The sequence below is a fragment of the Acipenser ruthenus genome, chromosome 8 (genome assembly GCF_902713425.1).
Source record: "Acipenser ruthenus chromosome 8, fAciRut3.2 maternal haplotype, whole genome shotgun sequence".
NCBI classification, from domain to species: Eukaryota; Metazoa; Chordata; class Actinopteri; order Acipenseriformes; family Acipenseridae; genus Acipenser; species Acipenser ruthenus.
This window is the reverse complement of record NC_081196.1, coordinates 17,895,857-19,049,289: the sequence shown is the minus strand read 5'-3', so window position 1 is coordinate 19,049,289 and position 1,153,433 is coordinate 17,895,857. Positions and strand designations below refer to the sequence as shown.

The 1,153,433-nt window shown below is 37.9% G+C and overlaps 8 protein-coding genes and 1 long non-coding RNA gene across 28 annotated transcripts in view; 5 read left to right on the top strand and 4 right to left on the bottom strand.

The window, feature by feature from the left end:
* The window catches only part of LOC117406858 (roundabout homolog 1-like), a 409,265-nt gene extending 395,853 nt beyond the window's left edge, over positions 1-13,412 (top strand). For 6 of the 7 annotated variants that reach the window (XM_059028687.1, XM_059028684.1, XM_059028685.1 and 3 more), the window contains 10 exons: positions 1,690-1,844; positions 3,729-4,064; positions 5,148-5,258; positions 5,760-5,901; positions 6,280-6,549; positions 7,287-7,699; positions 8,220-8,372; positions 10,483-10,770; positions 11,638-11,840; positions 12,742-13,412. In XM_059028687.1, coding sequence (XP_058884670.1) covers positions 1,690-1,844; positions 3,729-4,064; positions 5,148-5,258; positions 5,760-5,901; positions 6,280-6,549; positions 7,287-7,699; positions 8,220-8,372; positions 10,483-10,770; positions 11,638-11,840; positions 12,742-12,756 — 2,086 coding nt within the window. In that variant the 3' untranslated portion in view covers positions 12,757-13,412. The remainder of the gene's footprint in view (positions 1-1,689; positions 1,845-3,728; positions 4,065-5,147; positions 5,259-5,759; positions 5,902-6,279; positions 6,550-7,286; positions 7,700-8,219; positions 8,373-10,482; positions 10,771-11,637; positions 11,841-12,741) is intronic. The other variant, XM_059028686.1, reaches the window with a different exon arrangement.
* Positions 13,413-211,083: 197,671 nt separating this feature from the next.
* LOC117972773 (roundabout homolog 2-like) lies at positions 211,084-933,643 on the bottom strand. Of its 10 annotated transcripts, none has more exons than XM_059028671.1 (31): positions 933,508-933,643; positions 925,469-925,579; positions 464,860-465,186; positions 312,456-312,613; positions 311,437-311,557; positions 308,871-309,009; positions 292,165-292,292; positions 283,549-283,673; positions 276,853-277,024; positions 272,476-272,681; positions 271,032-271,113; positions 270,586-270,751; positions 270,141-270,307; positions 266,263-266,384; positions 264,187-264,418; positions 260,304-260,428; positions 259,716-259,887; positions 257,922-258,110; positions 256,848-256,874; positions 252,781-252,823; positions 244,857-244,975; positions 244,029-244,310; positions 243,418-243,543; positions 233,667-233,823; positions 229,850-230,110; positions 228,160-228,371; positions 221,055-221,237; positions 219,904-220,074; positions 216,189-216,458; positions 213,516-213,800; positions 211,084-212,711 (listed from the first exon to the last, which is right to left on the bottom strand). In XM_059028671.1, the coding sequence occupies exons 2-30, from the start codon at positions 925,563-925,565 to the stop codon at positions 213,550-213,552; spliced, it is 4,830 nt and encodes a 1,609-aa protein (XP_058884654.1). In that variant the 5' UTR covers positions 925,566-925,579; positions 933,508-933,643; the 3' UTR covers positions 211,084-212,711; positions 213,516-213,549. The 10 variants fall into 10 exon arrangements, with proteins under 10 accessions (XP_058884654.1, XP_058884657.1, XP_058884659.1 ...); XM_059028674.1 differs by having other exon boundaries at positions 213,600-213,800; positions 933,508-933,642; XM_059028676.1 differs by lacking the exon at positions 243,418-243,543.
* Positions 898,411-964,439, top strand: LOC131737746 (uncharacterized). The gene is made up of 3 exons (XR_009329340.1): positions 898,411-898,601; positions 898,762-898,800; positions 964,324-964,439. It is a non-coding gene; the product is annotated as an uncharacterized LOC131737746 (long non-coding RNA).
* Positions 952,030-971,491, bottom strand: LOC117406904 (lipase member H-A-like). 2 transcript variants are annotated; one of them, XM_059028683.1, is made up of 11 exons: positions 971,303-971,491; positions 965,001-965,216; positions 962,341-962,711; positions 961,517-961,625; positions 960,615-960,716; positions 958,101-958,190; positions 957,126-957,293; positions 955,460-955,549; positions 955,222-955,330; positions 954,478-954,651; positions 952,030-952,822 (listed from the first exon to the last, which is right to left on the bottom strand). In XM_059028683.1, the coding sequence occupies exons 2-11, from the start codon at positions 965,050-965,052 to the stop codon at positions 952,735-952,737; spliced, it is 1,353 nt and encodes a 450-aa protein (XP_058884666.1). In that variant the 5' UTR covers positions 965,053-965,216; positions 971,303-971,491; the 3' UTR covers positions 952,030-952,734. The 2 variants fall into 2 exon arrangements, with proteins under 2 accessions (XP_058884666.1, XP_058884665.1); XM_059028682.1 differs by having other exon boundaries at positions 965,001-965,064.
* Positions 971,492-974,367: 2,876 nt separating this feature from the next.
* zgc:112408 (uncharacterized protein LOC550260 homolog) lies at positions 974,368-988,061 on the bottom strand. Its single transcript, XM_059028670.1, has 7 exons — positions 987,906-988,061; positions 986,415-986,518; positions 985,466-985,538; positions 985,006-985,088; positions 984,026-984,229; positions 983,693-983,827; positions 974,368-974,857 (listed from the first exon to the last, which is right to left on the bottom strand). Exons 1-7 carry the CDS (start codon positions 987,991-987,993, stop codon positions 974,666-974,668), a joined length of 879 nt encoding a protein of 292 aa, XP_058884653.1. The 5' UTR covers positions 987,994-988,061; the 3' UTR covers positions 974,368-974,665.
* Positions 988,062-997,942: 9,881 nt separating this feature from the next.
* LOC117407062 (splicing regulator RBM11-like) lies at positions 997,943-1,011,480 on the top strand. Of its 3 annotated transcripts, none has more exons than XR_009329339.1 (5): positions 997,943-998,010; positions 1,000,847-1,001,009; positions 1,001,838-1,001,919; positions 1,003,264-1,003,357; positions 1,010,257-1,011,480. XR_009329339.1 is itself a non-coding variant. In XM_059028668.1 (5 exons), exons 1-5 carry the CDS (start codon positions 998,069-998,071, stop codon positions 1,010,566-1,010,568), a joined length of 756 nt encoding a protein of 251 aa, XP_058884651.1. In that variant the 5' UTR covers positions 997,976-998,068; the 3' UTR covers positions 1,010,569-1,011,480. The 3 variants fall into 3 exon arrangements, 2 of the variants coding, with proteins under 2 accessions (XP_058884651.1, XP_058884652.1); XM_059028668.1 differs by having other exon boundaries at positions 997,976-998,173; XM_059028669.1 differs by having other exon boundaries at positions 997,976-998,421.
* Positions 1,011,481-1,012,179: 699 nt separating this feature from the next.
* Positions 1,012,180-1,046,397, top strand: LOC117407203 (multidrug resistance-associated protein 1-like; the record flags this gene model as incomplete). Its single annotated transcript, XM_059028667.1, has 28 exons — positions 1,012,180-1,012,263; positions 1,013,088-1,013,149; positions 1,013,504-1,013,636; positions 1,014,193-1,014,353; positions 1,014,637-1,014,814; positions 1,019,093-1,019,347; positions 1,019,838-1,019,903; positions 1,020,274-1,020,411; positions 1,020,736-1,020,882; positions 1,021,135-1,021,219; positions 1,022,125-1,022,191; positions 1,022,361-1,022,487; positions 1,024,206-1,024,382; positions 1,024,710-1,024,877; positions 1,025,471-1,025,654; positions 1,025,809-1,025,860; positions 1,026,672-1,026,732; positions 1,027,692-1,027,911; positions 1,030,663-1,030,817; positions 1,032,310-1,032,465; positions 1,033,894-1,034,093; positions 1,034,862-1,034,988; positions 1,035,483-1,035,584; positions 1,036,240-1,036,383; positions 1,039,089-1,039,247; positions 1,039,869-1,040,035; positions 1,040,861-1,041,055; positions 1,042,123-1,046,397. Coding segments are annotated over 28 exons (3,912 nt in total), but the record flags the coding sequence as incomplete, so codon positions are not given.
* Positions 1,046,398-1,060,800: 14,403 nt separating this feature from the next.
* Positions 1,060,801-1,084,710, top strand: LOC117407202 (enteropeptidase). The gene is made up of 24 exons (XM_059029635.1): positions 1,060,801-1,061,025; positions 1,061,806-1,061,945; positions 1,062,216-1,062,283; positions 1,062,864-1,063,015; positions 1,065,072-1,065,191; positions 1,066,503-1,066,611; positions 1,067,317-1,067,426; positions 1,067,863-1,068,000; positions 1,068,254-1,068,403; positions 1,068,965-1,069,070; positions 1,069,673-1,069,823; positions 1,070,267-1,070,411; positions 1,070,730-1,070,819; positions 1,071,366-1,071,491; positions 1,073,085-1,073,225; positions 1,074,099-1,074,209; positions 1,074,559-1,074,691; positions 1,075,117-1,075,212; positions 1,077,081-1,077,130; positions 1,078,353-1,078,527; positions 1,078,858-1,079,039; positions 1,082,179-1,082,274; positions 1,082,577-1,082,716; positions 1,082,884-1,084,710. The coding sequence occupies exons 1-24, from the start codon at positions 1,060,881-1,060,883 to the stop codon at positions 1,083,037-1,083,039; spliced, it is 3,030 nt and encodes a 1,009-aa protein (XP_058885618.1). The 5' UTR covers positions 1,060,801-1,060,880; the 3' UTR covers positions 1,083,040-1,084,710.
* Positions 1,084,711-1,085,298: 588 nt separating this feature from the next.
* LOC117407478 (chondrolectin-like) lies at positions 1,085,299-1,118,327 on the bottom strand. 2 transcript variants are annotated; one of them, XM_034012563.3, is made up of 8 exons: positions 1,118,215-1,118,327; positions 1,109,696-1,109,791; positions 1,102,402-1,102,720; positions 1,100,114-1,100,271; positions 1,093,016-1,093,063; positions 1,091,860-1,091,943; positions 1,090,805-1,090,901; positions 1,085,299-1,088,765 (listed from the first exon to the last, which is right to left on the bottom strand). In XM_034012563.3, the coding sequence occupies exons 2-8, from the start codon at positions 1,109,778-1,109,780 to the stop codon at positions 1,088,681-1,088,683; spliced, it is 876 nt and encodes a 291-aa protein (XP_033868454.2). In that variant the 5' UTR covers positions 1,109,781-1,109,791; positions 1,118,215-1,118,327; the 3' UTR covers positions 1,085,299-1,088,680. The 2 variants fall into 2 exon arrangements, with proteins under 2 accessions (XP_033868454.2, XP_033868455.2); XM_034012564.3 differs by lacking the exons at positions 1,093,016-1,093,063; positions 1,118,215-1,118,327 and having other exon boundaries at positions 1,109,696-1,110,003.
* Positions 1,118,328-1,153,433: the final 35,106 nt, after the last annotated feature.

The following is a 1,153,433-nucleotide window of genomic DNA, read 5'->3' as shown; positions in this document are numbered from 1 at the left end:
GGTGTTTTTGTTTTTGAACTCTTCCTCATAATCTTGCTTTTTATATGTATCATTTTGTATTGCAACTTCAAACCCAGCTTTCCGTAGTGCCTTTCTTCTTGGAAAGAACCTTCATGTAAGCATCTACCTGGTTAAGTAAAGTAAATACCACAAAGGACAAATACATTCCACAACATGCTACTTAATACAGTTTACTGTATAAGACTGACTGGGGTTGAATTTTGCACATGGGAGCTCAAAACTCAGACAGAACAGCCCACAATGCAAAGAAATGCAGAGAGAATAGCCCATCCTGACAGGGAATCAGGAAGAAACAATGCTGTGTTCATTAAATGCTAACACCAGAGCTTTGATTTAAAAAAATAGCTGATGCCAAATGTGTTTAAAGTAATTTTCTTCTGCCATTTATGAAGATAAAGATGGATCACATCCTTCTGGATGCGGCAAATGAAAAGACATGTTCATCAGCACAATTTGTGAAAAAATGCTAAGGACAGCAAAATAATTACAGCCAGTGATTTAAAGGGCCTTAAATGGGAGGATTGAGCTCCAGGTGGAGTTTAACCCTTTGCGGTCCATTTATTAATCGCGCGTCAGGCACGCCAGGAATAATTAATTTTCACACGCGCAGTTAATTTTATACGCGCTGTTTAAAAGTATTTTTTTTCACAGTCAAACGGGTTTAAATGGCCCTGCATATCAACAAAGCACACACTAGGCATCTCCAGCCCCTCCCCAGCCTTTTGTTTGCTATAGCGTTCAGCTGTGTAAGAAATAAATAATAATAATAATAATAGTCGTACATACCGATCGATCATCTCCAGATCACTCGTTTTATCACCAAACTCCTCAATAATGCGATCAAAGTCATTATTTTATTACTATAACATCTGAAAAAAGCTCTGCAAATGTCCATGATAGTCTCAGTGCGCTGACGCACTTAGCCAGCTTGTTTATTATGGACGCCCATTATCTGATACCTGATACCATGTATGACTATTCATGAAATACGCCTTTTTTTTTTTTTTTTTTTTTTTTTCCGACTTGTCTCGGCTCCTGTCGCTACCACTCGGCAATTGAATGGTTTTCTCGGCTTTTTCCGGAGAAAAAACGACTAAACACCCGTTTATTGCGTTGCTATAATGATGTCGGACCCAGTCCGACAAAGGACCTGTGAGGAATAATTGCAATGTCGGACCCAGTCCGACAATGGACCGCAAATAGATCAAATTTTTAGAAATAATAATATTGCACCGAAAGTAAAGAACAGGATGCATTTTGTATATAAACATGTTTTTTATAATATATTATATAGATCCCTTATTCCCCATATTAACTGCCTTGCATTATCTCATCATTTAGTGTTACAATTTAACTACATAGCAGGCGTTTTTTTTATGTTGCTCTCTGGGATTAAAACTTCCGCTATCTTCGGTATTGAAAAAGGCAAAATAACCACAGTTCATTCTGATTTAAAAATGATATATATTTGAAACATTTTCATTGTATTTTGCATTATTATACCTTAAAAATAAATTTTATACTCAAAGTATCTCCCTAACTTGCAAAACTCATTTTTATCTAGGGAAAGGTTAAACACAATATCAAAGCAAGAGGCTAAGTATTCATTCAAAATTGAATTTAGAAACCAGATTTAAATGCTAATGACTTCTGTATTGTATCCTCTAGACCTGGTTTGCTGAACATTGGTGAGCCTGCTGCACAGCCGTGGCTTGCAGATACCTGGCCCAACACTTGCTCAAACCACAATGACTGCAGCATGAACTGTTGTACATCAGGCAATGGAAACAGTGACAGCAACCTCGCGACCTACAGTCGCCCAGGTAAGGAAGAAAAATCAGCACAGCAATTAAAACAGTTTCTAGGATAGATCTACTGATGTTGGACAAACAACCAGAAACACCTGCAATATATTATACCTAGTGCTTCTGTTTTTCAGGTTTTATTAAATGTATTTTTCGGTGCTTATTTTTAGCTATTTTCGAATTTTATGTAAATTGTTTTTTTCGGGGCTTTTGTTTTTGATATACTGTATGAAATTCGTGTTTTCGGTTACTTTCCAAAATGCTTGAGCGTTTTTTTGTGTGTGTGTGTGTCAAAATATGTATAGTAACTCGACCGTACTTGCACACTTAAGTTATACCTTCTTTCCTTTGCTGTCTTCCACAGCGAAATCCCCATGATCACGGGCACATTCTTCTGGGGTTTTTGTGTGTATGCATTTTTGTACATTACGCCACAATTCTGTTTTAAATCCTCTGTATCTTAACTGTAATACAGCTTTAAATAGTGCTAGCAAGCCTCCATCCTGATTTGTAATCTTGTTTTAAATCTCGCAAGCAGAGTCTCCAATAGAAATGTAGGATTGTGCTGTCATTCAGTAGTTGGTGCGGGTTTAAAGTATTGAGAACGAATCAATGATAGGTGCAAGTCAGGAAGGCAGGACATTGCCCAGCAGCACTGGGAAATGTATTTATTATTATATTTGTAGTAGGTTTTATTTTTTTTAATCGGAAAAGGGTAAAGTCAACGTGAATAGATAAACCATTTTCACAGTTTTTCGGGTTTTATCGGTTAAAACTGAAAATCAGAAGCCCTAATTATACCATGTGTATTATATTTTACTTAAAAGCTGAATCTCCTTTTTGTAAGGTAGTTTCAGTCACTGTTAAATAGCTGATTTTTGGTGCTTGGTTGGCAGCTTACTGTTTGAGAAACGTTATGTTGTACCTTTACTACAGATTGACAACCCCAACAATTACTATAACCCATTGTGACTGAATGGATATAGATATTGGAATGGATATTCAATATATTCTAAACAATAAGCTACAATACCTTTTGCAGGTTGTAGAAACTTTAAGGAAGGGGTTTTCTTGTGTGTTTTGACATTTCAGAACATGGTTCCTAATAGCATTCCCTGTATAAATACAGCTGATAGAGACATTGTGGTGGGGTACAGCCCGGCCCTGTGCGGATTTTGTATTTGTTGGATTATGATTTAAATGTACTGTTTATTGTTGAAAACCACAATGTGTATTATTATTGTTTTACAACCTTATTGAGATCCTTGTGTTTCTTAGTAAAAATAAATAAATAAATAAATAAATAAAACAAACAATAAATAATTACTCGTGTGCTGTGTAGTTATACACTTAATAAAAAGGCATTACATTTAAATAGCTTTCTTACTCAGGTTTTCCTTATGGAGCAGGCCATTTTATAATCAAAATATGACACTTTGAGATGTGTGCTATTGTAAAGTTAACGCACAGCTAGGTGGTTGCTATACCAGTAACATGCAGTTTTAAAATTCATACTTTAATGCCTTACCTAATGCTTTTACCATTCTGTGTTAAATTATTTTGGAGAAATATTTCTGTATTGGTGACACAAAATGATTGCCACGTCATCAGGAATAAGGAGTGAGAACAGATGCCATTCTGTCTCCAGATGGCACTGTAAACCTTACTGATGAGAGTAACAGAAAATGATTTGGGAAATTGCCTCTTTATTCCATTCTCTCCCTTTGTACAAGTTAATGTCAGCAATTCTGTGGAAACCTTGTATACCAAAAATACATCAATACATTGTTGAAAAAAAAATGTTACAATATCTATAAATTTCCTAGCATTGAAAAAAAGAATATCTTGTAAAGTGATTGGTAAGTTATTTTGTTTTTAAACATGGTGTTTTCTTTTGTTCAGCTGATTGTATTGCAAATTACAACAACCAGCTGGATAGCAAACAGACCAACCTGATGATGCCTGACTCTGGAGTCTATGGAGATGTGGACCTGAGCAACAAAATCAATGAAATGAAGACATTCAACAGCCCCAACCTGAAGGACGGGCGCTTTGTCAACCCAGCAGGACAGCCAACGCCTTATGCCACGACCCAGTTAATCCAATCCAGCATTGGAAACAACATCAACAGTGGCAATACGGAAATGAACGAGAAACACTGGAAGCCATCCATCCAGCAAAAGCAGGATCTCCCAGCCTTGCAGTACAACATCATGGAACAAAATAAATTAAATAAAGGTAAGTAAAGATTGAAGGCGTCCTGGTTGCAAATGATTCCAGAACGGAACAGCGTCTCAACTGATTGCTACACACGTTATTCCATTTTAAAACACTCAATTGTCAAGCATTTTAAACAAGCTTTTGCAATCTGACTTTTATTTTTTTGGTTCTATGTATGCCAATTACATAAATGGCTAGCATTACCTATTTTTTGAGAATCTTTGCTTTTACACCTTTAATGAGCACCAATCAAACATCACCAGAACAGTATTAGAAAGTGAAGAATATAAAAGGGTTTTCTGTCTTTGTATATATTTAGGTTTAGCATAGAAGATATCCCCTGCATTTATTTTCATATTCAGTTACTAACACCATATGTACTGTATATTTTCCACAAGTCTACCAGTCTACTGTGTAATGTGTTTGCATTTTGTCTTGAATTAACTGCTAGCTAAAGAAAACCTTTACCATATTGAATGTTTAAACAGCATTTCTGGTATGTGTGTGGTTTTGAAATAAGGATAGCTTGAAGACTTCATAGAGTAGCTATTAACAAAGCTGGTAATTCATGTCAGTGAGTGACAGCTGGATTGCAAATACAGTAATTTTATGTCAGTGGTTCCTCAGACCAGTGATTGGTTTCATCTGTTTCTACTTTGAACTTTCTAGCAGAGAACCTTTAATCTTTTCCATGCCACGGTTATGTGTACTGTTAAAGTCAAAATTGTTCTCTGAATAGTTTAAGAATTTGCATCCAAAGAACAATAAAATATTTATTTGTATGTGTTGAGTTTGTTTGTGTGTATTAAAGTTGTGGTGCCCCACAATTATGTTCATTTTACACTAAAATATAATTTATTGTCGGTCTGTTTCTACATTCTTCTTCTGTAGATATTAGGGACAACAGCTTCCTACCCAGTTAAACATAGCCATTACGTCAGTCTCTCAGTCAAAGAGACATGCTACAGCTGTTTCTACTTGCGGTGGTATGGGAATATAAATTACACCTTGAAGGACTGTTGTAGCTGTATTTAATACTCCAATATTTAATTGTTATTACAATATAATAAAACTGTAAATGTGCATTGTAATTCCTTTCAGATTATCGTGTTACTGACACAAGTATGCCCGCCACAATCCCATACAACCAGTCGCATGATCAGAGCACAGCTGGCTCGTACAACAGTTCAGATAGAGGCAGCAACACTTCAGGTAAGTAAATAAATAAACACACTATGCTGTGTATAGGCATTTACTGTATATACAGTATACATTCAAACATATATACATACAAATTAAGACAAAAGTTCATAACTAAGCACTATGTTACAAATGCATGTATTCAGTATTTACCATCTACTTAAAGGGAAATGATAACTAGTGTTTACAACAAATATACAGCAAAGGTAAAACAATGCCTTTGTTGTAAACATTACAGGGTGTTCTGTAGCCCTTTAAACTGTTTATTATCACGTTTCTCAAAAAAAGTTCAGCATTTTGAACATTCGTCCACTGAATGCCCTGTTTAATTCAACACATTCATTCAAATAAAATACATTTTATAGGGAGTTTGAATTAAGCCCTATAAATATTGACATCAGCCCAATGTGAGCCATAATGTTGAAATAACGTTTATTTTCAGTTTCAAATACACGCATAGTTAATATCAATTAGTAGTAATAATATATGTTGTTTTCTGTGTGAAATCAAAAGGGAGTCAAGGTCACAAGAAATCCCGAACTCCAAAAATTCCAAAACAGACTACGATGAACTGGGCAGACTTGCTTCCTCCACCTCCTGCCAACCCACCGCCATGTAGAAGCAATGAAGAGTACACTATTTCAATGGAAGACAGGTAACTAGCTGAATGCATTATTAAGATTTTAGTATGGATGCCCTGTAAAACTAAATATATTTATACAATATGTGTGGCTGAGTATTCTGAGAATAACTACAAGCTACAAAATACGGTTTTTCCTATCTACAGATAAATCAATTATCTGGAAAGTAATGAAGAATATAATAAAATATGCTGCTCATACATAGTAATTAAGCCTGAATTAGTAGCTGGATTGAAGTCTCAGCTGTGAATGTATACTAAAAAAAAAATTCATGAAGGAAATCAACTATAAAATACTGTATAAATCTATTAAAAAATGGTGGATTATCCTCTATAGTAGATACTTAACTGAAAACTATGTTCTAATGTGTGGTATTGCTTTAATTCTCCCAGCTATGACCCAGAAATGCAGTGCCCCGTGCCCCCATCCAGAATGTACCTGCAGGACGAGCTTGAGGAAGATGATGAGGAGGAGGACGAAGAGGAGGAGATTGAGAGGGGTCCCACTCCACCTATCAGGGGGGCTGCCTCATCCCCAGCAGCCGTGTCCTACAGCCACCAGTCAACTGCCACACTCACCCCCTCCCCACTAGAGGAGCTGCAGCCCATGCTACAGGAATGCCAGGAGGAAATGGCCCACATACAGCATCAGCATGACAGGAGGTATGCTGTTTGTGAGCCCTGTGGTATACAATGGTGTGTTAGCATAGGTTATCCTCCTGAGTTCATGCGGAACCTAAACTGGAGTAGACCCATTAAAACTCTTTTAATAATGCTGGATATTTAGGTGCTGTATCGAAACACTGGCAGACCTGTTAAACCTTGGCTATTCCAAAGTACATTTTTATTTATTTAAATATTTTAGGGTTAACTGATTTTAACTAAATAATGTTGAGAATGTTTGTAAAATGCACAACATGTAGGAAATCTCAATCATTGTTTATACATCTTAATGTGCCCTATTTATGTACACTGATTAACATATGGTCTGTATAGCCTATTGCTTTGAAATTTTCCCTTTTAAACTTCAAGTCTAATTATAGCAGTCTACTTCAATACTGCCATTAACTGTAATAGTTTCTATGCTACCCCCCTGAAGGTACCTACATTATACTAATGTAGTGGCCCATATCTTTTTAGTCCGTGCTTAAATATTTGTTTCCTGTAAAATGTTACATGTATAATAAAACACACATTTGAAGTTGTAATTTAAAACCTACTATTGCTGCAGTTAGTAGCAGGGACATGTCTTTATGGCTCACAGAGTGACATAGAGGCAAACAGGATTCAAGTTAAAGCTATGAATGAACTTCCTTCCAGGACTGTAAACACACTGGACAAGATGAGAGTTTACATAAGGTAAAGCAACCAATGGTGTGATCTTTGAATTACCCTTTCAGGCGCCATCCAGTCAGCTCTCCACCTCCTCCAAGGCCCATCTCTCCACCACACACATACGGTTACTTATCTGGACCCCTAGTATCGGATATGGACACAGATGCCCCTGACGAAGATGCAGACGAGGCAGATGTTGAGGTCGCCAGGATGCACACAAGGAGGCTGCTGCTGCGAGGGTTGGAGCAGACTCCTGCCTCCAGCGTGGGAGACCTGGAGAGCTCTGTAACAGGCTCCATGATCAACGGTTGGGGATCAGCCTCTGAGGAAGACAACGCTTCTAGCGGGAGGTCCAGTGCTGTCAGTTCTTCGGACGGCTCATTCTTCACCGACGCAGACTTTGCTCAGGCAGTCGCAGCTGCAGCGGAGTATGCTGGCCTCAAAGTAGCCAAATATTCAATGCCGGATGCTGCTAGAGGTACATTTGTGTTTTGTGAGTTGTGTACAAGCAAAGGAAGGCTGACCAGAAATGTGAACAGGAATAACACACTTGCCAAGATTCTGTACACTGATTGACAGCTGCTCACTAGGCTTGCATGCATAGAATACAGTTTATAAATTCCAACTCCCAAGCCTGGATTAGTCTTTCAGTCCTACAAGCAGCTCTGTAGATTGTTAATGTTGAGAGTTTTTAAACAGCAGGTAGCACATTAAAGTCGCTATTTTTATCTGTACAACAGTGTAAATGTAAGTGTGCAACATGGGATACCTCATCTTTTGTTCAGTGGGGCGCTAATTGTAAAGGCACTTGTATCAAGATCAGACTGTGTTGATGGCTAAACCATGAATATGCAAACAGGAGCTCATGGCTTGCCTAGGTAAACTGCCAAGCAAGTAGCAGACCTACAGTAATGTTGTGTTTTGTGGGATTGCAGTTAAAACATTTGTATGTGTTTTTTTTTTTTTTTTTTTTTTTTATAACCTCTTCACATGTGCAGGCCGCAGACACTATATGAACCCCAGCAGTCATAGACCCACGAGTCCTGTCTCTACAGACAGCAACATGAGTGCTGCTGTCATTCAGAAAACACGACCTGCCAAAAAACAGAAGCACCCACCTGGGCATCTGCGTAAAGATGTTTACACAGAAGGTAAGGATGACAGTGAATTGGCTTGTTAGAAGTACATAGTGTCTCAGACCCCGATATACTTCTGGATAAGACAGCGTGACATTTTGCTCAGTGTTGTTTTGAGTATTGTATTTATTTTTGTACAGCATCAAAGATGTGGACAATCCTCACTTGTTCAGGTTTTTAAACTAAGAGAAGACCGTTTACATTGAGAAGGGTGAACTTTGATCATTTGTTTCCTGTGAAGGCCTCAGGCCCGGCAGCAGAGTGTGCACTACGGAGGGGGGGGCACCAAGTTGTTTTGGGGGGGCACATTATGGAAAAGGTCACTCAAGTCAAATAACTCGCATTCACCACTATTACGTGTTACGCATCACTGTGACCATAAATAAATACATAAATAAATAAATACTATTATCACGTGATACTATGAAACACCCACACAGCACTGGTGCCACACTATACTGAAGGCTACGTTTGTTTCTGGAATTGTTTTTCTTCTTCACCTATTAGCAACCCTTACTTCTGAGCTTCAAGTTTAAATGAATACAATGAATACAGTGTGCAAGTCCAAAGGGAGTGCAATTAACAAGTGACTGGACAATCTTGCATATATAAATTTAAAAGCTCTCATAAATAAGTCAGATTTTTTTTTCTCTCTTAGTTACTAAATCAGATGCAAATTACCAGTTGCATTTACTTGCATAAATAAATAAATAAATTAATAAACAAACACACGACCTGTAGGGGAAATTACAGTATAATATATACTATAGTACAGTTAGATTTCTGTGTTTAACTTTACTTTTATTTATGATGTGTCATGGGGTGGGGGGCATTGGCCATTTTCAAACTGATATTAGACAACATTAAATACTGGTGTAACACAGTGCACCTGGGCCTTCTGGCATATGCCCAGGCAAGCCAGTCTTGACCCTTTCGTTATTACAGCTTCTGTTTTAATCCATGTGCTGTGGTGGATGATGAGCAGGGGCAGCAAACCCTGTAAATCTTGTTCTTTATAAGCAATTTTACATTTATGGCTCCCCCACAGAGTAATTTAGCTTTGTTTTCCAGGGAACCCTTGCTGACTTTCTTGTTTTACATCTGGCTCTCAAGGATAGCCTTAACAAGGCTGCCAAAATCCATAAATTGAGCACCTATTAAAAGTACAAGTTGCAGGTTCCTGACAGTTTTCATATCCTACACTGCTAATTCCCCTATTACAACCACACTCTTTCTATACCAATATTATTGCAGTGATAATAAGTTCCATTAGTAAAAAAAAAAAAAAAAAAACCGAAAGAATTACTATTTATTTTGTTTGTAATACACATTTAATGACAAGCAAATAAAATACAGCATCATTAAAAAAAAGTTTTCCTTGTTATTATTTACCAGGACACTGTGATGCTTAATGAGTACCTATAGTATGGAGACAAACTCCTTTTATTTGTTTAAAAAGTTCAGTTTGCTGGCTTCAGCTGAGCCTTTTCACTGTACTTGTGCCAGAGGTACAGGTCAGGAGATATTGTTCCATCTAGTTTGTCTGTCTCTGGATACAAGGGGTGAGCCCGAATACAAGTACAAACGAGTAAATATAACAAGTATGGCCTTTTTTCTGAGTACGAGTAATACACAAGTAATTTTGCTATTACTTGTTATTCGGAGAGAGAAAAACTGTGAAATGCATTAAATCAGCTGTTGGCTCCAATAGGGCAGTGATGACTGTCGAGCTCAGCTCTAGAGATAGAGATCACTTCCAAAGTTAAGTGTAAAATAGGTGTGTTGTTTAAAGATGCATTTATTTTATACTGAATATCACTTTCCAAAGTTTTTTGGTGTTTGTGCATTTTTTAGGTTGTCAATAAGCAGATATTTTCTTTTTTTTTGTACACAAGCACCACTCAATCACAATAAATGATAAATATTTCAGGTTTTACGATGCGCTTAATAAGATATAGGTATCAAGCTTATATGTAGCTCACAGTAAAACCTGGAATGGCTAAAACTGGTTTTATGCCCATCCCTGAAGGACAATTCAAACTAGTTCCATGGTACCTTTTTTCTTTAAATGTTTACCCATTTATCTGGAGTTAAGAAGCTAACATGTACTGTATTATGTTCACAGACCTGCCCCCTCCCCCATTGCCTCCCCCTGCTATTAAGTCCCCCACCCACCTGACAAAATCTCTATTGGAAGGGCGGCCTATGATGTCATCCAAACTGGCATCTGCAGAGCAAAGGGTTGACCGGTCAGCAGAGAGGAGAGGTGGAAACTACCCCAGGCAGCACTCAGATGGGCGTACAAGCTCAACAGAATGCAGAGAGTCCCAGGAACGGCAGAGGGAAAGCAAATCACGAGGAAGCAGGGCGGCAAGGCACGAGGGCACGCTAGGCAAGGCTCGTCAGCACCCAGGTAAAAAAGTATTAAAAGTCTAAGGTTTATAGGGTCCCCGAGTGGCTTACTTGCATGACCGTGTGGTGAGCACAGGTTCATGTCCTGGCTGTGCCAAGTTGACAGTCTTCGCTGGGGATTCCAGAGGGAGCTATGTTTCCTCATCGCACTACAGCGGACGCTACTGGCCAGGCACCCAATAAGCTCAAGCAGACACCTGCAAGACTGGCCTTTTGTCCTGACATTCGCTCTCGAGTTCCTGGGTGTAAAAACAGGAAATTGGCTTGGCCGTTGAATCGAAGGACACACACTGAAACTTCAGTTCTCCTGAGCTGAGTGGGAAATCTTTGTAAAATAATCAGAGGTAAAATAATTGGGCACAGAATTATTAATTTTATACAGAATACAAAAAACTAAAAAAGTTTTTTTAATTTACCACCTCTTTTCAAAGGAACTAATGAGAGACACGGTGGACATTTATCAAAGCTTTTTGGAAAGTGTTAATTAAAAATGTTTTCTTTTTGTTTTTTTTAAAGAACTATTTGTACTAAAAGTCTGTAAATTAAATACCTGATATTTTTATAACCAGTCTTTGTTTTTCTTTAATGTTAATGGTTCCCCTAATACTATAAGTGCATGATTGAGCAATATTTTAAGTCAAAGCTCAATCGTAGATTCTAAGGTAACTATATAGACTGTGTTTCAACAAGGGCCTTTATAAATGTAATCTAGCTGAAACAGTCAAAAAGAAAGTGCTCCAGTGCATCAAGAGAGGCATATGTCAGCGCAGTTACATTTTGAATGATCAGGAATTGCCATGATCATTTAGAACTGGTGTAGGTTGAACGCATGTAATTCTTGCTAAGATTCTTATTTATCAATGTATAGGACCTGAGGATATCCTGCCATACAACAGGCCCACATTTCCCACAGCACACAATCCCAGAGATCCCAGTTCCTCCAGTTCCATGTCATCAAGGGGTTCTGGGGGGAGACGACGAGCGGATCAGACTACTGCAGGACGAAGGAATCCTTCAGACGCCGGATTGCAAGGATTGGGAACCTTTGAGCAAGAAGATGATGAGCTAGAGGTAGATTCTTCCTTTATAGTCTTGCATCCCATCTTAGGTCTCTAAGCACAAGAGAACAAGATATTGTAATTAGTACTTTTTGCAAAAAAAACCCACAACATATAACATGCTGCAAAACTTATAACATGCATCATGCAAGGTTCATTTATGGAGACCAAAGGGTAATTCCAGCTCAAGTGAACCGAGTTCTAGAAGATGTTTCATCCATCTGTTGGTGATCATACATAAACCATATGTGATGGAAAAGGGTTTCCAGGTTAGAAGTGTGTAAAAGAAGAGCTGTGAAACCCATGAGCGCAGTGAAACCATATATGAAAATTGCAAAAATTACCATTTTGATTACTAATTTGTAGGGGGGGTGACCTAAGAAATATCTTATTGATGCATGCCATCCACTTCAGCTGCACTGGCACCAAAATATTCCTGAGTTTTTCAAGTTTTAGGAACCAGTTTGGCATGAAAGGAATGAAAAATGTTGTGCAACCTTTTATTTATTTATTTATTTATTTTTAAATGGAGGCAAACATTCTTATTCAAAGGCCTTGATCAATCTGTACCAAGGTGACACTTCTCTTTTATTATCTGCCCGTGTTAAGCTGCCTAGACTTATCTATACATCATTCTAGTCTTGGAATGAAAGCCGTGGCATTTTCTTCACCACTTTATCTTCTTGCAACTTTAAATCAAAACCCTATCGGCTGAGCTGAAATATTTTGAACTGACCTTTCGACAATACATCACTGTGTTATAGTGACAAGTGATTGTAAATTAAATTGTTGGTCAAAAAAGTCATGATCCTTGAGTGTACTTCCAATTAGCAAGTTTTGAGTTGTTTTTTTTTTATTATTTTTTTTTTATTAAATACATTGCATTAAAACTCAAATGTGTTTACTCTCCACAGGGAGCAGAAAGCTGAAGAGAAAAGTGAACAGCAAGGAAAAAAAACAATTAGTCCTGATAGTTAATGCCAGATACAATGTTTGGTGCAATCAAATTATGTAAATTATGTTTCTTTTCAACTTGTTAAACTGACCAATTTATATATAAAAAAAAAAAAAAATGTTTTGTTTTAATTTGACTGGGATTGTGATGCCCAGTTAAAAGAAAGTACAGTAAAAGAAAATAATCTAGTGGTACTGTTTCGGTTTCAATGCAATATGGGGTAATAGTTTACACACCGACTATTATGTAGGGAATTGTTTTTGTCAATCCCTTTCGAAAACCCTTACAGTCATGTATTACTGTAATAAAATTAGCTACAAGCATATTGGGGTGGCCCATATTGTAAATATATATCATCTTTTTTTGTAACTTGTTGTGGTACTTAAAATGTCTTCCTTGTTTTTATTTTATCATTGTTGTACAATTGTTCAAATGTTCAACCACCCCAAGCAAGCGTCACTTAGGGAAAGTTTAATTTGTATATTTTATTTTTTTGTAATGCACTGTTTGTTTGTTTTTTTCTTCCATGGTTTTAAAAGCACAATCACTAAACTTTATTTTAAACCATTGTATCTATTAACCTTTTTGTCTTACTGAACAATAAAGTACGACGAGAAAGTCTTGTTATTATCATGGTGTTGTAATTGAAATGATAAGCTGATGGCAATGGAAGGAATTTGAAAAGATAAAATGAGGCCCACCTGGAGATTGCCTTCGTTTCATAGGACTTCTTCAAATGTATTTCGAAAATTCGAAACATCTCACTTCTAAGTTCCAAAAGGTATATGGATCCATTTGTCCTTTTTGAGTTTAAGATGATGCCATCTACCATCTGGAAGCAGAGACTTCTCTGTTCATTTGAGGATGATAACACTCCAGGACTTAGACAACAAAAAAAAAACTGTACTAATGTGCAGATGAACATTTGTCTGTGCAGATGAACATTTGGAGTGCCACACAGCAAACATAGTTTTGTACTAAAATGTAGTTAAAACTGTTTAAATGGTTACATAGCCAGGAATTACAGTACTAAGGGAATTTAACATTGTTGTTTTCATTATTTTCATGTAAAAGGCAACTTCTTTATCGTTGGCCATAATTTTGCATACTGAGGATCAAATAATCCTAAACATGTTTTTTCACATTATTTATTAAAAATGTCCTCAAATACCAAAACAAAAATCTCTGTGATGCTGTTTGTTCGGTCCTTTTTACGAGCATGTTATAACTTCAACATATGTAGTTCTTTTTGCAGTTATTCAGACAAGTAAGGGGACAGGGGTGCGGTATAACACAGACACTAACAACAGAATTCCTTGAACAACAAAAAATAAATAATTTGTAAGGTGTGTCCCTTAAGAAAATCAGCCAGGTATGGTAACATTTCCCTTTTGCACTCTACCACTAATTATAAAATGAAAAGCAGCTGCATACCAGCTTGTATTTTACTGTTAATCATGCATTTTAAAAGACACAAATAATCGCTGACCATAGATTTGAAAGCCGTTGTGGGTGGATTTATAAGAGATAAATTATTTTTAAGTCTAGTGTATGATGAACGATGAAGATGAAGCCTGTCGAGTCGTTTATTTTAGAATTTGAAATGTTTAACTTTGAGTCAAAAAACTTTAAAACAAATCATCGCTATTATACACCACTGCTTTATAAAACAAACAACCTTAGAACATTTTTTTTTTTTTTTATTAGATACTTGAATGAATATAGACATATTTGCTTATTACTTGGCTCTCTTCTGCGGTTGTCTACTTGCCATAATGATGGAATTATTATTATTTTCAATCGAAACTGGTTTCATTACATACACTATGGAAATCAAAAGCTGTAGTGTATTGTGACATATCCTATGGTAATGGTATGGTAATGATTGATTGTAAAGGTTGTGATAACACTGTGTAACAATTTTTTTTTTTTTTTTTTTTGTTCCTGGGTAGTAAGTGTTATTTCCTAATTGCTTATGCCTCAAAAGTATATAAAATGGCTATTATTCCCCACAAACTTTGCTTTTGTGACCAGGACAGTGATATTTTGAAATTTACCTATTTTCCAGAACATTCCAGATAGATTCAGTGCTGAGTAAACTTGGAGTAACTTCTAGAACTTTCCAGTAATATAAATAGTAGTATAAATACAGGGGCCTTAAGCCCATCAGTTCAGTTTAGTTCCAGCTGCCTAAGTGGATACATATCTGCATTTTTCTGAGATGGCATCAAGGTCATAGGAGACTTCAAAATGGTGGCATTCCTGATGGGTCTCCAAGGCGGTTTTACCAAGTTTCCCTGCTATCTTTGCCTTTGGGACAGCAGGGACACCAAGTCGCACTACCACAGTAGTACAGGACTGGCCACAGCGGACCGAGTTCTCTGTGGGGAGGAACAACGTCAAGTGGGAGCCACTGGTGGACCCCCGGAAGGTGCTGATGCCACCACTGCACATCAAATTGGGCCTTATGAAACAATTTGTCAGAGCTCTAGATAAGGAGTCGGCAGCCTTCAAGTACCTTCAAGACTTCTTCCCTAAGCTGTCTGAGGCAAAGGTCAAAGCCGGTGTCTTCATCGGACCACAGATAAAGAAGATCCTGGAGTGCAATGAATTCCCCAAGAAGCTCACTAGTAAGGAGAAAGTGGCTTGGAACAGCTTTGTCGCAGTGGTTCGGGGCTTCCTGGGCAATCACAAGGCTGAAAACTATGTGGAGCTGGTTGAGACTCTGGTGAAGAACTACGGCACAATGGGCTGTAGGATGTCCCGCAAAGTCCATATCCTTGATGCTCATCTTGATAAATTCAAGGAGAACATGGGAGCGTACTCGGAGGAGCAAGGCGAGCGCTTCCACCAGGATATACTGGACTTTGAACGCCGCTACCAAGGACAGTATAACGAGAACATGATGGGAGACTACATTTGGGGGCTGAGTCGTGAAAGTGATTTACAGTATAATCGTAAATCTCGAAAAACTACTCACTTCTAAATCTTTTGTAGTCATTTTTGTATTACTTTAGTATAAATACATGTTAATTTGGATTCATATGTTGTTTTTTTCTGACTTTATGTGAACGAAAAGACACAAATTCGCCCGTTTTCTCATTGGAAATAGGTACATTTCAAAATATCACTGTCCTGGTCACAAAAGCAAAGTTTGTGGGGAATAATAGCCATTTTCTATACTTTTGAGGCATAAGCAATTAGGAAATAACACTTACTACCCAGGAACAAAAATTGTGTTACATAGTGTAATGTATGTGCCCTTAGTATGTCTGAAACTTGGTGTAGAACACACGCTACATTTTCTCACCATTTCTCCAGCAGACCTTCAGTTCCACTTGCAGCTCATCACCTGTATTACTAGGAAAACTCCTCTAACCACCCATTTGTTTGATGTTTTTGTGGCCTTATACAAGTGCTGGTACTGCATCTGAATGGAATGGCATTCCATTTGGCTTGCTAAGGCTGCATTAAATTTATATTGCAGTTTGAACAAGTTTCAAGATTTTAATGTCCTGGTAGTTTTAGAGGGCATCTGCCATAGGATAATGAACCCTCTACTCGGAACTTGATTGGCTGAGATGATATGTGAGGTTTACAATTGAGAATTTGCTAACTTTGTTGAGGCTAACCAAATGAATAAAATAATGGCATATTGCACTCCATAAACAGACTGCTGAATTGATATGTGTTTCTTTTGTGATGATGTGACCCCAAGGTGTAGTAAACCACAGGTAGGAGACTCGAGTTGCCGTTCAACAACACTCTTGGTGTTCTTTATTTATTTATTTTAATTCACTATAACAAAACAAACAAATAAAACAAAAGCCTAACTCCGGCAAGGAGTGCTAACTTAACTTTTATAAGGAAGCCCTGTCTAACCACGGGACAGCTAGCTGTTTACCCATAACAAAAAAAAAAAAATATTAAACTTAATTTCTGTAACAACATGTTTTGTTATTTTTTGTTTTTTTTTTCTCTGCAGATCCACACACATGTGCCCTTCTTCCATACACCTCACCCAGACGGGTTGAACCTCTACCTTTTTTAAAGGGCTTGTCATTAAGTCCAGCTGCCAACAATAAATCAATTAACTGGGCCATCAAGCCAAACCCTGTGGCCTTCTGGGCAATGTAGTTTCTTCCTGACTCCCTTGTAGTGAGGCCAAAACCTCTAGTGGTTGTACAGTGCATTCACAGGGCATAAAGCTCTTTCCATCCTCAAGCTTATATAGTGCCCTTGAATGACTTTATTACACTATGTAGAGAAACAGTCATGTTCTGGTTTGCAATGTTAAACACATGGTCTACTCACACTAGTCCTGCACCCAGTCCTGAGTTTTTGAACTTCGAGTTTGAACAATCAAGCCGCTGGTTAACAGAAGTCACACCTGAGTCTGACGGGTTACTAATAGGAGTTGTTGTTCATGCAGCTACTATTTAAGGGAGGAACAATATTTCATATGGCCAAGGTCCTGAGAAGGGGTCCGTCCAAAACATTGTACATGAAGACCACACTGCATACAAGTTTATCTTTAATATTAATAACATTTAAAATCATATGTATAATGTTTTTACAAAACGTGAACAGGAACTCAAATGTCTGTTAAAAGCACAACACTTTTTTAAATGTATTATTGTGGTGGGGTGCCCCGCCCCTGTGCGTAGTTTTGTGTTTTATGTTTTATGTGATTGTTGCTGTGTATGTATTGGTGCAGGGGGTATAATGTGGTTTATGTAGCACGAGTGATTTAAAGTGTATAGTTGTATTCAGGCCCGGGGATTGCACAGTCACTTCACATGCAGATAAAATGTGTATTAGTATGTGGGCATGGGGATTACACAAATTAGTTCACGTGCTGGGATTCAAATGAACAATTAATTAGTAATTGAATCCTGGCACAGCTGTATATGTAGATGCATGAATCACTCACTCTGGGTTCGCAGTGGAGAACAGGAGAGAGTGGAAAAAAACGAAGAAGATAATAACAATTGCTACTCGTGCGGGAGAACCCGTACAATACTTGTTTGGGGTTCGTCCACTTGTGTTTTATCTGTCTATTTATTTTGGCCAATGTGCTGTTTTGTTTGTTCAGTCTTTTGTATAAAATTTTTATTTATAATTAAAATGCGTCACAGCACATTCATTCCTCTGAGTACTGCCTGTAGTGTTCTTTCTTGTAAGGTCTGATGTCACCACCCAAGCTATCCATGACATATGGTATTAGAAGTGGGATACAGCACTTCCAGGAACAGTACTGCGGGTACAGTTTTTGAAGAAGAATTATTATTGTTTTTGTTTGTTTGTTTTTGTTTTTTAATGAAGAGGATGGAGAAAGGTCTGTGGTGCTAGCACTGCAAAGTGGTGGAACACTACACTGACGATTGCCGCTTTCGGAAGGAAGATGAAACCAACATGGAAAGGTGATAGCAGTTGAAGAGAGAGGGGGCTCTGTGGTGCGAGGTGTGCAGGGTGTATGGGCACATCAGGGATGGGTGCCCATATGAAATCTCCCACTTATGGGAGGCTCGTGTTGGGGTTAGGTGGAGTTAGCGGAGGACTGGTTCCTCCGGGAAGAAAGTCAACTCCAGCCACCTGCCCAAAAGAAGGGGAGGAGCGGCCATCCCAGGAAGAAGGGGAAAAGGCCAGCACAAGCTCCAGCGCCCGTGAGGGAGGAGCCAGAGCGCCCAACACCCACAAAGGGGGAGTACAAGGGTCCAGTGCCCTCGGGGGAAATCTTGGAATGGCTGATGGACCCCGAGAAGGACCCCAATGAGACAATCCCGATGACGGTGAATATGCTGTGGGCCAGAGATGGGGAGCAATAGGAGGCCTGGGAACGACAACACCACCCAGCGCCCCTCCCAGACATCACAGCCATGGTACTCAGGTACCTGGTTTCCGATATGGGACTGTCCCCACTGCCTCCAGTCTCATCGGGAGGAGCCACACCTACTCCAGATACACAGGCAGTAGGCACGTCCACGCCAGGGACCAGAGGAGCCGCACCAGTCTCCAGTGACTAAAGGAGAGCTACACCAGTCGAGGGAGAGGAGCTGCAGCTGATTAAGCCGGCACTGCCTGGGGCTGCTGAGCCTGCATCGCCTGGGGCTGCCAAGCCTGCATTGCCCAGATGGTGGGCTAGTTTGCCACCGCCTGGGAGAGGCTAGTTTGCCACCGCCTGGGGAGGCTAGTTTGCCACCGCCTGGGGAGGCTAGTTTGCCACCGCGTGGGGAGGCTAGTTCGCCACTGCCTTGGGATGTCTACACAACACCACCCGGGGATGTCTGCTTGTCATTACTCTGGGCTTTGTTGTATCCAGCAGCAGCATTTGTTACAGAGAAGGTGGGAGAGGTGAGAAGACCACCTCCATCCGCAAATAAAATGTGCATTAGTATGAGGTACGGGGATTGTACAATTTAGTTCACATGCTGGAATTCAAGTGCATGATTAATTAGCAATTGAATCCTGGCACAGCTGTATATATAGATGCATGAATCACTCTCAGGGTACTTGTTTGGGGTTTTTCCACTGTCTGTTTTGTCTGCCTATTTATTTTGGCCAGCGTGCCATTTTGTTTGTTCAGTGGTTTGTATGGACTTTTTATTTGTAATTAAAATGCTCCACAGCACCTTCATTCCTCTCAGTACTGCCTGTTGTGTTCTTTCTTCTGGGTCTGACTTCACCACCCAAATTATAAAATGTGTTATGGAATTCTGATCAAAAAATCAAAAGACCAGTGTGGTTTTGTACAATGTCAGAAGCATCTGTCTGATCTCCACAATACTGTCTCATTTTAAACCACTGCTTGCTGGTCGTAAGTCAGGTGCAACAGGGTCTGGTCCAACAGGGAGCTGACTAAGTACGTAAGTATTGCTGTGAATACAAGCTCTGCAATTATTATATCCCTTCACATCACAGTTACTATTATGCCACATCAATCTACAAGATGGGTCTATTTTTTTATTAATTAAGCTTTATTGCAACATACACTATACACTGCACATTGGTTACATTGGTATATTAGGGGGATTTTCATATAAATGGTGTTTTCATCCCAACTAATACAAGGGGAGACTAAAGAAAAGTTTCCTTCATTCAACTGCAACTATAATCATCCAGGTTAATTTAAAACAGATGCATGTCCCTTTAAAAGAAAGTCAAATCCTGATGCACTGCACCTGACAACGTGTTGATTAGCATGGACCATGGCTGAACAGAATAAATGGGAAAGTGTTTTATAATGTATGTTGCTATACATTGATTTTTTAAAACCAAATTAAAATGAACAATTGAAAAATTGGGAAATAGGATTTGAATAAAAAAAAACAATATTTTTCTGTTTTGGTAGGTGAATTAACCCTAACCCTAACTAATTTAATCTGTTGTCAAATGTATTCCCAGAGATTCACCAGTGATTCTTTCACTTCATATACCACAAAATGTATAATGCTGCTGTTAAAATGTTGTTTAACTGCCATGTGGATGCTAATGGCAAAATACTGTCAAATTGGTACTGTTTGATTTGTTGAATCATTCTTGCACATATGTTGTTCATCTAATTTTACAAAAATATCTCCAGGAAAAATGTACTTATGTGTAACTATATTTGTTAGTCCTAATTGGCAACAGGGGCAGGACCGAGGGAATAAAAAAGGACTTGCCCGCCATTTTGGGTTCCTGGAAGCAGTGATGCTGTCAGAACTGTGGACTCTGAACCTGCCTGCGAGAGTGGCATAAATAAAAGAGCGTCATAGGAGGCTGTGTGGTCCGGTGGTTAAAGAAAAGGGATTGTAACCAAGAGGTCCCCGGTTCAAATCCTGGCTCACTCATTGTGTGACCTTGAGTAAGTCACTTAACCTCCTTGTACTCTGTCTTTTGGGTGAGACGTTGTTGTGAGTGACTCAGCATAGTTCACACACCCTAGTCTCTGTAAGTCTCCTTGGATAAAGGTGTCTGCTAAATAAACAAATAATAATAATTCCCAAAGAGCGTCTCCACTGTTTTTGTTCTACCTTGCTGACATGCTACAGTATCTATATCTCTATATCTCTGTCTATCTATCTATGTATATATGTTACAGTCTATTTGTAAAATCGGTAAATCTATAAATTAACCAGCAAATGTATACATGTATAACCCACCTGTAAATCTATACAATAACCAAGGAAATTTGGTAAATCTATACATTTACCAACTTCAAACAGTGTTTCAGCTCTGATGTGACTAGCCAATCTCTCTGGCCTCCCTTTGTTCCAAAAATCCCTTTAAGACAAGAATTTTAGCAACTCAAAATGGCTGCAAATTTGTATTAAGGTGCATCTCAAGAAGGGATGCAGGGAAGTTTAGAAAGATTAAAATGTCTGTATTAATAGCTGTTCTAAAGTAAGTAATAAACCATACATATTATGCGATTTTAATATTGCTTGATGTATTTTGTAAAATAAAATAACAGATTTTGCAGAGTCAACGCCCAGGAGGCATAAAGTTGTTGTAAAAGCAAAAGTGTGTGTGTGTTGTGATGGGGGTGGGGGTTAGCACTGTAGCATTAAAATGTTCAATACAAAAAATCGTGCCTGAGTTACAAGCTCTGCAGTGGCAAAAATCCAAAATATGGATTGTAGTGAAACAACAGGAAAGTGTAATCACTGCAGAGTCTGTATCATCTGATCCGAAACCACCAAACTGTTATCTGAACCGAAGATAACCCTAACCCTAACCCTGAATCATTCAATGCACAGAGCAACTACTTCTAGATGGGTTTATTTTATTTAAATCGATTTTCTTTTTTTTTTTTAATTTAAATTATGTATTTTTTTTTTTTGTTTGTAGTACCATAGTTGTAGCTCTACAGTACCTCCAAACTGTAAATGTAAGGATGTTGGAAATGGTGGTTTGTGAATAGTTACATACCAAACTAAATTACTCAATCTTAAATGAATACATAAATAAAGCAAATTATTTATCATTGTGGCATCCTCTAACTGTGAACTGCAATCATTTAGCGATGGAGTACGCCAGAGAAATCTCCCTCACTCATCCCAGTCATTCTTTTCTTTTACTTTTCTGTCTGTGATTTCCTCTTTCTGTGTCAGTCCAAACACACGCAGTTGTTACTTAGAACTACTTTGCTTTTTATAGTGTGTTTAATTGTTAAAGTTCCTGATTACACCACTAAATAAACCTGGTTTCAGCAACTCGGTGCTCAATTGTAAAATTTGGGTCATCAGAATCGCTTTGGCGAATATGTTAATGATGAGGCAGGCGTTCTGTAACGGGGCAAGACATGTCTTCAGAGTACTGTTTCAGTGCAGTGTTTTTTTTTTACGTCTTCGCTCCATTTATGCGCCACAGATTCAGGGGCAAGTGCTGTTCGCGCTTGCACTCGCATTTGCGTTGTGATCAAAATACAGCCATAAGAGTTTTAGTTTATAAAATATACTTTTCATGTCTTTTCCTTGAGAAACTATATAAAATAGGTAGTAAATGAAAAAAATTATTTAAATCAATTATCTTTTAAAGAAAATCAAGTGATTTAACCCTGCGGTCCATTTATTCAGCGCCTGTTAGGCGCGTCAGGTCTAATTTATTTTCACACAAGCTGTTTATTTTACACATGCTGTTTAAAAGTAATTTTATTCACAGTAAAACAGGTTTAAAAGGCACTGCATATCAACATGACGCTCAGTACTGCATTTCCAGCCCTGCCTCACCCCTTGTTCGCTGTATTTACAACATATCTCTTCATAGTCGTGCATACTGATAAATCATCTCCTGATTACTCAATTTATCACCAAACTCCTCAATAATGCTATCCAAGTGTGACAGAGACAGAATGATTCTTGGTGATAAATCTCCCTCCAGACCTGTGAGGGCGCTGTGTAAAGGGAACAGAATGCTCTGGACTCGATGGCCCGACAATTCATTCCCAGGGTTAGGTGGAAGTTGGCCATCTAGAAAGGGGGCGGAGCTACGGTACACCAAGTCATCGACCTGGAAGGGAAGCGATGTGGCAACTGCGGATTGGAGGAGAAAAGGTTGCAATCGCTAACCAAGGGGGTGTGACTGATGGTATATAAGGGGAAGTAGCGAGGTGATCTGTTCCTTTGTATGATTAAACGCTGAACCGGAAGGAGAATGTATTATTATCATGTGTGTTTTGTTTGTTTTGTCTTCTCTAAAATCTACTTGTTTGTTGTTATTAGACGGCTAACATGATCCGTAGCTGTCGCTACAGGCCAGCACAAAACCCAGACAACACTGCACCTTGTTCACGATAAATTGTATTTTCACCACAAGCACTGCAGCACTGGAGTTGTGACCGTGTTTGTGTATATTGTGTGTGTTTAAATACTGTGTCTATAGTTTTGGGACTGAACCCCATGTATTTAACTGAGCAATGCACATAGTTGTGAAATACAGATAGTTGTGTATTGCTAGTTCTCATTATTATGTACTGTTGTCAAGTGACGTTGGATTACAAATAAAACCATCATTTCACCAGTAACTTTGTTGTTTGTCATTATCTGGAGCACTGCATCACCTCTACACCTGCACACTGCAAACCACTTTGTCACACCAAGTCATTATTTTATTACTATAACATCTCAAAAAGCTTGGCAAATTTCCATGATTTTCTTTGAGTGCTGGATGCAGAAGCAGCTATCTTGTCTGTTTATGTCCGTGTTTTGTCTGTGGTGAAGTGACTATGCATATTGCTCCGATCTGCCCTCATTTCTTTCTGGCTTCTCTCAGCCATTGAAAGCTTTTCTCTGCTTTTTCCGGGGAAAAACTGACTAGGGACCTGTGATTGACGCCTTTTTGATGATGTCCAACATCGGACCAGAAAGGAAAAATTTTAATGTCTGACCTGGTCCGACATAGGACTGCAAAGGGTTAAATCATGATTTAAATCAGTGATTTAAATCGACTTGATTTAAATCAGCCAACCCACTTCTAGATAGTTTTTTCTATTCACGTGAGCTGCCAAATTTCCCCTCAGACATTATTTGAGCATGGTTATTAAAAATCGTAAATTAATGGTGAAAATGTGACTTTCAGCTAAAAGTTGGGGTGGGGCGTTAGTTCAAACCGAGGTGTTGACTCGGCAGAATCCGGTAACAGCAACAATTTAAAAAGACAACTAACGCTCGACCTTAAAATACTTTTTTTTGGGTTAATTTACCCAAATATGTCTGTAACAGATCTCACAGAAATCACACTTGCATCATTTTTTTGTAATTAACCTACCATATGTTACTTTATTTCCCAACATTTTACTTATTTTGAGCTGGTAAATGTATACATCTACCGGTTAATTTATAAATGTACCAATTTTACAAATTAACCGTAACATATACACTCCTCAAAAAATTAAAGGCGCAAACATAAAATATGGCAAGAAAAAACAAACATGAACATACAGTCAAAAATGTTGTTAAGGCATTTGCCAGGTAGACCTTAAGTGTTCTTCAATAAATCGTGGCAGCTTTTTGAAGCATGCAGGATTTTGAAGCATGGCCCATCAATGTAGAGATTGCAGCAACATTCATAAGGACCATTTTCAAGCTGCATGAAAAAGTTATCTGCAGAGGCCTCTAGGCCTTTTGATTTCCATGAGTCTCATGTTAAGATGCATGTAAATGATGTTAGAGGTACATTCATTTTTCTCAATTTCAGTGAGTAAAGAAATATTCAAATTACATTCTTGTTGTTTGTTGTATTTTAAAGAAATTATTTGACTATGTAAATAATGCTTCAGTGAACTGAGACACTTCATGATCTTTGTAGAATTATAATACAACATTGTTTTTTATGGTTGCTGAAATGTGAATTGTATGGGACTCAAGACACCTTATATTAATTTCCAAGTGCATTGCTAAGTAGCGCATGTAAATGAGTGATAATTCATCCATGACACTGACACACAAAATGTGATACTAAGCCAGTGCATTTACTAGTTTCACTTGTTACTTAGATTCTTACTTTTACACCTTTGTGCACAGTGCCTCATATGTATTGTGGTGCTGAATAACTCCTTAAAAGGGTATGGCTAAGCTATCACATGGACTGGTACCCACAAGACGTCTGTACCCATTCTGTAACTTTTCTCTTTGAACAGTTTTTAATTTTATTTAATTTATTATTATTATTTTATTATTTAGCAGATGCTTTTATCCAAAGCGACTTACAGAAAATTAAACTAAATGTAAAAGTATACAAATTACAGGCAATAAAAATGCATATATACAAATAATTATAAATAAAGGAAATACAAATATATATATATATATATATAAATAGTAATTTACAAATAAAGATTGAATAAGTTGGTTCGGAGAAGTTGGTAAAAGACTGAACAGTCTTGAGGATAACCGGTAGCTGGTTCTGTTGTGTATTAGTAAGGAAAAAGGAGACCGGGACAATCAGAAACTGTGCAAAGCAGAGATAGGTAGCTAGTGGAGAGTGCAAAGCAGAGGGATAGCGTGAGAGTAGCAGGGTTGGGAAAATACCAGACAAGCAGCAAAATCTTGAATAAGCTGAGAGGGCAGATAGCCGAAGAAGGGAGACCAGCAAGGAGAGTGTTACAATAATCCAATCTAGAAAGAACAAGATCTTGGACCAGGAGCAACTCCTGTAAAGAAAGACACCTGAAAAGCATCTGCCATCGAAATCAGGACATTAAAAAAGATTTGTTAGTGCCTGCGGGCACACTCTGTAAATCAGGGGCGTGCACTAGGGGGGGGGGGCAAAATTACTGGCCCCTCCAATAATCATCTCCAAAATATTGATTTCTGCTTATCAATGTATTGCATTTGCACTTTCTGTCACTGACGCTCAAATATTGAACATATTTCCTCATAACGTGCAGTTAAGGACTTGCGCGTGTGTCCCCTTAATGTTAGACTGCAGTAGTACAATTAGTGGAAAACACGTACATTTTAAATTATGCTATTTTATGCTAAACTGAAAACTGTTAATGTACTAAAGGGAAAGCACTTGTGAAGCTGAATCAAGAATTTCAATGCAGAGTTCTTGAAATGCAGTACGATTTATTTGTACACCACACTGATTTAACGCTCGGGAATCGGACAATGCAATGTCTTTGCCAGAACTGATAAAGGTCTGTAAAGAACACGACCTGGGACTTCTGTATCCTGATGTATTCAACCTATTGGGGCTTTTGAACAGCGTATGGCCTTTCATTGAAATACCGAGTGAGTGTAATGCTATTTATTTATCAACACACACACACACATATATATTGTTTAATGTGCCCCCCCAATATTATTATTATTATTATTTATTTCTTAGCAGACGCCCTTATCCAGGGCGACTTACAAGATATCACATTATTTTTTACATACAATTACCCATTTATACAGTTGGGTTTTTACTGGAGCAATCTAGGTAAAGTACCTTGCTTAAGGGTACAGCTGCAGTGTCCCCCACTAGGGATTGAACCCACAACCCTCCGGTCAAGAGTCCAGAGCCCTAACCACTACTCCACACTGCTGACCAATAGTGGTCAAATTTTTATTCCCGTGTACGCCCCTGTTGTAAGTAAAGCACATTTGTTTAATTTAGTTGGTATTGGGTTCTGTTTTATGTGCTTTTTTTTTTTTGCTAAAAAATAGTGGCGTATGGCTATCTACCAGTGATTTCCCCCTTTTTGAAAAGAATTGCCGACCTATGATGATATGCTGTAATATCAACACCCCGATTGGATATTTTGACCAATCAGGATAGTATTTCAAATATCAATTTTATAATACAGTATATCACACACCCTGAAGTGCCTTAATGCTCTTATAAAATGGGTAACTAAATAAAAAATAAAAACGTTTTAATGAACAAAAAAGTCATTTTTTATATTAAATATCCTTCCGCCCTAAAACTGAGCTAAGAAAAAATAGTTCCATATAACTTTAAAAATAAAAATACATTAATAGGAGTGTAACAGGGCTAGGGGCCCGGTATGTGTTATTTTTTTTTATTTATTTATAGTACGGGGTCTCCTCCTCCGCCCCTGTGCAGTTTAATGTTTTGCATCTGTTTTATTATTATTATTATTATTATTATTATTATTATTATTATTATTATTATTGTTGTTGTTGTATTTGTGTATTATGATTTAGTTATTGTATTTAAATGAAGGCGAAAGCCATGTGTTTTGGTGTATAATTTATTTACTATTTGTATTATTCTTGTGTAAATATGACAACGAGAGCTTTACGCCGTGTTATGTATGTATATATGACGGCGAAGCACTGCTGGTTTTTATGCAGGTGACCATCTCCCGATTTAGCAACAAATTAATCATTTAATTAATTCGGGAGATGGCCACCTTCTCCACAAGGTTTTTTTAAATTATTCCTGGCAGAGGACGAGCACTAATCTCGCCTCTGCCAGAACATATTTTAAAATAAAAACATTAACAAAAAAACAGCAGCACTTCACCGTCATATATACTGCACAGGGGCGGAGGGGGAGACTCCGTACTATAAATAAATAAACAAATAACACATACAGGGCTCCTCGCCCTGTTACAAGGAGTGAAAGCAATTTATAGATGTTGAATTGAACATTGCCATTGAAAGTGCATTTTTTTCTTTATTTGATTCGTTACACTTCTTGTAATTCTTGGTTTGTTCATGACATTATTTTATTTAAAATATCACTGGCCATTTTCATCATGACATAGCACAAATGAGTCTGCCTTTAATCACACAGACCCTTCCTCACAAGACCTGCAAGAGTATCAGGTGACAGTGCTTTTATTTTATTTATTTATTTATTTATTTATTTTTTAATCGTCCTTATGGAATACCCGATTACTTATCAAACTGACTTTGCAGTTCATGGCTGGACAACGTGGAGAACTACTGGGCCCGGGTTAAGAAACAATGTTTGTAAATAAGTGCCAACAAATAGTGATATGCTGTAATATCAACACCCCCATGTTTTGACCAATCAGGATAGAGTATTTAAAATACCCATTTTATAAAGGATGCCAGACTACCGAACTAGGTGTCAGTTTAGAGACAGAGGGCTCAAGTTGAGACCAAGAAAGCGAGGTCTAGAGAGCTAGCTGTTTATGCTCTTCACTCCAACTGACTTCATTGTGAATACCTGTTCCTGTAATAGATGTCTTCAACCTGCAATATAAATGAAAAAATAAAATAAAAAGGCACTTCTGAAAACTACAGGATGTTGTCCTGGCTGTTTAATATCCCGTACCAATCCTACTGGTAAGACGAACTTGAGGACGAACCCTGTGACAAACGGTACTGTAATATATTTTACAGTTCTTACTATAATGAAGGAGACCAGACTGTATTGCAACTTAACACAGAACTCTTCAGAATATTCTTCAGAACCTCAGCATATTTACAACCTCGGAATGTTAGTTTAAGTCAGGGGTGTCAAACTCAGTTCCTTGGAGGGCCACAGTGTCTTCTGGCTTTTGTTACACCCGAGCTTTCAATTACTTAATTGGTCTAATGATTTGATTAACTGGACACGTTTAACACTTCTCTTCAGGCCTCAAAATGTTTCATAGGTAGTGTACCTTGAATCAAGTGCATTTTTAAAACCATCAACTGTAAAAGACCTGAAAAAATTATTTATGTCAAATTGAACAAATAATTAGATCAGTTATGTTAATTGAGAGTTTAAGTTGGAATGAAAACCAGAAGACCCTGCGGCCCTCGAGGACTGGAGTTTCACCCCTGGTCTAAGTGGACCGACACCGGGGCCAAAATCCTCTTCCTGGCCGTCAGTATCTATGAACAGGGCCTCTCATACTTTCCAAGGTTTCAATAAATTAATATGGACAATTTGAACTTTGTTTCGGTGATTGGGTTGTCGGATTTCACAATTTACTTTGCCAATAGCCCGAATCACCTCATATGGTCCCTGCCACTTAGTAAATAACTTAAATTCTGATGTGGGAAGTATCCACAGTACTTTGTCTCCCGGTCCTAATTTGTGTTTTTTTGTGTTGTACTGTTGCTCCTGGTGATGCTGAGCCAGTTTTAAATTCTCTTGTGCCAAGCGACCAACCAATCCCAGGCGGTCTCTCAAAAGTAGTGCATGTTTCTCTACATTTTTGGAATTATTAGTTTGGTCTTCCCACCCCTCTCTTACAAGATGGAGGATACCTCAGGGTTGTCTCCCGCTCAGTAACTCAAGGGGAGAAAACCATGTTGAGCTCTGCGGCACGTCTCTCACTGCAAAAAGGAGGTAGGGAAGAAGTTTCGCCCAATTTTTCTGCTCTTGGTTGACAAACTGCCTCAACATCTGTTTTAGGGGCTGATTAAACCATTCCACTAGTCCGTCCATTTGCAGATGATAAACAAAGGTCCTAATAGAACAGAGTTTTAATAATTTATACATTTGATTTCGACAATTTGACTTAGTTAGTCTCTTGATCGGTCAGTAATCTTTGGGGATTCCTACTCTAGATACTATCTGCACTAATGCTCGGGTGATTGCTGATCCACAAGTGGATCTCAATGGCACTGCCTCTGGAGATTGCATCACGTAGTCCACCACTTCTAAAATGTGCGTATATCCGGAGTCAGAGGGGCTCAGTGGGCCCACTATGTCTATCGCAATCCTTTCAAAAGGGATTCCAATCAGGGGCAATGGGTCCAGCAGGGCTGGGGGCCGAATCAACATAGCTGATAATAATAATAGAAAGGTTGCTGCTGCGGCATGCAAAGCTGTGGTTGACCTGTGTGAGCTGAAAGCTTATTGGGACGAAGGTTTAGTTATCTTTAACCGACTAATTAGGAGCTAGCCTGTTGTTCCATTCAAATGTAGAAAGCAACTGTAAATATTTATAAATATGAATATATTAATGGATACATTTTCAAATACAGTTCACCCACTTTTCGCAACTTTGTAACATATTTTTTTGAAGTATAAAAGGACAAATAACATACTCTGGATAAGTTGGCAAATGTGATATTGTTTATCAATATGTTTATTAGCGTTATTATATATTTATTAAAAATACACAACTCCCTACCCATTTTCAAAAGATTTGGTGTCTCTGAATCTACAATTACATTGATAATAGTATCCCATACAAGACAAACTTCCACAGTGGGAGTGGGCATTTTGGTTTTGCTGCAGTTCACTGGCTCAACCCCGGTGAATCCGCTGCTTCAGCAGTGACGCATCGGTGAATTTAACAGCAGTTCGTTGAGCAACTCCTGGTGAATTTAACAACAGTTTGGTGAATCCGCTTTACATCAGTGCATGCAACGGTGAATTTAACAACGCACCCTCTATGAATTTCCTTATGCCCACTCTCCCGAGTCATTGATTTGTCAACATTCAAACTGAACCCGCCCCTAGGATCCGTGCCAAACTGCTATTGGTTAGAAAGCCAAGTCTTTGTTGTAACTGCAATGCTATAATGCAGGTGACTTTGAGACTGGATAACGTAGGACAGTAAGAAAAAAAGAAAATGCTACTCAACAGGTTTGAAATTGCACATTGTTGAATTTGCTGAAATACATGTTAATCACAATGCTGAAAAAACAGCACGTGACTGGAGACGAAACAAAGACAAACTTAAAATGGTGAAAGAAAAACGGGCTGATAGAGGAGGAAAGTGTTTATGGCCCGATGTATAAAACATTTTGTTTGAATGGAGTACTTTGAATGACTTTAATACACACTGTAACTTGTTCTACATACAGTATGCAACACTAACATGTTTTTTACTGGTTATTAAATGGTGCACTTTTATTGTGTTGTTTTTTTTTTTTAATTGATGAAGCAGCACTGTTTAATGCCAATGCAGCGCGGGCACTATTGTCTATGGTTTTGGAAAGAAATGTTCAGTAAAGCAAAAAAGATATGTTCTTGAACTTGTTTGGGTACTTGATAAGCTAAAATAAAATACCGGTAGTTTAATACAGATGTGATGTGCTATGTATAACTTGATTTTAAGCTCTGTTAATTATTACTTTTTGAATTTCGAAAAACTAATAGTTTCTAGCAGTTTAACTAAAAACGAAAACAACACTGTAAATTTATTAGTGGAATAAAATGTTGCAAACAAGGGTTATTTCGAAACTAATGTAAAAAAAACAATAAATTGTAACAAAAGTATTTTAAACACAAAAAAGGTGTTTTCCTAAAATTAAAGTCTCAAAAAGGGGGGAACAACTCTTACGCCAGTGCGACCTATAAAACCATTTTTATGGTACACGTTTTTACAAGGTATGTATGTAAAGGTATGATGAGAGAGATCATTCATAAAGCAAATATAACATATACCACATTTGACTCTTTTGTACTTTGCTCTATCCCTGTGTGCAAGATATGACTTGTTTTTTGTTTGACTTTTCGTTTTTGTTGAACAAGTCCTTTGATTTTATGTTACAACTACGTACTTGGTCTAATAAGCTTACTAACTGGCCATGACACAACTGCATTGGGATTGCTACAGAAGCAGCTATAAGCACACCTGTAAAATAAAAAAAGAATTGATGCAAATACTGGCATGCCTAACAATTAGTGTGCCTTAGACGGAGCTGTTTCAAGTTAAAGCTGCTGTATTAATTTGTCAGGTTAGAAAAATTCCCTTGAATCAAAGTTGCAACAATCAAATTATTTATTTCAAGTTTGTGCTGGTTGAAGCCTTGTGGCATTGTGTTGAGTCACTTAAAAACTATGAACTCCAGCCTCAAATGTGTTTTTTAGGAATTACACATTTTACACAATTACACAATACTGACTGTTATACGTAAAGAGAAGGGACCATGGAATTAACACATGTATGTTTTTTTTTTTTTTTAATTGTGCTATCATCTTGTTGTAGTGTTTGCAATTTTGCTGTGAAAAGGCAAAAGGAGTTATTTTGCACATGTTTGTTTCTGAAGAAGCAGCATGTGTTGTGGCAAAATGATTTGCAAGTGTCTATATTCCAATATGGCTATAAACACTGCACCAGGCAGAATGTGTCATATAATTTCATCTCACTGATACACATCTATTGGACAATTCTTTTCATAACACAGCTGAATCGGTGCCTTTTCCCCAACTGCTGCATCAAGTACAGTCCAAAAAGACAGAGGGAAAGAAAATCCTCAACTGACAGTGTGACAGAAATATAATGTGTTCTGGGTGTAAATCTCCCTCCCGACCTGTGAGGGCGCTAAGTAGCAAAATGGAAAAGCTTTGGACAGGTTGGCCTGACAGTCCATTTCCTGGGTCGGAAAGTCAGTCAGTCTGGAAAAAGGCAAGGTTCCGTTGCAGGAACGTATTGACCCAGAAGGTAAACGAGGTAGCAGCTGCAGGCAATAGAGTCAGCTGTAATCGTTTACCAAGGGGTTATGCATGAGTGCATAAAGGGGGCCGGAGAATTGTAAATCTTTTCCTTCGCTTGGGTTCAGAGATGCACGGAACTGGAAGGACCAGGAGAGTTCCTAAAAAGATATAAAAAGTATTCGTGAGTGTTTTGTTTGTTTGTAGCACTGTTAGTAATTGTCTTTTGTTTGTAAATTCACTAGACGGCTAACACGTCTCCGGAGCTGTGGCCTTGGACCAGCACTACCCGGAACAACACCACCACAGTCACTGTTATTTGTTATCACCCACCTTGAGCACTACTGCACGCACCCGGACCGGTGATTTGTGTTAGTAGTATTGTGGGAGCGGATAACGTGTTATTATTTGTTTTGTTTACAAATCATTATTATTATTTTCCTACCGAGCTTTACACCAGGAGTGTATTGCTGGAGGATTATTGTTTGGTCGCCAGTCCAGGATTTGTGTAAAAATAAAAATAACATTTCCAAATTGGATTACACATTTCACTTGTGATTATTTCTGCACTGCATCACCTCTGCACCTGTTCTTAATCAGCAGCCAATTTGCCACAGACAGCAACCGCGATCCTTCCCTGACTGTTAGGGGTGGTAAGTTCTATTGTATTGTCTTGAAAGCAAATACATGACAAAATGGCAGGCTAAGAAGAAAGAAATAAGACAAAGTACATATAGACATTTGCTTTCAGCTTTTGTCAACTAGACACCAGATGATTTCCATATCATGCTTAATGGATACTTTGATAATATACACACCCCGTGGATGGCTGGACAGTAATTTGTTGAATGTGGTTGTTTGCGGTTGCTGCAGCTTGTCAATACTGTATATTTGGATAACAAAAAAAACAACAAATGGACATGCAACATAAGGATAAAGAATAGACCATGACAGCACACAAAGAGCAACCAACTGTTATAAAATGCAGCATGTTTTGGCCCCATAAATTTACCCATAGTTGACAGTATTGCCTAATTTTCTACACAAACTATTTTTATTACTTTATTATTTATTTCTTAGCATACGCCCTTATCCAGGGTGACTTACAATTGTTACAAGATATCATATTATTTTAACATACAATTACCCATTTATACAGTTGAGTTTTTACTGGAGCAATCTAGGTAAAGTACCTTGCTCAAGGGTACAGCAGCAGTGTCCCCACCAGGGATTGAACCCACAACCCTCCGGTCAAGAGTCCAGAGCCCTAACCACTACTCCACACTGCTGCTTCCTTTTTCTCAGGGGCTCCATTATATTCATGTTAGCCCTCCTATATTATGCATATTTTTACATCGAGCATGAAATAGAAATGGTTGAAATTATCCATTAAAGTTACATGTACAATACCCCTTTTCATGACTCTCATGATCCAGATCTGCTTAAGTCAGATATCTTTTCAGCATTAATCAATTTATGCTTTCCTGGAAGATAATTCACGGCATTTGTGCTAGTTTTGTTCTTGGCCACGCAAGCTCTTTCAGAATGAGGTTAGATATGATATTCCCATCAGTTGTCTCCTTGCCCACTGTTCCCCTCAAATTGTAGTTATCTGCACGTTTTTGGTGGATCCTGCAGGGTGAGAATATAGAAATAACATCACTATTTGAGGGTATTGCAGTTCCAATGAGTACTGAGGTGTCACAGTGGGATGAAAATACCAGGTTATAAAAACTGAAAACAGTGACTATATTATTATATGCTAACATGACATGGCAAATCCAGTAAATACACAAACCCACTAACAACCAAAGTCTTGTTTCTAAATAACTGAATTATATAAGTTTGAGAAAAAGGAAAACTGCTGTGTACCAAAATGATCAATAAAAAAAACGAAAAAAAGAAAAGGAGATTTCAGGTACTTAAAAATGTAGAATAATTGATTACAGATTACTGAGTCAATTTGTAATCAATTATTCTACCTTTTTAAGTACATGAAATATCTTTTCTTTTTTTTCTTTTTTCTTATATATATATATATATATATATATATATATATATATATATATATATATATATATATATAGTGAGGAAAGGATAGCGTCGCCTTTAAGAAATGGCGGCGCTAAGGAAGAAACTACACAACCCAGAAATCCGAGTGTCAATTAATGGGGTGGGGTTTCTGGGTTTAAAAAGGAACAGGGCAGAGCCATAGGGGGGAGAAGTGTGGGGAATACGGCCTGGTTGTGCTGAAAGGAAATAGCGTGCAAGCTCCAGTGTGTTGGGAAAACAACTAAAAAGAAAGAAATCACAAGGTAAAGCTATCGTTTGTGTTAAAATATAGTCAGCGTTTAGTTTTTCAAAGTGCGGTTTTTCCTCTTGTTGAGGTAGCCTTTTGTTTGTTAAAGTTTATTTTTATTTTCTGTTGTCGGGGTGCGACTTGAAGATAGTGTACTCCGTAGCAATTTAAAAGAGACCCGCGGTATTCTGTGCTATGCGGTTGTGCGCCGCCACAACCATAGTGGGTTGTGCTATATGCTTTATAACCCGGAGAGGTATTGGTTATTTACGTGTTGCTGAGACAGTAAATAATAACCAGAAAGAACGGGCTTGTGAGACTGGAAGTGCAAGACATTGTTTATTCATAACACAGACACAGGATACTTTGCATATAATGAATACAGGAAAAATGGACACTGGCTTTTAGAAGAAACACAGTTTGCTTTTGTGGATGACCGGGAGTTGGCTGCAGGAGTTCTTTCTCCACAGCCCGGATATAACTTGTTTTACCCTTGTTCACTTCTCTGGACATCTGGGGTTATCGCTGTTGTGTTCCTGGAAGTCTTCATTAAAAACTGATTCCATTCTTCTACTCACCTGTGTCCCAGGATTCCTGCATCAGAGGGAGCCTGTCTTGTAATCACCAGTGTTCTAGAACTACTCCAGCAGAGGGAGCTTGCCTTGTACTTACTTATGTTACAGGACTACCCCAGCAGAGGGAGCCTGTCTTGTTCTTACCTGTGCTACAGGACTACTCCAGCAGAGGGAGCCTGTCTTGTTCTTACTTGTGCTACAGGACTACTCCAGCAGAGGGAGCCTGTCTTGTTCTTACCGGTGCTACAGGACTACTCCAGCAGAGGGAGCCTGTCTTGTTCTCACCTGTGCTACAGGACTACTCCAGCAGAGGGAGTTGATCTAATACTTACCTGTGATACAGGACTACTCCAGCAGAGGGAGCCGGTCTAATACTTACCTGTGTTACAGGACTACTCCAGCAGAGGGAGCCTGTCTTGTTCTTACCTGAGTTGCAGGACTACTCCAGCAGAGAGAGTCTGGTGGATAGTTCCCTGTGTGGCGGATATGCTCCAGCAGAGGGAGCTCAACCTTCACTTACCGGTGACTCAGGCCAGCTCTAGGGAGGAGAGCTGGCCCTGTTCGTACCCGCGGGCTGACTCACTTCAGTCGGAGGATCCTTGGACTACTTTTGCTATCTCCCTGTCCTGATATAGCTAGAGAGGGTTGAAGAAGTGAGTTAGTCAGTGGCCCGTACAGGGCGAGAACCGTGATAAAAACTGTTTATTTTATGTAAATATTGTAAATAAAAATTACTTGCCTGCAAACGTATTGAGTCTGTGCCAGTTGGTGGAACGGGAAAGCAACGGTTCAGCAGCATGTGTCTACTGGATCGTTTACTATATATATATATATATATATATATATATATATATATATATAATATAGTGCTTTCTTTTTGTGCAGGAAGCAAAAGTGTTAATTATATTCCGTGGTCGCTGATCCATCTTCTATTGTAAAAAACTGACCTCTTGCAGTTGCCAATTGCGAGAGTGGCTTCTTGGTTAAACAGCTGAGAATTGTTTGGATTGACAGTTTAATTTTTAATGAGTGAAGTATTAAAGAGTTGTAGTACAGCTTTAACTAATGACTAGCTTTCAAAACTGAATTAGTGCTTATTAGGTTGTGTTGTATGCAAAAAAAAGAATACGTCCTGCAACTTGTTTCCAAAATTTTTTGAACACATACAGCATCTCTTCTCTATAGATTTTCTATTTCTTTCATCTTGTTGTGTTATTGAAATGGCTGTGAGCAATCCTGTATTGCTGCAAGACTCACAACAGCCCTTTTCACACAATCACTATCCTGTCCACACATAGGAGGCTGTGTGGTCCAGTGGTTAAAGAAAAGGGCTTGTAACCAGGAGGTCCCCAGTTCAAATCCCACCTCAGCCACTGACTCATTGTGTGACCCTGAGCAAGTCACTTAACCTCCTTGTGCTCCGTCTTTTGGGTGAGACGTAGTTGTAAGTGACTCTGCAGTTGATGCATAGTTCACACACCCTAGCCTCTGTAAGTCGCCTTGGATAAAGGCGTCTGCTAAATAAACAAATAATAACACAGTCTTCTCAATCAAGTGCAATGCAATTATGTGCTCAGTGCAAATAAATGTAAGTCTCCTACAGAAACTTGAGATAGAGGTGTGTAATTACAGGCACCAGGAGCATGTGGTTACTTACACACAGAGGTGCCAGCACCTAGTGACATGTTTGTTTGAAATAAAAGTGCATTCTCAAAATAATGCTTTCACTTATTCCTGAAAACTGCTATATATATATATATATATATATATCTTAGAAATTCCCCAAAATTGTCATTAATGTAAGCTATATGTTAATTCATGCCTAAACAACTTTGTGACAGCAATAGCTATGATGTTTCAAGATTAAATGTAGATTTAAATTGACCACATCAAAACCATATTCTTGCTAAAACTTAAATTGATTTCTTATATATATATATATATATATATATATATATATATATATATATATATATATATATATATTCATTCTTGTCAGCTCTGCTGATGTGTTTTACTATTATTATTATTATTATTATTATTATTATTACAGTTGTTATCACAGTAGTTACCTCAGATGAAGTGATTTTAGTGAAACATCTTATATAACTTTTTCATCCACTCAATGTGTCTCCTATCCGTAGAACAACAATAAATTTTTCAATGAAAAAAAAGATTTATTGCTCTTAAGTTTTTGAAGCAGGTGTGCATTAAATTAAATGTGATCAGTGTTTTCCTTTCAGAGGTTTAAACACCAAAGTATAGTAGCTCAAAACCCATAAGACACAATCCTTTCCTGTAACAGCTTGTTCCAGGGAAATTACTGTAATTATTGTCATATTCCAATACTTTTACAACTTTAATGATAGCAAGATTAAAGCCTCCTCCTTTATACACCATTCTTACATTATACACAATTTACATTATACAACTGAGAAACCATTTTCTAACCTATAGTGGCTGGGTGAGGGAAAGCTTAAATTGGATCATTTATTACACTGCTTGATGGCAGCTTTCAAGTATTTGTGGACTTTCTACTTGAAATGTCTTCTGTACATGTTGGGACTGAGTAACATGCTGAGAGTAGTAATCACTGTTATTTTGCCATAGAATAAGACAAGGTTACCCAAACATTCTTGGCTCAAGGCCCCCTATAACGTTGGGTATTCTGACTGAGGACCATCCAAATGAATCCATCCAAATGTGAATTTTCACTTACAGTCACCCACTTTTGTTGTATAATGGTACTTCTACTACCACTGGCATTAGAAATTAAGATTTTAAATGTACAATGGAGCTGACGTCAAGGAGCTCTTAAATGACTCTCCTGCAGTTTTTTATATTATTATTATTATTATTAATATTATTATTATTATTATTATTATTATTATTATACAGTAAAAATGAGCAGAATACGTACTGAAGTATTTGATACACTAACCATTTCTGTTCTTTGTTACCACAGATACTATTTAAAATATATATATATATATATATATATATATATATATATATATATACAGACGTGCTCAAATTTGTTGGTACCCCTCCACAAAAAACGAAGAATGCACAATTTTCTCTGAAATAACTTGAAACTGACAAAAGTAATTGGCATCCACCATTGTTTATTCCATATTTAATAGAAATCAGACTTTGCATTTGATTTTTTATTCAACATAATATTGTAAATAATAAAACAAATGAAAATGGCATGGACAACAATGATGGGACCGCTAACCTAATATTTTGTTGCACAACCTTTAGAGGCAATCACTGCAATCAAACGTTTTCTGTAGCTCTCAATGAGACTTCTGCACCTGTTCACAGGTAGTTTGGCCCACTCTTCCTGAGCAAACTGCTCCAGCTGTCTCAGGTTTGATGGATGCCTTCTCCAGACTGCAAGTTTCAGCTCTTTCCATAGATGTTCGATAGGATTCAGATCAGGACTCATAGAAGGCCACTTCAGGATAGTCCAATGTTTTGTTCTTATCCATTCTTGGGTGCTTTTAGCTGTGTGTTTTGGGTCATTATCCTGTTGGAGGACCCATGACCTGCGACTGAAAGAGCTTTCTGACACTGGGCAGTACGTTTCGCTCCAGAATGCCTTGATAGTCTTGAGATTTCATTGTGCCCTGCACAGATTCAAGGCACCCTGTGCCAGGCGCAGCAAAGCAGCCCCAAAACATAACCGACCCTCCTCCATGTTTCACTGTAGGTATGGTGTTCTTTTCTTTGAAAGCTTCATTTTTTCGTCTGTGAACATAGAGCTGATGTGACTTGCCAAAAAGCTCCAGTTTTGACTCATCTGTCCAAAGGACATTCTCCCAGAAGGATTGTGGCTTGTCAATATGCATTTTAGCAAATTCCAGTCTGGCTTTTTTATGTTTTTCTTTCAAAAGTGGAGTCCTCCTGGGTCTTCTTCCATGGAGCCCACTTTCGCTCAAAAAGCGACGGATGGTGCGATCAGAAACTGACGTACCTTCACCTTGGAGTTCAGCTTGTATCTCTTTGGCAGTTATCCTTGGTTCTTTTTCTACCATTCGCACTATCCTTCTGTTCACTCTGGGGTCGATTTTCCTCTTGCGGCCGCACCCAGGGAGGTTGGCTACAGTTCCATGGACCTTAAACTTCTTAATAATATTTGCAACTGTTGTCACAGGAACATCAAGCTGCTTGGAGATGGTCTTGTAGCCTTTACCTTTACCATGCTTGTCTATTATTTTCTTTCTGATCTCCTCAGACAACTCTCTCCATTGCTTTCTCTTGTCCATGTTCAGTGTGGTGCACACAATGATACCAAACAGCACAGTGACTACTTTTCTCCATTTAAATAGGCTGAATGACTGATTACAAGATTGGAGACATGTATGATACTAATTAAAGAAACTAATTAGTTTGAAATATCACTATAATCCAATTATTTATTATCTTTTCTAAGGGGTACCAACAAATGTGTCCAGGCCATTTTAGAATATCTTTGTAGAATAAGCAATAATTCATCTCTATTCACAGCTTCTTTGCTTTATTCTATGACATACCAAAGGCATGCAAGTATACATGATAAAATAGCTTTTAATTTCATAACTTTTCAGGAGGAATGAGGCATTATTATGTTGAATTTTAAGGAAGGCAAGTTAGTACTTAAAATCCATCAAATTATGAATGTAACTGTTAAGTTTCTGTGTTTTGTACACAGCCGTTGTTTTGCACAATTGTAGCCATAGTGTGATTCAAGGGGTAGGAGCCAAGGCTCCTCCCCCGTTCTGTTCTGCCAATAATCTCTGCCAATCTCCCTATTTAAAACCTGTCATGCTCTACAACTGCTGCTCCACCTCTGCAATGGTCTTCCTCTGGGGGGAAGTGAAGTGTACTTCCCAACCTTAGAGGCCCAGCTACTCTGGCCTCGTCCTCCGCCAGGAATGTTCTCACCAAACTAGAAAGGACCCCCGGCCAAATCTGTTATACCTCTCTTTTGTTTTCCCATTCTCTCACCTCTAGGTTCCCCTTTGGGTAAGTAATGGTTGCGTCCCAGCCGTGCAGACTGATCGGTTCGGTCTCAACACCATGATGTGGTCTCTCCGCGAGCCAAGGGGAAAACCCTGTACTCACAGTTATTCTCAATTCCCGAGGTTCGTGCGCCACACAGTCCTTGCTCCTGTCCCGTGAATGCAAAAAGTGAACAATAGACCATAATTATATAGAAATTAAAAGTACCTATAAGTATCACAGGGCTAAGTTGCTCTTTGATATGCAGTTTTGGTTTGTACTGAATGTGTAAATGGAATTACGTGTACAGTACGTCTGTACATTTTGTAAATCTACTGACAAACATATAGACTAAAAGTCAAGGTTGCACACAGTCAAGGATCACATCTGTAATAGTATATGTGAGTTGAGTAAAATTACCGGTTTGGTCCTAATCTAAACTGTGGCTATATTTCGATTCACCATTGTTAAGAGCAATTGAATAGACCCCTGTATGTATAGGTATCAGTCAGCAGGGATTTGAGGGAGTCATAAGTTTCTCTTATTGTTAAGCTCCCTCTCCAGGGCTTTCTAGCCTGTGCCAGATGGTGTTGTCTCTTGATAGCTTGCACTGTTATCACCATCCTATTCCTGGTTGTGTCTTGCATTTTTGTATGAGTTTTTAATCCTCTGTTTATTAAAACCTTATTGAGGTCACTCAAGTGTAGCATCTTGTATTTATCGTTTTGATCTTTTTTACCCAGTTCACAGTAGGAAAACTTGCGTCTGTTTTATGACATTTTAAAAGCTGCACTTCACTGTAAATACAGCTGACATCTGATTAGTCTGTTCCTAAAGTATGTCTGCCTGGTGTTTTTTCTTGCTTTGGTAAATGTTGATGCAATTATGAATGGCAATGATAGATTCTTTTTATAATAGTTTGTTTAAAAAAAAAAAAGATATATATATATATATATATATATATATATATATATGACCAGTTGAAAAAAGCGAAGATCATGAGCAACACACAGCACTCTTCATAGGCACAATCGCCAGATGTCTAGGTGCTTCACCTATATACCAGTATCAGTTCGGAAAGCCACTCAATCTAAATCAAGCATGCGTACAGGTGGAAAATGTGATAGATTTTTTTTTTTTCATCTGCGGTTCACTCTGAGCTGCTAAACAAACATTAAATAAGTATACAAAGTGGTTTAGAGAATATATAACAGCATTAAAAAAAACCAAAAACAATTCAAGATCATTATTTTCTCTTACTTTCATTTTTATTTGTGCATTTCTGAGTCATCCTGCGTATCCCCTATGACCATTAGAAGTACCCCCAGGGGTATACGTACCCCTGGTTGAAAACCCCTGGTGTATGTTATAACCAGAAATGTCACAACCTCGTTAGATTTTCCAACAATTCTTACATTCGTTGCAACCTAACTAGAATACATGGAATTTCTGTGGTACTGAAATTGATAGATGAAATGGTAACTCTATTAGTCCAGAGTTGATAGGCAAAGAGAAAGAGATGTGATACCTTTCATTGGACTTTGTTGGTGCACATCAATCTCTCTGTCCTACTTTCACCTAAAGAAGAGACCTCTGATGTCTTGAAAGCTTGTGATTAATTATTGTTTAGTTAGTCTAATAAAAGGTATCATATCTCCTTCTCTTTGTCTATGTGGTACTGAAATAAATGTAAGCAACTATTATATACAGTAACACTATATTCCAAAAAGGTTGTCTATGTGTAACACGAAGCTTAAAGTGGAGGTCAAACACACCAATACATTTCTGTATAGATTTCATCAATAGAAATAAAACAGTTTTTATGCAGTTAAAAAATATTAATAAACAACAGATATGGTGGATTTTGTGTGGTGTTTGGCCACACCCAAAAATCGTGCTGGGCAGAATAAAACCCGGAAGTTACGTACGAAACGGTAAATACACATGGCAACTGCTGCCGAAAACATTGAAGATGAAGTCGAAGACCCAATTAATTTTAGTGAATAGGTGCTACAACCCTACATTTTTTAACCGCTGGCAAGGCAGTGGGATCCCACTGATCAACAGAGGCAGCGACTAAATGGGCATCAACAAGAAATAGTTGTGGACCTTCCAAAATCTGTGGCGGATCAGCAACACTGCATGGTGAGTGTAATTTCCAAAACTGTAATGTGTTTGATTACCAATAATATACGCTTCAGTATCTATACTCTGTAATTAGTTTATATTAGTTTAGCGATTGCCTGTTATGGCTTTAATACCCATTTTTGTCATATTTTGTCTGTGATCACAGGCCACAGACTGTCACAGAACAGCAGACCACTGACAGTGACACTGAGAAATCTTTACAAAGACAATAAATTACAAACATTACAATAATGCAGAGTAGACATAAGGATTGATAAGATGGCATTATATAAAGCAGATAAGACAACTTCAGCAATGAATACGGAAAAATAAACGTTTCTTTACTCACCATTACATCAGCGGTACAAATTTTCTGATGCAGTAAAGTTCGGATAGTTGTTTGTAATTCAGAAATACAGGTTTATATTCCAATATGGTAATGCCATAACAACTATTTACATGTTTTGTATCCTGATGATGCACTGTGGCAAAGTGGTTTGAAGTGCGCAGGTGTAGAGGTGATGCAGTACTCAAGACAATGACAAACAACAAAGTACTGGTGAAATGGTGGTTTATTTGTAATTCCAACGTCATTTGACAACAGTAAAATAATGGAGAACTGGAAATGCACAATGATGTCTATTGCACAGTTAAATAAACATGGGGTTCAGTCCCGAAATAATAGACACAGTATTTAAACACACATGAACACAAACACGATCACAAGAGTGAGTGCAAGTGGTGAAATACAATTTATTCAGTGAGTATGAGTGCAGTGAAGTCCGGGTTCGGTGCTGGCCTTAAGCGACAGCTCCCGGATGTGTTAGCCATCTATAAAAGACAAACAGTACAATTGACACGGCAAACAAAACAAACACGAAACACTCACAGTACATACACGGTCCTTCAGCGGTTTGTCCGTAACCACAACAAAGGAACAGTTCACATCGTCACATCCCCTTTTATAACGTCAGATACGCCCCCTTGGTTAGCGAGGGCAATCGTTTTCCTCCAATGCGCGATTGCCACATCACTTCCCGTCTGGGGCGATGACTTGGTGTACTGTGACTCCGCCCCCTTTCTAGATGGCCGACTTCCTCCTTTCCCTGGAATGAATTGTCAGTCCATCCAGTCCGGGGCACACTGTTCCCTTTACACAGCGCCCTCACAGGTCAGAGGGAGATTTGTAACTCAGGTTCATTCTTTCTCTGTCACATGCACACACAATAATTAAAGTCTCTATATAATTTTAAAAGTGAGAGACGATGTTATGACAGTAAGTTTCTCTCAAAAATAGTAATGCAACTGAAATACTGTAACTTACTCGTTAGGTAAGCAAGGAAATTAAGAAACAGACAACCCACAGTCAACAAAACCATTTCCTCTGAGTGGATGTTCAATAGCAGTTGTTTTGTCCCCGCCTGTGTTGTTTTAGGTGACACAAATCTTTCAGCAGCACGATAATTGCTGGATGAATCAGCTTTTCTGTTAACCATGATCTTAAAAATTGCATCATAACTTCTTTGTAATCCCTTTGATGCTTGACCCCTTTTCAATCCACCCTTTTCCACATGATCACTTCAGCTAGTTTTATCCATTTTCATTACTGTATACTGTACTCAATACGTACTTTAGCAACAGCCTTGACTTGACAAGGCGAGTTGTATTTTTCAAATCTTATTTTCATTAAAAAAAACAACTTTGTTTTATATTTGGGCTAATGTAGGTATATATATGTGTGTGTGTGTGTGCGTACATGTTGGTTTCCTATAAAACCTCAATGATATATTTATTAAAAAAAAAAAAATGCTATATTCAAGTAAGTCGCCCTCCAGATAATCACTGTCGAGAAAGTGCGCGCCACAAATGACAGAATTCTTTTGGAGAACGGATTTCGCGGTGAAGTCCTCTCTTATGACTTGTACAAACTGCACCCTGGAGTGAAATACGGCACTCTTTTTCCCTGGAAAGGCATGCACCTGATGCCCTGACAGCTTGGAGTTTGTGCAACCCCTGCAGATGCACGTATTCACCATATTTATTTATTTATTTATTTATTTATATCTCACAAATCAAGGCTGAGAACTGTTTCCCTTTTAAAACATCACATGTGACGTGGTACAAAAACGTTGTGTTTTTGTTAGGCATAGTCTGTGAACCACAATAATCACATTTCAGTGGCCTGTATATTTTTTTAAAAAAAATAATAATGCTAATATTCTTAATAAACACTGCTGCATCCATTTCAGTGATAAAAAAAACCCTGCAAGATACACTTTAATGTATTGTGTGATCCAGGTGCTGGGTAAATCCATGGGTCACTCAACAGAGTTCCTTGTTTCATCCTATTGTCTAGCTTGATGCAACAGTAAGCATGTAGATTGCTTGTTATATTAGAAGTGCTATTGGTATGCAATTTGCCACATGTAAGATGGCTCTGGAGGGGTGTGCTGCAGGAGATTATGTTGTTTTTGTTCTCATTTGATTCTGTTTTTCAGAATACTAATATCTGCATCTAGCCATTTTCTTGCTTTCTTCAACTATTATTGGGAACTGTCATGCCATGTATGTACTGTTCTACATTTCTATATTTATAAACAGTAGATTTAATTGACTTTTATCATTGTTTGATTTTTGGTTGCTGATTTTAATGATGCTTCTCTATCTGTCTTTGAAGAAGTTTGATATATTTTGTTGTTATATATCACTTTTGAAAAATACACCTTATTTGCTCAGCATTTGATTTAATTTCTTAAGAATTCTCCTTTTAACAGGACTTCAAATCTTCTGGATATTCTCTGACTCAAAATCACTTATTTCTCCTGTCTGTATTCAAAATAAATAGTGATGTTATGTCATGATTTTACCCACTATATGTGTATGCATGCAGACTTCTTTTGTCTAGTCGCTGCTGTCTTTGTTTAATGCAGACAGTTGGTTTGGCTGCATCTGCTTATATTCTGCATCCTGTGGTAATGACATGTTTTCCTATGCGAGAGCTGGCAAAGCCTTAAGTGACACCTGCCATTAGCTGGCTTTCTGTTTGCTGCATGAATGGGTAGGTCAGGCCATGGAAGACATCAGTAAAAGGTTTGGCAGACTATCAATACAACCAGACTTTCTTGAAAGCATACACATAATATATGAATAATAATTATGGATGTGTTGGTTGAAATACAAATTACATCATAATTTAAATCATAAAAGATATGATGTGCACCTTCTGTTCTTTTAGATGAGACCCCAGTGTTTAAAAAAAAATTCTTAGACATTATCTGGATAACCAGTGATTTATATCTATTCATTTTATCTTAGTAGGCCATAAGGTAGTTTCAGAGAAGCATTTGTTTTATCTGAAAGTCAGCTATTGGGAAAAATAATACATCTCATAATTGGAGACAAACACCATAAAGTTAAGTGATGGGTAAAAAGAAAACATCCAAATGTTATTTGAAGCTATTGTTCAAAACAGTGTATTGTGTTGATACAATATGCTTATTTGTATTGTTAATGTTTAGCAGAAAGATTCAAGATGAACCCAGGATTGCAGGGGCCACAAGAAAGGTACGGGTCATTTTCTAAATGTACAACGCCTGTAATTCTTAACACAACAACTTTCCACACTGTGATGGAAAACTGTAATTTTAACATGAACAAATATAAAAAAGTGTCTGGAACCAGCTACTTAATTCCCAATGTCCCATGCTATTTATCATTTACATTTATAAATGTTTTAAATCCCTAATCCTAATGTCACCATCAATTAGCTGTCGCTAATACCGTATATGCTCACGCCCACGCTCTCCAAAGCTCTTGGAGGAAAACATCTATTTAGATAATTGACTTATCTGAACGCGAGCAAGGAGCGATTTTTAGTCCAGTAACCAATGTTAAAATGTTACAGGGTTGCCTTATGACTAAGGCCTTGTATAAATCGCGATTTTACAGGCTGCGCAGAAATTGTGAAATTTGCCCAATACCGCGACTTTTACAATATTCTTAAGAAATAAAAATAAATGATTTCTTTATCTTAAACACACGCACAGCAATTTAAATTTAAATTCCAAAAATGGTCAAAATGACCGTCTTGGTTGTTCTAGTGTTAAACCATTTCCATTTCTTAATTACATTGTGGATATCTAACAATGATAAAACGGCTTTGACAGGTAATGAAATACCTTTGTTTATGTACAAATAATATTAGAGTATAATACTTTTGTGTGCTTTCACCTGTGTTTTGCTGTACTACGACTAACTTATTAAGTAGTATGTAAGTTTACCACGTCTCTGTAAACGGGGTAGTATGTTGGCTAACTACTGTGATTACATGGTGGTAATAATAGATAATAACCGGTCGGTGCAGTCTAACAGATATCCCAGCGAGGCCTTCTCATAGACAAGTCGGGCACTAGGTTTTAAAACCTTTGCAACCACAGTTAGCCCCAAGTAGGATGTGAACGTTTCATGATGTATGCCTAATCCCGGTCAAGATGGCGGTTAAAATCTTAAAATGAAAATAGAAAAAGGCATCCAAATAGGATCTACATGTCTGGTAATTTTCATTTTAATTAACCTGGTAGTTTTAGAGAACCACAAGGGTGAATTTTTTTGTAATGTCACTCTATGGGGAAAATACTAGTTTTTCGACGTGTCAATAAAACAAAAACTACCAAACAGAACTACACCCCATAAAGAAAAGATTGAGAAAATAAGCGCCTAGGTGCTATTTCGAGCAGATACGGTATACCACAGTAGCCATCCTGGTACAAATACACTTTGTATATTGTGTACGATTATTTGGATCAATGAATCATCAATAACAATCTCTTACTGCTATTATCAGATTTTTTAAAAAACCTGCTGATATGATCCATTAGGTCCTAAACAATTTCAGGTAAGAAAGGTCACAGAAGATTACCCAAAGGTAACACTGTTATCTGTAGCAGACCTTGCAGTATGTGCTTGTAGAGCAAATCTACACTATCCCGTAACAGCTGTTAATTCTCATGTTGGACTGTGAAAGCCATTACTGGCATTGGTACTGTTAAGGAAATATATCACCTGTGTCAGCAAAACTCTTGACTACGGAAGAGTGTAAATTGCTTTGGATTAAGGAAAAATAAGATTTTTTGGCACAAACTGGAAAATGCAATCAGAGCAGTATAGGTTTAGTGATCAATGATGTCAGTGACCAGCGATACCTGGTGGATGTGTGACATTTTGGAGTATTTTCATGTATCTGTTTCTACCAAGATGCACTTAAACCCCTGCTAAAATACCTTTGGGGCATGTCATTCCGTATTGGCTTAAAATAATTAGTGCAAAAATTACATTTCTGTAAGTCAGTGACCCTAAATGCCCATTACATGTGTGCAAGAACTATAATGGCTAAATAGAGTTATTAAACCTTTAATTGCCAACTGGCTTTCATATGAGTGCTCCAGTATCATACTACTTGTCTGGGTCTTCCAAAGAAAATTGTTTTCCACATATCAATGAGCAGCCCCTAAAATTACAATCATATCACAAACATTGACCAGCTGAATGGAGTTCCCTTTCAAATAGGGAATATTAACCATTACAAATGGGTGTTTCCCTTTAAGACATCCAAACTGAAAACTCTATACCAAAGACTCTCCCTAGAGCAGGGTGGCTCTTTCTTCTCTATATACAGACGTGCTCAAATTTGTTGGTACCCCGCCACAAAAAACGAAGAATGCACAATTTTCTCTGAAATAACTTGAAACTGACAAAAGTAATTGGCATCCACCATTGTTTATTCCATATTTAATAGAAATCAGACTTTGCATTTGATTTTTTATTCAACATAATATTGTAAATAATAAAACAAATGAAAATGGCATGGACAAAAATGATGGGACCGCTAACCTAATATTTTGTTGCATAACCTTTAGAGGCAATCACTGCAATGAAACATTTTCTGTAGCTCTCAATGAGACTTCTGCACCTGTTAACAGGTAGTTTGGCCCGCTCTTCCTGAGCAAACTGCTCCAGCTGTCTCAGGTTTGATGGGTGCCTTCTCCAGACTGCAAGTTTCAGCTCTTTCCATAGATGTCTGATAGGATTCAGATCAGGACTCATAGAAGGCCACTTCAGAATAGTCCAATGTTTTGTTCTTATCCATTCTTGGGTGCTTTTAGCTGTGTGTTTTGGGTCATTATCCTGTTGGAGGACCCATGACCTGCGACTGAGACAGAGCTTTCTGACACTGGGCAGTACGTTTCGCTCCAGAATGCCTTGATAGTCTTGAGATTTCATTGTGCCCTGCACAGATTCAAGGCACCCTGTGCCAGGCGCAGCAAAGCAGCCCCAAAACATAACCGAGCCTCCTCCATGTTTCACTGTAGGTATGGTGTTCTTTTCTTTGAAAGCTTCATTTTTTCGTCTGTGAACATAGAGCTGATGTGACTTGCCAAAAAGCTCCAGTTTTGACTCATCTGTCCAAAGGACATTCTTCCAGAAGGATTGTGGCTTGTCAATATGCATTTTAGCAAATTCCAGTCTGGCTTTTTTATGTTTTTCTTTCAAAAGTGGAGTCCTCCTGGGTCTTCTTCCATGGAGCCCTCTCGCTCAAAAAGCGACAGATGGTGCGATCACAAACTGACGTACCTTCACCTTGGAGTTCAGCTTGTATCTCTTTGGCAGTTATCCTTGGTTCTTTTTCTACCATTCGCACTATCCTTCTGTTCAATCTGGGATCAATTTTCCTCTTGCAGCCATGCCCAGGGAGGTTGGCTACAGTTCCATGGACCTTAAACTTCTTAATAATATTTGCAACTGTTGTCACAGGAACATCAAGCTGCTTGGAGATGGTCTTGTAGCCTTTACCTTTACCATGCTTGTCTATTATTTTCTTTCTGATCTCCTCAGACAACTCTCTCCTTTGCTTTCTCTGGTCCATGTTCAGTGTGGTGCACACAATGATACCAAACAGCACAGTGACTACTTTTCTCCATTTAAATAGGCTGAATGACTGATTACAAGATTGGAGACATGTGTGATACTAATTAAAGAAACTAATTAGTTTGAAAAATCACTATAATCCAATTATTTATTATCTTTTCTAAGGGGTACCAACAAATGTGTCCAGGCCATTTTAGAATATCTTTGTAGAATAAGCAATAATTCATCTCTTTTCACAGCTTCTTTGCTTTATTCTATGACATACCAAAGGCATGCAAGTATACATGATAAAATAGCTTTTAATTTCATCACTTTTCAGGAGGAATGAAGCATTATTTCAATGAGCTGTAAGGGTACCAACAGATTTGAGCACGTCTGTACCTATTATTAGCGCTTTTAACTTGTTTTAGTGCTATACATTGTTATTATTATTATTATATTATAATAATACATTTAGGGGCTGATTCGTGAAAGTGATTTACAGTATAATCGTAAATCTCGAAAAACTACTCACTTCTAAATCTTTTGTAGTCATTTTTGTATTACTTTAGTATAAATACATGTTAATTTGGATTCATATGTTGTTTTTTTCTGACTTGTGAACGAAAAGACACAAATTCGCCCGTTTTCTCATTGGAAATAGGTAAATTTCAAAATATCACTGTCCTGGTCACAAAGGAAAGTTTGTGGGGAATAATAGCTATTTTCTATACTTTTGAGGCATAAGCAATTAGGAAATAACACTTACTACCCAGGAACAAAAATTGTGTTACATAGTGTTATTATTATTATTATTATTATTACAGAATCACTGAAGTATGAAATTATTTCGAGCTATATTTCTGTTGTTTTTAGTCTGTGCTAGGTTAGTCCCACCGCGGCCTTGTGTGCCGTGGGAAGCCTGCAGCTCGTTTAGCCATTCCTTCCTGGGATCACAGTACGTTAGACTAACTCGCTCCTTCAGGGTACATAATTGTTTTTTTTTTCTTAAAATGTGTCATGTATTATATACAGTTCCCCCTCACCGTCCCGCCCCCTCTAAAGCGGAGGAGGAAGAAAGCCCACCGATCACGTTCGGCAGTCAGGGAACAGATCAACAAGATCTGGGAGGTTTCAAGCCAGCAAGCAATCCTTGCAGAGCTGTTGAAAGAGCGCTCAGCTCCACCGTCACTGCCGGTAGTGTGACCGATCGCTCTGTCTGCACCCTTGCAGACCGTGAATGATGAGATAGATGACAAGCTCTCTATTACTGCCTCAGAGGAGTTAGATGACCAGCTGGTCCTCTCATCAGATGATGCAGTCTGATATGACAGAAGCACAGCTCTCACTTTTGGCCAAGCTTATGCACTTAATGCAGTGGTCGACTGCAGTGTTACAGGTGCTCTGGCCTGCAGCACAAACTGAAAGGCACTCTATTAATGATGAGCAGCCGACACTTCTCCCTGCTGCTCCTCCTGTCCACCTGGACTTCCTGTACGAGTTACAGTCCACCTGGAAACACCCGACCACGGCCGTGGCGGTTTCCTGCTCAGTGGACTCGCTGTACAGGGTTTCTGATGTGGACAAGCTGGGTCTTACCCACTTTCCGCCAGTAGAGGCCCCCATTGCTGCACTGGTTCAGCCTGCTAACTTGTCCTTACTTTCCAAGGCTGCAGCACGCCCAAACAAGCAATGCAGAGTGATTTAAGGTCATTCTAAAGTAAGCCTACACAGCTAGCCCTTTCTGTGCTAGACTGGGAAGCTACAACATCATTCTTGTAGCTTACCAAGCTCATCTTATCAGGGCCACTGCTGAGACCCACAAGCCCTTGTCTCTTCAGTTAGACAAGTTGTGCTTGATTTCACAGAACCTGCTCAGGCTGTCCAAGCTTAGTGGACAAGCAGTAGGCAGGAACCTGGCAGCATTGGTGACTGCACGCAGACAGCTTTGGCTCTCCCAGGCATGAGTGCTGGATGGAGATAAGACCGCTTGGCTGGATGTTCCCGTCACCCTGGGTCACACTTTTGGTCCGACGGTAGATGAAATGCTATAGCAGTCACAGCGTGCAAGGGAATCCACCAAGGAGTTGGTGCGCCTTCTGCCAAAGCGCCCACCAGCACCGCGCAAGCCTGCAACACAGTGGCACCCTAGGCCACAACTGCAGAAGGAACCAGCGCCACAGGCTGCTGCCTCTTCGGGCGGACCCGTCCGGAGACAGCCTGCTGCCGCTTTCCACGGGGGCAGGTGTCCCTTTACGTGCCCTGTGCATAGACAACAGACACAGGCTGCACCTCAGGCAAAGCACCAACCCTAGGACAAGCCCAGGGCTCCTTCTCCAGGAGACACCTGGACTACTGGAACCAGTGCACCACAGACCCCTGGGTTCTCAACACGGTGCAAACTGGCTACCTCCCCAATTCCAACACGGCCCCCCTCCATTCCAGGGTGTGACAAGAACATCTGTCACAGACCCCCAAGCTGTCACTCAGGTGACAGAGAAGGTAGCAGTCATGCTGCAGAAACGGGCCATTTGCATAGTAGACCCCTCCGACTCCAACGGGGGGTTCTATTCCAGGTTTTTTCTTAGACTGTTCAAGAGGCTGTCTACGCAACGGCTGTTGCAGTCCATTAGGCAAGGCGATTGGCTCACCTTGCTGGACCTAAAGTATGCCTATTTCGACATCCCCATAAAACCAGCGCACAGAAAATACCCAAGGTTTGCTTTCCAGGGCATAGAGTACTAGTTCTGTGTTTTACCATTTGGCCTCTCTCTGGCTCCATACATTTTCAGAAAATGCATGGAAGCCATTCTGGCCCCGTTGAGACTTGGAGGCATCAGAGTCCTCAACTATCTGGACGACTGGCTCATCTGCGCAGGGTCTCCAGCACTAGCGCACGAACACACAGAACTCATCACCAACCACTTACAATAGTTATGTCTGAAAGTGAACGATGCAAACCCGCCCAGATAGTCACCTATCTGGGAGTGCATTTCGACTCAGAGCTCATGTTGGCCACCTTGTCGGAGTGGAGAGAGTAACTGCCTGTACTTCCAGTAGTGGTTTTCCAGAGGCTTCTGGGTTTGATGGCAGCAGCATCGAATACCCTTCAACTGGGTATGCGCCCTCTGCAGCTCTGATTAAACCGCATGGTTTGTCAACTGGTGTTTAACCGCAACAAGCTTGTGACAGTGTCAAAGAGGCCATCACCACAGACGCTTCCAGCTCAGGTTGGGGCGAGGTGTGTGGCAACCCCTGAGGGAGGGTCGCCACATCAATGTTTTGGAATTACAGGCAGTTTACCTTTCATTGCAGACATTTGGTGTAAGATTTTAAATATTGTATTAATTGTGACCATTTTACAATTCTTAAAGTTCAGAGTACCCTTTGAAATGGGGTGGAAGATCCTGGTTTTCGAAGTGCTATTTCCCCTATATAGAGCGGATTTGGGCATAGGTGTTAAAAACAGGACCACACCCGACATGCAGGTTCCCACAGACAAGGTGTCAGGCTTCGGCTGGGGGAAGGAGGTGGGCTGGTTTTGCCTTCTATGTATTTCTGTATTCTGGACCCTCTTTCATCAAGCTCACCTGATGGCGCTGAAGGGTCCTGTAGGGTTAATTCTATAGTATTGTATTGTTTTGTTTTGAAGATTTGTTTGTGCAGTTCGTCTGTGGTTACATTCTGTACTGCGTATAATTGTTTTTTCCTCTGTTCCAGAATTAAACAGTTTTTATTGAAAATGACTGGAATTATTATTTTTGAGAAATAAACAAGCCTTGATTTCTTACAGTGGTGTCCAACATAAATCACCAGGGTGGTGTGCGGTCGCCAGGTCTCCACCGTGTGGCCCACAAGCTTCTGCGGTGGGCACAAATGAACCTGCTATCACAGGAGTGACCAACTCGAGGGGGTCCTCAGAGGTACTGAGTGGAGACTCCATCCCAAGGTAGTCAGCCTCTTGTGGGAGAGATTCGAGATGGCAGAGGTGGACCTCTTTGCCTCTTGGGAGCCGACACATTGTCCCCTGTGGTTCTCCATACACGGAGAAGGAGGACCTCTGGGGATAGACGCAATGGCACACCTGTAGCCAGCATGTCTTCTGTACTCGTCCCCGTCGTTTGTGCTGCTCCCGCTCTGTTTGGAGAAAATCAGACAAGACCAGGCCAAGGTGCTCCTAATAGCCCCTCTCTGGCCCAGGAGAGTCTGGTTCTCCTCTCTGATGCAGCTCCTGAGTGGCCAGCCGTGGGAACTGCCGATGTGTCACGACCTGCTCAGTCAGGCGCGGGGCACTCTGTGGCACCCCAACCCATTGAGTCCGCAGCTCTGGGCTTGGCCCCTGAATGGTGAGCCATCTGGGGTGATTGACACCTTACAAAATGCTAGGGAAGCCTCTACTCGTTCCCAGTTTGGGTACAAGTGGGGCGTGTTCCAGACATGGTGTTTGGCTCCTGGGTTCGAACCCATGACATGCCCTATGGCAATTATACTGCAATTTTTACAGGATCTTTCTGATGAGGGGAATTCCCCCTCTACTCTAAATGTCTATTTCGCAGCAATTTCGGTGGGGCCATTTTTTGAAAGGCACTTGGCGGCTTAGGTTACTCGTGAAGGATTTAGTTCCTCGCTGGAGGTTAAATGTTGTGCTTAATGCATTGACAAAACCTCCATTTGAGCCCATGCATTCAGCTCCGCTAAGCGGGTGACTGAAATGTAAGCATTTTCAATTTCGAAAGCGTGTCTAATTTTTTCTGAGGCCAGAATGAAGGTCACCCTTCGTACTAACCCAGCTTTCCTGCCTAAGTCCATCTTGATTTTCCACATAAATCAGAGTGTGCAATTGGCGGCTTTCCATTCCCCTCCATTCCAGTCTGACAAAGAGCGCCAGTTCCACACGCTTTGCCCAGTGCGGGCGTTAGCATATTATGTGGAGAGAACTAAAAGCTGGAGGCAGTCGAAACAGCTGTTTGTTTGTTACGGGGCTAAGTCCCAGGGTTAGCAGGTACAGTACAGACTGCGTACGAACTGGCCAATCTGCCCCCGTCCGAGAAGCTCACTGACCATTCCACCAGGGGTGAGGCGACCTTCATGGGCGTTGTTCCATGGTGCTTCCATCCAGGACACATGCAGTGCAGCAGTGTGGGTTTCCTCCCATATGTTTGTCAGGTTCTATCAGCTGAATGTCGTGGACCTGCAGAATCCTGGATTTGGCACAAGAGTACTGCGGGCGGCTACCCGGTCTACGCTCACGATATAACATTAGAGGTGAGTCCATCTTAATGTTTTTCAGTATGGAACATTACGGTGACACAAGCGGTCACTAGCTTGCAATTGGGTTGTATGCCATGTCCTTGTGACAGCTTGGGTATACTTACCCATTTGTAATGGTTAATATTCCCTACTTGAAAGGGAACGTTAGGTTATTATCTGAAAGAAAATGACATTGCTGGAAGGATGCGCTGCTATTTTGTGGTTGCAGGGCAGAGCCGCAGCAGCGCCACCCCGCTCTAGCAAGAATCTTTGGTATAGAGTTTTTCAGTTTGGGTGTCTGTAACAGGGCGAGGTGCCCTGTACATTTGATTTGTTTATTTATTTTTAGAACGGAGTCCCCCTCCATCCCTGTGCAGTGGATGTTGTATTTATTTTGTATTATGATTTAGTATTGTATTTTATATGACGGCGAGGCGCCGCAGGTATTGTTTTTGTATTTATTATTATTATTATTATGTTTAGATGACGGCGTAGCCGTTTGTTTTGTTTATTTTGTTATTATTTAGTAGCGTGGATGGGTAGCCCCATCCACAACACAATTAGTAAACTCGTGCAGAAGGTGGCCATCTCCCGAATTAATTAGGTGATTTACTTTGTTGCTAATCAGGAGATGGTCACCTGTTATAAAAAGGAGGAATAAGGAGGAGCTGCAGACAGCAGCAGCTGCAACAACAGCAACAGCAGCCCGGGTGTTACTGCTGCGCTGAGACTGGGCATTCCAGGACCAACTGCCCCTGGTACCCCCTCGGACAGCGACCCCAACTTTGCCCCATCTGCAGAGGTGAGCACTACGTGGCCCGCTGCCCTGTCCATCAGGAGAGAGAGGAGCAGTGGTCGCCTCAGTCTCCACCACCAGCAGGGGGAGGTAGACTGCTGCTCCCACCGCCCCAACAACAGCGGCAACAACAGCAACCACAGCAGCTGAACAAGAGGTGGTGGTCCCGGGTGCCAACTAAGTTTGGACCCCCGGACTGGGCAGCTGAACAGGAGCAGTGGAGGAAGGAGAGGGCTCCCATGTGCGGACCCTGTGGCGAGTTTGGGCCCTTATGGGGACCCCCAGAGGCGTGGAACCAGGGTCTGGTGGGGGATGCTGCAAAGTGGTTCTGGGCAGTGGACCAGACCCAGTCATCTCCAGCACCCAAGAGGGAGGAGCCCGAACGTCCTGTGCCTGAAAGGGAGGAGCCTGAACGTCCTGCGCCTGAAAGGGAGGAGCCCGAACGTCCTGCGCCCAAGAGGGGGGAGTCGGTGCGTCCTGCGCCCAAGAGGGGGAAGGCCGAACATCCACAGCCCAGGTACCTGCCAGCAGAGGGAGAGTTCCTGCTGGTTCCGCCTCCACCGCACTGGGAGGACTGTGTGTCGCTCCCACCTCCGCCAGCAGAGGGTGAGTGCCTGCTGGTTCCGCCTCCATCGCCGCCACCAGCAAAGGGAGCGTGCCTGCTGGTTCCGCCTCCATTGCCGCCACCAGCAGAGGGAGCATGCCTGCTGGTTCCTCCTCCATCGCACTGGGAGGACTGTGTGTCGCTCCCACCTCCGCCAGCAGAGGGTGAGTGCCTGCTGGTTCCGCCTCCATCGCCGCCACCAGCAGAGGGAGCATGCCTGCTGGTTCCACCTCCATCGCCGCCACCAGCAGAGGGAGCATGCTTGTTGGTTCCGCCTCCATCGCCGCCACCGGCGGAGTCCCCGGCGGAGTCCCCCTCCATCCCTGTGCAGTGGATGTTGTATTTATTTTGTATTATGATTTAGTATTGTATTTTATATGACGGCGAGGCGCCGCAGGTTTTGTTTTTGTATTTATTATTATTATTATTATTATTATGTTTAGATGACGGCGTAGCCGTTTGTTTATTTTGTTATTATTTAGTAGCGTGGATGGGTAGCCCCATCCACAACACAATTAGTAAACTCGTGCAGAAGCTGGCCATCTCCCGAATTAATTAGGTGATTTAATTTGTTGCTAATCGGGAGATGGTCACCTGTTATAAAAAGCCTGCAGCTCTCCAGCTCGGGGCGGGTGTTAGAGAGAGAGACGGCGCATGGAAAAACGAAACTAAAAGAAAGTGATCAGTGAAGGCTATAGCCCAGCCTGATCGTGTTATTTGTGTTCGCGGAGCAAAGTGTGTTTTTTTTGTTCAAACCTTTTATTTATTTTTGTTATTTAATAAAAACGGCAAACGCCACCTTACCTGCAGTACTCCTCGGTGTCAGTTTCCTTCCTGCTTCTGCCTGACGTCAGACCACCAGTCACCCTGTCACAGTGTCTTAAAGGGAAACACCCATTAGTAATGGTTAATATTCCTATTTCATGGAACCAGGGATATGATAATGGGCAATTGAAAACAAACATGTCCACTCATACATTTGGTATAACAGCTGAATTTTAAGCAGGAAAAGACTATGCATTCATTTTGTAGTTGAACAAACAGAAAACATGGTTCTGGGTGGCCTGGGTAACACAAAAATGTCTCCTCTATTGATGCTAAATAATAATGAAAAAAAAACATTACAAAGCCTTTCTGTACATTTGTCAGATCATTGTATCATATTCCCAAAAGAATACAGTTTATAGAGGATTGTAAAATGACTTTGCAATATAATTCATCCTGATTGACTGTTGACATTTCAATCACTTGTGGTTAAAAAATTCAATCCACGGGTTGCACTGGATTTCAAATAGGTGAGATTGTATCCATTAACAAGGATTTGTTTCCAAAGCAGCTTTTTTATGTACGTTTTTTTTTTTGATCGATTAGACAATTATAAAGCAATGGTGGGTTGAGAATCTAAACTTTTCTGGCTGATGTTCATTTTTTTCTCTATTCTGGTTACCAAATTAATGATATTACAATGGATTACTCAAGTGCCTTGTTGTATTTTTTCCGGACACCTGCAGGACTGGCCTTTGTCCTCCAGAGGCTGGGAGTGCACCAACATTCCTGAGTGTAAATGCAGTTGGCTTGGTCATGCAAGCAGCAGAGAGATCAAGGGGAATTAGGACAGAAGAGAGAGAGGCAGCACAGGCAGAGTCTAGTGAGTTGGTGACAGAGAGGAGAGCAGTTTCAGCGGAGTGAGCAGAGCGGAAACCAGATTGCAGAGGGTCGAGCAGAGAGTGATTAGACAGGAAAGCAGAGAGCTGACGGTGTACTGCCCACTTGAGGGTGTTAGAGAGGAAAGGTAAGATGGAGACAGGGTGGTAGTTCTCGAGGGAGGTGGGGTCGAGGGTGGTATTTTGAGGAGGGGGTGATAGAGGCTTGTTTGAAAGCAGAGGGAAAGAGGTCAGAGAGGAGAGAGGTGTTGAGAAGGGAGGAGATGAATGGGAGTAGAGCAGGAGCAGCAACTTGAAAGAGGTGAGTGGGGAGGGGGTCCATGGCGCACGTGGTGGGTTTGTGGCCCTGGAGAAGGGAGGAGAGGTCAGAGCCTGAGAGGGGAGGGAAGGAGAAAGAGGGTGAGTTACAGTGCATTGCATAAGTATTCACCCCCCTTGGACTTTCACATTTTGTAGTGTTACAACCTGGAATTAAAATGGATTTAATTAGGATTTTTTGTCACTGATCTACACAAAATAGTCCATAATGTCGAAGTGGGGAAAAAAAAAAATATATATATATATATATATATATATATATATATATATATATATATATATATTTCAAAATTATTTACAAATAAAAAACTGAAAAGTCTTGATTGCATAAGTATTCACCCCCTTTGCTGTGACACCCATAAACAAGCTCTGGTGCAACCAATTGCCTTCAGAAGTCACATAATTAGTTGAATGGAGTCCACCTGTGTGCAATTAAAGTGTCACATGATCTCAGATTAAATACACCTGTTTCTGGAAGGCCCCAGAGTTTGTTAGAGAGCATATCTAAAAAAACAGCATCATGAAGACCGAGGTGCTATCAAAACAAGTCCGGGATAAAGTTCTGGAGAAGCACCAATCAGGGTTGGGTTATAAAAAAAATCCCAAACTTTGAACATCCCCCGGAGCACCGTTAAATCCATTATTAAAAAATGGAAAGAATATGGCACAACCGCGACTCTGCCTAGAGAAGGCCGTCCACCAAAACTCAGTGACCAGGTAAGGAGGGCATTAGTCAGAGAAGCAACAAAGAGGCCAATGGTAACTCTGAAGGAGCTGGAGAGATCCACAGCTGAGATGGGAGAAACCGTCCATGGGACAACTATAACCCGGACACTCCACAAAGCGGGGCTTTATGGAAGAGTGGCGAGAAGAATGCCATTGCTGAAAAAAACATATCAAATCTCGTTTGGATTTTGCCAAAAGGCATGTGGGAGACACAGCAAACATGTGGAAAAAGGTTCTCTGGTCTGATGAGACCAAAATTGAACTTTTTGGCCTTAGTGCAAAACGTTATGTGTGGTGCAAAGCCAACACTGCTCATCACCCTGAGAACACCATCCCCACGGTGAAGCATGGTGGTGGCAGCATCATGTTATGGGGATGCTTTTCATCGGCAGGGACTGGGAAACTGGACGGAGCCAAATACAGGGAAATTCTAGAGGAAAACCTGTTTCAGTCTGCAAGAGACCTGGGACTGGGGCGGAGGTTCACCTTCCAGCAGGACAATGACCCTAAACACACTGCCAAAGCTACACTGGAGTGGTTTAAAAACAAGAACCTGAATGTCTTAGAATGGCCCAGTCAAAGACCAGACCTCAATCCGATTGAGAATCTGTGGCAAGACTTGAAAATTGCTGTTCACCAACGGTCCCCATCCAACTTGACAGAGCTTGAGCAATTTTGCCAAGAAGAATGGGCAATAATTGCAGGATCCAGATGTGCAAAGCTGGTGGAGACTTACCCAAAAAGACTCACAGCTGTAATTGCTGCCAAAGGTGCTTCTACCAAGTATTGACTCAGGGGGGTGAATACTTATGCAACCAACAAATGTCTTTTTTTGTTTAATTAACTTTTGTGTCACAGTAAAAAATATTTTACACCTTCAAAGTGTTAAGTATGTTGTGTAAATCAAATGGTAAAAATCCCAATTAAATCCATTTTAATTCCAGGTTGTAACACTACAAAATGTGGAAAAGTCCAAGGGGCGTGAATACTTATGCAAGGCCCTGTAGTAGGGGAGACAGAGGGTGTTCGGGTTGGAGCGGGAGGGAGTGGGGGGAGGGAGAGATATTAAAGAGTTTGCGGATATCAGAGATTTTAGAGGAAAGGAAACAGGCAAAGTCGTCAGAGGAGATAGAGGAGGGAGGAGAAGGGGGAGGGTTGAGGAGGGATGAGAAGGTAGAGAATAGTTTCCGGGGGCTGTTAGTGGAGGATTGGATAATAGCTTGGAAATATGAGTGTTTAGCAGAGGAGAGAGTGGAGGAGAGGAGGGAGCAGTAGAGTTCTTCGGCAGCAGGGAGTTTGGTTCTCTTCCATTTGGTTTTTGCTGAGCGGAGCACAGAGGAGAACCAGGGTTGGGGAGGGGAGGGGCGCACAGTTCGGGAGGTGAGGGAGGAGAAGAGGGTGGAGGTAGCAGAGTCTACAGAGAGTTGGGAGAAGGAGTCGATAGGAGGGAGATGAGAAAGAGCGGTGGAGGCAAGGACAGAGGGGGAGAGAGCGGAGGTTATGGCGGGAGGTGATAGTGGGGATAGGTGGAGTAGGGAGAGAGGGGAGAGACAGTGAAAGAGAGATGAAATAGTGCTCAGAGAGGTCCAGAGGGGTGACAGAGAGGGTGGAGGGGCAGCAGGCCCTGGAGAAGGTGAGGTCCAGTTGACAGCCAGCTTTGTGGGTAGGAGGGGATGGACAGAGAGAGAAGTTGAAGTGTGAGTGGGTGGGAGGAAAGAGAGGAGATGATCGAGTTCATCGAGAAAGTGAGTGAGAGGTCCAGGGGGACGGTACAGTACAATTAGTAGGAGTTGACAGGGAGAAGTTAGTTGGACAGCGTGAAATTCAAAGGTGTTAACAGAGATTGAGGAGAGGTCAGAGGGGACAGAAAAGAGTAAGGAGGGAGAGAGGAGAAGACCAGTCCCACCTCCCCGTCCAGTGAGACGCGGAGTATGGAACTGGACGCAGAGAGAGGACAGGGCAGCAGGAGTTACAGTGTTATCAGGAGAGAGACAGGTTTCAGTGAGAGCAAGTAAATCGAGAGAGAGGTGGGAGGCAAAGGCAGAGATGAAATCAGCTTTGTTAGCAGAAAAGTGACAGTTCCAGAGGGCACCAGAGAGAGAGCAGGAGGGAAGAGAGTGGGAGGGATGAGGTTAGAGGGGTTAGTGGAGCAGCAATGGAGAGAGGACAGAGGACGGGAATAACAGGGATGGGAGAGACAGTCATAGCAGGACAGGTGAGACAGATAGGTGCAGTAGTAGTGGGGGCAGGAGCAGTGGGGGGAGGGTACAGACCCGTCTAGTAGTTGGCGTCTTCCAGAGCGCTGCTAGGTTCAGATTTTATAGGGTTTATAGAGTTAACCAGTGACGCATGTCTCAAATACAATCTGCATATTTATGTCATGCTGTTCTTGGTTCGGGATTTTTCTTCTTTTACTTCTTATTCTCATTTCCATCGAAACTTTCAAGTGCTTCTAGTCCTACGGCTTTGATGCTATTGACGTGAAAATGTATAGTTAAATATCTGTTGAACGGATCAGATGTTTCTGTAACCCTCATTGAAATCTATTGTGGAGACCCTCTGAGTTCACGCATGCGCATCAGGAATGACTGACGTTACAATTCCCATCACTTGATTAGCTTTCAGTTACAGTTACTCGCCTATTTACTCAACGTGAAATTCTGTACATTTCCATTAAAAATATAACGAGTAAGCTTGTTTTAATCTCACAATCTAATGTATTATATTCTTTAAACTCACGTTTAATTTCTATGCCCATGGTGACACAGAGACGCCTTTGTGTTCTTAATGTATTCAGCATAACATTATGTTTCTATTCAGAGGACAACATATAAGAAAAACGTTGTTTTGGAAAATAACCTTTGTATAATTACATTCATTGTAGACTAGATTATTATTTTTTTTACATTTGCCGTATACAGTATATTCCTTGTGCTATTGCTTTGAATGGATCAGCTGTTACGAGGGGATTTCTGCAAGCCAAAAAAAAAAATTTTCTCAGCTTCCCTAGACCTTTGATTACCATTGCCATGCAGACGTACCCGGGGACAATTCTAGTTTATATTCATTCAATAAGTAGTGGTTAGGGCTCTGACCGGAGGATTGTGGGTTCAATCCCAGGTGGGGGACACTGCTGCTGTACCTTTGAGCAAGGTACTTTACCTAGATTGCTCCAGTAAAAACCCAACTGTATAAATGGGTAATTGTATGTAAAAAAATAATGTGATATCTGTATAATGTATAATGTGAAATAATGTGATATCTTGTAACAATTGTAAGTCGCCCTGGATATAAATAAATAAATTAAATAAATAACTGTGAACGCATTAACAAAGGTAAGGGGTCTCCTAATAAACAAATAATTATGATACTACACAAAGACTGAAGAAACTGTCTTTCTACTTTCTATTTTCTCTGATTCGCTCTTTGATTGTTTGTCATTTTCCAATTCACAATTTGTTTAAATTGCTTCATACAAAGATCGATGGAGATGTTTTTGTCTTCTGCTTCATCTTTTCTTAGTCTGTATTTTACATTTTGCAATTTGAGCAAAATAATTTACTCAAACACCAAAAAAACATTTCATATCGGTCTTGCAGAATGATTATTTTTTTCAGTCAATGTCAGAAATCGCTGAGGGAATTACGGATTAATCTCACTGCACAACGTAGAGGAACCCCACAGGAGGAAACCTCTGGTTGTTCTAGCAGAGAGATGGCCCCCACTCTGGACATACTAGCAATACAGAGGAATAAGGGGGGGTATAAACTTAACAAAGAATATCTCAGAACACAGAAAAGGTTTAAGACTTTTTAGCAGCTGAGAATCCCAGGTCGACTACCCTGTGATCAAGAAATCCTGAAGTAGAATTGAGACCAAGTTAATGCCTTTATTTTCAATAATATTGCATCTAACTTGATGCAAGAGAGAGAGTGCTGGTGAATCACTGAAGCGGAAGAGGAGCCAAGGTCTAGAAGCCTTCACAAGTGTGAATATTAACAGCTCAGCAGTTGGGGCAGATGAGGCTGAAGCAGCGGAAGTGACAGACACTGTTGAGTGACATCCGTTAGGGGGGGGGGCTGCTGGCTCTAAGCGCATAATCCTGTTATCAAGCGCATCCAGGCAGTCAGACTGAAGAAACAGTAGCATTGAGACTGTTGAATGAGGTGTTTAATATCACTGAATATTTGGCCACGCAATTCAGAGAAAGAAACTGAAGACGCGGCAGGTCAGATAAAACAGCTGGCTCTAGAGCTGAATGAGAGGCATCAGTTACATCTTCTTTCTTTTTTTTAAATTTAGTGGTCGCCAATTATTTTTATTGTTTTATTGCATCCTGAATTTCTGTCGAAACCGGTGGGTTTAATTTATTGTTGTTGTCTGTAGCAGAAGAGCTGCTAGTGTATTTTGAGAAATGAAGGCGTGTTCAGCACGCAGCAGACTAGATGTACTCGTGCGTGATACTGGAACTCACTTTGACAGTAGACAATTAAGCGTCTTTCTGTCCAGTGAGCCGTCAGAACGCTTGAAAAAACTAAAAAAAAATCAACCTCCCATTCATTTTGAGTGCATTGCTCCGTTACGCTGTTCAGTTCTATTTAAACAATAACTGCACTCAGACACTCAATCCAATGTTGCCGCGGCCGGGATTGAAGCACGGTGTGCCGAAAGGCTCAAGACACAGCAGTGCGATTAACGTGCGTTAAAATAATTAATCTCCAAAAAGATTAATCTCCAAAGAAATTATCACGTTAATCGCAGGAGTTAACTGCGATTGACAGCCCTAATTATTATTATTAGGGGTGCCGGAAGGTGAGGAGGCGCCGGAAGCTGGTCAGGGACTGGGCAGTCCTGACATCTGTAGGAAGGTCATTCCACCACTGCGGGGCGAGGGTGGAGAAGGAGCGGGCTCCGGAGGCAGGGGAGCGTAGTGGAGGTAGAGCCAGTCTTCTAGTGCAGGAGGAGCGGAGAGGTCGAGTGGGGGTGTAGGGAGACATGAGGGTATGGAGGTAGCTGGGTGCAGTCTGGTCAAGGCATCTGTAGGCTAGTACAAGAGTCTTGAACTGGATGCGAGTGGTGATCGGGAGCCAGTGGAGTGAGCGGAGCAGTGGAGTTGCATGGGACAAGCGAGGCAGAGAGAACACCAGGCGAGCAGTGGAGTTCTGGATGAGCTGGAGTGGACAGGTGGCGGACGCAGGGAGGCCAGCCAGGAGGGAGTTGCAGTAGTCTAGGCAGGAGAGTACCAGGGCCTGGACCAGGAGCTGGATGGAGTAGTTGATGAGGAAGGGTTGGATTCTTCATATGTTGCTCAGGAAGAATCGGCAAGTGCGTGCCACAGTGGAGATGTACTGGGAATAAGAGAGGCAGGGGTCCAGGGTGACTCCGAGGTTCTTGGCTGAGGAGGAGGGAGAGAGTGTGGTAGATTCCAGAGGAACAGAGATAGAGAGATCAGAGGAGGGGGAGGAGGAGGAGGGAAAGAAAAGGAGGTCAGATTTAGAGAGGTTGAGTTTGAGGTGATGCGAGTGCATCCAGGAGGAGATAGCAGACAGACAGGTAGAGATACGGGAGGGGATGGTGGAGTCAGAGGTGGGGAAGGAGAGGAAAATCTGAGCATCATCAGCATAGAAATGGTATGAGAAACCATAGGATGCGATGAGGGGGCCCAGGGAGCGGGTGTAGAGAGAGAACAGGAGAGGACCCAAGACTGACCCTTGGGGGACTCCTGTTGAGAGAGGGCGAGATGTGGAGGTTGCTCCTCACCAGGTTACCTGGTAAGTGCGGTTGGAGAGGTAGGAGGAGAACCAGGCCAGAGCAGTGCCAGAGATTTCCAGGTCAGCAAGAGAGGATAGTAGAATAGAGTGATCGACAGTGTCAAAGGCAGCAGAGAGGTCAAGGAGAATTAGGACAGAGGAGAGAGAGGCAGCTCGGGCAGAGTTTAGTGAGTTGGTGACAAACAGGAGGGCGGTTTCAGTGGAGTGAGCAGAGGTGGGAAGCAGATGGTAATCCTCCCACTTGGTCTAGCCGGTGTTGTGTGAGTAAGGGTTGTGTCCATCCCCGATGGTAAACGGTGCCTGTATTAAGTATACTGGAATGTTAAGCATACTATTCAAATTACTGTATTAGCTTGGTCTTGCTGATACAAGGGTGGGTAATAAGACAACTTTAGAATATTCAACTTTTTGCATATTGTCTGTATTGGAATGTGTCTCTGGTTCCTCCTCTGTATGTTGGCCCCCTGCATACTGCCTCTCAGGATAAACTGTATTTGAAGTGCACTTGCTTCAAATTGGCATAGGCGGCAGATCTACAACAAATTCAGGATGTCACCTGCGGGGGTGCAACAAAACCACTCTACTGTAATTAGCCTGAATTCCTTCTAGATGTCACACAATAGTTGTGGGTAGCTAATGTTTGTTCCGAAGATGGGTTTATTGTCCCAGGCCATAGTCAGAGCAGAAAAAAAGGAAAGGATGTCATGAGGAGGGCAAAAGATCAAGTTGGCTGCTCACTCTAAGGCTAAAGCAAAATGAGTTGTTGGCGTCAGTAAGTGTAATCAGAAATGTCAAATAGCATGTAGTGTGGCAGTCAATCTAACTTTTGTTTTTAATGCTCAATTCTAGAGACACCAAAAAACTAATAGAGCAATACATCACTTTATGAACTCTTGACCTCATTATTGGATATAATTGCCTATGATGTTCCTAGTAGCTCCTTTCATAGAAACTATAAAACTACATTTATATATGACTACTGATCTTTGATATACAAACCTATTTCTTTATTTAATGCAGATTTAAAGACTGGTTGCAGATTGGAGTTCTGCTAAGCAAATCTAAGATTGTTTCCCGGTTGAATAATGGAATGTATGTTTTTTGGAAGCAATCGCGGTCAGAATAAATAGAATATGTCCAGTTATGGTGTGACCTGTATAATGATATGATGTTCAATGTGATAATGCACCTTAAATATGTTTATCTTGAATTTGCACATGATTTCTGTCAGTCTAACACCTGGAAGAAAATGAAGAAGAAAAAAAAAAACACCAGTGGGAACAATTGATGGCCTAGATACTTAGGATAGGAAGGAATGTAATTCCCATTATGTGGGCTTAGTTGACCATAGCAACTGACAAAAAGTGTGTATAATTCAGGCGCAGGCCACATCAGGCACATAATGCCTCACTCCACGTACGGTATTTTTCAGTAGTACTGCTTGTATAATAAAAAAATACAACTTAATGTTCTCCTTAAAATTACATAACATTTATTATTAATTTGTTTACTGATCTTAATATTAATTAAGGTAAAACTGAGTGTGTCCCCCTTAATTCTCCCTTATTTTTCATGCATGTTCCCTTAATTCTTCCCCTCACAACTCTCATCCTCTCATTCCATTCATTTTCACCTTAATTTCAAATAAGTGGAATACATTGAATTTAAATTAGGATTACCAGTCTCTAGGAGCACATTTTTAAGGTATCTTTAATTAATTAAGGGGTGTTTTGTATATTTTCTATATTTACATAAGTAGTAGACACAACTTGTACTTTTTCTTTTACATTAGAGTATATAGGCTACATGATATTTTACATACTGCTTATCACCTACTGCCAAAACATGCTGCTACCAAATACATAACATACATAACTACAGTAAATTTAATATAGTGATAATTAATGCATTTAGACGATCATTTCTGAATGACTCGGCTTGTGTGTAATTTCTGATTCAGTTTCATGAGTTGTTGGGCTAGTAAATCAAATTGAAACTGATGTACTCGTGTATAAAAGGAATCAGTTCAATACAGAACTCCTGTATGATTTCTAAAATTCCCCATGATAATTTGTTAAAAAGAACAAATCCTTTGCAAACTGCACATCACTCCTTTCAGAACATATGAGCAGCTGGGGACCGTAGGTACAAACCATTGGTAGGGTGGGTGAACGGGTTCTGCCCCTATGAGAAGGACAATGTGTGCAAATTGAGAATGCAGTAGTTCTGAAATCGATATAAGAGTATCCCAGTAACCATCAATTGCAAAGATTAGATTAAATTCGGCACAAAAAAGCATACTTTTCTAAGTGGATTTTATTGTAAGACAAGCGGCAATGGCATTTTCAGACGTAGCCGTTTCGTTTGCAGGTTACTTATTTTTCGAAAAAAACACGCTTACTTCATTATACTACACATACAAACTGCATTAAAATAAACTTAATAACTGTATTTTAAAGATTCCTATAGACACACTCTTGAAAGGGTCGCTCCCTATCCTGGTAAATGTGAATGGTCCACTGCTGTTTTGCAGTTAACTAAATGAAATAGACACTACCTTCATTTGCATTAACCTGACTCTACCTGTGTTGGTAACCTTGTGGCCCTTATTACCATTGCCGGTATTCAGGCCACGGACAACAGCGGCCCCTGTGGGCTAAAATAAATCAATGCGCCTGAGTGGTGTTTCAAATACAGTTCTGTCTCCTGTGTGTTAGTGAATTGCCCACTACCATTCTACACTGCTGTTTTTTTTCCATCATGGAACAGATATTGATACATTGGGTTGTATATGTAGGTAAAGATTATTGATACAACATTCCCGCCGGGAATGCAGTTAAAGCTGATATGGTCCAGGGTGCACACGGCATATCTTAATGTACGTGCATCAAAAACACAGCAGCAGCCATACATAGGTTATTAAAATGTGCCGTGCGTCCTGGACTATGATATGAATGATAGGTTGAAATACATTGAAGTTGTTCAGTATGTGTTCTCTATGCCATGCACCACAAAGCAACACATTAGTAGAGCTCATTTTTGTGGCGGTGGGGGGGGGGGAGGTGTAAGTGGCCCGCTCTGAGGCTGTCTGCAGGTCATTTGGCCCACCATGAAATGTAATTGCTGACCCCTGTTCTAGGCCATGCTCAGTTTACAATAAAAATGTACACCAGAACCGGATCTTGAATTCGTTTGAGTACATGAATCAAAGTTAATGTATTTTTTTTGACTCTGCAGATTTATTTTTTTTTAAGAAGAAACAGAAATCAAATTTCTGGAAAAATTAGATGTACTGTCTGAAATGGTTGTTAAACGTTTTAAAATCAATCTGGAAAATACAAGCAACATATCAACTGGTATTGCTTATTATATATACATCTTCAGCCCCAAACCCATAACATCTCAAAAAGCATATACATCAATATCATATGTACATCATTATCCACATAACATACTTAAATAAAAGTCTAATCAGTATTTTCTTCCCTATTCTGAAACTGTAATTTTGAAAAAGGTCATTAAATGTGAAACTGTATTGTAATTATTTTTTATAAACTCTTGCAGCTATGTGGTATAAAAACAAGAGCATAAGGCAATTTTGGTAAGGTATCAAATGTAAGTAATACATAACTTTTTTTAGTAAATATGGTTGAATTTAATATCTACATGTGTGACTGATGTAATTTTTTTAAAGTTAAAAAATGTAATGCACATTAACTAATAAAAATGTATAATGACAATGAAGTACTAAAAAAGGCATATAGTATTTTTGGTGACATTTTTATGTATAAGTGAGAATGTGCTTTTAATTTACCTTTTTTTAGTATCATCCATAAAAGTGTTAAATTACATTCTTTATTGATTTTCCATTTAATGTGTGAAGTAATGGGAAGCACGTCCCATAATTCCAAACTTCGCAGACACCCAAGTTGTTAAATTTATACTGAAAAGGCTAAAGGGTTATTTTTTATTAATTATCATGGCATATGTTATTAGCATTGAAAGTACATTTTGTATTCTTTTAATTCGACAAATGTTTATGCAAGGCTACTATAAAGCTATAATTCCATCTAGTGCTTCTTGTGAAACAATAAACTATGGAGATACATTTTAATATACATGCACAGTAGTTAGATCACTCAATTCCATCAGCTACTTATTACTAGGTAAAACACATAATAATAGACTCGGATCCGACCTGAACCTGAAGAATAATAGTTTGTGTGCTTTTCATGCTTTTCCCATAATGAATGCAGTCCCAAACATGTAAACTATACATGTAGAAACACTACATAGGGGACGTAGACAGACACGCACACTGTGGGTTTAGAACTCTACTCCCCGAGGTGCTTTGCCTCACACACAAACAAGGTACCGTGGGTGATATTCTGTTGGTACTCACTGGTACTCTGTACCTGACTTATTTTAATGCCGGTGTGGCATGAGAAACTGCACTCCAGGAGATAGTGCATCTCTTCAGCAATTGTGCACCCCTACTTACAGTATATTAATATTCACATTTTTCTGTTTATGTAAGAAATAACCCATGACAGAGTGTGCAGTAAGACGATTCTTACCGCACGCCCTGGGTGCGTTGTGAGGCACGAGGCGGCAGGCTGAGTGCCTTCAACCAGAAGAATTGTCTTACTGCACACCCTGGAGTGGGTTATTTTGCTTATAAAATGACTATTTTTTTTAATAATTACACAAACTAGCTTTTTTAAGCAAGAAAATAATAAATATATATCCTTCCACTGAGAAAAAATAGTCCCTGAAGACTGTTTGATTGTAACATGTATTTGTACTTTTTTTTATTTGCTATAAACATAACATTGAACATTGCCATTTATAGTAACATTTTCGAGATGAAATGACATTTGTGAATTGAAAGCAGACTGATTTCCCACATCTGAGGGAGGATTCATGGAACAGACAAACACTGCACTGGCACTCGAGGGGGGGGGCTTCCGTTTTTTTTTTTTTTTTTGTAGGAAATGATCCTACTCAGGCTTTGTGGTCTTCAAGAGAAGCTGACCAATAATTTCTGAGGCTGTTTTTACACCAGTGCTGGTAACTGGCATAATTTCCCTAGATTGTAAACCAGCATTAGATGATATGTGGACTAAACGACTTCCGTGTCAGTTTGCGCAGTGCCGCAGTCCTTCCCATCAATAGAATTCTATGCCGAACCCGACCATGTTTAAAAGCCCCGGTTGTGTCAGCAGAGAGCAGTAGAGATTTTAATTTTGTTTTAAATATGTTTCTGAAATCGGACAGTAGTGTTGAGATGTATCGGTTGTGTCGAGTTTAAATATTGCATACTCGCTAGTCAGTTTTATAAAGTGATATTTAGTTTAATAAGTATATGCCACTACAGTATATTACATGCTGAGTGAGACTTGCGTGGTGATTTCTCAGATGGCTTTTGAATAGTGTTACTGCTACTGCTTGCCTCAGAGTTTTCTTTGTTCTGTTCTCTGACTAAATAAATACCACAGTATATTTGTAAAAATTTTCTGTAATTGTTAGCGACAGAGATGAAAAAAAAAAAAAAGATTGTTGGGTAATTTAAATGCTGTTTCAGTTGTATGTTGACATTTTTACCTACAGAAACACTGTTTAGATAATTGTTACTATTAAGGCGTAGTAATATTAATAGATCAGGTAAGTAAGTTGGTCTATGATGTCATAGCCGTGCGCTAAGACAATTATTACCGCACGATCATGTGAACTTGTTCAGCCAATCACAGCACTTAATTTATCCAAGCCATTTTATAATTTTCAATAAAATATGTTGTTGTATTAATAAATAAGTTGCTCTGCTTCCTGCCTTTTCACACTGTTAGTAATGCAAACAATTCACATGATTTCCATAGCAGGCAACTAAAGTTCATGTTTGAATGTATTTTTATACCTTAACAAGGTTTTTTTTGTTGTTTTTTTAAAGATGCTATTTAACAGTTGAGTAATCCTTCTGTGCGTTTGTTTACTTTTTTTTACAACAGACCTTGTAACACAAACTGCATGTTTCTAATTAATACTTTTTTTAAAATAAAGACTATTGTTAATATTGTTAACAATCTCCGTAAACGTTTCTCTACCTTCTCCCTCCTAGCCCTCCCCCTCTTCCACCTATCTCAGCTGATGATTTTGCTTCCAAAAGCACTGACATCCGTAAACTCTTCAATACCTCGCCTCCTTCCCCACCTACCCCCTGTCCTCTGCTCACTAACTCCCCATCACCCTCTGCAAACCCTACTAATCTAACCGCCTTCTCACCCCTTTCAGAGTCTTTGCCCCCTGCTCCAGAGCCATAAACCCACCACGTGTGCACTGGACCCACTCCCCACTCACCTTTTCCAGGCCGCTGCCCCTACACTCCCTTTCATTTCCTCTCTTCTCAACACCTCTCTACTCTCTGGTCCTTTCCCCTCTGCTTTCAAACAGGCCTGCAGCACCCCCATCTTAAAAAAAACATCCCTTGATCCCTCATCCCTTCAGAACTACCATCCTGTCTCCCTTCTGCCTTTCCTCACTAAAAGCCTCGAGCGAGCGGTACATCGCCAACTCTTCCCTGCTCGATCCCCTCCTATTCGGTTTTCGCCCGGCACACTCCACTGAAACTGCTCTGCTCTCCACCACTAGATCTCTACTCTCCTCCCGTGCAGCCTCCCTCTCCTCTGTCCTAATTCTCCTCAATCTCTCTGCTGCCTTTGACACAGTCGACACACTCTATTCCCCTGTCCTCACTCGCTTACCTGGGACTCTCCGGCACTGCTCTTGCCTGGTTCTCCTCCTACCTGTCCGATCGCATGTTTTCTCTCTGCACCCGCTCCCTGGGTCCCCACATCTCCTCCCATGGCTTCTTGTATCATTTCTATGCTGATGATGCCCAGATCTTCCTCTACTTTTCCCCCTCTGACTCCCAGATCTCCTTTCGTATCTCTACCTGTCTCTCGGCCACCTCCTCCTGGATTCACTCGCATCATCATAAACTCAACCTCTCCAAATCAGACCTCTTTTTCTTCCCCCTCTTCCTCCCCCACCATTAATCTCTATCTATTCGTCTTGAATCCACCACCCTCTCTCCCTCCTCATCCACCAAGAACAGAGCTGTCACCCTCAACCCCTCCCTCTCCTACTCTCAGCAGATCTCTACTCTGGCACGCTCCTATCGCTTCTTCCTCAACAACATACGCAGAATTCGCCCCATCCTCACCGACTACTCCACACAGCTCCTAGTCCAGGCTCTGGTACTGTCCCACCTTGACTACTAAAACTCCCTCCTGGCCGGCCTCCCTGCTTCCGCTATCCGTCCACTCCAGCTCATCCAAAACTCTGCTGCTCATCTTATCTTTTCCCTTCCTCATTTCTCCCACGCTGCTCTGCTCCCTGGCTCCCTATCGCCGCTCGCATCCAATTCAAAACTCATGTTCTTGCCTATCGTTATCTCAACTTTTCTGCACCCTCCTACCTCCAGAATATTATTTCTACCCTACCCTCTCTTGCACCCCCTCCACTCCTCTGCCACTGGCAGATTAGCTGTACCCCCCCGCTCACCCACCTCCAGAGCCCGCCCCTTCTCCACCTTTGCCCCTCAGTGGTGGAACGACCTACCCACGGATATCAGGACTGCTCAGTCCCTGACACCTGTTCAGACAGCATCTGTAAACCTCACAACTCTCGACTATAATGGCATATATGGCACCCAATGGTATCAGTACTTGCATCATCTTGTACTTGTACTTAACTGCTCCACACTTCCACTATTCTACTACTGCTCTCAATCATAATCATAATTATACTTTCTGTATCTTGTACTTGATTGTACTCTGAAAGGTAACTGTATTCACAGTTTTTTTTTTGTAATTGCTCATATTTGAAATAGTTCTTATCCATTTATTGTACTTACTACTTGCTCTTAATGGAATTTACTCTTCTAACCTGCTTAGTCATAATCACGCTCAGACTTAATTATTTACTGTAGTTTTTATTTTTTCTCATTTGAACTTGCTCTTACTACTGATTTTATTGTATTCTATAACTGCTATTATCTGTAAACTGCTATGATACTTTGTAATGTGATACATTGGAACAACTGTAAGTCGCCCTGGATAAGGGCATCTGCTAAGAAATAAATAATAATAATAATAATAATGATAATAATAATCAACTGGTTTAACTCTGAAAATGAGTCTTCAAAAAGATGAGTCAAAAAGGGTTTATTCAATTTCAATGTGTCAGCAGTGGCTTAATTTAACCCATGATGTAGTCCATCCAGCAGTTGGTTTAACTGCAGTTTTTCCAACGTTAGAGTAACACTGTATGAATATATTGCAACATCAGGTAAAATGTTGTTAAAATATATAATAATCTGCTTTATATTTTTTTTAAATGAATCAATTTGCAGTTGAAAACATTGGATGATATAAATAACTATTGCAAGCAATAGGTACTGCAGCTCATGCTGTGCCTTAACTATGTCATTGTAGATTGTTGTATTGTGCACATTTTGTACTTTCATGAATATGGTTTATATTTTCTGTTGAAGTTAATATTTTAACATTTTTTTGCTGGAACATGTATCAATTGTTAATTTATTTACAGTTTTAAAATAATTTAAATATGTACCTTCAAAAATGTAAAATGTTCTTACTTTAACATAATTCCATCATGGATCCTATATACTCATATATATATATATATATATATATATATATATATATATATATATATATATATACATATATATATATAGCAGAGTTGTAATGACTTGGGCTCCCGAGTGGCGCATCCAGTAAACGCGCGGAGTGCAGGATGTGCCCTATAGCCTGGAGATCGCAGGTTCGAATCCAGGCTGTGTCACAGCCGACCGTGACCGGGAGTTCCTGGGGGGCCGCGCACAATTGGCAGAGTGCTGCCTGGGTAGGGAGGGCTTAGGTCGGCAGGGGAATCCACGGCTCACCGTGCATCAGCGACCCCTGTGGCCGATAGGGCGCCTGTGGTTCTGCAGTGGAGCCGCCAGATCTGTGTTGTCCTCCGGCACTATAGGTCTGGTGGCATTGCTGTGGATCTGCAGTGCAAAAAATGACGGCTTGGCAGGAGCACGTTTCGGAGGACGCGTGTGCCAGCCGCCGTTTCCCGAGTCGGCAGAGAAGATCTGGGCATCATCAGCATAGAAATGATGCAAGAAGCCATGGGAGTGTAAATTGAGAGTACCTGCGGTCGTCGAGTTTGCTTTTAAGAACTATGGAGTAGACAAGGAGAGAAATAAGCAGTCTGCATCCTGCCAGCACTGTAAAGCTACAATAAGTGAACGTCTCGGGACATCATCCAACTTCTCCTGACATTTGAAGATTAAGCATCCTGACAGGTAAGTAACGTTAGTCTAACGTTAACGCTAATTCACAGCACAGAATCCATGTTGAGCTCCTGCAGCCTGCTGCTTTGCAGTTTTCTGATTGAAATGTTTATGCCAAAGCACTGTGGCTAGCTTCAAGATTAAATCTCTTCTACTGCTATTTTCCCCAGTGCATTCCTTGTACAAAATGAAAGAATTGATGGCTGCTAGGTCCAGTAGACATAACAGCCTTGTATATAAAAATAAAACAGAATATTGTACGTTATATTCAAAATAAAAACATGTATTGTAAAAGGCAGCAAAAATGACTGCTCCTGCGGTTCTAGGTAGAGGGGATTATAAATTTTTTATTTTTGCGATCCTGCCTTTCAAACACCATCAGCATATTTAATACATGTATTTAGGAAAAGTCAAGAACAGACAACCGCGTATCTTTAACACATGCAGAGTCTGATTTGGAGAGGTTGAGTTTATGATGATGCGAGTGAATCCAGGAGGAGGTGGCCGAGAGACAGGTAGAGATACGAAAGGAGATCTGGGAGTCAGAGGGGGAAAGGTAGAGGAAGATCTGGGCATCATCAGCATAGAAATGATACGAGAAGCCATGGGAGGAGATGTGGGGACCCAGGGAGCGGGTGCAGAGAGAAAACAGGATAGGCCCCAGGACTGAGCCTTGGGGGATGCCTGTAGAAAGCGAGCAAGAGGCAGAGAGTGAGCCACGACAGGACACTATTTTTACATACAATTACCCATTTATACAGTTGGGTTTTTACTGGAGCAATCTAGGTAGAGTACGTTGCTCAAGGGTACAGCAGCACTGTCCCCCACCTGGGACTGAACCCACGACCCTCCAATCAAGAGTCCAGAGCCCTAACCACTACTCCACACTGCAACTATTGCTTTATAGCAGTGGTGGCCAATACCCCAAATGCTGCGATCCATTTTGGTGGATCTCAACGGGCTCTGCGATCCACCAGTAAACTATGACCAACAATTATTAGTGGGATTTAATAAAATAGTGTCCAATACGTAAGATAGCAATAATAAAACAAAACAACCACAACAACAAAAATGTAACAAACGTGCAATCAATGCCTTTTTAAAATTATAAGGATAGGTAGTTATAAAACAGAAACTTACCAGTGTTTTTCATCTGAGTCTTGAAACCTGGTGTAAGCAGGGCTATACCTATATATTTTTTTAGGCACATGTGCCCCTAAGTTAAAAAATGTAGGCGAGAACTGAACAATTTAGGGGCACACACACACAAAAAAAATACAATTTTGCTTAAATTTATTGTTGAATATCTTTTTTTTGTTTTTTTAGTCTCATATGCAGAAACTGTCAGGTATTTTCATCTGTGCTACTGGACGACACAGAAGGCTCTCCCCATCTTTTGAAACTCGTACCACAAAATGATCCATTGAAACTTCAACACAAACTCCTAAGTGCACACCAGGAAGTACTTTCTCGGCTGACCTCAGTGTAGGTGAGACTTAGAGCATAACAGTAATTGCGATCCACGTATTAGCCACCACTGCTTATAGTATTAATGCTGTTAGTTTGCAAAAACACCAGACAGCCTGGATTGTCTATAAGCTAGGATTCGATGTAGATCTGCGATCACTGGAACCATTAAGCATTAATAAACCGAAGGAGTAAATACATATTCTGATTTGTTAAACTTTAAATTACCGAAAAGATTAATTCTCAAACTGAACGCAGTAGGGATTCAAGGAAATGCATGCACATGGATTAGGGAGTGGTTAACATCTAGAAAACAGAAAGTACTGATTAGAGGAGAAACCTCAAAATGAAGCGAGGTAACCAGTGGTGTACCACAGGGATCAGTATTAGGTCCTCTGCTATTCCTAATCTACATTAATGATTTAGATTCTGGTATAGTAAGCAAACTTGTTAAATTTGCAGACGACACAAAAATAGGAGGAGTGGCAAACACTGTTGCAGCAGCAAAGGTCATTCAAAATGATCTAGACAGCATTCAGAACTGGGCAGACACATGGCAAATGAAATTTAATAGAGAAAAGTGTAAAGTATTGCATGCAGGCAATATAAATGTTCATTATAAATATCATATGGGAGATACTGAAACTGAAGAAGGGAATTATGAAAAAGACCTAGGAGTTTATGTTGACTCTGAAATGTCTTCATCTAGGCAATGTGGGGAAGCTATAAAAAAGGCTAACAAGATGCTCGGATATATTGTGAGAAGTGTTGAATTTAAATCAAGGGAAGTAATGTTAAAACTTTACAATGCATTAGTAAGACCTTACCTAGAATATTGTGTTCAGCTCTGGTCACCTCGTTACAAAAAGGATATTGCTGCTCTACAAAGAGTGCAAAGAAGAGCAACCAGAATTATCCTGGGGTTAAAAGGCATGTTGTATGCAGACAGGCTAAAAGAACTGAATCTATTCAGTCTTGAACAAAGAAGACTACGCAGCGATCTGATTCAAACATTCAAAATCCTAAAAGGTATTGACAATGTAGACCCAGGGGACTTCTTTGACCTGAAAAAAGAAACAAGGACCAGGGGTCACAAATGGAGATTAGATAAAGGGGCATTCAGAACAGAAAATAGGAGGCACTTTTTTACACAGAGAATTGTGAGGGTCTGGAACCAACTCCCCAGTAATGTTGTTAAAGCTGACACCCTGGGATCCTTCAAGAAGCTGCTTGATGAGATTCTGGGATCAATAAGCTACTAACAACCAAACAAGCAAGATGGGCTGAATGGCCTCCTCTCGTTTGTAAACTTTCTTATGTTCTTATGAGTCTGTGTGGTTATTATTGATCACAAGTTGTCTGGGTATGTGAAAATCTGTGAGCCAGTACACTAACAAAGCACTACAGGAGTTTATGCAATCTGAGTTGTCCTCCTGTTTGCCTCCCCTTTTTTATATCTTAGAAGTTTCTTTTGTCACATACTAGTGGAGAACATATTAGATATGAAATTAGATATTTCAGGAATGGAGCATTGCCTTTTAAGAACCACATCTGTTGTTTCTTGTTTGTTTTTGTTTATGGGGAACAAGATAAGAGTTCCTGTTGTAATTGCATGCAACTTACAGTGTTAAGCTAAGTGATTTAGATAAAATCTCTTATATTTAATTCTACAGAAGTTGCTTTGACTAATTACTCAGATGCTGCTGTTGTTTGTTTTGTTATGTTGTACAGATAAATCATTACTGTTTACCTGAATAGTCTCAATTGCAAGCTTGCTTATATATAGTTAATCAACTTCAGGATGGAACTTGAATCAAAGGGGAATTAACAGTCTGTGATTTGTTAGAGCCTGTAACTCTGTTGTTATTTTCAGAGGATGACATCATGGAGGATTTATGTACTGTAATGAATACCAACTGTTAAAATCCTTAATAACTACAATGTAAAATATAGCTATATGTATCTCCCTTACATAATTGGAGGCCCCAGCAAGATCCATTTAAGAATAATATCCACTATGCTTAATGCGTTCACTTTCTAAAGATTGGTCTAAAGATGCACAGAAACAATGGTGCATGTCTGTGTTGTTTTTTTCTTGGGTGCTACTTGCATATAAAATAATTAGTAGCATAAATGCTGTAGCTGCATTTATGTAATCCATGTACCACTCTCAGGCATAGTGTATAAAAAGAAAAGAAAAAAATCTAGGTACATTGAATTTTTCACTCTGCTGCAAGTACTTGCATAACATTTATTTGCTACAATAACATGACTTCACAGAAATATAGCTTATAATAGCTAATTAAGGTACTAAGTATAGCAATAATAAACTACATTTCTGGTGTTTGCCTCTCAGTGTGAAGGCATAATAGCTCTAATTAGTCTTATTGCCCTTACATTAACTGTAGAAATAATGGCTTCAAGTTCATGATATGGGTGAATTAAAACTAGCATACAGGTGGAGTAAATACATTATTCTTGATTCAAGATTCTAAAAATTGTTTATTTTGGTTAAGATTAAATTAGCATTGCAATTCAGAAGTTGTGCAGTGAAGCATGATCTAGTTTGCATTTCCAGACTGTCTGCTATGTTGTAAATGGGGGGAGACACTGAAGAGACAGTAAGAATCTAAACCTGTAGATATCAGTACAAGGACAGTAATTAGTCTTGTTTTGGAGATGTTAATACTTTCAATATACTTCTGATGTATTCAGTACTGTTTTTAATTAAGCAATGATACCCAGCTTGTTAAAGATCAGCCTTTTACACTATACTGGTCTGTTGTGGATAATGTGTTTTATTTTTGTTGTATTTACCTGGGGGTAGATTCAATCTAAAATGAATATGGCATGTGTGTTCTGTGAAGCTATTAGAATTGTGCGGCTTTCCAGGTTCTTTTTGCATCAAATCAAACAATTCTTCAAATTTAGGGTGCTGCAAAATTGGAGGCGAGATATAACATAAGTATACTGTACTTTTGGGAGGGAATGAAAGTTACAATTTCAACAAATCTGACCCACTTTTTTATTTATTAATTGAAGTATATCGTCCAGATATTGACATATTAAGAAGCATATCGAAGTATGCTAGCCCCATTATTGTTGTGGCGAGATCGCTTTTACATTGTAGAATAACAATAGCTAGTCTAAAGAATGTAAAAAAGATGAATGGCAAATGCCAGTACATATATATATATATATATATATATATATATATATATATATATATACAGCTCTGGAAAAAATTAAGAGAACACTGCAAAATTATCAGTTTCTCTGGTTTTACTATTTATAGGTATGTGTTTGGGTAAAATGAACATTTTTGTTTTATTCTATAAACTACTGACAACATTTCTCCCAAATTCCAAATAAAAATATTGTCATTTAGAGCATTTATTTGCAGAAAACGACAACTGGTCAAAATAACAAAAAAGATGCAGTGTTGTCAGACCTCGAATAATGCAAAGAAAATAAGTTCATATTCATCTTTAAACAACACAATACTAATGTTTTAACTTAGGAAGAGTTAATAAATCAATATTTGGTGGAATAACCCTGATTTTCAAGCACAGCTTTCATGCGTCTTGGCATGCTCTCCACCAGTCTTTCACATTGATGTTGGGTGACTTTATGCCACTCCTGGCGCAAAAATTCAAGCAGCTCGGCTTTGTTTGATGGCTTGTGACCATCCATCTTCCTCTTGATCACATTCCAGAGGTTTTCAATGGGGTTCAGGTCTGGAGATTGGGCTGGCCATGACAGGGTCTTGATCTGGTGGTCCTCCATCCACACCTTGATTGACCTGGCTGTGTGGCATGGAGCATTATCCTGTTGGAAAAAACAATTCTCAGAGTTCGGGAACATTGTCAGAGCAGAAGGAAGCAAGTTTTCTTCCAGGACAACCTTGTACTTGGCTTGATTCATGCCAAAGCTTCCCGATTCCAGCCTTGCTGAAGCTTATCCAGATCATTACCGATCCTCCACCACGAGACACTGTGGCTTGTAGGCCTCTCCAGGTCTCCTTCTAACCATTAGACGACCAGGTGTTGGGCAAAGCTGAAAATTGGACTCATCTGGGGGTGCTTCAGCAAGGCTGGAATCGGGCAGATTTGTCTTTGTGAAGGACGCATGAATCAAGCAAAAATGTTCATTTTACTCAAACACATACCTATAAATAGTAAAACCAGAGAAACTGATAATTTTCCAGTGGTCTCTTAATTTTTTCCAGAGCTGTATATATACAGTATATATATATATATATATATATATATATATATATATATATATATATATATATATATATATATATATAAAGTTTCTGGTCAAGTATCTTCTAGTTTATCAGGCATTTGGACTGTTTTTTTTAATAAGATTCTCAGGACACTGACATACAGAATAACAATGTACAGTTGTTTTGTAGACACTCGTATTTATTTACACTTGTTAACAAACCACCCACTTTTGCTTTTTTTTTCCTTCACAAGTAATCTTTGGCCCTCTTGCAATCTTCATTCCCCTAGATGGTTAAGACTTGTAGACAGCAGTACAGCACCTGTGCTAGATCCACAAATAAGCCAATGTATATTCAAGGGTGAAAGTACTGTAGCCTGAAGAAATCTGACAGCAGAAACAAAAGCAATGCCTACTGCACAGCTATGAGCCATTGTGGCAGGTACACTCAAGGCTGAATTACTTTAGAAGAATAACAGATGTATGTCTATAGTAAAGTGATTTCATGCAGTTTTAAATGGTGGAAGTGCAGTGATATTATTATTATTATTATTTATTTCTTAGCAGACGCCCTTATCCAGGGCGACTTACAATCGTAAGCAAATACATTTCAAGTGTTACAATACAAGTAATACAATAAGAGCAAGAAATACAATAACTTTTGTTCAAGCAAAGTACAAGTGTGATAGTGATAGTTACATCAGGATATGATTAAATAGTGATAGTTACATCAGGATATGATTAAATACAAAGTACTACAGGTTAAACACTTGGCAGATTACAGTATTCTGAAGTACAAGATTAAATGCAGTAAAATAGGGGGCAGATAAGAGCAAAATAAAGCACATTTACATGAAGGGTGATAGTGTCCCAGGATACAAACAGAGGAGTTCTACAGGTGCTGTTTGAAGAGGTGAGTCTTAAGGAGGCGCCGGAATGTGGTCAGGGACTGGGCAGTCCTGACATCTGTAGGAAGGTCATTCCACCACTGCGGAGCAAAGGTGGAGAAGGAGCGGGCTCTGGAGGCAGGGGAGCGTAGCGGAGGTAGAGCTAGTCTTCTAGTGCAGGCGGAGCGGAGAGGTCGAGTGGGGGTGTAGGGAGAGATGAAGGTCTGGAGGTAGCTGGGTGCAGACTGGTCAAGGCATCTGTAGGCTAGTACAAGAGTCTTGAACTGGATGCGAGCGGTGATCGGGAGCCAGTGGAGCGAGCGGAGTAGTGGAGTAGCGTGGGCAAAGCGAGGCAGAGAGAACACCAGGCGGGCAGCAGAGTTCTGGATGAGCTGGAGCAGACGGGTGGCAGACGCAGGGAGGCCAGCCAGGAGGGAGTTGCAGTAGTCTAGGCGGGAGAGTACCAGGGCCTGGACCAGGAGCTGGGTAGCATAGTTGGTGAGGAAGGGTCGGATTCTTCGGATGTTGCTCAGGAAGAATCTGCAAGTGCGTGCCAGAGTGGAGATGTGCTGGGAATAAGAGAGGCAGGGGTCCAGGGTGACCCGGGCAGCAGGGAGTTTGGTTTTCTTCCATTTCTTTTCAGCAGATCGCAGTGTGATTCTTGCCGAGCGGAAAGCAGAGGAGAGCCAGGGATGGGGAGGGGAGGGGACAGAGGGAGTCGAGGGGAGGAGGTGAGTGAGGATAAGAGGGTGGAGGTAGCAGAGTCTACGGAGAGTTGTGAGAAGGAGTCGATAGGAGGGAGGTGAGAGAGAGCAATGGAGGCAAGGACAGAGGGGGAGAGAGAGCGGAGGTTACGGCGAGAGGTGACAGTGAGGAGCAGGGAGAGGGGGGAGAGACAGAGAAAAAGAGATGAAATAGTGATCAGAGAGGTCCAGGGGGGTGACAGAGAGGGTGGAGGGGCAGCAGGCCCTGGAGAAGGTGAGGTCCAGTTGACGGCCAGCTTTGTGGGTAGGAGGGGACGGAGAGAGACAGAAGTCGAAGGAGTGAAGGAGAGGGAGGAATCCAGCAGAGTGGCTGGGGTTGGAGAGATGGATGTTGAAGTCACCCAACAGGACAGTCGGGGTAGACAGAGAGGGGAGGGAGGAGAGTAGATAGTTGAGTTCATCCAGAAAGTGAGTGAGAGGCCCAGGGGGGCGGTACAGAACAATGAGCAGGGGTTGACAGGGAGAGGTTAGTTGGACTGCATGAAATTCAAAGGTATTGACAGAGAGTGAGGTGAGATCGGAGGGGACAGAAAAGAGTAAGGAGGGAGGAGGAAAAGACCCGTCCCACCTCCCCGTCCAGTGAGACGCGGGGTATGGGACAGGACGTAGAGAGAGGACAGGGCAGCAGGAGTAACAGTGTTATCAGGGGACAGCCAGGTTTCAGTGAGAGCAAGGAAATTGAGCGAGAGGTGGGAGGCAAAGGCAGAGATGAAATCAGCTTTGTTAGCAGAAGAGTGACAGTTCCAGAGTGCACCAGAGAGTGTGCGGGAGGGGGGGAGAGGCAGAGAAATGAGGTTAGAGGGGTTGGAGGAGCAGCAGCGGAGGGAAGGCAGAGGACGAGGACGGGAGGACAGAACAGGGATGTGAGAGACAGTCACAGCAGGACAAGCAAGACAAAAGGCACAGTAGGAGCAGTAGGGTGGAGGGTACAGACCTGACTAGTAGATAGCTTCTTCTAGAGGCCCGTTAGGTTCGGATCTAGTCGAACAGCGTCTCAGCGCAGGCCTCCCCTCGCTGGACTCCCACAGCTAGACTCCCGGCTCTTTTGTTGAGGCTCTTCTGTTTGCTGGCGCCAAAATAAGCTGCTTGATTAAATGTTACACCTGCTTGGCAAAAGAACCAACTAAACTGTGTGGAAACCAATCAAATAGCAAAATCAACTGCTAATCAATTTAGCCACTCACCTGGTACTACTCACACACTAACTTAGCCAATTCAAACACCACCTTACAATGTCACCAAATGTAGTTAGTTAAAATTACTAGAAGCAGGAACTTATCTAATCTGCCTCTGTCCTTGGTTACCTGTAGACTGACTATAGAAACACAGAATGAAGAGACTGAATCCCTGTTGTTATAAATATGGGGCCACATACAATTGCAGAGAGGCTCTGCAGATGGATGTGTCCGAGGTGAAGCGTGAATGCTTCAGCAGTGTATTGTTTCTACACTCAATCACAGAGAAGATATTAATGCTGTTAATGAAGATATTAATGATGTTAATGAAGGTATTAATGCTGTTAATGAAGGTATTAATGCTGTTAATAAAGATATTAATGTTGTGTTAAGTTTTGTAAAAGGACAACGTCAAAGTATCCTTGCTGTCTGTTCAGCATTACATTGTACTTCCCAATGTTTGTTAACTTTCTTTTTCAGAAGTATCTCTTGATCACAATCTTTAGTACATTGTTTCTTTAAGAATACGGCCATCATATCCTTGGGTAATAAATTTGGAGTGCATTTCTTCAGATTTAATTTCATATTGTGACTCTGTGCTACAGTTCCTTCTTACCTGTAAGAATGGACCTTTTGGTATATTTCTTATCAGTGAGCGAGGATGTTGATGAATTCCGATCCGTTGGTTTATTTAATACAGTAGTTTGTAAGGTGCTGTTCTTACCTTTAGATATTTCTAAGTCTAAAAAATGTTTCATATCTAGATCAGATTCATATTTAAATGTGAAATGACTATTTGCAGAATTAATATAATTAATGTTGAAACATGTCAGTGTATCTGCTTTTACCTTGTTTTAATGAATAAAGTATGAATAATTGAGAAACACGTTTGGGATTTAGACTTTTATTTAGCGGGAGTTGTTGTCTTTTCTCTTTGGCATTGCCAACATCTAAGAAGTGTTTCCTTCATATATATATATATATATATATATATATATATATATATATATATATATATATATATATACGTTAAAGTCATGTATGCAAAAGTATTTATGTTCAATGAAAGTTTCATTCATATCAACAATTTTTTAACATAAAAAATGTGTTTATTACACATAAATAAAATACTTTTTTAAAGTTTGCAATATAAACACAGCTTGCAATGCAGATGCTGTAGCTTTCACGCCACTGAGTTTGTCCTTCCATTGCACAACATTTGCAAGTAGTATAGCAGTAAAGTTACAGTTTTTAACATGTAACAAGATGAACAAGATTTTGTAAATAATGATTATGTATCATCCTGATTGTATTGAAAGCTTTCCTCTGATGTTGCAAACTATCATAATAAGCTTGATCTGTTCATCTGTCCGGGTCAAACCCAGACAGGTGGCAACCCTAACTCAGGGAGACGGTGTTGAATTCTCAAAATGTTCTGTAACCCCCGTAAACAACAACACACAGTCTCCCCACTCATTCACTCACTCCCCCTTCCCATGCTAATGGCGTGACCCGTTCCCCTTACAATACATGTATAACATATATAAAAGACAGACGAGAAAAACTGAACAGACAAGAAGTCCTGCAACAAAGCAATTGTCTGGGTCATTATAATATTTTTGAAAGTAAAAATATATGAAAGCATGACAAGCTTTTTATGTACAAAAATCTTCACTAATATACAAATGAACAAGAACTGTTCAATATTTATTTTGTTTCATACAGTATTAAATGGCAGTGTTTATGGGATAGTGAAAAATAAAGAAATAAATATAAAGATAAAGAAATAAAAAAGTATGTATTCATTTATGTATTCATTTATTTCAATATTTATATTAATGTATTTATTTATTTATGTTTTACTTTTACCATATATATAGGCTATCCTTCAGCATAGCTAATTCTCAGAAATATTAACATTCCTTTTTGTCCAGTGGGGACCACAAATAGCGTTACTTTCATCAACCAGTATCGAGAGAGGAAACTGTACTTCTTCGCGCCAAATGGGACCACAATGAGCGTTACACTGACAGGAAGCCAAAAATGTTCAGAGCAGAATCTCAGAATGATGATGATGATGATGATGAAAACATCTAAAAAAAATATAACAAAGTCCCAAGAATTCTTAGCTGACTGACTTCATCTTTCAATATACTGCTTGTCTCAACTAATCGTACAGCACTGACAGTTAACACAACACGCTTGCAAACTGAAGGTATAGGTTCAAATCCGATGTATACCAGACCTTTTTTATATTTATATAAATATTTTTTTTTGCAGACAAATGTTCCATTTTAAAACATAAATGAATAATTTAATATAAATTATGTAGACGTCACAATAAGTGTGTTCCCTAGTATATTTCCATGTTGACAAAACAAGTTAATTGTCATTAAAATCGGATATGCTGTAATATACACATGCGTGTCCAGTTTGTGACGTAACCTTGCACAACTTTTTGCTATAACTAAAGGTCATACCAAGCAATTCTTTATTAACAACTGAGGTCTGCTGGAAGTAGTCCTGGCAGGGTCTTTGACCAAATAGGAAAACATAAGCATATCGTATGAGGGATTTCGAGACATCTTTATTCAGTATTTTTTTAATGTGACACCATTTATTCACCGTTTCAAATTATTGCCATTTGACTCATAAAATGATAGTGCTTTATAGTTTAGTTTTAAAAAAAATACTGAAGCTACTACAAATTAAAAATGCAGCCCTTTGCAATAAATACATAAATAAATAACACAGCCCTTTGCAAAGCACAGAAATAAATATTTTTTCATCCTTTACACTTTTGTTGTCCTCGTGTTTGGTCATCAGATAGCGGATTAATTGTACACTAGCCTTAAATAGCATCTATCATTGGTTTGTGCCTGTAGCCGGGCAGAAACCTTGCTTATAAATAGTGTATTTTGCTTGTGAATTGTTTAAATAAAGTTTAATTACTTTGAATTTAAGTTTGGCAGGGATGGGGTTAATTCCATCCCTGCCAGAATCCACATGTGGAATGTGGCTGGGTCTTGATTGACTAATTGATGGTCAATCAAGTCCTAGCCAAAAGTGCAACAGCACTTTAAACTGCAACCTTCTGCCTCTGGATCTGCTTCCTGCCATTTAACAGCCTTGGCCGTGATGTGATCCTGTCACAGTGAAAAGGAAAGGAAATTTAGCAGCCAAAAGGTTAACAGAATATTGAAATGTCAGAAGACTGATGATATATTTCTCTTTAAAGTGGAACATGCTGACAAATTCCTCGCCCTTTTGCATTTAAGTTTGCCTGTGCAGTTTTACAGGGTACTAGCCCCAGGTTGTATGGTACTGCAGAACAAGACTTTAATGATAAAATACAGAAGGGAAGACAAGCTTCTCTTGTCAGTGTCAGTAAATAAATAGCATTAATCTATCTTCATTACTGCCATGCATGGCGTAGTACAAGACTGTACCTGGTGGGAGGATGAGTAATATGTTCTTGCATTTCTGGAGTGCTAAGTAGCATGCTGTGGCTTTCGTTTGGAGCATGTGAGTAATCTCTGCAGAAAAGTGCCAACTGTCACTGTTGGTCTTGTTTACATGTGTGGAAAAGGTCACAACAATTTTAGATTCAAACTTAAACTCTTTAAACATGTTAAATGCTTGGTCTTACTAGAAGGTCAGTACAAGATTTTCTTTGGGTCAATTTCATTTTCTGAGAACAAGCCAGGTTAATTTTCCCCTTAAGAAAATGCAATTAGGTTTTCTATTGGTTTACTTATTAGATGAGGCGTAGATTGATCGCTCTGAGAAAATGCACATATGAAAAAAATTAAAACAAATGGTTGTGTTATGCCAAGAAAAAAAAAAGTCAGTTACCAAGTGTTATACAATCCATCATGGATACTCCAGTGACAAAGTAAACCTGCTGAGAAAAGCAATGACAATTTTAAAAGATGGAGGTTTTAAAGCTAAACTACATATTAGACTACCGAATAAACAGCATGAGCATGTACCTTACTGAGGTTAGATTGTAAAATGGCATGCACTGAAGAGAAATCATGTTATACTGTACGTGTTAAATTAATATCCAGGTTATTAAATGCTATTGGTTGGCCCGGCTTTGACTGACCTCTGACCACTCATAGGATGACGGCTCCTTTCGGGCCAAAAAGGCCTGGACCGCACCGATCTTATCGTTCTCTTAAATAAATACAAATTGTAATGCTTAATGTTTTGCTTAATGTCACTGTTTTGATCATTAAACTAATAGACAATTTATATCACCAAATTCCTGAGAACTCCGGTTTATTTAAGAATTAAGACGCGACTAGTGGATGGGGAGGAACCGTGGCTGCTACTGAGAAGAAAAACGTTAGCATTTATTTTCTTTCTTGTGCATCATCCCCGTCATACAGGACCAATACAAATAACATTAGAGCACTGGCTTCCGCTCTGCTCACTCCACTGAAACCGCCCTCCTGTCTGTCACCAACTCACTTAAGTGTGCCCGAGCTGCCTCTCTCTCCTCTGTCCTAATTCTCCTCGACCTCTCTGCTGCCTTTGACACTGTTGATCACTCTATTCTACTATCATCTCTTGCTGACCTGGGGATCTCTGGCACTGCTCTGGCCTGGTTCTCCTCCTACCTCTCCAACCGCACTTACCAGGTAACCTGGCGTGGAGCAACCTCCACACCTCACCCTCTCTTAACTGGAGTCCCCCAAGGGTCAGTCTTGGGTCCTCTCCTGTTCTCTCTCTACACCCGCTCCCTGGGCCCCCTCATCACATCCTATGGTTTCTCATACCATTTCTATGCTGATGATGCTCAGATTTTCCTCTCCTTCCCCACCTCTGACTCCACCATCTCCTCCCGTATCTCTACCTGTCTGTTTGCTATTTCCTCCTGGATGCACTCGCATCACCTCAAACTCAACCTCTCTAAATCTGACCTCCTTTTCTTTCCCTCCTCCTCCCCCTCCTCTGATCTCTCTATCTCTGTTCCTCTGGAATCTACCACACTCTCTCCCTCTTCCTCAGCTAAGAACCTTGGAGTCACCCTGGACCCCTGCCTCTCTTATTCCCAGCACATCTCCACTGTGGCACGCACTTGCCGATTCTTCCTGAGCAACATCCGAAGAATCCGACCCTTCCTCACCAACTATGATACCCAGCTCCTGGTCCAGGCCCTGGTACTCTCCCGCCTAGACTACTGCAACTCCCTCCTGGCTGGCCTCCCTGCATCCGCCACCCGTCCGCTCCAGCTCATCCAGAACTCTGCTGCCCGCCTGGTGTTCTCCTTGCCTCGCTTCGCCCACGCTACTCCACTACTCCGCTCGCTCCACTGGCTCCCGATCACCGCTCGCATCCAGTTCAAGACTCTTGTACTAGCCTACAGATGCCTTGACCAGTCTGCACCCAGCTACCTCCAGACCCTCATCTCTCCCTACACCCCCACTCGACCTCTCCGCTCCGCCTGCACTAGAAGACTAGCTCTACCACCGCTACGCTCCCCTGCCTCCAAAGCCCGCTCCTTCTCCACCCTTGCTCCGCAGTGGTGGAATGTCCTTCCTACAGATGTCAGGACTGCCCAGTCCCTGACCACATTCCGGCGCCTCCTTAAGACTCACCTCTTCAAAGAGCACCTGTAGAACTCCCCTGTTTGTATCCTGGGACACTATCACCCTTCATGTAAATGTGCTTTATTTTGCTCTTATCAGCCCCCTATTTTACTGCATTTAATCCTGTACTTCAGAATACTGTAATCTGCCAAGTTTTTAACCTGTAGTACTTTGTATTTAATCACATCCTGATGTAACTATCACTATTTAATCATATCCTGATTTAACTATCACTATTACCTGCTGTATTATTGAATTGTGGTTTGTCAAACTTGTACTTTGCTTGAACAAAAGTTACTGTATTTCTTGCTCTTATTGTATTACTTGTATTGTAACGCTTGAAATGTTTTTGCTTACGATTGTAAGTCGCCCTGGATAAGGGCGTCTGCTAAGAAATAAATAATAAATAATGATAATAACTACGTAGTTGAGATGTTGTTATAGTAAAACAATAAATACAACTGTAAGCAGAGAGATTTCTAAATGTGGCCTGCTAGAATCGATCACAAGGGACTGATGATTTTGAACGAAGTCCCATTCCTATTTATGTCTTGGCTGTCGAAATACCAAACTTCATTCAATTATGTTTACACTATACATGAGTCCTTCACAATATAGAAATGTTTATATTATAATGTAGTATTTTAAACATGCTCTGATTAGAATCCACACAACACATCCTTCCATATAGCGAGCACTGTCCTGTGTCGGTCTACAAATGCAGAGGACATCAGTAGGAAAGCATCGCTTTAAATGTAGTTTATTTTTTATAAATTCATAGAATTCTAATTAGTGCAGAGGGTTGTGTTAAATTTATTTGATGAGGTGGCAGCCGGTGGTCCCCCAGAGATTAATCTACCCCTTCTAGAATGTCGTTGGCCAATCAAAGTGCTCCCTCAAACTATGCAGTTGCATAGTACTTTGTCTCAAATTCTTTCTTTAGTTGACATCTCCAATCAAGAAGAGAAAAGGCTAACAGTCCCTTTAATTTAATGAAAATGATGTGCTAGTTTTTATGTTAATGATTCATTTGTAGGCTTATTTTTTAAATATATTGACAATCACTGTGTACCAGACTCAGAGGCAGCTTTATATGTGGATGACTGCAATAGTTTCCCTCCCTTTTAGGGATCAGAAGATGTTGTAGTCCTGGACCAGGGTCACTTATTGACAGTGCTACATCTTGCACAGGATGATCTGAATGTGGTTCACAGAACATACGACATGGCTTGGGCTAGGCAACTAAGTGGCCTGAGCTATCAGCCACAAACTGCAGCTATTTTAGCTAATAAATCAATTTCTCAGTGTGCCTCAAAGGTAGGCAGCAGTGGTACAATATGGTGTACAATGCAGTAAGTGCAATATTAAGCATTTTTTGTTACAATTTACAGTAATAAAATAACAGTTAACATACAGTTCTTTAGTGTGTATATATATTTATAACATTTTTGCTGTCCTCATCAATCTGATTAGTGACACCTGACATGCTACAATATTTTAAGGAAAATGTTTTCCAATATTCCACCATTAAACACTAACACCATTACGTTAATATTGAAAAATAAAATATCCATGTAAACTTTAAATAATTTCTATAAAAATATACTTTAAAATTACGTGGAAGAGAAATAGGCTTCACCTTCATCAAGATGTATATCAGTCTCTTATTTAAATGACCACATTTTCAATTTGTGGTCGCCAATGGCTCCCCTAGTAAAAAAATACTACAGCATGGAGAGTGAATGTGGCCAGAATCCTTTTTGCACCAAATTGCTCATCTAGACTGGAGCCCACAGCCCACAGAGAGCACTGCATTGGTCTTTGAGCTGCAGTAGGTAGGGAGTAAAATTGTTTGGAGATAGCTTACCTGGTCAAGGTTCAGTAGCTTGACAACATTCCTTGGCTTGACTGTGAGAAAATAGATATTTTAATCTTTGAAAAAAGTATGTATGAACATTGGGTATAGAAACAGATGCTGGTTATAAATATATACAGTGCAATAACAAATTGCACTACATTGTAAGGTGACAGGTAAATTGAAAAAAGGGAGTAACGTGAGGTTAACCTCAAGTGTGTCATTCTTAAAAGAGAACAAAGACTGAGAAGCCATCCCTCACTTCTAACACCTAGGTAGCAATGCTTTGCTTGACTGCTTTGCACTACAACTTTCAAGTATGTGACTACCTTCTTAATTTGTATCCACACATTGACTTTAATGATGTGCTCCTGGACCTGTGATATTCCACTTTTTCTGGCAACAGTCTATTGAAAATGTTGATAAAGTAAGCGTTTTCATATGCTGTAGGCCCTGTAAACCCTACAGTGTAGGGTTTGTAGAGAAAGGTGATAACATGCATATTTTTTTTTTATAGTCGTGTCTGGCCAGGCAGATGGCTGGCAATTTATAATGTTGCATTCATATAGGTTTTGACGTGCTTGGCAGCATGTTAACTCTTCAGATAGACATTAAAGCCACTGTATGATTTAGAGTCTGGGTGTTATTAATGGGGCTCAGACATGTTGAATTGTGCTTATTTTTATTTCACCTTGGTTATAAAAAGAGTAATTTGGTTTTAGTCTCAAAACAGTCAACATTGGACCCAGTGATACCCGACATGTGTTCTTTATGTGCAAAAGAATACTGGATTCAGTATTGCCAGGTGCAGATCCTAGATACCCTCATGGGAGGTATGAATGAACATAAAAATCAGTAACACCATATGCACATAGTAATGCACACATGCCAACAAGTGTACTTCTTTTCTTGCAACTTGTTGTAAGCTTTCATTTTCTACAAGATTTCATTGGCCACATGAGTCCTCACCATCTGGTGGTTTACAGCATTCAGTTTTTCTTTGTACTTGTTCAGCATATACTTGATCCAACTGCTTTTCTAACCTATGCACCCTTTCCTATTAGGGTGCTTTTAAGTTGACTAGCAGAGCTCAATGAAGGCTTGAACAGACTTCAAGTGTGCTTTTCTGTCGGTATATATACACAGCAATAATGCAACACAAATGTTATTTGATATTACATTTTCTAATTGGGTCCCGAGCTGTAATGTGTCCATTTAAAGAGGAAGTAGCTTCAAATGTAATTAAAAACCCACCTTGCTCTTGTGTTTTAAGAGAGTTGCAATTCTGATGAGTGGTTCTGGGTGCTGTTGATCCAATATTGAGTTGTTCTATTTTTTCTCTGTATCTGTCATTGCCTGCCTTCTTTCCAACTGCCTAGCACTGAACAGATTTCAGCAATCCAGTCAAATCACTTGACAAAATGTACTACCTATTCACCCAAGGTTGAACCAGCAGAGTTGAAAGGTCACATTGTCACACAGTTTGAATGGAATAAGGAAGTCTGTTGCAAGGAAGTTACAATAATCCAGACATGCAGAAATCCAGGTGAATACAGAGCTAGAGAAAAATTGTAATAATTCAATACCTGTATTGAAACATCACAAAACAGAACCACTCAATTCCAAATGTTTTTTTGTATTTTTTTTTTTTTTTTTGACAACATGCCATAATATGGAACACGTGAGCTGATTGGCCGATTTCATTTTGTCATGCGTCACAAATCTCCGCCCATTTCGCTTAATGTCCGTGCTCATTGGTTGGATAACAAGAGAAGGCTTTAGTAGTGCGATATGAAAACAGCAGTATGGAGTAATATTATTTTCCTTAGTGCAGAGAAACTGAATATTCTAACAAACATTGCACCACATGAATTTGAAGGCAAAAATCCACGTCTGTTCACCATAAATTACATAGTTGATTAGAAATACGTATCACAGCGTGTTCAACCTTGCACCGATTTACCACGTTACCATGTCAGAATTTGAGTGACAGTTTCTAAAATGGCAAGTGGTGTGGGATTAACATAAAAAACAAGCTCAGCAAAGTGATGCTTTAGATTTGGCAAGTGAGTCAGGATCAGGGGATACAGATGCAGGTCCTTCACACTTTCCAGACACTGGCCAAACTTGCAAGGCAAATGTTAAGTATTGTGATCAATGTTTTGCTTTGTTGTGATCCTATTTCCTGTGACAAGGAGAGTAAAAAATAACAGTGAATTAAACAGCAATGTTTTCATACTGTACATTTAGTCGTTCTTTACATTTAAACACATGCATATAGTTTATTACAGGCCAAATATGTTTTGTATGATTAACTGCAACGAAACAGTTTGTGTAATTTATCTAATAAAGGCATGAATTGTCGACTGATGAGAGCTATCAATTAGGTGTTGCACTCGGTGGGGTTTTTTTGTGTTTCATTTGTATAAGAAGAAACATTTGGTGACGTTGGTGTTTTGTAATGAACTGTATCCCTTTAAGACCGCCCACGCAGCATTTGACAGACTGCACAAAATGTCAGTTTCTCAGCCGAGATGATTATTGGTTGTTAGTTGCTTTGGAAATTAATTATAACCTGGTTACTTATGCCTCTTTTCCACTGTACAATCAAGCCGCGCTGGGTTTGTACCGAACCCTCACGGTGCAGTTAAGGAGAGCCTGGTTTGTTTTTCCACTGCAGTGCCGAGCCGTGCTACTGACGTCACACGCAACGAAAGACAGTTGTTATTAATTATTGTTATTAATAAACTCAGTTTGCCAAAAGATGCACAACCAAATGGTGTTAAAAAATGAATAGACCAACGTTTCAGTTGTATCTTGTATCGCTATATTTTGTAAATATATTTAGGAATGTCTTTATAATCAACAAATTTTACTGATTATATCAACTTACTAAAGTTAAATTAGTTCTGTTGAAGTGGGAAAAAAGAAGGTTTTAAAAATATGATTTGCCAAAGATATCTTGTTTAAGGATAGTTGTTTTCTAGTAGTTTTTTTGTTTGGATGCTTAAAAAATAATAATCTGTGCGAGCGCAATGAGAGCCGTAGTTGTATGTATGGTACAGCTGTACAGTATTCTGTTTGACTATATTTTTATAAATAAGTTTAGAATTGTTTTATTTTTGATTTTTTTCTTCTTTATATTAATATAATAAAGGTCAAGGTTGAGAAATTTGGTAGAATTTTGTATTTTTGAGTGTGAGTTAAGTGTACCGTAGCCGCAGTTTATGTCCATTTGCTTCAAATCGTCAGAAATTCCGGAATAAACGTTCTCATTTCTGACGCAGACTCCCGATCTTCCTGAAGTAACACTTCTATCTGCCCACAGAGAAACTAGAGGCTGCACTTCCTCAGCGTCCCAAGGCTATACTTTTCTCTCATCACACTCGCTGCATGCTATGTTTGCTGTTTTTCTTTCTGGAGTGTACTGACTCATGCAGCGTAATGACGAAAATCCTTAACCCCGCCCCTAACCCGGTTTTGCTTGGAGCCAGATTTAGATGTCTTGTGAGTCCAGAGTTTCACGGTTTGGTTCTCGTGGAGAACAACCCGTACCTGTACCGTACCGAGCCCTCACGGGTCGGATGTGCCAGTGGAGAAGGGGTATTAGCAAAGCACGGCCATGCAGCATGACAGGCGAGAGGGGCATGACTGCAGAACGCAGACCCGCACAGCGTAGCTCTCACAGGCAGCTCACACAGGGTAGTGCTGCGTGCGCAACTCGTAATAGACATCATCATTATATGCTACAGCCCGATCACATGATGAGGGTGATGAATTTAGGTACTAAAACTAAGTTTATTTCATAACAATAACCTAACCCTAAACCTAAGGTTCGTGGGGTATTGGCCATAACTATAAATACACACAACAATAACCTAACCCTAAACCTAAGGTTCGTTGGGTATTGGCCATGGATCACCAATTAATTCTTACAGGGTAATCACTATGTTCAGTGTTCTCCCTCTTCCATACCCTGTTTATCATCACATGGTATCGGTGTTGAATGAAGCACAATGTAAATTAGGAGTTGTGCACGCAGCACTACCCTGCGAAAGCTACACTGTGTGAGCTACCCTGTGTGAGCTACCCTGCGAGAGCTACGCTGTGTGAGCTACCCTGCGAGAGCTACGCTGTGTGAGCTACCCTGTGAGAGCTACCCTGCGAGAGCTACTCTGTGTGAGCTACCTTGCGAGAGCTACCCTGTGTGAGCTACCCTGCGAGAGCTACCCTGTGTGAGCTACCCTGGGAGAGCTACACTGTGTGAGCTACCCTGGGAGAGCTACGCTGTGTGAGCTACCCTGTGTGAGCTACTCTGTGGGAGCCTTCGTTCTGCAGCTATATACTCTTGTGACAGGCTGTACGAAACGTGACAATAAGAGGGTTTGTAATTAAGAGCATGTGATTGGAACAGGAAAGTGAAAGTATTTTTTTAATTGCTTAAATACATAAGCAATGTACTTTAGCTATGGTATTGTATTAAGACATATCAAGTTATATGATTGATTAACCTATTAAGTTTGACCTATCGTAAGAGCAATAACTTTTTTTTTTTTTGAGCTTGCAAACTATCGGATTTTTGCCTCCAGTTTATTCTAGAAAGGCCTGGGAAGTTGGGAGGGGCTGCTGTATGTTTTAAAATGAGAAACAGTTTGGTTTTATTATAGAAATACATGAAAAACTTAACTGCATATGTTTATATTTTCTTTATTTTTCATATGATAAACTTAGTATTTTCAGGAAAAATTAGAAATGTGGCCACCAATAGGTGTTCAAGCACAGGAAATTAGCTGAAGAAACCAACCCTGTCAAAGATCTTTTATTTGGGCATAAAAAACCTGTTTGGCAACAGTAAAAAATCAAAGATGGCATGTTGGACATACACTTAAGTTTATTTTTCCTCTGTTTACTGTCATGCCATGTATTTAAGTTAGAAACTTTTCATTTACATTTAATTACATTAGAGTTAAAACATGTTGATACATATTTAGTGCTACATACTTAATCAGGCACTTAAGATGCTTATGCAACATAAATAAAGCGATCAATAATTCTGCTTTCATTAGTTAACCTGAATGTTGCTGCACAGTAATTTTCTGAAAACAAAGACGACGGTGCGAGCGAGTGTCAGAATTTCTAGTTTTAATAAAATTTTAAAGAATAGCATGCTGTTTTAATAGCGTTACATTGGGATTTTTGTAATCTGTTTGCAAGATGTCATTCGAATATTGTCACGAAAATATTAGGAAAAAATATTTGCTTTCTATTTTTATTATTAAATGACGATCAGACATTGTATCATTGTATCAAGTGGTTATTTCTGAGATGTATTAGTTGATTGGTACAAGTGTAGTGTTGTAACGTTCTGTTACTGTATGTAAAGTGTGATTGGATAGTCACGGCTCAGGTTTGTTTTCGCCCTTGAAATCACAGACCCAGACACAAGATTTATGATTTTAGCACTTGCGCGCACTTTTAATAAAGCAAAATAAACAAAAATGAAAACAAACACTTAGCTCGTTTTGAGCACTAACTAAACTTATGCAGGTCTCTGACTAGCTTGCAGGACGGCTAAGCCGTTTACCTGGCATATTCACACAGTAATTTAATAAAAGGCTTCACACAGTACCTTTTAGTACGATTGAACACACCATCAATCGGGCTTCTTCACACAGCTGCCTCGAAGAGACTGGCTGCTCTCCTTTAATACCCTGCACCTGGCTCTAATTTACAATGATAGCCAGTTGCAGGGGATAATTAACAATGACATAATAATTAAATTAACTGTAACACACATTTTTGGCAGGGAGGATATTAACCCCCTCCCTGCTGTGCTACACAATATATATATATATATATATATATATATATATATATATATATATATATATATATACACGTGTCAATCACAGAAAAAAATAACCATTTCACGATTTGAGCATTTATAAATTATCAAAGAATGAAATGAAAGGTTATTTCAGTGTTTGAGCAAATTATTTTATTTTAAGGTCCATGGAACTGTAGCCAACCTCCCTGGGCGCGGCCGCAAGAGGAAAATCGACCCCAGAAAATCGACCTCAGATTGAACAGAAGGATAGTGCGAATGGTAGAAAAAGAACCAAGGATAACTGCCAAAGAGATACTAGCTGAATTCCAAGGTGAAGGTACGTTAGTTTCTGATCGCACCATCCGTCGCTTTTTGAGCGAAAGTGGGCTCCATGGAAGAAGACCCAGGATGACTCCACTTTTGAAAGAAAAACATAAAAAGGCCAGACTGGAATTTGCTAAAATGCATATTGACAAGCCACAATCCTTCTGGGAGAATGTCCTTTGGACAGATGAGTCAAAACTGGAGCTTTTTGGCAAGTCACATCAGCTCTATGTTCACAGACGAAAAAATGAAGCTTTCAAAGAAAAGAACACCATACCTACAGTGAAACATGGAGGAGGCTCGGTTATGTTTTGGGGCTGCTTTGCTGCACCTGGCACAGGGTGCCTTGAATCTGTGCAGGGCACAATGGAATCTCAAGACTATCAAGGCATTCTGGAGCGAAACGTACTGCCCAGTGTCAGAAAGCTCTTTCTCAGTCGCAAGTCATGGGTCCTCCAACAGGATAATGACCCAAAACACACAGCTAAAAGCACCCAAGAATGGATAAGAACAAAACATTGGACTATTCTGAAGTGGTCTTCTATGAGTCCTGATCTGAATCCTATCAAACATCTATGGAAAGAGCTGAAACTTGCAGTCTGGTGAAGGCACCCATCAAACCTGAGACAGCTGGAGCAGTTTGCTCAGGAAGAGTGGGCCAAACTACCTGTTAACAGGTGCAGAAGTCTCATTGAGAGCTACAGAAAACATTTGATTGCAGTGATTGCCTCTAAAGGTTGTGCAACAAAATATTAGGTTAGCAGTCCCTTCATTTTTGTCCATGCCATTTTCATTTGTTTTCTTATTTACAATATTATGTTGAATAAAAAATCAAAAAGTCTGATTTCTATTAAATCTGGAATAAACAATGGTGGATGGCAATTACTTTTCTCAGTTTCAAGTTATTTCAGAGAAAATTGTGCATTCTTCGTTTTTTGTGGAGGGGTACCAACAAATTTGAGCACATCTGTATATATGTGTGTAACAGCGGCAGACCTCTTATCAACTTGTCCACAGGGACGTAGGAAGTGGGGGTGCTGCGGGTACACCCCCACATGCCAAGGGAGGGGTGAGGTGGCAGTGCGGATGTACAGGCAACATTTCTTGTTAACTTTAGTTTATGAATGAACATTTGCACTGCCTCCAAGAAAGTCATGAAACAACTGTTTCAACCAATTAGCATTACCGTGTCGGTGCTGGCATCTAGTGTTTCAACCAATTAGCACTAAGCATTACTATGAGAGGGTGGGCGTTCATTTGTTTCAACCTATCACTGATAGTATCAGCACCAAGGACTGTCATGCAAGACACAGCGCTTACTTTACGGGTCCTGACCTAGCAGCTAATTTCGCTATAACTGTGCGTAATAATGTCGGATGGCAAAACATTACAAATAAATCTCTGTAACTTTCAGAACCACATTTAAAACAATCGAGAATAAATGATATTTAACTTAACATATGTCAATATATTTCTCAATAAACAAACCATAACCTTCCTGTGTTTCTTTATAGTAGTAAGAACCAATCCATGTTGTGTTTGCCACTTATTGTAATTTAATTAAACTAAAGAATTCATACTCTGTATTTTTAGTGCTGATATCTTCTCTGTCACATTCTTTTTTATTTTTATTCTATGCCCTTTTGTAACTGGAACAGCCCAGGAAGCACGATCATTTCCAGTACTAGTAGGCTCTTAGTACTGTATTTGGAATTTGTGATTACATTTTTTTTTTTTTTAGTAATGGCTTCAAGTAGAAGTAAGATTTTATGTTTTCGGTAAGAACTCAAGAAACGACTTTCATCGTTAATGAAGGCAGATTAACAAGGTAAGCTTAAGTCTGTTTTAATGGCTGTATAACAACCATGACAGTAGAAAATAGTTTTCCCGTTGACCATTGTTGATCGTTACATTGATTTGAAGGTATTGTAATTGACCGCAAGGGAATGGGGGCGATCCAAAATACGTGTTTTGCATCTTTTCTAATTCTACATTTTTGCTATTTGTTGAGTTTAACAAGCTGTGTGTATCCAGGCAGAATAACCGTAGGCCTATTTTACAAAGTCAGCGGTGTGTAGTGTAGCGACTACATCCTCCTTACAGTGAGAGGAAAGCCACCAGTTTCATTAAGGAATGCAGAGCTACAAAATATCTGAGTTCGATTTAATCCAGCCCATGGTTTAACAATGCTAATTACAGCTTTAAAGACAGGTAGAGAAAACATAAATGCAAATCTAACAACCCTATATTAATAAGTAACAGTTGCTACCAAATGCCTCCAGTAGTGCACTGCTTTCCTACTAGCCTTTAAAATTGTTGCTTCCCGATGCGTCTACAGAACTAATCTAGTGATTGTGGTATAGAAGGCGGAACTGTCCCGATTAGCAACTGTCTGTTTTCAAGTCTTGTCTGTGTTACAGTAGAGACCAGCACAATGTATAATGTGTATGTGCTTGATTATTTGAATAATTTACTTCCTATAGTTAACTATGTTATGTACAGTTAAGGATGGGTTGAGGTTTTATTTGACGACACACCTGTCTCGTTCCGGTACTGTTTTTAAAAGTATGTTCTAAATCAAAATGTAAGCTTGTGGTCCAGTGGAGGCTGTGTGAACCAGTGGTTAAAGAAAAGGGCTTGTAACCAGGAGGCCACTGACTCACTGTGTGACCTTGAGCAAGTCACTTAACCTCCTTGTGCTCCGTCTTTCGGCTGAGACGTTATTGTAAGTGACTCTGCAGCTGATGCATAGTTCACACACCCTAGTCTCTGTAAATCGCCTTGGATAAAGGTGTCTGCTAAATAAACAATAATAATAATAATAATAATGTAGTTGTTGCAAGCATTTATATGCTTGTCGTTTTTGAATAGGCTACATAATAATTGAAAATAGTATAGACTGCAATGGCATTTATACAACTGTTCAGTTTGTGAATAGACCTATTACACTTGTCGAATAGAATGAAAGCAGTTTAGTGCCGAAGATTATAATGTATTGTGTTCGTATTTTACTATTTTTAAAAGACGACACAAAGTAGGCTATGTGTTTAGTATTTTATTTATGTAACATCCCATTTGAAACGATAATACGTTGCCTTGTTGCTTTGAATCTTCCATTAAATGTATTGACTCGTGTTTCTGATTTCTTCACTTTGTGCCGCTTTGTCTTATTCCTTATGAAACTTGATTGGTCTGCGCATATTTTGATGGTGAAATCCACAAAAAATGATGTTGTTGTATATATTTAAATATCGCCCGAAGGTGCCTTCCCCCTCCCTTTCATTTTCAGCACCCCCAGTTTGAAATTCGTCCCCGCTTCTCTGCTCCATCTCCAAATTCATCAGGACCACTGCTGGTTCTATAGAATATACAATATCTGGGGTTGGTTGGTCATACATCTGAATTCAAATACCATGCCAGTTATTGTATTAGATCTAAATGAAAAAATACATAAATAAATACTTACATATGAAAAATAGCATCATTCCCCTACTTTCTACATTTGATTATTACATTATATCCATAATACAGATTTAGAAGTACAAAGAATAAATAATTCAGTGACTAACCTTTTCCAGAACATTCTATATGTGCCCTACATGCATATACCCGTACAATAAACTTTGTCTATTTCACTATCATACTAACATAATGAAAAAAAAACACAGTAGAATATACTTACTATTATGTTTGCAAAATATCAAATAAAAGATATAGAATAATGTACAGATAGAAAATACAGATTACATGGGATGTTTATACATGCAGATGTGTACCTAACATAAACATCATCTTCAAAGCAAACAGCCTGTCAATCAACCTATGTAGGTAAACGTAGACGAGTCTGGCTGGTTGGCAAAAGCCTTGGCTGTCTTTACAATGCTTGGTGCAGTTTGGTGATGTATTGCCATAGCTGCACAGCTAAGAAGGGAGGCACAGTGTGGAATTGAACATAGCCAATCGTGGCTACCCAAAGACCACTTGGGGAATCGAACATAGCCAATGGTGGCTGCAAAGGGGTTAATGATTGCAAATATCATAAAAGGGCTGGGGATAGGTTGAACAAATAAAATGACATTTTAAGCTTTTATAACATTATTATACTGACAACAGTCTTGTTTATATTCATGAAGTTTGCAATCAGGTGAGGTATAGAAATGTTTGAAAATATATATTACACTACTAATCTCTGCTATATGGGTTGTTTCCTGGTAGTAAATGACAAACATTAGATAAAAAGGACTACCAAGAAATAACTTTTTTTTTTAAACAAGTTGTCAGGTGAGATATAGATTTTAATTAACAATTGTCCAACTTCTGAGCTATTGCAGCCTTTGTTTATTTATTCTTTATAAATGAGAAAACTCCCTGTTCCTGGCAGCTGGTGACAGCTTCTCATTATAACAAACAGGATCTTTTATTCTATTAGGCTTATAATAATTAAAGGGTCGAGTGAGGCGGTCACTGTAAAAAGTCTTGTCTGAGTGACTGTGACATGCCATGCCTTCTGTCTGAACACTGTATGTTTTTTTTTTAGCAGGGGTGAATTTTATTTAAAAGGAACCAGAAAGTTTTAAAGACATAATATTCTTGCTTCAGTACCCTTTTCACCTTCACTTGCATTAGTATTTAAACTTTGAACTCGCATATAGTATTATAGAAAAGTTAAGTTAGAAAGTTTAGTAAACAGTACAGTATTGAAAGAATTGCTGAAAATATGGAAGGTTTTACCCATTTATTTTTGTCCATCTTGATTGCCATATTTACTGTGGACCAATAGTACTCAAAATGAAGAACATTTATTTATTTAATTTACAGTACCCCATTATTTTGCACAGATAGGATGCAAACCTGTGCCACGCTGAATGTATGACTCACCCTGCACACCACATGGCCTTGCTTTTACAAGATCAGAATACATGTTAACCAAAATGCTTTTATATGAAAGATGGGTTGCAGTAGGTGGGTGACTGCCACAAGGGTACCAACAATGTAGTCCCAATGCGGAAGGACATTAAATTCAATACAAAAAGTAAAAAACAAAACAAAGTTGCTAAAACAGCTAAAAACTAAAGTTTGCCATCCAGTGGCTTAGCGCGGCTCCCACAAGAAGGGAGGTCCCGCTCCAGCAACTCCCTAACACAGTGTTTTAATTTATTTTTTTTTACATTTTGACCACTTTTTTAAACTTTTAAATTGCATTCCCTGCCTCAAGATGGCTTCACATGTACCCGCATGGGCCTCTCAGAACTACATTTCCCATCATCCTCCTGCTCACTGGTAAATCCATCTCAGTCACATATGTGAACATGTAACACAATAAAATAAAAAGGTCCTTATGTACTCTTTAAATTGGTAATCCCATAAGAATATTTTTTAATGTGATATTTTAAATACTGAGCTGAGGGCATTCATTTCCATATTCCAGTTTTGTAGGTGGACGATCTGGTTTATATAGATTGAAAAATAATAATAATAAATAAATAAATAAATAAAAAGGAGTTGCAATGATAAACTTTGCCCTAACTTCAACACATATTTTTACACACCGAAATTGCTGGGAGGGCGCATCATGTTGCTTTGTTAAGCAAAAACACCACATCTCATAGCATCGCACAATATGTGGATTTTATAAGTGATAGACGTTGAAGACGGCCCCAAGTAGAAAAACCTCACTTGTCAGCAGTTCCCATTCACTGACAGATTAAAAAAAAATACTGTGGTTTTAAGTTTCTGTCCTTGGATTAATATTAATTTGTGTATTCTATTGTCAAAATGCAGCTGTGCGGTGTGCGTGTGCCCCACCATGGCTTGGTGACAGTGGGCTCTATACTCAAACCGTTTTCCACAAATCCGGTGTTAGCATTATTTTTTCTGAAGGCTATAAACCTCCACATAAGCTGTCAAACAATAAGTTAATCATACACAGCGTCTATAAAATAAACCGTATGCACTGTGACTTACTGCACTTATTTTCTTTTATATTGTAATACAAAATAAATGCTTTAGAAATAGTGTCAGTAATACTGAATTTGTGTTAAATCTTTTGAGTATAGAGCCCAGTGTGTCAGGAAAATTCCGTAATGTTTGCCCATTAAGGTATATTTGCATTAAAAATAACATTTTATTACCATTTATTAACATTTTATTTTATGGTCTAAAACAGCAATTTGATTACTTTTCTACTTTGTTTAAAGTTTAATACTAGTTTTGAGTTTTAAAAACCCATAGACTGTTCATATTGACCGTCTAATTTCAATGAAAGACAAATGATCAGATAACATATTTCACATCAAATTATTGCTCAGCTCCCATTTTTTTGCCATTGTAATCACTAATACTTGTGGCAGAAGAGACACAGTCAGAAGCAGGGCTTATACCAGCTGTGCCAGGTTCCAGTTATGCAGAGGCAGAAGATACACAGTCAGAAATAGGGCTTATACCAGCTGTGCCAGGTTCGAGTTATGCAGAGGCAGAAGAGACACAGTCAGAAATAGGGCTTATACCAGCTGTGCCAGGTTCCAGTTATGCAGTAGCAGAAGAGACACAGTCAGAAATAGGGCTTATACCAGCTGTGCCAGGTTCCAGTTATGCAGTAGCAGAAGAGACACAGTCAGAAATAGGGCTTATACCGGGTGTGCCAGGTTCCAATTATGCAGAAGAGACACAGTCAGAAGCAGGGCTTATACCAGCTGTGCCAGGTTCCAGTTATGCAGTGGCAGAAGAGACACAGTCAGAAGCAGGGCTTATACCAGCTGTGCCAGGTTCCAGGTCTTCGCAGACAAACATACCTAGACAGACAGTGTCAGAATTAATTCCTAACTCAGATGATGCCTCATCACCTGATAATACAGCAGCTGAGGATGTTATAAAACTGCAGGATACACAGGAATTTCCAGAACGTTGGACCCAAAACCAGTTTTTAGGAAAAAAAAGATATACCCATGGTTGATTTCTGCTGGAAAAAAAGATAGGATGTACAGTTTGTGCAAATTTACAGTCATTGGGCACAAGCTCCAGTAAACACATTCACCTGTCTAATGAATGGGCAAGAGTTGCAGTTAGCTGTCATGCGGACACCAAAGAGAGAGAGCAGATGTCTTTGAGGAAGAAAATCTTTAAACAGGAATTCTGTGGCCCACAAAGAAGCTGAGAGAATTATGCAACAGGCCAAAGAAAAAAGAATTGAAACACTTGCTGCAAAAATGAAAAAAAGATCAGTATGAAATAACAGATAGAGTGTTCCGAACAGTTTACAAGCTTGTACAATCAGGGAGGCCATTTACAGACTTGCCTCCTGACATTGATTTGCAAGTTTTAAATGGCCTTGACATGGGGTGTACCTTGCATTCTGATAAGTCATGTGCAACTATTTCTCATCATATTGCAAATGAAATGAGGAAAAAACTTGCAGAAACTGTTATAAAGAGTGAATCCAAATTGGCAGTTCTGATTGATGAGTCTACTACAGTCAGTACAAAGTATGTTTTAATGGTCTACATTAGGGCTTGCCTCTGTGATTCAGATGAACCTGTAACTATCTTCCTTGATGTACTGGAACTTGCTGCCACTAATGCAGAAACAATATATAAAGCATTGCTTTCAACTCTTTCCCGTCATGGTTTCACAGAACAAATTCTCCAAGAGCGCCTGATCTGTTTTGTCTCAGATGGAGCATCCGTAATGCTGAGTAGTAAATCAGGAGTAGCTGCCAGGCTTGTGAAAGATTATCCAAAAGTTTTAGTTTGGCATTGCATGAATCACTGTTTGGAATTAAGTGTTGCTGACACTGTTGATGAAGTGACAGGAATAAATCACTTTCAGATATTTTTTGACAAGCTATACTCCCTCTATCATTCTTCTGTAAAAAAACAAACGTGAATTAGCATTATGCTGTGAAGCTTTATCAATACAGCGCCTGAATGTAGGCAAAGTCTTGAGTACCAGGTGGGTTGCTTCCAGTTTTATGACAGTAAAGGCAGTTTGGATGTAATACCCATGCACTGTACAAACATTTCACGGAAGCCTCAAAAGATCCACGTCGAAATAGTACAAGTTTTGTTCACAATTTAGGATTAATGTTCGATGCCCTTGAAGAATTGTCAGAATTCTCCTTAGAGTTGCAAGAGAGAGAAATGACAATGCCTAGAGCACATTCTTTACTCTTCTGTCAGATATGTGGCTTCATGTCCATGTCTAGTAACCCAGGGCTACACACAAAGGAATCCCAAAATGCTGCCAAGTCTTTGGTGTTCAAAGGAGTTCCCCTGCTTGATAATCTAAGACATGATAAGGCAATTGATGTCTCTCTGTTTTTTAAAGTTTAGCCAATAGTCTTGAAAAGTGTATGGGGTGCTTGTTGCCTGCCATGTTGACCCAGTCTGACAGAAGTAGGGATGCACCAAATCCAAGTTTTGGGGATTCGGCCAAATACCGAATACCGAACTGAATACCAAATCCTACAAAAATTGTCAAGAAAACTGAAGGAAACTGTTGAATGAAAAACAGCCTGGCAGCTACTAATAAGGGACGTGCATAATCTATAGTTTTGAGCATTTTAATTAATAGTATTTTTGTTACCGAATGGAAATATACCCTTTAATAAGATTTTAGTTTGAAACTTACACAATTTACCGCTCCAAACCTGCCCGCTCCCCCCCCCCACAAAAGAAATGTCAAAATACAGAACCATTTACTTTACCTTTTTAAAGGAGAGCTGCATCTTTGCCATAACCCACTATTTTCTTTTATGACGTTTCAACCCGTGTCAACTGATCTGAGAGCTAGGAGGAAAAAATTACCGTGAGTGATCTGAATCTCCCTGCAAAATAAACCCCACGTTGATTTAAATGCACCGTGTGTGTAACACATATCAAATAGGCTACGAAATAGTTTTCAAAATCAGGAGACGACGGCAGCATCGGACCCTCGTGCAGCGACGGCAGCAGCGGACCCTCGGGAGGCGACGGCAGCAGCAGCGGACCCTCGGGAGGCGACGGCAGCAGCAGCGGACCCTCGGGAGGCGACGGCAGCAGCAGCGGACCATCGGGAGGCGATGGCAGCAGCGGCAGGAGACTGGTGCGGCTTTCCCTCGGTCGCTGGAAACTTGGGCTTCCCTTTCTTGAGCTGTGGACGCTCGAACTTCCCCCTTTTGGGCTGTGGATGCTCAGGCTCCACTCCTTCTGTGCGCTGGATGCTTGGGCTCCCCCCTTCTGGGCACTGGACGCTCGGGCTCCCCTTAATCATGTTCCTTTGATACCGTTTTCAGTTTAGCGCAATACAATACAGGCTGGGTGCGGGTGTTGGCCCTCTTCTCGACCGCTGCGGCCGGGCGGTTCTTCCCCGTGCTTCCCTCAGCAGCCTATGCAAGGGCTGCTGAGGACCGCCAGCATCTAGTCCTGGTCCTTCTGGTGAAGGGAGAGGCAGCTCCTGCTCCTCTGCTCTGCTCCTGCCGGTGGAAGTGGCGGAGGCAGAGGCAGCTCCTGCTCCTCTGCTCCTGGCGGTGGTGGAGGCAGAGGCAGCTCCTGCTCCTCTGCTCCTGGCGGTGGTGGAGGCAGAGGCAGCTCCTGCTGCTCTGCTCCTAGTGGAGGAAGTGGTGGAGGTGGCGGAGGCAGAGGCAGCTCCTGCTGCTCTGCTCCTAGTGGCGGAAGTGGTGGAGGTGGGAGCAGCGTGTAGTCTCCTGGTGATGGAGGTGGGAGCAGCGTGTAGTCTCCTGACGATGGAGGGGACTGGTGTCGCTCTGCCTCTCTTGCAGGGGACTGGTGTGGCTCTGCCTCTCTTGCAGGGGACTGGTGCGGCTCTGCCTCTCTTGCAGGGGACTGTGGTGGAGGCAGTGGCGATGGGGCGGATGCTGGCCACTCAGAGGGAGGCTGTGGCGGTGCTGGCTCCCTCTGCTGTGGCGGCTGGGCTGGTGTGTGCCATGCTCCCTTCAGCAGCATAAATAGAGGCTGCTGGGGGACACCAGCATCCTGCCCTTCTCCCCCCCAGAAAAATTCAGGGGGTTGAGCCTGTAACTCCTCCCCTTCTGGCTCTTGGGACGGCAGCAGCAGGTGAACCAACAGGCATGCTTCCTCTGCTGGTGGACACTGGGACAGCAGGCCTTGTTCCTCTGCTGGTGTAGATGGGGACAGCAGGCATTGTTCTTCTGCTGGTCGAGGTGGAACCAGCAGGCATTCTCCCTCTGCTGGCAGCTTGGGTCCTAGGGCTGTGGAAGCCCCGACTTCCCTCTCTTCGGGCTGTGGACGCACCGACTCCTCCCTTTTGGGCTGTGGACGCACCGACTCCTCCCTTTTGGGCTGTGGACGCACCGACTCCCCCCTCTTGGGATTAGGACGTTCGGGCTCCCCCCACTCAGACGTAGGACGTTCGGGCTCCTCCCACTCAGGCGTAGGACGCTCAGGCTCCTCCCGCTTGGGCTGTGGACGCTTAGGCTCCTCCTCATAACTGCGGAAGGGACAGTTGGCGAACAGATGATCCTGGTCGCAGAGGAGGCACCCCGGCGTTGGCTTGTTAAATCGCCGTGGATGTCTGGCCCTTAGGCGGCACTCCTCCTCCCTGTCCTTCACCTCTTTATCCTCCTTCCATCCCATTTTATTTATTTATTTATATATATATATATATATATATATATATATATATATATATATATATATATATATATATATATATATAATATATATATTTTGTAATCAATTTTTTTTTTTTCCCAAAAAATGCGGTTCCTGCTCTGGCCTGAGTCCTGGAGGTGCTGTCGTCCCGGTTCTGACACCACGTGTCACAAAGACGGCCGGAGTGGGTGGCGTCAGACCAGATTCAGGAAATAAACAACAGAGACTTGGAGTTTTGGTGAAGCTGAGTGCGTGATCGCGCTCAGTATTTAATAATTAACAGACCAGAAAATAAAAGGGTTTTAAACACAAAACAGGACACGGCACTGGAGCCAAAATAAACAGGTAAACAAAACGAACTAACACACAAAACAAGCGGACGAACGTTTAAACAAGTACCGTGCTGGCACTTCCAGCACGCTGTAGCAATTGTTATTCTTTACTTTTTAGTTCTCCTCCTCTCTCTCCCGTTCTCCGCTCACGAACACCCAACCCCGAGTGAGAGCTACGTGTCTCTATATATACTGTTGTGCTGGGATTCAATTACTAATTAATTATTCACTTGAATCCCAGCACGTGAATTCATTACGTGCAACCCCGTGCTCACATATTATTACATACTGTAAATGCACGTGAAGTGCAATCCCGTGCCTAAATATAAATCTACATTTTTAAATCACACGTGAAACACAGACCTGTTTATATCCCGTGTACCAATGACTATACACCAACATTAACACACGCAACATACAACACATAACACACAAATGCACACAGGGGCGGGGCACATTGCCACAATACCTCATTTTGACTGCCTGGCTCTTGAGAGGAACAGACAGGAGTCTTTGGAATGAAGTTGTCTCTAGGTTCTACATTCAGACAAAAAAATGGGAAAATGTGTGATGCAGGTGTGGAAAGGATATACTTTTTAAGGTGTGTAGAATTGCAGTATCACAGGCACAGTAATACCACTTCCAATCACAAATTTCGCAGATTTAAAGAATACCTTTTTATGTCATTGTGGTAATGTGTCCCGCCCCTGTGTGCATTTCTGTGTTATATGTTGCGTGTGGTGTGTTAATGTTGGTGTATAGATATGGCTGCACGGGATATAAATGGGTGTGTGCAGCACGAGTTATTTAAAATGTATAATTGTATTTAGGCACGAGGATTGCACATCACTTCACGTGCATTTAAAGTATTTAATATGTGAGCACAAGGTTGCACGTAATTAATTCACGTGCTGGGATTCAAGTGAATAATTAATTAGTAAATCAATCCCGGCACAACTGTATATATAGATGCACGTTTCACTCACTCGGGGTTGTGTGTTCGTGAGCGGAGAATGGGTGTGGAGAGGAGAAAGTAAAATAACGTAAATAATAAGTGTTTAAACTCACCGTGTTTGTCTGTTTACTGTTTTATCGTTTTGTTTGTCTATTTATTTTGGCCTCAAGTGCAGTGCCCTGTGATTTGTTTTGTTCAAACCTTTTATTTTACAATAAACCGGCACAAGCAAGCGCATTTACCATTTCATCCACCGTCTGTCTGTGTACTCCTTTCTGGTCTGACGTAACCACTAGAGCCTGCTTGTCACACGTGGTGTCAGAACCGGGACAACAGCACCTCCGAGACTCAGGCCAGAAGGAGTACTGTTTGTTTTGGGGGGAAAAAATGGGAAAGAACAGCAGAAGGCAGCAGCCACAACACCAGCCGGAAGAACAGCAGCCCAGGTGTTACTGCTGTGCTGAGTCGGGGCATTCTCGCACGAACTGTCCCTGGTACCCCCTCGGACAGCTACCCCAACTATGCCCCATCTGCGGAGGTGAGCACTATGTGGCTCGCTGCCCTGTCCATCAGGAGAGGGAGGAGCAGGGGTCTCTACAACCAGCAGGGGGTGGTAGACTGCTGCTCCCACCGCCCCAGCAGCAACAGCAACAGCGGCCAGAGGAGCCAGAGAACCTGTTCCCCTGGTGCGGAAAGGTGGATCACCGCTGGAGGGACTGCTCAGAGGTGCCACCGAGCTGGTGCGGGCGATGTGAGGAAGGGGGATACGACTAGTCGGGATGTCCCTATGCCAGCGTGCCAGCGCCCAGGCGGGGGTAGCCTGTGCATCCAGCGCTCGGACGGTGGGACCGCGAGGGTCCAGCGCCCGGATGGGGGGACCGTGAGCGTCCAGCGCCCGAGAGGCAGCTGTTCCCATCTCCACCAGCAGTGGGAAAATGCCTGCTGTCCCCATCTCCACCAGCAGAGGGAAAATGCCTGCTGTCCCCATCTCCACCAGCAGAGGAAAAATGCCTGCTGTCCCCATCTCCACCAGCAGAGGAAAAATGCCTGCTGTCCCCATCTCCACCAGCAGAGGAAGAATGCCTGCTGGTTTACCCATCACAACCAGCAGAGGAAGAATGTCTTCCGAGACAGAGGGAGAACCGCACCCGTCCCCTGCAAGAGTGGTAGAGCTGCACCAGTCCCCTGCAAGTGAGGTAGAGCTGCACCAGTCCCCTGCAAGAAAGGGAGAGTCGCACCAGTCCCCTGCAAGAGAGGGAGAGTCGCACCAGTCCCCTGCAAGAGAGGGAGAGTCACACCAGTCCCCTGCAGGAGCAGGAGACTACACACTGCTCCCAACTCCATCGCCAGGAGACTACACGCTGCTCCCACCTCCGTCGCCAGGAGACTACACGCTACTCCCACCTCCGTCGCCAGGAAACTACACGCCGCTCCCACCTCCGTCGCCAGGAGACTACACGCTGCTTCCACCTCCGTCGCCAGGAGACTACACGCTGCTTCCACCAGGAGCTGCCTCTGCCTCCACCACAAGGAGCAGAGCAGCAGGAGCTGCCTCTGCCTCCACCACCTCCACCAGGAGCAGAGCAGCAGGAGCTGCCTCTGTTTCCATCACCTCCACCGGCAGGAGCAGAGCAGCAGGAGCTGCCTCTGCCTCCTCCACCAGCAGAGGGTGAATACCTGCTGGTTCCGCCTCCACCGTTGTGGGAGGACTGCTTACCCCTCCCACCTCCACCAGCAGAGGGTGAATACCTGCTGGTTCCGCCTTCACCGCTGTGGGAAGATTGCTTGCCGCTCCCACTTCCACCACCAGAGGAGCTGCAGCTGAGTTTCGCACCGCCCAAGGATGCCTGCCTCGCAACCCCCCAAGGATGCCTGCCTCGCACTGCCCAAGGATGCCTGCCTCGCACCGCCCAAGGATGCCTGCCTCGCACCGCCCAAGGATGCCTGACTCGCACCGTCCAAGGATGCCTGCCTCGCACCGCCCAAGGATGCCTGCCTCGCACTGCCCAAGGATGCCTGCCTCGCACCGCCCAAGGATGCCTGCCTCGCACCGCCCAAGGATGCCTGCCTCGCTTCGCCCAAGGATGCCTGCCTTGCATCGCCTGGGGCTACCTGTTGCTCCACATCGCCTGGGGCTGCCCGTTGCTCCGCATCGCCTGGGGCTGCCCGTTGCTCCGCATCGCAGCCGGAAGTACTGTGGCCGGAACCCCACCAAGGACAGCTGCCAGCCACGAAGAAGGGGGAGGAGGTCTGGAGACCACCAACCCCAGCAGCACTTTCGCTGCCGGAAGTACTGTGGCCGGAGCCCCACCAAGGGGAGCTGCCGGCTTTGAAGAATGGGGAGGAGGTCCGGAGACCACCAACCCCAGCAGCAGTTTCGCTGCCGGAGATTGTGGGGGAGGTCAGGAGACCTGCTCCCACTGCAGCACTTGCGCTACAGAAAGTGCTGTGGCCGGAGCCCCACGGGTGGGAGCTGCCGGCTACGAAGAAGGGGGGAAGTCAGGAGACCACCCCCCAAGCAGCCTTTCCGCTGCCAGGACTACCCTGGCTGGAGGAGCCAGACTGGGAGCTATTAATGTCTCTGCTGACAGCATTTCCGCTGTCAGCTGGGAAGCTGCCGGCACTGCCACCAGCAGCAGAAGAGTGGCAGGAGTGTGCCACCCCACTGTCGGCATTGCTGCTGACAGCCTTGCCGCCCATGAACCCCTTGAAGTCCCTGTTCTTGGCCCAGGACTTTGAGCGAGACTTTTGGGCTTTTAAGGGGGGAGGTGGCCGTTGAGGCCATGTGTGCTGCGCACAAGGGGGGGTATATGTGGCAATGTGTCCCGCCCCTATGTGCATTTCTGTGTTATATGTTGCATGTGGTGTGTTAATGTTGGTGTATTGTAGTTGGCTGCACGGGATATAAATGGGTGTGTGCAGCACAAGTTATTTAAAATGTATAATTGTATTTAGGCACGAGGATTGCACATCACTTCACGTGCATTTAAAGTATTTAATATGTGAGCACGAGGTTGCACATAATTAATTCACATGCTGGGATTCAAGTGAATAATTAATTAGTAATTGAATCCCGGCACAACAGTATATATAGATGCACGTTTCACTCACTCGGGGTTGTGTGTTCGTGAGTAGAGAATGGGTGTGGAGAGGAGAAAGTAAAATAACGTAAATAATAAGTGTTTAAACTCACCGTGTTTGTTTGTCTGTTTACTGTTTTATCGTTTTGTTTGTCTATATATTTTGGCCTCAAGTGCCGTGTCCTGTGTTTTGTTTTGTTCAAACCTTTTATTTTACAATAAACCAGCGCAAGCAAGCGCATTTACCATTTCATTCACCGTCTGTCTGTGTACTCCTTTCTGGTCTGACGTTACCACTAGAGCCTGCTTGTCACTGTCATGTTCAAAAGAAACAGTGGAAGACAGTTTCGTACAGGTGGGACATAAAGGAAATAATTCCCATCACAGGCTCTGAATTCCTTTCTGGAGTATTAAACAGTTTTATTGTGTTACTAGCAATATAGTAGGTTTGCCAAGAGAGGTTTACACAGGTCACTGTCCTGTTTATTCAATTTTAAAACTCATATTATGATTAATTCTTAACCTAAAGCAAGCATTTTTCTAAATTTGCTGTTGCTTTACTTTCCATTTCTCATTCAGCCAGACTTGTGTCCTAAAAACATTTTTGACCTGCATGTCCCATCTATTCATAATTTCATTAATTCTAAACTGGAAGCCTAAAGCTACGTCTTATAGCTGGCTCAGCTGGCTCAGCATACATCGATTACTTTACCCCATGTCCAGCTTATAATATCTATTCTGTTTTCTATCTCTTTGTCCTACTTATTGGTTTATAGTTGTAGCGTCAGAGGGGGTCATAATATCATTCTGTGTATGAAAGTAACAGAATTAAAATATACAGAAGGGAATCTTAAACCATTCTCTGTGTCTTCTTGGTTTCTGCTCACAAACTCCCCCACTGACAAAGAATGCTTTTAAAAAGAGTCATAAACTAACTGCTGAACAAATGGCTTATCTTCATGATCTCTGGATGACTCTTTCGGCGCCGCAACCCAGACAGTTCTGGGTGCTTTGACACCTAAGACAAGAACCAGTCCATCACATAAATCCAGCCGACAGGGGGTGGAATAGCGGACCAATGGAGAACAAGGGGTTGCATCCGAACGAGAACAAACAATGAAAATGTCTAAGAGATACAAATGGCAAAATCATAGACGAAGAAAAAAAAATAGCAAATATATTAAATTATTACTTTTCACAAGTTTTTACAAAGGAGGATACAGACAACATGCCCCACATGTCGACCTGTTCCTATCCAGTTTTAAATAACTTTAGCATAACAGAGGCAGATGTGTTAAAGGGACTAGGAGCTCTTAAAATAAACAAATCCCCTGCACCGGATGAGATCCTCCCGATAGTGCTCAAAGAAATGAAAGAAGTTATTTACAAACCGCTAACAAAGATCATGCAACAGTCTCTTGACACAGGTGTTGTACCGACATACTGGAGAATTGCAAACGTAATACCGATCCACAAAAAGGGAGACAAAACTGAACTAGGTAACTACAGACCAATAAGCCTGACTTCTATTATATGTAAACTTATGGAAACTATAATAAGATCTAAAATGGAAAATTACCTATATGGTAACAGTAGCCTGGGAGACAGTCAGCATGGTTTTAGGAAAGGGACATCGCGTCTAACTAACCTGCTTGATTTTTTTGAGGATGCAACATCGACAATGGATAATTGCAAAGCATACGACATGGTTTATTTAGATTTCCAGAAAGCTTTGACAAAGTCCTGCATAAAAGATTAATTTTCAAACTGAACGTAGTAGGGATTCAAGGAAATGCATGCACATGGATTAGGGAGTGGTTAACATCTAAAAAACAGAAAGTACTGATTAGAGGAGAAACCTCAAAATGGAACGAGGTAACCAGTGGTGTACCACAGGGATCAGTATTAGGTCCTCTGCTATTCCTAATCTACATTAATCATTGAGATTATGGTATAGTAAGCAAACTTGTTAAATTTGCAGACGACACAAAAATAGGAGAAGTGGCAAACACTGTTGCAGCAGCAAAGGTAATTCAAAATGATCTAGACAGCATTCAGAACTGGGCAGACACATAGCAAATGATATTTAATAGAGAAAAGTGTAAAGTATTGCACGCAGGCAATAAAAATGTGCATTATAAATATCATATGGGAGATACTGAAATTGAAGAAGGGAACTATGAAAAAGACCTAGGAGTTTATGTTGACTCAGAAATGTCTTCATCTAGACAATGTGGGGAAGCTATAAAAAAGGCCAACAAGATGCTTGGATATATTGTGAAAAGTGTTGAATTTAAATCAAGGGAAGTAATGTTAAAACTTTACAATGCATTAGTAAGACCTCATCTAGAATATTGTGTTCAGTTCTGGTCACTTCATTACAAAAAGGATATTACTGCTTTAGAAAGGTGACCAGAATTATCCCCAGTAAGGCATGTCGTATGCAGACAGGCTAAAAGAATTGAATCTATTCAGTCTTGAACAAAAAAGACTACGCGGTGATCTGATTCAAGCATTCAAAATTCTAAAAGGTATTGATAATGTTGACCCAGGGTACTTTTTCGACCTGAAAAAAGAAACAAGGACCAGGGGTCACAAATGGAGATTAGATAAAGGGGCATTCAGAACAGAAAATAGGAGGCACTTTTTTACACAGAGAATTGTGAGGGTCTGGAACCAACTCCCCAGTAATGTTGTTGAAGCTGACACCCTGGGATCCTTCAAGAAGCTGCTTGATGAGATTCTGGGATCAATAAGCTACTAACAACCAAACAAGCAAGATGGGCCGAATGACCTCCTCTCATTTGTAAAATTTCTTATGTTCTTATGTTCTTATGAAAAATACTCCACCGCCCAAAATAACAAAACTATCCAATCACAGGGCTAAAGAAAACATTACAAATGTATGAGCACGACACTCAAACAGCGCTCCCTACATGAAATCCAAGGTTCTAATACACAAACCAGTCTTTGAACTGTGACAATCTGGAGATCCAGCCTGCGACCAGCTGGAACAGAGATACCGTTTTCGGACACTCTAATACGAGATAACTATTCTAGTGTTTGCCTTGGTGTGGGAGTCTGCTGCGTAAGACGTCTAAAATCCTAAAGTACTTGTAATCAAATCTCTAACTTAGCCCCAATTGATCACCGGAGAAAGAGTTGGATGAACATTTGAAGACGACCTAAATTGAAATATATTCAATTTATTGAGCTAGGAGTGCCGGAGTTTGCGATGAAATATCCCAGACATAACCGGACGAAGAGTGCACATATTGGTGAAGGAATTACTGTTTCAGTGGAATACCTAAATAGTTAATGACTCTTGTTCTTTGCAAAGACATTTCTTTCGTACCCTGAAGTGGAAACGAAACTCGAGGAAGGCAGACCCTGGAACCTGGACCTGTCCTTGCCAGCAGGAGAGCCTTTGAGTGCCTGTATTGTTGAATACATGGATCAGCAGGATGAGGCAGCGCACGTCCGTTAAGTATTCAATGAGTAGTGTTTTAATCCTCTGATGAACTCCAGAATAAGCAGACCTTAAAGTAAAATTAATGTTTTGTTTTAAGCGGAATGTAAGAAAAGTATTATTGCTTTCAATTCATGCTTTGAGTTAATGAACACTAGTATTTGTTTGTATGTGATTTATACAAATTGATGTGAGTTTCATAAGGCAATTATCATTCTGTGTTTAAGGCTAGAATCCAAATTTAGCTGATCATTCTCGATAGGTTGTCTGGACGCAAACAGCGTCTTTATCTCACAAGAGTGAGAATTGCCTTCTGAACCAAAACTATATACATATATATATATATATATATATATATATATATATATATATATATATATATACATACACAGTACTGTGCAAAAGTTTTAGGCAGGTGTGAAAAAATGCTGTAAAGTAAGAATGCTTTCAAAAATAGACATGTTAATAGATTATATTTATCAATGAACTAAATGCAAAGTGAGTGAACAGAAGAAAAATCTAAATCAAATCCATATTTGGTGTGACCACCCTTTGCCTTCAAAACAGCATCAATTCTTCTAGGTACACTTGCACAATGTCAGGGATTTTGTAGGCATATAGTCAGGTGTATGATTAAACAATTATACCAAACAGGTGCTAATGATCATCAATTCAATATGTAGGTTGAAACACAATCATTAACTGAAACAGAAACAGCTGTGTAGGAGGAATAAAACTGGGTGAGGAACAGCCAAACTCAGCTAACAAGGTGAGGTTGCTGAAGACAGTTTACTGTCAAAAGTCATACACCATGGCAAGACTGAGCACAGGAACAAGACACAAGGTAGTTATACTGCATCAGCAAGGTCTCTCCCAGGCAGAAATTTCAAGGCAGACAGAGGTTTCCAGATGTGCTGTCCAAGCTCTTTTGAAGAAGCACAAAGAAACGGGCAACGTTGAGGACCGTAGACGCAGTGGTAAGCCAAGGAAACTTACTGCAGCAGATGAAAGACACATCATGCTTACTTCCCTTCGCAATTGGAAGATGTCCAGCAGTGCCATCAGCTCAGAATTGGCAGAAAACAGTGGGACCCTGGTACACCCATCTACTGTCTGGAGAAGTCTGGTCAGAAGTGGCCTTCATGGAAGACTTGCCGCCAAAAAGCCATACCTCCGACGTGGAAACAAGGCCAAGCGACTCAACTATGCACGAAAACACAGGAACTGGGGTGCAGAAAAATGGCAGCAAGGGCTCTGGACTGATGACTCAAAATTTGAAATATTTGGCTGTAGCAGAAGGCAGTTTGTTCGCCGAAGGGCTGGAGAGCGGTACACGAATGAGTGTCTGCAGGCAACAGTGAAGCATGGTGGAGGTTCCTTGCAAGTTTGGGGCTGCATTTCTGCAAATGGAGTTGGGGATTTGGTCAGAATTAATGGTCTCCTCAATGCTAAGAAGTACAGGCAGATACTTATCCATCATGCAATACCATCAGGGAGGCATCTGATTGGCCCCAAATTTATTCTGCAGCATGACAACGACCCCAAACATACAGCGAAAGTCATTAAGAACTATCTTCAGCGTAAAGAAGAACAAGGAGTCCTGGAAGTGATGGTATGGCCCCCACAGAGCCCTGATCTCAACATCATCGAGTCTGTCTGGGATTACATGAAGAAAGAGAAGCAACTGAGGCTGCCTAAATCCACAGAAGAACTGTGGTTAGTTCTCCAAGATGTTTGGGCCAACCTACCTGCCGAGTTCCTTCAAAAACTGTGTGCAAGTGTACCTAGCAGAATTGATGCTGTTTTGAAGGCAAAGGTTGGTCACACCAAATATTGTTTTGATGTAGATTTTTCTTCTGTTCACTCACTTTGCATTTTGTTAATTGATAACTATAAACTATTAACATGTCTATTTTTGAAAGCATTCTTACTTTACAGCATTTTTTCACACCTGCCTAAAACTTTTGCACAGTACTGTATATATATATATATATATATATATATATATATATATATATATATATATATAATATATATATATACATATGAGACTGATTTAACGATGCTTTGATTATCAAATATTAACGAAAGTAAATATTTGTGTTACTAGCAATACCACTGTTAAGACTAACCTTCGTCTTAAGTAGCTGTCAGGAATGCAGTTGTAACCTTAAGGGAATCTCCCATAGATTGTGCTGGATCGCTGATCAACCAGCGGGAGTGGGTTGTCGTTGTTTATGTTTCCTTTTCTGTACTGTTTTGTTTAGTTAATTCTTCCTTTCTGTATTATTTTAGTTTAGTTGTTGCACCTTTATATTCACTAGAACGTTGTCTAGTCTGATTATTTAGATAAAGGTCGGCTTCTACATGACTTGAATTCAAAACAAGGTATTTTATTATTAAAATTTAAACTAGTCCAAATACGAATATACCTTGTACACTACATAGTTCACATTCACGTTTACATCTTATGCACATTCCATTCAGAAGTCACATACAGTATCCATTTCTGACCTGCAGCATTTTGTATTTGTGACCTCTTTAGATTCAATTAGATTTGGTCCTGCAGTGTTGCAGCGAGCATAACTGGAAACATGTATCTTTTTCCTAGTCATTTGCACTTCATCCCTGGGTCTTTTAACGCATTTAATCCTTTATCTGTGGAAAGTGTTTTTTGGCTTTTGGTATGCTGTTTGCTAGCATCCCAGAAATCGTCTTTTTTTTCAGAAGTTAATTGAATATGTTTCTGTTGAGCAATAACAATATTGTTGAAGGTAGAATGTATGTTGTTGTGCTGGTTTAACTCCACCAGGTTTCTGATCTTCTTTTTAGTACTTTTCAAGACCTATGCTTTTCAGCCACTAGTTATAATTGGCCTGCACCCTATAGTCATTCAACTCAACTGGTTTGTAACTCCTATCTATTTCTGCCTTACTTACATCCAGTCCTACGGCTCATACCAATTGTCAACCTACAACTTGCTAACCCTGGTGTCCAACTTCTTTTTAATTAGTCCTGCCTACCTGCAGTTTACAATCATTCTTGTTAAATCAAATCCAGCATTTAACACCGTCTCTTGATCCATGACTTATAGCTATCCTTGTCTATCTGCATTGGAAATCTTTTCTTGACCGGCAGTGGACATCAAATCTTTATCTCAGGTATGCAGCTATTACTGAGATGCAGCTAAAAAGCCATATCTGCAACCAAAAGCAATTCCTTACCTGGAGATGATACCCGGCTATAGCCCACATCTTCTTGTTGCACCTTGTATTCCCGTGCAGCTCATTTTCTTTCCTGAGCACACCACACATCTATTCCAGGCTGTCCGCAGCACACAGTCATTCTTTACCTGCAGCTCACATCTAATCCTGACCCACAGTTGACTTTGATCCATGCTTCTCTGATCTCACTCATTCCTAATTTCCAGCCCTTACCCATTCTGATGTTGGAGCTGACAGCCAATTTACAGTGGCAGCACACATCTATTCTTCTCTGTCTGCCTCTTCTACTCCTGCCTGACCTCCATGTCACATCACATCCCACACTGCAGCTTAATTTCATCCCGATCTACAGCCCAAATGGATTCCTGATTGCAGCTTGAATGCATTGATATTCTTTCCTGAGCTCCATTCTGTATCTCCATGTTATGTTCATTTTTTTAAAACTTATAGCTGCAACAATTCCCATATGAGTATTCCGATTTGCACACTGCTATTCATTTTTAATTACTCCCAGCATTGTAATTGGTAAAGATTAAAGATGAACTCCCTTATGAATTCTATAGCTTTGTATTCCTGTTTACATTTCTCATAGTTTTGATAGAGTTTCAAGATTTTGTTTAAATCAATGTAATTCACTGCTCTTTTGTAATGTCTAGGAAAAGTAACGTTTGTTGTTTTAGGGATAAGAAATTGCAAAGCATGGCACCAAAGCAAAGCTACTGAAATAGGAAATGTGCTGCGAAAAGGTAAGCAGTGACACTGACAGTTTTTGCTTACAACTTATTTAAATATTTGTAAAATGAATGGACATTTTTATTGGAATAAAAAATGAAATATCCCTTATACAAAAATTTTAGATTTTTTATCATCATATCAGTCTATATAATTAACTACAATACATAATATTGTCAGAAAGACTGAACCACTAGAAACCGTCTATATAACTAGTCCTTAGAAGGACACTTGGGACTTCAGTAGACCCTAATGTAAAGCAATTTTGCTAACATTAGACTTCTAGCCACATGAAATGTAATTTACAGTTGCATTCTGCCTTGGCAGTAGTGCTGCACGACTCGATTATTTTATTATTCGGATCAAGCTTTCCATAGGTGAAGGTCATTCATCATTTCAAGTGACACAGTGGAAGAAACAATTGCTTAGATTTGTGAGAATTGCTGCTCTCCACAGAATCTAAGAAAAGCAGCAGTCATTGCAAATCTAAGCAGCTGTGTCTACATTTGTTTCACTTTGAATGCAAAATTAGAGCAATCAACACCAATGCCCCATACCTGATTGTCAGCACCTCATTTCTGTGGAGAGCTCAATTCAAAATTATCAAATAATCGGTTTGTGCAGCACTATTTGGCATTAATAATTCTTTCAAAATGATAAAAAATAAGGAAACAGCATTTTGCATTGCAAGTACAAACATTTTGCATTAAAAAGGTGAGTATTGCATCCAATTTTGTGTCTACAGTTAAAAGCACTTCTAACTTGCTGCTTATATATATACTGATGCACAAAAGAAACGCAGCACTCCGGTCTAATGGATTTAATCAAATATTTTAAACATAGATATCAAACAAAATCACAGAAAATGTGAACAAAAATACAGATCATAATGAAAACATTACAAAGTTAATATCAGGTATGACCTTCCTGAGCATTAACACAATCCTGGCAGCATAGACTTGATCAGCCTCTGGATAGACTGCTGTGGGATATTCTGCCACTCTTCCTGTGCAGCTGCATCCAGCTGGCAAACGTTGGTTGGTTGTGGTTGTCTCCTGTGGATGGCACTGGTGATTTGGTCCCACAGATGTTCTATGAGCACTAATATCAAGACAGAAATGATACCAACAGGAAACAAACATTCTGTGAATCGGACCCTCAGTTAGTTACATTATTTATGTGTAAATATTCTGTTATCAAGTTACAGCGCAAATATATACATGCAGTTAATAATAAAGGAATAACATAATGTGCTATGCCATGAATTTGTCCTGTCTCTAAATAGTGATAAACATTGCCATGGCAATGTATACTGATGCACAAAAGAAACGCAACACTCAGGTCTAATGGATTTAATCAAAAATTTTAAACATAGATATCAAAGAAAATCACAGAAAATGTGAAGAAAAATACAGATCAAAGAATGATGATAAGTTTTCAGCATGAAACGTGACATACTGTCAAAATGAAAACATTACAAAGTTAGTATCGGGTATGACCTCCCTGAACATTAACACAATCCTGGCAGCGTTGATGCATAGACCTGATCAGCCTCTGGATAGACTGCTGTGGTCCCACAGATGTTCTATTGGACTCAGGTCAGGAGAAAATGCTGGCCATGGCAAGACCTCAACATTGTTTTCTTGAAGTCGTGCAATTGTAATCCTAGCACTGTGTGCTCTTGCATTGTCCTGCTGGAAAATCGACACTTCCGGATTGGCTTGCAGGAACGTAAAAACTGTTGCCTCAAGGACTTCATCAATGTATCGCTGAGCAGTAAGGTTGCCCTCAATCTGCACCAAAGGCGTTCTTGTGTTAAAGGAGATTCCTCCCCACAACATCACACTTCCACCACCCCACCGGTTGGCTTGAACAACACAACAGTCAGCATAACGCTCTCCACAAACGTTGTGTTCCATCAGGTCTGTCAAGGGCAAACCGACATTCATCGGTGAATAAAACACTCCACCACTCTCTCTGCCGCCATTTAAGATGTTACCTGGCCCACAGAAGACAGCGATTTCGCCTATCCGCTGTCAAAATGTTACCCCTGAATGGCCTCTGAGCATGCAAATCATTTTCATGCAGACGGTGAGGTACAGTCATTCTGCTGATTTGTGGGTTATTTCTTCCTGGAATTTCTCGTGCTGTAGCCACTGCAGTATGAAAACGATTACGCAGATGGATGAGTTGGATGTGATGGTCCTGGGCTGGTGTGATGGCCCTCTGCCTTCCAGGACGTGGCCTGTCCCTCACAGAGCTGGTTTCCTGGTCTCTCTGGACTAGTCTGCTGATTGTTGAAGCAGAACATCTCATTCTCCGGGCAACTTCTCTCACAGACAGACCGTCTTCAATCATGTCGATAGCAACCAGGCAATCTTCATTACTCAAGCGGGGCATGGTCATATCTTTCGCTGTTCTTGCGTTAATTAAAATCATGTCTTTTCGAATGGCTATTTATACAGATTCATAATCAACTCATTTTGGCAATTTTAACTCAACTCAAATACCAAACACTGAGCACCTGGCGTTTTTATGAAATCACATGACTTGAGCTCTGTATTTTGTTATCCCAAGGAACAATACTACTCAAGCAATCAACAAACCTATCTGCTCACTATTTAAAATGTAAATAACATTATGTACGTGCCCAATGAGCCATTGATGTAAAACTTACATTGTTGCGTTTTCATTGTGCATCGGTATATATTTAGCTGTGGTTTTGTCAGTGAAGAGCTTGCAAGCTTAACCTCTAAAGCTGCAAGAATATAATCAGATTTATGGTACATATATTATAATGTTTGCACAAAACTTTATTTTTATATTTGTTCTCACATTTATGTTAAACTTGGTAATACATACTTTGTATTTCCATCTAGATTTAAATCTTTAGGCATCATATTCTCACTAGATGCATATGTTTTGAAATTCCTGAGAAGATTTGATTCTAATTCTGTATCAAAGAGCATGTTTTGTGTTTAATAAGGGAGTTACAGCTGCATCTGCATTATCTGAACACCTGCTCTGGCAGGCCCACAATTTTAGTGGTTATGGTGATGGATGACTCTGTTTGCAGCTTGGGAGAAAAGCAGTAAAACTCAGTCATCACTAAAATGTGCAGTATGGGGAATCGTAAGACACTAGGAAACAGGAACAACACAGGCCTGTACATTCATAAACATTTTACATGTTTTTTTTTAATGTATTTTAAATATTATTGTCACTAATTTAAGTATAAGAACACAAGCATAGCACATGCTGTTCAATCTTCTTTTAAATAACTGGATTCAATGTTGTAAGTTCCATTACATTATAAACACGACATTTGAGATAGCCTTTATATACATATATATATATATAGTAACAAACTAGTGGAGTAGCCCCGCGGGTTACTCATTTGCTGCTCCCACCGACTGGCACAGACTCGTGGAACTTTCAGGCAAGTATCTTTTATTTACAATATTTACACAAACAAACAGTTTCTGTTATATAATAATGCCCTGTACGGGCCACTAACTGACTCACTTCTTCGACCCTCTCTAAGCTATTTTCAGACTACTGTGTCCTACAGGCCGGGGTCTGTGCAAGACCTGTCCAAATGGAACCGAGTCCACCGGGATGAACTTCACTGGTAACTTTAGACGAGGAGACCGGTAAGTATCAGAGAGGTTCATTCAACCCGGGTGGGTCAGTCCACAGGCAAGTACAGGACCAGCTCCCTCTGCTGGAGTAGTCCTGTAATGCTGGTAGGCTCAGTGCAGGCCCCCTCTGCTGGAGTAGCCTGGTATTCCAAGTAATCACAGAGGTGGCTCCCCCCCTGCTGGAGTATCTCTGCAACACAGGTAAGACAACCACCGGACAGGCTCCCTCTGCTGGAGTGATCCTGACGCACAGGAAAGTATAAACAGGCCCCCTCTTCTGGAGTATTTCTGTAACACAGGTAAGCACAAAGCAAACACCCTCTGCTGGAGTGTTTCTGCAACACAGGTACGCACAGGACAAACCCTCTGCTGGAGTATTTCTGTAACACAGGTAAGCATAGGCAAGTGTGGAACGGGCCCCCTCTGAAGAAGGGCTCCAGGAACACAACTCACGTGACCCCGAACGCCAAGAGAAGTACACAACGGTGATAATAAAGTTGTATCCGGGCTGTGGGGAAGGGACCCCTGCAGCCAACGTCCCAGTTGTCCATGGAAACAAAGGAGTGTCCCAGAGTTAAAGCACAGTATCCACAAAACCTGTATGTAATGTTATTCGTGTCTGTCCCACAATAAACAATGTCCTGGAAATAAAGTCTGTTGCTTCAGTTCCTTCTGTTACAGCTCGCTGCACCTGCAGCACATAAATGCACAATTTACCTCCGGGTCCCGAATCAAACACACACTCAAATAGACGGCAGTTGTGACAGTGCCCAACCGTCACGGAAACTGCAGGACCGTGTTTAAACTAATTACCGAGAAGCGGCGTTTTGTCTACAAACATTTTATAAAATAAATTAAACTTTACGAAAACAAAAGACTACCTCACCAGGAGGAAAAACGCACTCGGTATAAACAAAAACAGATCTCTTATTCAAATGAAAAAAACGTTCACTTTACCTTACAATACTTCGTAAAACACTCTTAACTTTCTAGGTTCTTTTCAGCAGGACAATCCGGCGGTGCTCCCCACAATCACCCCCCTACTGTCCTGCCCTACTTCCTTATATACCCAGAAACCCATTCCTGGGTGATGTAGTTTTTCTAATGGCGTCGCCATTTCTTAAAGGCGACGCCACTCTTTCTTACAATATACAGTATATATATATATATATATATATATATATATATATATATATATATATATATATATATATACACACACAAAAATATCAACACTTGACAATAAAAAATTATTCTAAGCTAGATGGTGGTATTCCCCATGAACCTATTGGTGTTAATTACCTCGGAAACATGATGGCGCACATTTCAGAGCAAGTTGGACTTTCAGTATGTTACACGAACCACTCAACCCACAGCACTGCTGTCCACATATTATCTAATGCTGGTTGACAGTCCAGGGAAATTATGTCGGTTACCGGTCATCGGTCTGAAAACAGCGAGTAGGATCCTTTCCTACAAAAAGACATCTCCTCCATCCACGGCCTCACACTCAAAAGCCCCTCCCTTGATGTTGGCCCCAAGTGCCAGTGCAGTGCCTGACTGTTCTGTGAATCCTCCCTCAGATGTGGGAAATCAGTCTGCTTTCAATTCCCAAATGCCATTTAATCTCGAAAATGTTACTATAAATGTGACCTGCTCCCACAAAATCAGTCACATATGACCCCCTAAACAAAAAATAGTTATATATTCCATGAGATTCCACACATCCTGCTCTTTCAAATGACACCAAATGTATTTAAATATCTTTGAGAATGACAAGGTTACAACATTTTAAAATCACACATATCGGTGATCCTAATTTCGAGAAATTCGAGAATAAAGTTGAGCAATAATTTTCAGCTATGCACATTTGCTATGTCCTTAGCAACCCATATTTCCGGTTTGTGCTACACACTTAAAATGTGGCAGGCTTTAAAAGATTAGTCTAGACTAATACTTGGTTAATTTGGAGAGGGATACACTTGTGTATTTTTTTATTTTATTATCTTGCAACCTCCAGGTCCCCACCGAAAGAAAAAAAAAAGAAGAATAGGATTCCATTGGAATCTATGGGATTTTGTTACAGGACATGATTATGATTGCAAATATTGTACTTGCATGCTGCATTATTTCTCCTCTCTTACAAAAAGCACACAGTGATTTTTTTTAAAGGAAATATAAAATATAAACAGCCTAACTGGGTACGTTTGTATTCAAGAAGCCTATGTTTTGAAATTACATTTTACTGGATAAGTTATCTACTGCAGAAACTGCTTTCATAATGAATTGACTTTTTGAAGTCATATACACAATAAAATAAAAAAAGAACAAGTCAGTGTTTTAAGGAATGCCTGACTTAAAACAACTAATTGTCTTATGATGGAGAGTATTACTATTAAATCTAATTATTTTGCCCTCATTTATGCTTTATTTTGAGATTTTACAGATGGTTCCTGTCTACGTGAACGACAGGCCTCAAATGGAGTTCGGGCTTCCCTATATCTTTGTTTTAAAATCAAAAGTTATTTTATTCAAGCAAAACAAAAGATGAAAACGGGGAGGGAAGTTTTGGCAATATATATAAGTGCACTGAGCGCACCTGTTTTACCTAATAAATAGCCAAATGAGGGACATAATTACAGGATTCTATTAGGTAAAATTGCAGAATTGGAAATCAAATTGTCACAAGAAAATGATGACCTGAGTAGGAGCCAACAGGGTTTACACTTGATTCATCCATAGGGGTGCCAAGCCTCTTTAGAGCTGGTGGCTCCTCTGTAGCGGGACCGACAGCATCTCGCCTTAGCTGCATGTAGAAGTATTTAAGGTAGAGTGGGGGTTAGAGAATTGGGCTCCTGAGACAGAAGAACACAGACAACACCAAAGTTGGAAAACAGGGCTCCCAGACCTGGTGATATTACTTTCGTTCTATATTTGACTATTAACTGTAGACTGATATGTTTATATGTTGTTGCAGTTGTTATATATCTGGCCCATTTTATATATATTTTGCAAAAAAAATACATTAATGCAGCGTTAGGGTTGAACTCATTGCCACAAAAGCAAACAGGATCCGTTGTAAGTGGAGTGCACCTGTATCAATAAATAGTGGAATTTACCATGAACTTGGAGAGTTAACCATGTCATTAGATAGTATAATTTACCACATTGTTAGAGACCAGAACTGTCACTAGATAGTAGAATTAAGCATATTGTTAGATCAGAACTGTCAATAGATAGCAGGTCATTAGATACCAAACATTAATAGTGAAAAGAAAAGCAATCAAAATAAGTTCAACCAAAACACTATACAACAATAGTATACAAAATTAGAGTACAGGGCATAGTGGCAATCGCATCTTTCTAAAATAAAACAAAAACACAATTAGTATATACGAGCAAATTCAGTGACATTCCTTAACAGTATTAGCTATGTTAAAAGCCATTTCTTCATAATTACATGTGCATTGTACACACACCAATAGACACACATTTAAAACCATGCATTTAAACTGTATAGAGAGCCTATCCATGTGCAATAATCCAAGCATAAGGTTTCTTTAATATACCTTCACATACACAACATACAACTAGGTTACTCAGTGCATAAACATTGTACCTAAATGCATTTCTGTATGTAACCATTTTATTTAGTGCATTAAAATGTACCTTAATATACTTCTGTGTGCAAACCCAAAACATGAATGTTCTATAAACATAATTACAAATGCTGTTTTAACCAGAGCTTTAAAACATTACATGAAAATGCATTTTTATGTGCAGGATCACCAAATGTGCATTTCTCTATTTTCGTCTCTTTAGGCCTTATACAATACATAAAACATTTAATCTAGTACCTTCCAAACACATACAAATAAAAGAACCCAGACTTAATAATGTTAGAGTTGCCTTACAACCAAGTTTAAAAGAAAACTCACAATTTAAAATATCTTGAAATAAATTCAAACTCAAAAAGTTGCTTATCCAGAGCTGGAAATGTAGCCTCGGATACCCTCAATGGCTTGCTTTCGTCTTCTGAAAACAAACAATGTGTTCCGAAAGCACATAGTTAAAACAGAAATAAAAACAGAAACCAACTAAAATCAAGAATAATGAGAAGTGGGGTTTACCACAGCAGAGTAGAAAGGTTTTCACAACTCTACAGACAGATTTTCTTGTTTGAATATTTACTGCTGACAGGTAATAGTAAAAAAAAAAAAAAAAAGGCAGACAACCTCACCCAGGCTACACATAGGTTCATGAATTGTAAATAACTGAAAACTATTTGTGGCAACATCAACACCAGAATTACATTATTGTGCTAACCACTTTCCTGAAAAAAATAACTGGTCATTGTTTCTTGGCAACCAGAATTTTCTTAACATTAAAATCTCAGTATCTCTAATAAAAATGCATTCAAAGCTTGGGCCATAAAGAAAAACAAATCCTAACATAAAACAAATGATTTATATCTAACACTTATTTTCCACACAGTACAGTTTAAGAATCTATAGCTTACAATATATTTTGAATTCATAAAAACAGTCTAGAAATCTTGTCTTTCAAGAAGTAACCTGAAATCTCTTTAAAATAATGTTCAATTTATTTGGTCAGGTGTTATATGTATTACCACAGTATATCCAGAACAACTGAGGCATATCAAACCCAGTCAATGGGCAATTCAAAATCAACCAATAGCAAAGTTGTGCAAATGTTCACAAGTGGAGAGCGCTGCTTTTGTCTCTTAATGGCAAATGAAGAAAGTCTTGGGGCTCTTACAAAACATCACCTATTGTTGGCAGCATTGTCCATAAATAAAAGCAGTAATGTAAAAAAAAAAAAAATAGAAGCACACCTTGGACAAGGAAAAAAATAAATTATCCACCTCCACAGAACAAGAGAGCTTTATGGTTTAGAAAGAAAAATAGCAAAACAATTATAGATCAGTTACATAAAGCTGGTTCTCCTGGTATAGATCCAAGAAAGAAGCCATTAATCACATTGATTTACAGACAATGTCATAACAGTATAATTACTTAACAGTGTGGGGATGAGAAAAAGAATATTGTGCTCATAGATATTTTTACTGAAAAAAAGGATATCATTCTCTCATTCAATGTGCTGTTACAATTGGGTCTTGTCTAATTGTACATGTCTATCTGATGGGTGGACAGTTTTGGTATCAACAACTACTGCACTTGATTGTTTAATCATTGTTGGAAAGGTACTGAGTATGTAAAAATCATGTCTGCTAACTGTATTGTACTAATATCATAGTGGTATTCATTTCCTGTCTCTGATGTATACTTTATGTAAGTGATAATTAAGGATTGCAGACCATAACAAAATGTAATGTATCCTAATGTTGTTATTGGTAAGGGGTGTGTTGCCCTGTTTATACTCAATGGAGAACTGTGCACTGTAGGGTGCTACAAATTGATTTCCTTCCTGCAGAGGAAAAAGCTTTTTACTGTATAAAAGTCCACAGGGTATTTGTTCGGTTTGCTGGGGGATCTTGCTGTGTTGGCGGTCCAGATCAGCTGTATACCTACCGTTTTTACACATTAAAAAAACAAAAATATGCACTAAATTGAAATTTAATGAGTAAAAATAATCATATCAATTTTGTTGCACAGCTTATCTGCCTCCCTAAAACTTCCACTAGCTACATGTCCCAGAATACAATGTCTTCAGAGGATGAGCCACTAAAAAAAGGAGCCTATAATATTAAACTAACTGTTTTATAACTTATTCATGCATTTCCTTATTTTATTTATCTGTATGGCTTCATATTGAAGTTTTAACATGTTCACTGAGTATAAGAATTTAATGTTAAAATATACATAACATAATTAACTCTCTCAGTGTTAAAATTAGAGGGTATGTTACTCCCAGACCCCAAACCTTATCTGTAGCGCTGGGGGGACTAATAATAATAATGTAGCTTTATACTTGTATTCAACTTCAGAATGTTTTCTTGACCTTTATCACCTAGACCCATTTTTTAATAAGTAAATGGTGTTGATCAAGGCAAACTGCTTACCCATATTCACACATTTCTCCTTTGACAAAATGTAAAAAGTGAATAAATCCCGAAACGTTTGTATGTTCTGTGGATCATGAACTTTGGATTTTTTGTGCTCGATTCAATCTTTTCTCTTTAAGACAGTTAAATAGTAGAATGTGCTCCCTTTTTGAAAGCAGGATTTACAACACAAACAAACTAAAACTATCCATTGCCACCTGTCTTTGCCTCTTACAGTCTGCAACCAGCAGCCTCCTTACTATTAGGAACATTTATTCAAGGTAAAGAAAGATGACATCCACTCAAGTTCCTTGGTGTAAAGGGGCAATTGGCTTGGTTGTGAGATTGGAGAACATCCAATGGCCTTCAGTATGATGTGTGGAATTGCTGTGGTGAGGGATACTTGGGCAGAAAAAAGGGGGGATAATAATTGGGCACTATGAATTTTATATAAAAAGGGGGAATTATTCATAACATCTGATGTTTTAACACTTGAGTTTCATATAACAACAGTTTTGCAGACTGGTTTAATGGGTCAGATGGAAACATGGACATTAGTCCATATTAAATCACTTGGATAGAATGTTTTGAAGTCTTGTCAGCAGATGTTAAGCAATGGAATACATGTATTGAGAGAGAGAATGTGAAACAAGGTGCAAAAGCTCACAAATGAACAAAAAGGTATCTGACAGCCAAACACCAGGACCCTTCGGCAGTGAGAAGAGATGCGTTGGCGGCATGAAACTTGGATGACACCAACTGCAATTATCTTCCAACATCTGACACTAAGGTTACAAATGTACAGCAGGGGAATGTTTCAATTTCCTTCCCAGAGGAGATTACGTGACCCTATCACTGAGAAGGCTGCTTGCTGTTAGAGCTCCTGCTCCTTATATTATTATTTTTATTTTTTTATACTGTATATAATAATTGTCTGCTTACTATATTTATATGGCTACTTCACGCAAGTGATCTGTTGCTTCCCCTCAATCCACACCGGAGGGAAAGTATATGAAGAAGTCACTGGACCTTGATGATTGGGATACTCGCTTGGCAGAGGTGGCACATACTGTTCGTGGATCAGTTCAAGAAGCAATTGACGCGGCTTTGCAGCCTGTGATTCAGAAAGTAACTGAAACTGCTACTTAAACAAGAGGTTGCTGATATTGCTTCCTCTATGAAGCAGCTAACTGCCAGGCAGGATATCACTAAAGCAGATCTTCGCCAGCAGAAAGACAGAATTAATCAATGCAACGCTCGTATTGATGCTATGCAGGATAAGATGGTGGACCTTGAGGACAGAAATCGTCGCTGTAACGTCAGGCTGGTGGGGCTTCCTGAAGGGGCTGAAGGCGATGACCCCATCCACTTTCTTCAGCAGAAAATTCTGCATTGGTATCCGACCCTGAAGTCCTCTGATGACCACCCTTTTCTGGAGTTAAATAGAGCACATCACGTATATACTGGTGGCCCTCGAGATTTCAATAGACCCTGCACTTTAACAGTTCAATGCCTTCGTTATACTGACCGACAACGACTTTGCCAGGCTGCTCGAAAACCTGCTCCGGTCTTCATACAAGGACAAAAGCTCTCTTTTTATGTGGATTACTCTGCTGTCACCACCGCGAAGAGGAGGGCCTTTGGTGAAGTTAGAGCGAAGCTTCGCTCCCAGGGAGTGGATAACTTTTTGGTATATCCAGTTGTCTTAAATATCAATCATGGTGGGGAGCGTCTTTCATACTCTTGAAGAGGTTGCTTCCTTCTTTGCTCAAGGTTTTCAGACATGATGGGGTCTACTGATCCCTCTGCGCGCAGGACCCTGTGCTTCTCCTCTCTTAATTCAGAGAAACCATCAGTATCGATAACCTAACTTTGCTCCGGTTTACTACTTTTTGGTACCTTCAGTGTATGGGAGTCTTTTTCTATGACTGTCTGTGACCTATCAGGTTTACACTTTTTCACTTGCTGTTTCCTGGCATAACTAGAAAGATATTAAGTTACGGAAATCTAAACATTACTTATATTGGTTATTTCATATTGCTCTAGTTATTAGTGTGGACTAGTGGTTAGGGCTCTGGACTCTTGACCGGAGGGTCGTGGGTTCAGTCCCAGGTGGGGGACACTGCTGCTGTATCCTTGAGCAAGGTACTTTACCTAGATTGCTCCAGTAAAAACCCAACTGTATAAATGGGTAATTGTATGTAAAAATAATGTGATATCTTGTAAGTCACCCTGGATAAGGGCGTATGCTAAGAAATAAATAAGTAAATAAATAAATAAATAAATAATATTACTTAAGGTCCTCAAAGGAATATCTACACTGCAGAGAGTATGATAACCCTATTAGGAATACTAGTGCGGTTCATTATTAATAATTTGGACACATGGCTGTGTTTATTTACATGATCTTTATTACTATCTGTGGCATACATGTTATTGTTGGTGACATTCTTAAACATTGAATACTAATATATATATTAGTTTTATTTATAGTCTACTCTATGCCTGTTGCTAAGGCTCTGTATTTTGTTCTTAAGTTAAATATTTTATGGGTATATGGGAACTATTTTCCTTCGAGGCATACTTCTTTGCTCATTCAAAATTACCTTGTCTGATGGTATTGCTTTGATAAGATATGGGGACTAGTCATATGTTTATCATTTTTCCTGGCATTATTAGTTCTACTGTTGCTACTTTGTCATTTTCACCTTGTCCCCTTGTATTACTGCCAGGTAATGGATGTATAACAGATTAATGTATGCTATATTTTGGTGGTATTAATTCTTAATTAATTGACCCTCTTTTTTAATTTTTTTTTTTTATATAGACATGTTGTTTACAGTTGTTCAATTTGCAGTTACTGTTTTCTGTTCGCGAGGTGGTTTAGCTCACAATTGCTGTATTGGTGGGGAGGGAGTCTGGGGAGGTGGAAGTAGAGAAGGGGAGGCTAGGTTTTGGGGATTTGGGGGTAGATAGGGAACGGAATCTGCGAGCGAGAGGGACTACATATGTTAATTGTTGTCTGAGCTTTCTGAGATGCAGTGTGCTCCCTCTGGCTCTCTTCTTTATCATTTTAAATTTTTGTAACCACGCTCCCTTCTCAGTTTATTTTGCTGTGTTTTTGCCATTACTATGCTACTGTCCTATAGGATATTGCTGTGTAATGAGTGCCAAGTCGGTGATCTTTCTCCATATCACATATCCTCGCTATCTGAGTGCTATGTCTTTCACTCGTTCACTCTCCCTGCTCTTTATTCCTATCTTTAACCATGGCTGGTGTTGTCATTAATTCCTGGAATTTGTGAGTGGCCAATCATCCTGTAAAGAGAGCACAGTGCTTAGATTATCTCTTAAGAAAAAAGGTTGATATTGCATGTTTGCAGGAAACTCATTTGGTTTCAAGTGATGTTGCTCATTTTCAAAATAAACGTTACAAGGTAATTGCATATTCCTCTGCTCAGAATAAACATAGGGGTGTCCTTATTCTTGCCAAGAAACAGCTGAACCTTAAAGTCTGTCTCCAATTTAATGATTCGGAGGGAAGATTCTGTTATGTGACTACGTTGTTGAATAACGTAGAGGTCTCTATTGCCATTCTTTATGCACCAAATATCTTTGACGCGCAGTTTTTCAACTAGGTGAAACATATATTGGCTTAATTGAGGAATATCCCTTTTATATTGGCAGGGGATTTCAATCAGCTATTCAAGCCAGTGTTAGACACATCTCACCCTTCAGACATACAGTACATTCTCCTAAAACTACTCAATTATTAAACTAATATGCTAAAGATCTATCGATTTGTGACCCCTGGCAGATTCAGAACCCCTCTACACATGATTATACGTTTTTCTCAGACAGGTATAAAACTTGTAACAGAATCGATGCTATTCTAGTATCCTGTAATATTTTGCAGTTTGTGAAGTTCACAGAGATCCAAAATATATTAATCTCGGACCACGCTCCTGTGTCATACACTTTCAATTTTATTCCTGAGATAAGACGGGCCAATCGCTGGAGATTTAATACTTTTCTGCTGCAGGATAAAGCTTTTGTTAAGCATCTAACAGAGAGTTTAGAAGAATTCCTGGCACTTATCCTCACAGGTGACCCCCCATACAGTATGGGAAGTAACAAAATATCATATTTGAAGTTGTACGTTCTCATATGCTTCAAATTTGAACAAATCCAGACTACAGCAGATTACTAGGCTAGAGGAGGATGTTAGACACGTTGAAACACAACTGAAGCTCAGCTTTTGTAGTTCCAAGATGGACCACTTATGTGCTTTGAAAGCCAAACATAAAAATCTGTCTAAAAATAAAGCAGGATTTCTTTTGCATAAATCTTGACAGCTTTATTATGAACATACTGAATGCCCAAGCAGATTATTGGCTTGGTGCTTAAAACAAGCAGAACAATTTGCCTCTATGGATGCAATCAAAGATGGGAAGGGTGGTTTCCCGGCCGGAGCAAGTAAACGAGATCCTGAAGATATTTTACTCTTGACTTCACATCTGAGGCAACAGTAGACATCGGTGTTATTGATGACTTTTCGAGCACCCTGGAATTACCCCAACTATCTCCTCATCAAGCTTCAATGCTAGACACGCCTCTGACGTTACAGGAGCTGGAGGATGCTGTACGTGCCATGAATAAGGGTTGTGCCCCAGGATTGGATGGTTTGCCCCCGGAACTTCTGTTATTGCTATGGAAGCAGATTGGCCCCCTCCTCCTAAAGTCAATTAATTATTTGTTAGAAATCAGCACCTTTCACAGAGACCAGAAGTATGAGTTGATCTCTCTTATTTTGAAAAAGGGAAGGATCCTTTAGAATGTTCTAGCTGTCTCTCTTGAATGCAGACATAAACATTTATGCTAAGTGTTTAGTCCGTCGGCTTGACTCATGTATTCACTCCCTAATTCACCATGATCAGACAGGGTTTATGAAAGGCAGACTTGCTTTGGATAATTTGCATTGTTTGCTTCATGTTTAGGTCTGGCTAAGGGATCACCCTCGCCCTCCACTGTTCTGTCATTAGATGCTGAAAAAGCCTTTGACAGAGTGGAATGGGTTTCTTTGTGGGCTGTATTGCAGGGTTTTGGCGCTCCTTTTATCGATATGATTCATATGCTGTACAGTTCTCCATCTGCTTGTGTTTTAACTGGATCCATGATGTCTGCTCAGTTTCCTCTGGCAAGAGGAACCAGACAGGGCTGTCCTCTCAGTCCTCTCCTGTTTGCCATGTTGCTGGAACCTCTAGCACATGCGGTTTGGCAGAGCATGGTGATTACACCTATTGACATCCAGGGCATAAACACCATATATCCCTGTATGTGGATGACGTATTGTTCTTGCGGGTATATCTAATTCCCTCCCTAATGCATTGCAGTTGTTTTGTTTTTTGGTTATTTTTCCGGTTACAAGATCAATTGGTCTAAATCCACTTTGCAGCCCTTAAATCTACCTGCTACAGATCCATTACTTATTACCTTGACACTTATTCTTACTTGCACAGACGTATCTGGGCATAAAGATGTATAAGATGCTGCCATCAATTAGGGAAGGAAACTTTGGTAGTATGTTGTCTAAAATACAGTTAGATTTGGACAGGTGGTTACCACTTCAGCTTACCCTTCATGGAAGAATATCTGTGATTAAAATGAATGTGTTGCCACGTATTACTTTCTTGTTCTCGATGTTGCCTTTGTGACTTCCCCTCAAATTTATTGCTAAGATTAATTTGCTGTGCTCAAAATTTATCTGGAATAGTAAGAACTCCAGAACTTTGCAGTGCTCTAAATCCGCTGGAGGTCTCACCCTACTGAATGTTCAATATTACTATTTGGGTTTCCAGCTCAGAGCTATAAAGATGTGGTTTCACCTAGAAATTCCTTTTCTTGGCGTCCCATTGAAGATTTTTTAGTTCAACCGTACTACTTCAGGATCTCCCCTTTTCTGGTTTAACACTAGAATGACCAAGCGGTAATTTTGACTGTTTTTGGAATTTAAATTGTGGTGCGTGGGTTTAAGATGCGGAACTGTGCTTCCTGAGTTTTCCTAAATATATGTACTAATTACAAAGAAAGAATCGCTTAGCTGCAAAAATTAGCAAGATAAAATACTGTCATACCTATTACAACCAGGAGCAGTCAAATCGACAGATACATATAAAACAGGACTTGCTGCCATGTATTGAAGTTATATCAGTCTGCATTCCTCAAGTGAGCGATCTTCTGACATTTCTATTGTTTCAATGATCCTCCTGATAGCCCATCAATCAGCCTTGACAGCTCACGGTGCCAGGCTGTTTCTCTGCACTCTGGTTACTACTACTAAGTCACTTGTTTTTTTCTAAGAAATTCATTGTTACCCCAATACACCCCCAATACACATTGAAAATTGATTGCTGAAGACGCAGGACAGCAAAGCAGTGTTTGGAATTACTGCAGATTTTACCAAACATCGATTCTGATGCAGCAGAGATGGACAATGATGAGTGTGGCTCTGAAGCAGACTGGGTTTGCGAAAATGAATCTTCCAGCAGCAGTGACACCTGTGGTAGTCCCTGCAAGGATGCCCGTCACTTCACCTGCATCAGCCACTGCACCTGATCCAACCACTACTTCACCTGAGGCAGCCGCTTCTCCAGCAGTAGCGCTAGCACCACCTGGCACTTAAAAGGCTGGTAATGATGGCACTGTTTGATAGCTGTGCCAAAATGTGTAAAGACAGTTTGCGGTAAGTGCATTGTTAGCAGTGAAAGAGAATGATAGTCAAGTTACTGTGAGAAAAAAACCAAGAAAAGCAATCTTGTTTTACAATCAATATTTCTACAAAAATTTAATTAAGAAATTAGGTCGGCTCAAAACAAACTTAAAGGGACATTACGTCATCAAAAATAAAAACTGAAAACGAAGAGCCCTAACTATAAGCAATGGAACCACAATAACGACTAACAACAGAGTGAAATGAAAGAAAGATAATGCAGAAAGGTGATTTTTTTTTTAAATCAATTTGTGCTGTTTTAAATTGCAATAACCATTAACAACACAAAGTGGAATGAAAGAATGCATTTTTTTCCTGTCAAACGATTACAAAGCAGAGAAACGCTGCATTTTTTAAAAATAAATATAAAGAATTGTGATTGTGGGGTGGAAAAACAGCACAAGAAATACCACATAGAGTGACTGCAAGCTGTAAACACAGGCAGTCACAGAGCCGCCATAACTATTAAACAAACAAACAAAAAATGTTTTTTTTAAATCGAATAAACACTTTTCTAAAATCCCAACCCTCAGTGAGACAGCGTTTTTCCACTTTCACACAGCCTGCAGTGCAGCTCCTAACTGGAGCCTAGTGCTACAACTGTGCACGATACACAGAGATAATCATCTTGCTAAGCTGTTTACAAAAATATTAAACTATATTTTCACAATGTTTAAAAAAACTTCAAAATTCCTACCCCCTCCAAAAAAATATTTTATTAAAATTGTATTTTATTTAAAGTCCTTTGTCTTGACACTATGAAACAAATTCAAGCACAATTGTACTTTTCCCTATACAGCCCTCTCGAATCGAATGAACTGAAGCACTGACTCTTTACCATTCTTCCCCACACTGATTGGCTGCCAGTGTCACAAACCGCAGAGGGAGGCGTGGTTGACAACAGAGGCCAATTCTCATTGATTTCAAACACTTTGTTTGCAACGAATACTGCCTAACATTTGTAAAAATGAAAGACACTATTCAGCCATTACTAATATCAGGAAGAAGACCATTATTGCATATCCTAATACGAATTTGTATTCGGGAACACCCCTGATATAAATGCATAGCTTTGGTTGCATATATTTGCTTTGTTATGTAGGCAATATAAACCCATTTATTTAAAATATATATATATATATAGAACAATACTCTCTCTTCCAGGCTTCTCTTTCTTTCTATATCTCAGGCTACGCTCATCCCTTCATGAGTATGGGGTCCCCTGGGGTGCCCCTTTGAGTCCACATCCACTGGTAAATCTCTTTTACAGCTCTCCTCCCAGTGTAGAGAGTTTCATTCATATAGGATAAACTCTTATCCTACAGTGTTAAGACCCTTCCAATTACTTCCATTTGGGATAGGGAGTTGAGTTAGCGTTCTGTCACCCCTGACTGGGATACTATCTCGGAGAATATTTTTATATCGTCTAAAAATCTGGCACATCAGCTTATTCATTTTAAAATGTCTCACAGATTCTATGCTACTCTACTTAGGAGGTTCCAGATAAAAATGGTAGCAGACCCTACCTGCCAGGCTTGTGCCTTGGGAGTGATGGGCACATACTTGCATATGTTCTGGGAGTGCCAGGAAATTGTTAACTTTTGGCAGTTTGTTGTATCCACTATGGGCTCTCTAGTGTGGGTGGTTGTGCCCCTCACTCCTGAGGTACTTTTGCTGGCTGATGACTCTCAGTTAGCATTGCCATTACAATCTAGGAGGCTTTTCCTGGCAGGGATGATGGCAGCCAAGAACCCCTGTAGGGGTGGGTGGAGCTGTCTATCTCCTTTTCTTCTGTCTGGTTAATCTATTTACATGACATCATTCTTTTGGAAAGATCTGCGGCTCAACTACACTTAGCCATCGATGGCAGCATGGGATACTGCTGCCGATAAAGTGGCACAATTGTTTGAGTAAGATCAAGTGCATATTATGGCATTTCCCCCTAGGACAACCTTCATTCAATTAATTGAGGTAGATTCTTTCCTTGATATTTTAGTTTCTATAGTTTATTGTATCTTGTTATAATATTCTTGTTTTGTTGTATTGCTGTATTGCTGTAATATTTTTTGATCTGTATTGTCTCCCTCATTTCCCTCTACCCAAGGGGTGGGGAAAAGAAAGAAATACATTATAAACAATAATTGTTCACAAAAACAAAATGTTTAAACTTTGATTTAAAAAGAATGGTGCTGATGGAAAATAACTTCAAACTCAGCAATTCTTGATAAATTAGCAGCAGTTCTAACACCCAGTGTCTCAAGTTAATTTAAAAATGTTAGTCATTGCAGGTGATTAAAAAAAAGGGACCAGTGAATATCACCGACGAGGCAGATTCAATGTGCGGAATATATTTGTTGGTTCTAAAGGTAGAGGGTATGCAGCTCTCCCAATTAGAATACGTACAGTATATGATGGTGGTGCTAAGAAATGCAGAATTGATGCAATGGATCAGTACAAACAATGAAGCAGCAGACGCATGCAGGATTGACGGACACCTTTCTTATTGTTTGAAAAACTACATTGTAATAATAGTTTCCTGAAAAACTGACTTTATGTTTCCATGATTTGGAAAAGTTGATCTCATAACATTTCTGGAAAGTGGTGCACTGTAATTGCATGTACAATATACTAGGCCTGGATGAAGTGAATGAGCCTGTGACAGAGACAGAATGATTCTTGGTGATAAATCTCACTCCCGACCTGTGAGGATGCATTTTAAGGGGAAGAGAGTGCCCTGGACTGGATGGCCTGACAATTAATTCCCAGGGTTTGGTGTAAGTCGGCCATCTAGAAAGGGGGCACTCGCTAACCAAGGGGACGTGACTGAAGGTACAAAAGGGGATGTGGTTAGATGATCTGTTCCTTTGTTTATGGTTGAGAACGCTAAAGGACGAGCAAAATATTACTGTGAGTGTCTAGTGTTTGTTTGTTTTGTCGGTTCTAATTGTACTGTTTGTTATTTATTAGACAGCTAACACGATCCAGAGCTGTCGCTACAGGCCATTACTAAACCCGGACAACACTGCACCATTGTAAATAAATAAATTGTATTTTCACCACGAGCACAATAACTCTGGACTTGTGAACATGTGTCTTTGTGTGTGTTATACTGTGTTTCATTAATTACAAACTGTGTCTTATTATTTCAGGACTGCAATCCATTGTTTTGAATACATTGCCTGGGATTATTCTCTGTGGTCGCCAGACCAGGATTACAATAATAAAACCTGTATGTCTGTCTTCTGTTTCCTAATCATATCACCACTACACCTGAGCACTGCAAACCACTTTGCCACAGAACTGTATAGTCAGAAGGTACAGTAGCACATGTCATATGTACATAATACATTTTATGACTCAAAAGCAACATATTTTAGATATCGTAGTACTTAGCAGATCCATTATGATTCATCTTCCAGATCAAAATCCTTTTAAACAAACATGAACACACTGTCTGAATGAAAATCAGTAACTAAAACTAAAGTAAATGCATTTCAGCTAATTTCCAGATTTAGCTCTGCCCATTTTTGGTCACCTGAGCACCACTACAACAACAAATATGTCTATGAATAATCCATTCCCTTATACCCCTCGTCTTCATAAAGACTTCTAGTCAAAAAACTTTCACTATCAATATTTCTACAAATAGTAATGAGAATATCATTTTATTTTACTAATAGTGTTGGAAATGTTGGTGTGTTCAACAGAAAATGAAAAGGAGCATAAAGATACTGTAGACTATATCAAGAAAAGAAAATTGTGTTTAGCATTACCAGGGTTACCAGGATCTAATTAAAATACATGCCAATATGACCTATTCTGTATACAGACTCCTCTTGAGAAACTGAGAAAGCTGTACTGTACACAACACAAAAATAAATAATAATAATAATTATGGCAGTGCCAGGCATGAACAACATGATGTTGCCTTGCTAGACTACAGAGAAAAACAAAGGAGACATCTGGAACAAAAGTAATGTTTATACATCAATTGATAGGTATAACATTTCCTTAATAGCTATTTATCATATAATTAAATATATGCACATTATAAAATAGGTTATATCTTCTGTCTTTTTGCTTTTGAAGGCTGCCCAACATACTTTAATAAATGACTTTTAGACTAACATATTTGTTTCAAGACAACTTGGGATCTTCATTCAAAGTTAACTTAGCAGCAGGATGCATAGAGTTTGGTAACTAATCCAATAACTTTCAATTTATTCTTAGTTTCTGACTACCTTAATTAAAACTGAGTGGGTGAGGTTTTGAAGGGAAACAATTCCTAGAGCAAGAAGATTGGATGTCAATCATATGTTGACCTGTGTCTCCTCTGGTTGTGTAGCCTGTTCAGTATCACCCCATGCGAAGCTGTGAATAAGCCTTTAACTCGGCTGCACAAGGATATGAAAATGAAGGGTTTGCTGTTTTTTCCAAATACAGATGATGTGCTTGTGAACCTTACATTATTATTCCCTTTTTTGCTTCTTGTGCAGTTTTGTTTTTTGTGTTTTTGTCATTTTGCTCCATTTTGTCAAATGTATCAAATGTGTTTTAGTTTTAACCAAAAACAACCTGGGAACAACTTGGGTTTGACTTTGGAACAAACATATCCTCAAACATACATTATTCATTTACAGGTCCCCCAAATAAAGAAAAACAAGCTTGAAATATGACTTGGTGGTGAATAGAATGGGGGAGAAGGATTTTTTTGGTCCAAACATTGGCCCATTCTCCTTTCCTGAAATTATTTTTTACTCTTATACAGAAAGTAAATATTTCATTATTTCTATTAATTTTGCAAGTCAATTAATTATTGCTGGTATGTAAGGTTCCAGGATGCATTGCCGTCTTTCATTTCCTTACATGCTCTATTACTTTTAGTAAAGTGTCACCTCAATATCATGCTTTTGAAATCGTTTTCAGAGTAGTCACAAAAGATGAATTATTCATTCTTCCAATTCAGATTGGTATGATGACACTGACATTTTCACTATCAGTCCCGCCCCTTTTCAAAGGAATCCCTTTCTCCTCTGCACTCTTCAAATGGCTGAACACTGATTCTGTGAGTTAACAGAAAATGAATTACAAAACATACTACAAAAGAAAAATGGTGATTAAAACGCCACTGTCACTGTTTTCTTACTCTCTGAAATTCAAACAAATTCAACTCGATGTACAAATATGACGGGCTGGATATAAACTGGATTACGCAGCAGTCAGCAAACCAGACAGAGACGGAGAAAAACTTTGCTAACTATACTGTCTGAACTTCAAAAACATCTGTTATTTATTCATTTACTTATGCTGTATCAGCAATATTTAAACAAAATCTATAAGTCTATTTATTTATGTAGCCTTGTGGCAGAGTGGTTGCTGATTATGTACAGGTGCAGAGGTGATGCAGTGCAGGAATAAACAGACAGAGATTTGTAATCCGGTATGGAAAATAGATGTTTATTTTTGTTATAATCCAGGTCTGGTGACCAAAACTCCGGTTATACACAGCAATGTGTAAATCACGGAGAACAGTAACAGGGATTGCAGCCCTAAACAATAAACACGGTATCTCTCCCGCAATATACAACCACGGTCACCAGTCCTGGGTGCGCGCTGTAGTGCTCGTGGTGGGTGATACAGTTTAAAGAGTGACAAACAGTGCAGTGCTGTTCCGGGTTCAGTGCTGGCTCTTAGCGACAGCTCCGGAACGTGTTAGCCGTCTATAAACACACAAGTAACAATTATAGACAAACAAAACAAACACTCACGATATGCTCAATACACAGTGCACGGGTCCTTCCAGGTCTATTTCAAAACCAAAAGCGAAGGAAAAGATTGACAATTCTCCAGCCCCTTTTATGTGATTATGCATGACCCCTTGGTAAACGATTGCAGCTGATTCTATTGCCTGCAGCTGCTGCCTCGTTTACCTTCCAGGTCAATACATTCCCGCACTGGAGTCTCGTCTTTTTCCAGGCTGATTGACTTCCTGACCCAGGGAATGAACTGTCAGGACAACCTGTCCAAAGCCTTTCCCTTTCGCTACTTCGTACCCTCACAGGTCGAGAGGGAGATTTACAGCCAGAACTCATTATATTTCCGTCACAAGGCTGTATCAGCTACATTTAAACTGTGCAAACTGTAGCACTGTAGCACTTCCTGGGAGCACTGACAGCACTGTACCCACTTCCTGGGACTCCCTAATACAGAAACTGTGCCAGGAATGGGCTACAAACCCACATACCAGGACTGCTGATCTCATTCGCACAATGTGTAAGCACGTTTTACTTCCCTGCATAAGGCAAAGGGATGCTCCACAAAGCTATGCAGACAATTTAATAAAATAAACTGCCTATCTCCATTAAAAGTTAACTATCTTCTATTTATGCAACTACCCTTTTTTACAATAGTAATGCCATGGCAACATTCTATCTATCTATCTATCTATCTATCTATCTATCTATCTATCTATCTATCTATCTATCTATCTATATATATATATATATATATATATATATATATATATATATATATATATATATATTGTAATAGGGTGTGTGGAATTGTGTTGGAAAATAGATATATCAGCTTGAGAATGAAGAGGGCACTGTTCCCAGAAAGCTCCTGATCTTAAAACTTTTTAAAGAAAAGGGTTATGTGCAGAATTCCACTAGGGGATCAGGAGCCAGTTCTCTCTCATGCTTAACTAGCTGATTAGTAGGAGCAGCTGAAGTCAAGCTGTCTCCAATTAAGCTAAATCAGGCAGAGATATAAGCTTTGTCAGTGCTTGGTAATCGCGAGTGAGAGAGTGTGGAAGATTAAAGGCAAGTTAATTTTACATGGTCTGTGAAAAGGAATATAATCCCTTACTACAGAAATTAACCCAGTGTTTAGTTACGGTTTGGTAACTGTTTTTTTGTTTGTTGGATAAGCGGCTTATCCGTTCCAACCGTAGTTTAGGAAAGCCTGTGTTTAGTTAGTGCTCTGTGGAGAGCTAGGCCTTTTCTTTTGTGCCCTGTGAGGTGCTGTGGTTTTTTTTGTTTTCTTGTTTATTTCAAACCTGTAAGTAATAAACTGCCAGTCCTGCTTTGAAGACCACTTTCAGCCTCCAAGTGCTTTTATTCTGATTCCAGCTTACCCTTCTAGCCACTGGGTTACAAAATATATATATATATATATATATATATATATATATATATATATATATATATATATATATATATATATATATATATATATATGAGGGTGCTGAGTACCTGCTTATTTTTCCCCATGCGGTGCATTATTTTAAACTGTAGTTTAAAATAATGAAGCAACAAAGTTGTTCTGGCTATATTAAAGGTTTGCCATATGATTGTTTTGGGGGTTTATTTTGCAATTACATTCAATTTATGTACAAAAAAATCCTGTGTCAAAATGTTTTTGTCAAAAGTTCCACTTTTCTACAGTAATTTTACAGTGAGCTAGCATTTCTTTATTTTCTTATTTTACAAACAACAATATTTGTGGTTTTATGTTAGAAAACCAGTCATACTTTGCCAGTGCACAACTTATTATCAGAATGAAACCATGACGTAAAGTTAAAAGCATATTGTTTAAAATCAGTACTTAACTTCCCAGTGTACAGTACGCTGTGCTCACACAGGTCATGTGTTACGCCTCACGCAGAGTGTTCAGTGCTGCTTACTGCTCAATGCAGAGCCGCTTCCTGCTTCATTGGGTCACAGATGGTAATGATGATCGATAATAATTTTTCAACACGATAAAATTATCCCTGCAAAAATATTATTATGATTATCGATTATTGTTCCAACCCTACTACATAGTACCGGCAACATTTGTTCAATCAATCCACACATTGAGTTTGTTTATTAATTTTACATTCAAATTCAAAATAGCTCAAAAAAATTACAAGGCTCACTCGTAAATGCAACAGTCATGGTATATGTTTAAAAAAAAACAAAAAAAACCACAAAAAACAGGTTGTATTAAAAGTAGATGGTGTTGCATTTTTCGGTTCATTGGCTATACTTCAAAAGGTGTTGATTTGTTCATGTTTTTTTGTGAGTTTCTTTGTAAATCCAAAGATTTACTGCCAGAAAAATTGATATATGTGTCTACAATTACTGTTGTACATTCATGCATTTGTAGTACTAAGTTAACTATAAATACACATGAAAGCGAATCGTTTAAATCATGCAGTGATTGTGTTGGTTGTCAGTATTCACTATATTTCCGAGTAACAATTTCCACACAGGTATGAACCTAATATTGGTATTACAAAACCAAACACTACTTATGATGTAACATTTTTTCCATTACCTATTGATGTACCATACTACAGTTAATGTGTTTTTTTTTTTTTAAATTATGTACTTAATCAACTACAGTACAGACTGACAAACAATATACACAGCTACATTCTGTCTCCACATACAGTCAACTACACTTATTTGCATATTGGATAATTTTCTCTGATTGTATCATACGGTTAAATGCATATCGGCTAAATGCATAATTTGCTTAATTGCATGAAGCTGCGCAGTCCATTGTTCATTGCATTTTAATTTAGATAACTGCATAATGCAAACAATGTTCAAGTGTTTTAAAAAAAAAGAGTGTTTCAGCAATAGCAGTGACGTAGAGTGCATAGCAATGGCATGACAGAGGGAAAAGCCGGCAAGAAAGACACAGAAATTGGCAAAGCGAACCTGAAAAACTCGAGCCTCAGCACACTACAAGCCTTCATGGAGGCAAATGGCTCGACAGTTTTTTTACAGTTGTTTATCAGCAATCGGCCGAATACTGTGCATACTTCCATCAAATTTTTTTTTTTGCTACATTCTAGTCACAAGATCTATAGTAAGGTACTGTACACACCTATTTAACTTTTGTTTTATTGTATTACAATAACTTTGCTTATGTTGGCTTTTATAAACTGTACATTATTTATAGGAGGCTGTGTGGTCTTGTGGTTAAAGAAAAGGGCTTGTAACCAGGAGATCCCCGGTTTAAATCCCACCTCAGCCACTGACTCATTGTGTGACCCTGAGCAAGTCCTTGTGCTCCGTCTTTCGGGTGAGACGTAATTGTAAGTGACTCTGCAGCTGATTCATAGTTCACACACCCTAGACTCTGTAAGTCGCCTTGGATAAAGGCGTCTGCTAAATAAACAAATAATAATGTGTTACTTTTCATATCGTGCGTTGCCAGAGAATAGTGTTGTTTGTATTGAGTGCGTAATATATTTCAAGTTGGTTTACTTTTCTGAACTTGTACAGTGGGTTAGTTGTAATAAGTTATTTGTAATAAAATATATAAAAATAACTTACAATAACTTAGTTTATGCTGGCTGTTATATACATTATTTTACATTTCATATCATGCATTGCCAGAGAATAGTGTTGTTTGCATTGAGCGTATAGCATATTTCAAGTTGGTTTATTTTTCTGAACTTTTTCAGTATTTTAAGTTACTTGTAATAAAATATAAGGAAAAAATAAAGTTATGAATCTGATCCAAACAAGTCATATATACATGTACATGTACGTATAGACCTATTGTCATTGTATCCCGTTTTATTCCCTCACTACGGTTATGTGCATGACCTCACTTGGTCCCGAGCCCATGCAATTGTGCGGAGTCGACTGTATATGTTTCATGAACACAGTTTACATAGCAGGATAAACTAATAAAGATAAACAGACGGTTTCTATTTAGGGTACAAAAATAAACGTACATATTTTTTAACCTTGTGTAAGGTTCTCTTCAATTACAGTCAAATACTCTGGACCAAGATTGTCAAAATTAACAAAATTATTTTATTGTGGAAACAGCAAAGAACAAGATAGTTCGAATACAAAAAATGAAGGCCATCTCCTCTGATCTCAGTTGATTTTGTTCCCTTTCAATTCGAAGACGACCACCAGCCAATACTTTTGGGATATGTCTGCCATAGGTAGGTATTTCCTGAGCATTTTATGTCAGAGCTGGCGATAGGCCCCTCTGTGGGTGCTTTTAAATACAACTAATGTGGGTTACATTAGTGTATAAATATAACAATGAATCAACTGATAACATTAACAGGTTCTCACATAATCTTACACATAAACTGTTTTTTTTATGAAGGTTTCACTTTGTAAGTTGTTTTAAAGAATGTTCATGTTTATTGATGTGGCTAATTCACATTTTCCCAACTTACTCATTGAAGTGTATTTCTGTTCTTGTTTGAGACAGGATATCATTGGAATACTAGTTTAGTTTAATTTATTTATTTTAAAGGAACAGTTTTGCAGTATTTTTTGGTATATAAAATGTTATATAATAGGATTTGAAAAAAAAAAATCTGTTCATGCTCAGAGGCTTCCCCTTTTAATAAATCTGCAGAGCAGGCTAGTACACATGGTGTCCCTTTGACATGAAGATTTGCTCTATAAGCAGCAGACCAGGTGCACTCTGCTGATGCAGGATCTATGAAAGAGATAACACAGGTGATGCTAATTAAAGGACCTTTGGAGATTTCAAAGCAGCTCTGGGCTGCCAGTGCTGATAAAATACCAGTGGTTACAGAAAGCCTGATTTATTTTCAAATTTGAGCTTGCAAGACATAAAAATGAGAAACTAAAGAATGTACTACACTAAATTATTAAAGGACTGTTAGTTGTCGAGTGATTAAAAGATGTACAGGTGTTCAGGGTTTTCTTCTCCTGTTTTAAGATACAAAACTGAATCTTGAATGTAGACAGAATAGAAATGAAAATAGATATTTTCTTGTACCATGAAACACAGGGTTACTGGCTCCAATGCCCTGAATCCATGCCAAGCCCTGCTCCAAGCCCTCACGTACCGGCTCCAAGCCCTGAATGGACCCTATTTATAGTAGCAGACATCCGAAACATGCAAGATAGCTACAGGTATTAATAAAGTCAAAAGCTGTAAGTTTCTATTAATGTGTTGCGGTAATTCAATTTAAAATTAACAAATGTATCTGTTTGTTAGGTTACCAGCAGTGGCAATAATAAATATATCGCTTTTACGTAAAGGCAGCCATGCGATCCAAAATCTCCATTCAGTTACCGCTGTACATTCAGAGGAGGCAGATGCAATGAATAGCATGCCTATTAGCCAATTATATTCTTCAATTTCTACAGATGGCTTGCATGGAATGCTGAGTAAAGCTGTCTAAATAATAGCCATGGGTGGCATGCCCTCCCTTCCCTTTTGTCTGTTTTAGCCAATCACCGGACGTGTGTCCTCCCACATTTATGACCTTGGATGCTAATACCGATGAGAGTGAAAGGAAAGCAGTGTGGCTTAGAAGGACATAGCAGATGCCTATAGATCGATTAATTTATATTTGCATACATTTTTTTACAGATACAGATTTTATAATTAAGAGTACTGTTTCTGTTTCTTCAAATTGTAATATACCTGGTTGCGGAATTAAAGTTTGGCTGAATTGCCTTTTTATTAAATATATTTGTTTCATATGTACAGAATGGAAACAAAAAGTTGATAGGATGTGCTTGATTTTAGTCTGCCTTTTTCCTGCCTTAACAACTGTCTTAAAATCTAAGTGCTTGTGACAGAGAGAGAAAGAATTCAAACTGTAAATCTCCCTCCCGACCAAAGAAGGCGCTTGGTAAGGTGGATCGTATGCTTCCTCCTAGATGGACTGCCTTGATGGTAGGTGGAAACCGGAAGGTGACCATATTAGGGGGAGTGCGTAGTTGCATGTACCTGGAAGGATTCCATTGCAATCAGCTGCGGGGCGGGCCCCTATTGGACCTCCGTTTATCACCCGCAATCGGATGGTTTGGTGGAACGTTTTAATCAGACATTGAAGCAGATGCTGAGGCGGTTTGTCAACCAGGAGCAAAAACATTGGGCTAAACTCCTTCCCTACCTGATGTTTGCAGTGAGAGAGGTGCCTCAGAGCTCGACCGGGTTTTCTCCCTTTGAGCTGCTGTACGGGAGACAGCCACGAGGTGTCCTTGATCTTATAAAGGAAGGATGGGAGGAGCAAAATAAAGATGCTAAAAACATAGTGAAATATGTAATTATGTTGAGAGATCGCCTGCAATTGGTTGGTCATTTGGCACACGAGAACTTAAAACAGGCTCAGCATCGGCAAGAGCAGCAGTACAATAAACAAACACGGATTCGGACTTTTCGGCCAGGAGATAAGGTACTGCTGCTACTTCCCATTTCGGAGTCTAAACTGTACGCTAAGTGGCAGGGACCATATGAGGTGATGCGGGCAATTGGTAATGTAAACTACGAAATCAGACAACCCGATCGCCGTAACAAAACTGAAATTTACCATATTAATTTATTAAAACCCTACAATGAAAGGGAGGCCCTGTTTATAGCCAATGACAGTATAGAAGAGGATTTTGGTCCCTCTGACAGTACCAAGCTACAGTTAACATTCCGATGGGGGAACAATTACTTCCTGATCAGAAGTGTGAACTCCGTGGGTTAGTGAAACAATTTGGTGATGTTTTTTCTGACTTGCCTGGCAGAACTAATATGATTGAACATGCTATTATTACTCCAGCAGGTGTCAGGGTTCGAGAGAGACCGTATCGAATCCCGGAGAGTCGCAGGGGTGCCGTTGGCCGGGAGGTGGGGGATATGCTCGAGCTTGGAGTCATTGAGCCTTCCCGGAGCGAGTGGAGCAGCCCGATAGTGATGGTGCCTAAGAAGGACGGCTCCACTCGGTTCTGCGTGGATTTCAGAAAGGTTAATGCCATCTCCAAGTTTGATGCATATCCCATGCCTCGGGTAGACGAGCTCCTCGACCGACTGGGAGGAGCGCGGTTGATTTCGACTTTGGATCTGACGAAGGGATACTGGCAAATTCCACTGACCCAGAGTTCGCAAGAGAAAACTGCTTTCTCTACCCCGGATGGCTTGTTCCATTTCCAGACCATGCCCTTCGGGTTGCATGGAGCCCCGGCCACCTTTCAGAGACTGATGGACCAGGTCCTAGTGCCCCATCAGCAGTATGCCGCTGCATACATTGATGACGTGGTGATTTTCAGTTCTACCTGGAGAGAGCATATTATTAGACTTTCGGCCGTCCTACAGTCTCTGAGGGAGGCGGGGCTGACGGCTAACCTGGGCAAGTGTGCATTCGGCAAACAAGAAACCCAGTATCTTGGCTTCCTTATGGGTAATGGGCGGGTAAAGCCGATCGCTTCTAAAGTCCAGGCTCTAGTGGAGACGACGATCCCGAGAACCAAACCGCAGGTGAGATCACTATTGGGGTTAGCAGGCTATTATCGCAGCTTTATCCCCGAGTATGCCACCATAGTTAACCCCTTGGTAAAGCTCACCAAAAAGATGGCACCAAAAATAGTTAAGTGGACAGGGGAGTGTCAGGGGGCCTTTGACACGATTAAGAGGAGACTATGCCAGGCCCCAGCACTTATTTCACCAGATTTCAGTAAGGAGATCATCTTCCAGACCGATGACTCCCAGATTGGTCTGGGGGCGGTCCTGTCCCAGCAAGTTGACGGGGTAGAACACCCGATTATTTACATGAGCAAAAAATTGGCTCCATGGGAGATTAACTACTCCGTCATTGAGAAGGAGTGTTTGGCCATCAAATGGGCCACTCATGCCCTTCGCTATTACTTGCTGGGGCGTTCTTTCACTCTTGTCACTGATCATGCTTCTTTAAGGTGGTTGCATACGATGAAGGACAATAACGCTCTGATAACTCGGTGGTATCTGGCGCTGCAACCCTTCCACTATACAGTGAAACATCGTGCGGGTAAGAAGCATCAAAATGCAGATTTTTTTTCAAGGGAGGGGGGCCCATTGGGGAACTTAGAATTGGCCGAGTGTGCCTTCGGCATCACTCTGAGGGGTGAGATGTGTGACAGATAGAGAAAGAATTCAAACTGTAAATCTCCCTCCCGACCAAAGAAGGCGCTTGGTAAGGTGGATCGTATGCTTCCTCCTAGATGGACTGCCTTGACGGTAGGCGGAAACCGGAAGGTGACCATATTAGGGGGAGCGCGTAGTTGCATGTACCTGGAAGGATTCCATTGCAATCAGCTGCGGGGCGGGCCCCTATTGGAGAAACCATGGCAACGGGTTGCTTGCAGGGAGGAGGTTCTGGGTACAAAGGGGAAGCAGCTACGTTAGTACGGCCCCTTGCGCTGATGACGATATTCAGCCGGAGCCTGTGCGTTTGTTATTGTTTTGTTTTGTGTCGTTATCAGAGGAGGAGTGAGAGTCGGGAGCTGCAGCCGCGGAGCCAGCATTAGACCCGGAGCACGTCCCTCACAGCACAACACAGCACAGCACCAGCACTCACCACGACCCCGGAGAAAGAGCACAGTTTCGTGCATGGAGGATTGTGGTTCAGGAGTGTCATTCTTTTGTTACTAAGGACTGTAATCCCTGCTGTGTTCCCACCGATACCATCGCTGGCAAAAGGGGGGGTTTATTATTATTATTTATTGTAATTATTGAAATTAAAAACACAGACGTTTTTGGGAGAACTCTGGTCTGGACATTGCCTTTATTATCACCACTCACATCCTGTTCACAGTGCTATATTAATGTTGTATACAGTGCGTTTTTAAATATACACTGGCTGTGTGTAACAGTTAAGTTTATTAGAATAAACTATAATGGGCTACTGTTTTGTTTTCTCTCCTGGCTAGTCGAAGAAATGTGTAGTGTTGTCAGCCAGAATACAATAATATGGTTCCACTGCTGCGGGGGACTTAAGGGGACCCCTAGCCCCTGCCTTTTTTCTGCCCCCCCCCCCTCCATTTTTTTGGCCACCCCCACTGGTTACCAGTACAAATGTCTCATTAAACCAGTACAAAAACAGTTGCTGAGCACTGTCTACAATAAATTACCAGAGGGATGAATTGAGTTGAGAAATCTACATACTGTATATTCATGTAAAATATCCTGGTAGTTCTAAAAGATAAAGGAAAATGTTCATAATTCTAGGCAGTGATTTGGGGTGTGTATGATTGGTTGAGTAATTTAGGTCAAACATCCTTTTGACCTAAAGAAGGACATCAACAGGAATGCATCAAAGACAATTGGGTTTATCTCATACAGTGAAGAAATGCAGTCAGAAAAAACTATCGGCAGCAAACTTTCAGGCAAAATGCAGCAAACAATGTTCCTTTGAAACAGCCTTGAATATCATAAGCACCAGTATCAAAATGTTCAACATCTTTTAAGAGATAGAAAACAGTGTTCATAAAAGGATATTATTTCATTTTATTAACTCAAGAGATGTTGCAAATGACTAATTTCTTCCTAGCAGAAGGAAATGATAGTGAAGTGAGGATTCTTCAAGTGATCAGAAGTAAATACGAGTTGAAAGTATGGTGGGGCAGATTTGACTGAGGAGTAAATGAAAGCAGTTATTGCACTATGGCAGAATGTGGAAAAGCTGCATAATTAGTGGTTGAATTTTATTCTGAGAAGCAAATCCCAATTATTAACTGAGAGCAGGGTGAAGGGTAAGTAAAGTATTAAAAAATCATGCTAAAGAGATATAGAATATAGCACTCAAACTTGAAATGGCTTATGCCCCTTTTGTTTAAATCCTACTGAGCAAGCCATGTTTAACCTTTATTGGGGCTTAGCTTGGGGGACGACCACTGTATTGTATCAGCTGTTCTTTGGTCATAAACAACTTGTTGAATTGTAGGACGCAGGGATTCCCCAACACATCAGTTGTCAGTCTGACAGCAATTTTCCCTTTTTTAAGCTGTTGTCACTCACTATTGGAATTGCAAGTTAGTTATTATTCTGTGATCAGTCTGTCAGCACGTGTGATGGTGGTGTATAGTGAAATGTAAGTTAAAAATGCAATGTTCAGAACTACCAAATGTAAAGTATTCAGAAATAAAAGAGCATCCTGTCAAGAAAAGCAGAAGTGGTCTGTAGGGCATCAGCAGGTGGTCAAGACGAGATTGCCAGTTGTGTTCTTTAGGCATTTTGTGGCAGGGGGTAGGACCTGGAGGTTCACTGAATGTCAGTAATGAGTCTCACTGGTGCTGGAGGCAATTCATTAAAGGAAACAGTGATGATAACCTCGTCCTGCTTCTGGTAATTAGCAGTGGGATCTCATGGATTTGTGAGTCCCGGCAACTTAGAGGTCCAAGCTCCAAATGACAAATGCACCTCCCTTGTTGGCAGACTTCATTACCGTATTGTTTCTTTGCCAAATGATTAGGGAGCTTACTGTTTTCCCTTGGTGGGGTTCCTGCATGGTATCCTGTAAAGGAAATTGATATTGGATTGTGGCAGGGCTGAGGCCCTGCACATGGAAAGGGTGTGCTTTTGTATTTCATTTCTTTTTAGGTTTGTAAATAAAGTTTGTTTTAAAAAAATATGTACTACAAATGGCATAGGGATAGAATCCCATCCCTGGCAAGACAGGTGTGCAATGTGGCCAGGTGTTAATTAATTTACTGATCAATTAGCCCTGGCCACATACTATAAAAAGGAGCTGGAAAACCAGTTCCTTTGTTCTATAAGTCCAGAAGTAAATGTCTATTTGAGATGGATTTGCTGTGATGCCTCAAGACTGTGTTAACACTAGAACTGCTGAGATTTCGGACCACATACAACCGCTGCTCCATTTTAAAATGGCTTTGATAAGAAAATGAAAAACAAAACAATCGGATACAACTTAATATTTTTATTTATGAACATCATACATAACATTTTCAGAGCAGAAACCATATTTACTTTGAAAATTAATCTTTTTTCTTATTTTTAAATTCCTCCCTACCAGGAAAACATGTGAGAATGTGGCTGGAGCCCTAATTGAATAATCAGCAATTATTGATTAATTGGGCCCCAGCCACAGGGGATAAAAGCCAGGGGAGAGGCCCTGGCTAGAGAGAGTGTTCTAGAAGGAGAGGAAGAAAGAAAGAAAGAAAGAAAGAAAGAAAGAAAGAAAGAAAGAAAGAAAGAAAGAAAGAAAGAAAGAAAGAAAGAAAGAGTGTTTTTGTGTGCTGTGTTTTTGTTTTTGAAACCAGTGAAGGCAATGCCCAGCCTGGAACCTTTATTTGTAAGTTTTGTTTTGTGTGTGTATTTTCTGTTTGAAACCTTTTTGTTTGGCCCTTGTGCCGGTTTATTTTGTATTTTTATTTATTAAAAAGCTTTATTTTGAACTTTATACTGTCTCTGAGTCTCAAACCTCTGTCATCCTGCCACATGCACATATACATAAACATGAAAAACTGAAATAAAATAAACTTTACGCAAATAAACTTCTGTGTAAACAGGTGTAGAAAGCTGTATGCACATATAAAATTATAAAACATAAATAACTAGTTATAAAATAGCATAAAACAAAAATCTAACATAACTTATGCAATGTGAAAGCGCTTTGAGTGAAACAGAGTTCAAAGGCTGTCTGTCTGCTCAGAGTTCTATTACAGCTTTCTAAGTACAATCTATGCAGAAAACACGCTATTCAACTGTACCAGTGCATTTGCCACAGACTTGCCTTTTCACAACGGGCGCAGACATCAAAAGTTCTGTTTTTAATGCATTTAGCAACCTGGCATTGTCTTTTAGTTATTTCAGATGAACCTGTCTCCATTGAGGACTGTTCCCTGGCCACTGGGGCAGTAATCGGTTGTGAGAGTATTGTGTCTGCTAAAATAAGCAGAGCCATAATGGTCTTTTTAAATAACCGATTTAGTCAATAACGTCCTGTTGCACAGCATTACAGTAAAAAAGTTTCTGTGCTGCCTCTGGTGACTCCCACTGTCAAAGTTACCCTCTCCAATGCGAACTAGCAAGACACGGGAAACTAATGTTGGGAATCAAGCACATTCCCCGTGGGTGCAAGACCCTGCAGCTGAAACATGTCATGTCTTTCCAAGACAAGTTTATATGATTTTAAATGACCTGGATAACAATCTCATTGTTTCTTTTAAATACAAAATTGACGGGAATGATTACATTGTTTTTGCCTCCTCTGAAAGCATGAAGTGTTTCAGATGAGTTGGGGATGGACCACATATGAAGAAATTGCCCATTGGATCTGGATTAAGGTGGCTCTGGGGCGAAGGAGCGTAGGGACGATGACAGGCAAGAAACCCCCGGCCCTGCCACTCCTGAGCCCCGAGAACGGGCTGCCGATGTGGGGAGGTGGGTAACAAGCTCATTGATACGATCGGAAAAGAGACAGCTGGCTCAGCCGGGGGGAGTGACGAGACCCGGAGCAATGCAGAAAATAAAGAAAAGAGCTGGTAGGCAATACAGCTACAGATCTGCAGGCCCCGGCGGAGAGGGAGCACGTTGAGGTGCCGGATGACCATGAAGCCGAGGCATAGGTTGACATGGAGGGGGATAATGAGAACTCTGTTTCATTACCCCCAAGTCTAAAAAAGACCAAATTAAAATAATAAATGTGTATCTATAGTGAGGAATAATAGCAGCAAAAATAATGTGTCAGTTGTCAGCAGACCCGCTACACGATCGGCCTCGGCTGAGACGGCGGATTTGGCTGCTCTACCAAGTTCTCAGCCCCAGACGTGTGGGGAGGGACTCAGGGACTGGGACTCAGTAATCAGCGCTGTAGTGGAGGAGGAGACAGACACAGACAGTGAGGCTGAATCTGATGAAGCCGTGCCTCTGAACAGAGAGGTTCTCAAAGAAGTCAAAGGGAGATGGGAGGTTTTTGTTAAAGATCTCTTCCCTCATCTCAAGCTATTTGTCAATTCTTGTAAACCACTTTTTAAAGTCCGGACACAGAAATAACTGCCAAGGAACAGTACAGGTTAAAAAAATCTGTTAAAGAAAGTTTGTGCTTCTCTTCAAGAATAAAAATGGATAGATTAACACAGGGAAACTTTTTTCTTCTGTTTTCTTTGTTGATTTTACTGTTCTTTTTAACTTTTTAATTATGAATAAGAGGCAGAGATGTAGCTAAAAGGGCAGCAGTTTTTTAATTTTTAACTTTTTAAATTTTTAAATTTGAATCAGTGTCTCTTTTTTACAAGAAACCCATAGTGATGGCATAGATTTGGTTAAAAGAATGGAAAGGAAAGGTTTATTTTAGTCATGGGTCTAATCTTAGTGCTGGTGTTGCCATTTTATTCTCTGATCATTTTAAACCTGATTCTGTTGTTTTTAATGAGATAATCCAGGGCAGGCTTTTATGGGTACAGGCTCATTTTAAAGACACTTGTTTTAATTGTATTAATTTGTACGGTCCCACAATTGGCAAGGACAGGGTACAGTTTCTCCAGACTCTTGGGGCTGAAGTGGAGGGGGCTGAAGGGTTTTTATTCTTCTCTCAGGCAGTGATGGGACATAGGGAAAATACATAACAAACTCTTCTGTCAGCAGTACACTCAAAGAGTCTGGACAGCTGGAGAGAAACATCCTAGAGCTTCAACTCTGTCCTTTTACACTCAACTGTTCACAGCAGAGACTCAGTGTAACTCAGAGGTGGAGCAGTACTTGCAGGATCTGCCGAAGGTCAGTGAAGAGGAGGCAGCAGGGCTGGAGCACTCCCTAACACTGGAAGAGCTAACAACTGCTCTCAATTGACTGCAAAGTGAGTGCCCCAGGCAACATTGGCATCCCTGCTGAACTGTGCACACATTTCTGGTCCCTGATGGGAGGGAGAGTGGCCCCTCAGTTGCCGAAGAGCCGTTATTACACTGCTGCCCAAAGCCGGATACTTGTGTCTCATTAAGAACTGGAGACCAGTGAGTGTCCTCTGCTCAGACTTTAACCCTTTGCGGTCCTATGTCGGACCTGGTCCGACATCGCAGTTTTCCCTTTCCGGTCCAATGTCGGACCCTGTCCGACATCATCAAAAAGACGCAAAAAACAGGTCTCTAGTCGTTTATTCTCCGGAAAAATCAGAGAAAACCATTCTATGGCCAAGTTAGACCGATAGGAGCCGAGAGAAGCCGAAAAAAAGGGCGTATACTGATAGACCCGACACCACATAGAAAACACAGACATAAACAAACAAGATAGCTGCTTCTGCATCCAGCACTCAAAGAATACATTTGCAGAGCTTTTTTTAGATGTTATAGTAATAAAATAACGACTTGGATCGCATTATTGAGGAGTTTGGTGATAAAATGAGCGATCAAGAGATGATTTATCGGTATGTACTACTATTAAGAGGCATTTGAAAAATATCGCGAACAAGGGGTGGGGCGGGGCTGGAGATGCAGTACTGAGTGTCCTTTTAAACCTGTTTTACTGTGAAAAAAAATACTTTTAAACAGCGCGTCTAAAATAAACTGCGCGTGTGAAAATAAATTGGACCTGATGCCCCTGACACGCGCTGAATAAATGGATCGCTAAGGGTTAAGATCCTGTCCAAGACTATGGTCAACAGACTCAGAACAATCATGGAATCACTGTGCACCTTGATCAATCGTACTGCGTGCCCAATAGGTTCATTTTTTATATTTTCTTTGGTACGGGATGTTTTGGCTGCTTCCAATCTGTTTGGCTTCAATGCTGGTCTGATCTCCATAGACCAGGAAAAAGCCTTCGATCGTGTAGACCACAAATTTCTGTTTGAAACTTTGGGAGTTGGTTATGATAAAGCGCTGTTCTGATCAATCCTCATAACTTTGACCTCTTCCGGTTACCAGTGTTTTATCACAGTGTGCTAGAGCTCTGGAAGCTGCTGGATGCTGATCGAGTGGCTGACTCCTTCAGTTGGCACTGTCTCTTAGAGGAGCCTCTAGTCCATAATAACACCTTAGGGCTGGAGCTTCTCAGCAGATAGAGTTTTATTGACCTGTTAATGAGAGCAGGGGTCACAAGAAACATCTGATCGATTGGAGCAGTTTCTCTTTGAATAGTGCAGAGTCTCTGGCCTCAGTTAGGGATCAAGTCAGTGAGGTTTATATCCATTCGCCTCTCTGAGATGCGGGATGCTCTGTTTGGACTTAGTTCTGAGATGCTGGCCCAGGGGCTCCAGGAAAACAGGCTGCCTGACTCCCAGTCCTTTTCCCCTCTCTATTAGTGTCCTCTGCAATCAGTCAAGATTGTGACAAACCAGGCCAATTATTAGAAATGAGTCCCCTGTGCTGAGTCTCTCTGGCCACTATAGGGTGCACAGAGCTCTATACAATCGTAGTAAAGGTATGACACTTCAAGACACTGAAAGATCTCCCAGATTCTCCCTGGAGAGAGGCTGGCTAGCGAGGACTCGATAAAGCCAGCCTTGAGAGCTCTGTATGAGCCCCCCCCCCCCCCTGCAAAAGATATCTGGAGACCTGCAATGGAGAGTAATCCATGCAGTTTACTCCACCAATTGCTTCGCTTGGATCTCCTCAGTCAGGCAAGAGGCGCTCTCTGGCACCCAGAACTGGGCAGGTTCCAGCTATGGGTCTGATCAGCCTTTGGGCTATCAGATGCGGTTGTTGGTACGTTGCAGAATGCTAGGGCAGATTCCACTAGGTCGTTGTATGCCTACAAGTGGAAGTATTTTCAGAATTGGTGTCTGACTAAGAGTCATGACCCAGTCTATTGCCCCATGCCAGTTATATTACAGTTTCTGCAAGAACTGCTTGATGCTGATAGGTCACCTTATATATTGGAAGTGTATTTAGCGGATATTTCTGCGTTCCATGCCCCCGTGGATTCGGTATCTCCGGGTGTGCATTTTTTGACTACCCAGTTTCTTAAATGCGCTCAGCAGTTACGCCCTCCCAGGAGGGCCATTCTCCCCGAATGGAGCCTTGCTATTGTACTGGAGGCTCTCACAAAGGCTCTGTTTGAGCCCATATACTCTATGGATTTGAAGTATCTGTCTTCACAGACAGATACTTCCTCTTGGCTATCACCTCCGCTAAGCGGGTCAGTGAGCTGCAGGCGTTGTTGGTGCATAGCTCCTGCATGCGTATTTGGGACGATGGCAGCAGGGTGTCATTGCGTACAAACCCTGCTTTCCTCCCCAAGATGATCACAGCCTTCCAGTCTGTGGAACTGGAGTCCTTCCATCCACCCCTGTTTTCTTCGGAGGAGGATAGGAGACTGAATATCCTCTGCCCGGTGTGGGCATTGAGATGCTACGTGGATAGGACAAGAGCCCTGGGTCATTCTGACCAGCTCTTCATCTGTCACGGGGATACGGACCCTAGGACAGCCCCTCTCGAAGAAGCGACTGTCGCATTGGATTGCGGATGATGGTGCTGGCTTACCCCCACATGGGAGGGTAGCCGCACATTCCACTAGAGGGTTGGCTACATCTTGGGCCCTTTTCAGAGGGGCCTGAATGTCGGATATATGTCATGCGGCTAACTGGTCTACGCCGCATACATTCTCCAGGTTCTATCACCTTAACGTTATAGATCCTTCCTTGCCTTCATTAGGCATGAGGGTCCTTGAGGTTGCACGCTCGCACCGCTAACCTTGGGTTAGGTGGTTCTGATGTGTCCCTCATATGCTGCCGTTCCTTCTCCCTCGCGACGGCTCTGGTATATATTTACCATACGTAATGTTTTGGTGGTTGTCTTCAAAATGAAAGAGAACATTAGGTTACTTACTGTAACCCTGGTTCTCTGAACGATAAGATTTAGTATGAATTATTCTCGGGGTAGCCCCAAATATGTCAAACTAGGCTACTTTGGAAATAAAAAAAATGAACAAAAAATGTTAATGTGGTAATAAATACATTGCAGGCTTATGCGTTTAAATAAAATGATCAAACCATCTGGTTTATTTATGTATTTATTAATATTGTATAAACAAGGAGAAGGAGATGGGATACCTTTTATTGGACTAACTAAACATCACCTCTTTATAATGTTATTTGATAGCATAGGTTTGTAATGCATGTGTTACTGCGTTAAGGTTTATTCGATGTATTTATTTTATTTCCAAAGTAGCCTAGTTTGACACATTTGGGCTACCTTGGAGAATAATTAAAACTAGTCTTACTTTGACATGAAGGGATTATCGTATCTTCTTTAGATCAGCTTTGGGTAAAGTGAATGTTCTGCATCGCGATGGGGTCATTCGCAAGACAACCCCGAGCCGATCACGAAAAGATTTTGGGTTTCTTAAAATGTCAATTAACCCCAAGCCAGTGGGGTTGACCCAATCCCCGATGGGGTCATATTTTGGCTTGGGGTCCTAACAAATACACATACATGAACACAAGCAGAATAAATGCATACAAACAGCAAGGAAAAATTACAGCAAAGATAACATCTCACATCAGTCATTATGCATTGGTAGTAAATTAAAACAACAAAAATTGACGGAACACAGCCTTTGTGGTTTGGATTGCTCATTAAAATTATTGTGCATATATTTGAAGATGGAAGATATACTGAGATATGTAGTGAGCAAGGGGCCCAAGTCTGGTAAAATGGGCAATAACACCCCATCGCTAGTCATTCACAATACCTAGAAATTGTATAACATTTTCAAGTAAAAATAAATGTGAGATGTGTTGCTTAATTTGTGTGCCTGTATTTTCAAGGAGGCCAACTACTGCATGTAGACAATTATTTATTAACAATGATAATGTAAACAAATGATTGAATGTAAAAAGGAAGGTCTTTCAAAAGCAGCATTAATAGCAGGCCACCAAATTGGTCTAGGAGACTTGAAATGCCAGTTCTAGCAAGTGACCTTGAATACATTGATTAATATATGGAATTGTAGTCAAATAGAATTGTATATGCTACTGTATATACACTGCAAAAATACATATAAATACCTAATAATAATTGGTGCTAGTGGTAAGTATAGGCCCTATGTGTGCACATCTGAAAGTCACCTTTACTTATTTTGATTTCTTATTACCAGTTACTCATTTGCATCACTAACACTCATTATGCTATTTGCCCTTTTACAAGCTGTCCTTGTGTTTCCTCTAAATACCACATGTCCACTCTAATGCTACAGATGTTTGCACACTGCTCATTAAATAAAGGAATTACAGCAGCCTCTTAAAGCTGAAAAGGTTTTCACAGCTGTGGATAAAAAAGCTATTCTTTGCTGCATTACATGTTTTGTGGTTTGTTTCCAACACCTTTTTATAGATATCGCTGCAACTGATTATAGATTTCTGGACTGTACCTCATCTTTTTTTTCGTATGTGACAAAAATGAATATACAAAGATTAACCAAATATCAAGAAAGGTACATCAACTTAATGTTTTTGGATTTTCTCAAATTCACATAAATACAGTTTTTACAATATTAAACTTAATGTAACTTCTAAAATGATCCTGCTGTTTATTTTAGATATATTCTTGAACTGTCTTCTGGTTTCCATCTTTGTTGCGGGCAATGCACACATGCAATAAAATAAAAAGTCCTCATTATATTTTAAATCAGACTATGGGCCTCATTTAAGGGCACTAAATTTGGAATTAGCGCGCACGTAAAGTAGTGAGCCTAATGTGCACGATAAATCTAAACTTACTGCCCCATTTACTAACAGAGAATGCATTAATATTCGTGCATAGTATTTGGCTAATTTACATACCATACAGTGCACGCTACATGTATTGTGAGCGATAATTTAATGTGCGCGATAATGTCAGAGACTTCCCGTGACCACCGTGATATCAAAAGCCCCAGCAGTCCTGGTGTATCTTTTGGTCAGTAGGTTATTGTGAAGGTGGAGCCGGCTTACATACATTTCATAGTGGTACTGTTTACTATTTAGCATTTTCACAGCTTGTCGGTATCTTTTTTTTTTCCACTGCTGTTAAAAACGTTGTATTTTGGAATATAAGTCAAATATTGAGACTTAGCATTATATATATATATATATATATATATATATATATATATATATATATATATATATATATATATATATATATACATATATATATATATATACATATATTTTACAGTTTGAGATTTCCATTGAAATGAAATACTCTTCTATTTCTCATTATATTACATTTGTGATATTGAGTTTTTATAGAAGCTACTTCTAGTTATATCTGCCTATTTCTGTACTATAAAATACATTCAGTAAAATGTTGATTAAGTGATTGAAACTATGCCTGCATACTTATTGATGACTAGGAATCATGCAGTGGGGGTAATGTGTTTGTGTAAAGTAGTATATTTGAGTATATTGGCCTACATACAGTTTATATGTTCATGTACATTACTATATATATATATATATATATATATATATATATATATATATATATATATATAAAAATTTATTTATTTATTTATTTATTTTAATGGCCCTTGCTGCCAGTTCAAACAAATTGTCAAACGAACAAATCTGTTGAACTGATTCACTAAACTGAATGAATCAAACAAATTGAGTCAGTAAAAAGAATCGAACTGCACATCACTAGTTTACAGGTATATGTACTGCATGAAACAAATGTGAAAGAATATCTAGATGGATTTATCTTTTAAATCATTGACAATTTGACAGTAATACCATCTGCAGCGAATGCACGTCTTGACCTTTAACTCACAAGTATTTCCTACCTAACGTGATAACTCGGGTAAGTCAGAAAACCATGGAAACGCCTCATTTTTCACCAGCTCGAGTTCTGGGAGAATTCAGACCAATTCGGGCGCACTCGAGTCGACTGTTCATGGAAACAAGGTATTTGGGAACAGCCACATTCTCACATGTATTTGGCAGGGATAGGAATTAACCCCATCCCTGTCATCCACCACCCAAAACACATAACCCCAACATTTTATTTACAGGCAGTAAACTGACAGTGGCCCGAAAGAACGGTTATTCTGTGAAAATTTACTTTTCACATAACTTTTTATTATTTACTAAAATAATGCCTGAGGGGAAATATTGCGGCTCATGTGAATAGAAAAAAAGTGCCTAGATGTAGTTGCTCTGTGCATTGAATGATTCAGAGTTTAGAGTTCAGATAACGAAGACGTGGAGTTTGGCAGTTTCAGATCAGATGATACAGTCTGATTGATTACGCTTTCCTGTTACGCTCCAATCCATATTTTGTTTTTAGTTTTTTAGTCACTGCAAGAGCTTGTAACTCAGGCACCATTTTTTGTGTTGGATGTTAATTTATTATTTTGTGTTATATTTTCACATTGAAATTTCTTACTTGCAGAATTTATGTAAAGCCCTTTATTTTAGTGGACCGAAAATTTCACATGTTTATATATTTTTTAAATGTAGCGACTTTTATGTAGCGAGTTTTTCACCTACAAATGTTTCATGATGTGGTTTTGTACTGGACACTACAGCTTTTAAAGTTTCATGTTTGCTTTGTGAAAAGATTTGAAATAACAAAACAGTGGGCATACTGCAGCAGCTTTGAATTGTATTTTAACAGTCATTACATGTTAACTGCACTTCTTGATTCTTATTGTGACTGTATGCTGGGCTCTACATTTCAATTTTAAGCATGTCTAATTGTAAACTTAATCTATCTATCTAATGTTAAAAATACACCTTCTACAATACTGCCTTTAATATCATATATCTTGAAACTGACTGTAACATTATCTTTCCATTTTGTGAAATGCACTTATTTTATCCTTTTTAATCTTTTCCGTCACTCATCTCACGAGTAAATTATTCTTCTCACAAAGAAAGAATCTGTTCTTGCGAAAAAATAATTATTCTCATGAAAAACGTTGATTTCTTGTGGATCTTTACGTTCTTGTGAAAAATGTTATTTGGATTTTGACGTCAGCTGCAGCCAGGTCCACAGGGAAGGTATACCGGAGAAAGATAGCTCTCTCCTGGACAGGAGTCTCAGCGATCTCCTGTCCCCATTAATCACTCATATCTCAGACCCCCTGCGTGTTAGGAAGACGGGGGACTCTTGTTTTGTTCCTTACCCCATCCTCTTTTATAATACGGGGCAGCAGCGCGGAGTAGTGCTTAGGCTCTGGACTCTTAACCGGAGGGTCGTGGGTTCAATCCAAGGTGGGTGACACTGCTGTTGTACCCTTGAGCAAGGTACTTTACCTAGATTGCTCCAGTAAAAACCCAACTATATAAATGGGTAATTGTATGTAAAAAAAATAAAATGTGTAAAAAATAATATAATTGTATGTAAAAATAATGTGATATCTTGTAACAATTGTAAGTCGCCCTGGATAATGGTGTCTGCTAAGAAATAAATAATAATAATATACAAATACAGAGAAATGAAGGAGAGAATAAATTATTACAAATTATGAATTTATTAAACCGTATAATATATATATATATATATATATAATATATTCTAATGTGAATTTACAATGAGATAGGAGTTACACTGATGCTGTTGTGTTTGATTTGGGAACATGCTGGTAGACATATTTTAAGAGTTTAAATCAGGAGTTGAAGTTATTCACGTGCTTCGGGTGTCCAGTATATGAAACGCTCTTTTCATTTATCTATTGCCAGCGTGCTTAAGCAGGCACTACACATGCACATTTTTGATAGCTACAGATATTGAATCTACAGCATTTGTGGCAGGCACTATCAGTAATGACACTGCATTATCTTGTGTTGTGTATATATTTTAAAAGCCATTAAGACAACAACATCAGCTCACATTTACATAGCTCCTTATCATGCCAAGGCATCTTGAAGCAAAAAAAATAAAAAATACACAACAAAGCCGGGCAGCATCTTTAATTTATACTAGCCTGTGCTTATTGCTGTGAGTATTCTCAAATAATGTGCTTGCATTATCAATATGCCAAAGCACTAATATTAATGGATATTTTTTTTACCCAATTCGACAAATATGTTGGTCCTACATATTTATAGAGTTATGGTGTGTAGCCTCCAAAGGAAAGAAGCACAGAATTAGAAAGCGGGCATATAGATATCTTACATATAGAGATAGTATAAAATTCACGTTCACTCAGTGAAACACTGCAAAATAAAATATATTAAATACTAAGTAAAAGGTTTTTGGATTGATAAATGCATTGACATTTTTTTCTCTGTGGTTATGATTTTAAAACATAAACAAACAAATCTGGCTTTGTTAAAAATGGGAATTTAACCTTCACCTTTCTGGGGTACTGTACTTGGGAGGTGCTACAGTTACAGTTATACAGAAGGTGCTGTATATCGATAAATGATATGACAATGTGTTTGTGCATCTTTTATGTAATTTACATTATTACAGCTGAAGTTTGTTAGTATGTGATTAACATTTGCATGTAAACAGAAGCATTCACCTAGCATGGTGTTCTGTTTGTGTTAATGCTTTTTCACAAGATTGCCTTTAATAGGGGTTGAGTGTGGAATTCTCAAAGTACACTCCTGTAAATAGATGTACATAGTTCAGAAATATGTTGTTAAGAGTCATCTCAGTTTACTTTTTGTAAGATGACACGTTGGAATAAATGTACTTTTTGTATGCATACATTCATAGTTTTCTTTTTCGTCCAATCCAGGAACATGTTTCAGTTCGGCCTCAATTAAATTGGCTTCATGTTTTCACAGTATACTTAAAGAATTGTGTAGGTCTCGTCTCTGGCACATCCTTTGCTACACTGTTTATTCAGAAATAAACATTATATAGTATCAATGAAACACATATAGAGGTGCAGCCTCCCAGTAGATCTCAAGGGACCCTTGACCCATTGTGCACCCCCATTATTATTATTATTATTATTTATTTCTTAGCAGATGTCCTTATCCAGGGTGACTTACAATTGTTACAAGATATCACATTATTTTTACATACAATTACCCATTTATACAGTTGGGTTTTTACTGGAGCAATCTAGGTAAAGTACTTTGCTCAAGGGTACAGCAGCAGTGTCCTCCACCTGAGATTGAACCCATAACCCTCCAGTCAAGAGTCCCCCCCCACCCCCCACCCCCCACCCCCGTCCCCCCATTGTGCCCAGCACACTGAAATGGCAGCGGACCTCATACAAGTAGTGGACCATGATGATGCATGTCTCGTGATATCTGCAGAGTTTTCTTGTTCGTCTTGCCTGATGATGTCTGTGTGTGCTTACTTGTGTTGCCTTGCCCCTTCCGCTGCTTGTAAGGGGGGATGATGCAGAGTTAGGGATGAAAACCCTAACATCGCATTTCCCTACTTTTGTCATTTTAATATCAACCGTAACTGATGCATTAACTACGTTTTTGCAAAGTATATATATATATATATATATATATATATATATATATATATATATATATACAGCTTGTATGAGTTTGCAATTCTGCCACTGCACCCACAACTGCAAAAATCTTGTAAACCATTTCAGCTTCCAACTTAATGGGTTATGGAAATTCCATGGGCAAAATATAGGCACTCTCCATGTTGACGTGAACTAATATGGTTGCCATATTAGGGTCATGTGATTTTATTTTTTGGAAAAATTCCTAATACTGAGATATTGGCTTCATACTCAGTACACAGCTGTATTCCTTGATTCTCTTTATTAAGTTATAAATTAACCCTTTGTGCCACAGTGTCAAAGCCTTATATCTCAGAAAACGTTATTGACTTTATTTGCAGCATTATATAATGCTAAATATGTTGGTGACCATGAAAGTGACTTCCGACCTAATATGGCTACCATATTGAGATGATGTCACTTTTTATATTTATGCGTATAGAGATTGTACATTATTGGTGTTGACTATTAAACATTGTTTTTCCTTATATAAAAGTTGCAAGTATTAATTGACCTTACCATTGTACATTTGCTAACTTTACAGTACTTACCTCTATAACAATGATAGAGTGTGACATAATGGGCTTGTTTTAGCTACAGGAGCAATGTTTAAACACAAATACAAGGTCTGTTTGCAAATCCCATCAAGCGCAAACATACATTGACTGGTTGTAACCCTTAACACCTGGTGTAGGTAGAACTTTAGAATAGTGGCCTTGTAAAGAAACTAATAAACTAATGAATTATGTCTGTGAAGGAGTGCACACAATGCAAATTGATGTGTTAGTAAGTTTCCTTGTGCATCTTCTACACACAGTCAAATTTACCCCACCTCATCAGTTACTTGTTCAGCTGTATCCTGGGTCAAAGACATCCTCCCACAACTGCTTACTATGCAGCTTTGCTGAGCCACAGTGTTCTTAAGGGTTCTCACAATATTTGTGTAACTCTCATTAAACCTAGAGCCTCATTCATACGTACTTGACTGAGTTTGCAATCTGAACATAGAGTTGGTATTCCACTGTGCCTTAGCTCATATATATTTTACATGCTAAAGCCAGGTCTAAGAGTTTTGCTAAATATAAAACAGGATAACAGAAGAAAAGAAAAATTTAAACAAAATAATATTTTGATAATTCCTGTTGCTTTTCATCAGAGATTTATTCACTAATGTACACAAGCTGCAGGAGTGTTTGCTTTCATAATGCAGGTGGGGTATTTAGTTGATGTTTATTTTGAAAATATCAAATTTAGGAAGGAACTCCAGGTTTATGTAAAATACATATTTCATGATTCATTATTTAAAACTTTTTTCTTTTATTTCCCCACAAGCAACATACATTTTCTTGCTGGGCTTTCAGGTCACTGGTTCCTACCTCATAATTATGAAATGTGTCCTTTACAATTTAAAACTAACCTAGAGGTTTTACATAAATATGTGAAAATGTCACATAACTAGTAACATAATTCAGCCCTCCCTCCCATTTACTGTATCAGAGTTGAGCTGTGCTAGCCGTATCCTTGGAAAAGAAGAAATAATTAGGTCTTATTTTTTCATTGTAAAAAATGTATTATTTTACAATATTTCACGGTCTAAAAATAGGTATTTCATAAGTAAACATAGTATTTATGAAAGCAGAAAAAAATAGCCTAGTCACATTCAAAATTGATAGTTTTCTCTAGATTTCAATCAACCTTTTAAAGACATTCTGATTTCACCATCAGTGAATTGTCAAACAAAATAAAAACATAAATAAAGATAAAAATAACAGCACGTGAAATGTCCCCTTCTTGTACTGGACAGAGCGATATTTAGCAGAAATACTGCCAATCTTTAATGCAACTGGTGTCTTTTTTGTTGAAGACGTTTTAAAGAAATCGTGCAGCTATATGCAAACTAAACTGGCTGCCAGGTTCCTAAATGCAGTATACAGCAGGTAGACAAATGACAAAGTTTGCCATATTTATTTTTACGTGATAAAAAATATGTATATTTACACTATTCTTTCAGAAATGGGAATTTTCACTGGGAACAACATATTACATGGCAGATGACTGAGTATTGAAAAAAGTACCAGTTTGATAAGCCAATTATATATTATTTGTGCAGCCACTGCCAGAAGCCATGCTTTACCTGGGATAACAAAAGTGACCACTGCTCTTCATTTCTATGGAAACTGCCTTTCACAAGTATCAAAATTAATACAGGATTAATACAATCATTAGTGTCAAAAATAGTCACACAGGTGACTGATGAATTATTTAAAAAGGCACATCATGTTATACAATTTCCAACCTCAGATGAACAGCAGCAGGAGGCTTTTTGTTTTTGTTTTGGGGTCAGATCAAGAGAGATGTTTTGCTTTTATGAAGAAGGGGAAAAACTTGGCTTCTGTGTAAGCCCTTAGAAAAGTTCACCATAGTAAAAGCGCAATGTGACAGGATGGCTTGAGCGGTGACTTCAGACCCGGAAGAAACACACAGTACTGCAAGGTGAAATGGTGAATGCGCTTGGTTCTGCTGGTTTATTGCAAAATAAAATAAAAGGTTCAACACAAAACTCTCAAAATAAAGGGCACAATGGCCAAACGAACACACAAACAAACACAGTAGACGAACACTAAACAAGTCTCGCACGAGTAGCATTTGTTATTTATAATTCTTTATTTTTCTTCTCTCTTGCCACTCCCGTTCTCCACTCACACACAACCCCGAGAGAGTGTTTCATGCCTCTATATATACACAGTTGTGTAGGGATTCAATTACTAATTAATTATTCACTTGACTCCCAGCACATGAACTAATTTGTGCAATCCCTGTGCTCACATACTATTACACACTTGATCTGCACGTGAAATGATTGTGCAATCTCCCTGCCTAAATACAACTATATATTGTAAATCACTCGTGCTACACAGACTCATTTATATCCTGTGCACCAATACCAATACACCAACATTAACACACCACACGCAACATATAACACATAATACACACTGCCACAGTAATGAAGCACAGTGAAAGTATGGTAAAACATAGGTAAGCATTGTGATGAATGGTGAGGTTTTGTAAAGCATATTAACAAACATGGCATACCAGGGTAAATGCATTGTATAACCATGGGAAAAGCATGATAAAACTGCAAAAACACCATGCAGAAATGCCACGATAAACTTTTATAAGGGACTGCATGGCTTGGTACAAAATGACTTCTTTAACAAAAATATATTACATATGTCTAGAACCTGATATTTATTACTGGATTTGGTGTTCTCTTTAGGAGACAGTGGTTATCCATTAAAAACATGGCTGCATACCCCCGTTCTGGATTCCAAATCAGAAACTGAACAGAATTACAACGAAGCCCATCACCGCATCAGATCCACTGTTAGAAATAACTTTTGGTATGCTGAAGCAGCAATTTGGCTGCCTGCACCATAGGAATCGTGAGTTACTGTATTAACCTGAGAATTTGGTCAAAAGAAGAAACATTCCACAAATATGTCTAAGAAATTGACCAGAATATCAATTTAATGAGGAGCCAGAAAAAGAATCAATTGTTGGTCTGACCAGAGAAATTACTTCACCTGAGGTTAACCTTAAAATAACAAAACTTTTGATTTCAACAACAACACTAATAATACACATTTTGTTTTCCTCCCCAACTCAAACATTATATTTAAAAAATAAAGTTTTATAAATAAGGTTAACAGCCTATTCCTTTGTATTTAACTGGTCCATGCTCACTTCATTCATTTTATACAATACTTTTCTGACTGTATCAACTTAATCTTTTACAAGTTGCAAATGCTGTTTAAAAAGGAAGCAGGCACAGTTTTGTTCTGCATTCTTGAATGTCTTTATAAACAGATGTATTGATGTTGTTTTGTGATGTCTTGGCATCTTTGTTGGTGTCCAATATCTTTCTTTCTTTTTCATTTACAGCTGTGGTTAAAGGTGCATCGGTCTACGTATGTTGTCTGTCCTGTTGAGTTTTTCTATTTAACAGTTTTGTCTTCTTTTCCAGCCTTTGTAGTCTTCAACTTCTCCAGTTTCCAGTGGGTCTTTGAGTATTTTATCTGTATAAAACATAAACACGAGCATTACATATATATATATATATATATATATATATATATATATATATATATATATATATTTAACTTTTGTTAAAATGCTAGTAAGTCCCAGTTTTTGTTGTGACAGAGGTAGAAAACATTGTATCACAAATAATGTGTTTATTTATAAAGTGGTAACATATATTGTTCTGATATAAACAGATATTGCAAAACAGCAATGTAAATTCAATAGTTTTTGGGATAGCTATAATTTAAAAAAGAAAATGTTTGCGTATATATATATATATATATATATATATATATATATATATATATATATATATATATATATATATACTGTATATATATATATATATATATATATACACACACACACAGGCTGGTCAGTATGTTTTACAGAGATAAAATACACTATTTAGTTTTAAAAATACCTTGTCTTGTATTCCCAGCCCATCAATGGAAAGTGGGTTGATCAAGTAAAGCACCTTTTTCTGCCCGGGTCTGCCACCAGTCTTAGTTTTCTTTAGTTTGACTTTTTTTCTCTTCTCGTGTCAGTGAATTTTCACATTGACTTTTTCAATTGAACGTTTCTGGGTTCCCATTGCATTTACTTTGTTTGTAATTTCTCTACAAACTTTGACTTTTTGGGAATGTCCCACCTCATTGCTGATTTCATTCATGAGAATTGTTTTGCTTTTTATTATTTCATCCAGCAACAACATAACTAGCCTCTGTGATAAATCTGGTGCTTTTTTTTCTTTCTGTTCATTTTTAGCGCTCGTGTTTGTTTTCTTTCTCCATCTTTACTCCATGTCCATCTGTTCCAATTTAACATGTTTGACACAGGAAGGGGACCACGTATTTTAAAACCTATATCTGCAGTCCCAGCACCTTTATTTAACATTTATAAAGGGGGTGTGGTGGGGTTATGTGAACAACATGTACACTGTGATAAATAAAGTTATTTTAACATAAATATATACTACTAACTTTTGAAAATAAATATGTAAACGCATATTCAATCAGATAACATAATGGCACTTACTTAATGTACTTGACCAACTTTTGAAATTACATGGCATTGTAACGATATTTGCTCTCTTGTGAAGTGATATTAAAATTGTTTGACTATGTTTAAATTATGATTATTATCACATTAATACAGTTTACTTAAGAAGCTTCAACATGACTGCCATTAACTTTCATGCAAATATCCCAGTGCTGGAAAGTGTCAGGCACATCATTCCCCAGTATGCCAGGAGTGATATTTTCCCATACCATCAGTAATGCATCACGTTCATCCACATTACGCTCACATACTTCTGGACATATTGTCCCCCTGACATCACAATAAGCAACTCATCCTATAGTTGCCTTTTCTCTCATTTGCTGAAGGGTGTTTTGTGTCTGTGCATGGGGTTTATTCATTCTAGAATACTGTCCTTATGAACTCCCTGCAGGAAACAGTGGGCTAGTCCTTTTGTCTACTCTAGCAAAGCATGAAAATATATTGAGATATTCTTGAACAGGAGGACTAATGATGAATGAAAATAAAGGTGAAGGATATTCATGTGAAGTTTAAGGTTTAGTCTCAGTGCGTATTTAACATTGATTATACCATATTTACCATGTATGCAATTTTTTGCTTGGCTTGTTTAAACCAGTCTAGCTGCTAAAAAAAGACAACATGTTCCATTAAAAAGCAAAGCTTTACAGTCTAGAAGATATTGGGGCTGATGAAATGCAAATGAAGCCTGCACTCTGACAGCTGGCTGCATCTGGATGACATGTGTGATGAATGACTCCTAAAACATGAGCCGGCATAGTGCTCCAACTCATTGTCACCAATGCAGAAAAAAAAAGAAAAACAGGAACATTAAAGGATGCTTCCTTTAATTAACACTAACCCCTCTGCATTAGTACAGACACCATTGAATGGGGAAAACCTAGTACAGTATCAGCAGTAATATCAGAAATCCCTCATCCTTGAAACAGTGAGGGTTTAAAAAGGCTTCAGTATATTTAAGGTCCAATTGTAGATGCAGTGGGGAGGCGCAGCATGACAAAAAGGGAGATACAGCTTAGAGAAAGCTGATGATAAATGAGTTAGGAAGAATAAACTAAAAAAAGGCAAATAAAAGAATGAAGGGAGTCAAAGATAGCTACTTTACAGACAACAGTAACTATGGTCATTATCTCCTAATATATTAAGCTTCAACAATTCCATGAATAGAAGTCCTGAAAGCTACATTAATCACACAGTTGGTGTTGGATGTAGATGGCTTCAGATCCATCCATTGTACATTGAATATGTGTTTATGAAAAGAAGATGGAATAAGATAGAATTGCCACCTAGGATTACATTCAGGTTGATAATGATCTAACTATATTCATACTTTGTAGTCATTGCCAATATTGATGTGTTTTCTAGTTACAGTTTCACCATTAATCATGTAACTGACAAACAATCATCATTATATTGGCATGTGTTTTAAACTACTGGAGCCTCTCAAGTTATTGGCTGCTCGTTTTGTAACAGTAACATGGATTTTTGTTTTCCTTTCAAGATTCTTCGTCCCTCCTTTTGATCATAACTTAATCCTGAATCCCAGCTTGGTGTATAACCATCTGAAACAATTTTTTTTCAGCACATAATGATATCATGAAATAAATACTAACTATATTTGCATTTTCAGTATCTGCTTCTCCTTCATAATTTCTTCTGCCATTTTGTATTTAATGTTTTTATAAAACAATTCTTTTCATTGGAACAGCAGAAAGTTGCAAAAACAGGAAGTTACCTGTAACCCATGTCCTACTCCCCACTAACCAGTAAACTCCATGCTTGCAAAGGTACATTTTGCCTTGCTTTTACAGATACAGACGTGCTCAAATTTGTTGGTACCCTTACAGCTCATTGAAATAATGCTTCATTCCTCCTGAAAAGTGATGAAATTAAAAGCTATTTTATCATGTATACTTGCATGCCTTTGGAATGTCATAGAATAAAGCAAAGAAGCTATGATAAGAGATGAATTATTGCTGATTCTACAAAGATATTCTAAAATGGCCTGGACACATTTGTTGGTACCCCTTAGAAAAGATAATAAATAATTGGATTATAGTGATATTTCAAACTAATTAGTTTCTTTAATTAGTATCACACATGTCTCCAATCTTGTAATCAGTCATTCAGCCTATTTAAATGGAGAAAAGTAGTCACTGTGCTGTTTGGTATCATTGTGTGCACCACACTGAACATGGACCAAAGAAAGCAAAGGAGAGAGTTGTCTGAGGAGATCAGAAAGAAAATAATAGACAAGCATGGTAAACGTAAAGGCTACAAGACCATCTCCAAGCAGCTTGATGTTCCTGTGACAACAGTTGCAAATATTATTAAGAAGTTTAAGGTCCATGGAACTGTAGCCAACCTCCCTGGGCGCAGCTGCAAGAGGAAAATCGACCCCAGATTGAACAGAAGGATAGTGCGAATGGTAGAAAAAGAACCAAGGATAACTGCCAAAGAGATACAAGCTGAACACCAAAGTGAAGGTACGTCAGTTTCTGATCGCACCATCCGTCGCTTTTTGAGCGAAAGTGGGCTCCATGGAAGAAGACCCAGGAGGACTCCACTTTTGAAAGAAAAACATAAAAAAGCCAGACTGGAATTTGCTAAAATGCATATTGACGAGCCACAATCCTTCTGGGAGAATGTCCTTTGGACAGATGAGTCAAAACTGGAGCTTTTTGGCAAGTCACATCAGCTCTATGTTCACAAACGAAAAAATGAAGCTTTCAAAGAAAAGAACACCATACCTACAGTGAAACATGGAGGAGGCTCGGTTATGTTTTGGTGCTGCTTTGCTGCGCCTGGCACAGGGTGCCTTGAATCTGTGCAGGGCACAATGAAATCTCAAGACTATCAAGGCATTCTGGAGCGAAACGTACTGCCCAGTGTCAGAAAGCTCTGTCTCAGTCGCAGGTCATGGGTCCTCCAACAGGATAATGACCCAAAACACACAGCTAAAAGCACCCAAGAATGGATAAGAACAAAACATTGGACTATTCTGAAGTGGCCTTCTATGAGTCCTGATCTGAATCCTGTCGAACATCTATGGAAAGAGCTGAAACTTGCAGTCTAGAGAAGGCACCCATCAAACCCGAGACAGCTGGAGCAGTTTGCTCAGGAAGAGTGGGCCAAACTACCTGTTAACAGGTGCAGAAGTCTCATTGAGAGCTGCAGAAAACGTTTGATTGCAGTGATTGCCTCTAAAGGTTGTGCAACAAAATATTAGGTTAAGGGTCCCATCATTTTTGTCCATGCCATTTTCATTTGTTTTATTATTTACAATATTATGTTGAATAAAAAATCAAAAGCAAAGTCTGGTTTCTATTAAATATGGAATAAACAATGGTGGATGCCAATTACTTTTGTCAGTTTCAAGTTATTTCAGAGAAAATTGTGCATTCTTCGATTTTTGTGGAGGGGTACCAACAAATTTGAGCACGTCTGTATATGTTTATGTGGCATTGTATTACAGGAACTGCAGCTTAAATCTGTTAGAGCAGTGGTTCCCAACCTGTGGTCCGTGAGTAAACGTCAGGTGGTCTGCAAACAACTCCCAAAATTCGGTTATCCAGTGCAAAAACCCATGTCTACACAATCACACGTTATGCTATTACTAAGCAGCACAACAAACAGCTTTAACCATGTGATATAAAATTATAAGATATGTATGAAGGCTGCATTTTCCCCCTTTATCTGTTTTCTTTTTTTTTACGTATATGTTTATAAATTAATATATATTTGTGGCAATGTGCCACGCCCCTGTGTGCATTTCTGTTATATGTTGTGTGTGGTGTGTTAATGTTGGTGTATTGTAGTTGGTACACGGGATATAATGTGGGTAATGAGCACGAGTGTTTAAAATGTCTAATTGTATTTAGGGACGGGGACTTCACGTGCATTTAAAGTATGTAATAATATGTGAGCACGTTCACGTACTCGGATTCAAGTGAATAATTAATTAGTAATTGAATCCCGGCACAACAGTATATATAGATGCACAAAGCACTCACACGGGGTTGTGTGTTCAGGGCGAAGGAACGGGAGAGAGTGCGGATGTAAAAGTAATAAATAATAATAATCAATTGCTACGTCATGCTGGAGAACCAGCACGGTACTTGTTTGTTTAGTGTTCGTCCCTGTGTGTTAGTGTGTGTTCGTTTTTTTAGTCTCTTTATTTTGGCGTCAAGTGCCGTGTTCTGTTTTGTTCAACATTTTATTTTCTGTGTGTTAATAAAACACTGAGCGCCGCAGCGTCTCAGTTTCGCCCGCGGTTTCTATGTGGTTTGGTTTCATTTCCTGGCCTGACGTCACCCCTACAGCCAGCCTGTTCACAGGCATTAGCAGGTGGTCAAGATGAGGTTGCCAGTTGTGTTCTTTAGGCATTTTGTGGTAGGGGGTAGGATCTGGAGGTTCACCGAATGTCAGTAATGAGTCTCACTGGTGCTGGAGGCAGTTCATTAATGGCAACAGTGATGATAACCTCGGCCTGCTTCTGGTAATTAGCAGTGGGATCTCATGGATTTGTGAGTCCCGGCAACTTAGAGGTCCAAGCTCCAAATGACAAATGCACCTCCCTTGTTGGCAGACTTCATTACTGTATTGTTTCTTTGCCAAATGATTAGGGAGCTTACTGTTTTCCCTTGCTGGGGTTCCTGCATGGTATCCTGTAAAGGAAATTGATATTGGATTGTGGCAGGGCTGAGGCCCTGCACATGGAAAGAGTGTGTTTTTGTATTTTGTTTCTTTTTAGGTTTGTAAATACAGTAATCCGTCGCATATCCGACTGCCATGGGACCGGAGTAAGGACGGATACACTAAAAGGCGGGTAAGTGAATCATGATAAAAAAAAATACAGTTATACTGTACTTGTATAAACATGTAAGCACTACAAAATGCACACCGTTTATGTTCTGGGATTTAACGTTATTAGGCTACTGTGGTAGGATGAATTAATATTTTTTTACAAAAGTAACTGCAGTTTGTGTTTATTCAACAACATAAAGCCTAGAACTCAAAAGAAGAATACAGAAGGCTATACAATAGCCTATAACGTAAATTATGCAACCTACATTATTATTGTGTCGGAGCAAAAAAATCTTGTATGCGGGTTTGTCTGAAGCTCCTGCCATTGCAATCAAAGACCGGACAAGCAAAAGCTGAGTAGTCTCAGCTTCAGGTTGCTGTTCCAGCCAGTCAAGTCCTTTCTGAAAGCACTCCATTGCTTCACTGTGGGAAACGGCTGCTTTAGTTTCATTGTCTTCGTCCTCACTTTCTCGTTTGTCGCTGTTATTTCCATTTACGTCATCCACAATCTCTTCATCATCTGAAAGATGATAGGCAGGATCTGCTTTGTCACATTTCATCCACTGTTGAATTTCGTCCTCTGTAAATCCCTCGAACACAGATTCAGCCGATTCAGGTTCTGTTTGTACATTTGGTGCAACATCGTTGGCTTTTTCAGACCCCAATTTCAGTTTCTTCCAAGAATTCTGTAGTGTGCTTTTCTCAATGCTCTGCCATGCATCCGCTACCAAATAGACAACGTTTTTTACTGTTAACCTTTTTACGTTTTCAATAAAAGCATCAGGACTTGAGTGAAGAAAAGAGCATTTTGTGTCGGTACCTGCGTTTCGTTGCTTCAATTATCCCGTTGTCCATAGGCTGAATTAATGCTGTAGTGTTTTTAGGTAAAAACAAGCACTGTACGTCTCCATTTACCAGGGTTTCTGCTGCTGGGTAAGCAGGGGCATTATCTAACAGCAGAACTGCTTTTGGTGGCAGGCCCAGCTCCTGTAGCTTTTGTTTTACGTTCGGCACAAAATGGTTGTGAAACCAGTCATGGAATATATCTCGATCCATCCATGCACGCTTTTGTGACTTGTACACTACTGGTAAAGCAGCCAGGTTAACATTTTTAAAGCACCTCGGCTTTGCTGCTGTCCCCAGTAGAAGAGCCGGTAGGCGATGGGAGCCAGATGCATTTGCGCATGGCATTAGTGTTACCCGTTGCTTTGCAGTCTTGAATCCAGTGGCTGATTTTTCCGAAGGTGTTGTTATGCTGCGTGTAGGCAGGCATTTAAAAAAAAGTCCGGTTTCATCACAGCTATACAGCTGATCCCTGGTAAGCTGATGAGTTAATATATCAAACTGTGTAATTCTGAAACAAACGGCTCTACCACTTCAGTGTTAGCCGAAAGTTTTTCACCCTGCACAGTGAGCTGCTTGATTCCATGACGGCTGTGAAACCGCTTCAGCCAGCCAGATGAAGCTTTGAAGTTTGAGTCACCATCCAACAACTGATTAAACCTCTTTGCTTTCTCACATAATATAGCCCCTGAAATTGGAATTCCCTCATTCCGTGCTTGAATAAACCAGGTATACACAGCTTTATCTAATTTGTCATCTTGCGGGCGTCTCAGAACCTTCCGTTGTTTGCATCCATAGAAACTCTCTGCACCCGATGTAAACTTTTTAATCTCTGAAGCAGACTTTTTGATATCTGTCACAGTGCTTTTTCCAATTCTGAAGTCTTGTGCTAGTTTTTCCCTGGTAACTCCCTTTTCTAGCAGTGAAAGTATTTCTAACTTTTTTCTCAGTTGTAAGCACAACTCTCTTTCGCTTTCCAGTTGCCATTTTCCCTCTGCGCTGTACACATTAGTCACGTGGCTGAGAAGTCTTGTCTAGGTGGGTAAGCAGTCAGGGCGGATGTGTGACGGACGGATATGTGACGGATCACTGTAGTTTGTTTTAAAAAACTATGTACTACAAATGGCATAGGGATAGAATCCCCTCCCTAGCAAGACAGGTGTGAAATGTGGCTGGGTGTTAATTAATTTATTGATTATCAATTAGCCCTGGCCACATACTATTAAAAGGAGCTGGAAAATCAGTTCCTTTGTTCTACAAGTCTCCTATTTTCTGTGTGCAATAAAACACTGAGCACCGCAGTGTCTCCATTTCACTGCAAGTACTGCCTGTCTGTGTGTTTCTTTCTGGCCTGACATTCACAATATTACAGTTCATTTTGATGCAATACCAAGCATTGCGTTCAAAGCTGCCATTAACTGAAACAACTTTCTAATGTGAAACAAATACTAATTAAATAAGTTACACATTATGAAGGCACATGTGACTTATTTTTTTTAGCCAGCATTATTTAAAAAAAATCTACATCAAGCATTAAGGTAAATCTGATCTGTGCTCATTCTACTGCTTGTGTTCCCAGGGATATAGGAATAGGAATATACCATTATTTCCATACATTTTTGGAGAGGATAGCTGCATATAGTAATAGAAGTTAACGTGAAACAAAAATAGGCTACATTTGTAGTTTGACTTGTGAACTGTAGTATGAATGATCAAATTCAGTTCCATGTTATCATATAGGTTTATTCAGTCAGGTTTTATATCTCAAGACTATATGCCACAAGGAAATTATATTAACACTCCTTCTGGAAATAATGTGTACAGTCTGTTCTTGATGCCGTCATATTGAACCAAAATGCTATAAATCCTATTGACTGTCTGCCACCAATCCTGTTAATTTAGACATCACAGCCCACAAGAAGTGGTAAGTAACATCCTGTACACTCTCCAAATTTTTTTTTTTTTTTCAAATTGCTTCCCACCCACTTCGTCTTCTGGTGATTTTTATATGTACATCGAGCGAAGCTGGCAAATAATAAGTTGCATTAGAAATGTTTTGGAAAGATGAATTTGCTATGAAGTAACGTTTGCGTGAACCAGCACTGGCGTTTATATTTACAGGATCCGAGGATGACCCAAGCCAACAAAACTCTTCAACCTGCAAAATTGAGATGCCACTTATCTACAAGGCATTCAGAATGTGAAAAAATGGAAACAAAAGAAACAGGAACTTTGCCATCAGCAACTTTCAATGCTCAAAATGACATTCCTTGCTGACCTGATAACAAAGATTCAAGCCCGTGAATCTCATTACGTTAGGTATGTTATATGAATACTTTACTTTCTACGTGTACTTATACATATAGACATAAAAATGTGTTTCAAAATGCTGTTGAGAAAAAATGCGTGGCAAGTGGTCTGTGGGAAAAATCCAAACACCAAGGTAGTCCCTACATTGAAAAAGGTTGGGAACCACTGTATTGCCATTTTCCCTCTGTTTGCCATTTTTCATCTACTTTTACTTTATCATATAGAACATGACCATATATATATATATATATATATATATATATATATATATATATATATATATATATATATATATACACAGTGGAACTCCATTTATCCACACACTATATTACAAAGACAGAAGAATGTTTTAAAATTTAGTTTATTTTGACAGTGATACTCCTAGCAAAATCTTTTTGAAATGCGATACACCTCCAACCCCATTTCCCTATACTAATAAAAAATAAATATACTGCAAAAAACAAAAATACTACAAAGCTACAAGATCATAAGACATTTTATGACAGGAATAAGCTATTCAGGCCATCAGAGCTCACAATTTTCCTGTAAACTAAGTCGTGTGGCTAGCAGCTAGAAATACCGCTAATTTATTCCATGCATTAATATTAAATAATGGTAGCTAAGTGTTGCTAGTTCTCTGGGATTTCAAACAAAAAATACAATTCTATTATTTTTTTAAAACTTAAAATAAACAAGCCTGCTGTGTCATTTAAACTTGTCTTACAATTCAACAAAATACATAACAGATTTTTTTTTTAACAATTCACTGCTGCAAGCGGTTCTTTTGAACCTTGACAAAATCCATCATAGCCTTTTGTTTCAGTGAGACAAAATATGTTTGCTGGGCTTCACTAAGTAACTGCCTCAGGAGACTAAGTTCTGCGATATGGACTTCAAAAACATTACTTTCTTGACTGATTCATAAAACAAATATGGACAGCACACCTCGACTCATAGTGGGAAACAAAAGGCCCAGAGGGAAAAACTATAGTTACCTGTGGCTTCGGTCATTATAGTCCCGTTAGTAACTATAGTTCTTCCCTCGAGGGCCACAGTATCCCACTATTAGCCTCCTCTCCAGTCCATATTTACTATATATATATATATATATATATATATATATATATATATATATATATTATACAGTGCCTATAGAAAGTCTACACCCCCCTTTCAAAATGTTCACCTTTTGTTGAATTATAGCCTGGAATTAAAATGCATTAAAATAGTTTTTTTTTCATTTATCTACAAATTCGACTCCACAACTTCCAAGTAAAAAAAATATTCTAGAAATTTGTAGAAAATTAATTAAAAATAAAAACTGAAATAGCTTGGTTGGATAAGTGTCCACCCCCCTTGTAATAGCAATCCTAAATTAGCTCAAGTGTAACCAATCGCCTTCAAAATCATACACCAAGTTAAGTGGCCTCCACCTGTGTTAAATTGTAGTGATTCACATGATTTCAGGATAAATTCAGCAGTTCCTGTAGGTTCCCTCTGCTGGGTAGTGCATTTCAAAGCAAAGACTCAACCATGAGCACCAAGGGGCTTTCAAAAGAACTCCGGGACAAAGTTGTTGAAAGGCACAGATCAGGGGATGGGTATAAAAAAATACCAAAGGCTTTGAATATCCCAAGCACTCCACAAATCTGGCCTGTATGGTAGGGTGGCAAGAAGGAAACCATTACTCAAGAAAGCCCACCTTGAATCATGTTTGAAATATGCATAAAAACACTCAGGAGATTCTGTAGCCATGTGGCAAAATGTTTTGTGGTCTGCCGAAACTAAAATGGAACTTTTTGGCCTAAATGCAAAGCGTGGGATCCTTCAAGAAGCTGCTTGATGAGATTCTGGGATCAATAAGCTACTAACAACCAAACGAGCAAGATGGGCTGAATGGCCTCCTCTCGTTTGTAAACTTTCTTATGTTCTTATGTTCTTATGTTATGTTTGGCGCAAACCCAACACAGCGCATCACCCAAAGAACACCATCCCTACTGTGAAGCGTGGTGGTGGCAGCATCATGTTATGGGGATGTTTATCATTGGCAGGGACTGGGGCACTTGCCAGGATAGAAGGGAAAATGAATGGAGCAAAGTACAGAGAAGTCCTTGAGGAAAACCTGCTGCCCTCTGCAAGAAAGCTGAAACTGGGATGGAAGTTCACCTTTCAGCATGACAACGACCCAAAGCACACAGCCAAAGCTACACTGGAATGGCTAAGGAACAAAAAGGTAAATGTCCTTGACTGGCCCAGTCAGAGCCCCGACCTAAATCCAATCGAAAATTTGTGGCATGACTTGAAGACTGCTGTCCATCAACGCTCCCCAAGGAACTTGACAGAGCTTGAACAGTTTTGTAAAGAAGAATGGTCAAATGTTGCCAAATCTAGGTGTGCAAAGTTGGTAGAGACCTATCCCAACAGACTCACAGCTGTAATTGCTTGCCAAAGGTGCTTCCACCAAGTATTAACTCAGGGGGGTGGAGACTTATCCAATTATGATCTTTCAGTTTTGTATTTTTAATATATATTTTTTTCTCCTTAACAGTGTGGAGTATGGTGTGTAGATAAGTGATAAGAAACTCTGAGGCACTGACACAACAAAATGTGAAAGAAGTTCAAGGGGTTGTAGACTTTCTATAGGCACTGTGTGTGTATATATATATATATATATGTGCTCAAATTTGTTGGTACCCCTCCACAAAAATCGAAGAATGCACAATTTTCTCTGAAATAACTTGAAACTGACAAAAGTAATTGGCATCCACCATTGTTTATTCCATATTTAATAGAAATCAGACTTTGCTTTTGATTTTTTATTCAACATAATATTGTAAATAATAAAACAAATGAAAATGGCATGGACAAAAATGATGGGACCACTAACCTAATATTTTGTTGCACAACCTTTAGAGGCAATCACTGCAATCAAACGTTTTCTGCAGCTCTCAATGAGACTTCTGCACCTGTTAACAGGTAGTTTGGCCCACTCTTCCTGAGCAAACTGCTCCAGCTGTCTCAGGTTTGATGGGTGCCTTCTCCAGACTGCAAGTTTCAGCTCTTTCCATAGATGTTCGATAGGATTCAGATCAGGACTCATAGAAGGCCACTTCAGAATAGTCCAATGTTTAGTTCTTATCCATTCTTGGGTGCTTTTAGCTGTGTGTTTTGGGTCATTATCCTGTTGGAGGACCCATGACCTGCGACTGAGACAGAGCTTTCTGACACTGGGCAGTACTTTTTGCTCCAGAATGCCTTGATAGTCTTGAGATTTCATTGTGCCCTGCACAGATTCAAGGCACCCTGTGCCAGGCGCAGCAAAGCAGCACCAAAACATAACCGAGCCTCCTCCATGTTTCACTGTAGGTATGGTGTTCTTTTCTTTGAAAGCTTCATTTTTTCGTCTGTGAACATAGAGCTGATGTGACTTGCCAAAAAGCTCCAGTTTTGACTCATCTGTCCAAAGGACATTCTCCCAGAAGGATTGTGGCTTGTCAATATGCATTTTAGCAAATTCCAGTCTGGCTTTTTATGTTTTTCTTTCAAAGTGGAGTCCTCCTGGGTCTTCTTCCATGGAGCCCACTTTCGCTCAAAAAGCGACGGATGGTGCGATCAGAAACTGACGTACCTTCACCTTGGAGTTCAGCTTGTATCTCTTTGGCAGTTATCCTTGGTTCTTTTTCTACCATTCGCACTATCCTTCTGTTCAATCTGGGGTCGATTTTCCTCTTGCGGCCGCGCCCAGGGAGGCTGGATACAGTTCCATGGACCTTAAACTTCTTAATAATATTTGCAACTGTTGTCACAGGAACATCAAGCTGCTTGGAGATGGTCTTGTAGCCTTTACCTTTACCATGCTTGTCTATTATTTTCTTTCTGATCTCCTCAGACAACTCTCTCCTTTGCTTTCTCTGGTCCATGTTCAGTGTGGTGCACACAATGATACCAAACAGCACAGTGACTACTTTTCTCCATTTAAATAGGCTGAATGACTGATTACAAGATTGGAGACATGTGTGATACTAATTAAAGAAACTAATTAGTTTGAAATATCACTATAATCCAATTATTTATTATCTTTTCTAAGGGGTACCAACAAATGTGTCCAGGCCATTTTAGAATATCTTTGTAGAATAAGCAATAATTCATCTCTTTTCACAGCTTCTTTGCTTTATTCTATGACATACCAAAGGCATGCAAGTATACATGATAAAATAGCTTTTAATTTCATCACTTTTCAGGAGGAATGAAGCATTATTTCAATGAGCTGTAAGGGTACCAACAAATTTGAGCACGTCTGTATATATATATATATATATATATATATATATATATATATATATATATATATATATACATACACAGTACTGTGTAGGTGTGAAAAAATGCTGTAAAGTAAGAATGTTTTCAAAAATAGACATGTTAATAGATTATATTTATCAATTAACTAAATGCAAAGTGAGTGAACAGAAGAAAAATCTAAATCAAATCCATATTTGGTGTGACCACCCTTTGCCTTCAAAACAGCATCAATTCTTCTAGGTACACTTGCACAAAGTCAGGGATTTTGTAGGCATATAGTCAGGTGTATGATTAAACAATTATACCAAACAGGTGCTAATGATCATCAATTCAATATGTAGGTTGAAACACAATCATTAACTGAAACAGAAACAGCTGTGTAGGAGGAATAAAACTGGGTGAGGAACAGCCAAACTCAGCTAACAAGGTGAGGTTGCTGAAGACAGTTTACTGTCAAAAGTCATACACCATGGCAAGACTGAGCACAGCAACAAGACACAAGGTAGTTATACTGCATCAGCAAGGTCTCTCCCAGGCAGAAATTTCAAGGCAGACAGGGGTTTCCAGATGTGCTGTCCAAGCTCTTTTGAAGAAGCACAAAGAAACGGGCAACGTTGAGGACTGTAGACGCAGTGGTCGGCCAAGGAAACTTACTGCAGCAGATGAAAGACACATCATGCTTACTTCCCTTCGCAATCGGAAGATGTCCAGCAGTGCCATCAGCTCAGAATTGGCAGAAAACAGTGGGACCCTGGTACACCCATCTACTGCCCTGAGAAGTCTGGTCAGAAGTGGCCTTCATGGAAGACTTGCGGCCAAAAAGCCATACCTCCGACGTGGAAACAAGGCCAAGCGACTCAACTATGCACGAAAACACAGGAACTGGGGTGCAGAAAATGCTCTGGACTGATGAGTCAAAATTTGAAATATTTGGCTGTAGCAGAAGGCAGTTTGTTCGCCGAAGGGCTGGAGAGTGGTACACGAATGAGTGTCTGCAGGCAACAGTGAAGCATGGTGGAGGTTCCTTGCAAGTTTGGGGCTGCATTTCTGCAAATGGAGTTGGGGATTTGGTCAGAATTAATGGTCTCCTCAATGCTAAGAAGTACAGGCAGATACTTATCCATCATGCAATACCATCAGGGAGGCATCTGATTGGCCCCAAATTTATTCTGCAGCATGACAATGACCCCAAACATACAGCGAAAGTCATTAAGAACTATCTTCAGCGTAAAGAAGAACAAGGAGTCCTGGAAGTGATGGTATGGCCCCCACAGAGCCCTGATCTCAACATCATCGAGTCTGTCTGCGATTACATGAAGAGAGAGAAGCAACTGAGGCTGTCTAAATCCACAGAAGAACTGTGGTTAGTTCTCCAAGATGTTTGGGCCAACCTACCTGCCGAGTTCCTTCAAAAACTGTGTGCAAGTGTACCTAGAAGAATTGATGCTGTTTTGAAGGCAAAGGGTGGTCACACCAAATATTGATTTGATGTAGATTTTTCTTCTGTTCACTCACTTTGCATTTTGTTAATTGATAAATATAAACTATTAACATGTCTATTTTTGAAAGCATTCTTACTTTACAGCATTTTTTCACACTTGTCTAAAACTTTTGCACAGTACTGTATATATATATATATATATATATATATATATATATATATATATATATATATATAAATATATATATATAAATGTATTTCTTAGCAGATGCCCTTATCCAGGGCGACTTAGAATTGTTACAAGTTATCATAGTACAAAGTATCACATTATAAAATATCACATTACAGAATATCCTAATACAGATAAGAACAGATATGAAAGTACAATAAAATCAATTCAAGTAAGAGCAAAATAAAGCATACAGTAACTTAAGTAAGAGCAAATTCGAGTGCAGTTAAACCTTATAGTAACTATTTGCTCATATGAGTAAAGTCCAATAAGAACACATAGTAAGTACGATAAATTGATGAGAATGATTTCAAATAAGAGCAATTACAGAAAACGTGAGTACAGATACCTATGAGTAAAATCATATACAAGATATAGTATACAGATGCTGTCTGAACAGGTGTGTCTGGAGGAGGCGCCGGAAGGTGGTCAGGGACTGAGCAGTCCTGATATCCGTGGGTAGGTCGTTCCAACACTGAGGGGCAAGGGTGGAGAAGGAGCGGACTCTGGAGGCGGGGGAGCAGAGGGGGGGTACAGCTAGTCTGCCGGAGGTGGATGAGCGGAGGGGGCGAGAGGGGGTGTAGGAAGAAATGATAGTCTGGAGAGAGGAGGGAGTGAATGGTCAAGACAGCGAGTACAAGAGTTTTGAATTGGATGCCGGCCAGGAGGGAGTTGCAGTAGTCAAGGCAGGACAGTACCAGGGCCTGAACTAGGAGCTGTGTGGAGTAATCTGTGATATATTATTATTATTATTATTATTATTATTATTATTATTATTATTATTATTATTATTATTATTATTATTCTTTCTTTCTTTCTTTCTTTCTTTCTTTCTTTCTTTCTTTATTTTTACCAGTGCTCCAGCATCTCGAAGCCTGGAGTATTTAATGCTCATGGATTTACCACTTACGTAGCAACAGCTTCCAAGAATATTACTGTTTGGTACACTTGATAGTTTGATATGTTTGCAATTGAACCAAGTACATTTCTCTTTCACACTGAAGCAAAAATAAGTGAACCGTACTGAGCACAGAGGCAACTGTACCGAGACCACCTCCCTCAGGTGGTTTCAGTATGGTTTGTTATAATCGTGCCTGGGAAAGTTTGGAGCTTTCACACTGAATGCCAAATGTACTCAGGTACGGAATTCCGGGGGAAACCTACACAGTGTGAAAGGGCCCTTAACTTAAATGAGGTAGTTTAAGAGTATTGGTAATTGTTGGTAAAACCAATCCTATGTGTTACAGACCATATGGTTTAAAATGTGTTTATGATATAAAACATGTTGCCTCACCTGTGTACTATTAATAAAACTGATAGCAACCTATCTGCTCCATGTGTGCAGTCGTTCAACCAACAGAGATGTTTGTAATGAGTTTAAGATCTACTCTTTACAGATAACTAAACAGGATGGTTTAAAACATGAATACATTGTTAAAGGTTAAATAAAAAAAAAAGTTTGCTTTGTAGTTTTTTTGCAGTTTCAAATTAAACTGAGGAAGGAAGCTATTTTTTGTGACCTTTGTTATTTGAGAGGCACGCAAATTCAAGTCCGTTTTCATCCTTTCGGATCTCAAAAGATGTGTTTGTCTGTTGGCAGACACACTCGCGCCCATGTCGTGCCAGGTTAAGCTGAAGATCAAACCAGACTGTGGTGTCCAGTGAAAGTGCTTCAGATTCCTACAGGCGCTTTAAATTCTATTTAGTCCATATTGTTTTTTTAAGCCAGTCTTATTTGCTTTTTTTCATCTTTGGTTTCTTCTGTGTCTACTGTTGACAGTTGCTGTAGAACTTACTGCTACATAAAAAAGTAAATACTGTGAAAGTTGGTGCTGTACCAGTTCTCTGGAGTCTCATCTCCAAGCATAAACAAACAGGCTACCAGTCATTTTGGGTAGTGGTTTTATAGCAAAGAAATAAAATGGCGTTGCTGTCTAAGCAAACAGAGTTAGTTATTTTTCCAAGCCGTTTTATATATCTAACACATACTTCTAACATTTTGCACTATACAGGTTATTTAGGATTTTCTGTGGGAACTGTGATTTGGAACATGAGTCCTTTATCGTAAGGTACGGCTAAGGAAAGGTCATTACTGTTTTGCTCATTTGCACACGTTTTCCGTCATGTTTTGTATCATTTGCATCACTTCTGACAGCGCATGAAGAAAATGCCAGCGCCCAGAGTAAAAGGTTTTTTTTTTTTAAAAAACCTTAGTCTGTTTAGGAAAACTTCCTTGATCACAGATGTGCCAGCGGAGGACGTTGAACTGATCACAACAAGTGATCACACTGGAAAAAACAACACACTAGGAAAAAACACCCCTCTAATGCAGCTAATTCTCAGAAATCCTGCTACGATGTCAACACGAAATGTGCTGCTATAAAGTGTACAAATGTATCAAAAAGGATCAACTGAATGGGCTAACACTGCTTCTAAAACAGAGTAAGGGACACAAACATAAAGAACATTTTTGAATTACTAAAAAAAAATTTTGTAGGAATTTTTTGTAGGAAATCGGTGTGCCGACTGACCCTTACTCATGAGTGCCTTTTACTGCATATCATTCGTTAATATTTTTCCCAGAAAACATGCAATTTCTCTTGTTTTGTTTAAAAGAATAGATAGAATAGAAATGTTTTAAAGCTAGTGAAATGAAAGGTATCCATATTACTTTTTTGTCTGTATGCCTGTGACAGAGAAATAATAAATCTTGGCTATAAATCTCCCTCCTGACCTGTGAGGGCACTGTGTAAAGGGAACAGAGTGCCCCGGACTGGATGATTTGACAATTCATTCCAGGGAAAGGTGGAAGTCGGACATCTAAAATGGGGGCGGAGCTACGGTACACCAAGTCATCACCCCAGAAGGGAAGCGATGTGGCAAACCATGGATTGCTGGCGAAACAGTTGCACTCGCTAACCAGGGGTGCGTGACTGACGGTACAAAAGGGGACGTGGCTAAGCGATCTGTTCCTTTGTTATGGTTGCGAGCGAACTGCTAAAGGCGAACCAAAAACATACCGTGAGTGTTAAGTGTTTGTTTGTTTTGTCATGTCTAATTATACTTGTTTGTTTATTAGACGGCTAACACATAACAGGAGCTGTCGCGTCAGACCAGCACCAACCTGGACCACACTTCACAACTGTACACAAATAAATTGTATTTCACCACTTGCACGTTAGCACTCACTCTGGACATGTGATCATGTGTGTGTCTTTGTGTGTGTTTATACTGTGTTTATTATTTCAGGACTGTAATCTGTTGTTTGGATTATTCTTTGCGGTCGTCTGTTTGGATCGTGAACTTTGTTGTCTGTGTTGTTTATTTGGATTATTTTGCAATATACGGTAACTTATTTTTGAACTTTAGGCTACATTAAAGTATGTTTGTAATTTATTCATTCGTTGATCTATACATTTTATTTAAAGCATGGTTAATATAGACGTTCGTAATTTTTCTTTTCACATCAGTTTAGCTTATACTGTAGGGTGTTAATCTACATGATTAGTATGAGACAGACATTACTAGCGCACTTAATGTGCTCTTCACAAATATTTCGTATTGTTCTCACCCTGCGCTGCTTGTTGAGATGTTGTACCATCCTCTGACTGCAGGTTTGGAGCCTGTTCTTCCACTGGCTTCATAGTTTGGGTTCCTTTTCTTTGTGTTGCTTTTTCAACTTTCTGTACTCAGCTCCTTTCTGGTCCCATTTTATTGCAATAATGATTGTGAAAAAATGTTCTATTCTACCTTCAGTACTTACTCATCAGCCAATCGGCACCCTCTGCGCTTTCATTTCTCTTGTCGTGTTATTTTTGTTTTGAATTGTTATTGCACAAAAATGACACGACAGACAATTGGTGCACCCTCAAGCAGGCAGTGAAATGCATAATTCCTCCCCTATCCAATGAGATGCGTTAACAAGCTGTACTGCAAATTATGGTGGCCCAGCAAGGCAAAGAAACAAAGTGTGTTTTTTATCGTGTTTACCCGATCACGGGCCCAGAATCACACTTCAGTATGATCGTGTTTACAGCTATTTGTTGTGTCGACAGTATTTTAAAAATGTGCATAATAGCTACATTTATGCAAATCAAGCCTGTTTCCATTTGGGCTAATCGATTATTTTTCATTTAAACGTTTGCTTTTAGCGAAGTAACAGCTCCAATGGAAAAATAGCCATAGTAAAAACTGCAATAAACTTAACATCATTCTATTCTTTTTTTATGATTTTATAACCAAATAAACAAGAAAACACAACATTGGTATTGTAAATATATAGTATATGGGTAATCAGAAATAATAAACAAAATTTACATTTAATTTCCAAAGATAGTACTTCGTCGGGAAACAGTTAAAGTAAGCATAACCACATACATGCCAACAGTCCCTATATGGCTGGGACAGTCCCGATTTCCTAGCGTCCTGCGTCCCGATGAGTAGGAAGAAAATCCCAATATTTATCCTTGGAAATTCTTCACAGGTAGTCTAGGGTGTACTTCTCTCTCTCTCTCTCTCTCTCTCTCTCTCTCTCTCTCTCTCTCTCTCTCTCTCTCTTTAGCGGCTGCTGACCCTCGTGCACTGCACTGCCTGGCAGGGATTGTTTATTGATATATGTCATATCCCGTCACATTGCAAGAGTGTATTGCTTCCTCCCTGCTGCTGCAATATGATTTGATGTGTATGATTTTTAGCATAATGTGGGAGCCAGTGGAATGTGAAGGACTGGAGTTAGCTACACCCTTCATTTCGTACAGCATTCGTTGATCACGGGAAGCGTAGTGTTGAAGGTTTTGAGATATATATTAAGTAAAGTCGGATCCAGCAAATGAAAATGGCATCTATCAAAGCAACAAAAATATAAAGTGCTTGTTTAACAGGGTGTAAAACATATGTATTTATCCTGGGGGGGGGGGGGGGGGGGTTAGTCTATTACTTATATGATAATGAGTGTTTGCATGTATGTGTGCTTTTATGAGCATGATGAGAATTTTTTTCAGAGAAAGAGTACTCAGGGTAATTATTTTCTATGTACAAAATTGCATTAAATCAGCTCCTGGATCCAATAGGGCAGTGAGGTCAATCAACTGTCAATCTAAACCCTAGAGCCTATCTAGAGGGGAAGGAGGTGGGACCATCAGCATAATTGTCTCTGAACTAAGCAAACATCAGGCATCCATCAGTGGTGAGCAGCAGTCATCAAATTCTTACATACTTTCCAAAAACCCACTATTTAAAAATAACTTAAAACAAATTCATATGTGATTTAATTGGGCATTTTAGCCTTTATTTGAGGATGCCTGATACCTGACTCAAGGAGACCTGATACTTGATGCCTGATACACGACGACTGACTCGAGGAGGACTGATGCCCAATGCCTGATACCTGACGATAGACTTGAGCAGGGGTGATTCTTGACACCAGAAGAAGTGAAGTCTGAGGATGACCTAAAATGGACACCGTACAAAGGTAAGATATTTTTTCAAGTTTCTTGTACTCTTAAATAAAGGGGTCATTTTTTTCTTGCAGTGTCTTTAGTTATTTTCGTTGTTGTCATTTGGGGATGTGGTGTCTGTGATTTACTGTTTAATGCATTTTACAGAATGTTTCAGTATTCTGCTTACTAGTATGATATTATACAGTTACAGGGCAGTAAAGGGTTACAATGCAAGCTTAATATTTAAATACAGTGTAGTTTGCAGTAAGTGCAAATAAAACTACTAAAATGCAATATGAACTAGGACGCAACAGGTCAGGATTATAAGAAGTTATATCTACAATGACATAGTAGTGCAGTAGTGCAAGGATAGTGCATTAGCTGATGATCCAGTAATGTGGTGCGTAGGTCATGCAAGTCCAGCTCATACTAGGAGCGGTAGAGCAAGAGACTGCAGTCTAAACTGCTAGGTGAAATACTGAATCAGTTTAAGTGACTCTTGGAAAGGCTGGAACTGACATGCTAGCAGATGTGGTCATTTCAGAGGGAAACGTGGTGTGCACTAGACTGAAAACTTTATTGATGGGAGTGCCAACAGATAATATAGTGGTTGTCATATAAAAGCCTGAACAGGTGGAATTAGTACCAAAGGAAGACGTCAGTGACAGACGGTTTGGAAATACATTTGGGAGCCACTGTTGCTGGGCATACACATAAAACAACCACAACTGATGTCATCTTCATTTTGAACAGGAAACTTGTGAAGAATGGATGCGACTGATGTGATCGATCGAGGAGCAGAACTAAGATTGATAGATACAATGGCTGATTGTCCATTACTCAATGGAACAGCTGCATTAGATGTGTAACAGAAACTAACAGTGGGGGATATGGGTAATACATAAATACAGCATGGGGGTTATAAAGCAGTAAAGCAAATAGAGACAAAGGATAATTAATTTTGAAGGGCAAAATACATTTTGAAAAGAGGTGTTTGAGATGAAAGTGATTGTTAGATACATTTTTAATCTTGAATTAAAAAATTATCAATACAATGGCATAGCTAGGGGGTGGTTTTATTGAACCCCCCCCCAAATTCATTATTCATGTGGGAGGAGAAAAAACGTCAGCCTCCCGCGACACTGTAAACCTGTCCCAACCAATGTTAGCCCTGACCCGTGAGCTGTTTGCTTCACTGCTGCCTAAGCACACTTAAAATAAATAAATAAATAAATAAATAAATAAATAATAATAATAATAATAATAATAATAATAATAATAATAATAATATGTCAAACACATTTCTAGTTGTGATGGGGCAGAGTCCTGTCATGTTTACACCAGATTCAGCCTTCGACTCCTTTGACTGGACAACGCGTGTGCACAAATCCCAGATAATTTTTCTCAGAGGTCCGCCTCATTATTTTACAGGACATCAGGACCATCAGTAAAATTTCAAACTTAGGCGTCCTGTGTCTTTTTACTCCTGTGCAAATCGACCATGTCAGTGTTATGTTACAATTGATATAGCATTTCTGGGGTATTCACCTCAAAGCAATACCAGCCTTCCCAATAAACCATAATATAATATTGTGATTGGTACGATCTGTCCTGAGATTCTACAGTTCAGTAAAATGGTTCGGCATAAGCAAATTGGGGACAGGGAAAATACAAAACCATAATTTGCGAAAAAATGTATGTTTTTAACGGTGCATTTGAAGATATGTATGGAAATACATATCACTCAAAGGTTATTGTAGCCTTTGGAAAATAATGTACAACGAAATTAATTATTTAAACCTGGTTCATTGTTTACAAATCCTGCACAAATGCACCTTCTCTGGCCACAACATCGTATTTCATTTTTAATTTACTGACTGATAAAAACGAATCCACATCTGAGAGGTTACTAGATGTGTTCTGCTTTTGACCAACTCTGAGGACACCTGGTTTTTAGTTCCCTGCAAAGCATGCTTTAAACGGCTGTTGTATACAACCGAGACCTATGAGTACTCGACAAGTTTGCAATGAAAAACAGGAGGATGGACTTGGGGATATAAACATCAGGTAAGGTAGGTTATTCCAAAACAGAATCCTGGCTACGCCACTGAGGTAAAGTGTGGATGTTTAGCAACACAGTTAACCTCTGTTTTGTGTAATATTCCCCATTTTACTTGCATTCCTTTAGGCTTGTTAACCACGCAGCTGCCCATTTATTTTGACAAGTTCCATGTCAAAAATTGCCTTTTTTTTCTTTTGCAGATTTTTTTTATTTTATTTTTAGCCCTCTGTAACAGGGTGAGGTGCCCTGTACATTGTTTTCTTTATTTATTTTTAGATCGGGGTCTCCCCCTCCGCCCCTGTGCAGTGTATTTTGTATTTGTTTTGTATTATGATTTATTTATTGTAATTTGTGATGGCGTACCGCCGTGTTATTGTTTTGTTTATTTTTAAAACGTGTTCTGGCAGAGGCGAGATTGGTGCTCGTCCTCTGCCAGGAGTAATGGAAAAACTTGTGCAGAAGGTGGCCATCTCCCGAATTAAGTGATTAATTTTGTTGCTAATCGGGAGATGGTCACCTGAATATAAAAAGCCTGCAGCTATCCAGCTCGTGGTGGGTGTTAGAGAGGAGAGAGCGAGCAGAGAGACGGAGATAAAAAAAACCCCAAGGATCAGTGAAGGCTATAGCCCAGCCTGATCGCGTTGTTTGTGTTCGTGATTTTGTTGTGTTTAACCTTTTTATTTTGCTCTGCGAGCACACAGTATGTTTTTGTTTAAATATTTATTTTATTTTTGTTATTAATAAAAATGACAAACGCAGCCTTTACCTGCAGTACTTGCTTGGTGTCAGTGTTTTCCCGTTCCTGCTTCTGCCTGACGTCACTGCTCAGTCACCCTGTCACACGTGGCCATATGTGACCGGGTCTTACGTCACTTGCGTGGATAGCCGCTGTTTACAAACTACAGAGAGACAACTCTGGGTGGAGTTGAAACGCCGGCACAGGCGCGCAGGATTTATTACAAACAGAAAATAAAGTAAAGGTGGTCATGTGACGTTACCAGCCATGGTAACGCACAGAGGACACATACAGCAAGCTCTACAAAAGGCAAAATAAAACACAGTACAAAAAGTACAAATAAAAGGTGCCCCAGAGGGCGAGCGCTAGCCTTAAAACAAGGTGTCCCGCTCCAGGAACTGGCTACACTACGTAACCCTTGCTATACATCACATGGGATCACAATCCCCTAACTAACCTACTCATGAGCCGGTATTCATACAACGACTCATGCTGCTTCATACGGCCTTGGCTGGGCATTGCCTTTACAAGCACCGATTGCAGTCTCTGGGTTGCGTAGCTGTCGTTCCTTCAAAGCAGACCCTCTCCTCCCGAGTATACACCGCTCCTCTCTGCCATGGCATTACAGTCGCCTCGAATCATCTCCCGCAGATGCTTTTGAACTGATGGACACTCGATCAAGACCCGCCCATCTGCTGATTGAGGTCCAGCACAGCCAATCACTTGCTGCCCTTCCCCTCAACCAAGCCTAGCAGGCAGCAAGTCTCAATCGAGCGCCCGTCTGTAAAACAATAATTAAATTAAACAAATCAACTCCAAAACGACACATAATAAACCAATTTCCCCATACAGCTTATATCCACACTAAATACACACGTGCAGGGCAATCGCCCTGCTACACCCTCAAACAAGCAATTTGGACAGTTTTCAAAATGTTTTACGTTATTTTTTTAAATATATTTGTATTGTTATGAAAAATGGAAATATATTATTTCAACAGAACTTAAATAACAAAACAACAACAGGAGTACCTGCCAAACACACCTCCCACTATAAATCTTTTACAATATATAGTGTGTGTGTGTTTACTTGTTTACTTGTTGATTATGTTTTGTCATTATTATTAATATTAATATTATTGTTATGTGTTTGCCTTCATCCATGCTTTAGTCTCCCCTGACCAGACAGGGTTTATTCAAGGCAGACACTCACTCTTTAACATTAGACGTCTGTTTAACATAATATACACACCCTCTTGTACTTCATCCCTGGAAGCGCTGATTTTACTTGATTCCGAAAAAGCATTCGACCGTGTCGAGTGGGATTATTTATTTACTACTCTAGAAAGATTTGGGTTTGGCCCTAATTTTATTACATGGGTGCAGCTTTTATACTCATGGCTTCTGTTTGCACCAACAGCACTCATTCAGACTATTTTACACTTCACCATGGTACTAGACAGGGCTGCCCTCTCCATTGCTTTTTGCTATCGCAATTGAGTCGCTGTCTATTGCATTGCGCTACAGCGAGGGGATTCAAGGTATTTCACAGGGAGGACATGTGCATAAGGTCTCACTTTACACCAACGACCTCCTTCTCTATATTACTGATCCCGACTCCACCTTACCACATATTTTCTCAGTTCTCTACAATTTTAGCAAAATTTCAGGATATAAACTCAACTTGCATAAAAGTGTTTTTTTCACATTAATCACTCTGCACTGCAACACTCATTCACTACCATACCCTTCAAAATGTCATCCAACTCCTTTACGTATATGGGAAGCTCTGTTACACAGGCTTTCTGTAGACAGGCGCTGTAGACAGGACTTAAAACGTTGGTCAACTATACCTCTTTCTCTGGTGGGTCGAATTAATTCTGTTAAAATAAACATTCTTCCTAAATTTCTATACCTTTTCCAATGCATACCCGCATTTATTACCACAAAATTTTTGAAATCCCTAAATCAGTTAATTTCTGTATTTATTTGGAAAAACAAGCCTGATCGCATTCGCAAGGAGTTTCTCCAAAGACCTAAATCTTTCAGAGGGTTATCATTTCTCAATTTCCAAGTTTACTACTAGGCAGCTAATATCAATAATATGTCCTTCTGGTGACACTCCTACCTCAACGGGTCTAGCCCTGCTTGGATAAATATTGAGGCAGCTTCGTGTTGGCCCTCTTCATTATCGGCTCTGTTATGCTCCTCTCTCCCATTGGCTAATTCCTTTTCCAATAACAACGTAATAGTCTGTCAATCTCTGAGGGTCTGGACGCAGTTCAGAAATCATTTTGGATTGCAATCTATTTAAATTTTATTCCCACTTATTGATAACCATCTGTTCCCTGCATCTTTGGTGGACAGCATTCAAACTCTGGCACAATAATGGTATAACTACTTTTCGATATTAATCGGTAAAGCTTGTGAAACGTCGAATTCCCAAAATATATCAGTTCGACTGAAATAAATTTATATACGATAAACGTCAGTAAAACCACTTACTATTTTTTATTTTCTTACCAAAAATAATAATTTAGAAATCATCTCTAGTTTGTGTAGTTTTTATACTTGCTGTCTGTCCCGTCTCCTTTCCGCTTTGAATGCCTGGGGGTCGCTGTCAGTCATCTCAGTGTTCTGTACTATAGTTTCACCCTGTTCTGACAGATCTTGTTGACTTTAGCAGTGCTAGAAAGCTCTCATTTGCCAGCTACTGCGGCTGTCATTCAAAGTGCCTACTTTGAAATTAGCGGGTTAAGGTGTATGTAAGCTTTTGCTTTAGGTATACGGTGACAGGTACTAGTTTGATTTGAAAATGGGGCGTAAGAGAAAAACACTTAATGAATATTGTGCCGAATACCCTGCCCGACTGCTGAAGTCTCTGTGGCAGGATGAAGCGGGCCCGTCTGCCTTGCCTGTGACTCTGTGTCAGGCTGTGCTAAAGCAGGATAGGGGGAGCTCAGACTCCAAATAATAAGTTAGTTCTGTTCAGCTATCTAATGCTTTGTTCTGTGCATATTATTTTTACTCATACATTTATGCTATAAAGGTATGTGTAATACACTTTTATATGCTGTGTTTACTACGGTTTATTTGAGACAATTTTTAAATGTATAGATCAGCTGTGACCAAATGTTGGGACCAAAAATGTTAAAAGGGTTTCGCTAAATTAGACGTTTTTCAATGGCATAAAAGCCTGTTTTTTTAAAGCATAAAGGTCGATTTCACCCATTCTCTGCTTGAATTGAAAAATAAAGATCGAAAAAAAGGGTAAATTATTTCAAAAATAAACTTTGATATTAATCGTCGATTTGGCAAAAAAATAAAAATCGAATAGTAGCAAGCCTATACAGTATATAACTGTACCTCAAACTGGGCAATAATGTTTCCAATCTCACTTCTTGGCAAGTCTTAGCCCTGGTCTACCTTTGCCATTTCGGAGGTTGATTTTTGTAAAATACTATGCATTGTAAAACCTTATGTAGCTCTGCAATTGTACAAGATATTTCAGTTCTGATTTCAGATTTGAAATCCTTGGAAAATTGGAAAGAGGTTGAAATTGGCAATTTGAGGTGTAGCTCATATAAAGAAAAATCCTCCCACAACAAAATAAATTACATCACTGTTCATATTTATGACCAAATATGGTAATTCCCCATAGGCAGCATAGGGTTAAACTCAGAGGTGACGTTTCAGGAGGATACAGAGATGTTTTGGACTCCTGTAGGTGGATTGTTCATGCACTGGCCATTTTTTAAGTAATCAAGAGAAATCACACATACCCATTCAGGTTTAAAAAAAAAATCTTTAATGACTCAGCAGTATTAGTACTAATTTGGTTTATTAAATGCTTAAAAATTGATTGAGTGGTTACAATCAAGACAAATGGGTAAAGCAAGAGGGTACATTTATTGGGCTTGGGTTGTGAGATACAAATTTGTTGCTTTAGGAGAGCAGAGAAAAATAACTTTTTTATTTGAATTTGAGTGCATGTTTGTGTATTTGTGTAAGTTTTGGTATTTAAATTATTATTAGGTCCTAACATTTATTAGCAAAATAAATAAAATAAAAGTTTTAGTAATTACAAATATCTAGTTATCTGTAGTATGTGTTAATCTTGATCGTGCTGTTTGTTCAGTAACTTGTTCACATTGTGTGTTTATAAAGTCAAAGGTTCCATCTTCGGGCTTTAGAGAAGAAATGTGACGTGCCTGTGTTGTTACTGTGATATGCTTAAATAAAGTTGCTGTTTGATTTCAACTCATCATTCAAACCAGAGCTATTGTGGTTACTGTATTGTTGCTGACAGCAAACACTTTATTTGATATACTAAATTAAAATAGATAGATAGGACAGCAAGGAAGCAGAATTATTCTACATTGACAAACAACATTCCGAGGGCGTGTGTAACACCTGCAAGGTAGCCCTGACTACGCCACCGAGGAAATTGCACCCTCAGAATTAAATTTTTTTTTTTTTCAGAGGGCAAATCAGGGAAGAGAGTAACCAGGACACAGTTGTTGTCGTCAATTAAAATAATGTTTTATTGCACAAAATTAAGAATTAGCAGCAGATCATTACAATAGCACATACGTGCTTTGTACAAAAAAAACAACCAAACAAACAACCAAACAAACAAGGGTTTTGTTTAAAATCACAATAAAGATCCGAAAATAAAAACAACCAGTTTAAAAACAAACACAAAACACAAAACGCCAGTGAGTGTAGAGGAGGGGACATCGATAACCATTATTCCCAACTACATCATCATCGTCATCATAGCAGCAGCAACAAGTACTAGGTTTACCATTTATTTTCGTTTTCCTTTCGTCTCACGTCCCCTCTCCTACATGCACAAACAAACACAGACAGACAAGACAAATGGTGGATGGCCATCCTAGAAAACTAAAATCAAGGGGTATTTATAGTCAGGTGCGTATTTTCAGTTGCCGGGTAATTTATTAATTAGCTGAGTGGGGAAGGAAAAATAAAGTGCTACAAAATCAATCAAAGTGCCCTATCAAAGAAAACGTGCACAAATCAAAATATACAAATAAATAAAAGCGCAAAATAAAAATGTGAAATAACGGGTCATTTCGACCCCGTTACAAGAATGGAGATTTTCTTTCATCAAGCAGAAAAATACTTGATTTGGAACAGTGATTAAACATAGTTTGAAAGATAACATTCAAGGTCCTTTATCAGAGATTTAAGCCCTTGTATTGACCAATCAGGTTAAAGGAAATCTCCTATCCATTTTCTAATACGTTTTTAATTGATTTCGAAACCTGATTAAGTGTCAGGCTCCAATCCGAAACTAGCCATGAAGAAAATAATACCAGGAATGTACGGATACCTTGCGTATTTTCTCCTTATTTAAGAAAAATCCCTGTCCCTGACCTCTGTATCTCCTAGGCTACCAGCCTCCCTCAACTCCTCCCTCGAGGTACCTATTTTTAAAGTTAATGGTGAGTCTCGCTCCCAGCTGATTGTCCCCGTGCTGCAGGCATACTTGATTAGACCTGGAAGACTTCGGAAATAGGTACTTGGTGGAATCACTTTTTCACCACAGTATATATTTTTTCAGTCCTTTAAAATGTGTCTGTAAAACATTAAGATTAAGGGTTGATTCCCTTGGAATAACATCAACAGAAATGTTAAGACTCAGTTAACACTGGTTGCGAAACTGGTTCTGTGATCAACAGAGACACTCTCACTTATGCTTTTTTAATCACAAATGGCTGTCAGCATATGAAGTATTAAAGGCATTGCTGTCATGTCCACTGGCTATAGGTTCTTACCAGTCCAGCCTATCCCGTCTGTGTTTAGCTGCCATTACCATTGTTCTCAATATGTAGTGTTCTAAGCACTGCAGCATAACACGTCTTTATTGTTTATTTGGAAACACAGTTTCAGCATGGTCGGAATAAATTAACCAGATTTGTGAATTGTTATAAAAAAGAAGAGAGTGCATTACCAAAAAGCTAAATGGAGGCATTAGATTTGTTCGAAGAGCACGTGCTATCAATTTATATTAGCTTGGAATCAGTTGGAGTTGTTTTCAAACCCAATTAATGGAAACTAACAGATGGATTACCAGCTGAGCAAATCATTACTGTCATTACAATTAAAAAGGGTAAAGAAATGAGTTTCCCTATATTGATCTTATTGATCTGCCCTGTATCAGGGAAGTCACTATATGTGAATATCCCTACTGACCAGTATATTAACTGTTTAGAGAACTTGCATGCTAGCAGATATATGTCTAATGCTAGATATGTGTTCCAATATTATAATATTATATTATATTATAAATCCTGTCAGTTAAATTTTTTAATAACCGCTTATGCATTAATAATCTGAACATTTTGAATATCAATTTGGCCACTGTTATATTAAATGTGTTGTTGTTGAAAAATAAAAATACAATGAAGTGCCTGGTCAAGCACACACACACGCTGAAGGACTAACCTTGAAAAAGATGAAGTTACCCAACATCAACTCAAAAAAGTATATTTTAAGTAATGGATAAACAACACGTGTTGCATCTGTAAAAATAATTCACTGTGGATTATTTTCTTTATGCCACTTAAAACATTTATTCCTAATGGATTCTTGTTTGATAATGAGATTCAATTGATTATTCATTTGGTAATTGGATTAGTTTTTGGCTCATTTGTTACACTTCAAACAGTTAAAAATGTTTGTCTCTCACATTGTAGGTATGTGTGTTCCTCTGAGTTTGAGAAATCCCATTTACACAGACAAAATTGTCTGTTGTAAGTGAAGATAGTAGTGAGGACTATGTTTTAGATGTAGAACATGAAAGTGGTATTAGAAAAATCAATAACGGAAAGTCAAGTTATTGATCCTTTTGCCCAACCTAAAACAGATGAAGACCTAAATATCCTTGGCAATGATCGGTTTTTGAGAAGTACTCAGGCAAAATGTAAGAGGGCTGTAAGCTTGTTTGAACAAGTCATGTGATTGATTAAGTGATGATGTCTAGAAGAAAATTGAAATAAAAATTAGAAGGAGGATGTTTATGTGGAAGGGAATTTGTAATTATGAAAAAATATATATTTTAATTTTAATGTATAATTATATTACTTTTCTTTAACAATATGAAATGCTAAACTGAAATGACAAGCCCTTTTCTAAGTATTATGTTTGAAATGTGTAATGTTATAATTAACTAATTGTTAAAATTATTATTTTGTAATAAAATGGCATTCGCTTTTCTGTTGAATAGTTCTGACTGGTTTCGTTGACGGATTTGTAGCATAAACTGTGGATTAATCAACAATGCATCTGCCCCACAACCCCCTTCTCTTCAAACCCACACAGCCACCTTTAGTTAGAAGATTAGTATAATTAATCAATTAAAAGCACTAAGGTGATGTCACAAAAATGTTTTAATAAATTATTTTTTAGAAAAGTTTTTAGGAAATCTCCTTTTCAGTGAAAGTAATATCTCTGAAGATTTTGAATCTGAACCAAATGTTCTGCCTGCCTTACCTCACTCACAAAACACTGTGATATTTACTTTTCCTTTTTATTATTGTTGTCTGTTTATAAGCTAGATTTATGTTGTATAATAATATTGCATATTTTGGTTAATTTAATCTTAAAAAGATTTTAAAAGACATTATTTCAACACTGCATGAAGGTACCTTTTTCAAGTAAAAACATTGCAGGGTGAAGTTATGCACTTGTTTTATTAAATTCAGATGTAGGCGTACAGCAGTGGTCGGCAAATGGCAGATGCCTCCTGGCAGGGCTGTATCAAGGGCTGAGCGAGAGCGGAACTTCATTTTAATATTACCGCAAGGGGGCTGTCATGGGGGATTCTCCATATGACCTTCATACATTTCAGAAAATTAAGTGTTTTGCAATATCGATTCCAAAGTACAGTACTTGCTGATTGTGATGATACATTTTGCCTAGCTATGGTACTGGAATCCTCATATGATAGACAGGAACGCAGAGTTAACATAAAACATAATTCAAAAGTAGCATACTTTTTTTTTTAATGCTTCATTGCGTTATGACAAATTCAAGGAGTAAGGGCACTTTCCTACATAGACAGGAACACAGAATAACATAAAACACAATTCAAAAGTAGCATACTTTTTTTTAATGCTTCATTGCGTTATGACAAATTTAATGAGAAGAATGGCACTTTCGTTCTGCGATCAGCTTTAGAACACCAAGTGTGATAGACGTGACGGTGATACGTAGGCAGTCCTCCAAAGATTCCTGTGTCAGCCTGTTTTGTGCATCTGTTTTTAATACTGCATTCATTGTGAAATAACAATGCTCAATATATTGAAAAGCAAAAACAAAAAAAATATTTTAACACCCAAGAATAGTCAAAAACAATGTTGTGCTTAACACTTGAGCAAAAAGAGACACCTTAGTCCCCATCTAGAACACCTGCTTATACGAAACAATAAAGCAAAGAACGTCTTTCCACAACTTAAAACAATGTGAACGCATAGGTCAATTTAACATTATAATGATTTAAACACTTTATTAAAAATAAGTAATTAAAATGCCATGTTTCTGTCCTCTCCTTTTGCCCTAGAATGATGTCGATTTCATCCACTTAAAACACAGCAAGCTGTGTTATTGGCATTCATGCTCTCGCCAAGATAAGCACCAACTAAGATGTAGCTTTATAGTAAACTAATGTGATCCATCTGCGTTTCCATCCATTTGTGTTTCCTACCATCTGATGATGTAGATATCCTTCTGCCTGGTGTTGATGGCTAAAGTGTAATGCTGGCTCCAAGGATCAGCTTATTTTGCCTCCCTGGCTCATTAGTACACACAACGGCTGCGATGCTGGCTCCAGGGATCAACCACAGTGCGGTCTCCCCAGTGCCTCAGCATGACAACCGCCTGGATTGAGCTGAGTAGGTACATCTCTGGGGTCTTCAAATGGGTACCTTCCATCCTTGGTGTTTTGTCGACTAGCCCACAACACCACAAGTGGGCTCGACGGTGACTCTGGCGTCCCAGAATCACCCCCATCTGTCCCCCACTCAGCTCAGCCCAGCTGACTTACCTGTGCATCAACATTGCTTTCTTTCTATTGTGCTTGAAATCCCCAACCAGAATCTTTCCATCTTAACCACAGCCAGTTGCTGCTTCTCTCTGCTGCTTCAGGTAAGTTCTTCACTATGCGGCGCAACTCTTGACCACTGAATCTGATGTCTCTGAGAAACCGGGTTGTAGAGTGTGCCACGAATCCTCGACAACCCACCTTCACTGGGTAAACCCAGACTCTCCAGCCTCGCTGTTCCGCTTCAGCAGCTAGTTGAGCATACCAAAGTTTCTTCCTCTCATATGCCTCATCCACAGCATCCTCCCATGGCACTGTTAATTCTACCAGGTGAACTAGGCATGCTGATCCAGACCACAAGACAATATCTGGTCGAAGGTTAGTGGTGGCAGTCTCAGGTGGAAAAATAAGCCGTTGACCAACATCTGCCAGCATTTTCCAGTCTCTAGCAGCTTCCAGTTGTCCTAGACGAGGCTTGGTTTTAATACCTTTTCTTGGTGGTTGCTCCCCTGGACAGAGGAATGTTGTTCTTTGTGTGTAATGTTTTGATGGAACTGGTGGCAACTTATTGGCCGTGTTATGTTTGTCTTCCAATGCTAAGGCCAAGCAACGCAGCACCTGGTCATGACGCCAAGTAAACCGTCCTTGGCTAAGTCCCACCTTACATCCTGTCGAAATGCACCTTAATGTTGCTGGTGATGAACACAAAGGACATGACGGATCCTCTCCTACCCAGAGGTTTAGGTTCTGTGGTGTTGGGAGAACATCATATGTCTATGAGGAACATCATATCTGATGAGGAAACTGATCCTGCTCTGTTCCATTATCCATAGGTCTTGCCAGCCGATCTTGCGTTGTTCCACACTCTCCCAACTCATCCATTCTCCCTGCTTGGCCTGAGAAACTGCCTTTACACACCTCATCCTCTCCTACTGCTTTTGCACCGTATTTATTGAAAGCATATGCATTTTAAATGGAGCAGTTGCAATTTTAAAAGGTTTACTTGTTCACCAACAAGCTACAGTCAGCGTTGCCTAATCGGGATACTGATATCCGGGATTTCTGCTTAAATGGGATACAACTTTGGGAGATGATTCTTCCAATGCTATTTATATTGTTTATTTGGGATGTCACTTCATTTAATTCGGATAGAGTATTTTCAAATGATGAACGGAGATCGCTTTTCAGAGCAAGACAGATTGCGTAGCACAGTGCAGTGAGTACGTGATTACACTGTAAACTGCGTAACTGTGAAGGAGCCACAACTGTATAACTGCAGCCTAGGAGCCAGACCTGTGGTGGCGGAAGAGTCACGGCTTACATCTGCTTCATCACTGAAGGTGTTGCAACTTTCACGTGACAATTGGTACACTAAGCGTTACACCCCTATCACGTGACAGTTGATCATGTTGAAAGGGTTATTTTTTTAGAACACATCATGTCCATTTATTTAAAGGTATTCAAAAGATGGATTGTTGAACTGGAGTCTCCTGTGGTTTCTCAGGCTGCTGTTGCAAAGAAAGTTGCTGTGTCAACATCGCAGGTGCCTCGTATTGTGATAAGATGTGATTTAATTATTTTTCATTTTATTTAGAAATAAAAACAGCGATTAATTTTGTTTAGGAATAAAAAAAACATTCTCGTATTTTAAATTATGTATTTAACATTTAATCATAATTTAATCATTCTTTTCATTAAGAAACAAAAACCTGCCTCTCGTTTAATTGGGACAGCCGCTTATTGGGGATATTTTTCCTTCTCCTGAGACGTCCCGATAAAGTGGTGATGACTGTATCTTTATTTTAACATATTATTGTTTATTTCCTAGCAGATGCCCTTATCCAGGGCGACTTACAATTGTTACAAGATATCACATTATTTTTACATACAGTTACCCATTTATACAGTTGGGTTTTTACTGGAGCAATCTAGGTAAAGTACCTTGCTCAAGGGTACAGCAGCAGTGTCCCCCACCTGGGATTGAACCCACAACCCTCTGGTCAAGAGCCCTGAGTCCTAACCACTACTCCACACTGCTGCCCAACATATCTGTTTTGTAAAATAAATACAGCTATGTTGTATCTGGTTGCTATCTAACAATTAAATGTCAATATTGTTTTTGTACAAATGTTTTCTGCTGTTTAAACTTGAATAGTGTGCCTGTGTGTGTGTCGGTATTCATTTATATTTGTATTGTATGCCCATTTTTTATTTTTTTGTTTGTTTGTTTTAAACATGAATCTTCAAGCAAGCGATTTAAGAAAATCCTCGAAGTTTAAAAGAGAATCCTATTTCATTAATGCAAACCATTATAATGCTTTAATTAATATGAAATAATTAGTTTATACACCCACCACAAGACACAGCATTTGAGAAGTCACCAATAATGTTTGTGTGGCGCCTTCAATATTTGCAATAATACCAAGCAATTGGACAGCACTATCATTTTGTTGTTTAAATACCACATTTATTCCACATTAGCCAAGGCACACACTTTATTTAAATTTGTGTCTCCCCCACCATCACTGTTAGTATAGCAGCATGAAGAAACCCACCTCATGGCTGTGGTTGTGATTTTCATAGTGTTTGTCAGCTGTCGCCTATACTCTGTTTGTTGTGTGTCACTGACACCTATGTATATATTTGTGTCATGCTTGTTATAATGTACTTGTTAAACTGTATTTTATCCAGACAAAGGCTAAAATTAGCCTTTACGTACTGAACTCCTTTACACCCGTATAACTAGTATTCTTTAGTGCACTGTTCTTGAAAGCATAACTAATCTTGAGATGTATGGTGTCAATTGAGAGGCCTTTTATCTGTCAATATTTGTATATCTCTGGGGCACATTGTACTTATGAATACATGTACAAGTGCAGTATTGGGGAGTAATGTATTACATGTACTGTAATCGGATTACATTTTTTCAGTAACTTGTAACTGTAATGGTGCGTTTTTCAGATAGATAACAAAATGGTAACACTACATTTAAAAAAAAAATTAAAAATTAAAAACCTAATAACTTTTAGTTACTAAAAAAACAGGAAATCACAGAGTGCTTCAACAGTGAGTTAAACCTTACATGTCACATGAATGCACTTTTTATATAATCTTGCTAAAAGATGGCGTTAGAAGGGAAAACCCTGTTTCCATAGCTGGATCTTCAAAGACTATTTTGAGCTGCAGCCTAACCAAACTGTAAAAATGTAAACTTTGCCTGAGAAGTAACCATTTGTAAAGGCCGGGACAACACATATGCGGCACAATGCTGTCGGCTATCAGGCAGTATTTTACCGCCAATATCACTGGCAATGTTACTGAATGGTGCTGCACAGACCAGAACAATATAATACTGCAGTGTCGCTGAGCGGTGCCGCTCAAATCAAATCTAGAACGATTTTTTCTAGGTGCCACGCGGTACCGTTGGTGGATTAACCAAGTGGTGACAACACGTGCTTCAAAGGAAAAATCATGTCTAAGGAGGTGCCAAGCACCCTGAAGTGTTTGCTCCTTCCCATGAGTCCTACAAGGACAGGCAGGTTAGAACTGTCAATCCTTACGGATAACCCGTAAGTATTATGGATTTTCACAATTTCACAGATCTTACGGCCGTAAAACACAAACCATACATGTTTTAAGCATCAGTGTCTATTTTTTTAATTATCGAGGCAAAGTCACCTTAGGCGCGTTTTTTGGATCTGGTTGTAGGCACGCGAGAATCTCACGTTAAATGAAATTAAGTATCAAGCGCGTAATCAAAGTTTCCGGAAGTTATTCTGTAACCATATTGAAAATCGGAACCCGCAGATGGCTTCGAAGTGAGATATTTACCACAATGGGCTGAACTTTACCCAGGAATCGTGGCTCCTTCACCTCTCAGTGAAGAGTACATGTTGTGCCTTGTATGCAATCGCAGTGTGAAAGTTGCTGCCAGTGGTCACTTTGATCTGAAAGATCACTTTAAAATAAAGATAGTAGAAAAAAAGAAAACGCACACCCCAATAATCCAATGTTTTGAAGACAAGCCTGTTTGCAGTGGTGGGACAGCAGCAACTGTTTGCAGTGTGGTGAAGAAGACATTGAGGTAAAAAAATATAATAATAATAATTATAATTCATTAAAAGAAAATGTAGTATCTGCATTTGCTTTTAAATAACTATAAATACCCTGCGCAGATGTTAGTTTACAAAATATATTAAATTAAATATAATTGAGCATTGTGTTATGTTCTACTTTTTTTTTTAAAGCCTTCTTAGTTTTTGCATATGTATTGTAACTTAATATACTGTGTTTATGTTACTATTGTATAAACTGTACTCCTTTATGTTGCATTGGATTAAGGCATCATGCAAATACATTAATAGTAAAGATAATAAAACATAACGTGCCCTGATGTTGGTGTTGATTTATCAATAAATTAATGATTGTTGTAGAGGAAAGTATTTAAAATGCTTTTGGACTATTTAGTCAGGTATGTCCATTTGTATTTAGTTTTGGTATTGGAAGTATTCAGATTTGCATTTAATTTTTCAATAAAAAACAAAACTAAATTTGAATATTTATCTATTAAACAGTTTTAATGTTAATTTCTTAAACAGTTTGTTAATTAATTACAGCAGAAATAGATGAATTGAAACTGATTTTCCAGTCATTCTGCTTTTTCTTAAGGGTTTTGAATGAATCTTATGGGTTTGAAAAGTAAAATATACAGGTGACCATCAAAATGGGTTGACAGGTATGAGGTCAGTTTATACATCGCTCCTGATAAGAAACCTTTCTGTAGCCTAGGGTTGCCACCTTTGAGATACGAAAATACTGGACACCCCATCCCATCCTATTGTCTACTTCTTCATTTGTCTCTGCCATTGTGACTAACGTTACAGTATGCTACTTAATAGTTTCACGCTTCTTCATTCAAAGGGCTGTCAAACTTAACAGCAGAGCGCATGCTCATACCAGATAACACACAGCAGTGAAAAACATAACGTAACGGTACAGCGTTTTGGTGGCTTTCGTTGTTACCTCAATTCTTTCTGGTGCATTTACACACTGCTGTGTTATAGTATTTGAATTTCACTCATACAAGCACAACATGTTATATTAAATTGTTTATTGTAACATATTTTTTAAGAACATATCCAATAGATTAGAATGCTTAGAATTACCAGACATCTTCCAAACAAAACGGACAGGGGGTCAAAGTACATAAAAATACTGGACAGTCCGGTAAAATACCGGCGGGGTGACAACCCTACTGTAGCCTATTTAGCAAATGGTAACCTTAAATCGCTATTCCCTCACTGTATCAAACCATTCTGTTTTTGACATCACTTTTTTACATTTTTATCATTTCTGTAGTTCACTACTATTTTTTATTAAATAAATGGCTGAGACGGTAAAAACATATATTTTTTTATAGTCGGCTACTTGCTGTCAGCTAAGTATTGTATGTTTCTTTTCCAAGTGGATCGGTCATTTCATAAACCTGTATATAGATCACAGAAAAACAAATCTGATTAACAAACCAGTGTTTTTATGTAGTTGTTTATATGGTTGCATTAGAGCTGTGGCCAAAGGTTTTGCATGACCCTATAGAATAAAGACATTTTCCTTCATAAAGTTGAATTAAACCTGCTGAATAATGTTATGTTAACATATTGAATTACATATCGCTTTGCAGTTTTCCACATACTTAACGATAAACTGAAAGAAAATTGAAAATTTTGGAATCTAACATGAGCTACTGTACAACTATTATGGCTTCCAGTAGGCTTTTGCGATATCATTTTGTAGTTTCTTTGATTACATGATGTTAAATAAAAGATCTAAATTATGTTCATAGAGCTGTACATTATATTTGAGTACATAGCCTACTGTGTGGTACTAACAACTGCCATTCCATTTTTCTACACTATTGTAACAGAAAGCCAGCCTCGTAGTGCATACATAGCGCTCATGTGTGTCCGGTTCGGGGACTAGGGGTACTGCACTGCAAAAATGCGGTGCCAAGACGCATATGTGTTTTACGGCCTTAACTCGAACTAGTTAATTTTTTTCAAAGTAATACTTTAACTACTTATAATTTTGTTCAAGTAACTTGTAACTGTAACAGATAACTTTTTTTAAAGGAACTTCCCCAACACTGTACAAGAGTAACAGGGTATAAACTGATGTCTGTTTCTTAGCAAGCATCTTCTATACAAAATGATCAATCCTCCCCCATTAACATTATATTGCACTCAACAGCAGCATTATCCTTAATGGCAGTCAATCAGTCAACTCTGTCTGTTACACAAATTCTCCCAACAACCTCAGGGATTAGCTGCAGAGTCGTTTCGATTCTGAGTCACAATACCAATGTACAGGTGGGGGCTGTGTGCAAAATGAAATGCTTGTGTTTGCCTTAACCATTGTACAAAAGTTTCAATCCCCTCTGGACTTGTGTTTGTTTATTTTCCCAAGCTCATAACCAGTTATCTTGTCTCATAATACTGCATGTTGCAAAAGCAGCTTCAACAATTTTAGTTCCAATGGCTGCTGGAGTTCATTAACCTTCTGTTTGTGTGTGTGTGAGCAGGGAAGCAGTAAGCTTGCCTCAGCCACGACTGATTGACGTCCAGGTAGGTGTGGACGTGAAAGCCGACATCACCGCGGACAGAGCTGACAGCTGAGTGTGACAAGATGCTGTGTGAATGTGCAAGACTGTTCGTTGTTTTTGATGTTGCCCAGGCTGACAGGGGCCAGTGGATTTGAGTATCTGCAAATTGTGTGTGTCTTCTTCCTTCATTTTCCACGGTATGCTGCAATATTAATGTGGCCATTGTAAATCATTTTGGGAACAAAAATGCCAATAACACAAAGACAAAACACAAATAACGCGGTCACCAATTACCCAACAACCGGGTTATAACGGGGTAGCACTGTGTGTGTGTGTATGTATCGATATATATATATATATATATATATATATATATATATATATATATATATATATATATATATATATATATATATATATATATATATATATGTAGGACATAAGACTATACCGACTATAAATGCTGTAGCATTTTCATTGTAAATCTCTTGTAGATATACAGTATTTCCCTATAGAACCCTACATTTTAATACAGATCTCATTTTGCTTAAAGGTAAGTTTACATTAGCTTTACTACTGGAGGAAATAGTTCGTTTTTTTTTAAGAACCCAGGAAATTGTGTTATGACTACATTCTTTGTTCTGCTAATCTACATTTACCTTTAGCTATTAAAATGTGCACCTGGAGACATGAAGAGAACACGTTGATGTTGAACTTCTTTCCAAGCATCCCTGCAGGCAAATTAGCTTTGTGCAAGCTGTTTCTAAACACCCAAAAGGAAGACGGGTATGGTTTAATCTTTATCGTTCAAAGCAATGTCTTAGGCTCATTTCTTTCAGCTTTTTTTCTGGCAAGTTTCTGGCTGCGCTATTGTAAATCTTGCCTGCTTGTCTAGTTAAGTAGTTTTGCTGTTTTCATGTTTAACTGTTGGCAATATAATCCAAAGATGATTAAAAAACATCAGTGACTTCAGATTGCTGTAGGGCTTTCCATAATCATTTCTGAAAACTTCAAAAAGAACTCCACATTTCTATTACAGTATATCTCCTTATTTTCAGCAGTAATTCTAATACAGTACAGCACAAATCTTGTGTATAATGCACATAAACTGAGATGCCATGGGTTGCACACTTTATACAGGTATAATACTGCATGTACAACATGCACTACCCTATCAAAAACAACTGAGTATACTGTGCACCTAAAACACCCAGAAATGACCCCAGTATTTATAAATGGGTGGATGTTACATTTTAACAAACAGTGATTGTCATTCAGTATTGATGCATGTGTTATTTATACTGTAAAATATAAAAGCTGCATCTGCCTGTAAGACAGTAACAGTCACAGTAGGCAAGGCCTATGTTAACAGAATGCTCATTTTGGCCAGTGCAAGTCTGTACACATTAGTTCTGTTTCAATACAGTCTCAAAAGTGCCATTTTCCCAGAAATGCTAGACAAGAATAATTAAGTATATACTTTCAGTGCCTTATAATGAAGAAGAAAGAATATGTAATACCTATTAGTAGATATTGCAGTTTTGAACAGTGTTGTCTTTCTTAGACCTCAAACAGCTGATGTTTATTCCTCCAGACAATTTGCACACCTTGCAGTGTTGTCATGCCAAAAGTGCCATCCTGGATTTCTATGATGACATTCATTTTATTTTGTCAAACTCATGTATTTTATAAGAGCTCCAATAAGAGGTTTAACAATGACTTTTCCACCATGAAAATAGCAATATTATTTCATCCCTGCAAAAGAATGCTACCCCTTCAAATAAAATGATCACAAAATGATCATATATTTTTCAAATTGCAGAAACAAACACTTGAAAATAGGCCCATTTCTCATTTTTCAAAAATATTTTATTTGTTGCTAGTGATCCAGGTACAAGGAGAATGGAGTTATTGTACAGAACATGAGAACTAAATTTGTAAAAGTTTTCTTAGACAAACACATGCAAGTGAGTACAGAAGCTTGTTTACAGAAAGAACAAAATGTAAAGACTGCAACACAGCTATAGGATGTTTCCATCCTTTTCCAGTACTGTACAGAGAAACACATTTTCTTTTTTTTTCTTTTAGCAAAAAGTCAACACACAGAATGACTACAAATAACCAACATTACTGTATGAAATAAACAAATGAGAGAGAAAGCCATTGAACTCTTATCCTTACAAGCAGAACACTTTCCTATAATCTTGTCAGGCAAAGTATTAGGGGTAGTGGGGGGCAATTTTAAAGTTCATATAAAATATATCTTCAAAAACCAAAGAAAGCTAATGGTTAAAATGCAGTACACAATGTGAAGCTCCTTTGAGGCTCTTGACGCTGCAGAATGTTTTGTTTTTCAAGTGAACAGAACAAATGCTGAAACTCCTTCAGTAAATTGCTAACATCCCTCTGACATCTTCTTGTTTCTCTGTTGGCTAACCCAGTTTACATTACACAAATGTATATTTAACATCTATCATATATCACAGTATAACGTTTAATAAATACAAAACAAACAATGCTGTGATTTAAAAAACAAACAAACAAAAAAAAAACATTATGTAACAGGGGTGCTACAGATATTTGTTCAATTCATCAGACTTTGTCTCCCACAATATTTTCTTTATCTCCACTTTGTAATATAAATCTGAACTTAAAAGCCACTGCTAGTGAATCCAAGAGAGTGTTATAAGATAAAAATAAAAGCAGCAACAACCACTGAGTTTATAATTAACTGCTAAAACAACCCGAGATAACTGCTGCATCTCATCTCTTTAATTAACTGTAGGTGTGTATATATATTTTCCCCCAACAGAAGGTTTACACATTATGTTCAATTGCTTTTGTCATATTTCACTACTATAGACATGCATTTAAACTTGTGTTTGCTTTAAATAATTCTGTGGTAATAAAAAAAAAAGTAATTGACAGAAACAATCATAAAATGGATAATTAAGTGCCGTGATGCAGTCACTTTTACTTGGCTTCGATGTCTTGTGTTAGTGTTCATATTCACTACAGCCATAGTAATGGCTAAATAAATATGTATGCACAAAATGTATACACACATTTCTATAGTAGCCCAATAGGCTACCAGGGTCATTTTAAGTAAAATATTTTATTTTCTTTGTAGTATAGTCTTAATACCTAGCTAAGGTCAAATAACTAAGACTTTTGGTGGGATGGGCTGAAATACATTGAAATCAATAAATATTGCTGAATTTATATGAAGGGCAGGACAATTGGGATCCTAAGAGGTATCAAAGCATCAGTATCAGTACATACTGCATTTTTCAAAGAGACATATCCAGCCAAACTGAGCTTTTGATCTAAACATTCATATTTTACCCAAGAATGTCCTGGTTACTGGGCCTGGGAATTATGTGGTTTTGATTTGAACTGTCTTATGCCCATATTAAGAAACACTTGAGTGTTAGTGCTCACTTGTGTGCCAAGTTAATGATTGCTGATATTGAGAAAGCACTAACACTCAATGTTTCTGAATATAGCCGTTAGACATTAGTATTCTAAGACAGATTGGCTTCTTGTTAAGAAAGAAGGTAAATACACAACCGACATGAAAAGGTTGCGACCTGGCTCCATCGATGCTGCCTGACAGAAGCTGGAAACAGTAGTACAACCCCAGTGTGATAAAAACAGCTGAGCCTTACCTTGTGATGGCATGAATACAATATTACACAATTGATCACTTACACAGTCCAATGTATAGTACAAGCAGGCAGGTAAACATACTAGAACTAGGTCAAAACCTAATACTGACACAATTTTATTTGGACTTCCCAGTTATACTGTTTTCAAATTTTGTATTTAGTCACACTGAGCAGATGGTGTTTCACTAAGAGCAGCCTAACCTCCATACGAATGCAGCAAGTCTCCATTTAGCAACCTTTTTCAGTGCAAGACTATGGGGTGTGGTGGGCTTCATTAAAGAATAGCACCGATCAATTGCTGTTACGTGCTTTACTTTTAGCCACAGGAACAGTTTTTTAGACAAATACAGCTTGTACAATTACTACTATGCACTCAAAATACTCCAGTGGAATTAAGGTTGAGGCACCCAGTTTTGAAACAGTGCACTTTCTGCTCACATATATTTCAAAGGACATACATGAACACTTTTTCGTTTAAACAAGGCTATGAGATTAGCTTTCCACAACGTTAAAAACTTTTCCCAAGTTTAACATACTGTGTATAATTTATTAAATATTACAAAACATGCATACAATCTGAGCAAAGGGTAAACAGTCATTTAGGTGTTATAGACCTGTATAAATATTTTATTGTGTGTGTAAAGGAACAGTCAATAGACATTAATGTTTTTTGTTGTTTTTTTTTTCAGCTAAATATATTTCCACACAATTACACTATGTTAAAGGTGCACCGTGTTTTTTTTTTTTTTTTTTTTAAGGACAAAATATCTACAGCAGTTATTGTAAAATTATGAACTTGTTTATGTTTTTATAATGTCTAAATATTTTAATGTATTATTTGAGAGAGAGAGAGAGAGAGAGAGAGAGAGAGAGAGAGAGAGAGAGAGAGAGAGAGAGAGAGAGAGAGAGAGAGAGAGAGAGAGAGAGAGAGAGAGAGAGAGAGAGAGAGAGAGAGAGAGAGAGGTATATAGCAATAGCATCAGAACTTTGAAATCAAGAGATACTATCTGAGCTGGATATTGACCTGTTACACTATTAGAAAATATCATGCATCTTTAACTTAAGCCACAAGGCTAATTGATACACTTTATTTGTAATTTCCTAAGATAACCATGGGAACATAAAGTTAGTGGTAAAACATTTAATTATTCTGGGCTTGTACCTTATCATCTTTCTTTGTTCATAGCATCAGTTCTAATTTTAATTTGTAAAGTGAATGGTGATTCTACTGCTAAAGCAAATAAAATATTCTACTGGTGACAAATGTAAAACCAAATTTCCTGTTTAAAGCTTCAAAACAGTCTTGTTTTCAGATATTCAAGTTTTCAGCAAATCAATTTACTTTATATTCTAAAAGGTCATTTTTTTGTATTACTTTAGAACAGCGTTTGAAACAGTGAAATCTCACTTTATTATGACAAGTTGAGGGACACATGGCAAAAGGATGTAACAACTGGGTAGATGTCAGGAGTGAAAATGTAAACAGTGCCAGATAGGTAAAATGCTCATAAAATAAGATACAGAATGATATGGCCTTCAGTATACAGTTGGCAAATTACAAATAATAAGATATAAGGACATAATAGGAAACTGAAACATTGTGTGATGCCCTTTTGGAATACTGTCCTTGAAATGTACTGTCATTGGGTCTTCAATTAATTTTTTTTAATAGGGGGTTTTGTGGATTACAAGGCACAAGCCACAGGCAGGACTAATTGTAACGCCCTCTGTTTAAACCAGCTCTAGTGAAACACCTTTTTGGTACCATCATTCCAGCTTTTTTATTTATTTTTTTTCTCTCCAAGTCCAAGATTACTCTAAGTAGTGAACCAGATTTATCTGTTACCATCACATGTCTCTCACAAGCCTACTTAATCCTAAAAAGGTCAGGCCCCATTAAATACAATATCCTTTCTAGTGTTGAAGATGATTTCTTTCCAAAAGAAACCTCCTTTTTTATAGTTTACAGTACAAAACACCCTTCAAATTCAGTCTGGTTTTCTTCATGTCACAAGGAGTTAAAGTTTTGTGCTTATCACCAAAAAAAATGCAGTGCAAAACATTAAACATATAACAAAAATGTTTAACAATAAAACAATTATTTATGGCACCACAGCCTATTAATTCACGTATAGTACAAATGACCAATAAAAACTGACTATCATATGAAAAAAAAGCTAAAAAGTGATCTTGCATAGCAATGCAACATCAAACGATTATTTACAAAAACAAAATCCCTTTGTCTTGGAGGGTGCTCTTTTTTGTTTCTCATTTGTCTTTAAATACATTTCATTTTCTTTTTTTTTCTCCTGACAAGAAATAGTTAAGGTGGGAGGTGTGTTTCAGAGGACAAAAACATAAGAGTAACTGTGGGATATGTGTGTCTGTGTGTCTTTACATCACATTTACAGTTTCTTTTTTTTCTAATAGTACATAAATAAGGAAAAAGTTCATTACACCAACGGGTGTCATCACTTCGGTGAGATCAGACCTGGTGGTGTCAGAAGCAGCTAACGATGCATCCTTTTCAATTTACTCTACAAGAAATGCAGAAAACAGAAGCAGTTAGTACAAAAAGTGCACCATATTTCCAGGTCACATGTACCAATCTCACATACAATGTAATACCTGGATGCCTCAACAGTTAATAAATTAATTACTGGAAAAGCAAGGGTTTACTCTAGTCACACTATTCCACATCAAGAACAATCACAATTCAAGATGTAATTAGCAAAGACGTTCATGTTTCATGTATGGCACTACATTATACTGCAAGAAAAAAAAAAAAAAAACTTGAGTGCAATCTAACCTTTGGAATACTTCAGCCCAATCTGATCTTTACCAGGAATTATATCACGGAGAGTCACGGAGAGAATGTAATAAATTGGTGTGTGGGTAGTATCTGGGCCTTCGGGTTCACTGATTTAAGTGCTCGAGATATGTTTGCCCTGAAGTGCACAAACTGTGTATTATTATTATTAATTCTAATGGGCTCCCATGAGAAGACGTTCTAAGACTTTCTCTAGCAAAGCAGCTTAAATAAAAATGAAATATGTTTTTTTACACACACACAGTCGGGTCACAAAAAAATCTACCAGTACCCCAGGCTACCAGTTAATTCCAGTGCAGTAAGTGTAATCGCTGAACCAGAAAATGGCATATGCTGAAGACTGTTCTGTCTTGTAGAGAATGAAAGGGATTCTCTACAGTTTTCAATTACCTGTCCTTTTTATCTCTGTCCATCGATGCAGATGTTTTGAATTCATTACATTTTCACAGAAATAAGGCATTAATTGTAATTTGACAGAGGAAAAAGCAACTGGAAACAGAAAGAGAGGCACCTGTATAGGGAGGGAGACGAGCAAGCCCAGCCTCTTACTGTCGTTCAACTTTTCCAGAAAGGCCTTCTGCCAGAGAATACGTACATAATTCACCAGAGTACTGTCCTTGGCCATTTGTTCCCATGTATCCTAGATCTGGGAGGTCTGTGGTGTTACGTTGGTGAGGCCCCCTTGTGACCTCCCCTTTCCTTGGTCCAGTTGATCCTTTTGAAGAAGATGTTCCTGAAGAACTGTGTCCTCCTGGAGATGGGAAGCTGGGCTTGCTGTATGGCACCAGTGCCTCTTCTGGAATAAATACAAAGAGAACCTGTAAGTCTCACTGCCACATGCATGCTAAGTGTAAGGATGTAATTATGTCTCCAGGTACAGGCTTGAGTTGGAACATGAGTTTGAATGAAAGCTAGCTAAATACATCATTTTGCAATGAGACGCTTGTCTTAAGATACAATATCACAAATATAGAAAGGATAAATTCAGAAGCATTTAAATGAATACAATAATGTATTTAATTAATGCGTACATTTACCACATGGAATCCTCCTTACAGAGTACCCAGTGCCACTTCCTAGCACTGGAAATTATTGTTTGCTGCAAGGGTGGAAACTCTCCTCAACTAGTGCCACGGGCAGGCTGGAAAGCCAATCAATGATACATAAGGGACATTTTTAAATGACATTTCCAATTAATAGGACCGTCATAAAAAAGGTAGTTTTCTACAACCTGTGAAGATATTGTCCTTTACAATCTTCACTCTATAATCCAGTGTTCTGTTTGATACATAAGCACAGCTCAGTTGTATTGTTGGTTCAAGGTCACACAACCCAAAGCTATTCAGTTGCATGTAGAGTTTTCAGTTGCCCTGGTGAAGGCCAGTTTTATAATTAAAATGATACACCACATACTGGACATAGAATACATTTTAAATGCTGAAATCTGAAATTGTAGCAATTAAATTATTCAATAAAATCTAGTAAAGTAAAAAAATTAAATAAAAAAATGCTAATGCTTTTGTTGAATCAAAAAGTCATCATTTTTTATACATTGATGGTTCTGGGCGGTGTTGTCATCACACTCTAAACATATTGTACTCTCGACAGTGGTTTTTTCAGACATAAAGGGAGTTGATTTTTCAAAGGATTGCAACAGCCAAATCTATTACATTTATCTTGCCTTTATTTGAAAGCAGAACGGAAGGAGATAACTGAATTTCTAAGAAACTTTTGAATACATCCACAGTTCTTTTTACTGGGCTTTTTTATTATTTCCACTGGATTAGAAAATATGAAAAAATTGAAATGGTGGATCACAAACGCATTAAAATCTCCAGAAGTACAGTGCAGGGTGCGTCCCCACCTGTCGCTACTGTTTAAATAATGTACCTGTAATATTTATTTTCATTTTTTAAATCCTGACAACTTTTTACACTTATAACTTTAAAATCTGTTTCAAAACTCTTTTCAAAATGTCCTGTTTCAAAGCTCTTTTCAAAATGTCCACTCTAGCGCTGGGGTTTGAGATCATAACAACAAGTGCTCTGGCTTTTCTGTTCCATACCACATCATGGATCGTTATTGCTGTGTTTCCTGTTTGACAATGGGCAATAATAATAATAATAATTATAATAATAATAATAATAATAATAATGTTATATGTGTAAAAAGTTGTCAGGATGTTAACAATGAAAAGAACAATTACAGATATGTTATTTAAAGAGTTGTAGCAGCATGTAACGCTATATTTTCCGGAACCCCGCTATGCACTCTTTAACTGCAAGTTCAAATTGAGGAAGTAGTTTGAGTTGCATTTATAATTAATACAAAAAAAGTGAATTACTATGAACACTCAACTCAGAACCAAAGAGAAATGAATGGGTTCTTCACATTTTATATCATACAGTAGGGTTAACCATTTTAGATAAATAATTATTTTAAACAGTAATTCTTCACTTCTCATTGGATTCACCTCAAGTTCTGAGGTTAACACAAGTAGAAAAGGAAAATGAGCCAAGTCTGAAATTAAGATGGCAGGACCAAAATAACAACCCGTCAGAACACTGGCAATTTAATAAGGGTAAATGCAAGAGCCTGTCTTCTGACTTGGTGGTCTTGCTTTCCAAATCTAGCTTTCACTATCTCTATTATTTTTTTAATGCTGTTATGATACAATGCAATAGGATGTCGGGCACAAAAAGGGATACATCCAAATATTTCTGAATCCGACTCCTCAAAATATTTACTGCAGACAACTGAGCATTGTTATAAAGGTTGTCAAAAATGTCACAACGAGTTACCATTATTTATATTGAATAAACCTTGAACTGCCAGATGTAATATGAAGGCCTTGAAAACTGCATCAATATATGGCCGAAATGCTCCACAGTTATACTGTTATAATTTCCAAGACAAAATAGTGAAATGCAACCTTGTTTTTCAATACAATACAAAACCAATATGCAATTGATATACTTCAGCGCCTTATTGACCCTGATCCTTGCCTAGCATGGGGGTGAGCATGTCCTCTTGGCTGCATAAATAGTTTTTTTTTTTTGCAATTTTGTAATATTTATGTGAAAAAATATTAGAATATTTTGTGGAAGCATGAATTGGTCTGGTCAATGAATGTATTGTGACTCAATATTATTGTTAACCACTTTTATCAGCTTTGTTAACCCACCTGATCCATGTGCTTGCTTGTGGAGTCTCCTCATGTCATCGCTGCGCTCCATGGAGCTGACACGCTCCTGGGCTTGCCTCTGCCGTTCCAGAGACATCCTGGTCTGCCTCTCCAGGGAGCTCTTCTTCTCCTCCAGGCAGGAGACGTGCTGTCTCTCCAGGGAGCTGGCCGTCCTCTCTGTAGAGCCGCCCATGCCCATTCCTCTCTGCCCTGAACCTGAGTGCAGCCGGGATCCCTGGCATGGAGGGGGGTCTGGGGGTGGAGGCAAGTCTAAGAGTAAACACACAAACAACAAGGTTTAGCAACGTTGATAGGGATTGTTTTACATGTATAATTCTCTCAGTGGATTTTGTCCAGTGTTTGAAAATGGAGTTCAAAAAGTCAGTATTCAATATTATGCATTTATGGGGGGAAAAAGGGTAATATATTTTCATACATGTATCAGGGCTACCTCTTATTTTAAGAGTGCTGTCTTGTGCATTATTTGTAAGAAATTATAAGTCATATTTTTGTATTGACGTATGTAAGAAAAATGCTTAGAATGGTCAAATCTGATTTGAAAACTTTTTTCTAACTGCAAATTAAGTCAAGGAATTATATATATAGGGTTTAAGCGTCAAACTATATGCCAGGACTGGCCAAACTTCCTGACCCTACGAGCCGCATACCAAAATTTTCGTATGGCCAAGAACTGCAAGACACATATCGGTACTGTAAAACATGAAATGTTTGCGAGCAAGACATTTTAAATACTAGCATTGTTTCACATTTTGTTTTATTCTCTCAGATATTATAAGGGAATCTTGCACTTACTCTGTGCAGTAGTTATCTCTTGATGGCAGCAAAATACACAAGAACAAGCGATAGAGCATTGCAGAGCTTTACACAGTTTCTGTGTAATGTACTGTATGAATTAAAATGTAACACTATGGTGTTTTTCATTATTTCTGTTTATACTGTATGTATTATGCACTTTAAATAAAATATATTAAGTTATTATGAAGCAAAATACGATAACTGCCCTGGCTTCACCAAAAAACACCACATAAAAATTCTTGTAAGGATTATTTTTGACAAGCTCTTCCCTTCAAGATTTTAATGCTGTTTTTTTTGTTTTTGGTTTTTGTATGAATGCTCTGTGTATTAAATACTTTTGACAGCTTTGTGGATGACAAATGCACTGTATTTATTTTGAAAGAGATTACAGTACCTGCTCATGACGAGACGTAAGATATGAAAATATAATATACATTTTAGACCTGCAACATTTAAACATGCATTCTCTAGTCTAGTGCCAACACTCCAATTTTATAAAAAGATTAATTCATCTGAATAAGGACGTTTGGCATGACCAATATTCCATGCCATACAAAACTCTCTTAAGTTGTTAAATCAGCTAAATCGTTTGAGGTTGCTCGCCTTGTACAGACTACAACAAGTTGTTGCAGATGAGACACAGAGGTTTACCACAGTGAAAGCAAACTCTTCCTCCCATTCTGGCTAAAGCCTCATACTTTCGTTTAATACTCGTGGAGGGTTTGCTCAATGCCATTGTCTCCACGAAGTGAACAAGCACTTTACTCAAAATTATGAAACTGACTTTCAACTGCACATCCGGCTTTCACCGAGGTGATCGAAATACGCATGCGCCAGCGTGCGGTGTCGAAAGTCAACAAGTGATGAAATGTCCTTGCAGTGAACATATACAGGCTCAAAGAAACAAGAGAGAAGAAACAATAATTAACACAAATTAATAGAGAACAAAATATAATAAACTTGTGTTTATTTTTACTTTTTCTCTTGTTTCATTTTTGTTTATTATTCTTTCTTCAGTTCATTTGAGCCGCAAAGTGTGCGTCACCCAGCATTCCACCGGGAGCTGCAGAGTGGCCACTTTTGCTATATGCTGTAGATATCTCATTCAGCAAAACAACAATTTCAACACTTAGCTGCTGTAATGTGCTGTTATACCATATTACTAGTAATTAGAGTCATACTTTGATGTTGTTGTTTTTTTTTTTTTTTTAAATAATGAAAGAAATGTGTCAGCTTCCTACTTGAATGCCGCTGAAAGCACTAAAAGGCTTGTCAGCATTTCTTGGAAATGTATGGCTGCTTTACATATTGCTACTTAAAAGCTTTCGTTCAGAATCCAGTGAAGTCTGGCACTTTTACAACATTTTTAAAACTAAAACATTTCCAGACCACCTCTACACTGGTTAAAACATTAGAACTTATTACTAAAACCGGACTTTGGCTCTGGTTCCCCAGCGTCAAGAGAGAGAACACCAGCGAGGTAATATCTGTACAAGGCAGCATCCTGAAATGCAGAACACAATTTTTTTTTTCTATTTGCAATTGTAGATTACTCAGTCATAACATAATTTTGATAATATCTCATATCACAGTACTGTAGCATGTGCAGGCAAAATTGATTTATATAGTCATAGTCATAGTTATGTGCTAGTGAGATAAAAAGATTATTGTCCCATTACAGGTAGTGTTTGCATGCAAACAGACCTTTAAAAACTACTGTACACTTTTTTCAGAACATTAAATGGATATACTTCTCATAATACCATAACTATAATATTTTTAGAACATTCATCAAAGCAGAATGAATTTTTGCATGAAAAAAACAATAATCAAATATTTAAGAGAAAGTGTTTTAATTGGTATAAATTATGATTTAATTATAATGATGCTAATCAAAGTGTATTTAACATGTTTATTTGTCCTAGCTTCTTAAAATTAGGTATTGCATAAATCCAATGTTTGTAACAGTTATATCCATAACAAATATTTTGTGCCACACTTATATTTGTTACAAATCTCACAGAAATATATTTATTCATCTTGTATTTCATAACATTCACTTGGGGACATGGCCGTAACTAACTATGAGGACACTGAGGTTGTGTCCTTGGTTGTTTTTTTGCATCATCAATGCTGATGCTCATGTAAAAATTCTGGTAAAGTACAAAAGACTCCTTAATTTTGGTTGGCTGTGTAACATAGATTTGGAGGATGAACAGTATACCAAGCAGTCATATAAATACTGCCAGCTATAGCTTGAAACCTAAGTTTGACCTCAGTAGAATGCCAGCTCTGGTTACAACGCTGCTTGGGGAGTATCTTTTTACTGGTAGGCTTAAAGGTTAATTACGTTTTAACTTTCTTAAATATATATATACCTGTTTTACAAACCTAGATATTTAAGTGGTCTTAATTGGTGACATATTATACTAAATAAATGTCAGTTACAAATAAACTTGAATTAAAATCCTACATAGATTTATACATTCATAAATGGCTTTTTCTGGGATGAATGATTCTAATACCTGGATATTATATATACCTTGAAATTATGCAATCATTCATTCACTGATATACTGTAACATCCATATCACAAAGGCACAGCTTTTGTTAACAAGTGGCATGTACAGCGATAACATTGCGATTTTGATTAATGACTAGTGTTGTACTTCTAAAATTGTAAATTTGGTAGAAGTTGTGGGTTTGTATCTTAATCCTGCTAATTAATTTAGTTTAAGAATGCAATTCTGTTTTCAGAGTCTTTTAACTGTTCTTTGTTCCAGGGTTGCTAAAGTTGTTTTCAAACCCCAGACCTAAGGGTGCCATGGCATCAGCCTAAGCCTACTGTTTCACTGCTACAGTATGATCTGTTCAATTCCGTTGGTGTCTACACACTCACCGTCTGCTATGCCTTCCCTGCGGTGAGGCATGGGTGCCTGGTCCAGTCTGCCTCCCTTGTGTTTCTTTGTTGGCCTGGCCTTTTGGTTCTGGCTGTGAGCTGCACTGGTGTTGCTGTCTGTTGAAAACGGACTGCCGGGCCGAAGTCTCTGAGAGGAAGAGTAGCCTTTACCTAGAGAAAGTGTCCATTCAGTTACTAACATGAAGTTGCCAGGTTGTGTTGTAAGATAGAATAATATCATGCTTAACCTTTGGATGTATTTTTTTTCAAACAGCTTATTCTAAGTTTGTACAATTATAAACCCAAACACTGGATGGCTGGGGAACAAAACTGGATTTGCTTATCTAGTACAATATACATTCCAAGAATTATTTATTTAATAATTTGTTTTGATAGACTTTATTATCTTATTCAGTAGACAGGAGTAAAGAAAGGTGTTTACATATGCCATGTTTATCTATATATTGAACATACACTACTAAATCATATACATGGGCCCATTGTAGAGGATACATTATTAGCTTTCATGACTTGGGGCTCAAAATCCCTTGTGTTAAAAGTTAAACATGTACTGAAGTAAGGAAAAAAAAATAACATTCAGAAGCAATTCCACCAGACAGCTTGAGTTGAAAGCGAGAAACTGTTAGTTTACCAGAAGCAGAAAGAATAACAACCCGTTGATCTTCCCAGAGCAAAGACAGTACCAGCCACAGAATAATCTGTTTTCTTTTCAGTATGATTTTGAAGAAGAAAAATAAGAAGATGCAAGGTGGTATATAAACTGATGGGTTTTTGATTAATTTAATGACCAAAACACAATAGCCAGTTTACCAAAAACATTAAACAAATCAAATACAGTAGGATTTTGCACTAACCCCCTATAAGATATTGTCCAGAACTGTATGCAAGTCTTATTACATTGAAAGCATGAAAAAGACACCAACACTGCACTTAACCAAATAAGTGTTTAAAAAAAGGGTGTTAAATCAATGAAGAGCAGCCCCAGGAAATGCACCCTGTGTCATGCATGTATAATTGCAGAGTGATAGCTATAGCTGGAGCTTCCGATCCATTAGGGGAAAGTTGAGGTTTTCAGAATAGCAAGAGACATCCACCATGCCACAGTGGTTAAACTTGGTGGGTTCACAAACCTTTTTTGGTTAAGCTTGTCCCATCAAACCTGAAGCCAGCTTTGTCTGCTGCAGCAACCAACGCCTGGGCAAAGCTGCCATTGGTAAATATGGAGTCGTCAGAGGAGCTACCTATGCTAGACCTATGGCTAGATAAGTTATGTTCCTCCTCTGAAGCAGAACCCCATCCATTAACCATTGAACCTAAAAACAAATGCAGGAGGTCCAGTAAGCCATAGGGGTTTTAGTATTAACTATGTTCAACATTACTCATCCTTACAAAACAATAGCAGGAGTTGCTGAGGTAAATAAATAATCAAAACCTTTTTTTTTTTTTTTTTTACAAAATATTAAAACCGCTCATTAATGAGGAAAGCTTAAGGCTGCCACTAAAAAAGGTGACAAGTGAAGCAAAATACACAAAGACAAACAAATACGTCAAGCATCAACTGAGCGTTTTTCAGCAGATACAGCACATTGATCCCACTGTTATAAAGAAACATTTTAATAAAGGCTAATTGTACCTTAATATTAACATGTAGAATCATGTAAGTGTTTTCATCTTTGTCTACATCACTGTGTCCCTGAATCTTCCAAATACATGTATGGATTCAAATATTCTATTTTAGAGCAAAAACCTATTAAAATCTAGCAGCAACCATCGTACAAATACTGTTTCAGTAACCTTTTAGTACTTTGTCATATAGTAATAAATAATGGGTTTCTCCCGCAATACCAGTGGATTTTATCAAATCCCATAGGATTTCTTGTGATATGAGCCATAAATAAGTGGAGGCAGTATTATAATTCTTTACAAATCATTTATAAATGATTTGACAGGGGGTGGTCTGTTAATTGGAAAATCTAGTGTTTTAGTAAATCTAGTGCTTTGAAAATGAGAAACTTCCAAAAAAGGAAGCTGGTTTGCAAGCTGTGCATTATCATTTTTATTAAATGCTTATTTCCCTTTATATAAATACAGAACTGTGTACAAGAGATATTATATCCATTCCTGCCAGGAAAGAAAAGTAGTTCTGTGTCCTAAAATGCCAGAGCTCATCAGCTTCAATAAGCTGGCAAGCTATGTAACAGAAGTTCGTGAACTTCAGACTATACAAACACTAACTATAGGAACCCAGGAGGCTGACAGGCAGACAAGAGACAGCAAGGGAGCAGAGCGGAATAATAAGTGACAAAGCTCCACTCTGCTGGGCAAGCTCACCCCTGGAAGTTGTGACTTCTCAAACAGCTTTCACAGGGGACACAAGCTGAAAGGGTGTCAGCAGGCCAGCAAGAACGGTCTAAGGTTACAGACAGCTTTAAGAAGCCATGGATAATGAGGCTAAAACCTTCACCTTCAGTGTTTGAACACTGAGGTAAAGCAGTAGGTACTGGCATAGTTGACTTGGCTTTTGAAATAACATGCCTGAAAGGTAGAACGCTGAAATATATACTGTGTAAAACTGTTATAGTATGTTACCAAGTGTCAAATAAGATATTTGCTGAAGCTATTTGGGTCATTCAAATGTCTTCTGCTTCACTTCACCACCTGGCCTAAGTATAAATGGTGAAAATATGGGACAGAAAGGCCTGAATATATAGTTATAAAAATATTTTTTTCACAAGTTTATTGGACAAACAAAGCCTGTAAATTAAGTAGATGTGATTATGATACAATGTGTAATAAGGTAGGTTTTCATCTATCTAAGTCAATATGTTGTTCACAAGGGAACGTAAGGTAAGGTCAACCTTAGCTAATCCTGTGACTGTGACAGTGTCCCTTTAAGGAAGTATGATTCTTTTTTTTTATATTATTAAGAGTAACAGTAAAAGACTTGTCTGTAAAGCCTGGTACACGCTGCCTGATGCGATCGTCAAAATATAAAAACATGTTTAAACTTTGCGAGACGACTGAAATAGTTTGGCTGATCCTTAAAATCGCATTGCAAAGCATAATACACTGCATTGAGGCATTTACAGGGACTGAGGGAACGTCACCTTTTGACAAAAGTGATTCTGCTACCATCTGTGTTCATGCAACAGCAAGCAAATCAAGTGGGATCTACCTACTGTACCTGTTTAATGCTGTGCTTATGACCACAGTGGGAAGTGTGACTTATGTGGACTAAACCTAATTTACAACCTATAGCAAGGGACAACAAAATTAATTAATCTTTGGTCCTGTCCACAATACATAACCGATCTCGAGAACCGTACTCAAAAACCTTTTAATTAATTCAGCTCAAAGCATCCACACTAAAGTACTGTTTCATGTTTAGTTGGGCTTAACGCGTACAAACACTATTAAAATAGTTCAGTTACAGTTCCTAGCAGCGCAATGGACTGTGGGACTTAATATGACATTATCCCACCATGCACTGTATTTAATGTTTACAACCCGGCAAATATGGAGCCTGTGCCCATGGAAGGCGCTTCTTAGCATGAACATTTTTTTCTTTCTTAAAAACACAAGGTACATTTTATCATAATGAAACAGACTTATAAGTGTGAAAAGTTGTCAGGATGTTAACAATGAAAATACAAATTACAGGTATGTTATTTAAACAGTTGTAGCAACATGTGGGGACGTGTGACGCTATATTTTTTGGAACACTGCTACTTACTCTTTAAGACCATAACAAAAGAAAGTATTAGAAAAATGTAAGTGAAATGGCTTCAATGCATTATATAATATGACCAGAAACATCACACAGAAATCCTTCAACAGAATTTCCAACTTACTGGTTTCCAACTACAGAAATAACATTCCTCTGATTTATCTTTAGTGGCAGTATCTTAAGTACTTGTTCAAATGTTGCTGAGCAGTAAAATGCTATGATAAAGTGAGATCTTGCAGCTTCTCAATTACATCTTCAGCACTAAAATAAATTTACGATCACTAGTTGGTTCATTTGCATTTTACTTTACACTAAAATCACCCTTGCTGATGAACATGAACCTCTTAAAGCCATTAAACTCTTTTCCTCTGCCTTTGACCTTGCTAATTGTTGCATTGCCTCTTTTTATGTGTAAAAAGTGGTGCTGAATTGTCTTTTTTGTGATTGCATCTTTTCCATCCATCCACTACAGACCCTCAATTAAATCACTTTTAACTGCCTGTGAAATAAATATGTTTTGCAAAGTGAATACATACATTCACTCCATACATGATGGTTTTAGTGCAGCAAACAGATTATTGTAGTCATTTTTTTCTCAATTATTTTCTGATACACACATAAGCACTGAAAATACTAATGGCACGTGCTTATTAAGCAAACAGGAATATGATTAACATTTGTGATACAGTTTATTGGGCTCTGTCACTGAGGTTTTTTTTTTTACGTTATTTTTTATGTTTATAAAATGAGAATAAACAAATAAAACCTCTAAAACAGCAACGTTTTGTGAATAGTGACGATTGTATAAAAAAGATTGAAATTAATTCAAACAACATTTGCTTGTACTAAAAATTATAAGTTTATTATATCTGAAACTTTATTATTATATGGTTTCTTCAGGCAATTAAAAAAACAAACATTTTTTTAGTGTCCACAGTGGCTCACCTAGTAAAAGCACAACTGCTTTAGTGATGCAAACAGCAGCATGCTGGTCTAATCCTGTTGGCACTGTATTGCCAAATAATTAGTTTACCTCACCCTGCTTCAGTGACCCTTACTGGGCAGGTGCCAGTTTTACAAAGCATCAGTATCAGGAATCTGTAGATTTTTTGTTCCTGTAAAATCAACTTCAGCAAGGGACAGCAAAACAGTTAGCTAACAGACTGTACTAAAGGACTATGCTGTGCCAAAATGAGCACAGCATTAACAATATGTATGGTACTTGCATAATGATTTCTGTTTAGTTTTCAAGTAGCCTAAAATTACAGCTAGATAAATGCAGTTTGCATTATTGTGCATTTAAATTTGTTAGAAATTATGATGGTTCTGTGATTTCATATTGAAGTTCAGTAAACTAATTAATGTAGCATAATGCACTATGTTATTATTATTATTATTATTATTTATTTCTTAGCAGACGCCCTTATCCAGGGCGACTTACAATTGTTACAAGATATCACATTATTTTTTACATACAATTACCCATTTATACAGTTGGGTTTTTACTGGAGCAATTTTAGGTAAAGTACCTTGCTCAAGAGCCCTAACCACTACTCCACACTGCTGCCCGTGTTAACGATAAAGTAATATTTTATGCAAGGACTGGGAATCACCAACCCGCTTAAGTGTAATCTCTGTTAAAGTGTAGACATATTTCTGAAAAATTGGTTATTATTATTATTATTATTATTATTATTATTATTATTATTATTATTATTATTATTACATGTAACACAGTTGTATAACCGATTTTTCAGCAATATTTATATGAAATCACGGAACCATCAGTTTATAACATATTTAAATGCACAATAATGAAAACTGCATTCATCAACTGTAATTTTAGGCTACTTGAAAACTGAACAGAAATAGTTATTGAGTTTGATTGCAACTTCGATTGCTAGAAATATCAAGAGCACAATACTGTATATACTGCATGATTATTGATTTGTACCGATATCTGGTGGCATTGTGTTACTCTGTATTACAGGATACTGCAGTTTTGATAGACCAAGGCTGACTGAAAAATATGTCCGGGTTTGGTCTGTGGAAAAGGTGGCAACCCTAGGGGGGTACATTCAAATTGGGTAGAAAAACACAGGTAAAATAATTGCAGCCAATACAAATGTCCTATTCTAGTTATAGACCATATCTTTGAAACATTACTTCTAGAGAAAGGGATCTTTTTATATCAGAAATTATAGAACAGTTGCACTGCCTGCAATTGTCTTACATGTTCATGCTTGTTGATACAGTTTAGTAATGTTTCCCAAGTCTGTTGTAAATAAATACATTTCACATTACAATTGTTAACATTTGGTAACAACTGCCCATCTTGGTAATGAAATGTGTATCTTGTACAGTGGCATGTCCTGTGTTACTACAGTCTGGTTGTTAATTTTGGTGAGGTCTGAAAGAATGAGAAACATTATTCCAAAATAAGTACTCAGTTTTAGAGTGATAAGCAGGAACATGGATGAGCAAAATTCATAAATGTCAATAGAATGTACAAGATTAACAGCTCAGCCCTTAGACACTTTACTTTAATCCCTACACATATATTATCAAGGTGGTACATCTCATAGAAAAAAATACTGGAGCTCTTTTCAGTTATATCACTAGGGCGATTTTTGTTAAACCAAATTTATAGCCGTAGTAAAAATGCAAAAGGGGCTGTCTTTGAAAACTGCACAGTACTGTATTTCACAGCCAAAGTGCATTTACATTTTTATGTACCTTTTTTGCTGATGTATGAACACAAATTTAAAAAGGAACCTCGGATAATATTTTTAAAACCCTACAGTTAACGGACATTATTAATTGAGCATATCTGCAAGGCAGGTTTTTTTTTTTTTTTTTAAGATCAGAAGGCAAGTAGAAATGACGTCTCAGGGAACTAATAAGTAGAAGAAAAAAAGGAAGGATATCAATTTGCGTCCTACATTGTAAGGTTGCTTGTTAAATCCAGTACTGGCGTTGACATAGTATACATACAATATGCTGTACATCAAACATATCTGGTCCTAATAAAAGAAAAAAAAATCACCATGGGAACCGGTTAGTTGCTCGGTCCCTTAGCTCTTATTCTAGAGAGGAGATGGCCGCCTCCAGCATTATGAGCTCACTGAAGCACAGCTTGTAGTTTAGACCAGAGCTGAAACTAATCCTAAACCATTCAGATGCCACATGACAGAGGGAATTGCATTACAGCACTCTAAAATACATGTAATTATTGAAAGGTGTATTTAACATTTCAGGGACTGGTGGTTATAATGACACAAAATAATGAGGGTCACATACTATACAGTTATCTACATGTATTAAGTGGTAACAGGGTAATTTACTGCTTCATAATATAATGCATTAACAGAAAAAAATAAAGGAGGTTAAATGAAAACCTGTACCGGCTGGCAATAATGCACACTGCCCTGAGAAGACATTTGGTGTATAATGTTTTTTATTAGACAACCCCCACCTCCATTACTGCTACTTACACAGCCACCCACTCTAAATTATAAAATAATAAATACGATGACTGTTTTCTTATCTTTCACTCTTCTCCTCATTGGTCTTCTGAAGTGCTGTCTGGCATTTCCTCTCACAATCTCAGAGTTCTTCTGTTTTCTTTAATTCCTAATTATTAGGTGCAGATTATGCCATAAACATGACAAGATGTCAGCTCCATCAAACATAAGAACTTTAGATTTACATTGCTTTTGAAGACAAGCTGTACGGAGCAAAAACTTGAGGGAAAAACTGATGGAAGGTTGGCTTAACTTCTTTTCTTCCCCAAGCAAGTGACACACACCTGATCTGGGGGATGGTGGATCAAAGCAGTAAATCTACAGAAATGCATAAATGCACAATGTGTCATATAGAAAGGAATAATCTAGGTCATACTAAAATATAACTCCCTTACAGTGTTCATATACCCAGCTAGATGTAAGAATACATTTTAATGTCTTATCTTCCTATTACTCAGGTAATGATACCAGAACTATGTGGAACCCCTATTTGGAGCTTCTGTAAATGTCCTGTTCAGTTGAAAATAGTTGTTATCTGTAATGAAATACACGGCACATAATTTGTATCTCCAACCTTTTCTCATATAACCTGCCAATCTGTTTTAAAAGCCAGCATTCATTGAAAGCCGATGCATGTTTTTCTCTTTAATATGCTGGCGCTTCTTAAGATTCATGAAGTCTCTTATCTTATTTTTATTCTTCTGAGCAGCTAAACTATTTGAAGATGATGTGGTGTACTAAACTAACATCTGCTGAAGAAATGTGTTTTAACATGTATTTTACATAAAATACCCCCGACTTTGATGGTATTACTTTTTTTTAAAGTCAAAAGGAGTTTAAAAAAACAACAAGTATCTTTAGAAATCCTGTTAAAACATCCACATGGAAAAATAGTTAATACACACACAGCGATTAAACAACTGAACTATCAAAAGCAATTCACTGGTTGACTTCCCTGACAAGTAATGAAAGCAGTTAACTAACCTGTCACGGAGCTGTCAAGATTGTCCATACTAGAGCCTGGAGTATGTTCTATACCCCTGAGTGGCCTGGCAATTTCATATCCTTCATCCTCATCTTCATCTTCATCTTCCTCATCTGGAATGTCAGTTTCTAGGTCCGAGACCAGGGTACTGGAAATGTATCCAAGAGGAGGTGCTGGGGCCTGGGGAGGATGGGGGTTGCCTTGCATATGCCTGTGTGAAAAATTCAAACACAGCGCTCACATATCCAACCCTTTAAAATTTTTACTTCAGTGACGGTTAAACGTGTGTGACACATATCTGATTATTTCATTTTGGCCCTTTCCAACTCTTATCTGTTTTTCAGGGAAAAAATAAAAGATACAATGTCAAAAATAGATAGCTGAAAGTATTGTGTTTTAAAATAAGTAAGCTACTGTAATGTACTGTAGTTGGTTTTGTTGGTACAGACTATATTAGTAGTATTTTAATTAGTAGTATTTTAATTGAGAACGATATGATTCAGAAAATATCACTTGCCAAAAGAGACGACACATGGACTGTATTTTTTTTAAATTATTTTCTCCCAATTTAAAATATCCAGTTATGATTTAAGCTCGGCTCACCGCTACCACACCTGCGCTGACTCAGGAGCGGCGAAGATGAACACACGCTGTCCTCCGAAGCATATGCCGTCAGCCGACTGCTTCTTTTCAAACCATGCAGCCACCTTGGAGCTACAGCGTCGGAGGACAATGTAGCTCTGGGCAGCTTAAAGGCAAGCCTACAGGCGCCCGGCCAGAATACAGAGGTTGCTGGTGTGTGGTGAGCCGAGGACATTTTCATTCAGCCTAAGTTCATGAATCTTTATGTATGTTTAAATGCTTTTGCTTAATATACAGTGATGTTGTGATATTATTAAAATGACAAAATTACTTTTGTCTTGGGTAGGTAAAATGCAAGGAGGAAAGTGTGTAAATTTGGTTTTGAATAAATACAGTATTTTCCACTAAACTATTGCTCCTAGGCTTTCTAATGCCCATGATATCTTCAAGCTACAGCAACTGAAGTACATATTGATTTTAAGACAATTGAAATTGGGACCATGGTATTCACATATGTCTGAGCAAATTCTCTTTTAATCCTTTGTGTGAAACAAGTAAAAACATGTATGTGTGATTGTCACTATGATGTTGTGTTTCAAGAGATTCACAACAGAGATCAATGACAGCCCTTGGTAGTAGCTGTTATGTAATGAGTATACAGTCAATAGCCACAGCCACTGATGGAAAGCCTACAATGGTTGTAAAACTAATTTTGCATGTTGTTGCTTGGAAGGGGTGTAGAAATAACATGTAATTACAAGATCTCTCCTCATGCCAGAGCCCCCAATCAACTTTTGCTAGTCTTTGTTCCTGAACATGGCAATTCCCATTTAAACATGACACTCTCATTATTGTGTATTAAAGCTTTCCTAGATTTACATGACCTGCTTAAACTGTCTTTTGAACGTTTATGAATATGTTTTTCCTATTCTATATTTCAATTAGATTGACGCATACCCTTTCAAATGATCTTTAGAGTAAATGCAATGGTTCTAAAATAAGGGTAGTATTTTTAAATTCGACAATGGTAGACTTATGTGACCATATAATCTATCTGGTAATGTGCTTAAGTGGACAATATGTTAGCGTATTCAGTAATACACTTACCATGTTTGTTTTGCAATATCAAACTGGTAGGCCCTGGTCAGTTCGTCCAGGTGGGCCTGAAGCATAGGCTGTATTTCCTCTCGTGGCGAGGGTGTGAGGGTTGCGGTAGACTGCTGTCCATAAGACATGGCGGGAGAGGAGGCCACTCCTCGGATTGGAGGTGTTGGTACTCTTTCGTCTTCTTCCTCCAGTTCATCCTCCATCCCCTGATGCAAGTACGTCTGGACTGGTAGAGGGGGTCCCCAGCCATCATTACCATACCTAGAACCAAGCATTAGACACTTTAATTAAACTTTAATTAAACACTCAATTCAGTTTATTTCTGGAAGCACAGAGATGCCACTATGTAACCAGTCTGTGATGGGGTGATGGTCCGAGCTTACCCCCACCCTCAATCACATTATTTTCTCAGTAACACAGAGATATTTAGGAAGCAGGAAAACAGAAATGTGGTGTTCACAGGTATAAATATTTATTTTGCACTGGATCCTTCACACAAATTACAACTGACTAAATAACAGGTTGTACATACAATGACATTTACGAGACAATCTCACGACTGACCACCTAATCTCCCTCCTATGGAAAGACATGGCATTAAATAATCCCCAGCCCTGCCTACTCCTAACAATACACATTGGCACCTGGAATAATTTTATACAAAAATAAATTATTTAACATTCATTCCATTTACAATAAACATTGGCACCTGGAATAATTGTATACAAAAATGATTTAATATTCATTCCATTTACATTACACATTTCTTCGCATTTATATGTATTTGCTTAACCTGCATGAATACCGTCTTTGTTTACAAACAGGATTGTTAAACTATTCTACCGTTTACTGGTTATTATTATCATGGTCATTATTATTCTCTAGTCCCTAACCATTACCAGTAAAGGCTGAACATTAGCATTACCCCTTCTCTTGGAAGATTACTGAACATATGGCTATAAAAAACCCTTGTCCCACATGTATAGCTACGGCAACTTCATTAAGGGAAACGCCTGAATCCTAAATACAGCAATACACCATCATATATTAAATACACTAGCCCAACAACATGCACGATAGATAATAAAACCACGGCTCTATCGCCAGTAGAATAACAATACCAATTATAAACACAATAACATGCATTTGAATAATACAGTGAGGGTCTCACCCTCACACACCATTACACACTATAGAATACCAGTGTGTTATTGCTTGTATCTTTCCACCCTCTAAATCACCTCTTTTGAACAGCCACCTAGATAGTATGGTCTAGATCTAGAAATACACTACATTCTTGTCACCGCAGTGTGGTCCAGTGGTTAAAGAAACAGCCCTGTAACCCGGAGGTCCCTGGTTCAAATCCCATCTCAGCCATTGACTCATTGTGTGACCCTGAGCAAGTCACTTAACCTCCTTGTGCTCCGTCTTTCGGGTGAGATGTAATTGTTAGTGACTCTGCAGCTGATGCATAGTTCACACACCCTAGTCTCTGTAAGTCGCCTTGGATAAAGGTGTCTACTAAATAAACAAATAATAATAATAATATCTCCCGGCTGAGGCTTGAATTTGCACTATTGGTAAACAAAAGGTATTCTTACTATTGGATAGAGCTTGTATGGCATCAAGTCACTGTATCCACTAAGGGTGGAAATTTAAACTATGAAGAAACACCAGGCAACCTTTTTAATTTGGAGGTTATCCCTCCAGGCACATTTCAAAATCCTTTGCTCACAGTGACTACAAAGTCAGTTATTTATCCACAAGTGGGTATCCTCATCTGCCAATGAGAACTTACTTCATGTATGATGCTACACTTATGGTATATGGACAGCTGGTTATACCACTGCTTGACTTGGAAATGTATTTCCTAAATAATTCCCTAAATAAAAAATTGAAAACAGAAGTCCAGGTGTTTTATGTAATATACAGTATGAGTATGTGAAGAATTATGAACAAAAGTACATTTTAAATTGGAAACCAAACACTCCAGTCATCAAGACAAATGGTAATTGTACTACACAGTTGGAAATGAACAAGATGTTTGTCTTCATTCGATTTGTTTTATCTTGTGTGGTTTTTAATGGCTAGTATTTTCTATTTATTGAACTTGTATTCATGTGTGACGAAATGTACTTATTAAATAAATAAATAAATAGTAGAACAGACCAGATATGAGAAACTGTTTTGACAAAAAAAAAAAAATCAGAAATCTGCCAGTATGCTTACTGCAGCTCATTAGAAATAACTCTTAAATGATCAGTCTACTTGTCTAGACTTTATAGCGCTTTTAATCTAATATCACTGACTAGAGTAATTAAACCAGGATTCAGATTTACAGTGCAGAAGATTTTATGACAGGAGCTTTTTCCCAAGATAAAGATTAATGGCATTTGAAACCTTGGGTACCTTCTTTTTTTGAAATCTAAAAAATAATTGTCTATGGCTATACACTATAATTTATTGAACTAAAAAATATTCTGACAAAGCTTTCTCTTATACTATATTGATGCCTGCCTTTAACCTCAGTTTTGACTGTTTGGGTTAAAACTTAATATGTATGTGACAGCTACTGAGAAAATAAGTGGTGTGAGCCGTGGTTGGCATCAGTACAAATGAACCCTTCAAAATCATAACATGCAACAGTGCTTCAATTGGAATTTCATTTTTTAGTGTAGGCATTTTTTAAGTGCTCATAATATATACACTGTACGCTACATTTCCTAGTGTCTGCAATTTGGGATAGCTGCTACCTGTAAATTACAAATTAAGTATGTTTTAAATCTTAAATGAAAACTACATTAACTCAACCTCTAATGTACCTCTAACACATTTTATATTAATGGAAAGCATTTTAATAAAATGCCTAAAAAGTGATGTAGCAGATGAGTTCAGGACAAGGTGGTGGCCATGTACTGTATATGTGGGCTTGTAAGACCAAACCAGTGACCTGTAAAGTTGGAACACATTTATATTCTTTTTCTGGCAATAGGTGTGAAATGCATTTACCAGAATTGTAAATCTTTATGTGTATAGCTCCATATTTCTTAAATGTCACCATCTTTTAAAAATAAAATCCTTTATTGTTGTGCATTTCTTAGTCTAGGAGGTTGGGGAGCTTGTCCAACAGCTTTTCAACACCTAGCATGTTATTAACTCCAATAATGTCAATCTGTTTGCAAGTAACATGAGTACAATGATTTTAAGCACTGTCTGCATTGATTCATTTGGTTAAAAACTTGCTTTTTAAAGACCAAATACATTTCCAGATAGTAAGAGCCATGGAATGTGTACTCAATATCTGTCATGAAAAATACAAATTATTCGGAGAAGTGGTGTTCCTTGAAAAATGGGAAACCTTTCAAGTTTATTATAGTTTGTATACAAACGATTAAGGACAAACGCTGTATACAGTACAAGCTTAATTTTCTTCACCACATGAAGAATAAAAAAGCCAATGTTGCATTTTTTAGGCTTTTTGTTTGCCACAAATTACCAGACTTTGGACTGACATTGTTCAAACACACAGTTTCTGGCAAAGCTGTTCAGTCCCCTGACCACTGAGTCAATGGCATTCGAGTTACCAGCTTAGCCTCTCTATATTATCTGAAAATAAGTGGCCCATAATTATTTTCTCATTTCAAATCTAACCTATGGGACATTTTAAATCTTGTTAACACCTTTAATTTTGCAAAACTGAAGGCTGTCAAGTAGCGAGTTGACTCATTTTCATTTCCAAAATACAGAACCTGAAAAACAAACTTAAATTGGTGATGACAAATTACAATGACGAATGTCTCTATACATTATATCCTACCCTCCTTCTTGATGGTCTCCGCCATAGTGGTCCAGTTCTGTACCAGGCAATGGATGTATTGGGGGAGGTGGAAGAGGAACATTGGCCCAGTTTGATCCATTTGTCTTCTGAGGTTTGGATCCACTTTTGTTTTTCTTTTTCTTGCCTCCTTTTCCACCTACAAACACCAGAAATACAAATGAATTGTCTTATAAACCTACATTTGACTTTAGGGCTTGTACTTAAGAGTGTTGTGTCATTCAAAGCTGAATCCACATGCAGTACTGTGCGTCTGGTGGAAATAGGGCTGTAAGGGTTTAAACGTTTAAACGGTAAACGTGGATTAAAAATATTTTTGTTTAAAATTTGTATTACACGTTTAAATGCAACTTAACAGTAAAATACATTATCAAATTATTTTTGCATGTTTTCCGCATATATATGCTTCCCTTTCTACATGTATGGTTTTCCCTTTTAAGGAAACCTGACCTGTTCTCCCACGTAATCACTCTAAAGACATCTTGCATAAGTTAAGGAGGGATCAACTTCCTGCTTTGTTGTGTATCTCCAAAGTTATTATATTCTCTTTGGTATCTCTTCACTCAGGCCAAACAAACAGTCACTGTAGCCGTGCAGAATACAATAGTTTCGTACATACAAAACTTCCCACACTGGCTTCTGGTTCCGTCGCATTGCCTTTTTTCAGGTCTTATAGGGCCCTATGGAATCCGTGTTAACGCAAACATGGACAGAATCACAAAATCAAAAGAATAACGTGGAATTAAGTGCTGTATGGAAAAAAAATCCATTTGGTAGTAGAGCATTAAGCTTACATATTTGAAGGGAAAATGTGAAACTTTAATGGTCAGTACAGGCAGTGGCATAACTTTGGTTTCAAAAGTGTGTGTGTGTTGGGGGGCCAGTTTCTGTATCTGGGTTATAAATGAGGCGGGGTATTCTGTAAGGAATAAACAACGAGAAGGGTTGAATCAGTGAAAATAATTCACTGTTTGACTGATCAATTTCAAAACAAAAAGTTATGAAACATTTTTTTTTTTACTACTCTGCTACCTGCCTATCCGTTTCCTTTGTAGCCCCCCACACTGCACTAAAATAAAAAAATACAACCCATTTTTAAAGTTAACAATAATATAACCTTATTAAATTTTTTAAACGGTAAAAACGGAAATCAGAAAAAAATAAAATGTAAATCAGAACAAAATAACAGGGATTCCATAGGGCCCTAGTCTTAGTACTGTACATTACTTCAGTAAAGTGAATAGCCTGTGTGATTAAGGCACCTCACAGCTCCATCCACGCCACAAAGTAAAACACTGTAACACATTAGTAAAGAAAAACACGTTGCTACTATTCATTTATAAAAAGAACAGCGAATATGATCTCTGTTAGAAAGTGCTTACACTGTTTTATTTGTCCATATTTTATTGTGTGTGTTCAACACTACAATTATAGAACTTACAATTATTCAAGCAAGCTAAACCGAGAAGCACTGAAAGAGACGGACGCTGGGAAATGAAGTCTTTATTTTTTCACGTTAATGCGCAAGCCAGAGGACTAGACACTGAGAACTAGTAACGTATCAGACAACGGCTTGATTTTTAATGAAAAAAAAAAGATTTTTGGTTCTGGATACGTTTTGTTTCCTGCCAACAATATACAAGTGAATTAAACTAAAAAATAAATCTTGTTTAATTTAAATATTGTGTTGTTTTGTAAAGTTTTTTCAATGTTGGATACACACACTTTTTATGGAGCTTATGGAGAAATGGTACGTTGTAAAATCGACTATGAATGTTTTTTTTATGCTATTAAAATAGATTAAATTTTAGTACTAATTTACAATCCTTATGCTTACCATTGTTTGTCTTTAAGTGGATCTATATGATACGCGTTTTGAATAACAAACCGAGGTTAAAATATGACTTACAATATTGGAAGTAAAATATAAAAATATGAAATGAGTGAAACATTAAATTTATGGTAGTTTAAACGGTTAAACGACCGTCTTAAACGTGTAGTCAATTAAATGTAATCTACATTCACATACATGATGCTTCTACAGCAGTTTGGACATACTAATGGTATCTGTAGAGTCTATTACAGTTTAAGTTGTTTTAGGTTTCACTCAGAATGTTCCTCCTCCTTTTAACATTTTTTGTGATGTGCTTAGTGCGAATGCACTGGAGCTGGTAGCCAAACATATTTAATCCAGTTGAAGGCTCAGCATAGGTTTTTCTTAGTTATTTGTGATCAAGGATTGCTGAAGACACCAAAATTATGCTTTGGAACTGACGAACCGGATACAAATATCAGGGATCCGGTACCAGTGAGTACTATTATGTTTTTAATAAAACTGATTATTAAAACATTAATTTCTGTCAAAAATGCATTTGATAACTATAATTGACATGTTCACACTAAAGAAAAAAGGGCTGAAAAATATTTATTACAGCATTAACAGTTTTTATTTTAATTATATTTATTTCTCTGGAGAATAATTCAGTCTCACGTTTACATTAAGTAATGAAAACGCTTTAGGTAAAGTGAATCTTCTGCACCTCGACGAGATCATTGGCAAGACAACCCCAAGCCAAACACTACATGATTTCGACTGTCTCAAAAAGTAATTTACCACCAAGCCAATGGGGTCGTAGTTCGGCTTGGGATCCTGACATATACACTGACCTGTTTGCACATACCATCTTTTATGTATCTCCGGTTTTCACAGTCTATTTTTGACCCCCCTTCCGCTCACATATTGACATACGGACATGTTTTTCTAAATAGTTTTGGAACCGGAATAGAAATACCCAGTTCCAATGACAGATACCTGGTTCGGAACCGATTCCAAAAATCTCTTCAAATGCACGTTAGTAGATAACAATAAGAATAAACTGTGAAATTCAGACGTGTACTGTAACATGGCAACAGGCATAAATGTAACAGCTGCTTCGTTCTGATTGAACCATACTAAATTTGCATGACAAATCAGATAGCACAACTGGCAGTGACGTTACTGTGTAGCAACAATCATTTCTGACTTATGTTTACACAATCTTATAGTGCATGAGTCAGTGAGTACATCACTGGCACATTGTTTGTAAGTAGTAAATCAACATTTTGAAATAAAAAGTTTCCTTAAAATTTTAATTAACGAAACACAACACCCCCCTTTTTTTTTTTTAGCTAAAACGCCCCCCTCCTGGCTTCCCTACGCCCTTTGGGGGGTGGTACCGCCCCTGTTGAGAAACACTAGTATATACAGTATTTAAGTTAAGAATATAGTTTTTATTGTATATAATATGTGCCAAGGTTCCCCCAACAGTTATGCCAAATCTAGATTATAGCAGGGGGGCATGTTCTTTTTAGTACAAGTGGACAAGTCACACACAGTTGTGACCTCTCATTACAATTACACTGTAGTATATAGTTACAGGATGTTCTGTTTCCCTGTATGCACTGTAACCACTAAACCACACACTTTAGTTGTTTCATCCCATTAGGAAAAATTCATATTTTCAGCAGTTATTTTTCAGAGATGAGTATGATATATAGCCCTTATGCACTCCATAACATCACTGCTGTTCAACAAGTGAGGCTGAAAAATGTTTACTGTAGTGCATTGCAGGGGTTGTTTTTAATGAGTGAATTCAACTCCCTACAGAATTGCCATACTGCTATTCAAGCAAAGTGTTTATTTTTTCTTTGTTTTATTATTTTTTGATTTTCCTCCTCCTGAGAGTGCTATGAAGCAAATTGTTGTTACTGCTGCCATTGTGTTTGTCTTGCTGTAAATTTTTCAATGTGTTGACTTTTTTTAAGGAGTTAATACGTTTTTAATAAATTTAGTCAACCGTAGTACTTGGTACCTTGGGTTTATAGGGACTTTGGATGTTTTTTTGTTTATAGATATAGGATTGCAAAATAAATCCAAGGCAATAGATTTACTAACTTTACTAACTGCAATTTGGTAAAATAAAAATAAATATAATTTCCTTGCAGTACGTTTTAACCTTATGAGATAAAGCATATATATATATATATATATATATATATATATATATATATATATATAAATTAGATTAGTTCATTTATGGGCATTAGCTAATTAATTGGTAGATTAATCCTTGCACATTTTTAAGAACAGTAACAACCTTATAGTGGCTGTCCTGCACAGTAATACTTTAAAATAATCTCAAAAAAATAAGCCCAATGGAATTTTAGTCTTTTTAAAACCATTTTTATTATTTATTTTTATTTTAGTAAATGTAACAAATGTTATCATTCTGTCCTATAACTGAGTCACACAAGCCCCAAGGACCAGAGCAGCACAGTTACGCGTACTGTTTAACCACTCTGGGGTAACCCCTAAACAGCTAAATTATTAGCAATGCACAAACACAGAAACAAAAAACACTCCAAGGTTTATAACTAAATCAACAGTTTATTATGTTGGTCAGGATAAATGCGCCAATCTGGATTTTACCACAGCGTTCACCACAGCTGGTTACAATGCACATGAGTAACTTTGTAGTTTGGCAATCATTTAAATCAGCGTAGATAAACATTCCAGTTCCAAATACGTATATACATCCTTAGTACACTATCAGCAATCCTTTGTACAAAACAAGACAACAGTTATGATTTTTACACAACTTTAACCCCTCTTTATACAAGCTTAAAATCACAGTGTCCTACCACTTCCGAGGAGAGAGAGCACGCTTCAAATCCATCACTTCCCTAAATAGCAGCACACAGTTCTCTCTCTATCCAGAATGCACTTTTAATGCATGATTAAATTGTAAAAAAAATGTATCTGCGATAAACTCTTTAGTTGATAATCGATCCGATTAAGCTGTTTTGTTTGGCTGAGAAAGATAATTTTGTTTTTGTAAACTGGACTCAATGCTGTAGAAAATGCAGCATTCAGTTATGTCTGCACAATGCTGCTAAATTCTTCCGAGAAAATTGGTTCAAAGTTAGCCCCATTGTTTTTTTTTTATTGATTAGATGAAATTTGAAAGGTGTTTGTCTAGGTCTTTTTCAGGTATCTGGTGAAATTCTCTCGTTTTTCACACTGAATGCAAATTTGACTTTGTGAGGTTTATGTAAGTAAGTGTTTTTCTTCTTGTATTTTCATTTTTGTTTAAATTCTTTTGTTATTGGTGTGAACCTCGTTTTTTTCAAATTGTCCATATCTTTGTTTTGAATGTAGCCTATTATTGTCCGCTTACAGTGCTTGTTGTAATTAGTGATACATATAGCGGCTGTTGACATATGCACACTAAAGAAAGTGATGACGTAGGAAGGAGTATAACATGAAAAACAGATTAGTCAAGTTTATACGTATTAACAATAACAGGATTTATTTTTTTAAGTTTCAGGGTCTAGGGGTCTATTGCCATGATAACATATGTATGGCATTCCATCAAAGATAGTTTTGCACATGCTTTGAATATCCTTCTACCACATTATGTTCTGCTTTTTAAAATAAGCTTATGTCATTGCTTTGGGTTCCATCCAAGATTTTGCTCAGAAAGTAGGCATTCCATTTTGGGGGGCTCTTTCAGTCACTTCAGAGATGACACATGCTTTGCGAGAAACTTGAATACCGAAATGCTTTACTGGCTTTAGCAGTGAGATAATTTCCCATTTTACTTCTAATGGTTACTGGCTACAATAAAACTTGTGTACTGAGAATTACAATGTCATTTATAGGACACAGAGGCTCCTATGTAATCTAGTTACAAGCCAGTGCTTTAACTGGTTTCTAATCCAATATATATCAAGCCATTATACTCATGAAGCAGATATTATAGCTGATCTACAGTGGCTTTTTCATTTTGCTTTTACTTCCTTAAGACTTCTTATAGGTCAAAGAAGTCCTTATTTTATTAAGTGAAACATAAATTTGGTTCTTTCAAAGCAAGGTTCCTTCTCATAAGACTGGTCAATGGTCACTGCTATTTGTTCTTGGAAACAAGTTTTATACAATACAGTCCTAAATGGTATCTAGTGAATGCATATGCAACACAAACAAATATTACGTTGATTCCAATTCATGTGTGTTTTTAGTGCCAACATCAGATTTCAATATCTAGCTAAACTACATGATCATTTTCAAGTATGTTAAACTGATAGCCATCAGCATCAGGAACTGTAAAAAGGTCGATCCAGCTTTATTTTACTGCTCAACAACTTACAAAATGTGTTTCATTGGTGGGGTTTCCAGTTTAGAAACTCCAAAGTCTCTCTCCATTGTTGTGAGAATGTGACGCAGCAGCACATACCATGCACATTCCTCACTCTATAGGTTGTGCGTGGCCAAACCATGGTACACCTTAAAAGGGTTTTTTAAATCGTCTTCTCATGCTAAAAAGCCACCAAATTGACCAAATACTATGCATGGAGACATGTTCTAAAGCCGTACCTTATCGTCATGAGACTTCAGCAGTGAAGATCCCATTTGTGACGTAACCTCGTGCAACTTTCTACTATAACTTAAGGCCATGACATCTGCTGGAAGTAGCCCTGACAAGCTGTTTGACCAAATAGGAAAAAATAAGCATGCAGTACGAGGAGTTTAGAGACCTCTTCTTTCAGTATTTTTTTTTATGTGACACCATTTATTCAACGTTTTTGACTCCTAAAATGATAATGCTTTATAGTTTAGTTGTTTTATAAGCAAGGTTATTAAAAAATACTGAAGCTACTACAAATTTAAAAAATACAGCCCTTTACAATAAATAAATACATGAATAAATAAATAATGAAATAATTCACAAAGCACAGAATGTTTTTTTCATCATTTTGTTATCTGGACTTTTCTGTCCCTTAACAATATGATGCAATTTATTGCACACAAGCCTTACGTAGCATATATCATGGGTACCAACCAAGGCCAGAAAAAGTCATGTTTGTACCCAGAAATGTAGCATAGCTGGTGCCAGTTGTCTCCTGTATTATTGCTGCGGGCTACTGACAGCACCAGGCTTGAGCGACCACCTACAGCTGAAGTAAAATCTCTTAAACCTAATTCATTGAGCAAGATTTGTTTTACAAGAACAAAAACATGAAAAAATTGGTTCCACGAACTTGTTCAAAAAGACAAATATGGGGCTTAACATCAGCTTTCTGCAAGACTTACATAACGAAGTTCCAGAAAGTCCTGGGTGGATTAGCACCGACTGAGAAATGTGTTGAACTGGTATGGACTACCGTAGTACTGGGATCCCCAACAACAACAAATATATAACCAATTCGGATTCAGGTATTTATTATTATTATTATTATTATTATTATTATTATTATTATTATTATTATTATTATTATTATTATCCTATTTGTAGATGTACTACCAGTATTTTAAAAAATGTCCTGTACAAAACATTTTGACTGGATAATTTGTATATCATTAACCTAAAGTGCTGGTATTTTAGCTCCGTTCATAAACTACCCTGAAGGATCAGAATTGCTGAAGCTATGGTTCTGTTAGAAAACTTGTATATATCATATATGTACATGTATAAGAGGTTTATAATAAATATACAGTCAATTCTTGTTAATACAAATTTCAAGGGACCAGCAAAAAAAATGGTCTCCTCGGTAATTCGTATTATCAGGAATCTAAAGCCAAAATGCATACTGTCAGTTTTTTTATTGAAGTTACAGTAACACTGAAATTAAATTTCAGAAATATTGACAACTTGCATCCACAGTTTGCTGTTCATAAGCTTGTATTATTGCATCCCAGTTTTTTAGAATGGTTGCCAAAGTGTTCGCGGGAATGTTGAAATTGGCAGCAACATCTTTCTTTTTCTTGTATGGTGATGCATTATCCAATGCTTTCAACACTTCCACTTTTGTCTGCAAGGATAGTGCACATTTTTCTGTGAGCACGATGGCAACTCGAAATGCATCATAGGATCTGTAGTTCCCAAACAGCAGAAACATACAGCACAAAGGTGCAAATATGGATGCAAGTTAATCATTTCCCAATATCCTTTACACTCAGGGTTTCAAACTACGGCGATTCCTTATTCATATTTTTCTTCCCTGGGGGGTAACTCCAAAATAATTTGTACTATCAGGAAATTCGTCTAATCAGATTTCAGTGTTTAGCAAATAATACAAGGATAGTACATAGCATTTTCTTATGGGATGTTTTTTTTGTTTTGTATTTGTGTAATGCTACATCTGTTTTTTTATTACACTTTTTTGGTGGCCAAATGAGGTAGGCTGCACTTGTGGTTCTTCAACACAAGCTAAAAGCTTTGTGGAAACCCAGTTTAAGAAAGCTGCATGATATCGGTCGCCGTGCAAGGCCAAATTCAAACTCAGACAGAAATGTTTAATTATACCCTCCCCTATTTTAATATTAATTAGGTTATTTGCATTTGGAAGGATAATTTCTCACCCGAAAAGAAAACTACAAGGAAACCCAAATTGCCCAAAAGGTAAATAGCGTGAGAAAAAGATGAGACTTATTTTTATTTTTCCATGGAAACCCTGCCATTATTTCCTAATGGTATATCTGTAAAGAGTCTTTAAATGTCTTTCAATTGTATGAAACCCATGTCATTGATATGATAAAAAAGTCACTCTATATGTACAATTAATTAATGAACAATTAACAAAATAAAGCACAAGATGTTAGGATTTTAAATGCTTGAATCAGATCACCTAACAAAGTGGAACTGAAATGTCTATTCATTTCCAATGGTAACCATGAGGAAAGACATCATTGTATTTTGCTATTTTTTTATTCCAAAAGCTGAAATCTAAGTATGACGATGACTAATTTCTACTGTATGTGAAACACTTTTCAACATTTTTGAACATTGAAAATTGCCAATATAAAATACACATTTTACAAAATCTATATATTATCATGTTTTTTTTTTTTAATACATATACATTAAACTATATTAAGTGATCAGTAGTCAAATAAGACAAAAACGTACCAAACTTGTAGTTTTGCTGTTTTTTTAATAATAACAGGCTAACCAATTATCTATATTCATATGCATTTTTTAAATATGGAAATATGGTTTTGTAGCAGTAATTGCTTTCCTGTGTACTGTACGTACAAACATGAAATAAATAAATATACTGATGCATAACACTAAACAGGAAAGGCTTGTCAAAAAAATAACCGTAATTCCGTTTTTTGAGCTACTTAGTATCAGTTAATGTAGTCAAAAAAATGTAAGCCAATTAGATAATAAAACTGTTTTAATGATCTAAACAGTAGAATCTTAATTAATACCACCATCCTAAAATTTTGAATCCTGATTTTTCACAGACCTCATTTCACTGTATTTTTATTTTTATAAGCAGGGCAATAAATCAAATCTGGAGAAAAATCCCTGGGATGATAAAGTACAAGAGCAGCAGTATTTAGACCTGCCACTGTCTAGATCATTAAAATGCACCCCTTTTATGTTATTACAAGTTACTGCTTAAGTTTTTTTTAGTATTGTACTAATATTGTATACATGTAAAATTATGAAAGACTACTGTAGCAAACCTTGAGTATTAGCAACACAGTCAAATTGTAAACAAAATCACCTTGCATTTCAGAAATAATGATTTTAGTTGCAGTGTTAGAGCAAAGCATTTTTTGGGAGTTAATACAGACTTACTTGAGGTTAGGGTTATTAATTGATGGTGCATGCAAAAATTGTAACTGGTTGCATATTAACAAACTATTGATGAGAACTATTTCTCTGTTCTGTGTGATTAAACCAACCTGAGAGACTGCCACTCCTTTCTGAGCTGTTTTGAGAGCTGGTGGTGCTGAAATCTTGTGACTGGTTGTGTGGCATTCTATTAGACAATCCTTCAGCCAATCGGTAGTCAGGAATGAAAAGTAGGGCTAAGGGTTAAAGGGCAAAAATCACAGTGGCATCAGGTGATTTGCTGGCAGCACAAGCACATGCGAAGCGTGCAGTTAGCATTCAAAGCAGAAGCAAAGGTTGTGAAAAATTGTGTTTTAAAACTGTGTATAACCCTCTCCCTTTCACCCAATGCCTTTCAGGGAAGCGTTAAAAGGTATTATTTAAATACCTACTCCTCTTTCTGGTAGTTTCTAGAAGAGGTCAGTCATTATTTATGGCCAAATTAATCAACCAGTTCACTGAACTAAAATATTTTAGGCTGCGAAAAAGTTACTTTAAGTGCTACAAAAAAAGTTAGTTTGGAACTTAAACATATAGTTGACTTGACCATTTTACCAGCAATTTGAGGTTATCAGGTGAAGGGTTAAGGCTAATATTAATTGTCAAATAATTTACATGCTATAAAGTGACCCATGTAAGCATGTTAACCTTACACACTTTTTGAGTGGAAGGCTTCACTTACTGTTGTTGCATGATGTTTTGTCTGGCAGTGAGTAACCCAATCCTGTCAGGTCTTGCTTGGCCTGGATTGAGGCCTTCCACTGAGGGTCAGGGAGGTCAACGGCAAGTTCATGGATGCTGTTGGAGTGCAGGATCTGTGTGGTGGCATAAGGGGTGGCCTGAGGAATCTGACTGGGGCTATTGTAGCTGGCCTTAGTGGTAAAGTCGATACTGCTATAGATGGCTCCGTCTGAGAGCATAGTTCCGGATTTGTCCCCTTGGCTTGGCACCAGTGGTAGAGCATCTGTGATAAGCATAGGGGAATGAAGGAAACCAATGATGCAGAGGTAGCCTGGACTATCAAGGTTTTCAAATGAAAAATAAATGTGTCATTCTGCATGTGTGCATTTCAGCTGAGACAAGGTTCATGAGCCAATGAAGGGAAAATGATGTACAACCATCGCTTAGCTATCAGCATCTGTGACGGGACTTGTGCTTGTCCTTCACGTCTCACTGCCTAAAACCATCTTTTTTCCCTCCATATCTTTGACGGCAAAAGTGAAGTATGGAATATTTTACCACCCAAGAATGTTTCCTATTATTCACGACATGCCATTGAATCTGAGCCATTGAAAACTATTGTCCGTATGGCCTTACATTTATTTATTTATTTATTATGACTGGACAAGATTGAAATGTGCCATCAAATGCCCACTGTTCCTCTTCTAGCTTCACAGCCTTCAAAGAAAGTCTAGGGGATGGCAGGATATGTTTCACAAGTGGCTGTATAATAAACATGAATTCCTAAAGTCACATGGCATACCACATTAAAGGCAGATATTTAACTTACCTCCGCGGCTAAAGTTTCCAAGGTCATTAGGCCCATTGTTGCCAGGAATGCTTGTAGCAGGCCAAGAGTCAGCCAGCCAAGGGTAACCTGGGTCACTTGCATTTAGTAGTCCTGGGCGGCTAAAACAGGAAAAGAGGATTGCTATTAGCAGACACCTTCATGACTAATAAGGCATTGGTAGCTTTCCCAGGCTACCCAGGAATGGGCTGTGCAGTGTTCCCTGGATATCTGAAGAGTATCCCTCCTGGAAAAAACGCACACTCACATTGCTCCCTGGATCACAGCCCTGCTGCCCTTTTTACAAAACAAAGAATATATTTTAACTTTCAGCAAGGATATGCGATTACAGAATGGGTATGTGCTGTCTGGCATGGCATAAAGATTTAATATTTATAAACCGTCCACTCTGCTCCATAGTAAGACACTTGTAACAGTGCTGCCTATAAATACACCTAGAAGGGACCAGAGCAGATGTAGTTTTTGCCACTGTGTCCTTCCCAAACAGTCAAAATCAGGTCATAGGAAGAAATGTTAGATTTATGTCCCTTCTGGTTTTGCTTTCTTCAATGGGAATCAGTTATTCCATCATGAAAAAACAGTGTAAGCAGTGTGAAGAGCTGTGTGCGCTATGATGATGTGCACAATACTATGTCCCCTGCAGGACTCAAACCAGAATGTAGTAAGACACAATACTTTAATGTAATGAGCAACCACATACGCTTGCCATTACTTGTGCAGTTCTAATAAAACAACCATTCCTTTTTTATGGTCTCATGGAGAAAAAAGTAAAACTATTAGAGAAATAAGTGGTCTAACATGCACTGATAAGAATTATATGATACAGAGACCTTTAAGCATTCCAAGGTAGTAGGCAGATAACAAAATGCCTGCTAATGTGAGGATTTAAATGAGAAGCAATTTAGCTGGAATCCAAATAAACTATCTGTCTGAAATAGGACAGGCACGCTTAGAGCTCCAAACTAGGGTTTGAATGATAAAAGTGGCACCTCAGGGAAACAATCATTCAAACTGATGGCTCTGTATTAGCCATTTCCACAACTATAGGCTAATATATCCCCTCTCTGCATTCCAAATAAGCATCTGTCAGCTCCAGGTAGCCATGGTGATTACAAAAAGAGACTCTCATAGCCTGAACACAAAGTCTCTGCTTTGAAATACTGCTTGCTACATTTGCTAAATAGTGCTTCACTCCCGGGCCATTCCTAACGAACATTCCATTGCTGCTTTATGGCTATTTATCATTGAAGAGACCCTTGAAATTATAATTAGAAGCAGAAATGTTGGAGTGGGAATATTCAATGAGTACATATAAGTAGTAATGCAATTTGTTAGTAAGGGTGTGAAAGCACATTTGTTCCTGTGGGAACATGGTGGTGGTATTATTATTATTATTATTATTATTATTATTATTATTATTATTATTATTATTATTATTATTATTATACGGTATAAGAAAAATAATGTGAAAGTACAGTATAAAGTCACTTCCCAAAAGTACTTGGATAAAGTTTCCATTTTAATGTTGTTTTTTTTATTTTTCTCAATCTTTAATTCACATTTAGGCAGGCACACTTATGAAAAATGTTTTCTTAATAGCAGCTGATAATAAATGTAATGTTGTCAGAGATCCTGCTTATATGGCAATACAGTACGTCTGCATAAAAAGAACAATTTGTATTCACTCATTACCATGTTTTTTGTAACATATTTGCAGCAAAGTGATGAAGACCACAGGCTTATAACCCCAGTCTCTAGGATAAATCTCTATTTCTGTTTGTACCGCTCTACACTCAGAACTATAACTGGGTAAAACTGGCTTTCTTAGAAAAAGAATGTATTAAAAAAAAAAAAAGATGCCTAAGAAAAAAATGGTAGATAATTTTAAAGATTTTACAATGCGTTTCACATAACCATAACATCCCCAATAAGGGTTTGTACACTAACCAGTGTTTAAAGCATGTCTGAACATGAATTTACATTTTAAATTTAGATTCATTGCAACCTTCTGTCAGCCTCAAGTTCCTAGGAGGTAAATTAATTTCCATGGTAACAGTAACAGTAAGATTCATTGGTTTGCCTGGCAAATCTACCAGTACTCATTAGGCATAATCGCCTTTAGCTAAAATATTGATTAGCTGGGAGATAGGAAGTTATTACTGGGCCCTAATTACAATCCCCATATTGACAAAGGGAAAACATATGGGAATGTATGGGCCTGCTACCAGGCTTTATAAATTTCAATTGAGTAGCCAAAGTTGTTGGATGCAGGCCTATCAATCGACAGCCTATTCATCGTCCATGAAAATGTTATTTTGTGATCGATTAAATGTAATTGTCGTAAATAGCAAAAACTTTGTAAACAGCAACAACTTCATTTGCTGTTGTCTAATTAATGCAATAAACATTCCCTGTAACAAATTAACACATTTCCTTTGCTACTTGCCACTAATTTATTTTTGGGCATATGGGAGATATGAAACATCTGGGCCTGATTTCTCTAAAGTGTATAAGAGATCAGGTCATTGGAGCCCAAGAATTCCTATTTTCCAGTCAATGCTTTTGTGGTAATTTTTTTAAATCTCACCAGGCTTGTCATTATTATTTCTGCAAATGCAAAGTCCTAGAGATGGAGCCGCATCATCAAGACTTGGATGCACTGGAGAAATGTGCTGTAAACTGACGCAGCGTCTTTTAAATGGAATCTCGCTTTGATTAATTGAATGTGTAAAATGCACTTAATATGCAATTTACAGATTACAGCATGACCAGAATTTTGGTGTTAAATTGAAAGTAGAGCAGCAGGTTACAGAATTCTAATGGTTAGCAGGGGTGCTAACTTATCTCATTTATTTTTGTTTCTCAGACACAAGTAAGCAATTATTTAGTCTCAGATATTTGACAAGAATATTAGTGCATACAGGGACCTTGTGTTTAAGTTATGTCTACAGAGAGGAAAAAAATCCTTTCAGTTTGTTTATATTTGTAGTTCTTGTTATGAGTAGGCTCTAAGTTCTGGAAGCTCCCAGGATCAATTCACTTATGCTCCCTGTGAAGTTCACCCAAGTGTTAAATACAACTACATCTAGATTCCCTTTGGAAATAATCTGTAAAATCACAGCTGTGCTCATTGAGTCATATAACTAGCTTTGTAAAAGAGGCCAAAAGTTGACTGTCTGAAGCATGTACAGTAACTGACGTCATTGAAAACCATAAAGAATTGCCAGTTACGGCACAAAAAAGCTACTGCCAATAATATAATGACATTCTCCTATCACTGTAACTAGGCAATTGGGTGTTGTGTATCTTGTACAATTCAACAGTGAAAAAAAAAGTAGGAATTATTACTTTTGCTATTACTGGAATTCCGTTTACCTCTCCATATGTGGGGACAAGGCTGATACATTTACATATCTAAAAGCCATTTTCCAACATATATGCCCCCATAGTGTAATACAGGTAAGGGAGATAATTCATTAAAAACAGTAACTGAGCGTTAGTCACCAGATTTTCAAAGCTCAGAACTGGGACATGTAGATTAAAAATAGTTTTAAAACTATACACTATACTATACTATACTATACTATACTATACTATACTATACTATATTTTTTTAAAGAATGCTTCTTATTTGAATTTATCACTATTAATATTTTCACATTAAACTAATATTAAAAAACAACAACTTGTGACTGCTGCACCACTTCTCCTTCCCTATACTGCTATTTATACCCTTCATTTCTATCATTTTGCATATTTTCCAAAATGCGTGCTTTGATCTGTATTTCTTGGTCAATACATTTGAATTTAAGGAAAACTTTATTTGCAAGAAGTGCTCTGTTACTTATTCTTTATTATTCTTTAATGCAGAAGGTTGTCGAACTTGAAAAATAAATTGGAATACACAAACAAAGAATACATAAACGAAAAGATCCTTCTAGAAAACTACTTGAGTAAAAGTACAATAAATATCGGGCTCAAATGATTAACTTAAATCTCAAATCAGGAATTTAAATTTTAGTCACAACCTTTATTCATAAACAAAACACAATTCATGAAACAATTCTAGGATAAAATGTTAAAAATGTGAAATCCTGTTTTGAAACTGCTTGATTCCTGTTACTCTTCTAAACTACTAATGCATCCTCAGCAGCTAAACGTTGTGTTTGTTGATTGGTTATTTTAAAAATCAAAACGGTTTCTGGTCTGGTCGAGTAACAAGATGCTTCTGGGAAATGTAGTGGAGTAAAAAGTACAATATTTTCTAAACAAACGTACTTGAATAAAAGTAAAAATATCCCCAAAATAAAGTACTTAACTAAAGTACAGAAAACAAATACTTAAGTAGTGTAACTTAAGTATTTCAACTTTGTTACTTTCCACTCCTGGTTTTGGATACTGAAGGTGAGACTGAAAACGACACTGATTTTAACTTTATAAATGCGCCTGCTCCATGTGACGTTTCAGTGCCACAGCATGACAGTGGAACTGTATGTGTAGAGGGACCTGAGAAGGTAAATATGGATGAAAGGCAGGAAGTGAGTGGGGACTGGGTAACTGTTAGAAAAAATACAAAGAGGAGGATGACACCGAGCAGTCAACATAGAGAGGAGATTGATCTAGCTAATAGATTCCAAGTACTATGCAATGAAAACCTAGTGCTGGATAAAAACAGGGGTGAGGTGTTGTTAGTAGGTGATTCAATTATATGCTATGTCGACTGTGATTTTAGCCGTAAAGATCCCGTAAATAGGGTTGTTACCTGCCTCCCTGGAGAAGAAGTAAAGGATATTGAATCAGGAGTGCACAGATTATTAAATCACAAAAAAGAGGCTGTGGTCATTGTACATGCTGGTATAAATATAAGCAACAGAAAATCTGAGATTCTGATAAGACAGCTGAAAAAGTCAGGATGCAGAATTATTCTCTCAGGTCTACTACCTGCTGTTGGTGGTGGGGATGAAGTATTCAGTAGAATTAGGGTCTTAAATACTTGGCTGGCTGGGATTTATAAACAACTGGGATTGCTTTTGGAAAATAAATAGATATTATTGGAAAGATGGACTGCACCTTAATAGGTCAGGGGCAAGAAAGCTAGCTGATAACATCGATCACCGCCTAGCAAGGTATTTAAACTAGGAACTGGGGAGGGGATGGAATCTAAAGAGGCATGTACAATTCAGGTTAAAGTGTCCTGCCATTCCCGCTACTAACTGAGTAAACACAGAGGTGTGTGCTACAGTAACCTTCGTCAAATTCCTATTACCCCTGCTCAATCACATGCTCTTGATTGGACAAATTTACACCTAGGTTTATTTAATGTCTGGTCTCTGGCTAATAAGGCTCTGTTAATTATTGATTTTATTCAGGATTACAACGTTGATATTCTCTCTTTAACTGAAAAATGGACCGACTTGGACCGAATGACAATGTTTCCCTGACTGAGGCTTGTTCAACTATTTTTTTTTTCAGAAAGCTCGCGCTGCTGGGTGGGGAGGTGGACTTGCTACTGTTTTCCGTAGGGAACTTTGAATCAAACAGGAAATTGTTGAAGGTTATTCATCTCTTGACATTTTAACCTTAGCATTAAACAGTCCATTTCCTGTTCATATTGTATATATTTATCGACCACCTAAGTTAAACCTGCTATTTCTGACTGAATTTGGGGATCTGCTATTTATATTGACAGTCAAATATGATAGGATTCTATTATTGGGTGATTTTAACCTTCATGTTGACATTGATTCTGATTCTAGCTCCTTGAATTTTTGAGGCTACTGGATTCCTTAGATTTTATCCTGCATGTCAAAGGTCCTACACATAATCGTGGCCATACTTTAGATCTGGTCATTTTTCTGATTTAGCTGTTAAGAACGTCATAAACTTAGATCTTACTATTTCTGATCATCTTGCCAGTTCTCAAATAAATAGTTATAAAATGCATACAAATTTGTTTTTAGTTTTTTTTTTCATTTGTTTTCTTTGTTAGGGGTGTCCTGAGCGATTGCTCCAAAATCACTCTAACTCGACAAAAACAATAATGTTGTGATTTTTTTTTACAGGTTTTTTTTGCAATGGTCCACTCATATAAATAGTAAAACAATGAAAAAAGACTTGTTTTTGGTTGAAAAAAACTGGTATAATTTTCTTTCCTCAGAGTATCACTTTAATTATATAGTGATTTGAAACATGTTTTATGTAAATAAAGTCACTTTAATTCAATTTGAACAGCACATGGTCTAAAGTGTTACTTAAATAAGACCTGACCAGCCAGACAGGGTCAAAATAATTGGACTGCAAAGGGTTAAGAAACACAATTTGGACCCTAAATGTTCTAGAGAGAGTTGTTGCAATTCAATTACAAAAATTTCATAATGGTATATTCGAGAAGTTTCAATCTGGTTTACGTGCTGCACATAACACCGAGACGGCTCTTGTCAGGGTTGTGAACGATCTGCTGATAAGCTCAGACTAGGGCTTTCCATCAGTATTAATTCTTCTTGGTCTAAGTGCTGCCTTTGATACTATACACCATTCCATCCTACTGAATCATCTTGAAAGCTCAGTAGGACTGTCTAGCCTTGTCCTATTCTGGTTCAAATCTTATCTTTCTGATAGGTTTCAGTTCGTCTCAATTGGGGAGGTAAAATCGGCATTATCAGAAGGTATCTGTGGTGTTCCACAGGGCTCCATTCTAGGTCCCTTGCTGTTTTAATTGCTATGCTGATGATACCTAGCTATATTTGTCCCTAAAACCAGGAATTTCTTCTTCCTGGGTTTTATTAGCTACTTGCTTTACATACATCAAGCATTGGATGTCACAGACTTTTCTAATGTTGAATTCAGATAAAACAGAGGTTATGCTAGTGGGATCACAGAATCAACTAAAAGGAAATGTGGGACTACATGAGCTCGACTCTTGCAGTCTCTCATCAAGACTTAAACTAGAAATTAAATGTTTGGGGGGTCATCTTTGATCCTGATCATTTGAGACTCATAATAGGGAAGTTACTAAAGTATCTTTTTACCATTTGAGAAATATAGCCCAAGTTAGACCAATTATTTCTGTATCTGATGCCGAGAGACTAATGCATGTGTTGATTATTGTAATGCACTTTTTCTGGTGTCCCAAACGTGTGGTATCCTGCTTGCAGCTTGTTCAGAATACCGCTGCTAAAATTCTGACTAAAACCAGGAAAAGTGAACATATTAGCCCTGTTTTGGCCTCTTTACACTGGCTCCCTGTGCAGTATAGGATTTTTTTTAAAGATTTTGCTGTTAACTTACAAGGCCCTGAATGGATTAGCACCTAGTTATTTGCAGGAGTTACTGACCCTCTATCCTTCAAACCACACTCTGAGATCACAGGATGTGGGGCTGCTGGTTATTCCTAGAAGCAACATGGGAGGTAGGGCTTTTTCTTGTAGAGCTCCTAAATTATGGAATGCTCTGCCTTCGTTAGTCAGGGAAGATGGGACCGTTACAGTTTTCAAGTCAAGACTAAAAACGCACTTTTATACAATGGCTTTCTTATCTTAGTGGTTTTTAATGTAACTTTAAAATTGTTGCGTTTGTATTATTATATGTATACTGCTATTTAAATGGTGGAAGTAGTATGTGTGACATGCTATACAAATGTATTGTGGTTAGTTATTTTTTTTTCTGTTGTACAGTGCTTTGCGATACTTTTGTATAAAAAGTGCTATATAAATGCAATAAATAAATAAAATACCTTGAATTTAGTATAGTAACCTATATGAAAAATCATATTTTGGAACCATATTTTAATTGTTTACGTAATTGACGTAAACAATTGGATGTCTGGTCACCCTAGTGAGAGTGATAGTTATGAACTCATTTTATGTTCATTGTACGATAGAGAAAAAGAGAATAATTTCTTCCTCACCTCCCATTGCTCACCATGCCTCCATCCACTCGCTGAAAGGTTACTTCATTTGCAAGAAAAAAGGATAGAAAAACATAGTATTTTAGTCTCGCTGTCATACATCTACAAGGCTTTAAAAGTTTACAAAACACATTTGGCCTGTTTGTACATTTTCATGATATGTTTTACAAACAATATTAGGTCCTAGATACAATACACAACCCTCACTTGAATTTATCTACAGCCCTTTGTTCTGAAGTGTTTACGAAAAAAAAGTGTTTAGGGCGCTGAAGCTAATGAAGTAATTTGACATGTATTACAATAAACCATTAATGCAGAAGAAAAATAGTGTTATTCAATAAAAAAAAAAAACACTAAGAAATTACACCCAAGGGTTTTATACAACAACTATATATTATTTCACAAAAACATTTTTTTTTAAATGTATGAAGGCATTTGTGTATTAAAATTCAGTAGTCATCTTTCCTTGTCAGCTTGCCTGCCAGTGCCAGGCTGTGTTCTACTCTCAGGCCTCAAGGCATTTTTCTGGGAGGTGACAGGGTCAATGAAGTCACATTTCTACAGACAGAACTGCTTCATCACAAGTAATGCTATCAGTTGTTCAAAGGAGATGGAAAGAAATGTCTCTGATATTATTGCTTGTATTGTCTGTGTCTAGATTCTGTCATTCGAATCTCTAACAATGTATGTTGCGTTTTTTTTTTTTTACTTTAGTAGTCGCCAATTGATTTTACCCTGTTTTTTCTCCCAAAATTGAAATTGAAATGTCCAATTGTATTTTTATGCTCAGCTCACCGCTACCTGCGTTGAATTGGGAGCAGCAAAGACAAACACACGCTGTCCTCCGAAGCGTGTGCTGTCAGCTGACTGCTTCCTTTCACTCTACAAGCCTGCCATGCAGCCAACCCAAAGCTACAGCATTGGATGAAAACAGCTCTGGGCAGCTTACAGGCAAGCCCGCAGGCGCCTGGACAGTTTACAGGAGTCGCTGGTGCGCGGTGAGCCGAAGTCACCCTGGCCGACCTAAGAGGGGGCGGCGCTCGGCCAATTGAGCGCTGTCCCCTGGGAGCTCCCGTCCACGGTTGGCAGTGGAATAGCCTGAACTCGAACCGGCAACCTCCAGGCTTTAGGGTGCATCCTGCACTCCATGTGGAGCGCCTTTACCATGTTAAAACTCAATAATATGCTGAATTAAAATCTTTTTGGTAAAACACATTGGGCAGGATTTTAAAAAAAAACTGTGTTATTGTATCGAACTCGCGGTATAGTAATGACAGTTTTAGTAGCAAGTGATTTTCAAACTAAATGTGTAAATGAAATGAATCCGTTAATGCTTTGAAATTGAGTCGATCAGGTTGTTAATTAACGCATTTTTCGTTAAAAAGCTTAATTGCTGCATGTCATGTACATCGCTTCCTGTCTCATCGACTAGATAAGGGCAACTCGTTAATCAAAATACATGTTAACGAGATCAAGAATAATGAATGGAAGCAGAATTCACTGTTATGGAAACTACTAGCGTACAGGGAGACAGCTCTCCCACCAGCGAGCAGCAGCCAAATGTAAATAAGAAATAATGGGAACATTTATTTTGTGTATAATTTGTAAACTTCATTTAAAATTGTGCATTTTGACACCCAGAATGTACATGAATTTAGAATTAATAAAAAATGCTGATTTAGGATTATCTGGCATGTGGGTATAAATCGAACGGCACGGATTTAAAAATAAAAAATACATTTAAAAAAATGAAATCCCACTAGTCATGTACCCTCATTCTGGGGGATACAACTCTTTTAATGTGCATTTTGCAATCTTTTTTTGGTTAAAAAGAAACAAATACCTTTTTTCACTTTTTTTTTTTGGATGGGGCGGCAGGTGTGGTAGACTTGTCAGCTCATGAAGTGTAGGCTATGTAGGCTTGGTTGGAATTTACTTTTGTATGTACTTTAGTATGTATTATTGTAGGCTATAAATAAATATGTTTGAAGTGCCATTTGTTTTTGTAGTTGTTAGTTATTATACATGTATACCATGTATGTAACACTTCATTATATAGTTATTAAGCTTTTAAAATTACGATAAAACTCCCTAACTCAATACACAATTTGTTTATAATTAATTGTTTGGTGAATTCCTCTAATCATGTATTTTCTCTGGTATTCGCCTCCGTAATAAATAAACTCAACATGATTAGAAGTAGCCACCGAACACTTACAGTATTATAAGAACATTTTATATGCATACAAATTTGTGACAACACAGATCACCTTTTAAATTCCCACGCAAACAAATGAAATAGTCACAAGAAGCACTGCTCGTTAAGATGTTAACATTATTTTGTAAATCAACATAATATTATAAATCACATTAGCACGATTATTTAATAATGAAATAGGCATAACGACTGATTGAAAATGTCAAAATCGATGCTGCATACAGATTTCTTGATTAACACTGGAGTTATCATTTACAACCTTTTGAAAACCCTGCCCATTGTGCAAAGAGACTATGAAACAAGTATTGCAATATGCAGTTGCTGGTAAAATGGGTAATTTCACTCTGTGGGTAGGTGTATTTTATTCAAAAGCTAAGAAAAAATTTATTTTTATCTACAGATGGCAGGCTTATGCCTGGTGAAATGTAAAAGAGTTATTGAGAAGAAAATTACACTGTAGCTTTTTTCCCCACTGCCTTGTTAAAGCATCCCAACCCTGACCTGTCTGTGAAACCATCGTGCTGGTAAGAAATTTAGAGTTAACTTAATGCATCTGGAGCAATTGCCAAAGGCGACTGAGCTTAGACTAGCAAACTCACTTAGCTTGTGACTGTAGCCTGTTTTTAAAAAGGGAATGGCCAGTAAAAAATATTCCATTTAAGTAAAATAGAAAGAAAGAAAAATATTGTGCCTATTCTGTTGACACAAAAAACGGGCATGCAAGTACAACATTTCTTACAAAACTGAGACAGTGAAAGGTATAGAATGGGTTGACATTTCAGCAAGTGGGCCTTCAGAAATCTTAGATGTTCCTATCTCTACTTGGCCACATTTCCCCACTGCAAATTTCCCCACTGCATTCTGCCTGCTGATAAGCAGTTTCTCAAATATGAATACAGATTAATCCTCTTTAATAAGCATTAACTGAGAGCAGATAATCAGCAAATAAAAATTCCATCAAATCTTCCGCCTGCCTCTGGATGATTCTGTCAAATGATTTACTCTGCTTGGCTTGACAGTTTTAGGAGCGGTGCGTGAAATTTTGTGCATATCATCATTTTTCCCCTTCTCACTTTGCTTCATTCTTATTTATGATGTTTTCTGTTTTACACACAGTGACACATTAACTCTTTCAATACTGGAGATTAACATATTTCCTCAATCATTAATCACTCCACCCAGTGCAATAAGCCAGGTCTCAGTTGTGGGTGTCAGGACAAGGCTTTTATCTTGGGTCATGTGTGCTTCTCTCACTTGAAGTGCACTTTTCTTTCTGTCTGTCTTTCTTTGATTGCCAAAATAACTTTTGAATATTTTGAAATGATCACCAAAATAGCAAATCAATGACTCTCCAAAGCAAAACAATTGTGTGGTAGTTTTGTGCTCTAATATATACCATCTAGTCCCTACATTTCCTATAGCATGTTCTATTTTCTAATAGAATCTCCACATTTTAACTTAAAGTTAAGCTTATTCCTAATCATTCTGACGCGGTAGAATATACAGTGTAGTGGAGAATTGACAACAAATAATTAGTTCGGAGACAGTCATAACACAAATTGCTTATAAATACTCTTATTTAGTCTATGAACTTAATTCTGTTCTGCATCTATGGGTTGTCTTGTAATGGTGAATAAACAATTCCTGCAATGTTTTCTTTAAAAAAAGAAATACCCAACACATACTTACAATAAAGAACATTGATGGAGAATAAAGAGGCAAGACATTTACTATAACGTTTGGGTTCAAGCATGTATTTACACACAACAAATGGTTACATTACATGACAGTTAGTGCCTCACATGGTATGCAAGTGAGGTACAGTGGAAGACAGACAAATGGACAATACCTGCAGGGGTGAAGGTGAAGGACTGAACTGTAAAACAAGAAGACAGAGAAGTCATGAGTTAAAAGACCCTGGTAAGGTAGCTCTACATTTACAGCCAATCGCAGTGAATTGGTTTTTAGCTAGAAAGCAGGCAGTGAGACATCAGAGATTAAAGAAAGATGCATAGTGCGGTAGACATGAACAGTGTACATTTATTTTTAAATACAGAGCTATAAGATGACCAGATATTACATGTATTAGCATAACCATTCCCTCCTTATCAGTTACTTTTCATGTCGCTTAAAGTGGCTTCTAGTTTTAATGTCTTTTTGTTGTTAGAATAGAGTTTCTTTATGTCAGACTGAGGGGGGGATGGTTATGTGTTTAATGAGACAGTAAAGGTTACGTGGTAAAGGCTTTGCTACAACTAGTGAAACACAACTGTTCACATGTCTACATCTTGAAACAAAGAGTGCGTGCATGTGCATATGTGGCATGGCTAGTCAGGGATGGGCTTTGACTGGGGAACACAAAGGTCCATTTTAATCTTTCCTTTTGCGTCTCCCAATGGTTTTTAATTCTAAACACTTTCCATACAAGCACTTTTGTTAAACATTTTTAAATTCTTTGTATTTGGTTCTCATCTTGTTTTCGTGACCAAGGTCCAACATTTATTCTCAATAAATATTAGGTCACCTTCTGGCAAAGGGTTGGTAAATTAAACAACACCTCAGAGTATCCTTGAGATTTTTTAACTTAATTCGAGAAGATTCCCGTTTTGGAAGTAATGAGGAATGACGCACATCACATTAAATGGTCAAAAACATTAGCCATCAGATGCTGAGAACTAATACTAATACTAAAAAGAACAGCAGACGCCCCGTGTTTTATTTTTTTATTGTGTCATTCCATCTATTTCTGTAACATACTTGTTCCTCCAATTTAAGTAGCATGACTAACCACTAAGTCAGGAAAGTAGCAATGAGTTCCTAAAAGAGAAGCAAAATATTTATTTATTTAAATATTACAAGACTCATTCCTCGGCTTTTGAGAAAATGGAATCCGTCACTATTTGAATGCCACTATTTTGCTTACCTGCGTAGTTGCTGAGACCCTTTCTTTTCTTTCTGCGCCAGTACAGCCAGATACTGAAGCCCATTAGAATGACCCAGCATGCACCTCCAATGCCTGCAATGAAAGCAGGTTGCTTGACAACATCTGTGATCTGCTCAGTGATGCTGTTGTTGCTCCCAGCTCCACTCATAATGACATCTTTGAAATTCCCTGCAGAAAAGACAAATCGGGGCAAAATCTTATGCCAGGTCAGAATGGATGATATGTCATCACACGGCCACTCATAATACCTTGTTATTTGAAGTTGTTAGGCCATGGGCAAAAATGATAAGGTGTTGGAGGCTCAAACATGGATATACTGACCCCTGGCCAGAATATGACAGGCTCCAATACCGCCTTGGGTTAACCTAAATAGCACCATCTATCAACACTTTAGCATGGTGTGAAGGCCACACGTTGCGACTGGCTATCGTAAGAGATGTACATTGACATCCCTGCTCCATGGCCTTTAACATCTCTTTAAAGTCTCAGGTTACTGAATTTGATACACTGGCCAAAGTTTTCCTTGATGGTTCAAAAAAAGTAACCTTACCACCAACCAACACTAACATTGTGTATTTAGCATGCTGTTCAAAGAAAGTGTTCATCTTTGAGTACACCAGCCACTGCTTCCATTCTCTTCACTGTAGAATTTGTTTAGATACTTAAAAAGGTTACAGTTTAAGTATTCAGTAAAACACCTTATAATTAAATGTTATAACTGCGTTAGATTATTGATCAAATGGTGCAGAAGGAATATCTGAGATGTGGCTTGATTACACTGAAGACTTTTTATAACAATATTGTCACTTTGTCTAATTAACACACAAAGCAAGGGAAGTGTCTGACCTGCAACGCTCCACTGTCCCCAATGACAAAAAAACAAATAAAAAAAATTATATAATGGCTTCTTCCCATTGGCAAGTAATAAAGAACAAAGCTAATTTGCTGGACAGGAATTAATTAGACACATCAGGTCTGATTGTATCCATTACTGTGAAACTTTGCAGCTGTTCCATAGATTAATACTCGGGCAGCACTTTTAACCAAGAGCAGGCCATGCGCTTAGCGATGTAATTGCTTTATTATTAAGAGTCATTATGGCCAAAGACTTCTATCTTCATTAATGTTCTTCTAAAGCTTGAGGATGTTTGTTCATTACAGAAGGCATACCAACTGAACATTTTATATTTCACATGTTATCTTCTTGAGTTTGTTGAACACTTTTGAATAGATAATAGCCTCCTTCCTTACTTCTTACCTTACTTCCTTATCATATTGTTGCTGTATCTGCATCACTGCAGTATATATTCCAAAAACATGTTGTTGTTATACTGTATCTGTGATGTTGGTATCTGCTAATGGTCCTGTTAGGGTTTCTTTAGGATATTACAATGGTTTCTTCTCAGTATTGTTAATTGCTTATATACAGCCTGAAATGTGTATAGTACATGGTGAGGACATTAAAGTGGATTACTGATATGGCCAAATCCCCTGATGACTTCCACAAGTAGAATAATGTATAGCTTTGCTGATGTTTTAGCTCAGAATAAACCATTGGATGAACACTGAAAGTAGCTGAATGCACCTATTTTTTCTGGCTATATCTGAAACTTATTTATAAACTTTTGATCACTTAAATACAAAAAAAGTGGAGGGAGTAGACATTACAATATTATTCCACATTTGTTGCATAGTGACCGATTTTTATAAAATGTTTTTACAAGTTGAGAGATACACCATTCAGCAAATTCTTTCTGTCATTTTTCTACTAACCAATAATAATTGGATGAGGCTCGCTCTTGACTCCCACTCCAGCACTGGTGCTTGCTGCCACAGCAACACGATACTGGATCCCAGAGTAGAGCCCCCCAATAACCACAGAGCGAATAGCTGCATCTACTGTCTTGTTGATGTCAAATCGAGTCTCGTTGGCAAGACACCAAATCTAAAAGGAAGGAAAATAGCTCCAAATATATAAATACAGCAGAAATATCCAAATGCAACCTTAACCTAAAATGGGTTTTAAGAAAGTATCTGGAATACATGCTGTAGAAGACACAGAACAGAGGGAACTGGATATTTTATATTCATTTCAAAGCTTTTTCTATAATGAATTTAGTTTGCATGAAAAAACAATGCTTTTTATAAAGAACCAATTTGTTTCAGTAATGAATGGTGTTTTCTTTTTTTTTTTGGCATGTTTATATCTAAATCTATTCAGATCATATTTTGTTAGCATAAATACCAATGAGAAAAAAAAATCTGAAAATGTTAAATTCCTTCAGATATATGTTCACATAGATATATGTGTGTGAGAAAAAATAAGGAATGTACTTTTCCCATACTCTATGACTACAGTACCTTGTACTCCTGGATGATTCCATTCTGGTGGTCGGGAGGGGGAGGGTCCCAGGAGACGCTGATGCTTGTGCTGTTGTGGTTCCCCACCGTCAGGACAGTGACAGACTGAGGAGGGGCACTCGGGGCTGCACCAGGTAGATGAAGCAAATGGAATGAAGACATTAATCCAGTTGCTGGAGCGTTCATTTTGCTTAAATAGCGAAAATGCAAGCAGCGACTAGGCAAAATACACACTCCCCAAAGGCCTGAATATGCATGAGCCATGTAACGCTGACAGCTTTGAAAAATACCTTTATGAAGAGGCACACGACAAGGAAATAAATGAAGCAGGTAAGAATATGCAGAACCAATAAACAACAGCATTTTCTATTTCTAGATTTTAAAAAAGGTGCCCAGGATAAATTAATAAATATATTTTAGACAATGTCTGCTTTGTAAATCGGTGTTGAAGATTTAAACACATTTTGATCATGTTTTTATTTATATGAATAAACATCCAAATGATGCATGTTTTGACTTCTTTGAAGACAATGAAGAAGAGCATCAAAACCACTGGACTTAGTTTCTTCTGTATTCTTAATATATTTTACAGTTATGAATATAGACTTGATCTACCTGGTACCATTGGTCTAAGGACTATAAAATCTCTCTGCTGTTATTAACAGATATGTGTTCATTGTTTTAAGTAAGTGGGGTCAGTCAAAGGCCAATTTAAACAAAATTACACAAAAGGTCAATAGTTATTAAACACCAGCTTCTGAATAAGACACAGTATAGGTTTCATCTGTACCTTTGAAAGTGTGCCTTTTATACATGTTTACAGACAGCCCTTTTCTGTTGAAAGACATTTTTTTAAACCATTTTCTCATTTCCCTTGCTGCTGGCTCGCAAAAAACCCCCAAAAACACTGTGCCTGATTCCTGACAGGTCAATTGTTCCAGCTTTCAGCTTCTTCCTACAGATGTGCAAGAGTCCAAATCGCTGCTCATCTGTTCAGGATGCAACCAAAAATAACTCAATTTGTTTCCTTCACAAGGCCAAGGAAGTGGAAGACAAATGGCCACCAAACTGTGACACATGTATACTTAGAAAAAGTACATTTCTAGCTAGGTAATTTTTGGGGGCTCCACACCATCTGAATCACTGGCTCCCGCTGCTGTATACACATTACGCACGATGCGTACCATTGGTTTGCAAAATTTCGGCTTCATAAGTGTGGACTTGCATATAATCTTGTGCGATCGGCTGAAGCGAAACAGACATTTTAAGCTTATAGGATTGTACTGTTTATTTAGTGGTGGTAATCAGCAAACTGAAGCAGATAAGTTTGGTTGAAGCCTTTGCACATTTATACAAGTTGTATTTGTATTTTTATTGAATCAGTGTCTTATATTAAAATGAATAATAGATTTCCTAATCATTAACACATAATTGCCAAGTTGTGTAATCTTCTTCTTCTTCTTCTTGTTGATTTAAAACAAAAAATACAATTCTATTATTTATGTATGTATTACTTTAAAACTAAATAAACAAGCCTACTGTGTAGTTTTAACTTCTCTTACATTTCAACAATATATGTACCAACAGAAGTTTTTTTTTTTTTTTTCGTAGCAGCTTTTTTTAAACAATTCACTGCAGCAAGTCGTTCTTTTGAACCTTGAGAAAGTCCATCATAGTCTTTTGTTTCAGTGAGGCAAAATATGTTTGCTGGGCTTCACTAAGTAACTGCCTCAGGAGAACACATTTTATAGAATCAGCATCCTTGTGTTCATACCAAGAAATTAATCCTCACATCTGTAGCACTGCTGTCTTGGCGACTACTTCCTCACTGCCACTGTAATCATCACAGTTACTGCTGTCCAATTTGGTGCTAAATGGCAATAATGTTCTGTATTTCAGAGATACAACTCATCAGAGAGCTGCAGATAATTGAAGTCGCAGATGAATTGGGTGTGGATAAATTAGGTTCTAATATATATATATATATATATATATGTTCCTGTACTTCCCACTGCTGAAAACAGTAAGGGTATCGCTTGAGGAATAATGAAGGACATACCATGCTTAACGATATCTGTCTGGATTACTCTACTTAAAACCTAATTGCATTAATGGACTACAGAAATTTTAGTCATGCCAGGCTTCTCCGTACAGTAATTCCTAATAAATCTACTACTCCCCTGGTTCTTGTCTGCAGTTTCTGCTGCAGGCCATGCTAAGACTTGGAGCTTAATGTTCTAAATTAAATAGTGGAATCAGCAGAGCCAGACCGGGAGGGGGAAAAAAAACGACATAATACAGGAATACACAGATCTGGAAGAACTTGATATATTTTTATTTGTTTGATTATGTGTATGTTTTAGGAAATATATCTGGAATATGAAAAACAAATCTCAAATATACAACACTCATCATATACAATTTATTTGAATGCATTTGGGCCCAGTTTTGTACTGAATATTCTATCTACTGCAATATATTCAACACTGGATTCCACATAGGGAGATGCCTTCAAATTGTCCTTGTTAGAGAAACACAGGGATTACGTGTAAGTATTCAGATTCTAACATGATGTTGTTGTATAATAGTCTGTCATTTTTAGAATTTTGGCACAATAATTTTGAGCAGCAATGTGTTCATAAGATACTAGTGTTGAATATATCTGAGATAAATATCTTAAATATTGAGAAAGACATGTTGAAATGTTTGTAGTTTCATTATTTAGGCATACAAGCACTAGCAACTAACCTAAATCTATTTCTTGTGCTACTTAAAACCAAAATATCTATATTGTACAGCTGGCTGGTGACAGTACTATTTGTTTGAGTGTCGCAGACCACTGATATGGCTAAGCTTATATTTATCTACCAAACAAGAGATAAGACTGTATGAATCTGCTGGCCATGGGAGCTTAAACCCCCACAGGAAAGATGCACACAGGGAAGTAGCCTTTAAAAAGTTTTGTACAGCGTTGTGAGAAAATACATGGTCCTGTCAGGTTTCAGGGACATTAACCATCCCCCTGCTGTAATAGATTGCCGATTGTGCTAGTGGCATTCTTAGCAAATGTACGTTTTCCATGTTTTTTTTTTATATATAATAATAATAAAAGGGGGTGTTATGTGCACCCAGCATGAGAGCAGTAGTCTGTCTGCCTCACAAATAGATGCACTTTATGGAATGTAATGAGGCAAATCAGAATTCAATAAAATGTGGTACACAGCAAAATACATCATTTGAGTCTGGCGGCAAGGTGGACAGAATGTCATAAACTCTGCCACTAGGCAAGCAGCCTGTTACCTGTTACTATTGGGATTTCCAGCAATACTGTTTTGTCAGAGCTGGTAGTTTGTTAGTGTTCAACTGGTTCAAGAGACTGTAATGCATGTTAGAGTTGGAAATACTGGTTCAAGAAAATAAAAGTAGTCAATGTAGAGTCCTATAACATTCTAAAGTAAACACATCCCAATTGTTGGGACATAGAAAGGTTGTATCTGGAGATTACATGTGAATTTTGCCACATAGATCATGGCAATCATGCATAATATCAATAAAGTGCCTACCATACCTAATGTTTTTTTGTGCAAAGACTTAAATAATTAAAGGTTCTTACCCTATAAAGCTAATATACATTAACGTGTCTACATTTGCATCTCTACTAGTTTAGGGATACCACCTGGTGCACTGTAGGTAAGCAGACGATACAAACTTGTATTTCAGTAAACATTTTACTTGATTAGGGACAGAGGTATAGGTTTGTTTTTTATAGTGCATTCTGAGTACCTCTTTTTATGTATCTTCCTGTTCTGTTGTAAAATGCAATGTGTAATGCATATCTCTCCCCCCTATACACACTGATGCTTTCTTGTTTAACAGAACCTACCTTCCTCAGTTGTACGAGCGGTCTTGGAGTCACTGTCCATCCCCTGGAATTCATTGAAATATGGCCGAACCTTGATCTCGTATACAATGCCTTTCTTGAGGTTGGACAGCACAGTGCTCCTCTCAGTTGGTACTTTCACATCCGTACTCTGCCAGTTGGAAGGAGAGGACAGGCCGGAAGTCTGTCTGTACATCACTCGATAGCCTTGGATAAACTGAGATTGCCGGTCCACCTGTGAACAGCAAGCAAGGTGCAATACACTTTAGATGAGAGATACTCTGTTAATAAGAATCTAATGTGTTGGAAAGTATGTTAAAAAAGAATAGACAGTTAAGGTACAATGTTTAAAACATGAAAAGGCATTTTATACCTTGCTCTAAATATATCAGACCCCTAAACCGTTATGTCTTGTTTAGGAGTATCAACGCATTTCGGTTACTAGTTCATAAGAGATGCTTAATAAGTGTGGGTGTTTACAGTGTAATTGAGAAATACTACACTTTTGCCTGATTTCACTGAATAATTTATGTATGATCTGCTCTGCTACTGTACTGTACATGAGTGTTTAAGGTTCTCAATACGTTGATGTGATTATATGATTTGTTCAGTTAACATTGAAGCACAGGTGAACTTACCCAAATGTTTTAGATCAAAGCAGTCATTTCAGAGCATATTTGGGCAAATACGTGTATTACCCCTTTCTGTGTTTTTTGACTTACAGTACAACTTAAAACTTTACAAAGCAGACTTCAAAAACAGATTTTTGCAAATTTTGATTATTTCTTATCGGGGATTCTTAAAGGGGATTATTTCTTATAATATCATGAATAAAACAATGCAATATGGCAAAATGGTTGCATAGTTCAGTACAAACATGAATGTTTATTTATTTTTTATTTGTATTATTTTTGTCTGTGTTTATCCAGTAAAAATATATGGTTGTAATATTTTGTAATTCTTTATACCAATATTCTATTAATAAGAATGCAACTACATCGAAATGAATCACATTTCTCTAAAGTAAATGTTAATTAATCATACATTCCACTCTAAATTCATTCAAGCCAAGTGCTAGCATGAATTTATCATGAACAGACCAGCTTGTTATAAAACTATGTCCTTAAAACAACTATGATTATAGAAATAATTGCTGAATGTAATGCATTATTAAATTGATGTTAACTTAATTCAATGAAAAATTCAAACAAAGTGGATGAAACCACGTGTCCATATTTGTATTTGTTATTAACACAACTCAGAAATGTATAAACTGTTTTAAGGACATACTTTTATAACAAGCTGGAAGTTTACTTTTTCAAGGCAGATATCGGAACTAAATGTCACAAAAGAGAGATGAATGCTGGTCAGAAGAACTGTTTTGATGTCAGAAAATATAGATGTGTCCATATCAAGATAGAGGTGTTGTGCCATGCAATGTGTAAATGTTAAGTGTCTGTTTTCTAAACTTAGCTCCATTTACTTAAGGCAAACTTTAATTTATGTACCAAAGGATGGCTATAACTCACAGTAATAGCTGGTTTACTGAAAGAAGTGAGCTGTGCTTTTAAGGAGGACATTAAGCAGCTGCTTTTTCGTTGAAGAGGTGTCTGTAAATCAGGAAAATTGTTTCTATTCGTGTTAGACTTTCATTAATTGAATGTTTTAGGGAACTCAGGACTGTTACAGAAAAGGAAATGATGATTAAATGCCAGTATATCTAAATAATGATTAAATGCCAGTGTATTAAATGATGATTAAATGCCAGTGTATTTCCTGCTAATAAAAACAAAAGCACTCTTGAGTGTTTCAACGTGAAGAATAAATGATTTTTATATTAGCTGGTTTCATTTTCAATCTGTACTGTATGTCTTTCACACTGCCAGAACTGAACTGAAGGCATTCTATCACTGAAGGCAGACAACCTATGACGTCATGCCTCAGCTATGTGTATTGTACGCTACTTAACAGTTAAAAAAACATGTAGACTTATAAAAATGCCAAATGCCCATTATGCCCATTTTCTAACTTAAAATAGTGTAATATCAGCTACCAAAGCTATAGGGTAGTGTAACTTACCGTCCAAGTAACTTGAATGGTTGTCGGTGTAAGAACAACAGGGTTGTGCAGTCGTATAATCACCTCCCCCAGCTCTCTCTGCACATGCCTGTGATCCACTCCCTGTGCTGGTGGACTGATATCTGTGTACATGATACAAGTTAAATGTTAAGACAGGTAAAAATACACACACACCAGGGTGTTACCAGGGCATTGTATGGGGTTGTCAACAACTAAATCAGCATGCCTGTGGAGTTAGTGTTTTGGATTAGGGATGGTCAACAAATTGCCTTGCAAAAGTATTCAGACCCCTGACCAATTCTCTCATATTACTGAATTACAAATGGTACATTGAAATTTGTTCTGTTTGATATTTTATTTTAAAACACTGAAACTCAAAATCAATTATTGTAAGGTGACATTGGTTTTATGTTGGGAAATATTTTTAAAAAATAAAAAACTGAAATACCTTGCTTGCATAAGTATTCAACCCCCACATATTAATATTTGGTAGAGCCACCTTTCGCAGCAATAATAGCTTTAAGTCTTTTGAGGTAAGTATGTACCAGTTTTGCACACAGTGTCCCAGTGATTTTGGCCTATTCTTCTTGGCAGATTTGCTCCAGGTTGTTCAGGTTGGTTGGACGATGCTTGTGGACCGCAATTTTCAAATAGTGCCACAGATTCTCAATGGGATTGAGATCAGGACTTTGACTGGGCCACTGTAGGACATTCACCTTTTTGTTCTTGAGCCACTCCAATGTTGCTTTGGCCTTGGGCTTGGGATCATTGTCCTGCTGAAAGGTGAATTTCCTCCCAAGCTTCAGTTTTTTAGCAGACTGAAGCAGGTTCTCTTGCAGTATTGCTCCATCCATTCTTCCTTCAATTTTAACAAGATGCCCAGTTCCCGTTGATGAGAAGCATCCCCACAGCATGATGCTGCCACCACCATACTTCACTGTAGAGATGGTGTGTCTTGAGGCATGGGCAGTGTTAGGTTTGCGCCACACATAGCGCTTTGAGTTTGGCCAAAAAGCTCTATCTTGGTCTCATCTGACCACAAAACCTTTTCCCACATCGCAGCTGGGTCACTCTCATGCTTTCTGGCAAACTCCAGATGTGCTTTCAGATGGTACTTTTTGAGTAACGGCTTCTTTCTTGCCACCCTCCCATACAGGCCAGTGTTATGCAGAGCTCTTGATATATGGTTGACTGGTGCACCATTGCCTTTTCTTGGCAGTGCCTGGGTGGTGTGATGCAGCTTCCACTTCCTGATTATAGATCCAACTGTGCACGCTGGGATATCCAAACACTTGGATATTATTTTGTACCCTTTCCCTAATCATTTGTATTACTTTATCTCTAACTTCTGTAGAATGCTCTTTGGTCTTCATTTTCCTTCAGATTCACAACCTGACCAATGATCCTTCAACAGTGGGGTTTTTATCCAGAAAATGTGACAGCAACTTTAATGATTCACAGGTGGAGGCCAATGGTAAGGTAATTGTGTCCTCGTTAGAGCAATTTCTTTCATCTGTGTAAACTGGGAGCTTCCACAGCACAGGGGTTGAATACTTATGCAAGCAAGATATTTCAGTTTTTTATTTTTCTTAAAAATATTTCCCAACATAAAACCAATGTCACCTTACAATAATTGATTTTGAGTTTCAGTGTTTTAAAATAAAATATCAAACAGAACGAAATTGTGTCTTTACTGTATACCCTTATGATGGAATAATGCTAATGTATACAGTAATTTAGAAGCAGATTTGATAAAAGCAATTTAATCTTTTTGTAAGAATCCAACGAGAAGCATTTTTGATGGGAGTATCTTTGGTTATACCTTGATCTTGAAATCAAGTTTGTGAAAACAATAGCCCATTGACTATATTAACTAGTCATTGCCAACTAAAATGTGACAGCTAAATTATGAAAGCTAACTGCTGCAACAGTAAGTGAAGGTAAATCCTGAGAGTATTTAAATAAACAGGAAGAACCTGTAACATCCTATTATTAAGGCCTTTTATTTTTCATCTATAATGTATGTGTATAATGTGCAATACACACACACACACACACACACACACACACATACACACACATATATATATATATATATATATATATATATATCAGATTGAATATGCATTTAGAAAACAGAAGCCATTTTACAAAATACCATAAAAAACAAAGTAAAACCATCCAACAGCAGCCTCTGCAAAATATTTCATACCCTTCTTTCCCTAAGAACAGCTCCAAAAATCTAAGTGTGGGAGGAGTGTTTAATTACAACTGAAAAAAAACATATTCCTTTTTATGAGGTGTCAGCCACCACTTAAAGATTTAATTTAGCAGCCCTGAAGCTGGCCAACATCCATGGTTATTGGTCAGAACTGAGAGTGTTTGTCTTCCCTCTTTTTCCAACACTGTCAGGCCACACTGACAGTAAAAACAGTGCATTAAAATTTACACACAAAAAGTGACCGTCCTAGGAAATTGCTGACACAAAATTAATGCAAATAAGTAAATAATAATTATATTTCATGGCTGTAGCTTTTGTCATTTAGGAATATGAGCAGCAATGTAGGTCATAGTCATTCTAGAATATTAATGTCAGACAAAGAGACTTTTTGCAGAGTTTCCATGTGTATAGACTTCTGGTTTACTCTAAACTATGGGACAAAGTGACAGACTCCCTTGTGGCATGCAACCTTCTGTCAAATGCAATGCACTGTAAAATATCAGACTGCACTAACTGAAACAGAACAGACGGACAAGCTGCATACAAGAGCATCCAATAAGGAAAAAAAGAGGATTGATTACTTTGCTGCAGGTCTCTGCATATAGAAAGCACTTGTTTTCAGCAACAAAAAAAAGGTTTTGCCAAATTGTTTTTTATTTCAAATACTCCATTTTGAATAGTTTTTGTGTGCACATGAAGGTTTAATACACTGAAGCATAATATTAAACATTTATATACATTAATTTTAAGTTATGTACTTTTTTCAGACCACCCAGCACTTAAGAGGAGAGACTTTGTGATGATTAATTCTGACCAGCAAAGCACCGTAGTGCATTTCCAAAGAGGAAGACCACTTCTACAATGTTATTACTGATTTTAGTAAACAGCTTGAGGGGAGGGAAATCCTTTGAAATGCCAAAATGAAAAGGCAATGGAGTACAAAAGGAAACTGTAAAGATAACTATGTGATGATGGTGTGTGGATAAAAAGAAAATTGCAATTCTAACAAAAAGCAGTCAAGGCTTTACACTGTACACTGCTTTAGATGTTTTCTTCTTTTGTAATCAGGTTAAAATAAATGTCATATCAATGTGGTAATCCGTGTAATATTTCTTTCTTACGTTCTTGTGCATTGGAAGAGTCAGTTAATGATTTAATTTCTATAAACACCACTGATGATATATTCTTGCTATAATCTGTAAGTGACAATAAGCTTCCAGAAACACATAATTAATTTCAGTACTTGTTATGTCAATTTTTTTAATATAATACAGTACAATCTGTTAACATCTTAGAGTTTAACATTATTCAGTTTATCCAAGTGTTTATTGCCTGAATATATAATAACAGAACACCAAAATGACTAAATAAATAATAGGCATAAATAAATGTAAACTTTATGATGGTTTTCGTCTTTGTGAACTGGGAGTGTAACTTATTCACATCTTATGTAACTGTTTTGAGTTCTAATGCTTTGCCTTTGATTTCCTGATCTCTGAAATCATAGGAGTCACATAATCACATGACTCACAAGTGACACTGTGATTGCATTCATGTTTGCAACCAACAAATTGAGACAACCCTTTAAAAAAATAATTGCATTCAAGGTAAGATTACTAAACAAATGAATTTGATTTAAGTCCTTTAAAAGCCTTACCTTGAGTCCGTACTGGATCTGTTATTGGACTTGGGTCACTGAGTCCTTGTGAGTTGACGGCTCTGACCATGAACAGATAGATTGTGTTTGGTCTAAGTCCTCTCACAGTGAACTGGGTCATCTTCACATGATCAGCAACTGTCTGCCAACTGTTACTCACTGATTGGCTACAATAAGGAAAAAAATAATGGTGAGTATCTCGTTCGATACAGAGAGGATACAAAATTAGGTAACAACATCATACATTCTCTCTTTATTCCTATAAAACAGGCTATGCAGTGTTTGATGTCAAATCTTAAGCTTCTACTTTAGATTAAGCGATTAAACATAGTGGCTTACACTGATCAATTTTGCCAGTGATTAATCCTACAACAATCAAGTAACTACTGTATGCTAACTATTAGACCAAATTATTATTGCGAAATGATTCTGGGAAAACCAGTACCTGAATGCTTCAATGACATAGGATGTGATAGGTGAACTGCCTGTCATGCCTGTTTGCCAAGACAACGAGACACTGTTCTTTGTGACGTCAGTGACCTGTGGTTTGGACGGGGGTCCTGGAAGCTCATTGACATCATGATTCTTGCTCATTGTAGCTCCTCCAGATTCTACATTTATATAAAAGAGACTTAATTTAATCCTTCAGTGGCCCATCTGCGAGAAGGCACTGAGCCCTTGCAATCATGCCACTCTGTTGCAAGAGTGTGGCCTCTTCTTAAAGCCCATGTGGTAGTCCCCTTCCCAATCTGACTGAAAGTTATTTCAAACATAATTATGGCATAATTATGGACACTCATTTTAGTTTTAACCCAAACCCAATTTTGGGGATCAACATTTCATGTATTTATTTACATTTTTTAATAAAAAGTTGTTTAAATAACACTTTACCTCGCACTTCAAGAAAAGCACTCCAAGATGTTTCCCCACTGGAACTTGCAGCCACACAGGTATAGATGCCAGAATCTGAGAGCTAGTTTAAATGCAAGACACTATATGTAAAATCCATACTATAATTTATGAAGCATCCTTCATTTTCGTACATGTGAAAGCAATGCTACTTTGCAGTGAAACACATCTGGGGGTTATATGTGTTCAAAGAAAATGTGTAGCATCCAAAGGATACCACACGTTTGCTAATGTACGTAAAGAAAATGCTAAAATTAAGTGCACAGGCATGTGTACCACTGTGTAACAGTCCCAAGATCTAGAACCACTGATGACCCGCAGAAATGTCATTGAATTCTGTCTGAGATCTCCAGGCTACTGTTTTAATTGCTACCCTTTGGATGAAGTAGAGGCATCTTTCAAGCGCAGCGTTTAATCCAGCTGTACAGTAAAAACACATTAACCTCCTTGGCCTGCCTCTACTTGAGTACATGGGAGGGAGACTAAATGGTTTACCCAAAAAGTGCTGACGTTAATTTCTTTAATAAATTATATTTTCTACCAACAGTGGTTGATAATTAATTCATGGCTGCTGAAATGCCGAAGACTGATGACAGCTGGTAAATCTTGATCTCTTTTTTTGCTGTTGTTTTCATCTTTGTCTCTCTTCAATTTATTAAATAAAATGTCAGCAATATAAAGATTTGTCAAGTCTAATGGATATTATGGATAAAGCAATGTATTACTCAGTGTGGAGTTGTTATATTTACTCAACTCCAAATAGGCTAACGTGTTTATTGGCAACCGTTTTTCAACCTCTGTTTGGCTCATTTAACCCTTACATATTACTGGAAGTAATCCAAGAGCTTTCTACTTTATTTAATCAGACATCAGTTGCTAAGTGTTTGTATCAAACAATTTTGAAATATCAATACTTTCTATGTATCCCTTACAGTAAAAGCAATAGGATTCCCTTCAGCTTACTTTTAACCTAGATGCAATTGAAACCTGCCAGGAGCAGATTTAAAAGGATAAAGGAAAATAAGGAGACAGATGAAGAGAGGTTGCTGATGGGGGGGGGGGGGGGGGGGGGTATTAGGGATGTTTTCCCTTTTGGACCTGAATGTATCAGGGATTGAAATGTTGTTCAACCTCAAAGTTAAAGGCTCTGATTTGGCCTAGGAAACTGTTTAGTGCAGTTTTTTTTTATTTGTTTTTTAACTTTTGATACTTCTACAACTCAAAAGATTTTTAGTTTTATGAATTAATCTTCCTGTTATTTCAAATTTGGCTGTCTGGCAAAACAAGAACATAGCACTCTGTCTCCATTCCTGCTGTCTATTGGCAGGTTCTATTGTCTTTGACTTGACAATAGAACCTGCTTTAGGTAAACTTTTTAAAGGACACCCAAATTATGGGGATAATACCAGAGAAAGACAATACCTACCCGTATGTTTTTAATTTGAAGGCTTCCTCGGTCCTGGAGAGACATCCTAGAGTCTTTACCAAGGAGACTCAAACCATCCTTTAACCAGCTGATGGTAGGAATAGGGTCACCTAAGGCTTGGCACTTTAGCAAAGCCAAACTGTCAACTGCTAGCGTCTGATTAGCTGGTCCTTGGCGGATAATGGGTGGGGGCCTGTCGGTCAACACTACAAATGAACACACAAATCATTAAATAATGCTGATATCTAAAGGTGTATAAGGGAAGCCAGTGCTTTCTGAAATAGGGACTGACCTCACTTGACAGGTTTACCTTTGTATAACCATGCAATTCCTGTCATTGGCTGGGAAAGTGAAAGAGAAGCAAGAACATCAACAGGCAAGACTTACTGGGTAACCGATTAGAAAGAGGGACTGCAGATCTCTTCCCTGAATTTCTGCCAGATCATCCTGATAATATCATTACACAGGCACCAAATGGTATTTATTACAAGTTTCACTTGTGTTGCCAGCATAATACTGCATTTTATTGTGGCTAGTAAATAACTAGTAACTCACCATTTTTAATTCAGTGAATCTTTGAACTGTCGATTCAATCCTCACGTGCCCATTCCCCTCAAAGTGGGAAAATTACCTTTTATGAATGACCTGAAGGTTGCCTCTTTTTACCAGAATATTGCTATAAGCCTTGAATTGACTTTTAACCTTTTAAGAGATCATGATCAATGAAATTCCAGAGTGTCCCTAGGCTCAAAGAATCTTTCAGCTCCAGTATTCTGGGTGAGAGAACATTACATGCTTCCTTGTGACCAGGGGTGAAAGGTTAAAAGAACACTTACAGTTCCTAATGATCTGTGAACAACTGTATAGCCATTACATTTATAAGAAATAAATTCTCTATTGAAACAACATTGTTACACCTTAATGTCAGTCCAATTAATATTTTAGAAAAAAGTACATTCGTTTAGTGCGGTTATATATATTTTTTCTATACAGCTTCCTATCCAGAGAACATAGACATGGCAATTTAACAAACTACAAGATATAAGATCAATGGCTGATACAAATGTGGGATATTTCAGTGAGTTCTTTTGAGTGTTTTGTATTTTAGAACTGACTAATCTATTTAGTCTTGTGCTATCACGCAACGTTCATTAATTTTGATAATGATGGTAAACCGTATGTGTTAATGAACAACTCTGTTCTATCTTGCTGTGAAATTTGTACAGTAAAACCCACAGAATGTAAACCTAAAAAACAGGAACATTTGGGGTTTTCTTTTGGTGTTTTCAACACCATGAAGTATTATTCGTTACTTCCTATACAATTCACTGTTGTTCTACCAAATTACCTTGGTTATTATTTCCTCCAGCCAGATTCTGTCTATTCATATTTTCTTTCAAACACAAGGACACCTGACAATTACATTTCAGTGGGTCAACTTGGTAAGGTATATAGAACTTGGTGTCCATTTAAAACTTTTTACCTGGGATGGGAGAGGTGTTGTAGTTGGAACACAACATCTCAATACGGAAAAAAACATTGGTTAACCCTAATCAATAAATGTAGTGTAAATATAGGGAGATAACATTCTATATAACATATGCTATAGTTCATTTTTTAAATATATATGTTCTAAACCTGTCAAATTAGATACAAAATAAATGGTCTTTAATGACTGTGAACATATCCATCACAAGCAAGATTTGAGGTTACCAGAGCTCATCTTTCTATAATAATCAACAGCTTACCAATAGAAATGTGGTTAGATGTCTACAGCTTTGGTATTAATTTATCTTGGGTCTCTCAGGTTAAACGGACAGTGTCCTTGTCATAGGAGACCCCACTCAGCACTGTGTTTCTCAACATAACTAGAATATAAAGCACCATTGTAGGTTTCATTTCAGGCTATATTGCAACTTTTTTAATACTAACAAAAGTTGCCTTAATAACATTTAACTTAATATTTATAAAATAATTGAAGCCTATGCATGGTTATTAGAAAGTACTAATGGCTATTTGGGGGAATAAAAATCACTACCCTAAATCACTAAACTTGTCAGGTGGCATCAGAAATTAACAGAACATCACCAGGGGTCATAGAGGATGGTGTAGCTGGTGACTATATGTGCCATTACATTAACTGCTTAACATGTCTGCCATTCATGTTAAGGTGGGGTTCTATTGTCAAGATAACAGAGACAAGAAATTTCAGAAGGACAAATAAAACCTATGAATGATGGTGTTCTTCAGTTTGGTATGCTTTTTTTTCTTTTGTAAAGCTGCAGTATAAAATAGACCAACTGACATTAAAATCTAGTGTATAATAGCATTTAGAGTGGGAGTAAGCTGTACCATTGTATGGGACATGTGTTTCTAAATGGAGTACAACCTACCGTACATACTGGGGATAAAAAGAAGATCCCTGCCAAAGTATTTAACCTGCATAATTTAGCAGCATTCAATGTATGTCTATATTCACCACATGTTTCATAAACTACACTGGTGTGCTGATATACTGTATACCAAGGTTACTGTCGTAGCTCAAACCTAGAGCCTACATATCCTTTGGATGAGACATAAAACTGAGATCCTATTGTTAGAGACTGCAGCAGCAGTTTTTGATCTATAGTTCACCCCCTAGTCTCTGTAAGTCACTTTGGATAAAAGCTTCTGCTAAATGACTAAATAATAATAACAACAATAATAATAATAAGCCATACTTGACAGTGCTACCTCCTAAGCCACCAGCACCCTCCACAGATCAGTGAATGCTTTTTATTCAGCTCAGGAAAAGGAGAATGAGAGATAGAGAGAGCAGGATCAGACTGAGGCCTTGACTGTCTAAGCAGGAATTTCTCATTACGAATCTCCTTGAACCGGCTTCGCTCTTCCTGGCCTCACCGCAGTAAATCACTGCAGCAACAGCAGGTGCACCCATTAACAGCTCCATGTCCTCTCCCCCAATATTTGTCTGTCCTATTTATTCCAATCACGGCCAAGGCACTGAATCAAGCAGCACCGTGGACAGATATTAAAAAATACCGCCTTTCCATTAATTTTAAATGACCTTTTAATCTACATGTAAATTCACATTGGATGAAAATGCATCATTTTGTCAAACAGGAGAGCTGGCTGCTAGGGGTCACAGTGAGAAGGTTAAGATATAATCTCTGGAACACTAGTTGGGGAAGTATGGTGGCTGGTATAGATACAGGGATCAGAAAGCAATGAACCCTTCCTGTCATAAAATATGGCAGGCTTTTTGGAAAACAAAGAGAAGCCATTAAATTCACCCCACGAAAGTGTAGGGTGTGTGTCCATCTCTCGCTGGCTGTCACCTGTGATGAATATCCTTTCATGCTAACAGACTACATATCATTGGATGGGTTTCACAAACCTTCGGTCACTGCCTACATCCCCATAGCGCTTTACACAGCTACAGCGATTGAACAGAATGAAGATTTCCAGGCAGGAGGATTAATGTTGAGTGCTGTCTTTCATAAATTAATTTGATTATCAGTAATCCTACGAATCATGAGCATAATTGTCCTTAGCATTTTACTTATATTTTCGTAAATGATAACTGACAGTAGAGGCCTTAAAATAGCAAGATAGCAAGTTGAGATGCTCAGATGTTCCAGGTTCAATTTTCTTTACAACTTATTATTTTCCCAAATCTTTAAATAATGAATACGGTTTTGATTAATCTACATACTAAAACACCATATTATTAATGAAAGTTTGTAGATGTATCTGCAATTTATTTTGGAACAGTACAGAAGATCAATGGGAGGGAGCTTCAGCATATCATGATAGTTATACCCCTAGTCATTAATGTGCTGATATGAATAGGAAAATGTCATAATGGCCCTGGTTCAAATCCTTACATGATTTCTTTCTTTTTTTTTAACAAGCAGGCAATAATACAGTACTTGTGAGAGTAGAATGCTTGGTAAAGCAAGGCTACCACAGTGTTAAGGCTTCCCCCTTTAGTTTTTATTGGCTCTTTATAACTTGTTAAATTGTATCAGAAACATCTTATTCAGGCCTCAGGGAGAGACCTAAGCTTGTTTTCAGCCATGTTCTTGAAATTGGTAATCTGTAGTGAACAGTCACTTTACTAACTTAATCAATATACCCAGAACTGTTTACACAGTTGTATTTTTTGCACTTCTCTAATATTTTGAAAAACAGTACCATTGTTGATCACAATAAATGATTGATGATTACTCATGACATAATGACTGCTTGTGAGTGGTATTAACATGTACTGAAACCCCACACTCTTTACAATGAAAATGTGATTAGAAAGATGAACAGGTTAGGCTGTGGTGCCATATACAGTACCAAGCATGATATGGCAATATTAAGTCTTACCATCAGTGACTTCCAGCTGGGCCTTTGCTAAGATGCTGCCAGCAACAGTGAGAGCCTGGCAGATGTAATATCCAGCATCTGATCGCTGGACAGTGAAGATTGTGAGGTCTCCACTTTGGGAAACTGAAAATCTACTGTTTGTCTGGAGGGGCTGGTTTGGGAACAGTAGATTCTGGTGGAGAGAAAAAATACATATTATATACTATATATATATATATATATATATACAGTACTGTGCAAAAGTTTTAGGCAGGTGTGAAAACATGCTGTAAAGTAAGAGTGCTTTCAAAAATAGACATGTTAATAGTTTATATTTATCAATTAACAAAATGCAAAATGATTGAACAGAAGAAAAATCTACATCAAATCAATATTTGGTGTGACCACCCTTTGCCTTCAAAACAGCATCAATTCTTCTAGGTACACTTGCACACAGTTTTTGAAGGAACACGGCAGGTAGGTTGGCCCAAACATCTTGGAGAACTAACCACAGTTCTTCTGTGGATTTAGGCAGCCTCAGTTGCTTCTCTCTCTTCATGTAATCCCAGACAGACTCGATGTTGAGATCAGGGCTCTGTGGGGGCCATACCATCACTTCCAAGACTCCTTGTTCTTCTTTACGCTGAAGATAGTTCTTAATGACTTTCGCTGTATGTTTGGGGTCGTTGTCATGCTGCAGAATAAATTTGGGGCCAATCAGATGCCTCCCTGATGGTATTGCATGATGGATAAGTATCTGCCTGTACTTCTCAGCATTGAGGAGACCATTAATTCTGACCAAATCCCCAACTCCATTTGCAGAAATGCAGCCCCAAACTTGCAAGGAACCTCCACCACGCTTCACTGTTGCCTGCAGACACTCATTCGTGTACCGCTCTCCAGCCCTTCGGCGAACAAACTGCCTTCTGCTACAGCCAAATATTTCAAATTTTGAGTCATCAGTCCAGAGCACTTGCTGCCATTTTTCTGCACCCCAGTTCCTGTGTTTTCGTGCATAGTTGAGTCACTTGGCCTTGTTTCCACGTCGGAGGTATGGCTTTTTGGCCGCAAGTCTTCCATGAAGGCCACTTCTGACCAGACTTCTCCGGACAGTAGATGGGTGTACCAGGGTCCCGCTGTTTTCTGCCAATTCTGAGCTGATGGCACTGCTGGACATCTTCCGATTGCGAAGGGAAGTAAGCATGATGTGTCTTTCATCTGCTGCAGTAAGTTTCCTTGGCCGACCACTGCGTCTACGGTCCTCAACGTTGCCCGTTTCTTTGTGCTTCTTCAAAAGAGCTTGGACAGCACATCTGGAAACCCCTGTCTGCCTTGAAATTTCTGCCTGGGAGAGACCTTGCTGATGCAGTATAACTACCTTGTGTCTTGTTGCTGTGCTCAGTCTTGCCATGGTGTATGACTTTTGACAGTAAACTGTCTTCAGCAACCTCACCTTGTTAGCTGAGTTTGGCTGTTGCTCACCCAGTTTTATTCCTCCTACACAGCTGTTTCTGTTTCAGTTAATGATTGTGTTTCAACCTACATATTGAATTGATGATCATTAGCACCTGTTTGGTATAATTGTTTAATCATACACCTGACTATATGCCTACAAAATCCCTGACTTTGTGCAAGTGTACCTAGAAGAATTAATGCTGTTTTGAAGGCAAAGGGTGGTCACACCAAATATGGATTTGATTTAGATTTTTCTTCTGTTCACTCACTTTGCATTTAGTTAATTGATAAATATAATCTATTAACATGTCTATTTTTGAAAGCATTCTTACTTTACAGCATTTTTTCACACCTGCCTAACACTTTTGCACAGTACTGTATATATACACAGTGTGTGTGTGTGTGTGTATATATATATATATATATATATATATATATATATATATATATATATATATATATATATATATATATATACCCGCCTTGGACCTTGTTCTTAAATTCCCCAATTCATAAAAAAATCATAACAGGGCCATTTCTTGGATGTCATATTGCTGAATTGCCAATCGCTTGTCTACCTCTAATATGGGAGGACAGTTTACAATGGGCAGCATTGGACTGATCAAACTTCAGTTAGGAAGATGCAATACAGTGAATAATAAAATACAGGACGAGTTGCATACTGTACCAATAAAACATGTGATGCCATGCATGCAGATAATTACATAATATATATTCTTATCAGGGATGCATCAGTTTAACTATTGTAATATATATATATATATATATATATTACAATAGTTATACAGTTGTAGTCAAAAGTTTACATACCACAATGGAAATTTATAATTTATAGAAATTTCTCGAAAAAAGTTTTGCTTTTGTGGATGAGGAAAAAAAAAAGTTACAAGAAATAGATGTCTACAATTATTTATTTCAGCAAACTCCAAAAATGCTAATTCAAAAGTATTCATACCTTTTAATGCTATGATAGTATTGTCTACAAGGTGCTAGAAATTTCAATATGATAATTCTAGAAAAGTCTAGAAAATGGATTGTAAGTGAACATTCTTAGAGAGTATAAAAGGGTTAGGCATAGGATGATTGCCAATACCAATAGTCGATACGGGGAAAAAGTCATTACCAATAAGTCAATATGGGGAGAAAGTAAAGAGATGTATGAAGACCTTAGGCAAAAAATTATTTATTGACATAAAGATGGAGAAGGATACAAGAAGATTTACAAGCAATTTCAACTATTGTTTCTATTATCAAGAAGTACAAGACTCATGGTACTGTCACAACGCTCCCTTGGTCTGGAAGAAAGAGAAAGTAGAAGAATTGTGAGGAAGGTTAATAACAATCCGAGAGTGACTGCTAAAGACATTCAAAGTGTATTGGCTGCAAGTGGGACCGGAGTTTCAATTTCAATCATAGGTCGAGAATTGCATGGTGAAGGTCTCAATGTTTCGCAGGCCAAGGAAGAAGACACTCTTAGGAAAACGTCACAAGGACAATTGCTTAAAGTTTGCAAAATGGCATCTGAATGATGGATATGAGTTCAGGTCAAAGGTTTTGTGGAGTGATGAAACAAAAAAATCAAGCTATTTGTCATACTGATATTCGTTACATTTGGAGAAAGTCTGGTGAGGCGTACAAAGAAAAGAACACCATATCTACTGTCAAGCACGGGGGTGGTAATAGCCTTCTATGGGGCTGTTTTTCCTCTAATGGAACAGGACATTTACTTCCAGTACATGGTAAAATGGATTCCATAGCATTCCAAAATATACTGACCAATAATTTGAAACCTTCCACTACAAAACTTGGTTTAAAGCACAACTGGACGTTCCAACACAACAACGATCCAAAGCACACATCAAAATCTAGTTCAGAATGGTCAAAGAAGAATACAATCAAGGTTCTGGAAAGACCTTGTCATAGTCCTGATCTAAATCTGATTGAAAATCTTTGGTATGAGTTGAAGAAGGCTGTGCACAAGAGAAGTCCTCAGAATTTGAATGAACTGGAACAATTTTGTGTTGAAGAATCAATAAAGAATCATGTAAAAAGCTCATTGACAAATATCCTAATTGTTTAAAAGAGGTTATTATTGCTAAAGGTGCCTCAACTAGCTATTAATTTAATTTTCCTTGTCAGGGTATGTATATTTTTTAATTAGCATTTTTGAAGTTTAAAAAAAAAAATTGCTTTCTTGTAACTTTTTTCTTCATCCACAAAAGCAAAACTTTTGCTCGTTTTCGAGACATTTCTATAAACCATTGGAGTATGTGCTACAACTGTGTGTATATATATATATATATATATATATATATATATATATATATATATATATATATATATATATACTGATGCACACTGAAAACACAACAGTCTTAAGTTAAATAGTGAGCAGATAGGTTTGTTGATTGTTTGAGTAGTATTGTTCCTTGGGATAACAAAATACTGAGCTCAATGTGATTTAAAAAAAACTCCAGGTGCTCAGTATTTGGTATTTGAGTTGAGTTAAAATTGCCAAAATGAGTTGATTAAGATTCTGTATAAATAGCCATTTGAAAAGACATTATTTTAATTAACGCAAGAACAGCAAAAGATATGACCATGCCCTGCTTGAGTAATGAAGATCGCCTGGTTGCTATCGGCATGATTGAAGACGCCCTGTGTGTGAGACAAGTTGCCCGGAGAATGAGATGTTCTGCTTCAACAATCAGCAGACTAGTCCAGAGAAACCAGGAAACAGGCTCTGTGAGAGACAAGCAACGTCCTGGAGAATTGTTTTCAGACTGCAGTGGCTATAGCATAAGAAATTCCAGGAAGAATTAACCTGCGCATCAGCAGAATGACTGTAGCTCTCCATCTGCATGAAAATGATTTGCATGCCCGGAAGCCGTTCAGGGATAACATGCTGTCAGCTGAAAGATGAAATCGCTGTCTTCTGTGGGCCAGAGAACATCTGAGGTTGCAGCAGAGAGAGTAGTGGAATGTTTTATTCACAGATGAATGCAGTTTTGCCCTTGACAGACCTGACGGAAGACAACGTGTGTGGAGACGTCGTGGTAAGCGTTATTGTAGCAGGGCGGTAGTAAGCCTTGCTGATTAAATGTATTTGTTTATTTTGAGAACGAGGTACCCCTCCGCCCCAGTGCATTATTATTATTATTATTATTATTATTATTATTATTATTATTATTATTATTATTGTAATTATTAAATGTTTAGATGACGGCGTAGCGTATTTTGGTTAGTAGCGTGGATGGGAAACCCCATCCACAGTAATTGAAAAACCCGGGCAGATTGTGGCTGAGGGGTAATAGAATAATTGCTAGCTAGTTAAACCCCTCGGCCACAATATAAAAAGCCTGCAGCTCTCCAGCTTGGTTGTGGGTGTTAGAGAGGAGAAAGTGAGCAGAGAGACGGAGAGCGAAAATGAAACTAAAAGAAAACCTTAAAGGATCAGTGAAGGCTATTGCCCAGCCTGATCGTATATTTTGTGTTCGTGATTTTGTTTCTGTTTAATCCTTTTATTTTGCTCTGTGAGCAAGTGTTTTTGTTTAAATATTTATTTTATTTTTGTTGTATTATTTAAATAAAAACGGCGCAAGCGCCTTTAACTGCAGTACTCCCTGGTGTCAGTTTCCCTTCCTGCTTCTGCCGTGACGTCACCGCCCAGCCACCCTGTCACAGTTATGCTGACTGTTGTGTCATTCAAGCCAACCGGTGGGGTGGTGGAAGTGTGATGATGTGAGAAGGAATCTCCTTTACTACAAGAACACCTTTGGTGCAGATTGAAGGTTCAGCAATACATTGACAAAGTCCTTGTGGCAACAGTTTTTCCGTTCCTGCAAGCCAGTCTGGAAGTGTCAATTTTCCAGGAGGCAATGCAAGACCACATAATGCTAGATTTACAATTGGACTTCAAGAAAACAATGTCGCGGTCTTGCCGTGGCCAGCTTTTTCTCCTGATCTGAGTCCAATGGAATATCTGTGGGACCAAATCGCCAGTGCCATCCACAGGAGACAGCTGTGACCAGCCATCAGTCTACCCAGAAGCTGATCAGGTCTATGTGTCAACGCTGCCAGGACTTTGTTAATGCTCAGGGAGGTCATACCCGATACTAACTTTGTAATGTTTTCATTTTTACAGTGTGTCAGGTTTCATACTGAAAACTTATCATGATGTGTATATATATATATATATATATATATATATATATATATATATATATATATATATATATATATATATATATATATATAATGTTATAGCAAACTAGTTTTGTCTCACAGAATTCTAATTTATAATTAGCATGAGCTATTTCACAGTGAATATGGCTGATTTATCACTATAATCAATGTCCACACTTTGAAAAGAACACTTATGAAAACCAACAGAGAATGATGAACAATTCGAGGTGCATTGACATTGAGTGAACCCTCACCTTTAATGTCTTTTATCCTTGAATTTTTTAAGTTCTCAAAGCAGGAGAACAGGAAAAGACATTAGACAGATTCAATTAAACCTAATGACTTTAATGCTGCAAATTATGTACTTTTTTAATTACCTTATCCCACTGCTACATGATAGATGTCCACTTCATTAGATTCAAGTGTGACACAAAAGGCACCCTCTGCCTAATTACTTAATTACTGTTTTAATTCATTCTTTTAGCTGATAACTCCTTTTGCACCATTAAAAGGTTCAAGGATATTGGTTCATTAGCTGGGTAAATAAGATCCCACAGTAGCTGTTATTTTCCAGAGACTGGGTGAATAGGATCTGAAGGACCACTTATTTTCAATTCCACTGGGTATACTAAACTTCCATATACTGAAAACATATCTGCAAGCTTCATCCAAGTGGTTATTATCATTATTATTATTATTATTATTATTATTATTATTATTATTATTATTATTATTATTATAAAAACATATTTAAATAAGATATCTTGTCTGACTTGAGACATTCCATTATCATACGGTTTCTGTGTTATGAGTCATATAATAAAATGCAGATTTTGAGGAAATGTAATATACATTTGTTACAGGTGTCGAAAGATAAAGCCACATGCAGCTATTAAGACTTCTAATGATACCATTGATCTAATTTATTCATGACGTTTTTCAAACTCCTTTGAAAACACGGATGCACATGTTTTTATTCACAACATCACTTACTTAAAGCTGGCTTTGTCATTGTAGAGATATTTAAGAAATGAATTTGATGAGAATTTTACTTACCTGGCTTCCCTCTTTCTGCCAAAAGACAGCTGGCTGAGGGCTTCCCTTTGTTTCACAGGGGAAGGATGCAGTTCGACCCTGTGCAACGATTTGATCTCTTGGCCTGACCACAAACTGAGGCGGAGCTGGTTTGAAACAAAAAGTTTTTTTTGTTGTTGTTTTGTTTTTTTTAAGGATGCACGGCAACACACAGAGGTGGTAGATGAATCACAGTTATCATGCAACAAAACACAGTCTGACAGATAAATATAGAGAGGAAAAATAGAGAAGACAACAGAAAAGCTTTTCAGTTTTACAGTTATGAGACATTGTGTCTCATGTAAACTAGTTATTTCCAGCTCCTCATGAAGGGTAAGGGACAATGACACTGGTAGGTGCCATGGGAACATCCTCTCATAGCTCTGCAAGCCCACCTCAGTGTTGACCTAAAAAAAACCTTGACATTTACTGTATGATGCAAAGATTTCCAATTGTGTAGGAATTACATAGTGGTGATCAGAACCAAGGCTTCCGGAATTGATGAAACATTAATGAATTTGACTTCTGCACAACATAGTCCTGTATGCCAGTGCATTTCACATATATGTATTTTTATCCTTTTTTTAATTATAAAGAAACTGATACCTACTGACAGTAATTTAAATAATGTTGCAAGAAATTGCTGTAAATGCAACACAGCAAACATGTTCTGTAAATGACGCTTTTCATATGACATATCTTAGAGCTCAGAAAAGGCTGAAATATGTATTGATTATACTGGACTAAAAATATTATTATGAAACCGAAAAAATGGTACTGTATATTCCAAGAGCCGTGCTAATTTTCGCAATGGGTTTATTATTATTATTATTTATTTCTTAGCAGAAATCCTTACCCAGGGTGACTTACAATTGTTACACGATATCACATTATTTTTACATACAATTACCCATTTATACAGTTGGGTTTTTACTGGAGCAATCTAGGTAAAGTACCTTGCTCAAGGATACAGCAGCAGTGTCCCCCACCTGGGACTGAACCCACAACCCTCCGGTCAAGAGTCCAGAGCCCTAACCACTACTCCACACTGCTGCCCTAATTGAAACTGGGGCCAGTAAGCAGGTTATCCAGATCAGTAAATACATATTCCACACTGTCCCTAAACCTTGCCAAGATCTTAAAACAGTGAGGGCAGAGATCACTAGGATTCCAGATAAAAGGAAAAAGGGAGGAGAGGAAAACAATTAAGACTAGAGAACTGGGGCATTTTGTTGTAGGAAAAAATAACATTTGGAGAATGTAAATGAACAGTAAATTAGATTTGATTTCTAGCAAATTATGCTTTGATAGTGCATTCAGCAAGCACTGACTTCAATCAATGTCATGCCTGAGCTATGTTATGCTAATGGCCAGTTAAAGAGGCCGTTCGGGATGATATGGAAATCAGATGTTTGAGCGGAATGGGGAAACAGGGCCCAAGTGTGAGCTCTGCGCCAGGCGAGGGGGCTGCAGGACCCCAAGGTTAATCATATCATGTTCTGAGTTGTGTCTACAGCATGGGATGGTACGATGTGGCTGGGATTAAACAGCAGATAATGAAGAGGCAGATAGAGCCACTATCTCGCTCATTGCATAACATGGCTGCATTGACATTCCACAGCTCTTGGTTAAGCAGACTCTTCTTTCATTCTTGTTCTCTTGCTCTTGTTCTTCTTCTTTACTCCTTCTTGTCAGACTGTTCCTTGGTCATACTCATAAAGTTAATTGTTTCCCCAAAACCTTTTTTAAGAGAGGTTGGGGTACCATCTGCTCAGTGCATGTAAAACCACAACTGTCAATTTAACAGCAGCTTTGCTTTGCACTAAGTTGTTGGTTGGTCAAGGTGTACGTTAGCATGGAACAATTACAAATTACAAAATAGTTTCTGCTTCCTCAATAGTTGTTTCCGAATGGCAGGTTAAGTTAAAACTCAAGCTTTAGATAATTGTTTTTCTGTGCCAGTGTATCTTTGCAAGAATAATATGGTATGCCTACCCAGAAACATACTGTTCTAGTTACAATGATGTCAGATATGCCTTTTATTTTTTTTTATAAACATTAACTGGTCTAAATATTTAAGTAAAATAATTTATGCACCTTGAAAAACAAGAAACATAGTTATCTTTTAAAATTAGAAATCATGAAACACATTTTTTTTTTTTTTTTTTTTTTTTTTTTAGCTGTAGCTGTATAAACAAAATGCTTAATTTGTTTTATGTCACCTAGTACATGGATTACTGTCTACAAGGGTAAAGTATGCCAACATTTCATACAGGCCTCCAGTTAAACCTTTGGCAATTAACCAGCTAAGATCACCCCACCCCCACCCCCACCCCCTATGCACATCTGAAAAACATTTTTGATATCCAACAATGCAAATTTATTTAAACCTTATGAATGAAGTAAATACATTCCAGGGTTCATTCAGCTGCAAATAAAGAAATGGTGGTGAATTCAAAGCAAAGCTAAACAATCAAATTCTCCCCTTCAGAACTAATAAGGATACACTTTTTTTTTCCCTGGGAGTACTTAGACAAAACACTAAATTGTTGAATGGAAAGGTCATGCATTGTCATATTGCTTTTGGGGCATTTATAGTATTTTAAAAAAGCAATAAAAAAATATATAGATAGCTAACATATTCCACACTCTGTCAGTACATTACTAATATCAGATTTGAGATGTGATGGTTTAAGAGGCCAACCTGTATTCTGAGTTTTATTTTTATTGTGTTACTGCCTGAGGGTTTGTCAACTGCATCTTTTTAAATTATGAGGGAGGTATTTTCAGCAGTCATGCAAGTTATTTTATATTCAAAGGCTTTTGGGTGGCAACCATTTCTTTACCCCTAAGTCAAATCTAATTTTATGTACGTATAACCCTATTTGAGTTTTGAGATCTGAGATTTCTGAAGCATTATTACGATTTTTGTAATGAGAAAGCTGTTCAAGGCTGGCCTCTTACAGACGCAGAAAGCAGAAAGCATCTACTGAGTCATATATTATTATTTTATAAGCGCCTTACATTTCTGAAAGAAACGTCACCTTTTGACCACTACTGTACTGTACAAAATGAATGTCTTATCATGGCAAACTGAGCTGTCTCTTAGTGCCCGACAAGCTGTGAAAGTGGATCTATAAATGCAGTACTGTATAGTAAATACAAAATGTATTTGAACAGCACGCTTTCTTTTCAAATTATAAAATGTTAACAGCTTCATACACTATGATATGGGCCTTCTTGATAAAATAAACTACCAAAATTGTCTGTGAGTAAAGAAAACAGTGAATGAATGAATGAATGTTTAAACAGCACACCTTTATGTTATTGAAGGGATGTAGTATGACAATTACTCAGTTGAGCTTCAAGTTCTAAAAATGGCAGCTCGTTTGGTTTGAGACTTTAATGATTTATTAAAGTCATCTTCACCTCAAAGGAAATGGTTTATCAGACAAGATATTTAATTCATGATGGAACACATCTGCCCAAGGTCTGGATGTTTAAAACAAATACATTTCTGAAGGCCCTTTTTCTTTCAATCATATTTTATTCAAAGAGGTAAAGCAATTACTGTCTCCTTCCAGTGGATGGACTGCATGTTTAATTTTCAGAGCTTTTTCAACCTAATAATTTCTGACAATCACACTTTAGACCTTGGGCTACTTTAACCGAGTCACAGTTCTCCATTATTATTATTTTTTTTCCTGATGCAGATAAATGGGGTGACAGTGTTTTAATTAAACTTATGCCCACACATTAGCCCCTTTCCTTAAAATGACAGCTATAATAATAATGGTAAAAGCGTGCCCTGTACTAAACAACCACAAACTTATTTAAAATATTTCACTGTGCTGCTTTTATAACCCTTTCCTCTAATTCTGTTTTAAAGACACGTTCAGTAACAACCGACATTGGTGGCTTTTGACAGCAAGGCCAGGTTACTACGGAAATCTGTCAATGACAGTGAAAACATCAGGGACCTTTAGGAACAAGTATAGTTGAGGAGGTGGGGCTGTTTCTTTGAGTGCAACCCTAAGGAGACATGATCTTTTAGGAAGCCAGAATATACTCAATTACAAGAAAAAAACAAATGTAGTAGAAATATAAAGTAAATTCTTCAATTGTTTCAGTTTAGCTTTGATTTGAATCCATTGTTCCATGTTTAAAAAGCCAGGGCAGCCTTTCTTTTGCTATGTACTGTAATGGAGGTGCGAAAAAGCAATTCAAAACGGCTTCTAATTTCAAGATTAATTATATAACAAATCTGAGACAACAATCTGTAATAAACAGGGATAACAGCCCTTGTAACAGTATCCATGGTGGCTTCTTAACTTGGATGAATTCAGGTTTAGTTGTTTAACAGGTTAGTATTATGGGAAAAGCAAATTGTAATAAGTACAAAAGGACACAACTGAATAAGCTTTTTTTCAAGACTGGAAATAACTAATACTAATAAAGCAATTGCATATTATTCTACTGTACTGCTGTGCGTTGGTTAATGTTAATAATGAGTCCTGATTTCAAGCACTGCCTGAAGCTCATGCACAAATGGGTTTAAGGATGGGTACTTACCAACAGGGCGAGCTGGACACAGAACAATGGTGTGGTGGGAACATAAAAAGAACAGAACAAAACATAACAGAAAAAATAGGAAAAAAAATAAAGTCAGAATGAATGACATGTGCTCTGTGTACACAATTCAACGAGGAAAAAACTGATGAATTACGTTTTTCTTAAAGAGGTCAAAGACATGCAAAGGCCCGCCTCAGTATTTCCACAACCTGTATTAGTTCTTTAAATAATTAAGGAAGGGTTGGGACAACTGTATTTCAAGGATCCTTGGATATCATAAACAACAATTGAACATGACATCCTAATAGACACATTCAGCCCACAAACAACTTTAGCTTTATGTTAAAAGTGGGGCAAGTGGTTCTGAGGTACCTAAAGATGTGCTCCTCCTCCTTTTAACCACTTCAACACCATGACGTACGCACGTACATCAAATGAAAACTCACTTACAGTACCATGCCGTACCTGCGTACGTCAAGTTTCCCATTCTATTCTATGAATGGTTTCTCAGTCTAGCATTTCAGGTTTCATTCTCTAAGGCAGTGCTTGTACTGTAGAATGTGCAATGAAAGTTGGGGGAGGGTCAGGTGACATTTGTATCCAATTGCGTGTCATGTAGCGATTCCAATCTACCTGTGGGCGTTTAGAAGACTGAGATATATTGCGTTAAGCCATTCAACTTTTCCAAGTATATATATATATATATATATATATATATATATATATATATATATATATATATAGTATTTTAAATTATTATGTTTTGTTTTATTGTTAGTTTTACTTGTTTAGTTGTAATTTATATAGTTTTTAACGAAAGCTAAACATGGCAACATACGTGGTCTTTCTATAATGAGCAACTGGAGTGAAGTTGGTTCGGAGGATTTCGATACCAGCGAGAGCGATGCTGAGGTATCGCTCAACGATGATGATGAAGTGGATGTGGAGCCAAGAACAGTACAAACTGTACAAACAAAAGAGCATGCAGCTACTTTACAGGTAAGCCAGCTGCAAACGGGAAGCTGTTTGGTTTGAAATGGCAGTGCTGTGACGAAATACTATCAAAACACAGCACTGGGTACAGGCAATGCTTCAGCCAGATCCATCACAATGCCTGCGCAAAGTAGCTGTGTACACGCATTTGTGACTATCCCTCCAACACAAGGGAAGCAGAGACTGCAACAAAGGTGCAGGGTCTGCTATGAAAATGAAAACAAAAGAAAAGACACAAGAAATTGTTCAATGGTTGCGAAGGCAACCCTGGGTTTTGTTGTATTGAATATTTCAATAAATGGCACAGAGCAAGTCGATAGTGGCACACGTTTAGATGTTGTTTTGATTTTTATTTGATAATTACTGTTTACTGTTTATTATTGTTATTAGCAGCGTTTTTATTTTCATTGTTAAAAAAAACAACAAAAAACGTGTTTTTATCTCTATATTGAATATGGGTATGTAGTACACAGCAGCATAAAGGGTTAACACAATTTTAGGTCATTTATTTGTGTTTTATTCATCATATGTTAACATTTTATAGCAATTACAGGTTTGAAAACATTATTATTATTTTCAAAATCTGGTTCCTGGGAAGGGGTTTCATTTTTACATCTGGAGTTGAAGTGGTTAAATGTTATTTTTTGCCTTTGATCCAATTTTATACTTAAAAAATATCACCCCCTGATGGCTGGATATTATAATTTATTTATTATTCTCATTATTATTATTATTATTTATTTCTTAGCAGACACCCTTATCCAGGGCGACTTACAATTGTTACAATATATCACATTGTTTTTTACACATTATTTTTACATACAATTAGCCAATTATACAGTTGGGTTTTTTATTGGAGCAATCTAGGTAAAGTACCTTGCTCAAGGGTACAGCAGCAGTGTCCCCCACCTGAGACTGAACCCACAACCCTCCGGTCAAGAGTCCAGAGCCCTAACCACTACTCCACACTGCTGCCCATTAAAGTTTATACATTAATACATTATCCGATGATAACTACACCACATTGTTAAGTGTTCATATAAAAATAAAATCTGTTCCACCTGAGTTCTCAATTACTTAATTGAACCAATTATTTTCTTAATTGGTCAACACTAACATTCTTTCCAGGTCTTTAGTTATTAATGATTTAAAGATACCCAGAAACCTGCAGGACTGTGGCTCTCCAGGACCAGGGTTGGCCACCCCTGGACTAAAACAACAGCAATGTAACAAAACGTGATTAACAATATGCTATTATTACACATAAATACTGTATTTACATGGAAATATAAGTTTAAAAATGATCACTAATCTGACACCTTTTTATTAGAAATAGAGAAATGAATGCTTATAAAATGCTTTTGCAGTCTTTGCATTGGTTTTACCATAATGTTTTTATAAAGGCATACCACTACTTACTGATAAAGTGTATTGTGCAGTATGTGATTTGGCTGTGTGTCACAAAAATAAATAAATAAATAATAAAGGAGGGGTCTGGAAAGTTTCCTCAAAATATGTGCTTTTTAAAAGTATTATCTGCTAACTGGGGTCAAAAGCAGCAAAATGGTTGGATACATTAAACAAAACAAAACAATCTACTACCAGTGTCTGCTATTCCTTTTCAGTGGATGAAGTAATGTTTTTTTTTTTTGTTTTAGAAACAACAAGTGATCTCAGGATTCAGTTAGTTGATTGAGTTAAACCAATAAACAGGTGAATTTGCTGTAATCCCTCAATATTAGTGCTTCTTCAGGTTATGAAGGTGATATGTTGCTGACAATTAAGGTATGTGCACACTTCATTCCTGCTATTCTATACCAGACTTTGTGTGTGTATTCAGCCTTCGTAAAAAAAAAAAAAAAAAAAGCTCTTCTTAAATGTCTTAATTTCCTCACAGAAACACCTTGTTGAAAGGTGCTCTGTTTTGCATTCAGCAGATTAAACTGAATCAAATCCATGCATTTAATAAGTGGAAAATTGAATCCGGCCTCACAGGTCATTTGACCCCTCCCCTTTGTATTATTAAACCATTCCACAGGGACCTTGAACATTTGATTCAACTTGCATGGGGAAAAAAGAACAGAGATTATGGCAAAAATGTTTTGATTAACCTCTCCCACCTCTACAGAAAACCTTCAGCATGCACCACTAAACTGTGAAATGGCATCTGTATCTGTCTTACAAAGGTGCTGTGTACTCAAACTGAATTAGGATAATAAAAACAAAGAAGGAGCCAGAATTCCATGTGAACCTAATGAAACATCTTCTAGATAAATAAAAGGAATGAACTGCCCCAATTCTTCAATCTGATTAGTTTAAAGAGGTCCTATACACAGTCAAATGGGCCGTGGTCCTCTTCTGGAATTGAGAGGCCATAATGCAGCAAAGAAAAACACTGTTTTCTTACTGGCATGCTTTTAAATCTGAAAAGCAGAGTTGCCTACTGGTCTTGTTAAAAATCTCATTTAAGATTACTGCATGACCTACAGTATGTAAGTCATTTTATTGGCTCATGCATATTAAATACCCATTGCTATATGGTTTTGATAGTGTAGCAGTTGCGTTTTCATTTCTATTTCAGATAAATCATTACTGATGTGTTTTGTGATACATATAGCACCACAAATACTTACAAATCCTATTTATTTGCACTTGTTATTATTTTTTTTTTCAAATTTACCATGCCAGTATAACACGAAAATTCACATTATAAAAGGTATTTATATATGTGATTCCTATGATATTCCAGCTCCTTTAATATTATTTTGCTGCCCATTTTGTTTATCTTCAATTGTTGTAGTGCAGATTTACCACAATACAAATGTATATTTTGATTTTTCAATGAATATCACAGATTAATAATGAAATATATTTGTACTGGGGGTCATCTTTCAAGAGGAAATTGAAAAATATGATGTACTGCTTGTTTTTTTCTCTGAAGTTTTGTTACTCAGCACCTCATGTTGAAGTAGTATACAGTGTGTTGTTTCAATCCTATTAAATGTTGGTGAAACTTTCTGATGTATTACTTACCCCTGACTGTAAGGGTTGCAGCAGCTTCCACTTTTCCAACACGGTTCTCAGCAATACATGTGTAGGTACCTTCATCACTGCTGGAAGCCTTTTTTATGCGAAGCATGTAATCCTCTTTAATGTCATAGCTAAGGAATACAAAAAAACATTATATTTGGTGTGTTGGAAATCATATATATCCTAGCAACACTACTGCTGCACTTTATTTCAAATGGGTTGTCACAAAGGAGCAAATGCAGGTAGCTGGAGACCCTTGACTGTCTGAAGGCAGATGAAAACATTAATATAAAAGGTAGCAAAAATAAAGATAACATTTTCCTGTGCATTTGTACTTTGTACTTTGAAAAAGATGGTTCTAAATCACTGCTTCTGCACATTTATGAAGGTAGCACAGTCTTTTTCAACTCCAAAGTTTTCTTCACTTGATTAAGTTTATTTCATTTCATGACTGGATATTAAACATGCTCCCCTGCATGATGTTTCCATCATTTATTTGTTTAATTGTGTGTAAGTTTTGATAGACACAGAGTGGAGCCCCTGGATTTGAACATATCCTGACAGGGTTCCATCATTTCAGAGCTATAATGATGTTCCTCTGCCCTGTGTGGTAGCCTGCCAACTCAGCAATTCATAATTAAAAAAGTGGAGGGGATAAACCTGGTAGCTGCTGAGAGACAGGAAAGAAAGGAATAATACAGTGGAATCTATTACATCTACAGATGAAAATTATCTTAATAAAGACTTGGTCATAGTAAAAGGAGATCTTAGAAAAAAAAAACGGACAGTGGTCTTAATGGTGAAATGTTCTTTATATTGGGAGTTACCTATACTAGAATAAAAATAGCAATAGTGAGGAATACTAATGTGGAGTTCAAGAGGAAATGTTAATTGGGGATCCAGTTAGTAATTCTGTGAAATAAAGCGTGAAAGCAATAGTGGGTATACCCTTAACGCAGGTCTGTATCATTAAATATTCAGAAGCCTATTAAAAATATCTGGATAGAGAATTGGATAGATGTTAAACTCCTGTTTGTACTGCACTCTAGAACAGACCTCTAACAATTACAGTGTGCTCCAAGTTTAGTGTACTCAGCTTAGCCCCCAGCGGACAAAGCCATCAGTTGTCAGTCTCTAATTGGAACAGGCTCAAGACTGAATGACACTGGACACTGTGCGTGACAGCAGCCTGATTCATTCAATTCACAACACCAACATATAATACTACATTGATTTTTGCATATGTATAAATAGAGGTATTTTTTAATTTAATTGAAAGGAAACACTTGCAATACATAAACACAATAACAGAATAACAGCATATGAGTGCATCTGTAAAGGGACTCCAGCTCAAGCTGTACCACCATTTGGTTTAGAAGTCAGTGAGCACAGTGTGAAAGGGAGGCTCTCTGTACTTGTTACAGGTCCCTGTGTTGACAATATTTCTACCACTGGGGTTTATAAGCTAAAATGAAAATCAAAAGCTCTCATTCCAAGGCTTTCGGACCCATCTGCCACTGAATACTTTAGGGCAAGCCGAAGGCAATTACCACTTCTCATCACCCTATGACTATACATGATAAAGGTCTGTCTGGCTGCCACACTGAGCACAGACCTAACACTGCCCTGCTTTCTCAAACCCGCAGACACACACTTGCATAATATGTGTGTGGGTAAAGCCAGACTTAATTAAAACCAAAGCACATGGAAAATAAACTGCTGTTGAATAAAAATGTTACAAGGAAAATGAAGGAGGGATTTTGATATTAAAATTGGACAGTCAGTGGCTCGAATGAATGTGCTCATTGTTGTTCTATTTGATTAATGGCAGTTCTACAATAGTATGCTGACAGTCCTTGCCACCCAGACATGTTTTTTTCTGATATGAAACACTGCTGAAAAATGCACACCAATCAGATCTGGCCCCCAGACAACATGTGCTATCATCACTGTACCGTGAATTGAGATTGATTGGTACCCAGCTGTGACAATGGGAAGGAAAAAAAAGGCCAGCACCTCCCAAAAAAGGGGGTGAAGAAGACAGAACTTTTGAAAATGAAATTGTGTCAAAACTACCGCCATCTGTTCAGAGATTCACTGAATAAAATAAATGAAATTAGGGCTGCAATGGTGTTCGTCAGAACAGCTTGACTGCTTGCCACTGGCATATTAAAGGCCCAGTCTACAGTACATATCCACAAGATGGTCTTTATATATTCATGAAAACATGTCTGAGAAAGAAGAATAGCAGATCATTATGTTTGCAGGGAGCTGGGTATACTCTGATCTTTCTTATATCAGGAATGTGATTACAGATACATTATGTAAACTCTCCATTGAGACAGGGGTGAAATATGCTTTTTTGGCAGAAATTAGCTTACTTATGATTGGTTAGAGCTGACACCAAGAGCTGATAGACACATTGCACCTATGGGCAAGCCACTTAACCCCCTTGTATTGCAGAAGCTGGACTCCAATGGAAATCAGATGACCTGCAACTTGTATACATTTCACAATGTTCTGCTTCCTTTGCTTTCATGTCCTTTGGATCAATGTATCACACGCCATGGGTGATAACACAGTACTGCCTCACATTTAACAATATTGTTTTTCACAGTTTTAAAATGACACACTACAACCCTTTAATGCAAAGGCAAGACTAATAGCCATATAAAAGGTGCATTCATTTCTACAAATCTGACCAAGAGTGCTCATTTAAATGAGATTTAATGAGGTAGGAAATTATAACATCTTTTCTACATAAAACTAAAAGCCAGGGGTTTTGATGCACTTTATCCACCTGCAGCTATGGCCAAAAGTTTCTCATCACCTAGAATTTTAGGATTGAGGCATCATTGAAAAAAAAAACTATATGAACATAATTTAGATATTTTATTTAACATCATTTAATGAAAGAAACTACAAAATTATATCACAAAAGTCTACCGGATGCCATAATAGTAGCACATTATTTTATGTTAGATTTCGAAATGTCAATTTTTTCAATTTATGTTTTTCGTATATGTATAGTATATGGAAAACTACAAAGCAGTTTGTAATTCAATATGTTAACTAGGGATCCTCGCAGGCATGTGTGTGCTTTTGGTAACAACCAAGTAAAACAATTAAATTAATTTAGCAACAGTTCGCACAATTCACACTCACTTTACTGAATACACTGCAGTTTAAAGAGATGAGTTACAAAACCTGACTTTCCTTAAAGTGTCTTGAGATTCTGGAGCCTGGTGTCAACCCTACTCTCAGATCAGGTGACACAGGTTGAAATGTCATTAAAGAAAATAGTGGGTTATGGCAAAGATGTAGCTCTCCTTTCTTGTAAAGATAAAGTAAACAGTTCTGTATTTTGACATTTCTGTTGTGGGGGGAGGGGACTAGCGATAAATTGTGTAAGTTTCAAACTGAAATCTTACTGAAAACAATAGATTGTGCGTGACCCTTGTTACTAGCTGCCAGTCTGTTTTTCATTCAACAGTTTCCTTCAGTTTTACTTGACAGTTTTTGTAGATTCAGTATTCGGTTCAGCAGTCGCTGAATCTTTTGAGATGGATTCAGTATTCGTCCGAATCTCAAATTTGGATTCGGTGCATCCCTAATGTTAATGTAACATTATTCATCAGGTTTCATTCGACTTTATGAAGCGACATTTGTTAATTCTATAGGGTGATGCAAGATTTTCTGCCATAGCTGTAGAATTCTCCCTCACTGAAAAGTTTTCTAGGTCCCACCCCCAAAAACCTTACCATGTGAGATTTATAATGAAACCTTTTAAACGGATACAGAAACCAAAGATATTGGACCACTGTACATGTCACCACATACATACAAGCTTTTCAGGACCAAATATGTGTCATCATACGGTATAAATTACTTTTTTCTCATGTCGGTCCAATTAAGATATTGAATAACAAATGTCAACGGTACATGGAAAAAACTGACTAAACTACTTGGCTGCCAATCTCCATAAAATGCCTAGTATTTTCCATGAAGTACTACTACACCATCTCACATATGGAATGAATCTGTTGAGAAGAGGAAAAACCCAGCTGGCACCTCTTATGTGCTGAAGTGAAAATTTCAGAACAATTCATTCAGCTTTACAAAATTAAACATTTTTTCATATGAGTGCTTCGCTAAGTGTTTGGCCCTCAGTGCATTTCTAATAAGGCTAAATAACACAGAGATTTTGGACTCCTGCCTATTCGGTCAAAAAAAAAAAAAAGAGCGGACCCTTCTTCTAACTAATTTATCTTGACGGCAAGTGGATTTGGAAGTAATTCAACAGTGTCTTGGCAAGCCTCGATAAGGTCAAGTTTTGGGTACAGTAGTGAATACAAATTATAGCTGGATGAGGGACCTATAAAATACTACTCAATGATAAGACTTTGGAGAAACAAAAACTCTTGCTCCCTGGAGCTGTCCCCTCTTAGGGAATAATGGAACCTGACAGTTTTAAGGTTAAACAGGAATTGTTCTCTCTGCAATCTGTTCTGGCTTTTCTTTGCAGAACAGAAAGAATTGCCTTTAAGCCTTGCCTACTATAGCTAGGGCGCCACCATTTATTTAAACATCCACTTGCTTGCCGAACTGGCTGCCACTTTCGATTCCTTGGCACAACATTCATCTAATCAGACTGTGTCTGCAAGTGTGGCCTACAAGGGAGCCTGTAATTTCATTAAAGATGTATTTACTCAGCTGAACCACCTGCTCCGAGCTAGAGCACAAAGACAGCAGACACATAGCTTCCAGAGCGACAATGAGTACAGCCCATAGAAATGGCACTTGTTTTGTTGTGTTATTTTAAAGCTCATTAGTTTAATCATGGCGGTGTCACCTTCTCAGATACAAACTGAACCCCCCCCCCCAATTACTGTCTATTGTAAGCCTAATTAGAATTCTGAAATATGAGGACCAAGAAGAGAAAATCATTGTTAGAGCTAGGATAGAAGCTTAGTTGGATAGAAATACAATAATATGTTGTTGTTTTATCATATTTATAATATCTATGTTAATACATATATAGTATACTGTATAAGTCCATTGATAAGGTATCAAACTGAATTATCTAACATAAGTTCCCTGCACTCTATTTTAAAATAAGTTCTTAAAAACAAAAACAGACACAGGTATATTTATATTTATGAGCAAAATGGTAGATTTTATGTGTAGTTCTGCACTTTGTAAATGACTATCCAGCAGTATCTTTAAGAAAACACAAAATCAATACCATAAGGAAACTTTCTGTGACTAACTCGCTAAGATTCTACAGTAGTTAAAACAATCAATCAATCAATCAATCAAATTTATTTTCTATAGCACCTTTCATACCAAGGCATCCCAAAGCGCTGCACATGACAAATAAATATACGATACAATAATATAATATAATATACAATGAAATATAAAAAAAAATCCAAAAACAAATGGGAATAAATAAATAAAATAAATAAATAAATAAATAAAATACATATTAACAAAATTCTAAAATAGGCCATCCCAATCTACAAAAAGGCCTCTGCATAAAGATGTGTTTTAAGCTTTGATTTAAATGCATTTATTGAGTCAGCTTTATTTCAATTGGAAGATTGTTCCATAATACAGGTGCATAATGACCACAAGAGCTATGTTTTATCATTGTAGTCACCAGAAGCCCAGCATCAGCAGATCTCAACTGGCATCCAGGGACATAAGGTAAAAGCATATCATTAATGTAAGCAGGGCCATTTCCAGAGACAGCCTTAAGTGTCATTAATAAAATTAAAAAAATAACTCTGTACTTCACCGGAAGCCAATGCAAGCGGGCAAGAACAGGTGTAATATGTTCAAATCTTTGTGTACCTGTCAGCATCTGTATTAGAACCTGCTGTAAGCGAATGATAAGTTTACAAGGTAGACCAGACAATAGCGCGTTACAGTAGTCCAGACGGGATGAAACAAACGTATTAATTAACATTTCTATGTCAGATTCTGTAAGATACAAACGGACCTGAGATATATTCTGCAAATGATAATAAGCAGACTTCACTACAGTTGAAATGTGATGCTGAAAACTAAGAGTAGAATCAAATAAGACTCCAAGACTTTTCACAGCTTGCGAAGAGCTAATGGGGGGGGTGGGGGGCTGCCAAAGGTCATTGGTTGTAGGATTTTATTTAATGCTGATGTAGAGCCAAGTAAAAGAAATTCAGTTTTATTTGCATTTAACTGCAAAAAAATGTTTTGACATCCAAGCCCCTGTTTTGTCAAGACAAGTTGATAGTCTGGAGTTTACGTTTACATCATCTGAACTCATTTTGAAATAAATCTGGGTGTCGTCGGCATAAGAGTGGAAATTAAAACCATGTTGTCTGATCATATTACCCAGCGGTAGCATATACAAATTAAAAAGTAAAGGATCAAGAACAGAGCCCTGTGGAACCCCAGAAACAACAAGAGAATTAGCCGATTTTGATCCTCCAAAGGACACAAATTGATGTTGGGAGGTTAAGTAGGACCTCAGCCAGGAGAGTACTGTGCCAGTAATGCCTATAGTTTTCTCAAAGCAATCAAGAAGAATTGTGTAATCAATGGTGTCAAATGCAGCAGATATATCCAAAAAGACAATCCCTGATAACAGCCCCTCATCTGCATTCAGCAGGATGTCATTAACAACTTTTATGAGTGCAGCCTCTGTACTATGTTGTTTCCGAAAGCCAGATTGAAATTTATCAAAGAGAGTATTAGCAGAGAGATATGCAGACAACTGAGCAACAACAACCTTTTCCAATACTTTTGCAAGGAAAGGTAAATTAGAAATTGGACGATAATTAGACAAGACATCAGGATCCAATGTAGATTTTTTAAGTACTGACTTTACAATTGCCAACTTTAAACTAGATGGAACAGTTTCAGTTTTTAGGGAGAGATTCACAATATTACAAATCACAGGAGCAAGCATATCTGCACAATGACGGACAATATTAGTCAGCCAAGGATCAAGAGAACACGAGATGGAACGAGCTTTATTGATAAGATCTAAGACATCAGTAATATCAGTTGTAGCAAAATGCGCAAGTCTATGTGGAGCTACTATGGTCTCGATGCCTTATTGTAACAATCTTGTCAGTGAAGAAATTAGCAAAGTTATCCAATACTGAAGTACCTGCATCACATTTTGGTGTTATAAGCTGATTAAAAGTTTGAAACAGTACTCTAGGGTTTACCTGCCCCTCAGTTATATTAGAAGAAGAATAATTAGACCCAGCAGAATTTAGGGCTAATTTGTAATCAAGAAGGTGTTTTTTCCACATTTCTTTCTGAACAAGACCTGATCGCTTCCACTCCAGTTTTCTACCAGTTGTTTTTAGAGCCCTAAGCTCATCATTGAACCAAGGAGTAGAATGTCTTATTTAATAATTTGAGTTTTAAGTGGGGCAATATGGTTAATTGTGTTTGTCAAGGTCAGATTGTAAAGTGCCACGGTATCATCAACATTACTCGGTACTACATTTACTAATGGTGAAGAGGCAAGACAATCATTAAAGACCACTGGCTCTAAAAGACTCTTTATGTGGTAAGTTATTTCCTTAGTTTGTTTAGGTTGGTCGAAAGAAGTCAAATTCATTTTTGCAATAATTAAGAAATGATCAGATATAGTTAGATCTCGTAAAACAAGATCAGAAAGTTCTCTGCCTTTACAGATATAAAGATCTAGGATGTGTCCATTAACATGTGTGGGGGACTGAACCAAGAAAGCCCAAAAGAATCAAGAATATAATGAAATTCTACAGCCATAGTGGAAGGAGAGTCCAAATGTACATTGAAATCACCATAAATAATAATCAATAAACAACACAGAAAATAATTCATTGATCTCAGAAATTAATGAAGAATTGTACTTAGGAGACAGTACACAGAGTTAACGACAATGGTGCAGGAAATCCAACTGTAAGGTGTTCAAATGAAGAGAAGTCTTTCAGGGGCAGAACCTTAGCATTAAAGTGAGATTTATAGATAATAGCTATACCTCCTCCTTTACCAATCATACGTGATTTCTCACGAAATGTTTACCCTGCAGGTGCAGACTGATGCAGTAAACCTAAATTGACGGATTTGTGCCATGTTTCAGTGAGACACATGAAGTCAATTTTATTATCGACGACTAATTCATTTAAAAACAGGGCCTTATTTGACAGGGACCTAACATTAAACTGTTCCACAGTACATTCTGATGAATTAGTTGGAATCTTTCCATTTGAGTTATGAAGTGAAACACTTTGTCCACGGGATAAAAACACCACGTGGTAGAAGACCGTATTGCAAGCACATTTGCCAAAAGGAGCTAAGGGCATAGTAACAACAAAAACAAACGACAAACAACAAAAGTCCTGATTGTACTTATCTTAACTGCTGCATTTGCTGCTGCTTGCACCAACACAAAGGTTAAAAAAGCAGCAATATAGAATAATTACAATATCACTAAAAACTATAACGCACTTTAAAACAGAATTAGTATTAAAGTTAGTGTTTGTGTTTTTTGTTTTAAGAGATATTCGTTGTTCTAGCTAGGGCAACTCATTAAAAATATCTGCAACTCATGTATTAGCATGCAGCAATATAATCCAGCTACAGACTGACGATCCCCCATTGGGAGTAAAAGAAAATGGATATTCTTTAATCTTTACAACAAACAGAGAGGTACAATCGCAGCTTTGGAGAAAGAACCTCCAGAGAATCCAGGGGGATGTATTCATGGTAAAAGCCAGGGTGGTAATGAAAAGCCACTGCTTAGGTGTTCACACACTAAGAACCTCTTTTTTCTTTTTTTTTTTTTTTTTTTTTTTTTTTTACTTTGCTATTTAATTAAGGTCTCATTGTCAAAGTCATTTTTTCATGCCAGTACTCTGGTAGCTTTATCTGGGCTTTAGTCATTCTTCAAAATTACAATTTATCTTCAGCTAACCCCAAAAATAACATCCCTCCTTTTGGAAGTAAAACAGTTTTGCTCTTTTTACATTTTTCTAATACAATATATATTTTTTAAAAAAACCTACAAGTGTAGCTGCCCAGTATAAACATTTTGACTGGATCATTTTTATATCATAAAATTAAAGTGCCGGATTTTAGCTTTGTTCGTAATCTACCGTAAGGATCAGACTTGCTGAAGCTACGGTTTTGTAGTAAAACTTGTATATATTATATATGTATGCGTATAATAGGTTTAGAATAAATATTTTTTTTGTGTGTGTAACGTTATGTCTGGGTTTTTATTTTGTTTCCCTTGGTTTTATTATTATAGTTTTTTGGTGGCCAAATGAGGCAGACTGCACTTGCAGTTCTTCAACACAACATTACAACTTTGTGGAAATCCAGTTTAAGAAAGCTGCAAGATATCAGTCATCACGCAAGGCCAAACTGGAACTCAGACAGAAACATTTAAATATACCCTCCCGTATTTTAGTATTAATAAGGTCATTTGCATTTGGAAGGAGTATTTCTGTCCCTAAAAGAAAACTTAATGGAAACCCAAATTACCTGAAAAGGTATTACCAAAATAGCGTGAGAAAAAGGTGAGACTTATTTTTATTTTTCCATGGAAACCCAGCTATAGTGACTTGCATATAGTTGCAAACAGGTTTCAATGAGGGTAAAAGATTGTGTAGCAAAATACATCATTGGTGTATCTAAATTATCTGGATTATATGATATTATTATTAATTTCTTAGCAGACGCCCTTATCCAGGGCGACTTACAATTGTTACAAGATATCACATTATTTATACATACAATTACCCATGTATACAGTTGGGTTTTTACTGGAGCAATCTAGGTAAAGTACCTTGCTCAAGGGTAGAGCAGCAGTGTCCCCCACCTTGGATTGAACCCACGACCCTCCGGTCAGTCCGGAGCCCTAACCTCTACTCCACACTGCTGCCCCAGTTTATGATAACATAAACAAAAGAATAATGTTCTGACAAATGTAAGAGAGACCAATAAATAAAAACTGAATATCATTGTGGGGCACTAACCACTTTAAGAAAATCTACCAAATGATCTCCCATTATTCCAAGTGGCCTTTTGTGACCTGTTTTGAAAATGTCCACAAATGCCAACATTATTTGGTAATATTGCTAAGTCTTCAGTGCAGAAAAAACAAATGAAATGAGTCATTATTCAATCAATTGATTGATTAATTGATTTTACTATTAAAAACAAATCAAGTACTGTTTTGTTTTAAAATCTAATTTTGAAGAAGGTCCTGGCAAAACTGTACGGACAGCGAGCAGACCATTTAAAATATAATAAAAATGGACAGCTCTAGGATTTCCATTCACTACAACAGTATTCCTTTTTGAATAATTGTGTTGCTGCCAGAAGTTTTCAAATCAGGTCACGACATAGAAATTGCTCAGAGACAATCAGTGTGTTGGTTGCACAGTTACATGCCAGAATTGTATTACTGTGTATGTATCTTAAACCCCCTTTGGAGATTTTTTTAGTCCCCTCTATGTCTTGGCTCAGCACTAATCCCTACAGAGAGAGGCAGCACAACAGAGTGAATACTGAGCATGGGTAAACACATGGCTGAGGCAGCCAGACAGATGAAGCAGTTAACCTAAAATGCCAAACCCTTTGTAGGCAAAATGCAGCACCACTCTGGCTTTAAGTTACATTACCTTATACTTCTGTGAGCAGCAATGAACCTTACTGTTATGAACATTCATTGCTTGCAATATCCTTTTCAGCTGCAGCTATGAGACTGTCTAGATAACTGTTGTGCTGTTGCCAATTTTTATCATTATTATTATTATTATTATTATTATTTATTTCTTAGCAGACGCCCTTATCCAGGGCGACTTACAATCGTAAGCAAATACATTTCAAGTGTTACAATACAAGTAATACAATCATCCCTTCAGTGTTCTGACATTTAGTAAAGGGTTTTACAGATATACTACTGACATAGCTTGACTGATTCGACCATGTCAAAATAATTTGGTAAGAGGAGCCACTTAAAATATGAAAAACCTTATTAGGTTAACAATCTTGGGAAAGGAATGTGTCCATCCACTTTCTCCGTTTGAAATGATCAGCACCCACTACTTGCATCTGTTTTTGCCTTCAGTATATAGTTCACAAAATAAACATACAGTGCCTTGCGAAAGTATTCGGCCCCCTTGAACTTTGCGACCTTTTGCCACATTTCAGGCTTCAAACATAAAGATATGAAACTGTAATTTTTTGTCAAGAATCAACAACAAGTGGGACACAATCATGAAGTGGAACGAAATTTATTGGATATTTCAAACTTTTTTAACAAATAAAAAACTGAAAAATTGGGCGTGCAAAATTATTCAGCCCCTTTACTTTCAGTGCAGCAAACTCTCTCCAGAAGTTCAGTGAGGATCTCTGAATGATCCAATGTTGACCTAAATGACTAATGATGATAAATAGAATCCACCTGTGTGTAATCAAGTCTCCGTATAAATGCACCTGCACTGTGATAGTCTCAGAGGTCCGTTTAAAGCGCAGAGAGCATCATGAAGAACAAGGAACACACCAGGCAGGTCCGAGATACTGTTGTGGAGAAGTTTAAAGCTGGATTTGGATACAAAAAGATTTCCCAAGCTTTAAACATCCCAGGGAGCACTGTGCAAGCGATAATATTGAAATGGAAGGAGTATCAGACCACTGCAAATCTACCAAGACCTGGCCGTCCCTCTAAACTTTCAGCTCATACAAGGAGAAGACTGATCAGAGATGCAGCCAAGAGGCCCATGATCACTCTGGATGAACTGCAGAGATCTACAGCTGAGGTGGGAGACTCTGTCCATAGGACAACAATCAGTCGTATACTGCACAAATCTGGCCTTTATGGAAGAGTGGCAAGAAGAAAGCCATTTCTTAAAGATATCCATAAAAAGTGTCGTTTACAGTTTGCCACAAGCCACCTGGGAGACACACCAAACATGTGGAAGAAGGTGCTCTGGTCAGATGAAACCAAAATCGAACTTTTTGGCAACAATGCAAAACGTTATGTTTGGCATAAAAGCAACACAGCTCATCACCCTGAACACACCATCCCCACTGTCAAACATGGTGGTGGCAGCATCATGGTTTGGGCCTGCTTTTCTTCAGCAGGGACAGGGAAGATGGTTAAAATTGATGGGAAGATGGATGGAGCCAAATACAGGACCATTCTGGAAGAAAACCTGATGGAGTCTGCAAAAGACCTGAGACTGGGACGGAGATTTGTCTTCCAACAAGACAATGATCCAAAACATAAAGCAAAATCTACAATGGAATGGTTCACAAATAAACATATCCAGGTGTTAGAATGGCCAAGTCAAAGTCCAGACCTGAATCCAATCGAGAATCTGTGGAAAGAACTGAAAACTGCTGTTCACAAATGCTCTCCATCCAACCTCACTGAGCTCGAGCTGTTTTGCAAGGAGGAATGGGCAAAAATTTCAGTCTCTTGATGTGCAAAACTGATAGAGACATACCCCAAGCGACTTACAGCTGTAATCGCAGCAAAAGGTGGCGCTACAAAGTATTAACTTAAGGGGGCTGAATAATTTTGCACGCCCAATTTTTCAGTTTTTTATTTGTTAAAAAAGTTTGAAATATCCAATAAATTTCGTTCCACTTCATGATTGTGTCCCACTTGTTGTTGATTCTTGACAAAAAATTACAGTTTCATATCTTTATGTTTGAAGCCTGAAATGTGGCAAAAGGTCGCAAAGTTCAAGGGGGCCGAATACTTTCGCAAGGCACTGTAATTGTGTACTATTATATAATGACACCAATTTTCATCTCCAAAATATTTAACATGTACAAAACAGCACTACAAATATGTGATATCTACAAAAAGAGCTAAAGTACAACAAAGGAACAGCGATATTCAGATGAGTGGCTCTACTCTGATCACAGTGCAAATGCGAGTGCAAGCGCAAACGGTGCTTGACCCTGATTCTGTGGCACAAAAATGGAGCGGATATGTAAAAAAACCTCACTGCGCTGAACTGGTATTCTGAATACATGTCCTGCACCATTATGTAGCTCTTGCCCCATCGCCACATGTCGGCATAAATTTCGGGGTGTGGTATCATTAACATATTTGCCCAAGCGATTCTGATGACAGCGCAATGGGGTCCTAAATAGACAACTGAGCACTGCGTTAAGACCCGCTGAAACCAGGTTTATTTAGTGGTGCAATCAGGAACTTTAAGACTTGAACACACTATAAAAAGCAAAGCAGTCCTAACATGCAACTGCGTGCACTTGGACTGACATAGAAAGAGGAAAACAAAGAAAGAAAAGTAAAAGAAAAGAAAAAAGAACATAAGATGAAAACATGATAAAACGTTAGAAACTAACTATTATTCGTAAATTAATAAACAAATGTATGAATTAAAAAAAAAAGTATTTTGCAAATACAATGGAGTACTACATTTATTTTCACGAGGACTGTAGCAATTTATTTTCATAGCAATTATTACATGTGAAAATATTTATGTACAGTATATGGAGGGCAGCATAACAGGAGCACAACTTCTGTATCTGTACGTGTATGTCTGTCCTTTCTTTTCCTGGTTGTTGTTAGTGCTGTGTGTGTGTTTGCGTGTATCATGTGCAACTTCAAACAAGTTAACTGCTGTGAAATTTAACACAATGTATTTGCTCTGTTTCTGTGATTGAAATAAGTCTCTACTACCGGCAGACCTGAAACTAAATATCGGTTTCGCTGCCTGATAATGTATGAGCTTAACTAGTTTAAAACATAATAACGAATTAGAAAATGGATCGGGAAATATTCCAGACAACTAAAGCCCTGGTAATATTGAAACTCTAGTACATTACAAGCTCAGAGGGAACGTGATGTGGCACTTCATGTCCCGCTAGAAAATGAATCCGCTGCTGCTACTGGTAGACAGGTCAGGGAGGGTAGTAAGTATTCACACTTTACATGTAGTAATGTCAATGCCATGAAATAATGTACCTTGTATAACTATTGTAAATAATAAATGATTGCCCTACGTGCCTCTACCTCTTCTATTAATATAGCAATCTCCTGTGTCGTGAAGAATGTTTTACATATTCTGTTGGTGATTGGCCTACCACTTGCTGTTCTGACTTGTGCTGTTTTTCTTGCTCTGCGCTGCTGCCGCTTGACATGATCGCCACTTCTGTATTCAAAATGGAGCCTTGGGGTGACGCAAGAGCATTCTGTCTCTTAAAGGAATTGTTGCCTGGCCCTGATTGGATAGCAGATCCCCCAACCTACTCAGCATTGATTGGCTGGGCGCTGCCACTGCGCCACTAAACGCGCTTGCGCTGGGTTTATATTTTGATCAGAATCGCACTTTTGGAGAAGTCGTGCCATACGGGGCAGACGTGTTTGACTTTAACCACTGCGTCTGCGATTGCATTTGTTTCATCAGAATCGAGCCCGAGGTATCTACCATGTTAAATAAGATGTTGGCCCACTATTTTTAATATTTGCTCTTGTGTTTTCTACGGTCTGTTTTGCCTCTCGAAGAAGATATTTAACTCATATAACTAATGCTGTCATCACTGGCAAAGTCTGCTTAGTAAAATTATTTCACTTCTCCTGTCCTTCCTTTAAGGGTTTCAATATTGGATATTGTTTTCAAATGGTATCATATTATCGTTTGACACTCCCTGTTATCTATGTTTGCAGTAACATGTTTTATTGCATCTACTGTTTCTCAATTTTGTCAAGTGTTTTACTGTTATTGATCTGCATTTGGATTGCCTAGTGATTATCATTAACAATTCTTCAACACTTCTAAGCATATCCTGTATCTTGTTTCATCAACTGATGAAAATACAGCTAGATAAATCAATAATGTTTTGTCTCTTAGTAACAGGTAACTACTTGCTTTTATCTCATGCCAAAACCTCAAACTATTACACCTTCTTATTCATGCTTAAGCAATGAGTTTTTTTTCTAACTGACTTTAGTTAGTACAGTAAATCATGATAAAGAAATGTTATGTGTGACAAATCGTATAAAAGATGTTTGATCATTATATATTTGATACATTTTTATTTTTGGCACTGGACAATGATGATACATGTTTTTTTCAACTGCTGAAAACATGTACGGTACATAGGTACCAGTTTAAATGGCCTCTTTAGCTAAGCATAGCACTCCCCTCTTTGATGTGTGTGCACTGAGATCCAGCGAGCCAAAAAAGTCACAACTTTGAATCCTGCTGAGAAAAAAAAAAAAAGAAAACTGTATAATGCTTTATGGCATTCAAGTGCTTTGCTGCCAAAGAAACTCAACGCTGAGGTTCTTCTTGGGTGGATGTTAAATGTCATGTTAAATGAAACACATTATATATGCAAGCAAACCACCTGGCTCACTTGCTGTGCTTTTTCAATTCTGTACTAAGAATATATATAAATGTGTATTTATAGTGTAAACTGTGTTTTTAAAGAATTAATGGAGAACCTGACGGCCTGTCTGGAGGTCCTACCTGCTGTGTTTGGTTGCGGGGAAAAGTAGCTGGTGATTGCCAGCTGCCGATCCCTAACCAGCAGATGGTCGTATTCCAGCAGAGCGTCAGGTATGAACGTTTCATGATTATACACCTCAGGGCTGCTGCAAGGCCATAGCAAGCGCCAGGATTAATACCGTCTACGCTACCAATCCTCCGATCCTGGTTTACCCACATGGCAATAGAGATTAATGAAAAGGCAGAGACCGTGTGTATATCAGGGATCGGAATGTGCTCGGGTCTATGAAGAGGAAGCCACAACCACCAGCGACAGTGTGTATATCCAGAGCTAGGGTTTGGTGAACTGGTTTTAGAAACAGGGATTAGTTCAGGGAAAGTAGACCTCCTAAAGTTTTGCGAGGTCTATGAGCGGGACCTCCCGTGTAGGGGAGTAGCACTAGCCATATTCAGGGCAACTTTTATTTGTAGTTTTTACGCAGTGTTTTATTTTGCCTTTTGTGCTTTTTAATGTATATCCTCTGTGAGCTACTATCGCTGGTAGTGCCATGTGAGTCTGTCTGAGACTATGTAAATACAATCTGTGTGCCGTGTCAACAAAAAACACAGACTTGGTCTCCTGTCAATCAGCGAATACCCACACCTCTTGTTCTCCACTGTTACAGTACCTTATATGACTACACTTTACGGAAGTATAACTTAAAGGCTATAGGGATCTTTATGACTTTTAGCAGGTCTGATATTCTACTCCCCATGCGGCTTCAAAACTGTCAAAAACAATGGAGTTGCTTGCAAACAGTATTTGGAACATGGCCAATAAAGACATTCTGTAACAGTTTCATCCATTCCAGATATCACTATGAAGGGTAGGCATAAACAGCTTTTTGTGTAGAGGTCGCTTGACACTAGGCTCATAGTAAACCTTGCATGGGTCTAATGAGAAACTAATAGTATAGTTTCTCCTGACAAAAAATACTTTCATAGCACAAAGATAATAAAATCTTAACACCTCTCCTATGGTCAACAGCTAGGTAGTCTTGGTCACACATTTTTAACAACCAATGTATTTATTTCCTGCAATTACAACTCCTGCCAATAATAAATTACAGCTACCGGAAGCTGTAAAACACCCAGTAAACCTGCATGCATGTTTATTGTGATGAATATATTTTCTTGACTATTTTATTGTTATCTAGGGAAGTGTTTAAGCTCTTCCCTCCTTACCGTCCTCTGGGTAGATCAGCGTCATCTTTCCTCCAACGCACTGTGGGCTGCGGGTCCCCCTGCACCTGACATCGAAACTCCACCACCTCTTCCTCAAGGACCACCTGGTTAATCGGTCGCCTCAAAAACGTAGGCCGCTCTTTAGAGGGAAAGAATAGGAAGCAAGCAGTGTTACCAAAAACAAGCCGGTTTATTATAGTCAATCATTTCTTAAAGCTCTGGAAACACAATTAATTTTGATAAATGCTTTACTGCTTTTGTTTCTGAGGTACATTGTCAAATGACTGCAAGCTTTCCACTAAGTTTCAGTCTGCTGAAACATAACAATTTAAATAACTCTTCACTAAAGAATCTGTAGCATTTTAAATGGGTTCAGTATCCAAAATGTAATGCCGATAACAACAATTAAATTAAATCAATGAAGGTGGACCATGGGTGAGATAAGTAAGCAGATAAGTAAGGAAGAGGCCAAGAAAATCTTAATAGATTCTAGAGCGAATGTTGCATAAATAAAGTGCAGTGTGGAAATCTACAGCATCTGCACTTCTTTATATGGAGCTAACTGTATTGAAAACATCCGGCTTTATGCATTCATCTCCTTGGAAACACGAGTGTTGCTTACCAGTGCTGGCTACAATAGAGTAGGCTACTCAGTGTCAAATCGGCTTACAAATCTGATGTTTTCAAGGTAATCAAGATAGATTCTCTGCTATGCTGAAGCTAAAAACAGCTTTGGCGGTCAACTGAACCCACAACCTCTCAATCCAAAGGCTCAGTATTTGGTAGGTTGGATCTAAAACTGTCAGATTAAAGGGACAGATGTGTTGTAATATGTGTATTGTGACAAAGCACATTTCACCAGCCTTCACAGCGAATTTAGCTGTTGGTTGCATTTAAAACTCAACAAGTTGGGGGAATAGTTATTTAGGGCCAGTGTTACTGCGCCTCAGCATTATGCATATTTCATTTATTGCTGAGAGATACATTTATATAGTGCTGTTTTTGTGATGCATGCACATTACAATGCAAAGAATGCATTTGGGGAAAACGGTCACCATGCTCAGTCATAACTGTATATATTTCCATAAAGCATTACACATTTCTAGCATATTTCCTTTCATCTAAAAGATAAACATATGCCCCTGTTATTGTTATCTTATTGTTTTTCCCACTGATGTCTTGAAACAGCCTGTGTGTGCAGTGCATAGATACACTTTTTATTATTTTGTTGATAAGTACATTGTGAACTCTTCCTATTCTTTTCAGTGCCAATCAATTCAGTTTACTGGGTTTTAATTCACTTTATAATTCTCAAATATGCAAATGCAAGGAGATCCTTACAACTGTATCCTTCAAGACCAATAAGTGTATTGATTGACATTTCCATCATTGGGTTAAATTTATTTTAATTGATTTGGGATATTTACAGAGTTGAACTGGACTATTTTAAGGAAATACTAACTAAATTACATAATAAAAAATCAATAGTCTATTAACCAGTTTAATTATACACAGTCCAGTAATGTGATATTCAGTCATTTTATTATGAAGGCATTTAGTCTACCAAGATATATTTTTAAACTAAAAAAAACTAAAAAAACTAAAGCAATAAACCTGGAATTTAGCTGCAGCATTATTGTCATTGCGGTAATCAATTGATCCTAATGGTGATCCTTTTGGTAACCATTTAAATAGGGCTTACAAAAAGATTTTAACTTGACCCCTTGCAAACTATTGAGATGTTATTTTGTAAGAATTGTTTGTTTTCTTTTGTTTTATGTACAGATATAAGAAAATGCTGTAGAGGGGACAAATAGAAAAAATATGTTAAAGAAACAAGCTTTCAATTAAATTAAATTAAAGTTGGCTGCAAATTAGGATTTATGGCCTAAAGTTGTAACAGGCCTAAAAGCCCTCTCAGTATGTCCCAGTACAATATACATGCTGCTGTGATGGTCTGCAGAACATCTTCAGTTCTACTGCAAAAGGACTGGAGAGAGAGAAACCTCCCAGAAACTATGCAATCTGTTTTACAGGGCTTTGTGATCATACACAACAGGCTTCATTGCATTAAAGCCATCTACATTTAAAAGCCATGAAACATGTGCATCAGGATTCCTGCTGCACTTGACACAAAAATACTACATGTATTTTCATGCTGTGGGTTTCTATTGCAATCTAAAGTTATGTTTAAATCAGTATGCATTATGTGTAGAAACAAGGAGCAACACGTGAATAAAGCCTTTTACATTCATAACAAAGCCAATTCATTTTCATTTAAGAAGCCATTTGAAATACGAAAGTTAAAGATTAATACTGTAGCAGTTCAACATACCTTTTCATATTTGTTAATGGAAGCAGATTTGTCACACAATTAAATGGTTACATTTACGTGCATTATGAAGCACAATTGTGTAGTTAACCTGTCTTTTTCAATCATCGCAGGCCTAGCAAGACTGGAATTAAATGCCTTGTCAAGGAAAACTTGCAGCCATGATGAACAACCTTGTTTCTGAGAATACCACAATTCATGGAGAGGAACTTTAGACTCCCTTAGATTTCTTACCAAACACTGTTAGTTGTGCAGTTTCACTGTCTCTTTCTCCCACCATGTTGGTCCCTACGCAGATGTACATGCCTGCATCACTCTTTCTGGTGTTGGAGATCATCAGCTTTCCACCTCTGATCTGTTATTTAAAAATATATGAATAACATGTGCATTTGCATTTTGCCTTAAGCTCTTTGTTAAATTTGTATTGAAAACCGATGCACATACAGACAGAAGGTCCTCATAATTGTGGACAGCATTAATATATAAGTTAAAATGTGTATAAAATCACCAGTCACATTACACCCACATATAATTGGAGTTGTCTATGGGAGAATAGGAGTGGATGATTCAAGGCAGACAAAATTCAAAGCAGTTATAGTGTTCACCCATTATTGTGACAGACATACATCAGTATATAAGGTTCCCCATTTTGAATGAGGGCCCTTAAAAAACAGTTCCACCCCTTGTTCTCTGTTAGCATACTGAAACTTTTATTGTGTGACAGTTTAATTATAAGGCTGGTAGACCTTTTTAACGCTGCTTTACTATTTTAAAGACAATTGTAGGTTGTCCACTGCCAATGGGGTCATTACCCTGTGGAGATATATTAATGCGCTCCATTAGTGATATACTTTGTATGTGATATAATGTGATGCAGAAATAAAAGAATACTTAAAATGTCATTATGGTCAGATGTAATGATACATGCTTATACAAAATACCTGCACTTATATGGAGAATATATGTAAAATATGTTGGTGTAATGGATGCCCTTGAGGGAACTGTTTTGTGAATTTCAGAATATTGTGTCTTAATGTGTGTGTCTTTTTAGCCCTTTTAATCTGTGCCTCTTGACATATAACTCAAAGCGAAGTTAAATAATCATTTTAACCTTCTTTTCAGATGTTATTTATCCACTGTGCTTCATTAAGACAGTCTTGTTTTTTATGTATGTGAAAAAAGCATCTGTCATCTTCAGTAAGCTGGGTGAATACAGGGCTACAATTAAAATTAAATATACTGCATGTACTTACTGTGATCCTGTCTTCTTTATCATCAATGCGCACTTTGTCTTTTTTCCAGTAAATGGTTGGTTCAGGGTGACCACGTGGGGGCTGGCATTCCAAAATTGCTGGTTCTCCAGCAGCCACAACAACATCGGTGGGGTTCTGTCGGAAATCATCCCGCAGCACTGCAAAAACAATAAGAAAAATAGGCATCAGGAATCAAAGCTCATGAACAGCAAATAGGATGTTTTGTCTGCATTGCAGCCCTGAAAGATCCTCTTGAAGCTGTGAGAAGGCAAGTACAGTATCACGCATCTTGCACAAAAGACAATAGATCTCCAAATCGTAAATCAAAGAACTATGGGTGATCCATCTACTGTATTCACACACGATTCCCAAGACTCTCAAAACTGAAATAGGATCAGTCATTTAATAGAGACCTCATTATTTATGTATTTATTACCCTTCCATACAATACCATATTGATACCCGATGTACACAAAAGTGTCAAATCTACCTCACTAAATGGCAGCAACAAGCATCTGTCTACAGTGGGCCCATGAAGGGACAGAACTGAGCTGATAGCAAATCAGACAGAGCATTTTTTAAATAAAATAGTGGAGAAAAAAGTAAATTTTAACCATTAGCCAAATAGGAATAGAATATGAACAATCTCCTGAATATGTTGGTGTTTAAGGTACACATATAATTTGTATCAGTATAAGACAATATGCCAGTGGCCTGGGCACAACTGATGCCTCTTTTCCATTGTACAACCAAGCCACGCCGGGGCCGTAACCTGTGCGGTTAAGGAGAGTCTGGGTTGTTTTTCCACTGCAGAGCCAAGTCATTCTACTGACATCCCACGCAACGAAAGACAGTTGTTATTAATTATTGTTATTAATTAACTCGAATGGTGTTCAAAAATGAAAAGACCAACGGTACAGCTGTATCTTGTATCGCTATATTTTGTAAATATATTTAGGAATGTCTTCATAATCCACAAATTTTACTGATTATATCGACTTACTGAAGTTCAGTTAGTTCTGTTGAAGAGGGAAAAGGAAGGTCTTAAAAATATGACTTGCCAAAGATATCCCGTTTAAGAACAGTTGTTGTTTTTTCTAGTTGTTTTTTGTTTGGGTGCTTTTTTAAAAAAAAAAAGAAGCTGCGCAAGCACAACGGGAGCCATAGTTGTATGTATGGTACAGCTGTACAGTATGTTTGACTATATTTTTGTAAATAAATTTAAAATTGTTTTATTTTCTCCATTTTTTTCTTTATATTTATATAATAAAGGTCATGTATGAGAAATCTGGTAGAATTTTGTGCTTTTGAGTGTGAGTTAAGTGTACCGGACCTGCGGTTTATGTCCATTTGCTTCAAATTGCCAGAAATGTGGGCATAAACTTTCTCATTTCTGATGCACGACTCCAAATCTTCCTGAACACTTCTATCTGCCCACAGAGAAACTACAGCCTGCACTTCTTCATCGTCCCAAGGCTGTACTTTTCTCTGATCACAGTCGCTTCCCAGCATGTTTGTTGTTTTTCTTTCAGGAGTGTACTGACTGATGCAACGTAATGATGAAAATCGTTAACCTCGCCCCTGGTTCGGCTCGGCTCGCAGCCAGATTCAGATGTCTTGTGAGGCCAGTTTCACGGTTTGGTTCTCGCTCGGCTCGACAAATAGCCAGTGGAGAACCACCCGTACCCGTAGCGTACCGTGCTAGTGGAGAAGGAGTATGAGAGGTCAGGGGGTAGGGGGCAGGTCTGAGGGCCACATTTGGTCTCCAGGCTTAGGTTTGGACATCCTGCTATCATATATGTACATTTTGTTTCATGCATCAGATGCAAATACAAAGAGATTGATATCCACTGCTCCAGTCCTTTTCTTAAACTATTCTCTTAACCCCAGTCCCCTACTGATACTACATAGTATTCTTGTTTTTCTACTGAAATGGATTGGACATAAATAATGCATTCAGTTTTTTTTTATAAACCAAACTGGTGTTGAAAGAGTGCTACCAGAGCAGGGATACTGTAAAGTAGCTGTGCCATGATTATTAAACACATGTTTTGGAAAACCTGCACCCACAGTGAACAATGTCAGTCTGCCTTACAAATTTTCCCGACAGCTAGTCCCTCCAGGAGGGCCTTAAAAGATTTTGCAAGGGCAGATAAAAGTTGCAACCAAGACTAGAGAATTCTGACTAAATCACAAGCTTACCACTCACAATCAGTGGCACTGAGGATTGGCTTCGGACTGTTAAAAAAAAAAAAAAAAAAAAAAGGTCTGTTTGAAAACTAATTAAGAGCTACTTGCCAGGTTCTTATGCAAATCCCAGTAGTGTAAAGAGGGATTAGGCCTAGCTAACAGGCCCCTGTGCGCTGAAATGATTCCCAGTTCACCAAATCCTCACAAGTGGGCCTTGTGTTGTGTATTTTTTTAAAAAAGCTTTAAGACCAATTATCCAAGAGCTGTTACAGTAAATGCTGTTTTTATGTGCTACATAAATTAAACCACTCACAAAGGATAGCACAAACTAAAGCCTATAAAGTTAATACAGATTCATAAAAAGCAGTTCATATTCCAGGTTCTTGAGAATTTCCATTGTTCTTTTTTGATGATGTGTAAAAAAGAAATCCTGATAATTCAAGTCTTTGTAACCCTATTACTTTACCCCCTGGTCAGGCTGAAAATGGCTCCTGTGAAATGTGTATACATCGTAAATAAATCACGGGTGAAGGCGTGGTGTAGCTGTCTGCTGCATCTACTTAAGACTTGCGTTATTGTTCGCAGCATTTTAAAAAGGGAAAAAAATATTGCTGCTTCATTGAAAAAGGTGCACAATACAGAAAATGAGGTGCATGTAGTGTGTAATTGTACAGCTGGGGTGATCAAGAAAAAAACATAGTGAATGAAAATGTAAATTATTTTTTCAGAATTCTTTTTTCTTTCAACAACACCACTGTAACTGGGCAGCAGTAATAATTACTAGAAAAGTAATTAGCATTTCTATAGAAAAATATCCTTACAGAACTAATATCATATTTTACTACTTTTAATCAGAAGATTTCCTCTCTCGTGAAACATCACTGCACCATTTCACACAATTTCTACTTGGCGGGGCGGGAGCGTGAGACCCCACTGCTACAATACCATTACCAGCTCCTGCTAGTCATTAGTGGCATACATTTTACTGTAAAATAAACACAGATCTAGAAAAATGAGAGGTAAGCAGTTGAGTCAAACAACCATGTGCACAAAGATGGCATGGATCAAGGCTTGCAGTGCAAGCATTAGAAACCCATGCAGGCAGAGCACCTGCCACAGTTGAGTAAAGGTCCCTGCTACCATGGCGAGCAAGTGCCACCAGCAAACAGCACCTGCCAGACTAGGCCAGAATCCAGGGACCCGGTCACCAGTGTCCATTAACTCAGGGCAGTGTTAAACAGGATTAAATCCACAAATTTCTGTTAAAATGTTGTTCATTTTAGAGAAAACATAATGCAAGAAAGCTATTTGAAGGGGTCCGAATTACTATAGGTGCCACACTTCTCCCACAATCCCACTTCTATAACAGCCTCCCAGGCCCTAGAAACCCATCTTTATAGGATTTACATTTACATGATGATTACAAATAACCATCTGTCTGCTTCTACTTTTTCAATCTGCCCCTTAGTCCCCCGAGCCCCTCATTGACGGTCAAAGCAGCAAAGCCTAGAAGGAAAAGCTATGGGTCTGTCAGTAGGCTCAGAATAATTGCATTCTTATCCTGTTTTTTTTTTCTTCCTTTTTTTCCAAAATATATTGAGCCTCTGAGGAAAGAGCAAACCCTGGTTATGTTTTTTTTTTTTTCCCTCTGCAAATGGAACTGACTTATAATATAGCTGCATCTGTCAGACTGGCTGCAGGCAATATAAATAGATACCAGCAAAATATGAATGTACTGTTGACGTTTCCTTAGACATTTGGCAAACTGCGCTTCACTGTTGCCAACACCCAAACCAGCAGGTAACAACTTGCACTGTGTTAACCTCTGTATAATCTTTGATATGACTTATCGAAAGCTTGCCAAAAACACATACTTATACTTTCAAACAAAGAAAGATAAATTGAGACAGAATTTGCAGGACTGCATTTTAGGACTTGTTAGCAATGTTTTAATACTTTTCTGACTGTTCTAAATACTTATAGGAGACCCAAAAGCATGTCTTGATGCTATGGCTCTTTTATAGTTATCTTCCTGATGGCAGTGGTCTACCTTGTAAATGCTGGTATGTCAAACTTCAGTAAGCAATGAAGTGCACACACTACACTGGCAGTGCAACAGTTCTGTACTAACTGGAAGTACAAAAGACTACAAGGGAATAAGCCTGGGGTAGAATGGAACAGCAGTTACAACATGTTCTTGACTGGCACTTTTTGTTTTTTGTTGCCATTGCCTTATTTATTTTACCCTAACACTTACACTCAACTGTCATTAATAGGAATTTCTAGCCATTTGTGTGTGTGTCTCAGAGGTGGCAACCATCCAATGAAAAGTATTAAACATTTAAAAAAAGTATTGTGCATGTTATTGAAAATGCAATTGTAAATGAGGTTTGTAAAAGTATACATTGTGTAAGCAGGACTCAGAGACTCTTGAACTTGCAATCTACACTAAAAGACTACGTAACTTGCAAAGAGGTTCTTGGTGCTACAGTCATTCTAACTTGAGTTGCAGAAAGTACTGTAGTAGGCCATCAGAGGAAGTTTTGGAAACTAGAAGCAACATCTTCTGGAGTCCTGGAGTCAAAGAACATAGTTGTATAAATTGCATTTTTTATTTGCTATTTCATGTTTCTTCAGAAATCAGAACGAGTGGTTGGAAAGTGTTTTTCATTGTTCTTGTTGAACATGTGGCCAGGGCTGCACATAGACTGTGTAGCCTTGTTAAAACATTACTTCTGGTTCAATATGCTTAAGAGGTGGAAGGAACCCCAGCTAAGAATGGAACAATTTATTAAAATACAATTAGGAATGTGTCTGGGGCCATGTTAATGTTTAAAAGGGACAAGTTTAAATTGTAGCTTTATACAGTTGCTTGAAGGTGTTATTATTTAGGCATTTTGTGAAGACTAATGTTATGAGGCTGTCAGTGGAAGTTTTGGAAACTAGAAGCAGATGATCAGGGACCTAAAGTCAGAGAACATAGTTGTATAAATTGCATTTTTATATGCTATTTCATGTTTCTTTCAGACTGGTTTTAATAAACCACCACTTGTTAGTTATGAATACTGTTTCTATCTCTGTGCATGATCCTCGGGACCCAATTATATATATTCCAACAACACGCAGAGATACATTGACAAAGTGTTTGCGGGAGTGTTGAAATCTGCAGCATCATCTTTCTTTTTCTTGTATAGCGGTGCAGGATAATGCACATTTTTTGCACAGCTTCATGGAAAGGATGCATGAGTAGCATGGCAACTCAAAAACTGGCTATGGCAACTCAAAATGCATCATAGGATCAGTAGTCCCAAAACAGCAGTAAAATACAATACATAGGCACTAATCTGGACACTAATCCCAATATCCTTTACACTAGTTGTTTAATTCAAAATGTTTGCACAAACAGTACATTTCTGTTAACTGAATTGATATTAAAAGAAGTAATTTACAATAAGCAACTGCTAAAGTTGGCCGTTATAAAATTCAAAGTATCAAGAAATTTGTATAATTTGATTTCAATGAGACTTGGATAGGGGATATATATTTATTAACATTGTACACAGACAGTAAGGAATACAATTTAATTACATTTCTACAGTATGTTTTTGTTTTCTTTCAATATTTGGGCTAGGTTAATAGTATTCAAATTCAGATTTGCTTCTTTGAATACCATCCCTGTGATGTGATCTCTGTATGAAATATTTTCTCTGTATGAAATTGTTTCACTGTGCACGCAGAGCTCACAGCCATGGAGCATCCAACATCCTAATGCTAAAGTTTTTTTTTTTTTCATTAAAGTCTCTAAATGATATTCATTGCATGTATTTTCTTTTATGTCAATGAAGAACATTGCTAATGATTTAACAGAAACTAAAAACCCTTTAGTGACTATAGCTCAGAGCTACAGTTTAATTTCTCATTATACAGTATGTTTATGTGTGTTCTTTCACACTTCAGTAGTGAAGTATGTATGGATATACAGTAAATTGTCATTAATACAAATTTCAAGGGACCCACATAAAAAATAATTGGCTCAGTAATTTGTATTATGAGGAGTCTAAACTAATGTTTTTATTGAAATTTGATGCTATGTTGAAATCAAATTTCAATTACAGTACAATGAAAAGTAGTATGCATTTAAAGGTAATGTGCATTGTATTGAAAATACAGTTGTAAGTCAACTTCTAAAAGTATACATTGCAAATTAACTGCTCTTAAAATCTGCATATCCCAGCTGCTGTGCAAAGTTTTCTGCTTTATGTTTCATAGTGGTCCCAGATACAGACACACTCTGATTATGGGCATTGTTTGCGGGATTGTTAAAGTTTTTTCTTTTTCTTGTATGGTGGTGTACTATCAACCACTTTCAACACCTCCACTTTTGTCTGCAGAATAATGCAAGTTTTTTGCACTGGTCATTCACTTCAGTCCTCCATGGAAATGGCATTGATAAGTGAGCACTATTGCAACTCGAAAACTGGGTATATGGTAACTCAAAATGCATCATAAGATCAGTAGTCCCAAAACAGCAGTAAAATACAGTACAAGAGGCGATAATATGGATGCAAGTTAATACATTTCCCAATATTCTTTACCCTCAGCTTTTTGAACAAGGGCAATTTGTTTCATTATAATTTTTTTCCCTTAGGGGCCCAAAAATAATTTGCACAGAAGTAATTTGCAATAAGTGACTGCTAAATTTATCTCGGAAAATTTGTAATATCAGGAAATTTGTTTAATGATTTTGCTGTATGTATTTCGGCACTGTGCCAAAAATAAATAATTTGAAAAAGATGGCAGATTTGCAATAATCATCAATCTGGGTTTCTTGAGGTTAGAAAAAAAGAAGAGGGTTGTTGAAGATGGAAAACGTGCAGGACGTGCAGGATCCGGGTTACAGCTCAAGGTGGGAATACATCTAATCTGCACACCGACAAGAATATCACCCATCGTTGTACAGAAATACGCTGGTCTGTACTTACTGTAATAGTTATGGTGAGAAAATGACAAACAAATTCAGGATAGTGGGTTTTAAAACTGTCCTAACCTCAAATCAGCTTCATTTTTATGAGAAACTGAAAGCAGCCTTTTTTAGACGAATGCTACTACTGCACAACAATTCCAATATCTTTGACTTCTCTACGGTACTGTACAAGTACTCAAGCACATCCTATTTCTTACTGTTTACAAATAAAGCACACTTGCAAAATATTGCTTTTTATCATTATTTTATTTTTGTCAAAATGTTTGTTTTTGTTTTTGCCAGTATGAATTTTTAAATTTGGAACTTCCCTTTCTTATTAGGCATTCTTTAACAATATATTACATTTTGGAAGGAAACGTGTTAAGCATTCAATATAGTGGTAGCTTATACTAAACTTTCTACTTAAGCAAAAATTGCATAATATATTATGATTTTTTAAAGCTTGTAACAATAAATGTAACATAAGCCCCTTTCACACTGGCATGCTCTAACGGGGTCGCGACCCGATGTCAAGTGGGTCGGCTATGCGATTTCACACTGCTTTTTAAAGAACCAGGGTCAACATGGGTGACAGAAGCAAGTACACAATGCATGTATGAAATGCCCCAAAAGCAGCAACGTTCACATGACCACCATTTCATCTGCTCAGGCTTTCAAGATGGTGTACTTGTTACGGATGCTTCCATCCAAGCTTCTCTGGATGGAATTGTAAAATGTTTCTTCACCCCTGCTGCAATCTGGCTCATGGTGTGTCTCAATCCACAGAAATATGGCTAAACAGAATAAACAGAAATGGCTCGCAAGTTCCTTGCAGAAGTGAAACCTTCATGCAGGTGTGGCTGTTTGTTACTCTGTCCGCTAACGAAAGGCGATCATGCATTTTGTCTTGCTCGACCAGGGTCAAAGCTTGTCAACCCATATCCTGAGTATGTGGGTTCACACTACGCAGGATTGTGACCCGGGTAGCCAGAACCCGGGTCGAGACCTGTGTAAGAGAGCCAGTGTGACAGCTTATGTGCCAGGCTTAAGAGCACTTAAAAGGTTATTTCTATTTTAAAACTTTTTTTCCTTTTAGAAAAATTTTGCTAACTTTGAGCTGTCATGGAAGCTTATTAAAATATGTAATTTTGATTAGACGGTTCATTGTATTTTGTAGTTGTAGTTTCTCCAGCTTATTTTATTTCTTTAAACAGCTACTTAAAAAAATGTTAATGGCATTTATAATGGTTTTAATAGCTGCATAATAAAAATACATTACACTGCAGCATGATGATTTTCAAGTCTTGGGATTTCATTCAAAAAAGAAAAAAATCCAAAATCAAAACTATGTGCTGCAGATCAATTTTGTGGATCAACCACTATAAGTTTTAATGGCTAGTTGATAAGAAGGTTCCCAGCAGTCACCACTGGTAATGTCAAAGCAGTAATGAGTACTAAATGAACAATTCTTAACCCTTTAACGACCGGGATCATGTTAACACGATCATACTGAAGTGGGCTTCTAGGACCGCGATCGTGTAAACATGATAAAAAAGCAGTACAGACTTGAAACACATATCAATGGATAGGGGAGGGACTGGCGTTCACTTCCTGATATATATTTTTTTTGTGTGTGACGTCACTGAGGGGGCTTTTAGTGTCTAAAGGGAGGAGACAGTTTACAGCAGCCAGGCAAAGACAAAAGCAGAAACAAAAAATCACAGGAACTTGTTAAGAGCTAATTAAAAAAATGGGAAACACTGTAAATCTGATGTATTTGACTTATAATTATATAACAACATGTATTATGTTTCATGTGTTTAATATAATATAATATACACAGTAGATGCTGGTTATTAGCAACCCTGATAAAGACAACTTTCGGTTATTAACAACATTTTCCCAGGAACCAATCCCATCCCATAGACTGTAATGTTAATGGAATTCTGATATTAGCAGTTTATTACTAATTGCCAGTGCTACAAAGCGCACTTGCATGATTTATAACACGCTGACTTTGCGACTGCGTATTTCTGGCAGACCGAGGCAGAATCGTGTCTTTGAAACTGGCTACAAAGCTGCACGCAAAATTGAGATGGATTTACAGAGGGAGGTGGTACATTGTAAAAAGCAGACAACGTTGGACAATTTCTTATTTTAAAAATGTGTTCTTTAGAATTGATACAACACATATGTTTTATGTTTGCTTTACTCATTGTAAGGGCAATTGTAGTACATTGTTGTGTAGTAGCCTACTATTTAAGCCTACTCCCTTTTTTTGTTTTACACACACGTGAAGTAAACAGTTCTGTTTGGGTATTTCAGGTTTCTCATGTTCATTTTTGAACACTAACATTTAAAACACATGTATTTCAGTGCCATATTTGTACAACTACGATATATATCGTTCCATATAAATAAACTTGAAAAAGGGGGCTTTTCACTTATTGGCAACTTTCGGTTAATGACAACTTTGTGCTGGGAACCGAGAGGTTGTTAATAAGCGGCATCTACTGTATGTATATATATATATATATATATATATATATATATATATATATATATATATATATATATATACAGACGTGCTCAAATTTGTTGGTACCCCTCCACAAAAAACGAAGAATGCACAATTTTCTCTGAAATAACTTGAAACTGACAAAAGTAATTGGCATCCACCATTGTTTATTCCATATTTAATAGAAATCAGACTTTGCTTTTGATTTTTTATTCAACATAACATTGTAAATAAGAAAACAAATAAAAATGGCATGGACAAAAATGATGGGACCGCTAACCTAATATTATGTTGCACAACCTTTAGAGGCAATCACTGCAATCAAACTCAAATTTTCTGTAGCTATCAATGAGACTTCTGCACCTGTTAACAGGTAGTTTGGCCCACTCTTCCTGAGCAAACTGCTCCAGCTGTCTCAGGTTTGATGGGTGCCTTCTCCAGACTGCAAGTTTCAGCTCATCTGTCCAAAGGACATTCTCCCAGAAGGATTGTGGCTTGTCAATATGCATTTTAGCAAATTCCAGTCTGGCTTTTTTATGTTTTTTTTTCAAAAGTGGAGTCCTCCTGGGTCTTCTTCCATGGAGCCCATTTTCGCTCAAAAAGCGACGGATGGTGTGATCAGAAACTGACGTACCTTCACTTTGGAGTTCAGCTTGTATCTCTTTGGCAGTTATCCTTGGTTCTTTTTCTACCATTTGCACTATCCTTCTGTTCAATCTGGGGTCGATTTTCCTCTTGCGGCCGCGCCCAGGGAGGTTGGCTACAGTTCCATGGACCTTAAACTTCTTAATAATATTTGCAACTATTGTCACAGGAACATCAAGCTGCTTGGAGGTGGTCTTGTAGCCTTTACCTTTACCATGCTTGTCTATTATTTTCTTTCTGATCTCCTCAGACAACTCTCTCCTTTGCTTTCTCTGGTCCATGTTCAGTGTGGTGCACACAATGATACCAAACAGCACAGTGACTACTTTTCTCCATTTAAATAGGCTGAATGACTGATTACAAGATTGGAGACATGTGTGATACTAATTAAAGAAACTAATTAGTTTGAAATATCACTATAATCCAGTTATTTATTATCTTTTCTAAGGGGTACCAACAAATGTGTCCAGGCCATTTTAGAATATCTTTGTAGAATAAGCAATAATTCATCTCTTTTCACAGCTTCTTTGCTTTATTCTATGACATACCAAAGGCATGCAAGTATACATGATAAAATAGCTTTTAATTTCATCACTTTTCAGGAGGAATGAAGCATTATTTCAATAAGCTGTAAGGGTACCAACAAATTTGAGCACGTCTGTATATATATATATATATATATATACACACAGTACAGTATACAACATTTATAAATATCAAGAAACGAGTGACCTGGGAATGACCTGGTAATCTCTGGCACTGCTCTAGCCTGGTTTTCTTCCTACCTCTCCAACCGCACTTACCAGGTAACCTGGCGTGGAGCAACCTCCACACCTCACCCTCTCTTAACGAGTCCCCCAAGGGTCAGTCTTGGGTCCTCTCCTGTTCTCTCTCTACACCCGCTCCCTGGGCCCCCTCATCGCATCCTATGGTTTCTCATACCATTTCTATGCTGATGATGCTCAGATTTTCCTACCCTTCCCCACCTCTGACTCCACCATCCCCTCCCGTATCTCTACTTGTCTGTCTGCTATCTCCTCCTGGATGCACTCGCATCACCTCAAACTCAACCTCTCTAAATCTGACCTCCTGTTCTTTCCCTCCTCCCCCTCTGATCTCTCTATCTCCGTTCCTCTGGAATCTACCACACTCTCTCCCTCCTCCTCAGCTAAGAACCTCGGAGTCACCCTGGACCCCTGCCTCTCTTATTCCCAGCACATCTCCACTCTGGCACGCACTTGCCGATTCTTGCTGAGCAACATACGAAGAATCCGACCCTTCCTCACCAACTATGCTACCCAGCTCCTGGTCCAGGCCCTGGTACCCAGCTACATCCAGACCCTCATCTCTCCCTACACCCCCACTCGACCTCTCCGCTCCTCCTGCACTAGAAGACTGGCTCTACCTCCTCTACGCTCCCCTAGCTCCAGAGCCCGCTCCTTCTCCACCCTCGCCCCGCAGTGGTGGAATGACCTTCCTACAGATGCCCAGTCCCTGACCACCTTCCGGCGCCTCCTCAAGACTCACTTCAGACAGCACCTGTAGAACTCCTCTTTTTTTCCCTTATGGACACCCTTCCTTAAATGCGCTTTACTTGCTCTTATCTGCCCCCTATTTTACTGATAATAATAATAGAATGAATAACTATTATTTTACTTATAAATATTTATTTTGAGAAAATAATCGACAGTAGTGTCCATTACTGCTTATAAAGACCCTGAGAATAAACATGTATTATGTCATTGCAATCATTCAGGTGAAACAATGTCTTGAGATTTGCCCAAACATCAATATTTTTCAACAAAGCTTTCAGGAAGTATCCCTCAGGTCATAGAACAACATGTTTTTATACATGTATTTCTAAGCAGAATACATAATAAAAAATACTTAACGAAAAGTGAAAAGTTTGTATGGTTTCTGAAGTACTTTATAATGTTCCCCAGAGTGTTCTAAAAAAAGGACACCAAGGTGCTACTGTAGAAAATAGATTTTTAGTGATTTTTTTTTTTTTTATAGGAAAAGAGTCGACTACAGCCAAAAAACACCTGGTCCTGGGGGAGCATCCCACTGAAAAATGCTTGGTCCTGAAAGGGTTAATCGTGTGGACTCAGCACTACATCTTGAAATATGCCTTTTGTTTTAAGTTCCCTCTCCCCAACTTTCTCAATAAACATATCAATGGAATGAATCCTCAATCTGATAGTTAAAATTCCCACCAGCTATCTCATTATCCCTATGCAATAAATATGCTGAAGCATCAGTAATTCTGACAGCTTATCAGACAAGGATAAACCAAAATTACGAATTCAACAGCCCTTGGTTTCATAATACAATAAAATAAAGGTTTGAATTCAATTGTTTTTAAGAGCATTATCTGGTACACTGGTCTGGCTCTTATTTACAGTCATAAATCATAAAAAAAAAATAAGCTTCATATTCTGAAGGGAAGATGAACAAATTAACGTGAGACGACAACCATAACATGGAAAAACTGTCAAACGCACATCAGCGACTTAAAACACTGATTCAGCTAACAATGTAGGAATTATTTTGACTGGGAATAGGTTGCCATTAGCCATTAGCCATTTTCCAAGCACATCAGACGCCAGGATCCAAGCATAGACATGTATAGTATATACATGTGACTAAAAACTAGGACTAATAGTATGTACAGATGAATGTACATATGGGCACTTCCAGTGTATCTCTAATATGATATGTAGTAGTTTTAATGGTCACATTTTTACCACTAAGCTCCTTTGAGTTAATCCACTATAAAATATTTTATGTATTCTGGGGACAGGCTTTCTGTCAGCTAGTCCAAGGCTTGGTAAATCCTTCTTTGAAATTCAGATCAAGTTGGTATCATTATGCTCTGGAGAGAAAACAAGTGCCACCTGCAGGATAAGCACATTAAGGTTTAGTATGCATATCTGCTGAGGGCCCCCTCTGTTAACAAAGGGAGATTGTAAAAGATGTGGGATAGTTAATGGATTTTATAAGGACTTAAGGGTACCAGTATTTCAGACTTAGGCAAATATAAACAAACAATGCCTATATATAAACTTTACAGCCACATAGATCATACATTTGTCACCTGACTCTGGGTGTTGCAAGAACTCTCAACCGAGCCTAACTTGTTTGAGAAGAAAATACAGGTGGAGAAAATTGGCAGGAAAAACAAAGCACAATAGTGTAACTGTGACTTCATTACATTGTGCATAATGGTAAGTAATTAGGGGAGAATGGGCCAGTTGAGTCATGGGGTACATTTTTAATTAAGCAATTACATTGTGTTTGAGTATGGTGTCCAGGGTCATTTTGAACCTCAAGTATACTACTTTAAGTGATGCCTAGAAAGTAGCATAGACCAAAGCTATTTTCTACACTCCAATGTTAAAATAGGTCGATGCTTCATGACAACCCCTAATACTGGTGTACTTTTAACCATATTGACATGTTGTCATGTTTTCTATACCTAAGGTCCTAAGATTAAACATGTTGCCATTATTAGAAATAGAGTAGGTTTAGTTTGATTGCTTTTCTTTTATGACAGCACTTTGATAGGTACTTGCTTAGTTTAGATAAGTATAGAGCATTTAGATTCACGAACACCTCTAAACAACCCCCTTTGGAGTATTCAGGTGCTTTTTCAATTCAAGCAATAATCTGAGTGAATAGGAGCCCCTGGTCAATATATTAATGACAATAATGCACACAATGTTAGGGATCACATCAGTTGGCATGCCCTGGAAATATGTGTGTTCATTCTGAAACAATATAATTAACTCTTAATGAACCTCTCCCTTCCCCCTACTACAATCAATTTAGCCTAATCCTTGCTTTATGGTAATGTATAGCTCATTAAAATGTCAGTTAAAAACTCATTAAAATGCACACTAAGAGGTAATGGCTTCATTACAGTAATATGTTGTAAAGCAAAAAGAAATAGAAGACTGCTTTATAATCATTTAATTGTGGCCAAAACTGAATGCATTTGCATAATAATAAGGGATGCTCAATAATTTCTGCAGTGCTCAGTAATTAACAGGGCTATAATTAAAGATGCATTTTCAAAAAATAATTTCGGCTCCTTCTCTAAACTTCTTGCTGCTTTCATTTTAATTGGGAGACATGGGGGAACGAGGTTACACCTGTATTTCATGGACCTATAAAAAGAGATCAAACCTTTTCATGGTTCTGGGTTCTTAAGCCCTAGTTAGGTTGGCCACCTGTTAAATTGTCTCAATTATAAATCTGTGAAAAGTGTACACGTGATATGGCTTGGTGTGATTTACTGACAACCCAAAGCCTTGAGTTCAGAATAGTAGTAAACCTACAAATACTCACAGCAGGTGCGCTAAGGTTTAATAAGAATATAATATTTGACTAGAGCCTTCAATCTGAATCTCACAATGGGGTTTTGGTATTGATCTCAATAGATACAAGAAGCACAAAAATACCAGTCTATAGTTATGAGCAGACCCAATGCTAAAATGTTAAAGTGGGTTGTAATCAAACGCACACATATTTACTGTATGAACCAAGTGTGATAGCACTACCAAAGGATCTTTAATAATGTACCCTGGACCTTGCATTTTGGTATCCCTGGGCTGCTCCACATTGCTGTAGAAATATTTTGTGTTTTGTATTTTTTAAACAGAATTGCTAGTTTAAGAAGAAATTAGAAAATTGGTGACCAGCAAGTACCAGAATGAAACCACTACTTATATGGTCATATCCAAAAATACCCTGTCCCAATGCTACATTGAGAATGATTAACTCAACTGTTAATTTTCTTCATCACTGGAGTTTTGTCAACAAAAGCATGAATCTGTGTGGCCCTGCAGGCACAAAGTGAAGAAACTAAACTAAACTAAAAAGAGTGACCAAAGCCAGTAAGCAGGCAATCTTAGAACAAAGGAAACTTTCAAAATGTTTGATAGAGACTTGCTTTACTTTATAACTTAGTGTCCCACCATTCACTCTACCCAGTCTCTTTCCACTGATGGTCTCCAGTAAAGTATCCGTAATCACATGTTCCCTCAGAATTACGGTGACAAATATCACTGTTATTTGGTGTCACAGTTAAAAGAAGGATAAATCACCTTGTTCCCACTACCTTTCCCCCCATGGTGTGGTGTTGGTAAAAGGCAATAGCCCAGCCCACCCTCCTGACGTCTTTAATTGACCTCATGGAGAGTGTTATCCAGAGCTGCTCAAGCAGTGCTAATGGTTTCTGTCTACTGCTTGCACATGGTGTGGCTGGCACATGCTGCAGCTGGAAAAGGCTAATAGGGGTGTGTAATGTCTGCACAGTGTGGCAGAATCTCACACGGTCCAGAGAGACCACAAATAACCTCTTCCGTGTCCGCACTGCTTAAACTTTGGGAAGGGATAATGAGAGACAGTGTTTGTGCTCATTGACGACTTTAACAACCACAAAGATTTATCTTTTTAATTCCTAATTTGTTAGCAGTTTTATTTAAACCAGAGTACCTGCAATAAACAAGCATAGACAGCAAAGACAGATTGATAACCTTTTTGTTTGTTTTAGTTGTTCATCTGAAGGATATGCTGTACAAATAAATAATGCTTAAAGGATGGGAAGGCAACGTATGGTCCTGCCAACAATCAAGGTAATGTAAAATAAATGTGTAGTTACTGTCAAGGGCATCAGATAGCATTAGAAACTTGAGAGTGTACTGTCGGATTTGTGTTTTCACTTCCCCCTTTGCCTTATTTAAAGGGTGTATGATATGACAGTTATCTTGACTAATGTATTCTTTTTGCTTTTTTAGATTCACTTGGTGTCATCTGCTTCAGTCAGGTTTAAAGTACCCCTGCCTCAATATAGCTCTCATAATCATGCCTAATGCCAGAATGTAACCTACAATGCTCTGCCCCTACAAGATGTAATATAAAAACAGAAAGAAAATGCCACATATAATAAATGTGATATTTCTTACATCCACTAGGGGGGAAATTGTTATTATTATAAAGTGCATTCATATAATTGCCTATGTTGTGCTCCTTAGCACCCCCTTTTGAAGTATAATGGTGCATGCTGTTATTGTGGACAACAGTGTTAATTTCAAAATAACTCCAAGCACCTAACAACAGCATTCATTCTGAGGAATATTGCTGTGTCAGGGTCTTTGGGAGATAACAGTTTTGCATGTGCTACGGGCCCCCTGAAACCATCTCGAACCTCCAGGGGTCCCCAGCCCCCAGTGTGGGAACTCCTGATTAAACAACAAGAACTCTATACCCTTTAAGAAGCACTGTCACCACTACCCCTTGTTTTCCTTAACTTACTGTACTTATAATCTCAGAGGAAGTTTAAACTGCGTTGTCCATTGCCGGGCAGTTTCAGCCAAATATTCTGTACAATATTCTAAACAAATGGTGTCAAATTAATAACTGAATTGCTGTCTTAAAGTATAAAATAATAAAAATGTGTAATGTTGCAGTTGACATTGTATCATTAAAACCCTCTTTTGTCAGTATGCATATTTTATTTATCTTTATTAGGGTTAAATAAAAGCCCTCTTTGCTACGGGGCATTGCCAGGGACTGGTGCCTGCCTTCCTATTATTGAGGAAGTAATTGGGTTCTTAATAACCTCAATTTAAGTGGTTTTGGGCTTGTAAAATATGTCATTCTTCCACATCAGACCCTTTTAATTAAGCTCTCTGTTGGAGATGAATAGTTTTATCAACCGTAGCCTGATGAGCAGCCATTCAGCATAGGATACATTCATTTGATAGAACAATGGTTTTATTGCTACTGTACCCATATCCATGTACATTTATTATGCTATATTAGTTCCTCTCTGTTGACCCATATCTTATCCGGTTTCCTTTTAAGAACCTACATTTATGCAAAAGTAGAATTTTAAGGTATTTCATATTATACTGAATACTAGAAGTACACCCACCCGTCATTATATCACCCCTCGCTATACTGCGGATTTGGATATATCGCTGTCCTGGAGTTGGCTCCCCATTTTTAATGTCTAACTGTGTGCCTTAGCTGCAATATACATAGGCACTTAGAATTACTGTTTGTTTTATTTCGTACTGCACATCACAAACAACAATATACAAAACAATTAAAAACATTAATATTGTACTGTTATCATATACACACGTATTGCACAATAACACAAAGCAAATTAAATATCTACTTGCTGAAGCGGTTTTTATTTTAGCCAACAAGGTGTTCACGTGTGGCGGCAATGCACTAGCAAAAGCCACAAGGCAGTGACGTCAGCTCCCTAGCAACAAGCCTCCTATGTTGGGAATGGATTCTTTCAATGCAGCGGGTTTGTGCATTACAGAATGGAGAAGAAGACTAAAGTTGATGAGAAGCAATTACCCTCCGCTGTATGAATTAAAACAGTGTGCTGCTTTTTATATGAAAAATGAGAAAAAGCAGGTTGCATAGAGGATTTATACTGGACCCTGATGCCCCCGATAAAACAAGGGAGTGGTTGTACAGTATTAGTTAGCCTATTTTTTTTTCTATTGGTCTCTCGCTCTATCACGGCCCTCGATATATAGTGGATTTATATTGGACCACGACACCCGTGATATATCAAGTGGGTGGTGTATTTAGGAGAAGGAAAGTGCTGCTGAGCAGAATGTTTCAATGTCTTTGGTGCAGGCGCTTGCCTTGAGCTTTGCTAAGCTAAGTATGCGCCTCAGTGAGGGAATGGAACAGCAACAGACCTCTCTTGCATTGCCATCTTAATCCATTTGAGCCTCAGCTCAGTGTGGGCTGTCTCAGCATGCACCAAAGAGACAGCTGCTTTTCCATACTGTCATATATAGGTGGCTGTACACTGAGCAAACATGTATCCATTGAGTTTCTGAATGTAGCAATTAATAATTTTAAAAATACCTACAACATATCCTTCTGGCTCTGTATTATATGTCCTTAAAGGACAAGTAATACAGTGTTCTACAGGCTATTAGCAGGCTGTTCCTGGTTAAGTGAGAACCATACTCCATTGGAAACCTGACCCAATTTCAGTAGTAACCACAGTTGCTAACAGCCCCTGGTAGTTTCCTTGAGAAGTGTACGCAGCTTGTTTTGATTTGCAGCGGTTTCTACCACAAATTTTACCTACAGTAATTGCCTGTGAAGATGGCAAGTTCAAAAATGTGTGTGTGTTGGTTGAGTCCAGACTCGTTGATTAAGTGATACATGGTAAGTTGTATGTTCGCTTCAACAATGTCACCTATTATTGCAGTAAAAAGACAGGAAAAATAAAGCAGTTTATGTGTACTGTTTAATACGTACTTGGCTATCGTCCCACACCACTATAGGGAGTGAAGACATTGCTGTTGCTGTTGTATTTTCCATCAGGGAGTGTTTTTTTCTAGGAGCTCCATGCTTAAATCAGGAGAGAGTGGTTAACGTGACACATTACATGAGTGGATGTGATAGGACACAGAGATTGGTTTGGAGTTCCAAAGCTAGACGTTCAAGCAATAGCTGTGAATAAAATGTATTAAAATTACAAGCTTCCCATTAATATAATTTTTGACATAACCCACTATTTAACTATTTTAACTAATGTGGAGAGGTTCCATTTATTTTAAATATTCTGTTGTTCTAGCGATTAGGCTGTATATTCTAAAACCTTTCAATTGCTTCTCAACACTTACACTATTTGTTGTGTTTCAATTATTGTCATAAAGTATGTTTCCACATCTTCCTTTATAGTTGAGTTCTATCCTGTTCTATCCTGTTTATTTTACGTTTTTTATCTTCCTCAATATATGTGCATTCTTTCACATCAAATACCATTTCTTTTCTTTCCAAATAAGACAAAGACCTTCATAATTCACATGGGGTGCCATTTGTGTTTTTCACAGCTATCTATTATACTTGCTGTCTTGATGCAAACTACATCCATGTAACACATTGAAAGACAGCCTTGTTTCAGCTCTTTTCTATTACGTTGTTCAAATAATAATGCAAAGCTTTCATCACCATGTGCTCTTTCAAAATAAGGGTGGAATGCGAAATCAGAGTTTGCAAAGATGTAGCGGCATTAAACTAGATTTATTGATCATTTTATAGATCTTAAATGCTGGAGGAAGACCAATAGTTAAGCTGCCTACTAGAGTGACCTTTCTGAGGGCTCATTTATAGCACTTGCAGTTTATTGTTTTTGCAAACAGCACAAATCCTAGGTATCTTGGTCCAAAATTCATGTGACACATACAGATACGTGTCCACACTTGAAAATAAAGAAAACATCAAAAAGCCCAGTCAATGTTTAGATAACCATAGGCAAATATGTTTGATCAGCAGGAAAAATGCAAAGATCAAAATACTGCAAAACAATTTGAAGTGCCTGTAGATGGTGTAGAAAACTACTTCCAAAATACTGCAGTGCAGTACTTCAGTATTTTTTGTAATGGCTGACATATGCTCCAATACAAGCAACAATGGTTTATGGTAATATAATGTATTTAGATATTGTATTCTGATCAAAGAAGATGTGTTCCTTATTTCATACCATTAGGCAAGTGCATACACTGCATTTGCAGTTGAATTGTTTTGTATATATATATACATCCAAGTCTTGCTAGCTCAGCAAAGGATTGCTACATTAAACACACCTAATCATAAACCATAAGAATTGAAAGCGACTGCATTAAGGAACCTGAAGAGTGGGTGATGTGGAAACCTGTCACCCAGTGAATAAAAGATAGTTTTATGGTTCTACTGTGTTGTGATGGAAACATGATTACTTTTTTTTTTTTTTTTTACCTGCTATTTTTAACCCTTTGGGAGATTTTCCCCCAATCCTATTAAGAAGTGTACAGAAAAAAAGGAGTGCCCCTCAGGCCCTAACTGGTTAAGGAAATCCTTGTTTCTCTAATTACAGTACCAGTGCGTTGAGAAATGACAATGCTGAGAAGGCATATCCAGTATTTATTTTTAATGTTCTAAAAGCTTTTAAACGATGATGTATAAGACTTTGCATACTTGAGCCAAAAATGTGTATTATCTTGATTAAATTGACTTAGTGACTAAGATTCATCTCTCAATTCAAAGGTCTTTTTAATATAATCAAAAATAGCAAAGTACTGAAGCAATTAATTTTTTGCAGTTTTATATTTTTTTGGTGGGTATTTATATCGTGTATGACACTGGTTATGTTCATAAAGATTTCTGGCACCCAGAATGGAACGTTCTTTTTCTAGAATTTTGATGTCATCATACCATCATTGTACCATACTTTCATAGATTTTGAAAATGCACATTCTAACCGTGGAATGTCAGGAAGGGGTAGGCCAGTGCCAATTTGGTACGGCTAACATTGGGGCAAAAAGGAAAAAGAAAAATACATCTAATCTTTTTCTCCCTTTTTTTGGTGTACCTTTCGGGAAGTGTGAGTTTCCATGTAGTTTTCTTTTAGCCACAGAAATTCTCCTTCTAAATACAAATAACCTAATTCATATTAAAATACAAGAGAGTGTATTTCTGTCTGCGTTCCAATTTGGCCTTGCATGACTACTCATATCGTACAGCTTTCTTTGGAAACTATGTTGTGTTTCTGAAAGGGGAATCCACCCACTAATCACATATGTAATCAAGCCGTTTCTTTAAATAGCCCTCTAGTCTATGCCTCCTTGTCGTTTCTTTGTTTGGTCCCCCTCATCCTCTGCCTCCACCTTGCAGCGCGCCTTGTCTAGAGGGAAGGTGGCCCACTTGTCCTGCGCTGACATTAGTTATCATTCAATCAATATACATTACATCATAGTTCGGCCAGCGCATAGGGGCAGCTATCGAGTTCACTGGACTAGGCCATGGGCCAAATTATATTATGTTTCATTATGGGCATGGTCATTTGTCAAAATTCAATAAAGAAGTGTTCATTTCAATCTTGTGGATGTCTCCTTTCTGAATAAAGTGGGTTTCCACAAAGGTTTTAGTTTGTGTTGAAGCACCGCAAGTGCAGCCTGCCTCATTTGGCCCCCCAAAAAATGAATACAAAAACCAAAACAAAAAACAAGATAGTTTTACACAAATACCATCTCCGTTCTTCTAAAACAAATCTTCCTCAATGAATTAGGTTTAAGAGATTTTACTTCAACTCTAGGTGGACGCTCAAGCCTGGTGCTGTCAGTAGCCCACAGCAATAAAAGCCACTAGCAATGAATTTCCAGATATGCTAATTTAATACATTTTGGGATACAAACATGACTTTTTTGTCCTTGGTAGGTACCAAGGTACTTAAGGCTAGTATACAGTGTGTTGCATCTTATAGCTAAAGTACAGAAAATTCTAAGCTTAAAGCAATCAGCTATCCGATCACCAAAAACAAAGATAACAAAAGTGTAAAAAAAAATATCTGTGCTTTGCAAAGGGATTCGTTATGTATTTCTTTATATAAAATATATTGTATTTGTAGTAGTTTTGGTATTTTTTTTATTACCGTGCTTATAAAACAACCAAACTATGAAGCTCTATCATTTTATGAGTCAAAAGGCAATAATATGAAACATTAAATAAATGGTGTCACATAAAAATAAAATACAAATATTGAATGGAGGTCTCTAAACCCTCATCTCTAAATTCATGGCTACTCCAAGCAGATTTCAGATAATAAAGGACTGCTTGGTATGCCCTTTACTATAGTAGAAAGTTGCGTGAGGTTACGTCACAAATGGGATTTTCACTGCTGGAGTCTTGTAAACATAAGGTACTGCTTCCGGACATGCTTCCATGCAAAAAAAAAAAAAAAAAAAAAAATGAGTTTTTGGTTAATTGTATGGCTTTTTAGCGTGAGACGGCGATTTACCCACCCTTTGAAGTCGTACAATGTTTTAGAGGCGCACTTCCTATAGCGTGTGGAATGTGCGTGGTATGTGCTGCTGCGTCACACAAATCATGACAGCGGAGAGAGCTACTTTCTAAGCTGCGTGGAAACCTGGCCATTGTTCCATGAATCGTTGGTCTGTTTTTGCTATAAAATGGTATTGCTACACAATAAAAAGGTATTGTCATTGGGATACACTGATTAAACAAGTATATTACTCTGAAAAAAAACCTACGTTACCAGCAATAGCAAGTATTGCTCAGTGGTCCCAATATGGGAGCATACTGGTAATGACATGGTACCATGGTACTTTAATGGATCATTAGGGTGTATAATTAACCATTGCACTGATTGACGTTCAGGATCATTTGATATGGGCTATTGAGAAAAATCAAAGCAATCTATTGTTAAATGAGGAATCCATAATGTGACCCATGAATTTAACAAGATTATTCAAAACAATTTGTAAAAAAAAAAAAAAAAAAAAAAAAACGCAATTTCAAGCCTATTCCATTTTCTTTTTCTTTTTCTTTTGTTTACTAGCAGCCAGTTTAAAATGAATTTAACGAGATGCAATGAAGTGTGACAGAAACATAAATAAACATAACTACAGTTGTTACCAGCCTGTTAAAATGAACCCGGAATTGTAGAAAGGATGTTAGAATTTAATGTGCTCTAGTTACCTTCGTTTTTGCCAACTCTCAGCTGAAAACCAGCACTGCCTGTTACACACTTCGGTTCGACTCGCAGTTCCTAGCAGCAGACAGCTACGTGTGCTTCACAGGAGTAACAGCTGTCAGATAGGCTGATTGACACTTGTGAAGACCTTGTCCTCTTTAAAAATGCACTATTCTCTCCAATTGCAGCTTTCCTGAGGATATCCCTAGGCTTAAAGCCCAAATACATCCACAATTTTCAGAATGTATAGGAATAATTTAACCCTCTCCACCCATGGACAAAAAAAATAACCAATTTTCATGAAATATGAGAATTGTGCATTTGTACATGCTGAATGCGTTTCCTAAATGACTTCTATATAATGAATAGATCCTCAAAGGCAGAGAGTGACTTAAAATAAATAATATTCAGATTGTAATACTGCATCCCAGACTACGACACACACACACACACACACACATATATATATATATATACATACGTACACGCTGCTCCCTTGCTATAAGGCTCTCGGTTATAATGCGCCTCAGATATAACGCTCCTACAGCATGTCCCCCAATTCCCTATACTAGTGATTCATGCAATATTTATACAGTAAATACAGTACCGGTGTTGTTCAAACTGTAAAGAACTTCTCAGTCTAACTTCTGTTTCTGTCTGTCCCTTTTGATACAGTATCTGAACTGAAGAAAAGCTGCGCTGGCACTTTATAACACAGGCATCTTATTCATTCAGTTTATAACTAAATAAATATTAGGCCTATTATAGTGGAAATTGATTGACCCGAGGGAAGACTATTGTTACCGACGTGGGGCTAAAATGCCTGAAACTGCAGGCATTTAATTGTCCACTATTAGCTGAGTCTGCACTACATATTTAATATATGAGTCAGTCAAAATAATGAGAGGCGAGGCTGGATAGTAAATATGACTTTATATACTGTAAAGCCATAAATATTTGCGAGCCATTTATTATAAAATATAAATATATATATATATATATATATATATATATATATATATATATATATATATATATATATATATATATTTGGCATGAATATCTTAGTGCTGTGCAAGCGGTCGCCAACATTTCTGGAGCAAAATAGGTTTTATGAGTGTGATTCTGCAAATATTTATGACTTTGAGCATTTTATTTAAATATAGCTGATAAAGCATAAGTAAATAGCTAAATAACATAAATAACAGAAAATGTTCATACCGTGTACAACCCCTATATGTAAAATCACCCTTGAATGTAAACCCCCCCCTAAAGGTAAAAAAAATTACCCCTAAATGTAAAAAAACCCCTAAATGTAAAAAAATTACCCCTAAATGTAAAACACCCCCGAAATGTAAACATTTTTACTCCTAAATGTAAAACCCCCCCTAAATGTAAAAGGGGTAACATTTTACATATGGCAAGGTATTTTATGTATAGGGGTATAGGGGTAACTTTTTACATATGGGGGTTGTGGCAGGCTGGCTGGGCGGTGACGTCACGGCAGAAGCAGGAACGTAAATAAACTGACACCAGGCACTGCAGTTTTCAAATTAAAAGACGCAGCAGCGCCGTTTCATTCAAATACAAAAATAAATAAAAGGTTTCAACAAAAAGACTGTGCTCACAGAGCAAAATAGAAGGTGTAAACAAAACAAATCTCGAATACAAAATAATAAATAAACCATACAGGTCAGGCTGGGCAGTCGCTGTCACTGTTCCTGAATATTTTTATTCAGTTTTGTTTTCACTCTCTCTGCTCGCTCTCTCCTCTCTAACACCCACCACGAGTGCAGCGCGCTGCAGGCTTTTATGCAGGTGACCATCTCCCAATTAGCAACAAATTAAATCACCTAATTAATTCGGAAGATGGCCACCTTCTGCACGAGTTTATTAATTACTGTGGATGGGGTTTCCCATCCACGCTACTAACCAAAATAAACAAAACACATGGCTACGCCGTCAATACATAAAAACAAATAAACAAAAACAAAACACGTGGCGCTTCACCGTCATATAAATACAATAACTAAATCATAATACAAAACAAATACAAAATAACACACTACACAGGGGCGGAGGGGGAAACCCCGTTCTAAAAATAAACAAATACATTTAAATCAGCAGGGCTTACTACTGCCCCGCCACAACTGTGTTTTACATACAGGGGTAACTTTATACATATAGGGTGAGGTCTTTTACATATAGGGGTAACTTTACATATGGGGGTGTTTTACATATAGGGGTAAGTTTTTACATATAGGCATAGACATTTTACACATTGTGAGTTATTTACATTTAGTGAGAGGTTATTACATATCGGGGTAGATGTTTTACACATAGCAGCATTTTTTTTTGTACAACCTAAATATGTAAAATCACCCTAAATGTAAAAAACCTACTAAAATGCAGTTATACTCGGTCAGTCACACTGGCCCATTAAATCCTCCAAAACACACGTTCAATGTTGTTCCAACCGGGATAGAGATTCTGATTCCTCCTTCACTGGTTCCACCACGTTGGGTGTTTTAACATTGCTCTTAAACTCAAAACAACCCCACTGTTCCTTCCTGAGTAATCTATTTACTGATCCCAAGGGATCCACTATTCTGTTTTCTATTACTGGGTTGAAATATATTGTTGGCATAGGAAGGTTCTGTTCACACACCAAAGTCATTGCAGCGCAGATAGGTCTTCTGATATACAATACTGCATCATTTTTCTTATAATTTCAACTAGCAACGGTGAACTGATGAATGGTGGACAGCATATCATGCCGTGGGGTCTCATCACAAGACCGTCTCTTGCATTCATCGTTTGGTGTGCTGTGCTGAGGTGTGTGATCACATTCTTCCTCGAAAGAATGGTCACCACCAGGGTTTGCTGCAGACATTCTCTCACATTCATCATTCGGTTTGCTGTGCTGAGGTGTCACATCACATTCTTCCTCGGAAATATGGTTGTCATCAGTACTGGGGACAATTTCTCTCAGTCAAATCATCGGTCAAAATGCTGTGCTGAAGGCTCGAATCAGACATTCTCTCAGTGAATTATTTCATCAGTGATCCGAGCTGAAATATGTCATTACGTTCTTCCTCTGATGAAAGTTCGTTCTCAGGGCTAGAGTGAGACTCAATGAATTAATCTTCATTTGCTGTCAGATGCAAAGTAACATAGTGCTCACCCTGCACTTCCGGAAAATAACCCAGATAAAGACCAGGCCCATCAAAAACCTCACTGGACTTTATGTCATGATAACTGTCAATAATTAGCAACAAATGGGTTTCATACAAAATATGTTGATTGCCCAAATACTTTTGTCAAAGTATGAAATTAGTTTTGCATGTTATTTTTCATTGTATGCATGCTATGTAATAATTTGTTGCTTTATTATAAAGCTGAATCTCTACTTTAATTTCAATCTTTCAATAGAACAATTAGAAATTATAGAAATCATTTTCGTTGTGGTTTTTTAATTTTTTTTTTAAATGCCCAAACACTTTTGTCTGCCACTGTGTGTATATATGTACACAGTAGAACCTCATTTATCCGCACGTCTTTCATCTGCGACTTATTATCCGTGGCTCCCTGTTGAGTTTTAGCTCTGAAATACAGTACATTATTGCCAATGTAGATTTAATGAACATGGTGCACACACACACATAAAGATGAATGCGTCAGTCTAACCTGTGGCATCGACGCCATGACAGCAGCACTACAGATGCGAGGATTCATGTCTTAGTATGAACAGCAGAAGGATTCTGTAAAATTAGTTCTCCTGAGGCAGTCACTTAGTGAAGCCCAGCAAACATATTTTGCCTCACTGAAACAAAAGACTATGATGGACTTTGTCATGGTTCAGAAGAACGACTTGCAGCACTGAATTGTTAAAAAATGCTGTAACGAAAGAAAAAAAAAACACTTCGATTGGTACATATTTTGATGAAATGTAAGACAAGTTTAAATTACACAGCAGGCTTGTTTGTTTAGTTTTATAGTCCTTTTTTTAAATAGAATTGTATTTTTTGTTTGAAATCCCAGAAAACTAGCAACACTTAGCTACGATTATTTAAATTAATGTGTCAAATTAATTAGTGATAATACTTTGTGATATTTCTTGCTTCTAGCCACACGACTGAGGTTACAGGGAAATTGTGAGCTCTGATTGGCTGAATAGCTTATTCCCGTCATATTTATTTTGGAGTATATTTATTTTTTATTAGTTTTTTTTTTTTTTTTTTTTTTGGTAACAGAAAAAGCTAGGGAAATGGTGTATCGCATTTTGAAAAGATTTTGCTAGGAGTATCACTGTCAAAGAAAACTAATTTTAAAACATTCTTCTGTCTTCGTAATATATTGTATTGCTTACATATTCAGGAAACACTAATTTGGTTTACATTACTAGTTTCTGTGTTTTATTAATGCATTCTAGTCACAAGCAATGACACCTCATTTATTCGTAGATTTCACACATCCGTGAACCTATGTCCCCCAAAGCGTGCGGATAAACAGAGTTCCACTGTGTGGGTGTGTGTGTATATATATGAGGTAGGAGTAGCTGTGGGTTTTATAATTGTGATTCCCCTCTGCAGGTATGTTAGGCATCCTCTGCAATGGCAGCATTAAAACTACTATATAAATGTCATGAAAAAGTAGATCACTTGACTGTTTCTCCAAATATACCCAGATTCTGATACTATCAACATGTGTCTCTTCTAGATTCCCTTCACATTGGGCAATAATCAGAAACAACTTTTGAATATTTCCTCTTAATTGAAGACATCCTTAAACTTGGAAGAAGTAAAACTTGGACACCAATTGACCAAAGACAGTCTGGGTCATTTTTTTTCTTAAATGCACTGGTTCACCAGTTTGCTATCTTCAAAATGTAGCTCATATGGTGTCAGAATTTCAAAATATGGAAGTTTGCTATATTTTATTCTAAAGCCCCTTTCACACTGGCACTCCTACCTGGGTTAACCCAGGTCCCAGCGACCCACCTCAGGATGTGGGTTGACATGCTTTGACCCGGGTTGAACAAGACAAAATGATTGACAGCCATTCGTGAGCCAATGCAATAACAAACAGCCACACCTGCGTGAAGGTTTCACTTCCACAAGCAACATTTCTGTTTATTCTATTTAGCCCCATTTTGTTGCTTGAGACACACCATGAGACAGACTGCAGCAGGGATCAAGAAACATTTGCTCTAATCAACATTTGGTCCGATGCTTCAATCCAGAGAAGCTTGGAAGGAAGCCTCAGTAACAATCTGCTTCCAGGGCATTGATACGTGCATTGTGCACTTGCCTCTGTCACCCAGGTCAATCCTGCTTTATCAAAAGCAGCGTGAAATCATGCACCCGACCCGCATGACAACGGGTCCTGCCCGGGTAGGTTCTGACCCCGGTAGATCATGCCAGTGTGAAAGGGGCTTAAGTTTAGACTCACAGCACCAGAGTCCAAGTGTTACTGTATATATTACCATTGTATTTATTAAAATTGAATAAAACTATATTTAAACATGCTGACACAAGTGTCCATTGTTAAAGCCCATTATACAGTATGCCAATCCTGACAATCTTTTTTAATCATTAAAGTTACCAGATAAAGTGTTATGCATGGAAGCTGCCCCCTCTGCCAGGTGTTTCACTTTGTTTTTCCACAGCAATTCATTTCAATAAATGATTCTAGTGCAATTAAATGGTGCTGAAAAGTAGTTAGTGACCTGCGGTATAATACTTTTAACATCAGCCAGGGAAAAAAAAAAGAATCAATACGAATCCTGCTCACAATTAGCAAATAATTCAATAATCTCTTGCTGGTCCTCTGGAGAGAAGAGAGCGCTGGTATTTCTGAGCTCAAGCATGGACCCCTGGATCTATTTCAACTATGAGCTTATCTCTGAATCTGATGAATAAAGACACAGCTTTAAATGAGCCAATGCCATTGGGTAATGGAAGCCATACAGCAAATGACTGTGTGTCATATTCTGTAATTGTATTGCCTATACGATGGGTCTCTCTTTTATTACTCTGTTATTCTTTGTCATTGTAAGTAGACAGGCTTTAAATGTTTCTTTTTTACTTAGTTTTTTAGGCAAAGCCCTCTATAATTGCACCTCAATTCTCATAAGAACACCCCATGCCATTCAGTCCTGGGCCTCTCTCAAGCAGACCCTGCCAATTGTGTGGTGGCTTTGTGATGTGGACGAATGTCCTGTGGGGGCTAGATATGGTTAACAAACGTCTTTCTGTTGTGGCTCGAGCCGTATTCAAACCAAGTGCAAATTGACACTATGTTGCAAAATGTACATTTGTGAAAGGTACAAGGTCGACATATAGGAAGCTACTAATGTGACCTTTAACATGCTGTTAGCCAGCAACTTCTGTGGATATTGAAAATACAGTATATCTGCTACAGAGGAAGACAAAGTGATATCTTGAAAAAAAAGCCTTCCAAAACCTAAATTTTATTATCAATGCCCCGGCACTTTTCTCACAATTTCTCTAGAACGAAAGCTATTTATCTGCAAGATAAATAGCTCTGGGGAGATAGTTACAAATCTGAGTCTACTGTTTCTGAGACCTGGGTAGACAATGGGATAAAAATAGTCATACCGGTAGCCTGTATTTTTTGTTATTATCAAATCACGAGCCACAACTAGGAGGGGGTACTAACAACTACAGTACTTTTGAACCGATATATATATATATATATATATATATATATATATATATATATATATATATATATATATATATATATGGTCTACATATACCACAATAAACTTCAGGTACAAGCAGTGACAACTTTGGCAAACTTGGAACAAGGGAGAGTTAAACTATTTGTTACCTTTGCTACCTGATGGTGACGTTAGGAGGGACTGGTTAAGCTTTCTTCCACTCCTAGAATGGGCAAAAGAATAAAGAGTATATGCAGCCATAGGCGCCTAACCCATGGGTGGGGCAGAAGCGGCACGTGCCCCCCCACTTTGACAGTGGAGGAGGTGAAACTATATATTTTTCCCCTCCGCTTTTTTCGTTCATTATTTATGTATTATACCCAGGGCTTCTGTTTTTCGGGTTTTATTAATTGTATTTTTCAGTGATTAATTTTAGCTATATTCGAGTTTTATGTAAATCGTTTTTTTCGGGGCTTTCGTTTTTGATATACTGTATGAAATTAGTGTTTTCAGTTACTTTTCAAAATGTGTGTGTTTTTTTTTTTTTATCAAAATATGTATAGTAACTCGACAGTACTTGCACACTTAAGTTGTACCTTCTTTCCATTGCTGTCTTCCACAACGAAATCCCTATGGTCACAGGCACATTCTTCTGGTGTTTTTTGTGTGTAGGCATTAGTTTTTTGTGTATAGGCAAAAAAATATTTTTCTGCTGTTTAATTATCAGCAATGATAAACATTGTGAGCACACAGAGACAAAGCATTAAATATTTTATTTTAAAACCCCCTTTGCAAGAATTAGCTTTATTAAGTACATTATTATTAAGTGGTAATGGTAGCTTACATGTGTTATTTTGTTAGATATGTTAAAATATAGAAACATGGATTAAGCATCCAGCTAATTACAGGGATTGGTGGTGCCAAAATCGCTTTATAGTCTTTAGATGTTACTCTTCAGTCTAGTTAGTCTTGAGATGTAAAATATAGCTGTTGTAGCACCCTTGGTATTCGATCTCTATTACATGAAATGAACTGTACCTTTTAATACGCAACTGGACAAGGTTTTTTTTTTTTTTTTGTAAATGGAAATCCTATTATTAGAATAATGAGATGTGATGACACACTGACTTTTAGTTTAGAATGTGGGACAACATATATGTTCTGAAAGATGTCACTGTTGTAACCATTTATTATAACACCTAATTTTCCTTTATGTTGAACTTGACAAATTATTAATGTTGATAAATATGGTCATCCCGCTTCCTTTTAAAATGAGAGTTAAAAGCTGCTTTTAAAATTCAAGCAGTTCTGATTACCATAATCACTTCATGCCTGACAACACTTTATAAATGTATGGCTATTAATGCCAGCAATTACAGGCTAAATGCAAATACAGCAGCACAGTATCCCTGTGAAATGCAGGAATATCAGAGGAAGTTGTTTGGTCACACCAGCAGTAAAACCTTGTAGATTTATGTAAAAGACCTGCCCAGCTGGAATAATCCCTGCAGTAAAAGAAACATCCCCCAAAGATTTATCAGCTTCATATGGATTATAAAAAGAAAATCACAAAAAATAAAAAATAAATCTCTCCCAAACCACTGCAGTTTGAGGATGAAATAATAAAGTTATAGATTTATTTACTGCATATCACTGAGCCCAGAAATATTATTTCCAGAAATGCTTGTTTTAATTTACATCAATATAATCTGGCTACAATGTATTCATTCCCATGTGGTAGACAAGTGGGTATAAATAGGTAACAAGGTATGTGATTTATTTAATATATTTTTATATACATTTTATATATATGTGTGCGTGTAGGTGCGGGTATGTGTGGGTGCAGGTGTGTGTGCAGGGGTGCGGGTGTGTGCAGGTGCGTATGCGGGTGCAGGTGCGGGGTGCAGGTGTGTGCGTGTGTGTGTGTGTTCTCGGTTAACTACACCAACTTATCCGACACTCTGCTTCTGATAAGTTTATTTCATTATCCTAGCCTGTTGTCCTTCTGACCCCCAATGACCCAGCATCATTCTTAACTGGCCCATCTTGCACATCTGCATCGATCTGTCGACAAAGAACTGTCAGACAAAATCAATGAATCATCCCTTCAGTAACGAGACCAGCTCCTGGGCACTTTACTTTCATTTTTTTTTTATTTTTTTACAAATCAATAGCACTAAATTGGCGAGCTGGAAATTGGTACACAATTAGTCCTTTTTATCTGCCTGGTTAAAATAAAAGTAAAACAAACAAAAAAAACCAACTCACTACAGGGTTTCTTTTTAGTGCTACCTTATGAGTGACTTGACATGAAGGATTAAAATAAAACACCTTAAACATGTACTTGTGCAGTACGTATCATTCAGACCAGTGGGTTAAAACCAAAAAAAAAGATAACATTTAAACCAACCAACAAATATATATATACTAAGCAATGATACTGATTGTAATAGTTTTCTAGAAATTCAAAATGTCAAATTGCTCCCAGCTAATACTGCGATTGTCTCATGTATTGGCTTGATCATCAGTACAGACCCATGCTCACCAGTCATCAGTTTGCAGTCAGCATTTGCGTCAGATGGATAGAGATACTGAGGTATGACATCCCAGTGTCTACCTTATTACTGTAAACTTACTCACAAAATTGGCTCAGTGACAGTCTTGCTTTTTAAAATTCAATTCAAATACAGTAAAACCCAGAGCTACGAACACCTAACTTATGAACTGACCTGTCTACCGAACCCCCACTTTCAACCGGAAGTATGCAATCACTCAATCATGCATGCAATGCAACCAGATAGGCGCTCCTACATAAGCGGTGTGCTGGTCATGGAGAAGTCAAAATCACTGTACCAACAAATGTATTCAGAAAGGTGAAGCAGATTTCAAAGCAAGTATGGGCAATTTTACTGGGAACAAAACCAAAGGAGGCTGAATGACTGAGGAAGCTGCACGAATGCATTTTGTTTAAAAACAAGCACAACATTAACCCAGGTTTTCATGGATGTTTAAATCTGTTTTTGCTACAGTAATTATTTCAATGGTAACTTCAATTTAGCCTTTTTCCATTTATAGCACTGTTTTAAAGACTTTAGAACCATAACAATATGAGTATTGCATTACTGTGCTGTAGCCTTGTATTATTCTTCAGATCGAGGTTGTAGATAGCAGGGGTACACATTTATTAAAACCATTGAAAGTAAAGTTACGGGCATTTCAGACTTATGAACAACCTCCATTCCCAAGGAGTTCGTAACTCTGAGGTTCTACTGTACCAATATTTCTAAATGGTGACATAAGATACTTAAATGCGTTATGAACAGTTAAGCAAGACTTTCTAGATCTCTGGGTTTTAGAGCTCAAGTCGACTTGCTATGGCCTACAGTATAATAATGTATACAATAAATACTTTATATACAACATAAATATTGTATATTAACCAGTGGAAAATACTAAATTAAACCCGCTTTTTTGCCCCCACATTGACTCTACTTTTCAGAAAAAGTCTATTTGTTTGAGATTGCAAATCAAACCAAGGCAACCTTCTGCTTAGCATTCTGGTTGTCTAACACAGAAGTTCAATGTATCACAATTAATCGGGTCAATTGATTTTTAGCTCCAATCTTCCAACAGGTTGGATAATAAGGGTACCTCCATGGTAAAAAGGGGAAAAACAGCATATAATTGTTTCTGCTTTTGAAGCTCTGAGCTGTTCCAATACATTTTTTCCCCTGATTGAATAGAATAAAAGAAGGACGAAACAGTGTTGCTCCTAAATATTCAGTTTCCATATTCATTTTACCACACTGTCTGTGGTAATTATTATTATTATTATTTTTTTAACTTGGTAATCGCCAATTATTTTATTATTTTCTTTCAATTTGGCATATCCAATTATTTTTAGGCTCATCTCACCGCTACCACCCCCGCTGACTCGGGAGTGGCGAAGACGAACACACGCTGTTCTCCGAAGCGTGTGCCGTCAGCCAACCGTTTTTTTTCACACTGCAGACTCACCGTGCAGCCACCTCACAACTACAGCGTCGGAGGACAACGCAGCTCTGGGCAGCTTACAAGCAACCCCGCAGGCGCCTGGCCAGACTACAGGGGTTACTGGTGCGCGGTGAGCCGAGGACACCCTGGCCGACCTAAGCCCCCCCTCCCCCGGGCGGCGCTCAGCCAATTGTGTGCCGCTCCCTGGGAACTCCCATCTACGGTCGGCAATAGAATAGCCTGGACTCGAACCGTTGACCTCCAGGCTATAGGGCGCATCCTGCACTCCACTCGGAGTGCCTTTACCAGATGTGCCACTTGAGAGCCCCATGTGGTAATTATTTTATGCACAAAGCAGCATGTATAGATTTTAGGACTTAATTAGAACAATATGATGGATTACACTAGTCAATAACATTACAGTTTTTAATTTCCAAAGAGCTTATTATTGTTGTATGCAATGGATTGTGGCAGCAAAGGCAAATGGAACTCAATGCCATTGAATTCATTCTATATCAGTGTCAGCATGATAAACAGCACATTAAGTACCCTTATTTCAATAAGTATTTCCAGAATTCCGATGTATGTGCTATGCATGGGTTCATACCCTTTCTCCCCCTCCAACATAAGATTCAAATCTGTTTATTCTGACCTCATTATGGAATACCTTTCAACTTCGCTGACGTCAACTGGAAGCGTGTTTTTTGTTACAGTAAACAAAAAACCAATATAACGACTCTACCTATAATTACAGGTATTTAAAAAAATATATCATTACCACATACATAAAATTGTCAGGTCCCTATGGATGTACAGGTAGTGGACAAAAAAATGGAAACACCTGGGTAAATGAGGGACACCAAGTATATTGAAAGCAAGGGCTTCCACACAGGTGTGGCTCATGCGTTAATTAAGCAAATAACATCCCAGCATGCTTAAAAATGCTGGACAGGCCTGGTTGCCTATAATTATGGCTAAGAGGGGACCTCAGTGACTTCGAAAGAGGGGTGATTGTTGGGGCACATTTGGCAGGAGCTTTGGTGACCAAGACAGCTCAACTTGCTGATGTTTCATGAGCAACTATGTCTAAGGTGATGTCGGCATGGAACTCAGAGGGAAAGACATCATCAGCAAAGGACAACAGTGGGCGGAAGCGAATACTCCAGGATTGTGATATCCGTGCATTAATTAGAAGTGCAAGGCAAAACAGGCGAGCAACTGCAGATCAATTGACTGCAAATTTCAACCTGGGGCGCGAGCAGTCAGTTTCATCAAAAACGGTCCGCTGAGAACTCCACAGAGCAGGATACCACAGTGGCCTAACGCCCTATTAAGTGACGTTACAGTGGTGTTTCCATTTATAATGGGACACTTTTTTTGCAGAATTGAAAGTAAACAGTTTTTGTCACCTTTATTCCAATTTGCTACATAGCATACCATTATCATTTAACCAAATAACTAAAATAAATGGTATCCTTAATTATGTGTGTATAATTGAAACAATTAAGTTGCAGATTTAATGAGCTTAGAAAGTGTTTACTCAATCTAGATCAGAGCAGCCGCAGAGGCTGACAAGCACTGTTGTGGGTCTATCAAATATGGCAGTACTTTCAAGGGTTATGAAAGGAATGCTTTAAAACTGAAGCAGTTCTCCTGCTGTGAATAGGCATAGGGAAATACAAAGTGAATTGTACGAGGCAGTCTTTTGATCTTGAGAACAATCCCTGATAAACATCTATGAGAGGCTAAAAGATTTGCTATGTAAAATGGAATACTGGTTTAGGTAAATTGTGTTATTAAAATAGTTTTAGTTTTGGGTAATCATAAATCCATGGTTAACCTTAAGTGTTTTTTTTTATAGATGTACGTGATACTGTACATGATGCTGTATTGTGCTAATTTCTGGTACACTCCAAAACATGGTTCATTAATTATTCTTTTTAAAATAGTCACCTCCAGAAGTAAAAATAAATAAGCAAAGGGACTGAAGAGACATCTTGTTCAAAAGTGCTGTGGCTTAGTGGTGTTACTGTCCAGGCTGATCAGCGGCTGAAATAGCAAACCCAGACTGAAAGCTGCAATTCAGCGCTTTTACACACTTTTATTTATTCACAAAACAAAAGGTTTAAACAAACAAACCAACATATTCAAACGAGAACCCAAGCTATAGCTATATCATTGCATAAACCAACCTCAACACTATCCAGGCTTGGCAACACCTTCACTGAACTATATCTCTCTTTTCTCCACTGCCCAAACAATCATTTCTTTGTTCTTTTCATAGCACATGGCCAGGGCTTAATTGAAAATCAATAAATCAATTAACACCTGGCCACATTCCACACTTTTCTAATTAGGGCTGGGATTCCAGTACCAATGTACACATTGCAACAAACTTTATTTACATCTGTGTGGCTGTGCAATGGGTGACCATCCAAGCTGTTCCTCCACTCCTCATCCAAGATGGCTGCCAGCCACCAAAACACATATAAGAACATAAGAAAGTTTACAAACGAGAGGAGGCCATTCAGCCCATCTTGCTCGTTTGGTTGTTAGTAGCATATTATAATGTGAAGGGCAGTCTTTTAATCTTGTATCTTACTTTGTTTTAAAATGAATGAGTCACTCCAAATGAATGAGACTTGACACATCTGAAAATGGTAAATATAGTAATACAATGTATTACAATGTTTTTATTTTTTGGTTAAAACATGAGTCAACTTAATAGTCTCTGTAATTGTTTTTTAATAGTTAATAACACTACTTTCTTGAACATAAAGCATTTTTTCTGCAATCTATAAAATAAACTGCAGACTAAATTGCAAACTGCCCAAATGAAATGTGTGTAAGGTGGGAAAGGGTCAACCCTAGTGGTGGTATGAAATGACAGATTAGTGGATTTATATTTGGTTGTCAAGGTTTCTCAAAGCTCCGTTGGTTGGGTCATATGGCATCCGTGGTCTGTTAACTTTATGTTGTGACCTCTGACTTCTGAATCAGGTTCATATTGGAAGGTGGGTGTCTGATGCATTTTTCATTGCAAGTTGTGAAATTTGGTCACATCTAGTTGGTGGAACTAGGCATATGTGACATTATAAATCCACATTTAAGTTATGGATTTAGAATCATTTATCCTAAATTGAACTACAGTATCATTCAAAATAAAACATCTCATGCCATTCCCCTATGTTCAATGGCAACACAGTAACACGTCTACAGTAGGAATGTATTTATTGTGCACAGTCAACAACAGAATGGTAATACAGAGGTAAAATGTTTATAGTTTGACATAACAATTTTATTGAAAGGATGAATCAATACAAACTGATAATCCAGTACCTCTGTGTGCTATTGTTCCAAATCCATTGTGTTGCCATTGCTAGTAATGCATTAGTCTGGCATTGGCTCTACTTTAATTTCTTCAAGTTAGTACTGTGGTATTATAATGCTATCCCAATAGCATTTTTTTCTGTGCTTATAGAATGCAAATAAAATGTACTGACTGATTGCATCCTTCCTTCGGTTAAAATGTGGCTTCAAGACATGCAGTTGGCACCTTCCAGTTGGTAAGTTTTGTTTGTTTGGACTCATTGAAGGCATGTGAACCCACCCCGTTCCAATATTAATTACCCTCTGCAGCTCTATATTTTCTTTTTACAATGTTAGTTTTTTTCCAGCAAGTGCAATCTGATGAATGCAGTTCCAAGCAGTGTCACTAGAAGAATTGTAAGAAATAATTACACCATACCATGAAAAGGCCAATGAAAGGAAATAGCCTCAAGTCATTTGAGAAGGCCCAAAAGTGCCTCAGTGGTCAGCTATATTAACAATTTGATTAAAAATAACATAACAATAATCACATACTGCACTGGTGCTGCTCTAACCTATTTCTCTTATAAGCCTTATGTTTTGTCAGACACTTATAAAAGAAAAGGTATTAGACAACTAAATCTATATGGTATGAACCAACTGAAAATCGATGATGCCTCTAGGACTTTCTCAGTTGTCACTGGAAACTATTAATGACAAACAGTCGTTTGCCAGTGAGCTGTCAATTTCTTTTCCACAGAAAATTACTGACCATGAATCAAGTCAACATTTACAGGAATCTGCAAATGAAACAGCTAAATTCATGATGACAAGAAGCCTCGTAAAAGCTGCCCATTTACTCTGCTCCCAGCACTCATCCCCATCGGGGATCAATAATCAGGCCTCATATAATACAGTCCTAAATGTCAGGTTGCAAATACTCTGCATTTATGCAGAGGGAAAAGAGAGGCACAAATAGGGAGAATTATCCCTTTCTTCTGAGAGGCTGACACTAAACATGCCATAAATGGATAAGGAAACTTTAAAAAATGGAAAGAGCTATTTTAAATCTTAGAAACATAACAGCATTTATTGGTCAACTTGTTATTGTTTATAGGATGGTGAGATAGTGTAAAAGCATAAGAAATTACAAGTGACCAGTGAAATGTAGGTCCAAGTTAGTCATAGCACATGTATGCTCCGTCGTACATTGTCACACAACCATTTAGGTATACAATGGCAAGTAGGTGTTTAATGACTAATTCTGGTATTCTATAAAAAGGTCTACATACCTACAGCTACACGTAACCCTTAACTGGTAGGCACATATCAACAAGAAACAAAACTGTACTTCTAGTGTGTCTTTCATTTCATGAAGTCGCAAAGTGATGTACATCAAAGGTATAATCTGCAGGGCTAAAATAATCCATTTTCAAAATTGCTTCTTTTTTCCCCTAAAATATGTTGTACGTGTATAGGATAAATTATGGCACAACAGGGAAGATCTAACAATGAAACACTAATAAATAAAAAATAACTTTCATAAGTACACGCAAAAATTATATAACATTATACCAGCACATAGAATGTTAGATCATTTTGTCATCCTAAGTAGTAAAGTGTATTTTATTAAAAAACGGAATGTTAGAATACTGCATGCTGACTGGTCCATCAGTGTTCCAAGCTGTTACAATATCCAGCACAATGTCACGATTAGGAACTACTTAGGAACAAAGACAAATCACTGCACCTGTGCTAACCATGTATCACTGTGCCATACAAAATAAAAGAAAACACCTGTCAAAATACCTGCTGTCATGGAAGATACTGAAGACATCCCTTTTGAACTGTTTGCACCCATGACAATTCATAAAAGCAACTCTCCCGAAACTGAAGAATAGAAAAAGTTGACCCGTCACGCTGAAATACAGCAATGTAACATTGACATGCTAGAAAAAACTTGAAATGAAATTAATACCACAAAACAAACATATTGGGCTGTTAAGTGCTTCAATGACTGGCTTTCTGAAGAAAATATACAATTTAACTTTAAATGAATTACAAAAGAACAGTTAAATAATATTCTTAGAGATTTCTATGACAGTCAGAAATTGTAAAGGCGAGCAATACAGAATAAGCAGCTATGTTGGGCTCCGTGCTGGATTAAACCGACATATAAATGTTTATCCTGGAGTCTAATGAGTAACAAGGAATTCACAACTTCAAATAATGTGTTTGTGGGTACAAAAAAAAAAAAAAACTGAGATGAGAAGGCAGGGATAAAACACAACACCACCTTGCAATAATAACAGAAATTATTAGAAATTCTGATGCCCTAAACCCAGACACAGCTACTGGTCTTGTTAGTAAAGTGTGGTTCGACATCCAGTTACATTTCAGATGCAGAGGAAAGGAAGGAAACAGACAACTAAAAGGTGACTCATTATAAAAACAGAGCTAAGTATGCCACCATGACCTCCAAAAAAAATCAAAAAACACAAAAATTCCTACGAACCGAACAAAGACTCTCACTGCAGATTCATGTTTAAAGAGCCCAGAAACCGCTTCTGTCCAGTAGCTTCACGGGAGGAAAATCTGCCTGCCTTTTATCTTCAATCCAACAAAGCAAAACAAAGTACCTTAAACTCTTGCACTGTTTGGTATACACTAGAGCCAATGGGAGTGAATTACCTAGCAACAATGGTACCTAGAATATCCAGGAAGACAGGCACCTCACAGATATACACTAATGATAGCATCTGCAGCACCTACATACAGAAACTGTCCAACACTGGATTGCAAGCGAGAGAAATTATGTCCATTAGCGGTCACCGATCCGAGACCTCCCTGCAGAGTTACTGGGCACCAGTAAAAAACTAGAAAGTGCTGGAGCAACATCTTGTCAGGGGAACACTCCACGGCATTGGCAAATAATAAAAAGAAAATATTAGAAGATAGCAAAACCTCTTCATGCACTTTAATTTCTCCTTCTGCAGCAATTGACAGTTACTTTAATAAGTGTACAATTACTGCCATCATTCAAATGAATGTTTATAAAGACAAATGAACTGAAACACAATAAGGCAAGAATTTTTATAGTTATTTAAAGTCAGAAAAAATTAACTGAAACACATCTAAGCAAGGTTTATATAGCTATTTAAAGTATATATATATATATATATATATATATATATATATATATATATATATATATATATATATACTTTAAATATAAAAGAAGATTTATTGCATTTACTGAAACAAAAAGGAACTACAAAATGGAAATGTTTTACTTGAATATTATTTTTAGTTCATAGGGACTATTTTCTGTTGTGGAAGGTTATACCTCACAATGTTAATACATCTTTAGAAACTATAGAGATTTCTCCTTTTTTTTTTATAAAACGTTTATAAATCTGCTTTATAAAAGCAATAAGGCACTGGAGGGCATGGGTTGTGCTGGATAGGGGCACTTCTTGGCTGGTTGCAGGCACTCGGCTGCACCTCATGTCTAACAAACCACCAAGAAGTGACAATATCCAGCACAACCCATGCCCTCTTGTGCCTTATTGCTTAATTGAAGCACAGTCAAATAAGGCACACCTCTCAAATTAGAAATGTCCACACGTTACCAGTAGTGATAACAATATCCTCAAAACAATATTGCCTGTTTTTTCTTTCTTTATGTTTTAGATTGAAGAACAGAACATTTTTTTAGGTTTAGTTTATGCACTGCTAAAATGATGTTGCTAGGTAGTAAACAAACTGATGTTCAGGACTCTGAATCAGAAAGCAAAGCACTTTACTTAAATAACAGGAGAGAAAAAAAAAATTCAGTGGGGGAAGGGAGGAGAGGCAGCCGGCCAGCGGGAAAGTGCTGGGATTAGCTGTAATTACCTCATGTTTCACTCTTAATTAAGTACTGATACAGAAGGTAAACTCGGCAGGACCTGCAGAGAGAACGTTGGCCACGGGGTATGATATCAGAGCAGCCATTGTTTACTCATACTAATCTGTCTCTTATTTTAATTCTCTCTAATTCTTCTAAAAACAAACCATAGGGCTAACATCTCACTTTGATCAACTGAGGGAACTGAATAAATAGAATTCAATTCCAGATCTGGATAGGGTGCAGCTCTGGAATTGAATCATGTTTAAAGAATCTCACCAAATCTGCAGGTGCATCCAGAACTTCTATGCGACCGATACACTATCTTTTATTTATTTATGTCTCAAATATCTTAATATGAAAACAGATTTAGGATATATTTCATATATCCTAAATCTGCTACCTCTCTATTACTTGCAATTGTTTGTCATTAAATGTATGTAGAGGAACAGAAACAATTTCTAGAAAAGGAGTGGGAAAATGTGGACAAATATGGAGAATGTATTGTCGGCTGCAAATGTCTTTACTGAAGTATCTGGGGACCTGTGAGTTTCACTGGGCTTTTGCTTTCTCTCACACCAATGACAAACTGCCATTCACAAAGAGACAGTGTAATTTCACTGGTGACTGCCGCCCATTCCGGGTCACTGCAAAGGAAGCCTCACCTTACCTCTTTCTGTCAGCTTTCATTGTGGACAGCCCTCGGCTGATGACAGCCCCACTAAATGCTCATGTTTTTACATCCTTTTACATCCTTATACTTTATATGTCTGACCACATTGACTAAACCAATATATCTCACAGAAGCCAAGTCTGTTGACAGACAAACATTGCTTAAAGAATGGCTTTCAAAAACAATATGGTCATTTATTGGTATTGATATTTGGGTCTCCACCACAGTCGTTACAATAGCTAAGTAAAGAATGATTAAACCCTGCTATGTGAACAATGTAGTTGGTTAAAATATGACTGTGAACCAATTACAAACAATCGTACTAGCTTAACCAAATACAACTCTGTATTTTGTATTTTATCCAACCACAGAAGCCGTTATACTACTGTATATTAATCGAGCCCCTTCCCTGTGCAGCAGAAATAAAGTGATCCTGCTTTCAACCATGTCCTGTATTCCTGTTTGTCTGGCTGAGATATAAATCTGCAATGCTGACGGCATCATTTATACATGCTGGTGAAACATGTTCTCACATCGTGCATCTATTTACTGATAGGGGCACAGCTTCCCCTTGGTAGACAAATTGCACCATGTGTGCTAATCTTTATATAGTTATGCCGTTTCAGTTTTGAAAAATAATTCAAATGTGCATTAATAAGAAAAAGCACTTGCATCTGCCATACCATCCATGCTGATGAGTAGAGGATATCCATTAGAGTGACAATGACAAAAGAATGTGGATTGTGAATATGTGCAAGCACCTAGCCTTGTACCATTATAAAGGGTTACTATTGTGTTTGTTTGCCTAAGAAAGTCAAATGTTGATGGTATGATTAAGACAAATGGCCACCTAGACCTTATTGTGATTGGCTAAAGGATTTTCTGTAAATTGGAAAACCCAGGACATCCATCCTAATTGGCAGTGGACAGAGCACTTTAGCAACTGGGGTTGTTGCTGTTGATGGAAATCCAGCCAGACCAGGTCAAAGGGGTGAGGTCATAAGGACAAGATGGTGATGTTATCCTTTGACATATGGTTATCTTCCATAAAGCTTTCCTGCAGAAAGATGCAAGCTACTGTAATTTGAGCAGTTGAACCATTACATGTGTGGATAATTTGGCCACTGTTTGACTCTTTATGTACCATACATTTATATCTTACACTTTTTAACCAGAAGGGATAATATATAATTACGGCTTCTGATTTTCGGTTTTAACTGGTAAAATCCAATAAAACACCCCAGTTACAAAAAAAAATAAATCGGTGTATAGCCAATAAACACTGAAAAACACTGGAAATGGTTTCTCAATTCATGTTGACTTCACCCCTTTCACATTTTAAAAAATCAAATAAAAAATAACTACCTTTCCCAGTGCAGACTCCGCTTGCAAGATTGAAAACAAGATTACAATTACAAGGCTTGTTCACGAGAATTGCAAATTGTGGCAAAATGTAAAATATGCCTACACACAAAAACCCCAGAAGAAAGTGTCCGTGACCATAAGGATTTAGTTTTGGAAGACAGCAAAGGAAAGAAGGTACAACATAAGTGTGCAAGTACTGTCTAGTTACTATACATATTGTGACAGAAAAAAAAAAACGCCCAAGCATTTTGGAAAGTAACCGAAAACAATAATTTCATATAGTATATAAAAAACGAAAGCCCTGAAAAAAATTAATTTACAGCATACAGGACCACATTTATTGACATGGTGCTTAATTGAGGCATGCGCCTAAATTGTATGGGCTTAATTATTCAGTTATACTTCATATACTAAATGCAGTTATATAGTACCATTTCATATCAGAAATAAAGTCCTAAATATGATTAAAAGGCACTTTCCAGCTGTCAAGAACCTCTGTTAAGATGAATGGAGCAATAAAAATGGTCTTGACCATTTCACATAACTTTGTAAGCCCTGCTGACAGTTAGAATGGATGACACAAAGTAAAAACAACTTTTCACCTAGCCTCAGAAAGAAAAGACCTGTTTCACTGGTGATAAAATATCACATTCATATAATATGTACCACATTTTAGTCAAATGCTGGTTAATCTGGCATACAGAAAAGAAAACCTTAACAGGTTTTAACCTAGAATGGCTGAGATTTTTGCAACACAATGTTGGTTTTAGTATCATAAATCTCAGTTAGCACATTCCAAATCGTTTATAGTTTTTAGGTATTTTGGGCAAATTACCCACACATTTTAAAAAGTTCAGGTAAACTGGGTTTCCCAGAGTTATATTTCTCTACAAATGCATGTTTCACACAAATCAGTTCAGGATTCCCATTAGCTCCAGACTAAAGCCAGATAATGGTGGATTCATGTGTTAACAGCTGGAGGGAATCAATGGATTCCAATTTATTAATAATTAAACACAGAATGCAGCCACAGACCGAAGACTTAATAAAGCCCAAATATACTGTGTTACTAATTCTTAAACCAGAGGATGGATTAAGAATAGACAAAAGGAGACAAGGAAAAAAATCTAAAGGAGAGCCATGATCCTTTGTGTTGATGAATATTATCAACAAATGCAGTACATGAGAGGTGTTACAGATAACATACAGCAGTTGGTGATGCACACTACACAAATGTAATAAAGAATGGCCAAATTCTGTAATTTGGAACAGATATGGTACTGCAATGGGTTACCAGTCTTTATTAGTTCATATCATTGTGATATTGTTGGTATGTCAGACTATGAAAATAAATAGTTCATAGTACTGAAGCTGTTATGGACATTGAAGATTATTTAAGCACAGTTGTCAGCCCCTGAATCCCAGCCCTGCGAAGTGTGAAGAATAGAAACATCTCAGAAAAAAGAGCAAGGACCATTCTCACTGAACCAGGGGTAAAATGCATTTACAGTAAAATGTATATACCACCCAGAATGTGTGCCACTGAATGCAATGGGACACTTCTACAGCCCCCTCTGTTGGGGAAAGGGGAAACCTTTAGAATCAGAGAGCACTTGCATTGTTTCACAAATATTTATACATTCCATCCCAATCAGAATATATTTGTTGAACCAAAAGCTACATGAACAGAATACAGGACTGTTCATACGGTATTGCGAGTATCCTGGTTTAGTATTTTAATTCAATGCTGATGCTTTTCTTTGTAATTATCCTCCTAAAATTAAGTAGGACATCATTGCACTTCTAATTGTTCCATTTCATAAACAGTAGTCCTTAGTGTTTGTAATGCACATAACACTTCAATATGGTGTGTATAGTACTTTCTGTACGGTACCTTATGTGCCGTGTCTATTCATTTTATCACAGACTGAGTAGGCCTCTGCATGTAGAACAGATTGCAGGGCTTGTTAGCAGACGAGATAGACTTGTGGTCTTGAAGGAAAAAATCAAAAAGGGGGAGGTGAATAAAAATCAAAAGGCCTGGGTTTATCACACTTGCCATTTGGGAATGTACTAATCAGTGCCGTGAAAATAAGGCACACATTCATCTTTGCCCTGGCTAGTCACACAAAAAAAAATACGAACAACACCCAACGCGCTGATAAAAGGGACGCTTAGGAAAAGTGCTTTGAAGCTGCAATTTACAAGAAAACAAAGCATTTTTGCTTCTTTTTGGGGTAAGGATTTTGTTTCATTGAAAATGCCCTCCTGCTGTCTTATTTTTTTTGATTCTCCTGCACAACATATTTTCCTTCCATGATTACTTACTTTATTTTATGTATTGTCTTTTCTTCTTCCTCTGTTATCCTGTTTTTCAATCAGCTCCATTTCCCAAGTGATTGATAGTTTCATTTCTCCCTTTTCCCCCCTTCACATTACTGATCTCCATCCCTCCTTAAACAGAGTGCATCTATCACAAATGAGGGAGACTGGCCTCTTTTTTCTTTATCTTTTTTTTTTTTTGGTGCTCATCAAGATGAAGGATGGCCGAGTTGGGAATGGTACATTTTCTCTTTTTTTCACTCTTTTTCATTGCTGCAGGTGACAGTGCTAAATACTATCTTCTTCAGGTACAGCATGGTCTCCCCATTTATTTCTTAAATGATCTTAACCTTTCCTGTTTTTTTCCAGTAGGTGTAAGGGCTCTGTAAATGTTTGATTCTAGTTATCTCCTCATGGACATGCCGGTGATGAAATTATAGAACTTACTAACACAGGTGGCTAACTTCTTTAACAAATTGTTAGAAATGGGTTGATTTAAAAGGGCCAACAAAGCAACAGAGGCAGCTTAAGTACAGGGCTTTACTATGGCTTGTACCATGTTTTACTGTGGCAGAAATTCCCTTTTGATACACAGAAACCACAAATATTGTACCACTAATAGTAGCTACATGTACATTATTAAAAAACACAGATCTATTTAGACACCACATAAGTACACTCATAAAATACACTCCAAGGTAAATTATGTCACCCTCACTGCATATGGCATCTAACTTAAAGTATGAAGATGATCAGTTAATTACAACAAATGCTACTCTACAGGCAAAGATATATTTCAAATACTAGAAAACATTCTCAATACTGCGATACTTGCTACCTGTTAGTTGTTTCTTTTGTAAAACATCCTTTAAGAACGCTTTTACTCCCAAAAGGGTTAAACCCGTACCAAAATTTGGTAAACACAATTGCTGCAGTGCTCCCTCCTTATAAATCAGTTGTCAAGAGGAATAGTGATTCAAAAGACTGCACTGTATGTGCTTAAAATGGAATAACAGTAAAGTCATCCACAACAGTACCATTTATAGTTGGTTAGGCAATATAAACATTATAAGGATGGAATAACAGTAAAGTCATCCACAGCAGTACCATTTATAGTTGGTTAGGCAGTATAAACATTATAACACTCTGCTGAATTTATTGACATAACTGTTGACATAAAAACTTGTTCACAATATTGTTTTTTGAGGTCCCATTCTCTGGCACCCTAAGTACATTTCATTTTCAATTTTTACTTTGGGCAAAGTAGTACTGGTCCCTGTGCAGTTAAGACTGCACCTCAGACTTTCTGTGGGCAACGCAAGCGGTTTTGATACATTTTATTTATTATTTTATTCTACAGAACTCATGTGACAGTCATAAATGATTATTGTTTTTGTAGTAAAAAAACAAGTCGATTAATTATTGTAGTAGGCAATGTATTTTAAAACATGTTTGCAATTTTATATCGCCTAAAATAACAGCATAGCTCTGTCAACAATATGTACTGAAATATGTACCATTGCATTTTAATCAGAAAATACAACATATTTGTAAAATATATACAGTAGACTGCATATTGAACAAGGTAATAGTGTGTGTTGGAGCTCAGCAGTAAGATGTGTAACACGATCATTAAAGTCAACTCATTTTATATTCTGGTACCTGGGCACTTGTGCAGAGGAATTATGAATTATGATCAAAGGGAAAGCAATAAGATGTGGAAGAGGAAGGATGTGTTTCCTAGATAAAAAAAAACAAACAATATATGAGAAGAGTGAAACTAAGAGAGAAGAAAATAGAGTAGACTGATTTCAGACTGTTAGACTGATTTCAAGTACTAGCATTACAAAACTGATATTACAAAGAGAAATTACCATTTTACCAATACACAGTGTGAGATAATACAAAGAATGCCTCAGCAAATATTTGCTTAAAGGGAGGATAGGATGTACGATAACAAAAGACTGGTGGTCCTCAAGTGCTTTCTCTATATCCTGTTTCAATTCTAACATCCCAGTTGATTCTTAAAGTGGTCATAAATTATACGTGATAGGCTTGGGAGCAGATTTTTAAAAAAATGTGTACGTTTTATTAAGGATCGTCTGACCAAAACATTCTACGTACAAAACAGGAACAAAACAGTATTATGAAAATTGCAAGTAAATTAAGGATTTGAGTTAAGCATGCTATCCCCTTATAAAAGTTTAGCGTGGTAAATGTTCACAGTAATTGTGCCCCACTATGCTTTTTCCATGGTTATACTATGCATTTAACATAGTTTATTATGGTTTGCCATAGTTTTTAATGTGCTTTACCATACCTTTCTGAGCTTTACAATGCTTACCATGCTTTCACTTTTTTTTTTACTATGGTAAACTTGTATAAGGGACATTCCATTTCAAGGTACGTTTTTCAAAAAATATTGTACTGGCTTTTTGGCCCTTGTTACAAAATACTGTGTGAAGCTGCATACTGTGGTTTGTTTTGAAACCATGTGAAATGAATCCAGACTGATGCACAAGCAGCTGCAATTCCCATCTTCTGTCTCAACTGTGTTCAGGTATAACTGAATTGGATAGCTTACTCGTGCTACAGTAACCTAATATCTGCTGTTTGTTGAAATAACAGATTCTTGGCACCACTGTTCAATCTTCTTGCCAAGACACACAATTCACAGGATCGTGTGGCTCCACTGTAGCACAACTACACTTTAAGTAGCTTCATGCTCCCTGCAAGGCTTGCATTCCAACAGCATTGTTTTAAAAGGTATTTAATCATCCGGCTCTCAAGACATTATAAGGCAATATATTATAATTAACTGAAGAGCAATCCTGTTGGTACAAAGGTATATGTAGACACTCATTTCTCATTAAGCTTACTGTAAATCCACTCTTGTACTTTAATGAACACATTTCCATGCAAAATGCTAATAAGAGCTGCAGTGCCATACTGAAGGCTCCTCTTCAAAAGTGGTCCTTTTACACGTGTTAACAAGAAGATCCTAACAATCACAATTATATAGTAATCAGGTATTTCAAGTACTGTACACAGTCTGGTTTTACAACCCACAACCTACAGCCGTTGATGAACTCATTTACCTGTTTAGAAAGCAGAACATACTCAATAAAGAGTGACTGTCCAGTAAAGTTGCTTTTAAAACCAAATGTAGCTAATAAAGAGTCTAGTATTTTAAGTATGTGTCGGTTCAACAACAGGGCTTCAAGAAATTGTTTTCCAAAATGGGTAGTTACTGAATGACTGCTTGGTTTTCTACGGCCCTTATAAAGTTATGAAATTGATTGTCTAACTGCTAGAAATAAATTGTTTTTTTTGTAACCTTTTTTCAATGTTTTTTGTTTTTTTTTTTACAAAAAAGTAGGAATCTGATTAATCCTTGTAATAAATGACATGTATCACACTGTACCTGTACAATACAGTGGTACCCATAAGTGTTGATCTTATTTATTTTAATATAATTCCCTGAGTAGCCTCCCCTGATTACATGTTTTGACAAGGCTAACAACATCTATGATGTATAGCTATAAAGGCCTTCAGAAACTAAAGAAATGTCATACCAGTAATTATCTACTGGGACTTCAATTTCACACTGTTTTTTAAGATAACTTGTTGAGTATTTTATCAACGTGAACTGCCGATTATATTATCATTTCATTTACATTAAATATGTAGCAGATAAGGCTAATGCTTTTGACTAGAGGGAAGAATCCATATCCTAATTATCTAACCATGCTAGAAATTATTGTGTTTGTAGCAACAAGGCCATAAATTCAGAAAATGGGACCAGATTCTTATCTTGTTATATTCTGAAATTGAATGTAATCTTTCAGTGGGTTAATATTCTGTCCCTATCCTCAGAGGGGATAAAGAAAATAAAATCCTGGAAAATTATGGTAACATTTCAGCCTTAGGTTTTATTACAAAAAGTTTTGCTGCTGAACTCAGAGTCCCAGAGTACTTAAAAAAAGTAGACTAGAGAGAGACTAGGATCTTTCATCAGTCGGTGATAATCCCTGGGCAGAAAGGAGAAAACCACCTTTGGCATTGACTGTATGTAACACCTCTAATTCTCCACTTTCTTGACAACCACTAAGAGGTACTGGCCCTTTCAGGAGGAATTCAGTGTGTGATCTGAGCTCAACAACTGGAGCAAGTTTACAGGGGTCAGTTACTTCAGTTTATTGATCTTTGGGGATCTGTAATTCTGCCACCTGCCGCAGGGGTCACTGTGGAGTAGACTAAATATCTATGTATAGAAAAGAGGGATAGCAGTGAGAGTTGGAATAAAGTTGAATTACTTTAGTGATGCATTTTCTCCCTTAGGATGACCATTGGCAGTTATGTCAGAGTGCTTTTTTATTTTTTTGGTTGATTATAAGTGTACATTGCTATTGCCTTTCTTGTTATTGATAATAATAAGAACAGTCATTTTTATAGCATGTTTTTCAACAACAATAACTGCATTTGCATGATGTCAGATGTTGGCACATGACTGGTTCCACTTTATTCTGGAACTTAATATATGAGCTGAAGGTAAAATGGCATGTGTGAAGTGAAGTACATATTATATGGTGCTAAAAACTGCAGGATACTGCAGACACATGCTAAATTGTCACTTTACCCAAAAATACACATGCATTGTGCAGCCTTTAAACAGTATGCTATGCTGGGCTTAGGGTAGATAAAGTCGGTTCAAAGAAAACAGAATCAGCAATGAAAATCTTTTGTTATTACATGCTGCTCACAACAAGGGCACATCCTATTATATGAGGTTTTTGGACACCGTCATGGCTTATTATGTGCATAGAAGGCATTAGGGTACTGCTCCTCCACATTTATATATATATAAAGGAAGCAGGTTGTGTGAGACAGCAGGGAGGGGGTTAAAACCTCCCTGAAGAGAAAATGCACCTTTTTGGTTTGTTTGATTGTATTGTTTTATTGTTTCATTTAATTTCTTAATTGTTTTATTATTAATTATCCCCTGCACCTGGTAGCTATTGTTAAATTGGGACCAGGTGCAGGGTATTTAAGAGGAGCAGTCAGTCTGCTCAAGGCTGCTGAGTAGAAGGAAGCAGAAGAGAGGTGCTCTGCTTCCGAGCAGTCATATAAAAGTAAGTGCTGGAGACCTGCGTGGTTTGTTTTGTTTCAGGTGTCAGGTAAATGGCTTAGCCGTCCTGAAAGTTAGTCAGGGAATAACCTGTGTAGTAAGTGCTCCAAAACTGAGTTAGGTTTTGTTTTGTGTTTTGTTTATTTGTGTGTTGATTAAAAAAATAGCGCAACTGTGCTTAAAACGCCATTTCTGTTGTGCTGGGTCGTAATTTTAAAGGGGCACGAACCCATGTGTGGCTTGATCCTTCACAATATATATATATATATATATATATATAAAAAAGCTCATTTCTACCAGTAGACAAGATGAATACAGTTGAACAGTTACTCATGAAACCATTCTTGGGACTAAGTTTTGAAGATAAACTTCAGGTGAAAAGATTAGGATCTCATCAGCCTGATTTAATCCTGGAACTCTAAAAAGGATAAAAACATTTTTAAGAAATATGATAAACCAGGATTGAATCAACACACTGGCGATGCTGTCAATAGAGAAACAGCTGCGAGATACCGAACTTCAGCAAGAGAACCATTGAGACGTTTGCTGTCCTGAAAGATCGTCGGGCAAAATTCCTGTATAAGTGAGTACTCTTTATTTAACCACTTTATACATATGATGTTTCTATTTTTGGTCATTAAAATATATTTGTATTAATATACACATAGAGCTAATGTAACTAATTAAATTGTACAGTAAACAAACACAAAATAAAACATGTATTTAAAATTAGCCATGTGTGAATATATGTGGCTTTACATAACAACAAGGCATATTAATCACAGTGGAATTTCAATGGTAAGAAAAAAATGGTGTGAACACGTCTTATCCTGTATGCACATTTGTTCATTTTCTTTCTCCTACACCCCACGAGCCACCACTGCCTGCTTATCTAACTATTGCCTCGCCATCCTGCTATCTCTAGGGGCACACTTTGTGTAGAGCAATAAAATGTCCTATCAGATTATAATAGTTGCTCTTAGTCTGACTTTTTAAATAACATTTTCTTTTCAATTGTCTTGATTATTTCCTCTGAACAGTCTTGGTGTGGTCTGAGGACGCCTCTCCAAACCCTCACCTTTTCCACTTGGAAATTCAATTGCTGGAGGGCTGCCTGTCTGTGATTTAGCTGTTAACTTATGCCCTGTTCACACTAGCATTTTTATACCGGTATTGTTGCGGAACCGTACTGAAACAGTACCAGACTTGGAGTTCTTATGGGTCTTGTACCGATACAACTGTATCCGTACGAAACTCAAAAAAGAGCAGGTTTCGTACTGTTTCGAAACGACTCGAACAGCTTAAGTGTGGACAGGTAAACCGACACGGTATCGATACAGTTAAGTCAATATTCTGAAGCACGCGCATGTCTTGCTTTACATTTATACATGAATGTGGACAGGTATATCGCAACTGTATCGGTACTGTACCGGCATTGAAAACTGAGTTAGGACAGAAATTGGTTTCGTACCGGTATATTTTATACTGAAACAAACTGTACTACTATTGTACCGATAGAAGTGTGAACAGGGCTTTAGTAGTACTGTATGGGCCCTCTTACCAATGATTTTATTTGTTGTCATTGTAGTCTTTTTGTTGTTTATTCAGACCACTATTTACTCAGTTAGTCTTTATAAGCTCCTGTCATTCAAACACATAGCTGTAAGTCCTTTTAACTTGAGTGAATGTCTCATTGTGGTGAAATGCTTCTTTATCGAAGCATCCCTTTTGGAAGAGTAATCCCAGCAATAGGAGAGTTAATTTAGAAACTCCTCGCCAGCAGCAAGTGAAAACTGGAGGGAGATATTTCTTCTTTATGTGCCTGTTGCACGTCTGTTGACTTTCAGTACAGGTGTTCAGGGAGTATACCTGATAGATCCAGTGCTGGGGAGAGGTTCTTAACGATACCCAGAGCTTTCATTTTGTTTTACTCCCTAACAATGAAAAACATTGCTTCCTTATGTACAACATAAAACCTAATACAGTCTCCAGCTGTTCCTTCCCCAGTGGCTCCTGCTGCTTCAGACTGAGATAATCTGGGGATTTGCAGCTCCACGGAAATGGGTCTTGGAAAGACGTCTATTAAAAGGTATCCAACCCCACAAGTGTACCAACTGAATAAACAAGACCCCTGAAATATAATCATTCTCAACTCCGAAACTTGATACAGCGTCCATTAATTTTACAGTGCTGTGTTAAACTTAAAACAATTAAGCTGTTTTTCTTAGTTTTTTACATGCAAATATAAATAAGTCCGTTCTTAAGGTAAATATTAGCAAATGGGATTTAAAGGTATTTGCTTTTGAGCCTGAAAACACATGTAGGAAATCCTAGTAAAAATATTGTTTCAGCAACAACATATCTTACTTTTTATATTATAGACCATACAAAGTCATTCCAAAGCAAAAATTACAGCTATATGCTAATATACTGGGAGACACATGGATTTAATTTCTTTATAGTGAAGTATACTACAACTACTGCAATTTTTAAAAATAATTTGGCATATATTAATGTCTCCAATTTACTGGTAAATGATTATTAAATAAACATATCCTGATGTTCATTTTTGAAATTTTAAAACACATTTAATGTAACATTTACTTACCTATTGATAGAATCCAAATTAAATTCAAGCAATCCAGGACAGGTCCCAAAGAACACATGAAAGAAAAGAGGAAAGGGAGAATACATTTAGTTAACCTCATAACAGCTACACCAACACACATTCGCCAGACTTTAAGTAGGACTGGACAGTATTAAGGGTATGCTGTGTTGTGAACATTTTCTAGTTGAACGTTTGTGTAACACTTACACATTAAACTACATGGTTTGCAATCTCCAGTCTAAAGAGAGTCAATTAGAGGAAATGGCATCAAACACTGCAGTGTGTTAGGCAATGTGGCTGACAGCTCTGGGGTCAGAGCAAAACAATTGCTGATACAGTGATATGAATGGCAGTTTTCATTTTGAACCAGAAATGGAAAACCAGGCCATTTCCTGACAGGCTGCTGCAGTGGTCCTTTTATTAGGGCCTTTGTGTCATTGGCATGAATTAAATCTTTATCAAGATATCAGGAGGCCCAAAGCCAACTTGTGAAATTGGAGGAAATTGAACAGTGTTGATCTGTTGGTGCAAAAGCATACAGTTGTGATCGGTTTGCTTGCTCACACATAAAGCTTCATGACTGAAGCAATAATAGGATAGTAAGTCATTTCATGGGTTATGAGGTTGCATTTTGGTATACTTCTTACAGTGCTTAAGAAGACCATGGGAAGATGAATGTAAATCTGGAATAAATGAGTAAAACACAAGCTGAAATGTATCCAGTACAGCACAGACACTTGATATCCTAATCAACTTTCCCCCTATTTTGTAACAGACAAGACAGCAAACCCCACATTCCTGAAATGATTGTATCTTCAAGAATTTCTGTGTTTCGCTCCCAAACCCAGCATTGCTATCACTCAAAAATCCCATCCCTCACACATGGACAAATCTCCCAACTGTCTTTTGACAGCTGCTTAATCCGTGACCTTTGAACCAACACAATTCACTCTTCCATCCTAGACCATTCCCAGAATACCATTTTACCCATTATCATTTCATTTCTTGGTGAAGAAAAAAATGATTTCAATTCTGTGGACAGATATGCAATTTATAAGTAAAGCACTGAGAAGTGTAACCGTGTGCTTGCCCACAGAGTTTTGAATTCCATACATTGTAAATGAATGATAAATTAATGGAATCCAAATATCCTGTATCCTGTAGTATAATCTTGCATATACAAGCTTAACCAAAAACAAACATATCTACACCACTTGGCTGGTAAGTCCCAAATGGGAAATCATGTCAGTATGCCATAGACAATATATATTTATTAATCTAAAGAAAATAAATGTTGCTTGACAAATTGTATCATTCGACTATTAGAAAATACTCTACATTCTATAATTCCAGATACAGCAGACTGCATCATTAGACTATTCAAAAAGATAGTGTGCCATGCTCCAGCTTTTTTTGGACCTCAAAGTTGTGAGGTGGTCTTTGATTCAAGTATGTTTAGCCACATTATTACAATTTAAGTTAAAGACGGTACATTATTACAATTATGATGGATAGATAGTGTTTTTTTTTTTTTCTTTAACCACCTCACTAGATTCCATAAAACTACTGGAAAAAATACTAGCTATCTTTAATAAAGGGAGTTATAGATGTTACAGACTATTGAGCCTTGCTATACTGTAGCAGACTTCATTGTTGGTAAATAAGGATTTACATGTGCACAGCATCGCTGGAATTGAATCAGAGCTCTGATTCTGTACAGATGTTTTTAATGGGCGTATCCATTGAATAGCAGTGGTCTATATTAACATTATTTTATTTTGTTTTATCTTTAAAGAACAGAGTGAGAACACAATGCTTGAAGGGGGCTGCTTTTTTGAATATACAAACACCAACTGTCAGTGCCCTAAAAAAGTCATAAGCAATAAAGGATAAAAGACTTCAGTGTACCATTAACCAGGCTCCCCAAGGCAATACACAGCAAAACAGAGATCACCTATTCTGCTGCCATGTATTAGGCACTATGTGCACACATGTATGCATAGCTCACATCAACATTTAGCCTTGATTTAGGGACAAGGTTACCCAGACCTAGGTCCACACACCTCCAAATAATAAACATTGATTACAACTGAATATCCGTCATAGACAATATATTGATTCAACCTCCTCTGGAAGTCTGAAGTGATGATTTAAAAGCAGCAGTTGGGACAGGCTGAATTCCCATGACCCCATGGGGCCGCTCACCTGTCAGTTCCAACTGGGAAGCCTAATGTGATTGAACAGTGCTCGATTTTTTACTCCAGGTGACACACTGACACACTATTCTATCAGCATGAAAAGCACTTGTAGTTTGTATTCTTATTTGTTTTACTGTTCCTCATTAAGTGCTTAGGCCTGTTATAGCTAATACTATTAACTCCTCCACCCTACAAGAGGGAGCCAACCCCATTCTCACATGCTGTTTCATCTGGGAGGGAAAGGCATTTATAAGGGCAGCAGTGTGGAGTAGTGGTTAGGGCTCTGGACTCTTGACCGGAGGGTCGTGGGTTCAATCCCAGGTGGGGGACACTGCTGCTGTACCCTTGAGCAAGGTATTTTACCTACATTGCTCCAGTAAAAACTCAACTGTATAAATGGCTAATTTTATGTAAAAAATAATGTGATATCTGTATAATGTGAAATAATGTTTAATGTGATATCTTGTAACAATTGTAAGTCGCCCTGGATATGGGTGTCTGCTAAGAAATAAATAATAATGGATATGCTTTATTACCGACCAAAGCCTTGAAACATGCAATGTTCTTTGCTATAATTCTGCCGCCCATTTCAAACAGTGTGAAGCCGATGCGCCAGGATAGTATTGTGCAAAACAGTTAATGAATATGCCTGTTACTTGTGGTACAGGAACTAAATCTAATTTAAACATGCACTTATCATTGTTTGCGTAGTAACAGGTAGTGCAATGCAACACACCTTTTGCTATTGAGGGGCATTTTTCCTAATTGTGTATTCATTTTAATTTAAATAAAATAAAATAAAATAAAAACAGTTATGATGCTATTGTTTTAATTTGAATGCTTAATAAAAGCATTGGCTTTGATACATAGATTAACAGAAGCAGACATTTTATGTAATTAAGTTGGTCATAACTCCTTGTGTGTTACAAAGTTAATGTTTTGGGAATGTGAACTGAGACTGTGAAATTCCAATACAGCTGTGCTTATAGACTTTCCATGTTAAGCAGGGAAATACATTCATTTTCAATGTATGGTTATTCACCTCAAACAACAACACCAAGGAACTACCATATATGGATTTATGTAGCATTTAAATTGTTTCTTTGTAATAAGAAGCCTTGCAAATGACCCTCATTAAAACAATTTTTTTTAGAAGGACATTTTTTTGTTTAGTAATTTTTTTGTTTAGTCTGAACAAATATTGACTCATAAGAGTCAATGTAGGATGACCAGTTTTCTGTTGATATTTTGTGAGTTGATACAGTCTGTTTCAATCCAACATTTTGAAAAACTACCTCACCTAATACATAAAATGACAAATGTTTAGATTTAGTATTAAAGAGAACAAATGCAATGATAGAGTAAGGGTCATATAATTACAGTAGATGGAGGACAAATGGTAACCCTATTAAAACATTTGTCGTCATTTGTGCAATGCAAGGCAAAAGGAATACACACCATAAAGCTAGCTTGCTAGAAAAGAAATGTTTTATAATTAGAAAAACAGGATTTACCATGGCCTTTCACACTTGCTTAATATGTACTGCTTCATTGTTCTAAGGGAGCAGAAATGATTAAACTCATTGATCACAGGACTGGAAAGCGAAATGGCTACCATTAATTATAGCAAATTCGGTATAAAGTTATTTATTCTCGTGTTCCAAACTTGAGCAGTTTCAATTTTAACTTAATTTCAATTTGATTAGATAGAAAATGTAAATACATTAATGGATGCTAATTCAATGTTATGATTCTGTCTTTTATGTACTGTAATTGTGTAAAAATGAATCAGGGAAGAACATGTCGACACATTTTCCCATTTGCCTCTGTAGTTGTTGTCCTTAATGCTGCCAGGAAACAACTCATCATGACAAGTTTCAAAAGCTCCAAGCATTCGACTTATGATTGAAAAGGCTATCCATGAATTACAAAATTCCCAAATGGTCCATGATCTAAATCAGGACTACTGAATTTACCCATTTCCATACACCTAAACAAACTCAACAAGCCGGACATTTAACAACAGTAACTGTTTTCACTTTTAGTAGATTCATTTTTAGTAGATTAGAATTACGTCTTCTGTTTTTTTGTTTTTATTAATTTAATTTTTCTATGCTTATTTTTTAGCTATTTTCAAGGTACACTGAATTTTTTTTTTCGTGGCTTTCGCATTATTGTTTTCAGTTACTTTCCAAAATATGTGGGTGTTTTTTTCTGTCACATTATGTATAGTAACTCAATATACACAATACTTGCACACTTAAATTGTACCATCTTTCCTTTGTTTAAATCCTTATGGTCACGGGCACATTCTTCTGGGGTTTTTGTGTGTATGCATATTTTTACATTTCAACACAATTTGCAATTTTTTTTTAAATCCTCCCTAGCTAACTGTAATATTACTTTAAATCTAGCGAACAAGCCTCCTCATTGTAATGTTGTTTTAAATCTCGCAAGCGGAGTCTCCAATAGAAATGTAGGAATTTGCTGCCACTCAGTAGTTGGGGTGGGTTTAAAGTATTCAGATCGAATCAATAATAGATACAAGTCAGAAAGGAGGGACATTGCCCAACGGCACTGGGAAAGGTAGTTTGTTTTTGTTTTATTGCAGTAGGTTTTTGTTTTTTGAAGTCAACGGGAACTGAGTAACCATTTTCAGTGCTTGTCTGGTGTTTATTGGCTATGCACCAATTATATATATTTTTTTTGTATCGGGTGTTTTATCGTTTTTATCGGTTAAAATTGAAAATCAGAAGCTCTAGTTATAATATAGATGTACAAAGGGTGGGCCACATTTCATATATGACTTTCTTCTTTAACGTAACATTTTTAAGGATGTTAATGTGACCTTTGCACTTCATAATATTAAAAAACCCAGGTCAAGGGTCAATCCACATCTGCTTCAATGTGCAATGCGTTGATATTAACACAGAGGGTCAATACATGCAACCTTTGGGGACATTTGCATACCATGATGTGATGTAGGTTCTACAATTGCTAAAGAAAAGAAGAAAATACCGGTAACCAAAATTTAAATAATCCATAAAAAGCATGATAACAAGACCAATAATGCTTTCACCTTTGACTTCCAAAATGTGTTTTAATTAAGTTCCAATGGCTAAAGATCCATGGTAGGCCTTAGAAAAATAAAATCATTTTCAGTTAAAATATTTTTGTATGATCTTTTATCCCTTTTTATCCAGAAGCCCCATGTGTTTGTAGAGGGGGTTATATCTAGGACACAAATCTATTTGCAGCTAAAATAGAAAACAAAACATATAGGGGTAGATGTTAAACCACATGCAAACCAGTCGGAAGTGTAGCGTGAAATGTACTGAACAAACGCAACACTGTTAGCATCATTTTAACGAATGCTTTGCAGCAGCAGTTCTTATTTGCGCTTTAGCCTTAAATGAATATGTAATTCTGGGCGTTCCTGCAGAAATCTGCAAAAACAGGGTGGAGATAGTGCAAATGAGGGATCAAAAATATTGTAATGAGTACTAAAGCTGCGGGCAATTGCAACACTTACAATTGCATCAATTTGTTAAGAACTTTTGAAAGCATGTTTTAAACAGTCACAATTTTTGCTGGCATTTCCCAGTCTGCTTTTTCTTGTATGTTGCCAGTTGTGCTTGATGCATTTTTGAGACAAACACCCAAGTACCTAATTTTCACTAAAGTCGGGTGTACTTGCAAGCCTTGAAAACAAATTTCTATGACATTTCTGGTTTTCCCAGCATGTTGGGAGCAAACAGACTGCACACATGTGCCATTTGTATAGGACCATGATCTATTGTGTGTTAATTGTCTAGGCTACTAAGTAGACCAAGTTAAAAATAGTAATAATTAAAATAAAATAGAAACCCTAAAATATTTCATTTCAATTTAAAACAATCTTTCATTTGCATTGTACAGCAATGCGTACAATGCAGCAGCATGATTTATTTTGTCTTACCAGTAGACTAAAGTACAAAAAAGGTGCAGTAGGTATTCATTTGATTTTACTACTGTACTGTATACTGTATAGGCCTACTGTACAGATTTATATTTTTACATGATGTAATGTGTAGCGTACCCAAAACACATTAATGTTATTTCAGCGCAATGATTTATCTTTCAAATACATTGAGAACTGTAAATGTATGTGTGTGCGATTTTATTGTATTGTTTTTAAACCCGACACCTCCTTATGTCAGAAAAACATGCCCGGTTTAGCGAGGGGCTGCTGTATGGTTATGAAAAGCTTTTTGGGGGTGAAGTTTGGGGCCCCACTATAAAATCTGATGGGATTAAACTGCCTTTCATTTTTTACACATATAACAGTATTAAGACGGAACAGAATGCATTGTACAGATGACGTTTACATTTAACAAAAACAATGTTATTTTGATTGCACCCTTGCATGTATAGACGTTATCCTTCGGGCAGTCTCTGCTGCAGCAAACCACAACTCAACTTCCACTATTTATTTGAACAATGTCGCGCAAATCTCGCTGGAGATCTCGCTAAGATGACACAAATAATATTTAAATTAGTATAGTGCGGCTCTCTTCATTAACAGATTTTTTATTAGTACATACGACAAAATGTGCACCCAAAGTGTTTTAGATTTGTAAACCATCAAACAATCATGCAACCCTATTTTAACAACCTACTGTAAGCAGTGGAATAACTTAATACCACCACTATAAAATGTATATTCATATTTCACTAATCTCATTTCACTATATTGTATGTATGTTAATACAGTAAGTTAATATTGTAATAGATGATTGTTATAGGGTTAAACAGCAGCTGTATTTAGATCCAATGCTGTTTAGACCCTACTGTGCTGAATAATTTGTTCAACCCACTATTGAAAGATGATTCTATAGGAGTACATAACATTTGTCTAAAATCGCCTGTTTAAAGCACTTTTTTTTATAAATAAAAATGTTTCCAAAAGAAAAGTATTTATAGCTATTATGATAATATATATTCATTATCTTAAGGTATTTTTTTAAACCCTTTTACCTAAAGTCATCCTTACAACACATGAAATTGAAATGACTGCAGTTTGCAAATTAGAAGATTCCAGTTAAAGGGATTGAGAAAAACCTTTAAAAAGTTGCAGCAAAACTCACACACAAGGGGAATGCCACAGGGATTCTCTGAAGAGAAGCCACTGAGCTCATTGAAGCTGCTCACTAAGAGGGATTAGTTCATGCAATCTGTCCTAATCACAGATACATGTTTTCCATTGGTGTACATTCATAACAACCTATGTGGTCCATAGCCATGGACTGAAAGAAATATGATATGTATGGAGTTAACAGATTCCACAGCATATCATATTAGCAGGAACTGGTTCAGTGTTGTCATCGTTTGATCATTTTTACAGGCTTACAAATACAACTTAATGTCAAAGGTTAAAGCTTGGAGGATTCAGAAGTGTTTGCAAAATAAAGAATCACCCTCAAATAGGTATTTCTATGCTATTATAATGCCTATGTAATATGATGAAGAAATCTCAGCAGTACCAACAGCAGACCATAGCAATGCAGCAAAATTGAAACAAATATTGCTTGGCATGCTACCACAAATATTGGTCTTGACATGGTACCATGGTACTGCAATGTTTACGAGTGAAGTATTGGCTGATTTAAATGCAATCCATCTATATGTGAAAATATAAAAATGTGACTACTCTTGGCACGATTCTACCAATGGCATACCACTGCCCTTGTGCTTCCACTGTCTCTTAGTACCAAACCATTGCTTTCCCATTGAAGATTATTAGGTTGAAGAACCCACATTTTGACTTCTGGTGGCTTCAACAACCAGACAACTAGATTATATTTTTTAAGGTTATATATATATATATACCTTGTAGTTGGATTAATGTAAGCATGTCTTAACATGTTTAAAACAATATACCTACGAATGAAGACCTCAGCTAAATTAATTTCACACAGAGAATGATTCGTAGCTAACACATAATGTAATAATGCGACACTGGTTGCCTCCCTGACAGCTCTAAGATATGAAATAACAAGCACTCAGTGTCAGCGCTTTTAAATCAAGCCCAAAGCTCCCCTTGGCACCCGCTATGGCAGCTTATTACCACCAAGCAAATGTCAGTTCAGCCAAAATGTGGAGGAGGTTGTCAACTCCCGGGCTGCATCTGCCCTAATAAACTAGCCTCCTGTTTGGATGGATTCATAAAGACATAGTTGCATAGTTCCTGACCCTCAAGGTGAATCTCGCTTCAGCAGAGGTTAACATTACTGCCAGTTCCTGCCTTCAAGAAATCATTATCATACCAGAAGCCTAAGATCTCATAAACGTAGGAACCAGGTTTCTTATCATTGCCCAGCCCATCCACGTGGTATCTTCTTAATCTTTGACCTTTTCGAAACCCTTCAGTATTATTCTGCCCACCGGACTCGAAAGCTAATGTGTTTTTTTGGTTTTTTACAGTCTGCAGAATGTGTTCTGCTTGCTATTTTTTCTACAGTGTACACACATACAATGTGGAAAATATTTAAAAAGGTATTGAGTATGTTTGTGTATGCAGCAGAAATTGTGTTCATAGTCAATATCTCTCTATCTCTATGTCTATCAAATGTTTAATTGCCTATTTCTTATGTGTGTTGAGAAAACTTCTGACACAGAGGGACTGTCTATGTTTTCTTAGAACAGGTCACATTTATGGATCTTTTTGTCAATCTGTCTGCATTCCAACACATACTATATGCCTATCTGTTTCTCTCCTGTCAGTGTGTCTTCAAATACAAAGTGGCACTACACTTCTAAAATTAACATTTTACTTTTAATAGTGATGCTGTTTGACCACTGTTCTTTAAACAATCGTTAGTATTTCTATACCCTGTATATATGAGCATTCTACCCACATGCTATAATGATTCACAGCCTGTTTGAACAACTGGTTTAAAGCAAATGAGTATTACTTTGTATACCATAACAAACAGATCTACCACTTCCTTTGTCTGTCACTGTAAAGCACAGTTGGCCATGGATGCCAATTTGGAGGAATTACCCACAGCTGGGGCACTTAAGATATATCTTTAATTGTGTGCCAATTTTAAATGGTAACAAATGTGCGAGCCAGCCAGGGATTCTGTGATGATTGTATCATGTGTTCCATGGCTATTTCTGCTATCAACATTTTATCCAAATAAATCATGATAATGAGGGTCGCAATGAGCGCTGCCTGTGCATCGAGCTATTTAGCGGCCGCACTTACAGCCCAGAGGTGAGGTTAGTTAGGAGTACAGGAGCAGTAGGAATAAATAAAAAGTTACCGTTGATTTCATTGGTACTGAATCCATTACATTACTAAAAGGGAGGGGGGGGGGGGGGGGGATTGTTTGGGCTGCTCCTGTTAGCATTGCCGCCTATGTTTGAATCTTATAAGCCATGGGGTTAGGTTATCCAGGTGCAGTTATCTTTAGTCAGGGACACCAGAGAAATTTATGAAATTCTGTCAAACCTACTTGACTCTGTTATCAAATATTATTCTCTCAGTAAATGGATCTGAACAAACTATTTTTGTTAATTATGTTATCTGTTTGATAATTGTAATTTAATATAATGAAATGCATCTCAAAGAAACTCCCTCTCATCAAAAATTAGTACTGGAGTTGGAAAGTACTTTAATTTGGATGCTAATCTATTAATATACAATTTATAATGAATTGGTGTTAACTGTTCTAATCTGCCCACTGTACTTTGCCAACTGACAGACTTCATTAGCAGCCAGTTGTTACAAGTGGCACCATGGGTTGTTTCCTTTACTGCAGCAATTTGTGTGTCTCTCTCTCGGGGCAGTTGCTGGGAATCTACCTCTCATTTTTCTTCACCATTTGCAGAGAAAGTAGAAAAGTGAGATCGAGTATGCTTCACTGTTCTGTGCTCCAGGCCCATCTGTCACTATCCTACCCGGGCCCAGGAGACGCACTTTGGAAAGGCCACTGTTGCTAATGAGCACTGCAAAAGATGGCCCCTGAACCGCGCTAAACAAATTCAGCTCCTGAACAAGCCCCGCAAACTGCCCCCCAAGCCTCTAGCCTGTCATGGAACAAGAGGCCAGCTCAGTTTTGTTTTACAATTGGTCCCACTGGTGTCTTATTTGAGCCAGCATTAGGAGACACCTAACAGATATGTGTCTAGTTAAAGAGAAGGGCTTGACATATTGTTTCATCCAACTGTGATGCGTAGCTCTACTGGTGCCATTTACTGCTGCACTCCCTGAGAGCTAAAAGTAATCAAATTCTAATCTGGGAAACAGATGAATTATTGAACTGCTTGAGGCTTTTTGGCCCCTTGCAGACATGACAAAGGGACATGGCTTAAATATCATGGATCTTGCAGCGGACTTTCAGTTCAAAGGTTGGCTTAGCAGTCTAGCCGCGGGTCATTTAAATAAGCCCTGAAACAACGGTTAATTTGGGAAACAATTTTTTAAATATTTTGTACCATATTTCCTATTATGTCCTTTATTAGACTGAACAATTTAGTTCCATTTAATGTTGCACATATGACTAACGTTTTGTCTATAAGAGAGGCTTATGCACTTTCATGTCCTTTATTTACAATTGAACCCCTATCAAGCAATCTTGGGTGTTTTTTGAGGTTGCTTGAATGATTCTATCAAAATAAAACTTTCCACTACAGGCTGGTATTGCAGAGACAATTTAACAGTCAAGAAGGGGAGATAGGATGCCTAAGGCAAGTTTGACTAGATTGAGCTCCACAATGTTAGGGTACATAATATGGTTATCTAATAGAGAGACTGAAAGCAGGACCAAAGCTGAACAAAATTAGTAAATGCCCATAGAGATGAAAAGATATGTTTTGTGTTGTTGTGGAGCACTGTGTTCTTTCAGCTTTTCCATTAATGGTCATTATTGATCGTTGGATTTGTCTTAAAAACAAATACAGCTGGTTTCACAGACTCAGATAATCGATAGTCCAAAGATTATATATGCACTTTCCATTCTACCTTGTTTTAACACAAAAAAACAGACCATAATTACTGAAACATCGAATTAGATTTTTTTTTAATGATATTTGCCCTTGAACCAAGACAATCAGATCCAAAACATCTATCTTGCTGCAGCACAGCAAACAATGAATATATTCACTATATTCCCTTGAAAATACAACAGTTGAGTGTTGAGTATAGCTGTATAAAACATTGATTATAACATTGAAAAAGGAGTGTTTTATCTTGTTGATATTGCAGAACTTAATTTAGGTCTCTTTTGTAAGTGTGGCACAGAATTTGTATTTGCTCAGTGAAAGCATTTTTTCAGAGAAACCACTTTCTGGCACTTTTGATTCAGCCCTGTACATTTTCCATGTTCAAAGGGAGGTGGGGACTTTTTTAACAAGGTGAATATTGCACTCAACAGCAATCAATGAAATAAAGTTTAATAAAGAATAAAGAAATAAAGAATAAGTTGACGGCTGCCACTGTATAAAGCTGCAGCACGCTAACAGCAGAGGCCGCAGTGCAATGCTGGTATGAACCCTCAGATGGGATGTAAAGGAGCCGATTCTCTTCCTGTCAGACAGCGCCAAAAGACTGTAGTCAGACTCCATGGATTAATATTAAGTCAAAGTCAATCCACAACTGCATCCAGATTACATTCTCATGTATTTTTAAGGATGATTGGAAAATGATGGGCCAAAGCTGTCAGTTTCACTGCCACAAAAAAATACATATTTACAAATGATAAGTGTGTTTTTTATGTTTGTCTGAATGACTACCCCAGCTCCCTCTAAGCACATAATTTTTTTAAATGTCTGCAAATCCAAGCCTAAATACCTTTCTGCTTCTTACTGGAAATTGTGCACTGCATTACAAGTATGTACACCCCCTTCATTTTCACATTTCCCAACAGCACTTGTGCTGTTTCTGTAAAGAAACAAGATACATTAAGTGCATAAAAGAAAAACAGATTTGAATGCAAAGCTCTACTTAACCTGAGGTAAGCTTAAGAGTAATGCAAATGACTCAACACGCACAAATAAAGAGCTGAAATCATGATAATGAGGGTCGCAATGAGCGCTGCCTGTGCATCGAGCTATTTAGCGGCCGCACTTACAGCCCAGAGGTGAGGTTAGTTAGGAGTACAGGAGCAGTAGGCACTGTATGAAATTTGTGGAGCATGAAAATCAAACCAAACAAAAAAAAATATGTCAGAGGAAATGCAGCAAAGTCCACTTGGTACACAGAAAAGAAAAGTTTCCTGAGGAGGAGCTGAGAGTCCTTATTGCTGAGGTCCTTCAGCATGAAATGTAGTTATTTGGAAAAACCTCAGCCAACATCAGTTATGCTACCAAAGAGGCCATATGGTCCTCTACAGTGGAGAAAGTCAATGCTGTCGGTGTTACCAGGAGGACAGTCAACCAGGTGATTTGAAAAGGTGAAATTCAGCTATTAGGTCTATGATGACCTGCGGAGTGTCCCTGGGTTTGAATATGCGGGGTCTTCTCCGTCTTGCCCTTCTCCTCTGAAGGTTTTCCTGCCTGTCATCAACAACAGCCAAGCGTTGCCGCATCAGGAACTGTATGACAGCAGCCACCCTGAGGCCAGTGATGGGTCTCTGAAGGTGTATGGGTTTTATACAGCTCGCTTCTACAATGGTTTGCACCTTGTAAGAGGAGGTGCAAAGTTTTTGGAGGGTCAGCAATTGCCCAAGTGCAAGGCTAAATCCCTACATCTCATTATAATGTTTGCGTTTTCCAGAGCTCAGTGTTTTAGAATTCCAAATCCCTCCTCAATCCCATGCTCATTTCTTCATTTGAATACATTTCAATATCATTCAAATGGATTAAATGATGGCAAAGTGCTAATTTGATAGCGGTTGCAGAACAGCAGGTGAAAAACATTCTTTACATAAGCCGTGTTTTTAGTTGCTGCTAATGTCCCACTTCACGGCCGCTAAGCACGGTTTGAGTGTGCAAAACGTAGATTTTGCCTGCAATATGTGTGCTTTGCAACCGCAAATCACTTTGCACGTATCCTTACATCAACCCCATAATGTATACATAATGATGTGGATATACAATGTGAGTTTAGTTCAATAGAAACATGGACATACAGCAGTATAGTGACATAGCATGTTGCCCATCATACATATACATCTTTTTTTACACAGTTACATTGTTTCTTGAAATGTTCATATAATCATCTTATGAAGGAGGCTACATACTGTAGCTATATACAGTAAATATATGTACAGTATATTATGAGGCATTGCATAGTTTCTTTTACGGTGCTGTTTGCATAGACTATAGTACATATGTTGTAGCAGCCTACAGCAGACCTTTGAAAGACACAAAATGAACTACAACAAAATAAATGGCCTTTTCCTATTTCCTATACCTATGAACCTTTTAAATCATGCTTGACATTTTTAAGTTGAGTAAGCTGGCAAAGCCTGTAATATCTGGTAATAGTAAACCCTTTCTGGAGCAGTAATCTTATTGCTTTGTCTAATGCTTCTCACTTCATGCGGCCTTCTTGTCCCCAAGGGACTTATTTGCTCTGCCTTCACCTTGCCACTGGTTGCTAATGCTCCCTATTATGAGGATGCAAAAATAAGCTTACAGGCAGCGTAAGTAAAAGCCAGGGCCTTCTGTTGGGCCCTATAAAATATGCACATGCCTTATGTGGAGAGTCGCTTTGTGCTCTACAGACAGTGTTGCTGTGCTATTTACTCTGTCCCATTGCTAATCTGACAAGCTCCATCTGGTAAGCAGACCTTTCATACCATTTTAGTCACTACTGCTACATCTGCAAAGCAAAGTGGTAACTGGTGGCATCTGTCCACTAAAAGATAATGATCATCCAACTAGTTAACATGATAGAAAATATACTGCCTCCTTGTTTGTAGTAGGCTATGGGACATTTATGGTGTCCATAAAACATTGAAACAAGTGTAGCAAAACCATCACGATTAGGTCACTCCTATTGAAAATCGTCTTCTCAGTTCTTGTGGGTATATCTACTATATTTTTCTTTTTTAAACTGATTACTGTTATTTCCAAAGCTACTGTCTTGTTTAATACTGTATAATAAATTAAGATGGACCTTTGTATTTACAAAGAAAATAGCATGACTATTTATGTCATATAACCTCCGAGCAACAGATTGTATGTGCTCTTCTATAGAAATACCAAAAAATATTGCTAGTTTTTAACAGTCAAAAATCTGTACAGCCAACATTATTGACAGGTCAAATGTCACCACGGCAGCCAAAGTTTTATGCTCAGTCCCATTGTTCTCATACTAAAGAGAAGCATGCAGCCACAAGCATCCTAAATCATGCAGCACATCAGCCAACCTTTCATTGCAAAATAAAGTTATATACCAGGTTTTCAATTTGTTATTTATAGGAAATGTGCTAGTATCTTGATTTTTGTGCTCTGTGTGTAGTGTTTCTTTAGCTTGCAATCTCTCGGAGGGTGAAAGACCCGTGGCTGTCGCATGGTACGTGAGGGAAAGCAGCACAACAGGCCTGTTAATTAGTGTAGCACAAGCACTGCCATAATGAACCCTAATTGCCTTGCTGTGGCGGCTACCAGAAGGTAAAGGCATGGTACCAGCCTGTCCACCAGTGGGTATGCCTAAAACATAAAGTCAAAGCTCCCCATAGGCATTAGAAACAAAGCACTGGAACAAATGGAAAAAAAAAAAGATCTGATTTTACCTTAGACTAGAGGATCAAATAATTGCTTTAAACTGATTCCTCCAGTGAGTACTGGGGATTTAATGTTGGTCCTAGTGTTCCAGCGAAACTCTCTGTGACACTACTTGCAAAATAAATCATCTATTTTAGTGAAGGAATTATGTTTCACAACGTGGAACACTGGTGCAACATTTAAATGGGTCCTTGGTTGAGTTTAACAGCCTTCATTTGTTTAAATTGAGCACATTAGAATAAAAAAAAGTCCTGTATAATACAGCACTTGAATCCCAGTATGCTGGTTACACAAATGCTTGACATGCCATAGCTGTTTAAATTACAGTGATTTCCTCACAGCACAGCCATGAAAGGATGTAGGGTTGTATGTATTACAAATTGTGAGGGTTACCAATTGAGGAACAAAACAGCTTGTAGGTGGTTGGCAGGGAAAGACCTGGAAAATGTGTAATCTTTGCAGTCTGGTTTTGTGCACTTAAGCTTCATAAAAATCTTCCAGCTTTCTAAAACCAGATTACCTCCCTTGGGTGTACACACACACAAACATACAATGTGTTTCACTAAAGGCACTCCCCTGGGCTACGTATGCCTGGGCAACCATATTGTCATTAAAGTGGTTCACACCTTTAGGGAACAAACTAATACCCTACTGCAAAATGTCTTGAGGTTCCCTTAGTTGCAGCTACTGGAAGCAAACAAACACAGAGCAAAGGCTTGTCAAATAAACTGGTTGCAATGCCAAAAGTCTCCTAGTGTTTCAGACCCAACATTTATAGATACGGAATATAAATTGCTCCTAAAAGTGTGTTTTTGTACAATAAGAGTTTTAATTAAATGAAAATGCAAACAGTCTAGTGTAGCGACATGCGGCCCGTTTATCGCCTGACTGCAGCCCAGTGTATTAATTCCATTTCACATATGAATATATCGTAAATATTTTTTTTTTACTTTGTTGACTTCCTTTTTCTAATTTTTCGCAGAAAAAGCAGCAGACCATTTTAATTTGTACTGCGGAGGGTAATTGCTTCTCATCAGCTTGTCTCCACCTAATATTACGAGTCTTGCTGTATTGAAAGAATTATTTCCCAACATAGGAGACTTGTTGCTAGGGAAGTGACGTCACTGCCCTGTGACATTTGCTACTGAAAAAACTCATCTGCTAAAATAAAAAAAAACACTTCAGCAAGTAGATATTTAATTTGCTTTGTAATATTGTATTATTATTGCAATGCATGTGTATATGGTATAACAGTACAATATTAATGCTTTGTTTTTAATTGTTTTGTATATTTTTGTTTGTGATGTGTATCGTGCAGTACGAAATAAAATTAACAATAATCCTAATGTTGCAGCTAAGGGTTAAACTCGGATTACACCGTGTAACAGATTTTATTTTTTTTTGTTATTTCCTAATTGCTTATGCCTCAAAAGTATAGAAAATGGCTATTATTCCCCACAAACTTTGCTTTTGTGACCAGGATAGTGAGATTTTGAAATTTACCTATTTCCAATGAGAAAACGGGCGAATTTGTGTCTTTTCGTTCACATAAAGTCAGAATAAAACAACATATGAATCCAAATTAACATGTATTTATACTAAAGTAATACAAAATGACTACAAAAGATTTAGAAGTGAGTAGTTTTCAAGATTTACGATTATACTGTAAATCATTTTCACGAATCAGCCCTCAAATGTAGTCTCCCATCATGTTCTCGTTATACTGTCCTTGGTAGCGGCATTCAAAGTCCAGTATAACCTGGAGGAAGCGCTCGCCTTGCTTCTCCGAGTACGCTCCCATGTTCTCCTAGAATTTATCAAGATGAGCATCAAGGATATGGACTTTGAGGGACATCCTACAGCCCATTGTGCCGTAGTTATTCACCAGAGTCTCAACCAGCTCCACATAGTTTTCAGCCTTGTGATTGCCCAGGAAGCCCCGAACTACTGCGACAAAGCTGTTCCAAGCCGCTTTCTCCTTACTAGTGAGCTTCTTGGGGAATTCATTGCATTCCAGGATCTTCTTTATCTGTGGTCCGACGAAGACACCGGCTTTGACCTTTGCCTCAGACAGCTTAGGGAAGAAGTCTTGAAGGTACTTGAAGGCTGCCGACTCCTTATCTAGAGCTCTGACAAATTGTTTCATAAGGCCCAATTTGATGTGCAGTGGTGGCATCAGCACCTTCCGGGGGTCCCAGCCATACTCATCATACTTCAAGGCGTCCAGCAAGGTCTTTGAGGTGCACCGAGTGAGCCAGGGGAAGAGACGGGTACTTGTTACCATTATGGAGCAGCACGGCTTTGAGGCTCCTGGATGAGCTGTCAATGAAGGACAGTATAACGAGAACATGATGGGATACTACATTTGGGGGCTGATTCGTGAAAGTGATTTACAGTATAATCGTAAATCTCAAAAAACTACTCACTTCTAAATCTTTTGTAGTCATTTTTGTATTACTTTAGTATAAATACATGTTAATTTGGATTCATATGTTGTTTTTTTCTGACTTTATGTGAACGAAAAGACACAAATTCGCCCGTTTTCTCATTGGAAATAGGTAAATTTCAAAATATCACTCCTGGTCACAAAAGCAAAGTTTGTGGGGAATAATAGCCATTTTCTATACTTTTGAGGCATAAGCAATTAGGAAATAACACTTACTACCCAGGAACAAAAAATGTGTTACATAGTGTTATTCTTTAGTAATGTGCAGCCTGCTATACACATTAGACTAGTTAAACTAGTTTTCTGGATATGTGGCCCGTGATAAAAGTTTGGTTGCGCACCTTTAGACTAGTGGGATCTTGGACTGGAACCTACTGTTTACTATACTGTTGTTAACCCCAAAACACTAGGTATTATGTGAGAGTGTACAAGCAAAAACAAATGAAACATTTTATGAAACATTTTTCTTTGAGACTAAAACTCCCAACCACTCTTGTGATATTATTCAACTAACAGTGAAAGAGTGATTTACCATAAGAAGCAAGCATAATATCGTATAAAACAATTTAATTGTAAAAAAGCTGTATCTTCTATAAAATAAATGTATTAAATTATATAACCCTTCATTAAATAAGACACAGTATAAACCATATAACCGGTTTCCATTACCAACAAGACTGGAACATTTTAGCAGAAATGCTACCAATTGATTTCCTTTTTTTAAGAGCTCAAATCCTAAACAACTTCATAATGACTCCAGGCAAATCAGAAAATCTTTTAGTCAGACTTGGCATGGAGTAACCTAACTGTGCAGTAAAATTGTTAGAATGACTCTCTTTTTCCACTCCTTATTATCTGGAATAAAGGACTTTTCATTGCTTTATTTTTTATACTGGCATCTTTGGGAGTTGAGGGAGAAAGGGAAAGTCTGGGTGGTCTGACAGAGAGATGAATGAAAAGAGGTAAACAGTTCTACGTAGAATACTATGACAATTGTTCCGCTCTCCACTGGGCAGATGGACGTTTGTCTCCTGTGTTACAATGAACAAACCAAACTGTGTTGAAGGTCTAGGCTCATTACCTTTTTAATTCACTATTTCACCTTTTAAAAAAGGCACATTTCTGCTGTTTTTGTTGCCATTCTGTTCAATTTCTTCTTCTAGCAACACATAGACTTTCTTTTCAACTGAGAGTAAACTGTTAAACTAAAGTAGGAATTGTATATTTAAGGGTGTCATTGGTGAATATTTAAAAACACATGATATGTAGATATAAGGCACTAGGAACCCCAAGGTTAACAAGACATACCAAATAATTAACTTTATATTAGTATTTATAAAAATCATACTGCATGGTCAGTAGCGTAAAAAATATTGTGGGTCTAGTTTATAACAGGCACAACCTACTTTAACAGCACAAATAAATCACCTCTATACAGTATTCTGTGAATAAGACAAGAATGACATGACGAAAAATAAACATTCACTTGTAGGAACTTTCATGATCTCCTACTGTCCCCTCAGCTTTGCACACTGTACAGGTTCAAAGTGCATGTACTATATCAGCAACTAATACCACGTTTCCATGAACCAGCTCGAGTTGCCCCCCACACCTCCGTTTCCATGTTTTTAAATTACTCGAGTTGGCTCCCAATTTGGACGGGAGCCTGAATGTTCTGGTCCGATTTCACTCGTCGGGCTGGCCTGAATTCTAAAGTATCAATTCAGGCTGGGAGGAAATTACATCAGTAAATGTCAAAAATATTGTAGGGGGCAGGAACATGCGATATAACAGGACATTTTGGTTATTAAATTTGACAGATTTGCTACCTTGGGTGATTTTGACAGTTTTTAAATTGGCGTTTTTCACCAGTATCTCATTTACAGTAACTCGTTCTAGCATCTGTCACTGCAGCAACTTGGAGAACAACAAAGAAGGCCTTCTTTACAGTATTTATCGTTCTTATATGGCCCTTAATTTTAAGGTAATAAAGCTGAAATGAAATGAAAATGCTTTATTTTGCTTCAAAATAATTTCAAACTGGTTAGTAGACTAGCAAGCACTGGTAAAAGCAGCTCAGTTGTATACGGTGCAGAACTCATTTATTTTAATGTTTTGTTTATGGACTTTCTGATGCCTGCACGGTGGGTACTGTCTTCAGTAATATTCGTTGTATTGACAATAACAATCAAACATTTTGTTACAGGCTTTCTAACAAGTCTGGCATAAGCAATTTTGTCTGTTACTTAAACCCTTGTAAAAAAATATATCAATTAAAAAAAATAAATAAACACAAAATGCTTAACATAAAAAAGAACAGTCCTGTCAGTAGCAGGTGCAGTTCACATTGCCTCTTGGTTTCTGATTGCATCAGATAAATTCCAGATTTTTGTAAATCCTTTGATGGAAATGTCTGGTCTAATTTTAATGTTTTCAAGCAAATTGGCTTCATCACTGCCATTATCATATCCACTTTGTCATCTGACACATTATTTCCTGTGTCCAGATTTTCTTTCCCTGTTCTGCATACCAGTCTGCTAGAGGTACATGTACTGCTTGAAACAAATGTGAAAGAATATCTAGATGGATTTATCTTTTAAATCATTGACAATTTGACTGTAATACTGCCTGCAGCGAATGCACATCTTGACCTTTAACTCGCAAGTATTTCCTGTCCAACTCACGTGATAACTCGGGTAACTCGGAAAACCATGGAAACGCCTCCTTTTTCTCGAGTTCTGGGAGAATTCAGGCCAATTCGAGCGCACTCGAGTCGACTCGAGTTGGCTGTCCATGGAACAATTAATTTAATTAATTAATTTAATATAATTAATTTATATCAAACTGAAAAAATATATCAAACAGGTATTACAGTTTGAATGTGGGTAATAAGATGAATAGAAAGGACATATGTGAATGCATGTTTTATATAATATAAACATGTGAACATTTTTGGCATATGATAATTTGTTTTAAACTTGAACCGAAATGCTTTTTACAGCTTGATTCATTACATGACGTTGGTGCTAAGCATACAGACTTTTTGTTTTTCTTCTTCTTCAGTTTTGCTTTGTGTTTCAGATGTAGTTGTTTTTGTTACTGCTCATATGATTGCTGCTTCACAGCTGATTGGAATACATTCTAATATAAGGATAAAAGTTTTTCCGTATCTGTGAAATATACTTTTTTCAAGGAAGCAGCAGTATTTAAAAGCATATTTAAAGAATATACAGACATGGAAGATTAAATTCCACTGTACGGTATGCTACTGATACTCAGCATATGTTGTTAATGTCCCAATTGTTTATTAACTAGGTTCAATTTCCTTTAATCGTTCACACATTTTAATATATTTAAAAGAAAAGGTATGGAACACATTTAATCATGAGCAATACAAAGCTGTTTGATTTTTTCTTTTTTTTTTTTTAAACGATAACAACATTAAGACTGGTCCCAACATGTTTCCAAAGGCTAGATTTCAAACATATAGAAGTGCATATGGATTTTAAGGCTTCCCTATAAAAGCTCCAGTTAATTATAGTGTGTTAAGGTTATAAATTACATATTGTGTCACTAAGGATATAATTAGGTCTATAAACTGGAACTAAAAATGAGCAGAGAAAAACTGATCATTCAGCTTCACATTCTGCCTGCTTGTTGATGTGGTTGCTTATATTCCAAGCAGTAAACCAGAACACACATGGCAAGAAAAGTAACCCTTTTGAAGGCTAGAGACATATGCAGAAACTCAAATACAATTCTAGAAGTTAAATGGGAGTACAACATTTACTACTTAAACAGAGGTAGCTGTATCACTTTAATCTTCACTGTTAAGCAGTTATTATCTTTATGGTGGAGTAGTTGGCACATGCGTTAAGCCTCTTTGGAAGATTCACACTTGGCAGGTGTACGTTTGCACAAACTCATCTGTGGAAAAACAGATAAGTGGGGCCCCCGAAGTCCTTCGACCAACATTTTACTTTAATCCCAAAGAAGAAAGCCTTCCTTGAGATGAACGGTGGCCATGTTGAGCAAAGATTTAATGTGTTGGATTACAGCAACTGGTGTTTACCATTGTGATTGTCCTAAAATCTTGGTGCCCAGCATCTGATGTCTTCATCTGCCAGTCACTTTATAGCCACCCTGTATATGTTATTCTGTTTTGATTCTCTTCAGAATTTTCTACATATTTTTAACCTACAGTAGAAGATTATTTGTATCTTCTCCTACAATTAGTATACGTAAAGGGTATCTTAACATTGATGCCATTTAAATACGAGATATGAGACTGGTGATAATGAGACTGGTGATAATGTTGCTTGTACTGATAAGTAAAAGAAAATTAAAGACTTGGGCAAGATATTCAAAGATTTTGCAAATGTTTGCAACTTTTATGAAACTATATTCGCAATTCTGTGAAATTCAAAAAGAGTTGCAGATAAATTGCTACTATCCAAGGTTATGGAAATGAATACATTTAAATGAATCTAATCAGGAAATGGATCACAACTCAGAGTATACCCAACAGCTGCAGGTTTATTTGCGAACAAGGTGAGACAATGGCTCAAAGGGTTCAACAGCACAGAGAGGGCCATTTTACTGATGAGATTATAATAATAGCTGACAAAAAGGTAAAAAAATAAATAAACTAAAAATAAGACTTGGCATTAAGCAATGCGAAATATATTAAACTATACCATGCGATTACTCTGTCACTATTATCTAAATACGAAAAATAATTAATATGAGTTTTCATATTTTTGGAATGCATTAAAATGCATCCAAACTAAGACAAACCTTTTTTCTCTTACCACTGAATAACTACAGCTATGGCCAAATGTTTTGCATCTCTTTGAATTTTAGGATGGAGACATAATTTAGATCTTTTATTTAACATCAAGTAATCAAAGAAACTACAAAATCATATAGCAAACGTCTACTGGAAACCATAATAGTAGTACAGTATTCCATGTTAGATTTTTTGTTAAGTATATGGAAAACTAAAAAACTAACATAACATTATTTCAGCAGGTTTCATTCGACTTATGAAGCAAAATTAGTCTATGATGCAAAACTTTTGGCCATAGCTGTAGAACTAAAGTTAGGAGTAAATAGTATTTAAATAGTATTTTAGCTTGTTTGCAAAATAGTTAGGTCAAACACATGCAACAGATTTTTCCCCAACATTGTAATTTCCGGGAAAAGTATTTTTTGAATTTCGCACTTGTAGGTCGCATCATTATTCACAACTCCTCATTTATGTTTTTATGTTCCTGAAAAAATGCAGTACAAACCACAAAGAAAGAGGCATCCAAAACACAGGCAATGGGTCCGGCATTTTGTATTAGTCAATGTTTTTCTACATATGGAGCCCACACAGTATGCAAATAATATCCAAAGTATGCAAAGCACTTGATTTACTGTCGGTTTTAATCAACTTGAATAGTAGCCGACTCCCATATACATTCAGATTTGCTAGGAACACTTTTTAATGAATGTTATGAAAAAGAAAAAAATAAAACCACACAATCAGAAGTATACAAGGGATAAGCCGGACACTTTGTGAGTCATTAGTTTGATATTTATTGCCGTATTTAGCAGGTCTCTGGAGCAACATGTGTTTACTGAACAAAGCCCGTAGGTGTACAGACAAGTGTGAGGAAGCCAGCATAGACAAATTATGACTCCAGGGCTTCTCTGCATAAAACCCATCAGTCAAGGGTCAAGCCCATGCACAAACTGAATGTACTTTACATACTCATCTGCATCAATAAATTAATACCCCTCTCTTAGCCAGTGTAAGTGATCTGCTCCTGCGACAAGCAGCACCTCGCCATGAAAGATGATGCTTTGTTTGTTTTTTTGCTCCCTGTCGTTTTTTTATTGACCTTCACCTCCACAGAAATAAGAGATGCAGTCTGCTTTAACTTGCGAATAATTAGCTAGCAGCACACAAGTGTCAATATGTGAACAACCTATTCCAACAGACAAGCCTTGTCTGTTTGTCTACCTCCTATCGCAAGCTATTTTTCCTGTTACTTTTTAAAAATAATTCTGTAGTTTCAAAACAATACACAAAGATTGTGCGGTTAAAGGCTATCCATACATGAAATGATTAACCTATTGATTCTAACATACAGTCACTAACAGAAATATTTTAAAAGGTGGATGTAATTTTGCCTTAAATATCCTTCTATCACATAATGTACTATTTTAATTGTACATTTTTAACCAGTTTGATTGAGGCCCCTGTTTGGTGAACAACACTGTCTGAAAAGCTCTGCACTCAATGCACATCGGTCCAAAGCATGTTTTATTTTACGGTAAAAGAAAACAATTACAGTACCACTCTAAAATATACACTTTACTAAACATAGAAGTCCAGGCCGTGCCTCCTAAGCAGAACTGCTCTCTTAACACAGCTTACTTGGGTGTCCAAATGCTTACAGGATATTTTAGTAGTGTACTGAATAGACAGCTACAGCATTAATGAGCACACAATGAAACAGCAATCCCTTTTAAATTGTTTTAAAGACTAACCATTTAGTACAGAAATGTTTTAATATATAAAATTACAAAGAAACAGATACATTTATCAAATGAAGGTGTAGTGTTCATTTTCAACATGTTTCTTAACCTGTAACTCCCATCGCATAGTATCACAGAAATGAGTCACGCTATGGCCCTTCTACTGATGGAAACTCTCGCTGTTTTGTTTGTTATCTATTAAGCTGGATAACAGAATCTTCCACAATGTCAATTTATGTACTTTAGATTTCCCTGCAATTGCTAGGTCTGTGAAGTGGTGACCTAAAAATACAGCTATAGGATGTAGATATGGGCAAAAAATACCTCAAATGACTCTGTGTTAATGTATTTTGCTGCCTGGGTAACATTAACTGTGGCTTGAAAAACTGGGGCACCCATTGACTCACATTTTATAATTTTTAAAATATGTCTAAATGATAATAATTTGAAAAAAAAAGAATTCTGATTCTGAAAACTTCCAGCTTAATTTTCTGCTGCACAACTGCCAACCTGCGATGCCATCAGTAGTATGTGGAAGGCAGATGGCACTTCAACACATCAGCAGTGTAGGGGACCTGCACATTCTCAACCCCCAAAATTTAAATCTGTTCCATGTCAATCAAGTATGACAGCACTCCAATTCTTCCCTGAGGTTTTTTATTTTAGCCTAAAGGCAGTCTTATTAGGTTCCAAAAATATACAGGCAGGGGGAAGGAATCAGCTTCAGACTGCATTCATGTTTAAATAATAATAAAAAAAGTATACTGAATATCATGATCACTTGTAAACCATGTTACAGTTATTTAGCATCTTTACCTATAGGCCAGTTAGGATATAAATACAACACTAGTAACCAGAAACTGAGTGTACAATAGTTACTATTATTAGCCATTTCATTGCTATCTATCAAGCTGGAATAAGAAGAAAAGGTTAAGGTATTCTAATGTATGCATATTAAGCCCCCATGTTCAGGTCTTGAAAGGAATAACGAATACCACAATTAAGACACAATCAATATTGTTTGAAACTTGGCCTAACACTGAAGTTAAAAGGGCATTGCAGCAAGCGAAGAAAGAAGGAACAGCATCTCGAGGGCATGCATCTGTTGTTAAATGCTAAGTTGGTGCATGTTTAATTTAGATTTAGTTGCCTAAACCACAGTTATTTCCTGAAGCAATGTAAATGATCCCAAAGTCTACATAAAATACTTTGTTCCAAGAATGGTTTGTTCCAAGAATGATCATAGAGGTATGGATAGTGCTAGACATCTATAAAATGTGGTTTTTCACAAACCAAATTTTTCTGTATTTTTACTGTATGTAGTGATGCTAATATGAGTGTGTCAATAAGTCATCCCAGATGAAAAACCTCAGCGGGATTGACAGTTAAGAGATGATGTATTTACTGTAAATCTGCCACTGTTAAGATCATTATAACAGACACAAATTAGTGTATTGGGGTTGGTATTTTATGGTTGCAATGTTGGAATTTTAGTTTAGTTTGATCCTGTCTTCAGAGTGTCTACTTCCTGTGGGCTAACAACATATTCATCTGTGAAAGTGTACCTCGTTTGAAGCTGGTAAAATCAGATGTGACTTTCTCAACCTTTATAGACAAAGACAAAAAACAAGCATCTCTGAACAGTTCTTGATCAATTTCTAAACTAGCTTGATAATCAATCTACAGTGGCCAGTAATGATCATAATTACTGAAGTGTCTTACAGAAATACAGTTAATGCCAAGCCTTCTCATTTAAAAGTTTACCAAGGTAAATGTGCTGTTTATCATGATTAAACGTGCATTTATCGTAGTTTATTATAGTTACTGTGTTTTTAATATGCTTTCCATACTATGTATTTCCCATGGTATACCATTAACTTGAGTCACTGATGTACTTATTCATTAGGTTAGACACTTCAAATATTTTACTATGTGAGCACTAATGCTTAACACCATAGGCTTTTTAACCATGTAAACCTGTTAGTCAAAGGTCAAAGATAAACTAGATAAATAGCTGACTGTTTAGATAGAGCAAACAGTGTTGACCCCACACAAGGGTTTCCAATATACTCAGAGGAGAAATAAGTTCAGGCGGTGGTTTTATACTAGTGGACCGTGAATATTAGTGAACTTACTTGTTACCGATCTTTTCGTTTTAACCTGAAAGGCAGAATGCATTTGGAAACCTTAATGATTTCAGCATACTAAAACCCTACTTTATTTGATCTTTTATTTTATCTTTGTAGAAGCATGCAAGCCATTTGAAGCACTTGGTGCAAAAATCATTAAAGGAAATACTTTCATATGGCCTTGATAGATTTACATTATTGAGTTTTAGAGGCTTCATTGTTATTCATACAGCTGCTTACTTTGATTGGGACTTCAATATGTTTACTGAACATTTCATAAATATTCCCACAAGCACATGAAAAAGTGTACACCAAGTAAACAACAGTTATAGTTAATATTATTATTATTTGTTTATTTAGCAGACACCTTTATCCAAGGCGACTTACAGAGACTGGGGTGTGTGAACTATGCATCAGCTGCAGAGTCACTTACAACAACTTCTCACGTGAAAGACGGAGCACATGGAGTTTAAGTGACTTGCTCAAGGTCACACAATGAGTCAGTGGCTGAGGTTGGATTTGAACTGGGGACCTCCTGGTTACAAGCCATTTTCTTTAACCACTGAACCACACAGCCTCCTATATGTTTTTGGTATTTTAGACAGCAACTTTCAAGCCCATCAAAGTACCTTTTTTATTCACTTGTTCACCCAAGCTGCTGCTGCCGAATACACATAACAATTATTGTGAAAATGGGGACATAATGTTATTGCAAGGATGTAAACAGTGATCACATTGCGAAGTTTAAGCAGCAGAGCCAGCTGGTTAAATGACGCCTTTGTTAAATCAGAACAAAGCTTTGTGAAATACAGATAAATATGCATTAGAAATATATAATTTGGCAGAAGTGTGAATAGAACATCAATATAACATTTTTAAAAAAAATAACAGCAGGCAGCAGTTAGATTTGTTAGGAAATATTAGGCTTTGCTAATGGAATTATCTGCATATTAGTTATCTCTCACAATAATATTTATTTTCTGTCTCCAGGCTTTAAAATCAATATTGACAGACTGATCAATAGAGCGAGAGCCCGTGCAACAGCAGAGGAAAAGATCTGATCTTCTGATCCTCTCAGCGACCTGCTTTAAATGTACAACAGCAGTCACTGGATTATTATTAACTGGGGATCGGAGTGCAGTATTTGAATGATATTTGAATGAAAGCAAACAGAAGAAACAAATGTGGTTTTAAATTCTTGGATTAGCTGTAGCTCAACGGACAGGTTCCTCTATGTAGGCACTCTCAATAATGTGCGTTTTATCACAGTTAGACAAGTGGTGCTCTAGATTTAGTGCCCCCTTATAATGCAGCCCTTTATACTGCAGAACAGGTTATAAGGCGGAACGGACATGGCTCCCATTTGCCCCATAATGCCATTACACTAACACTAGTATTCTCGTTATAAGGCGGAACACAAATAGCGCGGTCTCTTAACTATGGCTCCCGACTACAGCATTATAAAGGCGGAGCACTGTATATGTGAAAATGTAAATTTAACATATAGACGGGGGATCATGAATATCAAATAAGTCACTTCCTAGTAGTACTGCTTATCAAATGGCAGTCAGTTCATTATAAATACAGTGTTAGTACATAGGTACTTACACTGTACTTAACATATACTAATCTTTGTAGTCCATGTAATCAAATCTATCTGGTTGGTTTAGCACAGATTTAGTGTTAATACCTTGCTGTATCTGCTTGCCATTTAATCGCCTTTCCTTATCACATGACCACCTCAAACCCCATACTGAGGAGAAATAGCCCATGAATAAAAGATACTTAGCAACCAAGTGATGATGACCAAAGATAAGTCTATTTAAGCTCAGTCTTATACTAACATGTATGTACGGTAGTATATCTACAGTAGGTACTGTATATACACGATATTAAGAATAGCTAACCCAGTGCAGGATTCAAGACTTTAAAACAATGGGAGAGCTGTTGTCATCTGTTAAAGAGACCTTACCTCACCCTTGACTGGGTTTTCTGTCGGAGGGAAAACACTGAGTGAGCTTGATGTCTTGGAAATATTTAAAGCCAAGTGAACTCTCTTAAACAAGTTGCGATCTTCTCAGTTACAAACAAAAGAGTCTGTTTATCCTTGCACATCTGCATTACAATACTGTTTGGGTTTTTGTAATAATCTGTGCACTATATAGGTCAGACTGACTCAAACTGATTTGAAATAAGACTTGTATTTTTCTATTTTATGTCTGTGTTTTCATGCTATTTCGTTAACAGTGTCTCAGCTCTACAAAAACAGTTATCACTACTTCTGGTCGCAGACTGTGTTTTAGAATCTGAAGCATGGAGCCAATTAATTTCTTGGAATATCTTCTCTACATGCTTTAAGCCAGCCTCCCATTTTAATCAGCTTGGCTGTAGGAGGCCTTATTTTAAGCACTCAGGGTCAGAGCAATGTTGTTTTTTTTGTTTTTTTCTTATCTTTTTTTGTGTATAATTTTTGGTGGCATAAACTGTATTTCTCTTTTTTCATGAGCTGTCCACTCCTGGGCATTGAACTCTCTTAAGAAAGTCAGCGAGGTGGAACTCCATTAATGGGATCATACAGAGTTGTGCCTCTTTACATCACAGATTATAGAAGTATTGAGATTTCTTATATTAATACCTTTAAAATCAGAGTGGAAGCCACGCAGAAATAAGAGGTTGCTAAAGGGCACCTAAACTAATCCTAAACCACTGGAGTGTTTAGCATCAATTTAACCAACAGCATCCAATATGGCACAGTACTGTACAGATCAACAGGGACTGTTTTTTTTTTCCCCTGCAAATTACTATTGTATTATGATTAGCCAGCCAATATTGGATATGGAAAAGCCAGTCACACATATGAGATATATATGAATATATATGAAACAGTATTGCCTAAAATACTATTGTTTTATCAAATTTGATACAGTGGTATAGTACTGTAATTTCAGTGGTAATAGCTCTTTATAGGGTAGAGCTTTCATATGTTAATAATGCATGCTGGGATCAGGATACAGTCTGTAAGTTTTAGTGTTTTGCCTGGGATTAGATATGGGATGACAATACAGTTGGACTGTTTTCCTCCCACAGTCCAAAAATAGCAAGTCAGTGAGAAGAATCTTTCTTTACTGCCCTGCCAATGGCTTACCACAAGCCACTACAGAGCACCCTCAACCTTAAACTGACGCTCTCCCTATCCTCGGTTTCCTAAATGACTGAGCCAAAACTGTTTCATTCCATGCAAATCATATATCAAAGATCTAGATCCTCTTCATTTTCCAAATGCCATAAACCTGAACAACTTGAAAAAGTTTTTTAAAAATATAAAATTACTAAACATTTGAAATGTTTTTTTTTTCCATGAAAAGCTACTGTGTCACATTCATAATATATACTGTTGTACTTTGTATACATTCTTAATGTATTTTTATTCCGTTCCAAAATATTTACACCAATGTGTTGCTAAATATATGTTTTAATATATTTAAACAGCATGCATAAATAATGTTTTTAAAATGTATGACAAATGTAAGGCAAAAACATAATATATTTTAAATGTATGGTAAGTTTGTTGCAAATATATATTGATAATAATATATTGTAAAATATATTTTTAGTCAGTTAAATAAAATGAATTAGTAATGTAAAAAAATACATTAAAAAGATCTGCTGCATTTGGAATATATTTTAAATATAATTTAATGAGCCATATATGTATTTTAAATGTCGAAAATATATGGCAAGATTATAAATATATTATTCATATATTTAACATGTTTCCCATTCCAAAAAAAATATATTAAAAATATATTTTCTTTCCGTATGGGAATACACATTACTTTTAGGCTTGGTTGCTTGGACTGAAAAAAGGGGCTTACTCTAGGGTGTCTATAATCACGTGTTCACTTCACACACTCACACATTTTTCAAAATAGGAATAAGTACTCAATATGACCATCTAAAGGAAAACATTAATTAAACATGGCAAGACATATTATTACTACATAGACAATGCACACCTCCAGGCTCCTAACAATTCTAGCATACTGAGGAGTTTATGCAGTGCATCGGCTACATCAACCCCTTTGACCCATGGTGGTGGTCTTGATGCCTTCCTCCAATTGTATAGCTCTATGGCAAATACAGTAGCCTTTTCACCAGAATAGATCAATAGACCCTGCATACAATAGTTTTACTTCACAATAAACAGAATTAAACATTGAATAATAACACATTTATGAATTTTCTTTATCATTATTCTTTATTTTTTTAAGAAAGCTGGCACCAAATGTGAACATTTCAGAGAATATTCTGCCATCTATAAATAATGTTGACATCCTAAGAGAATAAAAATGCTCGCCAAGTGTCGTCTAACCTTTAAATATGTGCATTTTCTTCAAATAACATCAGAGCTCATTTTGTATGTATTAAGCCCTGTTTTATTCACCTAGAAGCAGCCTTTTCAGTCCCCTTACATTATAAGCTACTCAAGGGTAATTGCCAAAGAAATACATTGTTGCAGGAGTAATAAGGCCCTGACTAGATTACTGTATACAATATCAGCCTGTCTTATATTAGGACCCTCATCTTGCTTCACTTTAGCATGAATGGCCCTGGAGGTAGTTGAGATGGTAATGATGTCAGAGACCCTCCTCAGGGAGCAAGGAGGGGTTAGGGGCTTGTATCACTCAACAGTTTTAGGTATTGCTTCTGACATGGTTTCCAAATGAAAGATGAACACTTTCCAAACTAACCACAGACAAAGAGCATTAAATATTTAATTTCCAGAGGCAATTGGGTGAACTCCCAGGACAGTTCCATTGTGGGGTAGAATCTTCAGGCTGGGAGGGACAGGCATTAATGAAAACACATAAATACACAACCCACTACTTAGAAGAGGAGGAGCCCATTTTAAAAATGTACAGGTTAAGTATTATTATGAACAATAATATGCAACTTGTACACAAAAAGGACAATAAATTTCCATTCCGATAATAACAAACAACAAGTACCACAGAGGTAACCTTTTCATATTTAATGATCCTCTGATCCCTATGGTTTTAGAATGGTATGAATCACTGCACTAGAACTCCTGTGCACTATCACGTTACCACACCATATCAGTACCAGTGTGCTACAGCAACAGGATGAGTGGACAATGTTTGTTCCAAATCCATTCTGTTACCATTGCTGCCAATGTTGTGTCCGGCTAATGGTTCTGGTAAAGTTTCTATAGGGTAATGAACTAGTATCTTAATGGTATCCCAATCAAAACTTTTGAGATTAAAATATATTAACTAAACTGAACTAAATTGAAAATTACTAAAACATTTCATTACCAATTCTGTTTTATGTCCCATTGCAATATATTGTATAGATTTCTATATTACATAGGCAAGCCTAATACAGTCCATACCCCTTATTGCTACATATCAAGTGATGTGATGGCTATCTAACCCTTCTGCAAATAATGTCTCATTAGCCATGTTCCACCTCCAGGTAGTCAGCAGTATTGTAAAGTACATTGATTCATAGTGGAATACAATGCAGTGCACACAATGCTGTAATGAAGTGAGTGCACCATACAAGACCTTATCTAGATATTACAATTCTTTGTTTGCACTTCGGCCAGAATAAGGGAATTAATTTAAATGTTCATATGACCAGCGGCATTTAGAATTATAATAATAATCTACAAATGGAACATTACGTTTTTTGTTACTTTAGTAACAGTCCTCATATCTGATTACCTTCATAGTATTCAAGCTATGACTGGTATAAACAGTCCTACTGTAAATTAGTTTTGTGACATGGTGAGGCATGGTTATTGGCAAAAGAGTACTTATTGGATTATACAACGTTTACAAAACTGCTCCCTGTTCTTCGTTTCGTTCTACTGATTATGGCAAGCCAAATTATCATTTAAAGATACAGTATCTTCAAATATTTGAAGATATCTTTCAATATTTTTAAATATCTGGAATGATTCCGAGATATCTTAAAATTATTATTATTATTATTATTATTATTATTTATTTATTTATTTATTTCTTAGCAGACGCTCTTATCCAGGGCAACTTAAACAAAAATACATTTCAAGAGTCACAGTACAAGTAATAATACAGTTAAGAGCAAGATAAATACAATACTTAGAGATATCTATAAATTAATTTGAGATTTCTCTAAATGATAATTTGGCTTGCCATAACTGATTTTCTTTCTACAAGCAGAAACTAATTGACAGATAATTATAATTCCACCCAAACAGCTTTCCATTAACCTGGCATTAATGTAATCTGAAGATAAGACTAACATTTTTATTATCTTTTTTTGTTATATTCCATAAGTAGTTAAAGAAAATAATTAACTAATCTTTAGCACCAAAAATATAATCCTTTTAGCTGTGTAAAATCCCCAGTGTTTACCATGGGAGTACTCGTGACTATTTGTATGCAAGGAGTGTTTCATTAGGGTCATCTATACAAATTGTTTTCAGTTGCCTCTCAGTTGCATTAATAGTTGCATTCCCTACTCATATGGATCTAAACAAGCAACCTTCCAAATCCTGGGGCTTTCTTTGGGAGGTTCTTGGTTGGGAAACATTTGAATTATTCACATATGTTCCACAGTCATGCATGGTGCTTTAAATAATTTGTACTGGCTAGCTGAAGTGTAAAACACTAGTATAATCTACAGCTATGGCCAAAAGTTTTGCATCACCTAGAATTTTACAATTGAGACGTAATAAAAATATATATATGTTTATATATATATATATATGAACATAATTTAGATATTTTATTTAACATCACATAATCAAAGAAACTAGAAGCCATAATAGTATTTCATGTTACATTATAAAATGTGACATTTTTCAATTTGTGTCAGTTTTCGTTAAGTATATGGAACACTACAAAGTGGTATGTAATTCAATATATTAACGTAACATTATTCAGCAGGTTTCATTCGACTTTATGAAGCACAATTAGTTAATTCTGTAGGGTGATGCAAAACTTTTGGCCATAGCTGTACTTCCCAATACATTTTACAATTCCCATCATAAATGTTTAAAGTCTTGTTTCATTATAGTGCGCAGGACCATACTATAAGAGAGATGACAATGTCAAATAAAAAATATATATTCTAGGTGTAATATCAATATCTATATATCAAATATAGATTTAAATGAGTCATTCCGACTATAAAAGACTTTCAAAGGAGTTTCAGAAAACTACCAGTAAATTAACTTTCATTACAATCCTTTTTTGATGCAGGAGCAGGAGAGGAAAGAATGATAGGAAAAGATTCCAATACGTAGAATTTAAATGAGAAGCAATTCGTCTTGAACCAAATACATCATATCTCTCTGATATTCTTTTAACATTGCTTCCACCCCATAGCCATTAGCAAGCCCTACAGCACTCCCTTTTGTCCACAGGGAAATCCAGGTTAATATTACATTTGTGAAGCAGACTACATTTTTTATTTATTGAAACTCAGTCTAGCATGAAAGAGTATAGGCACAACCTTAGAATTATCTGACCCACTGTAGATGTGTGTTAGATTATCAGGCAGATAGCACTTAATAAAGTGAACAAGAAAGGAAATGGGATCTGAACTGGTCTGTAACATCATAGTGTGTGAATCGCACAGCATCCTTCCCTAACTGTGCTTTTTTTGTACCATGCCACCATACAGTAAGCCAAGCTTGTATGTGTAGTCTGAACTTATGGCCAGTATGTGGGTACAACCAATTGAATGTGTTCAGAATGGGGCTCCGGTGTAGTAAAAGGGGAACAGAATGCCACTGCATTAAGTGACCTTGGGAATGCTAAATCCTAATCTGAAAAAAAGAGGACTCCAAATATTCTTCGCTTTATCACTATCATGCTTCATCTTCATTTATGGATGGGGATAAACCATGACATAAAATCCTTGGAAACTATAGCCACACCCTGGACTCAATTCTAAGGTGACACTCAATCACTAAGCAAGTTCTTGGGATTTTGAAAGAAAGGTATTTATTATTATTATTATTATTATTATTATTATTATTATTTATTTCTTAGCAGACACCCTTATCCAGGGCGACTTACAATTGTTACAAGATATCACATTATACAGATATCACATTATTTTTACATACAATTACCCATTTATACAGTTGGGTTTTTACTGGAGCAATCTAGGTAAAGTACCTTGCTCAAGGGTACAACAGCAGTGTCCCCCACTGGGGATTAATCCCACAACCTTCTGGTCAAAAGTCCAGAGCCCTAACCACTACTCCAAACTGCTTGAACTTGAAAAATGGGCTAGTAGATACTGAAGACAAACCGGGATCTATTGTACACACCCATTACATATTTATATTTGACTAATTACAGGTTTTTGCAGCACATTTGCAGTATAAAAGGTTGTAAATAAATTGCCACATTCAAGTAACAATAATAACAGGTACTTATTGTCTCAAGGCATCGAATAACACGTCTACTTGACCATGCAATGTTTCTATACTGAGGGGTCCTGGTAATAAAGGCAGCTATAATGGTAAGAGCTATTTGTAGAATGGTACAGAGGTAACCTTTTCATATTTTGAGATAATGCTGATCCCTACGGTTTTAGAATGGTATGAATCACTGCACTAGAACTCATTTGCAATATCATGTTACCACACCATATCAGTACCAGTGTGCTACAGCATCAGGATGAGTGGACAATGTTTGTTCCCAATCCATTCTGTTACCATTGCTGCCAATGTTGTGTCCGACTAATGGTTCTGGTTAAGTTCCTTTAGGGTAATGATCTAGTATCTTAATGGTATCCCAATCAAAACTTTTGAAACTAAAATATATTAACTAAACTGAATTGAAAATTATAAAAATATTTCGCTACAGATATATCAAGGGCCGTGATATAGCGAGAGACCCGTAGAAAAACAAATAGGCTAATAACAAATACTGTACAACCACACCCTAATTTTATCGGGGGCGTCAGGCTCCAACATAAATCCTCTACGCAACCTGCTTTTTCTCATTTTTCGTATAAAAAGCAGCACAGCGGAGGGTAATTGCTTCTCATCAGCTTCAGTCTCCAATTAATTTCCTGAGTCTTCCTCTCCTTTCTCAAATGCACAAACCTGCTGCAATGAAATAATCCATTCCCAACAACAACATAGGAGGCTTGCTGCTAGGAAACTTACGTCACTGCCGTGTGGCTTTTGCTAGTGCATTTCTGCCACATGTAAACACCTCATTGGTTAAAATAAAAACCGCTTCAGCAAGTAGATATTTATTTTGCTTTGTGTTATTGTGCAATACATGTGTATATGATATCAGTACAATGTTAATGCTTTGTTTTTAATTGTTTTGTATATTGTTGTTTGTGGTGTGCAGTACAGAATAAAACGAGCAGTAATTCTAAATGCCTATATATATTGCAGCTAAGGCATACACAGTTAGACAGTACAAATGGGGAGACAACTCCAGGACTGCGATATATCCGAATCCGCAGTATAGCGAGGGGCAATATAATGAGGGGTGGGTGTATTGTATAGATTTCTATATTGTGTAGGCAAGTCTAATACAGTCCATATTCCTTAATACTATATATCAAGTTATCTGACCCTTCTGCAAATAATGTCTCATTAGCCATGTTCCACCTCCAGGTAGTCAGCAGTATTGTAAAGTACATTGATTCATAGTGGAGTACAATGCAGTGCACACAAAGCTATAATGAAATGAGTGCACCGTACAAGACCTTATCTAGATATTACAATTCTTCGTGTGCACTTAGGGCACAACAAGGGAATGAATTTAAATGTTCATACGAGCAATGGCATTATCCACTTACAATTATTAATTCTGTATCCATTGAAAAGTCAGGGATATTTTCATAACAGAGCACGCATTTTCAGCAGGCTATTACCCTCAGCTGTGGATAGCAAATCTATGCATAATTGATTTACAAGCAGATATACTCACCCTATCTTAGAAGGAATCTGTTTTTAATCAGGCGAGGAGGCTTATGTAGCTTTACTCAATTTTAGGCAAGAATCTATGGTCAAGACAAAATGCTAAGATGGTTAAAAATAAGATTTTTTTGAAACTTTAAATCATAAATGGGTAATACAATATCCTTCAGCAAGTATGTTTAAAACATGCATCAGACCCATACATTTTTTTATACAGTGGTATACCATTGTTTTGTCAAAAATCCTTATATAATGAAATGCTGTGTAGTAAGAGGCAAAAGTGATACTGTATTCAAAATAAAATATATTATTCACTATACTAAAGATCTATGTGGTAGTTTCGTAAAATTTTCTCAGAGGCCTTCTACATTTTTTTTTTTTTAAATTGTGTTTCCAGACTACACTTAAAGATGATTGCTAAAACATCTGCAAATACAAAATGGACAGCTATCTAAAAAAACATTTGCTTTGGCTCTTACAAATGTAGAGCGCTCCCATACACCAATAACCCACACAAATGGTCAATCTCTATTCTTTGACTTGCAACAGGGTACCCGAATGGATTACTGGAAGCTATTTTGACAAGTAGAAGTGGATTAGGTAAACAATGGCTCGTGAATATTTAAACAGGAAGTAAAATGAGCACTTTGGGGTCTTTGGACGAAAGTGCCGTGCACACCAGATGTCTCTAATTTAATGGGGGATAAATGGAAATCAATGTCTTTTGACTACTGAAAAAGGGAATCAAAATACATTGTTTTTGTAGGCTTTCAGCCAGTTAGACCACTAACTTATATTTCTGGAGATACTGTTATGATCTGTATGTAATTATGTTTAGTCTATTTCCTGCAATAAAATTTGAAAAAAGTGTTCTGTCTTTTATTTCAGTAGGAATTTGCAACATAACTCCATTTTACTCTGTGTTTAATAAAACTCATATTTTAGTAACACAACATTTAATTCAAAATATGTGAAACCACACACATTAAAGCATAAAAGTAAGAAGATTGGGATGTGAGCAATATCTGCTATGGGGTACTATGTGTGCAGAGTGTGTTGGTAATAGTTCTTAATTGGAAAGCTACACTATAGATATTTAAGTCAGAGTAAAGGTTTCAGGCAGATAAATACAAGTTAAATATTAGGAGGACCTGTTTATTCAACTGTCAGGTCATTAAATCATTAAATCTCCCTCCTCAACACCTCTCTTCTTTCTGGTATCTTTCCCTCTGCCTTCAAAAAAGCCTCTATCACTCCCCTCCTCAAAAAACCTACCCTCGACCCCACCTCCCTCCAGTGCTACCGTCCTGTCTCCCTCCTACCCTTCCTCTCCAAAACCCTCGAGCGGAATGTACACCGCCAGCTCTCTGCTTTCCTGTCCAACCACTCTTTGCTTGACCCTCTCCAAACTGGCTTCTGCTCTGCTCACTCCACTGAAACCGCCCTCCTGTCTGTCACCAACTCACTTAAGTGTGCCCGAGCTGCCTCTCTCTCCTCTGTCCTAATTCTCCTCGACCTCTCTGCTGCCTTTGACACTGTTGATCACTCTATTCTACTATCATCTCTTGCTGACCTGGGGATCTCTGGCACTGCTCTGGCCTGGTTCTCCTCCTACCTCTCCAACCGCACTTACCAGGTAACCTGGCGTGGAGCAACCTCCACACCTCACCCTCTCTTAACTGGAGTCCCCCAAGGGTCAGTCTTGGGTCCTCTCCTGTTCTCTCTCTACACCCACTCCCTGGGTCCCCTCATCACATCCTATGGTTTCTCATACCATTTCTATGCTGATGATGCTCAGATTTTCCTCTCCTTCCCCACCTCTGACTCCACCATCTCCTCCCGTATCTCTACCTGTCTGTCTGCTATCTCCTCCTGGATGCACTCGCATCACCTCAAACTCAACCTCTCTAAATCTGACCTCCTGTTCTTTCCCTCCTCCTCCCCCTCCTCTGATCTCTCTATCTCTGTTCCTCTGGAATCTACCACACTCTCTCCCTCTTCCTCCGCTAAGAACCTTGGAGTCACCCTGGACCCCTGCCTCTCTTATTCCCAGCACATCTCCACTCTGGCACGCACTTGCCGATTCTTCCTGAGCAACATCCGAAGAATCTGACCCTTCCTCACCAACTATGCTACCCAGCTCCTGGTCCAGGCCCTGGTACTCTCCCGCCTAGACTACTGCAACTCCCTCCTGGCTGGCCTCCCTGCGTCCGCCACCTGTCCGCTCCAGCTCCTCCAGAACTCTGCTGCCCGCCTGGTGTTCTCTCTGCCTCGCTTCGCCCACGCTACTCCACTACTCCGCTTGCTCCACTGGCTCCTGATCACCGCTCGCATCCAGTTCAAGACTCTTGTACTAGCCTACAGATGCCTTGACCAGACTGCACCCAGCTACCTCCAGACCCTCATCTCTCCCTACACCCCCACTCGACCTCTCCGCTCCGCCTGCACTAGAAGACTAGCTCTACCTCCGCTACGCTCCCCTGCCTCCAGAGCCCGCTCCTTCTCAACCCTTGCTCCGCAGTGGTGGAATGACCTTCCTACAGATGTCAGGACTGCCCAGTCCCTGACCACATTCCGGCGCCTCCTTAAGACTCACCTCTTCAAACAGCACCTGTAGAACTCCTCTGTTTGTATCCTGGGACACTATCACCCTTCATGTAAATGTGCTTTATTTTGCTCTTATCTGCCCCCTATTTTACTGCATTTAATCCTGTACTTCAGAATACTGTAATCTGCCAAGTGTTTAACCTGTAGTACTTTTGTATTTAATCATATCCTGATGTAACTATCACTATTTAATCATATCCTGATGTAACTATCACTATTATCTGCTGTATTATTGAATTGTGGTTTGTCACACTTGTACTTTGCTTGAACAAAAGTTATTGTATTTCTTGCTCTTATTGTATTACTTGTATTGTAACACTTGAAATGTATTTGCTTACGATTGTAAATCACCCTGGATAAGGGCGTCTGCTGAGAAATAAATAATAATAATATTCTAGGCCAACTAGATGTCTAGTCTTTTCAAAATGACTATTTTAATGCAGACTGCCTGCCTAAAAGGTGGTAGATATGAGAGGGGAGATGAGTGTCTCATACAGAGCAAGTCCAAAGGTAAACCTCCTGGCACATAGAAAATATCTCAATTTGATCTAAGTTAAGCATCCTGGGTAATCTGGCAAAGGGAATGACATTTCTAAAAAACAAACAAAAAAAAGCAATTTGATGTCCTGTACAGAAAACCTTGAATACCACTGTAAACTATTATTGTAAAATAAGTCAACTAGCTAAAATAAACCCTAAAAGACCACAGAATTACTAGCAATGTCAAAATTACACATATAGGAACATATATTGATCCTCATAATAACATACTGGCAATGAGGTTACCAGTGTGAATTCGTTCATAATATTGAGATACCACGGTGTAAAAACATTACAGCTGTGTTACAATCTACCACTGACTTAGATCATTATAGCCACCTTTGTGTTACCAATTCCAATCAGATACATTGAATTGTCATTGAAGCACCTATGGTTAAAAGTACAGATTGTTTTTGATAATAACACCCTCTAATCCTAAAACACAACTGCTGCCTAACCCATAAGGTGGGGTTGTAAAAAACCACACACAAGTATTAAACTAACCACAGGTATATAAACCACTTTGGGTTTAATGGATCTGTGTGGTCCAGTGGTTAAAGAAAAGGGCTTGTAACCAGGAGGTCCCCGGTTCAAATCCCGGCTCAGCCACTGACTCATTGTGTGACCCAGAGTAAGCCACTTAACCTCCTTGTGCTCCATCTTTCGGATGAGTGACTCTGCAGCTGATGCATAGTTCACACACTCTAGTCTCTGTAAGTTGCCTTGGATAAAGGTGTCTGCTAAATAAACAAATAATAATAATTCTGGTTGGGATTAAATGGCAACAAACACCTTCAATGCCCCTAAATCACTAAAATGGGCAAATTATCCCTCTTGTCAATTGCTTTTGATATACCTGTAATCCTTTCTGCAGCATAAAAAGTCATATCATTGCTTTTAATGAAACCTGACAAAATGTGTAACTTTCTGTCACTGGAGACATCAGCACAAATTAGCCGATAATTAAATTTTTTCCATTAGGGAAACAGCAAAGTAATAACTCAGTTGCCAAGCATTCAAACTCCATTAATGTCTCCATTTTCCAAAATACATTAATCCCTCGGTATTAACCTACAACGACTTCATTTAATGAATACAGAGATTCTTACACTTGGCATTGGTTAATCTATAGTTGTGCAGTTTTTTTTTCTGAGACTTCAGCTCTAATTTCAGCACAGTGGTATTTGAAGAGCTATGTTTATGGTAAAGCATGTTATCGCTTTTTAAATGACAGCTATTCCTTTCATTGCTTGAGGTGAACTTATTGAGAAATGTAATGAACTCTGGTAGTTGACTGCTTTGAGTAGTAACTATATAGACTTGTCTGTCCACTGTGCTGACATAACCTTTTTTTAACACAGTGGACAGTGGTTGCCTCCAAACCATGGAAACATTTGGTCCTGAGTCACAAGCCCATTGGTAAAGACTCTGAATTACCTTCTCAGCAGTTACATGTCCCCCACATATTTAAGGATTAAACTTGTAAAACTGGCAGAAAAATACAAGGAATAAATAAAAAATACAGACCAATATAACAAACCATTAAATCATAATATTTCAATTCATAACCTTGCCTCAACGACACACATGTATGTCAGTCTTTCGCATGCTTAATGCGTTTGGCAGGCAGAATCACCCTTTTTCCTATGATTCAGAAAGGAGACATCCACAAGATTTGAAATAAACGATCCTTTATTGCATTTTTACAAATAACCATGCCCATAATAAAACCTAATATAACTTCCCCCATGGCTTTGTCCATTGGAGCACGATAGCCGCCCAAATACGCTGGCCGAACTATGATGTAATGTATATTGATTGAATGATAACTAATGCCAGCGGGCAGGACAAGTGGCACTCTGGGCCACCTTCCCTCTAGACAAGGCACGCTGCAAGGTTGAGGCAGAGGAGGAGGGGGACCAAACAAAGAAACGACAAGGAGGCATAGACTAGAGGCCTATTTAAAGAAACAGCTTGATTACATATATGATTAGTGGGTGGATTCCCCTTTCAGAAACACAAACATAGTTTCCAATAAATAAACAAAATGTATTGCAATAAAATGTGAAAAGAGATACTAAAAGCTGTTTGTTGATCTTTTGCATTTTTATTGGGTTTTTGAGTAGATTTAGCAGCATCAGTTAACAACCTAGTGTTTTGAATAGCATCATAACTTCCAAGGTCTTTATTTCATATGAACTAATTTGTGCGTTTTAAAGAAGATTTCAGTTTCTGTTTTTCACTGATGGCACGTAATCTACGACATTTTGCCAAGTTAATATTACATCTCTATCCCAGGTAATGCGCACTACCTCGGTGTGTAATTAGAAAGCTGTTCTAGAAACATAGCTGCTGGCAGAGGATACTGGCAAATCTCCACAACCCCACCTTCATGCTTATTGATCTGGGTAATTATGCTGTCCAGCCGATCGAAGCCCCTCTTCTGGAAAGCTGATTCACCTGGACAACCTGTCATACCCTTGAGCTGCACTGCCATGTTGTGTCTGGTAAAGGAATGCCCATTTCTGCAAAATGTATGGAACTGTTTTGCTTCAAGCTCCAGTGCTGGCTTCTATGTTTTAGAATGAATTAAAACAGCAGTTCCTTAAACATGCTTCAGTAGTGTGAGGTTCCCGGTGCACAATGGTCAAACAAAAATGCTTGTGTCTAAAACATGAATGGGAAATTGGTTTTTTGGAGTGACAACCAGATTTAATTAGCTTCTTGGTCTGTGTTTTCTAAACGCCTTAGTTTATACCTGACATCTTACAGTATATAGATTACAGAATAATGTATCCCTTTAAAGGGACTCAAATTACATTTACATTTTAGTCCAACACTGTATCCCACTAATTTCAGAAAATGGGTCTGCCTGTAAAATTACATTAAAAGCTTTACTATATAGGTAAAACCTAACCATAATCCACTTGCCTAACCACAATTCAAACAGTGCAACTGTTTTGCTGCTTTCAGAGTTCAGCTTCTGAATGAACTGCCATTCTATTTCAAATCTGAAGATCTGAAACATAACATGCCCTTTGATACTGTAGAAGCAGCAATATATTTCTATAGGGACCTTCACTTTTACATAGATTTTTAGGGTCAGAACTGTCAGCTATAATGTTTTATATTCACAGACTCCTACATACTTCCTGTCAGCCCGCATGGTCTTTATTCCTCCTAAACTTCCACTAGAAATCAACTGTAAGCTGTGGTGTTTACCTGGCTTGATAGTAAGATGGACATTTAATCAACCACAGCAAATTGGTATAAACTAGAGGGTGGTAGAAATGCTGTCTGCTGCATAAAACACGCTGAGCCAAATGTACTTTTTTCTCCCTTTCCCTCATCGTGAGCTGAAAAAAAAATTCTGATGATCAGTAATTTCACAGCTGACTGCCCTCTCTCTTTCATATATTGCATTCGTTTACTGAAAAATTGGAGCAACAGAGGAAACAAACGCTGTTGAAAGAACCAAAAAAATAATAATTGGAAAATTAAATTAAGAGACAAAAGAGACTTATCTACAGTATGTGTAAATACTTATATGGGATTTATAAATATGCTACTGTATAGTAAGACTTTAATATGCTTCTGATCCCACTGTTTCTTTAATAGAAGGAACTATTAATGTTTCAAAACTAGGTGATCCTACTCATATCTAAGTTATTTCTAACTAGCTTTGTAGCTTTCATAAAAATTGCTCAATTTGTATTCGAGCAACATTTGACCCCATAATTTCTGTGGATAACAGAGTTTTCAGAGACCTGGATATTCAAGCCAGATTTCAGACTTGCTACGAATAGGTAAAATGCATTCCTTCTAGTTCAAGTTCAAGTGTGTGTTTTTGCTAGTATCGTTTGTCTTTAGGTATTTTTAAATCTGCTGTTGTAAAGTGTTATAATGTTTTTCGAGCTCAGTATGCATTCCAGCTGTGTTATGTATTCTATAGTATCATCAGAAGGCATTTGCTGTGTCCAGTCATTATGATCTAAACTATATATATATATATATATATATATATATATATATATATATATATATATATATATATATATATATATATAACCATAGATTTCTAAAGCCCCAAGCTAATGTGTCATTATTGTTATACAGTAAAAATGCCCCAAGGATAGTATGGCATTTATCTTCAATATAAACAAAATAATTTGCGACTATTTTTTCAAATCTGACCTCACCAAAAATACAAAATGTCAAAGGTAATATTGGAGGCCATAATTTGGGAGGAGAAAAACTGAATTTGCATGCAAAGTATATACTTGCACAGGACAGAACGTCTGCCGGCTACACATTAGTGCCCCAGTCGCCACCCCAGCAGCTGCCAGATCGTGCTCTGAGCGCACTTTATTCGTTTCTAGTCCTCATTTTCAGCAAGTCATCGCCCTCTTAACTGCAGATGATGCTCCTGCGTTGGGAAACAATGCAAGCACACCACCTCATAATGGCCTGGCTTAATGATGAAAAATTTGTCGTTACCCTGAAGGCTCATGGACATTTATCACCAGAAGGGCCTGCCAATAATTGTGAGAGCTGCCTCTGACCTGGCTGGACAGAGCTTCTGCCATTGTTTTCTCCATAATTGGGGACTAATGGTGTGTAGTGTTTCAGCAAACGGGTACAACAAGGTATTATTATTTAGCTTTACTGCCTCATTATGAAGGACTCACAGTTATAACACTATCTGGAATATGATTGCAATTCCTTGGCTCCCACGTGCATTACATCCTATTCAACACCCCCCTTTATTATCCCATCTTCCTATAAAACAAAATTTACTGTGAATATACCTTTACTGTATCTCACTCCCTTATTATCTATGATTATCTACCTTACAAAATACAGAAAACATGCACTCCTACAAGAAGAATGTGCAGATTAACAATATTCTCCAAGTAAGTTTTAATTTATAGTACTGTGCATAGTACAGCATTTTGAAAAACAAATTATAACATTCCTTAACTAGAGTTTTAGCAGCAACAACTGCATTTAATGATCGTTAATGTTTTAAACATATACAGTACGGCTGCCTATGTCCTTATGATTAACATGCATTAAATGTATCAGGTTAATGAATTTAAAAAGGGCTTGGTGGGTATAGAGAATCAGAGTTATCATATTTCTTATATCCACTAGTGGCAGAGTGTAGCACTTCTGTTATATATAACACTTCTATTTTAAAAAGTCAGCAATGTGAATCTAAACAACAAGAAGAATACAAGTTGAGAAAACTATGATATTTTATACCCATAGTAGTTCCTCTTTAGGTGCACCCATCTGAAAAAGATCCATGCTGCTGTGATTTTTTTGGTTATTTTGAAAAAAAGAAGTTTAAAGCTGCATTACTTTATGAAAACATTTTTTAATTTTTGCAAGACCTTGAGGTTTCTGGACTTGAAACTTCTTGTACCAGGAAACACAGAGCAGCCTTTAACAGCAAGATCTTGATGTTGAGGCTTCAAATTAGAGAAAAGTGAACAGAACTCACCAATTATGTTAGTAATAAACAAATGCAATTTAGAATAATGGAAATCCCATTTTAAAAATGGTGCCCCCAACAGCTTCTTAAGGTCTCCAGATAACTGTTATATGAGTTCAAAATCCTGCTTATTGACACTGAGGTGGGAAATTATGTGACCGTCATAAAATAGATTTCAGGAAATATAATGTATAATCTCATGCCTTTAAATGGTTGCCAAGATTAGCTTTCACTGTTAAAGCAGAATAATGTTGCCTTTGGGACTAATTTATAAACAGGGGTTTTGTGCACTGTTGGATCCTACATTTCCAAGTCCTCAACAACATACGTTTCCTTCCAAGGCAAAGGCCATATTACACAAGGTTTTGAACAGCGCTCTGCCAGTAACCATAACAGTTAGCTGCTTGTGAGTCAGTTTCCCAGCAAGAATACAACATTAAATATAGCAATAACTACAATACTATGATTGCCATTGAGGGTTTATAATTGTATCCCTGTCATTTTAGCACTATTATTATTAAGAGGCAATTTGTGAGTTGAAAGTCTTACAATAGAGCACACATTTACATAGAGTGACCTATTAAATGTCTGCACCAAAAAAACAAAAACAACAAAAAAAACAACAACAAAAAAACCAATTGTAAGAACAATTAAAAGCAACTCTTTAGTGTGCTGGTATCCTCGCTACAATTGTTCAATATAAAACATGCCATGACATTACCGTCCCAGTTGGCGTATTTTCTACACCAGTATATGTAATCTGTTGAGCTGTGCGACAGTCTTATGTTGTACATGAGAAACTTATAACTAAATCTACACATGTTAGCATTTAGTAATTACATGTATTTTGAGGTTTTTCTTCATATCTGATGTGCTAGGACCAAATCTTTCTTCAGTTCTGTTAACCTGTTTTCTCTCTGAGAGTGAAACACATCACAATTTTAGGTTTATCAATCCTACAAGGGAGAATTCAGGACACTGTGCTCTACCCAAGAATTTGTAAAGTAAGCAAATCCTGCCTGCGATAGAAGAGAAGCTTTACAATGAACAGTGGCAGGCTCAGCAAACGCAGGTGTGTTGACCAGTGATAAGGACGCCTCTGGAGTCATTACTCATTGCAGAAGACAAAATAAATAGGCTCTCTCCAATCACATCTTTTGGCATTTTCTAAAAGGTCTGCTAAAAAAATACTTTACCATTGAATGTAGCACACATGCTTTGGTAATACATTTTATCTTGCTCGAACTAGGCACAATGCTGACAAAATTAAAAAGAAAAAGCTAGAAATGTATATTTATATAGTTTGGTAGTTTGTACAAAAAAACAACTTTTTATATACGTTGCACTGTCATGCCTGACAGCCAATTGTTTATTTCAGGGCAACAGGATATTTTTGCCTATAATAACATCATTAAACATCACAAGAAGTAGTCTAAACATGAGTTACTTATTTAATACATGTGTTGAATTCATTATTAATTGATGTTTATTAAAATTTATTAAAACATGATCCAGACGTCCTGAATTTCAGTATCCACATTAGTATAAGTAGTATAATTAAATTCTGTAAAAAAAAAGCTTCTAATGTAACATTATTTTCTAAAAGAACATTTGACATTGGAGACAGTAAATAAAATAAACGATTAAACTCATTTTAAACATGGCTTGGAGAAATTTAAAACATAACAAATTATTCTTGCAGTTTACATGCATACCCACAGTAAACTGTACATTTTGTACTAATTGAATAATCTGTTAAACTATAAGTTAAATACCAGATGTGTCAGGATGTACATAGAAACCAAAAGTTAATAACATTTAATGCAGGAGGATACTGCCCAATCAAGAGACCTTTTTATATATTTTTTGGTGGTCCATTTTTAATATGGTTGGTGCGCCTGTTGGCTCTAAATTATTTTTCTTTAGTCTCAAATTTGTCACATCTACACTGCACAGAACTATGGATGTGAAAATGCCCCCTTTTCATTGTCCTCATAGCTTTCAGCAAGCACAATCAGTTCTGAATAACAAAGCAGAACTGTGGTTGATATGAGCAGAACACCACCAGACTCAAAACAACTCAAATACAAAACCTCTAGAATATATTATTAACCACTTCACTGCCATCATTGTGTTAATTTTGTCTCCTTAATACACTGTGGCATGTACATATTTTCCTGGTAAATGTTTTTTTTTTTTTTTTTTTCCTGCTTATTGAATTAAGGAGGGGTACCAGGAACCAAAATAAGCATTTTGACTAGTCTAGTATCATCAGTACACATGACAGTACAAGGCTAAACATGTGGCTTGATTCCAATCAGCAAATAAATTATAATCTGCAGTGCTTCTTCACAACAGGGGTGGATTTGATGCATTTTTTTTAATTCTTATCGACCAGCTAACCATCTCTGTTCGTAGCCTGGTGTTCGATCGATACAGGCTATTGAAGAGGAGATCCTAACTTCATGCTCCCATCAGCATTCCTTATCTAATTACAAATTGGCTTTTGTTTAAGAGACACTATCTCCTTGAGCTTGGCCCACCTGGTCTGTAATTTGTACCCGATAAATCAAAATGGTGGAAATCCATCTTTTTTAAGCCAGAGCAAACCAAATAATCTTGGCATGGTATGTACTCCGTGGCTATTGCTGGCAACTGGAAAAGTGTCAAATTATCAAGAAGAGATTTGTTTCCTTTTTTTCATTTTATTATTATTATTATTAGTAGTAGTAGTCGTAGTCATAGTAGTAGTCCTAGTAGTATTAATAGTATTACTATTATTATTAATCCAGTACTGTTCATAAGAAATTAGTTATCTGAAGACACAGAGTAGCATTGTATGTCTAAACACTTGCCTACAGTACTAAGGTCAACAGATTACAGTATGCCTCCTATCTATTTTAGAAAGGTCATTACCCCCTAGTATTTCAATACTTGTAAGTGCTGAAAAAATTGTCAGTTTTCTGAGGCAGTATTCACGCTCCCTTCCAGTATGTCTTGCTTTAGATTAAATAGGGAACAAAAACACAATGAGCAATTCTTGCAAACCTGTTTTTTTTTATACCTCTTAGCAGCTGAACTCAGCAATTTGCCATCTGTACAGAAACCTAGAAAGCCAACTCATTTTTTTTGTATGCGTAAAGGACAAAAAAAGCAAAAGATAAGCAACTAGGTGTTTAGTGTTTTTATTCAAGATTTTTTTTAAACAGCTTTTTTACTAAAGTATTGAAATGCTTGACATACAGTATCTCCAAATGTTATCTGTCAAGTTGTGTATTCCTTCTCTAGGTCGAGTGTTGTTTATTTGGTATGCATATACTACTTTGTCTCACTCAGGTCAACCTTTTACTTGTATCTGCCATGTGCTTGACATGAACAGCCTGTATAAATAAATAGACCAGCAACAAAAATATAATACACAACAATGTCCTTTCAGAGATCTGAATATAATCACGGTGAGTCAGGAGACAGGAATCTCTATTGCAGAGGTGTAAAGCAGATATCTTGGTTGGCCAGCCACTGGTATTCATGTGAGGTGCCAGCAATATTGATAGCAATGGCAGCGTCCTGATCGTAATATTCAATGAATTTTCTAGCAATATGCATATATTATCCAACAATAACAAGTGGGCACCAATATACAGTCATGTCTAACAATTTCTTACCAATATTCATGGCACTGTGTATAAAACGGAGATGCTGCATGAATTTGCCATGTTTACACAGATGCAGATATCATGTGTGTATGTTTTATTTGTTTAAAGCCATGCTTCTTATCAATTGCTTCCTTAAAGTATATAATAGCTTCAAAGACAACATTCTTAAAATCCAATAAATAAAATCCAACTGTGGCACGTAGTTATTCAGATTGTATATTGACACTGAAACTATAGTTTTTGCTGCCACTGTATTCAAGTTTGGGTTTGGAAGTAGGTTTTTTTCTTTCTTATGCCCCACCCCTACCACAACCTGAGTAATTGTTGTATCTGTGGGGTTAAGTTCTCTCAGATCTCTTTAATATACTGCATGCTTTATTAGCTGTGAATAATCCAATGGTTAAAGATGAAAAACCCAGCACAGTACAAAAGATAATAAAGCCACAAGAGAAACCAAAATCTCACATTTAGATAAACAAAAGGGAGGGAAAAAATAGAAGCTTACCAAGGCTTTATCTCCTATTCAGATAAATTGCTCTGAAATGTACAAAGATATCTTAATCAGCACCGCAACCAGCTGGGTTCAGCAATGCCATGTGCCAGTTATTAAGCTTCTAAAAATACCATCCTTTATCATTTAAAATGAAAATAATACCCTTTCTACACTGCTACCTTCTAAATCTGCAGGATCCCACAATCATGTTCAGTTTTCCACTAAATTCTGTCTGTTGACTTGAATGTTACCTAGCTCTGTCCCCCATCTATCCTGCCTACTCTAAAAGCCTATTTAAAACATGGGCTTTTAGGGTAACAGTATAATATAACTGCAACAGGCAATACATTTCCAGTTGCTCTTCTGTCTTTGAAGTTACACTTTTTCCCATCCAATTCTCTTGCAAAGATTGAACTTGGCAGTTGTAGAAAATGACCTAAATATGGAAGGAAGTGACTGACTCTGGGGAGAGTGAAGTTCTATCTTAATCCATCATGTCCCATATGCAATTTCAATGTTAATTAATTAACTAAGGTCTGTGTCTTCTGCAAGGCAGCATCAACAGCGCTGCAAAACATTTACTCTCAAAGGCTATATGGCTGATTTCTCAAGATATTATCTTCAGGCCACCAGTCTGTGTTTCTTAAACAAGATGGGCCAGAGGGGAAGATATATCCCAGAGCCAGACTGATGCAACATGCAGTACATACAGTGTAAATGTGTCAATCTAGTTCTTTTGAATAGCATACAAAATTACAAAGGGAAAATAAAGGGTTACTGAAACAGATTATTAAAAAATCCATCACAACCATCCTATTTATAAGACTTTTTTCCAAACACAGTATCACCTGATGGCACATTGTTTGAGTAACCTTGGCAATATAAGGTTCTCTTTTTTTTATCCCAGCTCAGTTGTTTGGGTAACCTTCCCCTTAGTGTGTGCTGTCAGTTCACTCTGTTGACAGTACCTGACTCTTCAACTACATTCAGAGCTCATCAAACCAAGCCCTCTCTTGATTAATAGCTAATTCAGGATTTGGCATGCAAATGGTTATTGGGGGGAGATGAGGTCAACACTTCAGCCCTGTCAAACATGATAGGCCACTGATGGAGTGGCCACAAGATACTGTCCCTCAGGAACCGCTGTGTCGTTGTGCTGGCATCTGCTGTATCGCTTTAAAGGTACAGAATCCATATTGAAATAGCATTTTCTCCCCTCCGATGCTGAAATTAATTAACTGAGGGAATTCCAAATGACTTCTTCCTCCCCTGGCATTTAATGAAAGGAAAGAAAAAAATATTTATTTAAACAATAGATTGTGCATCCATCTTGTTCCTCTCTACATTGACTCACTAAAGTTTAGCCGATACAAAAGCATTGCTGCACTGCTTGCTTAATTCATGATGAAACTGTTCTGAATTTAAAATTTGTTATTGCTGTCACTACCGTCTAAAATATCTGTTTTCTACATTAGGAATTCACTAGGTACTTTATAAGTCCTGTATATATTACATGACCTATAGCTTAAACTAAATGAAATATAGTTTAGGAGGTGCAACAGGCAAGTTCGTAAGCTTTTCAGCTCCGGAGGTCTGGGTTAAAATCACGCTCAGCTCACAACTGAAAGAAGTTTGGTGGACAGGATCAACTTAGCCCCTACTGGGCATTAGTCAATTCATAGGCTTGCCTTTGGACTGAATTGCATTTTTTTCCCTCCAAAGCTATGCAGGCAACCTCTCATGGCTCAACCTGGCACAAAGTGAATAAAATGTGTCCAATGTTCTCTGTTATTAAGGGTATACATATTTTTTGATTAGTCCTACAGAATTAAATTATATTCCTGATTGGAGGACAAGGTTACCAATATGTGTATTTCAAATATGCTGGTTCGAAGCAAGCAAACACAAAATATAAAAAGATGTTATCAACATGAAAATGCATGCAATATAAGTACATATTTATTTTATGAATATACAGCTATATAAACGTTTTAAAGAACATTCAGCTTTAGGCTTTATTACATTGGTATATTTTATGTTTGTGTTTTATGGCTGTGTAAAATGAATGGCATTACCATGCAGGGTTGGTATTTTCAAACATTTATAGGGAAGATAAACAACTAAGCAATTTCATTGTAAGCTACCTCATTAAGGTTCCAAAAATAGGTTTATAAATTCCACTTGGAATAAAAAAAAAAACTGCTGGAGTATTCAGTTTGAACTTGTAAGGGTTTAATTTTCAAAACAGTGGATTAAATTGGTTTAAGAGACTGTGACACATTGTGAAATATTGCCTTTATGGAAAACTTGTGGTGACGTATACAGCACCTTAGCGGCCACATTAAATTAAACTCTATACATCCTATAGCTCAACTACAATTAGGGCTTCTGGTTTTTGTTTTTTATTAATTACATTTTTCGGTGATTATTTTTAGTATTTTCAAGGTTTATGTAAATCTTTTTTTTTGGAGGGGGGGGGGCAGGGGGGTGCTTTTTATATACTGTATTAAATTGTTGTTTTTGGTTACATTCCAAAATTCTTGTGAGGTTTTTTCTGTCAGAATATGTATAGTAACTCGACAGTACCGGTACTTGCAATCCAATGCTGTCTTACACAACAAAATCCTTATGATATTCTTCTGTTTTTTTTTTGTGTGTGTTTTGGCATTTTTTTACATTTCAACACGATTTGCAATTCTGTTTTAAATTCCACACGTGTGTAAATACTCCCTATTGAACTGTAATTAGCTTTAAAATCTCACAAGCAAGAACAATCCTCTGTTTCTAATTGTAATCTTTGTTTTAAATCTCGCAAACATGTTACAATCCTCCAATAGAAATGTATGAATTTGCTGCCTCAGTAGTTGTGGAGGGTTTGCAGTAGTGATGAGCACCAGTATCGATATTTTGATATGATAATTTCCTTATCACGGTATCATAAAAATATATATATATTAATGTAAGCTCGCAGAGACATACTTTTTATTGCTAATACTGTTAAATACAAACACAGTATAATCAAATTTATTTTATATTACGCTACAACAAAGCCAATACATACCAATCATTGTCAGTCTCGTAGGCAAGTATTCCATTGATTGGTATTTAGGTACCAAATGCTATTTGCATGCTGCATTAAGCACTATTGGCCAACCGTTCTGCATTATTCTGAGATATGCACATGTGGTTCATTGTATTTTGTCCATGTGATTACTTACGCTGTTATTAATGTATTTTTAAAACGTGAACTTTTGGTATTATAAATGAGATGTACTTTTAAAACATCAAAACACATCTCAAAATAATGCAAAATTCGGCATGACACCAGACGTAATACTTTTAGAGGTGTCGTGAGTCAGCATTTATACACAGCAGCTGAAGATTGGCTAGAAAGTCTGTACAGTGAAGTATAGAAATATTCTGGTTTTCAGCTGATGATGGAATAGTAAAACAATATAACAAGACCTTATTTTTCTCCATGGATATTGTGAAGCAAAACACCACTGTTAAAGTAAGTTATTGCTTTTTATATGTAAGTATCTGTTAACGACTGTATATGTTTGATATTGCAATTGTGTTATTATATTTTTCTGTGTTTTGGAAGACTTATTATCGATATTGATATTGAAATACGTACACAATATTGATATACAGTTTTCCTATCGATGCCTACTTTTTTCATGGGTTAAGGGGTCAAGTCAACGTGAATTGAGTAACCATTCCCAGTGTTTTTCCGTTGTTAATTGACTATACACCGATTTCATTTTTTTTGTATCTGGGTTGTTTTATCGTGTTTTATCGTTTTTTTATCGTATAAAACCGAAAATCTAAAATTCTTTAAAAGATGCTGTGAAAACGCACCATTCTGTTTTTGGCCATAGTAAAGTAAGCAGCACCATCTCTGGTGGTAACCTTAGAATCTTGTTGCCCATTGTTGCTGCCTTCATCAGCCAATTTGCAATATATATATATATATATATATATATATATATATATATATATATATATATATATATATATATATATATATATATATATATACACTACCAGTCAAAAGTTTTAGAACACCTCCATTTTTCCAGTTTTGATTGAAATTTACGCAGTTTAATTTCTCAATGTACTCTGAAATTAAAGCATAGAACAAATAAACAATTGGAGATAAAAAAGAAATCATGGAATCGTTTTGTTTAACAAAATGTAATCTAAATTTTGGACTCATCAAAGTAGCCACCTTTTGCAGATATAACAGCCGAACACACTCGTGGCATTCTTTCTACAATGGAAATCAAATATTGTTCGGAAAGTTCTTCCCAACACTGTTGCAGAAGTTCCCACAAATGTGTTGCACTTGTAGGTTGCTTTGCTTTCACCCTTCTGTCCAGTTCATCCCAAACCAGCTTGATGGGGTTTAAGTCTGGAGATTGTGCTGGCCATTCCATGATTTGAAGCCTACCGTCTTGTTCTTTTCTTCTAAGGTAGTTCTGACATAGCCTGGAGGTATGTTTTGGGTCATTATCTTGTTGTAGGATGAACCCCTGACCAACTAGGCGTATACCAGAGGGTACTCTGCATGGCGCTGCAAAATGCTGTGGTAGCAGTTTTGGTTCAGGGTACCACTCACTCTGTGCAAGTCGCCGACTCTGGATCCAGCAAAAGAACCCCAGACCATCACGCTTCCTCCGCCATGTTTGACAGTTGGTGTCACACACCGAGGAACCATCCTTTCGCCTACTCGACGGCGTACAAAAACCCTGCGTAATGAACCGAAGATTTCAAATTTTGATTCATCGGTCCATAAGACCTTCTTCCAGTCTTCAGTAGTCCACTGGCGGTGCTTCATGGCCCAGGCAAACCTCTTTTTCTTATTTTGCCATCTTAGCAATGGCTTTCTTACTGCCACTCGACCTGTCAAACCTGCAGCGCGAAGTCTTCTCTTCACAGTTGAAACTGAGACTTGCTTACTTCAACCAGTGTTAAGCTGTGCTTGAAGCTGTGAGCTGCCTATCACGCAAGCTGTTGACTCTCAGAAACTTGTCTTCTGATTCTGTTGTGGCTTTGGGTCTGCCAGACCTCTTCCTGTCAGAGTTTCCTTCAGTTTCCAAGTGCCTTTTGATGGTGTACTCACTGACACCTTGGCTTTCTTTGCAATTTCTCTAAAGGAAAGACCTACACTTTTAAGGGTTATAATGGTCTGTCTGTCTTCCTTTGTTAATTGCCTTTTTTTCGCCATTATGAGAGCAATATACTACTTCCTGCAGTACAATACTGTCCAAATAATGCTTAAGAGGGTGTAGTAACACAGTCTGTTCCAACACTGCTTTTATACAAACAGAGAGTTTTCTTCAAAACAACATTTGCCTGGAGATATGAAGCAGCTCCTGTGGGGAGCACCAGGGATGGAGAGACAGAAGGATTCCCTAAGGTCAGTCATTGCCTAATTCTTATCATCAACCAGACAGGCAAGGAAGAGAACAGCCCTCATTGTTCACTGTTTAGAAAATTCCAACAAACACTGGTGAACTGGTGACCAGTTCAAATTTAATGGTTTCTTACAACCTGAATATATATGTTTACTTCAACTATCAATTCAAGGGTGCAGACAATAATCCTACACTACAGCTGAAAAACAGCACAAGCAGTGCTGGCCATAGATAAAAATGCACTAACAATAGCAAGCCCCGGTAGCCAGCTTGACGGTTCCTTGCTTTGTGCGTTTGTGGGACTAAGGTCAAAATACAGTATAATGTAAAATACCCACAGTTCAACTGTATAACATGCTTTGGCAACTCAGTTTTATTTATAGCCACACAACCATCTTTTCATTTTTTTTCCCCCCATTTGACTCCAAGGCACTCATTTTGTCTGAAAACTGACGTCTTTCATGTTATGGAGTTTCTTTTATATAACATTAGTTTTGCAGCACTTCCACTCCTGCAGCATTTCAGTTTGCTAAGGGCAATCTTTTACTACACTTGTTTTTAATTTGAAGATTCTTACTGGAGCACCGATTGAAAACACCTCCTGAGGAACTTTCTACTCAGAATGGATGGACATGACCCTTAATTAAACGCTTTAAGTGAGGCATCAAAAAAAGCAAAAGAGATCTTTAAATAAAGATTGCAATATAAGTGGGACACAGCATAATTTTATTTTAGCACTGGGAGCTGGAGGTGTCACTCCTCCTTGCCAATATGGGCTTGCAATTCAACTGTCATCTGTATAACAATTCTTGACAAGGGCTGATTACATCTTTCCTACAGGGAAGCTCCTCCTCTTTTGTAAAGCAGTCAGGCACCCTTGCTGATGCCATTGTGGACGCTGTCCTAGTGCCTTGGACTGTCTTTCAGCTGTCTCTACCTCCTTCTCCTGTGAGAGAAAGGGATGACAGCCCTGACAACCCAGCAATCATCCCATTAGAAAATTGATATTGTCCTTCCCAGTAAACAAGAGCTGCAACATCGACCACTCCTTGTTCACATATCCCTGAACAATCAGCTCCCATTAAGGGCAGAAGCCACACATTTATCCCACTGTGTTTCAATCAATAGAGATGTGGCTCTTAAAAAAAAAAAATGAGTGGCACTGGGCCCCATCACTTTAATCGTCACTTTGAAAGTGAAGTTACTCATGTGCTAACTGTCTTTTGCTATTTTGTCTCTTCTGTATCTCACTACACAATATACTGTTTTAGATACTAGGGGTGTGGCGATACTCGTATTTTCCAAGTAATTGCCTTTAAGAAATGTGAAGTTGTTAGGAATTAATTAAATGGAATAAAACATGTTAATTACTCAACAGAAAACAATACGGTCCCTTGGTTTCCCTTGTTTATATAATTATTATCAATGAATAACAATCCAACAGTGTTATTTAATATAAACCCTGTCGTAATCAAACTAACTTAAACTCATTTATATTAGAAGCAATTGTTTGTCTGACCTTTCTTTTATGCTTTTGATATGAAATCACTTTTTTCCCCTTTCCTTAGTTTCCATAGAAATGCGTTATCTCTGCAGTGAATTGTGGGATTGTAGTCCTGGGCAAGGTGTTATCTCTGATTAAACTCAACAAAGAAATACATATACCAGTTTCCATATGAGTAGCTCATGTTAGGTTTAAGGAAAAGGCCACGTTTACGTTATGAATTAGTTGCATTTTGCAACATATTTTCATTGTCAGTTTACGGCCTTGGTGTGGCAATAAAAAAAAGTCAGAGCCTCGGATGAGAGGAAAATGCGCTTCTAATCAGTTTTTACTCAACAGCAAAATGAACTGCCATTGATTGGTGCTCAATTATACAGGTAAGAGAAGGGCAGCTTTTCTTGTTTTGAAATCAACACATTAATACAAGGTTTTGATTTAGACCTCAGTCAGTTTAATTTAGGTTTATTGTATGACTGACTTTGTGACTGGCTAATCTGACTAGCTGAAAAAATGCAACTAACTTATCTGAAGATTTTCAATTGACTTTTTCAACTTAGATGTGACAATGCAACAAAAATAAACAGAGCAGCATGCATTAATGCATTATGAATTATTTTAAGTATTTTTATTATTTTTAATACATAATTACTAGCAAGGTGCAAATAGTTGATCTTAGGTGTTGGCTAGCCTGATCTCAGACTGTGACTTCTGTTGCATTGCACACATGTTATTGTATTGTACACAAAAACATTATTATCATATTTGTTTTCACTGGTATGCTGAAAGAGAGTCCACTACAAAATAACCCAAACTGGGCACAGTTATAGTATGAATAATATCACACATGGGGTCTTTCTTCCAAAGTAAAAACTTATATTAAAAATGAAATGTACTGTCTGAATTGGTTGTTAAAACATTTTTAAATCAATCTGAAAATTACAAGCAGCATATCAAACAGTATTGTTTATTATACATCTTCAGACCCAAATCCATTAAACCTCAAAATCATATTAATCAGTATTATTTGCACATCTTGTGAAACCATAATTTTGGAAAAAAATCACTAAACATGAAACTATATTGTCACTATATTTTATAAAACCTTTCAGCTACATGGTATACTGAAAATAAGAAACAAGTTAAAACTTTGCTAATCTTTGAATTGTAGTAACCTGTATACATATCTGTAGTTATATCTGTTGCTATCAGCAGTAATTAGACGACATAAACACAACATGTCACCAGAACTTACCTCTCTGTTCACTTGCATTACTGCATAAAAAACAACTGCCTTTGGTGCCACAAAAAGTCTTGCTATTTGTGCGCTTCCCCAGTGCATGTGGAAACACTAATAAATGTATAATTCTTTGTTGAGTAGCCTTATTTTTTGGCAGGGAAATCTTATTTGGGTGCAAAGTGAAGGTACAGTTACACGCAAGAAAAGGCCAACTAATAGAATGTTAGCAGAAGCTGACAAGGGGCGGTCGTCCTAGCAACTAGTAGCTGCGGTCAGTCAGGGTCAGTTAAAACGTTTGCGGTTGAAAAAACTCTGTCGGCAGTTTGCTATTTCAAGTATCGTGGGGGTTCCAATATTTTATGACTTAGTTTGCCGTATGACTGACAACAAATACAGTCTAGTTTGATTTATTTAATACCTGCCGACAAATATTTCTTAAAGGCAATTACTATGAAAATACAGGTATCAACAAACCCCTAGTAGATACCAGCTTAGATAGCTCAATAGTACACATGTTGGTAACTGGCTTCATGCAGCTGGTCTGGTGAGATTCTCTTTAATGAGACTGTTACCTCCTCAGTCTCTCTCTCTCTTTGATTGTCCAGCCTTTAGTGAATCACCTAGGCCAAGTTCATTCTGAGGTCAAGAGAGGCCAAGCAATAAAGTAGTTTAATGAAAACGATTTTTGTTCTCGGAGTTTTGCATGTTCTGCTTCATATTTTAAGAAGCTCAAAAAGTAAAATGTAATATGGCAAGCTAACTCATTTTGAGATATTGGTCATTCTAATGTAAAGGCAGCCAACATTTCTGACTGTTATTTTTTCATTTAAATTGTATTATTATGAAACATTATTCAGTAAATAATGTAACGAACTGCTGTATGTATGGGACTACATATTGCAATGCCTACTGTAGTTTAACATTTCTGGAAGATGAAGTTAAGAAGTCAGTAGAAGTGAAAGCTTTGTATTCTTCTGGGTCTGACTGCAGATGATGACAGGCATGCTGTGATGTGCACACCATCAGTATATTCCAATTTGTTTAACTAAATCAATACTCTAATGGGCAGGTTCTTTGAGTCGTCTTTAACAAGGGCCAAATTGACACTTTCCAACATTTTCTTTCCGGCCTGTGCATTAAGTTCATTAATTTGCTCTCTGAAATTCCAAGTTTCATTTTGCCGAGTTGGCAGTAGACATGGATCACATTTTTTTTAAGGTGTTTTGTTTAATGTATTACAGGCCAGCAGTGATAGTCAATGTTGTGAATAGACTCTGTGTCATCTGGCCTGTTAGCTGTTACTAATAAACCACAAAGGAGCCATTTGAATAATGTTACTTACAACCAGAACGAGAAGAATGAGAGAAAGGGGCAGTTCAAATATTAACTTGGCAGTACTCTAAATAAACCACATTAGGACATACTCATCACATCTATATAGTAACAGCAACATACAAGGTATTGCATTTTGTCTGATTCATTTCTTACTATCTAACAGTTTTTACTCTGAAATGAAATAAGTAACACATTGCTAGTTTCATTTTTTCAGACTGTATATGGTATGTTATACAGGTTTTAGGCTGGGAAATGTTCATACTGTTGTAATGTTTATACTGTTGTAGCAAAGCGACAACAACTCTAATGTAATAACGTTCTCTTGATCGGAGAACATGTCACTGTCTAAACTAACCCTTTTGGTCATTCATCACCCCAAGACCTAAAGGTCAAACCTATTCTATGGAACCACATAATGAACTTAAAACCTGCAAATAACATTACGGGCCCAATTGGTGTACTAGTGGTAAAATTGGAGTTAAGACTGGTGTTATTGTCACTCCTCCAAACTTTATTCCTTGCTTCCACTGTAATTCACCAACATCCTGATGGCATTTTTTCCATGCCATCTGATCAGCTGTTATGAATAATTAATTTGTGTTAATACATACCCTTTTTACCATAATAGTGGGACTCTTACCTTATTATCTCCTTCAAATAAATTGCTACGCACTACCTCCAGTACAGCTGGCTGTAGGCACAATGGGATAATATAGCTTGTATTTAAAAAGCCTTAGCTCAAACTAAAAATGGCTCAAAAAGGGAGCACATTTTAACATTCATGTTCTAAGTTTGTCACGAGTTACTTAAAACTTTTATTTCTTTCAAGTTTTATTTCTGTTACAGCATATTACATGCTGTATATGATTTCTGCAACTAATCATTTGTTTAGTGAGATTAAAAATGTTTTTGGTTTTCCTTACATGTTGAGGAACACAGAAAATGTACGTCTGAGATATCAGCATTGACACAATCCCTGATGTAGTTAAAGTGATTACAATTTCAAACTACAATTAATACTTTTTAGTTGTACTACATGTATATTAAAACAGGGAGTTGGTGAAAGCCAGACTAAGACAAAGAAAAGTGTCCGACACCTTCGTGGATTGCACAGATTATAGCATAGGAACGCCCCAAATGCATTCACAATTCACTGTTAAGAAAACCTGTTCAAATTCAAGTACACAGATTGACCTTTGTGGGTTACATAATTTGGAAGAAGGGTATGAGCACTAATATCAAGACAGAAATGATACCAACAGGAAACAAACATTCTGTGAATCAGACCCTCAGTTAGTTACATTATTTATGTGTAAATATTCTGTTATCAAGTTACAGCGCAAATATATACATGCAGTTAATAATAAAGGAATAACATAATGTGCTATGCCATGAATTTGTCCTGTCTCTAAATAGTGATAAACATTGACATGGCAATGTATACAGATGCACAAAAGAAACGCAACACTCAGGTCTAATGGATTTAATCAAATATTTTAAACATAGATATCAAAGAAAATCACAGAAAATGTGAAGAAAAATACAGATCAAAGAATGATAAGTTTTCAGCATGAAACGTGACATACTGTCAAAATGAAAACATTACAAAGTTAGTATCGGGTATGACCTCCCTGAACATTAACACAATCCTGGCAGCGTTGATGCATAGACCTGATCAGCCTCTGGATAGACTGCTGTGGGATGTTCTACCACTCTTCCTGTGCAGCTGCAGCCAGCTGGCAAAGGTTGGCTGGTCGTGGTTGTCTCCTGTGGATGGCACTGGCGATTTGGTCCCACAGATGTTCTATTGGACTCAGGTCAGGAGAAAATGCTGGACATGGCAAGACCTCAACATTGTTTTCTTGAAGTCGTTCAATTGTAATCCTAGCACTGTGTGCTCTTGCATTGTCCTGCTGGAAAATCGACACTTCCGGATTGGCTTGCAGGAACAGAAAATCTGTTGCCTCAAGGACTTCATCAATGTATCGCTGAGCAGTAAGGTTGCCCTCAATCTGCACCAAAGGCGTTCTTGTGTTAAAGGAGATTCCTCCCCACATCATTACACTTCCAACGCCCCACCGGTTGGCTTGAACAATGCAACAGTCAGCATAACGCTCACCATGACGTGGGGCCGGTCTGGTGTCCCTCTGCCTTCCAGGACGTGGCCTGTCCCTCAAAGAGCCAGTTTCCTGGTTTCTCTGGACTAGTTTGCTGATTGTTGAAGCAGAACATCTCATTCTTCGGGCAACTTCTCTCATAGACAGGCTTCCTTCAATCATACTGATAGCAACCAGGTGATCTTCATTACTCAAGCGGGGCTTGGTCATATCTTTCACTGCTCTTGCGTTAATTAAAATCATGTCTTTTCGAATGGCTATTTATACAGATTCTTAATCAACTCATTTTGGCAATTTTAACTCAAATCAAATACCAAACACTGAGCACCTGGTGTTTTTATGAAATCACATGACTTTCCCAAGGAAACAATCAACAAACCTATCTGCTCACTATTTAAAATGTAAATAACATTATGTATGTGCCCAATGAGCTATTGATGTAAAACTTAGACTGTTGCGTTTTCATTGTGCATCAGTATACATACTATATACTGTACTTCAACAGAAGCATACATGTAACACTTTTATAGTAACAGGGCCATGGTGTCTATGTTAACCGTAAGTTAAATGTTAAGAATAAATAAGATCACAACCTCCTGTTTGCTCTAAATGCAAGGTGGACACACACATGTAAGCACACAAAATGTCTTGCGTCGCAATGAAATGAACCTAAACCCTTTCAGGGGAAAATTACCACTGCTTAATGTGAAGCAGTCCTACAAATGGGATTGGATAGCTGATGATTAATGAAATGAAATGATCAAAAACAAAGTTGCATTAAAAGTGGATAGGGTTCACTGCTTTATAAAGCAGTGCAATAATGAGTGTACTCTGTAATATTGGGCTGACCCCTTTTATACAGCTCAGGGCATTATAATGCAATTTTCCCTTTTGGTTGCAGTTCCACTCAAAATGCTACCTTTATTCCGATTAGCCTTCGCAGCAGTTGGTGTTTGTATATTAATGCCATGATCCATATTGTGTACTGTTTTCCACATTTATGACTGCAAGGTACTTTCTGGAGCCTGTGGGGAGTCTGCAGGAATGGCTTCTGCTCAGCTACCCTTCTCATCCAACATTAATGGATGTTAGATTTTTAATGAGGAGGCACATTTTCAGGCACTTTGCATGGGCTTCATCATTCCCCTGGGTATTCATGGACAGTACAGCATGTCTGGATGCATTAACCAGGCCTTGCCTCAGTCTGACAACAGAAGACAATCTGTTGGTCAGTAGAGGGTCTCCTTGAGTAAATACTCCACAAGGCTTAAAACATGTATATATACATAAAGTATATTGTAAAACCCTTTATGATTTTTAAAATAGATTTAAAAACGAAATACCTTAACCCTTTCCAGGAAAATCTAGCTTTGTATCTATCTATGTTTGTATCTGTAACTCATTTAATGTACAGTAACAGTAACTGTTTTTTGGTTCACAGTTAAAGATTATAAATGCTTGCTCAATAATAATGAAGCAGGTTTTACTATTTAAAAAGACAACAGAACCATATGTTTTGTTGCATGTGCTTTGAAAAGTATAAGGAAAAGAATAAATGCACAACCTTTATACACAAGAGCAGGACGGATAGGCCTTTGTAAACAATACTGCATTGATAAAGTACAGGAAGACCTAATCATTCTACAGGAAGACGTGCACACATACTACCTGTATAGTATATACTGGTTAACATAAATATATAAATATATAAATATATAAACAATTAATTACATTTTTAATGCATACCATTTTTTTTGTTTTGTTTTTGTATTTACAAAAAAGCAACCCTTAAATGTATGTCTTTCAAATTAAATGAATACATTTAGTATTCATTATAATAAGCGTATTATGGAAAAAAAAAAGTGCAGCCTTTGGGACCTACATGCCCTAGGCAGACATGCATGGCTGGGCGTCCCTTTCTGAGAAGTGCCTACTGTGCGCTGCACCAGAGGAGAGCAGTAATTACCTAACACATCCCCCAAAAAGCACTAAAGTAACCCTTCCTCTACCTATTGGTGTAACCACTTAACCGTTCACTCGTAACAGATTCTTTAATAACACTTACATATTTACAATTTAATAGGAATCCAGTGAGGCACAGCCAGGAAATGAATTTCCACAAACAATAAAAGAACACACATCTGCCATGTTTCCTAAAGAAAAGGGTTTCAGACTGAAGATGACTGTAATTTAGCATGGGGGTTTTCCAAGCAATGAAGACAAGCAAATAGAGAGGGGATGCTGTTTACACATTTTAACACGTGATATTAATGTGCCAGATGTGTAATGTTGCAGCACAGAAAGAAAGACCTGTCCATAAAGCTCCCCCCACAGGACTAACAAAATGCAGCTCTTTGCAAGCGGCAGGTCTCTATGTCCATGTTGCTTGTCATTAAAAGTATTGTTGCCAGTGAATCGGAAAAGCGGTCTTCATAGAAACATGTCCCTAAGCACAGCACAGCTTTGTCTATCTATCTATTTATAGTATTAATATGTATCAGAGAGTTTAAGTTAAAAAGGCTAATCTTACAGCCATACTGTGTATGTTTTTGGACAAAGTCTTATTGCAGTTGCACTCTGCCATTCCAGTTTGGAGTCAGAGAAATAGTAATTTGGTAGTCAGTAGCCAAAATTACTGGTGCCCTTTACATAAAATATTTAGCATTAGAACAGTCTAGGTTTGGAGAAATAAGTTTGGTTGTCTAAAGTTTCTGTGGACAGTACCAGTAGTCCATATAACAAACCGACCATACGATTTGCACAACTGGTAGGGGTGTAGGGGCTTGGGAAAGATCGAGGGCTGAATAGTCTGTACTATTATTTATTTACATTCAGATAAAGGATACTCCTCCACCCTAGGAATCAAACTATATCACAATAAACAAGGCTTGTAATTTCTTATGCAAGCCACCCTCAACACCTCAACAAAAACATGTTGTTTCTATTTTAACTGCCACCCCTTTGTAAACAAGGAAGGTATCAATGGTGTGCTTGTCGTTTTCTATTGAAAGAAGTCATGCTATTTGGTCTATCTGGTATATTGTCTGTATCATTTACAAAACAGTTGTGAAAAAAATAACCATAATAACTCTGATATACAGTAGTTACAGCTTTAATTCTCTTCTATGCTCCACACCAACAACCTCTCCCACTCCCATGAGTTCAAAGAGGTCTAGGAACAGATGGGAATGGAAATAAATAAATAAATGGAAAAGGAACAAAAGCATTCAAGGCATACAATTTAAAATGGAAAACTGCCGCAGCGATGGAATGATTAATTGTAAAAGCCATTAGTGTAAAAAGCTCCTTTTTTTACAGTCTAAGTCCCGGCTAGCGCAGTCCCCTTCAAGTGTCTTGGCACTATCATTCTGTGCCTGTTGACACAGTGGAGGGTGTGTGTGCGGCAAAGGCGGCCCTGTCATCACTCTCTCTTGCTAATAACATTCCACTCCAGATGCAGGCAAGGTCCCATCGAGTGACATTTTGCCGGTGATAAAGTACTGCGCCCTTTAAAAACTCATTTGCAGAATGGTTTCATTACAAACCGCAACTGGTCGGCGTCCACAGGGGAAAACTTGCGCTCTCATTAGGGTCCTGTGCTGTCTGCTCTTAATATTTTTCTCATGCAAATCCGCTGACACTGGGATAAATTACATGGAAATTCTATTTTGCTAACTATCATTATCCATGTCTGCAGATTGGAGAGTCCTATACAAACCAGTTCATAACACGTAGCAGAGCTGTTGATTGCTCCCATTTATACCTCTTGGCAAGGATAGAAATAAGACTCCCATTGCATAGCAATTTGATCCATTCTTGGTTTTACTATGAGTTTAGTAAGACACATCTGAGCTAGTTACCAATACACTGAGACTAATCAGGCTTGTAGTAAAACTTGGAATAGGTTGAACTGCAGTGCAATAGGAGTCTTATTCCATCCATGCCTCTTGGCTTCAGCTTTCAGTGAGCTGGTCTGCAGATAGACCTGCTGTACTGACTTGTCCAGGTGGACTGATAGTCTGATTAGAATCCCAGCAATCTATACTTGCAAATATCACTCTGTATCTTCTGCTTTCCCCTTATGTCCATCACTCTCTCCCAGCTGAACTTGGGTACCTTTCTAAATTTAAGGAACTTCAGACAAATTCACAGTCTGTACATTTCTCTTTTCTGCTGGTTTAAAGTTGCTCCAGGTCCTATAATCAAGTGAAGCAGCTTGACAGCTGCTTCCCACGATCCTTTACACATTGTCTGCCTGGATTAGGATCAAAACAACATAATATCACATCAGCATGCTGATACAATAAACTTTTTAGAAACGATACACTTGGCAGCAAGCAGGCCCAGACTATGTTTTAGTATTTTAGAATGGCTGAACCATACTTTTACTATATATCTCTGGGGAAATATGTTCTATTCTTTGCACCAGCATTGCTGCTATGATACAATGTCTGACAAAAAGGCTATGTTACAGTCTTTTAAAACTTCATTTATTTAAGATGAACCACATAATCCACATTCAAAAATATGTTTTTTTAAGGACTGTTTTTTAAAGGCAATTTTCTAATGTTTTTGAGAGGGTCTGAAGTATTTGTTTAGGTTTCAAAGCACTGTTTAACCTAAAGAAATGTTTATAAATGGTCTTCAAAATAACAAAAAAAGTCCTTAAAAAACATTCCTTACTATCCCTTTAAGTTTTGTGAATAAGACCCAATACTAAAAATATCGTGCAAGGAAAGTGTTAGAAAGAGGATGGATGTATTAGCAGACCATAAACACAGACTGCATGCCAGCTGTCAGAAAATCACTTTGATTACTATAACAGTTGAATATGTATTTATATATTTATACATAAAACGTGGGCAGCTTGCAGTGTGCTCAATGAACCACAGAGCTGTGTGTGTGATGCGTCAGTCCTCCACACTCATATTCCTTAAGGTGATTTCAACTTGTGACACGTCTGTCTCCGGATCTCAGTCATGCTGGCTCAAGGGATTTGTCTTTGGTGTGACCTGGCTTCCCACTGCGAGACGAAAACTGGAACTTGTGACACCATGACTTTTCATTATATATTTTTTTATTTATGAATCTTTTTGTTTTTAAATAAATAAATAAATATATATATAAAACATGTAATAGAAATAATAAATCATGGATGCTTCCATCAGAACAATATCTCTGCAGGCTCAGAGGCCTACCATGCTTTTCCCCATAGCAAATTGTGATAGTGAGTTATACCAATTTCAAACCTCAAATATATATTTCCCTTATTTATTAAGGATTGCAGACATTTTTTTTATATAGTTCAAAACATGTTTTCATATATTTTTATTTAATAAATATTATTGTGAAATTAGAATTATTTATTTCTGAATTACCTTTATTATTTATAAAGTATGATAAACATGTATTTTTAAGTGTATTTGTGCAAGTCACATGATTTTCTGCTTGGTAGTATATAGTAGTTCAGAGTATGGCAGTGTCATTTGCTGCCTGTAACTGCAACAGAGCACATACAATAAAAAGGTGCTGCTATGTTTCTATTTTCTTTTTCAAAATTTTGAATGAAAGACTTACACACTTAAATGCTGTTGCTGTCAGTCGGAAATTTCTAGCACAGGTTATTTGTCTGATAACGAGTACAGAGCTAACAGGAGGTCTGAAAGTTATTTTATTCTCTAATAAGTTATTGAAATACAAACCAAGCCAAGTTTGTTATCACATTTTTAATCAAGAGGGTCCTTCTGCACAGTATACCACCATACTGGTAGAGCATAACATGCCTGGAGTGTATATTATATTTGTAAAAGTGCTAACGAACCCTAAAATGAAGCGGGAACTCAAAGCTGGCTTTTCTTCCACTAACACACATTAAGCAGGGCTTAATTTCTGTAACCGCTTGCTGATTTTCATGCAGGTGTCATTTGATTCCAGGGAGACTTCATTAATATGTAAGTGTTAATAGGTGGAGCTACACGTTAATTGCATGCTGGAATGGGACCATGTTTAATATTAGAATCTATTACAGGCCGGCTGGTGAAAGAAGCAGAAAATGAATTAAGACAACACATTATTTACGATATCGCACAATAAATGTAGACTGACAGCTCAGAGAAGGTTGTCACTAAACATGGCAGCTGTTCCCCACATCTGTTCCCTTTTGAAACTATGTGAGGGCAATTCTCTCCACTCATTTGGTACTGTATATGGATATGATGGAAACTGGTTTAGAAGCTAGACTTTTTCCATGAACATTAATTTTGCCTTTTAGATCTTAAATGGCTTCTGTTTGCTGGACAAGAAAACAATGAGATAACATTTAATACTACTGTAGATAGGTTTTTCTGCAAAAAGAATATGTTGTACAATACACACTTCAGAAATAATAATAAATCAATTGGACAGTTTGCGCCAGAGGAGAAAGCTTCATTTGTTGAAAAGTTCCAGATTCCTACTGCTTATTGCATTCCAAAACAGCACTGAATTTGGCAAACATTCCTTTAACTATTCTGTGGTAAACTCTGCTTTTGAAAGTAATGCCAATCATTTCAGTATAAAGGAAATATAACTAAGCTGTTTATATATATATTTTTTTTATAAAATGTTATTTTTCCTAAACATTTACAAACGTGTGCTTGTTCCATAGGACCCAGTGACACACACCCACACAAATGTATTCACAAATGCTCTTTCCGTGAGGGGTAGAAAAAAACCGGTCAGATAGTGACAGAAGTCAACTCACATTTAAATGGTGGAAATGATGTTGCTAAAATGGTAGCAATTACCATGTCTGAAATGGGTTAAAAGGAGAGGCAGCAATATACTGTATTCATGGAAACAATGTCACATTAGGCAAAAGATGTAACATCAGGGCTTACTCTTCTGCTCAGCCAATAATATCATGCACAACCGTGTCAGATTGCAGCACTTTATATGTAAAAACGCTCCCACATTTTTCAACCACAGAAACAATATTGTATCTGCTTCAACTGGGTATCATAGAATGGTCATGTGCTAAATTATTACAGAATCCATTTGACTACATCATATAGGAAGGTAAAATCTGTTGATTTTGTATACTGCTGTATGGGAGTAAAAAGTGTGTGTGTATTAGGGGGAGCACTTAAGCATTTACACCTCCTCCCCTTTGCCAAAGTCCCTAATGAGTTTGTCGCTACTAGAATTAATTTCTTATTGTTTAATTGATCTCCCACCAGCACTCATCCATCATAAAGGTATTCAGTAACTCACAATGCTGCAGCCTTGTCATTTGCTATGGCCTTCAATTACTACTGTACGGTGCAAACCATTACCCACAAGTCTCTGGGTGAAGGTCTGCTACACACAGAGGACTAGCCTGATAGAAGAAGTATTATATTTTGAAAATGTCTGTGTATTTATGTGTAAATAAATTTGCGGATATATATATATATATATATATAAATATATATCCTGACCTGTCAAACCCATAGCACTGGGCAAAGTTTTATGAATAACCACCATTTTTCTTCTGTTTCACCCCAAACTGAAGTAGGGTAACATTTAAAATTTAGCAAGTCAGCAAAGAGCAGACAGTTTCCTCCCACCACCCCTCTATAATGTACTTTATTAGTATTCAATGCACATCAGAAATGGCACCACCACAGGTACTTGACAGAAATGAATACAGCTAATGTTTTTAAATGTTATTGCAGTTAACTTTTGTTTTTTATTTTCATCTAGACCATTGCTTGAATCAGGTTTACAATGTTTCCCAAGGCAAAGACTTTAGCTTTGTTTTGCTGGCATGCCAAGATATTTTATGGTTTCCATAATTAATGTATTTTAATTGATTGTGTTGTAATACTGTAGATGTACGGGTAGGACTGACAGGTTTTTTTTTTTACCCTTTGTGCTAAAACCTCTAAATCATTCATTCATATGACTACATTTTTTTCAGCCTTTAAAAGAAAGAATCATGGCTTTACAATACATTCTCTTACCTTACTGTCTGGTAACACTTTAAAATAAAGGCCTCAAATTCATAACTAATTCCGGAGGGATACCACAGGAATAACACCTGAATATCTTATGCACTTCCTCTGAGTTCTGAAGTAATTCATTTTGAATTCAGTCCTGTTAATTCATGTGGATTAAATAACACATATTCATTCCATGTTTCTTTGTAACAAATAATGTTGATCACATGTATAAGGCATACATTATGATGGCTTCCCCTGTGTAAACTTGTATTTCTAATATGAGAGAAAGCCTCTATTTAATGCAAAATGCATTTATATCAAATTGAAAGTCTCTTGCTTTTCTTTTAAAGACCAAATGTTGGACAGAAATCACAGCTAAATAAGGTGCTGTACACATTAATGTGGTGCTTGATTAACCAATTACTAGACATTAGGAAGAATTAAAGAAAACCATTAACTGTTGCCACTTTAGCCAGCACCTTCTTATCCCATAAGACACTGTGCATGGTCCCTCAGGACTTCTCGTGCACTAGTATGCAGGTTACTTATTAAATCTATAAAAAAAAACTCATTTGGATTTTTAATAAAGTCTAATTGACTTTGTAAGCTGACAGTAATCAGTAATGATTCCATTGTCCGCTACCTCTGCAAATTAGCAAAGCAAGCTCTAGTAAAGATTCTGAAGGAAAATAATGCACTGTTAACCATTTCTGCAAATCCTGGCCTGGCAATTTACAAACATCTGAACAAAGATGGATTTTCATGCCAGTATAACTGTATAGGAAGGCTGACCATGGGGACAAACAATACAACATAATTGCTGTTCTCTTTTGGAAAGCACAGTAAACCAAGGCCAAAGTCATTTCTTTTGTTCACTTCATAAATGAGCTCTGTAATTAATTTAATTACTTTATAATTACAGCTTGTAATGTGTTTATATGTGGTGATATCCCTAAGATATATTTACTATCATTATGATATGCCAATGCATCTGTTTGTCGATGCAATCTCTTTGTTGAAAACGAGATGAATTATAAATATAGTTTATGATTTCTACTACCTCAAGGCACATTCCATTCTGCATGCCATTCTCCCTAATCTTTGGATACTCAGTATGAGGTAAGCCCTAATAACAAAATTATGATAATATAAAATAATTATAATTGGAGAAAAATAAGCATTTTTTTTTAAATGCAATTATTCTGTCAGCTCTTGCTGTGAGCTACTGCTACCCCATAACATCTGTTCCTAAATGCATTTTAAATAACAACCATTTGTTAGAGGTGTGTGTTCGTGTGCCTCTTCCACTGTTTGTAAATAAATTATAGTGACATAATTAATTAGATCGATTTTGAAAATACTTTGCAGTGCAAAAATAATCTACAATCAAGAAATCAATCTCATGCTTGATGCTTATTGTATTTTCTAACTAATGAATGCTAGTCTATGTGTATGATCATGTTTTACTTGCAGAGTAGATACAGCGCTGGGTTCAGATTTAAGCACTTCTTCCAAAACCACTTGTTTGCACTGTAAGGAGCTGCTGGAAAAGGCATGGCAACACCCTTTAACGTAGCACAGGGGGCAGTGACTGAGGACAAAGCACCCGATTCAGAGCCTGTCCTCTGAGCCAACAGACAGCTCTGTCAGTGGAGTAGACCAACACGTTTAAATAGTTACTACTGAAAACAGCCTGCTACCATAAAACAGTCCATCACAGCCCCATGTACAACCACTTATTCTATTGATACAGAGATACAACCATGCCAACTATAACTACATTTTGCACATGTAGTTATACACCAAGCAATCATTTGAAACTTTCAATTAAACAGAAAAGTCTGACTGGAGTTGCGTCCTTTGGGCTTGATGAAATCTAAAGTGAGGAGAGACATGTTAAATAAATCTGTTTTACTGTTTGAGCAATGGGGCTCAAAGAGAAATGGTGCACGTTACATTAAAGAGTCTCAGTCAGTAGAGCCCCAGCTGTCCTTTAGCGCTTCTTGATTTTTGAAAGATCTGGCCTTAATAGTGGCAGGAGGATGAGGTTTTTTAATGCTTGGGGGGACAGGACAGCATAGAATAACAAAACTGGTATTGTAAATTAGCCTTGTATTGAAAAATGTCCTCACAATAATCTATCCTCCAGGATCAAGGTGACTTTATTTGTATTTTGCTTTAAGTTGCCATACAATTTATCAAGCATTCTGATGCTGATACAGTACAGAAAATTATTATGGTAGTATTTGATTAAGTCTCTCTATAAAAATGAATGGATTAATGTAGTATTTAAAGCATCTCTTAATACTGTATGTCTTGTCAGAGATGTAAAGCAGTGAAGGAATATTCCAAGTGAAAGTAAGACTGGGCCTTGGATTGTCCTTGCAGGCAAATTATCTTGATAATGGAGCCACCATAATACAAAGCTGATTCCACAAACTATGTGAAAAATGGCACACATAGGTACTCAAATGAGGTGTCCAGAATAATTGGACCGCTGTTAGAGAGCTCAAAGTCTGTTCTCACCATGTTGGGCATAAGTTGCATAGCTCCTCTTTTACACGTACACAACATCTACCCTGGACGTCTCTGATTCAGTTTATGTATCAAAAACCACAAATGATGAAAACAGCTCCCTGGAATTTGAGCAGGAATGACTCTACTACAAGTAGGATTTAAAAAAGAAAATGTTTCACACTATAAGCATTTAATGTTTGCCCTTTTGTTCTTGATGCAAATGACCACCAGTTTCTTTGAGAAGTGTTGTGTCAAATCAGTAGGATAATATGCCTCACTGTGCTCCTAAAAGACATTTAGGCTTGGAGATGCCACTTCCACCATCACCACATGGACTGGTAAAAAAAAAAAAAGACCTGCCTCTTTGAATTAATTTCAGCTTGCCTGACCCCAGTGGGGACTCACAGTGGTTTTGCTCAAAAATCAGTATTAAAGCTGCTGAATGTCCTTAAGACAAAAGAGACCTAACTGTCTATTGATGTACTTGCTTCAATAGGTAACATTAACAGCACGAGTAAGATAAAATAACTGAAATGATAAACACTTTTTTAATTTTAAATTGAGACTTAATAATATTTCTCATTGACAGAAAACAAGATTTCAATATTATAAAGCTTAATTGATTGGTAAACTATAAAATGGTACTAAACCCTTGTATGTATTTTTCTCAACACTTCTACTTAAATCAACTCTATACTCTGTTTTGGATCTGTGGCTGTCTGGAAAACGAGACATCCATTAGAACACTGCAACTACATAGTGCAATTAGAAGATAAAAAACAGTTGGCCAAGCAGACTGTTCATGTCATCCTTGGGAAGGCTGGTGAGGCAGATATTCTGCTGGATGACTTAACATCAATGCTCTACATTGTGGTTTACAGCTGCTTCAAAGAAGACGACAAAAGCAACTGAAAACTATTGAGAAATACATAACTGATCACCAGACAAACAAAAAAAAAAATCGTTGACGTTACCTTGGCAGTTTGGAGCCTGTAAATATGTATGTTTTATAGGTGAGCAAGTTCAAACTGAGAATTGGATAAGAGGGATTTCAGTAGGAGGTTGAGTAGTTCTGGCCAAAAGGGCTAAATCTCCTGAAGATATGTATAAGGCGTTGCTGACCTTTGGGAATATAAACCCCCACCACACACACACAGACAGAGCCTACACAACCAGTATTGGACTCTGATAAATTAATTGTCTTACAGCCTGGAGGACATAAAAGTGTCTCTGTGTATTCACAGCACGTGGATGCATGCTAGAGTAGGCCTATCAAGTGCAGGAAGGCTAATCCCCTCAGGCATTGTGCCTAATCTTTACTAAATATTACTGTCTGCACAAAAATGTTTGCAGGATCTATAAAATTCATTGGGTTCCAACCCCATGCATGTGATTTATGTGGGAGATTATTGACGATCCAAATCAAGGATTCAAGGCCAGCTCTTAGTCTGTTCAGCTATATTTATAAACAGACAAAAGCAATGGCAATTTCTTTAGTCTTTAATAACTTAAGAACACAACACCACTAAATAAACAATGTCAAAATGAAGCCAAAATGGAACCTTATTCTTTTTTAAGTATGGACCTAATAAAGCTTTACTGACCTTCAAGAATATATATATATATATATATATATATATATATATATATATATATATATATATATATATATATATATATATATATATATATATATATATATTTACTGTGAAGTTATTTTTATTAAGGCTATTATATGAACATATTATTTTTTTCCTTCCAAATAATCTGACTGCTAAAAACACAAAAGTTGTCTATTATCCAAAGCTTTTTTAGTAAAGTGAATATCAAGTGGATGGAGCTTATGTTTGATCTCCAATGTTATAGCTCTCTTTCACACAAATGCATATGTATTTCAAGTCAATTAATTTCTTCACCAGACACATTTTGGGAACAATGTTCTCTGCTCTTATTTGAATAATAATAGAAAATCAGCAATACTGTCATGGAATTAGTCATGCAGGCACTGCAGATGCAACACAAACTGTAGCCGAAAGTTCAAGACTGCTCATTTGCTCAGCCCTGCATGGGGTAGTGAAGTGTCGAATTCATAATACGCTGAATACAGAGAGAAGGGTTTGTTATGCTCACTGTTCACACCACAGGAGGTGCTGGGCTCTCTTTAAATACAGCCAAGAAGTTCAAAGCTCACAAAGAGAAGCTTCCCTTCTCCATGGGAAGTTCTTTGTTAAATACCACATGAACAAGACAAAGGAGTCAGCTGCAAGGATAGCTCATTATTATTTTTTCTATTGGAAACCACAATACAGTTGCCATTTTGAGCTTTACGTTTATTACGGACAACAAAAAACACTTATATAAAGTGCTTGGTTCCTGTTGGTGTGACAGCCCATCTATATACAGTACATACATACATACATACATACATAGTAAACCAAATATATACTATATTTTTGTTTCTTTAAATTTTTGAAGTAGTCCATCTCAAAGACCACATCCAGTTTACATTAGGGGTCCTGCTTCCACTCCATTTAACAGTTGAAGGGACACAAGCACAAACAGGTTAAAGGATTTGCCTGTTTACACAGTGAAACAGCGGGATTTAAATGTGAGGCCTCCTGGCTTTAGACTATCAAAAAACAATATGTGTGTGTGTGTGTGTGTATTCATCACTACCAAATATTTCCATGCTCACTACAACCAGGTAAAAAAAAAATAATTAACTTACTTGACTGGCAAAAGACCCTGTACTAATACTGGTATTAGTATTATTAGTTCTTGGTACAGCAGAAAACTGTGCTGGACATTCAATCAAACTTGACACATTGAAGGAGCACTAAAGTAGTTCCAGCTATACCATGTTGAAAACAGTGTAATGTGTTACCCCAATTCCTTTTGTGTTTGAGTATTAAACATTACCCACATTAGTTTTAGCAATTCATCCTGCCTAACATTATCATAGTAGTCATCTTTTCAACATTAAAATAACAATTCATAAAGCAGTACACTAATACTGTACAAAAGATCTAGCCAAGCTGTGGAGGTTCTGAAAATAAAAATTGCAAAGGCTGGTCTTTTTCTGAACGTCATGGTAATTGTAGCAATTTCGTTGCGCCTTCGCCATGACCATGCAGTCCACAACACATCTGTCTGAAAAAAAAGAGAAGAAAAACACCCATTCCTCCCCACCCGTCAAACCTTTTCAAATTGAACACACTTGCAGCTTCATGCATAGGCAAACAGGTGTGAGGGACGGGAGTCTGCCAAACTCTTAAGTCGGCACGAGATACATATGTATCTTGCTGATTATGGCATGGCATCAATGGGACATGACAAGCTTGAACAAAAGGAAGGGTCAGTAGGTGGCTTTTTGATTTCCATGGCCCTTCGACACTGCCAGTGTGAGTCTGCAGACAGAAATCAAGAAGGGGGACTGTTACTGGAGGACAAGCTCCTTTCTTTAAATAGTAAAGGACTGCTACCAGACGCCAGTCATGCAGCTGGGATGCAGTCTTTCTTTTCTTATGAATAACTTACTGTGGAGCATGTGCTGCACAGTATTCTTTCATAAACCTGACCCCATTGTTCAGAGGAAACATGCTTTACAATACAATGATCCATCTGAGTATGAGTGTGAGCACTTAAGGTTAAAGAAACAAGTTCCTCACTATATTTCTTCTCTTTGCTTAGTTGCTTAGTTTATGTAATTGCTGAAAGCACTAGTTTTAATGCATGAGATCATATGGTGTTTTGTACAAACAAGCCTTTCACAGTGCTTAACAAAATATACTGATCATGTAATCGTTGTTATAAAATATGGCCCAGTTACTGGTTATAGCAGATTTCTAATATGAAACTCAACAAGTTTTACAAACCCACAAATGAAAAATACAGCAATTACATCAAATCTGTTCCACCCTGCCTGAATATTTATATACATACTGCTCTAAATACAGTAAGATGGGGAGAATAAAGAATTCACACTCAAATTAAAGGTCTGATGTCTGACAGCTACTGAATGGGAAGATGAAAACTCATGCTTGTGGTTAGTTTTCAGTAGCAAACATTTATACATCTATTGGCTTGGCTATGTCTACATATCAATCAATCTTTATTTTATATAGCGCCTTTCATAGTGGACCACCATCACAAGTGCTTTCAGGTAATCATTATGTAATCAATTTAATGACTTGCTTGTTCTTTTCCCACTTCACAGAAACATATTCAAGATCTAGTCATATTGCTTTTAGATTTCAAAGTTCACAATAAAAGTTTTTTCTAACCTTTATTAAACTAAAATAATGATGGAGTCATGAAGTGTTGGTCAATTAACTAATCAGCAATGGCTGATTAATACTGCCATCTGATTCTTCTCACCAAGAGACCCTATTATTAGTTGCAACGACGAACAATAAAAAGTGAGCATTCATTAGGAATAATCAGGTTTACACCAAGCTGGGTTTTTTTTTCCAGTCTAGGTTGTTTCCTGTAATTACACAAATAAACACATGGAGTTTCTTTAAAAAATCAAGTTAGTTAAAAAAAAAAAAAAACACCACATGAAATCAACAAAAAAATTAAATGAGGAGGACGTTTTCACAGGTCATTCAGTAACATTAAAATGCAAAATAATAGTACAGCTCAAAGACCATAATACACTGTGTCTCATATGGCAGCAGTGTGGAGTAGTGGTTAGGGCTCTGGACTCTTGACCGGAGGATCGTGGGTTCACTCCCAGGTGGGCGACACTGCTGCTGTACCCTTGAGCAAGGTACTTTACCTAGCTTGCTCCAGTAAAAATAAAAACCCAACTGTATAAATAGGTAATATATGTAAAAATAATGTAATTGTATGTAAAAATAATGTGATATCTTGTAACAGTTGTAAGTTGCCCTGGATAAGGGTGTCTGCTAAGCAATAAATAATATAATAATATAATATGCTCATGAACTCTGTTGACCCAATATCCTGCTGTAAGACCAGGGCCAATATTTGTCAAATCCCACCTACTCTGCCACGATGGAGCCTTTCCTAGTACTATACAGCTCTTATGTACTGTTCATTTAGAAAATTGTATTAAACTGGCTTATTTATGCAGGGTCTCAAAGTTAAACTAATTGAAAGTGATAAATGTGATGTATGCCATGACAGCTGCTTGTCATGGCCCGTTTTCTTTTTTCAAGATTGATTAAAATGACAGAAAAAAGGAAAATAACAAGTGCCCACAACTGGGTGCTCAATTGAGCAGCACCAACAAAAAAACATATACCGTATTACTAGGTACTACATTATTCAGGCACTGACACTGATGTATATCTATCAGAAAATATATGTATAATTGACGGACTGGAACAGGCTTTATAACAAAGTATGTACAATGAGAGAGGGGGGGGGGATGTGCATCCTCTAATTATCATAGACCATAACAAAAATATGTTAGGCCTTACAGGCACATAACACAAGTAGTATTCAAAACATGTATAGAGGATTTCATCCATAGCATGTACCTCATTAAAATCAATGTAAAAATGTTTGCTCTTTTCAGCTTCTTTTTTTTTTTCATTTTGTCTTTATTGCCTAATGCCCCAGAGTAGTATGTTGCTATATTAATTCTATTGATTTTGAGAAAATGATGGTTTAGGTAAAAAAAACAACCAAAAAAAACAGAAGTTGCTTGATTGCCTCGATTATAACGCGCCTGGGGTATAATGCTCCTACAGCATGTCCCCCAATTCTCTACACTAGTGATTCATGTAATATTTCTACAGTAAATACAGTACTCGTGTTGTTCAAACTGTAAACAACTTCTCAGTCTAACTTCCGTTTCTGTCTCTCCCTTTTGATACAGTATCTGAACTGAAGTAGAGCTGCGCTGGCACTTTATATCACAGACATCTTATTCAGCATTCACTTTAAACTAAATAAATATTAGGCCTATTACGTGGTTATCTTTCCTTGTATTTACTTTTTTGCTGCGAGAGGAGCTGCAGCTTTCTCCGGGAGACAAGACGCTTCAGCCCCGCTCTGGCAGCTGAACCTGGGGCGAGCCCATTCCCTCTTCTCCTCGCCCAACCCACTCTCCTTCTTGCACTTGGTTTGCTTGTCTGTTGCTTCAAACTGAACTCCTGACCACCGTTTAGCCAGGCTATTTATAGTTTAAAAACTGCTAATTAAAATGACCCACCAGTGGGAATCTTACCTTTTTTTTTTTTTTTTTTAAATATAGCGTTGGTTACATGGTGCTTTATGCATGGTTAATTCATGGAAAGTTACATTTTTGCTTCACTATATGTGCATTATAGCGAGGGAGTTATTTTATTTTGTATTTTAGCCAGATATGTGTTGTTATGTATCCCGCGGCGCCCCCCATCCACTCCCCCATTTATAACATTCTTTGGTTATAACGCTCATATTGTGTCCACCCTGAGACCCGCGTTATAGCGAGGGAGCACTGTAGTATTTGTGTATATATATATAGCCAATTATAGCTATGCTCCCAGAATAGATACACAAGCTTGTTAGTTTCAGAAAGAATGATTGAGTTGGCTTTCAGTACGGTAGTTACAGAGCTAAAGTAAAAGTATAAAATAACCAACCCAGCTTACAAGCAAAGACCCCTCCCCCTCCCCCCACACCAACACCATCACACACTTATAACCAAAAACGGTACCTTGTTGGCACTGCTCAAGTAGAGGATATTACAGAGAAGATGTTATAGAAATGAACAATCATTGACAGAGTCGGCAAAGTCTGTATACAATTTATCATGGCTCACATCTCTTGCTTGCCAGTGCCTCTGAATTCATATGTTATTGTTCCTTACCTGTCACTTTCTGTGATGCTTTTTAATCTTTCCCCCACCGAATTACATTCAGAAAAGGTCACCGCTATCCAATTAGAACCTTATCAAAGATGCACATGCAGCCTAGCTTCCTGCTTATCGAGAGTGGGTCATAAATCCAGAAATTGCACATCACAATGTACCGTTACCAGAATGAATACAATGAAGAACAAAGCAAACTGGAGAAGGGAGACACTTGTGTGTCTACTGGGCCTTTATCACATAGTTGGGTTTAATTGTTAAACATTTTTTTTTAAATAAGCAGCCCGAAACTATTCAGAGTTTATTGGGTTTATCGTATATATTTGTCCACAATGAAAACCTGTCCGTCAAAAACATATTAATATTTGATTACCTCAATATTGATGCTAACCTTTTTATTATCTTCAATCTTTTGCAAATACCAAATACATGTATTCCTTTGGCAAGAGGCATGCAGGTTTCCGCCCAAACATAAGTCAGTTGCTGTGTTTTCACAGCAGGGTTTTCAACTGGCATTTAATGCAAGTTTGTCTCCTGACCCCAATTTAACCTCCTTAAAGAGCAGGGTGATTCGATCTGAAATGAAAACAGAGCAGTTTCTGATACCCTGCCAGTGTCCCCCTCCTCCTGTATTCAGGTTGTGAGATAAATCAAGCAAACTCAGCAAGACCTGCCCAATAAATGCTTTTATTTCCCTAGACGTTTATACAAGTCTTAAATGGGGGATATAGTGGTAGCACCTATAGAAAAAGAGTTTTACATGTATATGTAGAGAACCACTTTTCTAATTGTGATAAAACACTGTCTATATGTGTGTCACGCTTATATGTGTACATACTGTGAATGTTTTGGTATTTACAACAATGATTATGATTTATAACATAGTTGTATTACATGTTTCATCACTTAACTAGTTTCATCATGGTGCAGTTTTGATATTCCCAAATATTTCTTTTTACGAACAATACAAAAAAGGTTATACACAGTAACTGTCTCACACAACTCAGATACACACACACACACATTTGAAGTAAGGACAAATTGTATCACAGATATCCCAGCCACTGTTGTCTGATTAATAGGTTAACTTCAATTGTACCCATGGTCTTATGGCTCTGGCTCGATTAGAATCAACCCACAGAGGAGTTCATGTTCATGGCACTGCTAGACCACTCCACGCTCATTGAACAAAACAAAAATGGAATTACTGTACTTGAGATCACCCTTGTAAATCGGGGAACTGAATCGAACCCGGGAAACCAAGGGCAGGAAATGTGCTGGGTTGATTGCTATCAGTTTGATCAGATTCATAGTGCAAAGAAACGGACACAGCAACAGGACAACTGCATGACCAGCTGTAAGTTTTTCTTTATTTTTCTTTATAGGGTTATAACATCATATATTTGTATTCCCTTTGTGAAAAAAGGGGCAGCATTCACACTGGAGCAAAACCTTTGACAGCTTGTCATTTTTACTTTTTACCAGAATCAAAAGCAAAGAGCTCAGTAGTCTCTGTCATTGTGATTTAATTTGGGTTCCTCAGTAATTCACACACGAATCCCCATAGGGGCACCGAGGACAATAGCCGAGCAACACTGCCCTTGTCTCTTTTCTACTTTCTATTCAGCCGACCAGCAGGAAGTAGATGCGCACCCTGAATTTTTTATGTTGACAGCAGTGTCATAAGCAGCCAAGTCTCTGACATTTGAGGCTGTCACGAGCCGCCACGAAGGGAAATTGATTGACCTTTGCTCACACTTATCAAAACAAGTGAAAGGAGGAGTCCGTTGAAAGCAGCTGCTGTGTCCCCCCAGCCTCCACGTGGAGATCGGCTTCCCAAAATGTACAAGGCAGCGGGCACCAAGTCGCAAGCTGTCAGGGCAAGCACATGCACTGGTGATTAATGAAGGGTTCATTTCCATATCTGGTGCACTTTCAAGATGTCGAAAACCTGACCTATGGAGTTCACTTTACTTCGTAAAACAGGGAGCACAGTGGCATGAAGAATTATACATACAGTTCAATTTTTCAATATGCATAGTTTTATACATTTTATTTGAAATAAGTACCTAAGGTAACTTTATTTCCTAAAAAAAAAAACATAAAAAAAAAATGTTTTGTATTGTAATGACAGTGTATCAGTATAAGCAATGGCCAGAATACTATAGCTTAAGAGGGGAAACGTATTTACATGATTGAAGCAAACTATACATAAAAATATGGATATTGAAACTCAGGGTATAGTAACTATCCAGATATTCTGGTGCCAATGTATGTTCACCACCACCACTATTTATCAAGAAATGAATACAAAAAGTCACTTCTGTTAATAACAATAATTCCCTCCATTACACTTTTTTAATTTTTCATCCACAGACATTATTATTATTATTATTATTTTTTTTAAACATACATATAGTGTACAGTGATTTAGCTGTGGCTGAATTTTAACAACAGGGGGTTTCTTTAATTGTCTAAATAGAGGACAAACCTAATTTCATTGATTTTTTAGGTGTGCATTACAGTATGTGGGGTAATAATTAATCCCAGGGCGAAAATACAAGCAGGATTAATATTTAGTTAAAACGGGGTCTCTATTGCGAGCCACTGCTGATAAGATAACTTAAATAGACCTTCACATTATTTTTGTGACCTAAACCTTTATACATGACACTTTATACTGGAAACTAAGGTATTTTCTTAATCATTCTTAAGGTTTTTAGAAATATAATTATTACATCACCAAACCACATGTACAGCTTCACTGTAATGAGGAAACAAAAGATAAAACAAGTCCACATTGGTTCGGCACAAGAGATTTCAGACAGCCCAAACGACGGTTTGATGTTGACTGAAAGGTTTTAATGTTGTCACATTTTATATTACTATTTCCAGTTACAAATGAGTGAATCTGGACTGTGTCATTTACACTTGGCTCAAACCGTCCGTAACTCCTAAGGGGGTAATTTCTTGTTAATTAAAGGGGAGAGAACCTCCTACTTATTACTCTGTGTGGCATCTGGACTGATGACCAAAGCGTGGAGGACATGTCCTGTCTGCACTAAAAAGCCAAAAAGGAATATTAAGTAGTTAATAACTGTTGGGCAGTGGGTTTCTGCAGAAAGGTACAGGAACTAGTGAATCTTGGAAGACAGACTGTTTTCTGTTTGTGTCTATCAACCAAATTATGATCAAAACGTGTTGAAAAGCTGAATTACGTGCATCATGAAATAGAAAAGACCTAGCTAGTCTTAAATCTTTTTCCATTATATGTTAGCCTTAGGGCGAAATCCGGGGGGGGGGGGGGGGGTAGATGGGAAGTTTAATTAATTAATGCCTATCATCATTAACCTCCTACTTAAACCCCAATCTCAAACTCTTTCTTTGTCTAGTGTTTTGCTTTCTTGCATATGCTGCGACACGTTCTCTGCGTAAAATTTAAAACTTTTTTAAAATTTTAACCATTTTTCAGCATGAACCAACTCCAATTCAGATCAGGAAACCTCCCTGCCGGATTCTCCTCAACAATATCTCATTAATTTCTCCGATGGAAACTCAGTACCGTCTATTTCTAATGCAGACTTTTCCCAGCCACCAGACCCACTGCCCCGGCATTACGGAGATCAAAATGCCCCCGCCAGCAGCGATTTTATAAGGACTGGCCGCTCGCCTAATTTTTAAAAACCCTGCATGGCAACAATATCAACATCCCGGCTGGAAGCGATAGTATGGCGTTATTCAATTTTTATTGTACCTTTAAATCTGCTACACCATGCTGCCTGTTTCTCAAGCGCGCTTCCACAAACCCGCTCACCCAGAGCTCCAGGACAGGCCAGCAGCACCACCCTCCTCTCCAGTCATGGTCACCGTTTCCTCCCAGCGCAGCAACCAGGAGCTGCAGCTGAAACAGATCCCACCTTTAAGCTTCTTAAACAACATTTTCGAGGACATGATGTCCCTCATTCATGCCATCGCCATCTCAATTGCTTCAATTAATACATGGCTGAACGATATGGACAAAGGTCGCTTCCAACGCTGCAGCAATCTCTATTACTTCAAGCCCAGTGTTCCAGGGAGGATTAGGTTGGCCAGGGTGTCCTCGGCTCACCACGCACCAGCAACCCCTGTAGTCTGGCCGGGCGCCTGCGGGCTTGCCTGTAAACTGCCCGAGAGCTGCGTTGTCCTCCGACGCTGTAGCTCTTGGGTGGCTGCATGGTGAGTCCGCAGTGTGAAAAAAAGCAGTCGGCTGAAGGCACACGCTTCGGAGGACAGCGTGTGTTTGTCTTCGCCCTCCCGAGTCAGCGCAGGAGTGGTAGCAGTGAGCTGAGCTTAAAAAAAAATAATTGGCAATTCCAAATTGGGAGAAAATAATAAAAATAATTGGCAACGACTAAATTAAAAAAAAAAAAAAAAAAAAAAAAACATGGGGCGCTGGTTCTCTGCTGCAGTCAATTCATACAATCATTCATCCCCTACCGACATAGCAATAGCCCTTCAAAGACTAGCTAGCATGCCCAGAGCGGGGACTACCTGACCGCCAGGGCCACCAGAGGTTTTCCCCTTCTAGGAATGTTTTTTTCCCTCTCCATTGAGCGGCAGATAACCATACTACACTAACACTATTTTAACCTCTCCAGTTTGTCTCATATGTCCCCTCCTTTCTCGTCTTTCCAGCTGTTTCTTTTATGTTATGCACTGGCGCGACTCTATTGTTTGTCTCATGGTGAGGGTCTCTGCGGCGAGCCAGGGGTCCATCCTTTGGGGGGGTAAGTGCGGATCCACTCCCCCGACCTCACGTCAGCCACACTACCTTCCTTCACTCGGGACGTGGCCCGCTTTATGCTCTCAGTGTCCAAGTCCCAGACTAACCCATCTCTCTCTGTTGCAGGTTCCCTGCGGGATACCTTCCCACTCCCGGCTTCGGAGGCCTGTGCCTCACCTCCTGTGAAGGCAGCACCAGACCAGTCAGGGAAACCTTTACGATCTCTCCTTTCAGTCCTAAGCTGTTGGACTATTCCTATTGTGCCGAGAGGCGCCTCTGCCGAGCAGAGCCCTTTTACATGTTTTCAGATCCTCAGGAACGTGGCCTTCGATCAAGCTCTGTCCTCGCGCAAAGGAGAGCTAATCGGTCGGGATCTCTTTTCAATCCTAATTTCAAGCCCGGGCCTCTCTAAATTCGCACCTAATTCCGAGCTTCGGGCTCGTCACTCGATCCTTGGCTGACCGTCCTACGCTCGATGCTGTCTTACTAACAGCTCGTTTCTACTTCCTCTGCTCTATCCTGACACCCTGTGAATTGTTCTATATCTATACAATGTATCTACAGTATAACTAAAATACAACTCTTACTTGACAATGACAAAGCAACTGTATAGATATGCTTCCTAAGAATTGTTAAAAAATATCTCATAATTCTGTGTTTTAAAGTAATGAATATGTACAGTGTCTACATACAATTTACTCAAGACATATGATTCAAACTAATCTCTTTAATTTAAACAATGCTTCAATCTTGTTGTTAAAAAAGAAAATCAGTCACCGGTGCTGTCATTTTAACAGAAAAGGAAATAAAAAAAAATGCAATCCAATTGTTTCAGCCCTCCAACCTGCTACTTAACTTACAGTTATAATTTATTAATGCTCTGGCAATTATAAATTATACCAAGCCGATAGTCCATTGTTTAAAGTCAGTTGTCAGAAGAAAGTAATTGAAGCACAGGACTTAGGAGTCAGGGCTCTCAGCAGGAATACAGTAGACCTCAGTTCTTTAGGAGTCCATGTTGTCACTCACCAAAGCTAATGACATGATGTCACCCTGCTGCACCTTTTTCTGTCCCCCCAAATAAATAGCCACTGGCACTAGAAGAACGGCCAAGTGCAGCACAGAAGGGTATAACGTATTTATCACAATCAACACCACTGCTGGCAGAGGAAGATCATTTCTTACCATAACTGAGTCAAGTGACTTATTACGTCTTATGAGAAGCCAGACTAATTCTGTTAGCAGCAGTTGTCTCCGCTATATGATTTTTATTTTATTTTTTGCCTGGGGTGATGACTCTTAAATTGTGTATTTATGCAAGCCTGAATGCAGACAGCCCTGGTTATTTGATCAGAGAGATCAGAACAGAAGAAGCGTTCTGATCAGAAGGGTGCTGAAAAGGTGCAGAGAACTGTTGACAGTGAAGATGTGCAGCATTCACAAACCACTGCTTGCTTCTCTGGCTTAAAGAGACATCTTTCCCCAGTCTTGTCACATACAGCAACCTAAGATCAGCTTCCCTAGGGTATAACCTTTGAGAGCGAATGGACAAACTCATCATTGCAGACTCATTATAACACCTCAGACAGATAACTGCAAGGGTTAGGATGGTGTGTACTGTAATGGCTAACACTAAGTTTTCCATATTCAGTTATATTAAGCAATGTGTGCCTATTTATATTTTTTAATCTGTTAAGGACCAATAACAAATACAGTGCCCTATTCATAAAATGTTAACTCATGAGTTATTTAAATAATGTTTTTCAAAGTCTGTTTTTATGAATAAAATCAGCTTGTATCAGGCTCTGTGAAAAGGACTATAGTCAAACCTGAAATAAAGACCACTTGTACAGAAACACCTCTCTAATGAATCTCCATATATAAGACCACTTGCCTATTTTAGACAGTTCCTTGTCTATTTCAAGACTAGTATAAGCAGGTGTGACTGTATAATGTACAAAACATTGGCCTAGGACCCTGCACTATAGCATCACTATAGTATTGCTATAAAGATGATCTAGACTTTGTTTTGGGAATCCTTCAAAAACAGCTATTTTTCAGTGTTCTACCCTGAAGGATGTTGATTACTGGCCATACAGTCTGGTCGTTAAATTATTGTAGAGAAGAGGACCTCGTTAAGTAGCAAACTACTGACCATTTCTCCAAGTTACTTGGCAGTCCTTTGATACCACGACAAAAGATTTTCTGAAACAGAAATACAAACATCACGTAAGCAAAGTCATCCAATTCCTACTATCTATGATTACAGCAGACTCAACTCAAATCTTCCATCTGCTCTGACTGCGTATTGCATGAAACATAGCCTGACATACATGTTCCCCTGAAAAGCGCTTTTATATCTTTAAATCATCTCTCAATTGCATTATAGAAAACAGGGCCTGACAATGGCTTCGCATTTTGTTACCCTCAGTAACTACAAGTCATCACAAAGCTGACTCTAATCGGGTTATTCTGCGTCCCTCTGTCACAAATAACCTGTAATCACTAAATGGATCGCCATAAATCTTTCAATTAGAATGCATAACTTTATTAGTGCAATATTTTTTAACTGATTATATAACGGTGAGGAAGAGCTTTCATTTAGTCTGTTAGCTGGGGTCAATCTTTCATAAAGGCAAGGTTTTTGCAGCTGTTCAGGGATAACAAAAAACAATAAATAGTGTATTGCATTTTCTTTAACATTTTTTTATAACTTGATAAAGACAGATAACCCTCTTTATCAACCAGGGCTGTGTTTTTAAATTAGTTCAGATTGGTGCTGTTGGGGCATTACAGGTGAATGTATTGTGATTCAAAGAAATGTAATTTAAAGCAAAGCAAATTTGAAATGTACTAGTATAGTTGAACAAGGTTATATAGTCCCTCCAGGATTCCGCGATCACGGAAAAAATCACTGAATGTGTTCTCTCTCGTGGAATTTTCAATTTTTTGCAAAAAAACAAAAACTCAAACATTTGCTCCCTACTATCACTGTACATGTCACTAGAGCGCTACACACTATTTGTATAGTGAGAAGTGTGGCGGGGTTTCAGTGCGAGCTTTAGTTCAGCCACGGAGAGATTCCTAAGCCATTGGTGAGCTCCAGAAACAAATCTAAATTAGCACCGAATATAATGGCAAAAGTTAGGGCACAAATGCAAAATGCAAGTCCAGTATTTTCAGTAACTCACTGCCATAGCTTCTGTTAAAACGGCAGAAGACCGTGACAGCGACCATGGATACACAAACAGTGGCTACTGAAGAACGGAATAAGGCAAGATTATTATTATTATTATTATTATTATTATTATTATTATTATTATTATTATTATTATTATTATTATTATTATTTTATAAAAGGATTTCATAGTTTAGTCGTTCAAAGTTCACAGGGAAGCGTTGTTCTGTTACTCCTATGTGAAAGGTCAGAGAAAAACAATTAGGACCTTGCTTGTACTCCCTATGTTGCAGGTCCTGAAAGATGTCATTCTAATTATATATGGAAATACACACGTTCTTTGTACATGGTGTAGTAACATGAATGCTCAAAAAGGAAGAGGACTGCAAACTATATTAGATATTATCCAATTACTTGGGATGACTTAACATTTACTTTCCCGTTTGTTTTGTGGTATGTGATGGTAGCACTTTCACATTGTGGCCTTGAACAAAGAAACAAAACAGCTAGTTCATCAGCCAATCAGTGTCGCCTGTCACTGTTTTCAAGCGCTTGTCACAGTTTCCATACTATTTCTATGTGCTTTCTTGATGTGGATACGTTTTAAAATTACAACGTATTGGTGAACAACAAATGTTTCTAAAAATACCCTGTTACATTTGTACAAACATGCTCCAAGTCTAGTACACATTTGTAAAACAGTGCATTTGTAAAATGTTCCAATGCTAATTTGAATCCCAGTGCAACACTACAATCTTATTCTGCTATGTTATTATTACTAATGTAATTAAATATAGTCATATGTTTTGGCCATAACTGTATTTTATTTTATTTTTTTAAGAATTGTTATGTTTTATGTATATTTTAAAAAATGGCATCCAATAGTCAGTGCTGTAAGAGTTTTAAAAGTGGACTCTCTTTGCTTTATAGTGTTCTTTTTTCTTCATAAAATATGGCAAACATGTTTTCTGTTTTCTTTCAGATTTTAGTAATGCGATTTATTATTTATACTCATTAACACTGTTTTTCATTAAAAAGTCATTGCCGCAGAATTTTGCAGAAAACACTCTTTTCTCATTGCAGATTTTAGGACATTTTACCGTGGATTTCCATGGGGACTAATTATATTATGGAATTGACTGCTTGGGATACACCAGCTCAGCACTGTGACACTTAACAGAATACTTCCGTTGTTGTCTTTATTATTAACAAAGAATAATAATTATAATATACAGAATCTGTATTCCAGCGTATTCATTTTTTCTGAACTGCAGGGGTCCTAAACAGGATGGTATATTATTGTATTTCAGTCAGTTGTTGAAACCCTTCAGAAGTTCGGGAAGCCCCTTTATTTTCAGGGTGTACCACAGTGTGAGGACAACAGTTATTATATATTTGCACATACAATCACTGCAAAAACAAGAATACAATATTACAACTTTTTTAAATTGTGAAGTATGTAGAATATATTCTATTATTTCATTAATTCATAGATACACCCAAGACACCCCCCCTAGACAGCATTATAACCTCTTACCAAAACAATGCCACCGATTATTACTTTTACCCTAGCGATTACTTTTTCCTGTTTGTAAACACATAAAATACAAAATATGTGGGCAACGTTAAGCAAGTGGTTTTAACGTAGAAATATAATATGTAATTTAGACCAATGTCAAGCTAGCTCAAGGTCACATACAGCGGAGTCAGCGTACATACTAAAAAAAAAAAAAAAAATGCTCACTTCGCTCCAGTGAGATTTTTATTTCCTATGCCATCAATCCTGTGTCTGAGATCTCCTTCGGTTGTATCATCTTGTGACCTTTTACTTCTACCCTCCCTGGGGTTATAGCGCAACTTAAATTTCAATTTTCTGTTTTAGAGTTTTAATGATGCCATGGCACAGGGAAATATCTGCTGGCATTATGCAGAGTTAAGCCTGCGTGATAGTTTTGGGTGTTTAATGTCCTATCAATTTGCATCAAAAATCCATATGGGTTCTCCTTGGAGTTAACCACTATAGTTTATTTTTCTTGATAGAAATTATTCTCCTAGGATTGACGTTTTGTGTTTCCAGTTCTGCTCGTGTCCTATTTTAACGCTAGGGGTGCAACGAGGTGATGTGACTTAGGACACCTAGGATCCCATACTAAGTCAGTGGTAGTAATATCCCTTTTTTTCCTTTGTTTATTTTCTTGTTTTGCTTCCCTGAGCTACAGTGCAGCTACTTTACTTGAAGTCTGTAAATCGGGCATGAAATTCAGCAGGGGTGGAGTTTGGGATGGTGATAATAGCATATGATACATTCTGTGTCATCACGATTCTTGGCTAAGAAAAACAAAAAACTTCTCTTTCCTCTGATAAACTTTCCATTGTTTTCACATGGCTTGAGGTTTTGAAAAACAGGTACAATTGATGGTCATGGCCTTAGTTTTCATTTTTATATCCTGTCTGCATGTGTTGTTTTTTGTGAAAATGATATGTTTGCTGCTTGTCAAGGTACTCATTATAAATTATTATAATTGAATGTGCAACCAAATGTATTATTTTACTTCTAGTTTACTCTTTATTTGCTTACTTTAAATGATGCCATAAAGTGACCACTATTGTTTGAAAGCTGACAATGTTCCTGCCTGACAAAAGATAATTTGCTGCAAAATATTTGGTAGTGTTTACTGTAAGACTTATCATATTCTATACAACTAATGTGCTATAGCTTCAAAACTCTCAAACCTACTGTCTGAAAGTTTTGTGAAGTATCTGGATTATTTCCAGGCTTGTTAGAATATTCCACAAGACGGTACACGGGTCTAACATTACATACAATATTGCATTTTGTTCCTTTTAATGATTATCCCCTTGCTCTGCAATCTAAATTTAAGCACACAAACCAAAATCAATATGCATACAGTGTCAAGACTGTAATTACCTTGTTTTCTTTTGAAGGAAACTCCACAGGGGACCATGAAAAATCAAGAACTTATATTTCACTTTTAATGCAGTCGATTTCTTGCGTGCAACAATTAAGCCATTTTAAAGGGAGCTCCAGTTGTGCTAAGAGGCCTTTTCCCTCTCTTACCCTGCCAGTTATGCAATCTTACTTAACACAATTTTTGAGTAAGTAGTTTCCTAAGGCTCACTGCTTAACACAGCAGGAGAAGAAACTACCATGTTTGCTAATATAAAAAGCCTCTGACTGCAAACAGTGGCAAATACAGTAGCAGTGCCCATCAGCTCAGAGCCAGCTAGAAAATCTCATTCTAAAAAGCTACTCTCAGCTCCTACACATTACATCACTGGAGGATGTTAGTGCATTCATATACATGTGTCTATGTATTCTTGAAATGGGAACAAGAACATGGCTTTCAAACTTACAGAATAACAACCTTACAAGCACATATTGCACCAAATATTGTCAGAATAGCTGCCTGCAGGCTACAGAGGCAAGTTATACTGAAAGAAAAAATTTGTTCTTTTGTCTTCAGGATAAGAAAATTATTCTGAAAACTGTAATTTTAGTGAGACTAATGGATTTCATTGGCAGGCTCTTATCTGGGTTGTTGTAATATAAAGCATTCTGCTGTATCACCTGGTTCTACCGAGTTACCAAAACATTTCAAATGAACACATCTTTACTTTTGTAACTATACAATACAATCATTTTTTTCTGAAGTGTCTGTCATGTACAAATATCTCAAGGTCAGCGGTGGCTGGTGGCCAAAGAAAATGGAGAGGCAGAAAAAAGGCAGAGGGCGTAGGGTAAGCTCCCAGCAACAGTATAATCGTATTATTGTATTCGGACTGTATATAATACATAATTGAAATTAAATATATTTATACCTATCTATATGCCTTTCCTTGCATAAATTCACTTACTTCACTAATAGCCTATGAGCTAAAATCCATGCATTTCATATAACTGACTGTGAAATCGATGTTGAATTTGCTGTAACCTAATCAGTGACTCACGTTCCGTGAGTTTTTAGAATCCTAACAAAATACTGTATATACATTGAGATTTAGTATACAATACTCTAATATCAAGAGACGCTTGTCTAATGGCAGTATTAATTCTGGTGTCTGGTCAACATAAATTTCCTCCAGATATCTACAGTTACTTTTTAAAATAAATAAATAAATAAAACATTCAAACTGGGTCTCAGTGGAAGAAAGCAAGCATGTCTAGTGGATTACACAACCTACACATGTAGGGTGCTGTTTTGAAGCATACAAATGCAAATTGTCTGTAGGTAAAGTTTACCAGGGTAAAATTATCGAATGGGCTTTTAATGACACAAATATTAAGGATTCAAAGAATATTTAACCAGATTTAAAATGTCTGAAACTTAAAAGAATAAATCCTAAAGCAATGCTATTGAAAACAATACTCCTGGTTCAAAACCAATTCTGATTGGCAATGGGTGATTTACCTTTATGGAGTTCATTTAAACTCGTTGCTTGTAATATAGACTGACCTGTCCCGAGCTGTGATGCATAATGCCCAACTCTATTATCATGCCTGGTTTTTAGTTTTTGTGCTTAACGCAATACCTCAGCAACTCATTGAAACATGGTCTGGATGTCAGTTGTATCAGACATATCAGTTTCAAATAGTCCTAGACGGAGAACGTGATTGCAGGGCAAGACAGAGCGCTCACATTACACCTTATTGTGCAGCTGTTAAGACCCTAATGCCTTATTGGTTTCTATTTCAACAAAAGTAACTTTAGCCTAGCATAATATCTTACTTTGCTATTGAAAGATCATTACAAGTCATAACAAATTCTGACAAACTATAACTCTTCCACTGTCATTGCCCAGGGAATTAAAACAAATGACTCAAGACACATTGTTAATGAAAGGGTTTATACCATGAATGTGTTTTTTTTTACATAAAATGCAGATCAAAGGAAATCAGGAAAGATTTAAAATACAAGTAATGAAACATAACTGACTAGTTTTTAAATGTGCTAATTTTGCAGCAAGAAATTCTGCATCTATGAGTATTCTTTCATTATGAAGCTTTTTTTGTGTTTTGTGAAATGTCAAATAATAAGCTTTACATTTCTTCCTGGGCTTTTGTGCAAATGTATATTTTGCAGGTCATAGTGGTGGTTCTAATGGTAGGCCGACTTGCTATCTTACAGTCCAGTTGCATTAAGAACCAGTCTTCTTACAGGAAGACTTCAATGTCCATTGGCGATGACAAAGGTAGCTGAGCATGTCATTACCTGGTCACAGAAGTTATGAATTTTCATTACGACAGACTAGATGGAGGTCAGGTTTCAGTTGTGGTTGAAAATAATAATTCATCAGTAATTTTGTCAGTGTCTCAACAGTTCTGACCCACTGAACTAAATAAGTACATTTAATCACTACTGGTCAACTTATCCAATAGCTCCAAGGAGGTTAGGGGAACCTTCTGTCACACAGAGGGCAGGTGTTGCTTGAACCGTGGCCCGTGGAGCAATAACACTGTAATGCTATTTGGTGGTAGAAACTAACTAATGGGTGCAGCGCTTCATCATATCTGTCCTTCTGGAGTGCTACAAATGATTGATTATGAGGCATGACTGAATGGCGGGTCCTAATTTAGCTCCCAATAGGGTCTCCAGTTCGGGTCATGCAAAACCAGATATCTGATGCTCAGATGGAAGGGCAATTTGGAGTTGCTAGTCCTCAATGGGGACCCAGCACAGCGCACTGGGAGTTACTGTGGATGACCTCTGGATCACGGAGGGTCACTGGCCTAATCCCTGTCCCAAATTGACTCACTCTGCATTTCCATCTACAATGGAACACTATGGGACAAGCTGACTTGTCCAGTGGGAGGTCCAGTAGAAAGGAAAGGAATGGGACTAGAGTTAGCCACAAGGTCCCACAGCACTCTCATGGAATTAAGACAGAAGCTGACAGTTGGTGAGGCTTAGCATACAACTGTGTAACAGTGAATCAAAGAAGAACCTGGGCAAACTAGAATATGAACCAGAGTAATAGATGTGTAGCTATGGGATCTCACTGGTAAACCCAAGTGCTTGCTTTTGTGGAAGTGTCCTTTGTCTATTAAAGAGCACCATCCAAAAAACGATATTAAAAAAAAGAGAAGCAGCAGCCATTGTCAAACCCAAGAGGCCATCAATAAGTCCTGCACACCAACAAACAGACTGAACCCAGTACTTTATCTTGGAGTGCTAATGGTGAAGTAATGTGTCTGCTCAGCACTTTCTTATTGATGTCTCACTTTGCCACTGTCTGCTGCTGGCAGCCATGACTGAGAGCTCTTGAACTTGTTTATTCACACTTGTTTAATCCTGTTTTCACACTCTGCTTCTCAGCCTTTGGAGCAAAGAAGATGGATGAGGGGAGCCGGGGCTGTCAGGGGCTCGGGGTCACAGTGTCGCTGGATCTCATTAACTGCATCGCTCTCCACACCGGGCACACAGGAGGTCACCCAGCTGAGGACTGTGGGAGATGTAGTGGAAAAATGACTCAAGGTAGTAAATAAATCCCTATTATAGAAAACACAGCATCTCAGATATCCTGATAAATCTTGTATATGCATGCAGAAATGTTGCATTGTGGGCCATTTTCTTTCCTGAAAAAACTGAAAACCTATTCAGCAAAATCCAGTGACAAATTCTACTAACTGGTACTGTAAAGGGGAGGCAAAATGTTGATCTTATGCAGTATAAGTATGTATTGTGCTAACATGAATACATTAGACCTTTGTCTTGCCTAATGTAAAACTAATGTTCAGAATCACATATATACAATAATATGACCATGATATAGATACTATTTCACAATGTCATATAGTTTAGTAGAAAATCATGTAATTCCTTTTTATTATTATTATTTTTTTAAATGACTGCACATTTCTAAATTCCGTACCATAAAAATCGTTGTATAAGTCGATTTTCTAGGTAATTTTCCAGGGTTCTTAAAAAAGGGGGAAGCGACTAATACAGCAGTGTGACATATGTGCCGGTGTGTCTCGTATTAAACTACTGTACCAGCGCCACAATGGGGTTACTACAGTCACAGTTATGTCTCACACAAACTTAACTGTCAACAACCCGATTATTTTTTTCAGGATTCACAACATTCAGGTCATGTTGCTAGGTAGAAACACAAAACCTATGTTCTAATTAAAAGTTTTAATTTGTTACTCTCAGTACCCTTAGCCATTTTGAATGTTAAACACAAGCTTTAGACTCTTGACTGACCTCCTCCCGACCCAGATGTGTGCATAAAAAAGATTGTGGTTAAAGTTACCAATCTTCGGAATATGAAAACGTCACAGCTATACTGCTTCACTGTTAACACAATAGCTGTCAGTCTATCAATTTCCTTATTCTCACCCTCCCGAGCCATTGATCTGTCAACATTCAGACTGAACCCGCCCCTGGGATCCATAGCAAACAGCTATTGGTTAGAAAGCTGAGTCATTTTCCGTTCATCAAGCCTTCCATTTGTTGTAAATGCAATGCTATAATAATGCAGGTGACTTTGAGACTGGATAAAGTAGGACAGTCAGACAAAAAACTAAAATGCTACACAACAGGTTTGAAATTGCGCGTTGTTGAATTTGCCGAAATGTTGAAAAAATAGTATGTGACTAGAGACGAAACAAAGACAAACTTAAAACAGCGAAAGAAAAACAAGCTGATAGAGGAGGAAAGTGTAGAAAACATTTTGTTTGAATGGAGTACTTTGAATGACTTTAATACATATTAAAAATACTGTAACGTGTTCTACATGTCAGTGGAATGCAGCGCTACACTTGTAAAGTATGTGTATGGTTATGGTTCTGGTTAACAAAACAAAATTAATGCATCATTTTACAGCTGGAAATGTAATGCAATTGTACTGCACCGTATGCAACACTAAGATGTTTTATTTACTGGTTATTAGATGGTTTAATTTATTGGGGGGTTTTTTGTGCTTTTTTTGCTTTTTTTATTGATGCAAGCAGCGCTGTTTAATACTTTTCTTTTAAATTTGAATTAATACAACACATTTGGAAAAGCCGGAATTATTGTTTAAGTATGGTTTTGGAAAGAAATGTTCAGTAAAGCAAAGAAGATATGTTCTTGAAGTGTTTGGGTACTTGATAAGCTAAAATAAAGTAGCTTTCTTTTTTTATCGCTGTTGACCATGTAGAGGGGGAAAATCAATTGTAAAAAAAGTATTTTAAACACAAAAAAGTGTTTTCCTAAAACTGAAGTCTTTTATGCCAGTGCGACCTATACAATGATTTTTATGGTGTCATGTACCCACTTAATGGAGGCTTTTGTAACACATACTAAAGAATCAATTACTTCTGCTATGCAATAAAGTCATTTGTTAAATCAGCTAAAATCTGTGCACGGTGAACTTTTATTATTTAACAGCATTTGTAGAGTGTGTGAAAGTGGTTGATTTGAGAAAATCAAAAAGGAAAAAGCATTGGTGTACATCATATTACTGCCCATACCAAAAAAATCAAAGACCATGCTAGGACCAAGCAAGACATGTAAGACCATACATGCAATTATAAAGCAAGAACTGTGCAAGTATGATTCAAGGATAAGGAAGAATTTCATGCATGCCTTGCAATGGATGCACAGATCACCTAAGGAAATTATCATACCTGCATAATTATTTTATGGATGGCTTGCTTAATCCAAGCATAATCCTTTTTTTTTTTTTTTGGTATCGGTAGTTCCTTGTTCCAATAAGACGGCAAGAAATACAAGAAGCTTCTAGAAGTCCCCCCCACCAAAAAAAAAAAGAATACTACTCATTAGATTGAGCTCCACCCAAGTTTTGTGTTAAGTTTTCTTTGCGATTGATTTCAAAGAGTTATACTAATCTACAAAGCATTCTGCTGACCACAGGCCGCCTGGTATATGTTGGAGATAAAAAAAAATGGTATCGGATTAGATGACTTGTACAAAATAAAGATATAAAGCTGACATATTCAGTCAGTTTTATCAGGAGCTGAACAGTGGTTGCATGGGCTTTGAACCTGTGTTATCACATGATAATACTCCAGGCAGTCGCCCAGCATTCCCATGCACACTGATAAAGTTTATTTCATCACAAAAACAAGACGTTCTGGGATCTCCTCAAAGGTATACTTTTTGACTGTAGCTTGAACAGCATGTATTACAAAATATAATAGTATTTCTTCATCAATTTTTTTGCCAACATTTTCACATTTTGGATGTTTTTGTAATCTTCTCTGTTCTTTCAATCAATGCTTAAGATGTGCAGTGTATAAAAGACATTCCTTGATTCCCTGAACACAAGATTCTAGTAACCAAGGAAACACAACAAGTTATCAGGGTGAAGAGGAAGTACAGTATGAAAGGGAAGAATTTTATATGTTATACATGATACTGTCTATATGATGAGAAGCCCCTTAATGAACATATCCTTAAGCATAAACTAATAGATAGAAGTAGGTTTTAATTACATGAATAATTATATGTTTTTTTAACTTGCACTTGTTCTGTGTTTTATATCAATAACTACTGTAAAGTGCTAACAATGCCCATCTCATTCTTTTAGCATCTTTCTGATATACCTTTTCACCATCTTGCAATCTGTCTTCATTACTCCTAAGAGGAGACCACAAAGAAAATCAATAAAGCCTTTTTGAATTTTGGCTTACACAGCATGCAGCTAGTGCTTTCAGCATAAAGCCCACAAAATGAATGAATCATAAACATATACTGATAATCAATATACACTCAAGAAATCAATTTCTTTTTACACAGCCACAGTATTATCTGCCAAATGATGTATTATGTTTTAATGTTACTGTTAACATTAAATGCTACCTAAGGTTTATGACTGAATATGCATGTTTAAATAACTTTTGTTCAAAAAAAATGTTGAAATTATCTATTATCTGTTTATTGAATTGACAAATCTGTTTTATGCTGAAAAACATATGTGCGAATCATGATGATCGTTTTGCATGACCACTTAGTCTCACGCAGACTAAAGGCTAATACATGTACTTGCAAACTACCTGTGTGTCCACTAGAGGATTCTAGTGTTGCACAGTGCTGAGCTGTAGATGTGCCCTCTGGGACAGTTCAGCAATATGTCACCCTCCCTTTGATCTCCACCTTCTGAGAGAAGGCCTGTCATGATTTCCAGTTTTAGCTCTTCTGAATTATTTGTTGGACCTGCTGAGCTACATAAGTATCCATAAGATTACTGTTTTCTCTGAACCCAGTGTTTCCTTTGAATAATATTTCACCCTGCTGAGAAACATTGCAGCTAGATTTGAAGACTGTCATGCTCCTTTTTGAGGGGTATTGGAATCCAAAATTGTTTTATTTGATTGTTTTAGATGTGTTACCATAGTTTGGGCAAACAAGTGATAGCTTAGCTGAAATGTGCTTTTACATGGTCATATTGCTAAATTGCTGGTTAGTATTTTTGATGAAATAATGAAAACATGGCTGTTTTTTGTTTTTTTGTTTTCAAATTTTAGTGCATGTACTAGAACAGTAATAGAACACTGCAGAGTAATCTACCATACATACATTAAGGTAAAACTTTTAACCTAAATACTTTTTAGGCCTCTAAATTATGTGTTTGCCACAGTAACCTAACATACCTGGAGAGATAAAATGCCAATTTAGTGAGGATTTAAAGCAAACAAGATTGTTTTTTATTTTATTTGCAGAGCTAACTTAATCCTACTACTTCAGCAATATGCTGTCTATAAATAATGCTGTAGCCCATCCAGGAGTCCAGGGAGAAATAGGTTTAAACCACCCTGCAGACACACAATTCAATCTGTTTCAAAACAGCAATTCAATTATCAGAACGACTCTGCTTACTCATTTGTGGAAGGGGTGAAGTGTAAGAGAGAGTGAGCAAAAACTGAGCTCTTCCAGAGTACTGCGTTTTGATATTTAAGCTTCTCTCATTGTCATCTCAAAGCCCGGTTAAGCTCCTGCTCAATCTAGAAATGGCCCTGCGCTCTTCACTTTGGAAGTTTAGGAAGCGCAAGTGACATTTGACCCCTGAACCATAACCTCCTAGCCCCAAAAGCATTCAACACCTCATTTAATCTCCCCCCACTGCACTGGCGCCCAGCAGCGAGGAAGGATAAAGGGAAAAATAATCTGGAGACTTCATCAATTTTTCATGAATTTTCATTTAGGACTGAAACCCCTCTTACACTGGTCGATAGATCAAGCTGCTGTCACATATTTAACACCTGGGGCTACAGCTGGACCTCAAGGGATAGCCAGCAACTTATGCTTGATCACAGGCATGCTTGGATGGTGAATGAACCCCCCTTGCTCCCCTGTGTTTCTAACAAGCAGCGCTCTGGCTCTCAGAACCGAAATCCAATCCTGGTTTGCTGCTTCACAAAGTGTCTTCTGATACTCCCACTGGAAAGTTGCACATTCAAAGTTCAGATATGTCAATCCTTTTCAGAAAGGAGGGTGCTTTTATTTTCATAAACAATATATATAACTAATAGTCAGTGGCTAGAAATTCTGGCCTGTGACTGGTTAAAACCTCATAATTGGAGAAAAAGTAGATTGAACTATTGCCCTAACATCCTTACACCACCGGGCAATAGTCTCCATCTGTCATGTGTTTGGTTCACATCACTGCCAGTCCTGCCCTTTTCAAAGGAACACCCTCCACCTCCACTCCTAACAACAAGATAAAATGGCTGAATGAAAAAACTGCTGAACAACGACTCTGTGATCTAACTACAAAAGAAAGAAAAAAATTGCGGTATGAACTTCAAAAACATTTTCATGTTATTTATTTATGTTATTTACTTATTTATGTATGCTGTATTAGTTATATTTAAAGAAAATATTGTAAAGCCATAAATATTTGTGACCAAAATATTTTGCACATCCATAAAACCTATTTTGCTCCAGAAATGTTGGCGACCTGTTGCACTGGTATGTTACTTCATTATATGTGCAGCACTAAGATATTCATGCCAAACAGCGAAAAACGCATAGTAAAAGGCTTGCAAATACTTATGGCTTTACAGTATATAAAGTCATATTTACTAATCAACCGTGCCTCTCTTATTATTTTGACTGACTCACATATTAAATATGTACTGCAGACTCAGTAACCAGCTTCAGGCATTATAGCACCCTGTCGGGTCAATCATTTTCCACTATAACTATAATAGATAGATAGATAGATAGATAGATAGATAGATAGATAGAAAGATATAGATATAGAAATATACTCATACATACTGCTGTTATGGTATGGAACTTTATTGCAGTAGCCTGTTAATGGCAATCCAATTCTTCAAGCTGGGCAGACAATGAAAATCTATCATATTGTTTTTCTTGAATACACAAACAGACAGTTCTCAAGGTCAACCCTAACTGACTTTGCAAAGCAAGAATTATGGGAATGCTAACATTTCATTGCGAAAATACATCACGCACACACACACACACACACACACACACTATCTTGCTTAACCACAACTGCTATAGCTTTGGAAATCAACAGTAATCTTTAATAAAAATGAGACTTGACAACTCTGTACATATTATACTTCAAGGGATGTATAATGCCAATAGTTTTTGCAGACCAATTGCAAAAATCAATTGATGCATAAATGATGATGAATGCAACATTTTTCTATAGCATTTGTTTCTTCAGCTTTGACCATTTAAACCTTAATCTGTCATTAAACCTAGTTAACAATGAACAGTAATCTTGTCAACCCAAAGTGATATGCAAAAAAAAAAAAATAGTGGCTCAATTGCATATAGTAACTTATATAATAATTTAAAGTGCCATTTTAATATAAATCGATATACAATAACACTGAATTACTAAAAATTACACAGATAGTTATCTGTGCATACAAAGGAATATCAATAACAATAATCATCACAAGTGGAAACCGAGCTGTACTAAAAATTCAATTGTAATACAGAAGATAATATTTACCTTCACCACAACGCTGTCTAATACATTGATCTATTTTTTCTGAAAACACAAAGGCAGCATAAGCTTAAGTGACGTATGCCTTATTGCATGGGAACGCAAGATTAATCCTGAAAGAGTATAATAGGAAAATGCAGTCAGTCCATCTTCAAAGATATGAAAACTAAAATAATACGATGTCAGGTGCACACTGCTGTGACAAAAAACTCCAGCTATGGTTTGTGCTCTCGAATTTCATGTTCTATGATCATTCCTACAATACCGTTCAATGAAAGCTAACTTTTTTTATTATTATTTTAGCAATTTGCTGTTATCTGACTTCAACTCATGCATGACCCGCCACCAGCTGTGTCAGTTAAAACTCTAAGCCAGAGGTCCAGGTTTTGTGATACTATAGGCATCAACTGGAAGGAACATCAACGAGATTTTTGTAGAAGTGTGCCTTTCTAAACCAGTGTCTGAAAAACCTGTACAAGCGATACACCAATGTACACCAGAATGCTTGCTTAACAAAACAGAACGATTGCACATTCAATACCCCCTGAAATTCATTGCATAAAAACTGATGATTGATTTGCAAGAAGCCATTTAGAATGATGGGCTCAACCTTAAGTGGAAGTCACATCTGTTACACCAATTTTGCCATCTGAAATGTATACCAATGCAAGGAAACAAAATACCTGTATAATATAAAGATTAACATAGAACCCTCCTATGCCAATAGAACCAACATATTTTCTTTTTTTTTCTTGCACTTCAATAAGGAAACTGTGGAGTAACATTTTTTGATAAAATTATTACACATTTAAAACTGAAACCAACAGATATTTAACATCAACTATAATATGGAATTCTATCCAAGCTTAGATCTAGGCATGGTGCTAAATTGTTGTACCTTTTGGCTTTCTTTGACTTCTGTTGATATGCTGTGTGTGTGTTGCTTTTCATGACCAAGCTCAAAAGCCATACCATGTGGTCATTAGCAATGATAGAAAAGTACTCACATGCCACCTCCAGCGATGCATTGTGGCTCACGGCTTCCCCCAGGTAGTTCCTGGCCACGCAGACGTAACTCCCCTCGTCCGGTTTACTGCGTCGGCCGTGCACGATGCGGAGGAAGAAGAGTGAGCCGCTGGGAAGCAGCATGCGGTGGGAGCGAGGATCATCCTTGTCAGTCTCCACCCGCTCACCATCCTTATACCACTCGATGGTGGGGGTAGGCCGGCCTTCCGCCTTGCAGTTCAAAGTGGCGGGTTCTCCTTTGGAGACAATGAGGTCAGAGGGGTGTTCCACTATCCGAGGGGGGGAATCCTCCTGACGAAGACGGGATCCTAGGACACAAACAAAAAGAGGCTCAGATAACAGGAAAGGTTTCACTTTAGTATACACCAGTTACCATCTGAAAAACTGCCATTTTATTGATGGCTTTTCAATGGCATCACGATTGTGGTGTGACAAACATATTTTTAGTTTTATTCTAACATTTTTTGCCATATGTGTAGAGGTGATGTATTTTACACCTTAGCAACTGTTTATGGGTCCTTCAAAAACATACCAGGTCAGAATGCTGACATATTTATATCAATATTAGGGTTATTTAAACAGTAGGTATTTTAATTTGGTAACACATTTGTGTTTGAATAATTACATTGTACAGGGAATCTGAACTACACATGTTTGTGATTTAATTTGTACATATTCCCATTGGAAGGTTGTGGTTGCTGATTTACAGAAGCATCCTAGTGCCAATTAAAAAAAAAAAAAAGTAGGACTTTATATCGCCTATGTAGGACTTAAAAAAAAATGAAAATTCAGCCCTACTTTTTTTTACGGATGCTTCCGCACTGATTTGTATTTTACTTCTACGTATATTTTTTTTAGAAAACTAAATTTTACCTAATTTTACCTATAACCACACTGCCTTTCCACTGTACATCCCACTAACACGTTACAAAATCACATTGTATTTATTTGCATAAAATGAAACATAACTTTGTACTGTTTGGGATGTATGTACTTTACATAAAACAAGAAAGCATTACACAGAAACACATTATCCAAAACAAGGACATAAACTAGAATTTAAAAAAAATCCCCGTCTCCCCCAAGAATACTGTTCACATTGAGCAGTTCCCCATCACATACCCTATATGACCACATCAAAGACTCCAGCACAAACAGGTCATTTGCATTGAAGCTGAAGGGAATTTTGCTGTCTTTATTTATTATGATTCAAATGTTGATCAAAGGCTGATTCTGTGCATGTGTATATGTATCTTTGACAAGTCTGAAGTATAATATTGCACATCCCCTTTTTTTTAAATCCCAGCATTCATGTAATACTAACTGGTTTGTAAAAACTTCCCTCCCACTCACACATCTATCAATATGCTTCTATTTCACTGTGGTTCTTATTTTTCTCCTAAAAATGTATCCCTCAACGGAAGGATTAACAAGTTAAATAAAGCCAAGTTTAAGAAAAACAATTGCATCTGTATCTATTTACGTTTTTAATCACAGTTTCTGTTAAAATGCTAATTTGTTAAAAGTGAAATAAAGAGTGTCTTTTAACACTGGAAATGCTGTACCATAGACAGTCTAGGCATTATGCAAATATACCTCAATAAAACAGTTTAATGCGTTTTGTGACCACATTTTCACACACTTGATAAGAACCAAGGGGCAGCCAAAAATTTACATCACTTAGCCCAAAGCGGGGGCTTTAGGAAAGAACACAATTCACATAGTTGACAGGAGCACAACAGGTCGAGGACAAGCTTTAGGTATGCTGTATCCATCTTAGTGACCTTAAGGCTTTCTCTCTGATACAAATGAAACAAGATAAGACAGCTCCTATATTATGTGATCGATAATTATCAATAACTCAGTTTACAGAATGCATTTTATCTTCAATTTCTTCCAATTTGTGCAAGTATAATAATACAGATTCCCTACATACAGTCAGCACTCACAAATCTAATCCTATAACATTTTGACTTTAGTGACGGTTAAACAAGTGTGACGCATATCTGATTATTTCATCTGACGTGTATGTAGGTTAGCATGTTGTAACCTGACCCCTACCACCTAAACAACTCCCTGCTCTGCGCACACACACACATTTTGTACTGAAAGAAAAAATATGACTTGGTGTCACAAAGACGGCCGGAGTGGGTGGCGTCAGACCAGAAGCAGGAAATAAACAGACAGAGACGTGTGGTTTGGTGAAGCTGAGCGAATGCTTTCGCTCAGCATTTAATAAACAGAACAGAAAATAAAAGGTTGGAACAGACAAAACACAGGGCACGGCACTTGAGGCCAAAATAAATAGACGAACAAAAACGGACTAGACAGACAAACAAACACGGTGAGCAGATAACACAAATATTTACGCTTACTTTTAGTTACTCCTTCTCTCTCTCCCATTCTCCACTCACCGAACACCCAACCACGAGTGAAAGAAACGTGCATCTATATATACTGTTGTGCTGGGATTCAATTACTAATTAATTATTCACTTGAATCCCAGCACGTGAATTAATTCTGTGCAACCCCGTGCTCACATATTACATTTAACCAGCACGTGAAGTGATTTGTGCCCTCCTCGTGCCTAAATACAAATCTACACTTTTTAAATACACGTGAAATACAGACCCGTTTATATCCCGTGTACCAATGACTATACACCAACATTAACACACGCACGCAACATACAACACATAATATGCACACAGGGGCGGGGCACATTGCCACACTTGGGTTTGAGGAACTGTACAGGGAGACGCATATTGTAGCGCATATTTTTATTTTCTTTGGCACTGTTGCCGTTTTATTTCTTATTTCATTCTTATATCTGACTGTGACAGAGAACAACTGAATCTTGGTTATAAATCTACCTCCCAGCCTTCTGAGGGTGCTGTGTAAAGGGAACAGTGTTCTCCCGGACTGGATGGCTTGACAGTTCATTCCAGGGTCAGTCGGAAGTTGGCTATCCAGGAAGGGGGCGGAGCCACAGTACACCAAGTCATCGTCCCAGACGGGAAGTGACGTGGCAATCGTGGATTGGAGGAAAAACTATTGCACTTGCTAACCAAGGGGGCTGAAGGTACAAAAGTGGATGTGGCCGAGCGAACTGTTCCTTTGTAATGGTTATGAACAAACTGCTGAAGGACTGTGATATACCATGAGTGTTTAGTGTTTGTTTGTTTTTTCATACTAAAAATTCTTGTTAGATGGCTAACACGTACCAGGAGCTGTCACTAAAGGCCAGCACCAACTTGGACAACACTGCACTACTGTTCACAAATAAATGTATTTCACAACTCGCAGTTAAAAAGCACTCCCTTTGGAATTGTGACCGTGTCTGTGTTCTATATGTGTATTTACCATTATTATTATTTCGGCACTAAACCCCATGGGTTTTACTGAGCAGTACACATAGCTGTGTATTGCCAGTTATTATTGTTTACAGTTGACAAGTGACTTTGGATTATAAATAAATCATCATTGCACCGTGAACGTTGTTATTTGTCATTACTTGAGCACCGCATCACCTCTACACTTGCGCACTGCAAACCACTTTGCCACACTGGCATATCACAAGAGATGGCTCATGGTGATGGTAGATCGTTCATGGAAGATTTGATTCAGCAGGGCCAAGGCAGGATATTTACAGCAGTCTCTCTCGAATGTTTAACTATCTGAAGATGGTCCTCCTGTTAGTTTCGTTTTTCATCCAGAGGGGTCTTTCATTGATTATTTCACTGAAATGTGTTAGCGCACGAGTTGGGGGAATAACACAGCAGTAAAAGACAAACATTTGTCAGTTTTTCAGGGAACACAAAAAAGATACAATGTCAGAAAATAAATAGCTGAAAGGACTGTGTTTTAAAATAAGTAGGCTTCCATTTAGATGTACTGTAGTTGGTTTTGTTGGTACAGTACTATATTTTCAACAGAAGTAGTACTGGTAGTGGACTGTAATACAGTACATACTTTGAAATCCAGTATGTATTGTACTAACATTATGTAAAATTCCCCATTAACGACCCAACAGCAAAATGAAAATCAAAATGTTACTCATGCATAGAACTGCGTTTAAAACTAAAAGGCAATGCAATTTAGCAAAAGATAAAAAAAAAACCCTGCCAGTTTCCAGAATTAAAACAGTATCCAAGTCAGTATTCAGAATTGCAAAATATAGTGCTCGATAATGCCATAATGTCACAGTTCACTTGCAAATGAAAATGCAAAAAAACAATTAAAGATCACAGATTTAAAAAAAAATGTATCACAGTATCTAAAACTGTTTAATGATTAACTTTTTAATTTCTTAGCAGACGCCCTTATCCAGGGCGACTTACAATTGTTACACATTATTTTTACATACAATTACCAATTTATACAGTGGGGTTTTTACTGAACAGCAGTGTCCCCCACCCACGACCCTCCAGTCAAGAGTCCAGAGCCCTAACCACTACTCCACACTGCTGTCCGTGCCCATTACTGTGCCTTCTCTTGTTCGCTTTGTTTTTGGAGGAAGTGCTGCGTAACTGCACAATAATGACACAGTGATATGCCATGCCAGAAAAAAGAAAAAAAAAACACTGTGATGGATAAACAAGTACATTGAAACACTGAAGAGATGGGCTTTGTAGCAAAAAACTGCTGAGTCAGAAATCGTGTGTGACGGGTAAGTGCATTAATTTGTTACATATATATACAGTATATATAATGAAGATTGATTTTATTCTTAATACAAGGGCAGTAAAACACGACTTACGTGTATCTGGGTAACAGATATCAGAGTGTTGACTGTAATTAGTTATTTGTCTGTGCTTCATTTTAGATTCTCCTAAACATTTACTGCTGCTCTTGTTCCTGCACTATCCTGTATTTAATGAACATCTACTGTATTGAATGATATGGTGGTTTGAAAATGTATTCATTGTCTAGGAATATTTGCTTTATAAACCAAATGTTAAAACCACACCACACCATTTCTAAAATTCATATCATTGCCCTGCATCCTGACTCTCCAGGGGGTGCGCGTGTTTATTTACAAATACGAAATAAACAACGCAAAGAAACAAGGTACAATGAAATAAAGCTTTAAGCAAAAACAAGAAGGACCATTAGGCTGGGTAATGGCGTCACTAAAGGTTGTCCAAACGATGCTTCTCAATCTCACCCAAAGGATTTTTTCTCCCTTTATATATTTATCTACAGTGTTACCAGTTTACCAGGAGTACACAATATACAGTGTCAATTGAATAGCAGCTGTATTCCTTAGTGGCCTTCATCTGCACAGCATACATAAACACGGAATCATTCAGCCCCCACTGAAGTACAGCCCCTCCTAGGTTGCCACTTCATACCTACTTCAACTTGTTTGTAGTTATTGTTATTAGCCTTGATTCTAGAATTCATGTCTCATTGGTGTTGGTCTCCCATTCCAGTAGAATTGAACCAGGTCCCAGATGAGACATAGAAAATTAAAGTTCATCAACTGTCATAGACCTTCTAGTTCACCTCTGTGTCCAGTATGTCTACTACATTGGACTAGGCTCCCTTGTGAATGTCTTCTCTGTCTATCATTGACTTGTGACCCTATCAAAAAGAAAAGGTGAAAGGGGACCAAAGTACACCCTGAATGCCACTAATCCCCCTGGCGCTGAGCTCTGCTAAAGAGGAAGAGAAAGTGAGCTCTTGGCACCACAACAATTTTTCAAGCAGCATAGGTCTAAGGGGTGAGTTTGTATTCTACTGTAAGTAAGTTAATGAATGAAGTACTAATTAACATTATGGCATTGATAAATGGAGAGTGAGATTAGAGATGTACTCGATGTTCAGGCCTTCCCAGATGGAGTGTCAAAGCCACATTAATTCCTATCTCATTGGAGCATCTGCTTCTCCCATAATCCATTGCCCCTTGGTACGCACAACACAAACTGTTGTGACTCAATTCGATTTATATCAATCTAATTTCTTTTAATCCAATTTGTATTCCAATCTACTGCCTTCTAATCACTTAAACCTTGAGCCTCCATCTGGTACATCTTCTCTCAAAATTAACAGACAGATGCCTCTGCAATTGTCCTCCACAGTCAGGCTAATCATGTCCTAGCAGCAGTACACAGAGAATGCAGAGGCTGTACGTGACTTGCCACGCTGCCCTTCTTGTTACTAACATAGTGATTCTACAGGAAGGCCTTTTCGTCTGCCTACTTACATAGCAGTGGTGTCCAAGAAATCCTTTGAATACAAAGAAAATGTAAAAGCTCCCAAAACAATGGTCTATGAAGGGCACTACTGTACATTGCCTTAAGGTCTTTCTTTCTTGACTCCAAAGAAAGACTAGCATTAAAAGTATTCATGTTGCACATGCTCATCATATATAATTAAAACCATAATCTTTGCCAATAATCATGGAAGCCAACTCTAATCCATTTACTACAGTCAAGGCAAAACATGTTTTGGTGAGTGGTGTGCATATCATTATACATATAGTCAGGTCAATTGCTTTTCATTTAAACGGCAGCCCAGATAAAATAGGCTACTTTTTATAGAAACTTTGTACCTGACCCACAAGTGGAATTAGATTCCTTTGAGGAAGCACTCAGCAACACAATTTGGTAATTTTTGGTGTGCTATGCATCATGAAATTGTGTAATATATTTTTATCTATGTAATATCTATGATTATATTGCTTAGTTATTCATTTTACATACAGTCTCTCACTAAACTGGACATGTCAGGAGACAGAGAAGTTGTCCAGTTTAAAAAACAAAATTACACACACATACATTTATAGAGCTACATTTATTGTCAATGTATAAATCATTGCACTGAAATAACATAATGTGTTCTCTGTGCACATTATGTACAAATATAAATCTGTACAGTAGCCCTACACAGTATACAGTACAGTAGTAAAATAAAATGAATACCTAGCACACTTTCTTTTTACTTTAGCCTATAAGTAGTACAAAATAAATCACGCTTCTGTGTTAGTACAGTGTGCCACACTTAATTGGATATTATTGGGGGACATACATTGTGTCTGGCTTATCCGAATAAACGGCATGTCTGCATTAGCAAGGGACTACTATACTATACATTTGCCTTTAAAAAACTGCTTAAAAGCATATACTGGTACTGTATTATTTTACAAGCTGCTGTCATATATATAACTATGAGGAGTACAACAATTCTTATAGATGTCCTGTTTCAATTGCAGATCATTTTTTATGACACAGGTGACAATTCAAATGTTTGTTATAATGATTTTCGTTATGATTACCATGAATAGGGCAAGTAATTTTATCCAAGTCAAAAAGGATAAAGATTCTGCTTCCAAACATTAGTGACCAGCTGTAATGGAAATTCATGACAGCTTTGTATAATAATTTTCTATGGTATCCTACTGTATTTAAAGTATACAGATAAAAGGATTTGCTGATAATATTAGCAGCTTCAACAAGATGAGTGAGAATGGAGCCCCCTTAGGGATGCTGTGTTACTCATTGATTAATTCATGCTTATAAACAATGGGATTCTTACTGTACGCAAAAAGATTCGCTATAAATCTCCCAACAACATAGTAGCACACGCACATGCTAGATTTTTGGATTAACACAGGTTCTGATTCAGAAGTCAGTTTTATTTGCCTTTACCTAATTTAGTTTTTATTGTTTCCCTTCACCTACACAACAAACTACAAAGACTGAACCATCTGGGGCCCATACAAGTACCGTCCCAGCTTTGCCCACCCCCTCTCTGATTCCCTTTAATTACCAGTTGCAATGAATAGAAACAAATCCCCCTCACCACTGCCAACACCACCAAACAAGTAGGACGTTCTGGACCCTCTGCCTAGCATATGTAATATAATTATGCAGGGCTACAGCCTCTTCTATGCCTTGTTTACTCTGATACTGACCACACAGGCAGAATCTATAGCAGGTGCAATGCATTTAATGAGATTTCCATCGCCATAGCAGATGATGCAGTCAGAATTAGCTAGGTGTATTTTTTTACAGCTAACACCACCCCTTTACCAACTGCTAAAACATCAGTGAGCCCACTTGTGAACAGCAATGGGGTGACATCAGAATAGCCATCAGATGCTATGTTTTTGAGCTGCTTCATATAGCCTTTCGGAGTTCACAACTGCAAGCTGACTTCCAGGCTGTAAAATACAACTTGCTGACAAGAAGGAAAAGGGTAAATAAGATCAAACATGCACTGACATTTTTAGCCAACACAAAAAATCCACTTTTTCCACAAAGCTTCACTGAACACTGCTCCTCGAGTAAACCCATTACAGCTTAATCAAGTCATAGAAAGTGTCAAAATCTAGCTCATATATTCCCATGAAAACAGGGCTGAAACAAAGGAACTACAAGCAAACAGTGACACTGGAAGGAATTTGCTTAATATTCACATTGACAGACAAGAACAAGAGAGTAATTATGTGAAATTAGCATTTTCATTGAGAAGCCTAGTTGAATCCCATGTTCTAGTTAGTGGGGGAGTGTGTCTGCCTCACCACGTTGGCTCACAGAGCTCTCATTTATCGAGATCCTGTGGCTCCTTTCTACCTGTCACTAAATCAGATGTGATCAGATGGTTACCCTCTCAGGATGAATCACTTTAATTCTGTCAAAGTTCAGTCGCACTTTGTCTTTAGGATAGTTCTTCATGTAGTCACATTAAAAATAAATATCAACACCCATTTCTCTGTCATACAATGCACATTAAACATACCAAACCAAATGCATGCAAATTAGCATAAATAATTTCCTTCTGAAAACAAATGCAAAAATAATCTACTTTAATTCTTTCAGCAGTAAGTAACAGACGTATGTGTACATTAGATTAGTTTACTGGTCTGCAGATTTCAGTAGAGTTATATTTCTTAGACCTGTATACAGGCCTACCAAAATATTCATTGCTAAATGAATACCTCTTGAAAACTATAGTTTTTTTTTTTAATCCATAAAAGAATACAAATAAAAAACGATACTGTAAGGAAGACAAATACCATGCTCACAAACATGTTGTCTTAGAACAGAGGGCTTTAGCGTTCAGTTTTGTCAATCTACTATCTTCTGAACCAAAGTGCTTAGTACTTCATGCTGTCATTATAAGGATCTTTCCATAGCCAACCATAGTTATTGTTGCATTCTGATTTGTTTCATGTCTCCAATCAATCAAATTGATGTTTAAATCTGATGAGGCTGTTAAGAATTCTCTGGAATTTATTTTATTGCCTTAATGACATTTCAATTTTGGCATCACAAAGATGTAACCTCTTCCTGTTCTTGACATTGGCTGTTGGCAAAAATACCCCAGATCTGTTCCAAACCTATTGCAGCAAAGTGAAACAAAACAACACAAATAAGCTTTATGCAGCAAACTACAGATATAGCTTATCCTATTAGCCACCAGAGAATGAAGCTTAAAGGATAAAAATGTTTGAGTACATTGTAAGAAATCCTATGAGAATCAGATTTTGTCTAATGGATTTAACATACCTAACATTTTCCACTGCTTTTTTTCTACCTTTTGCTATCAGCTGGCATAAACAGGAAGAGATGTTATCATACTCTGCAAGATACAGTCCATCAAAGCAAAAGCTGATAACGCTGATGTAAATAACATTTATTAAAGAAATAGAACTTAGAACATCCTTTTCATGTAGCAGTGCTTGGAAGGTAAAAGCTACAGTGATGTGAGGCGCATAGCTTTTCTCTTGTCTGGTTTCTTTTGTAGTATTTAAAACGTGGGTGTTCAACTGTCCTTTAAAAAACTACTGTCAGAAGGCATCATACTGAAATGTCAAGAGTGTTGACCCGCTACAGCCCACCACCTGAGGGCCTGGGCCTGGGTTTTGTACAGGCCAAGCAAGGTACACACTGTCATACAGGTGAGCCTCTTTTTGAAGTGTATTGCTGTTGTGAAGGAAGCACTTTCTACCTTTTCTTAATGCTAAAGAAAAAGTCTGTATCAATGCAAACTGTATTATTGTTCATATAACTTAGCTAGTAGGACATGGGTAGGGTTAAGTATTCATACGCAAATTGACTAATGAACAAATATGCGGAACAGAGATTGGACATTTTGATAGACTGATTGGTCAATACAGTAATGGGAGGTTTAATATCTGTGTTCTAAGTACTTCACTAAATTTGTACAGTACCTGTTTGACATTTGACTGATTATCACAAATCTTTTCAGTAAAAATCTGTAACAAGGAAGCGAGTGAAGACAAGAATGCAGTATGGCAAAAATTCTGTCAGCTACATTTGTGTTTACATTACCACCATGAAATCTGTTTTTTATCTGCATTGTGCCTCTAATCAAATGCCATTGCGATCTGATGACTAGCCTACGTGCAGGTCTCATCTTAGAATGGTCCATCTTACAAAAAATACTGTCAAGGATTTTAAGAGCAAAAATATACCATCACACTTCCTTGGAGTGATCCTGAGTATGATCAATATTCCTGATTCACATTAGCAGTGCAGAATGCTATTGCCCTTGCTGAATCTGGTCTAGATATTCTACACACCCATACATATAGATATAGACAAGGTATTTTGAAAATGATTTATTTAAAACAGCATTTCCATTAGATTCCAAAACGTAATCCATTCTTTCACACAGAGCACCACCTTGACCTTGGGAGAAAATTCCAATACATTCTATTAGCATTGCTTTAGATAAATTCAATAAGGAAAACAGCCAGCACAGGGAATGCAAAACCTTTGTACCCATTAGCTAAATAACGCAGGGCAATGACACTTTGTTTTGTGCAGCTTGTGGTATTTTTGCATATCTCTAAAACCCAGTACAGAGGTAAATGCATAGGACTGCAATGCACTTACCAGACTACGCATTATTGTATTAACCCATTAGTTTTAGGTGCTGATATTATTAATGTTTTACCAAATTAACTGGGCAGCAGTGTGGAGTAGTGGTTATGGGTCTGGACTCCTGACTGGAGGGTCGTGGGTTCAATCCCAGGTGGGGATACTGCTGCTGTACCCTTGAGCAAGGTACTTTACCTAGATTGCTCCAGTAAAAACCCATCTGTATAAATGGGCAATTGTATGTAAAAATAATGTGATATCTTGTAACAATTGTAAGTCGCCCAGGATAAGGGCGTCTGCTAAGAAATTAATAATAATAATAACTGTGAGGTCTAGGAACCTCACACTGAAACATAAATGCACTTTCTCTAAATTATTTTTTAGTCTAAGTCTGAGAATACTTGTACTGGATATATAAACTTTTGAATGTGCATTTCATCAAATACTGACATCAAATTTTCTGTTTGACAGATTTAGCAAACACATACAAGAAATTTGATGTTTGAAATCAGCAGATTTATCCTACGCATAAGAAATGAGATGTTTTAAAATAATGCTGAGTTCGATACTTATGAAGGGAACATGCCATATTTATTTCTTGATAAGGCAATTTAATTAATCGAATCCGGAGCCAGCAGGACCAGTAAGCGAGTTAATTAAAGAGAGGCAGATGGAAAAACAAGTGTCAGCAAAGATGATCCATTAAGACAAATGTGGCACTGGAAACTGGATTCACTATGGAGACCTACTTTGGCGTACATTACCACTACCTTAATCTCTCGTGCCTGACAAATGTCCCTTTAAGCAGAAAGCTTTCAATGCCCTCCAAGTTAAATGCTCCAGAGATTGAGAATAACTCCTCATACATTTTCATATCCATGGAGGAGTTCCGAATCGAGCCATTAGTAAATTCTCCTTCAGTGTTTCCCCCCATTTATTCGAGGATGTGACTAGAAATCGCAAAAAGGGCACAACTGGTCTCCAGGGACTTGCACTTCATAGTAAAAAATACTTTGGGATTATGAGTTCCAGCAAATAGCAAAATATTCACGATTTGCAGCAATTGAATTCAGCTGTGAGGAGGGTGGGTCTATTTGAGAAACGGTTAAAGCAGAACTTGAAAATTTTTGTGTAGGTACTCAGCACAGCACAGCACTGCTCATAAGCCATTTGTGACAATGAAAATGTGGGATATTTCAAGCACACGAGGTAGGTCATTATTTTTGAATGGGATGATACGGTGATAGTACTGTATAAACTGAAAGAGGCCTCTATTGGAAACAGATTAAATGATTTATAATTACATGTATCATCTAGTAAAATAATGAATAAAAAAAAAATATCATTTAGAAGGCATTCTAAAAAAGTTTGGAAATTAAATGTTTTAGAAACCAAGTTGAGAGACTGGTGAAGTTAACACAAGTACCTTGATTGTAAATATGAACGTGATTTTAGAAGAGACAGAAAGGCAAATAACTATCTGGGGGCATTTCTGTTTTTCTCCTAAATGAAGCAATACAAATGTCCTTGTATGTATGTATGCAAGCTTCTACAGCCACCAGAGAATTCAGCCATACGGTTTAAAATTGCCAAAGGGCACGCTAATATGTAGCCATAATTAAGTTTTTATTAGGCAATAAGGCATGGCAGGGGGTAGGTTACATTATATAACCCCTTCCCTGGGGGCTGTGTGAGGTTACTTTGGCAAAATAAAAAGAAAAAAAAAGAATTCCTATGAGGTGAGCATCTAAAATCAATATTGTTTAATATTATTTTCTGCAAACCCAACAGCTGGCATGGATGGTAAATAGTATTTAATAGGGAACCCTAATTAAAATAAAAAGAATAAATCAGAGCTTAAAAGAAAGCAGACCATATGACTCGCTTCATAAGGCTCAAACTAATATAGCAAAGGGTCCACCTTTGACACTTGGGTTCAAATCTCCCATCCTTAAATTAAGTCTAATAATTCATTCATTTGGGGGTCTCTCTGTGTCAAGCATGGTTGTCCTTTTCTACAGTTAGGCCAATGTAAAATGTGTATTAAAAGGTTTTTCAGTATGTAAAATGTATATTAAAAAGGTTTTTCAGTATGTAAAATGGCATTTCCATACAAAGGTTTGCCAGCTTTACATAATCAGCTGTAGGTTTCAAGATTTGACTACCAATAATCAGCTAAAAAGTTCAAACTTATTTTTTTTTTTTTTTTTTTTTTTTAAATTAGTGCTCATTAAAGGTGATGAACAATGGCATTGGCAACAGTCAGGAAAGGTACAGACAGAAGCCACCCTCTCACAGCTCTGCAAGCACACCTCAATTCTGCCCTGAATAACCCTACCACTGTCTTTGGGTCTCTATCAAGCAAAGCCTGCCAATTGTGCCGAACAGTGATTTTGTGATGTGGAATGATGTCTAATGAGAACTACTGTATGCTGAGATCAACAAACTCATTTTACTTGTGACTTGAGTCAGATTTTAATAATGCCCCTAAAATATAGACCAAAGATGGCCGGTGTAGGCTTACTATCAAAACAATATGGCTTTTTGTACAATGCATAAAATTACTAAAACTAGAGTAAAGTAGTGTATTTATTGGAAGGTTTGGGGTTTAATTTCCAAGAAGGGAAATGTAATTTGATGTTCTGTATGTTTGCTGTCTTTCATTAGAAACCTGCAGGTGAACAGCAGAGATAAACAAATTAAGCATCTGCTTTTTCAGGTTTTTCCAAGGTTGTCTAAGGAATGTTTTTTGTCCTCTACCCACATGCAGTTCAAAATAGCTTACATACAATTCAATTCAAGAGAGAAAAAATAGTCTTTGTTTGTTTCTTCCCACAGTGGTCTGTCGAATAATAACCCTCAAGAACAAAATGACAGCTGCTAAGATTTACATCAAAGCTTGCAGGCCTTATTTTGTCTCCCTCTGTTTATCAGGTTCGTGATTACACCCTGCTACCTGAATGTTGCCAAGAGACAGCCAATCAAAACACATGACAGAGGCACAAGCATTCAAGGTGCTCAAACCCAAAATGTTAATCTCAACCCATACCACACAAGTGACCCCAATTTCGCAGGTCAGACCCACAAATTCATATTAAAACCTGCAGACACGCAACAGTCATTGTGCAACCTGCAAAATAAAATGTACATGTTAGACCACTGTTTGGATGATGTAAAAAACTGAAGTTTGTCATTATCAATGACTGTATGTACATTCCATTCATTAATGGGTTCTTAATTCAAGTTGCAAATTATAACATTTTAAATTAACCAATGCTGTTTTCTTTTTCTTTTATTGATTTGAAACATATCTTTTTTTATAAATTAGGTCATATTAACACTATCAAGGCCGAGCCCTTTCTGTTTTGGCCATGTTTAAAATGAAGATAAAATCATAACAGCTCACTGTCGTACCCATACAAACATTATCAAACTATGATTTTTTTTTTCTTTTTTTGTGTAATTGGCACTGCTCTTCTAAATTAGCTTTTTTTGGATCAACTCAAGCATGTGAAAAAATAATGTGTCTTGCTACTAAAATTAAGACGTTGTAATTGTAAACGTGGCCTGTGTATCTTTTTCTGCCCGTGGGTCACTTGAGACAATCTTCACTAGGACATCCTTCTGTGCTTTTGGTGGTTCATCGAGTTCATCCAGTGAACCAAAAACATAAATCCAGCTGATGATCCAGTCACTTGTGCACAAGGTAAATAATTATAATAATGCATTTATTTATGTATTTGTTTATTTAGAGTCCCAATCTCTGTGAGTGATCAACAGTTTTTTGTGGATTTATAGAATAAACTGTGGAATCGTTAATCAACAATATATCTGCCCTGCACTCCCCTTCAGAGGATTCGCTGTATGTGCCTGCACTGGTTTTCATTTTAGGTAAGGGCTGCAGATACCAGAATGCATGATTCTAGTTTAATTGGTATTTGATAGTAAAGGCAATACATTGTATTTAGTAAAACAATAACGGTATCGGAATTGTAGACTAATTAAGGATTAAATGTTTCACCCCAATGCCCTATTCAACTTTTCTTCAAATGTTGTGCTTTAAACATGCTGTATATAAGCCTTGGGGAATTTCTAAACTTAAATGAACAAAATACAGACAGTCATAAAGGCAAGTATTGATTTCTTTTGTTGACATTAATCGGCAATATAAAACCTGTAGAACAGGACATATTTTATGTAAAAGTGGCATTAGGTTCAACTTGTCTTGCTGTTATCCTAGAAGAAAAATAAAGTACCAATAATTGTCTGTTTTAATATTATGCCATGTTCCTATAGTAGTGTTTTTAAGAATTGTGCCTAAAACAACAAATGCTCCACAACCTGAAGATTGTTTTAACAGCACCACCTGTTAAAAAGGTTGATAGATCTCTAGAAACAAAAAGACATGCAGGTGTAAGGTCTATGTAGTATTGTAGTGGTGGCAGAAAGGTATTTTTAGGTTTTCATATGAAATGCAGCACATACAAATACAAGCTGAACTCTTTTGTGCAGACAAAGAGGACCCACTCGCTGTGGTCCTTTATGGTTAGTTAGCTCTGTATGTGAAATTTACATCGCCTTGCCATACAGGCCTATACTTCTTTACTTTCAACAGGTTCCCTCCTTCCTTCCTCAGATCACGAAATAGGGGTCTGGTTACAAAGGTAGACAGGAATCTTTGAAGTAAGCCACATATTTTATCCTGAGAGCTGTTATTTACTAAATGAAATCTCACATATTATGCTCTTTTTAACGCTATCAGCTGCAATTTTCTGAGGTGTGTTGCTGTTCTCAACAAATTAATTTGAAGGTTCTGCTTATATATTTTTAATGCTCACTCTAGAAATTGCAATAGTTCCTATGGGAAAGTCTCTAGTCTTTAAATGAGCTATAAAGAACATTCTTCATTTGGTTTTGTTATCATCATAATGTCAGAAAACAAAGTCTGAACTACACTTTCTAGTTTAAAAGACAGAGAGTGTATTACACATTTTTTAATTAATAAAAAGCATAAGAAGCAAGTACTACATTGACAAACATATGTTTCATAATCTGCTGTTGTATGAAATGGCATAAGGACATGATGACAGGTCACAAGAAAAGTAACAATTGTCAAAAGACCACAGTAATCCTCCCCATTCTAAAGCCTCTTTCACACTGACACTCCTACTTGGGTCCCGACTCACTCTGGCTACCCGGGTCACGAACCCACGTAATGTGAAACCACGTACCTGGGTCGTACTCGGGTTGACCAAGGTTGCAGCGACCCACCTCAGGATATGGGTCGACATGCTTTGACCCGGGTTGAGCGAGACAAATTGCATGATGGCCGTTTGTAAGCCGACAAAATAGCAAACAGCCACGCCTGCGTGAAGATTTCACTTCCGCAAGGAACATTTCTGTTTAGCCATATTTGTGTTGATTTGAGACACACCATGAGCCAGATTGCAGCAGGGATGAAGAAACATTTGCTCTAATCAACATTTGGGCCGACGGTTCAATCCAGAAAAGCTTGGATGGAAGCGTCTGTAATAAGCTGCTTCCGGGACATTGATATGTACATTGTGTATTTGCGAGTAGAGCATGCCAGTGTGAAATTGGCTTAATTCAATCTAGCCTACACAAATTGCACTACACGGTTTTGCTTTAACACTAATTAGCCTCTGTGAAAGGGAATCAGTTTTATCACATTAACCTGATTATGTAAATATCAAGATCAGATCAAGTTGAACTGAGATAATGCATCCTTTCTATTTTTGCTGTTTATAGTGTTGGAGCACATAACACAAAAAACAAATGACCGGGTTTGTCTCATTTGGTACCAGAAAAATGGCATCAAGTTTTCATCAAGATAATGCTAACCCACTCACTTTTTTCTGACAATGCCGAGTAACAGGAAAAAAACCATCATCCTTTCTGTGAATTCACTAGTTTCCTAGAAAATAGTTATTAATAAAGTTGTCAAACAATTTTACACTCAAATATTTAAAACTATATATGCGGAGTCAGTCAACTAATCTTCCCTGGTTTTCTACTGAAAGCATACCCTGTATTTTACAGTAACATTCTCCAAATGTATTTTAGCTGTAAGGACATACGCTTCCTCTCCCATTGAAACCTTCTTGCCAAAATTAGATCTTGTACCTCAGAAACAAGAGTTATTCTTCAGTGCTTTATATTTTTTAAAACTGATCCATTGAGCAAGTTATTATAAGGTAAAAATGCTACAAATTACACATTTAATTAGCAATTCCTATTGCCATTGTCTTAAAAGTTAACAACCTTAAAATAATATGCATTAACTCTGGTAAAGTTCAGCTAACTATCTTCACTGTTGCTATCAGTTTGCCAAACCACATTATGGTACTCAACTGCCCATATCATTGTCTAAGAGGTCAGGGGCAGATTTCTCTGCATAGCTGAAAGTGAAACTTTATCCCCCAGCAGGGCTGACATTGCAGCTTGAATAGGGGTGTCAGGACTGCTTTAGGTGCCTGATTCTTACAGTTGCAGAGAGAAAGGCTTCACATTTCACAGTCTAATCCTGACCAATTTAAATGATGAAATGAGTTACATTAAAGCCTGCCAGCAGCAGCTGCCTTGCATTGCATACCACAGAAATGGACACTTCCTCTTTTTCAACTTCAAAATCTTTTCAGGTTCTACTTTATTCTATTAAAATAAAAAGCATCACAACTGCATTCTGAGAACTATCAAAAACCTGAACTATTTTAGGCCAACAGTGTAGCTGTCAGTGGGCAACTACTGTATATCCAGCTAAAACACTTGAGCAGCATTTTCCTAAGCTTGTCTACGAATACCAGGTCAATAGCATTACATTTCCATTAAGCTAATCCTAGAATTTAGATATTTCCCTTTGATTCAAACAAACTCTGAACTCTCAATGAGTGGATTCTTCATGCAGCTGCACAAACCTGAGTAGGAATTACTTATGTCTATTAAAATGGTGGTAGGACTAACAAATACTGAATTACTCTCCATAACATTGCAGAACAGCTGGATATATAAACCCAGAAGCTGCTAAGAGCTTCCCAACCCAGACAGAGGTTTCTTTCTTCTCCTGAATTAAAACTCAGAAAACTATACAGATTTGACAAATCAGCCTTTTTCAAATGTGTGTTATTATTATGGTATTATAACAGCTGCTTCTTTATTTAAACTAGGTATTTAATGCAGACTGCATCCAAGGGTCAGTATCAAAAAAAAAAAAAAAAAAAACACTCAAGTTTCCCAAAGAGTTTGGTCAGGGCTGCTTAGCAAACTTAAAGCTAGAAGAAGGAAGACTCTTCCGCCTGCCTTCACCACTATAAAAACCTGAAGGTATTAATCATTACATTTTAAATGCTGCTGACTGATACTATTCATTGAGTTAGGCATTGTTGCTAATGTGGCCCCATGAATACAGCTTAAAACCTTTTTGTCTTTTTAAGTGGACTCTTAGCAGCAGCCCCTCCCATCTCAAAGGCATACAGAAGATCTTTCAAAGGCACAGCATTAGGAAAAACAAAAATACTTGGGGGGAGTTAGAACAAAGTGGTCAGATTTGATTCGGACCATGATTCATAGCTCACACTGTGTTTTGCCCCCTTCTCTACCTCAATGGTTTTTACCTAGCAACCATAGTTTGACCATGAAACGGAGCATGATTTTTTACACAGAGGAGAAATGTAGACAAGTTTTTTGTTAAATATCAGTGAATACAGGCCCAGAAAAAAAGTTTTTTTTTGTTTTTAAAAAGAGCTGAAAGTACAGACGTCAGAATGCATTTTTTTTGTTTTTAAAAAGAGCTGAAAGTACAGACGTCAGAATGCATTGTTCTGTATGTTTATAACCAATTAATATACACTTAAAGCTGCAAAATATACAAATGATGTTAAATGTTACACCAAAAATAATTCTGTGGTGTTTGTCATAATTAATCCTTCTGTGCATTCTACTTCTTTTCATAAAACAGACCAGTTTAATTTAATTTGGTTGTAGAAATACTTCACAATAATTTGAATTTGTTGTATCACAACACCCTCCCCCCCTTGAAACCCGACTGCCAATCTAGTTTGTTATATTATTCCAAAGGAGACTGAATATTGTGATATGTTTAATGTATGTTTTAAAAGTAACAAAACGTGCTAGAACAAATGAAACTGTATAGGGCACCTTAATCGTCATCTAAAACAATGTCACATATTAATTTCCAAGTTTATCCTTGCTTTATAGTACATCTCTTCTGCTTACGCTTAAATATTTTTTATAATGGTCTGTATTTACCAAACACATAACTCGCAGCAACCTGTTTTTTTCCCCCGGAAATTAACAATATCCTTCACAGAACACCTGAGAGCACTTGACAGTTGTGTAATCTTCTTTTGCTGTGAACTTTACAAAGGACCCTGCTAATAGCCATTGTCCAATTCAGGTAACAGAGTGTGTATTTAAGAGTCTTGAGCACTAGGAAATAGCTCTCAATGATAGCTCTGGAGATCTGTGATTGCAGGGTGAGTCGTGATTAAGATGCTTCTCATAACTGACTCTTAACTCCTGACATTTTCACAGCAGTAAAAGTAGTTCTGGCATGCAGAGTGTAGAACACAAAACTGCTGTCTTTCACAGCATTAAAACTGTCTAGTAGTAAACAGTATGCAGAAGGCCACTGAGTAAAATGATGTTATTAGCGAGCTACTGAGTTGCTTTTATTTATTATATGACACTTAATATGTTTACATACAGATTTTTTAAAATTAAAATACAATCGAAAATATATCCAGATTGACAAGGAATTGTCTTTTTTAAAGAGCTGGTGTCGGTTTTTATTTATTTATTTATTTATTTATTTTAATTTGTCACCAAATAGAATGAGCAGACTTAATGGTGAGTCTTTATAGGTATCTAGTAAACCAGAAGTGGATTTACTATACTTTATATCAATTTACATTTCCCCAAACTGTTTATTAATATAAGTTACATTACATTGTACACTGACCTTACTAATGGCAAAGTACAGTTTTCTAGTCAGAACTAGTCTTAGATCATATCATGCAATCTGAACAACTGTAAAATTCCCTATGGGGGAGACTAAAATTCTTCCTTGATGTCAGTCACAACCAAGTGATTCTACAGTCTAATAGCACCCTTCTTATTTCAGGCAGATTACAAAAAATAAATAATTTGAATAACAACATCAATTTTCTTGATCACAAAATAAACTGTTACTAAGTATTGGTGAATTTGTCTGGTTCCATTAGTTAAGTGGCAAATTAAGCTTAATAGTGTGTAATTAAGTACTAACTATCACTGAACAATATATGGATAATATCCATCTAATGTATGTTACTGTAATGTAATTAAGCGTTCATAAACCACCAGAGTCAAATTGATACTTTATTTAGGGTATTACAGGTAATAACACAAATTTCATGTAACTATGCATTAGTTAGACCAATGCCACAGAACATACTCTGCCACGGTTAACCATTTAAACAACAGGATTTTAAATATGAACCTCAAGTTATGTTTTCCGTAGACAACCAGGATAAATGATCTCTAGTTCCTGTCGTTGCAGCGCGCTGTAATTGCATTTGTTTCATAGATCTCAAAACATCCATGTACATTAATTACATTCTGGAACACTGTGTCTTCTCTGTTTCGCTCTGTCAGTTTCACTGAGTACCTCAAGTGTATTCATCGAAACAAAACCGTGTGTCCGATTGATTAGCTTTTGTGGTTATTAACAATGACTTTTATGCAATCCTATTAGGATGCATTTGCAAAAGAATTAATATGCCTTTTGTTTATGTTGGTAAAAGTCAAAAGCACAACACTGTGACATAAAGGTGATATAAACGTGGATTTAATTTTATAATTAATATACAGTAAGCCAGGCTTATGGGAACAAATACGTTTAATCAAATGAACATTGCAACCGGGCTCTGCGTATTTTCTAGGATCTGGGGGTGTGGTAATCTGTATAGTGCACATATCACTACACTGTTTATTTAAAACAGCTTTAATAACCATCCGCATGATGTAACAAAGTTTCGTTTGCTTAGATTTATGAAAGTCAAGGTGCGGTGTTTAAGGGTAGAAAGTTCAAATAGGCGTGGTTCATTTCGCGCTTGATCCATCGTTTGAATCAGTCACTGCGGGAGTAACATTTCTGAAAGTTAAAACTGGGTATACCACTTTTTTGTTGCTTCACAGAGCAGTGAGGATAGCATAACCGTGATAAACCGAAATGTAACGTGGCGTCTGTGATGCGCATCTGGCACTACCCGATGTGCAGGAAACACATCAGAAACACGGGTATTCCATTATGGTACTTGTCAGATATATGTATGCATATTGATCATGGAATATGCTGGCCTACATCATATCTTAAAACAACATGCGTTTTTATTTAATTTTTATGAGTGATCCAACTGTAACCTGTAATCATTATTCAATAGGCTTTGGAACTAATACAACCAGAATTCCAGTAGTGTCGATTTGCAAGTCTCAAAAAAAACATCCAGTGAAAGTTATCGTCAAACATTCTGTACTGTATAAATGCAACTATTGTTTCACACCCAGACAATTAGCGCGTCTGCATTCAGAAACATCAAATTGTGATGCAAAGTCTAGCTTTAGCACTGCAGTTAATATGCTTAACTTTCGGTGAGGCACTCATTTGAACTGGCAAAGTCAATGCTGCAGCTCAGGCAGGTCAAACATGTGTCTCAAACCTGTACATTTTACCCTCAGTTTGTCGCAGTTGAGTCAACGTGTTATAATACTATTTTAGAACTTGCTCTGACAGTGAATTGTTTGACCTTGTTTTAAAACCAAAGTACTGTCTATTACTTGAAACTGAGAACTACAAAGGGATGTTTATATACAGCACTCCCCATCTGGTTAAAAATAAATAAATAAATAAATAATCGCGTTTGTTTCTTATTGGCAACGTAATTAGATTTCTTTAAAACTAAAAACATCGTAAACAATCTGAAACCCATTTAGAACAATCCAACCCACATGCCATTGTACGAAAATGAGATGAAACGGAATGTCTTCCTCAACTTACCCTTCACTTGAAAAAAAAGTAATCCAGACACAAGAATGACTAGTAGCAGACCCATTCTATCATATTAAAACAATCCAGGTATTGTGCATGAATCCTGGATAAATTATTAAGTTAATTAAAAAAGGGAACAGTTTTCGATTTTTATACAGTTCTTAATGTCTGAATGAATCCGGTCTGAAAGCAGGCGCGCAAAATAAATGCATAGTAGTATTTTAAAGGGCACTAGTCATAGTAATACATCCATATGGATGGACAAGAAAACTCCAGCCCTGTTTCCACAGATTTAAAGGAGACACTGCATCCTCAGCCCAGCATCTTGTCAAGTTTCCTTTTTTGCGAAAATCCACTGCAATCCCAAAGTAGATCCGTCAGATGCAACACATTTCAGAATGACAGTTTATTCCTTTTAAATGCCTTCCTGATTTATCCCCAGTTCTCACAATCTAGTACTTTTTGTCCAAGTGGTATGGATATCCACAGTGTCTCAGCTCATTTTTAATACAAATTGCACTGATTAGTATATTCTTCACTGATTTAGAACGCTTGTGAAGATAATTTGTTTTCCACCCACTATGAAAAGCTGTTGAAAGGATGTTGATCCAGGGTGCTTAAGTACTGTATATATACAGTCAGTGGTGAGTGGATGTAGTTAGTTTAGCAGAGAGCTGTGCTACCCTTTCTCCCTCTTTGAAACACTAACACTACCACTGCCAATCTGTGTTCATGCTGGGCTGGAGCTCCAAAAGACACACCAACCAAAAAAATAACTTGAAGGGGGAGGAGAGAAAGAAGCCGAGAAACAGACTGAGAGAACGAGAGAGGGAGGCGGCCAGGGGGTGTGGACTATACCATATACAAAGCTAAAAGAGAAGCAAAAGGATCTGTGTTGATCAGTAACAGACTTCCTCGTGGCGGATGGAAATGAGGACATGAGCCAACTAGTGTGGTCCTTATACTGAAATAATTTTAACAGTAGCCTAGAGTAGAGTCCAAATTAGACATGTCATAACGTTATCTCCTTACACTGCTCGCACGAATAATAACATACAGTTTAAAGTTTAACGGGACAGTGGCAACGGACAATGTCGGTTTTTTTTTTCTTGTTTTCGTTTCTTCTTGCAGAAACCTGTCCAACTGTTAATAAAAGTAAATTTCGGTTAAATACTGTACCTTGTTTTCTTACTGGTATTGTGAATCATGGCGATGCAGGGGAGAGGGGTAAAACAAGGTATTTACTATACATTTATCTAATTCATTTTTGTCTTTTAGCAACATGTGATGATATAGTGCAATTTCTTGTGATTAAATGCAGTGTCGCTTTTTTGGACAATTCTAATATTATATAATAATAATAATAATAATAATAATAATAATAATAATAATAATAATAATAATAATAACAGCTGAACGCATCAAGACGCACGAAGACAGGTTGCGCACTGTATTAAAACAGTTACACTGAATTTGACATTTCTGATGTAATGGACTTGATTAAAAAGTTCAGAATTGCATCATTCCTCTCATTAATATTTGATCATTCTATCCACCATGTGTGATGAGGAAATGACATCCATGGAATGATTGCACCATTAGTCATCCGCTTATCGGTTTCTGTTTACAACCCCATTAAACATACAGGCTGGGGGAAAAAAAAAAGATTGCAACATTGATAAAATGTAGAAAGAAAACACGCGTTCTAGGTTGAAAAACCCTACTACAATGCTAACATCCAACATGGACAAAATTAATTTACAAGGAGTGCACAGAAGAACAGAAAATAAATTATGAAAGTGAATGTGAACGAGAGATGTTGTGGAATGCATGAATCTGTCAATAAATGTCTGAGGCTGTTCTTTCAAGAATGCTTTTCTGAATAATATTCATCTTCATCATTATTATGATTATTATTGTTATAATAAATAAGCTTGTTGTAATATCGCCTACATCCATTATCAAATATAAAATAAGTGCAACTTATTATCTTGTTGAGATGGAAAAGAGACACTGGAAATTGCTATAGTGAAAGTGTTGTCGATATGAATGTGTCTGAAGATCACAGTACTGCTGGAAGCTATTTGATGTCTGAGCTGGTGATTAGTCGCTGTCCGTGTGTGGCAGGAAACAACATTACTATACGCGCTAGCTGTGTTTACAGTTTCACAATGAACGTTTGGCTCCCCCTACTGGATAATACAATCCCTTTCCAATTTCAGATAAAAAGCATCAATGATATGGTGGTGTAGCTGTAGAATAAAAATTATTTTCACTAGCTCTTATTCATATTTTGTTTGTAATATTGTTTCTTTATAAGAAAACTTGAATGTTGGTGAATACTGAGCAGCACAGCCTTAAATAAGGTGTGGTCATGTTATCTTGATCGACATGCATTTAGCATTTTGACTATTGTGCACATTGACTGACACCTGTCACAGTTATCCATAGCCTTCTTCTCTCACACCCTATCCACACTGTAAGAAATGCATGTTGAAAATGTGATTGTTAATTGTTTCAACACGTTCATCACATTATTTAGGTGTGTGGACTTATTTGATTATGTGTAATTATGAATGTAAATCACACCTACATGTAGCTATATATTGGGAATCACACATCCATTTGTGAGTTCAATTTTCAATGTGTTCTGGTCCCTGGCTGAGCTGCTGAAGGCAACATCTTGAGAAATGTTGAGTCTACAGTAGGCATAGAGTAAACTACAGTATGAGATTATATTTTTCATGTTGTGGTTGTAGTCTCATTCCAGCCTTCATTTTCACAGCTCTTACACCAGCTCTGTAACTGCTCATGAAAATCATAGTGTTGCAGTTAATTTAGTTGTTTAACACAATACAGTTCATGTGTTTTGTATAGTTTTCTTTATCTGAACAGAGCATATTCCAGTTCTAGTTTCTGTATACTGCAGTAACGGGATCTGATGGAATGGCTCATATATTGAGTGTGTAAGTAGAACCCAGCTCTGTGACCTGTTTACTGTTCAGTTACACAGTACATTTAAACTTCTACACTACAATATGAGTCTGACTAGTCCAGGTGTTGAGATGACGGGCTGGTAATCTCCCAGATTCACATACATACATCTGTGGAAAGAATGAGTCCTACTGGACCACCTCTGAATGCTACTGATATACCCTACTGGCTTCTATAGGAGGCTAAAAACTCAAGCTGCACCATCACATGCTGCACCAAGGTTGAAAAGACATCTCAAGGGCTCATTATTCACACCATCTCAGCATACTGTATCAGCACCAGGTTTGCATGGATCCTCAGGGTTCAGTGTTCTAACCATTTTTCAGTAGTTCGGGACAAACACCAATCACAAAATGTTTTAGTACAAATATTTATTGTGGAGAATGCAGAGTATGCGATTTTACAGAGGTATGTTGTATATACACATTCATTTAGCATCAAACCTAACTTGGTTTAAGGGCTCACTGCCTGGCCGACTGGACGAGGCTGAGACCCCCATTGACAAAACCTAGAAATTGTTTTTAAGAAAGGTGGAGATGGGGAGGTGGTGGGTTATGATGAAATTGAAATGCAGCTGAGAGGTAAGTGAAGAGGGTATTTATAGTGCTAACAATCTTAATTAGCTAAAGTGTAAATTGAATGATTCAATTTGGTAATGCAGTGATTGGTGTCTGACCCTCCTCCCGAACTTTAATTGTGAACTTCATAAAGACATTTGTGGTCAAACTTTAAAAAAGGAACTACAAATGTATGAATCCATCAGACTGTGGTTTTGACTTCAAAACAGGTGTGAGTTACCTCAAATACTGAAACTATTACCTTCTGTTGCAGCCAAGTGTTTAAAACAAGTTTAAGCATGTTAGCAACAGAAATGAAAACAAAGCTGATGCACATACCCACTGGTATGCTGCTAAATGCATCTTGATGTCCTATGTCCTTGATGTTATGTTATGATGGCCTAACTTAAATGGGATACTTCACATCTAAATCAAGATTCAGATTTATGAGGTGATAAGCCATATTTTAAATTGCACAAAAGCAATCGCATGGCCAGTCTTGGTTTGTGCCTGTTATTTTACGCATGCCTCTCACTGGCATAGATTAGCTGTTCGTATGTGAAACTTCCTGTTTAAATGTTTCCAGGCTTTTAGTTACTTTAAAATAAAGAACTTTAAACAATAAAAGATACCATATATATACAAAAACAAATCATTGTAGAGTTATCTAAGTAACCACAAACTGAAATCTTTTCTTACCAGTAATTCATTATGTAGTGCATAGACAACTGAAATACGATGAATAGTATTTACTAGCATAGCCTACTGAATGTACTGTACTTTTTTCCTTTACACCACTAAAATATACATAGACTCAAACAACAATTTTCTGCAATATTTTTTTAAATAACATGATTTGGGGATATTAATTTGTTAAGTGTGTACCTGGCGGTAACAATAGTCTTCCAGAGGGGTATTTCATTTTCCAGTATCAGCTGAGAGTGCAGTACATATTTAATATATAAATTAGTCAGGGAAATAAGTGAGACAAGGTTAGCTAGTAAATATGACTTTATATATTGTGTTTAAATATAGCTGATACAGCATAAATAAATACATAAATAACCAAAATAAATAACAGAACATGTTTTTGACCTTCATACCACATAGTTATCAAATTCTTTTTGGTGTACAGCTCTCCGTCTGGCTTGCTGACTACTGAATAATACTCTCTTAGTAGCGCGTTTAGATCCTGGGCGTCATTGTTTACATTGTCAAGGTGAATTTGTTTGAATTTCAGAAAGTCAGAAAACAGTGACAGTGGCGCATTTTTCTTTTGTAGTACGTTTTGTAATTAATTTTCTGAATCGTTGTTTAGCAGGTCTTTCACTTTCAGCCATTTTCTCTTGTTGTGAGGAGTGCAGATGAAGGTTGGTTCCTTTGAAAAGGGGTGGGACTGATAGTGATGTGCACCAAGCACATGTCAGAAGGGAGACTATTGCCCTGTCGTGTAGGGATGTTAGGGCAATAGTTAAATCTATTGTTGCTCCTATGATGAGGTTTTAACCAATCACAATGTTATGTCTTACATATGGTGGCAGCGGTAAAAGCGAGCCCTGCGGACCCAGTACAAAACTAAAAGAATTAAAAAAGAAGTATGGAAATATCTGACCTAATAAAGAAGTTGGTGGAGTCAACTGCTGCCGGCTACAGACAAGAGGGAGGAGGTGAACAGCACACCTCCACCACAGTCCCAACCACCACCCCTGTGATCCAGTCCGGCGCCACTGCGTGCGGTCCCGTGCCCCTCCAGGACACCCTGCCGGAATGCCCGGACCTCTGCTGGACCTAGTGCCCAGATCGGTGCACCACCAGGCTAAGTCGGTTGCCTGGTCTCCCACTCCGCTCCCCCTGAAACTCTATACGCCTGATGTCACTTACGCTCCCCCTGCCTCCTATACTATGTTCCCACTGGAGAATCCGACGTCGCTGCGCAGGAGCCGAGACTTCCACCTCTGCCTGCTGCTGCACCCACCAGGTTACCAGCCTGCGTGCCAGTCGCCCCGGTCACCCTGTTTGGGTCCATTGTCGCTGGTTCACGGTCCCTTCCCGAAGTTGCCCGAAGATGGATCGACACAAAGGGTGAAAGGGAACAGTATCAGACTTGAGGGAGGGTCATGGAATTTTAAAGGTTGAGGGGGAAGTGGCCTTGGAATGGCCAGTGTGCTACACACAAGGGGAGGAAATGTGGCGGGCTAGGGGGAAAAGGAGAAATATGTAGTCCAGGAGGGGGGAAAATGACTACATCCTCCAGAAAGGGACTGAGCCAGGAAGAGGTTTCTCTGGCTCAAGATAATGAACGTCACCTGCCTGTAAGACAGGCAAGTATTTAAACAGGCCAAGTTCGAGGCTGTTTTGAGCCTGTGGGTATGAAGCCTGTGAAGAGACCGGTGTGGTCGAACAAAGAAAGGTACTGGGTGAACCTTACTGAACAAAAAGTGTTTTTATTTTACCGGTAAACGGTGTAGACATCCACTTTATAGTAAGGGATTTTCGTTAAGAGTTTAGTTAGTTCTCCAGGTGGGCGTTTCTGTTTTAGACAATCTCGTAATGATGAATATATTGCTAGCTGTAATGCATTCTATTGTTCTGATGAACAGTATGTTGGTATTCAGTGATTAGTTTTCTTTTATTTGCTTTGACTTGTTAGTTTGCAGTAATGAAAAATGAGTCATATGTGTTGTTGTTTTTCTAAAACTCTTATAATGTATAAATTAGTGAAATGGTCTTTGTACATACAGGTTCTGTTCACTTTATTAGGAACTTTTAGGGAATAAATAAAGGACATGATGAGACAATGTACAATTTGAAAATTGGCTAGTACACAATGCATAGAAATGTATGTGTTCACAAGAACAATGTGGATTTGTGTGCAACCATTCAGCAAAATCATGGGAGAGCAGTACGATCTCAGTGACTTCACAAGGGGTATGCTAGTGGGTGTCCATGCAACCAGCTTGTCCCTCAGTGCAGTGGCTGCTTAGGCCAACATGTTCATTAAAACTAGAATGGCACAGGTTATAGAACACCACCCCTAGAAAGCACTATCCAAGCGGGAAGCAAGCGGGTCATGAAGGATTGAGCATTAAGATAGATCCAATGTATCCACATCTTTAAAGAATGTGAAAGACAATGAACAATGTACATAATCCTGTACTGTTCTGTAATTTAGGGGACTAAGAAAATATAATTATGTATACTGTGACCTCTCTTTATTTTGCTTTCTGACTTATACATCACAATAACAAATTATTGAAGGCAGTGAATTAGTGATGGGTCTTTATACAATGAAGTAGCATGAACTTTGAGGGAGCCCTGTATAAATAGAATAATGGCTGGTTCAGTGTGTATTACCAGGGAGTAATACCATTGATAGGTTCTGGGGACAGTGAAAGCTCGAGAGGTTCCTGACACAGAACCTAGAGATGGTATTACCCCTGGTTATACACACTGACCCATCTATTATTTTTTGTAACTTACGTTTCGTGGGAGTTTTACATTTATCGGTCAGGAACAGGGAGATGCAGACAACAGGATGCTGCTCTGGGAGCAGAAAGTACTTGGAAAAAAAGTTTGTCAATGATTGTGGCAATAATCATAACATTGTCCAAGGAGTGTGGGAAATTTAGAAACAAACTGAAACACGAACAAGAATGGGAATTTTTTTTAAAGTTGTTTCGATCAGCGCTGGCACTTTGGTTTGTTTACTAGTAGATGACTTACTTGCATTTCATTAGAGCTGTGTGGTGGGTATGGTTTCTATTGCCCATGACTCACCAATTTTTGACAGGTTGAACTGCAGTAGACGAAGGTCGAAGACTGTTTTCTTTATGCTGTTCGGATTCTCTTGCTTTTGGACAAACTCCAGTCTTTTTTCAGTATTACTGTTTTCCTTAGAAACAGCCATTACATTACGTTGTTGGTTTTTATCATAATTTACTGGAAACGTAATATCATATTGGAACACTGTAGCTTTAAAAAAAACATCTGCACTTCGTGATATACACCCTTTTGGACACAGACATTAAGGTGCACTGCTAAATAGAAAAGCGATATTTCTACAGTACCAGATATTTCCATATTTAAAATGTTAAAATGCATACATTTAAACCACATTATAAAAACAGAGTTTCAATGGAGTGATTGCATGTCAGTTAGTTATGAGCACAGAATTGGCCTTGAAAGTGGAAAGTACTGTGAATGTGAAATAATGTCCCACACAGACACAAACACACCTGATTATCCTGAAACAAATATTCATTCTACTCCTGTCTCAATTGCTGTTTACTTTTCTTAGGTAATCTTAAAGGGCTAGAAGGGGATTTATTTTAATTAAAAAAAATATATTAATATTGACTCAGACCTGTATTAATACCTCACCAGCAATAATCGTGTAGCATGAAGATTCTTTCACGAGAGTAAAGGCTTATAAACCAATTTTCTATCTGTTCAATAAAGCAATTTTGTAACAGCTTAATTACATTTTACAACCTGCTAAGGCTATTTGTATGCTACTCTTTTAGTAAAAATATACTCTGAACACCAATGAATAAAAAGTGATACATAAAAAAATACGCAGAAATAATGTGTTTTTATATATGGTTCTCAGTTTTAGTCTATAATGAGTCCACATTGCAGGTTTTTAACTTCCAGTTAAGAAGCTCAACATGTTTTATTATTAAACGATTATAAGTGCACTTCTCAGCTAAAGCTACCTGGCTTTACCTCACAGAATGCACAAGAAGTCAGCCTTTACAGAGGTCATGCACACTAAAAAAAGAGACTTAAGGGTTTTAAATGTAAACAATAATCTTTGTATTTAATTTGTTCATGTTAGTTCTTACCATTTACATACACCAACAGAAATAATTCAGTTATTTTTAAGGTGTTTAGAATGGTACCTACATTAGTTATCTTCCAAATGTTGATATGCTAAAATAAGATAAACACTCTGGCCTACTTTTGGCAGATGATTGAGTCACCCAGTTATAAGGTGTAGTGACCCAATTCGTTTTCACAAAATTGTTTATATTCTGAGTTTGTCAAATTTTAAAAGTACAAACAATTTAAAAACTGGATTACAGAAAAGGGTCTGTTTGATACATTACAGTATATTTGACCATTTTAACACTACAGTACACATGCCCTCTCATCAGCTAATAATTAATCATGTTCTTTTTTTGTTTTAATTACTCATTCTCACTTTTGGGTATGACACAAAACTACCACAATAATCACACATTTTCAAATGGATGATTTATTACGTGAAATAAATCAATGTAAAATTACTGTCAACTGATTGGCACACTTATGTGTATTAAATCAAATTACAACACACTTTTTGGTTTTTGGCCCGTCTGGTCATCAGTGATGATGCAAAAGGAAAAGAAGCATGTGACAGGATGAGAAATGTATAGCCAGGAAAAGAGATAGTCATAAGATTTTGCCAATTAAAAAAAGATTCCTAACAATGCACAGGGCGGAACTCATTACTTTAAAGGGTAAATCACAGCTTTATCCACAACAGCTAATCTTGAAACTGAAACTGCAGGCTTTTAGAAGTTATTTATTCATGTATAATTAAAATGCTAATAAAAAAGAAAAAATCATAATTTTAGACTACTGTATCTCCATTTCATTTGTTGGCCGAGGCCTTCTATGAAGCCAGTGAAGAGAGCAACTCAGAGATAGGGGAGTGTGTTTTTAAAAACTTTCAAGATTCAAATTAAGGTATAACGAATAAATTATGATTTCAAACATCTATTTCCAACACCAGTATGTATAAGACATGTGCCTTACAATGCACTGGCATGTTGAGGCTTATTGTGTAAACAAAGAATGTTTCCATAAAGTCAGGCATGTTGTATGCATGAATAGGGCTCTTTTCATTGTTGATTGTGAATAATTGTCATGTTTCACCACTTAATGTGATACCGGTCAGATGTATCCAGGCAAACAATAAGAAAGCCATGAGTTGGATGTAAAACATCTATAAACTTTCTAATATTTGAATGTAGTTATTTATATATATATATATATATATATATATATATATATATATATATATATATATATATATATATAGTAGAATCTAATTCAAGTTCACAAATTCAGTATTACAAATACAGTTCTGTTTTAATTTTCTTCTGTGTCCCTCCTTATTTGCACAATTTTCAAATAAGGACCCAGGGAGCTTCCTACATGTCTTTCTGAATTTGCTGTAAGGTTTCTGTGTTGTGTGCTTACCAGCTTAGATGTCTCCACCCTTGCTGAACTCAAGCCAGGCTGTGTTTAAGCTGTTCAAAAACAACAACCACATTGAATATTGTCATATGACGCAGCTAAGCCTCTGCCTTTACTGCCAGCTTGTTGCACAATTAATACATTAACAACGTTACTCTAAAAGCCGATTGCTGTATTGCAGTATTTTGTGTGCTCCTCAAAAATACTGGAAACAAAGAACCCTAGGCAAGAAGTGTGTAGGGCTGCACACCCACAGCCTCTGCAAATCATATCCTAATAGATTTTGATGTTAGTGAATCCTTTTGTATTATAATACATTAATGTATCATTCATTAACGCTATTTCACATCTTTGGCATGTTATGGATCAATTTTGAATTCAGCTGGAATTAAAATTTATGAAGTTAAAGAATTATGAATTTGGAAAATATATTTTCTGGCCCGCTTTCTTAGCTTCAGACAGCTTTTTTAAATGCTCATGCAAACGGCTGTGGGCTGTGAACATTAACAATAATATTTGTTGATGTAGGAATGGCTATAACGTTGTATACACTGTCTAAACATGTTTATAGGTCGCAGTAGTCCATCACTATCAAACGCAAAGGCTTACTTTCTAATACACTCTTGTATAATGTGTTTTCCTCGCATTAGACCTTGTGTTATAATAATTTATTAGTCAAAATGGAGAAATGGTTGGTATGCGCCACAATGTCTGATTTATGGAGATGTCAGCTTGAGTGCTTGCAGCTCATCAGCCTGGTGGCAGCCTTAACGACATTAGGGACTCCTGTTTGAGCCTACCTGCAGGCTGCATTGTTCCATCAGACCATGATTCTTCCTGGCGATACAATGCTGTCAGCTCTCTTGTCATCAGTTATATGTATCAACAGATTATTAATGGTATTTTCTGTCAGAGATGTATATTAGTTACACCCTGCAACAGCCTTGCCCCAATTCCACAATAGAATTATATTTTGCATTGTCTCGAGAAATGATTCTAAATTAGAATTGATCTTTCTGAAATATGATTTTTCACTGCTGATGTAATTTAGTGTGCCTGCTAAATATTTTATGGGGCTCCTTGATTCATTGGTAAGCCACAGAGTTCTGACTGCAACAGAAACACAGAAATCTGGAGCTGGCCAAGCCAGAATACTCGGCTGAAATTCAACAGTTTCCAGACACTGTGTTGTAACTTGTATAGTTTAAACACAAGCATAATATTTAGTCTGGAATTGGAATTATTAAACAGAGACTTGTTACTTTTATTTGAGAATTATGAATTACTGTGTCTCCCTAAATCAATAAAAAGGCCCAATAAGTAAATATTCATCAACATTTTATTTTGCCACAAAACAAAAACATGAAATAACTGTGCACAGGTACAGACCACTTCTTAAAGGAGGTGGAGGCAGTAATATTATTTTAACCAATAACTCTCAGTTTAGTAGTATCTTAATACTGCAACTGAAGACTGGTACAGCTGAATAACAGGTACAGTTGAACTCATCAAAAAAAAAAAAACACCTTTACATAACCATCTGTCTCATTCTGATACCACTTTTACTTTTAAGATTCCAGTTAAAACTATTATTTGTCCATTTTCATTAATAAAAAAAAGGTTTAAGGTTGTTAGCTACAGTAAAGTATGAATCCTAGGTATGCTTTATCATTATTAATCTGTCACACTATATATATATATATATATATATATATTTTTTTTTTCATTGTTAAACCATCAATTGCTGCAAAATCATATTCAGCATTGCAACACATTTTCATTGTCAGACAATGCAGTTTCAGAACATATGCAACAGGGGAGGAGGCTGGGCCCGAATCGGTGAACACACATACAGCAAGCAAGCATTACGCACTATACAAAAGAGCTGGGCTCACCTGCATTCATGGCTAGAAAGGTTTTAACCTCATCTCATCTCCCTGACAGGGGACAGAATCCATAACAGCAGTGCATTACACAACACTGCCAGTTACATCACAACCAGTTATTGTTATGCCATGAGTGACCATGAAACTACCATGTTTTTTTTTTTTTTTTTCCGGACGCCAAATACTTTTTTGTTTTACATAACTTCAAATATTTTTTTAACATAACTTCATTAAAAGTATTTGTATTTAAACACTGAAATAATCAATTCAAGAGGACCAACTTTTATATTTTAGCAATATTTTTATCTCTATACTGTACTAGTGAAATCAATAAGTACATGGACTGTTCAGAAGAAGCCATGAATTACAAGGACACTGAATGCCAGAAAGAATACTATACAAGTCAACATTATTGTAGCAAGGAAGCACTGGAACAGTGGAGGGGGACTGGTAATGTGCATAATGCAGTTAGCCCCGTTTTTATTTGCATGCTTTGAGATTTGAGAATCGAAAAATATCTTGCAAAATCAAATCTTACTCTTGGCATTTCATGAAGTTTAAGAGAAATTATGGAAATCTCCTTTGACTTAGTAAATAACAAGGGCATTGTGGAATTGTACTGTACTAAAATAAGCATAGATAATTCCTTATTGAGGGAAAGATGTTGTTTAGAGACAGGAAGCTGGGCAGGGGTATGTTGTTCTTGCATGATACATGTGTTTAGAACTCAAAAAAGGTCAAGGTGATGGATTGTCCTACTGGATCACTGGATCCAAACCCCACTGAGCACATCTGGCAGGAACTAAAATAAAGGGTCAATACCAGGCACCCAACTAACATAGGGGACAACAAGCATACTGCTGTGGAATAGAGCAGAGTGGATCTGGATGTGTGCCAGAAATAATAGGTCCATTTATTCACAGTTGTAGGAAGGGTTCAAGGCCAAGAGAGGGCAAACACACTGTTAGTTCATACACTGGTTGATGGGCTAATCCCTTTGATAAATGAAAGTTTCACAATGGCCTGTTTAAATGGTATCCAGGGACAAATGACAAATGAAGGGTTGTCTTTTGCGCAACAAGTCTGATATTAATAATGTAATATTTGATTTATTGACAGTTAGTTGCAAAGCTGAAACAAACCGTCTTGGAGAAAATGTATATTATAAATGTACGTATGTTTAATTTCAGTGTCACTGTCATTTCAGCAAGCTGTGTGGAGTAGTGGTTAGGGTTCTGGACTCTTGACCGGAGGGTTATGGGTTCAATCCCAGGTGGGGGACACTTTACCTAGATTACTCCAGTAAAAACCCAACTGTATAAATGGGTAATTGTGTGTGAAAATGTGATATATTGTAACAATTGTAAGTCACCCTGGATAAGGGCGTCTGCTAAGAAATAAATAATAATAATAATAATTATTTCACCCAGTTCTGACAGATCTCGTTGAGTGAAGCAGTGCAATAATGCTCTCATTTGTTTAAAAGACCTGTACCGACTGCGCACTTTCATTTGCCAGCTCAAGCACTTGTCATTCAAAGCGCCTACTTTTGAAATTAGTGGGTTAAGGTGTAGGTAGGCTTTGCTAGGTATGCAGTGACAGTTATTAGTTTGATTTGAAAATGGGGTGCAAGAGGAAAACACTTAATGAGTATTGTGCAGAATACCCTGTCCGACGTCTCAGTGGCAGGACGAAGTAAGCCTGTCTGCCTTAGCTTCCAGTGACTCCAGCTGTGCTGAAGAATAAGTGCAAGTTAGTTCTGTTCAACTATCTAATGTTTTGTTCTGTGCATATTATTTTTACTCGTAAATGTATGCTATAAAAGTCTGTATAATATGTTTATATATGCTGCGTTTTCTATGGTTTGAGACAATTTTTTAAATTTGTGTTAGCTCTTTATCTTTACAAGGTATAGCTCCGCTGTGACCAAACATTATTTCAGTTAGAATGCTTTTAACCATGGTTTTGTTGCATGTTGAATAAGGGGCTTAATGAGGTGTTTCTTAATGGCATAAAAAGTCTGTGGTTTTTTTTGTGGTTTTTTTTTTAACGCATAAAGTTCAGTTTCACACATTCTGTGCTTGAATTGGAAAATTAAAGATTGAAAAAACTGTAAATTCTTTCTAAAATAAATGGCGATATTAATCGGCAATTTGGCAAAAAAATAAAAATCGAATAGTAGCAAGCCTCTATATATATATATATATATACTGTATATACTGTATATGCTATGCATACATGTGTATATATACTTTCACCTGACAAATCATGAATCTGAGGCTATTTAAAGTAGTTTCCTTTACCAAGATATTGTGAGGAAAAATGTTCTCTTTCCATAGCTTGTTGGCAGAATTCCTCGATTACACATTCAAGTGATACAGATACAATTTCCATAGCTGCTAGTAACTCTGAATCACGTCTGCCTGCATTTTTTTTACAAGTGATAGCAGCATGGTTGTTAATATAAGGTGGCAGACACATTTTCCCTGGTTAAAAGTTAAATGCAGCTGTAACATACATTAAAGAGTATAAGAAGCTTAACAGTCTCCTTGTGCTTTGTATTTGTAGTTCAAAGTGCTCTGTATACTTTATTAACAACCCCATCTGTTATATCTTTGCGCCATGGAGAAAAAGGAAGTAACCTCAAAATGCAGTTGAAAAGTGATAAATTAAACCACACAATTATTAGACAAGAAGTAAACTTGGTACAAAATCATGTAAGTAAATATTTTAGAAACTCCAGTGTTTTATGAGCTTTGTAAGCTTTCACCACACCCAACCCTGTAATTGGAAACACAAGCAGCATTGAAAACCACTCCAAATCAATATGTGTCAAGCGCCTAAACTGTTCACCTCACTAGCACGGCCGTAGCCAGCTATGAGGCACCTGAGGCACGGGCCTTGGTTAAAATCATACTAATTATTATTTATTTAGGCTCTCTTACACATTGCTTTGCTGCAAAATAAAATGCATTGTATCCCTCGTTGTGTGCGTACATTAATTCCCAAGTCCCGGGGATATCTATAGCCTCTGTGCTCTTCAATGTATTTTACTGTCATTGTAGACTACAGTGACACCGTATGGCTCAGTTCATACTACCACAGCCACGTTAGTTAAACGTGTTTGAATGGCTTCAAAATGACCAAGGCTTATTTGCAACCTTTTTACAAGGTGAGGCAAAGTAATAATATTGATTAGAAAGAAGTACATATCAGCCTAATAATAAGGAGTAATACATTACCTTGGTAGTCCGCAGTTTAGGATACTCAGCTTATTAATATTCCAATTCTAAACCGCTAGTAGAAGTGGCTTGTAAATTGCAGTTTAGCAGATCCAGTTAATGCACATTTTAACAATTCTATACAATAGTTTAAAAGACCAGGTTGTGACTATTATGATATCATTTTAGTTAGAGGTTTTGGGGCTTGCCCCCAATAGACACTGTAACTTGCTATACATAAACTATGCAATAAGGTCCGACAGGGTGTATGTATACGTCGATTATACAGACGCCTGGGGCGTTGTGCGGCACGAGACGAAGTAGTGTCTCCAACCCCCGAGAAGTCTGTATATTCAACGTATATGGACACCCTGAAGGGCCTTATTGCATTTATAATCCAGGTCAAACAGTGGATTTGAAAAAAAAAAGCAGAAGTAATTTTAGAGGGACCACAAAAGTAGTCCCACTTATAACTTTGAACTACACACTAAGTTAAGCTGAGTAAACTGATTTAATTGAAACATGCAAAAGTTAGTAAATATTTATTTTTGAAGTGTTGAATTTTACATTGCTATTGAAAAGATCCACCAGGAGGCAGAGTTGAGACAGCACTGGATTATTTTTGTTTCTGTGAGTGCAAGACAGTGTTGTTTCAGCAGAACGGGAGTAAAAAATAATTTGAGTAATTGTTCAAGGTCTGTGTTGGAGAGGTGTGGATAATGTGCAGAAGTGTCTTTTTCTGTTTTCTGTAGCATTTACAAAGTCAGGGTGAGTAAATATAAAGGCAGCATTTTTTTCATTTTATTGTTCTTCATCCAAATCACCATGACTACTTACTACTTTTGGTCATTGGTCACTCAGCTTTATAGTTACTGTACATCTGTAACTGTAAACAAGATGGCTACCGGTACTTGCAATTATGTGAGGCAGCACAGTGATTTGAATATGTGACAAGGCTCAAACTGTCCATAGCCATCCAATATACGGACAGCTAGAACCTTGCTTGACCAATAACATTGCTTGTTTCACGTTCCATTGCCAACCCAGGATTATAATATGCCTTATACATATAGGGCCTGCGGTTTCACCGTAACTGGGTCCCCATTGGGCTCTGTGATGAATAGGCCAATACACAGTTGAAACTGGGTGTATAAATGGTGATTTCGTCTCGAGTCAAGCAGTGTGCAGCTCGACATAGAGTACTGTATGCTTAAATTGTATTTACTTATGTCGAGCCTCTGTATAGCCCCCACTTCTCTCCTTTCGTGGGTGGCTGGTATAGACAGTTGCTTTGATTGATGTGTTTAGTACTGTCTGTATTTCAAATTAATATCGGTATTTAAATTATATCTGGAGTTTTTGGTTTTTGTGTTTTATTTCTGACTAATGTACCTGCCTTTAAATTTCAATTATAAAGTTTTTTGCAGACTCTTTTTTATTAAAAAAGTGAAATGAGCGGATTAACTAAGACTCCAGAGAATAATGTGCAGAATGGTCTTTGTGGTCTTGCCTTGCTGCACTGTCACAGAGATGAGACCGATTGCTCCACCGCAGAAATGTGATGCCAGTGGTCACAGGAAGATTGGCAAACTACATTTAAAATCAGATGCACATGATGTGTAAAAAAAGCTAATCAGAGCACTGCATTTTCTGAATGAGAGGACTTATATGGCTGTATATAGTTGCTGTGTCACAGCACTGTACAAAACAGGCCCTGCAAATCTGGAAACTCAGGTGCTCACAACTCTATAATTGTATCTTATTCAGAAAAAAAAACTGTTAACTAAACTTTTGTATTTTAAAAAAACTGCATATAATAATATAGTCATTCTGTTATAAAAACTTTAGGGGAGTGCCAAAATCAAACCCATAATTTTGTAAACATCATGCCAGTGTCTTATTAAATGCTAACATATCATTTGTGCAAATATTGTTATTCCAAATTCACTATAAAGCCATGAGAGTTGCAACTTGGGGTCAATAAATAATGTTCATGCTCTTGAAATTTAGACTTTTTTTTTTTTTTTTAGAAATACTGGTATTAAATATTTTGTTATGAGAACAGCTTTATTTATTAATTTTAACTTAAAAGTCACACTTAAAAGTCAGGCATAGTTTGAAAGCATTTTTTTGCACATGTAGTACAATATACTTAAAATTTAAAAGAAAAACACATGCTATGGCCTAAAACCAGAACAAATCCAAAAGAAGAATGACACAGTGAATCACATTACAGTGAGGCCAGACCTACTATATATTTTTGCATTTTATATAGGTTTTATATTTTTTGATGTATGTATGCAAGGCATTGTAAGAGTATTTCCTGTCACTTTGATCTAACCGCAGTGTCTGGGCACTTTATTATGACATGTACAAAATATCATGTATGGCCACCATTTGCCCTGACTTGACACAATGTGGCATGGACACCACAAGGTCCTAAAAAGAGTCTCGAGGGATGTTAATTCATTCAGTCATTATTACTTCACGCAAATGGTGTCTGCCATGCTCCTCAAACAATTTACGCACAATTCTGGCACGGTGCATTATCATCTTTTAAGCAACCATCGCCATCAGGGAACAAGAGGAGCATCGATGGACTTGATCCGCCACAATTCTTAACTAAACTATGGTATTCGTTAAACATTCCAGAGTAATCAAAGGATTATACCTGGAAAACATACCAAGTAATTACAATTGAATTTATAGGAAGGGTGCATTTCACATGCATTAATACTAAACCTGAAACCTAACATGAATCCATCATGAACAGGGTCTTCATTTTCATTAAAAGACAGAGTTGGAAAATGATTATTAAGTGGAAGTGTTACCTACTGCAGTATTTCTTTTGATTACTTATTGTAGTAGTCTGTATGTAATAATTACCCAGTTGCGGTGAATGGTGGAGTTTCGTTTCTTTCTTAATCATTTGGAAATTTTCATTTGGACAGTGAAGTTAAAATGTTCTGAAAACAGCATTACAACAGGAGGACTACTGAAAATGAAAGAAGCTGATTGAATTGGGAGAGAATTAAAGATTGGTTTCCAGACAACTACCAGGCTGGGGTTGAATTTTATAGCTAAATGGAATTGTCAGGTGCAGTGGCAAGCACAGCTGGATGAGATCAATCATGGGCAGACCAACTAAGAGCAAATTAATGATGAAAATAACTAAGATGCAGGTTTATAATTTGGTTTTACTCCACAGCAAATGATTAGCCTTTTTTAAAAGAGCACGTGCGGTAGTTCACTGGTTTGATTTTTATTCCATAAGAGGATTACAACAAATAAAGGAAATAAAGTGGTTCTGAATTAATTCATTTTTGGTATGTTTCTAATTTACTTATTTATTTGCCCATTTTTGCATTTGCGTAGTGTTGTTGTCTGGATAAAACAGAATTTAGAGTATCAACAATTAATATGTAACAACCACTCCGAGTACTGTTTCTCAGACTTTATTGTTTGATATTTTCTGTAAAAGGTGCTTTGAGCTGACCTTGGTCGTTCAGTCCTGACTGCCTGTTTGTCTTTTGGGTTAGTCACCACACACATAAGAAAGAGATGCAGAGTCAGAGCCAGCACTATCATGCAAGCACCTCATTCATTATTTAAATGAGTTGGTGTGTGAAAGTACTGTGATCTCCCAATAACCTACTGAATTAGTACCATAAACTGTAAGCTATTTGGTTAAAATGTAATATTTTCCAGGATGACTTGTGTGTAAAGATTTGCATTGTCTTTAAACAATTACAGGGTTTGACCTTGTTAGACATATGTGAGGCTTACTAATACAAAACTCTTTACCTGTAACTCACTTTTCCATATGTGAAGGGCACAATTTTTTTTTTTTTTTTTTTTTTCACATATTCCCATAGCACTGTCATTTGGTCTGATAAAGTGCAGTTTCATTTTTTTTTAATTGTTCAATTTCACTGACAATTTCACTGCATATTAACTCATTTGTACTCCTTATAAAGACCATCTCATCTTCTAATGCAATCTAATGTTGTAGCACGCTGTGAATCATTTCCATTGAAATTTAAATAAATGGCCAAGCATTTTATAACAGGGCTGCAACAATCACTAAGGGAAATCAATGAAAAACCTCCGGGCAGGGAAGAAAGTTTTTGGGGCAAAGTTTGCAAACTTCCCCTAATATGAACTTTGATCTAAGTCGATCAACTGAACTTCACTTAACTTCCCAAAATTTGTAGTTAAGGGGTGTGTCATATTTAAATTAGGGATGGTACCTACTCCCTGGTAGTCAATCAAGCAAGTTGTCTTAATTTCACTGAACTTCCCATTAAGAAGTTGATAGCGGGCAACTGGAAAATCAACAAGCCAAGACTCCTACAAAGATCCAACCAATAACATAACAATGACATATGAAAAAATATGATAAATATGATATATAACACTAATGATACATAGAGGCAGGAAATTTATACCCTAAAATACACAGGCACATTATAATACATATATATATATATATATATATATATATATATATATATATATATATATATATACATATAAAGAAAAAACACAATCAGCAATGTGTGTACTATAAGACGAAAAAGCTCAGTGTGAATTTGGGGACCTCGGTTCAAATCGAGGTATTCTATAACACAAACCTTAATGCAGAACTATCATTTCAAGTCACTGACAAAAAGGCTGCAAAATGAATTATATTTTACCAAATTAATCATCATGCATATGTAAGCAGGAACAGATCATGGATATGCATGTTCATATCAAATGTCAATTTTGTTTCTCTTTATATGTAAGATATCGGTCAATCTGTGGGGTTTCCTGTGTGTAATACAGACATTGCAAAATTAATTTATGACAATATTTACAATTTTCAACGCTACACAAATTTAATTTGTAAAAAAGGGTGTTGCTGCAATATTGTATGGGTAATACTTTTAAAAAAGAAGAAAAATTCTGAGAGTCGGATTCAATCACAGGTAAGTTACCTATCAATTGGTCGGGAATCAGAACATTCTGTTAAAGTACAGCACATCAGCACAGTGCTACAGGCGGGCAGCCATGGCTCTGAATTAATTCTGACCATAATCCAGCATAGTGTGAAACTACATACCTGGATCAGGATGTGGGTTTGACCCAGGTTGAGTGAGTGTTAAAGGGGCCATTTGTAAGACGACATGTACCTTTCACTTCCACAAGGAATGTTTTTGTTTATTTTGTTTGGCCATATTTTTGTTGCTTGAGATGCACCATGCACCATGCACCATGCACCATGCACCATGCACCATGCACCATGCACCATGCACCATGCACCATGCACCAGATTGCAGCAGGGTACTCCTCCACCAGACAAAGGATTTCTCCTTCTGTATATACATGTGGCCACCCCAATTAGCATCAATTACCTAATTGGGGAATGGCCACACCAGTGATTTCTGGCAGGGATAGAATTAACCCCATCCCTGCCAACCTTACATCCCCCCCCCACACACACTATTTACAGCAGGAGGGCTTCTACCCTGCCACAGACCCCCTTCAGTTTTTCCTATATTTGTCATTCATAGATAATTCCTTACACCTGCTACTTATTTGAAATTTGTGGATAGTCCCATTAATACATTTCCTAGCATGCCATGACATTTGAACCAGTAATACTCACTTTGTAAAACTAAAGACTACTTATGAACCCCATGCCACATTTGTTTAAATAATAATAATTTAAAAAAAAAAAATCTGAAAATACATTTGGCATTTAATATGTATGCCTGTGTCTGACGAAGAGTTCACCCTGGTGTGAGTTTCTGTTAATTAACCAAATGTGTTTTACCCTTTTCTGCTCAGAGCCATAAATGAATTTAGCATTAATTGGCAAACACTGGCTAATTGAATTATTTGATGCAGTTACAGAATAAAAGGCTGACCTTGTGTTTGTGAGTTTGTTGTTTTACTAATTCATGCCGCAAGGATGTAATTTTATACCTAATGGCCTTTATTGCATTTCGTTTTTAAAAAGCCTCATTTGATTTATGAGTGTGTTTTTAATTTTAATGGGGTTTAAGACCTCAAGCATTTTTATTAACATGGTTTAAAAATTAAGACTGCAATAAAGTTGCCAGCAATTTTGTTTTCCTTTATAAATCTGTCCCATAGTTCATTTTTTTCTGAAACCAGTTGACTGCAATTTTTATAATCAGAATTTATAATTGTATTTTTTAAGACCATTATCTTTTTTTTTCATAACCCAATCAAATATGTCGATGCTGCAGATCAAGCGCCACAATGCACATGCCGTTACTAAAGAAGTTAATATTGGGAAACCTTTTGGATGTGGGACAAATATTGTACAATGGTCCTGATATGGTAGCAACATCTTCTCATCTATTAGCAGTGTCTTTGGTTCACACGATAGATATGCCATAAAATGACAATGTTACCGCTCTGGTATCGTTTTATCAGTGGCTCATACTGTTGTAGCTTCCCTGTAGCAACCTGTCAATACAGAACCAATGTACAGTGTCTCAAGAAAATGTGGTGCTATTATTTAGGTTGTTAAGATCAAAATATATTTCCAACTCCTACATTTTATTACTCCAATTTGCAATGGACTTGAGAGCATATTTAATTATTTTAAGCTAAATCATTGCTAACGAAAACAATCTAAAAAGATCTCTTCTTCATTTAGATATTATATAGTTCTTCCCTGTGCTGTACAATAAACAATTTCAGAGCTCCCTGTGGTGTGTAGCATGACAGCTTGGAATCTCTATGCCCTAATAAAACTCCTGAAGGCATGAGTAACATTTATGACCCAATCGCCTCAGTGAACAAAATGTCTACTTACAAAAATGTAGGTTGGTTTTATACTCTTGGGTTTCTATAGCAGGTTTAAACCACCAGCCTATATATGTGCAGTTTGGTGTTATTTCCCAGTCATATAACTATACTAATGCCTGAATCAGATACTTGGTTTTGCTAGTCTGATGGTGACTATTACCTCAGGGAAAGTGTTTCACATCTGTTACCATTGCACTGCAGCCCCAGAAAGTGCTAGTGCGCTAATGAAAAATAAAATGCCAGTAATATAGCTAAGAATACAGAGTTTATACCATCTGAGTAACTGTTTAATTCCAAGAAGTCAACATCTCTGGAGAAATGTGTACCAAATTACTGGAAATCTAGCAAAACTGCAAAATCATAAAAGCATGAAATGTGTAATCTGTTCAATTTGCCATATTTATGATGACCAAAGGGCGCTGTTAGAATTAATATTGCCCTGTGGAATTCAGTGCATTGGTGACAAGGTGCAACGAGACACAAATTAGCTACTACTCACTACATCATTGTGCTTGCCCTGTTAAGTTTGGGGGTTTTCTCAATATGTTCTCTTTTCCTCCCATCCTCTAAAAATAAAATGTGACTGAGATTTCTGTAATGTTATGTTTAGCCCTGCCTGATTTGTACTGAATCAGATTTGCTGCTCACAGGGCAAAATCCATAAAGAAAGCCATTTCATTAGCCCAACCATGATGTTTATAGTTTTTGAAATATTGTTCAAAAGTAATGGAATATGCTGGTGGCAGTTCAATAATAAATCTTTGCCAGAAAAGCCATATTTATATTATCTTCATTTTTCTTCAAGACTTAGATTTATAAAGCAAAATGATTATAAAAGCAGCCATGTATATCCAGGAATAGATTTGGTCTTAAACCACAGATTCACTTTATTTTTCTCCACATATTGTACAAATAATAGAGTAATAGATTGACATTGCGTTCTGAAATGTTAGCTCAGCACCCACAACTTGAAGGGAAACTTAGAAAAAAAAGTATAACTTCAATCCCAATAAGCTCTTTTAATTCTTTTAGACCAAATACACAAAGGCCTATATTTTCCCCTGTGGAAAAATCGCTGGCAAATTGCCCCCTCCATAGTAAATGTATTACAATACAATTTGCCCACAGTGGAAAATCAAGCTCAAATTGTCAACAGCTTTGCTCAATGCTACCAAGCATAGTATCAGGCATTCTGTTTGGTACTTTGTTTAGCATTGGTTTTACTCAACAACAACAACAAAAAAGAATCTGAAATATACTTTATTTGCAGCAAAAACAGGGGCCTACTGTAGCCCTGTAAAACGTGTTACAATGATCTGTTGTTAAAAACTATGCCAACGAGATATTTTAAAACTAAAGTGGTAATGACTTACAAACTCAGTTCAGCACCTGGGGCTGAAGACAACAACGTTGTTCTTTTTATATTTAAAAAAAACAGATTTTTCAACCCTGTTTTTCTATCCAATGTGAAATGCTCAATGCAAATATCACCTTACCCCACTTACCAATCAGGAGGGGACAACGGGGACCCCTGTTTCTAATGTCTGGTCAATCACCTCTTTTCACCAGCAAAAACTAAGCAATGGATGTTTCCAAGCTACTGAACCCTGGAGGCAATTCTCACGGTTGACGTCACATGCTTGAAAAGTCATACCTTAGGCACCTCTCAGAATTCCCTACTGTAAATTCTATTCAAAATAGTGACATCATGATACAGAATTCCCTTAATCAAACCCTTCCCTACTTTGAATGAAAGTGCTGATGGATTTGATAAAGTTTAAGATTAGAAACAATTATTTGCAGGACCTGTTTTGTACAGTGCTGTGACACAGCGACTATATACATGAGTCCTCTCATTCAGAACAAAGACAGTATTCATGCAGGTTAAACAAATACGTATAAATGAGAAGAAACATGTGTAATGTAATGTACAGACGTGCTCAAATTTGTTGGTACCCTTACAGCTCATTGAAATAATGCTTCATTCCTCCTGAAAAGTGATGAAATTAAAAGCTATTTTATCATGTATACTTGCATGCCTTTGGTATGTCATAGAATAAAGCAAAGTAGCTGTGAAAAGAGATGAATTATTGCTTATTCTACAAAGATATTCTAAAATGGCCTGGACACATTTGTTGGTACCCCTTAGAAAAGATAATAAATAATTGGATTATAGTGATATTTCAAACTAATTAGTTTCTTTAATCAGTATCACACATGTCTCCAATCTTGTAATCAGTCATTCAGCCTATTTAAATGGAGAAAAGTAGTCACTGTGCTGTTTGGTATCATTGTGTGCACCACACTGAACATGGACCAGAGAAAGCAAAGGAGAGAGTTGTCTGAGGAGATCAGAAAGAAAATAATAGACAAGCATGGTAAAGGTAAAGGCTACAAGACCATCTCCAAGCAGCTTGATGTTCCTGTGACAACGGTTGCAAATATTATTAAGAAGTTTAAGGTCCATGGAACTGTAGCCAACCTCCCTGGGTGCGGCCGCAAGAGGAAAATCGACCCCAGATTGAACAGAAGGATAGTGCGAATGGTAGAAAAAGAACCAAGGATAACTGCCAAAGAGATACAAGCTGAACTCCAAAGTGAAGGTACGTCAGTTTCTGATTGCACCATCTGTCGCTTTTTGAGCGAAAGTGGGCTCCATGGAAGAAGACCCAGGAGGACTCCACTTTTGAAAGAAAAACATAAAAAAGCCAGACTGGAATTTGCTAAAATGCATATTGACAAGCCACAATCCTTCTGGGAGAATGTCCTTTGGACAGATGAGTCAAAACTGGAGCTTTTTGGCAAGTCACATCAGCTCTATGTTCACAGACAAAAAAATGAAGCTTTCAAAGAAAAGAACACCATACCTACAGTAAAACATGGAGGAGGCTCGGTTATGTTTTGGGGCTGCTTTGCTGCGCCTGGCACAGGGTGCCTTGAATCTGTGCAGGGCACAATGAAATCTCAAGACTATCAAGGCATTCTGGAGCGAAACGTACTGCCCAGTGTCAGAAAGCTCTGTCTCAGTCGCAGGTCATGGGTCCTCCAACAGGATAATGACCCAAAACACACAGCTAAAAGCACCCAAGAATGGATAAGAACAAAACATTGGACTATTCTGAAGTGGCCTTCTATGAGTCCTCATCTGAATCCTATCGAACATCTATGGAAAGAGCTGAAACTTGCAGTCTGGAGAAGGCACCCATCAAACCTGAGACAGCTGGAGCAGTTTGCTCAGGAAGAGTGGGCCACACTACCTGTTAACAGGTGCAGAAGTCTCATTGAGAGCTACAGAAAACGTTTGATTGCTGTGATTGCCTCTAAAGGTTGTGCAACAAAATATTAGGTTAGCGGTCCCATCATTTTTGTCCATGCCATTTTCATTTGTTTTATTATTTACAATATTTTGTTGAATAAAAAATCAAAAGCAAAGTCTGATTTCTATTAAATATGGAATAAACAATGGTGGATGCCAATTACTTTTGTCAGTTTCAAGTTATTTCAGAGAAAATTGTGCATTCTTCGTTTTTTGTGGAGGGGTACCAACAAATTTGAGCACGTCTGTATATGAATGTTTATTGTAAATGGAATGAATGTTAAATAATAGAGTTTATTTTTGTATAAAATGATTCCATGTGTAACTGGTTATTGAATAATTAATCCTGTTAGGAGTAGGTGTGGCTGGGGATTATTTAATGCTGTGTCTAGGTGGTCAGTCTTGAGCTTGTCTTGTGTCAGTCATTGCATGTACAACCTGTTAGTCATTTGCAATCTGAGTCTATCCATTACGAAACTAAATATTTATACCTGTAAACACTAGCAAGTTGCTGTTTCCTGCGTTCTAAATACCTCCATGTTTTTGAGAGAATAATGTGATTGTGGGTGGGGGCAAGCTCAGACCGTTACCCCGTTACACACCATAACATAACGGGCAGCAGTGTGGAGTAGTGGTTAGGGCTCTGGACTCTTGACCGGAGGGTTGTGGGTTCAATCCCCAGTGGGGGACACTGCTGTTGTACCCTTGAGCAAGGTACTTTACCTCGATTGCTCCAGTAAAAACCCAACTGTATAAATGGGTAATTGTATGTAAAAATAATGTGATATATGTATAATGTGAAATAATGTATAATGTGATATCTTGTAACAATTGTAAGTCGCCCTGGATAAGGGCGTCTGCTAAGAAATAAATAATAATAATAATAACATTTAAGTCAAAATAGTCAATAATATGTATGTTTTTTCTTTTATATTACTGTATATTCCAGTGTAGCTCTTCCATTTTGAGTGCAGGCTATCATTCCATAAAAAGAAAACAAGCAATTCATCACATTTTAGGCCTGCTTTTCAGTCACATATGTGAACGTGCAAAGGCGTCTTAAACCGCAAATGTGAACAGGGTTGCAGACCTAAATATGCGGCAGCCCTGGGACAGTCCCTGTGCCAGCACAGTAGTGTGAACGGGGTCTAAGTTGTTTTTAGATGGAACATCACAGGAAAGAGACAATGGGACTGATTTACAGTCAGGCATGTTACTATACAGCCCTCAAGCTGGCAATAGTGCCAAATTCTTTGGTGGTTTTGTCACATGAACTAATATCCACTGGGGTGGCTAGAGACATTTCACTATGTGACTCTTGATGGGTTTGAACCCGTCTCCAAATAAGATGTCTACGCATTAATCTCCCTCAAAAGCTCCATCTTGAGTACTTGTTATTTGTTAGCAAATTCAGTCTTGTTAATACTGGTGTTATAATAGTATATTATTGCTTTAACCTGATTGGTCAATATGAGGCCCGTAATCTCTGGTTAAAGATCTTGAATGTTATTGTTCAAACTATGTTTAATCTCTTCCAAATCAATCTGTTCTAGTACACGCCCTCTGAATGTTGTCTGTCAATGTAGACTAGGGGCTCTATGTATTTATTTATTATTTTTCTTTCATATCTTGACTTTTTGTAGGTTTTTGTGACTTCGTAGAACTAACCGGGATGTATTAAAGTGATTTTCACTCCCGTAACTTAGTTTCATCCCTGCTGTGGTAGTTTAGTTACGACTGTTCGTTTCAAATTACTTTCGTATGAAAATGTACGAATATCATATAAGATCGAAGTTTCGCGCTCACCGTTGATGTATTATCATTTTTTCCTGATTTACGACTTTTATTTTATGCATGCCTCTCTCTGGCGTAGATTAGCTGTTCGTATGTGAAACTTCCTGTTTAAATGTTTCCAAGCTTTTAGTTACTTTAAATTAAAGAACCTTAAAATATAAAATAAACCATATATATATATATATATATATATATATATATATATATATATATATATATAAAATAACAATGGCAATAAATACATTTTGTTTTCTTTTCTTTTATATGTTAAGGTGCTTTATTAATGAAACAAATAATTGCAGAGTCATTTAATTAACCACAAACTGAAATCTTTTCATTATGTAGTGCACAGATAACTGAAATACGACGAATAGTATTTACTTGCTTAGCGTACTGTCTGCACTGTACTTTTTTCCTTTACACAACTAAAATATACATAGACTCAAACAACAGTTTTCTTCGATATTCTTAAATGAACATGCTTTTGGGATATTAATTAGTTAAGTGTGTTCATAGAATTATGTTTTTGACTAATGAGTTGTAACGAATGCATGTGTATTGCAGGCTAGGTTTTGAGATGCGCATGTGTTTTTTTTTTTTTTTTATATAAATGTTTTCATACAAACTTTTATACTTGATAACATTAATTTAAAAATCCAATTGATGCCTATGATTAATGTGTTTTGTGACTAATTTGAAGATATTAATATGTTTCAATATTAACTAAATCGAGTTATTAATTGTTATTAATCTTGCTACATAATTAATGTATTAAAATGTTTGGATATAAGCCTACTGTTACTTGATTGAGCTGTCTTGTTAGAATATGATTTGTTGAAGAAAAAAAAAATGTTTTTGACCGGATTTTGCTGTTGATTAATTTATTTTCAAAATGTTTTCTTTAGGTGTGCTGCAGCAGCGGCTCCACAGTTTTGTTTTTTGGTTTTTTTTTTTTGGGGGGGGGGGGGGGGGGGGTACTTCACAGTCTTGCACCAGGGCTCAGTAAAACCTAGTGCCGGCACTGGTCCCACTGAATTTATTTTGTTACTTAATTCTTACCATGTTTCTTTTCTTAATGTTTTTTGGCCCTGTGAAGTATTAAATAATATTTCTTGATTTTTTTTTCCATTTCACTAACAGGTCAATTTCATCTTTGTGAAAATTTGTTTTCCTTTTCTTTTTGGCCGGTGTCATAGTTGCATCAAGGTCGGAGTCTGCAGAAGTCATAGCTCGATCCTGTTATATTTGCTTACATCTTCTTTCTGTTCACTATATCATTCATTCATCTTTGCCACAAGGAAGTTCTAAATCTTGACTTTCGGTATTGCAAATCTATATATAATGAGATGCTAATTCTGATCTCTCCTGTATAATGAACAGTAATTTATGCTGTTTGTAAACGTGCGGTGATATTACGGTAGTTGTTCACGAAAAATAGCTGTTTAGTACATTGCACGCAAAAATTCTACATTTAATATAGCAAATAAAGTAAAAAATAAATACATCGAGAATACTGTTTGCTGGAAGCAGCAATAAAACAGTAACCACAATAGCAATAGCAACTAGTCTCCGGTTTAAATGATAAGTTGTAGAAATAAAACAACTGGATGCAGACTGATTACTTTCAGGAACTTTATGGAGGCTTTGAATAAACTTTATGAACACACTGTGAACAAGTTACTGGACAAACAGTATGGTGAGCATTATTGCATGTAGGTTATACATTTTTTTTTGTTTTACTTTTGCCAATACTTAAATACCAAAACTTACACAAATACACAAACATGCACTCAAATCCTAATTAAAAAATAAAAAGTTACCAGTATGTTTATTCTTTTACATATTTTTTTTTTTATGCCATGTATCCACTTTTCTCACACAACCTCACCTGGTCTGGATTTTTCTCATGTCAAAGAATTTCATCCCCTTTCCCTCTGACCTGTGTCCTTGGAAATCCAGTCTATGGTATATTGCCAGACAAGGCACTTTGTCACTGTCTGTCTTTTATCTCCAAGAAAAAGCTCCTAATTATAAAGGAATATATTATTCCTGATTTTGGAAATGTGTTCTTTATACATGTCTCTCTTTAAAAGTGAGGTTATCATGAACTAAGGGCACAGCAGCTGAAAGCCGTATTACGTACTGTGAAGGTCATAGTTCTTGGTTAACATAGCAGCCCCAATCACAAACCTTCAGTTACACAAAAGAAACTCAATTTGAATGTTTTTCAGTGTCATTGCGTGAACGATATAGGGAAAACCTGTTCCTTGTGTGATGCAATAGCTAGCTCAGCCATAAAAAATGCTCACTTACAAAACAGTTTGTAGTACTAGAAAAAAAATAAGGTTCAGTAGATAAAATATATTTCTTCAAAAAAAATGTTAACCCACCATTTTTAATTTAGCTGCTGTCTATAGCTAAAACATAATTGTTGTAATGGTACAAATCATTTTACAATCGTGAAACAGAAAAACAGATTGCCATTCAAGGCTTAGGTTTTCATTTATAAAAGCAAGGTGTCCTCAACATCAACACCGGTATTGAGAAAATTGGAAACGCTGACGACTTGCATCCTCAGTTTGCTGTTCATTGGCCTGTATTATTGGTCCCCAGAATGGTTGGCAGTGTTCGTGGGAACGTTGAAATCTACAGCAACATCTTTTTCTTATATCCACTGCTTTCAACACCTCCACTTTTGTCTGCAAGGATAGTGCATGTTTTTGCACTATTTCATGGAACATTGTTGCATGAGCACTATTGCAACTTGAAATGCATCATGGGATCAGTAGTTCCAAAACAGCACTAAAATACAGAACAGAGGCACTAATCTGGATGCAAGTTAATCCATTTCCCAATATCCTTTGCACTCAGCTGTTTGAATTAGGGCGTTTTGTTTTAGTCAAAATTGTCATCCCTGGGTTTGGGTCCAAAATAATTTGGACTAACAGGAATTTGTCGTAAGTGGATTCATATAGTAATTCAATGTAGAATCAGGAAATTCATCAAATCTGAGGTTGTTTTAATGAGAATTGACTGTGGTAGAGTAGCGTCGCTGTCAGGGCTGGCCAGCGGCAGAAATAGCAGACGCAGAAGTGGAATGTTTATTAAATAACAAGAACAAACAAAATGCTTAAACAAACAAACAAACAAATCAAAACAGCACCCAAGCAACGCAATCGGTATATAAACAGAAAGCACAACCTGCTGCTCCCAGTCTTCTCTTCTCCCTAAACTAACCTCCCAGAACACAGGAGCTGGCTCTTCATTTAAAGCACGTGGTTGGTCTTAATTTATCCCCAATTAATCATTTAAGCCCCAGTCACATTCTGCACATTTATTTGGCAAGGATGAGATTTCTACCTCATCCCTACCAAACTTACTGTAAATTCAAAATATGTAATCTTTATTTATACAAAACGTTATTTACATGGGCAGGACTTCACAATATATATATATATATATATATATATATATATATATATATATATATATATATATATATATATATATATATATACAGTACTGTGCAAAAGTTTTAGGCAGGTGTGAAAAAATGCTGTAAAGTAAGAATGCTTTCGAAAATAGACATGTTAATAGTTTATATTTATCAATTAACAAAATGCAAAGTGAGTGAACAGAAGAAAAATCTACATCAAATCCATATTTGGTGTGACCACCCTTTGCCTTCAAAACAGCATCAATTCTTCTAGGTACACGTGCACACAGTTTTTGAAGGAACTCGGCAGGTAGGTTGGCCCAAACATCTTGGAGAACTAACCACAGTTCTTCTGTGGATTTAGGCAGCCTCAGTTGCTTAAATTCCAGACAGACACGATGATGTTGAGATCAGGACTCTGTGGGGGCAATACCATCACTTCCAGGACTCCTTGTTCTTCTTTACGCTGAAGATAGTTCTTAATGACTTTCGCTGTATGTTTGGGGTCATTGTCATGCTGCAGAATAAATTTGGGGCCAATCATATGCCTCCCTGATGGTATTGCATGATGGATAAGTATCTGCCTGTATTTCTCAGCATTGAGGAGACCATTAATTCTGACCAAATCCCCAACTCCATTTGCAGAAATGCAGCCCCAAACTTGCAAGGAACCTCCACCATGCTTCACTGTTGCCTGCAGACACTCATTCGTGTACCGCTCTCCAGCCCTTCAGCGAACAAACTGCCTTCTGCTACAGCCAAATATTTCAAATTTTGACTAATCAGTCCAGAGCACCTGCTGCCATTTTTCTGCACCCCAGTTCCTGTGTTTTCATGCATAGTTGAGTCGCTTGGCCTCGTTTCCACGTCGGAGGTATGGCTATTTGGCCGCAAGTCTTCCATGAAGGCCACTTCTGACCAGACTTCTCCGGACAGTAGATGGGTGTACCAGGGTCCCACTGTTTTCTGCCAATTCTGAGCTGATGGCACTGCTGGACATCTTCTGATTGCGAAGGGAAGTAAGCATGATGTGTCTTTCATCTGCTGCAGTAAGTTTCCTTGGCCGACCACTGCGTCTACGGTCCTCAACGTTGCCCGTTTCTTTGTGCTTCTTCAAAAGAGCTTGGACAGCACATCTGGAAACCCCTGTCTGCCTTGAAATTTCTGCCCTTCGAGAGACCTTGCTGATGCAGTATAACTACCTTGTGTCTTGTTGCTGTGCTCAGTCTTGCCATGGTGTATGACTTTTGACAGTAAACTGTCTTCAGCAACCTCACCTTGTTAGCTGAGTTTGGCTGTTCCTCACCCAGTTTTATTCCTCCTACACAGCTGTTTCTGTTTCAGTTAATGATTGTGTTTCAACCTACATATTGAATTGATGATCATTAGCACCTGTTTGGTATAATTGTTTAATCATACACCTGACTATATGCCTACAAAATCCCTGACTTTGTGCAAGTGTACCTAGAAGAATTGATGCTGTTTTGAAGGCAAAGGGTGGTCACACCAAATATGGATTTGATTCAGATTTTTCTTCTGTTCACTCACTTTGCATTTAGTTAATTGATAAATATAAAATGTCTATTTTTAAAAGCATTCTTACCTTACAGAATTTTTACACCTGCCTAAAACTTTTGCACAGTACTGTATATACTGTAAGCAAATGGCTGATCAAAGAACATACTATATATTCTGTTTAAACCAAATCCAGCTGTAGTGCTCTGCAACAGAAACTAGAAACCAATATTAAATTAGCCTTATGACTGGTGGCTAATCATAACACAAACCACATACAAATGCAGCCAGTTCCATTGTAAAAAGAAAAAAGAAAGAGACAGTTCTGTTTCTCAGCCATGACTAGTTTAACCCCCCCCCCCCCCCCTCCTCCCCTCCTTTAGATGGCAATAGTAATTCAACGCTGTAGGTTAAACATGTTAATACCACACACACTGTCTCATGCTCTATAACCACTGGAATATGAAATTAACCATAACATCAGTGGAAAGAAATACAGTTGCATTAATCTAAAACCATCTAGCAGAAGTAGAATAGGCTATGCACTGATCTGAGGATAAGATGCTTAAAGGAAATGGCACTTGAGATTTCCTGTATGCTTTATTTATATCTATTAGGTTGCTTATTTTGATACACTAGAGGAAAACTGAATGGGATTAAATTTTAATTATGGTGGCGCTATCTATATAGTGCCTACCAAAAAGTACTGCATAACTTTTAAAGATAATTGCAATTATGTTATGCAAAAACTGCTATAATTGTTGTTGGTACTTTCACTTTTTTTATTATAATCTAAGAGAAAACAAAAATATTTCTGTTTCAGAAACTAACAAATCCTAATCGCTAAGAAAGATGTATATATTACCAAAGTTATATTATAAGAAGATTTCGAAAATGTGTTGTATGTTAATAAAGATATACTAGCATACATGGTTTCTGAAGCAGGCTGTTGAAATAACAGTAGACTTGGACATTTGCACAAAATTAAAATTACTACCCAATGAGATCACAACGATTCAATGTGATCAGATATATTTCACACTGTTATTACCTTTATTTCTATTAATATGTTTGAGACCTAAAGTTCCTGTAAGGATAACCGTGTAATAAACTTTGTGCTTTCCCATCAGTTTTATAAAGTGTGTGAATGATACCATCTTTATATTTGTTTTGGACTTCTGCCTAAACAATTTCTAACAGTTTTAGCAAGCTATTCACCAACTTCAACAAGAGATGAAGCATTCCTTTGAAGTTTACCACAGTAATTTTGACGTTTGCTTGTTTTTATTACGCATTTATTGTGCTTTATAGAGGTTAATCATGTTTTTATTCAATACTGTACTGTGCTTCTGAGTGATGTACCAGTGTTTTACCATGCTTTTACTATGAATCACTCTCATGTAATTTTACCATGATTTACAACAGTCAAACCTTCAGGTGATACAGGAGTTATGTTCATTTTTGCTTTACCATCATAAAATTAAATAGATATTTAAAAATAGCACGTTACAGATTTGTTGGAGAATTAAAAACAGCCCTGTAAGGGTGTGCCTGAATTGTATGTCTACAGAACTATTTGCTTATGGAGTTGAGACGTGGTGTGAACAGGCTGGCTGGTGGTGATGGCAGGCCAGGAAGTAATGACAACAGTACTGTGAGTAACTCGCTTTTTGCGCCGGTTTATTATAAATGAACAAATAAAAAGATTTAACAAAACAGAAACACAGAACAAACAAAACGGTTCGTTGGCCAAACTAAATAGACAAACAAAACACTGACCCAAACAAGTATCTTGCTGAGGTGGTTTAGCACCAGTAGCAATTGTTATTTACTATTTTTATCTCCTCTCTCTACTACCGTTCTCCACTCACCGAACACCCAACCCTGAGTGAGTGATTTGTGCATCTATACTGTATATACAGCTGTGCCAGGATTCAATTACTAATTAATCATTCACTTGAATCCCAGCATGTGAACAAATTTGTGCAATTCAGTAATACTTAAGCTTTTACTGATTTAGACAAACGTTTTAATGATGAATGTATTTGTTTTTCATGTTATAACAATTTAAAATCCTGCAAAATCTGTTGATAGTTATCAAATGTAGGGCATTATGTTTTATTTGTCTGTTTTCAATTCCAAAGCTGCTAGACACAAGGTCAAAAAAATGCATCTTTACACATCAGGAAGGAAAAGAGATGGAAACAATTACTGTTTGTAAGCAGTTTCCGTATAGAATAGCGAATGCTGTACCAAATATGTCTTCACACCAAGAAAGCTTCTCCTAAACACCTCTCTTTGTTCTATAAATGTGTATTGATTTTCTCTATAACTCCTTTTGTGCTGTAACCTGGTTTTCTTGTGAGCTATTTAGAAAAAGCGACTGTCCTTTGTTTTCACTAAAGACACTCGCTGCAGATTTATTGGCATCAGGTGTTTCTTAGAATGTAATTGTTTGGGGCTTTTCTAATATATGAGAATGTCCTTTCTGTAGCTGATCATTCCTTATTTTTGGCATTCTAGTGGTCTAGCCAAAATCTGGCTTGAGAAATGGAACATTCTAACTATAATACAACAACTATAATACAATTATATTTTCTATATACTGTAGTCTGCGAGGGAAGATTCACGATAGAATTTGGCCAGGGCACTAACACGGTCATTACAGGTGATTTGAAATGTGTCAAAAGTATATCAGACCAATTGGTGCCTTCGCATACTATGCTGGGAATCTGATACGTACCTATTGCTAACACAGTTTGAACCTGGGGACTATGCAATCATTTTAAGATACATAAAAATAAAAACAAGGTGGCTCACTGACTGTTTATTTTATACATCTGTGTATCAAATATTATAGCAATGCATTGAAGGTAAACTAGATCAGGTGGAAGGAAGAGAAGTAGGCAAAGGTGGTGTATATTGAATACTTAACCACATGACAAGGTAAATAAATGATTAAATATGTGTAGCTTTGAAGGTATGCTGTAGACCATTCAATACATGTACTGTACAGTATTGTCTGAAGAAGGGCTAATTCAGTTCTAAGTTCCATACTTGCTAGCATGTATGGTGTTTTCATTTAGAAAACAAGGTGCATTTGTTTTATTTTTGTTAAACATATTTTCTTTTGGTAATGTCCCACAAAAGTAAGGGTTCAAGAAACAATGAAAAAAAAACATGACTCAAGAGACGAATGGCAAAGCACACACAACCATATAACTCCAAAATACGAAAGGCAGAGCAAGAAAAAAACTTGGCTACACAACCAATGCAAAAAAAGTACTAACCAAAAGGAGATAAAAGGAATGAACAACCGTCACAAAGTGCAATAAGCAACCTTATCACAAGTCAACATCATTACAGCCATTAAAAGGACTGCCACAGGATTTAATTACACAATAACACGTAAGTGACTGCCAAACCACTAACTGTGTTAACATTATTTACTGACAAATACACAGCTCAGTATATTGTCGAAACAAGCAAATCAGTTTATTGCGTCACCATTTGTGACAATTTTTACTTCAGACCAACTCCCATCTCACTACACTTTAATCAGCATAACGATGATTTCAAACAACGTGCAACAATCTGAATTATACACCCCATAAAACACTGCACAAAGAAAGGACACACACACAAAAAAAACACTATCACCCTGGGGTGGAACCAACACCAGACACCAGACCCCTAACATATAAGCATCCTCACAAACCATATTACACATGAAGACACTGATACTTTTCTTGTTAGTGTTTCTACATGCACTGTTATGATGGAGTGTTTTGTATTTGTGTTATGGATGAAATTACTGCCTTTAAAATGGTTCATTTTTAAAGCAAGCTGCTGTCCAGTTTATTTTTTGCATTCCAATGTTTTTCTTTCAGTGTTTTGCTTGCTTGTTGTATGTTATGAGAAACAGATAATTGAACAATCAAGGGTCAACCATGCTAGTTCCTATGCCACATCTAAAGCACATGGCTAACCTCCACTGAACTCCTTTCTTCTACAGTAAATAGAACTCTTGTATCACCTCTTTGTTAATAAACACATGTCTCATGATAACATGCACATGAAGCATGCTGTTGGTTTGCCGCTTTAAGATTTTTTACTAGAATCCTGTTTACTATGATCTGCAAACACACCATTACAAAACTCTAAGTAATGACATACTTGTATAACTTGTACAGTATGTATTGTACAATCTGGTGGTGGTGCTTATGATCTTTATTATACTTAATGGGCCTGATTATTTGTTGTCTTTTTTTTTTAAGGAGAATAACAAAATACTCTGGATTTGTAGGTTTGGTAAACATGATCCTCAGTTTCATCAGCAGCCATTATGATGATGCATAATTGTAAACGTTTTATCGACAAGCAATACAAATACATGATGAGTTGTTCAGTTGCTTTCCTACTTAAGCTTCATATTTGTCCTGGAAACTCAACTATACAAACCCAATTGAAACTGCTTAAGTGATTTAGTTGGAGTGCTTATTCAATCACCTTGATTGTGCATTTTTATTATGTTCAATATTACACTTTCCCCATAAGCTAATGTTTTTTTTCTCATGCATTCTTCCATCCCACAATTCCATCTGGAAGCATTTTGCTTTAGGTTCCAAGCTAACAATTACTGCACAAAGGAATTTATTTGACACCCTCGAAAGAGTTGCAGGGCTAATAGGAAAGTGTGATGATTGTTTTTTTTGAGAAGTTCACCGAATGCACCATTTGTATTTATGTATTTATTTTATTTTATTTTTAATAAACAGGTCAGATAAAATAATAAATAGGGAATTAGTAACTAAATTCAACATAACTCAGTGGATGAAAGTATTATTAGGTTTTGTTTTAATAAAGTACATATCTCACGTAGCTAGATGGTTGAAGGCCTAAATCCAATACTAAACCCACTATATTTAGCTCAAATTTGCAGAGTTACCCTGCGATTTGTAACCATTGTGGAACGTAGTAAAACTCTGTAAATGTACTCCCTAATTGTAGCCTCGTTCATTTTCCAATGGTTTTATATGGTACGGTATGTCAATTAGCGGTACTGCAGGCTATGCTGTTTTGCTGATACTGATGATCACAAAGTAATTGAAAACAGAAATTCCACTGTTTTGTAGCAAGAGTGATTTTTAGGCTGTTTACAGTAAATCGTATAGGAATTAATTTGGTTTAATAACAGATCCAGCTGCAACCTTATTTAATACAAATGCATTTCAAAGAAATGCTTTTTCAATATAAATGATTGACATTCCACATGCCACAGCAATATAAATGTTGCGCAAAGATAAGAACGTGAATGAGTGACTGGAGAGGTTAACAAGGCAATTATAATGTTCACCATGTGGATTGTGAGAGACAGATATGCAGACAGGCGTGGGGCAGTTCAATGGTTCAATTAAATGCATCATTTACATTTTACTAATACTAAACAATTCATACTAGATACAGTTCCTCATTTATAGGACACTGGTGCTGAAAGTCAATACCTATTCCCTTTGGAACCTGCAAAACTGGTGGCATAAAGAGGGATCCTTTGAGGCACTTTTTAAGACTTCACAGGATAGCAACACATGCTTCCTTTGTAAGCTTGAAGACAACAGGGTTTTTTTGCAGGGATATAAAATATAGTCTCACCATCCAAGTCCACAGATTAGTTATCTTATTTATCTTGGACCATAGCAATATGTTTGGATGTACATGTAGCAGTTGGCCTGTAATCCAAATTATTTATGTATTTTAATTTTGCGGGACCTTGCAGTATCTAGATCCCACTTAAAATTCCTAGTTACACAAGTAATTTCAGGCACATTATAAATTACAGGGTAAGGAACTGATTAGATAACTTTGCATGCTGGGTAGTAAATTATACGTTACTTGTAGATCTGGGTAACACTGCATTACTCTGTGGCAGCTGTGGTTTGTTGGAAAGTGTATTTATAATGCAAACCTAATTCCTTGTACAAAATGTATTTAACTGTCTTGAAGTCCCGAAAAATAGAATGCATTCCTCTGCTATAGATCCCACATAAAGCTGTTGCCATGAAATATGTTTTGTAGTCGGCTGTGATACAGACCCAAATCGACCACAGACAAGAGCAGGCTAGGCTCCCTGATTTTTATTTATTTATTTATTTTTTAACAGTAGTTTTATAAAAATAAAATGTGCCAATTACTGCTTAGAAATTGCAAGCCTGTTTAATTTGTTTTATTTGTAAATCAAATGGTTAACAAACAGATACTGAGTAGACCTCAACCTTTTTTCGGCAACAATTCCATATCCATAATGTAAGACGTCCAAGATTAGTTCTAATTGGGAAACCCACCATTAAGATACTATTTCAAGTAGACAAATTATTTCACTAATGACTTCATGAACATTGTTAAACATAAACACACAGAGACACACACACATAGATAGATAGATAGATAGATAGATAGATAGATAGATAGATGTGGTTTATATACTTTTTCCTTTTCTTTTTTGTATGAAAAATCAATACATTATGTGGGGGAGGATCACAGACACACAATGTGTTTATTCACAGTTGTACTTTTTTATGCAAAGTGGATCATTTCTTGCATTGTTTTACATAAAGCCAAATATACTGAATCCTTCTGAATAATTCATTCAATCATTCATGGGAATGTATGCAGTATATATCTGTATATATTAAAATGTGAGTATTATCAGCAGCATAGCTCATCCATTTCAGATGTTCTGTAGTTTGAATAGCACAAAGCAATCTTCTCTCCCTGGTTATCCCATGTACTTTTATCCTACGAAAAATGATATTGAAACTATATACAGATCAAGGCTGAAGACTTGCTCTTTAAATGGTGATATGACCAGGTTTACTAGAAGCCTCAGGAGACTCTCTAAGGGTAGACCTAAGTCTGAAAGGGCACCAGAGAGAAATGAGATAAACCCAGGCCATGCCTACAATTGTTCCTGAGTGATAGTAATGAACAGTGTGCTCTACCAGATTCTGTTTTTCACTGTTTGTGTGTGCCCAGGACTGAAGGGTGCATTTGTAATTGCATGTGAATACATGGCCAGGGTCATCTAATGACCCTGAGATGATGACACTGATTTTACAATCTGAATAAAACAACACAAGAGTGGTATCCTCTTCTATTAAAGAACAATACTACAAAAGTATATTGGTATTAAACTTTTTACAGACTGCAGTTTAGCTACACTGTACATATAGTTTCAGTTTTCTAAAGTCTAACTATATGCGAATGCTCTTCGTAGAATTTGTCTATAAATGGAGTTTAATTGCTCTTTTTAGATGGGTAGATACAAAACTAGTGGTGCAATACAAATTTGATCAATTAAAATAGGGGGAAGGAGGGTGAGATTAGCATATTGGTGCCACCTGGTTCCATCAATGGGTGTTTTGTTGACCCCATTTGAGCATCACTAAATGCAATGTGTTCAATTTACAGGGTTTTATAGAGGTGGTGATTGAATCTGCCACTGAGTGGGTCATTGGTAGACCCCTAGTTGTGTTGAATGGGAGTTGAATCTGCATATTGAGTGTATATCTTTAAGATACTAACTGTCCTAATTCTCCCTATGTCCAGTGTTTTCCCCAGTAAGTGTCCAGGTGTAACCATTCAGGGATTGAATACCATGTAACTGGTTTGTACACTGACATTTGAATACTCAATAAAAAAGAGAAAGAGGGGAATAAAGTAGGGAACAGTCGGTATATATTTTCCAAAGAAGCAGCAGAAATTAAACAGCTATGAAATAAGACAATGTTAGCAAAGGATTATTAGGCAACTAGTCAGCAATCTTTTTCTAAAAACTAATAAAAAGGAAAAAAAAAAGTTCTTTGTCAAGGTGACCCAGAGCACATTTTCAATTTTGTAAACTATTTTATTGTACACTGTACGGTGTGTTAAATTGTACAACAAAAGCCTATTTTCTGAAAAATCAATAGTGTCGAAATATATTTGTTGTATGAGTTGCTACAAGGCTCTGCAGGGCTTTCTTCCAATGGGTGGGTAGATTAAATTTAAGATTTGTTTTTCTCATAACGATTCTCCTTTTTTAGATTGACATTAATGGCTTGATTGAAATATTATGTTCTTTTATAAAGCACCATATTAAATAAGACAGGATGTTTTACAATTCTCTTTAATGTGTTTTTTTTTAAATAATGCAATTAATATAAGAAAGCATTTTACCCGAGTGCGATAGTGTGAATTACAAAATCAAATTAAGAAAAACTGTTGTTTTTTTTAAAGTTTATTCATATATTTTTAAGAGGCTCTATTTACATTCGAAGGACATATTTAGTGCCATGCCAATATTGTGCAAGTAACACTGTCTCTAGACTGTCTCATGATTATTTGTTCAAATATCTAACATGAGAAGCTAACACTACCTGCTAACTTGTATTGGAACACATTGGTGGTAAGAAGAGTGTTTTATTAAGACTGCAAAAGCAATGGCAATCTGAATCTGAACTAAAATACAATACAGTAATAATAACAGTTTACGCACAAAGGAAAATGCAAAACACCATTTGGATGATATCCAGCATGTATTTCTGTTGTTGCAACACTGTCCAGCAACAAATGATGATTAAATTACAGACATTTCTTGAAATGTGTAATTTTCCAAATTCTGCCTCAACCTAAATAAAGCATTTTTATCACCCATTCTCTTCCCCTTTACTGCTTAATGTGATACTATATTCTTTACTTGCTGTTAGTTGAAGGGTAAACATAAATGTATCCAGATAGCTATAGTGATGTTTTTATAGGTAGATACAACTGAATAAATAGGTATATTTGCAAATATAATTCCAATGGGGCTTTCAGTCACTAGCTGGTCACATTTTGTCACAAATTTATCTTGTAGTACAGATAACACCATTGTTAATTAAAAATCCTATTGAAATCAAGAGCAACAAACTACACTTTAAAAAATAAGTCTTTAAAATAACCCTTTAAAGACCAGCCTTTTTTGGCCTGTCGTCATCATTTTGTCCAGAAAAAACAAAGAATCAAACAATGAGAAATCCATCATTCATGGTAGCTGATTAAACAGCAGTGGGTTGTTTACAGCTATCCATTTAAGTGAAATAACCACAGCACTCTCTATGTTTATGGAATATCTTGTTAATATAACAGGTATAATGTATGGGAAATAATGTTTAAATCTATATGTAACAGCTGAATTACTTTCCTTAGATCAGGCTCTGTGTTTTTTAGTAATGCAGCATAATCTGGAACAGTGCAATTCAGCAGGTTATTCTGTCGTTGGGTTTGAATAAATTCATGATTCTAAAATGAGATGCAGTAAAAATAATTATTCACGCAGCAATATTGAATCGAAGAAAAGTGATTTAATGATAAATCTCTGAACACATTGTGTAAATGGCAATATGGGGCTCTCCTACTACAGTGCTCCTTCGTTATTATGCAGCCCTTTATACCAAGTATTATGTTATATACTGTAAGGTTGTATGGTGATGGCTCCCGTTTCCCCCAAAATGGCATTACACTAGCACTTGTATTCTTGTTATAAGCAGAACACATGGTCTCTTGCTTATGGCTGCCAACTACAGTGTTATAAAGGGTGAGCACTGTAAATGTTTTCAAATGAACTTGTTGGGGTACATTTTCAAAGGCAACTATGAGGGTTAGATGGGTGTAATTGCATTTAGATGTTTAGCTAAGGTGACCATATGGCTTCTTCAGTGGGACAGTTTGGGATCGTTCAGGCTTTTCAACTCACAACATTCTGGTAAGCGTAGTCCTACTTCTCTTAAAGGTAAGAAAGGTACCTGAGACAGGTAAAACGTACCAGAATGCACTGGGTTGAGAGTTGAAAAGCCTGAACTATCCCAAACTGTTCCGCTGAACACGGAGATATGTGGCCACCTTATGTGTAGCTGGCCTCTATTGTAAGGCCGATTTTCCAAATCATTTAATAGTTTACCCTTAAGCACTTAGGCTGTAGATATCTAACCATTTTAATGTATGCAGGAGTACGTTAGACATAATTATTATGATATCCAACTGTGATTTTTAATGCATTTACACATCAAAACTTAGCAGTTTAGACATCTGAAGTTACATCTGCTGCTACTTAGTGTAACTGAGTTCTACATTTTAGAAAACGCAGACAGTTGCCTCACAGTTTAAAAGAATAATGGCAGACTTGTTTCTAGAAGTCATCGCAAGGAGAAGGGAATAACTACTTTTTGGTTGGTAAGTAATTTAAAAATCAATCTTAATATGGAGTGTATGTGGCGGGACCGCTGTAGCTGTTTTTCAATGACCTTGCTGTAAGCTGTTAGTGTGGCGCAGCAGCAATGTGTTGGTTTTACACTCTTCAGAATGGGGTTTGTGCCTCAAGTAGATTATATATAATCTTTCTTTTTTAAACCTGGTTCAGAAGAGTGCAAAGCTAGAACTCTACTAACAGAGCCAGAACAACAACTTGCAGTAATATAAACAAATAGTTTGGACATGATTGAAAAGTAAATACATTATAGGGAGCATTAAAACATTCTAATGAAAATACGCTCATAGACACTGCTCCAAGAGGTGATCGATACCATTTGGAATGTATGTAAGGCTATGTACACACACAGGCTAAATGCGGTTGTGAGTTCACCTTTTGCTGTTAATACGGTTTGTATACACACACAGTTCGGTTACAAAGGGCAGAGACAACCACACTAGTTTATCCTTTTCAGAACGAGTATCAGGTGCGGTTATTCAGTTTGGTTAGTTAATGAGCACTAACTGTGTGTGTATGTATTACAACCACACTAACACAACCACAGTTCAGTGGTGCTTAGTGGATTTCTGCGCAACTAACGATGGCATTGTTTATCAGACATTTCCGTGTGATAAACATGGCTAAAAAAAATATACAGGTGCCTGCTGAGCCAAGTTGATTTTGTAATATTGATGAATATTAAATTCATAACAATGGTAAATAGTGCATACATATAATACACTTTTTTATTTAATCAAAGTACAGTTGTATAATATTTTGTTGTAAGAAAAAAATATTGTATTTTTGGTTTTACAACTTAAATAACGAATGTCTCATCTGTGTGTTTTGGCACTCCAGGAAATGTCTCAGTAAATTACAAATTACGCATATAGGACTCCTTCATTTGGAAACCACTCAAGTCATTCCCACCAGCCTTCTAGTGGGAAGATCGCCCAAATGTTTCGATCTACCGTCATGGTACTGCAGATCGTCACCACTGTATTTAGCAGTGCAGAAAAAGCAAAATGGCGTCTCCGCTTGTTTTGCAGAAAAGAGCATAGCTGTGCTTGACGATCTCTCGATCGATTACGTACAGTACTTTCTTCCAAAAGCATAAACAAAAACAGCTTGCATGTTGTCACACAAAACCTCACGATCGGCATGTAATGATGGCCCGAGTTCAGTGGTTTGTACTCACCTCAGTAATAAAAGGTGTGTGTGTGTGTGTACAACAAACAACAGCAGCGAGTGCCGTTTGTAAATATGGTTGTCAAGCCAACTTCAATGTGTGTGTACGTAGCCTAAGTGAACTGTATTTAGAGGCATAAATACAGCATTGCCTGCTCATCTTTTTGCGGACATTTTTATAAAGATTAGAAACTGGCACTTGAATGAAAGAAAAATATTTCATAATAAGCGCTTCATCTGAATGTGATAGAGTTTTGTATTGTTTCTCTATTTCTTTTTTTATTTCTTCTTTATTCCATTTAACATCAGATATTTCATTTACTTTAGATTACACTGTCTCCCATTTGTTCTAAAGCAAGTAACCGGTGCACACGTTTAAATGCAGATATTATACTTACGTCCTATTTCATTGCATGTATTATAATTCTAATTCATATACAGCTTTGATGGGTAAGGACTACAGCTCTAAAACAATGGAAGCCATGTTCATTTGCAGACATTTAAATCCGAAGCTTATGAGGGGATTTAGACGTCTATGTGCACAAACAGCAAATTTAGACATCTTAAACCTCCCTGTGTCACTGTTTAAAATCAGGTCTAAAAAGGCCCATCTAAGCCTGTCTAAAAGAAAGTGTAACTTTAGACATCTAAGCAAATTTTAGTCGACTTTAAAAATGTACCCCATAGTGTATAGAAAACCCATGATTCTTGCATAATGGTAAATAGTATCAACTTTCCTAAATATGTAAGAAATATTTTTTAGTATTTTTTTAAATAGTATACACCTAATTAATACTCACATCTACCAAACCGTTCTATCTCTGTTTTTCAGCTGTTTTCCAGAATGAGCCTCAACAAGGCAATGCATTTTTTCCCCAGGGTCACAGCAAAATCTATCTTCTGGCACACTCCACACTTACTAAGCAATGCTACAGAAAACAATGCAGGTCCATCTGTCCTGACACAAAATGCACTGCCTATTCAAAGCTGCCTCCTGGTCAGAATGAATAAGTAAATAAATGAATAATTCTGACCAAAAAACCTTCAAGAAACTGTAATACCTCATGTTTTGGTGTTTCAATATTGCAGAACACTGCCGGTAGAGAAAATTGATTTATCATTTATTTTGAATGTCATTTGATTGGATAAACAGAAGGGCCAACACTCATTTGTTATACATTATTTATAGCTCTCCTGGTTAGCCTTCACTTTGCCAATGCTTGCATCATGTTTCATTTGAAGTTAATAGCTAACCTTCAACATTTTGGTGAGGCTCATATTTATAGTTAAAATATAGATAATTGTGTTCTCTGAAACACAGGTTGCTGTAAAAGGAGATTTAAAACAAAGTGGGAAAGTAAGTAGAATGCACTGCCAAACTGTGGAATAACGTTGTATTGTAAACATTGAATATGGTTGTGGTACAGATTTAAGATGTTGTTTTAATCTTAACACAAAATGCAAATCTTATGTAAGTAACAAAGGCAGCACAATCCTACAGGCACCGTTTGCTGTTTCTGCTCCAAATCTTAGATATGACACATATCTAATCAAATGGTGTCTATTTTATTAATCTAAACATTGGTGGGTTTACTCTATATTGCTCAATTTGGGATTTTGATGTATTAACATTACATCAATAAAACTACAGTGAAATGAGGTCAGTGAAACTCTAGTTTATAAACACTACATGCAATAAGAAATACAGTAATTATTATTTTTGACCCCCATGTGAATTAAACATATTACAACGCATCTACCAGTGAACATGTACAGTTGAACAAAACTTAAAAGACACTCACATTTTCTAATCAGGTAAATACAGAAAGGATGGTATTTTGACCATTCTTGGTCTTTCATATCAGAGACAATTAATTTTAAATTACATTTATATTTACTATAATTTCATGGGTTTTCTGGGTTTTACTTTTAGTATGAAAAAATAACATATTGTGAAGTGAAAGCCATGGAAGGCTTCAGACCAGAAGAACATTAACTTGAAATATCAGGACAGTGTCTTTTCCTTACTGCTCATGTTAACATATTTCATTATGTGCCATGTATGTGGCAAGTGTGATGCATGATGACAGAAAGGTGCTGGTGGCTCAATCCATCACCAAACCTTGTTACATGCCATAAGCAATAAAATGTGATATCACACTGTGCAAAGTATTAGGATTTCAAACTACTGAGTGGAACATTCATTAATTCTTCCAATTTGCCTTAATGGTTTTCTTAATCCAAACCTTCAGTTTAAACCTGCCCCGTATGTTCAAATCCAGGGAGTTTTACAGACCTTTAATTAATCCATTAATCTCATATAGATTTGGATCAATGTTCATGAATTGAAGGGGGTGGTGCAGCATCACAATTATTCAGCAGCAGGGGTACCAAGCATGCATGAATGTTGTTCCATTTTATGCACATACACACCCACACACAAAGAGCAGTTGATCTGGACAGCACATGAGATTGAGTGACTTTGTGACTCAAGTCAGACAAATCCCTTCCCTGGTGACACAAATGAGTAAAGGTATTTGGTCTTAAATTGGAATTGCCAATTCACTTGTGCACCAAAGCCACAGAAGCAACCACCCTAAACCTTACCAAAAAAATCTGTAATGGGAAGGCATGTGGTGGGCATATATATATATATATATATATATATATATATATATATATATATATATATATATATACATATACATATATATATATATGTATATATATATATATATATATATATATATATATATATATATATATACAGTACTGTGCAAAAGTTTTAGGCAGGTGTGAAAAAATGCTGTAAAGTAAGAATACTTTCAAAAATATCCATGTCAATAGATTATATTTATCAATTAACTAAATGCAAAGTGAGTGAACAGAAGAAAAATCTAAATCAAATCCATATTTGGTGTGACCACCCTTTGCCTTCAAAACAGCATCAATTCTTCAACAGCCAAACTCAGCTAACAAGGTGAGGTTGCTGAAGACAGTTTACTGTCAAAAGTCATACACCATGGCAAGACTGAGCACAGCAACAAGACACAAGGTAGTTATACTGCATCAGCAAGGTCTCTCCCAGGCAGAAATTTCAAGGCAGACAGGGGTTTCCAGATGTGTTGTCCAAGCTCTTTTGAAGAAGCACAAAGAAACGGGCAACGTTGAGGACCGTAGACGCAGTGGTCGGCCAAGGAAACTTACTGCAGCAGATGAAAGACACATCATGCTTACTTCCCTTCGCAATCGGAAGATGTCCAGCAGTGCCATCAGCTCAGAATTGGCAGAAAACAGTGGGACCCTGGTACACCCATCTACTGTCCGGAGAAGTCTGGTCAGAAGTGGCCTTCATGGAAGACTTGCGGCCAAAAAGCCATACCTCCGACGTGGAAACAAGGCCAAGCGACGCAACTATGCACGAAAACACAGGAACTGGGGTGCAGAAAAATGGCAGCAGGTGCTCTGGACTGATGAGTCAAAATTTGAAATATTTGGCTGTAGCAGAAGGCAGTTTGTTCGCCGAAGGGCTGGAGAGCGGTACACGAATGAGTGTCTGCAGGCAACAGTGAAGCATGGTGGAGGTTCCTTGGGGCTGCATTTCTGCAAATGGAGTTGTGGATTTGGTCAAAATTAATGGTCTCCTCAATGCTGAGAAGTACAGGCAGATACTTATCCATCATGCAATACCATCAGGGAGGCATTTGATTGGCCCCAAATTTATTCTGCAGCATGACAACGACCCCAAACATACAGCGAAAGTCATTAAGAACTATCTTCAGCGTAAAGAAGAACAAGGAGTCCTGAAAGTGATGGTATTGCCCCCACAGAGTCCTGATCTCAACATCATCGTGTATGTCTGGAATTACATGAAGAGAGAGAAGCAACTGAGGCTGCCTAAATCCACAGAAGAACTGTGGTTAGTTCTCCAGGATGTTTGGGCCAACCTACCTGCCGAGTTCCTTCAAAAACTGTGTGCAAGTGTACCTAGAAGAATTTATGCTGTTTTGAAGGCAAAGGGTGGTCACACCAAATATGGATTTGATGTAGATTTTTCTTCTGTTCACTCACTTTGCATTTTGTTAATTGATAAATATAAACCATTAACATGTCTATTTTTGAAAGCATTCTTACTTTACAGCATTTTTTCACACCTGCCTAAAACTTTTGCACAGTACTGTATATCTACAAAAATGCAATAATATTTTATAGTATACTATAGCATGTTCAGCAGTGTACTATAATAAATGATCAAGTTTGTGGGAGGTACTATATTATTTTATTTATATGGGCAATAGCATCATGTTGGTCCCATTGCTACTGCTTCAGGGCAGATCCTCAATATTTGTGAGAGAGGATGTCTTCAGGGTAATACGCTGGTACTGTATATCAATTACATTTTTTTTTTTTACTTCTTATCAAGTCACAAACAAAGGCAAGTCTCAATGATAAATGGCTCAATTTTACAGATAATGACTGAACTGAGAGCAAGGTGTTCCAGGACTGGGCTACAGTATGGTTTAGATATTGTACGGTGACTATGCCAAGGGCCAATACAGTAGATATACTCTTTATATTAAATAGGTCACTTGAGTAATATAATGCCATTTCTTGTTGCAGACATTTTATGCTAAAGGATCACAAAAACTGATCTAATGATATTGTCTGCCATAAAATCTGAAAGTGTACAGCAACAGAAATTTGAAATGCACATCCTGAAAGGACTGACCGTCAGTCTTGACTTTAGCTACTTTGGTTAAGATATAATAGTGTGGTTCCAACAATGTGCTCAAAACAAACTGTATACACATTGATGATCCCCCACCACTAACATGACTTAACTAAAATGAGAACTGCCAAATGTCTGTATTTTTAGTTTTCATTATAGGGGATGGTATGAAAACTTCTTCAGATAACCAAGTCAGTGATTTAAATTTAATGGGGTGAAATGTGTGAAAGAAAATCTTTAAGATCTGTAAAATCTTAATGTTCCCACCTTTGCCTTTATATTAAGAGATTTATTCAGTAACACAATATTAGGGATATATATATATGAGGCTGTGTGGTCCAGTGGTTAAAGAAATGGGCTTCTAACCAGGAGGTCCTTGTGTGACCCTGAGCAAGTCACTTAACCTCCTTGTGCTCCGTATTTCGGGTGAGATGTTGCTGTAAGTGACTCTGCAACTGATGCGTAGTTAACACACCCTAGTCTTGTATCTTGTAAAGCACTTTGTGATGGTGGTCCACTATGAAAGGCGCTATATAAAGATTATATATACTGATGCACAATGAAAACACAATGAAAGTCATGTGATTTCATAAAAATGCCAGGTGCTCAATGTTTGGTATTTGAGTTAGGGTTAAAATTTGTCAAAATTAGTTGATTAAGAATCTGTATAAATAGCCATTCGAAAAGACATGATTTTAATTAACGCAAGAACAGCGAAAGATATGACCATGCCCCGCTTGAGTAATGAAGATCGCCTGGTTGCTATAGGCATGATTGAAGACGGCCTGTCTGAGAGACCAGGAAATCGGCTCTGCGAGGGACAGGCCACATCCTGGAAGGCAGAGGGTCACCACACCAGCCCAGGACCGTTATGCTAACTGTTGCGTTGTTCAAGCCAACCGATGGGGCGTTGGAAGTGTGGTGATGTGGGGAGGAATCTCCTTTAACACAAGAACACCTTTGGTGCAGACTGAGGGCAACCTTACTGCTCAGCGATACATTGACAAAGTCCTTGAGGTAACAGTTTTTTCCATTCTTGCAAGCCAATCCATAAGATTTTCCAGCAGGACAATGCAAGACCACACAGTGCTAGGATTACAATTGCACGACTTCAAGAAAACAATGTCAGGTCTTGCCGTGGCCAGCTTTTTCTCCTGACCTGAGTCCAATAGAACATCTGTGGGACCAAATCACCAGTGCCACCCACAGGAGACAACTGCGACTAGCCAACCTTCGTCAGCTGGCTGCAGCTGCACAGGAAGAGCGGCAGAACATCCCACAGCAGTCTATCCGGTCTATTAGAGGCTGATCTGGTCTATGCGTCAACGCTGCAAAGATTTTGTTAATGCTCAGGGAGGTCATACCCAATGCTAACTTTGTAATGTTTTCATGATTATTTGATCTGTATTTTTGTTCACATTTTCTGTGATTTTGTTTGACATCTATGTTTAAAATCCATTAGACCTGAGTGTTGCCTTTCTTTTGTGCATCAGTATATAATTATAAGATATAATTGAGCCCCTGTTAGAAGTAATCCATACTTAACATGAGGATTCTTTGAAAGGAAAGCTTAATTAAATGGTATTTGCTCATGTAATTGATTCATATACACTAGTGCATGTGAGATTTTTAGCCTGTCTATATTCCTTACTGCTATTCAGCTAATGCAAGCTATGTCAGGGGAGGCGCTCAATAACTCAGAGACTAAATTTGTTCTCTGCAATGTGTCCAGGATCAATAACTAATTTTTGGAAGCTGATTACTTTGCAGCAGGAAAGTAGACGCCATCTGAATCCTGCCTGAGGATATAATCAACCACTAAATAGCAGTATTATTGCTCTCATAACATATATATATATATATATATATATATATATATATATATATATATATATATATAATAGTTTTAAGTGTATGATACATATTTCAATACTATTTAGTACACATACTGGAAACATAAAAAAATAAAAAAATAAATAATAATAATAATAATAATAATAATCTCAGTTTGAATACAATTATGTTAAATGTGTTTCATGCTGCGGGATTCTTTGTGACATCTGTTGGCCATATTCCACTGTTGTTGTTGTTAATGTAATGTTGTACTTGTATTGATTCGGGGTGATGCAGGGTTCCAATAATGGAGGTTTTATTTTCTCAGTTTACACAAAACAAAAGTATAGGCAAGGAGTATATCTTACTGCTCTTGCTCTTTCTCTCGCTTTTCCTGGGTATCCCTTTTTGTCACATCCGGTTCACTGGCCGCTCTATGGCAAACACAATAGTCCAAAATGAAACTTAAAGGTACAGTCCTCCAAATCCGAACTGATAAATAAACATAATATTTACCTTAATATGGCATCCAAGCAAAGCATTGTGTGGAATTTCTTTCTCAAGCAGGAGAAAACTGAATTTGCAAACTCTCCCAAGGAAATATTTCATTCAAAGAAGGAAGCACTAGCACACTTTAATGTGCACCACAAATAATTTTATTTAACCCAAAACAAAATAGGTACACGTTTCGTAAGTGTGTGAGTAATGTTTTTATCACACTGATTTAATTTTGTAGTAAATATACTTAATTAAAATAAAAAATAAAAATGTTTACAGTTTTCAGTCTGTTTTCTGGGATATACCGCTCGCAATACTTTATTTATTTGTTTATTTATTTTTAAAGGCTACTTACTTGATCTTTTTGGTAAGAAACTATAACTGCTCAATAACTGTAGATAAAGAATTCTGTATTGGAAGCCACACGGTTATTATTATATTAATGGATAATTAAGAGTTATCATTGACATAAACCCAGCAGGATGTTGTTATGTTGTTTTCTATCCAATTTAGTTCCTGAGAAGAATTTTGCCGCAGTTATTATAATTGAGGTGTATTTGCCGCTAATGAAAGCTTGTTTAATGTTGTCTTTAATATGCCGGCCAAAGACCCACGCTTACAACTGCATTGCCATATTTTCTACTTTTTCTTTAAATTCTCAAATTAATAATCAATACCAGGGTCCGGTTGGGTAAAACCCGACAGGAACCTGGGTCTTTGGGTACCTGTGTTGACCTCTAATATATATATATATATATATATATATATATATATATATATATATATATATATATTGTAATAAATAGGTTTATAATCACTAAAGTTACAAATATGGAACAGTGGGGGTGTCTTATATTGTAACATAGAGAATTATAATACTTAGTTGATACATGTTTTAACCTGAAATAGATGCAACTGTTATAAAAATATGTTTTGTTGTAATGGCAATGGAGTGACGCGCTGTTTCAGATAGAGCTATGGGAAATGATAGACCTATCTAGGAAGAGAAAGAGAACTCTGTGATTGACCTGTGACCTGGATCTGAAAGGTGGCCATATATATATATATATATATATATATATATATATATATATATATATATATATATATATATACACTGACTGTACAAAACATTAGGAACATCTGCTCTTTCCATGAAATAGACTGACGAGGTGAATCCAGGTGAAAGCTATGATCCCTTATTGATGTAACCTGTTAAATCCACTTCAATCAGTGTAGATGAAGGGGAGACAGGTTAAAGAAGAATTTTTAAGCCTTGACCCAATTGAGACATGGATTGTGTATGTGTGCCATTCAGAAGGTAAATGGGCAAGACAAAAGATTTAAGTGCCTTTGAACAGCGTATGGTAGTAGGTGCCAGGTGCGCCTTTTTGACTGTGTCAAGAACTGCAACGCTGCTGGGTTTTTCACACTCAACAGTTTCCCAAGTGTACCAAGGATGGTCCACCACCCAAAGGACATCCAGCCAACATCCAGATGAAAGAGGCCAAAGGAGGGTGACACAAATTATGCAGAGCAACAGACGGGCTACAGTTAGTCAACTGACAGTCCAGTACAACATTGGTGCCGAAAGACCATAAAAGAATGCACAACTCGTCGTACCTTGACATGAATGGGGTATGGCAGCCGATGACCTAACAGAGTTCCACTTCCTTCAGCAAAACACAAGAAACTGCGGTTGCAGTGGGCTAAGGAACGAAAACACTGAACACTGGAAGATTGGAAAAACATTGCCTAGTCTGATGAATCCCGGTTCCTGCTGTTTCATGCTGATGGGAGGACTAGGGTATGGAGAAAACCACATGAGTACATGCATCCATCATGCCGCATGTCAACATTGCATGCTGGTGGTGGTGGTGTGATGGTGTGGGGGGTGTTTTCATTGCACACATTGGGCCCCTTGATAAAAGTGAAGCAACGTTTGAATGCCACAGGATATCTGAACATCATTGCCAATCAGGTGCATCCCTTCATGGCAGCATTGTATCCATCTGCTAATGGATTTTTTTAGCAGGATAAATCCCCGTGCCACAAGGCTAGGATTGTCCAGGAATGGTTCCACGAACATGACAGTGAATTCAGCTTACTGCAGTGGCCTGCCCAGTCACCAGATCTCAATCCAATTGAGCATCTGTGGGATGAGATGGAACGAGCTATTTGGAGTAGAGATCCACTACCAGCCAACTTGACACAACTGTGGGAAGCATTGGAGTTAACATGGGCCATCATCCTTGGGGAATGCTTTCAACACCTTGTAGGCCATGCCCTGACGAATTGAGGCTGTTCTGAGGGCAAAAGGGGGTGCAACTCAATATTAGGAAGGTGTTCCTAATGTTTTGTACACTCAGTGTATACAGTGGCTCTCAAAAGTATTCACCCCCCTTGGACTTTTCCACATTTTATGGAATTTTGATTCCAACATGGAATCAAAATGGATTTAATTAGGAGTTTTTGCAACTGATCAACACAAAAAAGTCCATAATGTCAAAGTGAAAAATAAAATCTACAAATTGTTCTAAAATAATTACAAATACAAAGCAGAAGAAAATTGATGGCATAAGTATTCACCCCCTTGAGTCAATATTTAGTAGAGGCACCTTTGGCAGCAATTACAGCCATGAATCTATTTGGATAAGTCTCTACCAGCTTTGCACATCTGGACACTGCAATTTTTGCCCATTCTTCTTTGCAAAATTGCTCAAGCTCCATCAAGTTGGATGGGGACGCTTTCCACATATTCTCAATTGGATTGAGGTCCAGGCTTTGACTGGGCCACTCCAGGACATAGACCTTTTTGTTTTTAAGCCACTTCAGTGTGGCTTTGGCTGTATGTTTGGGGTCATTGTCCTGCTGGAAGATAAATCTTCTCCTAAGTCCCAGACTTCAGACTTCAGCAGGTTTTCCTCCAGGATTTCTCTGTACTTTGCTGCATCCATTTTGCCCTCTATCTTCACAAGCTTTCCAGGCCCTGATGCAGAGAAGCATCCCCATAGCATGATGCTGCCACCACCATGCTTCACGGTAGGGATGGTGTTCTCAGGATGATGTGCGGTGTTAGGCTTGCGCCAAACATAGCGCTTACCGTTGAGGCCAAAAAGCTCTATTTTGGTCTCATCAGACCAAAGAATCTTCTTCCACTTGGTCTCAGAGTCTCCCACATGCCCTCTGGCAAACTCTAGCCGAGATTTGATGTGAGTTTTTTCAAAAATGGCTTTCTTTTTGCCACTCTCCCATAAAGGCCAGTTTTGTGAAGCACCTAGGCTATTGCACAGTGTTTCCCAGCTCAGCCATGGAAGACTGTAACTCCTTTAGAGTTGCCATAGGCCTCTTGGTGGCCTCCCTGACTAGTGCCCTTCTCGCCCGGATACTCAGTTTTTGAGGACGGCCTGTTCTAGACAGATTTACAGTTGTGCCATATTCTCTTCATTTCTTAATAATGGGCTTTACTGTGCTCTGGGGGATATTCAATGCCTTGGAAATGTTCTTATGAAGAACCTTATTCTGGATTTGCTTTGAATGTTCCTTCGTCTTCATGATGTAGTTTTTGTTAGGAAATGTACTAACCAACTGTGGGACCTCCCAGAGACAGGTGTATTTAACCTGAAATCATGTGAAACACCTTAATTGCACACAGGTGGACTCCATTCAACTAATTATGTGACTTCTAAAGACAATTGGTTGCACCAGAGCTTATTTAGGTGTGTCATAGCAAAGGGAGTGAATACTTATGCAATCAATTATTTTCTGTTTTATATTTGTAATTAATTTAGAACAATTTGTAGCTTTTATTTTTCACTTTGACATTATGGACTTTTTTGTGTTGATCAGTGGCAAAAACTCCTAATTAAATTCATTTTGATTCCATGTTGTAACAAAATAAAATGTGGAAAAGTCCAAGGGGGGTGAATACTTTTGAGAGCCACTGTATATACAGTATATATATATATATATATATATATATATATATATATATATATATATATATATATATATATATATATATATATGTTGCCCGTCTGACTACGATTCTGCGTTGTGTTCTGGTGTATGGATAATGAACAGGACTCTGGACACTGGTTGCTGGTTTCTGGTCTTTTATTCTGAATTAGATTAAATAAATGCAGTGAATACAATGGAATGAATGGTGATGAGCTTCTCTATGTTGCACGCAGTGCACACCTCTCCTCAGTAGAGCCAAAGACAGACTGAGCTGGATTCAATTGATAATACAATAATACAGCTACTTCACTGACCATTACTTAAAACTAATAACATTCTTACAGTGTATAGAAAAATATATATTCCTGCTGCAAAGATTTAACATTTTAAAAGGAAACTATGACAAAAGGAATTGCCCCTAATAAATCAATAAGAAATAATAATATATTTATAAATAAAATAAATCGTTCAGATAAAAGCTCTAGATTATAAAAATAAATACATTTTTGTGTCAAACACATTACATTAAAAGACCACCGGCTATATTGTAAATAATGGCAACTCAGCCACATAAATGCAATAAACAACAATACAACTGTAGATTAACATACCTGAATTAGATTAAATAAATGCAGTGAATACAATGGAATGAATGGTGATGAGCTTCTCTATGTTGCACGCAGTGCACACCTGACATGAGGAAAAGTAAAGTGAGCGAGTGCTTACACGTGGGAAGCTACAGACACCCTGCTAGCATGTACTGAAACTAGCTAGCCTAACATTGCAACACTCGGTAAAGAAAACTCTTAACAAATTACTATTTCATCACAATCAATTCGTTAGCAACACAACAATGCTGGAATACATTCTAACATATTTATATAAAGTTTCACTTGTTCTAAATGTTTATATTATATGTACATTGGCGCGTACGCAAACACATACCTCTCCTCAGTAGAGCCAAAGACAGACTGAGGAGTAAAAACCGTGCGCTGCTGACTGGATTGTCCCGCAGGCCAGAGCAATACACCACAGAGCAATCGATACTCTCCACGGATACGTAAAAATAAAAACTAACAGAAGGATTTGGGTGAAATACATACAAATGAACATTAATACTCGTTACATATATATATATATACATATATATATATATATATATATATATATATATATCAATGGCGGATCGCCATAAGAGGCTACAGAGGCTAAGTCTGCGTGTAATTTTGTAAAAGTGAAAAAAGCTTACCTTACTCATGCTTTCCAAGGCCTACAGTAGTGCTGTTGGCTAACATGTAGCCTCAAAATGGGTGGGATTATGTGTATTCCACCTGCAATCACCCTCATTCGTTCTTCAGCTTAACGTCTTCGCTAATATCTAAACTCTCGCTCCCTTCACTGCAGGTCACTTGTCTGCACATCACTGCCAAGATATTTATAAATAAAATAAATAAAATAAATCGTTCAGATAAAAGCTCTAGATTATAAAAATAAATACATTTTGTGTCAAACACATTACATTAAAAGACCACCGGCTATATTGTAAATAATGGCAACTCAGCCACATAAATGCAATAAACAACAATACAACTGTAGATTAACATACCTGAATTAGATGAAATAAATGCAGTGAATACAATGGAATGAATGGTGATGAGCTTCTCTATGTTGCACGCAGTGCACACCTGACATGAGGAAAAGTAAAGTGAGCGAGTGCTTACGTGTGGGAAGCTACAGACACCCTGCTAGCATGTACTGAAACTAGCTAGCCTAACATTGCAACACTCGGTAAAAAAACTCTTAACAAATTACTATTTCATCACAATCAATTCGTTAGCAACACAACAATGCTGGAATACATTCTAACATATTTACATAAAGTTGTACTGAGGAGTAAAAACCGCGCGCTGCTGACTGGATTGTCCCGCAGGCCAGAGCAATACACCACAGAGCAATCGATACTCTCCACGGATACGTAAAAATAAAAACTAACGGAAGGATTTGGGTGAAATACATACAAATGAATATTAATACTCGTTACATATATATATATATATATATATATATATATATATATATATATATATATATATATATATATATATCTCAATGGTGGATTGCCATAAGAGGCTACAGAGGCTAAGTCTGCGTGTCATTTTGTAAAAGTGAAAAAAGCTTACCTTACTCATGCTTTCCAAGGCCTACAGTAGTGCTGTTGGCTAACATGTAGCCTCAAAATGGGTGGGATTATGTGTATTCCACCTGCAATCACCCTCTGTCTGTCAAGTTTTACTGTATTTGCATCGGCTACACGATGCAGGCTGGCAGCTGGCCTCTATTGCTCATAATTAGACTTAATGTTGACATGTCTGTTGCCAGGCAGATTATGGGTCTCATGTGGCTATTCCCTTAAGTTTTGATTTCTGTATACATTACGTTGTAGATTTCCCTTGCTTTCAATTGAGGAATAAATAAGAATAAAAAATAACAATAAAGGTTGTCCAAAGCCTGAAGTGGACCTTCTTCAACAGGGAGGACCAAAACAAAATTGCCTTTTTAATTGCTCATGGTACTAAAAAACAAAATGGTTGACTGCAAGTATTCCCAGTGGATTTCTGTGGGCTACAGCGATTTAAAAAATCTTCCATGGGCTGTAAACATATTTGTTCTACAAATGGCATCGCAGGATTCATCAATCGAGTATTTGTCCACAATGTTTTTGTTATATTCAGTTGCTTGCTTTATGGGCTGCATATACTATATTATTATTATGTTTCTTATTAAATTACTTTTGAACCATGCAACGTTGTATTGCATATAATAAAAAGTACACACACACACATGGTGGAATTCGGGGGGATGTGTGCCAGGACCCTTAATTGCTGCCTATCATTTCCAATCTCCTATTTAAACCCTAATCACACACACCTTCCCTGTCTAGTGTTTTTTTGTTTTTGTAGCAAATGCTCAGACTCTGTCATTCGTTCTTCAGCTTAACGTCTTCGCTAATATCTAAACTCTCGCTCCCTTCACTGCAGGTCACTTGTCTGCACATCGCTGCCAAGATATTATCAATTATTTTCTTACCTGCTCAGGTGATTCTTCTCATCATTCACTTTGGCTGTAGGAGCTCAACATTTAGTCTTTCCTGCAACCATCCAGTCTCCAGCGCAGCAATAGCGCCGTTCCATTACTTAACTTTGTCCACATCTTCATTAGAAGTACTGGCCCTCCGTTAAAACTTTTGACAAGACATTGACATCCCCGTTGTCAGCGATTGCCTTGCCTTAGCTCTATTTAAATCTACCACAAAGCTTTGTCCGCTGAATCTGTCTTTACTCCTTGTCTGCTATCAGGCACCCCTCCTCCTCTCCCCCACCATCCCATTAAATTCCAGCTTCCCTGCATCAGGCATCCATTCCTGCAACCTCTTCCTTTTCCCAGATTCTCATTTGGCTCTACTCCTCCAAAATGACAAACTTCATCAAGGCACTTTATTCAACTTTCAAAGTCATCATTTCATTGAATGTGAGCTACCAGTCAGATACGGAAACTATGTCCCACGATTATCAACGTTTCAGTCAAAGCGTCCCCCTACCCCTCAATGGACAATACACTCATAGACTGCTCCTAATCAAATCAATAGATTTTGCAGCAGCCTCAGAGCAACGCGTTCTTCATCTTCTCAGGTTCTGCAGCGGCCTTAGATCTATGCATTCTTCATCTCTGCCCAAAGGCAGCCCCATCTCCTGCTCCATCTAAACCGCCTTAACACTCAAAGACCAATATCCACCGCATTAAGCAGGTCTCTGCTCTCTACAACAGGCCACAGCACACTACCGATGACAATCCACCGTTCACTATTACAGATCACCGCTTCAGAAGATCTCAGCTCTCTACAGCAGGCCACTGCACACTACTGACAGCACTCCATCGTTTACTTCCTCAGATCTCTGCACTGTTAAGCAGATCCCGCTCTCTACTGTTAATCGCTCCTCACTACAGCAGATCTCGGCTCCCTCTTCAGATCTGCTCACTATTGCAGCATGCAAAAGTTGTTTTAGTTCACTGTTTAAATCTGGAACTGCCCTCCTCCAGAGCTTCCAACGCTCCAGGATTCCTCCAATACTCAGATCATGGTAGCCATACTCTGTTATACTCTCAGTGAAAACAAAGACCATGGTTGACTAATTCAAAAATTACCTATTGTAGTACGAATCATGCATGATGAATGCAATCTATGCTGGATAGTTTTTTCAAGAGAAAGGACATGTAATTACTGTATTCAGCATGTAAGTGTACATGCTTTTCTTTTTCATTTCTTTACTGTTTTCTTTTAAACATATCACAAGGGTGAATTGGTATTGGTGTAATTTATATATGGAAACAGGTTTGTTTTGTGTGCTTTTTGGAGTTGTTATGTTTGAACAAATGATTGTTTACAGACGGGCACTCGATTGAGACTTGCTGTCTGCCTGTCTTTTATGTGTCCTCTGTGTGTTACCATCGTTGGTAGCATCTCACAAGACCCGTTTGTTTACTTTCTGTTTTGTGTTTAATAAATCCTGCGTGCCTGTGCCGGCGTTTCAACTCCAACTCCTCTGTCTTGCAATGTGGTTACCCACACATGTGACATGAGTACCTTGTCACAATGCTGTTTAAATGTTGATCAATGTGCAGGAATCTTCATAAAAGTATCCTGGCCTGTGATTGGTTAAAATCTCATCATAGGAGGGAAAATAGATAAACTATTGCCCTAACATCCTTACACCACTGGTCAATGTGCTTCTTAAGTGTGACGTCACATCCATGGTTATTGTTGCTAGGTGGTTCCAAACAAACAGGCGAGTCTATAGTAAAAATATTACTGTGTTTTAAAACATGTATAAAATTGTATAGTAAGAGGTCGTTTTTTAATATAAATCAAATTATAGCTAGTAAACAGCATGGTGCAGTGTTTTGCAGCAGACTGCAACCATCATTCAGAAAGAGAAAACTGAAAAAGTAGTCTGAACACCCTTGTCATCTGTCAGGCATATCTGTAAAACATTTAACAATTCAAGGATGAAAATAAGACGCCCATTCATAGCAATTTGAGCCATTCCAGATTTTATGGTGACCTTACTCATTCAGACCCAATTAAACTTGTTACTAATTAATGTATCTATTATTCAGGTCTCTTCTTCGCAATAGACTATGCTTCGTGATAACAAGAATATCAATTTAACAAAGGTTTTCCACTCAAAACACGTTAATATTACTTTCACTCAGGCACCTGTCCTAACCCAGATTCCCAGGACTATTTTCAACATGAGCTTAAACGGTAATTACTTTGTGGGGCGCTACACCTTTAAATAAAAACACATTTCAATTTTCACCTAAAAAAGGCTTTTGCTTTTTATTTAATCAAAATACAGAACATTTATTTACAATATTCTGAGGTAATGTGTCCATACGGAGAACAACGAAGTGAAACTGTGTTAAAATGTATAGCAGAATAATAAATTGGTGTCAGCTATTCCACGTCTTTCTCATTAATATTATCTACTACTTTTATTATTCTTGTCTAAAAATAGTTAAAATAATTTTACATCAAACAACAATATCTAAGAGTCAATTTAGTGGGAAACTTACCTCAACATCGTAAGTTTTAGCCTTCATACTGGTTTTAACTTTGGCTTTCAAGACACCAAGTGTACTATCATATAAGAATGATTGGAATTTCCCTCATTTGAAAGAGTTCTCCCTTTTTAATTAATTGTTCTTCCCTCTAAAAAAAAAAGTGAGAGCCGAAAACATTGAAAACACCATGTTGTTTGGTAGCAACCATCTCTAAGGAAGTGTCAGTGATGAAAGCACTGAAGAGCCATATAGTCTCTGTCTGTCCATTGATTGGTTCACATCACTGTCAGTCCCACCCCTTTTCAAAGGAACACCTTTCTCTCCTGCACTCTTCACAAGAGAAAATGGCTAAACATCGATTCTGTTTGTTAACAGAAAATTAATTACAAAACATACTACAAAAGAAAGATGCTCCAAACACTAAATGCTGATTAAAACGTCACTGTCACTGTTTTCTGACTTTCTGAAATTCAAACAAATTCAACTCAACGAAAACGAATATGACGGGCTGGATATAAACTGGATTATGCAGCAGTCAGCAAACCAGACGGAGAAAAACTTTGCTAACTATACGGTATGAACTTCAAAAACATGTTCTGTTATTTATTTATTTACTTATGCTGTATCAGCTATATTTAAACAGTATATATCTATTAAGCAGTTTTATAAAAACTGTGCCATAGTTTGTCAATGGACAGGAAAGCACACAGTGTGATATTCTATGATTTAGCACTGATTCAGCACTGTTAAATTTGTAATGAGTAAGGAAGTTATTTGCCAAGAATCACATTTTTTATTTTCCATGCTTCTCTATCCAGTTATATAAAATTGTCTCTTTTTAGCAGCTTGGCACAATAAGAGCTTCCTGCGTTAAAATACAAATTGTCTATTGATCACATTCTGTAAGAGTGATGTTATACTTATTGAATTTCAATAAGTTTTAAATCTCAGGGCAGTTTTTAAATTAAAAGTTACCATCCATGTTGCTGTCTGACTTTCTCTATTCTCATTTTTCTCTAGAAATTGCCTACTTGTTTTACCTAGTAACTGACTGGTTACCGGATGTAAACGGTAGGGTTTTATTTTCATTTAAAGCTGACTTTTGAATCTGTTGCCATAACATTTTACCAGAAAGACCTGCTCCTGGTTAATATTCCCAACGATTGCATTCATTTGATGAAGATGTGTTTCTGGTTCCTAGGGCTACACTAACAAAATGGCTTTTTGTTGTTATGCTCTGCCTAAATCTATTATTTCTTCTGAGACAACCAGCTCTCAGAAGCCCACATGCTCAGTTGAGATGTAAGGTGAATTCTTGCTGAAATCCTGTTTCACAGTTTATTACGTGACATGTCTAGCTAAATTCAGCATGTCCATGTAATATAATAACTTTATTTTTTGAATAAAAATACACATTTTTAATATGTTTTCTTCTTCTAATGTGTGCTTCCTTCTTCAGTGTTGTATCACTCAGTAGGTTTACAAATTACCTAGAATCAGTGAATCAGAGATTCACAGTGTCCAACCAAGACCCAATAATAATAATAATAATAATAATAATAATAATAATAATAATAATAATAATATTTATTTTTATACAGCGCCTTTCATAGTGGACCACCATCATAAAGCACTTTACAGAGGTAGGCTGTGAACTGTGCATTATATGCAGACTCACTTACAATAGGAAATTGATTTAACATCTTATCTGCATAATAGAGCACAAGGAGGTTAAGTAACTTGCTCAGGGTCACACAGTGAGTCAGTCAGTGGCAGAGGTGGGATTTGAACCGGTGACCTTCTGGACCACACTGCCTCCTTGACTTCATGAATCACTTTAACAAAAAAGTTAATGACATTAGGAATCAGATATTCAACAGCTTATAATAGCTTATAATGGCTAATATAGTTAAGAAGATGAATCCACTACAAGTGCATTAGATCCTATTATCCCTACTCCAATTTTTAAAGAAGTATTCTCCAAAATAAACACCACAGCATCAAATATGGTTAATAGCTTTGAGTCTGTGTTTCGGCCTTATCATAGCACGAGACGGCACTTATTAGAGTGGTTAATGATGTGTTGTTATCCTCTGACACCGGCACACCTTTGGTTCTTATACTATTAGATTTACGTTGACAACACTGTTTCAATTGATCGGATTGAAAATCTGGTAGGATTGAGAGGTTGTGTTCTGTCTTGGTTTCGATCTCTAACAGGTCACCTATCCCTAACAGGTCACAATTTGTTAAAATAGAGGAGACCTCTTTTTTTGTCAGTTACATGCGGGGTCCCACAGGGCTCAATTCTTGGTCCAACTCTGTTTTCCTTGTGTATGCTACCTCTGGGCAATATTATTCGTAGCTATGGGGTTAACTTTCATTGTTAAACTGATGATACACAGCTATATTTATCCCTGAAACAGCATGACACCTCAGCTGTAAATACAATTTACAGTATCAGTCTTGCTAACATAAAAAAAATAATGTTTGAAAACTTTTTAATGCTAAACTCAGATAAAACAGAAGTGATGATTCTGCTATCTCAGATTTACTCATTCTCTTATGAACTTACAGATGAAATGAGAAATGTAGATGTGATCTTTGACCCAAATCTTTCATATGAGACACACATCAGGAATATTACTAAAATGTAGTTTTATCATCTAAGAAATATTGCCAAATATTCTTTCCCATTCTACTGAGACATTGATGCATGTTTTTGTGTCTTCTAGAATTGATTATTGTAATGCCCTATTATCTGGTAGTCATAGCCATATTATATCTCAACTGCAACTTATACAAAATGCTGCAGCTAGAATTTTAACTGGAATCACATTACCTAAGAGATGGGATCACATTACTCCTGTGCTAGCATCTCTGCACTTGCTTCTGGTCCAATTCAGGATAGATTTTAAGGTGTTGTTTGTAACTGCATTAAATTGTCTTGCACCATTGTATTTAAATAATTTTTTAATACCATATATTTGTAGACGCCCACTCAGATTACAGAATGCCAGGTTGCTTACTGTCCCACACATTAAAAAAAACACACAGGGGGCTCCCGAGTGGCGCATCCAGTAAAGGCGCTCCGTGCGGAGTGCAGGATGTGCCCTATAGCCTGGAGATCACAGGTTTGAATCCAGGCTATGTCACAGCCGACCATGACTGGGAGTTCCTAGGGGGTGGCACACAATTGGCTCAGCGCTGCCCGGATAGGGAGGGCTTAGGTCGGCAGGGGAATCCACAGCTCACTGCACATCAGCGACCCCTGTGGGGAAACACCAAGTGTCACTGCTTCTAAAACAAGATTCAAAGCACACTTTTATAATGTAGCATTTTTATGACAAAACAATGTTCCTTTTATTCCTGCCTTGTTTTACTGTTCTATGTGTTTTTTCTTTAGTTTTCTTGCTTTCTTTTATTATATTTTGATATGCTCTTCCTTGTAGATATGGACTAGATGAAGGGAATACAACAAGTTTGAATTCTGTAGCACATATGTTAATTGCATTATTTTAGTATTTTTAAGCTTATTCAAATGCCAATGTTTTACTAGAGTGCGGGTGGAACCTAGGACCCTGGGTAATCCACACACAAAAGCCTACAGCCAAAGCAAGGTCAGCCGGGGTGTTTAAACATGGTGCATTCGCTTGGGCTTTGTTCCTCCTGCTACAATGTTACGTTTTGGGTTATCTCTCTCAGTGTGTGTTTCTTGTTTAAAATGTTTTATCTTGTGTATATCTTATTGTACACAATAAGTACACATGTGGGTACTTCGTTTAGTGTGTGTTTTTTATTTTTTTAATTACTTTTATGTTGTTTATTATTATTATTTATTTCTTAGCAGACGCCCTTATCCAGGGCGACTTACAATTGTTACAAGATGTCACATTATACATTATTTCACATTATTTTTACATACAATTACCCATTTATACAGTAGGGTTTTTACTGGAGCAATCTAGGTAAAGTACCTTGCTCAAGGGTACAACAGCAGTGTCCCCCACTGGGGATTGAACCCACAACCCTCCGGTCAAGAGTCCAGAGCCCTAACCACTACTCCACACTGCTGCCCTTAGGTGTTATTCTGACATGTTTTACAATAAATGTTTGTTTTATATCGTGTGTTTTAGTGTAAACATGTAATGGCTGCCTTTTGTTTCAAACCAGTTTTTAGTGATTGTGTTTATTCTTGGTGTTTTAAACTTTAATAAACTAAATAACTTTGCCTTGCTCTCTGGTCCTGCTGTCATTAACTTTTTAGGGGAAACTGATGCGGTTAAAGCTTAGGCTGTTTGTTCCCCTTGTATTGCCATCTTCTGCCCCATGCCTGTAACATTAGTATACTCCTGGTGACATTAGTTCATCACCTCTGAAGTCAGTAGGGGAACTGTCTACTAGGGGAGGGGAAACTTTACCCAAAAAGTTCATATTTGTTCTGCAAAATATATATTTAAAAAAGGATGTAGCAGTTAGTCAAATACAAAGTTCATGTCAAGTTCAAGCTTAAACTTTAGAAAGGTAAGAAAGTGTTAAATGAATGTTGGGTCCTATCACTATCAATCAGGCACACACCTGTTAACCAACACCGGTTCATTAAATTAAATGTCTTGTTAATTTGTAGTAATTTTATTACCATTAAATCAAGTTTGGATACATGCCTCTAAAGTTTTTATGCTAAGGATAACAATATCCATTTGTAAGGCTAGTGTTTGGAAGTAAGTACAACTGCAAACAGTTTACAAATCTAATATGATTGGAGTACATTGTTTCCAACCAATTATAAAATGGATTGTTAATGCTACATACTGATTGGTCCATCAGTGTTCCAAGCCGTTACAACATCCAGCAAAATGTCAAGATTAGGAACTACTTAGGAACACAGGCAAATCACTGCACCTGTGCTTAACCATGTATTACTGCACCACGCAAAATCAAAGAAAACACCTGTCAAAATACCTGCTGTCATGGAAGACACTGAAGACATCAAGGTGTCTTTTCATATATTCCAGTTTATGATGATTTGCACAACGAACCAGTTTGCTATTTTAAACTAGATGCTGTTCTGGTATTTTATTTGTAGTACATACCAGTCATTTTCTATAACTTCGGTTGGATCCAGTTGTCAGATATTCAGTTTTATTTTCCTCCTTTTAGTTAGTATCAGTAATCATGGGGACTATTTTCTGTTGTGGAAGGTTATACCTCAAAATGTTAATAAATCTTTAGAAACTATAGAGATTTCTCCTTTCTTTTTCATAAAACGTTTATAAATCTGCTTTATAAAAGCAATAAGGCACTGGAGGGCATGGGTTGTGCTGGAATAGGGGCACTTCTTTGTTGGTTGCAGGAACTCGGCTGCACCACATGTCTAACAAACCACCAATAAGTGACAATATCCAGCACAACCCTCCAGTTTATGGACTTTCAATCAGTCATCAACTCACAACCAAACAACTGGTCTTCAATTTTAACCTGGTATCCCAGGTAAGTTGTGAAGTTTTACATTATATTGTACATATGATAAATAACCTGAAGATTTGTCTAAAAATATATTTGATAGAGAGCCATATATATTTGAGCATTCAGATTTCAGGATTTGGGTATATGCCCCAAAAGGTTTTCTCTTTTAATAAGTATAGTATATTTTATATTTGTTATTGAAATGCATTTTAAGATTTTATGATGCACCTATAATGACTGTGGTAACTCCATATTCAGATAATCTTGAGTGATATATTAGTCTACCAATTTAAAAGGAGATTTCAGCCCCTTGTTGAACCACTGTTCATTTTAGACATGGTGCTCCAGGAATTACTATGATTGGTAAAACTAGCTCTTTCATTAAATAAACAGGTAGGCGACTGTTCTGTTTGATGTGTCGGGTTCACAAACAGTCACTCGTTTTGTCATGTCTCAACGCTGCTTAGCATAAACTCTTATTTTATTCAGCCTGTCTTCTGTTTCTTTTCTTTCTGCATTACAGTTTCTCTTCTTTCTGCATTACATTGCTAATGTATTGGTGGTTTCATTATTTTGCCTACTACAATTAGATTAACTGTGATGTGAGTGTTTAACACCACTGTGCATAATGAATCGGCAGATACAATTATTTGCAGTGGCTGATGTGATTTTTGTTAAAATATGTAAATGTTTAATTTGTACGTTTTAGCTATAGCACTCATTTCCTCACCACCACAAAGATTCACTGTAGTCTGATTAGCTGAGCTACATGGCTCTAATCCCTTGGTTATGTCCCAAGAATATTTTTAACTGTTTTTGTTCAATGCAACTCCATGGTTTTGTTTTATAATGGGGGAAACACAGCCACTGATGTAGAAAGATACATAAAAAAAACACTGAAATGTAATAAATACAGTTACAACAGATAAAAATGATAATTAAATGTGCTTTGTATATATACCAGGCATTACGGACCAGTTGGGTATAGTAGCACCCTTGACTTTGTCTTGGGCCCCATTACAATTCTTTAACAGAGTAAATTCCAAACTATTAATCACAGCATGTGAAACCAAGGTCCTAAACCATATGACCATTGTTTTATGATTTCCTATCCCTCTAATAGTATAGCAAAGATGTGCCTGGTAGAAGGCTCCTGGAGCCCCCCCTCCTCTATAGCTGGAGTAGCACTCGGACACTGTTTTGGTTCAAACTTTATTTTTGTGCAGTGTTATGTTTTGTATTTATTTTTGTTATGCTCTGGTGGTGTATCGTTGAGCGTGCGTTGCTAACCTTGTTGGTAAAACCACATGGTTTAAACAAAGAACCCCGGCCGGTGACTGGCTAGTGGCGGTCATCAGTCATTGCAACTGGATTGTGAAATCTTTGTATATAATTTTGTAAATAAATCCTGGGCACCTGTGTGGTGTTTGCAGCTTCAATCCTGTCTCACTCTCAATCTCTCACACCACACATCTTGTACAGGTGTGTATACTGGGAGATGTATTTATTTGTCTTGTTTAATCAGAGGTGAATCTTGCCCAGGACTAGGATCCCACAGTTCATTCCAGAGATTACTTATTTTTAAGGAAATGAGCAACTTGAAATCAAAATGATATCAAAAGAATAAAATAAAGGTAAAAAAGTAACCCCAGATACAATTTGTGTGCTTTTAGTCAGTTTGATCATGAAAAATGCTATATTAAAGCGCACGGTCAGATTATTATTCATAGGAAATTAATTATTGTGTACACAAGGGCAAGGGAGTGCTTTTTGTTTTGTGTTGAGTGATTATCATATTTTATTCCATTTAATAATTCCTAACAACTTAAAACATCTTAACCCTTTCAGGACCAAGCATTTTTCAGTGGGATGCTCCCACAGGACCAGGCATTTTTTGGCTGTAGTTGACTCTCTCCCTATAAAAATTCACTAAAAATCTATTTTTGGAAATTGTGGCCCTTTTTTCAGAACACTCTGGTGAACATTATATATAGGCTTGCTACTATTCGGTTTTTATTTTTTTGCCAAATCGACGATTAATATCGACGTTTATTTTTTAAAGAATTTACCTTTTTTTTCGATCTTTAGTTTTCAATTCAAGCAGAGCATGGGTGAAATCAACCTTATGCTTTAAAAAAAAAAAAAAACATGGTTACCAACATTCTAATTGAAATAATGTTTGGTCACAGCAGAGCTATACCTTGTATAGATATAGATCCTACACAAATTAAAAAAATGTCTCAAACAGTACAAAACACAGCATATAAAGTGCATTACACTGACTTTTATAGCACACATTTACAAGTAAAAAAATATGCACAGATAGAACAAAACATTAGATAGCTGAACAGAACTAACTTGCACTTATTCCGAACTCCGCCCGTCTCCTTAAGCACAGCTGGACTCACTGGAGGCATGGCAGACTGGCCCGCTTCGTTCTGCCGCGGAGAATTCTGCCGTCGATCAGGGTATTGTGCACAATACTCATTAAGTGTTTTCTTCATGCGCCCCATTTTCAAATCAAACTAGTAAATGTCACCGTATATACCTATAATACTCTCTCCCTCTTCCTCTGCTAAGAACCTTGGAGTCACCCTGGACCCCTGCATCTCTTATTCCCAGCACATCTCCACTCTGGCACGCACTTGCTGATTCTTCCTGAGCAACATCCGAAGAATCCAACCCTTCCTCACCAACTATGCTACCCAGCTCCTGGTCCAGGCCCTGGTACTCTCCCGCCTAGACTACTGCAACTCCCTCCTGGCTGGCCTCCCTGCGTCCGCCACCCGTCCGCTCCAGCTCATCCAGAACTCTGCTGCCCGCCTGGTGTTCTCTCTGCCTCGCTTTGCCCACGCTACTCCACTACTCCGCTCGCTCCACTGGCTCCCGATCACCACTCGCATCCAGTTCAAGACTCTTGTACTCGCCTACAGATGCCTTGACCAGACTGCACCCAGCTACCTCCAGACCCTCATCTCAACCTACACCCCCACTCGACCTCTCCGCTCCGCCTGCACTAGAAGACTGGCTCTACCTCCGCTACGCTCCCCTGCCTCCAGAGCCCGCTCCTTCTCCACCCTTGCTCCACAGTGGTGGAATGACCTTCCTACAGATGTCAGGACTGCCCAGTCCCTGACCACATTCCGGCGCCTCCTTAAGACTCACCTCTTCAAAGAGCACATGTAGAACTCCTCTGTTTGTATCCTGGGACACTATCACCCTTCATTCAAATGTGCTTTATTTTGCTCTTATCTGCCCCCTATTTTACTGCATTTAATCCTGTACTTCAGAATACTGTAATCTGCCTAGTGTTTAACCTGTAGTACTTTGTATTTAATCACATCCTGATGTAACTATCACTTTTTAATCATATCCTGATGTAACTATCACTATTATCTGCTGTATTATTGAATTGTGGTTTGTCACACTTGACCAAAAATTATTGTATTTCTTGCTCTTATTGTATTACTTGTATTGTAACACTTGAATGTATTTTGTATTTGCTTGCGATTGTAAGTCGCCCTGGATAAGGGCGTCTGCTAAGAAATAAATAATAAAGTAAACACTACCTACACCTAGGGCTTCTGATTTTTGGTTTTAACTAATAAAACCTGATAAAACACCCCTGATACAAAAAAAATTAAATCAGTGTGATGTAACTTAAAAAAAAGGATTAAGTAAGTAGTAAGTAGATTCAAGAAACTGCACAGAGTCCTTTTCTTCACGCAGTTGTTAGGTTTATTGAAATATGCAGGGAGTCTGGTCCCAGGTACAGGACAAACAGAATACTCGTTCTTACAATTGTTGCATGACATTAAATACCCTTCTGCATAGGTGTCTCTCTCCTCCTCTTTCTCTGACACTTAACCAATAGAAAAGGTACAACTCATTATCCTGTTACCATATATTTCATTTAGTGTGAGTGTGTGTATGTGTGTGTGTGTGTGTGTGTGTGTGTGTGTGTGTGTGTGTGTGTGTGTGTGTGATCTAGTGTGAAGATCTCTGAACTCAGTGCATTCTTCAGACCCTGGTGCCACAAAGGTCCATACATCTGGTTTTTGTCATCTTCCTTGTTCCTATCTCTCCGATTTGCCTAAGACCTTTTGAGTCCAGTGGCATTATCTCTTTTTGGATCTCTCTGAAGTCTTAGAGCCTGGTCTCTTCTGGTCCCCTTGAAGACTAGCTTTATGACCCCCTCATAAACCAGCTGTATATTCTAAGCAAAAACTTGTTTAACTAGTTTTATACCCCAGTGGACTCCCCGAAGGGCAAGCTTCTTTCATGTCAGGGCTGGAGGTCAAAGGACTTGTTTGTACAGCCGTGTGCTGCTGGCCAGCCATTTGCTTTGACACAAAAGAATCTTAACTTCTCTACCATATTGCCTTCAATTTACTTCTAATGTGCAGTTGTTTAAGTATAGTTAAATATACGTTAACTTGGTGTTTTTCTCAGCTCTCTGCTACCATCCATTGCTCAATGAAGCTGCTATTACTTGCTTGCTCGGAGTCAATGCAGTGCAAGTATCTATATACCCAGAGTATATAGCCAGTCTTCATCTATTACAGCAGTGCTTGCATTTTTGGAACTAACAGTTTTTTCTATCCAATGTTAAATCACTTTTCAGAAAAATAACATGAATACAGCCGCCATTCCTCATGCGTAGCAAACTGCTATTCAATACTTGTTCCATGTTTTCCAACACAGTGTATAGCCAATAAACACTGGAAAACACCGGAAAAACTGTGGAAAATACAATTAATAAAACCTGAAAAACAGAAGCCCTACCTACACTTTAACCCACTAATTTCAAAGTAGGCGCTTTGAATGACAGGCTATAACTGGCAAATGAGTGCACATTCGGTCTGATGACTGACAGTCATTTAAATGGATGAGAGCATTCTAGGGCTGCTTCAGCCAATGAGGTCTGTCAGGACAGGATGAAATGGCTGACGGTGAAACTACACTAGCCTATTAAGGAACCACTGATTTGACTGACAGCGACTCCTAGCCATTAAGAGTGGAACGGAGACGGGACAGACAGCAAGTATAAAAACTACACAGACAAGATGATTTCTGAAATTATTATTTTTGGTAAGAAAAAAAATAGTGAGTGGTTTTACCGACATTTATCCTATATAAATTTATTTCAGTCAAACTCATATTTTTGGGGAATTTGATGTTTAACAAGCTTTACCGATTACAATCGAAAGTAGCAAGCCTAGTTATAAAGTACTTCAGAAACCATACAAACTTTTTGCTTTTTTTTCAACACTATATATATATATGTATATATATATGTATATATATATATATATATATATATATATATATATATATATATATATATACAGCTGTGGAAAAATTAAGAGACCACTGCAAAATTATCAGTTTCTCTGGTTTTACTATTTATAGGTATGTGTTTGGGTAAAATGAACATTTTTGTTTTATTCTATAAACTACTGACAACATTTATCCCAAATTCCAAATAAAAATATTGTCATTTAGAGCATTTATTTGCAGAAAATGACAACTGGTCAAAATAACAAAAAAGATGCAGTGTTGTCAGACCTCGAATAATGCAAAGAAAATAAGTTCATATTCATTTTTAAACAACACAATACTAATGTTTTAACTTAGGAAGAGTTCAGAAATCAATATTTGGTGGAATAACCCTGATTTTCAAGCACAGCTTTCATGCGTCTTGGCATGCTCTCCACCAGTCTTTCACATTGATGTTGGGTGACTTTATGCCACTCCTGGCGCAAAAATTCAAGCAGCTCATATTTTACATACATATCCATAAGTAAATAAAAGGCAAATATTTCTGAGTGGTGTTTTGATATGGAAACTTATAATGTTAGATCCTGATAAAAATGTCTGGAGATGGACATGGTCGTTCACTCTGGGTTCAAGCAGTAAAAGTTCAAGAATGATATTCATTTTTTGGGTTGTTGTACAGTGCTGCAAGGTGGTGGGCTGTCTTTCTTTTTTTTTTATTGCCGCTTCACAAAGTTGATGTGTGTCCACCAAGCAAAGTGGTATGGCCGCGCGCCGCCCTGTTTTGCTCCCCGCAAGCAGAGCCTCGCCGCTCATATGGGTCCTAGGCTTTAGTCATCAAAACAAAGTGCTTTTTTATAGTGTTAGAAGCCCACTTCTTAAGCCCCTTTCACACTGCCATGGTCTACCTGGGTCGGGATCCGGTGTCATGCTGGTCAGCTACGGGATTTCACACTGCTTTTCAAGAAGTAGGGTCGACCTGGGTGACGGAAACAAATACACAACGCACGTAGCAATAACCCGGAAGCAGCTTGTTATGGACGCTTCCATCCAAGCTTCTCTTAAAAATGTAGTCTGTCCTGAGTAACTTCCTTTCAAACGGATACTGGTGTTTTAACAAACAGCCCATTGTCTTTATTGGTTCACAGAGATATTCACTTGTGTGCATATTTTATCCCAGTACCAAGAGGTGAAAAGTCAAAACATCTCAAACCACTATATCCCAGGGGGCCGGCGTAGACCTTTAGGTAGTTAGCGGTGTCCCTTTGATGGCTTTTGTATTGAAAATGCTGTTCTTTGACAGGGTTGTACAGTAAGTCTTTTTCCCCTGTCTAAAACATTTTCTATTGATTTCTACCACACAAATTGATTCCACAGCACCATATTTGCCAAGTGATGAAAAAGGCTTTGGGGAATAAAAAAAAAATATATATATATATATATATAAATTAGTTCATGTTCATACTGAGCTACCATTTCAGATCTCTAGTTATTATGTGTTGACACAATCTATTATTTAACATTTCTACTTCTGTTGAATGTAAATCAGGCATACATATCAAAACGAATGTCCAGTATTTTTTCCTTAGCAATATATTGTGTTTCAAGTTTCTATTGTTTAGTATTCTATAGTTTAGTATGGAAGTACAGCTATGGCCAAAAGTTTTGCATCACCTAGAATTTTATGATTGAGATATAACTTAAAAAACAAATAAAAAAATACTATATGAACATAATTTAGGTATTTCAATTAACAGCATGTAATCAAAGAAACTACAAAATTATATAGCAAAAATCTACCGGAAGCCATAATAGTAGTACCGTATTTCATGTTAGATTAAACAATGTCACAGGTTTCAATTGTTGTTAGTTTTTCATTAAGTATATGGAAAACTACAAAGCGATAAGTAATTCAATATGTTAACGTAACATTATTCAGCAGGTTTCATTCGACTTTATGAAGCTAAATTAGTTAATTCTATAGGGTGATGCAAACCTTTAGGCCATAGCTGTGTAGTCTATTATAATAAATCTATTATTATATTATAATTGTATCTGGGGTTACTTTGAATTAATCTCAAATGGGGTTGTGATAATTTTATAACAAGGAAAGCTGCATTTCCCTCACGTATCTATGCATGGAATATTCTCAAGAGTTGTTCTGAGGTTCCTTTTCTCTATTAAATGCACATTGCATTCCATTAAGGTCAGAAAGTCAATACGCAGCATACATATGACTTAAATGAAACACAGCCCATAAACTTTCCCCAAGCATCTGCAAACACTATCGACTGAAATCTGAAGATGATATTGAATGGATGTCTAAATCGAACAATAAATAAATAAATCACAACACATTGCTGGTCTACTGGCACAATTTAAAGGAACAAAAACCACAGTCTTTGCAGCAATATGAGATAATGAACTCCATGTCTGATTTTTGATTAATAGCATGAAACCAGTGATGTAATTTGAAGTAAGGCCAATATTCTGCAACTAAATTGGTCTGCCATGGTTTGTTAGTGTAGTAATGCTCTATGTTAATCAACAGGTCACTTTTTAATTCACTACATATTCCATTTTAATAATTTACTATGTTGGTTTAAGTGGCTGACTATGTTTAATGTTAATAGGCAGGATAACGCAGGGCATGGTGCTTAATTTAAATGGCCATTAACAATAAAAGTAGCTTCACCTCCTAAACAACACTAATGCTGCATTTCCAACTGTACCTTGAAACCCAGCTGCAGACGAAGAAACCATTTACTTTTCTGCTATGTGCCTCAAAGCATACAGGGCCCTATTTTTGTATGTGACTAAATTGGCTTAAGTAATGTTTTTTTTTTTTTTTATCTTCTACAGATAACATTGGATTTAGATGTGTCAATGTAGGTGTGATTTTCAAAACCTGTAGTCACTAATGTGCTGACTGACTAGGCAGAATATCAATTAGGATTGTAATGAGTAGACAAGGCTCAGAATCGCCTAAATGTAGTTCTTTAGGCATTTATAACACTATGTAACACAATTTTTGTTCCTGGGTAGTAAGTGTTATTTCCTAATTGCTTATGCCTCAAAAGTATAGAAAATGGCTATTATTCCCCACAAACTTTGCTTTTGTGACCAGGACATTGATATTTTGAAATTTCCCTATTTCCAATGAGAAAACGGGCGAATTTGTGTCTTTTCGTTCACATAAAATCAGAAGAAAAAACCACATTTGAATCCAAATTAACATGTATTTATACTAAAGTAATACAAAAATGACTACAAAAGATTTAGAAGTAAGTAGTTTTTTGAGATTTACGATTATACTGTAAATCACTTTCACGAATCAGCCCCCAAATGTAGTCTTCCATCATGTTCTCGTTATACTGTCCTTGGTAGCGGCGTTCAAAGTCCAGTATATCCTGGTGGAAGCGCTCGCCTTGCTCCTCCGAGTACGCTCCAATGTTCTCCTTGAATTTATCAAGATGAGCATCAAGGATATGGACTTTGAGGGACATCCTACAGCCCATTGTGCCGTAGTTCTTCACCAGAGTCTCAACCAGCTCCACATAGTTTTCGGCCTTGTGATTGCCCAGGAAGCCCCGAACCACTGCGACAAAGCTGTACCAAGCCGCTTTCTCCTTACTAGTGAGCTTCTTGGAGAATTCATTGCACTCCAGGATCTTCTTTATCTGTGGTCCGACGAAGACACCGGCTTTGACCTTTGCCTCAGACAGCTTAGGGAAGAAGTCTTGAAGGTACTTGAAGGCTGCCGACTCCTTATCTAGAGCTCTGACAAATTGTTTCATAAGGCCCAATTTGATGTGCAGTGGTGGCATCAGCACCTTCCGGGGGTCCACCAGTGGCTCCCACTTGACGTTGTTCCTCTCCACAGAGAACTCGGTCCGCTTGGAAGGGTCCACCATGCAGAAGTAGCAGTTGCTTGAGTTGCTTCATGGCTCTCTTTTCCCCTCTGTACCATCCTACAAAAATACATTTATTTCACCCATGACTAATGTGTAAGAGATTCTCGCAACATTTTTCATATATGATATATTTTTTCAATAACATTGAGAATTGTAAAACATTTTAAAATTAAAAACTTTTACAATTTTAAAAATTATAACAAATTTTATAACATAAAATTCCGAGCAACAATTGTCCATCTTACCTTCCAGAATTTTTTTTGCAGTGCTCGCAGGTGAAATGAGGTGCCCAGGGTTTGTCTTGATCCCCGACAGGCATGCCGAAATATGCCTTGTAGGCCTCGCACATCTTAGCAGATGCTTCCACGGAGTACTTTTTTGCTCTTGTCTTGATAAATTGGCCGCAGACATAGCAAAATGCGTCTGCCGGATGCTTGCAGCCTCTTGATGTCATCTCAGAAAAATGCAGATATGTATCCACTTAGGCAGCTGGAACTAAACTGAACTGGTGGGCTTAAGGCCCCTGTATTTATACTACTATTTATATTACTGGAAAGTTCTAGAAAGTTCTAGAAGTTACTCCAAGTTTACTCAGCACTGAATCTATCTGGAATGTTCTGGAAAATAGGTAAATTTCAAAATATCACTGTCCTGGTCACAAAAGCAAAGTTTGTGGGGTATAATAGCCATTTTCTATACTTTTGAGGCATAAGCAATTAGGAAATAACACTTACTACCCAGGAACCAAAAAAAAATAATAATAATTGTTACACAGTGTAATCGTCATTTGTTCTTCTGAAAAATGTGTTATATTAAATGGCTGCAAACCCCAATATAACTGGAGAGTCTGCTGCTCTGGTTTTGGAGAAAATATAAAAGAAAATATAAATATATTCTTTTGTTTTTGTGACAACTGTGTAGTTTTCAGAAAGCGTATATATTTTGTGGCAGGGCATATCCCTGCCTGGAAGAAATGTGTTGGTTTAGCAAGGATAAGGATCATTTCTGTCCCTGCCAGAGAAATGTGTGTGTGTGTGGTTGTGTTTGCACAGCCGCAGGTGTAATTAGTTTTGTTAATTTAATTGATACCTGTTGTATAGTTTAATTCGTCCACCTGCCTGTAATAAGCAGGCAGGTATTTTAAACCAGGCAAAAAGGTTGTTCTGGGCAGTCGCTAGTCTGTGTGAAGAGAGGCTGACATTTGTGAAGAAAACTGTGTGGTTGTCTAAAAGGTAGTGTGTAAACCTTTTTTTTGTTTGTTTGTTTTTGTGTGTTTAAAAACGGTTTTGTGTAGACGGCTTAGCTGCTGATTTGTAGTTAGAGAAGCGAAGGAAAGTTTAGTTAGTGCTTGTTTTCAGTTGTCTTTTATTTTCTGTAAATAATAAAAACGGCACCTAAATACCTAAAATCTTCACAAAGCTTAAAACAAGAAAAATCTTTCATGCACAATTTATTCATGTGCAGCCACTTAAGTCACTATTTGGATATGGTAGACTGGCTTATACCAGAGTTGTCTCTGATGGATCTTTGATATGGAGGAAGATATTTTATGCCAAAATAAATACATGAATAAAAAAACATTTATGTATTTCTGTTTATTTATTCATATGTATTTATTCATGCGTATTGTGGAGTTCTCCAAATCCTCTTCTAGCTCCTCACATAAATGCAATATTACTTGTGTATTAAATCAAAATGACTAATAATCTGATCATCTGTAAGGTCCAAAAAAATTAATGCGGGATCTGTAGAATCAAGCAAAAGGATACCTCCTCCTCATTATTCTCCTTCTCCCTATCTGCACTGCAACCATTTTGAAAAAAAATATCTGCCATCCTTGCTTTCAAAAGGGTAGTGAATTGTCTATCTCTTAAACAATAGAGATTGAAGTTACACCAAGTAGAAGCAGGTGTAACTCGGAAAGTCCTCAAAGGTGTGTAAATGCTTTGGAAATCGCACGTGAATAACTTAAAATAGATGGACGATTAAATCCTTGGAAACACCTAAACATACACATTTGAAAATCGCACACACAAGTCACCCGTCTAAACAACTAACAAGACAGCTTATGTTCTCTTAAATCCCAAAGTCTACTTTCATTAGGACATTTCATCCATCGTATTGATTTGGAGAGAGCAATTGCCACCATCCATGTCTCTGAAGTAGGCCTCTAATATTATACCAAATCAAATAGCAGATGGAAATGTTGATGCCCCATAAGGGTAGAAAATTTAACCTTTAAATATATGAGAACAGTAAATACAAATCTTTGAGAGTGTTTGTTCAAGGTTATTTTAATAGCTGGTACAACTTTGTGAAATGCTTGTGCTTTAAATATCCTGAATGTTTATAAAAAACTTTACATGTTATTTGGTGTCAGTTTTGCCAGATGACTATGGTGGCTTTATCAATGAAGTGCCAAAGTAAATTTGTTGATAGGAAATTAATTGTATATTAAGCAACAAATATTACTTTCAGTTTTAATATACTTTTTTTTCACTGTGTGTTTGTAGAAATTCCAAGCAAGTGCTGACTACACAAGAAATTCAAATATTAACTCGCACGATCTCCTTTAGTTTCTTGCTGAATGGTTGTCAGACATCTACCTGCAGTTGAACATTCTAAAAACATATACATTACTGCAATAATTTGTGTGAGGTATTATTTTTTTCAATTGTATTATTTCTATATTCAGGAAGTAAACACATGTAGCATTTCTGACTAATATGTATTGATTTATTTATGTTTTTTATAATAGGCTCTGATTATCTCTTTTGGTTTCTGGTGACTCTCATCAATTGCGTATTTGTTTTCAAATGTCAACTTGGATGAAGCTTTGGGTTTATTGTCCGGCAGGATGGTTACATTTCTACCAATGTACTCTCAGGCTTTTATCTATCTGACAAGGATTGGAATTCATTTGTTTACTTTTGTCATCCAAGTAACTATTTTGTCCAGACAATGGCACGCAAGCAAAGCCCACATCATCAGACTGTTTTCACAAAATATCCCGCAACCAGACAAAAAAAATCTAGGCTTGCCTGTACAAGTTTTAGAAAACTGGCATGATTTTATGTTTTTTCAATCTCAAAGCATGTTTCTTGCTTCTTTGTATCCTAAAATGTACTGAAATTATTTAGCATATGTTAGGATCCCCGATTAACCTAGCAATCAGTTTTGGAACTTGGATACTGGGTTCAGTACCCTGACGCCTTGAGCCAATAATCAATGTATCTCCCAGAACATGTAGATGTGACCACAAGGCAAAAACCCTTAGAAATTTCTGCATCATGATTGAGGCATTAGGATGTCAACCCCAAGTGGGATTCGACCAATCCTAGCATGCATATGGATATGGTGTGTGTGTTTATGCCAATTGAATACACATTTGTACTTCCATGAATTGATGTCTCTAATAAGTATAAATATGTGATTGTGCTGTGCTTTTGTGGTCATTTTTCCAATTACTGTTTTCACAGGTCTATTCAGTTATAACAAAGAGGAAAGAATAAATAGAATATGCTCACTGCATACAAACAAAGCATAATTTCTAACAAGCAGTGAGTGGAACACAGCAGGACTGAGCTGTGACCACAGACACCTGCCGTTTTGCATTTACATAGAGTTAAACACTAAGGTAATTAGTGCTCAGAAATAAACTCAAATATTCAGATAGTATGTTATTTAAAATTTTATATTTTAAACTGTGCTTTTATGATCTAGCCCAAGGATATTGAATAATTTTGTAGTCACACTACTTTTAGCAAGTGTAAGCACATTTAGTTTTCTTGAAAATAATTACACACAGTAGCTTTTTTTCAGGATAAAAAGAAGAAATGTAATGTATCCTTCCACCTTCCATTCAAAAGTAGTCTCTGGGGACTGTTTCATTAGTGTGTGTATTTTTTATATACATATATATATATATATATATATATATATATATATATATATATATATATATATATATATAGTGTGTGTTTTATTTATTTTTTGCCATAAATGTTAAATTGAACTTTTCCATTTATTGTAACATTTTTCGAGATTAAATAGTGTTTTGGAATTGAAGGTCGAAGGAGGAGCTTCTGAATCCTGGGGCTGTGGTTAAAGCAGCCATCTTTGCGTAGGAAAGGATCCTACTCCAGGCTTTGCGTTTTTCAAGAGACAGTGACCAATAATTTTGGAGGCTGTTTTCACACGGTCGACCGGTAACCGATATAATTTCCCTGGATTGTAAATCTGCATTACAACATGTGGACAGCAGTGCTGCGGATTGAGTGGTTTGTAACGTACTGAAAGTCCAACTTGCTCTGAAATGCGAGACATCATATTTCTGAGGTAATGAGGTACCAATAGGTACATCTATATTCAGGATATTTAAGGAGATGAAGGTAGAATGATTTGGCATCTAAAGGACACGGTTGATCTCATTGATAACTTTATGGTATTTAATTTGTTTATTAAATGACAAGGTCACAAACTCCCGGCCATTTCCATTTGTATTGATGACAAACGACTTCCGTGCACTGTCCTTTCTGTTCGCGGAAAGCAAAATAGAGTTGTGTATCGAACCCGACCTTATTTATAAACCCAACGGCTGTGCCAGCAGAGAGAACAGGAAAGATTTTAATTTTGTTTAAATCTGTTTCTTATATCGGAGGGTGGTGGTGGACCACTGTATCTTTGTCAGATATTCTGTAAATCTTAGCGACAGATGAAAGCATTGTTGGATGATTTAAACACGTTTTCTGATATGTTGCTATTTCTACCCAAAGACACACTATTCAGATAGTGATTTATACCAGTTCTGACACCAAAACTCTTTCATAAAAATGCCTTAGGACTGTTCAATTGAACACTTGACACAGTTTTAAAGTCTAGGCCAGGGGTACTCAATAGACGGACTCCGATCCGAATCCGGACCGCTTGTCGTATGTCAATCTCTATCTTTACTTGCATTCACATTGGAATGCCATACTGTACTACTCGTGTGTATGAAATTTCACTTTGCAAGTAATGGTAGCGCAACGGACAACCCCGGCCACGACAGATATCGCATAATTCCACGATCCACCAAAATGTGTTCTGTGCAAAGCTTAGCAATGAGTATGCTGATTCTATTGGCGACTAAAATTGTCAAATTCTGCTTACAACTCAAGCAGTTAAAATGTTTCCTCTCTTAAGTATCTGTAAATCACATTATGTGTGCGGAAATTCGTTCTCCAAGGCTAACATTATTAATATCGGTGTTCTGTTCTGACTGATGCAAATCTTTGTCTCTGTATTGTTCTTGCTGAGCTCACCTGTAACTCAAGGCCCTTGAGGACCTGCCACTTCTCCCACTTACTGTATTAGCTGAATGTAAAATTACTGTATTATTATTTGTAAGGCGTTTTTATTTTTAATTAGCTTCAGTTTTGTTTGCTACAATTTGCTTTGTTTTTGCAATGGTGAAACACAGTGTTTGACTCTGCTAACACAGACACATAGGAATACAGTAGTTATACAATGCTATGGTTATGACAGGGAAAAAACATGCAGTAAAAAGTCAGTAAAGAAGGCAGACTAGTAAAAACAACACGGTTTTGATTCCCCCAAAAACTCCTTTAATCCTAGTGAAGAACTCTCAAACGAACATGTGTAATAACTATATTTGTGTAGCTCTGTGTTTGTTTGTCAGTATGGGGATGGGGTGAAAATGTGCTCTTGACCTTGCTGTAACTAAGAAGTTTGGACCTTCACTAAACTAATTGAGTACCCCTGGTCTAGGCTAATGATGGGATTGATTGTTTTATTTATGTTGTTTCAACCAGGCATTAAAACATTTATTATTATTATTAAGGCATAGTGGTATTAATAGATCAGTTAAGTGAGTTGGTCTATGATGTCACAGCCGTGCAGTGAGACAATTATTTGTGCAGTGTCATGTGATCTTGTTCAGCCAATCACAGCGCTTAATTTATCCAAGCCATTTTATAAAGTGTATTTTGACATTGGGGTTACAACAGGAAAATGTATTTTCCCACTCCCATTTTATATCTTTATCTTGTTTACACAAAAGAACTGCATCATAAAAAAACTTACAAAAGGCTTTTTATTAGAGGTGTGTTTAAATTAGGATAGAGGGAAGATCAGAAACATAATGTATGTATGGACATTTTATGATTCAATAGAATGCATGAAGCTCCTTCACAACGATGTTAGGAATACATTATTGGTTGCTTTAGGGATGTTGTGTTCAACTAAATTTAATGTCACTTTTTATATGGTTTAAATTTGTGTCAGTCAGTTCATTCTGATGTCCCAATATACTATCAGTTGAACGATTGTTCTTGGCATTACATCACCTACTCTTACCAATGTTTAACTTGAGTCTGACTGAAATTGTGTTTAGGTTTTGCATAGCCTCAATTGCATCCACTAGATGATAGATGAACATTATTTAAGTATTTAATAGTATATAAGGCTGAAAGGATGTGGGAAAAAGAAATCAAATATACATCATTATCTTATTAGAGTGGAAAACTTAAATGTGTATTAAAAATTTTGAAATAATGCATTACGCAATTTGCTTTTGGGAAACATTGTCATTATGTGGGGTGTTTTAGCATCAGAAGCCCAGGTGAAGCTGGTTAATGGCTTACTAAAGTACTCGCTGTAATGAATGCTGGGAGAAGCTAAACACTACTATCCTTTTTCTGATTTATGTTTGATCAACCGTGGACTTCAGCAAATAAAAAAACAGGATCATGCAGAAGGTGCTAAACAAGGCCCTACTCAACTGTTAAAAAGATTCTCTTGTCAGGCCGTCTTCCGCCGAAACAAGCGCTGGTTTAAGAAGGGTAAGGGAACATGCTAATGAGAAGACAGCACATAGCCATGCTCCTTGAAGTGATACCCTGCTAAAAAGATACACATTACTTATTGTGTGTGTGTGTGTGTGTGTGTGTGTGTGTGTGTGTGTGTATTCACACAAACGCCTCTTTCAACTACAACTGTCAGCATAGAAAGATAGGACTTACCCAGGCCAACCAAGCATAGTGTTTCCAATCAAATAACAATCATTACTGTGTTACGTTTTGGTTTGTGTTTTGGTTCATGAAGAACACACAGTGGGTTTAAAACCATCGTGATCTGACCTTCAGTGGACCAATAGGAACCTGCTAACAGAAAAAAATGATCATAAATAACTGAAACACATGTTTAAGATGTTTGGCTTTTGACTCTACCTATTTTCTTAAAAATATATATTTCTATGGACACAAATGGAAAAGACTATTCATTAATTAGTCCCCATATTTGCCTGAAAATCAATTGGCTAATTGAACCTGCATGAGACTTTTAATGTTGATATACTGCTGTGCTCATGTTAAGCTTTTTTAATAGTGGGTTTCTTACCATATGTGCCCCACAAAGCAACCTTCCTTCGAATTAATGTTTTCATTATTTATAATGTGATTTAAATTTCAGTGAGTTCTTTCGTATTAAAATAATTAGGCATGTAATTACATTCAGTTTAATAGAAAAAAAGGCCTGAGAATGTAACCAAAAATCTAATCTAATATAATTAGAAACCCTTTGGTTACTTTAGGTCACTCGGTTCTTGTTCCTCTTAACATGGCTTTGGTCCAGCCTGTAACTGGACAGCTAAGAAGCTGTTCACTAAGCATTAATATCCAGTATGTCAAAATAGGTGATTCCTACTGAGTTTTTTTGTGTATATAAAACAATATTTAAATGCGTGTTTACAAGAGGTGTGCTGAGTACTCAGATTATACACGTATCTGTTATGATTACCGTAAAAAATCTTTTTATAGGTCGCACTGGCATAAAAGTTGCTCCCCCCTTTTTTGAAACTTCAATTTTAGGAAAACACCTTTTTTGTGTTTTAAAATACTTTTTTACAATTTATTTTTTTCCTACACGCTTGTGAGTAGGATGGTTTTGTTGGTGACGTCAGGCCAGGAAATGAATACAACACAACAGTAAGTATTACGGGGCGAAACTGAGACGCTACGGCACTCAGCTTTTTATTGAACAAAATAAACACTTTTAAATAAACACAAAAACAAAATGGCATGTGAGCCAAAACAAATAAACAATGATAAGAAGTATTGTGTTGGTTGTTCCAGCACGAGTAGCAATTGTTTTCTTTATAATTATTTTACCACCTCTCTGACTCTCGTTCTCCACTCCTGAACTCTCATCCCCGTGCAGTCATAGCTGCAGGTTCTTATAGTGGTGACCGAGGGTTTAATTAGTTGTCAATTAACCTATTAACACCTCTGTCACATTTTGCACAGGTTTAATAATTCTGCGTGAATGTCAGCTAATTAAATAATCAGTAGCTGAAAGTCACGCATTCTCATGAGGCATTTTAAAAACTATAACAAGTAACGGCGGATGGCACCTCGCTCGTCCTGACAAACATAATACATAATAAAAATACTAAATAATACAGCAAATACAAAATAATACAAAACATGCACAGGGGCGAGGAGTACCTCGTCACAATGCTCTACACCGATAAATAAAGAAAGGAACATATTTTCTTTGCTTTACTGAACATTTCCTTCCAAAATCATACTTAGACAATAGTTCCCATTGCATTGGCTTTTACAAATGTGTTGTATTTATTCAAATTTAAAAGAAAAGTATTAAACAATTGTAAGTCGCCCTGGATAAGGGCGTCTGCTAAGAAATAAATAATAATAATAATAATAATAATAATAATAATAATAATAATAATAAACAGTGTGTAACAGGGCCAGGGTTTATAGAATGGGGTACCCTCAGCCCCTGTGCAATTTATTATTTTGTATTTGTTTTGTTGTAGTATTATTATTATGGTTTATTTATTTATTTATAAATGACGGCGGAGCCGTGTTTTGTTATTATTTTGTATTGTTTAGCAGCGTGGTTGGGAAGCCCCATCCACATTAAAAACCTCGTGCAGAAGGTGACCATCTCCTGAGTTAATTGTTTAATTGTTGCTAATCGGGAGATGGTCACCTGTATATAAGCCTGCAGTTCTCCGTGCTCTAGGTGTGGGTGTACAGAAGAGTACAGGAGAGCGAGAGGAGAGAACATTTAAAAAATATACAGGGTAAGTGACAGCGTTTGCCCAGACTGACCTGTATTGGCTGTTTTGTGTTCGTTTGTTTTTTTGTTTATCTTTTATTTTCGCTCTGTGAGCACTGTTTTTGTATAAATATTTTATTCATTTTTGTTTGTTAAATAAACAGCGCCGCAGCGTCTTTTTGCCCTGCAGTACTTGTTTGTTTTCCATCCTGTATTCTGGCCTGATGTCACCACTCAGCCATCCTGCCACACAGTGCTGTTTGCATCAATTAAAAAAAAAACAAACAATAAACTAAACAGTAAACAAAACATTTTGTGTTGCATATGGTGCAGTACGATTGCATTAAACTTCCAGCTGTACAATGATACATTCATTTTGTTTTGCTAATCAGAACCATAACTGTACAACAGGTACAGGTGTTAGTTGTATTTCCTTTTAAGTCAGTCGTACTGTCAGATTCAATTGACTGGGGTGGGGGTGGGGGGGGGGGGGGGGGTCTGTCAGAAATGCATTTTATGTTACTTCTGGTTGTAACCCTTCCCCATACAAGTGCATAGCTTTTTTGTACTGGAGTGCATTATTCTTCATGTTACAAGATTCTTAAACTTCTTGGTTATAATTTGGGATAGAGTAGGTTTATGCAGTTACATTACTGTACACAAGCTGGTGAGCCAGTGCTTCATGGGAGGTGAAAGTAACAAAAAGTAAATAATATAAGTAAATTCATCTATTAACAAATAACTAATCTATTAACAACAAAACAGCATACCTTAAACTGAAATTCAATTTACTCAGGGACACAAAACAACATACCTTGAATTGAAATTCAATTTACCCTAAGTGCGGAAGTTCTTTATTTGAGCTGTATACAAAAAAACAGCTTCCCTTAATTTGAAATTCAATTTACACTAGGGGGCACAAGATCTTTATTTGAGCTGTGTACTTTTGCGCCACAGTTTATTTAAATACGTTTTATTTGAACTGTGCAAGCACAAAGTGTCAATCATTCCCCTCAGCCTCGCCCACTTCCATCGAGGAAATCGATGTTAGCTCTTGCTGTCTGCCGACACGTTCAGCCAATCACAGCTAACTTTAGCTGGAACCCAAAACTGACACTCAACAGACGAGTTCTGGATGGGGGCTCCGAGTTTTACAGAAGGACTGGGCTGAAGTTAGTTACTTATTCCTGATTCGAGGGCTTAAGTTAGTTACTTATTCGCACAGTTATGTATTGGATATTAGTTCACATTCTAAGGGGGAAATCGCATAGACAGTCTGCATGTGCCACCTCAAGTAAGGTATCGTTTTAAAGCTTGAGCATTTCTCTTCAACATAAAGTAGATTGCGGAGTGGCACAAGTAGGCATTCACAGGCTATGCCATTAAATATACATACACACCCTTCTTTTCCTGCATATTAGCACACATTGTGAGGGCTTTGCCACCTCAAGCTGGGTATAATGTTGAAGGTTAAGCAATTGTCTTGTGAATAGAGTATGATGCATAGTGGCATGTACAGTATCATAGTGCAGGTTAGTTTAGAAGAATTTCAAAAGAAAATAAATTAATAATATAACTTAATATTCGACACGTCTATTGCTGTTTTTCACCTTGGTAGAAATTCACATAGACCTGAAATGATTGCACTCTTAGAAATATGCGTGGGTTGTAGTTAGTTAGTGCTTGTACCAGGGCAGGAACCCTGCACATGAAGAGTGGGTTTTGTGTATATATTGTAAATAGTATTGAGTAAATGTGGTGGTGTTATTATTATTTTTATTTATTTCTTAGCAGATGTCCTTACCCAGGGCGACTTACAGTTGTAAACAAAAAATACATTTCAAGAATCACAGTACAATTATTAATACAATTAAAAGCAAGATAAAATACAATGTTCAGTTCTAGTAAGTACAAGTGTATGACAAAATACGATTCAATATCGGAGCAGATAAGTGTCAGTGATAGTTACATCAGGATAGTATTAAATGCAAAATAATACAGATTGACTAACACTTGTGGCAGATTACAGTACAGTACTCTGTAAAGTACAGGATTAAATGCAGTAAAATAGGGAGCAGATAAGTGCAAGTAAAGTGCATTAAGGAAGATTGATAAAGTCTCCAGAGGGAAAAGAGGAGTTCTATGTCTGAAGAGGTGAGTCTTGAGGAGGTGCCGGAAGGTGGTCAGGGACTGGGCAGTCCTGACATCTGTAGGAAGGTGTGGCAATGTGCCCCGCCCCTGTGTGCATGTGTGTGTTATATGTTGTATGTTGTGTGTGGTGTGTTAAATGTTGGTGTATTGTAGTTGGTACATGGGATATAAATGTGTGTGTGCAGCATGAGTATTTAAATTGTATAATTGTATTTAGGCACGAGGATGGCACAAATCACTTCACGTGCATTTAAAGTATGTAATATGTGAGCACAGGGTTGCACGTAATTAATTCACGTGCTGGGATTCAAGTGAATAATTAATTAGTAATTGAATCCCAGCACAACAGTATATATAGATGCACATTTCTTTCACTCGGGGTTGTGTGTTCAGGGCAAAAGAACGGGAGAGAGTGAGGAGAGAAAGTAAGAAGAGAAAGAGAAAGTGAAAGTGAGCAATTGTTACGTGGTGCTGGAGGACCAGCACAGTACATATTTGTTTAGTGTTCGTCCCTGTGTGTCAGTGTCTGTTCGCTTTGTTTACCTGTTTATTTTGGCGTGAAGTGCCGTGCCCTGTGTTTTCTGTTTGTTCAACCCTTTTATTTTCTGTTCTGTGTAATTATTAAATGCTGAGCGAAAGCATTCGCTCAGCTTCACCAAACTCCACATCTCTCTCTGTTTATTTTCCTGTTTCTGGTCTGACGCCACCCACTCCGGCCGTCTTTGTGACAGAAGGTCATTCCACCACTGCAGGGTGAGGGTGGAGAAGGAGCGGGCTCTGGAGGCAGGGGAGCATAGAGGAGGTACAGCCAGTCTTCTAGTGCAGGAGGAGCGGAGAGGTCAAGTGGGTGTGTAGGGAGAGATGAAGGTCTGGAGGTAGCTGGGTGCAGTCTGGTCAAGGCATCTGTAGGCGAGTACAAGAGTCTTGAACTGGATGCGAGCAGTGATCGGGAGCCAGTGGAATGAGCAGAGCAGTGGAGTTGCTTGGGAGAAGCGAGGCAGAGAGAACAGCAGGCGAACAGCGGAGTTCTGGAGGAGCTGGAGTGGACGGGTGGCGGACTCAGAGAGGCCAGCCCTCCCTGCGTCTGCCATTATAAATAATTAATGAAGTACTTGATGCTCCTGTGAGAGCCTGCCTGCTGTGTGTGATTGCCAGCTGTGGATAATCAGCAGGTAGGTGTGTTCCAGGTATAAAGAGATCCTGTTTGTTCACCTCAGGGCTGCTGCAAAGCCAAGGACAATGGGCAGAACACCGTCCAAGCTATCAGGACATGGAGACCTGGCTGTGTAATCCTGATCGCCGTGAGAGTGACCCGGGATCAGAAGCGAAACCGCCGACGGCCCTGCTAGCAGTCGTAGTTGGGGTTTGGTTATAAGTGAACAGAGATGATTAGTTCACGGATTGTAAATCCCCCTAATGTATAGTGAGCGAGATGTATAAAGCGGGGCCTCCATGCCTTAGGGAGTAGCACACACCGTTTTTACGGCACCTTTATTTTGATAGGTTTTTTTTGTACGCTGTTTATTTTGCCTTTTGTACAGCTTGCTGTATGTGTCCTCTGTGCATTACTATCACTGGTAATGTCACATGACTTGTTTGTTTACTTTTGCTCTCTTGTGTGTTAATAAATCCTGTGGGGCGTGTCAACTTCAACCTTGGTCTTGATCTCCTGCCTGTCACTCAGCAGCGAATGCACACACCCACAAGCAAGTACCCTTCCACAGTGCTAAATAAAAGCTTCTACTCATATATTTAATCCATGCTTTGGGTTCTATACTGGGATACACCAAGCACATAATATTATAAAACAGGTACATCAATACAATATTGATACTTCAGTGCTTGGTTCAGCACCCTGAACATAAATGTTGGATCTTTGCCCTTATAGATATGACTGATAAGGTCTGTAACACTTTTCAAAAACAAAGTCCCTGCAGCTTAATAAAGCTATTAGTGGAAACATTTGACTTGGTTCCTTATAGTGTTGAAAATAGCCCGTCTCACATTGTAACCCCAGTGGTCGTGGGAAAACTGTTGTGTTGAAGTAAATGGCCCATGTCCTTTCAAACTCACACAAGCAAAACCAAAGAATCGTGTGTGAGCGTTAAAGTTAGCTGTTCACCGTAAGGCCCAGTGTAACTGTACATGGACTGTGTTTTTAATGACTCCTCAGTATAAAAACACATTCAACGAACAGCATTATAAGGGCTCCACACAAACAGGGCATTTCCACCTTTGATCTGAGGAAATGGTCCGAAGAGTACAGCCTCAAGTCTGTTTTTGGTGTTAAAAGATCAAATAAAAGCAATTGTGCTATAATTTGGTCCATAAATCAAGATGAAAGAGCTGTTGAGCTACTTTTTTATGTTACCATACAGTCTAGAAAACAGTTGTATGCTCAATTTAAAATATGTAACCCTTGATATTAACACAAGCATGCGATACATCCATACTCTCCAGAAATAAACTGTGCTCTCACACAGACACTTTCATATTTACACTTGCATATAATTAGGGGTTCAGTTTTACAGTGTTGTTTTTTTTGTTATTGACTCTTTCTGGCTTTATTAGATGAACAATTTTTTATACCTCTTCTGGAGGAGACGAGGCATCCTGAAGACTATGCCTCTATTTGAACAAAACACAGTAAACTAAACCGTGAACACAAAACAAGTCTTGAGTGTGGTTTCAGTGTTACTGTTATTCAATTTGTGTTTGTTTTATTGAGTCTTTATGGGTTAAAAATAAAACCAGACACCTTACATATTTTTTCAGAATTATACTACACTATACCTACACTATTAGAAAACGATTACTTAAGACTCTGGTACTATGTGCTGCACTATAGGGTTATAAAAAACATGTCATGCTCAGTTTTGTGTTTTGAGATTTTACAATATTTTCCTACCATCACAAGGCAGTTTTTGGAAACCTGGACATTTAAAATGAACCACACAGTATGTATTGAGAGGCTGAGTTATGTCCAATGATAACTGATTTAAGGAAACATACAGTATATTTCTTTTGACTCCCTGATAATACCTGGATAACATTGTATCTTTTGTGGTGTCTGAGAGAAACCTTAAATGACATTTGTTTTTTTACAAGACCCAGAGACCTTGAAACACCTAAGGCCACATTTTATTGACCTATCCAGTAATAATGTACAATTTGTGAACATTTATTTGTCTGTTTGTAAAAGCTTTTTGTGGAGGTTTTTTAATGTATTTATTTGCAGTCTTTATGTTGGAAATTCATATCTTAACTGAAAGGTTTTTTTTTTTATTTATAAAATTTAGATTGCAGTAAACTGTTACAAATTTACAAATGCAAGCTTTTAAATATACTGTAAATGTTACAGCACTTTACCATGGGTGACTCTCTTAGTGGCTCCCATTTTCCCAATGACACATTTTCACTTTTACTTGCACATTAAAAGGCAGAAAACAAATAATCTAATATATTAGGTTGCTGGCTTTTAGAAAGAGATGCTTTTGAGGTGATTTGACAGTTTCTCAGCTGCTGAATCTAACAGTGATTAAGACTATTTTAAAGAAAATTCTAGCTATATATAGGTCTGAAAAAAAACAAAACTTACACAGCTTCTGAATTTGAATTCCCAATACTCTTACACCGCAAGCCTCAAAATGCACGCCAACATACAGCACAACCATGCCCTGCCCTACCTTGCCTTAATACTTAATTGAAAAAAAAATGATTGTAATATAAAATCCATTTTGATTTTTCTATACCCACATTCCATCTGTCATTGAAAAAAAAAATCCAGAAATGTATGACTGTGAAAGAATGTTAAACTGTTTATTGAAATGCTGCACAAAAGCCTAGTGAATGGTTTGCTGGGGTCATCGGGCAGGTTACATCTTGTTTGAACATTGTTTAAAAAGCATTCAATCAAAGAGCTCTGTGTTTGACAATAAGGCAAGTAACTGTGTCTTAAACCCATTTCGAATGTAAATAAAAGTGAAGAGGGCATACTTTTGTAACCAAGTGTGATGTAGCACACTATAACTTAAAAAACAACAAAGTCCCTTGGATTAATTGCTTGTCTATCTCAGTGGATACATATAACACAGTTTAAAAAGACTTTTACAAATGCTGTCAAGTTATTTAATAACTATTTCTGTCTATGGGTGTATTTGAGAAAATGATGAACACATAATTACTGAAAATGACACACAGAAATAATTATGTATGTCCTTCTATATGGGGGGGGGGGGGGGTCTGCCAGAATGTATTACTTATAATTAAATTAAACAACAACTTTAGAGATGATTAATTGTACGAGGAAATAAACCAACTCCTGAGTGGATAAACACCAGAGATTTTGTTGAAGGATGTTTATACTGTCAAGGGAAATTAGCGATGTAGAAGATAAATAAAGTAAACCATCAAAAAAACAACCGTGAAAAACATATTGAGAACAAGCATCCATTCTCTGCTCCTTGCTCTATGGAGACAACTTACATTTCGTTGACCCAGGAATGACCTGGACATGAAAGAAAATCAATGAACCAGTTTAATAAATCTAGTTAATTAAGGTACTTTAGAATAGAACATTAATACTTAAAAAGGGAGTAACTGTGAAATGATTCACATCTGCTACATATTAACACTGTGCTGGTGATTTCAAAAGTGTACAATTGCTCCTCTGGCTGTGTGTTAAATTAAGCATGACATTTTCTAAAAAACCACATGGTTTGAAGGTTGGGAAATTAGTTAATTATGTGTGTAAGAGATCGGCTGGGTATAGATCAGTGGCGGCTTGTGGCCAAAATAAAATGGGGAGGCAAAAAAAGGTAGAGGGCTTAGGGTCCCCTTTTAAGCCCCCGACAGCAGTAGAATCTTATTATTGTATTCTGACTGACAAAACTTTTCATATCTTCTTAACGTTGTACCCTAATTTGGCTGTTAAATGCATTTTCTCCACTGGCCAACAGAGAAAAGAAGAGAGTAGCTGTGACAGAGAAAGAATGAGTCTTGGTTATACATCTCCCTCCCGACCTGTGAGGCACTGTGTAAAGGGAACAATGTGCCCTAGACTGGATGGTTTAGCAATTCATTCCAGGGGAAGGTAGAAGTCAGCCATCTAGAAAAGGGGGCGGAGCCACAGTACACCAAGTCATCACCCCAGATGGGCGGCGATGTGGCAATGGCAGATTGGAGGAAAAGCAATTGCACTTGCTAACCAAGGGGGTGTGGCTGAAGGTACAAAAGGGGATGTGGCAAAGCGAACTGTTCCTTTGTTATGGTTGCGTAAGAACCGCTGAAGGACTGTAAAGTAACTGTGAATGTTTTGAGTTTGTTTGTCGTTCTAATTGTACTCGTTTGTCATTGTTAGACGGCTAACACAATCTGGGAGCTGTCGCTAAAGGCCAGCACCAAGCCCAGACAGCACTGCACTACTGTTCACTATAAATTGTATTTCACCACTTGCACGTATAGCACTCACTCTGGACTTGTGATCGTGTTTGTGTTCTATGTGTGTTTATACTCTGTTTATTATTTCGGGACTGAACCATGTGGTTTTAACTGTGCAGTACACATTGCTGTGTATTGCCAGTTACTATTATTTACGGTCGCCAAACGACCTGGATTACAAAATAATAAAAGGATTGTTTGGACCGTGAACTTGTTAAGCATTGCATTACACCTGCGCACTGCAAACTACTTTGCCACAGTAGCCCACCATAGTTTATTCTAATAACTGCCAGCATATGTTTAAAAATGCACTCTATACAACTATAGCATTTCAATTTCAAGACAACGTCACTGACATACTTTGCATAAAATATTTTCTAAACAGTTGTTAAGGCAGGAGAAAGGCAGACAAAAATCAAGCCCATCTGTGACAGGGTAGCATCACTGGCATGTCTGTTTCCATCAGGGAGATGCAGGTTTAAGCGTTACATCGTTCAATCCCAACAAAGGCCAGCACACACCAAAACACCAACACTAACATTAACTCTAATATTAGTACCCGTGATTTCCCTTTTTATACACCTGGGGCTGACTCTGTGACTAAATTTCCACAGTTAAACCATAGCATAGCTGTTTAGAGCAAAACCCCACCCCTGCCGCATCATTTCACAATGCCTTACGCAGACCCAGAATGACTGACACATTGTACAGCCAATCTAAGACATAAACTATAGTCCCACTAACCATGTGACTTGTTACACTCACACATCACATGTTCCTAATGGCCTGACACAAAAAATTCATAGAATATTATTTTAATTTCAAGCTAGACAGATTTGTCTTTTGTTTTTGTGAAATGGCTTAATCTAAAAGTCAAAATGACAGCACTAATAGTGATATGTCGGTAAAGAAGGAGTTTTTAAATATTAAACATACAGTATAAAATGTGTAAATATACAACACCCCACCCCACCCATCAAAAAAATAAAAAGGCAGGTGTCCCATTTTTGCATTTTGAAAAGGTGGTAAATTTACTCCCCTAAGAACTTGAATTTAATAAAAACAAAGGAAGCTGCTTTAGAGTCTAACAGTTAACATTGGAAGCTAGAAGTGTCCAGTTTATATAGGGTCTAGCATGCGCAGGGATATCTGTTATGCGCATCAGTGCAGCAGAGTTTTGCTACTGGGGTAAACAGGCAGTGGGAGATGTTTGTTGATGAGACGCAAAGTTTGAGTGAGAGGTAACAGACAATTCTCCTGTTTGCAAAATCTACATTTTCTAGTCATTCCCCAAACTTTATATGCTTTCTGCCACAATTTTCACACTATAAAGTCAAATGACTTAGTAAAAAAATTATAAATGTACTGTAAACATATTTTTTCTTAAGACCCATTATTCGGTTTCTGTATTTTCTTTCTGTTGTTTGCTTGGTTATTGTGTTGGTTTTAAGATATTTGTATTTACTTAATGTTGTACTTGCCCAATATTTTGTATTATTATTATTATTTTCTCAATAAGGTTAAAAAAAAATTAATTGGTTTCTGATACTGTGCTGGAAAATGTCTTCCATTATTTAAAAAAAATCCATATTTATAATACATTGATTTGCGTTTTAAATTTGTCAACAATGTAATTTATTTTCTGCTTGCCTAAAGGTAACCCTTATTTTATCGTGGTAAAGTTAGTTTAAAGTTCGATATTCATTTGATATCCACAACCATATCACCTAGACTTATCAAACCAATTTTATTGTGAAGCTGAGCAGTTGTGAATATATTTGGGTGTTCCTGCCTGTTGGCCCTTATAAAAGTTTACCATAGTAACAGTATAGCAAAGTAGCATTGACTACCACTTAAAACACCTTATATTCGCAAACTTTGCCTTATCTAACTTTGAAATCATTAGGGTATGACTGTCACATTTTATATGGAACAGGTATAATACACTTTATACAGTATGAGCAATATTATTCCTTTTCCATTTTATTCCTCTTAATGCTGCAAATGATGATTAAAATATCCCAAGTCAAAATCAAGATGAAAATTAACAAATTAACCTACAACTATTTTTTTTCAATTGATGTAAACAAAATAATAAAAAATGCGTAAACCAGCATTCCATTTCAATGTCAAATTCGGGAATCATTGGCAATTATTCTCTTTTCCCTTCTGAGGTTTGCAATGCATTCTTGTAGTGTATATAATTGTACTATTATATGCCAGTATACAGAAGTATATTGATTTTCTTTTTACTTTACTGTAATTTGCAGAGAAGAGACAGTTAGGAAGTCAGAAATTGAAGAAGCAATACAAAGAGAAGCAGTGTAGATTTCAAAGAGGAAGGTGGAATAAAAGAAAACATCAGACTAGACGGGCAAGGTTAGTAATTGAAAGGTAGATCAGAAAAATTATATCCAATAAGGAAACGACCATCACTGCTTGATTATGGATTTCACAAAAAAAACAAGCATAATGGACAAGAATCTATTGAAACAACAGTATCAGAAAGTACAGCTACATGATCTATGTCATCTGGTCAGGATGTGAGTGTAGGGTAGCTCTTCAGTATTTAAACAGTTGCACAGTGAAAGTACATTTGGTGGACAACAAAACATCAAAGCAACAACATCTCTGTCATCTGTTCAGGATGTAACTACATCTAAGGAGAAAGAAGCAAGTTCAAGAGTTTCAGTCCCAGCACCAACATTTCTAATTCCTGAATGTCATGAACATCCAGATACAGTCGAGATGGCCTCGTGGATGCACTAGAAAGCTACAAAACCCTGGCTGGTTGTCAGAATGGAAGGGTGTGTTGTTCTGTTTGCTCTTCAGTCTTCATTCACAAAAGAAAAGGGTCTTAGAGTTGGTGATGCTTTCATAGATAGAACTGCCATGACACAAAAGAAGCTATTATTATTATTTATTAGCAGACACCCTTAACCAGGGTGACTTAAAATTGTTACAAGATATCTCTTTTTTTATCATACAATTACCCATTTCTACAGGAGGGTTTTTTTTTAATGGAGCAATCTAGGTAAAGTACCTTGCTCAAGGGTACAGCAGAAGTGTCCCCCACCTGGGATTGAACCCACAACCCTCCGGTCAAGTGTGCAGTGCCCTTACCACTACTCCACACTGCTGCCCACTATTGAAAAAGATTGATAAGCATGGTCATGCTTCACAGACACATCAAATATGTGTGGGAATAATTGAGCAACAGGAAAAAAAGTGATCACAAAAGCATCCCAAACTGCTGAAGAAACAAAATCTTCCCTTTACAAAACATGGGTAAATTGCTCTGTGCCATGAATTGCACGGTGTAGACATGGGTAAAATTCTTGCATCAGACCATGCATGTGCAAACATTATGCAACATATAAGCCAGGAAATGACCAATGAGCTTGTAACCCATTTTCTGTGATGATTGATCTGCTAAGAAATAAATAATAAGTCCACAAAAATAAGTGTAAAATCCTCACTCATTGTATATATCAGAATCCCATTTGAAAATTATATGTGCAACTTTTGATTAGATCTGGTTCCACTGAAAAAAAATCACTCGTGTATTTGATATCCGATGGGTGTTTTCATCTTGGAGGGCTGTGTCTGCATTATTATATGACCTGCCAGCATTGTTCAAACACTTGTGTTGAGCGGCTGAGGACAAGACAAGGCCAGTGGGAGACAGAGAAAAAATGTCGTGGTATGACAGACAAGATTTCCTCTTTAATGTTTTTTACACAAACGTCATTGTTGAAAGATGCCTTGGAGGAAGTGAGTCAGCTGTCAACATTTCTACAGAGAAGAGATGCGTTGCAGAGCTACCTACAGCCTATATAAAAATAAAAATTATTTTACAAAAGCAATTTCTACAAGCTCTCAGTAGTAATGTTAAATGGAGATTTCCTGAAGAGTGACATTTCTTCAAGAGTGTTGCACCAAGCACAGTGGCCACAAGACGAGGAGGCCAGGGTAATGTATGGTGATGCAGAAGTTTTACACCTAGAAAAAACATGAGATTACCCATACAGAAACTGTTTCTGCTTTCAGGGAACTGGAGATACTACCTGCAACCAACAGTAATGAAAGCTTTGACACTGACTATCTTCAGCTTAATGAGAGAAGGGATTCAGCTTAATGTGAGAGGGGATTTAGCTTAATGAATGCACAAATGATACCAAGCAGAGCCTTACTCTAAAACAGTGAGGGATCTGGTGTTCATATCCATGAATGGGCCTCCAATGCATCTGGCACATCTACAGAAGTATGTGGCATCCTGGTTAAGACAAGGACACCATGCAGCGACTGATAACCCAACAGGACGCAGACCTGCCCCAAAAGAGCCTCCATTGCATACAAAACTTTTTTAAGATAATTCTTCCTTATTCACTTTTAGAAATGTAGTGTACAGTTAGAACTTCCAGTACTATTTTACTTGTTTGACTAAACAAGGTGTCAAACGTAGTTTAAGTTGAAAGCATCACATACAGTATGTGTCAAAACACTTTCAATAACTTTTTTTGTGTGTGTGCCTTACTAGATGCTGTTTGTAATACACACTGAATATAAAAAGTGTCAGGTGTTTACAAAAATAAATAAATAACTCGAGACACAGACTGAACAGTAAACATGAGCATTTGTTCACAGTGCAAGGAGCAGCACATTTTCTTTGTAGTTTTGTTATTGTGTTTTATTTTGCTTTTCGCTTTTGCCTTTTGGTTTTGGAATATTACTTTTAGCACCTGTGAGTGCAACCTGGACTGTGTGTATCCCTACCATTGTTGGTAACCCCTGGGAAGTACCTAATTACCGTTGTTGGTATTTGGGCCACGGCGTAAGAGCGCCCTCTGAGGGATTAAATAAAATAGTGCACCCCAGTGGTGTTTCAAATAAAACTTTCTGACTCCTGTGTCCAGTGAATTCCCCATACCCTCCCACACTGGTGCCGTAGGTAACGTCTGCTCCTATTTCTTTATAATAACAGCTTGAGTGACTATAGTGTTCAGTCTTTATTGTTAAAGCTACTTACTACAGCAAAAGTAATATTACAGCAAGATTTTCACGTCCATAAAGAGGTGTGGTATATGTTCCTAGAAGGATAGCATAGATCAGTCAGAGTTGGGCACATTACTGACAAAAAGTTACTTATTATTCGTTATTCGTTTCTTCAGAAAAAAGTAATATAATGTCCTTACTTATAACTAACTAATAACAGTATACTACTTGTTATATTACTTGTTATATTCATTTCCCTTGTCTTGTCCTGTGAAACAGTTGTTGTGACTATTGTTTACTTTTTTTAACTATGTCTGGTAATTCATTTATTATATGTGGAGAGCTGTAATCTCCCATGGAGCTTGGTGAAGCTTAGTCTTATTACTACCATATAAGTGTGCGTAACCAGACTGTGACATCACTGCCGTGACCTGTAATTGATTACAGGCTACGGCAGTGACGTCATCACCCTGTCACAATTCTATTCAAACTGAGAAAAAATTGCAGACTCAAGATTTCCTAAAAACGAGAGACACAATACGTGCAAAACAATGGTTTCTCAAAAAAAGGGGCAAGGGAAACGCTCCTCCCTGGGCTGACTTCTCTCACAGATGACAAAATAAATCTGTGTTTACTTCAGGAACAGTCGGAACGGCGGACCTAGCCACGCTCCTGAACATGGTATTTTTTTCTGAATGGTCTCCATTTCACGCTCTGGAATAAAGAAGCAGCACAACCTCATGTGGGGAATACTGACTCGCTTGGAAATGAGTTTCTATAATATTCAGAGAGACATGTTTCTTGGGCTTTACAATATTTGTGTTTGTGTGTTCGGTCGATTACAATGCACCATATATAATAAAGATTTCAGTATAGGTACCAGTAAGTGTGTGTAATCTAGCCTGCGCTACTCGGGTTCTGTGACATCAGAACCCACTCGACCTACGGTCTCATAACCCCTCGGAGCCCTTAACAGGCTTATTACACACACTTACCTATAGTTAATACTCTATATTACTCTATATTAACTTAAACCGGTTTTTAAAATATTTATAATATAAATACATTTCATTTTTGGCATATAAACATAATGTACTGTATATTTCCTGACCCAATAATTCATACAAATGTTAGAATTCAATAAAAACATGATTAGAAAATCAACAATAACAAAACAAAAACAAATAAAAAGGTCTATAGAAAAACAAACTATATGGTGATAAAGCAGTAAACGTAAAATAATGGGGTGATGCAATGAGCAAGCAAAGAAACAAATAAATATATAAAAGTGGTATGACTCCTCTCAGTCTTGGCCTATAAAACTTCAAAATATGCGGTGGTAGACACGTTTCCTGTATGACGTTTTTTTAAAGTGCATCATCAAAATTGGCATGTAGGGATACTATTTTGTTTTGTTCCTGGTGTCTAGCCTTATTATTTTCTGTTTTCCTCTCATCTTGTTTCACTGGAAATATCTTTCACTCCTGTTTCAGAATTATGTGACAACTTTGCTTAACTCCCATTACATTGGAACTTCCATCCCAGGTAGCATTATCATTCTTTTCTGATCAGGAACAGGAAGGTGTAAGTATCAATTTTCACTCGAGTGGCACAGTGACATTTTAGTCCCCCCAAGTTAGCTGTTCTGGCGGCTTTCAGCAGACATCACCAGCAAGCAGTGAGAAGAACAATTTGCAAACCCCTTGTTTTAATGCAGATCACTCTATATACAATTGTTTTAAAAGATAAAAAAAAGTCTGACATTTACCAGATGTAAAACATGGTCTAATGATACTAGTTCTTTAAGTGTAACATGTACTTGTACATACAGTAGTGAAAGCTGGATGTAGTGCAGACTGAAACATACTGGCCTATTATTGTGCTGGGAATGCCGATCTTCATTATTTGTTTTAACTTATCGTGGAAAGTACACAGTAGTGAAAGCTGGAAAGCATGATAAGTTAAAAAACATCAATGATGGCCAGCACTCCCAGCACAATAATAGGCCAGCATGTTTCAGTCTGCTCTACATCCTGTTCGCACAACATTCTCCCACCCAAGTAATTGTTCTGTGTGGTGCATAGTGGAACCTCTCATTAACATCCAGAAGCTCTCAGTATTTAATTGGTAGCTACCAGTGCAGTCCTGTTCATTGTACAATGGAATCCTGGGTCATTATCTAGCAAGTTTGAATTGTTTAAGCTTCACCTACATTGAAGACCATCTGCTGTCTGTTATCCTTTTTTTTTCCCCAGAGCAGCCTGCCCAGAAACACTTAAATAGGGTTTATTTATGATGTGTCACTGTGGCAAAGTGGTGAATACGTGCAGGCCCGGAAGAAACAGACAGACAGAGACAGCGAGGTTGGTGAAGCTGAGCACTTGGTTGTGCTCAGCATTTAATAAACAAAATAAGAGAACACAAAAACACAGGACACGGCACTTGAGGCCAAAATAAATAGACGAACAAAAACGTACTAAACAGTAAACGGTGCACGGAGACAAATAAACACGGTGAGTGAAATAAATGGTTATTTTAGTTTAATTTACTTTCCTTTCCTTTACTACTTTCCTCCTTCTCCTCACCCGTTCTTCACTCTCGAACACCCAACCCCGAGTGAGTGCTACGTGTCTCTATATATACTGTTGTGCTGGGATTCAATTACTAATTAATTATTCACTTGAATCCCAGCACGTGAATTCATTACGTGCAACCCCATGCTCAAATATTATTACATACTTTAAATGCACGTGAAGTGATAATGCAATCCCGTGCCTAAATATAATTATACAATTTAAATCCTCGTGCTACACACACCCATTTATATCCCGTGTACCAACTACAATACACCAACATTTACACACAACACGCAACATACAACACAGAAACGCACACAAGGGCAGGGCACATTGCCACAGTCACGCTCACGAAAGACTGTAAAAATACAGTAAAACCTGTGTAACACAAACCCTGTACAAATCAGCATTCTCTATACAGTAATTCGGCATCATTCTTGGGTACTGACCAAATCCCTATTGAAATAATGGTGTGATCCCCTTGTGCGATACAATCTGGAACCTAACTTTAGGGAGCCAAGTTAGCCCCAATTTTATAACCTTGCTTCGTTATGTCGATATCACATAATTAAATGGCTAATTTGTTTGTTCTTTTATTTGTCTACTTTTGTACATGTAAAACATTTTGGTCAGATATCAATTCTAATTATTTTAAACAATAACACACATTTATGTTTTCAAAGCTTGCCATTTTCCATTCTACCTTTGAATGTTGAACATAGTATAGTCATTAGTACAACTGAGCTTAAATGAATGTGAGTTAAATACTGTTAAGGCTAACAGACACAGGCTAAAACTTTTACCATGGTCATGGTGTATCATTTTCTATATTGCATTAGACTTCAATAAAGAAATAATCAGTTATTTACAAGGTAACAAGATGCAGTCATCAGCTGGCTGTTTACAAATCAACTATTCAGCACCTATGCATTTAGTAAAGGAAGAGGTGCCAGACTTAAGCTGAAATCTTTACTGATCAGGAAGGCCTCTTTTGTGTTATGCTGGACCCAGTGCAGCAGAGGTGGATCAGAATCATTTGTTTATCCATCAGCAGGCCTTTAGGGGAAATGGTGACCATCACAAGTGAATTAAAGTACATGTTTATGGGAGATTTCAAATTGTTTATGCCTCGAGTAGTGTTCCTCTGTGGGGACGTACTAAAGTATCAACTCATACATTACCAGTGATGTATTATTATTTATTTCTTAGCAGACACCCTTATCCAGGGCAACTTACAATTGTTACAAGATATCACATTATTTTTACATACAATTACATTGTTTTTTAAACATTATTTTTACATACAATTACCCATTTATACAGCTGTGTTTTTACTGGAGCAATCTAGGTAAAGTACTTTGCTCAAGGGTACAGCAGCAGTGTCCCCCACCTGGGATTGAACCCACGACCCTCCGGTCAAGAGTCCAGAGCCCTAACCACTACTCCACACTGCTGCCCTAATTATGAACCAAAACAAAACTATTACCAGACTACATAATTACAAGCAATGGTAACACACAAGATTACTGAAGTAGTACGAAGTGTGACTCCACTGGAAAATAATACCACTGTGGTACCATTCCAACAATGACAGCCCCTTAGAAAAGAACCAATGCATTGACATTAGACAATTGTTCAAGGTGGAACCATGTTTGCCCAATTTAGCTATGATGGAAAGTAATACATATCACAAAACCACTACACTATGGGCTCCAGCAGTCATAGACATTGCTTGGTCTTTTTCATCCCATTTTGTAAACAGGAGTATAGTGAACCTCTTCTAATGGCTATTGACAGTCCTCTTAATAACTAGGTAGGTTCAGAAAGAAGTGAACAAAATACTGGAAAAAAGACTGGCATACCATCTGGCTTTCACAACGATTACATTTAATTAGAGCATTCTGTATTGAATTTCTAGAAATACTTTTTGGGTGGGATATAATAAGCACTCACAACCAAGAATAACTAATTCTTTATTATCATTTCATTGAAAATACATTTTAGCTTTATTATTATCAATTAATAGTATTCACAACCTATATTATTGCTGCATAACCACACATATCCATTTTCAGGGAAGTTTTATTAAATAAAATGGCAGTACATTACACAAAACTGTCAGTCACGTCTGATGAAAATGTTGTATTTTTGAATTTGGCAAATAACTCCTGGTTGTATTTCTAAATTGGCATGCTAACTCTTTTCTATATAATACTGTAGTATGGTAAACACAGCATTTTTTTCTGTAACATATCAGTAGTTGGTGCATTCATTTTTAAAGTCACAGTGGAATTTAAAAAGTAAAGCTGACTAATGGGATGAAAGAGCTTTCTGAATTCATGAGACTTGCTTCTCAGTTACAGATTTAATAACTATTACGCTTTAAAATGGCTGGGTTGTTTTGCTGCCTTCAGCAGAAATTTGACACGCAAGCAACAATATTGTTAAATTAAAGAGATTTATTTAGCAGATGATAAATTAGATTTATTATTTATCTCATAAATAATTCTTACTGCCGGCACAGAGCTAGCATGTGGTTCTGATATTGCGCAAGTCAATTATCTTTTATCAAGGGATAATAACTATCACACTGGAACTAGGAACAGCTTTCAATTCCCTTGCATTAGTATACTGTGGCCCTTATATTAAACCTGTGTAATTTTAATCTGAGTAAAAAGGCCAGTGGACAGTTCAGCACATATTAGGATCCTACACGCATTGCTTATCCTAATTAACTCTGCTGTTTCATGCCAAAATGCCATTCGTTTTCCATTAAAAGACCAGGCACACAAAGACAGTCTGTGTTTGAGCTGCAAATTGTGAATAACAATCCTAATATTTATCTAAAGATTAGTGCCTATATTGGTCTTTAGAAGTCAATCAGCCAAAATTGAGACATAAAGATGGTCAGCATATCACAAATTAGACTTAGATCTAGTACATTTACAGAAAGTCAGGCTGCAGCCAGGGATCATTCAATAAGGTCATTTGCCCAAGCAGAGAATCTTTTTTGTGCAGTTTATTGTACCTAATGAGATGTTCTTTTTGTCAGAAATTAAATCCACACAATGCTCCAGAATGAACTCCATGTTCCAAGGCCAGGTAGTATTTTTTTTTTTTTTAAGCATGAACTCAAATGCTTCTGCATCAGCAGTTTTGTCTCTATAGAATATGTATTAACCGTTTTGTTGCATGTTCATCAGTAAACTGTCTCAGAGACTACATTTCCTTATGAGTTTGAAATAAAATAAATATATACATATATATTTTTAGTCAGTGTCCAAGGATTCAAATAAGTGGTCCACAGGTCCACTAGAATAAAAAAAATGTGGATTTAATAATGTGGATTGTGAGCACAAATGCAGACCACAATTTAAAAAAAGTAACAAAACACTAAGCAAGCAGTGTGTTCCCAAAGCAAGCAGTCATGACATCCCATGACCTGAGACACTACCAGTGTACCGTATCTCCAAGCAAACCTATCGCAGTGAATGTCTTTTGAGTGTGGAAAATATTTTACCTTAAATAATAAAAGCGAGAAAGACACATTGCTTGTCTACTGTTTGCCGATCCCTCATCTGTCATTATAATGTATGTTTACATGTTGTTCTATTATACTTATCTCAATAACATGATGGACATCATATGCAAACTGCTCATTACATCTTTTTGAACCCCTGTCGCTGACCTCAGGAATTTATACCTGTACTGTACTACAGTAGATAAATCAAGTATCTCAGAGTATAACCCTGGGAACTTTTAGGATTTTCTCCCGCTTTTCATCTCTTTTAATTTTTCTATAGCTTCTCCTCTCTCTATGTATACCTCCAATAACCACACTCAGTGACAATCTACGCTTTTCAAAAAGGCTGTAAAGCCGAAATGTAAACTGCTCAGTTATTTCAACCAAAAAGTCTTGATTGGGATGGAGGCTATCCTGATATTACAGCAGCATTTCAGTTGTTGTTGCACCAGGCAATTTATTTAATCATTCAAAAAGATAGAAAGTCACCAACAATTGAATTTTACTATAGCCAATAGTGTCAATTCAATTCCAACATTACACCAGGGGAGCACAATTTGTCTTTGGGGTAGGGTTATAGCTAATGAAATTCCAAAAATCTACCTGTCATGCATTTCTGTTCACTATGCAAGGACATGTTAACTCTTTATGGTCCGCCCAATGTTAAATATCCCGCCGGCAAGCTGGCCCTTTAACTCTTTTTACTCAGGCACTGTGAGAGACAGCCCTGCAGAGCTTTAAAATGAGGTCCTATTTGTGTATTTCCGGTAGATGACCATATTAGGAGATAGCCTTGAATGCGAGTGTTTTGCAATGTTGTTGCTGCGCTGTAAGACAGATCTACCTCGGTGCAGTAAACAAACATTTTCACACAAAATCTTTACAAAATAAGAGAAATGGCGACATCTAAGGCACAAGGACCTATTTTCTGATAAATATACTGTATATGTTTGTTTTTTGTGTTTGTGGATCAGATGCACGAGACCAGAGCTGTTTAGGGTTATGTTGCCATGGTGGCCACCGTGTTGGCCATTCAAGCCACAGTGAACAGCCTCATCCTGTGCCACATGATCAGGGTACCCGGGACAAATACATTGAATATTTTTTTTTTTTTTTGCTTTTGGTCCCTTTTGTATATATGGCCATAATTCCTTTATTTATTATCCAATTTGTTAAAAAACGAAATCCACGTTCCCTACATGTTGAAGTTTCATTGTACACTGTCAGATTTGAGCTGGCCATGCTAAAATATGTTTTACAAACAATAATTCATGTTTTTTTCCCCTAAAAAGCAACTTTCTTTTTCTGTGTTTTTTGTCTGTATTGAACAGGGTAAGTTTCTGACTATTTCACTTTTTCATGAAAGCCTAGTGTGTGCACATTCATTTAATGTATGACATGTACCTGTAACCTTTATCGTTAAAGAGTTATAGCCACACATCTAACAACAATAAAAAAACAGATGAAAATAGCTCGGACCCTATTAGCAAACATGATAACTGATGCTATAAACTTTCCAGTAGTGTTATACAGCTATTGCCAAAAGTTTTGCATCACCCTATAGCATTAACAAATTTTACTTCATAAAATTGAATGAAACCTACTGAATAATGTTATGTTAACATCCTAAATTACATACTGCTTTGTAGTTCCCTTTCATTTCAATGATGACCACCAACCAATACTTTTGGGATATGCCTCCCTTATGTAAGTATTCACTGAGCATTTTGTGTCAGAGCTGCAGATAGGCCATTCCGTGGAGTGACGGAATAAGTAGTCAATCCGCGGGGCTCACTTCCTCTTTTGCCATCTCACCTTGGTACGGTAAGCTTCTGAGTCACTAACCAGAATGGGTTTTTCGAAAAGAGCTCTTCTGAGTTGACTGCAATTCCCTTGCATTCGTGCCGAGAGCCAGCTTGCCACTCTCGTGGAATCAGTGGATCCATTTTGAGTCTTTTTCCTTCTTACGGTCTGCTTACTGGACAAGTGGCTTATCCCCACCATCAGCTGAATGAGTCTTTTGGTGTCAGCAGTGTCTTGCAGAGCGCCGCATCCAGACAGTTTTGAGTGCTTTCACCTTCGGCAGAAAACAGTCCATCTCATAAATCCAGTCGACAGGAGGTGAAACAGCAGACCAATTGAGGACAAGAGGCCGTCTTGGAACGAGAACAGCCAATGGGAAACACTCCACATGGACTCAGGCACCGCCCAAAATAGACACACTATCCAATCACAGGGGTAAAGACAAAATTACAAAAGCTTGAGCACGACACTCAAACAGGGTTCCTGACACGAAATCCAAGGCTCTTGACACACAAACAAGTCTAATGAACTTTAATCTGAAGACACAGCCTGCGACCGGCTTGAATAGAGGTAACTAATACGAGATAACTACTCTAGTGTTTGCCTTGTTGTGGGAGTCCACTGCGTAAGACGTCTAAAATCCTAAAAGTACTTGTAATCAAATCTCTAACTTAGCCCCGATTGATCACCGGAGAAAGAGTTGGAGGAACATTTGAAGTTGACATAAATTGAAATATATTCAATTTATTGAGCTAGCAGTGCTGGAGTTTTGCGGTGGAATATCCCAGACATAACCGGATGAAGAATGCACATATTGGTGGAGGAATTGCTGTTTCAGTGGAATACCTAAATAGTTAATGAGTCTTGTTCTTTGCAAAGACATTTCGTTCATACCCTGAAGTGGAGACGAAACGCGAGGAAGGCAGATGCCGGAACCTGGACCTGTCCTTGCCAGCAGGAGAGCCTTCGAGCACCTGAATTGTTGAAGACACGGATCAGCTGGAGGAGGCAGTGATCGTCCGTTAAGTATTCAATTAGTAGTGTTTTAATCCTCCTATGAACTCGAGAATAAGCAGACCTTAAAGTAAATTTAACGCTTTGTTTTAGGTACAATATAAGAAAAGTATTATTGCTTTCAATTCGTGCAATTCGTGAGTTAATTAACTTGTTTGTATGTATGTGATTTATACAAATGTATGTGGGTTTTATTTTTTTTATTTTTTTATAAGGCAGTTATCATTCTGTGTTTAAGGCTAGGATCCAAATTTAGCTGTCCTGGTAATTCTTGATAGGTTGTCTGGACGCAGATAGCGTCTTTATCTCGCAAGAGTGAGAATTGCCTTCTGAACCAAAACACACACACATATATATATATATATATATATATATATATATATATATATATATATATATGAGACTGATTTAATGATGCTTTTATTATCAAATATTAATGAAAGTAAACTAATTAATGTTACTAACGATACCCCTGTTAAGACTAACCTTCGTCTTAAATAGCTGTCAAAAATGCAGCTCTGTCTGTGCACAGTTCCTGTATGTGCGTCTGGGATAATGGTTACAGGCTATTGTTAAGCACGAACCCTGCGTTCCTGCCCAAGGTGATTACGGCTTTCCACTTGAACCAGTCAGTGGAATTAGAGGCTTTCCATCCCCCTCCCTTTGATTCGGAGGAGGACAGGAAACTGAATTCTCTCTGCCCAGTGAGGGCATTGAGAGAGTATATGGGTATGAGGAAGGCGCTGCGTCAATCTGCCCAGCTCTTCGTTTGCTATGGTGAAGGGATCCTAGAGCAAGCCCTCTTGAAACAGTGACAGGCCCACTTGATTGTGGACACAGTATCGACTGCTTATAATGAGGGTTGCCGCGCATTCTTCTAGAGGGTTGGCCACGTCATGGGCACTCATGGACTGACATTTATACTACAGCTAGCTGGGCTACTCCACATACATTTACCAGGTTCTACCGAATAAATGTGGTAGATTCCTCTATGCCTTCATTAGGCACAAGGGTCCTTGAGGGTGCACACGTGCGTCACCAACACTAGTTGGCGGTAGCGAGGCGTCCCTCGTATGCTGTCCGCTCACACTCCCTCGCGACGACTCCGGTATACTTTCCCAAAAGTATTGGTTGGTGGTCATCTTCAAAATGAAAGGGAACGTTAGATTACTTACCGTAACCCTGGTTCCCTGAAAGAGAAGGTGCCCACCAAACCTTGCGAGGTCGCATTACTCACATTCGCCACGGAGCTCACTTCAAAAGAGGAACTGAGCTCCGTGGAGCGACTACTTATTCCCTCGGCAGGTGGGACCTATCGGCAGCTCTGACATAAAATGCTCAGCGAATACCTACCCAAGGCAGGCATATCACAAAAGTATTGGTTGGTGGTCATCTTTTCTTTCAGGGAACCAGGGTTACGGTAAGTAACCTAATGTTTTCCATATACTGACAAAAACTGGAAAAATGTGACATTTCGAAATCTAACGTGAAATATTTACTACTATTCTGGCTTCTGGTAGACTTTTGCAATATCATTTTGTAGTTTTTTTGATTAGATGATGTTAAATACAATATCTACATTTTTTTTTTTAAATGATGTCTCAATCCTAAAATTCTAGGTGATGCAAAACGTTTGGCCGTAGCTGTGTCCAAGGCTATTTCACTTCAGCAGTGTATTTGGGGAATAGAAACAGGTCTTGAAGGAAATAATTCCGCAATCCAGGTGGAAGTCCAAGTATCTCAAACTACTTACAAGTAAGGGATGCAAACTTTTTACTAACCTTTGTTTTCAAATACATTTTTGCTATAACATTGATTTATTTAAAGACTGCATATATGGGACCTACATTGTGTATAGAAGAGCACAGTGGGTGAAATTTAAGGAATTATTTAATGAGCAATAACCCCTTTAAGTGTTATGTGTGCTGTACCCAGCACCTCTATTCCAATGCTATAGGCTTGCCACTTGCATAGCAGAAACCATGTTCACAATTATGTATTCCAAAGCTTTTGAACAGTTCCCTTTTTTACCACTTTATTACTTAAACAAGCAAAGAGACAATGCATAAACTATTACAATACTATATACAGCAATATTCCAAATATAAAATAACAATATCTATGAAATGTTTTGTTAAACATGTATTCAAGTCATTCTCTGGGAACATAAATAAAATTAATATTATAAAAGAATAAGGTATTCTATGTATTGAAAAAGTAAGAAATATTGACAATGATTGAATGAGACTACACTTTTGATGTAGCATAAACCATTACTGCATATATTTTTTTTTCTGCATATAGAGGATTGGTAATAAATGCACAAATAAATGTACCTTACATTCACAGCCAATCACATTTCCATATTTAAAGGTCGTAATAATCCATTTGAAGCACCCTTGTCCAATATAACTGGATCTCATTTGATTTAGGTTTAAAAATGTTAAGGTATCTTGTCTCTAAGTGTATTGTCAAAAGTCAATATTTTTCATCAATATTATTATTAGGTGTATTTTTTTGTAAAATGCTAATGATATGGATGACATTAGCAGATTGATATAAGCACATTCTCAGTCACAAATACATTAAGAAACAATTGCTTATGTACCACATCAGGACCAATACAATATGTTAAAATATTAATAGCTAAGAAAATTCTATTGATATGATTTAGACCAAAATGAAACCTAACCAAAAAAAAACAGTTTTAAATAAAGCTTGAGTAAATGGAATTTGTAGAGCTTTACCCCCCAAAAAAGGCTTTTTTTTGGTGCTCAGATATGTTTAAAGTTGCAATGTCCTTGTGACACAGACAGAATGATTCTTGGTGACAAATCTCCCTCCTGACCTGTGAGGGCGCTGTGTAAAGGGAACAGAGTGCCCTGGACTAGATGGCCAGACAATTCATTCCCAAGGTTAGGCAGAAGTCAGCCATCTAGAAAGGGGGCGGGGCTATGGTACACTAAATCATCGACCCGGAAGGGAAACGATGTGGCAGCCGCGGATTGGAGGAGCGGTTGCAATCATTAACCAAGGGGGCGTGATTGACGGTATATAAGGGGATGTAGTGAGGTGATCTGTTCCTTTGTTATGGTTAAGGCTGAACCGGAAGGAGAACCGTATTGTCTATTATGAGTGTTTTGTTTGTTTTGTCGTGTCTAACTATACTTATTTGTTGTTATTAGACGGCTAACACGATCCAGAGCTGTCGCTACAGGCCAGCACAAAACCTGGACAACGCTACACTTGTTTCACGATAAATTGTATTTGCACCACGAGCACTACAGCACTCACTTTGGACTGGTGACCGTGTTTGTAGATTGTGTGTGTATTAAATACCGTGTTTATTGTTTCAGGACTGAACCCTGTGGTTAAACTGTGTAGTACAGAGCCTTGTGTATTACCATTCATTATTATTTAACGTTGTCAGGTGACTTTTGGATTATAAATAAACACCACTGCACCTGGATTATTGTTGTCTGTCTGTTACTGATCATTGCATCACTCCTGCACCTGCGCACTGTAAACAACTTTGCCACAGTCCAACATTAATTTTAAATTTTATATTAAACTAAAATATGACTTTTTCCCTTCTTTTTTTGGTATATGTTCACTACAGTCTTCCATAGTTTAACCTTTCTATGCTCGCTATTTAATTTTCCTATTTTACCATCCTTGTTTACCCACAGGAATCTTATATGTAAAGTATAAACAATGATGGGCCTTGTGGTTCTCATGAAATATACGCTGCCAGGATACAGTAGAACCTCAGAGTTACGAACACCAAATTTACGAACTGACTGGTTAACTGAACACCCCACTTTGAGCCGGAAATATGCAATCACTCAACCATGCATGCAATGCAACCGTGTTACACTTTCAATTGAAAGAAAACATTGAAAATATTTTTAGAAACTTGACAGTGATATCATCCTCAGCAATGAGAATACGGTATCAGGAAATTGTGAGCGATATTTAAAAAAAAGGCCAAGAAAAAAATCCAACCATTTGAGACAAAAATCAGCAGACCAGTTCAAACAGATGCATCGTACGCAAAGCTGATGCTGATGATTTTGATCAAACAAATGTATCCAGGCAGAGGTGAGGCAGATTTCAAAGCAAGAATGACTGAGCAAGCTGCACAGATGCATTTTGTTTAAAATAAAATAAAAACAAGCACTATGTTAGCCCAGCTTTTCCTGGATGTTTAAATCTGTGTTTTTCCTACAGTTACAATTTGAATGGTAAGTTCAATTTGGCCTTTTTCCCATTTACTGTACTGTTTTAAAAACAGTAGAACCATAAAAATATGAGTATTGCATTACTGTTCTGTATCCTTGTGTTATTCACCAAATTAAGGCTGTAGATAGTAGGTGTACACATTTAATAAAACCATTAAGAAACAACCTCCATTCCCAAGGGGTTCATAACTCCAAGGTTCCACTGTAATATTATGCATTGCCTAATAACATTACAACAGCATATACACACATGTTAAAAATCCCAGTCCAGCACATTAAGACTGTTTGATCAAAAGTAGTGTTGCTAGGATTTTTGGAATTATAGAACAAGTCATTAGGTATAACAACAACTTTACCAAATGCTTTATATACTGTATTTGTTAAATATATTTTTGTGGGCTGCAAATCTGTACTGTGTGGCCTTTAGACCCTACTATCCTACTCTAATAATATCTTTGCCATTGTAAGTGGTAGATATAATTTAACTTGTTACCTGTGTGGTATCAAATGATTATAAAAGTCATTATCGTTATGAAACCATGTGAATGGGGGGTGTATATTACATTAGTGGACCTGTTAATGTTGATAGAAAAGGATTGGATCACAGCATGGGGAGCAGATTCAATTTATGTGGTAACATTATTGCTGTCTTGTGCAATACCAAGCCCCAGCTGTATACAAACTAATGAAAAAGCCTTTGACAAATGACATGACATAGATTTGCTGTAAAAATCCAACAGCTTTAGCTGGTTTTGCTTGTAGATGCTTGGAAAAAAAAAGATACTTGAAAAGGTTAACTTCCAAACAAATGCACAGATGCAAAATAAACACAGTATGTCTGTTTGTTCTTTGGAATAATATGGAAACTAAATGACAATAGCATTGAATTGGTATGTGAATTCCCATAAATGATTTTAATGAGAAATGAGAAATGTCTAAATTCACACATTTAATCTCTGACATTAAGGTTGTAAAAAATGAAAAAACTAAAAAATAAAATGTTCCTGCTAATAAAATAATAAGATCTTACGATCTGACATAAAAGAATATACAAGACTACACGAAACAAAGAAGAAAGTTACCTGAGGAGTCAGTGATGTTATATGGAAACATACGATTGTCAGAAGAAAATGTCAAATTCTCCAGCAAGTAGGAGTCAGGTGACAAGATGGAAAGATCGGAGAAAAAATTCATCTGCAAAAGCATTTGGAGCAGGTAACGCAACATAGTTCCTACACAAATTTCCTTGATGCCAAAATCTGATCACTTACATAGCTTGAGCCGGCATCAGCACTTCCAGTGTTGACTCTACGCTGAAAACATGGTCGTACAGTTTACTGCTAAACTTGTCCATCGTGGAATTTATATCACTTGTGCATTGCAAATCATCCATCTGTTCCCACAGTTTTAGAATACTGACTAATATACCGTTGGAGGTTTTCACTAGGGTTGGATGTGTCTGCTGACATGCGTGCATACTGTTGATTTTAACAAGCAGGGTCTCTCATTTGTGTACTTGTGTGTGTTTGCGCATATTTGCTAGAATGTGAGGTCTAAAGCACAAGCTGTGAAGAATTCTTCGCTCCGAACCCCTGTTGGTTCTTCCTTTGCATCCCTCAGCTGCCACCGGAAACACAGGGGAGAGATGCGACGGTATAGCAGGTGCCTCGGTCAAATAAATATTTAATTGCAGGATTAAGGATATTCCTATGAGGCATCGGCTATGATTGTCACCATACTGGAGAACAGTGAAAAATGGAATCAAGAGCTGAAAAGGCATACATATTGCATACTTTCTTGTTGGCATGCAAAGGCATTGATATTACAGTAGGTTCTACCTGGTTTATCAGATATATATATATATATATATAAAACTTATTTTACACTGCTTTAAATGGCTGATAGCTTTTGCTTTATGTTGATCACAACAGTAAGACAGAAGGAATCCTAATTATGCTATTAGCTGGAAACTGTAATACATGGTTTCCATATTTACTGTTGCTTTTGATACTCTAACGCCTTTCATTGTTTAGGTTATATGACTATTTACAATTTAAGGCTGAATCACTATCTTGAAGCTATGCAAAGTGATGTTGCCAGTAAGAATGAACTAATTCTCACTGTGACCTTAAAGCTGTTGAAAGCTAATAGTTCAACAGAGAACTCACTATGTAAGCAATAACACAGAAGAGAGCACAACCCAGTATAATCCACGCCTCAGGTGCATTGTGAGGCACGAGGCGCACGCCTGTTTAAGTTAGTTCACAATGCATACGCTCAGTTAGTTGTATAAAAAGTATCATACAGTAAAACATGAAAATACATTTACAATATTATATCACATTTAATAAAGTTCTTCAAATGTATTCAATCAAATCCCTCTTAGGAACTGTAGCAACAGAAAGTGGCTGCCTTGCTAAAATAACATCTGTTAATTTTTTAATAACAGCTGCCTCAATTTGTTACCTAGATTGTGAAAATACCAGGACTTACATTTAATAACATTTTCATGAATGTAGGCATTTTCAATAGAGCCCATGGTTCACAATAATATTGTGAATAACCGAACCAGACCAGAGGAATGTTTGAAGTAACAATCAAAAATTATCCTTGACAATTTCTTTTCAAGTCTGAATTAAAGAAACCAACATAAACAAATATAATTGAGTGTGGAAAGTATTATATATTCCCTGATACATTTTTATTTTAAATATTTGACATTCAGTTTTATGACGTTGTTGCTGTAAAGATAACACACTGTGGCAGGGTGAAAGCCCTAAAGGTAGACTATAGGGAATATAGGGTTGGTAGGGAGGGGGTTAAAATCCTCCTTGCCATAAATACATGTGAGAATGTGGCAGGAGCCTTAATTGAATGATTAATGGTTAATTAGGCTCCAGCCACATGGTATTTAAGGAGGAGAAAATCCTTTGTTTGGGGGTTGGTGTGTAGGTGAGTGTAATTAAGCAATAAGGCATGAAAAAAAAAAATAATAATGAAGAGTCAGTTTCACAAAATGATGGCTGATACTAACTAAAAGGAGGAAAATAAAACTGAATATCTGTCAACTGGATCTGACCGAAGTTACAGAAAATGACTGGCATGTACTACAAATAAAATACCCAAAAAGCGTCTAGTTTAAAATAGCAAACTGATTCATAGTGCAAATGAATATAAACTGGAAGATATGAAAAGACACCTTGATGTCTTCAGTGTCTTCCCTGACAGCAGGTATTTTGACAGGTGTTTTCTTTGATTTTGTATGGTGCAGTGATACGTGTTTAAGCACAGGGGCAGTGATTTGCCTTTGTTCATAAGTAGTTTCTAATCGAGACATTGTGCTGGATATTGTAACGGCTTGGAACACTGAAGGACCAGTCAGCATGCAGTATTCTAACACTCAGTTTCATAACTTGAGTTTGGAACTGTGTGTACTCTGTGTTTGGAAGTCTGTAGTGAAGACGAATGCTTGTTCCTGTTTTTGTTTAATTAAACGTGCGCAACAGCACTTTAAACAGCAGCTTCTTTTCTCTTTACTGCTGATAACATCTGGGGCCTGACACTATCCTTTTACACACACAATCTCTATCACTTCCTCCAATGCACAATAAATGTTGTTTGGTTAAAGTTAGACCAGTTAACTACTAAACACAAATCCTTGAAAAACATCCTATTTTAGTTAAATAAAAAAAAACTTAGTTAAAAAACTTAGTTAAAAAACACATCTGTATTGACAGATAATCCTCTAACAATGAAACAGTAGCTTAGTAAAGAAAAAACCCAGAAAGGAATAGGCCATCGATTTTATTCCATGACATTTTACAGAGCTCCTTCTGTGAAATTTGAATTTTTATTCAAATTTACTTCAAAGAGCTTTTGAAGTGAGCTGCTCTTTGAAGTCTTTATTTGCCATTACAGAACCCCGGCATCTTGTCTGTATAATATTTAATTAGTATCAACAGCTTTCAATTCAAATTTTAAAATGTTATCAGAAATGGATTCGGGCAAGGCAATTGGGATTACTCTGTCATTGCATTTGCTTTTGCTTATAAGTAATGCCATTATAATTATCAATTTCCCAAGCCAAGTTAGGTAGGAGTTTTATTGTGTTCCTGCAGTTGTAATAATGATACATTTACCATACATGGTATGAATCACTCACTCACTAAGCCTAAGACAGCCTGACAACTAAGAAGCAATCAATATGCCATTCACTTCAAAGAGAACAGCCTTACACCTTGGAAATTGTCCAAATGCTTTAATGGTGGCTCCATTAAGCAGGTGAAAGATAACTATTTAGGTTTGCATGTGTGTGTGTGTGTATATATATATATATATATATATATATATATATATATAAATTATACCATCATGAATGAATGCCAGTCTTAATAAGTGTTTGCTTCAGGGCAAGCTTGAGGCATACTATCCCTGCTCTGTGGATAATTAGACAGCTTCAGTACTTTATCCACGAATGAGAATGCCCGAATAACCAGTGAGACTCCACATGAGTTAAATAAATGCAGCACAGCAAAATATTCACTCTATAGCACTATGAAATTCAAATGTCGGGAGCATGACTGCTTGTTTGGGTGTGGTGAAGTGGTGATTATGGACTATTTGGCCGCTGGTCCCATCTGTTAAGGGGAGAAGAAGCAGCCCTCTGAAAGAGGAACTGATCTGCCGATGTCAGCAGGGTGGACCGTGGTGAAGCCACGCCCTTCTCCCCCATCAAGGGGACTGCCTGCATTAAGGTGGAGGTTGGAAGATGGAGGATAGGATTACAACTGGCATTGTGACGGCAATAGCCAGGTGAGTTTACCTGATTTATATATCATATAAGGAAGTGATCTAATGAGAGAGCAATCATTCAATAATCCCTTTCCCGAATTTCAGCCTAGGCTTCTAAAAGTTATTCAATGCTCATAATTGGTAAATGGCAAGCTAAGTCATAAAATATTGGAACCACCTCAAGACCTTAAATGGCCATCCGCTGCCAGATTTTTATTAACTCTGCAAACATTTTAACTGACCCTGACTGAGTGCTGCTACTGGTTGCTAGGGCGACCGCATCTTCCCAGCTTCTGTTGACAGTCTATTGGTTGACCTTTTATTGTGTGTGACTCTAAATTCACTTTGTACCGAAAGAAGATTTCCATGTAAGCAGCTGCAAGGTTTTATAACATGTTGTGTTAACCAGTGGTGCAGTCCTAAATCCAAAAGTATTGGAACGCCTACAAAATAGAGATTTCTTAAACAAAAATGATACAAATTCCTGTTTTATTTGTTCATTGAGCTTGAGGTAACATTTAATAGGTAATGCATGTGTCTCCCATGCAACTTTTATAGGCTACTCCCCTATTCGTGCTGCTAGATTGGCAGTTTTACAGCCAAATTTGTCTTGTTTTGAAAGCATCTTGCGGGTAAATACTGTCTTTCGTCACCAATTTCAGAACTGTACAATTACAATTGTTTTTCAATGTATCTTTATAGAATGTATCTGCTGACAGTTATGGACAGTTTAATTTTACACGACATTCTGAATACATGTTTTTTCCTGGACCTTATCAGAAAAAAAAAAAAAAAAAAAACGGTTCTGGTATTGTAAATTGTGAGAAAAAAACACGCAAAACAGATAAATAAATACATAGTTTATAACATTACTGTTTTTTTTTGTTTTTGTTTTTTTTTTAAATAAATGTGTAGCACTTATTTATGCTTTTGTAATATATATTAAATCTTAAATGTAAGTAAGTGTGGTTTTTAGCTGCTTTAAAAAACACAATGTGGCTACTACTTCATCAGCATTTTTACTAAAAAAAACATTGTCTCATTAAATTTTAGTACCGAAGTTTGTATTAAAAGTTCCCAATGTTCTCTTCATTGCATCACAAGGATGACTGACTGAATCGTACAATTGTGCAGGAATCAGGAGATGTGTGTGACTTGACTGCAAACATTTAAAACACGTTTCATTTGACTTTATGAAGCTAAATTACTTAATTCTATAGGGTGATACAAAACTTTTGGCCATAGCTCTACATATGATATTAATTAATATGTTTTTTGAGATTTCATTGGTTTGGGGTTGAAGATGTATACATAATAAACAATATAGGTTGATATGCTGCTTGTAATTTCCAGAATGATTTTCAAATATTTTACAGTACATCTCATTTAGTTTCCACTTTGGAAGAAAGTGTGTGCCTTGTTTCTAATTGCGTCCAGTTTGGGTTGTTTTGGTGTACTCTTTAAATGTATAGTAGACTCTCTTTCAGCATACCGTTGAAATCAAATATTATAATATCATTTTTTGTGTGTAATGCAACAGATGTCACAGCGTGAGACAGGGCTTGCTAAAACCTTAGATCAATGATTTGCACATTGCTAGTAAGTATCTGGACACAATTACAAATAATTAAAAATAATTCATAATACATTCATATGTGTTGCACTGTTTATGTTTGTTTCATTGTCACATTTAAGTTGAAAAAGTCAGCTGAAAATCTTCAGCTAAATTAAAGTATGTATTTTTTCAGCTAGTCAGATTAGCCAATTTCTTCACGTCAGTCATAAACCTAGATTAAGATGGCGCTGAGGTTCATTAAAAAGAAAGTAATTCAAATGTTTGCTAAAGAATTTTAGTACCATTATATAGTTATTTTATAGTTGAAATATCACCATCAGTAAGAGTACTACAAGTATTGATATAACCTATAAACATAACTATATTATACTGCTTTACTGTGTGTGTGTGTGTATATATATATATATATATATATATATATATATATATATATATATATATATATATATATATATATACACACACACACACAATTCTGGATTACTATTTATTTAATCCATCAGATATTCATTCAAAAGACATGTTCTGTCATATTAGGTTTGTTTAATGTTTTGCAGGACATTTCATGGCTGAGGTATATGCCCGTTTGTCACTTTTTTAACTGTATTTTGCAGTTGAAGGTGAGGATTGCTTTTTCAAGTAGGTGAAGAAATGTATTCAGCTATTTAGAATATGGAATCAATATGGTGTGGTTCATGTCATAAATGGAGTTTGTTTGTTTTGTGGCAGAAACACATACAGCCCATGCTCTTATCAGCTAATAGCTACTCAGTAATCCATGATATTAGAACAAATTCAGGTGGACCCTTCATTTGAAAAGAACATCTAACTTTATTATACTAGTATTTACATGCATTAAAGGAGTTATCAGAAACATATGCCCTGTAAAGTAGAGACAGATTAATACAGGCTGTTACACATTAAAAACTGCACATTGTTAATTACAAAAGTAATACTGTAAAGGTTTGAAATTAAGTGCAAGCAGTGGTTAAGAGACCACATAAAGGGTCATAATAGGGAACTTTAAAGAAATTAAATTTTTACTAGACATGCTGTCAACTAACCAGTTTGCATTGTTCAGAGTCACGTTAATAATCTTTAATTAACATGTTGATTGGCGGCACATGATAATGCAAATCCCTTTATTCCCAGGGCTGGTAAGAGTTTTGCTGAATGTAAGACTCAGAATACAAGGGTAAGGTTTTATTAAGAAGGAATGTTTAATCAAAACGAAAGCAGCTGTTTAATTTGTAATGCCACGCAGAGCAGATTGATTGATGATAAGTAACACCTGTTAACAGCTGCTCTTTTCTGTATGTGTTCACTGTGTTCAGCCATGTTTTTGCATTCTTGATGTATACAGCACTCAGTTCATAAAAGTAATTAAAAGAATCCTGCCAAAATAGTGAATGGAATTTTACCAGGGGAAGGGTAAAAGTGTCAATGACTGTATCCACAGTCTGGCTCAAAAGACACCCAAAATTGAGGATAGACCTCGGAAATCAATCAGCCAAGGTTGAAGATCGAGGGCCATTGACCCTCCTGAAAGTAAGGGCACTTTCACACCTAGTTCACTTGCAAGTGATTTGAATCATGGTTCACTTGCAAACAAACACATTTTTTTTGGTTTGTTTCAGTTTGTTGCACACCAAAATAATTCAAGCAAACTTGAGTTTCTTTCAGTGAATTTAAATGAGTTTGTCTGGTTCACTTGCAGCGTCATCCAGGCCACAGTTCTAGTAGTTTCACATTGCACTTTTCCAAATGCACTCGGCTCTCTTGTTGATTACTAGAGCAGAAGTTCTCTCTGGAAGAACTTATTTAATCATGCCCAACATGGAGAATACTTTACGTGCTGTGCTGTTGTTTGTCTTCTTTGGATTTATTTGGTGCTTACAACATCAAATCATTGCAGAAGAAACGGAACATGCCAAAACAGCATCACGTATTTGTTGGAAAAACACATCTGGTGTTTAGAAGACATTTCAAGCGAAGGCAAATATTGATAATAATAATAATAATAATAATAATAATAGCTTGTTGTGAATGTTGTATGAGTGACAGTGTGTTGAGATACAGATGCAACAAAGGAGCTGGTTTACTCAACTCGGGTGAAGCAGTGCAAATGCAACACTAATGTCTGTACCGCTTTGTCTTGGCAAAATATTTTCCCTGCGAATGTATAATAATTATTACATTGTCATTTCATATTTTTCCTATAACTTTTCGTTGCCTTGTGACAGTTTTCTATTATGCTTAAAGAACGTGCATGCTTTAATAGTAAATCTTAAACACTGGTATTTGCGTAATTTCATTGAATAGAAGCTCCCAGTTACCCCAGTAAATCAGCCCCATAGTATTTTGATGTGGTGTTGTGTATGTGTGACATTAGGGTGTCTTATCTGGTGTGTGTGTTTTAGACAAGCCCTGCATTGCGTATGTGTGAGAAGGGGAGACCCTTTCTTGGTGCTTGCTCAAGTACGCCACTTCCACGATTTGCTTCACTGTTTGGAGCAGTTCATTTCCAAGTGAATTGGAATACGTTTAGTTTCACATTGCAAAATGTTGAAACGGAGCAAAGTGGCAAATGTACCGAGTCCACTTTCAAGCGAACCGAGACCACCATTTCAAGTGATCTCAGTTCAGTTGGTTTGATGCACATCCTGGTGTGATTACGTGGTTTCAGAGGTTTTACATATAACGGCAAGTGAAATGAACCGCACTTCAATCCGCATTAAACGGTCAAACGAACAAGATACATTTGTAAAGGAGGCAGTGGGGACATGAATGACCATGCTAACACAACCAGCTAATTATATCAAGTGCACTTGCAGCATACACTAATGTAAATAATTACAATATAAATTACAAGTATCCACTCTGTATCATTTTCACAGCTACGACACAGATACTGGTGTTTATCAGAAAATATTTAAATAATTGCCAGTTGCAGTTACCTGAAATTTAGATTCCTAGCAGAACCAGCCAGCATTAAAAGGTTGGACTTAGTTGTTTGTAGATATCTAGAACAACCTGTATGGTTTTCACTCTTAAATCTCTCTTAAGTATAAAGGCAACAGCTTTGAGCTTATGATTTAGCTGCAGTTTGGTGAACGGCATGAGCAACACTTGACTTTTAAAGGTAAGACATTTTGTTGGCAGGATTTCCTCAACTATTTCATCCTTAATTATATGGGTTAACACATGGAAGCTGCTACATCTAGATTTCTGCACCTTTCTAGACATGTACGGAGCACAGCTGGAAATTGCAGATAAAAGATAGGTTCTTATGAAGGCAGCTGAGCCCCCTGCCCCCCGGTCCCTTGAAATGTGCTGAAAAGGCTGCACACTGAGTCACTAGCAGTTTTAATGAGATTAGAAATAGCCTGCAGGGAAGTGCACACCAAATGATGCCAACTACTGCAGTTTTGGAGTTGAGAAAGACACGAGGCAAGCGCTTGGGAAAATACAAAAAAGAACACAATTACCTGTAATTGTTTCTTCTGCCAGAATGGTCAGCTGGGTTGGCAAAAACATATTTGAGAGTTATTGTTTAGCTGATCCCTTTATTTAGATGTTTTCCTGTTTCATTTATATAGTGTATGAACATTTTAGGAACCGTGCTTTTGTGTCTGTGGAAGACAAATGGTGGTGGTGGGGGGGGGGGGGGGGGGGTAATTATTGTTTGATTGTCTAATTTAGTGTCTTTAGCTGCACAAATAATAGTCAGTGCAGGCCACCATAGTAAATTGTTGCATGTCTCGTGTTTTCTCTGATGCTTCTGTTTTGGTGGAATCACACAGAAAATAAGAATACATTTGGTAGATTTTGGGGGTCAGGCTAATAATATAAACATGGAATGTTCATGTTGAGGACTACATCCTGAGCTATTTGTCATTTATACACACACTTTCCTGCAAATAAGAGTTTTTTGATGATCTTTAATGTTGTTCAGTTTTATATCACTGAAGCATTTTCCTTTGACCACTGTTAAATGAGCATAAAAACAAACGTGTTCTCTCTAATTATACATTGTCTTAAACATGGTCAGTCTTGACTGTGAGATTTTTAAAAAATGTATATATTTCGCATGTCAAAGTTTCTATAATATTGAAAAAATATTGAACAATGGTGTAAAATAAAAGGAAAATTACTTCAGTAAGAAAATACATATATAATTCATATATATTTCCAGGCTTAAGCATAAAATGGCCTTAGTCATGTTTTTAGCAGCTGTTACATTTTCGGTATTTGACAAATTCTTCTTTAGGCAGAACATATACACGTGTTTTCATATTATGTAATTTTCTTAAACAGGACTGATTATATGACTAGTCAGGATACAGGAAGCTGGCTGCTGGTGTATTTGACTAGTATCATATTGTATCTGACTGTGGCACACAGACCCACAAAGAGTAAAACATATGTAGCTTATATTTAACTGCAATATAATTCATAAGTATATGAGTAGTGTTAGTAGCATTCAGTTTAACCTTGTGGTGTTTGCCTTCTACCTAAATGTATGTTTTATAGGAATTTCCTTTTGATGTTAAAGGGAATTCCTTCTGATTGCCTTAAACAAGCCTCATGGGAGTGCAATGGTATTTTGTCTAAGAACTGCAGAGGCAGACTGAACCTGAATCCACATTTTTTATTTTGATTCGTAACTAACATTACATTGAATATTTGAATAATGCAGCAGTGTGGAGTAGTGGTTAGGGCTCTGGACTCTTGCCCGGAGGGTCGTGGGTTCAATCCCCGTTGGGGACACTGCTGCTGTACCCTTGAGCAAGGTACTTTACCTAGATTGCTCCAGTAAAAACCCAACTGTATAAATGGGTAATTGTATGTAAAAATAATGTGATATCTTGTAACAATTGTAAGTCAACCTGGATAAGGGCGTCAGCTAAGAAATAAATAATAATAATTCTGATTCCCTTGAAAAAAATTAAGTTCTGAGTACACATGTAAGCAGCTATAGTATGAGCACGAGCAAATGGAATATATTCAGTCAGTCCCATTTTAATGGTTTAATCTATTCTAATTTCTTATTTCTTTAAAACAAATTATTTAAAGAAATCTGTTTTTTATAATTTTTATGGAGCTACATATTATTATGCTCTGTTATTATCATTTACATTAGCCAGGATGGTGAACAATCACTTTTGTTTTTGCATTTTGACATAAAATAAAACATTAAACTCTTTACTGCACAGAACAAACATCCTGGGTTTTACCACTGTGAAATAAAATTGCATTCTAGGAAACATTGCTGTTGCTATTTGGTAAGTAACAACAAGAGAAATGAAGCCTGCTGAGCTGTGTCCCTTAAAATAAATTGAGATCAGCCTATTCAGCTGGAATAAAACCCACACTGCTTGGCTGCATTGATGGTCAGCAAAAGTACCTAATTTCTATGGGTTTATGCAGTTGGTTGAATCACCTCTCTTAGACAAAATAATTAGATATTATGTTGGTAAATCATTCGCCCATGATCTTCCAACCAAGATGCCAGATTTTTTCTTAAAGGATCCTTTTTGTACCCAGTAACAGCTGGGTGAAATGGTACAGAAAGGTGATTTAACCCAACTAAGATCATGTTGTAAATGGCTTTGTTGGAACTGGAACGCATGATCTCTGGGCTCAAGGCACTTGATCTTACCACTGGGCTACTTTTCCTTTCGACCAGGGATCAGTCCTAATGTCTGAATGAACATGAATGGCTTATTCAACCATAATAAAAAAGAACCAGAAATCAATATCCCTGGCTTTAAAAGGTAAATCAAATATTTGGCTTGTGCTATAACCTTCTTGGAGACAACAAACAGGGGGCCCTATTCAGTTTTGAGATTGCTTTAAGTTCTCTTTTTTGAAGAGTGATTGTAAACATTCTGTTATGCTAAACAGTGCTTTGAAAAAATTGAATAAACTACGGTAATAAACACTCTCCAAAATAGAGATAAAAAGGTTGCTTCATTAATAATTTATTAACAGTACTTAATAAACATTCCTTAAAATAGTTTCTTAAATACAACCCAGCGTTTCAATATCTTGAGTCACTCCAATAGCTGTAATTGTGTCCCATAATGTTCATATTGTGTGTCAATGTATATACTATAAATGCCTTAAATTATGTGTACTTGAACAATAATATACACTTGTGAAATTACACACTGCTAAGTGCATTGCCCCACCTAATACCAATGCATAACTTTATTGCAATTATAACATTTCCCAGAAGAAAAACTGCAAGTGACAAGGCTAAAGAGATACAACCAGTGTGCTGTTCTCTAACAGCACTGCTTCGAATCTTGTTCATGTTGCTTTTTTCACCCAAAGCTTGTCGTGTTTTAGAAATCCCAACAAGGAGTTGATGGAAGCTCTTGGGGTTTTGTAAGAAAGATCCTTCAATAAGGTAAAATGTTTAGTAATCTTTACTTCAAATTATTTTACTTCAGGAGAAACCTTTTCCCAATGCAAGTCATGGTGCTGAATATTAAATATTGCACATATTGGGGCTGCTGTAAGGATACGTGCAAAGTACCCACATTTCGGCTAAAATCTACATTTCTCACGCCATGTTTAGCGGCCACTAGAAATGTGGCGTATGCAAAAAATGGTTCACCTGGAGTCCTGCACCCACTATTAAATTAGCACTTTGCCATCATTAATTCATTTAAATGATACTGAAATGTATTCAAATGAAGAAAAGAGCATAGAATTGGGCAGGGACCTGGAATACTAAAAAATCAGTGAGTCTTGGTTTCTAATTTGGTTATAAAACAAGTTTCACCAAACTTTTATTGAGCATTATAACACAAAACATTAATGAGATGTAAGGATGTTGCCTTGTACTTGCTGACCCTCCAAAAACATTGCATCTCCTCTTACAAGGTGCAAACCACTATAGAAGCGAGTAATTATAGGCTGTATAAAACCACACACCTTCATAGACCTGTCATTGGCCTCAGAATGGCTGTTGTGGTTCACTTCCTGTTGCAGCAATGCTTGGCTCTTGTTGAGGACAGGCAGGAAAAACTTCAGAGGAGAAGGGCAAGACGGAGAAGACCCTGCATATTCAAACCCAGGGTCACATTGTTTGGGATGCCGGCGGATGCAGTGGTAAGGGGTTACACCGACAACATTGACTTTCTCCACTATAGAGGACCATATGGCCTCTTTGGTAGCATAACTGGTGTTGGCTGAAGCTTTTTCCAAATAACTCCATCCTCCTCCTCAGAAAACATTTCTTTTCCATGTGCCAAGGGGATTTTGCTGCCCTTATTCTGACAATTTTTTTGGTTTTGTTTGAATTTTGTGCTCCACAAATCCAATACAGCACCTGCTCCTCTCTGTACTCGTAACTCACCTCACCCCTGGGCTGTAACTGCGGTGGCTAAATAGCCCGATGCACAGGCGGCGCTCAGTGCGACTCTCATTATCATGATTGCAGCTCATTACTTGTGTGTGTTGAGTCATTTGCATTGCTCTTAAGCTTACATAGGGCGCAGTGCAAAATAATTGCCTGGGCTCTAGGCAATTTGGATTTTGCAGCCACACTTGTTTGCACTATGCCTATCCTTACATCAGCCCCATTGTCCACAAAGTGACTCTTGGTTTCTAATTTGTTTATAAAACAAGTTTCACCAAACTTTTATTGACCATTATAACACAAAACATTCATTAATGACAACTGTATCTTGTAAAAAAAAAAGTTCATCTGGACTATAAATGGTAAAGACTGTATTGTAATTTTCATATATTCGGTTGTAAAATCAAAATGATATACAAACATCTTTGGTTGAGGAATATTTTCTTCTGGTTTGGAACAAATACCATTAAACATAAGTTTTAATATGGCTGTGCTACCAGAAACATTTTATAACTTTCATTAAACTGCTGTGTTAATCATCATTTCACTATTTTGTATTTTACAACATATTTAATATTTATTACAGTAAGGATGTAATATAGCAATAGCACAGACAACATTGTATGTTTATATTATATATTTTGTATATATTTTTTTTGTATTTTCAAACACCAGTGGATTGGATGAAGGGATTCATTTATTGATATGTATTGAATTAGTAATTTAGCAGACTGACGTTTTGCATTACTTTTGTCTTCAATATTTTTTTCATCCATCTTCACAGTCTACCCCCTTGAACAGCTGTTTCAGAATTCATCTAGTTAATTATGGGGGGCTGCCATAGTCTTTACCAATCAAATATGACACCCTGAAAACACCCAATGAATTAATAACAATAATAGAATCCCCCATATACAAAAAAAAAAGATTACTAATTGAAAGCTTTCTTTGTAATAGCACACATAAGCAGATAGTAAAGCAAGTGATTTTCAACAGAATAGCTGGGTTTCATTAAACATAAAACGAAGCAACTGCGGTAGAATCCTAAACGAGAAATATATTTTACAACAGTACCATCTGCCTTGTACTTTAACTGTTAAAATGTAAATACATTGTGCGCGTAGTATAATTAAAAGCAGAGATCGTTTACCTAATAGCTAGTTATGTATAGATGTAGAACAACACTGAATATATGCTTTCATTAAACCATGAAGGCTGAGGGTAAATATAAGTGCTACTAACATTGAGCTACATTTTGCAGTTTATTCATCTGCTTACTACAATGAGTCTCTAGTGGAAATTGGAAATCCTTGCGATTGTATTTAGTAAGCATCTGCAAAATTAAAGATATTGGAGCCATTAAGTGACTTGAGAGCTAGAAAAGACAGACACACTAACACACATCCATCAACTGTTACAGTATATCAGCAGACCTATCTGTTAAAAGCATTTAACCACAAAGAAATAGAAGTAAGTTACATTTGTAAAATACTCATAAGATAACATTCTTTAAGGGTGATAAACCAATTAAATAAATGTATAATAAGCTAGGTTTTTGTGTAATATTTTATGGGAGGGTACGTACTGATTTCCACACACATGGTAAAAATCATGTAAGAACATGATCTACACATTGAGGTTAATCAAAGTAGAGAACTATACAGTAGTTGGCAGGCCACTTAATGCTAGTTTACACAAACAATCTAAATACAGGAATATAACCAATTACCTCAAAAGGCACAGTTGAGCGCACTTTTGTTTAGCATCATGCATGATTAGGGTTACCAGACGTCCCGAGAACTGTGATTGTCCAGTTTTCAGCCTTAAATTCTTTCTCAGAAATAGTAAAATTGTCAAATCGCTATTTTGTATACAAAACAGAACTGTAGCGGTGTGTTCAGGAAGTTGAAACCACAGTTATTTATTATACAAAAATGAAATGAAGACACTTATGGATTACTTATGTAATAATGTTGATTATGTGTTTAATAATTAATATTCTTTTTGACTTCCTGGACCATGGCTAGTTTTTTTATTTAATTTAATTTTTTTCCTTGGAAGTGCCACCAGCCAAGTTAGACTTTAAGTTAGTCTCTATTGTGTTTTGATTAACACAGCCATTTTTATAACCAACTTAATATAAATAAATAAATAAATAAATAAATAAATAAATAAATAAATAAATAAAGTCAACTTTTTTCACTCTGGAAATCTGGTAACCCTATGCATGATGCAATGTTTTATGTGGAATAGTTATCATCCTCAAACAGCATGAGACATGAGCCACATTGTCCACTGTGAGCAAAGTTTCCATGTAATACATTTACTATTGATCAGTTATCTCTGTTCAATTTAAAAAAAATAAAATGTAATGTATATATTAATATATCACCCTTAAAACTGGATTGAAACATTTATAGGTATTTATATACATGTTGCCTGTTCTGGGTAGTACACTCTTTACCTTATATTTTTCCAGACATACTACAAAGTTATTAGTTGAGAAAGCTCCAGAAAATAACCAGATGCTCCATATTTAAACAGGCTAAATTTGCAATGATAAAAAAAAAAAATCTGTGAGAGCTTTAGAAATAACCAAGTTACCTGACCTCAATGTAAACAGAAGAATGAAAGGCTTATCCAAAGCAAACAAAGTACAGTACAGCTATCACTATTGTCACGTGTGACCCTAAAACCCTTCCTCCCTTGTACAAGATGCGAGCACCTTTTTGAGTTAAGGGTGTATGTGTCTTTGATAGAACCAGCTTAATTTCTTTGAAGTTTCCACACTGATGATGGGAATGAGAATGTAAAAATGGGAGCCTGGCTAACAAGGTTTAAGTTTTTTGCAGGTATCAGGCTTTTAAAGACTGTCACCCAAACCTGTGATGTGCAGAAATGGATAAAACATCCTGTAGTGGCTTTGACAGACCCACTGAGAGTAGAACCTGACCAAAGACTGTCACTCCTGCTGGAAGCAGGCTAATCTGTGGGATACAAATTGAACATTTGTGAAACTACAACAATGTTAAAATATTGTAATAACTGTACTGTGTTTTAAGAATATAAAGTCAGCAGAAATATTATTGCAGCAAATTAGGAGCAGGATAACAGGATTCAAACTAAGAAACAGAGCAGACAATTACCTAATGTTAGAAATAAGTTTGTCTCTGTTAACCTTAAGAGGAAGAGGCAAATTAGTTCTTGGAAACTGGCCAGACTTAAGAAATGGGCCTCCCTTATCTGAGATCTACTCAGAGCTGGAAAATTAAAGGGAATTTGAATCTTGCTGGAAGAATGATCTGTTTGACATGAACTGGATGTTGTAAACACTGTTCAGGATAATGTTATGATGTACTCTTTATTAGCTTATAAGTAATACTGTAGGGTTCTATATTTGAATATTTTAGTGTAACATTGGACATTAATATAGGGTCTTTGTGAGTTTGAGTAAAGGGAGCTGAATGGGGGTCATGCTAATCAGTAACACCTGTGTAACCATGGAAGAAGCGAGCATTTAATTGAATTGAATTAGAAAAGTGTTCACAGTGAAAGTTCTTATCAGAAAAGCAGTAACTTTAATTGGGAAGAAGTCTGTAAACCAAAAACACGGAGCCTCTTAGGTATTGCTGTTCAGTTAAGCATTTTTACAACCATTAAAACTTGTTGGAGGAAAAATAGACATCTGCTGTAGTTAATTATTAATGCACCATTAAAATTGTATTGATGCTAACTGTCTTCAATTTTTTTTAATTATGGAAGGTGTATTATCTGTTTGGCTTTTATGTTCAATTTTGTATCTACATATCGGATATCTTGATATCTAACCAGCTCTTACTCTACCTCTAACTGTTTTGTCAATGCTAACTTACTTACTTGGTCATTTTTGTTCACTTAAAAGCAGAAAAGGGTTATTACAAGGACAAAAACATTTGGAAAACCTCCTATGATATGGTCGATTGTGTAGGACCCCGATGGGCAGTCAGGATGGCCCTTATTCAACATGACAAGTTTTCAAGCTGTTTAAATGGTTCTGGAGGGAAACATTACCATAGCAGGTAATGCCTGGACAACATAATGCTCACCCTTATTACAAAAAAGTTATTGTAGCAAGACCCCTTTGTAGTATGCACACTTTATCTTTCTGTTTATTAACAGAAATAATGACTTTCCTGCTATCTTCAAAAGGTGTGATTTTCGTTATTAGTGTACCAGTGGGTAGTTCACCTTCCCATCTTGACAGCAGTGTTTCCATAAGGTTTTGTTTATTAAGTATTCCACCTCACTAGCTCTGGACTTCTGTACTTATCCTGTCAAAACCCACCTGCCTTCCTTTCCCTTGCCAGCACCAAGTAGATTTCTGACAGCATTTAGAAGCAGCATTTTAAAATTTGACAGGTCTCATTAAAACTGATGTACATCAGCTGAGGGGGAAAAAAAAAAAACAACTGTCTGGAGGAACTGTGCTTCCGAACCAATGAAAGATGTGATGTTGAACTCTGTTGACACTGTGGTCCTGTTCTTCCTGTGTTAGCTAATCAGCAGAGGCTGTTTAAGTGCAGTTGGGGTCAGAATTACTGTTGTGCCGATTGATTTTAATCCTTAAATGTACTTAAAATACATATTTGACAATGCTGTATACATGAAATGGTTATTAAATGAATGTGCTTGAATTTAATATACTCTTTTAAAGCAGCTTGGGAAATCTCAGATGTGTACATTCGGGTCAAAAATGCGTTATTTCGTGTTTTCCAATTTCCATATTCTTGATGTTAACCTGAAGGTGGTTGACTACTCTTGTAATCACGCTGTGAACACGAAGTCATTACAAGCAACTTGTCAGCATGACTAGGCACTACTGTAAAATGACCAGCTCCTATGTAAAAAATGTGTAATTAATTTACATTTATTTAAAACATGTACTATTTTATGTATTCTGATTGGTCCAAATCAATACGTGTACTAGGTATGCGTTTTTGACCCTGATGGCCTTCCATACAATACTCCCTCAATCACACTATCGTAATGTATCAATTTGTTCGTACCACTGAATCACAGAGAAATTTGAAATTATGATGGAGGGCTCCAGTTTGCGACTAAAATGGTTGCAAATGCGACAAAAAAAAGGGACAACTGTTTTTTCTGGGTTCGGTACACAAATGCTGCCTCTCCCTTTAAAAGCACGTGTCAATATTTCTGAATGTGACATGGCATCAGTATGTATATTAAAAAAAAAATGCATATATCACATGTTTTAATAAACTGAAGTGTGAAAAGGAGGGTAAGAATTTGATCGAATACACGATTGTAAGTGCAGAGAGGTATTAACACCTGCAGAATACAGGAACCCCAGTTTCTTGCAACAGTTGTGATGGCGACCAAACGTGTGTGATTACTGTTGTGTACTGTTGTGCTTAAAATGAACAGTTGCATTTAAGAAATATAGAACAAGAACAGCAAAAAACTAAAATAAAAATACACTTAAGGTTTGTGTGTTGCACACGTGCCATTAACAAAATGCCCTGGAAACTTAAAGAAAATAATTAATGAAGGGCTGTAATGCAGCAAAAAGCTCAACAATTAAACTAAAAAAGGAAGTGAAAAGGTTACCGTACCAAGCTGAAAAAAGTTATCTTTGTGAGCTACAATAAACCAACGTCATCTTTCGCCAGTCAAATAGTACAGTGCCTAAATACAGTTTTGAGTCAACACAAGCAGATTGTTTTCGTCTGTTGCATCTTGCATCCCAGATATAATAGATTTAGTTACATTATTTACCGTCAGGAGTTTAAGGGTGATTTAATTGCGCAGCAGATTCCCCAGTTAGATTATGAGCTAATCTATTCAGCCAAAGAATCAGGCATGGTAATTTAAGAGTACCGTTACCATAATGAAAAACAGTAATGTAGCCTGTTTTGTACTAAAGCAGGGTCAGCTGTTGCAGGGCAAACAAGGTAAACACATAAGAAATGTGAAAGCAGAACGCACAGAAATACTTGGGACTGTAATTAGGAAGTGTACTGCTCCGAAATAAATTTAAAATGAAATGTTCTGCAGCTTATGTGATTGCAGTAAAACTAAAATGCCATTCACTAAATTTAGCTCTCAGATTGTGCTAATGAAAATATATAAAATATATGACAATGTGCTTGCTGTGTTATATTTAATATCATAAATATAGCAGAACAAACTCACTGCAATTTAAACTTGCTTGGCAACATGTAATCATAAGAGCTGTCGTGTTACGTGCTGTCAGATCTAGACTTCACCAACACTGACCGTGGGAGCTGCAGCATGCTATTCCCATATTACAAATGTACACATTTAAAGGTCCAGTCACCAATTCCATACACAAATATTTAAAATATAAATCATCAGCTGCATAGATTAACCATTCAGCAGAATGAGGCAACAAACACATGAGTACAGATGCAACAAACCTGGTTGTAATGGTGTAGGTCTTGGTTTTAACAGACGTTTAAGATTGCACAGTTACTGGTACACCTGGTGGTCCCTGCTGGAAACACTGGTACTTGAGATGAAAAGGTGGAAAACCACTGATTTAAACCATACAGTGGCTCGTTGAGGCCATCGTAAAAAAAGATCTCTATATTGCCATTCTGTTATATCATGATCACGTGGTAATTCATCTCAGAAGTTGTTTTCTCGAGATCCTCAGATAAATTATCTCATGGTCACGAGATAATGGAATGGTAATATCGATATCCTGAGATCAATTATCTTGTGATCTCGACCTAATGAAGTTTTTTTTTTTCCAATGGCCATAAAACCAGAAAGAAACCCCAAAATGATGCTTTTCCTATAATTTGCAAATTACACAAGTATCAATCAATGATAATAGGACAAAGTCTTTTGGCAGTGTGAACTAATATAAATGTATCTAACAGCTTTTCAGAACCTAATCTTTTAAACCTGTAGCTGTAATTATTTGTCTTACCTTTGTTTCACCCGTTGTGTTATAGCTAACTTGGAAATATGCAACTGTTTAGGAGCTGAAAACAAGTAAAAAGGTCTAATTAAGAAAATTATTAGTTCAATTAAGGGCTTAGTTAAGTAATTGAGAGCTCAGTTGGAATGAAAACCAGAAGACACATGGCGTCCCCAGGACCAGGGTTGGGAAGCCCTGCTGTAGTGTGAAACATGTTTAACCTCAACATACCCAGTATATCATCACTTATGAGATTTCCCATTGTGACTGAAACTAACTTGGAACCGTCAGTTGTTATATAGTACAGTATGCTTGATAGTTTTCTATTTTGTTTTTATGTGCACTTATAGATTCCCAGATAATGAGTGCCGATTAACATAGTACTCCACGCATCAAAGAGAATGAGAATAGTCCTATATCTATGAACACTATTAGATGTTACTGTTTCCGTCTAAGATATTAGCGAGTTACAACCATTCATATACTAATCTTATTGTTGTAGGCAATATATTTTTATTCAGAGGATAGGTCATGGCTTATTTTTAAATGTATTTTATAAGTCATCCCATTGTGGTTTAATTACATTATTTGGTAAAGCTAACAAGATACAGTAAACAAAGTAAAAGATGACCAATTAAACATGCACTGTAGCCTTTAGACATGCTCTAACAAACAGAAGCAGATTTTTTTTTTACTCTAATTTTAGAAACCATCTAAGAGACGTGTGTTACTGAAACCAATTAAAATGTACAAACTGTCTTGCCAACAACATTTTCTGAAAACGCTCAACATGATACCAAGTGAGATTACTTTCCTATTGACAGAACTCATTTTCCTAATTACAATACTAAACACATTATACAGTACAACAATACTTTAATATCATGGGGATTAAAGTTGCCATTATAATTGTGTTGCAATATTATATTAACAGATATTGAACTTTCTTAAGCAAGTGCATGCATGGTTGTTATTGGTGTGTTGTTTCAAACAAAGTAATCATATAAAATCAACACAAAAACAATATGCTTTTGAAGCTAATAGCCTTATTCCATGCATGTAAACATTGCATTTCCATATAAAGTGACTCTGTCATGTCTTTGGCCAATAGCCAGTTACAGTGTTCTAGGTAAAGCAACACTTAATCCTTTTACTGTGACTGCAGTCGATCCCACGCTGTGCTCAAAACAGTTTAAAAATGATACCGTAATGTCATGGTAATATGCCCCACATGCCATGACTAAAATTAGTGCCATTTGCTTTTTTCCTTTTTTTTTTAATTGATTGATTTTTTTTTTTTTAGGAAATGCTTATTTAAAATACAGTTGTTTTTGTTGGAAGAAGGAATAGGCTTTGACACAAAGATGTTACAAGAAGTAATTATAAAAGTAATAAATGACATTCTAAAACAAAAAGTATCCCATGTGGATACTTCATGGCAACAAAAAAGAAAAGGCTGGTATACTCAATGGAGATGGCTCTCCAAGCCCAATTGAAACCAGACAAAGGCTTTTACAAAAAGGCGGTTAGGACTGCACCCTATGAGAGGAAAATTAGGGCAAAATTGATAAGAGCTTCAAATTTATTATTGCAAGCCATGAGAGTAGAGTGAAATGTGATTTGGCCGAGTGTGCCCATCAGCTCCCTTTGTGATATCTAGCACAATTTAGAGCAGCCCTGAGGAGAGGAATCAATAGTATTGAAAGCAAATTTGGACCACTATCAAATCAACTCAGTTCTTACTTAACCAATGAGCAAAGGACGACTGCTGCATTTACACAATAATAACCAATTAGATATGTTGTTAACCCTGTCTAGTCCAGACTAGAGCTCGACCCACAACATGTGCAAAGCAAGTGATGACTATAACATGAGATTAATTATTGACTGCGATTAATTATTGGCTGCACACTTCCATTCATTATATAATGTCTGAACTGCCCAGTTTTTAAACAAACACAGCTATTGTAAACATGATGGGCTGTATGTACTAATATTACTTACATGTTCGTAAATACTGCAAATTCCTAGCCTTCGTCCTTCAAAGAATTTTTGCATGTGATGTACTAAACAGCTCTTTTTCGTGAACTACCGTAATATCTTCGCAAGTTTACGAACAATATAAATGACTGCTTATTATACAGGAGAGATCGGAATTTGCATCTCATTATAAATGGATTCGCAATGCAGAAAGTCAAGATTTAGGTAAATGAGTAGTATAGTGAACAGAAAAACATTAGGCAAATATAATAGGATCGAGCTATGGCTTCTGCAGACTCCGACCTTGATGCATCTATGATACCAGCCAAAAAGAAAAGTGAAACTGACCTGTTAGTCTGTGAAATGGAAAAAAATTAAGAAATATTATTTAACACTTCGCAGGGCCAAAAAACATTAAGAAACAAAATAAATGAACTGGGACACTGTAAGCGACAGACACTTGACATTAAAAAAATGGCATGACCTTAGGAGGATTACAAAAAAGAAAGCATCAGAAAATAAAAAAAACAAACAGGACAAACTGAATGTGATGTGTTAAACGTAGCGCAGACCCTGGGCACAGCGAAAACAAACCAAAACATAGATCTAAAAGAAAGGGTCCCCAAAAACAGAAAGCATAAATAAAACTAAGCTTGTTTCTAAGGGTAAGCACAAAACTTCGATATTATAATACTCGATATTTTCATACGAAAGTAGTTTGAAACTAACAGTCATAACTAAACTACCACAGCAGGGATGAAACGTTACGGGAATGAAAAAATTGGGGGTAGGTCTACGAAGTCACCAAAACCTACTTAAATTCAAGATACGAAAGAAAGATCAATGATATTTGTTTCTACACTTGGTTAAAGAAACTTCTGTTGGATAGCTATGCTTTCAGATAGTGTTACACTTGCTTGGTTATTTCACTGTCCCCACCCCTTCACAGACTGTCACTAACCAATCAGCTCCTTCAACTATTCACTGACATGCTTTCAGCCAGTAACATGCTATGATCTAAAAGACACTGCTGAGGTGAAATGACCCAGGAAAGTGCAGAGAATGCAATGGTATTTCAGTAATGTCAATAAGAATGTGACAGGGTAGCTGACGGTGGGCCCAGGTGTTATTGGCAGGGCGCTCACACACACTTTTAATAAACAAACAACAAAAAATACAAAATACAAAACAAAAAGCACAAGGGCCAAAATAAAGGTTTCAACAAACAAAAAATCTCTTCAGGCTGGGCAGAGCCTTCACTGAACTTTTCGACTTTTTGACATAAATGCAAACAAACCACAATAACAAACACAGTGCTCACTCACCAAATCCCTTCCACCAAACAAAGGACCCCCCCCCCCCTTTTATCTCATGTGGCTGGAGCCAAATTAATCATCAATTATTCAATAAAGGCTCCTGCCACATTCTCATGTTTTTGGCAGGGATAAGAAATTAACCCCATCCCTGTCAACCACCACCAAAACACCACAAACAATAAGCTACAGTGCTCTCTCTTTCTTACACATCAGACAAGGTGAATTAATGAAGTGCCTCTATATTTGGAAAATATCAGACTTTTACAATGTACTGTCAATTAGTGAACTATCGAGAGAGCACTCTGCTTACTCTTTAATAATACTGGGATTGTGTCAGTGCTTTTTAGAAATGGTTCAGTAAGTGCGGAACTGAGAACGCATCCAGACACACCAGAGATTTTTAAAGATTTTTAGTAAAAGTAAAGAACAAGCGTGTTAAATGCCATACTACTGTATTGTACTTGAAGTAATTCATTTGGTACACAAACTACCTTTGTGGTGGGATTACTGTTATTAGTTTGGGGATTGAGTCACAGGACCTTTGAAAGCACACAGTTGCAAGTCTAGCCCCTTGAGTGCACTCTCGCTAATGTATTAAAGCCAGTTGTGAAACCGATAAAGATCCTGCTGATAGGAGGTTGCCTCAAGTTTGCTCTTGAGGAAATACCCTCTTATGGTGTAAGGAAACAGTTCAGTTGAGATTATGCTGAGCTTCTTTTGGGGTTTAATATGGATCTAAACTGACAATAATTGTAAATGATTTACTTTGATAGATTATTTTTTCTAATTTTGCTTTTATTAGATTGTTTAATGATAGCTGATTTTTTAAATATATTTGTAGTACACTAAGAGAGAGTAACATTGGTTCTTTAGAATGTTAAACTGTTTCCAGTATTTTATTTTATGTATTAGTGATTCTGTTGTCAACACACAGCAAATTATTGATTGCTGTAAAACCACTAACTCAGCCTAGTGAAATGGAACTAAAATGTCTGGAAAGGTAATCCTTTTATGTCTTGTATTCAGAGTACTAATTAAAGCAGAGGGGCTGGAATTTACATGTATTCCCTGTATCTGCTATTTCGTGTAAATACATCTACCATCTATACATTATAAATAGATATAGGTCATATTGCCTTCATTAACAATACAGATAGTAATTAGATTACAACTACAAAATCAGACCTTGTCAAAAGGCAGGTTCTGCAACAAAAACAGAGTTGCTTCCATGCTATTTTCCTTCAAAAAGGGGGGGAATATATAGGTCCTACACAAATGTACTTTTACAAAAGCTGTTTTTACCTCTAGAAAAGCACAAGTAAACCTGGTTATATTAGAAAGAACTGTAACCATAAACATCCAGGTGCAACAGAGGTGGCATTTCTCATGATAAGGCCCTGTGAAAATCGTAGAAATATTCTTTAAAATTCACGGCAGTGTTACAGGTAAAATATCGTATTTCGTGGAATGTGCACGGAAATATGTTATACATTACATGTACAGATTATTATATTTTTTAGATTTTACAGATAAATGCACTGACATCAAAATTAACATCAAAGGTATTCAAGCACTTTACAATAGCTTGTGAAACGGTGTTGTAATTAACAGCCTGTAGGTAAAGTGTCTCTGCAAGGGCAGCTTTCAGTTCTAGTATGTCAGGTGCATGTTAACCATTTAGGTCTTACAAAACAAATACAATGTGTAACCCATACTGATCTTGTGCATCAGTCGACTCGTCAGTGTGACCACTGACAAGCACCAGACTGTTTTACCAATTCCATAATCTCCTGCTTGTGATACTCGGCAACTTTAGGTAAGTATTCACTGGGCTGATGAAGGAATCGCTCCACCATTTGCTACACTCTGAAGAATTTATGTAACTTTTGGTTGTCCAATTTTTCAAAAGGGATATTTGCGCAAACAAAAGCCTCTGTCAGGTCAAAATTTAATAAGTGGACTTTTGGAATATGGAAGTCATCGTTTTTTGTTTCTTTGCAAGTAAAGCAGTCGCAGTACTGCTCTGGATTTCCGCCTTTCTCTTTCGGTGAATACTTGCTGTCAACAGACGAGTTTCGGTAGTGATCTACAGTAACGTTGCAGGATGTACAGAAGAGCCATTGCTGTGTAAACTCTGCTGGATACTGCTTTACGTGATCTGCTGCAGACACATTTTTAGCCTTTTTAGAGATATCCATTTTATTGTGTACAGTGTGTAGTATTTTAATTTCCCGCTTAGATTGCATATAGTCACATGACATAATCAGTGCACAGCACTGTGTGCATGGCGAATATTACACGCAGGCACATGTCAGAGCTGTACAGTTTTGTTAATGTGATATTTTTTTTGTATGAAATACAAATAATTATGAAATTATTTTTATTTCTTAAGAATATTGATAAAATTGAGGTATTGGGCTAATTTCACGATTTCCGTGCAGCCCGTGAAATCGCGATTTTCACAAGGCCCTACTCACGGAACAATGACATTTTGCCACTTCAAAGGAAGACCTCTTGATTAAGGCAAACTAATGATCCATGGCCCCTCAAAGGTATGAGAAAGGCTAAATATAAAACCATAATAGTAAATGGTAAAGATATTTAGTAAAATTAAGGATTCCAAACTGAAAAGGTAATAGGAGTCCATGGAAGTCCATAGAGAGTAAGAAACACTGAGACTAAATAAAGATATCGCAAATCAAACAAATCAGTAATAAATAAGAGAACACTAGAAAAATAAATAAAATTCACTAAATTAAAGCCTTTAAAGATCCACCTGAATTGATCCATGACATGTTCTATACCAAAGGAAAGGTACATTTTATAAGACGATAAATAAGACCTACTCAAAAGTGATATGGCAAGTTGTACTTTCCTTAATGTTATAAACACTGATTTTAAGAAAGATTATTCTTAAATTCATACAGACACAAATGAGATGGTGCTTAAATCCTTTCCCTACAGGAAGTGTCAACTGATAAAAACTCGCCAATTACAGATTTCTTTGAGCCTTCTTTCTTCAAAACCATATAACTTCAAGAGCTTTAGTCCACTAAATTGTCTTCAAAAACAGCTGTAAAGCTTGGCCGTGTTACACCATGTCTTCAAAAATGGTTGTCAAACCTGTTGTTGTTGAACCACGGCAAAGAAGAAAGGAGTCTGGATCTCCTTGAAACCCGCTGTGACAGTCTGCTGCACCCCATGCAAGTATCAGGATGGTTTTACTTTGAGCCTTGGCTATTTAATTGAGATGAAGTAAGAAACAAAGGTTGAACATTTGCATGCTTGTGATTTGATAGTAAATATCTAGTTGTGTACCTGCTGAAAACTGCCGTATACATATTTAAGGTACTTATTTTATTAATATGATTGTATTCGGTACAATTATGTTTGTCTACTGAAACTACAAAAGAGTTCCAATTGTAATTTGTTGTAACTTACAGTATTCATTGCTAAGTTGTTTTCAAAAATGTCTTACATGACTATATTACTTACTTTGTCATATGCTATGGTACTGGAAAATATATTAGATACAGAATCAGATATTTCAGGAATTAAGCATTGCCTTTTAAGAGCCACTGTTTGAGTCCCCATTGTGATTTCATGTAACTTGCTGTATTGCTTACTGACTGCTAGATATCTTCTAATAATCTATAGAAGTGGCTTGAATAATGACCTCAATACTATTATTGTTTGTTTTATCATGTTGTACAAATAAATCAGTATTGTTTAAACAAAACAGAATAGTCTCAACTGCAGGCTTACTTACATATCAACCCCACATAAGAAGTTTGCTATAGCATGTAAATATGATGCTACTTTCAGAGGATGACATCACAAATCATCTATGTACTGTAACGAATACTAATTGTTAAATTCCTTATTATAAAATGGATCTGAGATTTCCTTTAACCTGATTGCTCAATACAAGGACCTCGGATGTTATCGTTCAAACTGTTTAATCACTGTTCCAAATCAGTCTATGTTTTAGTACATAACATACTCTCTGAATGTTGTCTGTCAATGTAGAATGTCTGCTTCCTCGCTGCCCTATACTTTACAATTTAGTATAGCAAATAAATAATCCAGAATAGTGTTTGCAGTCAGCGTCAATGAAGAGTTGAAGAAATCAAACAACTGGATGCAGTCTGATTACTTTCAGCAACGTTATTTCAGTATATCACAGTAACAACACAGGACAGTGCTCTCTTCTCTAACAAAGCTAGGAAGGACGACTAGATTTTTTAAATTACTGATTTTTTTTATTATTTTCATTTCACTAATACATTTTAGGACCCAACAGTAGCTTAAATACTACAAGTTACACAAATACAGAAACCTGTACTCAAATCCTAATTAAAAAAATAAAAACTTACCGGTACTTTTATTTATTTACATGTTTTACAAACTGTTCACAAACCATGTTCACTTTTGTGTACGAGGTACCTGAACTGAAGAACAGCTCCTTGTAAGTAGAAGATTTTTTTTTTTTATTTAGTGTTGAGTTATTATTTTACTCTATTGGAAATACCCAGGAGGTGACATAGTCCACCGCTGGGATATTGAAGCATGAAGGCTACCAGACCACATATGGAATTCTGAGCAAACCACATTATTCATGGAATATTGAGGAAAACATTTGTATTCATGAGCCACAAAAACTAGTGTTGCATAAAATCACAAATAAAAAGAAAACAGATTTTTATTTTATTTTATTTTTTTACATTTTTTAACATCCATTTTCTAATAGCAATAGAGCCCTCATAAGAAGGTTTTACCATCTGGTAAGGCCCTTCTCGTTATGTTAAATGCCCTCGCATTTCGCCTAACTATCAAGCTGGGGCTGTCGGCAGTTCCATGCAGTCTGTAATATGTAGCCGGATGTTACACAAAGGTCAAATATATTTGCTGGAGCTGAATTCTCAATTCAGACTGGTTTCATCTCACTCTAGGGCAGATGGGAAAAAGGGACTGATTTCAAATGGCTTTTAACACAGTCCCAATGGCAGATGGAAACATGACATTAAAACTAAAACCTTATCTTTTGATAGCCTTAGCTTGGGTAGTGAAGTCAAAAAGACTGGACAAAATGAACATGTGGAGTTTCAGCTGTCAAGCCAATCTCCTCTTTCACACCAAACCTAAGTGCTATTACCAAGCTACTGGACCCAGGATTCAATTGCTAACCTGCGAAGTTTTTTTTCACAGCTTATTTCCTCCTTAACCCTGAAGGCCAAAGCAGTGTAACACATGGGTCCCCTGCCCAGATGGGCAACTTTCACCAAGTGGGATATAAACCTGGATTACATGGCGTAACCAACCACAAACAGCTGTGCTTTTGCTAGGTGAGGCACTGGGAATGCCAGAGGTAGATTTTCTGAGAAAACTAAAGCAATTGTTACAGTTTAAAACCTGTAAGAAGCAACCCAGTTTAAAATAGTTCAAAGTTATTTCTTATTAGTTTAATAGCATAACATTATTTTATACCCCTAAGAAAATTTACCTTTGCACTTGCTTAAAAAAAAAAAAAAAAAACACAGTATAAAAATTCCTTTGGCTTCACTGTGCCCCCCTGCTTTACTGATACAAAAACAGGCATTTTCTCACTGGCTTTTTCACCGCAGGAATACTAGATGTATACAACTTTACAGGGGATCAATCCTCTGCCAATTTATCTGCAGATTGCTCCTGCATTTTATGAAATAATGAAAAAACAGGTCTTATCAAAAATTGTGGATTGTAGTTGTTGAATAAAAAATCATCTGGCTTGGACCACCCCTATCCAACAGTTACACAATTTTGAAAAAAAAAAAAAAATGAAACAGATTCAACACAATGGATTGCTTTGTTCAAAAGTTATAGCTAATTTCCTAAAATAAAAACCTACATTCGTCCAAATAAAGTTTTTTCAGTACTTGACTAATAGGAAGTTAGATATGTCAGATTACATTACAACAGCAGATTAGAAACATGACCTGCTTCACTGACTGTGTTATGAACTCCATTCTGAACTTGGAATGACCAGAGTAGCTCATTAGGTTTGGATTGACTTCATAATGCCCTGAAGATAAACAAAATGACTCTGTCTCAGAGAACAGATGCTTCCATTAGAGATACAGGGCCTCATTAACCTGTCAGCCACAGATGGTTTCTGGCCCACCCATGACTGTGTGTACTTCCACCAAACCACTTACAGAAATTGCTCAAGGCATAGTGAAGTATTGAAACAACTTTTTTTAGCTATGCGTTTAAGAATTGGTTGGGTGTTGAATAATTAATTTGTTGTTTTGTCTTTTTTAACACAAATGTATCACAGAGAGGATTACCAGTGGAGTAACCAGCCAGGAGTTGTCAGAAACCGAATTTGCAGACTGTTGCAAAGAGTTGTCAGAAGTCCAAAGCTTTGCTTATCAAGATAAAAGACAAATTAAAGTATGTTGGTTGTGTCTTTGATGATGTTGGGGGGTAAAATGCAACATTACCTTGAAGTCATGAGTAATCTCGTTAAATACTATACAATATTTAACCCCTTTCCCATTACAAAAAAATAAAACCTGCTACAAAAATAATAATAAATACATTTCCCAGGGCTGCTGGGCAATGTCCCGCCTTCATGACTTGTATCTACCATTGATTCGTTCTGAATACTTTAAAACCGCCCCAACCGCTTGTGAGATTTAAAACGAGATTTAAGATTAAGATACGGAGGATTTAAAACAGAATTGTGACAAAATGTACAAAAATTCCTACACACAAAAACCCCAGAAGAATGTGCCTGTGACCATAGGGATTTTGTTGTGGAAGACAGCAAAGGAAAGAAGGTACAACTTAAGTGTGCAAGTTCTGTCCAGTTACTATACATATTTTGACACACACATAAAAAATGGCAGGTACACAGCTTATCTGGACCACTGACTGTACTTCCATAACATGAAAATAGGTTAAATATTATTCAATAAATATGTATATTTATGTTTCCAAGTTCTGGGTAAATAATGGCTACAATCATTCTGAAACAGAACTATTTAGTAAGCAATATGGAATGTACTAAGATACAATCAAATTACTGACATACTGAATTAATTTTAATGTCTGTTCTGATCTGGTATAAAATGGTGACTGGTGCAGGTTTAGTAATAGTAATAGTAAACTAAACTAAAACAATTACACTTGACAAACATATACAAAGTTCCCTTGTGATTTCACTGTCTGGCATGCCGGTATACATGACACAATCGAGAAATACCGAGTAAAGAATTTGTGAACGAACCTTACAAAATACACTGTATGTACAATGTAATGCTAATATGACATAATACCTATTTTTTTTTTCCTTTTGAAGAAAGAGTTCCAAAACTGCACATTTGCAAATGTAATTCTACCTTGATATATACTGGCAGTGTATTATCCCTGCATTGTGTGCTGCTGCCACCGACAGGCATGAGCTGGAAAGGGAAGCATTCCTTCTCAGTGGTTGTTCGACATTGTATGTTCTTTTGTATTGTAACTCTCTGGTCAACGTTTTGTCAGTTTTTACTCATAAGCATAGATTCAAATGAATTGCACTGCAGTATATTAACATTTCCAGGTTTGTATAAGACATTTTGATCTTATAAAGGTGGTATAAAAAACAACACTTTTTTTGCAACACTTTGTTAACTTAAATATAAAATTGTCACTGTCATTGTTTTTTTTATAGTGTTCAGTAGGCCGACTACCAGTTCTACTTCACAATATAATATTATTATTATTTATTTCTTAGCAGGCATTGTTACAAGACATCACATTATTTTTACATACAATTACCCATTTATATAGTTGGGTTTTTACTGGCGCAATCTAGGTAAAGTACCTTGCTCAAGGGTACAGCAGCGTCACCCACCAGGGATTGAACTTTGTTTCACATGTTAAGGCACATTTCCATTTATTGTGACGTTCTGCATTGGAAGTGGCATCTCAAAGGTAGAGGGCAGAGCACCAGCTAATACTGTAATGTGGATGGTCTGGGCAGATTTTCAAAGAAACTGAAGAAGGAAGTAGAGCAGTTGCGACAGAGGCTGAAGCCAGACTTTGAGGGAAGTTTGAACACCACTCTTTTCTGTTTTGCAGCATTGGATTCCACTAGTTTAGCAAACTGCTTTGAGATCGATGTCGAGTTACAGACATTCTTTCCCTTGTGTGAGGTTAAGCTGAAGATCAAACCAGACTTTGCATACCGCAGTGTCCGTTGAAAGTGCTTCAGATTCCCGCAGGCACTTCAAATCCAGGTCGTTAATGCAGGGGCGGTGTTTGGTCTTGTCTTTACTGAAGGTTTTCATGACTGACAGGAAGACATTATTGCTGGTCTTAAACTCGCTGTCAACAGAGATGTTAAAAGGTCTACTATTAAAAAATCTATAGTCCAGCTCTCAGCGTTAAAAAACTAGAGACTGAATTATTCTGGTTGCCAGTTGAACTTCTTGCACTGGCATACAATTCCCCCTGAATGCTGTTGAGGTTTGCTGGACTTATTTCCTTAAAACGTATGTCATGTTTTTCTCTTTAAGCCAGTTTTTAAATACATTAACAGTCCAGGATGGGTTTTTTTGTGTTTTTTCATCTTTGTTTTCTTCCATTTCCTTTAGCTGTGCCTCATTTACTCTTTTGTGTCAACTGTTGACAGTTGCTGTAGCACTTAATTTTTTCAGGTGGATATTGTCATCACTGGGACAGCTGGTTCTGTACCAGTTCTCTGGGATTTCATCCCCAAATATACTAAATAAATAAAATGGGTGGAAAGTCACTTATTTTGTGGCAGTTGTTTTTATAACTAATGCATAGAATTTTGTGATGGAATTTATAATGTGCAATATTGATGTTTCTTAAACAAACAAAATATTTTTTAACTAGAATTTGATGAGCCTTGTTAGAATGTATTGTTTGTTTTCATGTTGTTTTTTTCTTATATAATGTAAAAAATATGTAAACCAGTAAAGATACCAACTGAGAAAAAAATAGACAAATGTAAGTTTAAAACTGACAAAGAAAAATCAGTTTTAAAATATATCATATTGTAGCGTGCACGGGGGAAGGCAGCAGCAGGGCTGGTAGGTGATGTAATCACAAACAGGGACATGAGCCCGATATACGCTCCTTGCAAAGGAGCCGGCTCTTTTGAACTGCAGTATCAGCGCTATGTCTTAGTGTGAGAGGTCCTGGGTTCGCGCCCGCCCTCCGCCTGTGTGTGGATTGCCTCGCCTTGTGTGATGCGCCTGACTGCATTAACCGAGATCACTACAATATGTATGATTTAATGAATATGGTAAATGATTAATTTTATGCTTAAAGTTGTAGAAGGCCAGAGGACCTTCTCAGCTTTCAGGAATAAGTTCCCTGCACCAACAGGGACCTAGGAAAGTATAATCGATAACCAAAAAATCGAGTGAATAACGTTGATTTATTGTAGCATCAAACTAAATCAATCATGCAGCGATCTAGATAATACAGACACATAGACTTTCCATCCCACTAGAAGATAATACTATACAGCTATATTGACTATTAATTTTAATAACATTAAGTGGACTTGTCATATGCGGCACTGTATTTGAGTATAGCACTGTCCAATTTAAAGGCATTGAAAACTGACCCAAATTTATTATTTAAAATAAATATCCTCATATCATAGTAATGATAGTGCAGGACTCACTATTATTTTTTTTATTAATTCATATATCTATATTCCAAATTCTCTCTCCATTGTGAGAATGTAACGTAGCACACACATACCACGCACATCCCACACCCTGTAGGAAGTGCACGGCTAAACCATTGCATGACTAAAAGGGTGGAAAAATCGCCTTCTCACGCTAAAAATCAGCGCAAGTTGACCAAAACTACATTTTTTTCATGGAAACATGTTTGAAAGCCGTACTTTATGTTCAAGAGACTTCAGCAGTGAAGATCCTGTTTGTGACGTAACCTCGTTCTACTATAAATAAAGGCTGTACCAAACAGTTCTTTATTAACAACTGAGATCTGCTGGCAAGCTCTGACCAAATTGGAAAAAATAACCATACATTAAGAGTGGTTTAGAGACCTTTTTTAATTGACACCAATAATTCAAGGTTTCAAGTAATTGCCATTTGACTGCTTTATAGTTTAGTTGTTTTATAAGCAAGGTTATAAAAAAAATACTGAAGCGACTACAGATAAAAAAAAATGCCGCTCTTTGCAATACATAAATAAATAAATACATAACGAAGCCCCGTGCAAAGCACAGAAATTCTTTTTATCCTTTTCAACACTTTTGTTATCTTTGCTTTTGGATATCTGATTGATTTAAGCCTAGACGTTTCTGTCCTATAGCAATAACATGAAATTCATTGTATACTAGTCTTAAGTGGCATCTGTCATGGGTACCTACCAAGGACAAAAAAAGTAAAGTTTGTACCCCAAAATGTATTAAATTAGCATAGCTGGAAATTGGTGCCAGTGGTCTCCTGTAGTATTGCTGAGGGCTACTGACTGCACCAGGCTTGAGCGACTACCTAGAGTTGAAGTAAAATCCCTTAAACCTAATACATTGAGAAAGATTTGTTTTAGATGAAAGAAAACATGAAAAACCTGTTGGTTTTAATGTTTCCTGAGGTATTGCCCACATTTTAAAGCAATTTTGGGCTTCTTATTGACACAAAGTATTTGAATGAGTTACTATGTATTACAATATGACTTTTTGGCACACACTTAATCATTATGAGATGAAGTAAAAAAAAAAAAAAAAAAGAAACGCAAAATCATGTTAAAGGCACCAGTGATTTCTAATGCCTTGGTTATCACTCTTTTAACTGGAGTACAGTACCTTGTAATATATATATATAGTGTGTGTATATATGTATATATATATATATATATATATATATATATATATATATATATACACACACACACACACAAGTAGCTTTCGAGTTAAGGTGGGAGAAAGTAGTAACTATAAAATTATGGGTAATCGGGATATGCAAATTTCAGCATTACAAGAGCCAATCAAAAGGTGAAAGTTTTTGTGTTCCACAGGCAGGTCTTTTGCGTCTAATACGTACAGTTTAATACATACAGTACTGTTCAATACTTACAGTTTAATACATACAGTACTGTTTAATACGTACTGTTTAATACATACAGTACTGTTTAATACGTACAGTTTTCCTGTTCCACAGGTAGACATTTTGCGCAAATAAGGTACATTTGGGTCAGTAAATGACAGTGACAACGGCATTTGTGACGTCAAAGGAGAAATCATTACTGCTCATCAACCTGTGATTTATCAATAATGAACAAAAAGCGCTCAGTACTGAAGATAAAATTTAAAATAATAAAGTTCAAGTGGCGAAGGAATGCGACCTACCTCTACTTGCCAAAGTACAAGAAGCACTGGTTCAGTGGTTTAAATTAGCCCATACCAGAAAATTACTACTGAGCAGTCCTATCCTTCATGAAAAAGCTCAACAACTTGCTGACGCTTTGAGCTGTGAAAACTTACAGTTATGTTTTGTGCAAACAGCGATGGTAGTGAAAAATGAAAATGAATGGTCATCGGCAAATTTCAAACCCTCATTGCATTACAGGAGTGAAATCCCTACCTGTCATTTACAAGGCTAACAAGAAAGCCTGGATGACTGCTTTTATTTGAGAACTGGCTATGGAACTGGGACAGATAGGTACAGCATAAAGGCAGACACATCATCGTGTTTGTTGACAACTGCACTGCCCACCCCAACATCAAGCTGGCTTTTTTTCTACCAAACATAACTTCGAGATTGCAGCCCATGGACCAGGGACCAATTTAAAACTGAAAGGTATTAAACACTAACAGTTAATGACATTTTAATAATCACGTAGCTATGTTTGCTATAAAAAAATATAACATTAGATTGATTTTTTCTTTTATTGTTAATGCATTGGGGACTTTGCCCTCTGTTCTAGATGGGAATGTTGAAATGCCAGCAGTGGATGGAAATGAGATGAGCCGTCTGTGGGACTCAGTGTGGATACATATGATACTCTATTCCTGACACATTAAACTACGATGTATTTGTAGACATAGACAAAAACGCTGAGGTCTGTAATGAGTCTACTATTGACGAGATAGCTGCAGAGGTGAGACAACAGCACTCTGCTGCAGAGGCTGTCAGTAAAGGAGAGGATGATGACAAAGAACAGGAAGACCCAGAACCCGTGGTTGTTTTGAGTTCTTCTGCACTTCAGCACGTTGCTGAACTACGATCTTATTTTTAGCAGCATGAAGGTTGTGAAGTGCTACTGGCTTTAAATGATATGGAAACTAAAATACTGAATAAAATCTCAAAATCATAACAGAAGAAAATAACTGATTAGTCTAATAATATAGTAACTCGCTCATTACCTTTCACAGGTTGTTACTGTACTTAAAATTAAAAAGGAGAGAGCAAAACCAAGACTGAAGTGCAATGTTAAGCAGATTGTCTGGTTATTGTTGTATATAAACTATTGTATCTCAACAACCTAAACCAGCCACCTCTAGAATGTTTAATATGGTCTTAAAAAATGACCGTAATCCGTCAAATTTAAGACGCCGAAGATGCAGCCCAAATTTCCCACCCTCAATTTTGAGGAACAAATAAAGCATCAAATAAAGCTGCATTTACAAACATACAACCTCAGTTACGCATATAAGAAAACGACGTGTGGAGGCAGTTTGCGGCTGTCTGGTATCACACAGTCGTGATTACTCACATCTGTTTTTCTCCCTTTTTGGTATTGCTTGGCATGTCGAAAAATACAAGGGTCTGATCAGCATTTTCGATCTATCCAAACTGGCCTCTCTTCAAATTCCTCAGGAAGCTAATGATGCTTCTTTGAAAATGGCTGCCTGTATGCCATGGATGATTCGAGATCGGGCAGTAACGTTTTGGTTCATCTTTTCTCAGCAGCCAGTCACGTTGCTGTTTGTGTACTCGGGTGTTCACATCTTTTGTTGGCGATTTTAATACACATCACTATTATCGAATTTAAGACTCAGGACATTTTTTAGAAGAAGAAATTGGTCTAAAAAGTGTGTCTTAAATTCGAAGGAATACGGTAAGTTCAAGCACAGCCATTGTTCTTTAATGCATTGTCGATAAAAACATTTGAAAGGCTTGTGAATACACAAGGGGGAATGAAGCAGTAAGGATTCAAACAAAGAACAAGCCACAGCCCTGCATGTTTTTACATAGGAAGAACAACAAGCTTGAAAACAGGGAGACCCATAGAGAAAAGTATTGGTTGTTTTACACAACAGATACATTTCTACGAGGTGTTTTGTTACAGATTGGTATAATAGTAATTTAAGACTACAGAACTGACTTCTAAACTACAGGTACTGGTACTACAAATGTGTTATTGTATTGTAAATTCTATTACATGTCAATTTCAAGATGTAAATAGAATCAATGCCCTTTGGGTCTAAATAGTCTGTGCCTGCTTTATGATTTGAGTGGAATTTGTATGTTAATGTAAGGCTTGAGTCTGGTTTATGAAAGCTTATTGTAAGTTTCATGACAATACTATATTTTAAACAGAACTCTGACTATGATTGATTTGTAGTCGCCTTCACTGTTCATGCATACTGCCAATCACATGGCATATGTATGCTTTAGGGCATAAATTTTTCAAACAAAATTATTGGAAGGTAAGCAATGTCTTTATCTTGCATGTCAAATATTGGAGGTAACAAATTAGATATTTTTTCTTTCTGGTTTTAAATTACCTTTTAAATTGTATAAATCACAAGCTAAAACCTATTAGGGTTTTGAGTTATAAGGAAGAGCCATGGCTTCATTATAAAATTCAGACCTTGGCTGTAATTGACATGGTTGAGAATTGTACAAATGACACTGGTATGATGAGATTTGCAAACACTAAAAATAAACCTGAAATATAAGCCACTGCTGCCTCGTTAGAGGTATCAAACCCAAATTGGTCATTATCTTCTAATCTACAGTACTGGTATCTGGAAGCTGACTGAACTGCAGCTGTCTGTTTCTAGGTTCTCCTGCCCCACCATGTGGACTAAAGTAGATATTTTACAACTGTCTGCATGTAAGAAGTCAGTCCAAGAAAGAACAAGCCATTCAGCAGAACTCTTGGTTATAAACTAATATTTCCCCACCAAGGGAAACTTATGAGAACAATAAGCTACTGTAATACATATAAAATGCATCATATCCTGACATAGTGGGATTCCAGAAAATGTGATTTTGGTTTCTATTAACTCTTCTTAGACACTTATGGAAATGCATAAAGGGACATCATTATATAAGAGAGTACATGGATTTGCAGGGCTGTGAAATAGTAGTAATATTATTGAATTATAGACATGCAAAGTGGGGTTGAAACGACATATTGCATCTGTGCACCAGCCTCAGGGCAAATGCACATTTAGAATATCATTTAATGTGTAATGTTTTCCAATTTGGGTATGCATATGAAATATTTTCAATAAAATAGACACTGCTTTATTGCTACTACTGGCCAATGCAGACATTTTTTTCTTCCTGTCTCTATTTTCTTACAGTTTTATCTTTAATGCATTGTAGATAAAAACATTTCAAATGTTTGTGAAAAGTATTGTTTGTTTTACACAACACACACATTTCCAGTAGGTGTTTTGTTATAGATTGATACAATAGTAATTTAAGACTATAGAACTGACTTCTAAACTACAGACCTGCTGTATTATTGTACATTCACATTCACATTTTATTTGTTCAACAATTACTCTGTTAGCACAATGATATTTCTGATAGCACACAATGGTGCATATTTTGTTGTCAATATGCTGTAGTACCAAAGTCAAACAGCTTCCCACAATCTTATCAAAATGACAAAATGGATATCAATTGAAATGGAAAAAATACAGTCAAGTATATTAGATTCAGTGGGGACAATGTTCAAAGCCTTGTACTCCGAAGAGTACAATCAGTTTTCAAAAGGAGAAAATGCCCTGTGAAATTTACAAAACTAGAAAAAAACACATGAAGTATTTTATTTATAGTGTAAGTGAGTTAGGTTGTTCTTTACGATTTTGTAACTTAAAAGGGTGTTTGATTTATACTGTTGAGTAAAAAGCTTTGAAAATCAGCCCCATATTGCAAGACCAAGATAGTGAATAAAGTTGGCTATTAAATTAATTTATACAGAGCTACTGTTTTATTTGTCTGCATGACCCTATTAAAAAGCTGTGTATTCCGTAAGTTTAAATGCTGCTGCAAACAGACTGCATGTTTGGGAAAGGGCTTTCAAGACATGTGTACTTTCTCAAGTCAAGGGGAACAAATTATCTAGCGCAACACAATACTATACAATTTGTACATAAGAACAAATTGTACAACAATTTGTAGCCACTGCTTCACAAATAAGTCATTGGTTATTATTGGACAGTTATTCTTTGGCTATACATATATAATGTATGGACAGCAGCCAGACAACATATGATTTAAATAGAAACCTATATTTAACTTTCCATCTCCTTGAATGCAGGAAACCACTGTTCTCCAAAGGCCTCAAATTAAACATGACTGCTGAAACTGCAACTCAGGAAGTGCGTATCCATTGTGAAATGGTTTAGCACGTGCAGCTAACGAAACAAGCTAAAATGATTTGCTATGCCTGAGTCAGGAGAAATGTTGTCAGTAGCTTGCCTTCAATTCTTTTGGTGAACATAGGAACAGGCATGAGGCCTGTAGAATTGTACACAGTAGAAGAAGGTATCATTTTTCACTTCTGGAACATCAGGGTTTCTCTTCATTTATTATTTCAAGGTGACAACAGGGAGGAAAGCATTCACCTAAGGTCCTTTTTCATAGCATGGCTGTGACACAACTATATATCTCAGACACTGAGCAACTTTTCTGTTCGATGCACCTCCCTTTTACATACCTGCTTTCCAGTTAGCATACACAAATAACCCAATAACACTTATTACAAAACTCACGGGCAATTTATCAGGGGCCACGTCCATTTATCTACATCTTAGATAATGTGCTAACTGAGTGTGGTTAAACAGAAAATTAAAAAGCATTATTGCCTAACGTTTATCATCAAACAGCCTGGAATTCTATTACATTAATTTTATTTATATACAGTCCAACACAATTAGATATAAATTCATGTATAACGTATTGCACTAAATGTTGAGCCCCTGTTTATTATTTTAACTCCTGGTACTTGACACAAAGGTCCAATAATCGCAGATGAACTTTAATGGAAAGAATTAGAATGCCCCAAAATGTGCTGATTGCTGCGACTATTTGAAGGGCAGGGACCACATTTAAAAACATGTGCTTGATTGATGGAGAGTGATGGAGGTATGAGATGGCAATTTAAAGACACATGTATTGGATTGAAAATGAATTAATATTTGCATTTTATTAAAGTTTTCTATGTATACAACATAGGATTCTGCATAAATTCTTTAGCTCCAAAAAAAGGTGGTTAAACCAGGCTAAACTAAAACAACACTACAGTGTTGGTGCTTTGATCTAGAATAACTAAACCACTTTCCAGTGTGTTCTTGAGACTGGCTATGTAGTACATCCATTCATCCAGAAGGGGAGTATGCTGTGCTATGCTATGCATGAGAACAGAACACCTATATGATTCTTAGGGATCTATTATTATTATTATTATTATTATTATTATTATTATTTTGATTACTGAAAATTATATAAGTGGGCACAGCATAAATAATCAAGGAGAGAAGGAAGGCATACCTTATAAAAGTCTCCCACAGTAAAAACCTACCAAAGTTAATAAAACATACTGAAATCATGATATAAGCAACATAAAACACAGAGAGAATTGATCAAATATATTTAAAAAAAAACATGTTAAACTATGGTAAATGCATAGCATAACCATGGGAAAATTGCAAAATTATCAAACAAATTTATAAGGTAAATACAGAGGGATGAAGTATCAAGAATTGATAACTTTTTAGTTACCCACCATTGTTTTTTTTTTCTGTTTACCACATGTTGTTAGCTATTAACTTATGCCGATAGGTTTCAATAATTTAGTTTTGTTTTATTGACTGTTGTTCCTGTGGGGAGCTCTGAATTCAAAGCTTGGCAAAGCCATAATTATTACATCACTGCAACAGGTGGCCAGTGAAACATGAGAACAAAATAAGCTTTGGAATTCCTGCACACATAGTACAGTATAAGAGCTGATCTGGTTGTAAATGGAGCATACGTTTTGTATGGGTCAGTAGGGACCTCCTACCTAGTAGGATGTGCAGTATCAACAATTCGTAAGTTAATGTGCATATGACTGCTTGTAGGTAGGAGGTTCCATACTGTGCCACGTGTAAGTCTACCAGTAACATAAAATTAATTATGCTGTATTTTACTGTACAGTGTGAACATAGTAAAAGATTATTTTTAACTAAAACTAAATGATTTTAGTGCATTTTCTTTTTTTTTTTACTGTAGCCTACTTAGTACACAATTAACAAAAAACTTTACAGAAATAATATGTTTTACATTTACATAGAAAATTTGACAGTATACTTATTGCAGTGTTTTTAAATTCTTTTTTTGACATACAGATTTGTGTTTCTTTTTACAGTGCCTTGCGAAAGTATTCGGCCCCCTTGAACTTTGTGACCTTTTGCCACTTTTCAGGCTTCAAACATAAAGATATGAAACTGTAATTTTTTGTGAAGAATCAACAACAAGTGGGACACAATCATGAAGTGGAACGAAATTTATTGGATATTTCAAACTTTTTTAACAAATAAAAAACTGAAAAATTGGGCGTGCAAAATTATTCAGCCCCTTTACTTTCAGTGCAGCAAACTCTCTCCAGAAGTTCAGTGAGGATCTCTGAATGATCCAATGTTGACCTAAATGACTAATGATGATAAATAGAATCCACCTGTGTGTAATCAAGTCTCCGTATAAATGCACCTGCACTGTGATAGTCTCAGAGGTCCGTTTAAAGCGCAGAGAGCATCATGAAGAACAAGGAACACACCAGGCAGGTCCGAGATACTGTTGTGGAGAAGTTTAAAGCCGGATTTGGATACAAAAAGATTTCCCAAGCTTTAAACATCCCAAGGAGCACTGTGCAAGCGATAATATTGAAATGGAAGGAGTATCAGACCACTGCAAATCTACCAAGACCTGGCCGTCCCTCTAAACTTTCAGCTCATACAAGGAGAAGACTGATCAGAGATGCAGCCAAGAGGCCCATGATCACTCTGGATGAACTGCAGAGATCTACAGCTGAGGTGGGAGACTCTGTCCATAGGACAACAATCAGTCGTATACTGCACAAATCTGGCCTTTATGGAAGAGTGGCAAGAAGAAAGCCATTTCTTAAAGATATCCATAAAAAGTGTCGTTTACAGTTTGCCACAAGCCACCTGGGAGACACACCAAACATGTGGAAGAAGGTGCTCTGGTCAGATGAAACCAAAATTGAACTTTTTGGCAACAATGCAAAACGTTATGTTTGGCGTAAAAGCAACACAGCTCATCACCCTGAACACACCATCCCCACTGTCAAACATGGTGGTGGCAGCATCATGGTTTGGGCCTGCTTTTCTTCAGCAGGGACAGGGAAGATGGTTAAAATTGATGGGAAGATGGATGGAGCCAAATACAGGACCATTCTGGAAGAAAACCTGATGGAGTCTGCAAAAGACCTGAGACTGGGACGGAGATTTGTCTTCCAACAAGACAATGATCCAAAACATAAAGCAAAATCTACAATGGAATGGTTCACAAATAAACATATCCAGGTGTTAGAATGGCCAAGTCAAAGTCCAGACCTGAATCCAATCGAGAATCTGTGGAAAGAACTGAAAACTGCTGTTCACAAATGCTCTCCATCCAACCTCACTGAGCTCGAGCTGTTTTGCAAGGAGGAATGGGCAAAAATTTCAGTCTCTCGATGTGCAAAACTGATAGAGACATACCCCAAGCGACTTACAGCTGTAATCGCAGCAAAAGGTGGCGCTACAAAGTATTAACTTAAGGGGGCTGAATAATTTTGCACGCCCAATTTTTCAGTTTTTTATTTGTTAAAAAAGTTTGAAATATCCAATAAATTTCGTTCCACTTCATGATTGTGTCCCACTTGTTGTTGATTCTTCACAAAAAATTACAGTTTCATATATTTATGTTTGAAGCCTGAAATGTGGCAAAAGGTCGCAAAGTTCAAGGGGGCCGAATACTTTCGCAAGGCACTGTATTTGGAGGTTCCAGATGTTCGGCAGGTTTCTTTTTTGATGTTTTAAAATCGTATAATTATAATAGACGTTTAGGCGTTATGATAATAATAGATGTTATGACAATGAAGCTCGGCAAAACGCTTGTCTACTGAAAGTCTTGATTGTTGAAAAGTATGACGGAAATGTGCTAATTATAGAATGTCTTTAATTGGCACATTTGTATAATTGTATGTCGAGATAAGCCAATAGCTTTCAGCTTTACGAAGAACTGGAGAGGATGGAAGTGAGAAGAGGCAGGACTAAGGGAACAGGACGCAAACAGGAAAAAATAAAAGAAAAAAGGGGAAATCCAACAAGTTTCACTGCACTGCACGCATTAATTTTACTTTAGTTCAGTGAAAGCTAAACGTTTCTAGCCCTAAAGGCTGCTTCAGTAGGATTGCAGACACATAAATAGTACATTTTCTCATATTTGCAATTTTATTTCTGTATATGTGTGGGCCCCCCTCTGGCGTTGGGGCTCCGGTGCTTGCCCAGGTTGTCTGGGTGCTGACGCCATCCCTGCGTGAACGGGATGATATTCCTTAATAATGTTCCATTCAATTGACTGATTCTGATTGGTGGATGAATGTTCTGAGGTTTCTAAACACACGTTATGTATGAGATCTTCCTTGTGTACAAAGAAAAGTCCCTCAAATAAGATGGAGCGCTAATAGCACGTGGATAAGTTTCCCACACATTTAAAATATACAATTGAACTATGTATCTGTTATTTTAACTATATTTTTACAGTCGTCCCTTAGATTGTTGCTCACTGGATTTATGAGGAGCTAATAACGGTTTTACTTGTGGTGATAGAGGCACAGCGTCACTGTCAACAAAGGTAAGACTCCTTGCAAGACACATACATACAGCAGTTAAAACGTTAATGAGTCAATGTGACATTTTAACTCCTACAGTTTCAGAAACACTAAAATAAACCTTAACTTAAAATATTCAGTTGTACGAAACTATGATCGAGTGTTTAAAGTTAACAATGTACTGCAGCAGATGACTGATTTATTGACCTAGGCATAACCAGATGGAATGCCCTGCATCTCAAAACTGACACTAAAGAATCACAGAGAAAGCTAGAGACAGCTGCCCTGATCAATACACTTGCCATTATCTGTCATGTATCAACAAGTGTCATTTCTTCCTGTTAAATCTGTCGCAAAATGTCACACACTATGTGCCCAGGAGATAAACATGCTCTCACAGCACAGGTCAGTAAACTATCGATGGGGCTAAGTCATGTCAAGCAGTTCAGCGAATGAAGTATTCATCAGCTAAAATTGTAGAATGTGTCCTTTCTATATAGATAAGCCATAGGTCAGAAAAGATCCATCTCTAGAGTTGTAGTTTTCAATTACTGTTCCTGGATATAACCAAGCAATGTGCAATATGACTATTTGTTTTCTGCACATACCAGTATATTAATAGAAAAGTGTAGTTTCAAATGTAGTTTTAACAGTAGGTACACAAGCCCCCCACCACCATCTTGCTACCACTTGGAGCACCAGGAAGTTATTAGGATTTTGCTCAAACAAAGTTTTTTTCATATGCCTTTTAGTGCACATTAATTTGCATCCTAAAAGATATGTAGCTTACTCTATGCTAAATATTTTAGTTAATAGGCCTTGTAATTTATGTATAGGAAATGTATCTGGTTTTCCAAATGGGATTTGAGAGAAATAAACACGCTGAAAAGGATTTAGCATATATTGGTTACCTTTTTTCATACAGGCAATAAAGTTGTGTTTTTTTTTTCCAGTCTACCTGTAAACCTCAATCTTATCTCATTCCAATATCAACTGGGGCTGCTGTCAGTCCCATCTGCAGTTTACAGTCCAGTCTGCAACCGAACAATGCACAAAAGTGAAAGATCACCTGTATATATCATTTTTTGTATGATTGCTATTTATTGATTAATTCACCAACTTCTAATATTTCCTTGATGGTATAACAAGCAAGAACAGGCCTAGCAAGAGGAAATCCTAAAATGCACAAAGAAAATCACCCTATGTGAATGATAGTCAGCACGATTGATAATCCAACACACATAATAGCTGAAATAGCAGAAAAACAACTTAGGTCGCACGTTGAGAAATTACCAAGCTATGTTAAGGATACAACACAATTTTTAAAAAGACTTGAATCAATAAAACACAACCTTCCAGAGAATACAATTTTATTTTGCATGGATGTAAAATCCTTGTACCCAAGTGTCCCTCGTAAAGAAACTTTAGAAGCTTGTCAAAAAGCACTAGATAATAGACTAGATAAATCAATACCTACAGCAGAGGTACTGAACATGATCAACATAGTTTTAGAAAACAGTTATTTTACATTTGTTGATAAGAATTACAAACAAAACGATGGTACAACAATAGGATCTAAATTAGGAATGCATTTTGCCAGTACATACATGGGGAAATGGGAAGAACAATTACTTAGAAAATCAGAAAGAGAACCTTTAGAATACATTCGGTTTGTAGATGATATTTTTGGGGTTTGGACACATGGAGAAGAATCTCTTTTCCAGTTTCATAAAATGGCAAATGAAATACACAGTAATATTAAGGTGGACCTTCGATGGACAAGGAAAGAAATAGAATTTTTAGATACCATAGTAAAACTTGAAGAAGGTTCAATTGAGACTGACCTCTTCTGTAAACCTACTGACATGCACCAGTATTTACACATGTCCTCTGCACATCCGATACACACTAAAAGGGCAATCCCAAAGGGTCTAGGAATAAGAATACGAAGAATATGCTCAAAAGAAAGTGACTATGTAAAACAAAGAAATGTATTAAAAACAAATCTTAAAAAAAGAGGATACAAAGAAAGAATTATAGAGACGGAGTTAAGAAAAGTGGATAAACTAAAAAGAGAAGATCTACTAGATTATAAAAATAGAGATAAAAAGGTCAAAAGAGTCCCATTAATAATGACTTACTCTAAACTTTTGCCCAATATTTCTAAGATAGTTTGGAAACACTTGCGGATTCTACATAATTCAGAAAAATTAAAAAAAGTATTTCTTAAGGCCCCAGTTGTAGCATTCAAAAGAGAAGCTAATTTAGGTGATATTTTAGTTCACAGTAAACATAAAAGAATAATTGACAAAATAGGTTCTACTAACATATGCACTAGTAGATGTAAAGTGTGTAAACACATAGACAAACGTAAAAATATAATTAAACATAAGAACACCACATATCCACTAAAAACTAATACCTACTGTAAAAATAGCAATGTTGTTTATGGAATAGCCTGTGAAAAATGTGATGAAATCAAATATGTTGGAGAGACTGGAACTACTTTATATAAAAGAATTCAGAACCACCTTTCATTAATTAGAAATAAAAAAATGAATGAACCAATAGTACAGCACTTCACCAGTCAGGGACATGACATAAATGATGTAAAGTTTGTAGTATTAGAACAGCTCAAATTAGACAATGCGACATATAGAAGAATAAAAGAAAGTAAATGGATAAATAGACTGAACACGATTATGCCAGCGGGACTCAACAGAAAAGAATGAACTAATTAACTTCAATAAATATATAACATTTAAATAAATAAACAAAATTCATTCAAAAGTTGTGCATGCTGATGCGCTGGGGAGGCCAAATCTAGACTGATCCTCAGAGCCAGCATTGCATGACATAATAAAAATATAAGTTTATGTAAAGTAGTGTTAATTGGAATTAATACAGATTCAAAGATAGAAGTAAAAATGATGTCACAATATATAGAACACCATTACATCATGTAAGAATAAATCATGAATTTGAATGTAAACAATAACAAGTAGTTGTCATGCCGTCAAAAACCTATAAATACCTCCAATGTTTGGATTCAAACACAGGCTCCCTTGAGAAAGATATGTACAACATATCGAAACGTTGGGCAGCTGGCTCTTTGAGCTAAAATATATATATATATATATATATATATATATATATATATATATATATATATATATATATATATACATACATATTCACAGCCTTCATGTTCAGCTGACTTTTTTTCTGCAGTCAGAGATTTAAAGCCAGCCTCTCACGTCCAGTGCAAAGGATGCTCATTAGGTAACTTCCACCATCAGTTAAGGAGATTGACTTCTTGCCAGCCTACAATCCTAACTGGGACTGAGGGAGTCCCAATTTAAAATGATATTATCTCAATATGCTGCTGATGGAAATAAACAAGTCTGATTTTAAAATGCTTTCAAGTCATTGGCAGTGAAAATGTGGCATGAGACAAAATATGGATTTATGAATTACTTTTAGTAATTACTATGGTATGACACCCTACACACAACGTCCGTCTCCCTTTTAGATTCTAAAGAATGACAGAAACTGTGTTGTTGGTAAATGTTACGTTGCTTTAGATGGCAATACATACATTTGAAAAGCATTCTATGCCCTTCTCTGGCACAGCTGTGTGATAGAACCAGCTTCCAACAGTATGTCGGCCAAGCAAACCTAAACTGGACATCACAACCTATAAGGTGGATTATGTAAAAAAAATAAGGTTTCAAAGTATATCCTGGAGACATTACTCTATTATTATAGAATGTTATTTGTATGTGGCAATAAAAATAACAACAATCATGGAAAATAGCTGCTGGTGGAAAAAATAGAAACAATTGTTTTAGTCACCATATAAATACTGAAGATCCCATTATCCGTAGTGGGATGCAGCCTTAAAATATATAGAAGATACAGAGAGATGAAAAAAAGGCAAATATAAACAGCATGTCAAAATAGGAAAAAAATAATCAAGTGGGAAAATGTCTGTAAAAGGTTTTTCCAACCCTTGAAAGTTCAAGTTAGGATTAGAATGTGACATGAAGGTTCTTAAAATAATCTACAGAAGATATTCAAACCACCTTCATCTCTGAGGCTTTGAATTGTTTGGCTTCAAAAATATTGAATGGTTCACAGTAAAAAAGTTAGAACACATGCTTCATTGTAAATGGCAGTTTTGCTATATATATATATATATATATATATATATATATATATATATATATATATATATAATTATTTTTGTAACCTATTGTGTGATTTAGTGGGCAGGAACTAGGGCTCCTCCCCCGTTCTGTCCCTCCAATAATATCTGCCAATCTCCCTATTTAAACCCTAAGTCATGCCCTTGTTCTCTGTCTTGCGTATTTCATTTTAATGTCGTTACACAGCTGACAAACACTGGACCCGTCGCCTCAATCCCCACTGATCTCACTGGGCCTCTCTGGGTACCCTCAAAGCTTTTCTCGCTCCGAATTCTCGAATGTTGAATCTGAATTCCCTAATGATCTGTCTTGCGTTTTCGTTTCGCTGCACAGCCCTGCAGACTCCAACTCAATCATTTAAATCTAAGATTATCAATATAGATATAAAATGGCTACTCACCCATCGCACTTTCCTTTCTCTTCGGAATCCGAATTCTCCAATGGTGACTGTATTTCTCTTTCTGGACAAGCCAAGAAAAACATTTGCCTGTCTGCTGACAACGCTGTGGACCCATTTAGCCAATCCCTCCCCCACCCCCCTCGCTTCTACTTCCTGTGATGTTATGCAGTAGACTTGCAAGCAAGAATAATATATGAGTTCTTTCAAAAGCTACTTCCTGAGCTGTAAACAGAAATAATACTTTTGGATAAACTGTTTCCACAGATAAAAGTAGTCATAGATACTGTACATGTCTTCAAAAAAGCGATCGTATTTCTTTATTTACCATGTACTGCCAATCCATCTCAGCACAACCTTTCCTCCTCACACGCCAGTTAAGCCAACCAGGCTTGTCCACTTGTTCTTTTTACTTCACATCTCCCGCCTGCTGTTTCACCCGATCCTTCAGCTTCTTCTTATTCTTTCTATGTCCTTCGTATCCAAATCTCCAATGATATCAAGCAACTCATTTAGCCTCTCAACTCTGCAGTTTTAATCCACTCTCTCAATGCCATTGTCTCTCCCCCTACCCCTCCAGCAAAATGCAGAAACCAGCCACCGGAAGTCCATAATACAAGCACGCTCCATCCAGCATTCTTTCATGCAAGCTGTCTATCACTCTGCTAGCTGCTCAGGATATAAATTGAACGCAAAATTCTGTCTTTTCTAACTGCGCATTCATATTATTATTAGCTAAATCAGTTAGTCAAACCAGCCCCTCTTCACCATGGGTGGAAGAAAGAAGCAGATATTTAGCCCCTCTACATTGCTTCTCCACTGCAAATGGCTCCTTGGATTCTCATATGCATTTACTTTTGGAACCTGCTTTTCTCCCTACTCCCCTCCCCTCCTGTCCTAGCCCTCCTGTAGAACAGTCTCATTCATTCTTGCTACAGCTTCAAGAACCGGTTCTTACTCTGCTGCATAACTGAATCAGCACGATCCATGTCTATTCAATTCTCAACCTCAACTCTCCTACACCCTCACTCCTCCTACATATCCGGCTGGTCTGCCTTCACAACCTTCTGCAAGTAAAATCGGATCTCCCCTGAACCCTCCAACCAGGATTTCATTCTGTCTTTCCTTGTTCACTCATAAGATAACCTACACAATTCAGCAATCTGATATCCATCTAAATTCTTCCATTTGCAATCACCTCACCTCCACTCAAGATTACATGGCCACTGCCGTGGCTCCTCCCACATTCTCGCTCTTCCTACGCATCCGGCTGGTCAGCTTTCACAACCTTCTGCAAGTCTCCCGGTTCAGGCGTCTGGTTCCCTCAGCTGATTTTTTATACCTGCCTGTACCTCCATTCAGCAAGCTAATATTCAATTAAATCCATCCCTTTGCAATCTCCTCGCTTAAGCTCATGATTATATGGCCGCTGCCATCGCTGCATCAACCCGCTCCTCCTACTCAACAGGCCGGTCTGCCTTCACTACCTTCCGCAAGCAAAACCAGATCTCCTCTTCACTTTTAACATGACAATCATCCCTCCTCACAGCACCTTCCTCTGTCACAGTGCTGGAGAGAAATATGCTGCATTTACACTTGCGTTCCGGAATCGTTTCGAAATGATTCTGAAACATTCTGTTCCGAGGGTGCATTTACACTTGTATGAAACAGCAGGGGTTACTTCTGTCAGGAGACGAGAATGCGCATGCATGCTTTATAAGGTGAAGACATATGACACTATGGTGTAATGACAACATCATCGCCGCCATCATCATTTGAAAATACTACCTTCTTCCGTGTCACTGCTTAATTACCATAAAATGACACCCACTGGCGTGGAGATTTGTTGTAAACCCTGCTCAAAAAAAAGGCCAGAGTTAAGTTTTTTTTTTCCCCCAGGAACAATAGTGCTACAATCATAGCAGGCTACATTTATTGTCATTGTAAAGGTAGCCAAAGTCTCCAGAATGCTTCATTTTTAGACCAGTAGACCAAAGTAATCTCCAAGATCATGATTATTGCTTTGCGAACATTTAAGGGATATATATATATATATATATTTACAACCAGACTTAAACCACCCTCTAACATTGGAACCTGTTGGTTTAAAACATGTATAGATATACTGATACACCAAGCATTCATTTCAAGATAGAAGCATAAAAGTTCACTTGAGGAATGCTGCTATCAGGCAACAACGAGTCTTCTCTAATTAACTAACAGCTTTCCTTTGATATGCTACCAAAAAAACGAATAACTTTGGTACTGTAAATGTTAAACTGAAAAAAGGCATCTGTCTATTTCACAGGCCCTCTGTTGATTAGTTTGGACTAATTAACACTGACTTTTGAAAGTGAGCGATAATTGCTGACATACATAATGCAGCAAGTTCAATAGCTAAAGTGTGTAATTATGAATATTCACTTTGAAACTGGTCGGCAAGAGTGCTTAGGCAGTTTTTAAGTAGAGAAGTGTCCAGTGATACGGATGATGAGTGGGACTTCCTCCCTGACCCCTCTTTCAATCAATTTTAAGTGCTATCACTTTAATGCCAGATTTTTGGATTCTGGCCTCTTAAAATCAGTGATTTATGGGGTGTGAAAAATGTCTGCATTAAAAAGGTGGAGGAGATTACATCCATTTTGGCCATTATAATTAATAGCTGGATCTTCAGCAGTAACTAATTGAATGGAGGGCAGTATGTTTCCATAGTAACGTCCTACCCAATTTTGCCCATGTTCCAGCCTGCTGCCCCTTTCCTTAACTGCATGTTATAAAAAAGCTTTAAAGGCAAGAATTGCAACTGATGCAACATCTGGGCTTTGCATTTTCATATAAAGGGATAAGATTAATATGGTTATTAGCATATTTATTTGAGCTCTTTAAATTGTTAATTTTGATAACTGATAAACCAATACTTTCAGTAATCTGCCTGTGCTCCAGTGGTAGGAGGCTGAGTGATCCAGTGGTTAAAGAAAAGGGCTTGTAACCAGGAGGTCCCTGGTTCAAATCCCACCTCAGCCACTGACTCATTGTGTGACCCTGAGCAAGTCACTTAACCTCCTTGTGCTCTGTCTTTCGGGTGAGACGTAATTGTAAGTGACTCTGCAGCTGATGCATAGTTCACACACCCTAGTCTCTGTAAGTCGCCTTGGATAAAGGCGTCTGCTAAATAAATTATTATTAATAATAATAATAATAATAATAATAATAATAATAATAATAATAATAATAATAATCACATTTCATTGTATCGATATGCTTTATGACAAGGATTGTTTAGTTAAAAAAAGAATTACATTAACTACAAAGAAAACTCCTTTCATAAATGAGACCCAACAGTACAGTAATATGTCAATACTAACACAATAACCTATTGCTAAACTATAAATAACACCATGTGATTATTTACATTTTTAAACACATTCTCATCAAAGATGATGTAACAATGACATGGACATCTGTCTTGAAAAAGCATTAAGAAACACTATTTATGTTGGGAATGACTGTCAGAGTTTGGTAATTTGTATTTAAAAAGCTAAGAACCAGATGGCATATCTGAGTTTATGATTATCGCATACACCCCACAAACATAAAAGTTCAACCACAATTGTGATTGAGCGGAAGTACAGACCTGAAATGGAAGCAAACCAGGTTGTCTGGGTTCTGGAGGCTTTGGTTCGAAAATCATTTTGGTCACAAATTAAAGTTCCTTTAGTATGTCTCATCACAAAGCCATAACATAACTTTGAACAACACAGGCTGTGAGCAACATTGGTCTCAGAAAGAGAAACCAAAGACAGGTAGGCATGGATTCATCTCCTCGAATATGATTTCTCCATGCGGCATACTTGAAAGCTCAAATAGTGTCTGATACACACGTTATCTGTTCAGGAATTATTAGGGGTACAATACCTGAGATTTCTCAAGACCAAGGGTTTGCAACCTAAGTTGACATCCATGGCTGGTCTTTAATATATTGACTGCTGATCTCACCTACTATACAGATTTCTATGACTGGCAACAAGAATTGAAGAGCAGCTCCTTAACTCATAGACACCTTATCAAAAATTAAAAAATAAACATTATTTGAACTACTCAGAATTTAAAAAAATCATTAAAAGCTAAATAAAAATGTAATTTGAAGGGGCTCCCGAGTGGCGCATTCAGTAAAAGCACTCCCTAGAGTGCAGAATGCGCTCTATAGCCTGGACCTCGCAAGTTTGAGTCCAGGCTATTCCACAGCCGGCCGTGGACGGGACCTCCCAGGGGGCGGCGCTCAATTGGCCCGGGGGGAGGGAGGGTTAGGTCGACCAGGGTGTCCTCGGCTCACCGCGCACCAGCGACCTCTGTAGTCTTGCCTGTAAGCTGCCCAGAGCTGTGTTGTCCTCCGACGCTGTAGCTCTGACGCGGCTGCACGGTGAGTCTGCAGAGTGTAAAGAAGCGGGCGGCTGACGGCACACGCTTCGGAGGACAGCATGTGTTCATCTTCGCCCCTCCCAAGTCAGCGCAGGGGTGGTAGCGATGAGCTGAGCCTAAAAATAATTGGGCATTTCAAATTGGGGAGAAAATTATAAAAACTAATTGGCAATGACTAAATTAAAAAAAAAAAAAGTAATTTGAAGCTAATTAGTCTTTTAAAAAAAGCTTAAAAAGTTATAAACAAAAATAAGCCATTTGTTCCAACAATGCTTGTCCGTTTCCTAGTTATAACCCAATAACTTAATTTTGTCTGTGCTTTGAGTTGGGTAGATGCTGTTTGAAAGGATTATGACACTATACTATTGGTCTTTGTGGGTGTATCACTATCATCAAATAGATTAAATAAGGGCCTTATCAAGCACTATATTCTGCAATTTTGAATACTGACTTTGGATACTGTTTTAATTCTGGAAACTGGTATTGTTTTTTTTTTAGTCTTGCTAAATTGTATTGCCTTTTATGTTTTGCACAGTTCTGTGCATGGGTAACATTTTGATTTAATTTTGCTGTTGGGTCGTTAATAGGGAATTGTACATACTGCTACAATACGTGCCGGATTTAAAAGTATTGTAGCGCTGAGCTGTGGGGTTTCTGAGGTATAATAAGACAGACAACAGTTGCGGTTCAAAGCAGTAGGAAACCACTGTATTTTTTTTTTTTTTTTTTAGCTTTTAGTGAACAATGGCTCTCATTCCTCTCCTCTCACTCACAAACTCAACCTCTTCTCTCAACTCTCTCTTTCAGGCTGTCATCTCTACACACCCCCAAGTCCCTCATTGGTCCAACACTCCTTATCCCTGACTGGTCGTGTCAGACCTGCTCCCACCCCCCTCAGTGACGTACTCACACCCAGGCAGTCTCTCAGCGCTCAGTCATACAAGCACCAAAACACACAAATAATGCTAACAGATCTGTACAAGAATAACACAGTTTACAAACACACATTATTTACAGAGTACCCCATCCCCTACCCCAGTCCATAATCAGGTCCATTCCCACCCACATTGTCTTACCCCCTCACTAGGGTGTGTGAACTATGCATCAGCTGCAGAGTCACTTACAACTACATCTCACCCGAAAGACAGAACACAAGGAGGTTAAGTGACTTGCTCAGGGTCACACAATGAGTCAGTGGCTGAGGTGGGATTTGAACGGGGGACCTCCTGGTTACAAGCCCATTTCTTTAACCACTGGACCACACAGCCTCCTGTGAAATATGCGGGGTCTTCTCCGTCTTGCCTTTCTCCTCTGAAGCTTTTCCTGCCTGTCCTCAACATGAGCCAAGCATTGCTGCATCAGGAAGTGAACCACAACAGCCATCCTGAGGCCAATGATGGTGTGCAGTTTTATACAGGTTTATGAAGGTGTGTGGTTTTATACAGGTTTTATACAGGTTTTATACATTAATAGTAATACAGTAATGATATAAGCATCACACTCGTATAACTGGCACTGAAGTCCAAATTGTATAGGGTCGGATATGTGTCAGTTGTACTTGATGCATCCACTTGGTATTGAGTGACAAATGCTTTGGTGTTGTTTGTTCATAGGATAACAAGATTTGGAATTCCAATGAAAGCAAAGGGGAAATAGATTCCACTTGTCATATAATATTAAATAAAATCTCAAACAAATGAGTTTTACTATCTTGTGTTGTTTATTAATAATAATAACACTTAACCATAGCCTTTTGTTTCTCACTTTAATGAATATATAAATAAATATACACCACTAATAGTGAGCTAAATTAATTCTAAAGATGATCCCAGGATATACTGGGGCATGAATGTACATTAAATTGTATATCCAGAAAAGCTTTTTGTTTTAAACAAATTAAGTTAAACTGGCCTTCTATCACAATGTGAGCTTTGACCTGCAAACTCCAGAAACTCCAGCTGGAATTGTAAAGGAGAAGGAGGGCACAAAAGGGCAGACAACGGAGGATCTCTGAAATGAAGTTTATATTTTTATTGCTGATGGTTAATGAATAATGTTCGTTTTTTTACATGGCTGATACTTTATTATTATCTCTTTGTTTTATGTGTACATATGGCATTTTACAGGAACACCAAGACAGCAGCTATTTTTAGCATGGCCTCATTAGTTGTAAGGTAATGTAAAGGTAAATTCTGGTATGTAAGAAATGTTTTAACTGTATGTGCCACGTGTACTTTTAATTTTGCCCAAAAAATATATATATTGGTCAAACACAAAATCCCAGAAAAAGGATGATCTAATCTTCTGTCTGTTAATGGATATGTATTACAGGATAATGAAATATATCCTGTAATACATATCCATTAACAGACAGAGGATATCATTTATAATTATATAATTTATTCTATACAGTACTGTATGTGTAAATTAAGCCACTTTCACAAAAACACAAGAAAAACACCATTGAAATAATACTTGTCATAAATAAGGCCTTGGGAAATGCATGGGGAATTTGTTGTACTTTTCTGTAATTTAATTTAACTGATCAACACAAAAAAGTCCATAATGTCAAAGTGAAAAATAAAATCTACAAATTGTTCTAAATTAATTACAAATATAAAACAGAAAACAATTGATTGTATTCACCCCCTATGCTATGACACACCTAAATAAGCTCTGGTGCAACCAGTTGTCTTTAGAAGTCACATAATTAGTTGAATGGAGTCCAGCTGTGTGCAATTAAGGTGTTTCACATGATTTCAGGTTAAATACACCTGTCTCTGGGAGGTCCCACAGTTGGTTAGTACATTTCCTAACAAAAACTACACCATGAAGACGAAGGAACATTCAAAGCAAATCCGGAATAAGGTTCTTCAGAAGCACCAATCAGGGGTAGGATATAAGAACATTTCCAAGGCATTGAATATCCCCCAGAGCACAGTAAAGTCCATTATTAAGAAATGGAGAGAATATGACACAACTGTGAATCTGTCTAGAACAGGCCGTCCTCAAAAACTGAGTATCCGGGCGAGAAGGGCACTAGTCAGGGAGGCCACCAAGAGGCCTATGGCAACTCTAAAGGAGTTACAGTGTTCCACGGCTGAGCTGGGAGACACTGTGCATACGGCAACAATAGCCCGGGTGCTTTACAAAACTGGCCTTTATGGGAGTGGCAAAAAGAAAGCCATTTTTGAAAAAAACTCACATCAAATCTCAGCTAGTTTGCCAGAAGGCATGTGGGAGACTCTGAGACAAAGTGGGAGAAGATTCTATGGTCTGATGAGACCAAAATAGAGCCTTTTGGCCTCTAAGTGCTATGTTTGGCGCAAGCCTAACACCACACATCATCCTGAGAACACCATCCCTACCGTGAAGCATGGTGGTGGCAGCATCATGCTATGGGGATGCTTCTCTGCATCAGGGCCTGGCAAGCTTGTGAAGATAGAGGGCAAAATGGATGCAGCAAAGTACAGAGAAATCCTGGAGGAAAACCTGCTGAAGTCTGCAAGAGACCTGGGACTTGGGAGAAGATTCATCTTCCAGCAGGACAATGACCCCAACCATACAGCCAAAGCCACACTGGAGTGGCTTAAAAACAAAATGGTCAATGTCCTGGAGTGGCCCAGTCAAAGCCCGGACCTCAATCCAATTGAGAATATGTGGAAAGAGTTGAAAATTGCTGTTCACCAAGGGTCCCCATCCAACTTGATGGAGCTTGAGCAATTTTGCAAAGAAGAATGGGCAAAAATTGCAGTGTCCAGATGTGCAAAGCTGGTAGAGACTTATCCAAATAGACTCATGGCTGTAATTGCTATAATTGCTGTAATATTGACTCAAGGGGGTTAATACTTATGCAATCAATTATTTTCTGTTTTGTATTTGTAATTCATTTAGAACAATTTGTAGATTTTATTTTTCACTTTGACATTATGGACTTTTTTGTGTTCATCAGTGGCAAAAACTCCTGATTAAATCCATTTTGATTCCATGTTGTAACACTATAAAATGTGGAAAAGTCCAAGGGGGGTGAATATTTTTGAGAGCCACTGGGTGCGTTAAGTAAGTGAGCGGCTTCAGAGCGGCTCAGTAAAAGAATCAACTTAACGACTCGCTCAGTTCCGCTCCCGCTGAGCCGCTCAGAGCGCTCCTGAGCATTTTTCATCAATGATCAGAGTCAGCGGACGGAATGGCCACCTGCAGGAAACAAGTGGAGATGACAGGCAGGATTGACAAATATGTTTGTCAAGAATGATGAACTGGTTTCGACTTATGAAGTTATGTATTAATTGGCTAAATAAGATGGTAAAAATTGTTGTTTTCGAATTTGTATCATTTAATTTAATTTTTTTAATGTAGAGCTGTTTTATAGTTATTAATATATTATTATTAGGCTTGTAGTATTAATATTATTCATAATTTTCATTATTAACGTCCGTATTGCCGGTATTAAACACAGCCAGATATGAGGTTCAGTCCAAACAGTGCGCCGAACTCAGCGAGGGACAGTAACTTCACACGGGGCCATTTTATCTACCATCACCTAAGAAACACAAACAAGCAAATAATTATTATTCGACATTTTTAAAAGTCGCTCAGCGCTCTCGTGGAGCTGAGCGTTAAGTCATTTAAATCTGCTCAGTGTGCTTTCTGAGCGTTCTCACTCTGAGCGGCTCACTTACTTAACGCGCCCACTGTATTCACACGTTATCTGTGACGTCACCTACCTCTGTTCAAATTATTCATTTCTTAAAGGCACAATGCTCCATTACATTGAACTTCGATCAAACTCAAGGCTAACAAATGTAAACAAACTAGAATACTAATAAAGAACGTGTGAATGTTTTAACTTTCTCTCGTAAAGTACTTCAACATGTTGGCCTACACAGAAACATTATGAAGCCCAAATTCTCGGCATGTAAGAACAAGCCCACCATTCCAGTACAAGGGAGCACATTTTGTTTGTACAGTGTCAGCATGCCAAGCGGTCCCCTCGAAACGTATAAATCCGTGTAGATAACAAAATTATGTAATACCTACAAAGGTCACCTCAGAAGCATCAAGGTGAAGTTTTTAAATTTGCTTTGGGTTTTCGACAGAAGAAATAATAATAATAATAATAATAATAATAATAATAATAATAATAATAATAATAATAATAATATACAACTACCTGACTCTGCCTGTTTAAAAAAATAAAAAACATCTCCTATCTTAACTTTTTTTTTTTTTCACGGCACTGGATAGCATTTCATTCGTTTTCTTATTATATATAATATGTACCGGTGTTGATCCTGGTGACAATGTTACATGGGTACATAAGGACCTTTTTATTTTATTGTGTTCCCATGTGTTGCTACAACTGTTTACGTAAGGTGTGTGTATTGTTATTTTTTTTTTACATTTTGACCTTTTAAACTTTTAAATTGCATTCCCTGCCTCAAGATGGCTTCACATGTACCCGCATGGACCTCTCAGAACTACATTTCCCATCATCCTGCTCACTGGTAAATCCATTTCAGTTACATATGTGAGCATACGTAAACAGTTGTAGCAACACATGGGAACATGTAACACAATAAAACAAAAAGGTCCTTATGTACCCTTTAAGAAATGCATTTTCTGAAGCTTGAGAAATGCCCAAGGATGTTTTCTTTTATTTAGCTTTTGAGCTTTGGTGCGACACTAGTATATCAATATGTTTTAAATGACAATGAGTGTCCATAGTAGTCATTCCTACTTGCTGAGACTTCAGGTTTGAACAATGGCTTAAATGTCTCAATTGTGGGTAGTGCAGAAAACAAAACTGAAAATGGTTTCAACAAATCTTTAAGGACACATACCAAGAGTACCCAGAGAGACTTGTTGAACGTAAATACTGTAGATATGTAATATGACTTAGGGGTTGTGTGGTTTATATGTAATATGACTTAGGGGTTCTGTGGTTAGTTCATTCAGTGTTCCCATCATACACCCAGACGAATAAAAAAACAAACTTTAGCTTACCTTTTTGCTTCTTATTGAAATGTGCAATGTAGGGTCTGTTTCTTAAAATATCATGTACCCAAAGAATGTCTCTCTGGCTAACAGACAGACAAGCAGGTATCAATGGGGATTAAGGGTATACTGCATTGCCAGTTATTATACTGTACTTAAAAATATCAGAAGCAATTCAAAAGTGCAAAAGTGTGTTGGTGTCACATCAGGAAATGAATGGTTATAAATGTTTTACAATGCTATACCACAGTAACATTGTAGAAATCTCTAGTAAGCATAGAAAAAGAACAGCTAAAGAATGTAATAAAAAGACAAAGGAATTACATTACAGCTCTAAATGTGATCATTCATTTTGACATTAATGGAAATTGGAACTGGATACGGAAATGTACATTGAGTAATCCAACACATTTGGATATTTACACAGTATTTACACTAACACTCATAGACAATGTATAATAACCTCGTTATGTAGCAGAACTGTCAGTGGTTCACATGAAATAATAACATATATCAATCAAATTGAAAGACACATTTGAAAATAATTTGCCTAAACAAAAAAGAGCATCATACTTTTATAAATACAACGAGTTCAAAACACTGCCCAACATTAGTTATTAGTCTTCATAAAATGCACACAATCAGTATGCAGGCATTGACAGTTTAAAGGTATTTCTGACATAGAGATTTACATTTTTATAAGCAATAACCTAATCTCAGAGCTGACTATAAAGCTCCTCCTGCATGTACTTTGCATGCAATATTTACAGTGTTTGTCAGAGATGTAAAAAAATAGGTCACAAGACTAAAAATAGGGCTGCTTTCAATGTTAAATGCATGAAATATTAATACCCTGCCTAGCATAGCACAAGCTCCAATAATCTCAGGTAGAAAAGTAGCAATATTCACAAACACTGCTCATATGAAGTACCCAAACCACTGTAAGATGGAAGCTCCCAATAAAATAAAGTACATTGAATGTCACTTAATTGACCCGTAATGTCCTGATCCCTCTTTTCTTTGCTTTAAATAGCTCCCTGTTTAAAAAAAATACATCCATTCCAAACACTAAAAAAGCTCCCTCTTCTGGGTTAAAACTACACTACACTTAAAACTAGATAACTAGATGGCAAGATGACATATATAGGTAGTTCAAAATTAGTGCTAATCGAGTGTGGGAGTGTTTAATAGGAGGTGTGTTCCATTAATCAAGGACAGTATTTCCCATTATTTTACTGTACTTAAAAATAAATGTTGGTCAAAAAACTTCAAGAGGAATACAAATATGTGTAGGTGTCACATCAGGAAATAAACAGTTAGACTATGGTATAGCACAGTAAAACTGTAGAAATGTGTAATAAGCATAGTTTAAGTAAGTGAAAGCAGGGTAAATCATAAGTTATAAAGCATTGTAAAAAAACATGATTAATTAATAAACATTACTTATATGAAAGATTGTTTGCTCAATCTCTTGGGTATTACTAAGCCCAATAGGCATGAGGCCAAATAGTATAGTGTCATTCTATACAAATCTGTTAATTAAAATCATGTTCTGCTAAATATCTGGGTCATTTGTCTTGATCTCCTGAATTGCCAGAATACAGAATACTTCATGAACACACTGTACATGGAGTGTTGTGTATATTTCACTTATGAGAATAACTCATTTGTCCCCTTTGGGGGCTCATCAGTTATTGTCCATTCTTGGAATAAGAACAGTCCTCTATGAACAACACTGAAAGCCACATCAATAGGATAGAGCTGGACTGTATTCAATGAATTATTGTACTGCAGTGTCATGTGTACTGTATGATGCTACACAACACAACATTCAATATTGCACTACTTATACCAATTGTATAACCACTTTATTAAATACATAAGTGGCAATGTATGGTTGACTGTATGTGCATAGTGAGCACTGCATGATCCAGTGGTTGAGCATTTTTCTGTTCATCACACAGTATTTGAGCTTATGAAAAGGTTGTAGAGACAATAAATCCCTGCATATTAGACAGTGTGATTTTAGAGATGAAGGACAAACAGTAAAGACCAGTAAACAGTACTGCACCTTTAGCACACACTTAATTTAGTGTAAAAGTGGAATGAGCAAAATTATCACAAGTAATGGCATGGAAATAAATGTGGTTTCATAGTATTATATTGCATTCAATATGAATAAAGGGGTGAGGGGTGTTTGCCATGAGAAACAGTATGCTGTCATCACTGATGTCTTCACTTTAATGGCATTCAAAATTATAAACAATGACATACAATTGCCATAAAAACATGAATTACATGCATAATATTGCTTGTGGTTTAAGTATACAGGCAAGCAACACATTAGTGTTTACAGTTCCTTTGCATTATTTAATTATAATGAATTATATGCCTAAAGACTGCATTATATATATTGAGCCATTTGCATTTTCTGAGCATTTTTCTGTTAAATGGTGACAATGGGATTGCATTTGTATTATGCTGAATGTCAAATGAAACCATTATTGATTAAACAAACATTATAAACTCATATAATCCAGATACCAGTTTTAAATAAAGTTTTTTGCTGTTTGTTTGCCTTGATTAAATATTCATTGCACATGTTCCATTTTGGTTTAGGCATTGCTGAAATTTTAAAGTGCATTGCGATTTCTGATAATTCAAATCATAACAACAACTACATTCATTAAACTAGTACAAAAGTTGTTACTGCAATGTAAACTATTTTGTTTTATTTAAAAATTGGTTAAAACAATTGTGACAAGAAAATAATAATGGAATAATGAGGGATGATAAACACTGTAGGTGCAACACTGTAATGGTTGATGGCAATTGTCAGAATGGCATTCTGCTGTATTTCATCTTTCCTGCACCTCTAAACAAAGAGCCTTTTTAGTTTTAATTGGTACTTAATGTATCTGGTTGTTAATTAATTTCAATTTTAGTAATTATTAATTAATAAATGTTAGTGAGTGTTGTTTGTTTTTGCCTAGAGGAGCCAATGAATATGTTTATTTTTTTATATTTTTTTTTAGCGAGGTCCGACTCCCTCTTGTGGTCACAGCTAATGCAACACGTTTTCAAGAAAATAATACAAACAAGTGTAATACCACACTAAAAACACAACTATTCATTCGTAATTGTAGAGTTCAGTGTATTAGTTGATAGGAAAGTGACCTGTTTAGTGTATCTCTTCCCGACATACATATACAGTATGGGGGAGCACAATTCTTCAGGTACACAGGGGGACCCAACTGTCTATTTTAGCGGAAAAACTTGAATGTTCATTACTGTATTCTGGAGAACAAATGGTTTTGTTTCAAAAGTGGCATCAATATTGTTCTTGTATTGACTATGGAATATCAATGTACTCTTTCACTATCACTTTTAACTACCACACTCCAGTATGGCCAGAATCTGAGCATGGGAATGCATCAGAGAAATAGGCCAACAAATTGAGCGTGGATCCCATGCATCTTAGGAATTAGCAGCCACTGCCTGAAAGGTCCACCAGACTGTATTTTGAGAAATGTACTCACTTTCAGGGAATGTGGAATCTTGATATAAGACCCTCTGCTGATGTGAACACCAACAGTTCTCTGACATTTTCTCCTACTGTATCTTAAAAAAGCACACATTGTAATTGAATCATACCCATCAACTGTGATGACTCAATAGATTGCAATATCATTTTTTTCTGAAATACCTTTTATTACTCTTAACTGTACAGCATATAAAAAACAATGTTAGCAGAAATGCCAATTCTATTCTCACCACAAGCCAGAATTACTGCTTTTGATCACTCCAAATTCATTCAATTGGCTGGGTTTGCCACCAAATGATCAAAAGTGACACGATATTTTTAAAGAAGACCTCTGTGCATAGTCACCTTTTATGTGACTTCAAATAGCACGGAGCTTATATGAAACCTATACTTTTTTTCAAAACATGTGAATGTCACAGACCTTAAGTCATGAGGGTCTTGAAAGCAAACATTGTATACATAATAATGTTGGAATTACTGATGGGTCCTACTTTTACACAGTTACTACTTTGAAATTACATTACCCACCCTTTAAAGTCATACAATGTTTTAGATGCACGCTTCCTATAGAGTGTGGACTGGGTGTGGTATGTGCGTGCATAAATAATAACTGTGGAGAGAGATTGACGACTTTCAAAGCTGTGTTGAAACCCGGCCATTTTGTTAACTGATGTATTTACATGGTAACACCATGGTACAGGTAATTGCACACTTATTCCACCAGCAGTTACAATGTAAGAGCAGTAAACATGGGTAGTTGCCCAGTTATTACAATGTTATTACATGGTTTTGTATGTCCTGTAATCTAAAGTGCTATTGATTTATATCAGCAATTCATTAATGTAATCTATTCTATTTTCTTTTTCCATCTTATTTCTTATATTAGTATTTTTATTTAACAATTTTCTGTTTGTTTAGTTTCACTCGGACTAAAGATTCTAGCAACAGTATGGATAGTGGGAGAGCCTATCTGAGAATACTAAGTTTAGATTGACTGTATGTCAAGGCTGACTCAGTATTAAACTTTCAGTCAGTAGTGACTCTGATACATACCTAGCCGCATGATCAGTGATCAGCAGACTCATCCTATCTATCTAGCAGCACAACACTCAGAGGTAATAAATAATGTGGTTTCCTACAGTCTTATTTAAAATTGAAACCATATTTGGTTCTTCCTTTAGGGAATCGACCTTTTACTTATAGAAATAAATGGACTCTCTGATGTATATCTGTAATATAAATGTGTTTTTTAAATCTGTTAAGGGCTGGCAACATTTGTATCCCAAGCAAGATATTTGAAGCCAGAAAAAAAACACCTCACTGTAACAGTTAAACCCAAGACGTCTACTACATCTTTAAAGTCATACTGTACCCAGCTCCTTGCAATGATTAAACTGTAAACCTCAGGAAAGTCCATTAGTAAGCACTTCCCAGCTGTAGTTTTTGGACCATTCAGTTTAATTAAATTTACTATTTACATACACTCACACTGAAATCATTATAGTTTCTGGACCAGGTGGAAGCTAAGGAGGTACATAATGATGGGCTGTAATATGACAAGCAACCTGGACATTACTTAGCTGTAGTTAAATTAAGATTTATCAAAAAGGAAAAAGGAAAAAAAAAGTCTGTAATTTTAAAAAGAGCAAAAATCTAACTCTTTGACTTACTGATTACCAGTTTAACCAGTTACCATTAATTTGTTAGTGGACCTTGTCTGTTCCCAACGTCACAAAAACCAAGACGGTATTTCTGGTAATCCGGGAACTGTCGCCAAATTTATATGTGCCTAATTCACAGATGTTGTAACAATTAAAGTAAATGACATTTACTGGTATAGTCTGAAATACCAATTGAATTAAAACTGTGAAGCTGAAGAGGTTTCAACTTGCATGAAAAGTGATTGATTTAGGGGATATCAAATGCTATTAACAAGATACTGATCTTGGTCACGTGATCTATTTCGCATGACATTAAAACAAATAATCCAATCATACGAAAGCTGTAACAGCATTCATATGATGTCCATCATCTGGAGATGTGAAGTTTCTATCCCCATAGCAACATCTGTGGTGCTTATGTTAATCGCTTTAAATTAACCTTGATATGAAAAAAAGCCCTAGGAATGCTGCTGCTATTGTGGCGTTTAGAGGACTAGCATGATTTCTCTAATAAAAATCTGCACTGAATATGAGGAGGATCATCATTTGAATTGTAGTGATTTCTTTCTTCAATAACTACACACTCAGTCAGCCACAACTTCCATTATCATCATGAAAACCTGGAATAAAATGTTGAATATTTTTTTTCATTATTGAGTGTTGTTATTTTGCTAATCTTGTGTGCTAGAAGTTGTTGTCAAATGGTTATCTAAAGGTAGACGTTCCATTAGCTGTTATAAATTGATACACCCTGTGACTAAAATATTCCCACTACTTGCTATTATACTGGGTATTGCTGCAAATTTCCTTTTGCACTTTTTTTTTCTTCACATTCCCATTAATTAATCAACTCAGTTATTATTGCTATGACAGTAATGTTGCTCTATCTTCAGGGAACATCTGTAGTTTCTCTTAAGAAAGCCATCCTTCCTCTTGTGTCTAAATAAAAAGCCCTTCTCATTAACATTGCTGTGTACTTTGTTTGAACAATAGCTCTAGCAGAGCAAGGCTTCTATTTAGTGTCCGTACATGATTTTCTGTTATATGTGCTGAGTTGAGGTTTATGGAAAAGCAGTTCCCACTTCATATTTGTCTTCTGCTAAGCTTACCACACTATTCTAGTTAAGCTGCTTTATGAGAGCAGACTATGTTGGTTACCAACAATTACAAATGTTTTCTTCCATGTGTTACCAGCAAGCGAATAGTCAATGTAGACTGCTAAACTACTATTTATCAATACAACTGTTAATATCTACAAGTTCCTGTAATATTCAAGGAGCAACAAACCTATTTTAAAAAAGGATCTCCTGCTCTCCAAAACATTTTTACAGGGACCTGCTGTACATTAAGCCAACTGCATTGGGAGGTAGTATAATTAGAAACTACAGTATTTTATAACCCTGTGGTGCATTGCCAAGATTTATATGTGGGTGTTGTAAGGGTTGATGTAATAAATGAATATGAAATAAATGTACTTTCACTGTACCATATTTTTTCAAGAATACAATGCACAGATTCATTGGAAAATTGTTAAATGCCCTATATATGTCACATGTGTTACATACTAAATATTTTCTATATAGTATACTATGTTACTTTTGCTAGGTTAGTTATATACAAGAGATGTAACTGAAGGATGCACAGTCATGTGTGCAATACATAAGGTACCTGTTATATTTGTATAATTATGGTAGATTCACATTAAATCCTTGCCTATTTCTTAAAGGAAATGTAAACAACATATAAATACAACAAATATATATATATATATTCAAGCTGACAAAAACTGTTAAAATAATATGTCCTAACGATAAACAAATATATAGATATTATTCTAGATGGCCATATAGATATATAACAATGACAACCTGATTGCTTCCCTTTGATCAGAACTAAGCAAACTTGTCTTAGATTGAACTAATCCTTCTTAGCATCAACCTTCAAACTTGATTGTATAATTTATCACTGTAAAAGTATGAACAATAATGGAATGCTTTTTCATAGTAGCATATTTTACCGTAGACATCAGCAAAATACAGAAACCCTGTGGTATAACCTCTTAATGATATTAACATATACTGACCACCCTACCTCACACTTACAGAATTCAGCATGGAAGAGTTTGTAATGAAACTGGATGCGGATTCAAAGACACTTAGCTTAATGTATCAAAGCTAAGCATATGATATATGTCAAGGACATCACTCTCCCTTTTACATTACACATTGGTTAACCCCCAGGTACTGTAGGCTTCACACTATCCATTATTGTTAGTGAGGCAAAGAAATTTCCAATAATGACAAATGTTATTGTTGTACACATAAACTCTGGAGGCAAAGACAAGGTTTCTTAGAAATGTGATTCATCTATCAGATATTTGCTGGTACATTTGCTTTGTATGTATAGCTGGCTCATATAGCTCAGTTACTATTTAGCATACATGTAGATTGTGTCACTATAATTTTTAACAATGTTAAAAACAGAATAATAATAATAATAATAATAATAATAATAATAATAATAATAATGTACATATGACTGCAGTAGGTCTGTTGACATGATGGGAACATCATAGTAACAAAAACCCTGAGATGGAATAACAGACTTATATGTTGAGTTTTTTGGTATTTTATTTATTGTATAATTGAAGGTAAGAGATTATTCAGACCAATTTGGGCATTTTACTGAGAGAAGGAAGTTTGCTAACAGAAGGTCAAGTTGGTGTGACATTTGCATTGGCTTCTTTAAGTTATTTCACAAAATGGTAGTGTTACTACCAGTCTTCCTCAAAGAAAATGTATTTAGTGCAGCTGTGATGAATGAATGATGATAATAAAACTGTTAAACTATACCACTTATAAGACATTACAAGTTCACATTGCATGATACAGTAATGTTGATGAAGTTGTGTGCTACTTGATTGTTTCAATTATAGTCTAAATATCCTTGTATTAGATCTCATTCAATTAAATTGTGAAGCATATTTATTCAAATTCCATGGCAAATATGTTCATACATTTCCAAAAGTTGTCAGCCTTGTCAATTTCAAATAATGTTAAACACATAATTCTAATTAAATCTTCTTTGTAACAAGTGTGAAGTACAGGACCTTCAAGGCACTTTGAATTAACAAGTGAAGTTTTAAATAATTCTGTAAATATCATTAAATACACAATTGCATGTTGTTATACAGTAATTAATATTAAACAATGCCTAAAAAGAGATGACACATGTAATGTAGAAAAAAATAATAATCTAAAATCTCTCATTTGGCACATAGTAACTTAATGTAATTAGAATGCCCTGATTTATATTTACAGCAATATCTAATTCCAGGCCTCAGGTGGTACTAATTAATAACAAATAAACCACTGACTGTTTGACTGCTGGTCACCCTTGTGCCCGTACTACACCTAACCAGAACTGATAAAAATGGAGAACACCAAAGCGTAACCATTTCACTGAGGGAGCATTTGAAAACACTGATTTCTCCATTCCTACCTTAATGGTAGCGGTATGCATTTATGCACTTATATTGAATGATTTAGACTTCCAATACTTTTCCAATAATCATAGAGTTAATCTTGGATAAATGGAGTTAATAATACTTTGGTTAACTAACCATTTGACTAGTCGAAATTAAAATCCTTAGTCGCAGTATTAGTATTATATACATAATGATAACTTGTGCCTTTACCACTCGTGTGTTGTTTAGCCCTTCTATTGCTTTTTGGTTTTAAACCATTAAATTTCAGGATGCATTGCCATGACAGTGTCAGGAATCTCTTATAAAAATGGGTTATGGTTATACTGTACTTGGTTAAATTATGTGTTCACCATAGGTTGTCATGTTTTTGTATATATTCTTTACCATACTCTCTGTGCTTTACAAAGTTTTGCTTTGTACTACCATACTTTCACCATGCCTTATTATATGTTGCAATACTTTTACAGTGGTAAACTTTTATAAGGGTTACCACAATTATGATTTTAGAATTGTAATTCCCTTTCAGGAAAAAAAAAAAAAAACCCAAAAAACCATGCGAATAACATAAAGATTTGAAAATTTCGTCCATATTGTCTCAGGCTTATTTAGCTCTGGTCATCACAGAGCACTGTCTCCTGGACCTGTTTCCATAGAAACTTGCCAAGAGGTGACACTTTCAATAACATTCATAACATCATCTTTCGCAATACTTTGTAAAAGAACCACTTATTGCAGACAGTTAAAGGCAACCTTGCTTCTTGGCCAGAATGATCCCCATTGGTCTTGTTATCTTGCAATAATCCAACCCTACTATGAATAAATATATATTACATTTTTTAGATCTTTTTACAAAACTAAAATTATCCCATATTAAACCTGATGATATATTGCTGTCCTTCACAGAAGACAGGCTGGCAATAAAGCCACATTTTCATCTGAACAGTTGCCTCAGGTTAGTTTTATTTTTTTAAACTAAATAATTTATGATGAAATAGATTAGAAGTGACACAAATGTGCAGCATGCATCGCTATGTATCCATATGTGGATTCCAGAAACTGAAGTGATATTTTTCAGCAACAATAAACAAAAAAAAAACAACAAAGCTATGTAATCCATAGAACATTCAACAGCCAATCAGAACGTATCTTGCTATGCACTTACTATACCATCCACTTACTGTGCAATTTTACTAAACTATATCCACTCATGCACGCAACGGTAATAACTGCATGCTTCACTGGGTATATGTCAAGCGTGAAAACAACAGTACTAAAACACTGCCTACCAGACTAGAGCCTTTCATATTACAATATCCTAAAATAAACAAACAAAATGGCAGACTGTCTCTATAAAAAATGGCACTAATAACACAATGCACTCTAAAATATGTAACTTATAATAGCTCCCAAAATGGATGTTGTACTTATGACTACTATTAAACAAAACAACTATAAAAGTGTACTTTATGCTTTATGTTCTAACGGTACTCAATAAACCATCCAGCCCTGAGTTTAATTATAGTTCCAATTAATTTCAGTTGTTTTGGTGGTTTCAAATGCTTCCCAGTCGTGACAATGCAGTGTTTTTGGGGGAATCTATACAGTAATTTTCCCTTGCAAATGTTACTTTTAATTGACCACCATTTTTTAATAGTTGTAATTTCAATGTTAATGAATGTATACCGTAACATATGTATGGGGATAAATGTGCTAAAGTTAAATAAGTACAATAACAAAAGTTGATAAATCATTGTGCTAGCACAGGCCCCAAATTGCTGTTTTAAATATCAGAAATCCTATCCTAATATATTTATACCAGTAATAGCAGTTTGTTAAAATACTGTTTCCCGGTCACATACAGTTAGTGTTGGAGGCTTATTTAAAAAAAAAAAAAAAAGAAAAATCAATTACATTGTATTGCAGTTCAAGTAAAGCACAAACATTATTTTATTTTTAACCAATATTTCTCAACATTTTATGAGATTCTTATATGAGATTTCTTTCTGCTGGTGCTCTTGGGGATTCACAACCTTAACCCCATCCAATAACAACACAATGGCTTAGTGCCCAACAATGAGTCAAAATCTGCTGATATGGCTTTTAAGTGCTTCAGATAACACTTTGACACTTTTTAAAATTTGAATCAGTTAATTAAAATAACTCAAGATATAGTGCTGTTCACTTTCTCTGATGCTACACAATGTAATACCTGTTATAAAGAAAAAGGAAGCACCACAATGTAACAGCAAGCAGCTTTCTATGACACTTTTCCCAATGGTATAATATCCTACCCTGCTGTCAATCAATACAGCTACAAGTAAACAATATTCATAAGTAAACATGCAGTCTATTTTTGAAATGTAAGAAGCTCTAGCCTGTGGGTATAATTAAACAAACAGAGATATGACTCGTGGTCACTAACACTCAATCACTGCGCCCCGTTTCCTTTAACACTAGCTTGTGTTAAAGGAAAGTGCAATGTGAACCCAGTAGAACTCTAATCTGGATGAAGCTGCAAGTGAACCAAACAAATGCATTTTAATTCACTTTAAAAGAAAGTGAAGTTCGCTGGAATTTTTCTGGTGTGAAACGGACTGAAGCAAACCTGAGTTCCTGGGTGGTTGAAGGCCCTCGGCTTCACCTCGTACCTCACCGTGCACCCAGGGCCTGTAGTAGTTTTATAACTACTGCACACCCTGCTGTGTGTTATTGCTTACATATATCATCCTGGTCTTTGCATACAGTATATATCATGTGAAGACATGTCACTTCTCATTCTTCTCATTGAAATATGTGTCAAAAAAGATAAATTTTCTGTTTATCTAATAATTCCATAAAAACAATGACTGTCACAGCTGTTGACTGGTTCAGTTGCACATCCTATGACAATGCAATATATAGTTTACAGTAAGTGCAAACAATACTACTAAAATACAATATGAAATACGATGCAACAAGATAGGATTACAAGAGGTTATATCTACAGTGACATAATAACAGTGCAAAGATTAGCTGAGGATCCAGTAACGTGGTGCGTAGATCAGGGAAGTCCAGTGCATAGTAGGAAGGGTAGATCAAGAGATCTACACGTGCAGTCTAAACAGGTTTACTCCAATTTACCCCAACATTTACTATATATTATTTTTATTTTCACTTTAAAATTTTGAGGAGGCGCTGCTAAGGAGCCTCCACTGGTCCATTTACGCCTTTTGTACAGGAAGGTTATACAGGAAAGTCTTGCTCAAGGTACAGTAACTTGACCGGTTTTGTTTTAGAAGTGCACAATCACAATCATTTTAGATGTTTTACAAGACTAACACACTCTTTAGTCTTCTTGCAAGGAGATACTGATGCAGATTTGTGATTTCCACTGATGTCCACTGGGGGCTAAGTAGTGTATGTTTTACTTGTGATCTTAGAAATATCTAGACTGAATTCCAAAGCTAAGAGCTAAGGTAAGTAAAATAGCCTGCTGCTTCATCTATCTTCCCAGCTGCTGATTTTGAGAAAGAAAGAGAAAACAAGGCTCGGAATAGGGGCTTACACAACCAAACTAATACAACGCAATGACACTGGAATCAGCAAAGGTACAAAGGACATATGTTTTTAAAAGCCTTTGTGCAAACTGTTATCAGAAGTCTTATCTAAAATCAATGAGTGTGACTTTGTGAATTGTTTTCTTTGTATTAAATACTAGCAGATATGGCTGTCTTGTTCTAGCAGTATTAGGCTGTAAAAACACTAGTAAAACAAGGCTCATGCTTGTCAGCTTTAAAATCTCACAGTTTATTTTTAAACTTAATTACACTTGAATAGTTATATTTCGAAACATAGGTTAAATTAAACTGCATGTAATACATGGTATGGTATGCATTATATTTGTTAAATGCCTTGCAGGTGTCAACTGTCTCAATAGCTTCCAGTAGTACATTGATTAAAATGTAAATGTCAGATACTGTACTTTTCAGTTCTTTTTTGATTAGCTATATATTAAGCACCTAGGGATATGAAACGTATATTTTGGTCTGGCATTCAACACTTCTTTTTATAAAACAGGATGGTATTAAGGAACATTTTTCAGAATAAGTGTGTCTTAAATTATTGAAATTAATTTGCTTTAGTTTTTCTTTCTGCAGCATCTAAGAAATCAAAGATAATGTTGTAATTAATATTTGTTATCATATACACTGTTGGGTGTTTTTCATTTAATATTCTCCCAGAGTGTTTTACTTTAATACAATCAATCCTGGGAATTGTTCAAATGTATGTCAGGGATAAGCAATACATACAGTTGTAGTCAAAAGTTTACATACCCCAATGGAAATTTATAATTTCTAGAAATTTCTTGAAAACAAAGAATTTTAGGAAAAATCTTTTGTAGCAAAGTTCAGAAGTATTCATATCCTTTAATGCTATGATAGTATTGTCTACAAGGTGCTAGAAATTTCAATATGACAATGCAGAACCTAATTCTAGAAAAGTCTAGAAAATGCTGGATTGTAGGTGAACATTCTTAGAGCGTATAAAAGGGTTAGGCATAGGATGATTGCTGTCATTACCAATAAGTCAATATAGGAAAAAGTAAAGAGCTATCTGAAGACCTTAGGCAGAACATTATTTATTGTCATAAAGCTGGAGAAGGATACAAGAAGATTTACAAGCATCTGAGTATCCTAATTTCAACTATTGTTTCTATTAGCAATTACAAGACTCATGGTTCTGTCACAACGCTCCCTTGGTCTGGAAGAAATAAGGTTCTTTCACCAAGAACAAGTAAAAGAATTGTGAATTGTGAACAAGAATTGTTTAATAACAATCCGAGATTGACTGCCAAAGATATTCAAAGTGAATTTGCTGCAAGTGGGACTGGGGTTTCCATTTCAACCATAGGTCGAGTATTGCATGGTGAAGGTCTCAATGGTTGCAGGCTATGGAAAAAGTCACTCTTAGGAAAACGTCACAAGGACAATCACTTAAAGTTTGCAAAATGGCATTTGAATGATGGATATGAGTTCTGGTCAAAGGTTTTGTGGAGTGATGAAACAAAAATCGAGCTATTTGGTCACGCTGATAGTCATTACGTTTGGAGAAAGTCTCGTGAGGCGTACTAAGAAAAGAACACCATACCTACTGTCAAGCATGGAGGTGGTAACATCCTTCTATGGGGCTGTTTTTCCTCTAACAGCACAGAAAACCTAGGTCCAATACATGGTAAAATGGATTCCATAGTGTACCAAAAGATATTGGCCAATCATCTGAAACCCTCTGCTACAAAACTTGGTTTAAAGCACAACTGGATGTTCCAACACAACAACGATCCAAAGCACACATCAAAATCTAGTTCAGAATGGTCAAAGAAGAATAAAATCAAGGTTCTGGAATGGCCTAGTCAAAGTCCTGATCTAAATCCGATTGAGAATCTTTGGTTGCATGGTGTGACAAGCTGGCTTTAGTGTTACGTCAGATGAGAAAGGAGTAAGACAGACAGTAGTTGGTGGTGAATCTGAGACGCTGTTGCGCTCAGTGTTTTAATAACACAGAAAATAAAATGCTGAACAAAAACAGAATACGGCACTTGGGGCCAAAATAAATAGACAAACAAAACGAACAGACACTAACAAACAGGGACGAACACTAAACCATCACGTATCGTGCTGGTCCTCCAGCACCACGTAGCAACTGCTTTCTATTAATATTGATATTATCTCCTTACTCTCTTCCGTTCCTTCACCCTGAACACACAACCCCAAGTGAGTGAAACGTGCATCTATATATACTGTTGTGCCGGTATTCAATTACTAATTAATTATTCACTTGAATCCCAGCAAGTGAACTAATTCTGTGCAACCCCCTGCTCACATATTAAATACTTTAAATGCATGTGAAGTGCAATCCCCGTGCCTAAATACAATTATACATTTTAAACACTCGTGCTCATTATATCCCGTGTACCAACTACAATACACCAACATTAACATACGCAACATACAACATAAAACACAAAAATACACACAGGGGTGGGGCACATATATACATATATGCCACATATACCCCCCTTGTGCGCAGCACACATGGCCTCCATGGACACCACCCCCCTTAAAATCGCTGAAAGTCCTGGGCCAAGAACAGGGACTTCAAGGGGTTCACGGGCGGCAATGTTGCCAGTAGCCAGGCTGCTACTGGCAATGCTGTCAGCGTAACTGCTGACAGCTCCCAGGCTGACTCCTTCAGCCGGGGCAGTCCTGGTAGTGGAAAGGCTGCATTCTTCGTAGCTGGCAGCTGCCTTTTGTGGGGCTCCAGCCACAGTACTTCCGGCAGCGAAACTGCTGCTGGGGTTGGTGGTTTCCAGACCTCCCCCACCTTCTTCAAAGCCGACAGCTCCCTTTTGTGGGGCTCCGGCCACAGTACTTCCGGCAGTGAAAGTGCTGCAGTGGTAGCAGGTCTCCTGACCTCCCCCACGATCTCCGGCAGCGAAACTGCTGCTGGGGTTGGTGGTCTCTGGACCTCCTTCCCCTTCTTCGTGGCCGGCAGCTCCTTTCCAGCTACATTACTTCCTGCTGCGATGCGGAGCAACAGGCAGCCCCAGGTGATGTGGAGCACCAGGCAGCCCCAGGCGATGCGGAGCACCAGGCAGCCCCAGGCGATGCAGAGCAACAGGCAACCCCAAGCAATGCAAGGCAGGCATCCTTGGGCGAAGCGAGGCATGCATCCTTGGGCGAAGTGAGGCTGGCAACCTTGGGCGAAGCGAGGCTGGCATCCTTGGGCAGTGCGGGGCAGGCATCCTTGGGCAGTGCGGGGCAGGCATCCTTGGGCAGTGCGAGGCAGGCATCCTTGGGCGGTGCGAGGCAGGCATCCTTGGGCGGTGCGAGGCAGGCATCCTTGGGTGGTGCCAAATTCAGCTGCAGCTCCTCTGGTGGTGGAAGTGGGAGCGGCAAGCAATCTTCCCACAGCGGTGAAGGCGGAACCAGCAGGTATTCACCCTCTGCTGGTGGAGGTGGGAGGGGCAAGCAGTCCTCCCACGACGGTGGAGGCGGAACCAGCAGGTATTCACCCTCTGCTGGTGGAGGTGGGAGGGGCAAGCAGTCCTCCCACGACGGTGGAGGCGGAACCAGCAGGTATTCACCCTCTGCTGGTGGAGGAGGCAGAGGCAGCTCCTGCTGCTCTGCTCCTGGTGGAGGTGGTGGAGGCAGAGGCAGCTCCTGCTGCTCTGCTCCTCCCAGTGAAGGTGGTGGAGGCAGAGGCAGCTCCTGCTGCTCTGCTCCTAGTGGCGGATGCGGTGGAGGTGGGAGCAGCGCGTAGTCTCCTGGTGACGGAGGTGGGAGCAGCATGTAGTCTCCTGGCGATGAAGGTGGGAGCAGCGTGCAGTCTCCTGGCAATGGAGGTGGAAGCAGCGTGTAGTCTCCTGGCGATGGAGGTGGGAGCAGCATGTAGTCTCCTGGCGATGGAGGAGGGAGCAGCGTGTAGTCTCCTGCTGTTGCAGGGGACTGGTGCGGCTCTTCCTCTATTGCAGGGGACTGGTGCATCTCTCCCTCTCTTGCAGGGGACTGGTGTGTCTCTCCCTCTCTTGCAGGGGACTGGTGCGACTCTCCCTCACTTGCAGGGGACGTGTGCAGTTCTCCCTCTGTCTTGGAAGGCACTTGCGGCCAAAATAAATAGACAAACAAAATGAACAAACAGGGACGAACACTAAACAAACAAGTACCTTGCTGGTCCTCCAGCACGATGTAGCAATTGATTATTATTTACTTATTTTACCTCCTCTCTCTCTCTCTCTCTGTCCCGTTCCTTTGCCCTGAAACCACAACCCCGAGTGAGTGAAACGTGCATCTATATATACTGTTGTGCCGGGCTTCAATTACTAATTAATCATTCACTTGAATCCCAGCATGTGAACTAATTCTGTGCTCACATATTAAATACTTTAAATGCACGTGAAGTGAAGTGCAATCCCCGTGCTTAAATACAATTATACATTTTAAACACTCATGCTCATTACCCACATTATATCCCGTGTACCAACTACAATACACCAACATTAACACATGCAACATATAACATAAAACAAAAAAATACACACAGGGGCGAGGCACATTGCCACACATGGGTTTAACTGGAGGTGCTGAGAGAGCTTTTTTCATCAGAGGAGACAAGCCTCTGTTATAAATTCCTATCTCTATAACCACAGTACTAGCAATGACAGGTGACATAGTCTGAGCCCTGGTTTTAATTGGAGGAGCAACTCATACCCTCCCGCCCCCTGCTGAAGAAGCACTGCTACTATGTGCTTGATGTCCTAATCATTTAAAAGAGGTTATTATTGTTAAAGGTGCCTCAACTAGTTATTAATTTCATTTTTCTTGTCAGGGTATGAATACTTATGAGTTTTGCAAAATAATGCTGAAATAAATAACTGTAGACTATTTCTTGTAACTTTTTTTTCTCATCCACAAAAGCAAAACTTTTCCTATTCCTGAAATTGTTTTCGAGAGATTTCTAGAAATTATAAATTTCCATTTGGGTATGTAAACTTTTTACTAGGAGGCAGTGTGGTCCAGTGGTTAAACCCCAGGGCTTGTAACCAGAAGGTCACCAGTTCAAATCCCGCCTCTGCCACTGACTGACTCATTGTGTGACCCTGAGCAAGTCATTTAACCTCCTTGTGCTCCATCATGCGGATGAGATGTCCAATTGTAAGTGACTCTGCATATAATGCACAGTTCACAGCCTACCTCTGTAAAGCACTTTGTGATGGTGGTCCACTATGAAAGGCGCTATATAAAAATACAGATATTATTATTAATATAACTAAGTCTGAAAATGTTGTTAAGCCATTGAAGCTTCAAACAGACAAAAGACTAGTTGTAATTCATCCTTTGTTTTCATAACCAATGTTTCAAGATTCGTGACAAATGGAAGTCATTCGCATGGATTTGTTATGAGTATCAGCAGGAAGTATTTTGAAGCAGAATGGCATTTCAACAGAGAAAATGTTTGTGACATCCTGAAGCAATTGCAGTATGTGTTACATACATACAGAATTTAATCAAACCATGTTTCATTCTACACCACAAACTGAATTAACATAGGCATCTAGTATTACAAAAACAGAATATTTGAAATAGTACCATAACATAACATCTTTTTTGACAATATAAAACTGGTATTAATTTAAAAGAAGGCTGTAAGCTAAAAACGGGAAATCAGGTAGCCGTTCAAATAATAATGCTCTTAAGCACTTTTATTTTACAAAAATAAACAAAACAAATAATTTTTAAACAAATAATAACAATACACTGTCCCACTTTTGGTTACTTTGGGCACAAAACAACTGGCGCTTCTTCCTCAGCCCCAGTCTCTACTGGACTCATTGAACAATTAATTAATTGATTGGCCCGCCAATCAAGGCCCACATTTAATCCACATTCTCACATGGAAAATAAGGCTAAAGTTAACCCTTTCATGGATTCAGATACCACACACATGAATTACTATTCAACATTTATGAAGTAATATAGTTAACACACTTAAATATGAAACTAAAGATAATATTGTTATTTATGTAGTTGGTAGAATAATACACATTTATATAGTAGAATGTGGCAATGAGTGGAAACAAGTACCTGTACATTTTATAATGAAAGCAATAAATCACAAAGATACACACTATTTACACGTGAGGGGCTTGCAAGATCAACCCCAATTAAAGAAGCAGTTATCTAGATATATGTAAAAATTTAGCAAATTTTATTAGAATTGGAGCAGTTGTAAAAATGTGAAAGACAGCTGGACAGGCAGACAAAGTCCCTCCATATACCCCACATTGTGATATACTGAATAATGTATGCAAAAGTACGTCTTTAACACATCTCAACACACTTGGACAATAAGTTATTTAGATATACAGGTATACTAAAATGTGACATATGTACTTATGCTACCTCCATTATCTCCTTGCCCCAGGGTGTATGCATCCCCAGTAGAGGATATTACTGCTGTTCATGAGTTTATTGTAAATGTCATGCCTTATTAAAAATCAATAGGAAATATTGTTTTAGTTCTTGTGTAATACATATTAATGCAAGGTTCCTGCTTTTTTATCTTTTACCTCTGAAGGCCTGGTTTGAGTCCAGCTGAACATCTGTCTTTACTTAGTTTCCAGTGAACATTAGCCCACTTCACAATGGCTGTAGGTCTGCCATGCAACTGGGCACAGTTGGCACTCTCTGTTTAGAGATAACTGCTTGTGTTCAGGTCAAAATTGAGACAAAATTGTCAGCACTGTGTCTTTGTTGTACCATTGTACCTTTGCGAATCACTAAGCACCAAGATACATCACCAATATAATTAGTCATTTTTATTATGGGCTGTCCCTCCCCTCAAGAAATCTGTGACTAGTGAAATCGGAATGGAGAAAAAGAAAAATGTTTCATTCTGCAACCTTTTGAAGATTGGATGAAGGCAGACATTGAATTTATGAATTTTATGATGAATTGCTTTATCTTTGTTCTTCATAAGTGTAGGTGCTTCTCGCTCACATCCAATTAGACTTTTATATGTTTCATTAATAATTTAAATTCCTTTATCTTTCTTTTCTGACCTCTTAAATCACGTTTGCACTGCAGGCTGTATTTGCATTGATGAATGTCTATTAAGCATCAAGAAGACACAGTCTTTCTACCAGAACGAGACCATAGTGGGTGACCTGCTGTAAAAAGAAATTTCCTCACAGCATGAGGTTCTATTTAGACCTGATCTGTAACATGTGAAAATGAATTCTTGTTTCCCTCTCACAACTTTGACTTTGGCATCCTTTTAGACTCTGATGGCATTGATCACTTGTAGCCAGTAAACATTTTTTCTTAGTAATTGTCACTGTCAGGTTTTAGATTTTAGTGACTCAAGGTTTTAGCGCTCACCTCATCGCTGTGGATTAATGTACTAGCCTTTTTGGTTTGAATGCTAGCCAGGTGGTTTGAACCCATGAACCTAGCTTGGGTCCAAGTTGATGGACTGTCTCTGTCAGCAGTAGTAAGGAAGCAAACCCTACCGCTGCTTGTGCTATCCCTGCTCTGTAAGATAAACAGACTTGTATGAACAACAAAAGTAACCTATAGTACATCAAAGCTACAAATATGGATCTATTCAGAACCAAGTCTTGAATGATTAGCCACTTCTACTTGCATTAAAAAAACCTATCATGACTGAGCTAAATTTAATAATAGAATATCCTGTCAGCCAAGTCTTTATTTTTACCAGTACAGTAAGTCTCACTGTTTCCCAAAGCACTTTTTTTTTAATAAATCAAATTATAAATATATTAAAAAAAAAAATGTTGTATATCATTGGCAGTATTCGATCCTACAGTAAGGTCAAATTCATGTTGTGAGTGCTTTTATTTATACTCTGTTGCAAATGCGTTCTGTAAATCTCATGATTTGTTAATGCTCATCCTTACAGAAAAGTGGCTTATAAACAACATTAACACTATTAGAGATTTTAGGTAAAGTCATATACGTATTTCTGGATTTCAAACAATATAACTGATGATGCACTAATAATTTGTCAAAAAAATGAGAGTGTTACTGTACTTAAGACAATATTACAACTTAAAAAAATAGGCACGACACATTCACCTTCAGTATGATATGCTTCCTTATTGCCATGAAATCCCTCTATTACGACAACCAAAGACATGGGAGTAAAAAGGTCTTAATAGAGATCTGGAGAGCTTAAGACTATGTCTGTGGTGAAAAGGGACTGACAGAGAGTGGACTTAATAGAGCTGGTCAGAAGCTTTGCACAGTAGTTGGGTTGCACTTTAGATTAGAGGGCATGGATAGCAGGGTAATTACATTGTGAACACTGGGTAATTACCAATGGCTCTTACAAGGTAACAACTGTGGCGTAATTACATGGAAATGGCATCTTGTTACCTGATGTAATAACATGACACATGCCATGTTCATGTATTTACACACTTTCTTCACCAGTAGTTACCATGCAGGAGCAGAAACCATTGGTAGTTTCCCAGTTAATACCATGTAATTACATGCTTACACCCCATAATCTAGAGTGCTACTAGTAGTTAAATCTGGCATTGTGATGAATTAGGTTATCATGCAAGTACACATCTCACAATTGGGGTTTAAGTGAGGAACTGAAGTTTATGCATGAGAATGTAGAAGGAGAAACTAATGGCTGTTCTCTACATTATAAGGTCATTAGTCGTGATAATAGGCATCATAGGGTTTTTTATCTAAAAACTGAGATAACACATTACTATACAAGAATAAGACTCATTCTCACAGTCAAAACATCCATTCAAACTCTAATGTTCATGCAACAGTGTTAAATGATGTATTTAATATACATCACACACTCTCTCTGGCTTATAGCTTAACTTTAAGCACTGCATTAAAATCAGTCACTTAATAAAAACAATACAGATTTAAATATTTAGGCAGCAATGGATTTAGTGAAATGTAACTACTTTATGGATACAGTCGCCTTTATTATACCTGATGAGGCTTAAAATTAATAAGTACGTTTTGAAAAATCTTTCATTTTTGCAAATTCACCAAGCGTAAGCTGTATTGTGTGCCTTATGAAGCTGAACAACAGAATGCATTTACAAACCAAAACATGTGTATCACTCTCATAGTTACCTGAACTTCTAATTTCATTATTTTACTAACAGAGATGTTTGGAGGTTACCGTGCTTAAAATTATTTGCATACCATAATTTGTATACCTTTATGTGTTCTAATCATAATATATTACTGTACTGTTTCTGATGCCCCCCCCCCCCCCCCCCCAAAAAAAAAAATAATACACCACCAGTCCACTGACTTCCCCATGTTTAATAAAGTAGGATAATGTTTTGTGCTGTTTCTGAGTATGCCTAAGCAATATAAAAGACCTTTAGGGGTGCACTGCTGGTGTGCTCCAGTAATTTTAACACCCATGAAACGGTGGGTTAGATTTGCAATGGAATCACACACAATGTTCACGGTGGAATAAACAGCCAGTTCACAACCCTAATGGTCATAATGGCATAATGAACAGATACAACATTTAATATTATGCAAATTCTGTATCAAGTAGTGTGACTTCCCTATAATTCATTAATGTGTGTGCCAAAACTCCTCATTATTTCAAAAGGCAGTTAATGGAGAGCTTATAACCCCTGTGTACGTCTACATCTTTCTAATTACTCTAGGAAGTGGTCTGGAGTGAAGATAAAAGGAAAGGTATGAAGCTAAATGGTGAGGACTATTATGGTTCATTGAAAAAGAAAGACACATTATGTACTGACAAATGTAACTGTGGTGCTTACACACAGCTCTTGATGAATTTCAAAGAGAATTTGAATAAAGGCAGTTATCTGTATTTCCACTTGTCTGCCTCTGTGGTGTGAGTCATGCGTAAAGTAATTTTAAACTACTGGGCACTTTTTAAAGTTAGATATTATAAACGTATTAAGTTACTAAAGTTCCAGTAGTAAAGAGGTTGCTGCCTAACACATTCACACATATATTTGAACTGTACACCAAGACAAGAACTAAAGTTAATGATTTCATTGCCATTAATAACATTTTATGCAAAATAAACTGTATTGGATGACCAGTAGCTGAAAACTGATATACGAAATAACAAATACTTTCATATAAATTTAGTAAGATTGAAAGTACTGTAGGAGTGAACAAATAGATTTTAGAGGGCTGTCAAAGGTCACCAAAATAAGACCCAAGTAGGGAACTGCCACATGGTGGCAATGGGGAATAGGAGGTGATTGAATACCATGACAACCTGCAGAAAATGGGTTAAAGGAAAATTAAATTCTAATTGTCTTTCTGAACCACAGCAAGCCTTTGCTCAAAGTCTATGGACCGAATAACAAAATACTAGATACACTTAATTATGACTTTTAAACTACAATAAATTGATTGAGACAAAATAAAAAATACACAGATCTGTCAAATGTTCTTATGATCTCACTATTCCAGCAAATGTTGGACAATGGCTATTTGACTGCAATTCCACATTATATAATAAGATGGAAATAAAATATATGAATTTTTTTCATGCTGGTGAAGCTGATAAGATGTCTTTTTTCAATTCACAGTTCTTTACAAACTGATATCAAATCTATCATGTCAGGGAAACCTAAGCCTAATTACATCTGAGAAGATTTGTATGTTCCAGTACTTGAATCTGTTTTACTATATCCATCATATGTACATTTCTGGTTAGAATTCATTGATCTGAGACCAAAAAAGTTAAATAATTAATTTTAAAAAATGGAGCTCAATGTACAGAAAATGAATGGAAATAACCCTTATAAAATAACCTTGTAGATGCCTACAGTATTTTTATATGACTTGGTGTAAAGATAAAGTTGTAAAGTGTACAATTATTAATCCTATAGTAATCTTTATAAAGAATTTCATTTTTGTATATATAGCTCTTTGAGCTAAAATATATGTATATATATATATATATATATATATATATATATATATATATATATATATATATATATATATATATATATAATTACTACAGGAGCCATACATCAAAATACTATGCAATCCTAGAAATCGTTAAGGTTATTTTTGTGAGGGAAAATTTAGCATTTTTAAGCCAAAAGTAATTACATGGTAACACCTTTGCACAGGCTATTCCTATTTAATTGTATACTTATTCCACAAGCAGTTACCATGTAAGGGCAGAAAAGGTTCATTTTATCAAGTTATTACTATTTTATTACATGTATGCATACAAATTAATACAACAACATTTTGTTTGCAAGTAACTTTATCAGACCGGTGTCAAAGAAACCAACAATAGACTGTCATTAATTAAAGCCTTGTGCAGGGGGTGCAACTGCTTTAATAAACTCAAGGTGTTTTTTTTTGTTTGTTTGTTTGTTTTGTTTTTATCAGTTATCACAGTAGCCTGCAACATTTAGTGACCTGCATGCTCCTCCTACTTCCCTCTTCCTCCACTCCTGCACCTCCTTCTCACCTTGTGTCCGTACACAGATGCACATCTAAGGGCTCTATCAATCCTTCTGCTGCCATTAGGAATGCTAGCACTGCCCCAAAAGGAATAGTAACAAGTTTTAAAATGTAAAAAACAGCATCTGTTTGTGAGAAGGTTAGTAGCCATTGATGGGAAACATGACAGTGTATTTTGTACTTGTAATATAACAACATGCCTAAATAGAATTTATGTGCATGCTCCTGGCCTTTTCAAAAGAGCCTGATATGTCTTAAGAATTTACCTAAATACTGGCTATTGAAGCATTCATTTTGCATTGTCCAAATTCTCACACAAAGAAAGGATGTGTTTAAAAGGTTTTTTCATGTTACACATATGAGGTATTCTAGCCTACATCTGCCTTTGAGCAAAGTTTCTTGAATAAGAACTACTGTCCAATGTGACCCGGATCTGTCCTTATCAGCAACCGCAAAGCTTAGTATGAACCATAAGACAACTAGCATTTTAGAGTTTAGTGATTCAGAACACTTTTTAACAGTTTGTTTTTGCCTTTAGAAAACACAAAAATCAGACTTTGTAGTACTACAGCAGACCTTTTTCTGAGTAAGCCCTGTACCTATAACAACTTTCATTTCAATGAAAACTAATTAACATTCGCTCAAACTCGTATCATGTATCCTTCACATTCTGACAACTACAAATGTAATCTGTTTTTGAGTACAATACATTCCCACAGCAATTGCTGTTTGAAAATCAGCCCTCAAATTGCTAATAAGATCATTAGCATTTCTATTTTGCACAACTCCACAGAACAGAGGTAATAATGGAGAGATGGCTTTCATTTACTATTGAGTTTTCAGGCTTGTTTGAAGGTCTCATGTTTAAGTAATGCAATTTCATTTGACAGGCTTTTTTTCAAACATTAAAATAGGTCCAGCATGTATTGATTCTAACCCCATTTGGTTCCCACAGTACACATAATACACGTAGGTTAAAATGTGAGGAATGACACAATAAAAGGCCCAACCAAGGCAGCAGAATTGTTGTACTTGCAGGACAATTTAATGGTGAAATGGAATGGAAACAATGTGATGTATGTAAAACAGTAAGCTTCTAAACAAGAGATTCACTACCGACAAATTTGGTGCACGTAAAAATCACACATAAAGTAGGTTTCTCACAGTGTTTTATTTTATAATTTGTAAGGGTAATTATTGTTTCACTATCTGTAAATTAAATAGTTCAGGACAACCCCCCAATACCTCAGAGAATGAGAAATGAATGCAGGTTACATTGAAAACTTGACCTCAAACACACTTGATCCTGCAGTACATGTTATAAAACTAGCAAGAACACTAAAATAATTAACTCCCGATAACAGAACGACCCTTTAATTAACTCATCATTTAATATGGAACATGTGTCCGGGCGATTAAAGCATTACATTTACTCTATCAAAAAATTAGAACACTATTAATACTCAAGTTAGGGATATTTTCTAGATTCTACTAAAATTATGTTTAATTTCTATAATTACATAGAAAGGCTATCTGAGGCTTAAACATTCTTTGGACATTGTTAATTAAGGGATCGACTGTGCTGGTGGACAACTCACCAACTGCCACAACCTGCAATACTGCTATACTTATGTGACAGGGGAACTAAAGCAATTACAATCTGATACCTTAAGGGTGAAAGTCCACTGAGTCCACTAAAGCTTCAACAGCATCAACTTGCACACATACAGTTACCTATAATCAAGAAACAAACACATAAACCACATTTTGCAGTAAATAAATGTTCACAAGGCAGGAGCCAGGCCTGTGTAAAGGGACTACTAGAATAAAGACAAAGTGCTTGTGACTTAGTAATAGAAAAGGTGTTTCCCCTTGACTACTCAGAGAACTGCCCACGCGGAGGTGAGGCCAAAGCGATTGACCACCAAGTCTGGGATGCGACGGACTTCCCCCCAAGGGGAAACTGATAAAGGATAGGAGGACAACCCAAGGTCTCCCTGACTTACTGAGTCTTCTAGTCAAGAGAGGTCAGACTCGGCTGATGCTATGTATGGAGAATAAAAGCGCTGGAAAAGAGAATAAGAAATAAACACATGAATAGGGCCAGGGGTCTCCCCCCCCAGCTATAAGAGCCACCTTCAATAAGTTGAGTCAAATGACTAGTTCAAAAGTTGGGAGCAAGCTTTGCTCTCTGAAGGGGGAGACTGACACGGGTCCAAATGAATAGATTAGCATGAGAATGGAAAACTAAATATAGCTAAGTTATTTGACCGGGGGTCCCCTCTGGCCAGAGGGGAACCTTCCTCTCGGAGAGCAAAGCGACGTAGTCGGCCTCTAAGGTTGGGAAGTGAGCTTTACTTGCCCCCAAAAGATGACCCCCGGCTCCCCTCAACTGCGCCACCAATGCAAAGAAGAGAGAAAATTGTTAGAAAAGAAAATTAGTGATTAATTACAAATATTGATTAATTACAATTATTTTTTATTTATATATTATTTAACTAATCTAACTGCTCGGCGGAGAGGAAAAAACCTGCATTTTGTGGGAAGAAACCTCTGGTGGTCCTGGCGGAGAGGTAGCCCCCACTCTGGGCATGCTAGCAATACTTTGTTTAGCGGAATAATATTGAGGAGAGAAGAGTGAATGTAAGAGGAAGGTGAGGAAGGACTGATTGATTTTAATGTTGGTTGCTGATGTTGCAGCACCTATACAGATGAATGGGACAATGCGATTGGAGAGGAAGGACAGCTTAGAATTAGCTGAAGACAAAAGATTGAAAATGTATGACTTTAGTTGAAAACGCTGAATGGAGGAATGGATAGAGGGAAAGGTTTAGCTGAGGGAGCCAGAAGTCTGAATTGTGCAATCTGAAAATGAGAAAGAGCGTCAGCAGTGTTATTAGTGATACCTGGAAGGTGTTACAAATATTGATAACTGAAATCCAGACTAGCCGGCGGAGAAGTTGCATAATTAGAGGGAAGAGGAATGGCCTTTATTAATAATATGAACAGTACATTGATTATCACAAAAGATTAACCCTTTGCGGTCCATTTATTAATCGCGCGTCAGGCACGCCAGGTCTAATTAATTTTCACACGCGCAGTTAATTTTATACGCGCTGTTTAAAAGTATTTTTTTTCACAGTCAAACGGGTTTAAATGGCCCTGCATATCAACAAAGCACACACTAGGCATCTCCAGCCCCGCCCCACCCTTTTGTTTGCTATAGCGTTCAACTATGTAAGAAATAAATAATAATAATAATAATAGTCGTACATACCGATCGATCATCTCCAGATCACTCGTTTTATCACCAAACTCCTCAATAATGCGATCCAAGTCATTATTTTATTACTATAACATCTGAAAAAAGCTCTGCAAATGTCCATGATAGTCTCAGTGCGCTGACGCACTTAGCCAGCTTGTTTACTATGAACGCCCATTATCTGATACCTGATACCATGTATGACTATTCATGAAATACGCCTTTTTTTTTTTCCGACTTGTCTCGGCTCCTTTCGCTACCACTCAGCAACTGAATGGTTTTCTCGGCTTTTTCCGGAGAAAAAATGACTAAACACCCTTTTATTGCGTTGCTATAATGATGTCGGACCCAGTCCGACAAAGGACCTGTGAGGAATAATTGCAATGTCGGACCCAGTCCGACAATGGACCGCAAAGGGTTAAGATAGATTTTTTCTGCCAAAAACGGCCCCAAAGCTGCAACGACGATAGGGAATATGTATTGTCCAATGCTATCCGAGAAGCTGCTTTGGCTGAAAAAGATTTATGATACTCATAAAAAACGGTACCGCCATATCTGACCAAGAGAGTAACAATGTTAAGTATATATGAGTCGGTGAGCATAAATTTCACAAAGAAAATGCAAGCACAAATTCTCCAAGAGTGAGTTTTTTAGACAGCCAAGGATCCTGGAATTTTAGAGTAACAGACAGATCTCCACAGTCAACTACCCTGTGATACAGAAGTAAGAATAGAGACCAAATTAACATCTTTGCCTTCAATAATATTGCCTCTCAGCTGAGGAGAGAGAGTTGCGATGACCAATTGAAGCAGAAGAGGATCCTGAACTAGAGTGAAGATTGGCAGCTCGGGGGCAGGTGTGGGCATGGCTGAAGCAGCGGAAGAAGCGAGTACTGCTGCTGGTGTCCCTGATGAGGATAAAATGGCTGCTGGTTCCAAGTGAGTGATTCTGTTATCAAGCGCATTAAGGCGATCAAATACTGTAGAAATGGAGGTGGAAAGAGGATGAATGAGTTGCTTGATATCGTTAAAAATCTGAAAACGTGAATCGGAGGAAGGATCAGCTGAAATAGAGAGCTGAGGGGTTGTGGTAGCTGAATCAGAAGTGAATGGAGCCTGTACTGTGGGGACGGAGTGTGAACTGACAAGTTTGGATCTCTGCTGTGCCTTTTGAGGGGGATAAACAGGCTCGGCCGATACGGAATTGCAGTATGAACAAAATAGAGCAGCCCGATCGCTTCCTACTTCAATGGGCAATCCTTTTTTTAACCCTTTGCAGTCCATTTATTAAGTGCGTGTCAGGCGCGTCAGATCCACACGCGGTTAATTTTAGACGCGCTGTTTAAAAGTATTTTTTACCACAGTCAAACAGGTTTAAAAGGTCCTGCATATCAACAAAGCACTCACTAGGCATCTCCAGCCCCACCCCACCCTTTCGTTCACTATAGCTTTCACATATGCTAAAAAATAAATAACAATAATAATAATAATAATTGTACATACCGATCGATCATCTCCTGATCACTCTTTTTATCACCAAACTCCTCAATAATGCGATCCAAGTCATTATTTTATTACTATAACATCTCAAAAAAGCTCTGCAAATGTCCGTGTTATTCTCTGTGCGCTGATTCAGTAACAGACAGCTTGTTTCCTTATGGCCACCCCCATCTGATGCCAGGGGCAAGTATGACTTTTCATGAGATACGCCCTTTTTTTCGGCTTGTCTCGGCTCCTGTCGCTCCCACTCGGACATTGAATGGTTTTCTCTGCTTTTCTGGCGAAAAAACGACTAGAAACCGTTTTTTGCGTTTTTTTGATGATGTCGGACAGGGTCTGACATTGGACCGGATAGGAATAATTGCAATGTCGGACCAGGTCCGACATAGGACCGCAAAGGGTTAAACAGAGCTTTCAGGAGTTTGTCGATGGGCCAATCTTTGTAAAAAAAGTTGCGCTGGAGAATCATCCTGAGTTCTGATGTGTTTAGAGCGATGAAGAGGAATGGCAGGGGGCAGCTGGATAAGCAGAGGTTGAAGCAGCAGCATTGTCAGATGGAGGAGAAGCGGGATGGGTGGATTTGTTTGAAAAAATTTTCGTGGATTATTTGTTGGAGGAAGACCGCCAGAAGGAGAGAAAAATTCTTCAACTGAGTCAGATGAAAACAAAAGTTGCCTCGGGTGAGTAGTCATTTTATCCTGATTGAAAACAAAAGTTTGTTTTAAGGTTGGTTCTGCAAGCCTGCATGATAACCGCAAACTGAAAAGCATGACGAGAATTAGGAAGCTGGCTATGGTTTAAACAGGGTGACTGACAGATGTTTTAGCGGGATAACACAGGGGAGTAGTCCCGGCTCCAGCCCCCCGAAATACACCAGGGTTCTACTAACATAGAAAGTAAAAAGCATTTAAGAGTGCAATATGGACATCTCTTCCATTTAACTACTGCCAACACTCTTAGAGTAAATGAGGGCTCCCAGCATACACTGCTCTGTGCTTTTCCTGTATTTAATAAACAATTTCAGACCCCTTATGTACACAAGCAAATTGCAAACAGCAAGTAAAACAAATCACTGTTTTGATGTTTGTAAAACATTTGCTCCAGATTGCAAACAGTGAGTCAAAGAAAAAACAACTGACATTTTTTGCAATTTATATCAGAATGTCTGCTCAGAAATTGCAAACTCTGTGCTATTTTTCTGAATCAGAGACAATATAATTTTCATTCTCACCAATTTTAAATATCCAAATATATCAAAGTAGGCAAACAATTTTAATTACAAGATTGAAATGATTTGAAACTTGTACCGTTTCAGTTTGAAGGGATTACGAGGGAGCAGGGGATCATTAAAATGAAATACAGAGCATTTCATACATATGGCTGTTCCACATAGTGTGTTTTTTTTATGAATGTTCTGTTCAGGTTAGACAGTTAAAAGTGGTGGTTGAATAATTCCTTAAATCTTACCTGCTGTCATGCACTTCCTTTTGTGCGTACAGTTGGTTTCAAATTCCATTTTGGAAGAAAACATTTCCAGCAAATTGTATTTTTATTTTAAAACATGAAATTTATTTACAATAGATTAAATAAAGTTCTTAGTTTACTTTTTTTATTTTCAGGAAATGTGTTACTGTTCCACTTTGTCATACCAGCTGTGTCTCTGGGGTCAATACATATTACTGGTTGCAAAGTATGTCAGTCATTAGGGGAAACGGTTGGTTAATGACAGGAAGGCAGGTTTTGGAGAGATGTGGACAATTTCACACCAGGTGAAATGACCAAGGACGTCAAAACAGCCTAAAAACAAGGCTTGCAAATAGAGAGCAGTGAACTCTGATCTAAATGATGTTTTAAAGCTGTGTTTTCTGTATTTCATGGCACCCTGACAAGAGCCATCAATTGCCGTAATACAACAACAATTAACAAGACCTGGCTTGACCAACTAGGATTTTTTTTAGACTAAATCCATTGGAATGCTGTGTGAAGTCAATGAATATCAAATTACTCTTATACTATATATATATATATATATATATATATATATATATATATATATATATATATATATATATATATATATATATATATATATAGTGCCTTGCAAAAGTATTCAGACCCCTGACCAATTCTCTCATATTACTGAATTACAAATGGTACATTGAAATTTCATTCTGTTTGATATTTTATTTTAAAACACTAAAACTCAAAATCAGTTATTGTAAGGTGACATTGGTTTTATGTTGGGAAATATTTTTAAGAAAAATAAAAAACTGAAATATCTTGCTTGCATAAGTATTCAACCCCCACAAATTAATATTTGGTAGAGCCACCTTTTGCTGCAATAACAGCTTTAAGTCTTTTGGGGTAAGTATGTACCAGCTTTGCGCACAGTGTCGGAGTGATTTTGGCCCATTCTTCTTGGCAGATTTGCTCCAGGTTGTTCAGGTTGGTTGGATGATGCTTGTGGACAGCAATTTTCAAATAGTGCCACAGATTCTCAATGGGATTGAGATCAGGACTTTGACTAGGCCACTGTAGGACATTCACCTTTTTGTTCATGAGCCACTCCAATGTTGCTTTGGCCTTGTGCTTGGGATCATTGTCCTGCTGAAAGGTGAATTTCCTCCCAAGCTTCAGTTTTTTAGCGGACTGAAGCAGGTTCTCTTGCAGTATTTCCCTGTATTTTGCTCCATCCATTCTTCCTTCAATTTTAACAAGATGCCCAGTCCCTGCTGATGAGAAGCATCCCCACAGCATGATGCTGCCACCACCATACTTCACTGTAGGGATGGTGTGTCTTGAGGCATGGGCAGTGTTAGGTTTGCGCCACACATAGCGCTTTGAGTTTTGGCCAAAAAGCTCTATCTTGGTCTCATCTGACCACAAAACCTTTTCCCACATCACAGCTGGGTCACTCTCATGCTTTCTGGCAAACTCCAGACGTGCTTTCAGATGGTACTTTTTGAGTAACAGCTTCTTTCTTGCCACCCTCCCATATAGGCCAGTGTTATGCAGAGCTCTTGATATGGTTGACTGGTGCACCATTACTCACTCCCAGCCACTGAACTCTGTAGCTCCTTCAAAGTGATTGTTGGCCTCTCTGTGGCTTCTCTCACAAGTCGTCTTCTTGTTTGAGCGCTGAGTTTTGAGGGACGGCCTTTTCTTGGCAGTGCCTGGGTGGTGTGATGCAGCTTCCACTTCCTGATTATTGATCCAACTGTGCTCACTGGGATATCCAAACACTTGGATATTATTTTGTACCCTTTCCCTAATCTATGCATTTGTATTACTTTATCTCTAACTTCTGTAGAATGCTCTTTGGTCTTCATTTTCCTTCATATTCACAGCCTGACCAATGATCCTTCAACAGTGGGGTTTTTATCCAGAAAATGTGACAGCAACTTTAATGGTTCACAGGTGGAGGCCAATGGTAAGGTAATTGCGTCCTCGTTAGGGCAATTTCTTTCATCGGTGTAAACTGGGAGCTTCCACAGCACAGTGGTTGAATACTTATGCAAGCAAGATATTTCAGTTTTTTATTTTTCTTAAAAATATTTCCCAACATAAAACCAATGTCACCTTACAATAATCGATTTTGAGTTTCAATGTTTTAAAATAAAATATCAAACAGAACGAAATTTCAATGTAGCATTTGTAATTCAGTAATATGAGAGAATTGGTCAGGGGTCTGAATACTTTTGCAAGGCACTGTATGTATGTATATATATATATATATATATATATATATATATATATATATATATATATATATATATATATATATATATACAGTATACACACACAGACAGACAAGACATTTGGCTTCTATTTATAAAACTATATTACTGGTTCAAACAAGTGCCCACCACCTAATTATCTGTATTTCTTTAGCACAATTGCATTCATTTGCATACTAATTACTCTGTAAACATTTCGTTGGTGCAGTTCATTGTGCTAATTTATCTTTATTCAGGGTTATCAAACAGAACCTTGAATTCTCCAGTGAACTCCCAGAAGTAATCAGACTGGTGAAGACTCAGTGTAGTGGGAGTAGACAGCCACACTGGGATGGTGCGTGTCAAATTTTCAAACATCAAAGGTTATCCTTTAATCTTTTAACACATGTCTACATACCAGCAAAACCGAAGTGGCAGACTGGGAGAGTGAGTGCAACAGCTTCAAAAGGAAAGTGTTCACGGCTGTATCCGCTTGCCATTCATGTTGTCATTTTTATGTGAAGCAGTTTTATGACTGCTTCATTTTGTTGTTTATTTTTGTAAGGGTTGAAAACCATGTACAGTAATATCAAATGCACCTGGCATGAGCTCTAATTCTCTATGAATATAGGAATCAGAGACATTACACAGATGGAGAAATGTGTTGAAACATTTGTCAACTTGATAAAAAAAATGTTCACAGTGTATTATCTAGTGTTTAAGACAGGGCTGTCTAACAGATGGCTTTTGAGCTGTATATGGCTCTTTTGATTAAGAAGTAGAGTATTCTATTTAAGGCTCTTAATGGGTATGAGAAGACTACAAGGGCAATCGGTAGTTACTGGTTAAAGAAAGGACAGTCAAAATGTAGCAAAAGTGATGTTCTGTTTAAACATGGCACATGGTTAATGAGCACAAAAATGCCACTGTTTGTTTGTTACTATTCAGTCAGCAATTTCGTTTTTGTAAACTAAACTTATTTTGTGATTGCCGGGTCATCAGTATGGCTGTCAACCAAAATGGTTAACAGCTCTTGTTTAAGGTATGGATGGCATTGGAGAAAATGTTTCGTTTTTTTCAGTATACTAAACAATATAATATATTCCATCCATTTCCAAATTTAAACAGCCATTCGTTGAAGTCTATCAATGTCAATAAATCTACTGTAGTTTTCAATGTACAAAGCACTTATATTTACATATTATTGAGGATGATAAAGAAGGGTGCGCGGAATGCATCAAAGCATGTTATATATGACTTGTTCTTGAAATTTGGGGAGTTTCCCTTGAACCCACAACAAACACAGGAGTTGTGTGCATAAAATATAAAAGTAAGCAATTCACCTGTCTTTCAGAAAATTAGTACAAAAATATTCTAGCATGACAGATTCAATGTGTGCCCCATAAATGGTTAAAGTTATATCCGTATGAAGATACTGCAATGTAGACGTGATTGATTGTTGTGACAATATTTTGAAAAATAACCAATAGTTTGATACTACCTTTGTAATGCTATGAATAATAGTATATGTGGTTCATAATGCTTAAATGAATGATGCACATGAGGAACTTTCATTGTAAGTCCGCAACTCAGTTCAGAACACGTGTGTGTGTGCTTGTCCTAGTTCAATGTTAATAAACAAGGTTAAATCAATCTGGACTGGTGTATTACAACCTAGTACTGTACTTGTGCTTGAGTAATTCTTCAAATAAGGACTTCTAAAACAAGGAATCTATTAACTTTGAAACAGAATGTAATAAATAACCTCCTAAATCTTGAAATGTCTGTTTTGATGCCAATGCATGTGCAGTGATGTTGAGAATGCATTGCTGATGCCTGAGAAGTACAGTGCAATTAGGGAAATATGACTTCAGGACCAGTGCCGTGCCGTCAGGACCTTCAAGGTATTCTCTGCTGACCAGACAGTGCCAAGTAAACCGTCAGTCAAATGACATTACGTTGCCTCACTCACTTGCGTACAGTGTGCTTACTTATACTGTGAAACATACTACTCTAATTATTATTTGTTCATTTGTCTGACGCCTATATCCAAGATGACATACAGGGTTTACTAGAGGTTTTTTAAGAGTCTAGAGGTTTCCTGAAGGGGATGTGATCAGCCAATAAGAGATCTGCATTTCCCCCACATAAGTCTAAAACAATGACCAGACGCTAGAAAAAAAAACCAGTTGAGGGTATTCTCCGTTTCAGTTGAAGGTCTTAACCAATAGGCGAGTCGAAGAATGTCCTTTTTTTTTAGACAGGCGACCAATCAGGCGTAAGCAGAGGCAGGCCATAAATCTCCCAGGGTATTCTCTGCCTCACTTGAAGGCCCTGCTTTACCAACCAATGGGAAAGTTAAAGCTCTGACAGCTGACCAATCATTAGTGAGCAACCCCAAAACATGAATATTCCTTGGTTAGCACTGCAGTTAGGAGGATAGCTGGATTTCGCACGATATTGCTTAGAAATATAGATTGATAAATACAAATACCTTTGCAACATCTAATTATTTCAAATTTTATTTTACACTAAAAAAAAAAAAATGTGAGAAAACGGAGACATCATAGTCGATTTGGTTACGAATCCTTTTTCAAAGAGAACTTTCTCTGAAAAATTGGAGATTGTTAAAAAAAGGGAGATATACACCACAGATCCCCGAGCTGATACAGGAAGGGAAAGGATATACTTGGCACTTTCAGAATTCAAATTATGAAAGGTATCTGTGGCTTACAGGTAGCTGCCACTTAACCCTTTGCAGTCCATTTATTAAGTGCGCGTCAGGTCGAATTTATTTTCACACGCGCAGTTAATTTTAGACGCGCTATTTAAAAGTATTGTTTTTCCACAGTCAAACGGGTTTAAAAGGCCCTGCATATCTACAAAGCACTCACTAGGCATCTCCAGCCCCGCCCCACCCTTTCGTTCGCTATCGCTTTCACATATGCTAAGAAATAAATAATAATAATAATAATAATAATAGTCGTACATACCGATCAATCATCTCCTGATCACTCGTTTTATCACCAAACTCCTCAATAATGCAATCCAAGTCATTATTTTATTACTATAACATCACAAAAAAGCTCTGCAAATGTCCGTGATAGTCTCTGTGCGCTGATACAGTAACAGCCAGCTTGTTTCCTTATGACCGCCCATATGGGATGCCAGGGGCAAGTATGACAAATCATGAGATACGCCTTTGGTTTTTTTTTTTTTTTAATCGGCTTGTCTCGGCTCCTGTCGCTCCCACTCAGCCATTGAATGGGTTTCTCTGCTTTTTCCGGAGAAAAAACGACTAGAAACCCGTTTTTTGCCTTTTTTTGATGATGTCGGACCAGGTCCGACAATGGACCGCAAAGGGTTAAAAAAGGAGGCGGGTGGGCGGGGGTGCGACGACTCTGCTACCCCAGTCCATTTTGTCACAGCACGCCACTGTTCAGGACATAATTCTGTCCGTGTGTGTCATCATATTTAAGTAGAGACAATTATCTATTCAGATACTGAATGAGCAAGGGGCCAGATTGGGAAAAACTGGGCAATAAAAGCCCCACCCCTATTTGTGCTACACTCCTAAAAATAAATACAATTTGGGTGTGTAAAATTAAATATAAGATAATTATATATGCAGGGATATAAAGATATTTAATAAGTAAGGGGACTGAGTTCATAACTTCTAAATTAGCTAAGATAATTCTTATTGTTGTTGTTGTGAATTGATCCAGTTAAGGGTAACATGTACATTAGAAAATGGATCAGAGATTTCCTTTAATCTCAATGGTCAATGTGAGGTCCTTACTCTCTGATAAAGGACCTTGTATTTTATCGTTCAAACTATGTTTATTCACTGCTCCAAATCAATTTACTGGAAAATACGTAAATACAGTATTCATGTACTTTACCTTTTTTCTGCTTGATGAAAGAAAATCTCTGTTCTAGTATATAACACACCCTCTGAATGGTGTCTGTCAATGTAGACGAAGTCTGCTTCCTCGCTGTCCTGTACGTTTAATCTATCTATTTAAATTTAATAGAGCAAATAAAGTTTTTAAAAAAAAATTGAGAATAGTGTTTGCTGTCAGGGGCAATACAGTAACCTCAATAGCAAGTACAGTAGTCTCCTTACCGCCTGGTAAGTCTCTTCTCACTTCTAAAATGCCCTCGCCTTTATTGCTTAATCAAGTTATATTTTATACTTTTAATATAATGTTCAGTAGTTTAAGATTTCTTCCGTGATAATAAATGTGCCTTGCTCACCAGAAGAAAATAAAAACACTACGAAAGGTACATATTTTAAAAGTTTTTAAGAGAACCAATTGTTGTTTTTTTGTGATTTAATAGACTGAGGTTTATATGAATCTACCTTTTATGATTGGCATGTTTTATTATGCTTTCACTACCCTTTGCTTAGCTTTTACAATGGTCTACCTCTACAACTGAGGAATACAAAATTACTTCAAGACAACTTCACGACATGCAACATTGAAGAAAGTGAAGATTCTGTAAATACTGACAAGTAGTTAAGTTTTCTACCACATTTTTTTTTAAATCCATCAATAATTTCATATTTTTAACCCACTATTGAGAATACTTGTTATTCCTTCACTGGTATCATACAGGTATCCCACTGGAATTATTGATACCTTTGAGTTTGGGAACAGCCTTACGTTCACCATACAACTGCAGACAATATGATCATATCCCAGATAAAAGGTGTCCGTCTGTTGAACAGCAAGTTTCAGCTGTTAATGCTGTTGTTGGATATTATCAGTCCCTGAAGCTGGAGTCTGAATGGTCTTTATTTATTTTTATTTTTTTTAAACTGGCAAGATTTCCTTTTTGGGAGCCGTTAATATTTAATAACCAAGAGATTCAGAAGTGTGATTTACAGAATATCCTATCAAATTACTGTTCCAGCCCAGGTTTAATAGGTATCATTAATTGATGAATAACTTTAAGGCCTGGTCAGAGGTTTAATTAGTCCAATTTAATATTAAGAACATCATTTAAAATCGCCAGTGTTGGCTACCTCTCCTATTAAATTATTATTTTTTTCACTTTTGTGGGGTTCTGTGAATTTTGGTTTTGAACCACATCATGTTTGTTTTTAAGTAGTCTTGTATTTAAAAGTCTATATGCTATTTATCAGAGTATGTATTATTACTCTTGTTTGTGAGACAGATAAAATGCAGAAATGCTAAGCTATGCCCTGTACAGAACATCACATTGATATGTCTGTGTCACAAAGACGGCCGGAGTGGGTGGCGTCAGACCAGATCCAGGAAATAAATAGCAGAGACTTGGAGTTTTGGTGAAGCTGAGCGCATGATCGCGCCTTTGTGTGTTTTTTGGGCTAAATTGTATTCCTGGTATCCCGAGGTGTGTACAATAAAGGGTTTGGTGGTGATTTGCTGGTCATGTAGGCAAAAAGCTTGAAATGAAATGGTGCCATTAAGGAAAGGGGGAACTGGTGGTGCTGTGCTTGACTGCCTAGGGCCATTCTGGCTACAAGCGCTTGTGTGTCTCCTCAGGATATCAGGACCCTAGCCATTGAGGTGGGAAGTGATTGGTGCTACCTATTTTTAAATACTATGTGGTGTTATTAATGATTATTGATATCTATTGAAATGTGATTTAATGATTATTGATATCTATTGAAATATTATCGGTTAATTGTTGATACCTGCAGAAGTATTATGCAAGGCTGCTAGTCAAGACCTGTTTATATATCAGCCTTTCGGTGTATAATTGCTGAAAAACATTGGCTGTTAGAACTGTCTTACTTTTTAAATAGGGTGGTACTGTGACAACAATAAACTGTTTCATTTTAAACAATCCTTTGGGTGTGGTAAACTCATTTCTGCATGTGTGGTGAGTGTCCATCTGCTCTTCCAAATAAAATAACCTTTGTGTGTGGGACTAATTTATTCTGGCTTGCCTTTATGGGGGGAGGTTGGCGTAGTTGGGACCACAATTATTACCTGCTATTGACTGTAATAGTAGTAATGAAATGTCAATTAATACAACAGATACTATGTATTATCTTTTGGTAGAAGGACAGGCTCTCCACTGTGCGAGCATGGGCCCCCTTGTTACATGTGGTTTAGGGGGCATATAACAACTGACAGGGGAAATCACAAAACACATATTAGAAAGAAAGAAATAGTGTGTTGCCCGAAAACAGCATTTTGAAATTGAGGATGAAATGTACAATATATCATGGAGGCTTAATAAGCCAGAATAAGACTTCCTCTTTAAAGACATCACAAATTCACTTCTGCTTCCTATCATCTGCCTAATACTCAACTTTTCATTTTAATTGCTGATGCCAGCAAATCCTTATTACTACAACTGTGGCATTCACTAATATTATTGATGCTTGCTTAGAAGAAAAATGAATTTATCCTTAAGTGCATTTTTATGCAAAGGTTTGTTAAAGATTAATGTATTTACCATTCACTTGCTACTTTGCCTGAAAGTAACAGATTACTGGTGTTCAGTTCTGAGGTGTTATAATAGTTAGAAAGGAGATGTACTGTATAGAGTGCAATATTGACTGTGTTTACTTTTGGCATGGTCCATGTGTCTGACAGTAAGCAACTTGTTTTGAAGGGAGACAATTCACCAGTTATCTCCATCATGAATAGTTGAATCATGTAGCAACTTTAACCCTTTGCGGTTCGATGACGGACCCTGTTCTACATCATCAAAAAGACGTAAAACACAAGTCTCTAGTCATTTTTCTCCTGAATACGCAGAGAAAACCATTCAATGGCCGAGTGCGACCGATTGGAGCCAAGAGAAGCCGGAAAAAAGGGGGGCGGATCTGAGCAATACACATAGCCCTGGCACACCAGAGATAACACGACCATAAACAAACAAGATAGCTGGTTCCGCATCCAGCACTCAAAGAATATCACAGACATTTGCAGAGCTTTCTGAGATGTTATAGTAATAGAATAACGACTTGGATCGCATTATTGAGGAGTTTGGTGATAAAATGAGTGATCAGGAGATGATTTATCAGTATGCACGACTATGAAGAGGTATGTGAAAAATACAGCAAACAAGGGTGGGGTGGGGCGGGGCTGGAGATGCAGTACTGAGTGTCCTGTTGATATGCAGTGCCTTTTAAACCTGTGAAAAAAATACTTTTAAAATAGTGCGTCTAAAATAAACTGCGTGTGTGAAAATAAATTGGACCTGAGACGCGTTGAATAAATGGACCGCTAAGAGTTAAACCAGAGCATTAGTGCAACCTACTAAAAATGTGGTTCTGCAGTGTATCAACCGTACAATACAATACAATACAATACAATACAATTTGCTCTTATATAGTGATCTTCATGCGAAGCATCCCAGGACGCTTTACAACAAGACCCAAAAACAAACAGCCCAGCCTAACAGTAAGCATGTGAAAACAGATACGTAAAGATTCAATTGTAGCTGCACCTCTAATATCACTTGGAATAGAGTTCCAGAGACGGGGCGCACAACAACTAAAAGCTCTTCCTCCTCCTGATTGTAAGTGACTACGAGGGATAACCAAAAGATCAGCACTTGCTGACTGTAGAGTGTGACTGGGAGTATAAGGCACAGTCAGATCCTGCAGATACAAAGGCCCAGATTCATGAAGGGCTTTATAAGTAAGAAGCAGGATCTTAAAATCAATCCTGAATTTAATAGGAAGCCAGTGCATTGACTTGCGAACAGGAGTGATGTGCTGTGAGCGACGAGTGCTAGTAAACACTCTGGCTGCCGCATTCTGAACAAGCTGGAGCCACTATAATGTAGAGTCCGGTAGGCCAGAAAACAGAGCATTCCAGTAATCCAATCTAGACATCACAACATGCACCAACATTTCAGCATCTTTGCCAGACAAGATTGGTCTCAATTTAACTATATTACGCAGCTGAAAGTAAGACGTCTTAACTACTGAACTAATGTGGGCATCCAGACACAATTCAGAATCCATGATGACTCTCAAATTTTTCACACTCTTGGAGGGATTAAAAAAATGACCATCAAAAGGAATATTAATACAAGGCGATTTAGCCAAACTGCCTGGAGCCAACCAACATCACCTCTGTCTTTTGTGGATTAATTTTCAGATAATTATCAGTCATCCATGCTTGGATCTCACTCAAACACTGAGACAGAACAGCAGGTGCCATTTCTGATTTAGTGGGAAATGAACAGTATATTTGTGTGTCATCAACATAGCAGTGAAATCCAAGGTTGCATTTAGCAATGATGGATGCAAGGGGGAGCATGTATACATTAAACAGCAACGGGCCAAGCACAGAGCCTTGTGGAACTCCGTACTTCACATCACCAGTTTCAAAAAATGAGTGACCCAAAGAAACAAATTGGTGCCGGTGTGATAAATATGAGCAAAACCACTCCAAGGCAATGCCTCCAATTCCAGTAAGATTATGCATTCTCTCCAATAAGATTCTGTGGTCTACAGAATCAAAAGTGGCCGAAAGATCCAGTAAAACTAAAATAGATAATTGACCACGAGTCTCAGGTCACATGCGTGGTATAATCGCACCCATCAGAGTACAGAATCAAGGCTTTCACAGATGTGAACTCTTTTGTAGTTAGTCCATACACTTGTAGTTTTCTTTCATTGAGTCTCATTTATATTGGACCACACTGTTTTTTGTGTCTGAGGTATCTATATATAAATAAAAGAAAATCATTCAGTATCATCAGTTACTCAGCTTCCAGCTATAGCGGGCATCTAGTAGACAGTAGATGGCAGCTAAAACGTCACCGCATCACCTGTGAATCAAATTTTAAATCAATCCGTGCAAGTACCGACTTTTTCATTTTGACTTGCTGTATTGAAAGCTCAGTTCACATCTACTGTACAGCAAATACTAAACAAAGACACAGTTGGTCCAAATTAATTATATTATCCACCAAAACCAGCCAATTAATACTTTGCACCGATGAAAGCAACCAGTCCTGTACCCGCAACTGCCGAGTTAGCCAACCACAGCCTGTCAGATATCTGGCACTATCCAGATAAACTATAAGCAGCTCTGACAAGTAAAACATGTGTTTGTTTCATAAAACAAAATCTAATTATCTATGTGATCTTTTATGAACATTTTTGGGACTATTTTCTTAAAACTTTGCTCAGCGGAAGGGTACCTGATGAATCATTACACGTCTAAGGTAAATCTAGGTTTTAAAGTGTTTTCATGAAGAAGATCATGAGAAAAGGTGTTTGAATCTCCATTTGTGACCCCTGTTCCTTGTTTCTTTTTTCAGGTCGAAATAGTCCCCTGGGTCGTCATTGTCAATACCTTTTAGAATTTTGAATGCTTGAATCAGATCACCGCGTAGTCTTCTTTGTTCAAGACTGAATAGATTCAATTCTTTTAGCCTGTCTTCATACGACATGCCTTTTAAACCCGGGATAATTCTGGTCGCTCTTCTTTGCACTCTTTCTAGAGCAGCAATATCCTTTTTGTAACAAGGTGACCAGAACTGAACATAATATTCTAGATGAGGTCTTACTAATGTTAACATGGCATCCAAGCAAAGCATTGTGTGGAATTTCTTTACCAAAGCAGGAGTAAACATTTCGTAAGTAAGTGAGTATTGTTTTTCTCATACTGATTTAATGTTATACTTACGCATTTTGGAGTGCGTATGCTTTTTCTTAATCTACTTCATTAAAATAAAACAAATGTTTACAGTTTTCAGTCTGTTTTCTGGGGTACACCGCTCACAATACTTTATTTATTTGTTTGTTTATTTTTAAATAAAGACTACTTATTTGATCGTTTTGGTAAGAAACTATCTGCGCAATAACTGTAGATCAAGCATTCCATATTGGAAGCCACATGGTTACTATTATTATTAGATCTCAGAGTTATCACTGACATAAACCCAACAGGATGTTGTTATGTTGTTTTCTTTCCAATTTAGTTCCTGGGAAGAATAGTCGCCGCAGTTATTATTACTGAGGTGTACTTGCTGCTGTGTGTTATTTTTTTCTGTAAAAACATTGATATCCTGTCATTTAAGAAATGGCTTAATGCAAAGCTTGTTTTAATGTTGTCTTTATTATGCCGTCCAGAGACCCGCACTTACAAACAAATACATGATATATCTTCTAAATCTCTGTCAGACAATAAACTAGCTTGCGATTTTTTTTTTTTTTTTTATTGTAACCTGATATAACCATACATCCTCACATCACTGAAAATTCAAAGCGACTCCTCATCAAGTGTTGGATTTCTGTTCCTTTCTAATGAGGATTTATTATCCATTGTGAACGACAAAGAGCTAGATTAACAAAGTTTACCATGCCTTTTATCACAGCATTAATTGTAATTACTTTGACAGTATATTACCAACATTTTAGTGTAGTGTTAGCCATTTTTATGGCATGTTAGTTTACCAGGGTCATAACCTTCAAAAAGCTCATTATTTATAAATATCATGACATTCATAAACCATTAGGGTGCCATTGATTGATCTCTAACACCATATTGTTTTGACCACATTCTGAAAGCATGTGCTAAATTATTATCCTAGCCGATGTAAATTTATGTTTGGTCTCTCGTTTTCATTTATATCACTCAATGTAATGTGTTTATGTTTCTGTTTTTTGGTTTGACTTTTGAAATGATTGACCTTCTACTTTTGTTTGTTTCAAACTAGCTTTCACACAGTTCTTAATTAATGGTCTGCTCAGTCACCCAGCTCCCCTATAAACAGTGTCATTAGGATACAGGGCTGATGAAAGACCTTGCTTGGAAATTTCTTTCAGGAGGTTTTGGGTTATTAACCCAGCCCTTCCTCAGCTGGGTTTCTGACTAGATTAATCCATGTTATTTGGTCTCCAGCCCCTTAATAAAAAATAACTATTTCAAACCAATCCAAATGTTTCATTGCACTAGATGGCAGGGCTGATATTAGATATTAGTTATGTGTACTACAGATATTAGAAATCCTATTTTGAAATAAATCACAAAAATGTTATCGGATTCCTTAGTAGTATACTAGTATACATTTAAATGACAACTGAGATTTCATCCATTAAACCATAAAAAATAATACATTCGAGAATAGACATAGATGAGATTGAGAGAAAGAGAGGGCATGAACCTGGTGTCTTGTGCATACTTGTCTATGGGAATTTAACTGCTTACACCAGAAAGGGTTTAACATAAGCCCTGCATACAAGGATTATAAAATCTTGGAGGTTTCCTGGTTTCTGCAGTCTTTGCTTCCTATTTTTCAAGAGCTCATCTTTTGAGCAGTTTTTTTGTTGGTGGAGTTCCTTATTATATAAATTGCTCCTTTATTCATTTACAGTGAAAACATGTTTTTTATATATAAACAAAATATTTACAGGGAGACATCTTTTCTTTTCTTCATACTGTCCATAATACCCACAGGCAAATTCAATATGGATCCTTGTGATGACAAGTCCCAGGTGGCATTTCCTTACGAAATATAAATTAACTCATTTCCAGTGGATTATATTACACGTATGTTAATGACTTGTACAATAGCCACCCCCATTGTTATCACTTAATTAACATTAAAACAGCTTGCAGTTTTTCTCCACATCTCATATTAGTTCCAAACAGCTTTGAGTGGTTTTTAGACATTTCCTTAAAAAATAAAAACTAATCCGCTCAGTTTTCTCTATGCCTCCTACTCCATCTACACAATCATCATACAACATACAGGAACTGTTAAGAAGTAAAACAATGTAAGCAGATAAAAACATTTGGAGGTGTTAACATTAAGAACAATATAATACGCAAATGCGCAGCTTTGGGGCTTAAGGGCAGGATGGGGTAGTTTGGGAAGGGCACAATTCGCGTGACATTACAGGTCTGCCACTTGGGGTGGAGTTTGTAACCACGGCCTATTACAGGTTTGAATGCCCCTGGAGCCCCTGTGTATTGAACAAGGTCCGGACGACTTCTTGTGGGTTAAGCAGCTTGAATAAAGTGCTGTAGGTGGCTAAAATGGAACCAATGCCTTATGGTGTGTTACTGCGCCTACATCGTGTAAGACTATCATGGCAAACAGGTTCCAATAAATCTCTTGTATACAGTCTTGTATACAATTAAAACTACATGTGGGGACTGTGAACAGACTGGTCTGTCAATGTCACTTTTTGGTGAAGTAGAAGGCTATATTGTAGAAGAAAAACAGACACCATCTGCACTGCATTTGACCATAAACAATGTAATATATTTTTAGAGAGTGACAAAGCCATCTATGCCTCCAGATGTAGATGTACACTCACAATTACAATATGAAGACAACTTTATAACCTTTGTTTGCACTCAATTTAATTTCTAATTAAGTAATTCAATTTTTTGGTTACACTTTACACCTCAGCCCGACTCTTCTCATCCTTCGAAATCCCAGTTGAAGAAGACGTTGCTTAGGTCACAGCACGTTTCACTTGCAGCTAACAAATACGACAGTTTTCCTACAGCTTTTGAAGATCAAGCTGTATGCCTCTCTCTAAGCATCTAGAGGGCCCTGTCACAATCACAATACCTCCTAGGGAATTGCATATTTCAACAAAGCAGGTGCTGCCTGTGTAGATTTCTTCACAGAGGGGATCAACTGGAAAGATATCTGCAGGGGATATGCATGTCTCCCCAATACAGACTGCAAGCACTGAGGGTAGATAAAAGTGTTGAATTACAGTTTGAAGAGGTAACAATGGATGATCATCAAAGACATTTCAGCCTAAAGATATTATGAGTTTCTGGATCAAGATCACATACAATAAGGAGGTCAGTGAGATGGGCAAACGGTTTCCATGTAGCAAGGCTGTATAAGAGATTTTTCACTGCCAATTGCATAGCAGGCATCATATCAAGAGCAGAAAGCACAGGGATTGCTGATGGCTCTGGTGTTGTCAACATTTGAAGAATCTAAATATTACAATTTAGTAAAATATAGTAGCACATTGAAAACTAACTGCTGTTTTAAACAATATTATATTAGAAATATTAGCTACTATTTACTTTTAAAAAACAGATACTGTTTACTAAAGTAAGTGTTATATACAAAGACTAGTTTTCAAGACCTAATACACACACTTTATTATAGTATCTAAGGATGCTCGAAAGAAAAGGTAAGTACGGTTCTGAGTTTGTCACAATGAGCGTAGGAGGATGGGTGGGGGGTTCTTGCTTAACCAAAAGACTCACATATAAGGCTAGTATGATCTGTGTTCAATCTGCATCTAGTTATTACCTCCTCCTCACACAGCCCTAGTAACGTCTATCCTGATCCAAAATACTCTCTCCCTGGCTCTTCCTCTCGCTCTCCTGTGCAGCTTTTCTGCTGGTTCTGTGACACCGCCTGGTTTCAATAATTGGTACTTTTAACACACGCTGAGGCACCTAATAAAGTTAGCGTCCTTAAGTGAATATGGTTTGCATATCAGATACCTCCCTCATGGTATTTTGTGATGTAATTTGCATACATTTCACCCATTAACATTTTTCATTCAATTTAAATGATTCAAACGTAGTACTTTTTCCATGCGCTAGGTTGTCTGCCACTGGTGTGAATACAGAGGTGTACAAAGCACACAGTAAAGGGGCTTACTGCATGCAAAAAACATGGCCACTGTTTAGTGAATGAGGCCCTATGTGCTTATAATAAGGAAGATGACGTTTTTTTATTTTTCTGATCACGCATTTGTAGAATTTTAGCACTGTTGCTCTAAACAGGTAAAACTACTGTATGATTCTTTTAGCAGCCACATTAACCCTTACAAAATCCTTTACCATCTCTATATTATCCTCGTATATATAACTTTTAAGTAAGTTCATGTGTGGCGTTTTCTCATATCATTGATTGGTACTGTAAAAAAAGTATGGATTAAAAATAATCGTAACACAAACATGGATACTGCAATGCCTTAATGGCATGAAGCATATTTAGAAAGACATCAAATCGCATTTGCATCTATACAGTTAACAAAAAAAAAAGTTTCAGTTTCCCTAAAGATCCAAAACAATGTAGAATTTAGCAGGTTTGTATGATATTTTTATACAAATTAAAAAGAAAAACAATAACAGATTAGATATTGCTGTATGATGTTTACTGTAGTACATAACTAGACTTTGTGTTTCTTTATATATACATATTTTAACGCATTATAAGAGCTACGTAACTATCAAATAAACTTGTTTTATAATGGTGCTTTTAAAAATAGCAAATGGATGGGTGTGACAGAGATCGAATAATTCCTGGTGTTAGATCTGTGACCTGTGAGGGAGCTGTGTAAAGGGAACAGAGTACCCTGGACTAGATGGCCCGACAGTTCATTCCCAGGATTAGGCGGAAGTCGGCCATCTAGAAAGGGGACTGAGCTACGGTACACTAAATCATTGACCCAGAAGGTTAATGGTGTGGCATCTGCGGACTGGAGGAGCGGTTGCACTCGTTAACCAAGGGGTCATGGTTGACGGTATATAAAGGGGAAGTAGTGATGTGATCTGTTCCTTGCTATGGTTATACTGAAACCGGAAGAACCAGTATTCTTGTTATAGAGAACCGTGAGTGTTTTATTTGTTTTGTCTGTCTGTCTAAAAATTCTGTTATATTTCATTGTTCACCAGACTGGACGGCTAACACAATCCAGAGCTGTCGCCCACAGACAGCAGTAAACCCGGACAACACTGCACTAGTTGTTCACCATTGTTGCACGTAATAAATTGTACTTCACCACAAGCACTACAGCAGTCACTTTGGACTTGTGACCGTGTTTGTGTCTAATTGTCTTTGGTACTGTGCTTATTATTTGCAGGGCTGCAACCTTTTATTATTACTGTGCAATACACATAGCTGTGCATTGCAAGATCTTTATTATTTGCTGCCTGGTCATCAGACCCTTGGATTATAAAATAAAACAAACCATTTCACCCATACTTTGTTGTCTGTTTTCACTGGATTACTGCACCTGCATTTCACCTCCTCTACACTTCCTCAAACGACCCAGGTATGTGGCCATTATTATTATTATTATTACATTGTTGTTGTTAAGCATACATAATCACTATTATTATTATTATTATTATTATTATCCGTGTTATTATGCGCAAGTCACCACTTATGCATCAGATCATGGGTGAGTGTCTAAGCCGTCTCTAACTTCATTTACTTATGAATAATTATACACAGAACAAGGTCGTGTGCCATGGCAAGACGCAAGACTTTTATTTAGTTTTTCCTTTTAAAACAGTCCGGTGAACAGATATGGATCATAATCTTTAAAACTATGAGCTTGGTAATGTTGGGATGTGTCCCATAGAATATAAACATGTTGCTGGCTTTGTTTTACAACGTATTGAATAGTAGGACCTCGATAATATTTTTGCTTGTTTGGTGAATATCTTTATGCATATGTTCCCTTTATGCGTATGTAAAGACATTCTTCTTGTCACAGATTTGTGCCACAGAACAATTTAGTGAACAAAGCGTTATTTATTATAAAAGCAAACAAACAAATAAAAAAAGCCATAGCTTAAAATTAGGTCACATGTTCAAGTTGTGTGAATGCGGGACCTTTTTTGTGTCATTTTTAAAAGCCAGCAAAAGTGCACATTTTCATTTAAATGCTGGATATATAGACTGCATGTATGCTATTTTTGCTTATTAATAAACCTATTTTTATGCATCTTGCATAATCGGACCACCTGCAAGCCACGACTACTGGTACTACATAAAATGATTAACTTGTTTTCAGGCGTGACGTGTTTTGAGGCGTGTGTTTGACGTGTTTCAAGGGTGTTAACCTTGTTTCTGATTGGTCAGTTTCATTCGAGGCGTGCACGAAAAAAATTAGCTGTATGTAATGGAACATATGATGAATGTTTACAGTATATACACTGCGTGTACAAAACATTAGGAACACCTGCTCTTTCCATGAAATAGACTGACAAGGTGAATCCAGGTGAAAGCTATGATCCCTTATTGATGTAACCTGTTAAATCCACTTCAATCAGTGTAGATGAAGGGGAGACAGGTTAAAGAAAGTTTTTTAAGCCTTGACACAATTGAGACATGGATTGTGTATGTGTGCCATTCAGTGGGTAAATGGGCAAGACAAAAGATTTACAGTAAGTGCCTTTGAACGGGGTATGGTAGTAGGTGCCAGGCACGCCGGTTTGAGTGTGTCAAGAACTGCAACGCTGCTGGGTTTTTCACGCTCAACAGTTTCCCGTGTGTATTAAGGATGGTCCACCACCCAAAGGACATCCAGCCAACGGCAGGCCAGTGGTCAAAAACGGCTCATTGATGAAAGAGGCCAAAGGAGGCTGACACGAATTGTGCAGAGCAACAGGCGAGCTACAGTTAGTCAACTGACAGTCCAATACAACATTGGTGCCGAAAGACCCATAAAAGAATGCACAACTCGTCGTACCTTGACACGAATGGGGTATGGCAAAAACATTGCCTGGTCTGATGAATCCCGGTTCCTGCTGTTTCATGCTGATGGGAGGACTAGGGTATGGAGAAAACCACGAGTACATGCATCCATCATGCTGCGTGTCAACATTGCAGGCTGGTGGTGGTGGTGTGATGGTGTGGGGGGTGTTTTCATTGCACACATTGGGCCCCTTGATAAAAGTGAAGCAACGTTTGAATGCCACAGGATATCTGAACATCATTGCCAATCAGGTGCATCCCTTCATGGCAGCAGTGTATCCATCTGCTAATGGATTTTTTCAGCAGGATAATGCCCCATGCCACAAGGCTAGGACTGTCCAGGAATGGTTCCACGAACATGACAGTGAATTCAGCTTACTGCAGTGGCCTGCCCAGTCACCAGATCTCAATCCAATTGAGCATCTGTGGGATGAGATGGAACGAGCTATTCGGAGTAGAGATCCACTACCAGCCAACTTGACACAACTGTGGGAAGCTTGGAGTCAACATGGGCCAGCATCCCTGTGGAACGCTTTCGACACCTTGTAGAGTCCATGCCCTGACGAATTGAGGCTGTTCTGAGGGCAAAAGGGGGTGCAACTCAATATTAGGAAGGTGTTCCTAATGTTTTGTACACTCAGTGTATAAATCATTTGGAAATGTATAATTCAAATAGGTTTACTGTATTTAAACCAAGCTGAACCTATATATTTTCTTAACATGGAAAAAAAAACTAGAAGAGTGTTTACAGGGCAAATCCTGTCAGTGTGCACTTAGCTTGTCCCGGGCCGCTGCATTCAAGCATTAAATTGTAGCTGTTGACATAATGTAACTGTAATATACTGACATGACCAGACTAAGAATTCCCAAGCCCTATCATCTTGACCCTCAAAAGGACTACAGATATATTTCTATCCCATTTCCAAAATATAAGGCTTGCAATTGACAATGGAGGTAAACTGCTGCTACTAGTCAAATAAATGACATACTCTATGCTTTTTTAAGTACAGCACTTGTGATAGACCTTTACCCCCATTGCTCATAAACACATGGTAACAGAAGTTACCGGAAACTCAAACAAGTGCCTATTGAAAATAGTGCATTTAGAATTGGTTTCAATCTATTACAATCATTTGCACTGCAATTTTGCTATACATTGTATGCAATTGTAATACTTCTAACATCAAATGTTTTTTAGTCAGGCCAGTCGTTGTCATCCTGGATCCTTAATGTCTTTGACACAGTGCTCCCTAACTTCTTAGTTTGCAGTCTAGGATAGACACTCACAGTTGTCTGACACACTCATACATTTTTGCTTCTTCCGCTAACTGCTCTAGTTCTTGCACGATGTGTCTACTGTGTCTAACAGAGATTTAGTTTCCTTCATGTCCTCTTTCCTGATTGTTCTTTTGGCAAAACCAAATTGGCTGTTTTTAGTAATCACATGCTTGTATTTTAAAGATATTTTATTGCAAGATTTCTTAACAATTGAATGTGATACTTCCCACTGAATATATATATATATATATAATGCTATAGAATATTATAGTATGTACTGTAGTATCTTATATACTATAGTATATAGTACTTTCCTGACCCTATGAGCCTATGCCACCATTTTTATATGGCCAAGAGCCGCAATACACATACGTGAAATGTTTGTGAGCAAGACATTTTAAATACTAGCATTGTTTTACATTTTTTTATATTCTCTCCAGCATTAAAACAAGATCTTGCAGTAGTTATTTCTTGATGGCAGCAAAATACACATGAACTTTGCAGAGCTTTACACAGTTTCTGTGTACTTTTTATTTTACTGTAGATCTACAGTTCATTAAACCTTAAATGTAACACTGGTGTTTTTCCATTACAGTTGGCGCCCACCTTTCAGGATACTTATAATCAGGTTTTCTGCTTAAATGGGACATAACTCTGGGAGATGATTCTTCCTAATGCTAGTTATGTTGTTTAATTGGGATACAGCATTTTCAAATGATGAAAGGAGATCACTTTTCAGAGCAAGACAGGTTCGTGTAACACAGTGCAATGCGCACGTGATTATGCTGTGACTTACGTAAATTGCGTAAACCACGCTGAACTCTTGAAGGAGTTGGAGGGAGTCTACTGTGGTTTCTCAGGCTGCTGTGGCAAAGAAAGTCTCACCCTTTGATAAGATGTGATTTCCTCATTTAATTTAATTTAGAAATAAAAAACAGCAATTCATTTTGTGTAGGAATGTTTCTTTTCATTTTCAACTTCTCTCTTGCACATGATGTAAATTATTTAATTTAAGTGTGACTAAGGACTTCTCAAAAGCCTCTTGTTTAATTGAGACAGCCACTTATTCGGGAAATTTGTATCTCCTGAGTCGTCCCGATAGAGCGGCCCCAACTGTATTTCTGTTTGTAATGTATGTATTACGTACTTTAAATAAAATATATTCAGAGATTATAAAGCACAATACATCTGCCTTGATTTCACCAAAAACACCACATAAAAGACACATTTTTGTAAGGATTCTTTTTGATAAGCTCTTCCCTTGAAGATCTGAATGTTTGGTTTTCATGACTGCTCCCTGTTTATTAAATACTTTTCAGAGCTTTGTGGATGACCCATGCACTGTATTTTGAAAGGGATTACAGTACCTGCTCATGACGAGATGTAAAATACGTAAAAATAATATTAATTTTAGACCTGCAATACAACATTTAAACATGCATTATCTAGTCTAGCGCCCGCTTCTTTATTGAACCAAGAAAGGAGTATCTGCTGACTGCTGAGTCATGCTTTTAAAAAGGCTAGTTTGTTTCTCCTCAAGTCAGATCCAGGAAGATATTCAGATGAAAACTTGTGATTTGTTTCATAGACGTTTGAGGTTGCTCGTCTAGTGTGTAAGCGATATGTTGCAGTTCTTTCTCCCATTCTGGCTTAAAGCCTCACACATTACTTGTGAAGTGTTTACTCAATGCCACATGTCTGCACAAAATGAACGAGCACTTCATTTAAAATGATCAAACTGACTTTCAACCACACACCCGGCTTTCACTCGAGGTGATCGAAATACGTATCCGCAAGCGCGCAGTGTCAAAGGTCATCAAGTGACGAAATGTCCTTGCAGTGAACATGCAGGCTGAAATAAACAGAAGAGAAAAAAGGGGAGAGAAGAAAGAATAATAAATATGAATGAATAAGATGAACAAAAATAATAAACCCGTATTTATTTTAAGTTTTTCTCTTTTTTATTTTCACTTTTGTTTATTATTCTTTCTTCAGTTCATTTGAGCTGCAAAGTGTGCGTCACCCAGCATTTCACCGGGAGACGCACTTGAACTGCCTGTGGCTCGCTCTGCTATAGTATATATCATAGTTATTTTTTGTGGTGTGCACTACAGTATTTGTAGTGTACTGCAGTATGTACTAGAGTATTTATTGTAAATACTATAGTACCTTGTAGCATACTATAGTTGGAACTATTTGTACCATGTACTGAACAATATGCACTATTAATTTGTGTGTAACGTGCAAAATTGTGTACAAAGTGTGCTGGATATTTAGTAAACACGATTTTGTTATATTTCATGAATTATCTTCCAAGATATTCTCAGACTAGAACTGAAAAAAAATATCCAATATCCAACCACCTTCCAACAAATCAATTTCACTGCACTCCATATTATAAGACAGTGGGACATTGCTACTTTAATTCTGCTGTTTTAAATATGGGTAATTATTATTTAGTAGGCCTTTTTATGATCAATAAAGCAATGTTAAGGAAAGACATCTGCAGGGTTTGCATCTGTTATTATACATATTTTTTCAGACATCTGTACCATTGGCTGGTCCGTAGGTTTTGGTAAGAGCTGTGCTTTCGACTCTTTGAGGTGTAAAGCTGTATCATTTATGCTCAAGAGGGCACTTCATTCTAATTATCCAGTGCACTTAGGTGTTGCTGCTTTGCCCCCAATTCCATCTATCTGTTCCTGTCTTTAACTACCTCATAAAAACATCTTTGCACAGATGATGGATGACCACACATATAGCACACGAATATATTACTCTGAGGGTGTATGAGACTTCAGCCATTTCAAATCCTACTTCTGTGACAAAATCTGTAAACCATGCAAAAGTGGGTAAAGTGCTTTTTTTTTTCAAGCATCTCTTCCAGTTTAATAAGGAACTAATATATGTCCCCTCCAAGTATACGTGCTCGTGCAGTGTGCTTTCAAGGAGGATTTAGCTGGCAGATGCCAGGCCTGGTGTCTGCAGGCCTGCCCAATTATAAATTTGACATGGTGGATGCTGGTTGGAAATGTTAAGCTTCTGCATTTAATAGGGTCTGTGTATGGTTGACTAAAGGCTTGCAAGGCATTTCCGTTGGCATGCAGCATGTCTTTGTTGACTCCAGTGCCCCCTAATCTCTCTCAGACATTCCTTCAATTCTGCATGACACTGCTCAAACTGGTTGACACACTTTTGGTTTCTCAATATTGGGGGCTTATCTCGCTTAGCTTTTGCTGTATGGCACCCAGCTCATCCATAGGATGCTGGCAAGCTGTCATGAAATGCTTCAGCTTTGTGGGCCTCTGGTCAGTGAAGAAACATGAATCCAGTTGCCTAGAACTGCTATTGGACAAGCTTGAAATATGTTTTCAAACTCTTAACATTCAGCCTTGAGCTTCAACCTGATAAACTTGCATTGTATCCTTTGAGTTAGGCCATTTACCTGCTTAGTTGATCCTTCTTACTGGTAATTTAAATTGTTCTTCAGATGGTGAGCAACATCACAACAGGAGCCCATTTTTACCAATATTTATCAGCATTAGCCAAACAAGTTATAACAGGTCAGTAAAAGGGTACTTTTGGATCCACTTGTAGAATACAGACACAGGGGTTGCAGTTGAAACACTGATTAGGTGCTCAAGATTTATTTACAAATTCTTCAACTCCTTATTTGCAGTGACAGTGAGTTGTTGCTAGGGTACCAGGAATGGGAGCTCCTAGCACAATATACTTTCACACGGGTTAGAAAAAACACGAGTCAGACAAGCCATACAAGGGCAATGCTCTATCCTCCTACCAAGGAGTCCTGCAACTGGAACACTAATACTATAGCTGACTACATTTTAACCCTTTGTATAGTAAGATTACCTTCACTGACCCAAACCAGGCAAATGATTACGAGGGAAGTTTAAAGGCTGCTTGACTCCTACAAGCCTAGACAACCCACCACTGAATAACTGTCACTGGTTCCTATTTATATACAATCAATTATTCAATGTAATCTTCAATTATCTCTCTGCTGGCCTGTGTCAACAATCTATGCGAGACTCCAACAATCAAACTCTGCATTCCTGGCTTAGTTTGTCCACTATGGCCCCTACAGATAGCGCTCACAGCTGACTCCAAATTATCTGAGAGTCAATTTGGATTTTTCCCTTATCACACAATCACATTTTATCTTAGTAAACAAGATTACTAACAAGTTAACAATCATCAACAAAAAACATTAACTAAAACTTTTTTTTGTTAATGGTTTGTTGATATATAGAAACCTATTTATGAATAAGAAAAGACAGCTAAAACTGTTCAGCATACTGTACAGCTTATTCCTACTTCGGGATAGAAACCAGATGTTTAGCAAAGGCGATCAGTTTTTATTTTCTTACACCGTTCTATTTGTTAATATATATTAACACAAAATGAACAGATAGACATCACTTTTGAGAATTTGGGGGTCTACAGCCATAGCCAAAAGTTTTGCATTACCTAGAATTTTAGGATTGAGACATGATTAACAAAAAAAACTATATGAACATAATTTATATATTTAATTTAACATCATATAATCAAATAAACTACAAAATGATATCGCCAAAGTCTACCGGAAGCCATAATAATAGTAGAGTATTTCAAGTTTTGAAATGTCACATTTTTTAATTTTTGGAAGTAATTGTAAGTTGCCCTGGATAAAGGCGTCTGCTAAGAAATAAATAAATAAATAAATAAATAAATAAATAAATAATATGGAAAACTGCAAAACGTTATTAATTCAATATGTTAATGCAACATTATTCAGCAGGCTTCATTCGACTTTATGAAGCAAAATGAGTCAATTCTATAGGGTGATGTAAAACTTTTGGCCATAGATATATTTTAATGATCTAAACAGTGGCTCTTTATTATTATTATTATTATTATTATTATTATTATTATTATTATTATTATTACACCGTGTAACAATTTTTTTTTTTTTTTGGTTCCTGGGTAGTAAGTGTTATTTCCTAATTGCTTATGCCTCAAAAGTATAGAAAATGGCTATTATTCCCCACAAACTGCTTTTGTAACCAGGACAGTGACATTTTGAAATTTACCTATTTTCCAGAACATTCCAGATAGATTCAGTGCTAAGTAAACTTGGAGTAACTTCTAGAACTTTCTAGAACTTTCCAGTAATATAAATAGTAGTATAAATACAGGGGCCTTAAGCCCACCAGTTCAGTTTAGTTCCAGCTGCCTAAGTGGATACATATCTGCATTTTTCTGAGATGGCATCAAGGTCATAGGAGACTTAAAAATGGTGGCATTCCTGATGGGTCTCCAAGGCGGTTTTACCAAGTTTCCCTGCTATCTTTGCCTTTGGGACAGCAGGGACACCAAGGCGCACTACCACAGACGGGACTGGCCACAGCGGACCGAGTTCTCTGTGGGGAGGAACAACGTCAAGTGGGAGCCACTGGTGGACCCCCGGAAGGTGCTGATGCCACCACTGCACATCAAATTGGGCCTTATGAAACAATTTGTCAGAGCTCTAGATAAGGAGTCGGCAGCCTTCAAGTACCTTCAAGACTTCTTCGTCGGACCACAGATAAAAAAGATCCTGGAGTGCAATGAATTCCCCAAGAAGCTCACTAGTAAGGAGAAAGCGGCTTGGAACAGCTTTGTCGCAGTGGTTCGGGGCTTCCTGGGCAATCACAAGGCCGAAAACTATGTGGAGCTGGTTGAGACTCTGGTGAAGAACTACGGCACAATGGGCTGTAGGATGTCCCTCAAAGTCCATATCCTTGATGCTCATCTTGATAAATTCAAGGAGAACATGGGAGCGTACTCGGAGGAGCAAGGCGAGCGCTTCCACCAGGATATACTGGACTTTGAACGCCGCTACCAAGGACAGTATAACAAGAACATGATGGGAGACTACATTTGGGGGCTGACTCGTGAAAGTGATTTACAGTACAATCGTAAATCTCGAAAAACTACTCACTTCTAAATCTTTTGTAGTCATTTTTGTATTACTTTAGTATAAATACATGTTAATTTGGATTCATATGTTGTTTTTTTCTGACTTTATGTGAACAAAAAGACACAAATTCGCCCGTTTTCTCATTGGAAATAGGTAAATTTCAAAATATCACTGTCCTGGTCACAAAAGCAAAGTTTGTGGGGAATAATAGCCATTTTCTATACTTCTGAGGCATAAGCAATTAGGAAATAACACTTACTACCCAGGAACACAAATTGTGTTACATAGTGTTATTATTATTATTATTTATTTCTTAGCAGACGCCCTTATCCAGGGCGACTTACAATTGTTACAAGATATCACATTATTTTTACATACAATTACATTATTTTTTACACATTATTTTTACATACAATTACCCATTTATACAGTTGGGTTTTTACTGGAGCAAGTACCTTGCTCAAGGGTACAGCAGCAGTCTCCCCCACCTGGGATTGAACCTGGTCTTTAACGCTATATTAAACCAGCAGGGGTTTCCCCCCAGTAGTGATTCATAGACTCACTGATTAACATTACTAGAAAGAATAAAAATATAGTGAAACAAGGTTTGCGACCCATATATGTGTTTTGTACAGCCTTTTAACAGAGGCACCTGCCAACCGAACGCATTCTATAACACCTCAATTAAATTTGCTGTTTCCCCCATCATGATATGAACTGACTTGCAGTACAGAAGAGACAAAGATTGTATACATTACAGAATTGATGGCAGCAATGATATTTGCATAATAAATTAATCAGTCTTTTGAGGCAAAGCCCATAAACACATTGCAGAGGTTTCCAATTGTTTGTCTAATCAACGTTTAAAGAGTTGTTTCCATGAAAACTGAACAAATTCAAGGTACATTCTTAATGTAAACTTAATGAAAACTTTCCTTTTGATAACTTTCTTAGTGTAAGTTACCAAGCATCATCAGTTCTTAAGTATAATAAAAATGGATTGTCTGTTCTGAAATATTTATTATGCCTTATTTCTATTGTACGCATGGTCTATGAATAGATAAGTGCTTCATCAGTTTATGTAAGAGATCATTTCTGTTTCGTGTATTCAATATTTAGTAAAAAAAAAAAAAAAAAACCCTTGTAAATTACCACTTAGCCATTAGAGCAAAAAAAGGACAATTTATCAAACTGATAAACCAGAGGTTTATGGATCACCTCCTGTATTGCTGTTTTTATAAGAAAGTTTCCTACATTTTGCAATCTTAAATAATTAAAAATGTGAATTCCCAAACCATGAAAAATTCATCTTAGCGTTATGTATTATTAATCAATTTAATTTGAAGCATTCTGGAAGATTCATCTTTCAAAGATTTTGCTTGAAGATAATAAGACCAGACAGAGATGGTTAGTTTTGCAACTACCTAATCTGGGGCTCCATCTCTGATTAAAAAGTAAGCCCTACAGTGTAAATTATATACTATCAATATACTACAAATCCAGTTTATGTAAATTAACTGAGGAAGGTTGTATTGGAAAATGTTTAATACAGGAATTTAATACATAAGGAATTTAAGATGTTCATAAGACTAAAGTCCTATTTTCAATGATTTGATGCGTGTTCTGTAGTAATCAGAAAACCAGTGTTTAACTGGTACAATCCCCAGCATTCAGTCTTCATGTCTTGCAGTAACTATAGGAGGCTGTGTGGTCCAGTGGTTAAAGAAAAGGGCTTGTAACCAGGAGGTCCCTGGTTCAAATCCCACCTCAGCCACTGACTGTGTGACCCTGAGCAAGTCACTTAACCTCCTTGTGCTCCGTCTTTTGGGTGAGACGTAATTGTAAGTGAGACGTAATTTCCAATCTGTGATCCAAGCCTCCACTAACAACCCACATAAACTATTCTCTACCTTCTCCTCCCTCCTAAACCCTCCCTCCTCCCTCCTCTATCTCCTCTGATGACTTTGCCTCTCTTCTCTTCTAAAATCTCAGATATCCGCAAACTCTTTAACACCTCTCCCTCCCCTGCACCCCCTCCTGCTCCAACCCCTACACCCACTGCATCCCCTACTAACTCATCCTCCTTCTCCACCTTCTCTCCCCTCTCAGACTCTGACCTCTCCTCCCTGCTCCAGGGTCACAAACCCACCACGTGTGCCCTGGACCCCCTCCACACTCACCTCTTTCAAGCTGCTGCTCCTGCTCTACTTCCCTTCATCTCCTCCCTTCTCAACACCTCTCTCCTTTCTAGTCTCTTTCCCTCTGCCTTCAAACAAGCCTCTATCACTCCCCTCCTCAAAAAACCGACCCCATTCGACCCCACCTCCCTCCAGAGCTACCGTCCTGTCTCCCTCCTACCCTTCCTCTCCAAAACCCTCGAGCGGGCTGTACACCGCCAGCTCTCTGCTTTCCTGTCCAACCACTCTCTGCTCGACCCTCTCCAATCTTACTTCCACTCTGCTCACTCCACTGAAACCACCCTCCTGTCTGTCACCAACTCACTAAACTCTGCCCGAGCTGCCTCTCTCTCCTCTGTCCTAATTCTCCTCGACCTCTCTGCTGCCTTTGACACTGTTGATCACTCTATTCTACTATCCTCTCTCGCTGACCTGTTGAATCTCTGGCACTGCTCTGGCCTGGTTCTCCTCCTACCTCTCCAACCGCACTTACCAGGTAACCTGGTGTGGAGCAACCTCCACACCTCGCCCTCTTTCAACAGGAGTCCCCCAAGGGTCAGTCTTGGGTCCTCTCCTGTTCTCTCTCTACACCCACTCCCTGTGCCCCCTCATCGCATCCTATGGTTTCTCATACCATTTCTATGCTGATGATGCTCAGATTTTCCTCTCCTTCCCCACCTCTGACTCCACTATCCCCTCCCGTATCTCTAACTGTCTGTCTGCTATCTCCTCCTGGATGCACTCGCATCACCTCAAACTCAACCCCTCTAAATCTGACCTCCCTTTCTTTCCCTCCTCCCCCTCCTCTGATCTCTCTATCTCTGTTCCTCTGGAATCTACCACACTCTCTCCCTCCTCCTCAGCTAAGAACCTTGGAGTCACCCTGGACCCCTGCCTCTCTTATTCCCAGCACATCTCCACTCTGGCACGCACTTGCCGATTCTTCCTGAGCAACATCCAAAGAATCTGACCCTTCCTCGCCAACTATGCCACACAGCTCCTGGTCCAGGCCTTGATACTCTCCCGCCTAGACTACTGCAACTCCCTCCTGGCTGGCCTGCCTGCGTCCGCCACCCGTCTGCTCCAGCTCATCCAGAACTCCGCTGCTCGCTTTGTGTTCTCTCTGCCTCGCTTCTCCCACGCAACTCCACTGCTCCGCTCACTCCACCGGCTCCCGATCACCGCTCGCATCCAGTTCAAGACTCTTGTACTAGCCTACAGATGCCTTGACCAGACTGCACCCAGCTACCTCCAGACCCTCATCTCTCCCTACACCCCCACTCGACCTCGCCGATCCTCCTGCACTAGAAGACTGGCTCTACCTCCTTTGCGCTCCCCTGCCTCCACAGCCCGCTCCTTCTCCACCCTCACCCCGCAGTGGTGGAATGACCTTCCTACAGATGTCAGGACTGCCCAGTCCCTGACCCCCTTCCGGCACCTCCTCAAGACTCACCTCTTCAGACACCACCTGTAGAACTCCTCTGTTTTTCCCCCTGGACACTTATCACTCTTCCTTAAATGTGCATTACTTGATCTTATCTGCCCCATATTTTACTGCATTTAATCCTGTACTTTAGATTAATGTAATCTGTCAAGTGTTAATCTGTAGTATTTTGTATTTAATTATATCCTGATGCAACTATCACTGACACTGTTATCTACTCCATTATTGAATCGTATTTTGTCATACTTGTACTTGCTAGAACCAAAGTCATTGTATTTATCTTGCTTTTAATTGTATTATTACTTGTACTGTGATTCTTGAAATGTATTTTATGACTGTAAGTCGCCCTGGATAAGGGCGTCTGCTAAGAAATAAATAATAATAATAATAAGAAGTGTCTCTGCAGCTGAAGCATAGTTCACACACCCTAGTCAATGTAAGTCGCCTTGGATAAAGGCGTCTGCTAAATAAACAAATAATAATATTAATAATTCCAGAGAAGTGGTGTGTTTGGTTGACTGGTCAGTTTGTAAGTGTGGTGTTGGTAACTGAGATTCTTTTGTACAGTGAAATCCCTGATTTATGTGACATTTTCTGCAGAGGCAGATATATTTTTAGGGTAGGCCTGTGAGGTCCAGAGACCCAACAGTAAATTGCTGATACCCCACAAAAAAAAGAGCTTTGTATGCTCAATACAGTACAGCGGTTCTGAAAATTTGTATCAGTTGTCTGGTTAATTATGAGGTTTGTCATATGTTTTCTACACTTATAGTATATACATGGTCTAGTGCACTATATAAAAAGGCCCTTCAAAGGAAATTAAATTAAGAAAGGGGAACTAAGGAGCACAGTCCCACAAGATTTAAAATGCTAAGATGACTTGATTCACAGCTTTTAAGCTCCTGTAGGACCCAGAGGAAAATCATGTTGTGAAATATTATGCATAACTTTTTTTTCATATATCTATACAACACTGGACCTAAACTATATTGGTATGCACACCCTGGTAAATAAACTTGGAATAAAGCATGAAAAATAAAATACCAAGTTATTACAGAGAGACACATACCATGTTAAAGATATAAGCAGTTTTAATGTAAATTCTTGTTGACAACAAAAAAATGGTAAATTGATGTTGCTAAATATACCACACTATAAGTAAAAAATTACCTAAATAATTTATTGTGTATCTCTGGCCTAATAAATATTAATGGTATACTCCCATACTGTAGTATTTACTGTCCAGCAGTGTCAGTCTAAATATATCATGTCCATTATTATAAAAATGGAAATATTATATATATATATATATATATATATATATATGAAGAAGGCAGGGATTAATCACTTTTCACTATGGGGTTGCTTACACAGTATGCCAAAGAGGGTTGTGCTTGTTGGTGGAAATATTACAGTATGAAATACAAGTTTTATGATACAATTGGTTTAGAACTGTGTTGAGAATGATGATGTCTATTAATACTTTTTATATTTTTATATTTGTAGCCCCTCTGCCGTGGTCCAGCTCTCGGCTTGCATTCACAACATCGAGGCCTGGATGTCTGCCAGTTTTCTTCAGCTGAACATTAGCAAATCTGAACTCATAGTAGGATCTAAAACTCAACTAAAGAATCTAAATATAGCTGCCCTGAACCTTGTAAACTGTCTGCTGCTGCTTTCCCACACAGTGCGAAGCCTTGGTGTACTTCTTGACAGCAACCAACTCCTCTGTAGTCAAATCTTCCTTCTACCATCTTCGAAACATCTCCAAAGTCCGCCCCTACCTTTCCCTCCCAGATGCGTACTTTGTCATGCATTTGTCTCCTCTCGACTCTACTACTGCAACTCTATATGGTGATCTCCCGGCACGCACCATAAACCGACTGCAGCTGGTTCAGGAGGCCGCTACCAGGATCCTTACCAGATGTAAAAAACGTGATCAATCACCCCCCGTCTTGCCCAGCTGCACTGGCTACCTGTAAAGTTCAGAATTATTTTCAAAACTCTCCTTCTCACCTACAATGCCCTTCATCACATAGGTTCCAAGTACCTCCTCAACCTGCTGACCCGCTATGTCCCTGCCTGCAGGCTGAGGTCTTCCGACTGGACTGCTTGTTATTCCCAAGCATAAGTGCACCACACTTTGAGAACGCTCATTTAGCTCCATGGCTCCGACTCTTTTGAACTCTCTCCCAGCTTTGGTGCGTGATGCTCTCACAGTCGCTCGCTTAAAATCAACTATCAAGACCCACCTGTTCTCTCTTGCTTTCCATGCTCTTTAAGCCTAATATCTACAATTAGCTGCTGTGTTTCTTCTACAATTTCATGTATTTTGTTACTATCATGTATTATGCACTTTCCACTGTATTTAATGTACTATTTCATGTATTATGCTACATCATGTATTATGCCTTTTCCACTGTATTTAATGTATTATGCATTTTTCTTTGTTGGTGTTACTGCATCTTGTAAAGCGCTTTGTGATGGTGGTCCACTATACTATTGATTGATATAATTTACTAAATGTATGCTCTTTGCATTTCAGAGGAATTATCAGGTTAAATATCTGACTTGATTTGCATCACAGTTATGTAATCCAATTAAGTTAATCACAGTATTAGGGTGTCTTAACAATTGTAACCTACTTATACTGTTACAATTATTAGGGGAAACTGTATAAATACGAATAGTAAAAATGTTGTACTGATTTTGTCAAAATGTTTGGTTGTTAAAAACAAAACCTCAGCACGGATATGATAACAACCCCCAGCTCTCTGCATTATGGCTGCCATGAGGACAAACGCTACTTAAAGAGGAAGTAGCGGGGTTCCAGAAATATATAGTGTTATACGTCCCCATGTGTTGCTACAACTGTTTAAGTTGTCAGTCTTTTCATTGTTAACATCCTGACAACTTTTTACACTTATAACTTTAAAATCTGTTCAAAATGTCTGCTCTGGTGCACTAGGGTTTGAGATCTGTCCACTAACTCACTGCAGTAAGAGAGATAAAAAAAGAACATAAGAAAAAAGAACATAACAAGTGCTCTGGCTTTTCTGTTCTGTACCACATCATGGGTCGTTATTGCTGTGTTGCCTGTTTGACAATGTGGGCAATAATCCTTACACTATCAGTGTACTAGAGTGGACATTTTGAAAAGAGCTTTGAAACAGACTTTAAAGTTTTAAGTGTAAAAAGTTGTCAGGATTTTAACAATGAAATGAAAAAATACAGGCACGTTATTTAAACAATTGTAGCAACTAGGGTTGCCAGGTGTCCGGTTGTCGACTGGAAAGTCTGGTTGTAAGGGTGTCTGTACAGTCTCCGGTCAGAAGCATAGACCGGACATCAAAAGTGTCAAAAATGTGGGTCTCCTGAGTGGTGCATCCAGTAAAAGCACTCACTAGACTGCAGGATGCGCTCTATAGCCTGGACGTCGCCGGTTCGAGTCCAGGCTATTCCACAGCCGACCGTGGACGGGAGCTCCCAGGGGGCGGCGCTCAATTGGCCGAGCGTCGTCTGGGGGGAGGGAGGGTTAGGTCGGCCAGGGTGTCCTCGGCTCACCGCGCACCAGCGACCCCTGTAGTCTGGCCGGGCGCCTGCGGGCTTGCCTGTAAGCTGCCCAGAGCTGCGTTGTCCTCCGACACTGTCGTTCTGAGGCGGCTGCACGGTGAGTCTGCAGAGTGTAAAGAAGCGGGCGGCTGACAGCACACGCTTCGGAGGACAGCGTGTGTTCATCTTTGCCCCTCCCGAGTCAGCGCAGGGGTGGTAGCAGTGAGCTGAGCCTAAAAATAATTGGGCATTTCAAGTTGGGGAGAAAATAATAATAAAAAAAACTAATTGGCAACGACTAAATAAAAAAAAAAAAAAAAGTGTAAAAAAGGTTCGACCTTCTGTTTAGCGTCCTGTGAAAAATACAGCTTAAAAGTAGCAGTAATATAACTGTCAAAACAATATATTTGATTTATTTTTAATCTTTGAACAACTTTCTAGTGTGCAACCACAAGCAGTGGAGCAACTGGCTTTTAAAGAGTTAAGTGCCTAGCAAGCAGGTGCGTACAAACAACTTTCAGCGTTTAATGACATAGTTAGCGTGCTTTCTCTGGCTGCAATCTAGTGCAAGGTGAAATGGCGGAACCCCAAATGAAGAAGGCAAGTGGTTGCAACTCCCAGAATTGGCTTACAAAGGCAACTGAAGACTCAGCATATTGTTCAATTTGAATTACTTTTAACATATGGAGTTAAACACCACCACAGTTACCGTTCTCAAGATTGTGGAAATAAGCTGTACGGCTCCATTTTCACCGATTCCAAGATACAGGAACCTGCACGTCTATCATAGACTTTTTTGAGTATGCAGATTAAACATCAGTGGGAATCGCAAACAACTTAAGAAGTTGTCTTCAAAATGCCGATCTGATGTGTAATAAAATTGTGGCAAATGGAGCAGACAACGTGTCTGTCAATTTCGGAAAACAAGTCTGTTTTCGTGCACCTAAAACGAATGTTGGATTTGCCAAACCTTGTGCCAGGGCATTGCAGTGCTCACATAGTACACAATACAGCAAAACATGGCTTGAAAATGCTCTTGTGTGATGTAGAGAACTTGGTCATCAAGGTTTTCAGTGAATTCTCGTCCAGTGCAAAGAATATTATTGTATTTAAAGAGTTCTTTGACTTCATGGAGACAGAATATTCAGACATCTTACGCCATGTACCTACACGTTTTCTGACTCTTTTCATTGCCGTGGGCAGGCTACTGAAGAATTGGCCTGCACTCAAATCTTACTTTGTTAGCAAAGGAGAGGAAAATGTGAACTACGCAATATGGACCTTTATTTCTGAGCAAAAGGACGCAGTGTCCGACGATGACAATATTACGATTCCAGAGCTGTACATCTACATTTTGAGCCAATTTAACAATACCATAAAGGTTCTTGAAAGTGATTACATTCAGGTAACTGAACTGAATGCTACATTCAACAAGCTGAGAAGAGAGATTCAGAATTGACAAGAGAAAGGCTTCTATGGGTACAAGGTGACACAGTTCTTGAAAAACCTACCTATTAACGAGCAGAATACATTTGTTGGAGATGCCCAATGGGCTTACACACGCATCATACAGTATCTAGAAAAGTGGTTCGATTTCAGCGAAAACACTTTTTACAAGTTGTGTGCATTACTCAATCTGGACAGACCTCTTGAGCTGGACAAACTATGTACTTTGACTACCAACTTGGACATTCAAGAGGACGGAGATTAACTACTTACAAAAATGTGTACATTAAATGATGTGCAACTGGCCCTATTTTTTGCCTTATTATTATTATTATTATTATTATTATTATTATTATTATTATTATTATTAAGTCATTTAGCTGATGCCTTTATCCAGGGCAACTTACAGGATTATTCTATCATTAAAATACTATGTTACATGTATAACATTACACAATCTATATAACACATTTTAAATTAACAAAATACACAGTAATATACAACACAGAATAATATGCAACACCTAAAGTACAGAATAAATAAATATACATAGGCTAAACTACTTCTTGCTTCTATTGAAATCTTTACTTGGGTCCTTCTTAGACATAGAAAACATAAAGTACTGATTAGAGGAGAAACCTCAAAATGGAGCAAGGTAACCAGTGGTGTATCACAGGGATCAGTATTAGGTCCTCTGCTATTCCTAATCTACATTAATGATTTAGATTCTGGCATAGTAAGCAAACTTGTTAAAATTGCAGATGACACAAAAATAGGAGGAGTGGCAAACACTGTTGCAGCAGCAAGGGTCATTCAAAATGATTTAGGCAGCATTCAGAACTGGGTAGACACATGTCAAATGACATTTAATAGAGAAAAGTGTAAGGTACTGCACGCAGGCAATAAAAATGTGCATTATAAATATCATATGGGAGATACTGAAATTGAAGAAGGAATCTATGAAAAAGACCTAGGAATTTATGTTGACTCAGGAATGTCTTCATCTAGACAATGTGGGAAAGCTATAAAAAAGGCCAACAAGATGCTCGGATATATTGTGAGAAGTGTTGAATTTAAATCAAGGGAAGTGATGTTAAAACTTTACAATGCGTTAGTAAGACCTCATCTAGAATATTGTGTTCAGTTCTGGTCACCTCGTTACAAAAAGGATATTGCTGCTCTAGAAAGAGTGCAAAGAAGAGCGACCAGAATTATCCCGCGTTTAAAAGGCATGTCGTATGCAGACAGGCTAAAAGAATTGAATCTATTCAGTCTTGAACAAAGAAGACTACGCGGTGATCTGATTCAAGCATTCAAAATTCTAAAAGGTATTGACAATGTCGATCCAGGGGACTTTTTTTACCTGAAAAAAGAAACAAGGACCAGGGGTCACAAATGGAGATTAGATAAAGAGGCATTCAGAACAGAAAATAGGAGGAACTTTTTTACACAGAGAATTGTGAGGGTCTGGAACCAACTCCCCAGTAATGTTGTTGAAGCTGACACCCTGGGATCCGTCAAGAAGCTGCTTGATGAGATTCTGGGATCAATAAGCTACTAACAACCAAACGAGCAAGATGGGCTGAATGGCCTCCTCTCGTTTGTAAACTTTCTTATGTTCTTATGTTCTTATACAAAACCATTCAGACTTTGGTGCTGGGAATTTGCTCTGTAATTAATTTTTATATGCAATGTGTTCTGTGTACTGTAATCAAATGCACGCTTGTTGTAACCTTGAGTGAAACTGCGCGTCTGTGGAGTGTGTTACCATTGGCTGGTTTCCCGTGCTTTGTGATTGGAGCCCTGTGAGAGCTCATCTGCATGTGTCAGCGGCGCTGTATCTAAGGAAGCAGTTTTAACTCGCTACCTGCTGTCTCGTCTCTTCTTGTTCTCCCGCTGGGAACAGCGACTACACGCCGCTACTTTACAATGGCCTATATAGTCATCTTTTTTGTTCCGCAAATTCATTATTACCAACATAATACAATTCTATGGGTGATGTAAAAATATTGATGATAGCTGTAGTGTCTGTTTTTGAGAAACTGGAAAGTTGGCAACTCTACTAGCAACACATATTTTTTGAAACCCTGCTACTTACTCTAAGATTAATAACTTTTTTAATTACAGAGAATATTATTCAACCCCTCAACATCTATCAAAATCCCATTACTGCAAAGAAGATCACATCAAAACAGTTGAGATAGTAAGTAAAAATTGGACTGTTGGATTCAACAGATAATGTATTACTTTCTTTGAAGTGATGAATGGAGACCATTATCTCTGAATAATAGCAGTCAAGACAATGTATTGTAGTTTGCATAAAACAATATAACAAAATACAATTCTAAAATATAATCAATGTTTTAAAAGCACTAAGCAGACATGTATATATAATGAGATTTGCGCTACTGCTGTAGAATTAACATTTTGGATTAATTTTGTTCAGTTCTTATAGCTATTTTTCACTTGTAAATTGTTTTCCTGTCTCACATTTAAATGTTAGTCGCAATTGATTCCATCTGTTTCAACTTTATTTTGTTTTTTCTTGCAGTGATGACCAGAAATGTACAGCATTAACAAAGTACATAAGATAGATTTCTAATGTGTGTTTTAAACACCTTTTGTCAGTGGGTTTTTATACCCACAACATTTATTTCTAGGTTGCCCACTTTTATAACCTTTGTATTTAATAACATGTAACCAGACCTCTGTTTTGATGCACATGCGCCATGGCAAGTAATACATATTTATTTATTGATTGATTCATATTGTATCTGGTGGTCAACTCCGTCTTAAAGAACACTTTGGCTTAGAGAACCTGAGGGGTGTTCTCTTAGCTGGAGACGACTACAGAGGCAAGGAAGGCAGTGCCTCCTCAAAATTATATTTTAAAGTAAATATATTTTTATATTAAATATATTATATTATATATTTTATAACAATGTTGTCTATGAGCTTCTTAAACAGCATTTAAAAAAAAGAAATGTTGCCATTATGTTACAGATTAGTTTTTGCAAATGGCCTGCAAGTATACCAGATATTTGTATAGCCCACATTGGTTGGATCTAGTCTGGTTCATAGATAAAGATAGAAAGCTGGTGGATTCTTCTGACATTTCATGAATCATATTTTCATATTTAACAATCATCTTTTGATAGATTGTAAGTAAAACATTACCCTTTTAAATATATAATCATTTTATTGTTGTATTGTTATTTCATTATGGTCTACTTAGGTCTCTTGTTGTATGAGTGCTTGCGCTACTGAAATGTATCTGTGCTGGCCCTGCAGGCACAAAGTGAATGAAATACATGAAATTAAAATCTAAATAAGGGATATATAAATAATGGCAGATCTATACTGACATTGTTTGAATTATTTAAATAGGACTGGTGTTTTACAGATTTTTACAGACAGAAATACAGTAGAGACGTACATGAAACATTTACATGACAGTTGAGCTCTCTGCATTATCCTTATAAAAGTTTACCCCATTATTTTTGCAGTTTTACCATGGTTATACTATGAATTTACCATGTTTTCATCAGGACTGCCCAGTCCCTGACCACATTCCGGCGCCTCCTTAAGACTCACCTCTTCAAAGAGCACCTGTAGAACTCCTCTGTTTGTATCCTGGGACACTATCACCCTTCATGTAAATGTGCTTTATTTTGCTCTTATCAGCCCCTATTTTACTGCATTTAATCCTGTACTTCAGAATACTGTAATCTGCCAAGTTTTTAACCTGTAGTACTTTGTATTTAATCATATCCTGATGTAACTATCACTATTACCTGCTGTATTATTGAATTGTGGTTTGTCAAACTTGTACTTTACTTGAACAAAAGTTATTGTATTTCTTGCTCTTATTGTATTACTTGTGTTGTAACGCTTGAAATGTTTTTGCTTACGATTGTAAGTCGCCCTGGATAAGGGCGTCTGCTAAGAAATAAATAATAATAATAATAATAATGTTTTGTCATGTTTTTTAATATGCTTTACCATACCTTGCTGGTCTTTACAATGCTTAACCATGTTTTAACTGTGCTTTGCTTCAATTTATTATGCTTGTACTATGGTAAACTTTCATAAGGGTTACTGTCATCCAAATGGTAGAATGATACCACAGTGGTACAATTTGAATAGTATAGAATTACAGTAGTATACACGTGTAATCCATGGCAATAACATAGGCCCATATCAATTCTAATGTACAGTATCACAAAAATACCCCAAAATCCAATCTAAAAAAGAATGAAATTGACCAAAGGTTTGTTCATATTTGAAGAAATATCATATTTTCAAAACACTTTGATAATCTTCACATCTTTCTATGCTACAACAAATAGAAGCATTGCTTGAGCACTGGAGATGTCAGCATATGGAAGCCCTGCCTGTGTAATGTGTGGGGACTATTGGGTTGGCAGGGAGGGGGTTAAATTCCTCCCTGCCAGAACACACGTGGGGATGTGGCTGGGGCTGTAATTGAATAATTGATGATTAATTCAGTCACAGATGTATAAAAAGGGAAGAATCTGTTTGTTTCGGGTTGGTGTGTAGATGAGTGTAACCATTGGAGGTGTATACTGTGTTGGGAAGTTTGTAGTGAAGGCGAATGCCTAGCCTATAGTCATTTTGTGTTTCAACCTTTTATATTGGCTACTGCACCTGTCTGTTTGTTGCTGTGTTTTGTTTGTTGTTTTTGTTTAATTAAATGTGCCCAATAGCGCTTAAACTGCAGTTCTAGTGTCTTTCCCTGACAGAAACAAACCTTGCCAGTGACACTACCCTTTCACAGTGTTATAGAAGCAGAGGAAGTTTTGGATTGGCTGCTACAAGTAAACCCCCCTGAGTAGTTGACAATAATTAGTACCCAGAGGAGGAAGTCAGGCGACTGGGGAAGTCTCAGAGGAATGAAGTTCAGTAAAAGCTGTGAATCTTCTCTGAAAAAGTCTTGAGGACTAATATATTTCTTTGAAAAGATTTAAAGTTAAAAATAAAACCAAATATCTGTACCTACTGTGGTGGAGCAGAGGCTGTGCACGTGTGTGTGTGTGTGTGTGTGTGTTTTGTGGCTTGCAGCCATCTTGGTTCAGGTATAGAAGAACAGCCTGGGGACAAAAATGCCACCTTTGCACAGCGACAGTGTTAATAAGTTAATTGTGTAATTGAAAAGTGTGAAATGTCTTAATAGTTGAATTAGAAAAGTGTGGAATGTGGCCAATGGGTAATTGATTGATTGTCAATTAACCCCTGGCCACACCCTATAAAAGAAACCAAGGGATGTTTGTTTGGAGATGTGCAGTGTTCAGTGAAGGTGTTGACAAGTCTGAACAGAACAGTAAACACAGACAGACAGACAGAGCGCTGAGGCAGCTGTGCTTAGGTGCTGTGTTTATTTTAGATTGGTTGTTTGAAACTGTTGTTTGTTCCTGTGTTTTGTTTTGTAAATAATAAAACTGCAGTTTTTCCGTCTGGGTTTGCTGTTCTTGCTGCCAGCCACAGAAACACACACACACACACATGCAGAGCCACTGCTCTGCCACAATATAAATAAGCAGAATTTAAGCACAGCAGGTCGTCAGTTCTTTGGGTACTAAATGGTCCAGGAGCATAAACACTTCAATGGCGTCTGTCGTATAGAGAATATTACTTAACGTTTATAATCTGATTGTGTGTTTAAGGTTACTACATTGCTGACGCATGTTTTTTGTTCCTATACGATAACTAGCATGTGAAGACGGTGTAGTGTTTAATAAGTATCAGCACAGAACATGTGTCAATAGATTAGATCGATCTGCACATTTGGCGATTATGCTGGTACTAATTTGGCATGTACACTGTTTTAAGAAAGATTATACACTGCAACTGTGTTGTGTTGAGGGCTGTAGTAAAAAAAAAAAAAAAGACATTTGTTTGTTATGGTGTCAGTATGTGCAAGTCGGAAGGCCTGGTTTTGCTGACCAAAAAAACCCAACAGTTTTTTATAACATATGTTATAATTCTTGAAAAAATCCTTACGAATACATAATGCCCTGTCAAATACACGGGAGAATTAGAACGACATGACTAACCTGCATGTTTGTAGTTTGGATAAAGAAACCCTGCGGCTAGATTGTATTCTAGGGTTTGATGCTTACTGTACATCAGACATGGAGGGATATGAACCATATTCAAAAGAAAACGTTAGTGGAATTTTGGAGAAATGCAGAAGAAATATTTCCCAATTTAGCAAGAAAGGCTAAAATATGTTTGTCAGTTGTTACCAATTCTGTGGATGTTGAAAGAAGTGTTTCTTCATATGGACACAATTTTACAGAGCAAGGTCAATCCATGAAAGAAGACCGGGACAACCAACTGACAATGCTTAAGTTTAATAGCAAAATATAAGAATTGAGAATTGATTTTTTTTGTGTTTCAAGCAAACATATGTAACACTTATGGGCTCCTTATGAACAACCTTTTTTGCATTATATTCAAGAACAAAACAAAAACAAAGAAAAAAAATAAACACAGCTTACATGTTTTACATAATCTATCACATGCCCATATTCCAATAAATGGTTTTATAATCTATACTGTTCAGGGATCGGTGCCAGAATCGGGAAATCCATTAAGAAACAATATATTCCCTTCTGTTGAGGAAATGCATATTTGTGCCCATTGAGTTGAGATCCACATATAAAGGAAATGTATTTCTTTTTTCACTAAATGATTTGCATAAAAGTTTACTGTTAAATTAAAATGTAAATTACATTGTATTTACACTTTTGATTTCTCTGAAATAATATTGAAAAAAACGTCCTTTTAAAACCTTTTTTTTTTAAACTATGTAACCTGTTTTTTTTTTTTTTTTTTTTGGAAAAACAAGATTAGTTTTTATTGTTTCATAATACCTACAAAAAGACAGAAGTATGACTGATCCAACATTTCTTTTTAGCCCATACTTCACACAAACCTGCATCGAGGTCTGACACAGCATTTAAATGCAGGATACCACCATTACAATTTCAGAAATTATAATTAGTAGCTGTTAGAAATCAGATATTTTAGATAAGAGGCATACTTTTTACAAAAAAAATATAATTTTGCACCACAGTTTAACAACCATCAGGGGCCCACTTTAGTTAATGTTATCAACATTTAAACATAACATTAGAACCGATAAAGGAAAAACAATAAAGATCGAAGAAACAGTGCAAAATGTCACCCAGAGGCAACATTAATTCCCCAACATGGAATTAAAACTAACATTATTAATGCTGTGGCTATATCCATGTTAATTAACTGTGGTGTTTGTCATACAGAACAAAGAAATGAAAAAAATCCCATCTAATGAGTGCTGTCAGTTTTAATACTGCTATAAAACTAGAACTGCAGATCTGCAATAAACCCAACATCCAAAACATTAAATCCAACTATATTAAATTTGCATCTTTACCTAACATCTGTTAAAAGTGCACTAATCTTATTTAATGTGCATATCGCATAACAAATTCTACCCATTCTCAAAAAAGGATGTACGTATTATATTGCTGCTGGAAATTCTCTGAAATTCAAATCCCTTCAGCTGTTTTCAGCTTTTCTGTAAAAAGATTCAGAATCTTCCCATCTATTGTGCCACAGTACTAAAAAGGAAACATATGGTACATGGTGAAAAACACTGTAACAGAGCATGATGCATCACAGCTGCTGTTTCAGTGTTTTACACATCCCCAGCTTGTCTACATACACCTGGTTATAGGGATGGCCAAAACGGCATGTGTGACTATTATATATTAGCATGTGTAATTGTGGAACTGGAACCTTTAGAACTGTCGGAAACACATTACAAAATAAAACTCATTGACACAGACTTTGAATTGAAATGTTTTACATTTAATAATGGAGTATTGTAACTGATAAATATTGATATACCTACCCAGGGCGGCAGTGTGGAGTAGTGGTTAGGGCTCTGGGCTCGTGACCGGAGGGTTGTGGGTTCAATCCCAGGTGGGGGACATTTCTACTGTGCCCTTGAGCAAGGTACTTTACCTAGATTGCTTCAGTAAAAACCCAACTGTATAAATACCCAAGTATGTAAAAATAATGTGTAAAAAAAAAAAAAAATTGTATGTAAAAATGTATGTGATATCTTGTAACAATTGTAAGTTGCCCTGGATAAGGGCATCTGCTAAGAAATAAATAGTAATAATAATTATCTAGCAACAGTAACTTCTAGATCTTAAACATTTAAGCCTTCAATTGTAACCACCTGAGCTTAATTTTACCAGACAAATTGTACTTCTCATTGCTTCTGCCCAATTAGTGTGATTCTGCTGGACCTTTAATTAGAATATTGTAAACATGATAATATGTTTTAAGTCCACGATAGATGTTATTTATCTAATTAATGCATGCTTTACTATCTTAGACAGGATTATCAATGCTCTACTTATGAAGCACCGGTAAACCCTGCAACAAAACTGAAATCAAGGTTGTGAACAAAGGCTTTAGTTAGATGTAATATGTAAAATAAAAGGCCATCTTCCATTAAGGAATGAGACATATTTTTATTTGGAAAAGGTATTACTGTAACTTTGTGGGCAGTCCTAGTGTAAACCCATACATACAATTGTAGAACCATTTGCAGGCCACAGTATATCCAGCAATGTTAATTTGATGGATTTGGAACAAATATTGCACATTGATACTGTAGCACTGCAATGGATTAGCAGTCTGTATTGGTTCATACCATTGGCCATACCAATCGTACATCAAAATATTAAAATATTATCATTGTGGTACAATTTTTCCAACATCAAACACTGTACTGTGCAACTGAAGATCATTTGATAAGGGTATAATTTATTTTTTCAGATCCAGACCTCATTCATTTGCCCCTTGTGAGGCATGTTTATTCCCACAGTGATCCATACAATTGAATAAAATGTATTTACAGCAATGTGTGAGGATTGTTTTGGCCACAGGATACAGTATGTGTTTTTGGTCTACTGGGCAAGTGATTCCTACAGTAGGTTTTCTTTGCATTATGAAGGGCAGGTCATGTTACCAGGTAGTCTGTATTAAGTAATGATAATGAATCCCTCACAAACTATCTTAATCTTAATTAAGCAGCAGTCGTGAGTACTGAGGAGTGTTTGATAGTTTCACTCAAATGAAAGGGATTAACAGCCCTGTTTCTTCAGTGTTTTGCTGATATGCCCTGTCAAGCAAAACTTTATCTGCATATATTTAACCCAAGTGTGGTTTTAAAAAATAGAAACTTGCACAATTCTGTCTCTTAAAGGTCTGGACAGCCGCTGATAAATATTTCAACATTGCAATATGTATCTTTTTTACATGTGTAATTGGTAAGTTTACTATGTGCATCAGAGATTTATTTTTTAATATTTTCAAGTTTGTTTTTCTATCGGTTTATTACTGAAACGTATAATGTGCTACATTATAGAATAGATTATCTAAGTATTAATGTATTTTATTTGAACACATAAAAATGAATCACAGATTTGGTCTGCTTTGCATTTTTTTAACGTTTAAATGTGATTGATATTATTTACTTTCGCTATAGAGGCTGACAATAATAGCTTACTTATTTCCAACATGTATCATAATGTGTTACTTGTATGTATTGGGTCGCTTTCTACTATAAAACCATAACAAAATTTAGTGTAGACTACTAAAATGAAAAGCGAATATTCCACTCCAAGCAGAAAAAAAGCAAAACCAGAAAAAAACATTTTATCCCCATAAACACAGATGATATAATCTGCCCTTGTTCAAGTATTATTATGTGGTCTAAAAGGCTATTCTTTTGACATTCACAAGTCTTTCATTCATGCTCTTGTGATATTCATGAACTAGCTCTCTTGTTATTGTTTTATTTAGTTTTTTAACAACAGTTTCATGAATATCCTATGTTATTTTATGCATACAAATAGAAAAAATAACTGATGTTAAACTTTGTGAACATTGTGCGTGTGTCGGTGCATGCAGAATAAGAAGACTGTAGTTTCCAACACAAATCAAAGTTTTATTTGGGGTCCTGAAACGCCCAGGAAAAGACCATCATGTTCACGAGACAAAGGCAAAAGAAAATAAACAATTCAGACAGGATTCATAAGCAAAAAGAAAATACAAGGTAAACCAACTGGACCATCAACCACATCCAGCCCGTGAGTCAAAGCTGTTCTGCCTGGTTTTCTATCAGGTCGATAACAGCCACAGATGGTCCCTTAGACCAGGTTAGTTTTACTCCTGTATCATCGGCGAAAACCAGCACAAGCTGTCCACACAAGAACCAGAAGAGCAGCTGACCACTCGCAGGCTCCAGTCCTTCAGGTAAAGATCCAGCGACTCAATCCTGGGCAATGGTAGGAATTACCTCGTACCTCAGACGCATACGCAGAACCAGCAGCTATTGGTTTGGATCACCTTCACTCTTTCAAGCTTTGGACGTAGATAATCCCAGGCGAGGTTCTCAGCTCGGAAGACAGAAGCGCTCTTTTTAAAGGGGTGATGAGTATCCAGGAATTGGACTATTACAGGCTACAGGTGTCTTAACAAGGTGAGAAATGTGTATATTATGTGTATATTTCATTATTTTCTATAGGCTGAAGTATATAAAGATTAAACCAAAAATATGTAAGAATGTATTTTTACAATGTATGATGTGTTCATGTTTACACTTAAAGACAACTCAAGTGCCTTTTGATGTTTTATTTCCTCTTCCATTAGTTCCCTTTGGAACCAATTTTATAACAATGGAAGATAAAAAAGGCATACCTTTTCTGAGTCTGAAGGAATACTTCAACGCAAGATAGCAACAGAACAGTCAAATAAAAAGGCAAAAGATGACAACATGCTATTCTTAGATGATACGTGTGATACGTCTAAAATAGGAAGATCGACTTTCATTCCCCTGAAATTGCAGTATAATGGATCTGTTTGACCAGCCTGCCACAGACTCGTGCCAGTTCTGCTTTAGTCACTTCTTCTGGGATCTGTTTTTTGGAAACACTTGACCCTTTGGGAGTTTTCTGCACAAACTCCCTGACAGTTTGAAAACTCACACTCCTCAGTGGAAACACATACACACTTTTCAAAATGCATAGCAGTCTTTCTAATAATTCATGTCAGGTATTCTTATCTAAAGTACTTCACACACCAGATTCACAGTTTCTTCTAAAAAGATTGTACATGTCTTTCAGCTGCTCATTCTGTGAGTCATATTCCTGTGTTAATGATCATACAGTGTGTGAACACAGCTGCATAAATAATGTCACAAAGCAGGAAACCAAACAAAAACAGATACATTATAAAACTGCATATTACTTGAACATGATGCAATTAGGCAGTGTAGACTTTAACAACAGCATGTATCCCAAAATAAGAAAACTGTTTTTGCTACATTATTTCAATCAAATGTGACTTTAAGCAACATAATATTAAACACATCACTGGCTGAGAAAATTACAATGAAAATAGATCTAGCACGCTGTGATTGTCTCGCTATTATTCCTGAAAAATGATAGATGTTTGTGAGGAGATTTTCTTAATATGCCGATTTGTTTTGAAAACCTACATACACACACACGTAGGATAAATAAACGCAAGGTCATATGTTGGTCTGCAAAATACTGTTTCGATGTACTGCATTATTTCTATATGTTTGTTAGCTTGACTAAATTGAAGACAACTAGGGCACTAGCTGAAACATTTGTCTACTTGACCTTATTTCTTACAAGTTTATAATTTGTTGCATAAGTGGCAACCAGTCATAACTGTATGCATACAAGTTTGATCTATAGTGAGGTCAGAAACCCACAAGAGCTGTGCAATCTCAACACTCTGAATGGGTAAAACAAGTAATTATGAGATTATATCATCATTCCAAGCAACCACCAGTCATAGCTGCAAACTAAAGATCTAGTCTTAAAATGCTTCCTCAAACAATACTACCTACTTTCAAAAAACAAAAAATGTGTAGTTTGAGAGAAGCCACTTGAATAAGCTCTACAGTAAGCTGATTTATTATCTGTATGTGTTAATAAAAAAGGGGTATATGTACCATTACTAAATTAGAGTGGATAATAAATGACATTGAGGTTTAAGAAAACCGGGTATGGAACATTCATTTTATTCAGCCTACTTGTGTCTAATCTTATTCACTGGGAAATAACATCCAGCCATACATGTTATAAAATATTCATTTGCAATCATGCTGACCTACTTAGTCATATGCACAAGTACTGTATAGTTAATGCCTTTTTTTTCAAATCAGCCTTTCAGCAGTAGATGCAGCTGGCATGTATGATCTTTTTTTTTTTCGAACATTTAAGAGATACCTGTAGTGATACCTGAACTTGTTGTATTGTTTTGTGTCTTATAATAAAACCATATGCATATTGCTCCAAACGCACTAGATGCTAAATACTGGTGTTCATTTTTTATTGCACTTGTAATTACCACCAAAATGCAAACACTGTAATAATGACTATTCAATTTACGGTCAACTGCTACTAACCGGTAATGTTTTTAACTTCACTAACTGATCGAACCTTTATTTAACACAGGCTTGGTTTAAAATCAAAGCAGTTGTTTACATATTACCAAACAAGATCATTGTAGGGTAATCTTGAAAACAAAAAATATATAATGAGTAAACCACCACACAAAAGCAAGACTTTGATTTAAATGTAGCATTACAAGACCGTGGCAGTTATAACAGAAAGGATACAGTGGTAGAGATCCTAATATTAATAAACAGAGAACTCTAAGGAGGACTTTATTTATGTTAACCCCTTTTCTCTTCCAGTTTTGCATTTTTCTCATAAACCTTTCCAGAGGTGCCAAATTGACTGATGAACTTACACCTTCCCCTCTGATCACTGATTAAATAGCTTCATGAGACAGTCGCTACAGAAAGTGTTTTCTGAAAGATATTTATAGTGGTGAGGGGATTGAGCAGTCCCTTACCTTAAAACATAAATATGTTTACAAAAGCAATTTATCTGTAAAAGAGTTATTTAATCCATCATCAGTTGTAGAATATTTCATTACACAGTATGGCATGCCGCTGTCGCTATAAATGACTAAATACAAAGGAATATTCTTGATATGAAATCTCCCTTTTTCTTGAAATAATGTTCAAATGACACCATAAATTATTTATTTTCATATACAGTCATCCCTCTTTATACCGCCAGGTAAGGGCCATGGGCAAAAAAGGGGAATAACCGAGGGTGGTGTTATAGTGAGAGTCAAAAAAAACCAAAACACACACACACACACACACACACACAACCTATGTTTGCAATACATTCAAATGTTTTATTTTTTTTAGTTATACAATTACAGTATCTCCAGGCTATTTTATTAAAATATGAATCTTTTTTTTTTAAACTACAGTACTAGTTCTTAACACAACAGTAGGTTTACTAGTGATGTTTTTTTGTATCATCTTTTCCCATCTGTATGAAACATACATGGTTACTTGTGATGAGCAGTTTATATTTCAAAAAATAAAAATAAAAAATAAACATTTACTGTGGTTTATAAGTCACTTATTTTAGACTCTGTCAAGCCTTTTTCAGGTTAACAAATCGACCCGTTCCATCAAGGTAAGTCATTTGTTTTTATCCATTAGAATGTCTCCAATTGTCCTTCGATTAACAGTATATGCCTCACTTAGGTGAGAAAACATTTGCAGTGTCTTGCTTTCTTATTTTCAGATGCATACATGCAGATTTTTTTCTTTTGCTCTGATGTTAAATGTAGGGTCGACTCGCCATTTTGTACTTTCTGTTTTGCTTTGGGAGTGGGAGTGTTGATGACATTGGGATGAATGTTCAGTTAACAACGAATTAGGAAAGCGAGTCAAAGGTTAACTGCATTAACTTTGTTGTTTTAATTGGCCATGATTATTTCGCTGGCACTACAATGAGGGAAACTACAATGCTTATATTTACGTTTGCTTGGCTTGGGAAGTTGGCGGGTGGCCGACAGCGGGGAGGTGATATAACGGGTAAAAATAGCACTGTTTTTATATTGGTGACATTTGTTCTGCGAGAATACCTGGCAGTATGCAAGGGTGGTGTTATAAAGGGGAGCGGTATAACACAGGACAACTGTATATATATTCTGGCAAAGTGTGGGGTAAAGTGGTGGATGGGCAGTATTATGGGGCACGCGTGAACTTTTTTGGCTCGATATTTGTTAAATCCATTTGTACTTCTCTTGCTAAGAGGAGAACATTTGTAAATAAACATAAAGGCACTATCCTGTTTAAAGAAAGAACTACTTCTTCTTCTGGTTAATCTATAGGGCGCATTCCATCTATTATTTTAGATGATTAGCGCCCTCTATCTGTAGTCCTTTGTCTGTCTTTGTTTTACTTTATTTTTCTGTCATCTTTATTTTAACTTCCCTTCTTTTCCTGTTTCCTTTATATATTTCGTCAGTATCCTTTCTCTATTCAGTCTCCCTTCCTCTTTCCCTTTTCCCAGCAAGTTCTTTATATTGACTTCATATACCTCCATTTCTCTCAGCCTCCTCTCCATTTTCCTTCTCTGCTCCTCATATTTCTCACACTTTAATAAATAATGTTCTACTGTTTCAACTACTTTACATTTTTCACACTTTCCATCTTCATATTTTCCTAGTCTTAAAAGATGTTCATTTAAAGATCTATGCCAAATCCTTAACCTATCCAACGCTCTTTCCTCTTTCCTTCCCAACTCTTTGTTCACCCAACTGTTATTCTTTCTGGATATTATGATAAAACCTTCCTTTTATGCTTTCATCCCATCTCTTCTGCCATTCTTTTACTATCATTTATTTAACATAGCCTCCCAGAGGAATCACCACATCAATGTCCTCTCTTTTTAACCCATTTTTTGCTGCCAGATCTTCGTTGCCCAGAATGCCAGAGTGACCAGGAATCCAAACTAAAATCACTTCGATCCCCATTATTGTACATTCCTTATATTGTTGCATTATTTCAAACATGATATCTCTTCTATCATTAAACTCCCCTTTTAATGCAATAAGAACACTCAATGAATCTGAAAATATGACTGCTTTTTTAGGCTTTATTTCAGCTATTTTAACTATTGCATATAGTATAGCTACCATTTCTGCAACATATACCGATAAATGGTCAGATATCCTCGCTATTTTACAGATATCTAATTCTGGGATATAATATGCCATCGCTACTCTTCCTGTTTTTGGATCCTTGGATCCATCTGTATATATACATAGTGCCTCCATACTCTTCTCCTCTACAAAAGCTTGACTTTCTTTTCAGTTCCATTTTTTCCCCTCCTTTCTTCACTTCCTCACTCAATTCTATACAACAGTTTGGTTTTTCCATCAACCATCCCGGAAACACATTTATATTAACATTCTTTACCAACTTCAGATTTTCCATTCCCAATTCCTTGATCCATTTTTGCATCCAATACCCCAACATGCCCACATTTGTTTCCCACCTCTCCTTTTTATAATGATTAATCCACCTATCTTCCATGCTTTTCCGAGGAGGAAATTCTGAATGCAGAGAGTTAGCCTTTATCCAAGATTTTATACTTAACCATTTCCTCCTTAGTTCCAATGGCATCTCATTTATTAAAACCTGCATAGCATTTATTGGAGCAGATTTCATAGCTCCTATACACACCCTTATTGCTTTAGCTTGCAAATTATCCAATTTTTCCATCTTACTTTTACAAGTTCCCACTAGAATCTGACTTCCATAATCTATTACACTCCTAATTAACCCTCTGTATATCATCATCATACAAGTTTTATTTGCTCCCCAACTTGTCCCTGAAATACTTCTTAGAATATTCATCCTTCCTTTACATTTATCTATATAATTTATTTGTTTTCCCCAAGTTAATTATTTATCAAACTACACTCCCAAGTATTTAAATTCCTCCACCTCTAAGAATCTTATCTTGGTATAATAAATTTAACTTCTCCTGCTCTCTTCTTCTTCGTGAAAATAATAGCATCTCTGTTTTTGTTACTGATATTTTAAAGACCCATTTATTTATTAAAGAAAGAACTTGCTGTGTCCTGGGTGTTGTATCTGGTGAAACGTGACGAAAGCAAGCCCTGAAATAAACACTTTGTCACAAGGGATGGAGAATGTGGGCAGCTGAACAACACTGAAGACACAGGGCTTTTTACCGAGGGATTTTAGCTAACCAGTTATCAGAGGTATACAAATGAGCCGTGTCCCCTACTTAAGACGTCACTGGCATACACCGTCTGTTTACACCGTCACGTTATGGCTACGGAACATGTCTGTAGACAGGCAGGTTGTCCGAAATACCAAGATGTCAGTTTAAAAAATAATATTACTTGTACACACAGGTGGTAGACGCGAGTGAAAGGTTAGGGTAGGTGCAGTATACGCTTTTTGATTAAAAAAACTTTTTTTTATATAGCTTATATGCACATGCCTTCCTGAAAAAGAACTGTAACCACCAGAAATGTAATGTGTTGTTACAGTTCATGATATTTAAATTTTGGTTGAGAAAAAAATTGATCCTTTAAGCACACGTTTCCTTTGCAGTGCACAAGAAAGTAGAGAAGGCACTAGAGCATCAGCAAGCTCTGGTTATTTCTCTCATAATATTACGTTTAAAAATTTCACTTGAATTACAAATGGCACAGAAAGACAGTACCACACAGTTACGTTAAAATACAATTAATTGTTAAAATGCCAGAAATAAAATCGCCTAGCTTTTATTTGTTACTGTATTCAGTCAGTTTGCAAGTACCTGCACAATCCATTCAAATACAACAACATCTCAAATCTGTTTCTCATACAGTACACCATACAAAAAATAAATAAATACAGCTAGATTGAAATATCCTGCCTGTTCTGCAGTTTCATGGCAAAATTGGATTAGAAAACACTACATATTTCTTCCAATTTATTTGTAGTTACTAAACTTCTTGAACTAACTAACAATCCTGTTTGACACACATTCTGTATGTATTTTTTCAATACACAGCTATGGCCAAAAGTTTTGCATGACCTAGACTATTAGCACTGAGACAATTAAAAAAAAAACTGCTATTATGTGCTGTTGTGATTGTAAACCCAATTTCCTTTATTTATGAACATAATTTACATCTTTTATTTAACATCATGTAAGCCGTCATAGTAGTACAAATAACTTGTACTACTATGACGGCAGAGATAGCACAGATTTCTTAAAAGTTATTTTCTTTTAGCAATTGCCCAAATAATTGTGAAAAACAAAACAAACTTCTACTTTAGAAAATTAAACACAAGTAAAAACCTTTTAAAAACAGTGAAAAGTTTAGGCCGGGATCATAACCTCCCATAGTGTTCAGATACTTAGTAACCATCAATTTAAATAAGAATATACTAAAAACATTTGTACTGTATAAGCAGGGCAGAGAGCAGCCAAACCTCAACCCACACTTTATATATTGCCTTTTCAGTCAATCTGATTGGCTGTGAAACACAGTAGCAACCAATAGCAATAAAATGTGTTTTCAGACTTACTGGATGCGCTAGACTTACATCCTCAGTCAAGTCAATGGCTGCACTTCAGAAAAAACAAAAAAAAAATGTCACACACATAAAGTAACCCAGTTACCGGAAGCAAACCACAGGGATTAAATTAGCAAATTTCATTGATCTGCTATGGTTTTTTTCTACATCAGCAGTGAGCAGTGGGAAAGTGATTTACAGTAATTACCTGTGCTTAAGGTAAGTTTTGTGTATGACCAAGGACTTACCAATGTTGATTACCTACTGACAGCACTCCAACACATTCCCAGTTACAGCCATCAGTTTGTCAAATTACCCTATGGAAATCTCTGTATCCCATCTACAGGTATATCGTCATATTCCCTTCAAGCTCTGGGTCCACATATGTGGACATGAAATGATATGTTAAATATATGAAATTACTCACATACTCTCAGATTTAAAGGCATATACCTGTACAAGTTAATACTATTTTTTTTTTTACTTCAGTCTTATGTGTTCACTAGGAATCCCCCTTTACTATGTAAAAATAACCATATTGAAAAGGAGAACTGCTAATCCATGACAGCAACATTTTCAATTACAACTTTAGAAAAACAGATTTATTAGCAGCCAGCTTTTTACTCGTCACTTTCCCTACTGTTTGGTTAATGGTAAAAGTGCAATTTTGTTAAATACTGGAGCCACAAGCCTCAGCTTTTAATAAATATAGTCTTACTATGACTCTAAATATCATTCATGTACACAATAAAACAACATCTTAATTTAGTAGGGTCCCTTTAGCTATGTTCTTTTTTTTTTTTTTTTTAACGTAAGGTGATTATAGCTGCTTAATATGTTGATGGAAATATGATGCTACACAATAACACCGTTTCACAACACAAAAGGAAGCTTCAAGCTGTCTTTCCCAGTTTAGTGTTTCAACCCGGCCACATAACAGGATAATAATGGGGGTGTGCTCGAACAAATGCTGTAAATTCCACGGTTATATGTTGCTTCCTTGCCTCCCGTTTAATCCTAGTCCAACTCCCTTCCCCTTGACCAACATCACTGGTCCAGCAGCCTATAGCACTGTGAATGATATACCTGAGTGGACAGTGCAGCTAACGACACCTAAAATTAGTCATGTAGTTCTCAGGATCACTTCACTAAGTTGTAACAGAAACACTTTTAAAATAAGCATTATTTAACTGAATATAACAATGTTTTCTGTGCATATATGTTATACATTTAGCACAGTATTTTTTTTTTATCAAATAAGAACAAAACAAACACTGAAAGCTGTAATTTTCTTTCTAGGTTATTTATTTGAACTTCATGTGCAAAACAAAACAGAAGAATAATGCAGGTGCAAAGTTCTTTCATTTTACAATGTTATTATAAAATGAAGTTTTACTTCAAACTCATAACTTGTTTTGCCCGATTTATCATGTAATCTTGTGTTAAGATTGATACAGTGAACCAACCTTTACTCAGTCCCATTAAATGGATCCAAAGGTAACTGTACTACCAAACTTCCAGAAATGCACTTTTTTATAACAATATACTGTACGCCTTAATACAGGGCTCCACTGGATCACGTACAAAAGTTGTGTGCTGCAATTCAATTTTAAAATGAATATAAATGAAATCAATCTCAACTTCCAGAAGCATTGTGCAGGTAGAAAAACACCCCAGTAATTACTATCCACACATATCACAACATTTCCTAAACTGGCTAGTACAAAGCTTATTTTGAATTACATACTGTAAATAACGTGCACCAGGACCTTTTCTGCTATGTATTTTTCACTTTGTATAACAAAATGTATAGCCTCTAGGAGATAATGGAACAGTTTCAAAGTGATCTCCTTCTAGCAGTCAAGTTTTGCCAAAATCTAAATGTAACAGCTTTACAAAGCAAATTACTGTATCACAGAACTGATAGCGTGTCAGTACTTGATTAGACATCTTATTAATAATTCTATGAATATTTCTGTGAGACAGTCATAACAATGCAGTAAAAGACTGTTATATATTGTTACAACCATGCTGGCTGAAGGTGTATATTTCAGGTCAGCAATGTTGAAAATCCGTGAGGGCCTCAGGGATTCATATTACTTAGGAAGACTTGATTGAATTATTGGCATGAATGAGCATGGACTGATTACAAGGTAATGAATCTAAAGAGCTAGGGATAAAAAGAAAACATTGCACTGCCCTATTACATTACATTGTGAAGAAAATAATGTATTTTCTAATTCAAAGGCTTTATCAAAGAACTTTTATGTAATATATGGACTACACAACATATGTATCATCATGTTATATCTTAGAAAAATATCAAATGTTCAGGATTGTTTTGTTTATGTGAATCTTATTTGTGTCATCATCTGTGTATAAAAGCAGTCCTGAAAGGGCAGTTGTTTGGGGGGCAGGGGGGATGCAGAAACTGGTAATCTGAATGTAATTAAGTCAGAATACAAATACTGAATTTATTTTTAATGTACAGTACAGTACATAAAGTACAGGCCATGAGTTAACTACAAGAAATGATGTCTACTGCTAAGAGAAAATAAAACCACTGTTTGAATTTGTTATGCATAAACAGTGTTTAGAACCACCAAGGTTCAGTCTTTGATAAAAAGACTCAAAGGACAAATCAAATAGCCTAGAAAAACAGTCAAGTGGCTAAATCTTAGTGTAGTGCTGTTTAGACTTAAGAGAACGCATATGTTTGTAGATTTGCTTTGAGGAAAAATTGGAAGATTTAGCTATACATTTCAAAGACATGTTTGATACAAAGGGGGCATTACAGTATTTCATAGCATTAACTAAAGTTAACCATTCTTACTAATGTTACAAAATTAGAAATAGACAACTTGGTAAGTGCTTTAAGGAACCTTGAATTATATATATATATATATATATATATATATATATATATATATATATATATATATATATATTTTTTTTTTTTTTTTAAATCAAATTTTGTAAAGTTAACAAGTGTTATTCACTTTAAAAAAAAAACAAACAGATAAAACACCCCAGATAATCGGAGTATATCCAATAAACACTGGAAATGGTTACTCAATTCACGTTGACTTGACCCCTTTCCCAGTGAAAAAAAAATATAGAATAACCTACAAAACAAAAAATAATAACTTTCCCAGTGCAGTTGGGCAATGTCCCTCCTTCCTGACTTGTATTTCGCATTGATTCGTTCTGAATACTTTATACCCACCCCAACTACTGAGTGGCAGCAAATTCCTACATTTCTATTGGAGGATTGTAACACGCTTGCGAGATTTAAAACGAGATTACAAGAAACAGAGTATTGTTCGTGCTCGTGAGATTTAGAGATATATTATAGTTTGATAGGGAGTATTTACACACACGTGGAATTTAGAATTGCAAATTATAGCGAAATGTAAAAAAAAATGCATAAACACACTAAAACCCACAATATGCCTGACAGCAAAGGAACGAACGTATAATTGAAGTGTGCAAAGTACTGTCAAATTACTACACATATTGTGACAGAAAAAATGAAAGTAACCGAAAACAATAATTTCATACAGTATATAAAAAGTGAAAGCCTCTGTAGCAGGGCAATTGCCCTGCACATGTGTATTTAGTGTTGATATAATTTGTATGGGGAAATGGGTTTATTGTGTGTCGTTTTGGAGTTGATTTGTTTAATTACATTTATTGTTTACAGACGGGCGCTCGATTGAGACTTGCTGCCTGCTAGGCTTGGTTGAGGGGAAGGGCAGCAAGTGATTGGCTGTGCTGGTGGGCGGGTCTTGACCGAGTGTCCGTCAGTTCAAAAACATCTGCGGGAGATGGTTTGAGGCGACTGCAACGTCATGCCAGAGAGGAGCAGCGTATACTCGGGAGGAGAGGGTCCGCTCTGCAGGAACGACAGCTACGTAACCCTAAGACTGCAAGCGGTGCTTGTGAAGGCAATGCCCAGCCAAGGCCGTATGAAGCAGCACGAGTCGTTGTATGAATACCGGCACACCAGTAGGTTAGTTTAGGGGATAGTGATCCCATGTGATGTATAGCGAGGGTTACGTAGTGTAGCCGGTTCCTGGAGCGGGACGCCTCGTTGTATAAGGCTAGCGCTCGCCCTCTGGGGCACCTTTTATTTGTAGTTTTTGTACTGTGTTTTATTTTGCCTTTTGTACAGCTTGCTGTATGTGTCCTCTGCGTTACCATGGCTGGTAACGTCACATGACCACCTTTTCTTTCGTTTCTGTTTGTATTAATAAATCTTGCGCGCCTGTGCCGGCGTTTCAACTCCACCCCCAATGTCTCTCTGTATTGCTTAAACAGCAGTGACCCACGCACGTGACATGAGACCCTGTCACAGCCTCCAAAAAAACGATTTACATATAACTCTAAAATAGTAATAAGTACTGAAAATAAAATTAATAAAACAGAAAAACAGAAGCCCTAGTTATAGAACTCCATGGAATCATCCAATAAACACTGATAATTTACTGCAGTACCATGGTACCATATCATTACCAAATATCTGTTTCAAATCCATTGAGTTGCTATAACTGGTAACACAGTGGTCTGCTAGAGTTTCTTCTGGTATTATAATAGTATCCCAGTGGTAAGTCTGGTACATAAATACTGTACCACAATAATAATGACATGGTAGCATGGCAGTGCAATGAATACCACTGTGTACTATTTATACCATTGTCATACCACTAACAAATACAACTATGAATTTGTTATTACTGTGGTTTTTGTGTAGACTTTTGTTACCATTGCCCATAAGCTATTGAAGATCATTTATATTTGTTTTTTGGTGAAATGTGGCAACAGCTGAAAGGTTAATGATTTAACATGGCTTGTAATAAAAACAATAATATATGGTACAATAAAAACCTCACCATTTGAGGATTGAAAGACTGGAGACATAGCATGATAATTTACGTAGATAGTGCCCATGACATATAAAAGGAAATTAGGATCTTCCACACTTGTTATTATGCAGGCCTGTGACCTGTCCAGTTTCTAATAGGACACTGCAATGATTCATGTTCTGTAAATGTCTTCCTGGACAGACCTAGTTTGACCTCTATTGTTAATATTTGACCATAACCACTTAAAGGTTACCTGCTGGATTTGTTTGCACCCTTATACATTATACTTTAAACTAGATTACTGCAAGGTTTCTGTTGTTACTTTGAACAACGTATTGGACAAGACAGCTACATAGAACATTTAGTGAGATAGAGAGCTAAAATCTCTCACCAGGCTTGCCAGCTGTGATAACGATGTATAATTTAATTGAAGCTAGGCATCTATCCTCTATAGAACTCCAACTCCTTTCCCATGTTTATGCATTATTCAGGCTAATGGTGACCCTGAAATTGAAAAAAGCTTCTTATCTCTTAAAACTTTTATTGAGGAGAGCAGTAAAAAAGAAAAAAAACGCACAAAGACTGAAAGCGTTCTGTCTGCTCTAATGTAAAGTGAAGGATTGCTGTTTTTGGCTCTTGCAGTGTCACTTTCCTGGCAACAAGAGTAATCTGATTGGTTGAAACACCAAGGTCCTATACTGTGAAGTGTTTTTCTTTTTTCTTGTATCGTACCTGTGAAATTATTTAACTTTAAAACATGAAGCACTGAATCTCAAACTCCTTCTCACCCACGCCAGATATCTGAAATAATACCTTCTGTTCAGGCCTAACCGAATCTCACATGGCCATCTACTGTACAGTATATTGTAATTTGTGTGCAGTAGTGCAAGGTAAAGTGCCGATGAAATACTGACATTGGCCGGGATTTGGACAACTTATTTGGTTCATCTGATTTTCATTCACATAAAAATCAGTCTATTAGAAACCAAGGTTATACCAAACAGAACAATGATGATGGCTTATAATAAACATCCTGCTTTAGTTAAAGCAATTTATGTTATAACTATACAAACACTGAGAATTATAAACAGAACACAGCTCTATATCAATGGTATATCTCAGTCCCATACATTATAAATCAGGTACGAAAATGTAATCAAACTGAAAATCTACTGGTTTACATATAATACATTTTTATTTTCACCATATTCAGGTCTGTTTTTCGATCTGCGTGTCTGTACACTATATTTACCTATTTATCTATCTGTATATGTGAATTTGTTTTTTTTCACTAAAGAACAGACAGAAGAGATGAACCAAAGACTGTAGAGTATAATTGTGCATCTAGACTATCAAAGGGAGACATTGGAGTTTATTTTGATGATCTTAACAGCTACAAACCTAAATGCTGTCACCTTTCAACTAAATAAATCCTTCCAGTGTTTTCCCTTAGGAGTGATTTATTGACCACCTTATTAACACTGCTCAATACAATACAATACAATACAGTGAAATATACAGTATGTGGTGATCTCTTGATTGTTCTGGGTAACGGTGGCTTCTACAAAATAGGAAGCAGGATAGAAGGGGTAGACATTTTTAGATACAGTTTAATGTTTACTTTTCTGAGCCAACGCCAATGGCATAAGGGTTGGAAGGAGACATTTCCTCATATAATGATCTTTGTGTCAAAAACATGACTTGGCCTATGTTAATGAACATTCTAAATGCATGTAACCCATTCCGTGGGTCAGTGCTTGGCCCAGTGGTGAACAGCCCTTTACCAGGAAGAACAGTGCTCTTGAAAATAGCAGGATTCAGCAAACATTTTAGATTCTGCAAATGGTATGTGAAAAAACAAGTGTTTTATGGTCCATAGAGCAGAGTGCTATTACTAGAGAGCAGTCTGAAATAATTGGAACAATATTTAGTCATTTTCACATGATTACACAATGTTTGATACACATGGTAGTCAGAAGATACCGAATTAAGAAATGCATTATCTCCTTACCACATACATTGTATCACAAAATGTTATTTTAGCAATAAGACTAGACACAAACGGCATCACCAGTGGGGCCCAAAGCAAAAGTGTTATAGTGTTACAACCTGACCACTGTTATGCCTGATTGTATCCTTTGTGGTGGGTTGTTTTCAGAGTATCCTTTTCTAAAAGACAGCAAAATTGACATTTTAATCTGCATGTAAATTGGCAACTTCAGAGTATAAGGTAAAAATAAGGGTTTGGCATCATTTAGTGGTTAAGGATTTTAGATACCATTAGTTAAAAGTGTATTCTTTGTAATAATGAGCAATTATAATTGCTTTGGCAGTAACACTGTATAAAACTACCTTGCCTACTTTGTAGGGAGAGCTGAACAGGTTAGGGTAAATGGGGTCATTGGCAATAAAATCTGCCAGCCATCATATGTCAGGAGCTTCTGTCGTGTCCCCATGATAAAACTGAAACATAAAACATAATTATTGTTCACTGTAATTCTTGGTTCCATTAGAACTCTTCTTCATTCGTCAAAATGTGCCTGGAATGTGTTAATTAACTGGTATGCCAGTAGGGTTTATAAACACGGGCATGGCATTTATTTCAATGCTTTTTAAAGTCAATTATTTAATTAAAAAAGACATTGATAACAACATTTCCTTTGAACAATGGTTTTTGAAATGCTTTTATTTTTCATTTAATTATAAACAGCATTCTTTCATTTCTTAAGTAGATTCCTTCCTAAGGTTTATACCTCCATTAATTCAGATAAAATATGATGTTGAAAAACCCCAGGGGCAAAACCACTTGACTTATGAAGAATCCCTTCTATACATCTTGGCAAGAGTCCCACCAATCATAAGTTTTATGAAACATCCATTATTTAAAACTTGGTGGAATATTCTTTTATGAAAGTAATCATTTAAACAGGGTCATAACATTTGTATTGTAGCGGCTGATAGAAACATATACATTTATACTTCAGATGCTGCTTACAGGACCAAGGAAAGATAAGATGAAGAATAACCTGTCTACCAGTGGTTGACAAGCAATTTTTGAATCCAGTTTGGTTCAGTTTATACACCCCTAAAGAGAGAGGCAAGGTAGGCTAGTTCTAATTACATGTAGATGGAGATGTACATTCATCTACTTCAAGATAAATGCACAAAATGCAACATTGCATACCATACTACATAATAAAGTAATATTATTGTGCACCTACTTTTCCTTCCTGAAATTGTAATACAACCATTTATCCTACTGGTATGTATATTACATAAACCAATGGGCTTCCCTTGAATACTTTAATGTATTCGTTAAAATAGGAAATAATGACAGAATTGGGGCAAAGATACTTGCAAACCTAATATGTATACATACATATAAATAAAAAAAAACATGGATATGCATGGGGAAAATACACCCTCATTAAAATGAACATCTAGGAATGATCCTTGTTTACGGGTTTTCTTCTAACCACATCCATAGCACTAAATATAAGGACCTGAAACCCTCCTAAGGGGAAGAAAAAGAAGGCATGTAATTTCCTGTAGGTGTTTAGTAACAGCTCTTAAAAACAGATAATGCATTCCAAGTACCCTCCCGATCTTGCTTCCAAGTGCAAGTGCCTTAAATCATTGTTGTTTTGCAGCTGAATTCACCACCCCGTGTCAGAAAATTATATCAAACGGGGCCCACAACAACACTTCTACTGCATACCAGTGCTGGTCTTGTCTGCCATTCACATCTATCACTTCGAAGTTTTCATCACCACAATTACCATATCACTGTAGTAGTACTTTGTCTTTTTCAAGTAATGTAAAATGTGCTGTGTATGGACTGATCAAGTAGTTCTGCCAAGTTGTCTGCTACAGAAATATTGTTGAGTGCTCACCACTATAATAATAATAATATATAATTTCAGGGTCATGGGTATCTTTTGAAGGACAACACTGGCGCCTCTACTCAGATGCTGCTGCTTTATAATAAAATTCTTAATTATAAATATTAAAAACTGTTCTAAAAGTATTCAATTCTAAATGTTTAGCTTGTTTTTTGACACACAGTAGGGGGAATGGACATCTCGAGACATCATAGTATGTAGCCCTCTGAACCATAACACCAGTGCTGTGAAATATGATGAGATTCCTTCAGGCCTGCACAAGGCACTATCAAGGCTCTTTCAATATATCACCATTTCTGGGTCTATTATCATATTTCCTGCCTCCACAATGCTGATACAAAGTCCAGATTGTCAGAAAACTATTATACAGAGAATAATACAAAAAACACATAACTTTAACATAATCACATCTTATTCTATTCATAACTGTATCACTTTGTTTGAGAATGAATTACTAAATATATGTTATAGGGCTCAAGGATTTCTAGAAATTTGGAGAGCATGAGCATTCAGAGGTTTGATAAAAATGTTGAAACCTGTAACATTGGGCACCATTCACTAAACCATTATAGAAAACTGTGTAAGAAGAGTCTAAATTGAGCTTCCAAAGCAATACTTAGCCCAGTGTAGTGAGAGTTTGCATTATCCTTTTAATGTTGCATAATCTCTGTTAATCCACTTTAAGGGTGATGCTTGAAGACTGTCCATAGCTAAAAAATGTATGCCAATCCCCAAGAGTAAGCCACTATGAAGATGGAAGTCATTATTAGGCCAGTTACCACTTGTATGTGTATTGGACTGATTTAGCAATTGAGTACATGCTAATGGAGTCAGACCACTGCTAGGGAAACTGTTGTATGAGGGATTTTCAGAGACAGGCCAAACATAACCTTTCTGGAAGTTTGTACGTTCACATGTGTCAACTCTCCAGGAATAATGGCTAGGGCTGTCTTTCATTAGCCTGAAGAAACCCATACTAAATGCACCAGAGCTGGATATTACTACAGAACCTACAACAAAGGAATACCAGTACTGAGCTAGTAAGTACTGGTAGGTAATGAGCTTGTTATATAAAAAGAACAATGTTCTTTACTCTTCCTCATGAGAATGCACCTTATAAATAAGCAGATTTCCAAAACAAATTGATTTATATAACAAAAAGTAAACAAAAATATTGAAAGATATTGTTCATTTTTAAATCAATATTTCCTGTATTAAGGAAGTAAATGAAGCTGCACTTTGTATTGCCTTCTGCTTAAATTCATGAGCCTGAACAAAACATGACTTATTTCTTTAAAAAAATGTATAATAACATGCTCCATCATTTTCCTGTAGACCAGATATTACATGTCTGAATTTTAAATTGATGTTTAAGTACTGTAGGTCTGTTTCATCGCTCCAAACTATGTTGGTTATCTTATTCCAATACACCAGAAAAATCATAAACATGACTTAAATACACTTTATGTAGACCCAACAAACTGATACTCTTTACAACCACTAAAACATGAATATATATATTGCTTTTTTATGTTTATGGATTGCTGCAATTGAAATGATAAACATTTGTGACACTGCTTGTGATCATTAAGGACATGTAGCAGAACTTGATGTCAAATGCTTTTTTAATTAAACTTCTTATTTGACTTATTTATTGAACTACCTTAAATAATTTGCAGGATGCAAAACATTACTCCAGAATGTACAACCTTTATCGACTTAACCATTTCAAATAAAATATAAGGGAAAAAGCTTAATATGGTGCTAAATATTTGAAACCATTACTCTATAAAAGACATAAATAGCAATTTAACCAAATAAGCATTATAATTAGCTCCCCGCACAGTAAGAAGTGTAGAACATCACTTTGCAAGTGGACACAATCATTAATGTGCCAATCTTCTAAATTAATGATCTTTGAGAACTCCTAAGGTATCAGAACACCGAGCAGCAGGACTTGCATAACACTCATCCAGAACACACGATAACAAAAAGTGAAAGGATGAATCAGAAAGCATGAGGTAGTTACTTAGAATCTTATTAGTGCACAACATTTCTGACGCTCACTCTTTGAAGACTGCCAAGCTGCTTAGCGTGAACTGCTTCTACCAACAATGCTGAACAGCTGTCAAGAGTTTTCCAAGGAAAACGCAGAGATTAGAAGTGCCTTTAATCCAACAAAAGGGATTATATGAAGAGATTGAGGGGGTGTGAACGCCTCCTGCCGAGGAGTTGCAGTAAATTATTAAAACTGTCTTTAGAATGTTGATCCCACTCTTTAACCTGAAATCACAACGTTGACAGTAGAGGGAAATAGACAGGGCTGTTAAAGATGAGATTAATTCACTAGACTCTGTGTGATCATTAGATATGTCCACCAGTGCTCCCAATCAGGAAAGATGCAAATCAAAGTGTTTTCAAAACACAGGGAGTCCACTGCATGCCCTACGGCACTCATGTGCAGCTAACTCAGAAATGTATGAATATCTATCCTTAGCAAACTCATCTGATTACTAATAGCTTAAACTGAAAAGTTATGTAATCAATCCATTTGGCTTAAAAACCATTGGAATATATATTAAAGCCATGAAATATAATACATTTAACGAGAACACGTCCTTGTAAGACAAGCACTAAATACATTACTTTATGCCCTGACCTCCAAACCCATAAATGTGGCCATTAGGCATTAAGAAATTAGTAACCATAGTGCATGTTTTTTTCTTAACCTTTTTTTTTTCTTTTCTAATATTTCTTCCTCATTTACTATATAATTAAAGTATAAAGACATGGTTTTGAAAGGCTAAAAAAGATAACAAATAAACAATAAAGTCAAAAGTGTTACACCAGCTGTAAATCCTAACAAGCCCTAAAACATTTATAAATTACAGGAAAAAATATACTTTTGTCACTTACCACCCTTCCCATATCTCCCCTTGATTCTGCTCAGCTTGCCAAGAGTTGGAACACAGAACAGGAAGAACAGAAATAAAAGAAGTTCAAATATAGAAAATTTTCCCTTTTTTGCCCTACAAAACATTTCCAAGAGTTATTTTCACAAGCTCTTCACATCTTTATTTTCCTCACACTGCTCTACATTCTCTTTTGGAAAATGTCATTAATCACTGAGAAATGAGAACTGGGGCTTGCTTTGCCATCTTCAGATGCTGAGGTAATATCTCACTGATATAGCCCTGAGGAAAGCCACATTTCTCACTGATCCAGCATCACCCACATAGCAGCCAGCCGATGTGCTACAGTGCTGCTTCTGCAAAATAATTTCCGCTCTCCACTTCAGCTTTCAGTGGGAATACATCTTACTGCTTTCAATGTGAGCTGGATTAACAGCATTCACTCTTTGTGTCCGGTGGAAAAAAGAAAAAGGATGTCAGAACTGTGCAAAAAAAGGAAAGGAAGCAGTTGTCCTGACAGCTCTAATCCTGGCTGTCTAATCCTAATAGCCATGCAACCAACCAAATTGCTCTTTAAAGAGTAATAAGGCTTCAGCCAGCTAGAGCCACTGTCAGTGACACTTCGGTAGGTAATGCTGGTTTTAAAAATGACTGAGGAACCAGCTGGAGATAGCCAACACAGACCGCCACATGGTCCCAGTTCAGAATGTGATGTGCAGTGCAGAATATGCTCTCAAGAGTTTTTCATGTTAATCACGGCTCTAAGAATTACGAAGATGATAGACTCTCTTGCTGGAATGTTTCTACTGTGTCGGTGCTTTTTTTATTGCTGTCAGTAAAAGCTTCTACTGTGAATGTTAACCTTGATGGTGCTGGATATTTTTAAAGCATTGCATTTAAATATGGCATAGGGTACTTTTTAAAGAACCTACGTATTGTTTAACTCGATATTGTGTTTTAGTGTTATTATTATTTTTATCTTACATTTCTTGAAGAAAGTTTCATATATATGTTGAGGAGGTTAGAGTGGAGTAACACATAGGGGGGCATGTATTAAGATCGATTGATGCTGCTCTAAATTGTCGGAGTGTACAGTAGGTCTCTGCCATGGCACAAATTTGACCCTGTCCGTGCCAAAATTAATGAAGCATGGCATAAGCTGGCACATTTAACCCTTTCAGGACCAAGCATTTTTAGTGGGATGTTCCCCCAGGACCAGGCGTTTTTTAGCTGTAATTGACTCTCTTCTTATACAAAGTCACAAAAAATCTATTTTCTACAGTAGCATCTTGGTGTCCTTTTTTTCAGAACACTCTGGGGAATTCAGAAACCATACAAACTTTTTGCTTTTTTTTCAACACAATATTTCGTTATTTTTTTTTTTTTTAAGTTAAGTATTTTTTATCATGTATTCTGCTTAGAGGCACATGTATAAAAACGCATTATTCTATGACCCGAGGGACCTTAGAATACTTCCTGAAAGTATTGTTGAAAAATATTAATATAAATTACAAGACATTGTTTCACCTGAGTGATTGCAATGACATAATACACATTTCTTTTTCTCAGTCTTTATAAGCAATAATGGACACTACTCTCAATAAAACAATAGTTATTCATTCCATTATTATCAGTAATAAGGAAAAAAAAACATACCTGATACATTTAGTTCATGAAATAGTATATGCTTATATCCACTTGTTTCTTGATATTTATAAATGTTGTAAAAACATACTGTGTATATTAAAACACATGAGACAGAATACATGGTCTAATATAATTAAGTCAAATACATCAGATTTACAGTGTTTCCCCTTTTTTATTAGCTCTAAACTAGTTCCTGTGATGTTTTGTTTCTGCTTTTGTCTCTGCCGAGTTGCTGTAAACTGTCAAAACGAAGTGCTTTTTTATCGTGTTAACACGATCCCGGTGCTTAAAGGGTTAAATGCGTAAATGCACTGTGCTGGTGTTCTGAAAATTTGCGTCTCCCCCTCAAAATGGGCTACCGGTAGTACAGATTAACAGAGTAAGTGTCTTGACTTTATATTATATTATTATTATACGACAGATAAAACCAAATATACAAAATGAAAAGGATAACTTAATGAATCAAGTTTATAACACAACAAATACAAACAAGTGTACATAATGAAATAGCAAGTATCGAGATATAATTTCATCCTCAGGGAGATCAAAAAGGGTAATGCGGACCCTAAATACTCTAATTTCTTCTCAGTACTCTCCCTCTGTTTCTGTGTTGTTCAGGAAGGTTAGGAGCCTGCACTGTCCACTGTAAGAAATGCCCAGGAAAATTCACAATATCACGAATTTCACGGCAATCGTGTGTTTGACTGCCTACCGTGAAAAATATGTATTTTATTTCCTTTACAGTATTTTCCATTACTCTTCACCTCCCCTGTTCATTTCATACTTTTATTATGTAGAAGCAACCCTACAGTCGCTGTACACAGTGCTGTGTCAATGCCGTACATTTGGTTAAACAAATACCAGCTTCATGATTGGTAAATTCCTCATACTGTACAATGAGGGATGCCTTTCTTTTCTCAATGTCAGGACACACTTTAAAATATATTTAAATATTGTGAACAAATTCAGTGCAGTCATAAATTAACTGCCTGCACAAGGGTACAACGTGTGTAAGCTAGCTAATATGTATGCTGTAGCTTTAATGTCCTAATTACAGCTTCTAAAGGAATCCATGATTAAGTCCATACTTTTTCATACACTGTGCACATTAATAAGCCGAATCCACACTGGATGTTGATACATTCTTCCCCACTTAACTACCTACAATAGTTGTAATTAGGTAAGGCAAGAGTTTAAAAAAGCAAACAATGTATATTCAAACCCGTAAAGTGGTAGACTAATTATCTGATAACATTTTGTATCTCTACACTATTAAATAAAACCAAACAACCCTGTACTGTTGTGGTGTCTTAGGTCAAGACTGTATAGGATTTCCACTCCATCATTTAATGTATGACTCAGGCTTGTCATCCACACAGCATGTTCTTACCACAAGCACAGGTAAATAAAAAAAATCAATTTGTGTGGAATGACTTACTAGAAACAGTGATGGCCAGGAACTCCTTTAGTAATAGCTCTTTAGACACGACAGGAAGACTACAGATGTCTGGCCTGCTGTTGATTTTACAGCTGCAATTATGTAGCTGAACTGCCTTAAAGATGTAATAGCTGTTGTTGACAATGGTCAAACTGTGAACAATTTAACAAAACATAAAACAAGCTTTTTTTTGTCTGAAGTACAGTGCAAGTTTAAAATGTGTTTGGTGGTCTCAACCTAGCCCTCAGTCAACATTATAAAACAGGGTGTGCAAACCACACTCTGATTGGTCCCTAGCAATCACATGACTGTCCATAAATATCATATAATGCGGGTGTCATTTTTTAAATCACATAAGTATTCAACCGCCATCAGCTGTTAGAATAAAACAATTTAGAATAACTCATAATTCTAAAGCACCGTATACAATAACTGAGGAGCTGTAAAATGAGCAGCGTTGATCATTTAGGAGGACTTTCTGTTAAAAGATGGCTGAATGAACTGGATGACTGCCATCCACAGAAACTGTAAGTAAGCATGTATCGCTAAGTGAAAAAGAATGAAACAATCTTGAAGAAACAAAAATGTGAAAAATACCAAAAAACGACTTCATGGGCTATGAAAGTGTTTAATGACTCAATTCTGGAAGAAAAAAATGCCAAAAACCTGTGAGTTACATACAATTCTACAGTGTTTCCAGCTTCCTCGGACTGACAGCAGGGATAAACAGATCTGAATAGTATAGAAGTTGGAAGAAACATAAATGTGATTTCTGACAGTAATTTCAAATCAGCAAATTATGTGTTTGTCTCTGTTATTAAATTATTTAGAAAGTCTGGTAACGACACAGCGCCAACCCATAACGTTTTCTTTTTTTTGTAAGTATCTTATTTCTTCTACTCATAAAAAGAAAACGCTGTTTAATACAGTTTTGTTAAGGACGATTAGTGGGTTGTCAAAGTTTTGATTTGGTCCCAGCTTTAGTTCTGTTTCTGTTATTCCACTGTGCCGTTTTTCTATTAAAGTAAAGTTAATTACTGGTACCGGTACTTTGTCAGATTTGGGAAATTGATCTTCATACCATTCATGAAACGTTTTTCCATTAAAAAGATCAACATTTGATTGAATTGATTTGAATTTTTCTTAGTTAATGATAATTTACAGATATTAAATGTTATAGAATAACGGTGTATTAATTTAAATTCAAAGCTTTTGGTGCTGCGTCTGCATTGAAAGGTTGCATGAGATTAACGTATGGCTGATAGAACGCAGCTAACCAATCAGAAAGCAGGATTTTTCCAAGCAGGTTTATAAGGGTATTTATGTCTTTTTTGATGTTACAAGGGGGTGTAAGGAACCAATTTATTCTGCTGATGAAGTACGCTTCACAGATAATAATGCATATAACAGTGATACACACCCGTACCCGAAACTGTGCAAGATAGAAAGTATGTTTACCACATCAATCACCTTGTATATGACGTGATTGAAAATTTGCAACGCAAGTTTTCTGATGTATACGTACTAGATAAAGACATTAGCATTGATGAGAGTTTGAAGGGCGTCTGCTTTGAAATCTATAGCACAAAAAATAGTTTCTAAAAAGTGATATGACTTTTTGTTGCACTGTTGATAATGCTGCCATTGTAAAACAAAAAAAATATATATTTTGTGATTTATACTGTTATAATGCTACAATTGTAAACAAATTGTTATTTTGTCATTTAAGTTCTATTGAAATTGTTTATTTCTGGGCTAAGAATGAAAAATCTGCAAAAAAAACCCAACACTTTTTTGACATGGAAATTGCCAATATAACTGGGCAGCTGGGTGGTTAATACAAGGACGGTAAAACATGACTGACGTGTATCTGAGTGTCGTATATCTCAGTGCTGACTGTATCTGGACAGCGTGTCCTCTGTTATTGCTTATAAAGTATAAAAGGGGTTATATCAGGGTAAAGAGCTACAATTACTGTAATGTTTGCATTCGAGTATTTAAAAATCATGTATTTCAGTTACATTTTTGAAGAACATTTACTATTTATTAGCATATCTTGAATGAAGGCTAGTCTAGTTTTTACATACATTCTAATGCAAACAAATGTGATTCCACTCAGTAAATCAATTAATAATTGTCTACAAACTAGGATAGCAATAATTGATAGAAATCAATTATTCATTACCCACCGTTTTTTTTCTGTTTTATTTTGAATTGCATGAACGGTGGGGCTGTTTCACCTAGATCAACGCAAGCCAAGCACAGTTAATCTGAACTCTATTAACTTTCCTAAACATGTTACTTTTGATGTGCTTGATGATTTCATTTCTCAACTTTTTCAGCTGCTCGGAGCATTGTATATAAAGTAATGCCATTTTAATAAATGCAGCCCATTGTGCTAGCCTCATTCTTTCAAATTATAAGCCTGAATTGAATAAAAAAAAAAAAAAAACTAACCATATAAAAGCAGCATTACCAACATTTCCTCTAAATTTAAATACAAATGAAATTGATTTAACACATTTTACTTACTAGTCTTGTCTCAAATGTTGGGGATTGAAAGGATTCTTAAAAAGCAATAGCTTCATATGATTTTTCAGTTCATCCCATGGTTTGATTTGGCTGTTGGAGAATAACATAATAGAAGGACCCATAGAATGATGCTTACAATAACCACAAAAACTCAAAAAAATGCCCCAATATTGTCCCTGGGTTTCGGGTTCATGCATACCAATAGACACAAAGCTACAGTGGTAACATACAGTATGTCAAACATTTCCATTCACTTTTTATAGTATATGCCAGCTTTGACTTTAAACAATTTTCAATATATGACTCATACAGTTATGAAGCATATTGCAGGTTTACACAGAGAATATCATTACCTAAGCTAAACATCTAATTGTAAGTGAGATTAGATGGTACTGGTTGGTTTGTGGTTGCTAGTAACACCATTCTTTATGTCTAGGCTGGCCTAATGAAAACCATTGTAAACTCAAGTGAGTCCTTAGAACATGCCTGCAGGTATGTAGAAGTCCCTGGGGACTTTATTGGAGATTTTATTGCTTTCACTCTCAAGAACAATCTTTAGTTGCTGTTTGTTTACATTGCCAGAGTATGCACCATGCAGTATGAGTTAAGACCTTAGCACAATGCATATAACATGACTGACTTGTCCCACATTCACACAATACATTAATCTATTAATCCATTTTCTTCAAATGTCCCTCTTTCCCTATATAGATTATCACAGAACTCAGTACTGAGAAAAAGAGACTGAATAACAACTGCCTGGATGCAAATCTCTACTTCACTGTCTCCTTCAGGGAGCTTCATCTCCTTATCATAGAAAGACAACAGTCCTGGCTGAATGGCAGCAGGGTATGTCCATCACTCCTGTGAATCTGGATGCTGCATGAACCCCTTGAATGTCTTCATAACCAATAAGCACAGAATGAGTATAGGGCATTGGTACACGGCCATATTGTTATCAAAATGCTAGTTTGAGGTGCGCTGTATGAATAATGAAGAGTAGGCAATTCTGTTTGAGGTACATACACTACACTTTACTGTGACATTAATGCTTTACAAACTCATAAAACATTTAACATATAAAAAGGTAACGGTATGCTCTGTGCAAGATCTGTTGCCATGCAGGAAATCTTAATAGACAACACAACGTGTGTTGGTAAGTACATATTTTACCTTGAATGTCATCTCTCTCTCTCTCTCTCTCTCTCTCTCTCTCTCTCTCTCTCTCTCTCTCTCTCTCTCTCTCTCTCTCTCTATATATATATATATATATATATATATATATATATATATATAGCATAATTTAATGTGCATTTAGGTCACATAATTATTACATTGTTGAAGAAGGATCCGTTGTTAATTTTTAGATAAAAATAATTGTTTTGAAAGGCCAGTTAAACGTATAATTTAATTTATATTAGGCCATTAACAAAGACAGCATTTCCAATAAAGCTGTGCTCTGCACACTAAAGAAGCAAAGTTTTTCCCCTAGCGATTTTGTTAGTCCACACATATCAAACAACGTATCAATGTGTCGATACATGATTGCTCTTGGTCGGTATTTAAATGCCTGGAGTACAAAGACCAATGGGGCAGTGATTAGAAAGTCTATTTATTGACAGTAGTCCATTCACACATTAATTGGATACGAGGTGTGTGAAAACAAAGTGTTGTGTCTTTGAAAGAAATATGTCTTTATAATGTACTACCCCTATGAAAAGAGCTGCTAGTTAAATATAGTATGTTTGCTTAACCCTGCCAAAAGCAACCCCATTGAGATATTATACCTAGAGCTAAAATCTAGATTATTTTATAAATTGTTATTTTGCAAAGGAAATACTAAATGCCTGGGCTTTTGTCTCTGAAATTACAGATTGCAGTCACATTACATGTTTTAATAATAAAACTCGCAAAGTCTGATAAATCTTCAGTTCAAATAGACTATTACCAAATTATCTTCAGTGGCACTACAGGGACAATGGTACACAGCTACAGTGCAATGGTAACATCTACGCATTTTGACACACACATGGAAAAACTATATAATCAGAATTGTAGGACTCGGACTTGGACTCAAGTCACGGCCGCAAAAGACTCAGACTTGACCTTGTGTGACATTCGGGCTCCGTGACTCGGAGATATTAACGACAAATCCTTTTTCTAATTTTCTATTACACAAATAATATTACAGTTACTAGGAAACCTTTGCACAATAAAAACCCACCCAACAAAACATATCCAATCACTAGTTAATCCTGTTGTCTTTGCAGCCAATCATAGTAGGAAAAAGAAATTGGAAGCAAGTTTGATTGCACCGTAAACACCTCCCCACACAAATCCAACTGGTAAACACACCCCCACTCAAACCCATCACAAGCCAAGTTGTTTTTAGTTGTGCATTAAGTTATATAAGGAATATATGATGTCAGCATGGTAAACACTAAGTACTTATTTCTCTTTACTACTTTAAACTGTGTTCTAAGGTTGTTAAGCACTGTAGAAATACATTTCTAAAACTGCATTCTTCAAAAATACGTAATTTAATTTTGAGTTTACTGAAAACAAAAACTAATGAAAAATAATAATCACACAAGTTGTAATCATACTTTTAGAGCTTCTTAATTCATATCAGAAAGTCAATGTGTGATTAAATATTCTGTGCTTTGCTTCTAATCTCCACTCGTTCCCAGCACACGCCATATCTGTTTGCAAGAAACATCAATAAATTCACCTGGCAACTTCAGTCGAACATTGCTTACCATCAAACAGGCAGATATATCAGGCTGATAGGACAGAAGGACTGATTGATAGTTAAAAAAAATGAATGACAGAATAACTTAATACCACTTAATTTACCAAAATGAAAATGATTTATAATGGATGCGGGAAAAATACATTAACAATACGCTGTGCAGCGTCAATCTAGAAATCTGTCTTGTGTGAACTTCATGTTTTTGTTCCATTATGAACCTACACAAAGGGGAAACACCAGGGGCGGCCGGATAACAGTGTTCGCTTGCTTGCCGAACCCTCCATCTCTTATTAATGAATTGCGCTTCCCTTCTCCTGGGTGATGTGCGTTTCATTTCCCCCCTCTCATGTGACACTGGCACATCAACAATGCCGTTCATCCCATCAGTTTAATGGGCTGAAGCTGTGCTGTGCTCGCTCATAAATGCGAGCACCCAAGTCCACCTTGCACATGCGCAGTAGCAGCCAGCCGTCAGCCAGGACTGGCTATGACTGGCTTAAAAATATCTGGATGGAGCGCAGCCTGTTAGCGACCACAGTGATCAGACGACCAGCGCGCATGTGCCAAGACAACAAAGGCTATAAATATGAGCAGCACGACTTCAGCTCTTCTCAGTCTTGCATAGTGTGTTACTTTGCAGAAAGACAGAAAAGATTTAAGCTGTTTAAATAGTAAAATAAAATGCAGAAGTGTAATTATCTTTGTCTAACTTCGTCTAACTTTAAATTAATGTTATTTGTCTTATTTGTTCAACTTCGTTCTTTTCACAGTTTTAATCTGCTTTTATTTTGTGCCATCTGTCTCTTTCTCTCCCGAGGCTGCAGCCCTTCAGCAGTGCTTTAACTTAAGCTCAGTAATATCTTGCTGTGTTCGGCAATGTTTCTTTTTATTTTTTGTGTGGTTAATTTACTGACCACTACTGCCTGTTTAGGGTAATAGGTTATTAAATATACCTTACTGTATATTTGTATTATTGTAATATTATTTATATAATATTTTATATTATTATTTTTTTTTATCTTGTTGATAGCTACGTCAGGCTGGATGATGCTTCTACCACTGAGCTTGGCCCCCTGGACCCCACCCCCTCACCTGCATCTGAGGTGTGATCACCCAAAAATTTTGGCCACCAGCCGCCACTGGGAAACACTAAACATAATGTTGTGTAAAAGAAAAAAGATAAAAAATACATGCTCTGAAATCAATTGAACTGAAGGTATTACAGACTTAATAAAAGTGCAACTGTAATGAAAGTGAAACATAAGAACATAAGAAAATTTACAAACGAGAGGAGGCCATTCAGCCCATCTTGCTCGTTTGGTTGTTAGTAGCTTATTGATCCCAGAATCTCATCAAGCAGCTTCTTGAAGGATCCCAGGGTTTCAGCTTCAACAACATTACTGGGGAGTTGGTTCCAGACCCTCACAATTCTTTATGTAAAAAAGTGCCTCCTATTTTCTGTTCTGAATGCCCCTTTATCTAATCTCCATTTGTGACCCCTGGTCCCTTGTTTCTTTTTTCAGGTCAAAGAAGTCCCCTGGGTCGACATTGTCTATACCTTTTAGGATTTTGAATGTTTGTTCAAGACTGAATAGATTCAATTCTTTTAGCCTGTCTGCATACAACCTGCCTTTTAAACCCGGGATAATTCTGGTTGCTATTCTTTGCACTATTTTTATGTCGTCTGCAAATTTAATGAGTTTGCTTACTATACCAGAATCTAAATCATTAATGTAGATTAGGAATAGCAGAGGACCTAATACTGATCCTTGTGGAACACCACTGGTTACCTCGCTCCATTTTGAGGTTTCTCCTCTAATCAGTACTTTCTGTTTTCTAGATGTTAACCACTCCCTAATCCATGTGCATGCATTTCCTTGAATCCCTACTGCGTTCAGTTTGAGAGTTAATCTTTTATGCGGGACTTTGTCAAAAGCTTTCTGGAAATCTAAATAAACCATGTCGTATGCTTTGCAATTATCCATTTTCAATGTTGCATCCTCAAAAAGGTCAAGTAGGTTAGTTAGACACGATCTCCCTTTCCTAAAACCATGCTGACTGTCTCCCAGGATATTGTTACCATATAGGTAATTTTCCATTTTGGATCTTATTATAGTTTCTATAAGTTTACATATAATAGAAGTCAGGCTTATTGGCCTGTAGTTACCTGGTTCGGTTTTGTCTCCCTTTTTGTGGATCGGTATTACGTTTGCTATTTTCCAGTCTGTCGGTACAACCCCTGTGTCAAGAGACTGTTGCATGATCTTGGTTAGCGGTTTGTAAATAACTTCTTTCATTTCTTTGAGTACTATTGGGAGGATCTCATCCGGCCCAGGGGAATTGTTTATTTTAAGAGCTCCTAGTCCCTTTAACACTTCTGCCTCGGTTATGATAAAGTTATTTAAAACTGGATAGGAACAGGTCGACATGTGGGGCATGTTGTCCGTGTCCTCCTTTGTAAAAACCTGTGAAAAGTAATCATTTAATATATTTGCTATTTTTTTTTCTTCATCTATGATTTTGCCATTTGTGTCTCTTAGACATTTAACCTCCTCTTTGAATGTTCTCTTGCTGTTATAATATTGGAAAAACATTTTGGAATTGGTTTTAGCCCCCTTAGCAATATTGATGTCTATCTCTCTCTTGGCCTTTCTAACTTCCTTTTTGACTTGTGTTTGCAGTTCCAAGTACTCTTTCTGTGTACTTTGTTTTTGGTCCCTTTTAAACGCTCTGTAGAGTGCCTTTTTTCGCTGAATATTTTTTTTAATTGATCTATTAAACCATTTTGGCCATTTTGTTTTAGATTTAGATTTGTCTACTTTTGTGATGTAATTATTTTGCGCATCTAGTACTACATTTTTAAAAAACAGCCATCCTTTTTCTGTGGATGTTCTCTCTATTTTACTCCAATCTACTTCTGTTAGTCTCTGTTTCATACCTTCATAGTTTGCTTTTCTAAAATTGTAAACCTTAGCTTTAGTCATTACTTTTGGGGTTTTAAAAAATACTTCAAATGAGACCATGTTGTGGTCTGAGTTTGCCAATGGCTCTCTGACCTCTGTTTTAGTTATTCTGTCTTCATTATTTGAAAAGACTAAATCAAGGCATGCCTCCCCTCTAGTCGGTGCCTTGACAAATTGCGTTAGGAAGCAGTCATTTGTCATTTCCACCATTTCAATTTCGTCCGTCGTGCTCCCCACTGGGTTCTCCCATTTTATATGGGGGAAGTTGAAATCCCCCATTAGTATGGCTTCTCCTTTTCGACACGCATTTCGAATGTCATTGTATAACAGATTATTTTGCTCAGCGTCTGAATTTGGTGGTCTATAGCATGCTCCTATTATTATGCCCTTTGAATTTGTGTCCATTATTCTGACCCATATTGATTCTGCATTGTTTTATTTGTCCTGATTTAACACCTGGGCTTCAAGACTATTTCTTATGTATAGCGCTACCCCTCCGCCTCTTCTGTCCTGCCTGTTTTTCCTATAGAGTGTGTAACCACTAATATTATATTCGTCTCCATCACTCTCAGACAACCAAGTTTCTGTAACACCTATCACATCGTAGTTACTTGTTAGTGCAGTAGCTTCAAGTTCTAACATTTTGTTTCTGAGACTTCTAGCATTAAGATAAATACATTTAATAGTTGTCTTACCTGAGTTGTTGCCCTTTTTTTGATGTGGTCTCCCTTCTGTTTTTTTTTGTTTTCTCCCCCCTTCCTTTCTAGTTTAAATGCTTCTGGACCTCCTCAAGGATCCTTTCTCCGAGTAGATTGGTTCCCTTTCTGTTCAAGTGCAGTCCGTCCCACCTATATAGATAGTCCTTGTTGTAGAATGTGCTCCAATGTTCAAGAAAGATGAAGCCTTCCAGTGTGCACCACGATTTCAGCCATGCATTTTGATTTTGTATTTCCAGCTGTCCATATGGTCCTTTGCAAGGTGCCGGCAGTATCCCAGAAAATACCACAGTAATCATATTGTTTCTGTTTTGCAAAACAGAAACATATCGTTTCTGTTTTGCAAAACAAATAATACTAAATTTACTATTTAAGAACACAGTATATATACAGTTCTGGCAATGCCTAAGTCAGATTAGCAGATTTTACCCGAATTGAAGTCAAAGTAGATGCTATAGTCAGAGGTGAAAGTAACTTTTATTTCATACCTGTGTAGTGGTACTCAGCACACTGCGCATGCCTAAACAACTTCTGCTAAGAAAGCAGGGAAGCGGCCATTCAAATATGGTACGTCATGCTGTTTTCTGTATTTTACATTTTTTTGATTGAATTTATCATATTTTCCAGTCTTTTACGTTGTTTTTAATATAACTTATTATATTTTTCCACCATTAAGAACAATTTATTTGAGTTTGTTTCAAGGACTCGTGACTCGGACTCGAATGATAGTGACTCAGACTCGACACTCGGGACATACACAGACTTGGACTCGAGGTTTGAGGACTTGACTACAAGTCTAATTATATATATATATATATATATATATATATATATATATATATATATATATATATATATATATATATATATAGATAGATAGATAGATATAGATAGATATATATTATGGGGGCTGTCAAGCAATTACAAAATGTGTTGCGATTAATCTTGAGATTAAAAAAAATGATCTGAGTTAACCTTGGTTTTAATCATATATTTAATTGATACACTTGCTGCATCTCATTTAAGTGTGTTTTATTACTGATGCTATTGTAATGTTGGAATGTATTTTCTATTGTTTTGGCCAGATTACAGTATTTGCACTGTTCAGATGATTTTATTAGTGTAGAATTAATACAGCAAATATGATTCTTTGGTATTCTTTGTTTTGTACTGTGCAGCTAATGCTACCGTAGCTTTAACTGGAAGACCTTACACACTGTGACGTGGCTGCTGAACTGTGGGGAGTTTGGTGGTGTCTTGGGACGAGGGGAGAGATCGTTACCTCTGTTTTCCTATTTCTGGATTCTCGTTACAGTTTTACCAATCCACCACTGTTGTTAAATTGTTTGAACCAACTGCTAAATCACAATGAAGTCAGTTTATTACTCATCTTACTGCATTTACAATGATCAGCTTCCATGACTCATAAACTGATGTTTTTCACTGCTGTTTAAATAATAATAATAATAATAATAATAATAATAATAATAATAATAATAATAATCTTAAATTCTTGTTTATTAATAACTTGAAATTGCTAAATAAAACAAAACATTCACCCAGTAACGGTTATATCCTCCATAATTGTAAATAATGTAATTTTAAAATAAATGTGGTTATTGAAATAAAACAAAGCTACAATGTTAATGGGTCTGCAGTCGGTAGCTATCCGACAGCACTGGTTATACTTATAGTATCGTACTTAGCTTGATTCATGGGTTTGCAGCTATCCTGAATTTCTAAGAGAGTACTCTGTCGAAACTGACGGGTTTCATTTGTTGTTGTATTGTTGTTGTCTGTAGCAGAAAAACTATTATTGTACTTTGAGAAGTGAAAGCATGTTTAGCACACAGGTGGTACAGCAGACTAGATGCACTTCTGTGATACTGGAACTCACTTTAACAGTAGATACAAGTAACCCTCTTTATATCCAATGAACCATCAAAGTTTATAAAAAAATAAACTTCCCATTTACAAGTCCTTCAGTTTGAGTGTTTGCTACATAATGTGGTTCCGTGACTAATTTTATATTCAAACAATGACTACCCTCATTCAATCCTGGCATGCACTAAAATGGTGCCGCAGGAAATTAATTACGGTATGCTAAGAGGGACAAAACAGGAGTGAGATTAACGTGCGTTAAAAAAAAAAATCTCTGATTAATTAACAGCTCTAATATATATATACTCTAAAAAAAAAAAAAAATATATATATATATATATATATATATATATATATATATATATATATATATATATATATATATATACAGTGCCTTGCATAAGTATTCACCCCCCTTGGACTTTTCCACATTTTGTAGTGTTACAACCTGGAATTAAAATGGATTTAATTAGGATTTTTACCATTTGATTTACACAACATACTTAACACTTTGAAGGTGCAAAATATTTTTTATTGTGACACAAAAGTTAATTAAACAAAAAAAAAAGACATTTGTTGGTTGTATAAGTATTCACCCCCTGAGGCAATACTTGGTAGAAACACCTTTGGCAGCAATTACAGCTGTGAGTCTTTTTGGGTAAGTCTCTACCAGCTTTGCACATCTGGATCCTTCAATTTTTGTCCATTCTTCTGGGCTTTGACTGGGCCATTCTAAGACATTCAGGTTATTGTTTTTAAACCACTCCAGTGTAGCTTTGGCTGTGTGTTTAGGGTCATTGTCCTGCTGGAAGGTGAACCTCCGCCCCAGTCCCATGTCTCTTGCAGACTGAAACAGGTTTTCCTCTAGAATTTCCCTGTATTTGGCTCCATCCATCTTACCCTCAATCCTGACCAGTTTCCCAGTCCCTGCCGATGAAAAGCACCCCCATAACATGATGCTGTCACCACCATGCTTCACCGTGGGGATGGTGTTCTCAGGGTGATGAGCAGTGTTGGTGTCATCAGACCAGAGAATCTTTTTCCACATGTTTGCTGTGTCTCCCACATGCCTTTTGGCAAAATCCAAACAGGATTTGATATGGGGTTTTTTCAGCAATGGCTTTCTTCTCGCCACTCTTCCATAAAGCCCAGCTTTGTGGAGTGTCCAGGTTATAGTTGTCCCATGGACAGTTTCTCCCATCTCAGCTGTGGATCTCTCCAGCTCCTTCAGAGTTATCATTGGCCTCTTGGTTGCTTCTCTGACTAATGCCCTCCTTACCTGGTCACTGAGTTTTGGTGGACGGACTTCTCTAGGCAGAGTCGCGGTTGTGCCATATTCTTTCCATTGTTTAATAATGGATTTAACGGTGCTCCGCAGGATGTTCAAAGTTTGGGATATTTTTTTATAACCCAACCCTGATTGGTGCTTCTCCAGAACTTTATCCCGGACTTGTTTTGATAGCTCCTTGGTCTTCATGATGCTGTTTGTTTAGATATGCTCTCTACCAAACTCTGGGACCTTCCAGAAACAGGTGTATTTAATCTGAGATCATGTGACACTTTAATTGTACACAGATGGACTCCATTCAACTAATTATGTCACTTCTGAAGGCAATTGCTTGTACAAGAGCTTTTTTAGGGGTGTCACAGCAAAGGGGTGAATACTTATGCAATCAAGAGTTTTCAGTTTTTTATTTGTAACTAATTTTGAAAAATATGTAGATTTTTTCCCCCACTTCGACATTATGGACTATTTTGTGTAGATCAGTGACAAAAAATCCTAATTAAATCCATTTTAATTCTAGGTTGTAACACTACAACATGTGGAAAAGTCCAAGGGGGGTGAATACTTATGCAAGGCACTGTATATATATATATATATATATATATATATATATACACACCGGATGCTGCCCCCTCCTCCCTAACTTTTATTTGAAATTAATATTTTCACCGTTAATTTCCGGTCTTTAATAACAATGCCCGAGGGGAAATATCACAGCTCACATGACTAGAACAAACAGCCTAGAAGTTGTTGCTCTGTGCATTAATGATTCAGACAATTGCTTGCATCATAAATGAAGGTTCAGATGACAAAGACGTGGAGTTCGGCGGTTTCAAATAAGACGATACAGACTCCGCAGTGTGATTGATTACGTTTTCCTGTTGTTGCGTAACAATCCATATTTTTGATTATTTATTTTTTTAGACACTGCAAAAGCTTCTAACTCAGGCATTTTAATGCTATAGTGCTACTTTGGATGCCACGTTAATTTATTATTTTGTGTTGTGTTTTCACACTGGACACTGCAACTTCTTACTTACAGAGATTATGTAAAATGATTTTTTAGTGGACCGAAAATTTCATGTGTTATATATATATATATATATATATATATATATATATATATATATATATATATATATATATACATACATATATATATATATATATATATATATATATATATATATATATATATATATATATATGCTGTGCTCTACCTTTTAATTTTAAGCATGTCTACCCACCGTGTAATTCTCAGTTTGCAAGCCTTCAAAAATTCTTAACTGAATATGAAAGATCCAGTGAGAATGCGTACACATACCGAACCCACCTCTCATAGGTCAGATTACTCTAGCTTCATACATATTCTAGCATTGATTTTAAAATCCTGCTTCTCACTTGGTTCATGTAAGCTTCCAATTCTTTACAGCTCTTACTGTGAGATCAGCGAACAAGGCCTCTTGTTAATCCCAAGAACCCAACTGAAAAGTCATGTGTTCAGCTCTGTGCAATCAAACCCAAGGCTCTGTCCAAAAGTGCAATATAATGAATCTATTGGGAAACAATTTAAACTCTAAATTGGAGAAACTCAGATTCACAATTTTAGACATCATAGAAGGGAAAGCTAACACAAATCTTTGGCTATCTTTTTAATTCACATTTGAATCTATTTATTTACTCCTTCATGTAATGTGTGTTTGGAAGCTAGCCCAATGTTATTTTGATTTGATGATGGTTTAGCGTTTGTCCCTTCCTATTTAATTCATAAACAAAGCCTCTAATAGGTGCTAAACTCTGTTAACATGTGACAGGACAAAAGAAAAACACTTGATAGATTGCTTGATTATAAATCATGAAATATTCAAAAGAAATATTTGCATATTCATCTTTTTATGTTGAAAAGATACAAGCGCATACACATGGACCCATATATTACAAATGCTTTTATTACAGTGTAAAATGTGCTCCATTTTATGAAAGGCTTTGAAATCTGGTGATGTTTCAAAACTAATAAGAAACAATCCAGTTAAATTCAAGAATAGAGGTCTCTTAAATCAGTTTTCTAAGCAGTTTAACTTTTTTTCCCCCTGATTACACTTTGTTTGCTTTTTAAATGACCCAATAACACAAAACGTTCACATTCACAGCTCACACTTAGCTTGCAGGAATCAGCTTTATATCTAAAAGGAAACTTTAGGGCAGATTAAATCTAAATTCTGAGGTGACCAAGCTAAATGTTGGTATTAGAAAAAGAAATTCAAGGTGCAGTGCAAAAGGTGTTTTTAGGGGGTGTTTCATTTTAACGTTGTATAAAAATGCATTTATTCAAGCAATGTAGAACCTGCATTTAGTAATTTGGGTCTTTTTTTTTTTTTAAAGACAGCATTGAAGTTGTTCTTATACGGCACACTTTTGTAATCAAGCATCTTGTGTAAATAAGCACATGTCCCGTGGGTATGGTACTTCTGCAGTAAAATTCTTCTTGAAATAACGGAATTTAAATTTAAAGCAGCAAAAAAAATAATAATAAATGCATTCAGTTTTTACATGTTCTTTGTTTTTGCAAAAACTTAGCATAATATAGGAAAACAAAAATTCAACATAAACTGGGATTTTTTTTTTTTTTTTTTACTTTTTTCTTTTGCCCCTAAATGTATTTAATACCTTCATGCATTCCAGAGCCAGGAATACATAATGTAGCCTATCATACAATAGAATAAATTAATAAAACAATTACAACCTGCAGTAGGCCAAAAGGGCAATTTCTTTTTTTATTAAAATCACTTATAAAATGGGTATTATAAATACTCATTACCTGATTGGTCAAAACAGGTGTTGATATTACAGCATAGCACCATGGGTCGGCACTTATTTTCAAAAAGGGGCAAATCACTGATAGATATCCATACACCACTAGAATTTTGAAAAAAAAGTCAGACATATTGGAATTTATCGCAATAAACATGACTGACGAGATTTATGTAAATGTTGACCTTTTGGGAAACCAGAGTGTACGTGAGATATTGAATGTCTGAATCGGACACCAATGATTAATTAAAGTAGTGAAAAAAAGCAAAAATATTCAAATAAATTCGAAACTCGCTATTGTGATCGCTATCTATATATATATATATATATATATATGTATATATATATATATATATATATATATATATATATATATATATATAATGATCTTTTCTTTCTGATTTTAAAAAATAGATTTTTTTTTTTACTGAATTAATTGTATAGCATCTAATTGTTTTTATTTAAAAATATATTTGTACTGGGCAGTGGAGGTTATTTTGGGGAGAAAACGGCAAGAAGGCACCATAGTAGTATGGGCAGCAGTGTGGAGTAGTGGTTAGGGCTCTGGAGTCCAGACCGGAGGGTCATGTGTTCAATCCCCAGTGGGGGACACTGCTGTTGTACCCTTGAGCAAGGTACTTTACCTAAAATTGCTCCAGTAAAAACCCAACTGTATAAATGGGTAATTGTATGTAAAAAATAATGTGTAAAAAAAATAATGTGATATCTTGTAACAATTGTAAGTCGCCCTGGATAAGGGCGTCTGCTAAGAAATAAATAATCATAATAATAATAATAATAATAGTGCACAGTCTGTTGCTGACCTCCTAATGGAGTCTGGCAGTGAATATGAGCCAACTGACACTTCCTCCAGTGAGGAGATACACAGTGGTCAGGAAAAGCCTATAGAAACTGAGCCTGAGCCCCTGTCTGGACCCAGTACAGTAGATGGGCCTGGACTGGGTTAGATTTCAGCCATTCTACCACTGAACATCCAGCCTCAAATACCCCCTTTTTCTGGCACACCTGGTAGCACTGTGAACCTAATTGGGTTTACCCCAATTCACTTTTTCCAGTTGTTTATCACTGATACATTTTTTTGAACATCTAGTAACTTAAACCATTTTGTAAGCTCAGCAATATCTGGCACAGCATGGGAACAACCTGGGGCCACATTCTAGGGTGGGCAAGTGGGTCCCCACAAATGCTATTGAAATTAAAAAGTTCTGGGACTTATCTCTTCTAATGAAGGGATACACCACGGATGGATTTATATTGGTCCATCAATCCAATCCATGCTTATTGTTATTGTTCCATCCAGTTATTGTTACGATTTTTACATTACAATGACAAATCTATTGCTCTCCTGAGGGACCATCCTCAGTTTGAGAGGCACAAATTACGGCCATTTCTAGACCATCTGCACCATAAATTTGAAGAGATATATACATTTGACCAAAATATATATGTGGATGAGTCCCTCCTGTTGTTCAAGGGAAGGATTGTCTTTAACCCTTCCGCTACGGCACCGCTAGAAATCGTTCATATATGAACGATGATGTAATGGTGCCGTTAGACGCCCATTTCAAGCCGTTTTAAACAACTATTGGTTGCTTACCAAATGACTGACATCTCCAAAGGCTCCAACAACCAATCAGGGATGGTTTTATAAAATTCCCAAAGGAGCTTGTTCAACTCGTCCTTTGAATGTACATTAAATGTAAGTCTACCTTTTTCTTGGAGACAGTTTTGTTGGATATTCACAGCCCATTTAGAAGCCTTTATTATGTTTTTTTTTTGCTTCGGTCAAGTTCGAGTTGTTTCAGTTCTGGTTCCGTTATTTCTGGCACTTTGTCCGGTTCAGGAAATTCATCTCCATCATACCATTCAACAGTTTCCCATTAAAAAGACTATAATTTGATTCTCGGTCTGACATTTTATTATTATTATTATTATTATTATTATTATTATTATTATTTATTTCTTAGCAGACGCCCTTATCCAGGGTGACTTACAATTGTTACAAATTATCACATTATTTTTACACACAATTACCCATTTATACAGGAGTTTTTACTGGAGCAATCTAGGTAAAGTACCTTGCTCAAGGGTACAGCAGCAGTGTCTCCAGCCTGGGATTGAACCCACGACCCTCCGGTCAAGAGTCCAGAGCCCTAAGCACTACTCCACACTGCTGCCCTTTTTTAAGTTAGTGGTTACTTATAGATATTACAAGTTATAGAATTAGGACAGTTAAGTGGAATCTGAATCAAAGGAGATGTATCTGTTGAAAGGTCGAGTGGGATTAACATATGGCTGATAGAACGCAGCTAACCAATCAGGGAGCAGGATTTTTCCAAGCAGGTTTATATCATTATTTAAGTAATATTTAATTCATACAGGATATCAAGAAAATCTAATTCTTCCTTTAGTAGACAACAGTGACACATTATTATTATATTTCTTAGCAGATGCCCTTATCCAGGACAACTTACAATTGTTACAAGATATCACATTATTTTTTTACATACAATTACCCATGTATACAGTTTGGTTTTACTGGAGCAATCTAGGTAAAGTACCTTGCTCAAGGGTACAGCAGCAGTGTCCCCCAGCTGGGATTGAACCCACGACCCTCCGGTCCAGAGCCCTAACCACTACTCCACACTGCTGCCCAGTATGATATGCCAATGAGAAACAGAACTGCAGTCAAGGTTAACATTTTAAGTTTGTAAGCTACCACAGTACTTGCATTTGTTCTATAGTTAAACCCCTGCATTCCAGGAATCTAAGAGTCAAACAATCTATAGGATTATACTGTATATATATGTATATATTGCTAACAAACACATTTTCATTATCCTCATTAAATGTACCTGCAGAAGTTGTATAATATCTTACTAATACTACATTATATTTCCAGAATGACTGTCCCAGTAGTCAAAGCTCGGAGAGTAATAAGAGGCTGGATGAGTTAGCGATGGCTGTCATAAAATCTGGCAGGGCATTCTATTTACAATATGTAATAAAACTGTCACAGAAAGGATTTATAAAGGCATTTGCCCTAGAAAGCTAAACCCTTTTGCCAAGGGCAAGTTAATAACCTCTGCAGTACATTTGAATATATTGGCAGATAGATATTTTGTGTAATAGAGCATTGCAGGGAATGTAGCAGACACTTAAAAACTCATGATGGATTCATTTTAAAATTGTTATCTTAGCAATGAACAACAGGCGTTCTTCAGTGCGGAAAGCCTGAAAACATAATTGTGATAAAAGAAGAAGAAAAAATGATGTGTATACCTGCAAGTATAAAGTGAGTTTCCACAGTAAAGACATGATCTAATTTATTTTGTGATAACATGAGGCAGAATAAATGTACTAAAGAATACTTTACTGTTATTGTTTTGCATTTGTTCTCAATGTTTTACAATGTGTCACGGTTCCATAAAGCAACACTAAGGGTTGTCTTTCTTGTGGTTCAGCCATCCTTTGTCTATCAGCTGCTTTTGTATTTATTTTTAATCTCAGCATGTTACATGCCAATATTATGTCTGATGAACATACACGGTTTATATGTCCAGTCAACTGCTGTCCTTGAAATTTCTAAATCCCACTGGTGCAAACTTAAAGAGTAAGTATTTGAGTTCAGAAAAATATATTGTTATACATCCCCACATTGTTAACATCTTGGCAAGTTTTTACATTTTAATTTTGTCTCAAAGGTGTTTTCAGGATGGCTGCCTAGTGCACTAAGGTTTTAGATCAGATGTGTGTCCTCTCTAACCACACACACACACATATATATGGGTAGATTGTACACAGTTGTTGGTTTTTTATAGTTTTACGTAACATTTATGGCCCCAGTTGTGTCAAACTATTTGAAAAAATAACTGAAAAAAACTTCCCAACCTGTGGTCCGTGAATAAACTCCAGGTGGTCTGGAAACAACTCCCCAAATTCTGTTATGCTGTTCTTGAAAAAATCTATTTCTACACAATCACACGTTGTGCTACTACAATATGTATTACTAAGCAACACAACAAACAGCTTTAACCACATTACATATCATTATAAGATATGTATGTAGTCTGCATGATTACTCACACTAGTTTTTCTCCCAATTTGTGAAATAACCATTCTTCAGCTGCAAAATACCCATTAAAAAAAAAAAAAAATACATTAAATGGCTTGAAAAATTCAAAAACATAAATATAAACTGCAAAATGAAAAAGTATATTGTATATGGAAACTCAACATGTACAAAATCTAATAAATATACAAAAAAACGCCAATACAACTAGTGCTGTTATCAAGTCCGGTAGATGGGGGCACTATATATTTTTAATTACTAAAACTTTTTTATTTCGCAAATAGTTTTTAAGACCTATCAGTAGCTTAAATATTGAAATTTACACAAATACATGAACCTGCACTCAAATACTAATAAAATAAAAGTGGATGAGCTACCCAAGGTGGTTCAAATCAGGTTGCCCTGTCGCCAAATGCGACCTTCAATTTTAGGCTTGAACTCGTATGGACTACTGATAATACTGGTTCATCAATAACAACAAAATATATATAATATAACCACATTCTATTAGTGAGAGCCTTGCACTGTCACTGCTGGATTTGGATTCAGGTTTTTCTTGTTGTTACTATTAAGAATAATATGTAGTGGGAAACACGGCAGGTCGGGTAGCCTGATTTACTACCAATATTTTAAAAATGTACTGTACTGAACATTTTGACTGAATCATTTTTATATCATTAACCTAAAGTACTGCTGTATTAGCTCCGTTCATAGACTATAAGGATCAGATTTGCTGAAGCTATGGTTCTTTAGGAAAACTTGTATGTTATATATATATATATATATATATATATATATATATATATATATATATATATATATATATATATATATATGTACATGTGTATAAATCCTTCGGATGAGATGTGTGATTCTGCAGTCACAGTTGCATAGTTCACCCTTAGTCTCCGTTGCTTTGGATAAAATCGTCTGATAAATTCTTATGGAATATTTTACTGACCAAATGAGACAGGCTGAACTTGCAGTGCTGTAACACATCCTAAAAAAAGTTATTGGAAACCCAGATTAAGAGAGCTGTACAATACAAGAAAATACGAACATTTTTATTAAACTTAAGCTTGCTCTCAAGCAATTGAAGTGTATGGATCCAAGCTTGATTGAACCAAAATTAACACAAACTGAAACTTATCTTCTTAATATTAAGTCATCTCAGAAATTTGTTTCAGGTTTTTATGAATTTATATTGCTTCATACTAACATAAAAAAATTACTCCATTAAAAATAAATGGGTTGAAATCTCTTAGGAAGCTTGGAACCACCTAATGTTAAAATTTGTTCAATCAATGCTTAGCTTCGCTCCATTCAATTCAAAATTATAAATCGCTGCCATTATACACCATATAAACTATACAGATCAAACCTAAAACAGAACTCAAACTGTTGGAGATGTGAATGTGAAGATGGAACATTAATGCATATGCTTTGGGGATGCAGAAAATTACAAAGTTTCTGGCCAAAAGTAATACACTCTATATCACATATCCTGGGATTACATTTAAGAAATGATCCTCAACAAATTATTCTGGGGGAATTATCATCTTTACTAATAAACACATCTCAGAAAGTAATCCTTTTGTTTTTACTGACCACTGCTATATGCTGCATCCTAATAAACTGGAAGGATATCAATCCACCTTCATTTGAGTTCTGGAGACAGACTTCAATAGAATATTTAGAATATGAGAGAAACTATTATTACAAATTACAGAAATCTGATGTATTCTTAAAATGTTGGAGCAAAGCTTTAAGCCTATTGATAGAAACATCTTAGATACCATATTTTTTATCTTCATTAAACATTATGAAATCTATCTTAAAATATACTATTAGTTGTTTTCCCATGAACTGGTGAGTTATGTATTACTATCAACATATATTTTGATGTATAATCTCTATTTATTTATGTTCCAGATGAAATCCCTGTTTTAAATTGTTTTAAACTCATGAATAAAGTTTTATTCTGAATAAAAAAGCTGTACAATATCAGTCGTTGCATGAGGCCAAACTGGAAGTTAGACAGAAACATTTAATTATATACCCTCTTGTATTTTAATATTGATTAGGTTATTTTCATTGGGTTATTTGCCATTTGTATTCATTAGCAACAAAAACGAATGCTGCATTAAATCACAAAATATACAAACTGAAACACTCTACATGTTTGTTTTTTTAATGTATTCATTTTCCAATAGCAGTAGAACCTTCATAGAGGGCTTTACCTTCTGGTAAGGCCCTTCTCGTTATGTAAAATTTCCTGCTTCGGCTCGGGACATTAAACACATGAGGCGGGCCTTGCCAGACAGTAAAGCCTTCTTCTTAGGGTTCTATTGCTTAAATGTATTCACTTGCATCCACATTAGTGCCTCTGATCTGTATTTTAGTTCTGTTTTGTAACTACTGATCCTATGATGCATTTTGAGCTGACATAGTGCTCACACAACAACGCCATTTCCATGAAGCATAGAAATGAGTAACCAAGCAGCACAAAAAAACTTGCATTATCCTTGCAGACAAAAGTGGAAGAGTTGAAAGCAGAGGATAATGCATTACCGTAAAATAAAAAGAAAGAAGTTGCTGCAGATGTCAACATTCCCGCGAATACTTTGTCAACCATTCTGAAAAACTGGGATACATTAATGAAGACCTATGAACAGCAAAACTGTGGATGCAAGCCGTCAGCGTTTCCGATTGGCTCAATTCCTTCATGTTGTGGTTTACTTACTTTGTGTGATTTAAAAATGTCTTTTATAGAATGGAACATCCCGATTTCAAGTTTCAATGTATAGTTCACTACAACCATATTTTCAATCAAATGTACAGTACTTTTAAATGTGTAATACTTTTCACTGTACTGTAATTGAAATTTTATTTCAGTGTTACAATAACATTAATAAAAACTGACAGTATGCATTTGGCTTAGACTCTTGATAATAAGAATTACTGATTAGACATATTTTTTTGCATGTCCCTTCAAATTTGTATTAATGAGAGCTGACTGTGTGTGTGTGTGTGTGTCTATATATATATATATATATATATATATATATATATATATATATATATATTGTATATATTAGTTATGTGGTGTTCAGTATTAAACATTTGTATAAAAATATTAACGCATTTAATAAGTCAAAAGATAATGTCAACATTCAATATTCACACTGAATTTTAAACAAGTGCTTAAAAGCTGGGCACTTGTGTTGATGTGAGGGGAAATGGTCACCAAGGAGTAATTGTTTGGAAAATTACAATCACCACTTAGAAACCAGATTGCAGACCTTATGTTAAGGACAGTTCCCTGAAGGTCATTCTATTCATCTGTCTAAAGTGCTGGAAATGTCACTATGACATAAGCATGTCACAGCTATTATAAAATGAAGGAAGGAGCATCAGTGTTTGTAAGGTAATTAAGATATCAGGTTTTCAACAGCTATGTGTGTTCATTAATGCTAATCCAAGACTCAGATTAGCTCAGTGGATTAATAGATCTCAGATAGATCTTTTACGCTGCAGCACATCTTTTGTAGTCACCTCAGCTTTGTTCCAGTTTCACAAATTTCCAGATTCATCTAATGTTTTTATTTAAGATTGATTTATACCACTGAATTATACCACGTTACCCCAGTAGTAAGGTTACAACAATACATATAAAAACATTACCTTATATATAGATGTTAAACGGGTACCTCACAATTACCACAGTGCATACTGCTGTCTTTCAGTAAAGCAGAACAAATAAATCAGGTGCAGTGCAGAGCATTTGTAGAAATGCGTGGCTAATCTGCAAAGAGCATTATGTAGCACACACTAAACTGTGGGTATTACTTTTGAATATGTATACAACTTACACAAGCAAACTAGCAATTTAAACTACTGATCTGGCAATAAAACTGCTTTCAATTTAGAAAAAAATAGCTCATGTAAAGAAAAAAATACATGCACATCCAAGTGAGAAATAATGGACAGGAATACAACTGTTAGTATGCGACAAGTAAGGGTTCTTGCATCAACAGTTAAAAATCCTGCGATAAAAGTGCACGTGTCGGCACATATTCAGACACCGGTTCAAATATGCATTCGGGAGCCAGGCCATGCTCTTATAGGTCAGCTTCCTCTGCTTGGGGATGGTGTGGTTTCTGCAGTCCTTCCAGGCGTCATTTGACATATGTGATGCCCACCATTAGCAGTTTCTCATACAAAGTCCATTACACTCTTTATCTGCCCATAACAAAGCCCCTGCTCTTTATATGTATGTTTTGGATCAGTTGCACACTTTTGTGAATAGTAGTTACTTTGGATTTCAGTATCCTTTTTTTGCCACAATGAATGATCAATCTTTTGTCCAAAGGAGCACCAGCAATCTGAATATCCTCAGCCACCTCCAGTATGGGGTGAGTTGAGCAATGATGTATACCTGAAATATTGGCATTATATTGTTTCAACAGGGAAATGTAAAAGGTGTAACTTTTTAAGAAACAGGGGATTTTAGTATGCCTCTAAAACCCCCTGTGAAGGTGATAGAGTGTAGGCAGTCAGGTGTACCTATGTCACACTTCACATTTCTCTATATCTGGAGAAGTGCTTATCCAATTGTCATGAAACCTGGTTTTAATATTATTTAGTTTGCTATTGATAATATGAGATTCTAGGGATATAGGGGGTGTCTGTCCATCCATCCATCCATCTGTATGTCACACTTTCATTTGGTATATATCTTCTTATCAAATTATCATGATACATGTGTAAAGGTCTTTGTTGTGCATACATTGTTATTTGTTTATTTATTTAATAGTGGTTGGAGTTTGTTTTAGAATGTCAAGTAAAAGTGTTTTGTTATTCTAAATTGTTTCTCCTTCCTCACATGTCCCTTGAGCCAACATCGTTGTTTTGGTCCTGTCTGAATGAACAATGTGTTGGTGTCTGGCTGATTTCCTCATTTTGTTGCTATGGAAACCCCTGTCACTATTTTAATGGACTCTTACCTGCCTGTCACCTCTGACCACACATTTCCATGCGGGTCATTTAAAAGACCTTGGCGGTAAACATTCAGGGGGCCATCTTTACAGGCAAGCCCTGTAAGCAGGAGCGGAGAATGAAAAGAAACAGACGTCCAGGTTTAACTGATCTTTTCTACATCATGTATGGATAATGGCAATGACTGGGGCAGGAAAAGGAGAGTAGGATGAGTGTTAGATTCTTGTACTGCATATTTCAACTATAATTATAAAGCTCTATTACATTTTTCTTCATTCTGTATTGTTTAGAATTATAATTGTACACTTTGTGTGAAAATGAATAAGCACATTTTACTGTATATTTTTAAATAAAACTAAAAGAGGAGATAACGTTTCCCATTCAGCTTGATATATGCTTCATTTGTAGCAATTGAAACTATCCTGCAGACTATCATTAGTCCTGTTCTCTGTATTAACCACAGGATCATCCCCAGTTACTATGCTACTTTTAGTTAATTGCAATTCAACCATGGAAATGAACAAGGTTACCGTGTCTGGTAAGCGTGTCTCAGAAGACTGATTTGATTTGAACAGTTTATATATGTAAATTTATTTTGGTAGCAACATCAGCATCATTCGTCATTGAATTTCAATATGTAACGCAATATATCGCCATATTGTCATTAATGATGAATCAGTCAATCAGCATAGTTCATTGTCCATGGTCTCCTTCCACGTGGCTGCCCCTCCACTACACTATAATGTTAATGGTTGTTTTTTTGGTTTTCACTGGAATAACCAGTTCCATATTCCAGTAGAGGGACAGCTGAGGAACAAAATGTGGGGTCTTGTCTTTCTAACTGGAACAGAGGCTGAGATATCAGAAATTCAAATGTAAGGGAGGTACCTCACACTGCTGGCCCGGGAAGTGCTGTCTGTCTCGGGAAAACCTCTCCCGAGGGCTCGGCGGTGGCTGTCCAAATTCATTCTTCATCAGATTATTTATTTTTTCGTGAGAACGAAAGAACCTCACGAAAGAAGATCCCCCTCACGACAAAAGAAATGAAACATTCCAAACCGTCTTGCGCAGGGCAAGGGAAAACATTGCAAAAAATAGTGACTTTTTTGCATTTTTTCACTATCTCTATCTCAAAAACCGCAGGAGTGACTGGAACGCTACTGTCCACATCAAGAGAGCTACCCCAGGGGACAGTGCATACCATTTTTCAGTCAAATCCGGCAAACAACTCAAAAGTTATTAAAGGGCAAAAATTTGAGTTTAACTATCGCGTCCCTTTTATATATAAGTAATTATCAAGACATAAACCCCTGCACATTATTTTAAATTCATTTTGATTTAGTCACATGCAAGGATAAACACTACATAGAAATGAAACATAGTGTTTCTGTTTGAAAAAGAAAACACTGAATAAAAGTTAAACATATACAAAACAGACAAACTGAAAAAAACTGTCAACATTTCAAAGTAACAGAATATACAAACATTTACTAGTTACTGTAAAAAGCTTTGTTATAAAAAAAAAACACAAAATGAGTACACAAAATAAATCAATAATTTTAGTGTGACACTTAGTAGTTATATCCATTTTTAAAAACAGGATCAATATATCAGACCCAGTCTATTTCAGATATACATGCTGACAGGTTTATAAACCGGGCCATTCAAACACACAGTCACGTTGTACCCTGTGGTTTGTCTGGCACTTCAATAGTACTTTTGATCATTAGAGATGTAATAAGACTAATAACTCAGTCAATATTGAATTTGCAGGCCCACAGCAGGTATGAGCTATGATCTTCAATGCTTACAAAAGGCCAACACATGCGCTTTATTTACAAGGACGTTAAGGGCAATATAGTACAAACAGCAGCAGTTGAAGTACAACAGAATACCAACACTATTACAAAATGACAACTATGCTAGAATACAGAAGCTCAAATATCACAATAATTATTTAGCAGTTAGTACATAACATTGTAAAGAAATCTTCAATGCTTGTCAGACATTTTTCTACAGGAAAAGTGGACAGTAAAAGTCCAATTTGAGACTGGTGTGAAACTGATTCTTTGTCCAGGGTAACTAATAATCATGATTTCCATTAAATGAAAGTAGATGTTAAAGCTTCATGCTGATTTGAACTCGGCAGAATTCTTCTTTCTGTGTGTGAATTCCATTAAAGACATGTACAGTACCTATTCTTTAAGCCAATTGTTTACCATTGTTGGGCTATGACTGTAGACTATGACTTTCAAAGTACTATACTGATTTTACCACATAACTGTAAGTTTCAATATATGTGAATTAAGGTTAGAAAGCAGAATTCACAACAGCTTTGTAAATTAATAGATACAAATTGATATTGATTTAATATTGAATAAAAGCAAATCAGGTGCAACTTGTATTTGTAGTAATTGAACAGAATGACTGGTATGTGCATTGAATATTAGTTTAAACAGCGAAGTAGAGTAAAATTACAAGTATCCGTTATTTCTTGACAAAAGCAGTGTTGTTTACTCTGAATATTCAACAATGCTGAGAGACCCACCGTTCATACTTCAAACCTTTTCATCCATGTAAAGCTAACAGAATAAAATAAGTTTATTAACTCTTTCACTCCTATAGCACATTTCAGCATCCTACATTCTAAACACATTGCTGCCAAGAGCGCCAAAACAGAACCAAACTAATCTTAATTAAACTGTAAACTGTGTTGTGACTTTACACCAACCAATTCGCGATTCAACACCAACCAATTCAAGTTTCAAATCTCTGTCAATCAAGACAACATTGACCTCATTTATTTGTGAGCTTTCAGTTCTTTAACAGTATTACCTGAATAATAACATTGGCATATTTAAGAATATCTACAATTGTACGTAATGTTTCATATAACTTTTCTCAAGACTTGAGGCTACTGTGATTTAAAGGCCCTCAGTGCTAGAGAAGACTACTGTATTAATACCTAGTGTGTGTGTGGGGGGGCGGGGGGCGGGGGGCGGGGGGCGGGGGGGCACTGTGCATATTTCACTATGTTCCTACTAGTTGATCATTTTCATGTAGTTACAAGCAGCATTTGTAAAGATGTTATCCAATGGGTCAGACATCACAGGTGATACTACTTTGGGTTAGCTAGCAACGTCCTACAACTTAAGGCAGAAAAACTAAATAATCATGGGAATAAATGGGAGAATGTTTAATTTGCACAGAACTACAACAATAGACTTTTCAAATATATGTTCTTTCAAGGGTAGGTTGTTTGGGTTAAATATGGGAGGCCTCTCTGGAGAAAAATAAAGTTGCTACAAAAAGACGTAGATTTTATAAATATACTCACTGATACAATAGGCAAATGCATCATGAGCGTGCCAGTGTCTCTCATATCCTGATTTCACATAAACATAGACCAACTGAGACATTTACCTCCAGATCCAAACCTCTGGGAGGAGGAGAGAAGTCATTCATTAGATATCTATCTGTTATTAACTGGCTTTCAAGAACAGTCAGGTTTCTGATTGGCCCACTAACTATTTAAGTTAGTGTCCCAGTTGCTGTCATGCTGAAAACAGATTGAAAGCAACCCAGATGAAATAAGCATTTTATTTTGGTCATTGAAATCATGCTCCACACTGTAATTTGATATAGTATTTTTCTGAATGTAGAAAAGTCTTGTTGGGGTATTTGTTTAAAACTTATTTTATCACTATTATTTGTGTGGAAAAACATTTTGCTTTCCTAGTTATCTAATCTGCCGGAGAGATCCCATTTGAATCTGTATTTACTTCTGATAATTCATGAAAAAAAAATGCTCTTCTGAATCAGCTCATTCTAAGAGACTATCGATCTGGACTGTCATCAGTGGTTGAACACTTACAGGCAAGGCGTATATGGATGGTTAAGTACAAACCTATTAGCAAATACCCTATGGAGTCAAATAGGATTGCTAGAATGATGTACTTACTTTATAATCACCCTGTATTGTAAAGGAAAATAAAATTTGCATTCTTTTGGGAAACTAAGGTAAAACTAAGCAGGGAAATGTTTTGTCTAGTGCCTTCTTCAATGTACTTCTTCAACATGTTTCGATTCAAACTCTACTTATGACCCACTTGGATAAAAGGTTATTGTCAGGCAATCCAACTTCTTGACTTTTGGACAATTAGCTAAAACATGTGATAGCTGAAAAGGCAGAGATGGGGGAGATCATGGGATCAATTTAAAAAGTACATTTGAATCTTTCATGTTGTTCAGTGAACTAGACTGTAATAAACTATTAGAGTGAGACATATCTGCAGAGGGAGGATGGAGGCAGGCAGAGAAACAGACACAATTTGAATTTAATTGATAGTTGGAAACCCTCAATCCACATACTGAAACATGGCAAGGCTGAAATTAATGGTGTGAAAGTTGAATAGATGATCAATGGAACTAATGGCTGTATATAAAATGTAATAACTAATATATCCTGCTTATAACATGGAATATTAATTTATTCATGTTTCTTGCTGTATCACACACCATGTGCTTGTTCTGCACAACATCTTCACAGTAATTAAGTTTCCAGAGCAAAGGGGTACTATTCTGAATCCACAAAAACAGTTTTGGAACACTTGCTGTAAATGATTACATACCAGTAAGAAACAACCTGGTTTTAACTCATTGTCCTTAGATTAACCTTCTGAGCAGTTTCTCACTTGTTTGGCCAGTTTTATTTTCCTTTTCCAAAAAAAAAGTGTTAATGGGAAGTTCACTAGGCTGCAGCAATGGCTGCATGGGCGGTCCAGAGAATAGAAAGCTGTAACCTGGGGAGTCCACTTCTGTCCTGACTTTGAAGGCGGGGAGGTAACTGATGCTGGTCCTCAGAGGGCGGAGGGGAAGATGGAGGTAGCATCTAATTTTGTAGGCAGAAACACTGACCCTGAACCACGGCAAGGGTAAAATGAAGACTCCATATGGTGTAAACATTCTTTTAAATCTCTTAAATTAGCCTACACAGTAATTCAAATTGTGTTGCAAACCTTATTTGCGATAGTAGAACTCACTGACATAAATCGCAACAGTGGAGACCAAAGTATTTGACATTGCTTTAGATTATGAAATAGCACAACAGTTTACAAAAGTATGCAAGCTAGTTTCCTTGTAAAAATGACCACATCAAGCTTTGTGCAACACCATTTAAAATGTACCCCTGTTTATTATTCTTTATATTTTACTTTTTTCTATATACTGAAAAAAAAAGATGTGATAAAATACTCTTCTTAACCTAGAGACCAGCAGCAAACTTCACCATATTGATTTGTACATGATTGATATAGGTTGGAGATGCTGAGATCAATTTTGTATTAAAAATGTATGTCGCTAGGTGGTATTGAGTACTGTGATATAGAAATCAATGTAATAACTTTGATAATTGAATTATAGCATTAACTAACTTGGTATGGTGCTACTTAAGAGTGCATAAAAAAGCTAAATTGGTGAAAGGCAGAAGCAATGCTATACCATGATTATACCTGGTTGCATTAACCGTCCTCACAACCTCAGAGTTGTCTAACGGGGGGTATGTGACATAGATATTCCACACATCAACCATCTTTGTCAGACACTTGTCAGAAGAATAAAATACAACGATGAAATATGGTCAAAGCAACTGACCTTACAAGATCACACAGAGGTTGGCCAAATAATCTTGTCATATCTGCCAAACAAAAAAAAGAGCTGTGGTGTGCGCCCATAAAGTGCTTTCCCCTTTAGAGCAATAGTAAAATATATGCATAGTCTGTGAAAGTTATGTCTGATCCACTTTCCTTCAGTGAATTGCCAAAATAGAGCTGAATATTGTAACATGTACAGTATTAAAATAAATAAATACACCAAAACTGTACTTATAAGGCTATAATTCCATATGCATTTTAGACTCACACTGATCAAATAAGCAAATCAGCACAAAGGAAATGGAAGTATATACAGTATACAGACGTGCTCAAATTTGTTGGTACCCCTCCACAAAAAACGAAGAATGCACAATTTTCTCTGAAATAACTTGAAACTGACAAAAGTAATTGGCATCCACCATTGTTTATTCCATATTTAATAGAAATCAGACTTTACTTTCCTCTTGCGGCCGCGCCCAGGGAGGTTGGCTACAGTTCCATGGACCTTAAACTTCTTAATAATATTTGCAACTGTTGTCACAGGAACATCAAGCTGCTTGGAGATGGTCTTGTAGCCTTTACCTTTACCATGCTTGTCTATTATTTTCTTTCTCATCTCCTCAGACAACTCTCTCCTTTGCTTTCTCTGGTCCATGTTCAGTGTGGTGCACACAATGATACCAAACAGCACAGTGACTACTTTTCTCCATTTAAATAGGCTGAATGACAATCTTGATTACAAGATTGGAGACATGTGTGATACTAATTAAAGAAACTAATTAGTTTGAAATATCACTATAATCCAATTATTTATTATCTTTTCTAAGGGGTACCAACAAATGCATCCAGGCCATTTTAGAATATCTTTGTAGAATAAGCAATAATTCATCTATTTTCACAGCTTCTTTGCTTGATTCTATGACATACCAAAGGTATGCAAGTATACATGATAAAATAGCTTTTAATTTCATCACTTTTCAAGAGGAATGAAGCATTATTTCAATGAGCTGTAAGGGTACCAACAAATTTGAGCACGTCTGTATGTAATCCCCATTTCTCATAAATGTGAACATTTATTTTAGCTGTGTTTATCAACATCAAAAGACAGTTGCTTACAAATGCCACATGCATCTAATTTCCATCTGTCATTTGTGTCTTATTTATTTATTTATTTTTTTTTTAAATTTATTTTTAGCTAATTGCTTTTGCTCCAAACCTTATGAAAGTAACAGCAGTGTTTGCAGCTACAGTATTAAGAATTGATGTGATTCTCAAAATAAATAATTCTTAAATAATGTAGCAATTATCTGTTTCTGTATTGGGTAAACAAATACAGTGACTTTAGTATTGCTTTATACAATTCCTAAGGTTGTTTAAACCAATCAGAACACAGTTAGTTAGCCCAACCAAACCAGAGTATGTAATCTCAATCATGCAGCTGTACAGTGTAATTATATGTGGTTATATGACCTTGCTTTCTAATTGAATAGATGTTAAAAATGTGCTATTTTGTTATGAATACTACTGGCCAAACATTATGGTCATTGTAATACCAAGAATACAAGCTGCCATGCACCTGAGCACTGTACCTGCGCTAGACCACCTGTGTTTGGCTTATGTTAATGCTGACTACATGGAAGCGATCCCACGGTAACTATACCGGTACTGTATATATGGGGGTGGGGGGATAAGGGGGGTTCCCTGACTGCTTTTTTTTTATACCTGCACTTTCAATTTTCATCCCCATTAGGGAAAATGGATGTTGCACTTATAATGTCTTTCTGCTGGAAAATAGCATTTATACACATGATAGTCATACCCAAATACATTTACAGTATGCTTCACCTTGCTGGTGCTTACTGTCAATGACTTTTTTACCCACCGCAAATGATTGTGTTTCTCTGAGCACTTTCGACCATACAAACACCAGGAACCAGCTAACACACTGACAACACTGTTTTTATGGGGTCAGCCAACAGAACACACGTTTTCAAAACTTCAGTTCTTGAAAGTACTTGGAGAAACACAATCATTCCTCCTAAACAAATGGACCAGCATTGAATTGTGACATCTGGTATTTTTGACAATTTTAGTACCTGTATCTGTAATATACTTTTAATAATCATTTAAATGACTAATTATTTCTTGCTGATAACTGAATTAGTTCAATACATGTAATGGTTGCTAGGAATGGGTGAAAGTGCTATGCAATAGGAGTCTTATTTCCATTTAAATAAAAATTGTTAAATCATTTACCGGAGGCAAACTAAACCGTCTGCCAGGTTCCTAAATGCAGTGTAACAGGTAGTGTGTTAATAATGCAAACTTTTGCTGTACACCACCCACTCGATATATCACGGGTGTCGGGGTCCAATACAAATCTGCTATATATCGAGGGCTGCAATATAGCGAGAGACCCATAGAAAAACAAATAGGCTAATAACAAATACTGTACAACCACTCCCTTGTTTTATCGGGGGCGTCAGGGTCCAATATAAATCCTCTATGCAACACGCTTTTTTTCATTTTTCATATAAAAAGAAACGCACCGTTTTAATTCGTATTGTGGAGGGTAATTGCTTCTCATCAACTTAAGTCTCTACTTTCATGAGTCTTCCTCTCCTTTCTCAAATGCCCAAACCGCTGCATTGAAAGAATCCATTCCCAACACAGGAGTCTTGTTGCTAGGGAGTTGACGTCTCTGCCCTGTGACTTTTGCTAGTGCATTGCTTAAAAAACCACTTCAGCAAGTAGATATTTAATTTGCTTTGTGTTATAGTGTAATGCGTGTGTATATGATAACAGTACAATATTAATGCTTTGTTTTTAATTGTTCTGTATATTTTAGTTTGTGATGTGCAATACAAAATAAAGTAATTCATAGTGAAATTGTCTATGTATTGTCTATGTATAGGTAGCTAAGGCATGCGCAGTAAAACTGTAAAAATGGGGCACCAACTCCAGGACCGCGATATATCCGAATCCGCAGTATAGCGAAGGGCGATATAATGAGGGGTGGGTGTATTTATTTTAAGTGATAAAAAATATGTATATTTACACTATTCTTTCAGAAATGGGAATTTTCACAGGGAACTACATATTACAGGGCAATAGGTTAATAGTGAAACCCGTAATAACAGTGAAACAAAATATAGCCTTAATTATAATTTAAAATAGGTGGAGGAACCATGTGACCTGCTGGATCAATGGTAGCGTAACGCTTTCTCTTCCTGCCTCCTTTCGTCTATTTTTGTCAGCTCTATTATTATATGCCAACTAACTAGCATATCTTGTTTCCTACACAGTACCTGTCTGTGAACATTCTTCATCATCCAAGGAAAAAGGAAAAACAAATCCTGAGTCTGACCTGCCGCCACGGCAATACTTCGAACAGCTGATATCTTGCATTGAGAACACTGGGCTTGAAATTGTTAACGTAATAACTGCCTTGCAAAGGGATCTTTCGAATTATACTGCAGAGCTTAAAAGTATCAAGGCAGATCTGGCTGTGACCCGTGCTGAGGTGCAGTCTAACAAAAGAACCATGGCAGCTTATGCGACCAGGGCTGATAACTTCAAGCTTAAACTCGCTGACTTGGAAGATAGAAATCGTCAGAACAATCTTCGCCTTGTCGGGCTCGAGGAGGGCGCTGAAGGTCCCAATGCTGAGGTCTTCCTCACTAGATCACTCCTGCGGTGGTTCCTGTCTCTGAAAGATAGAAACATCTAAATAATGCGGACACACTGAGTTTATTCTGACAAGCCCAGTGGAAGAAATAGGCCACACACTCTCATCTTCTGTCTTCTGAGGTATTCGGATTGACAGGCTGTATTACAGGTGGCCAGAAATGACCCATCTTGTTTTGCGACTAACGAGCTCAAGCTTAATCCGAATTACAGTGGATTCAAAGCCTGGCGCCGCAAGGCTTATTCTCCAGTCCTCGCCTCGGCTCGTTCCCGGGGCCTGCAGGCCCTTCTTCTGTTTCCAGCTGTCCTCAGGATCAGACAGGACTCCACGATGCAGGCCCAGGCCTTCCTGGACTCTCTTGACCTGTCTTCTACTGTTATTGCCGAGTCAGGCTTCAACGGGGTGAAGAGAAGTGGATCAGCTGATTTCGGACCGGGGATGAGACCTGCTCTTTTAGACCATCATTTGCGGGCTACGGCGCTATCATCTTCTGCAGAACAGTATTTTTTCCTTTTGAACTTTTTTGGATTGTGAACTTGATTGCCTTTTTTACTTGTCTCTTTGTTTCTGGCTGTATCTACCTCGATCGGATACTGAGGTAATTTTTCTTTATTATTATTATTATTATTATTGTACTTATTAGATTTAGTCTGGCTGTTGTATTGACTGATCGATGGGGGGAGGACGGGAGTGGAATTGTATTTGCCCTGTCCAGCAGCGCCACGGATATGTCTTTGTTTGGGTGGGGGGTACTGGAACCTGGTGTGCTGCTCAGTACCATATTTCCTGTTCTTTGGGGTGGTATTTTTGTTCTGAGGGTGTGTGTGGATGGGAGGGGGAGGGGGAAGGAGAGGGGGGGGGTGGCGATCTATGGGGGGGGGCAGGAAGGACCTTGTGGCGGAGTGTCCCGCCCCTATGTATTTATTTATTATTATTTGTATTTGTTTGCGGCGCGGATAAAAGCGCCGCGTCTTTTGTTATTGTTTTTATAGTTATATTTAAAAACCCCGTGAGGATGCATGACTGATCAGCTACTGATTATTTAAATAGATGACAGTCATGCATCCTTACCAAACGCGTGCAGACTCTGGCCGAGGGGTAATAAGATAATTAACAACTAGTTAACCCCTTGGCAGAGTATAAGAACCGGCAGCTGTCCGTTCCGCAAGGTTGAGTGTAGAGAGGAGAGTACGGGGAGCGGAGAGAAAGAACGACATTTAAAAACAATTGCGAAAACGTGCTGGATTATCCAGCACGACACTTACTTGTTTGTTTGTTTATTCGTTTGGCCCTAGTGCACTTTGGTTTCTGTTTTGTTGTTTTTGTTTAAATCTTTTGTTTTGTTTGTTTGTTAATAAATCCACTCTGAATGCAGTTGCATTCAGCTTCACCCGCCCATCCATTGTTTTGGTTTCGGTTACTTCCTGGTCCGTGACGTCATCACACCTCACCACTGCGAGCCAGCCTGTCACAGACCTCGAGAGATCCCCGACTCTGTTATTTTGCTATAATCTAACTGAGTTAGTATTGTATGATCTGTTCTTTAATGTCAATGCCTATTTATCTCTGATCTGTTAATTTATTTTCCATTATCTTACATATCTCTTTCTGATCTCTCAGTTTGTTTTTGATACCCATGACTGATACAAATGTATTGTCCTGGAGTGTACAAGGGCTTAATTCTCTGAACAAACGGGTTAGTTGATAGAGGGGTTTATACTTTAACGGATATTACTAAAGGCAGCTACCTTTGTGCATTCCAGGACCTACAGTTGCGTTATAATCTCCCAGGTACTTCTTTCCCTTTTTTTTTAATCTACGTCTTTGCTCTGAAATGCATACCTATGGTGTTCCCTGGGGGACAGAACTATCATCTCTCTCATGTGTTGCATAATATACTGAACACAGGGGGTAAAACGAAGGGACCGGGATCCACACTCTATATTCACCTATTAGGAGCCTGGGATAAACCACTGGTAGTTAATGCTAATTGGAATAAGGACGTACCTCCTATAAACGAAGACATTTGTTGGGATACTGTCTGGAATAATATAAGCTGTGCTCCCAAAAACCCTAATCATCAGCTGATCAATTTCAATTTTATTCTTAGGCTATATTTAACCCTACAAAGACGATTTCAAATTTACCGGTATGTGCGCTTTGTCCCCAGAGGGCCATTGGCACCTTTATTCATATGATGTGGTAATGTCCGGATGTGGCTATATTCTGGGGTCGGGTTTGTTCAGCTTTGTCCACTATTCTCGAAAAGAATATTCCTTGTTCCTCTATAGTCCTTTTGTTGAATGATGACTTATCGTTTGATCTGTCTCTACAGCAGAAGCGGATTTGGCTGGCTGCGAAAAAGAAGGATGCCCTGTGCTGGCAGCTTCCGCATTCTCTGCCCTGGCGTCAGTGGACCCTTACTTTTCTTTACATATATATGGAACTTTCCATTGCTCATGTCCATGGGGCAGTGTGGCAATTTCTTTCTGGCCTGATGTCCTCCCTGCAGCTAGCCTGTCACACGTTGTGTCAGAACCGGGACGACAGCGCCTCCAGGACTTCAGGCCAGAAAGAAACACACAGAGACAGACAGTACTGGGGTTGAAACTGAAAACGCAAATGGCAAATAAATAAACGGTTGAATAAACGGTTGAACAAAACAGGACATGGCACTTGAGGCCAAATTAAAATTAAACAGACAAACAAAACGGACTAACACTTAAACAAACGGTGGACGGACAGACACACAAACACGGTGAGTAAAAATAAACAAACAAGTATCGTGCTGGTCCGACCAGCACACGATAGCAATTGTTATTAATTTATTTCTCCTTCTCTCTCTCCCGTTCTCCACTCACCGAACACACAACCCCGAGTGAGTAAAATGTGCATCTATATATACTGTTGTGCTGGGATTCAATTACTAATTAATTATTCACTTGAATCCCAGCACATGAATTAATTATGTGCAACCTCGTGCTCACATATTATATACTTTAAATGCACGTGAAGTGATGTGCAATCCCGTGCCTAAATACAATTATACATTTTAAATAACTCGTGCTGCACACACCCATTTATATCCCGTGCAGCCATCTCTATACACCAACATTAACACACCACACGCAACATACAACACAGAAATGCACACAGGGGCGGGGCACATTGCCACAGGCAGACACCATTAAATTGTTGATAAGCCCGTCCCCAGCTATTATTGATTGATATGGGATCTTGGGGTCCTTTGGGGGATAGAGTGGGAGGAGGGTTGCCACCTGGGGAGGGGGGTTCGGGTTGAAAATGTGATTGTTCTTGTCTGTTGAACTGTTTTATTGTTTTGTTAATTTCTTAATTTCTACATTAACCCTTAGCAGTCCATTTATTCAGCGTGTGTCAGGCGCGCCAAGTCCAATTTCTATTTTGTTTAAAAGTTTTTTTTCACAGTAAAACAGGTTTAAAAGGCACTGCATATCAACAGGACACTCAGTACTGCATGTCCAGCCCCGCCCCACCCCTTGTTCGCTATATTTTTCAAATGCCTCTTAATAATAGTACATACCGATAAATCATTTCTTGATCACTCGTTTTATCACCAAACTCCTCAATAATACAATCCAAGTCGTTATTTTATTATTATAACATCTCGGCTCCTAACGGTCTCACTTGGCCATTGAATGGTTTTCTCGGCTTTTTCCGGAGAAAAAACGACTAAAGATCTGTTTTATGCGTCTTTTTGATGATGTCGGACAGGGTCTGACATTGGACCGGAAAGGGAAAATGGCGATGTCGGACCAGGACCGCAAAGGGTTAATGACTTAGATTCTGGTATAGTAAGCAAACTTGTTAAATTTGCAGGTGACACAAAAATAGGAGGAGTGGCACCCCCACATCCCCAAGTCGCTGGATCCATAGAAAACTGCTTTTTCTGACCCTGCAGGCACAACAGTCACCTTCACACCAGCAAGCCAGTAGCCACAAAGGACAGTTCATACAGTTCTGAACAAATAGATAGAGAATAATGCATGGGGAAGAATGTGATACGACAGTTTAATGCCTACCTGAGAGGTTTATCCAAGCATCCCACCCCGAGGGTGGGCATTAAATTCTCATTTATCACACACTACCCCATGTAGTATTTTTTATAATCTCTGATGAGCAATTCTTCCTGCCAGAGTTATACAGCTCTGTGTTGCTTGTTGTGGAATTCCTTTTAGTTTGACAGCTCGCGCTGGGGTCACGTTTTGTTGCTGGTGTTAATGAGAGCGTGTTACCCCAAAATAACCGGTTGGTCATTATGGGAAATATCAACTGGATGAGCCCATTGAAAATATTGCTCACCAGTTATTATATAGTTATTATTAAGTTAAACTGTGGTGTTTCTTTCTGTGACTAATAATTAGCTTTATATATGAATCCGAAGCAAAATTACACAACATCCTACACTTTGGCCTTGACTTAAGTTTAGTGGCCTTGCTGCCCTCTACAAATTTATTGAGAGTGAAGCCATTTTAGCTTTGCTCTTTTTTTTGTTTTTTTCCAATTTAGACCCCTGCTACTGTAAAATCAGCTTTTAGAAAAGATTTCTAATTTCATATTTATGATATAAAAATTCTTCCTATTCTCTGGAGAAAATGAAAAATAGAAGAAAAGGAGCACATTAAAAATTAATCTGAATTAATTAGCATTACTATTTGCATTGCCTAGTTAGAAAATTGGAAGATGTGTCTGTACTGTATTTTAAACAACTGCTCCACAGATATTCTAGAAAAAAGCTTGTTAGGGCTTTGGTGTATTATAAAAGCAATCCCTCGTGATATTTTTTGACAAACAAAAAAGTAATTCAAATTCTAGATTTATTGTGACCAAAAAAATAAATATCTGTAGAGCTTTAACTTAACCAGTACAGTATATCCTTTTTTTGTTTGGATTTTTTTGGATCCACTTGTGAGGCAAAAAATATGTATGCTTCATAGTTGCAGATTGTTAGAAACTCCCAAAACCTACAAACTGGCTATTAATAGATACATGAGCATAATCATTTGCAAGTGCATATTGGTGTGATTGCTGTGTTGGGGAAAAAAAATTCTAATTCATAAGTAGTCCTTAATAACAAATACTTCAAATGTAGTAGATTAGTGTTGTAATTAAAAAGTAAAAGCTTATCAAAACGATACAGTCGTCCAGTATAGGAACACTTCGCCTAAGGAGAACTCCCTTGTGGTGAAACTGATTTTTCCCGTTGTAAATGCTCCACCTGAAGGAACAGAAACTTTGCTTAAAAGAACACCTTTTTGGCACTGCTAACGATTCGTTCACAATGTATACAGTACTGTCTTAGAACCTGATAACTCAACATCATCAACCTTAAATTCTAAAATTGTTTATTCAATCTTTTCAAATGTGACTTCGCGAGAGTGTCTTGAGTCACAATGGTTTATTCAATCTTTCCAGAACCGCCGTCCTCTCATTGCCTCGTTTTGTATTCTGATTTCCACAAGTGCACCTCATCGCTACAAACTAACGAAATGACAAAATGCGCTGCTGTTTCTCTTGCTACAAAAAGTTGGACATTGTTCAAGCTCCTTAAAAAAATCCTGAATCAGATACAAGTCACCAAGCAATTTGATGTTTTCACCATTATGTTAAATAAATGTGTGCATGTCTTGAAGAATGAATTTGGATTGACTGAAAAGGCTACAACATTTGGGACTTGTATTTCCAATGTATGTCCTTGTGACGGGGAGGACCCTGTCACTGGTTCAGCTGCGCTGCCACTTTGGTAAACAGGAAGGCTTGACCAGAGCTGAGCTGAGTTGATTGGGAGGTCCTGATTGGCTGGGAGGGCGTGCCCTGAGAGCTTACGCCTGTTTAAGAAGGCAGCAGCGCCAACATTCAAGGCTACTACAAAGCCATAGCTACACAAGCGGGCGCTAAGGAGGAGAGAACCCCATGGAGAGGACTACTACACAAAAACCTTCCACACCAAGACGGTGCTCGTGAAGGTATTGCCCAGCCAAGGCTGTCTGAAGAGTCACCATGAGGATGCCGGGACTCCGGGAGCCCAGCAGTAGGTCAGCTTAAGGGATTTAATCCCAAATTAAGTACAGTGAGGGTTAGTAGTATAGTAGGTTCCTGGAGCAGGATGTTCCTTTTAGTAGGACTAGCGCACTTTTATTTTAAGCTTTGTTTTCTTTTCTTTTCTTTATTAAATCAGGCGCTAGGATAACCATTGTTGGTACCCTAGCATTGGCCTGTGTTGTTATTAAATCTGCGTGCCCGTGCAGTGTGTCAACACCCACTGCTCTGTGTCTGATTCAGTATTATTCAGTGACGACTCACATATGTAACATCACCCTGTTACAGTCCTGCACAAAAACATGTATAGATTTATGCATGATGACTGTCTTGCTGCATGATCTGCTGCAATGTTAGCAACTAAGTTGGAAACTAGTGTGGACTGGTACAAACTTCCAAGAATTGACAAAAATAGATTTGGTTCATGGAAGAGCTTGCTTTCTTCTACAGGACTCCCAAAGGATTCCTACACATTTCAGCACTTAGAAGGCACATATATTTCTCTTTTTACCAATTGAGAAACTGTAATTCAAGGGGAAAGGTCACACAAATATAATACACAAAGAGCATTAAGCTGTCCTGCTTGAACTTATGTGAGTGAGAGACCTACCTAAAATTACCTCAGTAGAAGCTGTGGCTAGAATCTCCCCTGGTGAGAGAGCTTTTCCTCCGCACTTCATGGGGCTCAACCCCTTTGAGATTCAGATACCCTGTGACACAGGGGGCATGTGGTGAGACAGTCATTTGGAACAACTCTACTAGAACAGTCAATAGAGTCGGGCAGTCATCAGGAATAATGGGTTTAAATGTATGTATCAAATAAGGGAAAACCTTATAAATTAGGATCTTTCTGTAGGCTGTGGGCAGCAATTGCATAACACGAATCACATACCAATATGCATAATCGGCAGCTTTGTATCTTGTCTGCTTCTGCTGTTACAGGACATAAGCACAATTGGGATCAGATGTATGTAGTCACATATGCTGCCCAAGATATGCCCCTGGAAGCTCCTTGTAGTGGATGAATGTAACTCTCAAATTCCAGTACACAATATAGAATGTCACATTTGTAGAGAAACAAAGAGGTTTGGGAGTAAGTTTTTGACTGAATCAGACAAAGGCAATTGCTTTAACAAGATTAATTTGTTAAATATTTTTAATTGAGAATGAATTGATTACTCTCTTGTAAGTACCGGATAGTAAAGATATACAGTGCCTGGCATAAGTATTCACCCCCCTTGGACATTTCCACATTTTGTAGTGTTACAACCTGGAATTAAAATGGATTGAATTAGGATTTTTTGTCACTGATCTACACAAAATAGTCCATAATGTCGAAGTGGGGAAAAAAGTCTACATATTTTTCAAAATGATTTACAAATAAAAAACTGAAAAGTCTTGATTGCATAAGTATTCACCCCCTTTGCTGTGACACCCGTAAATAAGCTCTGGTGCAACCAATTGTTTTCAGAAATCACATAATTAGTTGAATGGAGTCCACATGTGTGCAATTAAAGTGTCACCTGTTTCTGGAAGGCCCCAGAGTTTGTTAGAGAGCATATCTAAACAAACAGTATCATGAAGACCAAGGAGCTATCAAAACAAGTCTGGGATAAAGTTCTGGAGAAGCACCAATCAGGGTTGGGTTATAAGAAAAATATCCCAAACTTTGAACATCCCCCGGAGCACCGTTAAATCCATTATTAAAAAATGGAAAGAATATGGCACAACCGCGACTCGAGAAGGCCGTCCACCAAAACTCAGTGACCAGGTAAGGAGGGCATTAGACAGAGAAGCAACCAAGAGGCCAATGGTAACTCTGAAGGAGCTGGAGAGATCCACAGCTGAGATTGGAGAAACCGTCCATGGGACAACTATAACCCGGACGCTCCACAAAGCTGGGCTTTATGGAAGAGTGGCGAGAAGAAAGCCATTGCTGAAAAAAAACCATATCAAATCCAGTTTGGATTTTGCCAAAAGGCATGTGGGAGACACAGCAAACATGTGGAAAAAGGTTCTCTGGTCTGATGAGACTAAAATTGAACTTTTTGGCCTTAGCGCAAAACGCTATGTGTGGCGCAAAGCCAACACTGCTCATCACCCTGAGAACACCATCCCCACGGTGAAGCATGGTGGTGGCAGCATCATGTTATGGGGATGCTTTTCATCGGCAGGGACTGGGAAACTGGTCAGGATTGAGGGCAAGATGGATGGAGCCAAATACAGGGAAATTCTAGAGGAAAACCTGTTTCAGTCTGCAAGAGACCTGGGGCTGGGGTGGAGGTTCACCTTCCAGCAGGACAATGACCCTAAACACACAGCCAAAGCTACACTGGAGTGGTTTAAAAACAAGAACCTGAATGTCTTTGAATGGCCCAGTCAAAGCCCAGACCTCAATCCGATTGAGAATCTGTGGCAAGACTTGAAAATTGCTGTTCACCAACGGTCCCCATCCAACTTGTCAGAGCTTGAGCAATTTTGCCAAGAAGAATGGGCAAAAATTGCAGGATCCAGATGTGCAAAGCTGGTAGAGACTTACCCAAAAAGACTCACAACTGTAATTGCTACCAAAGGTGCTTCTACCAAGTATTGACTCAGGGGGGTGAATACTTATGCAACCAACAAATGTCTTTTTTATTTGTTTAATTAACTTTTGTGTCACAATAAAAAATATTTTGCACCTTGAAAGTGTTAAGTATGTTGTGTAAATCAAATGGTAAAAATCGCAATTAAATCCATTTTAATTCCAGGTTGTAACACTATAAAATGTGGAAAAGTCCAAGGGGGGGTGAATACTTATGCAAGGCACTGTATCAAAGGTAGAGGTTCTTATTTTCAGGTTTTTATTTTTTTACAAACATGTTTGTGTCAGACTGGATTTAATGTGCATATTTGTCAGGAAAACATACAAGTTGTCTACTAGGTATTTTGCAAAATAGTCAATTGGTTCATCATTTTTGAGACTATACGTCATTAAAACATTAGTTTGTGCAGTTTTAGATATGCAGTTTTATATCAGCCCTTTATCAAAGTTTATCAAATATGCTGTAAAGCAACTTTAATATTTTACATGTCAGGAATGTCATCTGAATAACAAACCAAATCATTCAGGTGAAGGTACTGTAAGTCAGTTTACAGTAGTACTAAAAATAAACATATTATTAAAATTAGACATTTGAGTGAAAAATGTTTTCAATGTCAAGTGTCATGACAATTGTTTTAAAACTGTACAAAAACTAAATAAACTGGGGGTGGTTTCTTTGCTTCAGTGATATAAAATAGCATCAGCTGTGTTTTAGAGTTAAATTTTTGGAATATATCGGGCCAGGTTTTTATTTTTCTCTGTTTGCAAATAATGGTCAACAGTTGCCAACAGCCATTGCAGCATCCATGGCACTGAGCGCAGTGCCTGGGTGGCGTGAATACTGAGCAGTATAGAGCAAAGTTGGTAAGGCTTAATGAATCCGACCATCTGCAGCTTGGAAAGCTTATGCACAGGTAAATTGAACAATGTGAATGATGTGACATTAAATCAAGGAGAAACATTTACTTTTAAAATGTTGGCATTGACAGTAAAGTGGTCGGGTGAAAAAGCTGTTGTTACAAATCACACATCTGGTTTAGCAGGCTTGGTCTGTAGTACAGATGTGTTAAAGTTTATAATGCATGTTCATACTTCAGTAGGGATTTAAAGAATGAGAAATACACAAATAAGAACTATTCCTTTCAATTCAAACATAACATTATAATATGCATCTGTACAATCTAATATTTGCACAAGAGCATTTAATATTTAATATACATTTTTACAACATTGTAAATCGTGTATGTTACTTTGGTTTACTTATATATCCACATGAGAAGACATCAACTTTCTAATGTGTTCAAATTAATTGATAAATTCATAAACATATATATTCCAACAATGTCATTAGCTTTATAGCGTTTTATGTTTAATGGGGCTCAGTTTATGTCCTTAAAATTGATTGTATTGGAGAGCGATTTATAGAAAATCCAATCCATTCCTGAAGCAAATGTTAAATTGCTTCTACATCTGTGCACAATATGCTGTGTTTTTAAACTGATCTTTCTATATAATCCTTTGGCCAAACCATGGTCATACAATTAACAGTTATTATTATTATTATTATTATTATTTATTTATTAGCAGACGGTATGGGGGCTGATGGTGATGGTATCTTACCATCAGTATGTTAAATGATTACATTTGGCCATTATAGTACCACTTTACCAATGCTTCTCTCCTCTGTAGCTGCCCCATAGTACTGAGTCATTGTCACTGAAGATCATTTGGAAAGAAAAACTTCATTACACCTTAATAAACTACCCAGCAAGCCAGTATGCATGTAGTTGTCTGAGTAGTCCCTGCTGTGACTTCCTCAAGGCAGCAACATCCAAACAAAGTGGTTAGATAGGAGGTTTGGACAACTAATGTCTGCCATTAGTAGTTTTGTGTAAACTATTGATTTGTTATGCAAATTCAGCAGGTAGTTATCAACATCCATGGCATGTATTCTGTGTAAGGAATAAACAACGATAAGTGCTGAATCTGTACAAAAAAATCAGAGAAACTGTGGAATATTTTCTACTGATTCATACTTTGAGATGTTTATGCCATTTAAAACATTTCTTCCGAATTGATACATGTTCACTAATGAGATTGATTTCATTTATTTCAAATAACGCTAGATTTGAAGGGTTTTATACTAAACACAGTTGGAGAGCTACAGCTGAAATGAATCGGCAAATAATTAATTTGTCAAAGAACTGGGCATAGATCAAATAATGTACATGAATACAAGAGGACAAGGGATAATCAAAAATATTTCGGAAATACTTCAGAGTAAGAAGTGAATCAGGGTGTCATAAACAGATTACCAATGTTGAGATGATGACATTTTTGTTGTTCCTAAACCTGTCCAGAAGAAATGTGAAATACTAAATTAATGTGCAATTGTATTACTTTTGTTAATGTACAATTGTATTACTTTGGTTTAATCATTTGAAATATTAAACTGAGAATGCAAACGCTTTTATAAGGGTTGCGTTTGAAATGTGTAATTTTATAATTAACTAATTGTTGAAATGATTGTTGCGTAATAAAATGGTATTTGCTTATCGTTGAATGGTTCTGTGGATTAATTAATCAACAGTACATCTGGCCACACAGCCACTTAGTTTGATATGTAAAATGAATCAATTAAAAGACTAATGGGTGACATAACAGAATTGTTTAAAATATTTAAAATCTATATTTCCCAGTTTAAGTCAGTTTCTGTCATGAATTGCAGTACACAGTACTATCCTGGCTGCTTATTGATTGTGTTGTGATAGACCTTTTTCTTTTTTTCTTACCCTGTACATACGATATTAAAGATTCGGCAAGACTAGACAACAGTTTGGCATTCAGATATCTGCATTTTTGATCTGCAGAGTGTTTTACAATTTTCCAGCAAAAGCAGGTCTAATAAACTTTAACTTTTTAGGTCTTCTAAGAGACTAAAGAATGCCAAAACATATTTAGACAGGACTCAGAAATGCATCCTGACAGGTGTTCCCCAGAGAATTGACAAGTCAGACTAGCTGTCATCAGAAACTCCAGTATATTCTTTTAATAACCTGTCTTAAATTAATTGAACTGAAAGAAAAAAAAAGTCTGTGAATTGCTTTTATAATCTTTTTTTCTAAAACCAAAATATGATAATGTTTTCCAATAATGTACAGCTATAGTCAACAAATATGTAACACCGTTAAGCTATTTGAACTGAAATTGCACTTTTAAGAGCGCTTTACTAGCTTTATTTTTTTATTGACTATTTACCTAAATAATATTTATTTTACATTTTATTAAAAAACTTTTAAAGCTTTCTTTATTTGTTATGTGTTTGCCTCTGAGGATAATAATGGGTTAAATTTCTTGGCAGGCTACGGAGCAGTCATAAAATCAACAGAAATATGGCTAATCAGAAAAAACAGAAATGCCTCGCGGAAGTGAAACCTTCAGGCAGACATGGCCGTTTATCAGCTTACAAATGGCCATCATGCATTTTGTCTCCATCGACGCGGGTCAAAGCGTGTCGACCCACATACTGAGAAAGGGGCTTAATAAGAATGCAATATTACATTTTTTTTCACTCATTGTTAAATATTAACTTCTGCAAAATTAACCTTAAACCTTACCACGTAGTGGGTCATGCTCTGTATCTTTTTAATTATGAGAATGTATGTAACAGCCCCATAGCAATTATTTCTTGTGGTATATGTATACAATAAAGCACAACAGGATGTCCGTATTATGTCCAATATACGGATGCCTTGGGGTGTTGTGATACTCAAGGCGAAGCCAAGGGACTGAGACTGTATATTGGACATATACAGAAACCCTGAAGAGCCTTATTGCATTTATTATCCAGGTCAAACAGTGGATTTGAAAAAAAGAAATCATTTTTATGCCAAAAAATATGTTCTTTTTAATTAAATAGCCTTACACCAATAAAGGAACTAAACAGTAATCCCATCTATAATGTTTGACTGCAAACTAAGTAAATTACATTAATTTAATTGAAACGTGTAAAAGTGAGTAAATAATGAATTTAAACAGTCCAGTTTATTGTTAATATGTGTTGAATTGTACATTGCCATTGAATGTACATTGGTGAAAGAAATGCTGAAAAGATCCAACAGGCGGCGGTGCTAAACCGGCACTGGATTATTTTTGTTTCTCCGTGCAGGACACCCTAGATAGCACTGTATGTCTACCCAGACCTTCCTCACCAAGCCCAGAACCGTTTTGGTTGACAGAGCTTCGGACTGCATTCATTTTTGAAGGTCTGTCAGAGGGGGGTGGATAATATTCAAAAGTGCCTTTTTATGATTTCCTGTAGCGTTTACAAACCACTAAAGATGTTTGAAGTGATGAAATTGGGAGTATGTATGTTGACTGATTTCCAGATTTCTTTTTTTCATTTAGATTGTGGTTTATTCCAGCCCAGAAACTAATGTAGCTTGACATTATATATTCGTCTCCCTTGGCGTTTCTTACATTTCCGTAGAAATCCCTTAGTATATATTTTGTTTACATATGTATTTTCTGTTGCTGATAAATCTATTTCAATAAGTTTATATTTAGCCAGTCCTGAAAAACGGTGATTGCCCAGTTCATCATTTCTTTTGTATTTTGTTGTTTTCCTTTTCCAATTAATTTACATGGTCTTCCCCCCAAATCTGCATTTTCTGGGATTTTTTTTTTTTTTTTTTGGTGGTTCAGTGTCTTCAGATTGAAAGACGTTCATATTTGCAGGTACTGCAGTGCAGTGATTTCTAATATGTGATAAGGCCCCAACTATCCATACACATCATATACAATATACGGACAGCTGCACCCAGGCTCAATCAATCATTGCTTGTTTCAGGTTCCATAGCCACAGCTGGATTTTATATATATATATATATATATATATATATATATATATATATATATATATAATATTGTGATGGAGTGTATGTCTCAGACTGGAATTTGAGGCCTTTAGGACCCTGGACATAAGGGTTAATGCACTCCAACTCTGAAAAGGGCAAAGTGAAGCCAGAGGGCTATTAGTGTGGGATAATCAAGTTATTGGGGAAAATGTAGGTCATCTGTCCTGATTTGAAAGGAATATAAAAGCTGATGATTTTTTAAATTTCTGGTTGAAGAGAGTGGGGGTGTGAGGAGAGGTAAGGAGAAGTAAGGAGAGAAGAGTGGTGATTGGAAAAGGTACTGTGAAAACAAACAAAGAACAGTGTTTTTTAAACAAGCTTAGCTTGTCCCTTGATAGACCGGGAAACTCAGAGGACTGTGGCACCATTTATTGTAAAGTTTAGGACTCTTTAGGAAGAGTTAGGTTTATTTTGTTGGTTGTGTTTTTGTTTATTGTAAATAATAAAGATTGCGCAACCGCGCATTAAACATATTATTGACTCAAACGTACTATATTATAAAAGGGCCGTAGCAACCAACACAATACCTAATATGGAAGATGCTAGGTCACTATATATATATATATATATATATATATATATATATATATATATATATATATATATTAGCTCAAAGAGCCAGCTGCCAAACGTTTCGATATGTTGTACATATATTAATATATATTAATATTAATATTAATATATATATTAATATATATTAATCAGTCCATAGAAATGCTGGCATGTGATTGGTTAAAACCTCATCACATGACCAAAAATAGATCCAACTATTGCCCCTGTGATGCTGCTTACAGTCAAAAGTTTTTTCCTCCCTCAAACTCCATCACGCTGAGCGTCCTTCCTCTCTTCACACAACAAAGCAAAAACAGGGGATTTTTCACAAATGTAGTTGATGCATGATTTATTTATTTTTAAGTTTCCGCGGCAACTGACCAGTAACCCGTAGTGTACTGCGGTATCAGGTACTGCACCTACCGTGGTACTGGGGATATTTTCCATGGAACCCACTGTATATGGCAACATTGTTTTGTGCTCCACAGAATCATCACAGAATACATATGGTATGATTTTATTTTCATTACACCCATAGTACATTATTAATAAATATGTCCAATACAGGCTGCAGTGGAGGTGAACTGAAGACAGTATTATGTGTTGATGAGCATGGAACACTCCAGAAAGAGATGACTGATAACACCACCAAGCTGTTTGCCAGCAAGCAGCTCATACAATTTGAGAGAAAAATGTGTGGGAGCAAATAACCCCGTCAGCAGCATTAAAAGAACCATCTTGGTCACTCTGAAAAACTGGCAGGATGAGAAGTGGGTGATTTAGTAAATTGTTACAGTTAATGAAAAAAAAATTCTCCAGACAGTGGATCATATATATATTCAGGATAGGAGAGCTATAAAAAGCCAGGACTTTATTGGACTGGCTTTCTGCTTTTGTGACAGCTACAAATTGACAGTAAATATTCTTTTGAAAGAAAAAAAAACTACACACGAAGTAACAAAATTCCTGTAAATTATAGATATTTTTTAGTTTTCAAAATTATGTTTGTTTTTCTTTCAAGAAACAGAGCTTAGTTGAGTGGATTGGCTGAACACTGGCTTTTGAATCAGCTCTCTCTTTTATCAAGATAAATCCTTATAATTTTTTTTATTTTTTTTTAAGAAAAGGATATAATCCCCAGTTAATTTAACAGAAGGAAGAGAGATGTTACTTGGATATAACTTTAGAAATATGTAAAAGAAAACCATGGTTTTAAAGGAACAGCAAGTTTGGCAAACCCATTTTCCTTATCTGTCATTACCTGTGCCATATTCAATATAATTACATCTGTGGCCTTTTTAAGAGGTAACGTAGGGCAGCCATTGCCTCACTTTCTAGTACAATTCTAGACAATTTTGTGTTTAACTGAACATTGTGCCAAGCCATCAATTTGTGGCTCTGCATGCTGCTTCCCATCGGCAGAACACCTGAGAGGGTGTACAAAACCATTACTTCTTGACCAGAAAGTGCTTCCCAACTTTTACAATGACATTCTTTATCAAGTTTTGTTTCATCGAATGTGGCCATCGATTTGATCTTGTTTTGGTACTACAGTACATGAATTATATGTGCATCAGTGAGATAAACTAAATCAAGAGGTAATATTAAACAAAGACAAATAATACGTTCTTTATAAAAAACACTTTTACTCTGTATTTAACTGCAAAACATCTAATGGCCATTGATTTACCTATAAAATGATCATCACTGACACTGAACATAAAATTGCCTCAATATTTAACAATGTCCCACTTCAATGGAAGAAATGTATCATTGTACTCTCTGTTAGGGCAGCTCTACTCCTATGATACCGTGTTCTATAATTTTAAGACTTGTTTGCACAATTTTAGAACAGAAAAAAACAGGTGTAATTCCCTTAGGTCCCAATCCTATGTATTTACTCTTAATATACCACAAGGCTGGTCTTTGATGAAAACTAAATTAAACACATGTGTAGGTCATAAGCTACGGATTTTGCCAGCAGCAGAATTCATTAGAGGAGGTCCACAGAGACCTTTTCCTCAAAAGACAATTCAATCATAAGCACAGTGTACAGTGCTGAGTTGTACAGAAAGCTAACTTCCTAAGGGTTCTATATAGAGTACACGTATATACCCTCCAACAAATATTGGGACAGATGAATACATTTGGAACAACTGGGGTTGGGTATTTGTTGCCTGTTTTGCTCACTAAGGGTCTCTTTCACTAAAGTTAAATTCACAATAACGCTTTATTGGACTCATTTTCACAATACAGTAGTCTCCACATATAGGAACACCTCTTAAGAGAACATTTTGTCTAAGGGAACAGCCTTGTGGTGAAACAGATTTTCCCATTGTAAATGCTCCAGCTGAAAGAGTAGAAACTTCGCTTAACACTAGAACCGCCGTGGTTATACTCATAGCTAAAACTGCCACCGGCGGTCATTATGATGGTTACATTAACAGCAATATTAAAATGAAAGACAAACTATCGGATACAACTCAAAAGCTTTTTGTTCAAGTAAACATTTCAAAAGAAACTAGTGTGTAAACAAGTATATGTACATACAAAAAAATGAATTATTTTTTTCATTTAAAACGAAAGTAACATGTTTTCTCTTGCATGTGTCACTCAGTGCAGCACTGAATCCATGTTGAGCCCCTGCAGCCTACTGCTTTGCAGTTTTCTGATCAAAATGTTTCTGCTGAAGCACTGTGGCTAGCTCCAAGATGAAATCTCCTACTAATATTTTCCCTGGTGCATTCCTTGTACAAAACGAAGGAATTGATGGCTGATAGGTCAAGTAGAGATAACAACAGGCTTGTATATAAAAAAATAGAATATTGTAGGTTATATTCAAAATAACAACATGTATTGTAAAAGGCAGTCAAAATGGCGGCTTTGGCGGTTCTAGGTGGGTGGGATTATAACTTCCTGTCACAAAGACGGCCGGAGTGGGTGGCGTCAGACCAGAAACAGGAACACAAATGACAGAGACTTGGAGTTTGGTGGAGCTGAGCGAATGGTTTCGCTCAGCATTTAATAAAACAGCACAGAAAATAAAAGGTTTGAAACAACAAAAACACAGGACACGGCACTATACGCCAAAATAAAGAGACAAACAAAACGTACTACACTTACAAACAGGGACGAACAAACACGGTGAGTAAAGCAATATTTACGTTCTTTCTTTCTTATTATTCACTTTTTAGTTTCTCCTCTCTCTCCCGTTCTCCACTCACCGAACACCTAACCACGAGTGACTAAACGTGCAACTATTTATACTGTTGTGCTGGGATTCAATTACTAATTAATTACTCACTTGAATCCCAGCACGTGAATTCATTACGTGAAACCCCGTGTTCACATATTATATTTTAAATGCACGTGCGTGATGTGCAATCCCGTGCCTAAATACAAATATACACTTTTTAAATACACGTGAAACACAGACCCGTTTATATCCCGTGTACCAATGACTATACACCAACATTTACACACGCAACATACAACACATAACACACAAATGCACACAGGGACGGGGCACATTGCCACATATACCCCCCCTTGTGCGCAGCACACATGGCCTCAACGGCCACCTCCCCCCTTAAAAATCCAGCAGTCCAGGACAAAGTCTCGGGCTGGGAAGGGAGGCTTCAGTGGGCCCTTGGCTGGCAATGCTGTCAGCACCCCTGCCGGTAGTGGCACGGCTGACAGCCTGCTGGTCCATGCTTGCAGCGAACTTGCTGCAGGGGATGCTGGTCTCCTGACCTCACCCCCTTCCTTCGTAGCCGGTAGCTCCCCTTGGTGGGGCTCCGACCACAGTACTGCCGGCAGCGAAGAAGCTGCAGTGGGAGCAGGTCTCCGGACCTCCCCCACGATCTCCGGCAGCGAAACTGCTGCAGTGGGAGCAGGTCTCCAGACCTCCCCCACGATCTCCGGCAGCGAAACTGCTGCTGGGGTTGGTGGTCTCCAGACCTCCTCCCCCTTCTTCGTGGCCGGCAGCTCCCCTTTCTGGGGCTCCGGCCACCGTACTCCCTGCGGAGGTACGGGCAGCAGAGGCAGCTCCAGCTCCTCTGCTCCTGGCGGTGGTGGAGACAGAGGCAGCTCCAGCTCCTCTGCTCCTGGCGGTGGTGGAGGCAGAGGCAGCTCCAGCTCCTCTGCTCCTGGCGGTGGTGGAACCAGCAGGTATTCACCCTCTGCTGGCAGCTTGGGTCCTAGGGCTGTGGAAGCCCCGACTTCCCTCTCTTCGGGCTGTGGACGCCCCGACTCCTCCCTGTTGGGCTGTGGACGCCCCGATTCCTCCCTGTTGGGCTGTGGACGCACCGACTCCTCCCTGTTGGGCTGTGGACGCACCGACTCCTCCCTTTTGGGCTGTGGACGTTCGGGCTCCCCCCACTCAGGCGTAGGACGTTCGGGCTCCTCCCACTCAGGCGTAGGACGTTCGGGCTCCTCCCACTCAGGCGTAGGACGTTCGGGCTCCTCCCACTCAGGCGTAGGACGTTCGGGCTCCTCCCGCTTGGGCTGTGGACGCTCAGGCTCCTCCCGCTTGGGCTGTGGAGGCAAAACCAGCAGGCATTCTTCCTCTGCTGGTGGAGACGGGGACAGCAGGCATTCTTCCTCTGCTGGTGGGACTGCTACCTGGGCTGCTGTTCCACTTATAATTGCCTCCAGGTAGCTGAGGACCAAACCCACACCTTCCTCCCAGGTGCTTACGGTCTGTTCCCTTGCATAAGCCTCCCATCGTTCCCTATCCATAAACTGCAGGAACTGGACGACTACTGGTATAGACTGGGCCTCCAGCCCAGCATTTTCCAGCATCCAGTCCCGCACTTTGATGGCGTCTTCTGCCATTTTTTTTTTTATTATTTTTTTTTTTTTTTAATCCAAAACTGCGGTTCCTGCTCTGGCCTGAGTCCTGGAGGCGCTGTCGATCCCACGCAGGACACCACGTGTCACAAAGACGGCCGGAGTTGGTGGCGTCAGACCAGAAACAGGAACACAAACGACAGAGACTTGGAGTTTGGTGGAGCTGAGCGAATGGTTTCGCTCAGCATTTAATAAAACAGCACAGAAAATAAAAGGTTTGAAACAACAAAAACACAGGACACGGCACTATACGCCAAAATAAAGAGACAAACAAAACGTACTACACTTACAAACAGGGACGAACAAACACGGTGAGTAAAGCAATATTTACGTTCTTTCTTTCTTATTATTCACTTTTTAGTTTCTCCTCTCTCTCCCGTTCTCCACTCACCGAACACCTAACCACGAGTGACTAAATGTGCAACTATTTATACTGTTGTGCTGGGATTCAATTACTAATTAATTACTCACTTGAATCCCAGCACGTGAATTCATTACGTGAAACCCCGTGTTCACATATTATATTTTAAATGCACGTGCGTGATGTGCAATCCCGTGCCTAAATACAAATATACACTTTTTAAATACACGTGAAACACAGACCCGTTTATATCCCGTGTACCAATGACTATACACCAACATTTACACACGCAACATACAACACATAACACACAAATGCTCACAGGGACGGGGCACATTGCCACACTTCCTTATTTTCTTGATCCTGCCTTTCAAACACCATCAGGGTATGTAATACATGTATTTAGGAAAAGTCATAAACAGACAACTGCATAACTTTTTTTAAATTTCAAAATTTCAAACCGTCAAAATGACTGCCGTGGTGGTTCTAGTGTTAAAAGAACACCTTCTTGGCACCGATAGTGATTCGTTCACAATGGATACAGTACTGTTTTGTAACCTGATAACTCATCATCATCAAACTTAAATTCAAATGGTTTCAAAAGGACTTACACAACTGTTTCTCTTGTTACAAAAAGTTGGAAATCGTTCAAGCTCTTGAAAAAAACCTGAATCAGACACAAGTCGCTGAGCAATTTGGTGTTTCCCATTCTGGTGAGCTGCTTCACTTTTCTGTTAAGTAATGTGCATGTCTTGTATATTGCTGCTGCATTTTTTTAACATGTGTAGGGGTGCTGTGTTAATTTAGTTTGACAGTTAGTTTATTAACGTTAGTTACTTTATTAATATATTTTAATAACATACACTTGCCTATTGCTTTTACATATTTAGTTCAATATGTTGATGCACATGCGTCATGACAAGTAATACGTACAGTATATATACACGAGGGGGCTGAGCGCCCGCTTATTTCTTCCCATGTGGTGCATAGGCTACAGTATATGTCTTTACTGTAGTTTAAAATAAAGAAGCAACAGAATGTCTTCTGATACAGTGCACAAGAGCCATGGTAACTATTTCAAATGTGACCTTTCAAATAAACTTTTGGCAAAATCTGCATGCTCCAAATAGGTAAAAATGGCCTAGAGGAAGTGATTAAATTTAATCTGGTGAAATTATTTGTAAATTAGGAAAAATAAAGATTTACTGTAATTATTCATGAGCCACATGTAACAGAATAAGGTTAATGTGAAATTTATGTTTGATTGTAACAGAAAAAAAGAAAACATTGCAAAACTGTAGAAAACATTAAGTGAATATGGACCTAAATGTCAAATTTGATAACAGACCGAGCTAAAATTATAATAAGCGGAGTTCACCAATAACAGCAGACTAAGCATTTCTGGATTCGAGAAAAAGAATAATATCAAAATAAAATAAGCCTTTATACAAGTATGTTTCATTTACAATGTGTAAAAGTCCAAACACATGCAGGAATGCAGTACTCTATGTGCTAATTATTCCATGAGCATTGATTCAAGCTTTTGTAATCTCAAAGGCTGATTATTGTAATTTCCTGTTTGCTGGTCTCCCAGATACCTCATCAAATAGGTTTGCTTGTTAAAATTGCTGCTTCCAGAATGCTTACACATACCAAGTCTACCTGTTACAATTCCCCAGTTTTAAGGTCACTACGTTGGCTTCCAGTGAAGCATCATATTGATTTTAAAACATTGCTCCTCACTTATAAGGCTCTCCATGTTTTTGTTCCTGCCTATTGTTATGTGTTCCTTACAAACCGACCTGTACTCTGAGATCTGTCAGTACCAGTCTCTTTTCAAGAACTTGAGTAAAAAGCTATGGTGCAGGGGCATTTAGTTCTCAAGTTTCTTCCCTTTGGAACTCACTTCCAGGGTTCTATTCAGAATGCTGAGTCAATCGATATTTTTAAATATATACTTAACACATTTGTTGTTATCTTTTTGTAAAGCATTACTGGGTTGGCCACTATAAATCAAATTGGTATGATATGCTGGTATGGTTAATAACAACACTGTTCATTATTATAATTCACAATCTAAATGGAATTTACAAATGTGCTATTAAGAGAGGTGGTAATAAGTTGCATATTGGCAGGAACTTGTTTTCAAAACGGCAACAAAATTAGGTCTATTGCCGGATAAGGTGGATGTTAAGTAATAAGTCAGATATGACATGGGTTAGCGTACACTAAATGTTACCAACTTATACTTCACAAAGGTTTAACAGGAAAACCTAGAGATTAATTTTAAACAACTATTGCTGTAAATGATCTGCTTTAACCATAAGGTTCAGTCGCAGCATACAGATATGAAAAACAGCATTATAAACCAACAACTTCATATGTGTCTGAGCTTTTAGTCACTATAACTATCACAGTCACGTCATTGGATTCTTTATCATGCCCTTTAAAGTGCTCTAGACTGCCATTGCAGTGCATTTATGTGGTTCTATTACACGGTCTTGGTTAGATTTTAGAAGAACTATTACAGACATACATATATATATTGTGCTATAATAACTCATGCTCTGCTCCATTATTCCTAAAGGACTTATTTAGTGGGGAAATGGTAAGGTAAGCAGAAATGTACTGCTACAATTTTTAAATTACTATACCTTACAAACTATACCTAAGCACTGGCAAAAGACAGTGGTAATACTATGCAGCATGTCAATATGTTCTAGACATGCAATTAGTATTATAGTATATAGGAAGATAAGTGTACCCCGTATCAAACAGAAAAAACTGCTGTTTCCTACAGTAGCTTATCAAAGAATTCAAATGTGATGACAAATCTATTTTAAGATGTTATTTTTGGTTCCGTTTTTGGGGGGTTCTTTTCAACATAAGAACATAAGAAAGTTTACAAACGAGAGGAGGCCATTCAGCCCATCTTGCTCGTTTGGTTGTTAGTAGCTTATTGATCCCAGAATCTCATCAAGCAGCTTCTTGAAGGATCCCGGGGTGTCAGCTTCAACAACATTACTGGGGAGTTGGTTCCAGATGCTCACAATTCTGTGTAAAAAAGTGCCTCCTATTTTCTGTTCTGAATGCCCCTTTATCTAATCTCCATTTGTGACCCCTGTTCCTTGTTTCTTTTTTCAGGTCAAAGAAGTCCCTTGGGTCGACATTGTCTATACCTTATAGGATTTTGAATGTTTGAATCAGATCGCTGTGTAGTCTTCTTTGTTCAAGACTGAATAGATTCAATTCTTTTAGCCTCTCTGCATACGACATGCCTTTTAAACCTGGGATAATTCTGGTTGCTCTTCTTTGCACTCTTTCTAGAGCAGCAATATCCTTTTTGTAACGAGATGACCAAAACTGAACACAATATTCTAGGTTAGGTCTTACTAATGCATTGTAAAGTTTTAACATTACTTCCCTTGATTTAAATTCAACACTTCATCAGAATACACCACTGGTTACCTCGCTCCATTTTGAGGTTTCTCCTCTAATCAGAACTTTCTGTTTTCTACCTGTTAACTACTCCCTAATCCATGTGGATGCATTTCCTTGAATCCCTATTGCGTTCTGTTTGAGAAATAATCTTTTATACGGGACTTTGTCAAAAGCTTTCTGGAAATCTAAATAAACCATGTCATATGCTTTGCAATTATCCATTTTCAATGTTACATCCTCAAAAAAGTCAAGCAGGTTAGTTAGACACAATCTCCCTTTCCTAAAACCATGCTGTCTCCCAGGATATTGGATTTTGGATCTTATTATAGTTTCCATAAGTTTACATATAATAGAAGTCAGGCTTATTGGTCTGTAGTTACCTGGTTCGGTTTTGTCTCCCTTTTTGTGGATCTGTATTACGTTTACTATTTTCCAGTCTGTCGGTACAACCCCTGTGTCAAGAGACTGTTGCATGATCTTGGTTAGCGGTTTGTAAATAACTTCTTTCATTTCTTTTAGTACTATTGGGAGGATCTCATCCGGCCCAGGAGATTTGTTAATTTTAAGAGCTCCTAGTCCCTTTAACACTTCTGCCTCTGTTATGATAAAGTTATTTAAAACTGGATAGGAACAGGTCGACATGTGGGGCATGTTGTCCGTGTCCTCCTTTGTAAAAACTTGTGAAAAGTAATCATTTAATATATTTGCTATTTTTTTCCTTCATCTATGATTTTGCCATTTGTGTCTCTTAGACATTTAACCTCCTCTTTGAATGTTCTCTTGCTGTTATAATATTGGAAAAACATTTTAGAATTGGTTTTAGCCTCCTTAGCAATATTGATTTCTATCTCTCTCTTGGCCTTTCTAACTTCCTTTTTGACTTGTGTTTGCAGTTCCAAGTACTCTTTCTGTGTACTTTGTTTTTGGTCCCTTTTAAACGCTCTGTGCCTTTTTTCGCTGAATATTTTTTTTAATTGACCTATTAAACCATTTTGGCCATTTTGTTTTAGATTTAGATTTGTCTACTTTTGGGATGTAATACTACATTTTTAAAAAACAGCCATCCTTTTTCTGTGGATGTTTTCTCTATTTTACTCCAATCTACTTCTGTTAGTCTCTGTTTCATACCTTCATAGTTTACTTTTCTAAAATTGTAAACCTTAGCTTTAGTCATTACTTTTGGGGTTTTAAAAAATACTTCAAATGAGACCATGTTGTGGTCTGAGTTTGCCAATGTCTCACTGACCTCTGTTTTAGTTATTTTGTCTTCATTATTTGAAAAGACTAAATCAAGGCATGCCTCCCCTCTAGTCGGTGCCTTAACAAATTACGTTAGGAAGCAGTCATTTGTCATTTCCACCATTTCAGTTTCGTCCATCGTGCCCCCCATTGGGTTCTCCCATTTTATATGGGGGAAGTTGAAATCCCCCATTAGTATGGCTTCTCCTTTTCGACGCGCATTTCGAATGTCATTGTATAACCGATTATTTTGCTCAGCGTCTGAATTTGGCGGTCTATAGCATGCTACTATTCTTATGCCCTTTGAATTTGTGTCCATTATTCTGACCCATATTGATTCTGCATTGTTTTATTTGTCTTGATTTAACACCTGGGCTTCAAGACTATTTCTTATGTATAGCGCTACCCCTCCGCCTCTTCTGTCCTGCCTGTCTTTTCTATATAGTGTGTACCCACTAATATTATATTCGTCTCCATCACTCTCAGACAACCAAGTTTCTGTAACACCTATCACATCGTAGTTACTTGTTAGTGCAGTAGCTTCAAGTTCTAACATTTTGTTTCTGAGATTTCTAGCATTAAGATAAATACATGTAATAGTTGTCTTATCTGAGTTGTTGCCCTTGTTTTGATGTGGTCTCCCTTCTGTTTTTTTGTTTTCTCCCCCCTTCCTTTCTAGTTTAAATGCTTCTGGACCTCCTCAAGGATCCTTTCTCCGAGTAGATTGGTTCCCTTTCTGTTTAAGTGCAGTCCGTCCCACCTATATAGATAGTCCTTGTTGTAGAATGTGCTCCAATGTTCAAGAAAGATGAAGCCTTCCTGTGTGCACCACGATTTCAGCCATGCATTTTGATTTTGTATTTTTCATCTGTCTGATGATGATAAAGACATGACTTTGAACAAAGTATAACTCATACCATATGACTCCATGCTACAGCAAAGAAGTGGTTGTGTTGCTTTTTTTGCAAGTGAACTAAATAATATAGTAAAATAAAAAAAATTAAAAATTCAGTACCATGATAAACTGATGCTGAATTCTGAGTTCATTTTAAATTAAAATAATATTGTGTAACACTAGCTATGGTAATGTGACAGGGTGTCTCTGATAGTTACTGCCTTCTTATGTGTGAGTGCGACTGTATATCTATATTGTTACTGATAAATGTCTTCATTCATACTCAGCTTTTACAGTCTATAAGTGTGCATGATTTTTTTCAGGAAAAAACAGTATTATTAGGGGTGTACAGAGTATGGCAAACCAAATTATCGTTTAGAGATATCCCAAAATGCATTTCAAGATATCTTAAATTGAACTGCAGATATCTCAAACTAACTCGATTTCAAGATATCTCATACTCATTTAGAGACATCTCAAATTCAATTCAAGATATCTCAAACTGACTTCCTGTCCTGTTTGATATATCTCAGATTGACTTCCGGCTCATTTCAAGATATCTCAAACTGGACAGGAAGTCAATTCGAGTTATCTACAATTCAATGCGAGATATATCAAACTGGACAGGAAGTCAATTTGAGATATCTCGAATTGAATTTGAGGTATCTCGAAATTAGTTTGAGGTATCTTAAAATTGAGTTAGTTTGAGATATCTGCAATTCAATTTATTTTGAAATGCAATACGGAAAGATATCTGCTTATTCTGTGCTTTTTTCTACTGGTATATTCCTGTTATTGTGTTGACCAATTGTTTGTGCAACATTGGTGTGCAGGCCTGACTTGGTCCTAATCCAGTATACTGACCTGTTGAGTATATTTTTGACCATTGCTAAAATACGTCTTTATAGAACTGCTAAAAGTATATTACTTTGATTGTGTATTTATGATCATTGCTAAATTGCCTCTTTTATACTTTGTGGTTAAAAGTATCCTAGTTGCTTCAAGGTGCACTTCTGACTCTTTAGATATTATTACCCATTAATCCATGTGACTGGTACATACTCAAATATCCATTGTTAGGACCCCTGTGAAACAGATTGTATTGTGTTGAAAAGAACCTGTACTAAATTATTTGAAGTATAATTGTTCCATATTGGATAAATCTCCTCCTCCCAACCTGTTGGAGGCGTTACACAAAGTATATTCAAATGTTATTAATTATTTTGCAGGCCCTTAGCTTAAGTGTGCATACCAGTACCAGTAGTACAAGGACAAAATTAAATCGTACACGTTATCTCAAATAAAACAACAAAGAAAAAAGAAAAAACATGAAAAATGTATCCTTGAAAAGGATTAGATTAATTTGGTTTATCCAAAACAAGGAAAGGAAGAATTTAAAGAAACTGTGGCAAAGGAAAAAAAAAATCACATCACGGCTGTTCAAAATATATCTTACATTTGTTAAGATAAAAAGCCCTGTCATCTTACAGGATGATAATACTTTCCTTTTCAACAGAATGTATAATGAAACAGTAATTTCTTTGTGTACAGAAAAATAGTAGGCTAAAGTGTTTACAAGACACACCAAATAGATACTATATCCGAGACACCACATGTCATAAGAAGACACCACAAGAAAAAACGACCTCATTAATGGTAAGAAACACTAAACATATCTTACTTGTTAAGATATGTATATATGTCTGATTGAAAAATCTAGGTTAACATTTGACACACACATCTCTACAGTGGTGAAGGCAGGGTTCTTTCACCTAAAGAAAATCTCTAGAATCTGTCCTTTCCTGTCTCCCAGGGATGCTGAGATCTGTGTTCATGCCTTTGTCACTTCTCGCTTAGATTATTGCAATGCCCTTTTTGCTGGTCTTCCTGCTCGTTTCTCTCAAGCATTTACAGCTGGTACAAAATGCAGCAGCTAGAATCTTGACAGGCACTAGACGGACTGAACACATTAATTCTGTTCTTGAGCATTTGCATTGGCTACCTGTCTGTTCCTGTGTCACTTTCAAGATTCTGCTTCTGGCATACAAGGCCCTACATGGTCAGGGTCCTTCTTAGCCCATACATCCCTGGGAGACAGCTTAGGTCTTCCAATTCAGGACTTCTTAAATGCATTTCACCTAAGCATATTACATCTTTGGTTGCATTGCCCCTTCCTTATGGAACTCTCTGCCCAACTGCATTTGAAATTGTACCTCAGTTTCTCAGTTTAAAACATCTCTCAAAACGCACCTCTTTTCAGCTGTCTTCTCTTCTTAGGCTTCCTAAGTTTTGAAATATGAACTGAGATTTTTTATCTTGTTTTTATTCTTACATTGTTACTAATATATTTGGGAAATTCTGCTTTTATCTTGTTTGTATTGAAGTTTACAATGTTAATAAATTTGTGGACATTTTGCGCCTTGGGAAACTTCGATGTGAAAGGCATTATATTTAAATTAAATTATTATTATTATTATTATTATTATTATTATTATATATTCAGGCCTTACCTAGCATTTCCAGTATTTTGCACCCCACATGCTTGTGTATTTCTAAGTGATGTTAATCTGTTTTTGACATATCCAATGGTTCTGGGTAGTTCTGTGTCCAATTTATAAATTTTTTATATGAACTGAGGCCGTGCTTTGAACTGAGCAACTTCCCTATTCTGGTTTGTGACCCCTCACTGAAACCCATTTTAGTGCAGCATATGCAATTCTTAATGCAGGTTCATTTGAGTAATACAATCTAATTTACATTCCAGTCCGCATTGTACTTTTTGGATCACATGGCAATATTTGACAAAAATGATTGTTTGGGATTTTTAAAACAACACCATTGAGACGTCAAATAAGACTACAGGTAGCCATGGAATCCTGTACTACCCGGAATGGCAAGTACAAGAGAAATGAGATGTTCTGGCAAATTCGATATTTGTGCAGCGGCACTCAGAACTAAACGTAACCATTGGAAATATCATACACACTTAAGGGAAAGGTAGTTTTTTTAATTAGGTGATGTGAAATATAGAACTACAGTTGAACTTTATAACTACAGTACCTAAAGCAATACCTGGATGGATGGCAACTATGTGGAGTCAGCGATGGCCTTGGTTATGGAAATCATTGCAAATAAATGATAAGGCGGAAGTTAGAGTGGTTTAATATCATCATCTACAGATCATAATACAAATGAAAGGCCAGATGCCAATGCATATGTCAGTTTCATGGTAATTACTGTACAACATAATTTCATAATACTAATAAAAATGTTGAATCGCTTTTATTTTTCAAAGACCTCAAGGTAGACCTGTACATGGCTTCCGCAATCTGTAGCAAAGCATCTTATGCCATTTGTGTTCCTCCAGCAGATTTTTGCCATTATCTAGTCTTCACACCCACTTTCAAATACAGCAGGGACATTCCAACAAGCTTCACATGTTAGACTGCTCATGCCCCAAGCATTACTAATACGCATATAAATAATCTGGTGCAAATGAGTAATAAGTGCATGCCATACTTATGTTAAACCTTGCATTCATCCAAAAGGCCCCCTTTATCTTTAATCAATGTCTGGCAGATAGATGGCACGCTGTCCAACAATTTCTCTGGAACTTCCCTAGACAGAAGTTACATGCTGTCAACAGATACTGTGAGAGCTCATCCCTGCTCTTACAAGCCTTGGAATTACATTTCTGTCCAGAACATCCCTGAGGACATCAGCTGGCAATATCCAGTATTGCATCTGTACATGACGAGCAAAATATATAGACATTTAAAGACAATCGGATGAAAGTATTAATTGCAAAAAAGTTAAGAACAGTTAGACAGCTTTGAAGATTATTTATTCATTATGCATTGGTGTGAACAGGCTGGCTCGTGTGGTGATGTCAGGCCAGGTGCTGTGATTAAATGCGTTGCTGCACATTTTAATAAACAAATAAAGTAAATAGTTAAACAAAACAAAACACTTCACAAAACAAAAGGCATGATGGCCAAAATAAACAGACAAACAAAATACTAACAATAAACCCCAAAACAAGTATCGTGCTGGTAGTTCCAGCACGAGTAGCAATTGTTTTATTTCATTTAGTTTCCATTCTCCTGACTCTCTCCCATTCTCTCTCTGAACACACCAATCCCCATGTGGCCAAGGGATTAACTGGCTATCATTTACCTAGTTTAGCCCCTGACCACATTCGGCACGGGGTTTTTCATATGTGTGGTCAACAGCCAGTTTGTCAATAATCACACATTCTCAAGAGTTTATCTGGATGAGGCATTTTAACCCACAATAATAACAATAAAACCGGTGTGTTTTTAAATACACCAAACAGTACATTTTAAATAATAATACAAAATAACAGAAATACACACAGGATACATTAGGCTAATGCAAACTATCTAAATATGTGTTATTATTTAAGACTAGTTGTTTATACTGTATATTCATGAGGTTTGTCTAATTTTACACTGTTGCACACTTATTATTTATTGTGAAAGACAACTGATTAAGATAATAATAACTGTTTAATGAATTGTCATTATTTTAAACTCTACTTTTTGTTGAATTTCTGATATGCAAACTTCCAAGCATGATTGACAAAAACATACATATCCAAACCAGTATAACTATTGTAGATAGTAGGTGCCTCATTTCAAGATGTACATGAATAAACACAAACACTGAAGGTAGATACAGTTTTCACCTTGTGAGCAGTGGGGAGGTTTAATAGGTGTTCTCTAGTTACAGTGAGGGAAGCAGTGCCTAAGGCCCTGTCTCCCTGTGGCTTTGATGCAGATGTAATTCATCTCAGTCCAGCATGGATCTTACTTCAGTCATAGCCACTTGCCACCCATTAAACACCAGGCTTCAAGTACAGCCTGCTGTTGAAAACCTCACATAATTATAGAAGTGTGCAGCTTTAAAAATGTGGATTTTCTAAAGCTAAACAAACAGAATGCAGATATTCTTAAGGAATTTAATAATATAAAAGACTATTTAAGTAACAAAACCAACAACCTCCTGCAAAACTTAAAAAGGGTTTAGTATAGTGAAATGTGCTGAATATAATTGACTGTTTTTGCTGGGACTGTTCTGATCTAACGGACTGTTTTAGCAAAACAATCCCACAATCTGTACAAAATAATAGTGGTTTTGTTTTTTTGGAATTGCTAGTTTCCAGTACATAGTTAACATTATTATTAGAAAAGGAGGCTAGCCATATTTCTGCATAGTCATATGGAGGACCCCAAGTTGCTGCCATCAGGGAGTGATTTTAGATTTGTATTACATAAGAGTAGCTGTTATTCACTTCATGCTAATATTAGATTTGGCTTTTGCAAATATAAAACGAGATAGTAGTGTTGGGGACCAAGCAAGACGTAGCTTCGCTGCAACATCTGCACACATGGAAGTAAGATATGAGCCTCCAGTGCTTTTCCTCTGCCAGGTAACATGGATTTCTTGAGTGTTGATGGTTGAAGTGTAATGCTGGATCCAGGGATCAGTCTAGTTTGGCCTTCCTGGTGCATCAGCACACACAGCGGCACCTATGCTGGCTCCAGGGATGAACCAAAGTCATCAGGGTCATCAGGTAGGCACCACCGTCTCCGTATTTCGTCGACTAGCCTACGACACCTCGGGAAGGCTTATCAGTGATGCTGGCATCCCAGCACTACTGCCTACCATCCTCCATGCAACCCAGCCCAGTTTACTTGCCTTAGCCAGGTCTCAAATCAGCCTATTTCCTCCTCGGCTAGAACCAGTTGCTACTTCTGTCTGCCTCGTCGAACAGAACCTTCACTATATTCTGCCATTTCTGTCCACTGATTCTCTGAGAAGCCGGTCATGGAGTGCGTGACAAATCCACATTCCCCCACCTCATCGATTCTCCCCGCTTAGCCTGTGACACCGCCTTGACACACCTTATCCTCTCGTCCTGCTTTTACACTTCAGTAACTACCAACTTCCTACTTTCAGGTGGAGCTGCTTTGTGTCATCTTGGGGGTGTCAAACTGAGACCCAGGCCTTCTCTTCCCTGTTGTACTTGCCCCATGATATCACTGATATGAAGGGCAGCCTTTGCATCTTTTACCGTGTCCTTTACTGCCCAGTATCCCAGTTCTCACTACGGGTGCTACCTCCCTCGCACACTAGTCACGCGATTCCACCAGTGTCATTTCTAGCCAAACCTTGAATTCCTCAGTTACAGCTGAGACTGGCAGCTGCAGTTTTCCCTTTACCTTACAGTGCTGTCCTGTTAAGGCTTTGTGGAACTCCCAGCCATTTCCTAATGTATGAACTAATCATAGTTTGAAGAGTAAATATAGAAAGCAAATACAGTACACTAGGTGACCTAGGTCACTACACACATTTGGAGTACCATGCTTCAAAATGGTAATGTTTAATAAATGAACACTACCACAAACTGGTCCGTCTCTGACTCCCGCACTTTAATCCCTTAAGGTATCCTAAACTCGGGACAGTATACTGGAACTTCAGAGCTTGCTCCATATAAAAATGTAGCTGACAGTCAAATAAAGCTACACATGTCTGTTTTGACTACATTTGATTTTTGTTGCTGCTTTCCTGAAATACAAAAAGTATATTATTGAACAGTGTCATCAGGATTACTTTACTTATCAGACACACACGCTGTTCAGTGTTTTGAAATTTCTATTTCAGTTTCAAACATTTTTTTTGAATCATTTAAATGCTTACTGTAATACATGCAGTGTTTTCTGCTACATTTAATAAGATTAAGAGATCACATGCTGTTCCATTACTGGAGATCAGATGACTAGATGTATTCCTTGCCAACACAATCTCTGGTGGTTAAATCCAGTGCTAATGCAATCAGACTAAACACATCTCTTTACCCAGGTGAAGTAAGCAGAGTACCATCTGCCAGTTGTTGGATGCCACCAGGCGCTGTAGGTCTGGTATAACTAGGTATAAAATGTATGTGTAGGATATCTGTCTCAGGTATTAGTTACAGTGCTCAGAGGTATTTGGCAGTTCATGATTTATATTGCATTTTATTTTTACCCATCTTTCATATTTTCTTTGCCCCTAAAGGAATGCAATGTCTCCACTAGAAATGGTCATTGAGCATGACCCACACTAAGGCCACATGCTACACTTAGAAGTGTTTCTTATGGCAGCATATACATATAGATACGCATGCACAGTTTTTCTCACACGGGCGTGCCTTTCCTGAAAAGTACAACCAGGACTAAGATGAAAGAAATAAAAATATTTATAAACAGAGATAGCCACCCAGGCCACGGATTGGTGGACAGAGTCAGATAAAAAGATATTAAGTAATATTATCCCAAGCATATTTTAAAGCTGCAGTGACCCACAATCTTTATTTTCAATTATGATCCCAGAGTGACAACCACATGTATGAAATTGTAAACTTGAAATAAAAAAATAATTCCCTATTTCAGTTATGAAATTACTTGAGTTCAGAACTGTCAGTTTTATTGTAGCCTAGTTTGGTTAATTATTTTATAGCTGGTACCATTATATAGTAATACTAAAATAAAAGTATGACATTCTTTGACATATGTTTTTGCTTAAAGTTAATACTTTATGTGTTGGGTGTCTCTTATTGTACCTTGTGAAGTTTGAGTTTTGGCCACTCTCAGTTAAATATTATGTAAGTATAATAAGACATGCAATACACAATGTATTAACTTATTGTAAATCACACAAACATATTGCTTACTCAGAAACTACTAATTGTAAGGTATATTGGTCCCCAAAAATATGGATTTTGTCTGCGCCTTAAAGTAACTAGGCTTCAAATATGTTGGTAATGTCTTAAAAGGTTGATAACATTGCATCATACATGTTTTGTAAACAAATATAAATCTAAAGTCTGAAGACAAATTACTTTGCTGATTGTTGTCTTATGAGGTGGTGTTGAAAACTGGGGCTGCTATATTTAAAACATGGGACCATACTTTGACAAGCAATGGCTTTGTAAGAAACTTCTGAAATATTATTTTCAACTATGAAGTTCAGTATCATGAATATTAACCACCCAACTGGCCATTTATTTTGGCAATTTCCATGTCAATTATTTTTTTTTTAAATTTTATTTTTTTACAATTGCAGCATTATAATAACAGTGTGCAAAGTCATTGTGCAGTCATATCACTTTTTAGAAATTATTTTTGTGTAATAGATTTCAAAGCAGTCTCCCTTCAAACTCTCATCAATGCTAACGTCTTTATCTAGCACATATACATCAAAAAGTCGCAAATTTTCAGTCATGTCATATACTGTATCTTCCACAGTTTCAGGTATGGATGTGTATCGCTGTTACATGCATTATTATCTGTGAAGTGTAGGTACTTCATCTGCAGAATAAATTGGTCGTTTTGACCAGTACCAATCCAAGGTTTTCTTACAACATCAACAAAAAAATAAATACCCTTATCTCATTCTCTGTAGCAAGCGTCCATTTTTTATTCCCAGCTGTGCTTACTAAGGATGGGCCGGTCTGTCAAGCACATTTCTTAGGGACTGCTGCCATCTGCCAGTGAAAAACAAAACTGCAGTATATACTTTGCTTATTGATTTAGTGTAGTACATCAAAAAGACGTGGGAAACTTTGCAGACAGAGAAACGCCAGCACGCTATTCTCCCAGGAATGACAAATCTGGACTGGCTTGCGCTCCACGTGGAAATCGCAGGATAGGCAGCTGAGTGGTTAAATGTTGCAGTCACTGTGTACATTTTTATACCCTAGGGGTGGGGTCTCAAAGGTAACTTTATTGGACCTCTGAGACCCCACCCCTGGCTTATAATAAAAAGGTGGAGCACGCTGATGTCAAGCTTTAATTAAAAGAACGGCTAATTGGAATAATTAACCCAAGAGAGGGAGCTCGGGACTTTGTTTTCAACAGAAGACGTTTGATCTACAAAGACAAGTGGAGCACTGATACTGGACTTGAACTGACAAAACTTTCACTGCCTTTTGTGTTTCATCTCTTCTGCTCCGTCTTAAAGCAACTGTGGATTTATGTTCAAACTGCGACCTTGGATACAATAATAATCTCTGCTGGTGATTGCAGTTGGAAAAAGTGAAGATACAGAGAGGCACAGACAACCTAACGTTGGAAAAATGTCATTTATTTTATTAATTAACATAGTTATTTTTTACATTCACTGTTTAAATATCTTAAATTCTTATTTTCAAATGAGTTCTAAAAACTGTTTGGTCTTTGTAGTAGTTTAGATTTTTTTTATTTACAAGTTTGATACAGTCTTAAAGTTTGCAAATGTTAGAAGCTACATAGTGATTGCTATTAATAACAATTGGTCTGACACACATATTTCTTAAATACACGGTCATACTAAAAGAATGATTGCCTGCATTAAATATGACTTTCAGTAGATAGCACTACAAAAAAAAGTTTAAAATGTGTTTGATTCATTGTCATGGTTGTTCTTGCAGCTTTCACTCTATCTTCACTGTACTTTCTCGCTACTCTCCTACACATTTCACCCCACTGTAACATGTGTATTGCTGTATGTATCAGTTAAACAACTCATCCAATGATCAGCTAGACAGGGCTTTATATATTACCTCAATCCAATCTTTCCCGCTGTACGTAAGGGTTCACCTCCTCCTCTCCAGCCTACACTTGTTTTTTTCAGTTCTGTCTGGGGAGGGCAGCTATCCTTGGTATACGGGATCCTTGGTATACTTTAGGGTAGGGATTAATTTAGGGGAACTTTAATACCACTCCAGTTTCATTTAGTTTGTGCAGGGAAAAGGCTCCTAGTTCCTGGTGCCGGACCTCCCTTTTAATGGGAGTAGCACACGGCCCGAACTTGGCCACATTTGTTTTCTTAGCTATTTTTGTAGTGTTTGTTTTTGCCTTTTGTATATATTCATGTACTGTTTTGTAGATATCCTCCCGCCCTAGTGGCAGCCACAAACCACTGCAACTGCACCTTTGTAAATAATAAAACCTGGACGCCTGTGCAGCGTTTCAATGTCAAACCCTCTGTGTCTCTCGTTTCTCAGCGGATACCCACACAGTAAAAGTACAACCCTGTTACAACGACCTTAAAATACATCAACTATATTTCAAATTAAGTCAAAGTTTACTTCATTTAATCAAAGTTTGATATCTCTGGTTGTTGTGATATAATTTTGCAAGCCTGAATAAAAACAGTCACATGACAGACCTGTAAAGTATTTGAGATTAAAAAAAAGTTTAACACAGTTATTTAAATATAATGGTTTCTTGAATGTTAGCAATTATTGAGAAATAGTGTTTTGATACATAACCTCATTTTAATGTAAAATCCAATACACCGGGCGATCTAAAATAAATAATTATAATTATTTATTATACAGTATTCTCTGGCTAAGAGAACACCCCTCAGGAAGCAAGCAAAATGTTCTTATAGCCAAAGACACAATATGAATCAATAACGAAATATATATGTATTACTTGTCATGATGCACGTGCATCAACATATGAAATTAACTGAATAAGTACAAGCAAAACAATAGGCAAGGGTATGTTAATAAACAGACAAACTAACATTAATAAAACAAAAGCAAAACAACACGGTTAAAAAACTTAAATCGCTATGTACTATGAAATTAGCTGGAGGATGTGTTTCAGTCTATTACAATGGCAGAGGCAAAAATAACGGGTGTTACTTAAGGTTAACTTAACGTAAATAAACTGTCAAACAAAATTAACACAGCACCCCTACACATATTACAAAATACAGCAGCAATATACAAGACATGCACATTATTTAACAGAATGGTGACGCAACTGACCAGAACGGGAAACATCAACTTGCTCAGCGACTTGTGTCTGAGTCAGGAGCTCAAACAATTTCCAACTTTGTGTAGCAAGAGAAACAGTGGCGCATTTTGCCATTTGTTTAGATGCCATTTTGTAGCGATGAGGTGCACTCATGGAAATCAGAATACAAAATGAGTCAATGATAGGACAGCGGTTCTGGAAAGATTTAATAAAGCAATCCCTCAAGACACTCTCGCAAAGTCGCTTTTTTATAAAACAGTACTGTATCCATTGTGAACTAATCGCTATTGGTGCCAAGACGGTGTTCTTTTAAGCAAAGTTCCTGTTTCTTTAGCCGGAGCATTTACAATGGGAAAAATCTGTTACACCACAAGGATGTTCCCTTAGGTGAAGTGTTCTCTTAGGAGGTGTTCCTATACACTGCTGTACCAGCAGTTTGAAAAAAAGCCTTTGAGAACACCTATGTGGTATGAAAAACGGCAGTCTTTTAACTCATATGCTTATTCTAATTGTAAAATTCAATGAGCTTTTGTTTTGGATTCTGCAACATATCAACATAGTACCATATAAATGTATTGGCCCTTTCCAAATACAGTATTCTTGGGCTTAGGCAGAGTTAGTCATCGACTGTTTGTTGCTACAGTATGTGAAGTATGCAGAGGTAGTGTTAAGAATCAATACTGGGGTTGCTAAAACAGTGTGTTATCCATAGGAGTGTGTAATACAACAAACTCATTACAGGAATGACAAAAAGTGCATGGAATGTATCGGAGCGTGTTTTACAGTGGAGCACGGCTATATCCTAAAATTACGGTTGTTAAAGTACATCACACTGTAGAATGCTAGATACATTTTTTTCTTCTAGTATTATTTAGGACAATGATGTGTGGTAAAGGGAATGTTAAATTTAGTACATATATGTCAAAAATAAATGCTCAATACATTGTAATATATGGGAATATATATATATATATATATATATATATATATATATATATATATATATATACACACACACACACAAACAGTATATAAAATACTTGAAAAAAATAAACTTTTCGGAACCTTTCAACAGTTAAACAAACATAATTAATTTTACTTAAAAATTATACTTGCTTTCATTAAATTAACTTAATAATGCAAAGTATTGGTCTGGAATCTCCTGATATGCAAAATAACTGCTATATAAAAAAAAAAAAGTAGATATAATAACACAAATGGTAATGAGTTTCAGCAGGGGGACTAAGAGCTACAGATGCAGAGTCAATTAGAACAGCCATTTTTCTCAGGTTATTTTGTTGGTACATGTGCCTAATAGTGTCATTCATTTAATGCATTAGATGGGACATGCATTCACCCAGAAGGTATTTTACAGCAAACATCATTAACACACAAATTGCTCTTAAGAAAAAAAGTGGGGTTCATTTTTCTACACATCAATATACTTTGCAAAGGCTATTACATTTTAGTCTATGAATAATACAACAGAATAAATTAATATCTAGAAACAGTAATTGTTTTGTTTTAGCCTTTGTCTTTTAGAAAATGGGTTAATGAATTGACAGCCTTAGAATCTCTTCCGGAATTTAGGAAGGTGTTTCACATCTTCCAGTTGGACAGTTAGCTTGTCAAGAAAATGGTTTCTTCATCATTGTAGCGCTATGTTAACAACTACAACAATAACAGGTTCCTATCACGACATTCCAGGTTGTGTTTTCATAGGTCTGTCAAGGGGGTGAAACATCACCATTCTGTATTTTAAAGTGCTGTACCCTTTGGGAAGAATGTAAAATCACTGTTCAGGTCAGAGTACTGTGATTTTAGTACCGCATATATTTAAGAAGGATGTTACAATATTGTTGAAAACAGCAGCTCTGTACAGTAGGTACTTCCTGTAAAATGTTATCAGCATATCAAAAACACCATTTGGAACTGTTTTGTTAGCTTCAATTACCGGTACTTTAAACGTGCCAAGTGGTTGTTATTGAGAAAGCATGCTAAAAGTGACCACTAAAACGCAGAGGTTGCTTCTGAATATGGCTGAGAGTGCTCAGAGTGGAAACTATGGAATAATGTCTGGTAAACCGATCAGATCTAGGAATCACATTTCCACTATACAATGTAACTTGGTTCTTCAACTCTGCATCTTTACCTTTCACCAGTGAATACCATACTGTGGTCTATTTGTTGTTGTTAGATTCTTTGTAATATGAATGTACTTTTTATTGACTGAAAAATCATTCTGTTTTTGAACACAAATTTGGACAGCTATTAGTTTTATGGCAAAAGCCGCAGAAAATCTAAAACATTGTTCTGCCAGTTTTACATTACAATTGTGTTACCTGTTAAAACCCACAACACTTGACCTTTATCTCGATAGGTATTAAATACTCATTTGTGACCTTTGGAAAAAGAAGAGGGGAAAAAGCTAATGACAGGCTAGCATTGTGCCAATGCACTGACCCTCTACTTCAAAAGGCAGTGTCCACTTTAGGCTGGGAATTTATCTCCAGAAAAGACTAAATGAGACAAATATTTTTCATTTGGTTGTTTTATACAGTGAAACCTGATATAGTCGTACACAAAATAGACAAGATATTTGTGGCTGTCTAAGACAGGCAGCTGTTGTTCCAAGTTAAAGCAAAGAAAACAGGCAGCCACAACATGTATGTAAACACAAGAGTAAACGGTCTGAAAGTACAAAGCTGTGTACTTTCTATAGCTGTTTCAGAATTATTAAATAAAGTACTGCAGATACATTCAGGTACATTTTTTATTATATGTTAATTTTTATATGTGCTACAATTCTAATGATTTTAATAGTATAGTAGCTCTTTTTTTAACTAACCCTTATCTCCCAAACACACAGAAAACTGAGCTGCACTGTACATGATCTTCACATAGCTTTATTACATTTACTTAATTATTGTCTCCTGTAAACTGAGGCTGCTACCAGAATGTAGCTTAGTAAGGAGTTGCTTCAGTGACTCACACCCAAGAGATTTCACTTGAATACCAATGTAGGTGGACATTCAAAAGGGAAGAGCTCTGTACAGTGACTGAGGCAGATCCATTAGTGTTATCCTGGTTGTATTGCCACTCTATCTAAAGTGTACAAAAAGAGCTATGTGCATTCCCATCACCTGGTTACTCCACATTCACGAGCGAGGTCTCAGTGACATTGACATGACAGTCCTGGGGGTGGTTTTTACAGACTCTCAGCAGGGGCAGTCAAGCAGCATGAACAGCCTCTGCCTTCACCCTGGCCCTGCTGAACCAATCAAACCTCGCCTACCATAATAATATGCATTACATGTTTCAAGTGGAAAGGCCAGTGGAATTGGGTCTGTGAAACACAATCTGAATTAAAATATTCACACATGAAGGCATGCTTGGTTTACCTAGTTTATTTATTATTATTCACAATTTATTAAATGGTGCTCATGAAAACTGAAGGCCAATGACACTGTATAGTGAGGCACAATTCCAACAGGCCTCATGACAGCTTTTTCTTACAGATCTACAAACTCACCTCAATTTGACATGAACACTCCATACAATATTGGGCCTTTCTATACTAGAGCACACCAACGCCAACTAGTACAGAACACCAAACTCATTGGTTTACCTAGTTTGAGCATGTCACAGCTGTGTTACATTTCATTGACACATATATTATAGAATTTCCTCTGGCTTAAAACATTTGTTTTCACTGTAGCAGTACACAGTGACCAGCTCTTTATAAGCACCGTGTACATGCATGAACCATTGATTTGCAACTACCAACAGCTTTTCTGGAATTGCAATATGCATTACTGAACAGAAACCTTACGTTTCTTCCAGTGTAACACTAATCTGTGGTTTATCACTGCCACTGAAGTCTACTAGTACTACATCAAAACAGACACTACTCTCCTGCACCCTGTGGAGTTACTGCTTAGAGACACGCTAGTCTCTAAGCAGTAACTCCACAGGGTGCAGGAGAGTAGCCCCCTCAGCTATGCCAGTGGGGAATCCTTTATTACTCCAAGTTTTTACATGTCTGCTGATAGTGAAAAAAACAGTCCTCTTAAATGTACAACGGTACATACTGTAGTACTTAAAGGTGCAGTGCCCAATACAGGTCTTTACATTTTTAGAAGGTTGATATAAACTTAAGTCAGATCTATACATACAGTACTCCCTGGGAACTGCTATCATTGTCACAAAAACATGGAATGAGAGGTAACTACATTGAATTTCTGCTTGATTATTCTTACTGCTAGCCCCCAGATGGTACTCTTTGAATCTGTGCAAGCCTATTCATATACGCATCCAGTATAAGCTTAGAACAGAACTAGAGGTCTAGAGCTGCCGTCCAGAAATCTAGAGATCTTTTCTAAACAGTTTAACAAGAAAAATAATATATATAGTTATTTCTGTCCAAACTACTGTTTTAGTTTGGCCTGCACACGTTTCTTACTGTGTTTAATTCCAGGTTTTAAATTAATGTTATTATGTATTTCATTTATAAAATACTAGTTTACAGACGCTTGGAGTTCATTTACAACATATTTTATTTTTTAATATAGTTCAAGGGAATTTGACCACTTTTACTTGCCAAACAGCATAAATGGAAGGAGTGCATTATGGGTTTTTCATACCTGATTGCTGTTCCACCTACATTTGTTTTTCCTGTCATTTCTTATTCCCATGAAACTTTTATTTACTAAAGCTCTTTCTTTATTGTTCCATAACAACGTGGAAAACAATCACAATGTGATATGTTTATCCAAAAAAGCAATTAGCATATAACATCAGTATCTTCATGTAGTTTACATAATGTTTCAGTATTCTACAGGACTGGCATTTCCATTTATATATATATGAACAAGTCACTGGGTTGTGTGTGAAAGGAAAAGAGGACAAGCTAATACAGTTTTTGTCACATCAATATATTGCAATGGGAAACTATCTGGGATCAGCAGTTGTACTTTTTTATGAACTAAAATAAAACTTCAGGAATCAATCAAATCAACCACTGCTTTGACACAACCACATTAAATAAATCAATGATGTTGAAAGGTTAGGATTTAATATACTTGGTGTCAAACTCTGTTGACCAGTTTATGTATAAAACATGAACAAAATATTGAATTACTGATTTGTTTTTGCCTCCCTTATTAAGCTAGAATAGTATTGCTCTTAAATGGCATTATCATTTACAGTGATACAGTCTTGCTATACGGAAATACTGCTTGTACTTTTCTAAGCTTTCATGCAAATGATTGTTTCCTTTATGTTGTGATCTTCGCTGTACATTGAGAGCATGTGGGTGTGTGCGTGCATTTCAATGTATTTGGAGTTGGAGTGTGTGACCTTTCATTTCCCTTCAGAACTTGACATAGAGACAGCATTGCGAACATGTATATAGAGCAATCCATTATGAACAACCAGATTATGTGAAGACAATAATTTTGCTTGATGAGTAACAGTGTTTACATAATATTATTGATTATTTATTCCTAATATAGGGAACAAATCTATTGCAGCGGATTTGTGCAAGACATTAAATATTATGAATGTATGTGGTAAAACAGATCCCTTTTAAGTATTTCAATAGATTACAGTTGAACATTTTTTGTATTGTTTTTTCATGGTATGCTGAGTGCCAGTTTGAAAGGACCTCTGTAGCGTACTTTGTTCTGTATTGCATCACTTAAGACAAATTTCAAGTAGTTGTAATTAAGTACTTAAAGCAAATGTGTAGTAAGGGTACAGTAGTTCAGCTCAGCAATCACACATTTCAGTAGTTTCAAAATCCTTCAAGTTTTTTTTTTTTTTTTTTTTTTTTTTAATGCAGTTTAGAAAAGTATGTGTCATTTTTCACTGGCTGACATATGAAAGCTTACTTGTAATATCCTGTTTAAGTGAATCATGCATGTGGCTACAGTACTGGCTTCATTGGTTAGTTATAATTTGTTTCACAAGCTGTCTTGGTATCTAATATTAAAATATACAGTAACTAGACAGGAAAATGGTTAATAGCAGGGCATCAGTTAACATGTCTCTACTGTGGAGCACAAGAGTGGTGCAATTAAAAAAAATGTAATCCAGGCAAAGATAAGTACTGGTTCCATGATATTTATATCATATATTTATTGCTGTTGGTTTGTTATATACACTATTGTTGGTTGGTAACATAAGCCCATTCAAAGACATTCAGAAATACTACTGAAGCTATTTGCTGACACTGGTGTGTCTGCTTTTTTATTTTTAAATCAAGCATGAATTTAATAATGGATTCTTGGCATGTTTAAACACAATTTCCACTGCTGGGCACTCTGTCATATGAAGAAGGGAGCAATTGTGGTGAAACTTTCCAAGATTTATGATTTGGTTTGAAGGCTTCATAACTAAGGTCGTTTTACCATTGGGGAATTTACCTCAGACAGAAAATTGAAATCCTTTCTTGCAACAGCAATTTCCAGTTTTAGCTTAAGATTTGATTTGTGGCTGAGGCCTTGAAAAAGAAAGCAGTTTTGACATGGCAAACAAGCACAATAGTTTCTGAACTCTATTTCGTATATACAGGAACACAAAGAACTATAAAGAACAGACTTTAGTTAGACTCTAAATTGTGATGAATAAAAATTTAAAAAAATTGTAATGTATTTTAATGATCATTCTACAATTGTGGTGTATTTCATGTCTCACAATATTGAACATAAAAAGTATTACTATTTATCAACTCAAGTAAGTATACCTATATGACCAGGAGGTACTTCAGAGGTAATTTTTTAGTCATTAATAATTACCATTCACGGGAACATCAAGGAATCTTATTCGAGCTTGTTGAGAATCAGCTGTTCCATTTTTCCCTTTTCTTATTGTTTTCACTATTTTGTACTATTTTAAATAAAATTAGAATCTTGTTGCTTTGGAAACCTATTTTTACACCAATAATATATGCGTTGGCATGACAGCTGTGGAAAGACACATCCAGTACCAATGAAAAATACAAGCTATTGTGTTTTCTTCTTTTATCACAACATACCATAATTAATACTCTATAGCCTGCAGCTATTTCTTGACTCACTGCTCTGATAATAATCAAGCATGTTCTTATGTTTCCCTGGCTCCTGCATACTCTGGGCAATGGTGAATAAATCATGTCTCAATGTTCATTCAACAGATATTCTGTTTCATCAACAGTGAATTCTACTGTTGCTCTGTCAACTTTTGTTGAATTTTTTAAATCTCCCCACACTCAATCCAAAGGTTCACAGGATCGCCTTTATTTGTATGTGTTCTCACGAATGGTTTATTATTCTTTATCAAATTTAAGTTTTACACTCTTAGAGGGAGTTGCTTTTTACTAATTTCCTTTACCTCCCAAATTCAATACAGTCTTTGACTGGTAAACGCCATTTGTTTCATTCTTGGAGAATATTGTCTGAAGGAGCATTAACATGTATTAAGTGACACTGCCCTGAGACCAGCATATTATATCTCCTGTGTCTTGAAACTATTTTTTTAATTCAGATTGCAGTGTGCATATATTATATTACAGAACTCTAATTTGAAATACATTGACACAGCATTATTCAACCTGGTTGGTGTGAGAAATTGTCTTGTATGTGTTCTGCTGCTAAAGGCAGCCATTCTGTATATAAAACTAATAATAACTTTGCAACTGCCTGTTTCTTACACCTTTGACATTGATAAATAATACACATATCAGGGGAAAATTGTTTTGCAATTGTAAAATGCCTTCTTATTCAACTAGTAAGTCGTTATACAGTTTCAGTTTTAAGTTCAAGTTTGTTTACAGCTAAAATACAACCAGCGGCCCACATGTGCCTCTGGGAACCCAAGGTGTGGCAGCCGTGCTGTCAGAGGCCCACATGCGCCTCTGGGGACCCAAGGTGTGGCAGCCCTGCTGTCAGAGGGCCCGAATGTGCCTCTGGGGACCCAAGGTGTGGCAGCCCTGCTGTCAGAGGGCCCACATGTGCCTCCGGGGACCCAAGGTGTGGCAGCCCTGCTGTCAGAGGCCCACATGTGCCTCCAGGGACCCAAGGTGTGGCAGCCCTGCTGTCAGAGGGCCCACATGTGCCTCTGGGGACCCAAGGTGTGGCAGCCCTGCTGTCTCAAGGTTAACAGTACACTTGCTGTTTTGAAATGCTACTTTGCAATTCTCCTTAGTTGATAGAGCAGCAGACACTTTAACCAGCCTACAAATCACTTGTGACTAGCCTGACTGCAGAAGGAGTGGTTTTCTGTGACTTTTGTAATAGAACAGTGCTGTTCAGTTGTTGGGGTAATCTATTTCCATATTGAATCCAGTGAAGAACTGCATGTTGACTTTGACAAGAAACACTACATTTAGTCTGGCAATGGGTTTTAGGCACATATGCGAGTGAAGTCAGCTTTATTAAACAATACCACTTAAACATTTGTTCAAAAAATTGTTTTCAAGTATGGAGAATATAGGTGGTTATAGTATTGCTTCAACACTTATGGAACGTATAATGCTTTGTAAAGACTACTGAGGCAGTTAGTTCATTTAAACTGATGGATAAGCAAACCTTTGTTTTCTATAAGAAATTATGGGGCAATTTGTCAGTGTTTATTCCACTTTGTAATTTCCATGTTAATATTACAAAATGACTAATAAGCATAACAATCAAACATTGTTGAATTATTGTACTACTTTTTTGTTTAGTTCAGTGAAAGTTAACAGGAGTAAACAGACTAGACTTTTAAATACGCTATAGACAGTGTTGGGGAGTAACGCATTACTGATTACATTCAATAACTTGTAACTGTAATGGTTCCTTTTTCAGACAAGTAAATAAATGTGGTAACGCATTACAGTTAATGTGAAAAAATAAGGACTGAGGTTAAACATGGAAATCAGAAAGCACTTCAACAGTATAACCTGAAAAGTCCCATGAACATGCCTTTCATATCATTACTATTAATATTAACCTTTAAAGTGGGGTTCGGGGGGAGGAGCTAGGCCCCTTGTATCCTACCATCTTTCATCAATTAAATCTACTCTATTTAACCATTAGTCATCCATATCTTGCTGTCTTGTGTTTTTTCATTTCCTCCTCCTCCTCTAGACTCTGAATCGCCTTTGCATCAGTCTCCTCTGGGGGGTTAGTGATTCCACTTTCTCCAACCCTTTGTTAAGCTTCGCTTCATTTACCTCGTAGGGTTCTCCACGCGTCAGAGGGGACCCCCGGCCAAACCCCTCCTTTAGCATGCATGATTCCTTGTCTTCTTCTGTTTCAGGTTCTGATGCCTCTATTTATGTAAGGGCCCTAAGCAGTGGAACCCCTCTTGTTTGTCGGGTCTCCTCAAAGACAGTGACCCCTCTCCTGTTTGTCGTTTCTCCATAGCAACGGAACCCCCCTTCTATAATGATGGGCTTTTAAAGAGGTGGAACACCTCGCTCTATATGTTCTAACATCTACTAACTTTGTTTTCTTTCCGGTTTGCAAGCCTCTTCGTATGTCGGCTAACCTCAAAGACGGTGTCCCCTCTTTGTATGTCAGGTCACCTCAAAGACAGTGGCCCCCCTCCTGTTTGTCGGGTCTCCTCAATAACGGAACCCCCCTTCTATGTGTTGGGCCTTAAAAGAGGCAGAGACTCTCTCTTTACTTGTTTTATATGTTACTAACTCCATGTGCCAAACATTACATCAGCTGGCCTTGCTCCTCCCCGTGAATTATTTTTATTATTATTATTATTATTATTATTATTATTATTATTATTATTATTATTATTATTAATGTATTTATTTATTAGCAGACACCCTTATCCAGGGTGACTTACACTTGTTACAAAATATCACATTATAGAATATCACATTACAGATAAGAGCAGTTTTAAAGTACAGTGAAATCAGTAGAAAATACCATCTTGTTGGAAAATGGCATCAGAGAAGGGAATGAGTGGGTTCAATAACTGGATCGTCATAGAATATTTTGAGCTGCAGTTTGACCAAACAAAAAACAATATCTCTGTAAAATCTAAACTGTGCCTGAGAACTATTTGTAACTGTGGGAGGGTGGTGGGTGATTCACTGACACACAAGAAACAGCAGGTGTACTTGAAGCACCGCACAGGTGCCCAGTTTTATTGTGCTGGGTGTACTTTTTTATTTTCAGCCCGCAGAGGGCGCTGTTCACCGTGGTCTGCGTACCAACTATGGTAACACAGAACCACGGACATACCAATACGGGCACACTTACAAGTGCTCAAACAATAATTCCAAAACCAAAGGTGAAAGAAAACAGGAAAATAAAACACAGTAACAAAACTACAAAAGAAAAGGTGCTGCACCTCGGCAGCGTTACCCCAGCCACCGCTAGCCGCACGGCCTGGGTCTCCGTCCTACTCTGGCTCTCCTCAGCCTACCCTTACACTACACAAGGGGTCTGCCCACGGGTTCCCCACTACCGCTAAGTTCTCCGTTCTTTGTCTTTTTCGGTACTTTGTTCGGTTTTTCTTTTGGTCCCGGTTCTCTCTCGGTCCCGGCTCCCGTACTTCCCAGTACGTATTTCAGTGTATTCTTTAAAAGGGCAGACCTGAGGAAACAGCAGAGTATTATTTTTATAGGGCACACAATCCCATTAGAGCCCTCCTACCAGCCACTCAGAGAGGGGGAAAGCGCACACACCCTCCTCCCCACCTCTCCGTGTCACCGCCATGACTGACAGGCCGACCCCACGGGACTGCCGCCCCCTCCCTGCAGCATCGTGCCTGCGTCAGACGGCCAGTCCAGATCTCTCCCTGTTACAGTAACTATAACATTTTTTTCCCCAAATTAATCAATTAAGTAACTACTTCCAATTTTGTTATTGTAACTAACAGATTACTTTTAAAATGAACGTGTCCAACAGTGGCGAGAAGGTGCGACTTCTTCCTGGTACCTAATCACTTCATGTAACGTTGTTTAAACACATTCCAATTGTCTAACTGCAATAAGATCATGTGACATACAGGATGCAGTTGTTTATCAATAGCACTGTATTTGAAATATTTGCATATCCTGAATTAACATTAAGAAAAAATTAAAATAAATGAGTAAAGCTATAAGCTTAAATAATAATTAGAATGATAGAGACTTTAAAGCCTTAGTTTTCAAAGCAATGCAATTGCAAACATCTGTTATATATGAGGGGGAGGCAGTTTTTTGTTACAGTAATTTCTTCAGGGGACCGTAAATCAAATTTCAGCAACAACAAAAATATCTCTGTATAATATTTACATTTCTAATCAGACTGGAGGAAAGTGACAGGTTTCTAAATGTCCAGCATGCAAGTCAACGAGAGGGAACAACCCACTCAGATCTGTCAGGGTTCTCTAGGTACTATGGAAATAATCAATAGTTTCACAGCCACTTGTTAAAAATGCTATTCCCAGCTCGACTTTCTGAAAAGACCCCTTCACATATAAAACCACATATCATTCTACCTTGCTGAATACTGAAATGAAAAATAGGTGCCCACTGTCACAGAGCTATATTGATTATGAATGAAAAAGTGATCATTTTGTATTAACTTGCCCCTCAGCACTGCATTCTGTCAAGGCAGCTGAAGGAAATTAATGCTTTCATATCATGGTTAAGAAAAATATGGGCTGTTGTTCATTTTGCCCTGTAGACAAAGAGGTATATGCCTCTCGCTGGAAGGTAATGGCTTTCAAAAGGGAACATGATCCTAAGAATTATATTAAAGTCATTATTTAAAGCAGAGTTTTTTGGGGGATATTTATTATTGTGGACAACGCTCTAATGAACCTCCAGCCTTGGCATTTAAAATAGCAATTTGTAGTAATTACATTTTATATCATAAAGCTACTTTTTTAAATTAAAAAAATGACTTATAAAGGTTACATATTACTCACATGGTACCAATCTTTTTACTTATTTTTTTTATTTTTAAAGGAAGTTTATACATCATTTCTTGTGAGATACAGAGTTTTAGTTTTTCCATCATAATTATTTTGTAACCCCAAAAAATCTGAATAAACTTTTGTGCACAGTCCTACAATCTTTTTAAAGTATATATATATATATATATATATATATATATATATATATAGCATTATTACATTTAAGTGGGACAACATAAATGGAATGCTTTACGGGACTAGTTTCGAATGTGTCTTTGTTTACATTCCAATCCAGTGGTGTACTGCTTAAATTCAAGACGGAGCTGCACTTCGATAGTTTAAACAGTACTGCCACCTACTGCATATGTGTTGTATAACAACTTTCTATTGTTTTGATTTGGACCCGAATTTCCTTGAGAACGACTTTAGTCAAGAAATATCAGTTCCCGATCTGCCTGCATCTGATTTATCAGAACTGTGTAGCCCCTTCATTCACACCAGTGACGGTAGGAAACAACAGAGAGAGGCTGCAAATTGACAGATTAAGCTCACAAGTTCTATCTAAAGACTGTTGCGTAGAGGCCATAAACAAGGTTAGAAATTAATCTGTGTGAAACTGAAAGTAAAGATCCGCTCGGTAAAATTATCGCTGAATTAATTAATTTAAAATAAAAAATGTACACATTTTATTGCTATTTGTTTTAAAATATATACTTGTGGAATAAACAGAATATTGAATTTCGTGTTATATGGCGAATAAAAAAAGGTATACCGCAAAAGATCCATTTAATATAAGATTAATCACTTAACAGACACTATATATATATATATATATATATATATATATAAATATATATATATATTAGTGCTGGGAGAAACACAGATTTTCAAGTTCGGATATTCGCTTATAATTTACATATTCGTTCATTTTCAAAAAGTAATAAAATCCATTACATTGCTCAGAACACAGGCAGAGACAGCATAGCAGCAGGGGCAGGGCGGCCTTACAGCAAGACGTTACAGTAACATGTCAAAATATCGCAGGAGTAAAGAATACATTGTGTAGGTCTTACTTTACCCCAGTGAATTAACTACAAAATAATGGCTGTCAAAAAGCAGTTCAAGTTAAACTTTGTTTTGTTTATCCCCAACATTAATAATACATAAAGTTCTCATTAGCTCTAAATCAGCACACCACTTTTTTGACCATGATAGCTTTCCATAGAGACCACTATGCTTGTACGCGCATAATCTGGTTTGCTGTCTAAAACTTTTAAATAGAGGCTCAAGAGCTGCTGTGTTGATCCTGTGTGTTATAAATATATATTATTAATCTTGCATATCACACAGACCTCTTTTTCATTTGCCATGTTTGAAACTGCAGCGCAACTTTTGGCTAGGCGGTAAATAAGTGCAAGGTATTTTTGTAATTTCTAGCAAATACGAACATCCGAATACATGTCAAGAAATACTCACATTTTGCCTTCTTTGTGACCAGCACACCACTTATCAAAATCATCAGCAGCAGCTTTGCGTACGATACATCTGTTTTTAATATCGCTGACAATGCAATACCGTATTCCCATTGCTGAGGATGATACCACTGTTAAGTTTTTAAAAATATTTTCAATGTTTTCTTTCAATTTAGAGTGTACCACATTTGTGTCTCCCAGTTCTTACCATTTCAGTAGGTTAACCTTGCACCTTTTAAACTGGATTCTGGTGGCATTATAGGCATGGTTGAGTTGTATTTCTTCAACTAATTAAATTGAAATAGCACTCAATAAATTACATTTCTCATCAGCTAACGTAAATAAAATAGCACTTAGTAAGTTACCTTTGTTAGTCTGAAATTTGAAACCTTACGGTATTCCATAAATGGAGGTGTTAAATGCAGTATTCTAGGTTGTAGTGCAGCTGGTGATTTACAGTAATATATATACTCTTGATGACATGACATTTGGCTGAAGGAAATGCAAACGAGCAGTTCAGCTCAAACAAATGTCAGATTCCGTCACTAACCTGTAATTATCTTTCAATACAATTTCACATCACTACCAAACGGGTGCGATTAATCGTGGCATAGATCGATTAACCGATCAATTGAAACTGTCACGATTAAAACCCCCTAATATATACATACACAGTGTATCAATATTTCAGCAATGACACCATTCCAAATATATAAAAAAAGTTTTTTAAAAGAGTAAAAATGTACTCTTTTTTTCATGTATTTATTGGAATTTGTCTGGCAGGTAGGATGGTATTGTTATAACTGTAGCAATATAGCACTTACAATCTAATAAAATAAAGGTAACTGCCACTGAAACAACTTTCTTGTACAAAACTTAGTGCCTGGAAGGGAATGTCATGATGTGCCTATGACAGGGATATTACAGATTTATTGGATATATAATGGGAGACGAAATAAACAGATTCTTAACACCAGAGGTCATTGCCCAGTAGGCCAGTATGTATTATTGATGTATTCATATTCTACAGAAAATGACTCCAAAACTCAATACTCCAGATCTGGGATAATGAAATTTGGAAAATAGTTGGGTAATTGCAAGAAAGAGAGGGGTGAGGGTAATGGGTAGGGGATCAAGCGCAGTAGATTTTCTGGTAGATTGGTGTTATTTTATTAAAGCAACTACATCTATATTTTTGGACACACAGAGAGAAGACTTGGTACCTGAACAATGGGAGTTGGGAGAGCAAGTTTTGTTTTGTTCCATTCCTATTTCAATGTCCATTGATCAAAATGTTGGGGACAGTAGTACTTTTTGTAAATATTACAGCCCAACAAACCAATTTCTTGATCGTAAAAAGATCAACAAAATAAGATCAAGACAAGGAGAAAGGGAAGCATGAGAACTATTTTTTTATTATTATTATTATTTTTATCAGTTTTGCTTAGTTATAGAACGGAGTCTTGTGTAAGGTGGGTGGAAATAAAAAGCAGGCTAGTTGCACATAATGGGACTTGCGTAATGATATAATAATATATAGTCCAAGGGATGATTTTCTATTTTGTATTTATTTGTCCAAAACAAAAAAATCCTATTAAATAATTACAAATGGATGTCATATTTCAGTCATCAATCAGTATACACGGATCCATTTGTTTAGTTACAGCCCGTGATATTATTCATTTAAATAAAGTAATTAAATACTAAAGTAAAGTATTTGATCAAAAGAAAACTCCATTATTACAACTGCTGGTGCAGCAAATTAATTCCAGCTGGTAAAATGCATTGAGAATGTACAGTATCATATGTAAGGTACAGTAGCTGGGGAATTAGAACAAGAGAGATATATAGGATAATACTCTGTTGAATACAGCATAAGAATTTGCAACTTTGCTAAATCTAAAATACCTGATAATTCATGCCTCAGTCTTACTGCAGACTGAACCGAGCCCTGTCTGTTCCCATCCTACTTAAATTAAATCCATGTACACAGTTGAATTTATCAGAAGTGTAATTGGATTATCTATTCCAAGTCATGTAAACACAGCAAAGTGTTGTTTTCAGAAAGCCAATTTTCTGATTCAGTTTTCCGTATTATTCGTTTTCTGAAAACTTGAGCTGATATAAACGTACTGAATAACATTAGAGATATCGATAACATGAAAAAGTACCATGACCTACCACACTGTATGCACATGTCAACTTGTAAGTGTGACATACTGTACAGATGGCCAGGTTACTCCAAATATGTCCCCAGATCCTGTATTATATGTATAAAGACAGAGGGATAGGTACTTCCTTATACCTACAGATTATCCAATATGACATACATTTATACAGGTGCCTCCATAATCTCCAGCAAGGGATACTACCAGTCTCAATTTTCCGTTAGTATCTGGGCTTTCTCTTAAAGCATTCAAGCTTATTTGCAGCAGTGTATCCAACACAGATTTATATTTGTATGGTCATTTTTACAGGGTAATTCATAATTCACTCAACATTGTCTGAGCATCGCAAAAACTGGAGGGTACACAGAGGATGCAGAGGAAAAATGTTGATAACAGAAACACTCTGACACATTGTCTGGCCACCAAAGGGTTGTTCAATAATGTCAACATTTAAGTAGAATTGAAAACAATGCAAAACATCAGTGCTGGGTGAATTATGAATCACCCTGTATATGTATTGTACCTGTGTGCACTTTTCCTTCTTTTCTTTTTTCTTCAAAGAATTCCCTTGCAGACCTACACATTAGGGGATTCCACCCAAAGGGAGAGACACACAAAAGATTAGTCTTCCCTGTTTTACTCTGTCAATGCCACTTAATCAGACACACAGGGTGCTCAGTGCAGTGCCGCTTGATATATTTATCAGGAGGCACTTTACATCTTCCTTAACAAATCAGAATAATAAACAGGTTAGCAGTGTTGTTCATCAAAGTGTTAAATAAGGATTTCCATTCGGTACCTTCCTGTTTTTTAGGCCTTATCTTTGAGGAATATAGGTTCAGTTAATTAAAAACACTAAAACTGAACAAAAGAGCAGAAGTAAGCCAGTGCAGGTGGTTATTGAGCAATAAAAGCGATTCTCTTCTATAATAAAGAAGATTGAGTAATCTGTGGTACTGTGACACTGTAAACAATAGTATAAATTAAGTATTGATTATAGAGAGTGAACATTTGTAATCAAATAACATATTTTTTCACTGAAACATTAAGACTGCCAAGTGTTTTTCAGCTTAAAAGTTTTTTTGGAATCATATATATGAAGTTGATCTTTGCTTGTGGGTACATAATTTGGTGCAGCACCAGGGCAAAGGTCATGATGGGGTCATGCAGTTAAGCTAGGTATTATCATTTTCATGATTCATAAGGCCTCCATAACCATAAGTCATTTACACTCTTTTCCAAACTATAATACTCATTAGCTGAATCACAAAGATGTATGTTCACGTGTCCTTTATAGCTGTCATTCTATAGCATAAGGGATAATAAAATAGTCAAGGTAATATTATTTTGTGTAAACGGTGAAGGCATTAGCTGAAACGTTTTTCAACTGGACACAGAGCTACGGCAGCTTCTGGCACCATGTCTGACTGACCACAGCATTCTCCTTAACCTTTCATGAATACCAAATTCACTAGCATGAATATTTTAAACAGGGAAAAAAAACATCCTTGAACTTTAGAGTTGTTTCTTTCATGTTTTCTATCAAATTAACAGTTATTTCAGTGTAAAGGCTTTAAAATAGGCTCGATTTTAACCCTGTGACCTCATTAACCGAGGTGTGCCATACTCTCTTAGCTACCTAAACTCATCATTTTGCAAATTTGATGTGAATAGCAAAAATGTCAAAATTGTTTTCTAACATTTAGAAAGTATTGGGTTGCACTGGAAATAATGGATGATGAACACTCTTGAACTTTGCATCTTAATTTGTGACTGAATGATTCATTTCAAAGAGGCTTTGGAATTATATATATGTGCATGTTACCCCAGGGTTAGAATTGAATTGACGCATGATATTGCTTTTAAATCTAATCTGAAAAAGTGTTCGTATTTACTGAGTGCAGGCTCCCCCTAGTGGTAAAGCAGGGACATGTTTAAAATGGAAATGAGGTGTATAATATTATTTTTACTACTATTTAGTTTAAGTAGTGTATTTAATATATGTGTGTGTGTTATATTTAAATGTAGATGAAGTGTCTTAATTACAGTATGTTTTAGATTTATAACACTTACTGTACCTTCTTTCTCATATGAGCATTGTATTTTTACTTTGTAAAATTAAATGCTGTCTATACTCTTGTACTGTAAATACAGTGTAGCAAACTGTAAAAAGCATAAGGACAAAGTCTCACTAGGGGCTAGCATTAATAATATCCAATACATCTCATTTCTGTGTCTCTGTGTAGGCCATTACTAATTTGTGTTGTACAGCCACCTAACATCTATCAGGTTACATTCCTTAGACTCTTTTAGCATATTTGAAGTATATATACCCTAAGGATCTATTCACAGGTGCTTTGCAACAATGCTTACTTGTCCCTGAAAGCTAATTCTGACACCAGATTTATAAGCAGGATGGAGAAGGATGAGAAAGAAAAACATGGACACCTTATCCCTAGGGCATGCTTAGTGCCTTTTTAGGCCTGCCCCCTTAGCCACCTATATTACTGTAGCATTACATGACCTGCCACAGAGTAAACATTGCACAAACAAAGAAGCGCAGCAGAAAACATGAAGCAATACAATGACAAACAGAAGTGTGAATGAGGTGCAATAAAAGACAAATGATAAACAGAGTCCTGTACTACCACCAATAATAACATATATTAAACAATATCATTGTCTTTGTGTCCTGTCTATGCTAATTTGGGGATTCCACAAGTGGAATCACATTGGCTCTGGCACTCCCATTGGGTAATGGAGGTAGACTGAGCAGTTTCTCCTCACTGCACTACAGTGGACCCTACTGGCCACCTGCAGGGCTGGCCTTTGTCCTCCTCATAGGTGTAAAGAGGCAATACTAAGAGCCGGCAAGCACAAGCAGATGCGGGTGCATATTTCATTTGAGCTGCGCAAGTGCGCATCTCAGAAGTTGCAGGCTCTGTATTAACTGTGGAGTGTTGAAAACTGCACCTGTGCATCTGAATGAGGGCCGCAGTATTTAAATGAAGTGAATGCACCGCACATCAGAATAGTGTAGGTTCTGGATTTGGCTGAAGGGGGAATTGTGTGGCTGTTGCTTGAAATCCTGAAGTCCAACAACCCTTTCACACACAAATGCTGCTACTGAGCAGTCTCAGAGATGTTTAATAAATTCTTTAAAATACCTATTCACACGGCACAAATTTTCCTATTCCTATACAGATTCTCAGAATTAGCTGGAGGGGTAGCGGCACATATGTGCAGTGTGTTGCTCACTGGTTTTAGGGAAAAATAGGTATTTCGCTGTTCGCCTCAAATGCATTGAGCACAACTGGCAATGCATGAGAAAAGGCGGACTGGGAAATGCCAGCAACAATTGTGACTGTTTAAAACATGCTTTCAAAAGGTCTTTAACAATGCAATTGTAAGTGTTGCAATTGTCAGCAGCTTTCATACATCTCATTATAATATTTCAGAACCCTGATTTGCACTATCTCCACCCCCTTTTTGCGAATTTATGCAGGAACGCCCATAACTACATATTCATCTGAGGTTGAACCGCAAAGAAAAACTGAGACCCAAAGCAATAAAAAGCATAGGTCATTTAAAAGGGTAATGTTTTATTTACAACATATAAAAATATGATAAATAAATGTATGAGTGCCCTGAGGATTCAAACTGAAATATAATGAAATTGAAGAATCCACCAGCTGTCTATCTTTATCCACGAACCGGACTAGACACAACCAATGTGAGTGATGAAAATATCGTGTATATTTGGAGGCCATTAGGAAAAAATTGAATTTGCAAATATTGGTTTTAAAAAAGCAGTTTTGAACACTCATTTTATAGAGAAGCTCATAGGCAACGCTGTTAAATGTTTTAGATCTTACTAATAAAGCTTGTTCCATCTCGTGTTCTCTTGATCCTTGGCTGACTAATATTGTCCGTCATTTTGCAGATACGCTTGCTCCTGTGATTTGTAATATTGTGAATCTCTCCCTAAAAACTGGAACTGTTCCAGCTAGTTTAAAGTTGGCAATTGTAAAGCCAGTACTTAAAAAATCTACATTGGATCCTGATGTCTTGTCTAATTATCGTCCAATTTCTAATTTACCTTTCCTTGCAAAAGTCTTGGAAAAGGTTGTTGTTGTTGCTCAGTTATTATTATTATTATTATTATTATTATTATTATTATTATTATTATTATTATTTATTTATTTATGTAGCAGACACCTTTATCCAAGGCGACTTACAGAGACTAGGGTGTGTGAACTATACATCAGCTGCAGAGTCACTTATAATTACGTCTCACCCGAAAGACGGAGCACAAGGAGGTTAAGTGATTTGCTCAGGGTCACACAATGACTCAGTGGCTGAGGTGGGATTTGAACCGGGGACCTCCTCGCCCTTTTCTTTAACCACTGGACCACACAGCCTCCTATATTATTTGGCCGCTGGTCCCATCTGTTAAGGGGAAGAGAAGAAGCCCTCTAAAAGAGGAACTGATCTGCCGATGCCGATGTCAGCAGGGTGGACCGTGGTGAAGCCACGCCCTTCTCCCCCATCAAGGGACTGCCTGCATTAAGGTGGAGGCTTCATTTCTATTGTTTTTTTTTCATAAACTGCTGACATAATGTATATTTTCAAAGTATAAAAAATGTAACCCTCCCTATACACACCCAGTGTATGCCCGCAGGAAACTGGGGGATGGGTTGCTAGGCAGACTCAGCGTGCTTGGATCACATGGCTATACTGTGTGAGATATTGCTGACAAAAACATACTGATGGAAATTATCACATGGGAAGTTAGTGATGGTAAAATAAAAGGGGGGGGGGGGGGTTATATTAAAACTCTCTGATAAACAAGTATAGTAGATATTTTGTGAGGTTTATATCAGCAAGTGTATTTTTCTTGCATTTTCATGTTCTTGCTCTTTTAAAAACCGTCTCCTTAAATTCTTCTGTTATTGGTTTGTACCTCATTGTTTCTGAGTTGACTTCATTGCTTGGTTGAATGTCCATATTTAAATTTTGAATGAACTATTTCTTCTCCGTTGTACTGTGCTTGTTGCAGCGAGAGTGATAATGCTGGTGGTTTGTTTTTTAATGAAGTTGCTGACCTGGGAGCGTCATGACGTAGGATCTTGTATATTGTAGGAATATATGTCTTGCATGTACCTATGTATGTACATGAAGAGTATAAGGATATATTTGTTTGGGACTGTTTATGCATCTCAGACCATGCTGTGCAAGCTGGAGCTCAGAGCATGCAACTTGCAGAGACTTGCTCAAGACTGTTTGCCACTCGTAATTAATTGGGACTTACAATTGAGGGCAATGCATGGGACTTTGCAAAAGAGTTCACCCTACCTAAACAAATGGATGCAACCTTGCACCAGCGGTGACCTCTCACCAGCGTGGGAAAAGTGGACAAGGGACTGAGGAGTGCACCTGTCAGTCAAGGGGAGGTAACCGGGCTGGGCTTCTGATTGGGTACAGCATTTACAATGTTTCAACTGTGTAAGTCTGCGTATGCCTGCAAGCTACTCAGGGTTGGTGATGTTAAGGAGTGTTACTGAGTCCGTGCTGATAATCGACTGAACCTGATTGCTGCCTGTACTGCAAATAAAGACCCTGCTGTTTTGCTGCAGACGTCTGTACATTATTAAATGAATAGTAGACATATTTACACTGTGGCTTATGCTACAAAAAGTCGTATTGCACTTTTGCCCGTGCAGTGCGAGTTTTTGATGCCACAAAAGTGTAATATGACTTTTTTTTAGCAATACAACTTTCTCTGTCAATCAAGATTAGCTCGAGCAAAAAAAGTTTGTCTCACAAACTCAACATGTTTCCCGTTTTCAACACCCAGCTGACAGATGCTCAAAAAACTTTTATTAGTCAACAAGAAAATCTGATTTAGCTCTGTTAACATCTTATCTAAATATTTCTGTGCTTCACTCTTGCAGTTTATGATGTCACATAACCTCTTGATTTAAATATTTCCTCCTACACTGTTTATACAGTAAATAGAAAATAGATCTAAAAAGGCTATTGACACAAAATTCAGCTGAGGATCTCTGAAGATCCTCAGCTCTCTGCAACTATTATCTTTAGAATGTTGATGTACAATGTACATATTTTGTAATATATGGAGATATATTCAGTTTATAAATACAGTTACCAAAATCACAACATTCTGAAAGCTAAACATAACTAACAAAACTGTCCCACATCTACTGTAATTCCTTTTTTTTTCTTTTTAACTTTAGTATGCAAGTGAACATTTTGTTAGACATGCCAAGGCTGTGACAAACAGGTGCAGGAGTGCCTTGACAGGTGAAATTTATTGGCTGCTCCAAAGTCTGAAAATGCATTCAATAATCTGCCTGGATGATTAATATATCCCACATGTACAAGCGTGCATAAAAGGCCAAGAGATGGCTGTAATTTACACAAGCAGGTAGGACAACTCAGCAGTTAAAGCCTTCAGAGTTGTAAAACTGGCATGTATTAGTAGTTCCAATCCATTTAATTACAGTTTAAACTTTCCAGTTTGACACAGTAATAAATTAGGCAGAGGCTACGTTGCTGGCTTCATTTAAAGGCTGCTTTTGTCTCGTGGCCTTCTTTCTTACCTATTCAAGTGCTACCTTGTCAGTAATATGAACTCTGTCCTTCCTAATGAAAGTTTATTTCCTAAGTGAGATAAGGTCATTTGCTGTTACCTGTAGCTCTGCTTTTATAATGGAACATGCCTAATAGCCCTCTTAAATGTACTGCCCGTGTATTTAATATTGAATTAATGAACAGCTACTGTACACTTTAGTAAAGAGCATTGTCAAAACACATTGCAAACTGAAATATATCTTGTTTATCTTTCAATATCAACACTATATTCACGTTTACAGAAAATGTATCATTACATTACTCTTTTTAGATGGTTGAAGGACTTAACTGACAGTGGGGAAAAAAACCCACCACAATTAAAAATGACTTGATAGACATGACATGCTTTATCAAGTATTTGAAGAAAGGGGATTTCAGCTCGATGAGGGTCACTGAGAGGACCCTGGACGAGCTGCTGTGCAACATGGCGAATCCACTTGTGGTCCTGCACCAGCAGGAGGTTATGGAGGCTGCACAAGGTAAGTAAAATACAGGTAACTGTGAAATATATCAGTAATTATTATTACTTCTTATAATGTATTTATTTGGCGGATGCCTTTCTCCCATCTTGTCTTATAGATCAAATACTTTCTTGTGTAGGGTCTCCCAAAATAATTCTTTGTTGCTTCATAGTGTACATTACCATCTAAGGCACTAGGTATATAGTGTCAAATGTGACACTGTGGATCAGCATAGACAAATTAAGTATTTTCAGTAGTCAAAGTGTTTTTTCTCCAGATCCTTTGGAACAAGAGTGAGTGACACATACCGTGAAATACACATACAGTTAAGGAATACACTTCTCTGTTGCTCTCACTTGGCAATTTGATTTAGACATCTGTCCTGTAAGCATCCCGCTCTTTGCCATTATTCCCCTCTAACATGTAACAGGTTTGTGCACATAAAGTTCAGTTTTAATCGCAATGTTTGAAACCAAGTGAGCTGGCTTTACTCACAGTTGAGTCCCAGAATCTATGCACGTTGTCACTGGTGTGCATAATACATTATGACTAGACAGATATTTTGACAGATTATTTATATTCCACATCAGGCAAATTCAGCAAATGTAAATATTAAACATCTGCTGTTTCATATTTGGCCATAAAAATCCTTTGGTGCCCCGTAATGCACTGTACAGTGTACGTTTTTGGTTCAAGTTTCTAAATTGTTGTATAAGACCTTTAAACATGTAAGCATTTGAGTTAGTTGTACTCTTGGTTCAGTAGGCCGAGCAATGGCCACTCCTTCCTCAGTTTCCCAATTTAATCCCCCGGGTATGCCTTGCCTTTTTGCCGGCGTTGCTTTTGCTTCTCTGCCTCGCCTGTACTCATTCAGCTCATTTGACTTTTCAGATGGTAATAGGGAACTTGTATTTATAAAGCTGAACTTCAGCAGTAGGCATAAAAATGGTGGTGAAAAGTATGTTATGCAGGGCAAGATAAAGCTTGTGTATTTAATTTCATAATTCTTGTACAGAAGATAACAGGCCTCTACATACAGGCAACACATATTATTCAAGAGGCAGAGGGTGAGCCACAACAAGACACGGTACATGCTATCGGAGAGGTAGGAGGAGAACCAGGCCAAAGCTTCTGACTCCACTCTTTACTTCAGGGTTTTCTTGCTCTTCACAAATCTATCACACAGTTTTCTCCATCAGGCTTTACATTCTCTCCAGTCCTTTTCTATTTTTTGGGGGATTTCTATATTCTTTAAGTGAGTAGTTATATAAATGTGGATGTTTACAAACTTATTCTATTAAAAGTTCCTCGAAGTCTTGCTCCATGATGGTTACCAACGTACGACCATGCAGCAAATGTTGACATATTTCAACATCATCTGACCCCATGCGATCCCAGGTCGCAGACGCATGAGGGTCCCTCTGGTGCACTCTGGAATTGTCGCTCAGCTTCCAACAAAGCTGACTTTATCTCTGCTTTTGCCTCTCACCTCTCTCTTGACTTCCTAGCTCTCACTGAAACGTGGATCTCCCGATAACACTACCACTCCGGCCCTCATTTCCTCTCTCTATGTCCTGTCCCACTCTCATCGCCCCTCTAGACGCCCCTCTCAACACATCTCCTAAAATGTCAATTTTTCCAGTTACGGGAATGCAATCTGTATTTAAAGTATGAACGACAGGTGCGCAGTCAAAAGGGCTGCAACACGATGCGTCCTTCCTACAGCAAATAATGAAGCTGCACAACTTTATAGCTGTCTGCACCTGACGTATCGCATTGATCTGCGACAGAAGTATAAACCAGCCCTTACTGGTAACTTTATAATTCCTAAATATAATATATAAAACTGTAGATATGGAGTAACTGTCTGAATATGTATGTATATTTGTTTAACAAAATACAACACGTTTACTACATTTCAGCATTACATTTTTGAATAAGAACAAGTGCAAAAAACCACAGCATGAATGTGACAAGGAGAATAAAGGCTAAAAATGACATTTGTTGAATATTAGCAGCAGCACTCTCTGTTCTACAGACAGATATGATGTACAGCCCTGCATAATCCGCTCTGAGCCCCATAAATCTGGTCCAGGCTGCAGGACTTTAATGAGAACGCGATATATTTGAAAAAGTTCTTCTCAAATGTCACCCTGAAGCCTTCCAGACATGGGGCTGTTCTAAATGTCACAACATTCTCATGTGACCTTCTGTTAGCGTTCTGATTGCTTCGAAGAGAATCCCAGACTTCTTTAAAATGAAGTAAGATTTAGGTTTTGTTTTATTTTTATAGATTTTCTGTGTCAGTTTTTGATCCCAACACCTGTCCTTAAAAGTCACAAACCCTAGGGGTTACGGTAAACAGTTCAGTAGGGTTTGCTTACGATTGTAAGTCGCCCTGGATAAGGGCGTCTGCTAAGAAATAAATAATAATAAAACAGTGTATGGTTTTCCCATTGCAGAATGAGTAGCAAGTAACAAGATGTTTAGTTCAGAAAGAAAAGGTGAAAACAATAAACTGTTAACAGCTATACAATCTTTGTGCAACACCAAGGTTTCAGTAATATTGAGACTTTCATACTGTTGGTTTATTTCTTTAATCTATTATGTATTAATTTCAATGTAGATAGATTGAATGTGTGATATTGCCGTGTATAAACTTTGTGTATAAACATTTTATTTTGAAATGTCTTGTAATAGTTTATGAATACAATAAAAAAAAAAAAAGAAAAGTCAAGTCAAGCAAGACCTTCTGTGGTATCCAAATACATTTAAGTTCCTTTTCTTAAATATGTGTAATAGTCTAACTATGTACCTATTTAGTACAAAGGCCACAGACAGGTTAGCTATGTAAGGAATAAACCACACCGGGCCGTGCGGTTCCCATGATATATACCACGCCTGAAGTGGTTTATACCTCTTATAATACAGCTAACTGTCATTTGGGGGATGAAAAATAATTCAAACACATTTTAAATTAAGACAAAACCAGAAACATTTATTGTGTATGCATCTGCAGTGTAATATAGTCCCAAATTTAATTTAATTAAATTTATTGTTTGCTTATTAAAAATAAATTGCACATATCCGTTTATTGTGAATTTCTGTGAGTTTCAAATGACACCGAAGAAGTAAGGCGAAAAGCTGCCTTGGATGCTGAAGCTGTATCTTCAGTTGAGTTTGTGTACTCGTTATATGCGAGGCACACATATTCAAGTCCGTTTTCATCCTTTCGGATCTCAAAAGATGTTTTTGTTAGTTGTCGGACACCCTTGCATCCAAATTGTGCCAGATTAAGTTGAAGATCAAACCAGACTTTACGCATCAATCCGACCGCGGTGTCAGGGGACAGTGCCTCAGTTTCCTGCAGACGCTTCAAATCCAGGCCGGTAATTTGGGGGGTGGTGTCTGGCCTTGTCTTTAGCTGCTTTTCTAAAAGTTTTCATGACTGACAGGAATATTTTCTTGTTGGTGTCAAACTCGCTGTCAGCAGAGATGTTAAAACTTCTACTGTTAAAATATCTATTTAGTCCAGTAAAGTGTTGTAAAACTGTTGACTGAATACTGCTCTCCGTTTGAACTTTGAACTTTGTTGTTCCCTTTGTTGTTGAGATTTTCTTTTACTTATTTCCTTAAAATGAATGTCCATATTTTTTTTTTCTTTAAACCAGTCTTTAAGTACATTAACAGCCCATGCCACAGGGGGACACCAGGGAAAGTGAGGACCCACAGTAAAGTGGAGCAGGCCTACTACTGGACATCAATTACGACTGACACTTTTAAATGGGTATATAAAATACATTCAATATTTTTAAATAAATAATAATACCCCAATTAACAGTTTAGCAAAGGCTTTAATTAGTTGCTTCTAATGAGAGGGCCCCCCTAAAACCATTTAGAGGCTACATGTGCCATAATTCTGAGGAGGAGAGCACTAACGTACAGTTAGAAAGTGTGGATGCTGACAACATAATTGAAGAAACAATAAAGCAAGTGACTTCTTTAAACAAAGAGGTGGGTGACATTATCTGTTCCTCTGTTATTTATGGAAAAAGTAGCAATAATTTTACCAAATGTACATCTATGTTGTTACTTCGTAATTTTTAAATTAAAAAATATAATTTCTATGCTATGAAGTAACAAAAGTGGCCTCAATGCAGGTTATCAACAGCATTCTCAAGGCTCAGGAACAGCAAAAAAAAGAAAACATTTGAGGGGAGGAAAAAAGCTAATAAAAGCATTTCATATACATGAAGGCAATGAGGTCTTGAAGAGAAATGTAAAGAAGGATGGATGTAAGGGACAGAGACTTGAGCACAACTGGACAGGACCATATACTGTCAAAAACGTTAGTGAAAAGGGAGCAGCCATAATAGGTGACAGTAAATGTGCAACTCTGAGGAAAGTGAATGTGAGGCATCGCAAGCCATTGTTACGACGGGAAGATGAGGCTAATTTATTTATATACATTTTGTACTGTTAGTGTTTGCCATATGATGATAAAGACAACAGTAGCATTTAATTCACCCACTCTCGCAGTTTACCTGTAATTATGTGTTATACCTCTTATGAGGATATGCAGGCTACTTTAGATAAGACATACAACTAAAAGGTAATAGCAAAATGTTTAAATTAAACTATACTGCAGTTATGTTTATATTGTATAACAACTTAAGTGCACTGATGAAAAAAATGTTAGACTGTTTTTCATTTCAGTGACTGTTATCAGACGGCCTTCATGTGAGGTATTTGAGCAACATGGCCATGACTACTGTGCACAGCAGGAAAAAGAGGGAAGAGGTTTCACCACATAGGGTTCAGATTGAGGGTAAACTGTTACCAGTATCTGGTCAGGAATGCAAGAGACTGTGTCAATCACTCAAGTAATATATACATTAATATACATTTAAAAAAGCAGCATTTCTTTCAAAGGCATAGACATTGAATTATTTACTAAAATTAAAACACTACATATATATTTTAAAACACTGAAACTCAAAATCAATTATTGTAAGGTGACATTGGTTTTATGTTGGGAAATATTTTTAAGAAAAATAAAAAACTGAAATATCTTGCTTGCATAAGTATTCAACCCCCACACATTAATATTTGGTAGAGCCATCTTTTGCTGCAATAACAACTTTAAGTCTTTTGGGGTAAGTATGTACCAGCTTTGCACACAGTGTCGGAGTGATGTTGGTCCATTCTTCTTGGCAGATTTGCTCCAGGTTGTTCAGGTTGGTTGGACGACGCTTGTGGACGGCAATTTTCAAATAGTGCCACAGATTCTCAATGGGATTGAGATCAGGACTTTGACTGGGCCACTGTAGGACATTCACCTTTTTGTTCTTGAGCCACTCCAATGTTGCTTTGGCCTTGTGCTTGGGATCATTGTCCTGCTGAAAGGTGAATTTCCTCCCAAGCTTCAGTTTTTTAGCAGACTGAAGCAGGTTCTCTTGCAGTATTTCCCTGTATTTTGCTCCATCCATTCTTCCTTCAATTTTAACAAGATGCCCAGTCCCTGCTGATGAGAAGCATCCCCACAGCATGATGCTGCCACCACCATACTTCACTGTAGGGATGGTGTGTCTTGAGGCAATGGCAGTGTTAGGTTTGCGCCACACATAGCGCTTTGAGTTTTGGCCAAAAAGCTCTATCTTGGTCTCATCTGACCACAAAACCTTTTCCCACATCGCAGCTGGGTCACTCTCATGCTTTCTGGCAAACTCCAGACGTGCTTTCAGATGGTACTTTTTGAGTAACAGCTTCTTTCTTGCCACCCTCCCATATAGGCCAGTGTTATGCAGAGCTCTTGATATGGTTGACTGGTGCACCATTACTCACTCCCAGCCACTGAACTCTGTAGCTCCTTCAAAGTGATTGTTGGCCTCTCTGTGGCTTCTCTCACAAGTCGTCTTCTTGTTTGAGCGCTGAGTTTTGAGGGACGGCCTTTTCTTGGCAGTGCCTGGGTGGTGTGATGCAGCTTCCACTTCCTGATTATTGATCCAACTGTGCTCACTGGGATATCCAAACACTTGGATATTATTTTGTACCCTTTCCCTAATCTATGCATTTGTATTACTTTATCTCTAACTTCTGTAGAATGCTCTTTGGTCTTCATTTTCCTTCAGATTCACAGCCTGACCAATGATCCTTCAACAGTGGGGTTTTTATCCAGTAAATGTGACAGCCACTTTAATGGTTCACAGGTGGAGGCCAATGGTAAGGTAATTGTGTCCTCGTTAGGGCAATTTCTTTCATCGGTGTAAACTGGGAGCTTCCACAGCACAGGGGTTGAATACTTATGCAAGCAAGATATTTCAGTTTTTTTATTTTTCTTAAAAATATTTCCCAACATAAAACCAATGTCACCTTACAATAATTGATTTTGAGTTTCAGTGTTTTAAAATAAAATATCAAACAGAACGAAATTTCAATGTACCATTTGTTATTCAGTATATACATACAGTGCCTAGAGAAAGTCTACAACACCTTTCAAAATGTTCACCTTTTGTTACCTTATAGCCTGGAATTAAAATGCATTAAAATAGTTTATTTTTCCATTGATCTACACATCCTACCCCACAACTTCCAAGTGAAAAAATATTCTAGAAATTTGTAGAAAATTAATAAAAAAATAAAAACTGAAATAGCTTGGTTGGATAAGTGTCCACCCCCCTTGTAATAGCAATCCTAAATTAGCTCAGGTGTAACCAATCGTCTTCAAAATCACACACCAAGTTAAGTGGCCTCCACCTGTGTTAAATTCTAGTGATTCACATGATTTCAGGATAAATTCAGCAGTTCCTGTAGGTTCCCTCTGCTGGGTAGTGCATTTCAAAGCAAAGACTCAACCATGAGCACCAAGGGGTTTTCAAAAGAACTCCGGGACAAAGTTGTTGAAAGGCACAGATCAGGGGATGGGTATAAAAAAATACCAAAGGCCTTGAATATCCCTTGGAGCACGGTCAAGACGATTATTAAGAAGTGGAAGATGTATGGCACCACCAAGACCCTGCCTAGATCAGGCGGCCCTTCAAACTGGATGACCGAGCAAGAAGGAGACTGATCAGAGAGGCTACCAAGAGGTCAATGGCAACTTTGCAAGAGCTACAGACTTTTATGGCCAAGACTGGTCAAAGTGTGCATGTGACAATAATATCCCAAGCACTCCACAAATCTGGCCTGTATTATACTCAAGAAAGACCACCTTGAATCCCATATGAAAAAAAACACTCTGTTTTTTTCTGAGATTCTGTAGCCATGTGGCAAAAAGTTTTGTGGTCTGACTAAACTAAAATTGAACTTTTTGGCCTAAATTCAAAGCATTATGTTTGGCACAAACCCAACACAGTGCTTCACCCAAAGAACACCATCCCTACTGTGAAGCATGGTGGTGGCAGCATCATGTTATGGGGATGTTTCTCATCAGCAGGGACTGGGGCACTTGCCGGATAGAAGGGAAAATGAATGGAGCAAAGTACAGAAAAGTCCTTGAAGAAAACCTGCTGCCCTCTGCAAGAAAGCTGAAACTGGGACAGAAGTTCACCTTTCAGCATGACAATGACCCAAAGCACATAGCCAAAGCTACACTGGAGTGGCTAAGGAACAAAAAGGTAAATGTCCTTGAGTGGCCCAGTCAGAGCCCCGACCTAAATCGAATCGAAAATTTGTGGCATTAGTTGAAGATTGCTGCCCATCAACGCTCCCCAAGGAACTTGACAGAGCTTGAACAGTTTTGTAAAGAAGAATGGTTAAATATTGCCAAATCTAGGTGTGCAAAGTTGGTAGAGACCTATCCCAACAGACTCACAGCTGTAATTTCTGCCAAAGGTGCTTCCACCAAGTATGACCTCAGGGGGGTGGAGACTTATCCAATTATGATCTTTCAGTTTTGTATTTTTAATATATAATCTTTTTCTTAATAAAAACTTTTTTCCCCTCAACAGTGTGGAGTATGGTGTGTAGATAAGTGGAAAAAATCCTAATTTAAATGCATGAAACTCTGAGGCACTGACAACAAAATGTGAAAAAAGTTAAAGGGGGTGTAGACTTTCTATTTGCACTGTATATATTTTAGCTCAAAGAGCCAGCTATATATATATGGTTATATATACAGTGGTTTGCAGAAGTATTCACCCCCTACCAATAATGTCACATTTTGTTGAATTACAAATAATGTATGCACAGTTTTTCAAACAAACTTTTTTTATTCAAAGCTGTAGTGGTTAAACTGAACACTGTCATATATGAGGAGGAGGTTAAATGTCAGTAAAACTTGCAAAGAAAATGTACAAAATGAAATGTACTGATTGCATAAGTATTCAGCCCCTGAAGTCAGTACTTGATAGAAGCACCTTTTGCAGGCAATTACTGATATGAGTCTTTTTGGATAGGTCTCTACAATCTTGCACAATAGGATGGTGAAATTTTTGCCCATTCTTCACAGGAAAATTGCTCCAGTTCTGATAAGTTTGTTGGGGATCGTCGCTGGACTGCAATCTTCAAGTCTCCCCATTCGGATTCAAGTCAGGACTTTGACTGGGCCACTCAAGAACATTAATTCTCTTCTTGTTCAACCACTCCAGTGTGGCTTTGGCTTTGTGCTTCGGGTCATTGTCCTGCTGAAATGTGAATTTCCTCCCCAGTTTCAGAGTCTTGGCTGACTCAAACAGGTTTTCCTCAAGGATTCGCCTGTACTTTGCACCATCCATTCTCATCTCTATCCTGACAAACTTTCCAGTCCCTGCTGAAGAGAAGTATCCCCATAACATGATGCTGCCACCGCCATGCTTGACAGTTGGGATGGTGTTGACTGGGTGAAATGCAGTGTTGGGCTTGCGCCAGACGTAATGCTTGAAATTTAGACTGAATCAGTAATCAGTGCCTTTGAAATTTTCTTGTACCCTTCTCCTGTTCTGTGCCTCTCTACCACTTTATCCCTGACATGTTTTGAAAGATCCTTGGTCTTCATGGTTGAGTTGCAGCTTGAAAGTCTTTATATACCTGAGGGAAATGATCTACACGTTAAACCACTTTGAGTACAGACAGGCTGAAACCATTTCACAAATTTTGTGACCTTTCAAACAAATCATTTGCACCTGAGCTGATTTAGGGCTGCAGTAGCAAAAGGGTTGAATACTTATGCAACTGAGTTTAATCTGTTTTTCTCTGTAAATCTTACTTATTTATATTATATATGCATTTTTTAACTTTATCAATGTGGAGTAGTTTGTGTAGATTCTACATGTAAAGTCTAATTTGAAAGCATCGTGAAGTATGCTCAGGTGCAAGCAAAATGTGAAAACTTTGCAGGGGAGTGAATACTTCTGCAAACCACTGTGTGTATATCTATATCTATCTATCTATCTATCTATCTATCTATATATATATATATATATATGGGTATGTGAAAGGGTTATGATGGTATTATACCGGCATAGATTGCACTATTTCATGCTGTGTGAATGGGTATTTTAAAGCATTTTTTAAATGTCTCTGAGGCGACTCAGTAGCGGCATTTGTGTGTGAAAGTGGTATGAGACATCTAAATGTTACACTATTTGTAATGAACAACTTCAAATACCCCTTCAGTTCATGTTTCCAATTAAATGATTGTATTGTATTAATTTCTTCTGTTATAAGAACATCTTGACATTTGGATAGTACAAGCCCAACACATACAATTCAACTGAGCTCATTTCAGAAAATCCCTTACAATGACTTGCATTTTAGAAACTTTTTGCACACCAACTTTGAAGTCAACCCCAGGGCAAATGTTGAGCATACATTTGGTTACTAAATGTCACAGAAATTGTAATCAACAACAACACAGCCTACTCTCTTTTACAGGTTACTTACTGATAACATTTTTCTATAAAATGGCAGAAGTATTTTATTCTTCTTCTTCATATTTATTGCATAATTTCTGTTTTCAGAAACATAAATTCATTAAAGATGCACACCTACTGATATTCTCTTATAAAATATAGAAAAGCATTTCAGGCTATCGGTTCATTTAAATGGTAATTGTGGATGGCTCTTATTATTGAAAAAACAATGTAAATAAACTAGAGGGAATAAATGCTGACAGAGCTAATGAACCTAATCATTTGTATATAAGTGCTATGCATTTTTTTCATTATTACCCAAGTGCATTGTGCATTATCATGTGTAAAATAAATCATTTTACAGTTTACAATAACATTTTATGGCTGCTATTTATAAGAAATAAAATAATCGCTATGAGCAAATGTTTTACTGTGGAATATCCCTAGATGTTGAAACCCATAAACATGCCATTACTGTCTTGTATTATGCTTCTTAGATGCAATAAAGAAGTACTCTAATTCCTAAATGAAGAATGTAACAGTGCAGATTTTTGTCTTGGAGGCTGTGTTTCATTTTCAGAGTGTCAAGGTTTTTTAAATAATAGAATCATTTTTCACTTGTGTCTTCGATCCTTTCAACATTTATTTATGCCTTAAAAAACATATTCTCACAGAGTAGTTTACTGTTTGTAAGCACTGATGCTTTAAAGGTAAAAATGTACAAAAAGGGTGTTTTTTTGTTTCATACATCTGCCTAGGGTGGGCCATTCCAGCCCCTTCCTGCATATCAATTCTATATTTATTTAATCTAAATGTATAAATGTGTTACATATTTTTAATAATATATTACATTAAATTGGATTAGCTGTATATGTGTGTTTGTCTTATATATAGGGGGAGACACGTAAACAATATGTGAAATATAATTAAATCTATTCGCATTATATTTAAAATATTTGTTATATAAATATAAACAGTATATTAGACACTGATACTAGTATGGCAAATGGTTTTACTAGTTTATTTTTAGTATTTCTAGATATCTTACTATCAGGTGTTTTGTAGTTCTGGATGAAATGTGAGCAGTCACAGTAGTCCTGAAATGGTGATTGGTTTGCAGTACAATTTTTACAGAGAGGTAGCACAGGGAGTGGGCTAGTGGAAGGAATTCTGTACTTCAAGGTGACACCAACATAATTCATTGAAGATATTATATGGGGAAGTCTTGAGGATTGGTTTATTATAAAGAGTGTTCATAGTCACAAAAAGGTAGTGTCTTGAAGTCACTTTTCCACCTTCCGTTGCAGTTACACTGTACATGTAAATATGGTCTAGCACTTCCAACGAGAAAGCACATCAAAGCACATCAATCAAATGGTTTAGTGGTTGGCACATATGCGTTCAGATAAAGCTGGTGGCTCAGCTGTGTGGGAGGAGGATCACAGTTTGCTGGAGAAGAGAAAGGAATCACCCCCAGCATAAGCCCATTGTAATTGTTTTTGTGCAATATTGTCACCAAGCGGGGGCAGTAAAACTGTATGATGTTGGAAAACATATTACAGTATAGTTAATATTGTATACCGACAGTGATCTTGTTTTGTTATATCAACCAGATGGCAGAAGTTGTAGTTCTTAAGGATCAAATTAAATGTTTGTCGTGGTAACTTTTTATTTCTAGTACATTTTGTTCACTTTGTAAAGTTAAAGGTACAGCACTCTGCTGTCTTTGCTGGACAGAGTTTTCACAGGTCAGGCAATATTCACAAATATTTATTTAAAGCATGTGTTTTTACAACTATTCTAGACTGCAGTTGACTTCTTTAATATAGGACGTCTGTGTATGAGGGAATATCGGCATGAGTAGAAGAGACCAGATTGAGGATATGAGTGTCAATACAACCCACCCAGTGTCCAGTTGTGATATCACTATTTTGAATTGAATCTGAAGATACAGTGTTTTTTAAGCGGGTGAGGAATATTTAGACTGACGGATGGTAGAAACTGAATATGGTACAGTTGATGAACGGGGTTAATATGTGTTGTGTCCAAGCATACAGTAGGCTAAACTGGTACTCTAATTGGCTAAAAGATAACCTGAAACATCTCAGATTTGACAGTAGAGCATTTTAAGTTATTTGGGTTACTCTCCTCGTGAGCAGCTCCATATTCCCAGCCACTGGTCTGTGAGACATGGTCTGAAAAATGACCAACATGAGGTGTTTCTACATTCATTTATTTCCACACATCTAAATATTAATCCAAAGAACACTGCAGATAATTTAGCAGCTCAACAAACTAAACACATGTAGTTGCTATTTATCTCTCTCCTTTGTGAAATATTGACATGCAAGAAAGTATCACCACCTGGTAGCCTGCTACAGTATTAATCACTGCTAAAACGGTACTGCATGCTGCCATTTGCAAATTCCTATGAGAGAATTCCAAAAAGAAAATCTGAAATGACCCATATATTAGAACCAGTACAGTAGACAGTCCCTTTAGATACTGTAATAGAGGGATCATATATCAGCTGTGTAAAATATTGGAAAGTGTTATGCCATTCTGGGTGTTTTTTTCCTGTCTGACGGTTGACTGAATGTGGGTAGTACAGGAGACTTGGCATCATGTAGTTCCCTTTCAAGTCGAAAATAACCATCAAGGTATGGGATATTGCCGTCAGGCAGTAGGGATTGTCTGAGCTTTATAGCAAAGCTGCCGATAGGCCTCTGCACGAGCTGCCGTGTAAGCCCACCCCCCTGGGAGCTTACTACACGCAGCGCGCAGAGACTCTCTTCCTCTTTTGTCTTCAGCATTGGTAGCGGTAGGTAATAGAGCTGGTAACTGATTGTACTCGCCAAGCTTAGGCTTGAGAAGCTGGTTATTGCCCCTTCTCTGAGTTTATTTCAGTTATACTCTTCGGAGTGATTATTATTATTTGTTTAAGGCGTATATAAATTGTTTTTACTATATATATATTCCTTCACGCTTTGCTTCGGCAAATTATTTTATAATTATTAGTGTTGTGTTTTTGGTTTATTTGTAAATAAAATTGTATATATTGTGTGTAATATATATATATATATTTTGTGAAGGACGCGCGTTGCGTTGGCCTCGGCCGCGTGCATATCTGCAGCCCCGGTCTTGCCTTGGCTAGACCGCGTGTGTGGAGCCTGCACTGCAGTCTCCCACATACTACCTCTGCGATGTGTTTCACCAACCGCGTGGTAGCTGTACTGTGCCCACATATTATTGTGCCCCAGTCACATATCACTAGTATATAGTGCTGCTGCAGTGTCCCCAAAAAAATAAATAAAATTACCATTCACTGCACAGAGGAAGACGACCACAAAGTGCAATTCCCCAGCACCAACAGGTAAGTAGTGCACAGCATCCAAGACACTGTACCAGCACTTAGCGTCTCCGCTCTGCGGGTCAGCTGACGCTTAGACGTCTGTGCTGGCGTTCTATGCTCGGTACTCACGCTCCGGCGTGCTGTGCTTCGGCGCTTGGTGTCAGTGCTTTGCCGCTTGGTGCAGCACTTCGGCGCTTTGTGCAGCGCTTCAGCAGCGCTCGGTGCTCGACGCTCGGAGCTCGACGCACGCACTTCGGTGCTCTGCGCTCGACGCTCGGTGCTTGACGCGTCGGCGCTCGACGCACGTACCGTCGGTGCTCGACGCTTTGGCGTTTGACACACGCACATCGGTGATCGAGCACTATGTCGAGCTTTCACCGATGCGTGACCTGCCAGGCCAAGTTGCCTGCCAGCGATCCGCACGAGGACTGCGTAGCATGTTTGGGGCCAGAGCACGCCGCATCTGCCTTGGCGGATAAGGCATACTGCCATCTATGTGCGGGGTTCCAGACATGCACCCTTTGCCAGAGAGCAAAGTTGGGGGTCAGTCCCCATCCTCTGGGTCGTCCCATACAATCTCGGCTCCGCCGTCGTCTGTTATGATGCCGCCGATGGCGTTGCAGCTCTCCAGGAGCCCATCCTCCCAGCTTACAGCTGGTCAGAGGTCCCCAGCCAGGCGTGCTCGGGAACGTTCCCGCAGCCCCTCCTCTCGCGGGGCACGTCCCCGTCGGGAGTCCAGGTCGAGATCTCGATCGCCTCGCCATAGAAGGCACTCTCGCTCCCCTCGACGGGGCAGGCGACATCAGGACAGATTTGGAGTGGCTGAGCTCACCTCCAAAATGTCACAGTTTATGGAGGTCATGATGGGACAGCAATCCCTCCTCATGACCTTAGTGAACGTGGTGCCTCGGGTTCCAGAACAATCGGCTGGGCCCATCGCTAATCAGCTGGTGGCTCCTCCACCAGTGGCTCACGGCCAACCTCAGGAAGTGTGGGATGTCGGTGCGGTCTCAAGGGACGCATCCGAGATTGAGCCCTTATTGGAGGAAGAGAACACAGAGGCCGAGGTGGCATCCCAGCACTCTGGGCAGGACGACCCTGAAGTGCTGGACACTAATGACCCTATGTGGTCAGTGGTGGAGAGGGCAACCCGTCACTTGGGCGTGGACTGGTCCATGTTAGAGCCAACACGACGCTCCCTATTTGAGTCGCCATCAGCCCAGCCCCTTCAGTCCAGCATGCTACCGGCATTCCCGGATTTTATTAAGGAGGTGCAGTCCACCTGGGGGGCCACGGCCTCCGCTCCTGCAACCTCTTGCAAGGCTTCGGCCTTCACAATGCAAGGGGCGGGCGAAGCTGGGTTAGCGTCCTTCCCACCGGTGGGCACTGCGGTCGCCGCGTTGGTGAAGGCGCCAACATTATTGGGGCTGACTAAGGACCCTTCGTGCCCTTCGTGCAAGATCACAGAGACCCACCTGAAAAAGGGGTACGCCGCGGCTACAGAGGCAGTCAGGCTGTCTAACGTGGCCAGCCACCTGACGGTCTACCAGGCGGCGCTCATCCGGGATCTGCCTGTGTGCCCCTCCGTTGCCCTTAGGACCGAGCTGGGCACAATTGCTCAGCTGTTGGTGAAGCTGGCTCAATTGAATGCGCGAGCGCAGGGCAGGAGCATCGCTTCTCTTGTGGTGGCAAGAAGGCAGCTCTGACTCTCACAGGCGAGGGTACAGGAGCCTGATAAGGTCCCATTGCTGGATGCTCCAATTTCACCGGGGCACACGTTTGGCCCAGCGGTTGAGGAGACGCTGCAACGCTCCGTCAAGGCGCGTGAGGCGTCACAGCAGTTGGCAAGGATGTGGCCAAATAAGCCTTTCCAGTCAAGACGGCCGCAGGATCGCCAGTGGCGCAGAGCACCTCCACAGCAGCAGGCGCAACCACAGGGTAGTAAAACCTCCCCTTCAGGTCCATCAGCACACGGCCAATCCACGTCTGTAAGACCGCTTCACGGAGGGTGGAGAACTAGAGGAGGTGGCAGGCCACGCCCTCGTGGCTCTGGCCAGGCCCCTCGCGAACGAGCGCTGCCGAAACAGCCCTGAAAACTCCAGGCAGCTGTTAACCCACCCCTACACTGTCCCACAGCTCCAGTTCTGGCAACAATGCACCAACGACATCTGGGTGAACAAAACTATATTCACCGGGTACACCCTTCAGTTCCAGTTAAAACCTCCCCCCTTCCAGGGAGTGGTGGTAACTGCAGTGAAGGACTCGGTTCAGTCCTCAGCTCTGAATGTGGAAATACAGGCATTGCTCAGGAAGCGTGCCATTCAAAAAGTAGACCCTGCTCTGATCGACCAGGGGTTCTATTCCAAATACTTCCTGGTGCCCAAAAAGGACGGCGGGCTCCACCCTATTTTATATCTGCGAGTACTGAACAAATACCTGCGGGTGTTATCGTTCAGGATGCTTACGCATAGGCACATCATCCAGTCAGTCCGACACGGCGACTGGTTCACCACCGTGCACCTGACAGATGCGTACTTTCACGTTCCCATCTGCCCGGGTCACAGGAAGTATCTGTGTTTCGCATTTCAGAGCAGGGTATACAAGTTTTGTGTCCTTCCATTCGGCCTGTCACTAGCTCCTTGAACCTTTTCGAAATGTATGGATGCCATTCCAGCTCCCTTGCGGGCTCAAGGCGTCCGACTGCTGAACTATCTCAACGACTGGCTCGTCTGCGCGCAGTCGAAGGAGCAGTTGGCACAGCACACAGTGATGTTTACAGACCATCTTCAGCGGCTAGGTCTGAAGGTCAATTCAGAAAAAAGCCGCCTCGTGCCGAGCCAACAGACCGAATTCTTGGGTCTGCATCTGGACTCTGTGTCCATGGAAGCGACCCTGTCGACACAAAGAGTTGCCTCGATGGAGCGGTGTCTCTCCCTATTCAAGTTGAGAGAAACAGTCAGCATGGAGCTGTGTCAGCGCATGCTGGGGTTGATGGCTGCCGCCCGCAAGCCTTTCCCTTGGGTTTATTACACCAGAGACCTATGCAGGCCTGGTTCAATGCCTTCGGGTTGCATCCGCGGAGAGACAAACACCGCAGATTGACGGTATCCCGAACCTGCTGGGAAGCGCTGCGCTGGTGGAAAGTTCCGTCGAACATCCGCCAGTGGGTACGCTTGGGTCCCATCTTCCGAAGGGAAGTTATCACGACCGACGCTTCCAACCAAGGTTGGGGAGCAGTCTGGAATGGCTCAGGGACCCGTGGAGTGTGGTCAGGACCCTGGAGGTCAGCCCACATCAATGCTCTGGAACTCAGAGCGGTGGACCTCGCCCTCCGGCACTTCTTGCCAGTGCTTCTAGGCAAGCACGTGTTAGTGCGGTCAGACAACACCACGGTTGTGGCGTATATCAAATGCCAGGGCGGCCTACGGTCCCCTCGCCTTCACCGGATGGTAACACGGATGTTGCTATGGGCACAACCGCGTTTGACCTCTCTGCGCGCAGTTCACCTACCGGGCAGAGTCAATTATGCAGCGGATCTCCTATCCAGAGGAGGCCCTCTTGCGGGGGAATGGCGTCTCCACCCTCAGGTGGTAGAGCGCGCACTGCCCCCTATGGTTCTCGGTGAGGGACCTCGACAGCCCCCTAGGAGTCGATGCACTGGCTCACGAATGGCCGCCAGGGCTCCTATATGCGTTTCCACCGATTCTGATGCTCCCTGCCTTCTTAGAGAAGGTCAGGGTAGAGCAAGCGACAGTGATCCTGATTGCTCCTCGGTGGCCTCAGAGGATATGGTTTCCGAGCCTGGTGCAGTTGCTGCACGGTCACCCGAGGGAGCTTCCTTTGCGAGCGGACCTATTGTTCCAGGCCCAAGGAGGGCTTTGGCACCCAAACCCCAAGCTCATGCAGCTATGGGCTTGGCCCCTGAACGGGAGCGCCTGTCAGCCTTAGGGCTCTTGAAGGCAGTGATTTAGACCATTCAGAGTGCTAGAGAGCCCTCTACTAGGTCGCAGTACATGTTCAAGTGGCAGTTGTTTCAAGATTGGTGGCTGGCGGAGGGCAATGACCCAATATCCTGCCCTATGGCAGTGATATTACAGTTTCTACAGAAACTGTTAGATGAAGGGAAATCTCCCTCTACGCTTAAGGTGTATTTAGCCGCCATATCGGCTTGCCATGTACGCATTGACGGTTTATCACCAGGTTGCCATTTTCTAGCATCTCAGTTCCTGAAGGGCGCAAGACGCTTGCGGCCTCCAAGGATGACCAGTTTACCGTCATGGAGCCTTGACGTGGTGTTAGAAGCCCTTACCAAGGCACCATTCGAGCCTCTCCACAGCATGGATATGAAGCTCGTGTCTATCAAAACTGCGTTTTTGCTGTCAGTGGTATCAGCCAAACGCGTGGGCGAGCTACATGCACTGTCAGTGCATTCATCATGTACTCATTTCGCAGGAGACTGTTCTAAGGTCTCCATGCGTCCAAATCCGGTCTTTTTACCCAAGGTCATATCCCCGTTTCATACGAACCAACCAGTCGAGTTGATGGCGTTCCATCCTCCTCCTTTTTCTTCCCCAGAGGAAGAACGGTTACACATGCTCTGCCCCGTGCAAAAGAGGAAGAGAGTCTCCGCGCTGTGTGTAGTAAGCTCCCAGGGGGGCGGGCTTACACGGCAGCTCGCGCAGAGGCCTATCGACAGCTTTGCTATAAAGCTCAGCCAATCGCTACTGCCTGACAGCAATATCCCATACCTTGATGGTTATTTTCTCTTTCAGGGAACCGGGGTTGCATCCACAACCTATCGTTTTCTGGGATGTTTCTGTATTGCTGCCAGACCAGCAGCAAAACCGGAGCTGGCCCAGACCTTTGAAATGTTGCTTCCCCACACCATTTACAGTGGGCTTGATACAGTGATGTATGTTTCCCCTGTTTGCCTGTAGTATAGTGGGCATAATAAGGTCCTTATGTCATAAGACCAGTTCAGTTCCACTTGGTTGATCATGTAATCTAGGCCCAAAGGGATAACACATAGCCTGAAAAGTGTAGGGTGCTGCAATAATATTTTCCAGCTGTGTAAATAAACACTCAGAAACCAATTTCATCACGATTTGATAGGAGAGGATATTTCACCTAATAGACTGTATATCAGCTTTATGGGTTGTTGAAAGTAACTTTTTTAGGGAGAGTGGGGGAGGTAGTTACATTAGTTAGATTTTTTTTTTTAAAAGGTGTGCAAATTTCTATGTAAAAAATCAATGGTGGTATTTGTTGTCTATCTGAAAAAACAGTGTTTTCTTTGGGTCAGCAATTGGCGCAATGTGATGACAACTCTCGACGTTACTGTACCTTATATACTGTCATTCTCGCAAGTTTTCAAACCAATACCTGTAAATACCTGTTTGTAAAAAAACAAACAAAAAAAACTAAGTGAAAGATTTCTATTAAGCTGGATGGTTCAGCAGGTTAAAGCACATGCAAGCGATCCATGCACTATCAAATATATTTAATCTCCAGTTAACTTCTACAGCCCCATGTGGGTTTGTCACAAAGACGGCCGGAGTGGGTGGCGTCAGACCAGAAACAGGAACACAAACGACAGAGAGATGGGGTTTTGGTGAGGCTGAACGCGTGATCGCGTTCAGCATTTAATAAACAGAACAGAAAATAAAAGGTTGGAACAGACAAAAACACTGGACACGGCACTACACGCCAAAATAAAAGGACAAACAAAACGTACTAACACACAAACGGTGGATGCACAGACAAACAAACAAACACGGTGAGTGAAAACACTATTTTTACGTTACGTTCTTTTACTTTATTTCTCCTTCTCTCTCCCGTTCTCCACTCACCGAACACCCAACCCCCGACTGAGTGCTACGTGTCTATATATACTGTTGTGCTGGGATTCAATTACTAATTAATTATTCACTTGAATCCCAGCACGTGAATTAATTCTGTGCAACCCCGTGCTCACATATTACATTTAACCAGCACGTGAAGTGATTTGTGCTCTCCTCGTGCCTAAATACAAATCTACACTTTTTAAACACACGTGAAACACAGACCCGTTTATATCCCGTGTACCAATCTATACACCAACATTAACACACGCACACAACATACAACACAGATCACACAAATGCACACAGGGGCGGGGCACTTTGCCACATATACCCCCCCTTGTGCGCAGCACACATGGCCTCAACGGCCACCTCCCCCCTTAAAAACCCAGCAGTCCAGAACAAAGTCTCGGGCTGGGAAGGGAGGCTTCAGTGGGCCCTTGGCTGGCAATGCTGTCAGCACCCCTGCCGGTAGTGGCACGGCTGACAGCCTGTTGGTCCCGTACTGCAGCGAAAAAGCTGCGGGGGCAGGTGGTCCCCCGACCTCCCCCTTCTTCGTAGCCGGCAGCTCCCTCCTGTGGGGCTCCGGCCACAAGAACTCCTGCAGCGAAACTGCTGCTGGGGAAAGTGGTCTCCAGACCTCCTCCCCCTTCTTCGTGGCCGGCAGCTCCCCTTTCTGGGGCTCCGGCCACCGTACTCCCTGCGGAGGTACGGGCAGCAGAGGCAGCTCCTGCTCCTCTGCTCCGGGCGGTGGTGGAGGCAGAGGCAGCTCCAGCTCCTCTGCTCCTGGCGGTGGTGGAGGCAGAGGCAGCTCCAGCTCCTCTGCTCCTTGCGGTGGTGGTGGCGGAGGCAGAGGCAGCTCCAGCTCCTCTGCTCCTTGCGGTGGTGGTGGCGGAGGCAGAGGCAGCTCCTGCTCCTCTGCTCCTTGCGGTGGTGGTGGCGGAGGCAGAGGCAGCTCCTGCTCCTCTGCTCCTGGAGGTGGTGGAGGCAGAGGCAGCTCCAGCTCCTCTGCTCCTTGCGGTGGTGGTGGCGGAGGCAGAGGCAGCTCCTGCTCCTCTGCTCCTTGCGGTGGTGGTGGCGGAGGCAGAGGCAGCTCCTGCTCCTCTGCTCCTGGAGGTGGCGGAGGCAGAGGCAGCTCCTGCTCCTCTGCTCCTTGCGGTGGTGGTGGCGGAGGCAGAGGCAGCTCCTGCTCCTCTGCTCCTGGAGGTGGTGGAGGCAGAGGCAGCTCCTGCTCCTCTGCTCCTTGCGGTGGTGGTGGCGGAGGCAGAGGCAGCTCCTGCTCCTCTGCTCCTGGAGGTGGTGGAGGCAGAGGCAGCTCCTGCTCCTCTGCTCCTGGAGGTGGTGGAGGTAGAGGCAGCTCCTCTGCTCCTGGCGGCGCTGGCTCCCTCCGCTGTGGCGGCTGGGCTGGTGCGCGCCGTGCTGCCTTCAGCAGCATGAATAGAGGCTGCTGGGGGACACCAGCCTCCTGCCCCTCTCCCCCCCAAAAATTTCCAGGGGGTTGGGCCTGTAACTCCTCCCCTTCCGGCTCTTGGCGCTGAACCAGCAGGCATTTTCCCTCTGCTGGTGGCTTGGGTCCCAGAGCTGTGGAAGCCCCGACTTGCCTCCCTTTGGGTTGTGGACGCACCGACTCCTCCCTTTTGGGCGGTGGACGCACCGACTCCTCCCTTTTGGGCTGTGGACGCACCGACTCCTCCCTTTTGGGCTGTGGACGCACCGACTCCTCCCTTTTGGGCTGTGGACGCACCGACTCCTCCCTTTTGGGCTGTGGACGCACCGACTCCCCCCTCTTGGGCTGTGGACGTTCGGGCTCCCCCCACTCAGGCGTAGGACGTTTGGGCTCCTCCCACTCAGGCGTAGGACGTTCGGGCTCCTCCCACTCAGGCGTAGGATGTTCGGGCTCCTCCCACTCAGGCGTAGGATGTTCGGGCTCCTCCCACTCAGGTGTAGGACGTTCAGGCTCCTTCCGCTTGGGCACTGGCGAGCTGGCATAGGGGCATCCTGACCAGTCATGTCCCCCTTCCTCACATCGCCCGCACCAGCTCGGTGGCACCTCGGAGCAGTCCCTCCAGCGGTGATCCACCTCTCCGCACCAGGTGCACCAGGGGAACAGGTTCTCTGGCTCCTCTGGCCGCTGTTGCAGTTGTGGTTGGGGCGGTGGGAGCAGCAGTCTACCCCCCCCTGCTGGTCGTGGAGACTGAGGCGACCCCTGCTCCTCCCTCTCCTGATGGACAGGGCAGTGGGCCACGAAGTGCTCACCTCTGCAGATGGGGCATAGTTGGGGTAGCTGTCCGAGGGGGTACCAGGGGCAGTTGGTGCGGGAATGCCCAGGCTCAGCACAGCAGTAACACCCGGGCTGCTGTTCCTCCGGCTGGTGTTGTGGTTGCTGTTGCTGCTGCAGCTTTCCTTTCCCCCTTCTCTTCTTACTCCTCCTCCCCACCTTCCTCTCCTGGGCCGGTTCCTCCTCCTCCGCACCTTGGAAGGGGCAGATCGCCACCGTGTGTCCGTAGACTCCACAGGCCATGCACCAGCCTTGGTCCTCGAGGCCCCCGAGGAGGTCCTCCAGGTCCCGGCAGCCGTCTCTCCAGCCTTCCATTTTCACTTTTTTTTTTTTTTTAAACACAAAACCCCCTCTCCTGGTCTGACGCTTGGAGGCGCTGTTATCCCACGATGACACCACGTGTCACAAAGACGGCCAGAGTGGGTGGCGTCAGACCGGAAGCAGGAAGGAATTCAAACAAAGACAGTGGTTGTGATGATGAGCTGAGTGCAATGGCTGCACTCAGCGTTTATTAACAAAATAAAAAGGTTTAACAGTACAAAAACAGGACACGGCACTTGACGCCAAAATAAACAGACAGACAAAACGACTAGACACTAACACACAGGTGAAACGGAGACGAACAAACACGGTGAGAATACACTTATTATATTTATACTTAACGATTTAACTCTCCTCTCTCTCTCCCGTTCTCCACTCTCTGAACACCTAACCCACCACTGAGTGAAAATGTGCATCTATATATACTGTTGTGCTGGGATTCAATTACTAATTAATCATTCACTTGAATCCCAGCACGTGAATTAATTCTGTGCAACCCCGTGCTCACATATTACATTTAACCAGCACGTGAAGTGATTTGTGCTCTCCTCGTGCCTAAATACAAATCTACACTTTTTAAACACACGTGAAACACAGACCCGTTTATATCCCGTGTACCAATCTATACACCAACATTAACACACGCACACAACATACAACACAGATCACACAAATGCACACAGGGGCGGGGCACTTTGCCACAGGGTTATACAAATATTAACATATTTAAATTTGTGTTGCTTAAATGCCCAAATGTATAATATTTGAAGGCAGTTTAAATTAAACATTTCATCACATTTAATTGCCATACATGTCCGAGACTCCTCTGCCTAAACAAACACACAGTACATCCTTATTTTATTTTACATGACTAAAATTAGGAATCTGTTTGCTTTTTTACACCATTAGTTGTCTAGGTGTTGGTGAACAACAAACCCCAAAACCTAGGGGATTAGCCAACAATAAGGACAGTTTAAGTATTAATTGGACCTAAAGCACAATCCTAACTACTGAGATACAATGTATATTTGAATTGTGAAAGTACTCTAATTCCATAGTGACCGAATATCAGACAGAAATAATAAATTGATGTGGGTTGAAGACAGTTATTACATGAATGCCATTATGTCTTGTATATATTTTTGGGGGTGTGGGGGTCATTTTTTACCCAGTTTGAAATACCTAATTCTAATCTTGCAGCCAACTTCCTGTTAACAAAACAATTGCCTTTTTACCTCCCAAACCTAAGCAACCGATGTTAGAAAGCTACTGAATCCTGGAAGTAAGGGCCCTGCCTTCGAAATTTCCACCTGGACTCTCCAGATGCCTGACCAGTAGTGAGTGCTGAAGCTTGATGAGGCGAACAAGCCCCACTCCACCCTCCCTTTCCCAGTGGGAGTGCAACCAGCACTGCAGCTCTCCCTGACAAACAATCGGGTTTAAAGTGTTACCTAATACCTACATACAGTATTATGATCCACATGACACAAGAAAAAATAAATGTGATTCTGAAAGTTTAATGATGAAAAATAAATAAACTACAGTGAGAAAGCAGTACATGGAATGTAATCAGATATAAAAAGAATACACAGAAGACTAAACTATGGAAGACTACAGTAACTTTTGGTCACTGCAGACACTGAATCCATCTAGCACCTTTCATAATCACTAAATATAAATAAAGAAACAGGAAGTTTGGAAAAAAAACATAATAATGAAGCTCAGATCTGATGTATGGAGTGGAGATATTTAAGGTATTTTTTTTTAATTCAATATCAACATAATGTACAGTGTTTTTTGTTTTGTTTTTAACATTGCACTGATTTTTTAAATTTTAGCTTGAGCAAGAGAAACACAGCTGTGCAACAAAAATAAAGGAAATGGCTCCACCAAGTGGTCACATATATGGTTTATTTGATACACCATTTTAGTTGTATCTGTTTGCACCAAAAAACTGGAGTCTGTGAACATTAAAGGATAGTGCAAGTGACAGGTTCCTTCAGACTTCAGCAAAGTGTTTATTTCCGCTGTTTATTGGTTGTTTGTTACTTGTTTACTGTAAAAAAAAAAATTATAATAATTGCTTCATTTCAGTGGTTTTTTAACCCAAGCAATGTATGCTTTACATGGTTTACGAATCAGGTATAGCAAATGTCATATTTACTTATGTATCTCATCATATTTAATTACCACCTGATATAAAGCTTGGCAGGCAGTCCGCAACCACCAAAGGTTTACACACTACATGATCACCGTAATACTTGCTGTAAGGGGGTATAATGTTCAATTGCTATTGTGGTTCAATTCATATTTTTTAATACTGAATATATTTTTGTTTTGTACTTGTTTTTATTTTTTTATTTTAGAGTGCCAAATTGATAGCCTTTATCAGGTATGCCACTGAGAATCATAAGTTACTGATTGAGCTATCTAAAACTTCAAACATCCAGTCATAGATTCTGACATGCCATCATCAGGGTTATTACTGCATCCCACGATCCTCTCAGCATGCTAGAAGAGACATAGAGTCTTTTCAATATATCTTTCATATGGCTTTCTTAACTTAAATACTCCTTTTGGCAATAGGAACAGCAGAGAGCAATCAACTAAGTGGCCCTGTCCTTTGTTTGTCCTGGAATAATGCAGAAATGTCCAAAAAGCTCTGAACCTTGAATGCAGTAGACATGCACAGTGACATGTTATATATATATATATATATATATATATATATATATATATATATATATATATATATATAGACAACTTACAGAGACTAGGGTGTGAACTATGCATCAGCTCCAGAGTCACTTACAATTACGTCTCACCCGAAAGGAGGTTAAGTGACCTGCTCAGGATCACACAATGAGTCAGTGGCTGAGGTGGGATTTGAACCGGGGACCTCCTGGTTACAAGCCCTGATACATTTCCAGCTGGATTAGTCATTAATATAAACAAATATACCATGTGGACACCTCTGACTTGATTAAAAAAAACACAATAATATTTAAAAACTCAGGGACCAAAATCGGCTTTAGATTTATGTCTGGGACTCCAAACAAATTAGTATAGAAATCTTCAAAATATTAATTTTAGGCCAATATGTATTGTACTTTGAATGTAAAAACTATGAGCTAAATTTGAAAGAAAAACATTCACATGGTAGACCCCACTTGTCACGCAGAAATCCAAGGCTGCATCACTGCTGTTGGTATTAATACACAGTAAGTCTTTTTAAATGTCTATTGCTATCAGGTTTACATTTCATTAACTTCCTTTGTTGTATAGCACACCATATTGAGCTTGATATGGAAAAACAGTTAACTGAGGCTGATGCTGTGTAATCAGTGTATTTGTTATGCATCTGTTGTGTGATAGATTTGTTTTTTAGCAGCTCATTAGGCTGTGCTATCATATATTTCTACTGCTTTTAAAAAAATTAGCAGGGAAATATAAACTGTTGCAGTGCAGGGATTTGAAGAGGCACGATAAGTGTAACATTGATGTCTAGTACCTTTTAAATTAAATGGTTTACCCAACTGATTGTTCGTTGGATTTGGGCCACAAAAACTGAGCCTGATAGCAAACTTGTTTCCCTCAGCAACATGTAATCACTTCAAGTTAATTAGACGCTAAATCGGTCACCTCCCATGCTATCGCAAAAGGCAGATCTTTTTGTCTGCTAATTTATCAAATATGTTGCTGTAAAATCTGAGCTATTAGCTGTTTTCCCAGGTGACATTATCAATGCATCAAACCCCACCTGTTCATTCTTTTGTTCCATTTAATAGGCCTTAATACCAGACTTGCTTTGAAGGCTGGAATAATATGTTGTTTTTACCTCAGCCTAGAATAACCTTCTCAAGCAAAGAGATTATTAGCTAAATTTCAGGCCACATATCCTCAGCACTGAATACTGCTTTTATTTTACAAACTGATTATAAGTACACAATCTATCTGGAGGACATACCATTAACTTTAAAGAAAGAAGGACTTCCATGATGACCAAAGCTTATTTCTCATTCAGACCTTGGAAAAGAACCTAAATAATAATAATAATATAAAAGTTACATTAAAACCCACTAAAACAAGAAAGCCATTTTATAAAAGTAAGTTTTCAGTCTTGACTTAAAAATTGTAATGGTCCCAGCTTCCCTGACAGACTCAGGCAGAGCATTCCACAATTTAGGAGCTTTACAAGAAAAAGCCCTTCATCCCATGGTGATTCCGTTGACCCTATAGGAATAAACAGTAGCCCCGCATCCTGCGAGCTCAGTGCGATTCAGAACATATGGGGTCAGTAACTTCTGCAAATAACTGTGTGCTAATCCATTCAGGGCTTTATAAGTTAGCAACAAAATCTTAAAATCAATTCTATACTCCACAGGGAGCCAGTGCAAATAGGCCAAAACAGAGGTAATGTGTTCACTTTTCCTGGTTTTAGTCTAGCGGCTGTATTCTGAACAAGCTGTAAGCAAGAAGCCACCCGTTTTGGGATACCAGAGAAAAGTGCATTACAATAGTCAATTCTTGATTAAACAAATGCATGCATTAGCCACTCAGCATCAGATACGGCAATAATGGGTTTAAGCTTAGCTATATTTCTCAGATGATAAAATGATACTTTAATAATTTTCCTAATGTGATTCTCAAATGATAGATCAGGATCAAAGATGAACCCCAAATTTCTCATTTATAGTTTTAGTTCTGACGAGAGACTTCTAAAGTCTAGCTCATGTGAATTGGTATTCTTTAGTTGATGCCATGAGCCTACAAGCATGACCTCTGTTTTGTCAGAATTCAACAAGCTCTGTGACATCCAACACTTGATGTCAGCAAGGCAAGCAGCTAATAGCACCCCAGTAGAAGGATTGCCTGGATCCAAAGACAAGTATAGCTGAGTGTCATCTGCGTAATAGTGGAAATTCATTCCATGCCTGCGGATAATATCTCTTAATGGCAGCATATAAGTGAAAACAACAAAGGACATAAGATAGAGCCCTGCAGAACACCACAGGCAACTTCTGACAAATCAGACTTCATCTCCCCAATAGAGACAAATTGGATAGAACACCTCCTGACAAACCCACTAAACTTTCAAGACGATTCAATAGAATGGAATGGTCCATGGTATCAAACGCACTAAGATCTAGGAGAATTAAAATTGAAGGAAAGACAGAGTCATAATTTACTACCTTAACAAGGGCCATCTCGGTGGTATGTGCAGCACAAAATCCAGACTGGAATTTCTCAAATACAGTATTACAAGTTACAAACTTGTGTAATTGATTAGCAAGAACTCTCTCTAGAACCTTTGATAAAAATGGCAGATTGGATATTGGCCTATTGTTGCCGAGGGCTTTAGGATCGATGTTTTTTTTTTGAGCAAGGGCTTTATCACCGCATCCTTAAATGCAGAGGAAACTCTACCAGAGGAAAGTGATTCATTCATAATTGTTAAAATGCGTGTATTAATAACAATTTATAATAATTTGGTAGGGACTGGATAAAGGGCACAAGTAGTAGGTCTCATACGTAGAACTAATGCAGTCAGGTCTTGTAAGGTAATTGGAGAAAAAGCCTCCAGCGTTGCTCATTTGAGGGCGGAGCTCATTCGAGAGGGGAGCTCATTCGAGGGCGGCAGTGATTAGAAGTACTATGGTTTTCGAAAGGCACCATTTTTTATTGCGGTATTTGAGGGAGGGGTATATTGAAGTTTATTTCCGTGGATACAACTTGATCAGAATGGCAAAGAAGTCCTACAGTTTTAAATTGAAAGCTGTTGAGCTCGCAGATCAGATCAGTGTTTGACTAGGTGAGGACACATACCAGTGCAGCGTGGAAAGGGAAATAATAACGAGAGAAATGTCAATTCAACACCGAGGAGGTAGGTATATTTTCCCTTTCTTTTGTTACAGCAGTTTCTAAGTCGCAGGGCTGAACTCTTTTATATACAGTGTGTTTCTTTCTCTTCAATCAGCAAGACACCTAAACACTCCCGGTCTCCTGATCCAGGCAGGGCTTCGGTGAGGAAGATGAGTTGATCCCGTGGCTCTCCCCAACGCCACAAAGAGAGCTACACTAGCTTCTGCATGACACTCCAAAACACCACACCCTCCAATCTCCGAACTTCCTGTCTGGATCAGCATTCTGCAGCGTCTCGTATTAGCCAAAATACCGTGTTTTGCCATACTGTGTTTTGTTTGCATTTCTTTATTAAGTGCTGCATTTATTTAAGCTTGGGTAGGGAAAAAAATGTACATGTTTCATTATTGAGAGCGCAGTTTATTCGAGGACAGCGTCTATTATAAATCTGATATCTGAGTGCAGCGCTTATTCAAGAGTGGCGGTATTTCAAAGTAAAACTGTGTTTACTGGCCTGTCTATTTCAGGGAGGACTCACATGACAACAGTCTGATCTGTTTAGCCTAGCTACATGGGTTTAGTTGTGTGCTAGTATAAAATAATTTTCTTGATAATGTATTGTGTTTAAAACTTAATCTAAACTTAATGCTTGTAGCTTACAACTACCGAATAAAATGGTCTATGCACTTGATCCAGCATGGAGTGAAAATGTTACACAAATAAATTATCAAAAACCAGTATTGGCAAGTATGTTAAACGTGATAAAGGTAACAGATTAAAGTGGTCTGCTATGATCAATCACCATACATACTGAATTTGAACTGGACTAAAAAATACTGACATTCAACTGTGAATTAAATGATTTATTCTTCTTCAATGACATGTCATGTACCTCTTGATGCCACCTCATTAAATAAACATGAAGCACTATGAATTATAAAAAGCAATTGCACAGTCGTTGAAAGTATTTGACTAGTAAAGATTGTGTCTTCATGCCAGGCGTCTTTGTTACTTGCAACTTCAATAACCATTTATTTTAAGTAATAAAAAAGTCTACAGGGGTAATGTCTTGTTGGATGTGTGCCAGTGCATTTGATCTGAATACTTATACTTCCTTAAGTGTTTTGACTTGCCAAAGCATTACTATTCAACATACTTGATGTCCAATGTTCCCATTTGTACTTTATGTAATTGAGGTTCAGTCCATTTGTTTTTCATCAGATAAACCACTTTCAAGAAGATGATTTGTTTTCATCAAAATATCATTGGATAGGAAAATGCTACAGTAGGCTTTCACCTATTTTAACATAGTACAAACACTGCAAAAAGTTATTATGGGGAAAATATAAATACATTGCCAGAGCTTTGTAATGCAGCAGGGCTCATTTACTGGCCTTGAAAGCCTTCACTGAAGTTTAAATCTAGCCAAAGTTACAATTGAAACGAGTAACAACAGCATAATATAAAGAAAAACGAACAATAGTGAATATACACAAAGACAGCACTGGAATATAAAAAATCTAGTAAATATAGGGTGAATATCAGAATTATAAAAAACATGTATAGGTAATGTGAGGTGCACTACCAGAACTGATCAAGAAGAGGTATCCTAAAACACATGAACAATGCTAATTATCCTTAAACCTAAATGAAATGATATTCTAAATTATAGTAATAATATTCACATGGGGATGAGATCCCTCATCCCACTAAGGCCTAATGGTATTTTTGTGCTTATCAAGGATAATGTGGGAATTGGCCACTTTCCAACTCACCAGCGTAAGAATATATAAATTTTTTTTTTTATGAAGTTGTGTATCATGTTACCATAATGGGATTTAATAATTTCAAATAACTGAACATTACTTCTAAATTGTTTGCAATCTGTCTAAGAAACACACATTGTTTTCTCTTTGCACTTTATTTGAAAGCTAAAAAACTAAAAACACAAAAAGACTATTAGTCCATGGGCCAGACCAGATATTGGTACCACCTGAGGTGGCAAAATCTCATTGTGATTTTTGTAAAGGTCCATGTCTATGGATTATATTTTGATATGATAACCATGTGGCAGCTTAGTGGTAGTTTATAGCATATGCTAGACCAAGGGAATGCGTGTGTTGATATGATCAGACTATTAAATGTCATTAAAATAGTCTTGGAACTCAGATGTGGTCATTTAAATATGAAATCACACCCAGTTTTGCAATTTTTCCAACACTGTTGGATTTATTTTGTTATAATTCAACCATAGACATGGCTATCACACTTGTGCATAAAGTTATGGGCAATTCCCGTGTAACTCACATGGCATTCAGAGAAAATGTTACAAACAAATGGGGATACAATTACCCTTTTAACAGTTTGAGAATGATACATGAAACAGTCTCCAACCATAAAGCTCACTAAATCAATCTTTTATTGTTATGAACTATAAACATTAACTTATTAATGTGTTTAGAATAATGTAACTGCTACCAACATGTTTCAATCTCTTTAGTTTGGGCAATTTTATTATGTACCCTGTATAAAATGCTGTGGGAGTACATGTGTGATGGACTGGGTCATTTACCGCAGCTGAAGCAGGTAGGGTTAGAGGTGGCGGGTGAACTGCTGTACCTTCTCAAACAGTTCTGGAGAGACTTCCCATGACTGGCCAAGTTGACTGAAGGCATACTGGTAGGCCTTGTCCTTTCTCAGCTGTTTCAGGGCACTCAATTTCCCACAACCTCCAAAAGCACTCATAGTGTCACAGTCTGTGAAGGCATGTAATCCAATTAGGGCATTACAGACACTGCCTCCCACTGAACTTGCCAGTTTGCCAGTGTCGAGGAACCTGGTGCGGTTTTGTGTTCCACACTTCAGGTACATGGAGCAGGTTATGTCACTCGCAGAGCCAAGGCACAGTATCAGCACATCTGTGTCTTCAGCAGTAATTACTGTAGCCTTTGACCCTGTCTCTGCAGCATGAGAGTGTCCGCTTCTTGTGTAGACCTCAGCTCGATGATTTCTTCACAATGGTCTCCAGTGATCTTGTAGCAGACCTCCTCACTTGTTGCATAAAGTGACTTGCCCTGTAACCTCTCCATGTACTTCGGCAGCTTCCATTGTTCCACCAAGAAATCAATGAGATCAGACTCACAATGAGATTTTGCCACCTCAGGTAGTACCGATATGTGAAAATTCTGATCTTGGCCCATGGACTATCTGCCACAGTGGCAACACTGGCAGTTAAGGAACAAGCAAATATTATTTGAAAAATGTTAAGCAGAGTAGTTCCACTGAGATCTTGTTTCCATGTAATTTGGGGAATTAAAGCTTCGCTTCTTATAGTTAGCCAGGGGTGAAATTATTATTATTATTATTATTTATTTCTTAGCAGACGCCCTTATCCAGAGCGACTTACAATCGTAAGCAAATACATTTCAAGTGTTACAATACAAGTAATACAATAAGAGCAAGAAATACAATAACTTTTGTTCAAGTGTGACAAACCACAATTCAATAATACAGCAGATAATAGTGATAGTTACATCAGGATATGATTAAATACAAAATACTACAGGTTAAACACTTGGCAGATTACAGTATTCTGAATTGGAATGTATCCATGACATCGGGGTTAACACCCCTGCTAATCGTTGAAATATGACAGTTGAATCTTTAATGACCACAGGGTACACAGTCCTCAGTTGAATGTCTCATTTAAAGATGGCACCTCATGAGGCACAGTAGTGCAACATGCTGGCTCATTGGTTGAACTCAGTCTCACAGGGAAAGTGCACCCCTTTTCCATGGTGGTCCCCAATACCACTAACTATGCCTAACCTTGCATAGCATTTGAGCTCTGACCAATTCGATTCCAGTGGTATGATCACTCACTCAGAAACAGGAAAGATCGTGTCTGGAGTTTGTTGATATACACAATGTCAACAAGCATCACTGTGTTTAGTGCTTATTGAAAAGCACTGTGTCAACAGGTGTATATTTCATACAATGATAGCTTCTAAGAAAACTGCTGCAGCCCTGAAAATTATGTCATTATATGCTGTACTTACCTGTCTATACTAAGTAGATCTGTGTCACTCATGGTAATCAGTAGTGTAATTTTAACCTGATTTCAATACACTTCAATCTTCTCTGGCCTGTTTTTTTTTTTTCCTTACTGTTTCCACATTTGACTCACTGGCTTCAATTTCCCCTGAAGTTACACTTACGCTGTCTCTGTAGGAACCAGCATACCAATGCCTTTATATCGATCTGTGGAGTCAGCTTACAGGCGATCAATAATTCTTATATCTCAGTGCTGGCTGCTCTGTAGGCTGTTATATGCCTGAGGTTGATAAATAGCAGTTTCATATTATGCACCACAGGATTTTGTATTATTATTTTTTATAAACCTATATTTAAATACCACTGTAGCAATTTATTAGTTTCCTAGTGTAAAATGTAATTATATATCTATAGATAGATAGATAGATAGATAGATATAGATAGATATATGGATAGATAGATAGTGTGTACTGTAATAACCGTGGGGTGTGCACACAGTCAGTGCACCCTAGTCATTTGTAGAAGAGAGCAGTGGGCAGGGAAATCCACTTTTTCCTACACCCGGTCCTACCTTGTTGAACTGATCTGACTTAATATAAGAGTAAACCAAGCAGTGTTAAATACAACAGGCTGGAAGAGGTCCAGGCAAACATTGAGGGAAAAACTGCGCTGAAGCAGTTCAGAGCAGATTTAGCAGTGTGCAGATTGCTCAGATGTTGGCAACAACAAAATTGGGCACAGCAAGAGGAGACTTCCCCAGCTTTCCCAAAGAGTGCTAAATGCCACTTGGAGTGAAGAGGTAGTTGCATTTACTCTACTTGCCCCTCCTTCGGACTCCTAATTATCCATTTGATCCAATGACAAACCAAAGAAGGAAAGTCATTTCCACACATATTTTAAAGTCAGAGGCAAAATAAAATAATAATACCAGCAAGAAGCTAATAGAATAATAAGAATGACCCCTTTGAAAATATAGGGCCGATAGCAAACAAAAAATACACTTAAATAAATAAACATTCGCCTACAAGATGGTAAAATCATTCTAATGTTAAATGTAATAAAAAGATAAAGATGCATATGTCTGTAATAATAATAATGATAATAAAAATACAAATAATAATAATAATCAGCTATATTGTGACAATGGAAAAAGTGGTGATATTATGTAACTGGTAGTAATGGTGTTTACTGTATATTCATAAATCATTGGATTACCATTGCTGAAACTTGGTAGAAAGATAGCAAGTAATTACTTACTCTAGGAACCAGAGGCAATCACTCCATGAAGGGCAAACAGTCTCCTGGGCCCAGCCCTTGTTTAGGGACCTGCTCTCTTCCTGACACTGAAAATGCACACTCAGCTCCAAACACAATTGGAATGTCACAAGCACTCACACTGCTAGCCAAAACAGTGTTCGTCCAGCATTTACTCTGCAGCTGTGAAAGTGATTTGATTTCCCATGAAGTCTTTGTGTCCTTTTAACTTTAATTGTTATTTATTTAAGTGGCTCTGTAAGGCACTGAATTCTTAACACCTATTACAGTAATGGAAACCAAGGTCTTGTCATGAGCAGTACTTTAGAAGGTAACCGCCAAGCAGGTCTGGTCTGTGTGCACTGCAGAAGAGTTAGATGACTTTCCAATGACAAGAGAAAACATAAATTGTCTCTGCTCTTCTTCTCAGTGATTGAAGTGGGCCATTGATTGCCAGAATACTGACTCATTTAAAAGTACTTTACTACTGGAATATGCCAAAGTAGTTTATCATGGGTTATTATTCTTCCTTTGTACTTTGTGTGTGTTTTTTTTAAAGTGTGTTCACAAAGGGTGCTGGGTTGACAGAACTTAAAACAGAGGTACAGCACAAACAGCAGCAATACACAATGTCCCTGCATTGCAATGCAATCTGCCTTTCTCAATTAGGAGTGCAAGGCTGGTTCAGTCTCCATGCCCATCCAAGCCTGCCAAAAACATATTGTTACTCAGATTTGCCAAGTGCCTCACAATGCATTTGATGTGTGCATTGACTCAGTACAAAAACACAGTGTGTGTGTGACTAAGCGGGACCTTCACTGTAGGGCAGTTGGTTCTGTGAGGTGGTTGCCCCTAATCAAGTCCTGCCTTTATAAAATTGAACTTTCCTGCACCCAATTAGTTCTACTTGGAAAGCTGTACTGGAAGGAACTCCCATTGGTTGCTGTCCAGAATGCTAAAGCCTGGGACACACATGAGGGTGATACCGCAAAACTGGTGGACACACAACAGTGTATGCGGTGGTGGTTTCCAAAGTATATCATGCCCCTACCAATACAGCCAAACTGGCCACAAATTACGATGAGACGGAAGAGGAAGATAATGATATGCTGTTTGGCAGTATAAGTCCAGTATATGCAGTTAATTTATTAAAGAAAATATTGTTATTTACGGAGCAGGAAAGAAACATGTCATTCATGAATAGTGAGCTAATTTAAAAGTTACAGAATTGAAATGTACATATGTTGCTTCACTCTGTGTTTGAGATTTCTTAGTTACATTTTAAAATAATGGCAATAAAAGAGGTGATAATTTAGAAGGGCAACCTTTCATTGTGCTTTAAAAAAAATCCTTTAATGTTTTTGAAAGCTTCATTTTCCCCCTTAACTTTCTGTTCTTACAGAATTAACCCGGTCAGACAAACCAGCATAAGAGAGAAAAGAACCTCAACGGGCACAAGCCTGGAGTTAAATGGCCAAGAGCTTGTGAGAAAACTGCATGGGACACAGTAAACACAGATCTCTGCGTTGCATTGGAAAGATTAAGTGGAACAGTTGAAAAGAAGCTGGATAAATTTGGGGACATCATCTACGCATATGGAAGTGAGAGGTTTGGAGTTGAAAAAAGGAAGGAAAAAGTACAAACTATTCCTGGAAAGTCTAGACGGCAGCAGGAGATTGAACACTTAGTTAGAGAAAGGAGACAGCTGAGGAACCAATGGAGAAGAGCAGAACAAAGTCAGAAGGAGGGACTCAATCTCTTACAAAGGGTCATAAAAGATAAGCTTGCAACATTGCGCAGAGCTGAGCGCCTACGGAAACGCTACAGAAAGAAGGAGCGTGCGAGAGCTAACTTTTATAAAGACCCATTCAAATTTGTAAAGAAGTTATTCACCAGTGAGAAGAATGGCACACTAAAAGCATCTAAGGTTGAGCTGGAGAGATATTTGGAGGAAACACATACAGATTCAAAAAGGCAGGAGCCTATGTCAATTCCGTCAGACATCCCACCTATCAATCCACCAGAATACCAAATGGAGGACTGTGCACCTAAGTGGAAAGAAATAGAGCAAGCTGTGAAAAAAGCAAGGGCTTCATCATCTCCAGGGCCTAATGGAGTTCCGTACAGAGTGTACAAGAGTGCTTCAGGAGTTCTACGAATTCTGTGGAAATTGATGAAAGTGGCATGGGAAAAACAGGTTGTACCAAGAGCATGGCGCCGAGCAGGTGGAGTCTTTATACCTAAAGAAAAAGATTCTACAAGCATCAGTCAGTTTCGTCCCATTTCCCTGTTAAACGTAGAAGGCAAGATTTTCTTCAGCATTATTGCTCAGAGATTGTCAGCTTACCTATTAAAGAACTGCTTCATTGACACTTCAATACAAAAAGCGGGCATTCCAGGTTTCCCAGGTTGCTTAGAACACATCAATGTGATCTGGCAACAAATTCAATCAGCTAAAAAGGAGAGGAAGGAGCTCCATGTGACATTCCTGGATTTGGCTAATGCATATGGTTCAGTGCCACATGAACTACTTTGGGCAGCATTTGATTTTTTCAGTGTACCGATGACAATAACAAATTTAGTGAAAGCCTATTTTGGAGATTTGCAATTCAGTTTTTCAACTTCAGAATTCAGCACTACATGGCAATGCCTAGAGGTTGGAATAATGGCAGGATGCACCATTTCTCCACTGGCTTTTACCATGGCAATGGAAGTAATCATTAGGGCATCAAAATGGGTAGTAGGAGGAGAGCGCTTGGCTTCTGGAATGCGACTACCACCAATTCGAGCATACATGGATGACATGACAACCATGACTACAACAGTAGCCTGCACTAATCGATTATTGGGCAAATTAACCAATAACATTGAATGGGCACGAATGCAATTCAAGCCCACTAAATCAAGGAGCATCTCTATAATTAAAGGCAAAGTAGTAGATAAAACATTCTTCATTAATGGTGAGGCAATACCAACAGTGTCTGAGAAGCCAGTGAAGAGTCTTGGGAGATGGTACGACGGGGATCTAAAGGACACAGTTCGTGTGGGAGAAGTTAGACAACAAGCAGTGGAAGGGTTGAAGAGCATAGACAGCTGCGCTCTACCAGGTAAACTAAAACTCTGGTGCTTTCAGTTTGGTCTACTGCCGAGGTTGCTGTGGCCACTGACTGTGTACGAGGTTTCTTTGACAACAGTAGAGAAGCTGGAAGCTTTAATCAGTTCATACATCAGGAAATGGTTGGGAGTTCCACGCTGCCTCAGCAGAGTGGGACTTTATGGTAAAGGAATACTGCAGCTACCAGTCTCTGCTCTAACCGAGGAGTTTAAGTGCGCCAAGGTCAGACTGGAAATGACATTAGTAGAGTCACGCGATAAATGCGTAAGGGAGGCAGCACCTGTGTTGAAAACTGGAAGAAAGTGGGCGGCAAAGAAAGCTGTGGAAGATGCAAAGGCTGCCCTTCGAATTGGTGATATCATGGGGCAAGTTCAGCATGGAAGAGGGGGTCTTGGTTTCAGTTCAACTCCTCCTACATGGCACAAGGCGGCCCCAGCTCAAAGAAGGAAGCTGGTAGTCAACGAGGTGCAAAAGCAGGAGGAGAGGATGAGGTGTATAAAGGCCATTTCCCAGGCCAAACAGGGAGAATGGATGAGATGGGAGAGTGTGGAACAACGCAAGATTGGCTGGCAAGACCTATGGTCAATGGAACAGAGCAGGATCAGTTTCCTCATCAGGTCAACATATGATGTTCTCCCATCACCACAGAACCTAAACCTCTGGGTTGGAGAGGATCCCTCATGTCCTTTGTGTTCATCACCTGCAACATTAAGGCACATTTTGACAGGATGTAAGGTGGCTCTTAGCCAAGGACGGTTTACTTGGCGCCATGACCAGGTGCTGCGATGTTTGGCCTTAGCATTGGAAGACAAGCGTAACATGACCAATAAGTTGCCACCTGTTCCATCAAAACATTACACACAAAAGACAACATTCCTCCGCCCAGGAGAGCAACCACCAAGAAAAAGTGTTAAAACCAATCCTCGCCCAGGACAACTGGAAGCTGCTAGAGACTGGAATATGCTGGCAGATGTTGGTCAACGGCTTATTTTTCCACCTGAGATTGCCACCACTAACCTTCGACCAGATATTGTCTTGTGGTCTAGATCAGCACGCCTTGTTCACCTAGTAGAGTTAACAGTGCCATGGGAGGACGCTGTAGATGAGGCGTATGAGAGGAAGAAACTGCGGTATGCTCAACTAGCCACTGAAGCGGAACAGCGAGGATGGAGAGTTCGGGTTTACCCAGTGGAAGTGGGTTGTCGAGGATTTGTGGCACACTCTACAACCCGGTTTCTCAGAGACGTCGGATTCAGTGGCCAAGAGTTGCGTCGCACAGTGAAGAACTTATCTGAAGCAGCAGAGAGGAGCAGCAACTGGCTGTGGTTGAGACGGAAAGATTCTGGCTGGGGACAGGTAAGTAAGCTGGGCTGAGTTGAGTGGGGGACGGAGGGGGGTGATTCTGGGACGCCAGAATCACCGTCGAGCCCTCTTGAGGTGTCGTGGGCTAGTCGACGAAACACTGAGGATGGAAGGTGCCCACTTGAAAACCCCAGAGATGTACCCTACTTAGCTCAATCCAGACGGTTGTCATGCTGATGCGCTGGGGAGGCCGCACTTTGGTTGATCCCCGGAGCCAGCATCGCAGCCGTTGTGTGTGCTGATGCGCCAGGGAGGCAAAATAAGCTGATCCCTGGAGCCAGCATTACACTTCAGCCATTAACACCAGACAGAAGGATATCTACATCATCATATGGAAGGAAACGTAAATGGATGGAGATGCATATGGATCACATTAGTTTACTGTAAAGCTACGTCTTAGTTGGTGCTTATCTTGGCGAGAGCCGAGTTCAAATCAGCATGAAGTTTTAACATCTACTCTCGTGTAATGGAAATCATGAAGATCTGGATACGTCCAGTGACTGCTGTGAATAGTGCAGCTGGCAACAAGGGAAAGACCTTGTGACAGCCTGGAGAGACAGCTGACAGGAGGAAAGAGACCCCATTGGGGCTGGTAAGGGTTAGCTACCCTTGTCGGCAGTATCCAGCTCTGTGTTTACAGGATGCTGGAGACACCCGCCCAAGGCTTCTAAGAAATTAAAGAGAAAAATACCCCTAGAGTCTGCGAGAGCGGGGGCGGAAGATGACTCAACGTTGGACAACACGGTTAACGACTTAGGAACGGAAACGGATATGAGTATGGAGAGTACTTCACAAAAGACTAGTTCAAGATCTGCAGTTAACAAAGACATGGAACTCCAGGTTTGTGTCTGCGGCTGGAGCAAGGCGACAACGGTCAGGGGTTTGAAGATTCATCAAGGGAGAATGAAATGCTTGAGGGAGAAGGGACAAGGGCCTCGCATTGATCAGTACTTCTTACGAAGTCAGTCAAGTCAGTCGAATGAAATCCAGCGACAGGAAGCAAACCACAGTTCGCAGGATATCAGCACCCCTGTCATAGATGTGAGGAGGACTTGCATGGACACAGTTAGTGATGAACCTAATGATCCTTGTGAACCCGGTCAGACAAACCAGCATAAGAGAGAAAAGAACCTCAACGGGCACAAGCCTGGAGTTAAATGGCCAAGAGCTTGTGAGAAAACTGCATGGGACACAGTAAACACAGATCTCTGCGTTGCATTGGAAAGATTAAGTGGAACAGTTGAAAAGAAGCTGGATAAATTTGGGGACATCATCTACGCATATGGAAGTGAGAGGTTTGGAGTTGAAAAAAGGAAGGAAAAAGTACAAACTATTCCTGGAAAGTCTAGACGGCAGCAGGAGATTGAACGCTTAGTTAGAGAAAGGAGACAGCTGAGGAACCAATGGAGAAGAGCAGAACAAAGTCAGAAGGAGGGACTCAATCTCTTACAAAGGGTCATAAAAGATAAGCTTGCAACATTGCGCAGAGCTGAGCGCCTACGGAAACGCTACAGAAAGAAGGAGCGTGCGAGAGCTAACTTTTATAAAGACCCATTCAAATTTGTAAAGAAGTTATTCACCAGTGAGAAGAATGGCACACTAAAAGCATCTAAGGTTGAGCTGGAGAGATATTTGGAGGAAACACATACAGATTCAAAAAGGCAGGAGCCTATGTCAATTCCGTCAGACATCCCACCTATCAATCCACCAGAATACCAAATGGAGGACTGTGCACCTAAGTGGAAAGAAATAGAGCAAGCTGTGAAAAAAGCAAGGGCTTCATCATCTCCAGGGCCTAATGGAGTTCCGTACAGAGTGTACAAGAGTGCTTCAGGAGTTCTACGAATTCTGTGGAAATTGATGAAAGTGGCATGGGAAAAACAGGTTGTACCAAGAGCATGGCGCCGAGCAGGTGGAGTCTTTATACCTAAAGAAAAAGATTCTACAAGCATCAGTCAGTTTCGTCCCATTTCCCTGTTAAACGTAGAAGGCAAGATTTTCTTCAGCATTATTGCTCAGAGATTGTCAGCTTACCTATTAAAGAACTGCTTCATTGACACTTCAATACAAAAAGCGGGCATTCCAGGTTTCCCAGGTTGCTTAGAACACATCAATGTGATCTGGCAACAAATTCAATCAGCTAAAAAGGAGAGGAAGGAGCTCCATGTGACATTCCTGGATTTGGCTAATGCATATGGTTCAGTGCCACATGAACTACTTTGGGCAGCATTTGATTTTTTCAGTGTACCGATGACAATAACAAATTTAGTGAAAGCCTATTTTGGAGATTTGCAATTCAGTTTTTCAACTTCAGAATTCAGCACTACATGGCAATGCCTAGAGGTTGGAATAATGGCAGGATGCACCATTTCTCCACTGGCTTTTACCATGGCAATGGAAGTAATCATTAGGGCATCAAAATGGGTAGTAGGAGGAGAGCGCTTGGCTTCTGGAATGCGACTACCACCAATTCGAGCATACATGGATGACATGACAACCATGACTACAACAGTAGCCTGCACTAATCGATTATTGGGCAAATTAACCAATAACATTGAATGGGCACGAATGCAATTCAAGCCCACTAAATCAAGGAGCATCTCTATAATTAAAGGCAAAGTAGTAGATAAAACATTCTTCATTAATGGTGAGGCAATACCAACAGTGTCTGAGAAGCCAGTGAAGAGTCTTGGGAGATGGTACGACGGGGATCTAAAGGACACAGTTCGTGTGGGAGAAGTTAGACAACAAGCAGTGGAAGGGTTGAAGAGCATAGACAGCTGCGCTCTACCAGGTAAACTAAAACTCTGGTGCTTTCAGTTTGGTCTACTGCCGAGGTTGCTGTGGCCACTGACTGTGTACGAGGTTTCTTTGACAACAGTAGAGAAGCTGGAAGCTTTAATCAGTTCATACATCAGGAAATGGTTGGGAGTTCCACGCTGCCTCAGCAGAGTGGGACTTTATGGTAAAGGAATACTGCAGCTACCAGTCTCTGCTCTAACCGAGGAGTTTAAGTGCGCCAAGGTCAGACTGGAAATGACATTAGTAGAGTCACGCGATAAATGCGTAAGGGAGGCAGCACCTGTGTTGAAAACTGGAAGAAAGTGGGCGGCAAAGAAAGCTGTGGAAGATGCAAAGGCTGCCCTTCGAATTGGTGATATCATGGGGCAAGTTCAGCATGGAAGAGGGGGTCTTGGTTTCAGTTCAACTCCTCCTACATGGCACAAGGCGGCCCCAGCTCAAAGAAGGAAGCTGGTAGTCAACGAGGTGCAAAAGCAGGAGGAGAGGATGAGGTGTATAAAGGCCATTTCCCAGGCCAAACAGGGAGAATGGATGAGATGGGAGAGTGTGGAACAACGCAAGATTGGCTGGCAAGACCTATGGTCAATGGAACAGAGCAGGATCAGTTTCCTCATCAGGTCAACATATGATGTTCTCCCATCACCACAGAACCTAAACCTCTGGGTTGGAGAGGATCCCTCATGTCCTTTGTGTTCATCACCTGCAACATTAAGGCACATTTTGACAGGATGTAAGGTGGCTCTTAGCCAAGGACGGTTTACTTGGCGCCATGACCAGGTGCTGCGATGTTTGGCCTTAGCATTGGAAGACAAGCGTAACATGACCAATAAGTTGCCACCTGTTCCATCAAAACATTACACACAAAAGACAACATTCCTCCGCCCAGGAGAGCAACCACCAAGAAAAGGTGTTAAAACCAATCCTCGCCCAGGACAACTGGAAGCTGCTAGAGACTGGAATATGCTGGCAGATGTTGGTCAACGGCTTATTTTTCCACCTGAGATTGCCACCACTAACCTTCGACCAGATATTGTCTTGTGGTCTAGATCAGCACGCCTTGTTCACCTAGTAGAGTTAACAGTGCCATGGGAGGACGCTGTAGATGAGGCGTATGAGAGGAAGAAACTGCGGTATGCTCAACTAGCCACTGAAGCGGAACAGCGAGGATGGAGAGTTCGGGTTTACCCAGTGGAAGTGGGTTGTCGAGGATTTGTGGCACACTCTACAACCCGGTTTCTCAGAGACGTCGGATTCAGTGGCCAAGAGTTGCGTCGCACAGTGAAGAACTTATCTGAAGCAGCAGAGAGGAGCAGCAACTGGCTGTGGTTGAGACGGAAAGATTCTGGCTGGGGACAGGTAAGTAAGCTGGGCTGAGTTGAGTGGGGGACGGAGGGGGGTGATTCTGGGACGCCAGAATCACCGTCGAGCCCTCTTGAGGTGTCGTGGGCTAGTCGACGAAACACTGAGGATGGAAGGTGCCCACTTGAAAACCCCAGAGATGTACCCTACTTAGCTCAATCCAGACGGTTGTCATGCTGATGCGCTGGGGAGGCCGCACTTTGGTTGATCCCCGGAGCCAGCATCGCAGCCGTTGTGTGTGCTGATGCGCCAGGGAGGCAAAATAAGCTGATCCCTGGAGCCAGCATTACACTTCAGCCATTAACACCAGACAGAAGGATATCTACATCATCATATGGAAGGAAACGTAAATGGATGGAGATGCATATGGATCACATTAGTTTACTGTAAAGCTACGTCTTAGTTGGTGCTTATCTTGGCGAGAGCCGAGTTCAAATCAGCATGAAGTTTTAACATCTACTCTCGTGTAATGGAAATCATGAAGATCTGGATACGTCCAGTGACTGCTGTGAATAGTGCAGCTGGCAACAAGGGAAAGACCTTGTGACAGCCTGGAGAGACAGCTGACAGGAGGAAAGAGACCCCATTGGGGCTGGTAAGGGTTAGCTACCCTTGTCGGCAGTATCCAGCTCTGTGTTTACAGGATGCTGGAGACACCCGCCCAAGGCTTCTAAGAAATTAAAGAGAAAAATACCCCTAGAGTCTGCGAGAGCGGGGGCGGAAGATGACTCAACGTTGGACAACACGGTTAACGACTTAGGAACGGAAACGGATATGAGTATGGAGAGTACTTCACAAAAGACTAGTTCAAGATCTGCAGTTAACAAAGACATGGAACTCCAGGTTTGTGTCTGCGGCTGGAGCAAGGCGACAATGGTCAGGGGTTTGAAGATTCATCAAGGGAGAATGAAATGCTTGAGGGAGAAGGGACAAGGGCCTCGCATTGATCAGTACTTCTTACGAAGTCAGTCAAGTCAGTCGAATGAAATCCAGCGACAGGAAGCAAACCACAGTTCGCAGGATATCAGCACCCCTGTCATAGATGTGAGGAGGACTTGCATGGACACAGTTAGTGATGAACCTAATGATCCTTGTGAACCCGGTCAGACAAACCAGCATAAGAGAGAAAAGAACCTCAACGGGCACAAGCCTGGAGTTAAATGGCCAAGAGCTTGTGAGAAAACTGCATGGGACACAGTAAACACAGATCTCTGCGTTGCATTGGAAAGATTAAGTGGAACAGTTGAAAAGAAGCTGGATAAATTTGGGGACATCATCTACGCATATGGAAGTGAGAGGTTTGGAGTTGAAAAAAGGAAGGAAAAAGTACAAACTATTCCTGGAAAGTCTAGACGGCAGCAGGAGATTGAACGCTTAGTTAGAGAAAGGAGACAGCTGAGGAACCAATGGAGAAGAGCAGAACAAAGTCAGAAGGAGGGACTCAATCTCTTACAAAGGGTCATAAAAGATAAGCTTGCAACATTGCGCAGAGCTGAGCGCCTACGGAAACGCTACAGAAAGAAGGAGCGTGCGAGAGCTAACTTTTATAAAGACCCATTCAAATTTGTAAAGAAGTTATTCACCAGTGAGAAGAATGGCACACTAAAAGCATCTAAGGTTGAGCTGGAGAGATATTTGGAGGAAACACATACAGATTCAAAAAGGCAGGAGCCTATGTCAATTCCGTCAGACATCCCACCTATCAATCCACCAGAATACCAAATGGAGGACTGTGCACCTAAGTGGAAAGAAATAGAGCAAGCTGTGAAAAAAGCAAGGGCTTCATCATCTCCAGGGCCTAATGGAGTTCCGTACAGAGTGTACAAGAGTGCTTCAGGAGTTCTACGAATTCTGTGGAAATTGATGAAAGTGGCATGGGAAAAACAGGTTGTACCAAGAGCATGGCGCCGAGCAGGTGGAGTCTTTATACCTAAAGAAAAAGATTCTACAAGCATCAGTCAGTTTCGTCCCATTTCCCTGTTAAACGTAGAAGGCAAGATTTTCTTCAGCATTATTGCTCAGAGATTGTCAGCTTACCTATTAAAGAACTGCTTCATTGACACTTCAATACAAAAAGCGGGCATTCCAGGTTTCCCAGGTTGCTTAGAACACATCAATGTGATCTGGCAACAAATTCAATCAGCTAAAAAGGAGAGGAAGGAGCTCCATGTGACATTCCTGGATTTGGCTAATGCATATGGTTCAGTGCCACATGAACTACTTTGGGCAGCATTTGATTTTTTCAGTGTACCGATGACAATAACAAATTTAGTGAAAGCCTATTTTGGAGATTTGCAATTCAGTTTTTCAACTTCAGAATTCAGCACTACATGGCAATGCCTAGAGGTTGGAATAATGGCAGGATGCACCATTTCTCCACTGGCTTTTACCATGGCAATGGAAGTAATCATTAGGGCATCAAAATGGGTAGTAGGAGGAGAGCGCTTGGCTTCTGGAATGCGACTACCACCAATTCGAGCATACATGGATGACATGACAACCATGACTACAACAGTAGCCTGCACTAATCGATTATTGGGCAAATTAACCAATAACATTGAATGGGCACGAATGCAATTCAAGCCCACTAAATCAAGGAGCATCTCTATAATTAAAGGCAAAGTAGTAGATAAAACATTCTTCATTAATGGTGAGGCAATACCAACAGTGTCTGAGAAGCCAGTGAAGAGTCTTGGGAGATGGTACGACGGGGATCTAAAGGACACAGTTCGTGTGGGAGAAGTTAGACAACAAGCAGTGGAAGGGTTGAAGAGCATAGACAGCTGCGCTCTACCAGGTAAACTAAAACTCTGGTGCTTTCAGTTTGGTCTACTGCCGAGGTTGCTGTGGCCACTGACTGTGTACGAGGTTTCTTTGACAACAGTAGAGAAGCTGGAAGCTTTAATCAGTTCATACATCAGGAAATGGTTGGGAGTTCCACGCTGCCTCAGCAGAGTGGGACTTTATGGTAAAGGAATACTGCAGCTACCAGTCTCTGCTCTAACCGAGGAGTTTAAGTGCGCCAAGGTCAGACTGGAAATGACATTAGTAGAGTCACGCGATAAATGCGTAAGGGAGGCAGCACCTGTGTTGAAAACTGGAAGAAAGTGGGCGGCAAAGAAAGCTGTGGAAGATGCAAAGGCTGCCCTTCGAATTGGTGATATCATGGGGCAAGTTCAGCATGGAAGAGGGGGTCTTGGTTTCAGTTCAACTCCTCCTACATGGCACAAGGCGGCCCCAGCTCAAAGAAGGAAGCTGGTAGTCAACGAGGTGCAAAAGCAGGAGGAGAGGATGAGGTGTATAAAGGCCATTTCCCAGGCCAAACAGGGAGAATGGATGAGATGGGAGAGTGTGGAACAACGCAAGATTGGCTGGCAAGACCTATGGTCAATGGAACAGAGCAGGATCAGTTTCCTCATCAGGTCAACATATGATGTTCTCCCATCACCACAGAACCTAAACCTCTGGGTTGGAGAGGATCCCTCATGTCCTTTGTGTTCATCACCTGCAACATTAAGGCACATTTTGACAGGATGTAAGGTGGCTCTTAGCCAAGGACGGTTTACTTGGCGCCATGACCAGGTGCTGCGATGTTTGGCCTTAGCATTGGAAGACAAGCGTAACATGACCAATAAGTTGCCACCTGTTCCATCAAAACATTACACACAAAAGACAACATTCCTCCGCCCAGGAGAGCAACCACCAAGAAAAGGTGTTAAAACCAATCCTCGCCCAGGACAACTGGAAGCTGCTAGAGACTGGAATATGCTGGCAGATGTTGGTCAACGGCTTATTTTTCCACCTGAGATTGCCACCACTAACCTTCGACCAGATATTGTCTTGTGGTCTAGATCAGCACGCCTTGTTCACCTAGTAGAGTTAACAGTGCCATGGGAGGACGCTGTAGATGAGGCGTATGAGAGGAAGAAACTGCGGTATGCTCAACTAGCCACTGAAGCGGAACAGCGAGGATGGAGAGTTCGGGTTTACCCAGTGGAAGTGGGTTGTCGAGGATTTGTGGCACACTCTACAACCCGGTTTCTCAGAGACGTCGGATTCAGTGGCCAAGAGTTGCGTCGCACAGTGAAGAACTTATCTGAAGCAGCAGAGAGGAGCAGCAACTGGCTGTGGTTGAGACGGAAAGATTCTGGCTGGGGACAGGTAAGTAAGCTGGGCTGAGTTGAGTGGGGGACGGAGGGGGGTGATTCTGGGACGCCAGAATCACCGTCGAGCCCTCTTGAGGTGTCGTGGGCTAGTCGACGAAACACTGAGGATGGAAGGTGCCCACTTGAAAACCCCAGAGATGTACCCTACTTAGCTCAATCCAGACGGTTGTCATGCTGATGCGCTGGGGAGGCCGCACTTTGGTTGATCCCCGGAGCCAGCATCGCAGCCGTTGTGTGTGCTGATGCGCCAGGGAGGCAAAATAAGCTGATCCCTGGAGCCAGCATTACACTTCAGCCATTAACACCAGACAGAAGGATATCTACATCATCATATGGAAGGAAACGTAAATGGATGGAGATGCATATGGATCACATTAGTTTACTGTAAAGCTACGTCTTAGTTGGTGCTTATCTTGGCGAGAGCCGAGTTCAAATCAGCATGAAGTTTTAACATCTACTCTCGTGTAATGGAAATCAATATCAAGAACTGTGTCAACCCTAACAAGCCCCAAATAAAACCAGGCCAGCATGTTTTGAATGTAATTTGGGATTAACATGTCTTCTTGTTACTTATGTGTGTGATGAAGTAGTATAAAATATTAATCACACAAATCATGTTGATGGATAATCTGAAGTTTTCATCCAGATAAGACTTATCATGCAATCCCCAAACCACCCATCTGATTGGTTAGAGCTAGAGTTGCCACTGTGGGAAAATGTCTCAGCTGCAAAATATTGCTTGCCTAGTTCTAAAATTCTGCTGCTGCGAAATCTTTCCGCTACAGTATTTTTTTGTCAATGTGAGTTCAGTCTCATTGAAATAAATGGGGAGCGATATGCACGGTAAAATGCTGCATTTTACGTGTGATGCCGCACCGCTCATGGGTGTCCAAGGCTTTATCCTGCTGCTTGCCTGTACTCCCACTGATCACTGTCCAAGGTGCTGATCCCATTACCAGGCTCTTCTGTACCAGCACATTACCACGTTCACAGACCCCTCATCTGACTCAACTCTGCCTCCTCGACTAAGATTATTGTATGATGCTGAAAGCATTTCAACCAATCATTTGCCGCATTTCCATTACCTGTGCATAACAGCATCATATTGTTATTCGACAATTATGGCACTCTGAAATTACTGTACGAATTACCCAGTTCTTCCCTTGAGTGATATGTATTGCCATACATATCTCCAAATGCATTTTTCAAAGCATCCATTTTTTATTAGTCGCTGTGGCAGGGCGAGGAGCCCTGCACATGAAAAGGGGGCGGGGCAAAGCCCTGCCATAAATGTATTTGTTTTTTTTTGTTATTAAAAGCAAATGTATTTGTTTATTTTAGAACGGGGTACCCTTCAGCCCCTGTGCAATTTATTATTTTGTATTTGTTTTGTTGTATGATGATGATGATGATGATGATGATGATGATGATGATGATGATGATGCAGCAGTGTGGAGTAGTGGTTAGGGCTCTGGACTCTTGACTGGAGGGTTGTGGGTTCAATTCCCGGTTGGGGACACTGCTGCTGTACCCTTGGGCAAGGTACTTTACCTAGATTGCTCCAGTAAAAACCTAACTGTATAAATGGGTAATTGTATGTAAAAAATAATGTAATTGTATGTAAAAATAATGTGATATCTTGTAACAATTGTAAGTCACCCTGGATAGGGCGTCTGCTAAGAAATAAATAATAATTCTTCTTCTTCTTCTTCTTCTTCTTCTTCTTATTATTATTGTAATGATTTATTTATTTAAAAATATGTCGACGAAGCCGTATGTTTTTGTTGTTTTTATTTAAATGTGTTCTGGCAGAGGCGAGGTCGGCAGCTCGTCCTCTGCCAGTAGTAATTAAAAAAACTTGTGTAGATTGTGGCCGAGTGGTAATGAGATAATTGATAGTTAACCCCTCGGCCATAGTAAATAAAAGCCTGCAGCTCTCTGCACTCGGGGTGAGTGTTCTAGGAAGGAGGAACAAAAGCGATGTAAACTGAAAAAAAAACGAAACTAAAAGAAATCTGTGTCAGTGGAGGCTACTGCCCAGCCTGACCAATCTATGTGTTTTGGGTTCGAGATTTTGTTTTGTTTAACTGTTTTATTATTTGTGTTTTTTTGTTAAACCTTTTATTTTAATTTTGTTGTTTAAATAAATTGCACAAACGCCTTTGTGCCTGCAGTACTGCCTGTGGTTTCCTTCCTGCATACTGGCCTGACGTCACCACATCGGCTACCCTGTCACAGTCGCCAATTATGTTTTGTATTTTTGCCCGTCCCCAGTTTGGTTATGCTCAATCATAGCGTTTTACTGAACTGTAGAATCTCAGGACATATTGTACCATTTTTTATATTACATTATGGTTTATTGTAAAGGCTGGTATTGCTTTGAGGCGAATACCCCCGGGAATGCTTATATCAATTGTAACATAACAGTGACATGGTCAATTCGCACAGGAGTAAAAAGACACAGGACGCTTGAGTTTGAAATTTTACAGAAGGTCCCGATATCCTGTAAAAAAAATCGGAGGACCTTTGGGAAAATGATCTGGGATAAAAAGAAATGGCCGGTTCACACAGGACTACATTTTATCGATGACGGTAAAATATTCCGAATCCACCTGTTTATGTGGTGATTGGTAGTCCCGTGTGAATCAGGCTTAAGTCTGCTTTCTCAAACACTGACTAAAACTAATTCTGGAGTAGTGCTAATCTAGGTCTATGAAACCAGTCATGTAAACTACAAAAAAATCTAAACTAATACTACAAAATATACCTGCTACATCTCAGAAATGATACAAAGCCACATAGAATTATATTACACTTCTTTGGCAGTATAATATAATACTATTGGATTACTTCTGTCTTGTACTCTAAGCTATTTGATTATAGCCTTAATTTATTTAACACATTACTATATATTTTAGTGCACTTTTTTTTTTTTAAAGACCGAACAGGTTTCACCCTAGCACCTCTTGCTGACACATTACACTCTACATCTCACTCATGAAGCAGAGTACTGAATAGGTATCAAGCTATCTGCATTACAGGTACCCATTCAATTCTGGTAGTTGCCTGTTGTGGCACTCATAAAATCATATTGCACATCCTTAGGTTCCTCTGCTTGTCAAGATATTTTTCCTAATCATTAGCGCAAAGTGACCAAGAAACAACCACTAACCATCCTGTTTTTGTGCTTCCAATAAATGCACATATTCTCATTGTGTTTCTGGGCAACATGAATTATAATACAGCAGATGGGAGATTTAACTGTAAGCTATGCTTAACTGTACTTTGCAGATACTTTGGGGGCTGAGGGACAAGAGCCTGGATTAGATCCCTTTTCTCCATTCCACCGATAGGATAAACAGAGATCTGCACAGCACATGGAATATAGCTCAGCAATTTAGGCCTATTTATCATAACAGATACCCTCAACCTCTATCTGTGGAGTTGCATTTTAGACTTTTTTACGCTGACATAGGATTACTATGGAAACTTTTTTTGTGGTGTTGGTGTGTGTTCAGCCTTCCTTTTTGCAATCCACCATGAAAGCTTGATTTTAATGATTTACAGCAGACCAAAATCATCTTGCATGAAAGTGGCTTTGTAGTAAATCTCCACAGTAATCATAACCTGCATCCATGAATAGTTAAGAGTACATTAGATATCTGATATGCTGATATAATTTACCACAGTGCATAAATATAAGAAAACTAAATGCAATTATTTTTTAAATAATATACATTTTTTACAAGATCAAATATTGTGGTACAAAAATGCAAAACTAATTTGAATCGTTATAATGTTCATACCATAAGTTATGTCACTGATATTGTTGTATAATGCTGATGGGGTTGTTCTACTTCATTAGCGACTGTTAGTTCCCTTTCAATTCGAAGACGACCACCAGCGATACTTCTGGGATGTTGCCTGCCTTTGGTAGGAATTTCGGAGCATTTTATATCAAAGCCGCCGATAGGCCCATCTGCGGAGTGATGTCCCTTGTCCCGCCTCCCGAGGGATCATAGTCACTGCGCAGAATGCTCGTCCTCTTTTTGCTCACCAACGGTAAGGAACTAACCTAGTGTTGAGTCGAGTCTTTCAAAGAGCTCTCACTGATACCTGTAATTCCCCTGCAATTAATTCGCTGTAGGTTGGATTGCCACTTCCCCTGAATCAGCTGCTCCACACTACTGAGCTTCTTCTTCTTCTAAAATTTCTGCATTCTGCTTTGCTTGCGTCGTAGACCTCTTACTAACTCTACTACTGTAAATGCAGCTAAGAGGGAAGGTATCTGCATGATCCTCCATCTGGGCTCGGCTGCCGTGTCCCCGCTGTAGAGTGAGTCCGCTGACCACTTACTTATAGTGTGTCTGTGTGCATAGCAGTTAAAAGAAAAAAAGTACTTCTCTTGTTACAGTGTATTACTGTTACCAGCGTGTGTTGACCTCAGTTGTCTTCCCTGTCTGTGTTTTTTTTTGTAATAGGCGCTTGAATTCCCTCTGCCCAGTGCGGGCATTGAGATGTTATGTTGAGCAGACCAGAGCTTTGCGTCATTCTGACCAACTCTTTATCTGTCATGGTACACAGACCCTGGGACAGGCTCTCTCCAAGCAGCGACAGTTGCACTGGATTGCGGACACAGTCTCGACTGCGTAAAATAATGCCAGCTTGCCCCTGCCTGGGCGGGTAGCTGCACACTCTACCAGAGGGGTGGCCACATCTTGGGCCCTCCTTAGAGGAGCCTCACTGTCCGAGATTTGTACTGCGGCTAGCTGGACTACGCCACATACCTTTACCAGGTTCTACCTCGTTAATGTGGTAGATCCCTGTGACAGAAAGACAATTATTCTTGGTGGTAAATCCCCCTCCTGACCTGTGAGGGCGCTAAGCAATGGGAACAGAGTACCCTGGACTGTTTGGCCTGACAATTTATTCCCAGGGTTAAAAGGAAGTCGGTCATCTGGAAAGGGGGCGGAGCTTCGGTGCACTAATGCATCAACCCTGAAGGGAAATGTGGCAGCCACGGATTGGAGGAGCATCTACAATCGTTTACCAAGGGGTCATGTATAACGGTACAAAAAGGGGACGAAGCGACGTAATCTGTTCCTTCGTTTGGTTAAAGAAACAACCCGGACGAACCTGTATTGACCATTGTGAAATATATATCGTGAGTGTTTTGTTTGTTTTGTCTTGTCTAAAAATACTGTCTGTTATTTTAACCGTGAATTTAAACAGAGCATTACACGCCACTATATTGCCTGTCAACATTGTTTATTATTTACTATTGTTATGCCATCAGGCAACTGGATTACAAACCATTAAACAATATTGCACCTGGATTATAATCGTCTGTCTGTTTATTGATCACCTGCACCTGCACACTGTTAACCACTTTGCCACAATCCCTCAGTGCCTTCATTGGGCACAAGGGTCCTTGAGGTGGCAAGCTCCCACCGCTGACCTTATTGGTTGTGCGTGGTTGAGATATCCCTCATTAGCTGTCCGCTCACACTCCCTCGCGACGGCTTTGGTATACTTTCCCAAAAGTATCGTTGGTGGTCATCTTCGAATTGAAAGGGAACGTCACTGAAAGAGAAGACGACCACCAACCAGCGAGGCTGCTTCAGTCGCTTAAGCAGCTTCAAAGCAAAAAGAGGACAAGCATTCAGCGCAGTGATTATTTGATCCTTCGGGAGGTGGGACCAGGGACGTCACTCCGCAGATGGGCCTATCGGCAGCTTTGATATAAAATGCTCAGAAATTCCTACCAAAGGAAGGCAATATCCCAAGAGTATCATTGGTGGTCGTCTTCTCTTTCAGGGAACCAGGGTTACATCCGTAACCTAATGTTTTGTTGAATAAATGTAAAAAAAAAAAATCTATATTATTTGAGAACATCTTTACAATATTTTTTTAATGCCCTTAGACATGTATGGAAACAGGAACAAATCTCATCTCATGTTAGTGGATTGTTCTCCAATGCAATTGAAAACCTTCACCTGTATCCATGCCCTAAGATGTATTAAATCCATATGTTATGTATCATTTTTAAGCTGCAGGCTAAAAGATATGCATGTAATTAATGCATGAGTGTAAGTTATTTTGCTATGATAGTTGCCATGAATTTAATAAATTAACAGATTTTCAAAGATTAAGGTTGAGTAAGATCTATAGAATTCTGTTTTTATTTGATGTCTGGGGTTAATAACCATCATCCTTCATGGCTATGCATTTCTTTCTGTGTTACCCATTCAGATCCATCATGTACGTGGCTACTGCATACCAATCCTAAAGATAAGCATATTCCAATGTGGATCTCTACCTACAGGCATCTCGTTTTCTAAAGGATTTTAATATGGAGCTACATTTCTCAATTCAGAACCATGTGTTTTAAAACATTGAACTATTTTTTTTACATTCCTATCCCACGCCAACACAGCAGGTAAGAAATGAACCAACCCCCCCTCACCCCCCACCCCCCCCAAAGTTGGGGACCCTGCCCACCTCCAAGCACCACAAACCAATAGGATGCTGTGTACTGTATGTACAGTATATATATATATATATATATATATATATATATATATAGATAGATAGATAGATAGATAGATAGATAGATAGATATATACTGTAGTCTTTTTATATGTACATTCTTTTCAGTAATCTTTATTTAAAAAGATACAGAGCAGAATTTTTCAGGTTCATCAACAAAGGCAATCAAATTCCTGAGAGAGGTATCCTATTTCCATTAGCACAAGTTATATATTTTCCTTCTAGGGTTTCTATGTACTCGTATACAGTCCTGCATAACAAAAGCTGCTTTATCCATTAGTATTCTAAAAACAAAACCATGAAGCTATAGCTGCTGGCACAGCAGGAACCTTGAAATAATCTGTGCTTATCCTGCTGTTGCAGTGCTACAGTGAGTGCTCAGATTTGTTCATGTTGAGCACCATAATTATTAATGTTTTACACCTGCAGTAAGGGACATACTTGTCTTTATATAAGGAACCTGTGCTCAAAAGTAGGGTTCCATGCCCCAACCATCACTCAGTTTCCTATTGTAATATAATATGGCTAATATTCCCTCATTTTACCACAAATCAACAAAGCATAACATAGGTTTGAAAAGACAACACTTTCGAAAGTTTGCTCTAATGATCACTTGCTATATAAAAGGTAAACCATTCCTTATTATTATTATTTGATAATTTAGCAGACGCCTTTATCCAAGGTGACTTACAGAGACTAGGGTGTGTGAACTATGCATCAGCTGCAGAGTCACTTACAATTACGTCTCACCCGAAAGACGGAGCACAAGGAGGTTAAGTGACTTGCTCAGAGTCACACAATGAGTCAGTGGCTGAGGTGGGATTTGAACCAGAGACCTCCTGGTTATAAGCCCTTTTCTTTAAACACTGGACCACACAGCCTCCTCCATTATTACATGTATGTTACCGCTATCCCGGGTCTGTGGGGGCACATGCTGTTATCAGGCAATAATAATAACTTATTCCGCCTTGTGTAACAGGATGGATGCTGGGTGCAAGCCAGCGAGCCCGAGCACCGCAGGCGAGCCTCTAAACCACAATGCAAAACAGCTAGGCTATCACTGCCCGTTAGACTTGCAAACCAAAAGAAGCACTATATCAAAGCAGACATGAGAACAACAAAACAACTAACTAACAAAGTACAACACAGCTAAATTAAGAACTACATTTGTCTGTAGTATAAACTGATTAGATTTTGATCTTGTAAAATGGTGGAATCCGGATCTTTCTTTGATTGTGCTGCTTCTGGACCAATTAAAGAACAATTCAATTCTCATCTTTTTACTTTGTCATCCATCAGGCTTCCTTTCACTTCACTGTGCCCTTGGGGCGCACTGCTTTATAAAAACCCATTAATGCTGTTATAAACCATGTATTAGGACATAACCAAACAAAATAAATCACTGGTAAAACCACACAAATTCCAGGACTGTTTCCTGATGGATACCACCAATAGTGGAAAATATGCTGTTATAAGTGTTCTATGAAAAAATAAAGGTTTTATTTATTTAAAGTTCCAATTATTCATAATTATTAACTTAGGAACTATATTTATTACTCTATTTACTTGAGCTGGTGGAGTCTGTTTTTTTCTCTTAGGCTGTCAGCTGGTGCTTAATTCCCTTGATTCTCTATAAATCCTGCCCAAGCTGTTAATTGCAGAAGAAGAAGTGCCAACCTTGTAGAACAAATGTGGGAAAAAGAAGTGGCACTATCTCAGTGCATTAAGTGGAAGAAATGCAGTCTGCTGACTGTATCAGTAAAGGCTAAAATATCATAACATGGGGTGTGCACGAAGCCAAAACATGAAACCTCGACCCGTGTTTTTTGTTTTTTTTTTCTCATAGGTTTAGGTGTTGGATGGTCATCAGAAAAGCATAGTTGATTATCATTTGTTTATGGACATTAATCTTTATCCATAATACAGTACACAAACCAAATTCCAAGTATTCCATGCATAGGTATCAACGTGTAATTTAAATAAGAGTAAATTAGCTTCCAATTGGCTTTTGAAACTTTTAATTGTCTGTTGGAGAGTGCAGCCAGCGGCTGGTGTTGATTCGCAGGGAAGCACGCAGAGCACAGAGAAGTTTGGTGTAAAACCAATTATTTTTATTTAAGAACAATAATTAAACAAAAAGCTAATTGAACCAAATATCAAACAACTTGAAGAAAGAAAAAGTGGAAACCAAAAATAACTATTTACAGTCACCTAGTCACAGGTACTGACTTCAATAAATGAGTCCAACCATAGAGCTGCAAAACTGCTCTCTGATCTACACAAAAGGAAGATCCTGACTGAACCAAATGACAGCCTTTATACCTTTCCAGGCCTACCCCTCCCCCAAGAATAAACCATTATGCAGGTGGTTATATAAGAACAAAACAGCAAACAATTATCAAGAATAAATAAAGTATTCAAAAAGAAACAAAATCAATGAATATGTATATATACTAAACATTAATCTAACACATGCATTAATACTATGCTTTAAAACAAACAGAGGGAAACTTAATTAAAATCAACTATCCCCCCTTTCAATATCTTCTACAGGTACTGCCCTGCTACAGGAAGTCAGTACCCAGGGAAGTCAATAAAAGCTTCCCTCACCAACATGGCTGGTTCCCCACTTCCTGTCAAGATGGAGGACCATACCACCACACCCAACTCAGGTTACCTAAACCATTGCATATCAAAAAACATGCATATTAAAATAACTGTTGTTCATTTTAGCTTAACAATAGTACTGCAATACATTGTTCTGGAAGTGTGCACCCTTCCAAACCAACTGTCTAAACAGCACTCTTGATTAACCTCTCTTTTGTTTTTCAGGACACTCCCAACCACAGGCCTCCAGTCCTGATACCCCAGGTAAGCGAATTTTGTTTTTATTATTTTCATTACTAGACCCAAGGTTCAGCAACACAATACACAAACAATTAAAAACAATTTGCAGAAAATGTCCAGATACATACGGAGACAAATGTGAGGGTCTCCTCCCTCACATTGTCATTAATTGGTACTCAGTGGTAAAGGTGAGGCAAGGATAGCTTTTCTTGTTTTAAAATCAACTGCTTCTTACAGGCAATTACGAGTGTGCGTATCAGCCCACCCCTACCATAAATACTAATGTAAGAAATATGAAATTAGGAGGGGAGCTATGACAAGAATGTGGGTTTTTATAAAGCATATCCAGAAGTAAAAATGTTATAACATAATAGTTTTCAGAGATATTTTTACAGCCATTAACGGAAATTACAGAAGTTAGGATTTCTTCTTATGGAATATAACAAGTAATAAAAACAGGATGGTTAAGGGATAAGCTATCAGGCAGTCTAGCCATTAAATTAATAAAGACCGCAGTACATATTTTCATGACTGTGTTGTAAAATGAATTTAAGTGCTATGCAATTTTCCTCAAATCCACTTAAGGCATTTTCTACATTTGCCATCACAAACTTCAATTTTGAATATCTGACATGCTTAAATTCCCTCGATCAGACATAAGATTTCAGCATTCCATTCAAACCAGTTTAACTGAGATTTAAGCCTTAAAACAAGTCTTAAAAAAGCCCAGTCTATGAACTCAATCACAATGTCCCGATTTAGACCACAAGGTGTCAAAATACTTTTTTCAGTCTAATATAAACTATGTAGCAGTCAGTTTAACTCAGGTTTTCTACCTTTGAAGGGACAGTATTTCCATTTAGAAATATACTCACCGATATATAAATAGAATACAACGTCAGATAAGATGTTCATAAAACATATTCATTTGCCATTTTTATTTTATATACAAAATGTAGGTTTAAAAAAATGTTGATATAAATTATTGTTTAATTGGTTTTACAAACAATAGGTACTACAGCTCAAGCTGTGCCTTAATTATTTAATTTTAGATTTTTATATTGTGGAGAAAATTAGATTTTTGTGAAAGGAGTTATACAGTGCTACCCTGTTATAACGCGGTTGTCGGGCTCCATGATTGGTGACCACGTTATTTGTGTTTCGCCTTATAACGACTATTGGTATTTATGTTTCCAAATTAATACTAATATTGTAGCGTACCGTGGAAAATGAAGGAATGAGACAAACACAATTTGCAGATACTCGAATCAGCATTCCAACAACGTATTCCAAATTAGGTACCTTTTGTCAAAAGTTAGCACTCCACAAGGAACATTTTTTTTCTGTGCCGAAGTTCCCCATTCGTTTGAGAGACTGTCACAAAGACGGCCAGAGTGGGTTGCGTCAGACCAGAAAGGAATCCAAACAAAGACAGTGGTTGTGATGAGCTGAGTGCAATGGCTGCACTCAGCGTTTATTAACAAATAAAATGGTTGTAAACAGCACAAAACAGGACACGGCACTTGCGCCAAAATAAACAGACATACAAAACGACTAAACACTAAACAGACGGTGCAGGACAGACAGACGAACAAACACGGTGAGTGAAAACACGTTAACTATTACTCTTCTTATTATTATTCTTTTTCCTAACATTTACCTCCGTCTCCAATCCCGTTCTCCACTCACCGAACACCTAACCCTGACTGAACGAAATGTGCGTCTATATATACTATTGTGCTGGGATTCAATTACTAATTAATTATTCACTTGAATCCCAGCACGTGAATTAATTCTGTGCAACCCCGTGCTCACATATTACATTTAACCAGCACGTGAAGTGATTTGTGCTCTCCTCGTGCCTAAATACAAATCTACACTTTAAATACACGTGAAACACAGACCCGTTTATATCCCGTGTACCAATCTATACACCAACATTAACACACGCACGCAACATACAAATGCACACAGGGACGGGGCACATTGCCACATATACCCCCCCTTGTGCGCAGCACACATGGCCTCAACGGCCACCTCCCCCCTTAAAAACCCAGCAGTCCAGGACAAAGTCTCGGGCTGGGAAGGGAGGCTTCAGTGGGCCCATGGCTGGCCATGCTGTCAGCACCCCTGCCGGTAGTGGCACGGCTGACAGCCTGTTGGTCCCGTCCTGCAGCGAAAAAGCTGCGGGGGCAGGTGGTCCCCCGACCTCCCCCTTCTTCGTAGCCGGCAGCTCCCTCCTGTGGGGCTCCGGCCACAAGAACTCCTGCAGCGAAACTGCTGCTGGGGACAGTGGTCTCCAGACCTCGTCCCCCTTCTTTGTAGCCGGTAGCTCCCTTTGGTGGGGCTCCGACCACAGTACTGCCGGCAGCGAAGAAGCTGCAGTGGGAGCAGGTCTCCGGACCTCCCCCACGATCTCCGGCAGCGAAACTGCTGCTGGGGTTGGTGGTCTCCAGACCTCCTCCCCCTTCGTGGCCGGCAGCTCCCCTTTCTGGGGCTCCGGCCACCGTACTCCCTGCGGAGGTACGGGCAGCAGAGGCAGCTCCTGCTCCTCTGCTCCGGGCGGTGGCGGAGGCAGAGGCAGCTCCAGCTCCTCTGCTCCTGGCGGTGGTGGAGGCAGAGGCAGCTCCAGCTCCTCTGCTCCTGGCGGTGGTGGAACCAGCAGGCATTCACCCTCTGCTGGTGGAGGTGGAACCAGCAGGCATTCACCCTCTGCTGGTGGAGGTGGGACCAGCAGGTATTCACCCTCTGCTGGTGGAGGTGGGAGGGGCAAGCAGTCCTCCCACTGCGGTGGAGGTGGAACCAGCAGGTATTCACCCTCTGCTGGTGGAGGTGGGAGGGGCAAGCAGTCCTCCCACTGCGGTGGAGGTGGCGGAGGTAGAGGCGATGGGGCTGATGCTGGCCACTCAGAGGGAGGCTGTGGCGGTGCTGGCTCCCTCTGCTGTGGCGGCTGGGCATGTGCGCGCCGTGCTGCCTTCAGCAGCATAGCTAGAGGCTGCTGGGGGACACCAGCATCCTGCCCTTCTCCCCCCCAAAAATTTTCAGGGGGTTGAGCCTGTAACTCCTCCCCTTCTGGCTCTTGGGACGGCACCAGCAGGTATTCACCCTCTGCTGGTGGAGGTGGGACCAGCAGGCATTCTCCCTCTGCTGGCAGCTTGGGTCCTACGGCTGTGGAAGCCCCGACTTCCCTCTTTTTGGGCTGTGGACGCACCGACTCCTCCCTTTTGGGCTGTGGACGCACCGACTCCTCCCTTTTGGGCTGTGGACGCACCGACTCCTCCCTTTTGGGCTGTGGACGTTCGGGCTCCCCCCACTCAGGCGTAGGACGTTCGGGCTCCTCCCACTCAGGCGTAGGACGTTCGGGCTCCTCCCACTCAGGCGTAGGACGTTCGGGCTCCTCCCACTCAGGCGTAGGACGTTCGGGCTCCTCCCGCTTGGGCTGTGGACGCTCAGGCTCCTCCCATTTGGGCTGTGGACGCTCAGGCTCCTCCCGCTCGGGCTGTGGACGCTCAGGCTCCTCCCATTTGGGCTGTGGACGCTCAGGCTCCTCCCATTTGGGCTGTGGACGCTCAGGCTCCTCCCATTTGGGCTGTGGACGCTCAGGCTCCTCCCATTTGGGCTGTGGACGCTCAGGCTCCTCCCGCTTGGGCTGTGGACGCTCAGGCTCCTCCCGCTTGGGCTGTGGACGCTCAGGCTCCTCCCCATAACTGCGGAAGGGACAGTGGGCGAACAGGTGATCCTGGTCGCAGAGGAGGCACCCCGACGATGGCTTGTTACATCGCCGTGGATGCCTGGCCCTTAGGCGGCACTCCTCCTCCCTGTCCTTCACCTCTTTATCTGTCTCCCGCTTGGGCTGTGGAGGCAAAACCAGCAGGCATTCACCCTCTGCTGGTGGAGATGGGGACAGCAGGTACTCCTCTGCTGGTGGTCCTGCTACCTGGGCTGCTGTTCCGTTTATCGTTGCCTCCAGGTAGCTGAGGAGAAACTCCACACCTTCCTCCAAGGTGTTTGGGGTGTGTTCCTGCTGATAGGCCTCCCATCTCTCACTGTCCATCATCCACAGGGCCCGAACGACTATGGGCAGAGCCTGGGCCTCCAGCCCAGCATTCTCCAGGAACCAGTCCCGCCATTTTGTGGCGTCTTCTGCCATTATATATATATATATATTTTTTTTTTTTTTTTTTTTTTTAAACAAAACCCCTCCTGGTCTGACGCTTGGAGGCGCGGCTATCCCACGATGACACCACGTGTCACAAAGACGGCCAGAGTGGGTTGCGTCAGACCAGAAAGGAATCCAAACAAAGACAGTGGTTGTGATGAGCTGAGTGCAATGGCTGCACTCAGCGTTTATTAACAAATAAAATGGTTGTAAACAGCACAAAACAGGACACGGCACTTGCGCCAAAATAAACAGACATACAAAACGACTAAACACTAAACAGACGGTGCAGGACAGACAGACGAACAAACACGGTGAGTGAAAACACGTTAACTATTACTCTTCTTATTATTATTCTTTTTCCTAACATTTACCTCCGTCTCCAATCCCGTTCTCCACTCACCAAACACCTAACCCTGACTGAACGAAATGTGCGTCTATATATACTATTGTGCTGGGATTCAATTACTAATTAATTATTCACTTGAATCCCAGCACGTGAATTAATTCTGTGCAACCCCGTGCTCACATATTACATTTAACCAGCACGTGAAGTGATTTGTGCTCTCCTCGTGCCTAAATACAAATCTACACTTTAAATACACGTGAAACACAGACCCGTTTATATCCCGTGTACCAATCTATACACCAACATTAACACACGCACGCAACATACAAATGCACACAGGGACGGGGCACATTGCCACAGAGACATTGCTGCTAAACTGTTTAAAAATGTACAATATAGTCATGTAAAAGCTATATTACATTTTATTTCATATAGGCATAGTCAATATTACAAGATACAACATAATTCCTGTGTAGATGAATTTCCAAGGAAAGATTCATTTGCGGCATTAGTCTTTAATAGAGCTGGTTTATAATGGGCTTAAAATAAACCACTAAATGGGTCTTGTTAAACCAATTAATTGGTTTAAGTGTTTGGTGCGTTGAAATAGAGTTTAATTTAGACCAATTTAATAGTTTCACTGGGGTTAAACCAGATCCGAATTTAGTATCAAGATTATGGTCTAAGTATGTGGTACCTTGCAATCCTCCCACGATGTTCTAGGTTCCACTGTTATCATTAATAACTAAATATGTATTTGTATGTGCTATGATGCGTTTTCATTTTTAAAAAGCAATTAATATAACTCCCTGTTTTTGATATATTTTCAAACTTAATGTATCCATGAAAATGCACATCAACCATGCTTTTATTTAGTAATAATGAATTTACATTCAAATGTAAGGGGAATGAATTGCAAATGTAATTAGTCAAAAGCTAACCATGAAGGTAGACAAAAAGCTAACAATAAGAAAAGATAGATTCAAGTGTGGTACAGAAAGTATGGTACAGAAAGTAAGGGCTCCATTATGAAAGCAGTGCAGTGTTCAACCTTATTCTTTCTGCATAACCATATTTACAAGAAATAACGTAGCTACAGGAAACAACTTTTACTATTGTTTTGAGTTGTTTCTTGTTAGTTTTATAATGTTTTTTTTTTTCATTTAGAAACGTAAACTTTGCCCTCACATTGAAACAGCCCATAGAGTTGTAATTGAACATGTAACATTTCACATGAAAACAAGTCTTATCAGTCATTATTATAAGATTCTACCAGGTCATGACAAAACTGTTTAAACATGACCTTGTGGTCCCGTCTTCATCTCTTGTCCTGTAATTATTCTACTTCCCTGCTGCTGTCTTAATTGTGTTAGCTTCCCGGACTGATTTAATGTTTTCTCCTCTCCAAGATTTCTCTGCAACCCATATGGAAGATTGATTTTCTTGTTGTTTTCAGAATGGCTCCCCTACTTATTTTTTTCTAGAGCAATATGAGCAGTCATTTATGTTTTATAGAAATCTGCCAGTCATAACATGGAAAAGCTGGTAGATAATAGTACTTCACACCTTTTCTACCTGGAGTACCCTCTGGAGTCTGCAAGTTTCAGCAGGTGTTGTAATGGCTTTGTCAGTCAAACACACCTGATATTAAGAGTGAGAGGAAGGTCCTGCACTTTAACAAACACAAATGTGGATGACAGTTTTTCTAGAATCTTTTCACATATACTATACAAGCGAATCATTGAAATGGCGAAAAATCATACACTGTAGCTGAGATTGTGCTAAGCCCTTTATAGCCTAGCACCCCACCGGCAATAATTTTATGGCTGTTTTTACGACTGTCTCTTAAAAGTGCTTTATGAAACTCATTTTGAGACTGTAGGGTTAGAAAAAACTATTTTTTCTCAAATGTATTTTCTACCCTTATAAGTTGAGTTTTTTTCAACAATAAAACATTTTTGTTGTAAATTATGTTACCTTAGGGGTTGGTTGTGGAAGGATGGTGGGCAATTCACTGACACAGAGGAGACAGAATTTTATTTGTAACGCCGCTCAGGCGCACTGATTTATTTTTACCCGCAGAAGGTGCTGTTGTCCATGGCCTTGAATACTGGCAACAGTAAACAGGACCACGGGCTTACCAATACTGGTATACAGTACAGTGCACATACAAGTGCTTAAAAATAATAATGAAAACAAAAGGCGAAAGAAAAAGGGAAAATAAAACACAGTAATAAAACTACAAAACATAAGTGCTGCTTAAGCAGTGTCCCCACTGCCGCTAAGCCGGTCAATACGGGCCTCCGACCTACGCTCAGCTATCTCTATACACTGGGGTGGCCAGAGTTCCCCGTATAACTACACACGTCCCCTCGGGTACGTAATTATTTATTTTATTCTTTTGTTTCTTTTAAGGCAGGCTGTCTTACTCAGCCATGCTTGCCTGCTCTTTCTTTGCACTGACGTCTTTATCCAGCGTCACTGGGTATCCTCTCTCCGGCCACCCGAATGCACAACCAAGCGCAGTTTTTATGGCACCTTAAAATAAAAAATAAACCAAAAAAAGTATTTATTAATAGTCTATATTAAATAACAATGGCAATAAATACATTTTGTTTTGGTTTCTTTTATCTTTTAAGATGCTTTATTTTAAACTTCACATTAATAGTGGAAGGGAAACACAAAAACACATCATTGCAGACTTCTTTAATTAAACACAAACTGAAATCTTCTAAATAATTAATTATGTAGTGCATAGACAACTGAAATACAACAAAAAGTATTTACTTGAGAAGCCTACTGTCTGCACTGTACTTTTCTCCTTTACACAACTAAAATATACAAGGTGTCTGCTAAATAAACAAAAAATAATAATGACTATTGGCATTTATGTTTCCAAATTAATATTGTAGCATACCGTGGAAAATGAAGGAAGGAGACACACACAAATTGCAGGTACTCAAATCCACCACAGTTTATTGGGACAATTATATTTTCCATATATAGAAACAAGCTTAGTTTTATTTATGCTTTCTGTTTTTGGGGACCCTTTCTTTTAGGTCTATGTTTTGGTTTGTTTTCGCTGTGCCCAGGGTCTGCGCTACGTTTAACACATCACATTCAGTTTGTTCTGTCTTTTTTTTTTTTATGCTGCTTTCTTTTTTGTAGTCCTCTAAGGTCATGCCATTTTTTAAATGTTTTTTTTGGCCCGGCAAAGTGTTAAATAACATTTCTTAATTAACTTGACTAACAGGTCAACTTCATCTTTGTGGAAATTTGTTTTCCTTTTCTTTTTGGCTGGTGTCATAGTTGCATCAAGGTCGGAGTCTGCAGAAGCCAGAGCTCGATCCTGTTATATCTGCTTACATCTTCTTTCTGTTCACTATACCATTCATTCATCTTTGCCACAAGGAAGTTCTAAATCTTGACTTTCGGCGTTGCAAATCTATATATAATGTGATGCAAATTCTGATCTCTCCTGTATAATGAACAGTAATTTATGCTGTTCGTAAACTTGCAGTGATATTACGGTAGTTCATGAAAAAGAGCTGTTTAGTACATCGCATGCAAATATTCTAGGATGCTACGAATTCGCAGTATTTACAAACACGTAAGTAATATTAGAACATACAGGCCACTATAGTAATGCAGAAACTATGCTTAATCACCTGTGCACTGTAAGAACCCATAAAAAAGTGAAATGGAATAGGCAGCATGAAGCAAAGTCAGGGAAGGAGCCAAAAAGCTCCTGAAGGAATTAGTATTGATTGGCTTGCTTTGTATAATGCAAATGTTACATTAGTGGCTGAGAGAGAGAACGTGAAGGAGATAGAAGCATGCTCCATAACAATGCAAATCAATACATCTGAAGTTAAATACTTGTTAATGTTATTTATCAACCTTCCTACTGCATTTTACAATAAATTTAACAAAAAACTACTTTATTTTAATTAAAACACAAATGCTGGCATTTGAACTTTAGACTTTTGTTGTCCACTCAGATACTTTATTTTAAGAGAGCTGTTATGTATTAAATGCCCAGAAGGTGGCGGTGGTGTATATCTGTAATTTCATTGTATCAGTTGGTTTGGAGGTTATACTCCTGGGGGATCTCTGTGAAACCATGCATACTTATAAAGAGCAGGGCGTCGTCTTCAAGTACAAATGATATAGGACCAACACTTGAACATGCATAACCTTGAATTTATTCATGTTCAGAATTTCCATTTATGTTGGTATTTAGTACTGTACCGTATGTAGTAGAGGAAATAGGCCAGCAGAGGAAATAGGCCAAAACATGTACAAGAAAACTTAACATAATGGGTTATTGTAAATTATGTTTAGTCTTGTGTGGTCTGATGTATTCTGATGTACACAATTAGATTATAGACTACCAAATGTTACCTTAGTTAAGGTAGATTGGCACAAATCAGGGTCTGTGAAATATATGAATACATTTGTGTGCAAGTATGAGATTTTCATGAAACACATGAATCAAGCTATTTCAGTTAATCTTATTTCTTTTAGAATGATTATAGTATTCCACTGAATAACCCTGCCTATCTGTTAAGAAGCCAGAGAGAAAAGCCATGGTCCCCAACAACAGACTCACTCTCTTGGGCAGTTTGTTATATATTATATTTCCTTTACCTTCTCCAGTCTCCGGTGGTTCCACTGTGTTTGTATATATCAGAACCCGCTCATGTTTCTGTTATTTGGGGGCTCAGGCAGCTAGCATCTGCTAGGGCATCTGCAAACAGATTAATCTTTATGCTGACATCACAACATGACAATAAATCATACTCAGTAATGCAAAGCAGCCCACACTGCAGCAGGTTATTAACCACAGGTAGCTTAAACAAATAAAGAATGGACCTCATTCTTTACTTTTACTTCTGATTCATCTTTATAGTTTGGGTTTACCAGAAACTACACTCCTAACAAAGTTTACAGGACTCTGAGGACACTTTAGCTTATCAGATTCAGCAGGAGCGGAGACAATGGTGTCATTGTACAGCTTGCATAATCAGGATTTCTGTGTCCCATACTTTCTAAAAAAACAAGGAAACACTTCCTAAATTATGCCTTGTTTGTCTAATAAACCCTTTCTGTCTTTATATTCTTTCTGTTGTGTCGTTATAGTGATGCAGTAAGCACCAACATGATTGGCTGTAGCTGGGCACACTTGATGGATTCTTCCTAACCTATGCACCTATAATTTCCTTTTGCTCACTAATTTCAAAATGTCAGTACATAGTAAAGGTGCATACTGACCATCAGATCCGTTGAGTCACATAAAGCTGGGCTGTTTCTGATATTTTAATTTAGGAAAGCTTGTACTCAGCTTCCTATCTAACATACCGGTATTTATAATATTTTTTATTATGTATTGTGAAATAAGTAGAACATATTTTTGGTACAATCTGCTGTTCGAGAGACTGGAGTTCTACACTGCTTGCAGAGTGGGAGTTCTGAAGAAAATATTTTCCTTGAATCATATTTCATTGAGCAAGTTGTGTATTTTGGTTGACAGTTAAGCAGAATGTTGACGTAGTCAATTCCTTAGACTGAAAGTCCTCACTGTCCGTTTATATGTTTAATTGACACCTTGTTTTTAGTTTCAACTTGCTGCATCCTTCTACAAGTACAATTTCAAACATGTTGTGTTATACAAGCTATGCAATACAAGCCAAATGATACTAGGACATTCTGGGTAACACAGTGCTATCGGGGACCACTACAGTATACAGTACTGTATGTTATGGTTCTATATGACATAGCTTGAGCAGAGCTTGAATTTGCTTTTGATATCCTCGCATTACTAAAAGGTAGCCCAGAGCATGCCTTCTGACAATGTTCAGTTCTCTAAAGATTAAACAGGTAATTATTGATGTGGACACTGGCTTACAAAAGCAAGCCCAACAGCTAAATTGTAAAGGATGTTGCTATGGCAATGATTACTGCTGTGTAACTATTATTTGAGGTATGAGATTTAAGATTGTATAACGAGGTAAAATGGTTATGATTGAGCTTTTAAAGTTGTGCTTGAGTCAGAATACACTTTTGAGAGTATTGAACCAATCGAGCTGTTATGCAGGATAAATACTAATTCACAATGATTATGACAACTTGTGAGATACTGTGAGATCCATAATCGCTGATAATGAAGGTTGTTACCATGTCTATGTAAAAAAAAGATCAGATCTGAAGGTAGTACCATTATTCTACAATTAGAAAATGGATTGGGAATTTTCTTTAACCTGATTGGTCAATATAAGGCCCCTAATCTCTGGTAAAGGACCACGAATGTTATTGTTTAAACTATGTTTAATATCTGTTCCAAACCAATCCACCAGAAAATATATAAATACAGTATTCATTTATGTATTTTACCTTTTTTGTGTTTGATGAGAGAAAATCACTGTTCTTGTACCCACCCTCTGAATGGTGTCTGTCAATGTAGACTAAGTCTGCCTCCTCACGGTCGTACACGTTCAGTCGATCTATTTAAATATAGTATAGCAACACAGTAACCACAACAGGAATAGCAACTATTCTCTGGTTTGAAGGACAAGTTGTAGAAATCAAACAAGTGGATGCACACGGAAACACACTGAGAACAAGTTACTGAACAAGCAGCACTATCAGCATTAACACGTGTAGGCTATAGTTTGAATGACTAAAACTTTTACTTCCACTAATGAATTTTATGAGCGAATGGTAACTTGAATACTAAAACTTACACAAATACACCAATGTGCACTAAAATCCTAATTAAAAAATAAAAAGATACCAGGATATATTTTACATTTTTTAAGAGGTAGATAAAAGCAGTTCACAAACCATGTTTGCTTTTGTGTACGAGGTACCTGAATTGAAGAACAGCTCTATGTTAGCAGAAGATTTTTTATTGTTATCATTTAGGTTATTGGAAATACTCACAAGGCGGCATACTGAAGCGCAGGCGCAGGCACTTAATGGCACGAGGTGGGCCTTACCAGACAGTAAAGCCCTCTTCTGTTCTATTGCTTAAGTAGCTATTTATGAAGCCTGTATCCTAGTAACAATTAAAGCCTTGCTTCCATCTGCTACTGGAATTGAAAGTTATATGAAATCAGTTTTGACTTGGAATACGGACTGAGAGAATTTGATTCAGCTCAGTAGCTCTGATAGAGGAAGTGACATAGAGTCACAGACAAAAGTATTGGCACCCTACACTTAATATAAGAAAGTTCAAGAAAACATGTTAAATACAAGCATGTAGTGAACATTAGCCACTAATTAATATGACAAAGACCACAGTATACAATATCTGGTAGCATGACCAATAATCTTTATAAAAACAAACAAAAGAACTTACAGTAAACAATTTCAAATAATGTTTTTAAAATTATATCTCAATCCGAAAATTCTAGCCGATGCTAAACTTTTGGCCATAGCTGTACACATTATTCTGAAGCACTACAGCATGAATGTCTGTGAGGCTCAAGCACCCACAAACTGGTTTGCTAAGCCAACTTGACCTCAGGAAACAACGAGGCAAGGGAAAAAAAATTAAAATTTACTTGGAAGGAGCAGAAAGTAATGTGGTATCTTAAAAGGTTACACTGGAAAGAGCAAATGCTGATGCATGTTCTTATCTGTCTCATAACATAATGAACAAGACAGATAAGCAGTTGCAAAATGATTTTGGTATCTAATGAAACAAAATCTTTTTTCCAGTGATTGATTTGTGTGCTTTCATTCTTAAGCTAAAGCAACAGAAATGGTATTTAAAGTGATGTAAACATATTTTTCATATGTTAATAACATTAAAACGTGTTTTAAGCTATCTCCTTTTATTCAGTCATGCAGGTAAAATATTCTATGAAAAAGTTGAAAGTTTTAATTGACTGCCAACAATGTAGCAATTACTATGTACTGGTTTCCAACAGATTCTATGAATATGATTAACATTATCTTTAATTTGTTTGAGAATTACATGTCCTGCTGAATGCATAACTAGGATGTATTTTTCTATTCCTTGTAAATGATTGTGTTAATATACAGTACTAGGTTATTCTGCAGATTGTTAGTAACCCATTCATAGATATATTAAACACTTAAAAGACTTCTAGAATAAATGTTTCTCATTTTTTATATTTCTTTTTGTATGTATTAACCCATTACAGCAAGTATTTTGCTATCTACTACTTTGTTTGGGGCCACATTTCAGTGTGTCCTTTGTTATTTTTGGGATTGTCTGGGATTCCACATGGACCAATACAAATAATTTGGAAAGCATTTGTCTTTCAATGTGTAAATATTTTTGTTAACTGTTAACAATAACAGTTCTAGAAATCTACAACTGAGTCATAAAAAGAAATAAAGAAAAACAGTGTATAGTAAATGAATAATCAGAAAAACTAACCGATTTATAGTTTTATTTAATAATGTTGCACGTTGACCAACAACAATTAATAATTTAGTAGCCCACAGCGATGTTAAGACTGGAGCTGTTTGACAAAAGAAAACAAGGAGGAGAGAAGTTCCTTGGGATAGGCCTCTCATCATCAGATTACACCCTGCTGTAGACTAATCTACTCCGAGACTAGTAAACACTGCCAGTACTAACGCACACTGCACCACTGGTGCCAGTCTCTGTGGACTCTGTGCACTTGAGTCATTGCAGACAGATCATCAGTTCTTTGCCTGGGCTTTAATGAACCACAGACAGAAGCAGTTGCATTAAACACCAGTGAATTAACCCCTATTTGCCTCCGTGGAGAAGTGTGTGGCTGGAGAGGTCCCTAGATAATGGCTTCAGGTCAAAGTTCAAGCTGCAATATGCTTACAGCAAGGAATACTGGATAGGGTTACACTCTGGCAATGATGCTGTTTCACAGGGTGGTGTTTGTACTGCAGCCAATTTCTGTAGCAGTGCCAAATGATCACAGAGTTTGCAGAAAAAAACAGGAAAAATGGAAAATGCTTTTTTAGATAGCAAGCTAAGAAAATAAGCATTTGCTTTTGCAATATTGTTAGTTTGTAGGTATGCTCTTAATATTACTGTAGAAAGAGGAAATAATTACTGTCCTTTTTATGAAAAAGTATGTGTCTGATCATCAGCCGCAGACTGTAGACTCCCCTGGGAACAGTCATGCATTTCACTTCAGTTGTCCTAAAGCATTTGATGGAGAATAAATTCTGTGTACCATAGCGTATAATACAATATAGCCATGTTTAAATCAATATCTGACATCTTCAAAAGGTCAGACAAATATATGAGGAAATTTGGTTCATGGAACATCATACATTATAAGACTATAAAAACCTTTATATTACATGTTTTTATTTCCTCTTTCAGTACAATTTATGATCCTTATTAAAGGCAAACTTCAGAAGCCTTTTTTTACAGATTGTATAGCGTTATCTTTTCTTTATACACTCAAGCCTTCATAGTGATGCACTTTGCCTTTTAAGTCAATGGATCTTAAAGAAAGAGGAAAAAGCGAGACGTGCTGTTGCTAATGCCAGATTGCTGCTGTTCTGGATCAAAGTGTGGAACCTTTTTAGAAACGTGTAAAAAAACATTATTAAAGGAATGGGCTGGACAAACTACACTTAAATACCTAAACAACCATGGAAATACACTTTTTATTTCTAGATCCATCTGCAGAATTGAAGTTCATGTCAAATCATGTATTGAATTGATTGTCCATGAACATTTTTTTACCACAAAACCACTTGGAATTGGGGCTATGGCCTGGCAATAGAATGAGGCAACTGCGACAGTCCTTTTGCTTAAGTTGACCATGTCTCTTAGGATATACAAGAGTCATCTCGGGATACGTGTCACATATTTAAAAAAAAAAACTTAACCATAAAACAGTGATCCTACATGGCTGTGAATTTGCAGCAGGAGACATCAATTAAAAATATATATGATATATGCTGTTAATATTCAGGTTGTCTCGTTTATAACATACTATTTTGTAATCATGTCAAAATATGGATGGCTATGTTTGATAGCTGGGGGATAACTGTTAGACTGAATAAAATACTAATAAATAATAATAATTCACATTTGAATGCAAAGAAAAACAAAGGAATAACACACATAAAGATATATATATATATGAATCTAAAAACTTTTCATTCAACATTATTCATTAATACACAAAAGCAGATACATTGTTTTGTAATGTGATGCTGCAAATATGCTCTGGTACATAAAAACACCCTCTGCTGTTTTTAATGAAGTGCATCTGATTCTAATTTTGATTACTTCATGATATTGGACTCAGCTTTCACCAAGATAAAATGAGATAGTAGTGGTGGGGACCAAGCAAGACGTAGCTTTGCTACAACTTCTGCACACATTGAAGTAAGATATGAGCCTCCAGTGCTTTTCCTCTGTCAAGTAACGTGGATTTGTTATTGGACCAGTGTTGAAGGATGAAGTGTAATGCTAGCTCTAGGGATCAGCCAATTTGTGGCCTCCCTGGCTTATCAACACACACAATGGTGGCGATGCTGGCTCGAGGGATCAACCAAAGTGCAGCCTCCCCAGGGCCTCAGCATGGTAACCGTCTGGAATGGGCTGGGTGGGGCCCATCACATCGTTAGATGGGCACCTTCTGTCTTCTGCGTTCGTCGATTCACCCACTACACCTCAGGAAGGCTTGAAAATGATGCTTGCATTGTAAGATTGAAGGTTTCACAAGTACTTAATCATCACAAATTACATATCCAAAGGATAACATCTATCACAGCTATAAGAGCCTCTTTTGTTTTAGTAAAACGGAAATGTTTTTTTGCCATCATGTTTATTTTGCATCAAACTTAAAATGTAAAGAAATGTGCATCAATAAGACATTAAATGGAGACCTTCTAAGAAAACATACAAGTTGAATGTAATGTAATGACTTCAGTAGGTTCCCAAGCTGATCAATGACCAAGACAAATATAAATAGTACACAGGAGGCAATGATAGTAAGTAGTGAGGGTTGTTCATTAACACAGACTTACTTAAAAGGGGCATATTGCCCTTTCAATGCACTTTCTCTGTCTGGCTTTTTTACTATTGACAAATTTATGCTATCATAAAAAACTGGGTATGTTTTAGTTCTCAATATAAACAAACTCTCTAGAGACAACTCATTTTTCCCCTTTGGGGAGTAAGTACTTGTTTTAATACCGTTTTCAACAGCTAATTCACAATTGTATCTCATACAATCAATGAGATTACTTTAGTAATACCTTACAAATACCTGTTCAATCATGAGTTTATTATACACACATTGCTACATAAGAATAATCATACTATGTAGGCAGTGTTTGAGGTGGTCTTCCACATTGAAAAAGGCACTAGACTTTGAGCATATTTTCAGTGTAATTACACTAGGTTAAAACAGCAAACCAAATCTAAAAAATTAAATGTGATAATCTTATAAACATTTTCTTTAGGACAAGCCAAAAGTGAGTCTATTTGCCTACATTTTCAAATAAATATATTCTTGTTAGCAACTTCTGTATGTGTACCATTATTATATACCAGAGGTGGCCTTAACTATAAGTACTGCAAAGGAGCTGGTCAGTTGTTACTGTGGATTTCAAGACGGCAGAAAGTAATGGCTGATGAGCGATTTTATGGTTAGCAGTGGTGTAGTTCACTTTAATGATAGTATGGGCGGCTTTTCTTTATTATTGTTTTTTGTTGTGTCTGGTCTGTTGTGTTGTATATCTCTTGTGGGTTTACAGTTCTGTATAAAACCACTTACCATGAACTGCGTTATGCCCTTGTTATAGTATTAAAGCAGCTGTTTGAGAATACCCTTGCTGTAAAAACTACGCTAAAGTTAAAAACGAAGAGCAAGTGAGCTGCTTAAATGTCTGTGACTGAATTAATTCCCATCCTTTTTTTTTATCCCAGCTATGTCCAAAGACAGTGCGTGTCCGCCCTCCATGTTAATAAATATAGTTGGTGAACTGGATTTCTTGAGCCAGCTCGATCGCCCAAAACAGCACAATAAACATCCAACAAGTTGTTGATGCCCTCTCAGAACTGACCAAATAAAATTGCAAATGAATGTATTGATTGTGTTTTATTTGTTTACGTCATTAATATTTAACACAACAGTAAATCCAACACAACTTAAAAGAAAGGAGAGCATCTCTGACAGCACGAGCCTCCTCAAATTGCTGCTGTCCAATTGAAACTAGCAGCTGAGGTAACCTTCACAGTTGCCAGGTCTGCTTATAATACATTTTTAGAGTCACGGGTTGTAATTTGCATAAACACCCATACTCTAATATGGGTTGCACTTGTTTTGGGCTTGTTGTGAAAGGCAGGGCTTGTTGTTGACAAGAGCTTGTGCAGGATACAGCAGGCAGTGGCAATTTTGGGAACGAATTAATGCACTTCAGTTCGTTTCATCAGTATCTGCCACCTCCCATTCAAGTACCCACTACCCGTATTTGCCCAAACGTGGTGATGAATGCTTCCTCAGCAGCTGTCAGTAGTCTGGACGGGTAGGGTTTCTAAGCAGCAGTGTGGAGTAGTGGTTAGGGCTCTGGACTCTTGACCAGAGGGTCGTGGGTTCAATCCCCGGTGGGGACACTGCTGCTGTACCCTTGAGCAAGGTACTTTAGTAAAAACCCAACTGTATAAATGAGTAACTGTATGTAAAAAAATAATGTGATATCTTGTAACAATTGTAAGTCGCCCTGGATAAGGGCGTCTGCTAATAAATAAATAATAATAATAATAATGCCTTTATCCAAGGCGACTTACAGAAACTAGGGTGTATGAGCTATGCATCAGCTGCAGAGTCACTTACAATTACGTCTCACCTGAAAGACAGAACACAAGGAGGTTCAGTGACTTGCTCAGGGTCACACAATGAGTCAGTGGTTGAGGTGGGATTTGAACCGGGGACCTCCTGATTACAAGCCCTTTTCTTTAACCACTGGACCACACAGCCTCCTGTTTATAATCACTTATAACGGATACCTAAACTAAAGTGTTACTAAAACACTTATTGGCGTTGGCTACATCTCACTCTATTACCTTTGTTAATAGTTCTAGAATTGTTTATCTTGTTAGGCAGCCTTTTTGACAGCAATTTAACCTGTGACACTTTGGATGTTGTTGTGTTTTTCCATGAACTCCTTAGGATTTGTTCCATTCATCTCAAGATCACATTAAATACAGCCTTTTCACAAGGACATACAGTACAAGACCTCTTGATGAATGGCATCTCTCAATTTAGCGTTAGCACAAAGTCGTCTCCTTAAGAATCGCTCTCTATATATAAAACAGGCTTTCACATCCTCATCCATCCTCAAGCCAACAAGACGATCCAGATGGATATCACTGGATGCAAGGTCTGGGTTGTAAAGTGGGGTGGGGGATACATTTCTGAATAGTACTGGACACTTTGAAGGAGTATTTGATGGTGAAATGTTCTAAAATAAAATATCGATGTTTTTCATTTTGTTCCCATTACAGTGTAATGGGTTGTAGTTTATGTTCCAGAAAATAACTCAAATTACAATTTCAGTACAGATTGCATTACTGATAGCAGACTGGAAATTGATAAGATTTTGAGCAAACTCCTTATTCAGTCAGGACAATCTTACATTAAATACCCACCTTTATTATAATACAAATCTTACAGATTTACAAAAACATTGAACCCAAACAATGGTTGGAAAAAAAAAATAAGTAGAGTAAGAATAGTTGGAGCACAGCCTCCGGTAGCGCCTGCTAAAAAGCAAACAATAAAATAATAAATAGTTTGCGAAGTAGGATTATATACCTTATAGGTTGATGGGAACTTGCCGGCAATTGGCTTGTAGATTAACCATTGAAATACACTAGGCACTTGTATTATTGATACTATAGATTCCCTGCCTGAAAACCTTGCAAGCTTTATATTTAACTGTTGCAGAATCTAGTAAAGGTGAATCCCGGACAGCTTGAGCTGAATTTACTACACCAAGATCGACACCCACACAGACTTAACACTTGCCATAGCCAAAAAACGAACTAGATTGTAAAAATGAACAGCTACAGTACAAGAATAGAAAAAAAACAATGTTATCAACTCTACAACTGACACACAGGCAAAGGAATTTGTGTATCTTCTGTATTTTAAAATCCTATAACTAAGTTAGAGCACTGAGATGCAAAATCTAATTTTCAAGTGGATAACAATACAATATCCTGTGAAATACAGGGGTTCTCGGAGTAGGGGTCAGGCATGGTTTTAGGCGGCTCACGATCACAATTGCAGTTGCAATAGTATATTACAGAAGCAGGTCTGTGGAAAGGTGGGAATATTCACTGACACGGGAGACAGAAGATTTTATTTGGAAACACCGCACAGGTGCCCAGATTTATTTATTTTTCTTATTAATTGTTTTATTTACTTTAGCCTGCAGAGGGCGCTGTTGTCCGTGGTCTGGATACTGCCGACAGTAAACCAGGACCACGGGGTTACCAACTCAGGTATCCAACTCCGTGCACCTTCAAGTACTCAAAAGTAATGATGAAAACAGAAGGCGAAAGAAAAAGGGAAAATAAAACACAGTAATAAAACTACAAACAAAAGTGCTGCTTATGCAGTGCCCCCACTGCCGCTAAGCCGGTCAGCACGGGTCTCCGTCCTACACTCCGCTGTGCTTATACACTGGGGTTGGCCAGGGTTCCCCGTCTATCTATACACGTCCCCTCGGGTAGGTAATTATTTCTTTCATTTTGTGAATTATTTTTACGGAAGGCTATCCCCTCAGTCGGGCTCGCCTGCTCCTTATTTCACGCCGGCCTCTTCTGCCAGCGACACTGTACTTCCCCCCAACACGGCCACCCGAGCACATAACCAAGCCAGTTCTTATGGGCCGAGCAGTCTCCCAAGGCCCGCCCCTCAGCCACTCAGAGAGAGGGAAAGCACACACACCCTCTTCCCCACCTCTCCATGTCATCGCCATGGCCGACAGGCAGATCCCACGAGACTGCTGCCCTCTACCTGCAGTAATACGGATGTGCCAGACAGTCAGTCCAGATCTCCCCTGTTACAAGGTCATTTGTAGAAAGCACACTTTTTCAGACACTGTACTGCAGTATGTACAGTATATCTGTTCCTGTATTTATTGTGTATACTGTTCAAATTAATAGTAAGCTGTATTTCAATATTATAGATGGATTTTGCATTGCCGGAAACCACCAGACCCAAGTCACTTCAAAGGAACTTTGAAAGCATGCATGCTACATAAAAACAGAATGTAACATTAGAGAAATGTAATATATAAACTAGACAACCCATGGCATGCTGGTTTATACATTCGGAAGTAAACTGCTCAAGGATATGTATGTACAGTATGAATATATGCGTGAACAAAGAGGCAGATGCCATCTGAAAACACATCTATGTGGTACTGTATTCAGTCAACAAAATAGCTGTCCCTTTCCAATGAGTAGCCACTGGTTTATCATTTCCCTAGGTTTTAATTGGAAAGCATTTTAATGTTGTGTCAAAGAGGTATCTAATGTATAGAATCCTTTCACAAGAAAGGGATACAAGTGCCACCAGGAGCTTTGCTTTAAAATGTGATTAAGGCATATTTCAAATTATACAAGCCATACAATCACCCTGATGAAACCTACTTCATATAAAGACAAAAGGAGACTTTGAGGGGAAAGTTAATTACATACCGTATAAACCCCACACAGTCTTCAGCAAGCACAATTGCCTTTTTTCTCTAATCCAACTCTTCTAGGACATTTCCGTACCATATCCAGCACACTTAAGAGTATATTTTACTCTGGCATGTGCCATGCCCCAAGCTCATTAATCAGATTCGGTATATGAGCACTGAATGTTAAAATCTCCAGTCTTTCCCAGCCAAATAACAAAAGGACGCATTAACCTTGGGGCTTTTCAATAGCATTAATTTCCCAACATAAACTTGGCACTGTAGAAAAGGGAACTTTACAGCTGTTGATTTCTTCTTGTTCGTCACTACACTATATTGCACCATAAATTAGACCACACTTATAAGCAGGGTGTGAACAGATTCACTGTGACAGAAAAGGACAAGTAATAAGCACTGAAATGCCTCCAGTCTAACCCAAAGCTCATAATATGTTTTACTAGTATCCATATGCTTCACAAGGCACTTTCTGCTACAAATGTTAAAACTGAAACAGCTTCCCGTATCAGCCACCACTGTACGTGACTTGAACTCACTCAGTGGGGTGGAAGCAAATAGTGTCTTCAGTGATCGGTCACTTGACAAGAGTTAAATCCTCAAATGTTTCTTAAAGTGGTTTCCGAGGCCTGTGATATGATTACCGATTATTGTTTTCACTATTTCAAGTTCAAGTTCATTTTCCTCAAAAATTTGTCCAACACTGGAATCATTTCCACATTACAGCTTTTCAGTCGTTTCTTCCAGTGGTAAAGTTTCTACAAGAAGCCATCGATTTTATCACTTAATGACAGAATGTTGGTGTTGGGACCCTGAAGTGAGACATTCAGCACATTTCGTTTTTCAAAAATGGAAAAACGAAATGTGGAATCAGCCAAGTGTTCTGCATAAGGATATCCAGTGTCAAGAAGGAACAAGTGCAGTTCATCTCTCAGCTCAAAGAAACGCATCAGAATTTTTCCTCGAGACAGCCACCAGAATTCTGTATGCAAAAGCATACAGAAGTGTGTTCTGAACCCATTTCCTTACATAAGATTGAAAACAATCTTGAATTTTTGGGACGAGACTTCAGAAAGTTCACTATTTTTACTGCAGTTTGCAGAACACAATTAAGTTCTGGTTCAAGTTTCTAGAAGACAGATCTCCCCTGTGTATAACATAATGCGGGAAAACAACATGCGGCACTACTTCCAGAACTTTTGCTTTCACTCCAATGTTTTTCCCCATCATAGCATCCGCCCCATCTATACATACACCAAAACAACATGCCCACTGCTTACACAGCGTTTAAAAGGGACCAAGAACAAAGTACACACAAAGCGTACTTAAAACTGCAAGCACAAGTCAAAAAGAAAGTTAGAAAGGCCAAGAGAGAGATAGAAATGAACACTGCCAAGGGGGCTAAAACCAATTCCAAAAGGTTTTTCCAATATTATAACAGCAAAAGAACATTCAAGGAGGAAGTAAAAGTGGAAGAGATGCAAATGGCAACATCATAGATAAAAGAGAAAAAAATAGCAAATATATTAAATGATTACTTTTCACAAGTTTTTACAAAGGAGGATACAGGCAACATGCCCCACATGTCGACTTGCACCTATCCAGTTTTAAATAACTTTAGCATAACAGAGGCAGAAGTGTTAAAGGGACTAGGAGCTCTTAAAATAAACAAATCCTCTAGGCTGGATGAGATCCTCCCAATAGTACTCAAAGAAATGAAAGAAGTTGTTTACAAACCGCTAACTAAGATCATGTAACGGTCTCTTGAGACAGGAGTTGTACCGACAGACTGGAGAATTGCAAATGTAATACCAATCCACAAAAAGGGAGACAAAACCGAACAAGGTAACTACAGACCAATAAGCCTGACTTCTATTATATGTAAACTTATGGAAACTATAATATGATCCAAAATGGAAAATTACCTATTTGGTAACAGTATCCTGGGAGAGATGTAGCATGGTTTTAGAAAAGGGACATCGTGTCTAACTAACCTGCTTGATTTTTTTGAGGATGCAACATCGACAATGGATAATTGCAAAGCATATGACATGGTTTATTTAGATTTCCAGAAAGCTTTTGACAAAGTCCCGCATAAAAGATTAATTTTCAAAATGAATGCAGTAGGGATTCAAGGAAATACATGCACATGGATTAGGGAGTGGTTAACATGTAGAAAACAGAAAGTACTGATTAGAGGAGAAACCTCAAAATGGAGTATCCCAGTGATCAGTATTAGGTCCTCTGCTCTTCCTAATCTACATTAATGACTAATTTGTTAAATTTTCAGACTACACAAAAATAAAAGGAGTGGCAAACACTGTTGCAGCAGCAAAGGTCATTCAAAATGATGTAGACAGCATTCAGAACTGGGCAGACACATGGCAAATTACATTTAATAAAGAAAAGTGTAAGGTACTGCATGCAGGCAATAGAAAATGTCCATTATAAATACCATATGGGAGATACTGAAATTGAAGGAGGAATATATGAAAAAGATCTAGGAGTTTATGTTGACTCAGAAATGTCTTCATCTAGGCAATGTGGGGAAGCTATAAAAAAGGCCAACAAGATGCTCGGATATATTGTGAAAAGTGTTGAAGTTAAATCAAGGGAAATAATGCTAAAACTTTACAATGCATTAGTAAGACCTCATCTAGAATATTGTGTTCAGTTCTGGTCACCTCACTACAAAAAGGATACTGCTGCTTTAGAAAGAGTGCAAAGAAGAGCAACCATAATTGTTCCTGATTTAAAAGGCATGTCGTATGCAGACAGGCTAAATTAATTGAATCTATTCAGTCTTGAACAAAGAAGACTACACGGCGATCTGATTCAAACATTCAAAATCCTAAAAGGTACAGACAATGTCGACCCAGGGGACTTCTTTGACCTGAAAAAAGAAACAAGGACCAGGGGTCACAAATGGAGATTAGATAAAGGGGCATTCAGAACAGAAAATGGGAGGCCGTTTTTTTACATAGAGAATTGTAGGAGTCTGGAACCAACTCCCCAGTAATGTTGTTGAAGCTGACACCCTGGGATCATTCAAGAAGCTGCTTGATGAGATTCTGGGATCAATAAGCTACTAACAACCAAATGAGCAAGATGGGCCGAATGGCCTCCTCTCGTCTGTAAACTTTCTTATGTTCTTATATTCTTCTTAATTAGATACGTCCGTAGACTCATCAAGTTGCAAGGCAAATTTGGGGCTCTATTTAACATGTTCGATAAGCTGAACCTTTATATCATAAGCAATATCTTCAATGCGTCTTACAACCGTATCATTGGACAACGGAATCGTTTCAAGTGGAGTTGAAAATGTATCTCCATGCGTAATACAACACATTGCTACCGCAGCAGGAAGAACGAGTGTTTCTCTGACTGTGTGTGGCTTTTTACATTTAGCAATTTGGTATGAAACTTCATAGGAAGCTCTAAGTGCTTTTGTAGGGATTGTTGTTTGTTTGCTCAGAACATCCCATTGACCTTTCAGTTCTCGTTCTTTTTGCTGAAAAAACGCATGTGTCGCATGTTAAGGCTGCAGATGCCTTTTTAGTTTTGCAGGTTTCATGCTATCTTGTGCAAGCACTTCTGAGGGTACTACTCACTTTCAGTAATCAAGTAGGTGAAGCCATACTGCATGTATTCGTCTTGATAGTTTGTCCGTTTGACTTTATTCTGCGTCAGGGCCTTACTTTTCCACTTCACTGCATGTGTGACTTGCTTTTCGGTATCTCCTACCGGCACTTCATGAGAAGTTGAAGCAATTTCATTCGCTTCTCTGTTTGTCTCTTCTGTCGTTTTTTCTTTTCTTTCACCCGACTGAGCCAACAATCCATTTTTACATATATACTATACTTCCAGCAAGCTCAAAATGTAAAAAACGCAAAACTGTGATGGCTTCCAGTGCTTACATGTAAACACGTTACACCATGTGGCAGTTTCTTGAACAAAATGATTCAACGACGCACAACAATATTAGACAAACTTAACCATTTGGGGTCCATTTATTCATCGTATCTCAGGCCCATCAGGTCCAATTTATTTTCACACAAGCTGTTTATTTTACACACGCTGTTTAAAAGTAATTTTATTCATAGTAAAACAGGTTTAAAAGGCACTGCATATCAACAGGACACTCAGTACTGCATCTCCAGCCCTGCCCCACTCCTTGTTCGTTGTATTTATCACATATCTCTTCATAGTAGTGTATACTGCTAAATCATCTCCTGATCACTCGTTTTATCACCAAACTCCTCAATAATGCTATCCAAGTTTTATTACTATAACATCTCAAAAAGCTTGGCAAATGTCCGCAATTTTCTTTGAGCGCTGGATGCGGAAGCAGCTATCTTGTTTGTTTATGTCTGTAGTGAAGGGACTGTGCATATTGCTCAGATCCGCCTCCGTTTTATTTTCGGCTTCTCTCGGCCTCTCTCGGCCATTGAAAGCTTTTCTCTGCTTTTTCCGGAGAAAAAAAAGACTAATGACCCGTACTTGATGTCTTTTTGATGGTCTGGTCTGACATAGGATCGCAAAGGGTTAAAAAACAATCTGTCAAATACACAGCACCATCTACAGACCATGTCTGGAGCCATCCGTAGTAAGAGAGTTACTGCTATAGGTAAAATGTGTTAAGTATTTTTTTTTTCCACCAAAACTTGCGCTAAAAATTGCACCCCCCAGTTTGAGAACGACTGCTCCTGTATACACAGTCGCTCAAACCTGGTGCTGAGGTCGGTAGCCTGCAGCAATAATATAGGAGACCACTGGCATTTAATTGAATACATTTTGAGGTACAAAAGTACTTTTTTGTAGTAGGTGCCCATGATAGATGCTACTTAATCCTGCATGCATGTAAAGTACAAACAAGTGAATGACTTTCTATGTGAATGGTTTAAACAGGCTTGTGCTAATAACAGGTAAAGATTATGTTGAATTGTTGTGTTTAAAGTTTTCTTAGAAAAACAGTGTATGTACAATGTATGTTTATGTACAGTTATACATTTTCTTTTTTTTGTTTAAGCATTCAAATAGTTTTGTCATTTTACCTTTTTTAGGTACAGTATTCGATTTTTAAAACTAACTCTGTAATCCAGCACACTGTTTAATCTGACACAATTTTCTAGTCCCAAGTGAAGCCGGTGTGCAGATTTTACTGTAAAAATGTAAAACACTTTCAATTGAACACTCCATTCACTGCAAGTTCAATGAACACAGTGACAATTGCACATAACTGAAATGAGAATGCAATATCAATTTACATTTTCAGTCCTCAATTGTCACAAACAAACAAACAAACAAACAAACAAACATCACAGAACAACAATATAAATGGACTTAGACTTTGTTTAATTCCAAAAAACAAAGACCCAGTCTGTAACTCAAAAACAGAAATTCAATATCAGTAATACACTTCATACATCGTCTTTGGAGACAAAAATCAAAAGCACTGTTTGAGTGGTACTGGATACTACTTTATTATTAGTCTATCATCTGAATTAAAAAGAGCTTTAAATCTTGAAAAAGCTCAACCCCCAGTAGAGATAATTATTTCTGTGGTTTTGGGACATGTAATTTACCTGAAATTCATATTTTAAAAAGTTAGGTGTGGTGGTAAGACAAATGGCAGTAACTAGAGTTTTACACATTGGATTAACACAAAAGTGGTATCATTGCATTGAACAAGACCTGTGTTTTTATTGAATATATCATAGTGTGAGGTAATATGATCATGTGACATTATCAGAGGTCAAAGGGCACACAGAGTCTTGTTTTGAGCTGTTTTTGGACTTTTTGAGTTCAAATGGCTGAAGAATGTGTTCCACCTGAGCTAGAACTCTTTAAGAAGGTTCATCATATTCCTGAGATTATGTGTCAGTTTTTTTATCAAAAAGATTTGATCTCTACCTTACTGTTCGGTTTTGGCAGGGCGTTACAAATGTCCCTTTCTGACAAAAATGTGTATGGTTTTTCAAACATTCCATGCCAAGGGGAGGCAAAAAAGCTTTCCATATGACTTGCAAGGGTTTGAGACAATCAGAATTCTGCACTATTGACATTGACAGTGTTTGCCAAACGGACCGAGATCACCTCTTTAGGTGGACTCGGTACGGTTTGTTTCCCGAGCAGACTTTGTTGTTCTCTCTTCACACCAAACGTACCGAACCATAGTGCGGACCAAACCCTCTAAACAGACCCAGTGTGAACACAGTCCTAGAACACATACTATACGCGATTGTCTGTTTAATGAAAATAAAAAGTAACAACTGCAGCAACAAACAAAAAAAAACAACATACAAACCCAACTAAACTTCACTTATCACAAAGAGAACTGTTGTCCGCATAGTGTACATGTATAACAGTACAAATAATCCAAACCCCTCCCAGAAAGCAGAGATGGGGAAAACTGTTTAACAAAGCACCAATTTCCAAGTAATACCAAGCCATTAAACCAGCAAAAGTGTATGTAAGGATATTTAACTTACCTTGTCCCTGTCCTTTAACGGTCTGACTCATCAGGATAATAATCAAGGTCCCAAATAACAGATTGCCTGATCTGACACCTTCCTGTCCTCCAGCCATTTCATTATTGGGCACTGGCAGACAAAAGCAATCAAAAGGTTAGTTCACATAAGCCTTAAACTGTCAATGACAAAATAAATTATAAACACAAACCAACAAATAAAAGAGACCTTCATTTTTGCTGCAGTAAACACATACTGGAATTACTTGTAGTCTAATGACATTGGTTGTAATCTAATGACATTACATATGTAATAAACATGGTTTAAAAAACGCACAACAGATTTCTTACTGACCCCTTATTTTGTTTTACTTTACTTTTCCAAAATGTATATTTTACACCAGGTGAAGCCATTTACCCTTGAATACAATACATTTGAGGATAAACACTGATTCCTGTCCAACTTCCTATGCAGCATGTACCAAGACCCACCTGAACCCCCATTGAAAGCGAGGCGTAGGTGGGGCCGTGCTACGTGCTGCACTGGAAGTAAACTTAGGAGTGTGTATCCTCAGATTTGTATTATGGCAAAATAAATGGGCCTCTTCCAAGTCCATTTGAAAGTTTATTGATCTAAACAATCGAGTGAAAAAAATATAGCACTTCTGTAAAAGTTGCTGGCTGTTGCGAAAATTATTTTCACAGCTTTAATTAAAGGGTACATATATTAAGTGAACTCTCGACCACACAATAAAGTCATTTTTTATGGGGATTGTAGGAAGAAATAACAAGTATCTCTCATTCAGGGCAGTCTCATTAAGGGGTTGTACACATTTTTACATAAACTGAAAGCACAAGGGGGATTGAAAAAGATCAAAGTGCATAAATAACCAGAGGAGCAAAATTCAGTCCCAGATAAATAAGACCAGAATGAGACTTCCACTTTCTAATTACCCTTTAGAGGCACTGTACAACAAAGGGTGCATTCTGTCCTGTGGATGGAATACTATTAAATATGCCTCCTACAGTGGGACAAACAGTACATCTCAGATCGAAGGCTCTCAGACAAATGAATGCGCAGTCGATTCATAAAACTTTAATGACATTTTTTGGAAGACTAAGTTTTAATGGAGCTTTGGGGAATTATAATATGTTGCAGTACTCTGATCTTGTTAATAATGAATAACATTTTCTATATGATACAGGATTTAAAATGTTATAATAAATACTGAGTAGAAATTTTGCAAACTTTTACTCCTTGAAGTTTCCACCCATTAGATAAAAAGGTTACAAATTACAAGATTGGAGACATGTGTGATACTAATTAAAGAAACTAATTAGTTTGAAATATCACTATAATCCAATTATTTATTATCTTTTCTAAGGGGTACCAACAAATGTGTCCAGGCCATTTTAGAATATCTTTGTAGAATAAGCAGTAATTCATCACTTTCACAGCTTCTTTGCTTTATTCTATGACATACCAAAGGCATGCAAGTATACATGATAAAATAGCTTTTAATTTCATCACTTTTCAGGAGGAATGAAGCATTATTTCAATGAGCTGTAAGGGTACCAACAAATTTGAGCACGTCTGTATATAGCTTTGTCTTTATAATACCTGCATATTCCAATCTGAAGTAGTCGTAATAAGGGGTAGGAGATTGATTTAAAAACCTTGGTTTGGCACTCCTTTAACTATTATCAAAGTTTAACCATAACGTTTATAATACCAATTGACAGCAGAAATGTTGTTATATTTCCCCAAGGTTGCTTCCCATCTGTGTGTGAGCAAGGAAGCACAAATTTCTTTTTTTGTTAGTGTTTTCTGTTTTGTTTTTAAATTACGTATATCATGTTAAATTCAGAGTGAAAGTAGGACTGTGAGAGTTCAGCGTCCAGCTGTACGTTGCTAGATAACCCATAGCTTGTATTTAGATTTCGTAATGGGACATCATAATTTTCATTTAGTAACAACATACAGCGGGGTCTTTCAACTTTCAATGAGGAAGTCTATTCAATCCTATCACTAACAATTCTCCAAACAAGCTCAAAGATTAGAGAAAAAGTGTAATACAAAAGCTCTTCAATCATTTACGAAATCTCAGAGTTCATTACTCAACTAGATTTAAATGAGACCTGAAAGAGGATATTTTTTTAAGGATTACATACTGTTTTGTAGATTAAACACATTATTTATTATCAAAATAAAACATGCAGAGATCTCTCCGAATTGGTACATAGGCAGTCTATAAAACAATAAGGCTCTTGTGGACACTGAAACTGTTCAACTGAAGACCCCAACCACCTTTTGGGGAGACTTGTTCCTGTGTATTATATTTTGTCACTTGATCTTGTAAGAGATTCAAATCTGCTGTTGTTTTTTTTTTTAAGTGTTCATATTTTAAGGACAAAGTGCTTTTCATCCATTACAACTAAGACAGCTACTTTGTATTCCAGAAAAGGTCTCCCCTTACACAGTGCTCGTTCATTTACTTATCAATACACAGTACAAAGCACTTGATATAAGAGTTTGTCAACAATAAATTGTTAGGATTGCCCTATTATATTTTTTATGTACCGTTAATGCAGTTATTTAAAAGCCTCTGCATCCCAATTTGCAAAAACAATGCAGATTATCCACCTAATCTGTTTGTAAAACAGAGGTTTTAACAGCCTCTCAGGGTTTAGTCAGCTGCTGATTCAAGCAAATTCAGGGACGCATTACAGATGTAAACAATAAACTAGAGTTCACTAAGTGCTATTATTCACACACATTCCACAGGAAATCAATAGTGTTGACTCATTTATCTCCAATTTGATTTCCCTTTAAATCTCCGTAAATGAGACAAAGCTGTAATGCAATGATATGATTTGCATACAGTATGCTTGACGTGGAAAGCACCCTCTTGTTATTTTGAAAATAACTGATGTACCGGTATCTAGTTATCCTGCTACAGGTATCTATATCGGATATTCTCTTGTCAAAGCCCCGCACCAGTTTAATGTCAAATATTTCCTATAAATCAACCTCACTATTCCAAAATGCAAACATTCACAAATTCAGTTCATACACACTTTGACCATGTTGACAGAAAATGATACAGTGCATGTACCATACTTTACTGTATAAGGGCTATTCACTAATTTACTACATCCAATATTTCACTGTTGTTTGATGTGTAAGTCAGATAGTGAAATAACAAGGGAGTACAGTACAAAAACTCATTCTCGACACACCTCCCCAGTTTAATAGCAGTGTAATGCTTCTCTATTGCAAACCTAATGTACCAAGTTATCTTGGGTGGGTAACCGAGCACAAGTGATTCAAAGAACCTGGTGCCTCCAAGGATTTTTGGGATAACCCACTAGGCCACAACCACTCACAACCTGTGAATGCCATATTATTTAAGACATGGCGGTCTATGGTTTCTGAAGGAAAAATGTAAAACAAAGAGCCAAAGGTTCACGGAATTGATCTGAACTGTAATTTCTAGTGAAGTTCACATTTACTGTATATTCATTTTTGCTACTTTATTATTTTGTAAGGGCTCATATAATATCATGCAAGTGCAGTTTCCAGATCACACATATACATACAATGAAATTGTATCCATTTACAACGTTTTCCTTATCAAAGTTTACCATATTAAAAGCATAACAAAGTTGAACAAAAAATAGTGAAAGCATGGTAAAGCGTAGATAAACATTGAAAAGAATAGCGAGATATGATAAAGCATATTAATAAACATGGCAAACCAGGGTAAACTATAGTAAATGCATAGTATAACCATATGAAAAGCATGGTAAAACTGCAAAAAATACTGTACTAAACTTTTACAAGGGTTGTCCCTGTGAAAGCTATTTAAAAGAGACATGTCAACTGTACTTAATATCTAACGGGATATAATTAAAGACAGATGTGGGCTGTTTGTTTTACCTCAAAGAAAAAATAGCTGATTCACATAAAATTAACCACAGTTTAATATTTGCCCATGGTCGCTATGAAAGCACATGCACAATCTTGTAAGACTACTTGTCCATGTACTTAGTCAGTGCATAAACATTAATTGGTAAGCATGTACAAGCTGTAATATGGGGAGTTAGAATGCTACCAGCCACAGCTGCTACATGGTCGGTGTGCAAGATACTCCTGAGGTTTCAGCCCCCCTTGACTATAAATGGAAACTATACCACAGTGAACCTTGATGCCAAGTGGAAATGAACTGCCACTAGCTAGAACAAGAAGTGAAGCTAAATGAACTCAGCTAACCTAGAAAATGTACAGATTCATTGGACTGTGGAATGGATTTTAAGAGTGAATTCAGCCAGCCCCCCGAAACACTCCCTACTGTACACACTCATAAGGTTTGCATTACATTTCTTTAATACTGTATAGATGAAACCAGTGAGACCATAATATAAATTAAATTAATTTAAAACAATAACCAAACAGATTTATCTTAGAGAATGGAAAGAATGTTATGAGACCCTGTGTTGTTTCAAAGCGAAGTTAATTGTCAGTATATTTTGCAGCATACTGTATTATTATGCAAAACAGCTCACCCTGAGAATAAAAAGAACTGCCTGGATTCACTGTTTGTTATGCTAGCTACTAGCTGGGGACTTTTTTTTGAATGGGAAAGTCATCACAATGAAACACCAGAGTGAGACCTACTTGAATGATAGAAACAACAACAGTATTTATTTGTTTAGATCATTAAAATAGGGGTGGCAGTCTCACTTGGTATGGGTATACACCTTTCTTCCAGCATAATTAATGCACATTTTTGTTTTTTCTAGAAAATAGTTTTTCATGGAAATATTAAGCAAAATGAGGTGGTCCCTAAGTTGAGGGTTATCACATTTTCCAAGGACATCCTTGTTTATCTGTGAGTTTACTGTTACTGCAGATAATTGTCTATCCGTGACCAGTGCCATCTACCTCTCTAATTTGGAGTGGGTACAAACAGTAATACATCTCACACTAAAATAGGTACATTTTAATTTGCAGTTAGATGCATTTTCATGGAAACAGTGCAGTTACTAAGAAATACTAAGCCAAAAACACACAACATACCAAATATTACATTTTTAGGTTGTTCCCTTCTAACTGTATAAACATCAAATAAATGACTCCTTTTGTCAGCCCATAGTGCAGAAGCAACAGCAGCATGGGACTGCAGAAATGCAGTCTTTTTGCATAAGCCAACTATTTTTCATACTCAGAACATGTATGAGTTTATCCCCTGCCTCTGAATTTAGTTATACATTCACATCTGCTCATCCCCACCAAAAACAAATAAATCAACACACCCTTACGGTGGAGGTAGCTAACAAAATAATTTCATAAACCTTACATGTGCACTTCCATTCACTGTACTGGATTCAAATATGCAGCTTTGAAAGAAACATGTTACAGTGAACATTAGATTTAAGATTTATGTTTGCTTGACTTGCTCTTAAGAAGTCTATTACTATTTCACTTCCTAAGTCATGTAACTAAGCATGTTATTGGCTGCAACGCATGTGAGCGATCAGGGGAAGCAGCTAGTTGGTTAACCCCAGTGCAATGCTGCCTGAAAGTGAAGCTTGCAAATAGACATGTATTTAACATAGAGACGTATCAGATCGCATTTGTTTAAAATGTACAAATATATTAATAGTTCCTTAAAAACTACAGATTTTAGACACATATACTGTAGGTTGGCCTTTCCTCTTTAAGAAGTAGGGAGAATTCTGTCTCTGCTACTACTGTGTGTTTCAAATGCAACAGTCCCAAAACTAGTCTCCTGAGCTGGGAAGCAAGCCTGTTATAAAACACTCTGGCTCCAAAGCAATTATTGTGACTAGTCCCAAAAGACTGAAGGATGTAAGACTTTTTATTGTTGTCAGAGTTTATAATTTCTATAGTCACAGGGGCTGTGAAGTAAATGCATGGGGTAAGAACACACAATGCACAAAATACGGTGCAGATGTCCAACACACAATACCTTTCATTTTTTTCCAATACTTCCTGCACTAAGCCCTCCTGTGAGTTGATAAATGAAAATGCCTTTCAGGTGCCAACCTGAAGTATTCCCATCAGGTCATATCTCCTGTGGAATACTCACAGCAGGAGAGTTCAGTGGCATGGAGACTGTATTTCCCAGCTGTGCAGATGAATGTAGTTTTCTACATTCATTTTGCAAATTTTAGCTTTCTACATCCAACCTAAATTGAGTCGGCCTTTTAAAAATGTTTATATTTGTCATTTTACTTTACTGACATTTTTAATTAAAAATCATTAATAATCCAAGTACAAGACTGTCAGTGGCATACTATTTTTCTACCGCCACCATTGGTTATTTTATTGGCAGACATCCCAGATACAACAGATTGGAAATTAGTGTGCAGCAATATTAACGTATCATTCTGGATAGCGCTATATTTTTCTCAGCTTTTTCCCCCTTAGAATAAACATAATATAAATTCACACGTTTTTTTTTCTTAAACACCTTCAATGAATTGTTATCTCCAAAGTGACACCCTCTGCATTTATCTGTTCTCTTCTAAATACAGAATTTTATTTTTTGACTTGTGAAGCTACCTGCTTTTTTGATTTGGGTATTTCAATGCATAGTAAAGTTTGAAAACCAAATACAAAAATATTTTCCTTCCAAGTATAAATATAAATATGTAACTATTCCTCTTATTAAATCATTTTGCATAATATATTAACATTTATGTTAATTACACATTTTGTTCAGGGAGTGCAGCAAGTTGGGGGGACCAATCAGTACTAAACCACTTGTTTTAACCAACTATAATTTCCAATGAGGAATTCATTTTTGGCATAAAATACACAGAAGTTGGTTTTCTATTGCTGCAGATATTATGGGCGGTCTTGAGTGATATTTCTCTCCCAGGCTACCATACCACATTCTGATCTTCAGTCTAGACACAGTGAGCATGTAACTAAACACTGTCCTCAAACCACTTCCGCTTTACCCCAAACTGTGTCCCGAATCCCAAAGCAGAACCCAGAATCAGGTCCCAAACCCATATGCTCATTGTCATTTAACAGCTAAAGTCTCCGTCTTATATTTTCAAAGGTCGTTCTTTAAACCTTCCTATGGTCACTTGGGTGTTTTTCAGTTAACTGCCACTGTGCTTCGTGTAGTTTAAACAATCACGGAAAAGTCATTCAATATCAGTCTCAAAGGCTTTAAATTGAGGAGGTTTACGAAATATTGAAGCCTAGTTCTAATGTGTTATTGTGTTTGTTTTTCTATATTGTGTATTAATTATTATTTTTGTTTATATTAAACTGTGTTGTGCACTTCAGTGGGTGGGTTGACTTTCACTGCTGCTGTTTATTTGTGTTGTCATGCCAGGGCCTCTTGTAAATGAGGCTTCAGTCCTAATGGGTGTAACGGCTAATAAATAAATAAATGGATGCCAAAGGAAACAGGCTTGGTGGATAATGTATGGTGCCTATTATACCATTCCTGCTGTCAAACCTCACTACTGAAACAATGCAAATGACTAGACTAGATTCTGTAATTAAATGTTTAAATTTGTAAATATATACAGCACCTGTGGTATCAACCGGGGTGCAGCTCATCAGTCCGTATGGTTTATGACATGCCGCATAAATGCTAGGTTAATTTATTTTCACAACATGGTCATATTTGACAGGAAGTTTTGGGAAACACACGGATTCTCATGCTCATATCTACTGTCAACACTAAGGATGTTAAGGATGTTACAGACAATAATAACATAAATACGCTGAATACTTTGAACTGATAATGTTTTGTAATGTTGAAAAAAATGCCTCTAACTATAAAATGTCTTTACATTAATAGACTACTAAACAGTTAGCATAGCTGTTCTGTAGTCAATCATTTGGTTATTTGGTATTGTTGCAGTAAATTATAGATCTAAAACAGGTGAATTAGTCAAAAGCTTTATTAAGCTTTATTACTATTCACCCCTTAAAGGTAGCTGCAATTTCCCTGTAAAATAAACAAGGTGATGCTGCCATCTGCTAGACGACGATCAGTGAAAGTCACTCACCTCTGCTTTCCCCTCTTAGAGCCTGCTTGTAGCTATCGGTGTATGCACTGCCAGTGTAATCCAAGTATAGAGACAGCTAGGTCCTGTCCTGTTTGGTATACTAGGAGTCCTCCCTGAGCCACACTGGCAATTCACTCTTCCCGGCACGAGAAAGCACTGCCCCTCACCACAGACAGAGAGAGAGAGATGGTATGGATAATGGAGATTGTCATAGGTTGCATTTGTGGTAATCCAATACATATAACAGACTGCAAGCACCCTACTTCAGAGTAAAAGCCTCTCCCTGACATACCAGCAGACTTAATTAAACTGATTTTATCACTTGATTTAAAGGAGGAGTTTTTTTCCTTCTTTACAGTAGCTAGCATTTTTCCATGTCAAAAGTTCTCCTGTTATATTTTAGTATAGTTGTTTCAATGATAGACTTTTAATTAAATAAATGAACTGAACAGTCTGCACTGGAGCTATATTTCATACTAAAAGTCTTCAATGTCTTATTCGCTAAGAAATATTACAAGTTAATAACAAGCAATTAAAGCTAATTCTGTTAGAGTTAAAGCTAATGAATATGTGATAATAGTAAATTACTCATGTTATGTTTTCTTTTTTAATATAATGTGGCAATTTCATTTAATTATCTTTTTATGTTATCTGTTACCAAACTAAACACTAGATGGAATTGCTTTCACTCACTGACAGAGAAAGAATGAAGAATGAAAAGTGTGCCCCAGACTGGATGGTTTGACAGAATCATTCCAGGGTCAGTTGGAAGTCAGCCACCCAGGAAGGGGGCGGAGCCACAGTACACCAAGTCATCGCCCCAGACGGGAAGCGATGTGGCAATTGCTGATTGGAGGAAAAATGATTGCACTCGCTAACCAAGGGGGCGTGGCTGAAGGTACAAAAGGGGATGTGGCCGAGCGAACTGCTCCTTTGTTATGATTATGAACGAACCACTGAAGGACTGTGATATACCATGAGCGTTTAGTGTTTGTTTATTTTGTCGTACTGATTGTAAATGTTTGTTCTTGTTTGACAGCTAACACGTACCAGGAGCTGTCACTAAAGGCCAGCACCAACCTGGACAACACTGCACTACTGTTCACAAATAAATGTATTTCACAACTCGCAGTTAAAAAGCACTCCCTTTGGAATTGTAACGGTATCTGTGTTCTATATGTGTATTTACCATTATTATTATTTCGGAACTAAACCCCATGGGTTTTACTGAGCAGTACACATAGCTGTGTATTGCCAGTTATTATTGTTTACAGTTGTCAAGTGACTTTGGATTATAAATAAATCATCATTGCACCGTGAACGTTGTTGTTTGTCATTACTTCAGATTAAATACACCTGTTTCTGGAAGGCCCCAGAGTTTTTTAGAGAGCATATCTAAACAAACAGCATCATGAAGACCAAGTCCAGGATAAAGTTCTGGAGAAGCACCAATAAGGGTTGGGTTATAAAAAAATATCCGAAACTTTGAACATCCCCCGGAGCACCGTTAAATCCATTATTAAAAAATGGAAAGAATATGGCACAACCGCGACTCTGCCTAGAGAAGGCCGTCCACCAAAACTCAGTGACCAGGTAAGGAGGGCATTAGTCAGAGAAGCAACCAAGAGGCCAATGGTAACTCTGAAGGAGCTGGAGAGATGGGAGAAACCGTCCATGGGACAACTATAACCCGTACGCTCCACAAAGCTGGGCTTTATGGAAGATTGGCGATAAGAAAGCCATTGCTGAAAAAAACCCATATCAAATCCCGTTTAGATATTGCCAAAAGGCATGTGGGGAACTGTCACAAAGACGGCCAGAGTGGGTGGCATCAGACTAGATGCAGGAAATAAAACAACAGAGAGGTGTGGTTTGGTGGAGCTGAGCGAATGATAGACTTTTAATTAAATAAATGAACTGAACAGTCTGCACTGGAGCTATATTTCATACTAAAAGTCTTACTAAACGCTATGTGTGGCGCAAAGCCAACACTGCTCATCACCCTGAGAACACCATCCCCACGGTGAAGCATGGTGGTGGCAGCATCATGTTATGGGGATGCTTTTCATCGGCAGGGACTGGGAAACTGGTCAGGATTGAGGGCAAGATGGATGGAGCCAAATACAGGGAAATTCTAGAGGAAAACCTGTTTCAGTCTGCAAGAAACCTGGGGCTGGGGCGGAGTTTCACCTTCCAGCAGGACAATGACCCTAAACACACAGCCAAAGCTACACTGGAGTGGTTTAAAAACAAGAACCTGAATGTCTTAGAATGGCCCAGTCAAAGCCCAGACCTCAATCCGATTGAGAATCTGTGGCAAGACTTGAAAATTGCTGTTCACCAACGGTCCCCATCCAACTTGACAGAGCTTGAGCAATTTTGCCAAGAAGAATGGGCAAAAATTGCAAGATCCAGATGTGCAAAGCTGGTAGAGACTTACCCAAAAAGACTCACAACTGTAATTGCTGCCAAAGGTGCTTCTACCAAGTATTGACTCAGGGGGGTGAATACTTATGCAACCAACAAATGTCTTTTTTATTTGTTTAATTCACTTTTGTGTCACAATAAAAAATATTTTGCACCTTCAAAGTGTTAAGTATGTTGTGTAAATCAAATGGTAAAAATCCCAATTAAATCCATTTTAATTCCAGGTTGTAACACTACAAAATGTGGAAAAGTCCAAGGGGGGTGAATACTTATGCAAGGCACTATATGCAATAAAAGTCAGGCTCCATGTCCTAGTGCTCTTTACGACAGTCCACCATCTCATAGCATTCATATAAGGGTTACTCATTGCTGAAAAATATATTTATCCACTGGCTATAGTTCAAAGTAGGGTTAGACTTATGCAGTATATATTAAGAGTTTTCCCAAATACATATCTGATTATTTGAATGAGGCAGTATTTGTTAGAAATCCGAATAAAAAATGTAATTTGTGCTAATTTCTACTAGCATGTCCACCAGTAAAATATTAACTATTGTAAGCTAAGGAATAGGTTTGTTAATCTTGCGTGATTGTTGAATGAGAGTTGTGACAGAAATATAATGAGTTCTGGTTGTAAATCTCAATCTCGACATGTGAGGATACGAAGTAGCGAAAGGGAAAGGCTTTGGACAGGTTGTCCTGACAGTTCATTCCCTGGGTCGGGAAGTCAATCAGCCTGGAAAAAGACGAGACTCCAATGCGAGAATGTATTGACCTGGAAGGTAAACGAGGTAGCAGCTGCAGGCAATAGAGTCAGCTGTAATTGTTTACCAAGGGGTCATCCATAATCGCATAAGAGTGGTTGGAGAATTGTAAATCTTTTCCTTCGCTTGGGTTTTTGTTACGAGGAAACTGGAAGGACCGGGAGATTGCCCAAAATAAATAACGAAAGGAGTTTGTGAGTGTTTTGTTTGTTTGTTTGTCTGTTTAGTAATTGTTTGTGTTTGTTATCACTAGACGGCTAAACACAGATCCGGAGCTGTCGCCAAGGGCCAGCACGAAACCGGATCATCAATGCACTAGCGTCACGAATAAACATTGTTATCAGCACTTGTTTCACTAATAGCACATATTATATTGTACTTCACCACAAGCACTGAGAGCACTCACTTTGGAACAGTGATCGTGTGTGTCTAATTGTGTGTGTTTTGTACCGTGTCTATTATTTGCGGGACTGCAACCCTTTGTTTCATTACTGTGCAATACACATTGTTGTGTATTGCCAGCTCTTTATTAATTACTGGCAGGTCATTAGACCATTGGATTACAAACGATTAAATCAATCATTTTCACCCGTACTTTGCTGTCTGTGCGTTCTTGGAATCACTGTATCCGCACTGCACCTGCTATACACCTGTTACCACTTACCACTTTGCCACAGAGTGAATGACATGTAACTTCCTGTGTGAGCGAGAAGGAAAAGTGAGAAAGAGAGACGATAAAGATTAAGCAGATCACCATTACTGTGTTCACCTAAATGTGCTCTGTTGCTGTATGTGATACTTTGGATTTGTTAATAACGTGATTCAACTTGGTATATAGAGTCTCCATCTCTGATTTCTTAATAGCGATTACAATAAATAATAACGCTATACTATTTTTAATACTCTGCATATGTCATGATGAAAAATGACAAAATTAATTACATTTACTGTACAGTTAACTGACTCCTTGGCTTGTCCTGTGAAAACATACAAAAATTTGGAATCATGTCACTAAGTCATATACTTGAGTATTTGTATTAATATCGCCAGTACTTTTTAGTGGGGGTGTAACAGGGGCGTTCTGTTATGGTGTGGGAATCCTCTGAGAATGAGAGAGGGTTTGACAGGTTTTATTTATTTTACAGGCAGCTGCAGTGATGAGTCACCACTAGAATACCAGCAATGGCAGCCCTAGTACGGGAGGATGTATACCATGCAGTACATGAATAGCAAAAAGGCAAACAAAACACTAGAACACAGAAAATAAAAGGTGGCCAATCGCTGCTCCCACTAAAAGGGAGGTCCCGCTTCAGGAACCTTCTCCCTGCATAAACTGAATAGACTTGAGAGGAATTAAAATCCCCTAAATGAATCCCTACCCTATCCCGGTTTACATATGGTGATAACAGTAGCTCGCCCTGGTTAAGCACACTTCGGGTGCTGGACGCAACCACCTGAGGCATCATGTTATCCCAGCATGCCCTGTGCATTATTCCTTTAATTTATGGGTGAATTGCCATTGCCATGAAAATGATCTGTTGACTGACAGGTTTGAAAGTTGCACTCACATAATCCCTTTGGCTGTGTGAAAGGTTTATGACAGTATTATAGCTGCATAGATTGCTCAATTTCGTGCTGTGTGAATTGGTATTTAAAATTTTTTAAACATCTCTGCAGTAGCGGCATTTGTGTGTGAAAAGGGGTAGCCGCCAGATAAAGACAGATTTAGAAATAAGATGGTAATAACTAAAAATTGTAGCAACAGAATCAGGAACTCATTATTTTGATTACAAACATCATAAAGAAAGACAAATGTAAACCAGAAATGAAGTGACATTTGAAGCTATCCTCATTCAATGTTTGTCATTGATTTATTTTGAGTAAATGTAATTCATTAAAGAACACCATGCAGTTGTTACAAGAAAACGAGTCATAGCCGCATATACAATATTTGCAACCGTTTTGACTGAAACATGTTTTTGGAAAGGTTAAATGATTAGGCTACAGTATTATTAGTACCGTGTCTAACAGTACAATTAGACCAATTTAAGTATTCCACTAAAAAAATGTTATACCTTTAATCCTTTGAAAGTTTGAACATTATAAGAAACGTTTCTTTTAGCTTATAGATTGGTCTACTGGACTGTATCATGATTAGTTATGATTTCACTGCCCCCAAAAAGTCTGGAGCACAGTAGATGGAATAGTCCCTGTTAAAATATAATTGGCTAGACATGGTGGTCTAATGACCATTTCTCTCTTAGCTAAGAGGTAGGCCTCCCTTCTTCACTACTGAACTGTTGAGTTATGAATCCTTCTTCACTCCTGGGGAAAATATGGTAGTTCACTGTCAGCCATTTTATATTAATTTCACCTGTGTCTTTCACTTGCTTGTGGAAATGCCAATTATTTTTTACCACACAGGTTATTTTTTTGAGGAACGTGTCAAGTTTTAGTCAGGTTTAGTCAGGTTTGCAGAGTAATAGACAGTTAAAATGAAAAGGGCAGGGGATGATATTCTTTTATTACTTTTATTGTACCAGGTTATATAGCTGGCTACATAAAGGTTGTTTTTACTATTTTTTTGCCTGAAAATAGTTTGCTGAAAATTGCTCTGCTAATCTTTCATATAATGGACAGTGAAACCTTTAGTGGACACTCTTCGGAGTAAGTAAAGTTTCTTAAGATTAAGATAATGATGTTAGTTGACAAAAAGGTGACTTTTACAATTTTTCTTAAATAGTAAATGAGAATGAATTTGGTACTGGGAAATGCCAGTCTTTGTTACTTGCCGGTATGCAATGTGATTGCATTTCATGGACCCACTGCAGTGTTGAAATAAGTATTTATGTTGAATATTCTTATCATGTGGCTTTCTGTATTCCACTGGTAGTATTTTTAAGTTACTTCTTTCAGTTTTGGTTTAAAATGTTGCATAGAGTAAGTAGCTGTTTGCACTTCTAATAACCAGTGCACACACATACAGAGGGTCCTCATAATCTCGTAACAATCGCACAGTACCCAAAAGGTTAAACATATTGGTATAAAATCTTTACTGGATTATAGCCAAGTGCAATCTGAAACATCTATAGGAGGCATGGAGTGTATCTCGCCACAGGGTTTGTGAACTTTTGTTTATTAATACATTATATTTTCAAAAAGAACAAGCAGAACCCAATCCTCTTATCACCGAATGGAGAAACTGTAAACAAGGAGTGTGTTCTTGCCAGGCTAAGCAGGTATGGGAAACCGAGCAGCTGAATTTTCTTTACCCAAGGAAGAAAGAAGGGAAACCCCAGGCCAGAAGATGCTAGACCCTATGAGTGTGGCGGGTATCATATCCATCTTATGTGCAGGTTACATCCCTTGCTTTCACTCACCTTAAAACACGGCCACATTCAGGTGGACAATTTAGAAATAATCATTACAAATTATTCGTTTTTATCGGGGGTTCATTATAATTTTTGTTACTGTAAACTGTGTTTATTACTTCTAGCTGTAATGTTCGAGTTAATAAATTCCTGTATCAGTTCTTGGACATGATTTTTTTTTTTTGTTAACTAATACATTTTGTTAGTGATCCTGAAGCAGAGTATTATCGTTTTCAGGAGTCAGATTCTTGTGCTGAATTCTGGTGGCAGCTGTTTATTGTCACTCTCCTGCCACACTCCAGCTTCAATTGTATACCATATTCCTTCAAATTTAAGACGCCCTCGAATTTAAGACACAGCCCAAATTTCCCACCCTCAATTTGAGGAAAAAATAAAAAAAAACATCAAATAAAGATGCATTTACAAAGATACAACCTCAATTACGCATATAAAAAAGACATATGCGTCTGTCTGCTGTCAAACACAACATTACAGTCATGCGCTGCATCTCATTTTTAGTCGTGATTACTCACTTTCCCTTTTTGTGAACTGTGGTATTGCTTGGCATATCGGAATATTAGTCTGATCAACATTTCCTTTTCCTTTTTTTTTTTTTTTTTAATTTGGAATCGGCAATTATTTTTCTTATTTTCTCCCCAATTTGAAATGTCCAATTATTTTTATTTCAACCCGGCTCACCTCGGGAAGGATGAAGACAGACACACGCGTCCTCCAAAACGTGTGCCGTCAGCCGTCCTTTTCACTCTGCAGGCCCGCCATGCAACCACCTCGGAGCTACGGCGTCGGAGGACCCTTCAGCTCCAGGTAGCTTACAGGCAGGCCCGCAGGCGCCCGGCCAGTCTACAGGGGTCGCTGGTGCACAGTGATCCAAGGACACCCTAGCCGACCTAGACCCTCCCCACCGGGGCAGTGCTCGGCCAATTGTGCGCCACCCCCTGGGAACTCCCGTCCAAGGTCGGCAGTGGAATACCCTGGACCCGAACCAGCGACCTCCAGGCTATAGGGCGCACCACTCAGGAGCCCCCTGAGCAGCATTTCCGATCTGTCGAAGTTGGTACTGTTTGTTACAACAGAGCCTAATAATGAAACGCTGAAATTGTAAAAGCTTCTCTTCAAATTCCTCAGGAAGCTAATGATGCTTCTTTTAAAATGGCTGCCTGTATGTCATGGATGATTCAAGATCGGGCAGTTTTGTTTTGTCTTTTCTTGGGCAGTCAGTCACATTTCTGTTTGTGTACTCGGGTAGTAGTGTGGAGTAGTGGTTAGGGCTCTGGACTCTTGACCGGAGGGTTGTGGGTTCAATCCCCAGTGGGGGACACTGCTGTTGTACCCTTGAGCAAGGTATTTTACCTAGATTGCTCCAGTAAAAACCCAACTGTATAAATGGGTAATTGTATGTAAAATAATGTGATATCTGTATAATATGAAATAATGTATAATGTGATATCTTGTAACAATTGTAAGTCGCCCTGGATAAGGGCGTCTGCTAAGAAATAAATAACACTATGTACACAATTTTTGTTCCTGGGTAGTAAGTGTTATTTCCTAATTGCTTATGCCTCAAAAGTATAGAAAATGGCTATTATTAACTAACTTTGCTTTTGTGACCAGGAGTGATATTTTGAAATTTACCTATTTCCAATGAGAAAACGGGCGAATTTGTGTCTTTTTGTTCACATAAAGTCAGAAAAAAACAACATATGAATCCCAATTAACATGTATTTATACTAAAGTAATACAAAAATGACTACAAAAGATTTAGAAGTGAGTAGTTTTTCGAGATTTACGATTATGCTGTAAATCACTTTCACGAATCAGCCCCCAAATGTAGTCTCCCATCATGTTCTCGTTATACTGTCCTTCATTGACAGCTCATCCAGGAGCCTCAAAGCCGTGCTGCTCCATAATGGTAACAAGTACCCGTCTCTTCCCCTGGCTCACTCAGTGCACCTCAAAGAGGATTATAACAACATCAAGACCTTGCTGGACGCCTTGAAGTATGATGAGTACGACTGGGACCCCCGGAAGGTGCTGATGCCAACACTGCACATTAAATTGGGCCTTATGAAACAATTTGTCAGAGCTCTAGATAAGGAGTCGGCAGCCTTCAAGTACCTTCAAGACTTCTTCCCTAAGCTGTCTGAGGCAAAGGTCAAAGCCGATGTCTTCGTCGGACCACAGATAAAGAAGATTCTGGAGTGCAATGAATTCCCCAAGAAGCTCACTAGTAAGGAGAAAGCGGCTTGGAACAGCTTTGTCGCAGGGGTTCGGGGCTTCCTGGGCAATCACAAGGCCGAAAACTATGTGGAGCTGGTTGAGACTCTGGTGAAGAACTACGGCACAATGGGCTGTAGGATGTCCCTCAAAGTCCATATCCTTGATGCTCATCTTGATAAATTCAAGGAGAACATGGGAGCGTACTCAGAGGAGCAAGGCGAGCGCTTCCACCAGGATATACTGGACTTTGAACGCCGCTACCAAGGACAGTATAACGAGAACATGATGGGAGACTACATTTGGGGGCTGATTCGTGAAAGTGATTTACAGTATAATCGTAAATCTCGAACTACTACTCACTTCTAAATCTTTTGTAGTCATTTTTGTATTACTTTAGTATAAATACATGTTAATTGGGATTCATATGTTGTTTTTTTCTGACACAAATTCGCCCGTTTTCTCATTGGAAATAGGTAAATTTCAAACTATCACTCTCCTGGTCACAAAAGCAAAGTTTGTGGGGAATAATAGCCATTTTCTATACTTTTGAAGCATAAGCAATTAGGAAATAACACTTACTACCCAGGAACCAAAAAAAAAAAAAAAAATTGTTACACAGTGTAATAATAATAATAGTAATGTTTTTGTTCGTCTTGTCTCGGGCAGTCAGTCACGTTCCTGTTTGTGTACTCGCGCAGTCACATCTTTTGTTGCCAATTTTTAATACACACATCATTATACTCGAATTTAAAGCTGAGCCACTTTTTCAGAAACAGTGGCTTGAAACCTGGTTCCAGAAGACCGACAGACCTAGTTGGAGGCAACTTTGCTGTATAGAATCCCAAAGTCTCCCGTCGTGTGCCATGCAGTGACCTGAAACCTAGTCTCCTGAAACCAAATTCTGTTCCCTCAGCTTAAGATGCAGGGCATTTTTGAGAAGAAAAAATTGGTTTATACTGTATAAATAATTTATATAAATAAATAAGAAATAATTTAAAAAAATGCTCGCAAAATGTAAACCTTAAAAATGATTATATATATATATATATATATATATATATATATATATATATATATATATATATATATATATATATATGCATATTTTCTCAATTATTTTTTATCACTCATCATTTTTTGCATATATATTTTTTTACATATGGATAATGTATTGAAGGTGGTTATTTTCTATTATTGAAAATGTATGTTATACATATACATGTATGGAATGTATACTTGTCAAAACATGATCTACTGTTTCTCATTAGAATTGCAAAGAATGCTTATTGCTATCTGCTTCACTTAAACAAAGCCTCCTGAAAGTACAGTATTATCCATCAGCATTATTAATATGACATGGATTGTAAAATATATTTTGTTCTTTTTAATTATGTTGAAGGATTGTAACAAGAGGTCACAGTCAGTGATGGATATGGTAGTTAAGTTATTGCGTTAAAAGGGAAATACTGAGACATTTGTGCAGCTTGAAATGAATTCAACAAGTTTAAAATAATAACATGTTTACACAGAATCTTAATGTAGTGGTACTATGTAAATTAGTTAACTATAGGAACAAAACACATACCCTCCTAACACGACTGTCTTGTTTACCCTCTCTGTTCAAGAATCTGCAAAATACGGTTACTGTGCAGTTCAATTTATATGGAGAACAAGAATATTGTAGATTTTTTTTATCATTCGCTTGGTTTCCATGCAGTTTAGAGACTCCACATTTTCTCTCCATTGTCGCGAGAATGTGACGTAGCAGCACATATCAAGCACATTCCTCACGCTATAGCAAACCATGGCACAGCTAAAAAAAAGGGTGGGTAAATCACCTTCTTACGTTAAAAAGCCTGACCAAAAACTATGCGCAACTTTCTACTATAACTAAAGGCAGGACCAAGCAAAAAATAAATAAATAATGAAGCCCTTTGTAAAGAATAGAAAGACACTTTTTTCATCCTTTACACTTTAGTTTTTTTCATGTTTAGCGATGGGATAGTTGATTGCTTTAAGCTTAGACTTTTCTGTCCCTTAGCATTAAGATACGATGCCATTCATGTTACACTAGCCTTAAGTAGCATCTAGAACAAACTCACGTTTGTGCCACAAAAAGTTTTATATTAGTACAGTTGGGAATTTGTGCCAGTGGTATCCTATATTACTGCTGATGGCTCCTGACTTCAGCATCCGGCTTGCGTGACCATGTACAGAATTAAAGTAAAATCTCTTAAACCTAATTCATAGGGCAAGATTTATTTCACAAGAACGAAAACATGAAGGCATTATTGCTATTTGGCACCTGTATAAATGTGGCTATATAGGGCTATATGTCCCCATGTGTTATTATTATTATTATTATTTATTTCTTAGCAGACGCCCTTATCCAGGGCGACTTACAGTGTTGCTACAACAGTTTAAATAATGTACTTTTCATTTTTATTTTCATTGTCAACATCCTGACAACTTTTCACACTTATAAATTTAATGTCTGTTTCAAAGCTATTTTCAAAATGTCAGCTCTAGTGCACTGGGGTTTGAGATCTGTCCTCTAAATCACTGCAGGAAGAGCAAAAATTAAAAATAAGAATAAGTGCTTTGGCTTTTCTGTTCCATAAAACATCATGGATTGTTATTGCTGTGTTACCTGTTTGACAATGTGGGCAATAATCCTTACACAGTCGGGGCACTAGAGCGGACATTTTGAAAATAGATTTGAAACAGACTTTAAAGTAATAAGTGTACAAAAGTTGTCAGAATGTTAACAATGAAAAGAAAAATTGCAGATATCTTATTTAAACAATTGTAGCAACACATGGTATAATGCTATATTTTTGCGGAACCCTCTACTTACGCTTTAAGACATTAAGACTCTCATAATTTATATAAGAGCTGGGAATCATACCTAATTGTGTTCCTGTGATATGCAGTATTTCTCAGCAGTGTAGGTTAGATAACTTTTTCACATTGCAGAATGCCTCACTGAATCCAATCAAACTGTAGCCACCGGCAAATTAACATGCTTCACCTCATTAATTCATTGTACCTGTTTGTGAATCCACCTGGACTCGGCTGATAAGGAGTTTCATTAGCCCATGAACAAAGCATTTTCGCTTAGACTTTACTCTTTCAGTTGCAAGAGTATCTATAATATATACTATATAGTTTATCAATTACTTTTCTTTTTCATAAAGTATTTCTAGTGATTGATAAGTATCTTGATGCTGATTGTCCTTAGATAGATAGCTGTTTGTTGTTTTTTAATTCTCTGTACTCTACATATATATGTAAAGTTGTAAAGAATAGAAAATTGAAATTCCTTTCCTTCAGTCCCTCAGGATGACATAACGCTATTTTCAGACAGAAACGTGTTACAGTGAGTGAATCCTGGTTCTTTCCTGTGTAGCTTTAACAGAAGAGGGTGACTTAATGAGCCAGTCTTCAATATAGTAGATGTGAATCCCTTCCCTTCATAAAAAAGATGCATCTTGGGCCATCATTTCAGTAAAAGAGCCTTTGTATTGTGGAAATGCATGGTAAAACCCTGAATTGATAAAGAGAAGTCTGAAAATCTTTTCTTACAAGTGGACTAAATAGGCATATATGGAAATGAGCCACTGTAAAAAGCCAATTTCCTAACGGCATTAAATACACAATGTGTTGAATTGTAGCCATTGTGCATTTCAGTAGTTCAGGACAAACCCCACAACACAATGATTAGATAAACAAACTTTATTGATGAGGTATGCGAAGCAAGTGAACATAGAACAACAGTTTGGCATAACACCTACTTGGATCGAAGATACCCTACCTGGCCGTAGGTCGAGGCAGGAGACCCCCATAGAACTGTACTTAGAAATCTATATGGGATGGGGTGGGTGGTGGGTTCAGAAAGAACAAATGTGAAAGGAAGGGTGAGTACACAGGTTATTTATGCTAGCGGTAATTATTCAATTTGGATTCATTAGATGATATGATTCAATTAGATGAAGTGATAATTGTGTGGGGGTTTGTCCATCCTCCCAAACCCAAGTTGTAAACTTTAATTTCATAAAATTAATGAATGTTTTGAGTCCTCTCTGTTGTACAGTAGGATAGGTATGTTTGTCGGACTTCTTGGATACTAGGAAATAGCAAGAATAAAAAAAAACAGTAATGCTGCCAATGGTACTCGTTTGATAGCCTAGAGTTTTGAAAGGTTATCTATTTCAGTGGTTAAAATCAAATTCTGTTTTAGAAAAAACACAAGTTGGGATTATTCTTCGGTACATCCACAACTATAAACCATCCAATATTGGTAAGTAGAGTAGTAACAAAAGGAAGTTCTAATGGAAAAATTCAATTGAGAAAATTCAATTGGAACAAACAATCATTGAAGAAGATTGTGAATGACATTTACTCAAAATGTTTATGAGTTGTTTTAGTATTATTACTTAGACAAGTTAAAGAATGGATTTGTACAGCCTGGGGTGGTTTTGTTTCAATTAACAGAAAATCGTGTTACTCTTTCCCCCAGAGAGAGAGAGATTATTGCACTGTAAAATTTGCTAACCCAAATAGCTGACCTGTTGTTGGAATTTAAAAGAATAAAAAGAGCCTTAAAAATACTGTGCTTGTACGGTTAAAGCAGGTTTGTCAGTTGTTTTCACAGCCTGCTTTGGGCAAGCGTATCCTTCAGCTCTGGTCCAAGTTAGGCCCGGAAGTAAAGGAATCACGTTGTAGTAATCCAGTTTTTGTAAATCAGGTGTAAGGATTGTGGCTCCAGCATGAAGGCACATCTCGCTAAGACCATGGTTCTGGTTACACTGGCTGCTGTACCAATTTCGTCCAGGGATTCTTGAAAGTTGAAGTTTAGCAAGTGACTTCAGCAGGGACGGAATATATGTCTTCTGTGAAGTAGGTTACAGATTTTCAGCACTCAGTGCAATCCTTTCACCTTACATGCAAGGCACACACTGTGATTTACAATGCACATGTTCAACAGTAACTTTGCTTGAAACAGGTTTCAATTTTCTTGCTTTGCCTGCATTGGCTGACCTGCTAGCAGCATCTGCATCTGTCTGTATCTTGTCAACAGGTGGAGTAGTTATGTCCTAATGTGGATGTTTGTTTACCCCACATTTCTTATACTGGTTCCTGTACAGTACTTAGGGGTAGGTGTACTAAGATGGGCTAGTCACAGCGCAAACATACCTCAATTTGCATTTTCGTTGTGACACTTGGCAAAGTATACATTTTGTTGTATATTTATTGCGTCTTCTTAGCGAGATCTCTATTGCGAATGAAAATTATGTGTGGTTGGATTGGCAGGCTCAACAAACCCCAAAACAAACTTTTTGAGATACAGTGGCAAAAAAAAAACAAAACGCTGTTTTTCTTTTTTTTTTTCAAAAATCTTCCATAGTGCGTTGTCCAGTTCTGCCTGAGACTGGGAAGTGAGATATGATTATATGTAAATAATTGTCTTGTGTTTTGCAGTTAAGGTAACATTGTCTATAAACCAGAGCAGGCATCCTTTAATCTCACAATAAACAACACAGGAATTGAAAATTCTAGTCAAATACAAGTGATGATGTCATGCTTTTAGACTGCTTTAGGTAAGAAAGTGAATGAGTGCATGCAGAGGTTTAAAATATTCATGTAAAGTCCAAAGTGTATCGGATTGTGTCCAAATGCAATACGTAATGTCTATAGCAGGCTAGGACTGTTTAATCAAGATTCATGCAAAATCAAGGCACTTCTCGTGATCACCCGGTATAGTGTGACAGGCGGATTCACAATCAGCATGTAAGTGTCCACATTGTTTCAATGAGGACCCTAAAGAGAATCAGTGGTACAACATTATGGTACAAGGTCTTAACATCTTTGTTTGTTACACACTTCTGTAATTTTATTTATAAATACCACAAGTTCTGATTACATACAATAGTTTTTAACTTATTCTTACATGTTTATGAATGCTGAATGCCAAGAAAAAATGCTGGCTCATTAAAGAATCTGTATATCAGACCTGGAACAGTACTTTCTCGGTTTCAACAACTGACAAGAGCTTCTAAGAGCATATTATGCAGTCATGGTGCCTGCCAGACAAACAAAACTAACCACAATGAAAGCAGAAAGGGACTTCTGTCAACATAGATTTTAGATGTACACCAAAAATGCAGTAAGAAAACAGATCAACAAGGTAATGAAAATCTATAAAAAACGGTTACATATTATTAAAGCGTAAAACAACAAGATAAATAAAAAATACATTCTTCAGATTGCTTTTCTGTACCAATGTTACGATTTCAGCCAAAACTAGACAAGGCAATCTTTAGAAACTTGAGATACTATATAAACCCTGACTTGAACAGGTTTTAGATCATGAGGTGAACTGGCCACATGCCAAGCACATGGATGTGTGTCTTTAAGTTCGAACATGGTGGTTTTCATGTTATATGTCATTTGCAGTATGTACTTTGTATTGAAGCATTATTATTATTATTATTATTATTATTTATTTCTTAGCAGACGCCCTTATCCAGGGCGACTTACAATCGTAAGCAAAAACATTTCAAGCGTTACAATACAAGTAATACAATAAGAGCAAGAAATACAATAACTTTTGCTCAAGCAAAGTACAAGTTTGACAAACCACAATTCAATAATACAGCAGATAATAGTGATAGTTACATCGGGATATGATTAAATAGTGATAGTTACATCAGGATGTGATTAAATACAAAGTACTACAGGTTAAAAACTTGGCAGATTACAGTATTCTGAAGTACAGGATTAAATGCAGTAAAATAGGGGCTGATAAGAGCAAAATAAAGCACATTTAAATGAAGGGTGATAGTGTCCCGGGATACAAACAGAGGAGTTCTACAGGTGCTCTTTGAAGAGGTGAGTCTTAAGGAAGCGCCGGAATGTGGTCAGGGACTGGGCAGTCCTGACATCTGTAGGAAGGTCATTCCACCACTGCGGAGCAAGGGTGGAGAAGGAGCGGGCTTTGGAGGCAGGGGAGCGTAGCGGTGGTAGAGCTAGTCTTCTAGTGCAGGCGGAGCGGAGAGGTCGAGTGGGGGTGTAGGGAGAGATGAGGGTCTGGAGGTAGCTGGGTGCAGACTGGTCAAGGCATCTGTAGGCTAGTACAAGAGTCTTGAACTGGATGCGAGCGGTGATCGGGAGCCAGTGGAGCGAACTATTATACATGAGAACTATTGCTTGATCATTTTTTTTCCATGTCTGCGCTCAAGAAATTACTTTTTCAGCAAAGTAGCATGTTCTTTTGTTTTATTCAGTCACAGGAAAACAGCACTGTAAGATAAAACGATGAAACAAAGAACACAGGCACAGAACTCCTGCATCGCTCTGTCCCTCACAGGAAAACAGGTCCCTCCACAGCAGGCAAACTCTCCCGTTGTGTTCCTTCAGTCTTGTTTTTATATTCAGTTATAGCAACAGGTGTAACTGTTGGAGACTTGCCAGGGATTGTTACTAGGGCACTCTTTCATGTTAGTTACGGTGTACAAACACCCTGTTGCTTTTATTTTGAATTATATATCCAGCAAGCACTCCATCAACGCTTCCACAAGTGACCTGTCTGACAGTCTCAGCAGGCAGCAAGCTATTTTCTTGACCTTGACTAGAACAACACACTGTCTGATCCAGTGCAGTGGTACAAACAGGTTAGAAAGGCTCTGCTTGGTATTTCACATGGTATATGGTATTTCACATATATCCGATCTACATGCCCGGCTTGCTGAAACTGGCAACAAATACAGGTAAGACTATACTCTTAAATACTCGGTGACCTACTTTAGACCATGGTGACCAATGCTTATTCTGCTTATGATTTCTTAATTTCAATTAGATTGACCGATATACCTATTTGTGTCCTTAATTATACACGTGGCTTCCCCAGGTCCCCTTCCAAACTCTGTGGCTACAAATAATGTTTTATTTCCTCAAAGTGATTGCAGCTAACAAAACAATTGCATAAATGTTACCTGTTTTGCACTTCTATTAGCTACATAGGTCTCAAATGTACAGTTGTTAAATAATATTATGCATGTATTTTCATTAAACAGGACATCTGGAACTACATTAGGTTAAAGTCAGTTTCCATGTCTTACTTGCAGGAAATATGTTGCACTTCCTAGGTCATTTCACCTTTGCAGTGTCTTTTAGGTCAAAACATGTTACTGTGTGTGATACACTGCCGTTACAGATTCTGACCCCTGTTGGTGGAATGAGATGAGATCAAAAGCTCTAAAACCATGAATGCAGATGAGCATGGCTCTTTTGCACTGTGGTAGAGATGCTTTCTTTGGGTGTGTGTGTGTCGCTGGTTTGTGCACAGCCTCTGCCCTGTTATATTAGGGCCATGACCTGGATCTCATGGATTGCTTATCTCCAAGGTTAAAGAGGGGGAAAAGTGTAACGCTGAAAACAAAGATAATTATAATTAGCCAAACAATGCAATTTTTACTCAAAATTAAGATTCTTCCACATATCAATAAAAATATGGAGATACTGAGACCAATTTTAGCTAACATATTCCATGACTATATATTCTTTCTATCTATCTATCTATCTATCTCTCTCTCTCTCTCTCTCTCTCTCTCTCTCTCTCTCTCTCTCTCTCTCTCTCTCTCTCTCTCTCTCTCTCTCTCTCTCTCTCTCTCTCTCTCTCTCTCTCTCTCTCTCTCTCTCTATATATATATATATATATATATATATATATATATATTCTGACTCTATATACTGTGCATATATATCACTAATTTATCCAGTCTCACTTCATCTCACCTCATTCTTTTCCTTATTCTTATGATGTATGTCAGTCACAGACACCCCCCACCACCACTGTAAGTACAATACAAAATTAGAGCTATCAATAATGTGAACAAGATCACCATGACCTACATCCGCTGTATGCACATGTACAAATGGATGTTTGTTATACAGACAGATAGATATCCCCAGATTGTGATACTCCTAAAGGGTGCACTACCAAGTGTCAGCTGAACACAACCACATAAACTCTTCACTACAGCTATGGCCAAAAGTTGTCATCAATTTTAGGATTCAGACACTAAAAAAAAATATGAACATCATTTTTACCTTTAATTTAACATCATGTAATCAAAGAAGCTACAAAATGATATTGCTAAAGTCTACCGGAAGCTATAATAGTAGTACAGTATTTCATGTTAGATTTTTTGAATATCACATTTTTCAATTTTTCGTTAAGTATATAGAAAACTACAAAGCGGTATGTAATTCAATATGTTAATGTAACAATATTCAGGTTTAACTCAACTTTATGAAGCAAAATGTGTTAATTCTATAGGGTGATGCAGAACTTTTGGCCATAGCCGTATATAATGATATAAGTGTGACCTATTGACAGGGCGTCTCCATATACCCCATTATTTAAAAAAGGGCATTGTAATTGTATAAGTGGTTCTCTAGATATATGACATTCAGACAGGCAGGCCTGTATACCGCCAGTTTAAATTCTTCTAAAGAATATCTTAGCAAGTCGCATCACAATTGGACAATCAGTTTTCTAGATATAGTCAAAACCCTAAAGTGTGAACTATTTTCCTATGAACGACCGGCTTCCCCAGTTTAAACTGCAGTTAATTTACTAACCATGTAGTACCATGGTTAAAAGCCAGATGGCAGCATTGGGCAACATAAGCTCAACAAACTGAACTCTGGTCCCAAAATTTTCATCCATGATTATTTAATTTTTTTATTTGTACTTATTTTTTATTACAGTTGGAATTGAATTTACTTTTTTTGAGACATGTCAATACTTTTGGAAGCTTATGTTATACTCTGAGACCCCATACACCTTCAGTACAAAATGCACTAACTCACATTGATATTACTACTATTTTTTTTTAAATAACATTACAAACTATTCTGTAAAACAAATTATGAAAACTGAAAAGAAAACTGCAAACTGAAATAAATTTGAAATTTTGTTTTTTTTTCACATTCATATTTGCATTCATAATTTAAATTCAGTTTTACACAATAACTTGTAGATAATTTCAAGCACTGCACAAGTGTTGAGAGGAATTGTCATATGTAGTACATCTGTTATCTTAACAATTTTTATTTTGATAAACACAGTTTTGAGGCACAAGAAAACATGAACACAAAAAACAAACAGAAATAACCTATTTAATATGTATGGAAAATTGTTTGCACAGTGTTTAGTAATTAGGAATAAAAAAGAACATTTAAAATAAATTCAAAAGCTAGAAATGTATATTTACAGGGGGGAAAAAGGAAGATGTTTGTATTCTGCTTTACAAAAATAATACCAATATTGTTGAATTTTCTTTTTACAGAAGAATTACAGATAGGCTATTTTATAAAACCCATAATCCAGATTTTGTTTTAACATCACTATAGCTTTCATATTACATTTCAATGTCCTGGCAAATGATTGGCCGGAATGTCACTTCAGTATTTTCCTCCATAATCAGATCATATCTACACAAGTGTGGTCTGAAAGACAAAAATGTTATTGGAAAAGTCAACAAAAAAAAAAAATCTGGTTTGAGACTGTACACTGTCAGAGAATGAATTATTTGGACTAGTGGCATTAGTAAAATGTAACAGAACTAGCAATAATATGGACAACTACAGTATTAGTTTGCTGAGAAGGCAGTGACCTTTTATATATTTTTGATACACATTAGTAAGCAATAATTAGAAGAGGGTGGGCCTGCTAGCAGCTGCTATGAAACTGCTGTTGTTTTGACTGTGACCACAGTAGATTTTGTTTTTGTAACTGCTCCATCGGAGCTAGGCTTTTGTTTTCTGTTTTAGTTTTGCTAAACGTGTTTTAAATTGACAACAGAACTGGCAGAAGGCACAGGTGTCGTTGTCCATCCATCAACAGTCCAAAGCACCTTTGACCATTGTTCCATAGTCCAATTTCTGTGTGTCTTCTTTCTATTCCTTAAGGATATTATCTTCAAGTATTGCTCATCTTTGTTTGACAGCTTTTTGGGTCTTCCATTCCTTGGTTTGTCAATTACAGATGATGTTTCTCTGTACTTGTTGATTATGCTTCGGATACCACACATTGAAAATCGAGTGTTGCGAGCTATTTCACTCAATGTAAACAAGTCAAGGTTGTTTATAATAGTAGAAAACACTAGTGGAGGCTTTGAGTAAATTGTTGATGCTCATAATGCATCAGAGTAGAAAAATGCAACATGTCTAAGACTTTTCACAGCAACATATTGCTGACTCGCACATCCTCGGTAATTCAACTGGAAAATACATTTCTCAACTTCTTTTTATTGAGCGTTCACCAGGAGAAAGAGACCTCTTATAAGGATTGCAGTACAACCAGATCATCTTCCCTCAGCAACGATGATTTTCAATTCCTACAGGAAGGCACATGATCTGGATACACTGCAATGTTTGAAAGAAAAATTGTCTCTCCTGGCGAATGTTCCCGAGTAATTTCTTAGCTGATTTACCTATGATGTGTAAATACAAATATCAAAACAGTCAGGATTATGTTGAGAAATATATTGCTGTGATATGGACAACACAGGATACAGCAAAGGTAAAGTAATGTGTTTCATGTAAACACTGCAGGGGGTTCTGTAACACTTTAATATCCTTGTTGGTAGATGCCAGTGGTTCACAAATTGAAGCTTGGATAACTACAGAGGATGGACAGAATATTTGAAATGCCAGCCCTAGGACTGTCAATAGGCCTCCATAGTATGATTCTCTGTGACGAGTCGGCAAGGTCTTTAAATTGTTCTATTGGGACTTGACCATTCCCCAGTGATTACTGCCTTGAATTACTTCATCAATGTTAGTTGTGTAAGTCTGCAGCGAAGTGAATTACATTGGTATCTCTTTGAGACTGGTTCCTTGAAAACAGTAGTATTTGTGCAGTCTTGAATATAGAAGTATCTGACAACTGAGCTTCTGCTATAAGCCCTCAAAGTAGATTCCATATACTGTCTTGCATATCTTGACTGAAGCACTATGTAGATGCAACCTTTGTATATTACAATATACCTCAGGAATGCCATTTGCAAAACAAATTATGCAGTCACATACAACTATGTGTAACATAACAAAGGTTTTTTTTTTTTTTCAATAATTTTACATATATTGAGCCCAACATTTACCTGTTTTTGTTATCCAATGACTTCAGTCTCATCCGTATAACTCTCAGTTTATATCTGGGGCCAATCACATTTCCTGTGGAGAATTTGACTGAGATCTTTTGGACATTCTCCACATCCTTATCAAACTGTGTTAGCAACTGTGTTTCTGTGTACTGTTCAAATTTTGACGCTTTGCTGAAAGAGAAAAAAATAAAAATCTTATACTTCCTAGTGTTATTTCAGGTAAAGTAATCCAAGATTAGTACGAATCAGGGTCTGTGAAAGCAGACGTAAATGTATTTGGTTATATTTACCTTCTTGCTGAATAAACCATCCTTGAATCTGTACAACTAAATAATTCATTCTGCCATTTTAAAGACAACTCATTTTATTATTTAGGCTGGAAATGGTCAACCAATTTAGTTTAGCAATTTTAGTTTTTCTAGTGCAGTACATAAAACTACTGATCAAGCCCCTTATGAATATTTAGCACAGCCATTTTGTACTCTAATTATGCAGTTTCCACATGCTTTCCCCATGATTGTACTATACATTTACCGTAGTTTACCATGTTTTTAATATGCTACCAAACCTTTCTGTAAATGCTTACCTTTGCTTGTTCATGCTTTCCCTCTGCTTTATTGTATTTTACAATGCTTTTATTAAGGCTTTCAGACATTTATCTTTATACATACATTTTGCATAATGTTAACACAAATACACATACTTTAATTCAGATTTGAAATTGTTAAACGTGTAACTTACTGATCTAATTTTGATTCTGTCACGTTTTTTCCGTTCATCAATTTTATTGTAATGTATCCCCAGCGTGTGCTTTTGTTCCATGTAATAATATCCAGAAGGTAATTGTACTCTTTAGGGAAATTAAAGCAAAACACAATCCTTGTTTGGTGAAGGTTTTGTATTTCTTAATCATATATTTCACAATTCAATATTAAATCAATAAATATAAATGGAAAGAGTACACTTAAAAGTCACTTACTACAAAATGGAGGATCTGCTGTTGTAGAAAAATATGCTTTTGTTTGCTCAAGTTTAACAAGAGCATCTTTCCATTTGTATATGTAAAAACCTGTATGTTGAAGAACAAAAACTGTAAAAGCATTGCCCCACACGCATGTTGAATTTTACTACATTCTGCAACAGGTTGCAGAGATTTTTAATTTTTTAATTTTTTACTTTTTTGTAAGGGAAAGGGGGTTTAAAAGTAAGTGGGACCTTGAATGAACTGAGTAAGTCACCGCTGTTCAACAAAATGTGTGAAACTGTGTATAGCATTACAAGAGACAAATTTTTTCCCTACAATGATAATGAACAATATCTGAGTAATTGTTAATTCAATGTTTGTACATTACACATTTTTAAAGCAGTTATTTCTTTTTTGGGGGGTGAAAAAAAAAGTTTCTAGAAGCCCATCTTGATATACACTGTCTGCCTTGATCACAGCCTTGACTTGACTTGCCGTAGAATCCACAAGGTGATGGAAGGTGTCTCAAGGGATGTTAATCCATTCAGTCATTAATATGGCATGCAATAGGGGCAGAGAGGTAGGCAAAGGATTGTGGTAATGAATGCATTTTTCAAGTCACCCCTAACGTGCTCAACTAGATTGAGATCTGGGAATTGTGATGACTGTGAAAGATGCCTGAAGTCCTTGACATACTGCATACAATACATTTTGCTCTTAGGTGGCTTTATAGCAATGCAGGGACCACAAGTCACATCACGTGATAAACCTAATCTGGATTTCTAATTCAGGGCGATGCTAAATTCAAGTCAGGTGGACAGGTCCTATTAAAGTGGCCATGCAGTGTAAGTCTTGTTTTGTTCACATTCCTCACAGATAGCTTTATCTGTATGTAAACATTACAACCTCTCTCTTGAAAAGCGTCAGTCTGTGACATACTTGTACAATTGCAACACAAGGGTGTGTGTTACAACTGGCAGTGTTACTTCACTCAGTGTAGCTGTAAGTTAAATGCCTTGAATGTCAACAGTTCTATTAAATGAAGATGTAATATGCCAAGTGTCCTACAACTGGCATTACAGATGCTAAACACATGTAATATTAGTTACATGTTAGTTTTGTCTATCTTAATCGTATCTAATTATTTGCTAGTAGTCAGTCCGCTTTTTAGTTTTAGTAAATGATTTTATTCACTATTTGTAAGTCATTTTCTGGTGCTTTAGGTTGTCTTCATGTTTCTTTAACTTTGTCACTTTGCACTTTCTGTAGACTTGTGTTTTCTTCCTTCGTTTTTCTTTTGCATGTAAGAAATGTACCAAGAGATAATACACAGAATTTACTCTATCAGACACTGAAAACAATTCAACCAGCCGCTACTGCTGTTACTAAAATGCAGCCGTGCCTAATAATAATTTAGAGAGGAAACATGCTCAGTCGGAATCACTTGTGCGTACAGGTGGATGATAATTTTTAAACTATAGGCAGACTGTAAACTTAGAGCTGCAAAACAAAAATGAATTATGTATGCACAGCGGTTTAGAGATAATATAAAATAACTCAAGATAATTAGAGTCGTCCTGCGTACCCCCTATGACCCTTAGACGTGCCCCAGGGTACGTGTACTCCCGGTTGAAAACCTTGCTCTATATTATTAAATGGCATAAATCTGAATATATCTTACCTAATACAGGACAAGGTGCTGGAAGAAAAGCATCACATTCAGTGCATTTACCATCCAGAAATTTTTGGTATGATGAGCAGGGGTAAGCCTTTATTTCACAGGTCTTATTTAAAGAGCAGAGGAATAGGAATACGGATCTCTGATGGTCACACACAAAGTATTGTTTTCCTAGAAGACATAAATTCATTATACAAGACACCTTGAGTTGAAATTTAGACGCTTGTCTTTTTGACATCTTATGTTATAGTTGTATGATTGACAGCTCGTTTCACAGACCCTGATTAGCTCTTATCTTGGGTTGTCTTACCTAAATTAAAATTGAGTAGTCCAAGATTGGTGCTAATAACGGTCTGTGAAACCAGCAGTGAATGTTTAAAGTTTGTAGGGTCAATTAGGTACAGTTCTGCATTTCTGTTTTGTATGTATTGGCTGGATTCTGTCATTTACTATTACTTGTGTGATATTCTAGGTATAGACTGCCACTATTAAAGTCTGTTGGCTGCTACTGCATGTATGTAGCAGAGGTACTGTAGGTGTTTTACCTGTCACTGTGACGTGAACATTCTGAGCACTGGCTGTTTTTCACTGCCTTGTACTGATTTTTATGCTGCAGATGATCTTTTGTTTTGTGTATTCCATAACACAAACAAACCCCACAAATCCTGACAAACAATATTGAGTTACTATCATACTTTATTCTCAATATAGGTACAGTTCACATGAAATAGTTCAACAATCTGAATCAGCAAAGTTAATTTAAAACAGTTACAATCGCTCAGGTACCTCAGCCATTCAGATGATGGACTAAATAAAGGTTTTGATATGATTAGAAACCTCACAATCATACAGACAGGCAGCCTATATCCCTGTAATACCCCCCACATCACCTCCAGCTCTTGCCTAATCTCCTGTACATATGCCTCCGAGTAAGTGATAGTAATAAATGCAACTTTCCATAGTATGATGGACACTTACCAGAAAGTATGGTTTTGGGGCAGCCAGGTTGGTCTGTTCCTCCGTTGGCATAGAAATCTATGTGTCCTAGCGGTTCTCTGAAACCTAAAGCTAAAATAAAAAGCTACCTTTCATTCAAATCTCAGAGGTGGAATATCGTATTAGGCGAATAAGAACAGCATACATTTGTATTGCAATGTAAATGCCGTATTCACTATTCTTACATTATTGTCTTTGGAATAACCATACTCTGTGGGCAAGACATATTAGATTTTTCAAGTTTTTTATGTGTGTTGTTATGATGTGTTGTTATTTCATGACTGCTTATAACCAATTAGAAGTTAGTTCTAAAGGCTAGAATAGGCTGGTGCTGAATTGAAACATACATGTACTGTAGGACTGTATTCAGAGTATAGAGTACATTTTTTCTAGCTTATGCCGTTAATGTTATTTGCGATTGACTGAAAACAATAAACAATCTCAGCTTTTAAAGAAAAATGGAACTAAAGTTGCTGTGTACATAGAAATAAGAACAAAAGATAGTCAGTATGACTTGCAACTGATGGTGGTTTCCCACACAGTTCCCATGTGAGGTGGAATGGCCTGAAATATAAATAATCACATGACAGAAGGCTTTCAGAAAAGTCTAAACACAGTGAATGGCCTTTTTTGTGAGACTGAGCTCTGCTGGCCAGTACTGGCATGGCAATCACAACTACCTGTGTGTATAAAACCTTGCCTGTCTGGTGTGAAGTGAAGTAGTTAAAAATGTAAAAATACTTTTATTGGGATCAATTGAAAAGGGATGGGGCATGCAACTTCAAAGAAATGACCAGTATCCTGTATAACCACATGCTTTTGGTCTCCTTATCAATGCATTACTTTTTTATTGGCAGTGTTTATATCGGAGGTTCCCTAACTGGGGGCTAGGGGACGATTTCAGTTGTGCCAAAAGACACAAACAGAAATGTCTCCCAATTAACTCTGAAAACTCTATATTTCCCAGGTCACGAGATCTTTTTATGTATATAAACGCTGCTGTTAGGTGCTTGGGGTTATTTTGAATGCAGTACTCACTACCTAGTTGTCGACTGTCATAAATTTGCAATCTTTATTTCCAGTGACTGTGATAACATTATGCGCCTTAAGAAGAACAACATTTTACAGTGGGTGGTGGTCCTCATTTAGGAGACATAGGGGTAAATGTAAGGATACGTGCAAAGTGATTTGCAGGTGCAAAACCCCCATAATGCAACCGTAAATTGTGTTTAGCAGCAGTAAAGTCTGATTTTAGCGTCTGCTAAAAATGTGCCGTATGTAAAGAATGGTGTTCACCTGGCGCACTGCATCTGCTATCAAATGTGCACTTTGCCATCATTATGCCATTCAAATTATATTGAAATGCATTCAAATGAAAAAAAGAGCATTGGAATTGGGCAGGATCTAGATACTAAGCGGGCGCAAACATTATACTGTGATGTAAAGATTTTGCCTTGCACCCTCCAAAAACTTGACAGCTCTTCTTACAAGGTGCAAACCATTGTAGAAGCGAGGAATTAAGAGCTGAATAAAAGCACACACCTGCAGAGACCTGTCATTGGCTTCAGGATGGCTGCTGTGGTAGCCATCCTGATGCAGCGACACGGCTCTTGTTGAGGAGAGGCAGGAACACGTTCGGAGGAGAAGGGCAAGATGTAGAAGACCCAGCATATTCAATCCCAGGGTCACTTTGTTTGAGATGCCGGATGTGGTGCTAAAGCGTTATCGTCTCACTCTGCAGGTCATCCTAGGCCTAATAGTTGAATTGAGGGATGAGCTAGACTCTAGTGTCAATCTAGGGACCGCTACCCCTGCACATGTGAAAGTGCTGTGTTCTCTGCACTACTTAGCCTCTGGTTCCTTTCAGACCACAGTTGGAATGTCTGGAGGGATAGTCCTTTTCCAGAGTGCTAGGCACAATCATTTCCTTAGGATACTAGCATAACTGATGTTGGCTAAGGCTTTTCCAAACAACTTTGTTTCATGCTGAGTGACCTCAGCCGTAAGGACTCTCAGTTCCTTCTCAGAAAAAAAAAAACTTTTCCGTGAAGCCAAGAGGACTTTGCTGCCCTTACTCTGACATATATTTTTTTTGGTTTGTAGTTTCGTGCTCCACAAATGTCATACAGCGCCTACTGCTCTCTGTACTCGTAACTCAGTCACCTCTGGGCTGCAAGTGCAGCCGCTAAATAGACCAATGTGCTTATTTAGACCCTCATTATCATAAATGCGGATTATTATATGTGTGTTGAGTAATGTGCATTGCTTTTAAGCTTACATAGGGCGCAGTGCAAAATAATTGCCTGGCCGCAATGTACTTTGAATTTTGCATCCGCAATCATTTGCACTGCTCCTATACTTACATCTCCCCCATAATGTCATGGCCAAGGAGATTTTGGAATCCCTGCTTTATGTTTTGTGTGATATATAAAAATACTTGACATTGAGAAACACTGCTACTACTAAGTGTTTAAAACTGTTAAAACACTGACTTACCATCAATATCGGTATGTAAGACATCCACAAACTCTGCATCAGTGGGGTCAAGCCTCTCTGCAGGTGGTTTACCAGTAAACATTGGGCCTGCAGGGTCAAGGCCTACAAAAAAAGAAGTGTAGTTTGTGCTGAGAAAATACTATACCAATGAGCCACAATAGAATACAATAAATAATTATTAAAAAGCATAAGTATTTATTTATTAGTATTTAGTTGTTACACCCATAACTCACAGCAAAGCGAGTTACTTGCAGTTTTAAATGAACAATTTTAGAAATACTAAATACTAAGTATTAAATATTAAAAGTATTTCTTAATGTCTTCATTTGAAAAATTGTATTTGAAATATATAATTTGCAAAGTTTCTTTTAGTATATCACTCTAGAGTGTTTTATAGTTATGGATTAAACGGACACTGTACTGTGGTAAGCCATGAACAAAAAAAGGAAATTAATTAATAATTTACTCCTTCACCTGTGCTATTGATAAAGCTGGATAGAAATTATTATTATTTATTTCTTAGCAGATGCCCTTATCCAGGGCGACTTACAATTGTTACAAGATATCACATTATTATTATTATTATTTTTATATATACAATTACATTATTTTTTACACATTATTTTTACATACAATTACCCATTTATACAGTTGGGTTTTTTACTGGAGCAATCTAGGTAAAGTACCTTGCTCAAGGGTACAGCAGCAGTGTCCCCCACGACCCTCCGGTAAAGAGTCCAGAGCCCTAACCACTACTCTACACTACTGCCCTTTAAAATGAATGGGTGGTTCAATTGCAGAACATGCCAAGCCAAATGAATGAATTTCAATATTTCCTGGAAGTATGTCATGTTATATAGAGTCTGTTTTCAATTAATATAAATAAATACTTTGAATCTTACCAGTGATTCTTCCAATTTTGCCACCCAGCATGTTCCCAACAAACCCAGATATGTGAGCTCCAAGACTGATCCCTATCAAATGGAAAGAGCTGAGTGAACTGCCCATTTCCTAAAGCACAAAAGCACAACAAAACAAATTTTACTAGTCATTGTGTCTGTTTACAATAATCATAGCTGTTTCGCAACATTTTAAACATGGAAACACAGGTTAAATGTTTGGAAACACATTTTAAAAGGACAGTCCACCATATGACTGAAACATTTGTTAATAATATAGTTCAGGCATGGCAACGTGTAAGGTTAATTTGAAATGTATTTCAACAGGAATAAAGCCAGTGCAGCCGTCGAACAGCATATCTGTAATTTGACGTAAGGCCACATCTATCTCATTGCCGCCCACTAAAATCAGGGGCAGGATACCAAATGATACCAAATGATAACACCCCCTCATGGGAAGTGATGCACAGCACACCTCTCTTAAAGCTGCAGCAGCTCCATTAACCAGCAGCTTCTCTCTTAGCAACTCTGTTATATCTGCTTTTATACAGATTCTACACAAGTGTTGCATCAATGTCTGGTGTCACAGACCCTGATTAGCACTTATCTTGAACTACCTTACCAAAGGCTGTAGCTTTGGGTTTCATACAATTTTCAACTTGTGGGCCAATAGTTTTAAACTATAAGCTTCAATTCCACAATACAAAGTATAGCTTCCACATATATTTTATTAAGCCAAAATAATACACACCATAGAAGAAATAATGTGTACAGTGTAAAAAAAAATTCACACAATATAATATAATTATATTAAAAGAATAACTTACTATCATCTGTTTAATAAACAAGGTTAGGATTTGTGCCACTCTCTTTGTGTTTTCTGCTGCTTTCGGATATATGATGGTAGCAGCTCCTCTGTTCCAGTCAACTATAATCACGTTCATATCTTCAGCAGATAACAAAAGCTGTACTATTGTGTCTATCCACACTGGGGGGGCTCCTGATGGCCTGTATCCATGGATTACAAAGGTGGTTTTTCTTTTCACATTCAGCAAATTAGAACCTGTGAAATTTGTGTGATCCAGATGATTTCCACAGTTTATGGTTTCATTTGTGTAGAGCAACAGCTTAACGTCCAGTTTTGTCCCAATAAAGGAATTGTGAAAGTCCAACGCTGTGAAATGCTTACATTCAGGTTCTAGAAATGAAGTAAGTAAAATAAAAAATTATGATTTGGAGTTATTTTTAAACCTATTATTTTTTCTTTCTTGAGAGTCTTACCAATATCACAAAAACCTCAACATTAAAAGTATGTTTTGATACATTTTATTTGCTATACTACATAGTCGCAGAGTATTCAGACACATTTGGCACTTTACTGAGACAACTAATTTGGAAGCATGTGTTATACCAAACAGGAATGCAAAAAATCCAATATTGAACCCAATATGGTGGCCATCTTACAGGTCAAAGTGAAGGAGATGTTAGATTTTGTGGGAGGAGTTTCCATAACACTGAAAATATGAAGTAGCTAGCTCAACTGGTTTATGGGGTATTAGTACAGGAGTTGTAATATTGGTGGTGGTGGATTTGCAAATTCATATACTCCATTCATACAAGGATGGTTAATAATAATGTAGTTCCATGGAGGTGTTCTAGTGACATGATAAAACAGAAGAGCAAAACTGAGACAGATGTATTGTATTGGAAGTTAGTTCAGTTGAAAAATATATTTTGTAAACTAATCCTTTTCATTTAAAAAGTTTGCTGTGGAAAATATCCACACACACACACACACACACACACACACATATATATATATATATATATATATATATATATATATATATATATATATTTAGAAAACTTTTGATGTTCTTTTTTTTTTTTTTACCATACTTTAACTATGCTTTACTACACTGTTTGGTACATTATAGTAAACTTTTATGAGGGATAGATGATGCTTTCTTCATAGCTGACACTGGTCTCTATTTTGTTATGACCAAATGCCATGCCCATGAAACATATAGCTTTTTCTAGAAACTTAATGTGTTTTTTGTTGTCAAAAAAGTCTGCTTTCTGATAGAGTATGCCGAAGGCTAAACATAGCGAGCAATGTAGCAAACAGATATGTTTGTGTAAAATTTTACATAATTGCTCAAAAAAAAAGAATTCACATTGCTAAAAATAGCCTACTTCTTTCTCCAAAGAGATTCCACATGGGATAATCATAGGTATACATTTAATTACATGACATGCTTTGAAGCAAACACAATTTTTCAACAGTAATAAAGCCAGTGCAGACTCACTGAAATCACAGAGAACCTTAAAGGGGTAGTATATAACAGCTACATTTATAATATATCAGTTATTAAGTTTAATATTGTTAATTTTGTTCAGTGAGTCAAAGTATGTGTAGTGTTGAGACATCACAACAGCAGTTTAATCAAGGCTTAACAAAGCACGGCTAGCATTTCAAAGACTGCGGCCTATATGGAAGTCAAAGACGTACAGTCTGAAGCTAAAGATGAAACTCTACAACAGCAATGTTAAATCTGTGCTACTGTACAGTTCAGAATGTTGGCGTGTAACCAAAGAAGACAGACAAACTGGAAGTTTTCCACAAATGTCTACAAAACATATGTCCAATTTTCTGGCCGAATAAGATATCAAACAAGGATTTGTACATTAAGACTAAATCAAGTGACATTAACACAGAGATATGGCAGAGAAGACTACAATGGCTAGGCCATGTACTTTGGATGCTGCACAACAACACCACCAAAATTGGAATGTGATTGTCCCCACAGGGAAAACTCAAGCGAGGAAGACCAAAAAACACCTGGAGGAGCACTGTTGAGGCAGATCTGAAAGACATGCATATGAGGTGGGGAGAGGCGGAGAAGGTGGACAAAGATAGATCATTGTGGAGGTCAAAGGTTGTAGCCTCATGTTCCAGAAGAAACAGAGATGATTAAGAATGATAAAAGTTTGGAGAAGATTGGTGCAAATCGGCAGCTACCATATTGTGGACAGTTGGGCGGACATGATCAGTGCATAACAGTGTCATTTTTTAAAAGGATTCCCAAAATGTTCATATTTTTATTTCAGGCAGTAAAGTGTTTACAGCTGCTGTCATGGTATTTCTTTACCTAAGGGCAAACTATTCGTGACACAGTCTTCATTACAAAATCAATCTGTTATGCCACTGAGAAAAAAAGCCTCAACATAATCACTCTTCGGCTTAAGAGTTCAGCAGTAATCAGCCTTCAGTACATGCATCCTCCAAAATAGGATTATGCTTCTAAGTAAAGAAGAAAGCCATGCAGTTGTTTAACTCATTTGCATTTTAATATAAAAGCTAAATAATAAGTAATCTTCAATAATCTTGAGGTAAAAAAAACAAAACATGTACTTTATGTTTACTTAAAACCTTTAAAATGTTAAGGCTTTGTTTTTTATTTATCAAATACTTTATAAGTCTTACCTGCCCGAAGTATACAGGGATGAAGGAGCATCAGGATCCACCACTTGAACATTGCTGCTTTTATCTTCAGAACGAACAAAGGAAGAGAGTCAGGATTATCTGGAGAGCAATGTGTGTCCTGTGATGGCTGTTCTTGCTTGCAGTCAAATGAGCCACTCGACAGATTTTATACATGTGTGTGGTTTGGAGTCAAGTAGGACCTGGCATCTGAGAAAGCTGTACCATACAGGATTAGGAGCATTTCAGAATGAAGCTCAAAAGACTATTTCAAATGAAAACACACACGATGAACATGCATATAAAGTGTAATCCTAAAATGCAGTTTACCCCTTATCAATATGTGGGGTGACCAGATTTCCAAAGCTCAGAACTGGGAAACATAGATTCAAAAATACTTTATAAAACTACAATGTTGTGTATATATATATATATATATTCCCTTACTCTGGAACCATATTTTAATATGACTGATGATTGTTTACGTAATTAGTGGAATGGTGCCGGGAGTGCTGTCTTGCAGACCGGGACTTTTTTTAAATGTCGGGACACCGGGACAAGGGAAAAGGGGACAGTCCTGGTCAAACCGGGCCGTCTTGTCACCCTAGTAATATAGTGACCAAAGTAGTGTTTGTCAAAGGGTTATGTTTTAAAGTTAATGGATTGCTACATTGATAAATAACAATACAAGTCAGCGATGTCAGACTAAACAAATACTAAAAATGTAGTTACCCAGGATTTTATTATTATTATTATTATTATTATTATTATTATTATTATTATTATTATTATTATTATTGTAGTTAGAACTGTACTGTTCACCATTTTTGTTTGAAAAACACACTGCTAATGCTAAAACTAACAAGAAATACCTGTGGTGTATGTACAGTAGGACCAATTAATTTAAACTCCTGCTTTTCAAAATGAAATCATCTTATTGAATATGGTGAAAATACCCAATAATTCCCCCCCCCCCCCCCCCCCCCCGAGGAAGACAGGACTACATTATTGGATGAGCAAAATGAGTAAACTTAAAAGAAGCAAGGAGCAGCGCTGTGTTCAGTTTTACTGTACATGAAATTCCATTAGTCACACATCACTACAAGAAAATGCCCTTTGCTCAGTAAACAACAGTAAAGTGTTTCCATTTGTTCACCATGTGTTAAACCAAATAAATGTAGGTATGTGATTCCTCTCCTTATCAAATTTGACCCAAAACAATGAATGCTAATATTCCTCATCTGTATTAAAGCCCCCTGCCATGAGAAAAACCCAATGTATGGCCTTGGAGGCAATGATACAAGTGTATGAGGAGGTAGTAATTATATTTGATGTAACAGTGGGCAGGGTCTCCAGCTGATCAGTCGGATAAGAGAACCTGTTATTTGGGGGTTTCAGACTGATCATTTTGCAAACTCTGTCAAACTTTGGGAGTTTTTCATATCACATCAGAAACATGGAAAATGAGTTCAAATGTAAGTGATACTATATTTGTAACATTATAAATAGTTTTCAGGGAAGGGTTGTGGTTCTATAAAGTTGAAGTCAGTAAATTACAGACCGTTTCAACAAAACCAACCAGACATGCTACCATGCTACCAAAATACACCCAGAAATAACTAACATGTGTGTCTCATATACAAGGTAGCAGGCCCTAATAAAAATGCTTTAACATAACAACAGTTTCTTGAAAATGAAACATTTTTTGTATTTGCTTGTGTGAAACTAATCTAGTGCTGATCATGTAGCAATTTGAAATGTTACACAAAATGATGATTTGGCAACCATCACAGTATGCGTAAAAAACTTGGCATGCCACTGAGAGTTAGAGTAGCATGCAAAGGAAGTCACTAATATAGCTATTTGAGTAATAGAACCCGAAGAAGAGGGCTTTACTATCTGGTAAGGCAAGCACATGGTGAGTTGAAGTCCCGAGTTGAAGGCAAGGGCATTTAACAAAACGAGAAGGGCCTTACCAGACGCTAAAGCCCTCTTATGATGGTTCTATTGCTATTAGAAAATGGATGCATACAAAAATAAACATTTAATGTTTTACTGTTTGTTTTCATGATTTTATGCAGCACTAGTTTTTGTTGCTAATGAATATAATAATGTTCCTCAATATTCCATGAGTAATGCAGTTTACTCATTTTGCTCGTATTCAATTCAAGACCCTTGTTCTTGCCTACCACTCTTCACCACACTGCCCCCTCCTACCTCCAATCTCTCCTATCTCCCTACAGCCCCTATCGCCCTCTCCGCTCCTCCTCTACGGGCCAACTGGTCATGCCTTCCCTCCACTCTCCATCCCCCTGTGCCTGCTCCTTCTCTTCCCTAGCCTCTGTGGTGGAACCAGCTACTGGAGAACTTCAGGACTGCTCCGTCTCTTACTGCCTTCTGCCACCTCCTTAAGATTGTGCCACCTCCTCAATACCTGTTTAGACTGTACTTGTAGATCTCTTGATCTACCCCTCCTACTAAGCCTGAACTACTCACCACGTTACTGGATCCTCAGCTGATGCACTATCCTTGCACTATTGCACTACTAATATGTCATTGTAAATATAACTTGTTGTAATCCTAACTTGTTGCACCCTACTTAATATTGTATTTTAGTAGTATTATAAAGGCGCCTGCCAAATAAATAATAATTATTTATTTATTTCTTAGCAGACACCCTTATCCAGGGCGACTTACAATTGTTACAAGATATCACTTTTTTTTTTTTTACATACAATTACCCATTTATACAGTTGGGTTTTTACTGGAGCAATCTAGGTAAAGTACCTTGCTCAAGGGTACAGCAGCAGTGTCCCCCCATCGGGGATTGAACCCACGACCCCCCGGTCAAGAGTCCAGTGCCCTGGTAGGCTTCACGCTTCAATATCCCAGCGGTGGACTATGTCGCGTCCTGGGTATTTCCAAAGCGTAAATAATAACTCTCTCAGACCCTTAACAAACACATTCAGCATTACTGAATGGAAACCTAAAACACCTTTAATGAGCAGTTTGGTAGACTTAGTAACAAATATAATTTTGTTTCAGTCATCATCTAGTGACTTTTAAAAAAAAAAAAAAAGTTAATAATCCTCCCTTGACTCCCACACAACATTTGCTAATGGAGGAAATTCCTCATATAACTCGCCCAGATGAAATCCCTGTCATGGCACCCTGAGCAGATGTAAGAAATACCACACATTTGTTCTATGTATACTTTTTAACTGAAGGTTTGCTGTTTTCCCACATCTGCTTCATAACTGAATTTGGTCAACTACTGTTTTTCAAAGTCCACTTCATAATTTTAGGCAACTACTCACTAGCAACAGCTGGTAATCTGGTGACCTTCTATAATTGGGAATTGGAACAAATATTTACTTAGATTATATTGGGTGCTCAGTAAGTAAATACAATGCTAGATAAGGTTATATCGAATCATTCTGGAGTAACAACAAGCAGTTTACTTTAGAACTTTACACTAAAGGGAGGTTTAATCAAACAACTTTTAGCACCAACTCCTGAAGCAAGGGGTTGAAAACCAGCAAATTCCCAGCTCTGACATGAGTACACCAGTGCTGAACACTTATCTACATTTAGCAGCTTGTAGTAGTATAGTAAGCAGTAGTGGTTTTGTAGCTATTCCTGATTCGTGGTGAATTTGGTACAGACCCTAATGATTTTAACAGTCCATCTTCTGTTATCCTACCAAATAACAGTATTGAGTTTCTAGAATCTGGTTAAGGAAATTTTTCAAGCCCCTATTATATGTTGCTCTTCATATAATCAGGGTGTCAATCATTGTTGTTACTCTTTAATAATAATAATAATAATAATATATTTATTTTTATATAGTGCCTTTCATAGTGGACCACCATTACAAAGTGCTTTACAGATGAAGGCAGATGTGCATTATGTGAACTTTACATTATATTATTATTATTTATTTATTAGCAAATGCCCTTGTCCAGGGCGACTTACAATTGTTACAAGATATCACATTACTTTTACATACAATTACCCATTTATACAGTTGGGTTTTTACTGGAGCAATCTAGGTAAAGTACCTTGCTCAAGGGTACAGCAACAGTGTCCCCCACCTGGGATTAAACCCACGACCCTCCGGTCAAGAGTCCAGAGCCCTAACCACTACTCCACACTGCTGGCATATATGCAGAGTCACTTACAATAGGACATTGATTTAAGGAGGTTAAGTGACTTGCTCAGAGTCACAGAGTGAGTCAGTCAGTGGCAGAGGTGGGATATGAGCCGGTGACTTTCTGGTTACAAGCCCTGGACTGTAACCACTGGACCACACTGCCTAACTTGTCCTAACTTGACAGGGTTCAGAAGAATGTTAGGTCACATAAGAGTTTTGTATCATTAGGTTTAATGATCTTTTGCACTCTGCTGTTACAAACTTGGCTTGGCTTGTCACTACAGCTATAACTACCTTTGGATATGTAAATAAATTGATTGGTCAACTACATGTCTGCTTAATGGTGAAGTAAGATAGCACAGGTGACTGAACAATAGTAAACAGAGACCAAAGAAAAACAGAAATGTAGACCCTTCAAAGTTTGAAATGATGAAGATTCTAAACAAAATATTAAAAGTGGGTAATGTTGCTTTTTTCTGGTTCAGTCAGTTTTCCAGCTAACTAGCGTAAATTAGACAGTTTATCAGTCAATTAAGGTTATGACTGGTAATTAAACTTTACAAAACATGTTGCTTTAGTTCTAAATTGAATCTACTTCCAAGATATAATATTTCTGAAATAACTATAATTTTCATTGGTTGTCAACAGACACATTACTGTATACAGATGTAAAAACCAAAAATGATATACGTGGAACTTAAACAGATTTCGGCCTTAAGCCAGAAAGATCTGATAGTAAGGTTAGTCGTCAAACCAGTATAACTAGCATGCTATTTACCTGCCCATTCAATGAGCTTTGAGTGGGAAATTATTTTGGAATAAAGGTATGGAGCAATGTTTGTTTTTTACATGTTAATTCAATATATATACAAATATTGCTTTACATTCTGCAAATTATTTAATAGGTCTCCAGTGTTCAGTGTCAACTATCCAGTGTCAACTGTCTCCTATTGGACCAGACTTGATTTTAAATGTACAGGGCATTCAACTTATTTAGTACTTTCACTGCAGTATACACGGGAGATTGTACTGACAGCCATATTGAGACATATCAGAAAGAAATGAAGCATAATTACTGACCAATTATAATCAGCTACAGATATACTTTGGATATCCATACTGGAGTTTTCCACATACATATTAATGTGATGCGTATACTATGATGAAGGAAGTGTAGGTTGGAGTTCGGGATTAGGACATTACCCTTCAGAGTATGACTGCTTCCAGTTTACTATTTGAATAGTTATATCATAAAAAATAAGGGAAGAATAAGATAAATTAGGTGCAAGTACAGATGTCATGGGTATCAAGCGCCTCCAATGCTCAGTGCAAAAATAAAACTCACAAAACTGGTTGAAAGTCGTGTTCTGAAACTTGAATTTCCCACACTATATAACTCAATTCCATACTGGTTATATCTGTACAGGTTTGTGATCTGGGAGGAATGGTAAATAGGGATGTTTGTCTCCTAAGTGGAGACATCTCAAAAGGGGTTTTTTTTTAAAATCTTTTGAAGATGATTCAAGCTGTGGTTTATTACGTCAAGGGCATTGTGAAGTTACACTTCATATTCTAAAATGTAAAAGTGCTGTTTGTCTTTCCAGTTTAGTGTTTTATTGTATTGTGCCTAACTGTACAATCAATTGTGTAAGCTCTTTTATGTCTGTGACTTTTTTCACACAGTACTGTATTGTTTTAGGGTCATCAAGCTGATTGTGTGCCCTGTCCTTATAAGTACTTTATAAGAATTGTGAAGGTGTCCTTCTTCTTGCTATGAACATATTTACTGCAACATTAAAATATGAAGTATACACCAATAAAATAAAATACATTTGTTTAATAACTGCATGCGGCACTTTCTACAGTATGGCTATGAATATTTATACTCAAGTGCATATTTGAATCAAAATGACTATAGATAAAACTTAAGAAGTTCAAGCTGGGTTTTACTAAATTACAGATTTATTTTTTCACCTGTTACATTTTACATTATTTTGTACCTGCACTGATAACCCAGTATGTAACACAAACATAACTTGGAAATATGCTACCCTAGGTCTAGATATTTACTGTATATACCAAGAGCTGTTGACATTTGAATTAATGACAAAGGCTTCTTGTAGTTTCAAATTTGAAAAAAATAGTTACTTACCAGCTGAAGGAAGATGGAGCAGTAAAGCCAACCAAAGGAGTGACCATAGACGATAGATAGAAAGGATTGAAGGGATTTGAATAATAATAGAACTATTAAGTCTTGAAGTTTCTGTTTTCAGTCACTGGAAAATAACCCTAGTTTAACAAGCTGCACCTCTAGCATTGTGAATCAGGAAGTACAGAGCAGTATTGTGCATGAAACTCAAAGATAAGCTCCTCCCAATACATACCGATAGCTTTCTTGCCCACACTACATTCACCCTTTTAAACTGAAGACACACCTACAGTATCACCTGTCTGTTGGCAAATACTGTCAAAGATGGGGGGGAAGTGAAGTTTTATAGAAACTGCAAACAAAGCTATGCTGAAGTGAAGCGCTTGCTTTCCTTGGCTGGAACAATGTTGTGGATCTGTCGTATATCATTTATCATAAAAGGCAGCAGTAGTGGTTAGGGCTCTGGACTCTTGACCGGAGGGTTGTTGGTTCAGTCCCAGGTGGGGGGACACTGCTGCTGCTGTACCCTTGAGCAAGGTACTTTACCTAGATTGCTCCAGTAAAAACCCAACTATATAAATGGGTAATTGTATGTAAAAATAATGTGATGTCTTGTAACAATTGTAAGTCGCCCTGGATAAGGGCATCTGCTAAGAAATAAATAATAATAATTTATTTGATTTCCCTTCAGCGTAGCTTGTTTTCAGTTTCTGTAAAGACTTGCATTTCCCTCCCTCTTTTGAAAGTATGCTTTAAACATTTCTTACATTTTAAAACAAAGCATTAAAACACTGCATAAACAGGGGTGAAGAGAAACTAGAACTTGAATTGAACTGACTTGAAAAAAGTGAGCCACCATGTGTTTAACTGCGGTCGTGAGCGCAACCAAGGACCACCGTGTGTTTAACCGGGATCCTTGCCCTTTAGCAAAGGGATTTAATTTAGGAGATTTTAGTGAATTCAGTGTGTGTCAGGGAGAGGATTATTATTATTATTATTATTATTATTATTATTATTATTATTATTATTATTATTATTTACTTCTTAGCAGACACCCTTATCCAGGGCGACTTACAATCGTAAGCAAATACATTTCAAGTGTTACAATACAAGTAATACAATAAGAGCAAGATAAATACAATAACTTTTGTTCAAGCAAAGTACAAGTGTGACAAAACACAATTCAATAATACAGCAGATAGTGATAGTTACATCAGGATATGATTAAATACAAAATACTACAGGTTAAACACTTGGCAGATTACAGTATTCTGAAGTACAGGATTAAATGCAGTAAAAATAGGGGGCAGATAAGAGCAAAATAAAGCGCATTTAAATGAAGGGTGATAGTGTCCCAGGATACAAACAGAGTTCTACAGGTGCTGTTTGAAGAGGTGAGTCTTAAGGAGGCGCCGGAATGTGGTCAGGGACTTGGCAGTCCTGACATCTGTAGGAAGGTCATTCCACCACTGTGGAGCAAGGGTGGAGAAGGAGCGGGCTCTGGAGGCAGGGGAGCGTAGTAGAGTCTTCTACTGCAGGCAGAGGATTCCTGGAGCAGGACCCATTCTACTGGGAGCAGAGCTCGCCTGGTGTTTGGCCAGCTTTTGTTCTGTTAGCTGTTTCTTCCACTGTGTTGAATTTAAATCAAGGGAATAATGCTAAAACTTTACAATGCATTAGTAAGACCTCATCTAGAATATTGTGTTCAGTTCTGGTCACCTCGCTACAAAAAAGATATTGCTGAGAGCGACCAGAATTATTTCTGGTTTAAAAGACAGGCTAAAAGAACTGAATCTATTCAGTCTTGAACAAAGAAGACTACGCGGTGATCTGATTCAAGCATTCAGAATTTTAAAAGGTATTGACAATGTCGACCCAGGGGACTTTTTCAACCTGAAAAAAGAAACAAGGACCAGGGGTCACAAATGGAGATTAGATAAAGGGGCATTCATAACAGAAAATAGGAGGCACTATTTTACACAGAGAATTGTGAGGGTCTGGAACCAACTCCCCAGTAATGTTGTTGAAGCTGACACCCTGGGATCCTTCAAGAAGCTGCTTGATGAGATTCTGGGATCAATAAGCTACTAACAACCAAAGGAGCAAGATGGGCCGAATGGCCTCCTCTCGTTTGTAAGCTTTCTTATGTATTGAATTTGCATAATTAGGAATTGGTGCCAGTGGTCTCCTATATTATTGCTGCAGGCTACCAACCTCAGCACCAGTATTTTGCGACCATGTCTAGAGTTGAAATAAAATCTCATAAAACTAATTGGTAGAGCAAGATTTGTTTCACAAGAACAAAAACATGGAGAAAACCAAAACTGTTGGTTCCACAAATTTGTTGAAAAAGACAAATATTGGGCTTAATATCAGCTTGCTGCAAACTTGCAGAACCAAAGTTACAAAAATGCCTGGGTGGATTAGCATCAATTTGTTGAACTTGCATGGGCTACCAGTATACTGGATCCCCAGTAGCCAATATATACCTACCGACCTACCTACCTACCGACCGACCGACGCTGACAAAAGCCTTACACTGGAATTCGGATTCAGGTATTATTATTATGTAGTGAGAAATGTATGCGAGTTGGGTAGCCTATTGTAGATGTACTACCAGTATTCTGAAAATGTCTACGACATTTTTTTTATATCATTAACGTAAAGTGCTGGATTTGATCTCCATTCGTAGACTACAATAATGATCAGAACTGATGAAGCTAACCTTCTGTAGGAAACCATGTATTATATATGTACATGTATAATGTGTATGCAAATATACACTACATGCAGTCAAAAAATGTTTCGCAAATAATGTATTGATAGTGCAAAGCGCTCTCTATGGAATGTTTTCTTGTTTTTTAATTGGTATTTGTGTAACTCTGTCTGGGTTTTTGTTTTGTTTCCCATGCTTTTTTTATTGTATTTTTTTGGTGGCTAAATAAGGCAGACTGCACTTGCGGTTCTTGAACACAACCTAAAAACTTCTTGTAAACCCAGTTTAAGAAAGCTGCAAAATATCAGTGGCTGCGTAATGCCAAATTGGAAGAATGACAGAAACATTTAAATACTCTCCCACATTTTAATATTGCTTAGGTCATTTGAATGTTAAAAGAGAATTCCCCTGCCTAAAATTACATGTAAACCCAAACTGGCCAAAATTAATTAGATTTTAATTTGATAACATTTTTACAGGAATTAAAAAACAATGTATGTTGCAAAGGTTGAGTATAATTAACTATCTGGATTTAAAATTAGGAATAAAGAACATTAATTACAAAATTAATTTATCATCAATTGTAATCTCTAAGACAACCAAACAACACACAGAACTTCCTAGTAAGTTGACCGTAGGTGACAAACAATTCATTTCTGCTTGAAAAATGCCGTCATTAAATCAATAGGAATTGGGAACACAATGGTGGAGTTCCTTTCCGAGGCAATCTCAGTCAAGGTCTGCAGGTAGCGGAGCTGCATGGATGAAGGGGCCTCAGCCATCACCATGGCAGCCTCTTTCAGTGCACGAGAGGCATTCATCTCCCCTTCTGCTGCAATCACCTATAACATTAGAAATATCTTGTGTTTAATTAATTAAAATAGTTTTATGGGTACCACTGTTTTCAAGCTGTACCTCAACATGCTTACTATGGTAAAAAAAAAAAACTTTACTTGTGGTATCTGTTTGAAAAAAAAAAATAAACAGCTTTCGCAGTTGCCTATAATGCCTTATGTGCGTCAGAGCTCAGGTTTGAAGTAGCTATGCAGTAAGATGTAGCCCTGTTTGAGAGGTCAGAAATTAAAATCAAGTTTAGAAATGTGTGTACCTGTCACAAAGACGGCCAGAGTGGGTGGCGTCAGACCAGAAAAGGAATACACAGAGACGGTGGTTGTGATGATGAGCTGAGTGCAATGGCTGCACTCAGCGTTTATTAACAAATAAAAGGTTTTAACAGACAAAAACAGGACACGGCACTTGACGCCAAAATAAACAGACATACAAAACGACTAAACACTAAACAGACGGTGCAGGACAGACAGACGAACACGGTGAGTACAAACAACTATTATTACGTTTAATGATTTTAACTCTCCTCTCTCTCTCTCTCTCTCACCCGTTCTCCTCTTCCGAACACCTAACCCTGAGTGCAAGAAATGTGCGTCTATATATACTATTGTGCTGGGATTCAATTACTAATTAATTATTCACTTGAATCCCAGCACGTGAATTAATTCTGTGCAACCCCGTGCTCACATATTACATTTAACCAGCACGTGAAGTGATTTGTGCTCTCCTCGTGCCTAAATACAAATCTACACTTTTTAAATACACGTGAAACACAGACCCGTTTATATCCCGTGTACCAATCTATACACCAACATTTACATACGCACGCATACATACACACAGAACACACAAATGCACACAGGGGCGGGGCACTTTGCCACATATACCCCCCCTTGTGCGCAGCACACATGGCCTCAACGGCCACCTCCCCCCTTAAATACCCAGCAGTCCAGGCCAAAGTCTCGGGCTGGGAAGGGAGGCTTCAGTGGGCCCATGGCTGGAAATGCTGTCAGCTCCCCTGCCGGTAGTGGCACGGCTGACAGCATGCTGGTCCTGTCCTGCAGCGAAAAAGCTGCGGGGGCAGGTGGTCCCCCGACCTCCCCCTTCTTCGTAGCCGGCAGCTCCCTCCTGTGGGGCTCCGGCCACAAGAACTCCTGCAGCGAAACTGCTGCTGGGGAAAGTGGTCTCCAGACCTCCTCCCCCTTCTTCGTGGCCGGCAGCTCCCCTTTCTGGGGCTCCGGCCACCGTACTCCCTGCGGAGGTACGGGCAGCAGAGGCAGCTCCTGCTCCTCTGCTCCGGGCGGTGGTGGAGGCAGAGGCAGCTCCAGCTCCTCTGCTCCTTGCGGTGGTGGAGGCAGAGGCAGCTCCAGCTCCTCTGCTCCTTGCGGTGGTGGTGGCAGAGGCAGAGGCAGCTCCTGCTCCTCTGCTCCTTGCGGTGGTGGTGGCGGAGACAGAGGCAGCTCCTGCTCCTCTGCTCCTGGAGGTGGTGGAGGCAGAGGCAGCTCCTGCTCCTCTGCTCCTTGCGGTGGTGGTGGCGGAGGCAGAGGCAGCTCCTGCTCCTCTGCTCCTTGCGGTGCTGGTGGCGGAGGCAGAGGCAGCTCCTGCTCCTCTGCTCCTGGAGGTGGTGGAGGCAGAGGCAGCTCCTGCTCCTCTGCTCCTGGAGGTGGTGGAGGTAGAGGCAGCTCCAGCTCCTCTGCTCCTGGCGGTGCTGGCTCCCTCTGCTGTGGCGGCTGGGCATGTGCACGCCGTGCTGCCTTCAGCAGCATAGCGAGAGGCTGCTGGGGGACACCAGCATCCTGCCCTTCTCCCCCCCCAAAAATTTTCAGGGGGTTGAGCCTGTAACTCCTCCCCTTCTGGCTCCTGGGGCTGAACCAGCAGGCATTTTCCCTCTGCTGGTGGCTTGGGTCCCAGGGCTGTGGAAGCCCCGACTTGCCTCCCTTTGGGCTGTGGACGCCCCGACTCCTCCCTGTTGGGCTGTGGACGCCCCGACTCCTCCCTGTTGGGCTGTGGACGCCCCGACTCCTCCCTGTTGGGCTGTGGACGCCCCGACTCCTCCCTGTTGGGCTGTGGACGTTCAGGCTCCCCCCACTCAGGCGTAGGACGTTCGGGCTCCTCCCACTCAGGCGTAGGACGTTCGGGCTCCTCCCACTCAGGCGTAGGACGTTCGGGCTCCTCCCATTCAGGCGTAGGACGTTCGGGCTCCTCCCACTCAGGCGTAGGACGTTCGGGCTCCTCCCACTCAGGCGTAGGACGTTCGGGCTCCTCCCACTCAGGCGTAGGACGTTCGGGCTCCTCCCACTCAGGCGTAGGACATTCGGGCTCCTTCCGCTCGGGCTCCTCCCATTTGGGCTGTGGATGCTCAGGCTCCTCCCATTTGGGCTGTGAAGGCAAAACCAGCAGGCATTCACCCTCTGCTGGTGGAGATGGGGACAGCAGGTACTCACCCTCTGCTGGTGGAGATGGGGACAGCAGGTACTCACCCTCTGCTGGTGGAGATGGGGACAGCAGGTACTCCTCTGCTGGTGGTCCTGCTACCTGGGCTGCTGTTCCATTTATGGTTGCCTCCAGGTAGTTGAGGACAAACTCCACACCCTCCTCCAAGGTGTTTGGGGTGTGTTCCTGCTGATATGCCTCCCATCTCTCACTGTCCATCATCCACAGGACCCGGACGACTATGGGCAGAGACTGGGCCTCCAGCCCAGCATTCTCCAGCATCCAGTCCCGCACTTTGATGGCGTCTTCTGCCATTTTTTTTTCTTTTTTTTTTTTCTTTTTTTTAAATCCAAACTGCGGTTCCTGCTCTGGCCTGAGTCCTGGAGGCGCTGTCGATCTCACGCAGGACACCACGTGTCACAAAGACGGCCAGAGTGGGTGGCGTCAGACCAGAAAAGGAATACACAGAGACGGTGGTTGTGATGATGAGCTGAGTGCAATGGCTGCACTCAGCGTTTATTAACAAATAAAAGGTTTTAACAGACAAAAACAGGACACGGCACTTGACGCCAAAATAAACAGACATACAAAACGACTAAACACTAAACAGACGGTGCAGGACAGACAGACGAACACGGTGAGTACAAACAACTATTATTACGTTTAATGATTTTAACTCTCCTCTCTCTCTCTCTCTCTCACCCGTTCTCCTCTTCCGAACACCTAACCCTGAGTGCAAGAAATGTGCGTCTATATATACTATTGTGCTGGGATTCAATTACTAATTAATTATTCACTTGAATCCCAGCACGTGAATTAATTCTGTGCAACCCCGTGCTCACATATTACATTTAACCAGCACGTGAAGTGATTTGTGCTCTCCTCGTGCCTAAATACAAATCTACACTTTTTAAATACACGTGAAACACAGACCCGTTTATATCCCGTGTACCAATCTATACACCAACATTTACATACGCACGCATACATACACACAGAACACACAAATGCACACAGGGGCGGGGCACTTTGCCACAGTACCTTAGAGTGCTGCCATCTGAAAATACAACTCCCTGGGTTTGCTGTTTGAAATATATACCACATTTCAGACATAGCAATATTTCCTTTGCACCCCCCACCCCTCTAGTTTTTTCAGAGCAATACAATCAAAATCAACAGTTTTACACGACTCATTTAAATGTCTGAGTAAGATTAATAAATTCACTGTCACTTTGTGGTCTGTGCACAATAGTCACTCCCATTTATTTATACAACTGCTAACTCCTAAATGGGTCAATCAATTCCTTTATTTAGCAGTTAAGCCCGTTCAGGACAGGACATTTACATTTCACAGTAGACAACAATTAGTAGCTACTGTATAACTATAAACCAGCATAAACACTACTGTATAATCTCTGTTCCCGAAATACCAGCCAACAACTAGGTGTAAAAATGCTATAATTTTATATCAGTGATGTTTGATCAATAATTATTGGTATTATACCCTATATACAAAAGACACATGCTCCTAGATTTATTCTTTGGCTGATTAGTGACTCATTGTGCAGACTGATACAGAGGTGTTGTCTGAGGGCGCTTGTGACGGGGTGCCCGCTTCCCCCTATATATTTGTATTATGATTTACTGTTATTGATTGTATTTTGTATACTCTTCTGTTTTGGCCAGGGGCTCCCCTCCCGAGTGCACCTCCCGAGGGTACGCTGTCGCCGTTGCCTCCTGAGGGTCCGCTGCCGTCGTCTCCTGAGAGCTCTGCATCGACTGGGGTCGCTGAGAGCTCTGCATCGCCTGGAGATGCTGCCTGCGCGCCACCGCCACCTGGGGATGCCGTCTGCGAGCCACCACTTTGGGGAGCTGCCTGCTCCGCACCATCTCCTGGAGTTGCTGTCTGCCTTGCATCAATGTCCAGGGATGTTGCTGGCCTGCCTTTGCCCGGGATCGCCGGGTTTCCACTGCCCGGGATTGCCAGGTTGTCATTGCCCGAGGCAGCTGAACTATCTTTGCTTGGGACCGGACTGCTTGTGGGCCCAAGGCAGCCTCCGTCCCCACCTCAGGAGTTTGACAAAGACATTTGGGACTTTAGGGGGGGAGGTGGCCGTAGGGCCATGTGTGCTGTGCACAAGGGGGGGCAAATGTGACGGGGTGCCCGCTTCCCCCTATATACTGTTATTGATTGTATTTTGTATACTCTTCTGTTTTGAAAAACGACTGTGCATTGGTTCAAATGCAGTTGTAATAGTGTTTGGCTAGGATGGGGTTAATTCCCATCCAGGGATGATTGTTCAGGTGCAGGTGGTCAGGAGTTTATTGATTGTTAATTGTGCAATTAACTCCTAACCACCTGCTATATAAGCCCAGCTCCAGGCTCATTGTTTGGTTGGAGTTAGGAGAAGGAACAGATAGAGAGTTTGGAGAGTTTGGAGGAGATAGACAGCAGTGAGAGAAAACGACTGCTACCTTTGTTTGGTTAAGGTATTCGTTCTGTTTATTTCTGGCATTCTAGCTTTCTTGTGTTTGGCCCTTGTGCCCTTTTATTTGTGTTTTGAAAAGTTTATTTGGTTTAATAAAAGAAACTGCACCACCACACGGTGTTTTGCCCCGCATTCTGCCTTTTGGTGTACTGTTTTCCTGGAACCTGACGTCACACACATCACCACATCAGCCATCCTGCCACACGTGGTGTCATCGTGGGATCAAACAGCGCCTCGGAGGACTCAGGCCAGGAGCAGTACTGTGGGTGCCACAGTACTGAGAAGTATTATTATTTTTTAATATGGGAAGGAACAGCCGCAAGAAGCAACAGCGGCAGCAACAGCAACAGCAGCAGCAGCCACCCCGACAAGAAGAGCCATGGGTGGAACCGTGGGAAGTTTGGCCCGGGTGCACCTGGTGCGGCCACTTGGAACACTGCTGGTTGGACTGCCCGGAGGTGCCTCCAGACTGGTGCAGTCGCTGTGAGGGTTCTGGACACAGCTGGAGGAAGTGCCCTTTTGTGGGACCGGCAGTGCAACAGCCATTGCAGCCTGCACTGGAGGAAGAGTCCAGCGTGGCTTCACTGCCGTCTGCTGTCTGTCAGGTCTACCTGGTGGATGAAGAGTGTTCTGGTTGCAGCAAATTCGGGCACACAGTGGCCATTTGCCCCTCCCAATATCAGGGAGAGGTGTTGGCTGCTCGAATGAGCCAAAACAAGACACCCCAAAGAACCCAGAAAGAACCGTCTGGAGAAGAGCCGCCAGCTCTGGTGCTACCAGAGCAGATTACTTCGCGGGAGATTTGGTATTGGCTGGTGGACCTTGATGGGGACATGAAGAGGGAACTCCCAGTGGCGATTAATGTCCTGTGGGCTCGAGACAGGAAACGGTGGGAAGCTTGGGAGAAGCAGCACCACCCAGAGTCCTTCCAGGATATTGCAGCTATGGTGCTTGATTACCTGGCTGCAGACATGGGAGGGGCTCCACCATTACCAGTTTCAGCGGGCAGTGCCTTGCTTACTCCAGAGCCCATGAGGGAGGAGCCCAAGTGCCCTGTGTCCAAGAAGGGGAAGCCCAAGTCGCCAAACCCGGAGAAGCCAGTGCGTACAGTGCCGAGAGGGAAAGTGTCTGTCTGTGTGTCCAGTACCCAGAGGGAAGGTGCCTGAGTGTCCAGTGCCCAGAGTGAAGGAGGAGCTGCCGTCCCGAGAGCCAGAGAGGGAGGAGCTGCTGTCCCGAGAGCCAGAGAAGGAGGAGCTGCTGTCCCGAGAGCCAGAGAGGGAGGAGCTGCTGTCCCGAGAGCCAGAAGGGAAGGAGCCGTCGTCCCGAGAGCCAGAAGGGGAGCCGCTGCCGTCGCCCAGAGAGGGGGAGCCCGAACGTCCACAGCCCGAGAGGGAGGAGCCCGAGTGTCCACAGCCCGAGAGGGAGGAGCCCGAACGTCCACAGCCCGAGGGGGAGGAGCCCGAGCGGGAGGAGTCGGTGCGTCCACGGCCCGAGCGGGAGGAGTCGGTGCGTCCACGGCCCGAGCGGGAGGAGTCGGTGCGTCCACGGCCCGAGCGGGAGGAGTCGGTGCGTCCAAGGCCCGAGCGGGAGGAGTCGGTGTGTCCACGGCCCGAGAAGGGGAAGCCCACAGGCCCAGTGCTGAAGGGACCCGCAGGGGAAGAATATGAGCTGTCTCTCCCTCCACCGCCAGCAGAGGGGGAACAGCCGGAGCTGTCTCTCCCTCCACCGCCAGCAGAGGGGGAACAGCCGGAGCTGTCTCTCCCTCCATCGCCTGGGGTTGCCTGCCTGTCCGCGTCGCCAGGGGGTCCAGAGGGTCCAGCGTCGCCAGAGGGGCCAGGGTGTCCCGCATCGCCAGGGGGTCCAGAGGGTCCAGCGCCGCCGGAAGGACCAGCGTTGCTGTTCCCGCCACCCCCACCAGAGGGAGTAGTGCAGGAGCTGCTGCTTCCTCCACCCCCACCAGAGGGAGCAGCGCAGGAACTGCTGCTCCCTCCATCACCACCAGAGGGAGTAGTGCAGGAGCTGCTGCTTCCTCCACCCCCACCAGAGGGAGCAGCGCAGGAGCTGCCGCTCCCTCCACCCCCACCAGAGGGAGTAGCGCAGGAGCTGCCGCTCCCTCCACCCCCACCAGAGGGAGTAGCGCAGGAGCTGCCGCTCCCTCCACCCCCACCAGAGGGAGTAGCGCAGGAGCTGCCGCTCCCTCCACATCCACCAGAGGGAGCAGAGCTGGAGCTACTACTCCCTCCACCTCTAGTAGAAGGAGATGTTTGGCAATCCCCACCTGTGAAGGAAGACAACGGGCTAGTCAAAGTCTCAGCTGAAGAAGATAGCCCGCTGGATGAAGTTGCACCGCCCGGGGATGCCTGCTTTGCACCTCCCGGGAATGCCTGCTCCGCATCACCTGGAGTTGGTGTGTCTTTTGCTTCTCCTAGGGTCGCCGAGGGTCCTGCTCTGCCTGGGGTCGCCGAGGGTCCTGCTCTGCCTGGGGTCGCCGAGGGTCCTGCTCTGCCTGGGGTCGCCGAGGGTCCTGCTTCGCCTGGGGTCGCCGAGGGTCCTGCTTCACCTGGGGTTGCCTGGTGCTCCGCATCGCCTAGGGAGCTACCAGTTACAAAGTACGAGGGAGAAGTGGAGCTCCCGCTGCCGCCTTCATGGCCAGGGGCTCCCCTCCCGAGTGCACCTCCCGAGGGTACGCTGTCGCCGTTGCCTCCTGAGGGTCCGCTGCCGTCGTCTCCTGAGAGCTCTGCATCGACTGGGGTCGCTGAGAGCTCTGCATCGCCTGGAGATGCTGCCTGCGCGCCACCGCCACCTGGGGATGCCGTCTGCGAGCCACCACTTTGGGGAGCTGCCTGCTCCGCACCATCTCCTGGAGTTGCTGTCTGCCTTGCATCAATGTCCAGGGATGTTGCTGGCCTGCCTTTGCCCGGGATCGCCGGGTTTCCACTGCCCGGGATTGCCAGGTTGTCATTGCCCGAGGCAGCTGAACTATCTTTGCTTGGGACCGGACTGCTTGTGGGCCCAAGGCAGCCTCCGTCCCCACCTCAGGAGTTTGACAAAGACATTTGGGACTTTAGGGGGGGAGGTGGCCGTAGGGCCATGTGTGCTGTGCACAAGGGGGGGCAAATGTGACGGGGTGCCCGCTTCCCCCTATATACTGTTATTGATTGTATTTTGTATACTCTTCTGTTTTGAAAAACGACTGTGCATTGGTTCAAATGCAGTTGTAATAGTGTTTGGCTAGGATGGGGTTAATTCCCATCCAGGGATGATTGTTCAGGTGCAGGTGGTCAGGAGTTTATTGATTGTTAATTGTGCAATTAACTCCTAACCACCTGCTATATAAGCCCAGCTCCAGGCTCATTGTTTGGTTGGAGTTAGGAGAAGGAACAGATAGAGAGTTTGGAGAGTTTGGAGGTTACCTTTGTTTGGTTAAGGTATTCGTTCTGTTTATTTCTGGCATTCTAGCTTTCTTGTGTTTGGCCCTTGTGCCCTTTTATTTGTTTTGAAAAGTTTATTTGGTTTAATAAAAGAAACTGCGCCACCATGCAGTGTTTTGCCCCGCATTCTGCCTTTTGGTGTACTGTTTTCCTGGAACCTGACGTCACACACATCACCACATCAGCCATCCTGCCACAGCGCTATATAAACTAAAGCTAACAGATAGATGTGACAGTCTGCTGAGCATACTTGAAGCCTTGCACTAGAAAATGTTTCCTGATTAACCAATACAGTTGAACACAAAATAAATGACTAGGGATTATGGACTGGACTGGTAAATAGTGAGTCTAAGTGGTTTATAATACCTGATCATTTCTAACATCGAGGGTCAGTCTTTATGTCAATAAAGCTGCACATTTTTGACATACAGTCAGACAGACCGATACCTTCACACGTTTTAAGAAGGATACTTACTTTTGCTCTTGCTTCTCGTGATGCCTCAGCTTCAGCAGCCATTGCTCTCTGCATAGACTGGGGGAGTTTGACATCCTTTAGTTCGACTCTCTCCACTTTGATGCCCCACTCCTTTGATGCATCATATAACACATGCTGGATTGGAAAAACAAACAGTGTGACATAAGTCAGTTGTGTAGACACAAAATATATGCATAAGGCTGAATGTATTTGTGTGAGCCCTATACTACCATACTACATTCCCCTATATCCCTGTGAGATTGATTGGTGCTGGACTTTTGACTCAGGCGGTTCTGAAGATTTGAACATTAGAAACTGAAATTCAGTTTTTACCTCCATCTGGTCAGCCATCTCCTCTCTGTCAGTAAGGATCTCCGAGAGGTTCTTTGTTCCCAGCATGTTTCTTAGTGTTGTTTGAGCAAGCATTTGTGTGGCCATGTCAGCATTCCCCACCTTTGTGATGGCAACTGTGGGATTGAAAGTGCGGTAAAACACAACACCATCCACCATTATAGTAACAGAGTCTCTTGTTAAAACCTATGGGGAAAAAAACAAGCAAACAAAACACTGTTAGTACAGCAGTTTTCATTGCACTCAAACATTTGTATCTTTCCACATTCCACTGAGACAGTTTATCCTTATTGCCACAAGAGGATGCTCATGCCCTGCAATACAGGATTTTTTTTATTTTTTTAAACTAACCAGCAGTAAACCTCTGTGTGATTCTCCGAAAAATAATGCAAGAGAGAAAACATTAGAAGTGTATATTAGTCTAATTTTATGTTGTGTTTATTAAGACGTATATTCCCCAAATGCTTGTTTGAGTGACTGTATATATATTCTGTATATATATTATATACATATTGCTCTGCTTATTAAAAGAACCATTTCAGGAAATTAGAAAAATCATGATAATCTAACTTTACAATAAACATGATTTTTAAAGATATGAAGAAAAAAAAACATATTTTCAATGTGTCTGCGTTCATTCTCGGAAGTGCAAGACTGTAATAACCACAGCTATTTATTGTTTACTAACTGCTATGGAAAAAAAAATACCAAAAATACCATTGCATCTTGCATATAGGAAAATGCAATACACATTACGTAAATATAATGCAATTATTTTGTTTGCTCTCTCTAATACATATTTATGACCTCAAACCTTCACAAGTGATTTCCCATTCCAGAAAAAATTATGGAAATGACACTGGAGCTAAAAAATAAACCGTCTTAATGTTCTACCTATTACTTCTCTTAAAAGACATGAATGTAACTATTTTACATCAATAGAAATAAAAAAAAACGCTTACTTCCTGAGGAGGTATATTAAATGACACTGTCCTCAAGTCAACACGGTGAAATGTGTCTAGGCAAGGAATGATCCAGAACATACCTAAAAGAGATATAAATATAAACTACACGTTTTTAATAATTCAAGAACATGAAGAAAGTATTATTTTGTTGTTTTGTTGTCATCATTCTAGCCTGTTCAACACAACTTGACCCACATGTGAAGGGGCAGGAACGTATAACGTAATTTAAACCAAGATTTTTTACTGGATAAAAGCAATATATATATTATATGGCGTTCAGTTGAAAAGACAGACATTAGACAGTTAAGCAGGAGTGATGATGTGAGCCTCACCTGTTTGTTGAGCCTCACCTATGTTTGTAGGTTTTAATGTTCTGTGCATCTCTTGCTTCAAGTTATTTTTAGCAAGCTGTAGTCTTTTTTTTTTTTTGAAATGTTGCCATTTATAAAATACATACCTGGTCCTTTTGCTCCCCCTTTAACAATACGCCCAAGACGAAAGATGACAGCCCTCTCATACTCCTGTACAACCTGAAAGGAAAAACAAAATAATGTAATTTAACTAACCCAATACTTGGCAAATGCAATTGCTATTATAATGAGACAATAGAAGTACAGTACAATCACATTTGCCATTTGTACAAGAATTGTACAAATACCAGACTATCTTACTAAGATTGCATTAATCCAAGGGGTCCCAAGTGGCTCACTTAGTATTTATGGGAAGAATAGGTTGAGTCAAGATTTAGATCCTGTGGGTTCCCTCCTGTGTACGGAAGACAAACTGTCTGTTGGTATTGTGCTATGTGTTGGCTTGGGCTGCTTTACAACACCTGGCTCAAGTGTATAACTACAGTATTACAACAGTTAGAGCTGGTATTCTGTTCTGATCCATAATTCAATGTCAAAATGAGTGTAAGCCGTGTTCTTTTGGAGTCTCCAAAAGTTGCGTGTCACCACCATGTGTCGTTTATGATGTATTAATGTATGTTGAATAAAACTGGAAACAGTACTTGACATCTTGACCACTGTAGAAGAACAAATGTACAGTCACCTTCACGATAGCAGTTTTGTCTTGCTATAGGGCAGGTATAATTTAACTGAATGTGCTTCACAATTCAGAAGGTTCAGTTATGTTCCCTCACCACAGCAATTTCCAGAAGAGCTTACAAGACCCTAGTCAGTAGTCGCTCGTAGTGTGTGGTACCACACCAATCTGCACCAGTGCCAATGCAATGTTTCCTGTGGAATCCCCACTTCTTAACTATTTATAGCATTGTGATAATGACCTCCACTTGCCCAACCTTTATCCATAGAATCATTTTGAGAATTCATCAATAGTTGTTTTGCAAGGATAAACCAATTGTTCCGTTTGAATGTTGGAAATAGGAAGCTAAATGCTCATACCTTAAAACAGAAGAAGATGGATATGGGGAATGTCACGAGGATTATTAACATGGAAAAGCTTATCAGGATCCATCCACAGAAGCCTACACACCCACCATTATCCCCTGGAGAAAATCAAAAAGCAAACCATTGTCTATACATTTTTCTATAAAAGATTAAACATTTACACAACAAATAAAAAAAACATAAACCATTTACTATAGCAACCATTAACCAGAAGTCATCACTCACACACACACACACACGCACTCACACACACGTGCACACACACAAAATGTATATAAATCTACACATACTGTCATTGGAAAAGGTATGTTAACAACACAGCAATGTTAGGAATGTTGGATATGCTGAGTAAAAGTGCTTATTTATACAAATATTAAGGTACAGTATGAAAATAATACAATAGCATTCTACTGTTTTCTCAAACTACTGTTTAATATGTGTTTTTTGTTTGGTACTAATACAGTAATATAATGGCACAAACATGTCTTAAGCTTTTGTGGAAAGCTTGTGAATAGGAAATTGGTGTGATGATGTCCATAGGACACAGGAACAGGTTTTAAGTAAAGTTGTAAATAGCGCACAGTAAGGTTAAAAAAATCATGTAGGAATATTTTGAACCAAGCTAACAGAAAAAAACATGTGATTGAAAAAAATAAAAATAAATAGAAAACACTGTTCTAGTATTGTATGATCTACTCAGACTTAGTACTGTATTACCGTGTTGCTTTTTCAACCAAACACTACAAAAATGTATTCAATTTATTTTAAGTTATGCATTATATTTGCATTACATTCTAAAAGCTTCAGCTCTCGGTCCACATAGCGCCACCATATGGGTTCAAGTCTATCAGGCCACACACTTTGTTGCTAGTAACAACTTGCACTTCTTAATTACTGCAGAACCCACTTGCAAGCAACTGCACTGCTCATACAAGTGTCACATTATTGCTCATGGTGGGCAGTTATATATCATGGTAAAACATCCTTTCAAAAATGGGACACACTTCCAAACCATGTTGGAATGGAATTGGCTTTCACAAACTGCAATCCTATCTCAAGAATCATAGTTAAACAACTGGCAACAGTGAGATTAACGACAGAGGAAAGGGACATTCTAAATGTAATCATATCAGTGCTTTTAACCTTGAAAACTGATACATAGAATGACATAGCTGAAACATATTTATATTGGCTATACAGAATTGCACAACATGCTACTAGTGGTGATATAATTTCTATGATACTGTCGAATCTAGACAAGGTTTACTCAAATACTACTCTGTATCATAATAATAACTAATAATATACTATTATTTCAAGTCAAATTACTGTTCAGCACATAGTGTTTGAAAGTTTTGAAAGTACACTGATATTTAAAAAAAAATAGCTACTGTTGAAAAATAAAGCATAGCAGGCATTTTTCTTCTGAAAGAAACAATTAGCTGTAAAAGTGCCATAACAGCAGTAAGATGAAACAGAAGTTACCTTGCACAACCTGATGTCTGTTTTTTCCTTCTGCAACCTCTTTTGCAGTACTTGTCTCCATCTCTGGTTTAATTTTATTAATTGACATTCACTGTGTAAGTTATCCAACTATGACAATCAGACAGTTTATGATTTTGCTGTTGAAAAAAAAAACAGTTTAAGAATGGTCACGCCCTTCTTGTACCGAGAGAACGTCACACAATGGAAGGAAAACATCTAGAGTAGTTGCATAGCAACAGTGGCATATCCATTCCTCATGTCAGTATTAAAAAATGTGAGTAAATCTGGCAGAGAATAGACCCTAACAGCAATTTTACACTCACACGGTTCATATACATACAAAGCCTAACATATTACATGTACTGTGCTATTGCCGATATGTTTTGCAAACAAAAATATGAATGTTTACAAGACTATTGTACTGTATGGTCTTGGGGGCTTATCCACTGAATATTTGAAAAATATATACTTTTTAGATGTGTGTTGTTCTTTAAATGCCCTCAACAATAAAACACCAAGCCAGGAATAATACGTTTAAAAATGGTTTAACTTTGAATAGCATTAGAAATTCCCATTCTGTGTGTAAATCTACAGACTGTTTTTAACTGTACTACTATTTTCTTGTTTTCTTCTTTAATTGTTTTTGACAATACAATACTGAGGCATATAGTCTAAATAAAATGTATGGATAGAGTAGTAATGGCAAACCAAATTTGCATTTTTGTAATTCATGACTGACACACCTAGAGAAAACGGGCCAGCGAAGGTCCTGGAAAACAGGTTGAAACAACGTGCAGAGTCATGTAACTCCAAAGGTACAAAGCCAAAGCCTTATATACTAAACAATGAATTAGTATTACCAATAACTAGACACTGGGGCATTGTGGTGTTCCCTGTAATAATTAAAATCCAATCCATGTAATTGCAATAACGTTTTTGAATGTCGGACTAAAATGTAAAGAGTTTGTTAATACTATAAAAGGTAGCCAAACGTGTTCTATAAAATATGTATTTCTTATCATGGTAGAATTGTCATTCTTAACTTGGATTCCTTTTACCTAGTTATACATAAGATGCTAGTATTTACTATACTGCCAAAACGGTATTCATCATTTCTGAAGATATATATATGTAGTCCTGTATATATATATATATATATATTGTAGCGAGCGGTGGTCTTTCGGTCGATACCGTTTAGTGCAGACAGACGGACAGACAAGTTGCTTTTGAACAGCGTCCCGGTTTTATTATCCTTTAATTTTACAAATCACTATCGGCTGGGACCCACGCCTCTAACACAGATAATCTCTCAATCTTCTCTGTATCTCACTCTCTTTTCCTCTAACCCGCTGCTCCCCTTCCCCAGCCCTTTTTCCTTCCCCCTTTCAGCACGCCCACCAATCCCTGCGCTTCACCCGCCGGCATGCCAACCGGACCTGACATAACACAACCTAACCTCAGCTACGAAAAGAGCTGACTGGTCAACTACATACAAATCCCACCCCCCCATCGGCGTGGGCTCGCCTCACAATACACAAACCACGAACAAGACACACAGCACACAAAAGTCCCTTCACTTCGGCCAGGTCGCTACAATATATATATATATATATATATATATATATATATATATATATATATATATATATATATATATATATATATATATATATATACAGGACTACAGTAAAATGTAGGACTACAGTAAAATTTGCTTATTAGAAAACAATTCAGTACCACCAGTCAAGAAGCAGTAGATGCGTGCTACTACATCACAACATCAACAAATTTAAAATCAATCAGAGCAAGTACCAGCTTTTTCATTTTGACTTGCTGTAATGAAAGCTCAGTTCACATCTATTGGACAGCAAATACTAAACAAAGACACAAGTGATCCAAATATATTTTATTATCCACCAAACCCAGCCAATCAATACTTTGCACTGATGAACTACCGAATCAGCCAATTACAGCCCATCTTTGTGTTTACAGCTTTCTTATGTTTTTAATTATTTATGTTTTGTACACGTGCAGTGCATGTATTATACTGATTGAAAAGAATCAATGCTACACCTAGTAATTATGTATTCAAATCCTCGTTGAAATGAAGAGGCTGGATTGTATCAGCGACTGTATACTGGAGCACATCACTATCTTACTGATAATGTAGAAAACAAAGAAATAACAGTTGCAAAATGCAAAAAAAAAAAAATCATAACACACTACAAAAACGTGTCTTTTCTAATTCCTCCCTTTCTAATTTGCACAGGACTCATGTGGTCCTTCGATAAGAAAATGTTCACCACGCAATGTACAGGAAAAATTAGGAAATGTTCATGGGTGGGTGGGTATAGAAAGATAAAGTTAACATGCTTAAGATGAGGGATGGGGGATGGTAGAAAATCAACAATTAAAAAAATAAGTAAAAGATCTACTTTAAAAGACCCTAGAAAGTTGATTCAAAATGACTTTTTAATAAAAGTAATATCCACCTTATATTTGTAGCAATGCAGATTACTGAAAAATAAGCCGGCCATGAAGCCTTATTTTGATGTGATACTAGATATTTCTTACAGCTGTGGCTTTTGGTATGATCAATATTTAACAGGGTTTGGTCATTGCTCAGCTAGACTACTTGTGACTAAGAAGGGTTGTGAAAGCTAACATGACTGTTTCATGTAATATTGTTTAATACTGTGTGTATCATGGAACTACATTACAGATCTCATTATATATATTTTTCTATTCTGAACAGCCGTCGTAAATTGGACAATGTTTTCAGCGGAGTACAAGGCAGAATATCGTACAGTGTTCAGAATTTCAATGTGTGGACACTGTGGGTACCGCTACAAGGATTTTGCCCCCAGATACGAGGGTAACGGGAAATGTGGCATTTTGCAGGGGCTTTTGCTCTATGGAGTGTGCAGAAAGATAAGACTCCAATCATGTTCCTGGAGGTACACAGTCCAGCAGTTTTCTGTCTCCCAAAATTACTAACCCTTTCAAAACTGCACTCTATAAGGACTTATATAAGACATTTTTGTATTTGGCTTTTACCTGTATTTGACCTTTAGCTGAGGTGAGAGGTCAAAGGCAAGGACATTCTTTGATAGAGCATATATGATAGAGCATCTGTGTTCCATGGTAACCCTGATCTTATTAGCACTCTGAGTTATAAGTAGGGGTTCTGATTTTAGGGTTTTACTCGATTCCCCCCCCCCCCCCCCCCATGCATTTTTTCTGCATTAGGGTTAAACCCAAAAACTCCCTAAATAGTGCTATTTCTCTTGTTTCTATTGGCTAGTGTGAATACGCTGAAGTAACTTTGGGAAACAGTTTTTTAATTGTACCTTCAAAATGGTTGATTGTTATTCACTTATTGGCGATATATTGTAGATACGACTATTACTGAAGACCCATCGTGCAGGTATTGCAAAGTCCATGAACAAAACAAAACATTAAAATAAATTAGTGCACCGTATAAAACTGAGCTGATTTTGGCAGTGCTTGCTAGTCTGTTAACCAGTTTAAATGTATTTTGAAGCAAATTAAAGTAGTTTCGTTTCAGCTTTATTGTTAGTTTCGCACGTGACAATACTGTCCTAACTACATGATAGCAGACATATTTCATTAAGTGAACATTTATTTAAATGTTTTTGGAATTAAATGTAAAACTGTGTGGCATTTTTAATTGTGAAATTGCTAAGCGAAAACGCCAATTCAAAAACATTTACCTATTCAGCTTGAATAAGGAATAAGAAAATACTAGTTGTTTATTTCCTTTTTCCTTATTCCCTGCGAACACGGAAATCAAGTTTTTTTTGGAGGCTACATTCGGAAGAAAGTGGGCAAAATCTTTGTTTCTTTTATGCTGATATATAAGATTTTGCCTGGACACTGACCCCGACTGTGTGCAATATGCAAGAAAAAAAACCAAACATTTCCTTATTCAGCTCAAATAAGGAATAATGAAACACTCGTTTTTTATTTCCTTTTGCCCATGGAACCCGTTTGGCTCACAGTTGCCAAGTTAAAATTTGAAATCTCATATTCCTAGAGCTAGAAATACCTTTTTCAGTATTTAAAAGTACAGGGTATACATGTAGTTCTCACTTTTCTAAAATTGATTTTTTCTCACATAAATTGAATTGTATTTGCCAGTAGCATCTCTGGTGAGTCTATCTAGGATTGTGCAAAAGAAAATGTCAAATTCTGAAACACTTTTTATGTGGTAAAATAGTAATTCATGCAAGTATGAGACTGATTTTCAAATAGGCAATCACAAAATCCTGGAGGGTATTATGCATGATATATAATCATACTGTATAAACTGCATTCCCCTATTGAAAGTTCATTTCAGAAAGGACACACTTTAATAGAGGACCACTAGCTTGGCATTTGGTTAGGGGGGTCTTTCCTATCCATGGACCTAGACCAGAGGGATTTGTCTATAGGTTGAAACATGACTGGAGCCTTTAACACCACAGATACACGAACCCTTTCTGCAAAGCTTTATTGGTAATCTAAGAACTGAGGTGGTGCAACAAATGCCCCATAGTGTCCATTATCTTATTTTCTATCAATTATTTAATCTGTACTTAGTTATTTATGTGAAGGTATTCATACAGTGTTGGATGTGCATTGTTCTGAATTGGCTTTTTTCCCCATTCTGGAGTATTTGGTTCTATGAGTTCACACCTTTATTTCATTATAAAAACAATCAATTAAGAATAAACCAAGAAACATGAGAATATACCGGCCACCTGAAAATAATTACAGTGCAAAATATGAATTATCAGCTGCTTTCTCCCTGTGAAATGATACAATATTTATCTCATTAATATTAACATTCACTAAGAACATGACTGATTTTTGAAACTCTGATAGGAAAATTGGTCACTGATTCAAAGCTGTGAGACCAGAGCTGTAACAATACTTACTCAACAATAATATATTTGGGTCAAAACACCTGTGTGACGGGGGACTGCCCTGTCTTTATGATCATGGTTGGGACTGGCAGGGAGGGGGTTAAAATTCCTCCCTGCCAGGAAAACATGTGAAAATGTGACTAATCAGCAATTATTGAATAATTGGGCTCCAGCCACAGGGAATAAAAGCCAGGGGAGAGGCCCTGGCTAGAGAGAGTGGTAGAGAGAGTTCTGGAAGGAGAAGGAGTGTTTTGGTTGTACTGTGTTTTCTGTTCCAGTGAAGGCAACGCCCAGCCTGGAAACTTTATTTTGTAAATTTTTGTTTTGTTTTTGTATTTTGTGTTTGAAACCTTTTTGTTTGGCCCTTGTGCTGGTTTATTTTGTATTTTTGTTTATTAAAAACTTTATTTTTGAACTCTATACTGTCTCTGAGTCTCAAACCTCGGTCAGTCCTGTCACAGTTGGTGTCAGAAATGGGATAGCGCCACCTGGAGGCTCAGAGCAGTAATTTTTTTTTTTCCTCTTTTTGGGAGGTTTTTTTTTTTGGGAAACTTTATTTAAATGGGGAAGAAGAGCAGACAGCGGCAAAGGCAGGAGATGCAGCAGCCGAAGAAATGTAGGCTGCTGCAACAACAGCCACCCCAGCTGGAGGACCCAGCCAGTCTTTTCCCCTGGTGCTCATGGTGCGGGATGCTGGACCATCGATGGAGATCCTGCCCAGAAGTGCTACCAGCGGACTGGTGTGGGCTCGGTGAAGTCTATGGCCACAACTGGGCAGGACGCCCCTACGCCCTGGCCCAGGAGGAGGCAGATGACGACGGGGAGTTGTTTTTAAAAAGTCTCGCGGCAGAGTTGTGCACTGGCTGTGGGGCATATGGGCACACAGTGGCCATCTGCCCCACGCAAACAGAGGGGAGAAGAAGGAGGCAGAGAGGAAGGAAGACATGGGAGGACGAGGAGTGGTGCACCCAGTGCATGCAGTACGGGCATGAGGAGCACCACTGCCCGGAGGTGTTACCAGACACAGACCTGGAGTGGGAGGAGCCCGAACGTCCTGCGCCTGAGTGGGAGGAGCCCGAACGTCCTGCGCCTGAGTGGGAGGAGCCCGAACGTCCTGCACCCAAGAGGGGGGAGTCGGTGCGTCCAGAGCCCAAGAGGGGGGAGTCGGTGCGTCCAGAGCCCAAGAGGGGGGAGTCGGTGCGTCCAGAGCCCAAGAGGGGGAAGGCCCAACGTCCACGGTCCAGGTGTCCACCAGCAGAGGGAGACGAGCTGCCGTTCCCGCCTCCGCCAGCAGAGGGAGACGAGCCGCCGTTCCCGCCTCCGCCAGCAGAGGGAGACGAGCCGCCGTTCCCGCCTCCGCCAGCAGAGGGAGACGAGCTGCCGTTCCCGCCTCCGCCAGCAGAGGGAGACGAGCCGCCGTTCCCGCCTCCGCCAGCAGAGGGAACCGGGCCGCCGTTCCCGCCTCCGCCACCAGAGGGAGCCGGGCCGCCGTTCCCATCTCCGCCTCCCGACGGTCCGCTGCTGCTGCCGTCGCCTCCCGACGGTCCGCTGCTGCTGCCGTCGCCTCCCGAGGGTCCGCTGCTGCTGCCGTCGCCTCCCGAGGGTCCGCTGCTGCTGCCGTCGCCTCCCGAGGGTCCGCTGCTGCTGCCGTTGCTTGGGGTCTTCGGGGATCCTGCTTCGCCTGGAGTCGCTACACTGTGGCCGGAGCCCCACGGAGGGGAGTTGCCGGCCATGAAGAGGGGGAGGGAGGTCAAGAGACCAGCTCCCCCAGCGGCACGTTCGCGGCAAGATAGTGGGTGGCTGGAGCCCTGGAAGAGGGAGCTGCCGGCCACGAAGAATTGGGTGGTGCCGGACGTCCCACCATGGCCACCCCCATGGACACTGTGCTTCCCCCTCTTCCGGGACTGAGACTGAGGGGGGAGGTGGCCATTTAGGCCATGTTGTGCTTGGCACAAGGGGGGGGATATGTGACGGGGGACTGCCATGTCTTTATGATCATGGTTGGGACTGGCAGGGAGGGGGTTAAAATTCCTCCCTGCCAGGAAAACATGTGAGAATGTGGCTGGAGCCCTAATTGATTAATTAGCAATTATTGATTAATTGGGCTCCAGCCACAGGGGATAAAAGCCAGGGGAGAGGCCCTGGCTAGGAGAGAGTGGTAGAGAGAGTTCTGGAAGGAGAAGGAGTGTTTTGTTTGTACTGTGTTTTCTGTTCCAGTGAAGGCAACGCCCAGCCTGGAAACTTTATTTTGTAAGTTTTTGTTTTGTGTTTGTATTTTGTGTTTGAAACCTTTTTGTTTGGCCCTCGTGCTGGTTTATTTTGTATTTTTGTTTATTAAAAACTTTATTTTTGAACTCAATACTGTCTCTGAGTCTCAAACCTCGGTCAATCCTGTCACAACCTGAAAATAATGTATGTGTCCAGGCACATTACAATCATTTATTTAGAGACAAACAGATCTAATTCAGCTGTTATCTCTTTAATGTGTAGGTGTAAGCATTACACTCTTTTTGTTTTTAGTAAACTTTTCCATTTATGGACCAAATGTACTAATTTTGATAACACCTGCATCTTTAATATTTGCATTTTGATATTACATTTCAAAGGACTGTCTAGCAGTTTTTACTTTTAGTGCTGTTAGTGCTCACAAAGGTTAGAAGTTGTAATATAACAATGACCTATATCTATATTTATATTACAAAAATACAAATATCATCCTGTCTCTTTCAGTCATCTCTGATTAAACAGGAGAGTCTAGAATTTCATTTTTAATGGGAAGTTTCATTATCTCAATTTAAGCTTATAAATTAGTTACCATATGTACAAGAACACATTAATAAATAAGCTATTTTGTCTGACATTATGTACTTGGTATATCATCTGTATTCCCCTGTTAAAAGTTAGTTTCAGAGCTGACAGCCTTTGATAGGGATGATCGGTTGGCAGGTGCTTCCATGTCCAAGCCAGCACAAAGTTCCTAAGCCACTTACCACACAGATGCCAGGTTTGATGCTAAAATTATTTGGGGATGAAGGCATATTTTTAAAAGCTATTACTCCAGTCTTTAAATAAGTCCTATTTTTTTAGAATAAACAAAACTATAACCAAATAACTAAGTAGACCATATAATTCAGGGCCTGAAATATCTTAAATATCACAGTTATATTATTTATTCTTCTTCTTGTTTAAATTCACTTTGTTACAATTTTCTTTTTCTTTTTTAAAACTCAGAAGCAGAAGAGCTCTTAAACATCTTCAATGTAGTTAAATTTGCCCTCCACCCCACCCCTGCAACACTCTTACATGACGTTGGTAAAGAGTTGGGAGTTGTAAACAAACTGGGGCTTTTATCAAAGCTGTCTTTCTGATTAACCAGAGTGCTAAGAAGCTGAATTATAGCTGAATGTGGTAAGCAGACACAATAATATTTTAGTGTATATATGATTGAGTGAGACGCAGTACTTAGACTCTGATTTTTCCAAGCATTACATATTTACATGTTTCATTTTTCATAATGATTTAGTAAAGTCTGTTGTCTAATTGCTTTGGTTTATATAGCTAGGTTTATATGAACGGGAATAATAAGTGCTTATGAAAACAGTAATAAAATACCTCCTGATACGTGCTTCAATAATCATTTGCTATACATGTTTTGAAAGAAATTGCACATTCATAATTTTGTACTTGTTGAATAATGAAAGGTGAGTTTAAGGTCCACACATCCAGCAAGAAAACTACAAGAAAAGCAGACAATAAAATGCTGTTTGGTTTTGCTAGGTCAAATTGCATTACGTTAACTTGAAAGCAGAATCTCTGTTTGCTTTTGAATGAATAAAGATAGCTTAAAAAGGGGGAGCCATTATGTCATTATGTATTTTAGTGCTAAACAGCTTCACTGATTGTCAAGCAAATATGAATATCAAGTTATCTTTGTTGGTTTAAAGGCGTTGTTGCTCATTAGCTGACGCCAAAATGTAAAACTCTCAGGCTGATGTTGAATACCATTTTCCTTAATACGAAACTAAAATGTGGCTTTTTCGTGTATGAATTTTCTTTTATCTTACATGTTAGAGAAAGGAAATAAATACCATGAATGATAAGGCTGTGACATGTTGATCGATGCCTGGGTAACATATTCCTTTCACACAATTCAGTGTTTGGATCATGGTTGCTGCTCTGGCCTATGGTGGGATGTTAGTGCTTATAGGCAAGGTCAGCAGGGTGGACCTTGATGAAGTCACACACTTCCCCGCCATCAAGGGTATTGTTTGTAAATAAAAGGTAGGTTGGGGATGTAGAGAATGAAGTTGCAACGTGCAATACATGTAATATAAACCCAATTCAAACTACCTTCATACCATTTTGCTACCATTAAAAAAATAACATGAGAAATGACGATTTCAAATCACTTTCAATGCAGTCTGATAGCGAGATGGAAACAAGACATAAACTATGACTAATTAGCCAGCAGGCCAGTAAAAAAAAAGTGATGGGGCAGCCAAGGCTAGTTTTATATGTACTGTATTCATGTTTTTCAAGCTGTCCCCATAACAAAAATGTCTATACAACATCTGTATATAACACTTTTGATGATAATCTAGCACAGGTTTGGCAATGCTGCACCAAATAAGGCATATTTTGGCACAATCCCGCATAAAAATGCTTTACATTGCAATATTTGTTCTATATCCATTAGCCACTGCTGATCTTCTATGGTCCAAATTCTGCTAGTGTACATACAGTTTTTAACACTTGTAAAAATTAACTTAAATACTGTTTTCATTGCTCACTGCAGCTCAATTATTTCAATTGTCCTTCATGTCTTCTTAGCATCATATAAGGTAAAGCACTGCAGTCTGTCTGTACTGCAGTGTAAGGCAGAGTGGCATAGCACCATTATAATTATCATATTTGTGAACAAATTATTTAAAAAAAAAACATGTACATCAATCTAAATCTATAAAATAAATATATGCTTTTGGGAATGGCACTGAACCTTAAACAATAAACGCTGAAACAATCACTTCTTGATTGTGAACAGCGCCCTCTTGACTTTTGCAAACTACACATATATGGATGTCGTAATGTTTGGTCATTTTTACGGCAGGAGCTGTCACTCTGGAAACGGGTAGGAGGGTACGCTGAAGAAGGCGGAGGCATTGCAGTACTGTTGCTGCGTAATTAGTGTTATTGTTTATAATAACAGTTTAAAACTATTTATATTGTATTTAACTTATGTTAGCCATGTTTAATAACCACAACGAGGCCGACAGAACCATATTTGTAGGGAATTTAGATAGCAGTGTAAAAGAAGAGATACTATTCGAGCTTTTTTTGCAGGTATTGCTGCTGTGTGTGATGCGATGGAGTGCCCGGTGTTAATTTGCTGTATATATACCAAAGTACATAAATGCGTGTTCGGTGCATAACATTGTTTGCAAGTTTGAAAGGCGTTTATTGGATGTGAATACGAATGCCAGCTGTCAGATCAACGTGTCCACTGTGAGGAAGGCCAGTTTAACCATGTCTAACTTGAATTTGTAGACCCGAATATCGTCATATCTAAAGTCTTTATGGAGACCAGCAAGGTGCTGTTTTTTATTTACTTTTATTCTTAAAACCAGTTTGCAATGGATTTTAATATGTAGTCGTTTTAGCACGTCTTAGTCATACAATTAGCAAGTAATGCATTTAAAGTTTAACTAGTCATTTGAATCAATTAAGAGTAAAGGATTGGAAATAAAAGTGCAGTCGTTTATAATTATGATGAATCTTGTGTTCTTGAAATGTGAGGGCTATTGTCTGGTATAATGCCAGCAGGTGCCATGATGAGCTTCCCCACACAAGTGCACCTGAAGCCTGACTTGCACACCCCTGCCATTCAGTCTTGAACTCTCTGAAAGTAGAGTCTGTCATTTGTGGCAAATTATTATGATGTGGTGGACTGGTGTTCAGTGGGGACTATCTTATACCACCTGGGTCAAAGGCTGAACCCGGTGAATCTGCCTGCTGTCATCCAGCCCTCCACCTTACCTTTTTATAACCTGGGGTTCAGTATCCAGAAATTGAATGCTGACTGTGCTCATACAAAGAAATGTTATAAAAGTAATGATGATCTTGAAAAGGAGTTACTTAAAATTAAGTTTCAACTAATATAAACATGTTAAAACATGTTATTGAGGTGTGTTAGAATAATGTGGGTAAACCTCATCAGGGTTTGTTTATGTTCCTGCTAGAACTGCCACCTTTTTTTTTTAAATTTAGTCGTTGCCAATTATTTTTATTTTCTCCCAATTTTGAATGGCCAATTATTTTTAGGCTCAGCTCACTGCTACCACCCCTGTGCTGACTTGGATGGGCGAAGACGAACACACACTGTCCTCTGAAGAGTGTGCCGTCAGCCGACCGTTTTTTTTCACACTGTGGACTGACCATGCAGACACCCGAGCTACAGCATCGGAGGACAACGCAGCTCTTGGGCAGCTTACAGGCAGGCCTTCAGGCGCCCAGCCAGACTACAGGGGTCACTGGTGCACAGTGAGCCGAGGACACCCTGGCCAACCTAACCCTCCCTCCCCCGGGCGGCGATCGGCCAATTGAGCGCCACCCCCTGGAAGCTCCCATCCTCGGTCGGCAAAGGAATAGCCTGGACTCGAACTCACAACGTCAAGACTATAGGGCACATCCTGCACTCCATGCGGAGCGCCTTTACTGGATGCGCCACTCGGGAGCCCCCTGAACTGCCACCTTTTAAAGATAATGAGGGTTTCAAGTTTAAAACTAATTTATGTTGGGTCTAGCCAAGGTTACCAGAAAAGTGGCATTTATCTGTGTCTGACACATGTTTAATTTGCTCTGGAGGAATGAATGTCCATTCTTTCCCTTCAGGGAAATCTGGGGTGGAAATCTGCCGCATAGCCTGTTCTTCAGAATGGCTTAATTATGATTGTAATTTGTGCAGTTTTGTATACAGAAGCACGTGTCAACCGATCACCTGCTTTCAGCCTACTATCAGTTTGACTAATCCAAGTCTGCCATTTGTCATATGCTGGCCAGTATAGCTTTGAATACCGCTATGTTATGGATACCATTAGCATAGGAGTGCAAACAAAGGTTTTCTAACTTGATACTTGCACTAGCAATGCTGTATTATCACTGGCCCCTCCTCTTTCTGTTGAAAATCTCTTGGCTCTTGTATACTTCAGTTTGTATTAGGCAGATATTCTAAAGACAGTGCAACAGATGAAAAGTTGTCTGCTTCCTGGTACCCATCACGTCATGTGTTATAGTTCAAACTCAATCTACTGTAGCAGCAATCAGACTGTGATTTGCAGGAAAGATACCAGGATACAGAAGTCCATCTATAGCATTTTCAATATTTGAAATCCAAATTAAACTAGTGAAGAACCAAAAGATGTATATAATGCTAATAAGAGGTAATGAAATGTATTTAATTTAAAACATTGGTTAGCACTCCTGCAATACATTAATATGTAATGCAAGAGGTAGCCCAGTAACATTGAAATGTCTTAGTGATACAGGACTTATCAGCTTCAGCTACTGCAGACTACATTTTCCAGCTGTTTAGCTGGACACAAGAAAAAAATAATAATTTATGTAAAACCTGGACAGGCTGAATCCCTAAATCTATAAAGCTGTAGAACAGCTACCTGTAAACATAAAAAAGCTACTATATGTTGATGCATCTGACAGCTGGATCTGTTGTAAGTGTACTGATGAGGCATTATCCAAGTCTGCTTTCTTTGCTACGACTCAGAATAATTCCAGAATTGACATTTTGATGCCTGAATGTTATTTATATAATAATGTTGGATAACTTCTACTGAAAAAGTATAGGTTTGTTAATTCATATTAATTCAGTTTGTTTGGCTCAAAGAATGTAGCGATAGTGAATAGATTATCTGCATATGTGACAATACAATTTCCTCTGCACCTATAATTGTTTTTTGTCATGGAGTGATCATGTAAACATTTGCCTTTTTTTTTTTTTAGGCTGGACCTTTGACCAGAGTTACCATTGCAAAAGATAAGGATGGAAAACAGAAATCGTATGGCTTTGTTTGCTATAAGCACAGAGAGGCTGTGCCTTACGCCATAGCTTTGCTGAACGGAATCCGTTTGTACGGAAGACCAATCAAGCTCCAGTACAGATTTGGTGAGTTATTTTTGTATGTTATTATGTGTTGAACGTGTATTTTTTTTATATTAGTACCATCCAACTGACATCCTCTGAATTATCCTTGTGGTCGGCAGGAACAAGGAGATCTGTAGTTCTTCTTTTTTTTTTAATACAAATTACAAGTCTGAACCTGTGTCAGGGTCACAGGATAATTGATGAGGCTATTATGGATCATTAGGGAAGGGCCCCATCTGCTGCAAAGGATTGTTGCTCTTCTCTAATGATACAATTTTCAGGCTTAAAGGCAGAAGTGATTGGAAAACCAGTGTTGTTAGTTAACTGTGGCTTCCATAAAAAAAAACAGATTTAATTGTACTTGCCTTATTTCAAATAAAATTGCTGAGTCAACCACCTGCATATTGTAATTTTGGTTTCTTTGAATGAGGTTTTTAGTAAACCACCTGTCACCCAGTGGCAGAATGTAGTAAACTCATTTTGTTTCTCTGAATTGAAAGCTTAATCCAAAATGTCTTTAATCGCCTCCTTATGCAACTAGAAAAATACAGCCCTTTCTCCCCAGCAAGGGTATTACCTGGGAGTCCACTATGCCAAACTGTATAAGTCCCTCTACTGGAGAGATGGGAATTTAGAAATGTACTGTTTACCAGTAAATAACCCTCTAATGGGAGGAGACTACTTCAACTGCATATGCATCTATATTCTGTACTGTAAATGGTTCCAGATTAGGTGTTGATATTTAGGTTTAAGGTGAAAATCAATAAAACATTCACACTTCAATTTGTTTGATACATGAGAAAAATAAAATGTGAACAAAATAAAAATCTATTTTCTTTCTTTTTATAGGCAGCTCTCATACACCTGATGCAGGTTGCTCTTATCCAGGTTCAGATAACAGCCCATGCAGAACTCCTCAAGGCAGTTGTAGGTGGGTGTTTCATAATACAAACAGGGGGGTCTAATGCACATCTCTTGTCCGTGAACCCATTACAGTACTTGTAGTAAACATACAGCCTAATGTTTAAGGACAATGTGTGAGTGTGTTATTGAAGCATCCTCTAGTTCTACTTTTTTAACTGATAGATCTTATTACAGAAAACAAAATGTTAATGTTTCAAGGTTTCAGATAAGTAATTCACTCATTTAGGAACATGTATATTAGTCAGATTGTTTTTAATTTTACAAAACAAATCTGCAAATTTAGCACTGGCATAATTTGCTACAAAGATGCATTCTATAATTTTGGAATATTGGTATTATCTACACAAATGCCATTGCCACACTGTTTGTTAAAACATCATACAGTACCATTTGTGTACTAATATTGCAGGATTTTATAAGCACTGTAGACAGTGACCTTGGCATTAGTGTGTGATCCAATATAGTTGTCATATTGAGGTTGAGTGAATTTTTAGGTTTTAGGCAAACTTTTAGATAATGGGTCCTATTCACAAAGCTTTCACTTCATTTAGCAGACTTTTTTTTATCCAAATCGACTTACAGAGACTAGGGGGCGAGCAATGCATCACCTGCTGCTGCTACCTTCGTTTTATGTCTCATCCAAAGGAAATTATCTATTGAAGTCTGGAGTAATATTTAATTTTTTTTTATTTTTATTAAAAATTTAGTTGTTGCCAATTATTTGTATTATTTTTTTCTCCCAATTTGGAATGGCCAATTATATTCTAGGCTCACCTCCCCGCTACCACCCCTGCGCCTTCGCCACACCCCTCGGGGGTGGTGAAGATGAACACATGCTGTCCTCTGAAGTGCGTGCCGTCAGCCAACCACACTCTTTTTTTTTCACACTGCAGACTCACCATGCAGCCACCCAAGAGCTACAGTGTCGGAGGACAACGCAGCTCTCGGGCAGCTTACAGGCAAGCCTGCAGGCGGCCAGACTCCAGGGGTCTCTGGTGCGCGGTGAGCCGAGGACACCCTGGCCGACCTAAACCCTCCCCCTCCCGGGGTGACGCTCGGCCAATTGTGCGCCGCCCCCTAGGAGCTCCTATCCATGGTCGGCTGTGGAATAGCCTGGACTCGAACCGGCGACGTCCAGGCTATAGGGCACATCCTGCACTCCACGCGGCGTGCCTTTACTGGATGAGCCACTCGGGAGCCCCATGGAGTAATATTTTAATTGCCTATAAAGAAAACAATTTTAAGACACTTCAAGGAATGCATGTACAGTTATTTTTATTTATCACTCATAACACAGCTTGACTGAACTCTAGTGCTGTATATTTAACTCGATGTGATATATTTTTTAAAGGAATGATGGTTATCCTGAGGTTTCTCTGTTCCCAACTCCTCCGTTCACAGCCAACACTTGTCTATCACAAGAATACTTCTACTGGCAACATATGGTATGTTACCCAACATCAAGCTCTTGTATTGTACAATAATATGAAGTTGCTTGATAATGCCAGTGTGGCAAGGCAGGCTGTAAAGTAGATGTATTCTAGTTGTGTATTGTGGTCCATTTTACATGCATCGTGATATATTTATACAAGACAGCAAATTGCATCTCCGTTCAAGTTATTACTGCTAAAAACAAAGTATCATCCGCTCAATTCTGGAGAGCCTCAGTTCAAAAGAGATCCTGCAATAGACCAAGGATGTGTGACACTGGTGCCTAGCATAGCAGATGCGATTCAGCTATACGTCATTTCATTACTTAACAGGGTGGTTATTTTAAGGGCCCTGTGCAAAGGAAAATGACAACAAAACACTGACATAATAATTGACAATAATTAAACTGCTCCTCTATGCAACTAAGTTGTTTCTTACTAGTTTTAAACATTCATTGTTTCCCAAGTGCTTCAAAATAGGGTCCTAATGGCTGGTTTCACAGACCCACTACCACCTATTCCTAAAGTTAACAAGGCAGTTCAAGATTATTGCTAATCTGGCTCTGTGAAATGTGTTTAAATATTTTTTGTGACAGTGGTTAATCGTTTAACCATTCCTATAAATGTTCACAGTATTAAAGTACTGTAATGGACAATATATCATAATATCTTGGTTATTACCAGGACAACACTGACACTTTGCAGTGTTCATGATAGATTAAGGGCACTTTCACACCTAGTTCTTTTGACCCTTTGATGCAGATTGAAGTGCATTTTGGTTTGTTTGGAGTCATATGAAACCTCAGAGAACCACATAATCGTACCAGGGTGCGCATCAAACCAAGTGAACTGAGATCACTTGAAATGGTGGTCTCGGTTTGCTTGGAAGTGGACTCGGTACGTTTGCCACTTTGCTCCTTTTGAATTTTTTGCAATGTGAAACCAAACGTACTCCAGTTCACTTGGAAATAAACCACTCCAAACAGCGAAACAAATTGTAGAAGTGGCGTACTTCACCAAGCACCAAGGAAAGTGACTCGCTACTGTCACACATACACAACACAGGGCTGGTCAAAACCCCCACACACACAGTACAGTGACACATACACACCAGACAAGAACACCATAATGTCACATGTACACAACAGCACATCACTAAAAAAATAATGTGGGGCTGATTTACAACCCGGGGCTATTCAATGAAATTACGCAAATTCCTGTGCTATTGCAGCATACACATTCTTTAAGCATAATAGCAAAACTGTCACAAGGCAACGAAAAGTCATAGGAAAAATATGAAATGGCAATTGAATAATTATTTAGCACATGTATTGCATCTTGGTTCATTATAATTGCGCCATAAAAACTTGCTGGGAAAACATTGTGCCAAGACAGACTGGTACAGACATTGGTGTTGCATTTGCACTGATCTATCTGAATTAGTAAACAGGTTGTTTATATCTGTATCTCAGCATACTGTCACACGTACACTATTATTATTACTATTATTATCATTATCATCATCATCATCACCATCAATAACAGCTAAATTGCAGTTTGTTGAATTTGCAATATTTAAATATTTTCTCTGGTAGAAAAAGCTGTGGTCAATAAGGCACGCGTTGCTTTCAAACAAGCAAACTTGAATTCACATTAAAAGAAACGGAAGTTCGCTTGAATTTTTCTGATGTGAAATTAACCAAAGCAAACTTGAAAAAAATGTGTTGGACCATGATTTGAATCTCTTGCAAGTGAACTAGTTGTGAAAGTTCCCTAAAAGAGCACAGCTGCGGGGCTCCCGAGTGGCGCATCCAGTAAAAGCACTCGCTAGAGTGCAGGATGCGCTCTATAGCCTGGACGTCGCCGGTTCGAGTCCAGGCTATTCCACAGCCAACTGTGGACAGGAGCTCCCAGGGGGCGGCGCTCAATTGGCCGAGGGAGGGTTAGGTCAGCCAGGGTGTCCTCGGCTCGCCGCGCACCAGCGACCCCTGTAGTCTGGCCGGGCGCCTGCGGGCTTGCCTGTAAGATGCCCAGAGCTGCGTTGTCCTCCGACGCTGTAGCTCTGAGGCGGCTGCACAGTAAGTCTGCAGAGTGTAAAGAAGCGGGCGGCTGACGCCACAAACTTCGGAGGACAGCGTGTGTTCATCTTTGCCCCTCCCGAGTCAACGCAGGGGTGGTAGCGGTGAGCTGAGCCTAAAAATAATTGGGCATTTCAAATTGGGGAGAAAATAATAAAAACTAATTGGCAACGACTAAATTAAAAAAAAAAAAGAAAAAAAAAAAGAAAGAGCACAGCTGGGACATCAATTACTTCCCTTGCCACACCTAACTGACAGATCTTATTCCAGTGAGGATTAAATAAAGGAGTGCTAGCCAAGGTTTATTGCCTCTTATTGTATTCGTACTACAGTCAAACCCAACATTATGCATTATGCTGCAGTCCAAGTATTTACTGTTTCTTTGATGTTTTACTTACTTCAGGCCAACAATTAATTATTTTACTTCAATAAGAAAACACAGAACCATCAGGTTATAACATATTTAGTTTTTTTTAAAAATATATATTAGTAGTACTTTATATATAGTTAATAGTACTTTTTGTCTGCTACACGTTTGTCCTAAAATATTGAAGTGTGTTTGCGTGGTTTGTTTAACAGAGCTCTAAAGTCACTATACATGGTAAAAGACAATGAAACCTGTCATATTAATAGTATAATAATTTCTGACCTCCCTTCTTGTAATAGAGTAGTTTATTGGAATAACCACTAGAGGGCAACAAGTGTGTACATCTTGGGTCGACAAGCAGTCCACGTTAGGTGAAGCTGTAATTAAAGATTGCTTGAACGTTAAAACCTGGATTATCGTTATTCCCACGGTATCGCACTTCGGATGATGAGCCAGACATCCCTTCAGATGATCTGAATCAGATTATTTAAGCGATTTTCTTTGTAAAACTACTAAACGGTTTTGATTAACGCCGCATTCACACTCCGTCTGGTTCATTTAGTTTGAAACATTGTATCAATGTGCTTGCTGTTCACACTTGCCAGGAAGCAAGGGGACAGAGTTTTCACAATGCTTTCAAGTGCCCTTGGTTCGTTGATATGGTGTGTGAACTGGATGTTTACAATATGTTGCAAGGTACTGTAGATTGAAAGATGGCAGCTATTGATGTGTTGCTCTGGTTTTTAATATCTCATGTTTTAGATTGTTACATATTGCTCTGGAAGAAATCACTAGGGGAGAAATCACCTAATGTGAAGTGGAAAAGCCTGCAACCTGCTCTCCACACAATCACGTCAACCGGAGGCTTGAAACCATTGTTAGACTCGGACATTGGTGTTCTTAAGTAGATAAATAGAATGCTTATTCTGTAGCGCGGGATACAGACAGTTCTTAGCACAGCTTCACAGAATACAAATGGCAGGTAGGCAGGGGTACTCGAGTTGTCCTCGGGAGGGGGGTACGCGAGACAAATCCTGTAACGGTGGACAACAGATTTTTTTTTTACCACATTGTAGTACTTTGCGACTTACCAATCCAATTAACAGTGTTGAATCTTCTTTCAAATAAAACCACATGTGTACTGGTGTACGCTTCCTTTCTGTTGGGCAAGGTTTACTCTATAAACACCCAGCCGGCTGCTGACAGTGAGTGAGCGCTGAGAGCACACTTGGCTAATTTACATATTTAAATAGCAGGGCCGTGGTTCAGTCTGTAGGCTAAAAATAAATAAATAAATGAAATAAATAAAAATATTGTAATTGTATGATGTTGCTTCATTTAAAAATGTGTAGTATTTACTAGGTACATTTACTTTCTGGAGTTTAAATGTTCAGTGTTTTATTTAAGTTTATGTTTTTTAAATAACAGTATTATGGAGTTGAGCAGGCAGCTGGGCCGCCCTAGATAGTGAAATCACTCACTCGTTCTGCGCTAGAGCTGGAGCGATCTTTATCTTTATCTTGCAATGCTGTATGTGCTTTATGTTTTCCATGTACAGTAATTGGCTGAACTCTAGTCCCTCCTCCTTCCCTGTATGTATTCTGTTCAAGCAAATCGAGGCTTTTTTCTTTTTTAAATGACCCGCTTAGCAGCGTAAAGGAATATCCGGTAGAAAGTGTCCTGAGGGTATCAGATGATTCTAGGGCATTTGCCAAGCACTCCCACCTTTCACTTTCAGGGCTTGTCAACTCTACGAAATCAACCCACCCTGACCCTGACCCTAACCTTAAGCAAACCCAGCCCTAAAACCTAACCCTAAGCGAATACCTAACCATTAAAAATCACCTGATGCCCTCAGGACACTTTCTAGTGGATATTCCTTTGTACTGCACCCACTTAAAGCCTTTTGTAACAAAGTCCTATTGGTTCATTGTAAAATACAGAATAGCATACTCTCTGTGTATGGGCTGCATTGTTTACTAATCAGGGTGTAGTTTTACTGTAATCTGTGATAAAAAGCTGGCCCGTCCATTGGTAGGTAGGCATTTTTTTTTTATTATTTTCAGTTAACAACAATGATTACTTAAGCCTAGTAATTAGAAAATACTTTTTTTTTTCTTTTATCATAGGTATATTATGACCCTATCTCAGATGGGGGTGCGCAGTAGACTAGATTTTTTGGAAAGGGACTGCGGGGCCTAAAAAGTTTGAAAACCACTGCTTTAAGTGATCCTGCTAGTTAAGATGTTTGAACTGCATAAGTCACCGCTCCTGATGAGCAGACATACTGACACCTCCAAAAAATGTCCCCACGAAACCACTGTGCTTATATATGCGGTACAACTCTACCAACTTGTAACGTTTTACTCATTTTATATAAACACTCTAAATATGTACTATTGTATATTTTATACAAAAATACATTCTTAATTAACAATAACAATAGCAAAAATAAATTATATTTTAAAAAAATCTTTAAGCCATCTTCCGGGTAAGCTTTTGTTTATTTTAAACAGTGACGGTTTTCCATCACAGTCGCCACTAAACAAAGTAATTTGAGAAAAGACAATACATTTGACTATTTTTGTGAGGTTTGTCCAGTTTGGCTTGGATTGTGGTATCCTGATCAAATGTCCATGTACAGTAGTCCATTGCATATCTGACTGTGGTGGGACCAGAGTAAGGGAAGATATTTTAAAAGTCAGATAAATGAATCCTGTTTTTAATACCATGATACACAGCTGTAATAATGACTATATTCACACAATTATTGTTTTGAGATTCAGCTTTTATCAGGGATCTCCCCTAAATCCCTTGTTTAGAAAGATACAGGGTATTCATGCTTGTGACAGGGTAGCCGTCTACCTTGTGGGTGCGTGCATTCGCTGCTGAGTGACAGGCTTACTCACTGTTCAGTTGAGAGAGAGAGAGACACACACACACACACACACACACACACTATTTAGCCCAGTTGGCTCTGGTGTTGCAGCCGTGAGGTAAAGAATAAATGGAACCTTTTTATACCTGACACCCCATTGGAACACACCTATCTGCTGAATGGATTCTACACTTGGTAATCATACACAGCAGGCAGGCTGTCCAGGCAGCGTCAGGTACTTAATGAATTAATTACAATAAATACACACTATTTACAATATACATTTACACAAAAAAAACACTTCATGTGCAGGGCTACTGTCCTGCCACCGTGTTGTATACACTTACATTAGTGTCGGGTAATTTACACAGTAGCAAAATTCATACGTTTACAAAAAAAAAAAAAAAATCAATTGTAAGCACTGGCTTTCGGTGTCCTGTATCCGGTTTGAATTAGCGCTGTGCACGTGGGCGACTTTGCTGAAGAGCTTGATCATGGCGGGTATGTGACAGGCGGATTACACAATGGATTACTGTAGTTTATGATTACCAGATTTCCACAGTGAAAAACAGTAGCAACTCTGAAGCCGTTAACAAAAATATCAGTATATAAAATAACACAATAATAATTTAAAAAATTAAACAGCGGGTGCATTTATAGCAGATCAAAACAACTCACTATTTTCTTTATATTGTCATCTAGTGAAAACATGTTAAATGTACAAAAAGTCAGATTAAAAAAAAAAATAGATCAGCTATTACCATTTAAACATATGGTATACACATAATCAGAATGGTTAAACAAATAATCAGTAAGATTGTATGTTTTACTTTTGAATGGCACTAACAGACAACCTAATACATTACTATTAACTTTCTGAGCATGCTGATACAGTGTTGTACTTAAAAAAAAAAAAAAAAAAAAAAAAAAATTAATAATAATACAATGGCAAAACCGGGATGTAACAATTTTACTTTTTCCGACCAAGACAAAAAATGAAAACTGGTTTGCAACTATTGCGACAGGCGCAACACTTTAGTAAACCTACCCCTTCGTCTTTATAATTGCAATACTGGCATACCATAAAAGTCACAGCAAGACTTATCAAAATTTTTCAGTGTACTGTGCATCATAAAACAGACATAACACACTTTCTCACAGTTTAGGTACAGTACAGTGTAACAATCACATTTATAATTTTTTCAACAAATGCTAATGTTTCCTTCAACCCCCCCCCCCTAACCTAAAACAGAGAATTGTTTCCTGTTTGTTACCCCATGGATGGTTGTGAGATTGAATTGCTGTGTCCCATTGTTTAAATATATTCATTTTACCAATATGTCCATAGTGTAATATGATTGTTCAAGGTTGCTAGTGTCTAGCAATAAGGGGTTGAATTGGACACTGTTAACCTCCTGACTGTGTTCTTAACAGAGTTAATACCCTCTAGTCAAGGTTATTTAAAATATGAACTTGAATTATCATAACAGTATTGGTATAGATGTGTATTAAAATGTAATATGCTTATTTTTCTAATGTTATATTTCTACACTATTTAAAGGATACATGCTTATGTTTTTATTCTTTCTAGGCATCAGGTTATGCAGCCCAGCAGTGTTCCTTTGATGCTCATATGGCTCAGCAGCAGTATTACCTCACTAATGCAATGACCCAGCAAGCCACAATGGTGCCCACGCCTGTGTTCCAAAGCACCGTGCAGGACATCAGAGCTGGCCCGAGTTATTGTATCTGGGAGAACCTACAGCATAACGGAAATGAAATGGAGCAAAACGAAGGACAGTTGGAAAACGACAGTGACAGAAGTAGAGAGAGACGTCATAAAAAGAGTCGTGTTTCCAAACATGCATACAGAAAGCACAAGACCAAGCAGAAGTCAAGCTGATCTGTTTGGATTTGCAACCCTGTCTTTAAACACTGCACCTTATTTTGTAAGGCATATGAAAGCCTTAAAATAATATTTCTTTTTTTAATGTCTTCTTGGAATAACAATATCAATGTGGCAGTGTTTCAAATGGGTGAAAGGGTTATCATCTGTTGTTTATTTTTCTATATAGAGAATGTTAGTAGAATGAATTGTAATGTTTCACATTATTTGTTCTTGTAACTTTATATTTAAGTACAAATATATTGTTTTATATTATTGCATCACATGCTGATGGTTTGTTACATTTTGGCATTTAAAGAACATTTGTTTATAAGATTTATTTAAAAAAAATGTGAAATTAATTCATACAAATTTGTTTAACCAATTTGAGGGGAACACTGTTTTGGCAGTAAACTATTATGTAAAGAAGTTGTTTGTAATTTGTTGTTACTGGGCAGCAAATCTAAAAAGAGAGAGTCTGTAGAAGAGTATCCCTGCACAGGGTGGGGCACAATGGATGTAGGATTCAATAAGACAGATGGATCCGGACCAATGTCCCTTTATCCTAAAAGTATATATGATTAATTTCAGAAAACTTTTCTAATCACATATCTTTTACTCTGGATAATGAATTTTAAAATGTCATACAGTACAAGAAAACAAATTTCCTTAGATTATGTTATACAGTTTTTTGCAGGATGCTGTTATGACTGGGAATAATTTGCTGCTACTGGTATTTCAGAAATGCAGCTGGAGAGTAACAAATGTATGTTTTCATAGACTTGTACACATTGCATTTAGGTTAACATGGTTGGCATACAGTGTATCTATTCGCATAATATGTATTGTCATGGGAAGTGTTCAGCAGCAGGGTGCTGAGAATGTGTTATTTAATATATATATTCATCAAATTAAAACAGAGAAAATGTTTTTTTTTTGTATTTATTTTTATTGCATATTTTTAAGTTTTGAAAACACAAGTAAAAGTACTTTTTTTAATGCATGGACTATGCATATATGCAGCATTTATCAGTAAAACATATACCTACTGTACAGTCAGTGGGCACCACTAAATCACATGGTTAATAATAGCTGTAGCTTTTATTTGATTGTCTGGGCATACACAGTTCCAAATAAACATGGATCTATCCATTTTAAGGCTACAGAGACCAGTACTTGCCTTTTGTATCAAGTTTGCTGCAAGCTCAGTTCTACCACAATTCTACCACATAAAAAAGTCCAACAATCTTCAGTTCTGCCCAGCTGTACATGAACTTATTTAAAATGTAATTTACATGTAGCGAAAAAAACGCCCCAGAGCACCACTCTCATTGGACGCCACTGTAACTGCATCACGTGAGGATAGAGCGTGAGGCAGTCTACTCTATGCACAGTCCTGCTGTAACAAGGAATATACTGTATCGGCACATGACGTTAGGCTGGAAACAACACATAGGGAATAAGCGTGTAGGTGATCAGAATCGCTTTAATTAAATAAAATACATACTTACCGTAACTGCGTGAGATTTGATTTGCATTACTGAAAGAAAAAAAAGTAAATAAGCGATTTTCGTATTGTAGAGTCAAGGACTGACGAGGAAGTCGTATAGTCCTGTCATTATTTACTAATCGTATTGTTGTAACGCAACCAAGCTGGCGAAATCATCTTTGTTTAGAAATGGCTCGCACGAGAAACAGTGTATTGGAAACAAGGTAAGGAAGGTGAATCAGGCGTGTTTATTATTATTATTATTATTATTATTATTATTATTATTGAAGTGGTTAGGGTAACTTCTAAATTAGATGTTTAATAATGAATTTCCTTAAACTACTGATCAGTATTTCAGATTCACAGGGTAGTATTGAAAAAGGCTTATGTAATGCATTAATCTAAATGAAATGTTAACGCAGTTACACATGGTGGAGATTACAATCGCCAAGGTGATAAAGCGAGAGTCATGCAGGGTAAGGATTGGCAGTTTTACGAACACGGGGGATTGTGTCAATGGAGCATGCATTGGAGATACAGTATTAGTCAATAGCAGTGCGAGTGGGTACGATACAGTACAATCTATGCAATATAAGGTTGTCAACCATGCCGAATTTTACAATTATATTTAATATGTATAATTGCTATTGGCAACTTTGTTTAAATGCACTGTCATTCACATGAATGATTTGTTAAACAAATGGAATTCTACAATATCATATATAAAAAATGAGTCTTCTAGTTGGAAGTCAGATTCAGTCTCAATAGGCAAGGCCACAGATCTGACAGATTGAAGTGAAAGTACCTTGTAGGTCTTGCAGACTTTCCTACTTGTTAACTGTGCCAGGCTGCATAGGAGGCTCATTTGTACAACTCGCTGTAAACAGAAGCTTAGAAGCTTTATTTATAATTTAATTAGTATTTGCTTTTGGATATGGTGAATACCTGTGTACTGTAAGTACTGAAGTTAACTATGGGTAGATCAGGAAAGATCTCCTGAATTTTGGCTGAATGTTGTGTTTGGTTTTTTTCCTCATTGTTCTTCTAGAACCTCAACCCTGAAAGGAAAGTTTCTTTTTTCAGCAGGGTGACATACTGGTGGTTCAACAGGTAAGGATCTCCACTCCAATCCAATCCAATCAGCATTCATTTTTGTATTATTTTATAATACATTGAAAAATTTCAAATCTGTAGTGTGTTCTTTAAAAAGCCTTTTACAACATGACAAGTAAGGTTGTTCTTTTCATCAGAAAGAACACATTTATATAGGTAACAATCTGAGCTACAGTATGTGTAATTAAGCTCACAGGAGAGCCTGGCATGGCTCAGACTGAAATATTAATATTATTTCTATCCTTACTACACACCTGAAAAGATAACCTTAATCTTCTCAGTACAAGTGTTGGCTTGCATTTGCTGAGCCCTCTCAGAATATAATACAATTGTGTTGAATTTTCCTTGCAGTGTTATAACTTTAGGTTATAAGAGACCCTTGCAGAGAGAAGACCTCTTTGAATTAAGCGATGATGACTCATCTTACACTGTATGCCCCAGCTTTGAGAAACAGTGGAGGAAAGAAATTATTGGGCCAACTGAGGTAATTGCAATCATGCTATTCATTTTTACCTACTGAGACACATAGTTAATTTAAAGTAAGTAAAGTTGTCCTCTAACACTGTACAACTATCAAGAAACAACTAAGTTCCAAGTAGGAGCAGTGGGTGTGCACATACACTGCCTGGCCACTTCATTAGGACCTGTCTGCCTGGATTTGACACCGTCACAGTGGGGCACGTTCTCCTGGTATACCCATGAGCTCTTGATTACTCTGGAAAGCCATGAACAACAAGCAGATTATTAACACACAGTATCGAGAGTAACAGCATCTGAGAATATATGCCTGTCCCATCAGTACATATGTATGTCACACATTTTTACATGTACATACTGCTGATAGCCTGTAGGCGATCTACGTTTTGGTGATTTTATTTTGCATTTACAGCAGTTGGGACATATGTATGTAGCTTACATGTTTTCATTTGATTCTTAGTCTGAAATTCTGACATTTTCAAGTAAGAAAGGGTTATTGAGTGCTTGTGGGGCAAAACAAAGCAGTAAAAAGCTGAATAGTTGTGTAACATTTATTAAACCAGGTACCAAGAGAAGATGAGGAAAGCCTTTTGGGAAAAGGAAAAAACCATAAGCCCTCTTTGCTTCGTGCTTTATGGCAGACATTCAGAAGGCTTCTTGTTCAGATTGCACTTCTGAAAGTGTTGGCAGATTCTTTGGCTTTTATCAGCCCTCAGATACTCAAGTAGGTGATATTTCATTCAATGCAAATGTATATATATATATATATATATATATATATATATATATATATATATATATTGTTTTTGTTTTTTTTGGGATGTACACAAATGTTTAAATGATTATAAAATAAAGTACCGTAAACTGCTAGTTAAAATGTATGAATATTTAATTGTGGTGTATACCCATTTAGTGTAGAATTGTAGATTAACAGTGCTAAGTAAATTATAAGACAGATGTATGCAGAAACCACTAACTAGTTTGTTTCCTCGTGTCCATCTTTTAAGGCTCATCATTGCTTTCTGTGACAATCAGCCCATGTTCGATTGGAATGGTTCTACCTATGCAATTGCCCTTCTTGTGGCTGCTGCCTCTCACACCATCGTCCTCCAGATTTACCAACGCTTCAACATGCTGACTGCAGCTAAGATCAAAACTGCTGTGACTGGGGTGGTGTACAAGAAGGTGAGAATATTTCTAGTCCTGAGGCATCACACAACAATATGACCTCTTTTGTGTGGGGCATTGCATATCAACAGTCAAAAGCATTAAAAAAATATTGATACGCTCCTAAGTAAGTTTACATTTAGCAATGCTGCATTGGTAACTTCTAATTTGTTTTTAACCAACTTCATTAAACGCTGTGCCTGGGTGCAGTGGGGTGTGCAGCAAACTAGATTTCTGCACTTTATAATTCACTTGACTAAGTTAAGGGAGGTGGATGTAAGAGATGATTAACATCCAACTTGTTGACTTTCCTCGAGACCAAACAAGAAATTGAATGTTATCGCATTATCTACTAAATATGCTACAGCCTGTAGCAAAATTCACAGATTTCATGTGAATTCAAATATGGGCATTTAGGTCGTATTATATACAGAATATTCTACAGTGAACCATAATGATCCGTTATTTTGGGATGTGCACCTATAACAGTAAGCTACGTGTAACGTCTAGATCTAGCCCCACCTTCCTTGAGAGAAGTGTTATGTACGGGTCAGCATGGAGTTGGAGTTTGTGCTCACAAGTTAGTGTCAGTGATTATGATAATTGATATTTGAACCTTTAGTAAGTAATAAGATATGAGGTATTCTGTGTTGATTCTTTCGTGTTATTATATTACACAGCGAGACGCTCCATTGAACTATAACCAGTGGCTCATATATGTAATGTAACTCAAAAAATACAAGTTTGGTCTCTTTAATGTAAGTTTGGTCTCTTTAATATTACACACTTTCTTTCACACTAGAGGCACGAACATCACTGTACTTCTCTTATGTTTAGCTTTACTTTAGCCTGCGAGATTGTTGTGTGTAGGCATTCCTAATTAAAATCAAATTGTGTTTATCACTGAAATTGAATAAGTATTGCTACATTTTTTTTTTTTATACCGGTATTTATTTATTGTTAACTAGATTTTATTGTAGATTTTTTTCTGAGATCAAAACGTTATTCTCTTCCCGAGTAAAATTTAGAGCCCTGCGCTTCTTTGCCGCAACTGAATCGAGTTTAGATGCCATAGCTTAAAAACAGGTATATTCTGGTGACAGGTACCTGAAGCTCGAGCTGTAACCTGCTCTATTCAGACTCAGTCAGTTGTTTACGGATAAGATTGGCATTACATAGGATTTCTAACTAATGTTTGGATAGGATGAGACACTTAGGAAATTGTAGACACTGCTGACTAAGGGAAATGCTTTTGTAATACCAATTTAGGAAAGATCCTGTCCTAGCCACAAAGGAAATCGTTCTGTAATACGACCCCAGGTCTTTGCTCAAACTTTGTTTGGAGTGACCTCAAGCTGTTAACAATGTCATTATACCTGTTAAACCTGTTGTAGAATGGCTCTCCAGGACCGGAGTTGCCCACCCCTGTATATAGTTTCAGTACTGTCAATTTGACTGACTTTTGCCTTAATAATTCATTAGATAAAGAGCATTGTGTTTACCTTCTAGCACAACTTCCTGTGCTGATAGCAAATTTGTTTATCACAATCAAAGCCTGGATATGAAAAATTTGGACGCTTTCCACCGGTCGTGTAGCATAAATCGGACGGCATCTAAAATAGAATGTGTGTATATACACTACCAGTCAAAAGTTTTAGAACACCTCCATTTTTCCAATTTTTATTGAAATTTACGCAGTTTAATGTCTCAATGTACTCTGAAATTAAAGCATAGAACAAGTAAACAATTGGAGATAAAAAAGAAATCATGGAATCGTTTTGTTTAACAAAATTTAATCTAAATTTTTGACTCATCAAAGTAGCCACCTTTTGCAGATATAACAGCCGAACACACTCGTGGCACTCTTTCAACAATGGAAATCAAATATTGTTCAGAAAGTTCTTCCCAACACTGTTGCAGAAGTTCCCACAAATTGTAGGTTGCTTTGCTTTCACCCTTCTGTCCAGTTCATCCCAAACCAGCTCGATGGGGTTTAAGTCTGGAGACTGTGCTGGCTATTCCATGATTTGAAGCCTACCGTCTTGTTCTTTTCTTCTAAGGTAGTTCTGACATAGCCTGGAGGTATGTTTTGGGTCATTATCGTGCTGTAGGATGAACCCCTGACCAACTAGGCGTATACCAGAGGGTATTGCATGGCGCTGCAAAATGCTGTGGTAGCAGTTTTGGTTCAGGGTGCAACTCACTCTGTGCAAGTCGCCGCCTCTGGATCCAGCAAAAGAGCCCCAGACCATCACGCTTCCTCCTCCATGTTTGACAGTTGGTGTCACACACCGAGGAACCATCCTTTCGCCTACTTGACGGCGTACAAAAACCCTGCGTGATGAACCGAAGATTTCAAATTTTGATTCATCGGTCCATAAGACCTTCTTCCAGTCTTCAGTAGTCCACTGGCGGTGCTTCATGGCCCAGGCAAGCCTCTTTTTCTTATTTTGCCATCTTAGCAATGGCTTTCTTACTGCCACTCGACCTGTCAAACCTGCAGCTCGAAGTCTTCTCTTCACAGTTGAAACTGAGACTTGCTTACTTCTACCAGTGTTAAGCTGTGCTTGAAGCTGTTGTCCTGTGAGCCGCCTATCACACAAGCTGTTGACTCTCAGAAACTTGTCTTCTGATTCTGTTGTGGCTTTGGGTCTGCCAGACCTCTTCCTGTCAGAGTTTCCTCCAGTTTCCAAGTGCCTTTTGATGGTGTTGGAAACTGTACTCACTGACACCTTGGCTTTCTTTGCAATTTCTCTAAAGGAAAGACCTACACTTTTAAGGGTTATAATGGTCTGTCTGTCTTCCTTTGTTAATTGCCTTTTTCTCGCCATTATGAGAGCAATATACTACTTCCTGCAGTACAATACTGTCCAAATAATGCTTAAGAGGGTGTAGTAACAGTCTGTTCCAACACTGCTTTTATACAGACAGAGGGTTTGTAAGTAATCAACAAAAGTTGGGACACCTGTAGGAATTGTTAGCATCAACTTTCAAGGCTTAATTTACTTCCATTGCTGCAGAACAGCTGTAAGTTGTTAACCCATTACTTGTTCCCTGAAAAAGGCCTTTTTGTATAACTCTGAAATGTACATTATTTTTCAGTTTTTGGTAACCTAAACTTTTTTTTTTAACCTCTGGCAGTTTACCGCTTACCTTTGTACCATTTCAGGTTATTCACTGGACTTGAACTGCTTAAATTTCAATAAAAACTGGAAAAATGGGGGTGTTCTAAAACTTTTGACCGGTAGTGTACATAAATATGGCAATTTTGATGGTGTTCAGAATGAAACAGTAAAGAAAAAATAGACACACAAGCAAACAGAATGGTTTTGAATGTACTGCCAAAAAGGTACCCGTTTAGTTTGCAGTGAGATGCACAACATGGATTTTTTGAATATGGGGTGTCTAGCATTGTCACAACTTTATAAACGATTCTCCAGCTATATGCAAAAATGTGAGATATTGAGAGATGGATGAATGGACCGACAGACACATTCCTATATCCCCAGAATCTTATACTAATGTATGCTAAACAATGTTCATATCAAGTTTCATGACAATTGGACAAACAGTTCTTCAGATATATGGAAAATGTGGAAGCGTGACAGACGTACATTAAACCGCTTCCCCTTAAATACCCTTTGCACAGGATTTAATACATGTGGTTAAGGGAACTGGAAAATATCCTTCATTCCTGATTTTTCTAACTTAAAGGGGGGATGCATTATTACCAACTGCTTTGCATATCTTGGTTTATTGTTTTGATATCATTAATGATTTTAAAAACAGTACTATACTGTACTTTACAGTATTGTCCTTTGAACATTGCTCAGTATGTAGGACTGAGGTGCTAGCGGGCAGGTCCATGCCAACCTTGATTAAGACAAGCAGAAAAGAGCTTGTGCCATAGACATATTTATAGGTCGTGACAGGCCTAACAAATTTCATAATTGTAACTCCATACTGTAGGGTCAGTCTTAAATATGTTCATTGTACATTATATGATAACTAAAGTAGTAGTTAAACTCAATATTCGAGCAACAGGACTCCATGATTTCAAACATCATGAAAATATAAGTGACAGGGACAAATACTTACTAAAATGGCATTTGTATCCATAACTCCTCTAATGCAGCGTCATTGACAACAAATGAAAGAGCCTGTTTTAAATTGTGTGAGTTCAGAATTTTTTAAAAACAAGTTTAATTTTTGTTTTCTCTTAATTAGCTAATTCAAAATAGACTATTATTTGTTTGTCATTGTAATGAAATTAAATGAAAATATTGCTTGTTTTAGGCCTTAAACCTGGCAAACTGCTCTCGAAGGCAGTTCACGACTGGTGAAGTTGTAAATTTAATATCGGCGGACGCCCAGCAGCTGATGGATCTGGCTGTGAACCTGAACCTGCTTTGGTCAGCACCATTCCAGATCCTGTTGGCAGTCTTCTTCCTGTGGCAAGATCTGGGCCCCTCAGTGCTGGCTGGCATTGCGGTTCTAGTGCTTGTCATACCGTTGAATGCAGTGGTGGCTTCCAGAATGAAACAGCTGAAGGTAAGTGTAAGAAAGAACATAACATACCGTGTACAGGGTTTGTTACCAACATGGATCCTTTACAATGCATGAAAGGATGTTAATACACATTTATAAGTTACATGGCCTCACACTTACTGAAATTCTGTATTATATTGTAATTTAAATTATTTTTAAATTACAAAAAAAAAATAATGTTTGGCGAACCCCCATTTTTTGATTGGTTTCATTGTGAGTTTGAAATAAAATGGTCTTTGAACAAGAAAAAATGAACAATGTTTTAATGTTGGCATACAAACAGGCATGTTTTTTCATTGTTAAAAATAAGGACAAATAAGGAAAATAAGAACTTAATATTAGCATTAACCCTCACCTTCGGTTCTTGGGTTAGGCAATAGCTGTAGATATCAGAATACATGATGAACCATTCAGATCCAACATAACTGTATTCTCGTTTGGAAAACATGTATTTTATGATTTATTCATACTGTACTTACTCTCTCAACAACAGAAAAGTCAAATGAAGACCAAGGATCGACGGGTTAAACTGCTAAATGAAATTTTGCATGGAATTAAGGTACAGTAACACAAACATATTTGAATAGTTATTTTGTTTAACTTCTGAAATATAATCTGATATGTTTGGTGTTTTATGTCATTTGTTGATTAGATCATCTAACTGGCACCATTATTAATAGTAAAATACTGGAGCTATGCTGGCTTATACCCGTTCACTTGCTAAAAATGGTAATTCAAAAATCTGTCTTGATGTACTTCCCATGCTGATGTTTTTTATTAGCAATACATTGAGCTAATCTGTTTATTTCTAACAATGTTTAACTTATTTCCACCATGTTTTCTCTGCAGCAAGTTGGAAATAAAAAAGATACTGGTATAATAAAATTCAAAAGATGTAAGTTTCCATCTGGATGCTGTTGTTTGTTTAGATTCTGAAGCTGTATGCATGGGAGCCATCATTTCTTCAGAAGGTAGTGGACATTCGAGAAAGCGAAATGGAGGTGCTGAAATCTTCAGGATATTTGACTGCGTTTTCCATGCTGATGTTGACCTGTGTCCCTTTTTTGGTAGGGAACATTTTAAAGCTGTGCTTCATTTTTTAATCTTAATGTATTTTTTCAAATTGAAGTATTGTGTACCTGTTTTATTTTAACAAATGTAAATGACAGCTTGATTTTTCAAGCTTTCAGAACACTGTTTATTTTTAACTGTATACAGTAGCCTGATGTACACTGTTTGAAAGATGAGGGGAATGTAAAACAGCCTATATTTATTAATTGTGTGTCAACCAGTGCAGTTAATATAAGACTAGAACACAGTAAGTGATAGTTAATGTACCTAACTGTGGGTATACTGTCTTGTTATTTATTCCATTTACTCTTTCTTTGCAGGTTTCCTTGGCAACGTTTGGAGTCTTTGTATTGGCAGATGATGGGAATGTTTTAACTGCATCCAAAGTTTTTACATCAATCTCCTTGTTTAATATTTTGAGATTGCCACTATTTGACCTGCCAACTGTAATTTCTTCAGTTGTTCAGGTACAAACATATCCATATTCATGGGGAACTGTCTTCACAGTAAATAACTGGAGACTAGTGGGTTATTCAGTTTGTGTAGAGCACTCTGATTTGTGTATACAGAGCTAAATTATTCATCTGGGAGTGAGTGTAGTTGGATACAACCTTGCATTTTATTACAGTAAAATTGTTTTATGCTGTTTAAAAATTCAACATGGGTATAAATTAAATACTGTATTTATGATTAAATACTGTATTTATGTAATCTCTTAGACAAAGGTGTCTCTCAGTCGACTGGAGAACTTCCTCAGTGGAGAAGAACTTAAACTGCGAGATGTTCAGACTGAATACCTTGGAGGTAGGTAGGAATTTGTAGAAGAATAATTTTCTGATTCTTACTTTAATGCATTTTGAGAGCAGGTTTACAGTTAATTTGTATGTAAAAAAAAAATAATAATTTAAATATGCTTCAGATGAAAACCAATCTGTAATGCTATTACTTCATGGAAGTGTGTCTTTGGCGACTTTGTTTATTGTGTCTGTACTGTTTTTTCCTGACATGCACACTTTTATAATGTATAACTACTGTATGGCATATTTTGCTTTGTAGTTAATTCAGTGCGGTAAAGTCAATAGAGCTTTGATTACTTTTTTCAAATGAACGGATATTCTAATACTTGTTTGAATTTTGAACAGATATCCGAACATGAAAATACCATGTTAGTCTCAGCACTATTATGAACAGAGTAGTCTGTCGCGTATTCCAACTGTGGTGGGACCAGAGCAAGGGCGGATATGTAAAAAGTCTGATAAATGAATCCTGTTTTAAATACCATTATACACAGCTGTAACAATTAATATATTCACACAATTATTGTTATATAATATATTGTTAATAATTACAGTTTTTATTAAGGAGCTCCCCTAAATGCCTTTTTTAGAAAGATACAGGGTATTAATGCTTGTGACAAAGTAGCCATCTGCCATTTCGGCGTGTGCATTCGCTGCTGAGTGACGGGCAGGAGATCGAGAGGTTGAAGTTGATACACTCCGCAGGCGTACAGGATTTATTTACATATCAACACACTGACCTGAGTTCATACAACACAGTGTACGAAAACTTTGGTGGGATCTACAGTCTCTGAACTAATCTTCTCTGTTGAATAATAAACAAACGTCTTACTGATGGATTATTGTATATTGTAATTATAATGCTGCCATTTTTATGACAGAGGTTATATTAATGTTTTTTTTTTCCTATAGGCCATGCTGTAGGATTCACTGGAGCTTCCTTTCGTTGGGATAAGACTGGACGTCCAGCTTTAAGAGAGTAAGTGGGAGTAAAAGTGACACCAGCAATAATGTCAGTAACATCAGTGGTACAAAAATGTCATTTAAACCATTAGTATGCAGTAATTTAAAATGTCCACATATTTAGAATAATTAAAATATCAACCTGAAACACCCACAATAAGTAGTGAGTACTTTCTTTTTTTTAGTCTGAATATGAAAATACCAGATGGATCTCTGGTTGCAGTGGTGGGCCAGGTTGGTGCTGGAAAATCATCCCTTCTGTCTTCTATCCTTGGGGAGATGGAAAAGGTTGAAGGCCTCGTCCAGAGAAAGGTCAGCTTTAGTACTAGGCCGTGCATTTCACTATAATTCTCTACAATTCAGCAACATTTTCTAATAATCTTGACCCATTCCAACCTTCTGTATTTGGTTTATGTCATAATTGATATAGGATCATGTTTTCTTAACAATCTTGATGTAGACACTTTATACAGTTCTTCTGATTATCCAAACTGAATTTTTGAGCACTTGTTATTCGAACGGCTACCTGGCAACCAGCCGTGCAATATTGTCATAAAAACACTGCACTAGCCAGACCTTTGATCTCCATACCTGATATTTACTGTACATTCCTGTATATTACAGTATACAGTTAAAGGCTGTAGGCTGTAAGCTTCTGTGTGTGCCGGTTACAATAACACATGCAAATGAGTAAGCCTGGGTTAGTCCACTTCTACTTATGCCAATATCAGGGCTCTAAATTGGCAAAGAAAAAAAGACAAGTCCAAAAGTTCCATCAGTTCAATACATTTGTTCAGGGTACCAAGACCACTAAACCTATGTCAAGGCCCAAGTGTAGGATGTATAATTTTGCAAAGGATTCATATATAAAACTAATTATTGGCTACAGAAAGAAACAACGCAGTATAACTTAATATTAACTATTTATTTGTTCAGAAAATTATGTTTTTATTTTGGCAAAAGCTGCCTCTGTACATTTTGTAATTGTAGGAACTAACCTGTGTGGCTACTTGCTTCTGTGCCAACTGTGTTTTGATTAAAAGCAAAATTAATTCTAACAGCAGCGACCCTAAAGCCGGATTCACAAAGAGCAAGATTACCGTACCATTATAAAGTTTTGTATTTGTTCCTATCCTGATAAAAACACAAGCATCAATCAAGACTTTAGACATACATTAATGTTTAAAGCTAGAGATAATGTAAAGGTACAATAAAGTAAAATGCCAAAAAGAGGTATGTCCATTTGTTTACTCTCTTTATTGTACGCTGCAAGTGTAAAAGGTTCCCTGTTTGATAACTGTATTGTAATAACCAGCTCCTCCGCCCCTGCTCCTATGGATCGGCTACTCTTTTTTACAGTAAGCACCTCCACCTCCACAATTTCACTGGAACATCACTGAGGCAGCACAGCGAGCAATTTAACGCATGGCCGACAGAGAGGTGACAAGATCTCTGACCGGGAAATTACACCTCCCTACTGGCAATATATTAAACATTACTAAACTACTGACTGGAAGAAGTTATCAAGTTTTGCAAAACATTTTTGTAGATTGTGGAAGGCCTTCTATTTTTTTCAGGACTCTTTTCTGAGGTGTTTCTTTCCCCCGCTGATATGACTTAACCACATAAATCATGTAATCATGTTATTGTTTGGATCCAAGCACGTCCTAATTTGCTGTGTACAGGCGTCTCTAGTTGCTATAGTGGAAAGGGCTCTGCGGCCATAATTGCTGTGAACAGACATACATTTTGATGGGTATTGCGGCAATTGAGAAGGGCACCCACAACAATTGCGGCATGGCCACCATTAATTTTGAGCCCTGCGATATGCCCTCATATACAGACGTTTGCCGTCCTATAAACCTGTAATATATGCCTTTCTATTTTAACTAAGAATATTAAAATATTAAATATTTGGCATACCTATTAATTTGATTGTATTTTCAAAGAAGATACCATGATTTGTTTGTTGTCTTACATTTTTGTGTTGCTTGTTGATACTAATGAGCTGATTTGCTTTCAATGTACAGGGTTCGGTGGCATATGTTTCCCAGCAGGCTTGGATTCAGAATGCCACCTTACAAGAAAATATTCTCTTTGGCTCAGAAATGAATGAGAAGCTGTACCACGCGGTGTTGGAGGCATGCTGTCTCCTGCCCGACATTGAACTTCTGCAAGACGGGGACCAAACAGAAATTGGAGAGAGGGTTAGTATGGAAGAAAATTATATCATAGATATTTTTTGGTGATATTAAACACTTAAAATGCAACTTAGTATTTGTAGGACATATCTGAGTTACCATATGTATTCTGCTTGTTTTATGCATTGCTTTGTGTCATATTGTTTTTCAGTCATCACATCCTGGTACTCTGGATGTGATGACTGAAATACAATCTTAACCTACAGAGCACAGCTAGTTAGTTGTGTATAGTTATTAGCAAACCCCCTGTTTTACAGTAATGTCAACAACACTGTGTGTAATATGATTAGCTGTAAATAGGAGCTCATGTGCTTTTTCCGCCTGTGGTGACAGGGAGTGAATCTGAGCGGCGGGCAGAAGCAAAGAGTGAGCCTGGCGAGGGCTGTTTACAGTGGCGCTGACATCTACCTGCTGGATGATCCCTTGTCAGCTGTTGATGTGCACGTTGGAAGACAACTTTTGGACCGAGTGATTGGACCCACTGGACTCATGAACAGCAAAGTATGTGGGGGAAACACGATCTTGAAATACTGTATAAAACCTAGTAAAAAAATAATAATCCTGCAGTGATGCTTTTTCACTTATTGCTAAGATACAAATAAAAAAAGACTCCTTAAAAATGGTGAATGAAACATACAAATGGTCCTAATGGCAAAGCGTTTTTAAAAGAGTTTGACAGTTTAAGAAAAAGGGTCTCACACATGAAACAGTTCTAGAAATGTTTCAAATCACTGTTTTTTATTTCTTCTCACAAGGCAAGGCAGCTGCGATGTTGACACGTCAACTTTCTTTGCAACAGCAGCATATAGTTGGTGCGGCTCAGTGTACGTTAGGCTTACATTTGTAGATGTTTGTTTAGTGGAGACAAGTCACGATGATCTACTTTCTCATGTTACGGATCACTGGACTGTATTTTGAATTGGTTTGTTAAAGGTCTATACTGTAAGGCGTACTCATTTTTCTGATGACTCAAGGGATCATTCTTGAGGCAGATTTACCGCACACTTCCACTCCCAAACTCCCTGGCAGGTTTTTCTAACCACTGTAAGGCACCAGATTGAGCACACACTGAAAACAGCCTCTGTGTTTTTTAGACATGCATTTTAGTGACCCACAGCCCTGCAGTTTTACCTCTTGCTGACATGATAGTGGTAATGGAAGATGGCAAGATAATTGAAATGGGATCCTATCAGAAACTACTGTCTGACAGGCAGAAGTTTGCAGAATTCCTTCAAGTTTATTGCCAAGAAACTAAAGGCAGCCGCTCCAGTGCTGAAGGTATGTTTTTCATGACCTGTACGGGTTTTGTATTAAATTTAGGTTATGTAGTGCATATAAAGGACTTCACTGCTTAACTAATGTATTCTTCTGAAGAATTATGGTATGACTGGGTGTTGTAAATATCTAACATACGCATTTTTTTTCTTCATAGAAAATACAGGAAAACTGAAAAGCAGCACAATCTTAAAAGAAATATCGAAAGGGTAAGTCTGAACAGACAGGTAGTTAAGAGTAGACATGGATTCGTTATTTTCCATTTATTATACAGGTATTATACTGTACAGACACTACAGTTGTATATTTGTATAATGCAGACCTGGGTCTAGGATATGGTAACTTTTCTATCCTAATAACTCTAATTAAAAAGTAAGTACCCTTTTAATACATTTTACACTGCCATTACTAATGTATGGTGTTTACAGTAATTCTGAGTGGTTATGTTGTTCTGTTGCTCCCATATTGAGTTCTACTCATTTATCTGTAAATCTGTCTTTACCTGGCCTTGAGCTTGTCTAGAGTAGCAGCCTGGCACTGAACAGCCTTCCTTATTCCATTCAAATCACGTGACAAGGGGACCGTTCGACTCTGCATCATTTGAATGGTATGAACAGGCTGTTTGTCCCAGCACTTAGGAATCCTCAGAGAAGCTCAAAGCAAGGGGTAAAAGCATATTTACAAACACATGATGATAACTTATTATTGGAGCAACATAACCTAGAAATGCTCTGAATGAAACAAATCGCCATATAGCAGTAAAGGAAATATAAAAACCCATTTAAATGACATTTTAAGCTACATGTTTACAGGTGTATGTTATGTATAATAATAATAATAATAATAATAATAATAATAATAATAATAAACTATTTGAGCAACATTTGAAGATACTGTGTATTTCTTTTGGGTTGTCCAAAACAGTTTAAAAATAAAGAAAGAGTTGAGCGTTTATACTAATTATTATTTCATTAAAATTTATTCTGAGTTGTTCTCTAATTTTTTATTTTTTTATTCCAGGCGCTCTGAAGAAAAGCAAGGCCAGCGTGTAATGAATAAGGAAAAAGTTGCAACTGGAAATGTATGCAAAATAAATTCTCCTTCCCTCGTCTTCTCAGCACGTTAAAGCATACACAAACATATCTTGACTTTTGTATAGACAGAAGCTTCCAAAAATGTAATGGAGGCATATATATGAGTGAATAGAAGTAAAATACCTTTAGTAGTATCAGCATTGTAGCATGTGTTTTTTTAATTGTTAGTTGTAGCGTATTTTGAAAACTGTTATATCTTTTGATACTCCTGTATATGTCTTGTTTTTGTAAAGCATTAGTGGAAGTAAGGTCTTGTCTTGCATGTTAGGAGTTAAGCTACAAAAACACAATGTTACACAATGAGTTACTAAAGCACTGTCTTAATACAAATGTAACAGACCTATAATCCAGTTTATAAGATTAATAGATTAATACTGTATACTGACGTAAAAAAAGACCTCACATTTCAATGGAAAATCCATTCCTTGCAGAATAATTTTAAGTAATACAAATGTACTTTCTGCATGCATGGATTAATGAATATCCAATTACCAAGCTCTCCCCATCTTGACTTTTGCGACCCCTTTATGTATTTTCATTATGAAGGATTATTCTGCCGTGAGCACATAATAGCATAAAACCTGCATGTATAAATTAGACTTACACTGTTGTGGTGATACCTACAGACAGTATCACACATTTACATTCATTGCAGTTACTTTATTTGCTTGTGATTTACCTTTTCCACAGTTTTCAGTTGGGGGTCCCAATTCAAAATTGTATTTAAAAGGGGTCCCCCAAACAAAAAAAAAAGGTTTGATAACCTCTGCTTTATCAGTGTATACAGTGTGTTCTAAGTCTGCTAACGTGATCATATTTCAAAACTGAACCTCATGAAATGATTTCAGTTTATCAGAATTATTCAGAGTATCAAAATCAAACTATTGAGAGTATCAGAATCTAGGAGTTGCACAGCCCTAGTTTATTTTCTTTACCCTTTTTTCAGGTTAAAGGATCTGTTATCAAGAAATACCTACAATCCTTTGGGTGGATGTGGGTTCTTCTCACTATAGGTGCCTATGTAGGCCAGAATATCATTTCAGTGGGACAGAACTGGCTGCTTAGCACCTGGACATCAGAGGCCAAACAGGTGCAGGATCTGGCTGAATGGAAGGATCTCAGGAACTCAAGACTCACCATCTATGGACTAATGGGTCTCATGCAAGGTAAAATGTATGGGGGGGGAAACAAACGTGTAAATCTTGGGAATAGTCTGGGACATCATGAAGACAGTTGTAACAGTCTACTATCAAAAACTATGCCCTACCTATTGCCAATCACCTTTTCAAATAGAGTGTTTGTAATCAGTTTGTTAGTGTATGCATACAGCATTTAGCACGAATAGCTTGTAATTAAATGTACTGTAAATGAGTAGGGACAAGAACATAACACAGGTAATTTACTCAAACTGACTTACCAAATAAGGGCTGCACTTAAATTAATCTAAAGAATAAGTAAGTTATTAACAAATAGCTGATTACCTAATGCGATAAAAATTGGACAATTAAACGATAAAGTGTTTTATTGTTGGGGGGGAGGGGTAGTATCTAAAAATGTGAAAAGTAGACTGTGACAAATCGCATGGCATATATCAGTATCCATCTTCATGCACTTTAAAAGAAAAGCAACACAGAAAAATGATTACTGTAACAGTTTTTGCTTTAATAAAATAATATATATGGATAGATTTGGGAAAAAAAGGTTAATGTAGTTACAGTAGAACCTCAGAATTACCTGCTCACTGGTAAATCCATCTCAGTTATATATGTGAGCAGGAGGATGATGGGAAATGTAGTTCTGAGAGGTCCATGCAGGTACATGTGAAACCATCTTGTGGCAGGGAATGCAATTTAAAAGTTTAAAAAAGTGATCAAAATGTAAACAAAAAAAAAACAGTAAAACAATACACACACCTTACTTAAACAGTTGTAGCAACACATGGGAACATGTAACACAATACAAAAGGTCCTTATGCACCCTTTAAAACCATTTTTAGTTACACACATTTCAGACTTACAAACAACCTCCATTCCCAAGGTGTTTGTAACTCTTAGGTTCTACTGTATCAGAATCTGCCATTAATCTTGGATTACTTCAGATAGGCTTCAAAAGACATGACAGAACATAAATATATAGTGGGATAAATGAAGATAATATTGGCAGTAGTATGACAGTTGGTTTATTAAAATAGCAGACAGAAGCATTAAATACAGTAAATTTCAATTTGGAACATAATTTTTTGTAATTATCACTGGAAAAACTAGACAACTGCAAGTTACAGGAAGATCTAAAGTTATTTTACCATTGTAGCATTTTCGTGCATATTAGATTTTAAAAATGTCACTGGGTTTATCTGATATTAATGAGACTTGTAATAACCTATGTGTTAGCCCTTACTAGCAGTCTAGTATTTGGACAAATAAAAAACTGATGGGTTCCATAAAAGGGTTTCTAAACATTGCATCTGAAAACTGCAGTAGTCTACCAATACATTTACCACCTGCTCCATATAAAACACAATTGGGGCAGTTTTTATACATTTTCTTTGTGAAAAAGGAAATGGATATTGCACAAAAAAGGGCTCCAAGTTTTGTTTTAGCATTTACAGGAGAGAAAAATGCAGGAGATGCTTCACAATAGAATTTAGAACTAATCTTTTTTGGGATGTAATTTCCATCTCTGTAGATAGAGTGTATGTTAGTGCTGAATGGTAGGGAAGTTCGAGGAAGAAAAGGAAAATGTAATAATTAACCAATGTATAATACAAAACCTTAACCATTAGTCATAATTACCTTACAGTTGAAAAGATCATTGAAAATAACATTCAGAATTGTAAGTCAATTTTTTGCTGCTCATCTACAGGCATAAATGTGCCTCGCTACTGATGGACTGTTTCCATGAGAAATTAGGCCATTATAATTACATTGATAACTTGGTTAGAAAGCTCAATACTAATTATAATTTGGGGTATTTATTATATCCAGTCTTATTAAAAAAATATATCTATTAAGAAATTGATTTGAAAGTGTCATCTAATCATTTGGACTTATGTAATGAGTGAATTGTTTCCATGACATTTTTACAATGTTTTCTATTCGTGATCTCTGTAATCATTATGAGGGAGCTGTTTCTTTTTACTACATAGTTTGTGTTCAGGTATTTCTAGTTGACTGCAGGTCCTTATAGGAGTGCCACCCAAGGTTTTGATCAATTTTCTTACCTCATATTATATTATAGTGGGGCAGGTAATCAGGCGTTTCATTTATTTCTAAAGAACTGCTGGTCTAATTTTGATAACCTATTTTAACTTTTGAGTATATCATAAGCTGGGGGTAAATGGAGTCTACCAAACCAGAAATAAACAAGTCAGACATTTCATTTAGGGGCTTGTACTTACCAAATAATTCTTACCTTGTGTGCAATTCCATAGATCTCAATGTGCATTGTGAAAGAAATACATCTTTTTTATTTTAAAACAAGATGTATGGGACACTGTTACACTGTTTGCTAGCCATACTTTTAGTTCTGTTCGCACTTCCGTGGTCATTTTCCCTGGAAGATGGAATTGTCCCAACTCCTTTAACACTTTCATTCCTGCTATTACCAACCATCTGATTGACATGCTTTTCAGGTAGTAAAACAGACTTCCTGAACAAAGACACGCAGACTGAGAACTTTATTCTAGTGTAGCTGTAATAACCAGATACAATCTTTTCCAATTAAAATCCACTACATGTTGGCTATAAAAATTTCTCTTTCAAAATGACATTTGAGTGAATGGAACAGCACAATATGTAATGTCGATGGAATTATTGTTAGCTATTACACAGGTTATTTCTTATTAATTTTAGAATTGTCATTGTTGTTTTTTTCTTGTTCTTCAGTGTGACATGTTGGCTGTTTGACTTTTTTCATAGGTTTGCTGGTATGTTGCGGTGCTTTTGTCTTGACCAGAGGGACTTTGCATGCCTCTCGAATTCTGCATCACCAGATGCTGGACAGCATTCTTCATCTTCCTCTTCTGTTCTTCGAGACAACCCCTATGGGTCAGGTCATCAGCAGGTTCACTAAGGTAAAAGGGGAAAACACTTGCTGTCATTCCATGAATTACCATCATATCAAAGGAAGGACACAAACATAAAATGATTGGAGTCACTTGAATCCATGTGAAATGTGAGTAATGAATCTGACTAGGTTTAGTAGCGGAGATACTCGGATTCTCTCTGATGTCTTTATGTTTTACGCCATTGTCAGTTGTTGAAGAGTTACAGGTACAGAACATGCATTGCTGTACCTTTGCTGTATTTGTGTTGTACATATCGCAGCACTACATTTATGAACATAATCCCAATAGTTTTTATATTTTTATAGTGTATCCAGATCATGATCCCTCCTGCAACAACACTGCTGGTTTTCTGTTACCCACATAGACATTAATTTCAACTAGAGCTTTTTCATTGTGGCATGATCTGGATACACTATGAAGCTTAACAACCTTTTTTCCAAACCTCTTATCATTTTATTTTGATCTTTTAGGTGTCCAGACTTATATAGTTTTACTTAACTGTATGTTTTAGAAAAGAAAATGAATGTATGAATTTCTCTAAGTCTAAATTGTGTAAAAGACTGCTAGTTTGTTAGGTAAATTATGGTAAAAGGTATAAGCTTTCGAGAACAGAAAGAGCATATTGACCTTGCAGTATTAGCAGTGTTATTGAGCCTATGTATTCCCGAGGCGCAATCCAGTCTGTGGAAACTGCACTGTCATAGAGACCACAACCTGGAACATTACATCTGCTGTTTGCAGTGTGTAAATAAACCTCTAGCACTACTGGCCCTATGTGGCAAAGTGGCTGCTGATTGGAAACAGGCGCAGAGGTGATGCAGTGCAGAAATAATCACAAGCCAGGAAACTAATCCGTTTTGGAAAAGGGGTCTTTTATTTGTAACTCCCGGTCTGGCGACCAAACAATAAATCTCCGGCAATACACACCAATGTGTAATGCACAGAGGTAACAATAATAAATGGAGTGCAGTCCAAACAATAAACACATGTTATCTGCCCCACAATAATACAGTACACGAACACCAGTCCAGGTGCGTGCAGTAGTGCTCGTGGTGGGTGATAACAATTACAAAGTGACCAAGGCGACAGCTGATTCACAAAACAAAAGACAATTACTAACAGCGACAAACAAACAAAAACACTCACAAATACTTTTTCTCTCTTTTATGGGTTTCTCCTGGTCCAGTTTCTCGTTCTTTTAACTAAGCGAAGGAGTAGATTGCGATTCTCCGTCCCCTTTTATGCTATCACGCATGACCCCTTGGTAAACGAGTGCAGCTGTCTCTACAATCTGCAGCTGCTATGTCATTTCCATTCCGGGTCAATACGTTCCTGCAACGGAGTCTCGCCTTCTTCCAGACTGACCGACTTCCCGGCTCTGTCACACCCTATTATAAAGAAATAGATGGGTTTATATAATTCTAATGATTATATTGTACATAAAAAGGATAAAAGTGCCTTCTTAGAAAGAACTAATGACACACATTGCTTCCTACAGGATATCTTTACAATCGATGAGCGTTTCCATTACTACCTCCGGACCTGGTTGAATTGTATGTTGGATGTGGTGGGAACCGTGCTGATCATTACTGTCGTCACACCAACTTTTCTGTTGGTAGTCTTCCCATTGGCTGTCCTTTACCTTACTATTCAGGTATGTCAACCTTACCCTGGAGTAATTTTCGACCCACAGTTTTACCCTAAAATATAACTCTTTAGTGGCTGTTTAATACATTTCTCCATAGCCTTGTCTTCTGTACACTACTCAGAATGCAGCCTTGTAGACCAATTTGTTTGCTTAGGTTGTTGATACACAAGCTTAACCTCACTTGGAACCATCTTCCCTATCTCTACGTGAAGCATATTGAAGGACAAATTCTTAACCTTGTTGCTATTTTTAACAAAAGCGATAGTTGAGAAGTATTTTATATACACAGAATACGCAGAAGGAAAAATGCAGTGTGGGGAAGTGAAATAAATTGCATACTAATCCACAACTAGTGTTAAGCAGGTCATTGAGTAGGGTCCATTGTTGCTCATCTGAAAATGCAATGCCTTTTGGAGTGCATGCGCCAGTGGTTTTAATCTGTCTCGCTGCAAGGCTGGGTTCTTGCCTCCAGGGTTTGGTATCTTGGTAGCTTTGGTGGGGGTGAAAAGAAGCTATTGGCTTGACAGTGGGTCAGTAAGTGGGTTGCAGTGTTGTGTTTTCATTAATGCTTTGAAGTGTGATTTGGTGTGGATAGAAAATATCAGTTATCTTTTCTTATTCTTGTTGTTTAGATTCCCTTTGTATAATTTATTGTTTCCTATCATCCTATTATGTCTAAAACCAAGTGTAACCATTACCTGCCCCCCTATAATCTCCAGTATATGTAAGAAATACCATATTTGCTCTTAGTTTGGTTATAGAAAAAATGATACATATGGAATAAAAACAACAAGAAGAATACATTTGTTCATATTATTATTATTATTTGTTTATTTAGCAAACGCCTTTATCCAAGGCGACATACAGAGACTAGGGTGTGTGAACTGTGCATCAGCTGCAGTCACTTACAATGACGGAGCACAAGGAGGTTAAGTGACTTGCTCTGAGTCAGTAAGTGAGCCAGGATTTAAACCAGGGACCTCCTGGTTACAAGCCTTTTTCTTTAACCACTGGACCATACAGCCTCCTATGATATTAACAAATCCAAAGTTTGTACAATACAAGATAAGGCCCTGACTCTCCCTTGGTACAATTTCAGATTATTATTATTATTTGTTTATTTAGCAGACACCTTTATCCAAGGCGACTTACAGAGACTAGGGTGTGTGAACTATGCATCAGCTGCAGATTGACTTACAGCTATGTCTCACCCGAAAGACGGAGCACAAGCGACTTGCTCAGGGTCACACAATGAGTCAGTGGCTGAGCTGGGATTTGAACCGGGGACCTCCTGGTTACAAGCCCTTTTCTTTAACTGGACTGGACCACACAGCCTTCTTATGCAGTTAACCTAATGTTGTGTATTGTTTTTAAAATGTCCTTGTCAAGAAGCCTGCTGTTTTGCTACATTCTGCACATTGCTGTCTTTCTCAGAGGTATTACATTGCAAGTTCCAGACAGATTCGTCGGTTGGATGGAGCATCCCGCTCCCCTGTGATCTCACACTTCAGTGAGACTCTGTTTGGTGTGTCTACAATCCGAGCATATGGATACCAGGACCAGTTCATTAACCAGAACAAACAAGTAGTGAATGAAAACCTGGTCTGCTACTATAACAATGTCATTTCAAACAGGTAAGGACACACCCTTCCCATACAGTGTCTATTTGAGGGAAAGCATTGATAACCACTTACAGAACATTAAGCCATTGCAGAAGATAAGCAAGGCTTTAAGATCCATCTTCTTACCTCATAAGAATTAGCACCATCATCACTGGTACCCTTATTTTTGTGCACTGCTTGCTAGTTCTTGTTTTTTTTACTTAAAAAAGGATATGATTTTATTTTCAAATACTGTTTCCTGGTACCTTATCCTTTCCTGTACTGCAGTTCAGCCCACAATTATGATATAAAATAAAACCACAAAAATATTCAGCACAACCATCGTAGGGAATGTGGCAGACAAATCTGAGGCACTGCACTTGTAAATAGTATGTGTGTTTTGTTTATTTTGAATGTACATTTTGAGGGGATGGGGTTAAAATCCCATTCCTGCCAAATCCATGTGTTTTGGACAATGCTGACAGCTGTTGCAATGAAATGTTTTCACAGGGAAACACTGAAAAACCAAACCATCTACTGTATCTACTAATTTAATCAACTCAGGTTAACTTCACAAAACAGTAAACCCAATTTATTTAAGCACAGCAATACACTAAACCACTGGCCTAATATTGTTGTACAAACACCCTGTACAAATACCAAATCAAATCAAAATACCTTTACATGTGCACAAATACTGTATTACGACTTGTAAAATATGTCCACTTAGTGACAGGGATGAATTGTCACAGGGAAGGAATTGTCATGGTCCCCCTGGACTATACTCTAACTGTTTTCCAGATGGCTGGCAGTGAGACTGGAGCTGGTTGGAATCCTGATGATATTCCTAGCTGCCCTATTCATGGTTTATAATAAAGACAGTATGGATTCTGGAACAGTGGGTTTAGCCATGTCGTATGCTTTAAATGTAAGTATTAAAAAAAAAGAATGAAAGCACAGTCTTTCAAAAAGCTTTTAGTTTTGAGACTGCAGTGTAATTACTGGCTTTAATGAGTGAAACCAGCAGTATGACATAAAAATATATTTTCTTACACTATCTGTTTACATTGCAAGGTGGGGCATTTCATTTCATTTTTCAGTTTTAATGTTACTGTATGCACTGGTTTATTTATATTTTAATGGGGAAACTATAGGTACATAAGTAAATATAGTTTAACATGCAGGATATATTGTAAACTAGGTTTACTTAGTACATTTGCTGGAGATTAGGGGGAATGTTGATAATGTTGATAAAGAGCTGCTTCTAGACAGATGCTCCCTCTTGTGGTCAGAGTTAATAATGATTGTATGTTGAAACGTTGGTCTGCCGACCTTCTGTTCATATCAGTGGTAGGTTATCAAGTTTCTGAACGGTATGCTAATAAATATTTCCATACTTTTAATTTTTTTTTTTTTTTCCAGATCACTGCAACTTTGAATTTTTGGGTTCGTAAAGCATGTGAAATAGAAACCAATGCTGTGGCTATTGAAAGAGTTTATGAATATGCTGAAATGGAGAAAGAGGTAGATGTTTTTGTTAAATCCTTATCTTTTTTTTTAATAAAGCAGTTAGTCTGCATGGAAGTATAGAACATATAAGTACAACTCGTTATCCCAAACATCATGTCCAGTATACTTAGCTTCCCAAGTGAATTCTGTTTTTAACAATATAAACATTAATATCAATCAGTCGAGTTGTGAAGTCATTACCGGTATTATTATTATTTCTTTATTTAGCAGACGCCTTTATCCAAGGCGACTTACAGAGACTAGGGTGTGTGAACTATGCATCAGCTGCAGAGTCACTTACAACGACGTCTCACCGAAAAGACGGAGCACAAGGAGGTTAAGTGACTTGCTCAGGGTCACACAGTGAGTCAGTGAGTGAGCCGGGATTTTAACCAAGGACCTCCTGATTACAAGCTCTTTTTTTTAACCACTGGACCACACAGCCTCCTTGTTATATACCCACATTATGTAGTGGTAATGGATGTTTTATATGCAAATAAAAATTCAGATCAAAAGCATTAATATCCTCCACAGCCCCGCTTTATAACATGTATTTAATTAGAGGTGGCTGCGTATTATCATGAAGCAGGAGTACCCATACTAATTCTTAATAAAAAACACATATGTTTAGTTTGTTATATTATTTATGCCATGTTACATTCTTTAAAAGGCTCCTTGGGTCCTATCCAAAAGACCACCTGAAAGATGGCCTAGCCAAGGGATTGTCAAATTCATTAACTATGAAGCTCGATACAAGAAAGAACTGGAGCCTGCTGTGAAAGACGTAACATTCCAGACACTCAGTCAGGAGAAGGTAAGGAGCTGGTTTGAAATTGAGCTACATTTCTTTATGTAAAGGCATATAGGTTTGTTATACTTTATATGTTTCATACAAACAGCATAAGGTTTCATTAGTTCATTTGTATTCATAGCTTTAAAACGGGTTTAGGGGATTGTGATGGAGAATGTATTCCTCCATTACTAATATGGACATTGAATAAATGGTTATTGTAAATGGGGAAAAAAAGAACACATTTATATTTACCTGGGTTCCGGCAACGATCTCCGGGCCCCGTGGAGAATATTGCCTGTAAAAGAATAGTTTAATCGGTTAGATTGAACGGTCCTGATCTGAATAGATGGTGTACACACCAACACTGAAGATATCGCACCGCCTGGCATCTGTATTGTTTTATAGATTGAGGAATGTGTAGAGCTCTTTGGACATTGGTTGCTTCTAACAGCCAAGGAGAATACTGTAAACTATAAGAAAGTTTGTATGTGAACGGGCAAAAGGTTTTAGTTTCACTAATAAAAATCGATACTTTGGGAGAGAGACCGACAAGCCTGAATCGGACACATGAACGCACGCGGCTCTGCTGTGCACATGTAGACCATGGGGTGGGAGTGGCCTTTAACCCAACAAATTAACGTAAAAATCATTTTATAGGTCGCACTGGCGTAAAAGTCACTCCCCGCTTTTTGAGGATGTTTAAGAACATATCTTCTTTGCTTTACTGAACATTTCTTTCCAAAACCATTGTTTAGACAATAGTTCCCACTGCACTGGCTTTTACAAATGTGTTTAATTCAAATGTAAAAGAAAAGTATTAAAGAGTGCTGCTTCATCAATTAAAGCAAAAAAACAATAAACTAAGCAGTACACCATCTAATAACCAGTAAACAAAACATAAAGTGTTGCATACGGTGCAGTACAATTGCATTCAATTTCCAGCTCTACAAATACATTAATTTTGTTTTGTTAATCAGAACCATAACCATACACATACTTTACAAGTGTACCACTGCGTAGGACTGACATGTAGAACAAGTTACAGTATGTATTAAAGTCATTCAAAAGTACTCCATTCAAACAAAATGTTTCTACATCGGGCCATAAACACTTTCCTCCCCTATCAGCTTGTTTTTCTTTCGCCATTTTAAGTTTGTCTTTGTTTTGTCTCCAGTCACGTACTGTTTTTTACTCATTGTGATTAACATGTATTTTGGCAAATTGAACAACGTGCAATTTCAGACCTGTTTAGTAGGAATTTTTTTGTTTTTTTTCTTACTGTCCTACTTTATCCAGTCTCAAAGTCACCAGGCAGTTACTCATTGAGACTGAGGCCTCCTTTACAATGGTGTCGTGGAAAACAGTAAAAGGACAATTGCAAAGTACAAACAACACAATAAAAACATTTATAGTTCAAACTTAATCAGCAGCATGCAGAGATCAAAGAACACAATAAATAGGACATGTCTATTTGTTAATGTAGACTGAAGGAGAAGCATTGGCTGGATTTCCTAAGCAGTTCTCAAATACAATCTTTAAAACCAGTGAAAGAAAGATTATCAAATTCCATCTTCATACTATGTTGGAAACAGTTTCACGTCTTTGGGTGTTGATATGCAAAAGATGAATCTCCCAAACGTATTTGAACCCTTGGAACAGCCAAATTAACAGAATCATGACAGTGTAAACTATAGCCAATGCTAGTCCTTTCTATTAGAGCACTCAAAAAGAGAGATGCCAAGCCTTCAAAAACCTAAAACACAAAATAATACCAATGAAAAAGCCAATGGTTCATTAGAGCTAGTTGTATGTGCATATGACTATGATGTTTGAAAGGAGAACACTAGAACAAATCTGCCACATAAATTATATAGAACATCTAATTTAGTAGAGACCTTAAAAGAAAACTGGTAAATATAATCACCATAATCTAAAACAGGGAAAATAGTAGCAGTCACTAATTTTAATGTGCTAGATAGGGGAACAACCTTGCTGTGCCAAAATTAGAATCAATATGTGATTGATCACTGCTTTTAACAAAACCTGATGGCATCTGTATTGTACTGTAGATCTGTGAAATGCCAAATCAGCCCTAATAAAATGCTTGTTAAAACAATCAGTGATATCGTTACCCTTAATATAAGTGCAATCAATAAATGTCACCTGTTGGGGCAGAGTTCAGTACCTTGAATGCTACCATATAAGGCAGTAAGTAGTTGGTCTGGATAAAGGCCAGAAATAGCGTTTGCCCTGTGGCTGTTGATGCAAAATACTGATGCCATGTTTTCTTTTCTTTGCTTTTGTTTTGTAAATAGTTGTTTTTATTCTATGCTGCCACAAAAATAAAGTTCATTGGTTATTTTCACACTACGTCTGACTGCTGACTCATACCTCGCTGCTGCTCGGAAATCCTTAAAGGGATATGTATTTAAAGATATCCATTTTTGACAAATTTAAAATATAATAAAATCAGTTCTAAAACCTATATTCAATCCAAGCATAACATAAAAGAATACCTCCCACAACTGTTCTTACTACAATTTAAGGTTAAAATAAGTAAAAAATGTAAAAATAACATTCACACTTTATATTGACCGGAGGTATTTATTTATAATGTGATGAATTATTCGTAATGAAGCAGCCCCTCTTTCACAAACTGTAAACAATACAGCTTGCTTAGTATTCAAATTTGGTAATATATTTTTTTATTATTATTTTTTTTACAGGTTGGAATTGTTGGAAGAACTGGTGCAGGGAAATCTACCCTAAGTAACTGCTTATTCAGGATCATAGAAGGGGGAAAAGGCATTATTTTAATAGATGGTGTTGACATAGCCAGTATTGGGCTACATGACTTGCGTGGGAAACTCAACATTATTCCACAGGTAAATCATAACAGAAGTGTGAGCACAGCTTTCAGTGCTGCAGTCTACCACCACAGTGCTAACTGACACATTTTATTAACACAGTAACAACAGGCTTACATAATGATTCCAGGGTGATTCAATAGAAATGCATAGAATGATTATGCTATCTGGAGAGTGAATGCATTATGGAGCTTGGGTTAAACATTTGAAAGATTTCTGCATTAGTTAGGTAGAAGCACTACAAGGCTCTCAGGTCTTTCCGTTATTATATTTTTTGTTGATAAGGTAGTTTATCAGTATCAGACTATTGGCAGCCCCAAGACAATTTGAGAATCATACTTATCACCACATAATGTGTGTGCTTGCTTAGTTAGGAACAGCCCTATTAGTAAATATTGCAAAATTACAGAAACCTTCAAATATACTTGCTTGTTTTCAAGCATAACTTCTGAGGTATTGGAAAGCTTGCAAAAGTATATACAGTTTAACAAAAAACAAAATCTGTTTTCATTTATCATTACTCACCCTGTCAGGAACACCTACACACCAAGCGCAGGCATTGATTAAAATCCAGTTGAAGCTACCCACAGCATTAAATCTGAGGTTCCCCTTAACGCGTGCTATGACATTTATCTCCAGGACCCCATTTTATTCTCGGGGCCCCTCAGGTTGAACCTGGATCCATTGGAAAGGCATTCTGATGCAGAGCTGTGGCAAGCTCTGGAAATATGTTATCTGAAAGACTTTGTGTGCTCGTTACCGAAGCAGCTGCACCATGAAGTTTCAGAGGGGGGAGAAAATCTCAGGTAAAATTTTTAAAAAAAAAGAAAAAAAGAAAAGCGTGCAAAATGACTGGTTTGAGTCATACCATGTATTGTAATATAACACTTAAGTTAAACCTTAAATGATAAGTATTAAGAAGTATTACACTATGCAGTAACTGCTGTAGAACTTCTCTAAAAAAAGGGGGGATGTTATACAAAATGTGTATAAAGAAAACAACTGTGCTATGAACAAATGATACAAAAAGGTCTAAGTCAAACAATGCGCAATACGGGCTGAAATACCCCTCTGTTTTAATGTACCAGGCACTAGTCTTAAAAAAATGACTTGGCCATTTCAATCTCTATAGTAGTCTCTGAAATCCTCCCCATACTTTCCAGACCCTGGGTGCTCACCTACACCAGGACCTGTCCATGCTACATTGATAGCCTTGGATTAGAACATATATCCTTGTTATTTTTGTTTATTTTTATTTTTTACTGATTACGTATCCTACAATATATTCGGCGTGCTTCTCTGTTGTGTTTCTGTGTAGATGAATTATACCATGATCTATTCCAGAAAAAAGATTTGTATATTTCAGATAGAAACTTAAAAAACGTATAAAAGTAGACATCAGGTTTTTTGTTTTTTTAAATCCCTCGCATTGCAAGTGACAAATTACACATTTTCATAAAGTAATATCATTACTGTGGTTTCCGTATGCCTTTACACGCAAGTGCCAACTCAGATTTAACTTAAATAAGATGTAGAAAAGGGAGCATTGTGGGATTAGCGTACTTTCTCTTCTCTGGACCTGGTAATGTGTTATTTATATCCTTGTTGCAAATATGAAATTTGTTTTACAGTGTTGGACAACGGCAGCTGATCTGCCTTGCACGTGCCTTACTACGGAAAACAAAAATATTGATCCTAGATGAAGCAACCGCCTCTATCGACATGGAAACTGACAACTTGGTCCAGCTGACCATTCGGAAGGAGTTCTCTGACTGCACCATACTAACTATAGCTCACAGGATACATACAATAATGGACTCGGATAGGTAAGTCAAGGGCATTTCTCTAACAGCATATTCCTTACATTGTTTTGTTCTATATTCTGCTGTCATAGTAAATTATGTTACATAAAACTTACCTTTACTAATAAATTCTTCTTGTGTGGATTCATTTTCTGTTTCTTCACTTCCTTTCAAAAAGTCACCAGCCCCCCCATGGCCTCAACAGTGCTCTCTACCATTAACTTGTCCCACTGCAACACTGCCCTTAATGGATGAATACAATTCATCAGTAATCAATACTGCTTAAAACAAGTGATCCGAAACAACAAGAAGAATACATTAGTTATGATAACAGTGAAGTCTAAAAAATAAATATTTATCTGGTATGATTCTGTTTAATTTTGAGTTTATTTTAATATTCAAACTTTTACCACGTCAAAGTTATTATATTCATGACCAATTAGAACAGCCACCATGAAAGGTCCTCCCAATTACTACATCATTTACTACAACATGTAAATAATTTCTGTGTACATGGAAGAGACTTGAACTACTGAATATGAAAAAAAAAATGATACGGCATTAATGTAAATAATAAAACACGTTTTTGTTTTGAAATGTACATTTAATAGTGGTAAATGGAATTCGGCTTCTTGTGCATATATTTTGTGATTATGTGAATAAGAAATCAGTGAGGTGACGCCCACATGACCCTAAAACCCTATCCACGCTACTGTAATGCTGTTTTAAATGTTTTTAAACTGAGCAATTAGCCCCCCTTATGTGTTACTGTGACTGTCAATGCTTTACTCTGTTATCCTTGGTATCTGTTTAACAACACTCTTTGTGGTTGTGACAAATTATAGTGAACTTTTAATTTCAGGAACACAACCCTGTTGCTTTGAAAATAATGTGTTGCTGCACTGCCAGCATTTCACTGTTTACCACTGTAACCCATTTCTCAAAAGATCTTAAAAGGTGCCAGCATGTTGTATATTTCAGTTATCCAATTTTATAGCAAACTGAATTATACAGTTGTCTAGAAGATTAGTCACGTAATATTTACCGCACATATTTGAACTTTTTCTAACTCATATTCCATTTTCTTGCAGGGTGCTAGTTTTGGATTCTGGAAGAATTGTAGAGTTTGACTCTCCAAGCAATCTGATCCAGCGAAAGGGTGTTTTCTTTCACATGGTTTCCGAGGCTGGCATAATTCAGAACAAGAGTGACTCTGTGAGTCATTGGGACTGAAACAGTCACTGGCTTACTTGACGTACTGTAGCATTTTGAACACCTAAAGCAAAAAAAATGACAGATATTAATTCAAAACTATTGGTCTTTTCAAGTGCATTTACATGGGGTAAGGGTCCTTATAAAATGATCCCAGTATGCCAAGGTTGTTCCTGCTAATTCATTTCAATTAAAGTATTAGCAACTTATCAGTCTTCCAAAACCATATAACCTAGATATGTTTTTTTTACAATGTTTAGTTTTAAGGAACACTCAGATATTGTAATACCTCACTTACATTTTAGAATAACGTATTTATTTTGAACCAAAACTATTCATTTTTAACCTGTTACTTGAGTCCACCTTGTTGGACTTAGTAAATCAGAAAGTAAATCAGACAGTAAATCAGAAAGATATATGTGATGCCCCTTAGGTCCTTAATGAAAGATTGTGCTAATAAGGCAGGAAGTAATTTAAAATGAAAGCAATACTAGTAATACCAAGTAAAACCAAGCCTATAGTAAAGATACATCATGTTGATACATCATTCATGTGCCAACATCTGCCACCATGCAAATGCAGTTATTGTCATTGTCATTATTATTCTCAATAACTAAAAGGCAATAACAACGTATGCATGTAATCAAACCAAAAATAAATACTTATTTTTAAAAAAGCACTCAGCACAAGTAATTGCACATAACCTCCTGTAGGAAGTGTATTATTGTCTCAAGAGTAACTGAGCATAGCACAAACATATTTTAAACTGCCCTGGCTTGCAGTACAAAACAGTTCAACCTGCTATGTAATATTTTATATTCCACTACCAAACAACCGCTGCTGAACTTACCCAATCCCAAACAAAACTGATAACGAATCTTTTGGTTTTCAGAAGATTGTGTAAGGCTTGTGTATTTATTGTTGACACACAATATGTGGGTTCAAAAGACTTTATTGGGAGAGCGCACGGTATGAGGATGTGTACAGAGCAAAAGGGATATTGCAGCTGTTTAGTCTTGTTTACAAGTCTCTCACATTTTCTCATTCTCACTTCCTGTATCCCCTACATAAAGATATATATATATATATAGGAACCCTAATTGTCCAAAAACAAACGTACATTCAGTCAAGGTGTAGACACACATTTCAAACATACATACAAATGACTTAGTTTTTATAGATTTCTGGTTGCTCCTCTTCATTTTTCTTACTTTACTATTTTTAAAAGATTCGATGCTGGTCCATTTTTGTCAGCAGGAACAATTGTGTTTCTCCAAATTCGCTCCCGTCAAATCGCACCCTGATGTAGAGAGCACCCTTCCCTAATTCTGACAAAAACCCAGCGCACAGCACAGCCTACTCAGGACCTTTATATATTATTGTTTTGAATATATTCCTGATTTAAGTTGCAGTTTGGCTTATTGAAGATATGAAGCCTGAGGTAAGCGAATGTACCTACACTGAGTAGGTGCAATCTCCTTTGTAGAATAACTTGGTATGGTTATAAAATAGAGTTGTATTAACTAATGTGTTGTTGTGTTTTTTAGATTCACTTTGTACTCTTTTCAGTCTTGTGATTCAGAAGTGATGTTGTGGCCTCAATAGAGCGCTCAGAATAATGTCTAACATTCAGTTACATCTGATGCACCAAGTGTGACCAATAACCTGTCGTTGTAATTTCAACTGAGTACATGTGTTTTTAGTCATTTAAGTAAGTTTCTTAATTGTTGAAAGGATAATTGGTTCATTGTTGATTGTGAAGTAATTGAGAGACATGTGTTGTAGAGTGCCTGAATACTAGGTAAAAGCAATGTTAGGTGTGTGGCTTTCAATCATTTTGAGCATTAAGTAGAAAAGTAACATCCAGCGTCTGGTCCATTTCAGTAACCCTATAACAGCAAATGAACTTTATCGGTTGCAACAAAGTAGCGTACCTAAAGCTCAAAAAAAAAAAAAAAAACGTGAGTGGGGTGTTATTGTTTTTCACATTCCTATAAAGCGTTTTATTTATTTATATTATAATTAGATTTGAGTTGTTTTCAAGAGATTTTCAAAGTGCCTTAAACAAGAGATTTGTGTACTCACTGAGCAAGCTAGCTGTCTGTCGAGTGTCCCTTTTTCTCTTTTGCAAGTTTTCATTAAATGCCTATAACCCTCTTTTCTTTTCTCCATTGTTCAGATTGTTTCAGCAAAATACATATCTTCAACATTTTATTAGAAAAGAGAGGTTTAGCTCACTTAATTTAGCTAGCTGCTCTGACCTCTCAACTCAGGTCTCCCCAATATTTTACTTTCAGATCTTCTGGGGACAGTACTTATGCATTATTTGCATTTTAAACGTTAATATATAATTTGGATTGTAATATTTTCCAAATACGTGGCTACTATTAAACAAGATGCTTGGATATATAGAGAAAAGTGTTTAATTTAAATCAAGGGAAGCAATGTTAAAACTTTACAATGCATTAGTAAGACCTTGTCTAGAATATTGTGTTCAGTTCTGGTCACCTCGCTACAAAAAGGATATTGCTGCTCTAGAAAGAGTGCAAAAAAGAGTTATTTGGGGTTTAAAAGGCATGTCATATGCAGACAGGCTAAAAGAATTGAATCTATTCAGTCTTGAACAAAGAAGACTACGCTGCGATCTGATTCAAGCATTCACAATTCTAAAAGGTATTGACAATGTCGACCCAGGGGACTTTTTCGACCTGAAAAAAGAAACAAGGACCAGGGGTCACAAATGGAGATTAGATAAAGGGGCATTCAGAACAGAAAATAGGAGGCACTTTTTTACACAGAGAATTGTGAGGGTCTGGAACCAACTCCCCCGTACTGTTGTTGAAGCTGACACCCTGGGATCCTTCAAGAAGCTGCCTGATGAGATTTGGGGATTAATGAGCTACTAACAACCAAACGAGCAAGATGGGCTGAATGGCCTCCTCTCCTTTGTAAACTTTCTTATGTTCTTAAATGTCATGTAGCCATTTTTTGTATCATGTTATCCGGAATGTTAATTGTTAAATTAATTAAAATTGTATGAACTAGATTGGTATCATTGAATTACCGGCTTAGTGGCGGTTTAATGGAAATGCAGAGTCTTAAAGCTTAGAGTAAGTAGCGGGGTTCTGAAATATGTATTGTTACACGTCCCCATGTGCTGCTACAACTGTTTAAATAACGTACCTGCGTACGTACATCAGGACAACTTTTTAGACTAAAAACTTTAAAGTCTGTTTCAAAGCTTTTTTTGAAAATGACCACTCTAGTGCACTGATAGTGTAAGGATTATTGCCCACATTGTCAAAGGTAACACAGCAATGTGGTACGGAACAGAAAAGGCAGAGCACTTGTTGTTATGTGTTTTTTTAAACTTCCTGCAGTGATTTAGAGGACAGATCTCAAACACCAGTGCACTAGAGCGGACATTTTGAAAAGAGCTTTGAAACAGATTTTAAAGTTTTATAAGTGTAAAAAAGTTGTCTGGATGTTAACAATGAAAAGAAAAATTACAGGTCCGTTATTTAAATAATTGTAGCAACACGTGGGGATGTATACCGTTATATTTTTCGGAACCCCGTTACTTACTCTTTAACGCCAATTTGGTTTTCAACTTGGTATACAATAATTACCAGTAACAGTGGCATCTCAGGAACAGTCAATCTAGAAGTGGACAGTCACACGGAAAGGAATGGCAAGCTATAAACTAAATATTTCCCCACATGCATACTATTGCATGAATCTGAATGTGTCAGTCATCTTAGGTAATGTTCAGCAGTGTAGTCATGGATAAATGCATATTAAGTTTTCTTGTTGCAGAATCAGGGGCCCGATATCCATGATGATACTTTTCCTAAGTTTCTTCCACTTGTTGTACTTTAAGGTATGGTATAGTACAATAACCCATGGATTATAATAGCCAATGATTTAATACATAATATTGGGGTACTGTTTCTAAACTGCATTTTGTCAGAAAACTGTTTAAATCTTCTTTTCTTCTTTTATTAAAAACCTAAGCTTGCTCTTGTAATTTAAAATCAGATTTTTACTTACAAATCACAATGTTGGCTCTGCTTATAACAGTGCCGTTTGGAATAAGAAAAAAAAAAAAACTTTTGTATATTACCCCTTAGATGTTTCTTTAATTGTTACAAAAGGGTGAAGAAGTCTGTTTCTATTAATAAAGGTCAGGACTGTTTGCCTAAAAAGCATAAGATGCTTTGTTTAAGAAAATACAACCTCTTTTTTTAAAAATGTTTTTTTTTTTATGCTGAAATATATTGCTTAGATATTTTTAACAATGCATATGCAGAATTGTACCTTGAGTAATACAAGGCGCTATTTAAGCCACGGTGCAGATCTGATGGTAATGGTGTATATATAAAATAGGTATAAATGTTGTGTGTACTTTACTACTACAGTATGTTTGTGTGTGTACTGTATGCAGAACATGATTTTGTTTTTGTTTTGTTTTTCTAAACAGATCACATGAACAAGTTTGATTGTAGTATTGTTATAGTAATAGAAAGAAATGATATAATGAAAATGTGTACTATTTTTATGAAATGCAATTTGAAATGGCTTAAGCGTGTTACTTGATAATATCAAATATTAGTTTGGCTTCTGACAGCTCCATTAAAACTGATGAAACTAGAAGGTCTTCTTGAAGAAAAAACTGTTTGTAGTTGTTTTTTTTTTAATAAAAAAACTTTTTATTTGAAGTGTCATCATTTGTTTTAATTGAACTGTGCTGCTCCTAAAAGTCTTTCAATGATAAAATGATACACTGCAAGCATAAACTTGATATGACTTTATTATTTACTTTGTATGGTAATCTGTACACTTCCAATTGCATATAAAAACAACAGTAATCACAGTCCACTGAATCTTGACTGCTCAAAAACCATTTGAGATGCCAACTTCATATTTTAAATGCAATGGAAACTCCTCAGGCGAAATCTACCGGCAGTGACCTAAAGTGGCTTACATATTTGTGTAATGTGACTTTTAGTTTTCCATATGTTAAAGACATAATGTAACACCTTGAGATATTCGCTTTATATTCAGTACACAGCTGTATTCTGTTAAATTTGATTGTGGTAAACATACAAGAAAAACTACTCTTTTGTGGCAGTAATTTGTACAAAGCTGTTTGCTGCAGTCAAAAGCTCTTATCTTAGAAACCATTTGAGGTAAACTGAAAATACAACGTAGGCTAAATGTGTTGGTGGCCATGTGTGGCAAAGTGGTTTGCAGTGCGCAGGTGTAGAGGTGATATGATTACAAAACAGAAGACAGACAACAAAGTTCCAAACAAATTATTTTTGTAATCCCGGTCTGGCGACCGCAATGAGTAATCCTAGGCAATACACAGCAATGTGTATTGCACTGTTTCAAACAACAGGTTATAGTCTCGAAATAATAAATACAGTATAACACACACAAAGATACACACACAATCACAATTCCAGAGTGAGTGCTAACGTGCAAGTGGTGAAATAACAATTTATTTGTGCACAGTGGTGAAGTGTTGTCCGGGTTGGTGCTGGCCTTAAGCGACAGCTCCCGGTAAGTATTAGCCGTCTAATAAACAAGTATATAGTTAGACACGACAAAACAAACAAACACTAAACACTTATGGTACAAATTTGGTCCTTTAGCGGTTTGCTCTTAACTATAACAAAGGAACAGATCGCTTAGCCACGTCCCCTTTTGTACCGTCAGTCACGCCCCCTTGGTTAGCGAGTACAACCATTTCTCCTCCAATCCGCGGTTGCCACATCGCTTCCCTTCTGGGGCGATGACTTGGTGTACCGTAGCTCCGCCCCCTTTCTAGATGGCTGACTTCCACCTAACCCTTGGAATGAATTGTCAGACCATCCAGTCCGGGATACTCTGTTCCCTTTACACAGCGCCCTCACAGGTCGGGAGGGATATTTATAACCAAGATTATTTCTCTGTCACCATGATATTGACCTAATATGACCTAATATTTTTTTATTTTGTTTTGATTCAGAAAATGGCATCCCTGCATGTATTCTGTACTAAATAAATGCTACCTCTCCATTTTCCCTATGGGAAGTAGGTTTCAGTCACAATGAACAAGAGATAAAAGTGCTAAATTGGTAGGCTCTTCCATATCCAATAATGCACATATTACCAATATTTGAGGTGGAACAGTCTCAAAAGATATTACTCTATGGGACAATATTAAGAACAAATTTCACTGAAGAATTAGAGGCGGTAATCATCAAGGAATGGCCACATGCTGTATGATTCCAGACTTGCAGATCTGTAACATCTTATCACTGGAATCCTCGGTGTGCATTGTGGCTCTACAACCCTTTGACAGTCTGTGGCAAGATGGCTTGCGGGTGACGTCAGACTAGGGAGGAGACAGACAAAGTACTTGCCCGTATCTTTAAGGATAATGGTCTGGATGGATCTGAAGGATTCTCTTTAGGGAATTGTAAGTATGAAATAGAACTGTTTGTTGGGCTATATACATACAAATTAGCGAGACCCTAGTCAGTGCTTATTTTGTTTTGTTGTTTTGTTTACAGCTGAGAAGAACTCCTAACTTCAAGTCTGTTTTTAGTAGAAAAACTAAAAAGTGGTATCAATGTGGCCAGTGGTATCAACCCTAATGTTGTAGTATATGATGGCCTGTACAATAGCTAGAGGTTCAAATGATTTAAAAAAAGAAAACAAGTTAAATTGTTTTTGTTTTTGTTTTTATTATACTATTTACAGTGCTTTAAAAATCTGAATACTGAAATAAACCCACTCTAAAACAGTTCTTGAAAACATTTTCATGGACTGCAAAATGTATTTATTCAGAATTGGCTTTAAAAAACAGTCCATGACAAAACATTCCCTTAAACATGTTTCTCTCCTTATGGATTGTAATTGATTGTCTTGTGTTTAGACAGGATGTTGTCTGGATGAGGATATTGTTTGATGCGTCATTTGCTCTTTTTTTAAGTGCTTTAACCAAAATGAAACAATCTACTGAGGTTGATTAACTAAACAAGCCCAGCCCACCACTTTTTCCAATCTTGATTCGGATTGTTTTAAATGAGCTGAGGTAGAATAAAATAACAGTATGTAACACAATTTTTGTTCCTGGGTAGTAAGTGTTATTTCCTAATTGCTTATGCCTCAAAAGTATAGAAAATGGCTATTATTCCCCACAAACTTTGCTTTTGTGACCAGGACAGTGATATTTTGAAATTTACCTATTTCCAATGGGAAAACAGGCGAATTTGTGTCTTTTCGTTCACATAAAGTCAGAAAAAAACAACATATGAATCCAAATTAACATGTATTTATACTAAAGTAATACAAAAATGACGACAAAAGATTTAGAAGTGAGTAGTTTTTCGAGATTTACGATTATACTGTAAATCACTTTCATGAATCAGCCCCCAAATGTAGTCTCCCATCATGTTCTCGTTATACTGCCCTTGGTAGCGGCGTTCAAAGTCCAGTATATCCTGGTGGAAGCGCTCGCCTTGCTCCTCCGAGTACGCTCCCATGTTCTCCTTGAATTTATCAAGATGAGCATCAAGGATATGGACTTTGAGGGACATCCTACAGCCCACTGTGCCGTAGTTCTTCACCAGAGTCTCAACCAGCTCCACATAGTTTTCTGACATAGTGATTGCCCAGGAAGCCCCGAACCACTGCGACAAAGCTGTTCCAAGCCGCTTTCTCCTTACTAGTGAGCTTCTTGGGGAATTCATTGCACTCCAGGATCTTCTTTATCTGTGATCCCATGAAGACACCGGCTTTGACCTTTGCCTCAGACAGCTTAGGGAAGAAGTCTTGAAGGTACTTGAAGGCTGCCGACTCCTTATCTAGAGCTCTGACAAATTGTTTCATAAGGCCCAATTTGATGTGCAGTGGTGGCATCAGCACCTTCTGTGAGACCAAGATCTCTAATCAAGTCGTTGAGGTCTTTTTGGTTGGGGTAGTATGGGTTTCTCTCCTCAGCTCCACCTCTGAAATTGTCATCTGGATCTACAACGTCTTCCTCGCTCTCTGACCGTTGCTGCTCTCTTCTAAAGACGGCTGCTCTCTCTCCGGAGGAGTGGGTACGGGGAGCTCATGGCAGTGTGGCACCGGGGCGATGGATGAAGGAAGGTCCGGATACGTGATAGCAGGTGCATTCTTGCCAGTCCGACGTTTGGAAGGGTCCACCATGCAGAAGTAGCAGTTGCTTGAGTGGTCAGTGGGTTCCCGCCAAATTCTTGGGATAGCGAACTTCATGGCTCTCTTTTCCCCTCTGTACCATCCTACAAAAATACATTTATTTCACCCATGACAAATGTGTAAGAGATTCTCGCAACATTTTTCATATATGATATATTTTTTCAATAACATTGAAAATTGTAAAACATTTTAAAATTAAAAACTTTTACAATTTAAAAATTTTAACAAATTTCATAACATAATATTTCAAGCAACAATTGTCCATCTTACCTTCCAGAGTTTTTTTTGCAGTACTCGCAGGTGAAATGAGGTGCCCAGGGTTTGTCTTGATCCCCGACAGGCATTCCGAAATATGCCTTGTAGGCCTCACACATCTTAGCAGATGCTTCCACTGAGTACTTTTTCGCTCTTGTCTTGATAAATTGGCCGCAGACATAGCAAAATGCGTCTGCCGGATGCTTGCAGCCTCTTGATGCCATCTCAGGAAAATGCAGATATGTATCCACTTAGGCAGCTGGAACTAAACTGAACTGGTGGGCTTAAGGCCCCTGTATTTATACTACTATTTATATTACTGGAAAGTTCTAGAAGTTACTCCAAGTTTACTCAGCACTGAATCTATCTGGAATGTTCTGGAAATTAGGTAAATTTCAAAATATCACTGTCCTGGTCACAAAAGCAAAGTTTGTGGGGAATAATAGCCATTTTCTATACTTTTGAGGCATAATCAATTAGGAAATAACACTTACTACCCAGGAACAAAAAAATTGTTACACGGTGTAATTAACATAGAGGGTCCATCAATCTTAACCACTCTATGCACATACTAACAGCATACACTGGAAAACGATAGTGGTGTTTTTTAGTGGATGGGGCTTGTCTTTTATTACAATTATGCTTTTTCTTTGTTACACTAGATGTATGCACAGCATTCTGGGAAAGTCATTTCAAATCACATAAAGTTAGACAAAGTAGTGAAGATAGAAAAGACTATGGAATCTTCCAGATCAACAGCTTTAAGTGGTGCAACGATGATACGTCCAATGGCAAAACACTGCAGGTGCAGGTAAAAACAACCACAAGCTCAACAGTATTGTGAAATGCTGTTTCTTATCACTACAGATCATTTTGAAAGTCCACTGAAAGTATTCTGAAGAAGGAGCAAGTTGGAATCTCTTCTCAGAAATTAAATTTGATTATCTGCTCCATATTTTACTGCATTTAATCCTGTACTTTACAGAGTACTGTACTGTAATCTGCCACTAGTGTAATTAAATCTGTAGTATTTTGCATTTAATCGTATCCTGATGTAACTATCACTGGCACTGTTATCTGCTCTGATATTGATTCGTATTTTGTAATATTCTTGTACTTACTAGAACTGAAGTCATTGTATTTTATCTTGCTCTTAATTGTATTAATACAATTAAGTGATTCTTGAAATGTATTTTTTGTTTACGACTGTAAGTCACCCTGGATAAGGGTGTCTGCTAATAAATAAATAATAATAATAATTTAAGTTCTGTTAACTGTGACCCATATCTTTTGAAGAATTGTTCATTTTGCAGGGAGACAGTTTAATGGTCCAGTCTGGAGTAGCAGCTGACGTTAGAGAGAAGATGAGTTTGAGAGCCCTTTTGAGGCCACAGTAGCGCTAGCTCTGTAAGTCACCAAGTTTTAAAGACTTCAACAGAAAATGATACACAAAGTTAATCTAAACATGAAGAAGAATGCATTAGTTAGGTTAACTGTGAATGTTCATACCCATACAAGGTTGGTATTTAAACGGCATTACTGTTTACTTTGATGTATGCTTTTAAACAATAATTCAAATGTTTCTTTTCCAGATCTTCTGAAGGATGACCTTAAAGCGTGAGTTGATTGTTCAAAGATCATTGTAGGGAAAGAGAGACTGAAATCATGGTATGTATAGACTAACATGATAGTCATTAGCTATTGGTGTGAGGGGCAATGAGACTGGCTACATTCAGGCAAGTTGTGGGCAGGCAACATTTGAACTTTCCCTCAGCTCTGCAACTGGCCTAAATAACCCTGGTCGTTATGTTTTTAGCACCACTTGAGCAGAGTCTGGCGAGGTGGAATTGTGTTGTGATTTCTTGGCTACACACTGTCAAGTGAGAGCTACGGTATAACAGACCTGCAGCCCAAACTCAAATCACTTGAGCCAGATTCAAACCTGGGACCCCACAGGTAAAAGGCACAACATGACAAATACACCCCAATTCTATTTCTTTCTGAACACCTTCATCCTTGTTTTGAAAAGAGAAATATCAAATGGATGTTCAAAACAGATAGCTAGTAATAAGTAGAGAGCAAGTATGATAAATATATGTTGATCAATTCATATATTCTGTGTCTTTGTGCAGGGAAACCTGGAATAACTACTGCAATGGAAGAAAAATGGAGAGATGGGTTAGAGGATGTAATTTACTCTGAAGTATAATAATTGAATTACACTGAAATACATTTGTTTCAGAACTGTGTGTGTGTGTGCGTGCGTGCGTGTGTGTGTGTGTGTATTTGTTCTTAACACAGTCTTTGAAAATGTATTCTGTGGGAATGGACTGATTCTGACATCGTCATGTTCATTGTATTATTACAGATTTGTTGAAATTGTGGTTTCAATAATGTAAATATTGCAGGGTTTGGATAAGCAAATACTGTAACCTTACTATTTGAATAACAGTCCACTCCCCTTGTTAGCTTTAACATGAATAATCTGTAACAGCAATAATATTCCTAACAACTAGTATTAGTTCTGCTATAGCTGCTGTCTTAGATTTAACTGTTACAAATGGAAACCACTGATGTTATTTTCAGTACAGTATTTCAACCTCTTGACTGCATTTGAAGCAAGAAACTTTTTGCTTTTGAATATTGAGTGAAAACCTATTTGTTTCTTTACTTTCTTTTCGCTATAGTGTTGTGGCTTGCATTAAAAAATGACTTATTTTTTTTATTTGATTTGAACTTTTTCCTATCAATATTAAAGTGTGAATTGCAAATAAAAATGTCTCCTCTTGATTTTATAATGGGCTTTTGGCTGAAAAAAGATTTCTTCTTTTAGCTATTTCGGTGTGGTGTGCTGTAAGGTTTACAATGACCTTCATCATTGTATAGTTACCTTATGTTACGTTGCATCCTAGCCTCCTATATGTGGAGTGGCAACTGAACTTTGTGAATCTTGTAAGTCGAATATTTAATACACCGTTAACTGTTTTACAACTAGCTTATCAACATAGCCCCTTCAGTCATGATTAGTATTATTTAACATTTTAATGTTAAACTGTTAAAGTGAAATCTATGGGGTATGACGACCCTGTCAAGACTTGAAACAAATTATACAGGGGGTGACTGAAGGTGATATTAGCAACAAAAATAAATAAATAAATAAACAAAACAAACAAAAAAGGGCAGTTAAGTTTGCCAGTTAAAAAATCCCTACTTTGGGATTATCAAATCAATGGCTGTTGAATTTGTTTAAAGGCATGTATATGTAAATATTTACTGTTATGTTAGTGAGCTAGTGATTAATATTTAATGAATTAAAAAGGTTTAATTCATAACAAAGTGAAAAAACTGTTGAGCTGAAACTCATGAATCCCCTACCCATCTTACAAAGGTATTTCTATTTCATATTTCTTATTTTTAAAATAGAGAATATGAAATACATAATTAGACTGTGTACAAAGAGGTTGTGTCTTTAATATATTTGTTATAAAACTAAACAATTAAATTATACATATAGTAGCAAACATGTATACACACAGCAAGAAATCAATAAAAGTGTGCTCCAATTCATAACCTTTGCTGATCACCAGCTCAGCAGCAATTGCTGATTTGTACAGCAGTGATTTGCATTAGGTTATCAGTATTGTCCCATTTTCCTCATTACTATCTGCCAGATAACATTGTAAGTGCTTTTAGTACACTTATCAGTTCCACAGAACTAACTCCCATTTAATGTGTAACCATTTCCTTTAACATACATTAAAGTGGTGTTGCATATTATAAACCACAAATAGAAGAGAGCTCCCAGATCGATTTGCTTCAGATCCAGATCAATTATTTATCTAAACATTTCATTTTTATATTTTTAATTGGTATTACCACCAGGTACCTTGTTCTGTGACCTGCTAAGTATTTAAAGATCTCTCGGTCAAGGTAAGCATCCCTGTTTTTATTTATTTATTTTTTGTAAAGAAGTTAGTTTAGTGGTTCACAATAACTTAAGACTTTAAGACTGTTGGAATTTTAACTAGTGAAGTTTGCAGGCTATTTACTGAAAATGATAAGGAGAAGTCTTTATATGTTCTTAAGTAAGGCTGGAACTAGACCTGAACAAAGTCTAGCAGGTCTTTCCTAAAGAGTATTGGGAATAACTATCCATGAACAATTCCCACAGTGCTACTGAGATATGAAAACAAATACCTTTATAGTAATTATATTGTGTTTTTTCTTACTTAACGGTGATAGTTGCGTATAGGAAGAACAGCTGAGGCATTTTTAACAATTCTGCTGCTTTTTGTTGATAGTTAAATACTTTAGTCTCACATTTTAATTTATAACAAAGAGAAAAAACTGTTCAGGTGAAACTCAAGAATCTCCTGCCCGACTTAAGCAAAGGTATTTCAATTTCATATTTCTTAGTTTTAAAATAGAGAAATAATAATTAAATAAATAATTAGACAGTGTACACACTGGCTGTTTTTCTCTACATATTTGTTATAAAACTAATCAATTAAATTATACATACAGTAGCAAACGTGTATACATATTATGCATATAAATATTACATTAGTGGACCAAACTACTTTTACTGTATGTAGATATTAAAACTTTACAAAGTGTGGAATTGTTATAATATATGTATCAGTTAAGATTTGTAATCTGATTGAATGTTAGTTCTTCAACAAAGTTGAGGTAATAACTGTGTTAAAGTGTAAAATAAAATGGTAATTATATAAGATACTGTAATATTGTTTAACTTCAGCAAATAATTTGCATGTTACTGTGTTTTAAACAATAAACAGTTTCAGCCAATCAAGATTGTCTTTTATTACAGATGATACATTATTTTTCATTGTATTCTTAACTGGTACTAAGCGCAGGTAATCTAAGCCACAATTTCACTGGGTAATAAATCTCCATGGGGAGTGATGGGTTATATATATACTGATGCACAATGAAAACGCAACAGATAACAAAATGCTGAGCGCAAGTCATGTGATTTCATAAAAACGACAGGTGCTCAGCGTTTGTTATTTGAGTTGAGTTAAAATTGCCAAATTGAGTTGATTAAGGATCTTGTGACAGGAATGACCGAGGGTCTGACGTCAGGCAGAAGCAGGAAGGGAAAAATAAAACTGACACCGGGGAAGTACTGCAGTTCAAAAGAAAGAATCGGCTGGCTGGCGTTTTTATTAATAACAAAAATAAAATAAATATTTAAACAAAAGAACACTTGCGCTCACAGAGCAAAATAAAAGGGTTAAACAAAAACAAATCACGAACACAAAATCCACAATAAATAATAAATAATACAGGTCAGGCTGGGCTGTAGCCTTCACTGTTCCTGTAATCGTTTAAAACGCTCTCGTTCCTCTCCTCGCTCTCTACTCTCGCTCCTCTGGACTCCCACCCTGAACTAGAGAGCTGCAGGCTTTTTATAACAGGTGACCATCTCCCGATTAGCAACAAATTAAATCACTTAATTCATTCGGGAGATGGCCACCTTCTGCACGAGTTTTAATTAATTATGTTGTGGATGGGGTTTCCCATCCACATTACTAAACAGGATAAAATAAACAAACGGCTACGCCGTCACTTAACCAAAACAATAAAACATACGGCGCTCTCCGTCATAAATACAATAAATCATAATAAACAAAACAATAATCTGCACAGGGGCGGAGGGGGAGACCCCGATCTAAAAATAAATAAACAATATCATTAAACAGCAGGGCTTTTCTTCCGCCCTGCTACAGATCTGTATAAAGAGCCATTCGAAAAGACATGATTTTTAATTAACGCAAGAACAGCGACCATGCCCCGCTTGAGTAATGTGAGAGTAATGTGCCTGTGAGAAGAGTTGCCCAGAGAATGAGATGTTCTGCTTCAACAATCAGCAGACTAGTCCAGAGAAACCAGGAAATCGGCTCTGTGAGGCACAGGACACGTCCGGGAAAGCAGAGGGTCACCACACCGGCCCAGGACCATTATGCTGACTGTTGCGTTGTTAAAGCCAACCGGTGGGGCGGTGGAAGTGTGATGATGTGGGGAGATGTGGTGCAGATTGTGGGCAACCTTACTGCTCAGCGATACATTGACGAAGTCCTTGAGGCAACAGTTTTTCCGTTCCAGCAAACCAATCTGGAAGTGTCGATTTTCCAGCAGGACAATGCAAGACCACACAGTGCTAGGGTTACAATTGCACGACTTCAAGAAAAACAATGTTGAGGTCTTGCCGTGTACAGCTTTTCCTCCTTACCAATACAACATCTGTTGGACCAAATTGCTAGTGCCAACCACAGAAGACAACCTTGACCAGCCAACATTCGCCAGCTGGCTGCAGCTGCACAGGAAGAGTGGCAGAACATCCCACAGCAGTCTGTCCAGAGGCTGATCAGGTTTATGCGTCAACGCTGCCAGGATTGTATTATTGTTCAGGGAGGTCATACCCGATACGAACTTTGCAATGTTTTCATTTTGACAGTGTGTCACGTTTCATACTGAAAACTTATCATGATTCTTTGATCTGTATTTTTGTTCACATTTTCTGTGGTTTTTTTATATCTGTGTTTAAAATATTTTATTAAATCCATTAGACCTGAGTGCTGTGTTTCTTTTGTGCATCAGTATATATAGATATAGTCACACACTGTTGCCATTGGTAACGTCTGGATGAAAGTTGTATTACTGTAATAATAATACTGTAAGGTGTGGTGACATATGGGGACATACTGTATATTTTCTCAGACCAAATAAAGTGCGCTTTGAGAAAGCCCAGTATTTCTGCATACCCCACATTTCTGTATTACAGTTTTTTTAAATCGCTTTGGTACTATTTTCACAAGTATGTGGTACATTTTCACAACTCTTAGTACACACTTGTAACGCAGCCAGTCTTTTATTCGAAACCTGTCATTGTGCATTCATTTGGATTGTAAACATCTCTCACCACACAACCATTCATTCAAAATATAAGTTTATCGTGAAATGTAATGAGAACATTGGTTTAATCACCAAAACACAACATAATGATATCTTTTCAATTTAGTCGTTTTAAATACCAGTTAATCCAATAGGAAACAATGCAAGATACGTGTTTCAAATCGCCCTTAGAAGTGCTGAAAGCAATCTGCTACAGTACTGTAAATTACAGTAGATTACACAGTTTTCACATTAGGCAATACACTTACAGTACCCAACAAAATTAACAGAAAATCTATAATTTCCATAATATCGATCCAATGTGTAATCAAAGGTGTGATCAATGAAGACATCCTCTACAATCATTCATGCAAAAAAACATTTTGTTTTTCAGATATAATTGCAACATAGGTGTACTGTCTGTAATCCAATGTAAGAAATTAAATGAAACAAATTAAATGAATCAAGCCTGTCTTGAGCATTTGGCCATAAATTCTCATCCACATCACAGTGAATGTCCTCATTGTTCATGCACCATGGGAAAAACCTTTTGGCATGGCGAATCCAAGCTTGACATTGGTCTGCATTGATGTCGTCGCATGCCTCATCCATGGCCAGAAGGAGGGTGGCACTCTCATGGGGATGGCGATCGTACACCTTCCACCTCCATGCTGAAAAAATTCCTCAATAGGGTTGAGGAAAGGAGAGTATGGGGGCAGGTATAGGGTCACGAATCGGGGATGGGCCCGAAACCATGCCTGAACCACTGCATGGTGGAACCTGACATTGTCCCATACAATGACATAGGTGACCCCTTCACCTTGACAGGCCTGCTCAATTTCATTGAGAAACACAATGAGGTGTGCAGTGTTGTAGGATCCAAGTAATGGCCTACGTCCTACCACACCATCTTCAGAGATAGCTGCGCACATGGAGATGTTTCCCCCACGTTGTCCAGGCACTTGGACGGTCGCCCATTGGCCGATGAGGTTCCGCCCACGGCGCCGAGTTTTGGCCAAGTTGAAGCCCGCTTCATCAACAAAGATATACTTGTGATGGTTCACAGCAGCATCAAACACCTTCACCCTCTAAAAATATATTTTGGTTAGTTCTTTTTACAGTATAGTTCCAATATGATATTGTGAAGTAGCATGTGCATCAAATAGTAACAGTAATACAGTATATAGTGCTGTACCTGAACATACTCGGCCTGCAGTTGTTTCACCCGGTCGTTGTTTCTCTCAAAAGGCACCAGGTAAATGTGTTTCATAGATACCTGGTGCCTCTTCAAAAGGCAGGCGACTGTTGGTAGGCTGATGAATGCCACATTGGCAAAGGTGTCATCGTTCTCCTCAATGGCCTGCTTTATTTCGGACAGCCGTATGTCATTCCTGGCCCTCACCATTTCCACCACTGCCCACTCCTGCTGTTCGGTCAGCACACGGCCACGGACACCACCATGGGGTCTTCTGTCAATTCTGAGGGTAGAACAGAGTATACTGTCAATAGATCATACTGTAAGAATACTGCAACATGTTTTGTGAATTTACATGCATTACAATATGTCATTTACTGTAAATGTAATGGTAAAGCATAGTGCATATCCTGCAGACTTACTGCTTTTCTTGGTGAAATGTTCTCATGATCGAATTGACAGTTGATCTTTTCAGATTGGGGTGAACTAATCTGGCAGCCTCTGCCATGGTAAGGCCTCTGTTTACCACATGGTCAACGACGATGGCCTGGACTTCATTAGACACAACAGTTCCCTGCCATCTGCCTCCCTCTCTCTGATGTCCACCTCTTTGATGGGGCCCATGCCCACCTCTTTGACCTCTTTGACGGGGCCCATGCCCACCTCTTTGACCTCTTTGATGGGGCCCATGCCCACCTCTGACGGGCCCCTTGTCCACGAGCTCTTTGATTTCTTCCTCTCCCTTGCTGTCTATCCTGCTCCATGTTGAAAGAAATTGCAAGTGTTCACATACCCCCTTTTATAGGGTGACCAATTGTGGTTACCACTATGTGAAATCAATTAGCAATAACGAGTAGTCATTATGTATGGTTATCATGTATCATACATGTAATTTAGATGTTTATACTTTACAACTTTTATTTTATTTTATTTCTGTAGTTATCAAAATCCATATATAGTAGACAAACCAATTTAAAATCTATAGGTTTACCAAACGGTTAAGTGATTAACCATTAAGAGCAGTTGGATTAAGTGATGGTCAAATGTATTTAAACAAATGAGAAGAGAATCATATGAAAAGTATTGTGAGCATTGCATTGTGAAAGGCAATTACTTTATATGAAAGGTATTTCTAGATGAAACACTGATTAGGTTTGGTGAAAACGTTACTGTGTGATTTTGTGTGTTGTACTTAGTCAATTGAAAATGTGCTTAAAGTTTTGGAAAAACAGCCTTTTTGATGATCTGTTTTGAGTTTTGTACTAAGTTGTGAAATTTTACCACATACTTGTGAAAATAGTACCAAAGCGATTAAAAAAAACTGTATTTCATTTACAAAACTTTAAGGAATGTTTCAGCTTTAAGGGATGTTTTGTTAAGGATGACTTTTAAAGCCCAATTTGTCCAATTAAACCACATTTTCAGCTCTCAAAACCCTTTTCAACTGATTTAGAGAGGTTTTATTCTCATTTTTAAAAGCACTGTTTAACCCAACACCCCAAAAACAGCACTTAAAGCAGTCCTTAATGTGTGAATAGGGGCGGATTAAAGTTAAAGTTCCTTGTTAATATGTTAGCATGTGTGCTATAGGTATCAAATATAGGAAATGGTAGTGTGCGTGACATGTTTGATTTGTGCTTGACGTTATTGATTCACTTCAGATACAAATCAATTTGTTATCTAAAGCTATATTATTTTATTTGGTGTTACCACCAGGCACCAAGTTCTGTGGCCTGCTAAATAAGCAGTCATTACAACTCATTAGTGTTTAAAAGCAATACATTCCTGGACAGCACTCAGACCTGTAACAACCGCAAATGAAAGATTTACAGTATTAATTTTTTTAAATAAATTCATAGTTATATATTTATAGAGAACTATCATCATGAGATTGTTTGAATTGTGTAACAAGTAAACCACTTCAAGACTGACAGCAGACATGATTTACTGTGAAATAAAAACATTACCCCATATTATAGCCTATATAAATACATTTACTCTTCTTCCAAGATATTATCATTGCCGACGTGAAGTGTAAGAAGTTCATTGACAGAGAAGATGTGTACTGATTCAGAAAACCCCACAGTCAAGAGCAGATTCTCTTCCTGCGAAATTATCTTGTCTGCCCTTTTCATAGCTTCAATGATAGTCTGTGCTGGCTTGATAGCAATCGCATGGCTTTCACTTCAACAGTCCCCAGAAGGTAAGCTGCGATGTTTTTATTTTGTTTTTTCTTTACCAAACTTTATCATTTGTTTGCTTGACTACAATGAATTGGAAACTTAGAATTTAAAGCAAAAAACCAAAGTGAAGTTTCTAAAACATAGAAATAGTAACATTTTCCTGAATATCTTTTCCATTTACTATGGTTCTATTAGCCTTTCCAGGACCTTTGGGGGGCCAGGAAGTCTGGATCATTATCAGGTTTGCCAAGAGACCTTCCTTTGAATCAAAGGTGTCAAGGCTTACTGCTTACACTTTAGTTCCTGAATAAATTACGTTGTTTAAGGAACATAAGGAACATTTATTGGAAGACTAGTCAGTGTCTCTGAATTTGTAGTCTTAAAGTAATTGCTTAGATTACTTATCTGTATATATTGTTAAAATAAGGCAATATGACCTACATGCCGATAGGATGTTTGAAAGAAGGCTGAGGAAAAAGTATAATACTTGCGATATCTTGTGGAAGAAAGTTAAAAAAGTAAATATAAAAGGATGAAAGGAAGAAAAAAAATATTTGTGTAAAACATATACTTAAATATGCTAAATACATAAGCTATGTTATATAACTGAAAATATATTATTTTCCAGTAATAATACCTTATGGTGAAGCCTGATTTGTCAGGAAACAGACCCCGAAGTCTACAAACTCTTGTTTATGCCTTTCAAGATGAAACTATCTAACATCTTGCAGACCAGATGCGCAGGCAAAGTAGTTGCCAGAAATGTTTTCATTGCTACAAGATTCTAATTTCATTTTCAGAGGATCAAATCAAAATCAATGGAACTGAAGTATTTTTGAGAGGGGCATTTAAAATTCTCACAGGAGCTATCTTTAGTGAAAAGCTTCAGAACATGTCTTCAGTGGAATTCAAATCCCTTGCTTTTGATATTGAACATATGGTATGTATACATTCAATATATTCTTGACTTACAGATGGTCAAATGTTGCTGTCTGTTAAATTCTAGAGTATGTTTGTGATCTAGAAGAACCCCAGTATAAAGGGGTTATGCCAAAGAATAACAGAAACATCTACAAAAGATACATTTATAATTTCAGAATATCTTTACTGAATTCTGGTCTACTAAGTTGTTGAGACAAACATAATAATACTAATAAAACAGCCATTGGATTTTAAACACAACTAAAATGTTTCCATTAATATATTTCAGCTATCAAATATTTACTTACAAAGTAGTCTGAAGAATAAGTACAAGGCCTGTGACGTTTTATATTTCAGGTAAGACTGCTTCCTTTTGATTCAAATATAGGCCGTGCACCTTCAAACTTTATTGGAAGTTTAAATTTTTTTCCATGTCCTGGTTAAGAGAGTAAGAGACATCTCTTGCTTCTAGACAAATCATTTAAACATTTTAAAAGTTTTTTTAAGGCTCAGATCACTATCAGATCAGTACTTTTTTGAGCATTAAGTATGGATCTCACAACTGCCAGCCTTATAGTTCTAGCTCTATGCGAAAGTGCAATCAAACTGATAATGTTACAAAACTAGTTACAACTTGTACTCTAGCTTACCCTTCTGAATTATAAATCTACCTGACAAATCGTATGGTCTTTAAAACAAATAATTGCATAGAGGTTTAAACTGAGCTTGAGTAAAGTCCTTACACTGACTATGGTCAAGGGCTTGCAACAAACAGATTTGAAAAGCACTTTGACAGTCATGTGGTGTCTTTTTAAGTTTTTAACTTGATGGCAATGAAAGATACTAGCATAATATAAGATGAGACTAATATCTGAAGTACATTTTTTTTCTTTTTTTTGTGAACTGGTATTAATATGTTCATTTCATTGATTTCTAGAAATGGAAGTGTGGTGGCCACATTTAACCTGCATTTCACAGAGTCTGTACCTAGTGAGGTTGTGAGACAAGAACTAATAAATGGTATTGAAGAAAATAAAGGAGGTGTAATGGGAACATTTACTGTTGACAAACAAAGCATTGCGGTTGGAAGTAAGTAGATTCAAGATTCTCAATGTGTGTAATATGTTGAAACAATAACATATATACATTTCAGGATTTTACTAGATTCTTTCATTAAACACATCTTTTTCCAACTACTTTTTGTCACCCCTGTTGTAAAATACCAGCATGGAGAAATACATATTATTATTATTATTATTATTATTATTATTATTATTATTATTATTATTATTATTTGTTTATTTAGCAGACGCCTTTATCTAAGGCGACTTACAGAGACTAGGGTGTGTGAACTATGCACAGCTGCAGAGTCACTTACAACTACGTCTCACCCGAAAGACGGAGCACAAGGAGGTTAAAGTGACTTGCTCAGGATCACACCATGAGTCAGTGGCTGAGGTGGGATTTGAACCGGGGACCTCCTGGTTACAAGCCCTTTTCTTTAACCACTGTAAAGCAGTGGTTTTCATTTGTAGTCATGCTGTGGATGTGGTTCAAACTAGCACAGACGAACCTTGCCTAGGCTACAGTTGAGTTATGGTGTGTTTATACTTGCAACTCAGACCTGAACCTGCTTAAGTTAATCAGATTAAAAGCTTGTTATCATTTGAGCCACAAGCACAGACTTAGACTGGCTCTGTAGTGTGTGTCCGATGATGTCATATCGACCAACTTGAGTGAAGACATTTCCCCTCCCCAAAACACAGAGGCTGGAGTGTTTAAATCAACAACAAGCCTGTCATTTGTGTCACTTGTGTGTTTCTACTTCAAGGTAGTCGTTCCATGCTAATTAAGATTTAATTTTGCCATTAGAAATGGAGCAAAGTATTGAAAACTTGCATATTGGACATTTAAAGAAACAGGTGTTATTGTATACATTTACACATCAGTCTGACAACTCTTCTTATATGTACATGTGAACAATAACTCCAGTTTATTTTCTTTCCCATGAAAAATACTTATTTTTTCTATTCAACAAAAGCTAAACTTGTTGGTTTAATAGCTAGAAAGAAACATCTGCGACTTTCAATTGTGAAGCTTGTCCTTTAGCTTGAGATATTTTATTATGGTAACATTAAGTTTGAACTATTGTTTTGACAGCTCCAGGAGCACTAACGACAAGCAAGCCATTACCTACACCAGGTAAGCTACATAGTGCTCAGTACAGTATGTTATCAAGTCAGGCCCTTTATACTGTATGTTTATGTCTCTTTTTAAGAAGCTTTGGCCCTTATTAAAAAAGCTTCCTGGCACAATCAAATATATAGTACTAGTATTCAGGATTTGATAATATGTTTAATGGTATTTCCAGATGTATTTTCCATAACTGTACATTTTGTTTTTAGTTTTATCACTCAAAATAGCATTTTCCACAGACGGCAATACTAATAGTTCACACTATTGGGGTATATATGTAATTTTAGTTTTTACTTGTGCTGAGTAAAAGACTAAAAACTGAACAGAAATGAATAGTGTTGTGTACTATATTTGAGTTACACAGCAGAGCAGGAATATCTTCTTCTGTGTTGTCCCAGGTTATTGGTGAACTCCTGATAAAGTAAACCCTGCTTACTGTCACCAAGGGTTTGACTGTAATTATACTTATATTAATGATAAAGGACAATAAATGGATTTAGGTTTGTAAGACGTATACATTGGCTATAGAGAGAATAACAAGGCAATTATTTTTTATGGTATGACGTCAGTTATTTTCATTGAACTCAGATTCACTTGGTTTCACTTTACAAATGTATTGAGCAATCGAGCTGGACTCTATTCCCCTCGTTTGCTACAAATTCTGTTCTGATTCATGAGGTTTCATACCTGCCCAAACTAACTGAACTCTGAATTTGCATCATCACTTCCAAACAAACTAGGTGTGAACATGCCCTAACTATCCACATTTCCATGCAAATATATCAGCTTTTAATAAGAAGCATCATATAGTTTTGCAATGAATCAATTATGTTAATCAATGTGAAGATGATAATAACACTGATAAGGGTATTATGTTTGTCTGTTTAGTTTCGTTTAAGGAAATATTTCTAAATGGTGTTAATTGTGTTCATTTTTGTATTACTTTTAGTGCAATGTTTACCTGGTTATGAGCAATGTGCTGATTATATGACATGTGTACCTCAAACGTTGCTGTGCGATGGAGTTAACAACTGTCAAGATGGCTCTGACGAGAATCTGAAACGTTGCGGTAAGTGTTTAACAAAACATACTCTCCAAAATACAAAATTAAATAGAGTACAAAATCAATATAGCAAAAAAAATAATAATACAGAAGAATCAAGAATCAATTGAATTAACCTAGTCATATATTGTTTGATGGGAATCTAGGTTTGTACAGTTGTGTAGAGTTCCAGTACTTACAGAAGACCAATACTACAGGCTTAAGTGAAACTAAATGTTTCAGGAAGAAAGGTCTTGGCTCACACGTGTGGAGTCACTCAGTAAAAGAATGGCTTCTAAGGCATTCTTACTGCTTTGCCAGTGTAAGTGGCTTATCGAATACAAGGGCCATAAAAACTGCCCTGTAAAGTTGTCTTTAAGATATCCTGAATTATCACTATAAGATTAGGATATAGCTAGGATTTAGCACATACACTCACACCAGAACATTCTCGGATGGTACTGAAGGATATCAATTATTTATAAAACTATATAGGATATGAACTTAAGACAACAGAATGATGTAGTAACTGGGAAATCGTGCTGTTTACTTATGAGTCACTGTATGAAGTTCGGCAGCTCATTTGAAAATAGACAGACAATGTACATAAGCTGCTGTGATGCTGTATTACTTAAATAGTGATTGGTGAAAATAGGTAGCACTTGGACAGCTTCTACTGACCTGTTGATTTAATTCCATCTGGAATTAGCTTTTTAGTAGCAGGACAATGGCCTGAATTATCTAGTGCAGTACCATATGCCGTGTTTTAAAATACATATACATGTAACGTGTTTCTATTCAAACTGGACACGTGACACCTATTTAATGACTTGAAGTGCACAACATTTGTGGAATTATTTTGTTAGCAAGAATACCTTTTTTAAATTATTATTTTTGAACATAATCTTGATTGTTTTAATGTTTGTATTCACACATCAGTGGTAATAAATCAGCTGGAAATACATTTCTCAATTTGTGTTCGGTTATGATCATCATAGTGTTTCTATTTAAAAACATAATTGTGTATTGTGGGAACAGAAAAGAGTAAGCACCGTTGCAGAAGGGGGAAAGGTTTGGATACACTAAGATTCTTATAAGAGAGTCTTTTTCATGACGAATACTCTTGAGTAAAAGTGAAGATTCCCCAGGTGAATATAACAATCACTGTTATATAATAGATATGAACCCTTCCTGTTACAATGCATACAGAACAAATACAAGTTGAATGTTACAATGTTACTAAGTGCATTTAAGTTACTTACTTGAAAAATGGTTTTCCATTTTGGAACATGATAAAGTAATGGCTGTGTTAATGGTTTTAATGTTTTCTCTCCATAGCAACACCTTGTGATGGGCAATTCCTCCTGAATGGGCCTACGGGCTCTTTCCACTCCATTAATTTCCCTTTGCCATACGATTCTGACATTTTCTGCCGATGGATCATACGGTAAGCAATTCGGTCCATTAATCCATTATTTGGAATGATGGACATGCAATAAAAGTGACTGGTCCTCAAAAAAGAACCTTAAATAAAACTTGTATGAGCACTGTGATTTGGTATTGTTTAGTCTTTATGTTTGTCTCTATTTAAGCTTTAAGTAATGCACTGCATTAAAAAAAAACCCAGCCTGGATTTTGAAAGTGTTACAAAAACAGGAAAAAAAAGTATGTAGGCTTAAATTGTTTCTTATTCTTTTGAGAAAAAAATAATTTGTGTATTATGCTAATACACCAGTAACAGTTTGGAATAAGTGAGTCCAGCTAGTCGTATTTTAGAAAGTAGACTACCTGGCTTGAAATGTCCACTATATATTCAAGATCCTGCTGCAGTTAAAGGTAAAATGCTGTTCGAGTTGTCCAACACTGCCTGGTGATAGAAGTATCCAAAAAATCCTTAACTTACAAGCTGATGTCTATAAAATGATTATACAGTATATTGGATACTCCATGAATGTTTCATGAAGGAGTGTAGTTAATCCACGAAGGATAGATCACAAGGGGTTATTTAGGGATATCATCAAGAACATTCATTCTGTTTATACTGTATAACAAGTACAGTGTATAAAAAGATGCTAGATCTCTCTGGACTGGATAAAATAATATATCAGATGTGACAATATGAAGATAACTTCAAACTTTTTTTCTGTTCCAGCATTCAGAAGGGACTTTCCATTAAAATAAATTTTCCTGCATTTGTAACAGAAGAAATAACAGATGTTTTGAATCTGTATGAAGGCACTGGTCAAAACAAAGTTCTGATGTGTAAGTCGTGAGTCAATGTAGTACAACATAGAGTATGACTGGTGAGAGGAGACATCTTGGATAAGATTCACCTTCGAACTGAGTTCTTTGGTTACCATTTACATACATAATGTTATTTAAACTAATGCATTCTTTTTGTTGTTTAGATTCACTTTGTAACATTTTAACACTTTAGTGGGTGTAAGAAATACTACTTAGAAAAATGTTTAATATTTCTGTGTTTCTGTAATGATGTAATGGTGTGTGTGTGTTAGGTGTACCAAGTCAAGTCAAATCACTGTGCTGGAAACTTGGTAAGATGTAAGCTTTTTACTAGTGTGTAATGGTGAAAGGCTGTCATTTATATGTAAACTACACTGGTACAATATAAAACTTACCCATATGTTTTAAAAAATGCAACCTGATTTTTTTCTTTATTTTTGTATTATTATTTCAGATTCACTGTCTGGTTCTACTCCAGGATCTGTAAGGATAATGTCTAGTGAAGCAACTGTAGAATTTCTTTCAGATTATATCAACAATTTCAATGGCTTTAATGCAACATATGAAGCAGAAAACATCAGTATTCTTTCCAGTAAGTAATTACTATTAATTAAATTCAACTGATTTATGTTATATAACATATGTTTAACATATTTAAATATATTTCATAGGTCTCTGCTTAAATTAAAGCTCACTTCATGATCTATCCCCAACATACACACACTAACCCTAACCAATTATTTAGTTAAGGAAACTCACTGCTGTGTCAGCAAATACTAATGTCAATCGATAAGCATAGTTTACAAAAAACTGGATAACTAGCTCATCAAAAACCCATGTTACAGATGAGAGGAAGATCAATTGTTCTTTTGAAGAAGGCTGGTGCTACTGGAGACAAGATCCCAACGATAATGGAGAATGGATGAGATTAAATGGGCCGACATTTCCACCATTTTCCGGACCTAATTTTGATCATACGTTTATGAACGAATCAGGTGAAAAGCATATACATTTTTAGACCCTAGAATATTTTTTGCATTTGAGATTGAGGTACAGCTTGTGACATATTCGGTGACATTTTAATGATATAAACTGTAAACCTTGCTAGATAAACAGCTATATTAATATTGAGTAAAATAAAGTCTGTATTAAAATACGCTTGCTTAAATCATGAATTACCTGTCATCTAATTGTAAAACATTGTAGAGAAATAGAAAAAGAAATTGCTCAAAATGATGCTTTTATAAAGACACGGCTTGTGACCAATCAGCTATCAGCATGCATAATAAATACAGTATGACAAGGATGCACGACACAGGATAAAACAACTACCCTATCTGTCCAAATTCACATGTTGTGCAGCCCCAAACACAGAAACATTGTTGATAACAACAGCACTCAATCATCTTCCGACTTCAACTTCTCTTATATGTTTTGCAAATTTCCATGTTCTCTACCTTCACGTCTGTATTTTTTTAAAAATGTAGTTTTATTTTAATTTTATTTTAACTTAATCGTATTATCTTTTAATGCTGCTTGTTTTCCTTTGCTTGCAGGGTTTTATCTGAGCACTCCTACAGTGTTTGGAAACCAAGTAAGAAGTTTTAGACTGTACAGTCTCCCTTTAGCTGCTGCAATCCAACCACTTTGTCTAAGTTTCTGGTAAGAAACATGAAAAAAGCAGCAACAATACATGTGTTTTACAACATGCCCTGACACGTTTGTACTTAAACCAATAAATCAGTGTTACATTTCCTGTACCTTTTTATGATGGACTATCTGATTGGTTCTGAACTCTGTTGCTCCAGTGCATGTTTTTCTCTATAGCTCTCTATACCTGGCTTTCACTGGGGCTCAACATATCCTAGTTAGATTGCATGAACTTCCCCTTTAAGAGACAAATCATGTCAGATTGTCCTTTCAACTTGGTTGGCTCTCATGCTCAGTAGTACAGCAAGTTCATGCAGATGGGCCTGACTGTTAACTGCTGGTCTCCTACAGAGCCTGGTATGTATCTTGTATATATTGGGAAGCCTGTGTGGCTTTCAAAATAAGATTTGTGTGGTGATTCTGTGATTTGGACTGAAGGAATTGTCAATGTGTAAGTTACATTTATGTTATTTAAACTACATAATAGCAGTTGGATTTGAATCCAGGCCTCTGAAGATGAAAGGCAAGAGAGGTATCTTATGTAATTGCCTCTTTAAAGGGTACATGTGGAAAACAGACAGGAATGACAATAATTTAATTGATTTTGGTTTTAGGTACCACATGTACGGCAATGATGTCTACAGGTTGAGAGTTAATATCTCAAAGGTACAGAGCTTGCCGAAAATCATTTTTAAAAAAGAAGGAAACTATGGTGACAGCTGGCATTATGGACAGATCACGCTAAATGAGACTGCAGATTTTACAGTAAGTATTTGTCTACAGTGATATAATAAGATTTAGGTATTATCTGGTTTAAAGTTACCTCTTGTGCTTTTTAGGATAGGTTAGACCAACATAGTCTAATGCCACCACAGCTGTGAGTCAGCAGGGTCTTCACCATCCATATGATACAAGGGTCAGAATATAGTAAAAATCACAGCACACTAAACTACAGGAGAAACATAAAGGTCCTTTTTTAAAATGTTTTTCCTCCTGAGCTGTATTTGAAGCCTCCTACGGCTGCAAGGAGTTGCAGGAGCAGGCCGCAACTCCTTGTGTCACTACAGTTAAATTGGATTGCCAACAAAGTACACTGTGGAAGAATGTCATAAATAGACACCAAAGAATTATATGTGAGTATGAAACTGAATATAAACACAAACTACAGCTTTGAGGAAATAACCATCTTCAAATGGTATGCTTTTCAGGTTGTTTTTGAAGCACAAAAGAACATAGGCCTGAGAAATGATATAGCAATTGATGACATTGGACTGACAAACGGCAGCTGTGTAGAAGGTGTTTACCCAGAACCCACTCCTGTTCCGCCACCTACAACCCTGCCTCCACAACCCAGTATGTCACTCACTGTTTTTAGTAATAGTTTTGTGGTGCTCATTTGACTGGAGGTGACAACTCATCTGTCCACTAGTTACTCGATACTTCAGTATTTGTTATGAGATTCTATGCTGTGGATGTAGGTTGTGGCGATTTACCTTTTGTATTGAACTGATACCAGTAATGTAGTATTTTATCACTGTCAGTAATATGTATGCTGCAGTAACTTATTTGTTGTCTTTGTATGCGGCAATATCCTCTTCCTTTTAAAATATAGACAGGCTAATATTCTATTTCATTATGTACTATTTAACATGTACAATTTAATTATTGTAGCGGACTGTGGAGGGCCTTTTGAACTTTGGGATTCAAACTCAACATTTAGTTCGACCAGTTACCCCAGAAATTATATGAACAATGCATTCTGTAAGTTCTACTCTGAATTTGAACTTTTTTATACAGTGTGTTTTACTGAAATAATACTTACTAGTACCTTTTTATTTTTTTGACCTTAGTATTTGTATTAAATTATTTTATATAGTCACAAAAAATATATTTTTGTGACTGTATACACCATAACAATGTGTACTGGCGTTTCTAGTATATAATAACAGGGAACCTGTAAATGAATTTGAGACATACAGTAGCAAAGACGTGTCTCTCTTTTCCTGAGATTAACACCCACAGGGTGATTTGTGTAAAGGCTAAACTATAGCATTTATCATTGGCTCAGTTACTTGACTTTGTAAATAAGTGTTTACTATAAAGTATAAAAGCAGTGTTCTGCTATAAACAGATTGAAGGAAATTAAATAACTATCCCAGTTGCGTGATAATGGCTATTTTGTGCATCAGGTATATAAATTACTGATACTATTATCATAGTGTTGAAATTAAAGAAGATTAGAAATAGGCTAAAGGCTAATAGTTGCTATTAATTATGACAAAATCTTACTTTGCCCTGTTTTATCAGGTGTTTGGTATCTAAATGCAGACGAGGGTAAAAACATCAAGCTACATTTTTTGGACTTTGACTTGGAAGATATTTATGATGTTGTTGAAGTGAGAGATGGGAGAGGAGATGATTCTTTACTGTTAGGTAAGTACAGCATTAGGAACTCAGTTCACAAAGTTTAAACTATGACAAATTGTGGCAAAGTGTTTAAGTGAGTGCAGGTGAATGCAATGTAGCAGTGCAGAATAAAACAGACAGACAACGATATCCAGGTGCAAGGGAATTTATTGAATGAACAATGTCCAGAGCCTTATGGCAAACACCTGTAAATAATAAAGTTGTAAAGTGATATAGCAGCGTGTATCACTTTATTTGTAATCCCCGGGTGTGACCCGCAACCAAAAGTCTGGTCTAGTACACCCACACGTAACACAAAACACAAAACACAAACACAGTTTACAGTGAGTGAATTAGTGATCGTGGTGCAAAGACAGCTTTCCGTGAAACAAAGGGAAAGTGCTGGGGACCGGGTTTGATGCTGGCTTCAGCTACAGCTCCCGATCGTGTTAGTAGTAGTCTACAATAACAAACAAACAAACAGTTTTTACTTAGACACACAAACAAACACAACACTCACGTTTCTCGTATCACCGGGTTCTCCTTCTAGGTTGTTCAAACCATTTACAAAGGAACAAATTACTTTCATTACGACCCCTATTTATACCCTCCCTCATGACTCTTTGGTTGACGAGGGCATCCGCTCCTCCAATCCGCGGATGCCACTCCTTTTCCCATCCGGGTCATTGAGTTCGGGTAACGTAGCTCTGCCCCTTTTCTAGATGGCCGACTTCCACCTAACCCTGGGAATAAACTGTCATGCCATTTAGTCCAGGGTACTCTGTTCCCCTTACACAACGCCCTCGCAGGTTGGGAGGGAGATCTAACACCAAGAATCATTCGATCTCTGTCACACTAATTTAAATTACAGTATCATAAAAAAATATCAGTGTTACCGGTATGCAGAAGAAACACACAATACTGGCTTTTTCTAAAATGTGTATATTTTTTATACATTTTACACTGATTGGTAAAAAAAAATGGAGAATGGCCTAAATAGATCACAATGCGTTGAGCCAGCGGCAATGTTCAAATCGAAACAGGTGTGTCTTCTCTGGTAATTAAGGTTTCTGTGATCTGGTTCACTGTAGCAGGCCTGTTGCTTGACACAACTGCGGGCCTTGATTCATCAAGAACCACTCGCAACCAGAGCTTTCCAGTGGTGGCTTTTTGATGCCATTCTAGGAACACCTGGGAGTCTTGACGGACTGTCTTGGTCAATGCACCATTTCATGCCCCTTGTGAAGTCACTGAGATTTTTCTGTTTCCCATCATTTATGACCACATACATTTGCACTTCTCAGACAAGGGAAATTTCTCATTTTGCTTACATTCTCATTTTTTTTCAGTCACTGTCCATTTATTAATTTTTTTTTAAATATACATTGATAAATATATATTCCTATATCTGAAAATTGGAAATGATCTACATGTTTATTAATTTTACCATGACCATATTTCCAATTATATATATATATATATATATATATATATATATATATATATATATATATATATATATATATATATAATTTTAATTAATATTTAAGAGGAAGGACATTTGAAGGAAAAAAATCACAAACTTAAAACGTTGAATGTATTTATTTCTTTCAATAATAGATGTGTATACAGGAAAAACATCGTTTCAGGATGTGTACTCCACAACAAACCACATGACAGTGCTATTCACTACAGACAAGTCCACAACCAGAAAGGGCTTTCTGGCAAATTTCACAACTGGTTACAACCTTGGCAAGCCAGGTATGTTTATCTGATGTTGACTTTAAAGTAATAAGTGTAAAAAGTTGTCAGGATGTTAGCAAGGAAAAGAAAAATTACAAGTACATTATTTAAACAGTTGTAGCTACACATGGGGACGTGTTCAGGTATATTTCTCTGAACCCTGCTACTTACTCTTTAAGTGATAACTACAGGGCAAATTATTTTTTTTTAATATAATTGTAAAGGTTATAATCTATGAGTTGTATTAGGCTAAAAATAATATGTGGTATTAGAAAAATCATGGTTTAAAATAGCAATAAAGGTCTTGTTTACCAGTTTCTAATCACAATAAACCCATGAGTATAGAGCATTACTGTGGTAGTTTACTATGTCTGTAACTGAGCTCAGTATCTACCTGTATATGTGAAATAAGAGATAAAGTCCATTAGAAACAGTCTTTAGGCATTGAATCCTGTCATTAGGACAATTTCACAACATAGTGTATCGTGCTGTTGAAATTAAAATTAAAATATTGTGCAGTAAATATTCACACTAATTAGCTACATCTTTCATTTGCCTCATAATCAGACATCGTGGTGCTTATATCTGTGTCAGCATGATGCATTTATACCCTGAAACCAAAAGAGCAACTGCACTTGCACAGAATACAGCATTTCTACATGTTTAAACCTTGGTTTCTAAAAGTCTTGTAGTATGTTAAAACTCCTCATGTGACATATTACAGTTTGCACTATAGCCTTTCAAGTCCTTAACAATGGTACATATTCATAGCAGCAATATGGCCATACTGTATACATAGTAACCATTCATAGCAATATCTCCACTACAAACATTCATAAAACTTGCAACGATTCCCTAATTAGGTTGTTTCTGCTGTTCTGTTGTTTTAAGAATCTTGTTCTTCAAGTGATTTCCAGTGCTCCTCTGGAGAATGTATTGCAAATGGCAGCCTCTGTGATGGTCACCCAGATTGCTCTGATGTCTCAGATGAATCTAACTGTGGTGAGCATTTTTGTCAAAAATGATACTATACATATTTAACATGGAAACAGGTACAAATGTATTAGGACGGGTGCATATCCCCTCAGTACATGGTGACAATCTTGCACAACTCCCTACACACTTTACTGGGCAGTACAGCTTGCTCACTATCACTGTTTGTTTTAACTAATGTCCCTTCTCCCTTATAGTCACTTAACTAGTCAGAAATGTTCCTTCTGAGTTTATAAGCATTGCAGGCCAGTCATGGACTTGTTTTGTGTTTTCTATCTAAAGCACTTTTTTATATTCCTGGTTAGTACAGGGGCAGCAGTGAATGACATTCCATATGCTGTCATTTCTTCTCTTCCAGCACTTCTGCAAAATGGCACTCAATCCACCAATGGGAAAGTGCAACTCATGATGCGGAGTGAGTGGTACACCGTTTGTGCTGAATACTGGACCAACCAGCTCTCAGAGTTCATGTGTCAATATCTAGGCTTTGGGTAAGATATTCTTGTGTAGATTATTAAACACTACAGGACATGTAGTGTTCATATTTATTCTTATTTGTTAATGGTTTTATTGAAGCAATAACTGAAATTATCAGTTATGCAAGAGACCTGCTTTAATATAGTTTCTTTTGACTTGCTATCACTTCCACTTACTCAAAAACTATTAACCCAAATAGTAGCACCTTGTCACACACTTAATTCAGACTAGGCTTAGAACTCTAAAACTCATTATAATGCTATATGTAACCATTTACATTCTGTCTGTAAATGTGGGTTATTTTTGGTTACAGTGGCTACTGGTTTGGCATCCTCTTTGTTAGGGTGGGAGCTGGGAGCATAAGAGCATGTCTGAAAAAACTACATTTAATTAACAATAACACAAATTTAAGAAAATATATATTTTTATTTTTTTTTAGGTCTGGCAATGCAACCCTGGTTCCATCTCCTGATGATGGAGACACCTTTGTAACAGTGAGACAAACAGAAAATGGTAGTTTAGTGCTCACTCCCAGGTAATTATGGCATTGTATTAATAATAGTAATAATGTATAAGTTATTAAAACCAAACCTTGAGCTTAACTGTTTTCATTTATGGCAAAGACACATTCAATTTAATTGTGTTAGCAAATATACTTAAATCAACAATAAATGGTAGAGTTAGGGTATATCACAACGCAATGTAATTTGATAGAGAAATGCTGATGGAGAGTACAACTTGAATTGTGTTTATTTCAAAAGACACTTTGTTTCTTAGTAGAAAGAGCAGTTGCAGAGCAAGTATGGCTATACCATCACACAATGTGGCATACTTGTCACCCTCTACTTGAGAGAAACCCAGCACTGAATGGCAGGAGGTCAGGATTGAGACGTGCTCCCAGAAATATGAGGGAAAGCTTGTATGGGTCCTGATGGATCAATGACTGACTAGCCAGTGCCATTGTCACTCACCTGTTATTAGCATTAAATTCACAAAAAAGAGACAGCACTAGAAATAAGCTGAACAATTAAACACAAAAAGTAGTGACATACAGAAGCCCACCAGCAGTTTTTTTATTGTTGGAAAACAATGACATGGATATGCCTACAGGTTATTTTTTTATCTGAAATATCACTTTCTACCACTTGACGGCAGCCATATACCATTCACAGCATTGATTCGCTAGCTCTTTCAGCATCTGCTGACACAAGTACAAATAAAAATGCAAACACTTGCCATGTACAGCATGATTTTTGTGGTTCTTAAAAAGCAACCCTGTACTCTGTAAATCTCTCTGTTGCAAGATCAACAGATCTGACACTGACAGAGGGCTGTGTAGGCTCTTCTGTATTCAATGCTGTTTATAATTTCTTCTCGAACCTCTGTATATTTTAAATGTAAAAAAATAATAATAATAATTAAGTGAGGTGCTTATTTCATTCATATTTGATTCACCATGTTGATGTTTTTAGTGATCAGTATCCGTGTAAATGCAAGTATTGCATTGTGGGAATAGAGTTAAAAAATACTTGTTGTTGACAATACTGATAAAATACATAATAAAGATAAATAATAGACTTTAAGTACGTCAGCAAAATACTTTGGCATCATGACTGCAAATACAAACTTAGAGCCAGCATAAAAAGTTAAATAAAAACGTAGGCAAAATATTTGGTCAATCCTATTGTTATATCCTGCATAAAAATAGCAAACGTTTCAATGTTTTAGCTAATGCTTTCAAACGTGTTAAAGGCATTAGCCAAAATGGAGCTGTTCTTTAATAAAACTATGAGGCAAAAATGTGTTTAAACATTCAAACACATACAAACTACTTTACGGAATGTTGCCACAGGGAAATAACACAACGGCTGTATTTTTTTATTGTATTAACCCCTCAATCATAAACTCTGGTGTTTTCCCAAGTAGACGTTTCTTATTGTTTACCTCAGCGTTATTATTCTGAATTACCTTAACATCTATCAGTTTGGGCATGTGTCCAGTTTTATGTGTACTTGGGTAATTGAGTCAGTTTATTGTACTGTACCGGTACCACACATTACAATAGTCAATAGTCCATCACTCTCGAATTGCATTATTAAAATCAAATACAGTTCTATGGCACTTTTCTTAAAAAGAGAACTCCCCATTAGCCTTTAACAAATGAACCCCAATTATCTAAAAGCCATTGGACAGCTGCCCATCTAATAAACAGAAGTTGCATTTACTAGATTAAATGGGTTTGGGATGAGAGAGGGGGTTTCAGGGGGATTCTAAGGGGGAAATGCCAAACAAAGGGATTGAACATTTACTTAAAGCTAGGATGACAGAGCATTGCCACTATGGGACTATTGTTGCTAGTTTTGTGTTTATAAAACACATTCTTTTTCTTATTTTTCTTTTTAGTGATCAATGTGCAAATGGATCTGTTGTATATCTAAGATGCATCACCAAGCGTAAGTCAGGTTATCCATAGCCAATTTAATTAACATCTTTCTTGATACTGTTTATATTTATCTAGGTTATTCTATAGAAAACATAAGCTTCTGGACATTTTGTTGAAAATGCAAAGTAACAAATACAGTAACAGTGTATTGCATGAGAAGCAAACTTACAATAGCAAAACAAAAGTTACAGATGCAAATCAAAGTACACGTGATACATTTGCAACACAATGTTGGCTAAAATGGAGGTGCAATAAAGAATGATTAGTATCTTTTCTTATTTTCAGTAGATGAAAACTTATCATTTTAATTTTTTTAGAGATGTTAAAGTTTACCAGTGTAATTTTGCAGTTTCTACATGCTTTTTCACTGGTTAGAATAGGCAAGTACCACAGTTTACAATGGTTTAACATATATATATATATATATATATATATATATATATATATATATATTTTTTTTTTTTTTTTTTTAAATATGCTTTACCATACCTCTCTAGGCTCTGCGTAGTGCTTAATTACACTTTGCTATGCTTTTACTATGGTAAAATATAAAAAATCATGTTACACCCTGGACTGTTGGTGTGATTTGCATTTGCACAACATCTCATGGGATTGATTTGTTTGATGTTGTTAAAGATCAACTGGGGGTTCATTGCCTACCACCTAATATTGCCTTCTGTATTACAGAATATTCCCATTTGTTTTTACTATATCCAGAACTGTATCTGATGACTGTTATTTTCCCAGAAGTAGGCAAAATGTAAAATGTTCACTAATGAAAAAATTGAACCTAGAGGCAAAAACACAAAAGTGGTTTAATTTGAACCAGTATACAATTTCAACAACTAGCAGCAACAACACAAAAGCGGCTTCAGCTAATGAAACAATTCCATGAATCTTTCTTGTCACACATTTACATGCACACTTCAAGAGGCAGTTTCAAAAGAAACATGCTGTAGGTAATGCCTTTCTTTCAGGTTGTCTTTTGCTGTTTCTTTTCTTCGGTTGGTTCACTTTATACAAATAATGACTGGCTGTAAAACATCTCAGTCATTATAAACATCACAATTAGAGTGGTCATTATCCTACAGTAGATGTCCTTTAAAAGCTAACGGGACTTGCAACTTGTCAGAACTAGAACAACATGTTTAGTATGGAAAAAAGAATTGTAGCACACCAGGAAACACAAATTTGAATTTGCCTGTGATTGTTTTTTTTTTTTTTTTTTTAAGCTTGTGGAACTAGAATGGTATTGCATAAGAACGATGGGAAGATTGTTGGTGGAGAGAATGCTAAGCAAGGGGCTTGGCCTTGGATAGTATCCCTCCATTTCAAAGGACAACATGCTTGTGGTGCTGCTCTTGTTAACAATGAGTGGCTTGTGTCAGCAAGTCACTGTGCTTATGGGTAAATACAATTTTTATGACTTTAAAATGTTTTAATCTTCTTCTAACCCAAAACTTTTGCCTGAACCCAAATCAGTAATGTAGAAATTAGCTAGAGCACTCTCACAACCTGTCACAGCTATCCAGAGCTCTTTAGGAGGTATGGAAGACAATACTACCTGGAGCCTTACAAAAATATTGTTTTAAGTACGTCAGAATGGAGACAAAACATGAACATAAAGATATACATTAGTGACCAGGCAATACATTTTGGCAGATATGATTCATAAAACACAGTTCAAGATAAAATAATATTTGAAACAAATGGAACTGTAAATTATTATTTTTTTAGGAGAAATGTTCATCCTTCAGATTGGAAAGCGGTCATTGGTCTTCACACACAGCTCAATTTAACATACCCACAGACTGCAATCCGCCGGATTGACCGCATTGTGATGAACCCTCAGTACAACAAGAGAACAAAGGACAGTGACATCACCATGATGCACCTGGAACATAAAGTGAACTTTACAGGTATGATAGGCTCTTCTTCTGACTGACATAACAAAGAACACTTGATTCAGCTAACAGCACCAGAACTCTAATCAGAACCATGTGCTGTACAATTAGAATATAATTCACTGCAGATTGTATTTAATTGTTTAAAAGGTTACCATGGTAGCAAGGCCATTTTCTTTTGTGCGTCATTTGCCTTATTTGAAAAATATATGAAGACTGATTTCTAGCAATGGTTATGCACTTTGTACTATTTGTTTTCTGCAAATCTATGAGGATGTGACTTAGAACACAGACGCCTCACTGATTTTATACACATTGATCTTTTATAAATGACATGCCGGGGGTTTCATTTACATAACAAACTAATCGGTTTTGTAAGGGATACTCCATTTACAATTCAGTGTGGGCTACATGTAGCAGGTAATTGTCCAGCCACTGTACCACTGCTCTCTCCTGTTATTACAAAATCCTAAAACACTGCAAATTACACACATCGAATCCAGGTGAAAGCTATGATCCCTTATTGATGTAACCTGTTAAATCCACTTCAATCAGTGTAGATGAAGGGGAGACAGGTTAAAGAAGGATTTTTAAGCCTTGACACAATTGAGACATGGATTGTGTACTTTATGTGTGCCATTCAGAGGGTAAATGGGCAAGACAAAAGATTTAAGTGCCTTTGAACGGGGTATGGTAGTAGGTGCCAGGCGTCGCCGGTTTGTGTGTCAACGGCAGGCCAGTGGTCGAAAACGGCTCATTGATGAAAGAGGCCAAAGGAGGCTGACACGAATTGTGCAGAGCAACAGACGGGCTACAGTTAGTCATCTGACAGTCCAGTACAACATTGGTGCCGAAAGACCCATAAAAGAATGCACAACTTGTCGTACCGTGACACGAATGGGGAATGGCAGCCGACAGAGTTCCACTTCTTTCAGCAAAACACAAGAAACTGCGGTTGCAGTGGGCTAAGGAACGAAAACACTGGACACTGGAGGATTGGAAAAACATTGCCAGGTTCCTGCTGTTTCACGCTGATGGGAGGACTAGGGTATGGAGAAAACCACATGAGTACATGCATCCATCATGCCGCGTGTCAGCATTGCAGGCTGGTGGTGGTGGTGTGATGGTGTGGGGTGTGTTTTCATGGCACACATTGGGCCCCTTGATAAAAGTGGAGCAACGTTTGAATGCCACAGGATATCTGAACATCATTGCCAATCAGGTGCATCCCTTCATGGCAGCAGTGTATCCATCTGCTAATGGATTTTTTCAGCAGGATAATGCCCCATGCCACAAGGCTAGGATTGTCCAGGAATGGTTCTACGAACATGACAGTGAATTCAGCTTACTGCAGTGGCCTGCCCAGTCACCAGATCTCAATCCAATTGAGCATCTGTGGGATGAGATGGAACTAGCTATTCGGAGTAGAGATCCACCACCAGCCAACTTGACACAACTGTGGGAAGCATTGGAGTCAACATGGGCCAGCATCCCTGTGGAACGCTTTCGACACCTTGTAGAGTCCATGCCCTGACGAATTGGGGCTATTCTGAGGGCAAAAGGGGGTGCAACTCAATATTATATATACAGTATATATATATATATATATATATATATATATATATATATATATATATATATATATATACAGTATATATAAATGGGTTGTAGGGAGATATGCAAATAAAGCATTACAAGAGCCATTCAAATTGCATGAAAGTTGCCTAACGGCTTCTACATTCACAGCGTTTTAAAAGTCAAAATACAGTAGCTGCATACATGTTGCGCCCTGTTTGGGGCTTATCAGTACAGTGCAACTGTATTTTGACTTCAGAAAGGCTCAGGAGAGTAAGTAAAAACAAGTAGCTACAGTTTCAATGGAACAGAGCAGGATCAGTTTCCTAATCAGGTCAACATATGATGTTCTCCCATCACCACAGAACCTTAATCTATGGGTAGGAGAGGATCTGTGGTGTCCTTTGTGTTCATCGCCAGCTACATTTAAGATACATTTTGACATACATTTTGTAAGGTGGGTCTTAGCCAAGGACGGTTTACTTGGCGTCATGACCAGGTGCTGCGATGTTTGGCCTTAGCATTGGAAAACAAGCGCAGCATGACAACAGGTTGCCACCAGGTCCTTCAAAACATTACACACAAAAGACAACATTCCTCCACCCAGGAGAGCAACCACCAAGAAAATGTATTAAAACCAAAACTCATCTACAACTGGAAGCTGCTAGAGACTGGAAAATGCTAGCAGATGTTGGACAATGGCTTATTTTCCTACCTGAGATTGCCACCACTCACCTTTGACCTGATATTATCTTGTGGTCTGAATCAGCACGCCTTGTTCACCTGGTAGAGTTAACAGTGCCATGGGAGGATGCTGTGGATGAGGCGTATGAAAGGAAGAAACTTTGGTACGATCAACTAGCTGCTGAAGTGGAGCAGCGAGGATGGAGAGTCCAGGTTTACCCAGTGGAGGTGGGTTGTCAAGGATTTGTGGCACACTCCACAACCCAGATTCTCAGAAATATCGGATTCAGTGGTCAAGAGTTGCAAAGCATAGTGAAGAACTTATCTGAAGCAGCAGAGAGGAGCAGCAACTGGCTGTGGTTGAGACGAAAAGATTCTGGTTGGGTACCTCAAGCACACTAGAAAGACAGCAACATCGATGTAAAGGAAGGTAAGTAAGCTAGGCTTAGCTGAGTGGGGGATGGAGGGGGGTAATGCTGGGATGCCAGAATCACTGTTGAGCCCTCTTAAGGTGTCGTGGGCTAGTCGACGAAACACCAAGGATGGAAGGTGCCCAATTGAAGACCCCAGAGAAGTACCCTACTCAGCTCAGTCCAGACGGTTTTCATGCTGATGCGCTAGCAAGGTCGCACTGTGGTTGATCCCCGGAGCCAGCATTGCAGCAGTTGTGTGTGCTGAAGCACCAAGGAGGCAAAATAGGTTGATCCCTGGAGCCATTATTACATTTAAGCCATCAACACCAGGCAGAAGTATATATACATCATCAGATGGAAGAAATGCAGATGGATCACATTAGTTTACAGTAAAAGAAGCTATGTCTTAGTTGGTGCTTATCTTAGCAAGAGCTGAGTCCAATATCAGCATGAAGTTTTAACACCTACTTTGTTTCCCACAGATTACATTCAGCCAATATGTCTTCCAGAGAAGGAGCAAATGTTTAAACCAGGAATGAAATGTTTAATTGCTGGATGGGGTAAAGTTTTAGAGCAAGGTATGTAATTACTGAGCTACTTAAAACTGTGGCAGTAATCTGTTAAAGATGTTCATCGTCTCCATGAATTAGTACTTAATGCTTTAAATACCAGTACTTGTGAAACAAACACACATACCACCATCATGCTTTTCTAAAATCGATTATAAATCAGGTGTCTTCTCAATAAATGAAAATGTTATTTTTGTTGCTTGGTTAAGAGTTTAACAGCTTTTAATTTTGCTATTTACATTGTTTGTACATTTTGTAAATACAGTAAACCTATACATGTAATAGTTCATCTATGTTTTCCTTATTGCCAGGATCTGTTGCAAATATCTTACAAGAAGCAGAGATCCCTCTAATTACAAATGAGAAGTGTCAGCAGCAGTTGCCTGAATATAATATTACACAAAGAATGATGTGTGCGGGCTATGAACAAGGAGGTGTAGACTCCTGCCAGGTACGGTTCCTAAAGTATGTATTGCTGTAATAGATCTTTGGGTAAGTGAAATGCCCAGGGGATAAATGTGTTATTACCTGGCTCTCAGTTGAGGTCTTCCAGAACCTTCTTTACCGTAATGTATGTACATATAGTTGTTGATTGCATATTTCTTGTTACTGTTTCAGGGAGACTCAGGTGGACCTCTGATGTGCCAGGAAGATACCAGGTGGATATTAGCAGGGGTGACTTCTTTTGGGTATGGGTGTGCTAGGCCCCAGCGCCCAGGTGCATACGTCCGTGTCACACAGTTTGTTGATTGGATACACAATATTCTTAACTAATCACTAAGGATTCACAATCATTTTTGTCATTAATCTGCATCAAAATAGTTAGGTTACCATACTTATAAAACAAACAAAAATTGAATTCACATTAAGTTTTGGACCTTAAATCATTCCCCAGAGACAGTTCTGAAGGAATGATAGGTGGAATTGTGAAATGGACACAGATCTCTAAAACACATTTAAATATCTTTCAGAATTGTCAACTGAAGTGTGGTCCATACACCTCTTACTGAAAGTGTTATGACAGGTTTCCTATTTTTTGTCCAACTCCTATGAAACCCAGTTTGATGAATATTCAACATTATTCTAAACAATACTGAACCTTTATACCACCTACTGACAGCTTTTGACTTTGAGAGTTTGCAAAAACACTGTGCACAAGACCTGCAAATACCTGCTCTTCAAAAAGCTTTTTGCTATTATCTGTCTTTTCTCAGGAGGATTTTGAAAATGGTGTCCAACATGTATAACCAAGGATTAATTCGAATGTCTCAGATTTATGTCAGGATAGATTAAGGTTAATGTTAAATAATAGAAACATATGTTATATATGCAATATGCAACCTGTCTGTGTAGTGTATCTTATTCTGTGTGAAAACATATTTTCTAAGAGTTTACTTCAGTCTTTTATATACACACACACACACACACACACACACACACACACACACACACACACACACACACACACACACACACTGTTGTGCTAAAGTCTTAGACATGTTGCATTTTTCTACTCTGAAGCATTCTGAGCATCAACAATTTACTCAAAGCCTCCACTAGTGTTTTCTACTATTATAACAACCTTGACTTGCATAAAGAAGGAAAAACATTGAGTGAAATAGCTCGCATCACTTGATTTTCAAGGTGTGGTATCCAAAGCATAATCAACAAGTACAGAGAAACATCATCTGTAATTGACAAACCTAGGACTGGAAGACCTAAAAAGCTGTCTAACAAGGATGAGCAATACTTGATAATAATATCCTTAAGGAATAGAAAGAAGACAAGCGTTGAATTGACAACAGAACTGGCAGAAGGAGCAGGTGTCATTGTCCATCAAATCAACAGTATGAAGGTCACTCTTGAAATCAGGACTAAAGGATGTGTTGCAGTAAGAATACCTCTGTTAAGAAAGTGGAACAAGACTAAAAGGCTAAAATATGCACAAGAACACAGAAATTGGACAATGGAACAATGGTCAAAGTTGCTTTGGACTGTTGATGGATGCGGCGCCTGGGATTGCATTAGGTGACAGCAATTAATAAATCTGATTTAGATATATAATATAAGCAGTCTAGAACAGTTGTATGAATATCACATATTCTTTAATACATCCAACCAGACTTTAAAACAACTAAAAAAACAAACAAACACACAGGTGTTGTCCAATACAATTAACTAGCTCAATTTGTTTTTAACCTCCAGTCATTCTATTAGAGATTACATTCTCATTGGCAGACTTCAAAATAAAATAATAAGGCAAAGCTTTGTGAATACACCCTTAGGTTTCTTACCAGTAAATCCATGAAAGGCAATGTACAATTACTGACCAATAACCATCAAATTGGAAGTGTAGGTGTGATTTGTATACTCTTCATATATTACAATTTTGTAATATATGCAACATGCTATTAATAATATGCATGTTTCTTTACTGTGGTAACAATCACAGTACAGTATAATATTTTGTCCATTTGTTTGACATTTCTCTTACTGGTGTTTTCATAGGATACTCAATAACCATCAAATTGGAAGTGTAGGTGTGATTTGTATACTCTAATGAATGTGTTTAATTGTTGTATTTTTGTAATTGGGTTGTTGTATTAATAGGACTGCTCTCTTATTTTTGTATAATCTAACTCGTGGCTTCGGCCTTGTATAACTGAAATTAAAATAACTGATTTTTTCCTATTTTAGATTGTGCATTCTGCCTTACAGAAACCAGTGGTTTAAAATCTGCAAAGGGAAAGCAACACTCAATTTTGTGAAATCTAATACATACCCAAATACATGTATGGCTCATGTGTTACAATGTCATTATCTCATCCTCAGATCCAAATAGTAAACTCCAATGAATGTCCAATAGCATAGCATTTATTAATCAGACTCAACAACATACCATAGCTTTAGGGTTCTGTGAAGAAGAGCATCTACATTATATGTACAGTATCGACACAAATTTTGGACACAACAATCACGGAATCTTTAACAATATGCTAAATATTTTAATGAGCAAGACATCTCACAAGTAGAATTGTAGCCTGAAATGTTCCCCTTTTCCTAGGAAAGCAGTGCAACTGGCGATGGGGAGTTGTTACTGGATAACCTCATCCAAACTACTTGCTTACTAAATATCTTGGTATCCCTGAATAGTTACTTGTCTAGTAATCTGAATAAAGTTATCCAGCAACAAACCCCCATTCCCAGGTGTACTGCTTACCAAGAAAAAAAGGTAACATTTTGTGGTGCTGTTATACGTGTGAGATGAATTGCTTGTTAAAGATGAGACGATTATCTATTCAGAGATACCAAGGTATTTGGTCTGAATGAAGAAAAATAGGCAATACACTGGCCATCCCTAGTCTTGTTGTAAATCATGTGTTGTTTCCATGATTTGTGCCGGCACTGTATTTGCAGATGATTACAACTTAGAGACAACAAACTGAGGTGCTTATACCAGAGAGGGAGACAGTTTTGTCAAAGTTAATTTGTTGAAACCTGTAGTGTTAACTACAGTATTATGTGTCCTGCTTCACAGAGAGGCACTGTCCCTTTAAACATTTTACCTTTGATATCCCATCTTAGACAGGGGACTGTTGCCATCATCATTTCATGCCCAGTTGCTTTGTCAAAATGTAGACCAAAACCACACAGGCCCCCCATTTCATAAGACCAGATTTAAAATTCAGCTTTTCAATTGCATTTCAGAGACATTAGCATTTTGACTGTAATTCTTCATATATCACAATTTTGGCAGCATTACAGTAACATAGTAAATGCTATAACAACATGCTATTAATAATATGCATGTTTCTTTGCTGTGGTAACAATCACAGTACAGTATAATATTTTGTCCATTTCAAGTGTGGTACAAATGATCACTGCACCACTACAACATGTGAAAAACAAAATAACACAAAGCTGTTTCTTCAGGACACGTAGTTCTGCTTGATGACAGGAACACAGTGTTTGTTTCGAGAACTAATGAGATGTGTACTATGTATTTAAGGCATATTTATAATTTTCTATATGTAACCAAGAAGAGCCAAAAGCAGAAGTGCCAGTATATGATGTATTTTATTTTTAATATTTAATTTGCCATGAATATTATATAACATCCTATTTTTATTTATATTAGGTTGAACTGATAACTCTTCACTTACTAAGATGGTGAATAAAAAATAGATGCAACCATTTCAACAAGATGCTTTTAAATATGACACTTAAAGCTTACAGTAAGTGAGTTTTGATGCCACCTTCTGGTACCGTCTCATACATGCCAACAGTCCCTATATGGTTGGGACAGTCCTGATTTCACGTCCCACGTCCCGATGCATAGGAAGAAAGTCCTGATATTTACACATAGAAAAAAATTCATCTATTCTGCACAGTAGAGTTAGTGAAAACCACATGCTGTGCACTTCGTGAGGCTGACACATCTGCTGATCACTAACTCACCGGTATACAAATGTAAGAACGCTTCATTGTGTCTGTGTTTACTGTCATGTTGGTCGTGCGGTGTTGAGTTGAGGGGATACGTCAAGGGGACAAGCGTCCCGCTCAAGTTTCCAAATGTTGACAAGTATGCTGTCTTGGCAAGGAGGCACTGTGTTCTTGTCTACTGTTGCCAAATTTATGATACCGTATGCAAATTAGCATCCTGGATCTTAACCTTCTTAGGTTTTTTTTCTAACCCCAAATCATAAAAACACGATCAATCATGTGAACCAGTAAAATGTTAAAGATTGTTGAAAATGTAACTTGCTATAATTGTATGCCATAATAAAAGCTGTGACATGTACCAAGGGCAATCAGATTTCAAATAAGGTTTCTTTATTATGGTGCAAGCACATATACACCTATACATACGTTTATTTCTATTTACAATATAGTGACAGATTAAATGAAGGTGGAATTTTCTCTGAGAATATCCAAAGCTGGAAACTGTGTTATACTAATTATTCTAAGTATTCTACATAAAACCTGAATGAACCAGTAACCAACACTGAACATGCGTGGCTGTTTCAGACAGGTGGCACCTCTCTCTTTCAGTTGTATAAAAGAAAAGAAAATTGATTCTGAGGTTTACTGGCATGAAGGGTGCAATATACTGTATAAAGTATACACTACGCATCCTCATGGTAGTATTTAGGAGAATATTGTCCTTAGAATTGCGTGTGGTTTTAAATGTCAATTTCTGAGTAATATTTAATCACACATAAAATATAACACAGAGAAGAACGCACCCTAGACAGCATCATCCAGCTGGCCTATTGCATATGACATTTTCAATCTGTCACCAACAAGCATTTCCCAGATGGTCTAGGTCTTTCACTTCTCTGAGAAATGCTCGAGAATCTTGTTTTCTACTAATTTGAATGAGATTGGTCTGAAACGTTTCTACTAAAACCACTATTGGAGACATAATTGAGACTCAAAAGAGAAATACAAGACAATTTAAGTGAACATTCAACAGAAAACTGCACATATGTATTTATCTGAAAATTGTCATATTCACATTTAAACTATGTGTAAATACACTGCAATAAACTTCATCCTATGTGTTCATTTTCTCTATTGAAGTCAAGCAGGTTAGGAAAATGACACAGGATGGAATTTATTCTTCAGTGGATAAAAAAAATCTTCAGATACATTTCAGTATTAGAATAACAAGTATTTATTTTGTATTTCTTGTGTGTCCGTTTAAATATATCTCTCTTTAAATGCTCAGAAGGAAACATGACTCAAGCATTTCTCAGAGAAGTGAAAGAGACATAGGTGAGCAGCACATTTTCAGTGTGGTTTTTGCCTGTTTTTTCAGTACATGACCTTCAAGCATTAGTAGATGTAGCAATTCTACAAGAAAACATAATGTGAGTAGATGGCAATATGTGTTATGTCAACGAGTTTAAAAAGTGCTAATTTCTCTTCAATTAATGTTTGCAAACACAAATAAAAATGAAATCTGGAAATTATTGTTATACCGTACCAAAGATAAAGCAGCCAATATTTAGTTAAAAGAATATTCAGATATGTGCTTTCTTCATTCCTAACACACTGAGGTGTAGCTTTGACATTTTAGGAGACAAATACAATCCATACAGTATAAAATAGAATATCATCATCCTGACCATACCCACACACCCCCAGCAAGTAACTAACTGTTTATTATTGTTAAGGGTTTGGGGTATTTTCCTTTCAGGCAAGAAGTTGATCAAGACAATACACTATTATCCAGGTGAACCATAACTGTCAAGCGTTTTCATTCTCTGCTCCTCTCTCACAGTTCTTTCCTTGGTTTGCATTTGTTCAGCTGTACTGTATATTCCAGAGCCTTATTTGTATGTGAAGCAATTCCAAGCTGCCAGGCAGAGATCAGGAAAGTCAGCGTACAGTTTTCAAGATCATATGCTAGTTAAACTTCCATGCCGTTTTCTTTCTTCTGGCTCTTTGAAATCCAAAGTGTTGACTGGTCCTGGTTGGTTTTGGTTCGTGGTTTGCTGTAGAATATTAAATGCAGTAAATGACTAAGATCAAGTGCAATATTTATTTTTTATTCAGCTCATTTTTGAACTAAGTCTACCTGGAAAGTTATTATGTATATGTGTGTGTCTCACTGCAGCAATTCCCACAAGAGCTCTGGAGAACTGAAGGACAGTGCATGCCTTCCAATTCCACAACCAAGCTAATTGCCGCTTTACTCCCAGGAGCTCTGCAGCAGATGTTGGCAAGCTACCGGCTCCTGGAGAACAAAGTCCAGCCCTGCAGGTGTCCGCTTTGAGCTCACTGGGCACCTGGCTAGTAGGGTCTGCTGTAGTGCAGTGAGAAGAAACAGTACCTGCAGATTTTGCCCAGTTAACATCAGAAGCTTCACACAGCCATTATGACTCACCTCTGCACACCGTGCAGTCATGTACCTTTTTTTTTTTACTTTTAAAACAAAATACAATATAAAATATATTTTACTTGCTTTTGATGAAAATATAACATGACCTGGAAACATTTTGAGATGCTTCAAATATAAACCTGTCTAACCTGACTGTTATATGTTAATGTGTGTGCAGAAACAACACACATGCCTATAATTAACTGCAATATGCCTTTAGTGACTGTTTTGAAAAAAAAAATGAAATGAAATCAAGAATTATATGAGGTATCTTTTAAAAATGTACACTATAACCAAACACCTACACAGAGGTTTCCAGAAGTATTTACACCTTCCTATTTTTACAATGAAAAATACATCAGTTCACTTTGATATTAATACCATGAAGAAATATAGATATGCATTATGATACTATCAATAACCAGCACTAAAGAATGCCCTTAGCAAGTTCCATCACAATTGGACAAGCAGATCTCTAGTAACAATATAACTAGGGCTTCTGTTTTTTGGTTTTTATAAATTTTGTTTTTTGGTGCTTATTTTTAGCTATTTTCGAGTTTTATGTAAATCTTTTTTTTCAGGGCTTTTGTTTTTAATATACTGTAGGAAATTAGTGTTTTCGGTTACTTTCCAAAATGCATTTTTTTTTCTGTCAAAATATGTATAGTTGTACCTCGACGGTACCTGTACACTTAAGTTATACCTTCTTTCCTTTGCTGTCTTCCACATCTAAATCCCTATGGTCACGGGCACATTGTTCTGGGGTTTTTGTGTGTAGGCATTTTTGTACATTTCATCACAATTCTGTTTTAAATCCTCCGTATCTTAAATGTAATACAGCTTTAAATCCCCTAACAAGCCTCCATCCTGATTGTAATCTCGTTTTAAATCTTGCAAGCGGAGTCTCCAATACAAATGTAGGATTGAGCTGTCACTCAGTAGTTGGGGGAGGGTTTAAAGTATTCAGAACGAATGATAGATGCAAGTCAGGAAGGCGGGACATTGCCCAGCAACACTGGAAAATGTATATATTATTATTTTTGTAGTAGGTTTTATTTTTTTATTGGGTAAAGAGTAAAGTCAACGTGAATTGATTAACCATTTACGCAGTTTTTCCGCTGTTTATTGGCTATCCACCAATTTCATCTTTTTTGTATCGGGGGTGTTTTATTAGGTTTTATCGGTTAAAACCGAAACTCAGAAGCCCCAAATAGAACAGCCAGTCTCCATATAACCTCAGATTAAGATAATACATTAAATGAAAAAGATGGTCAAAAGAAGTTTCATCACAATTGGATCAGTGGTTCTCTAGACACAGTATATGCACAACACAAGGTGACATTCATATTGACCATGTCTGGATGCATGTAGTGTATGTACACCCACCTCCACATAACCATGTCGCTGGGTACATGCATCCACATTGGGAGACTATAACACTACATCAGGGGTGGGCAATTCCGGTCCTGAAGGGCCGGGGGTCCCTCCTGGCTATTGTTCCAACTGTGCTCTAAATTACTTAATTAGACCAATAATTGGTCCAGTTAAGTAATTTTGGGCAAAGTTGGAACAAAAGCAAGGAGGGACAATGGCCCTCCAAGACCAGAACTGCCCACCCTTGAACTACATGGTTAAAATAGTGAGGCCACTTACCTTTTGCTTAACATTTGGAAACAGCAGGTCCCTGAGGCCACTAGTATCAACAGCAGCAAAGGTATGGTTGGAATAATAACGTAAATAAGAAGTAAACCTAAAAAAAGGATAACATTTAACTTCAAAAAATCTATTTAAGAAAAATGAATACAGAATTATAAAAATCCACATCCTGACAGTCAGTATTATTTCAACCCCAAAGGCAGTAGTAATTAGGGTTGACACCTGGCCCCATAATTCCGGAGCACTGGGAGACAGAACAGGATTTTGAAGTTGCCTTTAAACTGAAAGAACTCAACAAGTGAATTGAGTGCTAAACCTTTGCTAAATTGATTCTGTTGATTAATTATCTCGAGGCAGCATGACAATACATAATAGCGTTTAACAAATTAAATAAATAAATATGTACCATCATCAATATTTATTTATTTTATTAATAGTTTTAAAAATATATATTTTAAAGTTTCTTTATAATTTCTAATAGTATATTGCCTTCTCCCGCTAAAATCATTAATACTGACCAGCTGTTCACTATTCCTGACACCACGGATCTGGGCAATACACATAGACCCTGCACCACAGAGATAACACAGACATAAACAAACAAGATAGCTGCTTCCGCATCCAGAGCTCAAAGAATATTATGGTTATTTGCAAAATACAGCAAACAAGGGGTGGGGCGGGGCTGGAGATGCAGTACTGAGTGTCCTGTTGATATGCAGTGCCTTTTAAACCTGTTTTACTGTGAAAAAAAAAACTTTTAAACAGTGCGTGTAAAATAAACAGCGCGTGTGAAAATAAATTGGACCTGACGTGCCTGAGACATTGAATAAATGGACCGCTAAGGGTTAAGCAAGTGTTTAGTGCTCAATTCACGTGTTTATTTCTTTCAGTTTAAGGGCAACTTAAAAATCCTGTCCCATCCCAAAGTGTTCTGGAATTATGGGGCCACGTGGCATCCCTAGTAGTAATATACATATAAATGTGTCAGACCTTATGATTCTGAAAACAATGTCCACCTCATAGTAACTTTATCTTTTTAGCTCAGACTTTACCTGAGGATCCTGAAACATGTTGCGCATCTTCCTCAGGCTTGCTGGGTGGATCATTTTTTGCAGGTGTCTTGGTTGGTGAAGTTTCTAAAATATGAAATGAAAGCAATAATAAAAATAAATACTATTATAAAGATTTGTATTATTATTATTGGCATCCTTGTAGCTTTAAAATTCAGATTTTTAAAGCCTACATATTTACAACATACTTAAAGCTTGGTATACAACCATCTTAAACCACCTTAATAAATGGGAAAAGCCAAATTCGTAACAACATAGATTCAGATTTGGGCTTTGACCCTTTACATAAATATTTAAAAAGACATAATATCTTTACATGTACATTAAAAGTATGGGGTGCAGTGTGTAAAAGAAAAAAAAAGTGTTAATATTTTATGCTGAAATTTGCATATATTCAATTAACATTACAAGAGCCAATCAAATTGTGTGAAAGCACACAGTGGGTGGAGCTCATTTGCTTACAAACTCCAGATTTAGCTGGCCAGTTAAATATTTAGCTAAATGTTAAATCTTGTTAAGAGATTTAAGATTTAGTTAAATATTTAGCTAAATGTTAAATCTTGTAACTAGATTTATAAATTATATCTGAATGTACACATTTAAAGAAAATATTTATTTATTTTCACAACATTTATAAATCTGAGGAAAAAATACAAGATTTAAGTTAAATCTGGAAAAAAAGACATGTTAAAATATTAACGCTTTTTTTTCACGTGGCACCCCGTAAAAAAGGTGGTTCTTACCAAGTTTAAGTATATACACTTATGACCAAAAGTTTTGCATCGCCTAGAATTTTACGATTGAGACATAATTAAAATAAAAACATAATTTAAATAATTTCTTTAACATCATGTAATCAAAGAAACTACAAATAATATTGCCAGAGTTTACCAGAAGCCATAATAGTAGTACAGTATTTCATGTTCGATTTTGTCAGTTTTTTGTTAAGTATATTGAAAACTACAAGTCGTAACATTATTCAGCAGATTTCATTTGACTTTATGAAGCAAAATGTGTTAATTCTATAAGTTGCAGAACTTTTGGCCATAACTGTACACACACACACACACACACAAACACATGCATTCAATAGAACCATTCTACAGATTAAACATGACAAACAACCATTCCTCCTTACCATAGTCTGGCTCTGCTCTGTCTCCTAATTCTTTCTCCAAGATGCTTTCTTTATAGGAAGATAAATTTAATGCATCATTTCAGTATCAGTAATATGGTAGCTGTGGTGTTGCATACAGAGGTTGCTAGGCTTAAATTCCTGTGTGTTGTATGCACTACATTTTATCAAGTTTTGCGGCAGGTGAATGCAAGCAGATCAAATTAGGGCTGGGGCATTTTTTGCCCATTATAGCTTAACTCAAGACACCTATGAGACTCAGGGCCCAATACACAGAATGTTTTACTTGGCGGTCATACCATTTCTGTCTTAATATCAGTGCTAATACCATTCTTCAGCAAATAATCTAACACATAGGTCAATCTGTGTACTTGAATTTGTGCTATTAACACATTTTCTTAATGGTGCTTTATTAACATTTCTGAGGAGTTCCCTTGTTAATTATAAAATCCCTGCAATTCACCGAGATGCAGGACACTTGTTAGCACCTTTATTAAGACTAGGAGAATTCAGGTTTTAAAAAATGAGGTATTAACCCATTGTTATAAACAGGAATAGTAGGAAGATATCTGCCATTCTTTGTTTACAAAGCACGCACCACAGAGCAAGAATTAGGCAGGAGAAATCCCGTCCGCCCCATATCAGATGACATGTTTGTTAAAACGTTTCGCCCTACACGGCAGGCAATATCAGAATTATGTGAGAAGCTTAGACCCGAATTGGAGTCTACAACCAGGCGATCACATGCAGTTTCTGTTGAGGCTAAGGTTTTATTCCCAATTTGAAATAGCCAATTGTATTTTAGGCTCAGCTCACCGCTACCACCCCTGCGCTGACTCAGGAGCGGCGAAGACGAACACATGCTGTCCTCCGAAATGTGTGCCGTCAGCCGACTGCTTCTTTTCACTCTGCTGGACCACCATGCAGCCAACCCAGTGCTACAGCGTCGGAGGACAACACAGCTCTGAGCAGCTTATAGGCAAACCTGCAGGCGCCCGGCCAGTCTACGGGGGTTACTGGTGCGCGGTGAGTCGAGGACACCCTGGCCGACCTAAGCCCCTCCCCCTGGGCGTCGCTCAGCCAATTGTGCGCCGCCCACTGAGAACTCCCGCCTACGGTCAGCAGTGGAATAGCCTGGACTTGAACCGGCAACCTACAGGCTATAGGGTGCATCATGCTCTCCACGCGGAGTGCTTTTACCAGATGCACCACTCGGGAGACCCCATTTTACGATGTTTTTAACTGCGGTTATTTCATGTTACAATTAGTATAATTTTACACCAAAATACTACACATTCATATATAAGAATAGCCTATAGGAATCTTGCAGAAGGGTTGTAAGCCACACAACCCAACTTAAATGTCTGATATCAGATCGGCCTGCCACAAATTATTCTGTTTGTGTTGCAGTGAGAGATTAATTTTGAAAATGTTTGAATCAAACAAAATGAAAAACAAAATGATGGAATAAATAGGCTACATTAAAGCCCCTTTCACACTGGCACGCTCTACCTGGGTTGTGACCCGGTGTCAAGTGGGTTGGTTGTTCAGTGTTTTTTGTGTTTGTTAAACCTTTTTATTTTTGTTTATTTAATAAAAGAGCTGAGCTCCATTGCGCCACAGTTTCGTTCGCAGTTGCTGTGTGTCTTGCATTCATTTCCTGGCCTGACGTCACCCCTCCAGCCAGCCTGTTCACAATGCCCAAATACGTCAGTTCACAATGTACATGCTCAGCTGACTGTATAAAAAGTGTCACCACTATACAGTAAAACAGGAAAATACTCTTACAATAGTACACGTAAAGGAGGTAAATTTAATGATGCAGCACTGGCAATGGTTTTGGATTTGGGAATGCAATACACTTAGGCAGGATATACACTTAAACGATATAAAGTACACTTAAGTGGGATAGACTCTATAACAGGAAGGGTTACATGTAGTCAGACTCATTTATTTTGACTTATTTATTTTTTGATAATTTACTGATTGTGAAAATACAATATTTCTAAAAGATGGACATAGCATCTACTGTTGTTCGTTCAGGTAAGTATTTAAATATTCAGGAACATTTGTTTTTAGATCGTAAAATGCCGTGAAATAAGCCATTTTTTTACAGTGGAAAAAAACAGCCCAGCTCATGACATGCAACATAGGGTTGTATATTATAATCCTATTACATTCCCATATTGCAAATATGCACCCACCCAATGTATAAATACATTTTTTCGGATATTTGTTCTTAATTTTACCCCAGACCTTTTCTATTGACTGTTAAGACTCGTACCTCTGCCCTTCGTAAGGATTTTTTTAAATATTTAAAAATGTACTCATTAATTTATCTTGAATGGGGATAATCCCTGGAATAGAATCCATTTGTAATGAACGAATTATCGCAGATCAATTAAAAGCCTCTCAATAAAATATGCTCTTGGCGTGGCCACACACTTAAGCAGAAAATAGAGGATGTCGTTAACATTTGTGGCCTAGATATAAACATGCTCACAGATTGCCAAACAAAAAACTGTGGATCAGACACTTTTTCTGTGTTATACAACAGCTTCTACAGCTTGTAAGATGTTTTATTTGAGGTGTACAAATATTACCATGCCAAAAGTTCAGTACATCAAATATTCTTTATAAATCATGTCCTCATCGCTATTCAACCAGAGTGTTGCATTTCATGCACGAGAGGGCTTACATTTTGGAAGAACTTAGTTTTTGGGATGGCATTGGGAAAGATGAGGAACTAGGAACCAGGCAATAAAGCAGCTGCACAGTGTGTATGTTTCACTCATAGTTAGATGAAGAAGTCTAGTTATCATTTCTATTGGATTGCCCCCCATAAGATTTTAGTTTTTTGCTGCTCCGTAATTACATAAAATGCTGTCTTGGTCCACATTTTAAAAACAAAGGTTAAGTTTGTAACATAAAAAAATGAGTACCTGTAATAGAAAGCATCATTTAGCAGACACTAATGAGAACAAAGCAGCATTTATACAAAGCCAACAGGTGCCGCAGGTACACAACCTCAAATGCAAAGCAAGTGCATCCAGCACAGGCAGTTATGAGGTAAATGTAGCCACCACAGATTAATTGTAATAGTCCCATAAACAAACAAAAACATGGGTGATTTTGTTTGGAGTCCCTATGACTTAACATCACACCCTGGTGAGAGGAGGTTTAGCTGCTGTGTGCCAGGGCTCTGGAATTCCCTGCCAACTGCTATTAAGGGGGTGTCACAAAGACGGCCAGAGTGGGTGGCGTCAGACCGGAAGCAGGAAGGAATTCAAACACAGACAGACGGTGATGGTGATGAGCTGAGTGCAATGGCTGCACTCAGCGTTTATTAACAAATAAAAGGGTTGTAAACAGTACAAAAACAGGACACGGCACTTGACGCCAAAATAAACAGACATACAAAACGGACTAACACTAAACAAACGGTGCACGGACAGACAAACACGGTGAGTGAAAAGACTATTTACTTTATATTTACGTTCTTATTATTTAGTTTCTCCTTCTCCACACTCGTTCTCCACTCACCGAACACCTAACCCTGAGTGCAAGAAATGTGCGTCTATATATACTATTGTGCTGGGATTCAATTACTAATTAATTATTCACTTGAATCCCAGCACGTGAATTAATTCTGTGCAACCCCGTGCTCACATATTACATTTAACCAGCACGTGAAGGGATTTGTGCTCTCCTCGTGCCTAAATACAAATCTACACTTTAAATACACGTGAAACACAGACCCGTTTATATCCCGTGTACCAATGACTATACACCAACATTAACACACGCAACATACAACACAAAACACACAAATGCACACAGGGGCGGGGCGCATTGCCACATATACCCCCCCTTGTGCGCAGCACACATGGCCTCAACGGCCACCTCCCCCCTTAAAAACCCAGCAGTCCAGGACAAAGTCTCGGGCTGGGAAGGGAGGCTTCAGTGGGCCCATGGCTGGAAATGCTGTCAGCTCCCCTGCCGGTAGTGGCACGGCTGACAGCATGCTGGTCCCGTCCTGCAGCGAAAAAGTTGCGGGGGCAGGTGGTCCCCCGACCTCCCCCTTCTTCGTAGCCGGCAGCTCCCTCCTGTGGGGCTCCGGCCACAAGAACTCCTGCAGCGAAACTGCTGCTGGGGAAAGTGGTCTCCAGACCTCCTCCCCCTTCTTCGTGGCCGGCAGCTCCCCTTTCTGGGGCTCCGGCCACCGTACTCCCTGCGGAGGTACGGGCAGCAGAGGCAGCTCCTGCTCCTCTGCTCCGGGCGGTGGCGGAGGCAGAGGCAGCTCCAGCTCCTCTGCTCCTGGCGGTGGTGGAGGCAGAGGCAGCCCCAGCTCCTCTGCTCCTGGCGGTGGTGGAGGCAGAGGCAGCTCCAGCTCCTCTGCTCCTGGCGGTGGTGGAGGCAGAGGCAGCTCCAGCTCCTCTGCTCCTGGCGGTGGTGGAGGCAGAGGCAGCTCCAGCTCCTCTGCTCCTGGCGGTGCTGGCTCCCTCTGCTGTGGCGGCTGGGCATGTGCGCGCCGTGCTGCCTTCAGCAGCATAGCGAGAGGCTGCTGGGGGACACCAGCATCCTGCCCTTCTCCCCCCCAAAAATTTTCAGGGGGTTGAGCCTGTAACCCCTCCCCTTCCGGCTCTTGGGGCTGAACCAGCAGGCATTTTCCCTCTGCTGGTGGCTTGGGTCCCAGAGCTGTGGAAGCCCCGACTTGCCTCCCTTTGGGCTGTGGACGCACCGACTCCTCCCTTTTGGGCTGTGGACGCACCGACTCCTCCCTTTTGGGCTGTGGACGCACCGACTCCTCCCTTTTGGGCTGTGGACGCACCGACTCCTCCCTTTTGGGCTGTGGACGCACCGACTCCCCCCTCTTGGGCTGTGGACGTTCGGGCTCCCCCCACTCAGGCGTAGGACGTTCGGGCTCCTCCCACTCAGGCGTAGGATGTTCGGGCTCCTCCCACTCAGGCGTAGGACGTTCGGGCTCCTCCCACTCAGGCGTAGGACGTTCGGGCTCCTCCCACTCAGGCGTAGGATGTTCGGGCTCCTTCCACTCAGGCGTAGGACGTTCAGGCTCCTTCCGCTTGGGCTGTGGACGCTCAACCAGCAGGCATTCACCCTCTGCTGGTGGAGATGGGGACAGCAGGTACTCACCCTCTGCTGGTGGAGATGGGGACAGCAGGTACTCCTCTGCTGGTGGTCCTGCTACCTGGGCTGCTGTTTCGTTTATGGTTGCCTCCAGGTAGTTGAGGACAAACTCCACACCCTCCTCCAAGGTGTTTGGGGTGTGTTCCTGCTGATATGCCTCCCATCTCTCACTGTCCATCATCCACAGGACCCGGACGACTATGGGCAGAGACTGGTCCTCCAGCCCAGCATTCTCCAGGAACCAGCCCCGCAGTTTGATGGCGTCTTCTGCCATTGATTTTTTTTTTTTTTTTTTTTTTTTTTCCCCAAAACAATATTTGTAATCTTTTTTTTTTTTAATCCAGACCCCTCCTGGTCTGACGCTTGGAGGCGCGGCTATCCCACGAAGACACCACGTGTCACAAAGACGGCCAGAGTGGGTGGCGTCAGACCGGAAGCAGGAAGGAATTCAAACACAGACAGACGGTGATGGTGATGAGCTGAGTGCAATGGCTGCACTCAGCGTTTATTAACAAATAAAAGGGTTGTAAACAGTACAAAAACAGGACACGGCACTTGACGCCAAAATAAACAGACATACAAAACGGACTAACACTAAACAAACGGTGCACGGACAGACAAACACGGTGAGTGAAAACACTATTTACTTTATATTTACGTTCTTATTATTTAGTTTCTCCTTCTCCACACTCGTTCTCCACTCTCCGAACACCTAAGTGCAAGAAATGTGCGTCTATATATACTATTGTGCTGGGATTCAATTACTAATTAATTATTCACTTGAATCCCAGCACGTGAATTAATTCTGTGCAACCCCGTGCTCACATATTACATTTAACCAGCACGTGAAGTGATTTGTGCTCTCCTCGTGCCTAAATACAAATCTACACTTTAAATACACGTGAAACACAGACCCGTTTATATCCCGTGTACCAATGACTATACACCAACATTAACACACGCAACATACAACACAAAACACACAAATGCACACAGGGGCGGGGCGCATTGCCACAGGGGGTCAAACATTATTTGTTTTTTTTAAGTTGGAATGTCTGGAGGGATAGCCAAATCCACCTTTTCCAGAGTGCTAGGCAAATTCCTGCATGTCATGCTGAAAAGGGCAGGCTAATACATTTAATTTCCTAAGGATACTAGCATAACTGATGTTGGCTGAGGCGTTTCCAAACAACTCCATTTTATAGAGTGACCTCAGCCGTAAGGACTCTCAGCTCCTTCTCAGAAAACCTTTCTTTTCCATGCGTCAAGAGGACTTTGCTGTCCATCCTATATATACATATACAGTATATATATATATTTTGGTTTGTATTTTCGTGCTCTGTTCTCCTAACTCCGTCACCTCTGGGCTGCAAGTGCAGCCGCTAAATAGACAGATGTGCTCATTGAGACCCTCATTATCATAATTGCAGATAATTATTTGTGCACGTTGAGTAATTTGCATTGCTTTTAAGCTTACACAGGGTACAGTGCAAAATAATTGCCTGCAATGCAATTTGAATTTTGCAACCGCAGTTGTTTGCACTGCGCCTGTACTTACATCTACTCCTATGTGTTTTATGCATGAAAGAGATACATTGACAATGACTAGCTACACTGGTTTATTTTAACTTGAAGAATAATGTTGATCAATATCTCATATTGTTTTTTATCACTGGCAGCAGCACCAGAAGTAGTGGGGTCTACAGTACCACAGATTCACAGAAGAGACCTAAATTATGCTTCGTTATACATATGGGATATTTATTAAAATTATTGGTTTACAGGAGCAGAACGGTATTGTTGATATTGTTATTGACCTCAACTATAAAACAATTAGAACCCACCCCAGTTCAGATTCATGAGTGCAATGAGGTTAATTTTCTTGCTTATCATGGAAACACTGAAAGCAGTATTTAGACACATTAAAATGAAGCTGCAGTATGTGTACTGTACCTGGTTCATACTTGCAGATAAAGTTGTGCTTCATGTTGCACCTGTCATCGTTCCACTGGTAAAGATATGCACCTCCAAGTCCATGCTGTGCAGTTGGCTGATGGTACATCACTACACACGCTTCCCCGCCACAAGAAGGCTCATCGTAATACCAGTTTCTAACATAAGAATAATGGATACTTGGTTTGAGTGATTAAAGCACTTAGAGCTAACAAAATTATTCCAGTAAATCTAAGGCTGCATTCACACTGGGTCAGTTTCAAACAGACGGTCTTGTTCGCTTAGTTTGAAACAATGTATCAATGTGCTTGCTGTTCACACTTATTATTATTCGTTTATTTAGCAGACACCTTTATCCAAGGCAACTTACAGAGACTAGGGTGTGTGAACTATGCATCAGCTGCAGAGTCACTTACAATTACATCTCACCCGAAAGACGGAGCACCAAGGAGGTTAAGTGACTTGTTCAGGGTCACACAATGAGTCAGTGGCTGAGGTGGGATTTGAACTGCAGACCTCCTGATTACAAGCTAAAATTTTTTGTCCTTTTCCATTATTTTCAGGACCAAGTTCGTTTGTGTTCAGAATGCAGTTTTCAAGTGCACTTGGTTTGTTTATATGGTCTGTGAACCACATGTTTACAATACCCATATTGAGGTATATTGAAAGATGTCAGCTATTGATGTATTGTTCCGGTTTTGAATAGTGTATGTTTTACATTCTTACATATTGCTGTGGAGGAAACCACTGGGGGAGCAATTCGCTAATTTAATGAATGAATTTATTAAATGCCTATAGTTGGAGAATAATACAGTTTACGCAATTCTGCAAAGTTCTTCTACTGTCTGCATAATTCGAGAAAGTAATTCAAAAAAAGACTGAATATATTTGACTATTTTTGTGAGTGTTGTCCAGTTTGGCTTGGATTTTGGTGTCTGACCAAATTTCTATCAGTGCCTCAGTTTATCGCACTGTCCATGAGTTTAGGATTACCATATTTCCACAGTGAAAAACTGGGACTTTTTTTTCTACAATTCACGAATGCTGTAGCAACTCTGAAACCGTTGAAATAACAGTATATAATAACACAATAATAATCAGAATGATTAAACAAATAATCCATAAGATTGTTTTTTTTTTTTTTTTTTGAATGGTGCTAACACAACTTAATACATTACTTTGCTATTAACTTGCTGACCACACCGATACAAAACTGGGACAATAGCAAAACTGAGATGATTAACAGTTTCCCGACTGTGACAAAAAATTACGGCTGAACTGTGACCATCCCAGTTTTCCCAGGATGTCTGGTAACCCTAATGTACTGTAGTTCTGAGACTTTTTTTGTTTTTTGATCTACTTGTTTCTTCAGAATATAAACTAAACTATGCATGAAATGTTTACTAATCAGGTTACCTTGTATAGTTAGTTTCCGATGTGCAAAAGGACAGAGTCCAGCAGTTGTTGGTGTGTTTGGCTAACAGCCAAGACCACCTTTTTATGTGGACTCGGTACGGCTCATTTCCCAAGCGGACTCTGTTATTCACACTTCACACAAAATGTACCGAACCATACCGAGTGTGGACTAAACCCTCTAAATGAACCCAGTGTGAACACAGCCTAATACATATTGCTTTTTAGGTCTCACGTTACCTTATTTAAAGATTCACATGGTAAGCGTGTATTTCACTTTTTAATAATATTTTTTCAAAGCTTTCAGTGATGAAAATGTATATCACTCCTTTCAAATATCTAAGTGCTACACTTCCACATCCTTGCAGAAATGCAGCAGACACTTGTCAGGAAATGTAATGATTGGTTACTAATACATGAAGTCTAACACTGATGCTTGGAGATCAAATGTATGTTCATACATACTGTACATACAGTATGCATGTATGCCACATTTCACAGATTTCTCCATCAGATATAGGGAGGTGTCTTTATGTTTGTATTTGGTAACAGGTAATGCGAATCAAAATGCAAAACCTCTGGGTTTCAGTTCTTGTAATGGAAGGAATAAGAGAAATTCTGTATGTTTCATTTACAAAGTGATGGAATTACATAGTAGATGAGCGTTCCTTAAAAAAAGGTTCCATATTGTGAAATAATTAGGCTTTTAAAATCTGTGTACACAGGGATCAAATGTTCTTTTTTTGTTTTTGTAAAGGGATCTTGGAAATAACTACGTAAAGGTAGGTTATTTAACAATGCAATCCAACTGCACCTTATAGAAATGTATAAAACACACATCTTGCTTTTGAAATAAACTTGAAACTAAATCTTACCTGAATTCTGAGACACTTCCGTCTGTCCACTTGTAGAGGTCTGGGCAGCCAGTGAAAGTGTTATGTCCATGGCCTTCCCCATTTCTAGTCAGTCCAATCCAGAAGTCTCCATCAAAAATCCCTGAGCCTGACAGCGTCAGGTTCTGCAAGAGTTTTTCTATAAGCCTCTGCTCAGCCTCGCTATCTATGCTTAGAAGGGCCCCACCATCAATCTCACAGGCATTCCGGGCCTCTTTGAAGGCTACCCTGCTTGACATATCTGGGAAATAGGCAATCTTGTAACATGGGTGCTTTGGTCCACCGTAACACACAGTCTGACCTGAAACAAGTAAGAGAAAAAATATTTACTAAATGTACAAAATAGGGATGGGTGATTTAAACTAAATAAATTAAAAAAAAAACTGAAAATGAATGGTATCAGCATTTATTCAATATTGACAAATGCTCTTTGCTGGCAACCTGCACACCACTTGATCTCAGGCAACTTAATATATTTGTTTTTACAGAAGTACAACCCAAATACTTGTTTCTCATTCCTTATTATACTTAATCACAGGAGTCAGAAACCAGCTTATGGTGCATGTTACAGTACAAGAAGATATTTTATGTGTTATTGGCAAACATGAACAAAAGTTGTGTTTTGTTTGTGGCTATTTAATGGAAATACAGCTCATTTGCAAATAATCTACATGAAAATTCAGCGTCAGAATCAGCCAAAACAAAGAGAAAGGACACAACTCCAGTGGAGACTTGAAAAAATGGGAAGAGATCATGACACATCCCAAGAAATCTGCATGTGGCACTTCCTTTTTTAAAATAAATGAATCATAATGTAATTTAATATTGGAGTCATGTAAATGCAAGAAAGGTAAAGGGAGAGGTTTAGAAATAGTTAAACATATCTCATTATGAAGAGGTTCATAATAAGTAAGGACTTAATACATTTAGACACTTTAAGAAGGGAAGAAAGCTTAGTCAGTTTCTTTTTAACTTTATTGACCCCAACATTCTTTTCTACGGAATAATTAAGATTAATGATGCCACTTTAAATTCTTTTAAATTTTAAGTTCTCAACAACTTCATTGGGAAAGATGTGCATGGCCTGAAGCTGACCCAATTTTACAAATGTAATTACAAAGATACTTGGTTCCATCACTCCACTTAAAAACTGAAGTCTAGGGTCAGGAATGGATAATGATCTAAATAAATATATCTCTGGAATGCATTTAATTAACAACTGATATATTCAATTCTCAAACCTATGTTTTGTGCCTATATACTGTATTTATTTAACCAGGAGAGTATCCATTGCGATCATTTCCACAGAACACCACAAACATATAACCACAAAGCAAGCACATTACAATACTAAATCAGTCCATATTAAAGTAATACATTAATCCATAAAAAAGAGCTCAAGGTGTTTGTACAAAGCGGCTAACTGCGCAAGGCCAGCTGGAAAAACATGAACAGTTACATGCATCCCAATGTCGCAGATAGGAAGTAGCTAAAGCGACGAGGCCGCCAAACCATGAATGAATAATAATGAATAATTAACACACTCCACAGTGGTGCCCTGCCACCTATCCCCCAAATACTGAATTTAATGAAAATCAGCAGCTGAGACACGGCCCGTCCCCCAGAGCATGACTGCGCTGAGGGAGAGAGCCCAGCCTGTCTAACCCGACCACTCACCCTGTAATACGAACCGCTCAGCACTCAGGTAAGGAAAACCCCCTAATCACATATTTTTTTATTTTTTATGTGGAAACCTCAGGGAATCTGTGGCTGAGGGCAGCCCTTCCTCCAGGCTCCAAGCTGTCAACTCCCGTTTCGGCCTCCCAGCTCTTGACTGAGCAGCCGAAACAAAAAGAAGCGACATGGAAGAATATCACACAGAGCTTTTATGCACTTGCTGATGACATGTTGGTTAGGGGCAGATTCTCCTTTGCAGAAAAGCAACCAAGTTTACAATTCCAAGTCCAACACTGATCTACTTCAAGCTTCCTTTTTGTGTAAGTCTGTGACGGGGTACACCCTGCCCCTGTGTGTATTTGGTTTATTTTGTATTCTTATTCTTATTATTTAAATGTATGTATTTTTGCATTGTTATTTTAGGTTGGCAGGGAAGGGTTAATTGCCTCCCCTGCCAAATCAATTCACATGTAGAATGTGCCTGAGACTGATTGAATGACTGACAAGCAATCAAGCTAAGGCACAGCTGCATAAAAGAGGCAGGAACCTCTCAGTCTGGGTTGGGGTTTTGTTCAAAGTGGAACGTACAGTAAGTGAAAGATATCTATAACAATTGCTACTTGTGCTGGCTTTAAAGCAGCACGTCACTTGTTTTTGTGTTTATCGCTGTGTTGTGTCTATTTGTTTTGGCCGTCTTGCCTTTTGTTTTATTCAGTGTTTGTTTTGTGTTAAAACCTTTTATTTATAATTAAATAAACACAACCGTGCTTCACCTCGCAGTACAGTGTCTGTCTCTTCCTGGTCTGATGTCACGCACAAGCCATCCTGGTCACAAAGTCATTCAAACTTTGCAAACTCTTGATCATGAGTTCTAATAAAACAAACCAGTCAATTCAATAACTTATTTATTCAATATTTTAAAAACTGTCTTGTGTGCTTTTGTGTTTTGAAAAGACTACACACTTCTGACTTTTTTTTTTCCTTTCTAAAAAAGGTTTTCTGCTTAGTATTAATACAGCTTATGTAAATAAACACATCACATTTTTGGCAGAATAGAAATCAATAGAATTTGACATCCTTTAAATTATAAACTCATAGTTATTACATCTAATAGTGAAACACATTTGCCTGCATAGGTCAATTTGACCTTTAAATAGTTGTCACTGGGAGTGTGTGCGTGTTTCCAAAGGAAGGGGCGGTAATTACTAATAGGTTAACAATACATAACAATGCACACAGTCCTATTGTTCACATTTCTATTCATACATTTTGATGATGTATTGTAAAAGCTGTGTAAAAATATAATGCGTTCTGGGCTAATACCTAAGATTAATATACCGACTGTTAAATGTCTAATAACAAGATTAGTTTCCAGCACACAAGGTACTTTAAGTAATTGCCTCTGCCCAGATTGCATTATCATCACTTGGTGCTCTTTATGATATCACTGGTTGCTTGAGAGCTCAGAAGAAAACTCAGCATTTTCTAGTCTCTTGTAAAGCAAAAACTTTGCAAGAAGGAACACTATCATTGAGTGAGTATCACTGAGTAGATTATGTGGATCTAACATCATTTAGAAACACGGGGTGTTTGATACATTTTAAATCAGCATGTATGTATGTAAGGACATGTGTAAGAAATACATTTATTGATTGTTTTGTTTTGTACAGCGCTTTGAGACACCTAGGTGTGAAAGGCACTATAATAAATTATTATTATTATTATTATTATTATTATTATTATTATTATTATTATTATTATTAGTAGTAGTAGTAGTAGTAGTAGTAGTGGTAGTCGTAGTAGTAGTATTTAGAAAAAGTGAGACAAAGATGTACAGTAGAACAGGGATATAATGGGGTTCATAAAATTATATATTAGTTGTATTCTGATTCCTCTACCAGCTTTCAGTCTTTTTGTAGTTGTACAAATCTGTGTTTATCTTGTCTTACTGTTTTTATATCATCGAAAATGTGAATTGACTGGTTCTTTCTGGTATTGCCAAAAGTATGCTCCTGAAGTTTTGATTTGTTGAGCATCAAATCCAAATAACAGTGTACCGAAGATGCCCTTCTGCACTGCCCTGAACCACGATTACAAACCTGCAACATCAGGGAACACAAAGTAAGAAAAAAACCTTCTGTAGTGATCATTTTTCCCCATCTAAACCAGTTTCATTGATTTTGTTTTTGTTCAAGGGGTGTATTTTTTGATAACTCATAAAAAATCTAAATGTACAGATACATATATTAAACCACTATAATATACATTTCAGGTGTTCTTTTTAAACTGTTTGGGCTAAAGTCAATAAAAAACAAGGCTATAGATGTGTTAGTGGCAAACAGAATTCAAAAAAGGGTTCCCACTTTATAACACTATAGTTGGGAGCCATAGTTATATAATGGGAAGTGTTGTGTGAGGCACTGCTAGCTAAGGATTCAAAAGCTGTATAACCACAAATGCAGAGGAGCCCGACTCTCTTGCATAGTGGTTAAGATGCTCACTTGTGGTGTGCAGGGTCACCAGTTCACACCCAGCTTCTGCCCTGTGACAATGTCCTTGCATGAATTTTTATATTTTTCCAATAAATGCCAAGACATAGCTTGATTTTTTGACAACATTTTACAGCACTGGGGAAACATCCCACCAACCATATAGACACGGTCATGTTTTTGAAGCTATGAATGAAAAATCAATAAATACAAAACCCCAATGATACTCAAGAGCATGGCTATAATACATTATACACCTAATACATGTTTAATAAAAAGAATGATGAAATAAATACTTTTATTTAATAAACCTTTATATAGTGTTACTCATAAAAAAAAAAAAACAGCCAGATCTTAACTTACAGTCCTCCTTCAATATGATTCGCCCCATGTGCCTCCCTCACATTCTACCACAATTTCCTTCTGGACTGAGGTACACCAGAATAAAGCAATGCTATATTCCCCCATTATACCGCCACCCTCACTGTCCGCCATCTGCCAATGCAGCAAATCAAGCAAAAGCATTGTAGTCTCATTCACGTCGCCATCAGCAAGATACTCTGTTAAAAATATGTTATCTTCCCTATTGTTTAATGGACAGAACACTATTGTCATTGCTATACTGAAAAAGGTTGAAAAAATCCCTTGTTATGTTGCTAACGGTATATCCATACCTGTCAACTTTATAAAATACGAAATCGGGAGTGTGTGTGGGGGAGTGGGGGCTGCAGTCCGTGACACCTTTTTTACTGTTTCCCCTGTACGGGAGAGTTGACATCTCTGGTATATCATCTGTTTGGTACCTGTCCGATAGTTGGCGGTTTGAGTGTATGGAAAAGAGGATATGTTTTTAGGGATTACTCACAGACCACAAGGATGGTTGGGAACCTCTGAGCTGAAGGTAGTGAAAATCGTATTGTAATGTATACCTTTGCACTTTTAATTAATGGAATGCCTACTTACAGTAACTAATGTGTTCCTATTCATATTTCAGCAGGTAAGCTGGTTAATACTATTGCATTACTATGAGAGAAAAGGAAGCTTCTCTAAGGTTCTAATATGCTTCTGTCTTTCTTACAACCAGCAGGCAAGGCTGAGCTGCCTCTTAATTACTGCAATGAATCTGTTTTAAAGATGATGCTTCTGGGATAATTGTATCATTGCACAGTGAATACATAATCAAACATTACATCATTACATATTTAACAGACAGAATGTCATGTAAGCAGGAAAGTGATACTATGAGATGAGCAAAATGTTTTTTTTAGGAGAAACATTTAAATGATCTTTAAAAATAATAACTGATTTACTATATTTTGCCACAGACCACAATGTGTTATTAATAATAATAAAAATAATAATAATAATAATAATAATAATAATAATAATAATAATAATAAAAAGCAAGACCTTGTGAATGAATCATTGGATGGCTAAGACAGATCAACAAGAAAATAGTAATTTGGGGTGTTGAATTTGAGTTTGCTGAAGTTTATTTGTGAAAATACTCTTTGCAAATCAGACAACTTTTTGGAGTTAGTTTGGTATCTTCTGAAATAATAATCAGCATGTACTGTCATTTAAGAGAGTGGTTATTTTCAAAAAACATTTCTTATTAATGACTTCTAAAAGAGAGCCTTTAACTTCCAAAACCTACAAACCAACTTTTGACAGTGCTAGGTAGGAACCGTGTTAACCTTTGAATCAATGTACAAATACGACTTGGAGATTTTGAGATATTTACACAGTATTTAACAGATGACCAGCTTTGAAAAGTAACTGCACCAGATTCTACTGCTTAAAAGGGTGGCAGCAATTGTCTGCACTGCCAAGAGGAAACCAAGTAGATTTGATGAAAAATTGTATAAATGCAAATAATATGTTCTAAACGGCAGAACCTGTTTTCAATTGAAATAAATATAATTTTAAAAGCGTTTTTTAAAAAGCGTACTGCAGTTGTTTTTATATTATTCTATCATTTTGATCCAGTTAACGCTTTATCACAAAATAAACACTGAGTCATAATTCTCAAGTGCTTTTTAAAAATTCTAACATTCATGTTCCTTGTTTTCTTAGCATTTTTTATTTACATGTTTCACTTTTTCACAATAACACTTGATTTATTTTGATGCCCCTACTTTAGTTTAATATTTAGCTACATTTTTACTTGTATAAAGTGACCTCTAACTTTTCCTTATTCAACTTTGTTTACAAATTATATAATTACTGATGGGTATATGCATTTTTACTTGCCCTTATTTACCATTCCTTCTGTTCCATATGTTTACTATACTTAATAATCAATTTCTTATGAGTTAGAGACACCTTTCACAACCTGGTTAAGCTTTTAGATGTGGTCATCTATGTAAAGAGTGCAGGCAGCCTCTTTGTGCTCCATTTAAAAGTACACTTGAAAAAGGTACATAAGATGAAAAGGGCTCAGCTATTTACCTGTTCAGTAAGGGAAACCAGAATTTCACACATTGAAAAAGTGAGAATGCACCAGGTTCATCTTCATTTCTCATCAACTTTTCTGGATTACATTTGCAATTGTATAGTAATATAATAGATTTCAAACTGTTATAGTAAGAATGGTAGTTTTCTGGTATATGGTAAGTATACTCAAACACAAAAACTAGAAACCCTAAATATTACTTACTTCCTCTTTGAAACATTAATAATGTATTTGCTCTCTCATGGGTAAATATTTATTCACTCCAATTTAGAACATTTAACTATTAGTGCCAATTGTACATTCATGATAAGTCAAGATCATGCAGTGTAGGTACAGGTGCCATTTTACAGCAGCAGAATCCTAATTTAACCTTCAAACAAAGAATTAAAACAAAGTGAAAAAAACTATTAAACTCCACTGAATTCAGCTATCCACATAGTATAACACATACACAACAATAGACTGCAATTATATATAATATTACTGTAGATACATTTATATAGGGATTTCTGTGAGAATTACCCCAAACTGCTTCACAATATAACAGAACCCCATTTTACAATAGTTATTTTTTTCACCTAGCTTGAGGGTAACTATAAGAAAGCTTCACTAAGTTGATTGAGTGTTGAAAGAGACAAAAGCATGAATTACTTACCGCTAACAACTCTTGTCCCAAAGCTGCTTTGAACTATTAAAATCACCCCCCAAAATACTGTGATCATCTTCAGCTCCATGTCCATCTTCACAGGATCTAAAAGCACAGCAAATAAATTAAAGAAAGGAAAGAAAAAGAAACAGAGCTACAAAGCAGAACAGTGTATAGTCCAGAAATTAATTCAAGTAGGCCAGTCTTTTAGTTTTACTAAAGAACATTTTTAGTTCCAGTCCAGCTAATTCTGTACGATCTATATGGATACAAGCTCTTGAGCTATCTTCCTAGCATGCTGTGTGTTTTATACCAGGAGCCTGTGACACTCTAATTACCAGCCCCTCTGGCTATTGATTTCTGCAGATATGCCAGGGATTCACAGCAGTAAATAAAACAGCTTAGTGATGTCACCTCACTAAGCTTATATGCTTCTATGCTTGGATATTCAGAAATGCTGTCTTATATTAAATATACATTTAAGGGTGTTGTGTCTAATAAGATAGGAGTTCAAAAACATTATTATGTTTCATTATGATCCCATTTTGAAGGCAGGTGTTTCCGGTAAAATATTACCAGTATTAAAAAACACAATAATATATATATATATATATTCTGTTTTGTACCCTAAACTACAGCAGAGCTTGAAGATTCCAAGTCAAAGCTTTTGACACAATAAGCAGGGCAGCACCATAATACATATTTCTTAAAGACAGATATGAATTTAGGGGCTGTGTCAGCATTGCTTTAGTTTTACAGATGTTACAGTAGTTTGTTTGGCTCCCACTGTGAATTAGAGAAGGATTTAAGTAGGTTGTGTCCCTCAAGAGCTAAAACGACTATTGGTAGATGCAGGGCTTTCTTATTACATGGGGAAAATGTTCAAATGTGTTCTCTGCAAAAGTACAGGTGTAGCTCTCTTTCAACTGGTGGCACGAAAGGAATAGACAGGTATTTATAGTAAAGTAAGTAGAGATGGTTAATATGTTACAATGTTAAAATATATGCAGACCACTAGAGAAAGCTATCACGCTGTTGTGTAAACTCAATCTGTGGATAATGGTAGAGATATCTGTGTGTAAATGAGAGCGTGGGAGAGTCAGTTGACGCAGGCAGTAGGTAAAGGACAAACACTTGCAGGTTTGGGTCGGGTTGCAGGTCTTATTAAAGCAGGTTGGGTCGGTTCTTGGGTAAGAAGACGGTGTTGCAGCGTGTTGCTGGTTCGGGTCAGGTCCTGTAGTTGCAGGTCCGGATCGGAAGAGGGTCGTAAAATTCGGACCCGCGCAGGACTCTAACCAGGGTTACGGTAAGTAACCTAACGTTCCCTTTCAATTCGAAAATGACCACCAACATACTTATGGTAAAGTATACCAGAGCAGTCGCAAGGGAGAAGGAACAGCAGTATATGAGGGATGCATCAAAACCACATAACCCAAGATTGCAACCTCAAGGACCCTCGTGCCTAATGAAGGCAGGGAAGGATCTACCACATTAAGGCGGTAGAACATGGAGAAAGTATACGGCTTAGCCCAGCTAGCCGCTGAACAAATATCAGACAGCGAGGCCCCTCTGAAGAGGGCCCAAGATGTAGCCAACCCTCTGGCAGAGTAAGCGGCTACCCACCCAGGTGTGGGCAAGCCAGCACCATCATACGCAGTCAAGACTGTGTCCGCAGTCCAGTGCGACAGTCACTACTTCGAGAGGGCCTGTCCTAGGGTCCGTATACCGTGACAGACAAAGAGCTGGTCAGAATGACGCAGAGCTCTTGTACTATCCACATACCATCTCAATGCCCGCACCGGGCAGAGGGAGTTCATCTCCTATCCTCTTCCAAAGAAAACGGAGGTGGATGGAAAGACTCCAGTTCCAGACTGGTTCATGTGGAAGGCTGTGATCACCTTAGAGAAGAAAGCAGGGTTTGTACGTAGTGACACCCTGCTGCCATCATCCCAAATGCGCATGTATTTATCTTGCTCTTAACTGTATTATTATTTGTACTGTGATCCTTGAAATTTATTTTTCTTTACGACTGTAAGTCGCCCTGGATAAGGGCGTCTGCTAAGAAATAAATAATAATAATAATAATAATACAGGAGCTGTGCACTGACAGCGCAAAAATGGCCGCCAAATACACCTTCAATGTAGAAGGTGACCTACCGGCATCTAGCAGTTCTTGCAGAAACTGCAAGATAACTGGCATAGGGCAAGATACTGGTCATGACCTCTAGTCAGACACTAGTTCTGAAAATATCTCCACTTATAGGCATATAATGACCTAGTGGAGCTTGCCCTAGCATTCTACAATGTGCCCACGACCGTGTCAGATAGCCCTAGGGTTGACTAGCGGTCCCATTCAGGGGCTAGACCCATAATTGGAACCTGCCTGGTTCCGAATGCCAGAGAGTGCCTTTCGCCTGACTGAGGAGATCCAGGCAAAACGGGATCTCCCAGGGCTAGCCTTGTAGCCTTGTTGAGAAGTCTCAGGTCTAAGCCGACGTTATTGAAAGAGCGTCCTCCTCTGCCATCAGTGTAGGCGATTCCCTCTCATACTGAGCTCCCCTGGGGGAGACAGGAGCTGGTACTGGGGCAGGCAATGGTGGAGCCGGAGCTGCGGCTGGAGCAGCAGGTGCCTGCTGTCGTGACAGTAACTCCAGGACCTGGGCCATCTGTGTCTTGAGGTCCATTATGTCCCTCGTATGCCTCGAGCGCTTAACACGCTTCTCTTGCAGAGATGGTGAGCAGCTACGAGGGGTTGACAACCAAACGTGTGCGCAGGGAATATCCTGCAAGAGGCTCTGGAACAATTGGAGGAGCGTGGGGACCGGGGCCCCCAGGGCTGCTGACGGCTCAGCCACAGGGGGCGGAGCCTCCGCCCCCATGGCTCTAGCCAGCCTATTGCGGAGCACCCGGGGCTGAAAAGACGTGCAGATGTCACAAAAGGTCTCATCCCCGAGGGCCAAAGTGGCGTGCTGGACGCCCAAGCACCACGCACACAGAGTGCGCCCATCCTCCTGGGGCATGTTCACCCTGCAGGACGTGCAAGCATGGAACCACAACATGCTTGCTGTCACTTTTCAATACCGCCGGGTATTTAAGCCTCAGGCACCGCATAACGTGCCTGCACGGAGAGCGCTTAAGCACTGCGTGCACCGAGGTACTGTAGTACTGAGGGCACCGTGTGCACAAGGCTGTCTGTGCACCGAGGCACTAAGTACCAGGTGCACCTACCAAAACTGTGCACCAAGTGCACTGGGCACCATGTGCACCAAGCACTGTGGGCGCTATGCGCACCGAGTTTACCGAGTGCACCGAGTACCGTGTGCACCAAGTACACCAAGCACTGTGTGCACCGAGTACCGCGTGCACCTAGTGTACTGAGCACTGAGGGCGCTATACGCACCGGGGTACTAGACAACGTGCGTACTGAGCACCGTGCGCAGTGAGTGCACCGAGTACTGTGCACACGGAGTATTGTGTGCACTGAGTGCACAGAGTGCTGCGTGAACTGAGCGCCGCGTGCACCGAGTGTACTGAGCACCGAGGGCGCTATGCGCAGTGAGGTACTAGACACTGTGCGCACGAGTGCACTTAGCACCATGCGCACCGAATGCTGTGTGCACCGAGCACCGTTGTGCTATGCGAACCGAGGCACTAGTACCGTGAGCACCAGGCACCGTGTGCACTGAAGTACCAAGAACTGACCGTGCACCGAGGTACTGAAGCACCGGGGGGCAGCTAATGTAGTGGTGCCTACCCTAAACAAAAGGTGGAGAACACACTTTTTTTTTTTTTAAGGCCCAACACCCCAGGGTGGACGGGCCGAGGCAGCTGCCGAAGTCTACTCAACAGCAGGGCAGGTAGAACACAGCCCCGGTGGAGGAATTACATGGCTGACTGGCTGGCAAAGCGAGGTTGTGTGACAGGGTCAACACACAGGTGAACACGCAACAGCAGTTTCCACAATAATATTTGTTTTTATTTTTATTTCGCCAAAACTGCGCAAATGGCAGCCAGCGGAATCACTCAACGGCGGGGATACGGCAAAGCCTAGCCCCGGCGGAGGAACGGTGTTCTCTATAAGAGTGTGTGCTGAAAAGACACACACACACACTCCTAAATCAATACTGCACAGGCAGCCACTCACACACTGCAGACAGCGTACACAGACAGCCTGCAACGGAAGCGAGGCAGGCTGAGAGGAAAAGAGCAGAAAGAAGCTAAGAGTGAGTCAGAGCCGCTGATTCCATGAAAGCAGCAAGCCAGCTTTCAGCACCAATGCAGGGGAACTGCAGTCGACTCAGAAAAGCTCTTTCAAAAACACACTCAGTTCAGTAACACAGAAGCTTACCTTTCCATAGAAGAGAGGCAAAAGAGAAAATTGTCTCCGCGGGTTGACTGTGTAATCCCTCGGTAGGAGGGACCGAGGATGTCACCCCACGGAGTGGCCTATCGGCAGCTCTGATATAAAATGCTCAGTGAATACCTACCTAAGGCAGGCATATCCCATAAGTATGTTGGTGGTCGTCTTCGAATTGAAATGGAACTTTATTTCACATTCCAGAGTCAGTTTGAAAGGGTTCATTTGAAGTACTTCGATAGTTTTTACTTCAATCTAAGCACAACATTTGATTTAATATTCCTTAGTGATTTATGTGTTTATTTTAAACTGTAGTAATTTATTTTAAATTAATTAAAAATGATTTCCATCATTTGTAAAGGCAACCTTTAAAGGCCAATAGCTTAGCTAACATTTATCAAAATGGAATTAAATGGAAGAAACGGCTCATTTACTTGTAAAAGGTCTTGCATTTCTCAACATTATAGGTTGTTTTTAGAATAGGTGTTTAATTACTGAGTATAATTAAATCAGTATGCATGTGTATCATATGGATCGTTTCTATGATCATAACAGTTTTCTGGGGCAGTTTCATGAATATTTGACTGTTAAAGCTAGACACCATATATATGCAAAATAATGGATTAATATTATTTACCAATATATTAGAACATATTTTGTAAAATATTCAAATATATTTATTAATATACTGGCATACTATTGTTCCATACATATTTTATACGTATATTTGGTGATCTATGATATAATATTGTAATTCAGTAGGCTCATCAAAACTCCAACAATCAGAACCTACCTATTCTCCAAACCATGTCATCATAATGAAATGCAAGGTGGATTTCACTATTACTGCAAAGAATTACCTGTTTGTACAGTACAGCTCATTATCTTAAAGTAACTCTATAAAAATTACTAAGAACATACTAACGTGCATCATAAATATAAAACAATGACTATATATTATTACGAACAGTACCTTAAGCAAATCATTAATCTGAACACAGGGTTGGGTTTTCTAAATCTGTTTATTACACATTAGTTTTCAATATTTTGCAATATATTTGATTTCCATAAAGGAACCATAAAGAACGGTTGGTCTTTTTCCTGTGTTATAGATGGCCACACCTTTCTATCTCAGCCAGGTCTCCACTGCATGTTTTGTTTCCAATGTGGATTGATTGATTATTGGTGGTGTGGTAGTTCAGGTCATTTATAAGCTTTGGTTATTAGGTTAATGGACCATGAGGTTCTGATTGGCATCCAGCACTATCACTCAACAAAGTAACTCAGCTATATGAATATTCCTCGGGTAACCAAAGGATATAGAAAAAAGTCAGTTGAGCGGATTGAAAGAAATGAGGATCCAAACAGGTGGTATAAAAGCCCTGAACCATTTATTGTTACCATGGGAACTATAAGGGGTAGGTTTACTAAAGTAATAGTTGCAAACGAGTTGGAAGTCTTGGGTGAAATGTACTAGACAGGAGCAATGCTATTTGAAATTTTTTAGGAATGCTTTGCAGCTGCGGTTTCTATTTGCGGTTCAAGTGTAGATGAATATGTCATTATGGGCGTTCCTGCATAAATTCGCAAATAGGGGGTGGAGAGAGTGCCAATCAGGGTTCTCAAATATTATAATGAGATGTACGAAAGCTGCAGACAATAGTCGCAACTGTTGCCAGTTGTGCTCAATGGATTTTTGAGGCGAACAGCCAAATACCTATTTTTCCCTAAAAGCAGTGTGTACTTACAAGCCTTGAAAACACATTTCTATTACATTTGTAGTTTTCCCAACATGTTGGGTGCAATAGACTGCACACATGTGCCGCTAACCCCTCCAGCTCATTCTGAGCATCTGTATAGGAATAGGAAACACACATATTCTATTAATGTGCAGGTGGTTTGTAATTGTGCATAATTTAGCACTGCACCACTGACTAACTTAAATAAAAACTGACAGTATACATTTAGCTTATAGGCTACTCATGATAATACAAATTAGTGGTATAATGCAAAATTTGTTGCTGGTCCCTTGAAATTTGTATTAACGAGAATTGACTGTCCTGTAAGTATCATAACTTGTCAATGCGGCACCATGATCTGTTTTGTGTTAATTGTCTTGGCTGCCAAGTTAATAATAATAATAATAATAATAATAATAATAATAATAATAATAATAATAATAATAATAATAATAATAATAAAACGCTAGGTGTTCATTTAATTTTACAACTGTACTGTATACTGTATAGGCCTACTGTACAGATTTATATTATCTAATGTGTAGCCTACCCAAAACACATTGGTGTTATTTCATCACAATGATTGATACATGTAAAATACACTGAGCACTATAAATGTATGTGTGAGCGATTTATTATTTTATTTTTAAACCTGACACCTCCTAATGTCAGACAAACATATCCGGTTTAGCGAGGGGCTACTGTATGATTATGAAAAGCTTTTTCATATAAACTTTTTTTTTTATTATTTGGGGGTGAAGGTGGGGGCCCCACTATAGATTTGGATGTGATTAAATGGATGTCTTTTATATATATATTATTAGTATTAAAATAGGTAAAATTAAGACTGCATTGTACAGATGACGTTTACATTTAACAAAAACAATGTTATTTTGATTCTTGTAGCCATGCATGTATAGAAGTTATCCTTCGGGCATCCTCTGCTGCACCAAACCATAGCTCAACTCCAGCTATTTATTTAAACAATGTCGCACGACTCTCACAATGCTAGAGATCTACAGTGCTTATAGAAAGCCTACACCCCCTTTCAAAATTTTCACCTTTTGTTGCCTTATAGCCTGGAATTAAAATGCATTAAAATCGTTTTTTTTTTTTTTCATTTATCTACACATCCTACCCCACAACTTCCAAGTGAAAAAAATATTCTAGAAATTTGTAGAAAATTAATTAAAAATAAAAACTGAAATAGCTTGGCTGGATAAGTGTCCACCCCCCTTGTAATAGCAATCCTAAATTAGCTCAGGTGTAACCAATCGCCTTCTAAATCACACACCAAGTTAAGTTGCCTCCACCTGTGTTAAATTCTAGTGATTCAGATGATTTCAGGATAAATTCAGCAGTTCCTGTAGGTTTCCTCTGCTGGGTAGTGCATTTCAAAGCAAAGACTCAACCATGAGCACCAAGGCGCTTTCAAAAGAACTCCAGGACAAAGTTGTTGAAAGGCACAGATCAGGGGATGGGTTTAAAAAAATATCAAAGGCTTTGAATATCCCTTGGAGCACGGTCAAACTCTGAGGCACTGACACAACAAAATGTGAAAAAAGTTCAAGGGGGTGTAGACTTTCTATAGGCACTATTTCAAGTAGTATGTTGCGGCTGTACATACAACAAAATGTTTACATTGTTAAGTGTCGCAACAAAAATTAAAATTGCAGTATGTTTGCTCTGAGACTGGCCTATCTTAGTACACCTAGCCCTAAGTATGTTGTTTGCTTGGTTTTTTTTTTTTTTTTTTTTTACTGTCAGTCAATAGTCAATGTAGATCTGCTCTACTTCCATATCCAAGCAAAACTGCAGCACAGTTGGATTTAGATACCGTATACAAGCAGCACAAGGTAATGTGTAAGGTTTTTGTCTGTAAAAAAATAAGATAGGAGGAGTAGTCATGTGGCAGAGGGTGTCCTCAAGGTGTATCACAGGGGTAATATAAATAGACCTTTTTGCAGTTGCCTATGCAGTTGTGTGTGGCAGGGTTCTGGTTTGAAGTATCTGTGGAGAAGTTTAGAAATTCAAATCAAGTGGAGATTATTGTTGTGTTCTCCATTCTAACAACCATCACATACTCTGTCATGTGCCGGTTTTAAACCTTACCATGTCACCTGAAAATTAGATTTTGCCAGATTTGTTGGTTTTTTTCAGAGTAGTTATATTGAGATCAACCATTAAACCAGTCAGAATCCTTACTTCACTGTAGCTTTCTGGTCCCTGCACAGTAGTATCCTTGACCATTTATTTACACTGGGACCCTGTGTGTGAAGTGCATGTGTTGTGTGCTGCCGTAAACGTATTTTGCCACCTTTCAACAAACTGTAACTGTTGGCTGTCTGTCAAGTGCTTGCTCAGTGAATGTGAAGCACTTTGAGACACTGCTTGATGAGAAAGGCATAATACAAACATAAATCCCTTCTTACCTTATGTAGTTTACTGAGATGGGGCATGTCTTTATGATCTCTGCACAGTCAGCCCATTCCAGCTAGTGCCCCTAACACAAAGTTGTTCAAGCTGTCTTTTTGTAATGTATTTACAATGGGAATTGAAAGGAAAGCTTAGAGCCATGCAGATAGTTTCTTTTTGAATGCAGTGCTAAATAGGTTCCATTAGTGGTGATAGCTTATATTTAGGAAATCAATAGCACCAATCTGATGATTCTTATCTTCATAGTAATAATGATTTGGGTGATTATAATGATTCTCTTACAGAACAGACTGCCTTCTAATACTATAGTACACAATGAAATAGCTTCCGAGTAAAATAGCAGAACCTATTTTATCTGTGATATCATCTGCTATCATAAAATGTACACAATAGGGTAAACGGAAGAAAAATAACTCCAGCTCGTGGCTGTTACCAAAGATATTCCAGTACTTGCTGCATTATGATTACCAATTAAGCAGTCACAGAAAATCCTTCCATTTAATCATTGATTTTTATTCCCAGGTTACCTGCAACCATGGCTCTGATGGCTGTTAACTATGCTATTATATGCACAGGCACAAAGAGAGCTATTACTTCATTTGCTGGCCTGTATTGATCAGTTATTTCCCACAGTAAATATCACTTTGTAGGCGTTCAATAACCACACTAAGAAATTTTGTGACATGTTTTCAATACTTTTTTTGGTGCTCTACATTGTAAAAGATATTAAAGTCTTCTGACATGGTGAAAAAAAGACACCTACAGTAAGTTGGCTTCCAATGTTATATTTATTATTTACCAAAACTAAATTACTTGGATAATAGTACATAAATGAGTCAGTGTTACAGTTTAAATACAATGCCAACTACAGTTTAAATACATTGGTACGTGCATACCTAAATTAGTATGTATTTATCAAAAGTACTCATGAATCCAAGGTTGTACTGGTTTCCTGTTCATGTGAATGAATAAACTATATAAATCATAGCAAACTAGGACAAGAAAGATTAAGAGGGTACTGGGTGGAAGTAAGCTAAGCTATTCTTATTAAAAGGTTTCCTGCTTTTTGGATTGTAATGATTTTATCACGTCGTTCTCTTATTAAATTACAAAAACAACATTATAATTATCACAGGGCCTCCCCCCTCCTAATTAAACCATTATACACATGACCATTTGTAGAGCACGAGGGCAGTGAAGACATTGCAAATTACTATAGCATTAGGAGGTGTTAAAATCGGGAAGCATTGATACTTTCATTTAATTTTAGCTTGCTGATCACTTTTTTCAGAGTTCCTATGCATTGATCTCACTGGGGGCTGGTGTGTTTTGATTATTTTGGGGATCTTTAAATCTGTCCCTGCCAGCAATCACAGGTGTGGCCATTCCCCAGTTAGATAATTGGGGCTGATTGGGGAGTGTCCACATGTATAAAAGGAAGGAGAAATCCTTTGTTTGTGCTATGATTTTGTGTACTGGGTTAAAACTTTAGAGTGAAGGAGAATGCCCAGCCTGTATTGTATTGTATTGTTTGAATCTTTGTTTTGGTGTTTGTGCCGTATTGATCTGTTCCTGTGTTTTATTTGTTTTTGTTTAATAAAGTGTGCAACAGCGCTTTAAAACTGCAGCTTTCTATCTCTGGGTTTATTTCCTGCCGGTAGCCAGCCTGGGCCGTGGCGTTACCATGTGTGATGGGGTGAATGTGAGTGACTGTAATCTAAAGGCATTAGGACCTTGGGAAGTGGTGGTTGGCAAGTATTCTGCCATCCTGACAACAGGGGCTCTTTACCACACCTGTCACAATATTAATAATTTGTCACAATATTAATAATTTGTTCCTAGAGGCACAGATGCACTTAAGTCACATGCTAACATCACTAACTGTGTGCTTTTGGGAAACAAGTTTACAAATTGTTTGTAAAAGCTGTATTGGCAGGTGGTGATTCTTGAAAACAAATAGGCAATATATTCTGCCATTTCAGAAATGAAGCAGAAATTACTTTGAAAACACAGAAAGTGGAGCTGACGTGACTAAAAGAAAACATAATGCACTGGTACTGTGTAGATGATAGCAGCTAAAAGCTAGATTGATTGGAAAACAATCTCTTGAAGAACATAAACCACACACTAATGGATTGGTCACAGCCTTGTTTTTTCACTCAGGGCAGACTTGGTATTAAAAAATGATTGGTCCTATTTTGTATCCTGCAGGGTTCTTTTTTTAACCATAGATCAGGAATAATTTAGTGCAATGTCAATTAAATTTGCATCACTAACAATGGGCTTCTTGACCTTCCTCTTTGGTTTCCTGTTTTCAGTACAACCACTGCTAACCTCAAGTGGTTACACAGTTCGCACTGACAATAGTACCTGGCATTAATTTCACTTTCCAAACAGTTTAGTTCAGAAATGGTTACGCATGCCATGTTCCTGTCAGTCGTATTTGTAAATGGTAAACTAAGTCATAAAATATTGGGGCAGCCACCATGTTTTTTCAACTATTTTGCAAATATTTTAACTAAGCCTACTGCTGCTCATCGTCTGCTAATGTTCTGTTGGTTGGTCTGTTGTGCGTAACTGTACTTTCACTTTGAGCTAAAAGAGGATTCCCCTGAAACATGACCTGCTGTTTATGTACTGGATACCAGGACTTATTTTATCTGCTTTTCATCCAGCGCGCATGCAATCCATCCACGATTCTCAAATGCGTCCGCCAGCGGGATGTTGTGTCGGATTTCATTTTAGCACGCGTCACAAATTTCCGCCCATTTTGATTTGCGTCAGTGCTCATTGGTTGATCAACTAGAGAAGACTTTTAGCAGTGCGATGTGAAAACAGCGGCATGGAGTAATTATTTTGTTTAGTGCAGAGATACTACCTGAATATTCGAATGACCATTGCTGCACATGAATTTGAAGGCACAAATCCACATCAGTGTCCTCCATAAATTACATAGTTGATAAAAATTATAAATAATGATCACAACAGGTTTTGTCTTGCACCGGTTTACCACCTTGTTAGAATTTGCACTACAGTTTCTAAAGGCATGTGATGTGTGGGACAGTAGGGATTAACATACAAAGCAGTATCAAAGTTATTGTTAGCTTTGTTTTGTTTTCTTTATTAACCCTTTACGGTCCGATGTCGGACCCTGTCCGACATAATCAAAAAGACGTCAAGCACAGGTCTCCAGTCGTTTTTTCTCCGGAAAAAGCAGAGAAAACCTTTCAATGGCTGAGTGAGACCAATAGGAGCCGAGAGAAGCTGGGGAAAAAAAGGGCGGATCTGAGCAATACAGATACCCCGGCACCATAGAGATAACACGGCCATAAACAAACAAGATAGCTGCTTCCGCATCCAGCGCTCAAAGAAGATCACAGATATTTGCAGAGCTTTTTGAGGTGTTATAGTAATAAAATAATGACTTGGATCACATTATTGAGGAGTTTGGTGATAAAATGAGTGATCAGGAGATGATTTATCAGTATGCATGACTATGAAGAGGTATGTGAAAAATACAGCAAACAGCGGTGGGGCAGGCCTGGAGATGCAGTACTGAGTATCCTGTTGATATGCAGTGAATAAATGGACCGCTAAGGGTTAAGTATCTGCTTTCGTCTGTGTCAGACCCCTCTTTGAATGTTTATTTCTTTCTCTTTTTTCAGCGTTCATGTCACCCCACGAGGGACGTGATCATCACTACCTAGACTTGGAAGTCTGGCCGCGCTGACCTCTCTCAACGTAGGCAACCCTTGTAAGTCCGGGAGACTTCTAGACTTGGAGGCCGATCGGTTTGGTCTTACATACGCAGGGAATGCTCTCCGCGAGCCAAGTGCAAATCCTGCCCTATTCTAAAGTCACAAGCACATAATTCCAATTTCAGTTCCTGAGGTTTTACTCCACGCAGCCTTTGCTCATGTTCTGCGAATTTCTTGTCAAACTGGATGCGGTCTTGCAGAGCTCTGCATGTGACGCTTATCTGCTTAGAACGTGCTCCATATACCCTCAGATTTGGATAAAACTCAATAAATGCTAAAAAAAAAATGATCTTAGCAAGCTTTATCACAGTTCAATGTGCAGTTCTCTAGATACAGTAAATTACATACAGAAAGACTGTCAACAGACAGACAAAGAGCCTCCATTTACCCTGAGATTATTATATATTTATTAACTTATACCAAAGGTCTTTAGAAAGTTTAATCACAACAGGATAAACAATATATATATATATATATATATATATATATATATATATAAACTCTAAAATTTGACAATTTAGTATGTACGTTTACATATAAAACCCCTATTCCCTCAAATAAATCTGTCCCAACACTTGTTTTAGGACATGGGGTAATCTGGTATTTCTTTCTGTTCCTATTTGAATGGTTCAGATAGCACAGCCCAAAATATATGTCTTCTATTCTTAAAGGTTTAGTGGGATGCATCAGCAACATTGTTTTGTTAAACCATTCCCAAGAGAGCTGTTCAGTTCAGGGTGGCCAGTAGTATCCAATTACATCTACATTTTTCCTAATTGGTTAGAGAACAGTTATGTCTAATATCCTTTCCCAGAAGGGTTGTGCTGTTTTCTGTTTCAGTGAAACTGGAATGACAGCAGTTAATGACAAAGCTCTTCATCAGCTCAGTGCAATCACTATTTGCATGAGCTCATGAGGTCAGTACTTTCACCTTTGCCCTACGCCTGCCCCTGCTACACATTTAATTAACAAGTCAACAAATAGTAATGTAATTCTAGTTATTAGCCTTATATAACTTACTATTAAATGCAAGTTTCATGTTGTACACAAAAATGTAGTTTAAAAGCCTGATACAAACATTAGCCATGCATGTCGCTGGCATCTGAATTTTAAACTAAACCCAGCATTTGTGTTCCAGTGCTATACACAGGGATAACAGGTTCATATTTATGATACCCTAGGATTATACTGTACCTTTTTTACTAATATTAAATAACTGAGTAGGGAAGGGACTGGAGGAAGGGGGCACAGCACAGCCCAGTTAATAGAAAATGTAAGCGTGAATTTGATCTGCTTATATATATATCATGTAAAACGTGTGCTCTACATTGAACCAGGCCCACCGAGAGGTCGGGGACGAAGGGGGGCCCTGATGAAGGGGGAACTTTTTTTTTTAAATATATATCAAATATTTTAAAACAACTAGCCTTGCACAAGACCCTTTGCGTTTCCACCAACACATTAAAAACTCCAGTTCATATTTTTACTACACCAAAAAGCTGAAAAAAAGGCATAGCAATTTTATGTATTTTTTTTTAAGACTTTTAAAAACTTTAAAAGAACCCTAAAGTTGCACAATATATACCACAGTATGAATTATTATATTATTAAGATCTATAATTTGCTCAAAACAACATGGTGTAGCAGTTTTTTTAGAAAAATGGTATTGTGTAAAATAAATAAAGTACTTTCTTCAGCTGGTGGTAAACACAATTAGAGAATGATCGGTTATATTGCTTAAAATACAAATATATTTACCAATACAGGCTATTAGTTAAGAGCAGAGATGAGTGGTTTATTTTTGGCACAGGATAAATAAAATAGTGTATAGCAACACTATTAAAATGTAGTTTATGCTAAAAATGTTTGTTATTTGATGTTAAGTAAGCTTCCGATTAATGACTATTACACGTGGAGTTTGTACAAAAAAAATATTTATTCACTTACCTAAAAAAAAAGTTTGAATACTGTAAATAAAATTTAGATATTGAAACTTCTAGGCGTTGTTGACAGTTTCCTTAAAACCCATTATCAAAATACTGTATCGGTTGAAACGATCTTCCTCAGACACTGCTAAGATTTCAAGTATCACTGCTTGGTCTGAAGCTTGGTTTAGACTACAGCATACTACAGTCGGATGAATGTAGTACCGGGGGGGGGGGGGGTGCGGCAGCGGGACATACCAATCATTCCCCGGGGCCCATGACGGCTCTCGGCGGCCCTACATTGAGCACAGCAACCATTGTAATAATTTGATATTCTGGTGTCAGTATTTGAAATCTAATTATGTAGGAATGAACATAATTCCTACAGAATGCATACAAACCCCATATTGGTGATGAAATGCAATAATGTTTGTGTTGGAGTTAAGTATGAATTTTCAAACACTGCAAATGTTGTTTAGCTTATGGGAGTTCTTTTTTAAAGAAAATAATTGGTAAACATTTAAAATGTTCCTTTTTTTATTATTATTTTTTCTGGAGAAATATATATATATAGGGACCGTCTGATTTTCTTAAATACCCTGCACCTGACTCTAATTTACAATAAAAGCCAGGTGCAGGTGATATTTAACAAAATGTTTTTGGCGGGGAGGATATTAACCATTCCCTGCTGTGTTACACATCCTCCCCTTTGTCTTAACAAGACAGAGGCCATCCCACGGCTACTTCCTTCCACCCTTAAAAGACCACACGTCCTCAAGTCCCACCATTTTCATCTTCACCCTCTTCCATGGGTAAACAAACTTGAGGGTGGGTCAATCCTTCCAGCGTTTCCAGGCCGGAACTGCCAACTGGCGACACGGGACCCCACCGGGATGACAGGGGTGACTGAAGCGACGAGAACAGGAGGATGCAGCAGAGGTCTTCACCTGGGGACCGGCGCAGCGATGTCCGATCACCCAGGGGGAGCGAAGCAGCGAACAGGGGGAGCACCAGCGACATCTGGGTGCTCGGGGAGAGCGTAGTACGTAACCAGGGGCAGAGCTGTGGCTGATGATGCAGACTCCTGGGCTCCAGGTCTAGTGCAGGGAGGTCCAGGCAGACTGGCAGGGTGTCCAGGAGCAAGGTGCAAGGGATCATACCCATCGGCGCCAGACTGTTTTGCACGGGTGATGTCTGGGGCTGTGATGGAGGTGGGTGTCTCACCTCCTCCCCTTTGCTTGCCACCCGTGGCTCCGGAGATGGCAGCGTCTCCACTCCTTCTGGTGTTGAAGACAGCGGTGTTTCTCTGCCGGCTTCCATTTCTGGAGCAGCAGCTCCAGCTCTGTTGGCTCCCGCACCTTTTGTTCCAATGGGGGCAACCCCAGCTCCCGTCTCAGTCTCTCCAGCTCCTCCTGATGTCAGCGGTTGCTCGCTTCCTGCTCCGCCGTATTTTTATTGATCGTTTTGATCAAATCTTGCAAGTCCATTTTCTCTGGATTTTTTTGGGGCGCCCACACTCGCTGCCACCATATGTAACACGACCGCCACTCACAGTCGTCTGTTTCCTCTTTAAAATCAGATCAAGGACACAGAAATTGAGTTTTTGAGCGCTGACACTCTATTTTTAATAAACAAAATAAACAAAACAAAACACCTAGCTCCATTTGGCGTACTGACTAAACTGAACAGGAACCTATTCTAGTAAGCCAGACAGCTAAGCTGTTTACTGGCTAAAACACACAGTTTTAAAGAAAAACAAAAGGAGCACACAGTTACCTTTTTAGTACGATTGAGTACACCTTCAATCGGGCTCCTTCACACAGCAGCAGCCCTGAAAGGACTGGCTGCTTTCCTTAAATACCTGCACCTGGCTCTAATTTACAATAATAGCCAGGTGCAGGTGATAATTAACAAAATGTTTTTGGCAAGGAGAATATTAACCCCCTCCCTGTTGTGTTACTATATATATATATATATATATATATATATATATATATATATATATATATATATAATGTAATTACTGTTTTTTTCTACAAGGACTCAAAGACCAAGGGGGGAGAAATCAACAAAAAAACAGAAGGGAGACCACATCAAAACAAGGGCAACAACTCAGGCAAGACAGCTATTAAATGTATTTATCTAAATGCCTAAATGCTAGAAGTCTCAGAAACAAAATGTTAGAACTTGAAGCTACTGCACTAACAAGTAACTACGATGTGGTAGGTGTTACAGAAATGTGGTTGTCTGAGTGATGGAGACGAATATAATATTAGTTGGTATACACTGTATAGGAAAGACAAGCAGGACAGAAGAGGTTGAGGGGTAGCACTATACATAAGAAATAGTCTTGAAGCCCAGGTATTAAATCTGGACAAAGAAAACAACACCAATATGGGTCAGAATAATAGACAAAAATTCAAAGGGCATAATAATAGGATAATAATAGGGACATGCTATAGACCACCAAATTCAGATGCCGAGCAAAATAATCTGTTATACAACGACATTAGAAATGCATGTAGAAAAGGAGAAGCCATACTAATGGGGGATTTCAACTTCCCCTATATAAAATGGGAAAACCTGGTGGGGAGCATGACAGATGAAATTGAAATGGTGGAAATGACAAATGACTGCTTCCTAACACAATTTGTCAAGGCACTGACTAGAGGGGAGGCATGTCTTGATTTAGTCTTTTCAAATAACGAAGACAGAATAACTAAAACAGAGGTCAGAGAACCATTAGCAAAATCAGACCACAACATGGTCTCATTTGAAGTGCTTTTTAAAACCCCAAAAGTAATGACTAAAGCTAAGGTTTACAATTTTAGAAAGGCAAACTATGAAGGTATGAAACAGAGACTAATAGAAGTAGATTGGAGTAAAACAGAGAAAACATCCATGGAAAAAGGAGTACTAGAGGCACAAAACAATTACATCCCAAAAGTAGACAAATCTAAATCTAAAACAAAATGGCCAAAATGGTTTAATAGATCAATTAAAAAAAATATTCAGTGAAAAAAGGCACAGTGTTTTAAAGGGACCAAAAACAAATTACACAGAAAGAGTACTTTGAACTGCAAACGCAAGTCAAAAAGCAAGTTAGAAAGGCCAAGAGAGAGATAGAAATGAACATTGCTAAGGGGGCTAAAACCAATTCCAAAAAGTTTTTCCAATATTATAACAGCAAGAGAACATTCAAAGAGGAGGTTAAATGTCTAAGAGATACAAATGGCAAAATCATAGACAAAGAGAAAAAATAGCAAATATATTAAAAATGAAATGCCTGTATATACAGTATACAGTATATAACATGTAAATGGAGATTATTGTAGTTTTTTCAAAAGAAGAAATAAATCATTAAAAGAATGCTGTCAATATTTGTAAATGTAGTTGTAGGTGACCTGCCCTGCTCTGCTCATGAACCAATCTCACAGGCAGGTGTGGTGGAGAGTTGCCATTTCTGGGTATGTCCATGGCAGCATTTGTCCCTGCCTCTTTCACTCAAATGTTTGTGTCCTGTCTCTGATTTGCTGTAATTTGTGACACTTTTTCCAGCTGCCCACTGATACCTTGTGATATCCCCCTGTTCAGGCTACAGTCAAGACACCATCCTTAATTCTGTTTGTCTATATAGTTGTAAGAGTCAGCACTATCAATAGTAGCTATTGTGTATTGACAGCAATACAAAAAAAAAATCTTGATTCACTGTAGATGTTCAGTGGCTTATACAATGATACAGTCACTTTGCTGATCTGGCCTGTTATGTATGTCTATGGTGAAAGAGAATAATGAGACAGCAAAATTGCTATTTGAAACAGCTTACGAATATGACCCTACAGTATGTGGATAAAGTTACATGAGTTTCTGAATAAGGTTACATGAGTGGAAACCATATTTTGAACACTGAGTATGCTGAATAAAAATGTAATATTTTCGTGATTGTGTTTTAGTTAATTGCTGTGTTAATTCAAGTATCTGAGCTGAGAGCAGGTTTTGTCCAAACTCAAGTATTCACACTTCCCCATAAAACAGAACTCTATTTCTTTAAAAAAAAAATAAAAAAATACTTTCAGTATTGTACACCTCATCAAAAAAAATGCTACACCTCACCTTTAATTCTTCACTTTTTTATTATTATAAAACAAATGGCAACTGAAATAAAAAAACTTAAAATAAATTGTTTGCTTAATAGCAACAAAATTGTTAAGAAAAATGAAGGTGCATTTTTTCTAAAACAAATTGCCAGTTTAAGAGGAGTGTTTGGGTAAGTGGATATAACTGGACTGAGGGCTGTGCATGTTTTTCCAAATTGCTCCATTTTCCCAAATGGATTTCTATTGATTTTGAGAATGCATCTCCTCCAAACAGATAATCTGTCCCTGCCACTCAGTTCTACCAGTCACCACTTAAACATAATCACCACACAACCAATACCATGGCAGGGTTGCACACAAGCATTAACCACTTAGTTGCTGTTGACTTACCCACCACTGCAATTAATTAGTTCCTTTAAAAGATTGATTGAGCAGATTTTTCTTTAAATTATTAGATTTCATTAGCATTAGGAACCTTGGGTTCCTCCTTGATTTTCAGTATTTTGATTGGGATTCATTCAATTGATAAAATAAAACTTTCTCTTAGTGATGCATTTTGGAATAGAAACCCAAGACTGTTAAAGGACAGAGCCTATGGTGCTTGAATGTTGAGTTTGCCAACAATATATAATTTACAGAGATAATTACTGATCTTTATCTTATTCAGATTAAAAAGTGGCACCACCTTCAGATTGCAGAATTATTAGATTACACCTCTGTGCCCATGAATTCTGAATTTGTGTCACCTATAAACTAGTGCTTAGCATAACAGTAACCAGTGCACACACATCGAGCGAGTCCTCATACCTAAATGATAAATAAATATTTGTTTATCTAATTGTATCCAAATGCAATCTGAAATGTCTTTGGAAGCTAGAAGTGTATGTGAATTGAAGGCAGTTATTGTGTTCAACATGTGGAGTGTGACAGACAGACGGACGGACGGAAACTATGAGGTAATTCATTGGTTAATTTATAAACAGTATGGTTAATTTATAAACAGTATGGTTAATACATTTAAAAGATGGTTAATTTACAAATAGTATGGTTAATTTATTTTTAAGATGGGTAATTTCTAAACAGTATGGTTAATTCACAAACAGTATGGTTCATTTATTTTCAAGATGGTTAATTTATAAACAGCATGGTTAATTCAGAAACAGAATGGTTAATTTATTTTCAAGATGGTTAATTTATAAACAGTATGGTTGGGGGCTCCCGAGTGGCGCATCCAGTAAAAGCACTCGCTAGAGTGCAGGATGCGCTCTATAGCCTGGACGTCGCCTGGACGTCGCCGGTTCGAGTCCAGGCTATTCCACAGCCGACCGTGGACGGGAGCTCCCAGGGGGCGGCGCTCAATTGGCTGAATGTCGTCCGGGGGGAGGGAGGGTTAGGTCGGCCAGGGTGTCCTCAGCTCACCGCGCACCAGCGACCCCTGTAGTCTGGCCGGGCGCCTGCGGGCTTGCCTGTAAGCTGCCCAGAGATGCGTTGTCCTCCGACGCTGTAGCTCCGAGGCGGCTGCACGGTGAGTCTGCAGAGTGTAAAAAAGCGGGCAGCTGATGGCACACGCTTCGGAGGACAGCGTGTGTTCCTCCTCGCCCCTCCCGAGTCAGCGCAGGGGTGGTAGCGGTGAGCTGAGCCAAAAAAATAATTGGGCATTTCAAATTGTGGAGAAAATAATAATAATAATAAAAAAAACTAATTGGCAACGACTAAATTTTTTTTAATTTTTTTTAAAATATAAACAGTATGGTTGGAACATTAAATGGCAATGTGAAGGACACCCTTGGGGTCCTTACTGTCATGCAATATTAAATGCCATCTGAGAATTAGCACACTCCAGTGAAGATAGGCAGAAACTTTCCATGAAAAGGCTAACATGATGAGTCATTATTTTAAAAGGAAATATCAGATGTAATATCAGATACAACAATTTTAACAGTGTAACACCAACACACAGGTCCTCAAACTCCGTTGTAGATGAAGTCAGGAGTGTTTTTAATTTCAGTGAACGATCATTAAGGCTGACACTAGCTTTTGATGTGTCTCTGCCACACCAAACAACACAATAGTGAAGTTGGTTTCTTATTCGGCCAGCTTCTTAAATTCAAAACACACACCTGCACCTTTCTTGGCATTCCTGTCCTCTGCTGAGATCCCAGGTGATGGGGTGGAGAGTGAAGACGAGGCACTAGTCGTGCAGCTACCGCTGTCTTCTCCCGCCTGGACCAGGCTTTCATTAAAGGAGCAACATGAGGATTCAAAAAACATAATGAGAAAACTGAAAAAGATATCAACACATAGGAAATCTATTTTTAAAATTTGAAACTGACAACATCATTGTTGGTATGTGCAAACTTACCCTCACCATCAACAGATATCATCATATCATCTGCAGTCATGCCGGTAGATGATTCCAAAAGCACGACTGGTAGGCTTATCTTCCAGTGTTGCATATTGAAATATTGTAATGATTTTCTGGATCTTCCAGAATGGTTGTTGTTATCAATCACATGCTTGTACTCAGCCCAATGCGATTTCAGCTTTATTCTTCTTTATTCTTTATTCTGCATTGTTTCACATCGCGAGTGAACCCGTTCACAAAGCCGCTTTGCAACGTGTTCAAACACAGCAGAATTCCATTTGCTGCCATCCAGTTTAGCCTGGACCCCTTCCTCAGACCAAACATTTATACATTTTGTGGTCTCTTCTTCAGACCAAGTGAGTCCGCGGTCAGTAGCCATGTTAATCACACGGAAATGTCTGATAAACGATGACATACTGTGGTTTTTAGTGCAGTTTTAATACAAACGGTTGCTGCGTATTAACTAACTGAACTGAATTAATAACCAAACTCGCAACTTGTTCCGAAGAGGATTAACTAGTGCGGTTGTCGCTGCCTTTTGCAACCGAACTGTGTGTGTACGAGGCCTAAGAGTTTCCACGCTCATCCAGTCTTCGGTAATGAGGTGTCATATAGTAAGAAAAAAAAATAATCGAATAACCTAATGTGTACTTTTATTTAATATATACCACATTCTCAAAACAATTATGTTTTGACCACACGTTCTTCATCAGATTAAGTTGAAGTCAAAGAGTTTTGAGTTTTCTTTCAATAAAAACCTTTCCTCACCTCGGTTTAATAACACCATGTAACAATTTTTTTTTTTTTTTGGTTCCTGGGTAGTAAGTGTTATTTCCTAATTGCTTATGCCTCAAAAGTATAGAAAATGGCTATTATTCCCCACAAACTTTGCTTTTGTGACCAGGACAGTGATATTTTTAAATTTACCTTTTTTCCAGAACATTCCAGATAGATTCAGTGCTGAGTAAACTTGGAGTAACTTCTAGAACTTTCTAGTAATATAAATAGTAGTATAAATACAGGGGCCTTAAGCCCACCAGTTCAGTTCAGTTCAATTTGGCGGGAACCCACTGACCACTCAAGCAACTGCTACTTCTGCATGGTGGACCCTTCCAAACGTCGGACTGGCAAGAATGCACCTGCTATCACGTTTCCGGACCTTCCTTCATCCAGCGCCCCGGTGCCACACTGCCATGAGCTCCCCGTACCCACTCCTCCGGAGAGAGAGCAGCCGTCTTTAGAAGAGAGCAGCAAGTCAGAGAGCGAGGAAGACGTTGTAGATCCAGATGACAATTTCAGAGGTGGAGCTGAGGAGAGAAACCCATACCACCCCAACCAAAAAGACCTCAACGACTTGATTAGAGATCTTGGTCTCACCAAGTCCAATGCCGAGCTTTTGACATCTAGGCTCAAGCAGTGGAACTTGTTGGATGAAAGTGTGCAAGTCGCAGATCAGAGGAAGCGTCACCAACCTTTTTCCAGCTTCTTCACCTGTCAAGATGGGCTCTGCTTCTGACACAATGTGACCAGTCTGTTCGAGGCAATCGGAATCGCCTGTAACCAGAATGAGTGGCACCTCTTCATTGACAGCTCATCCAGGAGCTTCAAAGCCGTGCTGCTCCATAATGGTAACAAGTACCCGTCTCTTCCCCTGGCTCACTCGGTGCACCTCAAAGAGGATTACAACAGCATCAAGACCTTGCTGGACGCCTTGAAGTATGATGAGTACGGCTGGGAGGTCATAGGAGACTTCAAAATGGTGGCATTCCTGATGGGTCTCCAAGGCGGTTTTACCAAGTTTCCCTGCTATCTTTGCCTTTGGGACAGCAGGGACACCAAGGCGCACTACCACAGTACTGCGGGACTGGCCACAGCGGACCGAGTTCTCTGTGGGGAGGAACAACGTCAAGTGGGAGCCACTGGTGGACCCCCGGAAGGTGCTGATGCCACCACTGCACATCAAATTGGGCCTTATGAAACAATTTGTCAGAGCTCTAGATAAGGAGTCGGCAGCCTTCAAGTACCTTCAAGACTTCTTCCCTAAGCTGTCTGAGGCAAAGGTCAAAGCCGGTGTCTTCGTCGGACCACAGATAAAGAAGATTCTAGAGTGCAATGAATTCCCCAAGAAGCTCACTCGTAAGGAGAAAGCGGCTTGGAACAGCTTTGTCGCAGTGGTTCAGGGCTTCCTGGGCAATCACAAGGCCGAAAACTATGTGGAGCTGGTTGAGACTGGTGAAGAACTACGGCACAATGGGCTGTAGGATGTCCCTCAAAGTCCATATCCTTGATGCTCATCTTGATAAATTCAAGGAGAACATGGGAGCGTACTCGGAGGAGCAAGGCGAGCACTTCCACCAGGATATACTGGACTTTGAACGCCGCTACCAAGGACAGTATAACGAGAACATGATGGGAGACTACATTTGGGGGCTGATTCGTGAAAGTGATTTACAGTATAATCGTAAATCTCGAAAAACTACTCACTTCTAAATCTTTTGTAGTCATTTTTGTATTACTTTAGTATAAATACATGTTAATTTGGATTCATATGTTGTTTTTTTCTGACTTTATGTGAACGAAAAGACACAAATTCGCCCGTTTTCTCATTGGAAATAGGTAAATTTCAAAATATCACTGTCCTGGTCACAAAAGCAAAGTTTGTGGGGAATAATAGCCATTTTCTATACTTTTGAGGCATAAGCAATTAGGAAATAACACTTACTACCCAGGAACAAAAATTGTGTTACATAGTGTAATATTTTAATGCACAGAGAGTGTTTACAAATCTGTTTCCTGGCAGTCAGCTCACAGTGGCTCTTGTACACTCTCTGCGCATAAAATATTATTAAACTGAGGTGAGGAAAAGTTTTCATTGAAAGACAACTCAAAACTCTGTTTTTAGAATTCCTTATATATTAAATAAAAGTACACTTGAGTTTATTTGATTAAAGTTGGTAACTTTAAGTAGTAGTCATTGAAAAGACCTTATCCCTCGGGCAGACAAATTAAAAAAATGAAATCCATACAAAAAGAAAAAGGTATTTAAAAAAGGGTATTATTGGTATGTGTTTTGAACTTTTAAAATTAAAAAAACATGACAATGTTATATATATATATATATATATATATATATATATATATATATATATATATTGACAGTGGATAAGTAGTTATGTTATAATTTCATACCCATTTTTTAAAATGTTATTGACAAAATCAGAATGTAGTTAGTAATACGAGTTGATAGCAGTGGTACATGAGAGAAAGCAATTTCTGTCAATTTCCCACCACAAGATCAACTCTTTATCTTTAAAAAAACAACAACGTAGCCTACTCTGTGTATCAGAGGTTCTCAACATGGGGCGTCAGACTTTCTAGGGGGCACTGCGAGTGTTCTAATAATACAGTAATTATTTAAATTTAAAAAATCTACAAGTTTTACACATCAGTCTCAATGAGAATCTTACTTCTTTCTTGCTATGGGATTGACCGCAAGTAATAATATTAACTCTCCAGATGTCTGACTATCAATACATTCAATTCATAACAATTATGTTTCATGACATTGATATGGAAAAACTGAGATCTCTGTGTAACTGGTGGGACTATGAATAACAACTGAACTCGATGTATTCAGCCTATTTGATAGCTATTCATGTTGCAAATGTAAGCAAGCTGAATACAGAAAGCAACTTAGAATTGTCTTTAAATAGAAAGCAAGTAATAAGTTGTTTATTCAGTTGAGTTTCCATATGTCTCATTAGTAGTACAACAAGTTGCAAGTGTTGCCCTGTTCTGCTCTGAACGCACCCAGAATGATGTTACGAAGTAGAGAAACATTTACAGGACAACTTTCAAAGCCTTTTCCTCCAGTTTTTCTAACTGCAAATAAACTCCAGCTAATTTACTAAAACTGTTTAAGTGAAAAAATATTCATTTTATTAATCTTTTCCATACCTACGATGTCTCTTGCTAGATTTGCACCTTTAAACTTTTACAAATATTGGAGCAAAAAGCTTTGAAAATCACCTTGCTACTGTATTAGCTAAATTAATTTCACAAGTTACAGGTTTACCAATGTTTTAATTAAGAATCTGAGTCAGATTAATAGCAATCAATTACACATACAGGAGTGGGCAGACTTGTAGTCGAGTCCTCAAACCTTGAGTCCGAGTCCAAGTCCTTAAAACAAACTCAAATCAATTTTCATTAAACTAGTGGTCGTAGTGGGGGAACAGTTTACCAGATGGACTCTGATATCCCTCTGGAAAAATGTACAAATTATTAAAGAAAACAAAGATTACTTCGATTTATTTTTTCTACCTAGATTATTCTATTCACATTCCTTTTCAACTTGTCTGTCACTATCTTGTTTTCTTTTGGAATTGGAATACTGTTTGAATATACCTGAAGTTTATAGATAAGGTTCAAGTTCAAGTTTGTGAACGTTGCTTTTTCACTAGAAGCCATGATCTGGACTATAGTATCTACTTTGACTTCAATTTGGGTAAAATCTGCCAATCTGATTTAGATATTGCTGGAACTGTATTTATACTGTGTTCTTAAATAGTACATTTAGTATTATTTGTTTTGCAAAACAGAAACGTTATGTTTCACTTTCATTGCATTTGCACTTTTATTAAGTACACCCCAGGGAATTATGCACAGAAAAAAATCTAAATTATGCAGAATTATGCTTCTATCCATCTTTCACTAGACTTTACCCAGTGTCAAGTTCAAATACTGCCACGAATTGGGAGGGAATGACAGATGTAAGGTGACTTTTAATTGGATAATATATTACATGTACTATTTTCTTTAAATTCATTGGTTACCCCTCCCTAACTAGTGGCAGCACCAGCACACCTAACTTGCAAATCTAAAAATGTCCCCCTTATTAATCTGTGCTGTCTCCCCTTATTCAGTCAATCTAAAATCGACTACTTCTTGAGCCGCTCGCACCCCAATGCAATTACAGACAGGTTCCCCCTTCTTTGGTTCGTCCTGCCACACCGTTGCTGTCTCATACACAGCCAGGCCATAGATTTGGTTCAAGCGATTCACGAGACCTGGCAGCAGATCAGTCTACAGTCCCTTCACTCACAACGGGGTTCGGGGGTCTGTCCTACTCCTGCTCCAGGGATAACAGGGCTGTGTGTCGCAGCTTCAGTAAAAAGGGAGAAACAGATCACATATCAAAGCAGTCTTTGAAATCTCCCTGGAGGACATTGAGAATGAACTGGGCATTTTGATTGGGGGAGCTGCCAATCGCCCCCAGGGGGAGGTTACGTCACAATCACCGAGCGCTTATCATCAATCAATCAATCAATCAATCTTTATTTTATATAGCGTCTTTCATAGTGGACCAACATCACAAAGCGTTTTACAAGATACAGTAATAAACAATGCATAATACATTAAATACAGTGAAAAACAATGGAAAATACATTAAATACAAGGCTAGAATGTGAACATTCTAAAACATTGTGGATGCGTATGTTATATAGAATCATAAAAAGATACAGTGAAAGATCAGAAGCAGCAGAGACACAACAGTATGTCTATGCTTACAGTTAACAGCCTTGACAGTTAGTAGCAATTACCAACCACTTGCAATGAAGAAAGAAACAAAACAAACAGTGCTTTCAAGAATTATAAAAGTGCAAAAACAAAAAGTAAAATACCCATAAATATAAATAAGACCTAATTAGTGAAATAGTACAAAATATTTAAATGAAATAGTCAAGTGAAATAAAAGAAAACACATAGAAATCACCCCTTAGCATTCACATTGCATAAATCCGGTGTAAAATACTTTGATAAAGTCAGAAAGGCCATTATGTTGCTGAATTTGCTTTGTAAATTATGTGACTGGCAGCGCTTGCTTTTAAAAATTGCTGTGTTGATAGTGTGCATTTTCAATACCATATAACGATATAATGAAGAGAATAAATATACATATACTGTAGTTTTACAAAGGCAGTAAGTCATTTCCGGTCACCATCCGCACATTCTAATAAAATTTACATTGTACATGCCTGTATTCCTTCAAATTTAAGACACAGTTATTGAACCATTATTTGCTTCTCAAAAATAGCCTGCGTCTTAAATTCGTGTACAGTATTGATGCTTGTGTTAAAATCGCCAACAAAAGACGTGACTACCCAAGTACACAAACAGACTGACTGATGAGAAAAGACAAACCAAAACGTTACTGCCCGATCTCGAATCATCCATGACATACAGGCAGCCATTTTCAAAGAAGTGGCATTAGCTTCCCGAAGAATTCAAAGCAATACAGTTCACAAATTGTGAGAAAAACAGGTGTGAGTAATCATGACTGGAAATTAGGGGCAGCACTTAACTGTAATTCTCTGTGTGACAGCAGACAGCCGCAAACTGCCTCCATATGTGTAATTGAGGTTGTATCTTTGTAAATGCAGATTTATGTGATTTATTTTTGTCCTCAAATTGAGGGTGGGACATTTGGGCTGCGTCTTAAATTCAAAGGAAATACGGTAATCCTTTAGAGTATATTTGCTATAGAGTATTAAATGATCAAATTTGATCCCAGATGCTGGGCTCAGCAATGTTGACTCTTTAGGAAGAGCTAACAAAAGTTTTAAAATGTGTTTCCTTACATCTTATTAGCTGTAATGACAATATCATGGCACCCTTTTATTGTGTTACTCACTTATTTGTTTGTTTGTTTTTTTTAATGTTAATTCAGGATGTGTATGTATTTCAAATACAATCATTGATAAACTACTTCATCCTGGTACCTTTTCTTGCTGGTCACATAGTCTGAATGTAGCTAGACCTTTGGAGTGAGTTGAACCAATTCACAAGCGATTAGGTAAGAGGAACAAAAAGTAACTTTCCATCTTCAGCGTTGTTTTACAAAGATCTGCTCCTTTGAAGCAAGTATACAAATCAGATTCACAAGTGCATTGATGCAAGTTATAATGTGTGTATCCTGTGGGGGAGGGAATTTAATTTCATCAATAAGAGAATGACGTTCTGGTAATTGATTTTATAAAAATCTTGGCATTCTGGCTCTTAATGAACCCACAGAAAACACAGTAGTGCTATTCAAATAATACTGTTCCAGTACTCAGTAGATCAACCTGTGTGTCAGTCATGAAACTTTGTTTAAGGCCACAAAAAGTATGACATTTTCATGCCCTACTTTGAAGCTGAGGCAAATGCAACTGCAAAGGCAAATGTACATAGGGATACAGTAATTTAAACCGTATAATATAAACAAGAAACTAGACTGCTGCTCCGCCCTGCTGCTGCATTGTTTGCTGCTAGTTTCATGCTGTTTTAACTGTTCAGAAAAGTTTCTTGTGTACTTGCTTCAAAATATGGCCCTAAATGTGATTTAAAAAATACATAATAATCCTGGTCATGGGTCATAAATCAGCTGTGACTAGTTCTGATTGAAACAAATTGTGTTTTTTGGGAACAGAAAATGACGAGCAGCGTTTCAGGAGGGAGCAAGATTTTGGATACACTACCTTGCTTATAAGAGAAATTCTCTTTCTCCTGACGAACGCTTCTCTTGAGTAAAAGTTTAAAAATGTGTTCTCCAGATTTATAACCTATGGTGTGTGAATAAAATTAACAAAACAATTGGGATGATGTTTTTTTTTAAAAAAAAAACATTGCTGTTATAGGACATCACATGATACAGCAATAGCAAAATAATTTGCTTCTTGTAAACACGACAGGGTATTCTATAAGAAAGTGCTTGTACCAAAGATGGAATCATTTGGTGCATGACTATCATGCAAGCAATGCTGTTATATTCATTTCAAATAAGGGAGCTACCACAGCTATGTATTTTGGCTGAAAATGTGTAAGGGACTTCAATTTTTTTTTTTTTTAATGTATCAACAAATAATGCTTAAAAAACAGGAAATTACCAGTATATCAAACTGCTGCCAAAAGGGTCACTTCAATTGAACCCATTCCTTTCCCATTTACTCCTTTGCTAAGACTTATCTTTACAGTGAAAACTAACCTTTTATGCCTTGATGCTATATGGCAGTTTTTAAAGCTAATTATTGACTGCACTCAGCAACTGACGGGGGAAATTCTGCTTAGATCAGATATGCCCTGATTGAAAACCACTTAATTATAACACAGATTGAATGCGCTTGCTAATTAAAGTTGAATTACATTTTTTTTTCCCTGAGGATGTGCAATGGGAACAGCAATTATTCCTGAAAATAATGAATATATTGTCCTGATATAAATGGAAAGACCTTCGGAGACGAGAGAAAGCTTTTTGTTATATAAATTGAAAAAAAAAATCGAAGTACTTTCAGCAAAGCTGTTAAGCCTTCTGTCATCTGGTTTCATTTAAACAGTGATGTTCAGATACGTACAGGCTTGCTAAAGGAAGGGGATCCTATGTTATTTATTTTTTGCTTTATTACACTTATGGATACATAGTAAGTAAAGGCGCAGTGCAAATAATTGCAGATGCAAAATTCAAATTGCATTGTGGCCAGGCAATTATTTTGCATTGCTCCTTATGTAAGCTTAAGAGCAATGCAAATTACTCAACATGCACAAATAATGATCTGCAATTATGATAATGAGGGTCTCAATGAGCACATCGGTCTATTTAATGGCCACACTTGAAGAGTTAGGAGTACAGAGAGCAGTAGTCGCTGTATGACATTTGTGGAGCACGAAAATACAAACCAAAAAAAATATATATGTCAGAGGAAGGGCAGCAAAGTCCTCTTGGTGCATGGAAAAGAAAAGTTTTCTGAGAAGGAGGCGAGAGTCCTTATGGCTGAGGTCACTCAGCATGAAACAGAGTTGTTTGGAAAAGCCTCAGCCAACCATCAGTTATGCTAATATCCTTAGGACATTATATGTATTGGCTTGCCCTTTTTATTAGAAATGTACCAAGCACTTTGGAAAAGTGTGGTCTGAAAGGAACCAGAGGCTAAGTAGTGCAGAGAACACAGCACTTTCACATGTGCAGGGATAGCGGGTCTAGCTTATCCCTCAATTCAGCTGTGAGGTCAAGGATGACCTGCAGAGTGAGGCAATAACGCTTTAGCACAGCAACCTCCAGATCCCAAACAAAGTGACCCTGGAATTAAATATGCAGGGTCTTCTTTGTCTTGCCCTTCTCCTCCGAACGTGTTCCTGTCTCTCCTCAACAAGAGCTAAGTGTCGCCGCATCAGGAAGTGTACCACAGCAGCCATCCTGAAGCCAATGACACGTCTCTGCAGGTGTGTAGTTACTTGCTTCTCCAATTGTTTGCACCTTGTATAAAAAGTGTAAAGTTTTCGGAGGGTCAGCAAGGCAAAATCCTTACATCACATTATAATGTTTGCGCCCGCTCGGCATCCAGATCCCACCCAATGACATGCTGTTTTCTTAATTTGAATGCATTTCAATATAATTGTAATGGATTAATGATGATAAAGTGCAAATTTGATAGCGGATGCAGAATGCCAGGTAAACACAATTTTTACATACACTGCATTTTTAGCTTGGATGTGAGTGTTTTTTTTTTGGTTTTTTTTTTCAAAGCAGGTCAAATTAATTGCACAGCAATTTCCGCTGCATCATTGTCTATCCACTTTAACCATGGGTGATGCACTACCATTACAGATTCTGGCTCATGAGGGCAGCAGTGTGGAGTAGTGGTTAGGGCTCTGGACTCTTGACCGGAGGGTTGTGGGTTCAATCCCAGGTGGGGGACACTGCTGCTGTACCCTTGAGCAAGGTACTTTACCTAGATTGCGCCAATAAAAACCCAACTGTATAAATGGGTAATTGTATGTAAAAAATAATGTAATTGTATGTAAAAATAATGTGATATCTTGTAGCAATTGTAACTCACCCTGGATAAGAGTGTCTGCCGAGAAATAAATAATAATAATAATGAGGTTAGAAACTCTATAACCACTCCAGCAAAGGAGCCTGCATATTCTTTGTAGTGGTGAAGACATTTGCTTGCTGTGTGCCTGGTTACCCAGCCTAGTTATACAAAGGATGTCAAAAAAATACAATGTGGTTAAAATGACCTTTAAATAACATACTGTACAGATATTAATTTAATTTGACCCTGAATGTTTTATCATTCAAAATTCTTAGGTATAAGAGACCAGCATTACACTGGAAAGTTGTGTATACTAGAGAAAGGTGGTAGGGGTTGTTACTTGCACGTTGTCCTTTTTTCGACTTAAAAAAGGGAGTTTACTAGCATTTTAGCATTTTGATGGTGGCAGTACCCTGTCGACAGCGCCTTTTTGCTCATTTGCATATGATTCAACTGATTCATAAAACAATTTGATGGCATTTACCATCATCAAAATTAAAACATGCTCTGGAAACACTCTCTGTTTTTATGTATAACTCCCACTGTATTTCTAACCAATATAATCTGTGAAGAATTTGATTTCCTGTTTGCTAGGAATTATGGGAGTAGTGTGATACAGCATAAAAAAATAAGAGGACATTGATTTACACTGATATTCTGTTTGTACCTTGGCATAATATTTGAATCAGTTAATAAATCTATGTATCTGTCCTGGACCAGATGGCTGTTTAATAATCTTGCAAATGCACAGAGGTGTATCATGTAATGCATCTTCTGTTGTCAGTATTACTGGGGCAATGTTTTGCTGACCTCTCTAATTTGTCCACTTTGTACAATTTACTCTGATTGATCCATGAGGAGCAATAACTGCCCATTCCATTACCTAGTACGTCAAATGGCTTTTAGGAACCCAGCAAATCAATAGGAATGAAGGAATTCTGTAAATAAAATGAGCCAGCATCAATAAAATGCTATAAATTCTCATGAAAGTTTAAATTAATTCTTTTACTTTTAATGGTTTTGAAAGATTAGCATCTAGCACTAGAAATCTGAGATGGATCAGTTGGAACACAGATCTCCAGCACTGGAATGCATTATGATGCATTTGTCTTCTGCAGGAATCGATTTGTTTATAAGTGTGTAAGTGGGATATATCATTCAATTCACAGAACTGTCATGAAACATTTTCTTTCAACCTGTGTGTGTGTCTGTTAATATAGAAAACTGTGACTGAGATTACAGCAAACATTCCATATTGGAATGGGTTGCAAAATAAGGTAATTATTTAACAGTGTTAATCAAGGGGAGTTCTATTACCAGTGTTGTGGGAGTAATTTTTGAAACCAATCGATTACAGTTAAAAGTTACTTGAACAAAATTGTAACGAGTTACAACAACTTATTACTGGTTAGTTACATTTTTTTTTTCATATGCGAAAAACGCATAATAAAAAGCTCACAAGTATTTATGGCTTCACAGTATTTGTGATAATTGCCTGTATCATGTGTGCCTGTTGATTGACAGCTGTCCAGCTCATTCAGTCAATGTCGCACATTGTGTTTAAATGTTTGCCTCTTTTGCTTTGGTTCCCAGCAAAAAGTTGCCATTATTTGAAAGTTACCAATAAGTTGCTAAAGAGGAGGTTGTGTGGTCCAGTGGTTAAAGGGTCTGTAACAAGGAGGCCCCGGTTCAAATCCAGCCTTAGCCACTGATTCATTGTGTGACCCTGAGCAAGTCACTTAACCTCCTTGTGCTCCGTCTTTCGGGTGAGACGTAGTTGTAAGTGACTCTGCAGCATTTGATTTTTTCAGTGTACCGATGACAATAACAAATTTAGTGAAAGCCTATTTTGGAGATTTGCAATTCAGTTTTTCAACTTCAGAATTCAGCACTACATGGCAATGCCTAGAGGTTGGAATAATGGCAGGATGCACCATTTCTCCACTGGCTTTTACCATGGCAATGGAAGTAATCATTAGGGCATCAAAATGGGTAGTAGGAGGAGAGCGCTTGGCTTCTGGAATGCGACTACCACCAATTCGAGCATACATGGATGACATGACAACCACTAATCGATTATTGGGCAAATTAACCAATAACATTGAATGGGCACGAATGCAATTCAAGCCCACTAAATAAAGGAGCATCTCTATAATTAAAGGCAAAGTAGTAGATAAAACATTCTTCATTAATGGTGAGGCAATACCAACAGTGTCTGAGAAGCCAGTGAAGAGTCTTGGGAGATGGTACGACGGGGATCTAAAGGACACAGTTCGTGTGGGAGAAGTTAGACAACAAGCAGTGGAAGGGTTGAAGAGCATAGACAGCTGCGCTCTACCAGGTAAACTAAAACTCTGGTGCTTTCAGTTTGGTCTACTGCCGAGGTTGCTGTGGCCACTGACTGTGTACGAGGTTTCTTTGACAACAGTAGAGAAGCTGGAAGCTTTAATCAGTTCATACATCAGGAAATGGTTGGGAGTTCCACGCTGCCTCAGCAGAGTGGGACTTTATGGTAAAGGAATACTGCAGCTACCAGTCTCTGCTCTAACCGAGGAGTTTAAGTGCGCCAAGGTCAGACTGGAAATGACATTAGTAGAGTCACGCGATAAATGCGTAAGGGAGGCAGCACCTGTGTTGAAAACTGGAAGAAAGTGGGCGGCAAAGAAAGCTGTGGAAGATGCAAAGGCTGCCCTTCAAATTGGTGATATCATGGGGCAAGTTCAGCATGGAAGAGGGGGTCTTGGTTTCAGTTCAGCTCCTCCTACATGGCACAAGGCAGCCCCAGCTCAAAGGAGGAAGCTGGTAGTCAACAAGGTGCAAAAGCAGGAGGAGTGGATGAGGTGCATAAAGGCCATTTCCCAGGCCAAGCAGGGAGAATGGATGAGATGTGAGAGTGTGGAACAACGCAAGATTGGCTGGCAAGACCTATGGTCAATGGAACAGAGCAGGTCAACATATGATGTTCTCCCATCACCACAGAACCTAAACCTCTGGGTAGGAGAGGATCCCTCATGTCCTTTGTGTTCATCACCTGCAACATTAAGGCACATTTTGACAGGATGTAAGGTGGCTCTTAGCCAAGGACGGTTTACTTGACACCATGACCAGGTGCTGCGATGTTTGGCCTTAGCATTGGAAGACAAGCGTAACATGACCAATAAGTTGTCACCTGTTCCATCAAAACATTACACACAAAAGACAACATTCCTCCGCCCAGGAGAGCAACCACCAAGAAAAGGTGTTAAAACCAATCCTCGCCCAGGACAACTGGAAGCTGCTAGAGACTGGAAAATGCTGGCAGATGTTGGTCAACGGCTTATTTTTCCACCTGATATTGCCACCACTAACCTTCGACCAGATATTGTCTTGTGGTCTGGATCAGCACGCCTTGTTCACCTGGTAGAGTTAACAGTGCCATGGGAGGATGCTGTAGATGAGGCGTATGAGAGGAAGAAACTGCGGTATGCTCAACTAGCCACTGAAGCGGAACAGCGAGGATGGAGAGTTCGGTTTTACCCAGTGGAAGTGGGTTGTCGAGAATTTGTGGCACACTCTACAACCCGGTTTCTCAGAGAAGTCGGATTCAGTGGCCAAGAGTTGCGTCACACAGTGAAGAACTTATCTGAAGCAGCAGAGAGGAGCAGCAACTGGCTGTGGTTGAGACAGAAAGATTCTGGCTGGGGATCTCAAGCACAATAGAAAGAAAGAAACTCTGATGTACAGGTAAGTAAGCTGGGCTGAGTTGAGTGAGGGACGGAGGGGGTTGATGCTGGGACGCCAGAATCACCGTCGAGCCCTCTTGAGGTGTCGTGGGCTAGTCGACGAAACACTGAGGATGGAAGGTGCCCACTTGAAAACCCCAGAGATGTACCCTACTTAGCTCAATCCAGACGGTTGTCATGCTGATGCGCTGGGGAGGCCGCACTGTGGTTGATTCCCAGAGCCAGCACCGCAGCCGTTGTGTGTGCTGATGCGCCAGGGAGGCAAAATAAGCTGATCCCTGGAGCCAGCATTACACTTCAGCCATTAACACCAGACAGAAGGATATCTACATCATCATATGGAAGGAAACGTAAATGGATGGAGACACATATGGATCACATTAGTTTACTGTAAAGCTACGTCTTAGTTGGTGCTTCTCTTGGCGAGAGCCGAGTTCAAATCAGCATGAAGTTTTAACATCTACTCTCGTGTAATGGAAATCATGCAGCTGATGCATAGATCACACACCCTAGTCTCTATAAGTCGCCTTGGATAAAGGCGTCTGCTAAAAAAACAAATAATAATAATAATAATAATTATTATTATTATTATTTATTGTGCTAATTAGGCCACAAGTAAAGTTAAAAGAGATTGAGGCTGGGGCTCCCAAGTGGTGCATCCGGTAAAGGCACTGCGCGTGGATGCAGGATGCGCCCTATAGCCTGGACGTTGCCAGTTCGAGTCCAGGGGGTGCGGGTTTAGGTTGGCCAGGGTGTCCTTGGCTCACCACACACCAACGACCCCTGTGCTACACATACTTATTTGGACCAATCGGAGCACAGAAATGACTACGTATACCAATTTTAATTGGTACTTGTTCTAAAAAAATAACACGTATTTCCTACGTTGGTGTTTAGACATTTTACATTAGCGGCTTGTCATGACAATGTATTCGCTTGTAATCGCTTCTTATTCACATTGTAATTGGCACAGTAGCCAATAACATTTGGTGTATCATTTAGACAAGAAGAAAAATTTAAAATAAGGAATATTGCAAATATGGCGGCGAGAGACTTTCTTCTGCTCTAAAAGCATACATTTGCGGAGTGCAGCCGTCTCATGAGGTTTAGCATTTGTTATTTTATGTGGCGTGGTCCTGGCCCAGACAGGGACCTTGTTTATTACACTATGTAACACAATTTTTGTTCCTGGGTAGTAAGTGTTATTTCCTAATTGCTTATGCCTCAAAAGTATAGAAAATGGCTATTATTCCCCACAAACTTTGCTTTTGTGACCAGGACAGTGATATTTTGAAATTTACCTATTTCCAATGAGAAAACGGGCGAATCTGTGTCTTTTCGTTCACATAAAGTCAGAAAAAAACAACATATGAATCCAAATTAACATGTATTTATACTAAAGTAATACAAAAATGACTACAAAAGATTTAGAAGTGAGTAGTTTTTCGAGATTTATGATTATACTGTAAATCACTTTCACGAATCAGCCCCCAAATGTAGTCTCCCATCATGTTCTCGTTATACTGTCCTTGGTAGCGGCGTTCAAAGTCCAGTATATCCTGGTGGAAGTGCTCGCCTTGCTCCTCCGAGTACGCTCCCATGTTCTCCTTGAATTTATCAAGATGAGCATCAAGGATATGGACTTTGAGGGACATCCTACAGCCCATTGTGCCGTAGTTCTTCACCAGAGTCTCAACCAGCTCCACATAGTTTTCTGACATAGTGATTGCCCAGGAAGCCCCGAACCACTGCGACAAAGCTGTTCCAAGCCGCTTTCTCCTTACTAGTGAGCTTCTTGGGGAATTCATTGCACTCCAGGATCTTCTTTATCTGTGGTCCGACGAAGACACCGGCTTTGACCTTTGCCTCAGACAGCTTAGGGAAGAAGTCTTGAAGGTACTTGAAGGCTGCCGACTCCTTATCTAGAGCTCTGACAAATTGTTTCATAAGGCCCAATTTAATGTGCAGTGGTGGCATCAGCACCTTCCAGGGGTCCACCAGTGGCTCCCACTTGACGTTGTTCCTCCCCACAGAGAACTCGGTCCGCTGTGGCCAGTCCCGCCTGTGGTAGTGCGCCTTGGTGTCCCTGCTGTCCCAAAGGCAAAAATAGCAGGGAAACTTGGTAAAACCGCCTTGGAGACCCATCAGGAATGCCACCATTTTGAAGTCTCCTATGACCTCCCAGCCGTACTCATCATACTTCAAGGCGTCCAGCAAGGTCTTGATGCTGTTGTAATCCTCTTTGAGGTGCACCGAGTGAGCTAGGGGAAGAGACGGGTACTTGTTACCATTATGGAGCAGCACGGCTTTGAGGCTCCTGGATGAGCTGTCAATGAAGAGGCGCCACTCATTCTGGTTACAGGCAATTCCGATTGCCTCGAACAGACTGGTCACATTGTGGCAGAAGCAGAGCCCATCGTGACGGGTGAAGAAGCTGGAAAAAGGTTGGTGACGCTTCCTCTGATCTGCGACTTGCACACATTCATCCAACAAGTTCCACTGCTTGAGCCTAGACGTCAAAAGCTCGGCATTGGACTTGGTGAGACCAAGATCTCTAATCAAGTCGTTGAGGTCCTTTTGGTTGGGGTAGTATGGGTTTCTCTCCTCAGCTCCACCTCTGAAAGTGTCATCTGGATCTACAACGTCTTCCTCGCTCTCTGACTTGCTGCTCTCTTCTAAAGACGGCTGCTCTCTCTCTGGAGGAGTGGGTACGGGGAGCTCATGGCAGTGTGGCACCGGGGCGATGGATGAAGGAAGGTCCGGATACGTGATAGCAGGTGCATTCTTGCCAGTCCGACGTTTGGAAGGGTCCACCATGCAGAAGTAGCAGTTGCTTGAGTGGTCAGTGGGTTCCCGCCAAATTGAACTGAACTGAACTGGTGGGCTTAAGACCCCTGTATTTATACTACTATTTATATTACTGGAAAGTTCTAGAAAGTTTTAGAAGTTACTCAAAGTTTTGTGAGGTTGAAGTGAGAGATTCCAGACTTGGTTTCATGAGGAAATCCTGGTAGAAATGGAGTTGGTTGGTTTAGATGGAAAATCAAGTGGTAAATTAGGAAACCATGGATTATGAAAGCTTACAGTAGTTATCTAAAGGCAGGTGGGGTAGACACATATGTGCTTGTGAATGTCAAATTGGCTTCAATTCATGGGTATAAGGGGTCTCGGGGGATTTTTCAAATTGAGTACCATTTTGACAGTTTCCCTGTGAAACCCTCAGAGTTAAATAAACAGTAATTATATATGCATACTACAACAACCATTACCATACATATGTACAGTATGTGGATACAATTTAAACACATGTCTGCAAAATTATCTTGAAATACTAAAGAAAAGCACTTTATTTTTAACTGTTAATAACTAGCTTACTAACATGTTAACAAATGTGATTAAAATTTATATATGTAATATATATAGTAATGCCTTGGTTATCAATATGATAAGTTGCTACATATTAACTAATGTTAGGCTTTTTCTTCTAACCCCAATTAAGTTCATAACCTTGATCACTAACAATAACCATACTGATTGTACTTATTATATCATATTACTTTTAGAAAAGACTGCATTTACCAAACCATGCTTTTCCCCTATGATTTGTTATACTAATGTGTGCCTTACCTTATTTATTATTATTATTGTTATTATTTATTTCTTAGCAGACACCCTTATCCAGGGCAACTTACAATTGTTACAAGATATCACATTATACAGATATCACATTTTTTACATACAATTACCCATTTATACAGTTGGGTTTTTACTGGAGCAATCTAGGTGAAGTACCTTGCTCAATGGTACAGCAGCAGTGTCCCCCACCTGGGATTGAACCCACGACCCTACGGTCAAGAGTCCAGAGCCCTAACCACTACTCCACACTGCTGCCACCTAAATATGCTTCACTTTTTTTCCCTACTATGATCAGTAGAGGTCCTAAACCACTTGCAAAATGAAGTATTTTTCCTATGTGGGCTACTTCTAGCATTTTTTAGCATGGATGATGCAATTCAGCAAGATAAAGTAGATTATTAAAAATATTATTAATATTTGAGGATCTTCATGTCAAAAATACCTGAAACCACCACTAATTAGCCACATCAGCAGCAAAGTGCTGATATAGATCTGCTATCAGCAGATCTACTGGTTTATTTTTATTGGAGTAATTCATGGTTTGCAGCAATTCAACAGAAAATTAATTAACATTCCTCCACCATAAATCTCTGGAGTATTAGCTAAAATGCCGATTCCATAATCACTTTTCATTAGAGCACAAAAACTACTCATTAAAATTGATTTTCTTCTTTAGTGAAACCGCCACTACTTTAAGGATCTGCATTTCAGCTGAATATGAAGCAGACCATTGAGCAACTGGGGATTGCCTTTCTCTCTTTATTTAATCAGATTACAAATGTGAAGAAACATCAGCTTCTGGGATTCAGGAATTGACGGCTTGGACGGGCAGAGAAAAGAGTTTAAAATAACTTGTGAATAAATACCATTTCTAGAAGGATGCGCTTTTGGAGAATTATATTCAATTGAGCTGCTCAATGTTTGTAATACTTAGATTAATTGAATGTGATTCCTTTTCATAAAGTCTAATTCCAGTATATTTGAGCAAAATGCTGAAAGGCAATGAGAGTTTATATATGTTGTTAGAACATTTATGCTCACTTGCTCAAATTCCTTCTACCTTTTTTCAGAACTACATTTTATGAAGTAACACATTCTATGAAATGTCCTAGACTGATGGTAGTTTTTTTCCCTTTGAACCATATAAACAAATATGTCACTGATATTCATCCACCGCCATAGCTGTAAATTTATTTATTTTTTTTAAATTTAGTCGTCGCCAATTATTTTTACCCCGGTTTTCACCCCAATTTAGCATGCCCAATTATTATCTGTATCCCCGGCTCACCGCTCGCAACCCCCCCGCCGACTCGGGAAACGGAGGCTGGAACACGCGTCCTCCGAAACGTGCTCCTTCCAAGCCGTCATTTTTCGCACTGCAGATCCACAGCAACGCCACCAGACCTATAGTGCCGGAGGACAACACAGGTCTGGCGGCTCCGCTGCAGAGCCACAGGCGCCCTATCGGCCACAGGGGTCGCTGATGCGCGGTGAGCCGTGGATTCCCCTGCCGACCTAAGCCCTCCCTACCCGGGCAGCTCTCAGCCAATTGTGCGCCGCCCCCTAGGAACTCTCGGTCACGGTCAGCTGTGACATAGCCTGGATTCGAACCTGCGATCTCCAGGCTATAGGGCACATCCTGCGAGGAGCGCCTTTACTGGATGCGCCACTCGGGAGCCCCAACCATAGCTGTAAATTTAAAGCTCTCATGGTTGGCATCCACTGTCTGCACCTGTAAAAATGTAAAGGAGACATACAGATGGATAGCTGGCTTTACGTACTTCCAGATTCTAACTCTCAATAGATTGTGTTTAATTGTTGCTAGTTTCTTTATAATAGGAAAATTGAAAATTGGTTTTCAAAAGTGTTCCATACTTAACTTTATCTCTGGTGGGGATATGCATCGCCAGTAGGGGATAATCCAACAGTCACACACTGACCAATGCATTCATATAGGAGTCACACACGCTGACCAATGCATTGATCCAACAGTTGCACACTGACCAATGCATTGATCCAGCAGTCACACACTGACCAATGCATTGATCCAACAGTCGCACACTGACCAATGCATTGATCCAACAGTCACACACACTGACCAATGCATTGATCCAGCAGTCACACACTGACCAATGCATTGATCCAGCAGTCACACACTGACCAATGCATTGATCCAACAGTCACACACTGACCAATGCATTCATATGAGTCACACACGCTGACCAATGCATTGATCCAGCAGTCACACACTGACCAATGCATTCATATAAGAGTCACACACGCTGACCAATGCATTGATCCAACAGTTACACACTGACCAATGCATTGATCCAGCAGTCACACACTGACCAATGCATTGATCCAACAGTCACACACTGACCAATGCATTGATCCAGCAGTCACACACTGACCAATGCATTGATCCAGCAGTCACACACTGACCAATGCATTGATCCAGCAGTCACACACTGACCAATGCATTGATCCAGCAGTCACACACTGACCAGTGCATTGATCCAACAGTCACACACTGACCAATGCATTGATCCAGCAGTCACACACTGACCAGTGCATTGATCCAACAGTCACACACTGACCAATGCATTGATCCAGCAGTCACACACTGACCAGTGCATTGATCCAACAGTCACACACTGACCATTGCATTGATCCAACAGTCACACACTGACCAATGCATTGATCCAACAGTCACACACTGACCAATGCATTGATCCAACAGTTACACACTGACCAATGCATTGATCCAGCAGTCACACACTGACCAATGCATTGATCCAGCAGTCACACGCTGACCAATGCATTGATCCAACAGTCACACACTGACCAATGCATTGATCCAACAGTCACACACTGACCAATGCATTGATCCAACAGTCACACACTGACCAATGCATTCATATAAAAGTCACACATGCTGACCAGTGCATTGATCCAGCAGTCACACACTGACCAATGCATTGATCCAACAGTCACACACTGACCAATGCCATTGGGGCACACCCCTTCCCTATGTGTATTTTGTTTATGTTGTGTTATTTTGTATTGTATTTGTTGTATTATGATTTAAATGTATGGTTTGGTTTTTAAAAACATGTTTTTTTTTTTTTTATTTTACAGCATGGATGGGATTAAAATGCCCCATCCATGCTAAACTCTCCAGATTGATTACATGTATAAAACCCAGCAGCTTTGGCTGAACGAAGTTGGGTTGTTCAGAGGCGGAACATATGGTAAAGAGAACTAGAGAAACTAGAGAACTAGAGAATAGTATCAAAGTACCGATTTCCAAGAGCAGAGATAATTAATGTGTGACTTATTAGATCAAGAAATTAGAAATAAAATGCAACGAAATAGGCTATGTCACTACACTGTAAAAAAAAAAGTGTTGCATGCGGTAGTTTTCAGGGAGTAGTAGCTGAATGTCATGGTATAAGTAAGGCCACTGTTTCTAGATGCATAGTCAAAGTTTCTACAGCTTTGTCTAACCACATTGATGACTACATACGCTTTCCTGAAGAACCTGACATAGAGGATAATGACGTGTTTAAATTATGTGGTTTGACGAAAGTAGCCTACTTGGAGCTGTAGATGGTAAGATACAAATGATGTCCCCTGCTGAGAATGAGCACCTGTACGTATGCAGGAAAGGTTTTCATTCCATTAATATTCAAGTGATCTGGGATGACAAAAGATGAGATGAATAGCCATGATCCCTTGCATCCGCAAAGGGGGTAGGATGGCATCCATGCACTTGCGGGGGGGGGGGGGGGGTGTTATGGAGAGGCCGAATGGCAGCACGGAAAACTCGAAGAAGCTTCCCTGAAAGGGAGATATTTCCTGTGCGCTGGACGGATAGGAACGTGAAAATACGCATCCTTTAAGTCCATCGTGGTAAACTAGTTACCCGGCCGGACAGACTGGAGGATGTGCCGATGTGTGACCATCTGGAACATTGACGTGTCTCAGGTCTAGGATGGGGCGGAGGCCCCCATCCTTTTTTGGCACTAGAAAGTACCTCGAGTTGAACCCCTCTTCTTGATTGGTGTGTTCTACAAGGCGGATGGCTTGTTTGAGAAGTAATGTTTTTACTTCTTGTCTGAGGACCAAGACCTGGAGGGGGTTGCTCATGGATGTAACTGTGATCCCTCGAAAGGGAGGAGGGCCCAAGCTTAACCGGGGTGTACGGTGGTGAGCACCCAAGCTGGTGTTGTGAGAAGGGGTGGGTCTGAGGCCGCAAGCCTTCAGGGGCCCTACTGGAGCTGCTGAGGCTGGGGTGGAGCCTGTCTTGGAGGCTGTCTATGGCAGTTCTGTGGGAACTGTCTCCCAGAGCGTTGCTGCGCTGGGGCCCCACGTCCATCATTCCCCCGTCCCAGGCATTAGCTGTCGCGGAAGCCTGTAGGCAGTGCCTCAGGTCGCCACGCGGCACAGTGGGGATTGGAACTATCCGGGTAACCGTAGTTACGGGCTGACGGCAGCGCTTTGTCCTATCTCATACCGGAGCACAGGAAGGGAGCATCGCAGCCACCTGTCGAGACGCCTCCCACTCTCAGTGGGAGCATCGCAGTATTTCCTCTACTGCTAGCCCAAAGGTATGGCCAGGGGAGATAGGTGCGTCTAATAGGGCCGCCTTGTCCACATCCGGAACCTGGCCTGTGACAGCCAGAGCCGTCTGCGCACCACTACAAGACCTGCCAGGCTTCTGCCCAGGGCCTGCGCTTGGAAGCCTGAAATTTGTAGCTGCTCTGAGGATACTGGCTCAGGGAGAGCCGCCAATCACAGGATGCCATCCAGGTAGACCGTTAGGAGACCTGCCGTGTTGGCCAGGCGTGTTACCTGCACTTCGGCTGCATACGCTTTTTTGAGGTAAGCCTCTGTGATCCTGCATTGGCTGTTAGGGCATGCAGGGTCCTTGGATAAACCTCCTACCGGAGGGGCTCACACCAGGGCCGCTATGGTGGAATCCACTGGCAGGAACTGCTCTAGTCCCAGCGCCCCACACCCTCCAAGGAGGCCAGCTGGGCTGCATGTTTTGAGGAAGATTGTACCTCCTCCAGGAAGTCCGGGAACACAGGAAAAGGCTGGGGGGGGGGGGGGGGGGGGGTCGAAGTTTGTGCCGGTCTGAACACAGGTCACTTCCTGGACCTCTGTCTCCTGCTGCTCCAAAGAGTCCCCATCCCAGGAAGCCGCGATTGAGATCGCGTCCTGGTCCTCCTCACTCATCGCCTCGTTTCGGTCCGAGATGTCTGCGACTGCCGGTACGGGTGGGGTCTGTACCAGTGCAGGTGCCGGAGGTGGAGCTGGGGCAGGCGCAGTGGGTAGAGCCTGCTGCCTGACCAGGTACTCAAGGACCGGGCCATTTGGCTCTTCAGGTCTGAGATGTATTTTGCCTGCCTGCTGTGTCTTGCTCGCTTACTGCTCCTCGAAGGAGACCGTGGTCAGCTGCAGGCTCGGTGGGCTGTCGCCTGAGCACAGGGTATACCGTGTGACGGGCTGGAAGGCAGGTGGAGGGAGGGGCAGGGCGGGGTTCCCGGTTCCCCAGGTTCCCAACGCTGCAGAGGGCTCAGCGGAGCTGGTTGAGGAAGCCGCTCCAGTGAACTCTGCAAGCCTCCTGCACAGGGCCTGAGGCTGGGACGCTGCGCAGATCGAACAGAATATCTCGACTCCTAAGGCAGAGGAGGTGTGCTGCATCCCCAAGCACTTGACACACAGGAGGTGTTTGTCTTGTGGAGGAAGCATCGTTCCACAAGATGGTCAAGGGTGGAACTTGGACTTTGCGTAGCCTGGAGCGTCTACTCTAGGGTTGCCTGGGCACCACTGCATCCAGGTCCGGGGGCACA

Excerpts from the sequence above, each read along its gene's own strand:
- LOC117972773 (XM_059028671.1), bottom strand. The coding sequence starts at position 925,565 with ATGGCTGGAGGACAGGAAGGTGTCAGATCAGGCAATCTGTTATTTGGG. Across the intron at positions 266,385-270,140 it reads AGATCCAGTACGGACTCAAG|ATATCAGTCCACCAGCACAG; the intron begins GTAAGGCTTTTA and ends TCATGTACACAG. Across the intron at positions 256,875-257,921 it reads GGGTCTCAGCAACTACGCAG|TTCAGTCCTTCACCTTCACC; the intron begins GTAAGCAAAATA and ends CTTGTTTTACAG.
- LOC117406904 (XM_059028683.1), bottom strand. The coding sequence starts at position 965,052 with ATGTTCAAGTGGTGGATCCTGATGCTCCTTCATCCCTGTATACTTCGG. Across the intron at positions 955,331-955,459 it reads AGCAGATCCTCCATTTTGTA|AGTACAATTACCTTCTGGAT; the intron begins GTAAGTGACTTT and ends ATTTCCCTAAAG. Across the intron at positions 954,652-955,221 it reads ACAGAATCAAAATTAGATCA|CAAAGCGTCAAAATTTGAAC; the intron begins GTAAGTTACACG and ends TTTCTCTTTCAG.
- zgc:112408 (XM_059028670.1), bottom strand. The coding sequence starts at position 987,993 with ATGTCAATTAATAAAATTAAACCAGAGATGGAGACAAGTACTGCAAAA. Across the intron at positions 984,230-985,005 it reads TTAATATACCTCCTCAGGAA|GTTTTAACAAGAGACTCTGT; the intron begins GTAAGCGTTTTT and ends TTTTCCCCATAG. Across the intron at positions 974,858-983,692 it reads CACGAGAAGCAAGAGCAAAA|GTGATTGCAGCAGAAGGGGA; the intron begins GTAAGTATCCTT and ends CTAATGTTATAG.
- LOC117407062 (XM_059028668.1), top strand. The coding sequence starts at position 998,069 with ATGTTAGCCATGTTTAATAACCACAACGAGGCCGACAGAACCATATTT. Across the intron at positions 998,174-1,000,846 it reads TATTCGAGCTTTTTTTGCAG|GCTGGACCTTTGACCAGAGT; the intron begins GTATTGCTGCTG and ends TTTTTTTTTTAG. Across the intron at positions 1,001,010-1,001,837 it reads CAAGCTCCAGTACAGATTTG|GCAGCTCTCATACACCTGAT; the intron begins GTGAGTTATTTT and ends TTCTTTTTATAG.
- LOC117407202 (XM_059029635.1), top strand. The coding sequence starts at position 1,060,881 with ATGTGTACTGATTCAGAAAACCCCACAGTCAAGAGCAGATTCTCTTCC. Across the intron at positions 1,071,492-1,073,084 it reads AGATGATTCTTTACTGTTAG|ATGTGTATACAGGAAAAACA; the intron begins GTAAGTACAGCA and ends TTTCAATAATAG. Across the intron at positions 1,074,692-1,075,116 it reads TGTCAATATCTAGGCTTTGG|GTCTGGCAATGCAACCCTGG; the intron begins GTAAGATATTCT and ends ATTTTTTTTTAG.
- LOC117407478 (XM_034012563.3), bottom strand. The coding sequence starts at position 1,109,780 with ATGGACATGGAGCTGAAGATGATCACAGTATTTTGGGGGGTGATTTTA. Across the intron at positions 1,093,064-1,100,113 it reads TATCTGCAAGTATGAACCAG|AAAGCATCTTGGAGAAAGAA; the intron begins GTACAGTACACA and ends CTTCCTATAAAG. Across the intron at positions 1,091,944-1,093,015 it reads CAGAGCAGAGCCAGACTATG|AAACTTCACCAACCAAGACA; the intron begins GTAAGGAGGAAT and ends TTCATATTTTAG.